General features: G+C 42.3%; 5 protein-coding genes and 3 long non-coding RNA genes across 26 annotated transcripts in view; 4 read left to right on the top strand and 4 right to left on the bottom strand.

Annotated features, from left to right (window-relative positions):
- Positions 1-73514: 73514 nt before the first annotated feature.
- PPP1R3G (protein phosphatase 1 regulatory subunit 3G) lies at positions 73515-75178 on the top strand (the record flags this gene model as incomplete). Its single annotated transcript, XM_082732196.1, has 1 exon — positions 73515-75178. One exon carries the CDS (start codon positions 73515-73517, stop codon positions 74568-74570), a length of 1056 nt encoding a protein of 351 aa, XP_082588322.1. The 3' UTR covers positions 74571-75178.
- A 20220-nt stretch (positions 75179-95398) lies between these two features.
- LYRM4 (LYR motif containing 4) lies at positions 95399-261650 on the bottom strand. The gene is made up of 3 exons (XM_082731037.1): positions 261362-261650; positions 216456-216576; positions 95399-95839 (listed from the first exon to the last, which is right to left on the bottom strand). The coding sequence occupies exons 1-3, from the start codon at positions 261445-261447 to the stop codon at positions 95771-95773; spliced, it is 276 nt and encodes a 91-aa protein (XP_082587163.1). The 5' UTR covers positions 261448-261650; the 3' UTR covers positions 95399-95770.
- Positions 261651-261674: 24 nt separating this feature from the next.
- Positions 261675-781094, top strand: FARS2 (phenylalanyl-tRNA synthetase 2, mitochondrial). Of its 13 annotated transcripts, XM_082731033.1 has the most exons (10): positions 262074-262393; positions 274371-274478; positions 277005-277230; positions 314818-314904; positions 401031-401665; positions 433370-433529; positions 454141-454272; positions 578550-578710; positions 636874-637025; positions 780806-781094. In XM_082731033.1, exons 5-10 carry the CDS (start codon positions 401054-401056, stop codon positions 780942-780944), a joined length of 1356 nt encoding a protein of 451 aa, XP_082587159.1. In that variant the 5' UTR covers positions 262074-262393; positions 274371-274478; positions 277005-277230; positions 314818-314904; positions 401031-401053; the 3' UTR covers positions 780945-781094. The 13 variants fall into 13 exon arrangements, with proteins under 13 accessions (XP_082587152.1, XP_082587162.1, XP_082587160.1 ...); XM_082731034.1 differs by lacking the exons at positions 274371-274478; positions 277005-277230 and adding an exon at positions 338268-338388 and having other exon boundaries at positions 262073-262393; XM_082731032.1 differs by lacking the exons at positions 274371-274478; positions 277005-277230 and adding an exon at positions 357866-357900 and having other exon boundaries at positions 262255-262393.
- Positions 509899-512186, bottom strand: LOC309864417. Of its 2 annotated transcripts, none has more exons than XR_014311513.1 (3): positions 511994-512186; positions 511316-511537; positions 509899-510142 (listed from the first exon to the last, which is right to left on the bottom strand). It is a non-coding gene; the product is annotated as an uncharacterized lncRNA (long non-coding RNA). The 2 variants fall into 2 exon arrangements; XR_014311514.1 differs by having other exon boundaries at positions 511800-512186.
- Positions 781095-963634: 182540 nt separating the features above from the next.
- Positions 963635-964208, top strand: LOC309865052. Its single transcript, XR_014311924.1, has 2 exons — positions 963635-963903; positions 964008-964208. It is a non-coding gene; the product is annotated as an uncharacterized lncRNA (long non-coding RNA).
- A 1341-nt stretch (positions 964209-965549) lies between these two features.
- Positions 965550-974673, bottom strand: NRN1 (neuritin 1). Of its 2 annotated transcripts, none has more exons than XM_082731180.1 (3): positions 974380-974673; positions 970076-970220; positions 965550-966743 (listed from the first exon to the last, which is right to left on the bottom strand). In XM_082731180.1, the coding sequence occupies exons 1-3, from the start codon at positions 974432-974434 to the stop codon at positions 966515-966517; spliced, it is 429 nt and encodes a 142-aa protein (XP_082587306.1). In that variant the 5' UTR covers positions 974435-974673; the 3' UTR covers positions 965550-966514. The 2 variants fall into 2 exon arrangements, with proteins under 2 accessions (XP_082587306.1, XP_082587305.1); XM_082731179.1 differs by lacking the exon at positions 974380-974673 and adding an exon at positions 971667-971826.
- A 2418-nt stretch (positions 974674-977091) lies between these two features.
- Positions 977092-1009467, top strand: LOC309865053. Of its 2 annotated transcripts, none has more exons than XR_014311925.1 (3): positions 977092-977218; positions 992913-993089; positions 1007548-1009467. It is a non-coding gene; the product is annotated as an uncharacterized lncRNA (long non-coding RNA). The 2 variants fall into 2 exon arrangements; XR_014311926.1 differs by lacking the exon at positions 977092-977218 and adding an exon at positions 978447-978555.
- Positions 1009468-1092159: 82692 nt separating this feature from the next.
- The window catches only part of F13A1 (coagulation factor XIII A chain), a 165150-nt gene continuing 103876 nt past the window's right edge, over positions 1092160-1153433 (bottom strand). For all 4 annotated transcript variants that reach the window (XM_082731176.1, XM_082731175.1, XM_082731177.1 and 1 more), the window contains exons 10-16: positions 1136779-1136882; positions 1135360-1135448; positions 1126914-1127067; positions 1119030-1119317; positions 1113403-1113563; positions 1100027-1100163; positions 1092160-1093907 (exon numbers count right to left, since the gene is read on the bottom strand). In XM_082731176.1, the coding sequence (XP_082587302.1) occupies positions 1093754-1093907; positions 1100027-1100163; positions 1113403-1113563; positions 1119030-1119317; positions 1126914-1127067; positions 1135360-1135448; positions 1136779-1136882 (1087 nt within the window). In that variant the 3' untranslated portion in view covers positions 1092160-1093753. The remainder of the gene's footprint in view (positions 1093908-1100026; positions 1100164-1113402; positions 1113564-1119029; positions 1119318-1126913; positions 1127068-1135359; positions 1135449-1136778; positions 1136883-1153433) is intronic.

The raw sequence follows: 1153433 nt of genomic DNA on the forward strand, positions 1-1153433 counted from the left end.
TCAGCTCAGGTCATGATCCCAGCGTCCTGGGATTGAGCCCCACATCGGGCTCCCTACTCAGTGGAGAGCTTGTTTCTACCTCTCCCACTCCCCCTGCGTGTATTTCCTCTGTCACTGTCTCTCTCTGTGTGTCAAATAAATAAATAAAATATTTTAAAATTAAAAAAAATTAAAAAGCAAAACAAAAAATCCCATCTAAAAACACAGAATTATTGTTGCCTTAAGCTCGTAAGAGTAGTAATGCTCCAGTATCCTTTGAGGAAAAAGCTTTCAAACAAAATAAGAATTTTTGGTAGGGGTTAGAGAAGATGAGACCTTTCACATATAGAATAATAGAACTAACCCACAGTAATCAAGAGTTTGATTAATTACACAGAGCTTATTCAGTTGAACAGGAATCCTCACTTGGAAATGAAATTCCCATCATCATCCCCGGGAGCATTTCTGGAACTTTCCCTCTGGACTCAAGTTTTGATCTTTCAATACAGACAAAAACCCAAAGCAAACCAGGACCCACAGCAGACAGAGGAAGAGAATTCCCTGCTGGGGCAGCACAGACAGGGACTTGGTGCCCAGATGTCACATCTCTAGGAGCCGCACGGGATGAGGGCTTCCACCAGAAACTTCCTCCCACTGAAGAAGAGCCCTTGGGACAGTTAGCTTACTTCCCTACACCATCAAAACCAAAAGCAACAACCAAGAAAAAACATACCTTAAGGCTTTAGTTTCCCATTTAAAGCATGCAAATCATCCAATTGTAAATGCCAACAATGGAAAAACTAACCTACTTGCCAGCTGGCAAAACTAGCCCCTTTAATGAGAACATGTTCTCTGCTCACAGTCTCACCAGCGGGGATAAGCACTGTTCAGTGGGCTCTGTGTCCATCCATAGGTGAATGGTTAAAGAAGATGTGGTATCTATAGACAATGGACTATTATTCAAGCATAGAAAGAATGAGACCTTGCCATTTCCAACAATGTGGATGGATCTAGAAAGTATAATGCTAAGTGAAGTCAGAGAAAGACAAATACTGTATGATTTCACTCATGTGGAATTTAAGAAACAAATGCACAAAGGAGGAAGAAAAGAGAGACAAAATAAAAAAGAGGATAACTGTAGAGAACAAACAGATGGTTACCAGAAGGGGGGAGTGTGGTGGGAGTGGGGTGGGAGAAAAAGGTGAAGGGGATTAAGAGGACACTTTTAAGGAGCACTGAGTAATATATGGAATTCCTGAATCATTATTTCATACACCTGAAATTAATATGATACTGCATGTTAACTAAACTGGGACTGAAATTTAGCAAAAAAGAAAATAAGAGAAAAACAATTCACAAGGAACTCTGAAAAGTGCTACACAAAGTGGCCTGTCTCATCTCTCATATAACAAAATTATCCACTTAAGAGACACCTCAAAAGGATGTAAAAAGTCAGCACTCTGCCAGCCCCGGACCTGAGCCACGGGAGCCAGAGTACTGGGTAGAGAGCACTAACTCAGGGCATGAGCTCTGCCACTCGCCCTCTCTGTGCTATCAACAAGCTGCTTACCCTCCCTCAGCAGTCACTTCCTAATCTGCTAAATTGGCATCGGGGGCCAAAATGAATTAGGAAGGCAGAGAAAGTCTTTGGACGACAGTAAATGCTACTGTTACTTGTCAGTGTTAATATCATCATTTATAATGTGCTCAAGGTAGTGACAACCCTATATTCTCTAAGACAAACACACATCAGTAATCACCTCTGACAGTCCATCATCAAAAGCAACTCCGAATGTAAGATTAAATGCTTGCCCATCTGAATTTATTTTTATTTTATTTTATTTTTTTGTGTTGGTTAATTTCTAGAGAACCATCTCTCCTCCCCACAAACTCATCAGCAAAGAAAAGAGCAGGGAGGGGGAGAATTGCTCCAGGAACAGTCCGTTCTCTGATGTTTCAGCACATGCAGGAAAGGGACTGGCCTTTCCTCTAGTCCCTCAGGGGCTCCTGAGAATGCCATAAACTTAAGCTTCAGTTAGTGTGGCTACAGCAGTTCTGAATGCTACAGGGGGGCCACATATCTTCCTCATTGGAATGCCATGGCGGAGACCCCCACCACAGCTGGCACACATCCATCCTCTACTGGATGAAGTCCTCCTAACCTGGGCACGCCAGGCACTCCGGGCACACACAGCAGCATACACACGTTGCACGCCCACACCTGTAGCTGCTCGTGTCCAACACCTGGCCACATCCTGTGCCTTGCCTTTGGGCACCATGGACCTCAGGATCTTCACGTTCATGTAAACTGCAGGGAGCACAGCCTGCCCTGAAGTTTCTTATTATCTCTGTTCTCCACCACAGGTTGTTTGATGGGCTCCACTCTGTCTAGAGCTGCATGCTGTGTCCTTCCAGCTGACCTGAAACACAGGGGTCTATGAAGGTAAGGAATCCCCCAGGCGCCCCCTGCTGGCCCTGGCTGTTGCCAGAGAGAGCGGCCAGGATGATACCTTCAGGCAGATTCTGTGGGTCCTGACCACGTGGCCCAGCATGGAGGGAGTTTCCTCTCAGGGCCACAGCATGGGGCAGTTGGTTCTTTCTGGGGCTGTCCCACTGCTGCTGGTGTTGTGGGTGGAGGGTGGGGTCACGGGACCACCTTGGGAGGCTGGCCAGAAGATGGTGTCTCCAGGCCAGGCAGGGGATTGGCAGGCCCTTGGGCTGTTCCGCTGGCCTTCCACCTGACTCCTGGTCCTCGTGGCACTTATTTTCTGTGTTCACGAACAAAGTAAAAGTGGGAATGGCAGGTTCCTGGAACTCCAGGGCTTTGAGGTAACAGAGACCTTAGCCAAAGGCAGATGCTTAACCAAATGAGCCACACAGGTGCCTCATCTGCAGGCCTCTTTCTCTTTCATGTGGCTGTGGTGCACTGGGTAGTCTATCATCTTTCCTCCACTCTCACATTCCATGACCAGGTGAAGTGTTTCCTGGGACCCAATCACATCAAACAGCTTCAAGATATTGGGATGACTCAAGGTCTTCATGACCTTTGAGGAATCTGGAGGCTGGTGGTTAATGACCTTCATGGCTACTGTCCCAGCTAGGATGCCCCAGATCAACTCCATCCCAGCGAGCCTACCTTGGTCATAAGGGATATGGTCATAGTCATAGGAGGAGCTGGTCATAGTCAATGTGGGGTTACTCATCAGCAGAGGTGGCCGAGAGGCCCTGCAGTGTGGTGACCTGGTAACTTACTAATGATACTAATGACTTTAATTAACACTAATCATAGTAAGAAGCAACACTAACAAACTAAATTTTAAAAAATAGATGAGAAAAATGGTAAAAATGAAAAAGGAAAATTAAAAAATGATGCTAAGATGGGACACCTGGGTGACTCAGTCAGTTAAGTGTCTGCCTTCAGCTCAGATCATGATCTCAGGGTCCTGGAATCGAGTTCTGCATCGGGCTCCCTGCTCAATGGGGAGTCTGCTTCTCCATGTGCCTGCTGTAGGGGCCTGGTTAGCCAGAGGGAGCCCTTTGGTTGTAAACTTAGATTGACCCCGCCCCTCCCAGAGGAACTTCCTTGCAAACCCCGCATGTAGGGGTGAGCCAGGCCGGATGGAGACATCCAATCAGTGGGGCACACATATATTTACTGTGGTGAGTTGAAATCTCATTGGCCACCTGTGTGTGGGCTGGGCTCAACCACCTCTATAAAGGTTAGTCTGTGAGGCTGGGGGTGGGGGAGGGGTAGTAGGAGGAGTTAGAATAGCTGTTAGTGTAGTAGGAGGAGTTAGAATAGCAGTTGGAATAGCCATTAGAATAGCCGTTAGGGTAGTCACCAGAGTAATAGTCATCAGGAGCAGCACTGCCGCAAGCGGCCCAACGCGAGGGGCCTTGCCGGAGCAGTGTCGTTCCGGGGAGCGGCCTCATTGGCGTGAAGCCTCATCTGGAGCGGTCTCATCCAGAGCAGCCTCGTCTGGGGAGCGGCCTTGTCAGAGTGGCATCATGGGGAGCAGAGTCTGTGTCGTCGGGGTTGTCATCCTTACGGTCGTTGTCGCCTCTTCGTCGTCAGGAGCGGCCTCATCCGGGGAGCGGCCTCACAGGGAAGCGGCCTCGCTGGAGCAGCTTATGGTCCTCATTGTCATCGCCTCTTCATGTCGGGAGTGGCGTCGTAGTCGTCACTTCCTCATAAGAGATGGCCCCTACCGGTCGGTTTGATTTTTGATGCTTGGTGTGAACTAAGGCTTTGATTTTCACTTTGTGTCAGTCTCGTTCCTTTGATCATGGACCCTAACACCTGCCACGCTCCCTGCTTGTGCTTTCACTCTCTCTCTGACAAATAAATAAAAAATCTTAAAAAAAATTTTTTTTTTTTAAAAATGAGAAGAAAAAATAAGAATATGGAGCAGGAAGACACACAGAGTGAAGAAAAATAAGATAATAAAAATAAAAGAATAAAGAAAGTAAGATGAGAAAAAAGAAAAATGAGGAAATTAAAGAGAAAGGAAAAATGTAAAAAAAAAAAACTTTAAAAAAGAGAATAAGAAAAAAGAAAGAGCAAGAGTAGAGGAAGAAAAAAATGACAAAATAAGTAAAAGTTCAAAAAGGAACAAAGCTAACTGTGGTCAATGTCCCTCAGGTCACCAAAAATCTACTTCCTGGGTCATAGGACCAAAAATCTCAGCCTGGCACAGACTTGAGTGGATGTTAGAATTCCAGAACAGTGGTTCCTTATGAGGTCATAGCATAGTCACAACTAAGGATGACCCACAGTGCTTTTTTCTCACTTGTTCTCAAGAAAACTTTACTCTGAAAGAAAAAAAAGGGTGAGGAGGCCCAAAGGGCTTTTTGCTTATGTGGTTGATAGCAATCAATATTAATTTATTAGAAAATAAAACCTGTAGCATGCTTCTGTCCGTGGCTTTCCTAATTGGAAAGCTGGAATAACCTTTGGCTTTTAAAACAGCTCATGGCAGGGGAGGAGTCAAGATGGCAGAGGAGCAGCACGAGATGACATCAGGTCACAGGAGTTCAGCTAGATAATTATCAAACCATTCCAAACACCTAAAAATCCAATAGGATATTGAAGAGGAGAAGAGCAGCAACTCTAGGAACAGAAAACCAACCACTTTCTGAAAGGTAGGAACTGCAGAGAAGTGAATCCGAAGTGACAAGAAGATAGACCTTGGGGGGGGGGGGGCGCAGTTCCTGGCAAGTAGCAGAGCAACGGAGCACAAAATCAGAACTTTTAGAAGTCTGCTCCACTGAGGGGCATCACTCCAGAGGCTAAGCAGGGGTAGAGCCTTCGTGGGGACAGCGTGGTCTCAGGTCACAGAAGGATCGGGGTGTGTAAGTGGAGCAGAGCTCACAGGTATTAAGAGTGGGGAAGCCAGCTACAGAGACAGAGCCGAGGAGTGAGCTCTCAGCTCCGGGTTACCTTAAACTGTGATGTGCAGCACATTCAGGCCACTGCTCTCTGAACAGGGACCCCCACAAGCAGCAGATCCAGGGAGACACCCCTGGAAGAGAGGCAGGGATCTGCTGGGTTTGGAGACTCCAAAGGAGGCTGAGCTCCAGAGACAGAAACACTCAGTCACAGGCCAGGTGAGCTCAGAGCATGGCGGGAGACCAAGGAGATGTGAGTGAGTGAGTGCTTTCCTCTGAAGGCCCACTAAGGAATGGGGCCCTGAGCTCTCAGCTCCTCCAGGCCAGAGATTGGGAGGTGGCCATTTTCAATCCCATCCTCCAGAGCTCTAAGGAAAGTGTTCAGAGAACAAAAGGTCCCAAGAGTGAACTGGAGCATATTACTTAGCCCAGGCCCTGGCAAGGGCAGCACAATTCTTCCTCAGGCAAAGACACTTGAGAATCACTAAAACAGACCTCTCCCCCAGAAGATCAGCAAGAAATCCAGCCAAGATGAAGCTCACTGATCAAGGAGAACATTGGAATTCCAGAGGAGGGGAAAGCAAAGCATGGAATTCATGGCTTTCTTCCCATTATTCTTTAGACTTGCAAAGTTAAACTTTTTTAATTTAATGTTTTTCTTATTCTAATGTTTTTTAACTTTTACTCTTTCTTCTTTTAGCGTTTTCAAACTAGTTTATCTTAACACCTTTCTTTAAAAATCTTTTTGAACCTTTATTATTATAGTCATGTGTTTTCCTTCATTGTATCTAACTTTATCTTTTGTATACACATAGGATTTTTTTTTCTAAAAAAATTTGGGATACAACTTCTTCTAATAGATCAAAATATACCCTAATCTTGAATAGGGTTTTTTCTATTCTCCAGCCTGAGCAAATTCTCTACACTTTCTTTTTCTTTCTTTTCCCAACTGACTTACCAACGCCTTTTTTAGAATTTAAATTTTCATCTTCACACTCATATTCCATCCCTTCATCGAGTTTACCCTTATTTGTGTGTGTGTGTGTGTGTGTGTGTGTGTATGTAGTTTACTCTAAGAGACCAAAATACTCCCAAAATCAGGTAGGTGGCCCTGTTCTATTCACCAGTCTAATATATATTTTTTCTTTCTTCTTTTTCATTTTTTTCTTTTTCTTCTTTTTTTTAAACTTCTTTTTTTTAAAAAAAGATTTTATTTATTTATTTGACACAGAGAGAAAGATCACAAGCAGGCAGAGAGGCAGGCAGAGGGAGAGCCAGGAGGAAGCAGGCTCCCCTGAGCAGAGAACCTAATATGGGACTCGATCCCAGGACCCTGGGATCATGACCCGAGCCAAAGGCAGCGGCCAAACCCACTGAGCCACCCAGGTGCCCTTTTTTTTTAAACTTCTTTTTCCCCCTTATCCCCATGTTGGGGTCTCGTCTGACTTGGTTAATGCACATTTTTCTGGGGTCTTTCCTGTCCTTTTAGTATTTTATTCTCTCATTCATATACTCTTATCTGGATAAAATGACAAGGTGGAAAAACTCACCACAAAAAAAAAAGGACAAGAGGCAGTACCGAAGGCTAGGGACCTAATCAATAAGGACGGTGATAATATGTCAGACCTAGAGTTCAGAATGACAATTCTCAAGGTGCTAGCTGGGCTAGAAAAAGGCATGGAAGATCTTACAGAAATGCTGTCTGGAGAAATAAAAGCCCTTTCTGGAGAAATGAGAGAATTAAAATCTAACCAAGCTGAAATCAAAAAAGCTATTAATGAGGTGCAATAAAAAATGGAGGCTCGGGGCACCTGGGTGGCTCAGTGGGTTAAAGCCTCTGCCTTTGGCTCAGGTCATGATCCCAGGGTCCTGGGAGCGAGCCCCACATCAGGCTCTCTGCTCAGCAGGGAGCCTGCTTCCTCCTCTCTCTGACTGCCTCTCCGCCTACTTGTGATCTCTGTCAAATAAATACTTTTTTTAAAAAATGGAGGCTCTGGGGCGCCTGGGTGGCTCAGTGGGTTAAAGCCTCTGCCGGGGCTCAATCCCGGGACCCCGGGACCCGGGATTGAGCCCCGCATCGGGCTCTCTCGCAGTGGGAAGCCTGCTTCCTCCTCTCTCTCTACTTGTGATTTTTGTCTGTCAAATAAATAAAATAAATAAAAATAAATAAAATCTTTAAAAAAAATGGAGGCTCTTACTGCTAGGATAAATGAGGCAGAAGAGAGAATTAGTGATATAGAAGACCAAATGACAGAGAATAAAGAAGCTGAGCAAAAGAGAGATAAACAACTACTGGACCACGAGGGGAGAATTTGAGAGATAAGTGATACCATAAGATGAAACAATATTAGAATAATTGGGATTCCAGAAGAAGAAGAAAGAGAGGGGGTGCAGAAGGTATATTGGAGAGAATTATTGTAGAGAATTTCCCTAATATGGCAAAGGGAACAAGCATCAAAATCCAGAAGGCGCAGAGAAGCCCCCTCAAAATCAATAAGAATAGGTCCACACCCTGTCATCTAATAGTAAAACTTAAAATTCTTTTTTTTAAATTTTATTTATTTGACAGAGAGAAAGATCACAAGTAGGCAGAGAGGCAGGCAGAGAGGGGGGGGAAGCAGGCTCCCTGCTGAGCAGAGAGCTCAATGTGGGGCTCGATCCCAGGACCCTGGGATCATGACCTGAGCCAAAGGCAGAGGCTTAACCCACTGAGCCATCCAGGCACACCAAAACTTAAAATTCTTACAAAGAGAAAATCCTGAAAGCAGCCTGGGACAGGAAGTCTGTAACATACAATGGTAAAAATATTAGATTGGCAGCAGACTTATCCACAGAGACCTGGAGGCCAGAAAGAACTGGCATGATATATTCAGAGCACTAAATGAGAAAAACATGCAGCCAAGAATACTATATCCAGCTAGGTTATCATTGAAAATAGAAGGAGAATAAAAAGTTTCCAGGACAAAGAACAACTAAAAGAGTTTGTAAACACCAAACCAGTTCTACAGGAAATATTGAAAGGGGTCCTCTAAGTAAAGAGAGAGCCTAAAAGTAGTAGACCAGAAGGGAATAGAGACAATATATAGTAATAGTCATCTTACAGGCAACACAATGGCACTAAATTCATATCTCTTAATAGCTACCCTAAATGTAAATGGGCTAAATGCCCCAATCAAAAGACACAAGGTATCAGAATGGATTTTTTTAAAAAAATCAATATTCTGTCTACAAGAAACTAATTTTATACCCAAAGACACCACCATATTTAAAGTGTGGGGGTGAAAAACAATTTACCATGCTAATGGACACCAAAAGAAAACTGGGGTGGCAATCCTTATATGAGAGCAATTAGATTTTAAGCCAACGGCTATAATAAGAGATGAGGAAGGACACTATATCATACTCAAGGATTTGTCCAACAAGAAGATCTAACAATTTTAAATACCTATGCCCCTAACATGGGAGCAGCCAACTACATAAACCAATTAATAACAAATTCAAAGAAACACATCAACAATAATACAATAATAGTAGGGAAATTTATTGATCTGTCTGAAATGGACAGCTCATCCAAGCAAAAGATCAGCAAGGAAATAAAGGCCTTAAAAGACACACTGGACCAGATGGACATCACAGATATATTCAGAACATTCCATCCCAAAGCAACAGAACACACATTCTTCTCTAGTGCACATGGAACATTCTCCAGAATAGATCACACTCTGGGTCACAAATCAGGTCTCAACTGGTACCAAAAGACTGCGATCATTTCCTGCATATTTTAGGACCACAATGCTCTGAAGCTAGAACTCAATCACAACAGGAAATTTGGAGAGAATCCAAACACATGGAGGCTAAAGAACATCCTACTAAAGAATGAATGGGTCGGGGTGCCTGGGTGGCTCAGTGGGTTCAAGTTTCTGCCTTCAGCTCAAGTCATGATCCCAGGATCCTGGGATTGAGCCCTACATCAGGCTCTCTGCCTAGCAGGGAGCGTGCTTCCCCCCCTCTCTCTGCCTGCTTCTCTACCTACTTGTGATCTCCATCTGTCAAATAAATAAATAAAATCTTAAATTTTAAAAAAAGAATGAATGGGTCAACCAGGAAATTAAAGAAGAACTGAAAAAATTCATGGTAACAAATGATAATGAAAACACAATGATTCAAAACCTGTGGGACACAGCAAAGACAGTCCTGAGAGGAAAATATATAGCAATACAAGCCTTTCTCAAGAAACAAGGTCTCAAATATACAAACTAGCCCTACACCTAAAGGGGCTGGAGAAAGAATAACAAAGAAAGTCTAACGCCAGCAGGAGAAGAGAAATAATAAAGATTAGAGCAGAAGTCAATGAAATAGAAACAAACAAACAAACAAACAAACAAAAAAAAAAACCAACAAGAGAACAAATCAACGAAACCAGGAGATGGTTTTTTGAAAGAATTAATAAGATTGATAAACCCCTAGCCAGCCTTATCAAAAAGAAAAGAGAAAGGACTCAAATAAATAAAATCATGAATGAAAGAGGATAGATAACAACTGACACCAAAGGATTACAAACAATTATAAGAACATATTATGAGCAACCATATGCCAGCAAATTTGACAATCGGGAAGAAATGGATGTATTCCTAGAGACATATAAACTACCACAACCAAACCAGGAAGAAAGAGAAAACCTGAACAGACCCATAACCAGTAAGGAGATTGAAGCAGTCATCAAAAATCTCCCAACAAACAAGAGCCCAGGGCCAGATGGCTTCCCAGGGGAATTCTACCGAACATTTAAAGAATTAATTCCTATTCTCTTGAAACAGTTCCAAAATATAGAAATGGAAGGAAAACTTCCAAACTCATTTTATGAGGCCAGTATTACTTTGATCCCAAAACCAGACAAAGACCCCATCAAAAAAGAGAATTACAGACCAATATCCTTGATGAACACAGATGTGAAAATTCTCGCCAAAATACTAGCCAATAGGATCCAACAGTACGTTAAAAGGATTATTCACCATGATCAAGTGGGATTTATTCCTGGGCTGCAAGGTTGGTTCAACATCCACAAATCAATCAATGTGATAGAATACATTAATAAAAGAAAGAACAAGAACCATATGATACTCTCAATAGATGCTAAAAAAGCATTGGACAAAGGACAGCATCCTTTCCTGATCAAAACTCTTCAAAGTGTAGAAATAGAGGGTACATACCTCAATATTATCAAAGCCATCTATGAAAAACCCACCAAAAATATCATTCTCAATGGAGAAAAACTGAGAGCTTTTCTGCTAAGGTCAGGAACATGGTAGGGATGTCCATTATCATCACTACTATTCAGCATAGTACTAGAAGTCCTAGCCTCAGCAATCAGACAACAAAAAGGAATTAAAGGCATTCAAATAGGCAAAGAAGAAGTCAAACTATCACTCTTTGCAGATGATATGATACTCTACGTGGAAAACCCAAAAGACTCCACTCCAAATCTGCTAGAACTTGTACAGGAATTCAGTAAAGTGTCAGGATAGAAAATCAATGCACAGAAATCAGTTGCATTTCTTTACACCAACAACAGGACAGAGGAAAGAGAAATTAAGGAGTTGATCCCATTTATAACTGCACCCAAAACCATAAGGTACCTAGGAATAAACCTAACCAAAGAGGCAAAGAATGTATACTCAGAAAACTATAAAGTACTCATGAAAGAAATGGAAAAATGTTTCATGCTCATGGATTGGAAGAACAAATACTGTGAAAATGTATCTACACATTTAATGCAATCCTATCAAAATACCATCCTTTTTTTTTTTTTTCAAAGAAATGGAGTAAATAATCCTAAAATTTATATGGAACCAGAAAAGACCTCGATAGCCAGAGGAATGTTGAAAAAGAAAGCCAAAGTTTGGTGGCATCACAATTCCAGACTTCAAGCTCTATTACAAAGCTGTCATCATCAAGACAGTATGATACTGGCACAAAAACAGACACATAGATCAATGGAATAGAATAGAGAGTCCAGAAATAGACCCTCAACTCTATGGTCAATTAATCTTTAACAAAGCAGAACAGAATGTCCAATGGAAAAAAGACAGTCTCTTCAACAAATGAGTATTGGGAAAATTGGACAGCCACATGCATAAAAATGAAACCGGACCATTTCCTTATACCACACACGAAAATAGACTCAAAATGGATGAAGGACCTCAATGTGAGAAAGTAATCCATCAAAATCCACAAAGAGAACACAGGCAGCAACCTATTCGACCTCAGCCACAGCAACTTCTTCCTAGAAACATAACCAAAGGCAAGGGAAGCAAGGGCAAAAATGAACTATTGGGACTTCAACAAGATCCAAAGCCTTTGCACAGCAAAAGAAACAGTCAACAAAATCAAAAGACAACTGAAAGAATGGGAGAAGATATTTGCAAACGACATATCAGATAAAGGGCTAGTATCCAAAATCTATAAAGAACTTATCAAACTCAACACCCAAAAACAAATAATCTAATCAAGAAATGGGAAGAAAACATGAACAGACATTTCTGCAAAGAAGACATCCAGATGACCAACAGACACATGAAAAAGTGCTCCATATCACTTGGCATCAGGGAAATACAAATCAAAACCACAATGAGATACCACCTCACGCCAGTCAGAATGGCTAAAATTAACAAGTCAGGGAATATCAGATGTAAGGATGCAGAGAAAGGGGAACCCTCCTACACTGTTGGTGGGAATGCAAGCTGGTGCAGCCACTCTGGAAAAGAGGGTGGACGTTCCTCACAAAGTTGAAAATAGAGCTACCCATGACCCAGCAACTGTACCATTGGCTATTTATCCTAAAGATACAAATGTGGTGATCCAAAGGGGCACATGCACCCGAATGTTTATAGAAGTCATGTCCACAATAGCCAAACTATGGAGAGAACTTAGACGTCCATCAACAGATGAATGGATAAAGAAGATGTAGTACACACACACACACACACACACACACACACACACACACTGGAATACTATGCAGTCATCAAAAGAAATGAAATCTTGCCATTTGCAATGATGTAGATGGAACTAGAGGGTATTATGCTGAATGAAATAAGTCAATCAGAGAAAGACAATTATTATATGATCTCCCTGATATGAGGAAGTTGAGAGGCAAAATGGGGGGTTTGGGGGGTAGGGAAGGAAAAAATGAAACAAGATGGGATCGGAAGGGAGACAAACCATAAAGACTCTTAATCTCACAAAACAAACTGAGGGCTGCCAGGGGGAGGGGCGTAGGGAGAGGGTGGTTGGGTTATGGACATTGGGGAAGGTATGTGCTATGGTGAGTAATGTGAAGTGTGTAAACCTGGCAAGTCAAAGACCTGTACCCCTGGGGCTAATAATATATTTTATTTTAATAAAAAATTAAAAATTAAAAGAAAAAAAAAGCTCATTGGGGCACCTGGGTGGCTCAGTGGGTTAAGCCTCTGCCTTTGGCTCAGGTCATGATCTCAGGGTCCTGGGATCGAGCCCCACATCAGGCTCTCTGCTCAGTGGGAAGCCTGCTTCCCCCCCTCTGCCTGTCTCTCTCCCTACTTGTGATCTATCTCTCTCTGTGTCAAATAGATAAAATCTTTTTAAAAATAACTAAAAATAAAAAAGCTCATAATGAGAATCGCTACCCCGGCCTTCTTTTGAGGCCCATTGGCATGAAAGATCCTTCTCCATCCCTTCACTTTCAGTCTGGGTGTATCTTTAGGTTCAAAATGGGTCTCTTGTAGACAACAAATGGATGGGTCCTGTCGTTTTATCCAATCTGCAAACCTGTGCCATTTTAAGGGCACATTTAGGCCATTCACATTGGGAGTGATTATTGATAGATACGTTTTTATTGACATCGTGTTACCTTCGAAGTCTTTCTTTCTGTAGATTGTCTCTATATTTCTGTTCAATACTATTCTTAGGCTTTTTCCTCTTTTATAGAATCCCCCTTAATATTTCCTGCAGTATAGGCTTGGCGGTTGCATAGTCTTTTAAGCCTTGCCGGTCTTGGAAACTCTTTATCTCTCCATCCATTTTGAATGTCAGTCTTGATGGATAAAGTATTCTTGGCTGCATGTTCTTCTCATTCAGTGCCCTGAATATATCTTGCCAGCCCTTTCTGGCTTGCCAGGTCTCTGTGGACAGGTCTGACCTTATTCTGATGGGCTTTCCTCTGTACGTAAGGATCTTCTTTGTCCTAGCTGCTTTCAAGAGGTTCTGCCTACAATTATAGTTCTTCATTCTTACTATTAGGTGTCTCGAGGACTTTCGAGAATCTGTAATCTTGGGGGGAAACCGTTAGGCCTCCAGTACATGAACACTGGTTCCATTCATGAGATTCGGAAAATTTTCATGAAGAACTTATTCCACTGCACTACTGGGTATTTACCCCAAAGATAAAGATACAGATGTAGTGAAAAGAAGGGCCATCTGTACCCCAATGTTTATAGCAGCAATGGCCACGGTCGCCAAACTGTGGAAAGAACCAAGATGCCCTTCAATGGACTAATGGATAAGGAAGATGTGGTCCATATACACTATGGAGTATTATGCCTCCATCAGAAAGGATGAATACCCAACTTTTGTATCAACATGGACGGGACTGGAAGAGATTATGCTGAGTGAAATAAGTCAAGCAGAGAGAGTCAATTACCATATGGTATCACTTATTTGTGGAGCATAACAAATAACATGGAGGACATGGGGAGATAGAGAGGAGAAGGGAGTTGGGGGAAATTGGAAGGGGAGGTGAACCATGACAGAGTATAGATTCTGAAAAACAATCTGAGGGTTTTTGAAAAACAATCAGGGGGTGGGAGGTCGAGGTACCAGGTGGTGGGTATTATAGAGGGCACGGATTGCATGGAGCACTGGGTGTGGTGCAAAAGTAATGAATACTGTTATGCTGGAAATAAATAAAAAATTTTTAAAAAAGCTCATAATGTCTAAACAGTATATTCAATTTCCACTTTCTTCAAGCTCTGAGGGATTGGTCTCAAAATGATGTCACAGCTTAACTCAGAGGATGACGATATAACAAAAATGTCCTGTTGAATAAGACACAATAAGGGGAATTATTAGAATCTTTAAAGCTGAGGGAGAAATGGCTTTTCTCATATTTTTGTTTCTGATTTGCAGTTTTGCCCAGACTCTCTGGAGATTCCCAGCTTCCATAAGTCAGATACCCCACTATGTCCCTTTCAGTAACCTGTAAGTGTAAGGGTTGCGGCTGTGGGTTGAGAAAGTTACTCTCTCTTTTTAAGACAACAAGCCAGAAAACGCCGAGTCTGTATTGGGCATGGGTGAGGGCTAGAGTGTTGGGCCTGGGCATGGCACCAGTGCCTCAGAGGAGGTAGGTGAGAAGCCCCATCATTTACTCCTTCTCTGTCCTCCTCCTATCTTTATGTAGATTTGGGTTTCTGACCTGTATCATTTCCCTTCTCTCTGAGGAACTTCTAACACTTCTTGTCCAGGCAGATCTACTGGCAAATTTCTTCAATTCCCTCTGTCTGAGAAAGTCTGTTTCTCCTCCACTTTTGAAGGATAAGTTTACCAAATACAGAAGTCTAGGTTGGTGGGGTTTTCTTGTTGGCATAATTTGCGAGAAGTCTGATGGACTCTCCATTCTTGTCCCTCTATAGGTGAGGTACTTATTTCCTCCGGCTCTCTTCAAGATTTTCTCTTTTATATTTCTGCAGGTTGATTATGATACATCTTAGCGTAGTTTTTTGATATTTTCCTGCACAATACTCTCTCAGGTTCCTGGATATGTCGTTTGTTGTTTCTCATGAATTTTGAAAAATTCTCGGCTACTATTACTTCAAATACTGCTTCTATTGTCTTAGTCTCTTTCCTCTCTTCTTGTATTTCCAGTATGTTTGCATTCCACCTTTTTAAATTGTCCTGCAGTTCTTGGATGTTCTCTTCTTTTTTTTCCATTCTTTGTTGTCTTTGCTTTCTAGTTTGGGAAGTTTCTATTGATGTGTATCTTGAAGTTCACAGATTTTTTTTCCCCTGGCATGTCCAGTCCATTGATGAGCCCATCAAAAACATTCTTTATTTGTTATAGTATTTTTGATTCTAGCATTTCCATTTGATTCTTCCTCAAGCTTCCATCATTCTGCTTACATTACCCATCTGTTCTTGCATGTTGTCTACTGTTTCTATTATGACCCTTAGCATATTAATCATAGTTATTTTAAATTCCTGGTCTAATAATTCCAAGACTTCTGCCATAGCTGAGTCTCGTTCTGATGCTTGCTCTGTCTCTTCAAGTTGTCTTTTTTTTTCCTCTCTTTTACCACGCTTTATTATTTATTTGAAAACTGGACATTACCTGCTTGATAAGAAGACCTGAGGTAAACATGTCTTTAGTGTGAGGCTTTGCTTATCTGGCTGAGAGTTTATCTGTATTTACTCTTTGCTGAAGCTGTAGGTGTTAAAGGGTAAAATTTCCCCTGTGTCCTTGGGTTTTTTTTTTCTCCTCTCTTGTCTCTGGGTTTTCTTAGAGACTTCTTCAGTAAGATCTGAGGCTTGTAGGCCTTTCAGTTGTAATCTGTTACTGTGCAGGAGCCCTGCAGCTGTGCAGGGGGGAGGTATGGAGGGAGGAGGAGTGTTCCCAGACACTAGATCCCAGACCTAGTCTATTAGATCTCAGTTTTCAGAGAGCCTGTGCCCCGGACTGTGACCTTTACAAAGTGTTTCTCAGGCAACCACCACCCTCCCCTGCTCTTAGGTAAAACAGGGAGTTTCATGGGGCTGTTGTTGGGTATTTTCCAGGCCTCAGGTCTGTTAGACTCTGGTAAATCTCAAGGTGGTTAGGCTCTAGCAAAATACTGTTCCTTGAGGGCAGGCTTTTGTTCGCATGAATAAACTGCTCTGGCCATATTTCAGAATGACTACTTCTCCCCACCCCTCATGGAAGGCAGGAGGGAGGTTTTCTCTGATTTCCACTCTGGACACATGGTGGGGCTCCTATCCTCTGGACATAAGCTCACAAAACTGCGGGGTCCCCTAACTAAGATAGGACAGGGTCCCTCTTAATTTCTATTCCCAAGTTTGTGCACACTAGGCCTCCAGCAAATTGTCAATTTAAGTTTTTCTATCCCAGTACTGGCTTCAGTGGCAGCTTCTGTTCCTAGTAAGCAGTGAGCTTCAGTATTCACCGACCTCTCCAGTTTCAGAGAGAGTAGTTTACTCTAGACTTTACCTCTCTGATGAATCTAACAAAAATGGCTGATTTTCCATTTTTTCAGTTTTTATCCTGTTGTAGGGACCAGAGTGACAATTCTGGCTGAAAATCAAAAGTCTCATTTCATTTTTTTAAAGCTTGCATTTCTTACAATAAATAATGATACATGTTTTTTCATGCACATGTACATTCATTTCTGTTATCCCAGGGGTGAAATATCTGGGTCCCTGGATGTACTAGTTTTTTTTTTTTTTTTAAAGATTTTATTTATTTATTTGTCAGAGAGAGAGTGAAAGCGAGCACAGGCAGACAGAGTGGAAGGCGAGGCAGAGGGAGAAGCAGACTCCCTGCAGAGCAAGGAGCCCGATGTGGGACTCGATCCCAGGACGCTGGGATCATGACCTGAGCCAAAGGCAGCTGCCCAACCACTGAGCCACCCAGGCGTCCCTGTACTAGTTTTTAGGGCTACTGTACAATGCCAAATACAATGTAGTCCCTCTACATACATGAGACTTTCTGTTCCATTACTCACCAACACTTGGTATTGTTAGTCTTTCTAATTTTAGCTATTCTGGAGGATGTGTGAAAAATAACACTGTGATTCTATTTGGATTTACATAATCATTAAGGAAGTTGAAGACCATCTGGATACCTTGTTTTATTAATTATGTATTCAGGTCTTCAACCCATTTTTCTATTAAACTGCATTTTTTACTGACTGATTTATAAGAGTTCATTTCCCATCCAGACATGGACAGGAGCTCTTTGTTAATTACACAGATCTACTCCTACTCTGTGAATCACTTCTTCACTAACTTAATGATAATGACATTATCACTATCATTAGTGATATTAGTATCATTATCACTATTATTAGTATCATTATCACTATCATTAGTAATAATGATTAATGACAGAAATTCTTAAATTTTTTAAAGATTTTAGTTATTTGAGAGAGAGAAAAAGAGAGAGAGCACACACAAGGATGGGCAAGAAGAAGGAGAAGCAGGCTCCCAACTGAGCAGGAAACTCCAACATGGGGCTCAATCCCAGGATCCCAGGATTGTGACCTAAACCAAAGGCAGCCATTCAACCAACCGAGCCATCCAGGTGCCCTCGAAATTCTCAATTTGAATGTAGTCCAATTTATCAATCTCTTCTCACATAGCAGCTGCTTTTTGTGATCTGTTTATCTTTGCCTACCTCAAGGTCATAAAAATAATTTATCTTATTAAAGTCTTTTTTAGGGTGCCTGGGTGGCTCAGTGGGTTAAGCCGCTGCCTTCGGCTCAGGTCATGATCTCAGGGTCCTGGGATCGAGTCCCGCATCAGGCTCTCTGCTCAGCGGGGAGCCTGCTTCCTCCCCTCTCTCTCTCTCTCTGCCTGCCTCTCTGCCTACTTGTGATCTCTGTCTGTCAAATAAAATAAATAAAATCTTAAAAAAAAATAAAGTCTTTTTTTAAAAAATTACTTATTTACTTTTAGGGGGCAGTGAGGGGCAGAAGGAGAGGGAGAGAAAAAATCTCAAACAAAATCCCTGAGCATGGATCCCAACATGTGGCTCAATCTCACAACCCCAACATCACAACGTGAGCCAAGACCAAGAGTTGGACCCTCAACTGATTGAGCCATCTGGGTGCCCCTCTCACTAAAGTTAATTTTTAAATATTCCTATTTGAAGCTACTTTCTCTCTGAGTTGATTGTTGTAGATGGTATCCAATAGGTTTCAAGATTTTTCTTTTTACATCTTACTATCCAAATGATCAAGCACCATTAATTTTTCTTAATGTATTTTTTATCACTGATCTACAGGACAATTGACCCTGGAACAACACAGTTGGAACTGCGTAGGTCCACTTACATATGAATGCTTTACATTACTGTAAATCTATTTTCTCTTCCTTATAATCTTATTAGTAACATTTTCTTTGCTCTGGCTTACTTTATTGAAAAGAATACAGCATGTATTATTCATATGATATTCAAAATATGTATTAATCAATTATTCATGTTGTTGATAAAGCTTCCAGTCAACAGTAGGATATTGGTAACAAGTTTTGGGGAAGCCAAAGGTTATACATGGATTTTCAATCACATAGGGTATTGGTGTCCCTAACCCCCATGTTATTCAAGGGCCAATTGTACTTGCTTTGTCAAAGATCACATGTCCACACGTGTGTGGATTGGTCTGGGGGCTCTGATATCTTCCATTGGTCTAGTTTTTTTTTTTTTTCTTGTTTCTGTATTACTGCCTTAATTTCTGTAGATTTGTATTAAGTCTTTGTATCTATGGAGTAGTTTCTCTTAGTTTTTTAAATATATTTTGGATCTCTTGGCCCTTAGCATCTCACGTAAATTTTAGAATGAGACTATCAATTTCTATTTTAAAACCCTGCTGGGTTTTTTATTTTATTTATTAATTAATTTTTAGTTGGATTTTATTATTTTCACAATGGTCTTTTTGTTTCTGATTTTTCCTGTTATAATTATGATGAAAGCAGGGACAGTATGTTATACAGTCTTTTAAATCTTAAACTTATCCAGCAAGAAGAAATCTCTTTTAATTAAAGTTTATAACTGGTTGTTCAAACAGATTTGTTAGCATAAACCTTCAGTCAAAATTGGTAGGTGGATCTGGAATTTCATGGGAATCTCCAAATCCCAGGAAGGAAAAATGGAAATCTTGATTGTTTCCACAGAAACAAACTATGGCTGGGTTCTCAAATTCCCGGGTGGTGGGGGGGTATAGACATATTATCCATGAGCTCAGATTTCTCAAAAATATCTTTAGATGGTAATCTTAAAAATTTACATAAGAATAATCTGGATATTTTGGATGACCTTTATTTTTATAACCAAGTTGTATAATCTCTACAGCCAAAATTATAACAAAGAAAGTCAGAGAATGATATGTAAATTTCTTTGTTTCCATATCAGGTGTTACAGATTCACGAAAAACTTACAAGCCTCGCTTCACACCGTTGACATGAAATAACTACTGATGAGGATGAGGGCTTTAAGCTGTCCTGTGTTTTGTACATCAGTCTGGTGTAGAATAACACACCAGATTTCAATAATAATTTATGTTATTAGGGGTTTTTTTATATGAGGATAGATTACCACAATAATAGTGAATATGCTTTCAGAAGAATCTATTCCAGTGTTACAAATTTACTAGTGTGACAAATATTTTAATTTCATTCATGATAAATGTGTTGTTCTGAGACTGACTCCAGTAACCCGCCTACCAGAACAGGCAAGAAGCTGCCCAGACCCTTCACTCTACATGTGAGTCAGTCAGTGTCCAAAGTTGAACTACCTGTCAGGTATTTGAATGTAAGAGTGGCTTCCAGGTGGATCTGACTACTGGTTCCTCTCTTAGAGGCACAGGGGGTCAGGCACATCTTTCTACAGTGAAACTGCCCTGTAGCTCAATATTCTGGGGTGCTGACCTTTGCTGTTGGGGATTACAGTACTGTCTAAATTGGGGGCAGCTAGGGTAGGACTGAGGAGGGGGTGTATCCACTCATTATGTATGATCCAAGCGTCAAAAGCAAGGAGAGCCTTTGGTTGAAGAAGCAGAGTATACAAACTGTGTCAGGTACGGAAGCACAGTTGGGTGCTTCTTCACCTCAAAGGTGTAAATCCATGTCACTTTTTAAATGAAGGGATATGAAAAGTGTGAGGAAAATGTCCAGGCACATGGCAAGGCTTGACTTTTGGGCTCAGTATCCTTTGTCTTGGGGAATGATGAGGTTGTCATCTGTTGGCACTGACCAGGGGTTCGATGGTCTGGGCAACAGGGTCTCCCCAACAGGAACGTAGGTCCTTATCAGTTCTAGGGGATAAGTTGTAGATGTCAAGTTATACTTGACATGCTTTACAGAAATATGCTGCTGAGACTCCACTGGCAGGAGTGAGTTGAGCCCTCCCTGATGTAGAGAGTAATAGAAAAGGGGTCCCATTCATGCATCTGTGCTTTGTGGTTCTAATGGATCTGTTTTAAGGGAACTACTTGGTGAGCACTGATGAATCTGCTGCAGATAAAGTAAATCAGGGATGGAGATAGGACAGGGCTTTCCACACTGCCCTGGGGCTGAGTAACTCAGATGGACACCAGCTGAGCCAGTAATGAGTCTTTGTGAGGGAAACTGGTCACTGCCTGAGGTTCTCATCATACATCACTGGGTTTATGGAAGTCTATAACCAGTCAAATAATTAACATGTCTACTGCTAATTATTTGTTGAGGGTTGTTTTTTTTCCTTTTAGTCAGGGGAAATGAGAGTGGGGGAGGAGAAAAAGGAAGAAACCCCAATGGGCGACAAGCCCACCGATGATTAACAATATCATTGTGGCATTATTCTGACTCACAGCTTGCTTCAGGTTGGAGTTTAATTGCTGTTTGCATGTTCAAATTGCACATTTGGTTGCTTAAGGTCTTTCATAAATGCTTTAATTAGAAAACTGTGGTGCAGGACATTAGGACTTACTGTTGACCTTCACTCCACCCTTTGCCCTACACTCCACTGTTCTAAAAAAAATGGAAAATAGTTTGGTTGATTATATACTACTTATGTTCCAAGAGACCAGGGAATACATCTGTAGTGTTTACTGCTGTATTCCCAGGGCTTAGTCTAGTCTGCAGTTGGTTCTAAATAAATTATCAATGAACTAAGTACTACTTTCCATACTGCTTTGCTTCAAACTTCTGAAATAATACTAATAATTTCTAAGTTACAGCAACTTTTGGTAAGTGATATGGAGAACTAAGGCAAAAGAAATATAGAAGAAAATTAAACTTCCTTGTAAGTTACAGTCCACTGACAAGTACTTAAGACAGGCAGAGTGACCTTCCTCCTGGAGCTCAACTGCCTCCATGCAAATACTTTGCTAAGGGCAAAAGGCAGCCTTAGCTTGAACTTAGCCTGACCCTCAGGATCCAGTAAGTCTTCTTTAACATATAAAAATACCTTTCGAAACATCCTTTATCTCTACCCCCACAAGATATATGTTAGCAATCTTCCTCCAAGCATATGGCCCCCCGATATACACCTGAAGGGTCTCATGACTAAGGGTTTACTAGATCGTAATAAATGACCTTTTCCCAACAACAGCTAGACTCCTCAAAATCCTGGAAACTTTGCTTCCAAACTTCTTACAGACTTATGCTATTCCTAACCCCCTTCCAACTTGTAGTACATAATCAGCCACTTCTCACAACCTCAGTTCAGCTCTTTCTGCCCACAGGTCCTGTCCCCATGCTTTAATAAAATCACCCTTTTCTTAAAATCAAGGATTCTTGAGGCACCCCTCAAGAATTCTTTCTTGCCCATTTGCTCCCAGTCCCCAACATTTCACATCAGTAAGCTTCATACCACTTTCCTTCGCACTGTTACACATTTATTTTTAAAGCCAACTCCTTGGAGTGCCTGGGTGGCTTAGCCGGTTAAGTGTTCAACTCTTGATTTTGGCTCAGGTCGTGATCTCAGGGTTGTGAGTTCGAGAGCCTCATCAGGCTCTGTGCTCAGCAGGTCTGCTTGAGATTCTCCCTCTGCCCCTCCCCCCACTTGTGTGCTCTAATAAATAAATTTTTTAAAAAAGCAATAACCCTTTATTTAGATTAAGGAAAACAAATGAAAATAAGCACTTTGTTGGCCCACTCATTCAGTGTTCTATTCATATCAGACATCCTTCATTTTCATCCAGAAGGAATTCTGATAAAAGATTCGCTGGCAATATGTTTAGACAATCCATAAATGAGATGCTCAACCAGACTTATATAGGCTTAACCCAAACATTTAGAGCAGGTCAAAAGAAATTAGCAAAGCCAAGTCTTCTCAAAATCTGGGAGGTGATATCCTTCAGAGATCTAGACCACAGTGGATTTTGAAAGGACCCTCTTTGGAATAACCCACCTGACTTTCCAGGCTTCAGCGTCTACCTCTGTTGACTCAGAGAGGAGCTCCTGAAATAGGACCTCAGCTACACTGTGATCTCAGTTCATGCTTCCTGAGTAAGTTCTTCTTTCCAGCTTCTCTCCGTTTTCAGATGGAAGACAGTGTGACAGGCACAGCATCCCCTGCAGGAGCTAAAACTACCCCCTCCAGCAACAAGGACTATCTGGAGCCAGTGGGACCCCCATCCGTGAATGCAAGACAAAAATGACCTGGCAAAAAAGATGGAAGACCATTCCATGCTCTTGGATCCAAAGAATAAACATTGTTAAAATGTCTCTACTGCCTTGAGTAATCTATACTTTCAATGCTATTCTGATCAAAATTCCACCGGCATTTTTCAAAGAGCTAGAGCAAACAATCCTAAAATTTATATGGAATCAGGAGAGACCCCGAATTGCTAAGGAAATGTTGAAAAAGGAAAACAAAACTGGGGGCATCATGTTGCCTGATTTCAAGCTTTACTACAAAGCTGTGATCACCAAGACAGCATGGTACTGGCATAAAAACAGACACATAGACCAATGGAACAGAGTAGAGAGCCCAGATATGGACCCTCAACTCTATGGGCAAATAATCTTCAACAAAGCAGGAAAAAATATACAGTGGTAAAAAGACAGTCTCTTCAATAAATGGTGCTGGGAAAATTGGACAGCTATATGTAGAAGAATGAAACTCAACCATTCTCTTACACCATACACAAAGATAAACTTGAAATGGATAAAAGACCTCAATGTGAGGCAGGAAGCCATCAAAATCCTAGAGGAGAACATAGGTAGTAACCTCTTCGACATTGGCCACAGCAACTTCTTTCAAGATATGTCTCCAAAGGCAAAGGAAACAAAAAAGAATCACTATCTTAAGCAATCAGATCCTTTCTTTGCAGGGATGTGAATTTGAGACCCTGTAGAGACCACCGGCACTGGGCAGATCTGGGCAGAAATGTAAAGCAGGCGAGAGAAAAGTGGCAGAAGTGACCAGTCTTAACAAGCCACAACAAGCTAATGTCCAGTCTTGAAAAAACAGCTGGTTGTGGAGTTCCCCAGATACTACTAGAGGACCAGAGCAGAGCTGTCCACAAATGACCTTCCTGCCGGGCCCAGAGCCCCATACAGAGGGTGGTCTCTGTTCCTTCCCCTCCTGTCTCCTCAGCTAACCTGGAAGAGCCTAATTAACATGCATGTAAATAAGAACTCTCTGGTTCTAAAAGTCTAGAATTACACTGAGCACAGTAAGAACTCATTAATGCAGCCCACTTGTGCCAAGTTTCTAATTACTCCATTTGGACTAATCTTAAGTTTATTTGGTCAGCAAAATTTCCTTACAGATAGCTCAAGTTAAAGAGAGGGTAGAAGAATTATTTAAAATATTTCAGAGAACAAGCTATAAGTTTAAAACTACTTTATTGAAAATGTATCACCTGAGGCGCCTGAGTGGCTCCGTTGGTTAAGCATCTGCCTTCAGCTCAGGTCATGATGCCGGGGTCCTGAGACTGAGACCCACATCAGGCTCTGCCCTCAGTGGGGAGTCTACTTGTCCCTCTCTCTCTTGCCCCTCTCTACTTGTCCCTCTCCCTCCCCCAAATTGTGCATGCACATGTGTTAGGTAGAATGAAAAAATGTTAATCTATATGCTTTATTTTTTCAACAAATACTGATCCTCTTTCTGAGCCAGGCTCTATGCTAAGTATCAGAACACAGAAACACAGAATCAAGCAGATAGAGCATAGTATTGTGTGTTAATTTCTAAAATAAAATAAAATTCATTATAAAAACCATCTCAGTGTTGGTTTTTGCCACCCACAAAATATGTTTGTATACACATATTCAAATACCTATATACACATATGTGTGTGTGTGGATGGATAGGTGGATGAAGGAAGGGAAGGAAGGGAGAACCTTGCCCTCAAGCAGCTTAGAGCCTGGTGGGGGAGACAGACAAATGCATGAACCATTGCATCGCTGAGACCGAGGTATAGGCACAGCATGTTACAAACAGAAGAGGAGTGTCCGTCACCCTGGGCCTGGGGTCAGAGAGACTTCTGGGGACAAGTGGTAAGGAGGTTGAGGATGGATCAGGTGACCAGATAGAGAGGAAAAAGAGGGCACCTCAGGCAACGACAAATAGTGGAGCTCACACGGCAGGCATAGTGGGAAGGACAGTTCATTCTCACCATCAGCAATAGCTGTGCTGTGTGAACTGAGTGCAAATGCCGAATTAGTGAATCCCGGAACACTGCTCCTAGGGAAACCCATGATTAGGTTCCTGGGAGCCTTCAGGCACAGTTTTGTCAATCAAAACCCCATGTGTGTTATGTAGATTCATGTGCCAACATCCTTGCAAAAGAAGCCTGTTTCACCAGCATTGAAAACCTGCTCTTCCACGTAACAGCTTTCCTCCATTATGTTTAGCAGGTGTTTCTTAAAATTCTTCTGGGGCACCTGGGTGGCTCAGTGGGTTAAGCAACCAACTCTTGATTGGCTCAGGTCAGGATCGCAGGGTCCTAGAATCAAGCCCCATGCTGGGCTCTGCACTCAGTGGGGAGTCTGCTTGAGGATTCTCTCTCCCTTTCCCTTTGCCCCTCCTGCGTGCCCTCACACACACTCACTCTCTAATAAATAAATCTATTAAAAAAAATTCTTCCAGAGTCTCCAGATTTGCCTCACTTGCCTCCCATGCAAGTTTAATGCTTCTCTCACTGTATCACCTTTGAAACATGCAAGTGAGCCAGCCCTAGCTGAGAAGGGTTTAGCATTTCCCTGACCACAAATTTCTCTGGCTTTCTTCACAACACTACTCATTATGCTTTTTGTTGTTGTTGTTATTGTTAACCAACTGTTGTCTCATGAATCCACAAGTGTAGCTGTTTTTCCATCTTTTTTGTACCTTCATCACCCACTAAAGATGTTGTTTTATCACTCTCTAGAATGGCCTCATGTACGAATTGGTGATTTTTTTTTTCTGGAGGTATTGTATCACTAATTCATTGACATTGAACTCATGGCTGATGGTCTTGTAGTTCATCTGAAATGAAGTTCATCTAACACAGTACTTTCTTGATAAAGAACATCACAGCCTTCTTGCACTTAGGAAGATCAGATATCACTTTGGCCTATGCTGGGGGGCCATTTTAAACAGTGACATCACCAATAAAAAGCACAAAAACATGAAAAATGTGGCCTAAATAGGCCATGAAAAGGATACTTGTTTACGGTAAGAGCTGAAATGAAAAGCAGAGTGTCATCTGGTTCAGCCTCAGCTAGGAATGTGCATATTAAATGAGTCCATTTTTCTCCCTCTCTGCACATCTGTAAATAACTGCAAACGTGCCAGCAGTATTGATTTTGGAATTACAAATATATTGTAGAGAGTAGGCAACCGGCAAACACGGAATCCACAAATAATGCCGATGGGCTGCACTGCTGGCCGAGCGGACGGAGGCTGCTGGGAGTGCAGAGGCTTGCTCTTGTCTGATCGCCATGCACTGCCACCAGAGGGTTTCAAACAAGAGAGTGACACAATCTTTGCTGTAGAAAAAGCACTTGTCTCTAAATGTAAAGAGCGGGTTGAAGAGGGGAAGACTGGAGACAGGGAGGAGATGGCTGTGCTGGCTGAGGGTGAGAGTGAATGAACTCAGCCAGGGCAGAGGTCTGGCGAGCGGGTCTGAGAGCCGTGAGAATCCCGGTGCCAGCGTTGGTTTGGGGATGAGTGGTGAGGGAGGAATGGAGGACAACCCCCAGGGTTCGGGCTTGGGCAGACGTGTCGGGTAGGGCCATGGGTGAGCTCTCTAGTCTCTTAGTCAGAGATGCTTGAGTTTAAATCCAGATTCCACCAACGCACTAGCTGTGGAGCCAATAGACATTCTCCTTCGCTTCTCTGATCGTCAGTGTTTTCTTCTCTAGTATACAGATTCTATATAATGGGAAAATAACACCTCAGAGTTATTCTGAGATTTAAATAAGTGCTGGTGTTTTCATTTCTACTCCTACAGCAATAAGGAAAATAGGGAAAGCAGCAGCATGTGGGGTTTGGGGAAGGAGGATCCCACTGGACACGTAAGTCGGATATGCCCGTGGGCATCCATGGACAAAAGCTACTTGATATGCTCGCAAGAGGCCGGGAGCAGAGTAGCTGGGGGACAGACATACAGATTTGGAAGTGATAAGCAGGCAGGTGGCTGCAACAACCACAGAAAATGGGTAGTTCCGCCTCAGGGGTCTGAAGACGAAGCCTGAGGAATCCCCGCACAGAGGAGAGGCTGGAAAGGAGCTCAAGAAAGAGCAGCAGGAGGGGGAAAACCAGGAGAGTGTGGGATACCAGAGGGCAGGAAGGAGAGTCCCTGACACGGAAGGAGTTCAGTTAGTGTTCTGAAAGCATAAACTGAAAGTCATAAAACTGTTCAGCTGGAAGGGACCCCAGAGATCTTTTAATCTAATCCACTTAGCTCTTCTGATGAAGAGAAAAAGATTCAAAGAGGTGAAGTGAGTTGCTTGAGACCACACTATGATTTCATAGCAGGATCCCTGATGCCTAAGGAGTAATAAAACACTTTTTCTAACAAATATTCTAAAATTCACAATTGTTCCTATTTAGTCACTCTGGACTTTTTCCCAATGTGATGAAATTAGTGAGATTTTATTGCTGTATAAGAATAATGTACTAAGATGCAGTACCGTCAACCAAACTGTATTTCATGGATCTGTTTATAGGGTACATTTTAGTAAATCATGCTCCAATGAATTTAAAAACATAAGAATATACAGTCAACTCAGCAACATGCAAAATGATGAAACTGGACCACTTTCTCATACTATACTCAAAATGGATGAAAGACATAAATGTGAAAGCTGAAACCATAAAAATCCTAAAAGAGGACACAGGCAGTGAATTCTTTGACATCAACCACAGGATGCTCAAGAAAGGAACCTCTTTTTAGATATATCTCCTGAGACAAGGGAAATAAAAGCAAAAATAAACTATTGGGATGGCATCAAAATAAAAGGCTTCTGAACAGTGAAGGAAACAATCAACAAAACTAAAAGGCAACCTACTAAATGGGGGAAGATAACTGCAAATGACAAATCCAATAAAGGATTATTATCCAAAATATATAAAGAACTTATAAAACACCCAAGAAATGAATAATCTAATTGAAAATGGGCAGAAGACATGAATAGGCATTTTTCTAAAGAAGACATACAGATGACGAACAGACACATGAAAAGATGCTCAGTGGTCACTTATCATCAGGGAGATGCAAATCCAAACTACAGTGAGATATCACCTCACACCTGTCAGAATGACTAAAATCAGTAACACAAATAACAACAGGTATTGATAAGGATATTGTTGGCAAGGACATAGTAGGAATGCAAACTGGTGCAGCCACTGTGGAAAACAGTATGGGGGTTCCTCAAAAAGTTAAAAATAGAAATACCCTATAACCCAGTAATTGCACTAATTACCCAAAGAATACAAAAACACTAATTCAAAGGGATACACACACCCCATGTTAATAGCAGCATTATGTACAATAGCCAAATTACGGAAATAACCCAAGTGTCTATTGATTGATAAATGGATAAAGATGATGTGGTATATATATACAAGGGATATTACTCAGCCAAAAAAGAATGAAATCTTACCATTTGCAGTGACATGAATGGATCTAAAGAGTATAGTATGATGCTAAGGGAAGTAGATCAGAGAAGGACAAATAACCATATGATTTCACTTGTACTGGAATTTAAGAAACTAAACAAACAAAGCAGCAGAAAAACAGAGAGAAAGGCAACCAAAAAGCATTCTTTTTTTTTAAGATTTTATTTATTTATTTGACAGACAGAGATCACAAGTAGGCAGAGAGGCAGGCAGAGAGAGAGGAAGGGAAGCAGGCTCCCCACTGAGCAGAGAACCAGATGTGGGGCTCGATCCCAGGACCCTGGGATCATGACCTGAGCCGAAGGCAGAGGCTTTAACCCACTGAGCCACCCAGGTGCCCCAAGAAGCATTCTTAATTATAGAGAATAATCTAATGTTTACCAAAGGGAGGCAGGTGGGCTAAGTAGATGAAGGGATTAAGGAGTACATTTGTCATGATGAGCACCAGGTGATACATGATATTGCTGAATCACCCTACTGCACACCTGAAACTAATATTACACTGTAGGTTAACCAACTGGAGTTTAAATAAAAACTTAACAAAAAGAAATATATGGTCAACTAATATTCAACAAGGAAACCAGGAATGCTCACTGAAAAAAAGACAGTCTCTTCAATAAATGGTCCTGGGGTAAGTGGATGTTCATATGCAAAAGAATGTAACTGGACCCATAACATATACCACTGTCAAAAATTAACTGGAAATGGGTTAAAGACTTAAATGTATGACCTGAAACCATGAAACTCCTTGAAGAAAATACAGGACCAAACTCCTTGACTTGGGTCTCGGTCATGATTTTTTGTATTAGGCAATTAAAGCACAAGCAAAAAGGCACAGAATAAAAAATTAAAAAGTGGGATACATTAAACTAAAAAGCTTCTGCACAGCAAAAGAGATCATCAACAAAGTTAAAAGACAACCTACAGAATGGGAAAAGATATTTGCAAGCTATATATCTGATAAAGGGTTACTATCCAAAACATACAGAACTCATACAGCTCAACAGCAAAAAAATAAGAAATAAAAATAAAATAAAAAAATAGGCAAAGGACCTGAACAGATATTTCTCCAAAGAAAATATACAAAAAGACAACAGGTACTTGAAAAGATGCTCAACATCTCTAATTAAAGAAATTAAAATTAAATCACAATGAGATCCTACTTTATGCCCATTGAAGTGGCCATCATCAAAAAGACAAGAGATAACAAGTGCTGGTGAGGATGTGGAAAAGAGGGACCTATGCACTGTTGGTTAGACTGTAAATTGGTGCAGCCACTATGGAAAACAATATGGAGGATCCTCCACAAATTAAAAGTGAACTGCCCTATGATCCAGCCAAGTCCACTTTTGGGAATATATCCAAAAGAAGTGAAAATACTAACTTAAAAAGATACCCGCACCCCCATTTTCAGCATTATTTACATTAGCCAAGACCTAGAAACAAACTAAGTGTCCACTGATGGATAAATGGATAAAGAAGTAGTTGTGGTAAATTCCATACATATAATGGAATATTAGACACGAAAACAAAGAAACCGGAATGTTTGTGACAACATGAATGGATCCTGAAGGCCTTATGCTAAGTAAAATAAGTCAGACAGAGAAAGACAAATACCATATGATCTCACTTACATGTGGAATCTAAAAATATAGAAACGAAAAAGCAAACTCAGAGAAGCAGAGATCAGACTTGTAGTTACCAGAGGCAGGAGGTGGGGAGGAGGAGGATCGAAGGAAGGTGACTGTAAGGACAAACGTCCAGTTATAAGATAAAGTAGTACTATAGATATATAACATGATGACTATAGCTAACACTATTGTACGATATACAGGAAAGCTGGTAAGAAAGTAAATCCTAAAAGTTTTTGTCACAAGAAAAAAATTTTCTCCTTTACTCTTTTTCTTTTCTTTTTCCTGTGTCTATATGAGAAGCTGAATGGTTGGCTAAACCTATTATGGTAATAATTTCACAATATAAGTAAATCAAATCATCATATTGCATACCTTAACTTACACAGTGTATATGTCAAGTATTTCTCAATAAAACTGGAAAGAAAACTTGAAAGCTTAAAAACAGCGGGGGTCATAACTCATGTTGAAGATAAAACAATAGGTCCAAAATGGAGCCGCTTATGCTAAGCCCCATGTCACCAAACCAAGATGTGTAACTACAGTTTTGGCTCTCCCAGAAATGGACTCTTAAGCCAGTCAATCAGGAATTGCTTTATCAGCACTAGTTAGGCAATCTGCCTGATAGACCCCTGCCATCCCCTAAAGGAAAGTGATCTTGCAGTAACCAGCTGTTTTTTCACCTCATATAACTTCCTTGTTCCTGTCCCCTCCTGCCTATAAAAGTCTTCCATTTTGTACAGTTCCTCAGAGTTCCTTTCTATCTGCTAGAATGGATAGTGCCCAATTTATAACTGTTGAATAAAACTGGTAACATCTTTAAAATTGACTCAGAACTGAATGAGTTTTTAACACTCAACAAACTCTACATTTTAGTTTTAATATATGTAAATTACCCCATAATAAAACTTGGTTTTAAAAACAGAGCAAACAAAAAGTTTAGACTTTTAAACTAAAAAGTAATTATTTTCTAAGTTAATTTGTACACAAGGACCTAAGGGATAGAAATATTTAAATATTGGAACTTGATCCTTCTTATGGCTTTAAGGAAACCACTTCTATCTTATTCTTTGTTTCCCTCACTATGGAGCAGGAATAAGATCATCTTGCAACTGCTCATAGTTTATTAATACCTGTGAAATTCTTGAATAAAAACATTAATTACATGATAAATATTTTCTGGTAAACATTATCTAACTACATTCATAAATAATAGCATTTTATAGGCACATTAGAATTATAAATTAAAGCCCATTTGAAAATATACACAAATATATGCATATATATACATACCAGTAGGCAAAGAAAGCCACAATTATCAATGAACAAAGACAGAAAACATCCCTTTCATTTAAGATTATTTTGATCGATATAATAAAAATACCCTGTGACTGGTATCTTTTCACTTAATTGTTTAATGTCATTTGGGCTCTGCCTAAATCATATGAAATTCGTATATTGATTCATATAAATCATATGAAACTATAACACTGGTGGCCTTATTCTCTAGCTAATGAAGAAAAGTAGAATGATGAAATTATCCTGAAGATAAGCCATTTCGTTTATTCAAAATTTGCCTCTGGTTTAGGAATCAGGGACTATACAATAATAGAGCTTTGCATTTCTAGAGGGAATGGTGCTACAAGTCGGTTTCTCAATCTTATTACCACTACTGAGATTTGGGCAACTGGATAATTCTTCACGGTGGCGGGGGGTGGGGCCTGTCCTGAGCATTATAGGATGTTTAGCAGCTTCCCTGGCCTCTACCCAGTAGATACCAATAATACTCCCACCCCAATGTGTGACAACCAAAACCGTCTCTAAACAGTGGTAAATGTCGAGCGCGGGGGGGGGGGGGGGTGGCGTGTGTGTAAAATCCACCCCCCACAACCACTCCTACAAAAGCCTTTCTGTGCACAAGTGGGCTCCCTTTTAAATGCACTGAGGACATAGGTCCACAGGGGGCGGTAGGCATTTCTAAACTGTCATTTCCCATCAGTTGGGCAGATACAGCAGGCTCCAAATGCTTGGATGTCTCCACTTCCCACCCCTAGGCAGAAGCAGAGGCACAACAGGGGCTGCCTGCCTGGCACCTTGAATGAGCTGAGGTAACCACAAGTCTTGTCTGGTCACAGCACTGCCCAGATCCTCCTGGGGCTCATGCCTCACGTCCCTACACTCTGCAGCTAGGGCATCCTTTCTGGTTTTCCTCCATTCTCCAAAATCCTTATCTTAAAAGTTTCCTCTTATCATTAATTATGCTATAAACATGTTGATATTCTGTACAAACAAAAATAAGATCTTTGAGTTCTCTATTTTCATACATTAGAACTTGAAAACAAGACTGGAGGAAAGAAAGTGCAGAAAAACATAAAGAAAGTGCTACCTTAAAGCTGGGGAGGGCCTTAGCGCTGAGCTTCCAACAGTCACACCTGCTACATTTTAAGGCCTCAGTTGCTGCAGGTGGGAAATGCTGCCGTATTGGACAGCACAGACATGGAACACTGCTGTCTCCATGCAAGTTCTTGCAGGCAGCACTGTCCCAGAGAGTACCTAGGTCACAGGCCTCATTACTCATTGACAGATGAGTAACTAAATCCTAGAAATTGTATAAAATAATGCAGCTAAAAAGGTGCTTGGCGGGCGCAGGGAGAAGAGCTTGCAATTCTGAATCTCCTGGTAGTGAGCTCGTGCCCCACGCTGGGTGTAGATATTTCCAAAATAAATAAATAAACTTGGGAAAAAAAAAAAAAAAGTAATAATCCGGCTAAGAGAAACAGCAAGCTTGGGGCAGAGCTAAGACTGAAAATCTGACCAGTTAATTCCATTCTGCTTTCTCCCAGACGCTGCCTCAGGGTAGGTCCAAGCTTGGACTACCCCAGGGCGTTCTGGCCTTCACGGCTTAAAATGGGTGCCGGGGGCGGGGGAGGAGGGGGGCGCCTGGGTGGCTCAGTGGGTTAAAGCCTCTGCCTACAGCTCAGGTCATGATCTCAGGGTCCTGGGATCGAGCCCCACATCGGGCTCTCTGCTCAGCAGGGACCCTGCTTCCCTCTCTCTGCCTGCCTCTCTGCCGACTTATGATGTCAAATAAATAAATAAAATCTTTAAAAACAAAACAAAACGGGTGTCAGAGGCAGAAAAACAATCCCAAATAATGAAGACAAGGGACCGACACTGTGTAAAATGCTAGTCCAGTTCAATAACTATGTGCCATATGCCCGCGGCCACCAGGAACTTGGCTCCGGACTGAATCCCTGTCGGAGTCAGAGCACAGACGAAGGTAAGCCCAGGGCCCAGCAACAGAGTAAACAAGGTGGGACAGGTGCTCAGGATGCCTAACACACACAGGCGCACACAGGAGGACCGCCTGGGCCACCTCCGGGACTCTCAGTCCAGTTCTGCTCACTTGCTAGCCGCTCGGAATTTACCCCGCCCCGCGGAGCCCACGAGGGCCTACATCCACCAGCCACGCCCAAAGGAAGTCCCGCCCCAAGGCAACACATCCGGGCCTTCACGCACATCCGCACCTCCGGGACCTTCCCAGCTCACGCACCCCCTCCCATGCCACGTCTCCCACTCGTCCGTTTCTCAGGCTCTGTATCTGCTGTGCTGTGTGGCCGGTCCGCAGCCTTAGTGATTCTGGGGGCCTGAGAACCAGCCTCCTCTCCCTGTCTGTCTTTCTGTCTCACCCCCGTGCCCAGCCTCTCACCATATTCCATTCCTTTTTTTTTTTTTAAAGTTCTAGAACCTTCTCCATTCCCATTACCATCTAGCTCCAGCCATCTTCTTCAGAAATTATTTTAATTTAGTTTTAATTATTTTAAAGTGTGACATTCATTCGTTTTTAGCATATTCACAAAGTTGTACTACCATCGCCCTAGTGCAGTTCCAGAACGGTTCCCCTCCCCAGAAGTCCCCCCGCCACAGCAGTCCCACAGCGGTTAACCAGCCCCCGCTCCCTCTCTCGGCCGCTCCCTGACCTCTGCCAGTCTACTTCGTGTCCCAGAGATTTGCCTGTTACAGACATTCCATATAATGGACTCACACATTGTGTGATCTTGGGGGACTGGATTTTTTTTTTTTAATTAAAGATTTTATTTATTTATTTGACAGAGAGAGATCACAAGTAGGCAGAGAGGCAGGCAGAGAGAGAGGAGGAAGCAGGCTCCCTGCTGAGCAGAGAGCCCGATGCGGGACTCGATCCCAGGACCCTGAGATCATGACCTGAGCCGAAGGCAGCGGCTTAACCCACTGAGCCACCCAGGCGCCCCGTGACTGGCTTCTTTAACTTAGCATGTTTTCAAGCTCCCTCCTTCCTGTAGCACCTGTCAGTACCAGTACCATATATCTTTGTAACGGCCAAATACCCCCACTGCATGTATATCTCATATTCTGTTGTTCCTTTCGTCAGCTGGTGGATTTTAGGGTTGGTTCCACTTTGAGACTATTATGAATAGGGCCGCTATGACCGAGGTTATACAAGTTTCTGTGTGGACCCAAGGTTTCAATCCTCTGGGGTACCCCATCATCTCTCAATAATACTCGTGGGTAAACCTTGCCGTTCTCCCTGCCTCCAGGCTTATCCTCTCACTTCATTCTCCAAACCAACATTAGAGTATTTTATTTATTTTTTTTTAAGATTCTATTTATTTTTTTGTCAGGAGAGAGCACAAGCAGGGGGAGCAGCAGGGGAAGCAGGCAGAGGAAGAAGCAGGCTCCCTGCTGAGCAAGGAGCCGGATGCGGGATGTGATCCCAGGACTCTGGGATCATGACCTGAGCCAAAGGCAGACGTTTAACCGACTGAGCCACCCAGGCATCCCAACATTAGAGTCTTTGAAACACATAAGTCTTCTATGTGTGTAAATCAGATCATCCTGAGCCTGTTTTTAAAACCATCCAATAACTTAACATTGTGCAGAAGAGAAAAACAAAAACCAAAAACCTCAACATGGCCTACCTCTTCAACCTCATCTCCAGGGTGAGGGTGGGCCCCAGGGTGATTGACTGTTTCCCCCAACTCACTTTTAAATGTTTCTTTCTTAAGATTTTATTTATTTATTTGTGAGAGAGAGAGACAGGTGGACAGAGAGGGAGCAGCAGGCAGGCAGAGCAGGCAGAGGGAGATGCAGATTCCCCACTACTCAAGGAGTTCCATGCAGGACTTGATCCCAGGATCCTGGCTGGGATTGTGACCTGAGCTAAAGGCAGATCCTTAACTGACTGAACCATCCAGGTGTCCCTCCCCAACTCACTTTTAGGTAAATTGAGGCTACAGGGAGGGCCACCACAGCAGGAGCAGTTGTCATTGATGTAGTACATTGGCTTCTCTCCTGTCCCCCAGTCCTCTGCCCTGGGAGTGGGGGTGGGGGATGCTTAGACAGTGGGGATTCTCTTTTCTCCTCTCCGGCCATTCCTGAAAATCCAAGCCTCAAGATCTCAGGCTGCTAGTGCTTCAAGGAGTCTTGGGACCTTCCAGGCTGGTGATCTGTGGGCTGTGCTCTGGGAGCCCCTGGGGCCGCTGGGATACGTATGAGAGAGGAAGGCATGAGACTACGTGTGCAGGGCTCCTTAGCATGTGGTTTTGTTTGTGGAAAATTTATATCAGCAAAAAGATACTTGAGAATAAATTTATTTTTTTTATCCATTGTGATTGGTTGACATGTCTCATATATCTCACTTATGTCTTACTTATAGTTTAAACCTCCATCTCTTTTCCTAGATGTATATTTTGTTGATATGTGGGTCATTTGTATTGTAGAGGTTCCCAAAGCCTCAATTTTGCATCTTCATTTGTTTTTCTAACACATTCCTCCGGCCTGTTTGTCTCCTGTAAATTCATTAGACCCAGAGGTTTGGGGAGATTCAGGATCTGTTTTGTTTTTGTGGTGGGGATGGGGGAGGGACAGAGGAACTTCACAGGCAGAGATGGTGGTGTTTTCTTCTACTGGGAAGATTCAGTGTCTGGTGGTCTTTCTTGTGATGTTACCAGCCATTAATGCTCATTGCCATGTCCGTGACCCATTAGGAATTGCAAATTGGAGGTGTTCTAATTCTATTACTCCTTGTCCGTGTATTAGCTGGAATTCTTCTGTAACCCTCTTTGTTGACGGAGGAAGAAACCAAGGCTACGGCCAGCAGAACTCTTTTTTCTGCAAGCCAGCCTTGCTCGCCCCCCTCAGGAGGGAGTGTCCCTGAACAGCGGGTGGCCCTGCTTCCCTGGGATGCCTGGAGAGGCAGGTGAGCCTGCAGTGGACTTCTGGGACACTGAACCAGGAAAGGGAGCCGATGAAGTACAGAAGGGTGAATGCTGGCAGGAAAAGCAGACAATGAACTTTAAATCAAAGTAGTTATAGATGCAGGCCCAAGCTGGGGCCTGGGGCAGAGGTATGGGAAGAGGAATCCTCTCGCTAATGACTCACCAGCCAGCAGGCACAGGCAGGAAGAGCTGTCTCCAGAAATCTCATCACAGATGAGAAGAGGAGGCGGCGTGTGACCCGGCTTTCAAGAAAGTTTGGTGGACAGGTCCCAGACACAAATTTAGGGGAGGGAAGGCAAGGGTGATGCGGGCAAGGCCATGGAGGGGCTTTGCGAGGCAGGAAGCCGAGCTGTCTTCCTCCTCCCATCCCTTTGGGCTCCTGACCCAGCCTGAGAGCAGAGGCTGTGAGACCCAGCGGCAATTTTTCAAACCAATTAAGAAGAAGGCGCTGAGGCCCCGGGAAGGCGTGCTGTCGCCCTCTCCTGAGTCAGCAGGCTCAGACCGGGACCTTTGGGGACAACATCTGAAGCCTCTAATTGATCCCCTCAGAGTTAAAAATAAAAAGTAGCAAGCAGCTAGTCTTCTGACTTTAAACTGCTGCAGGAGGGAGTCTCTTTTTCAGCAGAGGTTTTCCATCAGAGATGCCACAGGGCAATGTCCCCGCTGGCTTGGCTGTTGGCACAGAAGCTGTGTAGATCCCTTTTCCATTTGCACCGTCTCCTTCAGGAGGCCTCTGGTCCTGAATTCATCAATTAGCCAGAAGTAAGCTCTGTCTGCCATGACAATACAACCATTCAAAGCAAAGAAGCCCAAACCTTTGGCTGAGAAAAGTCACAAAAACCCTGTGCTCCATCTTAAACCTGAAAGTCTCTCTTAGGACAGCTGAGTGAAAAGCTATGGAATAGAACAGAGAAAGTGGGTCAAACCATCCCTTTTGGTCATTTGGCAATCCGTAGACCACACTGCCGGCTGTGAAGGCTCTACTTTTCCTCCAATTTGTCTGGCATTGTGTGCATGTTTCTTCAGGGGGAGGAAAAAAAAAGAGAGAGAGAGAGAGAGAGAGAGAGAGAGAGATTGATTCTATTCTCCAAGTATGAGAATCAGAGTAGAAAGGTCTGGGCCTGCAGAGTTGGGAAGGGAAATGAAATCTGAGCATTCACTGTCCTTAGGAGTGATACCCAGACTTCTCTCTTTCCCAGAACATGAGAGCCAAAAAATACTTTTCTGCTTTTCGATGAAAGTTGGACAGCCGCAAAATCGTCACTGACTATCGTTTATGAAAACACAGCTCAGTACAATGTAATCCATATAAACACGGGATCCCAATATGGCCCTGTCCTGGCACAGTGTTGCCTTCTAAGAAATAACAGCCTGACATAAAAGTAGGGTTGAGAGGAGTCCAAATCTGTATTTAGTCTCTTGAGGGAACTTGAAAGAGGAAACGGGTTTTAGACACAGCACAACATCTACAAAACGCTCTATTTCTTCATCTTTCTCTACGCTGGCGCCCATGCCTTCCATCAGCGCTTCCCAGGGACCCTACATCTGACGCCCGGCCCACGAGGGCCCTCTCCCTCCTCCCCTTCTTCCTCTCTGGGGGTCTCTTCACTCTCTCTCTCCATTGTGCCTTTTTGGATTCCATCATTTTCTTCTTTTATTTTCTTCGCACCTGGATTCTGTACAAAATAGCCCTGAAGAACCAGGAATCTATTGGTAAGAAAGTGGGAGGTGACAGGAGGTCGAAAGGTTAACAGGTTTATATATGCAGTTTTGTGCTCTTCCTTTGTTGGATCTTTGTGAGCCTGGCCAGGCAGGAAAGCATAATTACTGTTATTTCCCGAAGGAACTTTGCCTCGGCCCTGATCCCAATGCTTTTTTTCCTCCTTCCAGTTGATCAGGATTCCTGCCCGGGACTTCTGAAGACACTCTCTGGGGGTTTTCAACATTTCCCTTTGCAGACCAGGGGGCAAAGATACTGGCCTAGAGGCTTAAGCCCTTCTCCTCCAGGATCCCTGTGTCTAGCAAGATGAGGGGAAGTTGCTCTTCTTTCCAGGGGCTTCTGGCCACTAAAGGACCCATGCTGTCACAACCAGAAGCAGACAAGGTGACAGTTCCATCCTCTGAAAGTCTGAGACGGCTGGAGGTGTCACCCGGTACCACCGTCCTGGGCCCTGCATCAACCATACATTCCCACAAAAACCACAACAAAGACTCTTATCCACAGCTACCCTCTCCCTCTACCTCCAGATCTACCCTGGTGCTTCCACTGGGGACCCCCTACCCATGGTGTGTCCTGCCCCCTCCTCTTGGGAACTGTGAGTAGTAAACTGTCTTTTCAAAGGCCATTATCAACTAATCTGTTGGGCTTTAGTATACCTCAAATTTTCTATTAATACACCTTGTTTGTTTGTTTGTTTGTTTGTTTTTAACAGCTAGGAAACGTCTTATCACATTACATGTCAGGGGTTCAACTTCAAGAGCATGAGGCTTACCTTCTTCATTTCAGGATTTCCATATGCACCCTAGTGCCTAGCTCTGATCTCTTGGATTTGTTCTAGGAAGGTAGTCATGGTTTCTCCCTCCTTCCCTCCCTCCCTTCCTTCCTTCCTTCCTTCCTTCCTTCCTTCCTTCCTTCCTTCCTTCCTTCCTTCCTTCCTTCTTTCCCTCCTTTCCTTCCTCAGCCCTGATTAACTTTAACAAAGTGAGAACTTCGCCCATTTGGTTTATGATGAAATCCAGGATTGATGAGCCATTCTTAGTGCTCAGGTCTCCTGGACTGACCTGACCCAGTCACTTCTGATTTTCCAAGCTAGGCTCTTGCATCTTCCTGGTGGAGGGAACCCTCTAGCAGCCTGTCCAGTCTGAATACAAACACGAAGAAGTCTTTCCTTTTTATTTTATCCACCTTCCTTTGCCATTCTAGAAAAATTTCTTAACTTCTCATAAAATTATTAGTCTTTTGAGATTGGATTAAAAGTCAACTTCTAGCTGCTAATTTCATAAAGACATCAGATTGGTGACCAACTCCCATTTGTGAGTATACTCTGTTTCTATCATCAGTGCATTTTCCTGGACCTCTCCTTATTTTAGCACTGAAAGTCCAGTACCCTAGGCTTGGGAAAACCAGGTTGGTTGTTCATCTGACTTTTACACATTCTCAACTTCATGAACTTATCTAATGCTAAAAGCAGACTTTCCAAACCATATATTTGCCTTAAAATTGTGATTCCAACTCTGGTGAAGTTTCCACGTATGCCTTTGTCTTTCTGGTGGTTGTCCCAATCTGTAATGGTTTGTATCTGATCCACTTGTGTCTGGAGTGCTATAAATCCAATAATATGGCAGTGAAGACACATTCTTGGATTGGCCTACAGTGATTATTTTAATCCCAGATATAGCTGAGTACCATATCTTAGATCCAACATCTCATATGGTAAGCCTTAAAAAATGTAATTCATATAAACCTAGACATTCACATGACCCATTCTCAGTAAAGCTGTCATATTAAAAAAGCAATTCCAGTTTTATTTGCATTCTAAACACATATTGCTCATTTTATCCTTATTATAATGTATCAAATAGCACAAAGTGGAAAGAGTTATGGGTACCATGGAGTTCTGCTAAGTAGTTCTGTGCCCCGGTGAAGGCAGTAAAGAGGGTATCCACCTCTGTCCCCTTCCCACTTGAGGCATCTTTTAGAGTCAGAAGGCTCCTTAAAAATCAGTCAGCATTGCTCTACCTCAGTAGTTTTCTACAAATATACATGTTTAATAAATTCTGGATGATTAAATGTCAATCTCTCAAATTCTCATTGTCTACTAACATACTTTATTTTCCATTAAAGTTATGAGCATCTGTATCCTAAGATTGGTACAGAATATAGAAGATAGGCTAAAATTTTGGTGACAGACAGATCTTGATGATTCTGCCGAAACTTTTTCATATGATCACTCTTTCATGACTACCACGGTTCAACATTTAAAGACAGGCTCTATTCTTGACACTGTGTTTCCAAGAGTGCATTCTGAACCATCCATCATGGACCCCTACTTCACCTTGTGATTTTTTTTACATTAGGGTTCCATATGGATGGTGATGCAAGGAAGATGGTAGCAGCCTAAGGAAGAGGGTGGGTAGGTGTGGCTGAGTAGCGTACCTCAAGGGAAGAAACCAATGCTTAAAGGAAGGTAAGTATTGGCTGTAAGGGGACAATAAGAAGGGACAGAATGTTGGTAATCCCTCTGAGCTCATGGAACTGGGGAATAAGTATGGAAGAATTAGCAGAACTTGCTCCAGAGAGCTGCAAGGACAGCAGTTCCCTCAGGGAGAGCAAGGAGATGGAGGACCCTTCAGGGAAGAAGTTGAGAAAGGAGCTGAGGACAAAGGGAGTTTCAGTTACAGGGTGAGGAAGATGTGAGTGGGCTCACTGCAAAGGAAGCTTCGAAGAAGAGCCAGCTTTGGAAGGAAGAGCAGTGCAGTGATGAAGATTTCATGGACATCACCACTGTGAGACAAGCCTGATGTTTGTCAGGACTATGAGACCTTCACTACCACCTCTGGCCCCAGAGGACTCTTGTGTTCCTGAAGTGAGAACCTGCATCCTCCTCTGCACAGACAACATGAAACCCCTGCCCCTATGACCCATGCTGAGAATCTGAAGATAGGCTCTTCTTTCAGGCCTGAGGGCATGGGCTAGTAGGGAGCTTGCCCTCAGAAGACCCAATCCACAGGAGGCCAACTTTTCTACCTAAGCTAGCTAATGTACACTACATGCTGTGACTGAGAGTCCCTTGCATCCTGCTATCTCCACAGAACTATCTCCAGTCAAAAGAACACAGCAGCTGAGATAAACAGTTTCAGAATTTGTAGGGCCTAATACTTAATAGCAGTAGAACCTTCAACAGGTAAGGTATTGACTGTTGTAACTCTGTTTCCTCATCTTTAACATGGGAATAATAATGACTCATTAGAGTAGTACATGGCCCCTTTAATTGAATACCTAATTTGGATCTCTTTTTCAATAAAAAATGTTTTGTTTTCATATTTTTTAAAGACTTTTTTTAATTAAAGAGAGAGCGTGAGAGCACAAGCAGGGGCAGGTAGAGGGAGAAGCAGGCTCTTGCTGAGCAAGGAGTCTGATGTGGGGCTTGATCCCAAGATCCTGGGATCATGACCTGAGCTGAAGACAGACGCTTAAACAACTGAGCCATCCAGGCATCTCTCAAAAGAAAAGTTTGGGTAGACCACAAGAGACTCTTAATCTCACAAAACAAACTGAGGGTCACTGCGGGGAAAGGGGTAGGGAGAAGGTGGACATTGGGGAGGGTATGTGCTATGATGAGTGCTGTAAAGTGTGTAAGCCTGATGATGCACAGACCTGTACCCATGGGGCTAATAATAATTATTATATGTTAATTTTTTAAAAGTTTGGGTAGAAATGTTTGAGATCTCTTTTCCAAAAGAAAAGTTTGAATGTAAGAAGGTGGTGAAGTAGGAAACATCCAGAGTCCCTCTCCCCTTGTAGACAACAACTAGACTGGCAGAATCTCTCTGATGTAACCATTTTATACCCAGGGAGTCTACTGAAGGCTTGCAACACCTAGAAGAAGGCTTAAATGGTAAATTGTAGTTAATTTCGGTCAACTTCCACTCTTAACACAGTAGTGTCCCCCACCCATTAGGCCCCTGCTAGGCAGCCATGAATATGTTCCCGAAGAAGTTTGCACACAGCTGCAAGAGCTAGAATGGGTGAGAAGGACCCTGTCCTCTAAATAACAGGGATTGAGCTCTGATCACTGATTGCTGCTTCTGATTGCAGAGGTGCAGACACAGAGATGGGCAACACTGTTGTAGTCTTCAGTTCCATTTTTGAAAACCCTGACTCCTCCAGTGCTTTTGGGGGGATTTAAACAGCTGGCCCCTGTTTTGGGAAGCTTTTTTCCCTACATGTTAGACATTTAAGGACTAAGACATTCAAAAGCAACCACATAGACATTTAAAAATAGGAATACATATACATTTACACACATGAATTTAGAAAGTCACAACATGTACCTAGAGAAAGGCACAAGCTCGGAAAAAGAATGAGAAGACATTGGGTTTATATTTCAGGCTGACCTTTATAAAAACAAAACCAGCAAGGGAAGAATCTGATTTCCACACTTAACACATGATAAGACTCAAATGTCCAGTGTTCAACAAAAAGAATCACAAGGCATATAAAGAAACAAGAAAATATGACACAATCAAAGGGGGAAAAAAAGTAGAGAACAGACATCATCCCTGAGAAAGACTAGATGGCTGATTTATTAGATAACGACCTTAAAACAACTGTCTTGTAGATGGTCAAAGAACTAAAAGGAGATTTGGATAGAGTCAAGAAAAATGATGTATGAACAAGACGTACATGTCAATAAAAAGATAGAAAACATAAAAGAGATTCACAAGCTGAAAACTACAAAAACTGAAATGAAAAATTCATGAAAGAGAATCAGAACAGCTTTGAGTAGGTGGAAGAAGTGGTAGACTTGAAGACAAGATCATCAACATTCTTAAGTCCAAGGAACAAAAGAAAAAAGGTTAAAGGAAAGTCAACTGAAACAGCAGGACATGTAAGATGCAATCGAGTGGACCAGCACACATGTTGTAGGAGTCTCAGAAGGAGGAGAGAGAGAAGAGAGCAAAGAGATTATTTGAAGAAGCAATGGTTGAAAACTTCCTAAATTCGATTAAAGACATGGAGATAAACATTCAAGAACCTGAAGGAATCGAAATAGAATAAATACAAGGAGACCCACAACGAGAGACATTATATTCAAACTATCAAAAGACAGAGAATCCTGTGAGTCAGTGAACAAATGTGTTTACCTGTGGGGTAGCGCAGCAGCACATATACTAAAATAGGAAAAAGGTGGAGAGGATTAACATGGTCCCTGTGCAAGGACGAGAGAATCTTGAAAGTAGCAAGAAAAAAGTGACTCATCCCATACTAGAGATCAATAGTTGCAGAAAAAATGGTGATGGAGAACACAGCTTCTCCATCATCCCATGAGTGATTGAACAGCTATCCACAAACAAAAACAGCTCTGGAAGACCTCTAGAGTCCACTTGGAAAGTTTAGCATTGGGACGCCTGGGTGGCTCAGTAGGTCAAGTATCTGCCTTTGGCTCAGGTCATGAACTTGGGGTTCTGGGATTGAGACCTACATGGGGCTCTTTGTGCAGTGGTCCCTTTGCCTCTCTCCCTGCTTGTGCTCTTTCTCTGACAAATAAAATCTTGAAAGAAACGAAGAAAGAAAGAAAGTTAGCTTGGCAACACTGCATAACAAAAATAATGGAGAATAATCAAGAACTGCATTTGCTTGTATCGTCCCATCCCCCACACTGGCATTGTGCAGCATCAGGAAGGAACTTGCCAGCTGGAAAGAGCTCCTCTCACCAAGAAGGAAGAGCAAGGTGAGCAACAAGTTTTTCCAGGCTCCTGGGGCACGGCACGAATGATCTGCTTCAGTACCACCCCAACCAGACTAGTAAACCTGAAACACACAGAGTAGCTAGGAACAAGGAAGTAAGGCAGTGGCTTGATTAGCAGACATGCAGTGAGAGCAAATGCAGTTTAGAGAGATCTGCTCTGCAGACAAACTCAGCAAACTTTGCTACTGACAAAGCCCGTGACCTGCAGAGCTGCTACAGATCCCCTGCAGATTTTGCCAGCCTCTACCCCACAGGTAAACACATTTGTTCCCTGAAGCTGGCTGATTAATTCCCTCCTCATTCCCTCCCACCCTGCCCCTGCCAGAGACATCCATCTGACAGCCATCCAAGGTCTCTGTGGTTGCAGCTGTGCAAGTATAAGATACCAGTCTCCTGAATAACCCCCCCTCACCATTCCCAGAGTCCTGGAGCTACGCCTGCAACTAACTTAGGCTTCTGCAGCTGTAGGAGCACAAGACTCTGGCCTAGACCCTCTCCCTGCTGACCCTCTCCCACTCCCTGCTGTGCCCATGCTCTGGGGTAGCCTCTCCAGGGGTGCCTCTACACATCATCAGGCTGATACCTATCATTGGCCTCTGCAACAGTGTGTGTACCCTGGGGGTGGGAATAGGGGGGAGGAGAGTGTGAAGGCACAGGTGTGCATGCCAACAGCCAGAGGCCTCCCGCATTCTCAAGTCCAAGTAACAAAAGAAAAAAAGGTTAAAGTCAAATGAGACTGCAGGACATGTAAGGTGCAATCAAGTGGACCAGCGTACATGTTGTAGGGCCTGTGAGCCCTATCCAACTGCTTGTGGGTCTGAGCCAGGCCCTGCCTTCTTCACTGCCCAGCAAGCAGCACTGTGCCCAGCAGTTAGTCCCTTCTGCTGTGTTACCTGCATGTCCCTTTCATGGTTACTGTCACTGACCTCCACTGCAGTGTGCATGCCTGGGGGAGGATATGCAGCCACAGAAAAGCATGCTGATAATCAGGCCCAGTTTCTGGTGAGTTCATAGTTGGCCCCAGACCTTGGTATCTGCTGTGGCCCCATCACTATGTGTGTGTCTGTAACACCTTTACCACTAGCCAGGGACCTACAGCTGAGCCCACAGCTGAGTATGTGCTCACTTATGGTTCTGGCCCACCACCGCTTCCTGCTGAGGTTCCTGGTACGTAGAAGTACTTCTGAGGACTCCAAAAGCTCTTGAAGCCCTGCAGACCCTCTGAAATTCTCACCAAGGACTATATAGTTGTTAATGTTGTAGACGCCAGTGACCTGAGCCAAAGAGACATCATGCCCCCTCAGACCCAATGTTGCCATGTATCCCCAAACGTGGCACAATGCACCATTAGACCCAGGGTCACAGCAGAGTCCAGCATGCCCCCATCCACAGATCAAAGCTTCCCTTACTGACAGTCTATAAAGTCTAGAAGAGGTGACTACTTCTCACACCTACACAAGGCTACAGGGGTCATGAAGAGTCAAGGAGCATGTCTCCACCAAAGGAATACAGTAAACTTCCAGTAATTTTCACCAAAGAAGTGGAGATGTAGGAATTGCTGAACAAAGAATTCAAAAAAATCTCTTAATGCTCAGAAAACATAGAGAAATGATTTAACAACATCAGAAAGACAAAACAAGAACAAAATAAGAAGCTCAACAAAGAGAGAGAAAACATTAAAAAGAACCAAATGTTGCAGCTGGAGAATGCAGTGACCGTACACACAAGAACAGCTGTCTATGACAAGCCCACAACTGACAGTATCCTCAGTGGGGAAAGTCTGAGAGCTTTTCGTCTAAGACAAAAAGTGAGACAATGATGCTCACTCTCATCACTCTTATTCAACATGGTACTAGAAGTCCTAGCCAGAGCAATCAGGCAAGAAACAGAAAGAAAGCCATCCAAACAGGAAAGAAAGAAGTAAAACCATTTTTGTTTGCAGATGATGTGCTATTATACAGAGAAGATCCCAAAGACACCACCAAAAAAACTGCTAAAAATGAATCAACAAATTCAGTAAAGTTTCAATATAAAAAATCAACAGACTAAAAACAGTTGCATTTCTTATATGCAACTGATGAATCACTGAACCTCTACCTTTGAAACTAATAATACACTATATGTTAATTAAGTGAATTTAAATAAAATAAAAATTAAAAAAATAAAGTGAGATTGTACAAAACTGTAGCTTATGACAACAACAACAAAAATATAAAAACAGTTGCAATTCTATACACTAACAACAAACCCTGGAAAAGAAATAAAACCACCCCATTCACAATAACATCAAAAACAATAGAACACTTAGGAAAAAAATTAACTGAGGAGGTAGAAGATCTATACCCTGAAAGGTACAAGACTTTGATGAAAGAAATTGAAGAGGACACAAGTAGGATGATATACAATATTCATGTATTAGAAGGGTTAATACTGTCTGAATGTCCATTTTACCAATGGCCATCTATAGATTCAGTACAATCCCTATCAAAATTCCAATGGCATTTCCCATAGAAATAGAAAAAACAATACTATAATTTGTGTGGATCCACAACACCTCCAAAGCAATCCTAAGAAACTAAAAGGCAACATATGGAATGGGAGAAAATATTTGCAAATCATATGCACAATGGTTACCTGGTCATGACTGGAATCCTCATCTGAGTGTCTCTACAGGGGTGGAGGGAGGAGGTGGAAACACAAGGAAATAAGTTAATCATCGTAACATAAGTGCCTTGTCCCAGGCACTATGTTTCCACATATGTTTATGATTAATTGCCATCATTCTGAGAGGTTGGTGCTACTGTGCCCATTTTGCAGACGGGGAAACTGAGGATTGAAGAATTGATTAATTTGCTCAAGATCCTAGAGTAAAGACATGGGAAAACCAAAATTCCAACTGAGTTCTGCCCTACGCCAACGCTTTTGGTCTTTTCACAGGCTTATGCCATCACCCAATCTTGAGCTTACTCTCAGTGTCAAGTCATTCAGAGTATTTCTAAACACACTCCTGATAACAGTGTTATTATAAGGCATGCCAAGGAGACGGAGGAATGATGCCTGGTTATAAGAGAGGTAGAGATAGAAAGAAGCGTAGGCAGGAGACAAGAACTGACTCGCTTTTACCATGATGAAGTCAGGGTGTCTAAGATTGTTCCAGATCTCTGCATGTTACATTGAAAGGCCAAATACAACATGTCCCTCAAGATTTGCCCCAAATGCTACCTGACCCCATGCTGTCTCCACTGTATACTCCACTTTTTAATCCCCTTGGTTCAGTTAAAAGGGTTTTATTTACCCAACTGCCGTCCCAGGACTGAATATATTCTACCTTGCCTCTTTCCACCTCTACTCCATCCAGGCAGAGATCTTTGAAGTAGGAGGAAGGGATCCTGAGCTAAGTGGGTCTCTGGTTACCATGCCAGAACCTACTCAGAGGCCCAGATTGTGGCTTCAGTTCAGGGGGCTGGAGAGAAAGCATCCAAGGGGACTTACTCAAAGGTAATTTTAGAAAAGTTGAAAGCCATGCAGATCCTGCCAGATGGTGTCGCACCCAAATCAGCAGTGGAAGTTTTTGGTCCCAAGGGCCTCTTTATTGTAACTATTATTGTTGTCATCATTATTGTTTTTGAAGACCATGAAGGAGCTTTTGTTTATGTGGGTTAGACCATATTTACCATAATAGAAATCAAAACAGAAAAATCTAAAATATTGATTGATTTAAAGAAAACAATTATGTTAACATTAAAAAAACTTCTTTTGTGGAAAAACCCTGTATTTTCAAAAACAAAAAGAAATTAGAAAGGCATCACTGTTTTATATATTTTACACCTCATTTTAGTGATGGCTTAAAGAGAAGAGAGTGGGTTTGCTTATCTAGCTCTGCACTCAATCAGTTGTGATATGTGCTATGTACTCTGCTTGAAGCATATGAAGAAAATCCAGCCTCAACTTGATATATAGTTGAAAGAGGATAGTGTATCTTGGCTAACTGAATTTAAATAGAAAGAAAATAAGGAAAGAAATAGAAAGAAAGAAAGAAAGGAGAAAGGGAGAGAGGGAGGGAGGAAGGAAGGAAAAAATAGGAAGAAGGGAAGGAAGGAAAAAAGGGAGGAAGGAGGGAAGAAAGAAAGAGGAAAAAGTGATTTTAATAGCCTCTTTGGATGAATTAGACATTCTTCTTTGATACTATACCAAAACTCAACTAGATGTACTTTCTTTCATGTAGTTACAGTGTGGAATCTGAAACCTTGCTAATGAGCTTTCTTTTTTTCTTTTCTTTTCTTTTTTTTTTTTTTTAAGATTTTATTTATTTATTTGACAGACAGAGATCACAAGGAGGCAGAGAGGCAAGCAGAGGGCGGGGTGGGGAAAGCAGGCTCCCTGCTAAGCAGAGAGCCCGATGCGGGGCCCAATCCCAGGACCCTGAAATCATGACCTGAGCTAAAGGCAGAGGCTTAACCCACTGAGGTACCCAGGCGCCCCACTAATGAGCTTTTCATACTCTGTTACATTACAATTAGGTTTATCTCGCATTTTGCAAGGATCTTTTACCCACATGTGATTTTGTAACATCACTCATTGTTGTTTGGAAAATCAGATTTCAGAATTTCTGTTTCTTCTGAAGTTCAAATTTTAAATCTGGCCACACATTCTTTCTGATGTTTTCCTTGAAATCAGAAGCTCATTTTACTGCTTCTCAAGAAAATGTCTACCAAATACCCATGTATGTTGATAGTTTATTGGTCATTCTTTCAAGTAAAAATGTGTTGTGAGAAAAGCAGCTACTTCAACTCACAAGCCCACTATCCCTAAAATGCTTTCCTTCAAGGCAGTCATCAAACTTAGCAGTAGAAGTGCTTTATAATTACTCCCTTTTTGTCACATAGACTATCAAAAGCCCTGTACTTAAAGGTTGAGATTTTACTGGATATTTCTGATTTTGATTGGTTTATCTAGGATATTCTTAAATGTTATGGGCATGGTTTTACCCACCATTGCTTTTGCACACCAGTGTAAATGTTCTCGAAGTGAAAAAAGGCAAACCATGTCTTAATGCTGTATAAAAATAGTTTTGACTTCAGGAATCCCCAGCCTCTCCCCTAGAGTCTAGGAACCCTTGGAGACATTAAGTTGGCTGTCCTATCCTGTAACAGTTGCTCAAGCATGGCTTGTGCTCTGTCCAACCTAGAGGGGGAGCTCAAGGCCTTCTGATCTCTTCCCCTCCCTCTCCTCCTTCCCTGTCCACCCTCCATCCTGACTTTGGAACCAAAGGGGCCAGTACGGAAGACCCAAAGGGATCTTAGCTTTAGAGCTTAAACTTCTCTCATTTTAGACAACACCCTTCCTTCCTTTACTTCATTTAATTATTTATACGACCCCCTCCTCCTTGTCAGGTTCCAAATACAGTTCCATCTCCTTTATTGCTAATCACACAAGACCCAGTGTCTGTTTCTTAAGGGTTTCACCTCTCTGCAGAGTCCCTAGGGCTCTCTCTGCCTAGAGAGAGGAGATGGCTGGAGTTCAATGAGACCACTTGGGCCACCACTTGTCTTTGTCACATGGGTCACTAATGAAAATACGCTCTGCCCAGCGAGACAGAGGACACTCCCTAGATGCTGCTAGCTGTCAGTCCAGACCCACTTCCCCAACCACCTGCCCATACCCACTGTCTCCATGGGAACAGGATGCTCCAAATGCACAGCCTTTACTTCTTACCCCACACTCAGTCATCATTCTCCAAACCACAGCACCAGCACTCACGAGAGTGGACCTGGAGGAGCTTCTCTGACACACCCTGGTCCTACCCCTACAGCATGCACACCCTCTGTCCTTGCCTTTTTTGCTTCTTGGTCTTCTGAAATCCTGTGCTTGGCTCAGCTTCAGGTACCTTTGGGTACTCAGTGGGCACCCACTTCCAACCTATAGACCGCACTGATGACTCTTGGCTTTGCCTGCCTCCAGAGGTTATCTTTTCCCTTCCTCTTTTGTAGTCTGCTATTATTTTTCCTATTTTATCAATGACATATTTGATTTTACAGCTCTGTATAGCCACATTATTTGAGTATATCAAATTGCCTAATGTCTGCTGTTTGTTTTCCATTTTATCTTTCTGCTTTAATTTCCTTTATTTTTTTAAGGTAAAAATGTCATGCTTCCAACTTGTTTTCCTGGATTTTCTATTAACTACTTTTAATTGGAAAAGTAATAAAAGCATATGATGAAATGGAAAATGATAGAAGGGTAAACAATGAAAAGCAAGCAAGATCTCTGGTCTGCTAATCCCTGTCTCCAGAGGCAACAGTGTTACTAGCGTATGGTGTTTTCTTCCAGAAATGGTCTATGCATATAACAAGCATACTGCTCCCCCTTTATTGAACCAATAGAAGCTTGCCTTTCACATAGTCTGGACCTTCGGTTTTCTTTTTAACCTCGTATCTTGGAGATTGTTTTATATCAGGATGCAAAGAGCTACCCCAATATATGTATATTGTGTGTGTGTATATATATCCATGAAGAAATGATAGATTTTTTTGTAAGATTTTATTTATTTATTTGACACAGAGACACAGCAAGAGAGGGAACAGAGCAGGGGAAGTGGGAGAGAGAGAAGCAGGCTTCCCGCTGAGTGGGGAACCCGATGCAAAGCTTGATCCCAGGACCCAGGGACCATGACCTAAGCTGAAGGGAGACGCTTAATGATGGAGCCAACCAGGCACCCCAGAAATAATGGATTTTTATACAAGCAAATTTCTTTTTATGCTTTGCAGGTAAATTCACGTATGGCTTTTTATCTGTGTTTCTTCCTTAACTCAGGTCTTCTCCTACCTAAGATTTTTTTCCCCTGTACTGTGCTTTTTTCTAGTCTCTTTTGCTTTCAATTTTGACATTAAAATTTTAAATCTCTCTGGAATTTATTTTGAGAATTAGAATCAAGGAAGAGCTTTATTTCTTCCCAAATGGCCAACTCCCTTTACCAGTAGTAATTTTTTATACATTTTTTTAAAAAATACTTATTCATTCATTTTAGAGAAAGAGTGAGGGGGGAGGGTCAGAGGGTGAGGAGAATGAGGATTCCAAGCAGACCCAATGCCAAGCATGGAGCCCGATATGGGGCTTGATCCCCAGACCCCAGTCAGGACCCAAGCCGAAACCAAGAGCCAGAAGCTCAGCAGACTATGCCATCCAGGCACCCCCCACCAGTAGTAGTTATTAAATGATTTGTCTTTTCTCCACTGATGCCAAATACCACCTCCATCACATAGTTCCTATTGTTATTTGCATTTATTTCTAGGTTCTCTGTTCTGTTTTAGTGATATGTTTTTTTAGTCACATGTCAGAATCAATCTGTTAAGTAAATAGCTTTAAAATCTGCTTGAACATATGTTAGGACCAACTTCCTACTCATTCTTTTTTTCTTCTCAGAATTTTCCTGGCTATTTTCATATAAACTTTAGTATATAGTGCTCCAAAATAATTTTCATTTTTATTGGGGTCCCAGTAAATTTGTGGATTCTTTTAGGAAGAATGAATACCTCTCTACTATTGTCTCTTCCCCTTCATGGACAGAGCCCTTCTTTTCATTTATTTATGTATTCTTTCGTGTCTCTCTCTTTTTTTTTTTAAAGATTTTTTAAAGATTTTGTTTATTTATTTGACCAACAGATCACAAGCAGTCAGAGAGGCAGGCAGAGAGAGAGAAGGGAGGAAGCAGGCTCCCTGCTGAGCAGAGAGCCCGATGTGGGGCTTGATCCCAGGACCCTGAGATCATGACCTGAGCTGAAGGCAGAGGCTTTAACCCACTGAGCCACCCAGGCACCCCATCTTTTGTGTCTCTTAATAGAAATGTAGTTTCATTCAATGTGCAAATTTGAGCTTATGTTTTTTGTTAAGTTTTTCTGTAGGTATTGTATACTTCTTGTAACTTTTATTAAATGGAATATTTCTTCCACTAAATATTCTGTCCTTCTCGCCCTAAGTTTTTAGTTTCATTATATAAAACAGAATTAGGGTCTTTATTGTGGGGGGCATTATTTTACTTTTAACTCTTTAATATTTAATTCATTCTTAATCTTTCAATCCTATTTTTTTTTTAAGATTTTATTTATTTATTTGACACACATAGAGAGAGCACAAGTAAGCAGAGTGGCAGGCAGAGGGAGAGAGAGAAACAGGTTCCATGCTGAGCAGGAAACCCAATGCGGGGCTCTGTTCCAGGACCCTGGAATCATGACCTGAGCCAAAGGCAGACGCTCAACCAACTGAGCCACCCAGGAGCCCCCAATCCTTCCCTTTTTGTGATTTAAACTTATTCCTCAGGCTTCAGCTTTTTGTCTCCTTTGTCCCAAATATGATCGATAAGCAGTTTTCTGTTTCATGTACCAACTATTACCCAATGTAGACTTTCCCATTGTCCACTAATACCCACAAACCACCTTCCACATATGACAATGAACATCTCTGTCTTCCACGTAGGCCTGACTTTCAGTCAACATTTCAGTTCTGGCTGCATTGCTACCTCTGCCTGTAGATTTCCCAACTACATGAATATTTATTTCATTGTTGCCCTTAATATAAAAGAATAAACAACTCTAAAATTAAGAGGGTTAATTTTGTTAATTTTGTTAATTAAGAGGGTTAATTTTGTTGTAACACAAATGAGATAAAGACAGAATATTAGTTGTGCCCCAAACTTTTAGCTTCCTAGGCTTACATAGGTTTAACATGTGTTCATTAGAAGGGTAAGGGGTTTGTGTGTGTATGTGTGTGAGGTGATGAAAATGTTTACATATATATATACATACATATGTGAACTTTGCTTTGCTGCCCACCAAAAATGTATGTACGGATGGATATATACATGTATGTATGTGTATATATCCATACATACATGTGTGTATGTGTGTATATGTATGTATGTATGTATATGTATGTATATAAATATACATACATACATATTCACCTGTATATACATATTCACCTGTATATACATATACATACATACATACATACAGTTTTGGTGGGCAGCAAAGCAAAGTTCACCAAGCAATAGTAAAGTTTATTGAGTGAGAGTACAAAGCTCCCCCAAGAGGGAGGGGACCCGAAAGGGTTGCCCCGATGAGAATATTCTAAAACTGGCTATGGTGATAGTTGCATGTATCGGCGAATATACCAAACAAACACATTGAATTTTACACTTTAAATGGATGAACTGTATGGTACATGAATTATATGTCAATAAAGATGTTTTCAAAACAGTAAAAGCAAATGAAAGGAGCTGTTAAAAATGTGGGAAAAAGAACATCCAAGATTATATCCATAAACCTGGGGTAGGAGTCTGGGAAATGGAGAGAATTTGAATACATGGGATGACAATTGTCATAAAAAATTCTTTTGATCCAAATGCAAAGAGTTTTTATGAAGAGGATTTAATAGGCTTTAAAAAAAAAAACTACTGATAGGGGTATCAGTAGTGTATTTATAGAGAAGATAAGAGTGTTGATCGGATACCGTCAAAATCCCCTGCTCAGCCTGTGCCGATTTATCCAGACTAAATCCATCTCTTGTCTTTGCCTGTGGGGCTCTCTGACTATGCTGAGAGAACCAGCTTTAAGGGAAGAATCACTTTTCAGAAAAAGAGCTCCATTTGGATGTAATTTACATATCACACAGTTCACCCATTGTATATGATTCAAAGGTTTTCAGTATAGTCACAGATACAGGCAATCACCACCACGGTCAGTGTGAGAATGTCTTACCATCTTTTTTTTTTTTTTCTTTTAAAGATTTTATTTATTTATTTGAGAGCGAGACAGTGAGAGAGAGCATGAGCGAAGAGAAGGTCAGAAAGAGTAGCAGACTCCCCATGGAGCTGGGAGCCCGATGCGGGACTCGATCCCAAGACTCCAGGATCATGACCTGAGCCGAAGGCAGTCGTCCAGCCAACTGAGCCACCCAGGTGTCCCAATGTCTTACCATCTTAAAAAGAAACCTTAGGCCCTTTAGCTCTCATTCCTGCCTCTCCAGTCTCACAGTCCTAAACAACCACCAATCTACTTCCTGTCTCTATGGAGTTCCCTACTTGGGGTATTTCATATATATGGAATCTTGGAATTTGTATTTGGTCTTTTGTGGTTGGCTTCTCTCATTTAGCTTATTTTCAAGGTTCTCACAAGTTGTAGCATGTGTCAGAACTTTCTGTGCCCTAACAATATCCCACTGGGTATAGATACTGTATTTTGTTAATCTATTCACCTGTTCATGGACACTTGGGTTCCAGCAACATGGCGGACAAGAATGATGACCATGACTCCTCTCCTGCTACCAATGCATAGATAAAGCCTGAATAAAACACACACACATCCCCATTACATATGTTGTCTCATAAAGTTGATTGTTTTAAGATGGAGGGAAAAAAACTCCACATACTCCCTTTCTTTTTAATACATAACCAAGTTTGGGAGAATGAACTGTAAAGCCTTGGAATCAAAAATAGAGAAAACAGAACCCAAGTGGTAGGAAGCAGCTGATGCGGGAGTGTGGGCTGGACACCTGCAGAGGGGTTGCGGGGGTGCTGAGGGCTATAGCAGATGCCCAGGATTTCAGGGATGTGGTGCTCGGTGCATGAGTCAGACGTACTGAGAAAGTGTGACAGGTCCAGGCCATACGTGGGGGTGAGGTGGATGGGGTCTGAACGCAACACCTGCACGGTCCAAGAACTGAAGCCTGAGAAGATAATACAAAATCAGACCTGTGACCATTGACATCTCCAGAGGTGCGCACAGAAAGAAACATCATACTCTTCTGGACCATGCCCACATTTTTACCATCAACGGTTCACAGAACTCCCCCCAAAAACCATGAAAATGAGCTTGCTCACAAAGTCTTACACAAACCATTAGGAGAGATAAGCATTCTTCAGAGCTGCAACACCTAGAAACGAAATGTTTATCCCATTATTGAGGACGTTGTGACATTTGTAGCTCCCTGGAAATGGAGATCTTTTATACATGTGTATCGCTCAACTGTTGGATAATTAACTCTTGTACTTTTGTATAAAAGTAAGATTTGAGTACTGATATTTTGCTCCTTTTTTTTTTTTTCCTATTCTTCTGGTTTAAAAAGCTATTACTCTAATTTCCTGATAATACTTAGTTTTCCTCAATCTTGGGACCTCTCTGTGTTTATCTTCTCCCATCACAGTTTTATTTCATTTATAGTCTCTGTTTTAGAAAGTCCTGAGGTAAGTATGGCCAGAGGTAGGGGGCAGCACAACAGGAAGGGTTAGAAGTCTTGTTTATTCTGAGCTGCTCACCCTTTTCTATTGAAAGTTCATCCATTTGAAGGTGGTTCTTTAAAAACATAACAAAGCAAACAAAACCAAACCTGTGTTCACCACCTCCCTAGCCCAGGTGACTCTCAGGACAAAACACAGGTTCTCTGTGCAAACGGACACGAGTTCCTGGCTCCAACAGTTGATTTCTGAAGTCATGTGCTTATGGTGACACTGCACCATTCAGAGTCTGTGAGTCCCCATGAGTAGGTAACTGCTGGATGGGGGCAAACCAAAGCCTGCTGCCACCGGGAGGGATATGGAAGGAGGAAGTTGCATGGGAAGGGACCTTGGGAAGAACCATGCGACACTGATATCTCCATGGTCAAGGAGACCATGGAGATGGATGGCCTCTCCAACTGCTAGCTACAAACCAGCCCTCCAACGAAGGCATTTCCATCTCTCCTCTTCCATTCCCAAGAGGCACAGGAAGACTCTCTGTGGGGATTTCCCCTTCGATACAAAGCTATCCTGAGTAGCATTGTTTAAATGGAATAAGGGGGGTGGTAGGCTTAGACTTGCTTCACAATGGTATAATCTAAGAAGGCAGGGAGGCCCGTTTCATCTACCAAAGCCTTGGTCCCATGATGCAATAGTGCAGTGGGAGATGGCTGAGGCTGGGCTCTATGGCTCCACTGGACCCCCAGGGAAAGCCAGGTCCTTCCCCAGCAGCCACATTCACCTGTTTCCAGTCCCCATACCTTCCCATCACGGCACCTTCTACTTGTCCTATCTTCCTTTCCCCTCCCCCTTACTTTGTTTTTAACAAACATCATCATTCACATTCGTGTGAACATGATCCGAACCCCTCTAGAATAAAATCCCCAACAATCCCAGAACTTGGGGCTGGCTCCACTCTACCCCAGCACCAGCACTATGCTCTCTGTTCGGTGAATGAGCAAGAAGGCTCCCAACTGTGTTACTGCGCCAGATCTCATGCTGGGTACCACCGTGGACGGTGATGCGGGAGCCACCTCCCAGGGCTAGATCAAGCCTTTTACGGATGGCTCAGCTTCTCTAGGCAACACGCCCCTGGTATCCTTCCAACAGTGGGAGGGCTGTGCCCTCCAGCGGCCCCACTTTCCCCAGACCCTGAACAATCCCTTCATCTCTGTTCACACCAGCACGTTGGTAACCTGACCCAGGGACTACCATCTGCTTCCTAGGAACTGGCTGGTCACACTTTGCCTCCCAGAAAAGGAATGTGACCTGCTCAGTGGAGGCAGTGGTCCAGTGGGAGCTGCCTATCTTAGTGGTCTGAAACTCTGCAGTGAGGCTTAGAGCCACATTCTTTCAGATCTGGTGGACTCCCCATGGCCCAGAATCTCCTGGAACTTTACAGGAGTCCCTTCTCAATCTGCTTTTAGCTTTTGGGGCATGTTTTAACAACACATGCCTATTAGGGACCTGGGGTTTAGAATATTCTCCATTCCAAAGTCCAAGTTTTTGAACTTCTGTCTGCTGGATGGAGAAAAGAAAAAAAAATGGATAGAAATAAGGGTGACAGATGAGTTATTCTTCCTACCTTGCTCACACAAGTTGCCATGCCAGCTGGCCCTGATCTGTCCTCTGGCAAATTAGAGGTGATATCTGTGTTTGCATATTTGTCTTTATTCATCTTTTAAAATTTGTTGTATTTTTAAAATAAATAATAGACTTTATTTTTAAAAAAATATTTTACTTATTCAAGAGAGAGCGAGAGACAAAGCAGGAGTGGAGGGGGAGGAGTGAGGGAAGGGGAGAAACGGGCTCCTCACTGAGCTGAAGAGGGAGCTGGATGGGGGGCTCAGTCCCAGGAGTCTGGGATCATGACCCAAGCTGAAAGCAGACACCTAACTAACTGAGCCACCCAGGCATCCTTAGACTTTATTTTTTAGATCAGTTTTAGGTTTACAGAAATATTGAATGGAAAGTGTAGTTAGTTCCCACATATCCATAGCCCCCCACCCCACTTTTTCCTGTAATATTAACATCTTGCATTAATGTGGCACACTGGTAATACCCGAGAAGCCAGTATTACCACACTATTATCATTTCAAGGCCATAGCTGACATTAAGTTTCGCTTTTGGTGTTGTACTTTGTATGGGGTTGGACAGAGGCATAATGACATCTTGCTGCTCTTACAGTATCATACAGAATAGTTTCACTGCCCTAAAAATCCTGCTTTATACATCCCGCCTCCCCCAAACCCTGGCAATCACTGATCTCTTCACTGTCTCCATAATTTTGCCTCTTCCCATAATGCCATAGTGTCAGAATGATACAGTATGTGGCCTTTTCAAATCGGCTTCTCTCATTTAGTTTCCTTCCTGTCCTTTTGTGGCTTGATAGCTCATTTTTTGAACTTGCTGAATAATATTCCTTTGTATAGATATACCACAGTTTTCCATTTACCTAGTAACGGACATCTTGATTGCTTTAAAGTTTTGCCTTTAAATTTATCTCTAATCGTATAATTGAAACATACATATATTCATCTGAAGAAAAAATAAGCAATATAGATAAACAGGAATTTCCTTGTTAATACTCCACCTCCTTCAGGTTTAACACATTGTCACGTGCGTCTTTTTAGATATTTCTTCTGCGTTTATAGACCCTTATGTACATCGACTGCATTAACGATCTATTGCTGTGTAATACAATTACCTCCATTTAGTAGCATAAAACCATAAACATTTACTGTTTCACAAATTTTGAGTGCTAGGAATTTGGGAGTGGTTTAGTTGGGTGGTTCTGACTCAGTTTCTCCTGAGGTTGCACTGAAGATATCAGCCACCGCTACAATCATCTGAAGGCTTAGATCCATTTCCAAGGAGGTTTGCCCAGAGGATGGGCAAATTGACGTTGGCTGTTGCCCAGGGCTGTCTGAATGTTCTCACCATACGGTGGCTGGCTTCCCTAAAGCAAGCGGTTCGAGGACAGCCCTCACTGGCTTTGATGACCCAGCTGGGAAGTGATGCACAGTCACCTCCACAGTCTCCTACCTGGGGGCGGGGAGTGGGGGACCGGGACACGATAATCCCTGGGGGCAATTTATGGATGTGTTTTGTGACTCTTGTAGGAAACTTTATATTTGGCAAAGGGAAAAATTACAAATTTTAATCACTTTAGGCTTTACCTATGTAAAGTTAGCAGTTATTAAAACAAGTTGGGGGGGTGTGCCTGAGAGGCTCAGTCGGTTAAGTATTTGCCTTCAGCTGAGGTCATGATCCCAGGGTCCTGGGATGGATCCTGGCTCCCTGCTCAGTGGAGGAGTCGGCTTCTCCCTCTGGTTCTCCCCAACACCCCACTTCCCTCCTCCTCGCCCTCCCCTCCCCCACTCGTGCATGCAGGCATGCACACACTCTCTAATAAATAAATAAAATCTTATCGCACTGCATGGTATCTGCCCTCAGCAGCTCATTCCTGCTGGGTGTTCAAAGGACAGTGCAATAGAAACTCAGTATCTGGCGTCGTTGGTTTTCTTGGCTTCATGCATGTTAAACCTGGTATTTTTATTGAAACAGTATTCTTAACGGTTTTTCATACTGCTCAGCTCGAGATAATTTTCAAGAGGAAGTAATGCTTCTCCTTTTCTAGGGTGTTTGAAATTGAGAACCAGGCAGATCCACACTCAGACCCTAAACAGGGCCCTGAAGTAAAGACATTGGATCCCAAAGATTATAGGTGGGGAGTTCTTAAAGTATGTTTGTATTCAAATGGAGATGCAAGAAACCCACCTGAAAGAACTTTGGAGAGACAGTGACAACTGTGGATTGATCAAGTTCTTTTTAAAAGGGCTGTTTTGAAGATTGTGATTCGAACTTTGGAGGAACTATGGTGATAAGCAGTGACTGGCAGTGGAAGGAATCACATGTAAAAAACTCCTTAAATAAAAATTTATTGGCTTTAAAAATAAATACATAAATAAAATCTTTATAAATGAATAAGTAAATAAATAAGCAATCTTAAAACAACAACAACAACAATGACGACAAATCCAATGCCAGTTTGTAGCAATTTGTGTGGTGGAATTTTCACCATCATAATAATGGAATAATAAAATTACTAAATATGAGTACACAATATGAAGATGTAAAATTTGTGTGAACACTAGTTAATGCTTGGATATAGGAATATTGTAGTAATAAGTTCCACATATTTAAAATCTTCTAACAAGAACACCTTACATTTATCTTACGTGTTGGATATGCTCTAAGTTTTACTTTTTTCCCTTAAAAAAAAAATCACAGTTCCTCCCACTCTGATTTACTTTAGGCTTGGGCTCATAGACAACAGATGTTTGCCTTACCATAGGGTCTACTATATCCCCACCCATTTTGTGAGGTCCCAGTTGCGGCTCCCAAGGGTTTGGAAAAGCAACACAAGTGGCTTGGGAAAGAAGCAGAGGACAGGTCAACACCTGTCGCAGCACAGGGCGAGAAACTTCCCGGACAGGAGCCGCTGCTTGGAGACCCAAATGGTCAAAACTCTCCGGCCAACCTCCCAACCCCTCCCCCCTCCCAGGGCCAGAGTTACTGTTTACTGTCCTGACTCTCACGGAGCAGCAACTATTGATCACAACTGAGTGCAAACTGCAGAGTACAACCGTGTGCTCATCCGGAAGAAAACTCACGTCAAAACATGTACTGGTGTCTCCGGATGGCAGAGGTACACATGTTGCATGACCTCTGGCCTGATTTTTCCATTTTTCCATTTTTATCAGTCCTATGCCCGGGATCCCCTGCAGGTCTACACTGAACACACATGAAGCCCCATGTGTGTTATTTAACCCCATGGGAAAGCAGGACTTGGGACAGAGAGAAAGTGGGGGAAGAGAAGGCTAGGGAATAGTAAATGATTCAGTAAATATGTATAATGAGTACTCACATGTAAAAAAATTTTTCTATAGCGCCTATCATCACCAGATATACTGTATATTTTGTATATGGTCTCCACTCCCAGCCAGACAGTAGAATGGGAGCTGCCCAAAGGCAAAGGTTTGTGATTGTTTTGTGGACTGCTGCGTCCCTGCCACCTAGAAGGATGTCTGGCACACAATCGGCATGCAATAAATGTGTGCTGATTGAGTGAATGCACTGTGCTAATAACATATTAGAAAACAATCGTTGAAAGCAATTTGCGTGGATTATCTTCTTTAAGTAGGCATTAACATTATTCCATTTTACAGGTGAAGGAAAGGTTCAGGGACATCACATAATTTGCAGAAACAGCCTCCTTATGCAGACCAAGCCTCCTATCTCACACTCCAGGAAAATTATAAAAACCAGCTAGACACAATCCCTGTGCTCCAAGCAGAGATGTGTTCGATGGAGAAAAGATCTGAAAACAAGTCAGACCCAACCAGGGCAGTAAACAGTTAAGAAGCATACCAGAGGAGCAGGTAGTAAACGCCGGGTGTGAAGGAGTAGAAAAGCGGGCATGTAGAGAAAGAAAAATGCCGAGATACTAATAGGATTATTGCGGGATGAGATTATGACTGTTTACACTTTCTTTTTCCTAATTTACCTGTATTTCCTAATTGTTCTCTAATAAGTATCACTTCTGTATTAAGGAAAGCAATACATTTATCTTGGGAAGTTTTCCCTTACAAAGTGAAAAACCCAGGGTGCCTGGGTGGCTCAGTTGGTTAAGTGTCTGACTCTGGGTTTTGGCCCAGGTGGTGGTCTCAGGGTTGTGAGATGGATCTCCGAATTGTGCTCTGAGGTGGGTGTAGAGTCTGCTTGGGAGTCTCTTTCTCCTCTCATGCTCTCTTTCTCTTTCAAAAAAAAAATTCTAAGGCAAGCTTCTTCCTGTTTTTGCCATTTTGCTTCCCCTGTAGCATGCTCTATTATAGGTTTTTTGGATAACTTTTCTTTTCTCTTTAATATTATTTATTTATTTCTTTGACAGAGAGAGCAGAAGCAGGGTGAGGGGCAGAGAAAGAAGCAGCAGACTCCCTGCTGATCATGGAGCCCAACATGGGACTCGGTCTTAGGACCTGAGATCATGACCCGAGCCGGAAGTCAGACGCCTAACTGACTGAGCCACCCAGGTGCCCCTTGGATAACTTTTCAATGATACTCTGTATATGCAGATATATGGCAATATATTTATGGTTAAGGTTTACTTTAATATGGTTTTGAGACAAAATATTTTCAATATACATGTATTTATATATTATGTAAAATATGCTATATAAAAATATATTAAACATTTTTTTCAAATCCATATTAAATTCAACCTTAACTTAAGGAGTCAGGAAGTACTGCTGAGGAAAGAAATGTATCTCAGATTACTTTCTAACCACTTCCAACAAGCAGGGTCAGGACTCAGGTAAGTGATATGGGCACTTGTTTTGGGCACAAAGTTTAAGGAGCATCAAAAAAACCTGAGCAATCAAGATAAATACTATTTTAATTCAATATTTCAAAAATCAAAATTATGCAAGAAATTAATGAAAAACAAAACATCAAAATGTTCGCTAAAGACAAAACCAGTAAAAAGTTGGGGGGAAAATCTCAGTTGCATGGGGGCTGAAACTTACATAATTGCAGGTGTTACAGGATTTTTCCTTTAGGCCCGTGGTTCTTAGTCACACTGCTTTAAAGAATGAAAAAGTAGACCAGACAGAGTGGTGGGCAGCAAAGAAAGTTTACTAAGAGAGAGCAAAGAGATAGTACAAAGCTCCCCAAGAGGGAGGGGACCTGAGAGGATTCCCACCAGTGTTTCTAAATCTAGGGGTTTTTATGGGCTTGTTGGCAGGCTGTTTTAACCTGATTAACCCTCCATGAGCCTGTCACCCAACATAGGTTTTTGTCATCTACCTATCACATGGGAAAGGGTGGACGGTTCCTTCCAGGATGGTATAAGATCCTTTTAAGGATGGTTTCCTTTAAGGGCGGGGGGGGGGGGGGGAGGAGGGGGCCTTGTCCCTGCTTGCCTTCCTTCCAATTATCCTTCATTATAGGGTGGTAGAGAGGGACAATTCTGGAAAACCCCCACTCAGTTTCTTTCACATAACAGCTGTAAAAGTTGTATTATAGGTTTGTGCCTACAAGTACAGGAAGCTAATAAATTCTAGTTCACATAATCACCATAAAAGAAAAATCTTCCTTTCCCCATGAGCCTCTTCCTTCAGAGCATCTCACAACATGGCATCTGGCTTCTTCAGAATGTCAGCTAAGACAGAGAGCCAGAGAGTGCCAACAGAAGACCTAACATGGGCGTGACATTGTATCACGAATCCCTAGGAAGGAAGCCTTGGAGTCTACCCACACTCAAGGAAAGAGATTACACAAAACTGGAGGGCATCAAAATATGTCACTTTGGCATGAGGATTATTTTGAGCTAAAGAAAATTAAAAATTAGTAGACATAGAAAAAAGCTCTCTGCCCTCTGCCTATCTGGTTAGAAGGACAACATAAATTTCCATCTGCGTAAGTGTCTTCTCTTCACCAGGAAGAGGACAACTCTTAGACTCTGGATTGACATCAGCTCAGTCAGCACTGGAGGAAACGTATGAAAACAATACTCTCTTCTGTTAGTTTTCCCTGCACATTTACCTTCTCAGGTTTGAGACCTCTAAAAGGGTTTATCCCATTTCCTTTGTCTTGCTCTTCTCTACAGATTTATTGTTCTTTGTTAAGATGATGTTTAAGCCCGAGTTCTAACCACTAATCACCCCTGTGAGTTACTAATCACTGAGTTTCTCCCTTATGAATGAGGGCTACACATGTAAATAAACTGTTGTCTTTTCTCCTGTTAATATGTTTTTTTGTCAGTTTAATTATTAGGGCCCCTAGTAGTTTAAACATTTATTTATTTATTAGTTTAGGAGAGAGAGAGTGCACACAAGCAAAAGGGAGGGGGAGAGGGAGAGAAGCTGACTCCCTGCTGAGCAGGGAGCCCAACACGAGGCTCGATCCAAGGACCCCAGGATCATGACCTGGGCTGAAGGCAGTTGCTTAACCAACTGAACTACCCAGATGCCCCAGACCTAGTAGTTTAGAATAAAATTTTCTTCTCCTTATAGCCTAAACATCAGGAGGCAGGATCTCTGGGAGCTATGTGAGAGCTGTCCATCAGAGCACCATAGGACACATTCATGGGGTGCTGCTGATGCTGGCCTTGTACCTTCCTGTCACACCACTGGCTGAGTGGACAGAGTGGGCCACAGTAACATCCTAGAAGCCATTCTAACACCGGACATCTTATAATACCTTAGACAGAATATGCAAGCCATTGCACACCACCTAAACATATGCCATTAAATTGAGAGAAGTTGTGTCCCCAACTCATTTGCCCCTCATCTGGATCCCAAACTGCTACTGGACACTCCAAAACCACCTCACATTAGTGGTCTTAACTAATTGTGGTTAAAACACCTTACTCCTGCAAATTTTACAAAAGCATGACTGTGAGTACTTCAGAAGGGGTCAAAGAACACTGAAGCTTTTGGAGTTTCACTGTAAATCTGCCTCAGAGCAAAAGTCACCATTAGTGACTAGGTTGATCCAAAAAAATGTCATAAAGGTGGCAAAATTTGGAAATTGCCTTAAAGACCAGCTCACAAAGTGGAGGAGGGGGCAGGATATTCCAAGCAAGGAGAAGAGCAACAGCACTTTAAGAGAAGAAATTTTAGAAAAGTTTTCTCTAGAGCACTGGTTTCAAAATATGATGGTGACAATGATGGTGATGTTGGTGATGGTGATGATCATAGAGATGGTAAGGATGATGGTGATGGTGGTGGTGGTGATGATGGTTATGGTGATGATGGTGATGATAGTGGTGATGATGGTCATGGTGATGTTGGTGATTACAATGATGGTGATGATGATGACATCGTTTTACTGTGGAGTTCTTTGTTCAAACAATATGGTGGGGAATGCCAATATGTAACACAGGTAAAAGTATGTTTCTCAGCTAGATTTGGAGCAGAAGGGCTCTGTTGTCTCAGCTCACGTCATCCCAGAAGTCTCCTAGAAGAATTTTGCAGAACATAAGTTTTTATAGTGAATAGAGGAGAGGGGGTGGAAAAGTGGCTGGAGTCAGATTATTTCCAGGTAAGGTGTTTGAGCCATACTTGGGAAATGTATGTATATGGTGTCAAAGCAGGGGTCAGGTAAGATTCTTCCATCATGGCTATGCCAAAGGACTGGCAGAGGTCATGTTAGGTGAGTGACAGTGACATGGGAAAGAAAAAGATGGCCTCATATAACAAAAAGAAGAATGGGCAGAGGAATAAGACAAAGCAGCCAAAGGTAGTCAGTGAGAGGGAAAAGTCAAGTGCTATAATGAATCCAATTTTTATAGATTTTATTTAATTTATTTGCCAGGGGGAGAGAGAGAGGGAGAGAGCACAAGCAGGGGGAGAGGCAGGCAGAGGGAGAGGGAGAAGCTAACTCCTTGCTGAACAGGGAGCCATCCTAGGATCCTGGGATCATGACTTGGGCGGAAGGCAAACCCTTAACTAACTGAGCTACCCAGGCATCCTGAATCCAATTTTTAAATATTGAATCCTATGAATGCTTTTTTAAACATTTTTAAGATATGGCAAAATATATGTAATACCAAATTTATCTACAAGTGCTTTAAGATTTTTACTATTTAATAAAATTAAAAGATACTTGCACAAGACAAAGAATTCAAACCGTACAAGGGGATCTACAGTGAAAGTAAGTTTCCTCCCATATCACGGCCCCAGTCCCTTAGCTCCGCTCCCCACAGACAACTCCTGTAACAGGTTTTTTCCAGAAATACGCCATGCAGAAGCAAACAGATATATGTTTTGCATATATTAATTTTTTCCACATAAAACTTCCGTCCTTTGTTTTTGTTCGTTCATATTTTCCCACTGAGCAAACTAACCACATTCGTTCTTTTGGAGGAAATTGTCAGGAAGGAGAAAACAGAATAGTGAAGCTCAGAGTAACTTCCATGTGACTGGACAGAAAGCAAATAGGGAGGAGGTAGCCAAGCTCTGAAGTTAGATCTGGAGCCAAATGTTGGCTCTGCCACCTGCTCACTGATACCCTTGGGCACATTCCTTCACCTCCTTGAGGCTCATTTATTCTTTCTTTCAAAATTATTAAAATAATGTCTTCCCGTTAGGAGAGCCTGGGGCTACAACCAGCCAAAACTCAATTAAACTGGTTTAAATCAAAACGATGTATTGTAAAAGGTCCAAACATAGGGTGTCATGGTTCTCAGTGGGGGGAGGGTGTTTGGAAACAAGAGTATGGATTTTTTTGGTTGTCATGCTCCTGGGGCTGCTACTGGCATTTTGAGGTTAGGGCTCATGGATATTAAAGTCTTAAAATGTTTGCCACAGATGGTCACAGCAAAGACCTGCCCTGTTTACAAAGCCAATAGCCTCCCCATCGAGAAGCATCAACTTAGCAGCTCATGCACAAAACCATGTCAACCTTCCATTTTCCATGCTCTGTTAGCACCTCACCTCTGACTGTAGTAAGATGGTTGTGACTGTTATGGGTCCAGGGGATTGAGTGAGGCTGTGTCATCTCTTGCTCTCTCTTGGGGAAAAGGAAACATCCCTTGGAAGCTTCCCCTCAGACATCCCCATCACATCTTACTGGCCAGGTCACCTGCTCATTTCCTGAACCAGTCATGGGCAGGATGGGGGTTTCTCCGAGATCAGACAGACGCTACTGTGGAGGGGATAGAGGTAATAGGGAAATGCGTGTGTGGGAGAAGTGGGGTACCTGCTAGAAAGGAGGAAGAGGGGTGTGTGTGGAGCTGGCCAGCCACATGCCCACTACAGTCCCTCACGGGTTGTCAGGACCCTATTAGGAGACTGAATCTCTGTCACATGGTGAAAAGGTAACACGTGTGCTCCTTACCTCCTCCCACAAAGAAAGAGGTCAAACTCAGTTGTTCCCTAAAACTTTCAGAGAAAAAAAGTGGGCAGTCTCTGGCAAGAAGATGGAGAGGGCAGATGAAGGGCTTTCTTCTAGAAGCTGATGGAGGCTCTGCAGAAGTAGTAGATTGGTATCAGTCCTGCACTCCTACAGTTCCGTAGGTTCACTCAGAATTGTGTCACATATACCAAGAACTTTAAGCTTTTACACATTAGTTTATGCTTGTGATCGTGACTGGAATTTACAGTCATCCAAAGTCAAGTGAGAAAAGTCATTCAATATAAGTGAGAGGACTTAAATGTGGCAGAAAACTGATATGAGAATAAAAAGTTAACTGAAACTTGAAGTGTTAATAGATAAGAAGTCAACTCAATTCTGCTGGGCTCTTTAAAATGTAATACTCAGGGGCAACTGGGTGGCTCAGTCAGTTAACTATCTGCCTTCAGCTCATGTCATGATCCCAGGGTTGGGCTCCCTGCTCAGTGGGGAGTCTGCTTCTCCCCCCAACTTGTGTCCTTTCATTTGCTCTCTCTCTCTCTCAAATAAATAAAAATAAAATCTTTAAAATGTAATGTTTAAAACACTGTTAATGTCAGAAAAAAACCAGTTGGTATTAAGCCAAACAGCTCTAGGAAACGTACAAATCACACTTAGAACATATTATGCAAATCATGTTAAAACCTTGATCAGAAAACATGAGTAAAACTCATTGAAAGACAGAAACCAAAGATTAAAGAATAAAAATAGAGACATCTTCCCTTAAATCTTTCGTATTAACTTCTTATCCCTTGGTTGTAGGAAGGCAGAAAGGCCCCTTTCTGACTTGGTGAGTTTGGGGGGCTTTGTTTTGAGCCAAAAGCAACATGATTTGCTTCCAGCAGGATCCCAGAGAAGGCTGCAGTGGGGTTCGGACAAGGGGCTGTGCCGTGCACATGGTAGTTCAAAACTTGGCTGAGCAGATTCTACCCTGGGTAACTAGAACTGACCCTTTCTAGGCCCCTAAGACTCCATACTTATTGTAATAGTGACCATCCCGGTGAGCTATGTGAAGACACCTGATGCTGGGAGTTTTTAACACAACAGCGATGAGCAAGAGCTAGCTGCATTAGAAATCATTCCTGCCCTCGCTCTTCTGGGTGGCTGAACGGCTTTGGTTAGGCAATCCACTGGGATCTTGCTTGGCTTTATTTTCTCCACTTTTGAAGCAAGTCGGTTGTACATTAAGACCTCTTAGAGTTCCATGACCCTGTTAAAAGCCCCACATATGAGAGAAAAATGACCCAGGCAAGCAGGGTAATTTTTTTTTCAAATTTATTACAGGTTCATTCCATTGCCATATTTCAGTTGTGCTGACAAAAATGGCTGCAGGCGCTCCAAAATTTGATTCTCTCAAGTTAGAGCATTTTTCTAGGAAGTTTCTGTGGCTGCATTTAAGCCCCTGAAAAATCACTATGACTTTACCTTAATCAACCTACTCTCCTCCAAAAAGCTAAAGAAGAGTTAGGGGAAATGTTTCTAAAGTGCTTCTGCTCTTTTCAAATCCTTTAAAAAATATTTTTAAAATACTTTAACATATATATGGTGTCTCTATCCACTTAGATTCTGTGTTTGGGCCCAAGAATTAACCTGACAAAAGACAAATGTACAAGAGAAAAGCATAAAAAGTTTATTTCATGTTTGCAGTTTTGTATGTACATGGAGGCCTTCATTTATAAGAAATGAGGACCAGAATAAACAGGCCTGAGAGCTTATGTACTATTTAACAAAGAACAGTAAGTCGGTGGTGGCGGGGGGCGGCTTGAGGGTTATGGAAAGACAAAGTTTTTCTTTGGGGTCTGGACTAAGGATGATAAACTGTGGGAAAGCGACCCAGAAATACACAGGGGAAGCTAACGGAAGCTAAGAGTTCGTTTAGTGGGTTTGTTTGTCCAAATTCACCTTGGTGTCCACTCGGTCTCAAGTGATAAGAATATTTTCCTTTTCCTGGTACAGGAAACGTAGGCCCTGCTTTTAGGTAGAAAGGAGGAGGGCAGAGAGCCCTTTCTGGAGCTGCTGTTCCTCACCTCAAAATAATCAATGTACCCGCTATGCTCTGCATGCTTGTGTCCCCTCAGAATTCCTATGTTGAAATCTAACCTCATTGTGAAGGTATTAGGAGTTGGGGCTTGGAGGGGATCATCGGGTCATGAGGGGGGGCCCTTATGAAGGGGACTGAAGAAAACCCCTTTGGCCCCTCCACCACGTGAACCCTTTCCACCACAGGAGGACAGAGTGAAAAGATGCTGCCTGGGACGCAGGCTCTCCCCAGACACCAATGTGCCTGAGCCTTGATCTCGGGCTTCCTAGCCTCTGGAGCTGTGAAAAGTGGGTCACTGCTCATAAGCCACCCTGTCTATGTTTTTTCTTTATAGCATCCCAAACAGACCAAGACAATGGCAAGGTAGCATATTTTGGGGTGGTATGTTCTGATAATATCATAACATGATATTATTTTCATGTTATGTAAATAATATCAGTGTACTTACTGAACAGTCTAACCATCCAAAAAGGAAGCCAAAGGTAATCAAGGAATGGTGTTATCTTAAGGAAAAAAAAAAAAAAAGATGTGTGTGATTCTGAGGCACGGTCTCCAAGGCTAAGAATCAAATGACTGTTCTTATTCCGGCTCCGTTCTGGCCTTGAGTGAAAAGTTTGAACAACTTTCCTCTTTGAGTGTCAGCTTGCACATCCGAAAAGTGAGAGTTTGAAACTAAATTCTCTTGAGTCCTTTCTAATTGGTCCTGTTCTATCACAGTTTGGTGCAATTTCGTGGACACTCTTCCATCAAAGGGAACCTAATTCCTGTCTCTTTGACCATGTTGGCATTTGTGACTCACTTCTGAGGAAGACAGTGTAGCAGAAGAGACACCAGGAGGCTTCCGAGACTAGACCAGAATGTTATGCAGCATCTCTGTCTCTCTCTCTCTGAGCCAACAGCAGGTGACCAGACGGGCCCTGCAGCCACTGTGCTGGAGATCGCACAGAGATGCCTGAAGACCGCCAGGGGATCTATCCTGGCTGTCCAATCCTCCAGACCAAGCATCAGAGAAGCCCTGCCTGCCTTGCAGATTCATGCAGAAAATAATGCTGTTGTTATTTTAATAAGCATGTTTATGTGTGGGGGGTGAGCTGCTATGCAGCACTGGGTCGCGAGAACTGACGGTAAAGCTAGGAGCCTCTGAATGAATGCCCGGAGTGAACATTTTAGCAGCTGAGGCATGTGGTATTTGACATTGGACTAAACACATTTCAGTGCGGTGGACGACAATTTTGAAGTGATTTTGCAGGCTGCACCATTTTAATGACTGACTTTAGGCATCCAGATCCCTCGGTAGAGAAGACATGGGCCCTGTCTGGCATGGAGGCTGAGGGGGAAGGGAGTTGGGAGCCAGAGACCACTCCCTGAGTCCTCCTTTTTCAGGAAACAAGGGAGAGGACCCCAAAGTCCCTGTGGGCCCCACGTGGGAGGCTTACTACTACTTCTGAAGTCTTCCCGTGGCTTCTAAGAAACAGAACTCTCCTGTTCCCTCCAGCCCTTCTGACTGCTCACTCTCTATCTTCTGCAGTCTCGTCCTTTTCCTCCTGGCCTTTAAATGCCCGAGGTGCTAAGAGCTCAGTCCTGGGCCCTTGTCTTCTTCTCAGCTCTGCACCTGTCTATATTTCCATGGTGTAATAAAAATATGTATTTGGCCTCCGTCCCCAGTCCTGACATGGAACACCTACAACCCTGCACATTTCCTGAGAGATGGGAGTGCCTTCCGTTATGAGCCCCTTTTGATCACACCTATTTATGCTAATGAGATGATTTAGGGTAGGGCCCCTAGATGGCCTCAGGGTAGCCCAGGGAGGCAGAGGGGGCTGGAGATTGAGCTCTATGAAAGCTCTGGAACAATAAAGTGTAGAGAGCTTCTGGGTTGGCGAACACACTGATGTGCTGGGAAGGTAGTGTACCTGGAATGGGCTTGGAAGCTCTGAACTCCTCCCCCTACACTTTTTTTAGGTCATTGTTCCTGAGTTGTATCCTTTACAAAACTAGATAAACTGATAAATGCAAGTAAAGTGTTTTCCTGTGTGGGGAAGGAAACACTTTTCCTCTACCCTCTTAGGTTCAGTGCTGAGAGCCTGCAAGTGAAACTGACAAAGACAGATGAACAGGGAAAAAGTATTTCTCTCATATGCACTTGGCACTTCACTAGAGAGAAGTGAAAACCCCAAAAAGCTGTTAGGCCAAGGAGCTTATATCCCACTTTAGCAAAGGGTGATAAATTGTGGATAAGTGACAGAGGAAAAGGTGCTTGGGCTTCTAGGGGCAGTAATTGTGGGAAGGTACATATAAGGGGGAAACAAATGGAAGACAAAGGTTATTTAGTCAGGTTTATGTAGGTTACACGGTTTACTAAGTTAATGTAAACTTAAATCAGTATCTTCTCCAGGGTCATGTCTGGTGATGAAGAGAGGGAACCACATGTAGAAGTGGATAGTTATTATGTTACTTTTACAAAGGGAAAATTATGCCCTGCTTTTAGGCAAAAAGTGAAAGAACAGAGATCTTGAGCCAGCTGTCTTTGATCAGTTTCTCAAAATAATCCTTATGATGAAGTGGCATATTTGCAATAGTGCATTCTTATCCCCTTCACCTGAGTTCTGTGAACCATTCTGGTGGATTATTGAACCCAAAAGGAGGGACTGTAGAAAAGCCCAAATTAGTACTTGACTGGCCCCAAGTATGGTGGCCTGGGGATACCATGTGTGGCTGGCATCTGAGAGAGGGCAGTCTCACAGGAGGGAGCCTTTTAACCCCACAGGATCTGATGCTACCTCCAGGTGGCTATAATCAGACTTGTTACTGGAGACCCAGGTGGGATCAAAAAGAACAGAGAATCTACTAAGCTCAAAATGCCCAAAACAGGATTCATGATCTCGCCCTCCCTCCATCCTTCTCCTCGGTGGTCCCCAGCCCCAGGGACTGCGACCACTTCTAGTAACCGCTCCTGTCCAAATCCTCAAGGCACCTCCACCCCTCCCACTTCTCCCATAGCACGCTGTGCTGGTTTCACTCCTAAATAGCTCTCAGATATGTCTACCACACCACCATCACCACTACTCTTGTCCTAGGGATGATCACCTTTCCCTTGAAAGATGGCAATAGATTCCTAACAGATTCGTCCATATTGCCTCTACCCCTTACAGTCTGCTCATCAACCTGTTTCCACAATGAGCTTTCAAAACTTAAATCTGGTTAGTCACACCTCTGATTCAAAACCCTTCAGTGGTTTCTCATTGCTCAAGGTCCTGCGTGGCTGGCCCCTTCCTACCCCTGCGTCCTCAGCCCTCTGCCCTTGGGCCACACAGTCTTCTTTCAGCCTCTCCCTATTCCCTCCAATGTGGGGTCTTGTGTGGGCTGAAATGTCCCCTCAGGGCCACTCCCCTTCCTCCCAGAGGCCTCCCTGACCAGGCTGCATCCTTCACAGCATCTGCTAGAGTGGCTGAGTCTGTATTTGTGTGGAGTTCTGGTTAATGTTGGTCTCCTCCAATACATTGAGGGCTCCTTGAGGGTGGAGTCCTCTAACATTTTCACCAAAGAGTAGAGTGACATGGCTGGACCCAGGCCCTGCACAACCTTGAGAATGATGCCTCCTCAGGTCCCAGTCCTTGGGCACCTCACCTTCTCCCTTCCCTGTCCCACAGTGAGCACATGCTCTGAGAGGATCACCACAGCCTCAAAATCTCTTTGAAATCCTATTTCTATCTTCCGAATAGTTTGCAATTTTGTGTTTAACTCCATAATACATAAATGTTTACCTAAATGTAAAAATAATGTCTTCTTCCTCAAATCTTAGAATTGGTCCAGAAGGCACACCAGGATAGCCGGTGCCTCTCGGAAGCTCCCAAGTTGACATGCAATTATGGTATTCTATATTGGTTATAGTGGGACCTACCATTCCAGCAAGAGAAAGGCAGAGACCCTTCCTCATGAAGGCCATCCCCAGCCGTGGCTTCCTAGCAATGGGAGAAATCTTTCTTCTTAATCATCAGGGTTCAAATGTCACCACACCTAGCTGTGAGGCCGGGGCAACGAACAATCCTTCTATGCCTTCATGTCCCATTTGTAGAGTAGAGATGATGGTCTGAGAATAAGATCGTGCTAGAGGAGTCAGTTCAAACCAGCACTCTTGATGGATAGGTGCTCCAGGAATATGAACCATTAGTATGACTACTCACTACTTTCTGCTTGCCCCCTCACCAAAATGCCTAAGGTGCTGGCCCCTTTTAATTCCCCTTCACATTCTGCCAGACAATAAGGTGTTTTAGTTACGGTGCCTCAGTTAAATGACTTGGGTAGGCTGGCTTGCTTCTTTCCTTCCTTCCTCCCTCTCTCTTTCTTTTCCTGAAATACTGGATCTACGTCTAAAAACGCCAGAATCCCTAGCTTTTTACACAAGGAACCCCAGAGGTCCACACGGGTTTAGACGGAGGTCCCAAAAGGCAGACCCTAGAGCCCAGCGTCGTATGTTAGAGACACTTTAAGAAACACCGACCCCCGCGTGGGGCCCAGGACCGTTTTCACAACTCCAGGTGACCCTGACGCGCGCTCACGTTTGAGAACCACTAACTCCAACCAAGGTAAAGTCAGCCTGAAAAACAAAACCGGACAAAACCAACCCCAAAAGCCCACTATGGAAAGTCTCCCCGGGGTCCCGACCTGCGCTCCGTCGGCCGAGCCACGAGTCGGCCGCCTCGCAGCCCCAGCGCGCGCCTGGGCCCCTCGCGGCGGCGGGGAGAGGCTGTGAGCGCGGCGCGGCGTCGGTCCCGCGGGGCCCCCAATCCTCGGCCCCGAGCGCGGCGGGCGGGACCGGGGGGAGGAGTGGGGACGTGCGCCCGGGACCCGCGCTAATGGCCTCCGGCAGCTCCCGGCGCGGGCCCGCGTCCACTCCGCGCCGCCCGGCCCCGTCCCCGCCCCGGCCTCGGCCCCAGCCCCCCGGGCGCCGCCACCGCGGGAGCGCCGAGGCGAGCGCGCCGGGCCGGGGCTGGCTGGCGAGCGGGACTGGAGCCAGGGCGCCCTGAAGTTTGGGAAGGCAGGAAGAGAAAGCGAAGGAGGCGCGCTCAGTCCGCGGCCCGCCGCCTCCCGGCTCCCCCGTAGGGCAGCTTCCTTGACCGCGCGCCTGCCCCACGGACTTCCTGGGCCGATGCGACCGCCGGGAGGAGACCGCTCCGCGACCCGCCGGAGAGCAGACCCGCCAGGCCCCGGGGGCTGACTGTACGGGCAGGAGGAAGGCGGTCGGCGTCCGCGTCCGCGAGAGCTGCGCGCCAGTTCACCCCAGGAGCTCCGGAGGCAGGACCGACGCGGGCCCCGCCGGGGTGGGCGCGAGGGAAGAGGGCGGCCCACTTCCAGAGCCCGTCTCTCACCTTCTGCCCGAGCCTTCCGCAAACCCGCCCAGTCGCTCCGGCCCGCGCCGCCCCGCTTCCAGGTGTTCCCACGGCTCGCGCCTCCCCGCCCCGGGCCCTCCCCCGCTGCCGGCAGGTTCAATCCCCAGAGCCGGCCCCACGCCCGCATCCTCCTCCCACTCCGGCCCCGGCCGCCGCCGCTAAAACCCGAGGCTCCCGGGTAGGGACTGCCCTGTCCTCTCGGGCCCGGGGCGGGCTCTGCGCGCTCCTGCAAAGACCCAAGGTGTTAAGTCTCCAGAGGAGCGCTGAGCGGGGGGACGCGATCTGAAGCCAGGCGACGTCATGGATCCCCAGGGGACGCTAAGTTTGGAGAAACAGGGACCCGCGCTCTTGGCAGAGCCCCCGCCGGCCGAGGGGCTGCCCGCCCCGGCGGTCCTCTGTGCCGGGAGTGGCGGGGACGGTGGCGGCGGCGGCTCCTCGGAGGCCCCGAGCCTGGACGCTGAGCCCTTGTCCGCGGAGGAAGAGGCTGCCCCCCGGGAGCAGGAGGAGCCGTGGGAGTGCCGCCGCCGCCTCCCGCGTTCCTTCTCGCTGCCCGCGGACCCGATCTTGGAGGCGGCCAAGTTGCTGCAGCAGCGACAGCAGCTTGGCCTGGCGCTGGACCCGCAGGGCGGCGAGGGGGCCGAGGGCGCGCCGCACAGCCCCGGCGGCTGCTGCGCCAAGTGCAAGAAGCGGGTGCAGTTCGCCGACGCGCTGGGGCTGAGCCTGGCCAGCGTGAAGCACTTCAACGAGGCGGAGGAGCCGCAGGTGCCTCCGGCCGTGCTCTCCCGCCTCCGCAGCTTCCCCATGCGCGCCCAAGACCTAGAGCAGCTCCCCGGCCTCCTGGCCGCGGCGGCAGCGGCCGCGCCCCTCTCCGCGCCACCTCCCCGGCTTCGGCCTCTTTTCGAGCTTCCCGGGCCGGGCGCCGCCGCCGAGCGTCTGCGGCGGCAGCGTGTGTGCCTGGAGCGCGTGCAGTGCTCGGCGCCCTCGGGCGCAGAGGTGACGGGCTCTGGCCGGGTGCTCGGCTGCCCCGGGCCGAGAACCGTGGCGGTGCGCTACACCTTCACCGAGTGGCGCTCCTTTCTGGACGTGCCCGCCGAGCTACGGCCCGAGCCGGTGGAGCCACAGCCGGCAGAGGCGTCGTCGGGGGAGCCCGCGGACGCCGGGGAGGAGCCGGGAGCCGAGCGCTTCCACTTCTCGCTTTTCCTGCCCCCGGGTCTACAGCCCCAGGAGGGGGAAGACGCGCCGGGGGCCGCGGTCCACTTCGCCGTCTGCTACCGCTGCGCCCAGGGCGAGTTCTGGGACAACAACGCGGGGGCCAACTACACGCTGCGCTATGTGCGCCCTTCCGACGCGCTCTGAGCCCAAGGCCGGGGCCCAGGCAGCGAGGTGACCTGCCGGGACGTCTTTCTGAGCACCGTCCACCGGGGAAGGAGAGGAGGGAGCCGCTCAGCTGTTAACTCGCACCAGGACAGATCCTTCGAGCAAGCATCGTGAGCCCGGGCAACGCACCCAACCTCCCCGGCCCGTTTTCTCCTAGTTTAGGCCTCCCTAGGCTGCTTCTAGAATTCTCGCCCTGCACCAGAACGCGAAGAAATTCTTGACCGAGCCGTAGCTTCCTTCAAGAAAAAGGTCCTGACCCCTGTGCACAGCTGTAAGACCTTGGGATTTGTTCTCAACTGTAGACCTCGTGTTTTAGCCTTTGCAGCTTGCTGGAGACGCCTCAGGTCTCAGGGAAAGGACAGCCATCCTGCCAAGTCGTGCCTGCCGAGAGAAGGTGCAGGACCCGGGGCGGTCGCCGGAGCCTTCACCCAGGGTCCTGTTTCTCCGTGAAAACCGAGTGGGGCCTTGGCTGGGCTGTCCTTTTCTTTTAACTGGGATCTGGGGGATGTTTGCACAGTCTGGACATTGTTTACTGGGTCCGTGTGTACACATGTCCTTTAAAAAATAAAGGCCACTTGCACACCCTTTCTCGCTGTATTTTCTCTTCCAGCTGATTTCCTCTCTGATGCGGAGAGGCCCAGGTTTCCGGTTCGGGGCAAAAAACATTATTTAAAACGTTTTGTAGAAAGCTTCTGTTCCCTGCCAAAAGAAGGTGCTTAGTGAGTTGAAAGAGCAGAGTAGTCTGGTCCGCTTGCTGTAAGCTGCAGGGTCGCTGACCCTCAACCCCCTTTGTGTAGGCAGAGCTCAGAATAGCTTAGCCGCTGGGCAGAGAAGCTGGGCTCTCAGGGCTGGGTGATGGGGGGTGGGCAGAGGTGAAATGGACAGGTGTCTTTCTGTCCCCACTGGGAGCCCCAGTAGGTACTGATGACCTGACAGATGGTGAAGCGTGTCCAGCGAGTACATCAGAACCAGACAGGGGCTCTGCAGGCTGGCCTTCTTCACGCACCTGCTGATGGCCGTGGATGCCAGGATGAAGTGGCCTTGCGGTAGTAGGACAGGTGAGCGTGCTGGGTGAGGGCCTGATCTTTCCCCACACCTTGTTTATCCTTTGGTAGTTTTTCTTTCTTTTGTTTTCATAGTTCCCAGCACATGTACAATCAATGCATTTTGCAGTGGTAATCTTTAAGAAAGATGGTTTCTACTGGTGCTCTAGGGGAACCAGAGTAGGCATAGCACAACCCATGGGCCTAATTCAGCTTGAAGTCTCTTCTTATAGACCCTGAGAGCTGAGAATGATTCTCGAGTTTTTAAACAGCTAGAAAAACTCAAAAGAAGAATATGGTTCTGTGACACATTAGAATTGTATGAAATTCAAATTTCAGTGTCCGTAAATAAAGCTTTATTGGAACACAAGCCGTGCACATTCATTTACATATAATCTCCGACTGCTTTCCTGCTACAAGAGCAAAGTTGAGTAGGTGCAACAAAGACAATATGGCAAAAGCTAAAATATTTACTATCCGGTCCTTTATAGAAAGTTTGCCAGCTCCTGCTCTAGAGAAGTATTTTTTAACACTATATGCTGAGAGTTACACTTAATAAAGCAGGTAAAGTTTTAATAAGGTTTGTCACTTGAAATTAACCCCCGTTTTTGAGAAGTGATAATGTTTACATTACTTTCAGTAATCTTGGTTAGAGTAAACACTAAGATGCCAAATGCACAATTATTACTATACAGGGGAGGAGAATCTACTTGTCTTCTTTCATCTAAGAAATAATAATAAATCAGGACAGCTGAAATATAGCATCCATCCGAATGGACATCATAGGAACTGCCGGATGCTTCCATGCTTCAAAATGAGATGTCTTAAGCCACAACAATATTTAATTTAACTTCTGGTTTGGAGACATCGCTTTTGACTATAACAATGTTTGCCAGAGGTAATTCATTGGTTTGGGGAAAATATTTAAATAATTATTAGTGGAAAGCCATCAGAAGCTAATACATTATAATTTACACTTGGAGTAAAGCAGACTAAAAAATAGCCATGTCTGTGAAATAATAACACTTAGTTCCCATCTAGTTATAAAAAGCTTTATAACAAAAATAAGCAATGTTTAGAATTACATCATTTTTCTGTTACAAAAATAAGCAATGTCCCTTTTTGGGTTCGATATATGATTTCTTTTTTAAAAAGTGCATTATTCAGGCGCCTGGGTGGTTCAGGTTAAGCCTCTGCCATTGGCTCAGGTCATGATCTCAGGGTCCTGGGATGGAGTCCCATGTCAGGTTCTCTGCTTAGCGGGGAGCCTGCTTCCCTTCCTCTCTCTCTGCCTGCCTCTATGCTTACTTGGGATCTCTCTCTCTGTGTCAAGTAAGTAAATAAAACAAAATAAAAAATCTATAAAAAGTGCATTATTGCATAATAATACTTAGATAAATGTATTTTGTATTTTTCTTATGTGTTTAGGAACACATTTTAGCTGAAAAGTATTGATGGTGTGTGTAGCCTCCAGCACAGTTTGACATGCTAATTCCTAGGATAATTGTGCATAATTTTGGATTGTTTGGGATTATTTAAAATTATACAAGGATGAAATTAGGAGCCCAATATCATGATCAAAATAGAGATCCCCTTGTCTGGCATTCTTTAAAACGGTAAGCCTTCAAATTTGGAATAAAAGAAGAAATGGGTTCTAAAGAAGTGTGAAGTGCAAATTTTCTATTCTTTAAAAAAAATTATTGACTTTCAAAAATGTATTTTGGAATTCAAGGAACTAATTTTAGAAGTACTTATTTCATAATATAACGAATGTCAAACATGGCTTTTAGGTGAGGAAATCTGGCTTTGCTGTCTCACAAATCGTGGAGAATAGCTTTTCTAAGGTCCAGAATTCTGTGGAATATTTGGAAAAGCCCAGTCATGTGCATGCAGTTATAGCCTTTCGAAGTACTGGGCAATCTTCTCAATGTCTATTTTATTTTATAAAGTGCTAACTTTTCATCCTAGACTGATAGCGAACATTTTGTAAGAAACTTAAGGAAGTTAAATAGGTTTTGATTTTGAAAAGGCAGTTTCAGAGGAAGGGGCAATAATCACGAGGCAAGGGAAATATTTAAGAGTATATTTCCCGAATGGAATCAAAACTCACACACTCATCATCCCCCAAAGCAAAATTCCAAAATTCATTGTTTTTTGGCAGGAATATTTACCTCAACTCGAGGAAGTGGGGGTCAGTCTGGTTGAAATGTAACAGCTGAAATATCTTGCCCCGCTCTAATGAGACTCACTTCTGCTCAGCTCATTTAATGATGTTGACTTCCACCAGAGAGGTTCCAGTCTCTTCTTTATGGGCATGTGAGCGCATGGGTCACTGGGTCAGGGCATGTTGAATGAAGCGTGTGTCCTTTTTTTTTTTTTTTTTTAATTTTAAAGATTTTATTTATTTATTTGTCAAAGAGAGAAGGAGAGAGAGCACAAGCAGGAGGCACAGGAGGCAGAGGGAGAAGCAGGCTCCCCGCTGAGCAAGGATCTGGTTGCAGCACTGAACCCCAGGACCCTGGGATTATGACCTGAGCCAAAGGCAGGTCATGACTGAGCCACCTGGGCATCCCAAAGCCTGTGTCCTTTCCTGAAGAGTTTCAGAAACAGTGGCAGGAAACATGACAGTTTATAGGGAACAGAGTTTCCCCCTTACACCCCCAGGCGTACAAAGACTTCTCTTAGGGAGGTCAGGATCCTGCTCCAGGGAGTGGGTGCTGGGGGGCAAGAAGTCCACGGAGCTTTGGGGGACCCTGAGGCACCACTGTTCAGGGACAGCTTTCCTGCAGCGCTTGCGGGGGGAGGGGGTGGGGGGGCAGTTGTCATCCGAAAACCAAGGCTGCAGAGGTGGGGCATCTTTCTCTCAACCGGGGAAGAAAGCAGGCGCCCAGGGGGCTTTCGGTCTGACCACACCCTCACTTGCTGTACCCTTCCTTCTGACCTGCCTGGGGCTGAGGACTTCCCTGGTGACATGGTGGTTCCCGAGCTTGGCCACCTGTCATCTCACAGCAAAGCAGAGCCTTCTGCTCCTTTCATTTTGGGGAGTCGTAGTTCGTCTCTGTACGTTATCTCACGAGTTCCCCATATTGCTGCTTTCCAGCACAGCGGGTGTGCATATTTTAGTAGGACACGTTCTCCCATTCCCTGACTCAGTTGTGTTCCTTAGGAGCGTGTGGCTTGGAGCCACTTGGAGTAGTGTGATTCACATCACATGCGCTTTGTCAGGAGGGCAAGGAACAGGCTTTCGGGAGGAAACAGGATGCTTTCCTTTTCTGTGGCATCATGGCACTGAATCAAATGTGTATTTTTGATTCACGCAAGGGAGCACGGGTTTGTAGGTTAAAGACAGCCCCGTGACGTGTGGGAACTTAATAAGCAACCCTGACAAACAGTGAGCTGTTTGCAGTCCAGCCTTTGCACAGCCAATCCCCGTGAAACCAGGGCCGGGAAGGTCTTTCCAGAGATCTGCCATGTGCTGGATGCAGTCACAGGGGCAAAGGGCTGGGAGCAGGGTGGAAACTGACAGTCCCGGCTCAGCCCAGTGACCCTGGCTTTCCCTTAGCAGAGCAGTCCTGTAGATAACAGGCGGAGCCTGAAACCCGCTGGGAGAGGCCAACCCAGATTTCTCTTCCCACAGCATAATAGAAACAGTCCGCTAGGTGATCGGCCGTGTTTTCATGTTCCTCTTCGGACTCCCTTTAGCTGATCGGGGAGACTACCGGAAGGCAGCCCTAAGTGGTCCTTGAATCCTCCAAGGTATTCGGAGCTAATTAATGAGCTTAATAACTTTGGCTCATTAGGATTTATGCTTTCTTGAATCTTTCAGATAGACTTTGTATTTGCATTTTGTGGAGTCTAGTTTTTTGACCTTGGCTGTCTCTGTGGGGACAGATCTTGGCAAGGAGAGAACAGAGTCACATTTCAGCTGAATATCAGTTTTTGAGATGGCGAAGATGAAGGGCTTACTTTTAAGATGTGCTGGTGAGATTTGCTAGTGAATCTAATAGAATACTTTAAGTCATGAGTTCAGAGCCAGTTCAACCGGGAAATCGACATATCTACAAACATCTCTGGTAAAGCAAAGGTATTTTAGACTCACACACAGACATTTAGAGAAATTAGACCAGTATAATTTCTCCTCAATTGCATTTACTCATCCCATTCTTCTTGTTGGCATTGCTCGGGTCCTTTGAAATTTGCTACCTGAGGTCATTTCCCGAGAAGAGTCAACAGCATCCTAATGTGTCCTGAAATGGGAAATTCTGTCTGAAAATCTGAATTGAGTAAAGATGGAAAACAGGTAGATTTTGTGAACTAAGCTTGAAACATTTAATCTCTAAGTTGAAAAATTCATGAGCGCATCCTACAGATGGCTTTTCTGTAAATAGCTACACACGTGTAAGGTTGAAGAAGCTTTTACTCCAGCAGACGAGGAGTTTATGATCGCAGGAGACTAATAATTCTTCAAGCGGCCCCCTTGCAGTGCTCTCTAGAGGACATGTCCTTTCTGCTCCTTCCTCGACATCTTTCAGTAAAACATCCTTATTGTCAGGAGGCTGTTCTTGTGCAATGAAACAGGTTACACATTTTTGGAGAGAGTTAGGTTTTTTCTAATTTTACATTATTTAAAAAGAAATGTGAGTTTATATTCAGAACGGCTTAGAATAGTCTAGAACATACCATTTGCATATTCCTGTCTGGTTAAGGAGCAAATTGTGTTTTTAGGCACAGATTTTAGGCATGTTGCTGAGCTCCCAATGTGGGGCTCAATCTCAGTACCTCCAAATCATGACTTGAACCAAAGGCAACTGCTTAGCCACCTGAGCCACACAGGTGCCCCAGGCATGTTGTTTTTGATATTGTGTTTTTCAGCCAGAAAAACCCCAAAGCTGATGTGTCACTTATATCACAATTAAATTCAGACCCCAAGATTAGTGAGTTCTATTGTTTTAGGATCATAAGTCTAGACATCAAATTGAGTTTGAAGGTCCCTGAGATATCCATACATTGATATAAATGGATAATTGTGGAAATAAATGGATGTTAAGTGGCAGACAAGTCCTTAACAGTGAAATACAGGACATATTCTTTTGCAAATATTAATAATCAATTTTTTGCAAAAATAAATACATAAATAACAGTAATAGCAGTACCTATTTAGAAAGGTTTGTGAGTAATCCCTTTGTCCCCCATTTCCCCAAATCTGAACTAGAGGTTGCTTCTGTTCCTAGATCCTGTGTTACTTGGGACTTTGCTGTTTACCAAAAAGTCATTAAAAATAAATTTATGTATTGGTACAATACATGCCAGAGAAACTAGTTTTCTGGCAGAGGAAACAACAGGTTCAAAAAGTGAAAGGGTCTCCTGGGTAGCTCAGTTGGTTAAGTGTCTGTCTTTAGCTCAGGTCATGCATGATCCCAGGGTCCTGAGATCAAGTCCCGCATTGGGCTCCTTGCTCTGCGGGGAGCCTGCTTCTCCCTTTGCCTGCTGCTCCCCGTGCTTGTGCGCTCTCTCTTTGAGAAATAAATAAAATCTCAAAAATAAAAAAAAGTTGTAAAAGCGTTGTATTCTGAGGATCAGTCCTGTCCTGCCTGGCACTGCCTATCACGGCCGAGAGCCCTGAGAAGGTGGAGGGGATGAAGCTCCTGTCTTGGGTCTCAGGCTTGGACCATGGCTTGTCCTCTCACAACCCCGGCAGGCTCTATCTGGAGCAGGCAGAAGCAGCATGCTGATGGCCACTGTGAGGTGAAAGGCATAGCTTTTTGAGCCTTGGCTTTTGACGCTCCAGTTGGTTCAGAAGCTCTTACAAATGGAGTCTTCACGATCCAGAGAATCATGTGACAGCCAAGGGCTTCTAAAATGATTCAGCAACATTCTCTGTAGGAGTTGGCGTAAGATGCAATGGCAGATGCCTGGGGAACGTGATCTGTTACGTGATGGCAGAGGTTTGGGGCTTTGGGCAGGGAGACCCAGCTGGGTGTGCAATGGCACCCTCTGTGAGGAAAGATGGACTTGGGCTTCGTGTGTCAGCCCTGAGCCTGATGTTGTTAAGGTTGACTGTCGCTGTGTTGTCACTGACCCACCTGAGTCATTTCTCCAAAGTCTAAAATTCAACGTAGCTTAAGTAGGTATGTGTCCGGAGTTCCCAAGCTTTCTAGGGATACTGCCTGTGGAGGGCTCTGACTTGCCATGGGAAGTTGGCAGGTTCCCAGCCCCATATGGGGGCAGGTGGCAGTTCTCAGAGCCAGGGGACAAAGAACCATCAACTTTGATTGGCCAGGGTCTGCCCTCTTTAGCTGAAACAAGATGGTGCCCAATGCACCTTTCTTAGCCAGACAGCAGCCGCAAGAATGGGCCACTATTTCAGAAAGTAGATTGTTATGTGATTCCATAGAACTTTTTTTTTTTTTTTTTTTTTTTTTTTACAGTTCTAATAGTGGGAGAGAAAATAACCTCATCAGTCTCTAAAGATTTGCTTGAGAAATGTGCGCCGTGGGATGTTGGGGATGAGTAACAGGTTTCTGTGAATGTGACTTTTGTTAGTGTTTATTTAAACAGAGAAGTGTAGTCAACACACAACCTTCATCTTTCTCTCTGATTTTTTAAAGGATAGTGCTATTTTTGTAGTTTGAAAATGTCTTTTAAATTCTGAGGATTTAAAACGAAATTGTCTGCTATGTTTATTTTTCTATATGTGGTGTGTCTAAAAAATGCTGAACCCAAAGTTGTATTTTGAATAAAGAACATAAAGCAATTTGGTACTTAAAAAGCCATCATGGAGTCTGGAAACATTTTTGGTGGTGACTACTGGGACTAGAGGTGCTGTTGTTTGACAAGGCACAGGACAGCACTCCCCCAGAATAATTCTCTGGCCTAAATCCCCACTGCAGAGGTTAGAAAACTCTGAGCTCGGGGCACCTGGGTGGCTCAGTTGGTTAAGTATCTGCCTTCACCTCAGGTTATGATCTCAGCGTCCTGGGATCAAACACCGCTTCGGGCTCTCTGCTCAGCAGGGAGCCTGCATCCCCCTCTCTCTCTGCCTGCCTCTCTGCCTGCTTGTGATCTCTCTCTCTCTCTCTCTCTCTCTATCAAATAAGTAAATAAAATCTTTTAAAAAAAGGCTTTAATGTAGAAGATATTCGTAGTAGGGAAAGCTGTGCAAAAGATACAGGAGAATTCTCTGTTCTATTTCTGCATTTTCTTGGGAGATCTAGACCATTTCCAAATAAAAAGTCATAATACTAGTAAGAACAAAATTAAATTAAACCTTCCAAAAAAAAAAAATATCCCCACCAAACCCTCCTACACTGTTGGTGGGAATGCAAGCTGATGCAACCACTCTGGAAAACAGCATGGAGGTTCCTCAAAAAGTTTAAAATAGAGCTACCCTATGACCCAGCAATTGCACTACTGGGTATTTACCCTAAAGATAAAAACATAGGGATCTGAAGGGGCACATGCACCTAATGTTTATAGCAGCAATGTCCACAATAGCCAAACTATGGAAAGAACCTAGATGTCCATCAACAGATGAATGGATCAAGAAGATGTGGTATATATACACAATGGAATACTATGCAGCCATCAAAAGAAATGAAATCTTGCCATTTGCGATGAAGTGGATGGAACTAGAGGGTATTATGCTTAGCGAAATAAGTCAGTTGGAGAAAGACAACTATCATATGATCTGATATGAGGAAGTGGAGATGTAACGTGGGGAGTTTGGGGGGTAGGAAAAGAATAAATGAAACAAGATGGGATTGGGAGGGAGACAAACCATAAAAGACTCTTAATCTCGAAGAACAAACTGAGGATTGCTGGGGGGGGGAGGTCAGGAGAGGGGGGTGGGGTTATGGACATTGGGGTGTGTGTGTGCTATGTTGAGTGCTGTGAAGTGTGTAAACCTGGCAATTCACAGACCTGTACCCCTGGGGCTAAAAAATACATTATATGTTTATAAAAAAATTTAAAAATTAATTTAAAAACTCCCCATCATTGAAAAGGGTATAAAGCATTGTCAGGTTCTATGCTAGTAAAATCCACGTAGATGTCAGGGTGGTAGGCATGATGTGGGAAACACACACAGGCTCCAAGGGACCCAGACCTGCATGCAGTTGATCCCAGCTCAGCTCTCTGTCTGCTTTCAAACAGGTCCCTTAACCTGTGAGAGTGAGTTTGGGGTAGTAGTTCCCGCCTAACTAGATTGTTGTGAGCACAAAGGGAAATTATTTATGAAGTACCAAGCAGACAGTTGGTTCCCTTTGATCCCTGTCAGGTGGTGTCTATTGATTTCATACTGATGGTATATGTTGTCTATCCTTGTAGGAAGAATAAATGAAAAGAATAATAAGAATGAAAAGAATAAATGAAACTTCCAACTTGGGAGACACATCACATCGGCTGCCACTGCACTAACCGTTTGTTTGCCGTTTGTTTCCTATTATTCACATGATGGGCTGGATATTGTGTTTATAGGTTGTTATAACATATACAACGTACCTATGTTCATCTGACTTAGATCTTTGTATTTCCTTGAGGCAGCTTCTTCAAAGATTATCCCCCGTATGTTAAGAAACTAGTCTTTGGAGGGCTTCCTGCTTGTAGACTACTGTTTGATATTGTTGAAAATCCATTCTTTGGGTCCTGTCTTGATTTTTGTGACCACCCTCTTCTGATTTGCCTCCCTTCCCTCCACACTGTTCCATGTCAGTCCCTTTGAGACTGATTCTCCTTCTGTTTGCCGCACAGTCCTCCAGAAATCCACCACTAACTCTTTTTTCTCTTATAAAGATGCTGCAAAGTCCACAAGAGGAAGACGGCGTATAATTCTTCTTCCTCCTCTTCCTCCTCTTCTTCCTCTTCTCCTCTGCCTCCTTCTCCTCCTACCCCTCCTCCTTCTCCTTCCTTTTCTTTTTTTAGAATATTTTATTTATTTATCTGACAGACAGAGATCACAAGTAGGCAGAGAGGCAGGCAGAGAGAGAGAAGGAAGCAGGCTCCCTGCTGAGCAGAGAGCCCGATGCGGGGCTCGATCCCAGGACCCTGAGATCATGACCTGAGCCGAAGGCAGAGGCTTTAACCCACTGAGCCACCCAGGTGCCCTCCTCCTCCTCCTTCTTCTTTTTTCTTCTTTTCCTCCTTCTCCTCCTCTGCCTCCTTCTTCTTTTTAAAGTAGGCTCCTTGCCCTCTAGGGGGATTGAACGCACAACCAAGAGTTGCATTCAAGGACTAAGCTAGCCAGGTGCCTCCTCCAGTGGCCACACCCTTCCCGCAGTCACCTCATCGGAATCTATCCATTCTTTCATCAAGAGGCGATGCAGCCCTTCCCTCATGGCTGGCACAGCCGTGGCACTGGGATACATGGGGATGAAGACGTACAGGGGACGTGGCTCTCCAGGAGCTGGCATTCAGGACAGTGGGGCCCTTACGTGACAATTCCAAATCTACAGGCACATTCTCCGCTCTCATGCTCCCATCTTCCTTTCTTCTATAAACCCTAGCTACACACACACACACACACACACACACACACACACACACGAGGAAATGCTTTCCTCAAAAGAATCTGACCCTCAGAATCCCCGGAGTTGGTACAGCAAGACGGTCTGGTAGGGGAGGGCTGGCGGGGGAGGGCTGGTAAGCCTTGGTGGCTCTGCCTCTGCTCCCGTCAGATGATCCTTCCTCATGGCGGAGGGTGGAGGGCAGGGAGGTCTTTGGACAAAGGCCACTGCCTCCCACAGCAGAGAGCTGCTCCTCACCCACGTGATGTCACCCCTCTTCTCACATGCATGCATGTCTAGACATCCCAGGAGTGGGCCTGTCACATTGCAAACCAATTTGGCTGTATCTACTAGAGCAGAATACACACATAACCCCTCCCCCATCAGAAGTTCCACAGATGTACGGAAGTGCACACACGCGGACGCCAGGAGGCACATCCAAGAAAGGCAACAGCAGCGATGTAGGTCGTAGTGAAACCTCCCATTGGTGCATATGGCAGTCGCGGACAGCACGTGGAGACCTTCACAGCCCATCTGAAGCAGGGCGGACGGAGCAAGTGAGAGACTTACTGGCGCCCATGTCCCATCCCACATGTCCCCGAGACGTGCACCCCTCGAGCCCAGTTGTGGGCAGAACTTGTCAGTGGTGTCCTAACTTGTCAGCCATGTCCTCTTGCCAAAGACGATGGCTGATTTCAAGTTGGTTAGATCCCCATGGGACGTGCCAGAATCAGTTCACTCAATCCTCACAAGTATGGGCTGGGAGCTGCGGAGGGGAAACACTGTATCTTCATGCCTGGTTACCCGGAGGGATTTGGCCCTCACTGGTGGGCTCTGGTGCCCTCCTCACTGCCGCCCACAGTGACCTGCTGGGTGGGTCGCGGCCATCGGGGCCACACTTTCCGGTTGTGTGAGATCCTGTCACAGGTTCTGAGGGTGTCCCCTTTCATACCAGTGGGAGGTTACAACCTGGGCCGTGTGTATTCTGCAGACTCACACTTCCCTCGTGGGAAGTGTCTCCTTGGGAATGTGGACGTATGTACCCATTTTGACTCACACATTTGCAGTGTTGTTCACTGGAGTCAGCATCAATGACAGAAGAAATTCTATTTCTACTACTATTTGACCTTCATTGTTCTTATGTTTTAAGGGGTACAGAGCTTAGACCACTGGGCCCCCTTAGAGACTCCAGCACAACTCTGGGAGAGACAATTACTCCTGTTTTATAGCTAAAGAAACTGAGTCTCGGAGAGGCTGAGTGATGTGCCCTGTGAGTAAGAGACGGAGCTTGGGTTTGAATTCAGGACAGCCTGACCCAGATCCGTTGCTCTTAACCGGGTACAACCACAATAAACACAGACACAGCTGTAGAAAAACAACATATCTGGAGTTCATCCGTAAGAAGGAAAGGAGAGTTTGCTTTGGGTTCTTTCCTTCCTTCTAGGTCTCCCAGGAGGGTGCAGCGCTAGACATCTAGACCTCTTAGTATCAGGACAAGAGGTCACCCTCTCTCTTCTTCCTATTGCCTGTCATCAAAGTTCCTGTCACCTACTTCTTCTGGGGGACTGGCCCAGGGACTGGGTCCCCTTTTCACTAGAGAACTTACATACCGGAAAATGTGAACTTCTTGTAGTCTTCAACACGGCCCCATAGTTCAAGAAACAGCATGAGCCAATGTTCCAAACTGTAAGTTGCAGGAACTAGCTCAAGCCAACTTGAGCAAACAGGGGTGTTCGCTTGATGGAAATCAGGCTATGACACGAAGCTATCACGCAGTGTCCGAAGGCAGTCGGGCTTCTGCAGGGCCTGGAGCTACCAGAGTCAGGAGGGACTCTGCTTCCCCTCGCTCAGTCCTGCTGTATCCCTCTCTCCCTGCAGACTAGGGATCTCCTCCTCTCTGTCTACATGATAGATGCAAGGTGGCTTCTCCTAGGTCTGTACCTCTTGAGTTCCAGCAAATAGCCTGGATAGAAATAGAACTCTCACGCCTAAAAAAAATTTGGCCCCCTTTGGGTCCAAGAGAGTTATGCAGCCCTGTTCCATTAGCTGTGGTTGGAAGTGGGGTTGAATTATGGTGGGAGATGGCTGTCAAGAACGCTGGACTCCTGTTGGGGTCTCGGGAGATGGGCAGACACCCCAGTGTCTCTACTGCAAAAAACAGCCTAGAGTAGTGTGAACTCTAGGCACAGAGTGGAGCCGTGAGGTGTATGTGTGCGGACGTGAGCTTGCCTGAAGGGAGCTGTGTCATTGCCCTGCACCTTATTTCAGAGAGAGGCAACCCACCCGGCCAGTTTTTCAGGACCCAGCCTTCCAGTTATCTTTGCTTCACTCCCATTCTTTATTTTACATAGCCAATCTCTCCTCAAATGTGTCATTTGGAAATAACTTTTGGACTCACGCTTTCCTCTCTATCCAACCCACACCACTGCTAACCCCAGCCAGGACTTAGACTGCGCATCTAAGTTATTGCAACAATTTCCCGGCTGTCTCCCCTCGGGGGCATTCTGTAGGTCACTATGCAGTTAATCTGCTGTGTATCGCTGTTCCCTTCTGAACGGCTCCCTTTCCCACCAAATAAAACTCAGACTCCTTCGCTTAGAATTTACAGCTCAGGCAGAAGTAATTTCTCCTTTTGATCTTACCTCCCTTCCTGCATCTGGCCCTACAAGTAGGACCCTCCTAGGTAACTTAACCATGTTAGGTTTTGCTAAGGTATTTACATGTCTCAAGTACGGTGTGAGATGTGCTGTCATTGAGTATATTAAGGGAAGAATCCACAACAGGTCCACTTCTGCATCCCCTGAGGCGTCTGATACAGCTTTCAGATGAATGATAAAACAGCTGAGGTTTGCTGGCTTATTCTGCATTGAATACGGCAGAAAAACTTTATGTGTAATTTTAACAGCAACCGTGGAAGGTAGGCAGGCAGTTAGATCCATTTCAGAGACGGGGACACAGAGGTTTCGAGAGGCTGCTTGTCCGGGATCTCACTGCCACGAAGAGACAGGGCTGGAGGATGGAAAGAAGGAAGGGCTGTCTGGGACGTCTGCGGCTTGGGGCGACCTTGCAGACCTCATGCTTACTTTGTCAATCCCAAGCTCCCACAAACCAGGATTTGCTCTCTTTTCCGGCGTGTGCTCAGGGTGTCTGCCTCACACCGTGCGCTCACGGGAAGGCTCCGCATCTTCCCAGCCCCGACCCCGCACTCACGCTCGGATCTCTGGGGTTCTCTCCAGTCCGCACTGTTGTTTTCCTCTCATCGCCAGGCTAGCCCTCGGTCACTCCCTCCTTGTTCTGCATGTGTTCAGTTGCGCTCCCCAAATAATTCTCGGGGGCAGGAACCCCCTGGCTCACGCTGGCCCACAACCTGCTTCTACCCCAAAGTTCTCACTCCTCTTTCAGTATGTTCAGGACGTTCTTTTTAACCACGTGCCTGGTGGGGAAACATGAGCCAGCAGGAGGCACTGCTGGTACAGTCGGAGTGAGCCGGCTCCAAATGTTGCTTTAGGAATCTCAGCAGCCAGCAGGAGCTCAGAGTTTTCATTTATTTATTTATATTTATTTTCATTTTTTAAAAGTAGGCTCCACTTCCAGAGTGGGGCTTGAACTCACAACCTGGAGATCAAAAGTCGTGTGCTCTACTGACTGAGCCAGCCAGGCCCTCCCAAGAAAATGTTACCAGTTCAGAAAAAAAAATGGAAACCCACTTATTTGGACAGCCACTGGACTGGAGGCTGAGGAGGATTCTGAGGGGTCAGGGTCTGCCTCTGGGACTTCCTTGTGCCTTTGCAGAGGGCCCAGTGGGTTGCATTGCCCAGTTTTACCCCAAAGCCACATTCTCATGGACCATGGGCTGGGCTGAAAACTATGCCCCCCCAATTGCACTGAACCCCTGATTTCCTGCTAATTATTCCAAAAACAAACATTCAACGGGTCTCCAGGATAGGTTTTTTCCTTTGGGTTTAACTGGAATTGCAAGATTTTACAGCTAGAAAGATTAGGAGTCGTCCTGGAATCTGACCACATTGCCTGGAAGGAGCAAAGGTCCTGGTTGGGGAATTCAGGCATTATTGCAAAGTCATTTAGAGGCCCAGCAGGAGTTAGAGCCCCTCGTCCAGGTGGCATCCCCAGGACTTCGGCTGTCTGGCCCCGGTGATTAGTTTGTTTCCACCTTCCTCATTCCTCCCATCGCTCCATATTCCCTTCTTCCAAATTTTTTTTAAGAAAAAAAAAAGTTTTTTTTTTGGTGGTCTGAGTTACTCATATATCCTCCCCACCTTGAACAAGCTTCTATTTACCAAATCCTGCAAAGAATCAGTGCTGTTAAAGTGAACTACATGCTAACATTTGGCCCCTTAGTCATCTTCAATATGTTACATGTTTGAAGCATGAGTGGAAGAGTAGCTATGGCAGATCTTGATGAGACAGATACTTGGCTTTAATGTTGTGGTCTGTGATCCTACATCCTGTGTCTGCCTATATGCATCGAAGGGAAATATTCCTTTAAAAACCCAGAACCAATTATATTGTTATTAAACTGTCTCTGTATTCAAGACAGATGAAGTCACATGAATTCACTTAGTAACTGATGGGAAGTTTTTCTTTTTGTTTTCCGTAAAGATTCTATTTATTTATTTATTTATTTGGGAGAGAGAACACAGGGAAAGGGAGCAGCAGAGGGAGAGGGAGAAGCAGACTCCCCGCTGAGCAGGGAGCCGGACATGGGGCTCCATCCCAGGAGCCTGAGATCATGACCTGAGCCGAAATTAGGAGTCAGACACTCAACCAACAGAGCCACTCAATTGCCCCCAATCAGAAGTTTCACTGAAATGTTTTAGAGATTAAGTGACAGCCATTTAAGTGATATTCTCAACAGAGTAAATAAGGTTACTCTGGGACTAATGAGAAAAAAAAAGAAAAGTGTCTGGTACCATCCAACATTCTAAGGACACGTATAAGGCAGTAGGAACAGACCAGCTTTAGGAAGCTGTTTTCCTCCCAAGCCTGCAGATCCCCAGAAGTCCAGCTTCTCTGGGAGGGGAGACCTGAGTGTTTTAGTGACAGACACGGCCACACTGGTCAGCACAGAAATGCTAGTCTGCGACCAGCTGGTTCAGCCCCATCATGTGCAACTCCAGCTTTATGGGTGTCTACATTTGTGTGTGGTCCCAGTTCAAGATGGCGAGACACTGACTGCGATTGCTGTTGCCATTGTGGTGTCAGTGGTCCCCTCAGGTAAAGAACACAGTCAGATTCATTTCTGCCAGTCCTCCTTCTTTGCACGTAAAACTTGGCCCTGGGGCAAAAGCAAGGTTATCCATCTTATTTCTCACATAGATCTCAACACGAGAAGCAATTTTCATGAGTGGTTCCCTGAGGTACTGATAAGGCCTGCAGAGAGATTGAAAAGCAAAGATCTTATTTGTTCTCAGAGGCGAGGGGAGCCGCTCTCTGGGAGAAGGGATGGGCAAACGGTCACAGGAAAAGTCTGCTGGGTCCTACACAAATCACTGCTTTCCCTACCAAGGTCCAGCTTTCATCTAGATCGTTCTGTGACAACAGACCAATACTAGATTAGCAATGAGGTGTCTGCCATCTTGGGATGTGAGATGCACAACTTCCCGTGGATGGTTTTTTTGTTCGTAACAATGAACATCTGCATGGGCTTCCCCACCCTCATTGGTGTGACCTTACCAGACGAGTCTATTCCAACGATCTAGAAAATGTGGCCGCTTCTTGTGGCTTCCGAATCACACACTGGGCTGCTGTCCTAAAGCCACCAGCAGAGTTTAATAGGTTGAACTCTTAAAATGTTCTTTGGTTCATATGATTGTGTTTAGTCAAGAATTGGTCCTCTAGGGGCTCCTGGGTGGCACAGTCGGTTGAATGGCAGATCCTTGATTTTGGCTCAGGTCACTATCTCAGGGTCCTGAGATTGAGGTCAGAGTCCAGCTCTGCGCTCAGCATGGGGTCTGCTTGGGATTCTCTCTTTCCTTCTCCCTCTGCCCCTTCTCCCACTGTCTCTCTCTCTTAAAAAAAAAAAAGAAAAAGAAAAAAAGATAAAGAATTGGTCATCTGGGTTCTGGTCATATTTACCAAGGAGAAGAACTTCTTGTTCGTGACTATGGGTAAGTCCAGAAGAGTTCCCAACTCAGAGAACATCATTCTTGGCATAGGAAATGCTTTCTCCTTCTGTGTTTTGAGTGCTTATCATTTCTTCCGCTGTTGCTATATTTGTAGCCTGGCCTCGGTACCTGTGATATCCTTCAGTCTAGAAAGCTAGTGAGCAGTCCTAAGCAGCTCATTCTGTAATAAAACATATTGGTGCATTTTCCGTGCACCAATTTGATATTTTACTGTGGATTTTAGTTGCGCTCTTAGAACCATAGTCTTAGAATATGTAGACCAACCTTTCTCCACTTTTCTAAAAATCTTGTATCACCTTTTGCAAAATATGGAAAAATTTCCCCCTACTCCTCCTGGACCCTGAGAGAATATGTATCTATAGGCTTTACCTGTAGAAAGAATATATTTATTTTACAGAGAGCTATGGGTAAAATCTCTTTTTAGCAGTCTTTTAAATTGTTCTCTTCCAGTAGATTTTTTTCTTTGTTTGAAAAAACCAGAAATATTATTTTCAACCTTTGGAAGTAAGAGATACCTTGGTAGACACTAGTCTTTCTGTTTGAACTTGAGGTTGTTTGGACCTGGCAGGAGGACAAAGATTCAGACCGTGCCCACTGCTGTCTTGTCTTAGCAGGTAGCCCAACTTCTCTGCTCAGTCACCTAGGCCCCAAACCTGGGACCCTTCCTGGACCCCCCTGACACCCTCTCTGCACTTTACATTTAATCAATTACCAAGTCCTGTTGACTCTATTTTCTTTCTCTTTGGTCCTGTTTTGTGCTCAGTGACACACTAATGGGGGCCAGTAGCTGGCAAGCCCTTTTGTCTGTAAGACACGTGACACCTGTCCTCTGCAGGTGCTTGTGGAAAGGGCTCTACACGGGAACCCCACAGTTTCATCGTTTGCCTACCTACTCTCTGGTTTGCTAGGTGGCCCTGAAAAAGACCCATTATCACTCTAGCTCTCTGTATTAGCTTGTCATTGCTCCGTAACTATCCACAAACTTGGGGCCTTAGACAATCATTTGTTCTGCATCGTTGGCCTGAGAGTTGGCTGCAGTAGACTGACCTTAGTGAGACTCAGCCGGGAGGAGTTCTTCTCAGGGTGATGTTGACTCCACTTTGCAACTGTCAGCGTCCTAGGTGACATCACTACCATCTCTTACCTGGATTAGTGTCCAATCTGCCCCTTCCCCCACCACCTATAAAAGTTGGTCTCCGTGCATCTCTCCCAATCTATTCCCCCATAAACTTCATCCCGCTGGAAAACTTCAACAGCTGCTTACAGCCTCAGGCCAAGGCGCCCTGGGCCCCCCACACTGTGCTCCCTGCTTTCTGACTCCTCCTTGCTCGCCAGCCACCCTGGGCTGCCTTAGTTCCTTGCACAGTGCTCTCCTCCGCCTCCCTTCCCCTCACCCCCCATTCAGGCCTTTGCATATGCTGTTCCTCCTGCCCGGAGAGCTCCTCTCCCTACCCTTTGTGCAGCCAACTCCTCATTTCATCTTCAATTTAAATCCCCCTTGCCTCAGGGAGGGCCTTCCAGACACTCCCATCAGCTTCTAGAGGACCTTTTTATTTCACCCTTTGTAACTGTCCTCAGATGTGTCCTTTCTCATCCACGTCCCCTGCTGGACTGTAAGCTCTGTGAAGGCAGGGGCTGCCTTGTTCACTGGTCGCCCCCAACCCCCCCAAGGAACCAGGTACCCACTGGCTCAGTCAGTGCTGAATGAACGGAAAGACCAGTGGAAGGCGGCAGGGAAGGGTCCCCAAATGACCTAGGGATGCTCAGGGTCTTGGTTTTCACACCTGCAGATGTGGGGTTTGGATGAGGTGGACTCTAATGTCAGGCAGCTCTGCCCTTTTGTCATCTCTGCAGATGTCCCCCTAGCCTGTCCCCTTGGGGGGGCAGTGTTGGTTGTACTGAGGCGCTGGAGATGTTGGATGAAGCTCTGGACGAAGGGGGTTGAGAGGGGCTGCTGTTGGTGGCAGGGCGGAGGAGACGGGAAGCCAGATACGACCGACCCACGATCTTCTTTCAGTTCCAGAGTCCAGAGAACTACAGCCATCGGAACAACATGGCCATGCCCGTGCACAAGGAAGCTTTCCCAGCTATGGAAGCACGGCAGCCAGACCAACCGAGTGTCATCTCTAAAGGTCTGGAGAACAGGTGTGCTGGGCCAGCGGTTGCATCTCGGAGGTTAACTCGTCCTGGCATTTCTCACTTGCTAAATGCTGACACCGGAAAGTCATCTCCAGACCCCAGCCCGAGTCCCTCCTTCAGAACAGCCAAGCACACTACAGGTCTGTGAGGGGGAGTGCGATGTGGGGCTCCAGTCGAGCACGGGGAGCGCTTAACAGAAGCAGAGACCACTCCCATAGGCACGTCAATTCGTTCAAAGTGCCAGAGTCCACCTGGGTCCCCTGAGTTCAGGAGTGTCCGGTGCAAGGCTCTGCCTGTCTCACCTGAGCCTGCAGGACAGGCTCAAGACTGTGGATTTTATGAGATAGGATTCTTTCATGTCTTTCTATATATTCCTAATGCATAGTTATTCTTATCTGAGTCACAAAAATTAGCTGTTTACGGCTCTGAGCCTGTTTAAACCCATTTGTGGGCTTTAATTAACATAAAAGCAACCCGCTGCTCTGTCCCACAGAACAAGCTAAGTTAGCTTGGGCCACTGCCTCTGGGACTCAAATCTGGGTCTCCTCTGGAGCAGATACCCTCTGGTAACCTGACCCTTCTAGGGGAGAGGTTCAACTTGGGTTCAACTGGATTTGGGTTTCCGAGTAGCAGCAGCAGCTGCTTTAATACATGAGGTGTAAATCAGAGGTGACATCCAGGAGCTAGTCCTTGGACCATATCCTACTGACGCAGAGTGGAAAAAGTGACCCAGAGCTGCACATCCCAAGGTGGGTGACTGTCCCATGAGTCAGCTGGAGGGAGACAGCACGTTTCCCACGCCACCTACATTCACTGCCGGCTCCGGGCTGTGGGGTGGGGCGGGGGGTGTCGGGTCCAAGACCTACCAAGGTGCGAGTATACAAGACTATCCATGGGCAAAACTGTTCTGAAGTTCCAAGTTGAACTGCCAACCAGGAGTACACGTGTAATCTCTTCTGAACGCACAGTCACAACAAAATCCACGCTCCGTGGGTGAGGAGGGCAGATGCGATCCCTTCGCACGGGAGGGGAAGAGGACCCAGTCTGTTCTCACTTGACTCACAGGACTCTAAGAATTAGAATGCCAGGGGCCCTGGCTCAGGGGCAGGCCCGGTGACACCGTCACAGTGGTTTTAGGATCTGGAAACGTTCACAGGAGCCTGTTCCAAACCTTAACACCTAAGTAATGAATTCACATAGTGCCGTTTACAAACATAAACAAGGCACTCTGACAGTATCTAGGTCCCAGATATGGGGTACTCTGGGTCCCCAGCAATCAAGTAAGTTATTTAATACCTTCTTTTTAGGCTTTTAGCTGATGTGTTTCCAAGGCGACACGCACACAAATGTCTTTATTACCTGCAACATCTTCAAAGAGCAGAGCTTCCCGAACTGACTAGACAGTAAAAACACCAGGGGGCCTAGTGATCATGCCTCCCCTCTCACTTACGGAGTCAGAATCTGAGGGCAGGGAAGTGCTCTCGGATTATAAGAAATTCCTCTTATAAAACTCTCCAATTCTGCAGGTGCTTATGGCTCTGTGAAGGGAGTTCAGGGAAGCCGGCTTTGGGAAGCAGAGCCGAGTGGCCCTTCCCCAAACTCAGCGTGGGCTGGGGGCACCCGGATGTGTTAGACTCAAATTCAAAGCATTTGGGGCGAAGCCCAAGATTCTGCATTTCCAATGAACTCCCAGGCGGGGCTGCTGGTGCCCATCCTCAGACCACATTCAGCAGGGCCGCTAGCATCCTGTCTCCAGGTGGAGAGCTGCGGGCGGGCCCCTCTGTGGCTGCACCGGGCCCAGGTATAAATTGCGGGATGCACCCTCTACTCTTTGGTGTTGCCCTACTCCCTGCCGCCCTCCAAATCTTGGGTGCCTCGACTTGCCCCCACAAAGGGAGCCTCCCTCTGGGTCCCCACGGCCCTCTGCAGGTCCTGCCGTCAGCAGGAAACGAAGGCGCGTTCATCATCGGGAGCGCATCTGGCATAAGAAGGCTTCAGGAGACAATTCTGTTTATTGTCAACGAAGATGCAGAGGGTGGAGGGGCTCTACATGGGCGGTGATGATACAAAAAAGGAGTGGGGCGGAGAGCAGACACAAGAATACACAGCATTATTCGGAGTGAGCTCCAGCTCCTCGCTTGAATCAAGGAGACCCCGCCACCCTTTCTCACTAGGGCTGCAGAAGAATGGAAACTGGCCTCAGTTTATCAGCTCCTACTGGGCAGGCCGAGCAAGAGGCTATTCTAAGCTGATGGAAGAGGCCACCTGTGGTCTGGGGGAGACCCCGCCCCAAGCGCAGCATGGATGCTGAAGCTGGTCCACGGCTGCCGGTGGTGGCTGGTCCCGGCTCCCTAGGTCCGAGGCTTCTCTTGATTCTCAATGATAAGCTTGTCAGTCGAATACATTTGGCCAATGAGGACCTGAAGGCAAAGAAAAAGACTCCATTAGCTGCAAAAGATCAAAAAGAGCATTGCTAACCTTTAAATGCCAACATCTGCCACCACAGGGCTGTTCCTTGTGGGGAACTGTATCGTGGGGCCAAGTGCAGTCATGGGGTTGGCCTTTGCGAATTCCCCACACCCTCCAAATGCTACTTCCTTCACTGTGAGAACAAGTTCGCGATCCACACTCATTCTTTTCTGGCCTTTGAAATGGCACTAGCAGGCACAGCCTTAGTTCCTTGGGCTGTCCTGAGCCGGCTGACACCATCCACCAGGCTCCTTGGCTGCTGGCTGGAGGGAGAGCCACCTGGACGTGTGCACAGCAGCTCCTCCCCAAACACAATCCCATCCTTTAGAACTGGTTCTCCCGTTTGGAGAGCCTTCAGCATAAAGCAGAAACGGGTCTTGCCTGTGTTGGGCTAGAACGTGGGTTCCATTAAGAGCACTGGAAGCAATATGGCTGCCTGTCTGGTCCAGGTGGGGCTGAGGACCGTGGTCTGGCTTCTCTCACCTCTTGCCTCTTGACTTTCCTACCCTTTCCTAAGTGTCCTCTTACACGGAGTGTTTCTGCTCGTGCCCAGATGTTCCCACTGTCCCAGGTGGATGCTGTAGCCACGACTGGGGCCGCCGCAAATGACTGGTCCTTCCTTGGGAACAAAGGGTCTTCACGAGTTTTCTCCAAAAGCATTTCCTAAGTGATACTTTCTTAGAACCTGGTACAACTGGTGCGGCAGGAAGGACTTCAGAGCAGGTGGTCGCTATCTATGGGTAATTAGGGGTCTTTGCTCTCAGTACACGAGGGAACCTCTCAATGGCCACAGCAGCTACCAGAGTGGCCAGGGGTCAGAATCAGGACCCTCATGTGGTCTTCCCATCTTGTTTTAATATTCTATTCTATTTTAAAAAGAGGTTTACTTGAAAGAGAGAATGCATCCAAGTGGGAGAGAGGGAGGGGCAGAGGGGGAGAGAGAGAGAGGATCCTCAGACTCCCCAGCGAGCTCGAATTCTGATGTGGGGCTTGATCCCAGGACTTGAGATCCTGACCTAAGAACAAGATTCAGACACTTAACCCACTGAGCTACCCGGGCGCCCCATCTACTATTTCTTTATTTGCATATAGTTGACACATCCTGGTACACTGTTGCAGGTGTACAACATAATGATTCAGCTTCTCTAGATCTTCTGCTAGATCGAGCTCTAGATCACAAGTGTAGCTGCCATCTGTCACCTCACAACTCTATGGTCTCCACTGTACCTTTTATCCCCATAACTTAGTCCCTCCATCAACTGGAAGCCTGTACCTCCTGCTCTTCTTCCCCCATCCTGCCTATCCCCCTCGCGCCGACCAGCAACCATCTGTTTGCTCTCTGTATTTATAGGTCTGATTATGCTTTTTGTTTATTCATTTGTTTTGGTCTTGAGGTTTCCCATACAAGTGAAGTCATTTGGTATCTGTCTGTCCTTCTCATCTAACCCTCTACGTCCATCCCTGTCGTTGTGAATGGTGAGATCTCATCCTTTTTTACGGTTAATACTCTATTTTAAAATGACGGCCCATGACAGGGGAAGATTTTGACACTAGTAAGGAACAGTGGTGCTCTCTCACCAGCGACACTCCAAGAGACCGCCTCAATATTCCCATCCTCCCATGCTGCTGGTGACGTCTTCTGGCGCGCACCTGTATAGAGGTGTCCCAATGGCCCAGGGGCTCTAGGAACTCAGGGCATCACGGGGATACCAGGAGAAAGTGAAGGAAGAGGTCAAAGCCACCCAATGATGGACAAAGAAAGCCGAAGAACAGAGTGGAGATTTAAGGGCATGAGGATGATTGAATAGATTACTTTCATTGCAAGTGAATTCCTTAATTTGATAAAAGAGAAAAGGGGGTGGTGATGGTGGGGAATGAGTGTTTTGCACCAGTACCAACAGAAGTCAGTGATGAGCGCTGCTCCCATGTCTTCGGCCTCCCCTCCTCCTGTCCCTATAAAGAACACACATGGCTTCAGATGCAAGCGGGAAGGGCGGGTCTGGGATTCCGCGGAGCACGATCTGCATAACATAGTCATAAACCATCTTGAGGGGTGAGACTAGCTGGACGTGGTTTCATGAGGAGTGGAGCACAGAGGCTCATCCTGGCCTCCCTTCTTGATGACCTGGAGTAGCTGTGGGGTGAGCGGGAGCCAGATGCACCCTACTCCAGAAAGGGGGCTGAGAAGCAGTATTCGATACTCTGGGTATTATACGGTTTTACTTTCAGATGCTAACCTCAACAGACAAATGGGCCTACAATCATTGCTTTTTAGAAAAAACGCTAAAATACCAATTATTGTAAAAGGAAAATCAGGACTGTTATGTTTGGGGAGGATGTCTAGGTTAATAAAAATAATTTTATGTAACAGCTTGGGCGCCTGGGTGGCTCAGTGGGATAAACCTCTGCCTTCATCTGAGGTCATGATCCCAGGGTCCTGGGATCAAGTCCGGCCTCGGGCTCTTTGCTCAGCAGGGGGCCTGCTCCCCCCGGCCCCCGTCTGCTTCTCTGCCTACTTGTGATCTCTCTCTGTCAAATAAATAAATAAAATATTTAAAAAATAATTTTATGTAACAGCTTAAATGATTCATTTACCTGGGAACTTGGTTTATATTTCATGGATGTGGGGAGAGTTTATCAGGAGCCCCTCTTAGAAGTGTTGACAATACCATGTTCCACGAGTTTATCAGGGTTTTCTCAGGGCTCTAGTGGCAGGCAGAAGTTATGATACGGCCTAAGGAAGAACTCTTTCACACAGTTGGCAAAAAATGGAATCGGCTGCCATTCCAAAAAATGGAATCGGCTGTCATGCTCTGGGAGGGGGAGAAGGTGGGGACGGAGAAGGAGTTCATGCGGACAGAGGTGGAGCAAGGTGGGCTCCTTCCACATCTCAGCCTCTGTGATGACTTACTGGGCCAGGACCCATCTCTGACACCTCTCAGAGCAGCTGGGTGGCCCCCGAGTGGCCCAGAGTCGAGCCATGTGTTCTGATGGCCTGGAAGAAAAGGTGGTCTCCTTGGTGGGCTGTTTGAAGATCCAGCAGCATTTTTACCACACTGCAGAATAAACCCGTCTCCTCCCGCTCAATTCACTTTGTGAACACTGTGTGAACAGTCACCTTCCTGACGGATGGGACACAGGGTTCTCTTGTCATGTGGCCTTTTTCTCCTGTGCTCCTAGGCTTCCAGGGACAGCGTGAACATAGTAGTGGTCCTCCTCGTCCACTGATCTAAAGGATGGAAGCTTTAGAGGGGATGGGTGCTCTCTTGAAAGAAATGCAGATATGGTATGGGGTGACTAGTTTGCAAGCAGCTCCATGTAAAAGGCTCCAAAGAAAACTGACGAATGAAGAGTGAGAGGCGATCCAAAGAACTCAGGTTGTAGGAGCGTCATTCAAAACAAACCTTCAGAAAAATAAACCAAGACGGAAACAGAGAGGGAGGCAAACCACAAGAGACTTTTAACTCTAGGAAACGAACTGAGGGTTGCTGGAGGGGAGGTGGGTGGGGTGGGGTAACTGGGGGATGGGCACGAAGGAGGGCACGTGATGTGAAGCGCACTGGGGTTGTACGCAACTGATGAGTCTCTAAACTCTGCCTCTGAAACCAATACTACACTATGTTTTAACAAACCAAATTTAAGTAAAAAAATTAAAAAAAAAAAAAAAAAAGAACCAAAAACCCACCAAAAAACAAAAAACCCTTCAAAAAGCCTATCCACCCTTTGAGTTAATGGCTGAAGCTTCCCTGGTCCACCACCCCCCCCCCCCCCCCCCCCGCAGAAGGGGCTCTCTGGCTCTCTCCTGGGAGCCTCTGTGCCTGGATGGGTTCCTCTGCGTGAGGCCCAGAGGCCGCTGGGGAGAAAGGCGGACTCCTGTCTTACTTGTTCTGACGTAGCTGCTTTCACAGCATAGTCTGGGACAGTGCTAGGCACACAGAAAGTGCTCAGTAAGAACCTGGTAACTAAAAATGCCAGTGTCGAGCATTCCCAGTTATAACCAAGGCTCTATTGTCCACTAGTTCTAAAACCCAGATCTGTACATAATTAACGCAGTGCTTTGGTGGGGAGCTGCTAGTGGAATTACGGAACTGATCAAGGCAATTCAACAGAAGTAGCCACAGGACCATTTTATTGTAACAAGAATGCTCACTTGCTGTTAAGGAAAATCAAATGATCAAAATTTGGCCCAGCAGAAAGTTTAAAGCTGTAATCCAGGCCTATAAGGGATTAACCCAGAGCAATTACAGAAGATGGAAGAGAAATATTCAGTTCACCCAGGGAGGAAATATTAAAAAAGTTATCTCAACGAGAGCTACAGAGGCGAGGCAATAAATGTTTGTGCAACAGTGCTGTTGCATTTATTTTGGCTATAAAATGTGTCAGCACACACAGGGAAGGGACGGATGCCGCGGTGCTAATGACAGAGCATGTCACTCCTACGCTGGAGGTGAGAGGAGCCGGTCAATGAAGCGAGGAAGTCCAGTTACTGCCTTCAATTTACAGCCCTTCCAGAAGCCCCAAGGGGCTTAGCTAGCCACATCCGACTATTACCATGCATAAGTTGGTCATTAAAGCTGATCACACTTTTATTCTATAAACTTCAGGAATTGGCATTAGAGTCCATTAGAAAAATACACAGCTTATTCAACTGCAAGTAGATGGGCTGGCTGGCTGGCCTAGAAACACTTATGAGCTTGGAGACTCATTAGACAAATAACCTGCTGGGGAGGAAGGAGGATCCAAGAAAAGAAAATTTAGTCCAACGTCTCAGGTCTCCATTGGTCACTCAGCTGCCGCAATGTGCCGTGCAACGCGTCTCAATCTGACTTGGACCCAGAGGAGCTGCGCTCCATCACCAGGAGTGGAAGAGCCTTGGCTACTTCCTGCCTGTTTCACGCCATTGTTAGGAGCATCCAATGCAATAGGAGACTTGAAGAAAATGTACCAATTGCCCCAGATACTTCCTGGGGCTCAATTACATTTGCTGTCTTCATGTTGCTGAGAGGATTAACTAAGAACAGTAGTGGGCATGTGGTCAGGTCTCGTTCACTGTTACTGATATACATGGCCCTGTGCATCGCCAGTCTGCTGCCGGGAGGAGCACTACAGGGTGTCAGATCCTGACCTCAAAGATCTTGAAGCCTCCTCACTCTCTGGCTGTAAATGTCTATGAGTCTGTAATGGTGAAACACACCCACACTGTGGAGAGGATGTCAGGGATGTCTGACACCACCTCCTGGCTTTGAACTTGAGCTTCCTGGGCTAGACTTGAGGACTGAAGGACCCTCTTCATCTCTGCTCTGGGCCTACCCCCCTGTCCGGTAGGCCCATGATGCTTACCAGTGGTCTAGTATCAGGAGGTTGCCCTGGGCACTGAAAAGTTATGGGAGAGATGCTGACAACTGACTCTCCCGGAGAAGCCTAGGGAGGGACTGTCCCTGCTCTCTGCCCTCTCTCAAGATGGTAAAACCATCCAGGCAGGGATGGTTCCCTGTCCACTGAGGACAGTGACAAATCCTGCCTCTGACATTGTAGTAACCACACCACTACGACCAATAATGATAATGCTATACTACTAAAAAACTACAATGGTAATGATGATGAAAGGTAGCAGTCACATTTAATGAGCATTTACTGTGTACCAGGCACTCTTCTAAGCATTTAATTAATTAAATCAATTAATTACAAGTATTTAATTCTTTCTATCACACAACAACTTTATGAGGAAGATACCATTATCATCATCAATTTATAGGCTTTCTACAGGCAAACCCCATCTTTGGATTTCTGCATTTGGAAGGAGTGTCATTGCTCAGATGGGCGTGCCCTTCATTTCACATATGAGAAGCCAGCATCTCAGTGGATGACACCGAAAATATGATGAGAAAAGAAAGTAACAAGAGTCACATCAACAACAATAACAACACACCTAGACATAACCTTAAAAAGAATGTGTAAGGCTTTAAGAGAGAAAACGATAAAACTTAAAAATATAAAAGAGTTTGGATGAAATAAGATATACCATGTTCATGGAAAGACTGAATCATATAAAAATGTCAATCTTTTGCTAAATTAATCTACGTTTCACACGATAATGAAAATCCCAATGGTTTTTGGTTTTTTTTTTGAGATATTTGAGGAAACAACGTTCAAGATTATTTGAATGAGTACAAAGTCAAAGATAAGAAAAAGTATTTTGATGAGGAAGATACTAAAGCATTTTTGAGATAAAGCTGAAACACTTGGCACTGGCCCAAGGAGAGAGAAATGAGCAGAATAAGAGTTAGAAACCAGATCTGGCTGAACAGAGGTAGTTAATACACAAAATTATACTCATGGGGGTTTGGGACTTAGCTTGAAGAGGATGTGGTAACTAGAACATTTCTTTGAAGTCTCCTATTGATCTTCACATAAATAGTATATTCCGTTCCATAATACATTTATACTTATTTTATAAAAATGATTTCCCAAGCTGTCAAGTAACTCTGGCCCTTTGGGAAGATGCACTTTATATATTCCATGCCTTTGAGTGCCTCCCGACACCCAGTTGAGAGGCATCTTTTTAATTTCCTAAGGTAGTTTACATTTGATAGGGACTTTGGAAAGTCCCCCCAAAACCTATGTACCACCAATGTAAGTGAATCTTTGATAGCAGAATTTCAGCTTTTGGTCTACTGTCTGCTTGTCCCATGGAAGGTGGGCAGGACATCTGTGCCCCTCCTCTGGCCTATAATGATGTCAGGCAGTTTCCCATGTTGCCAATGCGATTCTCCCAATGATATCCCAGTGTGGAGGGTCACTGTCACAGCCTAGCCTGAGTAGAACAGTTGCTGTAACAACCACTTTTATCATACTTGGTTTCCTAATAAGTTTTTGAAGAGGCAAACTGAAATAGGGATATATGAAATTACATATAATTCTTCTATTTAGCAGTAAGAGGTAAAATCTAAACTTTATGAATTTGGTTTTCCTCTAAAATATCGCTCTTGATGCATATGCTCTTTTTCATTCTATAATTTCATAGCCTAAGTTGTTTTTCAAAATGTTTTACATATAGTAACATAATATTATTACTTTTGAATTTGCCATCATTTTATGAAATAGAAGAATGCCTGAAATGGCCAGTGTAGATCTTTGAGAAGTCAGTTCACAATTAGGTGTACAGCAGAGAAAGAAGTCCAGTCCAAAGAATCCAGAGTGGAATCTTCGTGTGTTTCCTCTCTCCACATATGCTCCATCTCCATTCAGCTCTGTGAGCCTTGAAGTTTAGATACTGGGCGGGTATTCCTAATATGGACGGTGGTGGTGAGGACCTGACTTCTTATTTTCTCTGTGATATTCCTAGCAGCGCGGTGAACAAATTCCTATCTTCTCTAAATCCCACGTCACAATTAATACTTAGTGTGTTTCCTCCTCACTAGTAGGGACAAGAGACACCCTAGATGCAGGGCTGTGTCCTCTCATCAGTGTGACCAGATGCCTGGCTTATCCCTATTGTCCCAGCGTGATTATTAATAGAGCTTTCTTTCAGTCTCAAGGGTTCCCCTTTGTGATGATGAATTATATGGTTGCCCTATCTCTTGTCCACCATTGTCAGATTTCTAGGCCATTCCGTTGTTTTCCTGCATGTCTAATGTTCAGTTGAACGTTTTTTAAAAAGCCCACCAAGAGACAGCCTCTTTCTTTCAAATCCCAGGCCATCAGAGTAAAGAAAATCAAACAATTGTAATGGGTCTCAGAAAACTGTGGCCTCAAAGGGTCTGAAGTGATTTCTACCAGCACACTGTCCCTTCTGCGGGAATGTGGCCCTTTTGAACAAATATACATGTAAGGCAGTGGTTCCTAACAAGACAGGGGAGCTTCCAAGGATACACATGGCCCGGCCCCACTCATGGAGTTTCTCTTTAGGGAGGTGGGGGCGTGGGTCTAGGCAGGTCACCGTTCTCTTGCATCTGACTGGCAGCCCTGAGTGAGGAAGGGGCACAAACATAATGGCATTCAGGCTCATCATTTATTATTCATATTTAAAAATAATCAGCTTTTTTCACCCCAGTGGATGAATATTTTTCCAGAAAACAAACAAAAAACCAGGGTTGATATTTACCCGCACAGCGCTTCCAGAAGGCCATGGATGACAAGACCAGGTTGGGGGAGGGAGATGTCTTTGTTGCTCTGGGATGGCACAAGGCTGATGAAGGCCAGGGAAGCCTCCCACACCTGTTCTTTAGAGCTGCTGGGGGCTGGTGCATGATTTCTACCTGCTAGTCTGGACCACTGCTCAGGCAAACACGTATAAAACAGGAGAGAGGTACTAGCTGTCTTCCCACTCTATCGGGATATTCTCGCTCCCCGTGCCCGAGGCACAGCTGGCCCCGTGGGGACACTGGATACAAACGGTCTGTCAGCCACCCCTCCTCCCGGAGGCCACAGTGAAGCATTGCATAACAGGCTCTGTGAGATGAAAGCAGCCCATGGCAAGCACGAAGGTTAGCGGCACTGCGACTAGGTCACCGAGCCCTTCTTGGAACGGGGCGGAACTCAGGACCCAAACATCACGTCAGAATGAAACCTGGCTCTTCCTGGGGATGGTGACAAGGGCCCAGGCAAAGCGCCAGAGACGCTGGCCTTCCTGCACTCCGCTCGCTGCACCCCAGCCCCTCAACTCAGTGCTTCAGCAAGAAGAGATGGCAGCAAGATCAGAGTCCCGGCACTGCTCTAATTAGTTACAAGGTGACACAACTACCTTGACTGGCGATTCCCAGGCCGGTGCTGGGACCAGCAAGCTCCTGACCAGATGCTTACCAACATGCTTGAGCAAGATCCCTGACAAAGTTACTGGGACCATCAGGAGTTGTTTTATCCCTTCAGGGACACCTTCTTTCAGGGTCAGCTTGGTTCAATTCTGAGTTTACTTTATTTTTTTTTTCCTCCTTAGAGAGAGGAGGAGAGAGGGAGGGGAGGGGCAGATGGAGAGAGAGAATCGTAAGCAGACTGCATGCCCAGCGTGGAGCCCGATGTGGGACTCGATTTCACAACCCGGAGATCCTGCCCTGAGCTGAAATCAAGAGTCTGATGCTTACTTGACTGAGCCACCCAGGCACCCCTTAATCCTGATTTTACATCTGCTTTAAGCAAATATAACTGGAAAGGTCAGGGTGGCAAAAAAAGGAGAGAAAGAAATACTCAGTTACATGATTACCTACCACTTCAGACAACTGTTTCTAGACACTTGCAGATCGACTGTGTTTCATTTGGTTTGTCTCTGTCACCTCCTCAAATGGCTCACAGCACCACAGGGGTCAGACGGCCCAGAGCACGGCCACCCACACTACTCTGTTTCATCTGACACATTCTTCACTCTGTGGGCTTGCAGGCTCTGGGAGACCACCGAGGCACCTGCCACTGGAACAGATTCTCAGTCTCCATGATAGATCCAAAGTCAAGGCTATAGAGCCAAAGAAAAGGCCCTTGACACAGAAAAAAGTTCTACAGTATGAACCAGGAGGTACACTTTTAATTCTTTTTTGAAATTCAGGCTTGTGACATACGTGCATTTACTGGCTTATTATTTATATTTATATATAAATATTATTATTATTTATATAATTATAATTATATATAATTATATATATATATATATATATATATATATATATATATATATCTTAGATTTTATTTATTTATTTGAGAGAAAGAGAGAGCAAGCAAGAGAGAGCACAAGGAGGGTGAAGGGTAGAGCAGAAGCGGGCTCCCTGCTGAACGGGGAGCCCCATTTGGGGCTCGAACTCAGGACCCTGGGATCATGACCTGAGCCGAAGGCAGATGTTTAATGACAGAGCCACCCAGGCGCCCTACTGGCTTCTTCTAAAAAACAGGGTAAGTTTGATGCCATCTGGTGTTCAGGAGTCAGTGTCCCCAGACGAGACAATGAGCATCCCCTCCCCTCACAGAGCCAGGCTGGCCAGAACAGTTTCTGTGCAGCACTCCACACTCAGCAGCTTCTGACAGAACCCCATGGCCAGCGGCAGCTGCCCTCCCTAAGAAATGAGATAAAACAAGAGAAACAAACAAGTCAAACTTCACCCTCTTCCTCCAACTTGCCCTGTGTCAAGCTCAGCGTCTTTACCAGTCAGGACACAGACCTTCCTTTCAAACAGCTGCCTTGCTTTCCTTTGCGTCCAGCCCCACAGGGACCTGCTACGTCATGTCCAGGGACATTAAAGCAGATGACCAGCAACATGCTTACTTTCCCAGGGCTTGGGAATCTTCCGGGAATGATATTAAACCTTAAACAGCACCAGAATTAGCCATTTATCAACACATTTGATCATAAGGCTCATATTTTCCCATTTCTTTCTAGCATGCTGCAGGGGAGATGTGAGCACAGCTGGAAGTTATGGTGGATAAGGGAGAAAGGGAAGGCCTGAAGCTAGAGCCTGAAATGACACCATGAGTCTGATGAGAAGGGGGGTGGGGGGGAGTTTCTGTCTTACCAAGCCTACCTCCCCGATCCTTAGGGCTCTAGTAGGACACGGGAAACTTGCCATCAGCTGACACGGCCTCCACACTGACCCTGAAGCCCAGTTGCTGAACATATTTTCCAACTAAAAGCCCGGAAGGCCAAGGATTGCCCCCAGAAGGGCTCTATCAACTCTTCAACAGAAGCACACATGCCAGCATTGCAGCATCACCAATGCCAATGGCAAGGATGGGCATCTTTTCTTTTCTCCTGTGGCTGTGCCCACTACTGATCTCCACGATGGGAAAGACAGTTCAGATTTCTGACACTTGCAAGAGAGAGATGCTGCGCTGGTGGAGGAAATAACCAGTCCCGAAAGAACCTGTCGAGGGAATCAGCAGTCAGGAAGTGCACTGTGGTCTGTCTCCCAGGCAGGGGGAGAGAACCCAGCCATTGAATGGTGAGCTGCGGACACCCTGCCAGCATTCAGTCGTGGCCAGGACACACAGCTCTCCTGCCCGGGTTCCACTTTCTCTTGCCACAGAGCAGGGCAGGCTGCAGCAGGCGCGACTATCTGGGTAGACCACCGTCCACCTGCCCCCTTTCAGTGCCCTCCCAGACTCCCTGGGAAGGAGACAACCAGCTCCCTGCAGCTGCAGAAGCAGCCTCCCCGAGCAAATGGCCACAGGGGAAGACACCACGTGCAAATAAATGGTGGCTTTTCTCTTAACAATATGGACTTCCATTAAAGGTGCCCATCGTCAACTGCTAAGGGGAAAGTGCAAGGAAATTAATCTGCCTGCCCCAAGTTTGTGCCGTGGCTGATTTTAAAAAGAGCCTGTGATCATTCTCTTCCATCAGGGCCACTGCCATTCAGCCTTTTCTTTACCTTCACTTGCTTCAGTGAAATCACACTACAGCCATTTCAGGCAGACTGTGACAACCTCATACTCTGTGTAATTATTACAGCAACAACTAATTTCTGTCTAGCACTTTACAGTCAGTTCATAAGGTATCTGTACACTTTACTGGCTTGTCTGATCCTTGTACATAGAACAGACACCATCCTCTCTAATCTGTTTTTTATTTTTATTTTTTAAAGATTTTATTTACTTGAGAGACATAGTGCACAAGTTGGCAGAGAGGGAGGCAGAGGGAGAAGGAGAAACAGGCTCCCTACTGAGCAGGGAGCCCCATGTGGGGCTTGATTCCAGGGTCCCGGGATCCTCACATGAGCTGAAAGCAGAAGTTTAATCAACTGAACCTCTCAGGTGCCCCTCAACCTCTCTGTTTTAAAGAGGCCTAGGATCTAAGGGGCAAACTAATTTATCCAACATCACAGGGTCAATACTCTGAGTTTTAGCAAAGCTCTAAATTCTATTCCTTTTTTTTTTTTTTTTTTTTAAGATTTTATCTATTTATTTGACTGACAGAGATCACAGGTAGGCAGAGAGGCAGGCAGAGAGAAAAGAGGAAGCAGGCTCCCTGCTGAACAGTGAGCCTGATGCGGGGCTCGATCCCAGGACCCTGGGATCGTGACCTGAGCTGAAGGCAGAGGCTTTAACCTACTGAGACACCCAGGCACCCCTAAATTCTATTCCTTTAAACCTCAGTGTATTCGTGAGTACAGTATGGTTTGTTTTTTAACACACTATTAAAAAGAAATTAAGAACAAACCACACTGTACTCACGGAATACACAGAGATTTAAAGGAATAGAAATAGAATTAGAAATAGAAAAAAAACCCCTTTAAATTAGAAATTTTAATTAGAAATATAAAAAGAGTGGGCGCCTGGATGGCTCAGTCATTAGGTGTCTGTCTTCGGCTCAGGTCATGATCCCAGGGTCCTGAGATGGAGCCCCACATCCGTATCCCTGCTCGGCAGGAAGCCTGCTTCTCCCTCTCCCTCTGCCTGCTGCTTGTGTCCTTCTCTCACTGTCTCTCTCTCTCTCTCTCTGTCAAATAAATAAAATAAAATCTTAAAAAAAAAAGAAATTTAAAAAGAGAAATAGAAAAAAATAGAAAATTAAAATAGAAAAAAATCTTTAAATTAGAAATAAATAAAAAAAACCACACTGTACTCATGGAATACACCAAGATTTAAAGGAATAGAAATAGAATTAGAAATAGAAAATCCCACTACTTCAAAATCACCTTTATTTTTATTTCTGCAAACTCCTTTTGTCCTGTTTACCCATGAAACAAAGTCGCTGTCTGCACCGTCGCGCACGTACTATTTGGCACTTGCCGCGACTGACCAAGAGAGTCCGGACAGCACCCGCCCCCTCCAGTCACAGTTCTACACACACAGCCTTCCCAACTGTGTTTTGTAAACAGCGCGTTTCAACAGATCTGGGGTCAGCCCCACTCCCAGTAGCCCAGCTGAAAACACAATCAATTCTCGGTTATGGTTCTTTAACTCCCCACCTCCTTCTCAAACGTTTTTGGAGGGAAGACTTTTTTCCTAGAAAACATATTATTACTTTGATGAGTTATGTATCTTTTGCCTCTTTTTTCTGCTCTTTCCTCCCCTCCACCTTGGTCCCTGTGCATCTCGTTGGGCTGCAAGTATGGCTTGAGAAACGTGCGTCCCTCACGGATAGGATCTCAGAGAATTCTCTCGGTCCAGGGAAATGGGGATACCCTTTAAATAACCACGACTGCCCCAAGGCAGCCATTTAGGGAAGAATACACATTGCCTTGAGATTGGTTTCTCTGCCGGCGGGGGGGGGGGGGGGGGGGGGGGTCCTCCCTGGCCCACATCCAGGCCTGGCTCCCCGCTCCTCCCACCACGCAGGCTCACAGCCTCCGGCCCGGCCAGAGCTTCCCTAACTGCAGTGCCTGGGAGTTTGCCAGAGGGCTCTGTGCCAAGCCCCAGAGACTGACTTAGCAGATCGGGGCTGAGGCCTCGGCCCATGTTTGGAAAAGCGCTCTGTAGGCTCAGGGCCTTCTGTTCTGCCTGTTGCAGCCCCAGACACACTGTCCCAACTTTATATTTTACGCAGTTTATATGTTTGCTCTGACGTGAGGCTGAGAGCTACTCCAAGTCAGGGGCTTTGTCTGTGCATTAGCTTCCTTCCCGTCCCCTGAGGAAGCCGCCCTCTTAGAAGAGGCTGGGAGCAAGTCCTCATCACACGACCCATGGGAGACCTTCTGTGTCCTTGCTGTGCGGCTGGCAGAGCCACGGGAGGAGAAATGGTGGGACCCTTGACCCCCTACCCCCCGCCCCCAGTCCAGTGCACATAGCTGCTAGAATCTTCTCTGATCTTCTCAAGGTTGCTGGCATAGCAAACTGGTTTCTTCACTCCTACTGAATCTTCAACCCCTGGCCGAGCTCTAGGGCCTCCACTAACTCTTCTCCACCTTCAGAGCAAGTGGGTGATTTTGTTGCCTGAACATGGAAGCCCGGGTCTATGCAGGCGGGGTCTGAGCCCATGAACCAGTCTGGGTGCCGGCATCCCTGTGAGCCATCCCCAGTGCTCAGGAGTCTCTGCTGAACAAATGAGTGACTCCTGGGAGCAGGAGGTGCCTGGGCAAGGTCTCAGGGCAAGGCCTGTCAGAGGAGGAGGAAGAGACTAGCAGTGGGAGCCGAGACAGGCAGAGGAAGGATTTCTCCTCAGGCAGTCCCTCCTCGGGAGTGCTCCTTGTGCTGTTTAGGAATGAGACCTTCTAGTTTCATTCATCTGAACGACAGAAACGTCACCATCCGAAGCAGTCAGCTGTTCCCTAGGAAGAGTGAACCTGGAAGCCCTGGAGGACCGCCCAGCGGTAAAAGCTTTCCTGTGGATATTCATTTTGACCCCTGAGTCCCAAACTTGACCTGCTATAAGCTGCTTTCCTTGGGATTGGCTTCTGATTTGCTTTTGGGTTTGAGTATGATGGCGGCTCCATTTCTGTCATCAAGGTGAAGGGACCCTCACACTGGAGTCAGCCCCGAGGACACAGCCCAGCCAGTGGGATGAGCCCCCCTTTTATTTACTTATTAATTATTTGTTTATAGATTTTTAAATTTACCTTAGAGGGGAGGGGCAGAGGGAGACAGACAGGCAGAGAATGCCAAGCAGAACCCCGCTGAGTGCGGAGCCTGATGTGGGCTCGAACCCAGGATCCTGAGATCATGACCGGAGCCGAAATCCAGAGCTGGGGGCTCAGTCAGTTGAGCACCTGGCTCCTGAACAAGCCCCTCTCTTAGAGTAGTTTGTTACCTTCCTCCTTTCCCTTCCACCCAATGTCTCAGAGTGATGAGTTCCTGGCACGTAGCTTTAGGAATCTACTACAGAGTTTACCACAAATTTAACCCTTTCAGATTTCTTTTATTTTTTTTTTGATAGGAATATCCCACTCTTGTAATGCACGATGGAAGATTACCCAGGGCTGTGAGAACACAAAGAAGAAGGTTGATAAAAGCTGTTTATGTCCTTAGCCATTTGGTAGTGACCTTGACAGAGCTGGGCCACCAGCACTAAGTCATTAGAACGTGCGGGGAACGGAGACAAGTCCTCTGAGGCCACAGGGGGATTAACAGTGTCGCTGCTGTAAATGCTCAGTTATTTGAAGAATGTCAACAACAGGCAGATGGCCAAGGAAAATGTATAAAAAAATTAAAGCAGGGGAGCCCCTGGATGGCTCAGTTGGTCAAGTCTGACTCTTGATTTCGGCTCAGGTCATAATCTAAGGTCTTGGGATCAAGCCCTGCATCGGGCTTTGCGCTCAGTGTGGAGTCTGCTTGAGATCCTCTCTCTGCCCCTCCCCACCATGCGCGCTCTTTCTCTCTCTCATATAAATACATATTTAATAAAAATTGAAGTGAAAGTGATTTTATGTAGTAATGCCACTCCTGGGTGTATGTTCATGAAAAATGAGAACAAATGTTCATGTGGAAAGGTGTACAAGAATGTGTATGGCAGAACTATTCATAATTGCAAAAAGGTGGAAACAACCCAGTGTCCACGATGAGCAGACGGACAAAATGTTGTATATTCAAAGAGTGGATCCATGAACTGGAATATTTTTTTTTTAAGATTTTATTTATTTATGTGAAAGAGAGACAGTGAGAGAGAGCATGAGCGAGGAGAAAGCCAGAGAGAAGCAGACTCCCCGTGGAGCAGGGAGCCCGATGCGGGACTCGATTCTCGGACTCCGGGATCATGACCTGAGCCGAAGGCAGTCGTCCAAGCAACTGAGCCACCCAGGCGTCCCCATGAACTGGAATATTATCTAGCCAGGTGAACCACTGACACATGCTACAACAGATGACTCCTGAAAACATTATGCCACGTGAGAGAGGCTGGACATGAAACCACACATCATCTGACTCCCTGTATATGAAATATCCAGAAGAGGGAAATCCACAGAGACAGAAAGTAGGTCAGTGGTTGTCAAGTGCGTGAGTAGGAGAGACTGTGGGGTGACTCCCAGTGGGTGTGGGGTTCCTTTTTGGGGGTGCTGAAATGTTCTGAAAGTGATTATGGTGAGGGATATTTACATAATGCTGAATATACTAAAAAACTCCAGAAGGGTGAACTGCATGGCATATAAATCTGAATATATACACTAAAAGGTGTTGAAAAAGACATATGTAAAGATACTTAAAAATGCGGTCTATAGGGGTGCCTGGGTGGCTCAGTGGGTTAAAGCCTCTGCCTTCAGCTCAGGTCATAATCTCAGAGTCCTGGACTTGAGCCCCACATCGTACTCTCTGCTCAGTAGGGAGCCTGCTTCCTTCTCTCTCTCTGCCTGCCTCTCTGCCTACTTGTGATCTCTGTCTCTGTCAAATAAATAAATGAAAATCTTAAAAAAAAATGCTGTCTATACTTCTGCTAGCCTATGAGCCTCACAGCTGTTTAGCACCTGAAATATGGCTAGTCCAAACTGAGATATTCTAGAAGTATAAAATATACACTGGGTTTCAGTAAGGAAAAAAGAGTGCAAAAATTAACATTATTTTTTGTATCGTAGGATGAAATGACAATATTGTAGACACACCAAATTAAAGAAGATATATTAAATTAATTTTGCCAGGTTCTTCTTAATCTTGTGAATGTGGCTGCTAGAAAACTTAAAATTACACATGTAGCTTGCATTTATAGTTTGTATTATACTTCTGTAGAATAGTGCTGGTCTATATAATTTATTATTTTATTTTTTAAAGATTTCCTTTTCTTTTTTTTTTTTATTTGACAGAGAGAGACAGAGAGAGAGGAAACAGAAAAGCAGGGGGAGTGGGAGAGGTAGAAGCAGGCTTCAGCCTGATGCGGGGCTTGATCCCAGTACCCTGGGATCATGACCTGAGCCGAAGGTAGACGCTTAATGACTGAGTCACCCAGGTGTGCCTCTATATCATTCTTTAAAAAAAAAGTTCTACTTATTTACTTATTTTTAGTGGGCTTAAAAATTGTGGTAAAATATATTTTATATATAAGTAATATACTAGCATAAATTAGGTTGTGTTAAAATGTTATCACTTTAACCCTTTTTATCTTGAAATAAATATACAGTCCCAGGGAGCTGCAAAAAGTAGTACAGGGAGGTCCTGTGTACTCTTCACCCTACTTCTCCCAAAGGCAGCTTTTTGTTTAACTATAAGTAGCACAATACTAAAACCAGAAAACTGACATTTATACCTTCCATTTACATTTTTTTGGTGTTAAGACTGATCAACCCTTGCTGAGGAGAAGTCTGGGTGTGCAACAAGAAATAGTATCTTAAGGGGCCTGGGTGGCTCAGCTGGTTAAGTGCCCGCTTTTGGCTCAGGTGATGATCCCAGGGTCCTGGGCTTGAGCCCCGAGTCAAGTCTGCTTCTCCCTCTCCCTCGGACCCTCCCGGCTGCTCTCGTGTTCAATGGCTCTCTTTCATGCCCACTCTATCTATCTCACATGAATAAATAAATATAAAAATCTTTAAAAAAGATTATCTTAAAGTTGTTGATCCTCTGCAAAATGAACACTACTCCTGTTGGAATAAAAAAATTAAGTGGAAATTTAGATTTCTTGCGGTCTGCACAGAAATATTTCATAGGGCCTGTGGACATGACGAGGAGCCGTGGTCACATTCATATTCCAGGTGCAGGGTGCCTGCTGCCACGCCTCCCCCCGTCCTAGCTGAGGGTGCGGGAGGCCCCCTGCCCAGTCACTCAGTTACCACATAAGGGCACCTTGTGGCCTTGTAGGTACAAGTCACTTCTTAAGCTCACCCATCACGAAGGGCTAAATTAAGCTGTCAGGCTTGATCACGGCTGAGCACACTTCCTTGGGGGAAAGTCAAAGTTACAAGGCCACTCGGCTAACTGACAGCAGATAAAAAGGAGCCACCTTCATCTTTCCCTTTTCAGGGAAAGAAATCACACCTGAAGATTTCAGAGGCCACTTTTCCCAAACTGGCTGTCACGCACAAGTGTGTTTGGAGATGATGCTCCCCTCCCTTCCCTCCTCATAACCGTTTTGTGACTTTGTCTTATGGGCCCTCTATTTTCTGTCTTCCTCTCTCTGTCTACACTTGATGTTCTGACACAGCTTTGGATGTAAACTACTAATGTGGGGGAAGATGATGTTCGTCCATCTTGCTTTTTACTTACACGTCTGAGGGAGGCCCCATCTCTCCAGGTTTAGATGCTCCCCCAGAGAGGATGTCTGGAATTCTCTCAGCCCATGCCACACTGAGCCCTGCACACCTTTCAAAGCTTGGCATGGCCCCACCAGAGCCTCTGACGTCCAGCTCACATATGTACTCGCTCAATGAAGACCTCATTCCCTCTAGGGGACTTCTCTTGGGCACTAGCAGAGAATATGTCCACATGGGTATCATCTTTAAAGGCTTAGAGGGACCAACCAGCTTCAACCGTCCTCATCCCCAGCAATGCTCCCAGGAGCTCAAGGGTCACATGTATGTATGTGGTGTGTCTCAAGACTGTGTCTATCCCATTCCTTCCTGGGGACTGGGGACAGAAGAGATAGTGGCACTGGTCTTATGGGCTCTCCAAAGGGTGACCATATGTATTAATTGCTGCTGTAACAGTTTACTGCAAACTGGTAGGGCTTAAAACAACACACATTCTGGAGGCCAGAGGTCAGTTAGTTTCAGTGGGCTAAAGTCAAGGAGTCTGTAGGACTGGTTCCTTCCGGAGGTTCTAGGGGAGAATCCGGTTCTTTGTCTTGTCTTTTCCAGCTTCCAGTGGCCATCTGTATTCCTTGGCTTGTGGCCCCATCCTATGTCTTTAAAACACATCACTCCAGTCTCTGCTCTGTTATTACATCTCCCTGTCTTCTGTAATCAAGCCTCCTTCTGCCTTCCTCTTAGAGAGACATTAATGATTACAAGTAGGGCCCATGTGAAAAACCCACATATGGTCTCGTCATCTTAAATTAGTAACTCGATTACATCTGCAAAGCCTCCTTTCCCATAAAAGGAGGGATTGATGCAGGGATTGACAGGTTGCAGGGATAAGGATGTGGACATCTTTCAGGGACCATTTTTGAGCCTCCCATTCCTCATTTCACGGTTTTGTTGAAAACAAACATTTTAAACTTCAACGTATCTTATTGTAGAAAACGTGAAATATAGCTCTCGGTCCATCTTTACTTTACTAGACATGCTGAAGGGAGGGAGAAGTGAGAACACAAGGCAACCTCCAAAAGGCCAAGTCAAAGAGATGTAGCACCAGGGAGACGGCAAGGCAGGGGTGGGGCCTGGGCCATGGAGGGGGAGGGAGGTTGTGCTCTAAAGGGTCTTTATTTCTAAGTCAGCTAAGTTCTTGAAATATGCTTTTCTTATAGATTATGTTCTAAATATTGATTAGGTTTCCTGCTCTCACTACATGACTAACTGAATCTGAAATCTCTCTAGTAAGCAGTACCAGAGAGTGGGACTCTGAGAACTTGGAAGCCTGAATGCCCTATGCTTCCCCTCTAGTCTCCCATCCATCCTCTGACTCTGTGGGACAGGCACAGAGCTGCTGAAACACGAAGGGCTGCTGGCGTGAGCGAGGTCTCAGTCTCAGGTGTGGGGTGCTCAGTGAGTTCACAGGACCACTCTTCCTGGAGATCATGTAGGGCCTGGAGACCAGTACTGGGGATTCTGGGATGAGGTCTGTGGGCCTGGGGTTCTGGCTGACATCTGCCTCTCTTAAGGGAGCTCTATCAGTCAGGAGGAACTGGAAGGTCAAGGCTGGCGCTCCCTGTTCCTGAGGCTGGGATTGTCCAAGAAGACCTGGGAACAGGAAGCAGGCAGCTGCGGCCATTGCTATCCCAGCGGTCTCCTGCGGAGTAGAGAACGCTTCCCTTTTATCACTGTGGAACTGTAGCCATGGGGGCAACCTAACAGCCGGACTGGACTTCAGTGAGATGACAAAAAAAAAAAAGAAGAAGGAGGAGGAGGAGGAGGAGAAGGAGGAGGAGGAGGAGAAGAAGAAGAAGAAGAAGAAGGAGGAGGAGGAGGAGGAGAAGAAGAAAATACCCTTAAGGGAATCAAGGGGCTTGAAAGAAGAAAACGGACCCAAACTATTGCTGTCTGTAACATAAACCTGCTTGGAGAGGTGGCTGACAAGTGGGATATAGCGAGAGCGCTTAAATTCAGGACAAAACAACTAGTAAGCAAGGCACAGATGTATGAAACTTATCTATGTAGGGAAATGGATGCCTTGATGGAAAGAAAGGTACTCTTTTTCAAGTAAGAGTAACAAATTGTAAGTATCAGGCTACAGAAGGCAGGGACAAGTAGAGATCCCAAATAAAAGAGGAGAAAAAGGAACGAATCGCTACTTGATAAACCACAAAAATAAGGAGGAGAAGAAGAGAAAACAAACTATAATAAACAGCAGAATGAGGTGGAAAGAATAAAATCGACCCTGTCAGCCATTATACAGACATGAATGACCTACATGGGCTAGATAACAAAACCAACACCTAACAGCAAGTGTGATAAAGACTGAAAACCAAGGAGCAAATTAAGACCAAGCAAACTCTGGAGAAGAAATACTAGTTTATATAACAATAGACAAGGCAGAGCGGAATCTGAAATCACTACATGAATAATGAGCAACATTTACTAAAAAGATGTACCCATGAACTCCGCACAGTATGTAGGATGGTCGCTAAGTGTACAAAACCTACACTAGCAGAAATGACAAGAGAAATTGATAAAATAATTATCAAAATCAAATAAAATTATACTGGAGGACTCTGATATTCTTTTTCCAAAACTGGAGAAAGCCAGTACATTTAAAAAGGGAACGACATGTAGGATTTGAGTCATACAGTGAGCAAACTAAATACACATAGTCGTGCCTCCAAGAATATATAAAAAAAAAGTGTCCATAAAATATTTATAAACAATGGCATTTACAAACATTGATCAGACTTGGCCAAAGAAAAGTCTTAAAAAGTTTTCCATTTCTCAGGTTAAATTACTTTTCATTAGATTTTCAAATTAGCTGTCACGGAGTTGCCCATAGCTTTCTCTTAATGGCATATCCTTAATATGTAATCATTAAAAATGACATTATTGAAGAATATTTAATGGCCTGGAAATTATATTTGAAAGGGAAAAAAGGCAGGTATGAATCATAATTGAAAGGCAATCATTATATGTCTTGGCCTCATAACTTTATCCCTAACTTATATCTTTAAGCAGTCATGGATCCCCAGTTGATAGATCAGGATTTCCCAGCAGATCCTAAATTGTAACCTCGCTGAACCTCAGGCAAGCTTCCGTGATTGTACCCAACTCCTGTGGCTCTCAGGACACGCCCACAGGAAAGAGAGATGGCAGTTCTGCATTCGTCCCTTGAAGCCCCTGGCCTTAGGGATTAAGTCTGAGGAGCACTTCGCAATACGTATTTAGGAAAATAACCTTTGCCGGGCATGCCCCAGGCTTAGAAGGATTAGTTGCTCACTTCGGTTTTTACATATACCCTATACAGTATATAATACTACATATATCTTATGGATGATGCATACATAGAATCAGAGAAATTGATTGGTGAATAATAAATAAATAAATAATGTAGAAATTATCTACATTTTCACAACTGGTATATGAGTTCTAGAGAGCTGCCATATTCCATTCCAGGTCTCCTGACTCCAAAATCTTTTTTTTCTTTTTTTAAATATTTGCAACCAAGCTTTATTACTTTATATTAGAGCTATACAAGCATATTGAAGGTCAGGGCATGGAAGGGAGGACGTAGGGCCTACTTCTGGGCAGAAGATGAACCTAAAGGTTGCTGGTGAGGAGAATTTGATTCAGAGTCAAATCTGACCCTTTACAACACACATCCTTGGAATAGGCATCTTCTATTCTTTCTAATTAATGTTTTATTTTTTTTTTAAGATTTTATTTATTTATTTGACAGAGAGAGAGAGAGAGAGAGAGCAAGCGCAGTAGAGGTAGAGGAAGAAGCAGACTCCCCGCTGAGCAGGGAGCTGGGCGCAGGATAAGATTCCAGGACCCTGGGATCACGACCTGAGTCGAAGGCAGCTGCTTAACTGACTGAGCCACCCAGGCGTCCCTCTAATTATTATTTTAAATGGACACAACAAACACAAGAGTCCTTTAGCCACTTAGGTTGGGCTACGAAAGGCTGAGGAAGACGGAGATTTCATTTCGCAGTTTACCGTGCTGTTCTACAGGCGCACATCTCAGCCCCTCGGTTTTCAGAAATGGGGGTTTCAGATGTTCATGGAATGACACCGAGCCAAGAACAGCACCAGCCATCCAGCTCCTGGGTCTCCTGAAGAACTGATCTTTGTGAAGCTCCATGGGCAGCAACGCCCCACTTGCCCAGTGTTTGTGAGTTGATTCAGATTTTGCCAAAAAAGGAAGCTGGCTGAGGCGGAGGAGAACAAGAACTCCCGGTCTGCACTCAGCCCGCTGGCAGCCCTGCCAACGCCCCAGAGCTGGCAGCCGCTGCGGCCTGATCCACGCTCACGGAAGCGAAGGAAATGGCCTTTCCCTCCCTGAGGTAGGGAAGCGAGCCCTGCTGAGACTCGAGGGGATGGATAGCAGCACCAGCCATCTCCGGGTTAGAACGATGACAAGACAAAGTTCACTTCCCTCCCGGACATGTCCGTGGGGTTCTCTGGCCTCTGGCTGTGAGGTTTGCTCAAGAAGTGGCCAGGACAGCACCTACGCTGGCAGGGGGTGCTCTGGGGGACGGAGCGGCTGCTGTCACGCTGTTCCCACCCCCACGGGTCACACTGCCTGCTTTATGTATTTCAGTGGCAGTTAGAAATGGAAGGCCTTTTCCTCACATTAACAAAACCCCATTATTAAATTCTCTCATATTAAAAAAACAAGGTTGAATCACTGTTTTGTACACCTGAAACGAACATAGCATTGCTGTCAACCATACTTCAATAATCCAGGTTTAAAAAAAACCCCACTCGGGCGCCTGGGTGGTTCAGTCAATTAAATGTCTTTGACTCAGGTCACGATCCCAGGGTCCTGGGATCGAGTCCTGCATGAGGCTCCCAGGGAGTCTGCTTTTCTCTCTCCTGCTGCCCACTACCCCTTCCCTGGCTTGTGCGCTTTCTCTTTCAAATAAATAAATAAAATCTTAAAACAAAATAAAACAAAAACGTCACACAGGCCCATGTAAGATGATCGTTTTCTTTTCTGGTTTTCCAACATTTATTTTTCTAAAAAAAGAGAACATTTTGCGCAACTCTAAGCAGCGATTTCTGACAGCATCTGCTGAGTCTAGGAGCTGAAAAGACATAGCTATTCCCAAGAACAAGTGAACAGACTGGCACAAACTTAAATATATCACACCTCCACTACCACCTACAAAGAAGGCTTGAAACCCAGCCTCTATCAAGGATTCCAAGCCTCAGCTGTACACTGGCATCCCTTGGAGTGCATTACTGTTTGGGTCACACTTGAGAGATGAGGATTTACTTGGCCTGGGGTGTGGCTTACACTTCAGATTTATACAAAATCTGTGGTCAAATACATAACAGAAAACTTACCAGTTAAGCCACATTAAAGTGCATGTTAATGACATTTACAGTGCTGTACAACCGTGACCGCTATTGAGCGCAGAGATCTTCCACCGCCCCATACCCACTGAGTTGTTCCTCCTCTTGTCCCCCGACCCTCAGCCTGGCCCCCACTAACCCACCTGATGTCTCTGTGAATTTCCCTAGTCTGGACAGTTCATATAGACGGAACCGTAAGATATATGGACCTTGTGTCAGACTCCTTCCACTTAGCGTGTTTTCAAGGCTCCAGGACGAAGCACGTAACGGTATTTCATTAATTTTCCATTAACGAAATGGGTTCCATTGTATGGCTATACCACATTTTGTTTATCCATTCCTCCTCTGAAGGACAGTTGGGTTGTTTCCACCTTCTGGCTATTGTGAAGAATACTGCTACATTTGTGTAAAAGTTTTTCTTTGAACACCTGTTTCAATAATTTTGCTGCATCACATGATAACTTTATGCTTAACATATTTAGGAACAGACAAACTATTTCCACACATGTCAGGGTTTTTTGTTTTGTTTTGTTTTTTTAAAAAAAGCTCCCTAGGTGAATCTAACATCTAGCCAAGATTAAGAACCTAGTGAGTTAAGATTCCACTACCAGTTTTTATACAAGGTAAGTGAAAAAACAGCAAAGAAATCAGCGAAACCTAGGCATAAGAACTTAACTTCTTCAGCAAATGAATTATAAGGAAAAACAAGAGTACGGAAAAAAAGGATGTGGGCAGACCTCTACATTAAAGAAAATTTAAGACATATATCATCCAGAAGCTGATTTGGATCTTAAATCAAACACACAAAGTTTAAAAGATTATATTTAGGAATTACTGTTAATTTGTTAGGAACAATAATGTTATTACAGTTATGTTAAAAAGCACTTTTTGGATTTGCACTAAAATAAAAAATAAATATATATATGAAACACAAATTTTCTTAAAATAATATGGGAGGGCATATATTGGCCATGAGTATAAAATCACTCAAGGTGGTCAATTCAGGGAATTCATTATACTATTGTGTATACTTTTGTGTTATTTATACAAAAAATATATATTTTGATATATTCATATCTTTCCATAATAAAAAATTAAAAAACAAATTCATATGACCATTATGGAATACAGTATGGAACTTCCTCAAAATATTAAGATAGAACTACCATATGATCCAGCAATCCCATTACTAGGTCTATATCCGAAGGAAATAAAATCAGCATCCCAAAGAGATAAGTGTACTCCCAAGTTCATTTTGGCATTATTCTAACAGTCAAGATATAGAAACAACCCAAGTGTCCATAACAGGTGAAGAGATAAAGAAAGTGTGTATATAAGTGAATACACACACACACACACACACAATGGAGTATTATTCAGCCATACAAAGAAGGAATTTCTGCCATTTGCAATTACATGGATGAAACTGGAGGACCTTACGCTAAATGAAACAAACCAGCAAAAAAAGACAAATACCGCATGATCCCACTAGTAAAAATCAAATTCACAGTAACAGAGAGAATGGTAGTTACCAAAGGCTGGGGAAAGGGTGGAGGATGGGGGTGGTCAGATACTGATCAAAGGGTATAAACTTTGAGTTGTAAAATGCGTATGTTCTGGGACGCCTGGGTGGCTCAGTTGGTTGGAGGACTGCCTTCGGCTCAGGTCATGATCCCGGAGTCCCGGGATCGAGTCCCGCATCAGGCTCCCAGCTCCATGGGGAGTCTGCTTCTCCCTCTGACCTTCTCCTCGCTCATGCTCTCTCTCACTGTCTCTCTCTCAAGTAAATGAATAAAATCTTTAAAAAAAATGCGTATGTTCTGGACACCTAACATACAGTATGGTGACTATAGTTAGTAACAATAGAATTTGCTGAAGAGAGTGATCTCAAGTGTTCTTGCCAAACACACGCGCGCCTGCGCACACACACAAAAGGGTGGATGGATATTTTAATGATTTTGTGGTCATTACGTCCCAATTTATACATGTATCAAAATATCATGTTACACACTTCTATACATAAAATTTTTATTTGTCCAACAAACCTCAATAAAGCCGGGGAGGGGGGATAGTAAAGAAACAAACAAAAAGTGCCAGCCATTGCAAACGAATATACGGGAAAGAATGCAACCCAATATCAGTTTGTTTAAGAAAGCGCATCCCTACTTACTCTCCTCTCCAGCTAACTACACTGCCTGGGACCGTGAACGGAGTGCAGATTCTCTCCAGGTGTGGCTCTTAACAGTCACGGGATTAGCTCCTTTGACGGGGTTCACTCTGGGTGCCGCAGGCCTTGTCTCCTTTCCAGACAGGATTGTCTTTTACATTTTCCAGGTTAACCCACTCAAAAAAGCTTTCCTGCACTAGAATTTGAAACAAACCCAATACTGTTTTTTATTGTGGCAAAGTACACGTAACATAAATTGGCCGTTCTCACCATTTTGAGATGTACGCTGAATAAGCATTAAGCTCACTCCCAAAGTTGTACAAACGTGGCCATCACCCATGTTAACTTTTTCATCTTCCCAAACTGAAACTCTGTCCTCATTAGACACTAACTTCCTGTTCCCCCTTACCCTGGCAACTACCCCTCTACTTTCTGTGAGGCCCTCATGTAAGTAGAATTATACAATGTTTGTCCTTCTTGGCCTGCGTTTCTTCACTGAGCATAATGTCTTCAAGGTTCCTCCCTGCGGTAGCCTGTGTCAGAAGGGCCTCCTTCTTAAGGTGGAAAAACGTTCCATTGCATGCACGGACCACTCTGTTTATCTAATCATCTGCTGATGGACACGTAGGCTGCTTTCACATTTGCGGATTATGAATAATGCTGCGGTGAACACGGGTATATTGAGTCCTTGCTTTCAATTCTTTTGGGGCATATACCCAGAAATGGAACTGCCAGATCATTTGGTAATTCTATTCAATACTTCTAAAACTAAGTCAGTATTTGGGGCGTCTGGGTGGCTCAGTCAGTTAAGTGTCCTAGTCCTGATTTTGGCTTAGGTCATGATCTCAGGGTCCTGGAATGGAGCCCCGGTTTGGACTCCCTGCTCGGCCTGGAGTCTGCTTGAGATTCTCTCCCTCTCTTTCTGCCCCTGTCCCTGCTTGTGTACGTGTTCTGTCTCTAAAATAAATAAAATCTTAAAAAAAAAAATCCCAACTGCACCAATATTCTTCTAAATAATAACTTGTCTACAATTCCCTGCTACCTGTTGGAATGGGCTGGACCATGGGTGGAGACGTGGGAAGCAGGAGAGAGAATCTTTGCTGAAGAGCCTGGGGTTTGTCATGTAACAACCTGGTTTCCATCTTTGCTCTCCAGTCACTAGCTCTGAAACCCTGGTTATATTACGTAACCTGGGAGCCTCAGTTTCCTTACCTGCAGAATAAGATGACACCGATCTTATTACCATTAGTATTTATCATGTCTTAGCATAACGCTTGGCCCATAGCATTCAGCGAGTGGCTTCTAGTCTTTATTTCCACTTTGGTCTTCCCAGGTGTTGGCTAGGCAAGGAGCACCCACATCGAGGTGAGTCCCAAGGTTCTAACCACAGCCTCTTCTCATGGCTTACTAAACTGCCCTGGGGTAATGACACCAGTGGGAAGACTGGCTAGACTTTCTTCATTTCTTGTTGCACAGAACTCTGCACAGATAGACCTGATCTCTTCCTGGTGCTTCTTAACATCTTAACATAACTCACATACATCAAAGATTTCAAAATACACAGTCCCGTGGTTTTTAGAATAATGAAAGTCATGTATCCATCAACACAATCAACTTTCATTATCCACAAAAGAAACTGTACCTAGAAGTTGTCACCCCCGCAACCTCCCATCCTTCCCAGCTCCTGGCATCTACTTATCTACTCTCTGCCTCTACGGATTTGCCTATTCTGGCTATTTCATAAAAATGAAATCACACAGCATATGTCCTGTTGTGCCTGGCATATATCAGTGCTTCATCACTTTCCACGGCTGAGTATTCTCCACTGAATGGATATACCATATTTTATTTATCCATTCAACACAGTTGAGGAGCACTGGGTCTGTTTCCACTTTTTGGCTATCATGAATAGCGCTGCTGGGGACATTCCCGGTATGCCTTTGTATGTGGACACATGTTCTCAGTTCTCTGGAGCACAGTGTTTCGTCTTTAGAAGGCCCAAGTAGGACTGCTGCTGCCAGGATCTGTCAGGAGAGCGCCAGACCAGCAGAAATCAAACTCCTGGGGTTGGCTCCACTCCAGGACAGCCTTGGAAAGCTGTTCAAGTTTGCAGCTTGTACTCTTGCTGTGTGGATGTATCTTTTTTGAGTTCCTTCTTCTATGAACTCTAGGGAGATTTACTGTTGACTTTGCTGCTTAGCTGGTGACAGTATGCCCACCTCTCCTTAGAACCACCTTCCTTGGACATTTTCATATTCTGCATCCAATGTCCTGTTTTCCTACCTGTGTAATTAAAATGACTCAATTGTTGCCCTCTTCTCAGAAAAGACAGAATTCCTGCTCCCTCTGGGTAGCTGCCTCCATTCTAGTCACAAACTGGAGTAAGAGTTGATAGGCTTTGTCCTTGCAAGGTGCCTGAGCAGCACCAGCCAAAGTCTCTTCATCAGAATCTATTTTTTAATGCAAAAAATATTTTTTTTACATAGAAGTACAGTTGACATATACTGTTACGTTAGTTTCGGGTATATATACTGTGGTTCAGCACAAGTGTAGCTAACTGTCCCCACCCATGCTATTCTAACACCACGGACTATGTTCCCTATGTGGTATCTTTTTTTTTTTTTTTTTAAGATTTCATTTGTTCATTTTAGACAGAGCAAGAGAGCGAGAGAGAGCACAAGCAGGGGAGGGGCAGAGGCAGAAGGAGAGGCAGACACCCTGCTGAGCAGGGAGCCCAATGCGGGACTCGATCCCAGGACCCTGGGATTATGACCTGAGCAGAAAGCAGATGCTTAAACGACTTGAGCCCCTCAGGTGCCCCTCCTATGTGGTATCTTTCATCCTTGTAACTTATTCCTTCCATAACCAGAAGCCTGTACCTCTCACTCCCCTTTACCCATTTTGCTGCCTTCCCTCTGGCAACCACCAGTTTGTTCTCTGTATTTATGGATCTAGGTCTGCTTTTTTTTCTGGAGGGGGGTGTGTTTTGTTTTTTAAATTCCATTAAAATTTTTAAATAAGTGTAATTATATGGTATCTCTCTTTGTCTTATTCACTTAGCACAATATCCTCTAGGTCTAACTATGGTCTCACAAATGGCAGGATCCCATTTCTTTTTTATAGATGAGTAATATTCCATTGTATATATACACATTTTTATCTATCAGTGAATACTCAGGGCGCTTCCATATCTTGGCAACTGTAAATAAATAATGCTGGAATAAACATAGGTGCATGGGGCTCCTGGATTGCTCAGTGGGTTAAAGCCTCTGCCTTTGGCTCAGGTCATGATCTCAGGGTTCTGGGATCGAGCCCCGTATTGGGCTCTCTGCTTGGCAGGGAGCCTGCTTTCTCCTCTCTCTCTGCCTGCCTCTCTGCCTACTTGTGATCTGTCTCTGCCAAAGAAATAAATAAAATCTTTAAAAAAAAAATAGGTGCATATCTTTCCAAATTAGTATTTTTGTTTTCTTTGGGTAAAAACCCAGTAGTGAAATTACTCGATCATATGGTAATTTTATTTTTTTGAGGACCCTTCATACTGTTTGCCACAGTTGCTGCACTAATTTGGATTCCCACTAACACAGCACGAGGGGCCCTTTTCTCCACTTCTCATCAATACCTGTCTCTTTGATACGAGCTATTCCGTCAAAATATATTTTTGAAGGAAGAGTAGAACATTCCTCCTGCAGTTTTGCAAATTCCAATTTCTGCTTCTCTTTCTTGTATGAGAGCAACTTGTATGAGAGAATTCTGAATTCACATTGGCTGCAGAGAAACAGTCACCTCTTCTGCAAAAAATCTGACCTCTGTCAACCGCGTTACTCACATATTTGAGGTGCTGCAGACTTAATTTTGCCTCTGGTCAAAGTCTACTGGGTATGGTAGCAGCTCTACAAGTTACAAAAAGGAAAAACAAGTTTGCTGTCTTCTAGGGGATGAAAAAGAAAGATTAAGAATAGATAAGGGGGCCGCCTGGGTGGCTCAGTGGGTTAAAGCCTCTGCTTTCGGCTCAGGTCATGGTCTCAGGGTCCTGGGATTGAGCCCCGCATCGGGCTTTCTGCTCAGCAGGGAGCCTGCTTCCTCCTCTCTCTCTCTCTGCCTGCCTCTCTGCCTACTTGTGATCTGTCTGTCAAATAAATAAATAAAATCTTTAAAAAAAAAAAAAGAATAGATAAGGGGCTCTGAGAAGGTATCATGAAAGTAAATTCCATGAAGATGAAAGAAAAATGCCTGCTACAATTTCATATACAGAAAAAATGACGTTAAATACCTTTCCTCAGTTAAAGAATCTGAGTCAGCAGTCACTGAGAATGAGTGTTCATTATGAGTGATTTCCAGACTATGTCACAAAAAGGCTTCCATATTTTGACATTTGTGTATTACACACAACCCAAACTCAAAACCCAGGAAAACAACCCCAAGATGCAACAGAAAACAAACCCAGTGACAGATGTGACTTTGGACTTAAGACTCAGGGCAAAAGAGAAAATATGAGAAAGGTAAGAACTAGAATTACAAGAAAGGAAAAGTTCTCTGGGATTTGGAATAGAAGCAAGTGCTAGAGGTGCTTAAAAGTTAAGAGCTAAAAATGAGATTAATACTTTAGACACAGAAATGCTGCTCTCCACAATCATGCTAATTTTCTAAAGTCTTTTGACAATCAAAGAAGGACTTCGAAGTGGTTGTTATGGATAAAGTCTGAAAGAGTTTAATCCCAAAGAAGAATATTAATAGTCTTTGAGCACCTACTAAGTTCCAGGCACTTAATGGAACTGAATGTCATTCTTGTTATTGCCTTCTTAGAAAACTGGTATTAAAATCTCTGTTGTAGGGACGAAGACAGAGGCCAGGAAAGGCTGTGAGCTGCCAGCAGCTTAGCCCTGGGCCGACAGTGGGGGGGGGGGGGGGGGGGAGGCACTAGCCGGCTGCCCCTGGGGAAACAGGGTCAAAGTTGAAACCAGCTCCTCACTGCGGCTCTATAAACACAACAGTGAAGGCGTCATAACAAGAACTTTGATCGAGGATCTACTTCGGAGTTAGGCAACAGAATATCAAGTTCAACTCATGACACAGGTCACACACTCCATATACCAAAAATACAAACTGGAGTAGGAGACTGGACAGTGTTATGTGAAAGTAAATGTTTGGTCTTGAAACAGTAGTGGTTTGCGGGCTTTTGACACTTTTGATGTAATGGTGTTTAGTATGACGCAAGATGCTCTTTAAAACGTAAAATGTATAAATGAAAATGTAACTAAAACTTGACAAGATCTGAAAAAATGGTGGGAGGAAGGGGAATTTATTAAGTAATGATGAGTATATCCTAACAATGTAGGGCTTTAGCATTCAAAAAGGTCAATATATACAGGTTTAGACAAACTGTGAGGGGCTCTAAGTATTTTACAAAGCAAAACCTTTCCATAGTATTTTAAGGTATCTGTCGTTGTGGCCACGGACCTTCTTGATGCAGGTGGAGCTGGGCCCGGGAAAGTTACCTTGTGCTTCAACTTGATTTGTACCTGTGAACACATAAGGCCTAGCATTTCTTACCACATCTTATCACAATTAAAACAAACATTTAAACCAAAATGTGGCCCCCTTCTTTCCTACGCTGTAAGGTAGCGGTAGGCTTTTCCTCATGCCTGTCAACCTGTATTTAAAATACCTAGTTCTACATGGATTCAAACCCTGCTGGTCCCCACAGACATCATACCAAGAACCTCCATGTGTGATCATGATTACCTCTCGTTAAAGTTATTTTGGACTTTCTGTTTTTTGATGCAGTGTTTTCATGTCTCAAAAATCTGTACTTTTAGGAAAAGTGATTGAACATTTGTCACATCTGTGGAATTAAAAGGAAGACGGCACTGTTACCTAGGGTGCACGCATTTACATATTTTTGATCAACAGAATGATGTCGCACAGACAGTAAGGTGTACTGCCTAAGGTGCTAGGATTTTAGCCCATATCGCCTCCAACCCTGGCCCTTGTGGTGGTTAATTTTTTGTCAGTTGAAAGGGGCCAAGGGATGCGCACATCAAGCAGTATTTCTGGGGATGTCTGTGATGATGTTTCCAGATGAGACGAGCATTGGAGTTGGTGGGCTCAGTAACGAGAATGCCCTCCCAGTAATTAGGTTTGTGCTCCCCAGGAAGAATTCACCCCGGTTCCTTGACTGAGCTGAAGATGGGATCTCGTTTCACCCTCCTGTTCTCAGGCCTTCAGCCTCGGACAGAATTACACTCTGCCAGCTTTCTCGGGTCTCCTGCTTGCAGACCGAAGGACTTCTCAGCCTCTGTATGGATGTCAGCCAATTTCGCAAAGTAAATCTTTTATATCCAACTGGTTTGTTCTTCTGTTGAACCCTGACTAGTATATCCTCTGACCTCGGACACATTGCTTCGCCTCTCAGTGCCTCAGTTTTCTCCATTGTAAAATGGAGAGTTTGATGATTTCCAAGACCTATCACAAAGCCATACTGTGATTCTACCGTTCCACTCAAAGGAAAACATCTCAAATGGCCTGAGGGGGAACTTATAAACACAGGAATCCTGTAAACTTAAGTGTCCATACAGTACAGCAAAGGAATCTCGTGTCAAATACTAAAATCATGCATTGGAAAGCTGAAAAAGTTTAACTGATAATATAATAGGCCTTTTGTTTTACAGAGCAGGGAACAGCCTTTTGTTTTTTTTTTTAGAGAGAGAGAGTGTGTGCAGGGGGGAGAGGCAGAGGGAGAGGGAATCTTAAGCAGATTCCATGCCCAGCAGGGAGCCCCACACAAGGCTCAATCTATTTCAGGATCCTGAGATCATGACCTGAGCAGAAATCAAGAGACAGATGCACAGCTGACTGTGCCCCCCCGGGCGCCCCAGGGGCAGGGAACTGAAACCCTGAGGAGGACAAGCAACCCTGGAAGTTTCAAGACTCATACTCAGAGCTGGCAGAAGTTCTAGAGATCATTTAACTCCGGATTCTCACGGTGGGCAGGGGGATTACAGTTTCGTAGGGAGGGGGAGGCTTATGCAAACTTTGGCTTGATCAAACCCCACTACTACTGAAGCATGTGTATCAGGCTACTAAAAAGCAGAATATCACTGACTCAGAGTTCAGTGTTTGTTTTCCAGGAAAGGAAACTGAGGTCCAGACGGACTAAGATCAGGTCAAACCGCAAGCCGGAGAGAGAACCAGAACTGAAGCCAACCCACGGACCTGAGCATTCGTCTACGGCGCACCTGTCCAGTGTTCCCTGAGGACCCACGACGTGCTGCACTCTGGTGTTTTACATGTGTAAGCATGGAGTTGCAGTGAGGAGACACATATGGCCAAAGTTGCTTTCCAATACATGACTAGATTTCAGTTCCCTCTCTTCGAATCCGGGCAGGTTCTCTGACTTCCTCGACAGATACGACCTGTGATAGTGGCAGTGACAGGGCATGGCTCCGGAGGCTAAGTCAGAAAGGCAATCTATCTTCTGCCTGGCTCTCCCCTTTGGGCCTCCTACCCTTGGAATCCAGACACCATGTTGTGAGGAAGCCCAGAGTACATGGTGACGGCATGGGTGCATGTTCAGGTGACCACCTCAGCTGAAAGCCGGTGTCAACCACCAGACAAGCAAGCGAGCAAGAGGATTCCAGGCGCCTGCTTTTGCACCTTCTGCCTGAGGTCGAGTCACCGCAGAACATTGTCCACAAGACATGTGCAGTCTCAGGATCTGAATATCTCCCCCTGAAGCTGGGAGTGGCAATAAATGAAGGCTGCTGTTTTAAGCTGCTCAATTTTGATAATCTATTATGTGGTGATAGATAAGCAATACATCAGTTCTAGATTTATAGCCTTCGTTAGCGTTCTCGATGCTCATCTCTACTATTCTACCATTCCACACGGCTTTCCATAGTTCATAGTGAAAGTGAAAAGGCATCCGCTTTATAATTTTCCCCTAAATTTGTAACATGAGCCCTTCCCCTTTAACTTAGCCTTTGTATTAGGAGAGATTGTTACCTCACAACATCTTTTTTGGGGCTATACCCATGCCCAGATTGGAAGAACTCAGTATGCTTTTGTAACTGCCTCTTAATTTCAGTCTTTGGAACGCACTGTCATCTCTGGCCATGGCTCCTCCGCCTGCTCGTCTGTCACAGATGCCTCACAGAACATCTGCATCGTGAATGTCCCACACTTTAGTTGGCACCTCTGTACCCCTGCTCTACCCCGAATTACCATGTGGCTACATGTTGTATATTCTCCATCCAGCCTTTCACAAAACTTCCAGGAGCTGAGATACCAATGTATTGTTTCTGAACTGGTAAGACATCAGTGATGCCACTTCAAGTTCAGAAGGGCTCATGGCCATAACTCAGCTGTATAATTCAGATCAGTCACTTGAGAATGCTCAACTGACAACTGTTAGCACTCCCAAAACCCATGGCTACATCGGAGGTCTTCAGTTTGGACCAGAGTTTGATGCTTGGTTGGCACACCACTGTCACACAGGGTATGAGGACTTGTTTTGAACTGGTGTCTAAAAGTTACACAATTATTTCACTACGTCTTGCACAGGTGACCAAATTTACCTTCTGGTTCTGGTGTCTCATGGCAACCTCTGGGGTAAGGTTTCTGTACTGGGAATCATGTGAGTTCATGCTGATTTACGGGCAGGTCTTACTGCTGATACTAATAATTCCTACACCTTTGATGTAACTTTGGTGATTGTGACATACAGTCACTGAGAATGAGACAGCTGAGAAGATAACAGGGTCCTATCTAAGGATAGATGGAATACTGAGTCCTCCCCCTTGAGATGCAAGCTGGCTGGGGACCTCCCAGCAGAAGCCAAGGTCTCTCTCCATCCTGTTCTCTCTGGCCTGAGTTCTAAAGTTTGCCACAGTTCTCTTCTGCAGTCCTTAAAAACAAGGCATTTCGTTTTGGGTGGGGGCAAATTTTACCCCGGAAAAACCCGAGTTGCCAAAGGACTATGAAGAGGCCTAAGGAACGGAAAATAGGAGTCAGATTTCACAGCATAATAGCACAATCGACCAGCAGGTGGCAATAGAGGACTTTGTGAGCAATTCCGGCCTCTGAGTTCTGAAATGCTGGAAGGTAGCTTTTAACGGCTATTGTATAAGTGATTTATGTATTTGGATTCCGCTCAATGTTATATATGCATTACTGAATAAAACATTCACAGTGTATTTCCCACCAGCAGCTGAGCTCCAGTTCCAAGCTTCTGAGTCCTAATTCCCAAGGCTCAAAGGAGCCCCTGACATCAAATTGCTTTCCTTCCAGAATTGCTGCTCTACACCCCAGAAAAAGAAATGCTCAGGAAGAGCTGAGGGAGATCTGATGTGACCACATCATCAGAATGGCTTAGCAAGCATGTGTTAGGAAAAGCAAATGTCTGTCAGATGGTGTCCTCAAGGCAAAGCTGCCCAGGGTTTCCCTGAGCTCCACTGTTAGTCCCTGGATTTCCTCCCCCTGGTTCTGCCATGCTCAGCACCACTGAACTGACAGGCTTGGACAAGACAGGGACTAGCCTCAGCATGGGCAAGGAAGAGAAATGCCTTATTTGTCAGAAATATGTCAAGTACATAAAAAAAAGTGACATTCGCACATAGGGTATTAAGTCATGGGGTTTTTCTTCCCGTCTTTTCCAGGGAGTCCCAGCTAGCCACAGCTCTGGGAACGGGGAAAGGTCTTAAGCATCCCAAACAACCCTGAGCTAGAACTGTCTGACAACACTGGGGAAGGTGTGGGGTGCTTGGTCCCAAGGCTCTTGGGCCATTCCTGGCCACGTTTCGGCAATCCCTTCCCCTGTGGCTTCTCAGCCAGGGTTGTGCCACCAGACTTCTCAGGCCTCTGAGTCTGATGAGCTGTGGCTTCTCAGCCAGGGTTGTGCCACCAGACTTCTCAGGCCTCTGAGTCTGATGAGCTGTGACCTTTAGATGGGACACTGTAAGTGGGTACGGGCCACAGAACTGCTAACCCAAGGGGTCATTTGCCTTGATGAAGTGGCCCCCTAAGAAGGAAATACTTCTTGCTGGGAATGCGTCTGAGAGGCAGAAAGGTGGTCTCCGTCACCAGGCTTAGAGCTGGGACACGGTTCTGCAAGAAGTCCAGTGGGGCGGGCCCATTCCCGTGGTAGATGCCAACCTACCATTTCAAGAACAAGGCTAGCGAACTGGCAATTTGGCCTCAGTCACTGATACATCGTATTAGCTGAGGCCTGAAGCAAGCTTCCCCTGCTCCTTCTCATATTTGCCTCTTCTTTTGTCTCTCTACTTGAACAAAGGAAAGGAAAGGCAGTTATGATAAGTGGAGATAATATTACTCTCATTTTGCAGGAGAGGAAAATGAGGTTTCTAAAGATTAAGAAATGTGCTCAATTTCACACAACACATGGGGTGAGGAGCAAGGACTGAAACCCAGAGCCGGTCTGACAATAAAGTCAACGCTCCTCATCACCACGATGGTGAGGGCTATAGGTGTGATATTACTTTGTAACATCTCAGGCCCTCCTGCCCACAAAGGAAAAACAAGCTTCATCCAAAGGGAAGACAATAGGATTCTAGTTGTTACGAGGGGGAAGAAAAAAATCTCAGGAGACATGCTGCCAAGGAGGAGAAAAAAACATTACATTTCCTCATTGCTCATGCATATTGATATGAAATGGTATAAAATGTCAGTAAGGCCACTAACAGGTCTTTAATAAATACTCACTACATGGGCCCTCATTTATACCTGCGGTTCCCATGTGCCGAGAGCACTGCCTGTTAAGCCTCTCTTGCTAGACCAGCCCTCTCTCCTGAGCTCCCAACCCAGCAGAGTCAGTCTCCAGTTTATTTCCAGAGTTCTTCTGTCCTTTTCCATTCCCATGGTCACTCCCCTCCCTCAGATCCGAAATTCTCTCCGGCTTAGAGTATCTCTACCTGGACACTCTGTCTCCACCCTCAACACTGTACAATTAATTTTTTTCATTACCGCAATCCCTCCAGCACATAAATTTGATACTATCCCTTCACGGCTTACAATATTCTAATATGCCCTTGCTACATAGCGGGCTTATCACGTGGCTATCCTGCCTGCCTCATTAGGCCGTGGGCTGCTGCACCACAGGCCACGCCTTCTTCCCCTGTGTGAGGCCAGCCCAGAAGCTCAGAGGCTGTGTCGTAGCATCTTCCCTCATCAGCCCGAATAAACCAGTCTCTGCGGAGTCGGGATCCCTGATGAACACCTTGTCCTCCCTCCAAGAGCTCAGACCTGACTGGGAAGGGCGAGCAGGCCTGTGCACTCATCTTTCCTCTCATGTCATCTTCTGAGGCAGACGCTGTTATTATTAGCGTGAAGGGTGCGACGCACATGTGAGACATGGGGATTCATCTCCGGTCAGACAGCTGGCAAAGGGAGAGCAGGGGTCCGACCCAGGTGCTTGCCCAGTCAGTCCTCTTAGGCAATACCCAGAGTGCTCGTCAAATGCGGATGCCCAGGCCCCACATGTTAAACCCACTGTGGATTAGACTGTTGGTTGCCTGTCCACAGCTGCCCCTTCTTTGGCACCTTCCCTCCCAACAAAGCTCCAGGTTGTTTAGCCCCCTGAGAGTCTCAGGGCTCGGGGGAGGCCGGTCTCGCTCTAGCTCCACGTTGAGAACCTTGATTGATCTAGGCCAGTCACTGTGGTCTCAAACTATCTGACAGGTGAACGGCTGGCAGACAACCACGTGACCCAACTCTGGCCAATGTCACTAAACTCTGGCCAATGTCACGGGCTGAGGCCCTGTGGAAAAGACGTCCCTGCTCTTAGGAGAAGACAAGGCACCAGGGACTTTTCTTTTTTTACTGTTGGACATTGTCAAGCTGAAGCCAGGAGGCTTATGGGCCACTGAATTAACCCACCCAGGATTTGTTGTTATAAGAAATGGTCCTGCGGCAACTGGGTAGCTCAGTGGGTTAAAGCCTCTGCCTTTGGCTCAGGTCATGATCTCAGGGTCCTGAGATCGAGCCCCGCATCGGGCTCTCTGCTCAGCTGGGAGCCTGCTTCCTCCCTCTCTCTCTGCCTGCTTCTCTGCCTACTTGTGATCTCTGTCTGTCAAATAAATTAATAAAATCTTAAAAAAAAAAAAAAAAAGAAATGGTCCCAACACATTCTCATGTCATGTCAGGATTTGTGGACAGAGATCACCACAGAGTCCCTATTTTGGATCTTCATGGAAAAATGGAACAACATGGCAGTGGACAGCACAGAGATGAAGGAATAATCTCACCACTGCTTTCTTCTCCTTCCAGAGCATGAGCCTAACCCTCACAGCCTACAAGAAGCCATGGTCAGGTATCACTGTGTGGTTTGGAGATATTGGCATATATCTTTAATGTTGTTCCTAATTGAGTGACAGGTAAGCTTAGCTAAGATATTTGTGCTTGAGCCAAACTTTATTTTTTTTTTTTTAGCAACTTAAATGTTAATTTATGTTCTATGTGAACTCCTTTTATTATCTTAATGCAACAGGGATATGGGGGATTTCCCTTTCTTTAACCAGGAAGCAAACATACGAGTCATAGTCCAGCTGATGTCCTGACATTTTAACCTGGATCTAGGGGTCATAAAGATGATAATTAAAGTGCTGATTAGGCTACTAATGAACAATCACTTCAGGTTTCCCTAAAACACCAGTAAGCAGAAGCAGGTAAGTGTCCCTTTCTCTGAGAACTGTGTTTTATTGTGAGATTATGGTCTAAATATTGGGATATCAGTGTCTAGGAAATAGGCTGTCCCAGGTTAAGCAAAAAAAAAGTCCTTGGGTCTGCTTAACTGGATTTTATATGTGCTCATACAACTTCATAAATTTGTTGTATTAGTATGTAACTGTAAATATATTTGGCTGTTTTATACATGAACCCACCTTTTATTTTTAAAGATTTTATTTATTTATTTGAGGGAGAGTAAGTGAGAGGGAGAGAATCTGAAGCAGACTCTGAGCTGAGCACAGAGCCCGACGCAGGGCTCGATCCCAGAGCCGAGAGATCATGACCTGAGCGGAAACCAAGAGTCGGATGCTTAACAGAATGATGGACTGATCCCTTTTAATCTTTGTTTGAAGGAAGACAGTAAATAGATATACAAAATCTCATAGTCCCAGAAACATCCAATGCAGAGAACTAGGATTTACTTTCTTTCCCCAATGCCCAAGTTCCCTGTGTTAGCAAGTAAAGTTAGGCACCAGTGAACAGGGTTGTGGGGGAAGACACAAAATTGTGCTGTTTCACCTCTCGTTTTTCTTGTGCTGCTGCTGAAGCCTCTTCTCCCATAAGCTCTGGAAGCTTCAGTCTCACAAATGAGTGGCGCTGATGAAGAGATGACTGCCTGCCTTCTCTTTCGTAAATCTGTTGGCACTGAGACGGCGGCAGAGACAACCTCTCTCACGGACAGAACGGCTGGCAGTGGGGAAGCCAGGGCAAGGGGCTTTTCACAGTCTAAATGCAGGAAATAGTCCCTGTCTTCCTGGAACATGCCTGCACCGTCTGCCACCCACCACGGCTCCAGGGCCCCTGCCTTTCTCCACCCTGCCCTTAATACACCTCTCTTTATCCCCAGGGACCAGACCAAATGTCCTTGCTCCGAGAAGATACGCCTGACTGGTGCATCCCTGGTCACCCTCTCAGGACTGTAGCCCTCCTTATCAGCACTTAATGTGGTCTGTGATAGATTCACCTGTGTGATTATTTGCTTAATGTCTCTTATCAGACTGCCAGCTCCTCAGGGCAGGGGCTGCACCTGCTGTTACCCCACCGAGTCCCTCACTGTACAGAGAAACGATGGAGCAGAGCTGAAGGCCTCCAGAAGCCCCAGGCTCTTAGAGACCTGCAGTGGAACACAGGAGGACTATACAGGGCTGCTGCTGTCAGCTGTGACAGTTGGACTCCGAACTCAGGTTCTGATCTGGGTGTCTATCGGAACTGTGGCCCTGAATAAGTCACCGTATAAAACATGGATGTGAGGGGCGCCTGGGTGGCTCAGTGGGTTAAAGCCTCTGCCTTCGGCTCAGGTCATGATCCCAGGGTCCTGGGATCGAGCCCCGCATCGGATTCTTTGCTCGGCAGGGAGCCTGCCTCCCTCTCTCTCTGTGCCTGCCTCTCTGCCTACTTGTGATCTCTATCTATCAAATAAATAAATAAAATCTAAAAAAAAAAAACCCCAATCAAAAAACAAACAAAAAAACCATGGATGCAAAAGTGTGAAAACTGATTAGTCATGATAGTTTTTATTTTTTATTTTTATTTATTTTTTAAAAAAAGATTTTATTTATTTGACAGACAGAGATCACAAGTAAGCAGAGAGAGAGGGGGAAGCAGGATCCCTGCTGAGCAGAGAGCCCGAAGTGGGACTTGATCCCAGGACCCTGAGATCATGACCTGAGCCGAAGGCAGAGGCTTAACCCACTGAGCCACCCAGGTGCTCTTTTTTTTTTTTTTTAAATGAAAGAAACATTTTCAGATTAGTTGATAGGTGATCACCTATACTCAGTGAAGAGAAGGGAGACACGGATGGACACACACACACACACACACACACACATACACACCCCTTACAGTCACCAAGAAGTCAACTCTTCTAAAACCATGCCAAGAACAATTACTGAAAATGACAGCTTCTCATTTGGAATCATTTTTCCATTTATATGAAAGACATAATGAAATAACTACTAATTAAATCTATAAATACACATGGGAAGATTACTTTGTCATTTCTAATGCACTTCCAAATATAAAATTAAATATAAGTTTTGGATTTCTTTCAGAACTCAAGTTTCATTTCTGATTGACCTAGAATAGCTCCTTTACCAAAATTTCATTTCTGCCACAATGCTTATTTGTTATTACAAAGCTTTCCTTTAAGCTTGACTTTTCGTGTTCATTATTATATTTTTAGGATTGTAGAATGACACCATGTTTCAGATAAATGATTGGGTGAGTAAAATTTAGTCAATTTAGCTCTGGATGTATGGTCCTGAATGATCATTAATAATTCAGTGAAGCTTCCATTACAAAGTGTGGAATTTTCAGGTTTTTAAAAACCGTAGGTGAAAGAGGTATGACTATGGTGATACTGAGTAATACCACAGGTATGTGTAAAATGAGGATAATGTTACAACGAGGACCTGAGAGGAAACATAGCCTGCCAATGGAGAAGCAATGCAACAGAAGGCCTTCCTCTGAGGGCTCCTTCAATCCAAGACTCTTTTATGGTCACTAGCTCATTAATTCTTCCAGGTCTCGGGGACACGGGTATCAAGGCCAGCAACTGGCTTGTTATCTTGGACTCTGAAGTGGAGGCTAGGCTGGTGGTGGGGGGATTAATCAAGGTCATACAGCGAGTCACAGAGCTGGGACTCCAGCCTTCCTAGAAAGTCACAGCTCAAACCAGTGGCTGGTCCTTCCTGCTCCTCCAGACAGCCTCCAGGTGCTCTTTGTGGGGGCAGGGTGGAGAGAACCCGAAACTGCCAAGTGACCCTCAGAGCCTGATTTACTTATCTATTTGGTTATTAAATGTCAGGATAATAAGCAATATACTAAGGTTGGTGGGAAAAGTAGACTAAAAATCTTGGTAGTTCTTATGGAAAAACAAACAACAACAACAAACAAACAAACAAAAAAACGTATCCCTGACGTCTTTTATTGCCGTGAGATCAGGACATCAATGGGCTTCTTGTATCTTAAATTTAGGTGAATCTTCCCCACTGAGACGTAATTGGAAAAAATGAAAATGGAAAACTTGGAGACAATGTTCCCCTAACTTTAAATATAAATATTTAGAAACGTATGCATCAGATAGCCAATTCCACTGAAAATCAGACATGTGCATGCACACACACAGACACACACAGTGTCTTAAATCATTCCAGGACAGGTCAACTTACTAGCAATCACTGTGCTAAGTCTGTTACTCCTAGAAGTAAAACATCAGTCACTGAAAAATAACGTAGGATGGACGTAAAGAAGGGCACCGGCCACCCGTCAAACCTTCATGCGCAGAAGCAGCTGTGCCCAGCAGCTTGCCTCTGGTCTCCCAGAGCCCTTGCTGACTTCCAGACACCCGCCCTTCGTGCACGCTGCGGCAGTAAGGGGCAGTGAGAGGCAGTAACGTGCCATAGCCCATCTGCTCTACTGCGCGGATGGAAAATCCTCGCACATCAGTTAAGAACTCAGTATGCAGGCTTTGTGGGAGGCGGGTGAATGTTAATGGGGATGAACCAGCACCTGTCCTGCAAAGTCACTCCAGACCCTACCTTTACTCTCCGAGGATCCGGCGGCAAACTGATAAAGAGCAATCAGCTGTCTCTCTGCCCTTCTTACCATTCTTTCTTTTTGGGGGGTGTCTGATTTTCCCCGATTCCAGTACCTCTTTCTTTTCTCTCTGTTTAACCAAGTCTGGGCACCTAAAGGCCATCGAACTTGGTCCCAAACCCCAGTTTTGCCATTTTCTAGTTGGTTTATTTGTTTACCCTTATCTTAGCTCCTTCCTATGAAAAATGATACCCACCTCAAAGGGATGTGAAGACTGAGGTACATACAAAGCCGAGCGCAGTGCCTGGTATACAGCAGGCAGTTAATAACTGTTAGCTCTCAGCATGGCTGTTCTTTCTCTGCAGCTCTCCACATAGCCACCACAAAAAGCACATGAGATACCTAAGCTGTGCACGTGCTCTGTAAACAGGAGAGTGCCAACCCACGTGGAGTCCTAGCCTCCAGACCCCTACAAAAGCCTGATGCCCGAATGCGCCGGCTCTGACCATTTCCTCAAGATCTAGAGCCGAACGAATCACATATGTCTCAGGCTCACTGAAATCAGTCCTCCTCATGCCTCTCCAGTCTGCTCCTGCTCCTGGGTGTGGAAGCTCGATGACAGAACCTTCTGGGGAAGGCCACCGTATGCTCCAGTGTCTCTCTCCCTTCCTTGCTTCTGACCTTTAGTCTCAGCCCGTCAGCTCAGCCCTGCACTCCTGCAGAGCTCGCCAGGAGCAGACTCCAACCTCATTCCTGTTCACACGAGTACGCACGGGGATATATGACCTCTCACCTGAAGTTGGAGTAATGCCAAAATGCCTTTGCAGTAGCTCTCGAATCTTTTTTGCGCCTTCCCCACTCTGCTGCCAGTCCCTCACAGGTGTGGCTCACACGGCAGACAGCATGTGCAGGGGTTCCTACCTGCCCACTGCCTTCTCCCTCTGGTGTCCATGCTGGAAACAGACTCCCCAGCTCACATATGCCAGTTCCGCCATCTTTAAGTCCTTGAGCGAATGGTTCCCCTACCATCTTGTCCCCAAAAGTATCCAACCACTGATTCCCCTAGCATTTTACCAGAAGGCAACATGATCCAACAGAAAAAGGCTGAGCTTTGAAATCAGAAGGACTTGTTTCTGAATTGTGGCTCAACATACTAGCTGCATGACTAGGGGCGGGTTACTTATTCTCTGAATGTTTGCTTCCTTATCTATAAAATGGGATAATAATATCTACCTCCCATGATTATCATGATAATTACATTAAATCTACATAAAGGTACAAGAAGAGTTCCTGGGGCACATAAATATAAGAGTCTTTTTCCATGGCTTTCTTTTTTTTTTAATTAAAAAAAATTTTTTTTAAGAATATAATTTTTTTTAAGATTTTTTATTTATTTGTTTGACAGATAGCGATCACATGTAGGCAGAGAGTCAGGCAGAGATAGAGAGGAGGAAGCAGGCTCCCTGCTGAGCAGAGAGCCCGATGCAGGGCTCTATCCCAGGATCCTGGGATCATGACCTGAGCGGAAGGCAGAGGCCTTAACCCACTGAGCCACCCAGGTGCCCCTTTCCATGGCTTTCTCAACTGATATTTTCCCTTTCACTTTCTGGGAGACTTTTTTTTAAAGATCTTATTTATTTGACAGAGAGAGAGCATAAGCAGGGGGAGCAGGAGAGGGAGAAGCAGGCTCCCCACTGAGCAGAGAGCCGGATGCGGGGCTCGATCTAAGGACCCTGGGATGATGACCTGAGCTGAAGGCAGACGCTTAACCAACTGAGCCATCCAGGCACCTCCACTTTCTGGCATAATTATCTGCGACACCCTTTCCTCTCTGTGGCTGGTCGGTAGGCTGCAGGAGGACAAGTCTTTGTGGGACTTCTTGTTGCATTCTCGACAGCATCCAGCATAACCCCATCCCCAAGACACAGAAGGTGATATACACAGATTTTGTGAATGAATGACAGCAGGAATGTCATATTCTTGTCAACATGAGTCACAGGAATCATTGAGTCAGAGAACTGGAAAGGACCTTAGAAATAAATCACTAACTCAATTTCATTTTACAGATGCAGAAACTACAGAACCCAGAGAAGTTCAATTACTTGCCTCTGGTTGGCATGCATGTTAACAGTGGCAGACTCTGAGCTCTGGCAGTAGGTGATGCCAAGAGCATTTCTTAGGAAAATGTTACCACCCATATAACTTATACCACTTGGGGAAACATCCGCAGGAGATAAAAAACTTGTAATCTGAAAACACATCTGTAGTATCTCAGTGCCTGCCATGACAGAGTAGATTAAACAAGGAAACAGAGCTGGCTTTTAGTCATCTTTCAGCCTTCTCATCTTAAAAAAGAGAAGTGTATCTCTGTGTTTCTTCTTTGGTAAGATGTGCCTTCAGAAGGCATGGATGGTGAAGTTGAGCGGGGAGGTGAAGGCAGTGTCCAGTTCCCTCCCTCTGACTGGCAGTGCCACGCTGCCCCTCCTTCTGCTGGCTGTCCACTCCTGTAGCCATCCTTCCTCCTCTAGTCCTGCCTCCAGAAGGCTGTTTCCTCACTGCCTGGGCTGACTACTAGCTAATCTCCTAACCCAGCTAAAATGAACATGCCAATAGGAACTGTTCCCAGATAATGAGGTAGGAACTGCGTCCTTCTGCAGAAGGCCCTCCTCTTTGGGTCTACTCTATTAATGGCTGGGTAGGGTTTTCAGGGTAGACTAGAAGGCGAATGTAAATGTGTGGCCAGGCTGATGCTTCACCCCCTGCCTTCTAATGGTGAGCTTGCTCATGGGTAGAGGATGCTATAAAGGGCTGATTAGACAGTAAGAGTATTTAGTGTTTTATTTACCTACAGATTATACATGTAACAACAGTGGTATGGTATGTCCTTAAAGGATACTTAAGACCTCTGGGCTTTCAGGCTCCTTAAATGAGAGGATTATTCGCCTAACTCTGCCTCTCTGTGGTCCCATGATTGTCACATTATACTGTGTTGTTCAGTTTTGCATCTGCTGTAACTTTGATAATGTGAAACACAGCTAAGACCTCAGGTTACAACACAGTGGGAGGGTGAAGAAGTTGGACGCTGGGAAAATAAGCAGAAGAGTGTTAGCTCGGGCAGCTCACTTAACCTGAAAGCCTCAGTTGCCTTCTCTGTGAAAGAGGGGATCCTCAATAACACTTATGTTATCTTTCTCATGATGAGTGATAGGGACATAAAACCCAACAGTCTTGGTAACTTGTGGTTTTCAATAGGGATGCTCAGCAAAATTACCCATGTGATCTTAAAAAAACGTATTCTGATGTGTAGGCAGAACTGGGAACCACTGTTAATGGGACTCAACAAATGTGAGGAACTTCTGGTATCTCTAGAGTCATTCATGAACACTTGAATGAAACGATCACATATTCTGTGAATACTGAAAGATACAAAAGAAAGATTCTAATAATTCCAAAGGAGAAAACTGTTTGTCCCTTAGAAGTAGAAATCCCACATAAAAATGCTAAATTGCAGGAATAAAGCCTGAAAATTCCCCCTACAGGGATACACAGAATGCTCTGATTTTAAAATTACTGATTCTTCCCTAAATCTGATAAAGAAAATGACTTGCTAAATGTTGTCATAAATACTGCTGCTACAATTTTTACCCAAGTTATAAAATAAACCAAAGAAAAGCCTCCTGTAAATTAGATATTCTCTATCTTTAAGCCAATAATTTTAATCAATATTAGTCTGTGAGTTTTAAATGACTTTCTCCTGAACCTCCCCGTCCCCCATCAAGTCATTATCAGAAATATTGATTTCACTCCATACATTTAATCTTACAAGTTCAAAATATATTAGTCTATTAAGTTAGCATAAAAAATGTAATTCAGTAGAATTAAACAGCAGAGTGAATTCTCTATAATACCTGGAAATTGGGCCTATCTAAGGAAGATTTTTAACGTATTAGTGACACTAGCCTTCTCAGTCTCAGCCCTGGAGCGGGTGGGAAAGGAGGTTACAAAGGGGTATAACGGAGTACACAGTACTGTGTAAGACCCAAGACCAGGCTGCACACAGAGGAAACACCACTAAACAAAACTCCAACACCACTTTATAGATTTAAAAAAAATCAGTACAAATGTACAGTAACTTAACCCAAATTACATACTTAGTATTAGTATTAGGGGGCATCAGAATTCAGGTCCCATTCCCCCAGGTCTGGGACTTTTTATAAATGATGTCACTCTGACAGGATGGCTGGTTGGATGGATGCAGGTTAGGAAGAAGAGTGATATGGAAATGCGGATTCTTTTCTGTTTAGATTCACTGACTTGCCTGCACTGCCTACTGTTAGACTGATTGCTAACAACACTACAGAAACATGGGACAGGTTTTCAGACTCTGACTTTACTAGGCTAATAATAAATTTCTCAGCTACTGAGATCACATACAGAATGGAAGTTCTTGATGCTGGTAAATTCTATCATTTTTCAATAACCGAGTCTCAACAGCTGTGTGTACGTGTGCTTGGTGGGGCGGGGGTGGGGAGCCATACATATACATATCCTTTAATGATCATGCACTTCTGTATCAAGATGTTGTGAAAACAATCAGAGAACTGGGATTCTAATACTGATTCTATCTGTTGCGTTAGGCCTGTTTTCTCAACAGCAAAAAGTGGATAATAGCCTCTTCTAGTTTCTCTGAAGATTAAGATGATAATGAATGGGCTTAGAAGAGCCTAAAGCATTAAACAAAGCAAAGTGGAGATTTTTGGTATGTTATAGCTTCTGTTCATACCACACACACACACACACACACACACTTGCATGTTATACTTCAGATGTGTCCCAAAGCATTATACATGTTCCCTGTGAAGTAAATATTGGTTGGTGCATATGGATAAGAAAAAGGGGCAGAAGGAGAAGTCTTGAGAGATCTTTGGAAGCAGGTGGGACAAATCAGATGTTCTCAGTTCTCATTTCACATGGAGTTCTCCAGAGGTAACCAAACAGGTTGTCTGAAACACAGTCAGCCTGCATCTGGCAGCAGAAAGAGTGAGCAGTGGGGGGTGGGGGTGGGGAAGCAAAGAAGGAGCAACAAAGCAACGGGAAAGGTCAACTCCGGGAGCTGCCACTACATCTTGAAGGGCCTCCATCCTGAGACAGGATGGGGGAACTGCTGGGGGGCTTTGCTGAGCTGCCCCATTTCTGCAGGTGTCATTAGAATAAACCCCCATCTCAGTTCTGTTCTATGCAAATGGCACTTCTGAACCTCCTATTATCTGTTTTGTACAAACAGATAAAGCCCAACACTAGGAGATATTCTGGGTGCCCTTAGGGAGAGAAATCTTGACTGCTGCAAGGCGGTCCTGACGTCCCAGAAGTAGCCTGGCAGCTGCTCACAAACCTCTTAAGGATTTCAAATCACAACACACATCGCGGTAATATCACAAGACCCTAACCTCCCATGGCAGCCCAATTCCACCTTGTTGAAAGAAAAAGAGGAAACACCCTGCCAGCATTTTGAATTTTGCCTTGTGAATAACACTAAACGAACGCTCAGGCTTCTTCCAGAATAATCCCCTTGAATTCAGATAAACAGCACAGAATGGCAAGTTCAAGTTCAGAGTTTGTGAGTTTTACAAAAACAGAGAAAAGCATCCTTCCATTGTCTGGAAATCATAAGGATATCTGCTCATTTATAAACAGATACTGAGTGAAAGCCCACAACATGGAGAAGCATTTTACCCTAAATCACCAAGAATAACCTAGCATGGCAAAAGTTATCATTTAATGCCTACCTTTTATGACTGGTAACTTCACTTAAATAGTCAGGGACGCCTGGGTGGTTCAGTTGGCTAAGAGTCTGCCTTTAGTTCAGGTCATGATCCCAGGGTCCTGGGACTGAGTCCTGCCTGCATCGGGCTGCTTGCTCAGAGGTCAGCCTTCCTCCCCCTCTGCTTGCCGCTCCCTCTGCCTGTGCTCTCTCTGTCTCTGGCAAATAAATAAAATCCTTAAGACAAAACAAACATTTAAGTGAATAAAGATGTAGGTATCTGCTAAGGACTATGACGCAGTATTCTGGTAATTAGTACTTTATTACCAGGCTCAGGCTGCAATTTCTCTAACACATGAAGGTAGAGATACACAGCAACTGTCTCTCACATGATTAGATATTCACAGCCAGTTAACAATATAAAATGTTCCTGGTATGAGCTCTGCAAATAGAAAGCAACTAAATGGTGTCTAAAGTTGAAGAAAAAAAAAAAAGACTACTGAAATTTTACATTTACAACATTATGTTTTAACTAAAGGAGAAATCCTGCAGCTCGCTTTAAAAATAGAAACAACACATCGAAATTCCCAGAGGTGGCATTTAGCAGTGAGATTTGGTTTTCATTTCACCTGGCTTAATAATGAAAACATGAAGGATGGCTCCCGATTTCTCCCAGATCAACATATTAATCCATTTAAAGAAATACCACAGTAGGCTGTTCCTCCTTTTCTTTAGAAGGCCGATTTAGTTTGCTCTGGCTTAAAATTGAATGTAGCTCTCAATTGCAACAGTGCCCCAGCCTGAGCGCTGTAACGTGAGCTGGATTTCAAGCAAGCCTGTGGGCTAAGCCTGCACGGAGAGCACCGGGGGCTTCGGCTCCGTCAGCAGCCCCTGCTGCCACCCGTGGCATCGGAGGAAAAGGGAATACGGGCCTTTGAACAAGAGTGTCAGCACTGAACTCCAAGGTGACAGCACCACAAAGTATGGCCCTCTCTGTTGACTACTATGACAGAATCAGAGAGAAAGGAAACGAAGAAAGAAGAAAAATGGTCCCCATTTCCCCGAAGTTTTATATATACATATGTTGGGTGTTATGCGAGTGTGATTGTGTTCATGTACATATGCATGCACGTGCACATTTTATATGTACACACATACGTGTATGCACAGATGTATTTATTCATGTACACAGTCATAGACACAATATTTGTACAGAGTAGGAGTACTTATCAGTATTTCAAAGTATTTCAAGCACAAGCAAATACAAGCAGGAAAACCTCTGGCTGGTACTCTCAGCAATGAAAAATGTCATAGGGCACCTTTAATAACAATATTGTTTTCCAAAGTGCTGCCACGGAGTGAGACAAGCCGGCTCTATCTCTGGGTCCAGCTCTTGAGGTTACGCCGGTTGATAAGAAATCTAAATGATCATTACCACTGCCTTCGCTCGGTTGGAAGAGGGTCAAAGCTGGAAGAAGCAAAGCTTTCTAGAGGTATCATTCCATCTGTCTGAGTGGGAATTTTTTAAAGGTCCATAATTATAGTGGAGTGTGGGTGGGAAGAAGGCCGTGGTAGCCTCCTCGTGTAGGCAGGTTCAGAATGCTGCCCTCCGCTGGGCCACACTGGGAAGTGGGGAGCACACAGGTTCTAATGGCACTGCATGGGACAGTCACAGGAATTTTTAACAGGTCTCTGTCCAAGCAAGAGCCGTGCTGGAGACAGCAAGGCTGACAGCAGGTGTCCTAACCACCCCGGGTGACAGGTCAAGCAGGCAGGTCAGTGTGTGGTCTGGAGAGATGTGTGGGCCCGAGGCACATAGTTAGGTGGTCAGCCACTCAAGTGGTCCCTGAAGAGGGTGAAGATGAGTGGGGGTGGGGAAAGGGCAGACCATAGTAATGCAGGGACACAAGGAGATGGGTGAAGAAAGGAGCCCACAGAGGGGACTGCCTAATGGTGGGAGAGAAGGCAGGAGAGTGGCGACATTCTGAAAACCAGGGCAAGAGAGTTTTTAAGAAAAACGGGTCACAATGGTTGAAAGTCAAGACAGATCACGGGAAGTAAAGGATGAAAGTATTTTATTATATTTAATATATGTTATATATAAATATATATAACATATTTAATTACAACAGAGAGGTCAGTGAGGGTAGCATTGGAGCTAAAACGCTTTCAATGGCTCCTCAGTGCCTATTAACCCACATCAGGGTCTCTCTCTCTCTCTCTCTTTTTTTTAAAGATTTTATTTATTTGTCAGAGAGAGCGAGCACAGGCAGAGAGAATGGCAGGCAGAGGCAGAGGGAGAAGCAGGCTCCCTGCCGAGCAAGGAGCCTGATGTGGGACTCGATCCCAGGACGCTGGGATCATGACCTGAGCCGAAGGCAGCTGCTCAACCAACTGAGCCACCCAGGTGTCCCTCTCTCTCTCTCTCTCTTTTTTTTTTTTAAAGATTTTATTTATTTGACAGAGAACACAGTAGGCAGAGAGGCAGAGAGAGAGAGAGAGAGAGAAAGGGAAGCAGGCTCCTGCTGAGCAGAGAGCCTGATGTGGGGCTTGATCCCACAACCCTGGCATAATGACCTGAGCCAAAGGCAGAGGCTTGAACCCACTAAGCCACCCAGGCGCCCCTCAGGGTCTCTCTCCTAAAGCAAAGCTGTCCTCCAGGTCTCTAACTGGCAAATCATATCTTAGGTCTTAGGTCTTCCCATCATTACATTTTGTTCAAGAATTTTCCTTAAAATTCACACCAATCTTATCAACCTCAAATCACACCTCTGCTGTGAAGTTTTATGGGACCACCTCAGTTCAAAAGTTCTTGCTATTTCCTTTATAACCTAAAAGGATTTATCTTAATATTTGACAGGGCGACTATGTTAACCCATCCATGCTCATTCAGCATGTGACTCAGAATCTGCTCTTCCTGAGGCTCATCTATTTCCCCACATCCTCATTTACCCCTTCTCCTTGGCTTTCTCCTTCTAAGCCATCATCTTTCTCTGGAATGTTCTTTCTATTTTGTGTTTTCTGTCTTTTTTGAGAGCGAGCAAGTGTGCACATGCGGGAGTGGGGAGTGGGTAGAGGCAGAGGAAGACAGAGAATTTTAAGCAGATCCCCTGCCGAGCCAGAGACTGACCCAGGGCTCATCTCACAATTCTGAGTTCATGACCTGAGCAGAAATCAAGAGTGGGGTGCTTAACTGACTGAGCCACCCAGGCTTCCCCTGAAAGCCCCTTTCTTTCTTTTCTTTTTTTTTAAATTCTCATAGTAATTTTTTAAAATTTATTTTTTATTTATTTTCAGCATAACAGTATTCCTTATTTTTTCACTACACCCAGTGCTCCATGCAATCCATGGCCTCTATAATACCCACCACCTGGTTCCCCCAACCTCCCACTGCCCCCGCCACTTCAAAACCCTCAGATTGTTTTTCAGAGTCCATAGACTCTCAAGGTTCACCTCCCCTTCCAATTTCCCCCAACTCCCTTCTCCTCTCTATCTCCCCATGTCCTCCAAGCTATTTGTTATACTCCACAAATAAGTGAAACCATATGATAATTGACTCTCTCTGCTTGACTTATTTCACTCAGCATAATCTCTTCCAGTCCCGTCCATGTTGCTACAAAAGTTGGGTATTCATCCTTTCTGATGGAGGCATAATACTCCATAGTGTATATGGACCACATCTTCCTTATCCATTCGTCTGTTGAAGGGCATCTTGGTTCTTTCCACAGTTTGGCGACCGTGGCCATTGCTGCTATAAACATTGGGGTACAGATGGCCCTTCTTTTCACTACATCTGTATCTTTGGGGTAAATACCCAGGAGTGCAATGGCAGGGTCATAGGGAAGTTCTATAAACTTTAGCATGGTTGAAGTGATCAGAAATGATCTTTGTTTCTTTGGAACACTTTAGCTGAATGACTACTCTTTCTGCAACTTAGAACAGTAAATGGTATTTAATTTCAGGTGTGTCCCCTTATGAACGTAATTTCCCCTCCCTCCCAATTGGATCTGAGCTCCTGAAGAAGTAGCAAACTTTGCATTTCAGCACCTGACAGATCTGGGTCCCACCCTCTCGGATTGTCGAGCAGGTTCCTTGAATCTCCATTTCTTCAAATGAAAAATGGAGGCCAAGATGCTGCCTTTGCAAGTGTGTGGTTCTCGTCCAAGTCAGGTGTGAGCGGCATCCGCTCCATGCCTGCGGTCAGTGGCAATCACTGACAAGTCCATACACTCCTTCCCTTTCTCCTTTCTTCCTCTGTCTCCCAGGCAACTGGACCATAACTTAACAGAAGTGAAAATGCTCCCCAAAACTATATGGAGCAGAGGACTTAGATCCGAAAAATGGGATTCCAGTAATGGATGCATTGTATTCGTAATACAGAAAGTCAAAGTTTAACTTCTCTGGACTTCGGCTTTCCTTTTCTCAGACAAATGAAAAATACTGCTACTGGTCCTGTCCAACCTACTGAAAATGCTGAGACTCTGCATGGGATAATATATATTATACATGTAAAAACTACAAGAAATTGCTAAAATTAGTGAGTAATCACAATATTCCAAATTATGGTTCACAGTATAGAAATTTAGGTCTTTTATTATATAACAATATCCTCATCTAATAAAGGAAAAACTATGTTAAGAGTAAGAATCAGATTAAGGGTTACAGGTTAAGATTTTATCTCTCATTTGCCCATCGGTTGGTAGAAGACATGGGTAAAGCAACAGAAGAAATATTAAAAAAAACTACTAGCTAAATAATAAATTAATAGGATTTACCTTTAAAAGTTTTCCTTTATTTACCTTTAGACTTTTCTACTGCATTTCTTCAAACTGCTGTATATAACCCATTTCCCCCCCACATCTCACAACCTTAAATAGATTATCAGATGAGTATAAAATAACCTTTGTGGTAAGCATTTGGAATAAATTATGAAATCAATTAAAGCAGTACAAATACTAAATATTAAAATATAGTGCATCAATTATTTTTGGTTACTGAAGAGTAAAGTAAATAAGATATTAATCATGAAGGAGAGCAGCTACAAAATGTATGTAAAAATTCTAGTGATGTATTTTCATTATAGTATATCTGTATTCACAATGGCATTTAAAAAATAAAAATTTCAACAGCCACTACCACCATGTTTCTCTTTGGAAGGAGCTGCCAGGGCTTTGTGCTTTCAGGGTCCTGAGACACTGGAGTTACAATCATGAATTCTTAATCACTGTGGCAGGGCCGAGGAGCAGGCAAGAGGGAGGAGGGCCGGACGTACCAGCCGTCTAGGCCTTTCTTGTCTGCAGCAGCTGCTTCTGCTGAGCTAGCTCTGTGTGCTCATTATCTTCAGTGAGGTGCTCACGGGGTAATTAGGAAGGGAGGGAAATCTCTGTCTGTAGGAAATCTCAGCATCTTCTTGGAAAGAGAGTTTAACCACTTCCTATGAGGCATCACCAGGATTCATAACCCTGGAGAAGAACCCTAAAAAGAAGAGGTCTCCCTCCTTCCAATCAAGCCAAAACACAAATGATGCAGTCCATCATCATTTGTAGTGCTTTGGGGGCAATCAAAGGAGTAAGTATTTCAGTTTTAACTGTGCCCCGGACTCAAGCACCAGCAGGGGTCACGACCTTATAGGTACATCAGAATCACCTGGGGAGCTTTTTAAAACTCCCAGGGTCCAGACTCCCCAGACTGCAACCAGAACCCCAGGTGTCAGCAAGTTTTCAGAGCCCTCCAGGTGATTCTAATTAGTATGTAGTGGGGGCAGAACGCTTTAACCGGGTCAAGTTCACACCTATTTCATTTACCTAAAAAAGAAAAGAAAAAAAAATTCCGCTTTGAACAGTTTCCAAGCAGAGAACGTAACAGGCCTCTGCATCCTTCATCTATCCCTGCCATTTACGTGTCCCTTCATTATTTCCCTAAAGAGGACACTCGTGAGCAGTAGTAGTGAACTTGATGCGGCTCTGGTTCAGGGAGGAGACATCCACAGCTCAAAGACAGGACTGGGCTTGGCGGGGACGGCAGAGAAAGGGAGGCGATGGAGGATGAAGCAGGCGGCAGGGGAGATCTGTTTGCTTACATTTCGTGGTAATGGAAAAGCTAATTTTTTTTAGGGTTATAAGTATGTGTGAAACCATCTGGTGTTTCCTGCTGTTGCATCCTTTAGATTTCGCATGTTTATATGTCCATGGCATCAAAACATCATGAACCTAAAACAGTAATATTTAAAGGACATCATGTTTTATTGTAATTATACATATTATTGATTTTTCCTAGGCATGCTGTTTTAGAGTGTCAATAGTAAAGAAGTAGCTGAAGTATGTCTCCTCTTGTTAAAAGTAAGGAGAAAAGGAAAAAAAAAAAAACAAAGAATCCCCCCCCCCCATGTTAACTGGCCATCTGGATATCACCTTTTGTGAGTTCATATTTTTTACCCATTTTTTAGAAGCTGGTGTCACCCTTAAAAAAATTAATTTTAGGAGTTTAGAGTTTACACAAATACATTCTGGATGTGGATCTTTTTTCAGACATTTTCGCCCATTCTGTTTTTTCATTCTCTTAATAATGGTGTTCTTGCCATCACAATTTTAACATGGCCCAATGTATTAATTTTTTTCTTTTATGGTTCATACTTTTTGTGTCCTGTTTAAGAAACCTTTGTGTACTTCAAGGCAATAAGGTTTTCTTTTGTTTTCCTCTAAAACACCCACCCACACACTTATTTTTCCCACTTTAATCTATGATCCACTTCTATGCATGTAATGAGGAAAAGGCTAAGATTCTTTTTCCTTCCAAACAGCTATCCAATTGGCTGAACACCATTTACTGAAAAGGCTATCTATCCCTTTCCCACTGCACTGCAGTGTCATCCTTGCCATAAATCAGGTGACGGTATAGAAGTGAGTCTCTTTCTGGACTGTATGTATTCTTTTCATTGATCAGTTAGTCTAGCCTTGCACCAGTAATGCAATCTTAGTTACCAAAGCTTTTGAATAGGTTTTATATACAATAGTGGGAGTATTCTAGGTTACTTTTTTTTTTTTTAAAGATTTTATTTATTTGACAGATAGCAATCACAAGTAGGCAGAGGAGCAGGCAGAGAGGAGGAAGCAGGCTCCCTGCTGAGCAGAGAGCCCGATGCAGGGCTCGATCCCAGGACCCTGGGATCATGACCTGAGCTGAAGGCAGAGACAACCCACTGAGCCACCCAGATGCCTCTGGGTTTCTTCTTTAAGAATTCCTTGGCTAGTCTTGGTCCTTTGTATATCCATGTGAATTTTTTTTTAAAGATTTGATTTACTTATTTAATAGGAGAGAGAGAGAGAGAACAAGCAAGGGGTGCGGAAGGCAGAGGTAGAGGGAGAAGCACATTTCCTGCTGAGCAGGGATCCCACTGTGGGAATTGATCCCAGGACCCTGGGATCATGATCTGACCTGAAGGCAGATGTTTAACCAACTAAGCCACCCAGATAGCCCTCCAACTGCTAGTAATTTAACTGGGATTGTATTATATCTATAAAATCAACCTGGGGAACATGGACAGTTTCATAACGGGTGTTCTAATCTCTGAACATGAAATATCCCTCCATGTACAAATACATGAAAAGTGGCTCATCTTCTGGGTTATTAGAAAAATCAAAATTAAAACCACCATATATTCCCTAGACTGGTTAAAATGAAAACAGACAGAAAACACCAAGTATTACAAAGGATGTGGAGTAACTGGAATATATATATTGCTCATGAAAGTGAGATCTGGGACATCTATTTTGGAAAACCGCTTGGCATTATCTTCTAAAGCGGAACAGATGCAAAACCTATGACCTAGCAGTTCCATTCCTAGAATGACCATTCACTAAAAGGTAAGTACCACAATATATATATTGGCAGCGTTCAGTCCGAAACTGGAAACTACCCAAATACTCGCCAGCAGTAGGAAGGGTAAATAACTTTAGTAGCGTATTCACACAACGAAAGAACATAAAGCTCTGAGGACAAACCTTCTACACCAGCATGCAATAATACGGACAAATCTCCGACAATACTGAGAAGTAGCTGGTTCCACTTGCAGAAAGCAGGACAACAGGAGAACCAGTCTGTGGGATAAATCCCAACAGCGGTTGTCCTTGGTGGAGTACAGTGGTGAGGAACTATAAAGTCTTCTGGAGTGTTGATAATGTTCTCTTCATTGATTTGGGCTCTGAGGACAAGATACCTTCAATTTACAAAAAGACAATGAGCTATACTCTTAATGACAGTGCACTGTTTATATATTTTAACAAAAAGTGTTTATTTTTTTTTTAAGATTGTATTATTTATTTGAGAGAGAGAGATCACAAGCAGGCAGAGAGGCAGGCAGAGAGAGAGGAGGAAGCAGGCTCCCCACTGAGCAGAAAGCCCGATTCGGGGCTCGATCCCAGGACCCTAGGACCATGACCTAAGCTGAAGGCAGAAGCTATAACCCACTGAGCCACCCAGGCGCCCCCACAAAAAGTGTTTTTAAAGGAATTCACAATTGGGTTTTCCATTGAAAAAACGATTCATTTTATTTTTTTTAAAGATTTATTTTTTTTAATTTATTTGACAGAGAGAGATCACAAGTAGGCAGAGAGGCAGGCAGAGAGAGAGAGAGGGGAGGATGCAGGCTCCCTGCTGAGCAGAGAGCCCGATTCGGGACTCGATCCCAAGACCCTGAGATCATGACCTGAGCCGAAGGCAGCGGCTTAACCCACTGAGCCACCCAGGCACCCAAAAAACGATTCATTTTAAAACAATTTCCTCGCCCCATCTACCCCGCTCCGCTCTGAGGGCATTTATATGACCAATAACCTAAATGGAATTTTCTTTTCTTTTTCTTATTCTTAAAAACAAAACAGATAAAACCAGAATAAAAAAAAAAAAAAAAAAGGGAAACTATGCTCTGCAGGAGTTCCCCCGTTGGAAATGAGTTTAAACGCAGTGCTTTTGGGAATTCTATCATTCAACTAATCATGTTGAACTCTTTGTGAGAATCTAATTAGAAGCATTTTCTTTACCTTCTTTAAGATGAGAAAATGGAGAAATGAAGGACAGAAGACATGGCTAGTTTTAATGAATTTGTCTTAATTCCTCATTCAGAGCATTACTTATTATCCCTGCCCGTTAGAGTGATTAGCAATAGCTTTAGCCTGGACACAAGTGTATGTCTGTGTTTATTTTTCCATGATAGGCCTCTGTAATGCTCTCTTTACCCATCTTTTGTAAATCTGTTACACTGACATCCAGTTGTCCTAATTTGTTTTTCTCTAGTTTTGTGTTGATACTAATCAGTGGATGCAATTACAGAATCCCAGGGAATTCATTTTTTAGATGTGACAAAACATAATTTCCCCCCAAACTTGGCAACGAATGCTAGCTTACTTCCTTCTAGTCTATTTCTAGGAAACAGGTTACTGAGATTTGAGCCTTACATTTCTATAATCCACTAAATGAAAAGTGTAGAGTGAAACCAAGAATTACAAAGCTGAGACTGTTTAACAAAACCAGTAAAGGGAATACAATTATAATTCATGTTTTAATAGAAATACCAAAAAATGATCATAGTGAGGGAAAAAAACCTCACTCAGTAGTGAATAACAAGTGCTACGAAAGTGCTATCTGAAGAACAGTTTGTTCTCTGTTTGTATCTACCCCAGCGTTGGTCAGACATCAAAAAAATAAGAATTTTTGGGGCGCCTGGGTGGCTCAGTGGGTTAAGCCTCTGCCTTCGGCTCCGGTCATGATACCAGAGTCCTGGGATCGAGCCCCACATCGGACTCTCTGCTCAGCAGGGAGCCCACTTCCCCCTCTCTCTGCCTGCTTCTCTGCGTACTTGTGATCTCTCTCTCCCTCTGTCAAATAATTAAATAAAATAAAAAAAAATAAGAATTTTTAAGGGACACACTATAATATCACCAAACAGATTTGTGGTAGTGTTGAGAGCTGTCTGTGGAAAATTAAAAAAAAAAAAAAAATACCCCAAACCATTTATTTCTTGTTTTTTAAAAATTTATTTTACTTTTTCAGTATTCCAAGATGGAAAAACTTTTTAAAACCACCTTAAATATTGCAGTTTTCATTTAAAAAGCTTAGAAGCTCCCCAACATCATCATCTAAACAGTGCGGAGCTAAGAGGGTGACACTTGTTTTAAAAAGCCACACCATGTGATTTTGGGGCCCAGTTTCTATGCTGAATATACCATGCAGACATTCTTCATTCTTTCCCAAACCGGTTTTCTTATTGCCTGTGTTGATTCTACGGGGTGAGGTAGGATGCGGAGTAGAAAATGATGTTATACCTGAGCCACTTGTCACTTGTCCCTAATTTGTTCCAAGATATTTCTCAGAGAGTAGAAGGGAGAAAAACAAGTTCTCCGAGCCCGTAAGTGACCCACATCAGGATGAACACCCCATCAGCACCACCGAAGACTTAAGCACAGGTAAAACAAAACTGGCTTGAGTTTCCTATGCTTATTTTTGGACTTACGAGGAAAGTAGTAAGTGGCTTAGAGCGAGGAGGAATAAAATACCAGTTTTTAAGAGCTCACTTGGATGAATGAATTATTGAGAACTGGGACCATTTGTACTTGAGTGAGTATAAACTGAATTTATTTTGAGAGTCTGAGAATTATCCTTGGATACAATTTGTTATATTCAATGGAAGCAAACCCCAAAATAACCACTCCCAACCCTACCTGTCCCAAACACCCAAACCGAACGGAACACAAAAACCCTGTCACTGGAACAGCTGGCTTTACAAGGAGAAAGGGAAGGGTCATCCATTTACAGAGCACCTTGTACATACACGTTCCTCTCCATTCCTACCTGCGCATAAATCATCACAGTGAAGCGTGAGGAGTAAGTAGAATCCACAGTTGGATAAAACTGATGAACCCATAAAAATCATTTTACTATGGCATCCTGTCCCCAAAAGCTGTATCATTAGAATTTGACAAGGCGCATGGTCTACCCTGGGGACTTGATTATTTCAAGATGGTACCGTAAGCAGATACATGATCACTGGCATTTAAACCTTTGTGGTAATTAAAAAAAAAAAAAAAAAAAAAAAAAGATCTTGGCAAAGCCAGATAAGCAGTTTTTGAGGAGGGTCATTTCATAAATGGTGGATCAAAACAAACTGTTTGAAGATGTCATAAATATGCACAGGTATGCCTTGACTTATTCAAAAGACATATCCCAATGACTCTGCTTTCAAAACTCCAAGTGAAAGTGTATTTTAAATAAACTAGAAGCAATTAAGCTTGATTATAAAAACCACATAGAGATTCTTTTCTGAATAAAGCAAAGAAGCCTTTGGTGTGTGTGTGTGTGTGTGTGTGTGTGTGTAAATTCTTGTTTTGCAGCATTAGACCCCTCACCCCCAACAAGGAGTGCCTACTTCTGTCACAACCTTTTGGGAGTGCCCCATAGTCTGAAAGATCATTTCTAACTTTGCTCTCACTCCCAGACAGCCCATGCCTGGGCTTTGACCCTTATTCATTTGGCATAGACCCCTCTACCTATTAGTCAAAACATCTTCATAAGTAAAATCTCAAATTTGTCTTTGTTGTTGTAAGAGTAATACATGCACAGAAGGGCATAAAATAAAAAGGTTGCTTCCTTCTCTCTGTCCCTTTGGCCCCCTTCCCCAAAGATAATCACTGCTAACAGCTTCTTACGTCAGAAAAAGTCTCATATCATGACTAGACAAACGCACAGAAACACAACCATTGATCCAAAGTTCACTTTTGCTCCTTCACAGACTAGTTCCCCCACATTCTACTCTGTGCTATCTCTTCCCCTATTAATTCCTATAACATTAATAAGGACACTGTTATGTACTGACCTCTTTCTATTTCTCAACTTGCTTCATCTCCTTTTGCCTTTTTAACAATATATCCTTATTTATCTATAAGAGCACTTAGGACAGTGCGGGGGACACATGATTTAAGTTATAAAAATACCTGTCCGATGAATGACTTCACATTCTGAATTTTAAGTACAATTCGCCTTCCTTTTTCTGCTGTCATGGAAGAGGCTGTTCACACACAAACAATGCCGAGTCAGATATTTCTTAATGGGCTACTCTTTGCTGGGAGGAAGCGCCTGTTTATTTGGGTTATTAGTAGCTGGGCTCTGATCCAGAAATCCATTTCTGGAGAAATAGACTGCATTTTATTTTTAGCTATGAATGAGGTATACATTTTGTTTGCTTATTTAAAATAGTTGGCTGCTCTGATAAAATAAAGCTATGGACAGAAAATAATAGATCATTGTTTCTTATATCGTATTATTGGGAAGAAACAAAGGAAAAAAACACACTTTGTGTCAGAAAACAAGGAGGTGCTCAAAAACTAACTGGGCCACGTCAAAGGGACACAGGAACTGCATAGAAAAAGCTCTCACTGGTAAATGTGGGACAGTGTGGGCATCAAAGGAACAATGGTGGTAATGGACTACACTTTGAACAGACAATAAATTTCTAGTGATATTCAAAAAACAGGGGAAGGAGAGTTAGGAAGGAAAGAGAAAGCTCTTTTGTACAGAATACCAGCAAGCTGGAAAATCACCTTTTGCAACCACTTGTGTAAAAATTCAGGCAAGGGTCATCGCCAATGGATGCTAAAACATGGATGAAAAGTTGCTGCAGAACAGATTATTCACGAGGCCTTAAATATCACTTATTAATTATAGGGCGAAGGGGAGATCTCAAGCAAATGAGCAAACGGAGCATCCCCAATAAACAGGGTACCTCCTGACATGACAAAATGAGAACCACTGGTCACTCATGTAGTATTGTGTCAGAATATTTTACCTGAATCTTTTTTTTTTTTAGATTTTACTTATTTATTTTATAGATCACAAGTAGGCAGAGAGGCAGGCAGAGAGAGGAGAAAGCAGGCTCTCTGCAGAGCAGAGAGCCCGATGCGGGGCTCGATCCCAGGACCCTGGGATCATGACCTGAGCCGAAGGCAGAGGCTTTAACCCACTGAGCCACCCAGGCGCCCCTTTTACCTGAATCTAAGGACAATGAGGTGAGTCCATGTGGCAGGACATTATCCAAGACAACTGCCCGGGACTCTCCAAAACTGAAATCTCACAGAAGACACAAAAAAGGGTGAAGAGAGGAGCTGGCGGTCCAGATTTAAGGGGAAAAAAGGAATAGGGTGGCCAGTGGGTGGACCCTTTATTGGATCCTGATGGGAGCCGGGAGAGGAAAGAGGATGATGGGGGAATATGGAGAAATTTGTACTGGGTTGTATTTTACGCTAATGGATAATATTAGGGCATCACTGGTAACTGTCCTGGATGTAATATTGGTCTCTTGGCTCTGTGGGAGAATGTGCTTGTTCTTAGGAGACACATGCTGAAAAACTGAGGAGCAGAGTGTCATCAGCCGCGCAAGTTACTTTCATGGGACTCAGGAAAACAGAGAGAGAATGACCATGACGGTGACAGGGAAAGGGGGAGGAGAGCAAGAGGGTGGGCAAGTCAGTGAGAGGGAGCAAATGTGGCTAATGCTAACAACCGGGGCGAAGGGTCAGGGGTTATTGCTGTATTATTTACAAAAAAAAATTTTTTTTTAAATTTTTGAAGAATTTCAACATAAATAGGAGAAAAATCAGACCAATATAATTTTGGTTCTGTTTTGCTTAAGCAACAAACCTAACCACTTAGATGACAGCAGTTAGGTCTGTTAGGTCTGTTCAGTTTGGGAATCAAAGCAGAGATAAAACTGGTCACTTTTTAAAAAGGGCACAAGGAGCCAGCTGACACATTGTAAAGGGCGTCAGCAAAGCTTATCGGACGGGACACATGAGAGCATCTCCAAGCATCTCCAAGCAGGTGCCTCTTTTAAAAACAGAGAGTTAACAGTGGCACTGTTAATGGTGCGGCCAGCAGTATAACTTGGTAAGTGGAACAGAGCAGATAACCAACCACTGACTGGTGAAGGTCACCGGGTATCAAGTAGGAGAATTCTCAAATACGGAATCTGCAAATAAAGGGGATCAGCTCTATGAGAAACATATACCAACCTTCATTCCTACACACTACAACTACACACTACACTATTTTCCCTGAAGGTTAAAACCTCTTGTACAGCCTTGAAAGTGCTTCCTGTCTAGGGCTGCGATGCTGATTTATTTGCCTGCCTTTTCCCAACGGTGTCTCTCAGTATTCTGTAAGCCCCGTAGGAAACAAACCCGGTTCTATTTTATCCTGTCACCCTGCACTCTGCGCCCGTTGTGTGACTTCTACTAGTCTGCAGGCAGAACAGATAACCAGTGTGATGCTTCTGGATAATATTAACATTTAGATCAGAGGACTGAGTGCTGGAGAAGGTCATCAAGAGGACGTGGTCACCAGCTGACCTGTGAGCCGGACCCCGGCAATCAGAGGCACCTCACCTCCTCCCCCGTCCTTGGAAAGGGTGTTTTGCCCACTGTTTCCACAGTGGGAGCGGATTTCAAGGACATCACCTTGAGAAAACAAAGTATTTTTGAGACTATCTAGATGGTATGTGACTGAATCCAGTTCAGGCCTCTCTATAACCTTTGAAGATTCTGGCAGGCAGGAAGGTACAAAGATCTGTTTCTCTGTGGCCACTCAAGATAAACCCTATAAGTAAATCCCTTGCTTATTAAACACACCACCTACCAATCTGTAGCAGTCTGCCTCTTTCTTTGGTCTCTCCCTGCCCTTCCTGTACGGGGGCCAGTTCATGAAGCAACACTGAACAAAGCAGACTGCTTTCCATAATGTGGGTGGGCCTTATTGAATCAGTGGAAGGCCTGGCAAGAACAAAAAGGCTGGCCCTCTCCTAAGTAAGAGAGAATGCTTCCTGCCCAATAGTCTTAAAAGGAGTATCAGCTTCTATTCTGCTTTTGGATTCAAACTGACAAAAAAGACTCTTCCTGGGTCTTGAACCTACTGCCCTTTAGACTGGAACTAAACCATCAGCCCTCCTGGGTCTCCAGCCGACTCACCCTGCAGATCTTAGAACTTGCCAGCCTCCATAATCGTGAGCCAATTCCTTGTGACAAACCTCTCTCCCTTTCTCCCTCTCCCTTCTCTTTCTATACACTAAATATCCTCTTGGCTCTGTTTTTGTGGAGATCCCTGATTAATACTTTGGGCAAGGAAAAGCTCAGGCTCAATCTAAAAAGTTTCCCTCACAAGTGACTGGAAGAAGAGCGGTATGATTAACAGAAATTCGGATGCAAGGAGGTGGAACACGTTTAGAGAAAGAAATGATGAGTCTGGCTTTGGTCATGCCAAATGGGACAGTGAGATAGTCAGTTGGATAAATCCCGCAAGCAGGAAAAATGCATGAACAGATGGGCAAAGTGAAGCATGTGAACATCACATCCTATATGTTTAAAATGGTCTCCCCCAAATGCCTCAAATAAATCTTTGATAGCCGTCTGCCAAATGGAAGTCTAGAGTAGTAGAGGCAGTCTATCTCTCTTCAGAATGATTTCATTCTTGATTTCAGCACTATTTTATAACAGTCCAGTATAAAATAGACTATACGTGGAAGAGCATAAAATATTTATTAGACTGGAACCAAAACAATAAATTAACTTCATTCTTACTGGTTATGAAAGTGGTAATAATAAAAACAACAAAAAAAAAAACTTGAGTGCAAAAACAATGAATACTGTTATGCTGAAAATTAACAAACAAACAAACAAAAAACTAAGAAGTACCTGTAAGCCAGAGACTGAACTACATTCAGGACAGAGGGACCGCTGGCTTTGTACATACATGTGCATTTTTCTAGGGGAGCATCCAAAGCTTTTTCAGATGCACAGAGGTTCTGTGACCCAAGAAGGAATTAAATGTGAAACGGCTTTTCTCACTTTCTTCCTTTAACTATGGCCACATGAATGGCAAGAGTTCATCTCATCTCACAGCACAGGAGCAACACAGTAGTAGAGTATCAAAAACAAACACCTTCTCCTCCCAAATTGGGCATATATAAAATCTCCATACGTTGGGCATGAATTTTGACCTCTCAAGTCTATTTCCAGTTATTGATCCTAAAGGATGAGCTATATCAGTGAACAAAGATATATCAGTCACAAGGATGTTCGCCAGGGCATTGTTTAAAAAGTGGCACACAGGGGTGCCTGGGTGGCTCAGTGGGTTAAGCTTCTGCCCTTGGCTCAGGTCATGATCTCAGGGTCCTGGGATCGAGCCCCACATCGGGCTCTCTGCTCAGTGGGGAGCCTGTTTCCCCCTCTCTCTGCTTGCCTCTTTGCCTACTTGTGATCTCTCTCTCTCTCTGTCAAATAAATAAATAAATAAAACCTTAAAAAAAAGTGGCACACATCTACAGGCCTAACAACAAGGGATTAGCAAAATAAATAAGGGTAGTACACTTGGTGACACCTTATGTGTTCATGTAAAAATGAGGATGCGTATTTCTAATGACTTGAAAACTGTTAATTTTAATTAGGAAATCGCAACATTATACATGATTAGTAGGAGTCCATTTAATGAAAAAATATACTGTCATATGTTATCGATCTGCAGAAGTCACACTCTGGAAGGATGTACATGAACACAATAGTGTTTCATTCAGGACATACGAATTATGAATGATTTTTCTTTCCCCCCTCAAATATTATTATAGTAACTATAGATTATCCATGTAATAAAAAATGCAATATTTCCCTTGAACTAACCTTCCCAATGGCAACAAACCCACTAATCATTCATCAACGTCATATCTGTCTCCAGCTCCTACCCGCTCTCCTTGTCAGGCAAAGCAGGAAAACACCGTTCCTTGAGAGCAACTCTGTCCCTTCGGTGCCTCTGTGTGCAAGTGTGAATCACGAACGCCATCCGGCATCTTGCACTCCAAGGGCTTTTCCCAGTTCGCAGCTGACACCTCTTACTGAGAAAGACATACCAGTGCCACCCAAAAATGAACAATGGGTGGGGTGTCAGGGACAATGAATGTTAAGTGAGAGCCAAGAGTTATTTTATAATCAGGAATAAATCTCCAAGTTTAAGCTTTCCACAGCCGTGATATAGCAATCAATAGCAGTTGTTATCATTTTGCTGATGCTTGTTAACCAACCGTATCCACGTTTTTTAAGAGTCCAAAAAGGAGGGCAAGGGGATGGGTGGGGAAGGAAAAAAAATATTTTTTTTGAGAGTCCAATGTGATGACAAAGCAAACTCTTTTTGTGATGAAAACTCTGCCGGAGCAAAATGGAGATTTTATGCCATTGTCAAGGTAGGTGATGAGATCCTCCGCCAACACCGCTTTTATCAAACACAGCAGATTTATACAGAATGCTTAAATTGTTTATTATTATTATTTTAGGTTAATAGGGTAAGGAAACGATGAATTGGGGGAAACTGACTCAGAGGTAATCAGTTTCTAGAAGAGAGCACTGTAAATCAGAGCTTCATTGGAAGAGTCCATAAACCTCACTGTGACAGCCACACGGCCATGTGCAAATGACAGGAGGACTGCCGTCTGTCTGTAACTCTAGGTTGTGGACTTCAGGAGAAGCACCGTGAGCTAACTGGCCGCATTAGGAACTCTAGTCCATGCCCAAAAGGGGCTCTGGAGACCCACTAACTGTGTGATTACAGGCCTGCCTGAAAATCAAAGGTTGGCAGCGAATCTAAAAGGTAACAAGTGAAAACATGTGCTATAGACCCATGCATTCTAACATGCTGGGAAAGCATGCAGACACGGGCTGCTGTAGCGTGGAACAGCGCACAGTCCGAAGAGCAGCAATTTTCAGAGAGCCCAGAGAAAGAAAGAGCTGGGGAAAGAGCATTTCTCAACACTCTGAGCGAGAGAGAGCCCGAAAACAATGACCACGTGTCCAGTAACAGCCTCTATTCCTCTCAGTTCTGTGCTAGATCCACACAGCTGCCCTGATATGTTTTGCAGAAAGCCCCTCTCCTCAAGCACACGCCACCTTGGGATTCTGACATTCTGACCCAGAGGGCGGAAAGTTCCCCTCCACACGGAGAGGACCACCAAGTCCTGGCCCTTGGCCTAAAGCACCTCTTTCATCTCCCAGATACAAAGACCTGAAACGTAATGGAAAATGGCTATGTCGGAGGGGCGAGCGACTCTAGATCTTCAGGTTGTGAATTTGAACCCCCCACTGGGTGTAGAGATCACAACAAATCGCAACAAAACTTACCAAAAATCCACTGAAATCATTCTCATGCTCACCAAGTCCAAATACTAATGTTCTAAATTTTAAAGGGATTTGTTGAAGAACTTGGGGGATTAAAAGTACTCAAAAGTTCACAAACCGGTTGGTTATTCATGGCTTTTTAAAAATGGGCTTTTGAGGGGTGCCTGGGTGGCTCAGTGGGTTAAAGCCTCTGTCTTCGGCTCCGGTCATGATCTCCGGGTCCTGGGATCGAGCCCCGCATTGGGCTCTCTGCTCAGCGGGGAGCCTCCTTCCCCCACCCCTCTCTGCCTGCCTCTCTGCCTACTTGTGATCTCTGTCTGTTGAATAAATAAATAAAATCTTTAAAAAAAGAAAATGGGCTTTTGATAACTTTCAGAAATAATAAATCTGCCCCTTCTCCACCTTCCCAGATTATACCAAATAAAGGATATGGTATTATTTCAGTAACCTACGGGGTTAGCGCCCAAGTAGTGTTTCACTCCTTAAATGTGAAAAGGTAGGAACAATACCTCCCTAAGTGATGTGGAGCCAAGTTTCACAGCAGCTTCTTTACTGTCAATAAATCCATTTTCTAATTATGCACAAAGACATGTTTGTCTTTGACCCTGATTACATTAAAAAATACCAGAAGTATCATTGCTTTAATGTGCATTACAGAAACATGACTCCCTTAGTGAATCTGATCCATTAATAACATCTCTTTAACTACTAATGATTTTTGCAGACATGTAATAAAATATTTTATGGCTGTTTTGAACCATCTGTCCTTCTTTCTCAATATGAGTTTGTCAGAGATGTAGTGAAATTTCCTGTGCTTTGTGCCATTAAGTCTTCGTTACTACCAGCACACAAATTAGACAAAGTCGCACTGTCGCACATGCTGTACATGAAGCGAGGCTCTGGGCACTGCTCAACAAACCAGAACATTCTGTTTGCAAGATTCCCTTAGGCCACTCCTTGGGACAGGAAGGGCTCTAACCTATTGCGAAGCAGCACATTCAGGTATGTACCCAAGATGAGCAGAGCTGGTCAATCATGAGCCAATCAGTTGCAGAACAAGAACAAACAGCTGCATTAAAAGGCCACCCTTGAAAGAGTTAAATGTGACAGTTAAAAGTACAATCTTTGAAACTGATGACAACCTATATTAACATATCTGAAATGCCACTAATTATGTTACTAAAGAGAGCACTTAAGTATGAGTGACCAAGAATACATCGGATCTAGAACATTAAGCTTTCCTCATTTATAAACTTAACTATTTACCGCGTGCATATCATGAGCTAGAGACCTCTGACGGTCATGTTCTGAGCATAGACAGGGCTCAGATTTAAATAATATGCAGAAGAGAAATTCACTCTACAAAGAAGCAGGTCTTAAAAGTCATCAGCCAGCTTTCAAATGATGGAAACCTACTTTGCAAGCTGCTTTGACCAGCGAGCTGTCCTACAGCTGAGGGACAGATTCCTGCCATACCTTTTGCTGTGGAAAAAGGAGGCTGTGAGTGGACACTGGCAGCTACTGGAAGGATCTATGTCAAGGCCTTGGGGAAAAGGTCCTGGTGGCTGTTAACGTCATTTCTGGTCCCGAGCTCCAGGGTTCTGTGATGAGAGAACTGTGACCCAGTACGCAGACTGCAGAAAACCACCTCCTCTATCAGTGGACCTGGGGGTTTCCATAGTATGTGCTCAGGAAAGATTCCCTGCCACGGAAGGAGTCCCAGATGCTGCTCCCTGCACCGCCCCCTCCCCCTGTCGCCATGTTAGGGTTAAGGAGGAATAAAGAGTTTCCCATAAGAAGCTGCCTGTTTAGATCTCACAATGCATTTTTTACAAAGAGCAAGGAATGTTCTAGAGAGTATCGAAAAAGCATTAAAATTTCACCTCCATCAAGAGAAAAACAACGAATTTCACCCTGCCAGGGCACCAGTCATGTTACTAAGGAGAGTGTCACCTTTAAAATCAATTACTTTTTTGGTTAAAATGAGGAATACATCCGTCTTTCCCCACTCATGGCTTCACCCAGAGGTGATAATGAATAGAGCCTAAGGGACTATATTGCACAGGGACCTTTTCACACAGACTCAGGTTATACAAAGGAAAATAAAGATCCTTCACTGTGCTCATCCTGTTTGGTGTTACTAGGACATTTCTTCTCAGAGGAAGGGGGTTATTTATAAACTTAGTCAATGATTAGTTCAAAGAGGGCAGGAAGAAAAATAAAGGTTTAGCTTTGGATTTCTTAAATTTCTTCTTGGTCTATTTTCCTACACTTTTATTTTGTTTTTATACTTATAATTGGTCATTCTTAAGTCCCGAATTCTAAATTGAGGTACATATATAAAGATATATTTTTCCTTCTCTTTTGAACAGATATCATGCCCAGGACACGTTCAAATTCTAACCAATATTGAGAAAAGCTGAGGATATGAAATATAAGTCAATCCTTCTTCGACTTTATACAGCTAGTCATTAAAAGTCTGTTCCTTCGCTAGTCAGGCTTAGAGACATCCCACACATAATTAATGTACTAAAATGTTGCCATTCCTATGCTAATGACAGATGGAGGAAGGATGCCTTTCACTTAGTGAGAACCTAGATTCTTTTATTTTTTTTTAAAGATTTTATTTATTTGACAGAGAGAGAGATCACAAGTAGGCAGAGAGGCAGGCAGAGAGAGAGATAGGGGAAGTACTCTTCCCGCTGAGCAGAGAGCCCAATGTGGGGCTTGATCCCAGGACCCTGAGATCATGACCTGAGCTGAAGGCAGAGGCTTAACCCACTCAACCTACTTAATGTACCCAGGTGCCCCGAGAACCTAGATTCTTGAACAGAGGCTCTGCAAATATTACTTACAGCAAGCAGTATTAAAAAGAGGGGCATCTAGACCGTAGCGCACAGATTTTTGTGAATAAATGTAAATGTGCGATCTTAAATATTGCTTTGCTTTATGCCCTTTATAAGAAGGGCTCAGAGCCTGTGCACAGATAATAGTATAAACCCAGATCGCAGGAAGGTCCAGAGGTCAAAAACTGGGGTCTGTGGGTTATATGCGGCCAGTACATGTGTTTGGCTAGCCCACAGCGTGTTTTTAATAAAAACAATGTAAGCGAATTCAAAAATCCAATTTCACAGTACAATGGAAAGATGTGGAAATACAAAGACTTCATTCTCTCCTTCATTTAGAACTAACAGCTATCCCTTTAAAATGGATGAAAGCGGGGCACCTGGGTGGCTCAGTGGGTTAAGCCGCTGCCTTCGGCTCAGGTCATGATCTCAGGGTCCTGGGATCGAGTCCCACATTGGGCTCTCTGCTCAGCAGGGAGCCGGCTTCCTCCTCTCTCTCTGCCTGCCTCTCTGCCTATTTGTGATCTCTCTCTGTCAAATAAATAAATAAAAACTTAAAATAAAATAAAATGGATGAAAGCTTTCAAGTTTTCCTCCACTTGATTTTTTAATGTGTGCTTATTCAACCTTCTCTTTCCTACCCTGACCTAGGCATTTAAGCGGTAATGGGATAGGGGTGGCCTTTATTCTTCAGCTGGATGGTGGTGGTTGGGGGGGGGTGGGTAAGAGCATATAACTCTAAGGTAATATAATAGAAGAATTATAATTCTTCTGAGAATTCCAGGAAAACAGGCTGTTGTAATACTAAGAAAAAGGGGCCTGTGGCTATTTTAAAACATGGCCACAAATTTTGTGATGCTCTTACCATTGAGAATTGGGGGTCTATGTCCCCATCCCTTGAATCTGAACCTGGAACTGTTGTGACCAATAGGATATGGCAGAAGTGATGCTATGTGTCTTTCCAGAGTAGGTCATAAAGGCCACACAGCTGTCTCTTATTTTCTAGAATACTCTCCCTTGCAGTTCTTGTAGATGTTCTAGTCAATAGTCCTAACAGTCCCAGCCCAGGCACCAGACCTGTGTGAAGGAGCCTCCAGGTGATTCCAATTCCTAGTGGCAAGTTATCCCCAGCAGTTTAGTGTTGCCAATGAAGGCTGACATCATGCATCAGAGACAAACATTGTCATTGTGTACCACCAGTTCTCTATGAGTCTGTTTCTGTTTCATTTATTTTGTCTATTAGAGTCCAAATATAAGTAAAATCATATGGTATTTGTCTTTCACCGTCTGACTAACTTCACTTAGCATAATGCCCTCTAGTTCCATCCACGTCATTGCAAATAGCAAGATTTCATTGTTTCTGATGGCTGAGTAATATTCCATTACACATATATATATCGTGGTATATATCAGAAGGAATAAAATCTTGCCATTCACAACAATGTGGATGGATGTGTGTGTATGTGTACACATACCACCTCTTCTTTAACCATTCATCTAACGAGGGATATTTACGTTGCTTCCATATCTTGGCTACTGTAAATAACGCTGCAACAAACATAAGGGTGCATGTATCTTTCCAAATCAGTGTTTTACTTTCCCTTTGGGTAAATACCCAGCAGAGGAATTACTGGATCCAGATTTGTCTTTGAAAATGAAGTTTTCATCTTTGTCTTGAAATCAAGGATAACATCAGCCGATTACCTATTTCACAGTGTTTCCAAGGTTGGGTAGATATGAATCTCAGATTCCCCAAAGTGAGAGAATGTTATTTTGCCTCCATTGGCATAGAGACAGAAGTATTACTTCCAAAACTTCCTGTATGTTTCCCCAAGTATCTCATCATTTAATTACACATAAGCACTGTTGTTCTTAGGAATATCTTTCTTTGATGCTTTACATGACACGTTTCATTTTGCTTAGGGTTGTTGGCTCTTTGAAAATACCTCAAAAATCCTCTGTTTAAATGTTCTAGATGTGGGTCTAACTTGAGAATGACAGCATGAAGGGGAACTATGGAAGCGTGCTAATATAGCCACATCATTAATAACTGAAGGAGGACTACCGAGGTCTCCCATTTCGCTGTGTGTTTAGGGGGCCGTGTGCTCTTGACAGCTGTGACTATTGCTGAAATGTAAGATTTGGCACAAAATCCCTGTATTTCACTGCTAGTTGATGTATCTTCTTAAGGCTTTCCTTAAATGGCATAGGTGATGTATTCTTAAGGATCTCAGAAAGAAGTTTTCCTGGTAATGCAATGAGAGTCAGGAATAATCACATGCTTGCTTGAAATGAAATCTCCTGACCAGAAAACTCTACCCCTGTTCTCCACTATGATTTCTTTTTAAGCACCAACTGCTTCTTTAAGAGCCTAATTCAGTGATGCACAAGCTCTCGGGTGCCAACACAATTATCACCCACATGAAGGATGCTTGTTTAATTTACCTCACGAGCTACACTCCCATGTTGTCTTGTTATGACATGTTGTTTCTGTCCTACTGCTCTGGCTTGGGGGATATTTTACTTCACTGTTTTCTTCAATTGCTGTAGCTATGCTTATCAAATATATCCTTATGGTGCCAGGCTATTTCAATGACTTACAAAAATAAAAAATCCAACCAGAGTCATAAGATGCTCTAACTTCTGTTTGTTGAGTGGTTTGAAGGGCTAAAGAACAAGTTGTCACACTACAGTGTGTTTTCTGTCTTTCCGAATAACTGAATGCATTTGAGGCCAAATGCATTTACTATTTATGATTATTTATTGTAACCATTAGGAAATGAAGATAGTCTTCAAGAAATATACGTATATGGGACCTCACCCCTTTCTTAAGACTGTCATTTTCAGAGATGATAATGTATTCCAGGGATGGTGTCTTTGTTTAAAACATTTCTGATGGGGCCCCTGGGTGGCTCAGTGGGTTAAAGCCTCTGCCTTTGGCTCAGGTCATGATCTCAGGGTCCTGGGATAGAGCCCCGCATCGGGCTCTCTGCTCAGCAGGGAGCCTGCTTCCCCCCCGCTCTGCTTGCCTCCCTGCCTACTTGTGATCTGTCAAATAAATATATAAACTCTTAGAAATTTTTTTTTCTAAAAGCCATTCCTCACCCTGGGCCCCTGCTATACCCATGTGTGCCACCACTTTTCACTATATACTTAATTGCTCGAGAATGTATGTCTTCTTCTAAGACTGTCAGCAGCTAAGGAATAAGGACTGAAATGGTCTGTTCATTTTATATCCTTGTTGTCCCACAGAACACTTGGCAACACAGTAGGGATTCAATATTTATTGAATGAATAACTCATACATTCTTTTGCATACTGTCGGTGTTGTCAAAATTTCATCCCTTGAGGGTAGATTTACCTTTTGGAAATAGTCAAAAGTGATTCAGAGTCAAGTCTGAAGAAAGTGGCCATGATACAACTCAATTTTCTTATGTGCACTGGAAACTAAAACTGATGGCAATTCTGAAAAGGACGTTTATTGAGGTAAACAGGCAGGCCCTCAAGGCAAATGATTTAGAGTCACACTTGGATGTAGAAATTCTCATGTGTTTCTTAAAAATCATTGTTCAGGATTCTTAAGCGTAACTTTAAAAAAAAAAAAAAAGCTTCTAAAAGTGAACTCCTTATTTTCTGCAGACGTGTGTGTGTAGAAATGAAAAGTACAAAAATCATTTGCATCCGTGTTTCTTAAGCGGACATGTAAATATGAACAGACTTCATATTCTGGCAATCTGTGTTAGTGTAAAAGGGACCAAAAATACACTTCGCTTTTCCATCTTGGCTTCCTGTTCCATTTCCTTCTCATTTCTCTACATCTCAGCCTGAGGCAAGGCACCAGTATAGGCAGAAACTGACAACCTGGCATTTTCCCTGGCTCACATCGTGGTGGTGACTATGCACTGTGCACTGGTGTAAAGATCTTCCCCTGATGCCTGCGGTTTGCAGAACTGTGGAGAAATGCAAAAATGGGGATGGAATGAAAAGATAACCCAGGTCAACTGAGGAATGAGGAATGTCCACATAAGTCTGGGAGTGAGATCTGCTGAGGGTCGGCGTCACTGTGAGTTAGCGGGAAGCAGACAGTCTTGGCTCAATGTGATACCGTTAACCTTGACTCAGGCCTGAAGCTCAGCCTCCCTTCATACCTACAGTTCTTTATTCAATTGCTATAAAGGCCAACTTTTAATCCGAATAGATGTACTGCAAAACTGATCTAGCCAGAATTTCTTCTTAAGAAGAAGAAGAAGAAAAAAGCAATCTGATATATAACTTACATAGAGTAAAGCATTTACATCATTAATGAATCACACAATCTTTGTTATGGTTGCAAGCCCGTCTGCTGGAGCCACCTTTTCACTGTTTCACTTTGTAGGGCTCTGCCAGGCTAAGGCTTCCTGAACACCTGTATGTCTCCATCCTGCTTCCCTGGCTCCTGCTGCTGATGCTTACGTACAAGTAATTCCCTCAAAAACACAGAGGCCCCAGAGCACCCTCAGTTAGGACATGTGTATACACATGAACACTTGCCCTCATGTCTGCGTGGGCTCACTACTTCTGAAGCAGATCGGGGAGGCATTCTCCCCTTCCTTACAACGCACACACACTTCCCAACACTTACTCCACGCATCCTGAAACAAGAGGTCAGTCATGAATGTATGAGATCTTACTGATCTCTGGGAGTCTCCCTTACAGAAGAGTCGGTCGTGGCCCGCTGAGGCTCACACTTCAACCAACTGAAGATTTAGCTGAAATCTACACTCAGTAACTACTCAACCCTCATCTTTCCTTGGAATGCTTAGTGAAACACAAAATAACAACACACACTGCAGCCATCCAGGCAACGCTGCCAAGACTCTCCGAAGAGCAGACAGGGTACAGAGGGGGCTGAATGTGAGCCCAGGCCGAGGTGGAGTGTCAGGTAATTCTGGGCAACAGGAAGAAACCGGAGATCAGCGAACAAATGGGAATGAGGAAAACAGCTTTTCCCCAAGCTGCACAGTGAACTTGGAGCAAAAGTACAAGGAGCAGTGAGAGAGGGGAGCTGCCGGCCCTGCAAGGCGGCCAAGGTTGTATAGTGGCCTCATCCCAGGGCTGGCCGGCTCTTAGGATAGAGTTCTGACCCAGGTTATACGGGGAAGTCTAAGACACGAAGCTGAGAAAGAGTAAAGACTATCAAAGGGATTAAAAGATGCAATTTCCAATGAAGATTGCCTTTTCAGAGTCTTCCTCCAGAGAGAAGGAATGAAGCAGCTGCCTCCACCCAAATCCTGCTTCGCTTGTCTGGAGAGGCGTGATGCCTTAGTCCCAGTGGGGAGGTTGGAAGAAGTGCTACCCACATTTTGACGGCCTTACGTCTGCACTGTCATGGTTTTGAAAGACCAGTCTTTCATGCCTATATTACCTCTTCTGACCCAGACAGAAAGAGGAGCAGAAAGGAACAAAATGGGTGGGATGAAAGAGTTTTCCCTGGCTGTCCTCCGCTGCCACAGAGGGTTAAAATAAAGTGAGTTCTTTTAAAGGAAGAGGGCTTACTGGCAGTTCGGATTCGCTGTTTCAAAGCTGAGTAAAGAATGGATTTGCAGGTGTGCACATGCACGTGTGCGCACATGGTTATACACTGTTTTAAGATAAGAAAGGGATGCATTTTCATCACTAAGAACATGCTCTTACTGACCTTCTGAGAGATGCACAACTGAAAAAAAGGGGGAGCAAATACCCCTCAACAATTCCAAGTCAGAGTCCAAGCTGGTATTATTGATAGTTGTGGGAAAACATAAGATTCATCACTTCACCCACTTAATTGGAAAATTATATTCATACATTTTTATAAACCGGTGGTTAATTACACATAAAATTTATCATCTAAACCACTCAGTTCTGTGGCATTAAATACATTCTCACTGTTGTTCAACCATCGCCATCATGAACCTCTAACTTTTTCATCTTCCCAAACTGAAACTCTGAACCCATTAATTGACTCACAATTCCCCTGGCAACCATCACTCTACTTTTTTGTGTCTATGAATCTAGTTATACTAAATACCTCTGTAACTGGAGTCATATGAGACATGTCCTTTCGTGACGGGCTTATTTCACTGTATATACAGACCACATCTTGTTTATCCCTTTATCCATCAGAGGACACCTGGGTTGTTTCCACCTTATGGCTATTAGGAATCATGTTGCTGTGAACATAAAATATCTCTTTGAGACTCTGCCTTCAATTTCTTTGAGTCTATACCCAGAAATGGAATTGCTGGATCGTACAGTTACTCTACGATTACTTTTTTTTTTCTTTGAGGAACAACCGTACAAGGTGATTTTTGTATTATCTTACCCCATCATGCTTATAATTCACTTCTGGCTCTGGCTCTGCTTACCATTAATTCCTTACTGTGCTTAATCACAGGAGATGTGACTGTATTAGATGGAGTCTTATTATGCCAGTCACACAGGCTAATCAATTTCCTCTACTTCCAGCCACACAGCACAGTGTCTTAGGTAGAAACAAAAAAGCTAAATCTCAATACAAAACCACAAATGGTGATTCAGCTAAGAAGCAGATTGGTCTCGTGGGCTAACCTGAGAATGCTAGCGTCTTTCAGGAGATGGTCACTGAGGAAATCTGAAGAGCCTACAATCCTAGAGGCCCCAGTAGAGCCTCCAGATTGTTCTCAAGTTTTTAATCATCTGCTTACCCCACCTTCTCTGGAGCTACCGTGTATGTATGGTAGGTATACAGGGAGGTCGCCCTGAGCCTCTTCCCAAACTTGTAGCTGTTATCCTCTGACAACTTCTGTCCCTAGCTCAGTTTCCCTGTCCCCTCAGTCCTCTGCCTGCATTCTTACGCTAATGACCTTCCAAACACCCTGCCTTATACCTGTCATCCTCAAGTCCGGTGATGCTTGGTATCTCCCTAACGTCACCTACCCTTGGATATGGACCTCACTGACATAGCCAAGCCCCAGACCTTGACTCAATATCCCATCCTTGTGCTTTCCTCAGTCTGTTACCCTGAGCTTGCTCCTCCTCCTCAGTGAGGTGTTTAGTTGAGTGGCCTCCCCCATTCTCATAGCCCACCTGCCCTTTCCAGCCCCACAGCTGTACTGACCAGGTAGGGCAAGGGGCCCAGTCACTGCAGTGACGCTTGAGTGGGTGCCCTTGCTTCTTCATCTGATTTCTACTGCTGCACTCTCCTTGCCAATCCCAGCTTGGCAGATGGCACTAACCTCTCTATCTGCTCCAAATGTTGCAGAACCAGGCTGATTGATCTCACTGCCAAAGTGTGTATTTGACTTTCCCTCTGTCACCTCGGTTGCACAATGATCCTTGTGTGCATTGTTAATGGCCTCCCTTTGCTTTCTTTATACCTACTCTAACAACCCTTTCACCTCTCTTTTTTCATGGCGATGCATCTTAGTGCTACAACCTGAACTGTGTACGGTTTTGCTAATTTTTTTGGAATGAGTCGAGAGCATGTAAGATGGATGAATTTTCCTGCCAAGAAAAACAAAAGCATTAAAGAAACTGTTGATATGTTTGATGCCATATTACAAGTTTTTTATAGTTCCAAATAGAAACCAGCTCGAAAGATGAATGACAAAGCAGGAAAAAGAAAATGTAGGCTTGGGGCGCCTGGGTGGCTCAGTGGGTTAAAGCCTCTGCTTTCAGCTCAGGTCATGGTCCCAGGGTCCTGGGATCGAGCCCCGCATTGGGCTCTCTGCTCGGCAGGGGGCCTGCTTCCTCCTCTCTCTCTGCCTGCCTCTCTGCCTACTTGTGATCTGTCAAGTAAATAAAATCTTTAAAAAAAAAAAAAAAGAAAGAAAATGTAGGCTTCCTCAACTGCTTCTTCTTTGCCTCAGATTTGTCTGACCTGTCTTTTTATCTATTCTGGTCTCTTTCTTTCCCTTTCCTAACGGTACTTGAGAATTCTTTAGGAAAACCACTTTCTCCTGAATGCGTTGGGGCCTTGCTCCATTAATTTTCTTTCTACTCTTTATTGCGTCTTCAATGATTTCTTTTGCATTAGTTTCTTCCTCTTAGTCAGCAAACATAATAAAATCTTTGCATCCTGAAAAAAACCAAAAAACTCTGAAATCCTAGATGGACCCAATCTACTTATTCCCCCACTTCTCAAACAGTTCTCAGCAGTTCTGACTCTTTGCTCCCGACTTGCCCTGCCGATCCTGTTCTCTCCCATTAAGCGGCTCTCAGAAATACAATGGCTTCCCAACTGCCTCTTCACAAGACAGCTTCCTGATGAGCTCTCTTAAGTAAAGGACATGGCAAACAGCATGCTTGGAAACTCTGTTCTGTATGCTCTTCTCAGCTTCTTCTCTCTCTGACTGCTCCTTCTTGGCAACACAGCCCAGTGCTGGGGTTTTGCCTCTTCTCAAATGACTTCCAAACTTAGGTCTCCTGCCCTAAGTGGCCTCCGACCTCTAGGTCTGCATGTTCGCTGTTGGCTGGACATACATAGATGGTATAATGTTGGCGTGTCTGATTTGGTAGGACTCCGGGAGAACATTCCCTTCCTTCCCATGGGTCCTTTGTTCCCTAGTGCTCATGGTAGTTGTTCCACAAAGAAACAAATAAAGCACAGGAACACACAATTGCATTGATTTAAGAAATGAACTTTACCCATAAAGGGGCAGCTGGGATTGGTGCCCAGCGCCCAGACAGAATCAGGTGGCTGGTAGCTACTGCAGGTCCTGCAACCTCAAGTATTCTTTTTCCTTTGTTAATAAGACTGAGATAGGTATTAATCACTGTGACATTTCTGAAACCCGAGGATGTTGTGTAGAAATAATGGCATCTTGAACTAAACCAACAGTGTTAATATTCTGGAAGAGGATTAGGAGTAAGGGCAGTAACTGATTTTGTAATGAGTACTTTTTAAAAAAAATTAATTAATTAATTAATTTGACAGAGAAAGAGAGAAAAATCAGAAGTAGGCAGAGAGGCAAGCAGAGGGAGAGGGGGAAGCAGGTTCCCCGCTGAGCAGAGAGCCTGATGTGGGGCTCGATCCCAGGACCCTGAGATCACGACCTAAGCCGAAAGCAGAAGCTTAACCCACTGAGCCACACAGGCGCCCCTGTAATAAGTACTTTTGTGTTGTTGCAGCTACTCTTTAAGATGTTTGGAGAGTTTGGGGGCACCTGGGTGGCTCAGTCAGTTAAGTGTCTGACTCTTTATTTTTGGCTGAGGTCATGATCTCAGGGTCCTGAGTTTAAGCCCCACACTGGGCTCCCTCCTAGGCATGGAGTCTACTTAAAAAAAAAAAGATGTTTGGAGAGTTTAAAACCAGCAGCTTTATTAGATTAGTAATTGTTTTTTAAATTGGTTAAGAAAATAAAATTTAGCTTTTAATCGATGCATAAGTGTTTAGTGAAGATCCACTTTGAAGTTTCAATTGTTGGATATATAAGATTAATAAATTGATCATTAAATTGAGAATAAACTTCATGGCCGTAGCCCCCTGGATATTAAAAGGCAATCGATATTTTAGATGTATGTCATGCATGTCTCCTTTTGTCTTAAAAGTGGTTGAGTGCCATGGCTTTACCTAGTCCAGGTGCTTAGAACCTACAAGCTCAGGCACATGTATTTTAAAAAGGTGGTCCGAGATGTGACCCTGTTTAAGAACCACTATTTAGATTCTTCCTTTAATCAGCATGGTAGATAGAGTACAGAAAGCAGTCAGATTACGAGGCACTTAAATTACTAGTCAAATCACATTTTGCTTGACAGAGATGGACCTTCTATATTCTTTAGCTGAAATGCATCAGCTTTCAAAGAGGCCATATCCTAAGAGTGGGGAATTTGTTATGTTATGGAGATACTTCTTATTATGAAAAGATTTAGTCTGCATGTGTGTTTTATTTTTATAATCTAGCATTTGCCACATAAAGTTGTAGAAACTATAATGAAAGCGTAAATCTTCGAATTTAAGTGAGTACCTGGCACTCACATATTATTTCATTACTAAAGTCTTTTCCTCAGCTGGCTTAGTTTCCATGTAGAGAAATGTTAACCTACAGCCAGTGTGCGTTTATTTAGAAAGGCATTTGGGAACAGGGTCTCTTGCTGGCTGATCCAGAGCTTATGGGCTAATGGCTACAGGGAAAAGAGAGAAAATAAAATATGCAGCTTTGTAATTTCTGCTCTTTCTTATGATGTATAAATGAAAGGCTCCTTGTGCTTCCAATCCCCGCACAGCATTCCCCATCTGCTGCTGGGGCAGTAATCTTAAATATTGAAATGTGGGATTTTGTAGCTTTGAGTGGCCTGCATTGTTCCTTTTCAGCCTTAGTGAAAATATGTTATATAGTGTCTGGCATTAAGAAACCAAATGAACAATAGCTGTCACTATTATTATGACTATTATTACTCCTACTATTATTATCATCATTACTACAATTTGGAGCTATTATTTAGTGAAGCAAAGGTTTTTTATCCAAAAGGGATTAACATGTACCAGTAGAATAATCCTACAAGATCCCAGTTGTTAAGAAATGTCCAATGTCCAGAGAATGAGTCCACTACGGAGTCAAATTCTGCTATGCATATATAATCTTCTATTGTGCGTTTCACATCAGACCTCATTTGTCTTTATTCTACACCCTAACCTTCCCCTTCTTCAGATCCACTGAACCAAGTATGTGGTACAAAAGGGGTCATTGCTCATCTTTTGGCTACATGAGTAAAATAAACAAAACAGGCAGGGAAAAGAAGCTGACCACAAGAAAGACTGGATCTTATTTAAAGCTTTGCTTGAGATCCTAAGAGTAATAAAAATCAAGCCTTCTTGTCTCTTCTTGTGTATCATAAGCTTTCATGAAAGGGCCTACGGGGTAAATCTGGTCTGTTTTCCTGTCTCCCGACTTGCCTTCATTGATGACAAATAATTTTTCATATATATTTTTGATGTCTACATTATAGGTCCTGTGTATTAAAATAAAGAGGCAAATTGAAAAAATCTAAAGCAGGATACAAATGGCGAGTGGTGTGAAATTTCACAATAAAGGGATTCAGAATTAAAAAATCCCTGGGACAGTCTCCTCTCCTTTCTCAAAAGAGCTGTCTCTTTAAGAGAAAAAAAAGCTGTACTTTTCTTTCCCCCTATAGAAGGCAATAGATATTAAACAACCTAGCGTTCACACTTCTATTAGGGCTTGATTTTACTCCGAGGAGATGTTAGAATCCTACAAAAACAAAAAGGACTTGCTTGTATTTTATAAAGATCAACCATATTAACATTTTAATAAACTGATTTAAGCCATCTGGTGTTTAGAAAATGGGTCTGGTTCTCCAAAGAAAATAAACAAGATATAAATAACCCTTGAGTTCATGCTTTTTTTTTCTTAAGAAAAGGAGACTCTGGATCGTGTAGCCTGCATTAGCATTCGCTCATTCCCCACCAGCCCTGCTGGGCGCCCACTATTCTAGGTTGTCATGTTACAAAAACAATCTGCTCTTAAAGTGTTTCCAAAGGGCAATAAACAGACCATCCGCGCAGACAGCAGCACAGTGACAGGGAGCCGTGTGGAAGAAGGAAAGGACAAATGTGATGGTGTCGCACCTCCCGGGATAAGGTGAAGGGTCCCTCCCTCTGGATAAAGCCCAGGTAGCGTTCCTCTCTGCAGTGTTCCTAAGCCTCTCTTCCCTTATGCCCTGGCCTTGCCCTGGCCAACTCCTGCTTGCTCCTCGGCTAGTGCTCTTGGAAGCGTCCCCTCGAACTGGGCCCTGCGCTCCCCACCTCCCACCCCAGGTTCTGTGGTCCTTGTACCTCCTTCGCCTCATCACTCTGGTGTCCTGCACCAGTGCCTCGAGGGCCGAGTCTGTCTTAGCACCACGGTTGTCCTAATGCCTGGGGGATTCTGGCACGAGGGACGACCGAGGGAACTCGCGTCTGTTGGTGACTGAACAGTGAATGAGCGCTGGCCCTGTGCTGAGGCTGAGGGGGACCAAAAGGCTGGGAGAGGCAGGGAGACAACATGGTGGAGGGAAAGAGCACAGGCAGCTGAAGTGGCCGCAATGGGGAGTTTTCTAGAGCAGAGCTTGTCTTTCTGATGGCATTTAAGCTTCTGAAGACACACTAACAGATAATGGGAAAAGAAAGGTTTTGCCTTCAAATAGGCTTGGGTTGAATTGAATACAAACACACACTACTTTGTCAAAGGTGAGCTGTATAAAGCCCACAGTATGATACCTGACACAGAATGGGCTCTCAAAACAGCAAAATCTAATCTTATCTAGAATACAATGTAAAACACAATACTATCAGGTCTCTGCTCATACCAAACCCAGCATCCAGCAGGAGAGACCGATCCACTTAAGTAAGTGGTCCCCTAAGGATCACATGGCTGGTAAGGGGCAGACACCTCATGGCGGTGAATGTGATCATAGGGAAAGACAGGGCCAGTCAATGGGACTGGGGCCGGCCTGGGGGTTGGGGGTTGGGAGTAAGGAGTGAGAATGCCAGTAATGCAGAAGACCTCTAGAGTGGCCCTAGGATGCCTACTTGGACGAGGGCACACACAGTATTTGTGGCCATTAGGAACCTGGTTACTTCTGCAAGAGCCGGCCTATTGTTGGGACGACGGGGGTTGAGGTGTGAAAGGAAGATGAGGAAGTGGAGCTCGTGAGTGCCAATGGCCCTGTAGAAGCAAAAGGGAAACAAGTCAGACAGGAGCTTGACATGGAAGCAAAGAAGCCAGTGTACTTGTGCGTGTGGGAAATGAGAATGTGCTTTTAAGAAGGGAGTAGTGGAGCCGGCAGAGGGGGACCGGAGGCATCTGACAATTAGTGGGATTTCAGAGGCACGAATTGTGGTCATGGACAGCAACTGCTAACTTGGGTAAAAAATAATGGGTGCTTCTCTATGACGTAAGAATGGAGGCGATGAAGGATTTTCTAGCCCGGTAGTTTGATTAGGACAAAAATGCCTACTTATTGGATAAATGGTACTAGGACAAGGGGATACCATTTTGGATAAAGTTAAGCTGAACCGATACCTCCATTCTTACACCAAAATAAATGCTTGATGCATTGAAAATTAGATGCTATAAAAGCACCAGAGGAAAATATGAGAGAATTTTGGAACTTGGCATGATGCAAAATTTAAAGGCAATAAAATAAAAAGTAACTACATAGAAATTAAAATCTTCTGTACTAAAAAAATGTAGTAAGGAGGGCTAAAAAATTAAATGACAAATGGAGAAAATATGTTTGTGATAAATATGACAGGAAACAATAAAACAGTGAATAAATTAACACAGAAAAGAGACAGAGCTGGCTAACGTACATTAACTATCCTTCACCCACAGCTAAAGAGATACCACTTGTACAAGTTGGATTGGTAGAGAGGACAAGGTTGGATGTTCTCCGGGCTAGAGAGTGAGGTGAAGACGGGGTTGCTGGGATGGCAGCCTGCTGGGCAGTGTGGGAATGCTGATGTGTGTTTTTAATGCCCACACCTTTGACTTAGCTCTACCACCTCTTAGCCTTTATTCAAAATGACGACACGGAGAGGGATGTCTGCCGCTGTGTTGCTCATGATGGCAAACAGTTGAGCTCAGTGTAAATGTCCATCACTAGAGGCCCAGTTAGTTAAGTCACCACATACCCATCCTGTGGAATACTATTCTGCCATTAAAAAAGGGCAAAATATGTTATATGTTCTGATATGGGAGAATATACTAAGTGGGGAAAAAGAGGCTTGTAAAAGCATATTTTTAGTGTAATGTCATCTGTTTTAAACAGAAGAGTACACACACACATGAATTTCTGGAAGGCTACGTAAGAATTTTAATGTGGGAAGTGAGATTCAGAATCTAGAGGAGAGTGAGAACAACTTTCTTCTGCTATGTTATCTTGAAAATATAGTATTTTGATTAAAAAATTTAAAGTAAAGAGATGTACATCTCTGCAAGATCAAGTTACCCAACTTGCAAATCGCAGGGGGTTATTGGGTTGTGTTCTACTCTCCTTTATTCTAGCATTTGACAATGATCATCATGTCAAGTAGATCCTTTGGAGCTAGGGCTCTCAGTCTGTGTGAATCCTGGGTCTCTTACTTACTGATGACAGTGGGTACATAACTAACGGCTCTAGACTTCACTTTCCTCATCTCATAGTACTGGCTGAAAGATTAAATGAGACCGTGCATGTAAATCATTTAGCATACGAAGTAAGTGCTCAATAAATGTGATCTATTATCATTATTAATAAAACTCTTTCATCTTACAGTTTGTCATTGCCCTTTTATAAATAATTCTTACTTGACTTTTGCTTTTCACTATAAAACATTATTATCCAGTCTTCATTTTGCAACAGACCCATTTTTACAGAGTTTCAGAGATATTAAGTGGTTAGCCTAAGATCACAACCTAGAGTTTAAAAGCAGATCTTCTGACTTTAAGAGTCTTCTCCCTCTTGATCATAGCTGTCTTGACCAACAAGCCCATGGCTCCTGGATGTTGACATGAATCAATGTTGATTGTAAAATCCTAGGCATTAGGGACCATGAAGCTCTATATTACTTCATATGATACTTTGGACAGAGAAAAACAAAGTGCTACTTACAACACAACTCTGATATGTACAACTTTCCTTAAAAAGATTTAAATAAATCTGTCTACATGGTTAGCAATGATAGCACAAAATGTTCAAAAAGTGCAGAAAAGAAAAAAAAAAATAGCTCACAAAGATGGCTAAATCACCTGTCTAAAAAAATCAATACATGTTTCATTTACTCTATGAACCTGATCATGTAGTCCCAAATCTAGGCATTTTTATTAGAGTACTACCACATTTAATAATTCTTTCCATAACAAGTTGACCTAAGGAATTTTTTTTTCCTGAATTAGAAAAATAGGCTGATATTGGCATCTTCATTTAGTAGCCAAGACAAAGAACATTTATACAATTTTCCCAAGGTCCTTCAATGATTTAAGGGCAGAAACAGATTTGAGTTCAGTCGTTTGCTTTCTAATTTGCTTCAAACACCGCACACCGAGATCACACTCTCCCCTGCTTTAATTTTTTCATAGGATTTTTCTGGAATCAGTTCTGAGTTTATTTTGGAATAATAAAGTATTACCCTAAGCACACAGAGTAGACAGTACTGGAGTCTCAGTAAATTCCTAATAAGATTCAAAATAATTGATTTCCTTGAGTTTTGTTTTTTTTTGTGTTTTTTAAACAGTTTCGCTCAAACTGAGAATGCATATTTTTTAAATAGCTGTAGCTTCTAAATGCTATCCTTATGTAAAATGTATTTTAACACAATGCAATTCTGCTTAGGAAAAATCCACTTAAAAGGAAATTCATTGGGTATTCTGTAGTAGCACCATCTCTGTTCTAAACTATCCTAATGAGGAATCAATGAATGATGGCTCTAATAGGCTGTACATTGAAAATTAATTTAATATTATTTATTTAATTGAAATCACCCCTCCAACACACACATGCACGCATGCACAGTTTAACTGACTCCCTCTGATGTGACTGAAACTCTAACCTAGAAAACACCATTTATACTTACATTCTTTTCAAAGATTTATTTAATTCTTTCAGAGAAAGAGAGAGTGCACACGTGTGGGAGTGTGGGAGGGAGCAGAGGGAGAAGGAGAGGGAGAATCTCAAGCAGATTCCACCTTGAGGGTGGAGTCTAACACGGGTTGTGGGATCATGACCCGAGATGAAACCATGAAACCAAGAGTCATGAAACTATGAAACCAAGAGTCAACCGAGTTACCCAAGTGCCCCAGAAAACATCATTTAAATCAGTCCTCTTCCTCGGACATCTTGGAAGCCTTTTGGAACAGACTCTTTCTTGGAACGTGATGCAGTTAGAAATCTCTATGCCACGTCTCCGCTGCCCAAAATTGAGTACTTAGAAGGAAGAAGTTGACAACGTAAGTTAAAATTCCTACGTTTTCATGGTGAGGTGGAAGGACAGCTATTGGTTTGAGTAACCTCAAAATCCCAATTTTCCCCCAGTCAATTCACTGGCATGTTCCAGCCTAACTGAAAGAAAGATTAAAAAATGTCTAGGTTGCAACTCCCACTGTGTGGGATGTTCCTGGTTTAGATTTCCAACAGTTAAAATCAAGGGTCCTTTATCATGGTATAGTCTAAGATCTTAAGTGAAAAAGATACATCAGAGCAGTGGACGGATCAGCCTAGGTTCTCAAATTAGTCCTCCATAGTATAAATACACTCAGTTGGGAAATTTAAACCCAAGGTGCCATTCCCAAAACTGCCATAATTAGAGTTACTAGCATCTAGTTAAGGAGAACGAATGTTGAGTTATTGTTTATGGGAGGTTAAGTGTTCATTGTACGTAGGATTACAAGAGAACCTGCAGGAACTCATTATGAATATAAAGTATCCCAACTCTACTTTCGAGAAGTGAGAATCTCAGATGTGATTGTACATATTTCTCATCAACAAATAATGGAAAAGCTCCTAACAGTCTCACAACAACTTATTAGAATTAAAGCTAGTGTTTGGAATCACGAAATGATATGAGCAGAGTAGGCCCGAGAGAGCTTCGTGGAGAATGTGGTCTTGGATAATTTTCATACTTCAATCTTGCAAACTGATTTCTGAACTGGAGCCCACAGCTTCAAGAAACCCACATATCTTACACAAAACTTTGTATGTATAGGATATATATTTCTGGGGAAAGTGTAAAGAACTTTTATCAGATATAAGGCACTGTGTTTAAAACCTGCCTCAAGACCAGACTGCTGGGAAGAAGACAGAACAGGAGGACCTGAAGTTCGCCTCCTCCCAGGGATACAACTAGATAACACTCATATCAGTGTGAATAACCCAAAAAACAACCTGAAGACTGGCAGAACAAACTCCACAAAAAAATGTAGAGAAGAGGCCACACTGAAGAGACTCAGCAGGGAGCAAGACTCTGCAGGGCTCGTGTTGGGAGGGAGGGAGGGGCCCCCAGGTACAAAGAGGGGAGAGAAACAGACCCCCACACCAGGAAGCCTGCACTGGGAAGGTGAATCCCTGCAACATCTAGCTTTGAAAACCAGAGAGGCTGAATATCATGAGTTCTTAAAACCAGTGGGACTTAAAAACCTTGAATTTTTTAATATCAGCCGGCTCAGCTCTGAGAGAACAGGGAGGGGAAATGAGTCCTTGCCCTTAAAGAGACAACACAACAAAGAGCCCACAGAGATATAGCATAAGAACAGCAGTTTGAAAAGCCAGTTGAGGATTACAGGCAGAAGAGCTATTTACTCATCTCAGAGCTGTTCTGGGGGGATTCTTCAAGGAACAAAGGAGCTAGCAGGTGCTATTTCTCTCCCTTGTTCCCCAGCAAGACACACAGGCACCTGCAGGAACCAGCTACCCAACTTGCTCTCACTGTCCCTCCCCCCACCGCTGCACTTCAGTGGATCTGTCCCTCCAGCCAGGTCTTCCTCAGCCCCTATGCTGCAGGTCTGTACCCCCGGAAGGCCTGCTGTGACCAAACCTTGCAAACATTGTTCATCCAACCCTGTACGTTGCAGATCCACCTCCTCCAATATGCTCTTGGCTAGAGCCCATTTGAAGTGGTGTTCCAAGCCCGGCAGTGTGCCAGCACCCTAAAAGGGGTCAGCATCATTCCAAAGCCACTCCTGCCCCGGGGAGAGGGAAAGATAGACCCACACACTAGTCAGAGTGTGGCCCTAGCAGGGAACAACACAGGGAAAGCACCCTGCCATTTGGTGCTCTGACCTTTCACAAATACCTGGTCTGTCTCAACTCAAGACCAAGAAAGCCCCAGACTGCCCCATTAACATCATGGAAACCAAACACTGCCCACAGCAGGTAAAGAGAACCACTGCAGATGACTGGACTGAAGGAAAAAGCACAGCTACAAGAGCAGGGTGCACACAACATACTTCAATGCAACAAAGGGCATATATGAAAAACTCATAGCTATATCATACTCAATTGTTGAAAAAGTGAGAGCTTTTCCCCTAGAGTCAAGAAGAAGACAAGAGGTCTACTCTTACCAAATTTATTCAGCATAGTATCAGTAGTCCTAGCCACAGCAATCAGACAAGAAAAAGAAATAAAAGGCATCCAAATTGGTAAGGAAGAAGTAAAACTCTCACTATTGGCAGATGACATGATACTATATATAGGGAACTCTAAAGACTCCACCATAAAAGTACCAGAACTGATAAAGGAGTTCTGTAAGAATAAAAAACAATACACAGAAATCAACTGTATTTCTGTACACTAATAATGATGCAGCAGAAAGCAAAATTAAGAAAACAATCATATTTACAATTACAGCAAAGATAATAAAATACCTAGGAATAAATTTAACCAAAACTATAAATCACTGGTGAAAGAAACTGAAGATGACACAAACAGAAAGATAGTCTATGCTCATAGATTGAAAGAACATCTATTCTTAAAATGTCCATAACTACCCAAAGCAATCTATAGATTTAATGCAATTCCTATCAAAATACTAACAGAATTTTTCATAGAACTAACACAAATAATCCTGAAATTTGTATGGAACTACACAAGACTCCAAAAAGCCAAAGCATTCCTGAAAAAGAAAAGCAAAGCTGGAGGTATCACAACTCCAGATTTCTAAGTTATATTCTAAAGCTATTGTAATCAAAAAGTATTGTACTGGCACAAAAAAAGACACACACATCAATGGAATAGAACAGAAAGCCCAGAAATAAACCCACGATTATATGATCAATTTATCTTTGACAAAGGGGGCAAGAATAAGCAATGGAAAAAGACGGTCTCTTCAACAAATGGTGTTGGGAAAACTGGTCAGCTACAAGGATGGAATGAAACTGGACCACTTTCTTACACCACACACAAAAATAAACTCCAAATGGATTAAGGACCTAAATGTTGAGACCTGAAAAAAAACCCTTGAAAAGAGCACAGGCAGTAATTACTCTGACATTGGCCATAGTAACATCTTTCTAGATATGTCTCCTGAGGCCATGGAAACAAAAGTGAAAATAAGCTATTGGGACTATATAAAATCAATAACTTTTGTAAGGTTGAAGAAACAATGAAACCAGAAGACAACTTAGTGAATGGGAGAATATATTTGCAAATGACATCTGATAATGGTTTAGTACTCAAAATATATAAAGAACTTTGACTCAGCATACCCAAAACAAATAATCTAATTAAAAATGGGCAGAAGACATGAACAGGCATTTCTCCAAAGAAGATAAACAGATGGCCAACAGGCACATGAAGAGATGCTCACATCACTCATCAGAGATATGCAATCAGAGCTACAGTATCACCTCACACCTGTTAGAATGGCTAAAATAAAAAAGACAAGAAACAATAAATGTTAGCGAAGATGTTGAGAAAAAGGAACTCTCATGCATTGTTGGTGGGAATGCAAATGGTGTAGCCACTGTGAAAAACAGTATGGAGGTTGCTCAGAAAATTAAAAATAGAACTACCCTATGATTTTAGTGATCGCACTAGTGGGTGTTTGCCCAAAGAATATAAAAACACTAATTCAAAAGGATACAAGCATCCCTATGTTTATAGCACCATTATTTATAATAGCCAAATTATGGAAGCAGTCCAAATGTCCATTGATAGACGAATGGATAAAGACGTGGCATATATATGCAATGCAGTATTATTCAGCCATAAAAGGAATGAAATCTTTTGCCATTTGCAACAGATAGTATATTGCTAAATGAAAGAAGTCAGTAACAGAAAGACAAATACCATGTGATTTCACTTTCACATGGAATTTAAGAAACAAAACAAAACAAAAAAAAGACAAACCAAAAAAACCAGACTCAACTATAGAAAACAAACTGATGCTTAGCAGAGAGGAAGTGGGAAGGGGATGGGTAAAATATGTGAAGGGGAAGACAGAGTACACTTACTATGAGAAGCACTGAGTAATGCGTAGAATTCTTAGATCACCATATTGTATGCTTAAAACAAATTTAATACTGTATGTTAACTACATTGGAATTAAAATAAAAAATAATATTTAAAAAACCTACCTCAATACCTTAAAAACCACTGATTTTAATTTTTAGGAATTTGCTTTAAGAATACAGGGATGTACATAAAGATATTTACGGCCACATTATCTGTAATAGGGGAAAAATAAAAAGAAACAAGTAAATTTTCCACATTTGGGGGATAGAATAAAAAAATCACAGTTAGGCATAAAATGGAATACTGGAAGCCATAAAAAAATCACAAGGTGAAAGAGAATTGATTCACATGAGAACTGTTCACCATATCTTATGTAAAAAGAGGTTATAAACCCAGTGTGCAGTTACGATCCCCAGAGGGGCTAGAAAGGCAAACCTGGTCTCCATTTTTATTCATGCCAGTGGTCCATGTAGGTTGAATGATCGTCACAGGCAATTCAAGGTATGATCTGAAGTCCTTCTGAGACCAGACTGACCCCCAAGCCTCTGAGTATAAAGAGTAGAGGCATGTGATTCTGGGAAGAACATAGCTCCAAGATAAAAACCTCAGAATGGGTTAGTAGGAAGTATCTCCAATGAGAACTGGGTAAGGTAAAGGAGTTTGTTACACCGCAAGAATTAAGACAGACTAGTGAGAAATGTACCGGAATGTAACTTAGGTTTTATCCTCATTAAAAATACGCCCCCCCCCCACAGTGATATGTAGGAGCAAACTAGGTGATGAGGGAATAAGAAAAATCAACAGTTTGTAACCACTCAGTAAATAACTGATTTAGGCAAGGTACATTAATGGGTCTGAAAACCACTGGGGAAAGGTGAAAGGTTGATGGGGCACAGGTTATTTTTTAATTACAAAGAGAAACAGGATGCTTACAATGGAAATATCTGGTCAATTCCACTCTAACAAATGACCAGATTTAGCATAAACAAATAATGATACAATTGGCATTAGGGGCCTCCTGATATGATGATGCAAAGGGAGAATGTATCAAAGAAGTGTTCCTGCCAAGGTGATTACTCTGAGTGTAATAGGAGAAAGAATCTCACACATTGGTATTAGGGAATGTTCTAGACTACATATGTTAGTATCATGAAATTTACCACAAGAAGGGCAGAGGAACTCTTCTCTGTTAAAGGAGACTTCTCTCTTAAAGAACGTGACTACAAAATGCAGTGCTTGATCCTTAAATGAATTCTGATTAGGGAAAAAAAAACTTATAAAGGTATTATAGAACAACTGGAAAAATATGAAAATGCACTGCATATCCCATAATACGTATCAGTGTTCAATTCTGACATGTGAAAATGTGTTGTGATAATACAGAAGAATGCCCTTGTTCTAAAATATACAATGAAGAATACAGAGGAGGTATCATGCCTATAACCTCTTTTCAAACAGTTCAGTAAGAAAAAAAAAAGGAAATAAGAGATAAAGGAAATACAGCAAAAAAAAAAAAAAAAGTCAGCACTGGTATAATTCAGTAAAGGATAAAATATTCATTATTTTACATAAATTGTTTAAGTCCAAGTAAAATAATAAATAAAAATTATTATTATATTATCAAATTATTGTTAAGAAGAAAACTATCCAGAAGAACAATATGCTACTTTCTGTTCCAAGAAAACATGCTTGGGATGCTCGTTTTAGTAGTCAGCCCATAAACTATCCTCGGTTCCTACCACAGGTACTGGGGCAATGCGAATCAACTTCTTCGAAGTTAAATTTGCAAACCTCCCATACATGTTATCAGTAAATATCACAGCCATTATAAAACTAAGATGAGATTTTTATCAAACAACAGAATGCTGGTGCACCCCCACCCCCAACATTAATAAACTAAGAAATCACATCCACTCAAAATGCAGAGCTAATGAAAATCCGAGGTTTAGAAAAAGCAATGAGTGAGTCTATACTTCACTTCTTCAGAGATACCGTCTATTTCCTCGGTGAGCAGCATATTCTCCACAGGACCCTGTGAATGACTTTTAACATGCTGTCACTTCCAACTGAAGACTACCAGGGATGAGGGAGCGGAGGGGGAGTCGGGCAGAGAGATCTGTGAGGACCAGGAAGGAGGGGCCCCAGGGCAGGGTTTGGCCCTGTCATACAATGATTCCCTTACCAGGTGAGCAGGGTTAGAAAAGTATAGACTACGGGCACTCTGTTCTCACCTCCCTGAACACGCCCTGGATGTGTCCTGAAAAAGCACTCCTCACACTCTTCCAAATGTGACAAGTAGCAAGGGTCTATTAGAAAGAAAAGTCAAGGGTCTATTAGAAAGAAAAGTTAATGCAGACATTAAAAAAAATTCTGAGGTCCTAATCATTACTAGACTGTTGGGACAATTAGACCTTTGCACATCCCCCTCTTGGTAGAGCAGAGCATACTGCCTGTGGGGGGCTTGTCATGGCTCACATGGGAAAGTGCTCTGTGGGAGGGGCAGTACTGCTCTCTCCTGTGATCAGATCAACTCTTTCAATTGGTGCAGTTAAAAGACATTAAATCCACAAGCTATACCCATAATGTATCCAAAGTGTGTCCAGGCATAAAAGCTTAATAATCCCCATTTGTAGTTTGGTAGACACAATAATGAAAAGCACGGCATTCCACAAGAGAAAGCCTAAAATGCAAGATCCTTGAACAAGAAAGTGAAGAGGTTGATACTACAAAAGAAACTCTGAGTGACAATACACTTTCTCCTCCTGTTGAGCAGTAAGTTCCATTTTAGCATTTCCATGTACTGCATGTGATTATTTCTCCTTAAAATGCATTTAAAGAATGTCTTAGGGGCACTTGGGTGTCTCAGTTGGTTAAATTCTACCGTCAGTTCAGGTCATGATCTTGGGGTCCTGGGATCCAAACCCACGTCAGGCTCTCTGCTCAACAGTGGGGAGCCTGCCTCTCTTTCTCCCTCTGCCTCTTCCCCAGATTACACTCGCTCGCTCGCTCTCTCACATAAACAAATAAAATTAAAAAAAAAAAAGGCCTTAATAGCTTTATAAAAGCAGTATTTCTGAAGACTATCAAGTTGGTCATTAGCCATTCCAACTGAAGACTCACATGATGGAAGGGCAGGGCTCTTCGACTCTTTCTTTCTAAAGCATGTAATCTTACAGATTGAGTAGAGAAAAATGGCCACAAGGAGATTTGGTAACATTAGCAGAAAGATTCTGTATGTAGTGTTACTGTTCTTCCTGTTTTAGTCTTTAAAAAAAGAGGCATCGGGAATCTTAGAGAAGAGAAATGGGGAGGGGGAGGTAAAGTAGAGTTTCTTGGCTAAACTGCTAAAATGGTAAATTGAAGTTGTTTTCTAAATTACCTAACAATCTAAGTAAAAAGAGATCCTGTCTATGGCTGAGACAGACAGAAGCAGATAAGGAAAGAAGACCAGTGACCATGACAATCCTCAGGCCAAAACTGGTAGTCAATCAGTGAAGGCCCTTGGAACATCTGATTATAGGATTACAGGTGCCTCAAAAGAAGCCTACTAATTAAAATCTGCATATATGGTTTGATTAGAAGGTAGAGGACAAAGGTAAGGAAATAGAAAATGGACATATAGCACCAAGATACTTGTAATTGATATTTAGACGAGAATATTTGAAATTAATGGTTTATGTTTAATTTCAGGGGCTTTAACAGAAATACAATCTCATAGTTTAAAAGGATGGTAAGCAGGGCATGAAAACCCACAGAATGTGCATGTGTGTGTATAGGTAGATGTAGTACATGTAGATATAGAAGGAGATTTATTTTAAGGAATAGCAAGTAAGGGGTAGGCTACCAGACTGGAGACTCAAGAGAGAAAAGTTGCAGCTCGAATCCAAAGGGCATGTGCTGGCAGAACCCCTTGCCCAGTGGGGGGAGCAGGTGGGGAGGTATCAGCTTTTTATTCTACTCAGACCTGTGAGTGACTGGATGAGGCCCACGCATATCACAGATGATTTACTCAAAGTCCACCAATATAAATGTTAATCTTATCCAAAAAATACCTTTACAGAAATATCTAGAATAATGTTTGACCAAATATCTGGGCACCTTGGCCCAGCCAAGTTGACATATAAAATTAAGTATCACAAAATTCTATCTTTGGGACCTAAAAAGAAGTACTTCTATCACTTACGAGTACTAAATCAGATTCCAAGGAATGCTTCTAAGGAAGGAAGCAACAAACTGGCTGCAAGGGCTAAAAGAATAAATCTGAAGTTATGAAACAAGATAAAAATTCTCAGTAAAGTAGGAATAGAGGGAAACTTCCTCAACTTGATAAAGAATATCTATAAGAAACCCAGAGCTAACATCATACTTAATAGGGAGAAACTAGGAACTTTCCCACTAAGATCAGGAACAAGGCAAGGATATTCCCTTCATCCCTCTTTTCAACACTGCACTGTAAGTCCTAGTTAATGCAATAAGACAAGAAAAATAAATAAAAGGTATACGATCGAGAAGTAAGAAGTTACGAATACTAGGTGACATGTTTTATATACGGATGTTTTCATTCACTACCCTTGATCTTTACCAAAAACCAATGAACAAAACCCCCCCAAAACCTAAGGAAAGCTACAAGATATCTGTAATTTAGTAGGATCGTTGTACTGATTCCATGTAATAAAGGAATAACTAATGTACATGAAGTGATTTTCTATTTACAAAGGGTTTCACATTTATAATCTCATTTGATTCTTAAAACTTTGTATGGTAGAGGGGCTGGTATATTCATGATTAGTGGTGCCAGAGTTCAAATTCAGATCCTTTACCTCCAAATCTTGTGCTTTTTATACTATTTATGTGAATTTCTAGAGTATGCTCTTTTCTCCTGATGCACAATTAGGTATTAAAATATGAATGTAATTCTTTAATGTCAAGTTCTGACTTTCATCTTTACTACCTTCTAAGGCCTATATCTCATGATACATAAACCTACTAAATCCAGAAAAATCACAGAATGCTCTAGAACTATACTGTTTGATATGGCAGCCACTAGCTATAAGTGGTGATTTAAATTTAAATGAATTAAAAGTGAAAATTCAGTTCCTTAGTCACAACAGCCACATTTCAAGTGCTGAATCAATAGCCACAAGTGGCTAGTGGCTACTGTGTTAGGCAGAGAAGACATGCAACATTTCTATTAGCAGAGAGAGTTCTCACTAAGACTTAGAGATTAATCCATCATTTCATCCATTTCCCAGCAGAAAGGACCAAGACCTAAAAGTTATGTAACCTATGCAAGATCACACAGCTCAATAGTGAAAAATGTAGGTCTCTGAACTCCAAGTTATTTTTTCATTCTACAGAATAATCTTACTAGATGAAACCCAACAGATCCACATAAATCTTTATCAACCCACAGTTAGCAGATAACTAATTTCTAGGCATTCTTTTAGAACATACTGCCCCACTTTCCTTTCCAAGCTTCTAAACTCTTTGTCCCCTTTTCCCTAAAACCTTATCCAGTAAGGACCAGACAGGAAGAATTCGCTGTTCATTAATTGAGCACATATTTAATAATATGTGTTCTTTGTGCTGAAATTAACTAGAGTTGTTTTTTGTTGATCACAACTAAGGATCCTGGGGATGGGGAGGAAGAGAACACAGAGACTATCCCCCAAGCTGAAATTTGCCTCTAATTAAAAGTCAACTTCACACTCCTGATTTGGGGATTAGAGAAGAAAAGTCACCTCCTCTGGTAAAATGAAAGTACCTTAAAGGCCTGGCTCATTCCAGATTCTGAATAAATCCTGTTGAATTTATTGATAGGTTGAATATTTGATAGGGTTTTGCCTTTGAGGTAAGAGCAAAGGATGGCAATAGTAAGAAAAAAAAATAGCTCCTGTCCTTCTATCAACAGGAGAGACTAGTCAGCCTTCACCTTGACCGAGGCTAACAGGTACTCCCTGGTATACTGCTAGTAACGAGCATCAGCTGTATAGTTCTTAATTTTAAAATTTCTGTTCCCTGGCAAAATGATTAGTTGCTTAAAGTACTGGGTATAACCTGTAAAACTGCTCTGTTCCTTCCTCTCCAAAGTGGATATAAGACCTAGCTCATGAGCTCAAGAGAAGACTACTGCAATAAAACCGTTAACTCCCACAGAAACATTAAGGACTATCATGACTGATTTTTAAGCTGATCTTCAGCAGAGGTCAAAGTATGTCTTAATTTTCCATTCATGTGGAAAACCTTACCTCTAAGGGTAAAAACTACCCATAAATGACCACAACTGAAATAAGGAAAACATAACACTGTTTCATTATTGCAATAGCTTCCGACTTTAGAAAGCTCCATTCATTTTGGTAAAACTTAGAGCGGTAGACTTCATGCTTTTTAAATCGTTTACCTCATTAGCAAAATAAGTTTATGCATGCAAATTTAACGTTATGTATTTATTTAGATGTTATCCACATGTGCTCCTGTGCTATTAAATTATGTACATTATAAAATACACACAAAAATACACATTTAAAAAAGAGGAGATAAAAATTATAAGTAGTCCCATATTTCCTTTTTGTACCTCACAGGATTGTCCTGCATAACCTCCCCACCTCACCTCACAACAGACAGTTTTAAAGTAAAGCAATGTTGGAATTGATGTTTTAATCACTGTCTGTATTATAAAGTGATTGTATTATAAAGTGTATGTATAAAGTGATTGTAATCACTTTACAGAGGGATGTCAGAATACCATAAAATCCCAGAGTGGCAAACCCCTCTCACGATGGCATTGATCAGCCTGTGCCTGGACATCTTCAGTGATTATCAGGGAAAGGGAGGGGGTCACAATGTCAGAAACGGTTTATTCAGGAGTTGAATGGCGTTTATTGATTCATGCAGTAATTTCCTTTCTCCCTAATACAGAATATGTGTAGCATGAGGACAGGGGCGGGGACTAGATCTGGCTTATTTATTGCTGCATCCCACTGTCTAGAAAAGTGTCTCATACATAAAAATTTGCAGAATATATAAATGGTGAGTGGTTCTTTTTTTTTTTTTTTTTAAGAGACCCTTTTCTCATACCTCGTCTAGCTTTAGTAACAGCGGCATTTTCCACACTTAACTAAAGGTGCCAAGCACCTTTATCAAAAGCACTTTTCGGGGCGTCTGGGTGGCTCAGTGGGTTAAGCCCTCTGCCTTTGGCTCGGGTCATGATCTCAGGGTACTGGGATCGAGCTCCACATCAGGCTCTCTGCTTGGTGGGGAGCCTGCTTCCCCTTCTGTCTCTCTGTCTGCCTCTCTGACTACTTGTGATCTCTGTCAAATAAATAAATAAAATCTTTAAAAAAAAAAAAAGCACTTCACATTACTAATGCACTGAATCCTCACAACCACTTAGCTGAAGAAAAGCATGTAATGTAGGTACTGTCAAAACTCTCATCTTAGCTGAAGAAAGTGGAACACAGAGTGGTCAAACGGCTGACCCAAGGGTGGGCACTGGTGAGTGGTTGAGTGGGGATTTGCTGAGGCCAGTGTGACTCCTGGGTCCACACTTGTAACTACGACATGCACAGAAGACAATGTCTAATCTCCTTCATGGGAAAGGCCTTCAGGTATATAAGGATAGGCCTCCTGAGCCTTTCACCTTCATCTTTTTTCTGAACCAAACATTCTGGAGTCTTCAAATACCTAACAGATGATGTGGATTCAGTCCTTCGACACCTGTGGGTCTCCTTCTCCTTAGGGAGTCCCTGAAAGGTAAAGAATCCAGCCTTGGGCTCCGTGGGGCTCTGGGTATGAGTCCTGGCACTGCAAAGTCACTAAGTGACTCTTTGCAAATAACTTCAGCTTACCACACCTCAGTTTCCCCCCCGGAAAAATGAGTTGATAAGAGTTCTTTTTTTGCAAGAGGGCAAACTGTCCTTTTGTTCAAATTTCTCGCCCAGGAAGAGTCTTGGCACAGTACATCACTCACAAGGGAGACACATTAGCATTCACTTGGACAGTAATGCTGAACTTTATGGGAACGTATTGTACTGACCTGGGAAATAGCTTTCTTCTCTTTTCATTGGAATGATTTGGCCCTTTAACTTAATTTTATATGATGACACTGACTCAATTCTCTCTGTCTCTTGCTACACTGTTTTTCCTTCCTTATAGGAAAAAAAATCCTCATAAAAAAATTTATAATACATCAAAATATTGATAGGAACCTTAAACCTTAATGTCTGAAGATATCTGTAGGCAGGATTTATGGCAGAAGTTCCACTGTTATAACTTGGCAATTAGGAAATATTGATAAATGCAAACACATTATTGATGTCAATTAAAAAAAGCACAAGATTGATGAGCCTCCCAGAGTGCTTTGACACAAACAGTTAGAGAGTAATGTCCATCAATACACTTCTAACCACTATAAATGCCCAGGGAAATTAGGCTGCCAGGAAACAAAGGGTGCTTTCACATTAACAGTGAGATTGTTTAAACAGATGAGCCTCTAGTCAACAGGAATATCTAACAGAACCTCAAGTAAAGTTCTACAGAAAAAAAAGAACGCTTACTGGTGATTCGTGATAAGGCAGACAAGCAAAGTATTCAAGCAGAGTCAAAGATCGGGACACACATTGACTTAGCTAAAGGCTGGGCCAAGTACCTGAGTTGGTTAGACCTGATTATACAAGTGAATAGCATATACCAAGCCAGAACCTAAAGAAAAAGGTAGTTACTAGGGTAGTACCTCAGAACATATTTTAATATTCCCGTGTACCCTATTTTAGAGGACCCGAAAAGAGGCTTAGATTTATTTTAAATGGGCGACATAAACGATCAAGGCTCCATTCTCCATGCATAGGAAGGATTCAAGCCTGCATTACAAAGAGAATGGGAAGTACTGGGAATTTGCAGAGGAGAATTAGTTTAAGGGAAGGTAAGATAACTCATTAAGTTTTGGTCACGATGGCTTTCAAGTGCTGGTAAAACACCCAAGTGCAAATATCTACTAAACAGAGGCTAACAGTTTACATGAAAGAAAGGACCAGATACGAAGTTTCAAGGAGTAAGTGACATCAGATCTGTAAAGAATAAGGTTATAAAAAAGACTGACTGACTTTGGGGTAAGGAGGTCTATGCTTTTGAGACAGCAGCTGAGTTTTTATACGAAAGAAGATAGAGTTAAAAAAAAAAAAAACCATCAACCAATACACACTGTGTTAAAGAATTCTGAAAGGGGAAGCAAAAGCACATTACCCTGCTCATCTGGGAAGTTGATCTCTTCGATGAAGCTCAGGGAGGGCCTCGTGGAACACTGGAAGACAGCATTCTCATCCAGAGCTTCAGATCATCTGACTCAACCCCTGGCTGCCCAGCGCACACAGCGAAGCCACACCTAACTCCTATATACAGTGTAAAATCAACAACATCTTAAACTGGTTCTCACAGAGAGGTGGGGTTTAGATCTAGAGAAGGACTGGCCTGAGGTTCATGCAGAGAAAAAATTAAAAGCAATCTTAACCTTCCCTTAAATTTTCTAAGAGCAACGAGGTCAACATTAGCTTCCCAAGTTAAATTTAAAGCTAGACCATTCCCAGCCACTGGGATGGCCACAAGTATTTGTAAGAATGTGGCAAAATTAGAACCCTTACACACTGCTGATGATAATGTACAGTGGAGCACTTACTTTGGAAAACAGGCTGGTGGCATTCCTCAGAAAGTTAAACAGAGCTACCATGTGACCCAGCAATTCTGCTCCTAGTACATACCCAAGAGAAATGATAACATATGTCTACACTAAAATTTATACACTAGTACTCTTAGAAGCATCATTGATAATAGCAACAAAGTGGAAATGGCCCAAATGTTCCTCAGCTGATGAATGGATAGATAAAATGCGATAAAGTCATACAATGCTATTAAAAAGGAATGAAGCATCAACACATACTATGAATGGATGAACCTTGCAAACATTACGTTAAAGAAGCCAGTCACAAAAATAACTTCCATTTACATGAATGTCCACAGTAGGTAAATCCATAGAGACATAAAGGAGATCAGTGGTTTCCAAGTGCTGGGGCAGAGTGGGTTGGGGAGAAATGGGGTCACTGATGATGTGTATATGATGTGTATGGCATTTCTTTTTGGGATGACTGAATGTTCTAAAATGACTGTGATGATGGTCACACGACTCTGTGAATATACTAAAAGCCATTGCATGGTATAGTTTAAGTGGGTGAATTTTATGATATGTGAATTAAGTCTCAATAAAGCTGCTACTTATTTTTTAAAGATTTATTTATCTGAGAGAGGGAGCACGAGCTCAGGGGGTGGAGGGTGAAGAGAGGGAGAGAGGGTGAGAAAAAGAGTGTTGCAAGGGGAGGGGCAGAGGGAGAGCGGGGATGGGCAAAGGGAGAGGGAGAATCTCAAGCAGACTCCCTGTTGATCATGGAGCCTGACCAGGGGCTCGACTTCATGACCCTGAGATCATGATCTGAGCTGAAATCAAGAGCTGGATGCTTAAATGACTGAGCCAACTATGTGCGCTTCCTTCTTTTAAAAAATATTTACTGATTTACTAGAGAGAGAGAAAGAGAGAAGAGAGAGTCAAGGCTGTTATTTAAAGAAAAAAGGCATACACTGAATGTTCTAGCAACTTAAGGAACACATGATTTAGTGAAATCTACACAATATTGGCCTTCACTAGGGAAGAACAGATTGAACTGCCAGATTTCATCAGAAAGTTTTACCAACGGGCTGAATCTTGATTGGTTCTGGAGTTGAGAAAAATCAGACTAGGAAATTTCCAGACAACACCCTGAGAAAAATTTGGTGTACCAGCAGGCCAACCCACCCCAATTTAAGCCCTGATAATCCAGTGCTAGAACATTTGGCCCGGTGCATTAGCATTTGTCTCTGGGCTGGCTCCCAAAAGCTGCTGCCCTGTTCTGCTTCCACTGGTCTCTTTGCTGTTCCCATGGTGATCTATCTGAGAGGAGATGCTGAGGACAACTTGTGCATCCGAGGGCTGCGGTGTTTCACAAAAGACCAAAGTAAAGAGCACACTCCTATCAAATATCCTGAAAGGCTGAACAAATCTTACAAGTGTCTTTCTTGGTCTAGAGCTCAATTAACTCTTTTCTTTCCATCTATTCCCCCTGAAAGGAGAGAAGGTGTGTAACTTCCTGAATAATTTTACCTACACTTGAACTATGGCTGCTATGAAGACACGGACTCTTGAGATCTTTTTATCGCCAGGGTTTATGTGACAAGCAGAAACACAGGACAGATGAGCTACAATTTACATGAGCAGGAAACCCTCAGCTGCACTAGATAATATCCCCCAAACAGATAATATCCCCCCAAATAACTTCTCCCTGAGACGAAGACTGCATTCCTGAGAAGATGTCTTTGCTATTCTCTTGATATTAAGCCGTGTCACTCTACTTGGTTTTTAAGAATGTTGTCTTGCACTATCAGCCGAATTCCAAAGAACTCCAACAGGTGTATGCACACTATGGAAACATGAGATTTCCAGTTATAAGAGAGAGTTTCATTGTTCAATATAAAAGAGAACTTAGAGTCTGAATCTCTGTGAAAGTGTAGCAGAACGAAGATGGTCCCTGGGGCAAAGGTTAATTTAGAGAGACCCAGAGATCAGTAGGTACAAAAGTCAAAGACAACTTGCTGGCCTTCTGGAGTACAGGCACTCAGTGCAGGGTGACAGGTTTGTGGGGGCCTGTTCAGGGGCGCAGTATCAACTCCTGGTTCTTGACCTTGGTTGCATGTTGAAATCACCTGGGGAATTTTAACACTGCTGACGCCTGAGTCCTACCTTCAGAATCTCTAATTCCATTGGCCTGGAGTGTGCTGGTCCGTGGGACTTATGAAAGCTCCAGGTGGTTCTTAATGTGTACAATCAAGACGGAGAACCATGAGCAGAAAGTGAGAAGTCCTGTCTTTGAAGACGCCACTAAAGATCAGGTAGACTTTGCTTCCCCCAGTAATAGAAGATACAAAATATAAAGTTGAGTGGAACTAAATCCCATGTGTACTGCAAGATACAGGTAAAAAAATGTGTTAAACTTAAGATGAAAACTTTCTTCTTCTCAGGGAAATGTATGGTTGCTTTAAGACTGATGATAGCTTTTCTTTCCAAACAGTAGAAAGTGCTTTGATAATGGAAAACTTCATCTGTGTATGGTTGCAAGTATTTGAGGTGATTAAGTAACACGGGTATTTGATAATGGAAAGTGCCAGTCTTCATTTCCTTTTAGTATCAAGGAAGGGCTACAGGCAACCTGGCAAGCCTTGGTAATATATGCCTAAAGGTCCCTCCTGTGTGCCCAAGTGCATGGACAAGCATATGTCCTCCTTCTTGATGAGACAAAAAACTTTACATCCCTGACATGGTCTGGAAATATACCAAAGCCTCAAAAGGCCCTGAACTGTGGGGGGAGGGAGGAGGAAGTTTAATTTGCTCAAGACACAAACTATCCCTTTTCTTTGAATGAGTCATTTCACTGGTCAGATTTAATTCCCTTCTCTGCATTGCACTCAGCCCTGGGTCAGGCCTCTGGGTCTGCCTCCAAAGGGAACAATCTGTCTTTCAGATCCCGCCAGCAGTGAGGCTCGAAAAGCTCCAAGGACCTAGGGGCGCGGTGCCTCATTCTCTCTGTGTGCCTAAGGACCAGGGCATGGAGATCCAAGAGTCACCGTGTTATGGGCACCTTCCCCAGAACCCCATTCCTTGATTTTGAGCACCCACTGATTTTTAGTTGAAAGGAGTTTTCAGGGGCACCTGGGTAGCTTAGTCGGTTAACCGTCTGCCTTTGGCTCAGGTTATGATCCCGGGGTCCCGGGATGGAGGCCCGCATGGGGCTCCCTGCTCAGCTGGGAGTCTGCCTCTCCCTTTCCCTCTGCCTGCCGCTCCGCCTGCCATGCTCTCTCTCTGTGCCAAATAAATAAAATCTTAAAAAAAAAATTACATCATTATAAAAAGGGGGAGGTTTCAAGGCTACAGAAGTGTATCTAAATCAAATTTTTATAAAATTCATTTTACTATAAATGCAATGAAAGATCATACTGTCAGGCAACAAGGAATGGCGATAAGAGACCTCAGCTCAAATCCTGCCTTCAACCACAACGGCTAAGGAGTCTCCCTCTCCTTAACCCCTCTCTCTGTGCCTTGGTTTCCTCACTGTAAAATGAGGATGTGCTGCAGAGCAGTTGTAAATGAAATGACCCATGCCTGCAGCACGTAGCATAGAAGAAGAGATAAAAAGGGTAACCCCTGTAGTCTCCATAGTCCTTGGGTAACCATAACCAGAATTAATTTTTATAAATGTTCAGTCAACTTCTAGTTACATTTTTCTGGTAATCTAAATTTTCTTTCTTTCCTCTTTTAAAGATTTATTTATTCATTTATTTAGAGTAAGTGAGAGTGCATGAGCAGGTGGAGGGGCAGAGGGGTAGAATCCTCAAGCAGACTCTCCATTGAGCACAGACCTGGACATGGGGCTCACTCCCAGGACCCTGAGATCCTGACCTGAGCCGAAACCAAGTCAGATGTTTTACTGACTGAGCTACCCAGGTGCCCTGGTAAGCTGAATTTTCATAATGGTTTTGTTTAAACAAAGAATCCTGGCCAGAACATGATGGCTTTTGACCTTCCTACATTTCTGGGCATGTCTGAATTCACATGAAAAGAGTTCTCCCAAAGGGTAAAGGTGAATAAGTCATAATGAATTGAGAACCTTTGTGTTTATAACACGTGCATTCCCGAAAGCTCTGGAGAACTGACCAGAGAGGCAAAGGGGAAGCTGGCTCATCACGCAGTATTTGGTTCCCTGGCCTTGCCTTTGATTCCCCACCTATCACGAACAGGCTGATTTCCCAGCTTCTAATTTCCTTACATATAAACAGAGGAACATGAACCTAATGCCATCCCAAGACACTACCAAAGGAAGATGCAGGCAATGGAATAAGCATCAGACCGACTCACTAGTCTTTCATTCAGATATTTGGACAAGAATGATTTGCTCTAATAGGGCCTCTCCAGAGCAGCTACAGTAACCTCCACTCTCTTTATTTCTCCCAATCCTCCGCCCACAATATGAATAGATTGTCATAAGTTTGTATGTATGGCAGGACCACTATCTGTCTCAGAGAGAGCTATTATAATTGGTTATAGTTCTAAAAGGTTATGGTTTATGGATTAAAACTCTGCTAGCTCAGGTAAGGTTTTATACTTTGTTGATAAAGATTATTCCACAAATAGAATGAATGACACCGAACCACTACTAAGATACTCAAATATACATAATTTAGTCCTTTAGAATTAAAGCACAGAATTAACTTTTATTTTATTTTTTTAAATTTAATTTTATGTTTTTGAGAGAGAGAGAGAGCAAGCGAGCAAGCAGGGGAAGGGAAAAGGAAGAGGGAGAGAGAATCTTAAGAAGGCTCCATGCCCAGTGTAGAGTCTGACATGCGGCTTGATCCCAGGATCAAGTCTGGGATCCTCTGTTCACCATGGTACTCCCGGTACCTTGTAGATACCATGAGCTTTCCAGTGACCCTGAGATCATGACTTAAGATGAAACCAAGAATCAGACACTTACCTGACTGAGCCATCTGGGGGCCCCAAAGCACATAATTCATTCAGCAATATTTTCTAAGCATTATCAGTGTACAAGGCACTGTGGTTAAGTGTGGGGATAGACACGGTCCCTGCCCTCAAGGAAACAAGGATCAAAACCCCTATTAAATGAAGAAACCACACATGCAACTCTCATGACTCATCCGCCTCTATGAAGGCATGTGTTCCAACATGAATTCTGTCATTCATCTGTCATCACAAAACAATTTCTTCAAATACTGATCATTCTTTTTTTTTTTTTTTAAGATTTTATTTATTTACTTGACAGAGAGAGAGAGATCACAAGCAGGCAGAGAGGCAGGCAGAGAGAGAGGGAAGCAGGCTCCCTGCCGAGCAGAGAGCCTGATGCAGGGCTCGATCCCAGGACCCTGAGATCATGACCTGAGCCAAAGGCAAAGGCTTAACCCTCTGAGACACCCAGGTGCCCCAATACCAACCATTCTTAGCCCTCTCTGCCCCTACTTTGGTAGTTCGTTCCCGCGGACGGTCAATAGCGCTTAGAATAAATATGGATTGCCTGAGATGAACATTACAGAAATCGATGGAAAATCTCCCCCAAGCTCTGTGAAGACATGCCTTGTTGATCAGGAACTGTTCTCTGTGTATGAGCGTGAATGAAAAGACAATGGTGGAACCAAATCTTTCTACCTGTATAGTGTGCTCTGCTTGCTGGGCCCGTTAAGGGCTCCTGGTTCTGCCTTCCCATCTTCTGAATTTAACGACAGCTTTATTTATTCAAATTAAGGCACCCCCAGTTTCCACTTGCAAATACCAACTGGCCCTACCTGCTCTTTTTATTTTCTTATAGCCTCTCCTTCATTTCATTGCCTGGTGGTCCGCAATGTGACGGGAGCATCTAAAATAAGAAAATAAGAATATGGGGACTGCATTTCCCTTTGGCCCTCCCAGTTCCATTTGGTGGATATGCTTTTATCCACATGTGATAAATATTTCACACAGAAACTGTCACTTGGAATCTAGTCTTCGCAGCTTCACTGAAACCACCGAAAAGCATTTCGGAGAGTCAGACCTATATTACAACAAGTACCATATGCCAAGAGCTTGCAGATTAGCAAAGCCTCTGGTGTCGCCACGGAGAAGAGCGGAGAACGGAGCTGCCTGAAAGAGGGACTGGCGGCAGCTCCCTTTCTGCACGTTTAGAGATCTGGAAGCAAACTGTGACATAGCTCCGTCATTTCAGCCCTTGAGATTTTAAAAGAAGTATGGAGAGAAGCAAGCTGATGCACGGACGTGGGTGCAACCATCTTTCATTCATCCGAACATTCACCACGGGCCAGGCGCTCTGCTGCTTGCTTCACAGACACACTTCTCACCTCCCAACACGGTGGGACCAGGAAAAGGAGGAGTTCCACAGGAAGTCACCTTCCTAAGTTCGGAAAGGTAGGCAGTGACCACCAGGATTCAAAACCACTCCTGATTCCCTGGACGCGTACCCTTCATGCCTCCTAGCAGGGTGGGGAAATTGGAACCGAGTTTAACAGCCTTGTCACCTACTGTTGGAATTCACCTCACCAGATTGGCTTTTGTTTTCAGCTTCCTCTGGCAGAGCCAATACATTAATTTCCAGAAGGAGCTCCTGGCTTCCTTTCTGGTACGAGCAGTAGCCACAACCTCAGGCAAAGCAGGATACTTACTTTGAGGGCTGACTGCAGAGTACTGAAGGTTAACTCTATTCACGGGAGCGGCTTTGCTGATGTTAGAGGGTGTTACACACGTCTCCTTTCGTATTCACGAAGCTGCCAGGAAGACTTCTTGTCAGAAAGGCCAAGTCTGCTGCTCTTGCCCTGAGGCCTTCTGCGTCTCCCTACCAAGCCATCATGACTCTATGAAGGATTTAATGAAAGGCTCATGATATCTACAAGGCACCGGGAGTACCACGGTGAACAAGGAAAACAGCCCTGCCTTTCTGGAAGGTCAGAGGCTAAGGGCAGACATGCCTTATGAACACACCACTGCAGTGCTTGGTGGTCCAGTGGACAAGATTTTGGCAGGCAAGGAAGGAGGAGGAAGGGCTTTCAAGGCCTCCACATGGGGAGCTGCTGAACACAGAAAGGTGTTCGCTGGGCATGTATGGTGTGTCTTGTGTTGTGCTGGTCCAATGGACACAGCAGGCCCAGCCCTCAAGGAGCCTGCCGTCTGGCAGAGGAGAGACTCGGCTGCTCCCCCAAGTCGTGACACAATGGCAGGGCCATGCAGGCAGGACATCCAGCAGGACTGTCTGTGGGACAGGCTCTGCCTGCACCCAGACAGACAGGGGCAAGCTGTCTTTCTAACGTCCCTAAACTGCCCAGTATAGAAAAGAGCGGTCCATGTCCTATGGGGAAAAATGGACTCTGTTCTAAAACACATTTCAGTGAGAAAACTACTAGGTATTATGAAAAACATGGGTGTCTGTAAATTTCCCAGAAGGGTCTGTAAATTTCTCATTTCATAAATGAAAAAAAAACACAACAAAGCACCAAGTGTGGCCATGCTCAGAACGTAGTTCAAGGCAAGAGGAACATCTGGTTTTGCTCTTTTTACTGGTCTCTTCCTCTCCATCCCATTCCTTCTTAGAGGCCTGTTGAGGCCCAGTGAGGAAAATCACTTTAGTTAAGTGAGGTGTTTACAGTCTGTCAGCTGTCTGAAAGGGCAGTTTCTGTGCATGGTTCCAGGACCCCTGACCTCACCATGATTCGGGTAACGGTCCCGCCTTCACTGGCATTAAAATCCTTTATGAAGTATAGCCAAAGGGTTTTCTCAAATCGACCCCGCTGCTGGGGCCGGCAACCAAGAACAAACATTACATAACTCAGCATTACATAACCCTGTTACTCCCCCACACCCAACAAAACACGCTGTCTGTGAGCACAGGGCAGCTCGCTTTTCTTTTTAAAGTCAATTCAGTAAACGGAGGAGGTCGGTGACATAATTCGCCCTTGGTCAACATCCAACACTCCCAGGTATGTTTCTGGGACCTCAACACTTCCAGGTATGTTTCTGGGACCTAACAAACGTTAGCAATTATTTTCTGAGTCAGAAGGTGTCCGGTGTGAGGGAGACCCCAGAGTGTCATGGAGTAGCCCCCACCTGAGCCCCAGGAGGAAGGTGCCAGGAGAGGACTTGCCTGCCCACTGGCAGTGACTGTGGGCAGACCCCAGGGCTGCCAGCTCCTGGGCCCCAGCACCTGGGTTTTTACTGGGCTCCAAAGGCAAGTCCATCTCTGTGGAGGCAGTTCTGGAACACGCTCACCTACCAGTGAGATGGAGTGACCTGTTGAAAGAAGCCCCAAATCCGATCTCAATAATGCCAATTCACACACAAATTCCTGTGCCCCTGGAGATCTGGGAAACAAGTGCCCCCAAGTCCTTACTTTTCATGGATGAGGCCTAAAAGGTCATGGCCTTAGGGTGGTGCTACTGCTGATTTCTGACAGACTCCATGGGAATTCCACGTGGCCTCTGGGTTGGTGCTATTTTCACTGCATTCTGGAGTTGAGATGGGTGGGAAGAAGAGATGAATTTAGGCCACAGAAGTGGAAATGTTTGAGGAAAAGGAAACTATTTAAAATTCTGACTTAATTGTACACAAGCATTAATTGAATAAAACTAAGATTATCATGGTGCCACATCTCAGAGAATTTTTAGAGCCTTCTTATTATTTATAATGGACCATTTCATGACATGACCCCTTAATTACCAGATTGGGGAAGAGAGAAAATTTCTGACACAACATTTGGCTTTGGTATTTCAAAAACAGAGCTGGTACAAAACTAACATTAGCTTCAGAGTGGTACTCCTTGGCCTTGAGTAGAAAAATGGTGTGATGCTGATATTTTAAGAGAAATTAAAGAACATGAACAAGGCCAGAGAGGCTACCGAATAAGTGTTAGGATTTCAGGGGAGGTGTATTTGGCTCTGACCCTCTTCCCTTCTCTTGGCCACGACTCCTATTATGTCTTTGCATAAAACGACCAGAGTTTTTGGAATCCTAGATGTATAATTAGGAGGTCTCTGTCCAACAGCACTAGTGAATCTACCCTTCATATATATACAGGTGAAACACATCAAGTTTGAAAAAATCCAACTGCAAATAGCAAGTGCTCAGGAACTGAAGGTATTTCTCTCACATGCCCTGGGCGTGCGGGATCACTGGCTCCCTGCCACCCCAGTGGATGTGGTAGAGAAACACAAATAAACGTAAATGGGGCGAGTCTGTTCCACTGCCCTGCCTAGAAGGTGTGACATTGTTCCATTGTCATCCTAGAAGAAGATCTTCTGCATAAGCATGGCTGAAATTAACTTTGATTACTTGAAAGGACAAGCCAAGCAGCAAGGCATCAAAAGGTTTCCAGGGAAGGGCACTTCAGTGATAGCTTGTCAGGAAAAGCACAGTTGGAGCTGCAACCTTCAGATCTATGGGGAAATTCTGAGCAAACACTTCTTAAATAAGGTGGCTGAACTTTAACATTTTTCAGACTGTGGTTTCTGTATTTTTTTTTTCTTCTTTTGAAGGCAGAGAGAGAAACAGAGTTTTTTGAGAGATGCTAAAGGAGATCAGCTCCTAGGGATAAACTATTCATGAGCCTACAGAAGGTAAGCGGTTACCTTCTAACATGAATTCTAAATGAGCAATTAGAAAAGGAAGCCTACCTCTTGCCTTCTTCTCCCAACTCCAGTGTCTTATTTATCCCTGTTAAGATCAGACCACCCACAGTTTGATCTCTCTTCTAAGAACTGGCTGAAAAGTGAGACTAGATGTGGGCCCACCATTCCCCTAATTGTGTGTCCTTGGGGAGTTATTCCAACACTCAAAGTCTCAAATTTCCTCATCTAACGCATGAGGAAACCATCATTTTCTCACAAGGCTGCTGTTAGAAACTGAGACAACTTGTTCAAACTGCTTTGTAGTGTCAGTGCGGGAAGAGGACACAATGAGCCAACACGGAGAGCAAGCACACAATCATCACCAAGACCACCACCACCACCACAGACCGGCATCACCTTCATCAATATTTATCAGTAAAACCATCTCTTTACACATGCGGTCGATGAGGCGAATAAACAAGGACCCCAAGATCACACAGTATGGTCCTACCAGAGCTGAGATTTCAACTTCCACTCTTCCTATGGATCAGTGTACTTTCTGCTCCAGAGCTCATGGTATCTACGTCCACTTTGGATGCTTCAGCAACAAAAATGGTTCTTTGAGGAATTCAAGAGTGAAAAGCTCAGTAGGCTACATGGGAGAAGGATAATAAGAGTTCCCAAATGAAAACCCAAGCAAAACTTTCTATAAATAGCATTACTGTTGCCTTCCTCATGAGCTCTTCTGAACACGCAAGTATGAAAAAGTACTATTACTGTATCTTAAAAATGCAGAAAGAAAATGGAATCTTGTTTTGTACACGTCAATCTTGGAGGGGTCAAGCAAATTTAAGGCACAATTGCTGACAGGCATTTCATCTATAGAAATGCCATCAGTATTGCCCCAGACTCGAGGATTTACTGGAATTTCTAGAAAATGCAGGAAGGGAGGAAATTAGCTCAAATTCTTCATGAAGGTTTTTTTTTTTTTTTTTTTAATAGCTGCAGAAAAACTATATATTGAACAGATGAAAAAAAATGAATGTCATACATTGGTCAAGCTATAAAAGTAATCAACCCTTCTCATTTGACAGGAGTTTGGGGAATCTTTCATTCATACTGAAAGAATTCAGATATCCAAAAAGATGTAGGGTTCACTCAGGGGGCAATTCTGGTCACTGTATATAAATTCATGTTGATTTCCTGAGGATTTTTATTGAAGTCCGAGACAGAGTGCTTAAATCTCTTTTGCTTCTGACTGTTTATTAGTTTTTAAATATGAAGATTGATCTTTTGATCTAATCCTGGTTGATCTATATAGGCAGGGGGAAAGTATTGCTGGGGTACCCTTTTAGAGTCCATATATTTCTGTTCTATTAAATGAACAAATAGGTGTGATCTAGAATGAAGATGAAAGGTTTGTCTCCTGAGAGTCAAAATGAGAAAGACCATCTACAAGGTCCCGATGGACTTCAAGATTCCAATCCCAACTCTGCTTCCAAAGAGCTTATAAAGTCAACTCATAATTAGATTGCATAGACTAGGTGCTTGATAAATATCTAAGGAAAGAAACTGTGCGCCTGGAATTACAGAATATATAGTGTCATTCGATTTATCTAACAGATCATGTTTCATGCAGCTGAGAAGCCAGCCAGGGAGCAGGGAGAAGTCAAATCAAGAAGAAACTAGTGTTAACATGAAGGTGGGGCTCGAGGAAACCACCTTAATCTTTTTCTTGCCTATCAAGTTAGCGTATTATTGCTCTTGAATTGCTACTTAATTTTCTTTGAAAGAAAATACTGTGCTCAGAGATGTGCTGTAGTACTAGTAACACATCTTCTATCAGAAAGGAAGGCTAATAGCAGAGGTTCTAGAAACATTAATAAAATAATTCAATTTTCTGACTTTACTTGTAGCAGAAAGGTTTGACCAAGAGAAAGTCCTGAAATTTATGATGGTATAAATACATAGCTGGCTTACAACTTTACTTATCTATAGCCCAAACTCTGTTGAGTTAAGATCTTAGTACAAATTGGTCAAGGAAAGCTGAGCGTAGAGTAGTTTATTTAAAAAAAAAAAAAAAATGTATTAGGTAGGTTTCTGCAAAAAAAAAGAAGGGGGCAGATATTTATGTGAAATGTTAAATCATGGGATTTTAGAACTGGAAGAAGCCTTAGAAATCATCATATAATCCTTTGATTTTACAGATAGGAAACTGAAGGTTCACAGATACAAATCCACTTGTTCAAGTTTCAAATGATTTAAGTTCCCCACGTTTAAATACCAATGTCTAAAGCATTTTATTTTTCCCGATTAAGGAAAAAATTGATGACCAGCTATAATTCTTTTTTTTGTGTGTGGGAGAGGGGCAGATATTTTTTATTGTGGAGAAAAGTCCCTTAAAATTAACCATTTTAACCATTTTTAAGTATACAGTTCAATACTGCTAAATACATTCACACTGTTGTGAAAAAAGTCTTCAGAATTCTTTCAACCTGCAAAGCTGCAACTCTATACCCAGTTAACAGAAACTCCAGGACCCGGCTTCCTCCAGCGCCTGGCAACCACCACCTACAATCTGTCCTTCCGTGACCCACTTCCTTCATCCGCTTCCTTCGTTTGTGTAATGCCCTGGAGGTTCATCCATGCTGCAGCATGTGTCGGAAACTGCTTCTTTTTTTAAAGCTGACTAATATTCCATTGTAGGTATACACAGCATTTTGTTTATCTGTTGACCCACTGGTGGGACTCTGTGTTGCATCCACCCCTTGGCTATTATGAATAGTGTATATAATTCTTTTCATGTATTTTGCTTTCTCACTTTCTCTTTTTTAAAGATTTTATTTATTTATTTGAGAGAGAGAGCATGAGCACAAGGAAGGGGGAGGGGCAGAGGAAGAGGGAGAAGCAGACTCCCTGCTGAGCAGGGAGCTCGGTCTAGGACTTGATTCCAAAACCCTGGGATCATGGCCTGAAGCAAAGGCAGATGCTTAACCAACTGAGCCACCCAGGGGGCCCTCTTTTCATATATTTTCAATGTCCCTAATGTAGGAGTTGAATTTTCTTTATTCCATCAAAACAACTGTCATGTAAATCTTAGAGATTCCCCTAAACTATCAAAATGGTACTTACGCCAAAGGTATACACAAAGAGAGATAGACAGTGTGCTATTACTTTTCTTCCAAACGATCTAAAACCATCTTCCCTTTTCACAGGCTTCTTTAAAGGATGAGAACCGTGGGTAAGATATGACTTTTAAAGTTCTTTTTAAAAATATTAAGATCACATTTAATATACTTTTTTAAAGATTTTATTTATTTGAGAGAGAGAGAGCGCGAGCGAGCGCATGAGAAGGGGGAGGGTCAGAGCGAGAAGCAGACTCCCTGCTGAGCAGGGAGCCCGATGCTGGACTCAATCCCAGGACTCCAGGATCATGACCTGAGCTGCCGGCAGTTGCTTAACCAATTGAGCCACCCAGGTGCCCTTTAATTCAAGTTTTACCCACTATTTAGGGCACTGGAATGGATGTTGCAGTGACTGACAGTGAGAGAAGACAGACATTGTTCACGAGCTTCTCATTTCACAACCAGCACTCTAAAAAAGTTACTGGTGGTCATTTCTCTTGATTGGCCATTGAAAGACTAAACCATAAAATGGCAAACAAAAGTTAAAAAAAAAAAAGAGTTTCAGAGACTCTCATCTATCACCATCCAAAATGCCAATGAACTGGACAATTACTTTGCTTTTAGTGACCTACAGATAAAGTAATTAAGTGTAAGCCAAGAAACACTGGAAATGTTCACACATACACACAGTCAGGTTAACTAAAAGGAAGACTTCCTGGAATATCAACCCCTTTCCTAGTATTTTTTTTTTTTTTTAAGATTTTATTTATTTATAAGAGAGCAAGAGAGTGAGAGAGAGCATACAAGCAGGGGGAGAGGCAGGCAGAGGGAGAAGCAGGCTCCCCACTGAGCAAGGAACTCCACGTGGCACTCGATCTCGGAACTCTGGGATCATGAGCTGAGCCAAAGGCAGACGCCCAACCAACTGAGTCACCTCGGCATCCCTTCTACGATTTTTAACAGCTGCATGGAGTCTGCTCTGAATGGCTTGATACTTATATTTGAGGTGCAGCAGTCATCTTCCCTAATTCCTCTTGTACACCCTGATGGGCAGTTTAAAAACTCGCCCCTTTTTGATGTTCCTGATGTTCTCATCAAGGCCGCGATTTTAGCTGAAAGCAGTAGCCAACAATTTCAAGAGAAGTTTTTATTTTTAAAGATTTTATTTATTTATTTGACAGAGAGAGAAAAAGAGAGAGAGAGAGCCCAAGCAGGCAGAACGGCAGGCAGAGGGAGAGGGAGAACCAGGCTCTGTACTGAGCACGGAGTCCAATGTGGGGCTCGATCCTAGGATCCTGGGATCATTACCTGAGCTGAAGGCAGCCACTTAACTGACTGAGCCACCCGGGCGCCCCTAGATTAGTTTTTATTTTTGTTCTGACACCTTACCAAGTTAGAGAACTATATCCAGATATATATATATATTTTTTTTTCCTGCCAGGTGCTAGGAAGGATTATATAGTCCAAGTTCAGCTGGCTCTTTGCCTGGCAGAGTCAAGTTGCTCTCAAGAACAAAACTATCCCAACCGTCTTTGTATAAAAGCAAATGGGAAGCTGTTTCCTTTGCCTGGCTATGCCATCACCACCTAAAAATGGAATTGAATATAAATACATCTTTGGTTGGGTTATCTTCAGCTGTGCCAAATCAGATTTCCATTTCTTTGGCAATAGAAATTGGAAAGAATTACTCCAGTTCTGTATATCTTGTGTGAAAACTCACATCAGCCATGTCATTATAGAGACTAGAAATGAAGGGTATTGGAAACCTTGATCATTCTAGAAAACTAATTAAAGGAAAACTTACTGCAGCTTCTGAGAGTAAAGTTCCTTCAGGTATCCTTGAGGTGCCCTTTAAGGAAAATGAGGCCAGCAATCCCACGCCATGCAGAGACTTACACATATCTACAGTGTTTTGATGCTGCCCTTTATCTGCAATGAATGAGAAGCCCGCTTGGATCTGTCCTGTGACAAAAAAGCTGCCCATGAAGAGTCTAATTTTAGATGGGCTTTTTACGGAAATTCTCAATGACTGTTCTGATGTGTGTGAGGTCACATTCTAAGAAGATGGTTCTTGGTGTCCAATGAGACAGAAGAAAGAAGCTATGAAAGTACCCAGCAATCACGTACAAAAACAAACATTTCAATGTTTGTTTGTCTTCATGAGCCTTCTTCAGTGACTGTAGCCAACGACACAAGAAAGAAGTGGATGTTACTGACCTAACACCAGACCACTCTTCCCAGGTTGAAGAAGACCCTATCTTTTGGATGGATGCCCAGCGTGCCTGCGATCGACCCCACTGTTTTTCACCTTCGCTAACAGACCGTTCAGTACCATCCCACCACAGGCCAACATAAAGCTCACCATCCGCTCTGCCAGGTTTGGATTTTCCCCCTCTTATCCCACTTGACGCCTAAATACTGTCCTCTTATGGTTTTGGGTAGTCTCACCTTACCCCAACAGCAAGAATATGTCTGTCACTGCAACCAGCCCCAAAAGCGGTCTCCACGTGAGTTCATCCAGCAGCAGGGTGACACAGGGGTCATCACTAGCAGCAGAAGCATCAGTCCCGATGTCAACCCTCATCGGATGAAAGGAGGACTCACCTGACCCTAGGACTCATTCATTGAAGCTGCTCTCTTTCTTGGGTCTCTCTCTGTGGAAGGTTTTTTTTTTTAAACAACTACTTTGATATTTACTGAAACACCAAATGGATTCTTTTCTTTTCAGGAGATGAATACAGATGACCACACCAAGAACCAAATGACATGCAAGGAATTTTCTTATTCGTGCTGTACTCTGAACACCAAATACATTCAGCCATAACTGTATCTTCTTGAGAGATGGATTTCAATCTCCTATGTTACTGAATGGATTCTACAAATCAGTTTGAAACTTTTTTGTTATAATAAACAGCAATAAAGTTACATAAATATTCAGGTAAAACTTTTTTTCCAATTAAAGAAAGAGGTAATCATTGATTCTAAAATGACAGCAACTTTTGTTTAATGTGATTTGGGGAAAATATATGCGAAGTTGTTTGCTAAAAACAAAACAAAACAAAACAAAACAAAACGGAAAACCCCTATCTCCCTCCACACCCCAGCCAAAAAAACAAACAAAAAAAAACGAAACAGAACAAAACAACAAGATAAAACACACCCAAAACACCCTGCAGTGCAGTGGCTTTAAGAACGACCTGTGTGGTATAAAACTGTTATCACTGAAAAGCTCCAAAACCTTGCTGTTACCCAGCATGTACAATCCCATACTATAGCATCAGGTGTCGTCACCCAAATACTGAAGTTGCACATGAACCTCCTTTTGTGGGATGCCTTCCTTACTTTAACATGTACAACCCGTCCTTGGGGGAGGGGGGAATAAACAGTATTTGGGTAGAAATTTAGTGCTAAATCTGCTAGCCTACTTAAGCAGGTGGTTGGGAACCTTTCTTTCTTTTTTTTTAATTAATTTTTAAAAAAGATTTTATTTATTTTACAGACAGAGATCACAAGTAGGAAGAGAGGCAGAGAGAAAGAAAGAGAGAAGGAAACAGGCTCACCACTGAGCAGAAAGCCCGATGTGGGGCTTGATCCCAGAACCCTGCGATCATGACTGGAGCCAAAGGCAGAGGCTTTAACCCACTGAGCCACCCAGGCGCCCCGGTTGGGAAACTTTCAACAGGGAATAGTTGTTCCTCTCCTAGAGATATTGGTTTTACTCAGTTAACTGTGTAAGGAAAGGGTCTATAACACACGCACATGCACTTGTGTGTACACACACACACACACACACACATACCCCTTCTGTTATCTGGAGTGCTTCTTCCTGAGAACCCAGGATGGCAGCACGGCCTTCACTGGACACACTCTGATGAACACAGAGAGCATCACACAGCTGGAAATAAATCCCAAACTCTGCAGAGATACGTGTTTTCACCAGGTTTCTAGATAAAGGTGCTACACATTTCGGCTGTAGCTGAGAATTCCTAAAGTCACAATCTTAATTGGCATACTCAGGGAAATTCTGTCAAAGTACAGAAAGACGGGTCTGGCAAGGCACGCCCACTGTAGCCGGAGCTTCCCACTCTCCACTGCTTCTTCTATATCTTTTCTCACAGACATGTGGCTGGTTAGCTAGGCAGCTAACAAAGGTGACCACTCTACATCAAAACGCTTGGAAAATACTTCTGCTTTGAAGAATACAAAATCTCTGTGACCTACACAGGGAGAGAAGGCCCATGGGTGATGGCAATGGTCTTTAGAGGTCACCTTGAGTTGCATAAGTACAGAACATAGAAGTAGTGACACCAAATAAGGTAGGCTCTGGTTGTTTAAAATCTACAGTGGCATCACAAACTCTAATGAGGGGTGATCACTGAGAGCTATTCTAATTCATGCCTTATAAATAGAAATAAAAAGGAATACCTTTAGAACAGCAAAATGGAAGAAAGAACCAAGATGAAAGCATGCTTGACCTTCTTGCTTTTCTTTCTGATATGAAAGACCCAAGGGGCCTTGTTTACTGTCCGAGGTAGAAAGTACTTAGGTACTTCTTTGCTGCCCAGATTGTGTGAGAGCTGTTAGCCCAACCCTATACACAACCCAACCTCCGTGCACCCTTTCTGGCACCATCTGGCACATACACAAAAGGCCTCTCCAACTTTTTTTTTTAAAAAGATTTTATTTATTTATTTGAGAGACAGAGACAGCACAAGCTGGTGGAGAGGCAGAGAAAGAGGGAGAAGCAGATTCCCCACTGAGCAGGGAGCCCAGTGCAGGGCTCGATCCCAGGACCCTGGGATCATGACTGAGCCGAAAGCAGAAACTTAACCCACTGAGCCACCCAGGCGCCCAGGGTCAAACTATCTTTACAGAACCATTTTATTCGGACATAATAGGAATTTAAAAAAGGGGGTTTGATGCCTCTGCTGGTTATAGGATATGAGAGGATGTTTGTCCCTGGGAAGAAGTTAGAGACTGACAGACTGGATTATAATTTCAGGGAAGAGTTGGTCTAAGAATGTCAAAGAAAGAACAAGTGTATGCCAGGCTTCTACTGAGTGAGTCATAATGATAGAGAGTGAGCAAAAGGAGTCTGACTTGCTCATAATGGAGTAAAAATGATCTGCCATGCTACTTCTTGAAATCAGAGTAATCCTTAGGAGGGTGTGAACTAAGCAGAACCCTGGCAACCCTTGGTTCCCACAAGGAAGCTGAAATCTCTCAGCGCAGCAGTGAGGACACAAAGGAAGAAGGGCCTCTGAGGAGAGGCTGCGCTTGGGTTGATGTGGTCCTGACCTATCTTGGGTACAAAACTGGGGAATGACTTAAGAATATCTTTATCCTTCCATTTCTATGGACTCAGGAGTGCATGTCCTTGAACTTCTGAGTTTGCTCTAAGCTCTGGTCTGGCCATGTGGCCATGGACAAGGATCCAGCTTACACCTTGGTTTCTCTACCTCGAAAAACCAGAAGAAAATCTTTGCTCAGTGACTTCTTTAAAAAACTCACATTCTTAACCGTGTGCAGTTGTATTATTAGCAGCACAGCTAATGGAAGGGACTGAGGACATGTCCATAGAGAGCCAGATCCACTTTCAAGACAGCCTAGACAGCGGGGAAGAGGTAAACAGAGTCGGAAGAGGACAAGTCGGGTGGAGGGTTACACTTTGAGCACTGCCTTTACAGACGTGCATATCCAACAGCTGCAAAGATGTCTAGGGGCTTTGTCATCCACAGAATAGTGATGCTGAGATTGACGTGCACCTGAGTGGATGGTCTTTGCATCCAAGTATCCAAGAGAAAGAGGGATCTGATAGGAAGGGTATTACAGCTCATGCCGGTTGTGTCTCATTAGATTAGAGGCTAAGGGCCTCCTCAGGTTTCCACTTTCTCCTCATGATTCATTCTCTTTGAGGAGAGGTTCTGGGTATAAGGACCTATTTAACAAGAGTCTTTCATTAAAGTTAAACTGTCCTGGCTCCCCTTCCCCCAGGGGATTTATTTAAAAACAAGTCCCGGAAACCAGCTCCAGGTAACAAAGCCCAGATACAAGGGTGGGTCCTGCCAGATGGAGACATCAGATCAGTGGGGAGGGTTGCTTACTGTCTCCCTAGCTACCAAGGAGTAGGGCTCCACCCCACCTTTGGGAGCCTTTTTGGCCCCAATCCTAATCAAGGTGTAATAGGCTGGTTCAAATGTCTACTAGGGTAAATTTTAATTCAGTTTGTCACCTAGCATCACTGTGGAGTTTCCTGTGTGTGTTACAATCTCATTGGTCACCTGTGTGTGGCCAGGCCCGACCGCATGGCCTTTGCCCTTAAAAGCTAGTCTGTGAAGCAGAGAAGGTCGCCCTCTCTTGTAATAGGTGCGTCCCCGAACGTTTGGTCTGATTCTTGATGCTTGGTGCAAAATAAAGCTTTGCTTGACCTTCGCTTTATATCAGTCTAGCTCCTTTAATCACGGACCCATTATTGGGGCATAACAATGGGCAGCCAGCAAGATACCATGAGTTGGTGGCTCAGACCCCCTGCCTGAGATGTATGATCTCAGGGGCCAAATACATCTTCACACACTCCTTTGGCCCACAGAGGATTATGGAGAGTCCACCATAGTGGGGGCATCTCTAGATACTCCTGATGACAGTAACAGCAAATATTTACTATGTGCTAGCATCCTTCTAGGGCTTCACATGTGTTAACTTACTTGCTGCTCATCATAACCCATGAGGTTGGGCCTAGTCTCATCTGCATTTTATATCAGGCACCGAGAGGTTAAATATCTGCCTCCAGTTCCAAGTCAGAAGCCCAAGTCAGGATGTGAACACAGGCAGGCTAACCCCAGAGTCCATGCACTGGCCAGTCAGGTACTGGTGACCATGACAGGGGAGATCCCTATCCTCACGGAGGAAGAGAAAACAGACAAGGCAATAAGTGATGTTATTTTCAGGACTGATAAATGCTGTAAAGAAAATCAAAGCAGGCTGTGGGACAGAGTGACAAAAGGAAGGCAATTTTTAGACAGCGTGGTCAGGACAGCCCTCTGCGAGAAGGTGAAATCAGAATAAAAGTCTGAGGGAAACAGGGAATCAAGCAACAGAAGGCCTGGGGAGAGAGTACTCCAAGCAGAGGGGACCAAGCCTCCACGACGGAAACAAGCTGGGGGTGTTTCAGAGACATCAGGAAGGCATCCCAACGTGTGAGGGAGACGAGCAATGGAGAGTCTTTGAGAGCTTCTTAAGGATTTCAGATTTTATTGCCATCATGCTATGAAGGCTCTGGAGGATTCTGAGCAGGGGTATAATCTGCTCTAATTTCCCTTTTAAAAAAAGAACACTGGTAGTATGTGGAGAATAGATCATGCAGGCATGGGAAATCAGGGAGGCACGCCAGAAGGCTATGAGGAGGGTGCCTGGGTGGCTAGTTGTTAAGCATCTGCCTTCAGTTCAGGTCATGATCCCAGGGTCCTGAGATTGAGCCCCTCATCAGTCTCCCTGCTCAGCGGAAACCTGCTTCTCCCTCTCCCAATCCCCCTGCTTATTTTCCCTCTCCTGATGTTTCTCTGTCTCTATCAAATAAATAAATAAATAAAATCTTTAAATAATAATATAATAATAATAATAATTTAAAAAGTAAGTACCACAAATTAAAAAAAAAATGAAGGCGGTGGCTATGAGAGCTTCCCTGGTGAAGCTTGACCCGTTCTTGACCTGTAATTGACCTGTACTTGGCCAACAAATTCTCTAATGCAATAGGAATGCTTTCACTTGTCAAAACCTTTCTGAGCAGAGTTTTCAGGGCCCAAATAATCATCTGCTGCTCTCCTGGCAAAGCGCCCTGGGCCTGAAAGTAGGCAACCTGTCCCCAACTGGCAAGGAAGGTGCCTTTGCCAGGCTGTCCTGAGGAGGGCACCCTGGCTCCCACAGGTCCAGAGGTTGCAGCATTTTGAGCTGGTTTTAAATGTGGGTTCACTGGGGATGTCTGACAGTTGAGAATCTCTGTGTTCTTGAGAGGGCAGTTTTAGCATTTCAAACCAGGAGGGGACAAGATAATTACATAACAGAAGAAATGGCGGCACAAAGTACTTACAGGCTCCTTTTCTAAGCAGTTTCTACTCTGCAACTCTATGCTAAAGGATAACGCCAGTCTGTTTGGGAGCTGCTTGCCAGTGTCTACATCAGAAAGTGCCAAAGAACTGAATCTGAGTTTATGTGAAATGAGGACTCAGGCTGCTTGTTTTTTCCAAGTTCCAGTGCTAAAGCATCCCATAAAATTCAACCAGTGATGCCTGCAAAATGCCATCATCCTGCAGTTTTCAAAATGAAAACTCATTTACCTGCCAGTATCAAAGTATATGCAAATACGCTGATCAGTTTATTTTTCTGACTATCCTATTATCCTTCCATGGCCTTCACTGAAGATCATTTCCTAGGTTTGTCTGAATGTGGCAGTTACTCTGTGGCTAGAAAACTGGAGAACTCAAGGACGGTTATCCGAATCTGAAAAGTCATTTTAGAAGGGATTGCTTGTTTCATTACCTTGCAAGACTTTTGAATTTGACATAAAGAGAAAACTACGGTAGTTAATATTGCTTCTTTTTTGGAATTACCTAGAGTTAAGCATGAGGAAGGGTTAGGGATATATATGTATGTATATCTACACATATATATGTCATATAGTATGACATGATTTGCTGTCAGCCGAGCTGGTATCTCCTGATGATCCTAAACAAGCCCTTTCCAAAACTCGAGGCAGAACTGAGGGAAATGGTAAGGGATTTCCCTTCCATACTTTATAAAGAACTTTACGGCAAGTAAGAGAGATAAGAAACAGAAATAGAGCTTATGGTATGACTGTTGCTAAATCAAAGAAAAATAGTGAAAAGGATGATTTTTTTTAGAGGACGAGAAAACCAACTAAAAGCAGACTACTCGGCCTCTGACTCTCTAATTAATTTTGCAGAAAGAGGGACATATCACACTACCCAGGAGACCATGCTGCTGCAGATGTTCTGGTCCACTTCCGGAGGAAGAGCAAAGCAAGCAGAAATCAAGGTGATCCCTGGCACTTCTACAAGACGAGACAAAAACACCTTCCAGGGTCTGTTACGGGGTCAGTAGCTAAACAGCTGTGCTCTATCCCATTTGCACCTGCAGATACATCTTCCAAGTAGCAACAAAATTCAGGTTCCTCACCAACAATGGTGTCTCCAAGGAAAGGGCAACAACACCTTGAATTACGATTTTAAAAATACTAGGAAAAGTAGAACATATTTATGTTCTCTGACATGTCAATGGATAAATGTGTAAATATATCACACAAAGGGGGATTTTTTAAAAAGTGTCATATTTAAAGGTCAGCCTTTAGTGAACAATGAGAATGCAGCCCCCAGGAAGGATGCATTCCTGAGATTCTGGAAAGCTGATATTTTCCTTTATGTTCTCCTTGAGTTCAGTAATATGGTAGGTCATCTTTCTGTGTCTATCTGAGTAAGAGGAACAGTTTCATGACCCCATGGTATAAATCATAAATACCAAAAGCAGTGATGGCCAATTAAGGGGGATATGTCAAAGTTTACAGCTCTTAATGAAAGACAGTACATCATCGAACCATCTTACCTGTCGACGAATTATTCCAAGGTCTCTTTTGGCTTTATTCACTAGGGCTTGAATTTCTACAGGATCCTTTACATTCTTATTTTCTCTGAAGGCATCTCTTATCCTCCTGACAGCATAAGTTCTAAATGAATTCAAGAGAAAAAAAGAAAAAGTGTCAGCAGTTTGAAGCTATGCTTTTAAATGAAATAAAAAACCCTTCCTTACGAATTAACTGTCTGTATTCCCCTGTGGATAATTCACTTAGATCTTGGCTCTTGGGACAGGCCCATTTATTACTATTCTGGGATGACTAAGCAAACAGATTAGGGGAATAAATCCAGCACAAACAATTCACATATACAAGGCAAACTGTTACTGAATTGTTCCTCAGACTCTTGGTTCTTCAGTTATTCACGCCTGAGTTCTCTCCATTAATGTGGCTAATTGAACCTTTAATGTACAGGAACAAAGCAAGAATTAAAAAAGGTGAAACGATGTGCCACATACTCATGCACCAAGATGGTGATCTATGCCTGACTCGGGTCAGCTCCCCAATCTTCTCCCATCTTTTAGCTGTTTATTCCTCTTTTAGAATATAACACATAAGGGTCCTACTACAGTCGAGAGTAAAGTTCATAGCAAAATGCTTTCCTCCATCTTTTTTTTTTAGATTTATTTATGAGAGAGAGAAAGAAAGTGAGAGAGCGAGAGCACAGGTAGGGGGAGGGTCAACAGGAGAGACTCTTCAAGCAGACTCACAGAGTGGGGAGCCGGACATGGGACTCAATCCCACAACCCATGAGATCATGCCCCGTGCTGAAACCAAAAGTCAGATTCTTAACCAACTGAGCCACCCAGGCACCCCTGCTTTTCTCCATCTCTATAGTGCATACATATGCACATACAAGCACATACAATACCCCTCCCCACCAAATAAATTGCATGCAGCAAACAAAGGACAACAGTTCAAGAGGACGGCTTTCAAATCAGACAAGCTTGGCTTTGCTCCAGGCTCCCACTGTTTGTGTGAACTTGGGCAAGATTCTTAACATAAGGCCACGTTTCCTCATCTGTCAAATGGGTATAATACTACCTACTTCTGAGGGTTACTGGGAGGATTCAGCTTTTTTTTTTTTTAAGATTTTATTTATTTGAGAGAGAATGAAAGTGAGGGAGATCACAGAGAAGGAGAAGCAGACTCGCTGCTGAGTGGAGCGCCTGATGTGGGGCTTGATCCCAGGACCCTGGGATCGTGACCTAAGCTGAAGGCAGTCGCTTAACCGACTAAGCCATCCAGGCGCCCCGAGCAGTCAGCTTTATCACATGACTCAACCAATGAAAGCTCTTCCTAATAACTTAATGAATTAGTACTCCTTTCTCCTCACTACACAGAGTCAACTTCATCCTTCATCCTCAGGGTCATAATATGGTGTGTGGACAGATGGCAGAATGGTCTGGATAATCAAGAGTCCTTAACCTGATGTGCCCCCTACATAGTCATGGCTTTTCCCCATGCCCTCCACATGTACGCAAGACTGAAGACAAGAGAAGGAAGAATCCAAGTCAGTCACAGCAAACACCATTTTCTCCAGTCCTTTTATGATCTCAGATGGATCTGCTTTTAACTTTAAACATCAGTTAAAGAATCCCTGGGAAACTGTTAATAGCATTTACATACAGAGGCAAAGAGATGAGAAAGGGGAATATACCTTCTTTGGGATTTGGGAACGTGTTTGGGGAGATGGATATAATTTACTGGGAAAACTTGTTTTAGAGAAGTCTACTTTCATTTTAGATCAACTTCCCTAAAGTAAAAAGAAATTTTAAATTAAAAATCCAAATGGCAGGTCTCCTTGTGTTTAAAAGCAAAAGTAAAATGAAATCTTGTGCCATTAAGAATTGTGACAGAGAAAGGTAGATATTTTTAGGACATAAGCCCCTGGACAGTTGCTCATCTGAAGCCTTGGTGAGCCCATGGGAGTATTTGCAGAGATGGTCCTGGGTACTCAGGATCAACCTTGGGGCAACCATGACTGGAAATGGAATCCCTAAACTAGCAGACACTATGTAACAGGGGCTCCTTCATTATGAAGACTTGGCAAGGATTTTTACTAGTAGACTTTATCAGATATTCTCCTGGATAGCTGTCAATCTAACAAGATTTTAGCCAGGAAAGCTGAAAGTAATTTCTAGGGTACTTTCTTGCACAGCATGATGGTTATTAACATAATACAATATCACTGTCCTTCCTCACACCCACCCATTCCTCAAAACAGTTTCTTTGTCAGTGGTGATGGGAGCAGAGCAGACACCACAATTTAATTCTAACATTTTGTTCACATGTAGGACTGGTTTTGGAACAGGAATTTACCCCAGGAGTCATCCGTTGTTTTAGTTCTTCACTCAGGATGCTGCACGGGCTTTTTGGAAAAATGAAATGGTCAGCAGAATTCGTTACTAAATTCATTTTTCTAGAAGCCAGTGACCAGCCCAGAATAACTAGCAAAAAAGGGAGTACGGCTTGGAAAATGAAGTCTGAAGTTCCTCTAAAGTTGAAGGAAATCAGAAGATAACTTACGACCCTCAATGATTTCTATCCGCTGAGCTCAAGGTCCAGCCTTTTACAGTCGGTTGTGTATTCTTGTTGCCTCCCCAGATCTCCAAAGTCCACACCTAGAGGAGCAAAGTTCTAGGTATTTGAATTAAACGTGTCTAAAGTAATCAAAAGTTGTCTTTTGATTACTGCACCTCTAACATGAATGATGTGATGATGGCTCTCTCTTCTTTTCTTGTTCCTCCTCCTCCTCCATCGTCTAAAACATACAGAGTTTTTCTTCACCCAAGGAGGTCACTGCACTGGCTGAGAATCATACAAGTAATTACTACTGCAAGGACAATTTTTCCGTTGTATGAATAATTTTTTTCCTTAAATAGATTTTTTAATTTGGGGGAAGGAGGGGCAGAGGGAGAGGGCAAGAGAATCTTAAGCATGCTCCAAGCCCAGCACACAGCCTGTCGCGGGGCTCGATCTCACCACTCTGAGATTTTGACCTGAGCTGAAATGAAGAACTGGATGCTTAATGGACTGAGACACCCAGACACCCCAGTTGTAAGGATTCTTTCAAGTGATCATAACTTTGTGAAGGTAATCAAATCTGCCAGAATCCTCGAATTTCACAGGAGAGGGAGATCCACCAATGTTTCGGTTCTGCCCCCGCCTGGTTTTTACCCTTCGCATTTTTATCCTTTGTGCTTTTTCCACCACTACAAGGGAAACCGTTTATCCTTGAACACATTCTGGCTATTGGTCTCTTGACCCTATCACTGAGCAAGAACATTCCAAAGGACAATGTGCAGCTGCCGCACGATGCCTGCCTCAGGACGGTCCTAGGAGGAGTCAGATGCTGTTTGAAATAAGGTGTGAAAAATGAATAAATAAAAGGCAACACAACAGCAAGAGCTCCCAACTCTGAGAAAGCGACCCCATCCACAGAAACCGTAAGGCTGTGCTGCTCATACAGTCCTTCTGCCTCCACCCTCCTGAAGCCTTGCAGGGTTTCTTCATGCTTCTTCGTGCAGATTTCCATTTGGCTTTTCTTCTCTACCCCAGCCTTTGCCCTCTGGTCCACCATGAGACATCCGCGTGGACACAGACTCTACTGAATATCCTTTCACCGCTGCAAGGATCAAACTCCTGTATGAGATTCTCCCACCCATTGTAATTTCCCAGCTGCAAAATAAACCGCAGACAGTAATGGAAACTCTGTAGGGTCCGAGGTCTTGCTTTTACTCCCTCCCCGCTTCCAACGCACTCCCTAATAATCACAGTACCTGGAGGCTCACGTTGGTTGCAGCATCAAAAAGGTGCGTTTGGGAAACAAGCTGATCGAATACTGGCATCATCCTTCGTCGCCGCCTCACCCCACAATCTGGTTTCTCTGCTTACCCATCCTATTAAAAGCATTGGGGCTTTTTCCTTCCTTTCCCTACCCCACGTCAAGTATCTAGAAAACAAAACAATGTGACCTTTCTTTAGCCTCTCTGGGGCAAACTCCTTCAATGGCTTGGTAGGACATGTGTTCCATCAACTTGCTTTAACTCAAATGGGCCTTGTCTCTGAAGACAGTGCTTCCTTTATAGCCCCTATGAGAAAGCTGCTTAATTTAGCCATGTCCCTAGATTCCAAGGGACTGCGAGGAGAGTGCCAGTGTGTTCTGCAACCCTACTGCTGCTTACGGATCGTGGGTTCACCATTACACATCTTTGAGACCACGCTACTTAATGAAACCATGTTGTTTGTCCCCATGACACTGTTGGCTGCTGACTTCTTGATGTCAAGTCTCAAGATTCATCAAGGCTTAGTATCCAACAGCACTCAGTGCATACACAGGCCACTTAAAAATTTAAACTTAAACTTTAAAAATTATAATTTTTAATAAAAATAAGATCCTTTAAAATCAATCACTTTTATAATGAGATAGATGTCAGTGCTTGCCATTTTTTACTGAGTTATCTCTGTTTGCTTTATTACTGGAGAGTTCTACAGCAAGCTGGTGTCTCGTCTCACTCTCTTGATCTATTGGTTATTTCTTCTTAGGCTACATTGTGAGTTCATCTTATTCTGCTGCCTCTTCTATTTTGTACTCTCTAGGGCTCCCTAATGGACCTCTTTTCTTTTAAATAAAATCTCCTCCATTAATTGAATCTGTGCCCAAGGTTTACTGTCATATATATATGCCACTGGCTACCAAGTCTCTCTAGTCCATGCCTGTTTTCTGAGTCCCAAATCCATATAACCCAATTAATTGCATTTTGGACTTGCTAACACAAGACACCCACTACACCTCCTACAGCTTCTTGTACTGAACACTTTCAAACTGAAGTCACCATTCTCTTTCCTCCCTGGCCCCAGTGCCCAAATTTTCCTTTGCAGGCAGGTGCATTTTCATACAGCTAACTATCTAAGTCAGTCATTTGAGGATTCATCCTAAATTTCCTCCTTTCCCTTAACTCCTTATATTCAATCCAGCACAATATATCATTGTTTCAACCTTTTATATCTCTTCTGAATCACCTTCCACTCCTTCAAACCTTCAGTCCTAATCTTGGTTCAGGTTCTTATCTCTCACACTAATGCAACAGCCTTGGGATTATGGCTTGTGTGATGTACAATAAAATGGATACTAACAACAAGAGAGAGAAAGCTCAAGAACCATTTGAAGGTCATGAGTACTCTGGGAGGATAAAAGGGTGAGGGGACAGATCAGAAAGCTTCCTTCTTATGAACGTAAGTTCTCACTAGAACATAAGCCCCACACAATAGGGACTTTTCTCCTTCTTGTTTACCACTGGATCTAAAGGGCCTGGCTTGGAAACCGCACTCAGTAAATACTTAGGGAATAAATAAACTTCTCAAAATATCAGAGGCAATATTAAAAAGATCTTTAGGAAAAAGGCCAATAATCAATAAGGAAAACACAACACAGAATATGAAACTGGAAAGGAAATGGAATGAAAAGCATTTGCAGCACTAAGACTGAAATAGCCTCTGAGAGGCAGTGGTTACAAAATGTGTACTGAGAATTCACTGAAGAATTCCTACTATACAAGCACGATACTAGGGCTACAGCGGACAGCAACAGGGTTTTGGACTCAGGAACTAGACAGACAGGAAATCTACAGAGATGAAAGAGGCGGTAGAAGTCATTTAAAGTGAACATAGAAGGGCTAAGGAGAGTTTGGCGGGGGCAATGGAACAATTCTTAGCTTGACTGGGGTGGCGTTTTCACAACATCTATATTGTCAAGACACTGAAATTGTACACTTAAAATAGATGCATTTTATTTTAGCTTAATTATTTCTCAGTAGCGTGACCTTTTCTTTTTAAAAAAAATTTATTTGAGAGAGAGAGTGCAAGTGTAAGCATGAGTGGGATTGGGGAGAGAGGAAGAGGGAGAAGCAGACTCCCCACGCCGCAGGGAGCCCAATGCGGGGCTCTATCCCAGGACCCTGGGATCATGACCTGAGCCAAAGGCAGATGCTTAACTGACTGAGCCACCCAGGGGCCCCTCTCATTTGGGTGACTTTTAAGGAAAACTGAAAAAACTAAATAGTATAGGAGTTATATTTGCCCACTTTTAAGAAAAGCAAAAAGATACCACCAAAGACTGCAATGTTAGAAAAGGATTATGTACATGGTTAAAGTAGAAATTAATGCTGTACTATAGAAACCAGGACAGAGGACAAACTGGAAAATCAAATTTGAAATAGAAAAATTATGTAAGTTGATGAGAAATATGTAAGAAAAAAATTAAACTTCCGAACAGGGCAAAGGTGTATAACCTATGAATAATAAGTGTGAACAAACTGAACGGGGTAGGTAATTAGAGTTATAATGGAAGAAGATGTCCCAGGAGTGATTATGAAACATCACTGAGGTTTAACAACCAGAGTATGATGCCAAGAGATTTACTTATAAAACCCTGAACTCCAAGGTCAGAGAAAAAATACTTTAAGAAAGGATAAAGAAAGACCTTGAAGTGGGTAATAGAGAAAGGAATATGGATAGGTATATACTCAGACTTCTGTTCTCAAGACTAAAAGAAAACGGCTGCTCTCCACAGTCATTTGCTGTCTTGAGGGCCCAAAGGGGGAAGAAAATAATATCTACGATTGATGGCGCAAGTACCTCGCTCAGGACACTGTGCTAAGTACTGGAGAGACACGATCTCATTTTATCTTCACAAACTATGGCTCAGAGAGATTCAGAACATTTAGGCCAAGATTACATGTCTAGTAAGTCGCAGAGATGGGTCCTGAACCCAGTGTGATTTTCACCTCTAAGCTATGCTTCTTCCAGAGGTCGATAAATTCCATCCAAATTCTGAAAAATACTTGGTATAAGCCAAGTAGTTAATCGTTTGAAAAGGCATTAAAAAAAATTGTCTCCTGCTTCACAAAGCTTAAAAAGATCATCTGGTCTCTCAACACTGCTTCAAGTGTTCCTACAAATAGTTCGAGCACCAAGCATGTCTTATGAGAAGTAGCTCCGGGCATTACGAGGGAAAGAGCTATTGATATAAGCAGTAAGAGTGAGTGAAATAATTGAGATTAATTGTTTTAAAAAGGTGGATAGTGATCAATAAGAAGACTTGTGGGGTGAGGAGGTGAAATTACTATCAGAAAACCTACTTCGGAGACCAAGGCTTCTTACTCTTGGGGCAGCTATAAATAAAACCTATTACATCCTTCTCTGTTAAAATCCCCTCACGGCTTCCCATTAGCTTCAGGATAAGGATCAAATGCAGAGACGGTGTACTCCTGCTCATCCCTTCTACTCCATCCAGCACCCCTTCCAGGATGGTCCACCGACTCCGGCCATGTGGGAAGACTTGTAGTGTCCTCAGTCTTCTCTCCTTTGGGCCTGCTGGTCCTCCATACAAGGAATGTCCTCCCCCAGCTTGATTCCTTGGCTAACTTCTACTTGTCCTTAAAGACCTAACCCAGTTAGAAACAAATATGACAAAAGATTAATATCCTTAGCATATAAATAGCACCTATAAATTGAGTAGAAAAGACATTAGGCCTACAGTAAATAAATGAGTAAGAGTCCAGAAACAATAACTCACAAGAGAGCACAAAGAGGGACTAAATTTAGAGAGAAAAATGGACAGAGATACATGAATGTTCAGCCTCCGTCATAATCAGAGAAATGCAAATTTAAATAAGGTGCGATTTCTGCCATCAAATTAGCAGAATTAAAAAAAAAAAAGAAGGCCTTTATATCGGGCTGGTAGGAGTTATGAACTGTACTTCCTGTGGGGAGAAGATAGCATAGTAATATGTAATAAAGTTGATAACTCTTTATCCAGTAATTCTACTTTTAGTAACCTACAGAAATAACCCAAAGTAAGCATGAAGATGTATACTGAAAGATGTTCATTACAGAACTATTTGTGAGCATTAAAAGTAAAAACAACCCTAAATGTGTTCAATAATGGAGAATTGGCTACATAATGAAATTATGCTTTTAAAATTAATGTTTCACAAAACTTAAAGTCCCAGGTGCAAAAGTCAGAGGTATAAAACAATATAAGGAGAAAGATCATTCTCTCTCCCAGTTCTTCTCTGTAGATGCAATCAGAGCAGTTTTTTATTAGCCTCTCAGAGGGCAGATTCTTGTTAAAACAGCTGTATTTTTTTTTTCCCACAAGTGGAAGCATTTTAAACATACTGAGTACCTTTAATTCTTCAATCAAAATGTATCAGTAAGCATTTCATACCAATACAAATGGAGCTGACCCATAAATGGTTTTGTCATAGTCCACTGTATGAATTAGAATTCATCTGGCCAGGCTTTCATTAAGGGATATTTAGTCACATACAATCCTGCTATTACAAACAGTGCTGTAATTAATCAATATCCTTGTTTACTGTAGCACTGCGTGTCTCTGAGATGAATTCTGAAAAATCGAATTTACAGGGCAAAGGACATGTGTATTTATGATACTTAAAATGTGTATTTAAAACATTGTCCAAATTCTGTGTAGAGGTTCCACCAGAAATGTATTAGCGTGACTGTTTCCTAACACCTTTGCCACCTTTATCTAACTTTCCAATCTTCGGTCATCTAACAGGTGGAAATAGTATCTCATTTAGAAATTTTTTGTTGTTGAAGTGTAAAATGTAACATTATACTGGTTTCAGGTGTGCAACGTAATTTAATAACTGTATAACACACTGAAATGATCACCACAATAAGTCTTGGTAACATCTGTTACCATACCAAATGAACTTGAAGGACTTACCCTCTTGGCAACTTTCAAGTATGTTCTGTATTACTGACTGCAGTCAGCATGCTGTACATTACTACCCCATGACTTATTCATAACTCTTAAGTTTGTGTCTCTTGAGCCTTTTCACCTGTTTTGCCTACTCCCCAACCCTTTTCCCTTCAGCAACCACCATTCTGTTCCCTGTATCTATGATTTTGCTCATGTTTTGTTCGGTCATTTGGTTTTTTAGATTCCACATGTTAAGTAAAATCATATGGTATGTCTTTCTCTGTCTGACTTATCTCCCTTACCATAATTCCCTCAAGGTTTGTCCATGTTGTCACAGAAAGTAAGATTTTTGTTCATTTTTATGGCTGAGTAGCATTTCATTGTGTATGTATGTGTGTGTGTGTGTGTACACGCACGCGCGTGCACACCCCCCCTCCCCCCACATCTTCTTTGTCCATTCCTCCATTGATGGACACTTAGGTTGTTTTCATACCTTGGCTATTACAATGCTGTAAAGAACAAAGGTGGGTGCATATATCTCTCTGAATTACTGCTTTCACTTTCTTCAGATATATTCCCAGAAGTAAAATTGCTGGATCATATGGTATTTCTATTTTTAATTTTTTGAGGAAACTCCATATTGTCTTCCACAGTGGCTATAACCAATTATATTCCCACTAACAGTGCATGATGATGGCTCCCCTTTTCTCCACATCTTCACCAACACTTGTTTTTTCTTTTCTTTTTGAGAATAGTCATTCTGACAGGTGTGTGGTGATATCTCATTGTGGTTTTGATTTATATTTCCCTGATGAGTAGTGAGGTTGAGCATGTTTTCATGTGTCTGTTGGCCATCTGTAGGTCTTCTTTGGAAAAATGTCTATTAAGATCTTCTGCTCATTTTGGGGGAATAAAGCTGACCATCTTTTCACAAGCTTAAAGCCATTTACATTTCTGTTTATATTTTTTACCTTTTTTGAACTGAATGATTTGTCTTTTTGATTCATTTGTAAGATCTATTGTGAGAAGTTGAAATGCTCTCCCCAGTCTATCATTTGGCTTTATGATATCTGTGTATTTTTGTCACATACAGATGTTTTAGATTTTACAGAGTCAAGTGTATAATTTTTATGTTATGGCTTCTGGGTAATTATCATACGTATGAAAGCCTTCTCTACTGTGAGATCACAAGAAAACATTCACCCATGTATTCTTGAGACTCTTCCAGGATTAATTTTTTGTTTCACTCTTTCTGGAATTTATTTTAGTGGAAGGTGTTGAATTTGAATCTAACTTTAGCCTCTAAGGTTAAGTATTTTAAAATGACGGCTATAACTACATACTCAGAATGACGTCAATTGTGGAATATATAGGCACAGAAGAACTAGAAGGAAATACAATGGTATGTTGACAATAATTGCTTTCGGCTACTGGGGTTTATGCTTTCTAGATTATTATAATAACCATAATTTCCTCATAATTTTTAAGTTCCTAGTGACATCATAAAATCAGTAATATACTTCAAAATAAAGAAGAGTCAGCAATAGAGAAGGCTCAATTTATGGGAGAAGAGATTGGGTTTTGAATTTCTGGTGAGTCTAACCAGGCTGGCAATAAATATAAAACTCAACAGTGAAGAATGAGGCACAACCAGGGTGGGGGGGGGGCGCATGCGATTGTTCAGAAGAAAGCAGTAGGATGGGAAGAGGAACTAGCTCTGGAGACACAGTAAATATTTAAGAGCAGGCAGAGAGGGTCAGAGGAGAGGCAGAAGAGAGAGGCGACAAGAGGCATTCTTTACACACAGAGAGTAAATAAGATTGCTCCAAGTCCTACAAAGGATAACACCAAGGCTCAAAAGGGCTCCAATGAAGTTTGTAGGTAGGAATTTTTTTTTAAGTTTTTTAAAGATTTTATTTATTTATTTGACAGAGAGAGAGAGAGAGATCACAAGTAAGCAGGCAGAGAGAGAGGCGGAAGCAGGCTCCCTGCAGAGCAGAGAGCCCAATGTGGGCTCGATCCCAGGACCCTGAGATCATGACCTGAGCCGAAGGCAGAGGCTTAACTCACTGAGCCACCCAGGCGCCCATAGGTAGGATGTTATTTAGTAACTTTAGCAAGAACAACATCAGCATATATTTACTGACTATAATGTAATAAATATATAGAAGAAAAGAAAACCCTTAAATTCTTGGAAATACACTCATAAATAGTAACTAAGGCTAGAAAAATTTCATTATACAATAAGAATATTTTTAGAATAATGAAAAAGATTATGCATAAAATCTCTGGAATTAGGTCAAAACCATACTTAGATGAAAATTAATGGCTTATATAGCCTTATTAGTAATAAAATAAAAGTAGAGTTTAATATTTCTTAATATTTTTTAAAAGATTTTATTTATTTGAGAGAGAGAGAGAGGAGAGGCGCACCTGTGTGAGTGTGCAAAGGGAGGGGCAGAAGGAGAGGTAGAGAGAGAATCTCAAGCAGACTGCACTGAGCCCAACATGGGGCTCGATCTCTTGACCCTGAGATCATGACTTGAGCCAAATCGAGAGTTAGATGCTTAACTGAGTGAGCCACCCAGGTGCCCCTTTCTTAACATTTTAGCAAGGCAAAAGAGTATCCCATGAGAAAATAAGGAGAAAAAAAAGCTATTTTTAAAATGTGTCAAACAAATTAAAAACAAAAAAACAGTCAGGGGAAGTAGCTAAGACAAATGTGTTTATTCTTTCATGTTATGGTTTCTGGGATATACATACATTAGAAAAAAAAGTGGTGAGGAAAAGAGAGTAAGGAGGATGGGAAGTATGAGAGGAGGGGTTTAAAAGAATCATTTCAGAAAATGAGAGCATGTGCAGACTCCAGAACCTGACAACCAGAAGGGGCCTGCTGAGGTTGGAAACAGCCAGAATGGTGGTACCAACTTGCCAAACATGGTGATTCTTCTTTTTCTCCAGTTGTGGTTGGTTGCCCAGGTTGTTACGGAAAAGACAGATGTTTGAGGAAATCCGTATTTGCAGGTTTGAGAGATGAGAGTAAGAGAAGGGCAAGACAGACGGTGAGAGAGAGAGAAAAGAGAGAAAAATGCTCCAGGGCTCAAAGGAAGTGGTGTTAGGAATTTCTTCCCCCATGGCCTGAACCGCTGAAAACTCCAGTTCTTAGAACTTAGGATTATCACCCCACTCAGCAACCTTTTGGTGGGATTTAAGTCCTAATCTAAATGTCTAATAATAAGCAGTCAAATAAATTACTATATTTATTAAAATAATAAATATGAAAATTATGTACAAATGAGAAAAAATATATTTGAAAAACACGATTTAAAAAAATATTTCATATAGCTACAGATTTTTAGTAAGTTTCTATGTAGAATTTTTTAAAGTAACAGTCTCTTTAAAAAGAAAAAAAAAGCTAATAAAATAACAGCAAGCAAGAAAGGCACCACCATTCTGTAGCAGATATTCTGAACCTCAGGCCCTGGAGGAAAGGTTTACAAGCATTCTGTCTGGGTTCCCTTCTTGATGCTTAAAAACATTTAATATTTTTAACCTGTAATTCATCAAAATTGAACTTGTAATTATCACTTGGATCCTTCCTCACAGCCACTGACATTTTGTTGCAAACAAGATTTTTCAAAATGCAAACCAATTTATCAAAGTAAAGGCCACCTATAAAACTGGGGTCGGGTTTTTTGCAGTGAGGCATTTCTGCAGTGAGGCATACAGATCAAGTAGCTGGGAGGTCCTGGCTTCTCTTTTATTTGGTTTTAGATGCGGCTCTTTGGACAGCACAGTCCCACACAAGCTGACTCTAAGAGCTGGCGGCTGGGAGGCTCAGATCTGCAGTCCGTTCTTCACATATTCCTGGCCTGAAAGATGACCAGGTCCTTCATTTGTGAAGTCCTGCAACTACTCTCGTTAGGGGAAACACAAGATAATACTCAAGTTTTAACTGTCCTCACATCCACAGAACACCTTCTTATGGAACTGGTCATCTCTCTTGTAAGTTAGCCCCATGGCATAAAAGGCTCTGTGTTCAGGCATACGGTTTTCTGGCTGTTTCCCCTGCACTTACCAGAAACAAGCCTGACCTAGGACCACAAAATCAAGTTGAAGTTTTCATTATGTAATAAGGGATAAAAGTCAGGCTACCCAATACAATTTTTAAAATTTTATTTTAAATTATAGTGTGAACTAGCCAGTGTAAGACTTGACCTTTAGATGATTTAAAATTTACGGAAAATAACTATCCACAGTAAGAATATTCAATTAATTACTTCTGGATTTTCCACTGGGAGGGGGTGGGTGTAAAGCAGGAATGATGGAATCCTCCTGGTCATTAAACTCAAATGTCTTCATTAAAATTTCCTATCAGTGCTGCTACAAAGAAGCCAAATCAAATGCCTTTTATTTCATTCTTTCCTCCTGCCATCAGTCACCAGCAACAATAAATGAGCAAGGGAGGAAAGACAAGAGGGAACAGATTAGTCACCTACCTTGTGCTCACTGTTTTAGTAAGGATAATTCACATACCAAAAAAAATGCAGAATGATTCTCCCTACCCCTTCTAACAATGTGTGAAGCAGCAGAATATTTGCTAGGCTATTCAGAAGCAAAGAAAAAACTACATAAAAATATTCCAAGTATATAGTACCCAGACCCTTCCATAAGAAAACCAGAAACCAGGAGATAAGATAGGTATCAGGCCCTGGAGTCATGACCGCTAAGTACAGTCAAAATCCTGCTCAGCTTCCCCTGAGTATCCTGGCTTTGGAAAGGACAGCAAGGACAAGCTGGGTCTGTTTCCTCAGTCCCTGAACACCAGATTGAATCCAGGGTAAGGGAGGCCATTAGCTTACTTTGCTTACTTGGAGTTAAAGGGTTCTGAATGCTCTATGTAAATTTATGCAAATGAAAACATTAATCACAGCCCTAGATTTACTGACAAAATCTGGTAGCCCTTTCTCCCTTTGGAGAGCTTTAATTTTGCTTTTCATAGAGAAGAGGCATCTCTAAAGTCTTGTCTAGTCTAAAAATTCTATGAATTTAAAAATGCAATTAACCTCGATGTCTCCTGGGATGTCATAAGCAGCATGAGGCATGGAATATCATGTACCATAATAAAGGGATGGTTATTCTGATCTAGGTGCTCTATTGCCTTGAAACAAAGTTTGTTTGCTTGGCCATCTATAATACAAACAGCTTGTTACTGTATCTTTCTTCCAAGTAGGTCAAAATATTTCCATGCATTATGTAATTTATTGCCATAACATCTTTGTGAATCATCTAGTAGGTGTTTATGTGTTAGAATTTAATTTTATTATAAAGAACTTGAGGACTTTAAGACTAAAGAGAATTGAGCAAACATTTGCATTTACAAATCTGGTTGCTGCTTACCATACTGCTTTTTCACATTAATACTGACTAAATAATATTAGAACGATGCTTGCCATTTATCTGCCCAAGCGACAATAAAGTATACACGGAAGGTCAAACACAAATGAAGTCTCGAAATAAACTCTGTGATGGATATAAACCTAAGTCTCCTCATTCTGCCACAGGACTGGTGGCAATGGGCATCTTTAGCTGTGGCCATACCACGTCTCTCCCTTCAGGGCAGGCGGTGGCTGAAGAAAGCTGGCCACAGGCTGTCCCTCTAACCTTCCATGTTTTGCTTACTACTTACAGCTCCTGTCCAAAGTCAAGTCTTGGCAATTCTCTTGGGATACAGAGGATTCTCAAAGGTGGTAACACTTTCTGGACACTGACGTGCATACATTGGTTAGGAAGACATGGTATTCTAAAGATAGGCAATTACATGTTATTACACTGACAGAAGCCAAGATGATTTGCAGAAGTGTGAAGCAGTTCAGGAGAGGAATGCACTGCATGGCTAATAAAAACCCTTCACCACATGGCACTGGGCCTTTGCCTTTGGAATTTGATAGTCTTCTTCTAACTGCTTAAGTCTAAGGTCTTAGCACTGCTGCTCTTCGGATACTGACCACAGTGTGTAGACACCAGGTCTGACTGGGAAGATATGAAGGGCTTTCTGCTCCGTCACTCAGAGTTAGTACTGAAAACTCATGGGTCAGAAATCTGCAACATGCTTTGATTTTGAGTTGCATGAAATTTTTATTACTTGGCCTAAACCTAAGGCCGACTTTTCAATATATATAAATGCTCAGAGCAATAAAAGCATTTGGCTTCAGTGTGGTCTGTAATTCCATGATCCAACACACCCAGCCCATAATAACAAACAGCATGTTCATAGTAGATACGGAACCATGTTTAATGTAGGGTGTACAAGCTTAAATGAGTTCTTTACCTCCTAAAATTATAAAACTGTCCACCTTACATTAAAAGCCACACAAGTGTGATAAACTGTATTTACTTAGAACTGTCGTTGATGGATTAACAGAAAAAGAGGCCCCAAACTCTCAGCCCATGTTCAACAAACTGAGGTTTAGTTGGGAAGCTTTCCTTGCAGCATCCCTTTGCAAAACATGTTTCTTAGAAATAAGAAGCTCTCGGGGTGCCTGGGTGGCTCAGTGGGTTAAGCCGCTGCCTTCGGCTCAGGTCATGATCTCAGGGTCCTGGGATCGAGTCCCGCATCGGGCTCTCTGCTTGGCAGGGAGCCTGCTTCCTCCTCTCTCTCTCTGCCTGCCTCTCTGACTACTTGTAATCTCTCTCTGTCAAATAAATAAATAAAATCTTTAAAAAAAAAAAAAAGCTGTATTAAGAAATAAGAAGCTCTCATGTGTATGAACAACCACAGCAGGCAGAAAACAGATGATCTAACAGATTTGGGGAGGACCTACCTTCTAATTGCCTAGTTGTGCTTTCAAGAGCCTAAAGCAGGTGAAAATCAGATCTGACAGCATTTTCCAACATGTGTTATGGGGGTGGGGGGGGAACAAAAAAAAACCCTAGTAATCCCCTGAGAAGAGTTACAAAGAGTATTTGCATATTAAAGCAGTAAAGAAACCTGGAAACATGGGAAGACGAAGTTAGGCACCCAGATTCATTCACAGAACCTCTCCCCACGCCCAGTAATACACACTACATTTTGGGAAATGCTGACTTCAACAAACCTTCTACTGAGGCTGCTGCTTTCAGGTTCAACAGCTAGAGACTGAATGGGCAGGTCCTAGGCCCTCTGCAAGTCCTGCTCAGTCATCAAATACTTCTTTCGCAACAACCACTAACTGGTCCAGCACAGTGCCTACACACCAGACACAGCCTTGTTACTTTAATCGTATCTTCTTCAATCCTCTAGCAACCCAGCCTAAGAAGGGCGTCAGCTGCTCTTAGGTATATGAACTCCATTATAGCAGAGATCCTCAGCAGAGATCCCCAGCCCCTTCTCTCACAAAGTCCTCTGTCACATAGATCCCACAGCCAGTCCAAAGTCAGATCACAGTAGTAAAGGGGATCAGAACATTCTGTCCCCAAATATGTCACTCTGGTATTTCGTTATTTTAAATGGCAGGCAATTGAAAAATAGCAGATGCAGGAAGGGCTGTCTGTCCTTTCTGCCCAAAAGGCAGGGGATAATTTCCCACGAGAAAGATGTCCTCCCAGTACCAGTAGAGAGCAAACAAACATTCTTATCACTGGAGATGGGGAATCTCCGTCAGGATGAGTTTACGCAAACAAGCCATACTGAAACAACCCTTATGGGGTGCCAGGATGGTTCAGTTGGTTGAGCGTCTGCCTTTGGCTTAGGTCATGATCCCAGGATCCTGGGATCACACCCCACATTGAGTGCCCAGCAGTGGGGCGCCTGCCTCTCCCTCTCCCTCGTTCTCTTCAAAATAAATGAAAAACAAAAAACAAAAAACAAAAAACCCTTACATTCCATTAGTTTCCTCCATATATTTCCTACTTTCCTATAATATATTACCCCCCAAAGCTACAATCCTTTTCTGTGCCTCATCTGCCTCATCACTTCTGCACAGTTTATCACCCTTTGTGAAAATGGTATTACTAGTCCTCAGGTCTAACTTCTTCTTGGGGAGCTTCATTTTTCTATATAGACATGCATATGCCCTATAAAAATGTTAACATGAAACAGAATTTGTATGCTTTGTCTTTTGTTAATCTTTTCACAGTTTAATTTGCAGGTTCCTGGTACAGAACACAAGGATTGTCTTGTGTTTTTGCTCTGCTACAGTGGCCTGTGGGATTGCTCAGGACCGTGGACAGTTCTGGCTTGAGAAGATGCCTACAGATCGGTCACTGTAGTCCCAGGTCTTGCCTGATCAGGTTGCAATTCTACAGCTCTTTCCCTAGCTTGTCCCTTCACTCCTCCATTGAAACTAACCACCTGCTTTGCTTAAAGACGGGTAATAAAAAATTTAACTTCAATTTCAACCCCTGATTCTTAAAATGGCCTATACTATATATCCTTCTACCATGTTTAAAAAGAGTACAGAACAGTATTCTGAGAGACACCACATTCACATACCCTTCCTTACAGCATATTGCCATAGCTGTTTTGTTTTATTAATGGTTATTGTTGTTACTCTCTTACTGTGCCTAATGTATTAAATTTTATTGAAGATATATATGGATAGGAAAAAAAACTTCATGTATACTACAGGGTTCTGGGCCATCTGTGGCTTTGGGCCTCCACTGGAGGTACTGAAATGTGTCCCCCTACCATGGACAAGGGGGAACTAAAATATTGTCCTCCCTGAGCATAAGGGAAAGGGATAACTGTATACAGATACAGAGGTCTTGATAAACAGGGAGAGCAGTCTTAAGAGACAATGGTTTTGAGCTCAAAATATTATTCTTAAAACTCAGCCTCAGAAGAAATGTTCTGAAATCGAAGTCTTGATTTTTGGTACATGTTAAGTGGCTTATAGCTCAAAATGACCCTGAAGGATAAACCATTTTTGTTATATAGGGGTTCATTTTATCACTGATTTGAGTACCTCATCTGAAAGTTTTGTTGTTTAAGAAAAGATGGTCCTGGGGGTACCTGGGTGGCTCAGAAGTCGTCTGCCTTCGGCTCTGCCTGTGATCCCAGGGTCCTGGGATAGAGCCCTGCATCAGGCTCCCTGCTCAGCAGGAAGCCAGCTTCTCCCTCTCCCACTTCCCCTGCTTATGTTCCCTCTCTCATCTCTCTTTCAAACAAACAAATAAAATCTTAAAAAAGAAAGAAAGAAAGAAAGATGGTCCATCGTAACAGCCTTTTAAAAAAGTCTTGAAGGGGGGGCGCCTGGGTGGCTCAGTGGGTTAAAGCCTCTGCCTTCGGCTCAGGTCACTATCCCAGAATCCTGGGATTGAGCCCCACATAGGGGCTCTCTGCTCAGCAGGGAGCCTGCTTCTTCCTCTCTCTCTGCCTGCCTCTCTGCCTCCTTGTGATCTCTATCAAATAAATAAATAAAATCTTAAAAAAAAAAAAAAAAAAGTCTTGAAGGTCCAGAACTGGAGTGGATGCAGAGCTCTTTGAGGCCTCTGGTTCTGTCCACAGCAATTCCCTCAAGGTAAAAGTGAAGCTTTCCTTTTCTATTCAGTTTAGATTTTGCCTGGGAGTGTAATTTTACTCCCTGCTGCTCAAAACATATCAAGTCTCTGACTGAAGTGAGTACTATCTGTGTAGGAATGACTGAAAGCCCAGCCCTCTATCTACTGGTTACTCAGCTCTATCTGTGGGTGGCACCAGGAATCTACAATCTTGGGTTTCTTGTGGAGCTGTCTTTATTCCCTGTGGTTTGGTGCCATTAGCCCATATTAAGAGACGCCAGAAGAGAAAACTGTCCTTTGTAATGGATCGTATTTATGTTAAGAATATTTTCCTTCACGAGAAAAATCTCTTGAGTTTTCATGCCAGAAGAGTTTTATTTCTACGCAACTGGCTATTTGTATATCATAGACACTGACTCGCGCAACCATTCATGATCTTCTCTTTGCATAGGCTCCTGGGAAGCTCGAACCAGAGGTTGTTCCTGGCTGCCTGTTCTCAGCACCCACCTTGCTTGTTAACCTCATTTCAGGTCTCATTTTGGTTTTCCTACCCAAATTTCCAGATTTTCTCAATTACGGCACACATACAATCTTGATTCACTGATAAAAACACACAAATAAGTCAGGAATAAAATTCAATGCAGTTTGTTTTCAGCTCATTTGAGAAGACATAAGGTTGCAAAACTTCTGATTTGTTAATTGAAAATTTGGAACAATAATGCTAAAAGACAGTAAGGTTCCCAGGCTAGCCCAAGGCAATTTAATATAACCCCAATACAGCAAGAGATAGTATTAAGAAAAACTACTGCCATTCAAGATAAGCTCTGTAGGGTAATTCTATATTCATGTTAAAAAAGAAACTTTTCTTATTAGAGAATTTGTATGTAAAGATGCATCACTGATTATCCAAACTCATCTAGGTACAAGATATACAAGTTAAAAGTGCGAAGAAATTCATAAGCATTTATGTAAGAGAAAGTCCAAGGGCCTTATAAATAATCCATATTTTATTCAGTCAAGTTGACTTGCTCTTTTTCCCTTATATAAACAAATAACTAAAGGTAATTTAATTCAGTGAGAGTTGTGAAGTGAATACAGATCTTTGAAGAACAATAAAATGTTAATTTTATGATCCTATTTATTTTGCTAACGCTTCTTCATGAGAGGACACAAATGCAAATTTTGACTCAGGGTCAGTACTTAATTTTCCAGCATCAGAAAACGAAATCTATTTGAATACTTGAATTTTACAAGCAAATTCAACATATTTCATATAGATAAACATAATAATGTCTTGGACATAGTTATTCATAGGTCTAGACTAAGGTTTATATTTATTGGGCTCTCACTTAGCATTTATGCATTTGAAATCTACATAGTCAAATTTTCTTGACAAATCTTGGCTTCTAAGGGAAGAATTCCGCTTCTATGAACCCTTGGTGCTGCTTTTAAATGCATGACTTCAGAGAGTGGCACCATCGGATGTGGATTTAGAAAACCACTCTGGTGAGAAGGTGAAGGATGCCTGGTAGCATTAAGAACTGGCTGTTATGAAATCCAGATGGAAACTGCTTAGGGCCAAAAAAGGCAATCACCGTGGGAAGGCAAAATTTCTGCTGGTAAGAGAAATATGGGAGCGGCAATCCATGGGGCAAGAAGATGGACTGTGGGTAAAATAAGGAGAAAAAGTGAAGGGATTTCCAGCTTGAGAGCTGAACACCCAGACAATGAAATGAAACGCAGGAGGGCCATGTTTGCTGGGACAGATGTGGAATCTTGTGTAGACACACTCAATTTGGTAGCATACCCAGAAGATGAAGGAAGGTTTTGGAGAGAGAAGGGTTTGCAGGAGGGGAGAAAGGATAAACTAGGGTGAATCATGAGAGCACACACAGGGTTGAAGGCACAACTGATGAGCACACTTCTGGAGGGTGTGAGGAGATCAAGATGCAAGGGAAGGGCCCTCCCATACTGAAGGAAGAGGGGTAGAGGAGGAAGAGTGTCCCAAATAGGGAGGAGACCAGGAGATAGTGATGCTGGAGAGGGAAGGAAAGAAGGAAACATGGTGGCAAATGGGCCAAAGACAAAAAAGTAACAGAAGGAATTTGGCAAGTCAGATTGCGGCGGAATGAGGAGTAAGCTGGAGGGGACAGAGAAAGCACGTGTAGACCACTCCTACCACGAGCAGGCTATCAGGGGATCATCTCTACTCCAAAGAGCACAACCACACTGGTCTCTTTTCTACAGGGTTGGCCAGTGGCTCTTTTAGAGTAATGTTTTCCTATAGAAGCTGGCTGGCTGCTCTTTAAGGTTCCTTTTGGCAGAGGCTCTCAGACACCATTCTAGTCATCCCCATAAAGGAATAGATGCAGACATGGGACAAGACAAGAGCACGAGCAGACAGAAGCGTGGGAGGGAAGGTGATGATGGCAGTAGAACACTCACATCTCCACAGCTCATCACCATCAGGAAGGAACTGGGGTCTGTGGTCCAGAAACATTTCCTTCCCTTAGGGTAAATGGGGCTATGTGGTCTTGTGTCAAATGAGACTCATAGCACCACAGATTCTCTTGGGAAAATCACTGGTATGCTGTCAATCCAGCTCTGCCCAAGTTCGTCTTCACCGTGTTCTACTGTTGAAAACCTCTCCTCATAGCGCAGTGACCTTGCCACTCCTTCTGCTCTTCTTGATTGTTCTCTTTCTGATAATATCCTGCCTCTTATCTTCCTTTCCTTTTTTATTCCTCTCCCCTTACTACTACTGGCAGAAATACTGTTTTTCATTAATACTGCTCCTTCCCCTCATTGATAGTTTGGAATATGGTATGTACCCAAGTTAATTTATTTTCAGTATACATCTATCACCCTTTGTGATAATATTGCCTTAGGGTATGCGCACACATTATGAAATATTTACTTAAGAAATCTAAAACAGCATATCAGTTGGGAGCAACTATTAAATCTATTAAAATATCAACTGTGACATGACAATTTTAAGCATCTGTTTTATCCTCTGTCTTAAAAGGGGCACACAAAGGGGTCACCAACCTGTTCCAAAGTGAAGGGATCCCTGGGAAATTTCCCCAGGCAGGACTATATAAACCCTCAGTAGTAGTATCCAGTGTGGGTTTTAGCTTTGTGAGCAAGGCCAATGGCAAGCAAGGACCGCCAAGACCATGAAATTGCTCAGGGATATTAAAATTATAGAGCCCAAACTCTGATGTGTACTTTGAAGTCAAGGGATGGTAAGAACAGAAAGAGACCCATGGTGATGTTGGCAGTAGCTCTCCAGTAGGGGTTTTTGGAGAGAATTTACTTTGCTCCTTTACTGCTCTGAGCTGCAGCTTCCTTAGTTGCAAACTGGGGGAAATTAAAAGAATCTGCTTCGTGGAGTTTTTATGATGGTTAAATGAGATAATGCAAGGAAGGGCCCAATATGTGTCTGGCCCATGAGAAATGTTTAAGTATAAAAAAGCTATTACTATGACCGTATTTGTAAAATGGAGTAATAATACCTATTTCACGGTGCTTCTCCGTTGAATGATACAACGCATACTCAAGTACATGATCTACGGTGCTGACACACAGCACGTGACCCATCAATGTTAATTCACTTTGGAGTCCCCCTCTCTTCTTCTTTTCCTCTAAACACTGGGGGGAAGCTCTGTAAAGATGGAACAGATATCCCTGAGGCAGTAAACAGCCTCAGTGGCAAGGACTGATTTTATTAACATTATTTTAATCAGAATTTGAATAAAATCAGTTCTCCCAATGCTTCTCACCCCTGGAATGAAACTATAATTAAGCCTCAGTAGAGTGCAAAGTTTGGTACAACGAACGTGTGTGAGACGACTGCCTCCAGTGGATCTAGTGATCCAAGTGTTGGAAGGCTTCTGTTGTAACACAGTCTTTCTAGAATGAAAACTCTGGGCAGGGCTCTGTTCAGTTTTATTCTCTGCTGTATCTCTGGTGCCCAGCAGAACGCCTGCTATACAGTGGGTGTTCAAAAAATATTTGTTAACTGAATGGGTATGGCTCCAGGGATATGTTATATGTCAGTGCCTTTGTCAAAAAGTTACTGTCCACAAGGATCATGGAAAGGGAAGTAGGCACGGGAGGCCTCAAGGCAGCTATGGTGTTGCTGGTGGACAACTGACATACCACAAAATAATGATACACGGCATCGGTCTGACTCAGGAATAATGAGGATTCTAACAGAGCCCTCATCCTTAGCAATGTCATAAAATAAAATAATCTCAACCTAAGTAAGACAAACTGAAATACTCCCAACCACATTACCACTATCTTAATTTGTCAGTGCTTCATGGATCACAAAGCCTTCACACACAAATTCTGATTTAACAATCTGCTGGCCTGTTTGCACTTTTTGTTAGAGTCCCTACTATAGGCAAAGTCGGGGGGAGAGAGGAGGTTTTAAAAAAACACGAGTATGACAAGATTTCTGCTCTTCAAGGACTCAAAATATAGTGGCAACCAGCAAATCCTTCAAGGGCAAATTCTGTTAATTTCATCTGTCTGCTCTTGACACTTGACCCTGGTGTTTCGCCTCAATCACAGAGTCAAAGCAGCAGGACTCCAGAGAGATTTATGACCCTGGGAGCACAGAATGAGGGTCCCGAGCCCTGCTGTTCATAGCTCCCATTCTCTTGCACATGTTAAAGACTTCAAGAATAGAAAAGAAATCAGCCAGATTCTCTTTTCTTAGGCTCCAATATTCTGAACACATTTGTCTTCAGGCTGGCAAATGAAAATATAAAGGAACTGCAAAATCAAAACAGGCTGTGCTGAAAGGTAATAACTCTTTCCTCCATCCTTAAAGAGGAAGAAAAAGATGGAAGATACAGTAAAAATAAACACTGGATTCCGTCTTATTCTTCAGGCTTAGAAGGATGCTGGGGAGATAATCCTCTGTGATCACTGTATGCCTGAAATACATGAGGTTTTCCAGGTGACTGTGGACTGAGTTAATTATTGTGGAAATACCATTATAACCAGGAGACGACCACCTAGGTTAGTAGTAGAGGTTATGAAACAAGAAGTAGTTTTTTGCATTTTGGTTATATTCAATTAATGAAAACAAAAAGGCTAATTTTCTTCTCTACTCTCTTGCATTGGTTCTTCTGACCTTTGAAAATCCTTCTCAGTGAAGCAGATGGTGGCATCTTAAGAAAACGTGTCCGTCATCCCTACCACTGATAGACATTTCTGACAACATGGACTTTTCTTCCCATACCAAGTTTTGTTCATCACCTGAGATATCTCAGTGTTTTGGAGCATTTTTCCTTGTGTTTTTATTTTTTTAGAAGGAAAAGGAAGTGGCTTTTAAGAAACCATATGGCCCACACATCTTGCTTTCTGAATCGAGTCTACCTCTTAATGCTACAGACAGGACGTCCTGATAGAGCCTGTTTCCCCATCCTTGCTCGTCCTTTAGGGGACAGACCATGTCTGAAGGTTTCAGGGCACAGAGAATCCTGTCTGATACAGCTCATGTGTTTAGGCAGAACGTAGGAAGAAATTGTCCGAAACCCGAGATCCTCACTCTGCGGTGAGAAACCGTTCTGCCAGAGCTCGGGAAAGGAAGTTGGGGCGTGTTCTCTCTACACTCACCCAGCTTGAGCCTGAGAGGCCTCAGCAACCATCGTGACGTGGACAGGCAGGCGGTAATGACAGCACGCGCAGCTGAGGATTCCACATGGCAAACCCAGAGAGCCAGCCTCTGCCGTCAGTGGGCAGGGGAGGGCAGGCTGGTGACATGGCTTGGGACACTGCCCTAGTACTGTGTGATCATTTGTTAGTAATGGGCTTGCCTACCTGTACACCTTACAGCGATCCCAAAGAGAAAGAAATCAAGCTGGTTTTATTTGCATGAATGCATTTTAAAATATAATAGATGAATTTCTGGGCGTAAAAAAAGGTTAGATTTAAATTTGGTTGGGCAAGCCAAATGTTATCTTAAAATTCTCTGAGACTCCTCTGTATTCAGATATGTGAAGGCGGAGGAAGTTAAAGAAAACTCCATGACCATCTGTGCCCTAAACACAGTCTCTCCGGTAATTAATCCTTTCACAGATCCTTGTTAATAAGCAGTTACCTGTACACACAGCATTCACTCATACATTGCTTTTGCTTTTCCAGTGTGTTATCACTGAGAAAGCAAAGCTGACTCACACAGGCCCTACACTCTGGGGATGACAATATAGTGAACAAGGACAAGAGTGGGGGAGGGGATTAACATGGCAGAATTTTGCACAAAGTGTCCGGAAGACAAGGGAGGAAACACCATACATACGACCCATACATTTGCCATGTACTAGTGTATGTATTTGTGCCTGGCTGAGGTGACAGTGGTGAGCAAAACCATGCATAGTCCTTGACTTCCTGCAGCCTGCGGGCAGACCAGAGGGGCAGCTGTTACAAAGACCATGCAGAATTACACCTGTCGTGTGGTCAAGGGGCTGAGAGAGCTTATAGTGCTGGGGTTGCGCCCTGGTGGGGTCCAGGTGAGTGTGCAGGGAGGGGGACCCTAAATGAACACAGAAAGACCTTTGAGACAGAGGAACGGCATGGGTTCAAGGCAGCAGAGTATTAAGGAAGTTGAGAAAAGGGCGATGTGCAGAGAGCCTCCCAAAGAGGGAAGGTGATACAAGGCCAGAGAAGGAGGGAAACGGACCCTACGGCCAACACAGGCCATGGTAAGGATTTTGAACTTTATTAAGGGCAATGAGAAGCAGCTCAAGTTTTTTTTCTGTTTCCTTTATTTTTTATTTTTATTTTTTAAGGATTTTATTTATTAGAGAGAGACAGAGAGAATGAGTTGGGGCAGAAGAGCATGGAGCTGATGTGGGGCTGGATCCCAGGACCCTGGGATCATGACCTGAGACAAGAGCAGATGCTCAACCAACTGAGCCATCCCAGAGCCCCTTTCTTTTTTTTTTTTTTTTAAATTAATTGTTTAATAAGGAAATAGAGTGGGGCTGGGAGGTTTCAGAGAGCTTATCAAGAGTCAGCCTATTAGCCGAGTTTTGAGGGATGATTAGGGATTTGCTGTACAAAGGGAGGAAGTGTGTTTCCAACACAGGAACACGTGTGTGATCATATGAAGGCCTAAAGCTACATGACACCATTAGGAAAATGGGAGAAGTTTGATCTGGATGAAGTGAAAAGAGACAGGAAGAGAGGAGGCAGAACACAAAGAGGGGGATATGTGAAGCTGAGGACTTTTACTGCAGAAGCCATGTCAAGACCCTGCTGCATTTAGACAGGGAGAGTAGCATGGCTGGGTGGGAGCAAGTATATCTCGAAGCCCAAGTTTTGGGTTCAAATCTTGAGTGCTCCTTATAAAGTCCTTTATCCTTCAGTTGGATAAACCATGGTGCTCCTTCTGCACAGAAATCACCCACCTACCATGCTTAGCCCAGTGCCCAGCACCCCACTCAGTGAGCTAGCCACCTGCACGTAGAGGGGACCAAGAGCAGAACATGTGTGTGGTCTCCCAGGTGAAGAGTAATGCTGAGATGGGCTAAGCTAGCAGGATGAAGAAGAGGGGATGGGCCCAAGCAGTGTCCACGCAGAATGTGGAAGAACAGGAAGCCAGGTAAAGGGAAGGAATCTTGGACGAATGCCTAGTCCCCAGCTTAGCTGGGCAGGCCTGGATGTGTGTGAGTTGCCTGCTGCATCTGGTGCTTGGGCTGGAAAAACCGACTGGTAGTAAACACCAAATCAAGGTGGCAAATGAAACTATGGATTGTGATAAAATTATAGAAGGGGTCCAAAGAGGGAAAAGAAGAAGGACCAAGCACAGGAACCTGGGAATGGATAGACCTTCAGGTACATTAGAGTCTCACAGGAAGGAGAGGTGCCAAAACTAGGTGCTGAGGCTGAATGTTCTGGTCAGGATTCTGGGGTCGCAGCAAACAGAGCCTGTGAGCCACATTCCTTCTGGTAGGCCGCCCAGCAGGGTCTGTCCTCATTTACTTAACACCTCCCGGGACTGCCTTCCTTTAGAGTTTCAAGTTCAGGGTTAAACGTTTAGGTTGCCACTAAAAGCTGGGCTTACTATTTCATGTCTCCATGGTTAGAGGTTCACCAGTCCCAAAGTCTTTTCATCCTTGATCTGAGAAGGGAAGAAACAGAACACTAACTTGAGTCCACTGTAAATCCTCAATACAGAACTGTTGAATGAATGAGAGACAACTGGACCAGGATAGAGATCAAGGGCTTGTTCTGGCTCCAGCATAGCTACAAGGAACTACATTCTCAATTAATTTAGCATTTTACTTGGTAAAGGGCAAAGGAGGTTTTAGATGAGATGCTTTGGCCTACAGAAATGATTTCTGGTTAAGACAACATCACTGTTAGAGATGAGATGCCATGGAGGGATAATTGTATAGGGAACACATTTGTATTTATTCTCAAACTGTGGATGCACAAAAGGAAATGATGAGGGCATTAAAGGAATAATTATGCTATAGAATAATAATTGTAATGAATTGATCACATAAGTAATTTTCAACTAGGTGAAAGGGGTTGTACTAAATCCACTCAAAAACTGTCCTAGAAACAAAAGAATATAAGGCTAATAGATGCAGTAATGACATCTAATGAGCCATCTGATAAATAAAACAATTACTCTGAGAACAAATAAAATGAATTGAACACTGATGAATATTAACTGGCAAATAAAGAAAATATATGAAAGCTACATAATTAGAGAAACAATAGTGAACCAAGTGTATGTTGTGTTGCAGATTAAGTTAACATCTAGGGCCAAAGAGAGGCTTTAAAATCATGTCTGAAGCAGTGCCTCAGTGGTTACTTCAGCTCAGGTCATGATCCCAGGGTTTGGGATTGAGTCCCACATCAGCCTCCCCATGTGGTAGGGAGTTTGCTTGTCCTTCTCCCTCTGACCTTCCCCCTGCTCATGCTATCTCTCTCAAATGAATAAATTAAAAAATCTTTAAAAAATGTGTCTGAGGGGCACCTGGGTGGCTTAGTCAGTTAAATGTCAGCCTTCAGCTCAGGTCATGATCTTGGGGTCTGGAGACTGAGTCCTATGTCTGGCTCCCTGCTCAGCGAGGAGTCTGCTTCTCCCTCTCCCTCTGTGCTCTAATAAATAAATAAAATCTTAAAAAAAAAAAAATCATGTCTGAAACCTCCAGATACTCTCCTGAAGCTGTATCACCACACAGCAAAGTGTTCCCAGGAAACATCTTCCTTGTACCACTGAGACACTGTCCCTGATACGTAATGTTTGATTTTGAATGGTCTTTCTCCTTCCGACTTAAGTCTGAGTCATTCCCTCTAATCCAACATATTCAACCAGTCATGAAGACCAGCTAATTCTACTTTTCAGTATATCTTCAGTCTCTTCTTTCCATTCATCACCATTACTCTGGTTTGGCCTTCACCATCAGAACTGAACGGCAACAACGCCATTGCCTCCTAATTGGGCTCGGTGTCTTCAATCCGCTTCATGTTTGGGGTGATCCAGCTAAAGATGTACCTGTAGTCTACTTCAAATACCTAATGGCTTTTGCTGCCTAGCAACATGACCCAGCAGTCTGGCAGGGCACACAGGGCTGTGTCGTCTGCGGTCCCACTTCTGTGATCTGTCTACTCTCCTCTTCGCCCTCTGTCTGCCATCCGTGGCACCAAACTGCTGCCAGTTCTTCAAGTCCAGCAGCAAGTACTTTTTTTTTTTTTTTTTTTTTTTTTAACATCTGTCCCTTCTGCTTCTGCCTATCTTCACAGCGAATTCGTACTGAATCTTTACAGCTCAGGCAGCTACCACTGCTTTCTACACCACACTCCCCTTCTGGACAGGCTATGTTGCTACCACACAGCCTTAAAATTCCCAGTGAATGTACTGTACTGCAAAGCTGCTTAGGCAAAGATCACAGTTTTGTTTATCTCTGTACCTCTAGCAGGGAGCAAAGTTTCCACCACATGGCAGGTATCTAAAGAAGGTTAGATGAATGAAGGCTCAAACCAATCTCATCACATTGAAACTATGTATTTCGGAGAGAGAGAGTTTTTTGGTTAGCGAATAAATAACCTGGCACAGAATGTGACTCCACAAGTTTAACTTGAGCTGGTTAAATTATGTTAGCTATTGCAAATTTTAATGATTTGGCAGTTGGAATGCCAGCATAAAAGATAACTATGTAGTAGCTAATTTACTTGTATCTGCTGAAACACAGAGATGACTTTGGAACACCTGTATGCTATACATTCCCTAAAGTACTACAACTTCAGCATTCTCATTTTATAGATGACATACTGGGGAATAAATGATTTATACCAAGGTCATAGGGTTCGCTGACCTTAAATTTGAAACATGTTTCCTTTTTCTTTTCTTTTCAGTAATCTCTACACCTAACATGGGGCTTGAACTCACAACCCTGAGTTCATGAGTGGTTGCTCTGGGGTGCCTGGGTGGCTCAGGTGGTTGAGCATCCGACTCTTGGTTTCGGCTCAGGTCATGATCTCAGGGTCCTGGGATCCACCCCGGGGTTGGGCTCCATACTCAGTGGAGAGTCTCATTGAGATTCTCTCTCTCCCTTTGCTCCCACCTCACCAATAGACAAATATATTTTTAAAAAAGAGTGGTATGCTCTACCAGCTAAGCCCTTAGGTGCCCCTGAAACAAGTTTTCTTGATTCAAAGGCCAGGAATCTTTCCATGTCAGGATAGCCTTGCTCATGATTCTCATTCACAGAACAATGAAAACAATATTTGAAGCAAATTAGTTCAGGAAGGATACCTTTAGTTCAGGAATGATAAAAGAAGAGAGAAGTTCTAGCATCAAGTAATTGCAACTTTCATTTCTCTTTTGTCATGAAAGACTTTTCTGTGAGTTATTTTTTTTTTTTTTTGGTTTAAATCTCAGAATATTTGAGGGGCGCCTGGGTGGCTCAGTGGGTTAAAGCCGCTGCCTTCGGCTCAGGTCATGGTCTCAGGGTCCTGGGATCGAGTCCCGCATCAGGCTTTCTGCTCAGCAGGGAGCCTGCTTCCCTCTCTCTCTCTCTCTCTGACTGCCTCTCCATCTACTTGTGATCTCTGTCAAATAAATAAATAAAATCTTAAAAAAAAAATAAATCTCAGAATATTTGAGTTAAAAAAACCTGCTATCCTTTCAAAGACAATTCCAATAAGGAGTGGTTATAAAGCCACACAGATAACCAAGATATCACAGTGATACATTGCTATGTCGTAGCTTTGGAAATTCCAAATTCGCTTCTTAAAATGGGAGGGTAGAGATTACCTGAAGGAATCCTAGTCAAGGCACTCCTATTATAAACAAGTTGTATTACTTAATTTGGTTTCTGTAAAAATTTCCTAAATTGGTGAGATATCACCTAATTGAGAAAATAAATGCTAAGATATATGTAAAAATCTATTACCTGATGAAATGGGATTCAGTGTCAGGAAAGGGGCCGGAGAAGGGAAGAAATAGGAAATGAAGTACCTTCTACTCATGACAAAGTAGTCATATGCCTACTGATGCAAGTCACTAAGAGGGAGACAATTTTCTATCTATTACAGCAGTTCTCAAACTATGTTTTGTAAGTATACTTAAAAAAAAAAAAAGCATTACCCTGGTAGAACAGAGTAATTTAAAGATATTTTACGGAAATCCTATTTATTTACTGCATTTTGTGGTGTAGCTTACTCCTTTATTGTCTTACAACATTCTCTACCTTAATTTTTTCTTTGCCTTTATTCTCTCATTTATTATTTTTTAATTACAATAATTATTTCATCTTACTGTATTTATTCTTAGAAGTTTTTTAAGGGGCGCCTGGGTGGCTCAGTGGGTTAAGTGCTGCCTTCGGCTCAGGTCATGGTCTCAGGGTCCTGGGATCGAGCCCCGAATCGGGCTCTCTGCTCAGCAGGGAGCCTGCTTCCTCCTCTCTCTGCCTGCCTCTCTGCCTACTTGTAATCTCTATCTGTCAAATAAATAAATAAATAAATCTTTAAAAAAAGAAAAAAAGAAGTGTTTTAAATGCTTTGGGGCCAAGATGAAGTACAAATAGAATAAGTGGAATCTGCAAACTCTTATAAACTAAACTCAGTAAGCCAACAATGACATGGACCTAAAAATTTTTAGCACTTCGCTCTATGGTCAAGAGTAAAAAATGTTATTTTTCCCCCTATTCAGATTGCTGAATATGTTAAGTATTTTCTTCTCAAAGTAAATTGTACAATTTTTATTTATTTTCAAAATCATTATCACTCAATATGGCAGAACTTAGCAAACAAAATTTTTTTTGTAATTTTAAGCATATTTAATTGTAATAAATAATCCTTTGAAGAGTCTAAGAAGCTGTTTTTCTTCAGTACAAATGAACTGTCTCTAGTTGCGGGGACTCGTAGAAAGAAGAGATCAGGTACAATAGTTCTAATACAGTGCCACAGGCTGTCCCATGAGTTCAAAAGGAGATACTCAGAATAAATTTAAAAGTAAATTTGGGAAGAACTTAGAAAATTCGAGAGTCCTCTTTTTCTCTTTTATTCCTCTCCTCCTCCTCTGTGTTTTTGCCTAGCCCGTAATAGAGAATTAAAAAAAAAATTCACAGAGAGCTTTAATCTGTTTAACATTTTATAGTGAGCAAAACTCTACTTTGGCTGTTTATTACAGAAGTCTGTGGTTTCTTTGATTGCTCATAATATACACATCGATTTCAAGACTTAAAAAAAGAGAAAACTTTTTACTGGGGGGAAAATCCCAACAATCTTGTTAAGAATGCCAAAAAGCCACTGGACCACCCGATGTTTGTATTCTATCTACTCCGAGGCTCTAGTTCAATAATACACATGAGTTTTTAAGAACTGTTAGGAACAAATTGGATTTGGCCATTTGTTCCACTGGCCAAAGAATATTTGGCAGTTAAGGTCTTCAGTGTAGCTGTCCTGTTTTAGAAAGGGAAAGGTGCTTGGTGTTGATGCTATTCACATTAGAATTAGCACTATTCAGCTTGGCATTCTTGATCAATCAGAGGCACCTGGAGCAAAAGAGGTAGTCAGTGTCCAAAGATCTGCAACAGTGAGTACAGAACTTGTGGAGGAAACCCTCTGCCTAGTTCCTGCTGTGTGGGGGAGCTTAAGGTTCTACATCCTCAGCTTCTATGAGAGAGAATAGACTTCTCTCTCTTTTCTAAGAGAGGACAGACTCTTCTCTCTTCCTAGAGAACAGACGACTAAATAGGAACCATTACGTAATCCATGCATTAAGACTTCAATCAGAGGCTTTAATCATGCTGCTTTCAGTGGTGTAGCATGTAGTAATTGAGTTCTGACATTACCAACAGTTAGTAATTTACCAGTCACAAAAGGAGGGACAGCTTTTTTAGCTACTTCAGCTGTAAAGAGAAATTGTGAAAGTAAGTATCTTTGGATTGATGTTTCTAAAACTTCTGAAGGCCAAGTCAGAAGATGCACAGCGTGTTGGGGAGTGGTGGGGGAGACTGCCCTGTGGGCTGGGAGGCATTCTAGTTCCCATTCTGTCATTTACCAGTTGTAAGACTTTAGTCAAGCTGTTTATCATTTCTATCCTCACCTTTGTTTGAGACCCATTTGATTACTTGCTGACTATTTCGACTGGCACTTAAAGTCACCTGTGCTGGAACTCCAAACCAGTGCTTCTGGTTCCAAGATGCCCCTTGTGTTTTACTTCCCTGACCCCTCATTGTCTATGCCTGGAATGCTCCTCCACTCAGGCCATCGTGTCCCTAGCTTCAGCAGACACTAACTGGTGGCTGGCTCACCAGTCATTCCCAACTCTTTTCTCTTTGCTGCCTTCCAACCACAGAGGCTAGAATTAACTACACCCTCACTTCCCAGCCCTATACCCAGTTAGTGGGAAAATGTAACAGAGTCCCGGTCAATGCTATAACCAGAAGTCCACTACAACGGTTCCAAGTTTACTCTCTCCTTATGAAACAAAAGCTTACTCTTTCCTGGTTGGGGCACTCTTCTTTCTGCTTCTTGCCTTGAATAAGGATATATTTGGAACTTCAATAGCCCTTTGCAACCATCAGGCATACGAATGAGAAGAAAACGAACATTCAGACACCTTGACATCATGTAGTGACTAATCAGTTTGAGCAGCTACCTACCTCTAGACTTCTCTACGTGAAAATAAACCCCTCATATACTGTGTAAAGGTCTTCTATTACTTGTAGTCAAAAGCATTCCTATTGCTATTATTAAGGTGGTGCTTATGAGGTCAGCTCTTCTACATACGTTTTCCTCCTTTGAACTTTACTGATAAATTTTTTAAAAAAGATTTTATTTATTTATTTGAGAGAGAGATAGTAAGAGAGAGCCCAGCCCTGGGATTGATCCTAGGACCCCAGAATCATGATCTGAGCTGAAAGCAGACGCTTAACCAACTGAGCCACCCAGGCGCCCCATGAACTTGACTGATAAACTTCTAATGGTACTATGAAAATTAATAAAGGGAAGTCTCATTTGAAATGTAGTGAGGAAGCCCTGGAAGGGGACCTCTGACTCACAAACTTTCCATCCAGCTTACCTCACCCTAGTGGATGGGAAGAAGTTCACTTCACTACCCCAGGAGAAAGGTTTTCTCCTTGCCCCACAACCTAGCCAAGGAGAAAATGCCAGCACCCCAACCAATAAGAAACCATCACCACCCTGAACTCTCCACTTTCATCCAACAGTCTTTTGTTCTAAGCAGCCCCTCCCAACCTCCTCCTTTTTCTCTATAATATTCTTTTCCTTTGTTCTCCAGACAGGCCTACGGTTTGACATGGCCTTCATATCCCAAATTGCAATTCCTCTGTTCCTAAAGAGTCTCATTTGGCTGGTAACATAATGGGCTCTTTTGTTTTTTAAGGTCAACAATCAGTTACCACTCTCTACCATTAATGGGATATTCATTTTGATTTGCAGCTTTCACTACAAGAAGTGTAACATTCAAATATTTAATGAAGGAAGGAGTCAAGATGGTGGAGAAGTAGCAGGCTGAGACTACTTCAGGTAGCAGGAGACCAGCTAGATAGCTTATCTAAAGATTGCAAACGCTTACAAATCCATCGGCAGATGAAGAAAAGAACAGCAATTCTAGAAACAGAAAATCAACCACGTTCTGAAAGGTAGCACTGTCAGAGAAGCGACAGGAAGATAGACCCCAAGGGGAGGGACAGGCTCCTGGCAAACAGCGGAGCAACGGAGCACAAAATCAGGACTTTTAAAAGTCTGTTCCGCTGAGGGACATCTCTCCAGAGGCTAAACCGGGGTGAAGCCAATGCGGGGTTTGCGTGGCCTCAGGTCCTGCAGAGTCACAGAAGGATCGGGGGTGTCTGAATGTCGCAGAGCTTACAGGTATTAGAACGGGGAAGCCGGCAACAGAGACAGAGCAGACAGTGAGCTCATAGCTCGGGTTACCTTGAATTGGTCGCAGGCTCGGTGAGCTCAGAGTGCAGCCAGAGGTCAGGCAGACGGGAGTTACTGTGCGCTGTTCTCTGAGGGCGCACTGAAGAGTGGGGCCCCGGGCTCTCGGCTCTTCTGGCGGGAGACCAGGAGACCACCATTTGTATTCCCATCCTCCGGAATTCTACGGAACTCTACGGAAGGCGCTCAGGGAACAAAAGCTCCTGAAAGCAAACCTGAGGGGATTACTCAGCCCGGCCCCTGGTAAGGGTGGTGCAATTCCGCCTGGGGCAAAGACACTTGAGAATCACTATAACAGGCTTCTCCCCCAGAAGATCAACAAGAAATCCAGCCAAGACCAAGTTCACCTACCAAGGAGTGCAGTTTCAATACCAAGTAGAGCAGCAGAATTCCAGAGGAGGAGAAAACAAAGCACGGAACTCATGGCTTTCTCCCCATGATTCTTTAGTCTTGCAGGTAATTTAATTTTTTTCTTTTTCAATTTTTTTTTCTCTTCTTCTGCTAAAATTTTTTTAACTTTTTTACCCTTTTCTTTTTTAATGTTTTTTAACTAGTTTACCTAATATATATATATATATTTCTTTTTTATACTTTTTCTTTATTCGTTTTCTTTTTTTAATTGTTTCTTTTCTTTTCTTTCTGAAACTCTTTTTATCCCCTTTTCCCCCCCCTCATGATTTGGGATCTCTTCTGATTTGGTTAAAGCATATTTTCCTGGGGTTGTTGCTACCCTTTTAGTATTTTACTTGCTCCTTCATATACTCTTATCTGGACAAAATGACAAGGCGGAAAAATTCACCACAAAAAAAAGAACAAGAGGCAGTACCGAAGGTTAGGGACCTAATCAGTACAGACATTGGTATTATGTCAAATCTAGAGTTCAGAATGACAATTCTCAAGGTTCTAGCCGGGCTTGAAAAAGGCATGGAAGATATTAGAGAAACCCTCTCAGGAGATATAAAAGCCCTTTCTGGAGAAATAAAAGAACTAAAATCTAACCAAGTTGAAATTAAAAAAGCGATTAATGAGGTGCAATAAAAAATGGAGGCTCTCACTGCTAGGATAAATGAGGCAGAAGAAAGAATTAGCGATATAGAAGACCAAATGACAGAGAATAAAGAAGCTGAGCAAAAGAGGGACAAACAGCTACTGGACCACGAGGGGAGAATTCGAGAGATAAGTGACCCCGTAAGACGAAACAACATTAGAATAATTGGGATTCCAGAAGAAGAAGAGAGGGGAGCAGAAGGTATACTGGAGAGAATTATTGGAGAGAATTTCCCCAATATGGCAAAGGGAACAAGCATCAAAATTCAGGAGGCACAGAGATCGACCCTCAAAATCAATAAGAATAGGTCCACACCCCGTCACCTAATAGTAAAATTTACAAGTCTTAGTGACAAAGAGAAAATCCTGAAAAGAGTCCAGGAAAAGAAGTCTGTAATATACAATGGTAAAATTATTAGATTGGCAGCAGACTTATCCACAGAGACCTGGCAGGCCAGAAAGAGCTGGCATGATATTTTCAGAGCACTAAATGAGAAAAACATGCAGCCAAGAATACTATATCCAGCTAGGCTATCATTGAAAATAGAAGGAGAGATTAAAAGCTTCCAGGACAAACAAAAACTTAAAGAATTTGCAAAACCAAACCAGCTCTACAGGAAATATTGAAAGGGGTCCTCTAAGCAAAGAGAGAGCCTACAAGTGGTAGATCAGAAAGGAACAGAGACCATATACAGTAACAGTCACCTTACAGGCAATACAATGGCACTAAATTCATATCTCTCAATAGTTACCCTGAATGTTAATGGGCTAAATGCCCCAATCAAAAGACACACGATATCAGAATGGATAAAAAAACAAAACCCATCTATATGTTGCCTACAAGAAACTCATTTTAAGCCCGAAGACACCTCCAGATTTAAAGTGGGGGGGGGGGGGCGCCTGGGTGGCTCAGTGGTTTAAAGCCTCAGTCTTTGGCTCAGGTCATGATCCCAGGGTCCTGGGATTGAGCCCTGCATCTGGCTCTCTGCTCGGCAGGGAGCCTGCTTCCCTTCCTCTCTCCCTGCCTGCCTCTCTGCCTACTTGTGATCTCTGTCAAATAAATAAATAAATAAATGGAAAAAAAAAAAAAACCCCTGGCGGGGGGGAGAATTTACCATGCTAATGGACATCAGAAGAAAGCAGGAGTGGCAATCCTTATATCAGATCAATTAGATTTTAAGCCAAAGACTATAATAAGAGATGAGGAAGGACACTATATCATACTCAAAGGGTCCGTCCAACAAGAAGATCTAACAATTTTAAATATCTATGCCTCCAACATGGGAGCAGCCAACTATATAAACCAATTAATAACAAAATCAGAGAAACACATCAACAATAATACAATAATAGTAAGGGACTTTAACACTCCCCTCACTGAAATGGGCAGATCATCCAAGCAAAAGATAAACAAGTAAATAAAAGCCTTAAATGACACACTGGACCAGATGGACATCACAGATATATTCAGAATATTTCATCCCAAAGCAACAGAATACACATTCTTCTCTAGTGCACATGGAACATTCTCCAGAATAGATAACATCCTTGGTCCTAAATCATATCTCAACCAGTATCAAAAGATTGGAATCATTCGCTGTGTATTTTCAGACCACAATGCTCTGAAGCTAGAACTCAACCACAAGAGGAAGTTTGGAAAGAACCCAAATACATGGAGACTAAACAGCATCCTTCTAAAGAACGAATGGGTCAACCAGGAAATTAAAGAAGAATTGAAAAAAATCATGGATACAAATGATAATGAAAACACAACGGTTCAAAATCTGTGGGACACAACAAAGGCAGTCCTGAGAGGAAAATATATAGCGGTACAAGCCTTTCTCAAGAAACAAGAAAGGTCTCAGGTACACAACCTAACCCTACACCTAAAGGAGCTGGAGAAAGAACAAGAAAGAAACCCTAAGCCCAGCAGGAGAAGAGAAATCATAAAGATCAGAGCAGAAATCAATGAAATAGAAACCAAAAAAACAATAGAAAAAATCAACGAAAGTAGGAGCTGGTTCTTTGAAAGAATTAATAAAATTGATAAACCCCTGGCCCGACTTATCAAAAAGAAAAGAGAAAGGACCCAAATAAATAAAATCATGAATGAAAGAGGAGAGATCACAGCTGCTAACACCAAAGAAATACAAACTATTATAAGAACATACTATGAGCAACTCTATGCCAATAAATTTGACAATCTGGAAGAAATGGATGCATTCCTAGAAACATATAAACTACCACCACTGAACCAGGAAGAAGTAGAAAGCCTGAAGAGACCCATAACCAGTAAGGAGATTGAAACAGTCATTAAAAATCTCCAAACAAACAAAAGCCCAGGGCCAGACGGCTTCCCGGGGGAATTCTACCAAACATTTAAAGAAGAACTAATTCCTATTCTCCTCAAACTGTTCCAAAAAATAGAAATGGAAGGAAAACTTCCAAACTCATTTTATGAGGCCAGCATCACCTTGATCCCCAAACCAGACAAGGATCCCATCAAAAAAGAGAGCTATAGACCAATATCCTTGATGAACACAGATGCGAAAATCCTCACCAAAATATTAGCCAATAGGATTCAACAGTACATTAAAAGGATTATTCACCACGACCAAGTGGGATTTATTCCAGGGCTGCAAGGTTGGTTCAACATCTGCAAATCAATCAATATGATAAAAAACACATCAATAAAAGAAAGAACAAGAACCATATGATACTCTCAATAGATGCTGAAAAAGCATTTGACAAAGTACAGCACCCCTTCCTGATCAAAACTCTTCAAAGTGTAGGGATAGAGGGCACATACCTCAATATCATCAAAGCCATCTATGAAAAACCCACCGCAAATATCATTCTCAATGGAGAAAAACTGAAAGCTTTTCCGCTAAGGTCAGGAACACGGCAGGGATGTCTATTATCACCACTGCTATTTAGCATAGTAATAGAAGTCCTAGCCTCAGCAATCAGACAACAAAAGGAAATTAAAGGCATCCAAATCGGCAAAGAAGAAGTCAAAGGATCACTTCACAGATGATATGATATTATATGTGGAAAACCCCAAAGAGTCCACTCCGAAACTGCTAGAACTTGTACAGGAATTCAGTAAAGTGTCACGATATAAAATCAATGCACAGAAATCAGTTGCATTTTTCTACACCAACAACAAGACAGAAGAAAGAGAAATTAAGGAGTCAATCCCATTTACAACTGCACCCAAAACCATGAGATACCTAGGAATAAACCTAACCAAAGAGGCACAGAATCTATACTCAGAAAACTATAAAGTACTCATGAAAGAAATTAAGGAAGACTCAAAGAAATGGAAAAATGTTCCATGCTCCTGGATTGGAAGAATAATTATTGTGAAAATGTCTATGCTACGTAAAGCAATCTACACATTTAATGCAATTCCTATCAAAGTACCATCCATCTTTTTCAAAGAAATGGAACAAATAATCCTAATATTTATATGGAACCAGAAAAGACCTCAAATAGCCAAAGGGATATTGAAAAAGAAAGCCAATGTTGGTGGTATCACAATTCCGGACTTCAAGCTGTATTTCAAAGGTGTCATCATCAAGACAGCATGGTACTGGCACAAAAACAGGACACATAGATCAATGGAACAGAATAGAAAGCCCAGAAATAGACCCTCAACTCTATGGTCAACTAATCTTCAACAAAGCAGGAAAGAATTTCCAATGGAAAAAACCTCTTCAATAAATGAATGAGGCTGTTGGGAAATGTTGGGAAAATTGGACAGCCACATGCAGAAAAATGAAACTGGACCATTTCCTTACATCCCATACGAATATAGACTCAAAATGGATGAAGGACCTCAATGTGAGAAAGGAATCCATCAAAATCCTTGAGGAGAACACAGGCAGCAACCTCTTTGACCTCAGCTGCAGCAACATCTTCCTAGGAACATCGCCAAAGGCAAGGGAAGCAAGGTCAAAAATGAAGTATTGGGATTTTATCAAGATCAAAAGCTTTTGCAGAGCAAAGGAAACAGTTAACAAAACCAAAAGACAACTGACAGAATGGGAGAAGATATTTGCAAACGACATATCAGATAAAGGACTAGTGTCCAAAATCTATAAAGAACTTAGCAAACTCAACACCCAAAGAACAAATAATCCAATCAAGAAATGGACAGAGGACATGAACAGACATTTCTGCAAAGAAGACATCCAGATGGCCAACAGACACATGAAAAAGTGCTCCATATTACTTGGCATCAGGGAAATACAAATCAAAACCACAATCAGATACCACCTCACACCAGTCACAAAGGCTAAAATTAACAAGTCAAAAAATGACAGATGCTGGCAAGGATGCAGAGAAAGGGGAACCCTCCTACACTGTTGGTGGGAATGCATGCTGGTGCAACCACTCTGGAAAACAGCATGGAGGTTCCTCAAAATGTTGAAAATAGAACTGCCCTATGACCCAGCAATTGCACTACTGGGTATTTACCCTAAAGATACAAACGTAGTGATCCGAAGGGGTGTGTGCACCCGAATGTTTATAGCAGCAATGTCCACAATAACCAAACTATGGAAAGTACCTAGATGTCCATCAACAGATGAATGGATCAAGAAGATGTGGTATATATACACAATGGAATACTATGCAGCCATCAAAAGAAATGAAATCTTGCCATTTGCGACAACGTGGATGGACCTAGAGCGTATCATGCTTAGCGAAATAAATCAAACGAAGAAAGACTACTGTCATATGATCTCCTTGATATGAGGAAGTGTTGATGCAATATGGGGGGTGAAGGGGGTAGGAGAAGAATAAATGAAACAAGATGGGATTGGGAGGGAGACAAACCATAAGTAACTCTTAATCTCACAAAACAAACTGAGGGTTCCTGGGGGGAGGGGGGTTGAGAGAAGGGGGGTGGGGTTATGGACATTGCAGAGGGTATGTGCTATGATGAGTGCTGTGAAGTCTGTAAACCTGGCAATTCACAGACCTGTACCCTTGGGGATAAAAATATATTATATGTTTATAAAAAATTAAAAATATATATATTTAATGAAGAAAGGAGGAGTTCTGATACTCAATTTGGTAAGCGTTTGGGCATTATTTTTGCTTTTTCTCAAATTTTACATTATTTTTAACCTGTAAGAGGAGAACTCACTGATAAAAATCATCTCTGAATACAATTTCATCTTACTTTTTAATAAATAATTATAAATACATACTGCATAGTTATTGTGCTAAGCACTAGGGATAAAGACCTAAAACAGAATTTCTGCTTTCAAGAAATGAATGGCAGACTCAAGTAAACCCACAACAGTAGTGTTTGACATGTGTAAAAATAAATCTGAGAGCACAGTGCTGCCTTCATGTCCACTTACTTTCCACTTTATCTAGAAACTGGCTGTCAGGTAAGGCATGAATCACCTCAATTTCCCATCTTTTCCTATCTTCACCTCCTTCACCCCACTGATGAAAAAGTGTCCCTCCTCCTGTCCTAAAACCAACTGTGCTCTCAGACACACCACTTCTCACCCCTTGTGGGTCTTCCTCTAGCAGTTATCCAAACTCCCATATCACATTAACCAGACTTCCTGGAGTGGTGGGTTGGTTTACACTCACTGTGGCTGTTTACTTCCTTCTGACTCACTTCTCAATCTCCACAATCCAGGTTTTGCCTTAACTACCTCACTAACACTGCTCAAGTAAAGGTCTCTAGAGATTTCCATACTGCCAACACCAGGGACCATATTTCCATCTTTCTTTATTGGATCTTGCTAAAACAGGTGCCCCTGACCACTTTTCCGAAACACGTGACTATGTTGACTTCTGTGATACTACTCTCCTCGCTTGTTCTCTGCTCATTTTTAGACACTACAATGTTATCCAAGTGTGGGCCAGGAGTCAGTGGGGGGTCTCTGAGACCTTTTCAGGGGATCCACCAGAAAAACTGTTTTATAATATAATACTAAGACATTTGCCAGTTCCACTCTCATTTTCTTATGAGTGTATAGTGGAATCTCCCAGAGGCTAAAGGACATGTGATACAACAACAGGCTGTAGGCAGACACAAATATAAGAATCTACCCTTCTTTTGCTAAGACAAACATTAAAGAGACTTGCAAAAATGTCGAACGTCACTTGTCACTAATTTAATGGTCACTTATCATAAAAATGTTATTTTTGTTTGTATGTAATGGGTTTATCAATTCATTTAAAAATAGGCATTTTAAGATGTTTTAGTTTTGATTTTTTAATATGATATTGATAACTATGGCACACATACACAAAGCTTTTGGGTCCTCAGTTACATTTAAGAATGTAAAAGAGGGGCGCCTGGGTGGCTCAGTGGTTTGGGCTGCTGCCTTTGGCTCAGGTCATGATCTCAGGGTCCTGGGATCGAGCCCCGCATCGGGCTCCCTGCTCCGCAGGAAGCCTGCTTCCCTCTCTCTCTCTCTCTGCCTGACTCTCTGCCTACTTGTGATCTCCGTCTTTCAAATAAATAAATAAAATCTTTAAAAAAAAAAAAAAGAATGTAAAAGAATCCTGAGACCCTTAAGTTGGAGGACCACATTCTTAGACTATATCTCTTGGCCTCCTTTCGTGGCTCTTCTTTGACCAACCCCTTAAATTTTGATGTTCTCTAGAACAGCATCCTTATCCCACTGATTTTGTCACCATATACTAAATTTCTCAGTCTTGGTATGCTTAACATTTTGGGTCAGGTAATTCTTTATTATGGGGGATTCTGTGTTTAGCAGCATCCCTGGCCACTAGTATCCTCCCACCCAAACTGTGACAACAAAAATGTCTCCAGATATTGTCAGATAAAATTGTCCCCAGTTTAGAACAACCACCCTAAATGCTCTTCCTAAAAATTTTGCCTAATATCAAGACTTTTTTTTTTAACAGAGAGGGTGTACACATGTCAGGGTGGGGGACCAAAGGAGGAAAGGGAGAACCTTGAGCACGCTCCATGCCCACCTCAGAGCCCCAAGACATGGGGCTCCATCTCACAACCCTGAGATCATGACCTGAGCTGAAATCAAGACTTGGATGCTTAACCAACTGAGCCACAAGGTGCCTCAAGTACAAAAGGCACTTGACATGTATTAACTCATTTAAACTTCAACCTCTGAGAGGTAAATTATCTCTGTTTCACAGAATTTCTATTCTACGGATTAAGAAACTGCCAAACTGAGAAGTGAAATGACTCTTCCAGGGTCATACAGCAAGTAAGTGATGATGGTAACTCCAGCCCTGTTTGCTTCCCTGAGCTTTACACTCTTGTGAGTAACTGCCTTTGCTGGGCATCAGATGACCTTCACTCAAGATGTCTGAAGATGTATTCATAAGTCTTGTCATAAGACCAGCTATTTCTGTACTTCAGTCAGTTAATGGCACAACTTTATACTTAATCTTTCTGTGTCTCAGTCTCATCCTCTGTCACCCCCTGAATCACACTTAACTCTCTAGCAATTAAATAATCTTCTACAGTTTGTTGTTATCTGAGCTACTATGCTGATTCACACCTTTGACCCAATGTCATCTTCTGGGACATGTTCTTGGTTCTACCCCTGTGCATGCCCATCACAGCACTTAATACAGTTTGTGAAAATGGTTTCTATAACTGTGTCCCACTGGGGTTTGTTAAAAAAGCCATTGATGGTAGGTGCTTTGCTGAACCCAAAGCTCTCCAGGTTTTGCACACAGGGCAAATTAGTCTTCAGACAAGTTTTTGGAAGTACTGAAGTAAAATGGACCTGTTTGGATGGAGGCTGGGTTGTGGATGAGGAGAATTGGGAAAATCTTTGTCCTGAGAAGGTCATGATTGAGCTGAATCTCAAAAAAAGGATGAACTCAAGAGTGTTTAAAGGGCATTGTCCAATAGAGAGAACTTCACAAGGGAAAAGGGGCTCTTTTTGAAATTCACAAGATACAGCTTTAATACAGAAGGACATTATTTTTTAACAAGTAAGTTAGTTAGTGATCATACTAGTGGGAATCTCAGGTTTTAGGTCCATGATTTCAAGAAAGTATGAAATGATTACCAGATTCCTATAGTTAATACAGTTACATGTGTTACCAGATTCCTATAGTTAATACAGTTACATGTGTGTAATAAATTTAGTTCAAAAACAACTCAATGTATAATTTGAACAATTATTTTCTAAATGTAAATTACCTTACAGTGGCTCATACAAAAACTTGTTTCCAATTTTCTGCCCACCAGTTACAACTTTGAATGGTTTTCTTGCAGTTTACTCCTGTTGACTTGGCATTTATTCACTTCATAAAAATTTTGTCTCAAATGTGGATTTCACCACCTGGCTCATAAATCATTTCCAAATACATTTTTAGTAATGGAAGAGTCCTCAGAGATTACCTAGTCCAACAAGCAAATTTTATAAACAAGAATACTGAAGGGATGCCTGGGTGGCTCAGTTGGTTAAGCAGCTGCCTTCGGCTCAGGTCATGATCCCAGCGTCCTGGGATAGAGTCCCACATCGGGCTCCTTGCTCCGCAGGGAGCCTGCTTCTCCCTCTGACTCTTCCTTCCACTCTGTCTGCCTGTGCTCGCTCTCACTCACTCTCTCTCTGACAAATAAATAAATAAAATCTTTAAAAAAAAAAAAAAGAATACTGAACTACTACAGTTGAGTGGCTTGTTGAAGATTACATATTACATATTCTCTGAAGACTCCTTGGTGATGTGCTTTCATATCCACTCTAGATACGTATGGGATACCTAGGGTACCCTCCAGTGTGTGGCCTGTGTGCTGATTCTCAGTTCTTGTTCATTCTTAGGAAATTTAAATGACAAACTATCTTCTTTCAGACTGCAAATAACTGGTTACCACTTACTCACTTGCATATTTTGTCAGTGTCTTCAACAGACTTGAAGTTCTTGGTGCTAGGAACTTGGTTAATTTTTCGTCAAAAATTTCACCAGTATTCCTAATATTTACAAACTTTACCTTCTAAAGACAAAGTCATTAAGTAAAATTATGCTCTCCTATGAAATGTTTCTTTCAACCATTTGACTGGTCTCACTGGTAGTACTGTTTTCAAATTTACAAGATGAATACCTTTTCTATGCAGATATCTAAAAATTAGTCATTGCTTGAGAGGTTTAGTAGTCTGTCCCATAACCAACGGTGTAATGAGTCTCCTTATCACAGGGCCTGCCAACTCATATATATCCATTGGGAGGGTAGTGCCTATTTGATCAGACTCTGTCCTAGGTCACTCAATCCGTAGGCTGGACAGTCACCCAAAGTGAGACCTGGCATTAAATACAGATCAACGCTGAGAAGATCAGGTAGTTAGTAGGAAACACCAAATCTGAAAGGATGCAGAGAGAAAATCATTAAAATACCTACAGTAACGATGGGCCAGAAATTATAAGGAAGCAAAAAAGAAAGGAGAGGCTGTGAGGCAGACAGAAGAGATATGAAATCAATAAGGGACTCAGGAGCAAATATGAGAAGGGGGCAGGCATGAAGCAAGTTGTGTGCTACACTGAGGGACGGAAGTTTAGACACTCATTCTCCTGCCACAAAGATCCTTTAAGCGGTATCCCATCTGAAGCGGCCAAGATAAACGTTTCCCATCCCAGAAGTTTTTGAGTTTCTTTCCTTTACAGCTCTTTGAATCTCCTTCTTACAAACCCTGTTTTCGCCCACGCGCTCCTCAAAGCCAGTGTCCTAAGAAGAAAGAATTTGATTCTCGCAACTAAGAAAGCTAAGTAAGCACCTAGGATAGTGGCTAGAGCGAGGCTTCAGCTTTCGGACATGTGCTACTGGCTGCTCGCTTCCTCTACCGTCTCTGAAACCTGGGGCAAGTTCTATGCATGCGACACACGGCTCCCAGCGAGAGCACCTGCAGCTTGCACGTCTACTCTTCTCACGGCGGAAACACACCAGTAACCACGCTCCCAGAGAACCAGGGAGTCCGACGCGGGGGAAAACATCACAAGATCTGAACGTCCCTCTGATGCAAGGAAGGGCAAGCCCGCAAGCCCACCCTCCCTTTCCCCCTCCAGGTTTCAGAGAGCCACGCTGGTGGACAGGCGCACGCTTCCCGGCGGCGGAGCCTTCGCATCCCCGTCCCGAAGTCGCCGGCGCGGGACAGGAGCTCCCCGCACCCCGGACCTCCCGGCCCCCGCCGCCCGCCGGGTCACCTGTAATTGTAGGCGCTGAAATGCTTGCTCTCTCTCAGCATCGCCCGGTACAGATCTAATACTTGTGCGCGGCTGGAGGCTGCCATTTTGGAAGGAAAAAAATAAATGGGTCCTCTTCGAGAAGGTCCCGAGTTTTAACCTAACCCACGAAACTTCAGTCTACGCAAAACCACGAACGAAATAAAAGAAAATGCGGTGTGGCTCGGTCTCGCCCGCGGGCCGGGCCTGGGCCTGGGTGAACACCGGCCCGCGCCTGGAGGCGCTGGGCGTCGCGCGCCGCTCGGGAGGCGGGCGCAGGCGGGCGCAGGCGGGCTTCGGGCAGCTTAAGGGGGAGGCGCCGACCCGGAGGCGTTCCCGTCCTCCGCCCGCGCCTCTGAGGAACCGGCGTGCAGCAGCCCTACCGGAGGGCTGAGGCGGAGATGGGGGGACGGCCGCAGGGAAAGGGCTGAGCCTGTGGAGGGGCGCAGGCCGGAGCCCAAGCACGGAGTGCGTGCAGCCCGTCTAGGAGCGCCTTCGCGAACGGCTTGGGGTCGTAGCGGGGACACTTAGTCTCCCACCGCAGCGCCTAGTCGCACCTCCGCGAGGCCCGAGGGCGCGTTGCCAGGGTTACCGAGCGCGCCCCAGGTCGACGCTCCGCCCCCGGCCGCAGATGACCCGCCCCTTGCGCTGGGGCCGCCCTCTGCGCTGCCTGAGAGGCCGAGCGGGGTTTTCCGGGGCGCTTTTATGTTACGAGCTCTGTCTGTGGGCTCCCAGGGCCGGGCGCTTTCTGAGCGCAGGGACGGGACGCGCCGAGGGGGTCGCAGAGGCGATGAGTGAGGGACTCCCTGGTCCTCCGGCTACGCTCAGGGCGGCCTGCTAAGGGCCTCAGGAGCAAGGACCCCCTTTTTGTCAAAATGGCAGCGCCCAGCGTGCTGTGAGGGTATCTTTAAGGGAGGGGGTGCGTCGGGTAAGAGCCTTCCCCAGGAGAGTAGGCAGCGTGCCACGCTTCAGAGTTTGAAACACCCAGGTTCGGGTCTCCTGGGCGAGCGGTGGGTAAGTGCCGGCCTCCCTGCAGCGTGGGGTGCGACGCGGGCGGTCAGTCCTGGTGTGGGGAGTTACTTGGCCACGGGATTTCCTCCTTTTTAAGGTGTTCCTTGAGCTCTGAAGGTTTTGCTTTTGAGTTTTTCACTCCCGAAGGGTTTTGTCATCTACTGTTTACAAAAGGTGGCGTGGCGTGGCGTGGGTAATTAATTGGGAAAACTTAAGGGATTTAAGGACTCTCTTCACACCCAAAGCAAGAAGCCGAGCAAGTTTTCTCTTGAAGATCTTCGTGGCTAAGTTTTCTGTCTTGGTCTTTCTCTGAAGACGTCAGCTTTCCAGAATCACCTTGTTACAGTGGTGAATAAAGTCGGTCGTTGTGATCCTTGAACGTAGGACCGGGCGCAGAGAAGCCTGAGCTAGTTGTAGTTACTGTGTTTGCAAAGCACCTGTCTTATTTTAGGACTTTCTCTGTCTGTAGTCAACTTTAAGAAGAGCCACGGTTTTCTGCTCAGAATACAGCTAGGAGTGGCTTTAGACGTCCAAAGCAAATTTGCCTCAACATCCGTTCTTCTTCAGCCACTGAATTGTGGTTGTATGTCATCTCTTTTAAGTTTGCGAGGTTTTAAAATGACCCTTGCTTTATATCAAAGTCTCGTATTTTCTGGAACTTTAGGAGCAGGAAACACTTTTCTGATCTTGCTGCACTTTAATGTACTTGCAACGTGGTGTCCTTGCACCCAGGTGTACGTGTTAATATTACTCGTTACAGTGTAATAGCATTTTTTAAAAAGGTGGAAGAGAACATACTTTTTAAAAAAATATTTTATTTATTTATTTGAGAGAGCGAAAGCAAGAGAGATCACAAAGAGAGGGAGAAACTGACTTGCTAATGAGCAGAGAGCCCCTCTCTGGGTTTGAATCCAGGAGCCCAAGATCATGACCTGAGCTGAAGGCAGAGGATTAACCGACTGAACACCCAGCCCCCCGGAGAGAACATACTATCATTATTAAACTTCCTTTTTCTCTTCTTTCTTTCTTTGTTTTGTTTTGTTTGTTTGTTTTTAAGGTCTCCCACAAATATAAGTATCAAAATAGGGTTTTCTACAGGGTATCTGAACTTTTCTCGCTCTTTTTTTTTTTTTTAAAGATTTTTTGATTTGTCAGAGAGAGAGAGAGAGAGGGAGAACACGTGTGCGCACAAGCAATTAGAGTGGCAGGCAGAGGTGGAGAGAAGAGCAGGCTCCCCGTTGAGCTAGGAGCCAGATTTGGTGCTGGATCCTAGGACCCTGGGATCAGGACCGGAGCCGAAGGCAGGGGTCTAACCTACTGAGCCACCCAGGCATCCCAACTTTTGTCACTCTTGCAGGATGCTCTTACCTCAAGGTTACTGAAAGAGATTTTAATATTTGAGTTTTTCTTGGCATTACTTAAAGGTTCAAGACCAAGGGAATTGCACCTTACCACAGAGTAAGATCAGGAGCCATTTTCTCTTAATATGGTACAGGAGTGCTAATGATATAACATGCAACACCTGGGAAAACTACAAGACTAGAGAAAGCTATCAAGGTAAAAGGAAAAAAAACATGAAAGTTATTTTGGTTTGTTTAACAAAACAAACAAGTGGGGGGCCTGACTGGCTCAGTTGTAGAGCATGTGACTCTTAATCTCAGGTTTGTGAGTTTGAGGCCAAGATTGGTTGTAGAGATTACTTAAATAAACTTAAAAAAAATTAGTAGGGCTTGCTTTATTATATATTGCTATCATCTACAAAATGAAATTGGAGTAATTATTCCTGTCTGCAGTCTTTATGTCTAATTATCAGGCAATTTAATCATTAATGTATGCAATTAATGTATCACAATGACCTTAACATCATAATCAAATAAAGCTTTTCAAAGAAACATATAAAGTTTAGTTTGTTTGGGTAGCCTAGTCATCTGTTAGTATAAAGAATAGTTGAGATTAGGAAAGTGGGAGATTCCCAGTAGATTCAATGCTGTCCTCACAAAAATACTTTTACTGTATTTCAAATAATATACCGGTATCTTGGAAATCATTGCCTTGAACAACTAATAAAAAAAATTACATTCCAAAGCTTAATTTCTATTTTTGTACATCTTTATTGCAGAGGTGACTAGTTTCAATAATAGCTCCATTTGAGGTTGAAACTGGAATTGGGTCAGTACCTGAGAATTACTTATTTATATGTCCTTTAATATGCATCTATTCTGGGCTGAATATTGTTTTAGGTACTGACTAAAAGGTAGCAGTACCTACTTATTACCATCTAGGCTTCAAAATGTAAAAATTGCCTTAGTATTCACCTGTCAATACTTAAGAAATATTTACCTATGGAAAAGGATGTATTACCTTGTATTAAAGTTAGATTGCTGGATTACTAATGGGCATTTAATGCTTTTTGAAAGGAAATTTCCCCAAACATAATAAATAGTAGGACAGAAGTTTATTATCTTAGGCTTAAATATTAAAACAATGTGTAAAGAAAAATCTTGTCTGAATGACCAACTTGTCACAGTATGATTTAGAAATTAAATGTGGATCTAAATCTTTATTATATGTAGTTGTCATTTGTTTTTATTGATCATTCTAATAGACTACGAAGCTGGAAGAGACCTTGGGTATCAATTTAAGAGGCAGAAACCGAAGGCCTCATTCTCATTCACTCATTTAGTCAACATTATTGAACTCTTCCTAAGTGCCGTGTATTATCCAGGATGATGGAGTTACCATGCAGAGAGTCCTTCTCTCCAGAAATGGACAGGGAACTAGACAAACGAAATATTAATTTGTTGTGACAGGTGCTATGATAGGGATAATATTACCAGGTATCTGGGGAGTGCAGAAGAGGGCCATTCAACTAAGACTTTGATCTACGGGGAGACTTCTCATCATAGAAGGTGTTTCCACAATGAGCTAGTAACAACCAGGTGAAGAATGTGGTAAGAACTTGTAGTGTATATTCCAAGTGTGGAGGCACGAGTGCGTATGACCCATTCAGGGAACTCTGGGAGAGGGTATGGGAGAGACCATCTATGAAACCAGACAGGGTTAGTCTGTACCTCATTCATTATAATGACATTTCTTCTGTTTTGGTGTTAAATTTATTTCTTCAGCGTTGGCTAGTTCACCCAAGTAGAATTTAACATCTGAACTATTGAAATGTAGGTTGGTTTTTCAGGTGTTGTTTTAAGCCATATTTTTGATCGTCTATTCTAGGAGTGCTGAAATGCTGTTTACCTCTGCATTTAACATGGTTGACCAGCCTGGTAGATCAAGCCAATGTTCTTGTGGGTATTTGAGGGCTATACATCAAATACTGATCCCATTTTCCAGAAGTTCACAGTTTACATACAATCTCTATGTAATTAAAGTAGAAAGTACAAAGTGCTGCAGGGGAAGTACTGGGGAAGCATTGTGCGGTCTTAGCATGGGAGGTCGCTTCCGTGGATGATGCCTGGGCCACACCTCAGATGGACAAAGTGAATGTAGCTGATGACCAGGCTTCAGGGAAGAAATTTTTTTTTTAAATTTTTTTTTTATTACCCAGGTGATTGGTTGCAGCCTGATAGAGAAACAGTGATCTCTGGGAATTAGGGGGCTTTTTGGAGGTGGTAGTGTTCTTGTTGGACTTGAGAGAATTTAGGTTTGAGCTGGGCCTTGAATTACAGGAATTTGGATGTGTGGGTATGGTGGTAAGATGGTTACTGCTGAATGAAGGTTTACCCTTAGAAAGGATAAAGAAGAGAAAGTCTGAGTGAGATTTAGGGAAAGATGATCACAGCCTAAGGAACAATGAGGGAGGGCCTTTTGAAGGAGAGAGTAGGAGAGTGCTTGAAGGTGCGTGCAGGAGATGCAGCTGGAAAGGCCATCAGGGTGGACACTGAGTCCTTATAGGAGCTCAGTTAATCCTCTGGAGACCTGATGGGAAAGAAAGCTGTTCACTGCATTTAAGGACAGAGACTCTTAGAAGTTAGATTATTGAGCTAGAGTTAAGAAGCTAGGAAGCAGGGAGGGTGTGTGGGCATTGGTCCAGGATGTGATCCATCTAGCCATGATGCTACACTGCCTCACAGATGGTCTTCAGTGGAAGCTTTAGGAGTTTGAACTATATTAATTTTTCTTGGATAATATGGGTAAACTTTAGACAGATTTGAATTTTAATTTAGTTGGATTCCCACTTATTTGTAAAAGCTAACTGGTTAGCTCCTAACAAATATTCAGAAAATCTCAAATGTTGAATTTTATACTAGCTTTTTAGTCTTTTAAGATAAATTTCATTTTTTTTTCTTTTACCATGTCTTAGAAAAGACATAAATTGAATAGTTTTTTTGGTTGTCTGTTCTTGTGTGCCACAGATATTATACCTCATGGGGGATTTTTGAGACTCGCCTTTCTGTAGAAGCTCTTTTCAAATATACTTAAGAAAATCAGTTCTCTGAGAAAGTTAGAAAGCAGCTAGATAGTCTTACTTCATTGATTGGAGGCTAAGGGTTCCCCTACTTGTGGGAAGCAACAATAAAACTGACAATTGGTTTTGTGTAAAGTGTATCAAATGTCACTTCTAGAGGATTTTTTTTTTTAAACAAATTCTTTGCTTTCTGAAGGAAAGAAATAATCTTTTCCTAATACAAAGCCCCACCAACATGGGAATTCTTTACAATGTGATTTATGGCAATATTCTTTTTTTTTTTTTAAAGATTGTATTTATTTATTTGACCGACAGAGATCACAAGTAGGCAGAGAAGCAGGCAGAGAGAGAGGAGGAAGCAGGTTCCCTGCTGAGCAGAGAGCCCGATGCAGGGCTTGATCCCAGGACCCTGGGATCATGACCTGAGCCGAAGGCAGAGGCTTCAACCCACTGAGGCACCCAGGCCCCCCTATGGCGTGCCCCTATGGCAATATTCTATAGATCACCTTCAGTCTTTTTCATACTAATTATAAGGGATAATGTAAAGGAATGTTTTTTTCTTGTTTGTATGTTTTTGAATGTTTGTTAATCAACTAGTGACATTGATGGTAATGGCAGCTATTTTTTATTCAAAGTGTATTTTCTCCTCCAGGAGCATTGCCAGCTAGTTTGCAAACATCTCATATCCGTAATTCTTTTTTTTTCCCCCTAGGATTTTGTTTATTTGTTAGAGAGAGAGAGAGCACAAGTGGGCAGAGTGGCAGGCAGAGGGAGAGGGAGAAGCAGGCTCCTCACGGAGCAGGGAGCCCAATGCAGGGCTCAGTCCAAGGACCCTGAGATCATGACCCGAACCGAGGGCTGCCGCTTATCCCACTGAGCCACCCAGGCACCCCTCGTGTCTGTAATTCTTACAAAGACAAATTTGAAGCTCTGATGGACTTCTTTGAGTGGGGAGTAGTAACTGCCATCTCTTGTTTGTCCAGATTAGTTGGTCGTTTACAGAAAACACTTAGGATCTACAGTATTGACTCTGTTTAGAAGGAAAAAACAGCCTTTGCTAATCACTGATGAAACACCAGGTCAGTGTCTCCTGATATACAGTACTGAGTCCTGTGATGTTGACTGTTACCTTGGAAGGCTGGTATATCTTTTGCTTTCTTTCTTTCTTTTTTTTTTTAAGATTTTATTTATTTGAGAGAGAGAACACAACTGGGGGAGCGGCAGAGGTAGAGGGAGAAGCAAGTTCCCCCCTGAGCAGGGATCCTAATGTGGGGCTTGATCCCAGGACTCTAGGATCATGACCTGAGCCGAAGGCAGACACTTAATATACTGAGCCACCCAGGTGCCCCAGGATGATCTATCTTTGTAAAGGAAAAATCCTATAGTTCTTTCCTGCTGTGTGTTTCTTTCCTGTGTGTCTCCTTAACTACGCAAACAGAACATTTCACCTCTAGTCACCAGATGTGTAGGGGTTTTTACTGACACCAGAACAGTTCTCTGCAACACCAGCTGGGTGTCATACAGTTAAGCTCAAATCTGACACTACCTGAAGGTAGCACCAGATTCCATAGGTAAATAAGGGCTCATTCCTGCAAGTCTGACCGCCATACCCTCTTACTTCACATGCCAGTTGCAAGTAGTTGGTCCCCAGGTTACCCACACCTTCTGTCCAATTTGGCTGCAAATTGGAGGTTCCCATGACCCCTCCTTTGGTTTGACTAGTTTACTAGAGAGGGTCACAAAGCTCAAGGAAACACACATACCAGTTTATTAAAGACTGGATTAAGAATACAATTGAACAGCCAGGTGAAGAGAAACATAGGATGAGGTCTCGGAGGGCCCTGAGTGCAGGAGCTTCTTCCCAATGGAGCTGGGGTGCATCACCCTTCTTCTGTGGTTGTGTTAACCCACCTGGAAGCTTTGCAGACTCCATGCTATTGAAGTTTTTATGGACGCTTCCTCATGTAGGCATGATCAATTAGTAGCAACATTTCCAGCCCTTCTGTTCTCTAGAGAAGTGGGGTTGAGGTTGGGGTGGGACCAAAAAAGCCCAAGTGTCTAATCATGACTTAGTCTTTCTGGTGACCAGCTCCCTTCTGGAGCCTTACAGGAGTCCATCCAAAGTCACTTCTTTAGAACAAACGATGCTTCTAGTGCTCTCATCACTTAGGAATTTTCAAGCATTTTAGGATGCCCGTGTCAGGATTGGGGTCAAAGACCAAATTTCAGAACAAGAGATGCTTCTAGTATTCCTACCATTTGGAAAATTACAAGGGCTCTAGGGGACAGGAACTGAGGGCAGAGGCCAGTATGTACATATTTTCTGTTATCTTGCAATCTTTGATACTTGTCTTAGTCTGTTTGGTCTACTACAACAAAATACTATACACTGTGTAGCTTATAAGTAACAGAAATTTATTTCTCACAGGTTTGGAGCCAGGGAATTTCAAGACCAAGGTGCTGGTAGATTCAGTGTCTGGTGAAAGCTTACTGGTTCACAGATGGCTGCCTTTTTGCCGTGTTCTCACATGGAAGGGGCAGGGGGTCTCTCCGGGCATAAGGGCACTGTTTCCATTCCTTAGGAATCTTCATGATCTAATCGCCCAAAGACCCTGCCTCCTTATACTAACACCTTGGTTTTTAACTTAGGATTTTATTTATTTTTTTTTTAAGATTTTATTTATTTGTCAGAGAGAGAGAGAGAGAGAGAGAAACAAACTCACCACTGAGCAAGGAGCCCCATGCAGGACTTGATCCCAGACCCTGGGATCATGACCTGAGCTGAAGGCAGCAGTTTAACCTACTGAGCCACCCAGGCATCCCTAACTTAGGATTTTAATATGAATTTTGTGAGGGGGCATATGCATGCAGTCAGTTGCAGTATTATGCTGGAGAATGTTATTAACAATAGAAGCTCAACAGAATTCATGATTTCTTTGCCATTATAATGAATACTTTTATAAGATTTAATATTTCATAGCATTTTAATTTAGAAATTATCTGCTGAGCACAATAAAGCAATTCAGCTTGGCAAACCTGTGTCCTGTATATTGTGTAATTGTGAGCTTGAGTTAACTAATAGTAGTTAAGAGTATAAAAGCCTGGCTTGTGTGAAATGGATTGCAGTAATATGGGCAGACAGCGATACAGTGTTAGCTTCAGTTAATAAAGATTGGTTTATTGGGAGAAGTATCTTTGTAAGGATTCCTGGAATTCTGGACTGCAGGGGAGAGTGAAAATGGAGAAATCATGAAATAGAACAAGACTTATCAGGCATACTCTCTTCCCTCCTTGACATTTCCAGGTATGGTCATTGTTCTCTATTTCAAGCCTTTGGGCAGTATGAAATAAGTGCCTGGGCCTGAGCATTGATGGTGTGAAGCTCTGTTAGAAATCCCATTCACACCTTGGCTTCCAGGTGCAACAAGAGCCCCTTCAGCCTCCTGAGACTGGGTTGTGATGGTAGTTATGGGGCTGCTTTCATTTGTAGAGCCCTGGTCTTCAAGAATCGCTTATACTCCCTACTTTTTAAAGCCTCTGGGTAAACTGTCCTGGATTAATACATTTCTTAACAATAAGGTCAGTTTCACTACAATGTCCAATCTGAGTTGGAACGTCATTCTGTTAAAGGAGAGTTCATGGGTGCTGAGTTACAGTGTTTTCTGAAAATGCTCTTTTGTGGTCTTGACAGCTACTTGAAAATAAAATGTTCAGTGTAGATTAATGTGATAGTAATTCATGCTAATCTTCCTTCTCCACAAAAAAACCCCTCTGCATCACTTTTATTTTATTAATTTTTTTAAAAGTTTAATTATTTTAGTGATCTCTACACCCAACATGGGGCTTGAACTCACAATCCCAAGATGGAGAGTTTTGTGGTCTTCCAACTGAGCCAGCTAGGCATCCTTAAATTATCTCGCCCACCACCCCATCATTTTTAGAATAAAGTCTAAAAAAGTCTCTGTAAACTCACTAACACTGCCATATGACTCTGAGGAGCCATCGCAAATGCTGATCTGCCTGCCTGGAACATTCCACCTTTCCTAATTTGTCTGGTATGAGTTTAAGAGATAAGAGATACTTAAAGATACCTTCTCAAACTTTAAACACATCTTCCGCTTTTAAGCCCTCTTCATGTTTTGAGTGTTGTTTTAAACTGAGAGTGACTATAGTTGCAAGTAACAAAACCCAAGTAAATTTTGAACCAACATAATGACTTTATTGTCTTGTGGATCTTCAAAGTTTGGAAGTCAGATGGGCTTTAGAATTGAGTGATGTTGTCATTTGAGGGATGTTGTCAAAGACCTGGTTTTGTCCTTTTTCCCTCTATGTCTTGTACAATGTCAACTTTATCTTCAGGCTGGCATCCTTTCTTGGTTGAGGAAGGACACCTATGTTTCTGGGGCACTTGTTTCCAGAATGTCAGAAGAAAGAGCTGGCTGGATCAGGAGGGCCCTACAGTTCTCCCTGTTCACCTCTTTGGCCCTAATTGAGTTGTGTCCTCATCCATCTCTAACCAATGACTACGTTTAGGGCATAGGATTACACTTAGTTTAGTTAGGTTTGAGCCTCTTGCCTAAATCCTAGAGGCAAGAATGGGGGCAGCTGTCCCCTAGGTATACAGGCTGTGGAACCTGGGGTTGGTAGCTATGTGGGGATACACACAATGAAACTGAAGTAGTTACCAAGAGAACGGGGACTGATTTTGGTAAAAGGCAAACAAAGTTCATTACAGCAGTCTTGCCAGAGTTCTGTATCTCTTTTTGTGATTATTTGATTACTATTTTCCTCTGTTAACAGGTTGTATGTTCTGTGAGGACAGGGACCATGTCTGGTTTTTATTACAGTTGTTTCCTCAACACTTTGCATCTAGCTTTGCATGTGCTAGATGATTAATAAATACCAATAGCTGAACGAGTGAATCAAGTGTATGAGCTCTAAATAACTTACTTGTAAATATTATTGGGTGACTTCAGATAGTTTCTACACAACAGCCATGCTTCCTTTTGGCCAACAGAATAATAATTTTGTTTGAGTGGCTGTGTGCCTAGTTCCTGGAAATGAATTATAATAGTCTAAAGTAGTCATGGTGATTCCATTCCCTTTTGGCCACTCAGTTTTCTACCTTTCTTATAGCCAGAAGTAGCCACAAGACACAGATCTGGGTAATGACACAAGATGAAAGGGGCGCCTGGGTGTATCAGTTGGTTAAGCCACTGCCTTTGGCTCAGGTCATGATCTTGGAGTCCCACATCAGGCTCCCAGCTCCATGGGGAGTCTGCTTCTCCCTCTGACCTTCTCCCCGCTCATGCTTTCTCTCACACACACTCTTTCTCAAGTGAATAAGTAAGATCTTTAAAAAAAAAAAAAAAAAAAAGACAAGAGGAAGCTGGCTGGACGTTTTCTGAAAAAGATTTTGCTTCCTGTTAAAAGATAGGTATTCTCACAAGAGAGAGTTTGCTTATGCTACCTCTTCTTTCCTGCTTGGAATGCTAACGTGAGGACTAATGCTTGAAGATCAGCAGCCGTCGTGCAACCATGAAAAAATCCTACAAGAAAGGCCAAGTGAATACAAGAGATTCCAACTTACCGCCTTGACTTTTCTGAGCTGGAACTAGGTACCTGTACCTGTAGACTTCATGATGAGTAGACAAAAATGTGTTTCTTTTAACTATTTGGACTTTCTTTCTTTTTTTTTTTTTTTTTAAAGATTTTATTTATTTATTTGACAGAGATCACAAGTAGGCAGAGAAGCAGGCAGAGAGATGGGGGTGGGGGAAGCAGGCTCCCTCCCAAGCTGGCTGCCTGTCCTGGGGCTCGATCCCAGAACCCCAAGATCATGACCTGAGCTGAAGGCAGAGGCTTAACCCACTGAGCCACCCAAGTGCCCCAACTATTTGGATTTTCTTACAGCTCAACACATCTTGATACAGTAGTGCCAAAAATAGTGTTTCATTCTTTTGGCCTTGCCAAAATTTTTTATTTGGAATTTATTGCATTTGTTAATTTAAGATAATTTCTCTGCTATTTGTGAAGCTTTCAGATTTTTTCCATGTAGTTTCTTCATATAAATCTGTTATGTGCATATGGAGGCTAAGCTTTCTTTTCCTTTTTTTTTTCCCCACCTCAGGAATTTTGTATATCAGGGTCCCTCTCTAGAATAATCAGTCTTTTCCCATACTCTTCATTTGACTAGTGATTACATAGATTACATACATGTTCCATCTTCAGCAAAGTGTTTCCTGGCCACAATTTAAATGATTCCATCTTAATTTTTAGTATTCTTTCTTATAGCATCTTATTCTTGACCTTAATTTTTTGTTACATGAAATTATATTGCTGTGTAATTCTGAGACACTGGTTTAATGTTGACTCCTCCCATTCGAAGTTAGTTCCATGAGGGCAGGGACTAGATCTGTTTTGTCTTGTAGGCAATGTGCATGGTAAGTGCCCAGTAAACATTTGTCAGATGATTGGGTAGAAGAAAAGAAGACTGAAATCCTTAAATTTCTGCATCTTCCAGCTTCCTGCCTCATCACCACCAACAATTTTCAGCAACATGAGATGTTCAGTTCTGGCACAGAGTCTGTTACACTTGTTTAAAGGACATTGTTCCTGTTGGTCAGACTTTCCTTTTAGATTTTATAAGGGAAGTAGGGTAGTCACTTAGCATACGAACTGCGCAAGTTTCTTGTCAGTTTCTTTAGAAGAGTAATACATATTTTGGACACTTTTTCTTGTCTTAGGATTTTTTCTCCCCGAATTTTGCATTATCTTAAACCTTATTGGCAGTATTTTTCTAATTTGACATCATTAGCCTCTGGTAGCAAATGTTTTTATTTTATGTTTTAGGACACCCTGGAAGCATGGAAATGATTCGCATTTCAGCAGGTTATTGTGCTTGGTTGCTAGTCAGTTAGAATCGGAATCTTCTTTCTAAAAAGTAGTTTCAGGAGAGGCCATGTGAATTATTGACACAAGCTATTGACTTGCAGTGGAGATGCTTTTAAATAAAATTTTTGAGTTTCAGCAGGCTGTAATCCTAGACTGTTGGTAATAGTTTTATTGTTTATAGGGAGAGTTACTCTGAACTTTTAAAAATTATTGTAAACACTGAGTATGTGAGTGACAGTAAGGGAGAAAACTTTACTAGGATTTTGTTGATTTGGTTTTATTTCCCAGCTGTCACAAAGTTTTCCATATCATTTTAGGTAAGTCACTTAATTTGACAGTTGGGTGATGATATAATCCACTTCCTAATTCAGGATGCTGTTGGGATGGTTCAAAGTGGGTGTTGTTAAGTGGTGATTCTAGGACAAGGGGCATAAAGCTGAACTGCTTTGGGGAAACGGAGTTGTGTGGTTACCCTGTTTGGTACGATAGTCTGTGATGATGATGTTACTCTGCACACCCTGGTGTCTTAAGACCTTGCAAAATGAGGGAGGCCTTCCTTCTGCTGACAAGGCTCTAGATTGTTTTGTTTGTGCAGAGATAGGAATTATGAGAACCAAGATTCTGAAACTTCTCAAAGCCTCCATTGCCCTTTTTTATTCCTTACAGGATCCCTGCATCCTTCCTGCTTTCTGTTCAGAGGCGGGATTCTTCCATTTTCTCTATTGTTCTGGATTCCCAATTTGCTGTGGTTTCATCAGCCATAGGAGATTGGAGGTGAGGGTTTGGTGCAGTGAAAGTTTTTTCCACTTTAGGATTGAGTCTCTGTGTGTGACTAATGGGCTATACTAAGGTATGGAGGTAAGGCAAGGGTTCTACTTCTACTGTTTTACTTAATAGGGAAACTGGGTTCATGGTTATATCTAATCATAGTCTTATGTTGTTTGGACTTCTAGACAAAAGCTCCTAAATATTAATAGGAACATAAAAAAGCAATGGGACATTTCAGAACAGGAGATTTGTGCACTCTTGGGTTTTCTTCCTCTGTTGCAGCTTTGCAGCCTGTTCCTTGGAAGGGGCCATAGTCCAGCTGTACCTGGGTTAAGACAGCTAGTCTGGAAACTCAGTCGGCCCCCACGAGAAGGAAGAAAGATCAAATGCCAGTGTGATGTGGTCCTGAGCTTCATAGCACAGATTTTCCTGAGAGTCACAGGCCATGCTTAACAGTTAGTTCTCTTTCTCTCCAGCCATTTCCATTCCTTTTTTAGGCTGTGCAAAAGACATCTGACATAACTTTCTTTTTCTTTTTTTTTTTTTTTAAAGATTTTATTTATTTGACAGAGAGAGATCACAAGTAGGCAGAGAGGCAAGCAGAGAAAGAGAAAGAGAGAGGAGGAAGCAGGCTCCCCGCCCAGCAGACAGCCCGATGCGGGACTTGATTCCAGGGCCCCGAGATCAGGATCCAGGATCCCCAGCCGAAGGCAGAGGCTTAACCCACCGAGCCACCCCGGCAGCCCTGACATAACTTTCTTACTTGGTTCTCATACTAATTGAATGAACTAGACATTGTTACCCCAGTTTTACCAAAAACCCTGAGGCTTAAAGAACTTAAAATAAGTGGCCCCAGTTCACACAACAGATTTATATTTGAACTGTTTGTTTCCAAAATGGTTGTATTTTCCAGATTGTATCATGCCATATTGATTTGGTGGTAAAAGAGCAGCCTTGAGAAACCAGCAAATAATTCACATAGATACTTATTTTCATCCTCTAATAACACTAATAACACTGTTTTTAGCATCCTCTACAGTGTTTTATTTACCTCTGTGTGAGCTCTCATTCTCGTTGTCCCAGGATTGGGTTATTTGGCTTTCTGTTTGGTTCTTTGCTTAAAAAAGTACAATTAGTGTGTAAATGCTTAAATAAATATGATTAGAGTGAATGATCATTACTTTGCATACAAAATGTATTCAATATTTGCTATTTGATCAGTAATTTGAGAGAATTTGTACTTTGGTTTTATATTTTGCTAGAATCTCTCTGGACCTGTTTTTTTCAACATTGCAGTGTCAGGTTGTTGTTTTTTTTTCCCTCCTAGAAATGCTGTACTGCAGGTTCTGCAATTTTAGAATGAGGAATTTTAAAAGATTCATGATCCTGTTAACTCAGCAGTGGTTTCCAGTCCATGTATAGACAAACTGTGGGATCCAGAGAAAGAAAAGGCACATGAATCCGTATGTTTCCAATGTGCTTGGCGTCTCATTTTTCAAACACATGCACATAGTATAGTGATGGGAAAAATATGCAGTGATAAAAAGCTACTGTGACTTATTAATGCTTTTAAGTAGTTTTGAGTTTTATGGTGTTAGTTGCTGAGAGAGTGGATCTTGAAAATTCATCACAAGAAAAAGTTCTTTTGTAACTATACATGAAGGTGATTGTTAACTAACTAGACTTACTGTGGTGATCATTTTGCAATATCGAATTATTATGTTGTACCTGAAACTAATGTACTGTTATATGTCAATTGTACCTCAATAAAAAAAAAATCAAAGTACTATATCCCAGGCTCTTGTTATCATTAAAGGAATTAATAATTCAAAGCATTTAAAATAGGACTGGATTCATAGAAAATACTGTAGAAGATTAGCTGTTGTTATTACTGATTTTAGGGTGGAGAGCCTGGCGTGATTAGCCACTCTGAGTATAGATTTTCGTTAGGAACTAAACACCCTTTATCATTGGGTAGCCATTCATTCATTCAATATCAATCTTTAAAAAAATATATGTCTGATCTTGTGGAGATTAGATGATTTTTCAAAGTTAAAATTTATTCTTAGACTGAAATAGGTTGGAACCCCTGGTCTGGTCATAGTAATGCCAGAATGTGTCTGCAGTGTTAACCATTATGTTTCTGTCTCTTGCATGGCTTCAGAGCACATTCCCAAGCCCTGCATGTGGCAGAAACATGTCCTCTCATCACTCAGTGGACTTTTCACTGTCCTAGGTCAGGTCAGTCTTGGCTTCCGCTCTTTTGTAAGTAGAAGCAATCAGTCAGTTCCACCTAGTTTACCGCTAATTGCCCTCTAATTTTGTCTATGTGCTGCACACTATCTTATTAGCAGATAGATGTGAAAATAAATGATTAGATTGTACTTTGCATAGCATTCAATAAATATTTGCCAATACACTGATCATCAATTCAATGGAGTTTTTGGCTAGGGCTATAGTTTCATGATTTACTCCTGTCCCTTGATTTTCTGACATCTTTCCTCTCAAAACTGGGTTTCTTTCCTGCTACAGGATGCTTGTGTTTGAAGCTAAGTAATGTGAATTTTAAGATGTGGATGTCTGTCTTCTGAGGGCTCAGGTTTCTCCCACCACCCTGCTGGTTCCTGGTCTGTGGCTCATCAGCTCCCATGGCCCCTGAAGGGACTAACTACTCCTGGAGTGCTTACTGAGCTGGCTGTTTTATGGGTTATCTTATCTAGTACTCATCACGGTCCTATAGAACGAGGAGACAAAAATGGTAAGTGGCCCAGCTAGGATTCACAGTTAAGCACATTTTATTGACTCAATTGCCCCCAGACTCTTAGCTTTTAAGCATTTCTCTAACTCTGCTGTTCCTGTCTTCCCGCTATTCCCTTTGCTATCAGGGCTGCACAATTGTTTATTCCCACCAGAACTTGGAATCTATGGGATGTTCCACTTTTTTATTGTGCCACACCTGTTTCATATCCTTGCTTCTTCCCTCCTTATCCAGCCCAGGCTTCTTGTTCACTGCTTAATGTCATCTCATTGGTCTGCTTCAGACCAGTCTAGTTCTCAGTCCTAATGATTTCCCTGCTCTGCTTTGTTGATGTGCTTTCATTAGTGGAATTGAGTAACAGTGTAAGGAAGAAACAAGGCAAGCATCTGTACACTTGGCTTCCCACTGGGTATTTTTGCCTGTGATTCAGCAATACTGCGTCTGTAACCAATGTATGTTGAACTAGCATGGGATATAGGTCACACACATTCCCCCCACTATTGAAGATTGTGTTCAGTGGCCTAATCATTCCCTGCTTTGGCTGAAAACTTACTTCTTCCTTTACCCACTCCTTCTCCAAAGAGCCCTGTGATTGGAAAAGGTGGTGCTGTGTATATGGCTTTTTCCTCCTGCAGTAGGTATCCTTTCCCCCTGAGCTGGGAACTTTACCGGGCTATTATTGTTGATCACTGCGTCATAATTTTCCTGGAGCATGGTCTGCTCGTGATTTGCAGACTCAAATACGTCTTAATTCTAGGAGGGAGGTTTTTCTGTGATGTTTTCAAATATTTTCCTGTTTTTGTTGTTGTTGTTGTTAGGAGTGCCAATAATATGAAGTAGACCTTTTGTCTTATGTGTCTTCCATTTTCTTTCTGGTCATTTTTGTATTTTTACTCATTTATGTTTCCTTTTGTAAGGCTTCTCAGACCTGGCCTCCCTGTCCCTGACAGGTTTTTATTTGTGTTTATTTAACATCTTGTTATTTCTAACTCATTTTGTGTAAGTTTCGTTTTTCTCTCCTATTTCTTGAGCTATATCAACTCACTTTTTATCTTCTGTTGTTTTGTAACCTTTTTAAAAAAAATCTTTTGTAAATCTTCCCTGACCCTCACTAAGACTAGTTTTTATCTTATTTTTAAAGTTTATTTCTTTTTTAAAATTATAATGTATTATTTGTTTCGGGGGTAGAGGTCTGTGATTCTTTAGTCTTACACAGTTCACAGCACTAACCATAGCACATACTCTCCCTAAAGTTTATTTCTGATTCCTTGGTGTGGGGTAGCAGTTTGGTCTGAATACTTTCTTCGTTTCTTAACCCACTGAGCCACCCAGGTGCCCCTACTGTCTTTGTTTCTTAGAGCAATTTCTCTTTGGTGAACATTTTCTTTTTCTTTTCTTTATATTTTCAATTTTGTTTTCATTCATTAGTTTCTTTGGATAGTTTCTGTTTTGTTTCTTTTCTGATAGTTACTTGTGTCTGGATCAAGGCAGTGTCTCTGCCAAAGAACAGCCGCTCTGCAGCCTCAATTCAGGGCTGGTTATTTCCTTGTCTGAGCCCACTTCAGTTTTGGATGTTCTGGACAGTGTGCTTTGTGTTAAACCTCTGTATTTTAAAATGCGGTGAGTGCTGGTTCGTTTGTTTCCCTTCATCTTAGTCCTGCCTCACCATGGCAGTGACTCACAGGTAGGTTCTAGACGTTAAAGATGGTTGAGTGTCTTTGCTGTTCCTTCTCCTTCCTTCAGCTCCACTTTCCCCTGAGTTCCAGGGTCATGTTTATAACACGTACATATGTCATTCTATTGCTTCACAAAGAATACTGGCCTAATTTTCCTGTAGGATAACAATCAGGACCTTTTGCTCTTTAGAATGTGACTTGGAGCTCCCTCTCTCCTGTTCATCACTACTCCCTCCTTTGCTCCCCAACACTCCTCATCCTGAGCTCCCAACTCGCTCAGGGTCTTCACACTCTTGCGCCGCTGGTCCTGTGCACGGGTGGTCTCTCCACAATATGGAAATTCGCCATCGAGATCATGGGTGTCGAATGTTTATGGGAGGAGTGCCTGTCGTAGTGTTTGGCTGTGGTTGGTGTATTTTTACATTTATACCCAATTTCAGGCCACTGTCAAAAAGCCACCAAATGCAGAATTGAGAAGAGATGTGTCCAGTCTTTGATGATGTTACTGAGAATTCACTCTTTGTGAAATCTTTTCTGTTCTTCCTCTGTGTAGAGCGAGTCACCTCCTTCACAGCCCTCCAATAACCATTTAGTCTTGAATTCTGGGTGGGAACTTCTGTATCTCTCCCTCTGATTGTCTGGGGATCTGTGAGCTCCTTGAGGGGTATGACCAATTCTTAGTTACAGTGCCAGATACTCAGTAAGCCTTTGAATAGCCACGTCAGTGTGTCAGTGATATTGGTTGTAATGTTTCAGATGGGAGCATGTAGATGGATCTTTGTAGATCTGTTGTTTCTAATGAAAAAAATAAGCCAATGATGTTTGTGTATTATTTTCTTATATACCTTTATTTATCTATAATATGCTTTTTATTTTGGTCATGATAATAATTGTACAAAATGGCCTGTTAGTTGCAGGATTTAACAGGTGTATAAATCAAGAAAACTGGATGAGATTTTTTTCCTGTTAACTATAGTTATTTATGAATTAATGTTTGTTATTTTCTTATATATGTCCTGTCTCATACTTCTTATATTGGTCATGATAACAATTGTACAAAACTGTCTAAATGTTGCTAGATTTAATAGGTCTATAAATCAAGCAGAAAACTGGCTGAGTTTTTCTTTTTTCCTGTCAATCAGTTACAATTGTTTGTGAATTGATTAGACATCTCAGCTTTCCTATCATTTAGTTGTAAAAGTGTTTGATCCAGATTTCCTGTATCAGTCTTCTAATTTAGCACAGTTTGCTGCTCAGTAACCAATCATTGAGTCCCCTTTGCGACCTGGTCAGATGATGACAGCCCCAGAATTTTAAAGGGTATTACAGTTCATAGTACATAAAAGAGTAAGAAATGAGTCTATGCTATTACCATTCTTACTGTTTTTTCTCTTTAATACATTTCCATTAGTTTTAAGGTTTAGACATTGGGAATGTTGCATAGGGCATGAAGTCAGTATTTAGTAGAAATATTTTGTATCTTACCCTCTTCTCTGTCTAGTTTCCCCATTACCCCCAAAGGGAACCACTATCCAAAGATACTTTTTTTTTTTTTTAAGATTTTATTTATTTATTTGACAGAGAGAGATCACAAGTAGACAGAGAGGCAGGCAGAGAGAGAGAGAGAGAGAGAGAGGGAAGCGGGCTCCCTGCTGAGCAGAGAGCCTGATGCAGGCCTCTATCCCAGGACCCTGAGATGAAGGCAGTGGCTTAACCCACTGAGCCACCCAGGTGCCCCAAAGATACTTTTCTAGCGTTTTTTGATTGGCTTGTCTGTGAATTTTTGCTCTCAGGCTTTGAGAGTTGTCTGATTCATGAAGAGGAAATATTTCAGAGGCATGATTTATCAGAAACTTCATGACCAGAGATCAAAACATAGGTGGGGCAAGGGAAATAAAACCTGATTTACTGAACATCCACTTTGTGCTATGCCCTTTCCATACATTTGCATTTGCACTTTGAGTTTTTATGAGAACTCTGACTCTGATGGCACTTTTCCCATCTAATAGATAAATTAAGGCATACAGAGTGTGTGATTTACTGCAGTGTTGAAGCAAAAATTCCACCTAACGCCATAAGACCCTAAAGCCACAGGGGTCTGCTTGCTCTAGGATTTGGATTTCTTCTTTGCCCTTCAGCTAGGCATTCCGTTCTCCTCTGGGAATAGCGCTGAAGCAGTTGAACCATTCTTTGCTCTGACATTCAGATCCATCAATTCTGTCTTTTTCATAATTAGGCATCACTGGCAATTTTGTGAAACAAGTAAGCTATGATCCTTCTCCACAAGTTGGCCGTGAGAGATCTTTGTTACAGGCTTCAGGAAAGTATGGACGTTGTACTATGGCTGTGAAGCTTTGAGAAATAATTTATTGAATGTGTCTTATGCGTGAGGAGATGAGCTACTGGATGCTTCTCTTCTTGATTGCCCGAGTCCCAGAGGTTGACACAGCTCTCATTTTTGAATACCTGCTATACTGCTGTTTTACATGTAATTCATAGTAATCTTGATAGAACCCTGATGAGATGGAGTGGGTGCCAGTTAACCTCTGGGAAAAGAGGCTGAAAGAATGTCCTCAGTGGGTCAGGGCTCTACAGCTAGCTAACAGTGGAATGGGGATTCGAACTTTAGCCCATCTGTGTGTAAGCTCAGGCTCTCTCCTCTCCCATGAGCTGCCTCCCACTCATACTTGTTTCTAGGAGAGAGACTGGCATTTGAGTCATCTGAGCAAACTCAGAGGTCAGATCTGTCTTTATCTGAACTTGTTCCCCACTGGTTGTTCCCAGCTCACATTACCTGACATTGCAGATGGATAACCTCTTGGTTTTGTTAACCCACTGGTTCTCTGGACTCATATTATGCATCTGAGAACCCTTACAAACTACCAGTATTCTCTTCCACTTACATCAAGTCCATCATAAATCCTAAGCATGGGGCCCTGTAATAATATATTTAAAAAGTGTCAGGGGTCTAATGTGTCGCCACGGTGGAGGACCATTTCATCAGCCTCAAGTCAGACAGCTGTGTGAAAGAGCAGGTGGGATCCATCCATGTTTATTGCCCCTGTGCAGGTGTGGCATTGCCATTTCTTGCCAGCACTGTGGTGGGGAAGCCCTGAATGGATGATGTCCTCACATCCCAGTGGTCCAGGAACAGCTTACATGACTTTGGGCTAGGTGTATTCAAAGTTTCCTTTGGTAAGCCCCTTTTACAAGACGGAGAACCTAGTTTTAAGCAAAGATAAATCCTGTACTTGAATTTTGCCTCCCTTAAGCAGATTTTAGAATTGATCCTGTCCATAATCTTGAAATACGTGACAGTTAACATTACACCAAGACTTCCTGCTGCGCCATTTAACCAGTCTTCTTGTGATATATGTGGCTTATTCTTTCAAACCCCCACAGCAGATCAATAAAGTAAAATCTGGTTTTGCATTTACAGAGACCTGAATTTATATCTTATCAGCTGTCGTTGATCTGGTTTTAGCAAAACTTTCTGTGGAAGATGTGAAAGATGTGAAGATAATTTCAAGAGTCTTCTGAGAGTGGCCAGTATTGCTTCTTACTTTTTGGCAAAATAGTTTTATTAAATGCCATTTTGACTGATCTCAGCAATTAATTAAAAATGAAATTTTCACATGAAGAGATATTTGTAATAAGAATGATTTTATGGAGAAATCGAGATAATTTAAAATATGATTATCTAAAAGTGCTCATAGCCTTCCCAGAGCTATATGCTAGTTGAGGTTAAAATGATACAGATCATCTTTTGGAACCTAAAGCCAAAACAAAACAAAAACCAAAAACAAGAAATATGTTGGCTGCTAGGTATTTCATACAATCCAAGCCTGGGTTAAACAACCCTTGACAATTTGAGAACCTGTATGAGAACTCTTGGCCTTAGCACCTGTGGAGTTTGTGAGCTCTTGGTCTGGAGCAGAGGCTCTTGGTCTAGGCTGCACATTACAGTCTCCAGGAGCTTGTGAAACTTAATGTCAGGTCTCCTCCCAAACTTAATGTCAGATCTCCTCCCACAGCGGTCAAATAAAAATCTCATGGTGGCGCCTTGACACAGATCTTTTTTAGCAGCTTTCCTGGTAATTCAATCAAGATTGAGAGCCATCGGCGCTTAATACTGCCACCTATAGGTGTGACAGATGAAGACACAGTCATTGCCCATTACCGATTTTGGAATTTTGCAAGGCTGACCTTCTGAAATGTTTGAGGGCAAAGACTTTTTCTTATTCTGTTTCTTAGCACCTCTTCTAAGGGCACAGTAAATATTTGTAAATTAGTTTTATTTCTTTTAAAGCATTACATATTTCAAGTTGTTCTCTTGATAAAACTGATTATTTCCCCCAGATAAGTATGGCCCTATGTGCACACATATTAAAATGAAGACACCCACCTCCCACCCCACACACACCAAAAAAACAAAATAAAACAAAACAAAAAACCTAAAACAAAACCCAAAAACAAATCCAGGAGATTTTAGGAGATTTAAAGCAAGGGAGGTCATGAAGGCCTAGTGTGTTACTGGCTGGTAGAACAGGAGGGATTCCTTCCTGATCAAGTGATGTCTGTCTGTCCAGAAACTCCCCAGGGCTTTGGGAGAACCCTGAAGAATCTCTCTGATCTGTGTATTCCTGTCTCTATAATAGGCAGCACAGGAACAAATACATGTTATTGTTATATTTTCAAATATAATCTGTGCTTCTCAAATGCGTGCTCAGTATACTCCTAAATCAACTTTAGAATACCGTAAGGACAAAGCATTTATCCTCTTGTGATGTTTAAGCCTAATACCTACAAAAGCTACTTTGTAATTAACTTTGCCTTTTTGTTATTCATTGATCATATGGTGGCTGCAAAGCAGGATAAAGGCACAGGTAGTGGATTTAGTTTAATGTAACTCAAAGCTTTTTGCATTTGTAGACAGGGGCTGGCTCACAATACTTTCTTTAGATTAACTGATATCTGTCACATGTAGATATTCAACTTTTTTGGAAGACTTCAACCAAAACATTAAATGAAGTTGTAATTAGAATTGCAAAGTGGTTTGCTATTAAAACAAGCTGAATTGACCCCAGGAGGTTTTAGAATGACTGTACTTTTTAGTTACATTTTCCTTGTTTTTTAAAAATTTATTTATTTGTTTATTAAGTGTAATTGATATACAGTGTTATATTATTTTCACACATGCAGTCTAATGATTTAACAATTTGCCAGTGCTCATCAGTTACATTTTTTAAAAAAAAGATTTTATTTATTTATTTGACAGAGAAAGATCACAAGTAGGCAGAGAGGCAGGCAGAGCAAGAGAGAGGAGGAAACAAGCTCCCTGCCGAGCACAGAGCCCAATGCGGGACTGGATCCCAGGACCCTGAGATCATGACCTGAGCCGAAGGCAGCGGCTTAACCCACTGAGCCACCCAGGCGCCTTATCAGTTACATTTTTAAATAGAAGGAAATAGATACCAATTCCAATTGGGTTGTCATATTTTTTTTTTTAGTTACAACAAACATCTTTTATTTACCAGAAAGGTACAAACTGGAAAGCAAAGAAAAATGTGATAAAAGTTGTTAAAGGTAAGGAATTCTGATTTCCAAATGCCTTATACATTTGTCTTTAAAGTCAGATTATTTCCCAAGTGATCTCTGTAGAGTAGAAAAGGTGCTAGCCATATTGAAGCTAACCTTTGTTTTTATGTAGTAGCACACTATCAGAAATACCATGTTTAGAAGTGGATATACTTAGGATATGAAAGATATGCGTGGACTTTTTAAATTGAATTTCTGTGTATTGGAACTTATTCATGATACAGAAGAACACTGGTGTTTTTTCCTTGCTTAGCATTATTTCAATATTTCTTTCAATAAAATCCCAGCATCACATTGTCAGTGTTTATGCCTAGACTCTCATTTTGAGGAATACCCTTGTGCCTTGCCCATTGTGGAGATCTCCAAGTAAGACCGAGACAAGTTTGAACACAGTAGGTACTTGTGAGTTGGTATCTTGTATCCTGTTTGGACTAGAACCCTAATCTTTTAAAATAATTTTTCCTGGGGCACTTGGGTGGCTTAGTGGGTTAAGCCTCTACCTTCGGCTCAGGTCATGATCTCTGGGTCCTGGGATTGAGCCGCTCATGGGCTCTCTGCTCAGCAGGGAGACTGTTTCCTCCTCTCTCTCTGCCTGACTCTCTGCCTACTTGTGGTATCTGTCTGTCAAATACATAAATAAAATCTTTTAAAAAAATAATTTTTCCTTAAAGTTATACTTTATGTGTAACTAATCTAAATTATAATTTAAAGTAAAGCCGCCATCAGTTGCTGACATTTTCCAGCTCTAGCAGTATGATCGTGAAGTGGGTGAAGTACTGAACCTAGCCCTGGAGTGTCTGCCTTCAGCCTGCTCTGCCTCAGCTGTGTGACCTGGGATCAGGTTACCTTTTCCTACTTAACTCTCTTCAGTCCAGAATGGAACCAAAATCATCTGTTCTCTCCCTGCTTCTAGGGACAGTCTGTAGAGATTAGGAGTGTGTTCTTACTATTTTGTGCTATAAACTGAGTATTTGTTCCCCTCACTCCCCAGTTCCCATGTTGCAGTCCTAATTCCCAGAGTGGTGGGGCCTTTGGGAGGTGATTGGGTCATGAGGGCAGAGCCCTCATCCTTAGGATTAGTGCCTAATAAAAGGGCCCCCAGAGAGCTCTGCTCCTACTTGTGAGGGCCTATTTAGCCAGAGTGATTCCATCGGGTTAATCAGTGATTTTGTTGTTTATGCAGTAAAACTTAAACTGACCCTGCCCCTCCCTCAGGGAACTTACTTGAAAGCAAGTTAGGGAAATCAGTCCCAGGTAACAAGCTCAAATACAAGGGCTGGTCAGGCCAGGTGGAGACATCCAATCAGTAAGGGCACACACTGTCTCCCTAGCTACTGAGGAGTGTGGGCCCTACCTTTTGGTTGCCAGTTCTGACCAAGGTGATAGGCTAGTTCAAATATCTCCTGGGGTAAATTGTAATTCAATTGGCCACGCATGTGTGACCTAGCATTACTGTGCAGCTTTCTCTATGTGTTACAATATTGTTGGCCACCTGTGTGTGGCCAGTCCCAACTACATGGCCTTTGCTCTATAAAAGTTAGTCTGTAAGGCAGGGAGGGGTCACCCTCTCTGTAAGAGGCGACCCTAAATGGTAGGTTTGATTCTTTAAAAAAAAATTTTTTTTTTATTTAGTTGACAGACAGAGATCACAAGTGGGCAGAGAGGCAGGCAGAGAGAGAGGGAGAAGCAGGCTCCCTGCCGAGCAGAGAGCCCGATGTGGGGCTCGATCCCAGGACTCTGGGATCATGACCTGAGCCAAAGGCAGAGGCAGAGGCTTTAACCCACTGGGCCAGTGGGTCGGTTTGATTCTTGATGCTTGGTGTGAAATAAAGCTTTGCTTGACCTTTGCTTTGTATCAGTATCGCTCCTTTGATCATGGACCTATCATTGGGGGACCTTTCACTACTGTCCTATGAGGACACAGTGTAAAGATGGCTGTCTGAACCAGGAAGTGGGCTCCCAATCTGCCAGCACCTTGACCCGGGACTAGCCTCTAGGACTGTGGGAAATAAATGTCTGTTGTTTGGAAGCCACCAGGTCTATGGTATTTTGTTATAGCAGCTCCAGGTAAGCACTGCTTCGGTTTTCCGTTCAAAAAAGAGGGTTTCCAGGGAGGGCTTGGTGTCACTGCCCAGTGAACTGGGTGAACGAGGTCTGACAGGAGCGCAGGTTTTAGTTTTTTGCTTGTTTGTTTTTTGTTGTTCCTTTTTATTTGTGGATAGCTTCACATGGTATTGTAGCATATGAAGATTATCTTTTTTCAAAATATAGTAAAATGAAGTGTTTTTACAAGGTCTTTTATTAAAACTGATAGTGGCTTATTTTATTTAAGAGAAGCTTAATTTTAATTACTGAAATGTGTTTGGGCAGAAATGTCACTATGCGATGAATGTTTTGACATGTGTGGATTTAAAATGCGTTCCTTAGCCTGATCTTCTATAACTATTCAACCTCACTGGATTTTTCAGTTTAGTTGGCATTGGGCTTTTCTTCATTAAGGCTGAAAAAAAATCAAAACCTGATGTCAGGAGGGTAATTTCCATCTTTGACTCTTAATTAATTTGGTATGAGAATGCAGTCTTTTTTTTCCCCCAACGCCAAGCACTTCAACTCTTTCCAGCAATAGAGGTTCTATTTTTCTCTCTCTGAAAGAAATGGGACGGGAAGGGGCGCCTGGGTGGCTCAGTGGGTTAAGCCGCTGCATTCGGCTCAGGTCATGATCTCAGGGTCCTGGGATCGAGTCCCGCATCGGGCTCTCTGCTCAGCAGGGAGCCTGCTTCCCTCTCTCTTTCTCTCTCTGCCTGCCTCTCCATCTACTTGTGATTTCTCTCTGTCAAATAAATAAATAAAATAAAATAAAAAAAAAAAAAAGAAATGGGACGGGAAGGAAATTGCCTAGACAGTTTGGCTCCCATTATGTATGGAGGAAGATAGTGCCTTTCAGCCTCCTGCAGGAGGCCTTGCATGCACTAGAGGACAGTGGCTTCAGCATCGGTTCATGTCCCTCCTTGCCTTGGCTCAGCTCAGGGGTCTTGGGTAGCTTGTGTCATAACAAAAGCAACCTGAGACCTGCTGGTAGGGAGCCACTTGGGTTGAAAAGGTGATGAAGGTGGAGAAGACAGTGGGATGACGAAACATGTGGAAATGGGTGAATGGGGTGCCAGGTAGAGGTGTCCCAGGCACTTAAGCGAGAGAAGACCCCAAGGGGTCGCTGTTCAGAGTTCCCCCTCAGTCCGGTCTTGAAAGCCGGGGTGTTTTCACTGCCCCCACCCGAGAGCTGTCAGTGGGGCAGTGACAGTGCTGTGGTGCCCACTGCATGGCAGCTACTGCGTCTCCTGGGAAGAGGATTGTCCCCCAGTTAGAAGCGGGCCATTGTGGCTCCGAGTCTGCGTGGCTTGTGTGCCCTTGGCAGGAATCATGACCTCCTACCCTCAAGTGGAAGCTGCTGCACTTGTGATGACACTGTCTTGATTACCCATGTGAATAGTGGCCTGTGAGAACACAGCTAGTTAAAGTGCACGGTAGTTCAGAAACAGCGTTTAAGCCCATTTCTTCCTCTACAAAGAAGCAGCAAAATTAATTGCTCTTTCTGTTCCTGCCCACTCAGAAGTTGGTGCTTCAAGAAATGAAATGACAAAAAGGCAGGTGATTTAGAGGGAGAAGGAGAAGTGCCTAGGATAATATATGGACGGTTGTCTAACTTCCCCGTTGGAATAGATTTGGGTGTCAGTTAAATGCTTTGCTTGGGGTTTCAAGTTTAATGAGACAGCTGCAAAACGCACTGAAATCAGTTTCTAGAACATGCTAAGCCCTTCCCACCTGGAAGCTTTGGTTCTGTAGTTCCCTCTATTTGGAAACTCTTTCTTTTTGAATGGTTTAATCTTTCTAATCTTGGCTTAAACATTACTTCCTCAGACAGGACTTCCCCCGGCTGCTCTTCTTTATTTAAAAATATGGTCTCTACTCTGCTATTTTTTAGGTTTCTATTTATCTCTACTTAAATGATTAGTTTCCCTCGCAGTTATCCCTGATAACCAGCACAATGTCAGTCCCATAGTAGGAGCTCAGCAGCAAACATAGGTTGAATGAATGAATGAAAATGCTGTGATTGCTTTAGAAAAAGGCACTTACTATCCAGAACTCGATTCAGTGGACATTCTGTGATGATGGAAGTGTTTTATATCTGCACTGGGGAGTGTGGCAGCCACCACCTGCCTATGGCTCTTGAGCACTTGAAATGGGGCTGGTGCAACTGAGGAACTAAATTGTTAACTGTAATTAATTTAAATTTAGGTAGCCACATGTGATTAGTGGCTGCTGTATTAGCACAGATCTAGAGGATGCACTTTTATCAGCCTTCAACTTTTACTTACTTATTTTTAAAAAATTTTATTTGTTTATTAGAGAAAAGAGTGTGTGCATGTGTGAACCAGCATGGGGATGTGGAGGGAAAGCGAGAAGCAGACTCCCTGCTGAGCAGGAAGTCTGGTGGCAGGGCTGATCCCAGGATGCTGGGATCATGACCTGAGCTCAAGGCAGACTCTTAACCTACTGAGGCACCTAGGCTCCTTTGACATTTAAAAAAATTAATATTTAATACTGTCCCATTAAATAGGTGGTTTTTGAAGCTGAAAAGGCCTTCTAAAAGCAGGACATGTGCACAGTTCATTTTACTAAGTACAATGAGTGTGCTTTATGGTTTACTTGAGATATAGAAGAGCTTATGTCCTTAGTGACATTCTGTGATTCAGTATTAAAATTACATTTTCTTATATTTTTTGTTTTTGTATTATTTCAATTGTATTACATCAGTTGGCTGGAGCCTTCCTGGGGTTTAGTTTGAGGTAGGATTCGTCTTGGAATCAGGATTGAGTTTTTGCATTCAGGCCTGCTGTAAGGTTCCTTTGCCTGGCTATCAATTGTCAGCAGCTGTTACACAACAGCTGCCTTAAGACTACTCAGCAAGGATCTGTCTTGGATGTTAAAGCTTTTCAAGTGGATTAAAAAGAATTTTTAATAGGATTAAAAAGAAGAAGAATTAGTGGATTAAATTTGAGTATTAGTACTTTCCAAATGAAGGTAGGATTAAAGAAAGAATTATCAGGATAAACTTTACGATTAATAGATTTAAAGTACCAGATTTAAACTCATGATTAATAGACTGCTGATGTTTTATTTAAATTGTCTTTTTTTATTGAAGTACAGTTGACATACAATATTGTATTAGTTTCAGGTGTGTAGCATAATGATTCAACATTATATGCATTATGAATTGGTCACAATAAATCTAGCTACCATCTGTCACCATACAAAGTTGTTACATATTATTAACTACATTCCCCATGGTGTTCATTGTATTCTCGTGCCTTATTTATTTTAAACTGAGAGTTTGTACCTTTTAATCCCCTATCCCTACTTTGCCCATTCCCCACCCACGTTCCCTGTGGCAACCACCTCATTGTTCTTGTTGTTTCTATGGGTCTATTTAGTTTGCTTGTCCTTTTGTTTTCTAGATTCTGTGTGTAAGTGAAGTTGCACGCTAATTTGTCTTTCTTTGTCTGACTGATTTCACTTAGCATAATACCCTCTAAGTTCATCCAGTCACAAATGACGAGATTGCATTCTTTTTTATGGTTAATAATTCAGAAACTACATCTTCTTTATCTATCTCTCATCCATCTATCCAGGGACCTTATCCATTCACTGTTGACAGACACTTGCTTCCATAACTTGATTATTGTAAATAATATTGCAATCAATATAGGGGTGCACATGTCTTTTTGAGTCAGTGTTTTCATTTTCTTTGGGTAAATACCCAGAACGGGAATTGCTGGATTGTATCGTAGTGCTACTTTTAATTTTTTGAGGTCCTCCATACTGTTTTCCATAGTGGCTGCACCATTTTTCTTTTCCACCAACAGTTCATGAGGGATATTTTTCTCCACATCCTCATCAGTACTTGCTACTTCTTATCTTTTTGATAATTGCCATCCTGAGAGGTGTGAGGTGATTTTTCACTGTGGTTTTGATTTGCATTTCCCTGATAGTTAGTGATATTAAGGATCTTTTCATGTGTGTCAGCCATCTGTATGTCTTCTTGGAGGAATGTCCAATCAGGCCCTCTGAATTCTTTTTTTTTTTCCCCTCAAATTTTTTTTTTCTCAAAAAATTTTTTTTTCCTGATACTGAGTTGTATAAGTTTTTTGTAGATTTTAGATACTAATTCCTCATCAGAATATCATTTGCAAGTATCTTCTGTTCAGTAGGTTGCTTTTTCATTTTGTTAATGGTTTTCTTTACTATGCAAAAACTTTTCAGTGTGATGTAGTCCAGCAATTTATTTTTGTTTGTGCTGTCCTTGATTAAGGAGACCTATCCAAAAAAGTGCTGATCAGACTGATGTTCAAAAGCTTACTACCTATGTTTTCTTCTAGATGTTTTATGGTTCCTGGTCTTACGTTTAAGTCTTTAATCCATTTTGAATTTATTTTTTGTGTAGGGTTTAAGAAAGTAATCCAGTATAATTCTTTGGCATGTAGCTCTCCTATTTCCCATCACCATTTATTGATGAGATTGTCTTTTCCCTGTTATTGTCTTACCTCCTTTGTCATAGATTAATTAGACCAAATGGGTTTATTTCTGGACTTTGTTCTGTTTGTCTGTTTGTCAAAACCATACTATTTTGATTATTAGAGTTTTGTAGTGCCATTCAAAATCAAAGATTGTGATACCTCCAGCTTTGCTCTTATTTCCCAAAATTGCTTTGGTTTTGGGGGTCTTTTATAGTTTCATACAAATTTTAGGATTCTTTGTTTGAGTTCAGTGAAAAATGCTGTTGGCATTTTGATAAGAATTGCATGAATCTGTAGATTGCTTTGGGTTATATGGACATGTTAACAACTTTAATTTTTCCAATTCATGAGCAAGGTCTATCTTTCCATTTATTTGAGTCTTCTTCAGTTTCTTTCTTTCCTTTTTTTTTTTTTTTAAAGATTTTATTTATTTATTTGACAGACAGAGATCACAAGTAGGCAGAGAGGCAGTCAGAGAGAGAGGGGGAAGCAGGCTCCCCGCTGAGCGGAGAGCCCCATGCCAGGCTTGATCCCAGGACCCTGGGATCATGATCTGAGCTGAAGGCAGAGGCTTTAACCCACTGAGCCACCCAGACGCCCCTCTTCTTCATTTTCTTTCATCAGGGTTTTATAGTTTTCGTAGTATAGGTCTTTCACCTACTTGTTGAAATTTATTTCTAGGTTTTTAAATTCTTTTTGATAAACTGTAAATGGAATTTAAAAAAAATTGTCTTTCTGATAGTGTAGAAATGTAACAGATTTCTGTATATTAATTTTGTATTCTGCAACTTTAGTGAATTCATTCTAATTGTTATTTGGTGGAGACTTTAGAAATTTTAGATGATAGTGTCATATTGACTATAAATAATGATAGTTTCATTTTTTCTTTTCCACTTTGGATGGCTACTATATCTTTTTTTTTCAATATTTATTTATTTGACACACACACACACACACACACACACACATCACAAGTAGACAGAGAGGCAGGCAGAGAGAAAGGAGGACACAGGCTCCCTGCTGAGCAGCGAGCCCAATGCGATGTTGGGGCAGGATCCCAGACCCTACCATGACCTGAACCAAAGGCAGAGGCTTAACCCACTGAACCACTTATGTGCCCCCTATATCTTCTTTTTGTCTGAATGCTGTGGCTAGGACTTCTAATTCTACATTGAATGAAAATGGTAAGAGTGGGCATCCTTGTTTTGTTCCTGACCTTAGAGGAAAAGCTTTAAGCTTTTCACTATTGAGTCTGATGTTAGCTGTGGGTTTGTCATATATGATCTTTATTATGTTGAGGTTTGTTCCCTCTCTACTCACTTTGTTGAGAGATTTTTTTTCATAAATAGATGTTGAATTTTATCAAATGCTTTTTCTTTTCTTTTTTTTTTTTTTTAAAGATTTTATTTATTTATTTGAGAGACAGAGATCACAAGTAGGCAGAGAGGCAGGCAGAGAGAGAAGAGGAAGCAGGCTCAGAGAGCCTGATGCGGGGCTCGATCCCAGGACCCCGGGATCACGACCTGAGCCGAAGGCAGAGGCTTTAACCACTGAGCCACCCAGGCGCCCCTCAAATGCTTTTTCTATATCTTCTGAGATGATCATATAGTTTTATTTTTTTTATTTTTCTAAGATTTTTATTTATTTGACAGAGAGAGAGAGAGAGAGAGAGAGAGAGAGAGAGAGAGAGGCACAGGCAGGCAGAGAGGCAGACAGAGAGAGGGGGGGAAGCAGGCTCCCTGCCGAGCAGAGAGCCTGTTTAGTGGCTTGATCCCAGGACCCTGGGATCATGACCTGAGCCGAAGGCAGAGGCTTAACCACTGAGCCACCCAGGTGCCCCTAATTTTATTTTTTTTAATGTGGTATATCATTTGCATTTATTGAACCATTTTTGCACCGCTGGAATAAATCCCACTTGATTGTGGTATATGATTCTTTTAATCTATTGTTGAATTTGGTTTACTAATATTTTTTGAGGATTTTTATGGTAGTGTCTATCAAGGATATTGGTCTGTAATTTTAATTTTTTGTGGTGTCTTTGTCTGGTTTTTGTAGGAGGATAATGATGGCCTCGTCTATAGAATGAGTTTGGGTGTTCCTTCTTAATTTTTTGTAGTAGTTTGAGGATATGTATTAACTCTTCTTTAACTGTTGTGATTGAATACTCCTGTAAGGCTATCTTGTCCTGGACTTATTTGTTGGAAATGCTTTCGTTAGTGATTTAATTTCATTACTAGTAATTTGTTCAGATTTTCTATTTCTTTTTGATTCAGTCTTGGAAGACTCTATGTTTCAAGTAACTTATTCATTTATTCTAGGTTGTCCTATATGTTAATGTTTAATTGGTTTTTGTTTTAGTTTTGTTTTTTAGAGAGAGAGAGAGAGAGAGTGTAAACACATGCATGAGTACATGAAAAGGGGCAGGCGGGGAGTAGAGAGGGAATCTGAAGCAGTTTCCTTACCCAGTATGGAGCCAAAGCGGGGCTCAATTTCATGACCCTGAGATTATGATCAGCCTGAAATCAAAGTCTAACGCTTAACCAAATGAGCCACTCAGATGCCCCTAACATATAATTGTTTGTAGTAGTTACTTATGATCCTTTGTATTTTTTTGGTACTGGTTGTAACTTCTTCTTTCTACTAACTTTGGGCTTTATTTATTTATTTTTTTTTTTTCTAGTTTCTTTAAATGTAAAATTAGTCATTTGAGATCTTTGTTTCTTGAGGTGGGCCTGTATTGCTATAAACTTTCGTTTTAGTACTGCTTTTGCTGCATGCCATAGACTTTGGACTATTGTGTTTCCATTTTCATAGGTCTTAAGGTCTTTTTTTGACTTCCTGTTTGAGTTCTCCATTGATCCTTTGGTTTTTTAGTATCATGTTGCCTACCCATCATGTGTTTTTTCCAGTTTTCTTCTTGTAATTGACTTCTAGTTTCATATCACTGTGGTCTGAAAGATCTTGATTTGATTTCAGTTTTCTTAAATTTATTGAGTCTCGTTTTGTGCCCTCAAATATGATCTATCCTGGAGAATGTTTTATGTGCACTTAAAAAAAACTGTGTATTCATGCTGCTTTTGGATGGAGTACTCTGTGTGTATCTTTTAAGTCCATCTGGTTTAACTGTTGTATAATGCCACTGTTGTTACTTACTTTTCTGACTGGATGATCTATTGATGTAAGTGGGGTGTTACTGTCAATTTCTCTTTTAATATCTGTAACTTCTCTCTTCCTGTCAACTTCTCTCATTATGCATCATCTATTTAGGTGCTCCTATGTTGAATGCATAGATATTTACAAATATTTTTATCCTTTTATTGTATTGACTCCTTTATTATTATGGAATGCCCATCTTTGTCTCTTATCACAGTTTTTGTTTTAAAGCTTATGTGATATGTTGCTACCCTAGATTTCTTTTCTTTTCTGTTTTCAAGGGATATCTTTGCACTTCCCTTCACTTTGAGTCTGTGTGTGTCTCTGAAGTGAGTCTCTTGTGGGCAGCATATAAGTGGGTCTTGCTTTCTTATCCATTTTGTCACCCTTTGTCTTTTGGAGTACTTAGTCCATTTTTATTTTAAATAATTATTTATAGATATGTATTTATTGCCATTTGGTGGTCATTTTTTTGCTTATTCTTTTGGTTATTTTGTTCCTTCTCTTTTTTCCCTTTTCACTTGGTGACTTTCCTTAGTGTTCTGTTTTATATTCCTTTCTCATTTTTTGTTTATCTATTATAGATTTGGTTTGTTGTTACCATGGGTTTATATATAACATTCTGCATACATAGCAGTCTATTTTAAGTTGATGGTTACTTAAGTGCAAATGTTTTTCTAACAACACTACATTTTCATATCCCCCTAAACGCCATGTTTTATGTTTTTGTCATCATTACATCTTATTTTGAATAGCCCTTGACTAATTGTTTTAAGTCTAGATCATTTTACTGCTTTTGTCTTTTATTTTCTTAATGGTTCTGTGGGGGGTTGATCTACTACCTTTACTATTTTTTTTTTTTTTAAAGATTTTATTTATTTATTTGACAGAGAGAGTACAAGCAAGCAGAGAAGCAGGCAGAGAGAGAGGAGGGGAAGCAGGCTCCCTGCTGAGCAGAGAGCCAGACTCAGGGCTCGATCCCAGGATCCTGGGACCATGACCCGAGCCAAAGGCAGAGGCTCCAACCCACTGAGCCACCCAGGCGCCCCCTTTACTATGTTTTTAACTTTACCAGTGACATTTTTCTTTCATAATTTCCTTATTTCTATTTATGGCCTTTATTGGTTTTCAATTTAAAGAAGTCCCCTAAACATTATTTGAAAGATTGGATGGTGTTGATGAACTCCTTTAGCTTTTGCTTGTCTGGGAAAATCCTTATCTTTACTTTAATGCTAAGTGTTAACATTGCTTGGTAGAATATTCTCGGTTCTAAGGTTTTTCATTTCAGCACTTTGTATACAGTGTGACACTCCTTTTTGACCTGGAAAGTTTCTGTGAAAAATCAGCTGATAGTCTTATGGGACTTCTCTTATATATAACTAGTAGTTTTTTCTCTCACTGCTTTTAAGATTCTCTTAACTGTTGACACTTTGATTATAATATGTCTTGGTGTGGGACTCTTTGAGTTCATCTTGTTTGGGACTCTCCGCACCTCCTGGACTTCAATGTTTGTCTCTTTGCCAGCTTAGGGAAATTTTCAGGCATTATTACTTCAAATAAGTTTTCTGTCCTTTTCTTTTTCTCTTCTGCTTCTGGGATCCCTGTAATGCAAATGTTAGTATGTTCAGTGTTGTCTGGAGATCCCTTAAACTACTCTCATTTTTCAAAAAATCCTTTTTTCTTTTTGCTTCTCCAATTGGGTGATTCCCACTACCTTGTCTTCCAGATCACTGATCTGTTCATCTGCTTCATCTAATCTGCTCTTTTCTTCCTATGTATTTTGCATTTCAGTGATGGTGTTCTTCAGCTCTGATTGACTCTTTTTTTTGTTTTTTTTCTTATCTCTTTGTTGAAGTTCTTCAACACTTTGTTTTTTGTTCTTCTCCCAAGTTTGGTGACCATCTTTATGATCATTACTTTGAACTTTTTATCTGCTAGATTGCTTATCTTCATTTCATTTCGTTCTTTTTCTGAGTTTTTGTCTTGTTCTTTTGTCAGCAACATGTTCCTCCTGTTCCTCTTTCGCTGGATTCTCTGTTTGTTTCTATGTATTAGATTAATCAATTATATCTCCTTATCTTGAAGGAGTGCTGTTATACAGAAGGTGATCAGAGGGACCTAGCACCACAAAACCCCTGTGGTCAAATGAGCCAGGTGCCATAGGAGTGTCCCCTGTGTGGGCTACATGCATCCTCCTATTGTGGCTGTGTTGTATCTGGTAAGGACTTCCAGATGTGCAGGGCTTTTGAGGTCTGGCTAGGGTTGCTGTTGCCTGCTGGTGAATGGGGTTGGCTTTCGGCCCATCTGGCAATGAGTCCCATCTGTGTGGTGGCAGATAGAGCAGGTCTCTGGTGGGCTTAACTAGAAGACCTAGGTGTGAGAGTTGGTATTGTAGTTTGGCGCTGGCACCCTGGGGTGGGGGAGCTTTGGAAAGGCTTCAGTGCCAGTGGACACTATATGTTAGGTATGGTGGGGCAGGGACCACTTGGAAGGGGCCCTGGTGCTGGCTAAGGGTGCCCATGTGGAGTGTTTGGTTGTGGAGCTGCTTGGAAGGGGTTTTAGTTTGGTGGTTGGTTTGGACAGGGCCAGTCTTCAGGGAAGCACGGGACCGAGTGAGTGGTGCAAGCACTATAGATGGAGCATGTCAGGAATGGTGCTTGCCAGCAGCAGGCTGGCTAGAGATCGTAGAAAGGTAAGAAAGACTGCATCTGCCAGCATATCTGTCCCCAGAGAAGTCACATGACCTAAAGTTAGTCAGTGGATCACCTCCATGTATAACCTAGGAACTGTTCAAACTATTGTGTCTGCGCTGGGACTTGAAGTGAGATTCTATGGGTGCCCTTGAAGAGGACGTTTTTATTGCCCTCTGGCTGTCCTGGACAGTTAGTTTTCAAAGCCAGACGTCAATGATGCGGGTCTTCCTGGTGCAGGTCTCCCCTGCCTTTGGAGCCCAGTATGGAGCTTGGACATCTCATTCCTCATGAAGGGGCTCTGTGGTTGTGATATCCCTCCCTCTTGGCGGGTACCATGAAGTGTGTTGGTTCTGACTAAATGGTATCTCTTCCACCCCTCCCGATGTGGCTTTTTCTTTATATCTTTTTATCCTTATATATGTCCTTTGTATTCTTATATCTGAATATATTAGAATACAATTGTGATCTGTTCTGCTAGTGTTCAGTGTGTTTGCAGAAATGGTTGTTTTATATTTTAGAATACAATTGTAATCTGTTCTGCTAGTGTTCAGTTTGTTTGCAGAGATGGTTGTTTTATATGTAGTTGTAGATTTTGCTGTGTCCATGGCAGAAGGTGAGCTCAGGATATTTCTACTACATCATCTTGATCCCACCTTCTAATTTCAGGTCTTGAAATTAGAAATAGAAAGAACCAGCAGTTGTATCATTTACAGTTTAAAATAAGGAATATGTTTAAAAGTCATGTTTCATGATAAATTCCTAAAAATTGTGATTATGTGTGTGTGTGTGTGTATAAAAAATTTATCATTTTAATGGTTTTAAATACACAGTTCAGGGATATTAGTACTTTTATATTGTTGTGTGAGCATCACAACTATCCATTTTCTAGAACTTTTTCATCCAAAACACTATCCCCATTGAACAATTACTCCCCATTTTCCCTTTCCTCTGGCCTCTGATAGCCACTATTCCAACCTCTGTCTATATGAATTTGATGATGGATTTTTAAATTCTTTTCCAAAGTCATTGTCCAAACCAATATATAATACTGATATCAATGTGTCTATGGGGATCACCTCTTTTAAAATGACCTTGACCTAACTAAATGCCTAATTACCATATATTGGAAATGACAGACACTTCTCACTAAGGACCTAAATCCATCCAATTTAGTCACTGCTCCTAGCCATCACTAACCTTACTTGCTTGCCCTGAAAAAGATCATTTTTCTCATTTATAAAAATAATAACTCTGGAAAATTACTTTTAAATGACAAGTGGTAAAATTGACTTTTTTGCTTATATGTTGCCGTGTACTTGGTATTCCAAACTTTTACATTAAGAAAGGCAAAAAGAAGCAAAGATTAGTTATTTAAAATTTTTAATATTTTCTAACTTAGAATAATACCATTGTGAACACTGGGTACTATGCAGAATAAGTACATCCATACTTAAGGCTTCAGGGTGGCTTTTTAGTCTTTTAATGAGCAATAAGAGTTTGGGGAGTTTAAACGGATGTGTTACCTTCACCGAATGACTTGCTCCTTGTTGCTGTGGGTATATCACTGTATTCAGAGACGAAGGAACAAAGCAGGATATTCAGCCCCAAGGAGAGGCTTATCATTGGCATATGTGCTTAGAAGAAATTAGTGGAATGGTCATATAAGGGCTGTGCTAAAAGAAACACACAGTTCTTCTGTCATATCCTCAGTGTGAATTAGGGAACATTTCCTGAGGTCAGTGGACACCAAAGGCCACCAACTATCTTAGCTGGTGCAGGTGGGGAGGAGAGACATACGTGAGATGGGCCATTCCTGGTGGAAGACACCACGAGAATTTAGGTTGATGGGTTGGGAAAACAACTGTAGTTCTAGTCCTTGTGAGCAGTTTCGTTCAACTGTAGTCCCTGGGAGGGGAGGGGTTTGGGCTTGTGGGGAGTACTGGGATAGGCCAAGTAGAGTCCAGGTCTTTTGAAGCTTGTTAAAGTTGTGCTTTAGAAGGGTAAGTCCAGGCATAGTGCATAAGCTGTATCAGAGAAGGTCATCATTTTAGATGGAAGGTGGTTAAATGTTGTTTAATTATTTTGGAGGAAGATAATGAGGGTCTGTAAATTATGTTGATTCTGGTAGGGGTGGTTAAGAGGGCCAAAATGGCAGCAGTGTTGGAAGACAGAATTCACAGGCCTTATACATACAAAATTCAGAAGTATAGATGCATGTATTAGACAAGCCTCTCTTTTACAACCTCTTATATACTTTCTTATATATGTGTATATATACATAAGCTACATTTATATTTATTTTAAAATGTTAAAAATTACCCTGCACAGTAAGCAATGCCTTGTTTTTATTATTTAACTATGTATCTTGGAGATATCTTATGTCAATACAGGTAGAACTGCCTTGTTCTTAATTTACTAAGCTAGTCCCCAATTAATAGAAATGTATTTCCTGTCTTTGGCTCTGACAAATTGTTTAGTGTAATATCTTTGTTCATGCATTATTTTGCACACATTCCAACAAGTATATCTATAGATTGAAATTACTACAAGTGGGATTGCTGAACGAAAGGATATGTGTGTTTTATACGTTGATGATATTGCTGTTGTTTTCCATAGAGTTTTTATCAGCGCTGCTTATTTCTTAGACCCTCATAATAGTATGATATCAAACAGTATAATCTTTCCCAATTTGTAGATTTAAAAAATCTAATTGTCACTTTGATTTGCATTTTTTTCTGAGTGAGATTAAGCATCTTTTTTTATAATTTTCAGAAACATTTGTAATTCCTTCTTGGGAAATTTTCTGTCACTAGCTGATTCTCATTTCTCTATACAGGAGTTGGGCTTTCATGGAGCACTTATAGTGGTTTCTCATAAATAATTCTGGAGTTTTGTTGTGTTTATTGGGATGATACTAAGGCAAAAGATACTTATTCCTTTTTTTTTTTTTAAGAGTTTTTCTTAACTGAAGAGTCCATGTTAAATTTGTCAGATGCCTTTTGAGCATCTGGGGGGCTGATTATATGATTTTTCTCCTTTGGTAGTAGGGTAGATTGGAGGACGGATTTTCTATTTCAATTTATTCTTGTATCCTGTTCATGGCAGGCACCGACCAATCCTTTTGGCCATGGAATAGTAGTTTAGTGGTGTCTATGTTCTGCTTGTTCATGTAGTGTTTGGGATTTTTGCATACAATCCATAGTATCTTATTAATCACTAAAACAGCTTTTCAGAGATCACTGATCAGCTTCTGTGGGTTCAGTTACCCCTCACTCATGTAGACTCATTCATCTTGTTCACCTTAGTGGTGGCATTTCACACCCTTACCAATGTTTTCATCTCATCTCCTTAAAATGCTCTCCTTTCTTAGCTTCTGTGATACTAGGAGCTAAGCCATCCACTTCCTGATGAATTCTCCTCAGAGCAGAGTCTGTCTGCCCAGAGCCTCCCTCCTTGACTTTCTTTCAAGCCTGACATCAGCACTAATGTGGACGGACTGCTCACACATCACATGACATGCTCATCTGCTTGTCCCACCATCACTACATGCTGTGTGTGTCAGAGACTCTTGCCTCACTCTCACCCCAAAACCGCTTCTCCACTTGGTACGTTTGCTTCTGTTCCTTCTGACATCTCCCATTTTCATAATGATCCTGGCTCTGGCATGTACCGAGCACCTGCTGTGTGCCAGGCCCTGAGAAGCTGAGTAGCTAGGAGAGAAAATGGGAACAAGGAAGTCAGGCTCCAATGTAGATGTCCTTTTTCTAGAAACGTGATGTAATGGAGAAGAAGACAGTGTTTGAAGAGATGAAGATGTAAAGAAGTTGAGGGAAGCCTGATTTGTTTGGAAGGTGAGGAAGCAGTGAAAGGTGAGAAGTATTGGATGCAAGAATCAGAGAGGCTAATGGGAGCACTGCCTAGGAGGTAACTGATGGGATCAGCTGCCAGAATAAGAGAGGGATGGAAGGATCCAGAGAGACTCTGGAAGGAGAAATGTCGGGTACAAAAATATGAGCCCTGGGTTAATGAAAAAGGTGGCATTTTGTTCTTGAAGAGAACAGACATTTTAACTTCTTGGAACATTTTTCTTAACGTGTCTATCTGTATTAGCACAACTCTGCTTTCAGCTACTTTTGGTAGACCACTGAAGGCTGTAGAGGGCATGGAGGACCATCAGGGGCTCATCTTAATATGTCATGGATGCTCACAGTTAATCCTTGAATTTAAGGCTCCATCTGCAAGTACATTTTTTTTTTTTAAAGATTTTATTTATTCATTTGACAGAGATCACAAGTAGGCAGAGAGGCAGGCAGAGAGAGAGAAAGGGAAGCAGGCTCCCTGCTGAGCAGAGAGCCCGATGTGGAGCTGGGACCCTGGGACCCTGGGACCATGACCTGAGCCGAAGGCAGAGGCTTTAACCCACTGAGCCACCCAGGCGCCCCTGCAAGTACATTTCTTGTTGTCGTTCAGGGAAGACTGCTTTTTTGTTTCTTCTCAGCAGTTTGGTTATCAGGAGTATTGGGGCAAGTAGAGAAGGAATTACTCTCTCCCAATGCCACTCAAAGCATTTAGGCCATGTGAACATCTCTCTCCTAGCAATAGTAGCTGTGTATGGGGGGCAGTGAGCCACTGTGTACCCTGAGCTGCTCCCCCAGCCCTCCTGATGGAGGATGTCCTCCCCCAGCCCTCTGCAGAAGTCCTCACAGTCTCAGAACACTGCTCCTTTTCACCAGCGTTGTCACTCCGGTCGTTTGCCCTGATTGTTAGAAAAGTTTGTATACAGGAAATATGGTTCTTATATTTTCTTCTCTCCTCTCGGTTCCTGTTCTCCCCCACCTGCCTCAGCCATATCTGTCCCTCCTTTTGCATGATAGTATTTCAAATACTATGGTAGCTAGCCTTGTATCTCTTCTTCTCCAGGGTAATCTTGTCGCTGTTGTTCTTTTTCCGCTAAATACTTGATTTCCAGGGGCGCCTGGGTGGCTCAGTGGGTTAAGCCTCTGCCTTCGGCTCAGATCATGATCTCAGGGTCCTGGGATCGAGCTCCATATCGGGCTCTCTGCTTCGCCGGGAGCCTGCTTCCTCCTCTCTCTCTGCCTGCCTCTCTGCCTACCTGTGATCTCTGTCAAATAAATAAATAAAATCTTTAAAAAAAAATACTTGGTTTCCAGATACTTTATATTCTCCTAGATAACCTGTAATTTCTGTAAGCTTGCATTAGTACATTTTAAAAGAGAAATTGGGTTAATTATTGCCAATGAGGGTACACTACTACCTTTTCTTTTGCTTATAAATAGAATTATAATCTGACTTACTGTCTATGTTCACTTATATACAGTGCTTTTCATGAAGGTATTTAAAAATTTATAGTTCTATTCAGAATGTAAAGTGCTTTTTCTCTACCTATGGTCCTGCCTTCTGTCACTCTGCATATGGAAAATAAGCATATGTGTATGAGTGTATGTGTACACATTATATGCATACACACATATAATAGTGTTACAAAAGTATATAAAAATAGTATATATAATGGGATGCCTGGGTGGCTCAGTCGGTTAAGCGGCTGCCTTCAGCTCAGGTCATGATCCCAGCGTCCTGGGATCGAGTCCCACATTGGGCTCCTTGCTAAGCAGGGAGCCTGCTTCTCCCTCTGCCTCTGCTGCCACTCTGCCTGCCTGTGCTCACTCGCGCGCTCTCTCTCTCTCTCTCTCTGACAAATAAATAAAATCTTAAAAAATATATATAAAAAATTAAAAAATAGTATATATAATTACATTTATAGTATATAACATACATAATTATATAGTTCATAAACTATATAATGATGTATAAAGCATATGTGTGTGTGTGTGTCTATGAGAGAGAGCGTGAGAGTGAGAGAGAGAATAGTCTCTACATGTTAAATAATTTCCAGGTTAATTCTGGTACTGCTTGAGAATCTTTCAGAGTCATAGGCCCCTCTTGGGTCCCTTTGCCCCTGTGAACCCTGAGTAGGGAAAGCTGAATCTTTCAGCTAACGGGTCTTTCAGACCTAATGGGGAAGAGAGGCTGTGCTTGTGGTCTCTGGGTCTGCCTTTGTACCTTGTCTCTGTGGAGAGCTGCTTGGTAAGCTCTGGAAGAAGGTGTCTTTGCATAAAGAACCTGACAGATTCTGTTTCTGAAATCAGCCTGCCCTGGGCATGATGTAAGCCAACGGATGGGGACATTCAGTTTTCTATTCCTCTGTGCTTTTCCCACCTTCTAGCCATCCTTCCTTGTGACAAAGAATCTTCTAGAGTGGACCTTACTCTGTCACTGCTGTTTCCTTCTTTGGAGGACTTTTATAGTATGCCACAAATTCTGTGTCAGAAAAAGCTCTGTTTGTATGAATGTTTAGATGGAAACCTTTTGTAGAAAACACATCATTGGTACAGATGGGGAATTCTTCAAGACAAGAAGCTTACCCCAGTTCATGTGCTTCCAGTCCCCTTTCTCAGTAGGTGCTTCATAGCCACACTTTTGGAAATTGTAAATCTATTTACTCTTCTGAAGGCAGGGGATAGGGAAGAGTAGCATCGTGGCCACAGAGCCCTCCACTTATTAGAATGTGGGACTTCTAATATGTGACCCCATTGTGGGTATCTGTTTGGTTCTCCTATAATATTTTCTTTCTTCCCAGTCTTTTCTTGTTTTGTTCTCAGAACCCTTCTTATAATTATCAGGGAGTATCACCACATCCAAGATGTTTTTTCTCCTTGCTCGTTGGCAATGTCATAGTTTTGACTGGGTGACAAACATTTTCTCCTCCGAGTTTTGCTTTTCCATCTGTGCTGAGCCCAGTGATTGTCATATCTTGTCCAACCATCTGTCCTGAGATTTTGCTATCTTCTTTTGATGTTTCTAGTCAATAGTTTGGAGCCATTTCTTATGGTACCTTATTGTTGGCTTATTGAGGGCCAGGTTGACCTTCTGTATTGTTCTCCGAACTCTTCTCACCAATTACATTTGCCGGCAGTACAGAATTTGATGACAGCCATTCTAAGACACAGCATGACCTGTGGTTTTGAATATATGTAGCCTGATTCTCCCATTTGTGATGTCGGTGGGGGGCACTGTTGCAGGTGCTGGCCATCTGTAGGCATGGGGGTCGGCTAGACAAAAGTCCTTGCTCTGGTACAACTTATGTTCTCCTCCATGGAGTTTAAGAACATACTCTTAAAAGATAGAGGAAGAAAAATTTCACTCTATTGGCTTTTAATACACAAGTGAGAGAAAATAGCACTGGTTAGTCTGTGCCATTGCTTGACTGCCTCTGATTTTAAGAAACACGCTGTTATTGGGTCTGTTTGCTTTTACATCAAAATGGTACTAATTTTAGGCAAGTTCTAAGACCAATATATGGTTAAAATTCTTTGAGCTACTTGTAGGAAGCATTCAGATGAATTCAGGGTTATTGTTATTACAGATGTAAATAAACCTCTGGTATGTATATCTGTTCCCTTCCACAGTAAATAAAACTGAGTAAAGTTGTACAGTTTTACTTATATCTATATATGGTGTCCAAGTGTAATAATAGTGCTTGTTTCCCCCTACGTTGTAATAAATAACTTTTGCTGATAGATATAGGCATTGTACTAACATTTAAACATGGAAGGAGAAATTCTGACAGTATATGTAACATATAGCCTAAAATATGTAACTGTAATATGTCATCATTGTTAAGTCCCATGGACGTAGCAAAAGTGCCAAAGTCATTCAATCTAGAGGTTGAAGTCCTAAGATGGTTAACTCTCAATATTAATATTGGAGAGTATATTTATCCCATTTGTGACATTTCTTCACAATTGACATGCACTTAGAGCTGGAGAATTTTGATGCTTCATTCATTTGAACAGCAATAATGAGTTATTCTTAAAAATGTAAGAAAATTTGGGGGCCTGGCTGGCTCAGTGGGTTAAGCCTCTGCCTTCAGCTCAGGTCATGATCTTAGGGGCCTGGGATCGAGCCCGGCATCAGGCTCTCTGCTCAGCACCCTCTGTCTACTTGTGATCTCTCTGTCAAATAAATAAATCTTTTTTTTTTTAAGTAAGAAAATAAATTTATTTTTAAAATTTATTTTTAAAAAAAGTAAGAAAATAAATAAATTTATGTATTTATTTTTTAAGATTTTGTTTCTTTGTCAGAGAGAGAGAGATCACAACAGGGGGAGTAGCAGGCAGAGAGAGAAGCAGGGTCCTGGCTGAGCAAGGAGCCCGATGTGGGGCTCAGTCCCAGATCCTGGGATCAACCAACTGAACAACCCAGGTGCCCCAAGAAAATTTAAATAAAATATTTTGATGAAACATTTGACATATTATACAAACCAAATTCAATATTTGAGTCAAAGGAGAAGGCATATGTTTGAATTTTAATCCTTTGAAGTTTGAGTATTCCATAATTTCTGCCAATGCCTTAAAGACTGGAAATGATTGGGGCGCCTGGGTGGCTCAGTGGGTTAAAGCATTTGCCTTCAGCTCAGGTCATGATCCCAGGGTCCTGGGATCGAGCCCCATATCAGGCTCTCTGATCAGCAGAGAGCCTGCTTCCTCCTCTCTTTCTCTGCCTGCCCCTCTGCCTACTTGTGATCTCTGTCTGTCAAATAAATAAATAAAATCTTAAAAAAAAAAAAAAAAAGACTGGGAATGATTGACTGCTTGTGTAGTTACCAAACCAGGCATGGATTTGAACATTAGGGAAAATCCAAAATGGACAAAATGCTATCCCTTCATGCTTGGGTCCTTTTTAGAAGCTAGTCAGAAATGCTGAAGATTTTAAGATCGTTATTAAACACAGTTGATTCTTATGGAAAGAACCTTGACATCCATCAACAGATGAATGGATAAAGAAGATGTGGTATGTATATACAGTAGAATACTATTTCCATCAAATGGAAATGAAATCTTGCCATTTGTGACAGCATGGATGGAACTAGAGGGTGTTATGCTTAGCGAAATATGTCTGTCGGTGAAAGACAACTGTCATATGATCTCCCTGATATGAGGAAGTGGAGATGCAACATGGGGGGTTTGGGGGATAGGAAAGAATAAATGAAACAAGATGGGATCAGGAGGGAGACAAACCATAAGAGACTCTTAATCTCACAAAACAAACTCAGGTGGCTGGGGGGAAGCGGGTAGGGAGAAGGTGGTAGGGTTATGGACATTGGTGAGGGTATGTGCTATGGTGAGTGCTGTGAAGTATGTAAATCTGGCGATTCACATACCTGTACCCCTGGGGCTAATAATACATTGTATGTTTATAAAAAATAAAAAATTAATAAAAAACAAAAAATTAATAAAAAACAAAAAAAACCCCACAGTTGATGCTTGAACAACATTGATTTGAAGAGCACGTATAATCCATTTATGCATGCATTTCTTATAGTATTTTAAATGTATTTTTTCTATCTTATGATTTTCTTAACATTTTTTCTTTAGCTTTATTATAAGACTACAGTATATATAACATACAAAATATGTGATAATCAGCTGTTATCGGTAAGGCTTCCAATCAGTAATAGACTATTAGTAGTTAAGTTTTGGGGAAGTCAAAAATTATATGTGGATTTTCGACTATGGGAGGGCAATCCCCTAACCCCAGTGTTGTTCAAGGGTCAACGATAATGGTTTTCTTTTCCTAAATTTTTAATTTTTAAAAAATTTTTATTGACATATAATTTATGTTTTGTGAGATTAAGAGTCTCTTATGGTTTGTCTCCCTCCCGATCCCATCTTGTTTCATTTATTCTTTTCCTACCCCGCAAGCCCCCAATGTTGCCTCTCAACTCCCTCATATCAGGGAGATCATATGATAATTCTCTTTCTCTGATTGACTTATTTCACTCAGCATAATACCCTCTAGTTCCATCCACATCATCACAAATGGCAAGATTTCTTTTCTTTTGATGGCTGCATAGTATTCCATTGTATATGTGTATACCAGTTCTTCTTCTACTTTTTTAAAGATTTATTTATTTATTTATTTGACAGAGATCACAAGCAGGCTGAGAGGCAGGCAGAGAGGAAGGGAAGCAGGCTTCCCGCTGAGCAGAGAGCCCGACGCGGGGCTCAATCCCAGGACCCCGGGATCCCGACCTGACCTGAAGGCAGAGGCTTTAACCCAGTGAGCCACCCAGGCGCCCCTATACCAGTTCTTCTTTATTCATTCATCTATTGATGTACATCTAGGTTCTTTGCATAGTTTGGCTATTGTGGACATTAATGCTATAAACATTTGAGTGTACATGCCCCTTTGGGTCACTACATTTGTATCTTTAGAGTAAATACCTAGTAGTGCAATTGCTGGGTCGTAGGGCAGTTCTATTTTCAATGTTTTGAGGAACATCCATGCTGTTTTCCAGAGTGGTTGCACCAGTTTGCTTTCCCACCAAAAGTGTAGGAAGGTTCCCCTTTCTCCGCATCCTTGCCCGCATCTGTCATTTCCTGACTTGTTAATTTTAGCCATTCTGACTGGTGTGAGGTGGTATCTCACTGTGGTTTTGATTTGTATTTCCCTGATGCCGAGTGATGTGGAGCACTTTTTCATGTGTCTGTTGGCCATGTGGATGTCTTCTTTGCAGAAATGTCTGTTCATGTCCTCTGCCCATTTCTTGATGGGATTATTTGTTCTTTGGGTGTTGAGTTTGATAAGTTCTTTATAGATTTTGGATACTAGCCCTGTATCTGATATGTCATTTGCAAATATCTTCTCCCATTCTGTCAGTTGTCTTTTGGTTTTGTTGACTGTTTCCTTTGCCGTGCAAAAGCTTTGGATCTTGATGAAGTCCCAGTAGTTCATTTTTACCCTTGCTTCCCTTGCCTTTGGCGATGTTTCTAGGAAGAAGTTGCTGTGGCGGAGGTCAAAGAGGTTGCTGCCTGTGTTCTCCTCAAGGATTTCGATGGATTCCTCTCTCACATTGAGGTCCTTCATCCATTTTGAGTCTATTTTCGTGTGTGGTATAAGGAAATGGTCCTGTTTCATTTTTCTGCATGTGGCTTTCCAATTTTCCCAACACCATTTGTTGAAGAGACTGTCTTCTTGCCATTGGACATTCTTTCCTGCTTTGTCAAAGATTAGTTGATGATAGAGTTGAGGGTCTATATCTGGGCTATATCTGATGCCCATTAGCATGGTAAATTCTTTTCCACCCCCTCACTTTAAATCTGTAAGTGTCTTTGGGTTTAAAATGAGTTTCTTGTAGGCAACATATAGATGGCTTTTGTTTTTTTATCTATTCTGATACCCTGTGTCTTTTGATTGGGGTATTTAGCCTGTTTATGTTCGGGGTAACTATTGAAAGATATGAATTTAGTTCCATTATATCGCCTATAAGGTGACTTACTGTATATTGTCTCTGTTCCTTTCTGGTCTCTACTTTTAGGCTCTCTCTTTGCTTAGAGTACCCATTTTCAGTATTTCCTGGAGGGATGGTTTGGTGTTTACAAATTCTTTTAGTTTTTTTTTTTTGGTCCTGGAAGCTTTTTATCTCTCCTTTTATTTTTAATGATAGCCTAGTTGGATATAATATTCTTGGCTGCATATTTTTCTAATTTAATGCTCTTAATATATCATGCCAGTTCTTTCTAGCCTGCCAGGTTTCTGTGGATAAACTACCAATCTAATATTTTTACCATTGTATATTACAGACTTGTTGTCCCGGGCTGCTTTCAAGACTTTCTCTTTCTCAGTAAGACTTTTAAGTTTTATGATTAGATGACGGAGTGTGCAACTGTTTTTATTGATTTTGAGGTGGATTCTTTGTGCCTCCTGGTTTTTGATGCTTGATCCCTTTGCCATATTAGGGAAATTCTCTATTATCAGTTGCTCTAATATACCTTCTGCCCTCTCTCTTTCTTCTTCTGGAATCCCAACTATTCTAATATTATTTTGTCTTATGGTATTACTTATCTCTCAGATTGTTTCATCGTGGTCCAGTAGTTGTTTTTCTCTCTTTTGCTCAGCTTCTTTATTCTCTGTTATTTGGTCTTCTGTATCTCGAATTCTCTCTCTGCCTCATTTATGCTAAGCAGTAAGAGCCTCCGTTTTTGACTGTACCTCATTAATAGCTTTTTAAAATTTCAGCTTGGTTAGATTTTAGTTCTTTTATTTCTCCAGGAAGGGCTTTTATTTCTCCAAATAGGGTTTCTCTCATACCTTCCATGCCTTTTCGAGCCCAGCTAGCACCTTGAGAATTGTCATTCTGAGCTCTAGATCTGACATATTGCCAATGTCCATATTGATTAGGACCCTAGCCTTCAGAACTGCCTCTGGTTCTTTTTTTTTGTGGTGAGTTTTTCTGTCTTGTCATTTTATACAGATAAGAATATATGTATGAGAGACTAAAGTACTAAAAGGGTGGCAAAGACCCCAGAAAAGTGTATGCTTATCAAATCAGAAGTGATCCCAAATTGGGAGGAGAAGAAAAAGGGTAAAAATAAATTTAAAAAATTAAAATATATAAATTAAAAAAATATATATTAGGCTGGCGAATAGAATAGAGCCAGCCACTTGATTTTGGGTGTATTTTGGTCCTTTAGAAGAAACTACCTCCCAAAATTTTAAAGAAAGAAAAACATATATATACAAAAATAAGGGTAAAAACTATGAAGGGATGGAATATGAGTGCAAAGCAGAAAATTTAAAAGAAATCTAAAAACGGAATTGATAAAATAAGTTGGTTGGAAAAAGTAAGAAGAAAGTGGAGAGAATTTGCTCTGGCTGGAGACTAGAACAAAGCCCTGTGCTAGATTTATGTTATATTTTCATCTATTAGAAGAAATTGTATCCCAAAATTTTTTAGAACAAGAACCCTTTATGCATACAAATAATAAAGTTAGATACATGAATGATAAAACATGACTATAAAAATGAAGGTTTAAAAAGATTTTTTTTTAAGAAAGGTATTGTTAAGATAAACTACTTAAAAAATGTTAAAAGAGAAAAGAAGAAAAGTTAGAAAAACTCGAATAAGAAAAAAATAAAATTAAAAAAATTTAATTAACTTTGCAAGACTAAGGAATCATGGAGAGCAAGCCATGAATTCCATGCTTTGCTTTCCCTTCCTCTTGAATTCCACTGCTTTCCCTGATCAGTGAGCTTGGTGTTGGCTGGATGTTCTTGCTGATCTTCTGGAGGAAGGGCCTGTTGTACTGATTCTCAAATGTCTTTGCCGGAGGCAGAATTGCGCTGTCCTTGCCAGGGGCCGGGCTAAGTAGTCTGCTTGGGTCCACTCCTGGGAGTTTTGTTCCCTGAATGCTTTCCATAGAGCTCTGGAGGATGGGAATGAAAATGGTGGCCTCCTAATCTCCTCCTGGAGGACCCAAGAGCTCAGGGTTTAACTCCTCAGTGTACCCTTAGAGAAAATTGGTCACTTACTCCTGTCTCCCTGGTCTCCAGCTGTGCCTTGAGCTCACCTGGCCTGTGACCGAGCGTTTCTGTCTCTGGCACACTGTGTCATTTGGAGTCTCCAAACCCAGCAGATTCTTGCCCGCAGCTCTTCTGGCAGAGGAAGGTGGGTGTTCTTGAATCTGCCACTCATGGGGTCTCTGTTTAAAGAGCAGTGGCCTGAATGTGCCACGGATCACAGTTTAAGGTAACCCCAAGCTGAGAGCTCAGTCATAGGCTCTGTCTTTATAGTTGGCTTCTCCACTTTGATACCTGTGAGCTCTGCTACACTCAGACACCCTGAATGCTTCTGTGACCCCACAGGACCTGAGACCACACTGTCCCCATGAGGGCTTCACTCCCGCTTAGCCTCTGGAGCAATGTCCCTCAAAGGAATAGACTTCTAAGTCTTTGGATTTTGTGGTCTGCTGCTCCACTGGTTGCCCAGAACCAGCCCCTCCCTCCGCGGTCTATCTTCCTGTTGCTTTGGATTCGCTTCTCTGTATGTCCTACGTTTCAGAAAGTGGTTGATCTACTGTTTCTAGAATTGCTGCTCTTATTCTCTTCGATGGCCTGTTGGGTTTGTTGGTGTTCAGAATGGTTTGAAAACTACCTAGCTGAGCTCCTGTGATCTTATGTCATTTCAGTCTGCTACTCCTCTGCCATCTTGACTCTCTCTGAGGACTTTGGATTTTTTTTTTTTTTTGATAAGTTTTAAGTAGAAGAGTGACCTTATGTCACTTGTACTTTAGATCATTTTGACAGGAGCCTAGAGTGCTGGTCAGAGCCACATGTATTGATGGGAGGTAGAGCACTGCACTTGTAAGGGATGATGAAGGCCTGAAATAGCAGTAGTGGGGGATATGGGGGAGAGGGAGACACAAATCCTGGAGATTTAGAGTTTAGACACAGTAGGGTCTCACAGTTGTTTTTATAGCAGGAATAAAGGGGAAGGACTAAAGGATGCCTTCCATTTTTCTGGATTGAGTAATTAGGTGGTTGGTAGTATTCCCCCGTATAGAAATGCACAAGCCAGTATTAGATTTTGGATGTATTGAGTTTAAGGTACCTGGGCAATGCCCAGGTGAAATCCCACATGTGTGAACTGGAGCTCATGAGGGAGACTGGCAAGTGGAATGCAGAGATCTGACAGACCTTGGCATAATTGAAGTCAGTGATATTCAAAAATCGATGGAACCAAGGAAGGAAAGAAGAAGAAAATAGGGCCAACGATGGGGTTGGTGACCGATAAAGGATGATTGGAGGATGTGGGTCCTTGTAGGAGACTTAGGAGAAGTGTTCAAAGAGGTAGGAGGAAGGTTAGGAGAAAGGGGAAAAATTGAGGGAAGGCACACACTTTGGAAGAGGATACGACCAATAGTGCCAAATGCTACAGATTCTTCAAATAAGATAAGCACTGAAAAGTGGCCATTGGATTGACTATACGGCGGAGCGTTGGTGACATTACTGAAGATAGTTCCAATGGACAGAGAACCTGGAGTTCATTGGGTTGAGAAAATGAAGATGAGGCAGGTTCAATATTTAAGCCCCGGTGCCTTCTTGAGAAATAGAGATAAGAGAAGGGCAGAAGAGACTGTAGCCAAAAAAAAAGTTGTGGGTACTTTCTGCCTGGAATAAATTTGACCATTTTCGTATGTTGAAATAAATACAACATAATGCTTTGGCCTAGGTGAGAAGAAAGCTCCTTTTGAAGTAGGATACAAGTGAGAAAGATGGCTGCCAATGAAGTGAAGTTTAAGTGTATGCTAGTATGCTAGGAGGAGGTGAGAACTGGTCATTCTGTACCTCCCCATAAAGAAAGATATGTTATTTAAAACTAAGAGTGAGCCATGTGATTTTTATGGTGAAGAAACTAGTATTACTGCATAGAAACTTGGGTGATTTATAAGTCTTTAAGCCCCAGTGGAGGAAAAGTTATTACTTAATAATATCATGGACATTCACTTTTATTTAAAGAATCCTGCTAGAAGACAAATTGGAAAGTCCATGTGTTGTTTTTTTTTTGGTCTACCAGGGGGTTGACTCAAATTATATTCCTGTCATTGGCATTTTGGAGCTTGAGAACAATAGAACTGTTACAACATGAATTTTTAGAGCCCATTTTGACCATAGTGAAGTGACTGTGGAGACTGAAGGTCAAGAGTATGATTGATTGGGTGATTACAATTCTTTTTAAAACAAATTAGAGGTGGCAGGTTTGCCACGGGTAAAAAGTACTGCAAGGAAATGAATCTCATCAGCATTTAAAACTTCTTGGATCATCAAAAAAGAGTATAATGTTCAAAATATAGACACCCCCCCTCCCCCAACACACAGAGGAATGACTTGCATTAGGAATTCCCGTGTGTGATATTTTACAATGTAGTGTCTAGCCTTAGTTTTCTATTAAATCATGCAGGTACTGAATTGGCTATATTTTTTTATTTTTACTTTAGGGACTTGTACTCTAAATGTTGAATACACTTATCCCCTCAATTTATTTATTTCCTCTATGTGTCTTTATATTTGGGGTCTTCTGGATTATTGGATTTGTGATTAGTTGTGTGTGTTTGGGATTCCTGGTTTAGAAGGAGGCAGGAAGGAAGCAAGGACCAGTGTTAGGAAGGGAAGTCCAGAGAAGGGGATGAAAAATGGAGAAAGAGATGTGTGGGTGTCTTTTGTCTTGGAGTAGGGTGAGATGGTGGTTTTGGAGAACTAATTTTTCTCGGGAAACAAATATGTGTCAGACACCAAGCTGTGCATTTTCATGTATATTACATGTTCACAGTAATCCTGGCAAGGCAGATATTGAAATTATTTGTAGTTTCAAAGAAAAAAATGAAAGAAGTTAAGATATAGGAAAAGAAGTTTTTTAAAAAAAGATTTTATTTGTTTATTTATTAGAGAGAGAGAGAAAGAGAGAACATATGCAAGTGGGTGAGGCAGAGGGAGAGACTCTCAAGGAGGCTGTCCTGAGCACGGAGCCCAATGCAGTGCTTAATCTCATGAACCTGAGATCATGACCTGAGCCAAAACCAAGAGTTGCTTGCTCAACTGACTGAGCCACCCAGGTGCCCCTAGAAAAGAAGTGGTTTTTTCTTTCTTTCTTTCTTTCTTTCTTTTTTTCAAAGAAAAGAGCTTTTAAAAGTAAAAAAAAAAAAAAAAAATAGTGATGATGATGACGATGGTGGTTGAACATTGCTTCAGTGGTTTTATTCTGATATTTTGGGGAGAGAATGTAGCCTTTGGCTGAGTCACAGAGGTTAATGTTGGCTATTAAGCTGGTTATATGGGAGCTAGTTGGACTCTCTACTTTTGTGTATGCTTGGAAATTTTCATACTTACAGATTTTTTTAAATGATGAAGCCAGGAAGTAAAAATAGTCTGTTTTGTGATAAAATGTGAAAGAATATTTACGAATAGCAGGGAGAATTTCCTTTTTTCTTCTATCAGATGTACACAGTATTATTAGCCTATAAGCCCATAGTTAAAATTCCTAACAAACCAGTTAGGAAATGAAGACAATAAAATTATATTTTTTAAAACATGGTCATCTCAGTTTTATGTGTGAAGACTGCAGAAATTAGATGGATTCTTTATCGGATTGCAGTGGAAGTTTTGTCCCAAGGAAGGAACATTTATTCTAGAAGGAAGGCCTGAGCTGGAACTGTCTCATTGAGGAAGGTATACAGCTCCAAGGGGGAGGATTGGAATCTCGTCAGTGAGCATCTGTTTCTGTAGAACACAGTAATGGGGACTGGAGGGAGCGACAAAGGCAGGACAATAAAATAGTAGCTAATATTTATGGAGGGCTTACTCTGTGCTGGGCACTCTCTAAACACTACATATATTTCATCCTTACTCCATCTCTAGAAGGTAGGGACTATTCTTTCTTATTTATTTTTATTTTTTTTTATTGTGGCAAAATGTACGAGTCATAAAAATGACTATCTTAACCATTTTTTAAGTGTACAGGTCAGTGGCATTAAGTCCATCCCCATCGTTGTGTAATCCATCACCACCATCCTTCTCAGAAATTTTTCATCTTCCCAGACTGAAACTCAGCACCCATTAAACCCTAACTCCCTCTTCCTACTCCCACTCTGTCCCAAGTCCCTCGCAACCACCCTTCTCCTTTTGGTCTCTATCATTTTGACTGTTCTAGGGATCACATATAAGTGGAATCAGAGAGCGTGTGTCGTTTTGTGACTGGCTTAATTCGCTCAGTGTAATGTAATCAAGGTTCTTCCATTGTAACGTGTGTCAGAAGTTCCTTCCTTATTAAGGCCGAACTATATTCCATTGTATGAACGTACCACATTTTGTCCAACTGTCTATGTACTATTGGGTGGCTTCCCTGTTTTGGCTGTTATAAATATGCTGCTACAAACATGGTTGTGAAATATGTTTGAGATCTTGCTTTCAGTTCTTTTGAGTATAGCCTCCAAAGTAAATTGCTGGCTCATATGGTAATTCTATGTTTAATATTTGTAGGAACTGCCGTACTGTCTTCTACAGCAGCTTTACCATTTTACATTTCTGTCAGCAGTGCACCAGCGTTCCAATTTCTCCAGACAGGAGGTAGGTACTATTCTTGTTTTAGTATTACAGAGGAGGAAGAGAGGTGCAAGGAGGTTAAATGGGCCCACACAGCTAACATGTACAGCCTAAATCTGATTCGTATAGTCCGACTCAGAACCTCTGATATCCGGGAAAGATGAGGCCCAGAGAAGATTAAAGACCTGATTAAGGGCACTATAACTAATGTAGTATTGGAGTCTGGGTTCAGACCCAGGCAGCTTGCCTTCAGAGTTCATATTGTTAAACACTGTTAGATTTAGTGGTTGTTTTTTCTTTCTTTCGTTCTTTTTTTCTTTTTGATAAAAACGTTCTTTAAAAAAATTCAACGTTTTTTTAGAAAGATACTAATTTTTGAATACTTCTATATGGTTTTCCCTGCCATTCTAAATTTATACTTTCAACTGTTCTGTTGTTTAAAATATTATCCTAGGAAATGTGTGCAGTATGTTCGATTTTCTCTTTATTCAGATTTCTTGGGTAAAATTTGCCTTTAAATGTTTTGAATAAGCATGAATTGACTCTGGTAGAATTTTTTACACATCCTCACTCTACCTACTCTGCCAGAAGTTTGCTGTCAAATAAAACCAAGCAAAATGATCTCAAGCTGAATTTAAATTGGGGGAAATGTGGAGGGTATCAGTGGTAAACATTGAGGACGTTTTAAAAATTCCGGTAGAGGGAGTTTTCTGGCTCTATCAACAGAGGATCAATAGCTAGGAAATGTCCTTATGTTTTTAACCCCTTATGTTTTAAATGTGTGTTTTGTTAAGAAGGTATGCATTCTCCCTGAGAGAGTAGTCACCAGGGGGCTTTGTGGCATTCTGAAAACAGTACCCTTCCTCTGTGCGGCCGGCTCAGCTTGGCCTCTGTGTGGGCTCATGTCCCAGCCTGTCTCGTACCACTGCCAGGGAGGCACCCTGTGAAAATACAGACCTAGGGGCCTCTTGGACCCTGCTCATCCAGGCAGACCCTCTGGGTGGGCAACTCCTATACTGCCCTTTAAGCCTGGGGGTGTAGGGGGGCACTGGGTATGCATGGCCTCAAGCGCCTCCCCAGCTGGGTGTGGGTTTTAGACAAAGACTCCTGTCCCATTGTATCAGGGGTCCACAATCAGTTGAAATGACCTTTCTGATCTGGAAGATATTTGTAGAATAATCTCATTCAGTACTCTGTACTCCACCTAGGGAGCTTGAAAACGTAATGATGCCCGAGGCCTGCCTCCAAAGATGCTGATGTAACTGGTCTAGTGGGTGCTCTGGCCATTGGGATTTGTAAAAAACTACATAGATAATTCTAAAGTATGGTGATGGTATAAGATTGTTGCTCTAATTTCTCTTGACTACCTGGTTCTTTGGGGTCTAATTAAGATTTTTACCACTGCAGGTCGCCTGGGTGGCTCAGTTGGTTGGATGACTGCCTTTGGCTCAGGTCATGATCCTAGAGTCCCAGGATCAAGTCCTGCATTGGGCTCTCTGCTCAGCAGGGAGTCTGCTTCTCCCTCTGACCCTCCCCCTTCTCAGATAAATAAATGAAATCTTAAAAAAAAAAAAGAAAGTACACATGTACTTAGTACCACAGAAGATACAGGAGGTCTTTTCTCTGGTTGTCCCTATGAGTGGGGATTGTTGGAATATATTTCTCAAATCCAAAGGAATCTCTTCTATTTCGTTTATCTGTGGTTGAAAATTATTTCCGTATCTTTAAGGAATATGTCTTCATATTCACACAATGCTGGTTGCTGCAGAGGACAGATCGTACTTACCTTGCAGAACCTTAAGTTTAAGAATATAGAGGAAAGACAACTGTTTGTTATCCAGGATTTCAATGCTAGCTCCAGGTCACTGAGTTCCGATTTTAAAGTGAAGACTGCAGTGACCTTGGAGCTGACATTTCTGCAGTTCTGGAAGGCTTCTCATTTAGACCATCACTACCTATAGCGCCTTTCCTTCTGTGATTTAAACCCTCAGCCATATCACTACTTTGGGAAATTTGACTGTATTTTTTTTTTAATAATATTTTTTTATTTCTTTTCAGCGTAACAGTATTTATTGTTTTTGCACCACACCCAGTGCTCCGTGCAATATGTGCCCTCCTTAATACCCACCACCTGGTTCCCCCAACCTCCCACCCCCCGCCCCTTCAGACCCCTCAGATTGTTTTTGAGAGTCCACAGTCGCTCATGGTTCATCTCCCCTTCCAATTTCCCTCAACTCCCTTCTCCGCTCTAACTCCCCCATGTCCTCCATGCTATTTGTTATGCTCCACAAATAAGTGAAACCATATGATAATTGACTCTCTCTGCTTGACTTATTTCACTCAGCATAATCTCTTCCAGTCCCGTCCATGTTGCTACAAAAGTTGGGTATTCATCCTTTCTGATGGAGGCATAATACTCCATAGTGTATATGGACCACACCTTCCTTATCCATTCGTCCATTGAAGGGCATCTTGGTTCTTTCCATAGTTTGGCGACCGTGGCCATTGCTGCTATAAACATTGGGGTACAGATGGCCCCTCTTTTCACGACATCTGTATCCTTGGGGTAAATACCCAGCCTTTCTGATGGAGGCATAATACTCCATAGTGTATATGGACCACATCTTCCTTATCCACTTGTTCGTTGAAGGGCATCTTGGTTCTTTCCACAGTTTGGTGACCGTGGCCATTGCTGCTATAAACATTGGGGTACAGATGGCCCTTCTTTTCACTACATCTGTATCTTTGGGGTAAATACCCAGTAGTGCAATTGAAGGGTCATAGGGAAGTTCTATTTTTAATTTTTTGAGGAATCTCCACACTGTTCTCCAAAGTGGCTGCACCAACTTGCATTAAGCGACCTAGGTGAAATGGATGCATTCCTGGAAAATTATAAACTCCCAAAATTGAACCAGGAAGAAATTGACAACCTGAATAGACCAATATCTAGTAACGAGATTGAAGCAGTGATCAAAAACCTCCCAAAAAACAAGAGCCCAGGCCCTGATGGATTCCCTGGGGAATTCTACCAAACTTTCAAAGAAGAAATAACACCTATTCTCCTGAAGCTGTTTCAAAAAACTGACTGTATTTTTGAGTAAGCCATTCAGGCTGAGGGCATCTGGTTTAGAGGAATGTTTTGTCCTAGCCCCTCCTGGGTTGTTTGAGGTTGTTTAAAAGAGTAGTGGTGGATCTGGCATCATCTTTCCCGTGTCGGATTGTGGCTTCAAGATTGTTTGGTTGGAATTTCACAAAGTTCAGAGACGAGATTTGGAGTTTGGGGAAACAAATATTCTTTTTGCTTTGATTTGGTTTTAAAATGAGTATTTAGTAAAATTTTCTAACTTTGTCATTGTTTATATTCTGTGTGTTTACAAGAACTCTGTCAGTAATTGAAACAGAGAGGACGTATGATTCATGGCTGTTTTCCTGCTGTGTATCTCTTAGGCACCCCACTTGAGGGTAGAAAATGTTTGAGTTACTCTAGTACTTGAAGACAAGGACTTCCTGACCCACTCCCAAACCTTTCAGATACAGGCACAGAAAAGTTTGTACATGTATATGTGTATGTATTTACACATGTATTTAGTACATGCATACATAATGTTATCTTTATTTATAATCGTACATAGCTGCTAATTCAGAGTGACATGAGGAAATTCTCTTAGGGATATATGCCTTTTGTCCTCCTTGATTTTTTCAAAGAGAGGCACATTTGGGTTTGATCTGGCTTTCATGTTTAGATAATTTCATAATAGTTGTAGGGGCTGGACTAGGAAGGTGGCTTCCTTCTTGCATTTGTGTGGATTTCTCCTTTTAGTTAATTACCTTGGTGACAGTTGTGTGTAGAGGTGGAATGAGAGCACTGATGGGCGAGGGGACCTGATTGCTTACATCAAAGGCAACAACATTTGGTCATTTCCGATGTCCTAGAAAATGAAGGCTGTGCCCCACCCTCTTCCCCCTGGAAGGACTTGAAGGGGCTCCTGGATCAGTTGGAATGATTTTTCTGCTCTGTACTCTCATTTGTTTTCCCTGAACTCCTTCCCTGTGATTATTCTTTGGCTGTTGACCTCCAGGGACTGATTAGTTACACATGTTGCTCAGAAAAGGTCAAGGGTTATAACATATAGCACTTAGTTTTCTGTTGCCTTAACTTAGTTTTTAAATGGAAGGGCAACAAGGTACCAGCAAATTCTCTAAAAACATAGCCAGTGGTTTTGTGGAGGAGGTTTGGCTGGCCCCTCCTAGCTCTAGCCCAGCCCAGTGCCACCTCTGGGTCTTTCAAAGCCAGCAGCAGTCCGTCAATGATAGTTTGTGGCATCTTCCTATAGGGAGTATAGACTCAAATATTATATTATGGTGATATGGGGAGGGGCCACTCTATGTAGGTTCCATTTCAGTCTGGCTAAGTGGGGCCCGATAATCTGCATTTCTGATGCACTCCCACATGATGTGGATGCTGGTCTGTGGACCACACTGGGGATAGCAAGGCTTTTCTCTAAAAAGCCTACTTAAATCTCCCCTAATGCCTAAGAGGAGCAAAGATGTTTGACTTGTCTGCTTACATGGGATAGCATATGTGCTTAGCCAAATACCTCTGGCCTAAATACTCTCATGGAGAGTCAAGGTTTAAAAAGTACCTGTTTACTAGGTGCTAGACAGAGCTCTCAGAGCTCTTTTCATATGCTTGATCCTCACAACAGGCTTAGTGAGGTAGGCACTGTCATACCCCTATTTTATAGATAGGGAAACTGAGGCACAGGGGCGTTAAGTAGCTTGACCAAGGTCACATTAACTAACAAGTGAAAGAATAGGGCTTGGCATGCAGACAGTGTGGACTCAGTACCCCAACTCTGAAAGGATTGCCGTGTGCTTCCTCTAAGGTGTTACATTTGTAAGAAAGTGGAGTCAGATGATGGCTCAGAAATGAGTGTCTTGGTTTGGATAGTAGGTGGTTCCAGAAGGCAGGCTGACTACAGGTGTGTGTTTGGGATAAGGAGGGCTTAGCAGGAGAGAGTGGGCCATGCTGTTCATGTTGAATGGACAGGATTAGTGGATGAAGGGAAGACTGGCATGATGCTGGTACCTGAGGAACAGAAGGGCATGTGGAGCAAACTTCTATTTTAGCATTTGGATGTATCAGATACTGTGGTTTATGTTCTTTTTCTTTCTCTTTCTTTCTTTCTTTCTTTTTTTTTTTTAAGGGTTTTATTTATTCAATTGACAGAGAGAGCAAGTGTGCAAGTATGGGGCTGAGGAAGAGGGATAAGCAGACTCACTGCTGAGCACAGAGCCCAACTCAGGGCCTGATCCTAGGACACCAAGATCATGACCTGAACTGAAGTCAGATGCTTCACTGTCTGAGCCACCCAGAAACCCCTACATTCATTATTTCTTTTGAACCTTATAATGACCTTACGGGGTAGGTATCAGTTTTAAAGATAAGGGAACTGAGGTTTGGAGAGATTAGGTAATTTTCCCAAAGTCGACAGAGATGAGGGGGGCATAATTTGAATTTTCAGTCAGTTGCTCTGCAGCCTCCTCGGAGTAGAAATTCAGATGTAGAGAGAAGGTGAGAATTTGGTTGTTGACACTGCGTTATAAAAGACGTGCTTGGCCAAGGGATAAAGGTAAGAACACAAGAGGTGCAAGGCAGGGAACCTACAGGTCTCAGTGTTGGCCATTTAAAATTGGACTTGAGTTCTCTAAGATCTCTGTGTGTGGGGACTGGTCCCCAGGTTGGACACAGGGCTGAAACTGCATGTGGGGTTAAGTGGCTCCAAGTTTAAATCAATTTCCATCTGGTGATTGATAGTGTGTTGAGATTGGATACTCTTCCTGACCTGTGTCTTTCATTCCTGAGTGAGCCCAGGAGAGGCCAATCCTGCCCTCACATTGACTTTCCTGGTGTCACCACAAGTGATGAGTATTTCTGTTTCTTCCCCCATCTTTCTGATTATTACATTTCTTGCCACAGACATTTCTCATTGCTCCAGATGTGAAAATCTGAGCTTATTTACTTTAAATGATCACACAGTCTCATGTGAGCCCATATAAATCTCTTTAACAGAGAACTAACCTGATAGCATGTGGGCTGTGCCTGGGGAATTCTCTGTCTCAGGATGCTCGCATTGGAGGGAATTGAGTGGGGTTAGCTGGTGGGCACTGCTCATTTCTTGGCAATCATTGACAATATGGGACACCTCTATGTTATTCTCCATGAAGCTGTTCTCTGCACATGGCTCCCTGCCCATCATGCAATGAAAAATGCCTCTGGTTCCCTTCCTCCATGGGTCAAAGAGCAGGCTTTGCCCTCTGGTGTGGCCTCTCTCCTCTTTATCCTTGTGATCAAAGGCTTGTACTCCATTTTTTATTGTTTTATTTTATTTTTAAATTTTAACTCAATTACTTAATTAGTTAATTTTCTAAAAAAGAGAGAGAGGGAGAGAAAATAGGAGAATGGAGGAGGGCAGGAGCAGAGGGCAAGGGAGAGAGAGAATCTCAAGCAGGCTCCATACCCAGTGTGGAGACTGACATGGGGCTCAGTCTCATGACCTGTGATCATGACCTCATTCAAATCAAGACTCCAACACTTTCCTGCCTGAGCCACCCAGGGGAATGAATATATATATATATATATATATATATATATATATATAATTTATTTTTATTTTTATTTATTTATTTTTATTTTTAAATTTTTTACTTATTTTGCAGAGAGAGAAACAGAGACAGAGAGCACAAGCAGGGGGAACAGCAGAGGGAGAGGGAGAAGCAGGCTCTCCGCTGAGCAGGGAGCCTGATATGGGCCTTGATCCCAGGACCCCAGGATCATTATCCGAGCCAAAGGCAGATACTTAACCGACTGAGAGCCCTCCATTTAAAAAAAAGATTCTCTTCTAATGATAGAAGCATCACAACTATATTATAAAAGCTAAGAAATAGAAAGAGAAAAAAACACCCCCATTCAGCATCCTAAAACAGTGATTGTTATTTCCTGAAGTGGTTTTTACATGTTTGTATCTGTTTTCTATCTGCATTTCCCATTAGTGCTATGTAATTTCCATCATTACCATTTTAATAGTTGCATAATGTTCTGTAGTATACCATTAATGATTTAGCTGTCTTGTTAACAAGTACATTGCTCCCAACTTTTCACAATTATTAATGACACTGTAAGATATATCTTTGTGCATGTGGCTATTTCCATATTTTGAATTAGATTCTTATAAGAGAGTCCCAGGTGTGGCATTATTAGGTCAAAGAGTATGAACAATTTTATGGCTCCTTAAACATATTGCCAGATTGTGGAACCAAATTACAATGTCATCACAAAGTCATTTGTTTCCCAGGTGGCTAGCCAGGGTTGGGGTTGCAGCCTCTCTCAGTAGGACAGGTGGAGGGTGTGTGTGAGAGTGTGTGCTCATGTGTGCACATACAAAACTCACTGATTCAGGTGTGTATTGATTTAAACTGCAATGACATGGGGCACCTTGTCATTGTTAAGCATCTGCCTTTGGCTCAGGTCCTGATCCCAGGGTCCTGGGCTTGAGCCCCACATTGGGTTTCCTGCTCATCGGGGATCCTGCTTCTCCTACTCCCCCTGCTTGTGTTCCCTCTGTCTCTCTCTCTTTCTCTGTCAAATAAGTAAATATAGTTAAAAAATAAATAAAAACAACAAAAACAAAACCTGCATTGAATTATGCATTGTTCTTGTTAATAGGAAGATACTAGGTGTTTTGTGCCAATATAATAATTGTTCGGTTCATTGTTTAATATCACAGTGTGTTAGACAAGGAATACAGCAAGTTATATATATTTCCTGTTATTTCCGGAATTTTGAAAATGTAAAAAAATTGGCAAAGGTTAATTAGTAAGAATAGTCAGCCACTGGGACGAGGTTCTTAATGGCCCTCTCCTTTTTGAGAATGCCTAATGATTTGAGGTGAAGGTGGAATTTGAAGGCGGTCAGTAGGTCAGGCAGAGGGAAGGACATTGGACGTACCTGGGGCCTTTGCTCAGGAGCTTGCCTAACCCTGGGCAGCAAAGATGCCCTTACCTGGTAACTGCAGTTCTCAAATGTGGAATTGAGTGCTTATGTTGGAGGGGCTGTGGGGAAGCTACTTTGATTAGTTAGTAATTTGTTCTAGATCATTGCTATTACAATTTCATCCAGTTCTTTGTATTTCCCATTGGGCTATAAACATTAAATACCTTACATTGGGGACTTTTTTTTTTTTTTTAAAGATTTATTTATTTATTTATTTGACAGAGAGAGATCACAAGTAGGCAGAGAGGCAGGCAGAGAGAGAGAGGAGGAAGCAGGCTCCCTGCCAAGCAGAGAGCCCGATGCAGGACTTGATCCCAGGACCCTGAGACCATGACCTGAGCCGAAGGCAGCGGCTTAACCCACTGAGCCACCCAGGCGCCCGGGGACTGTATTTTTTAAAATCCTTCATTTTTATGCCTGTCCCCTGGATTGTCTAGCACATTGTTTTGTATCTTATGTATGTTGTAGTGGCTTTGTGTCTTCTGACTGACTGACTGACTGACTGAGGGAAATGAATGCTCTATCCAGTGGTCCCAGGAATTCTGCAAAGCCCTGTGGTTATGTAATGGGATTGGCCAGGTCTTGTGCTCCAAAGAGTGAGTGAGTGGGTGTATGTAAAATCTGCAGCTAGCCAACCTCACAGGGGTAAAGGAAGAAGAAACTTGGTGGAAAAATTACCTAAGAAAGTGGTGCTGGAAAAGATCTCTCTCGCTCTTTTTTTTTTAAAGATTTATTTATTTTAGAAAGAGAGAGCAAGGGAAGGGGCAAAGGGGGAAGGAAAGAGAGAGAATCCTTGATCAGATTCCCCACTGAGCATGGAGCCAGATGTGGGGCTCAGTCCCAGGACCCCAAGATCATGACCTGAACGAGGATCAAGAGTCTGATGCTTAACTGACTGAGCCATCCAGGCGCCCCTGAAAAGATCTCTTGACTCTTGTGTATTACCCTCTGCATCATCTAACAGTTCCTCCTTATTTGATAGATGAAGAGATAGCCTAGGAAGGCCAAGTGGCTTCCTCAAGGTCAAACAGATTGTGGATGATGATTGGGAATTCCCTTGGGTCCCACTCTAGTGTCCTTTCCAGTACACCCTGTTACTGGGTGACCCTGTTATTGGGGGTACTGGTTACCCTCATCCCCCCTTGCCCTCAACAGATCTATATTTGTATTTTTTTTCCCCCATATGCCCACATTCCCTTCTCTTGTAGCTGCACAGAAATGTGTTTATAGAGGTTGTGACCTTGATGCAATAGGTCAGGTCCAGAGCTTTAGATAAGAGCCCCGAGATAGTGTGGGATCAAAATTCGGTTCATACAGAATTACAGCTTTGCATTATCACCTCCGAATTTGAATTGTTAGTAACTTGTTAATTGTTAACTTGTTAATTATTATTAACTTGTTATTTCAGAGGAAGAATATTCAGTATTCATTGTGGTACATGGTTGGAGTGTGTATTGGCCACAGCTGTGATCCTAATAAAACTCTCATTATGATCCATATGCACAGGGTAGAGATTTAAGGTTGTCAGGGAGCATTAACGTCGAGTTTCTTGATTTCTCTTGTGTGACTGAAATCTAAACCTCAGTGTTGCATTGTCTGTGTGGTGGTTTTCCTTCCTCTCGGTAACCTCTTCCCCAAATACAACAAGCGCATTTGTTGGCACAGTGTTAAGTTCTGAAGCTAAGGGCTTTAATAGTGAGGCAAGTGCCCATGGTGAATGTCAAATGGAAGAACTGAGCAGACAAAGCAGGAGGGAGGATGAACAACAGTCTCCTGGTCCTTTTAACAACCCTGTGATATCTGTCCTGGGATTTGAATGATTTGTGAATGACTATAGCCTGCTCAGTCCGAGGTGGCTCGAGGCCTCTGGAAATTGATGTGAGCCACATCAGCTGTCAGTAGTTATAGCTACTGGGTAATCGCGTCTGGAATTTATGGGTATTTACATTTCGGAGGGCTTTGACTATGTTTCTGTAACTTTGGAGTAGAAATGTTTGTCCTTGGTATGACTGAATAGCTTATTTTATGCATGGTGCCAGGGTTTCAAACAGTCTCAGTGTGTAAACCATTTTCTCCCTGCAAGAGCACAAAGATAATCTCGTTAATCCTATCTGTAGCTAGTGGACAGGATGATTTTTGTCTGCATCCCACTAAACTAGCTCCATGCTGCCTTCTGTGCAATAACCAGTAATACGGTTACATGGTAAAAAGAAGTTAGAAGCGTCTTACCAAACTGTTGTTGATAAACATTCTGCTACAGCTTGCTGATGTAGATACTTTTTTAACTTTGTTTGAGCTCAAAGGGATTAACTTTTTTTTTGGTGATAGGAACTATTAAGCCTTTTCTCAAAAATTTAGAAAATAAGGAAAAACTGAAAGAAAATTATCCCAAGTTCCTTCCACTTGAATGCAAGCCACATATAACATTTCAAAATTATCTTTTATTCCTTTTCTATACATAATTTTTATGTGGTTATAATTAGGTTCTTTTTAGAGAGTAAGAGAATGTGGGAGGAGGGGCCAGAGGGAAAGAGTTTTACACAGACTCCGTGCTGAGCATGGAGCCCGTCGTGGGGCTCAGTCTTGTGACTGAGCATTACCTCAGCCGAAATTAAGGGTCAGATGCTTAACTGATTGCGCCACCTAGTCGCCCCTTTAATTAGGCTATTTTTGAAAACATTTTTTGTTTCTTTTTTTTTTTTTAAAGGTTTTATTTATTTATTTGACAGAGATCACAAATAGGCAGAGAGGCAGGCAGAGAAAGAGGCGGAAGCAGGTCCCCACTGAGCAGAGAGCCCGATGAGGGGCTCGATCCTAGGACCCTGAGATCATGACCTGAGCCGAAGGCAGAGGCCTAACTCACTGAGCCACCCAGGTGCCCCTTTCTTTCTTTCTACTGAACACATATGTTTTTCCTTGTATTATATCCTTTACAAAAACCCAATTTTTCATCGTTTATTGAAATATTTGCTTATTTTGTCAGTGTCTGGACCAGCGGCTCAGCCCTTTCTTGTCAGTGGATTTTGCAGTGCCCCTTAGTCATGGAGACAGACCTGAGCACATTGTCTTTCCAGTTAGTAGTGACGGGCTCCCTCTTTCCTTTGAGAGTCTTTGATTGGCACAGCTCTGATATTTTCCAATTGCAGATTATCTTCTAGTAAACTTTCTGTGCATGAAGTTTAGTATATATTTAGGATTAGTTCTTTTTTTTTTTAAGATTTTATTTATTTATTTGAGAGAGGATGAGAGAGAGAGAGAAGAGGGAGAGGGAGAAGCAGATTCCCCACTGATCAGGGAGCCCAGAGTGGGACTTGATCCCAGGAAGCTGGGATCAGGACCTGAGCTGAAGGCATACCCTTAACTGACTAAGCCACCCAGCCACACCTAGGCTTAGTTCTTTAGGATATTTTCCCAGAGTTGAATTGTGGTCAAAGAAGATTAAACATTTTGATGTTACACACACACACACACACACACAGAGTTTTATGTTGTATATTTTATGTATTATTTTCAACAAGGTGATACTAGTAATGCCTAACTAACCACAGGCTACACACTAACATTGGGTATTCCTGCTATTTAAGCTTTTGTTAACTTGATATGTAAGAAGTAGCATTGAGTTTTTAATTCTTTGCTTAGCAGTGGGTTTGAGCATTTTGGTGTGTATTTGTTAACGAGTTGATTTCCCGTTTTATGAATTACCTCAGCTTAGCGCTGTCGTGGGTAGGGAAGTGTGGTGCCTTTGGGAATCTTGGTGGAGTGACTATGATTAGGACATGAGGTTGCCCTGTGGACTTAATCTAGGCAGGACCCTATTTTGTGCCTTAGCTTCTGCCTTACCTAGTGGCGGGTAAGCATTCACCCTCCCCACTTTGCTTCAAGAAATGAGAATCTTTTAAGACTGAAGTCAAGGGTTGGGGGAGGGGAGCTGGCCAGCTTAGACGGTAGAGCATGGGACTGACTCTTAGTCTTCGGGTTGTGGGATTGAGCCCCACTTTGGGTGTAGTGAGTACTGAAAAATAAATAAAATCATTTTTTAAAAAAGGATTGAAGTAAAGGGAGAGTGTGAGATTTTAATTTTTATTAAAAAAATGGAACATGTATGTAAGAGTTTTTTCACTTTTTAAAAATAGGCCGCTACAAAACTGTTCTTCTTCCTTTAATTTTTTCATGAGGTTATTGAGTCTCTCCTGGGCCGTGTGTTCCCTAGCTGAGGGAGCACCATTGTATGCGGTGGCCTCAAGGCAGAACGGGAGCACTGTGTCCTGGGAAGGTAGACAGAGCCAGGACACCTGGATGGTGACAATAAAGATCTGGGTGAAGTCACAGAAGCAGGAAGGAGCCCAGTGATGTGGACAGTAGGTCCTGGAGAGTGCTGAGGGCAAGTGCTGAGGTTTGAGCTGCAGGGGTATGGTTCTGTAGAAATGGATTGGAGGGGGACCAGGACAGGAAGCAGTAACTCCCCTGGGGTGCCAGGGTAGGCTAGGCACAAGCTGATAGGGGCTTACATGCCCCTGCATCTTAAACCATCTGTAGCAAAGGACCATATTTTTTTTATTTCTAATCTTTGTTGATGGATTTGTTTGTAAATTATGAGAAACATGAATTATTGGAAGATTGTGACAGCAATGCCTAATTGTTCCAAAAGGATTTGTGTGCTTCCTCTCCCTTTCCGTCCTTACCTTACCATGGGCTGGCTCTGGGCATCTGCAGACCACCCCTCAGTTGTCCCGGCTCTTAACATCCAGCACTACATCGAGCACTTTCTGTGCACGGGGCAGTGGTGCGTGGTTACCATTCTCTGCCAGTCGCTGTGCTACGCGCAGGAGAAACAGTGAGACGGGAAGTCAGGCCTTTGCCTTCTCAGCTTCTGTGGTCTTGCTGAATTAGGGGAGAAGTGGATGAAGGTGGGGGAGATAACTAGGGCTTACTGGTGGATGGGATGCGGAGGACGGAAGGAGGAGGGGGCAGACTGCAGGCTGACCGGCAGGAGCAGGGGCTATCTTTCAGATCTGGAGGGTGGAGATTCTTTTTAGCCTTGAACTGTTATATTTTAAAGAGAGGACATCCTATCTTTTTAAACAGCAAAATGATTTACATCCTGCTGCAGATTTGCAATGAATCTCCAGGGAAGAAATCTAGATGGCTGGGGACAGGGGTGGGAGGGAGCCTTACTTTTCAATATATTTCTTTGTATCTTTGGAATTTTGTAGTGTTTGTATCCGCTCTCCAACAAAATATGTTTAAAAATGGGTTTTTTACAACAGCTATGGATAAATTTGAAATAAGAAATGTGAAGACTAAAAAAAAAAAAAAGAAATGTGAAAACTTATCTGTTGAAACTTTAAAGCTGAAGGGATATGATAGAATGGTCAAAGGAAGAGTATAGAAAGGAAGGCTTGGTAGTAAAAAGTAAAAGTGGTCACTTCTCTGGAAATTTGTAAATTAAGTGCTTTCCCAATTCAAAAGAGCAGTAGTATTTTTTGTTGTTGTCATTTCTCCAGAATTTCTCTGGAGAAATAAAAATGTGAGAAAAACCTGGGAAATTCTGAAAAGTATAAGAAATGAGCAGCAATTAAGCTTACTGGATGTTAAGGTATGTCATAAAGCTAGAATTACTTAAACCCTGGACCTGGACAGCTTAAACTTCTTGTTGTGGAAGAAGAAATAGACAAACAGATCAAGGTAACAAAACAGTACCCAGAAGTAAACCTGAAATGGACCTGAAATTAGATGATGATAATGATGGTTTTCAGATTGCTGTAGAAAATATGTTTGTCCAATATAAGTGTTCAGGGAAATGAGATTAAACAAAATGCATGTTTCCCCTTTCACTCTTACACCCAAGGGAATTCCAGATCTAGATCAAAGATTTAAGTGTGAAAATATGAAAAAGTACAACTATAAGAAAACAAGGGTGTACTTATTTGAATTTCAGAATGGTGAAGACCTTTCTCTGAGCTGTGTACTTGTGACACACATGGCCAAGAAAACAGTTGACAGAAAGACAAAGTTAACTATCTTAATTCTGGAAGAATTCATAGATGCAAGTAATAAAAAGACTATTAGTCCAACAGTTTGTGTGTGTGTGAATTGCTAGTTTAAGAGAAAATATACAGATGCTGCTAAAAAAATAAATGAGATGTGCTGCCTTGCCGATAACAATTATTAGAAGGTAGGTCAATGAGATACTATTTTTGGACAGTTTGGCAAAAAAATAAAAATTCCAAGTGCCTATGAGAGTTTGGGCAAATGGAAACTTTCACCATAAAAACATGAGACCTACAGACAATATCAGACAATATCAAAATAGAATGCCCTTTGCCCTAGAAATCCCACCTTTAAAAAATTATCTTCTATTTGAACTTAACAATGATTTGCTAAGATATGTGGGCGGGGATTCTTATCCCAGCATCATTTTTTACGGCAGAAACCTGGTGACGGCGCGCCTCAGTGTGGCACCGGTCAGGTAAATCCTGGCACCCCCACATGGCAGTGTCATCTGTAGCCACCCAGAAGGTGAGGAGACTTAGGTGCCAACAGAGCAAGCATTCCTGGGAGAGCTGCTATTCAATGGAAAACAAGATGTTGTCTTGTTTGTAGACAGATTAAATAAATCCCCACTCTTCCAGAAAGGATCCCAGGAAACATTAGCAGTTGTAGGAAAAGTGACAAAGTAACTGAGAAGGGGTTCCATCTGAATTATGTGTGTGTGCGTGTGTTGTCTGTTCTATTATTTTTAATTCAACAGGGAGTATCTGAGTATGAGATCATAGGGCTCTCTTTCTCTGAAACTCACACACATATCTAACTCCCTAATAAATGTTACTTATAAAACAAATCCTGTAACATTTTCTTTATTTATAGATTGTGATATTAGACTGAGATCAACTTACTTTGTTTATCCTGTCCTCTTCAGATACATGAAACTCTCTTAAGATTGAGACCTTTTCAGTTTTTGATCTTGATGGTTTAAATAACTAAGAAGAAGACCATGAGCCTCTTTTTAATCATGGGCATGGAGAGTGGTAGAGAACCTAAAGGTTTGTTAAGTGATGGGGACTAGGGACTTCTGATTTGATCTGGCTGTCAGAAGGAAGACAAAAGGCACCCACAGACTGCTTTCTTTCATAACTGTAATTTAATTTATTTCTGATCCGTAGTGATACAATATCTCCAGTGTGGCCCCATGTGAATTTACCTACTGTAGATTTCTTTGGGGTAAAAGTTAGTTTAAATAACTTTCCATGTGTCATCGGATCTTCTGAATGTTTATGGGTTTTATGCAGTAAACATATTCATCCACAAACCAAATTTAGGTACATAAAGTTCTTGGACTACTAATGAGCTTTTTAGATGTGTGTGATGTCTGTAAATTTGAAGATAATTTAGAAGAAAGCAAATGGCTTGGGACCATCTTCTGGCAGCAATTCAGATTATGAATGAAGCTGCAGTCCTTATGAGTGTGCCTTCCATTCAAAAGCAATGCAGTCCTATTCAAGGCATTCATGTATCCCCAGAAATTAAAGTATAAAAATTTTAATAAGAATTTCTTTTGGGCTTTGCTTGCTATTAATCTCTAAGTCTCATAACTTACATTTGTATGGTATTTTTTTTGTGTGTGTGTTTAGAGACTTTTTTCCCCCCACATTTTCACTTAGGCTTCCTAATGACCTTGGGAATTGTGTTTATTACTTGAGGATTTATTGTTTTTAGTGTTTGACAGTGGAGGGCAATATTGCCAACCTAAAAAAGACATTAGCAATGGTGCAGAATATTATAGTACCCAGCAGGAAGAACCAAGGACATACCAAAACTTAAAGATTTGACTCATTTCTGTAGCTGCTGAGAATGTGCTCATTGAGGAGGGTTTTGAAAAATAGGGTTAATTACCAGGATATGCTAGAAAGCGTGGGGCACTTTTTTCTTGCCCCTCCCCTGCTCTGGGCTATTATTTCCTAAAGAGCCATCTCTCAAAATATGAAGACCATGGGGCCAACTATTGGTTTCTTGTTTTTAAGGGATCCAACCTGGACTTGAATACAGAATGGAATGCGAGTGCTAGACATGCTGGAGACAAGTGTTCAACAGTGAAGACACAGTCCCATTCCTTAGGAGCTTCCATCTGATGCTCCCTTTTGGGGATGTGTGGTTACCAAGGAGGACATGTCCCCAGAGAACTTGGTGTTTAATGGGATTGCTGTCTAATCAATAGGCAGACCTGACACTTTGTATTCAGTGTTGTAATAGGGGAAGTACAAGTTGTCAGAGAAAGTATAGGCATGGTCTTTAACCCAGATTTTGAAGAGTTCGGATAAGGAGGGGAAGAAGTGGGCAGGGAGAGAAAGAAAGAGAGAGAGAGAGAATTTCAAGCAGACTTCCCGCTGAGTGCAGAGCTCCACTTGGGGCTTAATCCCATGACCCTGAGATTACCATCTGAGTCAAAAGCAAGAGTCAGATGCTTTACTGACTGAGCCACCCAGGCTTCCCCAGAAGATAATTTCTGATAGAGAATTTTTTAAGGACTCTATAAAGTACAGGGACCTCTTCTGGGAAATAGATTTGTACAAGAGTTAGTGAGGGAGGAGTGTCCACAAGGAATAGGCTCAGCAAAGCTTTGGGTACAAGTAAGCATGAGAAAGTGTTAAAAAACAGAAAATGGTTCAAGAAGGCTAGTTTGTGGCTTGGAGTTAGACAGTCTTAAGAGGTGAATCTGGAGAGGGAAGTGTTAGTTTCCAAAACTTTGCTGATTTTGGAATCACCTGGGAATTAAACAAAAATACTGATAACTGGCTCCCACCTCCTGGCATTGTGACTTAATTGGGATGAGGTATGCTGAGGCATTTATTTCCATGTGTAGCAAAATTTGGGAATATCCAAGACAGTTTATGAAGGTCTTGTGTAATCCTGCTAAATCATAAGTATTTTATCCACAAAGACATTGTTGGCATGGAGGAGCTACTGGATGATTTTACCAGTAGAGTGACTTGATCAGACTTGTAGTTTGGAAGATCTTGCTGGTTGCTTTGGGGGCAAATAGAATAAGAAAGCTGAAACTGGAAACAGGGAAACCAGTCAAGGGGTCCCTTAGATAAATGAAGGTGGCCTAATGGAACGAGTTACAGTAGGGATGGAAGGAGGCAGATGGATCCCTGAGGTACTGAAGAGATGGATTCAGAAGAACTTGTCGTGGGTGGGATGGGGGTGTGTGGGGCAAAGGGGAGTGATCATTGACTGAGGTGGGTGGGAGCAGGGAGAGCAGGGATGTTGTGGTGGAAGGGGTGGGCCTTTCCTCCATATTTCGGCAAGGATCTTGAGCACTGCTGGTTTCTCCTTCCAAGGAATAGTTGAGAAAGTCCATTAATTTTTTGCTAAGCACTGACCTCGTTTGATCAACTGCCTCTAGCCCGATTTCCCTTCAGGTGGACCTTATATCTTATTCTTTGCAGTTCAAGTGGATGTCTTTTCTTTAATGATTAATGATCTTGCATATCTCAAATGCATTAAGAGATCTAGTAAGGGAGATTCTCGCCATACTTGTGATCCATGGGAGACCTTGTGGCCACCGTGGCTCAGTGGCATCTAAAGAGCTTTAGTTTTCATAGTTGGGGAAATGTAAATTTCATTACTCTTTCATATAATTGAATTGGGGATTTATATTACCTTTCTTTTTCAAGATTTTATTTCTTTATTTGAGGAAGAGAGAGAGGGAGCGAGAGATAGAGCACAAGCAGAAGAGACGGAGAAGCAGGCTCCCCACTGAGCAGGGAGCCTGACACGGGGCTCCATTCCAGGACCCCAGGATCATGACCTGAACCGAAAGCAAATGCTTAACAACTGAGCCACCCAGGCATCCCGTGGAATTTATAATACTTTTATCTAGAAAGTTTTCCGAGAATTTTTGAGGCAAATTTTATATAGCAATCTGGATTTCTTTGAGAAAGAAATACAATCTGTGTAAAAAGTTCAGTTGTGCTCTATTTCAAGAAAATCTAATATACAAACATCTGAAATGATAAAGCTGGCAAATCGTGGGTGGAGATAATTGATGGTTGATAATTTTGCTAATGGATTATTGGCTTTGAAAAGAAGTGCTTTAGGAATCTTTCATAATGTAAGTTTTCTATGTTCATTTAAATGACCTGAATTTTAGAAATAATATTTTGGGATAAGGAAAAGCCTGTCTGGATATTAGGTAATTAACTACTATTGTAATTGTGACGAGAACCCTGGGAAATCATTAATAAGGGTTAAGACAGTGTCAGGAAAGGTGAATATTCCTTTATATATATGTGCTCTCCGACCTTTTCCCATTACTGTAGCTTTTGTGAAGAGTTGTCTCATCTCTTTCCATGCACGCAGCACCTGAAGAACCCCACAGTGAAATCAAACTGTGTGTGACATTTTGGTCTGTTGACATGAATGTGATTCTAAAATCGTAAATTATATGTAGTGACATTGAGTATAGATTTACCTATGTAAATAAGTTTTGAAGCCAGAAATTATAGAGTTCGATGGGAAATTCATTTCCTGGTGAGAAAAAGGAGCTAAGAGAAATTATGAGTATTATAATCTGGAAAAAAAACACTGCACAATTTGAAAAATAGTAAGATCTTAACATTAAGTATTTGCAGCAAAGTAATAGCTCTCCTTTCAAAGAAAGAATGATACACTGGCAGCAAAACATGTGTTTTCCAAAGCATCAAGATATATTGTTGGCAGTGTATTATTTTGAAAAGAATTTGTTTTGTCTCTACAGAGTAGAATGATTTTTAGAGAAGTGGGGAACAGAGGGCACCCGAATACTTAACACATTTGTGATGGGCTGGTTATAAATGCATGTTCAGAGGCAAATGACCATGATAAACAACGATACAGGAGCCTGCTTCATATGAAATGAAATCATTTGCCTCCTGCCACCTTGCATGGCATCAACAAATGAATCGTGCACGAGACGTAAAACAGCAGATACTGCTGGTGCTCGTCCTGTCATCTGCCAGGGCTTCATTATGGAGAGGGATGCTGGTGGCTCTCCAGACTAAGCTTAATTGGCAGCCTTCACTGACTAATGGAGCCATATTCGTGTTGGCTGACATCTGGTTTTAAAGTTACTTATAAAGAAAAGATCGTTGTAATCCAAACAGAGATACTTTTTAAAAAAGATTTTATTTATTTATTTGAGATCACAAGTAGGCAGAGAGGGAGGTAGAGAGAGAGGGGAAAGCAGGCTCCCTGCTGAGCAGAGAGCCTGACTCGGGGCTCGATCCTAGGACCCTGAGATCATGACCTGAGCCAAAGGCAGAGGCTTAACCCACTGAGCCACCCAGCTCCCCCAAACAGAGACTTATAAATGTCAGATGTACTGTGAAAAATTCATCTAGGGTGAGTGGCACCATAGGAAGAATTAGTTGCTTTTCTTAACACTTGTATGTCTGAGGGTGTTTTTCCTGTGTGCAAACGGTATTCCATATAGCATGTTATAAACAAAATACTTGAAATAAACATAGATTTCTGTAGTTTCGAACACTGTAAATAGGATTACTGTACCACCAAAATGACACATTAATGGGACAACATGGAAAGATCTTAGATGTCCACATTCCTGTCCTCACAATGAGAAAGTAAGCTCAGCAAACTGAAAATCAATGACTCCTCTCAGATCCTTCAGGGAATCGAGGTTACAGGGTAAACTGGAGTCCCAAGAAATGGAGAGAAGAGTGCCTACCACGAATCACAGTTTATCAGAAGCAGAAGTCCTGAAGAAGAGCCCTCCTTCCCTGCCCCCCTCCCCCACCGCCTTTTCCCCCCTTCCCCCACCAGGACTGGTAAGAACAGTTAAACTGTAACAGGTGAATTGCTAGAGGCTTGGTGTGTACAAGCCTGAGAGTTCAAAACTACCAGGGCCCTGTACTGGGGCGAAGGGCTCTATGCTTTCATGAATTTTACTTCCAGGAGCCCTACCAGAGTCTCAAAAATCTTGTTTCTGGCAGTGGGAAGGGGAAAGAAACCATTTTGAAATATATCCAGAGCATTTTGTTCTCCTTAACAAAAGCATGCCCTAAAGGAAACTATTTTACTAAAGTTTAACAGACCAGGAGTTTACCAGAACATAACTAACTGACTTGGGGGATGGGAAATACCCTATTCTAGCCCCTTTTATACTTTTGGTCTCACCTGAGGGGGAAAAGGAAAAAAGAAAGGTGAGTCACACTTGAAGGTCGCAGTCCAGGGACATAGTCTTCCTAGAATATCGGGTCCTACTCCTAGCCCTGTAGAGGTCTTCTCTTTCTCCAACACCTTACTGCCAAGTCAGTCATGGACCTGGATAATAAGGATTATCAACAGCAAGACGCAGACCCTATGTAAGAGAAAGTCAAAGGCAACAGGGAAGACTGAAAAAGGGATAGTAGAAAAGTTTTTAGCCTCCTGATACCTAAAACTAACAGTAAACCCAGCCTACCTCCTAGCCAGATACACATAAAACTTCACACTGAACACCTCAGTTCCTTTAACACAATACATCATGTCTGTCTTTCAACAAAAAATTATAAGGTATGCTAAAAGGCAAAATAGTTTAAAGAGACAAGTGAAGCATCAGAATCACAGTCAGATAGGGAAGAGGTTTTTGAATGGTCAGACTGAGCATTTAAAATAGGTATAATACACGCTAAGGGTTCTAATAGAAAAAATGGACAAAATTCAAGAACATGGAGATGTAAGCAGATAGATGGAAACTCTGGGAAGAATCAAAATTAATGCTAGCAATGAGAAACACTATAACGGAAAAGAAGAATGGCTTTTGGTTCATTAGTAGACTGGACTGGGCCAAGGAAACAGTCAATGAGTTCGTAGAAACTTGTCAAGAGAAACTTTTCCAAAAGGAAAAAAAGAATAAAAAATACCAGAACAGAATGTTTAAGAGCTGTAAGACAATTAAAAGATTTAAAATATGGGAATTGGGAATACCAAAAGGAGAGGAAAGAGGAAAAGAAGAAATATTTAAAGTGATAATGGCTGAGAAATTTTCCCAGATGGATGACAGACATCAAACCACAAATTTGGGAAGCTCAGAGAACACTGTGTAGGCAAACTGCAAAAAATCTGCACTTAGATATATCATATTAAAATTGCAAAAACTTAAAGAGGAAATCTTGAGTAAAGTCAGAGGAGCTTAACACCTTACCCACGTAAGCTCAAGGGTAAGACTTACATCAGATTTTATTCAGGAACCATGTAAGCAAATAAAAAAAAAACAACCAATCTAAAAGTCTGTACAAGCATATCTCATTTTATTGTGCTTTGCTTTACTGAATTTTGCAGATACTGTGTTTTTTGCAAATTTTAGGTTTGTGGAAATCCTGCATCAAACAAGTCTCTCAGTGCCATTTTTCCAACAGCATTTTCTCTCTTCATGTTTCTGTGTCACGTTTTGGTAATCTTCACAATATTCCAGACTTTTCCATGATTATTATATTTGTTATGGTAACTGGTGACCAGTGACCTTCAAAGTTATTTTTGTAACTATTTTGAGGTGCCACAGACTGTGCCTGTGTAAGAAGGTAAACTGAACTGACAGCTACTGTATGTGTTCTGACTGCTCCCTCATCCAGCTGTTTCCCCATCTCCTTGGGCCTCTCTACTCCCTGAGACACAACAGTATGGAAAGTAGGCCAGTCACCCTGTCATGTCTTTGAGTGTTCAAGTGAAAGGAAAGGTGGCACATCCCTCACTTTAAATCACAAGCTAGAAATGATTAAGCTTAGTGATGAAGGCACGTCGAACTCTGAGACATTCCAAAAGCTGGGCCGCTTGCGCCAAAAAGGTAGCTAAGTTGTGAATGCAAAGGAAAAGTTCTTGAAAGAAATTAAAAGTGCTACTCCAGTGAACACATGAATAAGGCGGCAAAAACAGCCCAATTACTGATACGGAGAAAGTTTCAGTGGTCTGGATGGAAGTTTAAGCCAGCCACAATTCCTTCCCTTAAGCCAAAGGCTAATCCAGACCAAGTTCCTAACTAACTCTTGTTCAGTTGTGTGAAGGCTGAGAGGCAAGGAATTTGCTGTAGAAAAGTTTGAAGTTAACAGATGGTTGTGAAGTTTAAAGAATCCATATTTGTAATATCAAAGTGCAGGGTGAAGTAGAAGCGATGAGGTTCAAACTGCAGCAGGTTATCCAGAAGATCTAGCGGAGGTCGATTCTGAATGAGAGTGGCTGCACTAAACAGCAGGTTTTCAGCGTAGCCCAAACAGACTTCTGTTGGAAGAAGATGCTATCTACGGGCTTGCAGAGCTAGAGAGAAGTCAGCTCCTGCCTTCAGTGCTTCAAAGGACAGGCTGACTCTTTTGTTAGGGGCTGATGCAGCTGGTGACTTGAAGTTGAAGCCAGTGCTCATTTACTATTTCAGAATCCCGGACTCTTAAGAATGAGGCTAAACTATTCTGTCTGTGCTCTAAATGGAACAGCAAAGCCTGGATGGTAGCACATCTGTTGACAGCGTGGTTTACTCAATATTGAAAGCCCCCTGTTGAAAGCTACTGCTCAGGGAAAAAAAAAAAATGCCTTCAAAATATTCCGGCTCATTTGACAATGGGCCTGGTCACCCAGGATCTCTGATGGAGATGGCCAAGGAGATGAATGTTGTTTTCACGCCTGCTAACACAATATCCATTCTGTAGCCCACGGATCAAGGAGTCATTTCAACTTTCAAGTCTTATTATTTAAGAAATATGTTTCATAAGGCTAGAGCTGCCATAGACATTTCCTCTGATGGAGCTGGACAAAGTCAGTTGAAAACTTTCTGGAAAGGAATCACCTTTCTAGATTCGGGACATTGGTGACTTATGGGAAGAGGTCAAAATTTCCAGAGGAGCAGGAGTCTGGAAGAAGTTGACTCACACCTTTATGGATGACTCTGAGGGCTCAGGACTCCAGTGGAGGAAGAAACTACAGATGTGGTAGAAACAGCAAGAGAACTAGAATCAGAAGTGGGGCCTGAAGATGTGGCTGAACTGCTGTCATCTTATGATAGACTTGAACAGATGAGGAGTTACTTCTTATGGATGAGCAAAGACCATGGTTTCCTGAGATGGCACCTACTCCCAGGGAAGATGCCATGAAGTCTGTTGAGATGACAACAGAGGATTTAGACCATGACATAACTTAGTTGATCAAGCAGCAGCTTGAGAGGGTGCGAGGGGGCGAGAGGGTGGACTCCAGCTTGAAAGAAGTTCCCCTGTGATAGAATGCTATTAGACAGCATCACAAGCTACAGGGAAATTGTTCCTGAAAGGGAGGCTCAATAGGTGTAACTAACTTCATTGTTGACTTATTTCAGAAATTGCCACAGTCACCCCACCTTCAGCAAACACCCCCGACCCCAAATGGTCAGCAGCCGTCAACGTGGAGATAAGACCCTCCATCAGCAAAGAGATTAGGACTTGCTGAATCAGAAGAAGGTCAGCATTTTTTTTTCTTTTTAGCAATAAAGTCTTTTTAAAAATAGGTCACGCACATTGTTTTTTAGACGTAATGCTATTACACACTTAAGAGACTACAGTATAATGTAAACAGAGCTTCTATATGCAGTGGCATACCCAAAAATCCATTTGACTCATTACGAGATTCACTTTTTTGTGGTAGTCTGGAACTGAACTCACAGTATCTGAGGCATGCCTGTATCAAATTATCCCGCAAGAGCGAAGTAGAAAGAAAGAATTTCTCAGACAAATAAAAATTGGAGAAACTTCCCTGTAATAAATCTTGCTGGCAAGAAGTGTTAAAAGTTTTTCCAAGAGAAGGAAAACGATACAGGTCAGAAACTTGGATGTACATAAAGATTGGAGGAAGAGGGTAGAGAAGGAATTAAGGAAGGGGCTTCTCACTTCCCTCCCCTGAGGCACTCGTGCCATGCCCGGCACCCAGCACCCTAGCCCGCACCCATGCCTAATAATACAGACACTGAGTTTTCTGGCTTGTTGGCTTAAAAAAGAGAATAACTTTCTCAACTCACAGCTGCAACCTCTGCCTTGGTTATAGTGAGGTCTGAAATGGTTATAGTGAGGTCTCTGGCTCATGGAAGATAGGAATTTCCAAAGACTCTGGGCAAAACTGCAAATAACAAATGAAAATATAGCGAAAGTCTTGTTCCCTTCAGCTTTATGTTTATTAATAATGCACCGTATTGTGTCTTATGCCACAGAAATTTTCGTTATGGTATCATCCTGCCCGTTATTGTGGTGTCATTTTGAGATCACTCAGAGCTTAAAGAAAAAAAGAATTGAATATATTAAGTGTAGGCATATGAACTCTTTAAAAGTCAAAGATTATTATAGCTTTTCACATTGGAAATGAAAGGGCCACTGAAGCATCCTATTTGTTTTAAATTTTGATAAAGTTAATATTGATGGCTACCAACCAGATTTAAAAAAAAAATCTTTTGGGATACTCCCCATCCCTTTCTTAAAAAAGGGGTGTCCTTGAGACACATGTGAGAAAGAAGGCGCTGTGGATTATCCCCATTCGTGACTGGTGCATTTCTTGCTATGACTTCATAAAGAACCATTATTAGGGAACTCCAAGTATCTGCAGGAGGCCGGGGCTACGCCAAAGGCTTTTTGTTCTTTTACCGAAGAAGCTGATTTTTGGTGACCGGAGGGATGTTGACCACAGTTAGCTTTTTGCCTTTTTGGCTTTTGTCGCTTTTGTTTGTTCTTTCTCTCCCTCCCCCCCCCCCCCCCCCGTCCCCATTCTTTTAAGTCTTTAAAATTACTCCCTTAAAAAATTTTTTTTACTTTTGTTTTCTTTTTAAAATTTTTTTTATTTTCTCAGTTCTCTCTTTTTTTTTTTTCCCAATTTTTTTTTCCTTTTTCTTGGTTAATATTGTTAGCTAGTATTGTTAGGGTTGTTAGTTACCATGCTGCTGGGCTTTGCAGCAGTCCACACTGATACAGACATACATACCGACAGTTACCAGCTCCTTATGACCATGGTCATAAGGGAAACTTCGTCAAGGTCATGTTGACTCGGCCATTATGGGACAGAAGTGGCTGTGAAGGTCATTAATAAGAGTTGGCAGAGATTTAACAGTCTCCAGAGACTATTCCTTGAAGTTCAAAGCATGAAGGTCTTTAATTACCTTAATAATATGAAACTGTTTGAGATGTACTTGACCTACAAACACTCTACCCGGTCAGGGTGTATGCTAGCAGATGTTTGATTATCTAGTGGACCATGGCCATATGAGAAAGGCTTGTAACAAATTTTTCTGTGGAGTGTCCACTGTACAGTGCTGCTTCCACCAGATGTGTATTGTCCACAGGGACCTAGAGCCAGAGAACCTGCTTTTTTGATGTTGACCTTAATGTCAAGGTTGCGGACTTTGGCTTTAGTGTGATGTGTTCTCCATCGTCAATAAGCTGAATACCTTCTGTGGCAGACCCCTCTTATTCCCTGGAATTCTTCTGGAGCCATAATTATGATGCCCCTTCAGCGGATATGTAGAGCTTTGAAGTCATTCTTTTTTTGTGATGGCCCTTTGAGGAATTGGAATTCAAAGACCTGTGGAAATGGGTATTGTGTGGAATATACAACTTTTCTTTCTTCGTGCCTCTAGACACTGAAAACCTGCTTGAGAAATTCCTGATTCAGAACCACAGTGACTGAGGCATTTTAGAGGAAATCGTGAGAGACCTGTGGATAGACATGGGCCCTGAAGAGGAACTGAAGCCATACGCTGAGCTCTCCCTGACTACAAGGATCCCTGGCAGCCTGGGTTAATGCTGTCCATGGGCTACAAGTGGGAAGAGATCCGCAACTCAATGATGGGCCTGAAGCGTCAAGAATTAATGACCATCTTCTGACTTTGGGCTACTAAGACACTCCAGGTGCTGGAGGACATTCTGTCATGATGAAGTCCCTGCCTATAGCTGGTCCCACCAGCAATGATGTCCTTCATCCTGTGAGGTAGAGGCTAGTGTCTCTATCAACCCAAACAGCAGAGTACTGTCATTCCCACCTTTATTTTGTTCTCTAAGAGAGAAAATCAGTGACATGAGGACCGGGAGTCTGGGTGGAAGGCCAGCAGAACAGCCAAAGTGACTGTAAGTCTGCCTAGTCAGGAGATGAAGACTACCACTTGAACACAACTCTCAGTTTTTACCCTGTGGTCTCCTGATCACCGCCCTGCCCCCAACCAAATACCAGCAATGGTGGTGGAGCCCTAGACTGATCTGCCTTTTCCCAGCTGTATGTATGGGGCCTGGCTGGCTCAGAAGACTTTGTCCAGTGGGGGATGGAGGTGTGCAAAGTGCTGTGGGGTTGTCTCTGTGGGATTAAAGCTATCTGGCACTCCCATGGTGTTCGGGAGCATTGAGGACAAAGTAACTATGATAGTTCAGTTGATGAGTTAGCCAGGAGCCCTCTGGGGAGTGGAGAGGCCCACCCCTCTGCCTGTACCTGGTGAGACTTCAGAGATTAGACTGTACTTGGAGACTTTCGCCCTTTCCCTGCTCCTCTCCCTCCCTTCTTCTGTGGTTGGGGTGAAGGGAGATGGTTCTGTAGAAATAAACACAAATATTAATGGGTAAGCACTTAATATCTTACTTTCTGAGTTGCTTTTGATGATGGACTGTAAGGTGATTACTGATTTGAATGGGTCTCCTGTGTGTTTGTCTTAGAGAATATAAGGTTGTCACTGCCTTGAGCAGATGGTACAGCAATGATATTAACACTGATATTAACAATGATATTAACACTGACAAGTAACAGCCTTTACTATTTGTTTTCCAAAGAATTTCTCTGCCTTCCTAATTCATTTTAGCCACAAGTGTCCACTTTAGCAGATTGGGAAGGGACTGCTTTGGGAGGGTAAGCTGCTTACTGATAGCACAGAGGGGGTGCGAGTGGCAGAGCTCATGTCCCCAGCTAGTGCTCTCTACCCAGTATTCTGTGGCTCCCGTGGCTCAGGTCTGGGGGTGCCAGAGTCCCAGATTTGCCATTCTTTTGAGGTTGGATATACTGTGTCTCTTAAATGGGTAATTTGGTCATAGGAGAAATGAGACAAGCAGCCACTTTGTGGAGCACTTTTCAGAGCTCCTTGTGAATCCATTTGTCTGCAGTCCTTGAAGCAGGACATGGTCCTGAGCACAGATATTGCTTTGAAAATGTGAAATAAAAATGCTGGAAACACTAAGGGTGTGTGGAATCCTTTCTACAGGAGGGATGGTGCCTTGTAGGCCGTTTGGCATGCAAGTTAGCCGCCTTGATGTTACAGCTTTTGGAGGAGCGTCTTCTAGCTCTAAACCTGCTCTTCTCCTGCCTCACGTCAGAAATCCTTCTCAGTTAGAGAGCAAATGTGGAGATTGAGGACTTCAGGCTGAACATCTTTTGTATATTTAAAGTTTACTTGTTGATTTGGAAGAGCCTCTCTCCCTAGCCCAGTCCCCTTCTATTAATTGGACACCAATTGATTTGTCCAAGTAGTTAATGTTTTGTTAGAAGCCATAATAATATGTCTAATTAGGATTTGTTGAACAGCTGTATTTATTGGGTAGCTACCACGTGCCTGAGTCATGGAGGAGCTAGAAAGGTGAGCTCACATCTCCCTGCCTGGCTTCAGCCACAGCAGCAGAGCCTCTCTGTGTGTGCACCGGGCTGTTGTCCTCTCAGACTGTCCCCAGGTATAGGGCTCAGAGATCTCTTTTAGGGTTGGACCTGAGCTTTTCCCAGTCAGACTGTTTGGTGAGGCTGAAGAAGTTCTGGAAAATTTAATGGTAGGTTTTCAGTGTCTCCTTTGCCAGAGGTGCAGCCTTTTTGTGGCACAGACTTTATTCTTGAATATGATTATTGCAATGCCTGGTACGTAACAGTGCTCACCAGATAGTATTTTTTTCTCTTTTCTCTGCAGTGCGGTTACAAAAAAAGAACTACAGAAATTTCAGAAGAGAGCTAGAATGCTGTGTGTAGCTGAGAGGATCAGGAATGTTTTCTGGGTGAGGCCAGTAAGAGGCAAGGGTTACTTATTCATCTGATGCTGTAGTCTACCTGACACATTTCAGATATGGCTGTGCAATGAGAACATTACGGTCACAAAATACAAACAGAAATGTCTGCAATCTGTTGAGCCAAGTAAATGTTCATTCACTAATCATATAAATACAGAATTACATGGGAGACGATCTGAGTGTCCTATAGGAAAATGATGAAATAAATGATAATATGTTCTTTTGATTTAATATTATGTAGCCATTGGAATTGTTTCAACCAACTTGTAAAATGGTTGCAGTAACACTGGGTATTTAAAAAACAGAGATATAAAAGTGTTGAGTATAATCCCTCTTTTATTAAAACAATGCATGCTTGCCTGTGCATTGGGAAGTGGATTATATAGTGCATTGAGCAATGGGTATTTCTGGTGAGGTTGTGGAGCAGAGAGCCTGTTTTCATGAAAGGGTGCTGGTTTCACCAGCTAGCAGGTAGGTTTGTTTTTCCATTGTTGGCATTTACAATTGGATGATTTGCATGCTTTAAATGGGAAACTAAAGCCTTAAGGTATGTTTTTTTCTTTCTTGTTGGTTTTGGTTTTGATGGGGTGGGGAACTAAGCTAACTGTCCTCAAGGGCTCTGCAGTGGGACAAGGGAGGGTTCTGGTGGAAGCCCTCTTGCAGTGGGGCTCCTAGAAAGGTGACATCCAGGCACCAAGTTCCTGTTTGTGCTGCCCCAGCAGGGATTCCTCTTCCGCTGTCTACTGTGGGTCCTGGTTTGCTTTGGATTTTGTCTATAACTTGCGTCCAGAGGGAGATTTCCAGAAATGCTCCCGGGGATGATGTTGGGAGTTTGATTTCCAAGTGAGGATTCCTGTTCAACTGAATAATCTCCTGTGTAATTAATCGAACTCTTGATTTCTGTGGGTTAGTTCTATTATTCTATATGTGAAAGGTCCCATCTTCTCTAACCCCTACCAAAAATTCTTATTTTGTTTGAAAGCTTTTTCCTCAAAAGATACTGGGGCATTACTACTTTTATGAGCTTAAGACAACAGTAATTTTGTGTTTCTAGATGGGTTTTTTTGTTTTGTTTTTTAGTTTTTGAATTTTAAAAAATTTTAAAAGATTTTATTTATTTATTTGATAGAGAGACAGTGAGAGAGGGAATACAGGCAGGGGGAGTGGGAGAGGGAGAAGCAAGCTCTCCACTGAGAAGGGAGCCCAATGTGGGGCTTGATCCCAGGACACTGGGATCATGGCCTGAGCTGAAGGCAGACACTTCACCGACTGAGCCACCCAGGTGCCCCTTTACTTTATTTTTTTTAAAGCATCTGTGTTTTTTGAGCTGAAAATTAAAGGTATTTATTGTTGGAGGTGCTGATGGCCCCTTTACTTTATTTTTTTTAAAGCATCTGTGTTTTTTGAGCTGAAAATTAAAGGTATTTATTGTTGGAGGTGCTGATGATATACCCATAGGAATACAATGTAGCATATAATCCAGTCATCATAAGATGTAAACATTCTAGAAATTTTCTCTCTAATCTGTAATCTTTTCCTTGTAAAGAAAGTGGTTCTTTATGTTCTAATACTTACTTTAAACACCCACTGGGTCATGTAAAGTGACAGGACAGGATAGTGTGTCATACAACCTTTCATGCCATCTTGGACTTAACCTGCTTTGTGCAGTAGAGATACCAAGGCTTGGTCTTCTGAAGGTAGGTTATTTTTCTATAATGACCTAAGAGATGGTCAAAAGACTGCCTACTGGTTTCCTTTTACCACCCAATTACACACAAATGAGTTAGGCTTTTAAGTCTTATAGGCTTTTCTTTTCTTTTCTTTTTTTTAGACTTTGTCAGAGAGAGAGAGAGTGAGAGAGAGAATGGGAGAGAGAGCAGGAGCGGTGGGAGGGCCAGAGGGAGAAGCTGGCTCCCCGCGGAGCAAGGAGCCTGATGTGGGATTCGATTCTAGGACCATCGGATCATGACCTAAGCTGAAGACAGAGGCTTAACCGAATGAGCCACCCAGGCGTCCCATAAATCTCAGAGACTTTTCATCAGGAGTTTCTGTTATGACGCGATTATCTAGGATGGAGAGCAGCAGTCACCCAGAGTCTTACCAAGATTTCCTGCCGGCCACGTGGGGGCCAGAGTGGAGTGACAAGGCCGGTGAAGGGCTCATTACGGCTGGGCCTTAGGGAATGTCAGGCAGGAAGCTGCCCTCCCCGAGGATTTTCGACGGCTGACCCTGGTTCTGCAGCGACAGCAGCCCTCAGTGTTCGGGGCTCTACAATTATTCAGAAAAGAGTGAGGATAATGCATATCCATTTTACCTGCTTGAAACTAATAGGCAGCTTCCTTCTGGGATTTACTCTCTGTACTAATTAATTTATAATCTATTCCACCTTCTCTTTCCCTACCTGCCAGTCACTGCTCTTTTCTGGGATAGCTGCGTGGAGGAGATGAGGATTGTCTACAAGGTGTTTGCTGCAGTTCACTGCGCTGTTCTGGGAACGTGTGGCCCCTCCCACCTCTCAGCCATCGTCCCTCCCCTTTCTCAGTTCTTGTTCTGCTCCTTGCATGGTTTTTGAACTTACTGGTGAAGGAGCTTTGAGCCCTTTTGGTGGAATGAATTTCCGTTGACTGGTGTACACAGAGAGCACACTCAGGGACCCCAAACATAGGTATATGATAAACTGTGCAAACAGGGGTGGGGGAATCTAGCTGTTGACTCGAACAGTTCAGTGTCTCAGATTCAGATGATGGAAGCCAGCCTGTCTGGTCTTGGCTCGCAGCCCCTGAGCTGCAGTCCTGCTTCTGGGAAGACGAGCCCAAAGGCTACCGTGTTCAGTTGAAGGGGAGTCACACTGACTTTCCACCGAGAACAGACCATGTATTTCCTTTGTCACTTCCATGCCTCGTTGGATGGCATGTGGAGAGACAGGCCATCTTGCTGCAGGGAGGCTGTTGTTAGCAAGCACCAGCCAGCATCTGGCTCCTTGTGCTTCCCATACATCTCATGGGTGCAGATCCCGAGAAATCTGAGCATTTTTCAAAAATGGCTTTTTCTTTTAAACATGTTACTTTTAATTTTGTTTCGTCTTCTTATGTTGAAAACAATGTGTTTCTGTTGCTTGTCTATTCCATAGGTGTGTAGCATAGCAGTTCCTCTTGGGTATCTCATGCCCTTATAAGCTGGCAGCTCTGGGGGACATTTTAAAGTCTGTGTTTTGTTTTTCCTTTGTCAAAGGAGAGAGGGATTGCTGACATACTGCGTGCCAGAGCACTTGAGGCAAATCTATTTCCAGCTCAAATATAGCTGCTAAAGAAATTGCTAGAATGGTGCATTATTAATTCTTCCTTCTCTCCATCATCTGGTTGCAGGCAGGACTGGCACGATCCCACTTGCTTTGCCTGCCTCCCTGTCAGTTCCTGCCATTTCCAGCCCCCTCCAGGCTTTCGGAGTGCAAGGGACCATTCAGCTGTTGAAGAGCAGGAGCCACAAACATTTCTGGTGATTCATCTCATGTGGCATAATCTTATAGCTCAAACAACAGCTTCCTAAAACCAACTATCAGAATATGTTGCATGTATTTTCAGTTTAGTTATGAAAAAAATTTTCTACTTGGATGGTAAGTTGGGATGATTTATGCTTAGTGATCAGATTTTTCAAATGATTATTATTTTTTTAATCACCAGAAAAAAAGAATGAAATGGAAATCACCAAATATTTCTCATATCTGCAATATATGTGATGAACAAAAGTTATAAAACAGTCATCACTGAAGTATTAAAAATGCCTAACATTGTCAATTTTAAAAAGTACAATGGTTTAATAAAAATATATAGAAACCTTTAAACACATATAATATATCAAGGGATACATTCTGAAGCATTAACTGGCAGATTTGAAAATAACACTCAGAACACCTAATGTTAGGGAGAAAGTGTTGAGGTGCCTTCTCAGCCACTACTGAGATCATTCACAGGTTCGGTGTTTTTGTTAAGCTTTGCGTCTGTGTGTTTTTATGATGCAGAAAATGCATGCACATTATTTGCTCTGAAAATTACCTCCTATGTCATCCGTACATGACTGAGCAGCTCCTAAGGTGGTTGATCCAGGACGGTTTAGCATGGCATTGTCTCAAGTGACCATCAGTGGAGAGTTTATTCTGCCCCTGCTTCTCCTTTCCTCTGCTGTGTAACTCCCTGGATTCAGGACTTGTGCTGAGCCCCGGGGCAGGCCTACGTCACTGTAACTGAAGGGATATTTATTCTAGACAGTGATCCCTTGATTCTAGAGCAGGGACCCTGGCATGTTGTCAGGAGGAACACTTGTCATTTCCCTCAATGAAATCATTAGCATCTGGCTCAGGTCCATCCTGGCAGGTCTGCGTGAGGCCCACATGGCTGATGTCCCCAGGGCTCCATGGCTGCTTTGAATTCTTCCTGGGGGTCCTTATCCAGGACAGGTCGGTTTCTCCCCCACTAAGTGGCACCAGCAGGGACTAGAGATTGCCTGGGCTTGGGGTTGTTGAGCAAATAACCAGGTTCCTCTTTTTTTTTTCATTCTTCTACTGTCTTTGTTAAGGCTTTGTGTTTGGGGACAATGGCCTTGCACTGTGCTCCCTCTAAAAACTGGGCTTAGAGCATACCAGCACATGGGAGATCTTGAGTGAACTCTCATAGCAGCAGTGTCTCCATGTGCAAATGCCATCAGAGGCTCAGAGTAGTGAGTATGGGGTGTGGACTGCCCTCTTGTAAGAGCAGCATTTTGAATGAGACCTGTTTACATATACTTTGCATCAATTTACATACCAGCCTCTGATAACTAGCTCTAAATACTCTTCTGTGACTTCAAATCTTTTTTTTTTTTTTTTTTAAGATTTTATTTATTTATTTGACAGAGATCACAAGTAGGCAGAGAGGCAGGCAGAGAGAGAGGAAGGGAAACAGGCCCCCTGCTGAGCAGAGAGCCCGACGCGGGACTCGATCCCAGGACCCTGAGATCATGACCTGAGCCGAAGGCAGCGGCTTAACCCACTGAGCCACCCAGGTGCCCTCTTCTGTGACTTCAGCTAGTTAGTGCTGCTAATCACTGTGGTAGTCAGGCCTGGTATTAAGGGCATTACATACATGAAAAACTGAAAAGACTTGTGAAAACATAATCATGAATGTGGTAAATCAGCCCAGGCCCCTCACAGATACAGGGGTTTCTTAGCCTGATTCCTTATGCTGGAGTGACAGCACATTCAACACTTTTGAGGGAGATCGTGCCTTTCTAGCACTCACCTCATTAACCCCCACCCTGGAAAAACAAGGAAGGAAAAAAAAAAACTAATTTTTTTTTTTACTATCTTTCATTTAATAATCACTGTGCTAATGGTACCAGTTATTATTTCACACTTTTTCTGTTATTTGACATGAAATCTACATAGTTTGTGAAGTTGGTTGGTGGTGAGAAGAACACATAGAAAAGGTGATGGTGAAGGTTGCCCATGGGGTTTGCAGTGTCCAACTTGTGTCCTTGCACATTCAGCTCTCAGATGAGCTTTTCCTCCTTTTCACCTTTCTCAGCCTTCATCGTGGAGTGACCAGACCACAGTCTGCCTCACTTGAGAATGGAAAGTTGGGGGGTGGGGTGAGCAGGGGGACAGGTACACCTGCACAGTCCCCTGCCTTGTGTTGATTCCCACTTTGTGGGTTCCACTGAGTGTTGATACTGATTACTGAAACAACATACTCCTGGTTTGTACAGTTGACTTTTAGTAGCAGATTGGGAAGTTTTACCCCCTTCAGAGATCAGGCAGGGGATAGAAGGGATCTGTTCTTAAAGAGTAAAAAGTCCTTCAAATTCATGCTGCTCTTTGTAGGTCACCTAAAAATACCGATCTTAGTAGTTTTAGATCTTAAAATAACTAAATGTGTACCTTTCATTTTTGTTCCTGTTAAATCAGACATCCATTTATACTAGATTTCAGGATAGGATAGAATAAAATACCCACTTCTCCCTATGTTGTAAGAAAATAAATTGGGAAGAGTCTACCTATCGTTATATAGGAAGTTGTTTTAATTATAGCAGGAGACTGCTTAGTGTTTCTCACTGACCTTTTCTACCCTCAATCCACTGTGGGCATGGCTATTTGAGAATGCGGTCTAGAGAATAATAGTGTGGTCATGCAGAGCATTCCTCTTGCCCTGTTAGTTTTGAGCATGAATGATGTAGCTGTCCCCCCTCCCCTACTTTTTCTTCATTAGGATCTGGTATTAGCCTCTTCGCTGACAATCTCATGTTAAAAAAACGTTAACAACTTGAAATTTGGGAGACCCAGCATTTGGTTGAACCTTGCTCTCAGGAACTCCTGTGGGGGAATGTCTGCCTCAGTTTCCCAAGCCAGTGCCTCTGTTCAGTCACACCTGTGTCTACAGTTTTTATTACTCTGACTTTGTCATTTTGAAGTAAGAGTGGTGCAGTGTATTTTAGGTATTGTGGTGCTTCCTATTTTATTTCTTTTGGCTCAGTAGTAAGTTGTTAGTTGTAGTAAGAATAGCTTCTGGGCCATTTTAGTTGTGAGCACCTTACACGCAACGCAGGTCCAAGGCCTAGATCGTTTTTCTGTGAACCTCATTGTCAGCAGTGGTTTATATAAACAGAAGTTTCTTTTCTGCAGGTAAGCCCACTTCCGTGCTCTCCTTTCCCCCACTACTGTTCTTGACATCACCTCATAAACCTTCAGCAACCAACCCCTGCTGTGGAGGGCAGCCCTGGTGCAGTTCACCATTCTTGGCCTTGAACTGAGGAGTTAGAGGGAGGGAACCTGTCCAGGGCTGTTTCTATCAGGGCTGAAGGATCAGAGCACACCTTCCCTAGATGGTCCTGCTTTATGTGGTGGGTGGGTTCGAGGGTGATGGAGGGCCGTGTTTCAGCTCCACTTGGGTTTCATGCATTTTCAGTCACTCTAATCAGCCTTTTTACTATAAAGCATGTGGAGCTGCTCCAACTCATAATGAAGTGGATAGAATTCTTTTGAAATTTGAAGTCAACTGCCTGATGCAGTATTTTAAGAATTCTATAGCATATCGATTTCCACGATCATTCATGTGCTTTATTTCTTTTCTCCAAACATTAGAGTGATGGTTCACAATCAAGAATGTGAGTGGAAAAAAAAAAAAAAAAAGAATGTGAATGAATTCTAGAATGAACTCACTACTATCTCTTGATTGACTGACTGCATTTTTGTCCTCCCACGTCTAAAATGCCTGTGAGCTATCTTTACTCATAAAATTTTTGATAACAAATGCATCCTTTGTTTTGCTTTCCCCCCTACTAACCAAATTTTCCAACAACTGTGATCTGGATATTCTATTTAGTTTGGTTGGGCACTAACTACCCAGATTCAGCTCTGACCCTGCAGATGAAGGGCTCAGCCCCACCAGATTCCCTCTTCCCTTCCGGCCCCTTCAGATGGGATCCCTATCCCAGCTTGTCACCTATACATCTCACCAATCAGCTTCAATCTTAGGTTCTCATTAACCCCCTCCTGAAATTCAATCATTTGCTAGATTGGCTTACAGAACCCAGGAAAGCACTTTACTTACCATTTCTATTTTATTATAAAGGATACAATTCAGGAACAGCTAAATGGAAGAGAAGCTTAGGAGAGTGTATGGGGATGGTGCCTGTATGTTTCTTTGGAATACTAGGATCAATCATGGAATATCAAGGGTTAGATATAAGGAAGGACATAGATGCAAGGAGGACTGGGGGGTTAGCTGGCCATAGACTCATATTATAGTTGTTAATGGGTCATGGAAGGGTTGAGCCTAAAGGAAGTGTGAGATCAGTATTGACAGAACTGGCCTGTGAAACAAGGTGTAGGATATAGTTTAAAAGGGCCATGGTGATTTCCAGAGAACATTTGCTGTTGCTTAGGGCCTAGTACCCACCTCTCTATACTTAACTGGTCTTAAAAGGGAGGGAGTGTTACTTACTTACTGAACCCATTGTCTGACATTATCTGTGTAATTCATGACCTCAGAATGTGAGTGAGGGTGTATGTGAGGTTTAGTGAAAATCATCTACAATTTTTTCAGCCCTTATGTATCAGCTACTTTGGAAATTATTTTAAATACGTTATTTCATTTAATTTTCACAGAGACTGTGAAATGGATGTTCTTCATTTCCACTTTTCAGACAAGAAACCAAAGGCCTGTGAGGTCACATGATTTACTCACATTCCAGGTTAGCTTTGGAAAGTACCAGAGCTGGGATTCAAACTCAGGACTTTGTCACTCTGGCAACCCATGATGGATACCGAGCACCTACTATGTAGCAGGCACTGGGCCAGGTACTGGAAATACAAAGAAAACTTCAACTGCCTTCACTTCAAGGATGACAACGCATCGTCTTCATCAAAATGCTAAGGAGACTCCACAATGACTTAATTAAAAGCACTGCATAAATGCATGGCATTATATTAGGTTGGCAGTGGTTTCCTGCCAATATGTGAAGCGCTAAGAATCAATAGGAAGAAGTATATGGTTGTAAAAAAAAAATGAGCAGAGCCATGGAAAGGCTAATTGAAAGCGTGGAATGTTAAGAAACGCACAGATTTATTTATGTAAAGTTTGGAAGATGCTACTCTAGCAGTTTCTGGCTGGTTTTGATGATTGATGATAGACCTAAAGTAGCTGAGCTATTGAGATTAACTTAAGTTGCTTTATTTAAAACCGTGCTCTCTCAGAGAATCTTAATTTTAATGTTCCCGGAGGTATATGCCTGTGTTATGTTGGGGATAAGCAGTTTTAGAGTCAGAGAGGAAATGAAGAAAACAAGGCCAATACAACATGGTTTCAACACTATTTGTCAATATATTGCCCATGATATTGTGCCAGAGCAGCTAGTGAGAATATGGGAAGGGCGAGTAGGGTAAACACTCATGGAAAGATGGTTAGAATCAAACAAGGGAGGAGCTATAGTTAAAACATAGTGGATCACAAGATGCCCTTCAACGGAAGAATGGATAAAGAAGATGTGGTCCATATACACTATGGAGTATTATGCCTCCATCAGAAAGGATGAATACCCAACTTTTGTATCAACATGGACTGGAAGAGATTATGCTGAGTGAAATAAGTCAAGCAGAGAGAGTCAATTATCATATGGTTTCACTTATTTGTGGAGCATAACAAATAACATGGAGGACAGGGGGAGATGGAGAGGAGAAGGGAGTTGAGGGAAATTGGAAGGGGAGATGAACCATGAGAGACTATGGACTCTGAAAAAGAATATAAGGATTTTGAAGAGGCGGGGGTGGGAGGTTGGGGGAACCAGGTGGTGGGTATTAAGGAGGGCACGGATTGCATGGAGCACTGGGTGTGGTACATAAACAATGAATTCTGTTACACTGAAAAGAAATTAAATAAAAACACACAACACACACCAAAATAAACAAAAAACCATAGTGGTTCAGTATTAATAATAGAAGAGTAGATATTATGAGTTCTCTTTTATTAAGCAAAATGAACAATTCTTAGGGTGATAGATCAGATCAAGAATGTTGTATTGATATAGGGTTTTTACATATGACCTCTTTAATTCAAAATGCTTTTTTTTGGTTTTGTATCGGTAACTGGTAAAATGTCGAATTGCTTAGGCATTCTTTATCAGAGAGTCATTTTTTCTTTTTCTTTTCTTTTCTTTTTTTTTTTTTTTTTACTGCTTTGATGGAATTATCTCAATGAAATTGGAGAAAACTAAAAGATGGGCTTGGGAGCAGTCAGTATGTAAGTGGTACTATATATTTTGGTTTTACTTGAAGTGGACTAGAAGGGAAGAAAGAAAAATTGTGTGTAGAGCTCACTCATTGTATGTTAGGCACCCAGCTAGATTTTTTTTTTTTTTTTTAAGATTTTATTTATTTATTTGCCAGACAGAGATCACAAGTAGGCAGAGGCAGGCAGAGAGAGAGAGAGAGAGGAGGAAGCAGGCCCCCCACTGAGCAGAGAGCCCGATGTGGGACTCGATCCTGGGACCCTGGGATCATGACCTGAGCCGAAGGCAGAGACTTTAACCCACTGAGCCACCCAGGTGCCCCGGCACCCAGCTAGATTCTATGTGTAGAGTCTCTCTCTCTTTCCCTCTAGGTTTAAATATTGTCTATGAATCAATCAATCTTGTATCTATATAATTTCATTTGCATAGCATTTGTAACATATTGCAGATGAGATTTCAAAGATTAAATGACTTGCTAGTTAAGGTGGGTGCAAATTTGAACCTAGAACTTTTTCCTTCAAAACCCTTGTTTTTGCTGGAGTTTGCTGCCGTCTTGGGTTTGAAAAGATGCAGTTATCGGCAAGATAAAACATGAAGTGAAGTTATAGCATCATTTTTTACTTCCTTTTATTTTGAGCAAAATGATGATATTAAGTAGATGTTTTTAAGAGCATCCTATAGTGCATCTAAAAAATGTCTAAGGAAAGTCCTGCCCTACTAGGGTTTTGAACCTTTTTAAAGGATATACTCACCTAGAACCTTTCTGAATTGCTGCTCTCCATTTAGAGTTGATTTTTAGAAATTCTTTTCAGCCACTACAACTTGTAAAGCTGTCTTATTTGGCTTTTGTTTTGCTTTTCTTCTCTGCACTGTTGGTATTTTGAGCAACCCCTAGCTAGGTATTAGACCAGTTGCATCCAACATAAAGTATTTGTTTGGACTTTGAACTCTCCCTTTATTCATCTTGTTTGTACACCGTCTGCTTCCTCTTCCCTCTACTTTCCTGGCTGCCCAGACTTCACTAATTTTTAGTCTTACCTCTTCCATGAGTGCATTCCCGGTCACTGTCTGCATTTGCTATTCTTTCTTCAGCACCTCTGTGGGACCTTATGCTGTTCTCTTATTAATCATAGGTTCTTTCATAAATGTATTTCTGTGTTTCATTGTGAATACCATGGTGCTCCAGCTTCCTACATCTTAAACTCTTTGATTTCGTGGATGGTGATTTAAACAACAGTTCTTTGCACAAAAGTCAGATTTTAAAAAAATCTTCTTAAAAATTACTTAGTGTAACTTTATTTTACTAAAACTCTTTGCAGTACAGAGATAAAATGATTTGATCATTTATGGTGCCACAAAGGGTATTGGGAATGTAACACTCATAATTGGTGGTGGGGTTCCTTGGTGGGACTTGTAACTAGTGCATGGCCACTTGGGAGATCCATTAGACTGTATCCGTTCAGATGTAAAATGCATATGCCATTTGACCTTGCAGATCAGCTTTTAGGAGTTGATTCTCAAAATGCTAGAATGTTTATGCAAACATGTGTACAAGGGGATTTTTTAAATAGATTTATTCAGTTTAACAAAATGTTGGAAAAAATGTCAATGTTCATCAACAAGGATGTGGCTGAATTACATACATGGTGGAGCTTTCGTGTGATGGAATGTGGAACAATCTGCACCATTAAAAAGAATGAGGTAGATCTCAGTGTCCTACTTGACTTCTATGGAATATTATCAGTGTAAATTCTTAACTGGCAAGAATATGATATAGAGCAGTATGCTAACATTTGCGTAAAAATTAAGTCTGTGGGTAGTGAACAGAAGGGCCGTCTGTACCCCAGTGTTCGTAGCAGCAATGGCCACGGTCGCCAAACTGTGGAAAGAGCCAAGATGCTCTTCAATGGACAAATGGATAAAGAAGATAAATACAATGGAATATTATGCCTCCATCAGAAAGGTTGAATACCCAATTTTTGTATCAACATGGATGGGACTGAAGGAGATTATGCTGAGTGAAATAAGTCAAGCAGAGAGAGTCAGTTATCATATGGTTTCTCTTGTGGAGCATAAGGAGTAACATGGAGGACATTGGGTGAAGGAGAGGAGAAGTGAGTTGGAGGAAATCAGAGGGGGAGTGTTATGCCTGAGTTTTCACGTCTGAGAGACCACCAAGGAGCCAACACTGATGTACTCACACGAGGGTTTATTTGACAAGCTTAAGCTTGGGCCCAAGTATACCCGACGCAGCGGTGTAGGGACTTGGACCCTGAACTAGACTACAGTCGGAGTTTTTAAAGGCATAGTAGGAGTGGACGCGTTGGTGGGTGAGGACAAAGGGATGATGTTAGTCTCTAAGGAATTTTGGAAGCAAGGTCTTCAGGACCTTGAGGGGCTAGCTATTGTTGGGAGAAAGGTTATTTATTACCAATAGTAAAAATCTTCTCGTGAGACTCTTCAGATGTGTATCAGTGGGTCATATGCTTGGGAATGATCACTGACACTATCTTGGAGGTTTAGAGATAAAGTTTCACATTTCTCCTATCAACTGTCCTTGTTAGTGAGATTTAGGTTTAAAAGAAATTTAACTTTATTTACATTTCCTTCTGTCTCAGCCTCATTCAGTTTTATGGTGGGGAGGGTGACATTAGGGCTTTGGGGAACTGAGTTATTTGCCTCTGGAAATTGGGCTATTGTTAAATCTCTAGGACATTTGTAAACCAAGGGAGACTCCTGTCTTGCAGGATTGTGATCTCTGCAAGTTAACTATTTGTTTTTCTTTTAGGGCAGCCAGGGGTGGCTGAGGAATGTCACACATACTACTGAGGGGAGGGGAGCGGGTGGAGAGGGGGTGCAAGGTGCCAGCTTTTGCTTTGTCAAGATGGCTGTATTTATGTCAGGGCTAGACTCGAGGTGAGTACAGCCTTGTTTTTCTTGGCCTCCAGAGGAGACGAACCATGAGAGACTATGGACTCTGAGAAACAAACTGAGGGTTTTGGAAGGGAGAAGGTGGGGGTTGGGAGGGCCTGGTGGTGGGTATTAAGGAGGGCAGGTATTTCATGGAGCAATGAGTGTGCGTATAGACAATGAATCTTGGAACAATGAAAATATAAAATTTTAAAAAAGGTTAAGTCTACGGGAGAGGGCTTTATATGTGTATGTGTGTACCTACACCTATTCAATTGTACAATACATATAAAATGTTTATAGGAAGGTACGGGAGGCAGTGGGTGTTTACTTTCACTGTTTACCCTTTTATGACATTTGAATTTTATTACCATATACATCATTTATCAGTGAATAATATTAGTTTTTAAAAGTCTGATAGTATAGATTTAAAATTCCCAAGTCTATCAACTTAGCAACAATAGATGAGAATATGTATATAAAGAACTTAGTATGGTTTCAGATATAATAATGAGTCATTTAGTAAGTTATATGAGCGGTGGTCATGGTGGAGATGGGGGTGGAGTTGTAATGATGATGTCAGAGCTTGACCTTGAAGAATCCCTAAGGGCAGGGCAGAGCAGAGTGAATTTTCCATCTCATTATCTTACCATCACCTGGGGATCTAAGTAGTCTTAAAGAGGTGGTCTCAAGTATGGAATGTTTTATATTTTGGTGCTTTGGTTTAACATTAATGATTTTTTCTATGTTCTCTTCTATAATATTTTCTTATTTGCTTGTTTTTTAACATGAAATAATTGTGAATCACTTACTATCAGGGAAATAATTTTAAAAACTCATGTGTCAGCCACCAGGCAAAAATAAATGATTCAGTCAATATTTGCAGTCTTGACAGATGAGCCATGCTTATCTTGTGGTAATGTGGATCCCTCATCTTTTGCCACCTAGCTCCAGGTGTATATAAGCCCTACTTTGAGAAGCAAGGCTTGCTATCTACCACTTAAGATTAGGATCTGATATTGCACTTTGATGATTTCTGTGATGATGTAATGATTTCTCTGAGGTTGGTGGAACTAAATTTGGTTTCTAAGTCATGTGACCATCTCTTTGTTGCCATTTGACCTGTAAGAGCATTGGTTCCCTGGCATATGTAACCATGCTCTAGTTCTGTGTAGTGGTCTGGAATGGGTACTTTGATATCAGCATCCTTGCTTCAAGGGTTTTTGCTGCTTTAAGGGACTCATACATTTGCAAATTCCACTTCCATTTCAGTTCTGTCCCAATCTGATCCTTTGTTATGACCTAGGTGGGAAAGGGAAACTGTAGGGGGGGCAGGTAGGAAGGACAAGACAACAAATGGCCAAGGAAAGATCCATAGTTAACCAGGGGTAACCATGTGCAGGTGCTTTGTGCTGATGTTTCTTCTTCAGAGTGCTGAGGCTCCCTGGTTTGATGGACTGTATCTGTGAAACTATAGTTTTTTTTTAAATTTATGCCTTGTATTTACATATTGATGTCATTTTTTTTTTTTTTTGCCAGTATTGAAATTCAGAATTGATTTAAGTAAATGCACACATATCATCCAGATAAAAACAATCTCAAACTGTTTCTTATGGTCAAATATAGGTGGGTGAAAATTAACGTGTTATGAACAATTGCCATTTGACTTGTAACTCCCCCCGCCCTTTTTAAAATACTTTCCCAATGTTATTAGGTAAAGTAAAATTACATTGAGTGACTCAGGGTGTAGAAGTATCGTGAAGGAGTTTTTCACTATTACTTCTAGAGGTTAAGTTTTGGAAAAATTATGTGACCAGTAATCAAAAAATATTTAATATTTATCAAAGTGGAAAGTAAAACAAACAAACCAAACTTTAACATTTGACATGTAAACATTGACCTCATTTTTATTTAGTTGTACTGCCCAATAGTAAGTATTAGTACTTACTTACATGTACAAGAGGCATAGTAGATAGTGGATAGCAATGCATTTAACTCTACTCGTTTTTTACCTTTGGCCAGATATTTGGCCTTTTACAGGGAAGAGAGAGACAGGAGATTTTATTGTTCACACTGTGCTGAACCCCAGAGGTGCTGCCCCCACTTGCTTAAGGTCTTTCTAGTGCAAACTTAGAGAAATAGTGGACCTGTTTCTTCACAGAGCTCTTGTAAGACTTAATATGAAAAATCACAGAGGCATAACTGTATTGAGCCATTAATTTTCAACTGTTTTTTTTTCCTATCGTGTTTTATTTTTGTTTTTCAGATACTATCTCTTTTGGGATTAAAACAGACTGAAAGGTAAGGTTGCGTTTTTGTAAGAAAGCTCAGAGTAGAGGGAAAAAAATCTTAGTTCTAAATATATCTTCAAGAGTTATAAGATAAGATAGCTTTTTCTCTGAAAGAACAAAGACATGGCAGTCTGATGGTTTTTAAAAATCTCAGAGACTTTATTTCATACCCATGTAACTGACGGCTCAGAGTCTTCAAACTATTTCTAAGATCAAAGATATTTTTTCACATATTTGAGATCTCATAAATCTATGGGCAAATAAACTATTTTCCAAAGCCCAGATTTGTTTCTGAAATAAAATATAGCTTGTGTTTTCCAGATCTGTACTTAAAATGATGCAAAGAACTATTTATGTGGAGTAGAATGTTGAAAAGGCCATCAGCATTTCAAAGAGCTGATACTCTGTCCCAGAGCTCAAGTAAACAGTGCTGGCTGTATCCTTCACTGCAGAGATTTCCCCCAATTTCTTTTCTAAACTTTCAAGTTTTTTGATATTTATAAATATCAGATGTCTTAAATTTTCATGTGGTCAAATTTATGTGTCCTCCATTTATTTCATCTGCTTCTTTTGTAGAGCAGTCATTTCTAACCCCGGATCAAGGAATTACCAATATTTCTTCTGCTTTTGTTTGTTTTCTTTTGTTTTTAAACTTGTAACAGAACATCCCACAGAACTCTCCACACTCTGTTTAGGCATATAACATGAAGTGGAGATGAGTTCATTTTTCTCCCAAATAGTTTAACACTATTCCTTATGTAATTTATTTCTACACTGGTTTATGAGGATATATATATTAAATTTAAAAAAAGGAATCTGTTCACCGTATCAGTTCTTTCACCAGTTTTCATTGTTGCTTTTTTCTTGTTATTTTTCAACAACCTTCTTGTTTACTCACTTGTTTAGTTTTTCAAATGAAGTTGGGTATTGTTTAAAGTCCTCCTAACCACTCCCATAGAAATTTCTGTTGGGAGTTACATTAAAATAATTTGGATAGAGCTGGCATTTTATACTCTTTAGTCTCCACAGTCAACATATATCACTATTTATTCTGATCTTTCATGGTTCTTTGTAGATTTTTGCAATTTGCTTCGAATTTACCTCTTTATACCCAGTAGTCCCCCCTGTTATTTACAAGGGATCTGTCCTAAGACCCATAGCAGGTACCTGAAACCATAGACAATATAGATCCCTGTATATCCTATGTTTTTTTCCTCCCTGTACATACCGATGATAAAGTTTGTAAATTAGGCACAGTAACAGATTAAAAATAACTAATAATAAAATAGAATAATGATAACAGTGTAGTGTAATAGAAGTTATGTGCATGTGGTCTTTTTCTCAGAATTTCTTACTGTACTGTACTCATCCATCTTGTGATAATGTGAGATGATAAAATGCCCATGTGAGGGGGTGGAGCGAGGGGAACCATGCAGGCACTATGACGTGGTGTTAGGTTTCTGTCCTGCTGGCAGTACGTCAGAAGGAGGGTCACATCCTGTTCCGTGCTGACTGTGGGTAATTGGAACGGAGGAAAGTGAAACCGTGGATAAAGAGGGGACTACTTACTCATTGTATTATAAATGATTTTTTTCATTGTAACTTTATTTTCTGTTGGTTATTACTGGGATTGAAAATGCTATTGATTTTTAGGAATTTTAAGTTCATTCCCTTGAACAAACTGTTATTTGTTCTAATAGCTTATCAGTCGATTCATTTGAGTTTCTAGATCGATAGTTATGTTGTGGCCAATAATACTTTGGTTTCTTTTTTCAGGAGCCCTGTTCCATTAATTCCTGTATGTTCTTGCATTGGCCGAGTCCTAAAATTAAAAAAAAAAAAAAAAAAAAGATTGGTTGTAAAGTACTTACTCTGTTAGGAATGTTTTTGTAACTTACCTAGAGACTGCAGGTTCCTTTCTACTGTGAGGAAAGGTTTTTCGAAATTGCCACATTTCCTTGGTAATGCATCAGTGAAATCTGTTCATATTTTGGAAGAATAATTGTAAGTTTAGAGAAAATTTGTTAAAATAGTTGCTTTGAAAACTTATTGAAAGCAGGTTTTTAAATAGATTATTATATATTTTTTTCCTTTTTACATTTCTAGGCAGAAACTTGGTGATAATTGGGAAAGAGAAATTCAGAGTTAGAAAATATGAGTGGGGCACCAGGGTCACTTAGTCAGGTGTCTGACTCTTGGTTTCGGCTCAGGTCTTAATCTCAGGGGGGACTTGAGATTCTCTCCCTCTACTCCTACACCCGCTTATACACACACACGCTCGCGCACACACAGACACACACACACTCTCACTCTCTCTCTCTCTTGCAAATAAATAAATCTTAAAGAAAAACATGAGTTCAGTGTTTCTAAATTAAAATCTAACTTTTATGGATAATTGTTATAATAGATATTGACTATGTAGAAAAAATAATTTCCATTAGAGACTCAGCAGAATTATCTTTCCTTTAGTAGGCAGGTAACATTTTTTTACTAGTTTACCTGCTTTTGTGGTGTGCTGTTTTCTAGCTCACGAATTGTCTCTGCTGCCAGAAAGCTGAATCCACCTGCTCAGTTTGCTTTGGTGTGTTTCCTTCCTAACCTGGGGGTACCTTTGCCTGTATGCAGGTGTCTTCCCTCTTTTCTCCTCAGCAGTCTTTTGTGTGGCTTGTCACTTGTCTGAGAGTTCTGAATAGAATCTCCATAGACATGGTGGGAGCTGTTCTCTGGAAGCTTCTGCAGCAGTGACTTGCCTTTCCCCTTGTTTAAGATGCCTGCCTTTTCTTCCATCCACTTCGTTACCAAACCTCTCTCCTGGCAGGATTTCTCAGAAGTTCCCCTCAGTGAGGAGGCTTTCTCTGATCATTTCTGCCAGTAGTTCCTCGAGTCACAGGGCGCTTTATGCTTTCTGTGTATTTGAGACATGTTTAGAGTTTTCCACCGTGTTTCACGGCTGGGTCGCATTTCCCACAAATCCCCAGTGGTTGGCACTGCCGCTGTGTTTTGAATGAATGAGTGGGAGACTGCCTGTATTTTGGTGCTAAGTGCTCTGAAACATGCTTCTTGTAATTTTTCTACATGCTGTCCAGATCTACTAGCCTTTTCTGTATATTCTCTTTTTCTCAAAAATACTATCTTAATAACGGTCACAATACATGCCTGTTACTGTTCTTTGCTGAATATATATATTTTTCTCAAATATATTATTTTCACAGTGATCATGGCATAGAAGCTATAATATATAAGTTGTTTTCTGGGCTTCATATGTTACTATTAAAAATGAGTGGAGGGGCTCCTGGTTGGCTCAGTGGGTTGAAGCCTCTGCCTTCGGCTTGGGTCATGATCCCAGAGTCCTGGGATCAAGCCCCACATCAGGCTTTCTGCTCAGCAGGGAGCCTGCTTCCCTTCCTCTCTCTCTCTCTACCTGCCTCTCTGCCTATTTATGATCTCTGTCTGTCAAATAAGTAAATAAAAATCTTAAAAAAAAATGAGTAGAAACTAAATATTTTTTTAAATGGCCTTTCCATTAAAATGAAAATATATTGCTCTGGAAATATACCAAAAAGACATGAAAAATGCAAGATGGTAAAAATAACAGTGTGGCCAAAGTCATGACTTTGTGGTGAGTGGCACGACTGTACTTCTCTGTCATTATTTTATATACTTTTGGGAAAAATGTATTCCGTAGCCACTGTGTGTAACTTCTTAGAATCTGTCACTTAATTGGTGACAAGTTTCATCTCGGTAACAAGTTACTTAATTTTACCTATGAAAGGTTCCTACCCAACTCAATCGAAGATAACTATGATGTCTCTTTAGTCATGGTTAATTAGATTAATAACAATATTAATAATCGCTAAATACTTAATGAGCTCCTTCTCTGTGCCTTTCTCATTTAATCATCACAGTTAGCTAGGGTCGATCTTGAGGCTGTTTGGCTATTTATGTTGAGCCTCACTTTGTGATAAATTATCTTGCTCTGGGCAAACTAGTCAGTCACCTAGATGTCTTTTCAGATGGCCTTGCTTCTCTCAAATGTCCAGGAAGATGGTTTTGTTGGATTTGGGGTGGTGCCATGTGCTCCAGGGGGATGACTGTATATCCTAGAAATATTCCAAACTCATTGATTAGTTTTTAATCAGTCAAGCTACAAATTCTCACTAAGGTCAGCTTTGGGTAAAAGTTAATCCTATTGTGTGTGTGTGTGTTTATTCCTAAGGTCTCAGAATGCTTTATAGGAATTGTCACTTTTCTTCTCTGATCCTCATGATTCCTATGTAAATAAATGAATTCATTTAATTTGAAAGTCTTTTCCTTGAGAATCAAAGCCAGGAATTCGGCATTTTACAAAATCCCTTTTCGCATACATTTCCTAATATTAGAAATTACTAGACAACCAGCAGTACCCTTTCCTTAGAGGAGAGATGGAAGTGGATCTTGGGCGTGGCTATCTGAAGCCTGTCTTGTGGTGGGCATTGGGGTCCTTCCCTGGAAGCTACCTGTTCTTTCACGTCAAGGCTGTGCCATCTTCTGTCCTTTTGTGGAGGTTGCCAAGGCTCTAAATTAATTGGATGTAGGTGGAGAAGGAGCTCTGTCTGCATGGCGGCTGAGGAGACAAAATGGAGGGAGAGATGCTTTTGGGAGTGAATTTCCTGTGTGCATGTTCCAATTTCACTTGCCTGCTGTCTGGCCATGCATACAGATTATATGTCCTGTAAGAGAAGTTTTGAGGGAAGCTGTAAGAATTATCCAGGGAGATGGTAGGCGGAGTTTGGCTGTCTCCTAGTGTGGTGTTCCCACAGCCCTAATGGGATTGTGATGGTGTCACTTTTTATTTTCATATTCTTGCCTTGAGTATCTTCTACACTGACATCCTAAATTCATTTAATTTTTTGGTGGATTTTATTTTTGTCTTCAAACATGTAACCTCTACCCAGAATTATACTTTAGATACTCCAGAGTGAAAGAATTATTTGAACAAAGGCAGGCTATTTAAAACCTCTAAAAATATAGCAGGGAAGTTTCCCCCTATTACTTAGCATCACATTACATCTTCAGACTGACAAAATTTTCTGTGCTGTTATTTTTCTGTTTCCTTTTTTAATCAATGCTAAGAGCATTTGTGATGCACTTGTTTATTTAGAGCACCAAGAATACAATAGAAAAGGAAAATGAAGAAGCCCCTGATTTATTTTCTTTTGGAATTTGATTTTTACCATCATATACTATTTGATTGAAATGATGTGCCCCTTTTTCACTGCCTAATTCTGTAGGATATCAAGTCCTGTGAATTGGTGATAAAATAGCCTCCAATCAGACAATCAGAAATTTCAGTTGTATTGGGAAGCTTGATTCATGTAGCTTTTATGATTTGGAGCATCTAAAGGAAGGAGAAACCATTTGCTCAACAGTGTTTATTGAATATACACCCTCTTGGTATATAATACTTAGTGTCTTAATTCAACACCTATTTATTGTCTCAGTTTCTGGAGGTGAGAAATCTAGCCACAGCTCAGGTGGGGGTTTTTTCTTCAGAGTCTTGAAAGACTGAAATTAAGGTGCCATTGGGCTACATTTTCATCTGGAACTTGGGGTCTTCATCTGAATTTGTGTGGTTGTTGTCAGAATTCAGTTCTTTGCAACTGTTGTATGGAGGCCCTTAGCTTCTAGAGGCCTCCCACAATACCCTTTCATATAACTCCCTTTGTAGGTAATTCACATTGTAGCTCTTTGATATTTTAAGGCCAGTAGGAAAGTCTTTGCTGCTTCCAGCCTCTGTCCCCAGGGAAGACCTGCACCCTTGTGGCAAGGGCTCCCTTGACTGGCCTGGATCCATTCAGGATAATCACCCTTTTGATGAACTCACAGTTAACTGATTAGGGACTATAACCACATCTGTAAAACCCTTTCACCTTTGCCATATAACATAACGTAGTCATGGAACTGATAGTCTTCATATTTGCAAATCCTGCTCATAGTCAAGAGGAAAGGATTATATAAGGATGTGGGTTATCGGGGTTCATCTTATGTTGGACAGAGATTTTGGAGCTGAGGCTATGCTAAGTTTTTAAAGGATTACTCTTGCAACTGTGTGAAAGTTGGTTGTAGGAGAATAAGGATGGAAACAGAACAGTTAGGAATCAATTGTAAAATTTCAAGTGAGAGCTACTGGTGGTTTAGATTGGGGTGCTAATGGTGGAGATAGGTAAAAAAGTTGGAATCAACATGTGTTTTAAATATTTTGTTTATTTATTTTAGAGAGGGAGCACGTGAAGAGGTAGAGGAGCACAGGGTGGGGGGGGGCAAGAATCTTAGGCAGACTCCGTGCTGAGTGTGGAGCCTAATGCAGGGCTTGATCTCAGTACCCTGAGATCATGACCTGAGCGGAAACCAAGAGTCAGACGCTTAACCGACTGATCTGCCCAGATCATCATATGTTTTAAAGGTAGAGCTAACAAAAAACTTGCTTATGGACTCAATAAGAAGCATGAGAAAGAAATTACATGTGATTCCAAGGTTTCTGACTTGATCCACTAGAAGGACAAAGTGAGGAAGAGCACACTGGAGGGGGCAATGCAAAATCAAGAGCTTAGCGTTGGATGTAATAGGTTTGCGTTTGGATGTAATAGGACTACTAGACATCCAGGTAGAGATGCTGAGTAGGCAGTAGGTTAGTAGGTTTGGAGTGTAGAGAAAGAGGTTTTAGCTAGGGATATAATCAGAATGTTTCAGTTTATGGATGGTATTTAAAATTGTGAGATGGATCAGATCACCTAGGGGAGTGAGTGTAGTACAAGAGGATGGCTTGAGGACTGAGTCCTGGGGCATTTCAGTGTTTAGAGGGCTGATGAGCAGGAATAAGCTAATGACCAGTAAGGAAGAGCTAGCGAGAGAGGAGAAGTCCAGGTGCTGCGCTGAGACCTAAGAGAAGAATGTGTTCCAAGAAAAAGAAGGGAACAACTTTGTCAAATGCTGCTGATTGTTCAAGAAGAATGGAGGCTGAGCACTGCCATTGGGATTACTAATATAGAGGTTACTGATGATCTGGACAGGAGCTACTGTTGGGGTTGAATAAATATGCCTTGTGGGTCTAATTCCCAGAGAATGGAGCAGAGGAATTAGAGACATTAATATGTAACACTTTGGAGGTGTTCTGTGGTGCAGGAGTGGAGATTAATGGATTAGTAGCTGGAGAGAAAGATGAGACTTTTTAAAAGATAGAACATATGGCAATTTGTACAACTAGGTAAATAAGGCCTAAAATAGTTCCTTAGAAGAAAACAGTAGAAAAGACTAACTTCCTAGGCCACCAAAAGACAAAGAAGAGGGCACTGAAATTTTTAATTTTTACCTTCCACTTGTTAGTCTTATTATAACTCTGTGATATTACTGTTTTTATTTTTTTTTTATTTTTTATTTTATTTTATTTATTTTATTTATTTATTTGACAGAGAGAAACCACAAGTACACTGAGAGGCAGGCAGAGAGAGAGAGAGAGAAGGAAGCAGGCTCCCTGCTGAGCAGAGAGCCCGATGCGGGACTCGATCCCAGGACCCTGAGATCATGACCCGAGCCGAAGGCAGTGGCTTAACCCACTGAGCCACCCAGGTGCCCCTACTGTTTTTATTTTATTTAACCAAGTCAGTACATGTGAATGGAAATCTAGATAGTCATCCTCTGGCTACCTTGCAGATTTTGGCAATCCTGAGTGCTTTTTCTTGGAGGATACATTCCATCTTCCTACTTCTTTGCCTCCTGTCTTGCAGTGAGAAGCCTGTAAATGTGTCTGAGAGTTTTGTGGTTTTTGTGGTTCAGTTTATTTACTTCTCTGATGAATTTTTGCTTATGATTCAATACTAATTTCCTTGGAAGTACTTTATTTTTAAAAAGTAGGTGAAATTAAATGTGAATTGTCTTTGACCAAGTTTTTCATGGATTAAGATCGGAGTGGAGGAACAGCCAACAGATCAGTGTTTCATTTATATCTGTCCTACGGATCTTGGAATTCTCTGCCAATAACATGAGCAATAACCAATAGTTTATGAGGAGCCAGAGTAGATGTCACACAGCCAGTGCCATCTGCTCAGAGGAGAGAAGCCTACCAGAAGAAATATAAACATACTGCCCAGGAGGGTGGGTTCCAGTCTTTTCTCTGCCACTACAGGCTGCCATGTGCTTTCATTCACAATTTACTCCTGAGAAAGGTTTTAAAACTTCCATGTACAGAAGTTAAACATGTGGCTCTATATTGCCAGAGAACTAAAACATAAATGTGTATTTTTATGTCCAACTGTTACACAATGTCCATGTCTTTCTAGAATATTAAACTTAGATTAACCTGAAGTGTTGATAGTTGTACAAGGTAGTGATTTTGTAGCTCATATTTTGCTTCTGTCTGTAGTCATATTGTCTGCAATCTGAAATGAACTGTTAATACTGTTAGAAGTAAGGAGTTATCAGTGGTAGTTTTATAAGGGGTAGAGCAGAAACTTGTCCTTTCTTCTTTATAACAAGGTCCTAGTTACCCTGGTTCTTGTAATAAGGTATATACCTGGCCAACAGACCCGTGAAGCTCCCCACCCACCCTCTGTATTTGAGTTACTGGAATGTTCTACTGATGCTAGTTTTCATTTAGTATTTTAGTCATCTTTCTAAAATTTTCTGTCACTGACCCTCATTGCTTGGACTGTCTTTAGACATTATGGTCTTGGTGCTGGGGACCTCTGCCTTTTTCCCTTTTCCCGTTGCACGTTGAATTGGACAACTTCTGTCTTCTCAGTGGCCAGCTGACGGTGAGCCATCACTTTTATACCCTTCATTATGTCCATCTTAGTTTCAGTTGTGCTCTTAGTTTCCACTCAGTTTCAGAAAAATAAGTAAATGTGACACACTTTTTAAATAATTGTACAAGTGAATGTTGCTTGGCAAAGTAGAACTGTTGGTGACTGTTCTCCACTGTGATGAAGTGGTGGAATGTGTGTGTCCTGAGGCTATGTGGCTCAGGAGAGGTGGTTGGATATTGTCCCCTTTAGGTATTTGAAAGCACTGATTGCATGGATGTTACGCTGTAAAGTTGTGGTGCACCCACAAATAACATTGTGATCCTTGCTGATTGTCTTCTGGGGCTGTTTTCTCTTCCGTAAGATGACCAATTTGGTCTTTGTGGTCTTTAAGACTCTTTCCAATGTGATCACTATGATTTTACTTAAACTTTCAGATCCTTACACAGAAACAGAGTATTCTTATTTAGATATAACTTGAGTTAATTTATCTTCTTTTTACTCAGACCAGCCCAGAGAAGAAAGTGGGAATTATGATGATTTATTTTTTAACTTTCTCTCTCTATTTAAGATTAAAATTTTTTTTTTTACTTCTTAACTAAAATAATTGAAGGCAGCTTATAATAAGGATAACAATTTATCATACAGTATAAAAATAAAGAGGACCACATAGGGAAGTGGAAATGAAAGTGAAAAGAACCATACAAAAAATGATAAATATAGTGATTTTAGGGTTGTGGATGCCCAGTGGTGTCGAAAGGCAGAGAGACAGGCTTCCCAACAGGGAGAAAGTGAGCCAAGCTACCAACTAGTGGTGCCAGGACCCTGCGGGGGGGTTATCCAGGGGCTGGACGGGGTCTTGGTCTCCTCAGTTTTATACCCTGTAGACTCTCATTCCTCTCCTCTTAGGACTGTGGCATCAGTGTTATCACTTAAGAGTTTTGAAATGAAATTCACCTCCCCAGGCCCTTTAAAAGAAAAGAAACAGTTTACTAGGTGTAACCAACTAAAATGTGACAGTGGTCTGTGGCAGTGGTCCTTGTCTGTGGCAGTGGTCTGGGGGTCTGATGAAGGCTGAGGCCGAGCCTTGTCCTGTTCTGGAGCGCCCTCTGCCTGCTTTGCTGGAAGCACTGGGCTGGCTCTGGCCTCCTTTCCTGAGCTCTCAATGCTTGTTTCTGAGCATGTGGCCACCGACATGGATGTCAGCTTAGATTTCAGTTCACCAAACGTCACAGAAGCCATTGCGTTTTTTTCATGTGGGGACCTCAAGGCGAGTGGCCTCCAGGTCCAGTTTCTCTGTGTCTGAAATCGTGATTCAGAAAGGCCACCATGGCCACTTCCTGCAGAGAGACTGGCTGTCGTGGTGGCAAGGACCTGGTTCTCTGCAGGGAGTATTGCTGGCCAGCGCCATTGCCGCACAGGAGAGGGGACATGGAGATGACGCTGTAAGTGCTGCAGGGGGATCACAGGGGTTTGTAACAGATCCAGCTGACCTGAAGGGGGGCCCTCAGGTGGGTAACGGGGCAGGGCAGCTGTCTGGCCTTCTCCTCATGTCTCACGTGACCTGCGGTATCCTCCTGGATACACTCTGCCTCCCTGTTCTTCTCCACTGGGAGGCCAACTATTGGCAGCTGAGCAGGTGGCTTGGGGAGGAGGCAGTGTGTAAGAGGAGCGGGTGGTCACAGAGGCAGCACGAGTATACCTTTCTGAAGCCTCCATCTGTGTTAGAGGACATGTTGTGCCCAATGATAGTTTCTGTTCAACCCCCAGGACCCTGTGCGATGGGAGTGAGGGGTCTTGATCAGAACAACTGAGATTCATCCTCATTATCCAACTCAGTGGAAAAACTGTGGGCTTTGGAACATCGGAAGATGCTTACCAGTACCCTTTTTGGTGTGTGTTAACCGAAGCCTTATTTTCCTTTTCTACAAAATAATATCAGTCTTGGACTGTGACAGTGACTAAATGAGATAATATATGTGAAGTGCCCAGTTAGTGACTCAACAAATAATAATAATGCCATTATTATTATTATAAGTATTTGTTTGTTCTTCTACCAGACGTTTAGTAAGAGATGTTAGTAAAGAGATAGGTAGCTTTTGGGGATGGTGGTCTTTGATTCCTCCATAAAGGTGAAAAATCTTAAAGGCAAGCTGCTATTTTGACATTTGAAGAATATCCGAAAAACCTAGATAAAATTGGTAGCTTGACAGGGGTACGCCGCATCCCCAGGTAGCTTCAGTTGAGAGGCATCTTGATTATTCAGAAAGATCAACTCCAGAGCTCCGCTAGACAACAGTTTACCTGCAGTTTCTCAGACACATGCATACAAAAGACGTCTTCACGCTCTTTGTGCAGAACAGGTAATAGAGATTTAGAGAGAAGAGTGATTTCAGTTTAGTGTTTGAATTTTGTGTTTGAGAATAGCAGGCAATTAAATGCTGGAAAGTGGCATAGGAAAGTGGCTTGAACTTTAAAAACGTTCCTTTTCCTCTATTCTCCTACTTCACCCGGAGTTACTCACATTTATATTAATTATCTCCATAGCTCATATTAGGTTATACAATAGAATCTGAATTTCAAATAAATGTCAAAATCTGAAAATAGGCCTATAATCTTACACAGGCAGCTATGAAGAAAATGGACTTTCTGTTTTTGAAGCATTTTGTCCTGTGAAGCACAGACCTTATTTTTCAAATACCTTGTCACCAGTGTAACTAGAAAATCTCATTAAATACTCCTCAGGGGTGCCGGGGATCATGGCAGGATGCAGAGTTGCAGAAGAAGGAGCAGGGGCCTGGTCGCACCTCGCGAGCCTGGGCCTGGTCCGCCTCACACTGACTCCCAAGGATGACCTGTCCCCTAGAAGTCTCTTTCCTAGCTGACCCCTGTTTCTCATCTGGAAAGTCAGGATAGCAAACCAGTGGTCTTCAGGTCTTTCAGTATTTCATTTCTATGGGGAGACATAGGAGGCCCTGCTTTGCACATCTTACCAGATATTCCTGAGAAAGATGGGTGTTTTGTTCCTTGTGGAGTCCCCTGGTTCTTGTTTGGATGAAACTCGTCATCACCTCCAGCAGTGATTTTCTGTCTGGTTGTGCATGTGTGTGTTTCTTTGCACCATTGGTGCCTTTAAAGCTATTTGCACAAAATTCCAGTTTATTAAGTATATGAGAGTAGAGCAGCCGCTATGGGGTCATGAGGGTCAGGGTCCTTCCTGTCTAATTTTCACCCCCTGAGCCACTTCCATAGAACCCAAGGTCTGAAAACTAGACATTACAGGATGGGAGCCATGCTCTTGAGTGCACCACCGTGTGCTTGGTCTAATCCCATTTTTACTTTTGCCCACTTTTTCATTTTGTTATGAAAAATTTCATGAGCATACAGTCCAGTTTCAAAAACTTTTACAATGAACCTCTGTAAAGCTACCACCTGGATTCTTCTTCTTCTTCTTTTCCCATTTATTTATTTATTTATTTGACAGAAAGAGAGCACGAGCAGGGGGAGTGGCAGGCAGAGAGAGAGGGAGAAGCAGACTCCTTGCAGAGTATGGAAGCCCCATACAGGACTCGATCCAGGACTCTGAGATCATGACCTGAGCCAAAGGCAGTGACCTAACCAATTGAGCCACCCAGGGGCCCTTCTTTTTTTTGAATCTGTTAATTGACATATTACTGCGCTCATTTTACCACATATCTGTCTGTCGCTCTGTCCATCCTCCATCCAGATCATTTTTTTTTTTTAACAAATTTCAAAGTAAGTTGCAGACATTCTCCAAATACATATAAAAATATAATTCTGTTTTTGAAGGCAAAATTTCCATACGGTGAAATGCATGTATGTATGTATGTAATCTAAACGCCTGATCAAGATGCAAAACATTACTTACGTTACATACCCCAAGAAGTCTCATGCCCTTTGGAAGATTAATGTTCATTCTTACTCTCCAAAGGAAGGCATTCTTTTAATTCTTTGTCCAATACAGGTTCGTTTTATCTATTGTAATACCTTACATAAAGGTAGTCTTTTGTGACTGGTTTCTTTCATTCATCATCACGTTTCTTAGACACCCATACTGTTGTGCCTTTAGTAACTTGTGTGTATGGATGTAATGGTATGTCTGTAGGATACCATGGTTTGTCCTTTCTTACACTGATGAACATCTGGGCTGTTTCTGTTTTGAAGCTGTTCTCAGTAAAGTTATAATGAATGTTTTCATACAAGTCTTTTTGAAGACATTTTCTCTTGGTTAAATAGCTAGGGTTAGAATTGTAGGGTCATAGGATAGGTGTGTGTTTAGTTCTATAAAACATTACTCTGAAGAGGTGGTATCATTTTACCCCATCCCTAACAAATATACATGAGTTTTGTTTGCTTCTCATCTTCTCCAACAGTTGGTATTGTCTTTTTTTAAAAAATTAATTAATTATTTTAAATTTAAATTTTTATTTATTTGTCAGAGAGAGAGAGCACAAACAGGGGGAGCAGCAGGCAGAGTAGCAAGTTCCACTGAGTGAGGAGCCCGATGCAGGATTCAATCCCAGGACCCCGGGATTATGACTTGAGTCACAGGCAGATCCTTAACCGACTGAATCATGCAGGCACCCCAGTGTTGTCTTTTAAATTTTAGTTATTATACTGGTATAATAATAATTAATGGTAATAGTGCTAATAACTAGTATTGGTATTTCACTAGGCTTTATTTGCATTTTCTTACTGACTGTTGATGTCAAGCACTTTTATATGTGCTTATCAGCCATTCATATATCTTCTTTGAAGTGTGTTGAAATTATTCTTTTGTTTTTAACTCAACTCTTTGTCTTTTTACTATTGAATTATAGGGACTTTTTATATATCAGAGCTTCCATATTCATGTTTTGCAAATATTTTCTCCCAGTCTTTGGCTTCCCTATTTGTTTTCTTAAAGATGTCTTTTGAAGAGCAGAAAATTATAATTTTCAAAAAATTCATCTTATCAATACATTCTTTCATGATTCCTGCTTTCTAATTTCCAAGAAACCTTTGTCTACTCCCAGGTTATGAAAGTATTCTCATAACATTGTCTTCTAAAAGCTTTCCGTTCAGTTGATTAGTTTTTATGTTTAGGTCTTTGATATATCTTGAATTAATTTATGTAAATGCTCTGAAGTGGTGGCTCTGCCCTTTTATCACTCCCCAACATAATCTCTGGTTTCTGGTACTCTGGCTGACTGGTTATTCTTCTAATATATATACATTCATGACTGTGTACTTGCATATTCTATTCTTTCTTCTCTCTCCTCCATAAATATTGAGTGTTTATAATGTGTTAGGTGTTAGGCTTAGTATTGGATATATACTATTGAACAAAATATAAATAATCCATGCCACTGTGCAGCTGGTAGTCTAGTAAGGATAAATACACACTAAGCAAATAAACACCAATGCTTTTATATTTATGTCTGTTGAAGTCTTATTTATCCTTTAAAATTCACCTTAATTGAATATTTCAAAACCAGTCAATGTAATCTACCATATCAACAGACTAAAGAAAATCATGTGGCCGTATCAGTTGATATAGAAAAAATATTTGACAAGCTCCAGTACTCATTCAAGATAAAAGCTCTCAGCAGACTAGAAATAAAGGGGAACTTTCTCAATTTGATAAAGGGCATCTATAAAAGTCCTCCAGTTGGGGTGCCTGGGTGGGTCAGTGGGTTAAGCCTCTGCCTTTGGCTCAGGTAATGGTGTCAGGGTCCTAGTATTGAGCCCAGCATCGGGCTCTCTGCTCCGAGTGCTCCCCCCCACCCCTCTGCCTGCCTCTCTGCCTACTTGTGATCTCTGTCACATAAATAAAAAATCTTAAAAAAAAAAAAGTCCTCCAGTTAACATCCTATTTAATGCTAAAAGACAGAATGCTTTCTCTCTAAGTTTGAGAAGAAGGCAAAGATGTCTTCTCTTTACTCTCTATTCAACTTTGTTTTGGAAATTCTAGCCACTGCAGTAAGGCAAGAACAAGAGATCAAGACATTTAGATTGGAAAAGAAGAAACAAAACTATCCCTATTTACAGATTATATGGTTGTCTGTAGACTATGCCAAAGAATCTACCAAAACCCAAACCAAACAAAACAGACCGCCCTTCTAAAACTAATAAGTGATTTCTGCAAGTTCATAGGATATAATACCAACAAATAAAAATCCATCACATTTCTACACACTAGTAAAGAACATGTGGGAACCAAAATTACAAACACAAAAGTAACTACAATCATTCTTCAGAAAATGAAATACTTTGGAATATATGTAATGAAACCTGTCTTGGATCTCTATGCTAAAGATTATAAAATGTGAATTGAATGAAGTCAGAGACCTAAACAAATGCAGAGACATACTGTGCTCACAGATTGGGAGACTCAAAATAGTGAGGATGTTAGTTCTCCCTCAATTGTTCAATGCTATTATTACGAAAACCTCAGCAAAGCTTTTTTTGTTTGTTTGTTTTCACTTAAAGACGTCCTTGATGAAGCAGTAGAAATTATTAATCCTACTAAATATTCATCTTTGAACCACTTGTCTTAGAAATGTATATAAAAGTTTTTATTTTTGGACAGTTTTAGATTTATAGAACAATTGGAAAGATAATTACCACGCATCCCATACCCGGTTTCCCCTCTTATTAACATTTTACATTAGTATGGTACATTTGATACAATTAATGAACTAGCATTGATACATTGTTATTAATTAAAGTCCATACTTTCTTCACATTTCCTTAGTTTTAACCTAATAACCTCTTTCTGTTCCAGAATCTCATCCAGGGTACCATATTATATGTAGTCATCTCTGTCTTGAGCTGTACAGTTAGACTTTCCTCGATTCTTATGATCTTGACAGTTCGAAGGAGTATCTGTGAGATACTTTTAGAATGTCTCTCAGTTGAAATTTGTGGGATGTTTTTCTCAGGATTAGACTGGGGGGGATGTTTTCTGGGAGAACCACCACAGTGGTAATGGCCGTTTCATCACATCATATCATGGGTTCATATTGTCAGTGTAACTTATCACTGTCACTGTTGTCCTTCATCACCTGGCTGAGGTGGTGTTTCAGGCTTCTCCCTTGTAAAGTGACACCCTCATTCTCTTCTCTACATACTCTTTGTTTGTTTGTTTTTAACTAATATATTTTCTTTTTTTAAAGACTTTATTTATCCATAAGAGAGAGAGAGAAAGAGAAAGTGGACACCAGCAGGAGGAGAGACAAAGGGAGAGGGAAAAGCAGGCTCCCGCTGATCAGGGGAGCCTGACTTGGGGCTGATCCCAGGACTCTGAGATCATGACCTGAGCCCAAGGCAGGCGCTTAGCCTATGAGCCACCCAGGCGCCTCTTTGAAACCAGCAAGACTTTTTATACATAAGCTTCTTCTAAAATTTATAGGCAAAGGCACAGGTCCTAGAACAGTTAAAAATCATCCTGAAAAAGTCAGTGGAATCACTCTGTTAGGTAAAGTAGGGCATATGGTATTGGTGGAGGGATAGATCCAAAATAGAGAATCTAGAAAAAAGCAATTTAATGGAAGAAGGATAACCTTTTCACAGAATGGTGCTGGAGCAATTGGACATTCATTGGCACAACAAATGGTTGCTTAATCCTCACACCTTATATAAAAATGAACTCAAAATGGGTCATGAACTTAACTGTAAAATGTAAAAACATAATTCTTTTAGAAAAAACATAGGGTTCTAGGGCTTGACAAAGACTTGGCATCTAAATTATGATTCATAAGAGAAAAAAATGGATGAATTAGATCTCATCAGAATTGGACTTTTACTCTGCTAAAGACCCCGTTAAGAGGATGAAAATATAAATTGCAAGGCTGGAAGAAAATGCTTGTGGCCTACATATTTGGTAAAGGACCAGCATCCAACATATACAGAACTTTCAAAATTCAATAGTAAAACAGAGAAACAAAATAATAATACAGTCAGAAAATGGACAAAGCCATGAATGTACATTTTACCCAAGAAGATCTACAGAAGGTAAATAAGCATACAAAAAGGTGTTCATCATCATTACTCACTAGAGAAATACAAATTTAAACAACAATGCAATATCACTATATACCTATCAGAATGGCAAAAATAAGAAGGAGTGTGACAGCCCCAAATGGTGAGTGGGCAGAGAACCTGTATCACTTATACCTTGTTGGTAGGAAGTAAAATGTACAGCAACTCTGCAAAACAGTTGGGCAGTTTCTTACAAAACTAACCGTGTTACCCAGCAATTACACTCTTGGGCATTTATCCCAGAGACATGAAAACATATGGTCACATAGAAATCTGTACACGAATGTTTATAGCAGCTTTTCTTGCCCCCTTATAATAGCGAAAACATAGAAACAACCCACTATCCTTCAAAGGGTGAATTGTTATGTACATTCATACTATGGTATAAAGTAAAAACTCTGTTTTTTCCCTTCCTGTGTAGGGAAAAACCCAGTTCTCCCTAAGGTGTATTTCCTCTTCCTGTGTGTCTTGTCTTTTTTACCTTTACGGAGAATGTTTCTCCTCTGACACTTCTGGTCACTGAATATTTGGAGATTTTTCTCCACATCCATAAGCGGTTCTCAGACGTCAGCGAGGTGTCCCACAATTTAACTCAATTCTGTCACTCTCTACCCAGAGATAAGGTCCCACAGGTTAAGGGCTCAGTCTCATAACACATGCATATACACTTGGGAGGTCCTTTGCAAGTGTCCTCTGTGCTTCTGAGCAACTGCCTGTAAATTACAGGTTCCTTCAACCCCCTCCTCAGTTTTGATTAATTTGCTGGAGAACAGAACTCACAGAACTCAGGGAAACATTTATGTTTACTAGTTCATTAAAGGATATGATAGAGGTACAGATGAACAGCTGGACGAAGAGAAAACACAGGGTGAGGTCTGGTGGGGGTTCCTGAGCACAGTGGCTTCTGTCTCTTTGCCATTGGGGGTGCATTACCCTCGTATTGTGGATTTGTTGAATCTGGAAGTTCTCTGAACCTTGTATTGTTAGGATTTTATGGAGGCTTCCTCACAAAGGCATGGTCAATTATTAATTCCATTTTTAGCCCTTTTCCCTCCTTGGACGTGGCAGGTAGAGAAGAATATTCCAAGCTTCTACTCAGGGCTTGGTCTTCCTGGTGACCAGCCTCCATCTGGGAGCTAATCTAGAGATGCCTCATTAGAACAAAAGCCACTCCTAGTGCTCCTACCACTCAGGAATTTGCAAGGGTTTTAGAAACCCTGTGTCAGGAATGGGGCCAAAGACCAAATATTAGAACAAGAGATTCTCCTACTATTCTTATCACTTAAGAATTTATGAGTTTTAGGAGCTCTTTGCCAGAAGCCATGGGCAGAGAACACATATGACCACAGAATATATATTCATTCTATGATCTCACACATGGGTACTAGTTAGCAATAAAATGGAACAAAGTCTTGATACAACAACCTGGATGACTCTCTAGAGACTTATGAAAGTATGAAATATGAAATATTGAAATAATGAAAATATGCAGTCCTGGGGTGCCTGGGTGGCTCAGTTAGTTGAGCATCTGCCCTCCACTCAGGCCGTTATCCCAGGGTTCTGGGATCGAGCCCCACATTGGGCTTCCTGCTCAGCGGTGAGTCTGCTTCTCCCCCCCGACCCTCGGTTGTGTGTGCTGCTTCTCTCTCTGTGTCTGTCTCTCTTCTTCTCTGTCAAATAAATAAAACCTGAAAAACAAAAAAAGTATGCAATCCTAAGGGGCCCCATATTGTATTTATTCCTGAAATTTTAAAATGATGGGAGTGGAGTACAGACTTACTGGTTACCATGGGTGATAGAGGTCATTGGGGGAGAGGTGAGCCTGGCTGAGAAAGAGCCGCTTGAGGGCTTCACGTGTTGGAATGTTCTGTGTTCTGAATGTATCAGTGTCAGTATCTTGGTTGTGATCTTGGTGCTGTGGTTTTGTCAGATGTTATCATTGGGAAAGCTGTGCAGAGTCCATGGGTTCTCTGTATAGTATTTTTTTTTTAAGATTTTATTCACTTATTTGACAGAGAGAGAGATCACAAGTAGGCAGAGAGGCAGGCAGAGGGGTGGGGGAGCAGGCTCCCCACTGAGCAGAGAGCCTGATGCGGGGCTTGATCCCAGGACCCTGAGACCATGACCTGAGCCAAAGACAGAGGCTCAACCCACTGAGCCACCGAGGCACCCCTCTATAGTATTTATTATAACTATTTGTAAATCTATAATCTCAAAATTAAAAGTTTAATTTAAAAAATCACTTTAAAATCTACTTCCTTTAGAGAGCTGGGTTGTCTTCTATCTCTTTGTATATTTGACATTTACTCATTTATTAAGTTCCTACTTGTTGCCAAATTCACTGCTAGTTTCTGAAAACACAAAGAGTGAAGACAAGTCTGGATATAAATATTTGGGATTCAGAAGCATCTAAGGGTTGGGATTCAGAAGCATCTAAGGGTTGGGATCCTACCCAGGGAGGCTGTTGTAGCTTCAGAGAGCGTCAGGGCCATACTTATTTCACTCGATCGTGTTGGATTCTAGACTGTGAACTTGAGTGGAGGGCCATCGTTTCTTCAGCTTTACACTCCCAGGACTTGCCTTCATAGGTGGGGTATATGATGCACGAGTGCAAGTATGCCTGGAGGCTTCTTGACTGCATGAGCATGGTGGGGTTCCGGATATGCTTACCCTGAAATATACCCCTTGGTATATTGAAAATCTTAAGCTAAAGGAATTTGAACAAAATGACAGAAGCAAGAAGGTCACTCTGCTTCTCCCCACCTTTTCTGAAAGCAGGAGATAAATCCCCTATATGAAAGGTACTCTCTGTACTAGGCAGAAGAATGCATTATTATCACCAGGGAGGGAATTTGGAGCCAAAAAATCTGTACAAACCTTGTTAAACTAACCCTTACCTTCTTAGTTACTTCATTTACTACCCCTCCCCCTTCACAAATTGATTATTTCTCTGTCACCAAGATATAAAAGCTTCCTGCTGTGGTCCTGCTTTGGGTCTTGGTTCTCTTATGAAGGCTCCCATGTACATTGTAAACATTTAATAAAATTTGCATGTTTTTCTCCTATTCATCTTTGTCATTTTAATTTTCAAACCCTGCCATAGACTGTAAGGGAGTTGAGGAAAACTTTTTTCTTTCCCTACAAATGCTTTAGTTTTTATGAGGGCAGTCATAAGCTTTAGACCAAACAAAAGAATGGGATAGAAAGATGCCAAATTAATTTTATTTAGATTGTGGGAATGTATCTTTTCATAATAGGATGAACAGCTACTGATTGGTGGACTTGAGATCTAGCAAATGCATAAAAATCTGTTATCTCCAAAAAAACACATTTCTGATATATTCCTTGTAGTAACTCATGGAGGATATTCAGGAGGACCTTGACAGTATTTTGACAGTGATTAACTGATCCTCCACAAGAAACTACATTTCTCCTCTTCCCCTGGAACGGAACCTCGGTGTGTAAAAGCAGGGCAGGGGAAATCAGATGGAGGTAATTTCTCACTATGCTCTTGCAGTAGTTTTTCTAGGATAAGACATACATACGTCTAAAAAATATAGTATGCTATATGTATAATGTTTTAGCTGCTTTCTCGATTTTGTGATCATTGTCCAATGATCATATAAAAAGTATTTTTAATTACTGTTTTTTCTCACATCACTTGCACTGTTAAAGGATAATCAGATGCACAGTAAACATTTTAAGAGCTTGAGCAAATATAGATTTGAATCAGGCAATGCCAAACTGAAAATGGTTAGGAGCATTCTATGCACAGGAGCTTGGAGAGAGGTTTTTATAGGGAAGAGGTAGAAATAAAGTAAGGAAATTATTGATTGGCTAGAGCCTACTGCGTGGTTGGCTGTTTGTGATAGGTTGTCCTTAAGTTTTGTAACCTTGAGGTGTTCATGGGCTTAGATTTTGGCTTGCTTATGTAGGCCACTGTGGTGTTAGAGCCATCTCAGTCTACTGGCCTCTTTTTAAATTTTCATTTATTTATTATTATTATTTTTAAAGATTTTATTTGTTTATTTGAGAGAGAGAGAGAGAGAGAGCACGAGAAGGGGAGGGTCAGAGGGAGAAGCAGACTCCCTGCTGAGCAAAGAGCCCAATGTGGGACTCGGTCCTGAGACTCCAGGATCATGACCTGAGCCGAAGACAGCTGCTTAACCAACTGAGTCACTCAGAGGACCTACTGGCCTCTTTTTAATAGTACCATACTTTATTTCACCAGCCTCTTACAGCTGGGCACTGAAGTTTTTTCCAAGTGAGAATACTCAGTTTCTTGTTTTGCCCTGCTCAGTCATTTAGAGGTAGTACACTTTGGCCATTGCTATAACAAGACAAGGACACCATCTAACAGACTAAATCTTTGGCAGTAAATGTTTGAAAACAGCTTTTGTTTTCTCCCATTTATAAGGTAGGTCATCTGCTGTCATGATGGTTTTTTTTGTTTTTGTTTTTGTTGGTCAGTAACTTTGATTTCTTAGAGGAAGCCTTAAAAATAATGCTCCTCTTTCAGAAGATTAACATTGATTTTTTTCTTTTTCTTTTTTTGATTTTAATAAGTTTTAAAATTTAAATCCATATAGTTAATATACAGTGTTACATTAGTTTCAAGTGTACAATATAGTAGTTTAACCTGTACATTACTCGGTGCTCATCATGGGAAGGGGGCTCTTAGTTCTCTTTACCTATTTCACCCATCCCCCTACTCACCTCCCCTCTGGTAATGATCACTTTGTTCTCTATAGTTAAGAGTCTGGTTCTTGTTTGTTTCTTTTTCTTTTTTTTTTTTTTTTTTTTGTTCTTCATTTTTTTGTTTCTTAATTTCACATATGAGTGAAATCATCTGGTATTGTCTTTGACTTATTCTGTTTAACATTATACTCTAGCTCCATCCATGTTGTTGCAAATGGTAAGATTCCATTCCTTTTTGTGGTTGAATAATATTCGTGTGTGTGTGTGTGTGTGTGTGTGTGTTTGTGTTCTTTTATCTACTGATAGACACTTGAGATGCTTCCATGATTTGGCTGTTGTAAATAATGCTGCAATAAACATAGGGGTGCATATATCCATTCGGATCAATGTTCTCGTTTTATTTGGGTAAATATCCAGTAGTTCAATTACTAGCTTGTAGAGTTTTTCTATTCTTAACTTTTTGAGGAGTTCACCTACTGTTTTTCACACTAGCTGTATCACTTATCATTCCCACCAACAGTAGAAGAGGGTTTTTTCCCCCTCCACATCGTGGCCAACACTTGTTGTTTCTTGTGTTTTTGATTTAGCCATTTAGGCAGGTGTAAGGCAGTACCTTATTGTATTGATTTGCATCTCCCTGATATTGAATGATGTTGAGCATCTTTTCATGTATCTGTTGGCCTTCTGGATGTTTTCTTTGGACAAATGTCTGTTCCTGTCTTCTGTCTGTTTTTAAATTGGATTATTTTGGGGGGGGGGCGTGTTGAGTCATACCAGTTCTTTATATATTCTGGATACTAACCCCTTATCAGCTACGTCATTTGCAAATATCTTCCCCCATTCAGTAGGTTGTCTTTTAGTTGATTTTTTCCTTTGCTGTGCAGAAGCTTTTTTTTTTGATGCAGTCCCAGTAGTCTATTTTTGCTTTTGTTTCCCTTGCCTCAGGAGACTTATCTAGGCCGATGTCAAAGAAATTACTGCTTGTACTATCTCCTAAGATTTTTTATGTTGGCAGGTCTCACATTTAGGTCTTTAATCCATTTTGAATTCATTTTTGCGTATGGTGTAAGAAAGTGGTCCAGTTTCATTCTTTTTCATGTAGCTTTCCAATTTTCCAACACAAATCATTGAAGAGACTCTTTTTCCCACTTCATATTCTTTCTTGCTTTGTCGAAGGTTAATTGACCATAAAATTATGTTTGTTTCTGGGTTTTCTGTCCTGTTTAATTGATCTGTGTGTCCATTTTTGTGCCAGTGCCATACTGTCTTGATGCCTACAGCTTTGTAGTATCACTTAAAATCTGGAAGTGTGATTCTTCCAGATTTTTCTTCTTCAGGATCATTTTGGCTATTCTAAAATCTAAAATAATTTAAGTATGTAATGCTCACTCTGCTCAAGTATTTGCTTACTGTTCTGTGGTTGGTTGTGCTTTGTGTGAAGCAAAGTCCAGGTTGGATCATGGAAAGAGCACTAGGTGACAAATAAAGGAGAAGAGAAGGCCTGCTCTGTAGTTCACCTGGTATCTGCAGGGAAGATGTCTCTGGGCCTCAGTTTTCATACCTGTTAAATGCCATAATTGATCTAACTCATTTTCAAGTTTCCTCAGACTTAAAATTTTTTTTTTTTTTTTAAAGATTTTATTTATTTATTTGTCAGGCATAGAGGGAGAGCAAGCGAGTGAGCACAGGCAGACAGAGAGGCAGGCAGAGGCAGAGGGAGAAGCAGGCTCCCTGCCGAGCAAGGAGCCCGATGCGGGACTCGATCCCAGGACGCCGGGATCATGACCTGAGCCGAAGGCAGCCGCTCAACCAACTGAGCCACCCAGGCGTCCCCAGACTTAAAATTTTTAAGTTTCTTTTCAAATTTCAATACTTGCTTAACTAGCCACAGAGAGAACTATCCTTTCACATGTTGGAAAGGCTGTGGAAAAATGAAGCCCAAGTTAAAATGGGGAAGCCAGGCTTCTGAGCTACTCCTCTTTGCAACTTTGTACTTTTGGAAGTGAGTTCTTAGAACAGTGGATACAGACACATATTCTAGTCTAAGTGAAAGATATTTCCAAATCTTAGTATGTCAACATTTCCATTATATCCAGAGATTAATTTTCTACCCATGTCGTCCTTTTGATGCATAGCCAAGTCTAGGAATTGAAAGGCTATAGGAATAAAAAACTGGCCATTTCAGTCTTCCTGAACGGAAACCAGGTGCTTTATTCCTTAGGTCTCCACCCAGTCTTATGGATACTTAGCATTTAATTCTAATGAGCTTAATTGTTTTGCTTCCACGATAGCTTACATCAGAAAGCCTCAATATCAGAGAGGTTGGCAGAGCTGTTAGTACTATTAGAATAGTAGTAGAGGTTCTGCTGGCCAACTGAAATCAAAGAGGCAAAAAAAAAAAAAAAAAAAAAAAAAGTAAAACACTAAAAAACTGGGCGATTGCAAAGAATAGCAGTGGCTTTTCCTGAAGGATGAGGGTTGTCATTGAAAAAAATTTAAATTTTATGCATAGCCTTTGTCAAAGAGTATAGTGACATTGCTGCTATGAACATTGGGGTACATATGGCCCTTCTTTTCACTAAATCTGTATCTTTGGGGTAAATACCCAGTGGTGGGTATTAAGGAGGGCACGAATTGCATGGACCACTGGGTGTGGTGCATGAACAATGAATCTTGGAACACTGACAACCCCCCCCCGCCCCCCAAAAAATAAAAAACAGAGTATAGTGAGTATTTCTGTAGCAGTGCTATTTAATGCTATTTTATCTGAGGATAGGTCATAAAATTCTGTCTCTCTTTCACACACTTTCTCACACACACACACACACACACACATACACCCCAAAATTCAAGAGGTTATAACACTTCGGTACAAAGGTCAATTTTTGTGCCTCCCTCTGTCTCCCAGCCACCAGTTCTCTTTTTTGGAGCCATCTGCTCGTGGAGTATCTTAGCATTCTTGCAGTCCTTATTATTCATGAGTTATTCATGGATTCTGTACTTGTGAATTTACCTAATGGCTAACGTTTGTTTGTGACCTCAAAATCAACACTTGTGCGGCTTTCATGGTCATTTGAGGGCACGCACAGAGTGTCAACATTTTGATGTATCCATGTTTCCACCTGAGGAACAATAAGGCAGTGCTCTGTCTTCTTATTTTGCCATGTATTTAGTGTCATGTTTTTCACAGTTTTGCATTTGTTGTCAATGATCTTGCTGTGAAAATGGGCCCCAAGAGCAGTGCTGAAGGGTTGTCTTGTGCGTCTAAGCTCAAGGAGGCTGTGATGTGCCTAATGGAGAAAACACTTCTGTTAGATAGCTTCATTCAGCCCTGAGTTATAGTGCTGTTGGTTGTGAGTTCAATGTTAGTGAATCAACAGTGTATATTAAATAGAATGTCTTTTAACAGAAACACGCATAAAACAAGATTATGTATTGATTAGTTAACAAAAATGTGAACAGAGGCTCACAGGGAACTAACGGTATTTCCCCTAGGAGCAGTGGCTCAGTGTTCACTAATCTAGTGTTCTCACAGGTGTTATAGATCATAACTACTGTGAATAATGAGAATGGACCATGTGTATATTATTTTCGTTATTTCTATTTCATATATATTTTGCAATTTCAAGTAATTGCTTCCATGTACTAGCTAATCCTTACAAGTTAGGGAATGTATAGAGAAATGCGAAGCTGTATTTTTTTTTTTACAGGGCAATGTTAGTGGAGAGCACAATGTAATCTGGACTGATTGGAACTGACTGAGGCTGATGGAACCCTCTTATGTGGGCCTAAATTCCACTGTTCTGCCGTCTTGTCACTATATTCAGGATATGATTTAGCATGCACATAACCAAAATAAGAAAAAAGGGTGTTTGACTTCCATCCTTTTAAATGACTCGCTAAATGAACGTCAGTGCTGTACTTTTAATTACTGTATCATTAGATGTTCTGTGGGGAGAGGGTGGCACAGAAGAAATGTCACTGCTAGTTAATGAATAGTGTCTTTTCTCAGCAGAACAGTAATAGAGAAATCTATAGCATGGGTATTCCTAATGGGGTTCACTCATTTTGACTTGGAAAAAGATTCCTTTTTTTAAGGACAAAACATTGTCCCTGTCCTCCAGTCACTTAAGATCTAGTAGACGGACTAGCAGCTCCTGAAGTGTTCAATGAATGTTGGTTTTTTTTTTATTAACATATAATTTATTATTTGTTTCAGGGGTACAGGTCTGTGATTCATTAATCTTACACAATTCACAGCACTCACTATAGCACATGCCCTCTCCAGTGTCTGTCACTCAGCACCCCCATCCCTCCCAACCCCCCTCCACTCCAGCAACCCTGTTTGTTTCCTGAGACTGAGTCTCTTATGATTTGTCTCCCTTTTTTATTTCATCTTGTTTCATTTTCCCCTCCCTTCCCCTGTCTTGTTTCTCAAATTCCTCATATCAGTTGGAGCATATAAGTGTCTTTTTCTGATTGACTTACTTAATTTAGCATAATACCCTCTAGTTCCATCCACATCCTTGCAAATGGATGTGTGTGTGTGTGTGTGTGTGTGTGTGTATCACATCTTCTTCATTCATTCATCTGTTGATGGGCATCTGAGCTCTTTCCATAGTTTGGCTATTGTGGACATTGCTGCTGAAGGGGTGCACATGCCCCTTCAGATCACTACATTTCTATCTTCGGGGTAAATACCCACAGTGCAGTTGGTGGGTCGAAGGGTAGCTCTGTTTTCATCAGCGATGTTTTATGTGCACATTGGGCAGAGAGAAGAGATGGCTCACTTGGATTTGGGGAAGTATGAAGGATATAAGACATGGTTTCACAGAGATAACATCTCTGGAATTATGAAGCATGTCAACGGGAAGGTATGTTTTGGTTTGAAAAGAAAATTTCCAAGGAACTCATTAGGACTGTCTGTTGGGAAAAGCAAGGAAGGCTGGTATTTCTCAGGAAAGGTCTGGTAATGGAAACGGCAGGGGCCATCCCGGCCCTGGAGGAGTCAGAAGGCCTGGGCTTCAATCCTGATGCTGCCGTTTAGTGCTTTCAGTTTTCAGTTGGACAAATCCGCGTGACGTTGAACAAATCAATGTATGTGTTTTTGTAGTGTTGTCCTAAGGACAAAATGAAAGAAATAATAAAAAGAAAGGAAACCCATCAGAGAGGAGGTGATGTTATGTCACTATTTATAGGTGGAGACATATATCAGGCCAGTAGCATCTACTTAATAATTGTGGCACTTACAGCAGAGCCTTCATGTGCTGTAACTTATTCCTTTCTCCTCTACAGCCCAGACTCTAGGATTTTGTATGCAGCGACTTTATATAGAGAATCTCGGATAAAATCAATTTATTTAGAATATTTAGGAGAAAATAATTTGTAACCTGGAGGGTGTTTCTTCTATGTAGCAATAATATTTCTAATTGCCGAAAATAGTTTTTAATATGGAGTCTAGTGAGTTGATCTAAAACGGGTTTTAATTTTACTTGCCACAGCCATTCCACTTGCTAAATTATTTCTGGGTGAAACTTTATTCTTTTCTTTTTTTTTTTTTTTTTAAAGATTTTATTTATTTATTTGTCAGAGAGAGAGAGAGAGAGAGCAAGCACAGGCAGACATAGTGGAAGGCAGAGAAGAGGGAGAAGCAGGCTCCCTGCAGAGCAAGGAGCCCGATGTGGGACTCGATCCCAGGACGCTGGGATCATGACCTGAGCCGAAGGCAGCCGCTTAACCAACTGAGCCACCCAGGCGTCCCTGAAACTTTATTCTTTTTCATTAGCTGAATACTTTTTAATTGTAAAACTGTTGTGTACATGTACATTAGTAAGATTATTATACAGTTATCTTAAATGTGGAAGTTAGAGGATAATTATTCTGTCATTCTCCAAAATGTGGAATACAGCGAACCATGTTATATACCTCTTGTTACAAAGAAAAATAAATGATAACTAGTAGGTTGGTCCAAGTAGAGACCACTGCAGTTTTGATGTTTCACTTGAGTTTGCTGAGATGTTAGGGAGCATAAAGGATGAGTTTGGTACATTTGCTTAATAATGTGTGTTTTATATTTTACATGCATGGAGAGGAGCTTTTTTTCTGGCATATTGAGGAAAGGTTCATTCATACTAGTGGGTACTGGTTATGTGATCTTAATTTTAACTGACGATACTTTTCTTAAGTGAACAATAGTACAAGAGTGGTTGCAATTCCAAATATGGTGATATCTTTAGACACTTATTAACCAATCTTCATATTAATTTTGCAGCGTCTTTGGTCTGCAGTCATTCCCTCATGCATTTGTTTAATTACAGATTTTAACCTTTTGACTTAGGACAACAAAACTCATTTCTCTTGGACTTGAGTGCCGTATTTTTCCATTTGTTTTTGTGTCCATCACGAGATACTTGTCTCTTGAGTACCCCTCTATTCTTGAATAATTAAAAAGCTTCCAGTATGACAGAACATTTTCAGATCTCTCATTCTTGAAAATATGGCATTTATTAGCACAGAATGGTATTGATAGTCATTTCTCAACTGAATTTATAGTGATGAAAAGCCATCTCTTCTGAATGGGAACATTGTATAGTCAGATAATGACTGTTTTAAAATTGCTTTTCCTGTTCCTCCCTCCCTCCCCCAGACTTAATTTTAATAAAAGACATTATCTACACGAAAGGTAACTATTACAAAAGCAGACTGAAGTGTCAAGGGATTTCTTGGGCTCTCTGATTCCTGTTCCCTGGCACCATCTCTCATCAGGCTTGCCCTCTCTTTGCAGCTGCCAAGTTTTCTTGCGTAATTGTCTTCACAAATGGTATACTCGTTAGTATTGCAGTGGGGCCCTTGCCAGTCCATGAAAGCCATGTGCCCCAGGCAGCCAAACCCAGTGCCAATTTCTTGCTGGTGGCTTTAATCCATGCCTTAAATACGTTGTTGAAACCAATGACGGATAAATAAAAAGTCACTTAAGGTAAGAAGTACTTTCATTTATCCATGCAAGATAAGAGCATTTTTGACAGGTAAGGGGCCCTGGTGTTTGTGAGCTCTGGACTCTCTTGTATGCTGGCATGACAGCCACCTGCCTTGGAGGTTTCCCTTTTGTCACTTCCATGTTCCAGAATCCATCAGAAAAACACATCTTGGTGACTCCTTAGAGAAAAGAGATTATTCACTTCATTCTCTTCAGTGCTGTGAAAGTGCCCAAGGTAGAAAAGCAACGTTGTTGTTATCAGTGCCTACAATCATTTCCAGGAATTAGGCACAGCAGATGCTCTGCAAAATAATAATTGTGTCTAAATGGACAAAAATCAAGGAGAGAGTATGGGATGCTTTCAGTACAACTGTGTGTTTAAAATGTTCTCCTGGGCATTTCATTTTATTGGAGATTAATGATTTCAAATACAGGGTCCATTTGAGCCTCTATTGGTTATTTTCCAGTGGGAGAGATGTACTTGTCCACAGATAATTGCTACTAGGTTCATTTGGCATGAAAACTGTGAATATTTCTATTTTAAACATCTAGGTTATTTATGTTGACTTTAACTTAGCCAGCAGGAGATACATTTTCAAGTTTATTTCCAGAGTTTGTAGAAACTGTATCTTCTGCTCTTCTGCACGTCCAAGCTGGACTCTTGGTTTTCTTATTCTCTGTGTCTTGCGCAAACCCTTGCTGGAATAACCTTTCCAGTTATTCTGCAAGGTAGAGCTATGTAGATATGCGGCGTTGTCTCTAATGATGGCCTTTTGCATGTGGCCTTTATCATGATAGTCTCAGTCCCAGGAGGAAAGAACTCTGCCTAGAGTGACCAGCACCTGGGTATGTATAGTTTAATTTGTCAGACCTTTGTCTTGTTTGACCATGTTTCAGTTGTGTTCTTGCGTTCTATAACAATTTGGAGAGACAGGCCACACACACATAACTTTTATGGGAGCATATTGTTATAATTGTTCTATTTTATTATCAGTTACTTTTGTTCATCTCTTAACTGGGCCTCATTTATCAGGTAAAGTTTATCACAGGTGTGTATGTGGAGGAAAAAACAGGATTTATAGGATTTGTTACTATTTGTGATTTTAGTCTTCCACTGGGTATCTTGGAACACATCCCATGAGTAAGGGCTACTAGTATATATGCATTTTACTTAGGAATGATTATTTATAAGACAGCAGAGGTAACCAGAGTAGTATTTTCCGAACAGTCTATTTCTACTTACATCAGTGGTACAAGCTCACTAATGATAAGCTGGACTGGCAGAAAAATGAAATTCTGTTGTTCCTAGTTAACTGTGCACACAGCCTTACTTTTTCAACTTATTATGGGAAATAATGTTTTTGACGTTACTTTTGCCTAACCCAGCAATGGGACATCTGTAATGGAGCCTGGTGACAAAAGAATTTTATGCCCTTAATAACCTTAAAGGTAAAAACTGCCAGTTATTTTTCCAGCAAAAGATGTGTTTGCTTGGATGTAAAAGAGAATTGTATTCCCAGTATCAACAAGCTGTGCCCAGACCGCAGGCAGGTCTGGGGAATGAATGAGAGGCAAGCTTTTTCAAGGAGAAAAGGAGTAAGTTGGGAAGGCAGTTATGAAGGGAAAGTCCATTTAAGAATAAACTGAAAGTTCTAAGTATGGTGGCTTCTCATTGGCTGAGCTGTTGCGTTGGGGATGAGGAAAGGGTCTCTTCCTTCAGCTTCCTTCCTTCCATATGCAAGGTCAAGTCTCTCACTCCGTTTGTAGTTCATGAAGAGTGGTAGGGCTCCCTACCTCCTGATTTTGTTGTAGTGAGTTTCCATTATTAAACATGGGAAAAAATAGAGCAAAGCTGCATGCTTGCTGTAGTTAATAGATTCCTCAGTTTCCATAGCTTTCAGCACAACAACTGTACAGTACAAGAGCTCAGCCTTAAAAGTGCTATTTACACAGTTCCTAATGCTTGCAATGAGGTCAGTTCATCAACACCACAAATGCCTGGTCCTTCCTGATTTGGGACAATAGTGATGTTTGAAACTGAACCTGCAAAGAAGACACTGAAGGAAACCATGGTGGTAATGCAAAGGTTATGTCACACTTTCTTATGCCAGAAGTTGATCACCCAGAAGAGCAATAAATTGAATAAATGCTGAATTTGATAATGTTGTACCTCCTATACGTCCCTTGAATGGTGAGGAAGTTGCTGGAATTCAGACCAGCGTGAGGAGAGTAGTGATGAGGGTGACCCCCTGAATGAAGATGTGCTAATGCGGTTGATAATAAGAAATACAGATTTGGGTTAGTCTGTATTCCCTGCACAAAGCTCCAAACCCTTGTAATTTCTAGTTGTAATTTTAACCCATAGGAGCATCTTTTGTTACATATTTAGTATTGTTCCCAGTATCAGAAAAAGCTCCAGTGCCATAAAGTGAAGTGGGTGTCTTGTTAGTCATGTAACAAACCCTTTTCTAGCACAGCTCAGTTTATCTGAATAAAGTGATTTTCAGCAAGCCCCTAGGTAACCTGAGAATGGGGGTTGATTGTCAAGGGAACTAACTAGACCTTTGAGGAGGGGAAGGGGGACTAGAGATTGAGCTCAGCCACCGTGACAGTTGATTTAACCAGTCAGGCCTGTGAAGCGAATCTTCCATAAAAACCCTGAAGGATGTAGTTGAGAGAGATTCAGGGTTGTTGATCATGTGGAGGGTGGTGTGTCCAGGGGGCATGGAAGCTCCAGAGTCTCTCCCGCAAACCTTGCTGTTGGCATCTCTTCTATCTGGCAGTTTCTGAGTTACATATTTTTATAAAAAGCCAGTAGTATAGGAAGTAAACTATTTTCCTGATTTCTGCTCTAGCAAATTAAGTAAATCTCTGATATATGACTGGTCATCACCTGGACTAGTGATTGGCATTTAAAGCATGGCGGGGTGCTGAGCTCTTAACCTGTGCTACTCACTTCTGTCTCCCAGCAGGTAGTGTCGGAATTCAGTAAATTGTAGGATACCCAGCTGATGTCTGCAGAGAATTGGAGAAGTGCTTGGTGCTGTTAGAAAACACACATCACAGCAGGTGAAAAACCTTATGAGGGCTGTGGTGAAGAGTAGGTCACAGGTCGATTCCTGGCCTTGGAGCAGGGAGATGACAGCCAGCTAGGGGGAACTCAATTGAGGAGAGCCCACTAGGACAGAAACCCACGTTAGAGAGACAGGGGACTGGAACGAGCCTTTTTAACTTCCATGTGTCAGGGCTGGCCCATCATCAGATGGCTGGATAGAGGCTGATGATTACCACAATGGTAACCACAGTTACCAAGAACAGTAATGCTGCCATGCTTTTCTGAGATCCTCCGACTGCCCCATACAATGACCTTCATGTGAAGCATAGATATTAGCTTAGTTTGAACTAAGTTTTAGTGAAAATTGTCCTTAGAAATATTTTTTTTACTACAATATAATGTAGCATTTTACCTTTAACATGTAGTAAATACTTCATTAATGTGTATAATTGAAAAGCATTTGTTTGGTATAGGATCTGGCATCAATTTCCCAGAAAATCTGATTATCTTAGTGATTGGCATTGTGACTATGACAGTTGATTTATATCTAGGGAGAGGAAATTGGAAAGGCAGAGAGGTTCCTACATGCCAAGCAGTTCACCTGCATTGTTACAAAAAATAATTGCTTAGCTGGTCACTGAATGTAATTAATTGAACTGTCTATGGCCATGTTATATTTATCCTGGCATTTCTTCTTGAAATAAGTGGGTTTAACACAGGTGTTTAAGATGGCTAGAGCCCAACTCAACAGTTATGATAATAACTCAACTTTTTCAGAGTAAGAAAGTTTATTTTTTTTAAAGATTTTGTTTTCTTAAGATTTTATTTATTTAAGAGAGAGAGAGCACAAGCAGGGGGAGTGGCAGGCAGAAGGAAGAGAAGCAGTCTCCCCACTGAGCAGGGAACCTGATGTGGGGCTCTATCCCAGTGTCCCGGGATCATGACCTGAGCGGAAGGCAGATGCTTAGACACCTGAGCCACCCAGGTGCCTCTCAAAATAAGAACATTTAATTAAAAATGTAATAGATGTCTGTTTAGAAAGTTTAGAAATATAAAAATCTGAAATAGAAAATAAGGACCAGGTGTTATACCTATTAAATCTTGTTTAGTTCCTAAAGATAGTATGCGTGTATTTATAGATAGATAGTATATTTGCATAGTTAAGATCATATCATACATACAATTTTATATCTTATTTATCACTTTATAAGTATATGGTTATATCATTAAAACCTTTGAAACCATTATAGTTTATGACTGGATAATATTTTATTTTATAGTTCTATAATTTACTTAATCACTCCCTTGTTGGGGGGATGTTTATGTTGTTTCTAATTTTTCTGTATTATAAATCATATTGTAATGAAACTTCTTTGTATAACTTCTGTCTTCATTTACATTATTTCCCTGTGATAAATTCATAGAAGGGTAATTACCTTGTCAAAGGGTGTGAACAATTTTAAATCTCTTGATAGTGCTGAATTGGTTTCTGGAAAGGTTGCACCAATAACATGCTCAGTAGTAACAGAGAGAGCTGCCTTTTCAGGGACTTTTTTTTTTTTTTTTTTTTTTTTAAATTCATACTACTTGTTAGGAGCATAAGCACACTCTTTGCCTCGACCTTTTATGAGTTAAAGTTAATAGAAGTTGGCCATTTCTCCACCATTATTTTAGTGGAGTAAAATGTACAAACTGTGTTGACTGAGCCACAATTCATATTTCTTGGTAGAAACTGTTTAAGTATTGTATCTGGAGGTTAATGAGATGTGCCTCATCTTTTTCAGATGGTTATGACTGTGTGTGGGTCATGTTTGCTTACCATGGCCCTTTCTGGTAAGCTAATTGTGCTCTGGAGAAATTACTAGTCCAGCAGGCTTAATGTACTGCTTAGTTTCTTTTACATACAAGACCAAGGGAGATTGAAAGGAAAGACTGTTTAAACTGTTACAGAATTCATTCATTCTAACAACAAACATTTACTTGGTATTTTGCTAGTTCTAGTCACTTGAGCTAGATTTATGGTGGTAAAGAAAGCTTACAGCGTTCTCATGTGACCTGTTGAACAATCAAAAGAATCCAAACATAGTCTGTGACCGTATAATAAGATATCTTAGGTACCTTTTTATTTTTACTTATTAATTTAACTTAATTTAATTTTTAAAATAAAATTACATAATACTCAAGATTATGTGATATAATGATTTGATACACACACACATATATGAAATGATTTCAACAAACTAATTCACAATAGTCTCCTCACAGTTACCATTTTTTTGTGTCTAATGAGAAGTATCTGTAATCTGCTGTCTTCGTGAATTTCCAGTATTCAGTACGATATTGTAAACTGTAGTTGTCATGCCGTACATTAGATCTCTAGACTTATTCATCTTACAACTGCAATTTTGTACCTTTTGACTGACATCTTTCCATTTCCCCCTCCTCTGCATTCCTGGAAACCACCTTTCTTACTCTTTCTGCTCCTGTGTACTTGGTTCTTTTAGATTCCACATTATAGGTGAGATTTTAACTGGGCAAAAGACTAGAATGAACATTTACCTTGGAATTAGGCTGCTGGGTTGTCACCTCCGACTAACTGATTGGCTGCACATTCTTGGGAATATAGCTAACCTGTGACTTGGCTTCTTTATCTACAAAATACGACTGTTGGGCTTAATGATTTCTGTGGTCCTTTGTAGTTTTCAAAATGTTTGAATTTTTCTGAAGATTGAAATCTCTGTTTATAAGCTAAAATCCATATACTATTTTAGAAGCTTAGTTTGTATACTAAAATGCAATCTTGGGAATCTGAGTTGATTGTTTTGGATATGGAATTCTCATTTTTCTTATATGAGGGTCTAGAGCTGCCCTGTCCAGTATGGTATCTGCTAGTTGTCTGTGGCCAATTTAAATAAGAATTAAGTTAAATAAAATGAAAAATGAAATCCTTCCATTGCACTAGCCAGACTTACAATACTCAGTAAGGGTATGTGGCTGGTGTCTACTGTATTTGACAGTGTGGATACAGGATGTTCCTTTCATTGAAGAAAGTTCTGTTGGATGACATGGACCATTGTTTTTTGGTCCAAATAAGCTTTGTTTTAGTAAATAAGGATAACACTTGTATCAAAAAGGGCTGGAAAAAGTGATCCAGTATCTGTTTAAGGTGTATTAGTTGTTGTCCGCTAGGACTTCTTTTCCCTCTCATTTAGTGCGATGTCAGTTTTTCTTGAAATATTCTTGGTCCTAGTTGGAACATAGAATTGAGTACATTGATTTTGACTCTTGAAGAAAATGAACTTCAGTCTCACTTCCCTAAAGATTTCATGGTGTAAAGGTGTTAAAATGTCACTATATAATTTTGCTTATAAGTAATTGTTTTTCGAGAGTTTCAGTTTGGGATGATAAAAATGGTCCAGGGATGGACCGTGGTGATGTTGCGCAATAGTGCATATGTACCAGTGCCACTGAACTCAGCACTTAAAAATGATGAACTTTATGTTATGTATATTTTAACTGCACAAAACTCGATTTGCTCTAATTAGAAGGAAAATGAGCATCTAGGTAGTATCAAAATAAAGTTGTGAGTCTATTGTACTTCTACTTCAGGAGGAAGAGTAGAGTGTTGAATTCTGTCACATCTGTCCCAGACTGGGTTTGCCCAGAAAGCAAATTCTGAGATGAAGATTAACATGCAGGATACTTTTTATGTGATGTTGCTCTTGGCATCAACAGTGGGGGTGGGAGGGGGACTGGGAAAAAGCAGGATTAGGCAGAGGGAGATCTTGAGCCTCAGCACAGTCCCAGTGAAGATCTCAGCCACCTGCATGGGAGCATGTCCGCCAGCGTTGTCCTGAAACGTACCCTGTACCCTAACAGATGCAGGCTGCTCATGGAAGAATATGAGTGATTTTGGGCAAGGTTCTTTCTTTAATCTTTAAAGTATGTATGAATGTATGTATGTAAGTATGTATTTATTTAAGTAATCTCTCTACTCCACGTGGGGCTTGAACTCGTGACCCCAAGATCACGAGTCCCATGCTCTTTCCACTGAGCTGGCCAGGTGCCTCTCGGTGAGGCTATCTTTAAAAATGGTTGAAACCTGAGGAGCATGTGGGTGGATGAATCTTCCATTCTTGAGGGCAGATTTGGATGGTGCAGCACACTTACTCATGTAAGCCAGAAGTCTCTTTTCTGATAATCCGCATTTCTGGACTATGTAAATAAAGGACCAGCAAGTAAGAGGAAAAGGGCTCTTGTGGTGTTAGGTCATTCCTACAACCACCAGTAACTAAGAAGAGATTCCTACAACCACCAGTAACTAAGAAGAGAAAGAGCAGGCTCCATTCAGACTTTTCATTTCTTTTTCTGATTTGGGTTAATTATTTGTCATTGTTTATTTTTTTCTTACAAAGTTGATATAATAGCTATAAGTAAATGTCCTTTAGCATGACATAGTAATCTTTTATGTCCTCTGATCTTTAATTAGTCAAAGTAGCTTTAAATACTGTATGTTTTCATAACCTGGGATGACCAAAGAAGGAAGGAAAATATGATGGAGTGAATTAGCCCATACTACAGTGGGAGAAACCACCCCCTCGTCTTCAGAGGTACCATCATCAACAAACAAGAGCACTGAGCACTTTTTATAGGGCTCTGAGGCACTTACTCTAAAGCCAGCAGAGTGATTTTGCCTCCTTCTGACTTTTATGGGGAAATGTATCAAAAGAAAGTCAGCACGGACTTACCTGAATAGCCTTTTAAAAAGAGTCTTGGCCTGTTGCAGACATCTCAAAATGTCCTTGTAAGTAATAAAGAAAAAAAGTTCATTGCATTTTTTAGTAGTGTTGACTATCTCTAGCATGTTATTTTTAAATCATGATAGAGTGAGAGGTACATAGAGTTCTTTATATATTTAATGCATGACATTTTTATATTCATATTGTAGAACTAAAACTTTGTACCACTGACTAAAGAAACTCTTATTTATACCTTTGTTTTTGTGCTCTTTTTGCCTCCATCTTATTTCTCTTTTTCTTTCTTTTTTTTTTTTTTAAAGGTTTTTATATATTTATTTGACAGAGAGAGATCATAAGTAGGTATAGAGGCAGGCAGAGAGAGAGAGAGAAGGAAGCAGGCTCCCTGCTGAGCAGAGTGCCCGATGCGGGACTCGATCCCAGGACCTGAGATCATGACCTGAGCCAAAGGCAGCGGCTTAACCCACTGAGCCACCCAGGTGCCCCTTATTTCTCTTTTTCAATGGCTTAGAGTAGAGTGGAAAAATTATGGGATTTTAAAGATATAGACAAGGATTCGAGGCCTCTCAATTCCAGGGGAATTGAGTTATGTCATTTGTGAACCAGTATTTCTTTTTCTGTGAATTGTGACTAATAATTGTGTGTACTCCAGGAAGTGTTATTGGAATTGGTAATAAGATGCATGTGAAATTATTTTTATAAAGTGTAAAGCACTTGTTATGTATTTTTTCCAAAAGCTAATATTGATTTCTTGATAAGGAGCTGTACTATTTCTCATATATGTGATTCTGACTTTAACATGATTGGCTGATCTAAAGGTAGGCCTACATTCAGTTAAGAAGGCCCCGGGGGCCCAAGAGATTGGAGTGAAGTAGGTTAAAGTTGAGTGTGCCAGGGAGATAGATTTTCTGGTATTAAGTAATATTTAGATCAATATATTTATCTCTACCAGACCCTTGGTTGGTGACTTTCTTGGATTCATACAGAACGTATATTAATTTTTACTTATTTATTTATTTTTTAAAATAGATAACCTTTGATTCTCTCTAGAAATTTCTTCTCGTGACTGCTCTCTGCTATTAGGTTGTTCCTGGATAACAGGTCACCAGTTAATATACTTCTTTTTGGCTGACTCCTGACTTTCCGGTAACCATGTCAATGCTCCTCGTTGTTCCTCTAGTGTTTCCCTACACGTTCTGAACTTACACTTTCTCCAAATCAGTTTCTTTTTTTTTTTTCAAATTTCTCATTTGTATTTATGGTTGGAGAGGGAAACATTTTCAAATTTCTCAAAATTCTCTGAATTTTTATTTTTACAAATAACTCTTAAATGAATTCCTCTGATTTTATGCATAGTGTCCTCCCCGACCCTACTATCTAATATTCATAACTTTCATCCTGTACTATAGCATTCCTCTTTGAAAAAAAAAAATCACATTTACTTGGTGAATGTTGAGATCATACACAATATTTTTCTTTTACATCTAAAGCTTTCCTTGGGAGATCAGGACCATTTATTACAAGTTCCCTCAGCTTCCCTTCCTTTAATTTCAGAATTTTAAAATATTTTTGTTTATTCTGTCTTTGGTATCCTCCTTCTTTTTTACATCTTCACACATTTAATAACCCATTGTAATCTGATTTCTGTCCTCACTCATCCATTGAAATTGCTCTGTTGATAGTCATCTTGTCAAATAGTTCTTTACTTTGCCCCCCACCTAATCTCTTTGTTATGTTTTATCCTGTTAGCCAATTTTTCCCCTATCCTTTCCTGTTTTTCCTTTTTCAGTTCTTCCCTCCTCTTTTATCCAGTATTATATGAAGCGCTAGACTCTGGGTATATGAAGATTAACGTAAGAGAGAGAGAGAAGGGAGTGTATGTTCTACTTTCAAGAACCACATAGTCTATGGGCGCTTGGGTGGCTCACTTGATTAAGTGTCTGCCTTTGGCTCAGGTTGTGATCCCAGGATCCTGGGATCAAGTCCCACATCAGGCCCCTGGCTTGGTGGAGAGCCTGCTTCTTCCTCTCCCTCTGCCGCTCTCCCTTGTGAGAGTACTCCCTTGCTCTCCCTTGTGGACTCTCTTTCTCTCTGTCAAATAAATAAAATCTTACAAAAAAAAAAATGAACCACATAGTCTAACAACAAGGCAGACAAATATTAATAATACAACAGGCTAAGGTTTGCACACACAGTGGCATTTAGTTTCAGAAAATACCTTGGTTTTCATCTAGAAACTCTGTGCCCCTGCCTTTGTAATATTGTACTCTTTGGTTCTCTTCTGGTTTACTCTTTATATACCCTTTGCTTAAATGGGATAACTTCTAAGATTTTGGTCTTTTGTCCATTTTTAATTTTGCTCTTACCTGCCCATGGATTTTCACATACCTTTATAATGTTAACTCTTTATTATTATTATTTTTTTAAAGATTTCATTTATAGATTTGACAGACAGAGATCACAAGTAGGCAGAGAGGCAGGCAGAGGGAGAGAGGGGAAGCAGGCTGTCTGCAGAGCAGGGAGCCCGATGCGGGGCTCGATCCCAGGACTTTGAGATCATGACCTGAGCCAAAGGCAGAGGCTTAACCCACTGAGCCACCCAGGCACCCCTAATGTTAACTCTTTATACACATAATTTTCAGGGTCTACATTTCTACCATTAATCTCTCACTTCATTTTCAAACCCATACCTCAGATCGATTCCTAGAAATTATATGACTGTCTTCAGTCATATTTAACTTTAACATGTCCAAAGCTGTTTCCCTCTTCAACCAGAAATACACATATGAAAATCATTTGAACAAACAAACAAAATCCATCCTGTGTTTCCTGTCTCAGTGAATAACTTTACTGTTTTCTCTGTTACCTGGTCTCTAGAATTTTCTGTGTCATTTTTAACTCTTGATTAAACTCATCTTTTACATATTGGGCATTGAGTTAAGTATATTATGAACAGGATCTAGTTTAATTCTTTTACCATGAGATATTGTTTTCTACGTCCTTATCCATGAGAAACTTGGGAGTCAGAAAGGGCAAGCCATGTGTCCAAGAGTAATACACGCCTGAGTGGCTGACTTAGGGTCACACCCACATGGGTGTCTCTGCAAAGTGTGATCTTGGGCCCTTGGTATTGTATTGACTCCTCTCACAGCTGGTCTCACAGTCTTCTGTAACAATATTAGCATGTTTAATATCCACATTTATACTTTTGTTACTTTTAGTGGCTCTGTAATCTGCATGTATTTGTGAACTAGGAAGATATTCTTAGTAGTGTGAAGAACTGTGTACTTAGTAGTGTGAAGACAGTGAATTAAGCTAAAGCAGGGCTCAGCAAGTTTGTTCTGTACGATAAGATAGTAAGTGTTTTAGGTCTTTGTGAGCTATCCAGTCTCTGTGGCAACTGTTTAGTCTGCCTTCATGGTAGAGAAGATACCACAGACAATATTTAAATGAATAGGCATTGCTGCCTTTCAACAAAACTTTATATACAAAATCAGGTCATGGGCAAGTTTGGCTTACTGTTCTTGGTTACAAAGTATTTCATTTCCACCATCCAAACTAATGGGTTTTATTTATTAATTTATTCATTCATGTATTTATTTGTGCATTTAAAATGCATTTATGTATAATCTAAATTGCTTAGGTAAGAGAGAAGAGAGGTAATTAAAGAGGTGTAATTTGAATTGAACAGTTGGGAACTATTGATTGAGAAGTACTTGAGTTGGTCAGAGTTGTGAACTTTGTTCATGGGGAGGTATAAGAGTGTGTGCGAGTTGCATGATCTCTTTGAGTCTTAGTTTCTTTGTAATGTGTAGGAATAATGCATACCTCACAACGTTGTTGTTGAAAGTGTGAGATGGAAGCCCACCGTATAGAGGGATAGCTGCCGTCGGTCGTGTCACTGTCCCTGGTCTCTTGTGTTTTCCATATGAACTGTTTGTTTCTTTTTCTTTTTTTTTTAAGTAAATATTTTGTTTATTTATTTGAGAGAGAGAGAGAGCTTGGGTGGGGGGCAGGGAGGCAGAGGGAGATGCAGGCTCCCTGCTGAGCAGACCTCAATCCCAGGACCCGAGGATCAAGATCTGAGCTGAAGGCAGACACTTGACCAACTGAGCCACCAAGGTGCCCGAAAAGGTTTCTTATAGAGAAATTTAAGAGACAGTAAGAATGGAATGTCCTTCTCAGATGGAAGTGGGAAAGCTATCATAATCTTATTCTTGCTTTGTTATAAATGACAATAGAAAAAAGAATCCCAAATAATTGTTTTGGGTGGGGAGAAGTCATGGTGGGGAATATATGCCGGGCTGAGCAGCTAAAAAGTCTGTAAAGGAAGACAAGAAAATTAAACTTTGCTCAGTAAGCTGAGGGTGGGGTGAGGAGAACAAAGCACGGGCACGAGGATGGGCCATATATGGGGGAACAGGACCTAGAAGTGGGTTTGGAAGTGTGAAGGGCTGGGAACCGAGAAGGAAAAGGTAGTCAGCAACCCATGAGCAACTACACCAATGGCACCGTCCCCAGAATTCTGGACTTTGCATATAGCATATGCCTTTGGAGGAAGAGATGCTTTCTTGTGTCTTGCCAAGGGTGCTGGGCTGGGTAACTAAAAACCTCATAGTGTGACTTCGTGTGAAGATGTGGAAGGTGGCACGAGCATATTTAAAATTCCTGTCCTATTGCATTGACAAGCCACTGAACGCTGTAGATGGGAAGACAGATTTTCGTTGAAGTTCAACCAAAAACACTTTTTGAAACAACTGACAAAATAGTGCCATAAATGAATAAATCCAGGGAGTTCCTGGGTATCTTCTCTCATGATGGCAGTCTCCTGCAAAGGTGCTATGCTGAAGCTTCTAATAAGCAGTCACATACATGCACGATAATGTTAACTTGTAGCTAAATATTTTCAGTTACACTTTGGAATGGGGGCACTGTGCTGCCTTGGTACATACTCAGTATGCTTTTGTTGTCACTCGGAACAATGGGATTCCCTCCTAATGCAGCTTACTATCACAGAAATAGGTGGTTTCTTAGTATGATTATAGGGCCCTCGAAGTAAAATAAGCACATGGTTGTATGCTTTAAAGTAGCCCAATAGATTAAAAAAATTCCAAAATTTTGAAGATGATTTATGTGATTTAAGTTCATAGTAAATTTTTTTTTTTTTTTTTTTGTGAACATATGGATAAAACAGCTAAAGATTTTCCCTACTGAGTCCCCCAAGTCAGCTTAAAACTTGCTTCTGCGATCCTGGGTAATGAACACGACATTCGTGGTCCAGAATCTTCCATTGTTGTTTTGTTTTAACTCTTCCGGTATTCTAGAGTTCATTCAGCTCCACCTGGCTCTTTGTCACCTGATCCGAGATGTGACCAGCCCGTATCAGATGATTGCTGAAGGGACTTTCCACTGTGACACTGATGCTCTTCTTTAATTAATTAATGTGGTGTTCTTCTTATATTACATTGTAGACATTTTTTAAAAAAGATTTTATTTATTTGAGAGAGAGCACAAGTGATGAGGCGGCGTGCACAGAGGGAGAGGGAGAAGCAGACCCCCTGCTAAGCAGGGAGCCCTATGTTGGGCTGATCCCCAGCTCTTGGGGTGCCAGATTTATGACCTGAGCCAAAGGCAGACGCTTAACTGACTGAGCCACCCATGTACCCCAAATTCTTGGCAGGTCTATAAAAAGGATCTGGTCTATGCTCTGTCTTCTGGCTGCTCTGTATCCCTTCCCAAGTAAGTGTAGCCCTGTTCCTGGTTTACTATGCGTGCATAGTAGAAACTTGTTCTTTTATAAAGCAAAAATAGAATGGTGGGATGTTGCATTGACATTTAGTTGGAATGACACAACCAGATGTGAGGATAAAAAAGATTTGCATTTTATAAAAATAACTTCAACTGTCCATTGGTATAGTCTATCACTTTGTTCATTTTTTTCATTATTTTTAATTTTTTTATTTTAAGATTTTTATTTATTAGAGTGAGTGAGCATAATTGCGGGAGGGGCAGAGGGTGAGGGAGAAGCAGCTCCCCACTGAGTAGGGAGCCCAGTGCAGGACTCGATCCCAGGACCCCAGGATCATGACCTGAGCAGAAGGCAGACCCTTTACCTATTGAGCCACCAGATACTTGGATTTTTCATTTTTATTTTTTCGTTTTTATTTTTATAAATATTAAATAAAAATCACCAGCACCCAGAGTGGTGTATTTTATTTGAAACATCAGAAAAAGTAAATGTAGTAACAGTTTTATAACATTATGTAAGAACATTCTCTAATACAGTGGAATTATGTAGAAGTCATGTCTCTCAAAGGTAAACAGAACTTTGTAGTTAAGGAGGATGGCAGGCAGAAATGTGCAGGATGGATGTTTCAAATATCCCCTCTTCTAATGTATATACTCATGTGCTTCCGTTAACTAATGAGACATTGCTAGGGTCAACCAAAACCTGTCCTTTAGACGATCCTCCTAAACTTTTTGATTCAAGAATATAGTCCAAATAAAAGTAAATTATCACATTTAAAGTTTTATTCAACCTGAGGGATTCAGGACATGACATGACGTGATAAAGGAAGTTTTCTTCAGACTCACGGAAGGACAGCTAGAGAATAGGGATCTAAAAGTGAGGTTCAAGGCTCTTTTGGTTTAGAGCAGTACCTATTAAGCCTCTGTCAGCAGATTTCCTTAATGGGATCTTCTGTCTGTGTGGAGGAGGCAGTGGGGGAAACAGATGTCAGTAGGACAATGGGAGGTTGGTAGGAGACACAAAGGACGAGTTTAGTTTCTACAGAGTGAAGTTTGACTTGCGCTTTGCGTGTGTGCTCTTTCCAGAATCTGTGAAAGAAGTTTCTACAATGGTTTGCTCAGCTCTCAGGAGAGTTGCCCAGGTGCATGCTTACCTGGTGAGGAAGTCCAGTAGTGTCTCCAAAGGCCATCATTGTCAGGCCTTGGGCTCGAGACCTGCTGCTTCGGAGCCTGCTGCCCAAGGAGCTCCAGGTGGCATGGTGGAGCTGCTGGGCAAATCTTATCCTCAGGATGACTATAGCAACCTCTCCCGGAAGGTCCTCTCCAAGGTCGGCAGGAATCTGCACCACCAGCAGCATCACCCGCTCTGGCTGATCAAGGAGAGGGTGAAGGAGCACTTCTACAAGCAGTATGTGGGCCGCTTCGGGACTCCGCTGTTCTCCGTCTATGATGACCTTTCTCCAGTGGTCACCACCAGGCAGAACTTTGACAGCCTGCTCATCCCAGCTGACCACCCCAGCAGGAAGAAGGGAGACAACTATTACCTGAACAGGACTCACATGCTGCGAGCACACACATCTGCACACCAGTGGGACCTCCTGCACGCTGGGCTGGATGCCTTCCTGGTGGTGGGCGATGTCTACCGGCGCGACCAGATCGACTCCCAGCACTACCCAGTGTTCCACCAGCTGGAGGGTGTCCGACTCTTCTCTAAGCATGAGGTGAGCCTTGAGACAGTTCTTACCATTGATAGCATGGACTTTCTTGTTGAGGTCACTAAAGTTTATCTCAGTGATACAGGTTGTCCTTGACCTTATTTTGCCTTTGTGAATTATGCATCCTTGATGATTTCTTTTGTCCAGGCCAAGCCTCAATATTTTTTGATCAATTTGTTGTGTTAGTACCTGTAGGAATGAGGGCTTTGGTTTTCCCTCTTCTGAGCTTAGTCTTTCAATACTGGCCTGCCTTTCTCTAGCTTTCTTCATATGAATGAATAGTCAGTGGCTCAAATTTATCCTCAGTCCAGGATGGTTAAGATACAATGCTGAAAGCTATGGTCAAGTTACTCCAATTCTTAGTCAGTAAAAATTAATTAAGTATTCATACTATTAGTCATTAATGAATTTCTTGTACAGTAGAGGGGACTGACAGTTTATTGGCTCAGGTTAGAAACTGTGTTCTGTTCCCAAGCTCTTCACTTATCCTCCCCTCCTTTACATTTGTAGGTGTTTTATATTTTTTTCTTTGTGAGATGCCTAAGTTGTTGCTACTGCTGAAATATATGTTTGGATGCTTAGAGGTTTTTGATCAGGAAATCTGATATTCTGGTTATTCTCAAAAGCACCCAACACCTTACGTGTTTGTTAGCTGATGATACCATAATATACTGATTTCCTAATTTCTTTTGGCAAATTATGAAAATCCCTAAAAGCTTGAGTCTGTTTCCTAAAAACCTGCAATACTACTTGCCTTTCATTCATACATTTTTAAATCTCTGTTTTTATGTAAGAAACAAATGGAATAAAAGGAGGCCCAGGAAATATTTCACTTTACCCTTTCTGCACTTCTTCCCCATATATTCATCAAAGCAGGAGGAACAGTTCCCTCCCATGAACAGATGCTAAATGGGTTGTGGGACATGGAAAGGAATAGTATATGATCCCTAGGCTAAGAAGGAACCATTGTTTTGTTGTAGTGAGTGAGTCACGTTTTATGAGACAACTGTTTGCCTCAGGATGTGCTGTTTTCCTGTGGGTCTGTGATACCCCAGCAGTAGGTGAGCTTCACATGGAAAGGCCACCCACGCTGGATTGCAGAGATGCTTAAATAAGCGTTCTTACTACTTGGAATTGCTGACTGTATTCTAAGTTAGGATTAATACTATTAATCAGGGTATGGGTTTATTAGGAAATGAAAAAGAAACAAGGATAGTCAGGTCGCAGCCTAGGAAATGTGACCAAGTGATAGAATGTCGCCTACAATTAATGTGCTGGAGGGGATGTATGCTAGTGAGACAGTGTCCGGGTCACGGTAGCTGGCCAGTGCTCAGTCTAGCTTCCCTCATTAAAAAATGAGAAAAGAAAGTACTCACTGATTTGTAAGCCTGAATGCCATGAAAGTGGCAGTGAGAGCTTTGACACTTAACACTAGCATTTTAATGGAGGGAAAATCCAGGCTACCTTAGAAGGTGGAAAATAGGAAGAGGGGTAGGAAGCTGGCTTTATCTTGTTTCATGTTTATTTGGGATCCAGTCCAACTTAGTCATTAGTGGACATGGCTAATCTAGACTGATAATGTTACTGTATATTCTGCCTTATCGTTAAAAAAGTTAAACACACACACACACACACACATATAACTAATAATACAGATTGATGAGGAATTCCATGTTCATTGTTTCTCATTTGTTCCTCTTAATAAAACCCTCATGAGATCAATTGTTTCCACTTTAACCATGAGGAATCTGAAGTCCCCAAAGGCTGTCCAAGGTTACCCACCCAGTTCATTGCCCATTCTGCTGCCTTCTGTTGCTTTTTAGGGAACTGTTTTGTAAGTGGGACCTGCTTATGACCCAAATGGTTTGTTAGTTTTAAGAATGGTGTTGGGGCTTGGGATGCTTGGGTGGCTCAGTCATTAAGCGTCTGCCTTTGGCCTAGGTAATGATCCCAGGGTCCTGGGATCGAGTCCCACACAGGCTCCCAGCTTGGTGGGAAGTTTGCTTCTCCCTCTGCCTGCTGCTCCCCCTGTGTGTGCAAGCTCGCTCTTTCTCTCTCTCTGACAAATAAATAAGTAAAATCTTAAAAAAAAAAAAAAAAGAATGATGTTGGGGAGAGAGAGGATTTTGTTTTTGTTTTTTGTTTGTTCATTTTAGCATGGTCTCAACTAAAGTGTTGGGATTAAGTCTGACCTAATCTTTTTTTTTTTTAAAGATTTTATTTATTTATTTGACAGACAGAAATCACAAGTAGGCCAAGAGGCAGGTAGAGAGAGAGAGGAGGAAGCAGGCTCCCCGCTGAGCAGAGAGCCCAATGCGGGGCTCGATCCCAGAACCCTGGGATCATGACCTGAGCTGAAGGCAGAGGCTTTAACCCACTGAGCCACCCAGGCGCCCCAAGTCTGACCTAATCTTAACCATCAAAAAAATTTTTTTCCTTTCAGTTTATTCCCCTAGAACATGATTTTTTCAGTGATTTTAATCATGTTACCTATGTAATTTAAAAATTATATTGTATACCATACACAAAGATAAACTCAAAATAGATAAAAGACCTCAACGTGAGGCAGGAATCCATCAGAATCCTAGAGAGGCAGTAGCCTCTTCGATATCGGCCACAGCAACTTCTTTCAAGATATGTCTCCAATGGTAAAGGAAACAAAAGCGAAAATGAATTTTTGGGACTTCATCAAAATCAAAAGCTTCTGCACAGCAAAGGAAACAGTGAACAAAACAAAGAGGCAACCGGCGGAATGGGAGAAGATATTCACAAATGATAGTACAGACAAAGGGCTGATATCCAGGATCTATAAAGAACCCCTCAAACTCAACACACACAAAACAGATAATCATGTCAAAAAATGGGCAGAAGACATGAGTAGGCACTTCTCCAATGAAGAAATACAAATGGCTAACAGACACATGAAAAAATGTTCATCATCACTAGCCATTAGGGAGATTCAAATAAAAACCACATTGAGATACCACCTTACACCAGTTAGAATGGCCAAAATTAACAAGACAGTAAATAACGTATGTTGGAGAGGATATGGAGAAAGGGGAACCCTCTTACACTATTGGTGGGAATGCAAGTTGGTACATCCATTTTGGAGAACAGTGTGGAGGTTCCTCAAAAAATTAAAAATAGAGCTTCCCTATGACCCTGCAATTGCACTACTGGGTTATTTACCCCAAAGATACAGATGTAGTGAAAAGAAGGGTCATCTCTACTCCAATGTTCATAGCAGCAATGGCCAAGGTCACCAAATGGTGGAAAGAATCAAGATGCCCTTCAATAGACGAATGGATAAGGAAGATGTGGTCCATATACACTACGGAGTATTATGCCTCCATCAGAAAAGATGAATACCCAATTTTTGTAGCAACATGGACGGGACTGGAAGAGATTGTGCTGAGTGAAATAAGTCAAACAGAGAGAGTCAATTATCATATGGTTTCACTTATTTGTGGAGCATAAGAAATAACACGGAGGACATGGGGAGATGGAGAGGAGAAGGGAGTTGGGGGAAATTGGAGGGGGAGATGAACCATGAGAGACTGTGGACTCTGAAAAACAATCTAAGGGTTTTAAAGGAGCAGGGGGTAGGAGGTTGGGTGAGCCTGGTGATGGGTATTATTGAGGGCACGTGTTGCATGGAACACTGGGTGTGGTATACATAAACAATGAATTTTGGTACCCTGAAAAGAAATTAAAAAAAATAAAATATAAAAAATTATATTGTTATCTTTTAAACTTCTTCTGGTACTAAATAATCTTTATAAGTATTGTTTCAATCCATATAAGGTACATTTCAACAAGAAGAAAAGTAAATACAGGGGTCTGGGTAAAAGAAACAGGGGTAAGACTAGAAATGGATGAACTGTGACAATACATATTTTAACTCTTGATTGATATTGTTTTTCTTAAAAAGATTAAGTGTATCAGCACTCACAAATCTAAATAGGCTAAATTTACCAATTATAGACATACATGACCACAGAGGGCATTTTTCAGTGAGAGAGTCCTAAACAAAATCATACCAGAGGCTGAAAATAAAGGGCAGGAAAAAGATAGGTTAAGCAAATACCAGAAGAAAGCTGGCACAGCACTATTAATATTAGACAAAATAGAATTTGTGGCAAAAATTGATAAATATGAACAAAGAGGGATAATATATCAATCACAATGCTTTATGAATCAGGAATTTTAATGTGCCCAACATCATAGCCATAATACATAAACCCAAACTGGAGAAATAAAGTTAAATTTGACAAATTCATAATCATAGTAGAAGATTTTAAATGACTTCAATAAAAAAACAGTGGCTTAAGAAAACAAAGTGAATAAATTGAGTAAAGATATAGACAACCTAAAAACATGATTAATAGGCTTGACTTATATTTATTTTTAAAGTTCTGTAACTAAACTAAAATAAAATTCTGTAACTATACAGATCTACACAGAAATTCCATACTCACAGTTGTGGGTACATAGTCACGTGGGGTACTTAAAATAAGTTGTCTATGTACTGGTTGACAGCTAAAGTCTAAACAAATGTCAAAGAATCAATAACATAAATAGAACTCTGCTTGACTAGGATGTAGTTATGTAGAAATGTCTTTGGATATTTAAAAACTCATAATTATAGATTCCTGGGATAAAGAGAAATATAGTAAATTGCAAATTACTTACTAATCAGCAATGAAAATATTCTCTTGAAACTGCTCAGATATGCAGGAAAATAGTCACTTCATTTTGTAGAAACTTGGTAGACCCCACTTAAATTGTGTGATACCAGTTAACATTAATAAAGCAAGATGTGTGGGATGTAGATAAAGACATACTTGTAGTACATTTAGTTTAAATATATTTAGGAAAAATTGAAAACCCTGAAAAATCAATGAATTAAGTGTCATTTTAAGATGCTAAAGCAAACAACATTCTATTAAAAAAGTAGAAGGGAGGTGGGTTGTATATTTTTTAATAGTCCCAATTCTTACAAAACAGATACAGCAACTGGAATAGCAAAGCCCATCTCCAAGACAAGCGGGTGACAAGGTCACCCTAGGATCTTCACAAATGGCGTGAACTCACAGCTGCCACAGAGGGAACTAGTGAGGGCTGAGGGGTGGAGAGCTTCTTCTGAGTTTCTCAAGGAACAAACTTTGGACAACCAAATTTGCTTGCAGGGCTTTGACATTTAGTGTTACTAATAACATTGTTCACCAATGACCAGCTACATCACAAAAAGAGGGACCAGGGCCAGATTTTCAGGTCTCCTGATAGAAGAATACAATGGCAACTCTAAAATCTGGCCAAAATACTTGATCCTGAATCTGATCAAATCTCTAGATCCAGCTCCAAATTTATAGGAAGTACAGAGGACAGAGAAACATGTTAAACTCTGTCATGGAGAATTAATAAGCAAAATCCAGCCTGTGGGAAATGCAACAGCATTGCTTCTCAAGATGTGATGTGCATAATGAAATAAGCAGAAAAATCAAAAGGAAGACCTTAGAAATGTTTAAGCAGCAGTGTTTAGAAATGTTCAAGCCATCACATTCAAGCACGCCATCACTGGACTTCCTTCATGGAGTAGCATGTAAACTGGTCCCAGTGTTCTAACCCGCTCCTGGCTAGTTGCATGTGCTCGGTCTGTGTGGTGGTCATGCACACGAGGGCCCTGTCTCAGTCTGAGACCGACTGGAAATCTTCAACTGTCCCTTCCGCATAGAGAGCTTGAGAAGCACTGCTCTGCAGGATAAATGATTCAGTTTCGTCAAATGAACTGCAAGAAAAATAAAAGGGAAATATACCTGTAGAGTAAAAGAAAGATCAAGCAATCACAATGCTTAGATCCTATCAAGAGAAACCATCTTTAAGGAAAAAAATCATTTGAAGCCATTGGAATTTGAATGCTCACTGAATATCTGAATTTAAGGAGTTCTTTTTTTTTTTTTTATTTTTTAAGGTATGCTTGTGGCATTATATTTTTAGAAAGTCATTTTCCTTTAGATTTACATATTGGAGTACCAGTGAGTGAAATGATCAGATGTCTGGTTTAATTCAGAATAATATGGGGCTAGGCATGTGGGGATGAATGGAAGAGGATTGGTCATGAATTGTTAATTATTGAAACTGGGTGCTGGATACAGGAGGGATCTCTATCCTTTCTACTTTCGTGTGTGTTTGAAATTTTTCTGATAAAAGATTAAGGAAAAAGATTGAACGGAGAACACTGGGGTTAGTCAGTCAATCAGAAAAACATTTGTTGAACACACACTGGGGTTCAGGTCTGTAAGATGGTATTAGACAATCACGAGATGCTCCCTGGTTTCATGTGGAAGACAGCTGTTAAGATTAAAAAACAAACAAACAGGAGGCAGAAGATATTAGTCATACAAGATTACAGTGCATAAACAATGAATTTTGGAATATGGAAAAACATAAAATTAAATTAAAAAATATGGAAAAAAAAGAAGATTACATTGCATACAGTAGAAGACTGAAATCAATTAAACCTGGGATTAATAGCCTCACTTCCATCATTCTGAGGTGGTTTTACATGTTTTTACCAAGTCTGAAAGACTTGTATGGTCTGTTTCAGAAAATAGAGAGACCTATCAAGCTCATTTTATGAGGTTAGACATGTTAATATACAAACTAGATGAAAAAGAAAATTTTAGAAGTTTCATTTTTATGAACATAGATGATTCCCTGTTTTAATGAACAGATATAGAATTATTACATGAAATATTTGCAAATTTAATTCACTGGTGTATTGTGTCCTACCACGTTATTATTATACATTTATTCCATTATATTATATTTAACTGATGTAAGGAGAAGAAGCATGTGATCACCTCAATAGATGTAGAAAAGTAATTTGACAGCATTTAATGTTTTATGACATAAAAAAAAAGCATTTGATGACATTAGAGACTCGATAAAAACTTTTAGCAGACTAGGAATAGAAGGGAACTTTCTTTTTCTTTTTTAAAGATTTTATTTATTTATTTGACAGAAATCACAAGTAGACGGAGAGGCAGGCAGAGAGAGAGGAAGGGAAGCAGACTCCCTGCTGAGCAGAGAGCCCGATGCGGGACTGGATCCCATGACCCTGAGATCATGACCTGAGCCGAAGGCAGCGGCTTAACCCACTGAGCCACCCAGGTGCCCCTCTTTTACTTTTTTTTTAAAAAAGATTTTATCTAATTGAGAGAGAGAGAGAGAAAGAGCACAAGCCAGGGGGAGAGACAAAGGGAGAGGGAGAAGTAGACGCCATAGAATCGTGAGACTTGATCCCAGGATCCTGGGATGGTGACCCGAGCCGAAGGCAGATGCTTATCCGACTGAGCCACACTGGCGCCCCTCGAAGGGAACTTTCTTAAATAATATTTGTCAAGCAGTCACAGCAAAGATCATAACTGGTGAGTCATTATAAATATTTCTATCAAAATAAGCAACAGTTCAGGATCACTTGCCATCACTGCTTCTATTCATCATTGTGTGGGAAGTTCTATTTTATGTAGTAAGCCAGAAAGAGAAATGTTGCTTAATTTTATTTCATTAAAAATAAATTAATTAATAAATAAAATAATACATTATTTTATTAAAAACAAATTGTGTTATTTATTTATTTTTAAGATTTTATTTATTTGAGAGAGAGAAGAGAGAGAGAGAGCATGCATCCATGATCTTGGTGGCGGAAAGGGGCAGAGGGAGAGGAGAGAGAGAGACTCTTGAGCAGGCTCCCTGCCTGCAGACCCTGACTCAGGTATTAAGCTGACTATCCTGAGACTGGGACCTGAGCGGAAATTGAGAGTTGGACATTTAACCAACTGAGCCACCCTGGCACCCCTAAGCTATTATCTTTTTAATTAATTAATTAGTTAATTGAGAGAGAGAGAGAGAGTGTGTGAGAGAGAAAGATCACAGGCAGGGTGTGAGGTAGAACGAGAAGGCAGACTCCCTGCTGAGCAGGGAGACGGACATGGGACTCGATCCCAGGACCCCGGGATCATGATCTGAGTGGAACTCAGGTGCTTAACTGAGCCACCCAGGTGCCTATAGTATCTTTTTTTTTTTTTTTTCTAGATTTTATTTACTTAGTTTTGAGAGAGCGAGCCAAGTGAGTGAGCACACGGGACCTCGGGGTAGGGGGAGAGGGAGAAGCAAACTCCCTGCTGAGCAGGGAGCCCAAGGCGGGACTTGATCCAGGGACCCCTGGACCGTGACCCGAGCCGAAGGAAGACACTCAACCGACTCAGCCACCCAGGTCCCTTTATTTTTATTTTTAATTAATTAATTAATTTTTGAGATCTAGAAAGCACTTTAATATTCTATCCTTCTTCAAAAAGAAAATATAGAACGCTTCACAAATTTGCGTGTATACAAGGGTATTGTTTTGGTTTTAGTATATGTGCTGCCGAAGAGAGTACCACAGGTGCCCTTTTATAGATATTTTAGAATATGCCCAAGTAACAAGTGTTCTCATTGTGTGCTAGCTCATACTTTGCCTCTCTCACTTGCTCTAGCTTTCTTTCCTTCTGTCTTTCACACCCATCCTCCCCATTGCACATACCGTGTTTTTTGGTGGTTTTGTTTAGTTTTTCAGGTTTCTTTCTTAGATAGATTTGTTGGTGTGTGTAAGAAAAATACATGGGAATGATAAACACCAAAATCAAGACACTGATTACCTGGCAGGTGAAGGGAAGGTGAGTGATAGCAGGCATCATCGTTGTTTGCAAATAATGCCAAACCTTATGAGTTTCTTTGGAGGCTAGAAGGATTTTTGAGACTAAAAAGTTTGAGGGGGCGCCTGGGTGGCTTAGTGGTTTAAGCCGCTGCCTTCGGCTCAGGTCATGATCTCAGGGTCCTGGGATCGAGTCCCACATCGGGCTCTCTGCTCAGCAGGGAGCCTGCTTCCCCCTCTTTCTCTGCCTGCCTCTCTGCCTACTTGTGATCTCTCTCTGTCTTTCAAGTAAATAAACAAAAAAATCTTTAAAAAAATGTTTAAAAAAAAAATAAAAAATAAAAAGTTTGAGCACCACTGTTCAGTTGCTTTCAAAGTAAATTTTTACTGAACATGCGAGGCATTTAATTTGCAAAGCATAGCAAATCTCATGTGTTCGGCAGACCCACCAGAGGGAGCCCATACAAATCCTGTATCTATTTAATATGATTTAAAAAAATTAATAAGTACATACCTGGACTGTGTTCAGAGAAGCTGTGTTTTCATTTTGTCCCTGGAGACGTCTTGTCTTGTTTCACCAGCTGTGCCCTGTGTGTGATTCCTGGGAATGCACTCTGCGTGCAGTGAGCACACCTAGGGTCCCTGGAGGAGGTAGGCTGCTCTGCAGTTTAGTCCTTACTCTGGGCTGCAGACTCTTTGTTTCCTCAGTGTCTTCATTGTCTCCATTCCCCTTCTATGACTTCCTCTGGGTCAGTTTTATCCAGAGTCTTCCTCTTACGTACACACATATGCAAGCCATACCTCCTCCTGAATTTAAGATTATTCATGATAAGCCTTCCTTTCTTCCTATTTCTGTCTTCAGTATTATTATTAAAAAAAACTCTAATTGCTGCTTTTTTCTTTTTTTAATTTTAAGAATCCACATATCTACCTTGACTTTGTCTTCTTTGCTGGTAGTTCTCGAATTTGAGTATATTAACAAGTCCTGGTCCATGACTAAGTTTTTGTGGCTCTTACAGGAAAATTATTGACACAAGAGGAAGGTAGCAAGTTTTATAAATGTATATTTGTTTGCTTTAAAGGACACTTCCTTATCCTGAGATGATTTCTTTGCTACCTTCTTAAATATTCTTTTATGAAGTAATGGTAATGGTATTTTAAAAATGTGCCTAGATTTCCAAAATAAAGCATTGCCAGCTTTATCTTAGTTCCTAGATTTTTTTTGGAATTTCCACTAACCATGAAATACAAAGTAATGTCTCATATTTCTAAGTAAATACATGTATGTCTTGATAAATGAAGACACAGTTGTATTATTGAGAAGTTGTAAATATCCTATAATTAATAGTGATTCATGCATATTCACAGAAACAAAAGGGAATGTTTCTACAGAAGACATGAATAAAGGTATACAGAGAAGTAAGCGTTGATATAATTCAGACCACAACACATGACTGAAATACTACTTCACTCAGAGGTCCAGTTCATGTCCCATCCCATCTCAACTGCCTCCTCTTTAAAAATAATCACTGGTGGGGAGCCTGGGTGGCTCAGTGGGTTAAAGCCTCTGCCTTCGGCTCAGGTCATGATCCCAGGGTCCTCAGCAGGGAGCCTGCTTCCTCCTTTCTCTCTGCCTGCCTCTCTGCCTACTTGTGATCTCTGTCTGTCAAATAAATAAATAAAATCTTAAAAATAAAAATAAAAATAAAAATAATCACTGGCATTCCCTATTTCTTCCTGTAGGAGTGTGGTTGAGGGCTTCCCTCCACGGTTGTGCTCCTTGCCTGTAATTATTCAGTCTAAGTGGAGTGGATATCCTTCATTTCACACAACCCCTTTGGCATCCTTCGTGGTTCATCCTTGTTAGAAAACCACTCTCATTTATCATCAGGAAATTTCATTTTTGCTCCCTTTAATATTCTCTCCCACTTTCCAGATGGTTCATTAGAACCCTCCTGTTCTTGGGCTTCTTTTCCTGAGTTTCCCCACTGTTACTCTTGTGGTGAGCCAAAGGTAGTCTCTTTATTTCTGCTTTCCATCCTGAATCACTTTTCTACCATTCAGTGAATGACAAGGTTTTATTCTCCACCATGCGGTTACTGGGTTTCCTTAATAGCCTCATGCGGAGGGGCTTTATTGAAGGCACTTTTATTTGGCCCTGATAGATTATAGTCACCATGTTTCCCTAATCTCCTCTTTAAACTCTTTTAGGAAGGACTCCTTCTGTCAAAGACACACTTAAATTGAAATGGCTTCTCTTTTTTAATATTCTTTTTCTCCACCCAAGTGTTTACTTAGGTGTATCTCTTGACAGGGAAGCAAAAGGCAACTGGTCACAGCTAGGGGTCCACAGTATATTGGATTTGAGGAATACCCCTTTATTGGAAGGCAAAGGGGGTTTGAAGAGCCATTTAAAGAGAGACCAGTCTGTTTTCTGTGGCACAAGGCTTTTGCAGATAATTTGTTCTTGTTATGACAAAATAGAAACTCCATAGCTTCTCAGCCTGAGACCATGTCACTTATCTATAGCACTGGGCTTCTGGTACATCTTGCCTTGAACTTTTACCTTGTGCATGTCTGGTTTCTTCAGCAGGTTGGTTACTTCCTTAAGGGTGTCTCCTGTCTGGCCCAGGATACTGCACAGAGAACAAGTTGGTAAATGTGGTGCTTGGATGTCTCCCACCTTCTGGTCTGCCAGCCTCCACTCTACAAAGGATGGCAACTAATGTAGTTAAGGGCATGGCAGTTCACCTGTCACCTTTCCTGACTGAGCATTTTTTAGAGCCTTCCAGAGGAGCAGGCGTATCATTCCAGGCTGGGTTGCTGGACAGAAACCACATAGTAATGCATCAGGGAAACTCAACATAAAGAATTATTAACTATAACATAGGAAATTGAGGCAGTGAGAGATTGGCTAGTAAGAAGTAAGGAGAACTCTAGAGAGCACAGAACTCACAGATAAGTGAACAGCTGCTACCCCTAGGATTGACACTGATCCCCTAAAGAAGAGCCCTATGCCGCCACCCCCTACTGTGGCTCCCTGAATGGCACATAGGTGGTAGTGGTTTCATGCTGGTGAAATTGCCGTGTATCCACATTCTGGAATTTGCTGGAAATCTGCTTTCTGAGGGGCCAGGGAGAGCTATTTTGAGGGTGGTGTCTTGTAGGGAGCACTCTGCATAAGGTTGCCTGGGAAGGTTCTTGGAGGAGGCAGCTGTCCACTGTGGGAGCTCCTGGGGAGCCAAGTGCTGCTGCTCACCCTGCAGGACACCTGGGATCCAGCAGGAATCCCTTTGTAATGTGTCTTTTCAGGGACCCGTACTGACAGAGCTTACTGTTTTGCTGCCAGCAAAGGAAAATTATTTGAAGGGCCCAGCTCAGTTTTCACAGAGCAGTCAATGGAGGATTGATTCGTGGCTGAGGAGCAATGCATTGATAACGAGTGCACAGCTAGCTTGCTCCTTTTCCTGAATATCTAGAAGTCTTTGGGGAGTTAGTTATTCACCCAATAGTTAGGTTGATAGGGAACATTACTTTGAAGGCGGCACAGACTTTTGTCCTTGATTCTAATTTAAAATTTCTGAATATATTTTAGGTCATGGACAAGCTATCTAGTTACTTGTTCTTAGTACACGGATGTGTAAAGGATAGAGGATATTCTGGAAGGTAAAAGTTGGAACCAGTATAGGATCCGGAGAAAACCAGATCAATATCCTCTGCATCTCATTCCTTGAAGATCTTGGGAAAATCATTATCATTTATAGTCTGCGTTTGCTGTTGGAGGTCAAGAGGGCCCCATTAGGTTTTACTGAATCCACATAATTACAGTAGCAGTATTTTTTTTCTACTAGCTGAAGTGATGTGTGAAAGCAAAAATATTTCCACAGTGATATTATGCTCTTTCACAGTAGACCTCACACCTTGCTGGGGACTGCATTTCTTTGTGTGGGGCATGCTATGGAAACCTACTTCCTATGGAAAGGGTGGTGTAATTTCACATTTTTAACTTGGTACGTACCTTCCCATTACTTGGGAACGTAATGGAAGGGAGTTTTCTGTACCAGCCATCCTCAGAATCGGCTAGTAACCCGTGATACATACATCTTCTTGAACTGCCAGTTTAAGTCTTTTTTTTTTTTTTAAAGATTTATTTATTTATTTGACAGAGAGAAAGAGATCACAAGTAGGCAGAGAGGCAGGCAGAGAGAGAGGGAGAAGCAGACTCCCCACTGAGAAGAGAGCCCGATGTGGGGCTTAATCCCAGAACCCTGAGATCATGACCTGAGCTGAAAGCAGAGGCTTAACCCACTGAGTCACCCAGGCTCCCCTTGAACTGTCCGTTTAGATACAGAAGTCTGCTCATAGATGGAAAAGAAGATGCTTCTGCTCTTTGTCACTTTAAGTGTCTTCTTTCTGAAGCTTTGTCCTCAGGTCTTCTAATGTCATCCCCTAGACTCATCCTGGGGTAGGTCTCTGAAATTGTAAACTAATTAATATGAATGAATTTGAAAGATAAAACAGAGTTCTCTTAAACTAAATACATCATTTAAAGAAAAATGCTATTTTTCACCTATATGGAGACTTTCTATAATGTGGTATATATGATTGATAGCATTTCATCATTGCAATGATTTCTAGCCTTTTTCTTTTACCATTTGGGAATCTGCTGAGAGATTTGGATACTACACACACAGACACACACACACACACAGGATCTTGTATGTAGTTTAAGGGGTAGGATATGCTCTTGGGCTAGGAGTTACTGTCAAGAATATAGTTCATTCTCCATGTCGATAGTCCTCAGCTTATGTGTGTAGTAAACTGGAAGAACTATTGCTCCTTATTCCCTTAGTATTTCTCTATTCCCACTTCAGTTTCTTTCTTTTTTTTTTTTTTTAAAGATTTTATTTATTTATTTGACAGAGAGAAATCACAAGTAGGTAGAGAGGCAGGCAGAGAGAGAAAGGAGGAAGCAGGCTCCCTGCCGAGCAGAGAGCCCGATGCGGGACTCGATCCCAGGACCCTGAGATCATGACCTGAGCCGAAGGCAGCCGCTTAACCACTGAGCCACCCAGGCGCCCCCCACTTCAGTTTCTTATAATACCTCTCTTGGATCACATTGGGATCCAGGCTGGGATTATGTGTGATAGTGGATTACCTGAACAGCAGCAGAAGTTAGGTTACTTAGCCATGGGGAGACAGAGAATGCTGCCTAACGTGGGAATGACCAGAGTGATTGGAAGACCAAGGTTGAAATCAAGAGCTAATGGGGGGCACCTGGGTGGCTCAGTGGGTTAAAGCCTCTGCCTTCTGCTCAGGTCATGATCCCAGGGTCTTGGGATCGAGCCCCACGTTGGGCTCTCCGCTCCTTGGGGAGCCTGCTTTCTCTTCTCTCTCTCTGCCTGCCTCTCTGCCTACTTGTGATCTCTGTCTGTCAAATAAATAAATAAAATCTTAAAAAAAAAAAAAAGAAATCAAGAGCTAAGAGTCAGAGGCTGTCTAGGAATAGGTGGGTGACTTGAATTCGTGTTTGGGGAAGCGAAGGAACAATTTCCTCCCATATCTAAGAGCCTTTATCTTGGGGCACAGGACGTTTCTATGTAGTGACCATTCCAGATCCAAGAAATGGAATATTTGTTTTTTGTTTAGAAGCTTGTAAGGTAGAGAGCTACCTTGAGATTGGACTCAGGTACAGAGTTGGGTGGCATGGGTCTTGTGGGGAGCAGATCTTAGCACACATCCAGTAAAAGGTGACTCTTGGAGGCCTGGCATGTGTTGGGGTTTGAATAATCATTGTATGTATCATTTAAGGTTAATAACCTGGGCTTACATCAAAATAGAAAAGGGTTTACATTACACAAATAGGAAGAATAATTTTCTCACTGTAAGAATTATGAGTGAGAGGCCATTTCCAAGGGATTTGGGGTCACCTTATCATCCAGGTGATGTTTCTAATATTTTGAGAAGATGGACTCTTAGAAAGGGGAAGGACCCTCAGTTCAGTTGCCCCAACTCTGTTACCTTTTTCTGTGCAAAAACTTGGGATAGCAAGGACGTGTTATTTCTTCGGGAATTTGATGATGGGACCATGTAGATATGTATCTGTCTGCCTTGGTAATAGTGGTATAAATAATTCTTATTTGAACCAAAGTATCAAATATAATTTTAAAACCTAGCTGTTAGATTTTGATTCCATCATGCATCAATATATATTACAGCATTAGTCAACTAATCCACAATAAATATATCCATAGTGATAGGGTTAACAGTGATTCATTGTTCAAAAGCTCTACCAGTGTTTGAAATCTATAGCCTACCTAGGATACCACTATAGATTAACTAATGGTCTCCTCAGTGAATTGTGGAGATTTTGACTTTTCAGATGTATTCCAGGGCTATAAGAGCTTTTTGGCGTTGTCCTTTTATGTTAGTACTATCTGGAAACAGAACCCTAGGGTGTGTGTGTGTGTGTGTGTTTTATATAAAGTGATTTATTGCAAGGAAGTGGCTTACGTGATTATGGAGGCTGAGAAGTCAGACCACAGAGAGCCAGTGACAGAGTTCCAGTCTGAGTCCAAAGGCATGAGAAGCAGAAAAGCCAGTGGTATAAGTTCCAGTTCAAATTCACAGGTCCAAACACAGGAGAAGACTGTCATTCTGCCTCAAAGACAGTCAGGCACAGGGAAAAAATTAATTGTAACTCAGCCTTTTGTTTATTCTGGCCTTCAACAGATTGGATGATCCCAGTCACATTAGAGAGTACAATCTGCTTTACTCAGCCTACAGATTCTGATGTTAATCTCATCTATAAACACTCTCATAGACATATCTGGACATGGCCAACCAATATGTGGGCACTCTGTAACCCAGTGAAGTGGACACATAAAATTGACCATCACACTCTTCTTGGGCAGCCAGGGTTTGTAGTGGCACGCTGAAAGTCCCTAGTCAGTACTCCTCAGTCCCTAATTTTGTTCTGTGGATGCCACATTTTAGTAACTCCTAGTAAACAACTTAGTCAGTTACTTACTAGTAAATAACCTTTATTTCTAGATAAAAGTGTGAAAGTATGAAATTTTGCATTTTTTCACCCTTGAGGATTGAATAGATGACTTAAACTTTTGGGTCCTTGGAGCTCACTATGGGTCTTGGCCGCATAGATGGCAAATGTTTTTGGTAGCAGTGCTTGTTTTTCTGGAAGTATCACCTGCTTTTGAGCTGGTGTGAGGGGAGTCAAATCCATGCACTGTAACCTTCTGTCTGGTAACCTTCGATAAGTGACTTAACCACTTTGAATCTCAGTTTCTTTAACTAACACAGCTATAATTCCTGAGTTGGCTTTAAAGAACTTAGCATGATTTCTGACAAGTGGGACGTGCCTGGCAAATGGTCACCACCCACCCATCCCCTTAATATCATAAAAGTAGATGTCTGCCTTTCTGTGTTGGTTAAGTGTAGATCCAGCTGTAGGTCGACATGAATCAGGTACCTCTTGGGTCCTGCTTTTTAGATCTGATCTACTTTTACTTTTACTTTTCTTTTCTTCTCTCTCTCTCTTAAAAGCACTATCTTTTCTGTTGACTGATTAGTAATATGTCTCCTGTCATCTTCCTTTACAGTAGGTGATAGAATTTAGATGGGGCCGTGGTCTTGTTATATTTCACCCACCAGCATCATGAATGAGCTGTTGAGCCACCTAAAAAAGGAAGTGGAATCTCTTTCTCTCTTTTTTATCTGTCATTATCACCTAGGAAGAGGAGGACGAGAGATCACCATGTTCAAGGTGACAGCAGAATGGATGACATTTTCTTCTCCTTTACATGGGGGTCGTCACAAGAACTAGGTTGCCAGGACAGGCTGTTTTGTATGGTTGCCATTGTTGCTTTTTGCCTCCACACATCCAAACATTTGATCTCTTATGTAGTTTGCGTACAGCTTCACGTAATTTCCTTGCTTTGATGGATTGAAGTTTCTGATGTTTTCTCTCTATAGGCTAGAGCTTGGCAGAATATTAATCTACTTCCTTTTCCCACTGGTACCCCTAGGAGAACCCCCTCAGAGAAGAAAAGTGCTGAAAAATAGACTTGTCACGATATGCTAGAGTTAATACAGGCAGGCAAAAAAGCTGACCAGATTTCCGCAATAGCCAGAAGCCTTTGGCGGTGTCTCTGGGGAGCGGTAGGTGGGGGCTGGCGGGGATAGGAGGCACTAATGATGCTCCACGGACATTGCTGCAGAGAACCGAGTCTGCGCACGCGCGGAAAACAGCTGTGCGGAGTCATGTGGGCGCCTCCTTGCTCTTTTGGGGATTTCCTGACCCTGGCTTCCTGAGAACATAAGTTTTGTCACTAAGCAAGGAAGTGAATAGCCTCTGTAATACATTGAACTCGAGTTTTCTCTCATGGAGACTTCAGATAGGGGAGATTTGGAATGATTGTGTTGTTCAGTGGGGACCTGTTTGAGTCTGCAAACGAAGGTCTAGTGTGGGGGGATTCCCTGGGAAAGCATTTGAAACTGGAGCTTCTCGTTTTGTAGAACCCCCTTGACAGCCAATATTTTGTTCAACTGCCTGGCAGAGGTTGCTTTTCAACTACCAGTGTATTTTTGTAGCATCTTTCACCGCAGAGCACTGACTGTTTCAAATCTCTTCCCATTACTCCACTGGCACTAAGTTCCATAGCAAGGAGAGGAAAGGAGATAAGCAGTAGGGAGAGAAAATAAGATCTGCTTTTGCAGTGCAGAGCTTTAATGCCCATTCCCTCCCCATGTGCTAATCCCTGTAACTTGATTAATTGGCTTGTGGTGCATTACAGAAGGTCTAGGGAATGACAAAACTGCTTCAGCATCAATTAGCTAACACAGGAGTGGATGTCCCACAGAGACCCCAGGACAGAGTTGTATTTAACTGGGCCCTTTCAAACCCAAGTCTTTCCAAATGATGAGCAGTAGATTTCACTTCGGGCCCCGTTGTTTAAAGAAATTAAAAACTGTGGAAATTAGCAGCTGAAATTCACTTGGATGAGTCTGCTATCCCTTTAATATGTCTGTCTGTTCATCGCACTAAGACATCCCAATCCTTCCTCCAAAGTGATTTGAATACTTAATATTTGCTGAAATGCTTTAGTTGGATTTGAATAACGTAATTGAATTTGCTTGCTGCATTCAGGGGGAATGAGGGCTTGGGAGTTCCTACGGTAAGATATGCGAATGTGCTTCTTTTTAGACGCGATTCTTACTTATTTCCCTGCCTGTGAACCAAGAATTAATGAGCAGTGGGCCTGCCAAATATATGAGGCTGTATTCATCAGAATTACAGGCTTTATCTGTCACTCTCCAGGTGACTGGCTAGTCCCTCGGGCTCAGAGGCGATCTGCTTTGTGACAGGTTTTCATTGAGCTCAGTTGGATATGGAATGCCTTTGTGTTTGGATGCCATATGTTCTTAGGAACTACCTCAGAAACAGGATCATTTGTAAACTAAGGTCCTGACTAAGTGCTGTTCCTTTTGCCCATGGCTTGGTGAAGGAGACAGATAAATAAACTTGAAACTCAACACAGCACAGTGGAAGAGATACGGCCGAGGCGCAGAAGGAAATGTTTATCCCTGGGGTAATAATAGGAAGCTTACCAGAGAATCTTCGAGAGAAATTTGAAGTTATCCTGGCAGAGAAGGGGAGTCTGTCCCAGGTTTTGGTAGTAGCATCTTTGAAGGCACAAAGAAACATGTACTATGGGATGGCTGGAGCTTGGGAAAATGATAAGAGGCAAAGTTAGAGAGAGGTATGAACTGCTTCCTGGAGGGCCTTCTATGTAACTTTGGAATTTGAGCTTTAGTTTAAAAGTACTAAGGAGTCTTTAATAACTTTGAAGCATGAGAGTGATGTAATCAGGTTGGCATTTTAGAAAAATAAGTCTGCAGGTTAGCCCATGGAATGGAGCAGTGTAGGTAGCATTGGACCTGAGGAGACTAGTCAGAAGATTATTTATAACCATCTGGGAGAAAACCAATGAGGGCCAAGCCAAAGAAACGACAGGGATGACAGAAGAGAAAGAATGGACTTGAAAGATGTTAAGGAGGTAGAATTTACTGGATTTGGGGGCTGCATATGGGGAAGTGAGGGAAAGGTAAAAGTATTTGATCTGCTTTCTTGGTCCCTTTCCCAGAGTTTGGGATGACAGGAGGAGAAATAGATATTGGGGTTGGGGTCAGGAGAGCTAGCCGAGTTTGGAATATGTCTGGGGGGGAGGATTTGCAGATGGCATTGTTCAGTTGGCAGGTGCTTGCATGTGTCTGCACCCTGGCATGGTTGCCTTGGATGGAGGTGGAGATTTACGATCTGTGGCTGTAGTTGCTGCTAAGAGTTTGGCTGCAGTCATCTAGGGGAGCATAAGCAGAGTCTGAAGTGTACAAAGCTGAAAATGAGGCTTGTGGAACACTAATATTTAGTGATAGGAAAGGTAGGAAAGGGAAGCTGTGAAGAAGACCAAGAAAGCGTGACCAGCTGTCTTGGGAAGAGGGGGGCAGTCTGTAGTAGCATGACACTGGATGAGAGAGAGCTTTGTGTCTTTTGTGGACTGTTTAAAGGGAGGAGTCGAGTATCTGTACCGAGGCGAAAGAGCCAAAAAAGAGAATAAAGGATGAGATGTGGGATGATTTCTAAGTAAGAACTTTGAGGAGGCAGAGATTGATTGGGCTAAGGTATGTTCAAGTCACTGCAAGGCCTGAAGCCTGACAGAGGAAGACACTCCAGTCCACTCTACTGCCCTGCCTTCCACTCCCCTCTCTTTCCCTCCCCTCCCCCCTCTCCTCTACTCTTCTCCTTCTGTCCATCCATCCTTTCTTCCTTCCTCTCTCTCTCTCTTTTTAAACTGAGATGGACATGAAGGACTGAAGGTTGACTGCAAGGAAAATGCATTTGTAAGTGGGAATGGAGGGGCTTTCCTCTCTGATGACTTCTCTTTTTTAGTGAAGATGGAAAGGTCATTCCCCTCTGGAAAGGTCATTCCCCCCTACCCCCTGGCAGAAGTAGTGTAGGTGAGACAGTCACCTTCTAGGAGTGACATACCTGATTAGTTTCTGAAGTTGGCTAGAGAGAGCAGCTAATACTTTCTCCAAGGTTCCGTTCTTGACTCAGCACATGCCTGTAGAGGCAGTTCTAAAGTCATCAGGTAGTTAAGGAGACATGCACAAGCACCCGCTGTGTTCAGGGGGTCAATACCATTGTGATGATGGTATTAATTCCTGAGGTTACACTGTCACGCAGAATCTTTCCTGTTGCTCCTCAGTTGGTTACAGATCGTGGTAGCCTGTCTTCTTTCACAGCAACAGTTTGGAATATTGCTGTTTGGGCATTAGTCTTACTGTGGTCCCTGTATTCAATTTTGTAATAAGCTTTTTGTTTTAGAATATTTCTAGGTTTTATAGAAAAATTGCAGACACGATGCAGAGTTCTGTGTGCCCCATACCCAGTTTTCTCTGTTATCGACATCTTACATTAGTATGGTATATTTGTCACAAGTAGTGGCCCTATTTTTATATATTATTACCTATGTTCATTTTTGTTTATTTCCAAGCCTTCTTGCTGTGGCCTTTTCAATTATCTTTCGCAGGGGGAGGAACACTTGTCTACTGATAATTCAGAAACTTGAGATGAACAAACAGTTTGAGTGTTCTCTCTATTGTGTTTTTGGGGTTGTCTTATCTTAAACCCTACTTCTAAGGCATCTGAGTGGTGTGGTCAGGTAAGCATCTGACTCCTGGTTTCGGCTCAGGTCGTGATTCCAGGGTCCTGAGATCGAGCCCTGCATGGGGCTCTGCCCTCAGTCTGGAGTGTGCTTAAGACTCCCTCTCTCTCTCTCCCTTTCCCCCATGCCTACTCTCTTTCTCCCTAATAAAAAACAAAAACAAAACTCTACTTCTTATCTCCTTGAAAAGTCATACAATTAAGGAGGTGAAGTAGTCTACAAAGAAAAATAAGTATCAACTGGTATGAGTTATGTGTCTCTAATTTTGAAAATATTATCAAGTAAATACAACTTGTTAGACCAAAATCTTTTAAAAAATGGGTTCATAAGGGAAAACAAAGAGAGGTTTTTGTTGTTGTTGTTGTAGAGATTGTGTACCATCGCCAGTGGTAACAGTTCCCTATCCTCTTTGCCTGTAGATGGCACTGATTTTATACTGGCCTGTAGTTTTGAAACTACACAATTTGGAATTTAAAAAGTCTCTCTGGTCAACATTATGTCTGTGTTCACTGATGTGCTCTCTGTTTTCACCTCCTGCTCAGCAGAACACAGAACTAGAAGCCTGTCTTGGTTCCTCTAAGAGGCCCATCATAACAGAGTGATTATGAAAGGTGTGGAATTTGCTGATGATTTTGTAAGAAGGAGGAGAGCATTTGTATCATATAATCTGCACGGCAGTCATTCCAGAAAACTTCTGAATGAGCCTGTTTTCCTCTCAGGGTCCCTTTTCCTGTTAGTGGAGAGGTAGTGTTCTGAGCCATTCCTTGGTGTAGAATTTAGTTCTCTAGAACCCCCTTCCCAGCTCCAGGCAAGTTCAGAATCCATCAGAAAGAAATCCTCTTTGTCATGCAGAGCTGTTTAATTACTATCTTATATTCCGTGGGCGCATTTGGGTTTTCACTTTCTCCACACCCCCCCCCACTCCCGTTCTTATTGCCACCCCCCACCCCCCAACTGCCAACGAATTCTCTTTACTTCTTACTCCAAGGCTATTATTTTTTTACTCGCCTGCCCGCCTCTAATTAATCTGGTAATCTTTTGAGTCAGATCCTTTCCAGTAGAGTCATACAGCTAAATGAAACAGTTTAAAAAATGTCAACTTGCAGAGCTATTTTATGATGTCATTCTGAAACAGCAAGTCCGCGGCGTGAAACGACCTTTGGACGCCCTCATTGAGATCTGAAAGCTCCTCGTCCTCTCCTCTTCCTTCTCTTCGGGCGCTGCCTCCTCGCTCCTCTTTTTTTCCTTCTCCTTCTCCTTCCACTGCTTCCCTCTTTCTCTTTATGAAATGCCGGTTTGCATAGCCTGAATTCGTAGCTATATCCTCGTTTCTCTCTGGTTCTCAGCCTTTCTACTGAACTATTTTATCTGGTTGTGTCACTTGGCAATACTTTCCCATAAACACAATTTTGGGTTATATGTTCACTACTTGTATGTGTTTCTTGGGCATGCGTTTGCTCTCGTGCAGAGCAAGAATGCTGTCCCTGAAGGCTTTAGACTTCTACTCTATGACCTCAGGCAAAGGTGGATTTAGGAGCCTAGAATGAGCTGAATTGGTGGCTGATGGGTGTACCCGCTGGTCAAAACTTCAAGTGCTATTCAAATGACCTTATCATACCTGTTTTAATATTCCAATACAGAAGTGCTTTGTAACTCAAACATATTATATCTGTTTCAGATATATTTTTCTCAGTGTTGCCTTGATGCTACTAATGCAGTTTCATGTTCCAGGACTTTCTTAGCTTGTTTGGATTATTCAGAGAAGGAGTCTAATTTTTTCTTTGACCCTGAGGTCAGGCTCGGCTTGACACTTCGGCAGGAAAGGTGGAATTACTTCAGCTTTAATAGGAAGCCAAAAAGCACAGCTCTCGTGCAACCCACATGCTTAACATGTCCTCGTCGGATGCCTTTGAGGGACCTTGCCGTTGTGAGCCCCTGGCCACCCCAGGGGCTCCTTGAACGAAGGTTTTTTTGGATTATTTTCTATGCTGTTTCATCTCTCAGAGTGTTATACCATGCACAACAATATCATAAGTCTCTGCCTTTTCTTTCTGGATGGTTTTCTCTGAGCCACTTTTGAATTTGAGCCTGATTTCTTCTGCTTTCTCACCTCTGTGAGGATCCTTTATTTGTTAACACCGAAGCCCTTTAGTTCCACCTTTCCACTACTCTTTTCATCTGGTTCTGTTCTTTCCTTTAGGGTTAAGGTAACCCGCATCAAGCTCGGGTGTCATAATAGATGCCACAGGAATGTCCATCTCCTCCCGCTCGATGCTGCCTTTGGAAGGGCACGTGGCCTCTGCCACCCATTGCCTTCCCATTGATGAGGCAGACCGCTGTGCGGCCTCCGTTTGGTTCCAAAGCAGTGCTCCCCAAATATCTGTCCACACGGATGCACTTACACATATTCATGCATTTGAAAGGCAAACCTTAATTATATTTTGAGAGATTTGTGGGACTTCACACACTAATAATGATTTAATTAGAATAAACCGTCACTGTTTTATATAGGATGCCTGAAGCCATGTTGGTGCGTGAAATTGTGGCAGCTCCTATCTGTTCCCATTTTATTTTATTTTTTTTTAAAAGATTTTATTTATTTATTTGTCATAGAGAGAGAAGCGAGAGCAAGTACAGGCAGACAGAGTGGCCGGCAGAGGCAGAGGGAGAAGGAGAAGCAGGCTCCCTGCCAAGCAAGGAGCCCGATGTGGGACTCGATCCCAGGACGCTGGGATCATGACCTGAGCCGAAGGCAGCCGCTTAACCAACTGAGCCACCCAGGCGTCCCTGTTCCCATTTTATATTCAGTTCCTAACCCTATCCATCATACTCTGTAGATTCTTGCTACACGGAAGACAAAGAGATGACAGTAGACACAGTGTCATGGGAAATTACCACGGAAACTGGAAGTTGGGTCTGTGAGTCAGATTTTGGTTTGAATTTAGACTCCACCACTTACTGTGTAAGTGGGAAGTGACTTAACTTCTCTAAGTCTCAGATTTATCTGAGAAATTGGACAATAATAAGGTTTGTGAGGATTCAGTGGAGACACAGAATAAGTAAGGTAAGCACACACTAAGGCAGTAAATACACTGAATGATCCAGAACTGACAGCCACCTGTAGGTAGTACAAGCAGCAGCAGTAGCAGCAAAATTTGTTGTAGGGTCATTTTATCTTTCACGGGAACTCAAAGACATGTGGGTATTTAGCATTACTATGAAAGGTAGGCTATATCGATGAAACTCTGATTATTGAAACCAATGATGAGTGGATACTTTTAATTTTTTTTAAAGATTTTCCTTGTTTGAGAGAGAGAGAGCAAGTTGTAGAGAGAGAGGGAGAAGCAGACTCCCTGCTGAGCAGAGAGTCTGACGTGGGGCTCCATCCCAGCACCCTGAGATCATGACTTGAAGTAAAGGCAGACACTTAACTGACTGAGCCACCAAGGAGCCCCCAGTGTATATGTTTAAATGACTGAATAGAAGAACTGCTTTAGCACCCACAGAGCAGTCCTAAATAACTCCATTCTGCTATCATCCAAGCCCCCTGTATGCATGGCCACTTAGGATTTCACGTAGATATATATTATTCTTCTGGCCATTTGCTTTTTTATTTGCTTTTTAAATGTGTGTTTAAAAATCTGGAGCATTTTGTGCTTGCTTCGGCAGCACATATACTAAAAATCTGGAGCATTTTGAAAAATCCCTTTGACTCTCTAAATTTTAAATTTAATTGGTTTTTGCAATTCACTTTTAGTTTTGAGCCTGATTAGAATTAATTTCTCACATTCATTCTTTTCTCATCTGTAAACAACTTGCCCTGGCTTTTGTAAGCAATTGAGGTAGTGGTGGAATTTGGTGTTCTGGGTCATTTGGGTTTGTGCAAGGACACTTAAGAAAATGTCAGAGAAATAGAAGAAATCCTAGTAGAAAAACAAATGACATAGCCCATTAATGCAGTTAATGGAAATCAAGTTTAATTTCATCAACAGTGGATATCTCTCAAACATAAAGCTAAGAGAAATGCAGCCACTTAAAGGTCCCTGAAATCAGGGGTAAGCTGAGTGTTTTGATCCTAGTGTGGTGGCTAATTGGCTCAGTGATCTTAGCTTCTGGGATCTTTCCTTCTCTGGATTTCATTTTCTTATTTGGATTTGGTTTTGTTGATCTGTAAAGTCTCTTCCAGTTCCAGTATTATATTTGCTCTAGAAATAATAGCTGATTTGTTCATATGGTTTTATTCTTCTGTGTTGTATTGTGCAGATGGCCTTACAAATTTTTGCTTTTCTTTCTTTGAGAGTTTTCCAAACTCGAGTCATTAGTGTATGTTACAAGTAATTTTTGGTTATACTTCTATTTTATATATACTATAAGATACTAATAATTTTTATAAAGTAGTCTTAAAGTGACTGAATTCTTTTCCTTAGTATTGTCCTAAACTCTGCTATCTCTGAAGTTATGGGTTTGATATGGGAGTGACATATTTTTCTAGTAGAAAATTAAACTAATACATACCTATTAAAATAATATATTTACTTATTTATATATAAATATAAATATGTATAAATATAAATATAAATATAAATATAAATATAAATATAATATATTATTTATCTCCCTAAATCTCAAAAGAGTATATGCTGCTTTTGGGGAACCATTGGTGGGTTTTGGGTTTATTATGTCAAACATCCCTCCTCTAGCATTTTTGATATGTTTTTTGTACCTGCATGGACATACCGGTGTTCTGATTGACCTTTTAAAACTAGATTGGCCACAGTGAATAATTGAAACCTTTTGTGCCCAAATAGACTCCCAGAATTATGATATGCTAACTGTGAAAGCTCGGACAAGACACTCTGAAAGATTCATATTCCACCTGTGTAAAGTGTTCATCGTGGAGTGGGAGGGTTTTTGGGTGATGGTGGGGAGGTTCTTATGACAAATGGAAAGGGATAATGAATGGATGAACAAAGTGCTCTTTAAAAAATAATACACCTTACAAGTATGAGGTATGATTCATATTACCAACAAGAACATGAGAGTCGGAGAAGGGCACTTTCCTCCTTTGTGAGCACACACTCTGGGGCTGTCATCTTGTGGAACACCAGAGAACAGTCATGGAGCTCATTTTTCACCTGTGCAACAGCATATTTGTTGAATGTGTTATGGAAGGACCACGACTGCTGAAACGTCCTTGAGCTTTGTGTTCTATTAAGTTGAGGGAATATTTACTTTAGCTTTTGTTTCCCTTAGTTTTGCCCCGTGAATACCAGGAAAATTACTATATTGGACTACATCTCTGACTTTAGGCTCTGAATTTCCACATGATCAAGTATCTTTTGTTTGTTTGGGTGGAAATTTGAGAAAGGATTCCATTTGTTCCTGGTAACAGTGTAATGACATTGGTGTTCCAGAATGAAGGGAACATAAAGCCAATATAATACATGTATACACAACGTTACAATAAAGCCACATGGATATTACTCTTCACATAGAACCTAAATATCCAATTAAGAAATATCTAGTTGTATGGCATTGATGAGAAATGTTTTTGTTGTACCTTTTGTCAGTGACATGAAACAGGACCATTTGTTTTTACCTCCAAAACAAAGTGTCACTTTGAAATATTTGTATTGTTAATACATAAGTCAGTTTTTATTCTTTATTTATTACTATTTTTTAAAGATTTTATTTATTTATTTGACAGAGAGAGGGTGCACACAAGTAGGCAGAGAGTCAGGCTGGGGGAGGAGAAAAGCAGACTCCCCGCTGAGCAGAGAGCCTGACAGAGGGCTTGATCCCAAGACGCTGGGATCACAACCTGAGCAGCCATTTAAGGACTGAGTCACCCAGATGTCCCCAAAGTCAGTTTAAAAAAAAATATTTTATACATTCATTGTCCTTAAATAACAGTGGTATAAAAGGATTCTTTCTTGTATTACTCATTAATTTTCTGACCTTTGGAGTCATTTTGACATTTGGAATGGTGCAGAAACCATATTTGATATTTGAAGTGGTGCAGGAACCATATTACATCTTCTGAAGGGGCTGATCTTCCTCTGGTGCTCTGGTTTTTGTGGTTGTCACCTGGAGAGCAATCATTTGGTAGCCTGTCTCTTGTGGTCAGTCAGTCTTGTGGTCATGGGCTTAATGGGACAGTAGCAAAGAAAGAAACAATTCTTACCTGGCTGTCCTCCTACCACCCAGTCTTCCCTTGAAAGAGGTGTATTTGTATACTTTGAAAGTTGCAGCCTTACAGTCTGGCTTCTAATCATCTGAGGTGACTGAGATCCTCCTCTTTTGGTCAGTGACTGGTGTTGCAACACCCTCAACTACTGGGAGTCATGAAGAACAAAGAAGGCTGCTTGGAAAAATCACAAAAATTTAAGAAACAGCCTAGTGCTGGGGCAGGGTTGAAGGATAAGGTTCACCTCCTACACCTGGCCACTCCGAAAACAGTTCTTTTATCTAATGCACAGAAGCCAACAAGAGAGTTTGGAAAATGAAGACACAGAGGAGTATGTTCTAGATGAAAAAACAGGATAAAACCTCAGAAAAAGACCTTAATGAAATAAGAGATAAACAATTTACCTGAGAGTGAGTTCAAAGTAATGGTCATAAAGATGCTCACAAAGTTAGGAGAACAATGCATAAATGAAGTGAGAATTTCAACAAAGAGAAAATATAGGAAAGTATTGAACAGAAATCGCAGAACTGAAGAATATAGTAACTGCACACAAAAGTTCAACAGAGGGGTCAACAGCAGACTAGGTGAAGCAGAAGAAAGGATTAGTGAACTTTAGTGAACTTAAACACTTTAGTGGAGGAGGAGCAAAAAGAAGCTGTCCTTCAGAATTGAAGAAAAGGTAAGAAAAAGGTGAAGCCATCTAAACTGGCTTTAAAATAAATGTAAAGGGACTTCCTCAAGCTGAAATAAAAAGGTGCTAATTAGTAACAGGGAAACATAAAAAAAAAAATCTCACTGTTAAAGTTAATTATGTAGTTAATTTCAGAATAATATAGTATTATAGTATTAGTGGGCTCATCACTTATTAGTCTCGTATGAAGGTTAAAACACAAAAGTAGTTATACTTATAACTACAGTAATTTGTTAATGGCTACATAAGATAAAAAGATGTAAATTATGACATTAGAAACATAAATGGGGGGAGTAAAAATGTAGAACTTTAGAATGTGTTCATATTTTTAAGTTGTTATCAGCTTAATATAAAATTGTTACAACCCTCCTGCATTTTATGTAAGCCTCTGGGTAACCACACAACAAAAACCTGCAGTAGATATACAAAAGATAAAGAGAAAGGATTCTAAATATACCACTAGAGAAAATCATCTAATCACAAAGGAAGAGAGCAAGAGTAAAAGAAAGGAACAAAGGAATTACAGAACCACTAACAAAATGGTAATAAGTCCATACCTATCAATGATTATTTTAAATGTAAATGTAAATCTTTCAAAAGACATAGAATGGCTAAATGGATAGAAGAAAACTATTTACATCTTTTTAAATGCTCTCATTTCACTATTTTCTTACTTAACTTTCTAGTTAGTTTGAAAGGTGGTCTTTAACTATTAACTATAATGGAAAGTAAAGTAAGCAATGGGTAAAGTAAGCAATGGGTATATTCCACTTGCCACCACTTGGTGCCCTCTCCCTCTTCTTCCATTATTTCTGCTTTGTTTTAGTCTCAAGTCTATAATTTTGTGCATTAATGTGTAATTCATCATTAATGTGGTGGACTTTTTTGGTTGAATATTTCCCAGTTATCATTTGCTTGAATGAAGTTTATGCTTTGGTGAATTCTTCAAAAAAAGCCTCATAACTATGAGATTACCATGTTCTTGTGTGTTTACAGCTTTTTCAATAGACCTGATGTGCAAAAGCCAGTGTTGCTGGGTATAAAATTCTTGGTTCATAACTTTACCTTTATTTTTTAAAAAAATTATTATTATTGAGTTGTTTGCAAATGTGGCTCCATTGTTGCCCTGTTTTGTGTGTTGTTTTGAAGAATCTGATGCTAGTCTAGTTTCTTTGCTCTTCTAAGTTATTTGATCATTTTGCCTGGAGGCCTAGGGGATTTTTTCTCTTCATCTTTGAGATCTGTGTTTACCAGGATATGTCTTGTGTTTTGTCCTCCCAGGTACATTTCCTCAAGTACTTGTTTTATCTGGTACACAATAGTTCTGGTCTTGTGTTCTGTTTCTCCGCTTTCAGGGACTTCCAATTATACACATGTTATTCCTTCTTTGCATGGCTTCCATTTCTACCACTTTCTCTCTGACTCTTCTTTCTTCACTTCATTGTTCTTTTCTTGGTTGTCTTTCTGCTTTTCTTTAATGCCCAGATTAAGTCTTCACTGAGGCTATGCTTTCCTGTGTACTTTATAGCTTAGACTTCCATTCTGAGATAATTTTCTTCTCTTTCCTTCTTGAGTTCAATCAGCTCTCTTTTCATTTCTTCCTATTTTCCATACATTTTGTTATTAATTTTTGAATTTGTGACTCAAGCAGTTCTTTATACCATCAAATGCTTGTTTAAGTGTATTTAATTTAGTTTTGAAGCATTATGTTACCTTCTTCTGCTCTTGCTTCTTGACTTTGTTTTTGAAGAAAAGGGGAAAAGGCTTAGATTTTTATCAGTTGTGCTATATCGAATGGCTTTCTGATTGGGGGGGGGGGCAGTAATAACTCTGGCTTTGTTTCATTTTCTCTGTTACTTATTGTGGGTTTCTGGTTGTTCAGAAGAATTTGTAGTTCTCTGGTGCCCTCTTCTGTTAGTGCAGCAAAGTGCAGAGTCTTCAGTGGAATTTTTTGTTTTTGGGGGGATGTTTTTGGTGAGGTGGGGAAGGGATGATTTTTTTAAAAATCCTCTAAGTTTTTAGGTTGCTTTATTTTATGGAGCTCCAGGTTTTCTCTTTTGCTTCTTTACTCTGCCCCACCCAGTTGCCAAGATTTGTGTTTCATTATTTTCATCTTTCTCTCTTCCGTTGTAAGGATGCCTTTTGAAGACTGTCTGTCACTTTTAATTTGTCACGCAGTCCCTGCCTTGTGGTCCCTAGTCACATCTCCTAGAATACTTGTAGGATTTTCACACTTACGGTCACTTACTCTTTCTGGTGGTGATTTTAGATCAACTTTAATACTTAACTAGTTCCCCTTTTCCTCTCTTTCCTTCAATTTTTCTTAGCTTGCCCTGGCTTACCTCAGAGGTAAAAAGTGGGATGGGAATATAATAGTTCCTTTTCTCTGGAATTTATTTAGCTTGTCTGATTCACTCACTTCCTCCCTCCCTCCCCTCCTTCCTTCCTTGTTTTTTATGTGCAGTCATTTTAAAATGTGGGCATTGTCTGTGCCATGATGAGGGCATGGTATTTAATAATTTCATTTGCTCTTTTTGTTCTTAGTTACTTTTAGAATAGGTGTTGAAAGGCATAGACTTTGGCAGCTGCATTGTCTTCAGTCTCCATTGGGCTAATTTGAGTTCTAGGATGGTAGAATCTTTTTCTGAGAAGATTTTGGTTTGATTTTGCTGGGCACTTAGAGGAACTACCAGTTTGTGATTGCCTTAGTCCATTTTCACAGTCTGAGATTCTCTCTCTTGCCCAGGTAATGTGACCCCTAACTGTAAGTGTGGACAAGAATATTATATTCATCCTTATCATGGGTTAAGTCCTTTAGAGATGGGGATGTTTATTTGATAACCCTATTTGGTCAGACACTGTGGACTTTCACTTGAGCCTCACTTGCCATGGTAAAAACTGTCACAACCAGTGTTCAGCTTTTCAGTTGATATATTGGATATGTAAATATTCGCAGTGTTTCTCTCTGGCTTATGCTGGGCTTTTTTTTTCTTTCTGGTTTTGTGCATGGTTGTATACTTTTAAGTAATTCCTCTCTATTGTGTTACTTCTATGCTTTTAAAAATTTTTGTATATTTTAGTAGATTTATGAGGTCGTTTTGTTCTAATTATTTAGCCCAATATTACTAGTAACAGCCATTGACTAATTTTTTTTTTTTTTTTTTTAAGATTTTATTTATTTTTTTATTTGACAGACAGAGATTACAAGTAGGCAGAGAGGGAGGCGGAGAGAGAGAGGAGGAAGCAGGCTCCCCGCTGAGCAGAGAGCCCGATGCGGGCCTCGATCCCAGGACCCTGAGATCATGACCTGAGCTGAAGGCAGCGGCTTAACCCACTGAGCCACCCAGGCGCCCAACTAATTTTTTTTTATTAAAACATTAAAAAAATTATTTCATGGGATGTTTGGTGGAAAGTGATAGATTCATTGGCTCCGTTCTCCATCTTGAGTTCTCTCCTAGCAGGTGAAGATCTACTTTGTTGTTAAAGATGGGGACACTTGGGGCACATGGGTGGCTCAGTGGGTTAAGCCGCTGCCTTTGGCTCAGGTCATGACCTCAGGGTCCTGGGATCGAGTTCCGCATCGGGCTCTCTGCTCAGCAGGGAGCCTGCTTCCCTCTCTCTCTCTCTGCCTGCCTCTCTGTCTACTGTGATCTCTCTCTGTCAAATAAATAAATAAAATCTTAAAAAAAAAAAAACAGATGGGGACACTTTTAGTGGTAAATAGCTTATGACTAATATCAGATGGGATTAATAATGATGATTGTGGTGATAATAAAAATTTATTTAATGCAATGTGCTATGCTTTCCTATTTAATTATCACAAGTCTCTTAATTTAGTATTATTATTTCTATTTTATAAATTGTTACGGAGACTTACCTAACATAACACTTGGTCTGTGTTCATCCAGATAGTAAATGGCAAAAATCTGTCTTGGGTCCTGTCCTGGGCTTTGGAAATAACAAGGTTAAGCAAAGTCTAGAGTGCTTCCTGCCTTCATGGACTTTACAGAATATAATTCTTATTATACCTTCTTATGTATCTCAGGTCACACTATAAGGACTCTGTAGGATGGTCAGGAATATAATTTTAGAGTCTGAAAGCCTGATTCACTGGTATTTGCACTAGCATTGAGGCTAATATCTCTTTTGAGGAAGTGCCTGTAAGTTAAGCCAAAGTAAAAAGAGATGAGAAAAGATCAGAATGGTGTCTTTTAATTCTCTAAGGATTCTCCATAACATGTAGCACAGTGCTAGTACAGACTAAATGAATATGATTTTCAGTATATTCATTGACTAGAAGTCTTAATGGAATTTATTTCCATACCATGTTTTTTCATGTAGGCTGGCCAGGATACTATTTTTATTTATGCATATTATTCCTCTTGTTTTACAGTTATTTGCTACCATAAAGGATGGAGAAAGCCTACAGCTCTTTGAACAGAGTTCTCGCTCTGCCTGTAAACAAGAGACACACACCATGGAAGCCATGAAACTTGTCGAGTTTGACCTTAAGCAAACACTTACTAGGCTTGTATCACATATTTTTGGAGACGGTAGGTACTCAAATGCCTTTGCCTTTCTTTGGGGGCTTAAATATTTAACAAATAGCATCTTTCTGAAATCATTAAGGCTAGGTGTGCCTAGATTTTTTGGGGCCACATTGTGACTTAGTGGTTTTGGTCCTCCGTGAGGTAGAACTTACAGATTTACTGGTTCATTTCACTTGAGGAGCAGGAGGACATGAAAATGGAATTAGCTTGAGAAAGAAAAATGATTACAACCTTTGATAAGAATGATAATGGATTAAGATCAGTGGGGAGAAAGTCTACAGGCTGATTAGTATTATTTTATTACTGTGTTATCATTAGGTCAGACTTGAATGGATAGGGCAAGATTCTCACCCATGTGAGTTGGCCCAGTGGAAACTTTTGCATGTTGGCATACTGATTACTGCTATCAATAGCAAATGAGTTAACAGAGAATTTCCTGGAGGAAGAACAATCTTTTTAAGACCTGGATTCTCACTTTAGTCATTTACTCTTTCTTATATCTCCAGGATGATTTTTTTTGCCTGTAATGCCTCCCACCCCCTTCACTATTTCTAATTTATTTGAGACAGTGTTTTGCTTATTTTTAGAAAGATGTAAAGAGAAAGCTAGGGGATTTTTTTTTTTTAAATCATGACCTGTATTTTATTTTTTAACTTATTTTATTTTTTTGAAGATTTGATTTATTTATTTGACAAAGAGAGAGATAGCGAGAGAGAAAGAGAGAGAGAGAGAACACAATCAGGGGAGGTGGCAGGCAGAGGGAGAGGGAGAAGCAGTCTCTCTGCTGGGCAGGGAGCCCAATGTCAGGCTTGATCCCTGAACCCTGGGATCATGATCTGTTCTAAAGGCAGACGCTTAACCGACTGAACCATCCTGGCATCCCTAGTCATGACCTGTATTTTAAAAAATGTTTAGAAGATAGAAGCCTAGCATGGTTAGGATTCTCTTTTAGTCTCTTTTTATTCTTAGGAAGTTTTTAAAGGAACAGCTTTACTGAGTTATAATTGATACAAAATAAGCTATACATATTTAAAATGTACAAGCTGCTAAGTTGACATTCAGTAAACTGAACACATGTACACACTTTTATGAGTTTTGACATATCTATGCACCTGTGAAACGACCAGCAGAATTAAGATAATGACCAGGTCTAATACCCACAGTATTTTCCTCCTGTTCCTTGGTGAACTCTCCTTCCTGTTCTTTTTTACATCTCTTTATCCCAGGCCATCAGTGATCTACTTTCTGTCACTATTGATTAGTTTACACCTTCTAGATTTTCATAAATGGAATCCTATGATATGTACCCTATTTTGGGGGGAGGGGCTTGGCTTGTTTCACTTACTATAATTATTTTAAGATCCATCCATGTTGTAGTATGTATCAGTAGGTAGTTTCTTTTTATTGCTCAGTGGTATTCCATTCCATAGTTTGTTTATTCATCTACCCATTCATGTTTGTTTATTCATCTACTCATTGGTAGACATATGGATCATTTCTAGCATTTTGCTATTATAAGTAAAGCTATGCACATTCATGCACAAATCCTTGTAAGGACACATGCTTTTATTTTTCTTTGGTGAATACCTAGGAGTGGAATGGCTACACCATATGGTAGTTGTATTTTAACTTTCTAAGAAACCACTTAACTATTTTCTGATGCGGTTGTACCATTTTATATTCCTTCCAATAGTGTATGGAAATTGAAGTTGCTCTACATCTTCAACACTTGTTAAGTTCAATCATTTTATTTTATTTTTATTTATTTAGTTTTTGAGAGAGAGAGAGGAGAGGAGGGGCAGAGGAAGAGGGAGAGAGAATCTTAAGCAGGCTCCATGCCCAGTGTGGAGCCTGAGGCAGGGCTTGATCTCATGACTCTGAGTTCATGACCTGAGCCAAAATCAAGAGTTAGACACATATATGAGAGTCACCCAGGACCCGTGGTCAATCATTTTAATTTTAGACATTTTAGGAGTATAGTGGTATGTCAAAGAAGCATTCAGCATATATAAAGAACACCTCCAAATAAACAAGTGAAAATCAACCTAAGAGAGAAATGGATGAACATTTGGTGAAGATGACAAATGGTATAGCTAGAATGACTAATGAACATAAGAAAAAATGTTCACCCTTATTAGTAACAAGGGAAAAGAAAATGAAAACCACCATGAGTTATCAATTATATTTCATATGCAAAAACTTATATACCTAACATTTATAAGTGTTGACAAAGATACAGAAAAATAGGATAAAATACATAGTGTTGGCCTTATGTAGGCCTCGCAGTTATCATTCCCTCAGCTGGAGCTCATCTACTACTCTTTATTTATGTCTATTTTTTTGTAACTCAAGATTTCCTACTTATGTGTGAATTCAAACTGTATTTACAAAGGTTCTTATTCTAGTTCATTAAGCCTCTGCCTTGTTTTAGCAAGGCTTATTAGAGCATCTCAACTGCTGTATTAATGCATTGCTAATATAATATTTAAGAAACCACTAAATAATCCTATATATTCTTTATATTCCTGTATTTTTAAAAGGAGCATATCAACTTCCTGCTAGTGTCTTTTTCCAGGGGGAAGAAAATGTTATGAGGGAGGAGGTGCAAATCAGGCTTCCCAGTGTGTTCCTAGTGTTTTATGAAAATTAAAAAGAAATGAAGTTAAATATAACAAAGTGTTATGGTTTCATAAAACTGAATGGTGGGTGCATGGATGTTTGCTATTTTCTATTTCTGTCTCTTGGTATGAAATATTTTGTATTGAAATGATGTATTATAATAGTAAAACAGGTTTCAGATAGAGATTGCTGGTAGGAAAATCCTATTACAGCCAGCTTTTCTTTACCTTCATGATATAAGAAAGGATCTGTGAGATTTCCAGCAGTACTATTATCATTTAACACTGGGAAGCAGGGAGATTCATGTGTTGATCAGGCCATTTTCAAGGCAGGTTAGGGTAGAAGGGATGGCAATAGTGGATGGAGAGATAGGGTTCCTTCTCCAGTAGCTTTATAAAGAGATTCAGGACCATGTGAATTTTCCCATTGTCAAACCATGGAAAGAATTGTCTTTAGAGCCCTCTCCATTTATGCCTCGCAACATATTTCTTTCTTTCTTTCTTTTTTTTTTTTTTAAGATTTTGTTTATTTATTTGACACAGCGAGAGAGGGAACACAAGCTAGGGGAGTGGGAGAGTGAGAAACAGGCTCCCCGTAGAACAAGGAGCCCAGTGTGGGACTCAATCCCAGGACCCTGAGATCATGACCTGAGCCAAAGGCAGACGCTTAACTACTGAGCCACCCAGGCGCCCCTTTGCAACACATTTCTATCATCAGATGATTTGCAATTGGTGAGGTTTAGAAACTGCTGCCTCGTTAGGTAAGTGAGTGGTTCTGAACAGGCAGGGAGCCTCCTTCCTTAAATGCTTAGTATTTGTGTTTCTCCTACACGGTTATTTTTTATTCTTTTCTTCTCTTGTCTCCTGGTTTAGTTCTCCCAGGCCCTTTACCCTTCAACTGGATAATTCTTTATTATTTTTTGCCCCAACTGAGTAATTCTTATTTATCCTCTAGTGTCAACTCTGATGTCCACCAACCAGGAACATTTCCTGGTGCTCACGCTGAGTCCTAGAGGAGCTGCCTCTTCTGTGTGCTCATCTAAACTCTCTTTGGGGGTGGGTTTTTAGTTTTCAGAGCAGGAAGCACTGTCGTATTTCTGGCACATTGCGGTCATCACAATATTGAATACGTGAGACATAATCTCTTGTTTTCAAGGAGCCGTGAATCTTGAATCCCTGTGAGAGACAGGGAAACATGAAGTGTTATGAGAGCTCAGAGGCGAGGCACCTCCTCTGAGATTTGGCACGTGCCGCGGGATGGAGGATGTCAGCTGACACTATTCGTTGAGAATAAGCACACAGCAGTACAGCATTAAGGAATAAAGAACAGAAGAAAAAGGAAGGAAATGGTCAACAGAAAAAAAACTCCTGTCCACTGAGAGAGGGTGGTGTCCAATCAGAAAAATTAAAGTTCTCTTTTCTCTACTTTGGAATCTTTAACAGGTCAATTAGTGCTTTAAGCCTCAGTTTTCTTTGAACTTTTAAAAGCCAAGGTAATAATACTTGTTTCCCATGAGAATAAAATGAGATAACATATGTGAAAGGTGCTTCGTAAGGAAAAAATGTTAAATAAACAAATAAATATGAAAAAAAGAAGGGAAGAAAAATGAGGACATGGCAATAAAAACAGAGAGCTTGTGAATAAATATAATACAAGGAACAATAGTTATGGTTGATTTGTCTTTATTTTGTCTAAGGATATGAGATATGGCTCCCCACCAGGCTGGCACAGCAGCCAAATGGGTGTCGCTGGTCACCTTCCTGTGCCCTCTGAGCACCAGCAAATATTTTAAAAAGAAAACAATGTTCTAGACCTTGTATAGATTATAAAATCTTCCCAGGGGCCTTGAGGATTATTTTGCTGAATCTGGTTCTGAATTTCCTTTATGTGATTATTTTTAATATTTGTATTTGAATAGCATTCAAAATCATGCCTTGAGGTGAAGGTTTCCAGGTAGCGAGCGGTTTTCCTTATAAAAAAACATTTCTGCAGCATATGATTTCTCTGACTGTGGTGCCTAACTTACATAATGGGCATGCTCTTGTTGAGAATCTTAACTTTTGAAGGAGCCGTGAAGTTGCAGCTTCTCTATTTCAAACATTTGCTTTATTTTAAAAATGCTATTAGCTTAGACTTTTAGGCTTCAGATTTCATTACAGATCAGAGTCGCTCTTTTATAAATCTTTGAATTCACTTTTTGTTTGTGAGATAGAGTTGCAGAGTTGTGGAATGGCATTGAAGTAAAAAACCAACTAGCTTGGAGAATACATGTTGTTCAGTGCACTAAAGTCTATCTGTGATAAAAAGCCTTTTATATTTTCTTTCCCTCCAACCATGAGATTATTTTTAACCCCATTCACACGGTAGCCAAATACCCTGAAAATCCTTTAAGACACATTCTTGCGTAACCCCGGCATATCTTTGCCGTGTGTATTGCCAGGGGAGCTGTCGCCAGGAGGGGTATGTGAGCCCGTCCCCAGGTGTGTTTACATGTATAGACCATCTGCTAAGATGTTTCTCAGGTTGGATGCTAAGCAGGGTGGGAAGGTGCGTCAAACCCAGGTCCATCTTATGAACTACAGGGCAAGGGGCTGTGGATCATAGGAAACAGGTGCCGTGTGCTCTCCTACAGTTCACGCTGAATCTTAACAACTCCCGCAAGACTCTTGGCTGTTTCTTCTGCACTTGGAACAGAAGTGCCATGTTCCTACTTCAGGCATTTCAGAGGATCGTTTAACTCTTTTGGGAGGGGGGCGGGGGTGCTAGTTTCTGAGCAGACCTGTCCAGGTACAAACAATCTGGGTGTCATTTAGATTAATAATAGCTTTAATTATGATAATGACAGCGCTAGAGGTTAGACATTTAACAGTGTCAAAGGCTGCACACGGATTGTTTTGTTTCGACCTGCATTTGTGATTATAATCTCCATTTTTTTTTTTTTTAAACAAGGGAACCTCCACACGGAACAATGCAGTGCCGTGATCACACAGCCGGGAAGTATTAAAGCCGGTTTTCACCCCATTGGTCTGATTTCTGGGCCTACGTTAGAGGTTAGCTCTTTTGAAAAGATTGAATGTTTATCATTTCAGTAATATTTCAGAGACTGTGAGGTCTAAAAAAGCCATGATCTCAAGACAAAAGCAAAAACAAACAAAGCAAAACTGGGCGTCTCCCTAGGCATTCTCTTGTGACTCTCCATAGTCCTACTCCTACAGCTAGCTGGGGTAGAAAGCCCTCTTTGCTGCATCATACAGGATTACATTTTAAATACCAAACATCATTTAAAACTTCATATTCAGTCTTTCTTTACTTAGCCAATGAGCAGTAACTGCCTCAGCAGGGCTCACAATTATCCAGCGATTCATGTTATATTTGTTTTTATGGTCTAAGCCTGCTTTCCACTTTTTTGATGTTGTTGTTATTAGTATCCTCTTCCTTTGTTCTTGAAAAGCAAAATTAAAAATCAGAACACACTGTTTCCTTGTGGCAATTTGTTGTTATTACAGCTGCTTTAGTTTCGGGTTTTTTTTTTTTTTCCCCTGCCTCTCCAAAGCAGGTTTATTATTTTCTGCTCACATTTCAATTGCGCCAGCATCCTAAGGCTGAGCGAGGTTACCAGTTTAGAATCAGAAATAAAATAACCCTTTAGACTGTTTTCATGCTTCTGGCATTCGCTGCCATTTTTAACGTTTCTAAATTGTTTCCCCAATATTTTATATCCGATTTGGCAGATCGTTTCTTTCAGAGCAACTAAGGTGGGGGTTTAGGATTTCTAACATTTTAGTTTCACTTTCTGTCCTTCAGGATTTACAGCCCTTCTTTGGCACAGTCTTGCTAAACACTGGACTTATCATTTAGAAGACATTGGCCTCATAGCACAGTTTAGATGAGCTAGTCTGATGGAGAAACGGACTGTCATCCTCTGCTGTTGACTAGATACGTTGCCGTGGGCAGGTCTCCTACCTTTTGTTTCAAATTAAAAAAAAAGACCTGTGATGGCTTTTGAGGTGCATGTCCCAGGATTCCCTCCAAGGACCCTGGCTGTTGGGAGTGCAGACGGCTTCCAGCTGTCGGTTGGTTCCTTTGGGAATTGCCTCAACTGTGGATTCCCTCCTTGCTCAGGAGCATGGCTTTCCCAGGGATGCCCACATCTAAAGACTGGTTGTGGCAGAAATAGAAGGGGCCAGCATTTGACCCACCGCTCTACCATGCCACCATGATATTAGGCCACAATGCCACGAGCCCACTATGGGGCAGTTTTGATGGGCTAAGTTCCAGAGCTGTGACGAGGTTAAGGCTTTGTTGGGCCTGATTGCAGCTCACTGACTGTTCCTTCTGCCCCAAACTGTTGTCACCTTCTTCCTCCGTAGTTGTTGGTATCTCCAAAATAACCTTTTTATCAACCCAGCCTACATATGGTCTCATCCAACATAAATATTCTAGGGCTCTGTATTGTGAATGTTGTCCTGATGAATAGTAAATCAGTTTTGGGGGTGCTTGGGTGGCTCAGTGGGTTAAGCCGCTGCCTTCGGCTCAGGTCATGATCTCGGGGTCCTGGGATCGAGTCCCGCATCGGGCTCTCTGCTCGGCGGGGAGCCTGCTTCTCTCTCTCTCTCTCTCTGCCTGCCTCTCTGTCTACTCGTGATCTCTCTCTGTCAAATAAATAAATAAATCTTCAAAAAAAAAAAAAGAGTAAATCAGTTGGTAATGGTAATAAAGGTCCCTTGACTTCCGTATCTTTTCACATGTGTTTTTTTCTATCTATCAATACTTGTTAATATAAATTAAGTGAAAGTAGTTGAGAATAACAATTGGTTTTATAGTTGTTAATTCTACTTTGTTCCTAAAACTGAATCAAATTAAAAAAATTTTTTTAAAGATTATTTATTTATTTATTTATTTGTCAGAGAGAGAGAGAGAGAGGGAGGGAGCATAAGCAGGGGTAGTGGGAAAGGGAGAAGCAGTCTTCCCACGGAGCAAGGAGCCTAATGTGGGCCTCGATCCCAGGAACCTGGGATCATGACCTGATCCAAAGGCAGATGCTTAATGACTGAGCCACCCAGGCACCCAAATTTTAAAAAATTTAAGCATGTTACTTTGATGATTTTTAAATCCGCTTGTTTGGGCTGTCTGGTGTCTGATATGGAAAGGGTTGTGTTTCTCAGAGTACTCCTAGGAAGTTAAGTAGCAAGGCACTTTTTGCCTTTGGCCAGTCCTAAGTTGCCTGGCTGACTGGGGCTTGGATGTTTTCCAAGCAGGCTGCACTTATAATAATTTTGGCTGACATGGTCAACTTCTATGAGTCTTGGAATCACTAGCTATGAAATGGGGATATGGAGTAACTAGTGTCGTATCCACTAGGAGTGTTCAGGGGAAATACGACATCACCTAGAATCCGGTGGAAAGAGACCTAAGACAGTTTGTTTTTTTTTTTTTTAATATGTCTGGTAAATGGAGAAAATTTATTTTATAGTTGACATTTCTGGCCAAAGAAATTGGTACAAGGAAACCTATTGGGAGAAAGCTTGAGATAGCCATGATTGAATTGAGCTGGAATATTTTTAAGGAGCCTAGAAAAGTCCACAATTCTCTGATTGGACAGGGGCTAGGGAACAGGTTCCCTACTCTAGATAAGTAGGATGTTGAAATTGCTTGGGGTTTTATGTAAATGAAATAAAATTATTGGACCTTGAGGTACAGTGAAAAAAGTACTTAAAATTTTAGGGATACTATAATCAACGTGCCAGGAACTGCACCTGTTACTTAGTGTTTCTGCTTGTAGGTGGTTGATATACAGGCAACCAGGAAAACGTTAAGATTTATGGGAGAGGGAAAGTTCCTTCTCTACCTTTTAGGTTCATAGAAAGCTCAAATTCTTGCTTCATTTCTTTAACTTCTTCTGTGGCCTCTCTTGTAACTCTAGCTCTGTCAGAAATGGATAATCAACACCAGTCTAGTTATCTAAACTCTGTTATCAACCGCTCTAATTCCTTTGCACCCTTGACTTTCTCTGCTTTCTTGATAAAGACCTAACCTTGAATTGATACTCAGATCAACTTTTTCTGCTTCTCCCTGGTCAGCTCACCACCAGTCTCTTTCTCAGTGATGCCAGAGCACTCCCATCTCACCTTTCCTTCCTGTTAGAGGAGAAGCTTGTCTGTTGCACTAAGAATGATCAGGTGACTAGGTGTGAACTTCATGCATATTTGGCCTCTTGATCTCATTCTTAGATTCTTGCTCATTTTCTCTTAGAACCATGTTTCCTTAATTATATGTTCTTTCAGTGTTGATTCTTTTTTCTCCTTCTTTTTTTCCTTTTGAATAGTTTCCATTGCTCTGTCTTCAAGTTCAGCAATTATTTTTTTCTGCAGTGTTTAATCTGCTGTTAATTCCAGCCATTGTTCCTTTCTTGTTCATTCCGGTTGTTTCAGTTAGGGTCTTTTTAATATCATTTTTGTCTCTACATAACATTTTCAATCCTTCTCTTAATTTCTTGAACATACTGAATACTGCTATGATACATATTTCAGTGTCTTTTTTCTTTCTAGTACTTATGTTGTCTGTGTCATTTGTTATGAATCGTTATTTATTTTTCTCTACATTATTTTGTTCTTCTTTGCATGATAATGTTTTGTGGAATGCCAGGGAGTATTAATTTTACCTTGTAATGCTATCAGTATTTTTATATTCCTCATAATATTCCTGAGGTTTGTTCTGGGATTACTTAGAAATACCTTAATCCTTTGGCCCTTCTTGCTAAGTTTTGTTAGACAGGACAGTGTAGGGTTTCAGTCCACAACCAATGTAAGACCTGTTTTAATACTATAACTGATAAACCATTGATTATTAGGTTTTCTGCTTGGCTTTAGGAACTGGCAGTATTCTTGGTCCTTGTGAGCTCCCAGAATTATTCCTTCTAACCTTTTTGTATTGTTTGTTCTCTGGCCTTGGGTAGGTTCAAGCACTGACAGTATTCGGTTGAGTACTAAAGGGGTATTTTCTTTTTGCAGATCTTCATGGTTCTCTGTCTATATAGTCCTCTTCTCTCCTTCAGTCTCTCCTACAAATCCTTGTTAACCCTGATTTGTCCACACTCCTAGCTCTGTCTCTTCAGCTTGGGAAAAGTTCTGGGTTTTCTGTGTTCTCTATTGGGGCAGTGTTAGGGCTCACCTCCCAGGAATCAGTTCCTTTGGTTACTTGATGTCCAGTGTCTTGTGTGGCATTTTTTGTTTTAGCTTTTCACATGGAAGGGTAAAACTGGTTCATTATTCCATGTTGTCTGGACATGGAAATCTTTCTTTTTCATTTGACACTGTGACTACTCCTTTTTTTAGATGTAGATTTTCCTCGACTTATGGGGTTATGTCCTGATAAACCCATTGTAAGGTAAAAATATCCCAAATAGAATATGCATTTAATATACTACCCTGTCAAACACCAGAGCTTAGCCTAGCCTACCGTAAATGTTCTCAGAACACTTACAGTTGGGCAAAATCATCTAGTGCAAAACTTACCTGATTAAAAAAAAAAAGTCTTGAGTGTCTCATGTAATTTGTTGAATGCTGCACACTGAAAAGGAAAAAACAGAATGGTTGTATGCATATAGAATGGTTGGAAGTGTATCAGTTTATCCTTGCGATCTCATGGCTGACTGGGAGCGGCATTTTGCTGCAGTGCATGAGCCTGGGAAAAGATCAAAATTCAAATTTGGAAGTACAGGTTCTACTGAATGCATATCACTTTCACTCCATTGTAAAGTTGAAAAATCATAAGTAGAAGACCGTAAAATAAGAAAAGAAAGAAATATACCTTTTCTTATTTTTCTTATACCTCTCATAACTTACTCTTTTTGTCTTTTTTTGGCTTCTTTTTTGATGATGCTTAATGTTTCTAACAGGAATTCTTTGAAGCTGGCAGCTGACGTTTTCCTTCTCCAAGCAGAATTTGATAGGGAGATTGCTAAAATCTTAAAGTTTTGATGTTTTAGATCAGGTTTACGAAAAGATTGCCTTATGATTTTTTTTAGGACAACTCAGTGAATTGTGTTTTATCTCTTATGATATTGGAAGCATACTTATTTTAAATGTCAGGTTGTCTTTTTTTTTTTTTTTAATTTTTTGAAGATTTATTTATTTATTTCAGGGTGAGGGAAGGGGCAAATTCTAAGCAAACTCCCTGTTGAGCACAGAGCCCTCCATGGGCTCAGTCTCAGGACCCTGAGATCATGAAGCTTGAGCCAAAACTGAGTGTCAAATGCTCAACCAAGTGAGCCACCCAGGCACCCCTAAAATATCAGGTTGTTTTAGAAAATTAATCTCATCTGGAGTGAATTCATGTTTGATAGTTGGTTGTGTTGGTTGGCTTACTTAGCATTAGATTTATTCATGTACTTTAGAATTTTGGTTTGCAGGTACCTATTCATAGTTGAGGATTTTTGTGTTTTTCTTCATTTCTCTGTTCCTCCCTCTTGTCCTCTCCTGCTTTGCTATTTCTCCCTTACGTGTCTTTGCAGTTGGTTTCCATGTAGCTCACTAGGCCTGAAATCCAGAATGGACTTAGAAAGATCTGTCAGTTGTGCTAACTAGCTCTGATTTAGGGGATGGCCGATCCAACATCTATGGCTTGGATCTCTGAGCCTATAGTTCTTTAGACCTCCTGCCCCAGGCTGTATTTGGTGAGTTTTTGTTGCTCTTGTTTTACGAGCATGGAACTTATTCCAGTCCAGCACCTGACTCTAAGCTTTTAGCTTCCCTCTGATCCCAAGCTAGTAGTACGTTATCCTTCTGAAGGCAGGCTCCTGGCTCCTTATCCTGAGTGTTGACCATGAGCCCTGCAGCACTGTGCTTTCTCCCCTCTCATGGTTTTGCATTTCTGTTCTGCTTCTAGCCTCTGGAAGCGTTTCTTTTGCCTTTGAATGAAGATTGTTCCTTTTTGGTTTTTTCCTTTTTATCATCCCTGTTGTAATGTGTTATAAAAACAAGGAGTCTGCTGGTGTCATCTTGGTCTTATGAGGGCCACTTTGTGTGGAAAGCCAAGTTAGTGTAGTTTTCGTTGTGTGCCGCGGTGGAGGGCAGCATAGGGCTTTATTGTCTGACACCTGGTTTTGAATTCTGGTCGTGGCATTTACTGTGTAAACTTAGATACGTAAGCTGTTGGGACCACCATTCCTTCTTCTGTGAAATGAGCATAGTGGAAGTTACTGAGCAGTGTTCATGCCAGCCTTATACCAGTGTAAGGATTAGAGATGACACGCAAAGGATTTAGCACAGCATCACAGGAAATGAACAGCAAATGCTGATTACCTTAGGAATGTAGTAGAAATGCTTATTTTTTTCATATTTTTATAAATAAAGGTGAAAGATTATTAGATTATTGCCTGACTTTCAGTGACATTCAATTAAAAATCACCCATTTGGTGTTTAGTTTTTCACGTACTTTTCCTTACTGAATTGTCACCCAGATTCTGTGAGTATTCTTATTTTAAGCAGCATGGAGGCAGTGAGGGTAAGGAACTTGCTTGGCTAAAACGGTGGAGCTGGGATTTAATCCTAGACCGAGGCTCGCTCTTTCCATACATTATGACCCACATACCCTTGTCTCTTTGATCAGATTTGTGGAGGGTAGAGTGTGAGCGTTCTGTCTAGAAGGTTTGTCTGTGTACCATCCTTTGAGAATGGTTGGTGAGAAATGTTGAGGACCAAAGGGCCTGTGGCTTTTTGGCTCACCCTAAGCCAGATTGCTGTAAGCTGGCCCCTCTGCTCCCTGCATAGCCAGAAAACAGTCACTTATCCTTGTGCCTCTGAATCCATGCCCACGTTTGGAAGGAGGGGTCATTAAATTGTGCTGTGCTCCATTTTTCAACCCATTGTGAAGTCTAGAGATGATAATATCATTTTCAGATCTAAGCCCTAATCAAAAGAATGCCTCTGTCCCTTGTTCAGGGCAAGAGCCTGAAACAACATTTCACCACACTGGTCTTTCCACCAAGTGCAAGATTGTAATGATGATAATAGCTGTGTGATCAGTTACACTCTCACTGTTGTTGATAGAAAATTCTGGGTTTTTCTTTTTCCTTATTACTTTGGGAATGTCTTAGCTGAGGGAGTCATTGTGGCTGAAATAGTGCTGATAGCTTCTGCTGTATGCTGTGGAGGTCCCACACCAGAGAAGTTTATTGCCTTCTTTCTCTCTCCGAGAGGGAAAAGGTAATGTTTACTATTAACTGTGTAGTGGGACCGATTCTATTCCACTTAGCAGTCTGCAGTCCTGGACTTCAAGCGTATGTGGCTCTGTGGACACACAGGATATCATGGTGTGCTAAAGAGTCACTGTTGGCATTGCCAGGTTTCTGAGGCCCTGCATGGGGAGTTTGCTGTAAGATGTGAATGACTTCAGGCTGCTTGGGGGGTGGGCTTTGCGAATGGAGTCAACATTCATATTCCCACATGGCTGCCTTGAGCCATGTGGTTACTTAGTCCAGAGGATACTCTTCTTGTTTGTTGGGGGAGAGACAGGAGACACAACCAGACAGCAAGATTGAGGAATTCAGCAGGAACCTGGGAATCTTGTCCATGGTGCTCAGCTGCATGGGAGCTGCACAGGGAGGTCAACCTGGGTGGTCTTGTCTCAGCACCCAGCAGATACCCTGAATGTTCAGGCCGGACTTGAGCTCGGGTTTGACTCTTTTCCTAACTAGTTACTAGTTGTGTGTCCTTGGCCCTCTTGAAGAATATTGAGTTGATGGGAGTGCAAAATGGTACAACCCCCACAGAGGACAATATTAGAACTATAATGGCATTTCCTCTTTGGCCAGCAGGGTAGTTTGTTGCGGCAGTGTTATTCCAAGCAGTATGATGGGTATAATTCAACTATAAAGGTCTTCTTACATAAATGTGGCAGAGCCACTTGCTGGAACACTGTGCAGGAGAAAGGAAAGGAATGAGGAGGTACGTGCTGTGTGTGTTCAGGTGGAGAGGGCTCTAGAACGTATCATTAAATGAAAAAAGCCTGGTGTAGAACAGTGTGCAAGAATGCTGTCTTTTATATAAGAAAGGAGGAAAAACAAGACGTCCGTGTTCATATTTGCTTGTATCTATCTGGTGATAAGAAGTTCAGGTCTAAGGGAAGGGTCCAAGAGGAGGCGGTAGGACAGGGACAGGGATGCAGTGAACCTTTAACTGATGCCTATTTTTCCCCAGTTTTATCTCAATAAATAATAAATAAATAACTGACATTACAATGTTGTAATAGTGTAAGGGACACAAAATAATGACTTTGTGTGTGTATATATTGTGAAATGATCACCACAATAAATACATGGTCACAAAAGTTTTGTTCCCTGTGAGGTCACTGAGGCTCTATTATATAGTAAAATGTATCCTCTCACAGTATTTTGATTTTGAACCCTGTGAACATATTATCTATTAAATTTTTTTTAGAGAAGGAGGAGGGGGAGAGGCAGAGGGAGTGGGAGAAAGAAAAGCCTAAGCAGGTGCCACCCCCAGCTCGGAGCCTGACATGGTACTCAATCCCATGACTCAGAGATTGTAACCTGAGCTGAAATCAAGAGTCGGATGCTTCACTGACTGGGCCACCCAGGTGCCCCAAAGTAATTTTTTTAAAAGAAAGCTGTTAGAATAGAGAGATGTTGAGAAATCTGAAAAATAAAAGTGCCTGTATGCTGCTTGCTCTATTTTCAGTTTAATTAAACAGAGGCAGAAAAGATGGAATTGTCAAGTAACTTTGACAGTGGTGGCCAGGTAATTTCCCTAGTGAGACTGTAGTCATCAAGGATGATCTTAGTTTTTCTAAGAATTTATTTCTAGCCTTTCATCCTCTTTCTCCCCACCTTGCTTTCCTTCCTTGGATGGAAAGGAAGCTGAATGCTGTGCCAAAAGCGTCAGGAGCAGCCCTGGTTAGCAGCGCGCGACGTTCTATTTCTCGGCTACCAACCAATGAAAAACCTGCTGAAAAATTAATGCCCCATAGCTTTTATTAATTGCATATTTGTATAGTCAGTTTAAAAAATTATCTGCTTCAGTGGAGGGAAGCTTTGATAGGATATATAAAATGACGGGTACATGTTCTAGTTTGGGCCATCAACCTTTTAAAATCCAGATTGTCAAACTTCTGGTTGGTGGGTCTGATAGCAAAGTCTCATATTTAAATATAAGGGGTATGGGAAACATAGGGAGACTCCCTCAGTGAGTCAATAGTCAGGACAGTGAACTGTATTATATGAGATCTATGATGAAGGTAGGTTGGGGGTGGGAAGGAATGACACCTGTTTAATGCTTACGATACGTCAGGGCGGTTAAGCACTGCAACATCGCAAAGGAGACAAGGGTTGGTGGGAGGACACTCCCACACATCCCTTTTCCCTGTGTCCCTGCAATGATTTTCCAGGGATCCAGCAGTAACGAGGCTGATATGCAAAGCAGTTGAAATGCAGTGCTGCCTTTCCCGTGCCCCTGGTTCCCTGTGGCTGGCCGGGACAGGTGCTACCTCACCAGAGTGGGGAGAATTAGACTTCTAGCTACCCCTCTCCTATTTGAGCTCACAGCGCTACGCTGCAGGAATTTTCACTAATCATATCTGAGGTCCCAATTGACTTTGTGCTCTCATCATTCCTTTTTTTTTTTTTTTTTTTTTTTTTTTTTTTTTTTTAAGATTTTACTTATTTATTTGACAGAGAGATATGGTGAGAGAGGGAACACAAGCAGGGAGAGTGGGTGAGGGAGAAGCAGGCTTCCCACTGAGCAGGGAGCACCATGCCGGGTTTGATCCCAGGACCCTGGGATCATGACCTGAGCTGAAGGCAGACGCTTAACCGACCAGGCACCCAGTGCTCTCTCTTCATTCCTACATAAAGTTAGTATCCTCATTTAGGAGAGAAAGCACAGTGAGTGTCCACATTGCCAAAGAGGATCTCTGCCTTTGAGAAAACCTGCACTCCTCTCGTAGGTTCTTTATCAAGACCCTGGTGAGATAGCCGGCATGATACACAATGGAGAGAAGAGGCAGTCTCAGAGAGGCTAATTAACCTGCCCACTGCTTCACAGGAAGAAGGTAGAAATCTGAGACTCACATCAGGTTTGGTTTATTCTCAGGTGTTCTTTCTTCTACTTGGTTTTCAGCTAAAAGTGAAGGTGTATAATTTTTGACAGGTGCTATAGTCTCGCAGAGTTCTAAAGTAATTTTTTAAAAGCTATGAGTTTCATTTATAAATATGGTTTAGTAAATCATTAAGTCCAAACCAACCGACTAGGGAAACAAAAAACAAAATAAAAAACTTTGGCATTATTTTCCATTAGATATGTAACACCTGTGCATTTAATTTCCTTCTGTCATCCCAATAAGAGATTGGGTTAATGCATGATGAATCCATATGATTTGGACATGCTTTCAAAAAAGTTTCCTCTAGTAATATATAACACAAAGTACATAGTCTTTAATGGATTTTTTTGCTGACTCCTGATACATGGCATGTGAATTAAGTCATATTAAGTTTTTAGCTGGCTATTTAGTATCACATCTTTTAATACAAGCTGTATGTCAAGATGCTTTTTCAACCCAATATATTATTAATTCTTACTATAGTTTTGAGGTTATGGGGAGAAAACAAGAAAAAAGTGTAACATAAAAATATTCAGTAAGGGGCACCTGGTGGTTCCTTTGGTTAAGTGGCTGCTTTCGGTTCATGTCATGATCCCAGCATCCTGGGATCAAGTCCCGCATCAGGCTCCCTGCTCAGCCGAGTGTCTGCTTCTCCCTCTGCCTGCCACTTCCCCTGCTCGTGCGCTCGTTGTCTCTCTCTCTGACAAATAAATAAATAAAATATTTTGAAAAAAAAGTATTCAATAAATGATTCCACTGCTAGTGGTTGAAAAAAAATTAATGTGTCAATGTGACTGGAATTTAAATTGTTAGAAAATATAAAAATTATGGTGTTTTGGCAAAAACTACACATTAACTAATAGGATTTACTTTCAAATAAGGACCATGTGTGTTTGAAATAGAGCTACTGGCTTCCCCAAAACTGGCGTTTCATATATTTTTGGCTCTTGCCTCATGTTGTGGAGGAAGCAGAATTTAAGGACTGAAGTCTTTAAAGAAGTGGAAAAAAGATGATAAATGGTGTATGGATTTGGCATTCTTTGCGAGGTCATATAGATTTAAAAAGGAGACTTTTAACAAAGGATCCACAGAGGTGAAGAGGATTAAAGATGTTCTAACCGCATTGGATGTAACTTTTGCTAATCTGTTCTCTTAGATTCGGTGATATTATTGTGAATGGGTTCTGTTCCACAAGGGAGTGATACTAATCATCTTCATGTATTCTGAAGAACTTTGGTTAACTTCCTGCCTTTCCACACTGCGGGTGGAGTTTCAGTGTGGGGCAATTACTTTCCTTGCTCCAGACAGATGCCTAAGGCCAGGACCTGAGCAAGAAGAAACCCAGGGCCGGGGTGACTGAGGTCTGAAACCAAAAAAGAGCAAGGGTTGATGCAACCAGTACACGGACATTTGATCCTAAGAATTTATGTAACATTAAAAACACTTTAATCCAAAGTATCATTTTTCTTACTTCTAGAAGTGGCCAAAACCCTTCAGTGAAAGAATGTTCCCAGAGAAGGGGCGAGATCTTCCATCCCTTTCCAGTTCATTCCTCATGCTCTGTTGACACCGTGAGCACCAGCAGTGCAGACACGTGTGTGGAGAGAGTCCTGTCTATGCAGGTTTCACTTCCCATAGACTTTATGCAGTAGGGCTTTAGTTTGAGCTTAATACAAATTAATACAAATTGAGAATAGAATTACTTTAATCAACACTTGTGATTATTTTCAGGGCTTAGTAATATCTGAAATAATCTTTCTCTCTGACTAGGCAGGGGACTTAAGGTTTTACAGGTGTGAGTTATAAAGCAATATAAACGAAATTCTGTGTGGGGCGCCTGGGTGGCTCAGCCAGTTAAGCATCTGTCTTGGGCTCAGGTCCTGATCCCAGTGGTGGGATCAGTCTCCCTGCACAGTGGGGAGTCTGCTTCTCCCTCTCCTCCCCACCTGTGCTCTCTCTTACTGTCTCTGTCATTATCTCTGTCTCTCTCTCTCTCTCTCAAATAAATAAATATAATCTTTAAAAAAAAAAAAAAACCTAAATTCTGTGCATTTAACTTGTCCAAAGGAGTAAAATAAGAATATGCAAGGAAAATTAATTTGTGTAGACCTCACCTAACTCTGTTCCAGTTGATTAATCATGTAAGGAGAGAATCATACTCTTATCCCTGAGCACTCATCCTGCTTTTGGTAGAATTTGATCCAAGCCATGTAAACAAAATTGGCTTTTCTAAATTGTTTTCACTAGGTGATTTGTGCTTATCTGCCAGGAGTTACAAAAAAGAGTGATAAAAATGGTTTCTCTGCTAGTCCATCGGTACTCAGTTATAGATCCCAGTACTTCACACATTTCTGTTGTCCAGCAGGACTGCCCCTGCAGCTTTTTAATAAAACTGTGGTGGGGGGGGGGGTATGCCTGGGTGGCTCAGTGGGTTAAGCCTCTGCCTTTGGCTCAGGTCATGATCTCGGGGTCTTGGGATTGAGGCCCCTGTTGGGCTCTCTGCTGAAGGGGTAGCCTGTTTTCCCCGCACTCTCTGCCTGCCTTTCTGCCTACTTGTGATCTCTCTCTCAAATGAATAAATAAAATCTTAAAAAAAAAAAAAAAAAAAAACTATGGCAGGGGATTGTTGGTCTCAGAGATGGACCAACACACAGGTGTACTGATGCCTTTTTCCTCAGAACTTAGGGGTGAATAAGCACCTGCTTTGCACAAAGTGGCTTCTGTACAGAAAAGTCAGAGCCACTCAGGGGACCTGAAGACATTTCTCCAGTGGCCTGCAACAGGACCAGCTTTTCTCCCCCCGTTAGAAAAACTGTTGATGAAATCGATCCAGTAATAAGAAGGAGGGAGCTAGGGGCACCTAGGTGACTCAGTCCATTAAGGATCCACCTTTGGCTCAGGTCATGATCTCAGGGTCCTGGAACCGAGCGCCACGTGGGGCTCCCTATTTAGTGGGTAGCCTGCTTTTCCCTCTCCCTTTGCCCAATCCTCCCCCTCTCTCCTACCCTATCCGCCCCCCCCCCCAGCTCATGCTCTTTCTTGAGCACAAGAGAGTTCTCTTAAATAAATAAAATGTTAAAAAAAAAAAAAAAGAAACTATCGATATGTGAATCATGGGTGAATCTTAAAATCATTCTGCTGAGTGAAGGAAGCCATACCCCTCCCCCACAAAAATACATGCTGTATGATTGCATTGTTATAAAATTCTAGGAAATGTAAACTCCTTTTGTAGGGACAGAAAGGAGATCTTCAGTTGCCTAGGGATGGTGGGGGTGAGGAGAAGAGGTAGGGGCAACAGGCAGGTTGGTAGGGTTACAAAAGGGCACTAGAAAACTTTTGGGGTTGATGCTTATGTTCATTATATTGATCGTAGTGACAGTTTCATGGATATATACATGTCCGCGTTTGTCAAATTTTGCACTGTTTTATGTCCAGTGTAACATTTGTTTCAGCATATGTGTGACAAGAGGGGGAGGTATGGTATTACTCACTTGTTACGGACAGCAGATAAGTAAGAAAATAAAGGCAACTCAAATGTTCTTAGAACAATGAAACAAAAATCTACCTTGTCCTTTGTCATCTGGGGCATAGGAAAGGCCCCCATGTTTCATAATTCTGTTCCCATGTGCTCTTTGATTCTTGAAATACCTCCTTTTGATGGGCAGGGAATTATATTTTAGTGGCCAAGAGCGTGAGTTTTGGAGTCTGGTAAACTTGAGTTTGGCCTAGTCACCTGCTAGCTGTGTGCCTTTGGGCAGGACACTTGACCTATCTAATTGTCTTTTTCCTTACCTATGAAGTGGGCTGATAGAGGCATAGTAAGTCCTCAATAAATGGAAGCAATTCTTGTTATTATTTTTTTCATTTCACATTCTGATTCCCACAAGGTTTAAAATACAGATAGTCTTGGGTGAGAAAAGACAGTATTTTCAATTCATAGGAGGTCATGTTACCATGGAGAAATGGAATCAGGAGCATTGCTTAAATAAGAGGAGAAAGATCATTACACGAAGAGAAGGGAGCGTGGGCAGGAGACCGTAGTTGATTTGTCAGCTGCCTACTTTTCTGTGTTCCTCACGGTGGGCATCTTGCTACCATGTGACCTTCTCATCTGCTTTTTCTGTTGTTAGTGACTTCTGCTCTTTGCAGGCTTTAACTTTTTAATTCACTAGTCTTTTTAGTCTTTTTTAACTTTTTAATTCACTAGTCTTTCCCTTTGTCAATTAATATCATTGTTTATGAGTGCCATGTTCAAGATTGCTTATTGAGAAATTTATTCTAACATTTACTAGTTCACTTGTTTAGAGGTGTGAATATTTGTCATTCCTCTGTAGAAAAAAATTTTGACTTTATAGATGTTTTGCTTACATTTAGCTGATGTTATTTAATTTTGTATTAGTTCTTATAAACTTTATTTAAAAAATACATATATATACTTATGGAAGTGAAAGTTGATTAGTGTATCCTAAATTGGTCATATTGTTGATAAGTAAGTTTGCAGCATACATAGTAAAACTCCTTTTTCTTTAACTCTGAAAAGATATCATTATCACTTAAAGAACTAGCAGAATCACCTGCTCTCCCATGATCTTGACCTAATTTTTTCCCTCTGCCAGGTGTTTGCAGGGATTTGACAAGTGATTGATTTGGTTTTAGAGGGTCCTGGAGCTGCACAAAGTGTTTTTCATATTGAAAAAGACATGCCCAGTTTTTCACAAGTTTTAAGATTTATTGCCTCCCCCTAACGTTTTGCAAATGAGTTTGTTTGCTATTTATTTTACTCAGTGTCGTAATTGTCATTAGCCGAAGGGCAAGCTTGATCATAAGGAAGGATAGACTGCCTTTTAACACTATCTGTTTTTATTTGGCACCTTTGCAGGACTGGACATTAGATGGGTAGACTGCTACTTCCCTTTTACTCATCCTTCCTTTGAGATGGAGATCAACTTCCATGGAGAATGGCTAGAAGTCCTTGGCTGTGGGGTGATGGAGCAGCAACTGGTAAATTCAGGTAGAAAAGAATCCAACGTTTTATTTATAGGCTCTCTTAAAAAAGACTTTCTTCTCCTTTAACTTACTTTGCATACTCATTTTCATATGCATTTACATACCCCTGTGGGGATTGCCTCACCATCTTTCTCTCCTCCTGTTGCCCTCCAGACTTATCCCTGACACTTAACTCTCGAAGAACTTAATTTCTCACATCTAATTTCACAAAGATTTCTTGTTTTTGCAGAGCTTCCTCGTTACCATTTAAATGTTGGGCTTGCACTTCCTAATTTCAAATTTGTTGATATGTTGCTTTGCAATTACCCGTAGACATTCAACGCACATCAGAGGAGTGCAGTTTGTCAACTATTTAAGAACAAGGCCAATGTATAATCCTTTTTTGTTCTTATTTCATTGATAATAGTGCCCCAGATTCAAGATATTTCCGAAACCACAACAGACTACAATATCAAAATACTCAGACCTGTAAAGTTGTGTTGTTTACTGCCCTGGTGTTGGCAGTGCTACCTGTTGGAGGTTAAGTGGGAAAATGAGGCTCTCATTAAATCCTACCCGTATCTGCAGGCATTTGAGAAAGAGCTTTACAGCTCTTCTCTGCAGGACAATTGCATAATAAAAATGAGTATTTCTCAACTTAATTTCAGGCTATCTTTTTTTTTTTTTAATCACTATCTGAATGTAAATAAAGATTATTTTTTCAGAGTATCAGTCCTCCATGGGAAGTCAGTTGGGATTGGGCATTTGAGCAGGAGCTCACTGCATAATCAGTAAGGGGAGGGAAGCTTATGTGGACTGCACTGTGTCCCTCCTCACTTCCCAGAGTAGGACATTTGCTCTCTGGCCTTGGAGGGCAGTGGCTCTGATCACAGGGCCTCGTGCAGCTGAATGCAGAAGAACAGGCCTTCTGGATGACTAAGAAGTGTGAAGAGACCATGGGTAAGGTCATGGGGTTGGAGATTAAGGATGGACTGAGACAGAAGAGATGAGTGCCGGGAAGTACAAGATTTGTGAGACCGGAGGCCTGGTTTTCCCTTCTGGCTTATAGGTAACCTCTGCCTGCAGGGGCCTGGACTCAGCTCACAGAGGCCTTTCCATTCTGCCAAAGAAGCCTGGTGGAAGGCGTAGCACAGTGCCAGATGCTTCTTGGATGGTTTTCACTTATTTGAAGATCTGACCTAGACAAGAGGGATAGAGAGGTCACATTATCAGGGGCTGTGAATAGAAGTTGTGAGGCTTGGATCTGGGTGTCTGTCTTAAGTTTTCTGTCATTTGACCACTGTCAAATGTGTCTTTGGACGAGTGGCTTATTAGCCCTGTGAGTCTTCGTTTTCTCATAGTTAAATGGGCACAATGATATCTCCCTCAGAGTTTCATTATGAGGATTAATTGAGGTGATACGTGTAACATGCCTATTACCACAGGGTCTGGCACATAGTAAACCTTGACTAAAATTAATTGCTGATGTTGTTTTTAATTTTTTTCCCTCGATGGTTAGAGCCATTTATCAACAGAGAATCCCCTTAAAAAAGGAAATATTTAACCAGAGACTGTTTGCCTATCACAGAACTGATTTCTAACTAACTGGGACTCGATTACCTCTTTAATCTTAGTCATCTTAGTATCCATGATTCTAGTTTGAGAGATTTTAGAAGGAAAAAGAAAATTAAGAATAGTAAAAGACAACAGGACAATCAGACAGTAGGTGTGTAATACACATCTTAGTAGGAAACACAAAATATTAGAAGCAAACATGTAAGATTTAATCTCTTCCTGAGTAGGACCTAGTTCCGAATACTACTGTGGTGTTTTTGTTTATTTTGTTTCTTAGAAGATTTCGAGGAACCCAGGCTTCCTCCCAGAAGTGTGTGTTGTCAGGGGCCAGAACTTGGCTGGTCCGGGGACGGTATATGTCAGTCGTCCCTGGGAATCGTGCTTCCTTCTGTCTTTTCCAGTATCCTTGATGGGTTTTTATGAGGTTTATTCATGCAGTAATTGGCCGAATACAGTTATCTGAAACAGGTTTCCAAGTCATTACTGCACATTAATGAGACTGCTGTTCTACAAATAGATCAGCCATGTCAAGTACACTTGAAGGAAATGACAAAGTGAAAGGAAAAAAAAAATAAACAAAACCAAACCAGGACATCTGAGATGCAAATATTTTTGAGAGGTTCACACTCCTGGTAGAATGTGCTTTAAGTTGGTGGGAAATTGTACAGATAAAATTGAATTTAAGTATCTTGCGAGAGAGAGAGACAAGAAAAGGAAGAAGAGACGATTTTGTAAAAGAAATTCTGTGTGGGCTTTGCTATTTGAACTTGAAGTTATTGTGACAGAGTTCTGCTCTGTGTTCTCAGACTTGGATATGTTTTGACATCTGGAGTTAAAATATTTTAAACTCTGTGCCTCGCAGTCACTAAACCACAGGCATTATTTGTAAGAACAGCTAATTTTCTGTTTTCTGAGTTCCTGTGGCTTTGAGAAAGGCAGACTGTGCACACCTCATCCCTCTAATTCCATTTTGCTATTCCTCCCATCTCTGCTCTGACATTTTGTTCCTTCCCAACGACCCCCCCCCCGCCCCACCCCCACCTGGTCAAATAGAACTTCCATGGGCGCCTGGTTGGCTCAGTGGGTTATGCTCTCAGGATCTTGAGTTCAAGCCCTGTGCTGGGCATGGAGCCTACTTTAAAAGAAAAAAAAATGACCTTCCAAGAAACACCAAAATGGATGTTTTTTGATCTCCTTCTTTAGAGGTCTCATAGAGGTGCAGGTAAATGTGGAAGGAACTGGAAACCAGAGAAGTCCCGATGGGACGGTGATCTAGCTGCCACACCTGAGCCCTTCCTGTAGGCCAGCACCTCACTGAAGGCTTCACAGGCTTTCTTCTGTTTCGCCTTGAGAACAAGGCTCTGACGTAGATGCTGGCATTATCTATCCCCCTTTACAGAGCCTGAGAAATGTGCCGTGCTGTGCTACCCAGATGGTAAACTGTGTGATTTTTGAAGTGGCTAGAAATCCATTCCAAGCAAACGATTGTGTCCAACATAGAATGAAGAAATGAAACCAAATGAAACAAATGACAGCAAACCGAGCTCTCCTTGTTCTGTTTTATTCGTGACACCTATAGAAGGGCCCGGCCATCATGTATGTTATCTCCTGTGATAGAAGGCATTGAATTGAAAGAGTGAAATGAGATCGCTAATATGAACAGTCAGCCAAAACACTTTATTACACATTTAAATTGACTATGGCATTGATGTAGTTTTTTGTATTTTGTTTTTCCTGGAATAAGATAAAGCTCTTCCACATGGCTTATAGAATTGTACTTTATTTCTTCTTCTTTAATTTATGGTGTCTTCACCCTTACCTTCACACTTCTTAGATTTAGTAATTGTGATATGGGTGGTGACTCTTGCCATGATGATTTGATTCCTTTTTCCTTGAGGAGATGTTTTGAGGGCAGCACTGAGTCACGTCCCCGAACACTACACCCTTATTTCCCGTTGGGCTGACTCAGGCTGCTAATGCCTTTTCAGGTAATATATGGAGCACAGACGTCTAAAAACATCGCCAGGGGTGACTGTAGGCTGTGATTGTGCCAGAAAGGAATTTACCATTTATTCGGCCCTGTGAAACATAGAAGATTGCGCATAGGCCAGGGGATAGAAAAAGCCCTGTGGTGGGAAATAACTTTTAAAAACCGGAATCTCTTTCCTTACCCTTTGTTCAAATTTAAAAGCGAGCTCTTTGGGGGAAAACTTTGTAAATATGTACATGAACAGTTTCCAGTTTTAACAGTCGCCCTTTGTTGCTGTTCATTTGCCGGTCACATTTTTCTTGAACTCCTCTAAGGCTGTAGAAAAGCAAAATAAGCATTGTCTCTCCTTTGGGAATAGCACAGCATGCAAAGACATACAGATAAGTGATTACAATACCATGTGGTAAGTATTTGTATCAGAAGTACAGCGGGCAGCCTGGCGAGAATGGAGAGGTTGGAGAAGATTTTGCCCACGCCTTGTTCTGGTTACTACATTCAGGATGGAATGCTGGAAATATGGGTATTTAAAATGCATGTCCCGAATAAGTTAGGCACCTGTATGCAAGGAGTTGTGTACTTGATGTACTTTGTTTGGATGTCCGGGTGGCATATCTAATGCTTCTTTTCCTACGAGAGTGAAAATCTACTTCCGGTCTCTTACTCTCATGGGTAGCCAATCTGCAGCCTCTACACACACCCGTGACATTCAGTGTAGTAATCTAAGCTGGTGAGCTTTTATTTTTTATTTATTGTATTTATTTATTTAAGCTGGTGAGCTTTTAGATGGCATCAGCCAAGATGTCTGTCTATACTAGGCATATTATTATATACAAGCAGACTTGCCATTCATCTGCTCATCATCTTTTGTGTGTAAGACACTGTGATAGCCAAAGAGGAAGGCACAAAAACCGTAAGATGTGACATCTACATGTAAAATGTTGAGTGTAGTAGAGAAGATGAGACTATATAATTAGAGCATGGTAACGTAAGTGCCATTCATGAGATGGAGGTCTGGTTGTAAAGTGGGAATTCTGTCCATCAGTGACATCAGTGGAGGTATCAGAGAGGACGTGGTATTTGAACTGGGCCTTAAACAGTGGTTCTCACGATGTGCCTGGTAATGACCTGGAGGGTCTACTTAAAATGTCTGTTTGCATCAGGTTCTGTAGGTCTGGAATGATGACTGAGATGTGCATTTCAAACAAATACCTTAGCTAATTCTTGTGAATGATCAGACCTTGCTTTCAAAAACCCTGTCTTTAAGTTGAGTATTTTCCCCAATTTTGGGGGTTACAATTGAAGTATAATGAACTACTATGTTTAAACTATACAGTTTGATCCATTTTTTACATATGTATACACTCATGGAACCCTCACCGCTATCAGGATAATAAACATTTTCATCACCAACCAGAGTTGCCGTGTGCCTTTTTGGTGATCTATCCTTCCTTCTACCCTGTTGCTGGGCAACCACTGATCTACCTCTGTCATTATAGATTAGTTTGTATATTTCAGAGTTTTATATAAGTGAAGTCATACTGTATAGTATTCTTTATATTTTGTTCCTTTCCCTGAGCATAATGATTCTGAGGTTAATCCATGTAGTTGTGTGTGTTGACGGACGCTGTACGCCTCATTCATTCCTTTTTGTTGTGTTGATTGACTGTATGGATATGCTCCAATTTGATTATCCTTTCACTTGTTGATGGACATTAAGTTGTTCCCACTTTTGGCTCTTACAAATAAAGCTGCTATGAATATTTATATAAAAGTCTTGGTGTGCCTATATTTTTCCATTTCCTTTGAGAAGAAACTTAGGAACAGAATGTTGTATAAATGTCAAATAGATCAATGTAATTGAATAGTGTTCAGCTCTTTTATGTTTACTGATATTTTTTGTTTTATTTTATTTTATTTTTTGGTCTTCATGGTCTATCAATTTCCCAGAAAAGAATGTTAACATTTTCTACTATGATTATGGACTTGTCCGTTTGCTCTTTTATTCTATCAATTTTTCTTCATGTGTTTCAAAGCTGTATGATTAGATGTATATGCTTTTATAACTCTTATGCCTTCTGCATGAATTTCCCCTTTTATCATTATGAAATATCATCTTTATCTTTGGTACTTCTTTTTTTTTCTGGAAGTCTGTTTTATTTATGTTCAAAATACGCATTCTAGCCTCACCTCTGTTGTCAGTTGTCTTCATGTTGTTATAGTACATGTATTATGTCTGCCTACGTTGAACACCTCCCCAGTCAGTGTTAAGACTTTTTGCTTTAAAAAGTCGTATGCATTTTAAAAGCACAAGAGACTATAGCTCTCTGTTCTATTTACCTATAGCTGTTTGCAATTTCTCTTACTCTTCCTTCATTCCTGAGGATGCATGTTTCCTTTTGGTATTTTTCCCATTGGTATAGAAAACTTCTCTTCGCATGTCTTATAGAACATGTGTGTTGGTAATGAATTTCTTAGTGCTCCTTTATCTGAGAAGGTCTTTATTTATCCTTTTATTGAAAACAGAATTCTGGATTGACAGACCTCTTCCTCAACAGTGGAAAGATGTTGTTCCATCATCTTCTGCCTCTGCTGCTTCTGTAGAGAAACACAGAATCTTTTCAGTCAGTGTTCACCTGTATATAATGTATTGTCTTTCTTTCTTTTTTTTTTTTTTAAAGATTTTATTTATTTATTTGTCAGAGAGAGAGCGAGCGAGAGCGAGCACAGGCAGACAGAGTGGAAGGCAGAGTCAGAGGGAGAAGCAGGCTCCCTGCGGAGCAAGGAGCCTGATGTGGGACTCGATCCCAGGACGCTGGGATCATGACCTGAGCCGAAGGCAGCTGCTTAACCAACTGAGCCACCCAGGCGTCCCTGTATTGTCTTTCTTTAACTACTTTCAGGATTTTTTTCTTGATCTTTGGTTTTCAGCAGCTTAATTTTGATGCATCTAGGTGTGGTTTCCTTGGCTTTTATGTGTTTTCAGTTTCATTGAGCCTGAATCTGCATTTATGTTTTTCACCTGTTTTGGGAAGTTTCTGGTCATTATTTTTTCAGATCACTTTTCTGTCTCAATGTCTTCTTCCTCCCCTTCTAGAACTCAAATTATACCTATGTTAGATCTTTTGATTTTGTCCCAGAAGATCCCAAGACTCTGCTCACTTTTTTCTATCTTTTGCAGTTTTTCACTAGATAATTTCTGTTGGTCCACGGTCATGGTCCTGTATCACTTCCACCCGGCTGCCTTGGTCATCAAAATATATTTTTAAATTTCAGATTACTATTATTAGTATTTAGTTTTAAAATTTTTGTTTTTTAACTTTATTTATTGGTTCCTATTTCTCTGCTGATTTTCTTATATTTTCATTCCTATCAGTTGTGTTTTTCTTTACCTCATGGAACATAGTTACAATAATTACTTTAAAATATCTGTTTGATAGGGCGCATGGGTGGCTCAGTGGGTTAAAGCCTCTGCCTTCGGCTCAGGTCATGATCCCAAGGTCCTGGATCTAGCCCCACATCAGGCCCTCTGCCCAGCAGGGAGCCTGCTTCCTCCTCTCTCTCTCTGCCTGTCTCTGCCTACTTGTGATCTGTCTGTCAAAATAAATAAATAAAATCTTTAAAAAAATATATCTGTCTGATAGTTTCAGCATCTGGGTCACATCAAGAATGAATTCTCTTTAGAATTGATCACATTTTCTTGGCTCTTCGTCAGATAACTCTGTTATGCTGGACCTTGTAAATGGTCAGTTGTGTGTACTCTGTCCTTTTTTAATCCTGTGATAACTATTGATATTTTGTTCTAGTAGAAGGTCACCTGGTGAGGTTTAGGCCTTAGTTCTGACTTGCTTCCTATGGGCAGTGATTTGGGTCTCAGTGTAAGTCTTAGTTCTGCTGATTTGTGTCCTTCCTGCGCATGTGTGCTTCGGGGGGTTGGTCTGCAGCTTGTGTGAATGGTTCATATCTTAGGTCAGTTTTCTTAGCCTTTGCTATGCTGGCTGTGGTCTGTGCTGTGCCTGTGTAGCTCAGGGGTAAGGCTGATACTTGTGTAGGTAGAATTAGGGCATTTGCTTCTGGGCTCTCTCCTCTCCAGCTCACAGAAGCCTTTCCCTGCTCTTTGAGTGTCAGCTGCCTGTGATATTGTGCAGCTCTCAGCTGGGGCCCACCTTTGGGGCAAAAACATGGGAGAAACAAACAAACATGAAATTTGTCCTATGTAGGTTGTTTTTCCAAGTTTTCACTTTAAATAAAAATTTATTTACTTTTCATAGTGCTCTTTTAGTTTGTGTATGTGTGTGTGTGTGTGTGTGCGTACTTGTCCAGGAATTTAAGTTGTAGTGAGAGTGAGTCATAGAGGGCTCATACCCCCACAGTGGGACCAAACTCTAGGTTGGACTGTGAAGACACCCCAGGTACAAGGGTGATTGCATGACAGAACCATGTGGTGCTAGACAACTGTGTCTGGGTTGGTTCCACTTATATATTTAATCCTTCGACTTTATTTTTTTAAAAAGATTTTATTTATATATTTGAGAGAGTGCTAGTGCGGGCCTGTGAGAGTGTATGCATATGTGTGTGTGCATCAGCATGGGGAGGGGCAGAGGGAGAGGGAAAGGGAAGGAATCCCAGGCCGGCTCTGCCCTGAGCATTAAGCCCCATGTGGGGCTCGATCTCACGACCCTGAGATGATGACCTGAACTGAAACGAAGAGTCAATCACTTAACTGACTGAGCCATGCAGATGCCCCTAATCCGTCAACTTTATTCATCAAAATTAAGCATAGCGAATTTTTAAAGTAAAACTACACTGAGATCATCTAAGGTCTGGCAAACCCTGCCCCTGCCCTTCCTCCCTCTCTCCCTCCCTCCCTGTTCTTTCTCGGTCCCTCCCTTCCTTTCCTTCATCCCCTACCTTGCCTCTCTTTTCAGTCAGCTTTGGCCCTGTTCGTGCCCTTTTGGAAAAGCAAACAAATACGTATTAGCCCCATGTGCATGTGTTGCCTTGTAGTTCCTCCTAGTGACATATTTTCAAGCTGTCAGAATAGAGATGTCTGTACAAATATTTACTTAGCCTTTGTCCTTTTTCCCTTTTCAAGATGTATAAGATGGTGAGATCATTTTTCCTGACATAAAAGCAGTCTGTAATCATTGAAAAAATTAAGAAAATCAAATATAAAAAAGAAAATGAAAGTAATTCCGTTGTTACCCAGGCAAAACTTCAAAAATATGCATATATATAATTATTAACTATACCCATATGTATACATCATATGTATTTTAGAAAAATAGAACTATCTTTTGAAATTTTTTTTGTATTGTGCTTTTTCACAACAAGTTTGACATGAGTGTTTTTTCATATTGCCAGATATCTACCTACATCATCATTGTGAATGGTTGCATGGCTATTGTGAATAAGTCTTTTGGGCATTTATGTATTGATAGATTGTTGACCATAAACTGTCTTTATATGCATGTCCTTGCATATTGCCCTAGTGTTTCTCTGGGATAAGTCTGTAGAGCAGGAATTACTGGTTTTTTTCCCCTCTGAGGTTTATGATGTGTATTGCCAGATACACACTGGACAAAAAGCACCTGCATTATTTGAGAGTACCTCTGTTCCCATACCCCTAATACCACTGTACACTACCAATATCTTTACTTTTTGCACATAAGAGGGGAAAATGTTGTGCTGGTGTTGTTTAAATTTCCTTTTCTCTGGTTACGAGAGTGGTAGAGTGTGTTCCAGAAGTTATGGGCTTAGTCCGTTTTCTAACAGCACTTGAAAGGATGCTAGGGCATATACTGCATCCCTTTTATTCTCCTACCTCAAACTATACCTTTATTCACATCATTGTGTTCCTAACGCAGACCCTTTCTATTTTGCTGAGAACACCTAAGCCACCTTAAGCAAACTCTCGGTTTCTCCTCTTTGCCAGAGTAGGGCGGCATTGGCTCTGGGTTCAGTGCTCACAGTCCCTTACAATCTGAGGGGTTTAAAGTGGCGGGGGTGGGTAGGAGGTTGGGGTACCAGGTGGTGGGTATTACAGAGGGCACGGATTGCATGGAGCACTGGGTGTGGTGAAAAAATAATGAATACTGTTAAAAAATAAATAAATTAATTTAAAAATAAAAAATAAAAAAAGAATCCCACTCCATCACTTGTCCTGTTTTCCTGCTCCATCTTTTTTCTTCTAGTCATTCATTTTTTTTTAAAACGTGTTTGTTTAAATAATTTATGGAGATGAAATTCACATGGCACCAGATTAATATTTTAAAGTGAACAATTCAGTGACATTTAGTACATATACAGTGTTGTCCAGTCACTAGCTCTGACTCATTCTCTGGGATTTCCATTACTCCTCTCCTCTTACCTGCTAAGCAGTTTTTCTCCCCTTCCCTCCTCCAAGCCCCTGACAACCATGATCATTGTTCTGTGTCTGGACTTATTTATTATGATTCCATATAAGTGGAGTCCTACAATATGTGACCTTCTGTGTCTGACTTCTTTTACTTAGCACAGTGTCTTGGAGATACCTCCGCAGTGTACCAGATATCAGTACAGCAGTTCTTTTAATGGGTGAATATTTCCATTGGATCCATCAACCACCATTTTTTTATGCATTCATCTGTTGATGGGCATTTGGGCTCTTTCCCTATTTTGGCTATTGTGTATAATGCTGCTATGAACACGCATATACATGTATTTGAGTCATTGTTTTTAGCTTATTTGGTTATGTAACTAGGAGTGGAATTGCTGGGTCATATGATAATTCTACATTTAACTTGTTGAGGAAGTACCAAATTGTTTCCCACCGTGGCTAAGCCATTCTACAGTCCCACTAGCAATATATGAAGATTCTGTTTTTCTACTTCCTTGTCATTGCTTGTAATTTTCTGTTTGCATGGTGGTGTTTTGTTTTATAGCCATCGTAGGAAGAAGTACCTCATTGTGATCTTGATTTTTATTTTCCTAATGACCAATAATGTCAAACATCTTTTCATATACTGTTTGTGTATCTTCTTTAGAAAAGTGTCTATGTAAGTTCTTTGCTCACTTTAAAGATTGGATTGTTTGTCTTTTTGTGCTGAGTTGTGAGAGGTCTTTATCTATTCTGGATACTAATTTTTTCAAATGTGTAATTTGTAAAGATTTTCTCCAATTCTGTAGGTTGTCTTTTTGTTTCTTGATAATATCCTTTGAAGCCCCAAATTTTTAGAGTTTAATGAAGTCAGATTTATCTGTTCTTTTTCTTTTGCATCTGCTTTTGGTATCATAACTAAGACTCTATTGTCAAATCTAAGGTCAAGAAGATTTACCCTTATGTTTTCTTCTAAGAGTTTCATGGTTTGGGCTCTTTTATTTAGGCCATTGATCCATTTTGTGTTAATTTTTGTATGCAATGTGAGGTAGAGGTCCAACTTTATTCTTTTGCGTGTGGACATCCAGTTGGTCCAGCACCATTTGTTGAAGAAACTATTCCTTCCCTGTGGAAAGCTCTTAGAAGCTCTTAGAAGCTCTGTCAAAAATCATTTGAGGGGTGCCTGGGTGGCTCAGTTGCTGAGCCTCTGCCTTTGGCTCAGGTCATGGTCTTAGGGTCCTGGGATCGAACCCCGCATCAGGCTGCCTCCTCAGCGAGAAACCTGCTTCCATCTCTCCCACTGCCCAGCTTGTATTCCATCTCACTGACTCTCTGTCAAATAAATAAAATTAAAAAAAAAATCATTCATTTGACCATCAATGTGTTGGTTTATTTCTGAAATCTCAGTTCCATTCTGTTGTTCTATGTTTCTGTCCTCATCCCAGTACCATAGTGTTTTGAGTCCTGTAGCTTTGTGGTAAGTTTTAGAATTGGAAAGTGTAAGTCTTCCAACTTAGTTCTTCCTCTATTCATTCTTTACTCTTTACTGTGAACATTCTGCAGTCTATTTTTTTTTAAATGTTATGTTTTTCTTAAGATTTTTTCATTGACATATTCTATCCTTATACTTTGTCTGCTCATTTCTTTGTTTATATCTCTCTGCCTGTATTCCAATCCTTTATTTTATCTTTCAGTCCACTATCTACTGCCTCGCTTTAGAGATAGAGGACATTATGCAGTTGAAACCCCCCTCCATGTATCCCTCTTAGTATCCCTCCTTCCCTCCCTCTTGTGAGCAATCACTGTTTTGAATTTCATGTTATTACCTTGATTTTCATTATAGATTTATTATGTACATTGTAAAAAACAGGTTAACTTTCACTGGTTTTTATTATTTACAAATGGAATAATGCCATCCTCCTATGATTTTACTTTTCCATGTAGCATTGTGATGTTCATCTGTGCTGCCATATGTAGTTTTAGTTCAGTCATTTTTTTTGTTACTTAAATTCTGTTGGATGAACATGCTATAGTTTATTCATCTATTTAATGGATATTCAATTGTTTCCTTTTTTTTTTTTTTTACTATCACAGATGCTATGGCTGAACATTCTTGTACATCCTATGTGTTTAGATATAAGAGTTTCTCTAAGTATTTTATTTAGCAGTGGATTTACTAAGTTAGTACTTATGAACATCTTTAGCTTTATTGGACATTACAAGATCGTTTCTCAGAGCAGTTGGGCCAATTTATATTGCCTTGGGACTTTGTGTGAAAGTTTTTGTTGCTGTCTGTCCTCTTCAACACTTGACCTCATTCATGTTATTTTATTGGCCTGGTGGGTTCAGAATAGTATCTCATTATCATTTTGTTTGCACTTACGTGATTACTCTAAGGTTGAACACATTTTTATGTATTTTTTTGACACTTAAAGTTTTTCTTTCATTTCAGGATGGGGCTCATTTTTCTGTTTGTCGTTTTTCTTTTTTTAAATTGGTAGGAATTCTTTATTTTGAATGCTAATCATTTGTTATTTTAATGTATTAACAATTATATTGTCTAGGTGGTTTTTCTTTCTTTTTTATTTTTAAGTTGCTCTTTCATAAGTATATGTATTTCTTACTTGAGTAACTTTAGGTTTCTTTATATAACATGATTCTCCAAAAAAGTCACTTCATCAGGGAATGTGAGTGGGTGTCAGTTGACAGGTTCCATAAAGATAACCCTTCTGCTTGTCATGCTTGATTCTGGTGGTTTAAGTCTCTGATGTTCTTGCTATATCATCCGTATTTTCAGCATGAGGATTCTAAATATTTAATAACTTCCAAAGATCTGCCTTCTCTCTCCTAATGTTCTGTCAGATTTGGTCCCACCCCCTGTGACAGTTCCTCTGGCTGGGAAGGTATGCTCTAGGATACACTCGTTTGACTAGGAAATGTAGCTTGGAGCTTGCCTGGGGACTCCAGTAACACTCTTTGTACAGAATTTGACTTGTTTCCTGGTATATTTTTTAGTTCTCTCTAGCCCTGCTTAGAATCCATGTCACCCTCTTAAACAGTTATGTTATTGTAATGAAAATAAAGGTGTTGGTAATTTGACTGAAGCTGTGGCATGTGTACATTTCTGATGTTCTTGCAGCTGTGGTAACACTCCACACTGTTTGTGGCCTTATTTCCTTTTCTTTCTCTCTCTCTCTCTCTTTTTATTGTTTAGAGAGGGAAGGAGAGAGAAAATCCTAAGCAGGCTTTACACTCAGCATGGAGCCTGACGTGGGGCTGGATCCCCCACTACCCTAAGATGATGACCTGAGCCAAAATTAAGAGATGCCTAACTGACTGAGCCACCCAGGCACCCCATTTTGTTGTTTTTGTTTTTGTTTGGGGGGCATAATTTCTATATGTAGGAGACTTCTGGATAGCTGAGAATCTGCCTTATGCAGTATTTTCAGTGTGTAAGGGCTTCTGTATTTGGCAGATATAAAGCACCTGTCATTTAATTTACCCAGCCCTTCTCCCATCAATGTGAACTTAAGTTTTCCATTTTCAGCTATTTTTCTTTTTTCTGTTGTCTCTCCCATTCCTGAAACAGTAACCCCCATAGCACAATTCAACCATTAGATTTTAATGCTGATGCAATAGTTTAGAGTTTCCAAATAAGGGGGTTAGATTAAAAAGGAATGGAAATTTGGCAAGTTTAGTTTGTTGCAAATGGTCATTTCTTTCATTAGACTTCATTATTGCTCCCAGTTTGTCTCCCCTCCCTATATCCATACATTGCCCCCATGACTTTGATGCCACTTCTGACTGTGGGAGGAATAGATTTTTTCAGCCCCGTTGATTTTTTTGGCTTGGCCATGTGACTGTGTTGGCCAAAGGGATATTAGCAGATGTGATATGAAAAGAGGCTTGAAATGTACTCGATAGTTGGTTTTGCCTTTTTGGCTTCCCCCTTTTCTGATGAGATGAATGTGCATAGCCTACTGGCTCTAGAACAGGAAGAAGCACATGGAATGGACCTAAGTCAACCTGGAGCTGAAGCCCAGCCTGATCTAGACTCCTTGAGCCCCAGTCAAGCCCCAGATGCACAGAGATATGGTTATGGTTGTACACCACTGAGACTGTATAGTGGTTTGTCCATCTGCAGTAGCTGACTCATAAAATGTATATTGTGGCTGTCCTGTGTATTTTTTTCTCAGTTTATGCAGGACTCATAGGTACTTAAGATTCCTCCAATACATTTCACTGGATGGACTTACTTCTTTCAAGTGTTTCTTACCACCTCCCTTTTTAACATAGTGAGAAAGATGCTCAAAAGGCTTGAGTCTTTCTACCCATCTCCTTGCCCCCGAAATTATTTCCTAGTATTTTAGTGTGTGTTGTGGTGGTTTCCTAAACCAGATGGAGATTGGGAGTGGGATTTATCTGGAAAGTTCTCCCCATGGGGTTTTTAAAAAATGCTACTGACATGTGGAGGATTGTGTGTGTGCATGTTTGTGTGTGTACATGCATGTGCACACCTGTGTATATGTACACATTCTCATTTTAACCTTTTTACAGTTTTAGTGTTAGGTATCTGGCTTGAGTCAGTCTCCGGTAGAAAAGTCTGAAAAAAAAATCACTAGAATGTAAGCTTCATGATAGCGGGGCATTTGGCTTTTTTTTTTTTTTTTTTTAACCACCATTGTATTCCCAGTTCCTAGAACAATGCCTAGTACATGGTAGGCACTCACTATACATATTATAAAATTAACAATGGGTATTGAGTGGGTGGACCCCTCCTTCTTCATCCTGATGTTACCTGTTCTTTCCCCAGGCTTACTGAAACAATAAAGTGTGGAAACTGCCTATTTTCCCAGCCCGGCTCCTGGCCTTTCTGCTCTCAGCTGCTCAGTCTAGTCCCTAGATTAAAAGAAAGATACAGTGGGAAGTGCAGGGCTTCAGAGGAAGGATCTGCCTATGTAAGTCCTGGCCAATTGTTACTCTGGACATTTTGGGCAGGTCCTGAGAGTCTCAGTTTCTTTATCTAGAAGCTGATGAAAAAACAGATGATATAAACTCCTTAGATTTCCTTTTAGCTCTCAGATCTTATGATTTGGCCTCTTAAACAAGCCAGAGATTTTTAATATTAATAGAACCCACAGGGATTGTGCTTTGTTTTATAGCACCACATGGAAAATTGCATAACAGCAGGACTTTGGTGTATATGGTTGATTAATCAAGTTTCTTCCCCACACCCCTTTAAAGGAACTCTCAGAGTTTAAAAAAAAAAGAATGCTCATATAATTGAATTTTATTTAAACTATTTATGAAACTCTTGCTTCATGGGATCACTGCAGCTTTCAAGGCAGGTAGCGATGTGCTCCTCAATGGCTCAATTTTATTTTCTCCCTTGCAAAAAGGCAATTTAGAAGTTTAGGAATTATTTATGGTACTGTGGGGATAAACACAATCTGCTAAGTTATTTTTCTTGTATCTTTTTTTTTTTTTTTTTAAGGTTCATTTCTGTAGTTTAGGTTGGAAGCTGTGTCTTCATAAAATAGCCCAGGAATGTCCACGGATAAAATGAAATAATGACATTAGGCAAAATTTATGCCAGATTTTCAAATTGTTTTTTTAAAATTGACATAATTCAGGGTTTTGTCAAATGTAACATTTCTCAAAGTGTATGACCCAGAACACTGGTATTCTCAGGTGTTTCACTTAAGAAAAAATTTGATATTCAACTAAGTGTGGAAATTAACGAGTTGACAAAGTCCTGTAGCTCTCTTTAGCAGAGAGCATCTCTGAGCTAGGAAGAACTAGCTTCATGCAAGGGTAGAGCAGGCAACATTTCCAAACTTAATTGATCACAGAATCTCTTTATGAAATGAACCCTTTTGTGGAGTGTGTTCCAAGAAGGACACTTAAAGAAATGCTTGTCCCTTGGTTGCCTGGGATTGTCAGCAAACTGGAAGGCTCCTAAAAGTGTGTTGGGGGAAGTAATGACAAAGTATAGTAAGATATTCTTTTAAAAATTTTACCTTGAGGAGTGTCTTCACTTGAAGGAAAGCAGCTGATGTTAACATACATAATTTAGAACATTCATTTGGCATTTTACCCTGTTTGTCTGTGGAGCCCTGGGAATTGAGAGGTTTGGGGCTTTGAAGGCATTAGGAAAGAAAAGCTCTGGGAATCCATTATTTGATACTTCCATTTATTAGAATCAGCCTTCCTTCTCTCTGTCCATTCCTTTAACAAATATTTATTAAGTATCTGAGTGGCAGGCACCATGGTAGGTGCTGCAGACAGAGAGATCATTTCTGCCTTAGAGGGATTTGCAGTCCTCTGGGAGGGACTGAGGTCATCCCCTCTGTCTGTGGTGCTGTGGTAACAATTGAAGGAAGAAACCATTTCTTGAGAGAAAGGTGAGCAGGTTAGATGATCCTGGAAGACTGAGGAGATATTTTCCAAACAGAAAGAGTGGCTTGTGCAGAGACGAGCACGATGGGAGGCAGCACTGTGTGTTCTGGGGAGACTGGTTAGTATGGAGTACTGGTAAAACCGAAGGCATGGGAACTGAGTAGAGGAGGCAGAAAACCTCCTTGGTCATGGTCAGCTCTTGTAGGGTTTGGAGGGAATATTAAAGACCTTACATCTCACCCTTCTGCTAGTAGCAAGTGACTGAGAGATTTTTAGGTAGGAGAAAGATGTGATCAGATTTGTGTTTTAGAAATTGGCATTACTGTGGAGAGTGTGGGTTGAAGAAATGCAAGTTCAAACTCAAGGGTTCCAGGTGAATAGTTCATACTCTAGATGATGAGAGCAGTGATGAGAGCTGCTGAAGCAGTGGTAGGAGGTAGAGAAGAGGACCAGGTTGGAGTGAATTTAGGAATTATCGCTAGGCTTTGTATGCCTGGAGGTTACATTCTTAGAGTGATGAAGAGGTTATGGACTTAGGGACCAGGTAGTTCTGGTTGCACCTTTTCTAGGCATAAGTGATACACAGAATCCTTGGGCATGTTTTGCCACTGTATGCCCTCCAGAAAATAATAAGTGAATTCCATGGCCCCTACCCCCTACCTTCTATATGATCAGTTAGCTGAGCCATAAGTAAGTAGCTTTCTCATCACGGAGGCATTTTTTAAGGAGAGGAGGCAATCAGAGCCAGCTCTCCTCTAAAGTTAAACAAGCAACATTTTCTTCCTGTTTTGAAGAGAGCTTTTCTGAATTGAGTAGGCTGAGTCCAAGTGTATTTCCATCCTGGAGCGTAACTGGTTGGTGAGTAGTCTATACTGGTTGGCTGGCACAGAGACTCTGTCTCTATCTGAGCAGAACTGAATAACTCCCTTTCTTTGGGTATAGGATTTTGGGGGGGTGGTGGGAAGTGGCTTTGGGACTTTTGAATTGATGGTGTTTAACTAAGTCAATTTTTCCTTGTCCATGGCTGGTTATTTTCTCTGTTAGCCATTGAGGGTGCTGGCCATTGGGGCTCCTCATTACTTGCACATACATTCTTTGTCAGGATCTTTGGGGTGCATGGAATAGCAGACAGGGGGGGAAAGTTGGCAACATGAAAGGACAGCATTTCATAGGACTTGTTTATTCTGGTGTTTACTAGCTACTGCTGACTGGTTTCCTCAACCGTCATAGGGTAGTTATGCTTGTGTCTGCAGAAAATATCAGGGATATCTAACAATATTAGACCAGGAAGGTCTGTTTGTGCAGGGACATTTAGGGTGGGGGGATGGTGAGAGAGAGAGTAATTATAGTTTTCATTAGCTTCTGAAAGGGTTCTGTGACTTTAAAAAAATAAGAACCACTGGTCTAGTCTAACTACCCTTATTTTGCATATGAGGAATTAGAATTGCTTAATGGGGCAATTTTAGGTATGTATAATAGAGAACCAAATGCAGGTATGATTTTGAGAGTCACTGAACAATTTCTGACTAACAATGGTTTCTGTCTTAAGGACCTTATTCAGACAAGTGCAGTTTGTTACTTGAAGGTGTTTGTTACCGAGATGGGCAAAGCATTTATTCAGTGTTTACTGAGGACAGGGTGAGGAAGGCGGGTAGCATTTGATGGAAGTGTAGATGCTTGGCAAGAGATGAATAAGGTGGAGCTCCTGTCTGCAAGGAGCTACTGGTCTAATAAGGGGTAAAATCACACACATAGCCCCAGAGACAAAGTCACCATGCCAGGTGGTAAGGAAGATTCAGGGAAGTTGTCCTGGAAGAGTTACCCTGAAGAGGTGTTCTTTCACCTTGATCTTGAAGAATGCATAGGACCTTGCCCTGGAAGAAGCAGAAATAGAAGACCTTCTAGGCAGAGGGGGCATATTCAAAGATACAGACTTTAAAGGATTTGGAATGGTTAAGGACAGATACTTTTGATGTGATTGGAGTAGTACGTGTTGTGGGACAGATCCAGAGGGGCCTAGAGTGTGATGGGCTTTTTGGCAAAATGAAGTAGGTGGGCTTGCTAACTGCAGCAAGATGGGCTTTATTTGGGAGGGTGAGAGGATAGCGGAGTAGAAGGAGTCCTGTCTACTTACTGTGTAGTTTTATTTTTTAGGTAATACATTTTCTTGGGGTGTTGTGTGTTTAGGGTGTGTGTGTGTGTGTGTGTGTGTGTACTCTCTTCCACTGCTTTTGCTTCTGATTTTTCTTCTTTTTGTGTCCTTGTAGTTTTGAAATGCAACTCAAATATATATTCTTTTTTTCTTTTCTTGAATATAAGTAGTGTACTATTTTATATCTTTTTTTTTTCACTTACAGTATACTTTAGAGATCTTTGTATGTTAGAAAGCGTACTCATTTATATTCATAGCTGTCTGGTTTTCCATTGCGTGTATGAGCCATAATGTTTTTAACTAGTGCTGAGTTGGTGGGCGTTTTGTATGGTTTCCAATCTTGATATTAGAAACAGTGTTTCAGTGGATTATTCTGTATTCATGTCACATTTCACATGCAAATATCTCTATGGGATTTGTTCATTGAAGTGGAATTGCTAAGGTCAAACAGTGTATGCAGTATAAAAAATTATAATTTTAAAATCTATATATATATATATCTTTAATTTTAATTTTAGTATAGTTAACATACAATGTTATATTAGTTTCAAGGGTATAATATAGTGATTCAACAATTCCATATGTTACTCAGTGCTCCTCATAGTAGGTGTACTCTTTAATTCCCATCACCTATTTCACCGATCCCCACAGTATTTATGTTTATAGACGTCATACCTCGCAAATAGACTTGATAGATAAGCACGTCAGGCTGCCTGTTTCTTGTCTCACCTGTGATGTGTGAGAGGTACTTACTTCCTCACACCTCTGCCAACATGTGTGTGATCAAGTGTTGGGGTGTTTGCTGATCTGACATATGAAAATGGTGTCTCAAGGTCATTTTAATTCGTATTTTTTTAAAGATTTCCATTTATTTATTTGACAGAAATCACAGGTAGGCAGAGAGGCAGGCAGAGAGAGAAGGGTAGGTAGGCTCCCTCCTGAGATCCAGGACCCTGAGATCATGGCCTGAGCTGAAGGCAGAGGGTTTAACCCACTGAGACACCAAGGTGCCCCTTAATTCACATTTCTTATGAGTAAGGGCTAAGCATCATTTCATATATGTATAAGAGACATTTTTATTTTATTTTCTATGAATAGTCATAATATCTCTTGCTCATTTTTTTCCTAATAGAGGTTTGTTTTTTTAATTTTTATTTTACTTTTTATTTTTTTTTAAGATTTTATTTATTATTTGACAGAGACACAGTGAGATAGGGAACACAAGCAGTTGGGGAGAGCAAGAGAGGGAGAAGCAGATTCCCTGTTGAGCAGAGAGCCCAATGTGGGGCTCGATCCTAGACTCTAGGATCATATTTGAGCCGAAGGTAGACGCCCAATGACTGAGCCACCCAGGCGCCCCCAACAGAGGTTTTATAAAGTGATGAAATCATGTGATCTGGTTTAAACTGTGTTCTTGTTGTTGTTGTTGTTGTTTTGTGAGAGAATTCCAGAACCATGAAAACTAGTGACAGGAAGACGAGATAGAAGTTGTTAATCCATGTGAGGAAAATGGTGGCCTATGTTTCAGTGGTGACAACAGAGAGGAGGGAAAGTGGATGTCAAGGATATTTCTGGGGTGAAGCAGCCATATCTGGTATGTGGATTGGAAAGGGGTGAACAGAAGGAAGATGTTGAGGGTGATCCCAGGTTTAGCCTTTGCCATTAGGCATTTTGCCTAATGCCATTTCACAAGCTGAAGACTGAGAAGAGTATGGAGATCACTCTCACACTTTGGACCTCCTAAGTCTGAGGTTCCTAGAACACATCCAGGTGGAAATATCTCAGAGGTAGTTGGACATGACAGAATGGAAAGTGTAAGTGAGCCTCATAAGAGACTCTGGAGTCAACAGTGTTGTAAAAAGTCATGAAATTAAATAATGTAAGAAAGTCATCATAGAGAAAGGTCAAGAGATAGAAGATTGCAGAAAAATAAACATTATCTCGGGTTCCTTTATCCTTTGAATTCACTAGATGATTTCACTGGTATAGGGGACTATTTTCTTGTGGTTCACATCTTCATTTGTTCATCATTCATTCATTCAGCATTTACTGAACACCACATAGGGATAGAACATAAAGCTGGTGATGGTCCCTTGCCCTCATGGCGCTTACAGTCAGATGGGAAATGTGGATGGGTGAACGTGCATTTGCAGTCTGGTGTGATGCCTGTTGCGAGGAGGGGCGTGCTCGCTGCTACTTACGAGAACAAAAGGAGCTGACGTCTAGTGTGTGAGACGTGTGATGCTGAGAGCTGCCACCAATGTAGGGAAGCCAACAAGTGTGGCTGTGTGCAGGAGAATTTTATTTATGGACACTGACCGTCTCTTCTGATTTTCACATGGCATGAGATAGTATTCTTCTTTTGATACTTTTCGACCATTTAGAAATGTAAAATTCATTCTTAGCCTGTAGGCCATGCATAAGACAGGGCACAGGGACTAGCTTTGGCCTGCAAGCCACAGTGTGCTGATTTCTGTTCTAGGGTAGCTCAGCAGCCTGTTCAGAGGTCAAGAAGCAAGAGAGAGCATGCTGGGGCTTCTGTAGCATCCTTTTCTCAGAGGGCTTCCTTGTACTTTGGGTCTCGTTCCTCCAACCCACCCCATATGAGTCACCAGAGAGATCCTCTTGGACACCTCTTGCATTGTTTCTCTGCTTTTCTGAAAAACTTTCAGTGATTTGGGACAAAGGTCATTAAGATCATCCCCTCCTTGTCTGCTTTGTTTGCCTGAATGTCCCTTCTAGAAGAATTTGGGAAACATTTTTGCTCCACTGACAGTAATGTAGTATTTTAGGTATGATTGGGAGTGCTGTAAACATTCCAGTACTTTCTAGGTCACTGCTCATTCCTATAGATGCATACAGAGTTTGCTTTCATTCTGAGCTTTTTGCATATTTTCCGGAAAAGTTACTTTTGGATTAATTTACATATAAAAGTCCTATATTTTCATCTCATTTTTATCCTGCCACTTCAGGTATAGGGAAATAAATGAAAAAGTCTTCAAATGTTGACTTGCAAGACTTTATTACTACAGACAGCTTCATTATGTTCGTGGAAATCTAGTGTGCTTTGAAAGAATTAATCTAGCCTTACTTGCAATCTGTATTTGTTTACATAGAATGAACAAACATTGCATTACGTTTCATGAAAATTCAATTATTCCTGTCTCCAGGAAACATGTTCTGCTTAGTATTTAATTCTCAAGTAAGTCAGTATTATGGCTCTTGAACTGTCATAAGAATTTGGGATTTGGAGCTCACTGCTCACTTTTATGATTCGTGGGGAAATGGTTAGTGGAGACTTTATCATTACCCTCCTGATGCTCTGTTTGGGGATATGGGCAGCATCTGTCCCAGTGGTATGGGGCTAATATGAGCAACTCTTGTTGCTAGGTTTTTCCTAGAATCAAGATAAGTAAATTTAAGGATAATACTGTGCAAGATTAATATTTTTGTTTTAGAACCTCTTATATATAGAATCTATTTGGAACCCTATGAGAGTTACTCAAGCTTACCATCTTCCACAAGACTGTAACCTCCTTGAAGTTAGGAGGCATACTTAATTCATAATTGTTAGTGAGGACATGGTAAGTAGGGTTTTCAGCAGGCAGAGACGGATGACATGGGATGGGGCATACTGTGGTCCTAGTCACTGACTGGCGTCAGGCCGAGGGCCTAGCTGCTTGGAGTCCTGGAGAAGTGATAGGTCATTGGCTGTGGCACAGGACTAAAGAGTTGAGAATAGACCAGAAAGGTAGTCTGGGGCTTTACATGAAGCTGGGACTGAAGAACCACTGGAAGTTTCTAGAGGGAAATCATGTACTGAGATCAGCATAGCAGGTCAGTCCTTTCTGACCTGGCCTGGCCTTTGCCTGCCCCTGTAGCATTCTCTGCCTCTCTTGCCTATATATACTCCATGCTCTGAGGAGCTCTCGGATGTGCCCGTGTGTGACTCTGTTTAGTATTTCCCGATGGGACACGAGGCATTCCTGGCACTCACTTGTCATACCATGGAGTCGTTTATTTATTGCCCTGCCTGTGCTCTGTTCACAAGCTATTGAAGAGAGATCAGGTTTCTTTATTTCTATGTCACAAGTGCCTCACGCACGCCTAACCGTTAGTAGGTACTCAGTGGGTATTTATCAAATGTGTGGATGGCTGAATGCATTTTGGCACCAAACCTCCACTTCTGGACTGAAAGATAGATTGGACGGAGCAGGGATGGGAGGTAGTGAGAGTGGCTTGAAGCATCATACAGTAGCCTGGGAGAGAAGTGCGGAGAGCTTGAATTATATCTGTGGCGGTTGGAATTCAAGGGAGGAAATAGATTCTGGAGACCTGAGCTAGTATCCCTGACAGGCCCCGGTGATCAATGGATGAAACTTTGAAGCATGGAGGGGAGCAGAAGTTAAAGACAGGCCCCTGACATGCACCCGATCTTGGCCCCCCCGGATGTTTGGTTGGGGGACAAGGGACCCATCCTGGGTAGGTCTCATTGGAAACCTGCTTAACCGAGGATTACTTGCCTTGGTTAGAAAAACTCTTTTCCTTGAAGGATGCACAACAGAGTGAATCATGGAGCACTAAAGCATCCTTTGCTTAATAATTTATTTAGATGTATTCATCACGCATTTTCTGCAAAGGCTATGAGGTAGTGACATCTATAGATAAAGATCTATCTGGATACAACAAAAATAGAGGGGCAAAAGATAAAGGGAAAATAAGTACAGGAAACTATAAAGTGGAGTTAAGGTTGCAACAAAGAAGTACACATTTATCCCAGTTGCTCCAAGGAGACATAGATTTGGTCCTAACTGCCTAACGGTAAAAAGAAAAGAGAGAAACATAATTAATGAATATTATCTACAGTGTCTACAAGATAAAAATGTACCCCCTTTTGCAAGGAAAGCACAATGTTCTTGACACATAAAGCTGAGAGGAAAACACCCCTCATCCGCGAGGTACTGTCTTTAAAACAATCAAATTTCATAATGTTCTTTTCTTACCAGTGTAAGAGGATTTGATCTGCTCTGTTTAATGTATAATGAAGTTAATTGTGAAAGATCTCTGTAACCTGAATGCACAGATCATTTCCAAATCCCAGTTTCTGTCTTTTGCTAATTGCTCATTTGATGAGTCAGTACTTGTCGCTCCCATGTGCCTGGCATATTGCCAGGTGCCCTGGATGGTACGAAAGTGTGCAAGATTTTCTTTAGGAGTTCACAGTCCCTGTGGGCACTCTAGGCATCCACACAGGCACAGTGTGTTAAACCTAAGAGTTGGCTAAGAAGGTAACCATCCAGGAGAGCTAGGAAAGCAGTACCTAATTCACTGTTCTACTGCGAGATGAGACGTCAGATGATGTCTGTGATTGAAGATGCAGGCGGGGGGGCCTAGGGAGCTTTGAGAAGGAAGGATGACCTTTTCTTTCCTGTTTGTTTGTTTGTTTGTTTGTTTTAATGAGAGCCTCAGTATTTTTATGACTTAGTTTATACACTAAGTTGGAAATTGAGTCATTAGTTTATTCTTTTTAACAAATTTTGAATTTTAGTGTAGTCATTAGAAACATCATGTCCCTTAATTTTTGTTTTCCTCTTTTTTTCCCCTGCAGAAGTGTGCCCATGATTTTTTTATCCATACCATCAGAGATTACTAACCATGCTCTCCATCCCGTGGATCCATGAACATGCTTTTCTGCTGTCACTTCTACATGCGGAACTCAGAATACTTATGTACTGACTTGCATTATTTTATTGCACATGGTTTGTATGGTTCTGACAACACAGACACTGGTTTCTCAAGGAATGATCTTTTCACAGGTCTTTGCTGTTATAATCTCTTTGTAATCCTTGGATTCTCAAAGCTCTGGAGATAAAATTCAAAACCCTTAGTTGCTGTGCTCCTTGGCCTGGTGCCTGCTGTGGGTCTGGTCCTGAACACCTCTCTAGCTGTACCAAGTTCCTATCCCCTTGCTCCAGGCATTCCTCCCACACTGGCTTTTCAGATTGTCCTTCCTGCTCAGGTGCACACACGCCCTCCCTTGCTGGGACTGCCCTGGCCCAGCAGAGGACCTCGTGGAACACTGTAGCACCTGCACACTCTTCCGTGGTGGGTGTTGCCATTGCAGTGAAATGATTATGATTGTGTCTTTATTAAATGTGGCTAGCCCCACACCCAGCTCTGTAAGTGCCCTGAGGACTAGGCCTGTGTTGATGGATCGCTCACCACTGACTCACAGCATCATGTAGAACCTGCTGCAGGACTAGTGATCACAGATGCTTGGTTTTGAACTATCGTGTCATTGTGAGGTTCCTTTCTCTGGCCTTCATTCAATACTGTCTTGCTTTTCCCTTGCTTGTTATTTGTTTCTGACCCTGTGGTTGGGCCCCAAGCAGCTTTTTGATTTTAAATCTCTGCAGAGGATTCAAAAAAGCTACTCCAAAGGTAACACGAGCCAGTGTTTGCTGCCTTTCAAAACAGACACAGTTTTAGGGCCAGGGGATGATTTCTGAAGCTTGGGTATGTGTTGGTCTCCGGGGAGTCAGTGGGGAAGGGCAGACTGTGTGAGAGTGTTAGTAATGTCCCACGTAGTTTACTGAGCAGCTTCAAAGCAGAGTAACGGGGGTAATCTCAGAAATTCTACGTAGTAGAGTTTAAAAGCATGGGGAGAGCGATGCTTTTATTTCATTGACCTGAAATCAGAATGTTTTCCCCATCCTGCTCCCAATTGGTTTTTATTATCTTAGCATTCTGTGTCATGGAGGTTTTAAACATTTTTAAGAATAAAATTCTTTGGAGGTGTAAAAACTGCTGCTTTCTAATTTCATTGCTCTTAATTATAGGGTATTCATTGAAAATGCAAAAACCAGGATTAATATGGGACAGTGGGGAGGAGGCCTTGGACTCAGCATCAAGAGACCTGGAGAAGCCTTGTGGTTTCACAGCTGACTGATGAACTCCCTGGCTGACTGTGCGAAAGGAGGGGATCCTTTGACTCCTCCATGTCTCTTTCCTCATCTGTAAAAGGAAGAGATTAGAGATGACATTTAAGATTGTTTGTAGTCTCCATTTATACTTACCTGCATGCATCAGATTTTGTTCATTTAACAAGTGTTCCTTGCACACCTGCTATGTGCCTGCTGCTCCTCGAGGTGCTTGGGACACAGCAGAACGCAAAAGCAAACTTTCCTGTCCTCCTGGCTCTTGTGTTCTGGGAGCACTTGGGGGGTTTAATACTGTTTTGCTAGTACTAGCTTATTATGGTTGTATGTGATGGGAGGAGTGTGTTTGGAGGATATAGTCAGTGAAGAGAGGGCAGAGGCACTGGCCAGGCAGAACTTGAAAAGTCAGCTTCATCCTACTGTGGCAGGTGGAAATCTACCTGTCTGCTCCCCCAGGCATTTCTCAGAGTGCTGGGAAGGAGGGTCAGCAGGGAGGACAGGATGTTCCTAGTCCCTGCCCCTCTTTACCCCCATATCCTGGTGAGAGCAGTACCGTACAGTGGTGAGGAAAGGGAGGCTGACAGTAGCCTACTGCCTTGGCATTGGCCTTGGCATGAGGCTTTCCCACTGTTTGACTTAAATTCCAGTTGTGACACTCCAAAAGTTCAGTGATCCTCCACAGCCTGCAAGACAAAACATAAACACCTGCTTTTCTTTTCTTTTTTTTCTTTTTTTTTAAAAGATTTTATTTATTTATTTGACAGACAGAGATCACAAGTAGGCAGAGAGGCAGGCAGAGAGAGAGAGGGAAGCAGGCTTCCTGCGGAGCAGGGAGCCCAATGCGGGGCTCGATCCCAGGACCCTGAGATCATGACCCGAGCCGAAGGCAGCAGCCCAAACTACTGAGCCACCCAGGCGCCCCCATAAACACCTGCTTTTCCAAGGAGGCTTTGAGCCACCCTCCTTACCTTCCCCTGTGCGTGCCCTCAGCGGTGGACACCTGACCACTAGGAGCAGAAGCTGTTTCTCCCCTCAGACTCCCTGTGCACTTCAAAGGGAAGAGCGGCTGACTGGTGTCGATCTTCCTACCTTCGGTGCCTAACACAAGGCTGGCACATAGGAGATCCGCAGAAGCTCCTTGTGGAGCTGTGGGAGCGTTCTCCAGTGATAATTTACCATAGTTTACCTCTTAGTATGGTTATTTAAGAATTTTTTTTTTTTTAAACTTTCTAGATCCAAGCTTCTTGACTTGAAACTCTTCTTAAGCTTCAGGCTCTTCTTGACTTTAACTCTAGATCTGAGCTTCTTGTTTGTTTTGTTTATTTATTTCTTAATCCTCTGAAGCACCTGGTTCCTGGACTCATTGAATATTTAATGACCTGAAATAAACAGAATTGAATTCTTAGAAGATAGTTAAATTTGAGAGGTGGAAATGAACATATAGTTTCCTTTCCTGTTTCTCTGGGAGGAAACTGAGTCAAAGAAAAATAAATAACTCATGAATTGATGCCTTGGTCAAGGCTAAAAATTGGGGGATGGGGTGGGGGTTATACTGAGAGATCAGAAATTAAGCAGTAAAAGAGCATTATAATTTGAAAGCTTCCAAATCTCTCTCTTTAGAAGTGTTTCCTACTTTTCACACTCAGGTCTGTTATGCACATTATGCACTGTTGGCTGCAAAAGCCTCCGGCTACTGAGTGATTGGCTCCGGCCTGGACGGCCTGGACGAAGCCCCCGATTCAAGGTGGGGATGAGATGTGGATCGCTCTGGCATGGCTTCCTCGTGGCTCTCACGGACCAGCTGCCCATGGCTCTGCCATGTGGGCCACAATCAGGTCCAGGGCGCAGCTTGTACGTCTACTCCTGCTGCCAGTGCCCCTGGCTGCCTTCCCATTGGCTCTGGTCCATCCGACTCTGCCTTCTGCTTCTTGGGTCTGTCTACCTTTAGTCCCTTGCAGTCATTTAGAGCATGAGGTGCCCAGGGCTGGAAATGCAGTACTGGCTTGGTGGGAAAAGGGTTTGGGCAAGAATTGGCTGCATGGCGTTTAAAATACTTGAGGCTTGGGACGCCCTGGGTGGCTCAGTTGGTTGGACGACTGCCTTCGGCTCAGGTCATGATCCCGGAGTCCTGGGATCGAGTCCCACATCAGGCTCCCAGCTCCATGGAGAGTCTGCTTCTCCCTCTGACCTTCTCCTCGCTCATGCTCTCTCTCACTGTCTCTCTCTCAAGTAAATAAATAAAATCTTTAAAAAAAAAATTTAAAAAAATAAATAAATAAAATAAAATACTTGAGGCTCTGTCATGGCTGGGGATGTAAGAAGCCCAGGCTGGCCGGCAAAGCTGGCCTTCCTGCCCAGGGCCACAGAGCACTTTTCCCTGGAAAGGGGAGCGCTCTTTGGCTCTTCGGCCGGCCAGCCCAGGGCCCTCTGTCATCTAGAATGTCCACGAATTCACCATTGGTAAGACCTGGAAATGACCTGGGTATCCCCTTCACACACTGTCTCCCACCCCCAAATAATGGCTAATAATAATGAATTAATAGGATAAAATCAGGATCTTGCTTTCCCTTTAGCGGTTAGAGCCATGACCCCAGGGCAGCTGTATAGCACCGAGTACTCATGCATAATGCTGAGGCCAGCACTTCCCACCAAAGCCTGCAATGTGAGGACATTTTTATTGTTTCTTCTACCTCGTCAAAATGTCTGTTTTTTCTTATTCCTGAGAATGGCAGGGAGTAAAGGATTATTTATTTCCCTTGATATTTTTCATTTCAAGAATCAACATGGGCAGATTTATGGTGTTCACAAACATGCTGGTAGCAATTTGATTGCAGGAAGAATGAAATTTCGCTTAGGCAAGTGCAAATTTATCTGTTGTGGCGAGAAGGGCCCTGCCTGTATAAATGGTACAATTCTATCCTGAAGATAAATTTTAACAGAGATGGTAGTGGTAGTTTTTATTCTTCTTTGGTTCTCTCTGATAATGTAGTTTGAAAATTAAAGAATGAAATGAATTCATTTGGTTCTGTGGACTCTTTCAGCGGGACGTGTTGTTTTGGAAAACTTTTGCATTGACTTTCCACCCATGCAGTTTCACAGAACTGGTGGAACCTGGTCCGTGTGGGCAGCACTGAGGATAATGTGATCCCTCTGAGAGCAGTCCGTTGATGGGTCTGTTTCATAGCCCTGCACTACATCCAAGAAAAAAAAATGAATTAGTGTTATGTATTCCTGGAAATCATGCCTCTTGGATACTTCAGAAGCAAATTTGAATTTAGGCAATCTAATTAACCTTTAGCTCAGAATGTTGGTATTTCAACAGCTCTTTAAGATAGAGACAGTTGCTAGTGGTTGCCTCAGACTTATTTCAAGAAACTTCATCTCTGAAAACCAATTTGTGATCTTTTATTTGATCCCCAGTATACTGAGATGTTGCCTTTGTCTCTGATCTTCTATCACTGTACTCTAGTTTTATTTGAGCTTCTTTTCTCTTCTGTACTCTTGGCTCACTGTGACCCAGGCTCCTTTCCAGATGAGAGTGGGAAGCACCCAGTTGCCTGCCACCCCTGTTGGCGTGCCCAGAGCATACTGTTCCCAGGGCCCAGAGCCTACTGTTCACATCCCTCTGTACATAGAGGGCCTTGGCCTCTGGGTGATAGGGAGGATCCTTACCACTTCCTTGACTCTTTTCTTTTTCTTTTTGAAGGTTTTGTTTTGTTTTTGTTTTGGTTAAATTTATTAACTACACAGTTTAAAGAGTCAGTTAGTTCTACAAGTTTTAGTACAAATCCCAACCGTCCCTCAAGTGCATTTCCTCTACCTACCCCTTGACTCCCAGCATTTCCATTTCCTCTTCCCTAGAGGCCATGTTTCAACTCTTAGAGCCGATTCTCAGACATTACTCTCTGTCGGTAACACACTCATATTTCTGCCTCTTGATTTCTTTTCATTTTAAGTTTTCTCTTGTAACTATGCAATATCCACCCTAACACTAGAACAGGTGTCCTTTGCATCTCCCAAACTTGTCTGTAGTTAGACTGTGATTCGGAATACATCAGTACTCTGTGTTAGGTTATTTTGATTATCTAAATGCTACCCAGAGGTGAGATAGGAAACTATGGTTCTCTTTTTTTTAAAATAACTTTTCCACCTCTTTCTTTCCCCCCAGTCCTTTGCCTTGAGCAACCACCAGTCATTCTCTCTTCCCTTTATTTATGAACTTGTTTCTTTGTTGTTATTTTGTTTTTGTTTTTGTTTTTATCCTGCATATAAGAGAGGTCGTGTGGTATTTGTCTTTCTCTGTCTGACTCATTTCATTTAGCATAATACCCCCAAGGTCCATTCATTTTGTCACAAGTGTCAAAATTTCATTCTTTTTTTACAGATGAATAATATTTCCGTGTGTGTGTGTGTGTGTGTGTGTGTGTGTGTAACACGTACCATAATTTCCTTATCCATTCATCAGTTGATGGGAAACTTTGGTTGTTTCCCTATCTGGACAGGTTGACTTCTACAGTTGGTGCTCTGTGAGCATCTTGCTGTCTATTTTTGCCATGCTCTTGGACATGCCCTGTACCTCTTTTGTATGGGATATACTGCCTCCTATATTTTCCCGAGTATTATATTATTCGGGGGTTCATTTGGAAGAGATAGGAACCACACTAGCCACTAAACAAAAATAGACATTAGTTGCCTTCCAATTCATTGTAAGTACCAGAGGAGTGGGCTTGAGGCTGGGCCTCCAGGAATGTCCTAGAACCATGCAGCTGCCCTGACCTGTGAAGGGTCCTGCATCATCTGCCACACTGGGATGGGAAGGAGTCGGGAGGACACCCCTGGGACTGTGCACTTTAAGAATCTTCTGCTGTAGCCATAGTCTAAAGATCAGAACCTGTCCCAGCTACTGTCTCTTGATATCCTTGAAGCTGAAGATAGCTGTGCATTGGAACACTTGCAGGAAAATCCATGCTGGTGGAAAAGAGAGCCAGGCCGCAGAAGGATCACCTCATCCAGGGATTTTTAATTCCTTATCATTTATTTGTGACCATTTTTTTGTTTTCCTCCCTGGGACTTCCTTTTTTTTTTTTTTTTTTTTTTAAGTTTTACTGAGGAACAATTTACAAAGCATAAACTTACCCACTGCAAATACACAATTCGAGGATTTGTGTAGTCAATTTATAGAGTTTTGCAACCATCCCTATCATCAGCTTTTAGCACATTTCCATCATCCCCAAAAAGTTTCCTCAGGCCTATTTGCAGCCAGCCATCGTTCCTACCCCCACAGCCCCAGGCAACCAGTGTTCTACTTTCTGTCTCTATAGATTTGTTTTTTCCAGACTTCTCATATAAATAGAATGGTGTAACCTTTTTGTGTGTGGCTTCTTTCACTCCGTGTTTTTTGCAGTTCGTCCTGTTAGCATGTTTCAGGACTTTGTTCCTTAGTGTTGTTGCAGTAATAGTACTGTGTGTGTTTTATTTGTCTTCTCGCCAGTTGGTGGACATTTAGATTGTTTTCCTTGGGGGCTATTAGGAATAAAGCTTCTGTGAACTTTCATATACAAGTTTTTGTGGGGACAGATTATTTCTTTTCTCTAGATACCCAGGAGTAGAATTGCAGCGTTGTATGTGAGCTCATAATTTACCTTTTCTTAAAAAAAAAAAATTCAGCTTAATTACTGTGTACTGTGTTATTAGTTTCAGAGGTAGTATTTAGCAATTCACCAATTGCATACAATACCCAGTGCATGATTTACTTTTGACAAAATTGCCTAGCTGGTTTCCAGAAATGACGGTGTCATTTTATGTCTCCACCAGCAATGTCTGAGGATTCCAGTTTTTCTACATCCTACTAACATTTTGTACTGTCTTTTTGATAGTAGCTCTTTCAGTGGGTATGAAAAGGGATCGCACTATAGATTTAATTTATATTTTTCTCATGAATAATGACATTTAGCATCCTTTAGTAGTGTATATTAGCCATTTATGTATCTTCTCTGATGAAATGTTTATGCTAATATTTTGCCCATTTTTAATTGGATTGTCTTATTATTAGTTGTTAAAGTCCTTTATATAGTCAGTATAAGATCTTTATCTTATATATGATTTGCACATGTTTTATCCTAGTCTGTGGCTTGTCTTCTTATTTTCTTGGTGTATCTTTTGAAGTGGAATGCTTTTTAATTTTAGTAAAATCCAGCTTATCATTATTTTTTAGCTTTTGTGCATCATGCTTTTGGTGTACTTAAAATCATTGTACCTAAAAACTCTTTAATCCAAGTCATGAAGATTTTCTCTCATATTTTCTTCTAGAATTTTATTGTTTTATTTTTCATCTAGGTGTATGATCTATTTTGATATAAATTTTCTAAATGCTGTAAGGAAAGATTCTAAGTTCATCTCTTTGAATGTGATTAACCATTTGTCAAGAACTATTTATTGAGAAGACTGTTCCTTCTTTACTGAATTACCAGTAATTCAGCAATCTGAATTACTCATATCTCTGTTAAAAACCAAATTCTGTACCATCCAGTCTTGATTATTGTGGCTGTATAACATGTTTGAAATTGGGTAGTATAAGTTCTCAGACTTTGTTCTTTTTTTTTTTTTTTTTTTTTTTCAAAAATTATCTTCACCATTTTAACCCCTTTTTATTTCAATATACAGTTTAGAATAATCTTGTCAATTTTACACAAAAAAAGTCTTTTGATTTTGATAGGATTTTGATAGGAATTACATTGAATCTGTAGATCATCTTGAAGAAAATTGCATGGAGTGTCTCTCCATTTATTTGGATCAGAGATTGTCAGACCCTTTCTTAAAGGAGCAGACAGGAAGCAGTTTGTTCTTGGGGGGCCGTTCGGTCTCTGCCACCTCTGTTCATCTCTGCCATTTTTTAGTAGGGGATTAGTAGGAACTGAGCAGCGGCTGTGCTCCAGGAACACCTTATATACAGGAAGCGGGACTGTGGGCTGGAGGTTGTGGATCTGACCTGATCACATTTAATTTCTGTCACACCTCTCAGCAGTGTTTTGTAGTTTTCAGCAGACAATTGTGTACTTATTTTATGAAATATATTTCTATATATTTTATTCTTAAAGGTATTGTGAATGGAATTGTTTTCTTAATTTCATTCTCAGATTATTTATTGCTAGTAAATAGAAATCTGATTGACTTTTCTGTGTTGATCTTGTATTCTTTAACCTTGCTAAACTGGTTCATTGGTTCTAGAAGGTTCTGTGGATTCCTAGGACTTTTAAGGAACCTCGCTTGGGCCCCATATTGTGAAATTTCACATTCTATACCTTGGGCTGGATTCACTTAAAACCATTGTGTTGAGCTGCCTTTCCTGTCATCTGTGAGAAAGCTAACAGGAATTCCTTTCTTGAATTTAGAGCGTTTATTTTGTTGCTTGTCTTTGTAAGGAAAAACAAAAAGCACAGTTATGTTATTATGTCTCTGCTGAAAATATGATAGGAAAATTTACAGCAATAATAGATGTGATAAAACTTTAATAATACAGATTATCTGTAGATTCATTTCTTGTGCCTGTGGCATAAATATACAAATAGCATTTGCAAAGTATGGTTGCTTAGGTATGTGCTATTTATGAGCAGATTTGTTTTCTAAAAAAAAATCTGGATTAAAGCATATCACACATGCCATTTTTCTGTTGCTTCTGCATGCGAAAACTGCTTTCCTGATTCTGTGTTGTAAAGTCCCCTAACAGCATGTATCAACCCTAGATTGCTTTCATTTTTCTTTTGGTTTACATTACTGACTTCCTTTTTCCACTCCTTATAATAATATCAAACTAGGAAATGCTTTTTTGAAGGGAAGGAATAGAGAAAGCTTTAATATGGTTAATAAGTTCATGCAGCCATGTTAATGTATTAAGTTAAAGGAGGTTTTGTAGGGTGTCCTAGTATAGGTAGTTCAGACTGGGCACTGTGAAGTGGTCCAGGATTCAGCCTCTGACCTGAAGCATACATACCTTGTGCCTGTTCCCCATCTAATATGAGGGGGTGTGATAATAAATCTGGCTGTGTATGCCTCTTGGAGGCTAACTTTAGCAATTGTTCATTTGTTCATTCATTAATTTATTAACCGATTTATTAGTTTATTTAGCGACACTAAGCACCCGCTGTGTGTTAGTTCCTAACGCAAAGAAAAGTTAGCACTGTTAAGGGATCAGGGTACCGTCTGGGATAAGATAGAAATAGTTTCTTAATACTGCCATCCTACCAAACTTGAGAGATGGACTGTGACTCAGCAGAGCAGCTGGGCTGGCAACAGCTGGTTCCACCATATGTGCCGTCCCCTCACTCTAGCAGACGGATAGGCATGACCTTGACCGTTTCTCAGGGCTAGGTCTTCCAAGTCCACCAGGGCAGTCTGGGTGGAGTCACTGGGAGGCCTGGACTGTCTTTCAGGTAACCCCCAAATCTTCCTCCTTAGGGATGGATACATTATGGTGGAAAGAGCCTCCTCTCTCAGGCTCTGCTGAACCTGCCATTTTGCTTTGTCACTGTCTTCTTTCCGTTTCAGACATCCCTGCCTCATTTTATTTAATTGCCACTGATGAGAACATTCCTTCATAGTGTTCAGTTTTTTTTCCAACTATAGATCTCCATTTTCCTCTTTGTTTCATAAGCTCTTGGAATACTGGGACCATATGTGATATTTTCAAGTAACTGCGAGATAGCAGCACCCGTTAACTTTTCGCAAAGCTTGAAAATGGTCAAAATATACAGCAATCCCAATCCCAGAAAAGTACCTCTTTTGTAGACTCAGAACAAATAAACAACCAAAAAAAACCCCAACAACAAAAATACGACTAATTTTCAGAGAGGTCAGTGATTAATCGTGTGTTTATGTGATTTAGCCTAAACACACTAAAAATAACAAAATGGCTGTTTTTCTAGAAAGAAGATGACTTATCTATTCTAGAGTTCTTGAAGGCACAACTAGAGGAATCAAACAAGCTTCAGTATGAAGGCTTTAGGTTAGATACGGTAGTCCCCCCTTGTCACAGTTCCACTTTCTCTGGTTTCAACTCCCTGAGGTTAACCAGGATCTTCGGATGATCCTCCTTGGATAGCAGGTCAGTAGTAGCCTAACGCCACATCACAGTGCCTGTGTCACTCGCCTCACTTCATCTCCTCACGTAGGCATTTTATCATTTCTCGTAATTTCAAACAAGAAGGGTGAGTATAGTCTAAGGAGGGATTTGAGAGAGAGACCACCCTCACATAACTTTTATCACATCATATTGTTATAATTGTTCTATTTTATTATTATTGTTGTCACTCTTACTGTACCCCATTTATAAGTTAAAGTTTATCATAGGTCTGTATATATATATATATATATATATATAGGACATATAAAAACATAGTGTATATAGGGTTATATATTATCCATAGTTTCAGGAGTCCATTGGGGGTTTTGAAATGTATCTCCTGCAAATAAGGGGAGAGTGCTGTCTATGTAAAGCTCCAGCCCATAGAGATTGGTAAAGATTGAAGTAAGTTACTAAGGGGATATACAACTTTTTGACTTAGTGAGTAGATCTTCTCTTTCTGGGGGCATTTTAAATATAGCTCTCCTGAAAAGAATGGATTTTGGAACATCCTCTGAAGAGACAATGCTAACCCCAAGTGTCTCAAATCTATTTATATAAGAGCAAAAGGAGGGGGGAAAAATCAGGATTTAACTACTTCATTTTTTGTAGTTGTGGTAGGTTGGAAATTGCTATATTCTGTGTCTTTAGTGATTGCCTCAGGCCTCTGTGTTTTGAAAAAGTAGAAGCAATGAGAAGCATTTCTGAGAGAATAGAGTTAGAAAGGTGGTTGGTGTGTGCTGTGTGTGTACATGCTTCTGTTATTTGTATATTTCTTCATTTTATGTTAACTGTCATTCATTTAAAGTTAACTTAGTCTGGGCAACCTTCTGGTCTTATCCATGGGTTATAGTTTGCTTATAATTTTGCTCATTGACTTCTCACTGAAATCAAACCAGCTTAGTGCCTTGCTTCTATGGCAGAGTGATTGTACTGGCTTCAGACTACATCCTCAGTTGATTTTCTGTTCTTACGACTTTTTAAAGAACCCTTCTAAATCTTCCCATTTGTGTGTTTCAACCCCATTAACTCTGCCTGGATGGATACACCTCTGATTCTCAATCCACTCTCATTTCAGTGTAAGCATGCCTCCGAAAGAGTCCTTCAGGCTTTTATATTTGTTGAGAAGTTCTTGACAAGCACGAGGAAACATCCCTCCCTCATTGTTTTTTCTCTTACATTGGAAGTTTTATAATGTAAGCATCATTGGCATTTTTTATTTTTTCAGTTTTTAAAGTAAATGTCTTTATAAAGACCTCTTTATAGATCTATCTATCTATTTATTTATTTATTTATTTTTGAAAAAATACTGACTCCTGTCCAGCGCTTCCTCAGGTCTGTTTTTCCATTGTAGTAGAATCAGTCCTTTCCTTAATTTAACCATATGTCATTAACCCTGTGGTACGTAACTCTTAGCAGGGTTTGTCTGCCCTTTTCTTTCTATCCCCTGCACACTACAAAAAGCTCATTTCTTTCTTTCTTTTTTTTAAAAGTATTTTATTTCATTTTGTTTTCTTTCTTTATTCCTTCCTTCCTTTCTTCTTTTTTTTAAAATTTTTTATTTTTTATAAACATATATTTTTATCCCCAGGGGTATAGGTCTGTGAATCACCAGGTTTACACACTTCACAGCACTCACCAAAGCATATACCCTCCCCAATGTCCATAATCCCACCCCCTTCTCCCAAACCCCCTCCCCCCAGCAACCCTCAGCCTTCCTTTCTTTTTTTAAGAGAGCCATAGAGAGCTCATGCTCATGAGCAGAGGGGGGGGCGGACCTGAGGGAGAGGGAGAGAGAGAATCTCAATCAGACTCTCCACTGAGCATGGACCCCCCCCAATGTGGAACTGTTTCATGACCCTGAGATCATGACCTGAGCCAAAATCAAGATGCTTAACTGACTGAGCCACCCGGGCACCCCAGGAAGCTAATTCTTATGCACATCTCCTATGTAGTTCTTTCCTTTCAAAAATAATGTGTCACGTGTTGTCCCCAAATGTTCCTTCTCTATTTGCCTCTCCAACTTACAAGTGCCTTTTCTTCTTCCTTTAGTCCCTTTTCCCTCTCCCATTTTCTCCCTTTAATTTCTTCTTGTCCTTAAAAATTTAACATCAGCCCTCATTTAACTTCTCATTTGCAAAGTCTTCACAGATCCTGTGTCTGATCCTTTATTTCCATTTCTGTCTCCACCCCCGTCCAAGATGGGGCCTCTCTTTGTATTTCTAAAACACCCTGTGTACCTCTCCCCAGTGCCGTTGCCATACTCCCATGCTTTCTGAGTTTCTTTTCTATATCCTCCACTAGATTTTGAGCTCCTTAAAGGCAAGAGCTACTTTAGTCAACTTTGTACCTTCAGGCTACCTCTGAAAACATAATCAGCAAATGTCTGGGGGAAGAAAGTGAGGTAGTGTGCTGTATTCCTTTTCAGAGGTTTTATTTCACTTCCGGATCACCCCAGAGGATGTGAGCCTTCGTAACGGCCCTGAGGGCAGCCACCCATCCTGAGAGCTCTTCAGGCCTGCTGGCAACACAACTCTACTCTTAGTCAGTTCTCAAATCCGGGAGTTTGATACAAATGCAGGTCCTCAGAGATTCCAGTTGAGGCTGTGTGTGCGGTGGCCAGGATCTGTAGTCTGAAGCAGTACCCATGGTGGGATTCTGGTGCTGGGAGTTGTGAGCCACCTTCTGAGAAGCACTGGGCCTGGGAAGGGCTCACACCAGCTCACATCTGGGTTTCCTGGCCACGAGAACGTGGACCCGTCAGCCTTGTGCTGCAGTGGCTTCTCTCCCAAGGACATGTAACCTTCTTGGCAGAAATGGTAAGAGGCACATGTTCCTCAGTTCATGCAATAGACATGTCCCTGAAAAGTTGAATACAGATGAAAGTTTTATAAAAGGAAAACAGGATACCAGTAATGAATTATTTTATAAGTTAAATAGTCACTCCCTAATTTATTAGTTGTTAAGATATATGTTATTAAGAATTAGTTTGTTTAAATTAAATGAGATATTTCTGTGTGTGGCTTAAGTTTTTTGACTATATGAATTTAACAATGATTCTTTCCCCCAGGTGGTTACCGTTTATTAACTAATCCTTAAATGGATACTTTAAGATTGATGTAAAAAATTTTACTGCAGTAGAGGAACTAGTTTTGAAGCTTCAGAAGCCCTAAGTTAGGGGCCCTTCCATTTCTGAGAAGTTCTGTAATCATCACACAAGTCGTTTCTCATTATAATACTTGAGAGTCCTTGAAATCACCCCTACCCGCTTGTGAGCTAATAATATTTATCCAAGAGGGCTTTATTTATTTATTTATTTATTTAAGAGATTTTATTTATTTATTTGACACAGAGAGAGAGACCCCAAGTAGGCAGAGGCAGGCAGAGGGGGAGTAGGAAGCAGGCTCCCTGCTGAGCAGAGAGCCCAATGCAGGGCTTGATCCCAGGACCCTGGGATCATGATCTGAGCCAAAGGCAAAGGCCCAACCCACTGAGCCACCCAGGCACACCTTTTTTATTTTTTTTATATTTTAAAGATTTTATTTATTTATTTGACAGACAGAGATCACAAGTAGGCAGAGAGGCAGGCAGAGAGAGAAAGGGAAGCAGGTTCCCTGCTGAGCAGAGAGCCTGATGCAGGGCTCAATCCCAGGACCCTGACTGAGATCATGACCTGAGCCAAAGGCAGAGCCTTAACCCACTGAGCCACCCAGAAACCCCCAAGAGGACTTTTTAGATGCTGAACATACAGTACATCTGAGATGGTAATCAACTATTCTTTGATGATCTGTTTTCTCAGCCTTCTTTGTTAGATCCACTTCCTTCACCAGTCCATCAGAACAGAAGTTTCTGGTATTGACATTCTTATTCTCCCCCACCTGCTGCGTGCTGTAGTTGAGCAACCCAGTCTTTTCCAGTAGCTTCCAGTCTCGCCTCTGGTGGCATCTAGCACATCACTGGCCCACCTTTTTCATTTCCATCACCATCTAACCACCTCCTGGCCACCTTTTTCATTTTTAGATGATGAGAGTGAGGTTGGTAACCTGCTTTCATTTTGGAGGCTGTGAATCTTCACGTGGTGTTCTAGGCTCTTTCAATGAGATAGAATATACCAGAAGGAAAAAAAGTAACTTTACTGAATCGATGATGGTATCATCAAGTAAATATCAGTTTTACCTTTTCTCCCTGCCTGTCTGCAGGAAGCACACATCCCCAGATGACCCTAGAGTTCCTTTATAATGGTGGTGGCTTTTGGGGCACCTGGGTGGCTCAGTGGGTTAAGCCTCTGCCTTTGGCTCAGGTCATGATCTCAGGGTCCTGGGATCGAGCCCCGCAATGGGCTCTCTGCTCGGTGGGGAGCCTGCTTCCCCTCCTTCTCTCTGCCTGCCTCTCCGCCTACTTCTGATTTCTCTCTCTCTCTCTCTCTGTGTCAAATAAATACATAAAATCTTAAAAAAAAATAGTAATAATGGTGGTGGCTTTTGAGGCCCAAATGGTCATGGGCAGTTCTGTTTTCAAGACTGTGCCTGGTTTTTGGAGTCTGATTCTTAGTGTGGAGTTGACATCTGTGCTTGTCGCGCTTACTGTCTGTGTCTTTCTCTGCACCCTCACGTCCTTGGTGGGTTTCATCTTAGCTCTGCGTCCAGAGGGCAGTGTCTTCATTTTCTAGGTATCCCTGGTGCCTGGCACAGGGAAGGTCCTAGAAATATGGGCCTGGTAATCCTGAAATATACATAGTTAGTCTGACCTTAGTTAATTCTATGAATTTAACTGTAAGAACTTGGTCAGTTTATTTGAGAAGCTGTGATTTCTCACAAGTTTGTGGTTAAAGAGCAGGGCCGTGGGGGTCAATCTCCTCAGTCCTCATCTTGCTCTGCCCTGGCTATGAGGAAAACTTAGACCCCTGAGAGCCTCAGTTTCCTTATTTGATAAACTCAGCATGGTAATGTTAATGGTTATCTCTTAGGATTCTTAAAAGGATTATGTGTGGAAAATAGAGTATTTGTAGGTACATAACTACATTCTGATAAAGGTTAGTTTGAAAATGATAATAATGTTAGTAGTAGTAGTATTCTTATTATTAGTATATTTCTTCAGACTTCTCATTTTCCTCATCAGTGAAATAAATGGGATTGCACTAAAAGGTTATTTCTAAGATTTATTATGCCTTTATCTTTTTCTGATTTTAGATATACATCTGAATGGTTATAAGTGTTCATTGCCTTAAGAAAGTTATTGAAAGGGAGTAATAAGCCATGTTTCAAAACACTTGTTTCCGTAATATTGTGATTTACTTCAGAATTCCCTTAAATAGAATTTAATTTAGAATAGAATTCCCTTAAATAGAATTAAACACTGATACAATGTTTTTCATCCATTTTCCTTATTGAGAGACTGAGGCCAGTGGTAAAATCCTACAGTCACCAAATATTAGGGCTGAAAGGGACCTGAGGGAGCATTTCGTCCATCCTCTGCAGAAAGTCTGTGATGTTCTCAACCCAAGATTTCTGGTCACGTGTTATACACATCAAGATAAACTCCTTTAAGATCTGTAACCCTTAGTGTCAGCAACATCAAAGCCAGTGATTTCCTAAGTGGTATTTCTCATCCTGAAGTGCATTGAAAAATAATATTTTTAAGCTCTGAAAGACTGTACATCTGTTTCCAAAGCTAGATTAATATTTCAGAGCGTGCCAATTAGATTTTTTTTCCCCCTGGCTGGTAATAGAAAAAAACCTTTTTTTAGCTATATAATGAAAGGAGAATTTCTGTGATGGTGAAGTAATATAGTATCTCATTATAATAACTGAATTCCTTTCATATTCTCATCAAGCATTTCATATTTAAAGAGAGAACTATTTAAGGATAATCCATAACATTATAGAAAGAAACTCATTTTCTAAAATATAGCTTGACCAGAAATCTTTGAGTCTGTATCGGAGGGGGCCATTTCATTCATGAAATGGAATGACGTTACTTTGAGCACTAGTGTTTGATCTTCGATCTTTTTCCTATGTTTACAGAATAGATTATAGATTTCCTGCATAATTTGTAAACTATTTCACTTCCTAAGAATTAGAAAATTATCCACACTCTACAGAGGAATGATATGCCTGAGATGTTGCAGTCTGTTCCTGTTCTTAAACAGTGGATTGGAGAGAAATCCTGAGATAAGAATGAAAAGATCACTTCATTTGTCTTTGCAGGGTAATGTATGGAAGATGAGCTTGTGTAGTCCATCCCTGGTTCAGAATGATGACAGTGAAAGATCTCTGTATCTTCCAGCTACTGTATGACAGGAAGAATTTGAAAATATGTCTTCCTGACAATCTCACTTTGCTGCATTCTGGTCATTTCAAGTCTGATAGGACTCTTGCCCTTGAGAAGGGCCAGAGAGCCATGTGAATCCCTTACTCCAATGTCTTGACAGAAACCTGTCTTTAGCATTGCTCGTTCCACTCTGATCATTTCTAGGGGACCCTCGGGGGCAGTGCCATGGTCACCCAGTACTCCCCTAGCAGCTGCACGGCTTTCCTACCTGGGCCATCCCCAACTGCAGGCCCACAGAAGCTCCTTGCTGTGCAGACCTCTGCTCTGTCGGAGCCCCCTCTGTCCACACCAGCTTCCAGCCCAGCCGCTCCTCCTCATTTCTCTGATCCTCACGCACTCTTCAGACTCCTCCTCTGCTTTGCATCCCTCCTGGCATCAGCTGATGAGGTTCAGAGGAGCGGGTGAGGAGTAGCTAATCCTGCCGCTGGATACTTTCTTGTCCTTCTCCCTGGACAGCTGCTCAGGGCTGAGAAAACCCCTCTTCCCCACTACAGCGTGTCAGAATCCAGCAGCTCACTGTTAATTGCCTCCGTAGCAACTCACAGACCATCTGCCAGCTCTGGAATTTGGGCATGTGGAGTTTTCTGGACACTGGCCCTGGTGTCCCTTCCTGGAGCTGGGCTTCTGTCAGTGACACTGACTCAGTTCAAGGGTAAACTGATGATGTCCCATTAAAAATTAAAGGTGATGAAAAAATATGTGATCTTTGCTTTCTAAAAGGATGAGGCTTGGGTGTGGTGGTGGAAATACCTAAGATAAACAGAGCTTTCATAATTTTGATTTTTCTTTAAAGGCCTTAGATTCCCTGATCAACAGCTTTTTTTGAGTCTAGTCTCCTCAGAATTGGAGTCTACCCGGTACTCTTCGCTATAGCCTCAGGGTTAATTTTGGGGGTTTAGGATCGGACAGCTTGGATTTGAAGTCGAGTTTTGTTACTTGTCAGTTGTGTGACCTCACACAAGGTACCTATTCCCTGTATCTCGTTCTCCTCAACTCGGAAATGGGAATAATATTGCTACTGACCCTGAGGAGTTCAAATGTTAATAATTGACATTACAGGGAGAGCACTTACAACAGTTGCCGCCACAGAGAAACAGTTCAATGAATAGTAGATTTTAATATATTATTATTACTGTTATTATTACCAACACCTTTCCAGCAGGAGTGAACTTTGAATAAAGAAGCAGGATCTCTGCAGAATGCTGTCCAATTTCAGCTCTCGGCTCAACTTATTTGTAGTTGAGGATGAAACTGTTTTCCATTCTCATCCATATAATTTTTAGTTTATTATGATAACTAATAAGTAAATCTAGGCTCAAGGGTAGATTTGTTCTGTACAGTGTTATGGAGGATGGTTCTGGGTTTATTCAAACTAACCTCAGAAACAAAGTTGGAAACTAACTAGTGTTATGAATGTTAAAAATTCCCCCCCGAAAAACGAGGCTTTTTCACGTGACTTACCTAGAAAACAGAGCAGTTAATTAAGATCCTGTTGATACCCTGCTTTTTTATGTTCTTGTCCTGGAAGAATGTAAGCAGAAAGTAAGGTATCCCATTTTTTTTTTTTTCCTTTTAATGTTTGCTCATGATGCAAAGTTGAGCACTGTGAATTTTTCTGGACCTTTTTCACCCTGCTGTAAGTAGGCTTGGGTGGCTTTGAGTCAGCTTGGCGTAAGTCTACTCCATTTGTAACAGCCAGCCTATTCTTATCTGTTTCCTCTTCCTCCTCCCTTGCACCTTTCTTCCTGCTCTTTCTTATCAGTAAATGCCTTCTAAGTCAGAGTGTAAGAATACTTGTTAGCAATAAGTGAACCCTAGTGACAGGCTTTCGGACACTAAGAGACCTAGAAGCAGCAGTAGAGGGCGCTCGGCCCCTCACTTCATAATAATGGAGCCTGCACCAAGCATCTTTCACTGGAGGAGCTAAAAATGAATTGCACATATTAATTAAGTCTTGCGGAGACCTTGTTCAGTGATCCAGTGCTAAGTGCCTAAAATAAGTAGATCTTATTTTAATCTTGGGGAAACTGGGTATTAGAGGGAATTTCCTAAGATTTCGGAGGAAGAGTCAGAATCTCACTAATGATCTGGAATCTTTCTCTTGCTTTTCCCTACGGTGCCCAGTGTCCCAAATGTTCCTTCATTTAGAAAGAGCCAAAGGGAAAACCCAGGAGTTTTAATTTTCTCTTGAGTATTGCTTTAATGCAAGATATATGAGATGCATGCATTAAATAAATCAGTTATCCACAACGCTGTACCACCAGGGATTTCAAAATTAATCCTTTTCGTAAGATAGTTATTCCAGTGGCTCTTTGCTTTTGGCCAGCAAAGACCCTTAAAACATGGAAAACGAAAACTAAATAGCATTCCTGGAATCCGTGCAGGCAGATTGTATTCCGTGTGATCTTGTTCGCTCTTATTATGTGGTGATTAGAGCAGGGCTTCAATCAGCTGGAGGATTCCCCAAGGCAAGGTCTCGTCCCACCAGTGCACATGGCGCGCCCCGTCTGACACCAGGGCGACTTGAGAATTGAGCCCAGGGAAGCTGCAGTGTGGTGCAGCAGATGAGCACCAGTGGTTGCCATGGAGATCACTAATACTGCTGAAACTCAAAGAAAGGGCACTTGCCGCAGCTCAGGAGCCTGCCTGAAAATGAATGAGAAACAGGCGGAATTTAGAATAGGCGCTCAGCTAGTTGTCCCACACGGAGTTTTAATTTCCTTTGCTTTCCTTTTCCTTTTCCTTTTTCAAAGCATAGATTGAAAGCAAGGCCGTGTTCTAATGCATGCCCAGGCCCCTCCGACCTCATCACAGCCTGGCATAGCCTTGGAAGAGATGTTTGTTAATGATGGTGCATGACAAATAGGATTGGGGGTGGGGGCCTTGGCGAGGCACGTGCTGGCCCTTCTGGAGCCTGCGTGCTGCTTGTCACTGGGGTTTAGTAGGCACCTTGGGATTTGTCTGCAGCATATGCGCTGCTGTTAATGATTGAAAAATTACCACAACAATTAGTCACGGATCGCTAACGGCAGGGCCCCCGAATGTGATGGACAATGTGATTAAATCCATGTATGTGACAATTAACTCTCCTGCAGGTTTATCCACCAAGGAGAGTGCCCTGGGGGTGAGAGCAGAGGGGAATGGGAAGAGGAAAAAAAGGGGTAACAAAAAGGAGCTGGAGAGAGTAATGCTGCAGAATGGATCTGATACAGCTGGCACTATTGGTTTTAATCTGATCCTGAATTAATCACGGGTTGATTAATCCCAGTTTTATTGCACCTTTCTATTGCCCATTTATTTATATCTCCCTTAATTTATGGAGGCATCACTGATTAAATTCTGACCATTCCATGTTTTTTAAATTTTAAAATCGGGTCTCTCTACTTAATGTGATGTTCTAGGTGATCCAAAGTGCAATTATCTCGTAAAAGCTAAGCAGGCACCAGACATCGCATGTCATGAATCCCCTTATGTATCACAGCTGAGTAACCCAGAATAAATATTTGTTTGCTCAATATTCTGCCTAAGCAAAAAAAGAAGCCCTGTGATGTCAATCTGCTTGTTTATTTGAGTAGAAGAAATAAGAACACACACACACACAACTTTGTTAAAGAGGAGCACAAATACAGTATATGTCACATAACATTTTGTGCACAGAAAAACAGTGTTAATATTTGGATGAGCTGTCTGCAAATACATATTCATAGCATAAGAGTGTATTTGTAGTCCATCGATATGTTGATATGTGGGATTATTTTAACCAGTATGTATTGTTCTTATTTTGAATGCATGTTACATGTTATTTTTGATGTTACTCATATTTTATACAAGATACTGCCTTTAAATAATGTCAAGGAGGCTGTAACACAAACCAGCATAAGCAAAGCTCCATGCTTTGTAAGTCATGAGCTTTGTATGCATGTGTGAGTTAAGAATGCCCCACTCCTAATTCATGAAAGGGCATCTGAAGCTTTAGAAAACACTGGAATACATATAAATATGTGGTTTTTCTTTTTTTCAGTTTTCCTTAGGTTCATTTCATTGCTCTTGTTTAAAGTGAATTTGGTAGAAGGCTCAGTTTTTTTAAAAAAATATTCACATTAAAGTGAATTATCTTTGTTACTTGCATATTTGCCTGATCTACATGGGCATACAAAGACAGAAGATCTGTGATGTGGGCAGCAGTGTCTTTCAACATGGTAGTAAACGCAGATAATCAGCACAAGCAAAGATCTTAGGGCATTGGTGACACAGCACAGATGTTGCCCTATTAGATATCCCAAGAGACCTGTGTCCCTAACTGCTAATATCACCATATTTTAGAATATCAACCAACCAAGAAACCCAGTCTTGCTGTGGATGATTTGGGAACTTCAAGATCCCCCCTTTTGCCAAATTTGTGCTTTCTCTGTCAACCCCCTGATACCCAGCCCTTCAGTTCTGCCAGAAATTTACATGAAGGTAGGAAAGCACTTCATTCATGCACCAGCCTTCATACCCACCAGACTTAAGTAACTGCATATTTCTTGAGCCAGTAACTCCTGTATTTTCTAATGGCACTCGCCACTGTCTACCTGTGTAGCTTTAATGGTCAGGACCAGCCAGCAGAGTTTATTCATTTGTTAATTTAGCAATTCATATATTTACCGAACAAGTGACATATACCAGTCAATTCCAGGCATATTCCAGATACTTGCAGTGCAGATGAAGATAGAAGATGAGGCGACTCACAAACACATGCTTTATGCTGATAATATTGTAAAGATAAGATATATATGAAAAGAACCATATGCAAGGTAAAAATTGGCAATTGCCCACACAAGATGTGATTGTTTGCAGATGGGAGATGACTTTTCCTGGGATGTTAGAAAGCTTTGTGGTATTTGACTTGGTCTTTAAAGAGTTTCCCCAATGCACTCATAGCCAGTGGTCAAAAGGCTAGATTTCTTGAACAGTTTCTTAGAAGTATGGAAGGGATGTGTAGGATTGAAGAGGTATGTGCAAGAATGCATGTGTAGTAGTACTTAGGGCGTGGCAAGGATGTGATTTGAGTGTATGATGTGGAAAGTGGAAGCTATTGCAGCCACATCATAGAGGCCCTTAAATGCTCAGCCAAGGAGTTGGTGATTCATTTTTATAGTTGGTGAATTGAGTCTTCATCAAAGAGGATGGGAGGACATTTCATGAAGCACATGGCTTTCAGACCAGGTCATTCTCCTAACTACATCCTGAAAGCTCCCAGCGAAGCTGCGGTAGAATGGCAGCTCCCATCCAAGGCCTTGGAGGCCCTGCATGTCTAACCCCTGCCCGTTGCTCTGTCTTCATCAGACACTTTTTGCCCCCTCTCTACTGTGATCACACTGGTTTATGTTTTCTGAATAGGCTGACCTTGCTTTTTTTTGTCTGAGTCTCTGCTCCTTACTGATTTTTTTTTTTTTTTTAATCTGAAATACCCTCTTCCCCCAGGGCTTGCCATGGCTACTTCTTTCTCTTTATTCAGTCACACGCTGGAGAGCCCCTCTTTCACTGTTTGCCTATTTCCTAGCCCGCTGTTCCCCTCTCTACATACTAACACTAAGTGGCTCATCAGAGTGGACACTGGCAATCACCCCCCTGATTTTATCCTCTTCCCTGGTTTGGCTCACATGGCCATTCTGACCGTTGGTAATTTAGGGAAAGGTGCTCCTCTCCCTTCTCCAAGGGTAGACCCTGATTAGGCTTGTCTTATTCATTGCAGTCCTCTTCTGATCGGTGATGGATTTAGTTGTGGGCACATGAGTCAGGGCTGGACGAATGAAATCTGGGGGGCTTCTGGGAAACTGTTTTTGCTTCTGAGAAAGTGTCTTGGGAGGAGGTGGTCTGTTCATCCTCTGGAGGTTAGAAATCCGGTGGCTATATAGAGGTTAGAGGCGGCTGGTGGAAACCTATTGCTGATGCCGTTGAGGAAAATTCTATAAAGCACACGGTGAGAGCCTATGCCTTACTTCTGGTGGCGTAGTAGAGGCAGGCCTTGATGAGAAGAATATGACCCATCAAACAGAACTTGGCAACTGAGGGATTTTCCTCCTGATATTCATACTCAGAGTTAATTGGGAGGAATAGGGGATGTAGGAGACAGAGCAGGTACAGGGAAACAGGTAGGTGAAATTTAGAAATATAGAAGATTAAGTGCCCCTTGAAGCTCTCTCTAGCTGAGAGTTGAAAATCAGGAATGGAGATGGGCTATTTATAATCAGAAGAAAATACCTCTTTCTTTCTTTCTAGATAATTAGGCTTGGCAATTGACTCTTTTCTTTCCTAGTTAAAATGCTTAACTGAGAAACTGGGTCCATGTCTAACTCAACTTTATATGTCCAAATCCCTGGATGTGTGCTTATCATAATACTTTGCACATGATTCCTTGAGACAAAAAAAAAACAAACAAACCCAAAACAAAAACAAGTGAAAGGTTTGACTGTGCTTTGTTCTAACAGGGCTAAGCAGAACTAGTCCTAAGATTCGTTTGATGGTCTGGGATGCACAGGAACTGGTTTCTGAGCAGTCATAAGGCACAAGCAGACCTCCTTCAGACACTATCCCATTGCGCTCATTTCTTCTTAACACTTCCCAATTTCCTGAAAAGCCCTTTGTTGGACTCACAAAAATAATTCTCACTTCAGCATCTTCAAGACATGGGTTATGAACATCTTCAACAATTACGAACCTGGGTTCTGGATTCAGACTACTCAAGCTTGAATCCTGTCTTACTAGCTAGGTGACCTTGGGCTAACTCCTTAACCTCTTCAAGCCTTATTAAGTATTATAAATTAATTTTTGTTTGTGTGATATAAATTACATGTAATTATACATATTATATGCAAGTTACTCATATAATTTATATATATACACAAATCACATATATGTACACACATGCAAAATTTAACATATTTTGAGGATTAAATGAATTAATTCATATGTTTAGACAGTCTTGACCTACATAAAGCACTGTGTCATTATTGACCTGGCACATGAAGGTACTCATGCCCTGTGTCTTAAAAGTCCACAGCTAATACAATCAATGGAGAAAAACTGAAAGCTTTCCCTCTATGATACAGTATAAGGTAAGGATGCCTACTTGTGCCACTTCTAGTCAACATACTTGTGATTGCTAGAGCAGTCAGACAAGAAAAAGAAATCAAAGATATCCAATTTGCGAAGGAAGAAGTAAAATTACCTCTATTTTGTAGGTGACATGATCATATATTTAGAAAACCCTAAAGAGTGCCTTGACGTGCCAGATTGATACTGACTGACATAGATAGCACTTAGGAGTAATCTTAACCAAAGATGTGAAAGACTTGTATCCTGAAAGTTATTTAAAGAATGATGAATAAAATTAAGGAAGACACATATAAATGGAAAGACATTCTTTGTTCATGGATTGATAGTTAGTATTCCTAAAATGTACAACCCAAAGTGAACTACAGATTCAATGCAATCCCTATCAAAATCCATTGGCATTCTCTCCAGAAATAGGAAAAAAAGGACCTCAAGTTTAAATGAACCACAAAGACCCTAAATGGTCACAGCAATTTTGAGCAAGAAAAACAAAGCTGGAGGTATCACACTTCTTGATTCCAAACTTTATTATAATGCTACAGTAATTAAAACAGTGTGATACTGGCATAAAGACAAACAAACAAAACAAACAAACAAACAAAAAACAAAACAAAACAAAAAAACCAGACCAATGAAACAGAATAGAGAGTCCAGAAATAAATCCATGACAAGGGTCAAGAATGCAGTGTGGAAGGGATAGTCTCTAGTGGATATCCACATGCAGAAAATGAAGTTGGACCTTTATCTCACATGACATGCAATCAATCCAAAATGGATCAAAGATTTAAACAAAGACTGGAAACTGTAAAATTATTAGAAGAAAATAGAGGGATAAAGCTCCTTCAGATTGTTCTGGAAAGTGACCTTTTTTGGTTATGATACCAAAAGCACAGGTAATGAAAGCAAAAGTAGACAGTTGGAGCTACATCGAAATGAAAAGCTTCTGTACAGCACAGGAAACAATGAAAAGGCAACCTATGGGTGGGAGGAAATGTTTGCAACCCACACTTCTGGTAAGTGATTAATATTCAAAGCATATAAGGAACTCCTACAACTCCATAACAAAAAAATGGATTAAAATAGGCAAAGGACTTGAATAGACATTTCTCAAAAAGACATACAGTGGCAACAAGTGTATGAAGAGTAGTCAACACTACTGATCATCAGGGGAATGTAAATCAAAACCACAATGAGATCTACCCCCATACGTATTAGAATGGCTAAAAGAAGAAAAGAAGAGAAGGTAAAGTAAAGGTTGGTGAGAATGCAGAGAAGAGGGAACCCTCATGTCCAGCTGGTAGGAATGTAAGTTGGTGCCACTGTGGGAAACAGTATGAAAATTTAGAAAATCAAACTACCATGGGATCCAGCATTTCTGATTCTGGGGGTGTATCCAGAGGAAATGAAATCAGTATCCTCATGTTCATTGCAGCATTTTTCGCAGGAGCTGAAATATGGAAGCAGCCTAGGTGTGGACAGTGGTCAATGTGTTGGTAAAGGAAATGTGGAATATATAGTACAACGGAATAGTATTCAGCCTTTCAAAAGAAAGAAATCCTGACATTTGGGGCAACTTGCTAAGTGAAGTAAGCCAGACACAGAAAGACAAATACTGCCTATCTTCATTTACATTTAGAATTCAAAATACTCAAACTCCTAGAAGTAGAGACTAGAACATTGCTTGCCAGGGGCTGAGGGGAGAGAGAAATGAGGAGATGTTGGTCAAGAGCACAAAGTTTCAGTTAGGCAAGATGAGTAATTTCAGGGGATCTAATATACAGTATGGTGGCTGTCATTAATAATATATATTATATACTTGAAATTTGCTAAGGGGGTAAATCTTAAGTGTTCTCATCTTATACACACACACACACACTCTCTCACACAGGAAACAGTAACTATGTGAGAGGATGGATATGTTCATTAGCTTTGTTGTGATCATTTCACATATATATACATGTATCAGAACATCATATTATTATATACCTTACATATGTATCATTTTTGTTTGTCAATTACACAACATTAAGTGTGGGAGGAAAAAAGTTAAGAAAAATAAAAAGGAGACATGAAAAATAATATGTGTGGGACTCTAATTGCAAGAACACAGATTACTATGGTAGCAACAGAGGCTTCAGATAATTTCATGATCTGTTCTGTGACCAGATGCTCTTTAACCTGTCTGTCCATTGTAATTTTTTCCTATTGTATTTAAAATTCTAAAATGTGAGACAGAGAAATAATTTTCTAGCTGACAATAATTTATCTTTCACTTTTATGATTTTTTTTTTAAGATTTTATTTGACAGAGACATCACAAGCAGGCAGAGAGGCAGACAGAGAGAGAGGGGGAAGCAGGCTCCCTGCTGAGCAGAGAGCCCGATGCGGGGCTCGATCCCAGGACCCTGAGATCAAGACCTGATCTGAAGGCAGCGGCTTAACCCACTGAGCCACCCAGGCGCCCCTCTTTTATGGTGCTTTTAAAGATTATTTTCTTGCTCTCTGATCTCAGTCTGTTTTGGAAAGAGGTGGGGAATATCACTTCCATTTCATGAGGAAAGAAGCCTAGGGATACCTTGGTTAAATGTTCTAGTTATAAGCAGCTGAAGCATGAGTAGAACCTGAGCCTTCTGTTTCCTCGCCCCTGACTGGGGTGCTCATCTGTTAATCCGTCTGTGTCACGAATGCCAAGTAGAATATCCAGGAGCCTAGAAAAAAGTGTTCGGGCCTTCATAGTTCTCCCACATTGACTGAGGGCTCCCAACTTACTAATGGAAAACAAACACCATCACCACTGAATGGGTTGGTTTGGGTGGCACGTAAATTAGCTCACCTAGGATAGCTTTCCTACCTTTGCCCTACATTGCTGCTACTTCGGGCTGTCTCTTGACCTACTCTGAGCAGCTGTGAATGGCCAGGTGACTACAGCTTCATCTACTTGTGGGGGCCATGTGGCCTGGCTTTCCCAGGATTGTCCCCGTTCTCAGCAGAGGAGAGGGTGCTCAGTCCCGTGGGTGAATAAGACAGAGTCCCAACGCTTATTCCAAGAGTAAATATTTTCATAAGCCTCCTGTCTTTTCTTGACTATAAAATATGCAAATATTATCAGTACCGTCCTATATTCATATTAATTTTAATATATAAAAGCACTTTTTATGTGTCATATAGTGAAACGTTGGCTTAAAAATTCCAGTGTGCTTAACATGTGACTCTACATTTCTTGGACACCCTTGGGGATGCCTCTTACCCAGAAGTCTGTGCTGCTGGCATGCGTTGGGCTCCTCTAGGCAGATATTTTCACATGTGACACCTTTGTCCAGGAGTTCTTATTGTAGTCCAGCATGTTGAAGTAGTTAGCATGTTGCCTATAAAATGTGGTAGGCTTGTCTGCTCTTTTGCCTTGGCAAAGCTCTGTTCTACCCATTCTGTTCAAAACATTCTGTTTTCTTCTTTTTTGTTTTTAAAATTTTTTTTTAATTTTTAAAGAAGATTTTATTTATTTATTTGAGAGAGAGAGAGAATGAGAGAGAGAGAGCATGAGAAGAGAGAGGTCAGAGGGAGAAGCAGGGAGCCTGATGTGGAACTTGATCCCGGGACTCTAGGATCATGACCCAAGCTGAAGGCAGCCGCTTAACCATCTGAGCCACCCAGCAACCCCTAAAATTGGTTATCTTCTATCCCAGTGGGGGCCACCATCAGAGAGGCAACATGGCGTAGGATGTTTTAGGAATCTGGACCAGGGATTGAGTTATTCTTTCTGCTGGTGTCATGAAGTATCATTCCCAGGCAGTCTCTTCTTGAAAACCCAGAACTAGAAGGTCTCCACATATTCATCTAGGTTTGTCTCCCCAGATCATAAAACCATTTCTAATATGCAGTTGTTTATCTTTTATATTTTATTCATCTTTCTGATTCCCAACTTTCCCTTTGCATAATATATCTATAAAAGTTATAGCATCTTGGAACAAATGCTGTTACAGCTCACATCTCTGCATAATAAAACAATTTCCACAGCCCTGTGCGATGACCCAGTTTAGGTGGTATTGTATTTATAAAACTCCAGGATCATTTTAAGAAGAACATTCTGATTTGAACTAATAGTCTTGACCACCTTACAACTTAATTTCAAAGGTTAATTAACAGCTTTAAGGCAGTTATGCTTAAACCTACACTGCCACACCCAAGTATACGGTCTCAGGCAGACATCAGCTAGCCATCTTTATTTTATTATCTTATTTTATTATTTTATTTTATCTTTATTTTAATTTTTTTTTTTTTTTTTGAGAGAGAGAGAGAGAGCATGAGCAGGGAGGGGCAGAGGGACAAGCAGACTCCCCACTAAGCAGGGAGTCCAACTTGGGGCTCCATCCCAGGACCCTGAGATCATGACCTGAGCCAAAGACAGATGCTTAATTAACTGAGCCACCTCAGTTAATTAAGGTGCCACCTCCCCCTTTTTGGTAAGATTTTAATCAGCTAGCCATTTTGATACGCACTGTCCTAGTACAGCCCTCTGCTCCCAAGGAACAGGAGAAAGGATGACTGGCAGATTCGGGAACTAATAGTTTTTCCTCTCACATTTGTGAATGTTGCTCCTAAGCCTCTCCACTATAGTAAGCAAGCAAACGCAAGATACGTTGGCACAGTCATTCACACAGGATGTTGGGTTTTCTTGTCTTTGGCAGGTTGGCCCACCTGCCCGACCCCTATCCCCATCCAGAAAAGGGAGTAGGTTGGATAAGGGCAAGGAAAGGTTTGTGCAGGATTGAAGAGAGCCAATAGTGGGGTGACTCATAGCTTAGTGGCCTCTGTTTACAGATGAGATGATCGAAATATTGTAGGACAAATGACAGAACTGGGAACAGACCATCTCCTGGGGGCTCTGGGGCTGTGTGTCCTGAGACCCAGCTCACGGCCCCTCCTGGTACAGCACGTCAAGCACCTGGCGAAAAAGACATTGCCAAGCGCTTGAATGTTATGCCATCACTGTTTGAGGTAGGTTTTTTTTTAATTTCAGATTTTGCCTTTAATTTGTCTTTTTCCTGATGATGAAATCTCAGGTTTTAAACCCAGCAATATCATGTAAGCCATCAGATTAGCATTCCCTGATGCGGAAGATGGAGTTCTGGGTTGAAAGAAAGTTACGTTTATTAACTGCTTCATTGGGCCCAAGGGGTGCCTGGGCAGTTGTTATGGCCTTGCTTGAAAACCTTCCCCGCCCTTCCATCTCTCTTTCCACTGAACTCAGTACCTACATTTATCTAACAGCAGACCGAGACCATGTAGTATATCGCATATCTGGATATCCACGAAGCGTTTGAGAAAATCTCCCCAGAGGCCCTCATGAGTAACATGGAGAATTGTGGGCAGGGCAGACGAATAATGCATTTATATCTATTTGGACAGACCTTTCCAGAGTGTAGATTATCAATTTAATATTAACCTGCAGGAATATTTATAGCGAAGCTGTGCTGAGCTGAGCCTTCACACTTGTCTTGTTCATAATTTTTATCAATGACTGTGATGAAGACACATTTATCAAATTGGCAGTTAACACAAGGCTGGGAGGGACAGCTAATACGATTAGTGACTTGATCTTGAGTCAAGAAAATCTTGATAATCTAAAATAATGCACCAGAAATAACTGGGTAAAAAATAGTAAAGATAAATATAAAATCTTTAAATTAGGTTTAAAAAATTAATTACACAACTCTGGAGTGGGGAGAAGGGGAGGGTGTAATTTGTCACAAATTCAATATGAGTTAATGTATGATAAGGCAGTTAAAAAGTGTAGATGATATTATAGAAGTACAGAGTGGAGTCCAGGGGAAGTATTAATGTTAAGCAGACTGCATCTGGGTTATTGTATTGAATAATCCCTCCCTACCTGAGATGCACTAGAATTCAAACATTGCCAAATGATATGTCCATTTTCACGTTCATGAGCTAAGTGGAAAGATTTAATTACCAAGTGAGGTATGTATTTAACTTCTGGATAAACTATTTGAAACAGAGAAATGACTATTCCTTTGTTCTGTCCTTTGTGACTCTCTGCCACAAAGGACAGACTGCGCTCCCACCCTAAAATTAAAACCAGAGATACCAAATAGGTGTCTTCTTTGTTGACAGAAATGTTTGTCCCCCACCCTACCCTGCCCTTGTTCAACTGTGTGGTGAATTTGAAGTGTTTTAATGGTGCTCTCTGTAAAACAGGTTTCTGCAGGCTCTATAGAGGACTTTAAAAATGAAAACAGCATTGTGTGCACACACATGCTAGTCTGTTGGTTGAATCCATTTTGCAAAATTAAAAATGAAAGCCCTCTTTAAAAAATTCCCTTCTGCAGTTAGCCTGAAGCATAGTGTTTACTGGCAGCAGGAAAAGACAGTCAGTCCTTTATGCACGTCTTACACCTCCCTTTCAATTCCCATCTCTTCGCCCTGGAAAGAAAAATATTCTGGCATAAGCATCTTTTCGTCATCTCTGTTTAGAACGGGTACCACCTGCCTCCATAGCCCAGGGGAGCCCTCCGTGTGTTCCTGCCCAGGCGCACCACATGGTAACGTGGACACTGTGCCAGGCCTACTTGCTAATAGGTTGGGGAGAGCAGGAGAGCCTGCAAGGGGGAGGGGGAGTGCTGGCGCATTACAAAGCATTGAGCCACTGTCCGATGTTCATTAGCTGGGTGAGGCTGCCTGCCACGTGAGGGGGGAGGATAAAAGGCATGGGGTGTATTGCAAGCTGTCACTTGGACACAGAGGGCAAATTATAATTACCACCATGGTTTCTTTTCCCTTCTTCCTCTTCTTGGGTCTCAACTAAATTCATTATTCTTAGGTTTAGGGATGGGGGGAAGGCGACTGGCTATTTGTCATCGGTAGTCCAGGTTCTGTACCCCTTTGCTTGACTCTTCAAAAGAAAACAAAACAGTGACGTCATTTCCTACCACCAGTGCCACTGCCTCTCAGACCCACAGTTTTATTGGGTATCTGTTGTAGACATGCACAAGAACTTTCTTTTACATTTCTCACTGATTTCCATGATGCAGTCTTTTTTCCTTAGGAATTTAGAATTTCTGTGTCGATATTTATTCTGACAGGGATGCTTAGGTTTGTTTTTACTTTGGGGTGCAACCCTCAATCATGGTTTTTTGCTTCTCTGTTTCAAGTGTAAGAGGTGCATATGTCCATGGATGTCTCTAGAAGACTGTCTTTGTAAGCTCCTTCTCAGCATGAGTGAGTTCATCAAAGGGTTTCTTGAGCAGAGGTCTTGCCAGAGTGATGAGTGGGCCTCATGAAACGGACAGAGAAGAATACTAAGGAAACACAGACTGGCTTCCTTAGAGTCCCCAAATACCTGTTTTTATTGGTAAAATGGTAAAATCCTGAGAGATTGGCAATCTCAGGATTGCCAACTTTGATCTTTTTTTGGAATCCGGTGGGAAATAAAGACGTTTCAAAAATTCTAGAAAGTACAAAGCTTCTCTCTCCTATGTTTTTGTATTTCTGCAATCCGTACTTGTCTTACAGTCAATATCATCTTTCATTTATTTTGGCAGTATTTGTTTCTTTCCTAATGGTAAATCAAATAATGTAACGTCGAATAATCAATGATGTCTCAGGTCTGATGAAATATAGTTTAACTGACCAGGGTGTTGTGGATTAAATGAAATAACATGGTGAATGCGGAGTTCTACAAATGTCTGTTTAATTTCATTGGGGCTGGGCCCTTTATCTTGTGCTTCATTAAAGGAGAGCATAAAGATGGATAGAGATTTGGGCTCCTCACTTCCTGTTTGATGTCTCGGCGTGCGATTCCCCCTTTCCTTCCTTCCGTTCGTCGTGTGGGAGGACAGGTATTACGCATCGCTGTGCCTGGCGGTCTGCTAGGAACAGCATTTCTAGAGGTGAAGGACAGTTTTTGCCCCCAGGGGAGTTCAGAGCCTAATGGAGAAAGAGAGAGAGAGTGCACACACTTACAGGGGACTGTGATGAATACAGTGGTGGTGCTGGGGGAGCCCAGAGAAAAAGCATCCAGCTCAGTTGGAGGTGGGCAGAGCAGCAAGAGCTCTAAGGAAATAAATACTCAGGGTGAGTCCTAACGGATGATGAAGAAGTTAGCAAGGGAAGTTCATAATTGGCATTTAATGAAATTACAGTAGGGGAAATACTCATACTTTTCCTGTTCAGGGAAGCTGCCTCACCACCTCCTGGCCCAGCCCTGGGTTCAGTCATGGCTGCGGTGGAATCCCACGAGCTGAAACTCACCTCTGCTGCCACGGTACACATTTCTACCTTCTGCCTTCGGAGCTGCACACACTCTCTAGGCCGCTGTCCAAGAGCCTCCTCAAAGTGCAGGCCTCAGCTAAGGGTGACATTTCCTCCAAGTCTATCACAGGGCAGCTTTGAGATCCTCCCGTGTACACTAGCAACTCTGTAGCACACCTTTGAGCCTTTCTCCTTTCATCCGTCACTCTGCACCCTCACTCCAGCTTTGGGATCAGCTCCCTCCACCAAAACCACCAGCAACAAAGTCCTTGCTTCAGGCTCTGCTTTTGGAGCTACCCAAACTAATTGACGACTGAAATGATTTCTACAGTAATTACTTAAAGCTTGCACTGAGGACATTTTTAATAGACTGTAAAACTGACTGACAGAGTGGGCCCAAGAGATGGAGCGGAGTGTGAGTGAGCCAAGGAAGGCTGTTAGACAGAGGCGACCGAGAACCAGCAAATAGGAGGGAATATACACAAATGCTTCTAAACCTTCAGTGATTTATACAGTAATATCCAATTTCAGTACGTTTAGTGCACATCATCAAGGCCAGAATCCACCAGTGGAGAAAAGGAGATATGGAAGTTTCAATTGCCAAGTAGAACTTCCAGGCAAAGATTGATTAATGATGTAATTCTCAGATCGGCAAAGGGGAGTGTGTGGAAGGAGGTGTTCAGAAATGATGATGCGTGAGTTGAATTTATGGTGCCGTGAAGGGCTTTGCTTTTAGTAATTACTAGAAATAATTTGGTTAACGGTTGTGTGGCGTAGATATCCTGCCAGTCAGAAGTTAGAACAAAAGCAGATCTCTCTCCTCACGTATTTGTCTCTAATGATACTTACCTGAATATTCGGTTCTGGAATGCAGTACAGTCTAGTATAGGGTTTAGTGATGATGGCCGTGTTCTGGATGCTCTCCAGTATGGAAGCGACTAACCGCATGTCGCTCTTCAGTTTGAGTGGCACATGAATGCAAGTGAGGAACTAGATTCTTGAATATCATGTAGTTTTAATCTGCTTCAATTGAAATAGCCACATGCAGCTATTGGGTCTTCTTGGACAGTGCTGTATAGAACGGACGAAAAGGATCAAAATACCAAAGGCTCACATGTACCATACAGGAAAATCTGAGACCTATCAGTGGGCCCAGTACAAAAAAAAGTCTAGCTTGCCACACACTGGAAGTTCCAGAGGCACCTCAGGACCCAGGAAGCACAGTGTAGGGTGTCGGAGAGACCTGGGCTAGCTATTTCGAAGAGCATGGTGAGTTTCCGATCTATCTCAGTTGTTGCTAAAAGATGGTGTCCTTCTTCGTGTGTGCACTCACCTGATGGTCAGGTAGAAGAGGCCACAGCTGCTCTGACTTTTGAGGGGCCCTGACTTTTGAACGCTCTGCTCCTGTGGATTTTTAGCAGCCCCCCAGGCCCCCTGCAGAGAAGCTGCCCTATCCTTCCGACGCTGTTTCTGTTCCAGAAACGACACAGCCCCGGAGGAGCCCAGCCCCCACCTCTCCCTCTGTACCGGCTTATCGGGTAGAAGAGCAGAGACTTTTTCTCCTGAAGAGGAGAAAACCTGTGACCGTAGCTGTTCCGCCTGAATCAGTCAACGGTGTGGGATGCTCATACTCGTGCGTTTTCTTCAGCTTCCACAGAACTCTTGTTTCCTAGGGAAGCCCGTGGACTTGGGAGTTGCCACTTGAGTGTAGCATTGGGCCCCTTGTGTCTCAGTTTTCTCCTTTGTGAAATGGGCATCCAGCACATGAGGTGGTTTTGAATAAAACATGAGGTAACGAATGCACAAACAGTTTGTTAAATGTGAGGTGGTATTTTGGTGGCGAACTTAATTAGGCATGTCTTAGCATTTTTTTGCGTTTGCTCGTGCTTGGGTCACTTGAATACTATCATGGAAAATATGACAATGCTCACATGGCATGACTTAATGCCACCCTTATACAGTTAAGATTCAAACTGGGAGACTGGGTTTAAAATCTCTTTTCCCAGGATAGTGACTTTGGTGTTAAGAGGGACAGCTGTAGGACCGGAGGCTGTGGACTTTTTTTTTTTTTTCTTTTTAAAGACTTCATTTATTTGAAAGAGAGAGCACAAGCAGGGGGAGCAGCAGAGGAAGAGGGAGAAGCAGACTCCCAGCTGAGCAGGGAGCCTGATGGGACTCGATCCCAGGATGCCGGGACCATGACCTGAGCTGAAGGCAGTTGCTTAACTGACTGAACACCCCAGGCGGCCCTGGACTTTTTCTATAAAACACCAGATAGTAAATATTTTAGGCTTTGTGGGCCATATGCTGTCTCTGGAGCTGCTGCTGCTTTTCTAAAACTTAGAAAGACATAAAGCATATTCTTAGCTCATGATCATGCTAAAACCGGCTGCCGGCCAGATTTAGGTTACAGCCTGTAGTTCCATGACCATGGCTCTAGAGCTGTTCTGTCCAGTCCAGTGTTACAGCCACTAGCCACTCTTCTACTGGGGCTCTTTATACATTTAAAGTCATGGGAAATTGAATTCCTCAGTCACGTAGCACACGATTCTACCAGGCAGTGATGTGGGATCTTAACATTGCCACTAACTAGCCTCTCTTAGACTCATTACTTACTCTTTCTTGATTCTGTTTACACAGCTGTAAAGTACAAAGTACAGCATTACCTCTCTGTAGGATGTGGTAAAGATTTAATGACTATAAAGTACTTAGCACAGGGCCTGGCCACATTTAGTCAAAGTAAACTGTTAATATTCTAAAAGTAGAGACATTTCTGTTCTTGGTAATTTTAATAAAGCTTAACTTTTTAAAGTGTTGTATTTAGAAAAAGGGATTATCATTCCTTTTTACAGGACATTTGTAAAGTACAAGATTACATTGGCTTTGGTTTTAGTACTAACCCAAAGAAAAAGTGCTTCTCTAAGTCCTGAACCATGTTACATACAGAACAGGTGCATCTATCTATCTGTCTGTCTGTCTGTCTACCTATCTATGTGTGTGTGTCTCTCTCTCTTTTTATTTTTAACTGAAGTAGAGTTGACATATAATATTAAATTAGTTTCAGGTGTACAATATAGTGATTTAACAGTTACAATACATTACAAAATGCTTACCACTCTAAGTGAATTACAGTATTATTGACCATATTCCCTAACAGGTGCCTTCTTGTCTGTCATTTCTATGACTTGTTTTCAATTTAACCTTCAATCCAGGTTAGTACTCATCCTATAGTAATTTTGTGAAAAAAATCCATGATAAATATTTGTTCAGCCTAGTGCTGTGGTAGACATAAAGGTGAGTTCACAGGGGAGGATGCTCTGCAGTGAGAATTTCAGAGTAAATTATTGTTTTACTTTTGCTTATGAAAGAGTTCTAGCCAACACTGTATTGATTAGTTTCTCCTTCAATGCCAGCGTATTACTTGTTGCTGAGCAACAAGACTTCTTTTATATGTCATAATGAGCCAAATGTGATGTTAGGAGGGCAGCTTGTGGGGTCACGGACTTCTGAAGCCTGGCATTGCTTTCTTTCATTCTCCCGTGGGCAGCTGTCAGCCATATATTTACGTCGCGTGAATGTATGAACAGGCCACTAAGAGCTGAGTCATTTGCCTTTCTGTGCAAAGCCATCTCCCTCTATCCTTGCTGAAGACAGATCATGATCTTTACATGCCAATATTATCAGCTGACAGTGGTAACATTATTAGCCAGATGAAACTTTGATCAATTGAATTGTGTGATTTACGTACCCTGTCGTATGTTTTTATGTTCTGTATACATGGTACTGTTAGCATCCTAGAAGGGTCCCAGCCCAGACAGAAATGAAGGGGATTGGATGTTGGTTTCTCACGTCCAGAGTATTGGTGATTATTACAAGAAGTTACAAAGTGTGATGTCTTTTTATAAGACAATACTCTGCTGCAGTGACCATGCTGATACAGAGAACGTGTCTTGGTTATTTGTTTCTCAATTTGCACATCAAAACATTTGTGGTTTCTTTCTTTCATTTTTTTTAATGATTTTATTATGTTCTGTTTGTCACCATACTGTACGTCATTGGTTTTTGATGTAGTGTTCCATGATTCATTGTTTGCATATAACACCCAGTTATATTTGCTCCATGCAAATCGTGCCCTCAATACCCACCACTGGGCTCACCTATCTCCCCATCCCCTCCCCTCTAAAACCTTCAGTTTGTTTCCCAGAGTCCATAGTCTGTCATGGCTGTCTTCCCCCTCTGAGTCCTCACCCTCCCTTCACGTTTCCCTTCCTTCTCCTAATGTCCTCCGTGCTCTTCCTTATGTGGTTTCCCCTCTGGGATACGCAGCCCTGTTTGTGTGCCTGGGCCTCTGCGATCACTGCCTGGATGGATTCCTTTTCATCGTGAGCAAGCTGCTGCCACAACCAAGAGGGGCCCCACCAGGATAGTTCCTGGCCTCGGGGGACAGGTGGTGTTCTCTGCCTTGTAAGCATAGTGTGGAGAAGTGCTGACTATTGACAGGTAAGAGTCAGAAATGGGGCCTCTGGTACAAGGCGCTTGAGGTGGGGTGCTGATGTTTTAGAAATAAGGTATCAGACCCGCAGTCTGGTGAAATGAGGTAAGCACCGTAACCGAGTGACTCTGAGTCTTAGAACAGAGTTTGTAAGAACCAATCTCAGATACTCTTTGGATCACACAGGGTAGTAATAGTAGCAGGTAGTGGGTAGTTGCTAACATTGAGGTTTTGGCAACTCTGTGCCAAGTACCAGGGTGAAAATGTACCCCGCTTACCTCCTTTGATATTTACAATAGCCCTATACCCTTGGCACTGTAGTTGCTGTTCTCTTTCACTGCTGACCAAGTGGGGCCGTAGAGAAGGTAAATCACCCAGAGTCGCACGTGTGAGTCGGTGGAGCGCTGGATTCAACACCAGCTAGTGCTGACTGTGCCCGTGCAAACATGTGGCTCTTCCTCTCTGGGCCTTGTGTCCTCCTCTGGAGAGTGACTGGTTTGACTAAACTGTTCCAAAATCCCTGCAGTCTGGAGTGGTTTTAGGAGGCCTGTGTCTTCTCCATTAGGTTCCTGGGGCGCCTGACTGTTTTCAGTCCTGGAATGACTAGTCTTCCCTCGGTGCCCTACTTGTTTATATGAGTTGAGCTTCCTGACAGCACTTGTGCTTTCTGTCGGGCCCATGATGAGGCTCTGTAGACCCTGAATCAGTGACTTAAACTCTTATCATTCTGTGTTGACAGGGACAGTACCGATTCTGGAGAATATTCTTTCCTTGAGGCGTAGGGATAATTTCCTCGTGCGTAGGGATAATTTCTTCAGGATTTTCTTCTTCATAAGCAACTAGGTGTTAGGGTCCACTGCGTCCTGGGACAAGTGTGTTTTTTTCCTATCCCTGGAGTTGTTAGCTTTCATATCGGGCCCTATTTCTTTAACTGTTTCTCTGAATCCTGTCCCCATCTTCACTCAACCTTGCCCAAAACAATGGTGGTTGAATTGCTCAAGCTTCAAACACAAAAGTGCAGCCGTACGTTTGTGATGATATTCAATTTGGTCAGGTTGTGATTCTGTTTCTTAGGAAAAACCTTTTCACTGATTTTGTTTATATTAAGTACTTAGACTTGACTGGTCTGCCAGGGCTCAAAGTGTTAGTAGATTGATGTCTTCTGTTGCCCTGCCTGAATATTTCTATTGACTGTGTGCTTCCATTTGATTCCGTGGACAGAGTTCTTCTGCGACTGAGATCTGATGATGCACAGTCACCATTACAAAGCGTACATTCTGCTCACAGGCTGACGCACGCCTGAAACACAATATGTAAGAAGGTATTTTAGATGTTTGTTTGTGTGCCTTAGATCCCATTGTTCAAAGACGACAAGTTTAGTGGCACCGAAGAGTTAGCTGTGGACTTGTGGAATTTGAGGTGCCTCTTAGAGATCTATTTTTGCTGAGTTTCAGCCATTATCTTTGGGAAAATCACCAACCCCAGCTTCTCCCACCACAGGCTCTGGTCCTTCTTTAGCTATCAAATACCTCACATTCTGTATATCCAAATCCACATCCATCAATTCTTCCTGATCTCCTCAAACACAATACGTACACACCCATTAATTTTCCTGATTCTAAAAAACTCTTTTCATGTTTTCATTCAATTCATTCAGCAAATATTTATTGAGCTTTTATGTAGCAGGCCCCTTTCTGGGCACTGGGTATACAGCAGTGAAAAGAACAGCACAAAACTATACCGCTCAGAAGCTTATATAGTCTGGTCGGAACAGATAAACAGCAAGGTGAACTGAGCTAAATACATTATCTGTTGCCCTAAGATTATAAGTGATGTAGTGAAAATGAAGCCGGAAAGGAAGAAAGGAAGTTTAGGTTAGAGGGGTGGGTGAGGGTATTTCAGCTTAGAATAGGACAGTCAGCAGATGCCTCTCTGTGAAGGCGGTATTTGCCACTTTTATGGTATCATGATCTTCCCAATTACCCAATATTTAAGGGTCTGCTTTGGTTCTCCTTTGTCTAAAATCTGTTGACAAATTGAATTGGTTCAACCTGGGCAGTATGGCTTCCATCTCTTTCCTTTTCTCTGTTCATGACACCATTGCTTTTAATTCAGGGCTTTCCCCTCCTCTCCTCCACAGTTGTGTTACCTTCCAGAGAAGCCCACCAGTCACTGGTCTGTTTTAAATTTGATTTTCTGATTAGTTATTATTGGCATATAAAACCATTTCTGCATTTTCTGTTTAGTAATGTATCCTCTGAGTTGAGAAGCAGACAGTAATGTCATGCATATAATAATATTCTTATTAAGGTATTTACATAAGAGAAAACACCCATTTCAAGCATGCAGTTGGATGAATTTTAGTTAGTATATACAATTGCATAACTACCACAGTCAAGATATAGAAAGTTCCCTCACCTTAAAAGGCTTCCTCATGGGCCTTTGCAATTGTTCTCTCTCCCTACTCCAGTTGTAAGCCATCATGGATACGTTTTCTGTCATGGTTTGCCTTCTCTAGAATTTCATATGGAAATAGATTCATACAGTGCATAGACTTCTGTGTTTGCTTTCTTTCACTTACAAAGTATTTGAGATTCATCCATGTTGAATATATTAATATTTTATTCTTTATAATTGCTGAGTAGTATTTCATGGAGTGGATCTATCACAATCAGTTTATCCATTCATCAGCTGATGGACATTTGGATTGTTCTCTGTTTGAGAGTATCACGTATAATGCTACTGTATGAACACCCCGGTACACATCTTTGTGTGGATACTTGTGTTGGTTTCATTTTAGTAAACAGGTCTGGACGTGAAAAAAGAGTCATTTGGTAACTGTTTAACTATATTATTTTCCAAGGTGATTTACCATTTTGTATTCCCACCAACACTGTGGTAGCCAGCCTGTAAGATGAACCCCGCTGCTCCCTGCTTTCTGGGGTCCATAGCTGTATAGGGTCTCCTCCCACATTGCATCAGAATTGGTTTGCGTGATCAGTGGAATATTGCAGAAATGATGGTCTGTCCCTTCTGAGCACAGGTTATAAAATACACTGCAACTGTTACCTTGACTGGTTGCTTACTCTTTCTTGAATCCCTCACCTTGGGAGAGCTGGTTGCCATGTTGCAAGCAGCCCTATGCAGAGATCCACATAATGAGAAACTGAGACCTTTGGCCAACAGCCTATTAGCAACTGCTACCTCCTACTAAGAGCTCTATGAGTGAGCTTGGAAGTAGATAATCCAGCCCAGTTGCCTATAGCCTTGGGGGACATCATGATCACAACCTCACGGGAGACTCCAGAGTCAGAACCACTCAGCTGAGCTGCTTTTAGCTTCCTGACCATCAGAAACCCTGTGAGGGAATCAATGTTTATTGTTCTGGGCTGCTAAGTTCTTAACAATTTCTTACACAGCAGTGGATAGCAGATACAAGGACAGTGCTAATTTCTCTACATCCTCAGCAGCATTTGACATTGTCAGTCTTTTTAACCTGAATGATTCTAGTACATGTATGGTGGAATCGTTGTGTTTTTAATTGACATTTCTCTGATGACTAGTGATGTTGAATATCTATTCATGTTTTAAATTGCCATTTATATATCTTCTGTGAAGTGTCTGGTCCTACTTTTTCCCATTTTTAAAATTGCTTGTCTTTATTATTATTTCTTTTAATCTGTCCTAAAAATCTGTTGTACCATCTCCACAGACGATAAGAATCATTTCCAGTCATGGCCTCTGTAATTGTTCCTGAGCAGAATTAAGTGGGCCTTGCAATAGTATTTCTTAGCAGCATTTTGACCATACTCAGCCTTAGGCTCTCAGTCTCACTGCCTTTTCCTGGAGTCGCCTTGGGTTTATATTCCTGCATCACTGAAGCAAATTCTGTAGCCAACATCAAAACCTTTTCATATCCTAAATCCCTTCTCCTTGTCTCTTGCCAGTTATTGAGAGTTACATAAACACAGAGCTTTTCCCCTGTCTCGTGATGCCTCCACTGCCCTTAGAATTGTTTCTTTTTTTTTTTTTAAAGATTTTATTTATTTATTTGACAGACAAGTAGGTGGAGACATCACAGGCAGACACAGAGAGAGAGAGAGAGGAGGAAGAGGAAAGAGGCTCCCTGCAGAGCAGAGAGCCCGATGCGGGGCTCCATCCCAGGACCCTGGGATCATGACCTGAGCCGAAGGCAGAGGCTTTAACCCACTGAGCCACCCAGGCACCCTAGAATTGTTTCTCTTAGCATCTGCTTCATTCCACACACATGTGCAACATTCAGCATTTTCTTACATGATTTACATGTTACAATCATCCCTAATTTTTATTTCCACCACAAGCTCACCTTTTTCACTAGTCCCTTAAACACTCACTGCTTTTGTACTTTCCAGATGTCGCCATGTACTAATAATCTTATTATTATAAGAGTAGATGTACTAATCTTATTTTTCGGATACCTTCACAGTAAATACAGATAACAGGGAATGCTAGTAGAATGGTCTTCCATCAGATCAGCAGTGTTTTAACACCCACATGGTGAAGTTGCTGTAAAGATCTAATAAGATAGTGTCTGTCTTGACTTTCCTAACTTAAGAGGCGAGTTAAAGGATAGACTCCAAGAAAGTAAAATGCATTCTATAAACATTAATATAGTATTACTATTTATGGCTGGCCTTGTTTAAATGGGCATTTCCTCACAGCTTTATGTTAAGCCGAGATTTTAAGTTCTACCAGCAATAGAATCATATCAGCAAATATTTATTAAATATCTGCAGTGTGTCAAGCATTGTACCAGGTCTATAAATGCCAAATGGCACTGGGCGTATTTTCTATGAATTTTAATTTATTTTCTATTCAGCAAGTATTTATTAAGCCCATGTTCTGGGCACAGTGTTAAACAGCGTTAGGTAGTAGGCAGATGAAAATGAATAGGCCAAGAATCTCAGAGCCCCAGAGCTCTCAGAGAAGCAGACATGGAGGCGAGTGGTCCCATGAGGCCAGGTTGCATGCGACTCAAAATGCCTGTGCTATGCACAGAGGCAGCTCCCCAGGAGGGTAAGGTTAGTTGTGCCTGAGGACACTGGAGAAGCTTCCTGATTGGTAACCTTGGGGCTTCTTTTTGAGGGGCTAGCAGGAGTTCACCAGATGGCGAGAGTCAGGAAAGGATGTTCTGGGCTGTGCAGGATAAGGCAATACGGAGAAATGTCTTTGAGAACTAGAGTACAAAGTGTTTCTGTATGTTCTTCTGTCCTTACTGTGGAAGGCAGGGTGCTGTTTGCATCAAAAATTGACAAGGTTTTAGAGGGACAGGACGGCATCTGATATTATTCTGTTTTATTTTTGTGACTCGCTGTTCTTTCCTTTCTCTCTGCCTTGACCCAAGTTGTTTATGTTAACTTGATGAGTGTATTTGCATTTTCCTCTCCTTTTTTTTTTTTTTTTTTGGCGATTCTTAAATGCATTTGAGGCTATGTAATTTGATTATTTCAGTGTGTTTGTTGTATAATTGGAGCCCAAATTAATGTAGCCTAAAAAGATACTTTCTTCTAACGTGATCAATTCTGTAATGCTAAACCAATTTGTTATTTCTCTCTGCAACCTTTTGCTTATGTAATTTGCTTAGTGACCATAGCCAGGTTGCACTGCGTCAGACTCAGCAAATCGCACTCCTGTCCTGTCCCCACCAGTTTTAGGGATTTGACTTTAAAAAGTGTGCCTTTGTGGAATAAGTCTGGTATTTGCCTCTCGTCTTCCTCTTGGGGTGGTTTCCATGGTTCACAAAACCACCCACAAATTCCTTTGTTTGGCCTTTTTTCTCCTGCAGACCTATATTCTATATGCTTCTCATTTTGAAATGAGCCCCCTATCTCACTGTCTTGCTCTCTTGGTATTTCATTACTAGTTAGTTGCTTTTCATTCTCATTTGCTTCATTTGTTCCTCATTTCTCCAGGAAGATTTTCATCATCTAGAAAGGAGGGAATCAGCGTATCTTTGAGCACAGTACTTGGTAGAGAACAGTATTGAAGAACTACTTTTTTAAATGAAAGAAGGGTCTGACAAAATGTGAATAGAATAAATGGCTTTTGTCTTGTGACTAGATCACAACTGAATTAGATTGACCTTTGAGGGGAGGAATAGGCAAGATCACGTTCTCCAGGGCTGGTATTATGTCTCCAGCAGCTAACCCTGCCAGGACACGGGGATCTGCCTTCCTGCCGCACATGATTTCACGTCTCTCAGCTTTGGTTTCCCCAGCCGTGAGGTGTGGCTAAGGATATCACTTATTCTTGGTGTCATTTTGTGGATTAACAGAAATAAGGCACAGAAATTGGGATGCGTCTCACGTGACAGTTAAAGCATTATTTACAATGTTTTGTTGTAGAGCACCAGAGGTGTAATGATCATTAAATTTCATGAAGTACAACATTATGCCACTATTCTGCTGTTCCTTGCTTTTATTTTGTCTATGGCATCAGTGACCTACCCCTCTGTATTATGAAAGTACTGATTTAATTTGAAGATACAGTGGGCAATGCCATCTTAACATTGACGATGACTGGAAAGCATTGCCATAGGGGGTAGTCGTGGGGACTCATGTCAGACGTTGACCTTGGTCCGTTGTTGGGGGCACCTCAATCCTCCCCATATCGCTTGTTTTCTCTAGGTCTTATTTTCTGTCCCACTCCCACCCTCTTTTGCACCCTATTTTTTTCTATGATATAAGTAGCCTTTGTGGGGATAGTTTAAAGTCTCAGGTATGTACTGAAAGTCTCAATAGTTAGTTCGAGTACTACTGTTTGAGTCAAATTTGGTTTTAAAAAGTAAAATTCTAGATTTTAGAACTCTAGCATTTTTAAATGAAGACACCTTGGTGGTCATACAGTCCAGCCATCTTAATCTCACAGCTGAGGCTCAGAACATTCCAGAAGGCTGCCTGAGAGTGCACAGCTGCAGGACTGGAATTCTGTCTGTGTTTTCTGGTGTTCTACATCACCTTTGCTTTTAAGTGAGCATCACACATGGATTCCCCTGCTCTATTTCAGTGTTCTTGGCATGTTCTCATGCCCTTTGTGTCTTCCCGTTACTAGTGTGAGTGAAGTGCTTTGGTTTGCGCCATAGAGGCTTACTTCATACATTTGGGGGAGGATGGTCCTCTAGGAGATGGGCTCGCTGTTGAGTAGAGGCATGCCTGGTAATCTGCTTCTCTCTCTTCCCACTACCTGTCCTTTTGAGGGATAATCTCCTCATTTGTATCTTTTACATTTTTTCTTCTTTATCTTTCCAGTATCTCCTTTGCCATATTGCCTGCCTGGATTCACATATTTAATGACTGAAATTTCAAACATCCGGAATGCTGAGAGGTTACATTCTTTTCCTTTTTTTCTCTCCCTCCCTCCTTTTCCCCTAAAGCTCAAGTGGTTCAGGATATCCTAATCGTCTAAAATGTCAAAAGCAAACCAAGTTAAGAAAGAGCAATGGAAAATAACTCTATTTTCCTTCTCGTTCAGATTAATCTTTTTCTTCTTTTTGACCCTTTTAAACAAATGAACATGTTGGCCCATTTAAGGGGTAATTGCTCTTCTCTTGGGAACACGCTTCTTAAAATGACTAGCTGTGTGAGGTTATATATCCTGGGTGACAAAGGTTGGCAGGAGTGAACTTTGCTGTTTTCCTCTGTGGCCTTTGTTCTCTCCTCTCAAATAATATACTCCCCCCCCCCCCGCCCCAACTATAGAAACTGTAGAGGTCAAAGATGTGACTCAGGTTCAACCCAGTGAAAATCGTACCCGCCTTTAATTAGAACATACATTTTTAGCTTTTGATCCCAGGTAGCGGGCCAGCTGGAAGATGTAGATTTGTCATCATTCTCTGCCTGCGTTTCATCTTCTCTTTCCTTTCCTGCACTGCCATAATTCTCTAACTTCATTGTTTCTCTCTGTGGTTCTCTCCCCTTGGTAAGCCCCTCTGCTCCCAGTGGAACCAGAAGAAATTGTACATGGGGTTTTGATATTTTGCCAACTGTTCTCTATAATTAAAAGTGAATTGGAAATGTGAACACTGCCTCTGTTCTGCCGTTGCTTCTGGGGTCTTGTCTAATAGAAACACAAAAAGGTGTAAAAAAAGAATCTAAAGGTAGAGGGAGAAAATGGAAGCAGGCTATCCAGGTTAAAAGGCTCCTAATGGAACATACACCCTTAAGCTTTTGGGTTATCTATTCTCAATTTGCTCTGTTATTTGGGTCAGAAGATCATCTGTTGGGTTTTATCCATAATTAAACCAGTAGTAATGAGGTGGTGGTTCGTGCCGCTTGTGATTGGCTTGAGTCACATGAGTTATCTTGCCGGGTGAAGTAATCGAGAGCAGAAACCTACGTAGAACTATTTAGAACCAAAAGAGATTTTTATTCGTTTTCATGCTCTAAGCAAGAACAGTAAATAGCACATACCTCTTGTGTCAGCTCTAGATGACTGGTGTCCTGGAGTGCGGGGCAGGGAGCTGTGCATGGGCTAGACTGGAGAGCCCGTGGAAATACTGCAGCATGGCTAGGCCCTATCTGAGTGGCTCCCCAGCCCTTCACTGTGATAGCACTTTTCCTTGAACTCCGACACTGCTGCATTGCATGCCAAGGAGACTTTAAGCTCTGCAAGGCCAGGGAGTATATCTGTCTTTTCACTGTTGCGTCTCTATCACCTTGATCTTGCCCGACCCACTATGAAGTCTCGAGGTGTTTGATGAATGAAGGAATGAATGAAATGAGAACGTTTGAAGCAGTCCAGTTTTATTGTTTTGACTTTATTCTGCAAGTTCTAAAGTAGGTGCTTGAGCTATATGGAGATAGGCTGGACATGACATTGATTTACTACGAAAACCACGGGACACTGAACCTATGGGGAAGTAGCCAGGGGGAGTGTGAAGAGATGCCACAGACCTGTGAGCTTCCACCTCTTGCTCATTCTCCAGTAGCTCATGTTTCATCCGTAATTTCACCTTTCTGATCTCCTGCCTGCTTTTAAGTGGATATGATAGAACAGGAAAATAGCCTCCAAAATACAGCAAAGGAGAAAGGAGAAAGAAAGAGTTTTTGTTTTAATGCCATGTCACCTGGAGTAATGAGAAAATACATGTGAAGAGGGAGTTTGTCCATGCCACAGGGCCTTCCTGTGACATGTTGGGAAGCTTCCAGAACAGTTCACTCTTTCACTAATGCCACGTCCTCTATTTGTTTCGCTTAGTGCAGTGATACAGAGCATGAAGTGTTCTGTGTTTCTCTCAGGATCATGTCTTTCCTGCAGGAGCAAAGACATCATTCTTAAGTGAAGGCACTTTTTGGCTTAATGTTGCGTTCCTTCCGCTCCTGTCTGCACATGGGAGACCGCTCACTGCTTACAGTCATCAGTGCCCCTCACTTCCCAAACGACTCTCCCAGAGCCCATTCCCCGCCCCCACCAGCGAATTCCTCTGTGGACTTTCTTCCTAATCACTTTGGCCACACCACATAAAACTATATTTTTCTTTTCCTTTCTCTCTCTCTTTTTGGGAGTGGGAGTCGTCAATTTCATTCTCTTTAATATTCAGTTTTGAATGTGTTGCATGTTCTCTGGTTGCTCCGTGGCAGAGCCAGTTGCTCAAGTGGCTCGTTCGTCACTTGTTTGTTTTTAGATGTTGGCTCTAGTGTTGGTATTATAGGAGTCAAAGATTATTAAAAGTAAAGCCTTATGAGATGTTTGGTAGAATATTTTTCAGCAAAGGAAGAGTTTTCGTGAACTTGGTGTAGGTGCTCTACCTGAAAGCTGGAGATCTAGCTTAAAGTGGATAGGAGATGTAGTAGTTTGCTAGGGCTGCTCTAAAAAAGCCCCACAAAGGGTGGCTTGAGCAGAAATTATTCCCTCACAGTTTTAGGGACTAGAAATCCAAGATCAAGATGTTACAGTGTTGGTATGTTCAGATGCTGCCTTCTCCCAAGGTCTTCCATCTGTGCCTGCATGTGTCCTAATGTCTTCTTATAGGGATGCCAGTCTTACTAGGTTGGGGTGCACCTCAGTGACCTCATTTTACCTAATCTTTTTAAAGGACCCTTTCTGAAAATATAGTCACGTTCTGAGGTATTGGGGGCTAGGAGTTCAACATATGAATGAGGGAGATTGCACAATTCAGCCCATCTCAGGGGGTGAATAAACTCCAATCCAGGGACTGAAGAGTATTGAATGAAAATACAAGACTAAGAATAATTCCCTCACAAGATGGTACTGAGAATTAAATGAAATCTTGTGTGTGAAGATTTTGAAAACTCTCAGTCCTGACTAATAAGAATGGTAGAGTCATTATCATTGTTAGACAACCTATGACACGGAATATAATGATTGTTATGATGTAAAATGGTAGTGTTATTGGAAACATCATTCAAATCCATGTGAGAAATGAAAGAGTTTGAATTTATGTTACATTTCCCAGAGTGCCAGAGAAACTAGTGCAGGCAGAAGAGGAAATCAAAGTCTGGGGACAGTGGCTGGCAGTCTGCATCATTGCAACTCTGATGAGTTTTGAACAATTATAAAGAGTGGACCTTTTTGCCAGTCCTGTTGGGAATGAAATTCTTAATGCCAGATGAAGGACAAACTAAACAGTATCTGAAATGATTGACTGTCTTGGATTAAATGTCAGGAAAAAAAATGAGTAAATGAAACATTGTGTTCCTTTCTTAATAATAGAAATCAAAGTGTTTCACCAAACGTTATTTTGCCCCTTCAGTTAGGAGCCTGTACTATAAATGTGCTAAATAAGGTATTAATGTTGACAATGAATGCCACTAGTGTTCTTCAAACTCCTTACAGTGTTCTAAATATATCTTAAATATTTTTCTCAGTGTTGTTCTGATTAACAGCTATAGATGTAGGTGATTTTATTAATCTTAGTTTCATTTTAAGTAAAATTTTAGAAATTGTCTGCTTTAAAGATGTAATCCCTTAATTTATTGTCCTTTACCCCAAAAGGTGAATCCATTAACCTCTCATTGTAATAGGAGCTGGAACATTTGAAGCCAATGAAGTGTTTTACATTATCTTTCATTGTGAATTAAACAAATAATTTTCTATCCTCTTTCCTCAAATTGCTCTAATTTAGGGATCAGATAGCTAATTATACAGCTCTGGAGCCAGTTTTGAGAGGGATAAAAATCTCTTCCAAATACATCTGCTTTGGCAGCCTGTACTGGGGACTTCTGTGGGTAGGGGGCTTCCCTGGGGGTGTTTAGGACTTAAATATTTGTTGCGTTAGGCAATTTGATGCTACTGGCAGTTTCAGGGAATGGAATTTAGGGAAAATCTTTTTTTTTTTTTTAAGATTTTATATATTTATTTGACAGACAGATATCACAAGTAAGCAGAGAGGCAGGCAGAGAGAGAGAGAGGAGGAAGCAGGCTTCCTGCTGAGCAGAGAGCCCATGCAGGGCTCAATCCCAGGACCCAGAGACCATGACCCGAGCCGAAAGCAGAGGTGTTAACCCACTGAGCCACCCAGGTGCCCCAATTTAGGGCAAATCTTACAGGATAAGAAATGATTTAAAATTTTTTTCATATTTCATAGTTCTAAATTGGAAACCCATCTTCCTCTATTAATAAGTGGGTTCTGGTTTATCTTAGAAGATGTTTTTTGGAGGTGCTAGAGATTTCGGGCTCTACTTTTTTCTTTTTGTCCTTGTCACCGGGCTTTTGGCTATTTCATTTTTCAGTCATTACTTAAGAGCACCAATGAGAGAAAAGAGATGACAAGATAGAAATCAGATCGGCCAAGTTAACTATTTGACAGCAAGAAGTCTGATTTTTCTCATGAAGCCAAAGGTGTTGAGATCTTTTGACTTTTGTGTTTCTCCTCTAGGTTTTAATGTTTGTTGGGGGAGGAATCTGTTCTTCCTGCGTCTCTAACAGCAGTGGCACATCCCTACCCGGCACTCCCTAGACCTTGTCTGACTTGATCATTGGATTAGATCTAAGATCTGCTTAGTCTTTATTGTAGTTGTTTTCACTTCCTGCGAAGAATTCATTCTTCATTTGGCTTTGTCTTGCCTACAACTTACTTGTCCAGCGCTCTTGAGAGCAGCTGTCACTGCAACTCCCAGGAGCACTTGGGTCCTTTTCCAGGGTGAACTCGTCTCCTCACAGGGGGATAGCAGCGTGAAGACGAGGTTAAGATTGCTGCATTAAGCTGAGGAAACATCTCAGTTACACTGGGCGAACTGAAACGTCAATGAACCAGGATGCTAGAAGCTTAAACGTGGCAGTTGCCTTTCCACTGAGGCAAGCGGTGCCTTTCTCTCATTGAAGAAGGGGTAAATTTGGGGAGGACTTTATCGACTATGGCTGTATCCAGCTGGGCACTGGCTGCTCTGTCACCTGGCTCTGGCCAGAGTGAACTTCAGGGAACCTGAGAGGTTGGAGCAAAGACCTATTTTCAGAGTGAAGATTTGGGGAAGACAAAGAGGTGACGCAGACAGTGCCATACTTCCCTGGTGGCTTTTTTCGGCCAGTCAGGCTGGGTCTTTCCTCCTGGATATGAAAACTGCACTTGAGTCCTTCCAGCCTAACTCACGTGAATGGGGGCGACATGGGCAAGAAGAACAAGGGGTGGACAATGGAATTAGAAGGCTTGATTTCTAACCTCAGATCTGTCACTGCTGGGGTCTGGGACGTTGGACTAAGTCCTGTACTCCCGCTGGGACTTGACATGCTCATCTGTAAGCCGAGTGAGTGAAATGGATGATACCTAATGGCTGCTCTTCTTGGAAGCTCCCCATAGAGTTCTCAGTGTTTGTTGGAGCTTAAACTTTGGGATCCTTTTCTCCCAGTTTGGTTCCCTTTGGCTTGGTGATGTCATCATGTGCAGAAATAACAAACTGGCACAAAGCCATTTCTCCAGTTCTGTGCACCAGAATATCTTCGATGAGATCATATGTTGCTCTTTTGCTTTGAGAAACCAATTCTGACTCAAATAGTAGTCACTATCTACTTAAAGGCTGGGTGTAGCAGTGACCTATATTTCCTGCTCATTTCGTGTTAGTTTTCTGCTTCCCTGTGTGGCTGCTTTCCTCTCAGTGCCTTCTCTCTTGCCTCCACAGAAATGATCAGAAGGGGCATCCGGGATTTTGGCAGAAGCAAATGCCAGTTGTACCAAGCTGAGGTGGCAGTTCTGGGGGCAGTGTCCTTTGCAAATGTGTTGTTTTATGAAGATACACTTTTTACAAGATTCTTCGCATCAGCAGTTTTGCCCGCTTGACATTGTTTAACAAGTCTGCTAAGTACCCGATCCAGCTCTCTGCACTCCACCTCTGCTGCCCTTTCCCTCCCCCCTCTTCTCCAGCCTGGAAAAATGTGTGTGGTACAGTGAGAAATTCTGGCCACTTGGGTACCGCCTTTACTTCAGCATCTTTCCAAGGAGGCTGATGTGGAGGCTGGAAAGTATTCATAGAAATGTGGCTTTTCACAAGGCTGCTAACAGCTGCCTGTGACTCTGTGGAAGCAGAATGCAGACTAAATAAGTTCTGAGGAGAAAGAACAGACTGCCTGGGGAGACGAAGGCCAGCCGAAGCAGCCAGGAGCGGAGCAGGGCCAGGCGCTGCCGGTAGAGGCTTCCTGAGGAGAGGTCTGTGCTGTTTCCTTCCAGTGTGTTCCCCCTGTAGCACAGCCAAGGGCAGGCCTGTCTGGCACCAGGTGGTGGCTGAGGAGGATCCAAGGCTACTGGGGCAAAGAGCACAGACTCTAGAGTCAGAGGGACCTGGATTTCGTTTCTGAGGGGGCAAGGGGCTTGGGTTATAAGCTCTAGAAACCAATTCTTTTTAACTTAAATTTACAAGGGAGGGAAGGGTTAGAATTATTCTAACCCTGAGTCATTCACAGAACTGGTGAGGCCTCAAACTGAACCCTCAAGAAGAGGAGGCACCAAGATAGTTCTAGTATCTAGGACAGCTCCTCCAAAGTGGTGTCACTAGAGGGACTTGAAATAAAGCATTTTCTGTCCTTGTGACCTTTCATTCAAGATCCAAATCCTAAAGGGCGCCCGGGTGGCTCAGTCAGTTAAGCGTCTGCCTTCGGCTCAGGTCATGATCCCAGTGTTCTGGGATGGAGCCCTGTGTCGGGCTCCCTCCTCACCAGGGAGTCTGCTTCTCCCTCTACCTCTGCCCCCGCCCTCCACTATTGTGCTCTCTCTCTCTCTCTCTCTCAAATAAAGTCTTAAGAAAAAAAAAAAAAAGATCCAAATCCTTAACAGACAAATGATGGGTCCTGCCCTGTACATTTTTGTGCGGAGTGGATTGGTAGAGGGCCATAGTGATTAACATAGACAAAGGTTGGCTCACCCAAAGAAAATTGGGTGACCCTTTTTAAAAGAAGCAGTTAGGGTTGTTCTGCAGACTAAACCAACACTTATCTGCCTGTCCTGTAAGTGAGTCCTGCCACTCAGCATGTCACTCTCTGAATCTTGGGTCAGACTTCACACTCGGGCAATGCCTCGAGTACCTCAGCTCTGTACTAAGAAAACTGTAAGTCTGCTGAAGGAATGATACCTATTTCATATGTATGCTCTCTGGGATGTTAAAAAAGGTAATACGTGTAAAACTCTTTGCATGTGCCTTGTGGTCAGTAAGTAATTCATGCTGTTTAGCTCTGTTCTTTGTGTTTTCTTAGCAAAGACATTAGTTGATGGGGTGACCCAAACACATCTCCGTTTATACAGCCTAGTCCCAGTTTTTTTCTTTTATACATAACTTCCAGATTAGCATTGTCTCAGATTCGTCATGTTTAAAATAAACTGTCATTATTACTGGTTGCGTTAAAATAAACCAGGATTGGGCGCCTGGGTGGCTCAGTGGGTTAAGCCACTGCCTTTGGCTCAGGTCATGATCTCAGGGTCCTGGGATCGAGTCCCGCATCAGGCTCTCTGCTCAGCAGGGAGCCTGCTTCCTCCTCTCTCTCTCTGCCTGCCTCTCTGCCTACTTGTAATCTCTCTCTGTCAAATAAATAAATAAATAAATCTTTAAAAAAAAAAATAAAATAAAATAAACCAGGATGGGCTAGGAGCGTTCTGGCTGGCTCAGTTGATTAAGCGTCCAACTCTTGATTTCAGCTCAGGTCATGATCTTGGGGTCCTGGGATTGAGCCCTGTGTTGGGCTCCTTGCTCAGTGGAGAGTCTGCTTAGAATTCTCTCCCTCTTCCCCACCCTTGCTCATACTCTCTCTCTCCTTAATAAATAAATCATCTTTAAAAAAATAAAGTCATCCGGGATGGGCTTCACAGATCTCTGCTTTGCACTTCCAGCTTGCCCCACCCTTCCTCCAGGAGTAAGTGAGAAGCCTGTACAGTGAACACGGTTCCCAGTGAAATCTCACCAGCAATAAGCTCCCTCCTTTTCCCCAAGCCTTCCAGATGCAGCTTAAAGAACACCGCCCTATCGGATGGCAGGCAGCATGCCCTCCAGGAAACAGTGCCCTGAGACACGCGTGCTGGGCTGGGGCAATTAGCTCCTCCCAGGCCAGAGTGGTAGTAGGAGAAAGTCTTTCAGCCAGCTGTGGTCTTTCAGCCAGCTGTGGTCTATCGGCCAGCTATGCCAGGGTCCATTCCACAGCAACCAGGAGGCATGGGCCCTTAGCCCTCAGTCAGCTTGCACAGGGAGAATTGTAACAAATCATCCATTGAAATATGTGGAGGAAGGAGGCCAAGCAGTTCTGCAGTGGAGCCTCTGGGACTAAAGGCTGCAGGTCTGCAGGCTCTTGCTACCAGGGTTTGTCACACTGTCACATTGTCACATCTGAATCTATTCATTTATTTCAGTTTTTCGTAATTTTTTTTTTATCTTTCAGTTAATCCTTTGAGTAGCAATTATTCCTCCCTGTCCCCCAGAAGTACCCTTTTCAAAGGGAAAATGAATGACTAGGTTTCCATTTTTCAAGGAAGTTGTTGATATTAAATGTGTTACTTCTCGATATGTACCATTCACATTAAGGGCTGTAACAATATCACTGACTGGGAGAGAACCCAAAGAAATCAATCTGTTGAAGAATCATTTGCATCTAACCAAAAAATTTCAAAGGTGAGAATTTACACATGCAGCATTTTTACTTATTATTTTTGAAAGATAGCTTTTCATGGAGATCAAAGAACTGCTGTTCTAAGTTAATTTCACTCCTTTTGGAGTTCCAGTTTTCTTCCACGCACATTAAAAAATACAGTTGTAGTAGTACCTGGGTGGCTCAGTCGTTAAGCATCTGCCTTTGGCTCAGGTCATGATCCCAGTGTCCTGGGATCAAGCCCCACATCAGGCTCCCAGCTTGGTGGGAAGCCTGCTTCTCCCTCTTCTACTTCCTCTGCTTGTGCTCCCTTCCCTCTTTTGCTGTCTCTCTCTGTGTCAAATAAATAAATCAAATCTTATAATATATATATATATATATATATATATATATATATATATATATATATGATTGTAAATGTTAATATCTTGGTTCCACTAGCAAAAGAACTTTGCAGACAGTTAAGTGACCATGCCAATTTTTTTTGATATACAGTGTTATATTGATTTCCGGTGTCCACATAGTGATTCATCAATTCTGTACATAACACGTAGCTTACCAAAGTAGATATGGTCTGTCACCATACAACATTAGTACGGTATTATTGGCTATATTCCCTATGCTGTACTTCTCATCCTCATGACTAATTTTGTAACTGGAAGTTTATGCCTCCTGATCCCCTTCACCTGTTTTGCCCACCCCCCCCCCCCCCCGGCAACTACCAGTTTGTTCTTTTTATTTATGATTCTGTTTGTTTGTTTGTTTGTTTAGATTCCATATATGTGAGACCATACAGTATTTGTCTTTCTCTGGCTGACTTATTTCACTTAGCATAGTATCCTCTAGTTCCATCCATGCTGTTGCAAATGGTAAGATCTCACTCTTTTTATAACTGAGTAATATTCCACTACGTGTGTATATGTGTGTGTGACATCTTCTTTATCCATTTGTCTATTAATGCATACTTAAGTTGCTTCTGTAACTTTGCTGTTGTAAATAATGCTGCAGTGAACATGGGGATGCATGTATCTTTTCAAATTAGTGTTCTCATTTCCTTTGGATAAATACCCAGTAGCAATCATTGGATCATAGGGTAGCTCTATTCGTATCTTTTTGAGGAACCTCCATACTATTTTCCACAGTGGCTGTGCCAGTTTACATTCCCACCAACAGTGCGTGAGGGTTCTTTGTTCTCCATGTCTTCCCCAACACTTCTTTCTTGTCTTTTTGATAACAGCCATTCTGACAGGTGTGAGGTGACATCTCACTCTGGTTTTGATTTGCATTTCCCTTATGATCAGTGATGTTGATGATCATGCCAGTTTTATATCAGTGTCATCTCATCAGATACCTCAAGTAGAAAATTAGTTAAATTAATTCCAATAAATTTTCAGGTTTTTTTTTTTTCTGTCCAATTCATGAGATCAAAGGAGAGTTTTTGGAAGTTCGTTCTATTCATGGAAACACATCTGACATTATTGTACTTATGATTGCAAATCCAGTCTCAAGGTTCAACATTTATGGACCAATTATTTAGTTTTGCAAAGTTAACATATTAAAATTTTGTAGAGTACAGTGTTTTAATAAAAACAACTTACTAAATTTATAAAAATTGATCAGAAATATACTTGGATTGATTGTCAGCTATATATATGTCACTATAAAATTTTTGCAGCAAACCTGAAGTTAAATACAAAAAACATCTCGGTTTGGGAAGAACTGTCATACTTGCCGTCTTTGCTGCCTGTCGTCAGTCGAATTTTAGCAGTGGCTCAGCTCTTGAAAAACTAATTTGTGTCTCCCTTTACTATTCTACAATGTTATCAAATGTATGAATCCTTTATAGCTTGGCTAGTTTTCTTTCCCCAAAATCGATTGGAAATCTTAAAGCATTCAAATAATGGAACACCAAAACATCAGCATTTGAAGCTTTTAGAGAATTGCAGTTATTAAAAACAAGGCCTAAAAACTAGAAGATACTGTAATTTAGCCTCACAAAAGGATAGCAGGGACTGAAAAGCCACATGGCAAGGGCCCAGAACTTAATTGTGAAATTCTGTAATTCTGATTTAGTCTAATTCTATCATGGAAAGGATTTCTTAATGTAACTTCTGTATTTAATTAGAATAATTTTTATGCTGTAGCACAATGGAATGAAACTGAGATGACTTGTAATATTGCATCATTTAAATTTGCCAAAACATTCAACAGAATCATAAATAGAGACAATTTCTATGAAGAGGTTGTTCTTGTTAATGTAGTTGTTAAGGACCCATATACCCTGAATGGAAGCAGAAAGGCATTTCCTTTGAATGTATTGTGGCTAAATATTTATGCTCCAATAAAAAGAATTGAAAAGATTCTCCATTTGGTAGGATTTCTTCTGAGCATATCACACACCCTCAAAGGGTATTTTAAAAAATCACAATAGGGTGGTCTTCACAGAAGAGGCCGTTGAAGAGGTCAGCAGTCTCAACTTGCACAAAACAGAGCATCGGAGAAGATTGCAGGCAATTTCATGACTAAAGTCTAAAATACCAAGGTCGTATAGGAAACCTGTACTTTCAGAAAAATACCAGGGATAGAATTTTAAATGTATGGTTATGAAAGTCATCAAGGTTTGTAAATACATGCCAAGACCAATTACTGTTTATACTGCTTTTAAATGTTTATAAAATTATTATAAAGAGGTGTGGGGCTTTTTTGCTTTAATAATCATGAACATATTTTTTCTAGAAAAAATTTGTTTTTGGAAATAGTTTCTGAATAAAGTGATTCTGTAGATCCATCAATGTGTAAGAAAATGAGTTTGCTAACAAGTAAATGCCTCAAAAATAATATAATTTTAATTATTTCCCACATTCATTTTTATTCTCAAAAATGTGTTGGTTTGAATAATACATTATGTGGGCATTTTGTTCATTAATAACTTTGATGAATATTTAGGATTAAAATATGGCAGAATTAAGACTGTTCAGATCCGGTTGTAAAGGGTGTGCTGCCTTCGAGACTCCTTGCCTTGGGGTTCCTTCACCCGTGCAGCTCTGTAGTCGAAGTTTAGCTGGACGTTAGCTGTTTTGCTTACCACACCCCCTTTCTTAATTATTAGCTCCGCTCCATCTAGACTGTTGGCAGGAGTGGGCCCCCGACCTTGGCTGGGGTGATCACAATTTTAGCCCAGGAATTGCAGATTTAAGGCAACAAACAGTACAGTATCTTTCCAGTGCCAGAAGTTAGAAGCTGCGAAGCCAGGGAACATTTGATGGGATGGCCATGTGTCTCCTACTTTGGGCCTGAGAGTCAGCAGAGAGATAAAGAAGAAAGTAGAAACAGAATGAGAGACAGGATAATATTTAATTTCCTAGGTAGAGTTTTTCCTGAGGCTCCCCATAGGTTTCACCAGTCACCTGAACATTTTTTATAATAAATTAACCTTTTGCTATTGTAAATTCAAATTTAATTGCTGTCAGTTGTGACCAGAAGAGTCATTTTTTCCTCTCCTGGGTTTAAAACAAATTAAGAATAAGACATCTAAGCGGAGAGAGGAAACAGAATGTCAATGCGATTTCCCCTAAGCTGATTGGACAACCTGGCCTTCCATTCAAGGGGCCCACCATCCCTCCTCTCTAGTCCACCTCAGGCCATGGTAGACTTGACATAACTGATGTAGTCTCTTATCTAGCTGAGGTAGAAGCATAGGAAAAAAGGAAATTTCCACTGTTTGGGGTCTTCTAATAGATAAGTTCCACCCTGTTCAGAAAGATGGACCAATCAGGTAACTTACTTCTTCAACAAGGACTCAGTAACAGGAAGAGGGGGAGGTCAGAACAGTTGCTTTACTAGAAATTTCTCTACAGATAGAAACTCAAGACCAGTAGAAAGGAGAGCACCCCACCATAAGACTGAACCAAAACCTGATCCTAAACCCTTGAGATTAATGAACACCAGTATTCATTCATATTCATTCATTCATATGGCCACGGGACTGACTATCCAGCCAGTCTGTAGTGTGCCAGCTGTCTTACCAGCCATGTCTTCTGTTTAGGACTGTACAAGTGCTCTCCCTGCTGGGGTCAGTGACTAGGCTTTGTTAGCTGAGCTCCAGCCCTTCCCGCCATTGCCTGAAGATTCCCACTATGTATCACTCTCCCGAAGGCCAGCATTTACGAAGGGCGTGCTAGAATCATTAATACTAGTGGATAACGTGCTTAGTGATGCCTTGGACCTGGGGAGGATCTACTTTTGTGGGGAGCAGAGCAGATTTAGCTAATAGATGAGACTACAGGTGAGAAAAGCCATCTGCTGAAGTGGTTGATCATTTAGGCATTTGTGAAAACAGCTAGATATAAAATCACTCTGAAAATTCACGAACAATAAGATAGCAGGGGCAATCTGACAGTTTCTCCGGCAATCCAGAGTCTTCACAGAGAGGGGCTAAAAGGCTAACTATATATTTAAAGACTGCCCCCCTTTCCTGGATGTGTCTACTGTAAATGGCTTTGATTTTTCAACCCAGGATTACTTTTTTCCAGTTTTGCACATTTGAGTGTGTGCACACTGCTGTTTCGGGTTTCAGATCTTTCTAAAAACTGATTCACACAGACACCTAACCTTTCCAACCCCTTTCTGCCACCTACCTTCTCTGTGAATGCAGTGGCTCACAGCCTTTCAAAGAGAAAGGTTTCAGAATTTGGCAGCAAAAAATTGATAGCACCTAACAAATTAGCAGTGTGATTGACAATAGTGGTTACTTACCTCTGCCCTGCCGGACCGGCTTTCCCATTGTTCATTGTGGTCCCACTGGTTAACATTGACTTAGAAACTGGCACACAACTTAAATGTTTGTGTTTAAAAACCATTTGGGGGTTTAAGGTGTCATCTCTAACATATATTGTACCGATTCATAAGAAAGAAGCTCTTTTTCTTTTTTCTTTAAGGCTGACATTTAGCTCCTTTTGACCTATAATGGCTACAAATGAGTTTCATCTCTTTCCTCAGCTGTTAATTTTTAGTACTTTCATTTATGTTTGAAAAAGCAGTTAGAAACGAAATTTCCCAGACAGCAGTGAGTGGGCTGGGCTAGAAGAATGGGGGTTTGCAATGATTTTAAGAGAATAATGGAAATAGCTTTCAAGAGAGGCAGGAATTGTCATTTGAGCAAACGTTGTACGTTAAGGTCATTTTCCAGTGGCTCTGCTCGGCAGTTGGTGACCTCTAGGCTAGTGGGTCAGATATTGAGAGTCATCCTGGAGCATCATGGTGGGAGTGGGGAGAAGGCTAAGGAGAGAGGGAGGAACGAAGCAAAAGCAGGAAGCAAGGGTGGAGAGTTCCCAGCTTCTCTTAGGGATTTTATAGCAAGCTTATGTTATTTTGAAGAAAGTACGGGAGTTCCCCCAAAAATATTTTTTATAAATATTAGCCTCTTAAAGACCTGACCATTCAATTGAGGATCTGAGACCGGAGTCTATGTCGTGGAGGAGTTTCCTTTTCTTCCCAAATTCACTATATATGGTAAGCAAGTGATGAAGAGTTCTGGGTTTTCATATGAAGATAGGGAAAATAAACAAGTCTTGGAGGCTTTAAAACTGGGTGTAGTGCAGTTCTCACAGTTGTTATTTTTATTCTTCTTCTTTTTTTTTTTTTTAGTTCCTCTACTTATTACCTAGCACCACAGTCTATAGCCATACTCCAGTCCCTTCTAGGAGATAAAAGGCAAAAATGTGAAATACCTCAAAAATAGTAAAGTATGTGACATAAACCCTGAGTACCTCAAGCGTAGGTGGTCTGCATGTTGAGATCTGGTACAGTTTTGGAAACCACATCCAAGAAAGGATCTTCCCCCAGATGAATTCCTCTCAGCAAAATCTTTCTTGTCTTAATTTTTTTTTTTTTTTAAGCCATCAGATTCTATAAGGTGAGCAGATAATTCAGCAGGAAATGAATAGGGAGTTGAGGGAATATTTAGCAGCAGAGCAGAATGGAGGAGTGGCCAGTGGGGCTTTGGTGGACCATCAGGAGAAGATCTGCTGAAGGAGATGGGAACAGTGCTGGGGCTGGGCTGCGCGGAGGAGGCACAGAAGCCTGCACAGTAGGGGAGGAGAATTTAGAACTTAAAGTGTGCAAGCAGCGGGCAGGGCACCAGCCAAACAGGGCAGAGGGCAGAGGTGAGACTTGGTGGCCCTTAGGAAATTGGCTTTGGTGGCAATTAAGAGCATATAAGTCTCTGGGCATGGGTTAAGAGGGTTCAGTAGGTGACTGGAAGGTCAGCCTGGCAGCAGTGTTGAGGATGGATGTGGGAGAGGGAAGATAACCCTAAACCATAACGTGGAACGAGTGTGAATCACAGTGTGATCATTGGAAATGGGCATTATTAAATGGAGAAGCCTTTTGGAGAAGAAATGGCAGTGGTATCCAGTGATATTAGGAGGTGATATCTGGTGATAAATCTCAGGTGGGAATCAACAAACTTTTATGTAGAGGGTTGGAGAATATTTTCATGTGTGTGGGCTGGTCTCCAGACAATAGATATGTGAGTGGTCATGGCTAAATTTGGCCTAGTGTTGCCACCCCCTTCATGTGATGGATGGGGAAGAATTTAGCCTTAGGGGATAGAAATGGACTGTAGGCATAGACTGGTAATCTTGGTGACCAAGATTTCATTTCTCTGAGCCAAAATTGTTATGAATGCTTTCTTCGTGAGATCCTAAACATCCAGGATTGCCTGCCTCTAGCCACTTCAACCTTATGCAGCCTAGAACTCCAGGATGACCCACTGTTCCAGCTGCACCTCTGTCTGGTGAATGGTCCCTTGCTTACGTTCTGTAGCTGATGAAATGTCACAGAGAAATCTCAGTGAGCATATTGGCAAAATGAGCTGATTGTAGTAGAACAGAACTGGCCCAGATTGTTACAATTCAGCTCAGAAAATGAGGGGCAGTCTCGAAGGGTGCAGGTATGGGGAAGGTGGGTTCTTGAGGATAAGGCAAGGCATTCTTGTGACTTCTAAGTGACTGACTTTTCCAGGCAATACATGATGAGCAGGAGAAGGATGTCAAGAGGGTAAGAAGTCAAGTTCAGTGCTGGAGCTGGAGAGCGGTGGGGCAGAAGGAGGGTGGGCAGAGCATCAGGACTGTTCTCAGAGTGTGGGTGGTTTCTTTATGTGGATACCTGCTATAGTGCACTGTTTTTTAAAAGACAGGTTAGTGGGAAGAGCATTATCCACAATACAACATCTATATATACCAACACATAACATATGTATACTCCTTGATGTGTTTATATATACACATCGTTTCTGCTTTATTTTCCTTTTACTCAAAATACATGATGTCTCCCAATTTTGTTTTCTAATTTAACGTGGAACTCTGTCTGGTGGTGTTAACTGTAATTTTAGCTTTACATTTTGTGAGGCCTGCCAGTGCGGGGTTGGGGATTACAGACATTGTCTTCTAGATAGATGGCAGGGAAGAGCAGGAACTGCAAGTCTGACAGGGGAGGAAAGGATAGGTTGTTTGGGTCTTTTTCTTGTTGTTGTTTTGTTTTTGTTTTTGTTTTTTAACAAAGATTTTGCCTCATTTCTTTTTCTTCCTTCCCCCCCCCCCCCCATTCAACCATTCTGTGATGATCTGAAAACTGAAACATTCCTGTTCTGTTTTGGGGGATAGCAGATGTGTCTGTGATCACTTAGGGGAGATTCCAGTTGGTCCTTTTGCCTTCTCCCTGTGGGATACCATCCTATCCAGCTTCCTTTCCTTAAAGTCCTTGTTCAGACTTCTGAGAGCATGTTCTCTAAACTTTTCTTTGACCACAGCAGAGCCTTTCTTTTCTCCTCGTCTCTAAGCTCCTGAAGGCCCCAGATGGATGTGTGCTGGGCGAGGGCTTGCACTTTGTAGTCGAGTTGTTTGTTGGATGAATGGGAAGAACTTGAGCGGTTTGAGTGCAACGCCTGTGTCTTAGTCACCTTGGTAATCTCAGTGCCTAGTAGAGAGCTTAGCAGACTGATCAGTGTTTGCTGAATGAGTCAGTGACTACACAGATGATGAAATAAAGTGGTAAGCATATTACATTTTTAGTAGAATGGGTTCTGAACTTTGTTCCCGCCTCCTGCCACCATCCTTGTGTCCTTTTGGGGGATTCACCACCAGAGAAGCCAAACTCACCAAAATAATATCCAGAAGAAAAAGGAGCTACTGTTTATTAATGTCTAGACAAATGTGCAGGAACCCATCCCCCGTCACTTGCCCCCCGCCCCTGCATGCCCTCTGTGCAGGATTTTTCTAATAAGCATGTTTACGATTGGAATCTGGTATGAATTCCCCTCATCAAGTCCAGTGAGGACGTGAATCTGAGCCAACATTGTTCCTTGCACCCTCCCCTGAGCTCAGAGAAGGTCCCTTTACTCTAAAGACAGAGTGGGCATGAGATCTGGAGTGGAAAGTGATGTTCTACGAGTCCATCCCAGACTGGCTGCCTTATTTACTGGTCAGAACCAATAAGAGGAGACCTAGAAGGTTGGAGGCCATAGAAAGAATAATAGTGGCCAAGATGAATAGTTTTTACATGAGAAGGGACTTAAGAAATCTTGAGACTTTCTTGCAGATGACCATGAGGAGAATAAAAGCCATTGTGCTGGTGAAAAATAACCTATGAATTATACTTAACTAACTTTTCAAATCGATATAAATCATGAAGTAGCATAAAATCATTTTGATTTCATTATGTTAATGTTAATACATTTTAATTTTCAGGTACATATGCCTAAAGGCCTCAAGGCTTTCAAACACAAAATAATCAAAAAGCTAATTAATCATAAATGGGCAACTTTCCCCAATAGCTCTAAGAACAGTCACTATTAAGAAATGATACCCTATCTGTGGACATAGAATAAAAATGCACATATAGACAAGAAATTTAATTACAAGCCATAAAAACCAAAAAGAAATACAGAGTCTCATTTCCTAGGCTAGGTAAATTCTCCAAATGTATTTGGGGAAAAACTGAAGATAAGGGTTATTTCAAAGATCTATGGCCCTAAATAGGCCTTTTCCCTGTTTTCCTTATTAAACTCATTCTCTTGGGCCTCTTTAGGCTATTGAATCTCGACTCATATGTCTACTGTCTAACTATTTCTTTCAGCCTTAAGAGACCTAGAAATCTGATAAGCATGCCTTTCACTCCTCCAAGTGCCTGCTGAGAACCCTAAATAGAATAGGGGCAGGTTTGGGGTCTATAAAAGGACACGGGTGAACCCTTCCCATGCACGCTGATTAATCAGAACATTTTGCCTATGTTGGTTCAACAGGTTTCACGTCCATTTAAGTGAACAGTTGGGCCCTCTTTTCTCTTTTGTGAGAATGTTTTAAGAGACAGTAGGCAAGTACTTTGCTGTAATCCAAGCATGCTTCATCTGTGACGTTTTTGGCTTATTCACATGGTGATACAACCATAAGAGACAATGAGAATGGGTTATTAGTCAGCACTGTTAGTTTCAAGAGTCAGAAATCCAATTGAAGCAGGAAAAAAAAAAAAAAAAAAAGGATTTCAGATGCTTACATAAGTGGGAGGTCCACGGGGTGGGCTGGCTTCTGATACAGCTGGATCCAGGTCACACAGCTAATTAGAGGTAGAGCCAGTGTTCGAATGTACTCCAGGTCCTCTGACTCCCAGGGCAATTCTGTTTCCATTACATGGTGCTACCTTCATGGCCCTTCAATCAATATCAGCTGAATTAAAAGAAAAATGAAACAAGAAGGGTGTGTGTCCTCCCTCGGGTCACTCTAATAGGTTATTCTGGTTTTACTTCTCAAGACCTGTATAGTTCATGTTCCTGAAGGAAAGTAGCAAGGGCTTTGGGGCCTCTTTGGGAGGGAGAAAAATCATTGCTCTCTCCTTGCCCATATTTCGCTTTGTGTCCTAGGCTAAGGTCAATGATTTTTCCAGTAGTCGTTTGTCCCTCCATTTGTTCTGCAAGTATTATTTAGCATTTACCAGGTTGCAGATGCTGTGCTAGGCATTTGGGATGCAGATGTGATGAAGCTATTGGTGACCGGATAACAGAGGACAATTCATGCAGAAGTTCTATAAGTGTATAAACATGAATACCTTCATTTGTTCATTCTTTTAAACAGCATATGAGTGTTAAGCATGTAATAGGTGCCAGGAACCATTTTAGATATCACTGGTGGGCATAAAAGAGTAGAACATATGTGGGAAAGTACAAATAGTTCAAGTTGGCAGAAGTACAGGGTACATAATAGAAGATACTAGAACCAAGGGAAATCCCCAGTGTCAAATCTCCAGACACACTGGAGAAAACCTAGACAGGTGTGATGAAAGAGAGCATCCTGATCCGATCTTCATTCCCGGGGCTTCCATTGTAGGTGTGTAGGTTGGGTTGGAGAGGGTAGGGACTGGAGGCTGTGGGAATAGTTCCCAGGGGAACGGACAGGTAATTGTGCTAGGCAGCGGTGGTTGGGATGGAAAGAAGCTAGACTGAAGAGAGAATCCAGAGGTCAAACCCAGCAAACCTTAGTGACTCAGGTAATGTCAGGAGGAGGGAAGGAACTGAGTCAAGACAGACTCTAAGCATCTGGGTGAATGGCAGGATCATTAAGAGATTGGAACTCTGAGGAAAGGAGCAGAATTTTGTTCCTGTTATGTTCGTCTTACCTGGAGTAGTGCCTGGCACTTGGTACAGATCCAGTAAATATTTTTTGAGTGAGTACCTGAATATAGCAGAAAGGACAATACAAAGTTTGGTGGAAATATCAGAAAGGGGATTTGTCTTCAGTGCGACCCCTCACCACCACCTCCTGCCTGACCCCGTGACAAAGAAGTGATATTTAGCCCAAGGTTGAAAACTGGATAGGAGTTAGCCAGGGAAGGGGGGAGTAGAGCTTTGTAATACATTTGTACGTGACACTGAAATCCCATCTAGGGCTCGCCTGTTTGTTCTGGGTGCTGCTTTAGTTCCCTCTCCATTCCTGGCTTGGCCTGTTAGCCTCTTCCATCTGTCTAGGTTGCTACTGGGTTGGCCAGGGTGAGAAGAATGATAATGGTTACTGTTCCTGAAGCAGTTTGTTGTCCCCATCTGTGTCAGCAGCGCTCAGCCTAGAACATAAACACAGAGTCCTTAGAGCTTGTCACTGTCTAACCCGTCACTTAAGGCCTCAGTCAGTTTCCTAGAATGAGGAAGGCTTTATAAACTATTACAAATTCTGAGAGTCAAGAAAACATGGTTCCATGAGGTGCATTTTATAGTTTTAAAAACTCCATTGATAGGTTGGATGTGATAGTTTCTCTATTTGATTCTCTATGTTTTCCCATGTTGTGTAGACATATGAGGGCGCTTATAGGAAAACACAAAATGCAGTCATCAAGTAGGAAAAAAAATTAAAAATTAAAATACAAGTGAGGAATAGGGAAAAATATAAGATAAAGTGAATCTAGGAATGTCCCAGATGTGTTTTGATTTTAAGAAAAGTCTGTGTATTGCAAATTCACGAGTATTCAGCCAAACTCTTAAATGAAGCACAAGTAATCTGCCAACCATCTAGTTAAAACAAGTTGTGTGAATTATAATGAAATTCTTTCCAACCAAGTACACATTTTTAATGTAAGGAAATGTACTTCAGACTAACATTAAAAAGGCAAAAATATTTTTTTCACTGTTTTTAAGCATACAGTGACTTTTTAAATTGAAGTATAATTGAAATACAATATTGCTTTAGTTTTATGTGTATAACATAGTAATTTGACATTTGTATATGTTGCTAACCGATCACCACGACAAGTCTACTTACCAACTGTCACTGTACAGAGTTAATGCAATGTTATTGACTCTATTCCCCATGCTGACCTTTACATCCCTCTGACGTTTTTATTTTATACCTGGAGGTTTGTACCTCTTGGTTCCCTTCACCCATTTCCAGACACCACAACCTCCCCCACCTCTGGCAGCCACCACTCTGTTCTCTGTATCTCTACATTTGGGTTTTGTTTTTTAGATTTGTTTTCGGTGAAGTCACGTGGTATTGTTTTACTCTGTATGAATTATTTCACTTAGCATACCATTCTCTAGGTCCATCCTTGTTATTGCAATGGCAGGATTTCATTCTTTTTTTTTTTTTTTTTTTTGAGAGAAAGAGAGAGAGTGTACATGTTTATGGTGGGTAGGACAGAAGGTGAGGGAGAGAGAGAGTTTTAAGTAGGCTCCCTGCCTAGCACGGGGTCCCCTGTGGGATTTGATCTCATGACCCCTGAGATTATGATTTGAGCTGAAATCAAGAGTTGGATGCTGAGCCACCCAGCTCCCCACTCCTTTTAGGATTTCATTCTTATTTATGACTGAGTAGTATTCCTGTGTGTGTGTGTGTGTGTGTGTGTGTGTGTGTGTGAGTGTGTATTACGTCTTCTTCACCCATCAGTGGACACTTATGTTGTTTCCATATCTTAGCTATTGTAAATAATGTTACAATGAGCATAGGAGAACATACATCTTTTTGAATTAGTGTTTTCATTTTCTTTGGACAGGTACCTAGAAGTGGAATTGCTGGATCGTATGATAGTTCCATTTTTAATTCTTTTGTGAAGCCTCCATATTGTTTTCCAAGGTGATTGCATGAATTTGCATTCCCACCATCAGTACACTTGGATTCTTTTTCTCCACATTCTCACCAACATTTGATATTTCTTTTCTTCTTTATAAAAGCCATTATGACAAATAATCCTAAGACTTGTATGGAACCACAAAGACCTGAAGAGCCAAAGCAATCTTGAGGAAGAACAAAGCCAGAGGTACCAGGCTCCCCGATTTCAAACTACCCCACAAAGCTATAGTTCTCAGACAGTATGGTATTGGCATAAAAACAGACACCAGAAGTAAACTCAGGCGAAAATAGCCAATCAATTCATTATTATTAATTTGTTAATTTGACAAAGGAGGCAGCCATATACAATGGGAAAAGGTTGGCTCTTCAGTAAATGGTGCTGGGAAAACTGGGTAGCTATATTCAAAAGAATGAAACTGGACCATTTTCTACACCATCCACAAAAACTAACTCGAATTGAATGAAAGACTTGACTGAAAGACCTAGAAGAAAACATAGGCAGTAAGCTCCTTGGCATCAGCCTTAGCAATGTTTATTTGGAAAAAGACAAAAATCTTTATCATCTCAGAAATGTGGTAGCCTTGTCTTGCATAGTTATTCTATAATAGTAATTGGAAATAACCTAGTTTAATTCATTATTTAGAAAGGCTTGGCAACATTTAAAAGTATAAGCATATATGAAATCTGTTGTAAATGTCTGAAAGTTTTCAGCATGAATTTAAAATTCAGACATTCAGGGAATTCACCCCACAATTGGCTGAAACACAAGGTAATCATGCTTTCAGTTTGCAAAGTAACTATTGCTGTGAGCCACTCTGCCTGGCGAAGAGTATCTTCTCTACAAGTGATGCCAACTCTCTTTCCAAATGTTCCAGTACAGTCTTACTCTGACATCCCTATATGTATAGTCAGGAGATTAAAATTGTACATCATTAATCTGCCCTAAAATGGCATTAGTGGCTTTTAATTAAAGATATCATGTAATACATGTGTAGGAAGGGCAATAAGTGGAACTAGTAAAATTTAAGGAGGTACACCTGATAGTAATAAAAACATTTTTTTGGTGGTTTCAGAAATAAGGTGGTGTAAGTGATCCCACTCACGGAGGATGAATGAAGCCTGCTTGAAATTCCATGATAGTCTTGTCGTTAGGAATGATGGCTCATGTAAAAAGAAAACTATAGGTCCTAGACTCACAGTGACCTTCACTGATAGAGCCATTTCTTGAAGATCTGCCAATTTTAGAAAACTTACGGGTGCTAAAATTCTGTTCAGTGTTTCGTTTTGTCTGTGTTTTTTCAACATTGATGATTTCATAAATCTTTAACCAGATTTTATACTTGGTACATCTTAAATTTAATGTATAGTTTATTATGCTATTTTAGAATAAAAGAAGTAGCAGAAACTATTTTAAAGTGTGTTTGTATTGGGGTGCCTGGGTGGCTCAATTGGTTAAGCATCCAGCTCTTGATCTCAGCTCAGGTCTTGATCTCAGGGTCATGAGTTCAAGCCCTGCATTGGGCTCCACGTCCACTACTTAAAAAAATAAATAAATAAAATGAGTAAGTGGGTATGCATTTAGTAATTAAGTGTAATATTAATTACATTTGCAACAGTATTCAATTTCAAGGTACATGTCCTTAGAAACATAGTTTCCTAACAGTCATTATTCAGGGTAATGAAGGATGAGCTGCTGCCACCAAAAAATAACCTCAAAAAGCCCAATAACTTAGCATGACCAGAGTTTATTCCTTGCTCTGATGGGGGCTGACCCCTGCCTTTGGTAACTAACCTTGCAGTGCTGGGTTTAGGGTCAGGGGAGAGGAATACAGAGGTGGCACACCAGCTCTTAAATGCCTCACCCCCAGAAGTGACATGTGCTACTTCCTCGTTTCATTGGCCAGAATGTGTCCCATGGCCCCATGATACTGTTGCAGAACCAGAAATAACAGAGTATTTGTTGAGAGCATATTATCTGCCATGCCATCTTGAAAGGAATTGAGAGCAGTAATAACGGATTTCCAATTATACATGTGTTTTCTATTCATAGTTGATTTTTAAGTACAAATTTTATTTGCTTCATGTGAATTGTTGACACCACCACATGTGCAGGTTGGTGTAATGGAAAATTACAGGGACTGGTACACATGGTTATGGTGCTAGTTTTATAAGTTTCCATTTGTCACTGTAACCCCTGCACCTCTATTCTCTTTATTGGTGAGATATACCTAGGTCATATCTCACTTTCCTTATCACTTCCACTTTTAAGTTTCTGTATTCTATCCAAGCTATACTGCAGGTATACTATTTCTTTAAGTTGGCTCTGCATGGAAAGAGAACTTCTGCAGGGGTTGTGTGTGTCTGCAATACATCTTTGCAATTTTTTGTTAACCAAGGATATCTAGTTGAGCCAACTGGATATCCAACTCTTGATTTCAGCTCACATCATGATCTCATGGGTCATGAGATCAAACCCCACATGGGACCCCATGCTGGGCATGGAGCCTACTTAAAACTCTCTCTCTCCCTCATGTCAGACCATAAGAGTTTGGACCACGTGGGTCCACTTCTACACAGATTTTCTCCAACAAATACAGTGCAGTACTTTAAATCTATTTTCTTTTACTTATGACTTTTATAATATTTTACTTTCTCTAGGTTACTTTATTGTAAGAATACAATATATAATACATGTAACATACAAAATATATGTTAATTAATTATGTTATTGGTAAGACTTCTGATCACCGATAGGCTGTTAGTAGTTAAGTTTTGGGAGTCAAAGTTTATGTGGCTTTAACCCCCACATTGTTCAAAGGTCAACTGTACAATGTTTACTTAGGAACCAGGGTTTAAACTTATAACTCTGATTTAGTGTACACACAACTCTAAATCTTTTTAACTCAATGAAGATTTAATTATCTGCTACTGTGTACAATCATTTTATAATGTACTTGATATAAAAATGAACAGATCTGGTAGGATTTTGTCTGGAGGAACCAGTATTCTAGCATTGGAGACAGACATGTAGATAGCTGAATTCAGTGTACTTTGGGAAGCGTTGTGATGATGGCGTGTGCAAGAATTCATGAAGTATGAGTCTGTACCTGGTACAGCGTGGGAGGTAGGAAGGACTGGCTGAGAAGAATCTCAAAAACTGCATATGAGAAAGTTTGGAAAAAGAAGAACAAAGGCATAAAAAACAAAGCATGGTAAATAAGGAAATGTATCAAGCATTTTGTTAATGCTAGAGCTGTTCTGTCCAGTATGGTAGTCACTGGCCGTATGTGACTATTGAGCATTCAAGATGTGGCTAGTTCAAATTCAGATTTGCTTTAACAGTAAAATATACACTGGATTTCAGATACTTCATTCAAAAATGAAATGTAGGCTATCTCATTAGTACTTACAAAATATTGATTACATTGTTGCATATACCACCTGACTATATGTTGGCTAACTGAACATAATAAAAAATAAATAAAATGTTGATTACATGATGAACTGAGCATTTTATATGTATGAGATTAAATAAAATATATTAATATAATTAATTTTACCTGTTTCTTTTGCCTTTTTTAATGTGGCTACTAGAAAATTCAATACTGCATATATGCCTTGCATTATATTTCTGTTGGACAGGGCTATTCTAGGGCATAACTTGTAAAGGAAGATGTGGCAGGAGTTGGTGATGCAGAGGGTGGGCAGGACTCAGGGTGTGGAGAGTCTTGGGTGCTGTTCTCTAAGCAGCTTACCTCTTAATTACTTAAACTGGAAAACCTTAAACAGTTGAGTCCCAAGGTCATGTTTGCATGTCAGTTAGCTCTGGGCTGCATGGATGATGGTGTGCCAAGCTCTAGAGTGGAGGCTGGGATACTGGCCAGAAGGCTGTCACACTATCCAGGGGAAAAGATAGAAGGGTTGCCTAAGGGTGGTAGCAGTGACTTTGGAGAGCACGCATTGGAGTTTCAGGAGCGAAGAATCACAGGTGACTCTTGGGATTCCGTTGTGTGTGACTGATGGATGGTTGTGTCACAAACTGAGATTTTGTGCATCGGGCCAGGGGCTGGGTAATAGTGAATTAAGTTTTGGAAATGCTGATGGGACTTGATTGTGGCTCATTCACAAGGTGTTCGGGTAGATGAATCTGAATCTGAACGAAAGGCAAGGCTAGGGAAATAGATTTGAACATGATAAGGCAGTAGATAAAACAATGAGATTCTGTGTAATTACCTAGAGAGAATGTAGACCGAGAAGCATAGGAGGCAGAAATGGTTGCCTGAGAAACACCGACGTGTAAGCACGGGCCAGAAGAAAATACAGGAATAGATAGGACTCTAATTGATGCTGTAATATATGAAGATATATGCTCATAATTGATTTCAGAAAGGATAACCAATTTTATTATAATTTATGTTCAAATGTAGCATTTCTATTAATAGTGATATCAGTGTTGGGATCATGCAAGAAATACATATCTTGATGACTATTTGATGATAGTTTTTATAATTATGTAACATCTATGACTAATAATCCCTAATAAAATTAGCCTTAATTTTATTAATATTATAATGAAATAGCTCCTAATAAAGTCTAGGAATTTTGAAACAAGAGCTTTTTAGTGGTTATAATATCAGTGCTTGCAGTTTTGCTGGATGTTTAAGAGATTTTCAGATTAATATGAATTGATATAATGCTTGGAAGGTATTAAAGAATCTTTTTACACAAAATAAGGGTAGTTACTTTAAGGTACAATTCTACCCATAAATTGTTGATGTCATAACCCTGCTGCATATAGTATAGCAGATGAAAAGCACTGTAGGGAAATCTGTCCAGGAAGCTATGAGTAGATGGTAACCAGCCTCTAGCCTTGAATAAGGAAGATGTTTGCTAGTACATTCACCTTGGGTGTATGAGCTGACTTGTCTGTACAAAACCTCAGAAAGCACCCATTGCAAGGGGTGAAGGTGCAACACTTCAAAAAGAAGGATGTTATGCAGCAAATTTGCTATGAGATTGGTGTTGTGGACTGAATGTTTGTTTACCCCAGATTCATATGTTGAAATCCTAATCCCCAGTGTGATGGTCTTGGGAGATACATGTAGCCTTTGAGAAGTGATTGGGCTCAGCCCTAAGGAATGGCATTAAGACCCTAATGAAAGGGACCCCAGAGAACTTCCCTTGCTCCTTCTGTTACACGAGGACCACACTGAAAATGAAGACAGCCCATGAAGCAGGAAGCAGGCTCTTACCAGATGCTGAATTTGCTGGAGCTCGGTCTTGGGCTGCCCGCCTTCCAGAACGGTGAGAGATTAATGTTTGTTGTTTATAAACCACCAGTGAATGGTATTTTTGCTTTAGCAGCCTGAACTAAGGCAGTCAGCTCTAGGAAGGAAGCAGCTTTAAATCTGGCACATAGAGGCTCTTGGCGATGTTTGTCAAAGTAGTCTTAATGGAATAGTGCCCTAGAAACCAGATCGCAGGTAACCTTGATTGCACCAGAGAGTAAGTGGGAATTGAGGAAGTGGAAACAGTGGGTGTAGGCTACCCTCTCCAGAAGCTTGTCCAGAGGGGAAGAAGTCAAATAAAAGATGTAAAACAAGGTAGAAGCAGTTCATGGAAGGTTTTGATGGGAGAATTTTAAACATGTCAATTGATTGGAGAAAGGGGTCGTGATTTTGGACACTGTTTGCTGGGTGAAGCTTGGGTATAGAATGAAAATAATGCTGTTAATTTCTCCATCAATCTTGCACCTCCCATATGGCCAGACAAGGAGATCTATCTAATGAAAGAGCCACTCTGTATTCCAAGTGTCCCATTTTTTTCTCTACCATACTCTTAACAACAATATGACTCTGTGAATAACTTTAAAACATAATGAATAAAATAAGGGTCCCATTGTGTTACCGGATTTAGTTGTCTGGTTATCAATACCATCATGGTGTTTTTGCCTTTATGTCTCAGAGGATAGATCTCAGTGTGCTGTTAATGTTGACCTATGTTGAGAAGGTGCATGATTTAACTTTGAATCAGCAAATGAGATTAGGAGTGATAATTCAAGTATAGAAGTCTTAGCTATAAGGTTAGGTGACTTCCTTAAAATTCAGTTTGTTTCCTGTGAAATAGAGTGACTAAGATTGGGTTCTTCCTGCCAAACAGTCCTGATCAGCTAATTTCCCCACAATGCTAAACCATTAGCAGATTTCAGGGGAGGTGGAGAGCGGTACTTCCTCATGACCAAAACCAGAAATGTGCCAGAGGACGCTGCTATACCCTAGGCTAAGTGAAACCCAAGGATCATGGATTTTGTTCAAAGATGAGGCCGGGTGGTGGGTATTAAGGAAGGCACATATTGCATGGAGCCCTGGGTGTTATGTGCAGACGATGAATCATGGAACACTGCATCAAAAACTAATGATGTACTGTATGGTGACTAACAGAACATAATAATACAAAGAAAAAAAGATGAAGCATCGTGTTGGATTGGTTATTTTTAAAGAATGTTTTTATACCTAGATTTGTAAGGCCCGAATGCAGGTCCTTAAAGAGGAAGCTGTGGTTGTAGCTGGGGTCCTTAGATGCCTATTTCCATGGTTCTGGCTCTTACTGGGAGTGACCACATGCAGTTCAAAAGTGCCTGGTTAGAAAAATGCTTGCGTCTCTTGCTTCCTTAAGACTAAACTTGCATAGGGGGGCCTGGGTGGCTCAGTGGTTGAGCCGGTGCCTTCGGCTCAGGTCATGATCTCAGGGTCCTGGGATCGAGTCCCGCATGGGGCTCTCTGCTCAGCAGGGAGCCTGCTTCCTCCTCTCTCTCTCTCTGCCTGCCTCTCTGCCTACTTGTGATTTCTCTCTGTCAAATAAATAAATAAATAAAATCTTAAAAAAAAAAAAAAGACTAAACTTGCATAGTTATTTCTTCGTATTGGGCAGTGGGTGAAAAAAGTGACCTCTTCTGTCCCCGCCCTTTCTGGACACATTCGAAAAATTATTGCTAAGAGAAATTTCAAGCGTTCCCCAGAGTTTGCAGAATAATATAACACTGTTCAAATCAACAACTCAGGAAAGAAGACATTACAGATACAAGTGAGGCCCACAGCACCCCGCCTTGTCCCCGGCAGCAACATGTGAACGTCCTGTTTGTCCACCCTTTGGCCAGCATTTTTCATTGTCGGACCTAAATGTTTGCCAATTTGTTGAGTGAAGAAAAGATGAAGCCATATTCTTCAACTTATCCTTGGAGTTTCTGAGAATAGATGACACATGGAGGAAAAGTTTTCAGAGAAATACAGCCCCAAAAGGAAATTATATATTCAATAAAAATTTAGGATTAATTGATTAAAATTGAAAATGAGAAAATATTAACATATATGTATGTTAGTGAATCAGAACATTCTTTTGGACTTTGGTCACTGAATGATGGATTTGGCTGCTTCCTCCCAGGGAATCAGGGTAGGCTTTCTTTTAACAGATATTTTTTATATTAATTGTGATAGCCATGTACCTGTTCTTTCCTGATAACATCATACCAGCCAGGAGCTCTGGTTATTAGAAGCTTTTGCTTTTATATGTTCTTAGGAGTTCTTAGAAATCTTTCTTTTCCTTTTGTAATTATTTTTGTTTGCTTCTCTCTCTTTTTTACTTGGAACATAAAAAGTTCTGAAACGACTGGATTCTGGAGGCTTAAGAAGATCCTGATGTTTCCTTGTCAGTTTTTGCCTAAGGTTTTGGTTTTGGTGAGGATGAGCAGTGGGGAATTTTCTGTGCATTGACATTTAGTAACCTTTCGTATTCAGAGTAATAGTTGATAGTAGACACTGAAGTTGAGAAGCAATGTTCAACATGTGACATTGATCTTGTCCTACCGGAAATAGGGGATATTGTATCAAGCTGCTGGGTGATGACTTTATGAAGGGAGAGATGGGGTCTCTTGCCTTCTCCCCTCCATCCCTTGTATTGCTTTGTACTTGGTGTTGGTAGGCACCTGGGCAGTAGTCAGGCACCTGGGCAGTAATCATTAGATGAACGCACACCAAAGTTTCCTTTATTTTCCTTCTGGAATAGAATGCCCCATCCCAAACAAAATTTATAAAGCTGAAAAAGCCCTTCTGGATAGTCTGACCAAGACCTGAAGCTCTAGCAAGGCAAGAAATTAAAGAAGTTCTGACACAGGCAGCTAGGTGGTTGTCAGTCTTAATTATAGAGACTTCCAGAACTCATGGTTGCACAGCCTCTCCAGGGAGCCTGTTCTAGTGCCTAGTTCCTTAGATTCAAAAACTGCTTTTCTTACCTTTCGCCAAATTCTTACTTACTGAACTTTTGCATGGCAGACAAACATTGGTTTCTTAATATAGAGTGTAAGTGGTCGACTCTCCAAATGTCTCTGGAGCTTATATGAAATGTTTATAGTGAGTTAGCAAAATTATGTTTATAGGACAAGGAAAAGTGGCATTGATTTTAAGAATGGTACCATATGCAAATTTTCAGTGAATCCAGATTCCTCCAATATGTCAGAATGTTAGGGCTGATTCCTAGTCAGGATAGGTTAGGTCAGGCTGTACTAACAGAGAAGTCCCCTGAAATATCAGCGGCTTAATCCACTGAGAGTCCATAGTCCACAGATAGTAAATGTGACGTTGACCGATGTGGAGTCCTCCATCCACGTTGACAGCATCAGAACATGTGACCGCCATGATCCCCGCAGCAGGGGAAGAGAGGGCTGAGGGTCTCCAAGGGCCAAACTGAGATGGGGCCCATACCCTGTCTCCCTAGATTCTGCTAGCAAGAGCATAGTCACGGGACCCTCAGTTTCTCAGCAAGGAGGATCAGGACACGTACTTGCCTTTGTTTCCAGAAAGATGAGAATGAAGCAGGGTTTTGGTTTTGACATAGCATTTTCTCCCACATAGATTATTCTTACTGGCCTAAAAAAATAAAATAAAATAAGATTATTCTTACTGGCCTAGATGTGAATTGACAGAGCTTGCTGATGAAAGGGACAATCTGTACCATTGTTCCAAGATAAACTCTGCCAATTTGGTCTGTCTGATTAACACATTATGATGCAGAAGTTTCATGTGCTTAGACCCGTGGAATTGTGTTTTTAGCTTTGCCAACCGATATCTTATTTTTATCTAAGTCTGTTCCCATGTCCTTCTAAATTCCCCTCCATCTGTTTTTTCTCTTATATTCCATAGTCATGGCTAAAAAATGCATTGGGTTTGCCTGAGAAGAGTGAGCAATTTTCCTGACTAAATGGATGAATTTGGGGCAAGATTTAGGAATAAGAATGAAAAAATTGCTTACGTTTAATCCATATTCTTCTATTTCCTTTTCCTATTCCCCATAATTTCTACCCAGTTTAACATTTTATGCTATTCTACTTTGGCTCAGGAGTAAAATATTTAAATACTTCAAGTATGTGTTTGTTGCCCGAGAGACATGGGGAGGTGAGAAGCAGGTATGAGAGAGAAGGAAGCACAAAGGAAGAGAGAGCTGAATGAGGCCATTTAGGAGGAGTGCAGTGGGGAGGGAAGGTTAAATTAAAATGTATTTATAACATGGCATTCAATGAGCTGGACTCGCTAGAGGTAAACTTCTAAAATAGTTTTATTTTTCACACTGGGGCCCTCAGCCAGTTCTAACTGTGCTTCCTCATTCAGAGTAAAATTTCAAGCAGATCCCGTAGCTTTCTTGGTCGTTTTCAAGTGCAGTCCAGTCTGATAGCAAAGTTTCCACTTCCCACTACTTTAAAGTCTTTTCTCTCCCTCAGCTCTGAACAGGGGCACAGGTGTGGAAGCTCGAGCCATGGTAATGGCGGAGCGGGGAGCGGGGTGAAGAGGGTTGGGTAGGGAGGACAGAAGTGAGGGGCCACAAAGGTCTTTTTACTGTTAGATTTGGAATCTGGCATGGGTGTCTTCTGCGTGTGACCACTCTCAGGATACTAGTGAACTTCTCTTGGGGATGTGTTTGTGGATTCCTTAGAGTTTTCGACTAGTGACTTGTGACTGAAGTCAAAAGGGCGATGTCCTATCTGGCTCATGGCCGGTTCCCGCCGCTGGGTCACTGTATTCAGTGGTGTCTTTATGGGCTCTTACTGCTGAGGTCACCTCACCTATTGCAGGCTATACCCATGCATTGGGTGCTTTTCAAGGTGGTGGATAGCCAGCTCCTTTATGCTCAAGTGCCCATCAGGCTACAGAAAACTCCATTCTCTTCCTGTTGTCTAGCAGACACTTGTTTCTCTGCTCCACGAATACAGCCTTTTCCATTCAGCCTTCAGAGCTTTTCAGGGGTGGGTGAGGGGAGTCTCTGGGTCCCCAAATCAAGGTAGATACATGCCAGGTTCTCTAGATGGTTCCTTGAATCGTCCCATTTCCTTGATGGGGAGTCATTCCCTGTTTCCCCTAGGAGGGAGAAAAAGGCAGCTAGCTCTGCAGTGGTAACTCTCCACAGAGGGCATTTCTCCAGTAACACAGTGGACACTTAGCTTTTACTATTGTATCCCAGAGGTGGGGGATGAGCAAGCTTATCCCACTGTCTCAGCATATCGAGAGCGTCTTTCTTTCTTAGCCTTTGGAACCCCCACTGACAACAGGAAATATTCCACTTAACCATCTATTTCATATTCATGCTAGTGAAATAGCCACGATACCCATGCGAACCTGAGAGGATGTATTCGTATCTGATATGAACTGCTTGGTCACAGCGAAGGGTTAGTGCAAATCACAGATTTCAAGGGGAGCATGTTCATCGCTCCTCTCTGGATTTACGTCTCCACAGAACAGTGTGAGGATAAGCTTCACAGCCCCCTTTCTGCATTCTAAGCCCTTGTTGGACCTCTTTACCTCAATAACCTATTTATAAGCCACAGAGTGGCTCTATGACGTACATACTATTTATTTTGCCCACTTTACAGATGGGAAAGTTGAGTCAGAGAGAAGTTAAATAACTTGCCCAAGGTTACCCAACTAGTAAATGATGCAGCTAGAACTAGTCTGGATCCAGAATCAGTGCTCTCAATCTGTTTAGATTAATAGTATGTGATTAAGCTAACTGCATAGGAAAAGACCATGACTTAGAGTAAGTTTTCCTTTGAGGAAGAAAGCAAGCACTTGTTAGTTGGCAGCTGCTTTCTTCACACTGGCCTGGGATCTCTGTGCACTACCAGGCCGTGGGAGCTTCTTCTGAGTGGGGCTGGAGAAAGTCTCTGAGCAGGGAATGGCCAATCAACAAGGCTTTGTGGAACACAGAGGGCCAGACTTCCATCCTGTGGGCACACTCTCATCGGGAATTTTTAGAAAAGGAGCACCTGGCCTCCACTTACTGAGAGATTTATTTATCTCTGTTCCAACTTTCGTATTATTCCCAGCAAGCAGAATCCCACCACTGCCCAACAAGAGAAATTTCATGCCTATTTGTATACAGATGCTGTCCTGTCCCAGGAGATAGGTCTGTTCCCTGCCTGTCCTTTCTTCCCTGTCATTTTCTCAGATTCCAGAAATGTCCAGAAAAAGAAAGGGGAGGGGTAAGAGCAGGTTTCCCAAGGTAGCTCAGATTTACATTGGGAAAAAGAGCATGAAAATATCTTCATTGAGGGATCCAGTCACTACCATTTATCCCATTTAATCGTGGCCCTTTGTTAATATTGCACATAGGTATAGAAGTAATATTTGCGCGTGACTGAGTAGTTTGAACAGAGGAGGGAAGCCTGGACAAAAATGAGAGCAGAAGTCACAGAGCAGTGCACTAACTTTCCTCCGCCAAGGGAGTTTCCAGGTGTTGGGGAGGAGTTCTCAGGTTTATTAGCTTGTAAGAGTTAAACAGGACTTTGTTAGGAAGAGTTTTACCAGACGACCGTGGAGGAGAGGTCAGAGTTTTGCTTTCCACAAGTGCTCTTGCACTTGCCTCTTTTTTTAAAAACTGATTTTCAGAGGATAATTGTAGGTTGTAGATTCATATGCAATTGTAAAAACAGATCGTGTGTACATTTATCCCATTTCCACCAGCAGTAGCGTTCTGCCAGACTACAGCAGAGTTTATGTAAAACTCGGTTATTGACAGTGACACAATCCATTGATCTTGGGCAGATTTTTCCAGATGTATCTAAATTCATTTGTTCATGTGTATATTTAGTTCTATACAGTTTTAGCATGTGTAGAATATTCACCTACACTAAAATGAAGATACAAAATAGTTCCATCACCATAGCGATCCTTCATGTTGTCCTTTTACGACTGTAGATCCCCCTCCACGTCTATCTGCTGTCCCTAACCCCTAGTAATCACTAATCTGTTCTCCATTTCTAAAATGGAGAAGCACCTTTGGGAATTGGCACTTCTCACAGGTTATCAATCCCCGTAGATCCAACCAGGTCGCATGGATTAGCATTACATGGTGTGTGGATACACCACAACTCATTTAACCATTCACCTGCTGAACAACCTCTGGTACACTTGCTTTTGACCTCTTGGATCATAGACAGATTGGTCATCTAGTGGTTGTTTTAACTTTATCTCATTTTATTAACATATCCATAGACCAAAAACTTCTGGAGTGACATGAAAAAAGTTCATCTGGTGTATTTTTCATACTGTTAGAGACACATTATCATGACAGCTTAGTTACTGTTGCATCCCTGCCAAACCAGTAGATGACATTTTGTAACATTCCCAGCTGTGGATACATTTCCTTACCCCATGAATGCAGATGCCTCTGTAGGAAGGTATTAGGATGTGTTTCATGTTTTTTCAGATTTTGTAATTATCAGCTTCACACATCTGGGAGGGTCAAGCCCTGAAGCATTCCAGTGTGGACATTAGTTCCTTGCCCCCAGTCAATCCGTGATTACTTTGGCTTCTTAAGGAGTGTGCCCTCTAGTCGCAAATACTCTGTTAGACTAGAGTTAGGTTGTCATCGTCATCGTTGTATAAAGAGAACTGTGGGAGTGCAAGAGGGGGACGGAGAATAGGGAGTTAAGATTTAAAAATAAGAAGGAAAAAGTGGTTCAAAGAGCTTGCCAAGAAAGTTTTTGTTCATTTGTCCTTAAGATATTTGGGGAGAGATTGAATCAAGCTGTTTATCTTTTTGCTCAGAAATGTTCTCTCGTATGTGATAATTAACTTGGCTTCAGCCTAGAGGTTATATAGGCTTGTGTGTTTGGGCTAACACTGAAGGATGCCTTTTCTCTGTGTGTAGAGAGTTGTTAAAGTAGATGGTCTAAAACATTGAAGACCACAGATACGTACCTTAATAATTTTTAGACTATTGGAGCAAAACAGGGAAGAAAACAGAAGGCTTTATAAGATACTCCTATTGATTTGTTTTCTTTTTGGAAAGGTCAAGGAATATTTCCACGGCAGAGGAACAACCCAATTAATATCTATCCAATAACACTCAATGATAATATTATCCAGCTTTTCTTGTATTGACAAGGGAGATTGATGCTCTAGGTTGACAGAGCACAAAAGGTAAAAGTTAGAGCTAAGAGTTTATCTGAAAACTTGTGTCAACTCTCAGTGGAGATAATAGAAGTGTTTCTCAGTGGTTTTTTCTTTGGGAGTGGGATGCAGTGTGATTTTGTTTGTTTGTTTTAAATGTCATCTTTTAATTATATTTTGGATAATGATGAAGAGAGATGCAATTTGGTTATGAGAGTAAATCTTAAAAGGCTCAGTGACTTTTTTATCTATTGCTTAAAACAACTCCCACTAGTAAAGAGTGTTTCATTAATTGTCGTTACTTGGGAATTATGGAATTATAACAGCTGACATTTCTTTTATCATTCATATATTTAAGTGACAGTGGCATTACTTACTCTAAATTAAGTTCCTTTCATGGTTAAAAAATTACAAGTGTGACAAGAAATAGAGCACTATTAACTTTTATTTTGGAAAGCAATTTTTCTAATACACATATGAAAGCATACTTTTTCAGAATGCAAGACAGACAAGTATTATCTTTTGGTTCTATAACAGGAAGAAATAGGTAAGTACAACCAACTTAAAACTTCAGGAATTTTAAGGTTTGAAAGGTACGCCAGTGGGTTTTCATGTTCTCCACACTAAGAAAAGAAGAAAGTGTTCTTCTTTGGTGCTCATGTAAATACTGTAGCAAAGATGCTTTCCCTTTTGATGTCAAGGTCCTGAGCCAAATTTCTCTCTCAAGTTGGAGCTGACACTTACAGGTGTCTGTGTTTCATGGCAAATGGAATCAGAGCAAGAACAGGCCACTGGTATCTCTCAGAAGGACTTTGTTGACCCTGCCATCCAAAAGACTGTCCCCTAGGACCACAGCGCTTCTGTCATTTTGGCTCAGGGTATTTACAGAATCACTTTCCATTTCTGCACCTTTCTTCCTCAAAGACTTCTCAATTCTAGTTAGCTTTTTAGCTTGTGCCTCAGTTTTGATAACTCTTATTAATAAGGAAACTTGATATATTTGAAATAAGTAAAAACATATCTCAACTAACAACTCCGTATAGCATCTGGTGGTGTTTCCTTAGATGCCTATTATGGACGGGCTTACCATATAAAAATTGATGTGTGAAGAGTCCACATTTAGTTGAACTTGATTAATTAATGACCACCTTAGTGCACTAAGAGTGTGATTCAGTTTCTTTTTAAAAAGTCTCACCTGCAAAAAAAAAAAAAAAGTCTCACCTGCCAATTTTGGGAATACCTTGGTACCTGAAGCTCTCTATGCAATTTAAGCAATTATGAACAAAACACAGCAATCAAACATAAGCCACTTCTATATCGAAAATGGAAAATGTAGAAGACAAGTAAACTATTAGGAAGGCTAACTTTTGCCGAATGAAACTTCGCTGTTACTGTTTTTGTTGTTTAAGTAACCAGTGTGGGGCCTGAGCTTACCGCCCAGAGATCAAGGTGAGGGGAGGTCAAGTTTCAGACGCTCAACCGACTGAGCCTTCTAGAAGCCCCATGAATGAAACTTTTATTTGCGATGTACTATGCGGCAGTACTTAATTCTCTTGAGTTCTACGATCTTCGATTGAAATATGGGGAAAAGGGATGGAAGATAATATAAATACTGTATTTTGACAACTAGTCAAAGGGAGATATGAGAGGTGGGATGTGAATCCTGGATTTATTATATTGGAGTCAATATATTTAGCTTTAAATTTTTTTTTCTTTTTTTATTTTATTTTTTAACTCTTTTTAAAAAAATATTTTGTTTATTTACTTGAGAAAGAGAGAATGCAAGAGCAGGGGGAGGGATGGAGGGCAAAGCAGACTCCCCAGTAAGCAGAGTGTCCAATGTGGGGTTAGTCATGGGATCATGATCTGAGCTAAAGACATGGTAACCAACTGAGCCATCCAGGCATCCCAGTTTAGCTTTTAACTCTTAATAATGCTAAGCTAGGTGTGACTATTCCCTTTACATTTTCAGATGGTTCTGAATTACTCTGTACTATTGTCAGTACAACAGTTAACCAACTTAACTTCATGTTTCTGCCTCCGTATGTTTGATTTTCTCTTTCCCCTTTATTGGAAGAACTTTATCTTTTTAAACCCTGCATGTCATTTAAGACCATAGTCTTCTAAGCCTTCCAAAGCATTTTTGTTCAGCCGACCTTAAAGTAGACCCCTGCCTTCCTCGGTGATTCCATAGAACCTAGCTTCTGTAACTCGTGCGACCTATCACTTAGGTGGTCAGAGGTTTGTTCCTCTCTCTGATTTGAAAGTGTACACTGCTCAAGAGCATGAACTATGGATTACACATGCCTGGGCTCAAATTCTAGATTGAGCAACTTACTCGTTTGGCTAACCCAGTGCCATTCCCAGCCCCATTTTTCCTTGGATACAGTGCAGTTGAGAGTGTAAGAAACCAGACACTCATTTTCCCAGCATCCCTCATATGTGGTGGTGGCTGACTGACACAGTTCTGGGCAGTGAAATGTAAGGAGGAGTTTAGAGGCCGTCTGAGGTAGGTTTTGCTTCCCTGTAAAGCAATAGGCCTGAGAGTCATGCCGATTAGAACCGCCCTTACCGCTGCCACCTCCCTCTTCCCCTCTCCCTCCTTCTTCTTCCTCCTCCTCTTCTTTTTCTTCCTCTCCTTTTTTGTTAAGATTTGATTTTTTAGCAATCTCTATACCCAACTTGGGGCTAGAACTCACAACTCCAAGATCAAGATTCACCTGCCCCACCGACTGAGCCAGCCAGGCTCCCCCTACTTCCTTCTTGCCTGGACTATGATGACTACAGATGGAAAAATCTTTTTGCAGTCATGAGAGCACTATGATAAGGATGAAAACCAAACCAAGGGTGGTGCAACAAAAAGAGCAAGCTTCCTTGAGAATATCCTCGAGCTGCCGTGCAGAACCCGGAATCAAGGCTACATCTAGAATCCTCGTTATAGGAATGAAACATTTCTTATTTGGACCACTCATAATAAGATCTTTTATGACTTGCAGCCAGAAGCTTTTCTAGATAGCTTTGTAATCTGGCACAAATTAGTTAAGCTTTCTAAACTTTGGTTTTCTCATCTAAAAGGTGGAGCTAATGGTGGCCTAACAGGGTGGATGTGAGGATTAAAAGAGATAGTATTTTCTGACACATGGTAAGCAGACCATCTTCTTTTGGCTCCTTCCTTCATATAATATTGTTTATCAGAAAGCATGTACTGAATATTTTTGTACAAATATAAGCCACAGTAAATATCTGATGACTGAATTAAATGACTATTAAAATAAACAAGTTGAGCAGACTTTTCAAGACCAGCTACTATAGTGGCTTCCCATAGATTTGTTAACATCCAAGTAGATAGGAGAAGGAATTTACCTAATAATCCTGGTATAGCTGGTGGAGAGAAGTTTTTGGAAATTAGCTCTGGGCAACCAGATTCCTTACTACAGTAGGTTAAAAAAAAAAAATGGTACAAATTCTAATCTTCTCCCTAATTCTTCCTTTACTCCTTAAAATGTAACTTGGCCATGTGATTTAGTTTGGCCTATAAGGATAGTGGCAAACCTGATGCAGGAAGAAGATTGTAAAGTGTTGGCACCCTGGGACTTGCTCTTTTAATGCAAGTAGGTCCCTGCAAGCCACCATGTACATGAACCTGAGCTAGCATGTTGGATGCTGAGAAAGGACAAAGGTGTCCTAGCTGACAGGCAGCCAACACCAGATATGTTAAGTGCTAACCCTAGTTGAGAATAGAAAAACCTCTTCCAGAGCCCAAAGTGCCAACCAATATTGAGCTAAATGGATAGTTTTCTTAAACTATTAAGTTTTTGCCACAAAAAATAAGTGACATAAGGTTGGTCTATATCTAACCTGATATAGGGTTAGATAGATGGGTGGTGAGTATCTCCAGATGGAATACCTAGAGAAGGAGAGAAGGGCACCATATCCCTTTTGGAGTGTTCCAGCTTGGTTCTGGAATCTGAAACTAATCATGAAGAAGCATCAGACAGATGATCTCAAACTGACAAACATTCTATAAGACAATTGGTCAGGGTTCTCCAAAATGTCAGTATCTTCCAGGACCAAGAGAGGCCAAGTAGCTACTCCAGGGTAAAGCTGTCTCACTAAAGAGAAATGGTACACAAATGCAGTATGTGACCCTAGATTGACTCCTGCACTGGAGGGAGAAACGCCTGGAAGGATATTCCTGGGAAAACTGACAAAATTTGAATATGAACTACAGATTAGAGAAGAGTATTATATTGGTAGGGAATTTCCTGAATTTGTTAACCATGCTATAGATACATAAAATAGTATTTTTGTTCTTCAGAAATATACATGGAAGTATTATGGATGGAAGGAACTTGGTGTAAGGAGCCAACTCTGAAGTGACTCAACAAAGTATTACATATAATACATATATTTATGTAATTATAAATATGTAAATAAATATAAAAATAACTGATATAGCTACTAGCACACTCTTTTGACTGAGGGAAGTTTTAGAGAGTGTGCTCACTCTTCTGCAGATTATACTTTCTTTGTGCCCAGTTAAAGTGAGTTGTGACACATGAGCACCATGGAGCTTCTAAGAACAAACCAAAATCATGGTCACTAATTGTTGATAGCAAGGTACTTACTGTATGTGTGGTGTTTGTTCCTTTAGGGTGATGACCGATGGGAATAGAGTTCCTGTACTCTGACTTTTGACCAATGACCTGCCGTGACCAGTGTGCACCCCTAACTTGCTGACACCATTAGCTTCTTGGGCCTTCTCATTAGAGCACTTAGACTGAGACATGCTTGTCAGTTCTCTTCCTTAAGGAAGTTTATTACTAAGCATGGCTGTGCTAGCATTCTTCATGACTCAGGGGTAATACTAGCTCTCCACCAAGAGATGCCTACCTTATTGATGTAGGCTTGACTCCTGCACTTCCTGCTTGTGGACATGGTGAAAAAGAATGGCCGAGGAGAGTTATCTGGCTGTCCTCTCAGGGCCATTTTCCTTGCTTTGATTAAGGCGGAAGTCATACTTCTCTATCAGTATTCGCAGGACAAATACGTGTTAGTCTTTCTGTATTTGGAGGATGAATCTCTTCTGGCATCCTTTGGTTTCATTTTTCTGGAATTTTCACGTAGTTCTTGATCCACTATCACTGGTCTTTTAGGATGTTCATAACCTTACTAAGATCCCGATTTCCATGTTTTATGGCATTGAGACGGGTGCCCTGGGTCTATACTTTTCCCACCGATGCATGATGGCTAGACTTTAGAGAAGGCAACCTAAGGCCCACATAAAAGCTGAAATTTGTTATTTGTCTTGAGTCCTGAGAGAAGGCTTCAAGAAGACCGTATTTCATGCATTAAAATTATCCTTGTCTCCCCAACAGGACCTGTCTCACAAATAGCTCTATTTGGTGCTCTCCCTGTTCTTTGGTTTATCAGGATTTATGTATCTGTCAGCAAGAAGCAGAAACCATAGATAACAGTGGTTTAAGTCCTACAGACTTTTATAATTTATTTCAAAGATGAACAGGTCCTTCCTAGTGTGTAGGCTGCAGGGGTGGTTTTGGAAGGCCCAGGCTCTTTGCACTCACCCTCTCTTTTCTCAGCACAGTGGCTTTCATCAGCCAGCTGGTGGCCCTCTGGTCACGTGTTGGCTGCTGCAGCTCCAGGCATCGTATTCTCACATGTAGCATCTAATGCAAGAAGGAAGACCCATGGTTCCAAAGGACCCATATCTTGCCTTTGAGCATCCTAGAAATTTCCCTGTGCATCTCATTGTCCATGTCTTCCTCTAAATGAGTCATTGGAAAACAGGGCTCCCTCCATCCCCAGGGGTCAGTATATTGCTACCCAAACTCCAAAGAAAGCAAGATGGCTGCTGGGAAGGCAACCAGCATGGTCCACCACACCCAAATTAAAGGCTCTAGGAGCAGAGAGGTACAGATTCCTGGATGCAAGCCCCTGAAGGAAGCTGGAGACATCTGTACAGAGGATGTGTAGTAGACAAGGCCATTGGGAATTGCTTCACGTACTGTTGATTAGTATGTGCATCACAAACTCTTTTCTCCTTCATTCAACTACAGAAAACTGAAATTCAGGATGCAAGGAAGAACGGAAGATAGTCCAAAGTGAGCTTTTGATAAGGGTGTTGAAGGGTTTGTTGTTTTAAATTTATTCAAATGCAGTCTAGCTCAGATTGTGTTAAGGACTGCTGTCTTTACAGCTTACAGAATCTGATTCCCAGTCTGCTCCACACCTTGGAAAGGTTCTTTTAAAAGAGGTCTGCCTTTGGATTGTGTGAAGGACTTATTGACAGAATTGTGCGGAACCAAAGATATATACAACTAGAGAAATTTTTCAGGCAGGAGATCGATCTTTGGACACAGCTTGAAAAGTCAATCATCCTGTGGCAAGTCTCTAAGGAATTCAGGAGTTGTAGCTGGAAAGCAGGGGATCAAGGACTGAGTCTGTGGTGGGAAGAGAAGAACTCAGAATTTATGGAGCTGTGCTGGCTTTTCTAGACCTGCCTTCGGGTGTTTGGTGTCACACTGGGATACTATGGGGCTTGTATTCTTGTGTGACTGTCAGCATAACTAATGATCAAGGGAAGGAGACACTTTTGTCCAAGATCACTGCTAACTACTAGTCCTGTCAACTCATTCTGTATGTAATTGTCAAATTCAGTGTGAAAGGCATGTTTGGTGTGGTAGCCGGAACCCAAAATTCAGAAAAATCTATTGATATCTTTGACCATTTACTTATACAAATCATTCTACTACTCCCTTTCATGGAAAGTGGTAAAGTCCATCAGGAAATTGGCAGTTAGTTACAAAGTAGAAAGCACACAGGCATAACTAGAATTTTCTGATGGTTTGAAGTACTATGAGTGTAGCCCCTCTCTGACAATATTTAGATATTGGATACATACTTGAAGGGGAAAAACAGATTTGAGTCCCATTGTTGGTGATTTTGCTCAAATGGTATTTATTTCTTTAAGATTTTATTTATTTATTTGTCAGAGAGACAGAGAGAGTATAGGCAGGCAGAGTGGCAGGCAGAGGCAGAGGAAGAAGCAGGCTCCCTACGGAGCAAGGAGCCAGATGTGGGACTAGATCCCAGAACACTGGGATCTTGACCTGAGCTAGCGGCCACCAAGGTATCCCTGAAATGGTATTAATTTTTAAGTATAGATAATAACACTAGCTCTCACATTCCCCCTAGGATCACTGTGAGGATCAAAATCAAAATAATATTGATGAAACATTTTGTAACTGATAAAGTTCTATAAAATATGAATGCTAATTGGTTGTTTCAATATTTCTTGATATATTGTTATTCTGGGGAAGTGTCAATTCATGAAGTCAGAGAATTGCTAGAAATTAGCCCCTTTTGACAAGGAAGGAAAAATACACTTAACATAATTAAAAAAAATGTTTTTCAGTGTCGTAGTTTGAAGTTTTAATTCAGTCTTTGACTTTGCAGCAAAACATTTTGAGAGGGAACCTCAAGAGGCAGAGGATGTTTACATTCCAACAGTTAAGTCACTGAGAAACAAAATAAAATAGACAAAATATCGAAACAGAAGCCCTGTTAAGGTCCTTGGCTTCAAGGAGCTTGTGACCCAGGGGCAGCTGCACCGTATAAAGGAAGCTCAGTGATGAGCAGTGACAAAGGTTGGGATGAATGGTTAAAAGAGACCTCTTTTCCTTGTTCCCTTTGTGTGTTTCAGTTCTCTCCTTTCTGAGATGTCTTTTTGAGAAATGGCATCTCTGATATCACCACTGTTAAAATATCACTTCATATTATTATAGATAAGATCTCTCACAGATTATATCATCAGAGAAAGTCACTGTATTGAAAACTTCATTTAAAGTCTACTGTTCTTCACAATACTACCATTCAAATAAAACAAGTAAGTTAATACCATCCACTCCCTTTGCAAATATCCGTGCACCTGCTTTGTGCCACACAGTCTTCTAGCCACTGGAGATGTGTTAGTGTTGAAAACCAGCAAAGATCCTGCCCTTATGGATTACAGACTAGCAGCAGTCTGACAATAAACAATAAATAAAAGAAGTATGAAAGGTTGTAGTATCTTAGAAGATGATATTCTCTGAAGAAAACAGGGCAGAATAAGGGGGATTGGAATGTACTGGTGGAGAGGTATATAGTTTCCAAGTGAGTGGTCAGGGAGGCCTCCCTGAGAAGGTGACATTTGGTCAGAGACCTGAAACAGGTGGGGAGAAAGACCATTCCCAGTGGGCACACTTGTCCAAGTAGAGGGTACAAAGTGGAGTGTACCCGCATGTCTGCAGGGTAGGAGACGGATGGCCAGAGGAGAGGCAGTTGGCAGATAACCTTTGCAATGCTGCTCAATATTAAACAAAATTATTTTGCAATACTTTGTATTTCATTGAAAGCTTCTTTAGAGTAGACCTTAGTTAATTACTTCTAACCTAAGCCTCATCCTAGACTGTTAAGAGCTGGAAGGAACTTGAGATGCTGTATTATTGCTGTTCTTTCATTTTATGGGAGAAGCAGCTCAGGTCCACTGAAATAATTGGCTACATAGTGGCTCAGTTGGTAAATCTTAGTGTTTGCAGAGATTGTTGTGGTAATGAGAAAAAGAAAATATTTTCTAAAAATATTGTGAAGAACATGCAGAAATTTTCTTTAAAGTTTGTAAAACTTTAAAATTTTTATTTTTATGTGGCAAAATATATACAGTATAAAATTTTCCATTTTAACCATTTCTAAGGATACAATTCACTGATATTGATTATAGCCACAATGTTGTCAACCATCGGCACTATTGATTTGCAAAACATTGTCATCACCTTGAGCAGAAACTCAGTATTCATTAAACAGTAACTTTCCATTTTCCCCTCCCTCCAGTCCCTCTAATAACCTCTAGTCTTGCTGTCTCCATGAATTTACTTATTCTAGGTATTTCTCATATGTGAAATCATACAATATGTATCCTTTTGTGTCTGGTTTCTTTCGCTTAGCATATTTTTGGGGGGCTTCATCCATGCTGTAGCAAATATTAGAACTTCATTTCCTTTTAGGGCTGAATAATATTCCATTTTCTACACATACCGTATTTGTTTATTCATTGAGTTTTTTTGACATTGAGCTGTTTTTTTTTAACCTTTCATCTACTGTAGATAATTCTGCTGTGAACATTGGTGCACAGTTCTCTTGAGTCCCTTTTTCCAGTTTTTTTTGGTATCTATATCTCCATTTTTGTATCTATGTCTGTAACTATATTTTGTGTATACATATATACACACACACATGCATATGATAGATCAATCTATTGAAGGGGAGAGAGAGAGAAGAATGGCTGCGTCATAAAGTGACTCTACGTTTAACTTTTGGAAGAACCATCAAGCTGTTTCCCACAGCAGCTGCACCACGTTGCATTCCCAGCAGCGATGCCCAAGGGTTCCAATTTGTTCCTGTCCTTGTTGGCACTTGTTTTCTCAGTTTTTTGTTTGTTTGTTTTGTACTATAGCCAACCTAGTATGTGTGAAGTAGTGTCTCACTGTGGTTTGGGTTTACATTGCCCTAACGACTAAGGATGTATGGAGCATCTTTTCATGTGCCTGTTGGCTATTTGTAGAACTTCTTTGGAGAAATATCTATAGACATCTTTTGCCCATTTTTAAGTTGTGTTGTTTGTCTGTGTGTTGTTGAGTTTAGGAGTTCTTTATATATCCTGAATAGTAAGCCCTTAATATATATAATTTGCAAATCCTTTCTCCCATTTTATGTGTTATCTTTCTACTCTCCCCTCTCTTTTTTCCCCATGAAGTTATGTTTATTTAAATTGTTTTAAAATAGTAAGCCAATGAGCTAATTAAAATTAAAATATACAGGGTTTCAACATTTGAAAGAATCTTCTTTAGAGCATTTGCTCAATATTTTTCTCAGAAATAGTTGTATAGAACCCTTATATTAATGATTGTTCCAGCTAAAATTTTTACAGCATTTTTTATGTGCCTATTGATTTACATGGACTGTCTTATTTAGTCTTAATGATAGACTTATGTGGAAGGAAGTCACGATTATCTTCCCCATTTTCACAAGAGTAGTCCCTCTCTTTTTTAATGAAGACTTTAATTTTTTAGAGCAGTTTTAGCTTCATGGCAAAACTGAGACAGAATTCTCATATACCCTCTGTACCTTACCCATGGGTACTCCTCAATGATCAGAATTCCCTATGAGAGTGCTACAGTTTTTACAGTTGAAGAACCTATATTGACACATCATTATCACCCCAAATTCATTGTTTACCTCAGGGTTCAGTCTTGGGGCTATACATCCAAGTGGGTTTGGACAAATGTGTAATGACATTATCCATCATTATAGTATCATGTAGAGTATTTTCATTACCCTAAAAATTCTCTCTGCTTCTTGTGCATTGTCCAACTAAAGTGTAATTATATTATGGAACCATCTCTCTGTGGCTCAAGATCATCACATACTAGAGAGGAAGACACACAGGCTTCACTTTTCTTGGTTCAGATTAAATACTGTATGTTTGTGGGTAGTTCTTTTTCACAGTCAACAACTGCCCGTTCTCAGCCGTCTCTCACGTTGGTGATAGGACCTCTTCTGCATGACACAGTGATTTTTCTAGGCCTTTTGGGAGAAGGTTTGAGAAATATCTCCACCTACCCACCACCCCCAGTGCCTTCCACCGAGAGCACAGATACCCTATGCCTTCAGAGGCATGGCGTTGAGCAGTAGCAGCCAGTTTTAGTCTTTCCTCAGTGCTCTTTGTTCCCCATCATGACCATTGGCTAGCGCAGCCATTGTCTCTCTGAAATAACTCCTGCTCACAGGGTCTCTGCTTGGAAGGGCCAGACGGGAGGCTATGGGCTGAGCCTTGTGCGGTGACTTGGTTTCTCTCTTGCCAGTGCTTCTTTTTCCGCAGCTGTTGAGGCAAAGCGTGGAGAGCCATGTGCGGTAGAAGGGGACAGTTATGGGATTGGATGGCTGTAGGCTCTGAGACCCACTTAGTTTCTGCACTTTCCCACCGAGGACCTTACTGTCCTCTTTTCAGGTGCCATTTGCCTCTCCTCCTCCTCTTTTTTTTTTTTTTTTTTCCTCTTCTTTTTAATTTTCCCACCTCTGGGCTCTCATCTCACATCATTTTGTTTCTATATTTAGCTGACCTTCTTAGAATGATTTTCACCAAAAACAAAAACAATTTTTCCTGTGTCGGTGGCTCCATTCAGCACAAAGCTGTGTTAATGAGAATACTTAATTGCTTCCCATCCTGAATATTCTGTTTAATTGAGGATGTTTCTTTGTAGTCAGCCTTCTGCTTTAGGGACTCTGGTTTACTGGAACCCTCTAGTATTGGAACAGGGAAAAAACAGACTGCCTTAAAACCCTGTCAGCCCTTGAGCACCTGGCAACAAATTACCGCCGAGGAGTGCCAAAGACCTGAGAATTAGACTTGCCTTGGCTGACAGTATCTCTAAGTGTCTAGTTATTTATGGCTCACTTTCTTCCATAAAGAATTGGAAGTACCATATAAAAGTATGTACAAGAGGATAAAATAAATAGTTGGGATAATCAGGACAAAGAGGAAATAAGGATAAGAAAATAAAACTGGGCCAAGAGTCACACGGAGAAATGTACCCTGAACACTTGTACAGTTGTAGAGGTGACCCGCAAGGTTGGCTCTAACCTTCCATGGGCCAGACTAAGGAGAACATTATGACCAATTATGTAACTCATGGTATCGTTAAAGTGAAAAATAATCCAGTTGTTCAGGGGAAAGAAGCTTATTGCATCTTCTTAAATCTGAAATCAGTTTAGTCAATGACATCTCCTAGGGAAGACTATGTAATGTGATACGGTGATCAGCATCGTGGACAGAGACGTCTGGTGTCTTACTAATGTCCTAGTAGGAAAGCACAGTGCAGGGCGCAATTCAGAAGAAGCTGTTCTAGATGGGACCAAAACAAAGTGTTTCAAAGGCAAAATTTGGTACAACTCAGCAAACAGATGCCACATCCTTTTTTGCAAATCTCCACAGTAATTGATTGTCACAAGTAGGCTTCTCCATAAGAATAATTTTGAGACTTGAGTGTGGCAAAAGGAAGCTTGAGGCCTGTTTCTGCTCCCTAATGAAGAGCTCATCCTTTACCAAGGTGGTTGGGATTCCAGGTGTTTGCTGTAACGGCTCCCTCACTGCTCGTAGCCTCGGGACCTCCCATTAGAGTCAGTCTCCTATCTTCAGAAGAGGTTCTCCACTTGTCCCCACTGACAGTGATGCCCCTGAATCATGTACACTGTGGATTTTTGTAGATCATGATCTTAAACTCGTATATCGGTAACCTTTGAAATGTTTTCCTTAGGAATTTTTTTTTTTAAAGATTTTATTTATTTATTTGACAGAGAGAAATCACAAGTAGACAGAGAGGCAGGCAGAGAGAGAGAGAGGGAAGCAGGCCCCCTGCTGAGCAGAGAGCCCGATGCGGGACTCGATCCCAGGACCCTGAGATCATGACCTGAGCCGAAGGCAGCGGCTTAACCCACTGAGCCACCCAGGCGCCCCTCCTTAGGAATTTTTATGTAGTCAGTCATGTATCTACAAATAACGACAGTTTTACTTTTTTCTTTCCAATTGGTTAATCTGTTTTTTTGTTTTTGTTTTGCTCCCCCTTTCTGAATGGACATACTCTTGTCTTCAAGCAGGTCCTGAAGGCAAAGCAACTGGTCTTTCACCGTTGAGTATTGTATTAGCCCTTGGGCTTTTTGTTTTGTTTTTTCTGTTTTTTGTTTTTAATTTTAATTTTTTATTTTTTTAAATTAACATGTTATGTATTATTAGCCCCAGGGGTACAGGTCTGTGAATTTCCAGGTGTACACACTTAACAGTACTCACCATACCACATACCTTCCCCAATATCAATAACCCCACCACCCTCTCCCTACCCCTGCCCCAGCAACCCTCTGTTTGTTTTGTGAGATTAAGAGTCTCTTATGGTTTGTCTCCCTCCCGATCCCATCTTGTTTCATTTATTCCTTTCCTACCCCCCAAACCCCCAACATTGCCTCTTAGTTTCCTCATATCAGGGAGATTGTATGATAATTGACTTATTTCGCTAAGCATAATACCCTCTAGTTCCATCCATGTCATCGCAAATGGCAAGATTTCATTTCTTTTGATGGCTACATAGTATTCCATTGTGTATATATATACCACATCTTCTTTATCCATTTATCTGTTGATGGACATCTAGGTTTTTTCCATAGTTTGGCTATTGTGGACATTGCTGCTATAAACATTCAGGTGTGTGTGTCCCTTTGGATCACTACATTTGTATCATTAGGGTAAATACCCAGTAATGCGATTGCTGGGTCACAGGGTAGTCTATTTTCAACGTTTTGAGGAACCTCCATGCGGTTTTCCAGAGTGACTGCACGAGCTTGCATTCCTATCAACAGTGTAGGAATGTTCCTTTTTCTCTGCTTCCTCGCTATCATCTGTCATTTCCTGACTTGTTAATTTTAGCCATTCTGACTCGTGTGAGGTGATATTTCACTGTGGTTTTGATTTGTATTTCCCCGATGCCAAGTGAAGTGGAGCACTTTTTCATGTGTCTGTTGGCCATCTGGATGTCTTCTTTGCAGAAATGTCTGTTCATGTCCTCTGCCCATTTCTTGATTGGATTATATGTTTTTTGGGTGTTGAGTTTAATAAGTTCTTTCTAGATTTTAGATACTAGGCCTTCATCTGATACGTCATTTGTGAATATCTTCTCCCATTCTGTCAGCTGTCTTTTGGTTTTGTTGACTGTTTCCTTTGCCGTGCAAAAGCTTTTGATCTTGTTGAAGTCCCAATAGTTCATTTTTGCCTTGCTTCCCTTGCCTTTGGCTATGTTTCTAGGAAGAAGTTGCTGCAGCTGAGGTCGAAGAGGTTGCTTTCTGTGTCCTCCTTAAGGATTTTGATGGATTCCTTTCTCATATTGAGGTCCTTCATCCATTTTGAGTTTATTTCCGTGTGTGTTGTAAGGAAATGGTCCAGTTTCATTTTTCTGCATGTGGCTGTCCAATTTTCCCAACGCCATTTGTTGAAGAGACTGTCTTTTTTCCACTGAACATTCTTTCCTGCTTTGTCAAAGATTAGTTGATGATAAAGTTGAGGGTCTATTTCTGGGCTTTCTGTTCTGTTCCATTGATCTATGTGTCTGTTTTTGCGCCAGTACCATACTGTCTTGATGATGACAGCTTTGTAATAGAGCTGAAAGTCTGGACTTGTGATGCCACCAACTTTGACTTTCTTTTTCAACATTCCTCTGGCTACTTGAAGTCTTTTCCAGTTCCATATAAATTTTAGGATTATTTGTTCCATCTCTTTGAAAAAAAATGATAGTATTTTGTTAGGGATTGCATTAAACATGTAGATTGCTTTAGGTAGCATAGACATTTTCACAATACTTGTTCTTATCCATGTAGCTGTTGGCTTTTTTATTGTGTCTTTTATCAGATTAAAGAAATGCCCGGTGTTCCTTATTTGCTGAGAATTTTTATAATGAATGGAACTTAGATATTTTCAACTGCTTTTCCTGCATCTACTGAATGATCATGTGTTTTCTTTTTTAATCTGCTTTTTTGAAGAATTATATTGACTGATGTTCGTATGTTGAGCCAACCTTGCATTCCTAGGATAAATCAAGTCCTGATGTCATGTCCTCTTCATGAATTCCTGGATGCAGTTTGTTAATATTTTGTTAAAGGTGATTTGTTTTCTCTGTTCATGATGCATATTGGTTTAAAGTTTTCTTTTCTTGGAATGTCTTTGGTTTTGGTATAAGGGTAATCCTGGCATGAAATTTCATTATTCTCTACTTTCTGGAAGAATTAGTATTATTTCTTTCTTCACATTGTGATAGAATTCATAGTAAAAGCCATCTGGTCCTCAGGTTTTCTTTGTGGGAAAGTTTTTCATTACATATTCAGTATTTTTAATTGATATAGGTTATATGTTCTTCTTAATGGGTTTTGGTAGATGAGGTGGGGTTTTTTTTGTTTGTTTTGTTTTGTTTCGTTTTTAGGAATTTTTCCATTTTGTGTGGATTATTGAATAGTTGTTGAATTCACTTGTGTAAGGTTATTCATAATATTCCTTCTAGTCCCTCATTATCTTTTTAATGTCTCTAGGATCTATTTTTAGTGAGGTCCTATCCTTTGTTTCTGACATTGTTAATTTGTATCTTCTCTTTTTTCCTTTCTTTTTTTTTCCTTATTAGTCTGGCTGGCAATTTATCAATCATATTGATATTTTTTAAACAGCCTTTGGTATACATAAAGAGTGGACTATTACTCAGTCATAAAAAAGAATAAGACCTGGCCATTTGTGGCAACATGGATGGACCCAGTGGTGAAATAAGTCAAATAGAGAGAGCTTTTATCTTTTTTATGACTAAGCAATGTTCCATTCCAAAGAACCACCTGTTCTTTGTTCATTCATCTGTTGATGGACACTTGGGTTGCTTCCATATGTTGGCTGCTATAAATAATGCTATAATAAACATAGAGGTGCAGATATCTTTTTTAATTGTGTTTTCTTTCTTGGGGGGAGGGATTCCCAGTGGTGAAATTACTAGGTTGTATGGTATTTCTATTTCTCATCTTTTGAGGAACCTCCATACTATACTGTTTCTCACAGTGGCTGCACCAATTTACATTCCCAGCAACAGTGCATGAGCCTTCTTTTTTCCCACATCCTTGCCAGCACTTGTTACTTGTCTTTTTGATTCCAGCAAATCCCATGTGATTACATGTGTAATCTAGAAAACAAAACAAAGAAATAAACGGCAGAAACAGATCCATAAATACTGAGAACAGACTAATGGTTGCCAGCTGGAAAGGTAGTTAGAGGGTGGGCAAAACAGGTGACAAGGTGTGGGGGATGCAGGCTTCCAGATATGGAAGAAGTCACGGGGTTAAAGACACAGCAAAGGGAATATAGTTGATGATAACTGCAATCATGTTGTATTGTGACAAATGGTAGCTTCACTTGTGGTGAGCATACCACCACATAATGGAGGTGTGGAATCATGATACTGTCCATCTGAAACTAATGTAACATTGTGTATCAACTGTGTGTCAGTTTTAAAAAATTCTTTTAAACCAGCTTTTGTTGTCATCAGTTTTCACTATTGCTTTTCTCTTTATTTTGTCACTTAGGTTATCTTTATTTTTTCCTTATTTTGCTTAGTTTGGTCTTAGTTTTCTTTTTCTAGTTTTGTAAGGGAGTAGATCAATGATTTGACACTTTTCTTCTCCTCTGACATATGCCTTTAATGCTATAAGTTTCGTTTGAATCATAGCTTTAGATGCATCCCATACATTGTTATGTGTTGCATTTTAATTTGTATTCGCTTCGGTGCATTTCCTAATTTTTCTTGTGAGATTTTTCTTTGCATGTTGGTCTATTTAAAAGTATGTTGTTAAATTTCCCGATATTTGGGAGTTTTCCCGGATAGTTTTATACTGTTAACTTCTGATTTATTTTCACCTTGGGGATGGGTCATTCCCTGTAAGTATTTTGAGATTTGTGTTGGCAAAAGACCCATCTGCATTTGAAAAGACCATGAACTCTGTTGTTGAGCAGTGTCATGTGCATAATTTTATATGTGTCAAAATTAACAACCTGGGATGTAGTAGAAATTTTTTTGAAAGTTCTTTCAACTTTTTCAGACCAGTGCTTCTCAATCTGTCTGTAACACACTGAATACTAGTTTTTCCCTTTGTCTTTTTGATTGCCTTGATGCCAAGTGATAAACAGAGATGCTAATTTTTAACTTACAATGAAGCATTTTCCCAGTGGACCTTGCACATCAAATCTTAAGGTTTCCTGAGAAGTCAAGTTCAGATAGACTGAATGGGGATCTCTGGAACAATTTTAAGCTGCTTTTTGTGTTTTAGAAAGAGAATAAATGCAAAATAAAATTAAGAACAAATATGACTCATTCATTGTTCTACCCTTATACATGTCTAGTGGTGACAGTGTCCAAATTTATGTTTTAGAAAGAGAATTGGTGGCACTAGCACAGATGGAGCAAATAGGGAGACAGACGGTGACAACTTGGGTGTTTCTTGGAAGAGCCCAGGTGAGAGATGTTTATGGAAGGCGCAAATCTGTAGCGACAATTAGACTAGAAAGAAGGGATAGTTTTGAGAGAGGTTTTAAATATAATTTAAACGTCTATATCTGAAATGAGGTAACGTTAGAGTTAAAATTTACTCCCAGGTTTCTGCCTTGAATAACTAGATGGAAGATGATCCCACTCATCGTAAAGTAGAAAAATCAGATGAAAAACAGTAGTTGGTTGGGAGAAGGAGTATTACATAGCTTTGGCTTAGGACTGTTTGCTCTATATGTAGGATGAGCAATGCGATGAATAATGTGGGATGGCATGGCTTTAGGATGGATGTGATATTGTGACATAATTGATACTCTGGCATATACAGGGTACTAGGGTATAGGGGACTCATCTTATTTTAAGCTTAATTCCTGATCTCTCCTAAGTGAAACCTTATCTAGTCTTTATTTGCGTTTCCATAATGGGAAATGTTTACAATAAAAGGCAAACCAGATGTTTTAACAGTGTCTGGTTAGCCCTTGTTGAATAACAAACTACTTCAAAGTTAATGGCATAAGAGAGCCACCATTTTATTATTCTGTGATCACAAATTTGGACGGCACATAGTGGGGATGGTTTGGAAATGGTGTGCGAGAACGAAAGAGACCACTCCTAGCTATAAAAGGGGGACATAGAAATCCATTTTTACTAATCATGATTATCCTGAAAGTTTAGCCCCAGTGTGACACAAGAGGAGTACTTTGTTCTTACAACCTCTTAAAAATAAACAGAAAAGACATTGCTGTATTTTACCTAGTAACAAAAATCTCTGTTGTCTGAAATATTTGTCACTCTTTAAGGAGGCACGTAGTGTGAAGTCTCCCCATCTCTCTCCTCCAGGTGCCCAGTTCTTTTCCACCCTCCCCCAGATTAAGAAACAAAAGAAAACAACGTCAGGCAGCTGCTGCTTTGAGTTTTTTAAATCTTTCAGAGATTCTTTATAACATGCCATTGTGTGGACATGGCCTAGTTTATTTAATCAGTTCCCTAGTGATGGACCTTGGGTTGTTTGCAGTCTTTTGCTTTTATAAGCAATACCCCAGCAAGAGGCCTTACACATTCATAATTTCCCATAAGTAGGATGCATTCCGGTAGCTAGAAGAATAAGGTGGTATATGCATCTGTAACTTTGATAGCTACTGCTGTATTCTTCTCCTTAGGTCAGTGGGTTAAAAACCCAGTTGTGAATGGAATACTATGCAGCCATCAAAAGAAATGAAATCTTGCCGTTTGTGATAATGTGGATGGTACTAGAGGGTTATCATGCTTAGTGAAATAAGTCAAGCGGAGAAAGACAACTATCATATGATGTCCCTGATATGAGAAAGTGGAGATGCAACATGGGGGTTTAAGGGGGTAGGAGAAGAATGAATGAAACAAGATGGGATTGGGAGGGAGATAAACCATAAGTGACTCTTAATCTCACAAAACAAACTGAGGGTTGCCGGGGGGAGGGGGGTTGAAAGAAGGGGGGTGGGGTTATGGACATTGGGGAGGGTATGTGCTATGGTGAGTGCTGTGAAGTGTGTAAACTTGGCGATTCACATACCTGTACCCTGGGGGATAAAAATATATTATATGCTTATTAAATTAAAAAAAAAAAACAGTTGTGAGCCTACGAGTTACGCAGAGAGTGCTTGTGTTCCCTTGGCTTTGCTATCAAGTATAGGAACAGTTCTATTTATTTAGCTAATCTGGTATTTTTTTACTTTTTACTTTTTACTTTTTTTTTTGCATTTTTTTTAAAGATTTTATTTATTTATTTGACAGAGAAATCACAAGTAGACGGAGAGGCAGGCAGAGAGAGAGAGAGAGAGAGGGAAACAGGCTTCCTGCTGAGCAGAGAGCCTGATGCAGGACTCGATCCCAGGACCCTGAGATCATGACCTGAGCCAAAGGCAGTGGCTTAACCTACTGAGCCACCCAGGCGCTCCCTTTGCATTTTTCTTAACTAAACTTTTTATTTGCTTAAAGGTAATTTTTCTTTCCATTTCTATGAATGTCTTCATAGTCTTCATCCATTTAAAAATTTAGATTGTTCGGGCACCTGGGTGGCTCAGTCAGTGGAGCATTTGGCACTCCACGCTCAGTGTGGAGTCTGCCTGCTGTAGGTTCTCTCTCTCCCTCTGCCCCTCCCCCCACACCCTCTTGCTCTCAGATAAATAAATCTTTTTTAAAAAAATTAGATTGCTGCTTTTTTTCTTACCTACTTTTAGGGCTCTTTGTTATTCTTGGTTTTGCTTTAGAATAGGGTTAAAAGAACAGAGTATGAACATTTTTAAGGATCTTGATTTGTGTTGCCATGTTGTTTCCAAATTGTTGTAAAAATAAATGGTGTAACCAGCAGCGATGAGGACACTAAAACCACCCACTGCAGACAGAATATGCTAGAACCATACCACCAGGACTGTAATTTTCAAAATAATCTTCTTTAAGTAGATATAAAAAGTCGATCATGATTATATTGAATTTCATGTCTTTAGTCACCAACCGTTTTTTAAGACCTCATGTATCAGTATGAATTATTCTAAAATATTTTGCCTCACACTTTAGCTGCTCTTTTAGGCACCTGATCACAGGGTCAGGGGCCATGCACACTTTTTTGTGACCTCACTGTGTGGTTAAATATCCCTCTCCCCTCCTCCTCACCAGAGTGTTCATTCGTACTCAGGAACAGGTGCAATCAGCCAGCCACTCTCTTTTCTTTCATATACACCTTCTCTCCCACTACTGAGCCATTCTGTCTCTCTGTATCATTTGCTTTTGCGATCTCATTTTGGCGATTTTAATTCATTCAGCTTTTAAACAAACCATTTGAAGAGGTTCATCTTCTGCATGGCTTCAATTATATGTTTATCTTTGTTGTTGTTGTTTTTTTTTTAGGTAGGACACCAGGTAGGTAGGACCCCAGGTAGGACACCAGGTAGGACACCCAGGGCAGAAATGGATCCTCTCCTCTCTTACCTGCCTCAACCTCGAACCATCTGTGTTTCCAGAAACTGCTCCTAACCATTGCATGCTGCACTGTCACCCTTTTTTTATTAAAGGCATTCCTTCAGTCTGGAACTTTCTTTTACCTCTCTCCACATCTTGGATGCATAGTCGTTTTCTTTTGCTGGGTAACAAGTTAACCTCTTACCAATGGATTAAAACAACATAAATTTATTATGTCACATTTCCTTGCATCAGAAGTCCAGGTGCTGGGTCCCCTTCTCTGGGTCTTCATAGGTGGGAATCAAGGTGTCAGAAAACTATGTCCTCTTCTGGAATTCAGGGTCCTCTTCTGAGCTCTTTTACACTCTTGGGAGAATTCATTTCCTTGAGATTATAAGAATGGAGGTCCCATTTCTTGCTGATGGCCAAGGCCTTCCCCAGCTTCTAGAGGCTTCCCTCAGGGCCTAGCCACATGGCCTTCTCATTTCTGTGAGCTGGTTTGCTCAGAGGGACCCGCATATAAAGTCACTGATCATTCAGTTCTTGGGGCCACCCACACTCAGAGGGAGGGAATTACATAGGGCAGGCATGTTGGGAGTGAAATCTTGAGGCTGTTTGCAGCCTTCCAAGGATCCTACTCCCCCTTAGTGTCCAGCTGAAATTATATTTCAACTTTCTGTAAACTTTTTCACGAGCCCTTTCCGTAAGCTTTTTCTGGAGTATGAATTGCTCCCTTGCTTCTTCACACAGCGCTTTGTGTTTGGTCTTACTCTGCTTCAATAAGCGAAATAAACCCTTCAAGTTCATGGCATTGCTGTAATATAAACAACACACCTTGCGTTTGGAGTGAGTGGTACTAGATAAGCATTTCACCTTGGCTTGCTTGCTCTCTGTATTGTTGAGGCAATTCTTACTAAGGGTGAGGGTTATTTTATATGAAATTGAGGGTTCTTTCTGAATAGTAACAGTCCATTCTGGCATGTTTCAAACATACCTGCCCATCTAGTAAGCCTTGTAGGGACAAGAGACGATCTTCTCTCTCTCCTCTGTAACCTGCACATAGTAGGGCAAATGTTCAAATCAGGGAAAACAAGGATTACTCAGAGGCAGAAACCAGGGCTTTAAAGAGCCTGGAATATAATTCTAAGTGAAACAGTATGAGAGACAGCGTGACTCCGGAGTGCTTCAGTGCGGTAAGTGACTGAGGAATGTAGGAAGCATGAGAAACGTAAGACAGGGACCCTCATGGAGGCCTCCACAGCCCCTCCCCAGTGCCTTGCCCCCAGTGGGCACTCAACCAGTAGTACTGGTTACTTATCAGCAAGTAGCATTCACCTGTGAAGTCTTTATATTTTCTAAATCCGTTTCGTTTTGTTTTCCTAATTGTAGCGGGTGCTCATGATCGGATCGGTTGGGCCTTTGGCCTGGGACTGGAAAGACTGGCCATGATCCTCTATGACATCCCTGACATCCGCCTCTTCTGGAGTGAGGATGAGCGTTTCCTGAAGCAGTTCCGTGTGTCAGATATCAACCAGCATGTGAAATTCCAGGTAAAGTGACTTGAAGAATATGATAATAATAACAACAACAGTTTTTAAGAATTGAAATGGTCATGTTTGAAAAGGAACTTGTGAAATTTAAAAGTCATGTGTATTTGAAAAGAAGTTTTTTTAACAAGATTTTTTTATTTGAGAGAGAAAGCATGAGCAAGAGAGCGGGAGAGAAGATGACCAGGGCAGAGGGATTGAGAGACAGGGAGAAGCAGACTCCCCTCTGAGCAGGGAGCCTGATATGGGACTCAGTCCCAGGACCCTGGGATCATGACCCGAGCTGAAGGGAGACATTTAACTGACTGAACCACCCAGGCATTCCTTGGAAAGAAGTTTTAAATACAGGTCCATAAAGACACAGGAGTTCATAAACCATCAGAAATAACATGCAGAAAAATAAGAGATTTATCAAGCTTTTAGTCTGAGCAGAGAACTAACTTTGGGCTTTGTTAATTACCATTTTATTGTTATGAAGTGGCCATCTCTGATAATACATTTCAAGTTTAGTTTTTCTGATACTAACGTAGACACATTGGCTTTCTTGGGATTAGTATTTGCAGTGTGTTTTCCTTATTCATTTTCTTCTTTCTTTTTTTTTTTTTAAGATTTTATTTATTTATTTGACAGGCAGAGATCACAAGTAGACCAAGAGGCAGGCAGAGAGAGAGGAAGGGAAGCAGGCTCTGCGCTGAGCAGACAGCTCAATGCAGGGCTCGATCAATGCAGGGCTCGATCCCGGACCACACCCTGTGTAAGAGCATCATAGTAACAGTTGCACTTAGTGGCTAACACTCATTCAGGCCTCACTCTGTTCAGTATTCTGAGTACTCACTCAGTGTTCCATATTCCAAAGACCTTATGTGCCTTGATGTGTCTTAATAACCCTCTGAGTTTAGGTACAATTATTCTTTGCACTTTAGAGTCGGGGAAATGGTTGAGAGACAAAGCACAAGCAAGGGGGGTGAGCAGCAGGCCGAGGGAGAAGCAGGCTGCTCTCTGAGCAAGGAGCCTGATGCGGGACTCGATCCCAAGACCCTGTAATCAGGATTTAAGTTATTCTAACAGTTCCAAAAACTGGTGTACAGCTTCTAGAAAAATAAGGCATTGAGTGAAATTATCTGGTTTATTAACTTACTGATAGCAAGCTGCTTGTGTTAATACTTCTCAAACTTCAGCGTGGAAATGAGTCAACTGAGAGTCTTGTTAAAATGCAGATTCTGATTTAGTGTGGCTGACACAGAGCTGGACCCTGCATTTCTATGAAATTCCCAGACGATGCATACGATCTGGGTCCACGGACCATACTCTGAAGCTATGGAAGGATGTGGACCAACTCATCTTACTTGTCAGAGCCTCAGCAACCTCACCTGTAAAAGGAGACGATGAAGTGAGATAGTCTGACCAGGTGATTAAACTCACTGCTTCCTCCAGTGCAGTATAGATTTTGGTTTAGTATAACTGACGTGGAAAACAGAGGCAGAAGAAAAATTATGACATTTCCTTACTACTTGCAGCCCCCGACAAGTCCTCGAAACAGGCAGAACCACCTTCCCTAGGAACTCAGCTGCCTTAGTGTTAATGCTTTATTAAGGGCAAAAGGCAATCTTAACCCAACCCCAGGCTCCTATAAGTCTAAATTCACATAAAAAAATTCCTTTGGAAACTTCCTTTATCTCTTCCTCCCAAGATGCATATTGACATCATCCCCCAGCAGATGACCCACTGGTAGATATCTGAAGGGTCTCAAATGCCCTTTTCCAAACAATAGCTCATCCCGCTCAGGATCCTGGAAACTTTTTTTCTAAAATACCTGGGAGGCTTACCTATGCCCATGGATCCTGTCCCTGTGCTTTCATAAAACCACCTTTTTTGCATTACAGACGTCACAAAAATTCTTTTTTGGCCATTGGCTTCGAACCCTAACATCTTTCCTACTATTACAATAAGTAGATCCATGAGTTATCATTCCTTTGAACTAATCTTGAAACTCTTCTTTCTTCTTGCCCTGTGAATTTCAGTTGCAATCCTGTAACACTTTTGTATTTATGACCTGCCGAAGGGCTTCCTTTCTGCTTCCTTTCCTTCTCTTTCTCTTCCTTCCCTTCCATCCTTCCTTCCTTTCTTCCTTTCTCTGTCACTGCCCCTCTCTCATTCATTCATTTGTTCTTCCGTTCATTCATTCATTCATTCTTTTGTATTTGTCAATGTGAGCGGACTGTGTGAATAAACTCATACAGTTTAAATGCATATTTAAACATTATGCGTAAGGCAGAGATTTGTTTATGTGCTTTGTTTATGAAAAGAAAACAGTAGTACTTAATTTAGGGAAATAACCAGGACTAGAGATACAGAGGATGAGGCTGGATGTGCACAGGGTGTGGTGCAGGCCTCAACAGGACAGTGACCGCAAAGGCATCTCCAAGGTCAATCGTGGGTAGACTGCTGCGGGAAAGTGTGTCAGAGTTTGGCCTTGCTCTCCCTATAGTATGAAGCATCAGCTGGGATGCTTGGGTGTATGAAGACTGGCAGTTTCTAGAGGCCAGGGCCGGCCATTTTCCCTTATTGATGTCTTCCAGCAATCCTAGTTCAGTGGTCCATGTATTGTATGTTAATTTGTTTAATACCTTATTTTTTTTTAATTTTTTATTTTTTATAAACATATATTTTTATCCCCAGGGGTACAGGTCTGTGAATCACCAGGTTTACACACTTCACAGCACTCACTAAAGCACATACCCTCCCCAATGTCCATAATCCCACCCCCTTCTCCCAAACCCCCTCCCCCCAGCAACCCTCAGTTTGTTTTGTGAGATTAAGAGTCACTTATGGTTTGTCTCCCTCCCAATCCCATCTTGTTTCATTTATTCTTCTCCTACCCACTTAAGCCTCCATGTTGCATCAGCACTTCCTCATAACAGGGAGAACATATGATAGTTGTCTTTCTCCGTTTGACTTATTTCGCTAAGCATGATACGCTCTAGTTCCATCCATGTTGTCGCAAATGGCAAGATTTCATTTCTTTTGATGGCTGCATAGTATTCCATTGTGTATATATACCACATCTTCTTGATCCATTCATCTGTTGATGGACATCTAGGTTCTTTCCATAGTTTGGCTATTGTGGACATTGCTGCTATAAACATTCGGGTGCATGTGCCCCTTTGGATCACTACATTTGTATCTTTAGGGTAAATACCCAATAGTGCAATTGCTGGGTCATAGGGCAGTTCTATTTTCAACATTTTGAGGAACCTCCATGCTGTTTTCCAGAGTGGCTGCACCAGCTTGCATTCCCACCAACAGTGTAGGAGGGTTCCCCTTTCTCCACATCCTCGCCAGCATCTGTCATTTCCTGACTTGTTGATTTTAGCCATTCTGACCGGTGTGAGGTGATATCTCATTGTGGTTTTGATTTGTATTTCCCTGATGCCGAGTGATATGGAGCACTTTTTCATGTGTCTGTTGGCCATCTGGATGTCTTCTTTGCAGAAATGTCTGTTCATGTCCTCTGCCCATTTCTTGATTGGATTATTTGTTCTTTGGGTGTTGAGTTTGCTAAGTTCTTTATAGATTCTGGACACTAGTCCTTTATCTGATATGTCGTTTGCAAATATCTTCTCCCATTCTGTCAGTTGTCTTTTGATTTTGTTAACTGTTTCCTTTGCTGTGCAAAAGCTTTTGATCTTGATGAAATCCCAATAGTTCATTTTTGCCCTTGCTTCCCTTGCCTTTTGCGTTGTTCCTAGGAAGATGTTGCTGCGGCAGAGGTCGAAGAGGTTGCTGCCCGTGTTCTCCTCAAGGATTTTGATGGATTCCTTTCGCACATTGAGGTCCTTCATCCATTTTGAGTCTATTGTTTAATACCTTATAATACTCACCAATTGTTGAGTGCTATGTGCAGGCCGCTGGGCTAAATACTTTGCCAATCTTATAACCTTCATTCATTACAATCTGATGGGGTAGGTACTATCAACTAATTTTATTGGTGATGCAACTGAGGCAGGGAATCACAAGTAACTCAGCCACAGGGACTGTAGTGGTAAGTGACACAGCTAGGATTTGGTCTGCAGCTGACTGCAAAGAGCTCCTGACAGTAAACTCGTGAACTGTTGTCCCTAGACCAAAACACTGTTATCCAATCTGGAAGATGAAGTTGACAGTTCCTGACGTTCACGTTGTTTCCAATCTAGAAGAAGAGATGGCTTCATCAAGAGATAATTATAAAATAATATAAAGCAAATAACAGAACTGTATATGTACATGTAGAATTTTGCTGACACTGACCAATGCATGTGGAGGTCAAAATTATCTTCTTCCTTTTTTTAAAAAAATGTTTTTTTACTAGTTTAATTCTCAAAATCCCTCCATGTCTCTCCAGAATTGTATTAGGACTTGAGACTGTGATTACTTGCTAATCTCCGTGGCTTGGAATTGCTGCTAGATCTGGTTCTGCTGTCATTATCATAAATGTTGTCTGATAGAGACTTAATGCAGATTATGAAGAGATTCTTCATTCTATTCCCAAATAAATCCAGCTGTGAGAATCCCATCAGCTTCATGGTGTTGCAGTGTTATGAATGGATCTCTGATTTTTTTCACTATTTCCATATGCATTTTTTCCCAACTCACATGTACACAGAAAACACGTATCTCTCTTTTTCTAGAAACCGATGTTTACCCCAAGAGACTACAGGTAGACCTCATTTTAGTGTGCTTCGTTTTATTTTATTTCATAGATAACTGCACTTTTTATAAGATGAAGGTCTGTAGCAGCCCTGTGTCCAGTAAATCTGTTGGCTCCATTTTTCTAGTATAATTTGCTTGCTTTGTGTTTTTGTGTCACATTTTGGTACCTCTTAGAATTCCTCAAACTTTTTCATTATTACTGTATTTCTGAGGTGATCTCTGACCAGTGATCTTTGATGTTACTAGTACAGTTGTTTGGGGCACCACAAACCATGCTAAGTCACTGAACTTCGTGACTTTTCATTTTACATTAAAAATGTAGTGTGTCTCCTGTGTGCTCTAGCAACCAGCCAGTCCTCCATTTCTCTCCCTCTCCTCCAGTTCCCTTATGCTCTGAGACACAACAGTATTGAAATCAGACCAATTACCCACCCTACAGTGGCCTCCAAGTTTCCAAGTGAAAGGAAAACTTGCACATCTCTCACTCTCAATCAAGGGTTAGAAATGATTAAACTCAGTGAGGAAGGCATGTCGAATGGCAGCACAGGCTGAAAAGTAGGCCCTTTGCCTCGAATAGTTAGCTGAGTTGTGAGTGCAAAGAAATGTTCTCGAAGGAAATTAAGTGCCCCTCCAGTGAACACATGAATGGTAAGAAAGCAAGACAGTCTGATTGCTGATAGGGAGAAAGTTTGAGTAATCCAAATGAAAGACAACCCGCTGTAACATTTCCTTAAGCCAAAGCCTAATCTAAGGCATGACTCTAACTCTCTTCAATTCTGGGAAGGCTGAGAGAGGTGAGGAAGCTGCAGAAGGAAAATCTGAAGCTAGCAGAGGTTGGTTCATGAGGTTTAAGGCAGGAAGCCATCTCTGTGACATCAGAGCTCAAGGTGAAACAGCAAGGGCTGATTGAGAAGCTGCAGCAAACCATCCAGAAGATCTCGCTAAGGTCACTAATGAAGTTGGCAGCACTAAAAAGCATATGTTCAGTGTAGACCAAACAGCCTTCTATTGGAAAAAGATGCCATACAGGACTTTCATAGCTAGAGAGGAGAAGTCAATGCCTGACCTCAAAGCACAGGCCGACTCTCTTGTCCGTGGCTAATGCAGCTGGTGACTTGAAGTTGAAGCCAATGGTCATTTACTATTCCAGAAATCTTAGAGCCTTTAAGAGTTATGCTAAATCTACTCTGCTTGTGCTCTATAAATGGAACAACAAACAAAGCCTGGATGACAGCATGTCTGTTTGTATCATGGTTTACTGAATATTTTAAGCTCTGTCTTGAGACGTACTGCTCAGAAAGATCCTTTTCAAAATATGACTGCTCATTGACAATGCACCTGGTCACCCGAATGGTGACAGATATGAACAACAAGATATATGTATGTACTCAGAGATATGTACAATGAGATGAATGTTGTCTTCATGCCTGCTAACATAACATCCATTCTGTACCTCATGGGTCAAGGAGTGATTTTAACTTTCACGTCTTAGTATTTAAGAAATACATTTCATAAGGCTGTAGCTGCCATTGATGGTGATTGCTCTGATGGATCTGGGCAAACTGGGCCAGTATGGAAAACATTCTGGAAAGGATTCACCATCCTGAATGCCATTAAGAACATATAAGATTCGTGGAAAATTGTCAAAAAGTCAACATGAACAGGAGTTTGGGAGAAGTTCATTCCCACCCTCATGGATGACTTTGAGAGCTGAGAACTCCAGTGGAGGAAAGAACTGCAGATGTGGTGGAAACAGCAAGAGAACTAGAATTAGAAGTGGAGCCTGAAGATGTGTCATCTCCTAGTAGACTCAAACAGATGAGGAATTGCTTCTCGTGGATAAGCAAAGATAGTGGTTTCCTGAGATGGCACCTACTCCCCGGGAAGACACTGTGAAGACCATTGAGATGACAACAGAGGATTTAGACTGTGACTTAGTTGATCAAGCAGCAGCTTGAGAAGGTGCGAGGGTGTAAAATGGGGTGAGAGGGTGGACTCCAATTTGAAAGAAGTTCCAATGTGGGTAAAATTCTATCAAATAGCATCATGTGCTACAGAGAAATCATTTGTGAAAAGAAGAGTCAATCAATGTGGCAAACTTCACTGATGTTTTATTTTAAGAAATTGCCACAGCCACTCCAGCCTTCAGCAACCACCACCTTGTTGTTGATCGGTAGTCATTGACATGAAGGCAAGACCCTCCACCAGCAAAAAGACTACAGTTTGCTGAAAGCTCAGATGATGATTAGCAATAAAGGTATAAAGGTATATACATATAGCATTAAGGTATATACATTGATTTTTTTTAAAAGATTTTATTTATTTATTTGACAGACAGAGATCACAAGTAGGCAGAGAGGCAGGCAGAGGGGTGGGCAGAGGGGTCTCCCCGCTGAGCAGAGAGCCTGATGCGGGGCTTGATCCCAGGACCCTGGGATCATGACCTGAGCCGAAGGCAGAGGCTTAACTCTCTGAGCCATCCAGGAGCCCCTATACATTGTTTTTTTTTTTTTTTAAGACATAATGCTATTGCACATTTAATAGACCTCAGTATAGTATAAATATGACTTTTATATGCACTGGGGAACCAAAAAATTAATTTGACTTCCTGTATTGATATTTGCTTTATTAGGAACCTGTAATAGAAAGAGGTAGAGGAAGATGTGGGGAGGATGAGCATCTATAGAACCTTTGGTATGTGCTCTGTAATCATTGTTGACTGCAAAATGAGGAGAGATACAATGAATTAAAGAATGGACAAGTTTGTTTTAGGAAGCATCATAGTGCTTATATGCAAAGCGTTAGAACCTCTCACAAAGTAAGTGTCTCATCCAGATTAACTAGTATTCATATTTTTACCATCACCGCCACCATAACTACTACAAAACATAACTCTTCTGAGCACAGAAGCTATAGTCCTCATAATTGCTGGCCCTTCCTGCCCGTAATCTCCATCTTTAGCTTGCTTTGCCTGAATTGGTGGTATGTAACCCCACTCTTACGATACTAGGACATTTCTTTGACCTGCAATCTGTGGAGTCCTCTGGAGAGGACGGTATTGGAAATCTGTATTGGAACCTCTATCCTCAGAGGCCTGTGGATTTATGACTATTTTTTGGTTTTGTTAAGGCAGGATATCTCGTGATACATCTATATATTTCAAAAACTGCTACCACAGATTTCTTTTTTGTTTAAGGCGCTTAAAAAAAAATAAGAATAAGATCTTCAGTGTCTTCTTCCACAGCTCTCTTGTAGTGTAGATTAGAAGGTTGTTTATTATATGACCTTTATATGTACACACATTCAATATCCATATTACGTTTTCTTGGCTATTAACCTTGGAGATTTACAAGAACTTCCTATTTATAGACAACACATTAAACTTCAAATCTTGGCAACATCCATAAAATCTGACAAATTATGTGCAGTATATTTTAGAAATTATCTATCTCACTAGAGGTTTTGGTGTTTTTAAAAAAATATTTTATGTATTTATTTTAGAGAGAGAGAGAGGGAGAGGGCATGCGCAGGGGTGGGGGGTTGTCGAGGAGCAGATGGAAAGGGAAAGAGAGAATCCCAAGCAGACTGCACTGAGCCTGGAGCCCAGTGTGAGGCCCGATCCCATGACCCTGAGATCATGACCTGAGGTGAAACCATGGGTTGGACCCTGAACCAACTGAGCCACCCAGGCACCCTGAGGAGGTTTTGGTATTTCTGCTTCTGGAAGCAGAGGGATCCATTTATACTATACAGAATCATCTAAACTGGATGCTAAAAGTTAAAATTGTTGAAGTTTTAGAAAAGATTTCATAATGCTTATGGGTTTCAAACTATCACATCACACACCTTAAAAGCATATACAATTTTGATTTGTCAGTTATACCTTCATAAAGCTGGAGAGAAGAAGTTAGAGTTTCAAAATGAAATCATCAGGATAGAGACCAGGAACAAGTACCATTTTGAAGGACTCGTCATAGGAGGAAAGAAAATGAGGGGTCAGTTAAACAAGAATGTCAGTAGGTTTTCTCCCCAGGTATGAATATGGGAAGTCATTGTTACAGGATATCAGTAGGGGATGCTTTTGTCTTCAACCAAGGAAAAGCCAATGCAAAATAGTTTAAATAAGAAGAACAATAGCAAGCATCCCTCAGTGATGCCAGGGCTAGAACCTTGAACGCTTTTCCCCCTCGGGCTGAAAGATGGCGGCAGGAACACTGAGCATCGCCTCATATAAGATCCAGAAGCAGAAAACAGACACCTTTGCTTCCTTTTCTTTTTAAGTGTGAGGGAAAGTTTTCCAGAAGTCCTCAACGGTTTATTTGCCTCTTTTCAAGGTAGTTGGAATGGTCTATGAAGGTAGCTTGCTGTTTTCTGATATTTATACTGAGCTCATGTCAGTAAGGCTTATTTTCTGCATTATTTCACTACCAGCAATGCTGGGTGCTTACAATTAGGCCCGAGACAATGCTGTCTCTTATTACGATAGCCATTTTATGAATGAACTGTCACTTACGGAATGGGATGATGAGGCTGCTAGAAAAGCTATTCCAGCCTAAAACCTACCTTCTGCTGGCGAATGCTTGAAATCATCCCTTAGAGTTTGACCCTTCATCAAGTGTGAAATATTCCTTTTGCCTAGAACATGCTGTGGCTACTCTCCTAGGGTAACTGGTTGGGGTCATGGGCATATGTACCTATGGAACAATTTTTCTTTATCTCAAATTGAGTATAGAAATCAGGGTCACCATGACCTGTCCAACTATATTAACTGTCTGGGCCAAAGGGGAAGAGGGCTGAAATACTAACCTCAAAGCCATTCAACCTAGGAGCAAGATCCTGGGAGTTGTCAAAGACATAGTAAGTGTTGATTGGAGCCAATTCAAATGGAAAATTAAAGGTTTATATTAATGTTCTGGGGTCCAAGTTGAAGCCACATAATTCACCTTACTAAATGCTTTAGAAAGGTAAGTGTGGTTGTTGCTGTCTTTGATGTATCTCATCCTGGGCTATAGGAAAAACAAATCTCTTCCCTGTTCCAATTAGAGGCAGGCTCTGCTCCTTCACTCAAAGGGTAAGAGGAGCATTTGGGGTCATCTGAAATGTTAGGACTTAAAGTCAGCCTGTGTTTAGATAGAGAAATGAGAATTACTTTGTGATCACATTATTTTACAGCTTTTCACACTTTGTACCGTTATGTTGGTATTCTGTATCTATAATCTTGTGATCTTGAAAATGAAGAATGGTTAAAGTAAGCAGTAATTTATATAGTGGATGGCTTAATTATTCTTTCTATCACTTGGTCTAGTAATGAATCAAATGTTTTCTTTCAATATGAGAGAAGAATTTATTTTCTGAAGGGCCTCCCTGTGAGCTTTGTAAATGACAATTATGGACCGTAATTCACTACCGAAGTTAGTGAATAAGAAATACATGACCCCTGGAGAGTCCGTTTGGCAGATTGTGAACTCCAGGTTAACTGCCCTCTGAGAGCCAGATAGCTCTTTTATATTTATTTTTATTTGTTTCTAAAATGATAAATATTCTAAACATATAAGCATATATTTCTTGATTAGATTTGCTGATAACATAGGACTATGTGCCTTCTTCCCAGCTAAGCTGTTACCTCTCGCAAATATACTACAATTTTGTCACAGATTCTTCTAGAGAGTGAAAGCACCAGAAGTGCATTTGACACACCTAACCCTTCCTGATGACATTCTCTTTCTCTTCCTGCTGTCCTCCCCAGACATGGCCCCTGACTTCAATTTGATATTGGCCATTCTCATGTTATTTTAGATATTCAAAAACAGTTTGTAGGATTGCTTCAAAATGCATATTAAGTGACCAGGATAGTTAAAAAAATAGAAATTCAGGCAGATTTTATGAGGAAATTGAGTGGATTTTAAAATGTATGTAGAAATACAGAGGGCCAGGAATGGCCAGGTAACTAAAGTGGGAGGATTCGCTTAATCTGATGTCATGTCATTTTTTTTCTTTTTTTTTTAAAGATTTATTTATTTATTTGACAGACAGAGATCACCAGTAGGCAGAGAGGCAGGCAGAGAGAGAGAGAGGAGGAAGCAGGCTCCCTGCTGAGCAGAGAGCCCTATGCGGGGCTCGATCCCAGGACTCTGGGATCATGACCTGAGCCGAAGGCAGAGGCTTTAACCCACTGAGCCGCCCAGGCGCCCCTGTCATGTCATTTTTAAAAGCTACCATGTGAAATTGGAGGGCAGAGGAACCGTGAGAGACTAGGGACTCTGGGAAACAAACTGCGGGTTTTAGAATGGAGGAGGGGAGGTTGGTGAGCCTGGTAATGGGTATTAAGGAGGGCAGGGATTGTATGGAGCACTGGGTGTTATACACAATGAATCTTGGAACACTACATCAAAAACTAATGATGTACTATATGGTGACTAACATAACATAATAAAAAATTAAATTAAATAAAAAAAAATAAAAGCTAGCATGTGGTATTCAGGCAGCGTGGACAGAGCGGCTGGCAGGATGCCCTGAGGAACCCAGAAACACATCTCTGTACTATGCTAGACCTGTGACCAGTCCTGCACTGTGAGACAGACAGAAGGAGCCTTTTGTGCAAGTGGAACAGGGACAACTGAGTGTCCATATGGAAAAAATGGAGCTTGACCCCAGGTTCCTAATTACTCAAAAATGAATTCCAGGGGATTTGTAAATCTAAAATTGCTTTTTGCAATTTGTTAGCTACTGACTTTGAAAGAGGCACTTTATCAGGACTGATTCTTTGATTCTTACTGAAGTAAATTGAATTGGGGAGATTGAGCTAAATGAACTATGGTAATGTAAAACTAAAGCCTAATTCGATGTCTGATCTTAAAAGTTTGGAAATGCATATTTATTTAAAGTACTCACTCTAGGGGTGCCTGGGTGGCTCAGTGGGTTAAGCCTCTGCCTTTGGCTCAAGTTATGGTCTCAGGGTCCTGGGATCAAGCCCCAGATCAGGCTCTCTGCTCAGCCTCAGCAGGGAGCCTGCTTCCCCCTCTCTCTCTGCCTGCTGCTCTGCCTACTTGTAATTTCTCTCTCTCTGTCAAATAAATAAATAAAATCTTTTTAAAAAAATAAAAAAATAAAGTTGTCACTCTAAGTTTTTTTGTAAAGCATTTTATCGAATAAGAGATGTTTCCCCATTTTTAGTTTGCTAAGAGCTTTTATCATAAATGACTAAAAATTTGTCAATAAATTTGATATTTATGTATTTGATATTTAGGTATTTTATATATAAAATATATATTTGGTCCATATATCTAGAAGCAATCTCATAATTTTTTGGCTTCATGCTGTTAATATAGTGACATAAAATGATTACCTTTTGCATGTTAAAGCCTTCTATTCTTGAAATAAATATGGTTGGAATATATGGCTTTTTTATATATTTCTGGATTTGATTTGCAAATATTTGTCTAGGATTTTTAAATTTGTGTTCAAGGATGAAATAGATCTGCAGTTTTCTGTTTCTTATAGACTTGATTTTAAAATTATGCTATTCTCATAAAACTAATTTGGAAGGGTTTTTTTCTGTTCTCTGAGACAATATTTTGAAGATCAACATTCTTTCGTAAAATGTCTGATCGAATTTACCAGTGAAGTCATCAGGGCCTGGAGTTTTCTTTGTGATAAGTTTTTAACCACAGGTTAAATTTCTTAACAGTTATTAGGTTATTCAAATTTTGTTTTCTTTTAGGTCAGTTTTGAGAAATAGTATTTTTTCTAGGAATATGTTTCATCTAACTTTCAAATAATGTATTGGCATAACGTTGTTTGTAATATTTTCTTATTATCCTGACTTAAGAAAATATTTTTAATTGGTGTGGCTGGGTGGGGCTCAGTTGGTTAAATGCTTCTGCCTTAGGCCCAGGTCCTGGCATTGAGCTCCACAGGGAGTCTGCTTCTCCCTCTTCCTCTCTTGCTCACTACCCTCCCCCACTCATGCTCCCAAGTTCTCTCACTCTATCAAATAAATAAAATCTTTAAGAAAAACTATTTTTAATTAATTAATAGTTATGCAAATTTACTAACATTTTGTCAAATTCAGTACTCATCTTTTTTTTTTCCATAATGAGACTTTTCTTAGGTTTTTCTTTTTTCTTTTTCTTTCTTTATTTTTTAAATTTTATTTTATTTTTTCAGTGTCCTTTGAATGTTTTTTTTTCTCTGAGGGATCATAAGTGGTGAACTCATTTGGTCTCTGTATATCTGAAAATGTCTTCCTGTCGCCCTCATTCTTGAAAGCTAAGGTAGTGGGCCATAAAAGGGCAGTCATTCTCCTGTAGTACTCTGAAGCTGGTACTTCTGGCCTTTCTAAGTCTGATTTAATCAAATTCTTTTCTTTATAGGTAATATTGCCTTCACTCTTGGGTGATGTTTAAGGCATTCACTTTATGTTTGATGTCCTCCAATTCTACTAGGTTGTGTGTTAGTGTGGATTTATCTTTATTTATCCCACTTAGAACTTGAAGGATACTTTGATTCAACTCTAGAAAAATCTGCATTATGATCTCTCTGAGTAGTGGTTCTCCTCCATACGCTTTTTACCTTGTGGAGTTTCATGTTGTTGTATGTTGGAACTTCTTAGTTACCAGCGTGTATCTTAACTATTCTTTGATACTTTTTATTTCTTTGTCCTTCTGTGCCTGTGAATCTCTCAGTAATTTCTACCAATTCAATAGTTTTCTCTGAGTTTTTTTTATAACTTCTATTTCCAAGATCTCTACTTACGTTTCTTCTCCAGCTTCTTGTTTTATTTCTGCCTGCTTTAATTTTCTAATTTCTTGCTTTTTCAAATGGTTGTTACTTTGTTTAGCAATTTGAATACCTTCATTATGCACATTTTAAAGGCTTTAGCTATCCTATAATATTAATTTTACCTTAAGTGAGTTCATGCTCTGGTTGTTGATTTAGTTGGTTGGGTTTATTTTTCAGTATTTCAAAGATCTGGCTTTGCAAATTCATTTTATATGCCTGTTCATTTTTTTCTTCATTTTTTAAAAATCACATACATGCACCCCTCCTTGTCTACTGGCCTTGTATGGTCTAGACTTGGTCCCAGTGTGTCCCACTTGATAACTGGTCTTATAATGGCATTTTAGAGTACCCACCTCTTGGTTATAATATAGTCACCAAGTTAGTGAGAGCTTTGGTTCAAAGACTGTATCTGCTTCTTTCTTTATTTGCCTAGGCCCACAGTTTCCTTTTGAGGAGGTGAGTCAAAGCATGAACTCAGAACGGTTCTGAGTTCTGATGGGAAGTTGAAATGAGACCATGGGACAATAATGTATTTAACATTTAGGGTTTTTTTAATTAAATTAATTTTTTTATTAGAGTATTGTTGACATACAGTGTTACTTTAATTTCAGTGTACAGAATAGTGATCCAGGATCTCTATATACAATGCCCTGCTTACCACCAGTGCAGCCACCATCCTGTCACCATACAATACCATTGACTGTATTCCCTATGCTGTGTCTTTAATTTTGTGACTTACTCATTCCATAACTGGAAGCCTGTATCTCCCACTCCTCTTATTTTACTCATCCCTCTTTCCCCTGCCCCTCTGGCATCCATCCATTTGTTCTCTGTATTTATGGGTCTGATTCTGCTTTTTGTCTGTTTATTCACTTTGTTTTTGAGATTCCACATATAAGGTAAATCATACAGTATTTGTCTTTCTCTATCTGATTTATTTTGTTTAACATAATACCCTGGGTCCATCCACGTTGTTACAAATGGTGAGATCTCATCCTTCTTTACAGCTATGTAAAATTCGTGTGCGTGTGTGCGCGCATGTGTGTGTGTGTGTGTGTGTGTGTGTAGAGAGAGAGAGAGAGAAAGAGAGGTGACATATATATGTGTCACATCTTCTTTATCCATTTTCATCTGTTGCTTCCATATCTTGGCTCTTGCAGATAATGCTCACTAAATATGGGGGTACCTGTATTTAGGTTTTAGTTGCTTCTCTCCTTGTTATGTGGCATGTGTGTGTGGTTCTCCCAGTCAGCCTTTACCTCTCCCTGACAACAAACCTTTGGCAAGGCCCATTTCCAGAGATGTGCTCAGGCTCTGAGCTATTCATAATTCCATCCTTTCTTCTCCTGAACAGTCAAAGCATGCTTTTCTGCAAGTGATAATCTCCTCTTTAGTTTGTGTGTGCATCTACATGTAGCTGTATAGTGTGTGTTATAAATAACTGTTGTGGGATATATAAAATATCACTGAGTCTGCACTGGTGGAGGAAGTCCCATCATGCTCTCCAAGGTCATTCCATAGTCTGTGATGCTATGAAAGGAGAAGGATTTCCTTGTCTCTACTCCTGCCCACTTCAGATTACATTGCTCCTTCTCACATTCATTTTCACTTAATTTTACCAGCTTTAAAAAAAAAAAAAGTTTGGTTATAGAAAGATATTATGACTGTGCTCTAGGCCCCTATCCCTCAGAAAAGTCTTTCCAGATGGTAGAAATACCTCCAAACTGATTTTGGATTCTAAGATCCAAAAAAGAAAAAAAAAAGTAATATGGAATTAGGAAAGGAGAACCAAGCCTTTATCTTTTTTTAAAACTATTTCCTCCAGAAACACTATTTATTGAGGAGCCCCAAGGGCACCCTCTCATTGCGGCTCTCCTTCTTTGCAGCTACCTTCTGCATGGAAGTAGAAATACCTTCCCCCCTGGGTATTTGGTGTGGTTCCTGTCCCTGCAGTGGCCTCAGTGGCCATCAGTAAACACTGTAGATATTGAAGAATCCCTCCTCTGTTGGCTTCTAATTATTTCTGCTAACAGTGTGGAACGTAAGCCTCTCTCTGTCTCTGCCTTTCTCATTCCTTCTGTCTTTTGTCTGTCTCTGTCCTTCCATCTCTCCATCTCCGTTCCTCTCTGTCTTTGTCTAGGTGATACTTTCTCTTACTCTCTGTCCCTCTTTGAATATGCGGTGCTGATCCAAGTAAGGTTGTCAGCACAGCAAGGAAGAAATTGTCCCAGGCTGCATGAAATCCAAAGGGAATTATTTCCCTGCTGTTGATTGAGACTGTAGTTGATGTATATGAAATATGACAGGATTTATCCCAAACATAAGAACCTCCTCAGTTATTCTTTCTGAAAACTTTTTGAGCATCCTGTCCCAGGCACAGGGCCTGGCATGGGGCCTGGCCGGGGGGGCTGTGGAGAGAGTCTAGTCCCTTGCCCCCGTGCTCATACACTAGTGGAGAGGACAGTAATATGAATACCTGCTTTGATGAAGGTAGGCCTTGGGAGTCCAGATGTACGGGAGGCAGTCCGGCCAATAATGAGGGGAATGGCACTGAAGACAAAGGCCTGGGCGTACCCCTTGGTCACGAGTGCCGGGACCATACATTCCATCATCCGAGCTGAGATTCGGCTCCCTTTGAGAGTTACAGGGCCTCTGTCGGTAACCACACTGTGGGCACACAGGTATATTGGTATTGGCTGGGGCAAACTGGTGCTGAAATACTGGGGAAAAACACGCGAGAAGCCCAGTTTCTGGCTTTTGCAGCTGGCTGGTTGGGAAATGAGAAAAAAACAAGTTGGGGGAGTTGACATGATCGGAAAAAAATTAAGCTTAAGATTTATTGGCATCACCTTTGCATGCACTGCTTTTTGTTGTGGTCGTCTTTGTCATCGTTGTTCTGTTTTAATTGGTACAGGCAAGTCCCCTGCTCAGGTATGGTTGCTTTGGAGAGTGGAATTTGTGAGGCCGTGCCCAAGAGACCCCTGGGCCGAGGTAGAGAATAGAAGTCAGTATAGGGGAGTCAAAGCTGAGGTCTTCTGAGAGAACTGAGGCAGGGGACGACAGGTATGCATGTCCTTACCAAGTGAGGTGAATTAGGTGAGCCGGCAGCAGGGTTGGTGCTGGGGAGTGGCCGCTCCGGGGACAGAGGGCCAAGACCAACAGGTGTGATACACGTGAAGCCCCCTCCAGGCAAGGGGCCACATTACCAGAAGAGCGGTGAGGATAGAAGAGGGACCGCCAGGGCAGAGGTACAGTTCTTCTATGTGCCTGCTTCACGCTCAGGAACCTTTGCCTAAGGACAGTTACAGAAACCTAACCATCATGGAAGGCCAACATTACATTATCACACAAACACACGAAAAAAATCCCGGTTGTTTTAAGCTTTTGGAGATTGCTTCTGGAATGTTTCTCTGTGGTAAACAGAAAATATTCTTCTCTTGACCAAAGAAAAAAACTGAAAGAAAAAAAATAGAATCAAATATCCTAATATGAATATCTTCCTCATGTGTTTGTTTTGCTGGAAATGGGAGGAAGTAAGAGGAGAGGTTATCGGAAGTTGGCTTGCATTATTTCTTTAAAGCTTCAGTGATCCTGAGTATTATGGTATGCCCCCTGAATCCCGGTGGAATGATTAAAACCATAATATCTCCTTTTTTTTTACTTTTGTGGACTTCAGCTTGCTTCTTTGGTATCATGTTACCATAGCTTTTGCGTATTTTTAAGATAATCCAGTTGCCCTCTTCCCAGATACTGCAGATTTCTAGTTTTATCGGGTTTTTTTCCTTCTTACCCAACTTCCCAATTATCACTTTGTTAGCTGCCCACCTGCTGCACAGAAAATTGTATTCTGCCATTTAACCTTTTAAAAGAGAAAAGATAGAGTGGAAGATATACTTTGTTAATTGGCTAATTCAGCTTCAGAGAAGGTGGTCCCTGGGTGTGGAGCCTCGACATGCTTGCTAAAGGGGAGAACCTACTTATTTAATAGATTGCAGAACCAGAACAAGAAAGACCATTGACAGGCCCCTGGAATCCAGGAGAACGTCTGCACTGCCACTTGCATGTGGTCCTTTCCCAATCCAATCCGCAGAGATCAAATCTCATGAATACACTCTTCTTTCCATCAGTTTCTACCCATTTCTTTATGGAAGGGGCACCTTCATTATTATGCCACTCTGAAATAATTCTCATTTATTGCCACATCCAGTGATTAACTAGATTTCATAGTATAGAATAAACAGATTCACTGGCTGTTTCATTTTCGGATTTCTCATGAAGATGTGGTAACTTTACACCTAAATAGTTACTCATTTATTATACTTACTTTCACATACTGTATCTATTAAAAGCAGATATGCACTCATTAGTATGTAAATTGAACTTGGACACTGAACAAATGAGGTAGAGCCTCAAACATTATTTATTGACTAATTAGTTCTATTGTAATCAGAGGAGAGCTATAGGATTGCATGAAACTGTGAGTGGGAGGCCTGCATTAGTATAAATGTGTCCGTTTCATTTTAGTCTGACTTAATGCATGCCTGGTTTGTGACATGGGAGTATAACACCTTCACTTCAAAATGGTTTAGCTATTAAATAATGATAGATAACATAATGGAAAAGATTGTTGAACCCTATGAAAAAGAAAGTCTCACAGAAGCATGTAGAAAAGTTAACAAGAGGGCACCGCGAGACCCTGACCCGAATTCCCCATTTGGCATTTTCAGAGATGACTGGCTCCGGAGCCCTTGGGTAGTAACACCCTTCCTACTCCCCTCACCATCTTCCGGCCACTGGCCCTGGTCACCAAGCCCCTCTGACATCTGGCTGGCATTTTCTCTCCGCCATCCTGGGAACAATGCCACAGTCCCTTGGCCTTCTAGGAATTGCCCCAAAAGCATTTCCACCTCAGGGATTTACTTCACAGCCACATCCGGATTATCTAACCGCTGTGCCTTTGCTGCCTAACCCATTGTACCACAGTCCTCTGTCATTCTGTCCTTCCAACTGCTACATTTCTTTACTATTTTTTTTAAGATTTATTATGGGCGTGTGCATGCACATATGTGCATGTCGGGGGAGGGTAGAGGGAGAGGCCCCTCCAGCAGACGCCCCGCTGAGCATGGATTTCTGAAGGGGGCCTCGATCTCAGAATGCTGAGATTATGACCTGAGCTGAAACCAGGAGTCGAATGCTTAACCCACTGTGCCACCCAGGTGCCCCTTGGCTCCTACATTTCTATCTCCTCCCTTTGGCCTCCCCTTTACTCTGCATCTCTTGCCTGGTCTGCCAGTGTGCCCACATCCCCCAGGCCTCACTCTGGCTCCACCATACCCAGAATGAGCCTGTGGTCAGCTGCTCCTACTCTCCCCCACGCCCCCAACCAGCACTCTCCCATTTCTGCCAGCCTATATAGGCAGCCCCCTTATCCTATGTTAACCCCCAGATTTCCTTGATTCCTCGTGTTTTTCCCATGTTGAATGTACCTTATAAAACCTTAGCAGGGCAGAACTGATTGACTCCTCTGTAAAATATTGGGGGTCCTAGATTCATGCCACAGACTTCCCCCACCCCCAGCCTTTAACAAATAATCTCATTTTATCACTGGAAAAAAGCACGGCCATCTCGCATGGGATCCCTCATCTTCCCTCTTCTCCTCTTGTGATTTTTTTTCAATTGTCTTTTATCCATCCTAGATCTACTTGGTCAGAATCTTTCTAGATGGGCTCCAGAAATCTGCTTCTTAACATGCTCCCAGTGATTCTTACAGGCCTTACCCTGTGAGGGTACAAACATCGTCTAACACCAGACTGGTTCCCGGGACCCTAGGTTCTTCCACTTTCCAGCTATCATCCATGTATCCTGATGTTCCTGTCTTGTTTTAACATTTTAGGTAGTTCCCATTGCTTAGAGAATGGATCTTGAACTCTTTAAGCATGATGTCCAAGCTGTTTGTTCACTAACTAACTGTCCCTCCCTATCCTGTCTCCTGCCCCTGCCTCCCTTATGACCCCTTTTTGACTTTCCAACTTTCACGGCTACATAGGACTTCTGTTCTCTGAAGTCAGTCATTTTTTGTTTCGTTGATTCCACAACTTGCTGAGTCTGTTGTGATCACTCTCTGCATTCAGCCATGGGATTTCTGACCAAGACATAGTCCCTGCCCTGGGACGGAAGTTACCGTCTTACTTTGCTCTATATCTTCTTGGTCCTACCTTCCTCTTTTCTTTTGCTGGAAACAATAGGTAATTTTTATTGAGTGCTGACCGTGGACTAAGCAATGTGCTTTAGCCAGCCCTCCCTTTTTCCCCCTTCCTCACCTATGTACCTCTGTGTGTTTGTGTATCTGTCTCTCTATATGTATAATTTTACTTACGCCCAGCCATGTGGCATAGGTACGGTTATCTCAATATCCCCATATTGCTGTGAAGGCATTTGAAGTTCAGAGAGTCTTAGAGCTGATATGAGTGGACTCTGGATTTGACTCTCTGACCTTCTGACTCCAGAGCTTGGACTTGCCTTCTCTGGGCTCTGCTGCTCACCCTCCAGGCCATGCTTAGACACGACACCCACTCTGTCATCCCCCTTTCCCCACACCTTACCTCCCCTCCTTTACTTTAGTTTTCCACCAAGCACTTTGTTCATTTGGTAAACCATTCAACAACATTTAGGTGCCTTCTCCATACTGGGCTTCATTAAAGCACTTCCCACTTTTTCCATAGTTGGTTCTGCCTTTTCTCTGCTCTGAGCTTAGGAGACCCTTAGGTGCCATGGGTCACGTCTCATTCCTTTTGTCTTCAGTACCTGGCCTGGTTCTCTTGGTGAGGCTAGCACAGTCTGTGGGCCAACAGAAGCACTCAGTAATGCTCAGTGAATGATGTAAGGGAAGAAGAGCATTTTCAGTTAAAGTCTGCTTTCCGTAATCTGTGCCTGAAAGTATCTGCCAGCAAAAATCATGGTGACAGTAGGAGAAATGCTACAGTAAAGGCTGACAAACTTTTCCCAGGAACACTTCAACAGCTGCGTTTGTATCTAAGTAGTGCCTCGGCTGATTGCATCTTATTAAAATCATTAGGACAGTATCTTCCAAGAAATAGGTGTAATGTATAGAGCAGTAATATTTGTAACAACAGAAGGCTAAGAACAACCTATACCTCCATTTAGAAGAGACTGTTTGCATAAATTTGGATGGCTTGTAAAAGAAATACAATGTCACCATGAAAAAGAATAAGGTAGCACTCTGTATAAAAATGAAAAATAATAGCTATAGCGTACTCCCACTTGGATTTCAAAAATAATAAAAATATACACCATGTGAGTATTAACAGAAAGCCTTGGAGGAATAAATAAACTCTTAGAAGTGGGTGCCTTTGGGGAGAGGAGGGGACCAAAGTTCTACGTGAAGAAGGAGACATCATTTTTATTAAATTCCCTTCTATAAAGTTTGACTTATTTGCTATGTACAAGTATTACATTTTTTGGCTGTTTTATACTTGATGTGATTTTTTGGTAACTTTTTTTTTTTAAGATTTTATTTATTTAGTTGACACAGAGAGAGAGAGCACAAGCAGGGGGAGGGTCAGGCAGAGGGAGAATCAGGCTCTTTGCTGAGCAGGGAGCCAAATGCGGGGCTTGATCCCAGGACCCTGGGATCGTGATCTGAGCCAGAGGCAGACACTTCAGCTGACTGAGCCACCAAGATTCCCCAATTTTTTGGTGACTTTTAATTGTTATATGATTTGAATTTAAGGAAGAGTTGTAAGAATAGTGCACAAAGCACTCAGATGGCATGTATGCATGCCAGTTATATGTGCATATACATTTGATCCTCATTATTTGTAGTAGTTCTGTTCTGTAATCTTGCCTTGAACACCGAGTACCAACCTGCATCTCTTGGGAGATACGGGATCAGATTCGTACCAGCCTCTGGTCGCAACACTGTCCACAACCAATCAGTGCCTAACCTTGTTGGAACCTCGTTGTACGTGCATTTCTGCTTAAGACACCTTACTTAATATAGAGTTGATTTCTTAACATTGAGCTCATCGTGACCAACAGCACTGTTCTCACGCCTGAACAAAGCTTAGCTAGCACATATGTTTTTTCTCCATAAGGCACATCACAGCCTTCTTGCACTTAGGAACTAGAAAACATTGTAGCCATGTACTTGGGGGCCATTTTTTTTTAAGGATTTTATTTATTTATTTGACAGAGAGAGATCACAAGTAGGCAGAGAGGCAGGCAGAGAGAGGAGGAAACAGGCTCCCTGCTGAGCAGAGAGCCCAATGTGGGACTTGATCCCAGGACCCCGAGGTCATGACCTGAGCGGAAGGCAGCGGCTTAACCCACTGAGCCACCCAGGCGCCACTTGGGGGCCGTTTTAAACAGCAAAACCACCAACAAAAAGCACAAAAGTAGCAAAAAAAGTGGCACTAAATAGTCTTGGAAGAGGACCCTTCTTTACAGCACCAGAGCTGAAACAAGACAGCAGTGTCGCTTTGTTCAACCTCAGCTGAGAACGTGCACACTGGGCAACTCTAATATCTCACCACTGTGCTCATGTCTGCAAATTCTTGTGAAAATGCTGCAATTATTGATTTGGGGGTAAATACAGAGCCTGAATAATGAGGATGGAGCACACACACAAACACACACAGTATAATACATATATATACATAGTATAATATATATAGTATCTTTATTATATTGTATTTTTTATGAGACAGGAAATGAGGATTGAATAGACTATAAAAATGTGGATACACACCCATAGTATAATACATACAAATACATAGTATAACATATGTAGCTTCTTTTTTATGTTGTATCTTTTATGAGACAGAAAATGAGGATTGAATAGACTGTATAAAAATGTGTACACACACACACATGCACACACACATATATATCTAAATGTGTGTGTGTATATATATATATCTCCACCCTCTGGTTTGAGATAAGTGGCCCACACACTCCCTTTTCTTCTAAACCATCTAAGAAAATTAATTTTCCTCCTGTATTTTCCAAGAAAATAACTTTTTCTTACATAACCACAATACAGTTAATAAAGTCAGAAAATCTCATTTTGATTCAACATCTAACCCACCCCCCATATTCAAATTTTGTCAACCTTCCCAATAATATTTTCTCTTTGTATTTTCTTCCCTTCTCAGGACCCAATGCAATTAATATTTACAGTTTGTTGTTCTCTTTGGTCACCTTTAGGTATAATGTCTGAGCCTTGGTTTATGTTTCTTGACCTTGATGTTCTTTGAAAAGTACAAACAAGTTGTATAGTAATGGGCTTCAGTTTGAATCATCCAAAGATTCCTCCTGATTGGACTCAGATTGTGTGTTTTCCACAGGAATATCCCAGAAGTGATGTTTTGTTCTTTTCCATGTGTAGTAGTATTGGAAGGAGTGTGATGTCCGTTTGCCCTCATATTAGTGGTGATGGTTTTGATCACTAGGTTAAGGTAATGCCTGCCATGTTTCTCTATCAGAAAGTCATTCTTTTTCCATTTGTAAATAGTAAGTAATCTATTTATGGGGTGATACTCTGAATATCATGGGTCTCATCAAAATGTCACCCATTCATTTTTTAAATTTATTCACTTGGTTATTCATATAAAAAGGACTTGTGGCTTATTATTTCATTCAGTGAGCAATCCCTTACTCATTTTTTTAAAAATTTTGAACCTCTCGTCTTCCCAGATTGGGCCCTTCAAGCTGCCTCCTATGTCCTTTTGTTGTGTGTCTATGATTCTTAGATTACTTTTGTGTTACCGGGCTGATTGGAGGTGCCCTAGATCTTGACAGCTGAGTTCTAAGACTGGGCTTTTATAATTTGTGCATTTCACTATATGTATATTTTACAAAAAAAAAAAAATTGAACTCTAGTCAGTAGGGTCATATACACACACACACACACACACACCATGCTATGTTTGAGTAATTCTGAACTCTCTTCTTTTTATTCTAGTTTAAGCAAGGGAGTCAGTCTAGGTTTCTCACTGTGGAAGAAAGGAAGAATAGATAAGAGGAAAGGAAAAGCAACTAGTGAACCCTGATGGTTTTTTAGCTAGTTAATATAAATCTTGTGTGCACGTGTGTGTGTTTCCCATCTCCAGCTCTGCCTACTTTGAGGACCTAGAAGCAGTAATACAGCAGTAGCATTGAACAGACCTGCTGCCCAGATTTGAGTTTCTAAATACCATTCTTCCCTAAAAGGAAGCAAGCCAAGGTTCTTTTTAGAAAAAGACTAAATCCATGGTCAGAGTAGGGAGAGTATGAAATGAGCCTGGAATATGTCATTGAACTTGATGTGATTTTATTATATATTTTTTTCTTCACCATCATCTGAAGAATTGAATTACATTTACTTTTTCCGTTAAACTGTTTCCTAAGTCTATAAGAAAGCAAGACCATGGAGCTTCTGTTAAGCATAAACCCAGAGAGCAGAATCTACTAGTATCTAGCAGTAACTTCGGAAGAAGAAAAAAATTTGATTGCACTGTATCCTCTTGAAGCTGTGAATCTTGGTTGCTGTTTCCTCAAATCTGATAACACTTCCATGCCATTTATAGATATAAATAGTGGTTAAGTCCTCTGGTGGCCCAGCATCTTCTTCCTCAGCGAATTTGGTGCCAAGGTCCAGGAACAGGTATTCAGCCAGCACTCCAGCACCGCTGCTTCCCAACCTACCGATGGCAGTCCAGGCAATGACGTGTAATCCCTGGGCAGGGGGTCCACCATCCTGGGGAGGCAAGTCTGGACTATGGTAAGACTGTGCTCAAACTCCTGCCTTTCACTCCATGCAAATGGCTGTAAGGAAGCCTGCATGCACAGGGTGGGAGAAAGTAATTTCATTACCTTTTCTGTTAAAAAAAATAAATAAAAGTTATTTAGGGGGTGCCTGGGTTGGCTCAGTTGGTTAAGTTGGTTTTGGCTCAGGTCATGATCTCAGGGTCATGAGATCGAGTCCCGTATCGGACTCTGTGCTGGGCAGGGAGTCTGCTTGAGATTCACTTTCCTTCTCCCTCTGCCCCTCCTGCTCATGCTTTCTCTGTAACGAAAATAAACAAGTCTTCTTTTGTGTGTATGTATGTGTGTGTGTGTGTTTGTGTTATATTAGTCACCATAAAATTCATTATTACTTTTGATGTAGTGTTCCAAGATTCGTTGTTTATGTACAACACCCAGTGCTCCCTGCAACATGTGCCCTCCTTAATACCCGCCACCAGGCCTGGGTGGCACTGTCAGTTAAGGATCTGACCCGGTTTGGGCTCAGGCCGTGATCTGAGGGTCATGAGATCGAGTCCCACACTCAGTGCAGAGTTTGTTTGAGTTTCTCTCTCCCTCTGCCCCTCCCACCCATGCTCTCTGTCTCAAATAAATAAAATAAATAAATCTTTTTTAAAAACTTAAAAATTATTTAGAAGAGAGATACAGAGTAAACAAAATAATAGGAAGACATGACCTCTGGAGCCAAACTGCCTGATTAAGTCCCAATCCTACTACTTACTGGTTGGTATTTAAAAAGAAAAAAAGAAAAAATCTCTGGAGTTGTTTTCTCACCTGTTCTCACCGTAAAATGGAGTATCTATTTCTACCTATAGAAATGTTGTAATGTTGTAAGGATCAATAAGTTTAATACATGTAAATCCTTAGCACAGTACTTGACATATAGTAAGTGTTGCATCAATCTTAACTATTGTAGCTATAAATGACTATGTTAGTCTATTAAATAACGTATTTAAATGGATTTATTAAGTGCTTCTGTGCAAAACCGTTTGCTCCTGCCCTGTTGGTAGTTAGTGTATCCACTTTAAGGTAAGGGTAAATGTATCAAAAAAAGTCTTTTTGAGAGCTCTTCCTTTTTACGAGAATGACTTCATCCGCAAAATGGAAAAATAATGAAATTGTAATGCTTTTTCTCTGAGTTCAGCAGAAGGACCAAGTTGTTTTTCCCCAAAGCCAATGTTTACTTTTGCCCATTCAAACATCTTCACATCCCGCGTGGAGGGGGTGTGTGTCCTTGCTGTAGCCTGTGAACGGCACTGTGCACGTCTTGTTGAAATCACCGCCGATCTCTCTGTGGTTATTTCTTTTCTGGAAACAGATACGTAATCACTGAGACAGCACCATCCCTCACTGCTAATAAAAATAAGCCTTATATATACCTACAAACCTATTTAAAAAAATAACATTTTTTAAGAATATTGCTCTCCCATTTGAAATCAAGTACTCATCCTATCTTCCTTTGATTTTTGTTTTTTTGTTTTTCTTCCCAGCCCTTGGTTTCATATATTTTTTCTTGGCCAGAACATAAGGGCCCTAAGCAAGAAACAGTGGCATTTCAGTTTAAGAGAGTTTGGTTTTCTGGATCGTATTATCCCCATTTTTCATTTGACAAAACTGAAGCTGCAGGGCGTATCTATATTGTAGTCCAGAATGAAAACCACACAGAAACCCAGGGGCCCTGTCCTAACAGCCCCGCCTATCTAAAACACAGGTACCCCAATGTCCATTAGCATTGTCCACAATGCAGCTCCATATATAAGCTTTTTTTTTTTTTTCCCTAAGATTGATTTATTAGAGTGAGAGGGAGACAGTGGGGTGGAGGAGGAGCAGAGGGAGAGGGAGAGAGAAACTTAAGCAGACTCCACGCTGAGCCTGGCCCCTCATCTCACCACCCTGAGATCAGGACCTAAGCTGAAACCAAGAGTCAGGTGCTTAACCGACTGCACCACCCAGGTACCCCATATATACATAAACTTTCTAAACTTCCATTTCCTCTGTGAAATGGGCATAATATCCCCCTTCTCTCACATGACAGGAGTAGTTGAGAGCTTGCCTGTGAGATCCCTTTGTGTACAGGGATAGTCCTGGGCAGCGCTACAGAGATGTAAATCAGCACTAGCTTCTGGAAACCATTCTGCATGATGTGAAAACTGAGAAAGCTGTTCCCAGGGAGAGGACCTCACCCTTAGGGTTCCGGGTCATCCTCTTCTCTTCCAAATAGAGGACTGGTTGGCACATTAAGTATCTGTCAATATGAGCACTTAGTGGAGAACATAGATGGCCAGAACCCACATTTTGTTTAGTTTGAAGGATGAACAGAACCACTGGGAAAGTTGTCTATTCACTGGTTCTGGAAAGGTGTCTGTCAGTGTGCATAAAATTATTAAGTCTTTGGAATCAATCACAGCAGCATGGCGGAGTTGATAGGAAGCCAAACACCAACATGGGTTTTTGTTTTGAAGATTTACAGCCTGAAAGTATGCAGGATGACAGAGGGGAGGAGCTTTGCAACATTGATTATTCACCATCGATCCATTGAGAGCCTGGTGTGTCCCCAGAGGTGGGGGCAGCTCCTGCTTTAGAAAGCGTCCAGTGTAGCTAGGGAGAGAAAACCAAGGCTTGAGAAACAGTTTCAGAAACATGTGAGCCCTCTCTTGCCTAAGAGTGCAGAAGGAAGGTCGAACAAACAAACAGAAAACCAGGAGTAATTAGGGTAGGGCAGAGAAGTGGATCTCAGAAAGCCTGTATATGGGTTATATTTGGCTTTTGAGTTGAAACCCAGCCTGCCGTCACTGCAGCCCGAGCAGGGCCCCACAGGGGGCGCCATCTCTCAGCACGGGGTGTGCCCGTTTATAACCAGGTGTGTGCCAGAGGACCTGCTTATTTGCTCAGAGCTCTGGAACCTTCCTGCAGCTGACAGCGGCTTTGTGAAGACTGCCACTGCTGTTAATGTGGACGAGGGACAGAGAAGAAAGAAGGACATGATGAGGAGTCCTGCCTGTGCACCTGGGTGGGGGGAGGCAGGCATGGGTGGGTGGGGGTGGTTCTCCTGAAGTTGCTGAGTGTTCACTTCCCAATGCACTTGACCGTGAGTCCGGTAAAGTACTCCCAGTTCAGACTGATTCCAGGAAGGCCACGTCAGAACCAGATGCTAATACAACTAATACGAGTAACGAATAATCTTTAGGAAGCACTAATGTGTCCACCATCACTATGCTAAGTACTTTTCATACATTTTCTAGCATCTTTATGAAATCACCTTAAAGAAAGTACTAGGAGTATCCCCATTTTACAGATAAGGAAACTGACATTTCCGGAATGTAGTAATCTGTCCTAAGAAACACAAGTATCAGATCGAACTACCTGAAATTGCTTGTGGGGGAGTCAAGACAGTCGCTCATGAGATCAGTTTCATAGGGCTCAACACGGTCCTCTGTGGCAGCATAGGGCTCAACACGGTCCTCTGTGGCAGACAGCCTTTGCTGCCAGGTGGCTCTGAGTGTGGGGCCGTGTACCGATGGAGAACCCCACAGCTGGGCTAACTCGATTAGGCTTCATCCACTGAAGAAAAAAACCTTTACCGAAGTTACAATAAAAAAAAAAAAATGTTCGCAATTATCTTTCAGCAAAATAGGTTGGTGTTTTCTGTTAAAAATGTGAGTCGCAGAATGATGAAGTTTATGATGTCATCACTGACGCAGGAGTGTTCAGCCCTGCAGATTCTCTGTCAGTGGTTTGAGTGTTTTCAAAGCAGAGTGTCTAGAGAAGCTCAAATAGAGATGTTTGAGGCATATTAAAAGAGTGCTCAGCCGAGGCCTGATGGGGTTTAGGAAATGAATGTGCTGCTTGCCTGGTGTTTCCAGCCCTCCCTCGTTCATCATTAGACCAGTGACACCCCTTACACAAACATCTTACCAATGAATGAATGTTCCCCACACCCAATACATCATTTTCATGCTTAAAAAAAAGTCCTGGTAAAAATGAAGTGGTTCAGCATGCCAAATATATCACTGCTCTTTCTCAACAATTAAGATCTGTAAACAGAATGAAATTAGAATAAAAGGTATTTCTAGCTCGTTATGTTTCCCATTCGGTCTCAGACCTCAGGAAATTTCACTTCAGGCCCCCAGTGTTTATCGAGCACCTGCTGTGGATACAGCCAGATGAGAAGCACTTGGCAGGACTTGCAGAAGAATTCTAGATGTTCGGGTCTGCCAGCTTGGTGCCTCAGTTTCCCCACTTGTAAAATGAATGAAGATGGTTCTACCTCCAGGGGATTTCATTTGTATGACAACTTAAACTCTCCCAGTGCAACATGGATGTCATTTAAATTAACAAGTCTAATTGATCAGTAACAGAAACCAGCTCGCTTACTATCTCCTATATTTACAGTTTAGGTTAGTTATTTGCTTAACAGGTCCTTATGTCATACTTTCAGGTGCTGTTCTAGGCATCTTACGTTTACATCTGTTAAATGGGTACTATCGATACCCCCATTTTACCGATGAAGAAACTGAGACCCAGAAAGGGTCACACACTGACAGGTGTGGATGTGGGCAGTCTGATTCATATGTATCAGGGATACGTGTGATAACCCAGTTTGGTCTGTTCCTAGCACAGGCAAGTAGCCCTTTTCACTGGGGAGACCTGTGTCCAGTGGGTTCTCTTTTGTGTCCCTAATGTGAGGCATTTTGAGGAAGTTATTGCTGCTGCCTCAGAGTTAAATGACTTTTTCATCTAATTTGTGCTGGAATTCAAAAGCACCAGGATGGATTTAGGGGCGCCTGGGTGGTCAGTTAAGCATCTGCCTTTGGCTCAGGTCATGGTCCCAGGGTCCTGGGATTAAGCCCCAAGTCTGGATCCCTGCTCAGCCAGGAACCTGCTTCTCCCTCTGCCTGCTGCTCCCTCTGCTTGTGCTCTCTCTCTCTCTCTTTCTCCCTCCCTCTCTTTTGTGAATAAACAAATAAAATCTTCAGAAGCAGCAAGATAGATTTTTCCAAGAGACATCTCCATTTCTGTTTTGGGAGAGCTGCCAGGTGTAGTCCTCCCCTCCTCCCTGCCACCCCCCTGCCCCAGCTCCCTCACACGCCACCCCTTGAATGTGCAGGGAGGGTCCTGGGGCAGCCCTGAGATTCTGCCTGTGCAGGTTGAGAAGTTGGAGGGTTTCATAAACCCTTTCATCCAAGCTATAGGACAGAAATAGCAGGATTCACCAGACTTTCCCAAAAAATGGGACAATTTTTGCAACATCATTGTCTCCTCCCTCCTTCTCTGACTGTCTAAACAAACAAGAAAACCAGCAGCCATCCATTTTCCAGCTGTATCTCTAGGTGCTTATTACTCTCTGCATGGGAATTTCAGATATTTTTAAGAGGCTTTAAAGGCCTTTTTGAAATAGACTTCTTCCTCCCTGGTGTGTGTGTGTGTGTGTGTGTGTGTGTGTGTGTGTGTGTGTGTAGTATTTTAAGTGTGTCCCTTGGAGAAAGGCTGTCTTAGGTTCTGTCAGTGGCACATTTCCTTGATGGTTATTTTGTCAGCATTTTTTTTTTCCAAACCTTCCATAGATATGTATGTGCCCCCAAATAGCATGTAATGAAGAGGTCTTTGAAATAAATCTCTAAAAACAAAAGCTACTTTATTCATCATCTGTGGGGAGAGCGGCCCGTGAAGCTCATCTGTAAATGCATAATTAGAAACCAGAGGAGTGTGCTTGTGCATGTGCCTGAGCGTGGGTAGATATCGATGGTGTTAATAAAATCCTGGTTTCCAGTTCCTTCTTCTCTGATCGGAATAAGAATTAGGTTACATGGAAACTAAATGACAAGAGGCAGCAGAGAGAAGAAAAATGCATTATTTTTATTATTGTAATACCCTCTTTCCCATATTCTTTCTCATAGCAAAACATTGGTGTGGAGATCTTTAGATTTGTGGGGAAAATAAATATTTATTTTTTTTTTGTAGAATAAAAATAACCTTCCGTATTTCACTTTTAAAGGCAACCGTTCTTTAGGATTGGCTCCTTGATATATTAAAGACCTAGTAGTCATAACGTGACTAAGCTGCGTTATTTAGAAGCCTTGTTAGAATATATTCTCGTAAAGCACCACGGTGAGGAATGGGGTTAATCAAAATGTATGGCTAACTGGGAGCTGTAGGACTTAACTAGATGACTAATGTGAAAATGACTGCTAAATAAGAAAACAAAATCCATTCGGTATAAAAACACAGTGTTTAATGAGGCCATTAACATCTGGCATTACTTTCTGGTGCGCTGCAGTGGGAGAACAGGGTAACAGGCACTTTCTTGATAACCCTTTTGACTGTTGTCAATTCACTTGTCCTCTTTGGGCTTCATTTTCTTCATTTTTTAAATGGGGATGCATTGGGGGCGTCTGGGTGGCTCAGTCGGTTGAGCATCTGACTCTTGATTTTGGCTCAAGTCATGATCTCAGCGGCCTGAGATCCAGCCCCACAGGGTTGGGGGGGGGTGGTCCTTAGTCAGCGGGGAGTCTGCTTCTCTTCTTCTCCTTCTGTCTCTCCCCAACATGCTGTGTCACACATGCTCTCTCTCTCTCTCACTCACTCATAAATAAATAAATAAATCTTTAAAAAATGGAAATGCAAGGATTTCTATTTCACAAAGGCAGACCTGAAGTAAAACAGTGTCAAAATATCCTGTATGTGTAAGGTTATTTTTTATTATCTTCCCATTATAGATGTGTTAGAATGGTTTTTAATAGAGGTGCAGATTAATAGAATCAAAGCGACAAGATGTATTCTCAAGGAGATTTCAGGTTAGCAAGGAAAAGGTGAGACATTATTATTAGGTTTCCCTCACGTGGCTCCAGTACATGTCATGTCCACTACAACATATCCCAGACCATGTTCCTTGCAAAGAGGAGGATTTCCTAGCTAAATGTGGCTTCCCTTACCTGGAGAGTCACAAAGCCCAGTAGTGTTTTAAGAGTTCTGGGAAGTCTTACAGTAAGAAACCTGAAGCTGTCATTTCCCAAGCCCTTTTGACCGGGGAACCCTTTCAAGGAAAGCACCTATTAGCATTCTTCTAACACCCGACTGGGCAGACTGCCCAGGTTCAAATCAGTTACGTGACCTTGAGCTACTTACTTGATATTCTCATTTTTAAAAAGGGGCAACAGTATTTTTTAAATGAGACAACATGTGTTTTTAATACTTATTGTTAGATGAGATAGTGCATGTGAATTATGAATGAATCCATTTAGAGGCATGTAAAACTCTGCTTTTGGAGATTGTTGAGTGGGAGGTGGGCTGGAAGCACTTATTGGCCAGTGGTCCTCTTCGATCTTTTATTCCCCATTGAGACAACTGCCAGGTCTCTTCATGATTAAGTTCTCCCCTGACTGTGAAGTGTGACCCTGAATTCTTCCCAGAGTGGTCTTATTACCGCATGTTCTTACTGTCCAGATTGCCAGTCAGCAGCTCGCACGTGCAACATGGGCTAGGTGGAGTTGGGCACAAGGTAAGGGGGAGGTGGTAAGGCCTGTGGACAGAAGGGCAATGCCAGCCTCTTCCAAAGGGGGTCCAAGCCTGGTGTTGCCACATCTTAAATTTGTAAGAGATAAGTTAGAAATCCAGATGATGTAAAATTTCCTGATTTTTTTTTTAAATGTAGACAAAGTATTCAGGTCAAAAATGCAAAACAACATACATTTGGTCCTTGAATTGCCAGTTTTGCAACCTCTGCATTAAAAGTAAACCCACAGATGCTGCCTCCTCCGTCCCCTGCCATCTTTCCAGCCTTTTAGCTTTGGCCTGATGTCTGTCCTTCTCCTTGCTAAGAGGAAGGGAACTTTTTTATTTTTTTTAGTTTTTTAGTTAAGCTAATGGTCATGCTTACTCCTTGTTGTCCCAGGACCCTCTTTGCTTTGTGTCCTCCCTGCCCAGTTTCAGCATTCATTCATGACTGCCCCTAGATGCCAGGCTCGGTAGGTTCATTTCCACACAGTTCCTCCGGGAGCTCCTGCACAGTGCGCCCCACAGCAGCCTGGGAAGGCCCTCCCAGATCGGAGTCTGAGCTGCGCCAGCCTCATGCTCCCTGCCCTTCTCCATATTCACGCCTTCTGCAGAGCCGATCAGCTCATAAGGGGACCATTTTCTAGGAGTTAATACTCTTACCAGATTGAGCCTTTCCAGATAGTTTCTCTTGACAGTTTTAGGTTAATCTTCAAAGAGTTAGTCCTTTAAACCTACCTGGAAATCTGGCTCTCATCATCTTATCTCTGTTTGGTGTGTTTCTCTGCTTTCAGAGGTGCTGAATCTTATTCACCTTTATAATCTATGCCTGTCACAGTGCCTGATAATAGTAAGAGGTTGGTAACGAGCCCAGGGTCTGGAGCCACTTGTCTGGTTCCCATCTCAGCTCTGCTGCTCACTACTTCCAGTTGGATAGTTCTAGATAGTGTAGGATTACTTACTAGGTCTATAATTGTAATCCTGAGCCAGCTTCTTAATCTCTGTGTGCTTCGGCCTTCTAATCATATTGAGGAGTTGGTGTGAGGATTCGTGGAAACTACCAGGGTAAGGGCAGTATCTGGCACATAGTCAGAGCTCCGTAAATATTGACTCTTGTTAATAGTGGGATTACGGAGCATCTGTCAAGAATGCAGTATGTGCTACTGGAGGAGTGAACCCGCAAGACTAGTTTGGCTTTGACAGTAATCTTCTCCAGAACTTTTATTTTGAAAACAGGGGCAGTTCTGTCGCTTTGCCCGGCAGCGTCCCGTCTTTCAGAGCCTGCTGGGTGGGTAGGCTGACTGCGGTCACCCCCACCGATGAGCAGGGCCACAGCCGTGCTCTTATGACGGTTCGGAGGGGTCACACGAAGCAAGGGGGAGCCTGCCAGCCCTGGGAACACTAGTGGTATCCTGGTAACTTCCAGACACTGAGGCTGGGCACACAGAATCAGCACAGTGTCTTATGAAAATAGATGCTAAATATATATCCTTTCAGTAAATCACTTCCAAGTAGATACTTTATTTTTCTGTTTTATGGATGAATATGAATCAAACAGCCTTTTGTACATCGAAACAGAACACATGCTAAAAACTGAGCAGCTCAGACATAGAAGTGAGCTGGTGTGTCTTAGCGGCCAGATGCACAAACTTCGATGTCAAGCTGACCGGATTCGAGTGCCGACTCCACCCTGAATAGCCCTGTGAATTTCCGCAGGTCACTTAAGTACTCTAAGTTACAGTTTCTCCATCTGTAAGCTTGGAAGCCAATAGTACTAACTTCTAAGGTTGTTTTTGAAGATGAAATGTCATAATGTATGAGAGGTCCTCAGCTCAGTCCGTACCAAGTGCTGGCACATAGTAAGTGCTCAGTCAGTGCCGGATAATACATATATTTACGGTTGACAGAGCTACTGAATTGGGTCTCAGTGTGGACAGATGGGATAGCGAAGAGCATCCTTCCACAGAGTGCAAGAGGCAGTACATGGGCCACTCTCTTTGCATCGGAGCCCTCCGGGAGTGCTCCTGGAAGAGACCCATGCTGGGCCCTCCCCCGGAAAAATGTAGATTCTGTTGATTAGGGCCTCAGGCCAGAGCATGTGCTCCATGGGTCTTGAGGTCATGGCCAATGTCCGCCTGGGCAGTCCTCACCGTGGATCGCACCCCGATGTCGCCCAGCACAGAAATGTGCATTGGTTGATAAAGGACTGGTGGGGAGTCCCAGTCTTCATCACTCCATCCCTGCCTCTGAGATGGTATTCCCAGCGCGCAATCTGCTGATAGGAATTTAGGTTGGAAACGGAGCTGACACACCACTCACATTCCTCCTTTACCCCCAATCCTCACACAGGTAGCACCTGTCCCAACAGATGAGAGTCATTGGTAGAAGTGTAGCTTTGTAAATTGTATTGATCTGGTCAGCACTTTGATTTTTTTGAGAGGGAAAAGAAAAGATTAGCTTCACTTTGTACATAGCCTAGAATGCCTGTTATGAATGTTTCTAGACCTTTCTCTTTCACTAAATTTTAAGCTCCTTTGAAGAGTGCCTATGTCTTAACTCATTTTAAATTTCTTAACAGCTGCCTTGTGTATTATAGGCATAGAGTGAAATCCTTGGGGAATTGGATTAGCCATGAGAAATCAGTAACCAGGCATCAGGATCAAAATAAATTTGAAAATTTATTCTGGGGTCATTAAATTATCCAAATCAGCCACATATTAAAAATATATATATATAGATATAAGAGGACAAGTACAAATGTAACATTACAGTTTCATAATAAAGCCAGACTTCTGCTTAGTGAAACTTAAGGGACAGGGAAACCCTGATGTTAATGCCATTGCAACTTAGATAAAACTTCACCATCTTTTCCATTTAAACCAAACTATACATTAATTTCCTGGAATTTTGGGAAAATGCCCTACTTAAATGAAATTTAGATATCTAAAAATTACAGGAAGAGCTATGGCCCCACAGGGGTAGAAAGGGGTTAAGCATAGGGACTGAGTGATCACAGACTAAGCGGTCAGTTTCTTATATTAGGGAGTGGTTGCACATGACAAGAAACCGTATATTGCATCTACAAGTGATATCAACTTCTCTGAGCAACTACTCAGTTAGAAACTGGGGGGGAAGACCACAGACACACAAGACGTGCCTTCTGCTCCCAAGAAGCCTGCCTTCTTCCTCATAACAGGCAGTCTCGTGGCCTGCTAGCCTTGTCCACGTGGATGTCTTGAGTGAGAATCAGGTTCAACACACCAAATGTAGGTTAGCTGTTTCTCAGCCTGCGGGACTCTAAAGAACCTCAGCTATTACCTCCTGGATGTTGCTGATAGCGTATCTTTGCTGAAGACATTTTTCTCCTGCCCTGAAGTCCCCCTACCCTCCCCCACTCCTGCCCCTCTCCACCAGTCAGGCTCAGACAGCCCCTCCCTCCATTAATATCCCCTCTGAGAATGATGGCTCATTGGCGTCCCATGAGTTCATACCTCAGTCCTTAAACTCCCTTACTAGAGATTTAAGTTACATATTTCTAGTAACCCATACCGACCACCCCTGTCAGCTTGCATATGTCTTGGGAAAAGGAATATTTTCCTCATCTTAATGTCTTTTGTGTGCCTTTCATGTTTCTTTGCATGTAGTGTTCAGTAAGTATTTTTGACTGAGTGAAAGAAGAAAAAAAGAAAGGCTGACAAAGGTAGGTTGATTGCTGCCCAAGTGTTTGCAGACAATGCATTTTGGAGACATTCATGTTCTTGTGTCCCTTCCTTAGCCTTTCCGAAATGTGCCATCTGTGCTTTGACTGTCTTGCATTTTTAAGAGATCCAACCTCTACTATCACTTGTACTATTTTTCAAACAGTTGAAAACAGTGGTGAGATCTAACAGTGAGAAATCCACCAACCTGCCAGCCCTAAAAGACACTCGGCCTCCACACAGACGCTTTCTTATTGGAATGATCTAGTGCCTCTGCTGGAGAGCAGAGAGGGCATCTGTCAGTCACCTGTAGGGATCCCATATTTCAACTCCCCGCAGTCAGCAGCCAAAAAAAATGTCCCCAATGTCAACGTATCCTGCTTTGTGTCTTCCTTCACTTCCTGTTCACTCCGGGTCAGCACTCCCTTCCTGCCAGCATCTGCTCAGAGGTGGGAGGAGCCCAGAAAGGAGCCAAGGCAGGGAAGGGGCAAATAGCCTGAGGGACCCTCAGTGAGCCCGCACCCCCTACACATAGTGCAGTGCTTCTGCTCACAGCACTGCTCATGGCCCAGCCTGTTTCGTGATGACAGGCTCTTTCTTAGTCGGCCTCGGCCCTCCAGTCCTCCATCCAGCCCTCCCCCTCCTCCCATCTCTGCTGTCTGCCTTATCTCCTTGTCACAACCAGAGAAAGGGGGAGCCGACCAAAGCCGTCCTGAGCACTGACATGGTTCTGGTTCATTAGCAGCACACAGACAACAAGCAAGGAGGGGCAGACAGCACAGACAGAATCCCCCCTGACAGTGAGCAAGTAACAAGTGTATCAGCTCAAGGGAAGTTCAAGGTTTTACAGCTCACTCTTCTGCCATTTCTGTTGGACGGTTCACCACGGTAGCACCTCTGGCCCTCCCCGGCCTCTGCCAACACCCTCCCCGACACAGGGAGCCCCTCGTGCCCGGCCACATAGTTATTCTCACATTTCAGGGATGACACAGCCCTCCGACTGAACCGAGGAGCCGGTGTTCCTCGCTTTCCCCCACCTTTCTAAGCCCTTCTCTCCAAAACATAAACAGATAAAGAAATTCAAAACGTTGAAAAGCCCTGCCAAGAGGAAATTGCCTCCCATCTGGTTTGTCAGATTCATATTTTGCACTTTCCATAGGAACAAAGACTGTCTCCATATCACCTGTGAAGTGAGGGCAACAGGAAGGCTTGTAAACCATTGGAAGGAAAACCCGTTACGGATGGCCGCTCAGGGTAGTGGGTGGCTGGACAAGCTGGGGCTACACCCCAGACTAACGGTTCTGGAAAGGAGTCCTTGCTCCGTGCCAGACTGCAGTTCCATATATCCCCCCGCCCTGTTCCATCGGCCCAAAGACCTGAACCCCTCAGGCTGCACGTACCGCCATCTTGCTTGGTTCTCGTCTGACTCCACTGAGTTGTATTTAGATAAAGGAAGGAGAGGAAGCTTGAAGGATCATGGATCTGGTGATCTTTTTTTCTTTGCAGGGATGGAGGTACCTGAGTCCAGGGTATAGTACGTGGAGAGTGGTTTTTTGTGGATTATTAGGAAGGAGATCTAGTTGGTACCTTTGACGTGTCCCCAAATGAGCAGAGGATCTGTGCTTCAAGAAGCAATTTTTTTATTCTCCGAGCTACTTTCAATACCCATTTTGGTTTTCATATCTTTGTTTAGACTTACGCTGCAAATCTGATGTGATATCTTGGTAAATCTCTTTCTCTCCCTTCCTTATGTGGTTTTATCAGTCAGGGTGTAGGCAGGAGACAGAAACCACACCAGTCTGGTTTTTTTTTTTATTGTAAAGAATTTAATGTAATGAAACATTAGCCTTTGAGGGAGGTAACTAAAAAGCCAAAAGGAGAACACTAAACTTTCACGGAAGTAGCCATCACAGGGAGCAGGTGCCCCTTCTAAGTTGAGAGAACAAAAGAAGTTGGCATTAATAAAATTTTAAAACATAGTCCCTGAAAGCTAAGACCCGGACCTCTGAAGAGGAAGAAGAGAAGTCATCAGGGTCCAATGAAGCTGGTTCTGCAGGAGTTGGAAAGGCGCCACGGTGGGTTCGGCTGCTGTGTGGTCGATGTGCGTCCTGGGGGTGCCCAAGCCCTGTTAATTGGAGGCCCGCAGGGGAAGCCAGGGTCTCCTCCTCCCCCATCCCCCCTCTCTTCTGCCTACAGAGCCCAGCCTGTCCTCACACAGCAGAGTGGGGAGGTGGGTTTGGAGCTGGGAGGTAGGAGCTTCCTAACTGGCCCGGGAGGCGGGGGAGCTGCTTCATTAGCCTAAGAGGGTCTTTCTCTCTCCTCACTATGAGCCTTAATAAAACTCAAACGTCTTGAGCTTTCTTTTTGTTTGTTCCTGTCCACTCCACGTTTGACCCCTTAGCTCTCCAGAACAGATGTGTCAAAAGGCCCTCGGTACTTCTGTGTTTTCAGCTTGTAACCACCTCATCCTTCCACCGAAAGGGGTGTGTCCACCTATCTTTGTTGCATGTACCTGAGGGGAAGTGATGTCTCAGCCCCACCCCCCAGTCATTTGTCCTTTTCTCTGTCAGCATTTCTCACAGGGCCCTTTTCCCCCTTTTCCTACTTCCCCACCCCAAGAGTCCCCTCCCTGAGACCACGACCAGTTCAAGGCTGGCGAAACCAGCTACCATGGAAGAGAGCCGCCAGGCTTTCTAGTTCAGTCCCACACACATTAGTTGCCTCCATCGTGGGCACCATGCTTAACGTATAGAGGGAGAAAATGGGGTCCCTGCCCTATGAGACCCTTTTCATCAAGTAACACAGAGAGCTATATAGACTCTTCCCAGGTTACAGACCATAGGAAGTGCCATGGCATGAAGAGGTAGTAGAAACAGTGGGATCCGAGTTCAGTCACCATTCAGCCTTGTGCAAATGAACCAGAAATGAGGCCCTAAACATTGAGTAGCTGCTGTGTGCTTTACCTACTGATGCTTTTGATTCTGGCAGCAACCAGACAAGGGGCCCCTGGCAGAATCCTTGTTTCGCAGACGGGCAATTGAGATAAAGGAACTGCCCAATGTCTCAAACACCAGTAAGAGGCAGAGCTTTGTACCAGCTGAGTGACCTCCCTCTAGGTTCTGTTTGAAGAGGAGGTAAGGTAATGGTGCCTGGTATGTGGTAGGAGCTAACTAAATGGTAGCCATTATTATGTGGTTAATTTGATGATTTTTAAAAAAAAAAGCTTATAGAACAAAAAAGGATAGTTAATCATACCTTACCTTATATGGGATTTTGGAATTTATAAGAGTTTTTAATATATATTAACCTTTTTAATCTTCATAATCATCCAGTGAGGTAAGGATATCATTCTTATTTTACCAAGGAGTTCAGTGGGGCTGAAGTATGTGCCCGAGCTTGAAAAGAATGAGGAGAAGTGGAGAGACAGCATGACCATTGTCCCCCATGTTCAGGAAGGCCCTCAGAAGGAGGGTCCCTTAGCTGGCTGTGGTATGATTTCATGGATGAATTGGCAATTTGTGGGCCATATCTGTGTTCAGACCTCCCACCTCCACTCACTCATGACCTGTGCAGCCTCTGGTCTCCCATTTCCCCATCCGTACAACCTAGACAACCCCGTCTGCCTTACTCCACTCTGAGGATGGGTACCTAAGTGAAAACCTTGGGTCACGGACAGGAAACCAACAGATGTAATTGTTTGGGGGAAAAGGATAAATCTCAGAAGATGCTGTCGTGGCCTATCCAGTGTATGGAAACAATCTGATTCATTTTGCGTAAGGGAAATTAATCATTAATGAGTTTGGAATATTACTTCTTTGAGTGACAGTTTTACGTGCTTGTAGCCTCTGCAACATGGCATAAAATTTATTTGATGCAAGTCTGGAAAGCTTATTTTTCCAACTCTAATGTTTTGTTTAAAGTGGCATGCGACCCCGAGTCATTTTGAGTGGCACAAGTTATAATGTCGGTGGAGGCAACACTGAGCCATCCCGGAAGTAAAGACATAGATGTGTGTGCCCCTTCTCTTGGGCATTGCGTGTGTGATCAGTGGACTCGAAAATCTGGGCTCACTTGGTCCTTTTGGTTCACAATTTTGGAAGACCTGGGCCTCTGAAGAGGAAGAAGGGCAAGTTTTCCCTGCCAAACTTGGTGACACCCAGCATTTTTCAGAGGCACTTGACAATGGCCCCAGATTCTTCGGGGTGTCTCTTGGGACTTCCTGTGGGACAGTCTGTATGGACCTCTGTGTGGGAGGTGCTAAGGGCTTTCTTTTTCAGATGAGGAAATTTGGATCCGAGAGTTTGGCAGTTTGTCCCTGGTCAGAGAGAAGCAGAACTCTGGCATTGCTGCCTTGGTGCCCTGCATGACCTGTTGTGGCGGCATCTTCTTCAGAAGGTGGTTGCTCATCGGCTTTCTCTACCTGTCAGCTTGGGCTTTTGACACGACAGATGTACTTCTTCAGATGCACTCCATATTTTAGTACTTCAATGAACTTAACGAGACTTTTACTTAATGGATGGAAGTATGTGTTTTTCTCTCAGGAGGAGAGAGGTCATCTAATGACCCCCATTTCAGGCTTTCAGCCATATTTACAAAGATGGCCGTATCTCCGGCTCCACAAGGGAGTCTACCCTCTGCTCCACTGTACAAACCACATTTTGTGTGTCCCACTTCTGATGGCCTTCTTGCCCTAATGTCTGTGAGCTCCTTGGTGTCAGGGACAGTGTCTGAGCAGCCTGGTGAAGTTGTCTTGTTCTCTGTCCCCAGTTATGTGTAAATTCTTTTGCTCTCACCTGAGTGGGGGAGTCTCTCAGTGGGAACCCCGTGTTCACATTCCATTTAGCTTCAACTAAGGTATCACATCTACCCTCTGTGAACTTTGCTGTAGACTTTGCTAGGCTCGTTTGGATTTGGTGCAAAAGAAAATAATGCTTCACATTTGTCTCTCATGTGACGAAGCTGAACTCATTGTTTTCTTTGTTGAAATAGAGTCCAATACTAACAGCTGGAATTTTATTTTTAAATGTGGGAAAAACTATTTCTTTTTCACTTGTGAATGCCTATGGCCAATGTTTCCCTCCATTACGTAATTTGTCTAGGTAAATGACTAAGCATTGATATCCTTTTTTCCTTTAATTTTTTAAATCTAGTATTTAGATATTTGAAAATGGATATGTTTAAGCTGTGAAGTAGAATAGTACGGTGGGTGCCCTTGGGGTCAGCACCCCAGCCATGGTATCACCAGCACGTGCATCTCCTATTTTCCTCCCTGTTTCCTTCCATCTCCTGGCCACCCCTCTCCTTGCCCAGAGCAGCTATGATGTTTTCTCTTAAAAATTTAGATGGTCACAACTTTTTATTCCCCTATTCATTTCTATCCTATGGCTGAGAGTTGTTATTAGATTATATCCTAGAAATAACAATAGGTGCTTTTTTAAGAAGTCATTAGCCTTACCCACCTTCCTTAGACATTTCTGTTACCAAAAGGAATGAGAACACAACTTTAGACACAGGACGGCTATCTGTTGGGGTTCATCACTGTACAGCAGTTGAGACAGTGCTAATTCTTGGGCATTATGGGAGTCAGGAAGAAATATTAAGACATGTAGTATGCAGGCATCTTGATGACCTAAAACACCAAAAGGATCTGGCCTGAAAAGATGTGTAGACAGGGATGTGGGGGAAGAAATTGGGGTGAGAAAGAAAGGAGGAAGGTCAAATCCAAGAGAGTCTGCTCTATAAAAGGCCTTTTGTCAGTGAGTCTCAAGTTTGATCTTTACTCCAGTTTCGAACAAGCCATGGAAATCAAACGTCTAAAGTTCTTGAGGTTAATTTTTGTTTTGCCTGTTTTCCCCTGAAAATAGTCAGAAGGCCAACTCTGTATGATGTCCGGCAAGTTCAAGTTGCTTTTTCTAGCTAGTCCTCGGGTTTACCCCCTAGCATGTACAGTCCCTGGCGGACTGGAGGGTGGGGTTCTGGTACAGACTGAGGTGACATAAAATGCAGAAGAAACTGCGATCCCCCTCACAGAGTCCATGTTCTAATTAAGCATGGACCATATTGAGGTTACATTTGGGGTTGGAGGTGAACAAACCCAGTTTCCCATTTTGTCTTTTTTCCAGGAGTCAGGAAAATGAGATGGGATGAAATGAGGCCTCTGTTCACTTACTTGAGGCTAAGGAAGCGAAATACCTGACTCCCAGTAACCATGATTTACTGGGAGAAATTATGATCTTAAAGCCGAATGTGACCTCACTTAAACTCCAGTAATTGTACAAAGCTGTGAAGATCCAGACCAGGCATTTAATGGGAGATTTAAACAATTGGGCAAAACCTTAACAAATGTTTTACCCGGGAGAGGAAAGCCCAGAGTGCAGAAGTGATGCCTGCTTCAGCAAGATTTAATTATCTAACCTGAAAATCGGAGGCCAGAGATGAAGTCTTTGATAAGTTCTGAAGATGAGGGAAAGAGGCTAACTACAAAATAGAACCCTTATTTCTTTGATCAATAAGTTTATTTAGTCACTTACTGTTTTCATACCTTTATTGAGATATAACCCATGTGCCACACGATTCACCCATTTAAGTTGTGTGATTCCGTGGTCTTTAGTATATTGTCAGAGACATGCGACCCTCCCCACAATCGATTTTGGAACATTTTCACGTTTGTATTCTGTGTGCGGTTGGTTCTCTGCCTGAACTCTAAGCTGGTGGTCTGGGCTGCAGGCTCCTACTCCCCCTATAGTTCCTTCTTTCACTAGAAGCACCTATGATATTTTATTTGAACAAAGATTTCTGAGGCTTACTTTTTTCTTTTGTTGCTTTTAAGTCAGAAGCCATTACATTCAGGCAGGGCCTTGAGACCTTGCTGGGATCCCTAAGGTCCCACAAGAGAATACGGGGCCCCAGCTGTCCACTCTCCACCCCTGCTTAACTGCAGTAGCAAAAGCGTCTTTGTTTTTCACATGGAAATGATTTGTTTTAAGTAATGAAGATGTCTAGAGCTCTAAAGTAGATTTGAGAGGATTCAAAAGGATTCAAAATTCTGTTTCTGCTCTGAAGGAGTTCAGTAGATAGTTAAGAGGAACCGTGGTATAGATACAGGGAAAGCTAATTCAATAAAAGGCGACCCTAAAATGAGGGTTCCCCATGATCTCATTATGGAAATTCTTTGTTTTCTATGAATCTTCAACCAGAATTGAAGTTCTGTTAAAAATTAAGATATGGACCCTCAAATCTATGGTCAAATCTTCGACAAAACAGGAAAAAATATACAGTGGAAAAAAGACAGTCTCTTCAATAAATGGTGCTGGGAAAACTGGACAGCTATATGTAGAAGAATGAAACTCGACCATTCTCTTCCACCGTACACAAAGATAAACTCAAAATGGATAAAAGACCTCAATGTGAGACAGGAATCCATCAGAATCCTAGAGAACATAGGCAGTAATATCTTCGATATCAGCCACGGCAAATTCTTTCAAGATATGTCTCCAAAGGCAAAGGAAACAAAAGCGAAGATGAACTTTTGGGACTTCATCAAAACCAAAAGCTTTGAAAATTAAAAAAAAAAAAAATAAAGAAGAAGAAGGGGCGCCTGGGTGGCTCAGTGGGTTAAGCCTCTTTGCACAGCAAAGGAAACAGTCAAGAAAACAAAGAGGCAACCCACGGAATGGGAGAAAATATTTGCAAATGACAGTACAGACAAAAGGTTGATATCCAGGATCTATAATGAACTCCTCAAACTCAACACACACAAAACAGACAATCATATCAAAAAATGGGCAGAAGATATGGACAGACACTTCTCCAATAAAGACATACAAATGGCTATCAGACACATGAAAAAATGTTCATCATCACCAGCCATCAGGGAGATTCAAATTAAAACTACATTGAGATATCACCTTACACCAGTTAGAATGGCCAAAATTAGCAAGACAGGAAACAACATGTGTTGGAGAGGATGTGGAGAAAGGGGAACCCTCTCACACGGTTGGTGGGAATGCAAGTTGTAGCAGCCTCTTTGGAGAACAGTGTGGAGATTCCTCAAGAAATTAAAAATAGAACTTCCCTATGACCCTGCCATTGCACTCCTGGGTATTTACCCCAAAGATACAGATGTCGTGAAAAGAAGGGCCATCTGTACCCCAATGTTTATAGCAACAATGGCCATGGTCGCCAAACTGTGGAAAGAACCAAGATGCCCTTCAACGGACGAATGGATAAGGAAGATGTGGTCCATATACACTATGGAGTATTATGCCTCCATCAGAAAGGACGAATACCCAACTTTTGTAGCAACATGGATGGGACTGAACGAGATTATGCTGAGTGAAATAAGTCAAGCAGAGAGAGTCAATTATCATATGGTTTCACTTATTTGTGGAGCATAGCAAAAAAGCATGGAGGACATGGGGAGTTAGAGAGAAGGGGGTTGGGGTAAATTGGAAGGGGAGGTGAATCATGAGAGACTATGGACTCTGAAAAACAATCTGAGGGGTTTGAAGTGGTGGGGGGGTGGGAGGTCGGGGTACCAGGTGGTGGGTATTATAGAGGCCATGGATTGCATGGAGCACTGGGTGTGGTGAAAAAAATAATGATACTGTTAATGCTGAAAATAAAAAATAAAATAAAATAAAAAAAAGAATAAGGGGCACCTGGGTGGCTCAGTGGGTTAAGCCTCTGCCTTTGGCTCAGGTCATGATCTCAGGGTCCTGGGATTGAGCCCCTTATTGGGCTCCTTGCTCAGTGGAGATCATGCTTCTCCTTTCCCTCTGCTGCTCCCCCTACTTGTGCGCTCACTCTCTCTCTCTCTCTCTGTCATATGAATAAATAAAACCTTAAAAAAATCAAGAACAAATATGTGAAACTGAAATTTGGAAGACGACATCAAACTTGCTAGGTCTCATGCAGTTTCTGGGTGAAGTCACAGAACAAAAGTTGCCTGCACGGGAACTGTGCTTACCTCTGGCCAACAGAGCATTATGCTCCCGGCATTCAGCGGAATTAAGTAAGAAGAAAAACAGAATATTGGAACAAAGTGAGAAAATCTGGAACATCAAGGCAGCATGGAATCATGAGTTAGAACAACCTGAATTTGTGAAGTACTGAAACTGCCTGCCAAATTTGATAAACAGTTTTTTTTAATTACAAAATGAATAGTTGGAATTAAAGTAGGCCTGGGAAACATTGGAATGTTAAGCAATTGATAAGGCTCGCTGTTTTTTATAGGTAAGACTGATTTTTAAGTTAATTTAGATAAGAACACAATCATATGGGCTGTAAACAGTCCAGAAGTACTTATAAATCTAGATAATTAATCTGAAAGCTTAATGAATCATTCAAAAAGGAAATGTCATGGAAGGCACCATAGGGATAAATGTTAGATTTGTTCTTATTTACATAATTATTAATTCGGCTGGATAGGCTACTTCTGAAAACCATACTAGAAACAGCCTTTTCTGTGAGTCTACAGTTTTCAATGGGAGGCCTTAGAGCATGTTAGGATCACCACCTGCCTGCCTTTGATCTTGGCTCTGCTGCTTCCTGCTGTTTGACCTTAGGGAAAGGAGCTAAGGTTTGCAAGCCACAGTTGGCAAGCCACCCACATGGACGGGAAGAGGAATAGGGTCCGTCTCATGGGATTGTTTTGCTGTACCCTAATGAGCTGATGCACAGTCTTGGGCACACAGTACTCCCACCAGTGGTAACCATTAATAGTATAATTACAGTAAAAGCCAAGGGACTGCACATTCTGATCTAGAAAGAGAAGCAGTACCTGAAAAAGCTGCAAAGTAATCCTTTGCCTAAAGTCAGCCTGGTTAAAAGCTAACTAAAAGTCACCTTGACAGTTCCAGAACTTTGGAAGAAACAGACCCTCCCCTCTTAGAGGAACTGTCAAAATGATTCTAAGCCAGAAAAAGAAAAAAAAATTGTCATAGCTTTGCCTAAAGGCAAGAAGACAGAGACTGAGTTAATAAGGATTGACTAGTACAGAAAACATGAGTAGTGGGGAACGATGATCTGTTATCCTGCTTTAGTATCGTTGAACAGAAGAGCATTTAAGAAGATGATTCTGAGGTAGAAACACAGTGAACTGGAAAAAATGTATTATGTTGCATTACCAATTGGAAGTTAAGGTTATCTTCCTTGAGAACATTTATGAACAGGTACAGAGGGCCTAAAGAACTTTGATTTTATCATGGGATGGTAAGAAGGGAGGCTTTAAGGATCTTAACCTTGGAAGGTACACGAGGACATTTGGATTTTAAATATGGACGTGAGCCTGGGGCAAGGGGCTAGTTAGGTTGGAATAGTACTATGAAATCCAAACTCACTTTTTAGACCCCTGTCCCCACCCCAGTCACTTTGACAAGCATATGATTTATAACCAGGTGTCATGGATAAGTCAAAATTGTGTACCTGCTCAACTATCCAAGTCTTTGTTTTGGCTTGAAAATGACTAAGTATGTGCTTTGTGAATGTCATGTCCCATCATTTGCACTACATTTTGCTGAGGTAGGTGCTGTCTCCATTCTCTAGATAGAGAAAATGTGTTGTAAGTTCTCTCAGGCCCGTGAAGACACCAGGTGAGGCCCGGGCCTGCTGATCTGGCTGGTTCACTGCAGGGAGCCACTTCTAGATTTAGACGGTTCGCTACTCACATAAACTGTAGCCCGCTCCCTGTAGTTGTTCTTCCACGTGTCAGAAAAGGATGACATGAATACAGAAGGGGTTCTGTTGGTTTCCTGGAGCTGATACAACAAGGTACCACAGAGTGGGGGACTTCTGTTGTCTCACGCTCCTGGAGCCTGGGAGTCTGAGATTATGGTGCCAGAAGGACTGGTTCCTTCTAAAGACTGTGAGAAAAAAATCTGCTCCAGCCTCCCCCTAGCTTCTGTGGTGTGCTGGCCATCGTGGGCATTCCTTGTCTCATAGAAGCGTCACCCCTGTGTCTGGGGTCATCTTCACATGGTGATCTCCCTGTGTCTGTCACTGTGCCCCAGTTCCCCTTTATGTAAGGACACCAGTCATACTGGATTAGGGCCCACCCTAATGTCCTCATTTTAACTTGATTATCTCTGTAAAGACTCTTTCTCCAAGTAAGGTTACATTCTGAGGTATGGGGGTTTAGGACTCCAACCTAATTCAGTCTGTAACAGAGTAGATGATCATAACACAAGTTGTGAAGGACCCCGTTCTGAGGAGCTGATTCTAGACTGTGACTAAGAGGTTGTATAGCCTGTGATTCTTTTGTGAGGAGGGCAGGGCAGGAAGCCTCATACCTCTTTCAGAACCCAGGTGGTGATGAGAAGCTGCCTCTTGAGAGCCTCCCAAGGGGGATGAAGGGGTGAATAGGAGACAGCCTCCTAGCAGTCCTCTCTGGGAGGATCACGAAGCACCCTGCCAAGATGTATGTGGGGCTATGGTTCCTGGCTTTGTGGGGCCTAACACACAGGTTTGGCAGGGCACCCCCATGGAGCCATTCTCTCCAGGATATAGCTGAGTGTAGGGACCCAAATTTCATCTAGATCTGCCTCCCTCTGTGTGTATGCTCCCTGATGCTTGCTGTCCCCCTAGACACACCAAATTCTCTTGTCAACTGGGTTTGTTAGTATCTAGGAGTCATGAGTCAGGTTCCCCCAGAAAGCATCCTCTAAGATGGAGGTTAGCAAGCTGGAAGCTTCTTATCAGGTTCTGTGAGGATCAATCCCTGTGTCCTTCAAGGGAAGGGGTGGAAGCAGGACTGGTCAAGGGGAGAAGTTGGGCTATGATGCATTGACAGCAAAGGCCTCAGCCCACCCACAGGCAGCTCTGAAATGAGGGTGGCCCTTCAGCGTTGTCCTGAGTTGTACTAAGGAGTTTCTTAGTCTAGCCTGTAAAAAGCAGACTTTTCTTATTTCTACAAATATGACTATATCCCTAGTAGCTACTACAAGACAATGATGACTTCATGTGTGGCTTTATTATTAAGTATGCATTCCTTACAACACATTGGAATGCAAATTATACATACTTATGTGTATATAAGTCACATGGAAGTAAAGAACAATTTTGGTATTTCTCAGTTCCCTTCATATAATAATTTTAGCTGTCTGTATTTGAACTCAGGACACGATTTTGAGTATGGGTCAAAGGTAGGGTTCTTATCTGATGCCTTGAATGACTTTTACTGGGTTTGTGAACCCTACAGAAATCTGCGTTTGGGAAAATATGTTCTGGAGACAAAGATTTGAATCTTCATCTTCTCGGAGGGGTGTGGTGTCTCTCCCATACAGAGTGAAGAGCCATTGTGTAAAGAAATACAGAGTCAACCTGGTCTTGCTTTGTAGGCTGCTCTGTACCCTGCTTCACACACACAGCTGTGACAGATGACAATCTAAAAAGAGAACATGAAAAAGGCAGGATCATGCCTTTGCCTTTTCCCCCTACAAAAGGGATATATCTGTGGACAAGAGACGAACACAAAGTGGGAAGTGAGAATGAAGACACTGTGCGCTCCAGGTTCATAAGCAGGGAAGGGAAACCAGTGGTTTGGCTCTGGCGGAGCGTTGGGACTAAAAGAGCGCTGCATAACATGCTGGGCTAGAGTGTACACGCTGCTGAAAAAAATAGGGTCAGGTGCTGGTTGTGCTCTCCTGCTCTAGAAAGGAGGCAATTATCACTGCCACAAATTGCCTCCACCGTGACCTGGAGCCCTGTAGCTTGAGTGGAGCTTTGATCCCAGGGAGAGAGCAGGACAGAGACATGGCCTCTTTTATTTTAATTTTAATTCCAGTATAGTTAACATGCAGGGTTACACTAGTTTTGATGCTGTACATTACGCAGTGCTCATCAGGTTGAGAGCGCTCTTCATCCCCATCCCCTTTTGCACCCATCCCAGTACCTGCCTCCCCTCTGGTAATCATCAGTTTGCTCTCTAGGGTTAAGAGTCTGAGCTTCTGTATCTTTTTTGTTTGTTTCTTAAATTCCACGCATGAGTGAAATCACAAGATATTAATCTTTCTTTGACTTATTTCACTCAGCATTATACCCTCTAGATCCATTCATGCTGTTGCAAATGGCAGGATTTCAGACTTTTTAGGGCTGAGTAATATTTCATTGTATATATACCACTTCTTTGTTCATTCATCAGTTGATGGACACGGTTGCTTCCATATCTTGGCTCTTGTAAATAATGCTACAGTAAACATAGGGGTCATATATAATTTTGAATTAGTGTTTTCATGTTTGGGGCAAATACCAAGTAGTGCAATTACCGGGTCATATGGTAATTTTTAATTTTTTGAGGACTCTCCATACTGTTTTCCATAGTGGCTGTACCAGTTTGCATTCCCACCAACAGTGTATGAGGCTCCTTTTTCTCCACATTCTCACCAATACCTCTTGTTTCTTGAAATTTTTATTTTAGCCATTCTGATAGGTGTGCCTTTGATTTGCATTTTCCTGATGATGAGTGGTGTTGAGCATCGTTTCATGTGCCTGTTAGCCATCAGTCTTCTGCCCCTTCTTAAATTGGATTATTTGGTTTTGGGGTACTGAGTTATATAAGTTCTTTATATATTTTAGATACTAACCCTTTATCAGGTATGTCTTTTGCAAATATCTTCTTTCGTGCTGTAGGTTATCTTTTACTTTTGTTGATTGTTTCCTCTACTGTGCAGAAGCTTTTTATTTTGGTAGAGTCCCAATAGTTTATTTTTTATTTTGTTTCCCTTGCCTTAGGGGACATATCTAGAAAGATCTTGCAATGGCTGATGTCAGAGAAATTACTGCCTGTACTCTCTTTTAGGATTTTTATGTTTCAGGTCTCCAATGCTCCTGACCTCCAATTAGGTCTCCAAGATCCTTAATCCATTTTGAGTTTTTTTTGGTGTATGATTTAAGACAGTGGTGCAGTTTCATTCTTTTGCATGTAGCTGTCCAGTTTTCCATCACCATTCATTGAAGAGATCGTCTTTTCCCCATTGCATATTCTTACCTCCTTTGCCAAAAATTAATTGACCATATAATCATGAGATTGTGTTTGTGCTTTCTGTTCTGTTCCATTGATCTATGTGTCTATTTTGAGGCATGGCCTCTTTATCGGGAACTGAGATAAGTTACCCCTATGGCATCAGCAGCAATCTGACCATTGGGTGGAAACCTAGACAGGACTACCAACTTGATTCTGGGCTAGGCATACAATACAGGAATCACAAAAATCTCTAACCAAGGAGGGGTGATTAGGGAGAAGACATTAGTGGTTGTCTCTCATATAAAATGGGTCTGCACACATAAATTCCAAACCACATAAAGAGCTCAACAACTTGAATCTGAATTCACTAGAGAGTAAAGTAAAATCAAGAAGTGTTCTTTAAAAAAAAGGATGTCTAACATCCTTAGAGAGATTGATGGAGAATAATACCCATAAAAAAAATACACCTGGGTGGCTCAGTGGTTAAAGCCTCTGCTTTCAGCTCAGGTCATGGTCCAAGGGATCCCTGGGATCAAGCCCCGCATCGGGCTCTCTGCTCGGCAGGAGGCCTGCTTCTCTTCCTCTCTCTCTCTCTGCCTGCCTCTCTGCCTACTTTTGATCTCTGTCTGTCAAATAAATAAATAAAATCTTTAAAAAAAAATACAAAGGGAAAAGAACAGGAAATACTGAGTAAGGGGCAAAACCAGGCAGAAATGGAGAGTAAATAGATTTGAAAAAGAAACAACTAGAAATATCAGCAATGAATAACAGATTCATTGAAATAAAGAAGAAAAAACAGATGAGACGAGGCTCAGTTGAGAAGAGAATTAGGAAATTAAGGTATTACTGAAGAACTCACCAAGAATACAGCACAAGTATGTAAATTCATTAAAAACATGAATTGAGTTAAGAGAAGATAGATTAAGAATTTCCACAATATGTGTTACTGCAGTTCCAGAAGAGAATGAAAAGAGTGGCACAGAGGGAGTGGCTGGAATTTTTCCGAAGTGGGACAAAACATGAGCCCTTCAATTGTGGGCACACACTGAATGCTGAGCAGAATGAATGGAGATAAATGCCAACCATTCCTAATCCGAATCAAACTGCGGAGAGTCTAGGATAAAGATAAAACTCTTCACATCTGCCAGGAAGAAAAGACAGCTTCCCTAGGAAGAAACGGCGCTGACTGACAGCAGACTTGTCATCGGCATAATGAGTCTAGAAAAATATTTTCAAAGTGCCAAGGAGAGACAATTATAAACCTGCTATTTTGTGCTCCACTAAATTATTTGTATGAGGGGATTCAGACATGTAAATACTGAGAGTTTGCCTCCCACATACTTTCACTGAAGAGACGATTAAACGATGTTCATGTACAAATACAAAAGTGCGCGGGAAGGAAGGCTGTCAAAAGCTATGAAAGGCCTATGGTTTCCCCCTGCTTGCAAGGTCACAAGGTGTCTGCCACAGTCTCCTGGCTGCTGGCAGAAGACATGAGAGGTCGGAGACGGAGGACTATTAAGGCAGCATGAGCTTCCTGTTCACGTTGCTTCTCCTACACCCCCAAACCCCAAGGGGCGATGCAGAGCAGCCCAGGTCACTGCTGCTCCCAGGCTGGGCTTAGAGCGCAGCTGAAAACCATCGAGTTCTACCATCGTTTTGTTCTTGGACTATGTTTGTTTGCTTGCTTCCCTTCCATTCTTTCAAAGAGGCTGTGAGCCAGCCTGCCCTAGCTTTGCCCCGAGGGAGACATTGTCCTTATTATCCTGGGGAAAAAAGCAAATCTGCTCTCTTCCCCCAGGAGAGACTGCCTCTGTCTTCCAAGGGTGTTTGTTGATGCAAGTGGCTTATAGGTTGTGTGGAAATTCCATGGACAATTGTCTCCCAACAAAGAGGGTGAATATAAAATTAAATACAACTTTTAGCTTGAACTAATCATTGTCTTAAATAGCTGATTATTTTGTGTGTGCTTTTTAAAGGATAAAAATCCAATAGTTGGGGAGAAGAGCTGTTTAAAAAAAAAAACAAACTACAAAAACTAAGGTTTCTGTCTTATTTAAGACAGAATAGAGATCCTAAATAAATTTAGGCTTTGGATCAGTTTATAAAAGGATGTGTGTGCGCACATGTGTGTGAATGTATTATGTCTATTATGTCTATTATTTCATAAAGAATAGACATACAGGGGATCTTGGGTGGCTCAGTCAGTTAAGAATCTGCCCTCACCTCAGGTCGTGATCCCTGGTCCTGGGATTGGGCCCCATGATGGACTCCCTGCTCAGCTAGGAGTCTGCTCCTTCCTCTATCTCTGGCCCTCCCGCCTCACTCATGCCGTTCCTCTCTAATATAAACAAATCTTTAAAAAAATAGACATATAATTTACAGCTTTTTATACTTAAGAGAGAAAAATATTAGACTATTTTAAAAAATTGACCAATAGAATACAAGAAAGGAGAAAAACTAGGAAAAACTAGGAAAAGGCATAGTTTGTGGGATATATCTAAAGAGGTATTTAGAGGAACATTTATAGCCTTAAATGCTTTTATTCAAAACTAAGAAAATCCCAAAATACATGGGTTATTTTTTCACCTAATTAAGCTGGAGGAAGAACAGAATAAAACCAATTAAGTAAAAAGAAAAATAATGAAGATAAAAGGAATTAATTAGAGCAGGGGAGATATGCAATCCACTTTTGTCTGTCTCTTTTTAAGTACCTGGCCTCTGACATTTCAGCTGCCAGTGTTCTTACCTGCAAGTCTAGAGACTTGGGTCTGAAGACATGAATGAGCCTTTTAAAGGGAAGTGGGGGCCAGTGGGAAGAGTAAAGGGATATGGATGTAAAACTTAACAAGCAAAAGTATTTCAAAGAAAAGAAAAAAGGAAGAAAACAACTTCAAAAACCAAATTTATGTGACCCAGATGGCATGGAGAATTGTCCTTTTTGGAATCATAATTATTATTTTAAAAGTCCAAACTATGCTGGAAAATTTGGGAAGTATGGACACAGACCGCAAAAAGTAGTCAGTCCAACGTGAGTTCAGCTGGCATTTATTAGCTAGGCGCTGTAGTGGGTGGGGCTGGGCTACACAGGTAAACCAGACATTAATTCTGGTTCTGGAAGACAATGACGGGGACATGAACCTAGTAGGGGCACTTGATACAGTTGGAGGACTTGAAGATAGGGTGGCACATAACTCCATGATTACTCTGTCTCCCAACCCCAAACAGGAAATAAAACAGTTCTTGGGTTGGAATGGTCAATAATTGGCAAAGATGAGAGGTTTTAGAAAGGGCAAACTGTGAAAAACATTTATAGAGTCCCAGGATTACAAAGTAAGGATATTATTCCAACACCATTAGAGGTAGCCAAAATGCAATAAATGTAACGATAATGCGGGGGAGGGATAACAACAGTTTTCTTCCTACCCTTCTAGGCGTCTGCTCATGCTCTGCAACAAAAGACAGATTAGAACAAACAGGTTTATTAACATTTGCATCATGCATGGAACATAGAGGAGTATCAGAGAGGAGTAACTCAAAGGCTTGGTTGGTAATTGGGCTTATATAGCAGCTGAGCAAAAGAGCAATGAATTTTTAGAGAAAGTAACAAGGTAAAGAAAAGGATCTTGAGTCTCTAGAGGTGGCCAGTTGTGGAAAGGTAAATATATGGGAAACTAACAGAAGGTAAGGGCCTCTTAGTCAAATTTGGTGTAGAGCTTTCTGGTGTTATCTCTGGGCTGATAAGGGTCTAGAGTTCTCTCCAGGTGATCGGTAAGGGGAGATGGGGCACCTTTGCAAATTTTTTGTCCTGCTCTTAGGCAAATTGTGTGCCTGTGTTGTGTTGGCCCCCTGAGCTGAGAGCTTTTCTTGTATCAGCTTCCTTTCAGTTGCTTTGAGCTCAAAGTAAACCTTATACCAATGTGACATGTTTGCAGGTGGCATTTTTGCTACTCTCTGATAAGAAGGGGGATTACAGGGGTGTTTAGCATCAGTATTCATGAAGAGAATAAAGACTGAGTTTGGCTGACCACACTAACGGGTGTGAGGTCAGGCCAACGCCACAAGCATTGCAGAGCTCACTCAGTGCATTTGCTACAGAGCATCTTAAAGGCAAAATCCCTGCTCAAATGCTCTCCTTTCTTCCCCAGAGTTAATCATTGTTTTGAAGTCCAGTATAGCCTTCCCACATCTATTGTAATACAACTTGTACAATTTATCTGTAATTATTTATTAATGCCATGCCCGTTTTAAAACTCCTTATAGATATGATACAATACAACTTACTTTTTTGGGAAACTCAACATACACTTTTTTATATTTTAGCCATAGTGATATATGTACCTCCAGTTCATTCACTTTAACTCTTGGATATTGCATGTCTAATGACATAAATAAAATAGTAATTATTATATGAGATAAGTACAAATAATCCTCTGTTTTTCAGGTGAGAGAACTGAAAACAGAGATAAGCAGTTTGTTCAAGTTATATAGTTAGTAAGGAAGATTCAAATGAGGATCACAAATTTTGCCTTGTTCCATTCCAATAGCTGTTCCTGTTTCCTCCCTTGGGTTGGATTTATAATGTGACGGAGCAAGGGCGAGAGAGGGTATCTTTCTGTTGCTCCTGACTTTATTTTGAATGCTTTCTAAAAAATTTTAATTTTAATATGTTTGGTGTAGGTTTTCAATAAGTATCTTGGAAGGAAGGAAGTTGCCTTCTATTTATAGTTTGCCAAAAAACTCTTTTTTTCTTATTTATGAATAAGTATTATATTTATCAAATGCTTCCTCTCTCTGGAAAAAAAAAAAATCAGTGTTTTTTTTTTTTTTCCTTACATGTTCATTGGTAGATTGTTTTTGGTTTCAGAGCATTCCAATTATTCCAGAATAAACCCTACTCGGTCATTTTGTGTTCTTATGTCAATATGCTGTTTAATTGTATTTGCTGAAGTTATATTTAGGATTTTGTATGTAGGTTGTAAGGTGAAATTGGTCTACAATTGTTTTTTTCAGTTATTCTGTGATTATCCAGCTTTGGCTTAAAGTTTATAAACTCAATGAGATTAATTGATTTTTCCCTCCTTTTCTATTTCGTGAAATAGTTTGGGTGTTAAAGAGACTGCTTCACCTGAAATATTTGATAGTTATAGTATGAACCATCTAAGTCTAACACTTTTCTTTTGAGATTTGACTGATAATTCAATTTGGTACATTATCAATCAGTTTAAATTTTCTGTCTTGAGTGAAAATTATCATTTAATCCAAGTTTTCAAACTCATTGTTCTTAAGTAGTTCATAATATTGACTTGTGACTTTTAAAGTCTCTGTGATAACTATTTTTGATCACCTTTTCAATTCCAAAAAAACCAACAAATGACAACAACAACAAAAAACAACTGCCACAAGAATTATAGAGATGATCTCAAAAGAATAAATCAATTCATGGTTATTTGATAAAACTAATAATATAGACATTGCTCATCTAGATCAAGAAAAGAAATGAGAAAACAAAAATAATACCAGATGCTATTTAAGACCTGTGAAAGGATTTCAGTCTAAACTGGAACCGGAAGATATGATATGGAGAATCCCACACATGCTCCCTCAGAAGAATGGAACTTGAGAATGAAGAGACTGATTCCCTGTAAATGCCTGATTTACAGAGGACTGAGATTCATCTCCTGACCAGTGAACATCTGCCAAGAACCTTTCACCATCCTCTGGCCAGTGAACTCCCTGCTTGGACTCTGGCTGGCCTGCCTTCTCTGGGCACTCCTTCCCATTAATACAGCTGCCCCAACCCTCAATGGACTCACATTCAGCATGCATTTTTTTTAAGGATTTTATTTATTTATTTGAGAGACAGAGATCACAAGTAGGCAGAGAGGCAGGCAGGAGGAAGCAGGCTCCCTGCTGAGCAGAGAGCCCGATGCAGGGCTCGATCCCAGCACCCTGGGATCATGACCTGAGCTGAAGGCAGAGGCTTTTTTAAAAAATATTATTTTATTTTTTAATTTTTTAAAAAAGATTTTAGTTATTTATTTGACAGAGAGAGAGATCACAAGTAGGCAGAGAGGCAGGCAGAGAGAGAGAGAGGAGGAAGCAGGCTTCCCGCTGAGCAGAGAGCCCGATATGGGGCTTGATCCCAGGACCCTAGGATCATGACCTGAGGGAAAGGCAGAGACTTAACCCACTGAGCTATCCAAGCGCCCCAGCATGCATTTTCTGAATTGCAACTCCTCTGCTCTTCCTTAATAATCTCAGTTTCTGGTAATTCGAGCTTGCCTCAGTTTATCTCTTCATTTAGTTTAACAGGTTTTTTTTTTTCCCCAGTTCTAAAATTATCTGGTTCTAAGATTGTGGATTATCAAGTTCCTACCAAATCACTTCGCCTGTCCGCCTCTTCTTTGTCATTGCATGTGGTCACTCTCTCCTTATCACAGCATAGCCAGGGATAGAGGCAAGTCTCTATGCCTTATTTCCCTTTCATGTCTGTTAGCTGGGCTGGTTGGAGAAGAAAGAACAGCTAAGTTGATTCACTGTAACTTGGCCATTGCTCACATAAGGTAGCCTTGTCATGAGCCCTGGAGGAGTTCCTGCAGTGTCATGGGACCTGTGCAGGGTAAGAGAGGTTTGAGGTTAAAAAGAAGATACACACCCCACCCTCAATATACTTGAAATATACTGGGAAGACAGACATTAAGTAACTACACAAATAATTACAAGAATGAATTATAATTGTACTATGAATTGTACTATTGAATTGTACTATGTAAGAAAAGTCCAGGCTGCTGTAGCAAGGGACTACTGAAGCTGTGGGGGTTGGAGGTGAACATGGTAACTGAGGGGCAGAAGTAGGATAGGGAGGGCGAGAATCAGTGTCTGGAGGAAGGAGCTTAGTGTGTTCAAGAACCAAATAAGCCAGGCTGGTGTGAGCCTGGAGAACAACAGAGAGAGCTAGAACTTTTCAAGAATTGGGGACTTTATCCTAAAATAGTGGGAAGCCACTAGAAGTTTTTAATACCACCTCTGGCTAAGCATCAGGAATCCTACATTCCAATAGCCATAGGTCTGTAGTTATCTCATTTTCAAAACAGACTTTTATTTTCCTCTTCAAAGGAGTAGAAGCCACTAGGAGGTATCCCATATCTGACATATACCAATTAGTATAGTGAATGCTTCCTTTAGGTAATCCATTCCTTTAAACTTGTTATATATAATTCGTTAACTTGAACTAGTTTGCAGTACAGCAGTCTGGGCTTTTCTCCTTGGTTTTTAAAACTCTAATTTACTGTAAAATGTATTTTTTTTATGTCTCGGGGACCTCTAGTCTGGCTGACAGCCTTATTTTGTTATTACCATATTGTTGTCAGTGGGTTGCTGACACAGCTGCTCAGATGGGCACCTGCCATGTCTGTCTTCAGAACTCAATGGTACCTCGGCTTGGGTCAACTAAAGAGGGCATTACATGTTAATTGTTGGCAATCCCAGTCTTTTATCCAAACTCCCTAAATTTCCATGTTCCTGAAGTGGCAGAAGATGTTGTCCAAGGGAAAAGCAACTGGTGCAATCACCATACTCCTATACTGTTACATTGACCTGTGGGTGATTTACTACAGGATTTTGATTTTGCCGGAGGAGAGAAAAACCAAGGATGTTTTTCAGAGGCCACGGTATTTTGTCAAAAGCACCTAGATAGTAGCTTTATTATGTTCATTTGAAATGTGTATTCTGAACCGATGCATTTGTCTGACAACTTTATTGATATTTCAAGTTGAATAATCATTTTTTGTGTGAGTATTTGGTTCTTCAGAGGTTTTGCCTTTTAAAAAGTTATACTTATTCTGATCAGTGATTCACCAGAGGGTTTATAGTGGTATCAGGCTTGGTGTAAACCAGTTTATAAATTTGCTTTTCTAACAGATTTATTTATACTTTAGCGCATCTCCCCTGAGGACTTCATAGTTATATAAAGAAGATTTTTTATTGTAACAGTAACTTACAGACCAACACCTATTTTATATATATATGTATATATATATATATATGTGTATGTGTTTGTGTGTGTGTGTGTGTGTATAAGCCATGTAAACAAAGGCAATAACTTTTAAAAGTATCTAATTTTAACTGTATATCCAAAATAATGATAAGCTTGAATAAACTGGGAAAAATAGGGTAAAATGGGGGAAATGGCTACATTTGTGTTTATCCATCCTTAGAGCCATTATTTGAAAAATAACTCCCAAAGTGACTACTAACCATACCAGTCCTTTATTCTAGTAATTAGAAATACTAACAAATAATGACATTACTAATTGAAATATCAATTTTGACAAGCCTTTACTTATTTCTCTATTAAAATGACTTCCTGAAAATATCACAGGAAGTTAATGAATCACTTGTTAATTAAATTTGAAGTTTTCTCCTCTAGTATTCAAATGAAAAAACTGAAATATGGTATATTCAAATTGTTTTATACTAAATTGAACATTAATGGTTATATAAATATAATATATGGTAATGTTACACATGAATGTGATAAGAATCTGTAACATTCATAATGGAATTTGCTAATTTTGAATATTGGCTTATCTTTTAAGTTTATTTTGTTCCTGAAAATTCAAGTGCTGAAATAATGTTTTACCAGCATTTCCTAATTAGCCAAGTATAACTTTCTATGAAAAATTTAAACATTCTCAGGCAACTAACAAATCAATCTATCTTTTCTTCTCTTGTTTTGTTAGCCTTTTAGCAAATACCCCGCTGTGATAAATGACATCTCATTCTGGTTGCCCTCTGAGAATTATATAGAAAACGATTTCTATGACTTGGTACGGACAATTGGAGGAGACCTGGTGGAAAGAGTTGATCTGATAGACAAGTTTAAACATCCAAAGTAAGTAAAAAACTTTCTGATTTTATCCCTTTCTTGTCTCTATGTGACAAATGGCGTATGGAAATATATAATAAAATTTTGCTGAAACTCAGTGCATATGAGACAGAATGTCTCCAGAATTTATCATGAATATATAGTTTATTAGAAAAGACTTTTATATCAGTCCTTTCTGAAAATCTTTCTAAAATACAATTTTAGTCTTTCCTGCCTTAGTAAATATGTGAAACAGAATATTTTAAAGATCTTGGAGTTTTTCAGTATTGTTTTTAGAAGTGATTTCTTACCATTATCACATCCCAGGAACAGAGGAGATGTGTCAGAAACAGGGGTTTGTGGAGAAAAAGCTGTTCTGTCAGTCTCTCAGTGAATATTTATTAACCACTTGTCGCATGCCAAAAGCTGTATCAGGTCCTAGGATAAAGTTTAGTAACTTAATCAGGACTCATCTCGGTGTTGGCCTGTTTTCCCCTGGGGCATGTGTGTGTGTGTGTGTGTGTGTGTGTGTGTGTGTATGCACGCATGCGCCCTGTAGTCTTACACGAATCAGATTTGATTCTACTTTGGTTTTAGAAAAGTTTTCTTGACTTGTATCATTAAGGATTTGTTCTGATCCATTGTTCTACTCTGTTTCACTCTTCCGAAATTCCAGTTCTGCATAAGAAGGCTCTCCTGTATGTGACTTCTCTACCTATTACTTTCTCTCTAATGTTTTAAAACTCATTTCCACGTCATTTTGAATGCTTTTCTCACTGCTGTCTTGTCTGTTCCTTACTGTTGCCTGCAGTCTCTTCCTCCTCGCTCACATCCCATCTCCATCTTCGATTACGTTGCTTTTCCCCCTTTTATGAGCTTGGCAAGCTCACATTTCAATTTCTTCTGTTTTCCTCTCTGAATTATTTCTGATTTGTAGTTTTACTTCATAGAGGAATTGCTTCATTTGGTTTTTAAAATTTATTGCAAGGTATTTGCCCAGCAATTTCTTACAATCCAGTGGCAACATTTTTTTCTATGACTTCTTTGTTAATAAGTTTTTCTTTCATCTTCCTTATTTTTTCCCCAGTTTTTAAATTGATGTACCTGTGGTATGCATATGATTTGCCTTTTTATTACTTGTATTTGAATGGCATTGGATTTTCTGAACCAGCTATGGGCACAAAGTTGAGGTATGAGTGTGGGTGTTGACATGGCAGGGAGGGGCCAGGGTGATCGTTCATGTTAACCATCCTCACCACTCTATGGCTATTATCCTTTCCAGTGCCAAGAAATAACTCTTTCTTTGAATATGGCTCATTCATCTCATTGATTCCTTGTGTAGTTCTGCCTCCCGCCCCAAATCCTCTCTTCTTACAAACAGAAGATCCGCCTTTGTTTACTTCAGTTTCAGCACTTATTGGTGATAAAGACTTTGAACTTCAGATTATAACCCTCAGGTCTGAGAAATGTGTCTTTGCTGGTATTTTCGGAGAAATGCCACTGCGTGTGTTTCCTTCCTTCCCATCTCATTAGCTTCTACTTGCTTTCAGCTGCTTTTGGCAGCCTTTAAATATATTTTAGAGTTTGCAGATGATGTCTCTTCCCTAACTTTACAGAAAACAGTATATATGGAGCAGCTTGGGTTTTTGACACGATGGAAGACCCATTCAGTCTGGGTCTTTTCTGTGAGAGAAACTTCTAGGAATTTGCATGTTGATAGTGAAATTCCAGTTCCTTACTATTGAAGAAGAGGGAAAGTGTAGGACCAAGACTGATTATTCATTAGTAACTGAGATACCAAAAGGACATGACTTGTTATCTTTTCCCCATTGTTGTTTAATATTTTAAAAACCCGTGGGAATTAAGGATTCAGAATCCATTCCTAATTTTGTACTTCTCAAGCTTTTGCCACCTGCCATTGCCTGAGCCCTGCCTCTACTCTCATATCATCAGTGTCAAAAGATAGAGGAGTAGCCCCTTCTGGTTGGAGATGATCAGATCTTAAAGGTTGGAGAGAGCTGTAATGGCCTGGATGTGGGAATAAGTGTGGTTTTGGGTTCAGGTAAATACTAGGATTTTCGGACTGGGAAGTGATTTGTGTTGGTGAGAGTAAATGCTGAATGGGCATGCTAATTGGAGAAATTGCTGTGAGAGTGAGGTAACGTTGGAGTCCTTTGCCCATGGACGTACCGGGCAGGCAGATATTCCATTAAAAAGAAAGAAAGAAAGAAAGAAATCACTGGACTGTATAGGAGTGCTCTACTGATGCAGGTCTATACACACAACCATATTCTAGTTTATGAAAGGAGAATCTATCCAGTTGCTTCCACTGTGGACACAGTACCACAGTACTTTTGATTGGGAATTTGAAAACAACCAACCAACCAAAAAAATACTTTTTATTGGCACTGACCTTACCATTTTTAAGTGAATGTTAAACAGATATTTAAGGCCAATTATTCTAAAGCTATGCCAAATGATTAGCCTGCCCAGAGTGCACACCTGTCTCAATAAGGGCCTTTCTGTTTGGAGTAAGGTTTCTGAGGCAGAGGTTGCTAATTACCTCTCAATATCCAATTCCCCATTTAAAAAATAATGTATCATTGATTTTTTTGTCTAAGCAGCTTGCCAGCTAACTAAAAGCCTCCACTTCTAAGCCTCCACTATAACTAGGTGTATCTTTGTGGCCAAGTCTAGCTAATGACCCATAAGTAGAGGTGTTTAGGTATTTCTGAAAGTTTCCCTGAAAAGTTGGGTTGAGGCTGTCCTTTTCTTTCCTGCCATTTGGATGTGAATGTAATGGCTGGTACTTCAGCACCCATTTTGGACCATGGTATGACCTTGGCAATGGAAGTTGTGTCGAGTACAACCTCGGTCTCTAGCACTGGAGTGTCAGTTCAGCCCTGGACTTTTGTGTGAGAGACACTGGTTTTTAGATCTTTGTTACTGACAACCAAAGGTAAACTTTGCTATTACAGCCCTGAGGGAAAGGATAGACTTACAGAAAGGGACACATTATTTAGTAATAGTGACTCACTGACTAAAGACCCTCAGGAAATATCTAGGGTAGGAGGGTGGCAAACCGTTTCTGTTGAGGGCCAGTTTGTAGATAGTTTTGACTTTGAGGGCCATAGGGTCTCTGCAACACCTGTGCCCTACTCTGCTATTGTAAAAGCCATGGACGAAATGAACCAAACAAACATGGCTGTGTTCCAGCAAAGCCTTAATTACAAAAACAGGTGATGGGCTAGGTTTGGCCCATAGTTTGCTGACCCCTGATATACAGGAGGGAGCCACATATAATTCTTTAACTGACCCCTGCTCATATATTCTAAAATTCTCCTCTCGGATGTCTTTTTTCCTCGGGCACCCTGCACCCTCCTCTTCTCCTTCCAGTAAGAGTTCCTGACTTGGGTGGTGGCAAGTGGAGGGTCACCTGATCTTGTGCTCATCAGTGCCTATCTGGAGGTTAGGACTTACTTATTTTCTAAATGCATAAATTAAATACTAGATTAAATATTGTTAGGTAGTCTAAAGAGCTCTGACCCTTTCTTTGCCTAACATCAAGAACTGAGAAATGCTAGTGGTGCGTGAAAGACTCTTCAAAATAAACAAGTAGTTGAACAAATTATGTCTTTTTTTCTTTTTTAAGAAATTAGGTGCCATGTCTTGTGAATAAGAGCAGATCCCAATATGCCTCAGGGAGACACAACAGCTGAATAGGAACCTAATTTCATAATGATAGACAAGTGGGCACATTTTTCTGGGTTACAGATAATAGTCTGTCCTGAATGGTCACAGATAACAGCTGTTCAGGTTAGAAGAAGATGACTTTTTGTTCTAGCCCATGCGGCTCAGATAGGACAGATTTAGATTGAGCTCAAGGTAGAGGCTTTCGGAAGTTAGAATTGGGGGATTTAAAAGACTTACTTGACTGGACTACAAGAAATGGTTGGTGGGGAGAATGCCCCAGGTGTCTATAGCAGGTGCTCCCTGGCCATGTCCCCAGATCAGTGCTTCTCATAGACCTCCTCCATGTTTCTGGGGCTGCTGCTCACTCCATGCATTCTGCTCAGTCATGGACATGCTTTCCTGAATCCATGAACCCAAGCCAGGTTCTAGTTGGGGCTGAGATGCTAGAGGCAAGCATCCTGAGCCATGGGCACCGAAGGCGAGTCCCACCGAAGGCGAGTGCCAGCTCTGTTCAGGCCTCCTTGATCCAGTTAATGGTTCTGTTCTTCCTGACTGACCACTTGAATTGGAACAAATTTAGCATAGGTTGGTACCAGAGCACTTGTCGGCAGTTTTTCACGGTGTGCCGAAGAGGGACTTCACCAAGAGAGGCACTTTCTCCATGTGGCTGGCCCCCCTTCTCAGTGGATTTGAATCGCGGGTATTACCTGCTCCTAATTGGCCACAGCATGGGGGCAGGCGTCCCTGTGGATAAGGCAGTTGGGGTGACTTCTCCTTCCTTCTTCCCTTCCTCTTGTTTTTCCTTCCTTAATCTTTTTTTCTTTCTTTCTTTCTTTCTTTCTTTGTTTCTTTCTTTCTTTGTTTCTTTTTCTTTCTTTGGTATGTTTGATTTTGCTTTGTCAAATTGCATCCAATAAAAACATAAAAGTTTAAAAATGAAAAGGTGGAGATTCACCCATCACGTCAACACCCTAACACCACATTTCTTCATATCGTTACATTTTCCCTGTCTTGACTTTCTTCATGTGTATGCTTCAGATGACATTTGATCCCGGAATGATGTATGCTATGTATTATCAGCCTTCTGGTCTAGAGTGGGGTTCTTCAGCCTCTCCACTACTGATATTTAGGGCCAGATAATTCTTTGTTGGGGGGGCTGTTCTGTGCACCCCAAGATGTCAGCAGTACCTCTGACCAGTCTCAACCCCTACCAGCACCTTATGATGACCAAAAATGCCTCCTGACATTGCCAGATATCCCCTGTCAGGCAAAATTGCCCTCAGTTGAGAACCACTGGGATATTATTTGGTGGAGAATTTCTTATGTCTTCTAAAAAATATTATTTCTTAAAACCATGCTTTACTTTTGTGTTCTGACCAGCAGGGAAAAGGGACAGAAGGACTTTACAAGAGGGAGGTGTTCCAGCAGGGCTTCTTGTGGTTCCAAGAAACACACATGACAAAACATCAGAAAAGCTGGGCACCCCAGCTAGGCTTCAGAAAGAGCTGGAGCTAGGGCAGGGTCTGACCTTTCTGTCTCCATTGCTCTTTCTGGGGTTTGTCTACCAATTTCTGCTTCTCTGTCATGTTTTATTTCCTCATGCCCTCTCCGGCTCTCCCCTGCTTCCTGCTTTCCACCATATAGCTTGTGCTCTCTCTGTATTTGGCGGAGCTCAGAATGCCCTGCCCAGCCCCCAAGTCTAAATGACCTTCAGGTGTCAGTGCTCAGCACCATTTGCTAGCACTTTGCCCAATTCTGACATTCCCGACAAAGGAGTCTCACCGGCCTGAGATTTTCTGGCCAAGTCAGAGGTCACTGACCAGCTGGAGGACAGGTTCTCCTGGAATCAGGTGTCTGCCCTCGCTCTAATTAGCCACATGAGTCAAAGGGACAGGCCTCTGACCTTGTTTTATAGGTCGGTAGGTTTACTGTCTATATGGAGCTTTCTTTGTTTTCTCTGTAGCCTGAACTCAATAGCTTCCGACTCAGGCACTGCCATTTTCAGACTGCCTTGAACTTCACACAGAGGCCTGTTGTAAGAATGTTAACCAATCGCTTCTCGAGTTCCTATGTTATAGGACACATTGGGCTCATTGGGACCACATGGATAGTAAGGGAAGAGATCCCAATTTTTGTGGGACTAAATAACGCAAGAAGAGTGAACTAGCAATAAAAAACAGAAGGTGATAATAAGGTAGGTTAAGCCTCGTGTGTGGCCTGCACAGTTTCTTGCATGTGTCTGATGCCCCACAAGCCTTCCCCATGTGAGGGGCAATGTCCAGGGCTATAGGTTCAGAGCAGGGCAGCCATTGGTCTGGGAAGATTTCCCAGGAGATGAGACAGCGAACTCTGCATGTCTGTCTCCCTTCTGCTATCTTGTGAATGAGGTGTACACAGCTCATTCTCAGTGAGTGCCTCCGAGTAGAAACCTTCAGTTCCTGTGAAAAGAACCCTGGGTTGTTATGTTCTTTTGTTTCTGGGGCAGATTCACTCAGGGCGGCCACTTGAAGACAGACGGGATTTATTTAAGAAAATGCCTGAATCAGAACAGGAAACCCATTTGGAACCAAGGCAGGTCTAAGGGCTAGAGATCTTTTGAAACCAGGCACCTCTGGCTCTATCCCTCCGCTTGCTCCTCTCAGCCAGGGACCACTCCTAAAACAGCTCAGCCCCACTTTCCAGAACACAGAACCACAGTCTGAACATTTACAACCAGAAGGGTTCATGGGACATTTTTTCAGAACTAGCCTCGTAGGTGTGGACCTCCTTCCCCCATCCCCCACCAATCTGCTCCTCAGAGCTCTGTGTAACTGCTCTTGATGTTGACTCATTCATATCTTGTGTTCCTTATGTGCACTTAAACTTTTCCAGGCTATTCCGCTTGATGGAAACTCCGTTGGGCACTATGGCATAGTCTCTCACTTCTGTCTTCCTACAGTGTTTAAATTGGAAGGAGGCTGGCTGCCTGCGTGATGCTTGGTGGATGGCTCATTGATCCTTCTTCGTTCCTTAGAGGAGCTTTTGTTAAATGGCTGGAAGTATTTTATGACCTAAAAAGTAGAGGCAATGTAGGCCAGTGGAAAGAGCTCGGAATTTAGAGGCAGAGGCCATCAGCGGAGTCTTGGCCCTTCACATCTTAGAAGTCCCATAAAGGGATTCTCTGACCTCAGTTCCTCATCTGCCAACCAAGGGTGTTAACATCAGCCAGAAATGGCAGCTGCAAAGATTAGGTGAGCCTATAGGTGTGAAATGCTTTGAAAACAGCACAGAGTTGGTTCAAAAAAAAAAAATTTAATAGCTATCACAGGAAAAACCAGTAACTTTCACAGTCAGCCCATCTTGCTTATTAAAGAGTAACCTCGGCACAGCCAGGAGTCTTGGATTTGGCCGCCAAATACCTACAACTAGGAAGTTCTGGTCATCGCGGGAAGCAGAGTGAGACTTCATATAAAACTATCATTCTGAAGTAATCCATGTTCTTCCTGCAGCTTAAGGAGTACATGTTCAATCATAAAAAAATAAAAATACTTCGTAAAGTGGCATAGATGTTGGTCAGCAGAGCCGCGTCGTCAATATGGCTGTTCTCTGGGTTCTGTATTGGGAAAATGCCACGGCTGGTGGCAGGTGTGGTGACATCTCCGGTTTACAGATCACTCCCTGGTCCTGTTTCTTGTGACAGAGCCAAAGAAGTGCAGTTATCTGAACTTAAAGCTTGGCCAGCAATGAAAAGCCAGCGACAGCTAATCTTGAGAGAGCTTGTCAGAAGTTGTGTCCCCTTGAAACTGACAGTATGCGGTACCAGGGAGCTGGCTCGGGGCAGCCAGGCCTGCTTTAGAACTCTCCTGGCTTCTTTCCCTTTCTTCACTTTTATTGCCATGCTGGTGGCGTGAGTCTAAGAACTTTTATTGTTGTGGTTCAGACAGCCCAGAAAGCAATTCTAAGAACACTATTTTTAGCCTGGGTATTTGTTTTTCCCTACCTTCCTCCCTTTAGCTCCTTCCCTAAAAGCCTTCTTTTTTAAAGCGGCCCAGGAGGGGTGCATTTTCTCGGGGTCACACAGAAGCCCTGCTTGCCACCAGCGTTTGACAAATTAAAACACAATTAGCTCAGCCCCCGAACATGCCCTGTCCCCTAGCACTTCACCATTTGCTGAAGGAGCCTTTGACATTACCTTCAGCACTGACCCAGCAGGGTCCTGGGAGCAGCGTCTCGGCACAGAGCAGAGAAGGAGTGGAGAGACTGCTCGTTGACAGCCAGACAAGGAGAGGGGCCTGGATCGTCAGTGATCTGCTGTGTGCATGCACACCTTCATGAAAATTAACCATGAAGCCGCTCTTCCCTCTTTAACTTTCAATTAGCGGTTTTCAGGGAATTCTTTGGCTATAATCTTCACTTGGCATCCCGTGCACCTTTTTGCAGCGTGGAGACTGAATGCTCTCTTTCTAAGATGCAAGGCAGAAGTAACCCACTTCCTTTGATATTTCTTTGTCCCACCCCTGACAGAATCGATCAGATGAGAGTTAAAATGCACACCAAGGACAACCTGTGAGGGGAATCTCAGCCACAGAATTGGCAGAAATGTGATGGGGAGGGGCAGCCCCAACCCCTCATTTTGGGCAGCGACGAGTCATGCTCTGCATCATTCTGGATCTTTGAATCTGTTATCCAGGTCAAAGGTCACTTCTTTCAACTAGCTATCACCCAAACGTGAATCCCAGAGCTGCAGTGGGAGCCTGCCTCCCACTCCCAGCTGCACCGTCCATATGGGGTCAGTGACCTTGCCCTTCACACCACACAGAGGCTTAGCCTTGACTGTACCGTGACCCTCACAGTTACTGAGGATGTCTTAGTAACCAAGAAATTTATGACTCCAAATACAGCCTGGCACTGCGCAGCTTCAGAATCTTACGCAGGATAACCTAACGGTTATCCTGATTATGGATCTTGGAGTCGAGTCTTTAAAGATGAGATTTATAAGAAAGTTTCTGAGACCTATTTGAATTTCTGAGCAGCGGAGATGGGCTCAGCAGACCTGCCGATTCATGCGGCTCCAGCTCCAGCCAGGATGCAGCTGGGATGCACAGTGCGCGGGCCGGGTTGGTGTCCAAGTGTCCCTTGGGCTAGTTATCTTCCTTAGCTTGGTCATAACTGAGACTTAAGCTGCTGGTGTGCAAAAGCAAACAGAGACCTCTAGGGATGAGGGGTCAGCTCCAAGGGAAAGGACCAGTGGTGTATACAGTTGGTCCAAATCGCATCCTAGATCTAGGGCCCCTTTCTTATTGGGGACATTTGGGAGGGTGCCATGCGGTCAGCAGGCCCGGTGGAAGTGGGTGGCAGAGCAGATGAGCAGTCACAGAGAAGCCGGGCTTAGGGCCGCACACAGTCTGCTGCCGCCCCAGGGCTCTGTCCCCCCCTTAGAGGTGGGGTGAATCTGGAGTCCAGATGTGGGGGTGGAATGTAAGGGATACTTAAGGTGGGAAAGCCTGGTGACCAACAGGAACTTCGATTTGGTTTTTTTTTTTTGTTGGTTTGTTTTGTTTTAACAGCCTATAGCTCCAAGGGGGAATCTATTTACTCAAGTGTCGTTTGGAGCCACAGAAAGCAGGACTATGACCAGAATTTAATCAGGTGTCTAGTGAGGACAGAGCAAGGTAGAATGTTCTGGAAGATTTACTGAAGGAGAGAAGGATACCTCAAGGCAATGTAGTGCCAGTCAGGGCATCCTGTTCCAGTGGGGCTGCTGTGGTCAAGAGAGGACTAGTTAGACAGACACTTAGGAAATGAATTGAGGAACTTCTGTTCAGATCTCCCCAGCATGTCACCGCCACCTGCTCACGGAGACCTCAGCCTCCTGCAGAGTTCCTATCAAGTATTTCTGGAGGCCCCTAAGGGTGTCCCGCATTTGCTTATGCAGACTTCCCCTGAACATGCCAGTGATTCATGGGGGACCCTGGTTTCCTCCTGGATATTGCCAGTCCTGCTGCTGCCCCAGCCAGCACACCCATGAGACTTTGGGGGGTCTTCATGGGGTCTTGCACTGTTTCAGGTTTGGGCAGAGCTGTGCCTTCCTTTGAGGGTGTGGCACCTGTCACACAGCTCTGCTTTGAGCCCCATGTCCCTTCCTACTCCGCAGAGCCCCTCCCTCGAGGCTTTTCCCTCCAAGCAAACCCCTGCCAAAAAAGGCTCCGGGATTCCAGTGCAGACCTGACTCCCGCTGAGTTCAGACCAGAATCTCTTCCTCAGAAACAAAGTTCAGCAAAATCAACAAAATGCCAGTCACCTTCTCCTCTTTTGTGAACAGAACTATTTTTGCAAGATGTATTAATATTTCTCAGAGGAGAAAGAATACCCCACGAAAGTTTTTAGATTATGTATTTGACAGATCCGGCCACTTTTCTTGTTATCCACTTCCTCCTGACAGGAAGTGACGATAGTAAGACGAGAAGAGAGGGAACCCTCAGTGAAAATGAAGCAGGTGAAATATTTGTGCAAGAGATGACAGCTGTGGTCTATGCATTTACGCAGAATTTTACTGGAATAATTGCTTATCCCAGCATTTATTAAATATAGTAATCTCTCCTAGCTGGTCATCTGTCTGGCAACACACATGATATCAGTGACGGTGGAATAAGCATTTCTAACACGTCTGTTCTGGCAATTTCCACGTTGCATTGTATTCATACAGTTCCCACCCCTGCACTTTGAGTTATGGCCAGCCATTGGGACTTTAACTTTCTACTCTATTTGAGGAATAAAATATAGCAGCCACTCAAGAAACATATGATGAATGAATGATAAAAAGAACGAAAACCCAGGAACAACATACCGACATCATGTTTTCTCCAGCTATAACTGACATCCATTTCTCTGAAGACAAGAAAGAGACCCCACTGGGTCACATTTTGCAGATGGGTGACCAGAACCCTTTACTATCAGTCATGATGGTTTCTTACTGAGGAGAAACAGAGTAGGGGGTGAGGATGGCTCCTCAGGAACAGGAATTGAATTATAGCAAGTTGGATTCTGAGTAAACTGCTGGTTTAAAAATAGTGTTTTTGAGATTAGTGTTCACATGGAGAAAGGAAGAAAGGAAAGAGGAAAAAAAAAAAGTACCTTTGAAGAAGATTGGTTGTATCCTCTGTAAAATATATTTTAATACTCTGAGCTCCCAGGATCAGAAAAGTGTTAGAAGTATGCAAATTGTCCATGATTACCTAAGAAACCCTTTCCTTGATTGGAAGAGCAGAAATCACAGGGCTGAAGAGAAATTCTAGGAGTCAAATTATAACGTGTTTGTGTGTATGTTTGTTTGCCACAGGTGAGGAACAAGGGAAAACTGTGAAGGAAGGTAACATGAAAGGAAGAAAAAAGCTATCTGTACAAGGAGGGCAGAGAAGCCTTAGCTCTCTTGAACGTGGGCTTTCCAAACCACTACGTACCTACGCCATGCCATTTAGAGTCGTAGGAGTAGTGGATCCCTGACATGGCTGCCAACATCCTTTTCTAGCAGCAGCTTCTTCCCTCATGTGCCTGGCTCATAGGACAGCTTCCACACTGGTCCAGTGGTACTCTGTCCCCAGACCTAAGTGATTGCTTCAGGAGTAGGCACCTTGTAAAGCTGGGCCAGTAGGCCTTTTCTCCATAATGTTTGGATGGAAGACGAAAAAGAGCTTAGCCTGCGAATGATATATCTAGGAGCCATCTCTGGCCACATTTCAGTGAATGTGGGGAGCAGAGAAGGAGAAGGAAACGGAAGAACAGAGATATGACATGGAGAGAAGAACTGGTGTGGTTGAGTCCTCGGTTCCATTCTGTTCTGGGACCAGCTACACTCCACCCTTCCCACAGTTCAGTTGTCCACTCCTTGCTCAGATTCCCTAAGCAAGTGTAACCCCCTGTTGTTTAAGTTGGTTTAATGTGGGTTTCCATTATTTGAGATCAAATGAGTTCTAAGACATGTAATTATAGGCTTAAAGTGTTGAAAGAGGGCAGGAAGGAAGATGGTGACAGGCCAAAGTCATCAGCTTCTTTTCCAGAGAACTCTGGAGCACCAGAGAGTTGAGGCTGCAGGGGCCCTTGAGTTCCAGATGTTTCTGTTCTGATTCTGGTTCTGAATGGTTCTTTTCCTCTTAGCTAGAGTAGCTAAAACTTAATGTATCTCAAGTTGTGATTCCTTCATCCTAGCGACCATGAATATGAGCACTTCCCATGGGTGCGGCACAATGCTATCTGTGATGCTTATGGTCAGAAGATATAAAAATGACTTTTAAAATGAGCTCTTGTCCTCAAGGAGCTCACAGTCTGATAGGAGGGTCAGTGCACATAGATATCTGCAATTTAATATGAGAAATGTCTTAGATAACGGATGGCACCACCATGATTTCAAAGAAGAGTAACACCTCTCTTGCCCTAAATGATCAAGAAGTGTTTACAGGTCATGGTTCAGCTAACAGGTAAGAGTTAGCTATGGAATGGGCCAAGATATTCCAGGCAGAGAAGGCCACATGCACAAAGACAGGAAGAGAGAGAGATGAAAATACTTTACTGTGCCCAGCATACAGGAAGCATGGCGGAGTGGGCGGAAATGAAGCTGGAGGGTTCAGGAGGAGCTAGATCTTAAAGGCCTTGCATTTCCTTATACACATGTGGACTTTTCTGGTAGAACATGTAGGGAATCATGTGCTAATTTGGCTGTTTTCAAATTTGGAAGTGATTATCTGTCTTGAGACTCTATTGGCCCTGGCTAAAGCCAGAGGTAGGAAAGATGGAGAAGCACATCTCAATAGCTTATCTGTATGGAGGAGATGAGTCTGAGCTGAGACAGTGGCCAGGGCTTTATGGGAGAAGCTGACCAATGGGAAGGATATTTGGGAGTTGAAATCCACAAGAATGGTGGAGCCCATTGAAGAAGTGAGCATGGAGATGAAGGAATCCAATATAACCTCCAAGTCCTGAGTGGTATGACTAAGAGGACGAGAGGGCTGACCTTGAGGTAAGGGGTTAAGTATGGGGAGCAGTGCTTTGGTGGAGATTATTTGGTTACTTTTGGTCCTCTTGAGTTTTAGGTGGGCTGCCTGGGAATGCCGGCCCAAGAGCTCATGAGAGACGGGCCCAGATTAGAGTATACTGTTGGCAGTTGGCGCTCTGGTCAGAACTGAGATGCCCAGGGTGTGTCTGGAACAGGAGAAGGGGAAGGCAAAGAAAGAATGAACTTCAGGAAAGGCTTAAAGAGATGGAAGAGAAAACGAGTGAGTTGAAGGAATTAAGAAGGGTGACCCAGAAGGTCCAAATAGAGGAGCAGAGGCTGGGGCATGAAAGCATGGAAGGTCCATCTTACACGAGCAAGATTAGAGAGTGCAGTCAGGTGACCTGCCAAGACCACATGGATTTGGCCAGTCCGAAGCCTTCAGGAGCAGGTTCAAGGACAGGAATTACTTTGGTGAATCATATTTCTTCTCCTTTCCCCCTTGTTTTGGCTTCACAAATATTTATTCCATAAATGTTAGTAATTAGAGAATACTTGATATAATGGATATATGCAGAGGGTTGATATGTTAGGGAGCAAACAAAATGTCCTAACTCTGGCACCTAGACCTGGGTCTTCATGGCTATGTGTTTGGTGATGTTGGTTTGGAATAATGTTGTGGGGAAGTTTCACTTTCCAGTCACTTACCTGTTTGTATGTTCCCTTCCCCTCCAGCTCATTTAAAGGGTGGTAGGGCAGGGGAGCCCTCTCTGAGAAGCAGGAATTATACAGGAACAAGGCTTTGAGATTAGTCTCCCGCCCTCGGGTGGCCCACTTAAGATAAGCCTCATTAAATGCACTTCAGAGGAGATAGCCCAGTGTATTGAACTTAAGAAAGGACATGGCATGCCAATTAAGACCTGAAAATATGAATGGAATTTGGAATTTCAACAATACTTTGATCAGCACTTCTTAAAATGGTATGGGGGCATGGGGGAGAAGACTCCTTAAGGTGACGAATACTTCCCTTCGGCTCCACACAGCCTCCTGCTTCAAAGGAGGAAGCCACCCCGGGGGACAGAAGTGCAACCAAGTACCAAAAAAAAAAAAAAAAAAAAAAAAAAATTTAGGCTTGACCTCCACTCACCTCTCAAGGCAAAAACAGCCTCCTCAAAATGAGAGAAATAAAGCTAGGAGAAGAAGGTGTGAGGCATATATCATAAGGGAAACAGAGAGGAGTAGATTTTGATTATATTTAGAATGTTATTTTTTTTTAACCTAGATTGAATCAAGGAATACCTGTACGTTGAACTTCTTCATTGCAGGATTCCTACTGCCAGAAAGCCTATTTAAATATGAATCCCAAATAATGTGATATCACATCTGATACAGGAATATATCTGGCAATATTAAACAGATCAAATTCTTGGGAAGACTAGTCTGAATTGAAGCTATTCTTGGCATAGTTAAAGTAAAGGAGATCAATACAGATATTCAAGATGGAAAAACCCTAATAGTTAATAGAAAACCAAAACTCAAGGTCCCTCCAACCTTCAGAGCAGAGCTGTTTCAAGTGCTTCCCAGAAAACAAATGTGTTGCGGCACCTGGGTGGCTCAGTGGGTTATGCCTCTGCCTTCGGCTCAGGTCATGATCTCAGGGTCCTGGGATCGAGCCCCACATTGGACTCTTGGCTCAGCAGGGAGCCTGCTTCCCCCTCTCTGCCTCCTTCTCTGCCTACTGGTGATCTCTCTCTCTGTCAAATAAATAAATAAAATCTTTAAAAAAAAAAAAAAGAAAGAAAGAAAGGAAGAAAAAAAGAAAACAAATGTGTCTTATAGATTTTAGCCAGGGGCCCTTCCACATCTTCATGTACTAGAGGATCTTACACATCTTTCCTTCCTTCCTTCTTTAAATCATGTGATCTTGTGTCCCACCTATCCTGTCCCTCACACAGCTTTGCTCAGCCAATGGCAGGACCAGGTGGAGATTAAAATTGGATCCTATAACATAGGACCAACTTTATACATTGTAATCACACCATTTAATTACTTTAAATAGTACTTCTAGCTAGGTTTCCTGCTTAGAGTACTACCAGGAGGATTTTTGTTCTTCTAGCTCGTGCTGTAATAGGAAAATGGCAAGGCAACTATTGTACTCCTAATTGCAAATTTGTTTAATTGAAATTACATTCAGTCATTCTGACATACTTTCAAGCAACTGTGAAAAATAGCTACTATGATCTGTTGGTATGCTGCTTTGAGTAGCTAATAATTTTAGTTGGATGGTGTTTTAAAAAGTTCCTTATTGTTAATAAACATGAAAAATAAAGTTAGAATAAAACAGCAGCAATAATTGCAAAACTTTATATTTGTGTGTAAGTTGGGCCTTGGCATTATGTTTTAAAAACCTGCTTCCCACCCCACCCCCAAAGAAATTCTGTTGAAATATCTGCTGAGTATATTTTGTGGAAAATAGATCTATACAGTCCATAGTGGATGTGAGGAGAAGATCTCCTCTGTTGCACTTTACCCCTGAACCCAAAGTCTCAGATTCAAGGATGTCTGACAAATCTGTTTGAAATTGGTGTCCATGTAGATGGTGTCCCCTTGGAAGGGCTACCCTAAACTTAATTTTCTGTTGGCTTTGTTTTTTTAATGAGGTGAAATTCACACGACAAAATGAGGCATGTTTGAGTAAGCAATTCAGTGGCATTTAGCACATTTACGGTATTGTGTGACCACCACATCTATCTGGTTATCTAGATCCAAGACATTTTCATCACCCCAAAGAAACCCCACACCCATTGCAGGGCTGCTTCCCATTCCCCATCCTTCCTTCCCCCAGCCCGGGCTGCCACCAATCTGCATTCCGCCTACATCATAGAAAAGGAACTCACACTGTGTATGATCCGGATGATCCATTGTGTGTGTCTGACCTCTTTCATTAGCATGTTTGTGAGGCTCTTCTACCATTCAGCATGTAGCAATCTTCATTCCTTTTTATGGCTGAATAATTTTCTATTCTACATATAAACTACAGTTTACCCATTCCTCCCTCAGTGGACATTTGGGTTGTTTCCGTATTTTGGCTACTGTGAATAACGCTGGAGGAACACGTATGCAGAAGTGTTATTTGAGTCCCTGTTCTCCATTGTTTTGGGAATATACCTAGGAGTAGAGTCACTGAGTCACTTGGCGATTCTGTGTAACTTTTTTTTTTTTTAAGATTTTATTTATTAATTTGACAGAGAGAAATCACAAGTAGACGGAGAGGCAGCCAGAGAGAGAGAGGGAAGCAGACTCCCCGCTGAGCAGAGAGCCTGATGCGGGACTCGATCCCAGGACCCTGAGATCATGACCCGAGCCGAAGGCAGCGGCTTAACCCACTGAGCCACCCAGGTGCCCCTCTGTGTAACTTTCTGAGGAGCCGCCAGACTGATGGCTGTGGTGGTAAATCACTTTCCGTTCCCACCAGCCGCATCCACAGGCTTCCACGTGCATCCTCTCCGACACTTGTTCCTCCCTCCCTTCATCCATCCATCCTTCCGTCCAGTCAACCAGCCATTTGGTTTCAATTTATATTTCCTTAAAGACTAAATGATTTTTTCATCTGCTTCCTGGCCATCTGTAAATCTTAGGAGAAATGTCTATTCAAATCCTTTGCCATCTTTTCATTGGGTTGTTTCTCCCCCCCTTTTTTTTTGGAGTTGTAAGGGTTCTTTATGTGTTCTGGATACTGGATGCCAAACTTTTTATTGCTTCTTAATCTCTTGAAAGTTAAAAATTATTTCCTTCTTTCTCCTTCCTTCTTTCCTTTCTTCCTCCTCCTCCTTTGCTTTCTTACATGCTGAAAATATTAAATTTGGGTGTTAGATATAATGGCTCTTTAAGAAAGGTGTAAGGGAGATATTTAAATTTCTTGTAATTCAACAACCCACAGGTAAGCACTGTTTTCATTTTTATACCCTTTTCCATTCCTTTTTTTTTTTCCAATATATAGGATAAGCATGCATACATATACATTCAGAGAATTCTGCTTTTGTTGCAAACTATTAATTTTTTAATGCTTTGATGTGGAAAAGTTACATTTATTTACATATAATTAGCAGAGCACTTTGTTGTTTTAATGACTAGTGAGATAGAATCTTTCATGAATTTGTTTATTATTTCAAATACCTTGCTTAAGTGTTCAAGTGCTTTTGTTCACTTTTTCTGTTGGGGTTTTATAAACAATAAAACATCTCAGATCAACTTGGTATAAGCTATTTATATCCCCAGAGTACTAGTCCATTTTCTCTTGGTTGTTATGAATCTTTCTTCAGACTGTATCTGCCTTTTATTATTCTGTGTGGTGTTTGGGGCAGAGGGATATTTTATCTTCTTTCATATTGTCATGTCTAACATTTTTTTCATTGATTCCTTCAATTGTTTTTCCATGTAAGAAGTCCTTGTCTGTCCCGTAAAGGATTATGTAAATATTTGCTTACATTTTCTCTTAAGTTGTTTATTATTTAAATTGTATTCCTGGCTCTGTCTGGAACTTACCATGGTGTTGTGAGATGAGAGGACCACACTTCATTTTCCTAAACAGCTAACTATCTTTCCTGATACTGTTCATAAGATTAATAATTTGCAATAAATGAATCTGTTACCAAAGACATGAAACCAATTGTCTTACTCAGTTTTTTTTAAAAGACACTTAAACACAGGCTTTTAGATGAACTGGGTCATCTGTGCCTTGGTTTACATGAATTCCCATTCTTATTAAATGAGAAGCCACCATCTCATGTCAGACCAGAGTAGCCACTTGGCAACCCTTAGTCCCTCTTCTGGAGGCTATGCTATAGTCCGCAGGTATGAGGAAGCAAAGCTTCCGCGTGTCCTTTGTCCTGGGTAAATGCTTTTATGTCACATTGATGAGGTTCCTGAGATTGGGGCATGGTTTCTGTGGTTCAGTTGACCTGCAGGGCTATACAATGTAGTTGTTGCCACATTCTGTCTTATTCCATATTATGTCCCAGAAGGAATGGAAGGTCATTGCTCAGAGCTGGGAAGCCTTCGTGGGCCAGTGGCTATAGCTTGGGCTTTGGAGGTCGCCCTCAGTTTAGTTCTTTTCTTTGTGGGCCTGTGGGACTTCGAGCAATTTGCTTTATCTTTCTAAACCTCAGCTTCTTATCTTTAAAATGGGTCTAACATTAGGAACTACTTTAAAAGGTTATTTTGCAGTGCCTGGTGCATAAGTATATAGTAAGTATTGTTGATGGTGGTGATAATACCCTAACGGCGAATTTCTTCTGGGAGAAACTAATAGTAATTAAATGCAAGCATTAAATACACACCAAGAACAGCAAAGCATCTAGGTTAAAAAGCTTAGTGAGTTGTACTTACTGTAGTTAAGCTCATACTCAAAATAAGCATCCAGTTTCTTAACGAAAATTTATTCCATACAATAAAATTGCTTTCTCAAGGTCTTATTTTGAATATGAAGAGGGAACAAGAAGGTTGAGGATATGACAAGGGAAGAAGAGCATAGGGAGGTTAAGATGTAATAAATTGGGGAGGGGGGCAGTGTGAGCACTGTAGGACATAGGTAGCACATCGTTGCTGGTAGAAAAGTACAACAGAGGAAATGAGAAGGATGCCCCATGGTAGAAAATGACAGAACTGGGCTATGCAGCCAGCACTTCTGTTCGCAGGGCAGGATTTGATGAGACAGACAGACGTCCGCTGTGGACAGGCCCTGCATCTCAGTGTCTCAGGGTTTTGAGTCAGGCCTGAAGTTTACACCAGGGAGTCTAAATACCAGAGGGATCCTGCACAAGGTAGACCGCACCCTGTATTCTGATTTGGAATTCGGCAAGCGGTTCATGTGCTGATGTAAGTGAACACCAGCTAGTTACTGTCCGTGTTCATCAGACAAGAGATATCAACCATTTTAGATACCACCATTTTGCCATCATCTGTTGGTGTTTCTAGATCTGTTTCACGGCAAAATAATTTTTCAAAGCACATCAACTACTAGACATCTCTTTTTAGATAATGTAGTTATATTAGTTTATAAAAAGCAATTACATTTCTTTTTGAGTTTTAAAGACATGTGATAGGTTTGTTTGGGTGTTTTGTGTTCGTTTTTGTTTGTTTGTTTTCATCAGCATTACTGTTCGGAGATATCTAATAGCATTCCAAAATTTGAAGTCATATATAAATTATACTGGGTGTAGCTCCGAAAATGGCAACATTTATATGGAAGACTAAAAGTAAAAATCTCTGGGGTGCCTGGGTGGCCCAGTCAGCTAAGCATGCAGCTCTTGGTTTTAGCTCAGGCCATGATCTCAAGGTCGTGAGATCAAATCCCATATCAGGATGGTGGTATTGAGGACTGTATTGGGCTCTGCACTGGGTGTGGAACCTACTTAAAAATTAAAAACAAAACAAAGTTGCAGACATTAGTACACATCCCCCCAAATACTTCAGTGTGCATATCATTAACTTTATCACATGAGTATGTATACTTCACATGATAGACATACTTTAGCATGCCCATCATTCAATAGAAAGAAATGTAAATATCTAAACTATACATGGTTTATACTATACAATATCTAAACTATAGTCTAAACTGAGCACCGGGTAGCTCAGTCAGTTGAGTGTCCAACTCTTTATCAGGTCATGATCTCAGGGTTGTGAGATTGAGCCCCAGGTCACGCTCTGCACTGGGTATGGAGCCTGCTTGGGATTCTCTCTCTCCCTCTCCTTTTGCCTCTCTCTTCCACCTACCCACTTTCTTGGAAAAAAAAAATTTTTTTTTAAATAATATAAATAAATAGGTAGAAGTAAAAATGTCGGTGAGCCTCTCCTCTCTCCTAATCCAGAGCAGTGGGCCCTAGCATCCATGTTGTATAGTGGGGCTTCCTCTCTACACCCTGTCCCTAGCCCCTAGTCTCAGCTGATTGCACCCAGACAGATGCTTGACCCACTACGAGAATTTACAGTTGGGGATGACAGGGATTCAGTCATTTTTTTGACAGAACTATCTCCCACATTGTCTGTTTGCCTTGAGAAACAAAGAGGCTCAGAATGGCAGTCTACAGAGAAGAGAGCCAGGCAGATATACAGACGGAAGTGGAGACAGGAGGCCAAGATGGAGTCTAGAGGCCAGTCAGGTCCCTTACTCCTATGGTTTCCTGGGGCCGGAAGGCCTGCCTCTCCCTGGCCGCCTGGCTCCTGAAACAAATTCCCCATCCCTGAGGAGCCAGGAGGACTCCGGGAGTAGATTTCCTTTTCTTGCCCCAGAGCCCAACAGAGGTACCCAGGAAGTCCAGCGGTTTCCTGTTTTTGTCCCTTGAGAGCCTCTTTGTTAGCCTTAGTGCCAGAGTACTTTCTCTGGCACTTAGGAACTTTGCTGCCTAAATGTCCCTTCAATCTGTGAGTTACACTTTCTGACCCACTGCGTTGGCACAAGAAGCTCCCACGTCAGAGAGAGCCCAGAGTGCCTCCCAAATCACGAAGAGCCATGCCAGGCACCAGATGGCACGGAGAATTTCGCAAAACATATCAATAAGAAGTGAAGCCTCTTTATGAATACTTTCCATAAACCCTCTCGGTTAAAGCGAGCTTCAGTCAAGTGAACAGGGAGACAGATAGACACATGCAGCCCTCCATCCCCGCACACAGTGGCCCAAGACACTCCCAGGAGTATGGCAAACTCACAGAGGAAGAAGAAGAATCCAGAACAGAAGGAGGAGCATCAGGTGCCCGGGTCAGACTAAGCTGTTCTTGATGAGGAGGACTAGGAAGGTACCAGTGTCCCTAGGCTCGATATATCCCATCCAGTCAGTTGTTTGATGGTGTCTGAACACAAACTGGTTGAGGGCAGTGTCCAGTGGCTCCAGCCCAGCCCTGTCTTTACTCAACTGACCTCATTACACCTTTGCTACCCACCTTGGGATGGGCAGTGTTGTGGGCTCCCTTTCAGACCCATACACCAGGCAGCAGGGGTAAAGCATCTCACCCAAGGAGACAGAGCCTCTAAGTGGCAGAGCCGGCATTCCACCCCAGCAGCCTGAGCCCAGGACTTGTTCCTACCAGACCGCCATATTGCTTCCAGCGTATGGCTTTAAATCGCTTGCCGGCCTCTTTGGTGTCTTTCTAGAGACCCAACATGAAGGCTTCCACATTATCTTGGTAGGACTGCCCTAACAAATACGACAGACGGGGTGTTTTAAATAACAGAATTTTATTCTCTCGCCACTCTGGAGGCTAGAAGTTCAAGATCAAGGTGTCAGCAGGATTGGCTCCTGTGGCCTCTCTCCTTGGCTTGTGTGTCCTCACAGGGTCTTCCTTCTGTGTGTGCCTGGTCCTAATCTCCTCCTGTTATAAGGCACCAGTCAGATTAGGGCCCGCTCCATGACCTTATTTTACCTTAATCACCTTCATAAAGACCCTATCTCTAAATAAGGCCATATTGTGAGGTGCTGGAAGTTAGGACTTCAACAGACGAACTTTGGGGGACAAATTCAGCTCACAACAGCTCCTTAGAGGAATTTTATGGATAGCTCTTGATTTTGGTCCCAGTCTGATATCTAAGGTGGGCCATGATAACAAGGAGTGCCCTTTGGAGCAGTGACTTCTGCATGGGGATGCTGCACCATATACAGGGAAAGGGTCCTGTGTGGTCACTCTCCAAGGCCATAGTCTAGCACAGGACTGGAAGAGAATCATACACTTTGCTTTTGGGGGTTATAATGAAAAGAGCTAGTTCAGGGACTGAAGCTTGCTGCAAGAATATACCACTGGTAAGGGAGACATGACCCCAACCCAGTCTCCCCAGACCACGCGTCCCTGAGAACTGACCTCTCTCGGGATGGGTAGTTTTCTAGCTGGCACCCAGGAAGCTCATTTCATGCCTCTGTTCTGTGTTCTCTGCACAGGGCTAGACCGTGATAGTACCTCCCTCACTGGTTCCTCATGATTCTGTTTCTCTTGTGGCATATCTGACTTTCTCAGGAGAGAGGATCTGATTGGTCTGTAGAGTCACTGCCATGATGGTGGAGGGTGGTAACTGGGGGGGCCTCTGCTGGGTAGAGCTCAAGCCACTAGTTGCTGCATGGCCAACCCCCATCCTTAGTCCAGTCTTAAGAGGCCTGCTAATGCGGCCCCAGCACATACACTTATAGGGCAGCAAGGGCAGTAGGCATTTGAGGCCTCCCATCATGCCACACATAACTAGCAGCCACGCCCACAGCAAGATCAAATCTACTTCTTAAGAGCATGTGCAATTAGGTCTATTGACACAGAAGAAAGTGACCTCCATTCTAAGACCAGCCTCTCTGTTTGGAGAGGTCACCCAGGCTTTTTGAGCCACTGGTTTCATCATCTAAAAAACCGATGTAATAACCCTCCCTTAAAAGCAGCATTCTAAGTCAAAAAGGAGTTGAAGTTCTTTAAAGTACATCCAAATAGTTTAAAGCAAGGTGATTGAATTTTTAATTTTAACACGTGTTTCTTCAGCCTTCGGTCCCAGTGCCTGTTACTGTACCTTTGTACCTCCAGTCCTGTCGTGGGAGTTATTTCATCAGAAGCCAGACTGGTGGCCTCGGTGATTATTTGAAATTTGCATATGAAATGTTATACTGTTTATTCCCTGCACTTAAAGAACTTCTAAAGATTTGCGCTCATCCGGGAATCATGTCAGACATATTTGGGGTATTTGGAGGAATTTTCAGGAATGAGAAGTAGCTGCTTCTTGCTTAAATAAGGTTCCCACTTCAGTGGGCCATTTGCATAGATAGCCTGTAGGGAACCGTCGTGCCTCGGAAAGGCCACATTTTGTGAACTGGGGAATCAGACGGATCTTCCTCTCTTCTTTAATCAGCATTTGGTCTCTCTCTTTGCAAATGGGTCTGTGAGGACAGAGCCAGTGAGGGCTCTCTCTGGAGGTGTAGGGCCTAAGGATGGTACACGAGGTCCTTGGAACATTTCACTGACTGTCAGGTAAGGGCCCCTTCAGAACCAGTCTGTCACTCCCCATTAGAGATGTGACCTGTTCCCCTCCGTGGGGCGATCTGTTGCCTGTCTGCTGCTTTAGGTCCTGGGCGGCTGGCTAGAACATGGGGTTCTTTGAAGGGTCACCTGCTTTCCTCCCCTTGCTTCAGAGCTGTAGTGCCCAAGGGTCCCATGCTTTCCCAAAGGTATGCTGTCTCTAATCAATTCCCAATTCAAGTGGTGGGTTTCTGAATAATTTTTTTTTAATCATGCCCCATTTGCTAATAATCTGCTTCACTCTAGGACTATTTAACTTTTTTGTGAGGGTGTGCCTTTGAGGTCTCTTTTTCCCGTAACCCTCTGAGGGTAATTTATTTTCTTTCTTTTCTTTCTTTCTTTCTTTCTTTCTTTCTTTCTTTCTTTCTTTCTTTCTTTCTTTCTTTCTTTCCTTCCTTCCTTCCTTCCTTCCTTCCTTCCTTCCTTCCCTCCTTCCTTAAGATTTTTACTTATTTATTTGAAGAGAGAGCGCAGGAGAGAGCATGAGTGGGGTGAGGGACAGAGGAAGAAGCAGACTCCTTGCTGAGCAGGGAGCCTTGAGTGGGACTCGATCCTAGGACCCCAGGATCATGACCTGAGCCAAAGGCAGACACTTAATGGACTAAGCTGCCCAGGTGCCCTGTGGGTGCTTTTCTTAGGGGGTGTATGTGCGTATGCGTGCGCTATCATGCACCAGCTCCGTATGAGACTATATTATGTACTGATACGGGGGGAGGACTGAGGCTCAGAGAGTCTGATTCACTCACCTGAGCTCGCACAGCTCTTGGGTAGTCATGGCAGGCCTTAAAGGGGTCCCAGCAGCTCAGACTCTGCTTCACATGAAGAGCAGCCAAATTAAACCTGACAGTTGGCCAGGCCTCCTCCTTGGAGCACCAGAATTGTACATTTCCAGGTCAGTGTAGCAGACTTGAGGTCTGACCTGCTCACATAAGGAACAGCAGAGGTTTCGTGCCAAAGTTGCAACGGCCCAGGTTTTATGACGAAGCCCCCACTGCCCTGCTCCCAGTGCAGGCTGGAGACAGGCCAGCTTCTCTTCCTGTTGGGAGGAGTGCTAGGAGGGGAGTGAACAGCTGTTTTGGAAGATTGTCCTTATTTTCAAAACACCATTCATTTCCCTTGGGGCTCTTCTTACTCACAGTGGTGTGTCATCCCAGAATCACAGAGAAGGGAGGCAGACCAGCTGATGCCGTTCAGCAGGCTTCTCGCCTGCTGCACTCACTGTCCATTGTATTCTATGTGTCAGCAGTTCTAAGGACTCTCCCAGGCTGCATGCCCTCGATGCCAAGGGCTGGTAACGAAAGTCGGGATTAATGTTAGCCCCAGGGAACTCACTCAGAACATGCTTGCTTATCCAAAATGGTTATCCGTGAGTGACTACACGTACTGAGCGTGGGTTACCAGGTATCAAAGAGTTCAAGTCCAGAGGCCACCAGGCAACCTGAACAGTAAACTCAAGGCTCCCTTGGTCAGGAAACCTTTCACGACACCCGTCCTCCAGGGATAGCTGTTCATATTGGTGGCCACTCTGCCTACATGTACGTCCATCAAAAAGCCACTAGCATTTTATTGTACTTTGTGTTTTCGTGTGTTTCCCGTGAGACTGTAAACTCGGGGTAGGAATGTTGTCTTACTGATTGATTACCCTCAGTACTTAGCAATCATTAGATTGGATAGTTAGTAAATATTTGTTAAATGAATAAAATCGTCTTAGCCATGGACTTACAGGAGTCCCCCCTTATCCACAGGGGGAATGTTCCAGGACCCCCAGGGAATGCCTGAAACCGTGGATAATACCAAACCCTATATATACTCTGGTTTTCCAAATGTGCACACCTGTGATAAAGCTTTATGAATGAGGTACAGAATGAGATTAGCAACAATAATCAAGTAGAACAATTATAATAATATCCTGTAATAAAAGTTCTGTCTTTGTCTCTCAAAACACCTTACCGTACTGCGCTCACCCTTGTCATGATGTGGCTTGACAAAATGCGCACACAACGAGACGTGTGGTGAGTGACATGGGTGCTGACGTAGTGTTAGGCTACGACTGACTTGCCAAGAATACACCAGAAGGGGGACTGTCTGCTTCCAACCGTGGCTAAGCACAGATAGCTGGGACCACGGGAAGCAAAACTGCAGACAGAGCGCGGGGACGACCATATGCCAGTCTACATATGTGCCCATGCATGTGGACGTGTGTGTATATGGACTCTAACACGTCCACGGGTAACGTGTCCTATACACACACACACGAAGCAGTAGTTTCCCATTTTCGGGGGACAAGTTCATTACTGCAGAGAACTATAAACGTAGAACAGTAGAGGCTTGCGCGTGAGCTGTGCTGATCCAAGACAATCCAGCTATATTGCTCTTGGGAATATTCTCAATCCCACATGTGTCTTTTTTTTTTAAAGTCACTTGACCATTGTTTAAGCTTTCCGATCGTGTGCATGAAGGGCTAATGGTGGTTTACTCTGAGATAGAACTTAGGCTGAAAAAAAATAAAACTCTTAGTTTTAAACCCTTTTGGAATATCTCAAGTTATTCCTTCCCCTTTAAAACAGTAATTGAGAGCTGATATTCTGGCGTTTCCTGTCTCTGCCCCGCGTGTAGAATCTAACCCAGCACCTCAGGAAGAAGAATGGAAGGTTTTTTTTAAATGTCAAAAAATAAAAATAGAACTTCCTCCTGTGCCTCTCACTCCAGCTTCTGTGGCAGACCTCGGATGCCTGCTTTCTAGGATTAGATAAGAAAGTAATTTACACAGCTGTAAACAACTCAAAAGAAGGGTGGATTTGGAACACACGGTGCCATGTCGGTGCTCACGATTGGAGTCCATTGGGCCAGTAGGGTGGGCACAGAAGGATAGGGGCTGTGGGGGAGCTCACAGGGCGCAGCAAACCTTCCGCAGCCCAGTGCTGGCTTTCCGAGCTCCCTCTGGATCCTCCTGACACTCCAGCACCACGGCCATGTAGACCCAGTGCACTTCCCCTGGCCCCGGCTGGGCCCGACCCCCCCACGCTCACCATGGCACCATAAACATGGCCCCCATCCCCAGAGAGATGGGACAGAAGGGAATGAAAAGCTTGGAACATGAGATTCAGGAAGAAGCTTGATTGGCAGCCTTTTAAAGAAAGAGTTCTTTCAGATGAAGGAAATAAATCGTTCCACTCTAAGAAAAACTCTTACCTCCCTTATGATCTGGCTTCACACACACAACACGCACACAAATTTTCTTCCTGGAAGAGGGAGCAAATGGATGTGGGTGAGACGAGGAGCTGAAATAATAATCCAGCTTTGATCAAAACTCCTTGTTATAGTGTTCCCTCTGAAAATGATTTCTAATCAATGAGTGCTACCACAGAGCACCGAGGAGTAATTACCTTACATGTGTTTCACTCTGAGCTGTGATTAGAAACAAGATGTGAGATCAGAGGGGCATAAGACGAATAGAGGAAGGGAAAATCTCACATAGGAGCTGAAATGCACAGGCTGTGGGATATTTAAGGCACATGGAGGCTTGATGCAGGTAGAGATGCCCACATTCATTCTTCTGGGTGACGTTTCCCGGCTATGCTGAGGATAGCAGCGGGTAACCTGTTGCGGTAACTTGGCACGTGCTGCCCTTACCTACAAAGACAAGGCGACCAGCTGGCTCCTGCTGAAGTGTGAGCCTTAGTTCCCAGGTATTCTGCTGCGGGATTTGGGCACCTGCACGTGCACATTTACCCATGGTTAGGAGCCCGTTTTCAGCATGGCCTGCTTGGCACAGGCTGCAGCCTGAGCAATTGTGGAACCTGGGCTTTATTAGTCCAACGCCAGGTGCAGGGGCCTGGCAAAGGGAATCAGACACTCGGAATAGTTCTATCAGTGAAAGAAAAGCTTAGAGGAGGCTAGGGTCAAGTGCCTGGTAGTACCACTGAGAATCTGAAGGCCCCTTGGTCTGTCGAGGAGAGAAGAGGTCTTTGGCCCAAAGCGTTTGCTGGGCATAAACTGAACCCATGATGAAGGGTTTCTGAACTCTGAAGAATATATGGTGAACATATAATGAAAACACCCACACACTGAGAAGCAGGAATGTTCATTCTGGTGACCATCCTGCCATAGGGCAGCACTCAGGGGGAGAAGGTTCCTCATGTTTGTCAGTAGACAGGATCCCTCCACAACGCGATCACCATTTAGCCACCGTTGGGCCTGCTCCTTCCTTTCCTTGACAGGTGCCCGTTGTGTGCACTGATTCCTTTTAACCCTCATCTTCAAATAGCTGGAAGAACGTCAGCATTTCTACACATGTGATCTTTAAAAGCCTCTCAGCATGCATAGCATGTGATTTCCTTAAAAGCATTCTTAGGTGATACCCTCCCCAGAGAAAAGCTTGGAGGGCCAAGATTTGATCTACCAGTTTTAAACTCATTATCAGTGGTTCGTTTTATCTTACGATGTTCCTAAGGCTTCACCCTGCATCCCTCATCCCCGTAGATAATACTATAGTTTTTTAAAATTCTTATCCTTTGCAGAAGGACTGAGAGAAGCTCGAATGAGTGGCAGGTTGACTGTGGTGTCATTCTCTGCATATGTTTACAAATGGGAAGAGCTCCAAGATGATCCAGGGCTCACCTTAATGTAGACCAAGTGAACTCGCATTGACCCAGATCTTACGATTTCTGAAGAAAGTGACATGAGGCACAAAAGGAAAGCTTACCAAATACCTTTGCTTTAAACACTTCACTAGTTACCTGGGGCAAGACATCCTTTCCACCTTCAAGAATACTTAAACTCTTCCTAGGTTATTTTGGAAACCTTTCACCCAGCAGTAACTATTAGCCACCTCTGAAACAATGAAGGGCAGTCATCCTGCCACTGGTGTGGAACTGGGGACTGGACCAGAGGGCCTTTCCCTGCTCGCAGGCAGAAGGAAAACAGCCAGAGTGTGTCTTAAGTGTCTGTGAAAAATTTGGCCAAGGCTCCGGGCCAGTGTGTCTGTTGTTATTTTAGATTTATTCAATTAGAGTCCCAAGCGAAGTAAATTGAGCTGTGTGGCGGATTTGAATATTAGCTTGGAAGAGAGCATAAAGAGATTAACAAACCCTGGGGGACGAGGGAAGAGGGAAGAAGCGTGCCAGGCTCCTCCTCCTGTCCCCACCCTCCTGCGGGGCATTCCAGGCTCATTTGTGAAGGACCAGAATCAGCGCCGAACAGCAGACGTGCCTTTTGTTCGATGCAAGGTGGTGCTTTTCCTGCTTTCCTGGCCTCTGAAATGTCCTCCGTGTGCGTGAGCTACAGCAGACATAAAGCTGGCATGTGGGGAAGCTTTCAAATTGAGGAAGGGGGCTTCTGAGGAAGGGGAGCATTTGGGCCAGTTGAATTGTGCCTTTGTCTTGGCATTTGTGTTGTCTGGCACTGTCGGCCACATTCAGTTGACCTGGTGCTTCTCAAAATCAGCACGTGAGAAATAATGAACGCTAATTGCACAGAGGCTGGAGGAGAAGTAAACCAGGAGCGTCCTCGGCCCCGCGGTCTTTACTGCTGTGTAGCGATTGGTTGGCTGACACTTCATTCAAAGAGAGAGGCGTTTTTTTCCATGTTTTTTACTCACGGTTTAACCGAGGCACAGGAATAGGATGATGCCAAGGAGGCCATCCTGTTTTCAGGATCCAAGTGGTGTTTTTAAATAGAAGTCTTTCATGCTTCGGCAGATTGAGACGGTGATGAGTTTTCGAGTAGAATAGGAAGTTGGAACCGAGGATGGAGAGGGCGGGGCAGGGAAACACAGAGGAGAACGTTGAGGTTTTCTGGGGGGTTACTTTCGCTCTCAATGTTCTTATTCCCGTGGGCTCTCACAGTTTGGGGATATATCTGAGGCTGCCCCTGATACCAAGGCTACAGGATTACCATGAGAATTAGAGAAGGATATATCCAGGCTGCGGTGCCTGTGCCACTCAAATCAGTGTGACCTTGGAAGAATCACTCATCTCTGAGAACCTACTCCCCACCTGTGAGATGAGGAAGTGGGGTCACGTCGTCTCTCTGTCCGCTCCAGCGTTGCCCATCAGCGGGCCGCCTCCCATGGCCTTGGGTTCTGGTCTGTGGCTCCTCTGCTCTGGGGAAGAGGAAAGGTTTTCAAAAGAATGCCTAATGGGGTTTGGATTCACAATCTGTTAAAACTGTTGTGGTTTCCCTAGCTCCTTATAGGTATTTTTATCAGAGTATACCTAGGGCGGGGAGGTGAGACCCATCACATCTCCTTTACTGTTTCTTAGTACTGAGGACCTTGAGATTTAAGAGCAGGAGGAAGACAACAGTGGCCCAGGTGCATCTCTGCCCTCACTGGCTGTCATTTTACTCGTCCTGCCTCAGTTTCCTGATCTATGAAATGGGGGTAATACTAATCCCAGCTACCTTCAGAGTGTGGTGAGGACTGAATTCATGTGTGTAAAGTGCCAGCCATGCCGCCTCCTGGGTTCAGGGACAGCTCTATATCTCACTGAAAACAAACAAAAACAAAAATTTGGTTTTAAGTAGTCTGAGAGACCTGGAATAAATTCAGTGCTCCTTGATAAAGTCATGGATGCTGAACCGGGATGGATTCATTAAGTTAAAGGCCAAACCTGACATTTCTTAGCACCCTCTTTTGCCAGCTCACTAAGATCTGTGCTTCATTCTGACTCGGAAATGGGATCCTCAGTGTCAACCTTGGTCACTGCTCCCCTTCGCCGGCAAGAACATGAGCCGTCCCCAGATCTCCTGGCCGCCTGTGTGCCAGTCTGAGTTTCTAGTCCCATGTGTGCTCAAGCCCTCCCAGGGCAGCCTGTTCCTCTCCCTGACTGGGTGCTACCTGTCAGGCCCTGGGGGCCTCCCTCTCCCTGCGCCCAGGGACCTCCCTCGCTGTTACTGGAGAGAGTGAGGGAGAAAAGAAACAAGGTTTTTTAGAACCAAGATTTCTGTTGAATATCCTTCACTGATCCTATTTTATAAGTTCCCAAACTCCTTACCCTCCTTTCTAATGCTTGCTTTTGTAAGCTTTGCCTTTTCCTGTTTTGTTTTGTTTTCCTATCTGTTTGTTTTCATCCTTCAAAGAATTCAAATCCTAAAGCGAGTTTTTTTTTTTTAACTCAGCTCCCCTTATTTGAAGTATATCATTCAAGTCCATTACTCTTTTTTACTTTCCTTTATACATGTTTTTAGTGCTATAAAAATACTATTTATTAGTATGTTTAGTGTCTGCCGGCAAACATACCCCCTTGGAGACAAGAATTTTGTATTGCTTGTGCTGTGTCCTCAGGTCTCTGACAATCCCCAGCACTTAGTAGGTACTCAATAAATTGTTGAATGAATAAATGCTATCTAAGACAACCTTGTCCTCTGTGTGTATAATGTCTGTGGGCTAATAGCCAAGGCTGGGATTTAGGAGCTCCTCATTATTGTTTTGACAGTCCTATTACAAAATGCCTTGAAAAAATATCACCCAAGCACACCATGCCCCAATTTGTCAGAGGGTTAATTTCTGTAACTATAGTGTAGTTGGTAAATCTCCTTGATGAGTCTTGCAGAATTATGGCTGATGTGAAAAGGTATATAGTTAGCATCTGTTTATGCTGTGCATATATCTCTCATCCATGCTGTATGTATATTTTAAGAAACACTTCTTTGATGCTGTGTTTTTTTCTATTTATGTCTTCACCATGAAAATATAAATAGATCGTTTATCTCCGGTATCCTTCAAGTAGCTTGCATCATCTCACTTTTTTAAACTTTTACATAACTGAAGTTTCTATGCCCAGAATACATCTTAGTGGCTGGGAGCAACCCTAGAGACACTGAGGTGAGCTTCTAGTGAGCCCCGAGGCTTGTTGCAAGGCCCCGGAACCGTGCGCGCTGGCTGCCGGGTAATCCGTCCCAGCAACATCCTGTAGGGTACCTGGGTGTTGCCCTGCCTGGCACCAGACCACAGGCCCTTTATAGGTAGAGCTGATCGTTGTTCATTTTCTGTCCTCCATAAAGTATAACCCAACTTCTTGAACATAGTAGATATTTCAGTAAAACTCTCGTGAATTTGTCATGTAAACATTTTTTCTTTTTAATTGAGATACAGTTGACATAAAACATGATATTAGTTTCAAGATACAACATAATGATTTGGTATGTGGATATGTTGCAAAATGATCACCACAGTTAAGTCTAGTTTGTGTTTTTCAGCATACGGTTACAAAGTTCTTTATTGTGTGTGTATAAACATTTCTTGAATGTGATGATAATAAGAAAAATAAAATAGGACTTAGCATTTATTAACTATATACTACTAGGTACTATGCTTAATGCTTAACATCAATATCTCACTTAAACTAATAGCTTGATAACATGACTCCTATGATGCTTGTCCTATTATGGAAGAGGAAATCAAGGCTTAGAGAACTTGTGTGGCTTTCCCAAAGCGCACACACATACTAAAGTGACAAATCTGATTCAAACCCAAGGCTTGTGTCTCTAGAGCCTGTGCACTGATCCGCTAGCTATACAGCATAGACTGAGTGAAGCTGGTCGGGATCCTCAGGACAGGTTTGTCTTGTGGGGTCTAGGGTTGGTCATGAGGAGAAGGCCATGACTGTTGGTTAGAGACCTAAAAATATCCTTCTCTTTGACTTAAAAGACCTCAGACATTTTCTGAGAAGGGTTTCTTTTTATTTTTTATTTTTATTTCCCGGGAGTATTTTGATCACTGGAAAAGGTGACAGTTGGCATTCATGTTACTGGACAAAGGACCCCTCTATTGGAGCCATTCCCTTCCATGTCAGGAATGCTTTCAAACAAGGTCAGAGGGCTGAGCAAGAGCTGTGGGTAGGATTCATGGAGCAAAAGTGAGACATTTGGAACAAGGGGTGGAATGGGGTGTGGTGACTACAGTAGGCTGAGAGGGGTCACCTGAATCTTCAAGGTCTGATGGTATTTATCCGGGCACAGACCCCAAAGTGGAACACATTCTAATAGATGGCCCCCATTGGAAGAGGCCCCATACATGAGTACGCTCTCATGAAAAGGGCAGGACTTTAGGATCAGGCCCACCTGAGTTCAGGTTCTGATTTCATTTCTTACTGGTTTTGTGAGCTTCAACACATTACACACTTTCTCCTGGTACTTCACATTATGTTGCCTAAGAAGTAAGGTTAACAGACTTCTGATTAAAGATGGCAGATTCAACACAAGCATTAATCTCAGTCACCTCTCAAGATGCCATTATAGTCGTGATAAAGTTGTGTTTGTTTATTTATTGTGGCATGAATTAATTAAGGACTAAATGAATGGGAGAGGAGACATACTTTTGGAAGCCAAGAAGCAGTTGGGGAAGTGGTAGCTACTTTAAGCAGACCCCAGAAAGCTGAAATCCAAGTTGGCAGTGGGGAAAGCCAAGAAGCAACCCAGCCTAAACTACAGTGTTTGGGCCTCAGTTGTACCAGTTCCCTTTGGAGTGGCGAGTGGGGGATGAGTGGTAAAGACAGGAAGCAGAACTCCAGATTTTCTCCCCAGTTTCTGTGTAGCATGTACTGCTATAGCCCAGTAACCAACAAGCCTTCATCTTGAGAGAAGGCTAAAGATCTTTCTCAGGAAGATAAAGCAGAAGATCTCTAGTTTTGGGGATGAAGGGGAAGTTTACTAGCTGGGTACTGAGGACCCCCACCTTCTTCAACTACTTGCCTCCCTGAATCCTAGCCATTTGAGTTACCACCCCCATCCTTGTGGGATGATGGGAATAGCCACTGTGGGGAACTTACCAGCCCATGAGGAAAGAGCTTAATAGACTGACAGAGGTTCCCCAAGAAACAGAGCACATAAGTCACTCTCCAGTGAGCCCCTCTCCTGGTACCTCTGTTACCTTACCTAAGAAGTACAGTTAATAGACTTTTGATTAAAGGTAGCCTATTAACAAGCATTAAGCTCAGTTACCTGTCAAAATGCTATTATACTAACAGCACAGTTTTACAGTGACAGTGAGGTAAAGCCCTAGCCTTCCACAAGGGGCATGCACAAACACCCAGGGCTCTCAGCAGTTCTTCCTGAAATACCACATCCAAGAAGTACCAGGCATTTGCAACATAGGACCAAAGCAAAAACAAAAGCAATAGATGCAGCTTGAAGGAACTTTAGAGTGTGGAGGGAGAAAAAAATATGAAAAAAAGAACTTGCCTTTAACATCCTCAGAGAAGTAAAAGATGCTAATGCTTTTGGAACAAAAACAAAGACTTGCTTAAAAATGGAATATTCAGAGAACAAAAGGAGCTCTTAAAAATTAGAAATGTGATAGCAGAAATGTAGAAGTCAGTAGGAGAATTGAAAACTAAAGTTGAGTCCTCCTAAAATAAAAAAGAAAATTTCGGAGAAAAACGTAGGAAAATGTGCATTTCCACGTTGCAAAGACTCACTAAGTACCCAGGGCAATGAACAAAATTAGAGTCATGCCAAGACTCTCAGGGCCTGACAGAGAGATGGAGACAAGAGAATATTCTCAAAGCTCAGAGAGACACAGTATGAATCAGGAGTTAGAATGACATCATATATTTTGGCAGTAGCTCTAGAAACCAGAAGAGCAATGCCTTCAAAAGCTTGAACAAAAATAATTTTCAACCTAGAATCTGATGTTTGGCCATACCATCCATCAAACCTCATGGTAGAAGAATGATGCCTTCAGCTAGTAGAGGACATTCCACCAAAATGAGAAGTAAGCCAAGACAAGGTCGGAGATGAAGGGAGACCTAACATCGGAGAGAGGCAGAGTGTTCCCAGGGTGCCAGGGAATGACCATCCCAAAGCCAGCCTAGTTATGCTGGAATCTTCCCGAAGCTGATCCATCCAGATTGGAGCAGATCAGAAGGCTCCAGGGGAGACTTTAGCAGGGTATAATAATTGAATCCTTAACAATAGCCATCATGATCACTTACATTTATTGCAAAGCCAGCATGTATCAGATACACTTCTAAGCAGACATGTATTCACAGTTACATCCTAAGAGTGGCCATTATTATCTTCCGTATACAAATGAGGGAATTGAGGCACCCAGTGCTTAAATAATTAGTCTAAAGTTACATAGCCAGTAAGTGGCAAAGCTGAGATTTGAACCCAGGCAGTGCACACTCATGACCGCTGCCACATGCCTTCCACCTCTCTCACAACAGGAGGAGAGTGTGGGAATGTACACGTGTGTAGCAACAACACAGATGAAAAGTCAACACAGCTACTAAAGCCAGGAAAAGCAAAAAGTTGCACAGGAGAAGAAAAGTAATCACCGTCTCTGCATTCACACATAATAGGGCGAGCCAATGAATGTCTCAACCTACCTTTACTGGGACGACGGTGGGCCATATGCCTGCGCAGAATGGCGGTGTGGGAGGAATGAGGTGTGAAAGAGCTGAGTGTTTTTCTTCTGCAATGCAGAGTTAATATATAATACCTAAAATGAAAAAGCACACAAAACTCCAAGACACAGCCATACCAGTATCTTATTTAAAGATACAGAGAGAGATAGCGAGCCATCCTACTAGAGGAGGTGAGAGCAGGTTGCCTCCACAGAGCAGACTGCGGCAGGATTGGGTTGGGGCCTGCAGCGTTTGGGAATAAGCCCTTAGAATTCTTGGCTCTTCAAATATGTGCAAATATAACTTTGATAAAAATGAAAACTAAATTTTAGAAAGGAATACCTGGCAGGCAGGACTGTTAAAAAAAAAAATAAATTTGTTTGATCTTCCTACAAACTCAGTAAATGTTAATTGTCCTCCCTTGTTCTTCCAAGGCACCGAGTTTCTAGCACATGCAGAAATCAAAAGATTGGTGTGTGGCTCTCTTGCCTGCCCACTTTCCATCACGCAGCTACCCTTCAGCCCTTTCATTTCTCAGTCATTAATGTTCAGTGAAGAAGAGAAAAGTAGGGAATTCTATTGACGGAGACTTTTGATCAGTACTTGTTAGCATCTCCGGCCCCTGTTGGGCCCCTGGATGCAGGCACAGCAAATGGCCAGTTCTAAGCTGAACCTAATGTGCTGAGAGAAACCTCCAGCCTTCATGGGAAGGGGCATTAAAAGCATCTCACTGTGTTCTGAGCCCCGAGCATCCAGCACATTTCCTGACTGGTGGGAATGGACAAGCTTCCCTCCAGACAGTCTATAAGGAAATGACAGCGTCAGAGATCCCGAAGGTTTCTGTTTGGACACCTCAAAGTAGGGCAAGGGGCCAGTATCTTGAAAGACTGCGTTTGGGGTTTGTGTGTGTGAGGTAGAGAGAGACAAAAATGTATATATTTATAAAGCATGCCATATGCTATTTGTTCAATGCAATCTGCATTTTATTTTTATCTCTTCTTACTTCAAAGATAGGGAAAGCCTATTAGTAAATCTAGTCCTATATATATGTGTATAAATCTGTATTAGTATCAAGGCTTTTGTATTGATAAATTGACTTTAAAATTTTAAATGGACTTAAAATTGACTTAAAAATTAAAAATTGACTTAAAAATGCTTTTTGCTTCTGGAAAAGCCTAGGATATTGATTTATCACTAGGATATTAGAGAATCCTTCTTCCTATTGGGGGATCACTTCTTATTTTACACTAGTTCTTGTATAGGATAATTATGAGTTTGAATAAAAGAGTATATTGATCTACTGTGTTCTACCATGATCCAAGTGACCCCACCTCTCCAGAAAAATTGAAGAAAAGATGCTTTGCCGATTCATATCTATTGGTATTTATTGAGCACCTACTTCGTGGAAAACATGGGACTGTCTGCCACAGATACATGACAGACATGACAGGCTCAACACTTAGCCTTTCATAGTTTGTTTTGGAGAGGAAACTCATTAAGAACTGAGTAATGGCAGCCCAAGACTGAGGAGAATAGCATATGAGAGCATCAAACAGGCCCTCGTTGCGGGGGTTCAGAGGGCAGAGATCTCATTTCCACGACCAGGAAGAGTTCTGGTGAATTGTCTTAAAGATTTGCCATATTGTAGTTACAAAACAAACAAATTCCAGCCTCCTTTCACTCATTCCCTTGCTCATTCCACAAATGTGAGTGCCTGCCCTATGTCAGGTGGTTCTCCGGGCACTGAGTGTGCCTTCAGTGAATAAAACAGAGTCCCCTTCGTAGAGTACCTAGCCCAGCTGGCACCTCTTCCCTCACAGCAGCTGCTTAGGCAGAAATTTGAAAAGGGTAGGTTGTATCTCCTCTGTTCTGACTCTGATTTGTGTTCTTTGACCAGAAGTTTCCTGTATAATGTGCACGTGATGTTTAGCCTTCAGCAGGGCTGTTCTTGACTGTCTCAGGCTTTGACTGACAAGGGTGCTGTGTATAATAAGTACGGTGTCAACGGTGCCCTGAGTTCTTTGGTAGCTAGCATCCATGACATCACTAATAAAATGAGCAGTGCCTGTCAGCTGGCCCTTTGGCCATAGACTCAGAGTCCAGCGAGGGCCCTCAGGCCTTCTGGGAGAGGAGGACCAGGCTCCCTGAGAAAAGCCGGGCTGCCCCAGCCCAGCTTGGTCATGCAAGAAGAAGGGTCTTTGATGGGTCATCACGACCTTTCCTGAACCTGCACCAGGTCCGTGTGTTTCCTCTTGGCAGATCCTAGGTCAGCCCAGCCTTTCCCAGTCCTTCTCTTCAGTGGTAGCTGATCATTTCAGGAAAATAAAATCAGAATTTTAAAATTTTTTCCTGGAGTTGCTGTTTAAAATATTTATCCTTCAAACAAGGATGTTGCCTGATGGATGCATCCTTCGTGAATAATAGCTTGGGCAGCATTGGTTGCCCCTCGGCTTGGGGGAGTGTGTTTCTTCTTAGGATTAGTGGAAGGCTTGGTAAGGAGAATCGTAAGACCAAAAAACTTTTCAGACCCGAAGACCTGAAACTCATGAGGGTGGAACCCAGCCGTTGTACAGATTGTGCTGAACACATTTACGTGTTTCCTGCGCTGCTCCGTGTGTCAGAAGCCACCCACCCCACTGTGCTCGAGCCCGGTCAGTGAGTGTCTTCCTGCCCCTGTCCTAATTATATGCTTTTCTCTCACTATGTCTTCCTAGCCAAATTTTGTCTTCCTTAAACCTAATAAAGCTTGAGTTTCTACCATAGGAGCTGAGAAAACTCTCTTTCCTTACCATTTGAGTAATATTCCTTTCAACTTGATTTTTTTTTTCATTTATTTTTGTGCCCAGAATCCTGCCTTTCACTCTGTAGTAGCTATATTCGTAACAAATTGCCACAGACTTCATGGCTTAAGACAGTAGGGCTTTATTAGCTTAACAACTGTGGAGGTCACGGACTGAAACCAGTTTAACTGGGCTGAGGTCAAGAGGTCAGCAGGGCTGGTTCCCTCTGGAGGCTCTGATGGGAAAATTCCCTCCGTCTTCTGGCTTCCAGAGGCCACCTGCCTCCCTTGACTCGTGGCCCCTTCCTCCCATCACCCAGATTTCTGCCTCTTGCCTCTCATCTCCTCTGACTCTGACGCTCCTGCCCCTGTCTGTCAGGATTCCTTGTGATCACATTGAGCCCACCCCACCACTCACACTCCCCACCTCACAACCCTCAACTTAATCACAGTTGCAGAGTCCCCTCTGCTTGGAAGCAAACATACTCACAGGTTCCAGGGACGAGGATGCAGACATCTGTGGGGGACCATTCTTTCTCCTGCCCCTGAACAAGAGGAAATACTGAGAGAATCACGTGCTTCAGCAATCTGCTTAGTCTTTCATTTAATGCTTGCCCACCGGCGGAGCAGTGAACTTGTAAACAAAGCCTAGACCACCAGCGTGTTTCTCCTTGAGCTTTTTCTGTGCTATAGATGTTTTAAGCATCCGGGTGGTGTTTTCCAGTGAGAATGGAAAGCTTGCGAATGGTTACCCATATTGTAGTCTTTGGTCACCCAGCAAATGTCACCTGACTGCCTTTTGATAGATACTTTATAGATACAATACAGGCACTAAACATTACACATTTCACATATAATTCTGTAACATAAGTAGTATGTACACATTACACATTTTATTTGCATGTATTTTACATGTATTATATGTACATTATATTATATGTACAGATTGTATATTATATATGTACATTGCATTATATGTACAGGCATTTTGTATAATATGTATATCATAATATTTAAAATATATATAAAAATATGTAAAAGCCTTGAAAATTCTTTTCAGCTCTTATCCCCGAGTTCTCTTTTTGTGGGTGTATATCTCCAAAAAATAAAACATAATAGGAAGTGCCCTTTATTACTGTTCAGCTACCAGCTCCCCCTCAGCTTAGAAGTCTGATTCCTGTATCTTTTCAGGGAGAAGACTTTATCTAAATGGGGGCTGAAGAGCTTAAATCATTCTGGCCGAACCCAGATGAAGGATCGCTGGGTGCCGTGAGGGCATCTTTTCCACTCTGCTGCGCTGATCAGATTGTCCAGTCAAGCTTAGGAGAGGAAATGACATGGAAGATCAGATGTGGGAAATCACTTAAATATTTGCCCTCCTTTTAGATCACTGAAGTCCACTCCATTTGCGACACAGAGGTTTTAACCAGCAAGAAGTGGGAAGGTGGCAACAGTAGCACTGGTTCTGGCGGTGGGTTGTTGTAGAGTCCTTGCCCGCGTAAATGAGGTTCTGGCTTCAAAGGGATTTTGGTTATTAGTGCTCCATTGGGATTTATATGCATTTAGCTCCATGAAGCCTGAATTGCATTAATGGTTTTTAAAAGCAGAGAATACTAAAAGGGAACACAGAGTCATCTTCAAAAACTGATGTCCAGTTTGTAACTCTGTTTTCAATAAAAGTGAACATTTTATATGGTCAGTAGTTTGTAAAGGCCCAGTATCACTTTGTGGTTAAGAGCATGGGCTTGGAGGCCAGCTGCCTGGGTTCAGATCTTGGCTTCGCCACTTACTTGCCATGTTGCCCTAGGCAAATTGTTTAGCTTCTCTGTGCCTCCATTTCCACATCTGTGAGATGGGGGAATAATAAGAAACAGTGCCTTCCTCGGGGTTGCCGTGAAGATTATATAAATGAAGGTATAAAGGGACTTAGGACTGTCTGGCACAAAGTTAGTAAACATTGGTGGTTATTACTAAGTTATTGTTATTACTCCGCAGAGATTGGAAGCATGAACACATTTTTACAAGATTTTCATCCCCAATAGTTACAGCCAAATATAACATGTAAATGCTTCAAGGAAGTGAACACTGAGCTATGCAAATGTATCCTTCTAGGGTCTGAGACCGTCATTTAACTACATTTATCTACAGTAATTATCTCCTCGTACACTTGTTTCTTTAAGAAATAATACATCGCCTAGCACTTTTTATTGTCATAGCTGTGGTGGCATTTACATTGTGTAAACTGGAGGGAAGTTGCCAAGAATTTTCCATTAATGAGCTAAATTTTTCCAGAATGAGATAGATACATTGTTAGCAAAATATGTGACTGGGATGTTTGTCAGAAATTTTGGGGGGAGATGCATTTTAGGAGAAATTAAACATTTTCTTCTTCAAGATAAAACCAAGTTGTTAGATCATTTTAACCGCTTGTCAGATTGCTTGATCATCTTTTTCATAGATGCTGCTTATCCTATTTCAGATTTGGGTTATTTTTTTATTTGAATTACTGCCTCCTGAGCGACCAGGTTACAGGCACTGCTGTTCACCTCTGTTTTATAATTGTTCCCTATAATATTTTGCAATATATTGAGCGATTTTTATGCAAATTGCCAATATTGGACTACAGTTGCTCCTTTATCGTGATCCTTGTTAGCAATACCTGTTACGATTAGCATTATGGGAGATTTCTCATAGTCACATGTGACTTATTGTACTTAGTACGATTGCCTAGTCCTTGGCTTTCCCCAGCTTTTCTCTGCCTGTTTGGGTGTTTAATTATATATTCATCAAATGTGAGACCTGAGAGAAGGATCTTGAAGAGCATATTCTCCTACTGTGTCATTTTACTGTGGAGATTCCTAAACCCAGAGAGACAAGACTTTTCTAGCCAAGACTAATCTGCTAGTTAGAGAGCTGTGACTTGATTTTGATTCATCTGGTAACTAAATTAAGGGGATTGAGAAGAGAATCACATTTACATTACATAAAGACCAAAAGGCCTGCCATCTCTTGACGAACTCACAATTTAGAGAGGTGATGGTCAGGTGAATAGATAATTACAGAATTATCTTCTGCTTTCCAGCCCACTGCTCATTCGCCTACACTGGAGTGTCCCATGTCAGGGTGATATACTTGTTTGGCAGATACTGTTTTAGCCCATCTACACAGTTGTAAACCAGGCAGCTTGTTTTTGATGCCTATCTTTACATTATCCAATTCCTTCTTTTTCTATCTGAATCCTGCATCAAAAAACACTAGGAGAGGCACCTGGATGGCTCAGCTGGTTGAGCATCTGACTCTTGGTTTCGGCCTGTGTCATGATCTCAAGGTTGTGAAATCAAGCCCCAAGTCAGGCTCCATGCCCAGCACAGAGCTTGCTTGAGATTCTCTCTCTCCCTCTGCCCTTCCCCTATGCTCGCTCTCAGTTGCGCGCGCTCTCTCTCTTTCAATGAATAAATAAATAAAACCTTAAAACACACACATACACACTCGTGAGTGCCTAAGCTATGCCGGACACCAGGGTCACTTCAGTGCTACATAATTGGGAAAGAAAATCATAGTCCTTGGCTTCCAGTAATTTCTAATCCAGTTGAAGGAGACAGGCATATAAAGAATAACGTACAAAGATATGTTAAAAGAACTGTGACACAAATATGACAGGTGCACTGAAGACCGTTTCAGTCCTGCTAAATCCTCCTAAGGCTTTCACAGATATTTCATGTGTTAGTTACTAGAATGAATTTTAAAATGTATCTTCTCAGGGGCAATTACATTTTTAAATGGGTTGGAAACCTTGCTTTCCTATCTTCTCTCTCTTCCTTCTTTCCCTTTCCTTCCTCTTAGGTTGAGGAACGTGTCCAGAATGTGTCATTTCTGAAAGAGGTCTTGCTGGTAGACCTCGCTCTTGCTCAAGAATGAAGCAGCCACCTTCCTTCTTCACCCCACTCTACAAAGAGAATGCCACTTACCAATCCTGCACTCCCTCCGTCACAGTGTGGTTACCACCTTCATTCAGTGGTCCATTCCTTCATTATGTATTTCACCTAAGTATCATTCACCTAAATGTCTACTGTGTGCCAGGCACTGTAGTTACAATAGAAAGCAAAAACAGACAGGCCTGATATTTGTGAAGAGCTTCCAGTTGAGACTAGATGGAGAAACTAAATTATAAAATTACATATAAATGTGGATGCCTGGTTGACTCGGTTGTTAAGCATCTGCCTTCAGCTCAGGTCATGATTCCAGGGTCCTGGGATTGAGCCCTGCTCGTCGGGAAGCCTGCTTCTTCCTCTCCCACTCCCCCTGCTTGTGTTCCCTCTCTCCCTGTCAAATAAATAAATAAATAAATAAAATCTTAATAAAAATTACATGTAAATGTGAAATGACAACTTGGTTAAGTGTTATCAGTATGGTGTTTTAAGAATAGCTAAACACTGGGATCAAGGTTGCGTGTGAGGTGGGGAAGAAAAGAACATTCAAAGCTGAGGAACAGTGCCGGCAAGGGTCTGGCAGGAAAAACATGATGCATCAGGGACCCAGTAAGAAGGCCAGTATAGCTGAACAAAAGGGGAAATGTGATAACGAGGCAGTGGAAGTAGGTACAGCCAGACCATGCTAAGCCTTATTGCCTGTGTAGAGATGTCTCACTTTATCAAGAGTGACAGGAGTATTTTAAACAAAGCCATTTTACATGATTTGCTTTGCTTTGCAAAAAGACGTTTTCTGGCCACTCTGTGGAGAATAGATTGGAAGGGGAAAGTGGGGCCACCGGACCAAGATGAGGTTATTGCCAGAGCTACACTAGAGGGGATGGTAGCTGGGACTATGGTTATGGCCAAGGGGGTGAGGGAAGGGAACAGAGCCCAACATGAATACTAAAATTTCCGGAATTTGCTACTTCATTGACTATGAGGACACATAATAGATGACACCAAGTGTCTGACTTACAGAACTGGACAGACAGTGTTGCCATTTGTTGATAAAATGGACATCAGCAGTCAAGATTTAGGTTTGAACACATCGACCTTGAAGTTCACCTGAGATGCTGAGGTAAACATGTTGCACAGGTAGTTTGAAATAGTCTGGACCCGGGAGACATGGGGACTAGAATATACATTTGTGGGTATAATCTTCATTTAGGATATAATTGATACTGAGGGTGTGGAGAAGACTGACTAGAAGAATGGAGTGAGGATAACAAGGGACTTCGGGTGAATCTGGAGGGAACTCAGACATTCAGTGACCAGGTATAAGTTAACAAACCTGAAGAGGAATAGGCAGAGCTGGAGAAGTGAGAGAGCCAGGGCATGTGGGTTGTGGAAGCCAAGGGATGTGTACATTTCAAGGTAATGAGGGTAGCCAACATACCGCAACACATCAGAAGACTAATGACTAACAAAAGGTCATTGTATTTAGGCTTACACAGGAGTCTTTGGTGAAGTTAGTGAAAATGAGCACTCTGGGGAGGTAGAGGCAAAGTTAAAGTGGATTGAGGAAAAGGTAGGATGAGAGGAAACAGAAACGGTGAGTAGAGACAACTCAAGAGGGAAGCAGAGAGGCAAGGTTGTAGTTGGAGGGGTTGCACAGGTCAAGGAAAGTTCTGGAAGAAAGTAGTAAACTTCAGTGTGTTTAGAAGTTAACAGAAAAACACCAGGGTTGAACCCCAATTTAAGTATGGACTTAGGTGAGAAGGATGTGTCAGTGTAGGGTGCTCTGTTGTAACAAATGTAGCCTCTGTCAGGGGGCGCTGATTGTGGGGAGCAGGGAGTATATGGGAAATCTCTGCGCCTACCTCGCCATTTTACTGTGAACCCAAAACTCCTCTAAGAAATAGAGTCTATTAGAAAGTCAATAGAAAGATCCGGTAGAGAAGGGGAGAATGATTATATGCAGGAAGAAGAGAAAAAGGGGATACCGAGTGGTGCATTGTTCTTGAGAAAAGGCAGGACCTCATGGTACCCAAAGCTGAGTGAAGGAGGTGAACAGAGTTGACCTTGGAAAGGAGAGACAGATATCACCGACTTCTCAATTCAGCAATTAGAAATTGCTGGAGTTCCCACCTGAGTGGCTTCTCTTTGCTCTGTGACGTAAGTGGGAGGGCTTTCTTGAAGATGAATGAGGAAGTGGTCAGGTCAGGGTGGTTTGAGGATAATGGAGAACATTTGAAATAGCCTGGCGGAGTGGAGAAGCCAGGCTGTGTGTGCCGGGTGCCGTGAACGGGGGTGAGTGAGCCTGCTCTCCAGAGCCTTCCTACGGGTCTCACATTGCCGACACAGGCCAACCCAGCCTCCTTCCTTCTTTGGGAAGCCTTTTGCCGAACTGATCTCTTGAAGTTAGCGTGTTCAGCTGGACAGAAAGCTATTTTACATTGAAGAAAGGAAAAACGTTCTTATTGTTCTGCTTAGATTTCCTAGTTGGGCTACGTTTGACATGGACCCAGGCCACTGTAATTTTTTACAAACTTCTTACCATGGGTTATCCTGCCTCAAGATGTTTTTAAATTCACAACATTTTTCCCCCTCAATATTCTCTTTTTCTCCCGGCTCTTTATTACAGACCGTATGTTTCATTTGTTACGTGTCCCCGTTGCTTACAGTGTTATTGCTGCTGTTCTATATGCATATTATTACTTTAGTTTTGCAGGGACTTCCCTGTGAATAGCAGAATGTAATTTATGAAATATGACAATCATCGTCATAACACCTGTGCGCTCTGTGTTACCCGCACGCCGGCAGCCACGTGCAAGTAGTTAGCCACACTGCCAGCTTCCAGAACTTGGTGCTGCCTCCTCTGGCCTTTACTCTTTGAACTTCTTTAGGAGCAAGTGTATTTAGGTTAGTTGAAACATGTGTCAAGACACATAATTCTACTTTTAGCTATTAGTCAAAATTACGATTCTAATAAAGGAATGCTAATTAGTTAACTTTCCAGGTTCTTTCGTGAGAAGCTAGCAATGTGTAACTGGCATGGCAGTGGTCAAAGGGGAGATCCTCAGGGGAGACTGGCTAAGTCTGAATGTTGGCCACGTGTGCCCCTGGGCAGGTTATAACTTCTTTGTGCTCCCTTTTTACTTGTGTATAAAAAAAGCCTAATGCTACCCATCTCATGTGATTATTATAAGGACTGAAAGAGTTAATTCACCTAAAACAATGCCTGACACGTCATAAGCACTTAATAGACTCTAGCTGTGGGGCGCCTGGGTGGCTCAGTGGTTAGGCATCTATCTACCTTCAGCTCAGGTCCTGAGCCTCGGGTCCTGGGATCGAGTCCTGCATTAGGCTCCCTGCTCAGTGGAGAGTCTGCCTCTCCCTCTCCTCCACGCCTCCTCCTTTCCCTTTGTCCCTCCCCACCACCGACTCAGGCTCACATGTTCTGTCTTCTCTCGAATAAATAAATAAAGCCTTCTTAAAAAATAGAGTCTAGCTGTTATTGTAGATACTAGAATGTGCTTCCGAAGTCTCTTATCTTCTGCCGCCTCCTCTTGTTGGCGGTTCTGTGTAGGAGACACTTCGTTTTCATCACATGCAGCTTTGAAATTAGGTTACTGTAGGCCCAGTTTTTCAGTGTCTCAATTAATATGACCTCTAGTAATAAGATTGTGTATTATCAATCTTAATTTGTCATTGCTCATATATGCAATCTGCAGTATTTATTCCCTTTGTTTTAAAGACACCCTCCCAGGGGGCCGCACATGGCTCTCAGAGACAGGGAATAGCTCCAGCCAGCCTGGTACAGATAAGAAACATACCTTTTCAGCTCTTTTAAATTATGTGGCAGAGGAATCAGATGATTGAACTTTCTAGAAAATGTTCTTCCTAAGTCTGTTTGGATGGAATCATTTGCTGTAAAGATCCAGTGTTATTCAGAGCCACTCTGCTCCCTTAATTGAAAAGCTCTGACATTGACATTGAAGAGAGATTGCCTTTGGGCCCACCAGCAGACAGCTTTCTATAGCGTCTTGTATTGTTAATGATTCAGAGAATGTTTTCCAATGAGATCAGAAGCAACCCACTAACGAAAAAGTGGAGAGAACTTAAGAGCTTAAAAGAGCAGACAAGAGGGATGTGAGAAAACCTAAAAAAAGACAAAACCTAGTGTGGAAGAAGGGGCGGGGCTAGTTCCATGGCAAATTTGTCATTCGTCCCAGCCCAGCGACTCAGAAAATTTGTTCCAGTAGGAAGAGAGGTGACAAGTAATCCTGTCGTAAAGGACGGTGAAGATGTCTCAGACATGATGTGAGGGAAGCCAAAGACAGATCTGGAGTGAATTTGGACCAGGTCCTGCCCTATAGATCTGGAGAAAAGATGACCCCAGCACTGCTGTTGTTTGCTCCTGGGCCATGTCAGTGTGTCTGCTGGGGGCACACAGGAAGAGCTGTCCACGTGCTGCCAGCACCATATGCCCTGCAGGTACTCACAGGTCCCTGCGGGAACATGGCTTTGTTCCCAGCCCAGAGCTACCGTCTTCCTCCACCTTCCTCAGCCTTCCTCAGCGGGACCCACTGCTGACAGCTCAGCCGTGGAAGTGCAGACCGAACACAAATTAAGTGGCAGTCTTGGGATTCTAAAGAAAAAGGGAAACTTTTTCATTTTAGAAATGAAAAACGTAATGTCTGCTATGTCAAGTCACTGTATGTCCCCTGAAATGGCTTCATCTCTATGCTAATTTCATACTGAAAATAGAAACTCTCCTGCACTGGAAGAGGAGAGAAAGAGCTGGAAATCAAAGATACCAGAGTGGCTAAGAGCCAAGTAGGCTCCTTCAACTCAGTCCCACTGAGAAAAGGTTGTCTAGGCTGAGCTGGTGCTCGAGACCACCAGCATTGCACTGAGGGCCACACTGGGGAACCAAGGGCATCACCTCTCACCTGGCAAATGAGCCCCCGAGCCCCAGTCATGGACTCGTGAGCCCGAGAGTCTGCATGTGGCTCCTGGGTCTTCCACCAGTGATTTCCCTGGCATATCCACAGCCCCAAACTGATTTCCCCCACTTCTCTTTTAAATGAATATTAATTCCTAAAAAGCATCATCTGAAAATCACAAAGTAACCCTTAATTCCATGGCTGTAGATTCTTTGAATGAGGGACATTGTATTATGTTTAGCTCTGGACTTGTCTGCTTCTCTCGGTAGAACATGAGATGTTGAGGACGGGAACCTCATCTCTGTCCCTTTAGCACTAATGTGGGTTCTTCCTCGGAGCAGACACTTATTATATTATACACTTGTTGAATTTTATAACTATGATCTCTGGAGATTCCCAAGGGTCTATCCCCTTGTTGTTCAAGGGCAGTTGGACATTTTCACTGCTTTTTAACTGGCTTCCCACAGACACTTCTCTGTCAGTTTGGTCCTGCCAGTTCTCTTGACCTACTTTTCTGTATCCCTTTGTATATGATGATACTGGCTTTTTGTTTTATTTATGTTGTTTTAAAGAGACAATCCATAATGAAGAGGGAGTACACTTCTAAGTTTACTGGACTAAGATCAGTAGGAAAAAGTACGAGAGATTGATCTCAGCTCCATACAAGCAGCTTTCTAATGACAGGGGCTGTCTAAGAAGGACCAAGAATGTGTTCGAGCAGAAGCTGGGTGGTCACATAAGACAATGCTCACCCTGAGATTCAGCGGGCTAAGTTTCTGACTGATGGCTGACCTTGAGGACCCTCTCAGCCTTACTATCTGGCACCTCAGCTGACAGATGGCAGTGGAGGAGATGGGCAGAGGGATAGGAGGCCGTGTTGCTTGAGCCCATGGGGCCCAGCTTCGAGAATGCACAGAGAATGCTGACTGGGCAGGCATGCTGGGACCATAATGCAGCTTGTCTTCAAAGCGGAAAGAATTTCTTGGAGACTTAGTACTCACACACTCCTGAGGGATTTGAGATGAGAGTGTCAAGGAGACACAGGGGCGTGGATTTGTGTGTCCGTGGTGGTTTCTGTCTGCTTGATAATAAGGCTTTAAGCTTTATGTTTCCGTTGTATTCATTTCCCCCTCCTATTAGGATGTCTGAACCAGAAACATGCAGCCCTGGACAGGCATTTTAGTGACCTAGAATAGAGAAAAGTACATTATAAACAGTTTTGGAAACGTAAGGGACTAAAATGTGTTTAGCCATTTGGAAAGATAATGGAAATTGTGCTTCTTTCTTTTAACTACTTCCTTTGAAGTGTAACTATATAGTATTGCCTTTTTAATTCTTTCACAAAACAGGCCCTGGCAGAATTCAAGTGGTAAAGGAAAAGCTAGTGACTAGCCAGCTGCAGGGTGACAACTCAGCAGAAGGAGAGAGCTTCCTGTTTCTGCCTATGGCAGCCCCACCCTTCGGAACAGAAGGAGATGGTGACATGGCAGGGTGTCGTGAGGGATCTGGAAAGACGTGGCTGTAATTGTAGAGGTGTTGACATTGAAGAGACCCAAAAAGGAGCGGTGCATCCGGCCCCCTGGTAGGACCCAGAGGTGGAAAGGCAGGTTCATAGCCATAGAAGGTCAAGGACGCTGTACTTGAAAAGGCTCTGGTGATGATTGAATCACTGAACTCAGTTAACCCCCAGATCCCGGGTACCTCGCATGTGTTATGCTCTGAAGTAGGCACGGTGAGGTATGCAGAGAGGAATGCCATAACTCCCTCTACTAACTTAACACGTTCGTCCTAAGCGGCAGCGATTTGTTGGAAGAGCGAGAAAGAGCGAAGCACATGAATGTGCTCAGGAAACACTTGCTGGTTAACAGCCACTGCGGGTCCTGGAATGCGCGTTGAGTTGGACGACATGCCAGTGCAAATGCTCCGTGAGTGCTCTTTTCCTAACAAGACAGCAGCCCGCCCAAGTGGGCCAGGACAGTGCTGAGTCTTCCCCTGGACAGTACCGGGAGCTCCAGGCTGCTTGCTGGTGGAAAGGGCAAAAATTTAATCAATATTTAATGCCTGATGGAGATTTGCCACATATTATACATATGCAGTGCTAGACACTGAAGATACAAAAACAGACAAAAATAATCAAACTGCAATTAAGATCGTGACCACCAAAACCAAAATCTGGGGAGAAGAAGGAGGAGGGATATTTTGATTTTAAAGATAGCCCCTGAAAAATAGTCAGTACCAGTCACAGAGCCAGCAGCTGAATCCATAGAATTAATAGGATGTCAGAACCAGATGACCCCTTAGATCTGTTCGAATCTGTTATTTTACAAACGGGGAAATGGAGACCCAGCGAGGAGAGGCGAAGTCATCAGCCACATTTAGTTTGCATTTTCTTTTTGTCTGTGTTTACAATAGGTAAATGCACCTTAACTTTTGTGGGTTGATGAAGACAGATGCTCTCTCTTCTTCAACTGTGTTGGCTGCTGGTGACCACCTCCTCGAGCAAGAGAAGCTCTTTCTGACACTGATGAGGAATTATGCCTGTGGTGTGTGAGTTTCCTGAGCTGCTGAGCTTTGTCTCCAGTCCCCTGCTTTATTGTTTCCTGGCACACGCCGCTTTCATGCCCACCATCAGAGAGTTTCTCTCCACTGTTCCTCGGCCCCACTCCTTCAGAAGTCTCTGTACACTGACAAAAAATAGTTGGTCTGAAAACAGATGAGAGGTTTTTTAAATTTGGCTTTTTTTTTCCCCCAAGGGATGATGTAGGGCTCAGTAGCTTCAGTTCTGTTGAATTTCACTTCTAAATGGTGATGACTTGTATATAAGATGGACTTTATTTCCTGTTTTATTTGAATTTGATACGCAGCCACATTAGCAAATATTTAATTTATGCTCGCTCTCATCCTGTTGGGCATCGGCAGATAATGTTAATGACGCCGCACCAGTTGCAGCCTGGGAGTGACTTACCCAGATGTCTGTACGATACCGAAGCAGCCGGTCGATTGATTGTTTCCGGCAGATAGAGAGATCAGCGGGAAAAGAACCCCCAAAACTGAACTAAATGAATTGATTTTTGAGGTAGCTTTTACTGCTTGATTCAGGCAAAACTTTTCATCTTTTATTCGTCATTTAGAAACAGCTGAAGCAAAAATGTATGGCTTCAAAGACATATCCAAGTCCGAATCCTGATTTTACCTTCTAGGTACTCTCTGCCTTGACCAAGTTACTGAACTTCTCTGGGCTTCAGGGTTTCCACTTGTAAAAATAGGGATCCTAACAGTCACTGCATAGTGTTTTCAAGAGAGTTGTGTTTAAATATTAAATCTAAGGCACCTAGCACAAGACCTGAAACAAACAAACCAATGTTAAATGTTAATTCCCATTTTGCTTAAAAAGAGTCATCCCGGACGGTTAACTTCCCTGTCTACCGCAAATGTGCCCTCCCCGTACGGTGCTATGTGAGGAGAGAGGTGGTGGTGCTGGTGGACGGTCTTTCAGCTGCAATTCTGGACTTTCTGAGTTCTGCCCCACACGGTGCTTCAGAGACTCAGGGGACAGCAAAACAGAGCAGGGGGCTTTCCAGAGTGACACCTCGCTAGCTGTGAGCGCCCGCAGCCCCCAGGGCTGATGCAGGCCAAGTGGCTCTGAGCTAGCACACTTCCGCCTCCTTTTTGACCCACACCTGCAGGGCTCTCCATCCACCCCCACGGTTCCCAGCCTTTGAGGGGACACAGGGACAGGGTGGGCAGAAGTGAGGCTGGCTCTAAGAGGTATCAGCAGCATCCCACCCCTTGTATTCAGTCCTCATTTTCATTCGTATCCAAGCATGCTTTTATTATACATTTTCTTTTGTGAGCCTCTTGAAGTCCTTTGTAGAATAAGGCAAGATAGAAAAACACAAAGCTTTTTCAGAGATCACATATACCAATTAAACACGGTGTGTTAATAGCATGCACACAGAAATAGGGGCAACATAGACTGTGCCCCAGATGAACTCATGTAGGCAGGGCATCCAGTGGCCAGCACCGCCCACAGGCAGTCTGGTTATCCGTCAAGTCATAGTTAGGTTCTCCTTCTGGAATCACATAAATCAATAGCAAGCAAATTGACTTATAAGGAACAGGCAGCGCACCTCACTAATCATCGCAGAGATGTTCCTGCAGGAAGTCATCTGTTTACAGGGCTGAGTCTCCTCAGCTTTTAGCTTCTGGAAAGCAGAGACCATGTCTCATTGTTCCTTATATTTACAGTACTCAGCCCACAACCGATGCATAATAAATGCATAAGGGATGAGTGGGTAAGTGAGAATTTTTTAAATGGGGAGATTATTCAGAATAAATGAAGTGTAGAATATTGGAATATTTTATAAGGAATGGCAGTTTGAACAAGTTGTTATGACTCTTAGGTACTTTCAGAAACACAGACTGTTCCCCTAACCAAATGCTACTGAGGAAGATCCTGCTTTAATGGATAGATAAACATGATTTCTCATTAGCATGCACAGCACTGACGCCCAATTTCGTGTTTTTTTTTTTTAAATAAACACAATTTTTAAGTGTTTCCGTGAAACTCGTTCTCTAGAAAAGCTTATCATCTGATTCGCAGTGTTCATTTTCCTAGCAGGCCCTGCTCTACCGACAGTATAAAGTTTCAGCTGGGACTCTTCCCAATTATTACTAATTCTTGATGAAGACGAAATCGGGTGGTTTTACTGAATTTATATTTGCCTGAAACATTTTTATATTTGGTGTCCTTGTTGTGCCTGTCCAGGACTATACATCGAACAGCCTTCAGTGAGGGCCCGACTATATGAAAAATTTGAATGTTCACGCGCTATAATAAATAATGAGTGTCAGTGAACTCATTATGGTAAATCCTTAGGTAATTACTTTCTGCCTTAGTTAGGGGACGTATGGTAGCAAGAGCTAAAATTACTCCATCTCGAGACAAACCCTGAGGTGGCTGTTAGAGTTAAATATAATTCATTTGCAGCATGTTTATTATAGTTAAATTTAACTAATTTGGGGCCTGTTGCTGGCCAACAGCTGAGGAGGAGGAAGTTTCAGCGTCCATGAGTTCCTCAGAAAGAAAAATGAGGCTCCACGACCAAGCTTTCAGAACATGACGTAAGAGCTACTCCCACTCTGTCTCCGCTCTTCCTGTCCCCAGAGTTGGATGGCTTTGTTGCTCAAAGTGGCTGGCTAATGAGCTATCCAGGCACTGAATTATGTGGCGTAGCAAGAGGTAATCGCAGCCTTAAACTGGTGTTCTGTTCAGTTCTCTGTTTCGATTCGGAACTTCCTAAAGTCCCAGGAAGAACCCTTCTATCCAAGGTCATGAGAGACAGAAAGATTTCTCTGCGAGTTAAAAGTAGGCTCCCACCTTTTACGCCCTGCTGCATCTCGAAATCACAGGGCCAGTTTGGGTGTTATTTCTCCCTAGGCATTCCAGCCTGAGAATGTTTACTCTGGGAAAAAATGTAAAAAGAAGGACTTCTTCAAAGAACCAAAAACATGTTTACAGAGGGTCGTTTACCACTTAAAGATATTTCTGCTGAAGAAACACTTTTTAGAGTAGAATTTGTCTCGTGAGAGCTCTCCTGAGCTAAATGGCTTACTCTTCCAAAGACGGTGAGGGGACACACGCACAAGAAACAGCATGCAGAGGTGAACACTTACAAGCCTTCCACTTTTGTCCAAGAATAAAAGTTAGGAATCACTGTAGGTGGACTGTTCCCCAGAAGACAGAAATAGGGCCAGGAAAGGAAACAAAATTCCAATCATCGTGAGGAATGAGGATTTGAGGAAAACATTGTCCTACTTTTTAACAAAAATACCATGTATCTACTTTGGAAACATGTGTGCCGTTCTAATCACTCAAGAGAAGGTGGCAGTTGGAGAAACTCCAGAGGAGGATGAGTGGATGGGGACAGGAGTCAGTAGGTGGCTGTAGGAGAGTTAGAAAGAGCAGAGTCTCTTCAGTGGGAAGACAAGAGGATGAAGATAGCTCCAGAGTATGTCGAATCTAATGCCAGTTCACTGGGGTCAGGGGGTTTCCTTCACCACATCCGAAGTGCAAAGCCAATGGGGCAGGAGCACCTACCCGCCCCTGCAGCTCCCAAGACGCCACCGGGCACAGCCAGCCCAGCCTCCCGAACCCCAGTCATGTCCCCACCCTTCCATCATGAACCCCAGTCATTGCCAAGGTCACTCAGCATAAGAAGGTGAGCTTTCTGTCTCAAGCTGGTGTTCTTTCCACTGCACCATAGTCGCTTCCCTTGGACCCAGACCCTTTCAAAAACTCCCCTTTTACATTTTGATCAGACATCCTCCAGCCATGGGAATGGTTTGCGACTCTAATGCGTGAGCTGTGATATGCAAAGTAAACTGTACAGGTTATGTAATTTCAGGGGCAGTTAACTTTTCCAGAATTCTGGTGTCAAAACGAAGATTTCATTTTGGCTATTAAAATCCAGGAAAACATAATACAGCTTTTCTGTACCTCCCCCTCCATCCCCCCACCCCCTTAAAAATAGCATCTGAAGTCTCAGCGTAGCTGAGTCACTGCTTGGTGTGATTCCGGGCTGGGTCGCAACTGGACCTGTCAGAATGAGGCCACAGTGATTCATGACGGAAACCAAGTTTGGTTGCCACTGACAACATGTGTTCCTTTCTGTTTTTGGAGTTTGGCCACACCATATTTTGCCTTTGGAGTAGCAACACCTTTGCATAGTGATAGTAATAGGATGAGATGAGCCACTGCAGTGAATGCCCCCTCTGGGCCCTCCCGCTATGACACACAGAATCCCTAGCCACTCGTTAGGGGACAGCATGGGCAATTAGCATAACCAGAGACCAAGGGAGACCATGGTTGTGCAAGATGTTTGTCCCCTCTACCATTGCAGCTTCACATCAAGTCAGTCTACCAGCCGAGCATTCCAGCACCTTCTATGTACCCCAAACAATGGAGAACAAAACATGGAAGAGCTGTGCTTCCTACCCTAAAGGAACTTGAGGCAGCATAAACCAGAGACAGCAGTAGCCCGTACTTCCCATGATGCGTCCCACAGTCTGTGTGTCTGCTTCAGACCCACTTGCCCATCGAAGGCAAAAGCCCCGTCGTGTGCTACGGCGTGTGCCTGGCACAGGTTCAGGAAATCAGTCATGACTATGGAACTGGAGTGAATGGGTCATGCCCGCAGCCCCCGCTGGCCTCCCTCTGCACTCAGGATCTAGTCGGCACACCTTCTCGGGGAGCGGATTTGAGCCCATTCCTCCAGACTTGGTGCAGGTATCCAGAGAAGGGAGAGGAGGATACCTGTCAGTAAGGATGCAGTTACAATGGTTTTAGTTCAAAAGTGGGACTTTGACAGTAAAGAATTCTGTACTCCCCCACATTTGTGTGGAACTTGGCCAAACTTATGATAGCTGGACTTGTGCTAGCTCTTTTGAGGGGCAAATATAAGAATCATGGGTATTTCCCAAGAAATAGAGCTTCTCTGAAATGGTGTTGATGCTCATTTCAGATAAACTCGGACTTAAGGGACATATAGAGCAGAGCTTCCCAAATAGGGCACCTTAGTGTACAGATTACACACACAGATGTGCACACAGTCATCTTCAGAGCCCCTTGGACACCTCAACATGCCTGCTGCGTGGAATGGATTCTACACATGAATAAATAGACATAGGTACAATGCATCTATACTTTGCAGAAGACTAGAAGAATATACAAGCTGTTAACTGCTTATGTCTGGATGGTAGGATTGTGGTATCTTTTAATTTTTTTACGTATCTGTCTTCATTTTTATATAATTTATATGCATTAATTACATAATTTTTTAAGTCAACCAAAACCTAGCCAAAATGTTGAAGTAAGGTTTGGTGGTCCAGCCAAAGATTTATGTATTTATGTATGTGTTGTATTCCAACGCTGACATAGAAACATTTGTCTTCTTTTGGGTTGGGTTGGTTTTTTTGTTTTGTTTTGTGTTGTGTTGTGGTTTTTTGGTCATTTTTAAAATGACTATTTTCAGCTGGTGCATACTCTTGAGGAAAAAGAAAAACAAACAAGAAAGAAGGAAATGAGAAAGCAGATGTCACAAATCAGAGAAATTGTTGCACGTCGACATATTCACACCATTTATTTTCTTTGCATCTACACGCCCAAATTGGTAATAGCCCAAGCTTTCTCCATTTGTAAAAAGTCTCATAAGGTCAACTTCCTGTTATGTCTGAGAGCTTTATTAAGAGAAAAATCTGTTGGTCAGATGTTAGCTCCAGTGGGCCCAACTACTGGGGACAAGGATGCTTGGCCCCTGGAGCGTGTGGAAACACACCGAAGTGGTAGACAGGCTGGGAGATCTCGTTTCTGCCCTCTTCCTCCCCTTACCTGCAGCCATAGGCACGGGGTGATGATTTGATGATTTTTATGTTTTGTGGCATGTTACACTGATAAAATGTGTATGGTGGTTTCAGAACAGTTCTGTGAGTGCCTAATTTCTTTTTGCCTGGGCTCAGATTCTTCAGCAGGGGTCAGGGGCATGATATTTTACCTTTTTCTCACAATGGAATGCCTGTAACCTAAATAAGATCAATATCGTTGTTCTTCTGGGAGAAGGACTATTTTCACCAGTTTTCAACATTATAAAATACTTCCCTATTTGGAACTGTGACATTTTGTACTCAGAGGGATTTTTAAGAGATTGTCCGGTCCTGGTTCTTCATTATACAAATGAAAAAGTTGAAACCAGCACAGTTGAAGGAAAAATGCCCTAAGTCCCAAGAAGTGGTTAGTGGCCACCCTGAGCCTAGTTCTCTTTTTACTACTTCTATCCTGTGCTTTTTACTTAAGATTTCCCAATTATTATGGATACTTAAAATAATGTTTTCTAATCTGCATTTTTTAGGAAGAAAAGAAATAGAAAGCACAGTGCCTGGTACAACATAGGTAGTCAATAAATAGTTGGTGAAGAAGGTATTGATAAGCTTACTTATATTTACCTATTAAGTCAATAAAAAATTACAAGACATTTACAGACACAAATACATAGATTGGTAGAATAGGTAGATGACTGGGAACACACATGCCATTACCAGCTACTTATTAATAAGTATCATAAGTACTAATAACGATTATTAATTAATAAGTAGTTGGTAATGGCATGCATTCTCTCCAGCAGCACAAGGATTTAGTTACCATGTGTCCCCAGTCTCCATGACTCTCTTCAAAGGAAGTAACTCTGGAGAGAAATGACCAGAGAGTTTAAGAGAAAGAGAAAATATACTCCTTTTCAGTGAAACCCTAGCAGTGAAACCTTCAGCAGCAGGATTGCTGAAGTCAGAAAGCCATACATAACTGTGTGCATGTGTTGTGAAATCAGTATTGTCTACAGTAACTCTTTGTTTAATTATAAAATGTGTCACCTGTCATTCCAGGTGTACCAACTATAGTGTCAAGGAGACCTGTCAGATTAGGATAAATCCTAGAGGTAACATAGTAAGAACATCACCCAGTAATTAAATATTATATCTTTATTTTGGATTTGTGCTCTCAGTTTTTTTTTTAATTTTGCAAGAGTAACATAGAAAACATTAAAAGAAGAGCTAATCTTCACCAAATGGAGTGAAAAAATTCAAGATAAAGAAAACAAACCTGGACAAATTCATAAATCCCCTACAGAAGGGAACATTGTTTTCCTCGTGTTTTCCATTGGTTCACATACCCGGCAGGAAGTTAAATTTCATTTCCTTTTCAAATCACAGAATGTGTTTTCTTAATCACCTTCTCTACATATTGAACAACATCTTGATCATAATAGTGGCATATGCTACATTGAAACTATGGCGAAAATCATTCTTTTTCCCCCACCTAAGGAATATTTCACTTTTTTATGGAAGGAAAGAGGCATTTAAAGTATAAATTAAAATAAAGATAACTACTATTAAATTTGGTTAGGCTCCTATAAAAAATAATGAAAGAGCAGTCCAAACAACCTGAATCAAGTTTGCTACAGAAAAGTTTAATTAACACACTACACTGAAGTTTGCAGGAACATTTTCTTTGTGATACGTAAAGACGTTAGTCTCACTAATCATGGAAACTCACCTGAAGAGGACCTTACATGAATGGGGTGTTTCCATACCCACCTACTCTTGGTGAGTTCATTTATTTGACTCTTCTTTTTCTCTCCTTCATTCTCATATTAGGTCCTCATTCCTTTGATTGGATTTTGTGTTTGTTAAATACAAATAATATCATACACATTAGGCATGCTATATATCCAGAAATACGCATTTATATAATCTTCCATTTTTAAATCATGAGATGAACAGTATATTTTATTGCACATGAATCTGGTGTCCTAGTTTAGGATCTGCTTAAATTCTCAATAACATCCTCATAAAACTGTTGCAGGGAGCAAAGCTAGCCATAAGGACATTTACAATGTCACATTAAGGTAAGATGTATGCTGCGTGCCTTGTAATAATACATTAAATGATTCAAATAGGATTTTATATAGGAAAAGATCAAAGCAGTTTAGAAAATTCTGTGTGGAGCCATATTTCTGAATGTGAAAGTCTCATTTTGTTTAATTATCTATTAAATTCCCCCAAACTTCATAGGACTTTGTGCTTTTACTCTTTTTAGGAAGAGAAAAATCCTTATAGTTAAACCTTATATGAATGTATGGCCCATCTTACCTTGGTGATAATGACTGCAAGATTCCCCCGCTTACTCTTGTATCTTCCCATGATATTTGCTGCTTCCTGAAGTCAATATAGACTCGAGCCAAATTCAATGTTGTCTCAATATTTACCTAGTACAAAGAAAATTCCATTTGAGAAAACCACAGAGTATAGTCATTCCTGGGACAACCAAGAGATGGTTATTACTGTTGGACAAAATCACTTTGCCCTGCTTTACTTTAAGAGTGACCAAAATAGTTCTTTAAAAATCTATCTTAAATTCAGAGGCATATGTATATTCAAAGGGCCTACAAATCAAGATTGTTCCTCATTAGTTTTATGAACTGTTATTCTCTTAATTAAAAACATTGAAATGCATAACCAAAGATGATCAATTTTATATAAATTTGTGAATCAAAAGGAATTCTTACCAAACCATGTGTCATTTCTTTTTATGAACATGGTGCAAATGCTGAGAATCAAAGCAACTATAATTTAAAAGGATTGGTCCATAAGAGAGCTGTAAAGTAAGTAACATTTGTGCTCAACTTTTTTTTTTTCATTTCCTTCTTCTTAACTCCCTTTCAACAAATTCTTTCTTCCCACCTTTGCCCTTTTACACCATAATATCTATTAAGAACTTGGCAATGAGCCAACATAATAAAATTCTGTTAGCCAGACTTCTCCAACAACAGAGTATTTAGGTGACCTGTTCTGAACACTTCCTAATTATTAGAGCCACAGCAAAGCGATACAAGCAGGTGCCTTTGGTAATCAGACCGCCTGTGTGTGAGAAGTCCTGTAGGTGCTAGGTGAATCCCTGTGAGTAACATTGGCCTTGTAACACTGCTTTGGGAAATTAGCAGGGCTCCAATGAGTAGGACAGAGAGAAGTGAGCACTCACCCCAGGCAGAGGGACAAAGAAGGGGCTGTTGCCAAAGGCCAGAGTCATTTTTCCCTCCCCCATGTGCTTGTATACCGGTGTGTATACCTTTCTCATGCTTCTAGTTTTGCTTTGCACTTACTTGAAATGTTTGTTGACTTACCCATTTCGTCCATTTGATGTTGAAATTCCTGAAGGCTGGAATTCTATCTTGTTCCCGGCAGAAAGGGGGCATGTAGAAAAATGGGTGTAGAATGAATGTGTGAAGGAATCAGTCTGTCAGGCAATCAGTTCATTCAGGTGACACCAGGGAGAGTATGGTGATGATGTGATGATAATGAAAATTACAAACAGGGGCTGGATGTGAAATACATCAAGGTAGAACTAAGAGAAAATTAAGCGAGGTGCCCAGTGGTCGTGCCGCCAGGGTTTTGAGCTGAATGAAAGAGAGAACCTGAAGGGCACTGGATGAAATGGGGAACTGAACAAGAGAAATTTCACGAGTGAAGCTGGTAAACATGCTTTTAGGCAAATTGAATAAAAGTTGACCAGCTGGGTGTCAAAAATCTTTTTCTCGAAGAAACAGTCTTTAAATGTGCCTCTGACACCTTCCCTTACCACACCCAACCCAAATGATTTCATATGCCCTGAAGATCTGATTTCAGATAAATTGCTTTTCAGTAGAAAAAAACCATTTTGTAGTCGTAGCAGATCTTCCATCAATTCTTGAAGGTCACTATCCTTTATAGACTTGGGGGGAGGGGAGAAGGGGAAGGATCTAGAAAACCTAAGACTGGTAGACCTTGAGAAAATTCTCCCAACCCAATGGAAGCCCATCCTATAGGAGGGTAATGGCTGGCAAGGGTCAGCCCCTCAGGAGTTGGCGTCCCTTAGAGGTACTAAATCCACATCAGAGAAGACACTTAAACTTGCCATCTGTGTTATAAATTGTGTGCCCTGAGCCACCACTGGAGATAGCCTCTTAATATCTAAATAAATAATGTTTGAAGGAGGAGGTTCACCTCATTTTACACCTACCCACCCTTTGTGAAGGCTGCTTGGGCACTGTTTCTACTGTCTCTGGAAACTCAAACACATCTCATTCCTAATCCTTTAGAAGCACCAAAGAAGGGCCTCTTTAGCTGGGTGATAGGTAAGCTAGGAGGAAAGGAGCATGATATGTGCATGTTAAAGTCTGTGAATTATGAAGAGGATATTGTAAATAATTCATTTTCAGTTTTCAGCCCCTCATTCCTCAAAGTTTGGAGTGAGCTCTCTGCATTTCCCCCTGAAAGTTCTAGCAGAGGACAAGGATGCAAAGATATCTACTATGTGTATTCTTGAGTTTTGTCCATTGTCTACTGGATATCCTAATGAATTAGGCTGCATTCTTGTCTTGACCCAAGAGTGGCGCCCCTTGGGTCAGAAGGAGTGTCAGAAACACATTGATCTGTGGTTGGAATAGTAAGCTAAGCTCTAGGAACATCCTGCCAGCGGCCTGTCCTTAGGAAATCGCCTCAGATTTTCTTGCCGGTGAAGGATGACATTCAGCAACTGACCTTCTGTGGAAATCCAGAAAACAGAGAGGAGAGAGCAAAGCTTTTACTTTCTAATATTTCCTTCAGGCTATGCTTTTTTAGGGGTGATACCCTCTATATCCTTAGAGACCATATCTGCCAGACATTAAAACTAGGTCCTCAAAATGAGTGATCACCAGCCTCTGGAATAGAGTTATAACCAAATATGCCCTCAGGTCACAAGCCTTCCCTTACCCTTGCCTTTAAAACCCAAACAAAACTGTTCAGCTCTACATAACCGACATGCCTTGTTGAGTTTCTGCAGATCTCATGGGGTATATTTATGTCCTCCTCTAGCCTTGTTTCTGGACCTTTTCTCCATTACCCCGTTTGTCTTGGCAATACTCCACAGGTTGTTGACTTCATGCCATCGAACACTGTACCCCCTCTTATTCCTCAGGATACCCTAAATGCTGCAATGACTGGTAAGAGATTGGAAATAATGGAGAAGAAACTAAAACTGGATTTCTGCATCACAGTTGTGACAGTGGATCAGTGATTTGTCACCACAGTGAATCACTTACTGGCCATCTCTTGTCTTGTTTCTAGACTAAGAAAGCAGGAAGCAGCTGTCTCTTTAGAGGAAATTTTTCATTTCCTGGTTTCCCCCTGGCACCCGGTCTTCCCTAAATTCCCATCTCTTCGGCCTGACCCACAGAAACCCCCACAGATCGGTTCCTTTCATTACAGTCCCCCATGGGGACATCCTTTTACTTAACTACGTAGAGTGGTTCAGCTTTCTCTGTTTCAACTTCCCTGTTCATGGTAATAATACTAAGTTTACTAAAATGTTTCCCCAAACTACAGAGTTCTTCTCTCTCTAAAGCAGATGTTTATCCTCAGACCCTGAGGTCTGTGGAAACAACTGCAACCACGTATAAGTTAATGGCAATTGTATCTCTCTGCTACATAATGAAATTTGGGTTTTAACAAACTCCAATGGCTACGATTACAGTGTAGCTCAGATGCTGACACTCAAGGAGGTCATTGGCAACAACTGTGTGGTCAAAGCACTTGCATGGTCCTGGACATTGTGTAAATGTAGGCCAAGGTGTGTTCAGAAAAGTTGCCTTCCCTAACAGAGAGACTTGTAACCGGAAAAATAAGACTATGAATCGGATGGTCAGAGTGGCCATGGGTTATGTAGTCATCCAAACCACTAGTGTGTCCAGATATCCTCCACCATTTTTTATCCACAGGGTCACAGAGAAAAGGATTTCGGGGAGATATCTGTATCAATGATCGAGGTGGACCCAGCTAAAGTGTTGAATGAGAATTATGGCAAACCAGGGTTAAAGAGCCAAGCGGTTCTCCCTGTATTTCTCACACAGCTACTGTCTGGTTCACTGCCCTGTCTGGTCTTTCTGCCATCATCACCACAGGCAGCTTATGTGGAAGATGATTTATTGTTACCATTTTATGTTGCTTCTAGAAAACGCAACAGGTACTCCTAGACCCACTTGAAACTAGTGTAACATTGTTCACTGTACTTAAGTGGAAAAAAAAAATCCAAAAAACAAAAAACCTGCCCTAAGGAATTCATTTGAAAAGAAATGAAAGAGTTCTGCATGATTATTTATAAGAAAATTTGGAAACAACCCTGTATGTTCCCCACAGAGAAACAAATCAATTGTGCTTTCCTCATGTGGACAAAGAACGATTTTGCACATATTCAACTCTGTGTTATCTCAAAGAATTGTCACAGACCTTGAAGCAAGGTTCACAATATAATAGGTTTAAAGGGTAGAGTAGCACATGTGTTGATATCTACCTGAGGAAGATTTAGGCATCCCTAAGGGAGAGAGGCAGAAGCGCAGGTGTCATGGCGGCCAGCCCTGGCTCACAGGACGACAGGTGAATTGGACTTTCTTCTTCCTGCTTTTCCATATTCCCCCAAATTACTGCCTATTACTGTTTCCCTTGTAAACCAAGAGGGGGGAAGAGTTACTTAAAGTGGAAAAGGAAGAAAACCGCACACGTTTACAGCAGCTTACCAAGCATTTTAACAATGCAAGATGGGAAAATCCTCAGGATATACAAGCTCTTTCTTCGCCCTCTGACTTTGGCTGATTCATCCCCCAACAAAGTGCTGACTGTTTTCTCCAAAGAGCAGAGAAACAAAATGGGCTCTGACCGGCACCTTTATTAAAGTCTTTGCAGGAGCTCCCTTACAGAGGGCCACCTCTTCTCCTCCTCCGCCTCCTCTGGCTTCCTCCCTCCCTCCTTTGGTGCCTTTTCCTGAGACTGGCTGCATTTGGCCAGTGGTTGAAGTCGTTTGTTCATAAATAATTCGTGCAGTGATGTGGAGCTTTCGGACAACAATCTCCGGTTTGCTCCAATAAACTAATGCGATAAAGAGTCAGAATTCGGGCTGCTTCATGCTGGACCTCATGTGGTTGTCAGCCCTGGTCAGAATGTGGTTTGAGTTCTGTGGAAAGAACGCTGCTGATACCACCTTGATCTGTGTGGCATCTTTATGGTCAGTGGACTTCCAGTAGCCACAGGCCCCAAAGAGGCTGGGTAAATTATACAGTATGTATGTCTCCTTGATGGAATATTACAGAGTTGTTAAAAATTACAAAGACTGGGTGACAACATCAAAATATGTTTAAAAATGTGAAATAGGAAACAAAATAGTGCCTATATATGGTTACAACAGTGTAAAAATATATTCTTGTATTGTGGAAGGAATAGAGGAAACATGGGGAAATGAAAATAATTAATTTGATGGTGGATGACAGAAATTTTTTAAATTCAGCCGTGAATGGTGACTGGACACCTACAGTACGCCTGACTCCATGCCAGGCCTGTCTCTTTTTATTTTTACTTATTTTATTTTTTTAAAGATTTTATTTATTTATTTAACAGAGAGACACAGCAAGAGAGGGAGTAGAAGCAGGGAGAGTGAAGAGAGAGAAGCAGGCTTCCCGCCGAGCAGGGAGCTCAATGCGGGGCTTGATCCCAGGACTCCGGGATCACGACCTGAGCTGAAGGCAGAAGCCTAATGACTGAGCCACCCAGGCACCCCCCATCTGTTTTTAAAATGTGCTTCTTTGATATGTGAGACTAAAGAAATATAAGGGAGGGCAGTGGAATTCATCGTCATAGATGTTCCTGTGAGCAGTGTTGACTGTATCTAAAGGAGACCCTTAATAGAGCGCTCTTTTCCACACTGGATCCGGGAAGAAACTTACCCTGCTGGACTCCGATAGCTGTTTAGTCCTCCATGGGCCAGATGTGGCTTTTCTCCCACCTGCTGCGTGTTACTGTTTTACATATGCACTCAGCAGATGTGTGCCAGGTTCTGTTCAGGTGTGGGCAATACACGACGACAAGGCTTTCTCCTCACGGGGCTTGCAGGCTCTCGGGAAGGACGGTAAACAAGTTCACCGGCACTGGGGTTTCAAGTAGTGATACCAGCAGTGGAAGAAAGTAGGGTACAGAGATAGTGAAGTGGAAAGCAGTAGGTTCTTTTTAGGAGAGTCAGGGAAGATCCTGCTGAGAAAACAGGGAAGTAGAGGAGCAACTACACAAAGTCTGGAGGGGGATATGCCAAGGCACTGAGGCAGGAACAAATCTGGTATGTTTGTGAAATGAGAGGAGTTCAGAGAAGCCAGTGAGGCTGGGGACTCTGGGCCACAACACAGGAACTTTATAAGTGTGATGGCAAGTTGTTGGGTTGTTTTTTTGTTTTGTTTTTTTGTTTTTTGAGATTTATCTACTTGAGAGAGAAAGAGAATAGGGAGGGAGGGGCAGGGGGCGGGGAGAGAGAGAGAATCTTAAGCAGACTCCACGCTGAGCACAGAGCCTGATGTGGGGCTTGATCCCACAATTTTGAGATCATGACCTGAGCCAAAACCAAGTGTCAGATGCTTAACCGACTGAGCCACCCAGGTGCCCCTGTGATGGCGGGTTTTAAGGAATATGAACGCGTTGATCTCTTCTTGGGAGCAGACCATCAGGCAGAGGAGAAGCAGAGGACCAGCTAAGGGTTCAGTCATCCAGCTGAAAGGTCAAAGGGGCTTAACCTGGGAGGCTGGCATAGGCGTGGAGCGAGGGCCTGATCTGAAGACACAGTACGTCTGACGTGTTGACATGGGCACGAGGAGGAGTCGGGAGACAAGGATCACTCTTATGCTTGGGATTGAGTCACCAGGAAAATGGAGAGGACATTTGCTAGGAGGCAGGAGGAATAGGTTCTATTATTTCTTAGTGAAAAATTGCCTAGATCTGATCTAGGTCAGTCTGGAAGCCTCTGCTATTCCCAGAATCCCATGGCTGTGTCTTCACAGTAGGCAAAGTGTTTCACAGGACAGTGGAGAGACCTCCAGCTTAGGAGCCCGGAAACCTGAGTCTGGTCTGCCTCTAGTACAAAAGAGCAGTTGGATCTAGGACACATCATGTCTCCTCTCCAAATCACAGTTTCCTATGTATCTGCCTGGTCTGCATTTCAGATCTGTGTAGGCTGTTTAAAGTTCAACGCAGACACATAATGGTGTCAGTATGGTTACTTGCCCTTGGGTGTAGTGAGCATTTCTGTTTAGAATCATGACCTGGAGTACGTGTGAAAGCACGAGTTAACAGAGGATTGCCCCCGATATGCAGGCCGTCTTCCTCCAAACCCCCTGATGGACCCCTGGCCGCCGCCCCCACCTGCACACCCATCACATGCCAAGCACTGTGCACCAGTCACCAAAACAAAAGGCTTATTAGCAAGATCCCCTTAAGAGTGAAACAAAGGCCTTTTCTGATGTATCCCTGAGTATCCAAAAAATTAAATTTGCGTTTCGTTCTCTGAGGACTCTTGCCAGCGGAGGTGGTTGGTTTGTTTTCATTATCCCTGCCCTCCTGTGTTTGTTTCCAGGGGCCGTTTCCGTCAGCCTTACCCTAGATTAAGCCAGCCATATAAATGAGAAGCCACAACGAGAGGCTGACTTCTCCCCTCCAAGCACTGCTTAATGGGCCTAATCAGCAAACTTCTTTACTTTCTGCCTCTTAAATACCATCTTGAGAAGTCCTGGCACCTGTCACCTAAAGAGGATATCTTCTACGGTGAATGGGGAGATGGGATGGGTGTTGAAAGGAACTAATCTAAACGATTAGATGTTTTTCTTGCTAACAGGAGCCTAATTCTATTGTATCTCTTAAAGACTCTATTAAGACAGGCTTCTTTGACTCCTAGTACTCTGTTTAAACTTCTAAAGTCATTCGAATTGGCCACTCACCAGCTAGAGGAAAATGTAAGCCAAAAAAAAAAAAAAAAAGTAAATGAGCCAGAGAACAATTTTCTTTTATGATTTCTCTTCTCAAAGTGAGGAAACTCAGGACCCTTCACCCAAAACACTGCGGGGTTCATGGAGACTGACAATGGTGAGAAGCCTGTGAACTCAAGTGACGTTAAAGTGCGCAGAAGTGAGGGGGACAGTCCCCAGAGGCTGGGAGCAGGCCAGCTTCACAGCCAAGGACGGGGCACATTCATTCAGAATGCAGGCTTAGAGCTAAAGGAAAGTGGTCTTATTGTTTGGGGACAAAACCAGTAGCTTTTTTTTACTTCTGCCATTCCAGGGAAAGTTTTCTTCCTCATATATATAAAATTGCTTTTGCATAAAAGATTCATTATTTGTGAGCCAGGTACTGGAGCTGAGCTGCCCTTTTGGTTTCTGTGAGCCTCGCCCTGTCTCTGCCCCAGAACTGATTTGGGTTCATAGACCCAGCAGCCGGCTACAGGACTGTTGGTCCAACCCTTCTAAGCAGCCCAGGTTGTAACGGTTGAGGTAAACAGGTAGGCCTCTTTGTAACATTCTCAAAGTCACTACTGTAACGGGGTAGCTTTCATCCAGGGTTAACTGACCTTGAAGTATCAGTACTGTGTGAAGAATGACATTTCCAGTAGCCTGTCTGGCTCTGCCATACAGAAAGTAGGGAAAACTTAGTTTGGGGAGCGATGTAAGCCGGAGAGACTCTCTGGACTGGAAAAGGCATTTTAGATTCTGCCTGTAGTGAGTAAAGTGTCTGAAGTTTTGGTTACAGGCACATGCTGTATCCGCCCTTGGCCTCTCCAGGCTGTGCCCCAGACCAAAGTGAGGTCACGAACTTTTCCAGACCAAGTTTATAGTGGGTCTCTTACATCCCATTCGGGTCTAGTCGCCTTGACAGTATCTTCCCATGTGTTCAGGTAAGAAAACCTTCCCAGCCAGGTAGAACAGAGACTACTAATTAGAATGAAGAACTTTGGGGCGCCTGGGTGGCTCAGTGGGTTAAGCCGCTGCCTTCGGCTCAGGTCATGATCTCAGGGTCCTGGGATCGAGTCCCGCTTCGGGCTCTCTGCTCAGCAGGGAGCCTGCTTCCTCCTCTCTCTCTCTGCCTGCCTCTCTGCCTACTTGTGATCTCTCTCTGTCAAATAAATAAATAAAATCTAAAAAAAAAAAAATAGAATGAAGAACTTCAGAATGAATGTACTTCCTGTGGAACCACTCAGTAGACACTCCAATCACTTTCTGTGAGCTCGGGATTCCCATGTAAAAGGGTGAAAATGAACCTGAGCTGAATTTATAGCATCTGGAAGCCTGCCTAAGGAAGATGGGGATGCACGGGGAGGTGGGAGGTGATTCTGTCCTCCTGAGTCCCTGAGCACAGGGCCTGGGTTGTAGTGTGTACTCAGAAGATGTCTGCGGAAGTCAGGCAGGTTTCATATTATTGGTGATACTGGACTTGTGTCCATGAACCTTTTATGCTATTGAAATTGATCTCTGCTTCATCTTTTAAAATAATAAGTAGGCATCGGGTGTATCCCTTGGCAAGCCACGTAAACTCTTTCAGACTCAAGTTTCTTTTGTCCATTGGAAGCTATTGGTTAAGCACTCTGCACCCCACCCTGAGCTGGGCACTCATTGAAGTCTCGTTCAGAATTTACTTTGATAAGGAGGTTTTTCTAAACCTTAGATGGAAATAAAATTATACATGCAGAAGCTAGTAGGCTTAAAAAAATATAATGCTTAATGGTTAGAAAGTTTAATCTGTTTACTGCTAATGAGGCAGGGGAATGCTAAATCATTTTCCTAATGTACCCACCGAAATCTACTGTGATAGATCCTGACATGAAGATGAATGTATCCTAATATATTGAGTTCATGCCACAGGACTATGTGGACTATGACGTGTGTGGGGCTCTATGCCTTGATGCTCGTCCAGGGGTTTTAATGTGTCATAAAGACACATTAACTCCATGGTACTGTGACCAGGTCTCCTGGATTGCTGCTGACTGACACAGGCTTCATGGGGATGAAGCTCTTTATTCTACCTTCTCTCCTTTTTTGCCACCGGAAGTGAGGATCCTCATAAATTCAGGTTAATCAATACTGTATTTCCTGTTTTCCATCCTGAGTTTTATTTTATACCCTGTATCAGAGAATTTGTATCTCATCCCATTTGCAAAATAAATACTAACAATAATAGTGGGGCACCTGGGTGGCTTGATTGGTTAAACATCTGCCTTTGGCTCAGATCATGATCTCAGGGTCCTGGGATCAAGCCCATGTCCAGCTCCCTGCTCAGCAGGGAGTCTGCTTCTCCCTCTCCCTCTGCCCCTCCCCAGCTTGTATATGCTCCTTTGCTCATACTCTGTCTGTCTCTCTCTCTCTCAAACAAATAAACAAAATCTTTAAGAATAAACTAAATTAAAATTTTTAAAAAACAATAATTTAACAACAATATAAGTTAGTATTATACTCTTTGGACACAGTACCATCCTATGAGTTTACTTTTCCATAGATCAGATCCAGTGTAGCATTTGTCTTTATGCTCTCAGGATAATTGGTTTTTAGCTTAAAGAGCCACAGAAACAACTGCCAAATGGTGTCACTAGAACCGATGACAGACAAAAATGCGGCATCTGAAGAGCAACTGGCAAGATGGTCTAAATATTTTCTTTTCTTTTTGGAAAACCCTCGCCAGATTTGCGCCTTCACCACTAATCTTTGAGCAGCCTGACGATTTATGGGGAATCCATCGTTTGGCGTTTACGCGGAGAGGAACAGCTGAACGGCTGCTTGCCAACATGTGGCTGTTTAGCAGGATATTAATGGGCAAGGTGGCTAATCTGTTCACATTGTTCCTGCAGACGTTTTGCAATGCTTTGGGGAATCATTTATCCTCAGCCGTCGCAAGAACGCCTGTTTTTAAGTAAACCTAGGATAAAAATCTGTTATTTATTGCCATGTAACAAACGGCCCCCAAACTTTGTGACACAAAGCGCTGACTGTATGAGGCACACAGATCCTTGTCCCTGCTCTGTGATACCAGGGCCTTGCCTGAGAAGCCTCGTAGGTGGCAAGTGGCTGGACGCAGGGTGGCCTGAGGCTGGCAGTGGACACTGGCAAGGACTTGGTGGCATTAGAGCTGGAGAGCGTGGGGCCAGGCCTTTCTCGTCATGGTTACCTCTGAATCTAAGCTCTTTATATATGGAGGCTGGTGGCTCCAAGATCCGCTATCCTGGTGAGCACTGGGAGGCCGCACTGTTCTTGTGACCTAGTCTCAGAAATCACACTGCATGACTTCTGCTACCCTCTGTTGGTGGAAATGGTCACAGAAGCCATCGGGTTTCAGGAGGAGAGGACATAGCCTGCACTTCTCAAAGGAAGAACCTTCAAGGTCACATTGGAAGACACACGTAGGATAGAAGATGTCGTTGGTGCCACTTGAGAAATTGATTATGCCATGCTCCGTGCACAGATTTCTGTAGGAAATGAATGAATTGGGTTCTCTGGCTAAAACCCACCTGCAAATGTGTTAATAGAATATGACTGATCTTGTAGATTTCCTGGCGGATACCGAGATCGGGGTCGGTAGGCCTGGACCCAGAGCAATAGATCTGAGTGCTGAGTCAACAGTAGATAACCAACACGAGTATTCTCTAGGTCCTTAAAAATTAAAATTCAATCCAAAGAGCAACTGCCACTCTGAACAATTAGGTCACAACACCTTAGATCTGGGCTCGCTTTTTGCTTGAGTAATCATGATGTTACCATACTCAAAGCGTATAGGAAAAATTAAATTCCTTCTTAGAAAAATTGCTTAGGATTTGTTATTCATTAAAATAAGAAGCCTTTTAAATAATTGAGTTCTTTGAAGAAATTTTTGGTTTTCTTGATCTACTAACAGTGATAAATAAAATCAGATAAGAGAGGGAGTGTGAATGTGTAGCACATACCTTCCATCAGATGTACATACATGTTTCTCTTCATATTATAAAGGAGATTGTCAACCTGTGTGGTGCTTATGAATTCTCCTTTAAGAGGATGATGTAAAATGCCATGCAAGTGTTTATACTTTTAATTTCTTGTTCCAATTCTGTTCCTTGCTCTGGTACAGTTTCTTCCCTTTGTTCTCATGAAAATTAAGGTAAAGACGTCACTCTTACCCAAAAGCTGTGTGCCCAGGTGTCATCACTGGCTTTTGTGTGCCCGTGTGTCATTACTGGTGTTTGTCCTGAGCCATTTAGGTGACTGCAGATCCCAGAAATACCAAAAACTTTTAGATCCCAAGGTGCTGTAAGAACCATGCTAAGAATTTATTGCGTTTCGTGGGAAATGACACAGCATAGCAGCACCATGGCAAGCTAGGTGCTGGGCCCCTGGACACTTTGTTGTGATCCCCAGTCCTCTCTCTGCCTCCCAGGAAACTGTGTATAGTGCTCACCCCCTAGAGCGAAGTGATGCTGGTGGCTAAAATCTAGGGGAAGCAAGACTACCATTTATTGAACACTCCCAATGTGCTACGCACTGAATTACAGCATATGTTATTTTATTTGGTCTTCACAATAATCCTGCAAGGTAGCTTTTATTGTTGTAATTTTACAGATGAGGAAATGGAGATTCTAGGAGAATGAGTACTTTGCAGAAGGTCAGACTGTATGTAAGAAATGGAGCCAGCCTCTTCAGCTACTTTCAGTGGTTATGACAGAGGTTAAATTAGAAGCAATTCTTCCTTTCTTGGGAAATAAACCTACTAGAAAACACAGAAGCCATCAAGGAAAGGAGGGATGAATTTATCCACATAAAAATGTACAGCTTCGGGGGCACCTAGGTGGCTCAGTCGTTGGGCATCTGCCTTGGGCTCAGGTCATGATCCTGCGGTTCTGGGATCAAGCCCCTCATCGGGCTCCCTGCTTAGAGGGAGGCCTGCTTCTCCCTCTCCCACCCCCCCTGCTTGTATTCCTCTCTTGCTGTGTCTGCCTCTGTCAAATAAATAAATAAAATCTAAAAAAGAAGAAAAAAGTAAGACTTCTGCTCAACAAAGTGTACCAAATAATTGGATCAAGGACAGATAACAAACAGGGCTGGTGGTGGGAGGGGTGGATTGCTACCCCATGGTATAAGACGAATTTTCTTTTTTTTTTTTTCTTAAAGATTTTTTCTTTATTTATCTGACAGAGATCACAAGTAGGCAAAGAGGCAGGCAGAGAGAGAGGAGGAAGCAGGCTCCCTGCAGAGCAGAGAGCCCGACGTGGGGCTTGATCCCAGGACCCTGGGATCATGACCTGAGCCGAAGGCAGAGGCTCAACCCACTGAGCCACCCAGGTGCCCCAAGACGAATTTTCTTAATGTAAGAAAGAGCTCTTACCAGTCAGCAAGAGTGAGAAATACAGACTGCTAATAAACATAAGAAAGTGTGCTCAGCCTCACTCATGATTACAGACATACAGATTCATAACTGTGACTTAAACTTATTCAGTTGTTGGACTGACAAAGATCCTTAAAGTTGATGATACTCAGTGCTGTCAGATGTATAAGATAACAGGTACTATTCATCTATATGATTTGAGAAGTATGGATCAGTACAATTCTTCTGGAAGGCAGTTTTCATTATAAATACCAAAATTGAAAATATACCTACTCTTTGACCAGAATTTACGTATCCCACAAATATCTTAATACAGGTATTTAAAGATATACATGCCAGTGTGTTCATTGTACTGTTTGATATAATGCCGTAAACTGTTCTTCAATTGAAGACTGAGTAAATAAATTTTCGAATGTTCATACTACAGAATAGTAGTAGTCATAAAAAAATTATACCCAACAATAGGAAAAGACAAACAAGATATATTGAGGAGCATTCTATAGATGATTTCATATTCTGTCTTTATAAACATGTATGTGTTTTGTGCATAAGTAATATCTAAAAAGATATTTACAAAAAGATACTCTACAGTAGGAGGCTAGAACTGGAGATATCTTTTTTTTCTTCAGTTCATACCTTCTTCTGTATAATTCAGAATTTTTACTATTAGCCTATATTATTTTTATGATAAAAAATAATTTTTAAAAATCCAGTGTGGAAGACATTCATTTATTAGAACCTGTTTGCAAGATGAAGCCGATATAGGTGTGTCATCCCATGCTGACAAATAGAACTCACCCAACCATACAGAACAGATACCAATGATTTAATAAACAATAAAGGTAACAAAAATTTTTAGCAAAACTGACTAGAATCTCTTGGAAACAAATCTCTCTGGCTGGATGAGTTTTTCAGTCTCACAGAAATAAAAAGTAGTTTTGGGGACAGGACAGTTTCTGAGATGTTATCCAATTTCATATGTTTTGATGCCTTTTCTCCTACTTTACCAAAGTAACACATCCATTGTCAGAATTTGGAAAACATGAATAAGCTCAAAGACAAAAAATTAAAATTTAACATGGGCTTTATTTTTAATGGGCTGTCACTGTAGGCACAGATGACAATTATGAGATTATGTTTCAGCAAAAAGAACAAATGAATGGCTGAACTGATGGATTAGAATGAGTTTTGAAATTTCTTCTGAATTGCATTATGCGAGAGGTAAAGGAAACAGACTGATGGGTGGGGAATGGGAGGCAGTCTGAGACTCTGAGCGAAGAACTAAACGCCTTCTTTGAAAAGTACTCTCAATTCCCAGCCAAGACAGGTTCACCTTCCCCACCGAAGGGAATCCTAACCAGCACGGCAGAAAACTGTGGAGATTAAAAGAATCTAACTCATTGTCCCCATGAGAAATTTGGGCCCAGTTCGTTCAGTAATTTTAAAATATTTATGGAGTCCCCTGTGCAATGCTCTTCCTGATAACTGTCTGACTTAATAAGTATGACTTCCAGTAAACAAAGACAAAATCATGAGCGACCACTAAAGTTGGTGATTTGCCTTTGAAGTGGATACAGATCATTATTTTAATATTGTGCTCCCACACAACCTGTTTTCCATTCATTTGCAGACTTCAAATATCTAATTTCAGGGTGAGGTTTAGCTGAGTGACATTAGAGCCCTCTGAACTGTCTTTGGTTTGGTGTGAAGTGAGAGGTCTGAAAAGCATATCGAGCTAAATCTTCAACTTAAAAGCAACAGTTTTTTTTTTTTAATTAAGAAAATCGTCCAATATAATCTGAATCTTAACAATAGATTTGTGTCACGCTCTTTAGTTGAAACTCTGGATGTAGAAAACTGGCTTTGAGAGAGTTGGACTGGAATAGAGAGCAGCGGTGAAAACCGAGTGATAAGGTCTGATTCTCGCTCCCTGTGATGTGGGGGAACAGGGGAAGAGAGAAAAACACACTATGGCCAAGAAGACATATTTCAGAACCATCTTTTAAGGAAAGCTTCGGGAACTTAGGAAACGCTTCTCACGTGGGGCCTTGTGAGGTCTCCCTGTGGCCCTATGGGTCGCGTGAGTCATTAGGACCAGGCCTTCAAGAGACATCATCCCCCTCCCTGAATGGAGCTTGGATGGTTCATCAGCAGGCTCGCCAGGCACTAGGAGCCTCAGATCACCTCTTGCCCAGTAGCTGGGACTGGACTACATGGAGCAAAACTGCTTGATCAGAGTATCAGTCAGTAGGGACTGGCCAGACTCATGTTTCAGTAACAGATAACCCGAAGATCTCTGCCACTTAACCTGGCAGAAGCGTATTTTTCACTCTGGGATCTGGGCTCTGCTCTCTCAGTTGCTACTGGGGCAGCCAGGTTGTAGAGAGGGTAGGGCGGGCATTGACCAGGGCAGGCTTGGCCCACCCCTGCCCTGCTCAACTGCAGGGGGCAGACAAGAGCAAGCCCCCATGTGCCCTGTAGGAGCAGAGAAGTAATAGGGGAACGGGGAGTGTTTTCTACAAGGAGAAGTCGCAGGTGCTGACATGCTCACCGACGCTGCTCTATTCAATTACTCAGACTACCAAAGTAAACTGTAGTTTTATAGGGTCTTGTAGGTCCTTGTAGGGCCTTTGACAAGCGTACCACTTAGCAATAACCCTCTAGGTGGCATTGAGAAAGGTAGGGTTACTTCCCCTCAGTGAGCCTGCTACCAGGATTCCTTGAAACTCCCCTGTATCTATCCCTTCTCCTTCGGTAGCTTGGTGTCCTATCCCATTCCCTCCCCTGAAATCTACTTATGCGAAAAGATGCTTGATGCATCTCTAGAAAGTTCAGCTCTGATCACATCACCGCCTCACAGAGGTTTTTGATGGTTTACTGTTGTCTACGGTTTTGCTCCTTAAACTAGTCCAGCAGCATCCCCTCGGGGGGGTGCGGGGGGAGGGTGTCTTGTTAAAATGCAGAGTCTTGGGCCCAGCCCAGACCTACTGAATCAGAATCCGCGTCCTAACAAGATCTAGGGGATTCATGTGCACATTTGGGTTTGAAGAGCACTTGTCCACTGCACTGGTTCTCAGATTTATCAGCACATTTGAATTACCTGGAGAGCTTTTAAAAATTGCTAATACCAGTTCGCAGGCTTGGAGTGAGGCCTTGCACCAAGATTTTAAAAAGCTCCCAGGTGATTCTGTCCCTCAGCTGAGTTGGGGAACCACTGCTGTACAGCGATCCAAGTGACATTCACAGCCGCCATTAGCATGTCCCATACAACGTTCCCGGGGCCGTTGTCACCCTGTCTTGGGGACTGCCCTCCGGATCCCCAAGTGCATTCTACACTTTACAGGAAGTGCTGTTCAGTCTGTTACCAGAAGTCACCAGGCAGCATCTGTGTCTCCCCTAAGGACCACCGCATCTAAATTTGGTCTTAAAATGCTATGGCTACAAGTTCTAGAAATCCAAATATAGTCATTTACTCAATTGTCCACTTCGAGTATTTCCCTGATAGAATTTAAAACTCAGCTTCCCCAGATGACAGCCTGAGGTTACCTCATTATGTTACCGTGTCTCCGTTTCTGTTTTATTCTTTATTGTTTATCAAAACTGTGGTAGATAATGAGAAGACGGTGCTTGGTTTTATTTATGTCACTTTGAGGGTTGTGTACAGAGGGGTCGTTTTCAAAGTCAGGAGCAATAGCTGTGATAATCTGCTTTTAATTATTCTCACTGCTTCCACTCACTGAACTTGTGACGGGTGACATACGTGAGAGACACGGGGCTTTGGGGACAGAATCAGAGAGAGATTCTCTTTGATCCCTCCCCTAATGAAATGTGGATGGCAGACACACAGATGTCTACAAGGGTTTTCTGCCTGCCTGGCCAGCAGTTGAATAACACACCCCTGTCCCCACAGTGCCTGACAGAATTTTCCTCCTGGGTAGATTGTTTTCTTTCCCAAATGGCCCCCAAAGAGATAAGTACTTTTCTTCCTGCTTTTACATGAGCAAGGTGTTAATTTTCACCAAGAATTTTATGGGCACAGCAAGCAGCAGTTGCTTTTTCCGTGTGAACATTAAATAAGATTCAGGGTCTGAAAAGCCTCCCTCGGAGGCTCAGAAGGATCTGTGGGATTTGCTGGGCTGTGGCAGACAAATGGACTGCCAGTCTGTGACGAGCCCTGGCGGCGGGGAGGCACGGGATCCTCTAATTCATGGGGATTACCTGGGCTCTGCTCCTAGCAGCCCTGGGAGAGCTAGAGGCCCGCATGTGCCTCTCTCTGGAAGGGCCATTGGTGACACATGTGGAATCCTGGCATTAGCGGGTTCTGCCTGAGCGCGAAAGTCACCACTGCCTCTGGCGGTGAGGGGCACGTGTCAGTTGTGGAAGTGTGCAGATGAAGATTCCCGTTATCTTAGCAGGAATATAAAGCGGGACTGTGAACAGGAAGGCATGTGCTCAGCTCCTTGTATGGGCTCTTACTGGGACCAGGGACACCCCACACAGCAACTTTGGACAGGTGCAGAACAGAGGATTCTAACGACACTTCAGAAACCAGAATGTCAAGTTCTCTCTCAGTTTTCAGTGCCAGTGCCAAGAACCCACGGTCAGGGTTCTGGCAATACCATTCCTTTTCTTTTCCTCTGGCTTCATCCCTAAAAGAAGAATAGGAATAAAGAAGAAATAGTCATTAAAGGAAATAAGTTAAAAGCAGGGAGCAGTTACTTTATGTCAACTTCAAGATAACATTGGTAAATAAAATGGCTAATTGAAATTCTTGGTGTGTTCTAACAAGAACTTCTTATTATTAACTTGTTTTATACTTTAGTGGTTCCTCATGGCATATGGTTGATGCAGTTCTCTTCATTACTCATTTTTATTAACACACAATAAATATTAAAATAGATCTTGGGAGCAATAATGAGGTGAGAAATAGATGCGTGACTTGTCAAATACAAAACCAAGCGATATGTGTGTTCTTACTCCATTTTTAAATTCATATTGACTACTTTTTACCTTAGTCTAGCCTTTTTCTGAGTTTTGTTTTATTATATTTTTGTTCTTGACATCCCCCTGAATTAGAATTTTGCTATAAATTATGAAGTGTATCAAAACATCTGAGGCTTTTGAAAGCCAAAGGTATAGATCCCTTTTAAGTGTTTCACTAAGAATAAGCAAAGACACAATAACAAAACTTTAACATTTTTCTCCCTGTTGGAAATTGTGTTTTATATTTTTTAATTGGGATATCAGAAATATTTTAAAGTGCCCCTTTAGCGAAGTGCATACTCAACCAGATTTTCCAGTAGTATTTTTCTTCAATGTTGAAAAAAAAAAATAGCAAACTTTTTGGGGAGACAGTATCTGCAGAGGTAATGACATCTATTTTGATCAACTTCAGTTAATTGGAATGTTCTGTGAAGTGTATGTTTTGATTCATTCAATATTTTTAGTAATGAAAACTAATACAGAAAACCTTTTTAGTTTCTATTCCTATTGTTTATCATCCCATAGCAATGTGTGTACTTTCTGCCTTACTAAGTAGATAAAATTTAGCTTTAATCCTTCTTTGATAATTGAAATGTCTTTCTAGTGGGCTATGATCACAGACACTGCTAAAACTTAGGGAAAGGCAATTCACTAATTTCATAAATTAGTTTAGGCCAGATTTTATAAACCTTTAAAAGTTTGGGAGTTTGGGGCTAAGGTTGGACTGTCTCCAAGCCATATTTAAGAAGTGTTTATTTATTAAGAAAAAAAAAAATCCTTAGTCTACCATCTTCTGAAAGTGAAATGAGAGAAAATAAAGCTTGTCTGAGGATTCTGGTCTCTTGGATTTTAATTAATCAAGATTTTTGATGAACGTTTTGATTTTTCTCTTCCCTTTAATGAAGTACCATGTTCCCCAGACTCTGGGGACTAGATGCTGAGAGGTGGGCATCTAGGTGGGCCTGAGAGGTGGGCCTAAGCCAGGGCTCTCCCATGGAGAGTCCTGCCATGGACTGGTGGTTCTGGAAGGCCCAGTTGGGCTTCTCTCTTATATGCTTTCTGGGCTGTCACTGTCCTCACCGCTGCCCCTTGGGAACACCAGACACTTTTACTTAGAGGGACTTTGGCAGAACTCTTATATGTGCTGGTGTGGTTTTATGGATATTGGCTTTTACATTCTTGAGATCCTTTTGCTTCAAGGTGAAATGAAGTCTTCTCAAGCTTGAAACTTACACAGGCAAAATGTAAAGGAAGGAAGGGAAGGGAGGGAAGAAAGAAGGAAAAGAAATTACAGAGGAACAAACTATTCTCCTTAAATTCTCATTTAATAAAATTCAGACGATTATTAAAAGCAAATGTAGCTGTCAAGTTCTGTGGCTTATGTGTCACAGTTCCAGAGAATGATGGACCTCTGGGAAGCCGTGCGAAGGCAGCTTTACATACTATGTTATGATTCTGAAGGCATACGCTTGCCTATACTCAAAAACAGCAGCTCAGTTCAACATGTTTTTGTTGACACTGCTAGCTCATGTCGCTCAAGATCGAGTACATGGTTTTGTAAAATAGGCTCGTAGAGCCCTGGTGGTCTCTGACCAACAAACTAGTATGTCTGTTGGCAGTTGATGAACATAGAGGAAATGTGAAAGACAAACGGAGATTTTTGCAGATATCCCATTGTATTCTCCATAATGGGTTTATAGGGGGGCACCTGGGTGGTACAGTCAGTTAGGTGTCTGACTCTTGGTTTCAGCTCAGGTCAGGATCTCAGGGTTGTGGGATCCAGCCCCCACATGGGGCTCTGCACTCAGTGTGTGTGTGGGGGGGTGTCTGCTGAGATTCTCTCTCCTTTCTCTCTCTGCCCCTCCCCCTCCACTTTCTCTCTAAAATAAAAAGAAAAATGGGCTTATAGCAGATAAGCACTTTTTCCCACTACTCTGGCTGTGAGAAGTGGAATCTTCTTTTATTTGTCCAAATTTGATTTTATCTGTCTCATACTCCTACCCCCACCATGCCTACCACTCCAGCGCCCCCCTCCCCGCCTCCCTCTACCGCACACCATATTGCACTAAGGCCTTGCGAAATGGGAAAGAGCACTCTTCAGCCAGATCACACTGGCTACAGCTGCGATATGCTCTGCGTCCAAGCCTGGAGTCCCTCGAAGGCAGACAGTTCCTCTGCTTCTGTGCGGAGCTGGGCATGAGAGCCTTGCACCCAGGCTCCAGAAACTTCAGCTTTCAGATGTTCAGTCCATCCTGTATCCTTGAGCTCTCCCAGAGGTCCTCCCACCCCTAGGAGATGCTATGCAGGCATGGGCTCCTGGCTTCCCAGTCTCTCAGGACTCTCCTAACCCTCTTTGCTTAATCTCTTCCAGTCCTGTCCGTGTTGCTACAAAAATTGGGTATTCATCCTTTCTGATGGAGGCATAATACTCCATAGTGTATATGGACCACATCTTCCTTATCCATTCGTCCGTTGAAGGGCATCTTGGTTCTTTCCACAGTTTGGCCACCGTGTCCATTGCTGCTATAAACATTGGAATACAGATGGCCCTTCTTTTCACTACCTCTGTATCTTTGGAGTAAATACCCAGTAGTGCAATTGCAGGGTCATAGGGAAGCTCTATTTTTAATTTCTTGAGGAATCTCCACACTGTTCTCCAAAGAGGCTGCACCAACTTGCATTCCCACCAACAGAGTAAGAGGGTTCCCCTTTCTCCACATCCTCTCCAACACATGTTGTTTCCTGTCTTGCTAATTTTGGCCATTCTAACTGGTATAAGGTGATATCTCAATGTGGTTTTAATTTGAATCTCCCTGATGGCTAGTGATGATGAGCATTTTTTTCATGTGTCTGATAGCCATTTTTATGTCTTCATTGGAGAAGTGTCTGTTCATATCTTCTGCCCATTTTTTGATATGATTATCTGTTTTGTGTGTGTTGAGTTTGAGGAGTTCTTTTTAGATCCTGGATATCAACCTTTTGTCTGTACTGTCATTTGCAAATATCTTCTACCATTCCGTGGGTTGCCTCTTTGTTTTCTTGACTGTTTCCTTTGCTGTGCAGAAGCTTTTGATTTTGATGAAGTCCCAAAAGTTCATCTTCGCTTTTGTTTCCTTTGCCTTTGGAGACATATCTTGAAAGAAGTTGCTGTGACTGATATCGAAGAGATTACTGCCTATGTTCTCCTTTAGGATTCTGATGGATTCCTGTCTCACATTGAGGTTTTTTATCCATTTTGAGTTTATCTTTGTGTATGGTGTAAGAGAATGGTCGAGTTTCATTCTTCTACACATAGCTGACCAGTTTTCCCAGCACCATTTATTGAAGAGACTGTCTTTTTTTCACTGTATATTTTTTCCTGTTTTGTCGAAGATTATTTGACCATAGAGTTGAGGGTCCATATCTGGGCTTTCTATTCTGTTCCGTTGGTCTATGTGTTTGTTTTTATGCCAGTACCATGCTGTCTTGGTGATCACAGCTTTGTAGTAATGCTTGAAATCAGGTAACGTGATGCCCCCAGTTTTATTTTTGTTTTTCAACATTTCCTTAGCGATTCAGGGTCTCTTCTGATTCCATACAAATTTTTGGATTATTTGCTCCAGCTCTCAGTGGAATTTTGATCGGAATGGCATTAAAAGTATAGATTGCTCTAGGAAGTATAGGTATTTTAACAATGTTTATTCTTCCGATCTAAGAGCATGGAATGGTCTTCCATCTTTTTGTGTCTTCTTCAATTTCTTTCATGAGTGTTCTGTAGTTCCTCAAGTACAGATCCTTTACCTCTTTGGTTAGGTTTATTCCCAGGTACCTTATGGTTCTTGGTGCTATAGTAAATGGAATCAATTTTCTAATTTCCCTTTCTGTATTTTCATTGTTAGTGTATAAGAAAGCCACTGATTTCTGTACATTGACTTTGTATCCTGCCACATTACTGAATTGCTGTATAAGTTCTAGTAGTTTGGGGGTGGAGTCTTTTGGGTTTTCCATATAAAGAATCATGTCGTCTGCAAAGAGAGAGAGTTTGACTTCTTCATTGCCAATTTGGATACCTTTTATTTCTTTTTGTTGTCTGATTGCTATTGCTAGGACTTCTAATACTATGTTGAACAAGAGTCGTGAGAGTGGGCATCCTTGTCATGTTCCTGATCTCAACGGGAAGGCTGCAAGCTCTTTGCTTTCATGGTTTGTGCTCCTTGATCTGCCTCAAACTCAGCTGCCTCCCTCCTACCCCACCAACCCCCTACCTTCCCTGGGAAACCCTGAGCCACCTTCCTTCAGTGGGCTTTAGGAACACAATGCTGGTTTCTCCTTTCTATGACTGCTAAGGATGATCAGAGTATTTAAAAAACTTTAAACACTGGTCAGATGTTTTTCTTGATACATCCTAGTGATAGGGAGTATTAAATATTTAACACATGCTACCAGGACTGTCTTCTCAGTTACTTCTCAGCTCTCCAAAGGGTGTAATTATCTACAAATGTATTTTTGTCTCATTTACAAGTTAATCTTTACATACACTAAATTTGCCCTTTTCAATTAGTGGTTGGATCAGTGGTTCAAAATGACTCCTTGAAGTTCAAAAAAAGGGGAAAATAATGTAAATCCTAGAACTCAAATCAACATGCAAATGATCATTGTTTACAGGTTTCTACTGTGACTTTGAATTGCCTATCCACAACTGGGGTGATTTCTCAAAAGCAGCCAAAAAAGAAACCTACAAACAGGAAGTGTGATACTGAATATCTAAAATTCTGAATTTGTTTGCCCTGGAGAGCCATTCAGCCCCAGCTTTGATAGCGGTTATGGAGTCCTGGTAAATAGTTGCCTTCTGTGTAAATGCAGATGATAATGGAACTTACGTGAGAGCTGTTGTAAGGAGTCCACGAGTGAACGTATGAGGAATGCTTACGCACACATTTACGTGCTGCCTGTGTCATGACAGCCATTACCAATATTATTAACGTAAGGCCCAGTGATCTCTCTAAGCTTACTGAGATTTTCAGACCAAACGAAAATACTCGTGTTTTTGGCACACACGTGATAAATAGGGTCATTAAAGATGGAGAAGTGACCAGAACTGGAGCTGTTCTCACCCAAGAGTTGCACAAATTCATACAAGTTATAGTCTGGCCAAATAAACCATAAAGTAGATAGCAAATATGTCAAAAACATGAAATGTTCAAAACATGAAATTGTCATTTTTTTTTTTAAGTCTGCAACGCTAACTATTAGGAAATCCGTATGTTTCAGCTTAACGTGCTCAGCAGAAAAAGCAGAGTGAGCCGCTGACGTGATAGCTCCCCTAAGTGACAGGGTGGGCAGCCACCCACTCGGAGTTGTCCACACTGTGGAGGATGGTTCTGCTTCATGAATGTGTCAGCAGACACCCTGCTTTGCTTTCTGCAGGAGCCCCTGAGTGTATGTCCCCACACAGGGGCTGGGACGAGGGCGGGGCGGGGAGCAGGTGGAAGCAGTACTGGGTAACTTTCTCTTGTAGTTATCCCCCCAAACCCAAGCCATGAAGCAACCTCCATTATTTAGTTAATGGTTATTCCGGGCATGTTGAAGGTTGGAAGGAGTCCATTAGGATCATTAGCCATAGCACCACTACCCGGCCAGAAGGGAGGGGCTTCTAGCCAAGAAAGAGACACCCCCCACCCCCGATGCCAGGCTACGCACTGGCCATTCCTAGGGAATCACAGATCAGATGCTTCTTGTGTCTTATGCCCCCCACCCCACCCTTCACCCTACCCCTCCAAGACAACCACTCCTTGATTTCTGTCCCCATAAGTGAGTTTTTCCTTCTTTTGCACTTCATATCAATAGAATTTTTTTATCCATTTGCTCCTTGAGTTGTGAAGTAAGGGTGAAGGGAGAAGTATTTCCTGGTGACAGGGACCGTGCCGGCAGAGAGCTTCTCCATGGTTTCAAGCACTTAACAAAATCATGGAGACATAGTGAGCATTTTTGAATAGCCTGAACCTGTCGCTGAAATATTCTAGTTTTTAACTCTGAAGGTGGGATAATAGCATTTCATCAAAAATAAATAAATAAATAAAGCCAAAACTGAACTGCAGTGCAAACGGCTTGATTGCTGAAAGTTTGCATCTTTCCCTATGTCTCTTTTTCTTTACTCACAGAGGAAAAGGAAGTCAGGAAGCTCTGATGGTCAGAGTGGCTGACTGCATCCAAATGCTACTGTAGGGTGTGAGGCTTTGTAGAAAGAAAGATGATCAAAGAGTAGATAGGAATCCACCCCCTGGTTTCTTCCTCCTGAATCAGGCACATTTAACCTTCTAGTTCTTTGTGAGTGTTTTGTGATCATGGGTTTTAGATCTGACTGACTCCAGAGCTAGTTTTCGGTGAGGACATTCAGGGAGACCTGTGGGTTGATCCCTATGCCTACTACCGTCTAACAAAGCCACCAAACACCTCTCCTTGGGGTAAACAGTGGTAATTGCTTTTTAGGTTTTTTTAAATTCTAGTAGAAACAGAGGGTACCTCTAACAGTCACTGCTAATGGTTATAGTTAATATTTCTGAGACTCACTCTGGCAGATACCTTCTCAGAGCCTCACTTCCTCTAACGGTTCCCGTGGGCCAGATTGCTGTCCCCAGCATATACACTGGGGGAATGGAGGGACAGAGAGCTTAGTGACGAGGATGACAGAGCCGTGGGAAGGGAGCACTGTGCTGGGGACTCTGGGGCTGGGACTATGTCATTCCCCCTGTGTGAACAGAAACCAGAAAGGGGGTCATGGCAGGAGTCTCCCCATCCCTGAACTGAGTAGGTCCCTTGCTGCAAGGATTCATGCTAATAGCAGCCAAAAATAATACCTTCCTTAAAAATAGTTTCATGGCGGGGGTGGGGGGGCACCCTAGTAGTTCCAGTCAGTTAAGTGTTTGATTCTTGATTTCAGCTCAGGTCATGATCTCAGGGTTGTGAGATGGAACCCTGTGTTGGGTTCCACACTCAGCAGGGAGTCTGCTTGAAGATTCTCTCTCTCCCTCTGCCTCTGCCCCCAACTCTCTCAAAAAAAAAAAAAAAAAAAAAGTTTCCTTTTTGTTAGCCAGGATTTCTTCCATCTTTTAAAAAAGTCACTACATAATACCTGTCCACATGTGTGATAAATGGCCCTAAAGTGGTGCTTGGATGCCAAGAAATGCTGGTCTAGCCTAAGACGTTCAGAGTTGATTTAGCTGGGCCTGGCAAGTGGTAAGAGTGTGAGCTATTTCCCACCAATGAAATTGAAGTGCTTCAGTCTTGAAAAACTGGGGAACCTGCTCCCCCTCTTCTACTCTCCTTGTGGTGCCCCTGTTTTTATATAACCACACTACCCAGAGACTAAAGGCATCACTTGGGATAAGACAGGGACTTGCATTCTAGGGAGCCCCTTTCACAAGCCCCTCTGCTTCCTCTCTGGGTTGCCAGCCTCTCCAGTTTCTGATTGGCCTGAATGGGAGGTTCCTGTCTCCGATCCTTACCCACTTCTACAGCAGCATCAGCCCCCCTCTTCCATGACTCCTGGCACATCCTTCCACAGCTAACCTGTCTGCACAGCCTCAGGCCCCCATCTCCAGTGACCTGCCTGAGACCCAGATCCGGATAATCCGCCTGCACTGTCAGTAAAATCTGCATCAGTGGGCTCATTTTGTCCTTCTGACCTCTCCTCTTTCTAAATGGCGTAGGCCTCCCCGGGTCACCTAGACGTAGGACCTCCTCCTCACCTCCCCACTCCCACCTCCCACCTCCCATCCTTCCCAGCTCACGGTCATCCACCTTTTCCTCCTTCTGCCTGGATTGTCAGCCCAGGGCATGTTCCTGTTACCTTCTGTTAATGTTACTACTTGCTCAGGCTCCAACCAGCTTCCCTTTGCCAGTGTCCTGGCCTTTATCCGAACTCATCCTCCACATTGCTGTCCAACTTATCTATCCTAGAAGATAGATCTAGCAGCTTCCCTGCTGAGAGATGCACGGCGGTTCTCCTGTCTCCCTACCAAAACCCGGGTGGCTTGTTCTAATGCTCAGGGCCCTTTGGAGCTCACCTGTCTTAGTTTGTGTTGCTGTAACAAGAAACACCATACTTTTGTGAATCAAACAAGTATTTATTTCTCACAGTTTTAGAATCTCAAAAGCCCAGGATCAGGTCACCAACATGGTTGAGGTCTGGTGAGGGTCCTACTCCTGGTTTCATCACATGGGAGAGAGAGAGAGAGAAGTGAGTGGGTTAGTCTTGGTCCCTTTATTTCCTTAGAGGGGCACTAACCCCATCATGGGGGCTCATCCTCATGACCTCATCTAACCCTCATCTAACCTCCCAAAGTCCCACCTCCAAATACACCTTGGGGTTAGGATTTCAACATGTGATAGACACATTCAAAGCATAGCACCATCATATTCTCAATGTTATTTTTTTTTTATTGTCCTACTTCCGTAGTCTCTGCTCAGTCGACTCCCTTGGAATGTTCCTGTTTAAGAAACACCAGCGTGTGCCTCACCTGTTGCTCATGGCTGTGTCTCTGCCTCTCCCTATATCTGCCTTTTCAGCTCTCACCTATCTTTCCCTGCCCATCTCGGATGCCAGTGTTTCTTTCCCAGGCGCTCTGCCCTCTCCGTCCTCTGAACTTGTCATCCTTCGCAATTTATTCCTTGTGCGTGATCAACATGATGGCCTTCGTCCCTTCATTAGGTGACACGCTCTGTGAGGGCAGGGGCTGGATCCGGGTTGCCATCATATCCCTCGCACATGGTAGGCCAACAGTCAATAGTTCTTGGATTAAACGTGGCCAGTCCTGTCCCCGTTCCTTCAGGACCCCTCCCCATCCCACGTGGCGTTGCTGACATCTCGGGGTCACTGGGCATGGCTGGCAGCCTACACAACCTACTTGCCATGAATGAGCCCTGAGAGCAGCCAGCGAGGTTCTTTGAATCCCAGGCCAACATCAGCTGTCAGGTTTCCAACAGGGAAGACTATATTTAACTTGCCTCTGAAACGAGAGCTTTGGCCACTATGCTTCCGTAGTAAGGCAGCCATCTGCTAATACTGGCCACCTTTTACCTTTCCATCTTGTTCCCCGTTGTTGATGACTGTGAACTGCGTTCAGCATACTCCTCCCACCCCTCTCATGCTATTAATTCTCCTACTGTTAGTGCAGCCTTGAGATTCGCCAGATGTTGCTGGGCAAGATGATGGGAATAGCAGCTACACAGAGCTTTCATGAGATGTTGAGACAGCGGGGAAATCGCCTTCTTTCCATCCATTTACAAAGCTCCCATGGTTTCCACCTGGCAGTCAGGGAGCTGTAAGAAAGGCTCAGCAGACATGGCCTCGCTTTCTCCCAAGTGCTTTGAAGAACCAAAACGTTTTGCTTTGTTTTAACAAAGGCACAATCAGCCCGGGATCTTGTTAAGTGCTTGTTCCTACTTTCATTTCTTTGTATGCCCTTTTCCTGCTTTCTTTTATTAGGGACCTGCTTGATATCATCACCGTGTTGCCACATTCGCTGTAAGAAACGAATGTGTCAGCGAGGTCTCCTGTGGCCCCGCATCTGCAGTGAGTCTACACCACACGGGGCGTGGGCTGCACTCACACAAGCAGCTTCTCCTTAGTGATGGGGGGGCAGCCATTGTTCCAATAGTACATGAATCTGGAAAGCAAATTCAGCGTCGGAGCGTGAAGTAAGAAGCGAGCTTTCACACAGCGCTTGGACCTCTAACCCGCTCAGCAGCGGAAAACCTTGATGCCAGGACAAATTTTCCCCACCCACAGACACAGGACCTTAGGAAAGGCATAGCCACTGATCATCACATCACAGACAGCTGAGATCGTTTCCTGCGGCTCAGGCCTGCCGGCTTGCGCGGAGTCGTGCAGACACTGTGCAGGACAGTCAAGACCAGAACCTAGGTCTCTTTAAGTCAAGTCTGGGCGTTTCCTGCCCTTTGAACCTTTCCAAACATAGATGCCTCCTAAGGGTAGATCGTAAAACCTCCCCCACTTCCTCAGGTAGACAGGGGCAAATGGAGGCACGTGTATAAATCTCCCTGGAAGACCTTGAAATGCTAACCTCCTCCTCTAGGGTTGCTGATTCTCTTCCTTCCACGCACCCATCCTCCCCGTGCACACCTCCCACAGCCTCCCCACCCCCGCTCCCCACCGTGTCACAGACTCAGGAGTCCCAGGGAGGCAGGAAGCACCGTCCCTGCCCTCAAGCGCCTTCCATTCCAAAACTGAAGGCAGCACTTAATAGGTCGCTGGGGTGCCAAGCATACGGGCTCTAGTGAAGGGATACATTAGCATCCAGAGAAGGGAGACACTGGCTATCAATTCCTTACTGTCGGGAAGTTGGGGGTCGGGGCAGGGAAAGTGACATCTGAGGTAAACCTTAAGAAGGACCAAGATGGAGCAGGTGCGGATAATATTGTGGGTCAAACAACACCTCACAGACCTGGAAGTTTACGGTGTGTTTGCAGAGCAGCGAACAATCTGGTGTGGTGGCAAGATGCCCAAGCACTAAGGTTTTGTACATTGTCTTCTAAGTAATGCGCAGTCTTTGTAGAACACTGTATTTTTGCTAGAAACCTCCATTCCTTATACTGGCCCAGGATCTGGGATTTCCTTATGGTCAGAGCCTAAATCTATATATCTGTACTTAGATTGATTCTACCCTTCTTTTCTCTCTCTTTTTCTCTCTCGCTCTTTTTTTGGGGGGGGGGGCGCTAATTTCACCCTATTGGGATTTGAGACCGAAGGGGCTCTGTCACTGGCCAGCCACGGTCATTTCTTAGGAGATCCCTACATGGCCAGTTCGCTTCAGCTTACCCCGTGGCCTCCCTAGGGTGCGGGCATTCACAGGTAGGACCCACGAAGTTATCCTGAAGGGAGTAAGGTAAAAAGAGGGGACAGTCATTGGAACTACTGCAGTTTAATTTAGCAGAGATCTGGGGCGTGCTCACTGGATGCAAAGGTTCTGGACAGACAGCTGCCGCAGCTGGCTGCTCCTTGGCCTCTTTTCTACTGCCCCACCTGTGGCTGAAGGAGGACACAGTGTGGTGGCTTTAGGTGGCAGAGAGATGACACCCTCATTCTCTGCCGCGAACTGCAGGTGGGTTTACCATTTGGGGGAGGCCGATGTGCACACTGGAAGGAAAAGTCCCTTTGCGGGACTTTGTATCTGTGTGCTAGTGAACGAGACACTGACGTCGGAAAAAGGATTCTTTCCTTGGGTGTAAGGTTCCTGGATTTTAAAAATTTGTTTGCAGGGTGCCTGGGTGGCTCAGTGGGTTAAGCCGCTGCCTTCAGCTCAGATCATGAACTCAGGGTCCTGGGATCGAGTCCCGCATCGGGCTCTCTGCTCGGCAGGGAGCCTGCTTCCCTCTCTCTCTGCCTGCCTCTCTGCCTACTTGTGATTTCTCTCTGTCAAATAAATAAAATCTTTAAAAAAAAAATTTGTTTGCAAATCGTTGAAGCCTGTGTCACAGTTTTGGGAGTAAGGCTTGTGCTAAGACCTGAAGGCAGTGGAATTCAGACCCAGAAGAGAAGACGATTTTCTGTGCATGTCCCATAAGGATGTGTATTGTGTGCACGTGTGTGTGCACGCGCGCATGCTCTGTGTCTCTCCCGCTGAGATAGTTGTGATGTAGGGAGGGCTCTGAGTAGAGCCTGGAGGCATTTTCAGCTGTGATTTTCCCTCTTCTGCCCTTGGGAGCTGAGAGGGCTTCTCAGCCCTCAGTGAGCACTCGTATTAACCAGCACTTCTCAGCTCGCAGACTGAGGGGGAGACCCTATGAAATCAGCCATTCTCCTAGGGGCTGTTAGGGCCGCTTTGACATGTGCATATCACTCAGGGGGGCTGTTTCCATTTAGAATCCTTAGGCATTGCTGACCAGGCGGCCCTCACCCCAGCAGCTGTCTCATCCTCCTGGAGCTGAGCGGGAAGGCATTTTGGCCGTCAGAGCCTCCCAGCTCCAAACTAGTTAGGTTTTACGCCTCCAGTGACCTCATATGTGGTATAGACAGATCTGCCCTGCACATATGAGGCTGGGTGGCCAAAGCTGTGTCCCTCGCTTGTGAAGGAGATGACTCACTGCAAATCACTAGGACAGGGCTATTGAGTATCCCGGGAAGGTCTATCACAAATGGTTCTAAATGGGAACCGTTTATAAACAGTGACCTTCAGAACTGCTCAGGCCAAGATGGAGGAACAGGGAGTGAATTTACCTTCCCACCTCAGACCACTAAAAATACAGGAAACAGTGGTTTGCAGACATTGGACACAAGGTGGTACAGAATGGATTCTCTGAGATGGGAAACAATAAAGGCGGTCCCTAAGTCCTCCCATCTCCCTGCTAGAGAGAGGTCCCAGGCCATGGCATAGGGTAGGGGATTCAGACAGAGCCCAGGAGTCTCCAAGCCAAAGAGATGAAATTAAGGAATCAGCTGGAATTCACTAGGCAGAGTCCCAGAGGGAGAACTAGCTCTGGGGGTCTGCAGAGGATTTCCCTTCAGTCCTCAGCGGGGTCCTGCTTTGCACTTGGTGTGAGGAAGCTTCTAGAGCTGAGGAAAGAACCATGGGACAGGAACAGATCGAACAACCTCTGAGCTCCTGCAGGGCAACGAATAATTTGTGTTCCCACCAGCCAAAGTAGGAGGATCCTGGGGACGATAGTCAGAGGGTAGTCCGTCAGTGTTGGGGAAAATGGAGCCCTAGATGAAAGGCTGCCCTGGTCATGACCACCAGAGCTTAAAAGCAAGCCTACAGGCTCCTTAGAGAGATGCTAGATCCTCAGACTGGGGCAGGAAATACATAACATGAGCCCAAGTTATCATGTAGTGCCTGAGAAGAAGGAAGTGCTCCCCAAAGCCACGGAATTCCCTCTCCCAGTCACACAACTAGAAAGTAGCAGAGCCATGGTCCAGAATAAGGGATATCTGCCTGTAAAGGCAATACTCTTCTGCTACAGTGCCCGCCTCCCCTCCAGCTCTCTGTCATCCATCCCCTCCTTTCCTTGTAATCTGGTTCCGGTACCTCTCCCTCGAATGGAGCATGGAAAAAGTGTACCTCTAGAACTCTCTCTGTCACCATCGTGATGCTTCCATTCCAGTAAGCTTTCTGGAAGGAAGAGAAAGAACCAAGGGACAGTGTATAACCTACTCCCTAGCTTATGCTGGTCTCCAGTGAGCGACCATAAACCTTTAAGATTCTGGGCACTTTGGCATGATGGTGGAACTTCTGAGTTGTGGCTGGTTGGTTGGTTGGTTTCCACATATTCTCTTTGCCTTTACCTGGGAATGGACAAAATTGACAAGGAAGAAGTTAAGGTGTGTCCACAATACACGGTGAGGATACTCTGTGTTCAGAGGTAGAAGTGTTTTGGTTATAACACATCAACACATTTCTGTTTCAGTTACCAAGCCAGAAGAATCCAGAGAGACTATGCAACTAAATTGCCAGAACACTATTCATTTTAGCAAATGTTAAAACTTTGTAAATCCTAGATGTTAGAACAATAAAGTTTATTTTCAGCTCGTTCTTTTGCAGGGCATACTTGGTCACCTTACAAATGGAATGGAGGTCTAGAGAAATCGACACTTAGGAAAACAAATGTGGTACTTCAATTTATTGAAAAATGTATTGGAAAATAAATTGAAATACCACATTTATTTTCCATAATGCATAACCATCTCATACATCCGTGACCTATTAAATGTCCACACCCATTCAGCAACTCCACTTGGCTCGCTGGTCCTTGCTGAGTCAGTGGGGAAGGCGTCACATGTCAACGAGCAGCTTTCAAGTGGAGAGAGTGCTGGGGAGCACAGTTCTAAGATCGCTTTTGCAGGGGTTTTTGCATGCTTGGGCAGGCTGCTGCAGATGTGGGAGAGGCACCTTGACCCCATGGCCCAGGGGGAATCTGGCCCAAGTGTGGCATGGCACCCGCCAAATTGTAGACCAGAGCACAGAGAAGAGCATAGTGCTGTCTTGCTCTAGCATGTATTTCAGAGCCATGAAATTTAGTCCATATGTTTAAATCTCTCGTTGGCTGATTGCCTCGTGCAGTTCATATGTACAGTACAACAAAATAAAAATAAAAAAAATCTGTTTGGGAGCAAACTTGAATGGGAGAAAATGCTGTAGTTCTGTGCGGAGAGCATATGTGAGCATATAAACCCCATTGTGTGTGTGTGTGTCGTCTGAGCTGTGCTTTCAGAGTGCCATTTATAAAATATTTATCATAGTTTTACTGATTTAGGTTCATGTAGAGCCTTTGTTATTGAAAAGGAGCCACAGCACTTTGCTAATTTAGGAGGCTATGTGGGGGTATAAAAGTGAGAACTACAGATGACTGCGTTTGAATCCAGAGGGAAAATTGGCAGTCCCGTGAACATTAGCAACAACACGCAGCCATCTCTGGGATGAGCCAGTCTTATTCCAAAGACACCACCGAAGGGAGCATGTTTGGAGGGATCATCTGTAGGCTTTATCCTCTGTGGTTCCAGCATTTGTGACCATTGGGTGGGTCAGCCAGACCGTCTGGCACGGATTTGATTGCTGTGCCTATACTTGGTCTCCTTAGGTCTCAGTGATCCTCCCAAATCCCCATCAGCAGCCTGAAAGCAAACAAAACTCACTCACTCAAACCTTTTGAAGAATAATACCTGGTTAAGGAAAATCATAAAAATTCAGAAACCCAAAGCCACCCAGACATCAGGAAGGGCCAGGAAACCTTTTGTGAGCATCTACTACCTGTCCATAATTACTGAGGGAGATCCCAAGAAATGGTTGCTCCTGAAGGAGCTGATAGGAGGAAAAAAATGGTCGAGAATAGTAGTAGTTAGCTGTTTACTGAGCATTTCATATGTGCCAAACACTGCTCCACATGCTTTCTTTCTTTCCTTTTTTTAATAAATTAATTTATTTATTTTCAGAAAAACAGTATTCATTATTTTTTCACCACATCCAGTGCTCCATGCAATCCGTGCCCTCCATAATACCCACCACCCGGTACCCCAACCTCCCACCCCCCCTCCACTTCAAACCCCTCAGATTGTTTTTCGGAGTCCATAGTCTCTCATGATTCACCTCCCCTTCCAATTTCTCCCAACTCCATTCTCCTCTCTATCACCCCTTGTCCTCCATGCTATTTGTTGTGCTCCACAAATAAGTGAGACCATGTGATAATTGACTCTCTCTGCTTGACTTATTTCACTCAGCATAATGTCTTCCAGTCCCGTCCATGTTGCTACAAAAGTTGGGCATTCATCCTTTCTGACGGAGGCATAATACTCCATAGTGTATATGGACCACATCTTCCTTATCCATTCGTCCGTTGAAGGGTATCTTGGTTCTTTCCACAGTTTGGCAACCGTGGCCATTACTGCTATAAACATTGGGGTACAGATGGCCCTTCTTTTCACTACATTTGTATCTTTGGGGTAAATACCCAGTAGTGCAATTGCAGGGTCATAGGGAAGCTCTATTTTTAATTTCTTGAGGAATCTCCACACTGTTCTCCAAAGAGGCTGCTACAACTTGCATTCCCACCAACAGTGTAAGAGGGTTCCCCTTTCTCCACATCCTCTCCAACACATATTGTTTCCTTGTCTTGCTAATTTTGGCCATTCTAACTGGTGTAAGGTGATATTTCAATGTGGTTTTAATTTGAATCTCCCTGATGGCTAGTGATGATGAGCATTTTTTCATGTGTCTGATAGCCATTTTTATGTCTTCATTGGAGAAGTGTCTGTTCACATCTTCTGCCCATTTTTTGATATGATTATCTGTTTTGTGTGTGTTGAGTTTGAGGAGTTCTTTATAGATCCTGGATATCAACCTTTTGTTTGTACTGTCATTTGCAAATATCTTCTACCATTCCGTGGGTTGCCTCTTTGTTTTCTTGACTGTTTCCTTTGCTGTGCAGAAGCTTTTTTTTTTTTTTTAAAGATTTTATTTATTTATTTGACAGAGAGAGATCACAAGTAGGCAGAGAGGCAGGCAGAGAGAGAGGAGGAAGCAGGTTCCCTGCAGAGCAGAGAGCCTTATGTGGAACTCGATCCCAGGACCCTGAGATCATGACCTGAGCCGAAGGCAGCAGCTTAACCCACTGAGCCACCCAGGCACCCCTTTTTTTTTTTATTAAAGATTTTTATTTATTTATTTATTTGACAGAGAGAGATCACAAGTAGGCAGAGAGGCAGGCAGAGAGAGGAGGAAGCAGGCTCCCTGCTGAGCAGAGAGCCCGATGCGGGACTCGATCCCAGGACCCTGAGATCATGACCTGAGCCGAAGGCAGCGGCCCAACCCACTGAGCCACCCAGGCGCCCTGTGCAGAAGCTTTTGATTTTGATGAAGTTCCAAAAGTTTATTTTTGCTTTTGTTTCCTTTGCCTTTGGAGACATATCTTGAAAGAAGTTGCTGTGGCTGATATCGAAGAGATTACTGCCTATGTTCTCCTCTAGGATTCTGATGGATTCCTGTCTCACGTTGAGGATTTTTATCCATTTTGAGTTTATCTTTGTGTACGGTGTAAGAGAATGGTCGAGTTTCATTCTTCTACTTATAGCTGTCCAGTTTTCCCAGCACCATTTATTGAAGAGACTGTCTTTTTTCCACTGTATATTTTTTCCTGTTTTGTTGAAGATTAGTTGACCATAGAGTTGAGGGCCCATGTCCATACCACCCTGAATGCACCCGATCTCGTCTGCTCCACATGCTTTCAATGTATCAACCTCATTTAGCCCATACATACCTCTGTTACCCCCGTTTTACACTAGGAAACTGAGATTCAAAGAAGTTAAATATCTTGCCCAAGGTCATACAGCTAGTAATTGGCAGAGCCAGGATCTGACCCAGAGGGCTCGACAGTAGAGCCTACACATTTTAAAAATTCACAACACATGATCTATTGTCACCTGTATGCTTGCCCAGTCTGTCCCAGCAAGAATTCTTTTTTTTTTTTTTTCTCAATGTCTAATTCAGTGGCCCTTTAGCATGTTCACAGACTACTGCATCTATCCATTTTAGATTATTTTCATTACCCCGAAAAGAAATCCATCACACACACACCCAATATAGTAACCTTCCCCACACCCAGCCCTAAGCAATCACTGAACTGCTTCTTATTTCTATAGATTTGCCTATTCTGGGCATTTTATGTACATGAACTCATATAACGTTTGGTCCCTTGTGACTGCCTTCTCTCACTTAGCCTAGTGCTTTCAAGATTGAGCCATCTGGTAGCAGATATCAGGACTTTGTTTCTTTTTATTGCTGAGTGATGATAATAATAGCAGGATGAATAAGTGTTGAGCATCTTTTCATGTACTTATTTCTATACCACCAATTCTTTTGAAGCTAATCCCATGTCATCCATCAATACCTGTATAGGTACCTATAACGAAAACAAACAAAAACACTTTTCAAAAACTATAACCACAATATTTTTATCATTACCTTAAAAATATTTATCAAATAAACAGTCAGTATTCAAATTTTCCTGTGCCCCCTGTTTTGTACTTTCTTCTTTCAGTGGTTGGTTGAATTCAGCTCTTAACAAGGCCCATACTTGCATTTGCCTGCTACATCTCTTAGGTCTCTTTTAGTTGATATTTCCTCTCCTCCTGTTTTTTGGGGTTTTTTTTTTTTTTTTTTTGTAATTTTTATTGTTGAAGAACTTAGGCAGTTTGTCCTGTGTGGTTTCCCACATTCTAACAGTTTGTCTGTGGCATCCATGTGGTGTCATTTAACAGGTACTTCTGTCCTCTGTATTTCCTATAAACTGGTAGTTGAATCTCCAGACTTCACCAGATTTCAGTTTGATTATTTTGTGGGGAGGCAAGACTGCTTCATGGGTGGTGTTCTGTATTTCCATATCTCTCTCTTTTTGTACTGTTAAGATTGAACTGTGGATTCAGGTATTGTCAGCTTAGTATATCTATGGTAAAGTTCTCCCATCAGATTTTTACCAAATGGTTTTAACAGCCATTGGTGAGCATTGCTTAGATCCTTTATTCATCAGGGTAACTTGCCTCCCTAATCACACTTGTCAAATGCCTCCCAAGAAGGCAACATTACTCTTTTTACCATACCCTATTTCCCTTTTGTTGCAAAAGTATGGAAATGGGGAGGTATCAGTAAATAAGGGGGCATTTTGCTTTTTCTATTAGTTGTATGAAAATTTGCTCAACTCTTGTGGGCCAGATTTCCTGAGGGCAAGAACTGTCTTGTTTACCACTGGGTCCTCAATGTCCCCCTCCCCTACTGCTGGGTCCTCAATGCCCACCTCCCCAGGCCCACAGAAAGAGCTTACTATGTAGATGTTGAGTGAGTGAATGAGTGAATATCATGTGCTCCCTACTGTATACCCTCCTCTGAAGATTTCCTGTGACGACTAGGATCAGCCATGTGTTTACTGATAGGTGTGTAGTAGCTTTCAGGTTTTCACATGATGCCACTGATGGACAGTGAAACAGGTGAAACAGGCTATAACTCTGGGTATACAATGGGAGACATTTAGAAGATCAAATTCAAGAATGACCAATCAGAGTGCAAGCAGTTTTTCTTTTTTTCTTTTTAACCAAAACCTCTTTTATCTAACTGAACCAAAAACTGTGTGGTCTTATCCCCCCTATTTTGTGGCCCCGTTTCTCTTAGAACTGAATAGCTGGTGAATGGTTAAGCCTAGTCCCACTGAGCCTGAGAAATCTGTCAGCCCAGAAAAATGTAGCTCCTTTTATTGGATTGGAAAATAAAATGTTTGCATTAAATTCTGGTTTATTAGATTCATTTTGGGTGTGTTGCAAGAACAGGGAAATTTTGTTTGGAATCTTTGCTAATATTGAATCTTTGGTTCTTCTAAGCCTATGTGTCCCCTGCCCCCAGTCTTCCCACAGAAGATCACAGGAGGTTTTCTGACACCACTCGCAATGGCTGCAGAACACATTGTTTGCGACATAGGATCCGAGATTTTTCTCCCGCCTCCCTGCTCCCCTTTTATCTACTGACTCAGTTACACTTGTCTGGAGAAAAAAAAACCTGGATGCTAACCTGCAATTTTCAAAGCAGAAGACTATTATTTTAGATAGTCCGACAGCTAGGAGGGTATAATTGGTGCCCTTGTTATGTGAACGTTCTCTTGGGCTTCAACACAAAGGAAACTTTACGTAGAACTTTGGTAGAAGTTCCAGGATATATGGCCAGCCAAGAACTGTGGCCATCACTAGTTTGTCAGTGATGTGACATTAAGAAACAAGAGTGTACATCTTCCCAAGGTAACTCCCAAGTTCAGGTTCTGCAACCTCATGTGGCTTGTGTAAAAAGTTGTAACACAGTGTGTTTTCTTTTACACGAGATGTCTTCTAAATATGACTTTCTTTTAGTGTGATGCCAACCTCCTGTAAACTCTCTCCGGCATACCACAAAAATTGCCATAGCCACAATGTCCTTCATCTCCCAGAAGCCAGAGAGTCACTTCTAAAACAGGTCATGTGCTTTCCTATTAAAAAGTGATGTTTCAGTGGTAGTTGGGCTCCTCATTAACACGCAGTGTAGCGAGGTCACCCACATGTTCAATGTGCAACAATTAAAAAAAAAAGAAGAAGAAAGGAAGAAACCTCAAACACAGCAGTAATACCAGTAATTAAAATTAGACAATTATATTCACTAAATTTAGAACTCGTTTTAAATTCTTTATCTGATGTAGGCACTTAGGAAAAAGGAAAGGATGAAAAAAATAGTTGGGAACACGCATGGGGATTCTTTTTTTTTTTTTTTTTTTTTGAGAGAGAGAGTAGAAGAGCACAAGAAGTGGGAGCAGCAGAGGGAGAGGGAGAACTAGGCTTCCTGCTGAGCAGGCAGCCTGATGTGGGGCTCAATCCCAGGACCCAGCGATCATGTCCTGAGTCGAAGGTAGACTCCCAACCATCTGAGCCACCCAGGTGCTCCACATGTGGTGATTCTGAGGGAGAGTTAGGAGTGATCCTGTCAATGGGACTTGGTGTCCCTGGCCTTCCTCTCATACTTCTGAACCATTGCAAAAGCTTTATGGAACATTCTGAAAGAGAACGGGGAGGGCAGACACAAAGAATGTGTTTTTAGTATATCCATTTAACAACATTAATCAGCTACTAGATCAGCGATTCTCAAACTTTTTAGTTTCAAGATCCCCTTTACACTTAAAAAAAAAAATATTGAGGGCCCAGAGAGCTTTTGTTTTTATAGGGGTTCTATTTCTTGATGTTCACCGAATTAAAATTTATAAATGTGATATTTTAAAATACTCTATTAATTTATATAGAGATAATAAGGAAGCCATTGCATGTTAGCATACCATACTTTTAGGGGAAAAAATCATAATGAAAAGAGTGGCATTGACTTACATGTTTTCAAATCTCTGTAAAGTCTGGCTTAGGAGAAAACAGCTGGTTTCATATCTCTGCTTCTACATTCAACTTGGTGTTCTAAGTTGTTTTGGTTGAAGCATATGAAGAAAATCCAACCTTGTTAAATGCTGCTGAAAAAGGGAGAGTGTCTTAATAGCCTTTTGAGAAAATTATGGATACTCTTCTTTGATATTATGCTGAAATTCAGCAAGTAGTAGTTTTTTCAAAGTTAGTTTCACCGAGAATTCTGAAACAATATCATTGAACTTTTTATTAGTTACACTAAAATCTGTTAGTCTGTCTTGCAACTTGAATGGGTCTTTTACAAATGAGTGATTTTGTGACATCTTGGATTAGTCAATTGGAAACTATTGGTTGAGTGAGTTATACAGCTCTTTGAATTATTGACACATTTCATTACCCAAGATCAAAAAATCACATTTATTAATATCACCACCATTCTTATCAGAAATGTCTTAAATATTGGAAAACGTTGGCAGATTCAAGTTTTCCGAAATTCAGATTTTCACTTGAAACCTTGATTTTTATCCTAGGCAAAAATTGTTCTCAGTTGGGCAGGCTCACTTCATTCATTTTTGAAAAAATCTCTGCCATTATCTCTCAGTAGTTCATGGGGTTCCATGAAGAAACTTGCTAGTTCAGCTCATAATTCAAATGATTGCAGAGGTACTTTTCAACCCCATATTTCAGTGTATAATAGATGAACATCCCGTTTAGTCACACAGAGTATCAAAAAGTCATGTACTCAAGGGCTAAGATACAATAAAGGTGACCGCTTTTACTGCTCTTTCAAGTACATTCTCCCCCCCCCCATTTTATTGAAAAATAACTGACATACATCACTGTATTAGTTTAAGGCATACGACATGAGGGTTTAATTTACATATGTTGTGAAATGATTGTCACAGTAGGTTCAGCTAACACCCATTATCTCATATGGATACAATAAATAAAAAAGGAAAAGGAAATTCCTCCATTTGATAAGAACTCTTAGGATTTATTTTCTTAACAACTTACCTCTATATCATGTATTAGTGTTAGTTGTGATTATCATGTTGTACATTGTATCCCTACTACTTATTTATGTTACAACTGGAAGTTAAATCCTTGTTTAATTGACATATAATGTATTATTTGTTTCAGGGGTACAGGTCTGTGATTCATCAGTCTGACACAATTCACAGTGCTCACCATAGCACATACCCTCCCCAATGTCCATCACCCAACCACCCCATCCAGCAACCCTCAGTTTGTTTCCTGAGATTAAGAGTCTCTTATGGTTTGTCTCCCTCTCTGGTTTCATTTGTTTCATTTTTCCCTCCCTTCCCCTATGATCCTGTCTTGTTTCTCAAATTCCTCATATCAGTGAGATCTTACAATAACTGTTTTCAAGGACATTCTTAAGTGAAACCAGGTTGTTGTTTTTCCCTGCAGGTGTGAGTTGCTAAAACATTCAATGACCACTAGTAACAGGTTGATGATATTACCATGATCTGTGTCAAGGTACCATGCATTTTATCCACTTTTGCTTTTTTGCCAACATTATGAATGTCAACACCACGAAAGTGCAAATAAACCTTATTCTTATGATATTGTTTTGACTTCATGAACCCCTGAAAGGGTCTTGGGAACCCCCAGAGGTCTATACTAGATATTCAGCTTGACCTTTACGAGCCTTTCTTCTTGTAGAGGGGGAAGAAAGAGAATTTTAAAAAAACTGAATAAGATGCTGCAACCAAAATAGAGCAGGGGTGTGAGTCAGTGGGCTGTTTGAGGTTGGGTGGTCATGAAGGGCTCCTCAGAGAAGGTAACATGGAAGGTGAAGCTTAAGAGCAGGTAGAACAGGATAGCTAGCTCAGGCTCTGCTGGAAGAATGACGAGGCGCAGGAAGAGAACCATGTTGCTAAGCATAGTGAGGGAGGGAAGGTCAGTGAGGCAGTCAAGGTCCACACTGGACTGGGCTTTAGAAACCAAAGTAAGGAGCCATCTTTCATGCTGAATTTGTTGAAGACTTCGAGGCGATTGAGCCAAGTGAAAGGGGACGGTCACCTTGTCCTTCCCGCAGGAGGTGTGTCTTCACCTCTTCCACCTCCTTTCTTCTGCAGATGACTTCATCTGGCTTTGAAATTCCAACTGCTGGTTGTAAAGTTGTGAATGTAAGTGGAAAAATCCCAAAAGATGACATATAGCACAATACTCTCTTTATACAATAAAAAGAAATTCTAAAAATATTATAGTCGTGAGAAGGCTATATAAAGAAGAGACCACGGGGACAATCAACAGAAATTCAGAACGGTGATGACCTCAGATAAGGGAGTCAGGAGGACCAGGTCAGGGAAGACCACATAGAGAGATGTAGGTCCTTGTTAAAGTTCCAGTTCTGATTTTGAGTGGTGGTTCTGTGGGCAGTTATTATCTTACCTTATCAAGAACAGATGAATGAGTGAAAGCGGGCAGACCATGAATGGGCGAGTCGCAGGAGTCCGTGGGAGCCACCGATAATGACTAACCCAAGTGTGTGCACCAGGGTTTGATATAAAAAGAAAGTACGAGTGGAAAAAATACAAATCGAATACCTTTTTCATTTCTTCGCAAACCAAAAGGCAACTTCCTAGCCCGTTCTAACCATAGCCATACAAATATCATCTCTAGCATCTGGTGAAGAAATTGTGCTTTGGGGTAAAAGTGCCTGGATTCATTCAGATCTTTGCCTCTTGCAGTACGAACTGGGCAGGCTGGACACAGTACAGATCCCTCCAGCCGCAGTGTCTTTATCTGCAGGGTGGGGTCATAGCAGAATCCCTCTCCTTGAGCTGTTGGGAAGACGTAATAGGATCATACCCATCAAGTTCTTAGTACAAAATTTCTCAGTCATGTTTGCAGGGGTTGGGGTGAAAATTCTCATTCATGTAAATACTCCCTGCTTCTTTCCATTTTTTTCTTTCTTTATGGAACCGAGGGGAAACCAAGAAAGGAGCAGGGTTTTTTTTGTTTTGTTTTGTTTGTGAGAAAAAGGTTGTTGAATCTACTCTTAAGAATGTTTGAATTAAATTTTCTTGCCTGAGGAGGATATTTTTATCTTATATGATTGTTCTTTGAACAAGCCGTTAAAAAAAAAAAAAAAAAATGAAATGGGAAGGCTCAGTGCTTTCTTCCTGAAAAGAGGCTTTGGGGCTTTAGGCCAAAATGTGGCTTGAAGGGAATTTTAGAAGCAGCCACAGCAGGTGGTCTCAGTTGTGAGGGGCCCTGCTGGTGACGGGCACACTCCCCCAGGACAGAGGGAACACCCAGCCGAGCGCTCACTGGGCTGCCCCTGTGCGGGGACCCGTAGGAGGGAGAGCACGTGCTGGATCAGAAAGGAAGGGCCACCCCATGGGATACGTGGGAGACCAAGGCAGGCAAGTGTACATTTCAGCCCACTTTTCCCTCAGCTGCATCATCTCAGTTCCATTTTACAGGGGTTTGGAACCTGCCAGACCTGACACCTTTTAACTGATCCTGCTGCCTCCCACTCTGGGCCATGGCATTCCGCTGATCTGTTTTCTGATCCTATGCTTTTGCCTTTGCCTTGCCTTTTGTCACAGGAATGGAATCATGCAATTTGTGACTTCTTGAATCTGTTTTCTTTCAGTTAGCACGATGGCTTGGTTGGTTTTTCCCTTTTTATTGCCAAGTAGTACTCTATTGTGTGAATGAACCACAGTTCATGTCTGATTTCTCACAGTTCATTTCTTGTTTCTCCATTTTCCAAATGAGAGACATTTAGATTGCTACCAGTTTAGGGCAAATACAAATAAAGCAGCTCTAAATATTCCCATGCAGGTGTGAATGTGAACAGAAGTTGAGGTTTCTTTTTTTCTTTTTATGCTTATGGATAGCCAGTAGTTTTAGCAGCATGTTGAACAGATTCTGCCTTCTTCAGTGAATTGCCTTTTCCTGTGTTTGAGAAATCAGTCGACCATATATGTATAGGTCTCTTTGGGGTTTCCTATTCTATTCATTTTTTCTGTCTGTCTGGCCTTTCTGTAATACTACAATGGCTTGATTGCTATTGCTTTTAAATATTTTATTTATTTATTTGTTGGAGAGAGAGCAGAAGCAGAGGGAACAGCAGGCAGAGGGAGCAGCAGGCTTCCCGCTGAACAGGGAGCCTGATGCGGGACTTGATCCTAGGACCCTGGGATCAAGGTTTGAGCCAGAGATAGATGATTAACCAACTGAACCACCCAGGTGTCCCATACTATTGCTTTTATAGGAATTCTTGAAATCAAGTAGTAGTGCAAGTCCTCCGATTTTGTTTTTATACAAAATTGCTTGGGCTGTTCATTTGCTTTTCCATATGAAATTTAAAATGAGCTTCTTGATTTCTACAAAAACTTCTGCTCAGAATTTGATTGGAATTGTGAGGAATCTATATGGTAGTCTGGGAAGAATTGACATCAAAATATTGTCTTTCAGTCCATGATCATGATATATCTCATCATTTTATTTTAGATCATCTTTGATTTATTTCATCAATGTTTATATTTTTCATCACCCATATCTGGCACTTATTTTCTGAGATTTATTCTTTCATATCTCGTGTTTTTTCATGCTATTGCAAATGGCACTGTTTTATTATATTTTGGTTTCCAGTTCACTGCTAGTTTTTAGAAATGTAGATTTTTTTAAATACTGATTTAATGCTTACTTACTAAGTTTTTTTAAAATACTGATTTAATACTTACTTACTAAGTTTTTTTTAAATACTGATTTAATACTTACTAAGTTCTGGTAGTTTGTTTTTTTTTTTTTTTTTTAAGTAGAGTCTTTAGGTTTATCTATATGGCCAAATCATAACATTTGTAAATAAGAAATTTTATTTCCTCCTGTCCAACCCATGCCTTTATTTCTTTTTCTTGCCTTCTTCCACTGGCTAGGATCTCTAATATGATGTTTATTATTATTTATTATTAGTTTATTCTTCATGAGTTATCATTATTTGTCCTCTTGGAAAAAGTTATTTGTTCATTCATTCATTCACCAGACATTTCTTGAATATCAAGTGGCAGGTTTACATGGCTCTGTGTGGGATATAAGAAAAATACCTCTAAAATACTTAGGCTCATGTAGGAAACATAAGATAGTTTCCCAAATGAAAATAACACTAGGTAAAGAGTATGGGGTGTGCCATAGTCCCTTGGGGTCAGCCCTGGGTGGGGTTGAGAAGGAGGCAGACAGTTTTCCTGTCCCTACTCAGGGGTGTGCTCAGCTCCCTTCTGAGGTCTGTGCAGTGGATCAGAGATGCCTCTGATTGGTTCCCAGTGTTGCACGTTGGCTGACATGCAGCCCAAGAGATGGGGTAGGCTTAATAATAAATAAGGACTAAAGGGGGTAGCTGTTTGTTATGATTCTGGCTGGAGGGACAATTTCCAACAAACTGTACCTAAGAGAAGTGCTCAGTCAACACATTTTTCTTCCCTTCAAAAACTCAGAAACCCTAGAAGGAAGATGAAGCAGGAAGAATGCCCTCCAAGCACTGCCCCTAGGATCTGAAGGTCAGTCAGTCAGAAATACGGGATGCACTGCAACTCGAAGAGAGGGAAGAATGTGAGGTGGGGGCAGCGGGGTGGGAATGTAGGGACTACTGAGAAGAGAGGAGTCATGTGCAGCTGTGTGCTGTGCCTTGTAGTCCTCTTCTCCTTCCCTGCAGGAATCTCAGGGTCAAGGTTGGAAGGAGCTATCACAGTACATGGCTTCTGGAGATCACAGGAGGGAGAGCTGAGTGATATGGGAAGAGCAATCTTGTTGAATGGAAAAATGGGTAACAGAGGAGTAACAGAAAAATGGGTAACAGAAACAGAGGAGGACATTCTAGGCCAAGGACAGGGAAGAGGGACTAACGATTACTAGGCAAGAACAATAACACTTTAGAACCCATGCTCACGCTTTGTACCTCACGCGTGAAACAGAGCAGCAAGGGGATTGATGGGAAGGCTGCTGGAAAGCGGCTCTGGAGGCAAGTTGTGCGCCTTGAATGACAGCCTCATGGGTTGAAACTGAACTTGATAATCAGTGGGAGAGGATAAGAGCATTTTGAGCAGGGAAGGAAATGAGATCTGAATTTTGAGGGTTCCGAGGATGACCTCACCAGCCAGGCTGCCTGGGTTCAAATCCTGGCCACCAGCTGTGGAAAGAGCTGCCTGTCCTTCTTGGGCCTCAGTTTCCACACCTGTAAAATGGGAATAATGGTAGATACTTGTCCAGACTAAATGAGCGGATACACGCAAAGCTCTTGGAATAGTGCGTGGCCTGTGGAAAAGTGCTGTAAGAGTGTGATCTTGCATTACGCTTATCAGCATTGTCATCGTTGTTGTTTTAGGCACCTTAATTGGGAGGAAGGTGGGTGAATTCGAGCGGTTAAAGTCACTGCTCAGGGAAGCACACCAGACTTGAGAGGCTTGACTTTAGAAGGGCTGGATGTGCTACTCCACCCCTGCTGTGGCACCCACTCCGGGTCCTGCCCTCTTCTCCCTCCCCACCCCTGCAGCTGAAACCCAAACAGAAACCTTGCTCTTTTTTTCTCTTTAAAAACGTTGCCTTTCTGATCCTCAACGTGGGCTAATCACACTCTGGAACCCCTTCACCAGAGCGTATAATGGATGTGTGCACACTTAGGGCTGTGTTTCCCACAAGTAGACCTGGGGAGTGAATTTCAGAGCACCTCCCTCCTGAGTCAGCAGGCCCCTTTGTGAGGGATGCAAATTTGATGTCTGGAGCCTACCATGGAGATGATAATTACAAAGACTGCGGCAAATAGGAAAATATTTAGACAATAATGTTACATGAAACAACACCAAAAATTGTGCACGCATCACAAAACTATGTGAAAACATGGATACACATTGGCAAGGACTGTAAAGAAATGCAGACATGTGACAACATTTGCGTTCAGATGGGAAGAGCATGAACACGTTAATTGCTTTTCCTTTAGTGATTCTGCAGTTGTTTCAACAATATGTAAAGAAGTCGAAAAAAGAAAGGAGGGAGCATGAGCCCCCCGCCCCCCCAACCTTGCCTAAGAGACCCCTACTGGTGAGCATCCGGTGTTGTAGCAGAGAACAGAGGCGGAAGGGTGGAGTGTGTGAGTAGTTAGCGGGACCGTAATCCACAGAGCCGAGGACCGTTCTGCCCCATCTAGCCCCAGAATTCACCCATCTTCTCTACTTTTGGAAATTCCTAGCCAGTGGCCCCCACACCCACTCTCAGCAGCAGAGGGACCCTCCCTTCTGGGCAGACAACACTCCCCAGGGACTAGGGCCTTTCCAGAGTGACATGGAGTGAACCTGTCGCCTCCTTAGGCCATCACAGTGATGGTCTCAAGTTAAACAGACATGGTTCAGATTCTAGCTTTGTCACTGCCACGTGGACATGCTGTGGCCTTAGCCTCTTTGAGCCTCCCTTTTGCCATCTGTAATATGGGATTAATAATATCTCTTGCAGTTGGCTGTTACTAGGAGGAAGAGCATGAACGCAGTGCTTGGCACCCAGGAAATTGCTCAGTAAATAGTCTTGGCCACTATGACTGGGGAGGTTGTAGGGGTTGTTATGAGTTATTGTTAGTTTATCGGAGAGAAACCATCATTCAAGGGCTAGCTCGAGGGCTGCTGCCTTCATGAGGTCAGAGCCCCTTCCTCTGCCGGGAGCTTCCTCTCTCTCCACTGGTCCCTGAAGGAGAGGAGCACCTGCTCCTTTCCCTCTGGCAACAGTGTCATTTGTATGCCCTTGGCACTTTTCCGAGGTAGCAGCATGGTACCGAGTGGCCAGAACGAAGGCAAGGCTCAGGTCAGGTACTTCATCGTGAAGATCTGGAATGCTACCCTAGCGGGGTTCAGGTGTCTGTGAAGGAAGTGCCTTCAGGGCACTTCTGGTGTCAGTCTTGTGACTCAGGATGCATTTGAGTCTAGAACAGGCAGTGAAGGGGAGTCTTTTGAAATGAGGAGGATGTTTCCACAGCCCTCAAGTCATCCTTCCTCCGTGGTCCCCAACTCCCCTTATGTGAAGGTGGCCTCATCCATGTCAATGTGAGCCGAACGTGGCCCCATGAACCCACAACGCCGCCCAGCCCTCCAGAGCAGCTGGGCCATTGCGGCGGTGCTGTCACCTGTTGTCACCTTCTGCCTCCGCCACCCTCTGAGACAGCGCTCGCAACATTGCGGACACGCGGTACACATTGCTTAATGGCTGAATGAATTAGTCAGGCCAGACAAAGTGGGTCTGAAGAATTTACAGATCGAGGGCCCGAAAGATCTCATTTTCAGGTATGTTTTCCTCCAGCGCACTGGGACAACCTGGAAAAGTTCCTGGAGCTGCGGTTACATCCACGCCTTGCCCTGTGTCCTCAGCACTTGGAAATACAACGCAAGGGGCCCCCGTAGAGAATGGTTTCTAAATGAGCTTCCTGCCTTAAGGCAAAGGTCGATGCGCCCGTGCAGAGAGTGGGGCCGCCAGGTGAACGAAGCTGTTAGTGGGGAGGTAATGTGGATGAAAGGTCGTCGGAGCGTGGCCTACTGCGGGCGCCTAATGGACGCTAAATAATTGAAAGACTAAAGTGAGAGACGGGTGAGTGCTGCACTGATGAACCCGTGATGAACTAAGGGGGTCCTAGAACATTTGCAAATTGGCCATTAATGTTTCATCAACAGTGTCTGCATCCTTTGTTCACTCTCGGCGGTAGCCGGAGTTTGCAATCCCAGGGAGGAGGCTGCATGAGAAACTGAGATAGAGGAATTATGCCAGGCCTACGATTCTACCCAATCATTTGGGTATATTTCAAAGTAGTCTTAAGAGCTGGCGATGGCCTTCTGTCCCTTACAAGTGGGCTTAGTTAGAAGGGACTCGGGTACTTTCATGTTGTGACATTTGGAGGGGAATTCAAGAGTTTAGAGCATTGAGTCTTGGCCGGGTTTTGTGGTGGTTGTTGTTGCTTTGCCTGTGTGTAAACTGAGGTTTGCTAACTCGGAAATGACTGTTTATTGGTGATGGGGAGGGGACGAGGAGGTATAGGGAATAATAATTCTGTTCATCTAGGGAGAATGCCTTCTTCAAAATGATTTTTTCTGTTGGCAAAACTGAGAACATACTCACATGGTCCCCTCCCTGCAGTAAGTGACAGGGAAAACACATCGTGCGCCGGGGAGAGTTAGCCCTGGCAGCGAACCGGCTTAAATCATAGGGAGAGCCTCGGCTGGCACAGTTCCCCGTACTTCGGGAGACCCTGGCTACAGGAAGGAAATGGAGGCTCGTTTTAGAATCCCAGGGTGTCAGGTCCCTTTGTGAGCCTCCTCCCATGGTTGGGCTTTTCCAAGCAGTAACCAGGTCCTTGCCCACCTTCGTGAGCTGTACTGTTGGAAGAATTTTCTGCTGTCTGCCACCGCCCCGCCCTCCATCTGGGGACCCTGCTGTGTTGAAGCTGTCCACCCCAAAGCCGCCCAAAACCCTGCCCGAGCTCACCAGTTCTTCTTTTGCTGACTTTTGAAGGGGGTCCCCATTGTCTCCAGCCCTGAGCAGCATGCTTTTGACAGCAGCCGGCCCCGCAGTCTGTACCCAGGAAGCTGTTGGTGGGTTCAGATGGCTCTTATTTCCATATTTCACAGTCGAACTGCAAAGGGCACTTAAGGGAAGCAGGCACTGAGGCTGTCCCAGGAGGAATCAGTCTTCCCACTGCGGGAAGCAGCCCAGGCAGCTGGTGCTGGTTTTGAGCGTACGTTGACCCAGCATCCTCTCAAGGTACCTGAAATGAATAGCTTGTGCTAAAGGATGAATGCACCCAGAGCCCCGTCAGCCTCTGTCAACGCCCACTGGGGCCTGTCGAGTGTCCTGGACTGTCCCCAGCACAGAGTGGAGGGCCGGGCACCCTGAGCCTGGGTTGAACCAAAGCCCCTGCCTGGCCACAGGAGTCTCCAGGTCTACCCTCTGCTCCACCAGGGGCTGGGCGTGGGCTACACAGGGAGCCCAGGGCTGGGGAGACTGTGGCAGGATTATCAGAGATGGGAGCAAGGAGGCAGCGGTAGGCACACACTCTTTGAACGGGAAGGTTGTTCAGAAAAGGTAACATGCCCCCAGCTGTATGTGTTTTTGAAAGGGGAGGTATGTGCTCATTTTACTTTTCTCCTGCAGATGTTTAAGGTGTGGCCCAATGCCCTGTATTCCTCTGCTTCTGTCCTCAGCTTCTGTCTGTCTGTCCCCGGAGGGATGGGCACGTCAGTCGTTCACAGGTGCCTGTGCCCTCGTTCTTTTAGTATGAGCCATCCTCGCCTTGTTTTTGTTTTCTCTCTGCTTGTTTTTGAATCACAGATTTTCTGGTATAAAATTGCTCATCAAATTCCTCTACTTACCCTCAGAAAACTTGCCTGTTTCCCGAGGGGTTGACCTGAATCCCTCTTAAGCAGAGTTTGTCAACGTTGGCACTGTGGACATTTTAGATCAGGAAAATTCTTTGCTGTGGGGGCTGTCCTGTGCTTTGTGGGATGTTTACAGGATCCTGGCCTCTACCCACCATATGCTACGAGCAACACGCCCCCCACACACACCAGTTGTGACAACCAAAAATGTCTCCAGACATTGCCAAATTTCCCCCGGTTAGGAACCACGGTTCTATGGGAATTATGCCAAGGCAGCCCTCCCATTTTAAACATATGCTGGTCCACATGGTGGGATGGGTTGTTCTTAGTTATTAAACTCTGTTTATTATTTCTTCATTTATTCACCTGTCTGTTTACCCATTGATCCATCCATCTGTCCATCCAGCTAACCAGCTGACAATCCATCCATGGAATAATAGTGTCTTTGGAGCTAGACCATTCTTGAATTTAAGTTTTGGCTCTACTACTTACTGACTGTATGACCTTAGATTTAACTTCTCTTAACCTCAGTCTCTTCATCTGCAGAAGAGAAAACAGTTCCCAACTCATGAGATACAGAGCAGGGCCGGGATTAGACTTGGCTTCATGGGGATGATGATGTTTTGGAGTTGGATAAAGACAGATGGCGGAGATTTTGAGTGGAAGGCGAAGGCCGAAAGCTAGTGAGGAGGGACTGAATTGGGACATGTTTAAAGAGCACCGAGAGGAGGAGGTATGCATCTGAGATTGCAGAATTGACTAGATTCAGAAGTGGAGGCCTCAGAAAGTGAAGAATCTGAGATGATCTCAAGGCTTTGAGAGCATTTGGGTGCCTTGCAGAATGAGGGACTGTGATCAGAGTGATGGCAGCCAGGGAAAAGAACAGGCGTGGGAGGCAAGGAGGGCTTAGTTTGGGCTACATTGAGTCTGAAGCCCATGGACATGCAGTCAGCTAGACGTGCTGAGCAGGTGTTGGGAAGAGGTCAGCACCCCAAGTTCTCTATGTAGAGGTGATCATTTGAGCCATGTGCTTGGACAAAGTAAAAAGCATAACCACAGAAGAGAAAAGGGCCAAGGAGAGGTTCTTTGGGAGCACCCTCATCAAGGTAAGGTGGACCATATGTGGGAACAGATGAGGTTTTAAGTGAGAGCAAATCTAGAACCCGAGAAGAAGCAGTCAGAAGCTTACTAAGATTTCCAGGAGCACAAGGTCATGGAGGCTGAGGGATGTTTGAGAGAGGAAGATGTGACATGCCCAAGAAGGTCCAGATGAGTGAAGATGGAGTAATAGAGCTCTGGTGGATACTGAAGGTTATCAGAGACTTTTAAATAAGTAGTTACAGGAAAATGGTGTTAATGGAACCACCCCCCACCATCCGTATTTAGGAATTGAGGCAAGAAGTATAATGTTCCATTTCAAAAAGTTGTTCAGCAAAGGTGTACACCATGGGAGAGTTTCCTTTAAAAAAAAGTTTTTATGAGAGAAATATGAGCCTTTTTCAGGGAGAAAGAGAGATTGAAGATAGACAAGCTGATTAGTGAGGAAACAGCATGAGATCAAAGGCACTGAATGTTTGGGGGAAGGTACTTGGAAAGAAGATGTAGATGCTTCTGTTTTCAAGACCACGGGGGAAGGAGACTGGAAAAGAGAGCATAGATCTGTCGGTCCTGGGGACAATGACTTCAGATAACCCCAGGCCTAGGTCACTTCATAAAGAAGGAGGATTTGCGGGGTCAAACTAGAAAACTTTGTCCAACTAGAACTGTTTTCCTTGGATTTATTTTCCCAAGATAAGTCATAGAGTAAGTCATTCATTATCATCAGTTAATATGTCTGAGCACAAGACCGGGGATTACAAATGAAGACTCCTTCTAAGAGCTCATAGACAGTTGACAAAAATACCCTTCACAAAGGACAGGTGATACAAAAAAGTTGGCAATTTTCAGAAGTCATGAGCTAAGTCTTCACTCATTCACTCTTATGAAGTGGTCCTCTCATTACCAGTAGTTTTAATTTCCCAAATCATTGTGATTAGTAACTTTATCATGAGCTTCACATGGGTTAATTCAATGAGTCACTCAGCTCTAGGAGGTCCTTTAGAGATGAGGCACCTGAAGAATAGCAAGGTTAAGTCACTTGCCCCACATCACACAGCAGCTAAGGGGCAGAGGTGGACTCCAGAGCCACACAGTCTGGTTCTGCAAGCACTGGCTCCCAGACCACATGCTTGTTGTCTAGAGGGAACACTGAGGCCTGGATGGGAGTGTGACCACCACGCTACCTAGGCGATCCCAGGATCCTGGGAAATGCAGCTGGCCTAAAAGGTGACAAACCTTGGGCATTTAAGAGAATTAGGACACTGGGATTTTTAAAAAGGCATGAAGAAAAGAATCATAACTGAAAAGGCTTTAAAAAGCTGGGAAATGAGACAGACACCAGGAGCACCATGCAGAGGAAGATACCTCTCTTTCCATTTTCCTTTTCTTCCCACTCCTCCTTTCCCTTCCTCTTCTTTGCGGGTCCTCCTCTCTCATACAGACCACAAAACTCTCTTCTTTCTCTGCTGGGTGTAGGCCCCCAGATCTTCAATACCCCACTCCCCAGATCCTCTCCAGTGCTGTCCCCTTGTGAGATCACGGACAGGAGTTTCTCGTGAGCAGTTCTACTCGTCCTACCCTTTGATGTCCTGCATGTTCTTCTATGGCTAGGGTCCAGTCCCGGGGGCAGAAGCTGGGCCATATTGTCTAGTGGAGCTCAAAGTCCCTTTGCAGTGAAATTCCGTCCCAGGCCTATGGGGCTGACACTTCGGTGAACATTGTTTGATCTCTGTCTTCTCAGACATCCTTTCTCATTAAAAATTGAAGTGATCATAAAAATAGGGCTCCTTGGTCCTTCTCAGGTGCTCAACATTTGTTAGCCACAGTTGGGAACCTTTTTCTTCTCAGTGGCCTGAAGTGATTTATCACATCATATGTCGTCTGGGCCACCCCATGGCCTTGCTATATCAGACCCTCATGTGGCCCATGCAAACCCGGCCTGTCTTCCTACATCTTCTGGCTCCTCTTCCACTGCCCTCCTGTGGGGTCCTGCTGACCCCATGGCTGTGACAGGCTTGCAGAGCTGCCCCTAGAACCGTGCATCCAGTTTTGCATTGCTTCCTAACATGCTTCCTTCCTCATTGGATCAGAAGCCACTTAAATACCACAGCAAACTGCTCAGCGCCAACCATGTACCAGCCCCTGTGCTTGGGGACGCAAAAGTGAACAAGCGGTTCTTACAAGTGACAGACCTCCAGTGACACAAGACATGAATGTAATGAGAGGTGCATATGCATATGGGGTGCTATAGTGATAGAGCATGTGAGCTCCCCCCGCCCCCGCCCCAGAGGGCAGGGACCACCTGGCCTACAGGTGAGGCTGGGAGAGGTTCACGGTTGAAACGACGTGCAGGTGTGCCTGACGTCGTGTGGAGCAGTGGGTGCTCCACACATCAGCAGTCATTACTCTTATCCGTTCCCTTCCAACCCATTTCTCCAAGTTCCAATATCAAGCCACACCTAGGGTATTCAAAAATGGCTCTTAATTACAGTGAAACAAATGGAGAAGTGAGTGTTGGGCCCATCAGGAGGGAATTAGAGACACTGGAGAGAAGATGGATGTTACTGGTGGTGCAGTTGGGAGGGGAGTCTGGGAAAAAGACTCTGGCTCCCACGGGCACATGACACTTTCCTCCCAGATCAGCCCTGCTCCTCGGTCCTGGTCACTGGCCCCTAGTGAGTCTCCTCATTGTTTCGCCTGGTTTTTTCCCTCCAGAAATAGGACCTTTTCAGGGCACCTGGGTGGCTCAGTGGGTTAAAGCCTCTGACTTCAGCTCAGGTCATGATCCCAGGGTCCTGGGATTGAGCCCCGCATCCATTGGGCTCTCTGCTCAGCAGGGAACCTGCTTCCCTTCCTCCCTGCCTGCCTCTCTGCCTACTTGTGATTGCTGTCTGTCAAATAAACAAATAAAATCATTAAAAAAGAAAAAGAAAGGAAATAGGGTCTTTTTATTCACATAACTTTCCAAAAAGAAAAGAAAAAAAAAAAAAAAAAGTCAGGAATACTCCAGAGCCTATTCCTCTTTTCACTCTTCTTTCAATTCAGATCACAGTTGCAATCATTTATCAACCTTGTCCTGTGAGCCAGTTACTGTGTGAGGCCCTAAAATATAGCCGTGGACCAGACAGTCCTATCCTTCTGTCACAGAGCTCCCTAAGGCCAGCGGCACAGACCATGAATGCCACAGGGTCCGGGCTGTCCCTCCCCACCCCGAATTCCCTACCACCTCTAACAATAAGACAGGTAGCGGGAAGGGTCTCCCATGCCTTCCCTTTTCCCAGGATGAGGTTTTGTGTGATTTTAACTTATTTGCAGACAATTAACCCTGGGGTCAAAAAAGCACACCCTTCTGCCTCCGCGGAGATTGAAAGCAGATTTTTGAAGAGAAGCAATTGCTATATAGAATTAAAAGCTTCTTGATGAATAATGCTGTCGTTATGCAGGGAGGAAATTACAGTAGCACTTTCTGCTATGTAATTAAAAAACCAAAAAAGCAAAGATGAATGAAATACCCACAAGTGAAAATGGGATTTGGTTTTCAACAGAGGAAATTGAAGCTCTTTCAGTCACATGGTTTTCATTTCCCAGTCTAAGTGAAGTGTGTCCTGAATCATTGCAAATTATAGCAGAGAATCTCATGGCACATTTTCTTTAACCTCTGTAATACCCTGGCCTAAAAAAGGAGATTTTTTTACTCTAAAAAGATGGTGGGTTTTTTTTTTTTCCCCCATTCTAACCACAGACTCTCTTTCTAAAAGATGAAAAGCATTTCATAGATCCGGTTGGGGTCATGATCTGTTTTAGTTTCTTTCCTCCCCACTGCCACACCCTGATTTTCACAATCACACTTAGTCTCCCATTTGTAATCTAACCCCCTCTGCTCAAAAACATATAAGATTCGTAGCCCAGAGCTGGACTTTTAATTTTTGTTTTATTTTACATTTACATTTTTATTTTATACATTATAAAAACTTCTGGAGTCTACACTGTACTTTTCAATGTGATGTTTTATCTCGGTGTTGTGTCATCAAGCCTGAGAGACCGTAACTGCTATACACTGGTGGCCCCCCAGAGCAGAGGGGACTGCTGGTTCTGAAGTCAGAGAGACCCGGGTTCTACTCCTAGCCTAGTTACTTGCCATGTAACCTGTGAAATCAGTACCCTTCCTGAGCTTCATTTCCTACACATAGAGAACAGAGATTGTAATAGCCTCTTCATTAGAGTTGTAAGAAGTAAATGAATTGATAGAGTGTCTAGTTCACAAGAAATACCAGCTATTATCATTATCATCACTCTTGTTGGAAATAACCATTGGATTCAAGAGTGCTAAATGGGTGTTCCAGCTAAGGGGTTTGGGATTACCAACACCGGTTGTAGACAGAAGGGAGGGTTCCAGTGGCAGATTTGAACATTGTCTAATTTAATTTAAACGTTAGGCAATGGAGAATATCGTCTGACAGATTCTTCTTGGAATTCTGGAAAGCTGGGCTGAAGCAGGAGGCCTATCCTAGAGGACTCACAGACCTCTTTCACACCCCCGTACCCCAGATCGCAGAGTTGTACCACTGGAGGGCAAGGGAGTAAGGTCCTACATACATGTTCTCCTGAGAACAGAAGATGTGGCTAGCTCTCCTCCTAGGCAGGGCGAAAGAGCTGGTTTGGGAATTAGGGAGTAGGCCTTGGGCCGCTGATCTTTGCACTGTGAGAAAAAGCAAGGAGAGCATCAGGGAGAGCCAGATTTCTGGGAGTGCCGTTCTCACACTTAGGCTGGGTCCTAGAATTTGACCCATCAGGTTGGGGACCCTCTCCTTAGAGGAGGAGCAAGGAGAGGACAGTGATGATGCTGAGGACAAGGATGACAGCAGTGAGCACTTGCGCAGCACTTCATATGGCTAGATAATACTTTAAGTGCTTTATATAAACTATCTTATTTAATCTTCATAATAACCCTTTGATATATGTATTGATGTTATGCTCACCTTCTACATAGGGAAACTGACCAAAAAATGAGGATATGTAATTAGAGCATAGAGAGTTCCTCTATAAATAAAAGGATGGATGGATGGATGGATGGATGGGCAGACAGACAGACAGGTGTATAAGATACTGTATCTTTCTATAGATAGATCATTCTTCTCTTCCTCTTGTTCGCAACTGTTGGCCTCTAAAATGACCATCACAATAAGGCAAATAGCTTTGTAGAAGATTAAGCCCAGACGTGTCTCCTGGTTATTTCATAGGTTATATTAAAATGCAAAAATGGTTATTAGTTATTAGTTTTAAAACAAAGGCTAGAAACATATGCTCAGTTTAGTCTTAAGGGATTTTTTTAACTATTTATACCCCTAGCTATTCATTATAAAATTGTTATCTCTCCTTGAAAGACTCAGAGAGGTTAAATAACTTACTCAAGTTCACTGAGCGAGTAAGTAGCAGAACTATAATCTGCTTCCCAGTTCTCTGATTCTGTCAACTGCCATTTCCATGTTTTCCTCCCATCACCATATACTTTCTGTGAGTAGCTCACCAGATCACATCAGTGGGCTGAACCAAGGAAAATGCGGGAAGTTCACTGGTTAAATTCATGGGTCTTTGCAGTAATAAAGCTCCTGGCCCAACGTGTGGTGCCCTCACTTTGTGCTCTCTAGTTACTTACCCTCTCTGGGCCTCCATTTCTCCTGGGGTGGTTGTGAGGATTAGATGAAATAATGATGTAAAGCATCAGTGCTAAGTGATAATTGTGGTTATAATTAATAGGATGCCATATGCCCTTGGCTATGTTCTCTCAGGAATTCTTTGCCTACTAGTAGAGTAATATCAAGTCTAAAAGGCCATTATAAACCTGAATATTGTTCTTGTATAAGTATATGACTAATGATCATAGTCAGTTAAGATAATATCCTAAACCTCCAAATTCACTCCTTGGCAAGCTGAGTCTACCTCCTACCTATTGAACCCACACTGTGGGACCAGACTCATCTGTGACACCATGCTCTGAAGTGTGTCATGTTGACCTTTCAAAATCTGTAAGGAAGGTTGGGTGTCACAGTGGCCATTGATGTTCCCCTTCTAGGAGGCTGTTCTCAAGATGATTGCAAAGCTTGTTTGAACCTTTCAGAGGAGGAATGGTTAGTAGATTGTTATCTATTGCTCCATAATGAATTACCCCCAAAACAGCGTGGCTAAACACAACAGACATTTCATTCTCTCACGGTTTTTGTGGCCAGGAATTGGAGAGAGAGTGTCTTGACTGGGTGATACTGGCTCTGGGTCTGTCATGAGATTGTAGTCAAGGTATCAGGCCAGTGGGGGGATGGGGTGGCAGGGGAGGTTTATCATCTGAAGGCTTGATTGGGGCTTACTGTCTTGGCTGTGCCAGGAGACCTGGGTTCCTCCCTGGCCATTGGCCAGAAGTCATAGCTCATGCCATGTGGCCTTTTCCACAGGGCAGCTTGTCAGCTGGCTTCCGTGAGCAGTGACCAGAGAGAGCAAGGCAGGAGCTGTGATGTGTTGCATAGTCTACCCTTGGAAGTAACACATCATCACTTCTTCCATGGTGTGTGGCCATGCAGACCACCCCCGGTCCAGCTGGGAGGGGACCACACAGGGTGTGAATGCCAGGAGATGGGGATCACTGGGGGCCTCTCAGAGGCTGGCTATCACAAGTGGTATATTCACATTTCTGCAAAACTAAGAGAATTGTGATTTTTTTTTTAATTTTTAATTTTTTTATAAACATATAATATATTTTTATCCCCCGGGGTACAGGTCTGTGAATCGCCAGGTTTACACACTTCACAGCACTCACCATAGCACATACCCTCCCCAATGTCCATAATCCCACCCCCTTCTCCCAAACCCCCTCCCCCCAGCAACCCTCAGTTTGTTTTGTGAGATTAAGAGTCACTTATGGTTTGTCTCCCTCCCAATCCCATCTTGTTTCATTTATTCTTCTCCTACCCCCTTAATTCCCCATGTTGCATCACCACTTCCTCATATCAGGGAGATCATATGATAGTTGATCTTAATAACCATTGTCTCTAAAAAAACCAACCCAGTGGGGTAAGCAGCCTTTTAGAGGAAATCTCACATTAATTGATGATGAAATAAATGATTAATTTATTCACCATTTGATGAATAAGTGATGAAATAAATCATGTTTATTCCAAGATTATAATAAAATATAAAAAGCCCAATAATCATTTTAGTTTTGAAACAAAAGTGAGAAACATATTTCCAGTTTAACCTCAAGAGATTTTTTTTTTAATTCTAAGTACCCCTGGCTATTTATTGTAGAGGTAGCCACAGAACTTTAAATATAGACCAGCATGAATTCAACTCTTACAAATTTAAAACCGTCAGAAGTGCCAGAACACTTATTTTTCAATCCAGAGGGGAGAATTCTATAAGAGTGGTGGCTAAATACATAGAAAACGAATTTACTGCTTTAGCATCTGTAATATGGAATACTTTGCATCCCCTCTGACTCATCTCTTTTCTGTGCCTACCATTCCCATTTGTACCTGAAGCTGGACCCTCCCTCCCTCCACCCTAAGCCAGATTATTTTGAGTGAAGACATTGATTTAAACTTACTCTGCTTTCACTTTGCCCTGCAAACTCACATAAGGAAATGAAATCAAAATTTATAGGTCCCATACATGAACAACACAGTCAAGCTCACAAGAAGGAAGATCACACAGTTAGTTCTTAGAAAGGTAAAGTTAAGCAACCAACACCTCACATATATCCACTCAGAAGCACTCGTGGGGAATCCTTAAAGGCAGTAGGGAGACAGAAAGCACTTGGGAAGAAGATCCTGTAGGGAGACAGGCTAGCCCTCCTCCTCTCTGCAGGAGTGTAGGCAGGCAGGTGGTATGGGTTGGCTGACCTAACCTCATCTGTGAGTCTTTTATCCTGGGCTTAGAGGTGGCTGTGCAGCCCAGGTCTGGCCAAAGAATAAGCAGAAGTTTCTAGATGGGGTGTCCTGAAAGGCTTTGTGCTTAGGACAGCCTTTGGCCTTTTACCACGCAACCCTGCTCCCATCTATCTATCTGCAGCGGAGACGCAGCAGCCATCTTGTAACCATCAGGGAACACACACAGAGACAGCAGCCTGCTTGCTAAGGAGGGTGGAACAGAAAAAAGAAAGAGGCTGGATTCCTCATGCCATCATTGACAGCTGCTTTGGTCTGCACACCTCCAGAAGTTTTTATAATGTATTTCGGCCAGATCAGCTTTTTTTGTTCCATGCAGCTAAACCCATCAGAACTGACACCCAATGTGGCTTGGAGTTCTGAAGATACAGAATATGTTGTTCTGCTGCAAACAGTCAAAGGAAACGGGATCCTAAAGGAAACACGAATAGAACAGGAGCCTTGAATGTACATCCCCACAGTCTAAAGCGAGGTCAATGGATGAGTGATTCAGGAAGTGTCCAAGAATGAGGGACACAAATGGAATGCATCATTTTCACTTAGAAGTAAAATGGCAAGGTCAGCAGAGTTTTTCCTGTTTACCAGATGCAAAGTTATCTACATCATTATAAGGAGTGTTTTTATTGCCAGAAACATCTAACTTTTATAAAAGCTTAAAGTAATTTTTTATCATTATTTCTGCAAAATGTTTTTATTAAAGGAAACACCATATGGTAACAGCAAGAAGAGTTAGTTACAAGTCACGAAGCTAGTCACAGATTTCTTTCCAACAGTTAAATTCGAAATACTTATCACAGACCCTACATTTAGAAAAAAAAAAAAAAAATGCAAGTTTCAAGACTCCTAAAAGTATAAAACTTTCATCAAAGGGTTGTGCATTTATTTCGTTTTGTTGTTGTTCTCGCTGTTTTTATTCTGTAGGATACAAAATCAAGTCTGGTAAGACCTAGGAGTCATATTCAAAATATTTAACCACCCATGTACAGCCTGAGCCCTGGCAGGGCAGACATCCACCCAGCCGTAGGTGCAGAGTCTCAGGACATCAGCGCTTGGGAAGCCTTGGGGTGGGGGACACTGTGTGTGTGTGTGTGATATGCTGAAACATATTCCATCGTATAGACCCTATTTGGTGATCATTTATGATCTAGCCACCACTGAATTGGCAAAACACTAACACTGAGTTGTATCATGTGGTTTCCGACTTTAAAAAAGAGGACACTGGCCTGTTATTTGAATGATAATTGTGTGATAAATCCCCGCAAAGCAAAGCAGTGGGTTGGCTGTGGGACACAGTGCATGCAGGTGCACAGCTCTGTGTCAGTGTATCGTGTGTGTGGATTTGCACGACCACCACTGCTGTCTGATACAGGATGATTCCGTTGTGGAAAGATCTCCCTGGTACTCCCTTCCAGCGTCCTCCCTCCCCCTCCCCCAACCCCAGCCACTAAGCAGCCACTAATCTGTTTTCCATCTTTATAATGTTGTCATTTGAAGAATATTATATAAATGGAATCTTGGAGTGTGTGACCTTCTGAGATTGGTTGTCTCACTCAGCCTAATGCCCTCGAGATCCAAACAAGTTGTTGCATGTATCAAGAAAACAAGAATCCTAACTTCTAGTTCCGCCATTTCCAACTTTGGCCAAGTCAGGACCGTGGCCTATCGTGTGACCCATCCTTCCTTGGGAGGCAATAATTAAAACTAATGCAGTGTGTTGTTTTTTTTACATTTAGGGCAAATTAAAAATTGCTTAGCCAGAGGAACTGTAGCCTCGGAACCTCAGGGTCCCTGAGAGCCTGTGCGTAGGAGGTGGATTAACGATTAACTCAGTGTGAAACGTCTGCAAGACACACATGTGCTTCCCAGGCTAATACTGACCACTTCACTTTTCATGAAGGAATCCTGGAATATTGGTGAAAAACAATCCCCCTTCTAGTCCTCCTATAATCCTTGTCCAGGAGGGCTCCCCATGCTTCCACATGTTCATGTGACATTTTAGAGCCAAGGAAACAAGGGCAGCTTGATCTCAACCCAGATCTCCCAGTCCTTCAAGATTCTGGAGTAAATCCTGGCCACTCTGCTAAATGCATCACTTACAGTATTTTATTCTGTCCTTTCAGCAGCTCTACTAACTAGATGCTATTACCCCATTTCCCAGATGAAGCCACTGAGGCTTAGAAAATTAAAAACACAGAACTAGAACCTGGATTTAAAAGACCCCAGACTCCTTGCTTTGAACCACCAAACTGTGTAGTCCAGAGTGGAAAGCAGGCCAAAGAGCCCACATACATTGGCATCTTCCAGCGTTAGGTGGGAGAGAACAGGTACCTTTTGGCCCCAGAAGCCTTGACATCTGCCCTTCAGCACCTCTTTATCTGAGGTGCGAACTTGTGAACGTGTGAATGGTTCTTGTTTATTTTTTTTTATCTTATTTTATTTTATTTTATTTTACTTTATTTTATTTTATTTTATTTTCTCAGTGTTCCAAGATTCATTGTTTATGCACGCATTGCATGGAGCACTGGGTGTGGTGGATGGTTCTTTAAGTGCAAAGTAAGGACTGAGGGAGCTTTTGGCATGGGGGCCTAATTTGGGGGTTTAAAGAGGCTGGGATCTTTGAGGCCACTTTAGTTTTTCCCAATGAAGTAAGTCAGGGGTGGAGATTTCTTCTGTAGAAGCAGAAGCTTGGCCAGGTTTTTTAATTTCATGATTTTAAAAAAAAAAATTATTTATTTTTTAAATTTCTTTTTAGTGTTCCAGAATTCATTGTTTATGTACCACACGCAGTGCTCCATGCAACACGTGCCCTCCTTTTTTATCTATTTATTTATTTTTTATTTATTTTCAGCATAACAGTATTCATTATTTTTTCACCACACCCAGTGCTCCATGCAATCCGTGCCCTCTATAATACCCACCACCTGGTACCCCGACCTCCCACCCCCCCGCCCCTTCAAACCCCTCAAATTGTTTTTCAGAGTCCATAGTCTTTCATGGTTCACCTCCCCTTCCAATTTCCCCCAACTCCCTTCTCCTCTCTAACTCCCCATGTCCTCCATGCTATTTAATACCCACCACCAGACTCACCCAACCCCCCACCCCTTTCTCCTTGAAAACCCTCAGTTAGTTCCTCAGAGTCCACAGTCTCTCATGGTTCATCTCCCCCTCCAATTTCCCCCAGCTCACTTCTCCTCTCCATCTCCCAATGTCCTCCATGTTATTTCTTAGGCAAAACCATATGATAACTGACTCTCTCTGCTTGACTTACTTCACACAGCATAATCTCCTCCAGTCCCATATATACCATGGAGTATTATGCCTCAATCAGAAAGGATGAATACCCAACTTTTGTATCAACATGGATGGGACTGGAAGAGATTATTTCCTTGTAACTTAACACTCACCACTGTAAGAAAGAGCCACATCCCCATGCATCACCTGGGCCGAGAGAAACCCTCATGGAGGCTTGCCTTTTATCCCCACTAAACACACAGACCCGTAATGTGGGAAATGAGAGCAGGGGGAACAAGTGGTTGGTCTCTAACCTGTGAGGAGTAGCCCTCCTGAAGACTAGCCCTCCGGGACCTGTTGCCGGAACCACCGCTGGGTTGACACACTCCAGCAGACGTCACCAGCGCCTCCGCCCACTCCTACATGTGACCTCCTCCTCCGATCCTCCCCTTACAACCACCATGGCCATATATGGACAGACAGACAGCTCGTCCCACAGAATGGTTTCTGGCCTGGCCCCACTGAGAGACGTCTCTTTAGTGATAGGTGCCTCCATGTTCAACAGGCTCCTGGGAAGTTTCCTAGGTGTCTGTGTTTGACCTCAGCATCAGCCTCCATGTTTTTATTCTGCTTGTGACCGGAAGTGTAGTAGGTTCCAAGTAGTAGTAGCCTGGGGAAAGACAGGCTTGACTCTTCCTGTTTTAAGATTAATGAGTATCTTAGAGCCAGCTTTTTTTCCCCCAAAGTCTACTTAAAATTTCAGGTTTGCTTGCTCCTAAATCTTCGTTTATTATTTGTGAGCAAGATGTTTCCAGTGCAGGGGGGCACTTGGGGTGTTTGCTGGTGCCTCACTCTTCACAGATCCAATTTGGGGTACAAGTTTTCACCCTCCCACAACGCTGCTTTTCATCATCATCCTATCTCTTATTTTGGCCCTTCTTCCTGCATTGCTTCTCTTCCCAGATTTCTTATCCCTGTGATTCTAAACATAGTTTCCTCAAAAGAACCAAGTCAGTTAGTCTAAGGGGTAAGGATGGGGAGAAGGATGACAATTCTCAAGAATTCTAGTAGGTTGTTTTTTATTAAGCACATTTTATATTTTCCTGTTATCTATGTAATCTTCTAAGCATTAACTTCAATGAGAACTTTGCTGTGGAAAGCCTTTAGAAGAGTTGGAGACTTTTTTGTTTGTTTCTGCAAAGTTTTCTCTTTTTAATCTGGCAGAATTTTTCTTTTGTTGTTTTGTTTGGTGGCTTGTTTGGTTGCTTGCTTGCTTTTTCTTACCATCCCGTGGCCCTCACCACCACCTCCCCTTCTGTATTGGCCTCATGCTTCTTGCATGTCTGCAAAGAAAAGGATCTGTTTGCAGGTATTATAAATAAGGAAAAGGATTCTGGTAATGATACTCTTAACAGGTAAACTTTCTATCTCATAGGGGTTTCTTTAAATAGAAAAAAAGAAGTCATACATAGTCTTTGGAGGAATTGGCTGTAGGTGTAAAAAAGCAGAAGTCCACAGCCTTGCTGAGAAGTAGGCCCCAGTCCTCCAGAGAGAAACTGTGCTTTTGCCTGCTGGCCAGTGAGTTATCTATAGGTGCGTAAGTGTTTGGGGGAGGGGGGCTGAGGGTGTATATAAGGATTATGGAGCAGGATCAGGGTATATATCCAAAAGATCAGTAACATTATCAATGTCCTACCTTTTAGGTTCTGTCTAGTTACTTGAGCTTTGAGGATTCTCCTGACTATAACGTAGCCCTCTTGAGAACCTTGAGCAGAGTCTTTTTGGGATTCCAATATCTTGTTAAGTGGTACCTTGCACCTCCTTTTGAAACTTCTGTTTTTCACATCTCTAAAATTCCTTTGATGGGACAGTCTTAAATTGGTGACTTTTCATCCCTCATACGGATCTGTCATGCTGGAAACCACAGAACCTTCCTTTCATCTGCCCGGCCCTAAGACTGAAATCTGCATCAACAGTTCCTGTTGAGGGGACTCTCACCCCAAGCATCTGAGTGACAGATGAGGCCAAGATCATACATTACCTTTCTTATAGTGGCAGAGAGGCTACAGTGTTTATATTGATCTACAGAAGCACTTAATCAATGCCCCTAGTTTTGTTGTCTCTTTGCAACTGTACAAAACAGCTTGAATATTAGAAGGTGAAAGCCTCGCTCCCTGAAAACCTAATGAAAGTTTCATGGTAGCACTTCATCAGTAACAAGCCTGGCTTAGAACAAAACTGTGTTTTTCATGCTATTGTTGAAGGCTCTCGTGTGCGCTGAAATTGTTTTCATGTTGAGGGTGGCTTCATGAGGGAGATCACTGTGCATAGATACCACGCTGTAGAGGAGGTGGAAGAGAGGACGGATGGGGGCTGGGAAAGCATACTCATGGAAACATCCTGACCTTAACGTTAGCTGTTTCACTCTCCTTCGAAAAAACAGAAAACAAATGTATTACATCAACAGGCGTTTTATAAATGTCATATTTCTACAACTACCACAATAATAGTTTCAATTCTTTGAGGGCCAATGACATGCAAGGAGCATTTTATGTATGTGTAATACTCACTCTGCATTTCTCCTCAACATCTTTCTACCCATACAGATTATATGGCAACCCTACAGTTTGGAGCATTGACCTTCCCCCCATCCTTTCCCCTTCCCCCAGTTCCAGGGCAGTCCACTAACTAATCTCAGGTAATGACAGTCATTCCATTTCTTCCACCTAGTCCTAAGCCAGTGAGTGCTTGGGCCCTCACCCAGCTGGGACCAGTGATTTGCAAGGGGAAGGTGTGAGATCCCTGATAGCTTCTAGGAGCATTTCCTCACACTTGAGAGAGAACCTCTGGGAGGATGTTTTCTTGTGTGTGTGAGAAGCCTCGACCCTGTTGGTTCAAGTCTGGGATGGAGCTGGCATATGTGGGAGAGAAGAGCAGGGGAAAAGGCGGGAAACCAAACCAAAGCCACCCCCATAGGACGGCCCTCTCACCTACCCTATTCCTAACAAGAGAGATTTAGTCCAACACATCTCTGCATTCTTTGAAACTATTTGAATTGGGAATTTTGTTACCCCCAGCCATCAGCATCCAAACTGAATCATTATGTTCAAAAATTACCCATTACAGCCGTTCTCTAAGATAGGCACTGTGATGGTCTCTGTTTGAAGATGAAGAAGCAGAGGCTTTGGGGGGCCGCCTCCCCAGGTCCCATGGCTAGTAAGTAGTAGAGCTGAGATGCAAACCTCCTTCTGTCTGATTCCTAAACCTGTGCTCTCCTACCCACCAACCTCCATTCATTCCTAGATCCTGGTAAGCTTTCCATAAGGAAGGGGGTTGGGCAGGACAAAGCCCACCATTTCTTTGCTTTAGAACTGACGTGAATCAAGTCCAGAGTATAGGGCAAGTACTCAGGGACTTCTGCAGTGCACCTCAGAGCTCAGAAGCTGTCCTTAGTTCAAGCACAGAAAGTACCATAGGCCATTGCCCAGAAACCTTAGTAGGCAGCACGTTAAACGGCTTTACCTTTTTATCGACAAATACAGCATACATGCAGAAAAGTGCAGCAAAACATAAATATACTATGTAATGGACAATCATAAAGAAAATACCCCCACCAAGGTCTATTTCGATTTGGCAATTAAGTGTTGGTGGCAAAGGAAATAGTGATGATCGTCTCAAGTCATTCTCCACAGCCTAGTCATGTCATTAACTTTATCTGTAGCATTTGGCACTCTAGGAAAAGAAATGGTGTTTGTGCCGTAACCTATAACCTTTATGCCAAAATTAACTACAGATATATCCACAAAATGGTTTAATGGCTCCTAGAAAAGAGCCATTAAAAAAATAAATAAAAGTGAGTTTCTGAATAAGGACGAGAACAGCAATGAAGTTATTATTAGCCCCGTTCTACTTTCTGGCTCTTTGTAGCACCAAATTCTCAGGGGAAAATGGCCTCCAAAGAAATTTCCTGGAAATCCAGAGTGTGGAGTGGTGGCCAGGGCTCTCGGGAAGAGGGGGCAGCTGCCGCCCATGGCTTCACCCTTGGCTCCTTTTCTCCTGTTGGTGAGGAATTGGGCCTTTCCTTTGAGAACCAGGGCACACTCGCATTCATGGTGGGCAGTCTTAAGTAGGCACACTTCATTGTGTGTGCCTGTGGTTTAATGATCTTTTTATTTTTCAGCAGATATCCCGCATAGATAAATACCAATTTCTGGTTGTGTGTTATCTCTTGTAATTGATTCTTTATTAGCTCTTTTCAAAGACAGTAAAATAAAACAGTCTGTTTGAGGAAGGCACAAAATGTCCATTGCTGCAAATGAAAGAATAAATAAATCAATGGGCCTTAACCACCACCTTTCATCCCAAAGTGAGCCTTCTGTGACCCTGTATGGTACAGAGTCAGAGGAGAGCACTAAGAAGAGCTCACCGCTGAAAGGAACCCCAAAAGCCTGTGATGTGGAGCCAGCCCCCAACTGGTGTGCCCTGTAATTATCAGACAGATTAATCAGGACGTCCCTCTCCAATTCATATTTCCACCCTTATTTAGAGTCTTCAATTAAAAAGACAAAAAATATCTTCCAGCCCCGATAACTCCTTTCATTATTTTAATTACTAAAGTAATCTATTTGATACCATACCTTCCCAGGCAGCCAGCAGATAATTATCTTTGTTCACTGCTGAGACCAGCCTAAAGCTGGGCAGGCTTTTTTCTAGAAGTCAGAGCCCACCCTAGTGAACGAAGACAGCGGTCCTTGGGTAGTGTGTGGAAGAGGAAACACACACACACACACACACACACACACGCACGCACACACACCCCGTTTGTCTTCCATACCGTTGTATCTGACTTATGTGTTGACAGTGGCAGATTCTTGTCTGGTTGTCATATATTCATTTACACTTGGAGTGTAGTCCAGACAGTGGCCTTCTGGGCCCCCTGTCATTGAGCTTCTGTCATTCAGAGTCCCCCAGCCAGGTAGGATGGCAGAGCACTCTGAGTTTTTCCAAACCTCGATTCGTTGCAAAGAATCTACCCAGGCCTGGAGCGTCAGTGATGAGTGGGCCACCCTCCAGGGTCTTTCCTTTGAGAGCTTGGTGCACTCGCAGCCACATTTGACTGATGAGACGAGGGGCTTGGTCAGGAGGGAGGAGGAGTGTGGAGGGGGATAGGGGTGCACTTTCTTAGGACAGGGCCTGGTCTTACTCATCCTTGTCCCTGCAGTGCCTGAAACAGTGTCTAGCATGTAATAGTAGTCAGTGCCACTCTCTGTTAATATGTAGTAAGCCCCTGATGTTTGCCAGGCTCAGAGACTGCAGCGGTGAACAAATTGAAGAGAAAGCACTGTCCACACGTAATTTATATTCTCTGGGGACAGATAATAAAATGAATAACATGCGTAGTATTTTATAGATTGTGGCAAGTGCTATGGGTAAAAAAGCAAGGAAAAGAGATAGGTTCTAAGGCAGTTGGGTGCCTTAAGTTTGAGGGATAGATGGCACAGTGGGCACCGACCAAGAGAGGTTAGAACGGTGAGAGTGAGGGGCATCACAGGAGAGAAAATCATAAATAAAGGGGCCAGGTCATACAGGCTTTTGTAGGCCATCGAAACAACACCGGCTTTAATTCTGAATGTAGTGAGGAGGTTTTAGAAGGTTTTGAGCAGAGGTGACATCATGTGACTTAATGTTTTAACAGCATTATTTTGGCTGCTCTAAGGAAGCAAGGGGCGAAGCAGGGAGACCAGTTAAACTATTGGCATACTTCAGACAAGAGAGGGTGCTGGCTTGGATGGTCATGGTGGAGGTGGTGAGATGTGGTCAGTTCTGGATATGCTTTGAAGCTGCAGTCTGTAGGGTTTGCTTATGGGTTATCATGAGGTATGAAAGTCAGTACCATATGGTCACGTCTGCCATGTTCTCTTGGTCACACAGGTGTATGTGGAGTATGTGTGGTCTGATGTGAGAGGGGCTTACACTGGGATGTGAATACAGGTGGCGGGGATCACTGGGGACAGTCCAACAATGTGGGAAGGCGGAATGGACGCTAGAGAGGCAACCACCAGTGTCCCCTGCAATGAGGCTCAGAGAAGTTAAGCCACTTGCCAAAACTGTACATGTGATCCTGAGAGACTATCAGATATCACTCTATTGTGAAATAACCTTTTCTTATTGATTACTGAAATATATTGAGTTATCAGCCCATTTTAGATTACTAAGATGCATCTCTTTTTCAGTTATTGAATTTGGAGATGGATTGTTCTAAAAATCTGTGGCCACACCTTCCATTTTCTCCAGTTCTGAGCTCATCCCCTTCTTTACTATTCTGGACGTTATCCTGAACTGTTTCTTAAGATCAAGAGTTTATCTGAAATGACTTCTTCAAATAGTTTCATTCAAAATCTGCCTCCTAAGCCAGTTCCATCCCCTCAAGAAAACTCCCGCTATGACCCCTCTCACCCTCACCACCCCCCCATCCACTCCTGCCTCTGTCTTCCCAGCATGGGTGCCAGAATCCATGCCTCCCAGAGCTTTGCCTTCTCCCCCCAAGCCTTTCCCATTGGTGTTCTGGAGCTGCTTTTTTTACAGCTAACCAAGAGAGAAAATGACCCCTCCCCCATTTTGAGCCAAAGAGAGAAATGTGTGTCTCAGGGACACACACTCTTTTCTATTGAAAAGAACAGTATGTTTGGTACAAAGGACACAGCCACATAAATGCAGAGAATGTAAAGAGGAAATCATCTTGAGAGCTTCGGGAATCACAGCCCTCATGCCTGATGTGCTGTAAGAACTTGACCCTTTTCCTTACCGAGAATGGTAAGGGTCAGGCATGAGGCATCATGGCCACAGGCAAGAATCAGGGGTTAAGAGTAAAAGAGAAAATAAAAAGTACCAACCTTGATTATTCACGCATGCCAAATAATTCACGCATGCATACACTATATCATTTTGTCTTAATAATATGACCGAGGCTCAGAGAGGTTGAACAGCTTGTTCCTGGACACACGACTAGTCACTGACAAAGCCTGAAACAGATTAAAAATAAGTTGGTTTGACTACTGCCTGCCAGTACGAAGTATTTTTCATTCACTCCTTTGGCAAATACAAATTCAGGACTGTCTGTGTGAATCCTTGCTACTTTGCTTTTTAACTTGCCTGTGCTTAGGCTGAAACATTAATAACAGATTGGGTTTGTTGACGTTTTGAGGAGGACCGATAAATGGCATCCCTCTTCTTCGCTGAACTGAGATATCATTAAGTACTAGATACAGGAATCAGACAGGTGAGGATCAAAATACCATGTTCATACTGACATGGTGAGATGTGAGGATACGGCTCAGTATATAGCCACAGCTGGGCTCCCGAAGTGACCTTCCCTTAAATCTACTCCCTACCTCCATGGACAGGCAGACATCCTGAGGTTTGGTTAGTGTAAAAAGGGGAGCCCTCCCTTTCTCCTCCCCTTCACACTAATCCTTCCCCTGAGGGAGGGTCCCAGATAGAGGGTTCCCCTGTGAGACACGCCCACAGCAAATGAGAAGATCATGTGAGCTCCCTTGCAGACCCAGCCCCACACGTGGGGGGCACAGTACACACCAGACCTCTGCGCCTCAACCCTCATGATGAGACAAGACTACAGTGCACTGGAAAGTGAGTCAAGCAAGACGACCTGAGGCATTTGCACAGACATTGGCTCTGACGGAAGGCAAGAAATGAAAGAGAGCCAGAGATTAGCCGTATCAAGAGAGTTTCTTCAAGATGGACTTGGGCTTCTCTAAATACTAGTGGGAGGCCCAGAGAGCAGAGGGTGGCAGATCCAAGAGAGAGAAAACATCATTGTCAGACAAGCCCCTCAGAATTTGAAGGCCGTAGAATGCCCATGGTTTTGCTGGGTTTAAGCCTTCGGAAGGAGGAGGGACAGGAGAGAAAGAGAAAAGAATGGTGCGATGCTGGCGAGGTGTGGGTCTGGTGGCAGAGAATGGAAGGAGTTTCGTATTTTTGCCTGGGAAGGAAGGCACGATCATTTAAAAGGTGGCTATTCAAAGCCTCTCTTTCAACTTTCCAGCTGATCTCTAAGCATCTCTCTTGGTCAGCCCATTTTCACAGTATCGAAGTGTTCCTCACCATGTTGGATCTTGCTTTGCTAAGCACCCTATTAACTAAACCTAGAACTTTTGGCTTCCTTTTTCATACTGAGGTCAACTTCATTAACGTAAGTTAGGGGGACTTTGAGAAGTGAGGCTAGAATTCTAATACCTTATGCAGCCTTGCTTCTGGGTTTAGAGTGTGGACACTCGCTGTCTTATAAATGGTGTTTTGGAAGACAGCTCTCCATAAAGGATCCCACACCCTCTCAGTGATTTTAACTACTTGGGGAAATCATAAAAGTTGAGCCTCTTTGGTGTCGCCCTGGGAAGGAAAGCGAAGAGTAGCCCATGAAGTGACTTCAGCCAATAGCTTTGGGCTTCCGTTCTCTCGCTTACAAGGCAAATGGCATCTTCCAGCCCACGGATCAGGTGCTGCTGTCCTGGACACTTGATGGTGGATGAGTTTTAAAAAAAAAATGCAGTAGTTCCCAGCATGCAACTGACACCTTTTTCCTATTAAGCAAAGCAAATTTAAGAATGATCCATATGTGAACTGCTTTCAGTTCTGTCTTCCCCAGCGTTCATTCCAGTGAGAAATCCTTTAAAAGGTAGTTAGTAAATCTAATTCCAATCACGGATCCTTCTGAAGATTCTAAAGTGGGGTATCTCCCTTCATGCCAACTCCAAATTACAAAGTAGATGAATAAATGCTCCCTTGCCTGTTTCTGGTTCGAGGGGTGAGCCTGGTGGAAGACTGGGGTGACATGCAGTGCCCCCACCCTGAGATGCCCTCAGGAAGACAGTTCACAGCCCAGAACCCCCATTCCCGGCACCCTTGTTCGATGCCCCCCCCCCAAGGGGGCCTTAGACGCACCACATTTGCTGCTTATTTGTGGTAAGCCGTTAATATCACAGGGAAGGATTCTGTCTTGACTTACTTCAATTAAAAAATTATTTCTCCCACCCCGGATTGTGCCCCAGTGCTCTAGCAAACGTTTCTTTTCTGTGGCATAATGGTAAATTCCTCCCACTTATCACTCTATCCATTCTGAAAGATTAAAAAAAGTCCTTCCACCAGCTCTGCCTTGGCTTCTCTTTGCAGGGTTTCCCCAAATCCATCGTGTGCCCAGTGGTGGTTTTCTGAAAGGCCAGATTCATTTAATCTCTCCGTTGTGATGTGCAAAGATCCCGAGAAAGGAAAGATCGTGATTTATATGAAACACTTGAGCTTCTTCTCTCTACCCTCCTCCTCCAAGAAGATGTCATAACCAATCCGTCGGTGCTCTGAGCTCTGTGTGTTTTCTCTCCCCTCTAAGCATCAGAGATCTGTGTCGAGTTAGAGCTAAATCATGGGACACATTTAATTAAAAGACAAATGGCAAAATAATGTTGTGGTGGATGCTTTCTAACCATGGTCTGTTAGGTTTTAATTATGCGTCGTAAATTGTGAAAGCCAATCCACTGCGCGTCTTTGCGTGCTCTGGTTCTTTTTCATCACAAAGAAAATGTTCTCAGCTGCTGACAGGATGGGACTTGGAGTCTGTGCAGAGCAACTTGATCTTACCCCATGGTGACTCAGCAACTTGCCAAATCCAATTAGCAGTTTTGTAGCTACTTACTCAAAAGGACCATAGTAAAGCCTGACTTCAGGCATCTCAAACCCCTGGATCTCCCAGCAAACAACCTGCTTGTTTGTAATCAACCAGTTCCCATGTCCAGGGTGCCATAGATCAGGTGCTCGGTGCCATGCTGACCTAGGAATGTGCTTCCTCCAGGGTCCCAGCTTTTCATCCATCCTTGCCTGGGACAGAGACCTAAGCATTTAGAGACTCAGAGTGAAGAGGCCAGAAAGTTTAGTGACCGTCTAGTCCGTATGAAGGAACAGAGGCCTAATGATGTTAGGTGCTTGCTCAGAATTTCCCGAGTGGTTAGGGGAAAGGCTAGTATCTTAGGAACCCAAATTTCTTGATACCCTTGATACTCCAAACTTCTTGATGCTGTTTCCCGGTGCCCCACCTCCAGTTTTCTCACCCAGAACCCCATCTTAGGAAAGGGGTAGCAGGGTGTCCTGGAGAGGTCCCTGCAGACTCTGCCCCCACTAGCAGAGCAGGTGAAGTAGGCAACACAGTGGTAAGCCATTAAGTGGGCAAGTCACCCAATCCCTCTGGGTCTCAGTTTCCCTATTGTTGCCATGGGATTAATGCTGTATGAGAGAGTTTTGAAAATATCTAAGATCAGATACTCAGAGTGTATTATAAAAATACTTAGTCCTTTTTAAACAAAAGTGCCCAAAACAAAGTAACAGTTCAGCCCCCAGAATTTCCTGCAGGCCTGATTTGGGGACGTTGAGACAGAGGGAGGGTAAGAGAGAAGGAGAGAGAAAGTACACGTGTTGCATGGAAACGTTATGAATCAAAGTCACTTCTGCAAACACTGAAGAAAGCAGATGTCCAGAGGGGGCTCTGCTTTGGACATCAATTTATTTGGTTGATAACAAAGAGAAAGGGTGCTCCCTCTGGCATTTTTGCTGGAAGGCCAGAATTTATACTTCTCCCTCCATTCCAGCTATAGAGTTCTCCCCAGTGTCTGCCAACAGGACACTAGATCCCTCTGCAACTTTTCTCCTTAGATACTTGTCTGTGCTTTGGGAGTTGCTGTTTCTGCCATTGGCACGGACTTATATGTAGACCTAGAGACTATGGTAAATGAGCATCTTCTAATGAATTGTTACTGTGATCGGCTCTGGCACAGAGCTGTCAGTCACCCAGGCCTTTCTTTTGCCTCCCCTTACCTCCCCATGTTAAGACGCTTGTAGGTTTCATGGCTTTGTCTTATCTGTTGAAAAGGGAGCAGCAGATCTGTCTTTTCTCTCTGCTCTATTTTGATTTTTCCTGTGGCCAGAAGTAACTGCAGAATGTGGTTTTCAAAAACAAAACCAACTATGCTAGAACTTCCAAATCAACTGCAGTCAACACAGCGTTTCACAGAGAGACTCACCAACCACTCCCCTGTAGTTTTAATGAAAACCAGTAGTCCGGGTTCAGCCAGCGCCGTGGTGATGCTAACAGGGAAGCTGCTTAGACATCATGCAGCCTGAGGTGCTCAAAGGCCAGGAGCAGCATGATGGTGAGGGTATAGTACTTAGCACCTGGGGCCCAAGAAATTTCTTTTAATCTTAATGCTCTTGTTTATTTTTCTCTTCTTCTGTAAATCTAGGGACACATAACTTTTTTATTAATCTAAATAAATGTATGTGCTGCTTACCAAACAAATTAGTTAGCAAAGGTTACAATGCTAATACTAATTATTGTAACTAGTGGTTTGTTTTGCTTTGTTTTGTTTTTAAGATTTTATTTATTTGACAGACAGATCACAGGTAGGCAGAGAGGCAGGCAGAAGGGGAAGGGGGAGCAGGCTCCCCTCTGAGCAGAGAGCCGGATGCGAGGCTCAATCCCAGGACCCTGAGATGACTATCAGAGCCAAAGGCAGAGGCCTAACCCACTGAGCCATCCAGGTGCCCCAGTAACTGGTATTTTTTTTTAATCAGGTATTTATTTTGTGTCAGGCACTGTGTTAGAATCTTTACACATACATCTATAAGATATAGTGTAGCCCCATGAAGAGGTGTTAAAAATTAGGCTTACAGAGATCCAGCAACTTTCCAGAAAGAAATCACACCCAGCATGTGCTGTCAGCAGGTCTGTGTGCCTCCCGACCATGGGCTCTCAACTCTTCAGCTGTATGGCCTCATGGGGTATTTTAGCAAGTTATCGCTTCTTTGGGAAGCCTATGACTGATGGTTGGAATGGGAGATCGGCTTTCTGAACTGCTTACTCCAACTTAGAGCAATTATTCTGGGACTACTGTCTGAGATGGGGCTATCCCTGAACACTGTGGCATCTGAATCCTAGCTTTTAGCTGGTTGTGATCTCAGCCATCCTATTACTCTTTCTCTGAGTAATTACTAATTACTAATTCCTCTTCTTTGATCTGCTCTCTTTTGGAATTCAGTTTCCTTCCTAAAATATACCTTTCACAGGTCTTTCATGTAAGGTATTGAGCAGTAAACCTCTCATGTTGTTTCACTTTGTCTGAAAGTGTTTTGATTTTGCCATTTTTCTGGAATAACAGTTTAGCTGAGTACAATTGATACAGGTTGACATTTTGTTGGTACTATTCCATTCACTCCTGACCTCCAGAGCTATTGAGAAGTTGACCATTTCTTGCATTATTCCTTTGTAAGTTCTGTATTTTTCCCCTCTAGTTGTTGTCAAGGTCATCTCTTTGTCCTAAGTGTTCTGCAGTTTCATTACCGTGTGTCTGGTGCAGACTTGTTTCCTTTTACCCCATTCAGAATTTACTGTGCTTCCAGAGTCCGAGGATTTCATTAATTCTGGAAGTTTCTTGCTGTTACCTTTTCAGATATTGCCTCTCTTTGTTCTCTCTCTAGTCTTCTTCTGGTCCTAATATTCTATCCTATGCTTCTTACCCTCTCTCCTGTCTTCCATTTCTGTCCTTCACTCTGCTGCCTGCTAAATAGCTCCTCAGACCTGTCTTCCAGTTTACTAATTCTTCATTTAGCTGTGTCTAATCTGTCATTTTAACCTTTCCACCCATTTTAAAATTATAACTATATTTTCCTATACATTCTTTGCATGAGCCAACTCATTAAATATAAAATAAACAAAAGTAAATGGCTTTTAAATCTCACTGACAGAAAACTTGGCAAGTACTCAAAGTTTTTAGAGGTCATTGGAACTTCTCTCTCCAGAAAGGAATCTTCCTCACATTCTGAGGGGCAGATGGGAACTCCCGACAAATGATGGTATCTGGGTTAGTACCCCCCTCCATATAAGGATTGTTCTGCACTACAGACAATGACAGAGTCTGCAGCAAGTATGGCCTTTGACACAGAATGAGTCACTGGAGAAGATGATGTTACTATTTACAAAGGATTAGCAATTCAGATCTAAGGCATTCACCTTGTCACTGATTACAAATCTCTAGGAACAGCCACCAAATCAGCCTTGAGTTTCTCACCCGTGTCTGACTATTGGCCGCCTTCAGAGGCAGGATTCACATGGTTGCTTGCATTTTTTATGTGGGGCTAGTTCTGATTTGCTATTCTCTTTTCTTAATGTTATTTCCTATGGTTCTTTTATGTCTTTGGAGCATTTTAAAATGTTTAAATCCACTTTTAAGCATTTTAAACACCTCTCTGGTTGTTTTTGTGTCTGAAATTCTTGGGGTACTAATCATGTGTTTTTTATCTAATGACTCAGGCATATCATGGGTCATTTCCGCATGTGCTCTGTAGTTTTTGGCTGTGAGGTTGTGTTCTTTGGAGCTTTTCCTGAAGTGATCCCATGTAGCTAACCTTCTTTCCAGAGTGTTCTGCATTTTCCTCTGCCAGGTATCCTAGAGTAGCACCATTCCAGGACCAATTTTATATTGATTTCTCAGCTTGAAGATCTGAGGAATTGTATGTTTGGGATCCAAAAGCCTCTTGTGACACTGGGATTGTGATTCTCAGGGTAGACTCCTTTACATTGTTCTCAGAATCTAAGCAGAGACAAGATTCCTTTGCTCTTCTTTGTGCCAAGGATGTATTTTTCTCCTTAGTCTACTGTTTTATTTGGTTGTACCAGCTTTGTGCAGGAATCCACCTTCTTGCTTCATGTGGACAAAAGCCTTCATCTCTGTTCCCATGTGGACATTAAAATATAAACTTCAGGTTACAATAACTGATACTTCTCTTTGCTCTAGGCAACTGAAGCATTAGGCACTTACTATTGCACAGGGTTTTTTTTTTTTTTTTTCCTTTATTTTTTGTACCTGGAGATTTTCACTTGCTTTCATATGATCTATTTAGCTATCTACTTCTTTTCAAAGCCAGTGTCTTTGTATGTTATCCAACACATCTGGGAGTAGATAGCAGTAGGATCTTTATTTTATTCTGCCATCATTCTGGAACCTTCCTAGCTCACTACTATCTTATTCTGAGCTAGTTGGCATACATGGAAGAGACAGACATATTCTTTTTTTTAAGCACTTTTTTTTTAAGATTTTATTTATTTATTTGACAGAGAGAAATCACAAGTAGGCAGAGAGGCAGGCAGAGAGAGAGAGACAGAGGAGGAAGCAGGCTCTCTGCCAAGCAGAGAGCCCAATGCAGGACTCGATCCCGGGACCCCGAGATCATGACCTGAGCCGAAGGCAGCAGCTTAACCCACTGAGCCACCCAGGTGCCCCGACAGACATATTCTTTGGTCACCTGTTCCAGCAATCTGTCCAAAACACACACTGTCCAACCCTGCACTCATTCCTTTGTCCAGAAAGAAGAAAAACTCAGCATGAAGTATGAAAGGAGGGAACCTAAAGATGTTAGCCCACACTAGTACTTTCTTCAAGGCATGAGCATGACAATGTGTCACATTGCCCTGTGAGTCCACAATTGAGGTGTCTTGATATTTTTCCTTTGAAAGTAACCCAGGGGCAGTCTTATCAAATCTTGTCTAATTATTTATTATGGACAGATTCAACTTCAGAAGACTATGCTTCCCCACAGTACACCAGAAATGTGAGCTTGATATCTTTATTTTTTTTTTTTGAAGTAAGAAAATACCAAAAAGAAAATACTTGTTTTCAGTGAGTTGGAAAATGGATAACTGTAATTCAATAATATTTTAAAATGGTTTACGGACTCTGACTCTGACTCTATTAGTACTTTCTTCGAAGTTGCTGACAGTGCTTTTTTCACATGACTTCAGTTTTTTCCTAACTGAGGGACTAGTTAAGAACAAATAGCATAGCTTCTGTTTTATTGAGGAAGAGGGGAGACCTGTAGAGGTCACTGGATTTATCCAAGTGGCAAAGATATCTAGGCCACCAAAAAAGCTATGTTGAACCAACCCACTTCCCTTGCCTGAAGCAAAATTGCTATTTTGTGGAAGTACATTTTAGGGCTATTCCTTCAAGTTTCATCAAGGGAACAGCCTTATGAAACTCACTACTGCCTTGAAAATAGTGAGACACTGGCCACTAATAGCAGTCAGTATCCCCAAACAGGATTAAAAGCATATCTTTGGAAGCATTTGGATTATTTCAGTTGTAATCCTATGTCTTACCTACTGTTTGAGTGACCTGGGCAAGTCACTTTTAACCTCTCTGAGCTATAGTTTTCTCACCTGCAAAATAGGATAAATAATTCCCATTAAGATAGGACTGTGACAAGAATTAAATAGGATAATGCATGTAGACATACTAAGTGACCGATAAAACATAGCCATTATTAATGAGAAGTTCCCTGTGGGAAGCCCAACCTGAGAAATTTCTTTTAGAATATTATGTTGGGGTAAGTTTTGCTTCCCTAAAGAACTGCAGTCTTCTCAGGCACTATGAAATATGGAATGGATAAGGCTTTCTTTTCATTTGGTTTGCAAGTGCTAAAGCAAGTTTATTATCTCCACTAGTTCAAACGCAACCTGCAGGTCTGGGTTCTGTGTTCTCCAGGTTTGACTGGCCTCGTCAATCTCATATGCTCTCTTATTCTGGCTTTGTTTGTTTTTCTTTTTCCCCCTGTATTTTCTGTGAATGATGAGGATAAAATGAAACATGAAAGTGCCTAGCACGGAGTACATAGTAGATCACTCTTCCCTTTCAAATGTTTTTTTCTTGGGGCCCCCCGGAGTGGCTCAGTCAGTTAAGTATCTGACTCTTGATTTCAGGCCAGATCATAAGCTCAGGGCTGTGAGTTTGAGCCCTGTGTTCAGCTCTGTGCTGAGCATGGAACCTGCTTAGGATTCACTCTCCCTCTCTCTCTCTCTGCCCCTCCACTCCATCCCTGCTTTCTCTCTCTAAAAAAATAAAATAAAATGTTTCTTTCCTTTCTTCTTTCACCCTTGCTTTCTTTATACTTCCTACACTTTCTCTGCTAAGTAATATTTATTAATGAATTTATTCTTTCCCTGTTTTGTGATGAAGTCCTAGTCATATTTCTAAAAGCATCCTATAATATAATTGGTAAATAATACTTGTTACTGGGATATCCCTGGTTAAAAATAGTTAATGGTGGAGCACCTGGGTGGCTCAGTCAGTTGAGAATCCAGCTGTTGATCTCGGCTCAGCCATGATCTCAGGGTCATGAGATCGAACACCCTATTGGGCACCCATGCTCAGTGCAGAGTCTGCTTGAGATTCTGTCTCTCCCTCTCTCTCTGCTCCTCACCTCCACTCATGCACTGCCTCTCTTTCCTTCTCTCTCTCTATTTCTTTTTCTGTCTCAAATAAATAAATAAATCTTAAAAATAAAGGTACTGGTGCCTGCAGCAGACATTAACAGGCTGAACAAAGTGTGCCTACAATAAAAAGATGAGCAGACCTGAATGAAAAGGAAGTGAGTCCCCACATATTCTGGCCGTGGCCTTCACTAAGTCACTGCATCTGTTTGGGCCTGCACCTGGCTCTGCAGAAGGAGGTGACCACCTATCAGGATTGCCGTGTGGGTCTCAACCAATAAAACTATAAAACCATGTACTATAAAACCATGTGCGTCTAAGGCTCTGGAAGCTGCATCACTTTATAATTGTTAATCTTTCTTATTGTTGCCACTGTTGCTAGTAACAAAGTATTTCAATTTTACAAAGATTGTCTGATGGCAAAGCCCAGAGCTTTCTTTAATTTTATCAATATTTGGAATTTAAACATAGTTTTCATATAGGTGTTACAGGTTCTAGGACACATATCTGTTGGTTTGGTTTCCTCATGTTAGCTCTTCAGGGGAATAGATGGTCTGGGATAATCACGTCCTTCTCTAGATGGTAAAAATAAATCCATTAGGGACGTCCATAACTGTGGTATGACTATAAAGGAGTGCACACAAACATTCCAGCAACTTCTGAGTTGTTCACTGACACTTGCACAGGACACCGCTCTGATCTACCCATTTAAGTTAATTGCCCTTTTATGTAGCCTCATGGCTCCATGTACCTCTTCTTCAAGCCCAGTAGGGTAGTAGCAGTTTATATTTCTTTCTAATTCTTTGATTAATGCCTATATTTTATGCTAGACTGTGAGCTTCATGAGCTCAGGTCTGTTTCGTTTTGTTTTATTCTACCATTAGGTCCTTATACCTGGAAAAATGCATGACATATATTGGATAGTCACTTCAGATGTATAGACAGACATTTAATCTCAAAGACAGTGATGTCCAACATTATATGTGCTGCCTCCAAAGCTGACTACCAATGGTCCTGGGAGTCCCTGCCAGGGCTGTTGTGGGACAGAATCCAGCACCAGTCAAGAGAAACATAGAACGCACTTGTCAGCTTAATGTAAAGGGAATCTCGCTCTCAACCTGGGAAAGCCTGAAATGGGCATCCCCAGAAGTAATCCAGCAGAAGGCTTTTTAGAAAGTGCTCAAGCATGGGCCAGAAAATCTTTACAGTCCCATGTCTTGGATTCTGTGATTCCATAAAATATGTTGCTTGTGTGATGAATCCTTAACCAAGATATCACTGCTGTACTCCAGCCTAGAATACTATGGATAGAAGAAGCTCATCCTAACAGCCAAGTCCCTATTTTGTCACTCTCTCCCTCAACCTCCCACTCACTATTTGTCAAGACATAGTACTGTTAATTAGACCCAGAGACTCCCTCCTCAAAAACGTTTGCAAAATAACTCTGTCACTAGAAATGTATATAAATTTCTCTTTCCTAATACTTCCTTCATAGTTAGACACTGAGTCTTTCTTAAAGTAATTAGCACATTTCATCCATTACTCACTAAAGAAATTTATCTATACAGCGTAACACAGTTATGATTAATTCTACTTATAAATATGGGATTGAGGATAGATCTGTAGCATACCCCCTTGGTTGGGTGGCTGTTACTATCAGATCGGTGACATGGTAAACCATAATATCTGAGCAATCCTCTATTGTTTGGGGGGAGTAAGATTTGAAGCTCGCTGAGGGCCAGACTCTAGATACAATAAAACTGCCCAGAGCAGTCAAGATATTACAGAGACATGATCCTGGACTTTGTTGTTTTGGTTGATTGCTTAATGATGCATTTTCACTTGAGGCTTCTGAACCAGAACATGAGGCCCTCCTCTATAATCCCCACCCACTCTGCAGCCTCCTCCCCGACCAGTTCTGTACTATAGAAAGGTGTAGACCCATACCAGCCACTCTGAACTACTCACCTCTCCTCAATCTGTCCATGCACGTCGGTGCTTCTGTCTGTGCCTTTGCCGAAATGACCCTTCCCTCATACAGGGTCAGTCACTTCCTGTACATGCTGTGACCAAAGCTGGCTTCCTGCTGTGATTGTAGCCTTCTCCCAGCAGATCATGCATCCTCTGGACACCTCTTCCCGGGACCATTTGTCCCTGCAACATCCACTCAGCAATTCTGCATTGAAATGGAAGAGGAAAAAGATACTGAGCGCCTCCCGGCCAGTACTTGTGTCATTTTCCCAGCTGGATGCACCCCTTGGCCTTCACCTGCAAAAATCCTAATCGTACTTTAAGATCTAAATCTAATCTCATCTCATCTCCCCTCCCAATCTTTCTCACTGCTAAGCCATTTACAGTCCGTGTCATTCATTTAACATTTAGCATGAATAGCTTTGTCCTGTTGGTGTATTTCCATGTATAAATGTCTTAAACCCCAAATAGATAGTAATCTAGCCTAATCCTTCTTTTTGTATTATTTTGGGATACTTCTTCCCTCTAACACTGCCACTGAGTTGTGCACAGAGAAGCCACTGTATGAATATTTATATATTGATCAAGCAATTCGTATTTTGTATCTCCCACAATGTCTGCCTCAGCACAGGATAAATAATTACTGATCAATTGATTGAGTTGGAAATGTAGCACTTCACCTACCACAAATCTTCTGTTTTGTAACCTGACTCATCCACCAAAGTGTCAACACATTTGGGAAGCTGCCATGTAACAGTAGAGAGTTAAAGTTAGCTCTGTTGACTTTGGCTTGGCAGACTAAGCCAGGGAGAAAAATAAAACCTCTTCCAAATTTTCCACACAACCAAAAAGCACAGAGCTTTGGAAATCTGTGCAAAATGAGCCATTACTCCAAGCTGGTTAGAAGTGTGTGAGGATGGTTTGGAAAACTATGGAATAGTTGACGAGAATTATTCAAATGTGGTCAAACCTCGTTGTAGCTTTATGAGCAGGATATCATAAAAATTCATTTGTGTGAAATGCAAGGCAGCTTAGTAGCTAGGTTAACAAAATCAAAATGAACCATTTGGGAGGACAGAAACCAACCATGTTACACCCTTGCAACAGTCCTGCCACATGGATAGCAATAACTGGGGGATGGGGGTTTGTTCTTGTCTTCTGTTTATTTGTTTTTAATATAAATGTGAATTCCCAACCTCCATTTCTAGTAATAGTGAACTAGGTTATTTGGGCCAACCCTCCTCAAAATTTTTTTTTATTTTAATAAAATATACATAACATTGACCTTTTTCACCATTTTAAGTGTACAGTTCTGGGGCATTAGGCACATTGACACTTCTGTACAACTATCACCACCGTCCATCTCCAGGTCTTCTTTATCTTCCCAGACCCAAACTCTATCCCCATTCAACACTAACTCCTCCTCCTCCCTCCCCCAGTCCCTGGCAACCGCCCTTCAACTTCCTGTCTCTATGAGTTTTCACAACTCTAGAGACCTTATATAAGTGGAGTTCTATGATTGATCTTTTGTGTCTGGCTTGTTTCAGTCACTATGATGCCTTCAGTTCCCTCTGTGTTGTAGCATGTATCCAATTAGGGACCCATTTTTACAGATGGGGTGTTGAAGCTCCAATAATTCATCTGAGGTCTTTCTGTGTGGCCCAGAGTAGAGACTCTATAATCTTCAGTTACATAAATAATAATACCAATCAGTAACTCTAAGTCTAAACTATACTAAACCCTTAACATGCATTATTTTCATGCAGTTTCTTCAAAAAACCCTATGAGTTCATTATCTGTATCTTGGAATGAGAACCTGAATCAGATTAAGAACTGGCCCGAGTTCCTCTAGCGGAGAACTCACGGCACTGGTTAGTCTCTGTCTTGGGTCCTCTCCATAAAAGATTCTATTAGATGATTTCCCCAAAGCAATTATTTTCCTATGTGCATGCATGTGGAAACCAAGAACATGGGCCCCACTCCCCAGGAGGCGTGAGCATGAACTCCTTCCTCCTGAGGAGCTTGGCGTGAGACCCTCATTGGGAAGTACCAGGAGAAATTACAGGGATTGATGTGAATAAAACCCTGGGGGGCGCTTTGAAACTTCCCTGAGGACTTGACAAGTGTTTGATATGAAAAAGCATTTCTTGCCGGCAAAATGTGTGTCTCTGAGGAGCTCTCGAGTTGCCAACATGCAAGCTGACTGGGAGCCGGGGTGGTAGGTGGGGAAGGCAGGTTTGAAAGCAACTCTACTCAAGCTGCACCCAGCAAGTCCCTTTTTCCCTGGCTCTGACTCTCCCTCCATCAAGGCCTGGATTGGAGTTGTCTTTCCCAAAGCAGTAACTGTCAGAGGAACCATCTGGTTTGGTTTCTTATGACTGACTCCCAGGAACAGAAATCCCTCTGGGAAGAACCACAGCAGCGACAGCAGTGAGAGGCGACTCTGATGCCGGCTGGATAGGAACTGGGGGGAGGGCCCCGCTCCAAATGGCCTACCAGGGAGCCTTGGGCCTAAGACCTACTGTTCTGAGAATGAGAAAGGCTAACCTCTTCATTCTGGAGAATATTGGGTGGGAGTTGGGGGAAGGGTAGTTCGTGAAGAGAGGCTAAAAGGTGTCCAGAGTGTCTGTTACAATTCGAGGTCTACCTTCTACAGGGAGACTTTCTTAGTGGGCTCTTTCAAGCCATAATCCAACCCATTAAGCCAACTTCCTTCCCTCTTGCTTTGATCACTAATATCACTAATGCATCTTGTGTCCACGCGTCAGCCTATCTGGAAATTGCCCCAGATCGGGGCCCCCTGCTCTTTCATTCCATCCAGGCTCACACATACTGCTCGCTGGCTGGCTCATTTCCTCCACATGTGCACTTACTCTAGAAACTCCTCTGTTCTCTGCACTAACTCTTGGAAAGTTAGACCCTGAAGGAGCTTCAGGCCCATTCAGTCCGGGCCTCTCACTGGGGAGGCCACATAGACATTGCTGGGGCTTGACTGGGAGCTAGGTCTCCTGCCTCCCACACCTTGTATGTTCACCACAGAAATGCTTACAACAAAGTGCCAGAGGGAAGAATCGTTTGCTAAAGGAGCATGTGAGGTGGGGAGTGCGGCATGGCTGACCTCACACGGCAAGCACCAGGCTCCTCACGGCCTTGAGGGAAATGGTTCTCCATTGGGCTCCTCTCTGGTGACAGAAGGACCTTAGCAGACCACCAGTCCCTGGATGTGAGCTGGTTGGGTTGGGATTCTCCTCACTTGCTTATCTCTGTCCAGCTCAGTGCCTAGAGCACGCTGTTTGTGGACAGACTAAAGGAATCTGTGAGGAGACCAGTGATAACCCCTTGAAGCTCAAATGTTCTCAGTCTCTGTTAAAATTAAGTGGGTACGAGAAGAATAAATGAAACAAGATGGCATTGGGAGGGAAACCAACCATAAGTGACTCTTAATCTCACAAAACAAACTGAGGGTTGCTGGGGGGAGGGGGTTTGGGAGAAGGGGGTGGGATTATGGACATTGGGGAGGGTATGTGCTTTGGTGAGTGCTGTGAAGTGTGTAAACCTGGTGATTCACAGACCTGTACCCCTGGGGATAAAAATATATGTTTATAAAAAAAATAAAAAATTAAAATACAAAAAAAAAAAAAAAAATTCAAGCTCCAGCCAGCGACCAGCTCATTTTTGCCAATATCCCAATGCAGTGAAATCCCAGCACCAAAAAGAATGTTCGGACTCTTTCTTCAAACTCCCTTTAGTGAGATTTGCCCTCTCAAACTCAGTCATGGGTCTTCTCATTTATTTTGCCAACAAGTAGAAGCCATTCAAGTACATAAGAGAGAACTTGTGTTTACCTTGAAAACTACAATTGTCCATATAGTCTCTTCTCTCCTCCAGGGAAATTTTCTCGTCCTGAAGGTTGTGCCCGTGGGAGACTGGAGGGCGGGGGGGGGGGGTGACAGCTTCCCAATGCCCAGCCCGCTGGGTGGGGTGGAGGGTGGACAGGAGCTGCTGCTGCAACACCCACCCCCGCGCCCCAATCCCATGCTCTTCCCGCAGCTCTCTGGATCCCCCACAGTTCCTTGGCTTTGCAGCCTGCCTTTTATAGGGCTCCTTAAGCAGGAAAGGCCTTTATTAAAAACCACCTCTGTCCTAGGGCTTCTCAGTTATGCCTCGTGTGGCTTGTGCCCTCCATTAGTCACAGGGCAGAGCTAGAAAGGAAGACGGCTCACGCCATCACGTCCTTGAGCAGGAGGATTAAAGATATTACCCTTCTCAATAGCTTGCAAACCCTGTCATTTCTTAGGGGAAGTTGGGGTAGAAGGAAGAGGCTGGGGAAGAGACAGGAAGAGAGGAGGCATATGCTGGAGCACGAGGCATGGTACTTAATACTTGGGCTCTAAAACCAAATTCCCTAGATTGTGTGTGTTTGTAATGAGGTGAAAATTAACCATTTTTAAAGTGGGCGGTTCAGGGGCATTTAGTACATTCTCAGTATTAGGCAATCACACTACCTACCTAGTTCCAAAGCATTTCCTTCACCCCAGAACAAAGCCTCATACCCACTGTTCACCTTAAACTGGCCAGTGATCTTCCCAGCAAACCGTGTGTTTATTTGGGAATAAAAGAGAATTATAGTCCAGAACAAGCCGGCTATGACACAACCATAGGCAAGTCCCACAAATGAAAGGGAAGAAGGAGAACTTGAGAGGGATAAATTTGTCCCATTCATCCTCTTCTTTATGGGGAAGAAGGAGGAGTTGAGCGGGGTCGTTTTGGAAAAAGTCCATTGGAGAGAAGTGAGAGTTTGGGGTGATGACGGTTTCTCACTCGCTGAGTTTTCCTGCCCCGCAGGTGGTGGGTCCCTTGAAGGAGATGTGATGTAAATCTTTGCCCGTGGAGGCCTGTCACTGATGACTGTTTACTGGCGAGACCCTTCTGCTGGGGTCTGTAATAACGGACACTTCTGTTGGAGTCTGTGGTTGTCAGTTCTTCCTGTAACTGACATTCAGTGGTAGGGCTCCTCCTGCTAGGCTCCCCTTCTAGCCTCCCGGCCCCTTTACTAATTTATTAAGCTGTTTATGCCCATCTTCCCTTCCCCCACCCTCTGGAAACCACCAGTCTGCTTTCGTCTGTATGAATTGCCCTCTTCCGGATGTTTCATGGGGATGAAATGATGCAGTACGTGGTCTGCTGTGCCTGGCTTCTTTCACGTGGCCTGCTTTTGGAGGTTTATCCACACTGTAGCAGGTGTCAGCACTTCATTCCTTTAAGGACTGGATAATACTCCACGGTGTGGATATACCATATTTTGTGTATCCATTCATCCACTGATGGCCACATCCCCTGTTTGACTGTTTTAAGTGAAGCTGCTGTGAAAATTCTCATACAAGTGTTTGAACACGTGCTTTCAGTTCTTTTGGGTATGTGCCTAGCCGTGGAGTGGCTGGGTTGTAGGGTCATTCTCTGTTTAACCCTTTGAGGTACCACCAGACTGTTTTCCACAGTGGCTCTACCATCTACATTCCTGCCACATTGCCTGGGTTCAAACCCAGCCCTGCCACTTAGTAGTTGTTTCAAGTTGGGCGAGTTACTTTGCACTCCGTGCCTCAGTTTCCTCATTAGTATAAACAAGGACAGTAATGCTATGTACTCTGTGGGTTTTGGATGCTTCTAGGAGTGAACACCTCCAGAGGGCTTGGAATGGTGCCCAGTATGCAAGACTCACTACAGAAATGTTTCCTGCTGCTGTTACTGAGATATAGTGAGGGTCATGGCAGATACAAGACTGGGAAGTTTCTGACTAAAAAGGTCCACATTGGGTGGTACAAAAGAATCATGGGCTCTCTAATTTGCATACTTGGAGTTGGCACTGAGGGCATCCCTCCTTTGAGAGAGTCTCTCTTCATACCTACTCAGTGATAAGCCACAAGATCCCTCTTCTCTGTGACTCCGTGGTTCTTGTGGAGAGCCCGCTCCTCAAGGCTGAGGAAACTCATGACCAGCACCAACCCCACTTCTTCCAGTTCGCCAGCAAGCACAAGGAGGGCAGGAGTGTGTCCCAACAACTAGAAGCTCCAAAAAGAAGTCCCTAGAAAACAGAGGGCCACCTGGGCAGCTCAGTCAGTTAAGCATCTAACTCTTGATTTCAGCTCAGGCTGTGATCTCAGGGTCAGGGAATCCAGCTCTGCATCGGGCTCCGCACTCCGCAGAGAGTCTGCTTGTCCCTCTCTCTGCTCCTCCCCTGGCTCATGTGCTCTCTCTCTCTCTCTTTCTCAAATAAATAAATGAAATCTTAAAAAAAAAAAAAAAAAAAAAAGGAAGTTCCTAGAAAACAAATAAAAGTAAATCTCTCTCTCACCAGTAATGTAAGGAAAAAGCAAAACTGGTTGGTTGATTTTCAGCTGAATCTACTGAATTACCATCAAATATTCTGCCAATTTTATTTCTCTCAATTTATAAAATTAATCCATATGTTTGTGATTCATTTATGCTTCACTCATCGAAATGTTTTCTAAAAGCTGTTTGAATCCCACGAATCCTGATGGGGGCCTTCTCCAAAGCACATAGAAGCAAGATGATAAATTTTTCCCATTCATCTTGGGAAATCTCGGCTTGTCGAGCAGCCATATTACCAACTCTTAAGCAAGTAAGAGACTCCAGAGTGAACTGACGAGAACGTGTACTAATAGTTGCCACCAGGATCCTCTGGCCTCACACTCGTATAGCACTTCATAATTTGCAGAGCCCTATCACTTTCTAGATAGGTCTCTACAACCGTTTGGAGAGCTTGGTGGAGTAAGGCGCTATGCTGTTAGCTCTTTCAACAGAGAAGGAACAGAGACCAGGAAAGGTGTATCGAGGCCCAGAGATGGAGGGGCCAGTGCTAGGACCCTGTGCTCAGAAGGGGCCTCTGTGTCCCTCCCTCAGACAGGGAATTAGAAGGGCTGGCACAGGATCCTCTTGCAGGGCTCGGTGCACCCTCCCCGCACACACAGGAAACCATTGCGCCCTTCCACGGTCCCCACGTCACTGACTATCTGGGCCCCCAGATCGTGAGGCCGCACTTGTTCTCATAAATGTTTGCATCACCTTCCGGCATCTACATCTCCTCCACCCTCCTTCTCCCTCCTTAACTCATTGCTCCTCTTCCAGAAGCTTCCATCTCTCAGACACTTGGGATGTTGCCGCGTCCTTTCTTGGTGACATCAGGTTGGAAGAAAAGCCTGTGTTCTGCACCCGGGGGAGGCTGGGCGGGGGCTTCCTGCAGCCACCAGAGGCCTAGTGCAGGGACCAGTGCAATTAGCCGTTGGGCAGTCCTTCTGCAGTGGACAGTCTTTCTTAAGGGCCCCAGCAGGGCAGGCCTTGTCCTTCCAGCAGCACTGCGTCTGCAGCACAGAGGCCTGTGGAGAAAGCCTCTTGTCCTCAGAGTATCTGTGGCTTGTCACGTGCCTCCGTGGAGACCAAGTTCTGCAAAAGTCTCCACCACCTGGACCTTGGAAGCATGTCTGTCTGGCACAATTGTATGCTTTCCGTGGCCTACAGGGGTGTGAAGAGAGTGATCTTGCTCAGCCTTCGGGGATGGTCCTGGCCTTGGGACCCCAGTGTGCCTTCCACACATGAGTGTTTCCTGTGCTGTGAGAAGGGTGGAGGCATACCGGCCTTGGCTCCTCACCCTGTCTGCTTCTCAGAGTCCCCTGGGGAGCCGACAGAAAACCCAGAAGCCAGACCCCACATCCCGCCTGCTGGACCATAATCTCCAGGGCTCGGAGACCCCTAAGAAGTGCCCTTCCCCCGGGGACTTGAATGCATCTGGGCCGGTGGGAAGCAGCTGTCTTGTTTGTTCAGGTCCGTGTTCCCCTAACACCACTTCCCACGCTGCACATAAGAGGTGCAGGCTGTTGCGGCGAGTGATGTCTCCCTACCACCCGGATCCGATCCTCAGCTCCCCACTGGGGTCGGCCTGCTCGGGGCCGCCAGCCCGGCTCCTGCAGGCAGCGGGAGCGCCTGTCCCTCACTCACCTGCCTTTCTCTTTCACTCCCCAGGACACACAAGACCAGCCACTGCTACCGCATCACGTACCGCCACATGGAGCGGACCCTGTCCCAGAGAGAGGTCCGGCATGTGCACCAGGCGGTGCAGGAGGCCACGGTGCAGCTGCTGGGCGTAGAGGGCAGGTTTTGAGGCCACCGCCTGGACCAAGCTGCCGCTGCTCAAGGCTCCGGGGATTTGTGGGAGAGAAAAGGCTACTGTTAGTGGATGGGGGCATCTGTCATGTTTTGATAAGTGGGTCAGTGTTGGGACTTTCAGAAAATAAAGGATCGCTCCTAAGAAGCTGTTGACATGGTATTTGTCTTTTATTTGGGGAAAGAGGGAAAAAAGAAGCAATAATATAAGAGATCCCTCCTCTTCCTTGAAAAGGTGCTTTGCCCCTTGGTGCTCAGTGTGGTTAATTGGTCCCTAGGGTCCATTAAAGTATAAAGACCAGGCGTGATTTCTGGCCTGTCAGGCCCTTCCACCCTTGTAATGAGTGAAGACACAAAGAGACATCAGAAGCTCCGGACACCAGAAGATTGTTTGAGTCTGCTTCCATGCTTGCTTTCTTCTCTTCGTTTTCTGCTTTGCAAAGGGCAGGCTTCACACAGGGCACTAATGAAATGCCAGGGCCCCCCTCAAAAGTGAAGGCAGTCACGTGTCTGAGTGGGGCAGGATAGTTCTTGTTTTTCATAAACCCGTGGCTTGGAGCCAGGCCTCTTGGCCCAGGGCTTGGGCTCAGCTTCCTTGTGGCCCAGCAGTGAGGAAGGAAAGGAGCAAGAGCCACCCCAGAGGCTAGGAGGCCCACAGGAACCCCGTCCTTGAACGCCTGCATTCATTGCCTCACAGAAGGCCCGTGCTTCCGGAGACGACCTTTAAGGAAGAATATGGGACTTTGATGTCCCCCCCTTTTCCATCCCAGGCACTTTGTAGTCTGCCGGCCTCACTCCTGACCATTTTTAATAATCAAATTCCATCCCTGGCACGAGGCTGGAGGCTGATGGAGGACTGCAAGGGCTGGGATAAATATTTGATGAGGGGTGGCCATTATCAGCTAGTGGCGTGGGGGGGGGGCAGCTGCTCTCAAAGGGAAGGAATGGGCTTTCATGTCATTCTACCTTGTTATTCATTTGTACTTTAACTTTGGATTTTCGAGGAATTAAGGAAGCAGAACCCCAACTTCTGCACCCAGGCTTGGAATCTAACTGCTGTCCAAGGTCCTGGGGTCCCCTGGATACAGTTCCTTAAGTGGCTAGATCTGAGTGGGAAGGCACAATATGGTTCGTAATGTCTTCTTCAGTAGCGTTTGCTAGCAGACCATTTCTACTCCAGTCTTAGGCTGCATTTCCAGAGTCCTATTCATCCCCAAGACCTGTTAGGCATTGATTAATATTCTCCAATAAAACAAGTTAGGTGGGTAATACCCAGACAATCAGGGTGCCGCCCCCTGGCCTTGAGCCAGAGCAAAGATTTGTCAGATCCTGTGCTTGGTCCAAACCCTCTTCCCCGGGCCTGGAGAAGTGACATTCAGAAGGCTTCACAGAGTGCTGTTCTGAACGTCCCTCTCAATACACTATAAGGTATATCAGTTATCTAAATTGTGCAAAGGAGACACTGAGCCCTAAAGGAGTCACAGGACTTGACCAGCAATGACACCCAGGAGGTGGCCGGCCTCACGCTCAAGCCTGCTGCATCCAGATGAGTAACCTCCATCTACACATAAATTGGTTGGTGGTAGGGTCTGTGCCTCCCTCCCTCCGGCTCCTTGGGTCTTGGTTCCATTTGGAGAACGCCAGCTGCATGGGCTCCACTCCAACGGTCTGGCACTCACGCCTAACTGCCCCACCCCAGAGCCCAGGGAGAAGCCGGCTCTTGACTTTCCATGTGGCCCCCACCAGAGAACACGTAGCAAGAAAGGAAACAATAAGAAAAGCCATTTAAGCCATAAGATGAATAGCACTTTGCAGCTCAAGAACAGAGAGCTCTGTATAAAGTCAAGCACAGTGACTAACACCAGCACCAGCACCGTGAGCCTCTGGGGTGCTCGGGTCCCTCCTTTGTATAATAGAAGTAATAATAGCACCTGTCCCGGAGAGTGCTCGCAAGGGCCTGATGAGATATCTCATGCGCTCTACTTCATGTAGAACCTGGAGCCTAACGAGCCAGCAGTAAATGACACCTGCTCTGATCGTTATTCAGGTGGGAAGAGGTAGAACTGTGCAATATTCGAATGGGAACAGATCCTGGAGGCGGGGGCATCTGGGTGGTTCAGTTGCTTGGGCGTCCAACTCTTGGTTTTAGCTCAGGTCATGAACTCGGGGTCATGGGATTGAGCCCAAGGCTGTGGGATCAAGCCCTGCTTTGGGCTCCATGCTCAGTGGGGAGTCTGCTTGGGATTCTTTCCTTCTCCCTCTAGCCCACCCCACTTTTCCTCTCAAATAAATAAATCTTAAAAAAAAAAAAAAAATCCTGGAGAGCAGCCATATCTCTCCCTAGATGAGTGTAGATGTGAGGACACTAGCTGGTCAAGAGGACGTACCCAAGGGCATAGCTAAGTACCGTAGAGCTAGGCCTAGAACCAGGCTTTCCAGAGCCATTTTCCACAACACCATACCGAATCTGACATCTTAGCACATCTTCAGGTGTAAGGCCCATGAAAAGCCTTGACCCTCATAAGAGTCAGGAAGGCTCAGGCTAAGGTCGCAGCCGTGTCCTGGAGCTGAGGACCCAGTACCTTTGCAGCCCACACGTCCCAGATGCCAGCCGGACAGAGGTCAGCAGTCTCTGGCTACTCTGAAGCTCATGGAGATAAATTCTGTGACCAGCTGCAGCCTCAGGGGGCAGCCTTGCGGGCTCCGCAGACCTTCGTCCCTTTATCCCCTCCCCGCTCCTTCCTCTTCCTGCTGGTGACCCCCTGCTGACGACCCCCTGCTGACCTGATTCCCCAGCAGCCCGTCATTCTTGGAATCAACCAGTCCTCCCAATGCTGGCCCAATGTACCTGACCATGGGCTGGTGGGCTAGCAGACAAGAAACAAGAAAGGGAACCCAAAGGACACATGGCAGCTTCCAAATGGCCACACACTGACTCTGCTTAATGAGACACCACAGTGAACACGCTGTGTCTTCCATCCTCGTGCCTGCCAGGAGTCCACCAGTCTTCCCACTGAACACCGTCACTCAAATAGCACTTGTGGGCCAACTAGCCAGGGCCGTGGGCCCCTCCCCATCTGCAGGTCAGATACATATTTTTCCGGTGGCTGGAGGGGGCATAACAGTGGTGGTGGAGTTGACGGAGCTAACGTCGTGGTCTTCCGGGCACGATGCTCCACCTTTGTTCGGCCGTTTAGAGTGGGGGGCTGATGTTCTGTACAATAGTTGGAGCCATGGAAAGAGAAACCAAGTCCTTTCTTCATGGAATTCACATGCATCCTTACATTCCATCCTCGCGAGTCCCTGCGGCTCATCCCGTTACCATCTCAACTCCAAGGGCAAGATTAACTGTGCAGGGACATGTTGCAAAGCCAGCACTGGAGAAGGTAGGTCCTCCTGACTCCCAGGCCTGTGCTCGTAATGTTGCCTTCCACTTCTCCCTGTGCATCTGCCCAGGCCCTGGGATGCTGATAGTCAGGGTGGGGAATTCCTTCTGGACCCAGGCAGAGGCAACGGGCCATCATTGTGGAGACATTGCCAGCAGGGGCTTCAAGCTTCAGGACAGCGACAGCAGCCAGAGACAAGCCACAGGACCTCTCAGTGAGGGGCTAGGGTCTTTGATGTAGACCCTCACGACCAGCCACGAGTTCTATGTCAAAACTGCTAGAAGCCTGTTTTTATCCCCTGATGCTCAAAGCCTTCAATAGAATTTACACTTGTAGCCATAGCTGCTTCTGGATAGCAGGTCAGACTCAAGGTCACTGTCTGAGCTGAAGAAGTCAGCTCCTGAGTGACAGAGGAGAACCCCAAACTAAAATATCTAGGACCCTATGAGAGCAATCCATGCTCCTAGGAGGGTATCCTAGTACCGGGGGCGGGGCAGTGGGACAGCAGGATGGGAGGTAATGTGGTTATTTCTGACCTCAAGGTCACATTGATTTGGAGATTTCTGGGTGGCTTCTGTACCCAGAAATGCTATATTGCTTTAAAAGCAATCAATGGCAACCAGAAAGCCAGTGCCCAATTCAAGGGCAGGGGTTCAAGGCAGATTTCCTGTGATGTTGACCAGACCACCCTGCTCTGGGACTTTTTCTCTCCCACCCCTAAGCCCTGTGGCTGTTCCCAGGAGGAGAGCAGTGCAGGGTTGCTCCACCAGGTACAGGGCCAAGCCCGAGGCTGGGGTCTAGGTCTAAATCCAGCTCTGCCCCAGATGGGTCACCGGGCATCCCCAAGACTTACCACTGCACTAACATGGAGGTGACAGTCCCTGCCCATTTTACTGCAGACTGAGTATGAAATGCACAGCTCAGCAACCAGTAAGAAAACTGGGTATAAAACTCTCAGTATTTTCTATTAGCCTCATGACCACTCTGAAAGTCATCACATTCTGTCTACTAAGAAGTTGAAGACTTCAAACTCAAGGCCAGGACCAAGTCCTCTAGTGAATGACTAACAGAGCTGGAATTTAAGGCCATGTTTCCAGAGGACAAACGCACATGACCTTTCCACCGTGCAGTCGTCTGCCAAGCACGGAAGAAAGACAAGAACACTGAGACAGCACACGGCCTCCTACAGCTGCAGCTATAAAACTCGGAGTATCCTCTGTAGCCTTCTCTCTCAAAATGAAGTCGTGTGTGTGTGTGTGTGTGTGTGTGTGTGCATTTCCCTGTGGTGCATACAAGCCTTATAGAGGGCTTGGCGTTCTCACAAATCAAATGATGGAAGGGATGCCAGGCACTAAGTAATAAAGGCAGGCATTTTAGATGGGTTACACGACAGGGATCAGTCCAGAATGAAAATTAGGGTGTTACACTCACTCTAGAGCAGCGCTTCCCAGCCCCTGTTCCCTGCCACACCCTTGGCGGGTCTGGCCACGGACGCAGGTGCGCCCGGGTTTGCATACAGATCGAGGCTCGCGGGCGAGACAGTGGCACCTCGTCCTTCCCGGCCGAGAAAGGATTTCGGGATGCAAGTGTGTGAGCTTGACATTTTATAGAAGGAACTTGAGAGTCTATTTTTAACATCTTCTAACCTAGCAAGAGTGAATTATTTGAAGCCATCTATACTTTATTAGTAATAAGAAATAACTCGGGTGCCCCAGCAACTCCAGGGGGAAAGAAAAGTCTTTTCAACAGTAATAGCTGGTTATCCACATAAGACCAAAAGAGGAGAATCTCAACCCCTACTTCACACCACACACAAAAAATAATTCGAGATGGAGTGTAGACTTAAATGTGAAATCCAGAATTTGTAAGGCTTTAGGAAGAAAACATAAGGGACAGTTCCTGTGACCTTGAATAGGCAAAGATTTCTTAGAAAGGACACAGAAGGAACCAGTAAAGAGAAAAATGACAAACTGGATTTTTTCAAGATTTAAAACTCCCACTCTTTGAAACACATCATTAAGAGAATAAATAGGCAAACTGCAGACTGGGAGGAAATATTTACAACCTACGTTTCATAAAGACCAAAGATCCGGAATACACAAATGGTTCCTACAATTCAATAATTAAAAAAAAAAAAAAACCCTTTGAATAAAATGGATGAAGACTTGAACAAACACTTCACGAAGAGAAGATTTATAAATGGCCAAGGAGATGAAAAGGTACTCAGCCCTCTCAGCTGTCAGGAAACGGATTTCTGAAGTCACGGAGCAGACAGAACTAATCTTCAGTGCCAAATGCAGATAGATCAGAGGTGGCCTGGGCCTGGGACGTGATTGACTGAAAGGGGTACACGGGGCATTTTTAGGAGATGGAAATATTCTCTGTCTTGAGAGGAGGGCAGTAACGCGGACTAATGCATTTGTCAAAACTCCTCAAACCATCCACTTGAAGATCTATGCCTTTCGCTGTATGTAAATTATAGATGTACAAAACAAAGAGAAAAACTATTATGCTGCATGTCATGACCATACGAATGCTGTGGCTTGGAAGCAGAGGAAGCCTCAGATTCTGGAACAGATGGGCAGAGAAGGTTCTAGAAGGACACAGGGGGCAAGATCACCCCAGAGTCCATGGTGCATCTGGGTCTGCAGCGAGCTCTCTGCAGGAGGCTGGCAGCACGTGCAGGCGAAGGTGGAGGAGCACGGGTGCAAGCCCAGGCCTGCCCAGGACACAGGTATGAAATGAAAGAGCCCTCAGTGCTGTCTTTGGAGTCAGGGGTGCACGCAGGGGACCGGCCAGTGGACTCAGTGGCACAGAGCGGAGGGAAAAGATAGGACCCGAGAGCTTCTGGTAGAACCTCTGGTTTAGCCACGTAGCTGCTCCCCAATGTCCTTGGAGCTGGAGCAGCATGGTGATGTGAGCCACACTGCCCCCTGCTCCAGGTGGGATGTGGAGCTTATAACAAACATGTCCTGTGCCCACCTTCCCCCCGGTGGTAATCCCTCAGGATCACAGGGAAACCAGGCATGCCCACCTCAGGCATCAGAGCTGAGCTGTGGCTCTGTCGCTGAGTAGCTGGGTGACCCTGAGGACTTCCCGAGCCTCCAGACTCAGTTTCTGCATTTTACAAATAGGAATGCTGATCATACTCATGGCATTGTGATGGGGGTCAAATGAACTAAGGCACGAGGGGCTCTCAGTTTTCCGCACAGCAAGCTAGTATAGCTATGGTGATATTTTTCCTAATCCCACATTGGGAAAATGTTCTGGATTTTTCCAGAACTGTCTTGGGGCCTGTATTAGCTTCCCAGGGCTGCCCTAACTAAGTGATGGTTAGTTAGGCGATGGTTGCTCAACTCTGTGAATGTCCTAAAATCCACTGCAATGTATGCTTTGGAAGGGAGAATTTTGTGGCATGTGAATGGTCTCTCAATAAACCTGTCATTTTTTTTTAATGTCAAGAATGTTGACATCTAATAAGAAAATGTTACAAATATATATGTACCATATGACCCAGAGATTGTGTCCCTAAAGTGTCTCCTGAGGAGAGCAATGAAAAGAGGGATCTTACTGAGTTCGGCTTGACGTGGAAATGGGCAGAAGTGACGGGCCTCTGCTGCAGCTGGGAGCCCTGTCTTCCACTCCCTCCCTGGGGTCTGGCCGCAGGGAGTCCCGCCGGCAGCTCAGCATAAGGCTTGGAGGGGATTCCACCACACATCCGGAGCAGGGCTGCAGTTTTCCAGTGCCCGTGGATTTTGCAGCCTTCCGCCCCTCCTCAGGGCAGGAGGGGTGGCCCTTGACCTCCTCAGGAAGGCTCAGGGGGCCAACTCCTTAACAATGTCATGTGGGCCCCCTGAAGCATCGGCATCGCCCAGGAGCCGGTTAGGAATGCAGGGTCCCAGGCCCCTCCCCAGACCCGCAAAATCAGAATCCGCATGTAACCAGATCCCAGGTGGCTGGTGTGAGTGCTAGATCTCAAGAAGCTTTGGGCTAGAGCGACCTCCCTTCAGAGCATGAAAGACTGAACTCATTATTAGGGCTTAACCAGGTTGCAAAGGGAGCGTGGAAGAAAATTCCAGCTCTCAGATCCTTGAAGGCCCCTGTTATGAGTGGCGTGTACCCAAAAAGGAGATATTGAAGCCCTAACCCTCAGTTACTGCAGAGTGTGGCCTTATTTGCAGACAGGGTCATTGGCAATAGAACTTGTTAAGATGAGGTCATCCTGGGGTAGAGTGGGCCCCGATTCAGGAGGCCCAGTGTTCCTATAGAGAGACGGCCACCTGAGGAGAGAGACACGCTGGGAGAATGCCACGTGACATGTGCCAGCAGAGGCACAGATTGGAGTTACGTAGCCCAAAGCCAAGGAACACCAAAGATGGCCGCCAAACCCCGGGAAGCAGGGAAGAGACTAGGGACGACTCTAGAGGCAACACCTCGCATGTCTGGTCTCTGGGCGCTGAGTGGAACAGCACAGCGTGACCACATCCGAGCCGGCCAGCCCCGGGGCATGAGGCAAGGAGGCCAGAGCTGCTTAGCTCTGTGAGGGAGGAGATTTCTGGTGTTTAAGCTTGCCAGTCTGAGGTACTTAGGGCAGCCCTGGGAAGCTAATACATGCCCCAAGACAGTGGGACCGACCCTCCTTCCCAACAGGACTCTGGAAAGAGGGTCACCTCACGGTTGGCCCCCCTGACTCTACCTGGGAAGGGAGCTAGGAAACGGGGGGCTGTGCTGTCTGTAGGTGGAGACAGGCCTTTAATAGAAAGAGCAACTTTCAAAAGCTCATCCCAGGCGAGGTGAGTCTTCTGGATCCTCCAAGAACCCGCCCTGCATCGGGAAGGAGCAGCAAGAATCTAAGACTCTGCCTCACGGTCCGGCGGCGGGCGGCTGGCTGCGCTTCTGGGCGGCCGCCTTCCCGTGGCCCCAGCCAGTGACCACTTCCCTACGTCTGCCTAGCCAGAGGGAGGCCTGCCTGTCTCAAGGGAGGTCAAGAGATCCCCAGAACCATCTTTCATCCGATTTCATTTGTCCTTCCCCGCAGAGCCTTCGCGCCAGGCCGTTGGACAGAACTCCTCTTCCTTCTTTTTCTTTCTCCCCCTCCCACGTCTCCTCTTCTGCTCTCCCCTATCCACCTGCCCCCCACCCCCCGCCCAGCCCACCTAGAGAAGGCAGCTCTGGCCTGGATGATTCAGCCCTAGACGATGGCCATGTGCCTGTGGCCCCTGCCAGAGGGAGGGACATTGGCCTCTGCTCACCTGCTCACCCACTTTGATGAGGGAAGCGGCGCCTGGCAAATCCCCACTCCCCGGCGAGGGCAGCTGCTAATTCTCCTGTCACTGTGCATTAATCACCTTCATGTCCAGACTGGGCACAGGCAGCAGGGCCTCTTAATAGCACAGGGAGAACCAGCTCTCTGAGTTTCTCCGCCCCTGTACAGACGAGCCACCAGCAGGACCCTGGGAGGGGGAGCTAAGCAGCTCTGGCCTCCTTGCCTCATGCCCCGGGGCTGGCCGACTTGAATGTGGTTACACTGTGCTGTTCCACTCAGCGCCCAAGCCCCCAGGGGACCTGCCTTCTCTGGCAGGCTCTGAATGGCATTCACCGTTGATTCAACTCACACCATGGTGGTCTGTTCATTTCTGGAGCTTATGCTGTGTGGGCCTCCCGGCTGGAAATACACTGTTCACTACAGTTGCCTAAAGCACATTCTCACGATTAGGAGGATAATTCAGGCAGTTCAGCAAAGTGGTCAGGAACATGGGCTTTGGAATCAGGTGGATGCAAGTCGAAATGGGAGGTCCTTGAGCACAATGACTCTTAACCTCATGGAGCACAGCCACGGTATGCGATGCTAGGCTGTTGTGAGGATTAAGTGACACAGTGCATGGGAAAGCAGCTAGCGTGAGCAGACAAGGAAAGAAAGAAAGGAAATCTGGTTGTGGGTTCAGAGAGGACCACAATCCCAACTGGAGGGCTTGTGAAGTCTGGGAAGTTTCTGGAGACAATGTCGCACTTGGAGGTGTCCCAAAAGGTCTGGACCCAAAGAAACCTTAGCAATCATTTGTTCAATGGCCCCATTTTAGAGATGAATTGCTGGGGCCCAGGGAAGTCAAATACTTGCTGTACTATCTGGATGAGTCCAGTGATCAGATATCAGAATACCCAATCTGGACCGGCTCACAGATTATCTCTGAGAATGAGAAGCCTGCAGGACACAGCTGATTCGGCGGTCTGATGCTGTCACTGAGACCCCAGGCTCTTCTCATCTTTGTATTCTGCCGATTGCAGCATATAACAGTGTCATCAACCAACATCTCTCCATACGACCTCCAAAAGTAGGAACGAAGATGGCAAAGTGTCTTAGTTTCTCTTCAGAAATTTCTTTTTAGCATAGGGAACACATTTCAGGTCTTCTCTCAAGTCTCATTGGCCAAGATTGGTTCATATGCCTACGCTCCAACATCAAGGCAACTGGGAATGGAAGTATCTAGCATTTCCAGCCTCTGTTGCAGGAAAAAGTCTCTACCAGAGAAAGGAAGGGGAGTGGGGAATGTTATTTTAAAGGAAACCAACAATGTCTCCCAGAGTGGTCCAACGTCATTCAGCTACTTGACAACCAGAAACTACAGGGACTAGAATGGAACCCATTTCTCTAGACGGCAGGCTCAGAGGTGCTTCTAGATCGCTCCTGTAAGAGATCTTGCTGCCTCTTTGATGAGCAGGGCCTTAAAAATAGAATGTGGTGAAAAACAGAGGGAAGAACACCTTGTCCCAGGCCAGGGGACTAGTTAGGCTGAAACTTGGAGTCCAGACTTCAAACAGACTGTTTAGAGGCCAGATCAGGCAGGGTCAGGCTGTGGAGTGTAGAGTTCAGCCTGGTTATGCTTCAACTGAGAGCTTGGCACCATTCCCACTGGGCTCCCCCCAGAACTTTCTGCCCATGAGGGGGGCCAACAACTGTTTGCGGATTAGTGAGTCACAGACATTGGCGTTCACAGCAAGAAAACTGGTCCTGCAGAACCGACTCTTGATGAAGTATGTTCTCTCACGGCCCATGCTTTTTCTTCTAGCATTCTTGAGCTCTTTACAAACGTTCATTAATTTAAGTCCATAACTCATGGCTAGGCAGATGGCTAATATTCATTCTAACAATGAGACTATTCGCTACTAAGACAAGTAGAGGGACTGGCTCAACATCACACAGAAACCAGTGTTCTGATCCATGTTCTGATACAGTCAAATACATGACTGTATTTGTTCTCAGGGACAGTGTGTATCACCAGAGATCAAACTGCTAAGCCCTTGGTTGCTTTCTTACGTTAAATGTCAAGATAGCAACTGTGGTTGACCTTAAGTCTTGGGGGCAGGGAGCAGCCAGGTGCAGGCAGGGTGACTGCGTGTGGCTCCTGGTGGCGGGGCCCTGGTGTTAAGAAGGATGGTGAGAGATGTACTGGAGAGGGCATGTGTCATGGCTGCCGGCCAAGAGCAGGAGAACATACTCCCGATCAGGGAAGATGGCCAGGGAAGGAGGAGGGTCTGGCTAGGAGGAGTTGGGCGGTGATCCCGGTGGGAGACAGCTGAGGGGTGGAGAGGGTTGACAGAGAGCAGAGACAGGAATGGGGGATAAAGACCTTGACCTGACGGGTCAGCTAGAACAATAGGAGAGAGCGGCGTCTATCACAGACATGGAGGACACAGCAGGGGAACGTTCTGGAGAGTGGAGGGGCTGTCCTTTGCCTTCAGGTTTTCTCAGTATAGGATCTCTTGGCTCTGACCATGCTGAGATCCTGGGGGAGGCCAGGCTCCGGGTCTGGCTTCTCTGAGAGGCCAGACTGTGCTGTGGCATCTAGAAGAAATGAATTCTGTCATTCTTCATTGCCTCATTCCCTCGTCAGGGTCAGAACCAAAGTTCCGCAGTGAGCCACCTCTTGTGATAGAGAGAGACTGAAGGCCTCATGACGGAAGGATCCATCATTTCCACGAGGCCTGGCTGTCAGGGGCAAATAGAGGCCAGATGCAGAGCCCCAGGACTGGCCTAGGATACTTCCTTACCAGGCCAATGCGTTCATGGATTTTTTTTTTTTTTTTAACCACCAAGAAACTCATTTGTGACTTTTCTCCCCAAGGGCCCCATGTTTTAAGAGATTTTCATCTGCCAAACAACTTCACTTATCAAGTAATAATTTATTCATTTTCCCATTTTTTTAAATTAATCAAAAATAGACATAACTGCCAGCCAGAGTCTCTGATCCGCAGGAGAGAACCCTTATTACCACCTTGGGTTGATTTAATTCCCGACAAAAGCAAAGAAACTTGACATTTTAGATAGCCTGAATAACCTCATGGTGGGAAAGTGGAGGTTTTCCATTAAGCTTTGTGAAATATTCAAAACAGCTCCTGGACCCCCACCATTGAATCATGGAGACCCTGGCCACCAGGGACCCTTTTGGGAACCACTGCACCACATCAGATAGGAAGTAAGACACAGAAGGAATGTCACTCCCCAGGGTCTTGTGACTACACCGTTAAAGGGTTTGTGGCCTGGGTGGAGCCCCTACCAGCCAGGATCCTTGGACAGACTACTCCATCTCCCTGAGCCTCAGTTTTCCTGTCAGTAAGATGGCCTTCGTCAGGGACCTCAGTTGCAAGCACCAGAAACAAATTCTGCTCATATCCAGCAGAAAAAAAAAGTGTGTTAAAAAAAGATGCTAAGGAAAAAAGTGGGACTGCTTCTCTGTGAGTTAAACAGAGAATTACCATATGACCCAGCCATTCCACTCCTCGGTGCATACCCCAAAGAACTGAGGACAGGTGTTCCAACAAACGCTTTTATGAGATGATTCACAACAGCCAAAGGTTGGGAACAATCCAGACGTCCTTCAGTGGGTGAATGGACGGACAAACTCTAGTCCATCCACATGATGGAACGTTCCTCAGCCACGAAGAGAATGAGGTTCCCATAACGTGCCAGAACACGGGTGAACCTTGAAAACTCTATGCTGAGGAACAGAAGCTAAGCCCAAAAGACCACTCAGTGACTCCATTCCTATGTCACATGCAGAACAGGCAGATCTGTAGAGGCAAAAGGCAAATTAGTGGTTGCCAGGGGCTGGGGTGAGGACAGGGGAGGAGCAGAAAGTCACTGTGTAATGGGCATGGGGTTTCCATGTGAGGAATTGAATTCCAGAACTAGATGGTGGTGATGGTTGCACGACATCGAGAAAGTGCTTGATGCCACTGAATTGGGCAATTGAAAATGATTTGGATGGTAAATGTTATATTATGCATACTTTACCACAATAAGAAGAAAAGTCCATGCAGTGTGGCAGGGGTGGGGTGGGGGGAAGGTGCTGGGTGAAGGGCAGAGTGGCTGCGAGCCACAGCTCTACCCTCACTGTGACGACACCATTGAGTCATGGCCCTTGTGGCATGCAAGGCAGACTGGGGTGTACAGTGACCCTGGCATCCTTCCCTTGTGCGAGTCAGCCCCTTCGAGATACTCTTGAAAGGGGGACGTTGTCCCAGGCATGGGAAGGCATGTGAGAGGTGATTAGAAGGATGAGTGCACAGAGCTCATGTCTCCTTCTGAGGCAACAGAAAGCAGACAGACAGGAAGAGCCTGGCCTGTGGGGGGATGTGAGATGCCAGGAGAGAATCAGGTCACAAAGCAAACGCGGCTCTTCAAAAGGTTTGTGGTCTAAAGTGACCTTTCCCCTCCCTCTTCATCCTTTCCTGGGCGCTCTCTACCACGCCACCAGCCACAAATTCCGTATTCAGAGACAACTGTTCTTCATCTTTCCTATCGAGAGGTTTCCACCCGTTGAACAAGATGACAATGTCTGCTAGTCATTTATCGAGGGGACACTGATCCTTGCCGCTGGCTTTCTGTGATTCGCTTTGCGATTTAGCACAGGGACCCAGCCACTTTAAAAGCCACCTAACAGTGAAACGGTGCCTGGGAGTGGGGTCGGCTGGGGGCGACCAGATGCTGGGTGCCTACTGTTCAGGCACGGCCCCAGGCTTGCTGTTCCCCACTCAGGTAGGGGAGATGGGATACGTGTGTTGGACAGTCTTGCTTCAAATCTCTAATACAGACTTTTCAAGAAGGAACTGGAAGCCAAAGAGACAGATAGGATCAGGGTTAGATTTTTAAGTGCTTTTCTATTTGATACAATTGTGAACTTCCAGAGAAGTTGCAAAAACAGTGCAAGGAACTCCTTCATCCCTTTACCCAGGTGCACCACCTGTTTTGGTTGATCCCTTTGGCTTTATCGCTCTCCCTTCCCCGCACTGCTCTCCTTGTAAATACTCCGATGGCTGGTTCTCAAGAACAGGGACAATCAGTTGTATAACCACAGCATACCTGTCCACATCTGGAAATTCTACATGGATAAATATTATTGCCTAATCCTCCGTCCATACTCACAGGTCATCATTTGTGCCATCAATATCCATTAAAGCTATCTGGGGATTCTCAAATGTTGGATTCTAGAGTAATTCCACTGTGATCAGAGGACATGTTCCCCCAAGAGTTCAACCTTCTGACATTTCCTACATCGTCTTTTTTAAAAAAAATTTTTTAATTCCAATATAGTTCACGTAGAATGTGTATTAGTTTCACGTGTACAACATAGTCGTTCAGCGGTCCCATATGTCACTCGGGGTCATCATGGTACGTGTCCTCCTAATGCCCTTCACCCAGTCCGCCCATCCTCCCACCACTTCCCCTCTGGTAACCATCTGTTTGTTCTCTAGAGTTAAGAGTCTGTTTCTCAGTTTGACTCCCCCCACCTTTGTTCATTTGTTTTGTTTCTTAACTTGCACATATGAGTGAAGTCATACGGTACTTATCTTTCTCTGACTCATTTCACCTAGCATTACACTCTAGCTCCGTCCGTGTCCCTGTAAATGGCAAGATTTCATTCTTTTTTATGACTAACATTCCAGTGTGTGTGTGTGTGTGTGTGTGTGTGTGTATGCCATAGACACACTTTTTTATCCATTCATCTATTCATAGACACTTGGGCTGTTGTTATAATTTGGCTCTGGTAGATAATGCTGCAATAAACATGGGGATGTATATATCATTTCAAATTAGTGTTTTCATATTCTTTGGGTAAATACCCAGTAGGGCAATTACCGGATCATATGGTACTTCTATTTTTAATTTTTTGAGGAGCCTTCATACTTTTTTCCACAGCAGTGTACCATCCGGCACCTTCTTTTATGGCCCCTCCCCTCAGCACTCCACAGCCTCCTCCTCCTCCCAGGTTCCCTGGACTCTCTCCTGAGAGCCTATGCCTGAGCAGCTCAGAGGCCAGCTGTGGACGCTGGAGCAGTGTATATGCAGATGTTAGGGCTCTTACCCCTCAAGGGCTTTTCCTATCAAGCATTTCCCCCCTTTGTTTTACGGCCATTCAGGCAGCCCTTCTCCCAGCTCTGACCTCTCCAGGCAGGAAGATTGAGTTTTCTCCATAGGTTCCTCCTGCCAACCAGGGAGTATCCAGGTGAGAAACAAATGCTTGTTCTTCCCAGAGTCAGTACCCTTCTGGTTTCTGCCTGTTCATATCCACTTTCTAGCACCTTCACATAGTGTGGTGTTTTAAGTTCTGTCCAGAGTTTATACATCAGCATGCACGCGCACACGCACACACACACACACACACACACACGCAATTAGGAATACATCTTGTTTATGCCCCATTCCATAATGCATACTATCACTCTGAACAGAACAAACTTGACCCCGACATGAGGATTTTCGATCTCAGTTGGATTTCATCTGATTGACTTATTTACTTACCTGATGAAATTATTGAATCTTTCCTTAACATGACATGAAGAGATCATTTGAGGACTTAGTATAAATCACAAAAGAATTCAGTGAGGCAAACTAAACACATATGAAATAAACCAGATACCATGTGCTTAATCCTGTGAATACACTGACCAGTAATTCACTTACACCTAAATGTGTGAAGGAGGAAGATTGGCTGAAACATTTCCGCTTGTGTTATAAAACAGTTTTCAAACATTTGACATAGTTTAGTAATATTCTAGAAAACAGCCTGCCTAGTTTGGATGGTATATTAGTTTTCTCAGGCTGCTATAACAGAGTACCACAGGCCGAATGGCTTAAATAACAAAAATACTTTCTCTCACAGTTCTGGAGGCTGGAAGTCCCCAAGATCAGGATGTCAGTGGGGTTGGTTCCTTCTGTGGCCTCTCTCCTTGGCTTGTAGATGCCGTCTTCTCCCTGGGTCCTCACACGGTCTTCCCTCTGTGTGTGTCTGTGTCCTGATCCCCCTCATCTTATGAGGACACCAGTCAGATTGCATTAAGGCCCCTCCCAGTGACCTCTTTTAACCTTGCTTACCGCTTTAATGACCCTATCTTAAATACAGTCAGCTCAGGTACTGGAGGTTAGGACTAATATGAATTTGGGGGCTGGGGGGAGGGGACATAATTCAGCCCACAACAGAAGGACGGTCGCAGCCTCCTGCTTTTGGTGTATTGACACATAGTTTACCTCACGAAGAGTGAGGGATTGACTTGAGCTTAAGAAGGGTGGGATCCAGGTCCTAGAGAGCCACGTGCACTCTGACAAGAAAGCCAGTCAGAGGCCCTGGAGACTCAAGAGTGGACGCCTCAATCCCCATGTCCTTGTCATACCTGTGCCCCACAGAGGAGACAGGTGGGGGCAAGTTGCTCCTGACAGATGTGGAGGCTGGACTTGAGATCCCCTCAGTATGTATCTCCCTGGACTGGCTCATTCTTAATTTGACTAACATCTACATTACTCTTTATATCTAATTAAAAATATTAGCAATTACAGACATGGTAACTAATCAAATGGCACAAAAGAATCTGTGATGAAAAGACCCCACATTCCATCATTTTAATCAGTCCCTGGCAAATTTGGTAACTCAGGCGTCCTCCGCATCTTCATCTTTCTCCACCTCCTCTGCCCACATGGCTTTCTGTTCCTGGAGGAAAAGGCCAAACAACACAGGCAAGCATCTCTCTAAATCCATGAGCACAAACCCTCAGCACGGCTCAGCACGGCTGGATGCTCCTACATGTTGTGGGTCGGCACATTTCTCCCTGCCCTCAACAACCATTCCATGCCTTCTCTCTCCTGGAGCTCCCACCACCCACTTCCTCCTGCGTACATTCAAGAGCTAACCTCAGTTCCCAATTCACTTGGGACATGGAAGCAATCAGAAGAGAGGTCTTCAAGCTCCCACTGCCCTGTCTGCCCCCCATTCATGTTGGTGTCCATACTCCCCACCAGTTTTGTAGACCAGTGTGCACATGTCTCCCAAGAAATCCTGTGTTTTTCTTGCCTATTCAGGACTTCGCTCAGGCCTTGTCCCCTCTGTCCTGCCATCTGTTTACTAAGCCTCATGTAACCACATTTTGTAACCATTTAACCTGAGGAGGAGGAAGCCATGCTTTGAAGCCATGAGAGTTTCCTGAGGCTCTCCCTCCCACACCACTTCCAGTGTGGGATGCTAAGGAAGACTGAGCGGGAGATCCCAGAGACCAGACATACTGAAACAACCGCTTTCAGCAAAAATCTATTTCCTAACTAAAAAAGCCCTTTCACTATAAACTGAAAAAAAAAAAAAAGAACTTTTTGTACTTAATTTTATTTCTAGTGACTTTTTTCAATGGAAATAAAATACAAAAATTCTCTGCTGTTGGACTAAAGAAGTATCAAATTTCCCAAATATCACTTTGGGTGCATTTCAGCTTCTCAGAGCTCATGGTCACAGTGGGCTATGGAGTAGATTCATCTGCCCGCAGCCCACACAGTGTCAATGTCATTTGATACCGCCCCCTCTTTGTGACACAGAATGTAAGGACATTCAGTCCTACTTTCATGCTAACATAAAAGATACGTGTTTCTCTACTACCAACAAGCCTGCATTCGGCTGTGACAAGGTGGACGTACAGGAGCTGTTTGGAGCAGACACGACATTGGAACCCACCAGGAAGACTAGACTTTTTGCTTTGTACGTGAGGGTCATGTGACTGAGGGCTTATTTGGGAGTCCAATTCTTTTTTTTAATTATTCTTCCAACTTTAGTTAGTTAACATGCAGCGCAAAATTGGTTTCTGGAGTAGAATTCAGTGATTCATCAATTACATACAACACCCAGTGCTCGTCACAAGAGCCCTCCCTAATAGCCATCACCCATCTAGCCCATTCCCACCTGTAACCCTTCATTAACTCTCTTATGGCTTGTTTCCTTCTCTCCGTATTTCCCCCCTTCCCATATGCTCATCTGTTTCCTTTCTTAAATTCTACATATAAGTGAGATCCTCTGGTATTTGTTTTTCTCTGACTGACTTATTTCTGTCAGCATAATCCACTCTCGCTCCATCCATGTCATTACAAATGGCAAGATTTCTTCTCTTTTTGATGGCTGAGTGATATTCCATCGTGTATGCATACCACATCTTCTTCATCCATTCATCACTCAACAGATATTTGGGTGCCCTCTGTAGTTTGGCTATTGCAGATAATGCTGCTATAAACACCAGGGTGCGTGTACACCTTCCCATCTGTATTTTCATATCATTTGGGTAAATACATAGCAGGGCAATTGCTGGATAGTAGGGTAGCTCTATTTTTAACCTTTTGAGGAGTCTTCATACTGCTCTCCAGAGTGGCTGTACCAGCTTGCACTCCCACCAACAGTGTAAGAGGGTTCCCCTTTCTCCACATCCTTGCAACACCTGTTTGTTTCTTATGTTGTTAATTTTAACCATTCTGACAGGTGTGAAGTAGTCTCTCATCACGGTTTTGATTTGTTATTTCCTTGAGGTGGGTGATGTTGAGCATCTTTTCACGTGTTTGTTAGCCATCTGGATGTCTTTTGGAAAAGTGTCTATTCATGTCTTCTGCCCATTTTTTAGCTGGAATCATTTGTTTTTTGGGTGTTGAATTTGATAAATTCTTTATAGATTTTTGGATACTAGCCCTTTATCAGATATGTCATTTGCAAATATCTTTTCCCATTCCATAGGCTGCCTTTTAGTTTTGTTGATTGTTTCCTTCTCTGCACAAAAGCTTTTTATCTTGATGAAGTTCCAATAATTCATTTTTGCTTTTGTTTCCCTACCTCTGGAGATGTGTCTAGTAAGAATATGCTGCAACGGAGGTCCAAAAGATTGCTGTCTGTTTTTCCCTCTAAGATTTTGATGGTTTCCTGTCTTACATTTAGGTCTGAAAGTCAATTTCAATACAAGGTTAAATTAAATCATTTACAAATTGTGGTTGAGAATATTCACATGCCAGTCATGGTCATAGGTATGTAAAGATGAAAGCAAAGAAGAATGACATGATCCTAACCTCATGGTGCTTACATTCTAGTGGGAAGGAAACAGAAAGATAGATAAACAGACACATAAGTCTGTATTAATGAGATGAGGCTGTGGAGAAGGGCTTAGGCCAATCTTATAGGGCTTTGTAGTCAGGTGAGGAGTCTGGATTCTAATCTCAGAGAAATGGAAAGCCCTTAGAAGGTCTGAGCAGAAGAGTGCCATGATCTCATTTATCCTTAAGAATTTTGCTCTTTGCTGCCTTGTGTAGAATGGATTGGAACGGGTCAAAGAGGAAGTGGGAGACCAGCCAAAGGTTGCAGTCACATAAACTAGAGATCATGGTGACTGGGACCAGGGTGGGGAGAAAGGGCTTGCTGGGATACAAAGAACAGGGGGAGAGGTGGCATCAGGGATGGTACCTGGGTTTCTTGGTTCCAGAGTGGGGGGCTGGTAGAGAAAACTGAAAGCGTACACATTTGGGGCATATGGGAGTTGACCAAGTAAAATTGCACTGAACAGATTTTAAAAGGTGAGGAAGTTTATACTCAAGAGTATTACAATAGTGGAGAAAGGTTAAATTCAACTCCAACACAATAGGGTAACAGCAATTTACAGCCAATAGGCAAGGTGAAGGGGTCAGTTAGTGGAAAATTACCAAGAGGACCTTGCTTAGGTGTCAAGGATGGGGGAATTCTTGCTAAATGATTTGACAGGCTTCTTGCTATGCTGGACTCACAAACCAAGGACAACAGATCAAGGCCAAGGAGGTTGAGAAGAAGGTTCAGAAGAGCTTGTATACAGGATAGTCAAGGAGGGGGTCCTTGTCAATAGGAAAGACTGGGGGTTCTGTTTTGACTGTGTCAAGTTTAAGATATCCAAGAAGAGATGTCAAGTGTGTAAATCTCAAGATTGTAGGAGAGGTCTAGGCTGGTTATGGAAACTTGATTATCGTTACTAAGATGGCATTGGGAATCTACAACCTTCACCGAGCTCTCAGACCTGTGATGTAAAGTCTGATGGGCCAGTCCCAGCTGGAACTTCTAAACCCTACATGGGATAGAGAAGCACACTACACAGGTTCTAGTTTCTCCACTTCAGAGGGAGCCTGACCCAGTTATTCTCCCTCCTTATACCCGGGGTTCTTATCACTTGAAGACAGGTGAAGTCCTACTAAGGATTGGCCCCTTACGAAGAAAATTCTCATACTCTTCTAGTGTTGACGGAAAATACTTCTATTGTAACGACACTTAAATATGTGTAATTATAAAACTAAATATAAATGCTTTATGCTTATATCTATTATACAGTGATCAACCCAGAGTAAACTAACCCCAGTTTGAGAAACACTAGGGAGGGGACTCTAACATCCTTTCTGTCCTAACATGTAATGGTTTCCTGAGACTTCAGTGGGGAGACAGGGGCCATAATTGAGGCAACAAGGATAAGAGGATCAATTGGTAAATAGTGATCTAGAGATTCAAAGATTGCATGAGAGAAAGCATTAAGTAAAACAACTAGGTAAGAAAAATAAGCATTTGCCTGAAGAAACAGAAACAAAACAGGGATAAGAAGAGCCGATCTCTTGCTCAAGTGAAAAGAGATCTTGCAAATTTGAAAAAGTTCAACATTGAAACTTCCTCGGCTCACTTGGCCCCATACCTAACAGGTTTAGTTAAAAAAAAAAAAAAAAAAAAAAGATGGGGCACCTGGGTGGCTCAGTGGGTTAAGCCTCTGCCTTCGGCTCAGGCCATGATCCCAGAGTCCTGGGATCGAACCCCGCATCGGGCTCTCTGCTCAGCAGGGAGCCTGCTTCCCCTCCTCTCTCTCTCTCTCTGCCTGCCTCTCTGCCTACTTGTGATCTCTCTCTCTGTCAAAAAAATAAATAAAATCTTTAAAAAAAAATTAAAGACCTTTTAGAGTAACTATGATATTGGGGTGACTGGGTGGCTCAGTCCATTAAGCATTAGACCATTGATTTTGGCTCATGGTGATGATTGAGCCCCATCTTGGGCTCCAGGATTCTCTCTTTCCCTCTCCCTCTCCTCCCTGACCTCCCAATCAAGTGCATGTGTGCTCTTTCTCTAATAATAGTAATAATAATTACTGAAATAACTGATATTGGTTTATGTTCGGAGAAGTTAAAGATGCTATTCATTTTATTCATTCCATGCTTAAAGTCACCCACCTAAGACTATAACAAATACTATTTTGTGCATTTCCTTCTAGTTCCCTGTCCTGTGCTTATATATATGTTTTTACCTACTACATGTATATCATTGTAGTCTTTTAAAATTTAGGATTGTGAGATGTGTTTTTCTCTGTCACCAGCTATAGTAAGTTGACCGCAGAACTTATTTCTTCTATATACGACAAGTTACCTAATCCCCCCCCTACCATTTACATGTAAGTTGCTGTCTATTTGTCACAAGTATAAAAAATGCTGCAGTGAACATCTTTAGACATACAAGCCTTTTCTAGCTTGTGCATTAGTTCATTTAGCCAGATTCTGGGTCAAAATATACTATTTTATACAAAAATTTTTTTTTCTGGTGATCTAAACAGAGACTCAAGGATAACGTAAGGAAAAAGGCAGATTTGCAACCCACACTAATGAGCAAATTTGAAAATCCTGAGGGAGAAGCAGGGCCTGTGTCACCAGGCAGAGATGGTCCTCTGAACACCGGGGTGTCTGGTGCTCATCCTTCTCAACCTTTCTCAATGCCTCCAGGCAAAGACGGCAAGCACAGAGCAGAAGAGCAATTCAGACGCGCTCCGCTGGGATCCGCCAGGGGCAGGAGCTCCAGCCCGCACAGGCACTAGTTACCAAGGCGACCTCCACATGTCCCCTCTTTTTCAGGTTACCAGTTCCGAGTCTGTGCTAGATGGTCGGATAGAATTAGTTCAAAAAAGAGAGAAAAAAGAAAATGGCTTTCAAAGACAATTTAACTGTTCACCCAAAGAACCAGCACCAAGCACAGTGCAGAGAACCTTCTGGTCCGTTCCCTTTTCTGGATGACTTCATGGTTTGATCTTTTCTCTGAGGGGAATTTATTTCCATTTTTTCTTTAATAAAACAGAACCACCAGCATGTTCCGTTGCGTTTCATTACGTACAGCCTGTGGAGTGTCGAGTGTCTCACTCACACAAGCTCACAGGGGCCCCCGTGGGAAATGCACCGAGGTATATGACAATGACTATTGTGGTCATGGAGAAACTAGGAACACAGGGTCTCAGAGTCACAGGCCTGATCCCCGGCAAGACCCCACTGCTGCCAGACTCATTATTGTGGGCATCTCAGGGCCTAAGAACACATTGCTCCCCGTCGCTCACGGAGGGCCCTACGGCCTCCAGCCACCAGGCTCCTCTCTGGATTTTCCGCATCCTGCTGGCTTCTCACAGCCTGAAAAGCCAGCCTCTAGAGCATGAGAGGGGGGGTCCCTAGGTGGGTCACTGCCGGTCCTTGGGGGTGAATTCAGGGATCTGCGGCTTCCTCCCAAGTCCATGGTCTACGTCTTGCAGCCACAAACCGGCACCGGCCTGAGTTTGGGCTTTGGGTGAATGACACACAGAAAGAGTGGGATTCACCCCTTCACAAGGTGTGGCAAGTGTGACGCATAGTCCACAGACCGACGACAGAAATATATATGACTTCACAGTTTCTATAATGCCTGTCTAATTCTGCACCTCCTCTAGGCAAATACAAAGTATAACTGGGCTTGTTCCCAGACTTTCTCCGTCCCCAGCTCTGGGGTTTAACAAGGTGCCGCCGACTGGCCAGGGGTTGTCTATCTGGCGCTTATGGGTCTGCACGCCCAGGTGTTGCCAGTAGGCCCACGGACAGCATCCGGCACTGTTGGCCCCATGCCATGCCAGGGGCAAAGAGACCCACGCATCTGCCTGGGGACTTTTCAGGCTAGACACCAGCCACCTCCCCTGCCATGGCACTTTCCTTTCTGGGGTCTGTTCTCTCTGAGAGGCATCCCTGGGTTTGCAGGTGGCAAAAATGGCATTTCTTCTAAACCTGGGGGATTCTTTCTTCCCTTAGGTTTCTTCAAAGTGCTCTGAATTCCTTGCCCCAAGTAATTAGGGTGTCCTGCAAAATTAAAAAAAAAAAAAATTCAAAAGGACGCGACTCTGGCGGTAGAGCCTGCCCCATGCTTCCCCTACAGCATTAAGCACTGCAACTGCTGGTTGGCTTAAGTGGGGAGATGGAAGAGGCGGGCCCTGGAGGCGGGCCCTGGAGGACTGCCCCTGCCCCTCCCCCAGCATCTCGAAACAGATTCTCCACCACATTAGACTCCTTACAAAGCCTTAAGTCCTTGTGAAGAAAAAGTACTTCTCACCTACTTGTTCCGCCATCTCTCTGTAAGGTGGGGTCTGTGTCTCTTTCACAAAACCAGTGAGTCGTCCAGGATTAGCAACTTCTACCGGCCAGGTAGCACTGGGTCCTAGGGTAGCTCTATTTGTCACCTGGGTAGGTGACACTTTCTCCAGCCGCCCTGGGGATGGGAGGTGAGCGTGGACACTGGGTGGGATTTTGACTCTTGGCGCAGATGGCTGAGACTCAGTTAAGGGACAGGAGGAGAGGCAGACATGCCACCTGGCAGTGGACCCAGCTGGGAGGAGAGGGGCCCCTGGCGTGGCAGCTGCTGTGTTACTCTGTGCGCAGAGGACACCGAAGGACCTTGGGCCAGGGGTGGAGCTTGTCTCTGGGGAGGAGGGGTGCACAATGGGACGTAAGCTTGGAGCAGTCAGGAAGGAGCTGGCTGTACTGTTCCCCCACCCCCAAGTTACACAAGGCATTTCAAGGATCATCTTCACACTGGGAACACAGGCATCCACTAAAGTTTCAAACCGAACTAGTGATTTATAAAAATAAAAATACACTGTAACCAACTTGGGGTTAACCCCAAAATCCAAAGATTGTTTAACGTGAAAAAAAACCTGTGAAGATAATGCATCACATTAAAATGTTAGAGACTTGTTCTAGAATGTTCATAGCAGTATTCTTTGATTTAAATAACAACAGCAACAACAAAAAGCCCCTGGAGTCATTTAAAATGCTCATCACCAGAATGGATTCATGAATTGTGATACATTCCTAAAAGGAAGTACTACTAGGCAGCAGTGAAAATGCATGAGCCAGTGTTCTATATATTAACATTCATGAAACTAAAAAATGTAATGATGAATAAGAAAAGCAAGCTGCATAAGAATACATGTATTAGGGAAATACAAATCAAAACCACAACGACATACCACCTTTCTACACCAGTTAGAATGGCAAAAGTTAACAAGACAGGAAACAAGTGTTGGCGAGGATGTGGAGAAAGGGGAACCCTCTTACACTGTTGGTGGGAATGCAAACTGGCACAGCTACTTTGGAAAACAGTGTGGAAGTTCCTCAAGACGTTAAAAATAGAGCTACCCTAGGACCCTGCAATTGCACTACTGGGTATTTACTCCAAAGATACAGACGTAGTGAAAAGAAGGGCCACATGCAACCCAATGTTCATAGCAGCAATGGCCACAACAGCCTAACGGTGGAAGGAGCCAAGATGTCCTTCAACAGATGAATGGATAAAGAAGATCTGGTCCGTATATACAATGGAATATTACTCAGCCATCAGAAAGGATGAATACCCACCACTTGCATCAACATGGAAGGAACTGGAGGGGATTATGCTGAGTGAAATGAGCAGAGAAAGACAATTATCCTATGGTCTCACTCACTCACATGTGGAACACGAGGAATAGTGCAGAGGACCATTGGGAAAGGGAGGAAAAACTGAATGGGAAGAAATCAGAGAAGGAGACAAACCATGAGAGACTCTGGACTCCGGAAACCAACTGAGAGTTACAGAAGGGAGGGGGTGGGGGGTTGAGGTAACAGGGTGATGGGTACTAAGGAGGGCACGTGTGGTGACGGGCACTGGGTGTTAGACGCAACTAACGAGTTGTGAAACACTACATCAAAAACTCTATGCTGGCTAACGGAACATAATTTAAAAAAAGAACATGTGTATTGAGAATCATTTACAATAACTGTAAAATGTGAAAAAATAATACTCTGTAACAGGTAGGAATGCACGTGTATGTAGTAACAGTATAAAGGAAAGCATGGTGATGATAAGGTCTGACTTCATGGCAGTGGCTCCTGCGTGTGCAGAGGCACACTATGCAGCCAGGAGGGACTGGTATCCCGAGAGTTTCAAGAGTATTGGTACCATTTTATGTCCCTAATCAGACAGCAGGTGCACAGAGGTTCATCGAATTATTCTACAGATATTGTGTGCATCTTAAATATTTCACAGTATTTTCAAATAAATTTTGAATTAGCCATGAAATGAAAAGCAAAAGGAAGCAATAAGGGGAAGTAGTCTCTGAATTAACTTTTGATCTTAGAAGAAGAATCAGTAAGAATCATGGTAGGAAGGAGAAAGCCATCTTAGGGTAGATAAGGCTGAGCATGTACCTTAAGCTTCAGGGGAAAAGAAAGAATATATAAAAATATGTAGGACTGATATATAAGGACATATAAAAATTTTTAAAAAGAAAGAATATGTAAAAAATTACACCAACAGAGACTCAAATTTGAACTCTGAATAGTCAAATACCAGGGTAGTAAACAGCCAGCCCACACGAAGACCCTCCCAAGGCCTCAGAAGTAGAAGGCCTGTCATCGGAAGATGTCCCTACTGACCCCAGGGGAATCTGTGCTGAGCGCAGATTTTACAAGGCTCTTTCCAGAAGACAGAGGCAGGGGCATTGTCAAAGGAGGTAAATGAGAGGCAGAACCTAGAGGGGGAGAAGCCCAGAGGAAGCTGACAATTGGGAAAAGTTGGAGACCCAAGTGTTCCCACAGAGCAGAGAGACACAGTAAAGTCCCAGGCACCGGCTCATGGATGCCAAGGGATCCGCTTGCTTACTGTGGGACCTCGGGAGCAATTCTAGCAGGACAGGGAGCGGAGATCTTGGGAGGCCATCCCAGTCTGACCAGAGGGAGCACTGGACCAAGGAGCAGCTTTTAGGGGATTCAGACATAAGGCTGGATGACTGAATCAGAAGCACAGATCACAGACTGCTGTCCTTTCCATAACTGGGGGCTCAGAGGTGGGCTAGGAAGCTGGTGGCTGGTACATGCCATGGTGTTTCAAAAAAGGGGAGGAAGGATTTCAGAAAACTTCAGCAATTTCCTGCGGAGCCCATCCTCCCTTCGTCTTTTCCTTTTGTTCTTCTTTTAAATAGGCTTTATTCTTTAGAGCAGTTTTAGGTTTCCATCAAAGCCGAGAGGAAAATATAGATTCCCTGTACATCCCCCTCCCCCACATACATATGCACAGACTTCCCCACCATCAACATCCCCCACCAGAGCGGGACCTTTGTTATGAGTGATAAATCTACACTGGCACATGAAAACCATCCAAAGTCCATAGTTGACCTTAGGCTGAGGTTCACTCTTGGAGTCGTACGTTCTGTGGGTTTCCACAAAGTGCCTTCACTAAAGTATCATACGGAGTATTTCCAACACCCCAAAATGCCTCTGTCCTCCGCCGGTTCAGCCTGATCATTTTACTGTGTTCACAGTCTTTCTTTTCCAGGATGTCATAGAGTTGGAATCATAGCCTTTTCAGAATGGCTTCTTTCATGGAGTGATGTGCATTTAAGTTTCCTTCATGTCTCCTTGTAGCTTGATAGCTCATTTCTTTTTAGCGCTGCCTAATATTCCATTGTCTACATATTCCAGAGTTCATCCATCCATGGGGCTACTAAAGGACATCCTGGCCGCTTCCAAGTGTTGGCATTTGGGAAGAAATCTGCCATAATTATCCATGTGCAGATTTGTGTATGGGTATAAGTTTTCAAGTCCTTTGGGTATATTGAGGATTCCCCCCCCTTTTACCCCCTCTTCTTTCTCTGCTCCCTTTTCCTTCTTCCTTCCTCCTACCCTCCCTCCTTTTATTAGCACCTCCTGAATCTAGAAAACCATAGGGACTGACCATGCCCTCAGTGCTTTCCTCTTGCCGCCTTGCATAGATAGTTGCATTCCATAGCGTTGTCCCAAGAGGACTCCGCAAACAGATGTCAGCCTAGGTCTCGCAACTTCAGAAACACAGAAAGGACGGCAACATGGGGACAAGACTGGAGGCAACGCTGGAGACCTAAGACCACACAGGCAGTGGCAAGAACTCAGGCAAGTGATGGGGTCCAAAGAAGGCTGGCACCATGACTCTGATGGGTTGGGAATGGATGGAAGAAATGCTTTAGGGGACGGAGCTGCAGGGCTTGGTGGCTGAGCCATGTGGAGAAGGAGAGGTATGACATGGTGCTGGCTTGGGCAGCACGCTGGGTTGAGGGGGATGACACTGAGGTCAGTTCTGAACATTTAAAGCTCTAAGGGTCTATAAGATGTTTACAATGTGTGGTTAATTTTGTGTGTAGGCTCAACTTGACTGGACCTCGGAGTACCCAGATTTTGGGTCAAACATCATTCTGGGTGTGTCTGTGAGGGTGTTTCTGGATGAGATTAACATGTGACATAGTAGATTGACTAAACAGGTGGCCCTCCCTAATCTGGGTTGGCTTCATCTGATCAGCTAAGACCTGATTAGAACAAAAAGACTGAGTGAGAGGGAACTTCGCCTGCCTGATGAACTGATTGAGCGGGGGCACGGGTGTTCTTCTGCCCTCCAAGCAAAAAATCACACCACTGGCTCTCCTGCCTCCAGTTTGCCAACTACAGATCTTGGAACTTCTCCACTGCAATTATTGTGTGAACCAACTCATTATAATATATTTCTTTATACACACACACACACGTGTGCACGCACACACACACTCACACGGTAGAGTGGTGGGCAGGCCAAGGGCACACCAGTCAGAGCAACAGGCATAAGCAAAGGCCAAGAGGCCAGGGAGGAGCCTGGTGTATTGGAGGAATTGGAGCCAGGGAGGATGACCAAGATACAGTTGGAGGAGTGGATACAGGTATGACCAACCATGCAGGTTGCAGGGCCTGACATAGTGCCAACACTCAGTGTCCCCCCTTAAATGGTAACAGAAGTAATAAGAGGCAATGGTGATGATGGGATATCTCCATGGATGACCATAGAAGTATACTCTTTCTGGTTTTCTATCTAAAAAGAGAGTTGTCCTGGATGTAGTTTGTGTTTTTTACATGTTAACATTACTATTTTCTTGGATATCCAGCACTCAAGGCCAACCTGCACCCCAGTGGGCCCTCAGGAGCTTGTGTGTGTATTAACTGTCTTTTATTTTCTAAATTCTGATGGTTTAACATCTTCAGAACTTGCTGACCTTGGTGGGGCTACCCCTCCCAGGGTTAGCTAATTCCTAGAGACAGCAATATCTGCTTCAGAGTTTACCTTTCAAATACAAACCAAGTCCAGGAGCACCCCAACCACATCCTCTATGGGCTTTCATGCTGTTGGCCACTGTCCACCTGCCCCAATCATCCCCAAGCCAGGGACCAGACAACTAGGGACAGCCCATATGTCCCAGAGCCCAGTGAATTAATAGAATAGCCAATCCTAAGCCTGCCCACCTTGCTTTGCCTGTTCCAACCCAAGGAAACCACAATAAAGACTCTGGGCCATGTTTTTTTCCCACTAGTTCTGCTTCCTGACCAGCCCTGGTTTTTCCCCGCGTGGGGTGCAGCGTCTCCTGTGAATATCACAGACTTGTTTCTTCACGACGGTCATCTTCAGGCCTGTGTGTCTAATCGCACCCGATTAAAGCAAACCCTGGGTCCCCTTCAAACATGGGATAAACATTGTCCCCCCTTCAGCGGAAGACTACATTTGGCTCATCCCCCTGTCTCTTCTCAAACCCTCTCAGAACCTAACGCTGGGCTGGTTATGTCATGAGAACTCAAGATATGTGGCTTAATGAACTCACCTGCCCCGTTCACCAGGCTTTCCTCTTGGGTCCATCCTTCTGGTGGTCAGTCTGTGTGTCCATCTGTGACGTGGGAGGCCAGCAGCAATAGCAGTCACACAAACAGCCCAGGTTGCTCTCTCTCTGAGTCAGAGTCAGGGCTCTGCTTGCTTGTGATGACAAGGAGGGTGACAGGTAAGCAGAGAGCAAGACTGAGACACAGGAAGGGGATGGGAGGGGCTGCTTGAGGAGTCATCAGGTGTCTGGGGACCCCCCGCCCCCCGAAGAATGGGCAGGAAGGCGGACTTAGGTAACTCTCGTGCTCAGATTTCTAAAGGCAGCACATCTGGGTTCTCTTCTTTCGATTGCTGCTGAGTGATGCCCTCCACCTGGGTGGGGGAAAGATGGGCCCACTGGAAAGGTGTTCACCTGGCCTCTGCTCCTCACTTCTTCCTGTGCCTCATCTTAGGCAGGTTAAACCAGATTAAGACATGAAGTGTATTCTCCTTGGGGCAAACATACTACAGAAGGGCAAGATGGGGCAGAACCAGAAGTGCCCTCTCTTTTGCTTGGTGGTATGAATAACCAAATGCAAATGCCCTCTTTTCTGACCAGCAAAGAGAGATGCCTGCATTGCCTCCCTCTGGATGTTGCAGAGTCTAAAACATGTCTGCTCTGGCCATGCACGCTCATAGCACTGGGGTTCGGCCATGAAGGCTACAGGAGAGGAAGGAGGTGCTCTTGCTTCTACTGTCCATGAGTCTGAGCTCATATCTTCCCAACCAGAAGCCCCGGTCTCCACTGACCCGAGCTCATGGGGTCCCCTACCTTTCCCACGCACACCCAAGTTCCTCCTTCTCATCATGTACTCTGTCTTCAGACAGACAGACACCGAGACTGATCACTGGATGGGATAACAGAGATCGATGCCTTCACTCACTCTGCCATTCATTCATTCATTTATCCATTTCACATATCCATTCATCAATCACTATAATAAAAAAAAAAAGTGCCCCTTTTGCTACCTCAGGAAGTTTCCCTAACTTTCTAGCTTTTTCCGACTTACCTGCTTAACAAATAGATTAATATCCACAAGCAGATCTATATAGAATACCTGGTATTTGGTAGATGCCCCATGAGTAGTTCTTATTAATATTGGCACTTATATGCCAGACCCAGAAACACACAGATGGATTAACCCCACACTTTTCCCCAGGAAACTGACATCCTGTGAAGTCTTGTGTTTCTCTCCAGCAGAAGTCGTGGGAAAAGTCATGTTTTAGAGAGACGTGTCATGGGATGTACCCAGACTCCAGCGGTCCTGGGGCTGCACAGACAAAGGAGCTTCCCAACGACTGGCCAGGCAAAGCATCCAGCTTCTGAAAGCACTCTGCCCAGAGTGAGTGTGGGCTGAACCCTGGCCCAGGGATGACTGGTCTCCCTCTTGCTGGCTCAGCCCAATCACGTCAGGCTCCTGGGCAGTTACCCCTGGCCCCTCACCCTGTGGAAACTTGGGCTTGTGTGATGGGGAGGGGAAGAGCAGGGGCCTTGGTCCCCAATGCCTGCAGAGAGAGAACCCAAAGCATGCCAGGGGGCTGCTTGAACTCTGTGTGGAAGCCGGCGGGACTGATACAGACAAGGAGGGAGGCAGTGCTGCTTTCTGCTCTCCAAAGGAGCAAATGTTTGGGAATGAGGGTGCTGGAGCAAAACTGCCTGTGCTGTTGTCCCAGCCCCTTTTCAGCTCGAGTCACACATGTGCTAAGAGGCTTTTGGCTCCAGGCAGCTGGTAGACATCGCTGGCAGCTTTGGGATCTGATAAGAGGCTGTTGATTTCATTCGTGTGTGCAGTGTCGGAGATGAATTTTAACAGTTAAAATGGGGAAAGGGAAAATAAAGAAAGAAAGAAAAAGAGAAAGCCCCAAAACATTGCCAGGATTGCAACCCTGGCTGTTTCTTTTATCAGATTTCCTGAAACTGTGAACTCCCAAAGTCAGGGGAGCCTCTTTATAAGGGCATTGCTGTCACATGGCTTCTGGGGGAGCCAAGAGGTGTTCATAGAGCAGAAGCAAAGGGAGCGGTCTGTGGGGATGGTGGGTCGTCTGGGACTGTGAGCACCACAGCCCTCCGGGCCCCTCTTTCTTCATGCAGGTGCAGTCAGTGTCCTGGGCAGGCCAGGGGCTGTCCAGACCAGCATGGCTCCCTTCTGAGGGCAGCAGCCCCAAGCGACTCCTTAGGACCTCCATGGGATTCCAGCATAATGGTCGACTCCAGAACCAGGGGTCTAAAAATTATTATTAACAAAAGTCCTTTGCAAAAAGAAACGTACACCGAAGAACAGAGTTCCCTTTCTCAGGGAATTCTGATGAGAAATCTATTTTTTAAATTAAACATCAAAGGATTAGTGGTTTTTGGTAGCCACTAAGATGGGCATCATGTAACCCAAAACAGTGATTGCATCCGTGGCGTGAGTGATGGACCCAGACAGCCTCTGTCACCAATTGCTCTGTGTCTTGAATTCCCTGCAAGTTGCATTTGGTTAAACACTGATGCCATGTTCCCCCAGAGGGCCAGTGGCAGATCAGGCAGATAATGATCCCTTATACTGAGAAAAGTGAAGAAGACTTCAAAGGGTTCCACCCCACCTGATCTGTATGACTCTCTAGGATGGTAGGCACCATAGACATTTGCACTGGCTTAGAGATGGGGAAGTTGAGATCTAGCGACATGAACCCATAGGGCTGTAAATAGAAGGTCTCTTGACTGCAGACCTGAAGCTCTTTCCCACCACATCCCAGTGGGAAACAGTCTAGGCTTCCTTCAAGAGTTAATGTCTCTGCCATGCACCCTGTGGCCCACATCCCAGAGCTCTGCTGGCATGACTGCTGGACAGGGGAGCATCTCAGAGCTAGTCCCCTGTGCCCCGGATGTGGAGCGCTAGACCGAAGTATGCCATGCATATTGAAGTCACCACATGCAGACTGGAGTGAAAAGCAGGTGCATTTCTCCTAAGCAAACAGGTGTGGAGTTGGGAATCCTCCCCTGGACAGGAGCAGAGGACAGAGGGAAACTTCCTACCCTTCTCTGTCTTTGTTCTTTCTCCCCGCTGCCTTCTATCCCTTCTCTTGCTCTGATGCTCCTGGTAGCCTCCCTGTGGCTGGAAAGTGGAAACCTCCTGGGGAATAAGGGGGAGCGGTCAGGGAAGGCCTTAGGACCAGCACCGGGCCTGGCACAGAGCTCAGAGCAGACACTCCTCAAACGCACCAGCGTGCAACACAATGGGATCTGGAAGGCGAGTCCTTGAACATTTATCACAGTAGCAATAATGAACGGAAAGAAGACTTCTGGTACACATTTACTTTCTCCTTGCCCTTGAAATTTCCTTGAAGCTATAATTATGAAATATTTGGCTCTCCCTGGGAGAAAATGTGATAGAGGAGCTCTGTGGACGGTGTCCAGGATTCATCCATGGAAAGAGCTGCTGGGACCCACGGTCAGTAAGGCCTGGGCACCCACCTGAAGGGGAAGGTCACAAAAACAATGCATCACACATCCCACCTGAGGGGAGCTACTGTGAACCCAAATCTGAAAATGTTCACGTGCTTCTTACCACTCCCTGCCAAGAAGGAGCCTGGAGATGGCTCTCAGGAGGGCAGGGGGGGTGATCCTGAAGAAGCAGATGTGCTGCTGGAGACCAGACAGCACAGGACTCTTAGCAGTGCGTGGCTCAAGGTCATTAGGGCTCATTCATAGCAAAGGTGCCTCCCACCAAAGCTCCAGAGCACGCTGAACTCCTACAACAAAAATGCACACTCTTATTGAAACAGTTACTGAAAAATGGGGAAAGGACTTGAAGAGACATTTCTCTAATGGCCAACAAGTGCATGAAAATAGGCTCAACGTTCCTAGTCATGAGGGTAATGTGAATTAAACCACAGTGAGATCATTTCACACCCATTAGGATGGCAAGTATTGAAAAACAAAACAAAAACCCAAACAGGAAAGAACAAGCACTGGCAAGGACGTGGAGAAATGGAAACCTTTGTGCCCAGCTGGTGAGAGTGTAAAATGGTGCAGCGGCCATATGAAGTTGGCTCAAAAAAAAATAAATAAATAAAAATTAAGCATAGAATTACCATGCCATCCAACATGTCCACTTCTGGGTATAGATCCCAAAGAAGTAAAATCAGGGACTCAAACAGATATTTGCACACTCACGTACAAAGCAGCAATATTCCCCACAGCCAAAAGGTGCAAACACCAGTGTCCGATGATAACAAACTGTGATATCCATGCACAGTGGAATATTATTCAGCCTTTGGAAATGAAAACATTCTGACGTGTGCCACAACAGAGGGAACTTGGACACATGAGGCCCAGTAAAGTAACAGCTAAGCCAGACACAAAAGGACAGATCCTATATGATTCCACTTAATGAGGTTTCTAGAATAGCCCTATTCTTAGAGACAGCCAGTAGAAGGGTGTTTGCCAGGGGTAGGGGGAGGGATGGGAGAGTTCGGGTTGAACCTGGACAGAGTTTCCGTTTTGCGAAATGAAAAAGTTCCGAACGTGGAGGGTAGCGATGGTCACAGATCAGTGGGAAAATACTTAATGTCACAGAACTGTACACTTTAAAATGATTATGGTGGTACTTTTTATATGTGTGTTTTACCACCATTAAGAAAATAAAGAAAGCTAGGCAGAGAAGGTGGTGAGCCGTGTGGGCAGGTGGGTTAAATATGTGCCCCAGAAGTGGGAGCAGAGGAGCGAGAAAGAGAACTGGCAGAGGAAGGCTGCCGTGGGCGGGTCCTGCAGAGGCTCCTCCCACCAGGAGCCGGCACAGGTGTGCCGAGGTCCAGGATCCTCGAGGCTGGTAGGAGCCCACTTTGAAGTCTGGCCCTGGCAGACTTCGAGCAGGCCAGGGTTCCAGCGCGTGTCTCCACCGCCAGGAGGGTGAGGGTACACCCTCGGTCCTGGGTCTTACAAGTCAAAGGACAGAGATAGAAATATTAGGTAGTTCGGGGGTCAGGGGCTTCTGGAGTGAGCACTGAGTCTTGGACAAGCTTCCCCCTCAGACTGAATAGAAGGCTGGAAGTTCTGTCGAAGCGAGTACTGAACTCATGGAAGCAGCTTGAGGAATTGGGAGCAGGGGAGAGTGTCTCTATCTCCGTGGGGGGCCCGCGGTCTACACTGGCGTGGCTGAAGGTGTGTGGGGCAGAGCGCTGCGGACTCAGCAGCACCCATCAAGCCAGCATCTATGATGAGGGCGGAGTTTGGAGAAGGGGCTAAAAGCAGTAAGAGCAATGCAGTCACAGTAGCTGACGTTATCCCCCATTCCGGTCCGGCTGGCCTGACACCCCCCCCCCCCCCCCCCCCGTGGAGGGTGCTGCAATGGAACTTGCAGGTGTTCCTGTCTGCTGGCTGAACCCTCTGCACTCAGTCCTGCCTGGCTTTCTGCTTCCTGTTCCCATTTCGTGCAGAAATCCCACCAGTTCTAAGCCTCTTGGCCTTGACTTCTGTCTTCCCTGAACTCTTTTCCTCGGACTTCTTGGCACGATTTGATCTCCCCCGTATTGGTCCCCTCTGGCTCTTCCTGTCCTTGGCCCCAGCTCACCTGACTCTGCCCCCCTGGGTCTGCCATGGGCACCTGCCCAGACCCTGTGTCCTGCGAAGGGGACATGGAGAAAAGCAGACTGTGGGAGGACAGGCATTCAGCACTGCCTGCAGCAAGTGGCTTCCCTGGCGTCAGCCCCCACTGTCTCTGAAGTCTGGTGAAGGCCTGGAAAGGAAATGCCCTGGTGACCCAGAGTGGGCTGGGTGCAAGGGCATCACAGAGGGCAAAAACCTTCTTACCGGAGCTCGGGAGGCTGCCCAGGATGGGGCTGGTGGCAAACGACCAGCAGTGCTTATATTCTTGTAGAAGGCAGAAGGACAACAAGCCCAGGACCCAGGGGCAATGTCCCCAGGATACCCCCCAGGTCAGTGCTCACTCTCTAGTAACACCTGGGCCTCTGAGCCTCCGGCCATCCTCTGCCGGTGTTTCTGTCTGAGCTGGAGCAGCAGCAGACCCCATTCCACCCCCGTCGCTGTGCCCCATCTTAGAGCAAGGCTAGAGAACCCTAAACAAGATAATGGAGCCTTAAAACATTTAGGAAATGCAAGAGGGAAGCAGTTTCAGCTGAGTCCTGGGAGAAGATGAACCGAGACTAGTTGTCTACACTTCAGGTATGTGAATCCACCCTGCAGCCCCCTCCAGCTCAGGATGCCCCCTGCCTGCCCCCCCCCCAGCCCAACGTCCTCGCCTCCATCACCCAGCACCATGGACAGCTCAGTGTTCCCAGAGCCAGGGTGTTGCCTTCCCCCACGTTCAAGGGCACTCCCTGGAACCAGCCCTTGCCACAGAGTCCCCACGTGCTTCCAGAAGCAACTCCTTGGCCATGGCAGTCAGGAGAGACAGGCTTTTCTTTTAAAACAAAATAAAGCACCGTGGATGTGATTTCATCTGAGAGCAAAGCAGCACCAGCTGCCACCAGCCCCGCGCTCAGAGGACATCCAAGGGCCACACGGGCTCCTTCACCTCCCTCTGACCCCCACGCTGTCTCCAGGAACCACGAGGGAGCTCAGGCTCAGCCTGCACACTGTAGAACCACAGTCGAAAGCCCTGTGTCCTCCCAGGACGCCACCAAAGGGCTATAAGGAGGCCTCAGGGCCCTGAGCTGGACAGGTGCCTGGGGCAAGGGGTGCCTGGCCCGACTTTAGAAAAGGAAGACAAGGTGCAGGGAATAGATGTCAGGGTCTGAAATCAGAGCCACTGTGAAGGCGCCCATCCGGGCTTGGGAACATGGGGAACTTCCCACCAGGCACACGGAGCCCATGGAAGGAAGAGGGAGAAGCCTCTGCTTCTTTGACAGGACAACGGGAGTTCGGCGAGGGGTGGAGGAGGCCCAGCGCTATCCGCCGCGATGAAACGCAGCAGCCGGTGGTAATGAAATATTTATGAATGGGGAGACGATGCTGCATTCTGCAGTGCAGCACAGGGGAGAGCGAAGTTTCAAGAATACTGTAATAGCAAAACCCTCCATTAATTATCGGAAGCAAGCTGTAACGCCAGTTCCTATGGCAACGGGGTCCCCAATGGATTTTGTCCTTTTTTATTTTTTTTTTTTCCTAAGCTGCTCCCATTTACTGTGGTACATTGCATTTGTTTTCCACCAGAGGTTTCTGCTTGTCCTTTGCAAATGAATTCATCCTGTCCTCGCAGTGGCTGGAGTGGAGGCTGGCAGGCCAGGGCCCAGAGAAAGTGAACGATTATGCAACTTTGTGCTAAGGATGTAGTTGGTATTGTGGGTACCCTCACTTTGAGGGGGAAGGTAAGGAAGGCAGGGCCAACACTGAAGGTAAGGAGTAAGGAGTGTGGGTTATTAGAGGGAAATCTATGCAGGTTGCCCCCACCCTATCCCCCCCCCGCACACCCCCTCCGGCCAGCCCTGCCCCCGCCACCCCATTTGTGATCAGGCTTGCACCAGGGATGTGTCCTAGCAGCCCAGCTGGAGTCTCCATCATCAGCGAGAGTGGAATCTGATACCTGCTCATAAAGCTCTGATGGGAGAGGCTCCGAGGTAGGCAAATAACGAGAGAGTGCTATGGTTCCCAGGGAAGTCAGAGAGGCCAGCCCCTCTGGGAAAAGCAGAGTAGTCCCTCTCTGCCTGTGGCCAATTCTCCCCATTTTCCACTGTTACCCACCACTTCCCTCTCCTGTGGAAATGCAGGGGCGAGGGGTGGATGAGGCCGAGCAGTGGTGGCAGTTTGAAAGCATTTCTTGCAGCGGGGACATGCTGGGGTGGACCGGACCGGGACTGCTATTCCCTGGAAGGCTCTGGGGCCCAGTCAGAGCCATGGACAGCGGCTTCATGCACCCCCCCCCCCTCCAGCCAACGAGCCGCTCTGCTAACTCAATGGGGAAAGGCCATGCCACTCATTCAGGGGAGTCAGGCTGCCACCTAGGAGGGAGAGATCAGGCATTTCCCACTCAAGGCTGCAGCCTGGGGCTTAGGAGGGGGTCCCATCTCTTTGGTGACCTCATGAGAGTGCTGAGGGTCCTGCTACATGGCCCGGGGCAGGGCGCAGTGTTGGGGAGGGGGGTCTGCCTTAACTTGGAGAGAGTGCACATCTTCACATCATGAGGCGATTCCAGGCCAAAAAAAATTCTACTCCAGAATTATTTTTCTTGTTTTCCTCTGCTTTCTAAGTTGCCAAAGGGATGTACAAGCTTTTGCAAGTAGAACTGGGAAGGTGCCAAAAGAGGGATTAAGCCGAAATTAGGAACGTGTGTGATTCCATTTGTGGAGTTCTACCTGGAGTGAAACCAGCCCGGCTTCCCTGGGGAGGCGCACTTCCCCCGTAGGAGGGGGTGAGCTCCAGTGAGCTCCAGAGCCAGGCGGTCCTTGGCCTTCCTCCTGTGCCATCAGTCAGTGCTCATCTTCAGGACTGATGTCCATGTACCCAGGCCACGTCCATACCTCCACAGTGCAGGTAGGGGCAGAGCGTGTGTTGAACACCTACTGTATGCCATGCACTCGCTGGGTGCTGCGGGTGTTGCCCTATCAACTCTGCAGGAGACGGCTGTCTACCTCCTTGTAGCCATAGGCAAACAGAGGCGTCAAGGAGGATAGTCACTTCCTAGGCTCTGAACCCACTCCCTCTAACCACAAAGCCTGTGCTTCCAAATGCCTCACTGGACAGCCTCTTGCTGAGAAGGGCAGGGACGGCAGCTCAAGTCCAGGCCCCGGCCGGGGCCCGAGCAGCCTCTCCATCGAGATCCCAAAGCAGAGGCCTCCCGCCTGGAGGAAACATCAGAAATTCTAGTTAGGGGTTTGTATGGCCCTTTGAAATGTCAGCATTTGTGTCTGCTTTGTGATGCTTTGGTTAGCTCCGTAGCACACAAAGAGAACGTATAAATCAGTAAACATTCACATACTGGGTGTATGCCCCAAATTACGTTACCAGCATCAGAAGTGAGCAAAAAAGATGGGCTCTGATGTTGGAGAGGACGACAGGGGCCAGAAGGGACAGCTTGCCGTGAGCTTCAGCCGTGAGCTTCACCTGTCGTTACGTCTGTCCCTCGGGACACTTCCAGACCCCACGAGACCCCAATCTCCTCAGGAGCACAGTGTGCGGCTGTACGGGGAGGAGCCCAGGGAGCAGAAAGCACTTGTATCACCAGATGTGGGATGCCAGGTGTGCGGCTGTTTGCTGTAGCTGCTGGCCTCCCAGCCCACTGAGGGCTCACCGGGCTCGGGTCGGGGGTTGGAGGAGTGTGAGTGGGGAGCACAGCATTCCAATGTGGGGACACCCACAAACGTGGCAGCCTTGCTGACCCATGCCCTCAGCCTCTTCCCGAGCCTCTTCCCCACTGATCGGTGGGATTTCGGGGTTGGGGTGGGCATGGGTATGTGGGATGCGTACAGGTGGTCCTCACGTTCCTTGAAAGACAGAAAGGGACCTCTCCTTCCTTGCTAATTGGCTTCAGAGTCTAATGTAATGCTCTGGACCTCAGTTTCCTTGTCTGTAAAATAAGATAATAAATAATCAGACCTTCTTTCCTGGGTAGTTATGAGAAGTCAAGGGAATTCCAACATCTCCCCAAACTCCCTGCAGATCCTGTGGCAACAGGAGCCTGAGATAATCACAGCCCTCGGCATACAGTAGGAGCACGTAAATGTCGGTTTTCTTCCACTCCTGGCCCCTCGCCGGCTGCGTGTGACTTCACTTTGCAATGCCTCGCTTTCTTCATTTTGAAAACAAAAAAGCACGGGTATCCTGTTTCATGGCACACGTGAAGAAGGCTTCGAGGTGTGGATGTGGGAGGGGCCTCAGACTTGACAACAAGAGGTGCATTTGTTCCGTTAAAGGGATAATCACCACCTGCGCAACCCGGAAAAAAGGCAGGAGAGAATGGTGGGTATCCCATGCTTCGGCTTCTTGTTCTTGCTGTCTGCATACCCTTGTGTGGGGATTCTGGAAATCACCAGAATCTGGAGCCTTCTGGAGCCTCAGTTATCTCCTCTGGAGAGTGGGGATAATAATAATACTTAACTCATAATAAGTGGGACAGTTAGTATGAAATACTCAGCACAGAGCTTGTCTGCAGTCGGTGTGGGGCAAATGTGGGTCTTTAGTGACAATAAACTCTCATCATTGCCATGCTGACCTTTCTAGGCTTCTATTAAGATTCTCGTTTATTTGTTACACTAGCCCTGTGAAGTTGACACTATGGTCCCCACTGCTCAGATGAGGAAACTGAGGCTTGGAGAGGCTGAGACTTCCCGAGGGTCGCACGGAGCATGGCAGTGGAGGCCCATCTCTGCTTCCCCAGCCTATGCTCTTGCACTCCTACACCAACTACATGGCCCCACGCTTCTTGGCCCTGGGCTAGCCCTGTTGCTGCAGTGTTATCCTCCTCCAGACAACACAGTGCCAGCAGTAGGAGGCTGCGGACAGCATACAACTGGGTTCTCCAAATGGTGTGGCTCTCTGGCTGTCTTGGGGTGCCTGGGCTCCCTTAGATCACAGAACTCAATGATTCTTTCTTGCCACCCTGCTAGTGAGGCTGGCGGGAGCGGGCCAGGCAGCAGAAGAGAGGGAACCATCACTTATTGCAGACACATTATTTCACCACAAAAGTCAGTCCTTTGACAACACCCCACCTGCCAGGAGTCCACCCCAGGCACTCACGGGAGGAAAACAACAGCCTTCTCAGGGTTTTCTTCAATGTTCTTTGATTTTTCTGCTCTGAAGGAAAGACAGGACCTGGGCTGATGTGACCCCAGACAGACTAGAGCAGCTTTCAGCAGCTTTGCAGTGCCCACCCCACCTTGCAGGGCTGCTCGTAAAGCTGACACAGGACCCAGGCTGGCTGACTCTAGCCACCCTGTAGGCCCTGTGGCCCAGACTTCCCTTGTGGCCTTCTGCAGGCGTGGCCATCTGGAGCACGGCAGCGAGACTCTTTCTCTTCCTGTTTCACACCCCAGCCCTGGGATAGGCTGCATGGGCACGAGGGAATCGCAGTATTCACATCTCCGAGTTCACATGTGTATCAAGGCTGATGCAGCAGCTTGGTGGCCCCCAAGCCCAAGAAGGGCAACTCAGCGCCGTCAAAGAACAGGGAGCATTAAAGCCCATTGCTGGGGTGCATGGGTGGCTCAGTGGGTTAAAGCCTCTGCCTTCAGCTCAGGTCATAGTCCCGGGGTCCTGGGATCGAGCCCCACATCAGGCTCTCTGCTCAGCGGGGAGCCTGCTTTCCCCCCCACTCTCTCTCTCTGCCTGCCTCTGTGCCTTCTTGGGATCTCTGTCTGTCAAATAAATAAATAAAATCTTTAAAGCCCATTGCCTAGAGAAGGGAAGGGAAGGGAAGAGAAGAGAGGAAAGGACTTAGTCTATGTGGCCTTGTTCGAGACTCATAAAGAATGCATGCAGGCTCCCCATCTCTCTCCTAGCCCCCCAGATTTATTGGGGTATAACTGACAAAAGTTGTAAAATTGTACACATTCAAGGTACAATTTGATAGTTTCATATACGTATACATTGTGAAATGATCACTGCCCTCAAAATAATTAACATATCTGTTACCTGAGATGATTACAAATTCCACCAATTCTTTTCTTTCTGTCCCTGCCCCAGAGATCTCCTCACTGCCAGGGCTCAAAGCTCCCTCACTGGAGATGAAATTCCTTGAGCCCTGTAGGCTGGATGGACAGTATGGCCATGAGAGCATGCCTTCAGGCCCCAGAACCAAGAGAACCTGGGTTCAGATCCTCAGAGCTGGGCTGTGTGACCTTAGGGGACAGGACTGAACTTGTGTGGGGCTCAGCTCTTTTTCTGTCCCCTAGTGCTGCTGGTGGACCCACTCCCATGGTTGATGGAAAGAGCAGAGGGAATGGAGCCTGTGGATGTCTGCCACATATTAATCAGTCACTTCTAATTTTTAATAATAATAATTGGAATCACTGCATAGGAACGGAAAGCCCTGGGTGGCGTGCTTGGTGAGTCTCCGGTGGACGGAGCTTGCGTTAGAGGGCATCGGAGCGTGGGGCCCTGCAGCAATGCAACCAGGAGAGCCCATAGCTGGAAGACAAGGAAGGGATTGGGGGTCAGGGGACATGGGGACATGCGGGAGGAATGGGGGGAGGGCCAAATCTCCCCTTTTCTAGCCTCTAGCTCTGCCTTAGGCATGTTTCAGGGCCTTCCGCTGGGGATGAAGGGAGGCAGCCAGGACTTCTTGTCCGATCTGGAGTGAAAGACACACCATCAATTTCAAGGCACCCACTCGGGCTCTGACCCCTCTGGATCACAGCTTGCCTGAGAAAGGCCTTGAAAGGCTCGCCTCTTCCGCACCTTCGTCTTATGGAAGGCGAGGGAAGACCCGGAAACCCAGGAAACGCGAGTCTTTCCAGCAGCCAGGTTTCATCACCAAGGAGAGACCTCTGAGGGCCACGTGACCCGTGTGCCTGCCCGTCCCCACCCCCCAAAAACGGAGCATCCATGGAGCTGCTGACACGATTGGCCACCTGCTTTGTGTTCCTAAGAGGACACCCTGTCTGGTGGGGGACACCCCTCCCGTGATTTCCTCAGGGTAAGTTGCCCATTGGGCATTTGCTATCTAGAGGTTCCTTATTAGCCAGACGGAATCAATTATCTACTCAGGATGTAATTTTAGAATGGGGTGCAGAAAGGATCTGCAGGTGGTGAGTTGTTGGCAGCGGGGAAGGGGGGGTCGGGGGTGAGGAAGTGGGGGGAGGGGCACCGGGGAGAGGAGTGGAGAGAATCACCTGAGGCTTGGACTGTGCAGTGTTTCATGGGAAAATGAGTATTTCCCAGGCAGTGGCTTTTAAGTGACTATTGAAATTAAGGCCTCATTGCAGCATCACATTTTTGTTAGAACATTTGCCTCTCAGAGGGAGGAAAAAAAGGGAGAGAGAGAGAGAAAAAAAACCTGAAAAAGACACAGCCTGTCCGCTAAAACATCTGAGGACAGTGGGCTGATGGCTGCAGGGCTCTCTGGTCACCCCGAGGGCCTGAGCATCAAGGACTCGGGGTGCCCACGGGCCAGGAGGGACGCCCCACCAGGCACAGCTTCCCAGCCATCCCCCCAGCGCCAATAGAGAGCAGAGGGACAGGGCAGCTCAGGACACACAGATGGGCCTGTGCTGTCTTTCTGCTCAGGCTGGCCGGATCCCCAGGCTTCCCAGCCACAACAGCGAGGCTCTGCCCCCATCCTATTCCCTCAGTTTCCCTAGCACGGTGTCGGCTCCCTGGGACGTAAGGGGACCCCTGCAGGGTCGTGATAACAGTGTTGACTTTAGAGCTCTGAGCTCTCCCTGGGTGTGAGGCACAGTTCTGTGAGGGGGGCAGCGGGTCTGGCGGCACTGACGCTGGCGTGGGTACTGCGGAGAGCGCTCTGGGCCTGTTTGAAGGTAGTGACTGGATTCCTAAGCTTATTGTGGGAATTCTTCTGAGAGGAGACACATGTTTTGCTCCACCTGAGGCCTGAAAATAAGAGTTTGCTTCCTAAAAACTGGAGTCAGACCCCTGAGAACCCCCAACATTATCAACCAAACCTTCTCAACCAGCCTTGAATCTTGTCCCTGGGAGAAAAACCTTCTCACAAGTTGCTAGTCACTTACCTTCCTCCCCTCTGAGGCCAGGACACGGGAATGAGCACCCTGGCCTGGGCTGAATGAGGACGAACATCGAACGCCTGTGAACGTGAACTCCGTTCCTGCCCAGAAGCCGCTCCTTCAGGAGTCCTGCTCTGCAGCGGCATCTACCTGATGGAATGCTTCGAACGCTCCGTCTTGCCCTTACAACCCGAGAGCTAGAATTTGGGGATGAAGTCAGCACAGCAGACATAGTTAGTGGATGAGGGGAGTTGACTCCGGGTCTGGCCCCATTGGGGCTACATGGGAAGGTTACACTTATTGGGGTAACACTGGGCTGAGTGCTTCCTATGCAACACCTCACTGGGTCCTTCAGACAAGCCATGAGATTGACCTCAGCATCCCCCTAATACAGATAAGGACACTGAGAATTGGAGGATACACTGTGAAGACATAGCAAAGCTAGGGCTCCGGTCTGTTCTGTCTGAATTCAGAGCACAAATGTAATAAGACAAGAACATTTTTAAGAATAGCACCATCCTCCCGGGAGACGTGGTGGCTCTTGCCTGAAAAGACCCAGAGTTTCAGCTGTGGAAGCAGAGGCAAGGAGCCTGGCCCGGGCTTGGCACCCTGGCGTAGGGTGGGGAAGTTATCCGAAGATGGGCACACTGAGAACCACCGGCCACCACTGGCGTCCTGATGCATCCGCCCAACTCCCCAGCCAGTTACGTGGCAGGCAGGTCCTTTGGAAAGTGGGGCACAGGCCTGGCAAGTCTGGAGGGGGTGGAGAAGGAGAGGGGGAAAAGCTGGCTCAGGGCAGGGAAGGGGAAGAGGGGGGAGGGGAAGAGAAGAAAGAATTGCAAAAGCTACCAGCTTGGGACCAGCCATGGAGCCAGTGTCCGGCCATACTCTGACCATCTGTGACTGTATCAGGCGACAAGAGGCTGTGCACCAATCTGCTGCTGCTTCTACTGCCTGAGATGTGCTACGCGCCGACCCTCCTGGGCGGGGGGTTAGGTGGGGTGGATTTTCCATTTCAGTGGATGCACTGGGCAAAGCACGGATTACCTGTCTCTGGCCAGGGCATCAGTGTTGCCAGGAGAAATGGGCATCTGCTGCTCCTTCCCGGGAGAGCCTTGCATATCCGGATGCACGCGGACAGCCCCCTCTGACTGTGGTGCAGCCTTTTGGGACATTACTATCCACGTGTCCCCCCTCACTCTTCCCTGCTGCTGCCCAAACAATGCTGACCTGCTGCCTGCTTTTCTCTGAGCGACCTGGGCACTGGGGCATGGTCCCCTTTAGAGCCGTCATCCCTGGTAGGTCCCGTCACAAATCTCTCTAGCCTCCCCAGAGGAAAGCATCCTCCAGACGCTTCTGAAACTGCCACCTAAAACTGTGCAGGGCTTAGAGGAGTCCCTTGAGTAAAGAAAGAAAAACAGCCTGGAATGTTGTAGGGGTGGCAGGGGGAGAGTCCACCAATCAGGAGGCCCAGATTCTCTTCATAACTTTTCTACCTGCATAGCTGTGTGACCTTGGGCAAGTCCCTTAACTTCTCTGGGCTTGTTTCCTCATTGGTAAAATGAACACCAGATGGCCTTTAAAGTCCCGGGCAAACTGTAACTCCTTCACTCTTGCTGGGATCATGCAGCAGTTTGTGTCCCAAGAGGGAGGGAGGCATAAAGTGCAGAAAATAGTCACGGGAGGTTGGGAACCCTGAGTACAGAGATCGTGGGTGTCCATACTCTTCACCACGGTGTGCTGCGTTAAACCCCTGCCCTTGAGGCTGCCTTTGCTAATTTGCAGGGTGACATCAGAGCACTAGGGAGTGGTCACTTTGCTGTCCCTGGGTCTGGGCAAAGTGAGCCTGGGGGAAATTCCACGGGGGCCAGAAGAAGGAGGTTGCAGGCTGAACTTAGGATCAGCGGCTCACTTCTCCAAGCTGAGTTGTGATCACCCTGCTGGGTAGTACCGGGCCTTCCCCAGCAGCTTACAGAACAGCTTTATGTCTGCGGGTGTAAGCCAGAGTGATCAATACGGGTGGAGAGTGAACCGTGCAGTCAAGTTGCCTGGGGGAAATTTGGGCAGCCGGCTATTGTCTATAAAAGGAGCAGCCCTGACAGTATCCGCAGGGCCCCTGTGCCCAAAGCAGACCCTCCCGGGTACTGGTCAGGCACAGCTTCCACGCTCCGCCTGCTACAGAGAAGCTAGCAAAACTCTGGGGCTTCCTTCCTCTCCTGAAGGGAAAGAATAGGCAGGCTCAGGGTCGGGTGACACTGTCTTGGGCCCCTCTGGGATCTGCAAAAAGCCAGAGCCTCTAGGAGGTGAGTCTCCGGGCCCTGGGATGGAGGAGGGACATCAGAGCTTCCCAGTGACGGCCAGTCAAGGATGGCCAGTCAGCCCAGGTTGTTACTTGCAGAAACAAGATAGCCACTTTGGGAAACTAAAATTGCAAAGTGAGACTTTCCTAGAAAATCCCAGGCAGGATGGTGTGGTCATAGATTGGATCCTGGTGCCAGTCCATCTCTTCTGAAAGATGTGGCCTTTTGGGGGATGCTTCTCAGTTTTCTCATCTGTAAAATGGGCATAGATTTGGGTGAATGGGGGTGAACTCAGGTGATGTCAGGTGCATAATTAATGCTTGCTTCATAAAGGACATGCATTTTGTCTCAGAGCTTCTTTCAGTGAAGGAGTTAGGTAAGAAATCCGCTCCAGCTGGGCACTATGTCCTCTGAAGAATCCTCAGGGCAGCTGGGCATTGAGGAAGACATGGATGGGGTGGAAAGGTGAATGGAAGATGGCCTCTGTCCTCTGGGTTTCAGTTGGAGTGGAGGGACACAGAGTCATTAGAGAATTCCAAAAACACACCATCCACTGCCATGAAGGTAAAAGACACTCCTTCAATCCTAACTCAATTCCCTATCCTTGCAGAATTAGTGAACTAGTGAAGGGGTGGGAGGGGAAAATACTCAATCCAACTGAACAGAGCTGCTGTGCTTTATTCTGGATAGCAAATATAATTCTAGAACATTCCATTGTGGCCTGAAAGATTTGTGAATTTCATCATACTTTAAAAACCTTTCCTTTTTTAAAATTGAAATTTAATACACATATACTGGAAAGTGCACAGATTGAATACACTTATGTAACCAGGACCTGGATCAGGAAATAAGACATTGTCAAAACTCTAGAGGTCCCTCCTTGTGCTCCCCTCCTGTCACTTACCCCCTTAGGATAACCGCTATTCTGATTTCTAAGAACAGAAGTTAATTTTTCCAGGTTTTACTTTATTTAAAAGTATTCAGATACATTCTTTTGTGTCTGTCTTCTTTTGCTTAACATCGTGTTCATCAATTCTGTCCACATTGTTGTGTGTAGTTGTGGATCCATTCTCATCACTAGATAATGTGTTGTGTAAATATATCATAACTTATTTCTATCTATTCTACCATTGATTGGCATTTGTAAAATTACCAGATATATTCTACAACAAATGGTGATGATGGGCACATTCTATTACCTGTGTGTTGGTGGGTATATATATATATATATATATATATATATATATATATGCATTTCTGTTGTGTATATATCTTAGAATAGAATCTTTGAGTCAGAGCTATGTGTATTCACTCAAATCTATGCCCATTTTACAGATTAGAAAACTGAGAAGCATCCCCCAAAAGGCCACATCTTTCAGAAGAGATGGGCTGGCACCAGGATCCAATCTATGACCACACCATCCTGCCTGGGATTTTCTAGAGAATCTTTGAGTCAGAGCTATGTGTATAGTCAGTGTTAGAAATATCCTCAAACAATTCCCTCCTCACTAGCAGGATATAGGATTTCTAGTTGCTCCACATCCTTGCCAACACTTATTATTTTCTTTGTTTTTCATTTTAGCTATACTGGTGAGTGTCTATTGGTATTAGATCATGGTTTTAATTTGCATTTGCCTGATTAATGCAATGGAACATAATTTTCTATGTCATCAGCTATTTAGATAAATTCTTAGAGGAAATGCTTTTATAAGCATTTTGTTCATTTTTTATTTGGTTAACTGTATTATTCTTATTGATGTGTAGGAGTGCTGAGGACAAGTGCTTTGAAGACAGGAGAATCCATTCACGGCATGAATAATGTTTGAATCTACATTTAGAAATCCAAATATTAGGCTTCCTTAGAAGTAAGTCACACAAAGGGGTGCCTGACTGGCTCAGTCGATAGAACTTGTGACTCTTGATCTCCAGTTGTAAGTTCAATCCCTGTGTTGGGCATTGAGATTACTTAAAAATAAAATCTTAAAAAAAAAAAAACCAAAAACCTAAATCACACAAGCACTTACAAATTGTAAGAGCGAGGTAACTCCAGGCATGGAAAAATTCGGCTTCACACCTTCCCAGCTACAAAGCACCTCTTAAGAAATAAGAGGACTGTTGCCTTTTCCTCATCCATTTCACACTGGTTGGGCAAGGGGCGATGGGCAGGTTATTCCATGGGGGGAGTCAAATAAGGAGGACAGTGAGTGAAGTGGCTGGTGGGCAATTGAGGAAGGACACAAGTGGGGAATTGTGGAGGATGTGTAGTCCTGTGACTGGGCCTGTTATGTAATTGGGCCCATCACCATGCTCAGCAAGAAACTATGGACAGATGAAACTTCATCTGATGGGCTTGTCAAGGAAGGGAAAAATGAATGGTGGAGGGCTTATGAGTTAGATGGGCAGGTATCTGGAGAACCGGTGTCAACTCACCAAAGAAAAATGTTTTTGCTTAATTTGGGGACAATGTGAAAAGCCAAAACATAGAACAAAAGTACTTCTGGCAGCATCTGCCCCCCCCCCCCAGCTTAGTGCAGATGTAGTACTGGGTGTGCTTTAAGACTCTGTTAGCAAAGTCCTGGGGGTGATGCACAAGGACCCACACTTGTCCTAAGTCCATGTTTCAGAGAATGGCCCAGCTGCCAGCGTTGTGCCACCAGCCACCCTGTCACATAACTGCAGATTCTGCAGCCCTTTGATGCTACTACAAAGGACTTCCTCTTTTAATTTTCATTTTACACAGTGCTATATAGATACACTTGCCTTTGCTAAGTTAAGATGAGACCCAGGTAAAATTTCCTGACTTTCCTTCATTCAATAAACAAATACTGAGCACCTACTGTATGCCAAGTATCCTGCCAGAAGATAAAGAAATAGTGCAAGGTTTTGTCCTCAAGAACCTCACAATGTTGTGGAGGAAATAAAAAATTAAACAATTAATATTGTATAAGGTAGTGGTTGTGAGACAGGTTTGCAGACTGTTAGTGGGGCAGGGGGCGTGGCCAGTGGTTGAGGAAGGGGACAGGCCAGGGTGAGAAGTCTCGGGAAAGGCTTCCTGAAAAAGAGTTAATACTTTCAAGTCTATTTCTCCTTCACTTCGGCAAAGGGGATATGTTTGAGGAAAGTTAGGAATTCACAAAACCACACCATACATCAGAGCAGACGGAAAAGATTTCTAATTTCCTATCCTGTTTAAATACACCATGCTGTTATACCTGGGGTCCTTATGACTTATTTTAATGAACCTGTTTTTCCTCATTTTGAACATGAACTCAATGAAAGTTAATTAAAATGATGTAAAATGTGACCTTATGTGAATTAATTAACGTTAGAAAAAATGAACCTTTTTTCTTTTTCTTCTTATTTCTTACCTAAGGAAACCCAAGAAAATGGTCACCATTTTTTTTTAAAGATTTTGTTTATTTATTTGACAGAGAGAGACACAGTGAGAGAGGGAACACAAGCAGGGGAAGTGGGAGAGGGAGAGGCAGGCTCCCCGCTGAGCAGAGAGCCCCATGCAGGGCCAATCCCAGGACCCTAGGATCATAACCTGAGCCGAAGGCAGATGCTTAATGTCGGAACCACCCTGGTGCCCCTAAAATCAGTCACCATTTCTTTACAGAGCGTTGCCAAGACTCGTGGTTTTCAATGTCTTTCTCCTGCTTGCAGCCTTAAGAATGGGCAGCTGGACAATTGGGTAGGAAACTTGAGGATTTTTTGTGCCGCAATTCAGCGAATTCTCCCTCTAATGGGCAGTGGGGCTAAGATTAGGGGAATCATGAGTAAGAGGAAGGGGGGGTGTGGGTGGAAGCTAAGAACCTACCAAGAAAGCCACCTGAGCCACTGAACATTGTGGGAGTTAGATGCTCTTTTCTGTGTTCTCTGTGATAGAGCCTATGGCAACATATCAGCTGAATCTGCTGGGATGCATTCGGCTGCAAGTAATAGAAACCCTGGTTTATCATGATTTGAACAATTCAGCAGTTTATTATCTCACATAATTAGAAGTCCAGAGGGGTGGAAGCTCCAGGTCTGGTTAATTCACCAGTTCACCAATGTCTTAAAGACCCAGGTTATTTCTGTCTTTCTACTCTGCCATCCCAAATGTTTTGGCTTATCCTCATAGATGGTTCTTCTAATGGACCCATGATGATTGTTTTGGTTTCAGGAACAATACACACACTCAACCCAAAGGCAGAAAAGCAAACATTTTAATCTTTTGTTGTTGTCGTTAAGGAGAGACTTCCCAGAAATCTCAATAACAGATTTTCTGTGTATGTCCATTGGCCAAAATTGCATCCCATGCCCATGCCTAAACCAATCATCTGGCGGGGCAATCATGCTATCATATTTAGCTTTGGACATGAACTCTCACCCCTGATTAAGGGAATGGCCTAGACTTCCCCTGAAGGACTTGGTAACTTGCATGAGGATGAACTAAGTCAGATTCTAGTAAGAAGGAAATGCGTGGTTGGCAGAACAGAAGGCAAGCAAGATGTCCACAAGAAACAAGACGTTCTCTGCTTTCTCCACGTGGAGATGAGGGACACAGCCTTGGGGATTCATGGTTTGACCCTCCAGTCATCTCATTTCTTCTCTTCAGTAGCAAGTAGTCATTAGAATCACATGAGACAAATGAGCATATTGTTGTGAAGAAGCAACTTCATTACAGTGAGGATATTGGGGATGTGCCATATGTGAATGGGTTGGAAAACCCTTAGCAAAATTATGAAGTACCCAAAGCTTGAGTTCCGATGTGGGGAGCCTCTCCTTTCTGTGTCCTTCCTCCTCAGCCCATATACCACCCAAGAGGCCCAGAGTTTCCATATTCTCCTTTTTGCCCCATCAAAGCCAACATGTGGGAAAACATCAAACATAGTCACACTAACTGTACACCACAATGAACTTAGGACAAGGATTAAAAGATAGACTCGAATTCCAGCTCTGCCATTTGCGGCCTTTTAAGCATTTTGAACCTCGATTACCTCACCTACAAAATGAAAGTCATGATATTACCTGACAGGTTGTTGTTTCTGTCGTTATTACTGCTAACTGTAACAGAGCAAGCTAACTGCTCAGAGCTTGAAGATCTCCTTTAGCAGAAGTTTATTTCTCACTAACACAATGTCCATTGTGTGATTCTGGTCAGGTGGACTCTACCCTTCAGTTTTGTGTTGTCACTGTCTTCGACATGTGGACATCATTTCTGAAGGAAAGTCATGCCTACTTTCACTACCTTGACCCGGAAGCTACAACATTATTAAGAATCGATCCAAAGCGGCTGGATCCAATCTACCTAGATCCAAAGGTGCTGGAATAGAAAACTTTGCTGTAATTCTAGGAAGAGAAAAATAGGCATGGTGATAGGTGTAGTTCATGGCATTGAACTAGGTGTAGTTCATGGCATTGAAGTACACTTAGCTACAATATTGTTTTTGCTGCTATTATCATTATGAATACAGCTCATTGAAAAGGCGGTCATTTTCCAGATGTAACTATGACCCCTAATATTCACTGATGCTCACTGCCATTATCCCAGGAAGCCATTTCTGAGAGATGAGGAAACTTAAGGTTGGTTTGAGGTGTCGAGGGACCAGATGTCTGTTACTGATGAGAATCATGATTTCTGGTGATTTCTGTCTTCTCCATAATATGCAACATAGTATTGGACACAATGGTGTTGACTTTGTAACCACGGAACTTACTCCTGGCAGATGTGGTGTCCATTCTGCTCTGTCTCCTCTGGTTCCCTTCCCATTCCCATGCCCTCCCAGTTTGTTTTTACTCCATACTCCGTCAGACACCTGCATCTGGAAGGTGTTTCGCTTGTGTGGACAGAGAACAGGAAGTGCCTGCAAATGTTCGTCCCTCTGAGATAGCCCCTACCTAATGACAGGTGGGTAGAGGGTCTCATGGCCTCCAGACTTCCCAACTGGAGATGAGCCAGTCACCCTGCAAGCGTGGGGCTTTATTGATTTTGCATATTGTTTGGCTTCCTTCTCCCTATATTGCTTCCTCCCTTCCCTCCAGGGAACACCTCCCTGCAAAATGCTTTATTTTAGAATTTCAAAAATCCCAGATCCTATTGAACCAAATAGCAGAGAGCATGTTCTGATACATCATTATTTGCCTCCTGCCTCATTTTTTACATTCATAAGTCAGAATATCAGAGAAGCAGACTTTAGTATGATATAGAATCCCTGAATGATGTAGTGACTCATAGATATTCTGTAGCAGCTCATCGGCCCACCTTTAGGGCTTCAAAGAGTTTCGAGAGATGGGGCTCCACCCACTGCCAGCTGGGTCATCTGAGAACAGAATTTAAATCAGCAGAGAGGGTCTCTACCAATCGAATTAGACTTGCTTTTCTCAAAAGGATATTGTGAACTTGTAGACTCTGGATTACAGAATATGAATTTCCCAAGGTGCATGCTGTAAGTGAGGTGATTTCAGCTTCATGGTGACCATCTATAGAGCCATTCCTTTCTCATCTACCCCAATGAATGGTGTTCTTGGCTCTGATTAGGAATGCCCTTGCCTCTGAATTTCTGACTTCTGCAAAATTTGGAAATATGTTTAGTAATGACCTCAAAGCAGGTACATACAAGGCACAGTGAGATATAAACAAGGCTGTCCCTCAAGCCACTTGAGGAGCTTCTGTGTCCTTAATCACTGTGCTGGGCGTTGTAAAGTGCCACCCATGTCCCTTCAATAAGGACTTGCTGCTCCAGCAATGGAATGCTGCCCAAATCTAATGACTGAGGGATGCACGTACATAATGGTCTGATCCCTCCAGACCAATCTGGAACAACCCTGAAAAGCTATTCAAGTTCCTATGGCCCCCCTGAGGTTGACCAAGGCTGTCACTGTGTTTGGTTCAATTTCTTTCTCTGCTTAATCCTCCTCCCATCCCCTCCCTTTCATAGGTGTTGACTGCTTAATCAACATTCTGTGTGAAAAACTCCATCTCAGAGCCTGCTGTCAGGGGTACCTAATCTACAACAGTCACATTTCTCTCCCTCAACAGCCATGACTCTCTCTGAGGCACCAAAGATCACAAATGTAATGGCCACTTTCAGTGCTGGACTTGCATCTCTCCTCTTGTTTTCAAGCCCTCTGGGTCAAGGACAAGTAGAGAAAACCCCAAAAGGTGCAGTCTGGAGATTGTACAGTGGGTTGCAGAACACATTTTGATGCACACAGAGGGTCAAGGGGTTTTTATTTATTTTTATTTTTATTTTTTTTATTTTTTTATTTTTTTTTTGTTTTTTAATTTATTTTTTATTTTCAGCATAACAATATTCATTATTTTTCACCACACCCAGTGCTCCATGCAATTCGTGCCCTTTATAATACCCACCACCTAGTACCCCAACCTCCCACCCCCCACCCCTTCAAAACCCTCAGATTGTTTTTCAGAGTCCATAGTCTCTCATGGTTCACCTCCCTCAAGGGGTTTTTATGGTCTGTACAAGAAGAAGTTCCATGTTTATTCTGGACATCATCCCTGAGTGCTCCCTCTCCTTCAGCCTCACATTCAAACCCTCAGCAAGTTAGAAAGTCCTGCAGACTCTTCATTGGGATATATTTTGAATTAACCTATTCTTCTCTTTCTCCTATCCAAAGTCACAAACATCTCTTACTGGATTACAGTTCTCTTGCCTCCTTCCATTCGCTCTCCATACTAGTCAGAATAATTTTTGAATAACTGTATTTTTCATTTCTAAGATCTCTCATTAGTTCTTTTCTTAATTGCCAGCTCTTGAGTGATATCCGTCTTTTCTCATTTGATATATGATACATAGATACCTTCCCTTATCTCTCTGAAGCTATTAAGTATACGGAATTAAACATTTCTGTCCTGATTACAATAGTAGCTCAGCTTCCTCAGTTTTAAGTTCTTTCTTTTGTAGAATTTGTTGATGCTTTCTTTATGGGGTTGGCCACCTTCAAACGTTTAATGTATACAGATTGTGTGAAAATCTATATTTGTACGTTTTATTAAATTACAACTTGGTGTTTGACAGGCTACTGCGGGCATGGGTGGGAGCTGTTGTCTTGGCTTGTGCTGCGGAGAATGTTAGCAACTCCCAGCAATTGGGGAGGGGGCCTCATTGTCTCATCTGCGTGTGGGGGCTGCTCTTTGTTTCTGGGTGTTGGTGTTGTTAACCCCTCAGGGCTCTGCCTGGCCCTATCCCCAGCTTTCACAGTGACCAGGTCCCCATTAGAGGCAGGAGCCTCCCTTCTCAGGAAATCCATCCTGACCAATCAACCTAAACATAGCCCCGCATTCTTTTCTTTCATTGCATTGGTCACAAGTGTTCATCAAATATTTACTTGTTAATGGGTGGTCTCACCCACTAAACCATGCTCTATGAAGTCAGGGAGTAAGTCTGGTTGAGCTCCCAAGTGTGTGTATCAAGTTCTTAACACTGCACTTAACACATATTTATTTTGAGAAATAATTATTCAATAATTGTTGTTTATATTTTCATGAAGGGTTGCATTGAAAGACAGGATTCGATTTAAACACAGTTTGAAAACAACTGCAGGAAGGGGTACTGTATCAAATGAAGAGTAAATGCTGATCCTTCTCTTTGTATTTAAATTCTGTGGGGCAGAGGAATGAGTGAGCTATAAGCCCCATATAGACCCCATGTGCAGAGGAAACTGTATCTCTACCACTGTCCTAGGCTGACTTTGGAGCCTGATTTCATCTTTCCAAGATCTGGGAGTTCATTTTTCCTCTGAACTCACAGCCTGCTGCCAGCAGAGAGAGGCAGAGCCTGCAGAAGCTGCTGCAGGACCATTAGGGGCATTGGAGGAGACTATTACATTAGTTGCTGGGTCCTGGGAGGCTCAGCAGGTAGAAAGCAGAGAGATGGAGAGAGAGAGGGCTGCATGCTGCACCATTTTGAGTCAGCTCAGGATGCAGCATCCCCACCCCATCCCCATCAGGACCACTGCACCTTCTGCACCGAGCTACCCATTCTTGTTCACAGTGGTAACAGCTGCAGTTGATAAGGGACCTTTCAGAAAAAAGGATGTTAGGACACTTGAGAGGAGGAGACATTAAGCATCACAGATACTCTCCCCACCTCCTTTAAAAGAAAAGTGAACTAGCCCAGAGCAGAGCTCTGGCCCAAGGTCACACAGGCTAAGGAGAGCTGGGGCCAGAATGCAAAGCTCCTAATCCCCAGGGCACTGGCACTGCATCGAGCTGCACTCTATTTTTCCTCCTCTCTCTTCCCCCTTTTATCTTGTCTTTCTCCTTCTTGCCCTCAGCCTCTTTTTTTCATGTCAGCCCCCACGCCTCAGCTACGCCACCAACCCCCACACCTCCTCTATCACCATGCAATTTGCTTAACTCCATTTGGGACTAAGAAGCTTCCTGACCTCCGCCACGCAGCTATCGCCTGACCATAGCTCCCTCTGTGGCATCAAACAGAATCTGTGAGCTGCAGAAGGAAGACCAGCAGTGGGCTTGGGTGCAGCATACACCAGCCCAGGCTCACTGATCCTCTCTGCCCAGGAATGGGACATTCATTTCACTTCCAGTGCACTGGCAAGGCTAGCCATTGTCCCATAAGCCTGGTTCTCAGACCTGATTTCCTGGCATGAGAACACTTTCAAGGGCTCTATACTGTGTATATGTTTTATGTGACCACTTCAAACACTGAGTTCTGTCTTTAGCCTCTGCTATTCCCTTTCTCCCTGGTGCCACACCCCCTCCCACCTTCCCTTCCTGTTGAGCCCCCACTGTACCTGGTATGACTTCCACTCGTGTACTGGGCACACACTCGTGTATTGCAGTGACTTGCTTTGTTCTCTGTCTCGGGTCCTCCCAGGGAGCACCCTGAGTGCAGGATCTGTCTCCAGCACCCGAGGATGCTGGTGCTGAGAAGGGCCTCAGTTATTGCTGACTTGCCTGGATCCTGGTCACCTGGAATCCACACTTGGGTACAAAGGGGGACATAGGAGGGAAAGTAAAACTCCCCCAGCCTGACTTTTCACTTCCACTTTCTGCCCCCCGGTTGGGGGCATAGGTGACCATGTGCCACTGCTCATGCCTTATTAAATCACAACCAACCAGCTAAGCAAAGTTTGGCAAGGGCAGTCCCCAAGGTGGGTATGGAGGCAAGAGAACAGCCCAGCGAGGAGGCCATGGGAGAAGCTGGGGATTCCAGAGTGACCCTCTTCTTATAGGAGCATTTTCTAGAGTGTGTCCTGTGGAACGCTGGAATGTTGATGTGCTCGGGGAGTAAAAGGCTCTGAGATCATCCAGGTTTAGGAAATGCTACTTATTTACAGACATAGCCCCGTCGAAGCTTCACGGTGCACTTTGGTGTGTTAAAAGCTCTGAGCGACCCTGTGGTGAGAAACATGAATTGTAAAACTGTGAAAACAAAAATAAATAACAGGTGAGTGTGTGTGCATGTGCGTGTGTGTGCGTGTGTGTGTGTGCAGAAATCTCTCCGCGGACCCTGAAGTTCGGCAGGTGTCTGGGCGGGAGAGCAGGGCCTCCCCGGGCCTGTGAGGGAATGGGGGGCTGTCACGTCTTCCGTCCTCACAGACAACCCTACACATGAGGGGTGTGTTCCTCCTCCCATCTGGGCTCCGTCCTTCTCCTCTGTATTTTGTTTATGCCTATATGCAATTTCTGAAAAAAACGAATAAATAGTTTGAGCCCCAGAAAGAGGGCTGGCCAATGAAACGCGGAGCTGGAGCATTACAGCATCAGCGAGGCCGCCCATTGGCTGGCTTGCCCTGAGGAGATGGATACAGTCCCACCCTCGCCCCCCAGCTTTCCTCCGCCCCCCCATCCTCCACCCCCGGCCTCAATGAGTTCTCGGAGGGGTGCTGGAAGGATCGCCATGCCCTTGGCCGTGGGCCCCCTTAGCCGTCAGCCTGTCCCTTCTCGGCTGGCTGCTGCTGCCTGCAAGCTTGGTGAGGAGAGAGCCTGCTTCCAGCGCTGGCCTCACACTCTGCCCGATCCTGAGCTGAGCCCCACACCGTGTCATGCTGTTATCACAGGAGTGTTTATGCTCACCCTGGGACAAGCTTGCGGGGGTGTTCTCCTGCTTGAGCGAATTAACCCTTCCTTCAAAATTAGCCCAGGTCCTCTTTCCACCATAGAGCCTTCTCTGCCTGCCCCCGCCCGCATAGATCTCTTAATTTCTCAATAATTCATTCCTGTTGGCACCTACTTAAGCCGGTACTTGTAGCAAATGTATTGTGGTGCAATGCCACATCCTTCCCCCCTTTCTGCCATTACATAAAACCTTCTGCACATATTCTGGAATAGAGAGTACATTCCCGATTTCCTTGCAACTAGATGTGACTGAATTCTGGCTGAGGAGGTGTTCATGTTCAACTTACAGCAACTGTCTCTGAAGGGAGGAGGTGTTTCCTTTCATTTCCCTTCCTCTCTCCTGTTGGCTGGAATGGAGACACGCTATCTGGAGCTCAAGCAGCCAGCTTGGACCAGGAGATAGCACGCTAAGGACTGTGGAGTACAAAGATGGAAGTAGCCTGGGTCCCTGATGACTTTGAAAACACCATACCAATCCTTGACTGCCTACCCTTGTATATAAACATTTTTATATTTTATCTGGTATCTTTTGGGATATATGACTAAGGTTAGTCAGGGTTCTTCAGAAAAATAAAACCCAGAGGATATGTGTGTATACACACACACACGCATATATATATATACACACAGATGCATATATGTATATTTATTTCATATATGTGTATATATGTATATATATACACACATATATGTATATATACATATACACACATATATCAAATAAATATACATATATACATATGCAATATATACATATATACATAAACAATACATATATATATATATATATATATATATATATACACACATGAGATTTGTTTGAGGAATTGCCTCACTCAATTGTAGGGCCTGACAAGTCTGAAATCTGCAGAGCCAGGGTTGAACTGATATTGTGGCTCAAGTCCAAAGGCAGCCTGCCCTCTTCCTCAGGGAACCCCAGTCTTGTCTCTAAAGGCCTTCAGCTGATTGAACGAGGCCCACTTATGTTAAGGAGCATAATCTGTTTTACTCAAAGACTATTGATTTAAATTTCAATCACACCTAAAAAAAGAAAATACCTTCACAGCAACATCTAAACTCGTGTTTGAACTCAAACTAGATACTATGGATGGCTCTCATGGGCTGAGTTATGTCCCTCCAAATCCCTATGTTGAAGTCCAAACCTCCTGAACCTTGGATTGTGACTGTATTTGAGGATAGGACCCCTGATGAGGTGTTTAAGTTAAAATGAGCCTGTTAGGGTGGGCTTTTATCTACTCTGACTGATGTCCTTAGAAGAGGAGATTAGGACACACAGAGAAACACCAGGATGCGTGGGCACAGAGGGCTGACCGTGTGAGGACACAGGGAGGTGGCTGTCTGTTGGCCAAGGAGTAGACTTCAGAAGGAGCCAATCCTGCTGGCGCCTTGATCTTGGACTTCCAGCCTCCACAACCGCAAGGAAATACATTTCTGCTGTTTAATCCACCCAGTCTGTGGTGTGTTGCATGGCAGCCCAAGCAGACGAATACTTCTAACCTAGCAAGTTGACACATAAAATGAACTCTCTCAGTGGTGCTTGTTTACCTAGCCGGGGCGGGGCGGGGTGGGGGGGGGTCCTTGGGAGGCAGGCCCCGTGCATCCATCGTTGGGGATCCTGCAGGTTTTCAGAGTATGTTAAAAAAAACTTGGACTCTAGATTCTTCAATGCTGGTGAGTGATGGAAGGTGACAAGTAGGGGGTGCCATGGTCAAATTAGAATTTTAGAGGGATCTCTGTGGGACCACTGATAGGCAGAGGAGGGTTAAGACTGTACCTGGAGAGGCTGGCCTAGAAGCTTGTGTATAAGAATGGAAGAAGGATGCCACTGGGCAGTGACAGTGTTAAGGAGAGCCTTTGGCACTAGGAGTCCTGCTAGATAGAGGGGGGTGGTTCCCAGCACGTATCCCGAGCATCTAGTTTGAGAATCTGGGTGGAGGACAATGCCACAAACCCAAGTAGCAAATGCCAGCCATGTTTCCCTTGGTGGTGGTGGGTGTGGGTGGGGGCAGAGGCTGACTCATTTGATTTTAGGCATGTTGAGTTGTTCTCTATCCTGTTAGGGTGAGGCAGAAATCCAGATTGCTGTCACATCTATCCAGCAATTAAATTTCTAAGAGTAATGACTTTCCCACCGTGCTTACATGTCTCAGGTCCAAGTTTCCCAAACATGCATGGCGAACTGGTTTTTGCTCTTTTTGTTTTCATTGTCATCACAATAAGGTAAATTCCAGAAAGGGTGCAGGATCTGACCCCCTGCCACACAAGAAAAGCCCAATTTCCTAGCAGATACAGTTCACATTTTACTGGCCTGGGGCCTTTCTCTCTCTCTCTCTCTCTCTCTTTTTTTCTTTTTAATTCAGAATCTTTGTGCCTTCCAAATATCTGGGACTACCTTACGTGTTTGGAGGGATCTCCCCTTGGGCTGCATGGAAGTCTGACTGCTCTTCTAAGAGCAGATTCCCCCAGAAAAAAAGCTTTATTTCCTCCATCTGGAAGTTTTTCCCAGGGGCCAAAACCCATCCCTGGTGAAGACCTCCCAGCAAGCAGGTACCGAGAGAGAGAAGTGGGGTCAGGAGTGACCTGGGCCTTTAGAATCCGCATTTGAATCTTTCCTTCAGACTGTGACCCTGGGCAAGTCTCTGTTAATCTCTCATTACTAAACACCTGCTCGGTGCCAGGTCCCTGAGCTTTCTGGTTATATCTGGGCCGTTGCTTCCTCATTTAACAAAACAAAGTAAATGTACCAGGCAGGCAGGGATATTGTGATGCATAAAATGAAATAATAAATGTGGAAGGGTCTCTCACAGTGTCTGCCTCAGATTAGAAAGTCCATAAATATTAGGGCATTCTGCATCTGGAAACCTTACCTTTAATTACTCTCTTTCTCTTTCTAGTTTAACAAAACAGTAGCAGCAGCAGCAGGCATGAAATGCACTCCAAGGTCCTTCCTTCTAACGATTTCCTGCTGGAGGATTGTTTGCATCCTTGCTCAGTTACAAATCCCATGCTCCTGGACCTTGACTAGGGCTCCATTCTGCCTGCCCCTGTGCATCCTGCTCTGAGGGGTTTTGCGGCTGCCTACCCTTTGGGGAATTCACATGTTCATGCAGCGGGGTCTCACCATCCCCCTGCCCCAGTATATTAGGCATGTTGGCCAGTAGGCAAGAAGTAGAGCTTGGTTAACTCTCTCGCCCAGCTGGGACCTCTAGCATCCACAGATCTATGAAGCTGTGCCCTCCACTGTGTGTGAGAGGGCTCCTTTGTGGGGAGGGTTTTGTTCTTTCTGTCTTCCCAGGGGAAATGCAGAAATCTCAGGGACCTGCTATGGGGTCCTTTTGGTCTGCTCTCTGGACCGGTATGTCTGAGGACAAACCCTGTCCCTAATGGGTGTTATGCCATGTAGTGGAGCAAACCTCCTTAGGCACATCTACCTGCAAATGGCCCTCCTGAGGCCAGGTGCCAGGCTTCTGATGAAGACACTACCATTTGGATGTTTCTTTTTGCATGCACTGATGACAACCACTGAGCATCTCCGCTTAGTGTACCTTCATGAACTAGCTGTCAAAGTTCTCCTCCGTATTAGTATAGCTACATAGGATGGTTCCCACTCCACTAGTAGAAACCCGAGCTGTTTTCCACACAGTATTCAAGAAGACAGTGGTAATGACGCTGCTGCTAATGATGGCTGTGAAATCCACAGTAGCTCCCATGTACAGCCCTATTTGGCTTGTAAGCCTTGGCAGATCACCAATACCTCTCCCTCTTTATACTTAGTGCAGGCCAGAGATGGGTTGAGTGCCTTGCGTGCATTGTAACACTTGTTACAAGGCTGGAGGTAGGCACCATTACCATCCTGCCTTAGATATAAGGAACCTGGAGCTCAAAGAGTTGAACCTGCCAAAGGCCATGCAGCCCAAAGTAGCAGAGCCGGCTTCCCTACCTGGATCTGTCGGTATGAACTAGCACTTCTAACCTACACACAGCACGTGCTTCTGCCAGGCAGTGGGACCCTCCCTGTCCATGGCCCTCTGCCACAAGCAGCCTGACCTCACTGCAGGCACAGCCTCTACCCAGCCAGCAGCTCTCCCTGCCAGGTCTCCTGTGGGCAGGGCTGGGAGGAAGGTGAAGCCAGCTCTCAGCTCCGCGGGGCTGCGAGGACAGAGCTGGGAGGCAGGTTGTCTATTGATTGACTGAAATTGGATTTGTTGACACAAACTGCCAGCATTTCACAGTGATGGAAGGATTGCCCACCGGCCTCATAACAAGCAGAGATTTCCCTGAGGACCAGCAGAGCTGCTGGTGTGGTTCTTTGTGAGAAGAAAGCAATTAGGAGAATGGGTGAGGTTATTAGGTCTTATTGGTTCCCTAAGTCCCTACCTATCCCGCATGCGGCTTGGCTCGTGATCTCGGGCTCCCCGGGCTACGTGCTGTGGCTTCTGCTTCCCTTGCGTAAAGTCAGGTGGGGGACAAACACAGCTTGTGTGTGCTGACTCCAAAACATATGGAGAATGCACGCACATATTCGGGTCACCAAAAGAAGCCAGCAGGTGGAAACAGCTTTAGCAGACTTAAAAAAAAATAGCATCATTGGATTATAAACATAAATCCATGAATGCACAACGCACACACGTCTCTTTCTACCTTGCTTTCTGCATCCCTTTCCATGTTGTGCTACATTAAAAACGTTCAGACTGCTCTCGTTTAAAAGACATCGTCAGGTAAGGTGGTCAGCTATACCCGTCTGCAGATGGGCTGGGGAAGAAGAGGAGAGGAGGTTATATTTCCCTGGGGGGACTCTCTGCATCGTGTTAACAACTATTTATTGGGAACTAGAATATGTGCAGGAAGATGGTGAGGGGACCATGGCATATCAGAGTACGGTCACCTAGAATTTGTACACGTTATAATTGCCGAGCACTTGCACTGCTGTATTTTTTTTGTTGTGGTGGTAAAACACACATCACATAACATATGCCATCTTAATGATTTTAAGTGCACTGTTCAGGGACATGAAATACCTTCATAGCATTCTGCAGCCCTTACCACCATCCATCTCCGGGAACTTTTCCATCCCAGACTGAAACTCTGTCCCTGTTAAGCACTAACTCCTGTCCAACCCTTTAGCCCCTGGCAACCACCTCTCTCCTTTCTGCCTCTGTGAACCTGACTATTCAAGGAACCTCATATGTGGAATCATGCAAAATTCATCTTTTGTGATGGGCTCATTTCATTTAGCATGAAATCCTTCAGGTTCATCCACTTTGTGGAACGTCCCAGAACTTCCTTCCTTGTTAAGATGGAATAATATCCCATCGTATGTCTCCATCACATTGTGTTTCTGCCTTCATCTGTGGATGGATGGACACTTGGGTTGCTTTATGTTTTGGCTGTTGTGAATAATGCGGCTGTGAAGGTGGGGGAACACCTGTATCTGTATATGTATCTGCTCAAATCCATGCTTTCACTTATTTTGGGTGTATACCCAGAAGTGGAATTGCTGGATCATATGGTAATTCGATGTTTACTTTTTTGAAGAATCGTCCTACCATTTCCCACAGCAGCTGCACCATTTTGCATTCCTGCCGGCAGTGCACTGAGTTCCATTTTCTCCACATCCTCTCCGGCACTTGTAATTCTCTGTCTGCTTTGATAATAGCCATTCTCATTGGATACAAAGTAGTAACCCATGATGATTTTGATTTGCATTTTCCTAATGATGAGGGATGTTGAGCGTCTTCTCATGTGCTTGTTGGGCCTTCATTTATCTCCTTTGGAGAAATGTCTACTCAAGTTCTTTGCCCGTTCTTTTTTTAAAATTGAGTTGTTCGTTTTGTTATTATGTTGCTTAAGTTTGATTCTTACAATGGCTAGGGCTAGAGTTACAGATGAACCCCATTTTACAGAGGAAAATGAGAATCACAGATGTTCAGAAAATTGCTCAGGGTTTTCTAGTCAGGAGCTGGAATGGAAGCAAGGGCTCTTGGCTCCCAGGTCTGTGTCTGCCACCCAGTCTCCCTCATGGGCTGACCCATGGTCCATGCCTATCTGGATCTTACATTTCGCTTAGGGAATAGTCCATGATGACACAAAAGTTATGTCAAATGAAGCTTACAGATGACAAGCTTTGGGGGCATTCAGGAAAGAAGTCAGAGGACTGGGTCATTTGGGGGAGACCCGAGTGGCAAGGGGAGACCAGAAGTGAACATTAAAGAACAGTGTAGTAGGCAGAATAATGGTCCCCAGAGATACCCAAGTTCTGATTCCAGGAGTTGCAACAATGAGCAGTTTTGTGGCAACGGAAGGGGATTAGGCTGTGGGGGGATTTAGGTTGCTAATGAGGTGATTTAAGATGGGGGGATTAGCCTGGATTATCAGGTGGGCCGATGAAGTCCTAAGGGGGGAAGCAGTCAGGAGAGTCAGGGGGATGTGAAAACGGACTCAGAGAGGCAGAGAGATGCTGTTTGAGAAAGATGCCACCAGCCACTGCTGGCTTTCAAGAGGGAGGAAGGGGCCATGAGCCAAGGCCTGTGGGTGGCATTGAGAAGCTAGAGAGGTCAGGGAAACAATTCTCACCTAGCATCCCCAGGAGAAACGCAGCACTGATAACACTTTGATTTTGGCCCGCTCTGACCAATTTTGGTCTTCTGCCCTCCAGAACAGTAAGAAAATAAATTTGTGTGTTTTAGGCCATTGCATTTGAGTTTGTGGTAATCTGGTACAGCAGCAATTGGAAACTAGTAGAAATAGCCAGAACTTGGTTAATCAGAGAATCGAGATGCGTGGTGTGAAGAGGGGATGGGCACGGGTTGGAGATAAGTCTCCCAGAACAAAGCGTTTGCCTTGGGAAGAAGTCATGGCCAACATGCATTGAGCATGTTCTGGCCCGGTGTGAGCACGTAGGCACGCATTCTCAAGAATCCTATGAGGTTGGTGCTATTATGACCGCCTTTTACGGGTGAGAAGAGGCACTATGGTGGTAACCAATGAGGCTGGAAGAGGTAGGACATGATGTGTGTGACTGCGGTAGTAATGCGGGGATGCTGAGTGCTGTCGTGGTCCCTCTCCAGCTGAGGAGAGGCCGGGCTCTGTCCTCTCAGAGCTGGACCAGCTGCCCGCTGAGCCTGGGCATCTCTGTGGGAGGCAGTGGGGAGCCCTGCAGATCACATCCCCTGGCATCTTCAACGTGCTTGTTGCCTATTTCAGTTTGATAGTAAATCAAAGTAAAAGAATCATCCCTGTTCCCCCCTAACCCTGAAACCGGGCTGGCCTTGGCTCTGACTTAGCCCACTAACCACTGTACATGTGACCCCTGGCTCCAAAGCCCTTGCCTGACCAGGGCTCCAAGCCCTGGCCCTCCCTCCGTGGCTTCTCTGAGACCAGCATGGAATGGAGGGAGCCCCAGCTATGAGGGGCTAAGACATCGAACTTTCCCCACTGGCAAGCCCCTGCAAAGTGTCTGAAGAGTAAACTGACCTGCTCTCCCATGTTTGCCAAAGGTTAACCTGGCAGCGAGATACAGGGAGAACTGGTGGGGGCTTGTACATGAGTGTTCATATGGCGTTATTCCTGATAGCCAAAAGGTGGAAAGAATCCAAACGTCTGTCAGCTGATGAATGGGCAGGTCCACACAGTGGAATGTTACTTAGCCATGAAGAGGAAAGGATACGCTGCAAGAGGAATCTTGGAGACGTGATACTAAGTGAAAGAAGCCAGTCAGAGAAGACAACCTACGGCGCAATCCCAGTCGTAGGGAGTGTTCAGAATGGGGAGCTCTATGGAGACAGAGGGTGGAGGACTGGTTCCCGAGGGCCGTCAGGGAGAAGGATGAGGGGGTGGGGTTTCTCTTTTACTGGTGATGATAAATGTCTAAAAGGAACCATGGTGATATTTGCACATACCAGTAAATACAGAAAAATCCATTGGATCATAGTCTTTAAAAAAATTTTTTTTAATGATATTTAAATTCAATTAGTTAACATAGTATTGGTCGCAGAGGTAGAGTTCAGTGATTAATCAGCTGCATGGAACCCTCAGCATGGAACCCTCAGTCCATCACGTGCCCATTAAGGATTAATGCCCGTCACCCAGTTATCCCTTCCCCCACCCACCTCCCCTCCAGCAACCCTCAGTTTGTTTCCCATAATTACAAGTCTTTTAATGGCTTTCTTCCCTCTGTTTTTATCTTATTTTACTTTTCCATCCCTTCCCCTATGTTCATTTGTTTTGTTTCTTAAATTCCACATATGAGTGAGATCATATGATAATTGTCTTTCTCTGACTTACTTTACCTAGCACAATACCCTCTGGTTCCAAACACATTGTTGCAAATGGTAAGATCTCTTTCTTTTGACAGCCAACTAGTATTTCATTGCACATATGAACCAAATCTTCTTTATCCATTCATCTGTCGACGGACATCTGGGCTCTTTCCATAGTTTGCCTGTTGTGGACATTGTTGCTATAAACACTGGGGTGCAGCATTAGATTGGATTGGATCACCCTTTGTATCCTTTGGGTAACTATGAATCGTACTCTTTAAAGGGACGTTTGTATGGTACATGCATTATATCTCAGTAAAGCCGTTAGCAAAAAAAGAATCAGTAGAGGAGAAACTAAAAGCCAGCTGGCCACTCTGGGCCACACGTAGATGTGACATCCAGGGACAAGAGGATTGGGACTGTCAGCCAAGGCCAAGAGCTGGAGCCGTGGGCTGGTGCCATGCTGTCACAGAAGCAGGTGGACAGGCGGTGGGCGCTCAGGGCCCAATGTGCCCTTACAGCCAGCTATCATGGTAGGCAAAGCTCAGACCAAACAGACCTCTGACCACCAGTTTTCCTCATTCAAAAAGCATGAGGCCGGATGTCAGCAATCTCAGCCTAAATTATACTGAAGACCTTTAGAAATCCCTGAGAGGTCCTCCATCCCAGAGTTTAGGATTAAGGGTGAGGACAGGGATTTCGGAGGAGAGAGAACTGGAGTCTTAGGCACTCTGGCCGAACAGGGAAGAGGCTGTGGTCAGGTGCCTGTCAGCGGGGCCACCAGATCAGGCATATAGCTTTCCTGGATTTAATTTTTTTTATCGTTAATTTTTAATTTTTTAATTTTTATTTTTTAAATTTCTTGTCAGTGTACTAGAATTCATTGTTTATGCACCACACCCAGTGCTCCATGCCATACGTGCCCTTCTTACTACCCGTCACCCGGCTCACCAACCTTTCCACCCCTGCCCCTTCAAAACCCTCAGATTGTTTTTCAGAGTCCACAGTCTCTCATGGTTCATTTCCCCTCCAGTTTTCCTCAACTCCCTTCTCCTCTCCATCTCCCCATGTCCTCCGTGTTATTCCTTATGCTCCACAAATAAGCGAAACCATATGATACTTGACTCTCTCTGCTTGACTTATTTCACTCAGCATAATCTCTTTCAGTCCCGTCCATGTTGCTACAAAAGTTGGGTATTCATCCTTTCTGATGGAGGCATAATACTCCATAGTGTATATGGACCACATCTTCCTTATCCATTCATCCGTTGAAGGGCATCTTGGTTCTTTCCACAGTTTGGTGACTGCGGCCATTGCTGCTATGAATATTGGGGTACAGATGGCCCTTCTTTTCACTACATCTGTATCTTTGGGGTAAATACCCAGTAATGCAATTGCAGGGTCCTAGGGAAGCTCTATTTTTAATTTCTTAAGGAATCTCCACACTGTTTTCCAAAGTAGCTGCACCAACTTGCATTCCCACCAACAGTGTAAGAGGGTTCCCCTTTCTCCACATCCTCTCTAACACTTGTTTCTTGTCTTGTTAATTTTGGCCACTCTAACTGGTGTAAGATGGTATCTCAATGTGGTTTTGATTTGAATCTCCCTGATGGCTAGTGATGATGAACTGGAGGCAGGCACAGACACAGGTCCCTGGCTGCTCCCTCAGAGAGCCTCTTTCTAGTGACTTCTGGAATTGGTGACAAGGGGAGAGGGCTCCAGATGGAAAGGGAAAAGCTACTGGCCATACCGCAGGGCCCGCCAGGGAGCAAGCTCTTGCCTCACCTTCCCGTGAGGAGGAACCAAGCTGGTGTAGAGGGAGGGACCCAAAACCAAGGGAGGCATGTACTTTATCGGATTCATGCAATCCACAAACATTGGCTAAGTGCCAGGCGCTGTTTCAGGCACTGAGAATAGAGAAGTGTATAAGGAGGACGAGGCCACTGACCCCTGAAACTTGAGTTTTAGAGCAGCAGTATCTAAACACAGGTGCAGCTCCTGGGTCCCCTGAGCCCTTGAAATGGGGCCAGTCTCAATGAGATGTGTAGGGAGAGCGTGCACATCAGAAATTAATTTCACCTGTTTCTTTCTGGCTTTTAACACGTGGCTACTGTAAAATGTAAAGTCACATACATGGCTTGTACTGTATTTCTATTGAACAGCACTGTTCCAGTGAGAGACAGGGACAATCTGTAAATAAGCAAATAAACAGTCACTGTCCTATCAGGTAATGATAAATACTGTGAAGGAGAAAATGAACTTAGGGGGCGGAAGGGCTAAGGGACCTAGGGTGACCTCTTGGAGATGGTATCTGAGCAGGAACTTGAAGGCAGGGGTGGGAGTCGAGGAGCTACAGGGAAGTATGGCTGAGGTGGAGCGAACTTGGGGAGGGGTCTTCTTGAGGGGCCGGGGGGCCTGACCCTTGAGCAGTCTCTCAGGCTGCAGTGCATGTGAACCCACAAACCATAGTGACTGACTGGGGCCCAGGAAATGAGAGACAGTGGGGACAGAGTCACCATGAAGTGCTGAGCTCAGGAGACTGGGTGGGTGTTAGGGGTTGCTGGTTTGCCTAGTTTGGGATGGGGAGGGGTACATGATGGATTTAGGATTCCTACCGGCTCCTGCTGAGTCTGAGAGGCTGTCTCGAAATTCAAACAGATGCATAGTTCACAATTAGAGACAAAGTTTAGAAGCCAGGCTGGGGCAGAAAACACATTTAGGGGACATCTGGGAGGACACCCAAGGGCCTGAGAATACTGAGGGGGATGATCAATCTGTCAGATCCGGTTTGAATCCTGACTCTGCCAGTTCCAATGACCCTGTGCTTCTTCCCCACTGTGTGATGGGCCATAAGGCACAGAGCCTTATGCCCTCTCTCCCATTCCCTTGCCCTGAATGTGGGCTGGCCCTGGGAGCACCCCCAACCAGTGCAGTGCAGGGGAGGTTCTCTGCTGGCTCCTCTAGACCCAAGAAGAGGGAGCAGCTGCTTCACCTCTTGGAGCCCTGAGCCCTACCTAAGAGGTTCACCTGTCCTGAGGATGCCATGTTATGAGGAAGCCCACCTTTACAGCTTGATGGAGAGACAGAATCGGATGCCTGAATAGCCCCCATCCATTCAAGTCATTCCTGCCAAGGCCCCAGGCACCATGGAGCAGAGGTAAGCTCTCCTTGCCCAAATTCCTGACCCACAGACGGGTGACCCAGTAGAAGAATATGTGGTTATTTTAAGCTACTAAGCTTTGTAATAAGTTAGCTATTTAGTAATAGATAAATAGAACAACACATAAAATGGGAAAATAATAAGTATCGGGGCACCTGGGTGGCCCAGTCTGTTAAGCATCTGCATTTGGCTCAGGTCATGATCCCAGGGCCCTGGAATTGAATCCCATGTCAGGTTCCCTGCTCAGCAGGGATCTGGCTTCTCCCTCCCCCTCTGCTGCTCCCCCTGCTTGTGTTCTCTCTCTCTCTAACAAATAAATACATAAAATCTTTTAAAAGATAAGTATCTTATTTTTTTGATAGGAGAATTATTATGAAATTGGTAAGCACAGTTTCTAGCCCTAGATAGGTACTAAGTCAATGTTCTTTTTCTTTTTAAAAAATATTTTATTTATTTATTTGAGAGACAGCATGTGGGTGCACAGTTGGGAGGGGGAGGGGTAGAAGGAGAGGGAGAAGCAGACTCCCCGCTGAACAGGGAACCCCATGTGGGGATCTGTCCCAGGACCCCCCAGCAGGAGTATGACCTGAGCTAAAGGCAGTTGCTTAACTGACTGAGCCACCCAGGTGCCCCTCGATACTCCTTTTCTTTCTCTAAAGTCAAACCCTGTCTTATGTAAGTTCAGACTTGTGGAATGCCGCAGAATAAGCTGAAAGTCCTATCTTGTTTCATAGATATTCCCTTAAATGTATGGCAATGGATCTCGTGAAATCCTAGCCTACCTCTCCTATGCTAGATGGCACATCTGTCCTTAGTTACACTGGTTTCCAGTCACATTTCCTGGTCACTTTGCCTAGAGTCTGTAAAGTTCCCCTTAGGATGTGCTGCTCCTGAAAGACCACCACAAGTGTGGTAAGTACAGCACTGGACACGATGAGCACATCCCTTCCTTCCATCTGGACACAACACCCCGACCAGGCTGGCAGATCGGGGCAACACTGCCGGTTTTAGGATTCTGATTCTGTAATTTGACATCTTGACTGTCATTCCTGGTTTCATGGTGACATACATCTGGTCAACTATACGACCCCTCTTGTATCCGAATCTGTATAAAAACACTGGACAAGACTGGGATGAGGAGAGAGCCAATTGTGACCTCACCAGAAGCTGACATTTGCTCACTAATCTGCTCTGTTGGGTATGTTTGTTCAACCAGTTATGTGTGAATCACCCAACACTCTGTCATCCAGCCCACATTCCCCTGCATCTGTTTATGGGAAAAGCCAATCTAGCTCTTTTGAATATACTGTCTACTTTTGTTCTGTGTGATAGCTGGTGTCGTTTGCCCGAGTACATTAGGTACCAGGGTGGACGGGGGCACCTCCTGTTTCTCTCTTGTTGACACCTATGCTGAGCAGGTGAGAAACACTTAGTGAGCCCTTGGATGGCCAGATCTTTCAGCCATACTACTCAATCAGTACACCTGCTTCCTTATCAATCAGTATGCCTATTCTGACCCCATAACATGTTTTTGTTCCTAATTATTTAATATGTAGGGTGTATTTTAAAAACTTGATTTTATGTAAATTCTTCTTTTAAGTGAATCAATGACATTTAAACCAGGCTGAATCCTTAAGGGGAGGAGTATAGAGAATTATATCAGATCAGATTTCTTTCTTCTCCTCTAGTGGAGAGCTGCTCTGTAAGGACAGGAGATAAGATACAGCTCCAAAAAGTAAGTCTTCTCGCTAAAGGATCCACAGAGAAGCTGGCCATGCTGAGAGGCAAGGGACAGCAGACCAGGCGGACCTGGGGAGTTCACAGGGGCTCAGTGAGTAATAAACTTTTGTTAATGTGCTGTTTAGCCACTGATAGCAAAGATAGGAAAGCAGATTTAGCAAGGCAAAAGTAAGAGACCATTTTAGTGGTGCTAAATCTTTGTATACTTTGCTCTATTATTTAAAATATTTTATTCATTTACTTGAGAGAGAGAGAGAGAGAGAGAGAGCATGAGCAGGAGGAGGCAGAAGGAGAGGGAGAAGCGACTCTCTGCTGAGCAGGGAGCCTGACTCGGGACTCAATCCCAAGACCCTGACAACATGACCTATGCCGAAGGCAGATGTCTAACAGACTGAGCCACCCAGGTGCCCCTCTTTTGCTCTATTTTTACTGTGTGACTTATTTGTGGCCAATAAATGAATTTAAATGAATTTTTAAATTTATCTTTCCTCAGATGAATTAAATAGTGGTTGAGGCTATTGAGCAAATTACTTAGATTCAAACCTCTGATACTCCATTCATTAGCTCAGGTTAACTATTTAACAGCTTGAAGTCTCAGTTTTTTCATCTGTAAAATGGGGATTCTGAGTTCACAGAAGGATAAATTAGGTAAGACATGGGGAATGCTTAGAACAGTGGAGGGCACATAGGCATTGCTAGTTAAGTGACAACTATTACTGTTTATTTTAAAGACTCAGGATATTTCTCTTCTTGAGGCTCTAAGTATTCAAATCCTAAAGCTGTTCATTATTAGATTGAACTAGCTGCTATGCGTCTTCAAGAAATGCACGCAGAGACGAATAAAGACACAATTGGGAGGAAAAGAAATTTGGAACCCTTTTAGGACCTTCAAATAGCAAACTTAAGTCATACAAAGTCACAGAAAGATGAAGCAGATTTGTGATTTGTGGAATTGCATTATTTACACCAATAATTCTCAAATTTGAAAATATCATCGGATGGACAAGTTAAGTAAATGGAAGTTACCTGTCGAAACTCTCCCTCCCTACCAACTTCAGAAATTTAGATTCAGTCTTAGATGGGCTTCAGAAGCTAACATTTTTTTTAAAAAAGGTTTATTTATTTGAGAGAGAGAGAGAGAATGTGTTCAAGCAGGAGTAGGGGCAGAGGGAGAGAGAATTTCAAGCCGACTTTCTGCTGAATGTGAAGCCTGATGATCCTGAGATCATGACCTGAGCTCAAATCAAGTCAGGTGTTTAACCAGCTGAGCCACCCAGGCATCCCAGAAGCCATCTGTACAAAGGAATGCAGATAATTTTAACCTCCCATTCTCCTCTCCTCTTCTTTCTCACTCCTTTCTTCTTCCTTCCCCTTCTAGCCATTCATTCACTCATTCATTCATTGATTCATTCATTGATTCATTCATTCATTCATCTGCAGTACCTAGCATTTGTATCCCTCTTCTAAATTTATGGAATTCAGAGACCAAAAAGATCAGACAGTGTGCCCACACTGAATCCCGGCAGCTAAGAGCTAGGTGTGTGGCTTAAACCTGGCCACTAGGGGTGCCTGGGTGGCTCAGTCATTAAGCGGCTGCTTCCGGCTTGGGTCATGATCCCAGGGTCCTAGGATGGAGCCCCGCATCGGGGCTCCCTGCTCAGTAGGAAGCCTGCTTCTCTCTCTGCCACTCCACCTGCTTGTGTTCCCTCTCTCACTGTGTCTCTCTCTGTCAAATAAATAAATAAAATCTTTAAAACAAAAACAAAAACAAAGCCTGGCCACTGGATGCTCCCAGCAAGGACTTGGTGTGTGAAGTAGGAGAGGCTAGGACACCGCGAGGGTATAGGGTTGGAAGCACTAGTGACAGAAGCTGGGGTGCCCTAACGAGTGATTCCTGAAACATGACCTTCACCAGCTACCATCTGTCATGTCTAGTTTTCCAGCCTGGCGAACCAGGCTTCCCCGGAGTGTTCGATGAGTTACTTCATAGCCTCTGAGAAATCCTTTTCCTGGTGTTTACAACCAAGAATCCTGAGTAGTTCATAGGTGGCTCAGACATAAAGTGAACAATGCATATTCTGAACATTGGTCACCTGAATTATTATACAATTAATCCCTTAACTTGACTACTAGCTATGACCAGTGATGTCATTATGGTGGTACTACTTATATTCCACCTGAAGTCTTTATAGACCTCACAGTTTTTTTTTTTTTTTAAAGATTTTATTTATTTGACAGAGAGAGATTACAAGTAGGCAGAGAGGCAGGCAGGGAGAGAGGAAGGGAAGCAGGCTCCCTGCTGAGCAGAGAGCCCGATGCGGGACTCGATCCCAGGACCCTGAGATCATGACCTGAGCCGAAGGCAGCGGCTTAACCCACTGAGCCACCCAGGCGCCCTAGACCTCACAGTTTTAATAAATATCAGAGAGAATACCCTTCCCATATAATCTCCTCAAAGCAATTCTCAATCTTTTCATTTTAAAACATGAAGTCCATGACACTCCAGTTGTATTTTTGGTCATTCTATAATAAATGTAGTTCAGTAATGCACCATCAGTAGAATGAACGGACAAGTTTAGAGAAATACCACATTGGTTCAAGAGCATTTTCCTTTAAAAAAACAAAACAAAACTACAAAGTGGCTGCACCAACTTGCATTCCTTAAGAAACTAAAAATAGAGTTACTGCCATTGCACTACTGGGTATTTACCCCAAAGATAAAACATAGTGAAAAGAAGGGCCATCTGTACCCCAGTGTTCATAGCAGTAATGGCCACAGTCGCCAAACTGGAAAGAACCAAGATGCCCTTCAACAGACGAGTGGATAAAGAAGATGTGGTCCATATACACAAGTATGCCTCCATCAGAAAGGATGAATACCCAACTTTTGTATCAACATGGATGGGACTGGAAGAGATTATGCTGAGTGAAATAAATCAAGCAGAGAGAGTCAATTATCATATGGTTTCACTTATTCACTTACTTATGGAGCATAAGGAATAACACAGAGGACATTGGGAGATGGAGAGGAGAAATGAATTGGGGGAAATTGGAGGGGGAGACAAACCATGAGAGACTGTGGATGCTGAGAAACAAACTGAGGGTTTTGGAGGGGAGGGGGATAGAGGTTAGGAGGGCCTGGTGATGAGTATTAAGGAGGGCACATATTGCATGGAGCACTGGGTATGGTGCATAAATAGTGAATCTTGGAACACTGAAAAAATAAAATAAAGTTTAAAAAATTGACTGAAGATAAAAGAAAATAAAGTCAAAAGTAAATTTACAAAAAATAAGTCCTTTAATCTTTTGTCATTTCTTATAGGTTCTTTATACTTATTCATTCTTAGATACTTTTTTTTAAAGATTTTTTTTAAATTTATTTGATAGAGATCACAAGGAGGCAGAGAGAGAAGGAAGCAGGCTCCATGCTGAGCAGAGAACCCGATGTGGGGCTCGATCCCAGGATGCTTAGATCTTGACCTGAGCTGAAGGCAGAGGCTTTAACCCACTGAGCCACCCAGATGCCCTCATTCTTAGACACTTTATGCCTACACCTTTTTGGTTGCATTTATAAATTGTTATTTTTATTTTGTTTTTCTTTTACTGTTAATGGCTGGTGTGCAGTTATACAGTTGACTTTTGTATATTGATTTTATATCCAATTCATGGGTTTTCTGGGGTAAACATACCACTTAGGAATTTTACCGGTTTTGTTTTTTATTCTGTGTTCTTTATACCTTATTTTTCTGGTCTTTTTTTTTTTTTTAAAGATTTTATTTATTTATTTGACAGACAGAGATCACAAGTAGGCAGACAGGCAAGCAGAGAGAGAGGGAAGCAGGCTCCGCGCTGAGCAGAGCACCCGATGCGGGCTTGATTCCAGGACCCTGGGATCATGACCTGAGCTGAAGGCAGAGGCTTAACCCACTGAGCCACCCAGGCGCCCCTATTTTTCTTGTCTTATCACACAGTGTAGAACCTTTATTAAAATGTTTAATGGAGATGGCAATGGCAAGCATCCTTGTATTATTTGATTTTAAATAAATTGTTTCTTAATATCTCACCATTTAGCACGATGTAGCATGCTACATATTTTTATAGTTTTTTTTTTTTTAAAGAGTCATTTTAGGGGATTGCCTGAGTGACTCAGGCATCTGACTCTTGTTCTCATCTCAGGTCTTGATCTCAGGGTCGTGAATTCAAGCCCACCGCTGGGCCTCTCACTGGCCATAGAGCCTACTTATAAAAAATCATTTTAGGAAATTTTCTGTTTCCAGTTTGCTGAGAGTATGTTTATAAATCTTGAAATATTGTTGCTAATTAATTTCTAATTTAAACCTGCTTTAAAAGGTTGAAAATTTTTTTGGATTATTCCCTTTTCTTTTCTCCCTAAAGGCTAGAATTTTGTTTTCATAATTAGCTGCCAAGCTAATTTCACACTCATTCATTCACCCATTAAAACTTCATTAAATGCATACAACTGTGAGGTACAGAGAGGGCACAAAAGTCTACTGAGTAAGATAAGAAATACATCAGCAATCAATAGAAATTTTCCGTCAGAACTTCCTGATTCCTTCAAAGTTTAGCATCACTCTTTAGAGCCAAGGAGCTAGGGGAAAGAAATAATATACTAAAGTGACCATGAGATAATAGAAGGGAGAAAGGATTACTGTCCCATGGAGAGGCCTCTAGAAAACACCAAGGAGTAATAAAACCCTGGAGGCAAGCAGAACTTATTTGTAGAGTCGTCAGCATTTAGAGCCAGAAGAGACCCCAGGGCCATTTGGTTGAACCAAATGGTGCCCTTTGGGACAGCTCTCCAGTCCCTGCTTGGATACTTCCAGCCAGGGATGGAAAGTTCCACAAGACACCCTGATGATTATTTGTCTACTGTCTGGTGTAACTGTTAGAATGATTTTTCTTGAATTGAAAGGACCTTGTGTTCTTTTCCAGTGATCTTACTATGCCCTGCCTATTCACCAAAAAAACTGGTGTGTTTCTTTCTTTTTTTTTTTTTTAAGATTTTATTTATTTATTTGACAGACAGATCACAAGTAGGCAGAGAGGCAGGCAGAGAGAGAGGAGAAGCCGGCTCCCTGCTGAGCAGAGAGCCCAATGCGGGGCTTGATACCAAGACCCTGGGATCATGACCCAAGCCGAACGCAGAGGCTTTAACCCACTGAGCCACCTAGGTGCTCCAAAACTGCTGTGTTTCTATACGCTGGCCCTCCACAACTCCTCATGAGAAATCTTTCTTAACTGCTCACCATTCTTGCCCTGAATGCACTGCATTTGTCTCCATCTCCCCACCAGACTTAGTGCCAGAGTCACTCGAAATTCTCCACAAGTGAACCAACCAGTGGTCGGTGTCAGTGGAAGCTAACATCTTCCTGTTCTCCTCAGTTTTACCTCCTCCCCCAACTTTTCCCATTTTCATTCCCTGAATCAATCCTTGCTTTTCCCTTTCAAAACCTGGGCACCTTAAAGGGACTCCTAAATGTCATTATGAATGAAAGTGGCCCAGAAGAACATACATTCATTTTTCCAGAGGGAGAATGTGATGGTCTCCAATACTCGGGAGAACAGTTCTTTATGGTGCTAAGATATTTAGGAATTTCTCCCTATAGTCCTGGGCAAGAAGTGTAGCATGGGAATAATATACAGAGTAATTCTTTATGATAAATATAATAGCGGATTTCTGTTTGTTGTAGCATTTGCCACTGCTCAGAAAATGTAAATGTCCAATATGTGTAATATCAAAATATGATACCAGAGTGGTGTGGGGTCTTGGCTGAATCACCCACTTTCTCCAGTCCTATTTCTTTTCTTTTCTTTCTTTCTTTCTTTTTTTTTTTTGATTTTATTTATTTGACAGAGAGAGAGAGATCGATCACAAGTAGTCAGAGCAGCAGGGAGAGAGAGAAGGGGAAGCAGGCTCCCCACTGAACAGAGAGCCCAATGCGGGGCTTGATCCCAGGACCCTGGGATCATGACCTGAGCCGAAGGCAGAGGCTTAACCCATGAGCCACCCAGGTGCCTCTCCAGTCCTATTTCTTCTTCAGCTCACTTGGTTTTCTCTCTGACTGAAAAACAGATATGGCAGTAATAATCACTTGCAAATGGACCTCCCAGGGAGAGATACATATGTTGGACCTTTGTAAACTGTGACTTGCTATGCAAATGCTCAGCATCATTGTCACCGCGAGTGTGGCTTTGGCAGATAGCAAGGGAATATTGTCAAAATAGCAAATCCAACTAAAGTGGGTACTACCTTTGCATTCTCACATTGCTCCAAATAATTTGTCCAGTATTTTTAGATACAGAAAGCTCTAGAGGCCATTAAGACTCCCAGAACAATCTGCTGAATGTCGTCTTACTTCTCACTGTTTTTCATCAAGTATGGTCACCTTCTGGCCTGCCTGGAGCATGTATATAATTTCCTATTTGGAAATGAATATCGTTTTCATCAATTATTCCATTACCTGCCCATCCCCCAACTTGTGACCTTTTCTCTTATTGATGAGAATATGTTGACACTCCAGGCGACAGAAGTTTCCCCCAAACCTAGGCTCTGCACTGAGGTCCCAGCTCCTGTTTTGATCTCTGGCCCCTGCTGCTCCCTACTTTGGCGCTCTCTGCTTCAGCCCATTTTATCTTCTGACTGCACAAGAAGAGTAAATGGTTCATGTACAGGAAGACAATAATTTCTAATGTGGACCCATCCAAAGGGGCCCTAAAAGGAACTTCTTAGACTTTAGAGGGTTGTAAATAATGAAGATAATTTTCCCATGTTTTATGCAAGCATAATTTTTTGGTGGTAAACAGTGAGATGATATATATGTATATTTCCTATCCAAAACTGTATGCAATTAGCATTTGGAAGATTGTAATTATAGCTTGGTTGGGCTTTTTGTAGGTGCTAAAATTGATTTCTTGGCTGAATTATTTTGCAATAGACTTAAACCACTAATTGTACACCTAAACGAAATTGAGTGTGAACAAATCGAATAACTTTAATTTTACCTTGGATAATAATTTATTGATGCAAATAAAACCCCTTAATTAAATCTGGCATAACCAGCCTGTAGAGGCACACATAAAGGCATTCTGTCACCCAGCTTTAGTGATTATTTTAATTTTGGAATAATGCTCTGCTATTCTTAGAGAGAATTGGGTATCTATTAAGGACTGTGGCAGTAGTTGAGTCTTTTGAGTTCAGTGCCTCTTTGAATCCCAGATGGATTTAGGATAGATCTTTTTGGAAGAAGTGCTACTCATTTTTAAATTATAATTAAATGCATCCGAAATTGAAACTTTCATTACTATTTCTGAAAATAGCCTCTTCATTCAGAAGGTTCCCAAGTCTCTCAAAACCAGAGGAAATGGGTGAAATGTGGAGAGACACTTTCATTCAGATCAATGGAAGTTAGACAGTTGATCAAAAAGAAACCATTTATATAATAGTATTAGTTTCCTGAGGCTCTGTATAAGCACCACAAAACAGGTGGCTTAAAACAAGAGATCTTTATTATCTCACAGTCCTTAAGGCCAAAAGTCCAAATTCGAGGTGTCAACAGATCTGTGCTTGTCCCTAAATCTGTAGGGGAATCATTCCTTTCTTCTTCTAGCTTCTGGTGCTTTGTTGGCAATCTCTGGCCTTCCATGGGGTGTGACCGGATAACATCAATCTCTGCTTTTGTTACCCCATGGATTTTTCTTGTGTGTGTCTCCATGTGGCTGTCTTGCAGGGATACCAGCCATACTGGATCAGGACCTACTGTACTCTAGTATGACCTCATCTTAACTAATTACATCCGCAGTGACCCTATTGTCAAATAAAGACACATTCAGAGGTACTAGAGGTTAAAACTTCAACATATCTTTTCTTAGGGGGGCACAATTCAACCGGTAACAGTAAGAAAAAGTTATTGCAGCACAGTTCCAAATACCCAGTGAAGGAAGCAAGTACAAATGTTAATGAACAACTCACTGCAAATAAGAATTGCTTTATATATGTTCAACATCTTTTAAGTCCCATTAACCATGGGCCCCTTCCAATATAAAAACTATTAGCCACCTTGAGGTATGTAAAAGGATATCATAAAATGAGGGCAACTTCTTACTGTTTCCATAGATTAGGATAAGAAGGATGAGGATTTAGTTGCAGCAGGAAATCACTAAGGCAATATGCATTCATATCAAAATGGCATAGCTCTGCAATATCTTAACAGGGAATTCTGCACTGGTCTCCTTCTTTGGGATGTTTTAGAAAAGCAGGAAGTTCCTCTTTGCTAGAGATGGGGATCTATTTTCAAGTTAGTGTTTCCTTTTCTTGGGATAAATATCCAGAAGTGGAATTGCTGGATTATATGGCAGTTCTATTTCAACTTTTTTCAACAGGTGTTGATGGTTTCTTTTGCTATGAAGAAGTTTTTTAGTATGATAAAAGGAAAACCTACTGAATGGGAGAAAATATTAGCCAATCATATATGAGAAGACATTAATATCCAAAATATATGAAGAACTCATATAAACTAATAAGGAAAAAAACCCCAGGCAATCTGATTTTTAAAAAAATGGTTAAAGGTCAGAATATACATTTTCCAAAGAAGACCAAGAGGTATATGAAAAGATACATCATTATCTTTGATATGATGATGTAAAGATACATCATTATCATTATCATAACCAACAGGTATGTGAAAAGATACATCATTAATCATCAGGGAAATGTGAACCAAAACCACAGTGAAATGTCACCTCACACAGGTTAGAATGGCTACTCTCAAAAAGACAAAAGGTAACAAGTGTTGGTGAGGTTGTGGAGAAAAGGGAATCCTTGTGCGCTGTTGGGGGAATTACACATTGGTGGAGTTGCTGTGGAAAACAATGTGAAGGATCCTCAGAAACTTAAAAATCAAACTACCATAGGATCCAGCAATTCCACTTTGTGATATTTATCCAAAGAAAATGAATACACTAACTGGAAAATTTATCTTCAGGACCATTTTCTCACTGCAACATTATTTGCAAAAGTCAAGACATGGAAACAAATGAAGTGTCCATTGATGGGTTAAAGGATAAAGAAATTGCGGTATATAGGCACAATGGACTATTATTCAGCCATAAAAAAACCCACAAGGAAATCCTGCCATTTGCAACAATATGCAGGGAACTTGAGGGCATCATGCTGTGAAATAAGTCAGACAGAGAAAGACAAATACCACATGAACTCACTTACGTGAAGAATCTAGGGGGAAAAAGAAAAAAAAAAAAAAAACCAAGCTCATAGATACTGAGAACAAATTGGTAACTGCCAGAGGCGAGGGTTGGGAGTGGTGGTGAAATGAGTGAAGGGGTCAAAAGTCATAAACTTACAGTTATAAACAAGTGCGGAGGCAGGTGATGTATGGCAAGGTGACTAGAGTTAATAATTCTGTAATGCATATGTAAAAATTGTCAGCAGTGTGTCTTGAAAGTTCTCATCACAAGAAAAAAACATTTTCTGACTATCTGTGGTGGTGGATGTTAACTAGACTGACTGATCATTTTGCAATATATACAAATATCAAATCATTGTGTTGTATACCTGAAACTCATATAGTGTTATTGATCAATTATACTTCAATTCAGAAAAAGAGAGAAGGTGGGCCAGATCTTAGATTTTTGTCCCTAAACCTTGTAACTAGTGTTTACAAGCTGTAATGAAATGTACACATATGCATCCATATACATTCTCAATGGATCTGTTTCCAAACTCCACACTGAACAGCCCTGTTTGGTCTAGCATAGTTATAGGAGCTTTGACACTAGACGGAACTGTTTGCATCCTCTCTCCACTGTTAACCACTCTCACAACCCTGAACAAACTGCTGAAGCTTTTGGTGTCTCAGTTTTCTTGTCTGGCAAATGGGACTAATAATGCCCATCACATGGGATTAAATGACTTAACATGTGTAAACTCATGGATCCCCTCATGCATTCTACTGTGTTCTAGGCAGAGTGGGACAATCCATTCATTCTTCTCTAAATATTTATTGAGTACACACACTGGGAAACAGTCATGGAGATTGCACTGTATGGGAGGGAGACATGCACTGAGCAAGGTACTCTAAGTACTTAGTAAGTTAAGTTGTGACATGTGCTTTGGGAAAAGCCCAAAGGAGGGAAGAGAGCTGGAGAGATGTGTGGGCGTGGTGGAAAGGGGAGGAATATCACAGGCTTCTCATGATGGGATTCTTGACATTGGTGTTGGCCTTCAAGGAGCGCACAGAAGAGCACACCTCTTCAGTCCATGGTAGGCACGATTTGGCACTCGGTGGACTGTATCTGTTGTGGTTGATGATAATTCGTTTGCTATGGAGGGGAAAACATCTGAACCCAAATGTCATGTTAGCCTGTGTCACACATGTCTGGTCACTGGTTACTGACTCCATTTACCAGCTGAAACATCAGCTGGTGATTCATAACCTCCTTAGGAGTTTCCTGGGTGAAATCAGAAACCGAGTCCTCTCCTGGGAGGGCAGGAAGAGGCTGAAGAAAACATGCAGGACACTCCAGGTTGGTAGGTAGCTGTTTTATTAAGCAAAGGAAACGTACCTATGAGGTTCATCTTGGACTGCAGCAAGATGACTGGATCCTCACAGCTGCCCACCACATGGTAAAGGTTTATGTAGAGGCTTTGACTGGGTTCAGTCCCATAGGTGACAGATAGATGCTCTCAACACTGTATCACTATCTCAAGGCTATGTACTTGGAACAGCCTCTGGGAGCAGGAAAAACAAGTAGACCCCATATTGCAAGGACAGGTAAGGGGGTGAGGAGCCTCCAATTGCCTGGGTCCAGTTCACAGGTCTACTGGTGGTTATGTCTTCTTCATGAGCTCCCTCAACCTTCCCAGACAAATGCACACCAACTCCTGACCTGGGGAGTTTTCTCTCTATAGCGAAGGCAGTGACAAAGGCTAGGTATTTATAGAATGGCAGACAATTGCCTCCATGCCTGCTTCTAAATGTGCACAATTTGAGAACTCAGGTAGACCCAGGTCCAGAGTGTATTAAATGCTCATTCTTTGACTGTCATAGGAGTAGAGACTTTCTAGAAAAGAAATAAATCCCTTATCTCCCCCAATGGATTGTATAGATAGTTTCAACTAAGTATTGAATAAAATAAACTAAGAACAATTGTCTGTGTTAAATTTATGATGTAGTCTATGGTTTCCATAAGGGAATAAATGATAATGGAGAGAGAAATATTTACCTGAACCCAAAGTAAGAGTCATTTATTAAGTCATTAACTGGGAGAATGGCGATGTTGAAAGTATTGTGCTAAAGAATTCATTTCTTAAACATATAAATATCATCGAGCACATAATTTAAAAGTGTTTGTTTTAACTGTTCATTTAAAAGAAGAAAAGGATCAGTTAAATAATTCCAACTTGAATAGAGTTTCACGTTAGAAAAATGGGAAACTTCCCATGGACAAAGCGACTGGGCAGACAGGTGCCAGAAGTAATAGGTCCTCTCATGAAGAGGATATTCAAACACTGCTAAGGGGCTTTCTCTGGGGGAAGCTGCCATTTATTGGATAGATAGAGAAGTAACCAAACTTTTACTTTACCTGGGGTGTCCTCCTTTGTTTTTTGTCTGCTCTCATCCTTCCCTTCTCTTTCTTGGGAACTGAGGTCACTTCCACAACCTCCAGGTAGAAGTCCCTGAATGTTCCATCACGTTCTCTTGTCTTCTCTCCACCCACCTATCACACTAACCATCTGAGCTGTGCCATGTTTTCCCCATTTTCCCACCCACACGATCTTGTCTCTTCCCAGAAAGTAAGAGACAGAGCAACAGCAAGGCAGTCATCCCCAGTCATTCTTCATACCATTCTGGGCACTATCTTACGTGAAATAATTTGGTAGGACTTGAAAACTCAAACATTACTGTACTGTATTTTGCTACTGAAATTTTCCCAAGCATCTGCTAGCTCTGAGTTCATGAGGCACAGACACCCTCCGCCTTCACCTGAGATTGCTTCTGGGAAATAATACAAGGATTTCTAAATATTTACTGTCTTCTCTCTTTGGAGCTATAATGTCTTAAGTAGCTCCAGTTATGTCAGGAAAACAGAGGAAACCCTGAAGTTATCTAGAAGAGGATCCTATATTGACAGACCTGGATTTAGGAAGAAGGAGAAGAGGGGCAAGTTAAAATGACTTAATTCTATTTTTATGAGTTAAAAAGCAATATGTTTTCATGTTGGGAGAGTAGAAATTAAAAATAGGCAAAAGAAGAAAATAAAAACTGTCAGTAATCTTATTCCAGAGGTAACAGAGTTCAATTGATACTCTTCAAGCCTTTTTTTGTATTCATATGGATACATATATATTTTCTCTTCCAAAAATAGAATCATTTTGAACATTGTTTTATAATATGTTTCTTCAATTAGGAATATATTCTGAACCTTTTCTGTCATTGCATTTCTTTCCACACGGGATTTAGAATGACAGTTTTTCTTAGCTTCTGCTTTTCGGTCACACCCTGGATCCAATATGGTGGCAGATTCTGTTGGCTCTACCTTCACAACAGATCCAGAATCTTGCTACTACTTCAACCGTGGTCCATGGTGCTCTTGGAATATTGCAACATCTTCCTAATAAATCTCCTTTTTTTGACCTCTTCCCTTATGTCTGCCTGAAACACTGCAGCCAGAGTGATTATTTGAAAACCCAAGTCAGATCATGTTGCTCTTCTGCCCAAACCCTCTATGGGCTTCTCCCTCCATAGACTGAACTTCAAAGTTCTTACTGTGATCAGTAAGGTCCTGCCTCACCTACCTCTTTCTCTCCTGTCCATTCCACTTCAGCCACAGTGACTTCCTTGCTGTTTTCAGAATGTGCTCCAGTGTTAGGGCCGTGCCTTTTCTGTTCTTTCTTTCTGGAACACTCTAGCACGTTCTCTACCCCCATATCTGCACAACCTTTTCCCTCACCCCTCGACTTTTCTTAGATGTCGTTTTCTCAATGAGACCTTCCCTGCCTAGCCTATTTAATATCTTCGAGCTCCTACCCAAACCTTTCTTCCACACACTCTCCATCCTCTTGCTCTGCTTGATTTTTCTCCACAGCCAGTATCCCCCTCCAACATACCAAACATTGTACTTTTATGAAAAAATGTGCTGTATTTGTTGTCTTTACCCAGCTGGCCCAACCCAGCATGGGGGCTTTGCAAGGCCAGGCTTTCTGTCGGTGTTGTGTACTGCATTTCTCTCACCTATAGAGTCATGCCTGGTGCAGAGTACACACTTGCTAAACCTTTGCTGAATGAAGAAATAACATGCCATTAGGATATGGATGTGGACCATGATATGTCTAAGCAGTCTTTGTTGTTGGTTATCTGGCATATCCATTTCCCTTTACTACTGTAGGTAATGCTGTGATTCACTGATCCAAGCCCTTTTGCTCATACAGTTTACTTTTTTAGAACAAATTCTTAGAATTGAGTGTATATTTTTTACAGTTTCCAATATGCAGTGCTAATATACTTTCCAAAATCTGTACCTCAAAGAACGCTCATACCAGCAGCAGTCTGAGTCAGCGAACATTTGCCCACACCCAGGTCAGCTCTGAGTAGTACCAGGAGTCTCTCTGTGTGTGTATTCCCTGATCCAAGCAACAGCTTCTCAGCAAATACATTAAGGGTTTATGTACTTTGACACTGGGGTGAACAGAACTCATTGAACCAAAATCTTCCAAAGACTGGAAGTCTAGAGAGTAAGTGAGGTGGTGAAAGAAAGGGAGCATTGGCAGGAAGAAGGACAGTCTTGGGCTGACCCATGAGGATGGAGCTGTGCACCTGTCCCTGCTGTTTCTGGCAACACTGAGATTATGAGAGCCACACAGATGCTTGTCTGTGTTGTTTTTCTTTTTTTAAACAGAAACTTGTAGAACTTCTATTCTGTACACAGTTCTGTGCCCCGAGCTGTTGGGATGCCAAATGTATGCTGGTCCGTCCCCCAGAGACGGCAGCAACCCATCCTGGGAGAGAAGACATGCTTGAATAACTCCGGAGTTGTCCCTGCGAAGAGATGAGCAGTACCAGACGAATGAGCAAAGAGAATCCTACAGACTGCTGTGGTCAGAAAAGGCTTTGGACAGAAGTGGCTGACATCTCCAGAGGGTTTACTGTATGCCAGGAACTGTTCTAAGTATTCTTAAAGTTACTGAGTGCTTACGGTGACCCTCATGGGGTAGTACTACTTGCGTCTACATTCTAAAAAAGAGAAACCAAGGCAGAAAGAGATTAAATCATCTGCACAAGGTTGCAAGGGTGGAGAGTGGTAGTAAGACAGATGGGTTCTGGTATTCGTTACTACTCACTACTCTTTGCAACCTTCTTGTTTAAGTCACTATGATTGTGTAACAAACCACTCCAGGATTAATTAAGCACAAAGCCACCATTTCATTATGCTCATGAGCCCCGTGTGTCAGGGATTTGTACGGAACACAGAGATGGCTTGTCTCTCCTCCACCACACCTGGGGCCTCACTCAGGAGGAGGCATGGCTGGCATTCAGTCATCTAGAGGTGTCTACACTCAGAGGATGAAGCTGTCTGTTTCCTGGGGACCTCATCTGGAGCTCTGGCTGGAACACCCACATTTGGCTTCTCTGGGTGGCCTAGACCTACACACTGTGTGCTAGCCTGAGTGTACTCACACTTCTTACAGGGCAATTTAAGGCTTTAGGTGAGAGTGTCCCCACAGATAAAGTGGGAGTGGCATCACATTTTCTGACCTAGGCCTGGAAATCAGGCAGAGTCCAAGTCCACCCACATTTGACAGGAAGAAATATAAACTCCTTACTCCTTTTGTTGGTTTGTTTTTGATTATTTATTTATTTGTTTGTTTTTATTATGTTATGTTAGTTTCCATACAGTACATCATTAGTTTTTGATGTAGTTTCCCCTGATTCACTATTTGCGTGTAACACCCAGTGCTCCATGGAATCCGTGCCCTCATTAATACCCATCATCAGGCTCACCCAACCCACACCCCTTTCACTTCTAAAACCCTCAGTTTGTTTCCCGGGGTGCGTAGTCTGTCGTGGTTCATCTCCGCCTCTGATTCCAACCCCCCTTCATTTTTCCCTTCCTTCTCCTAATGTCCTCCATGCTATTCCTTATGTTCCACAAATAAGTGAAACCATATGATGATTGACTTTCTCTGCTTGACTTATTTCACTTACCATAATCTCCAGTCCCATCCATGTTGATGCAAAAGTTGGGTATTCATCCTTTCTGATGGCTGAGTGATATTCCATTGTGTATATGCACCGCATCTTCTTTATCCATTTGTCTGTTAAAGGGCATCTCAGCTCCTTCCACAGTTTGGGTATTGTGGACATTGCTACTATGAACATTGGGATGCATGTGACCCTTCTTTTCACTACATCTGTATCTTTGTTATAATTGCCAATACTGCAATTGCTAGTCATAAGGTAGCTCTATTTTTAGCTTCTTGAGGAATCTCCACACTGTTTTCCAAAGTGGCTTCACCAAATTGCATTCCCACCAACAGCGTAAGAGTGTTCTCCTTTCTCCACAACCTCTCCAACATTTGTCGTTTCTTGCTTTGTCAAAGCAGGAAAAAATATCCAATGGAAAAAAGACAGTCTCTTCAATAAATGGTGTTGGGAAAATTGGACAGTTATATACATAAGAATGAAACTCAACCATTCTCTTACACCTTACACAAAGATAAACTCGAAATGGATAAAAGACCTCAATGTGAGGCAGGAATCCATCAACGTTCTAGAGGAGAACACAGGCAGTAACCTCTTTGACATCAACCACAGCAACTTCTTCCAAAGGCAAGGGAGACAAAAATGAAAATGAACTTTTGGGATTTTATCAAGCTAAAAAGCTTCTTCCCAGCAAAAAAACAAAACAAACCCAACAAAAACAAAAACAAAAAGAAAACACACAAGAAAACCCCCAAAACCAAGCAAACAAAATCACAGTCAGCAAAACAAAGAGGCAATGTATGGAATGGGAGAAGGTAGTTGCAAATGACACTACAGACAAAAGGCCGATATCCATATACACTATGGAGTATTATGCCTCCATCAGAAAGGACGAATACCCAACTTTTGTAGCAACATGGACAGGACTGGAAGAGATTATGCTGAGTGAAATAAGTCAAGCAGAGAGTGTCAATTATGGTTTCACTTATTCACTTATTTGTGGAGCATAACAAATAGCATGGAGGACAAGGGGAGATAGAGAGGAGAAGGGAGTTGAGGGAAATTGGAAGGGGAGGTTGAACCATGAGAGACTATGGACTCTGAAAAACAACTTGAGGGTTCTGAAGGGGCGGAGGGTGGGAGGTTGGGGGAGCCAGGTGGTGGGTATTATAGAAGGCATGGATTGCATGGAGCACTGGGTGTGGTGAAAAAAATAATGATACTGTTATGCTGAAAATAAATAAATGAAAAAAAAAAAGGCCGATATCCAAGATCTATAAAGAACTTCTCAAACTCAACATCCAAAAAACAAATAATCAGGTCAAACAATGGGCAGAAGACATAAACAGACACTTCTCCAAAGAAGATATACATTATAATAAACAATGAATTCTGGAACACTGAAAAGAAATTAAAAAAAATACATATAAATGGCAAATAGACACATGAAAAAATGTTCATCATCATTAGCCTTCAGGGAAATTCAAATCAAAACCACAGTGAGATATCACCTTATACCAGTTAGAATGGCAAAAATAGACAAGGCAAGAAACTCCCTACTTCTTGATGGGAGGAGTGGCAAAGAATTTGCTGCCTCTGTATGTGTGTGTGTGTGCGCACGTGTAATAGATTTTACTTTTTAGAGCAGTTTTAGGTTCACAGCAAAGTTGAATGGAAAGTCCAGAAAGTTTTCATAGACCTCCTGTCCCCACATGTGCACAGCCCTCCCACCTGACTGGTACGTTTGTTACAATTACTGAAACCTACATTGTCATGTCACTATCAATCATAAGTCTATAGTCTATATTAGAGTTCACACTTGGCATTTACATTCTGTAGGTTTGGCAAATACAAAATGACAGGCATTCACCATCATAGTATCCTGCAGAAAAGTTTTACAGCCTCCAAAATCTTCAAAATTCATTCCTTTCTTCCTCTTAACTCCTGCCAATCTCCGATCTTTTTAGTCTCTTTAATTTTGCCTTTTCCAGGATGTCCTAGAGTTGGAATCCTGCAATATGTAGACTTTCCAGATTGGGTCCTTTCACCTGGTGATATGCATATAATTTTCCTGCATGTGTTCTCATGGTTTGGTAGTTCATTTCTTTTTAGTGCTGAATAATATTACTTTGTTGGGATGTAACAGTTTATTCAACCATTCACCCACTTAAGGACATCTTGGTTGCCTCCAAGTTTTGGCAATTATGCATAATGCTGTTATAAATATTTGTGTGCAGGTTTTTGTGTGGACCAAAGTTTTCAACACCTTTGGATAAATATCAAAGAACTCTATTGCTAGATTGTATGGTAAGATAATGTTTAGTTTTATTAGAAACCACCAAGCTGTCTTTCAAAGTGGTTGTACCATTTTGCATTCTCACTAGCAATGAATGAGAGTTCCTGTTGCTTGCAGCCTTTGTAAAAACTGTCACACTTCACAAGGGATATGAAGATTGAAAAGGACGTTGAGCTGGGGGTGAGTGAGATTCATAAGTGGACAAAAAAAAGGAGAAGAGATTCTGGGTCTGGAGTTGTGCTCTGGGAAACTATGCCACCCAGAAAGGACTTAGGCACGAGGCGCGATAAACAAATAATCCACTGATTATTCCCATGGGGACATAGTCATTGTCCCTTGAAACTTGGATGCTGCTGCTTAGATCTTTTTGTCCCAAGCAAACTTCCTCAGCAAAGCTGTTGGAGGGGTCTTTCTTTGTCTCCTTTGGTACCTGGGTAGGAGGAATTTGGTCTCACCAAGAGAGATCTGACTCTTGTCCCTGATTCCTAGAAGGTGTCCATTAAACCCTTGGAACTCCCTGAGTGATAGGACAGTCTTTGTTATTCATAATGAGTCTCTTGGACTACACCTGATAGCTTGTGCTAATGGAGTAACTCGTGATGAGCCCCTCAGGCCGTGTGATAACAGCCAAAATTTCATGGAGAGGGACCTGGAATTGAGTTTAGCCATATGGGCAACCAATCAATCAATCCTGCCTATGTAATGAAGCCCCAGGAAAATCTCTGGACGCCAAAGTTTCGGGGGGGCAGTTTCCCTGGTTGTCAGTAGTCCATACACATTGTCACATATTGATGCCGGGAGGCTGTCACCTTCTGAGGACAATGGAAGTCTTGTGTTTGGAAACCCCTGGACTCTGTCCCCTGTGAGTATTCCTCTGACTAGTTTTACCTTTTCCATGTAATAAACCATAGCCATAAGTGTAACAAATTTCAGCAAGATCTGCAGCCCTTCCAGTGAACTGTTGAAAGTGAAGGTAGTTTCAGAAAAATCCCTGAATTTACAGGTGATGTCAGAAGCAAGGGTAGCCTTGGGGACTGTTCCTTCAGACTCTGCAGCTTGACAAGCTCCAGGTAAGGCCCCCTCTGCCTCTGTGCCTCCTCTAGACAACAGACAACCTTGAATTGTTCTCTATTTCAGTTGTTTCACTGTAATCCCAAAGAAATGGCCATATGTTGTTGCTTATTACAGATACCAGAAATGGGTCTTAGAGGAAATAACAAAGATCTTATCTTTAGCTGTACACCTAATGGTTCATACATCATCATAGTGTGGATATAATACACACACACACACACACACACACACACACCAGTGTCTGGTTATGTGCATGCAAATGTGTAATGGGCAATCTGTGTGGTGTGGAAATGACACTTTGTAAAATAAGAAGGCCTTGCTCCCTGCGTTTCCCACATGGCAAGGTCATTTTTCATGTGATAGAGTCAGATAGAGTATTTGTAAAATAAAGCCAAACTCTCCTGTTTGTGCTTCCTCTGGCCTTTCAGACCAAACAAATCCTTCACTTTGGCAAAGGGCCTGACAAGCATTTAGTATTAATTAATTCTTGGAAGTCTCTGGGGAGAAGGTAAGTAATCTTGGGAACTGACAAAATGGATTGTTTCATTAAGCAGGTAAACTGGTCCCCTAAGCCACTTCTACCTCCTGGGTTCTCCTTGCATGGGGCTGGCCCAAGACCATCTTCCCACCCCAACGCTTGGAGGCAGGGTGGACGAGAGCAGGGTGCGCCATGTCTGTCTCTCTCCTTTCCTTTCACTGACAGCCTCACTCCAGGCTTTTCCATTCCGGCATTTTTCCTACTTATGAAATGAATTTGACCAGTTATCTTTGATGTTCAAAAGGAGAACCCAGTGGAATCCGTTGCTGACATAGTGTAAAATTCACTTGGGTTAAATGCCTGTTCTACAGTTTCCCAGGTAATGATTTTATTATTTTTGAAGTGTGCATGATGACTTTTGCCGGCTGGATGGCTGTGCTTGCTTTCTTCTCTTCTGTCCCTTCTCTCCTCGTTCCCTGTAGACCCACATCCCTCAATCTAGAGGTAGGCTGAAGGCACCGACAGGGCAGGGGGAAATCCTTTGACAGACCACAGGTCCGAATTTGCACTGTCCACTGAGTGTGCAAATCACTAGAACAGTGGCCCTGATAACCTTGCCATGTGTTGTGGGTTTATCACACTTAGATCCCATTGCAGAGTTTGTAGCTAAAGGACTGTAGACACTACTCACTCATCACAATGGCTTTGCATTGACTCTTTGTGCAGGCACATGGGTCTCATCCAGTATCAGGCAGAGGCTTCATCTTGGTCCCAAATACGGCTTTGCACACACTAATGCTCAGTGTGTTGGATGGTACTATGATTCACAAATATTCAGTTCTCTTCTAATTTTGGATTAGAGTTTTCCACACTTTTGTTTAGGGATGGTCAAGTGATGAGCTCCAGACAGACATGAGTATAGGAGTGAGGTGTGTCCCTTCTGGGATGAGACGTTTATTTGCCAGCTTGACTCATTGGCCATCCCCTCTCTTGTAGGGAACAGCAAAGCCTCACTTAGAGGTGGTGGTGTCATAAGATGATGTAAAATAAACTTTGCAGAGAACATCCCCCCATGCCCAGCCTCCATCTTGGAAGTATAGCCTGAGGGAGATAAAACCTTTTGGTGTGAGATTTTGGTAGTGTTTGCAACTGTAGCCTAGCCTAGATTCTGGGTTGGCAAACTACTGGCCATGGGCCATATCTGGCCCTCCACCTGTGTTTGTAAATAAAGTTTTATTAGAACATATCTATATATGTTAGCTATATTAGATATGTTCTATTGTTCTAATATATGTTCTAATATATAATATATAATATAATAAATAATATATATTATATATATCTAATATATTAGATGTATTAGATATGTTAGATATATATTAGAACATATCTCTCTATCTATATATATATATCTACCCATTCACATACATTCACTATTTTTTAAATTTTTTATTTAAATTCAGTTTCATTAACCTATACTGTACTACTAGTTTCATGGGTAGAATTTAGTGATCTTTCATGAGGCAGTAACAGTGATGAATAGTTGTGACAGAGACAGCATGGCCTGGAAAGCAGAAAAAATTTACTATTAGCCTTTAGTGACAAGGTTAGCTAACACCTGTGTATTCTGACTGACACACTCAATGAAAGCTTTTAAATAATTAAATTGACAATATAAAAGGTGGAAGCCCAAAACTGATTCTAAAATCATGTCAGATTGTTTTGCATGATAATCAGGGCAACTTAATTGGCAGGCATATATTGAGTGCCATTAGGTGTCAGACTGGGGGAGAATGCTTTCTCCTTGGGGCCCTCTGGCTTCAGGGGTGGGGGAATGTGCTCCCCTTCTTTGTAAATTTGGGAAATAAGGACTAATAGGGGAAAGGAGGCTGTGATGAGAATAAGAAAACCCAAGGACACTGCAATGGACTGAGGGATATCTCATTACTCTTTCCACAAAATTCATTCAGTAATTCACTCATCAGACATTATGTTGCCATTAACTAAAACCAGAGAAGAATAGATGGTCCAAAGAGATTTCTTTGAGGCAGTTACTATACAGTGTGATATGTGTTAGGATGGGAATGGCCCAAGTTGCCCAGGGAAGGTTCTTCCTTATTCTTACCTCACCCTTGACCTAGCCAAAGTGTTAACTTGTAATTCCCTGAGACTGAAGCCAGGCCAAGGCTAAGAATCACAGACCCACCAGCCAGAGTACTTGGGAATTCTCCTCCCTCTGGAGAAACTGGGAAACGATCTCTTCATACCCACATCGCATAGCAATTTCTAGATCCTTGCTTTAGGAGAAACCCCACCACTAGGGCTTGTAACACAAAAGACCTTTCCCCATGCATACCTGCCTCTGGCTCTTTTCATCTGATGGAAAGAAGCATCTTATTGATCCTGACAGCGCAATTGGAACTTGTGATTTTCTTTGCTGGGGGCTGTGGGGCTCTGCACATGGGAGGGAAGGGCTGGCTAAGCTGGGTGGGAGGTAATCGAGCGGTAGATATACACAGGCAGAAATTATAATAAATGTGGGGTGCTGCAGTCTGAGGTTTTACGTGAAGTTTGCCTTTCCCACATCTGCACCTCCAACAAATTGATTTGGTACCCAGTTCCAGCCATCATCTTATTTCAAGTTCGGTTACCTAGGAAACAGAGGGCACACTGCTGGGACAGTCTGCCTGTGTCCTGTGCCGACCAAAGCTATTAGAGCACATCAACTTGGCCTCCGAGAAGCACTGAACATGGACAGTTTCTACTTCCAGCCGGGTTCTTATTTATTTATTTTACTGCTTCGGCAGCAAAATGAGTTATTGAACCGTTCGGTCCATCGATTGGGGCAGCTTCTCCCCTTCATCCCTCGGATGCCCAAAGCTCTCGGGAGCTGGTGGCAGCCCAGAGGCCTTGTGCTGATGGTGAGTTCTCAGTGGGGAAGCTAGGCAACCCCTCAGTTCCATGGGGCTGGGGAGCTGGGCTGTGACGAGGCGTGGCCCCTCCAGGAGTCTTTGAACCTACGGAGAAAGCTCTGGCAAACACACGTGCATGCAAAACTCTATATGCAGTTTAATGGAGGGACCAGATTCCCAGGCTAAATGCTTTTGATCTAAGTTTATTCTGCTGGGGATGAATGTCTTAGCTCTGAAAATAGTAAATAAGCTTTCAATGTGTCCAAGATTCAACAGTCCACTGTCCTAGAGACTATCTGACCTGAAGGAAAATTGTATTTCACGGAGCATCCTGGGGCAGTGGGTGGGGGAGGGTCTCTGGGTCCACTTGTGTTTGCTCTAAAACTAGTGAACGTGGTGGAAACTCTATCACGGTGTCTCCAGGCCGTTGTCTGTTTTTGCACAACCTGAAAACTAATAATGTTTTTTTATAGTTCTAAATGTGAAATTAAAAAAAAAAAAAGACTACATTTACATTTTCAAGAGGGTGAAACAGTTGCTCAAGGAGTTGAGGGTACTGTTTCTTGATCTGAAAAGCCAAATATATATATATATTTATATATATACAAATATATAAAAATATAATATGTAATATATTCATATATTATATTATAATTAATATAATATATAATATAATTATATATAAAATGTAAATGTAGTCTTTTTTTATATATACATATATATGTATACACACACACACACACACACACATACACACATATATATCCCATCCCTCACCCACACCCCTCCAGCAACCCTGTTTGTTTCCCAGAGTTAAGAGTCTCTTAAGGCTTTTCTCTCTCTCTGATTTCATCTTACTTATTTCCCCCCCCTTCCCCTATGATCACCTGTTCTGTTTCTTTAATTCCACATGTGAGTGAAATTATATAATTGTCATTCTCTGATTGACTTATTTCACTTAGCATAATACCTTCTACTTCCATCCACATCATTGCAAATGGCACGATTTCATTTTTTCACGACTGAGTGATTTATATCTGATATATATATATATATATATATATATATATCTCCCCCATCTTCTTTATCCATTCCTCTGTTGATGGACATCAGGGCTCTTTCCATAGTTTGGCTATTGTGGACATTGCTGTTATAAACATTGGGGTTCAGGTGCCCCTTCAGATCACTACATTTGTATCCTAAGGATAAATACCTAGTAGTGCAATTGCTGGGCCATAGGGTAGCTCTATTTTTAACTTTTGAAGGACCTTCTGTACTGTTTTCCAGAGTGGCTGCACCAGCTTGCATTCCCGCCAGCAGTGTGAGAGGGTTCCCCTTTCAGGGTAAGAGAATCTTAAGGGGCAGAGGAGAGAGAGAGTATCTTAAGCAGGCTCCATGCCCAGTGTGGGGCCCCATAAGGGGCTTGATTTCATGACTCTGAGATCATGATCTGAGCTGAAATCAAGAGTCAGAAGCTCAAATGACTAAGCCACCTGGCTCCAAGCCTAAAATATTTACTACCTAGTCCTTTAAAAAAGAAAAGCTTACCAGCCCCCACTTCCTCCCTCCCTCCTTCCCTCCCCTCCTCCCTCCCTTGTTTCAGAGGATGCAGACTCTCCTTCCGTGTGTGGACTCTGGATCCAGAATCTGGGTCAGGTCTAGAAACTGAACAAAACTGGGGCGCTGCCCAACTCGTCCATTCTGGATTTCTTTGATTGCACAGGTACTACGCCACCCTTCCTGGATGCCCATCTACGCCACCGGGGGCCCCAAGTTTTAGTAGCTATTGACTTGACTCCCTGTGGGTCTGGCCTCCTGGCTGCTGGGCACTCACTTTGATAATTGCCTCCTCCTGGTTCCTGACGAGACATGCTGTGACACGGCCTCTGTTCCAGAAACCTCCTACCCTGTTTCCTCCAGGTGTGCCCAGTTCATTGGCAGCATCCCCCACCAAGCCACCACCGCACCATCTCACCTGGACCTTCCTTAGCGCCTTTGGAAATAGGGTGTCTCTTGGACCCCTCCTTGGAGCATATCCCTCTGCTGAAGTTTCCCCATATGCCACAGGAATGCTGGCAGTCCTACCTCACTAAGGGCAGCTATGACTTTCCCATTACTAGCATGTCTGCACCATTCCTGGGGACCTCCCCTGGGTGCTCCATCCTGAATCCCAGAGGACTGGTCCCAAACGGATGACATTTCCACTACCAAACCTCCTCTTCACTCAGTCACACTCAGAGTCCTGTCCCACACATACGTGCTTACCCTGCTGCTCCAGCTGGCTGGGTCCTGATGCTCTTTTGAGGATAGTCCCTCTCCTCCTCCCAGACCCAGCATGACCCTGGCTGGGGTATGTGCTGCCTTAGCTGTAGTACTGGAACTTGTGCCAGAAGCGGAGGTGGGTAGACCCGGGAGGAGCATATGTTTTATGGGGGAGAGACGTCTGCGCAGTTGCCCGGCAAGGGGCCAGGAAGTAGGGGCTCTTCTGTAGCCTCAGAGGGGTCAGCAGGATTGGGGCTTTCAAGATTCTCAGCAGCAGCAACCCACGTGTCCTCACCTCAGGTGGGAAGGTCCCATTATTTTCCAGCTGGGGACTGGCCTTGGCACAACAGGCATGACCTGTTTAGAAGAGTAGCCCCTCTGAAACTCTGTTGCCCTGCAGATTCTGTTCCTTCCTTTGCCTTCAGTGTCTCACTGCAGAGATAAGAGCCTCTCTCCGTGCTTCCGAGGAGGCCCTCTGGCTTTTGAACCTGGATCTCACTGCTGATCTATCATTCTCGGCTTTTCTTTCTCTTTCCAAAAGTCAATCAACTTCAGCAGTAGCTACACAATTCCGTTGTCCTTACAGTAGTGATTTCCGTCATAGTTCTCAAATGCCTGGTGTATCCCTTACCACTGACATGTCATTCCATGTCAGCCCTGGTGAGAGTTGTAGCAATCCTAAGTGTCTGTCTTATGCCAGGGAGTCTGGACGCCACCTTCATCAACGACGGGTGGCAGGTGATTCTGTTCCAGTTTCTCATCGTAGTGTCTGCTTTCTCAAACCACTGCTGGTACTTACCAACTGTCACAGGCTGGTTCGCTGGGAAGCCAACTCTGAGATAAGATTATTGTGCAGAATGTTTATTAGGGAGAAGTCTGAGGAACCGCATTCATGGAAAGGTGGGGAAAGAAGCAGGCCTGGGCAGGAGAAGGTATCCAGCTGGGATACAGCTTCTATTAAGGCCTCAGGGGACTCTTTGGTGAGGATGGAGCAGAATGGCCTGTTACAGTTGCCTCAACTGGTCCTTTGTGAACCTCTTCTTTGGGTGTGGCCCACCCTAGAAAGAGTGGGTGACCTTCGGCAAGGTGGCTCTTTCCAGCATAAACACTTTGACCTTTGCGGGCTGTCTTGTGGTAGCACTTCTGGCAGCTGGGGAATGTTTTTCCTGGAGGGGTCTGGGCATCATTGCTCTGTGCACCACACCCTCGTCCGATTTCCTGGCCCCCGGTCCCAGCTTGTCTGTCTGCTGACCGCTACCCTTGGATAGATCTCCCAATCTCTATGATCCTCAATTTCCTTAAATCAAAAAGCCCCAAAAAAGGTTAAAATCAACATATGCCCATATATGTAAGAAAAGTAAGCAAAATACGCTCAAATAGAAAGCCGAGTTACCTGTAGGCTCACCACCCAGAGTAGACGTTTCCACCCTGAGATGTGTTTCCTATCTTTTAGCTCCATATTTTCAACATAGTTGTAACTGTGTGCAATGTTCAATTTTATATTCTCATTTTCACTAAACATTATATATGAGTGTTATCACAAACTCTTTGTAAACACTAATTGCAAGGGTAAGTTGTTTCCAGCTATGAAAGTAATAGCTATTCATAATAAAAATTTTTAGGAAAAGCATCCACATCTCTCCCTTTAGAAATAACTCCAATTAAACTTTTGTTGCATAGCTCTTTGGTTTTGTATTTGTGTGTTTATAAATAAAATTGGGGAATGTTTTCTACATTTTACTATTTGGGCGATGTTTTCTCACACCAATATCCAATTCTCCAGACACCAACTGGGGGTCCTACAACTCAACACAATTCTGATCCTATCTCCCCAGTGTCAGCATCAGATTCCACAGGCTTAAGGACTCAGCCCGCAGGACCATCTCCACTCCAGAGGCCAAGTGTAAGCCTCAAAGGAAGCCACCCAAACTTCAGACCAAATGGCCAAAAGCAAGGATTCTCACAACCCTCTCTGTAGGCTGGATAATTTGTTAGAATGGTTCACCGAACACAGGAAGACACTTTATTTGTAATGGTTTATTTTAAAGGGTACAAATGAACAGCCAGATGAGGGGTACATAGGGCAAGGTCTGAAGGGCCCTGAGCTCATGAGCTACTGTCCCAGTTGAGATGGGGGTGCTCCACTGTCCCAGCACGTGGATGTGTTCCCCAATTTGGAAGCTTACCTCATCTCATTGTTCATGAGCTTCTATGAAGTTCAGTTTTTAATCCCACCTCCCTTCCCATAAACTCAGGTGTAACCAAAAGGGGCACCTTATGAATAACGAAAGATGATCCTATCATTGAGGAAATTCCAAGGGTTTTAGGAGCTCTGTGCCAGGAGTGGGGACCAAAGACCAAATATATTTCTTATGATGCCATAATCTTTAATCTGCTGTTCTCACTTCACATCCTAAACCTCCCTACAACATATTACATATTTGCTTACACCATCATTTTAATACCTGCTGCAGGTATTTTAATATTTTAATATTCTGCTGCACCTATATATATATATACAGCATAGCTTAATTAGGCTCCTTTTTGAATATCTTTTCCCATTTTAAAAATACTTTTTCTAATATAAATAATCTTCTGATGAAGATTTTTACTTGAAGATCTTTGTGTTCACCTTTGTTTATTTCCTTGGTATGAAATCTTAGAAGTAAGATTGGGCAAAATCTATGAACATTAAGTTACTTGATATCTATTCCTAAAAAAGTTGGACTCATTGGCTCCCTGTTAAAAGTGCATGCAGACACTCTGTGGGCAACGGCCATGCTTTCATAATGCTCATCAGGTTGGTCCTGGAGCTACAGATTGTGGTGCCTGCCCAAGCCTTGAGTCCCTTATGAGGGAAATTGCTCAGCAGTAGTCTCTAGCAGTAGTGATGCAACCTATATCCCGGTGTTCCCATAATGTAATACCCACCCGTCCCCGGAGACTGCTCACCTATGGCAGGCAATCCACAGGCTTATCAGCACCCTACCAGACGGCCTGGGGCTTAAAGGCCAATCCTTATTTGCCAAACTGGTCAACTTCTCTTCCCTAGAAGTACTGAATGGAAACATAGATTCTGTCATTTACCCATGATGGCTTAAGTTCAAATGGAAGAAGCAATAGTGTCACGAGGGGTCAAGGCAAATTCAAGTTGGAAAAGGAATCAGAAACTATGAATAGCATAAATTAGCAGGAACCCTGACACAAGGTAGAAGCTGTGAGGTAAAGAGACCTTTCCAGGTGGCGAACAAGGCAGTTGGTCTTGTTGCAGAACTTGGGAGTGGAGCAGAGGAGAGGAGGGGAGCAGACGCTCATGGATGAAGATGAAGAGTCAGCAGAGTGAAGTTCCTTGATCTCATGCTCCTAAAGCCCCAGGACTACCTTGGAACCACTTCCTGTTCTCCCGGGGCCTGGCCAAAACCCAGTTCCTGGTCTTTGCTTGTTATTGTCATGCCTGTGATCCCGAGGACGTTTTTTGGGTATCTCCTCTATCCCCACTGAGTTGAGCTTATCTCAAAGCCCAAAGAGACTAAGATAGCATGGACTGTATCATCCATGCTATGCATGCACAGATACCGTAATTTTCTTAGCTACACATGATATGCATAGATATCATAGTTTTCTTAGCTATAACTCTCTTGGGTCTCCTAGATTGCTCACATTTTCTCATTATTATTGATCACTTAGATGAGACCGTGATGAATAATTTTGCACATGAAACTGTGTGTGTGTGCTTGCATGGGTGTGTGTAGCACCTTTCCCTTGTTCAAGGTCACCACAGCAAGAAGTTCTTCAAAGGGAAAAAACACTGATTTTCTTTTTTTTTTAATTAATTTATTTTTTTCAGCGTAACAGTATTCATTATTTTTGCACCACACCCAGTGCTCCATGCAATCCGTGCCCTCTCTAATACCCACCACCTGGTACCCCAACCTCCCACCCCCCACCCCTTCAAAACCCTCAGATTGTTTTTCAGAGTCCATAGTCTCTCATGGTTCACTTCCCCTTCCAATTTCCCTCAACTCCCTTCTCCTCATTAAAACAAGTTAATAGAAGACATAGAGAAACGGGATGTGTTTGTCTTTAAGTTCTCTCAAATTTCTGAAAGATCTGCTCTCTTTGGCTCTCTTCCAGAAGATTTCAAGTCTTAGGTATGCATATTCCATTTCCTATTAAACCAAGAAAGAGAAGAAGGAGTCCCCTCTCAGACACAGCATTGTTCTGGACCATATTTGCGATATGAGTTCCCTATCTCAACCCACAAACTATATTTTTCTATCACCAAACAGCTTCTTAACTTTCACCAATTAAATAACTGCCCTGGATGGAATGGGAAAGTGTCGGGCAGAAAACTTTATAATATGTGTGTGTATCTGTGTGTCTAGATCTTCACATCCTCCTGTACCTATGTCTACGCAAATGTGTGTGTGTGAAGGAGGGTTTGTCCATATTTTATAAAGGAAGGGAAAGAGAGAATAAAAAAGGAAGGAAACAAAGAAGCAAGGAAGGAGGGAAGAATACAAAGATTCTCAGGACTGTTGGTTGTTGACTTCTTAATGAGCGTCCTTGGAAGTACCCTCTAAATTATAATTATTAATTTCAACAAGGTTTCCCGTATCCTGAAAGGATCAAGCCTGCTCAGCTCAGGGCATGACAGGGAACATACTGTTCCTGGAGAGTTTTCCTGTGGGATGGTCCCTGTATCTGCACATAACATGTTCCTGCTGTTCAGTGGGAGTTCAGTGATGCTGTTCTCACATCACTCCTTTCCTAGAGATCAAAAAAATCAAAATATCTCCAATCACACTTGCTTTCTATATGTAGTCTTTAACTAATAGTCTCTACTATTGTTCTTTTCCTTCATAATTGAACAAAGACTCAACCAGGTTAAGTACAATGGGTTAGGACTCACTACTTCAGTGTCGTGCAACAATTTTTGTCCTTACCTCAAATATATTAAGTGTGGGAAGGCAACAACTAGAATTTTTCCACAGTTCACCAGGTTTAGAACAGAATAGGATCCAAGGACAATCAAATTGCTCCCCTTACCAGCCAAAGCTTACCACTACCTAAAGAATGCAATACTTCAGAAATTGAACCAATAGGCAGAACCACAGGACCCAACATCTCAGAGTGTTTGTTCACTAGCTGACATGCAGGAATGAAAAACTCTGAATCCTACAAGCTGTTCAGAGTGTTGATGTGTGTGTGTGGACTATGTGAAATTAGATCATAGACGGATTAGGGACAGAGAGCAATGGCCTCTTGATAAACTGACACCTGCATCAGTATGTTTGGGGATAGGCTTTTTTCAAGTAGTAAAAATAAAAAAAAATCTAATAGAGCTAGGCAATTTATGTAATATTTGTTATATAATATTATTTCTTAAAAAAAAAAAGAAAACCCTCCTTTATAAAAAAGTAAGTCCTTCTCACAGTGCTCTCTGTAAAAAGACACACAAGCACCAAGTACAAGGGAAATGCCCTTGCCTGCCTGCCATCCTGTGTAACTTATAAATGCCACTGCATAAATCCTTTGTGATGCAGGTCTCTCAGTGGAGCACAGCACCTACTCTGGGACATGTGCACAGCTCCTTCTCCCTTCTGTTGAAGGCACCCTAGGAGACTTGCCTGTCCTACTTCCTCTGCACAGGCCTTCTTCGGTCTCCCAAGCAGAGGTCCCTACCTCATCGCACCATGTCTCTGCTAAATGGTCCTTGTGACTTCTGGAAAACAGAGACCCAAACATCTCTGTTGCTGCAATTAGCTCCTGCCTCAGTTGCTTCCTTCTGGTGCGGGACCCCTACAGGACAATACTTTTTATAAAGCAGCAGACATTTTCCTTGAGGCGTTTTTGAGAACCACGGAGGAAAAGAGCTTTCATTTTTAAATATTATAATATAGGCCTGCTGGAGCTGCTCATTGTCACCTGTCAGGAGCCAGGCATGGTGGCAGAGAGTGGCTCAAACGGTTTGCTCATCAACTGATGAACAGGAACCAAAGTGGGTCAGCAAAAGAGCTTCATGTCCTCACCTGCTGGCTTGCATGAGTTCATTTTATCCCTGTGGCATTTGCCCTAATATTATAAGCCCTGAGAGAGATGGGTTCCAATGAGTGGAGAATCTTGAGACATTCTTAGCAGAAGTTCCCCGCAATGTAGAAAGAATTCTGTTCTCTCTGTGTAATGGAGGCATCGAGGGGAGTATCATTCTTGACGGTTGACAGCGATCATCACAAAAGAAGGATTTGATTTGCAAAAGGTGCATAAAGACAGGCAAGATCCCAGCAAGCTGGAGTTGTCTGCAGCATGCTGGCTGTCTGCTGCCCCGCTGCTTACAGACACGATCACGCTGGCATCCGTGGTATGAACTTGGGTAGTGCAATGTGGAGATTGGATCAGTCAGCACCTAGCCTCTTTCTCCTGTGCTTCTCTGCACCGCACGGCCGGAAGGCTAAAACTATGTTTCATGGTCCCTGCAGCTGGGCTTTGGGAGGTGAATCAAGCCCTCCCACTTGCATGCTGTTAGGTATCTATTGCTAAGTAACAATAACAACTCCAAAACCTAGCTACATAATACAGCGATCGTTTATTCTCTCTCCTAGTGCGGACAGCCTGGAATCCGGGGGGGGGGGGGGGTAGCTTAGCCAGACAGTTCTGGCTCAGGATCTCTCAGGAAGCCTCAAAGTCTGCCAGGATAATTGTCTCGGAAGAGCTTGGGCGGGGGCGCGCTGCTTACATGCTCACTCACATGGTTGCTGGTATGGGCTTCATTACAAGGTTGTGAGAATGTCCTCAAGACAAGGCAACTGGTTTCCCCCAGAGTAAGGGATCTCAGAGAGGAAGACAGCAAGAGATGGAATTCCTAAGTGTCTCCTACAACCCAGTCTTGGAAGTGACCCACTATCACTTCTGCGGGGTTCTACTAATCACACCGAACGCACCGGTACAGTGGTGGAGGGACTCCACCAGGCTGTGAACACCAGCAGGCAGGGACCGTTAGGGGCTGTCTTGGAGGTTGGCCATCACAGATACAGGCTAGGAGGTTCAAAGGCGCGAGTGAAGTGGAAGCCATTTTCTTGCCTACATGGTAGCTTTTGTTAACAATCAGGTAATAGGGAGGTATTAGCTGCAGCATGTCCTGCCTCATCTTTACGGGTATTGAAAAGTATTCTAGTGGCTGTGGTGGCCCAACTCAGCACTGTCCAGCCCCTCACCCCCAGCTTCCTGGTGGTGGCAGCATAGTTTCCTGGTCTCAGCTCAGTTGCTGTGTGCTCCTTTTTTTTTTTCTTTTTAAGATTTTATTTATTTATTTGACAGACAGAGATCACAAGTAGGCAGAGAGGCAGGCAGAGAGAGGAAGAGAGTGGGAGAGAGAAAGAGGAAGAAGCAGGCTCCCCGCTGAGCAGAAAGCCGGATGTGGGGCTCGATCCTAGAGCCCTGGGATCAGGACCTGAGTGAAGGCAGAGGCTTTAACCCGCTGAGCCACCCAGGCGCCCCACTGTGTGCTCCTGGGGGTGTGCTGGCAGCCATTCCTTCAGCCCTTGCAATGCATTACATCCTCTTTCCTTAAAAATAGCTGCAGTAAGGGGCACCTGGTGGCTCGTCGAGTAAACCGTCTGCCTCTTGATTTCGGCTCAGGTCATAATCCCAGGATCCTGGGATCGAGTTCTCGCATAGGGCTCTCTGCTCGGCAGGGAGCCTGCTTCTCCGTCTCTCTCTGTCTCCTCTCTGCCTACTTATGATCTCTGTTTGTCAAATAAATGAATAAAATCTTTAAAAAAAATAGCTGCAGAAAATTCCTAGTCCTGGAAATGGACCATGACCAACACAGACGGGGATCACTCCTCTGGGTAAAAACGACAAACACGATTGTGTCTGGAGTGTTTTGAGCTTGTTACATTCACTCGTTGGATTTTACAGATGACAGAACTGAGGTGCTGCGCGGTAAGTGATCTTCACACTCACACAGGTAATGAAAAATAGAGCTGGATTCCAGAGCCATACTCTTACCCTTGTGCCACACTGGGGCCACTTAGAGGGCCACATCTTACAAAACCCTCTTTTAGAAGGACGGCAGTGGCTAAAAGCATGTGGGGGCCTGCTCACAAAGGCTGACAAGGTCTTGGGTTTCTTCATATAATCATTTTTTCTTATTTTTATGTGACATCTGGCAGGTAATAATTCACTGTCAAGGGGCGCCTGGGTGGCTCAGTGGGTTAAGCCTCTGCCTTCAGCTCAGGTCATGATCCCACGGTCCTGGGATCGAGCCCCACATCGGGCTCTCTGCTCAGCGGGGAGCCTGCTTCCCCCTCTCTCTTTCTCTCTGCCTGCCTCTCTGCCTACTTGTGATCTCTGTCAAATAAATAAATAAAATCTTTAAAAAAAAAAAATAATTCACTGTCAAGAATCTCAAGCTCCAGGCAAAATACAGCAGCCAGGCTAGGAGTCAAGACCAGTGAGTAGAGAGGCCAACAGAACCATCCTCTCTAATTTCTCCTATGGACACATGAATAAGACCCTCAATGTTAGGGAGAGAATTTTTAATATTTATTGAAAAATTTTACCCAAAACCCAATTTTGTTCAGACATTGTACTGAAAAAAAAACCTGACTTCTGCTCTAAGCTGAATACTACTGTCTGTATAGTGATGACAATGAAGTCACAATGAAACTGACTTACTTTCATAGCTTCCATTATGATAATCACAGGGCCTCTATTGGATCCTAGTTGGCACACAGTATTATGTCATTCTTGAAATACAGGGTTCTAGTTATGAATTCATTCAACAAGTGTTTCTTGAGCAGATACTATGCTCTGTACACTGGATATTTAAGTAGAGGATACAAATACTGATGAGTGAGGTCTTTGTTGCTACCAGGTTTGGCTCTTTGCATGGTGTCAGAGGTATAAACAGCCAAGCCACCTGCTTTGTGCAGTTATCAGCTGTTGGGTCAGGTCCCAGGGTCAAAGGTCATTTCTCATGCATAGTTCTGAATGGAATATGAAATGTGTTCCAGGAAAGCCCGATGCAGAAAACCTCTAAAATTTTTTTTTATATACAAGCAATTAGCAGGTGTTTGAGGAAAGGAGGAAAATTAAGAAAACTGTGATATTCAAACTAACCATTTGCTGAGTGCTTCTTGCATGCCAGAAATAAATATTTTGAAGACATTCTCAAATTTAATCCTCATAACCACCTCACAAAACAGGTTCTATTATTGTGCTCCTCCCAGAAATGGAGAAACAGAGACAGACAGCATCAGTCATTTGGTTAAAATTACACAGCTGGTTGATCATGAGGGCAGAATTAAATTCAGGTGGGTCAGATTCCATAGGCTATGCTCTTGGTTTCCAAATCCTGGCTGGTTGGCCTAGATCACCCAAGTAAACTGCTTATATGAATTGATGCCATCTCTGGGCTTGTCCTGACCTCACTGGTAAATTCACTTACCATTATCCCTAACCCAGCCTCTGCTTTGAGGAGGTTGGGAAAAACCAAGATTTCTTTTAGTGCCTCATAATAAACATGGTAGATAAAGGATATTGTGATAATTTTTCCTTAATTATTTGGCTTTCCCCATAATAATGCAGTTAATTAAACTGGCTCCTGCAGAGCTGCTCAACTGAGACTGATAATGGAAACATAAATTGATCTTTCTGCTCTTGGGTTTTTCTGTCAAGTTCATTCATGCCTATCTACAAGGTGTTGTTTTTACCTGTATAGGTGAATTACACTCTATTCATTGAGAAGTGTAGGGATTCTCAAACTATAATATACATCTAAATCTTCAAAGCAGGTTCCTGGGCCTCATGTGAGATGTACTGAATTGACATCTTTGGTAAAGCAGCCCAGCAACCTGCATTTTAACCAGCATACCAGCTAAGTCCCATGAGACTTGATGAGCTGGAACCCAGTGACAAAGAAGCTTTCACAGGCTGGAATGTCTAATCAGCTAAGGTCATTTTGGAGAATAGTTCTGGGTCCAAGTCCTGCTTGCATCTCTTAAATGCCTTATTAGGGGAGCAAGATGTGGAATGACTGGGGATGAGGTCAGAGAGCCATATTTGGACCAGATGATGTGCAGTTGTGACACCCCAGTAATGACTGAGGAATTTCCTGGGAATGATAAGAAAAACAATCGGAGTTTTCAGCAAGGATCTACATGACTCACATTTAAAGAAGGTTCCTCTGTATGCCCTGTGGACCATAGAGAGAAGTTAGAGAATCAGGGAGACCAGCTGGAAGGTCTTTCAATACTCCCAGTAAAGAAACTGGCAGCTTGGTTTCTTAGTGTCATAGGTCTTGAGACTTTGTTGGACTTGGGATCTATTCCAAAGAGATAACTGATGTGATTAACTTGATGTTATTAAATATAAGATACAAGATGAAGAATGATCACTTGATTCTTTTCATGGAGCTTATGTTTTCCTAAAATAAGGACCTTTATTAGATTGTTATTGCTGCTGCAACAACTAACCACAAAACAAGTGGATTAAAACAATCCATTTATTGTCTTACAGTTCTGGAAGTCAGAAGTTCAAATTAAGTTGCTTTGGGCAATAGTTAAGGTATAGACTTTTCTTCTGAGGACTGCCGGAGAGTCTTTTCCAGCTTTTTTGGGAAGCCACCTACATTTTTTTGTTCATGGTTATTCCCTCAGTCTTCAAAGCTTATCACTCAAACCCCTGCTTCCAACACCACATGTCCTATTCTCCTCCTCTGCTTCCATTGTCATATCACCTTCTGTAAGTGTGGCCCTCTTGCTTCTCTCTTTTTTTGTGTGTGCAAAACTAGAATGAACCTCTATTTATTTATTTTTATTTATTTCTCTTCAGTGTACCAGAATTCATTGTTTATGCACAACACCCAGTGCTCCATGCAATCTGTGCCCTCTCTAATACCCACCACCTGGTTCCCCCAACCTCCCACCCCCCCGCCCCTTCAAAACCCTTAGATTGTTTTTCAGAGTCCATGGTCTCTCATGGTTCACCTCCCCTTCCAATTTCCCTCATCTCCCTTCTCCTAATTCCCCTTGTCCTCCATGCTATTTGTTATGCTCCACAAATAAGTGAGACCATATGATAATTGACTCTCTTTGCTTGACTGATTTCACTCAGCATAATCTCTTCCAGTCCGATCCATGTTGCTACAAAAGTTGGGTATTCATCCTTTCTGATGGAGGCATAGTACTCCACAGTGTATATGGACCACAACTTTTAAAGACCCTTGTGATTATATTGGATCCATCTAAGTAACCCAGCATAATCTCATTCTCTCAAGATCCTTAATGTAATCATATCTGAAAAGTTCCTTTGCCATGTAAGGTAAAATATTTACAGATTATAGAGATTAGGATGTAGAATCTTTGGGAAGTCATTTTGTGGCCTATCAGAGACCCCAAAGATCTGATGGAAAATAGATAAGTCACTTAATTTTCAATGGCAATGCTTTGAAATAAATTGAGCTAGGTAACAATATAAAGTGAATGTTAATACACAGATGGCCAACAGACACATGAAAAGATGCTCAACATCACTAATCACCAGGGAAATACAAGGAAAACTACAATGAGATATCACCTTACACCCATCAGAATAGCTAAAATCAAAAAGATAAATAATAAGTATTGGTGAGGACATGGAGAAAAAGAATCTTCATACACTATTGGCAGGAATGTAATTTGGTATGGCCCCTGTGGAAAATACTATGGACATTCCTGAAAAAATTAAAAAAATAATAGAAATACTATATGATCCAATAATTCCACTACTGGGTATATACCCAAAGAAAACTAAATCAATAATTCAAAAAGATATATGCACACTTATGTTTATTGAAGCACTATTTACAACAGTCAAAGTATGGAAGCAACACAACAGTCCATTGACAGACAGATGGATAAGAAAAATGTGGCATATATATATACACACACACACACACACACACACACACACACACACACACACACACGGGAATATTATGCAGCCATGAAAAAGGATGAGCTCTTGTCTTTTGCAACACACTGAATGCACGCAAAGGGCATTGTGCAAAGTGAAATAAATAAGAGTGAAAAAAAGTACCATACAATTTCACTCATATGCAGAATCTAAAAAAAAAAACAAATGAATGAATAAACAAATAAAAACAGAATCAAATCTATAAATTCAGATAACAAACTGATGATTGTCATAAGACATAAGACTTCCTTTAATATTTTTGTAGTAAGATCTACTGGTGATAGTCTCTCATCTGTTTGTCTAAAAAATCTTTACTCTGTCTTTATTGCTAAAAAATATTTTCACAAGAGATAGAATTCCAGTTTGGCAGATTTTTCTTTCAGAACTTTAAGGATGTCATTTGATTATCTTCTGATTTGCATGGGATCTGACAAAAAAAAATCTGTTTTAATCCCAATCTGTTCTACTCTTTCTATAAAATTTTTTTCTTTTAAAAATAAAAAAGTTTTTTTTAATAAATAAAAAAATAAAATAAAAATAAAATAAATAAAAATAATATATATTTAAATACATAAAATAGATATAAATATTTAATATTTAAATATATAAATATATATAAAATAAAAATAAATAAAATAAAATAAAAATAAATAAATAAATGAAAGTCTTTTTTTCTTTGGCTGATTTTACACTTGTCTTTTTTTCAGAAATTGGATTCTGACCTGCTTTGATGTCTTTCTATTTCTATTTCATTCATGTTTTCATTCAATTTGTATAATTTTCAGCTATTAGTTCTTCAGGTATATGTTTGGCACCTCCTTTACATTCTCTCTTTCTGGGCCAATTATAGATATATTAGATCACTTAATATTATCTTGTGGGTCACAGAGGTTTTGTTCACTTTTTTTCAGTTTCTCTCTTGCTTCTTCCCTAAGGGTCTGGCTTCATAGTGTTTTGACACCTCTCCTGGACTTATTTGGCTCTTCCCCCATTTTCCTGCATAAGATATCTCCCCTAATAAAATCATTGCACACTTAATCTTGTTTTGATGTCAGGTTCTTAAAGAATCTAGAGTAACATGGTTACTCTATTCATGGTTACAATTAGTCTATTGACTAATTATTCTCCTGGTATGTTGTCTTCCTTTAAAGACTTTGTTGCTTAAGCAGTGAAGTTACTTGCAGATCAATTTGGTTATTTCAAAGATTGTTTTCAAGTGTTATTAGGGTGTATCTGAGTAGCTTTTATTCTGGGGATAATTTAACCCTATTATTAAAGTGTGACCCTTCTGGGGTCTCTATGGAATATCCCAAGTGAGTGTTCATCTAGTTTACTTGGGCTTCTTGGAACTCAAATATCTTCTAGCCTCAAGAGTTCTTCATTTTATAGGTCTCTGACAGTCGTTCTCTGCCTAGTTTCATGGAATTTCACCGTATGCACTCCCAGAGTAGTAACAGCCAAAGACTAAAAGGGACTATTGTAAAGATTTGTGAGTTCTTTCTCCGTGAAACTTCCTCCTTCCTGGTAGTCTGCTCTGCAAATTCCATTTGTGTCAGAATTTCCAAACATCTTTGTCTCCTCAATTCAGTGAGAATAACAGACTTTTCTTGGATTCCTCTTCTTTGAGCCATGGAGTGGAGATTACCTATAAGTAGGAAGCTGGGACAATGATAGAGAACCCCTTGTTTCTTTCTCTTCTCTAAGGGACCACTGTCCTGGGGCTGGTTATTGTCCAATAAGCAATTCTCAAACAAGGTACTCCTTCATGTAGTGGAAGTAAAAAAAAAAAAAATGGAGAGAATTTCATATATAAAGTTAACTAGTTGTGAGATGCAATGCACACTCCAAAGTAGTATGGGGGCAACTCCAGGAAGCAGCTACCAACCCTAGGGGCAATAGAACAAAGGGAAGCGGTTGGAAATATTAAAACTTAGTAACTTATACTAGTAGCCCTGGGGAACTAAAACTTTAACATCTGAGGAGATGCTGCTTCTTTGGTGTTGGTGTTGGTATCTAAGCTCAGAGGAATGCCCTATGGGCATGGAACCCAGATTTCTGGTGTTGATTGGTTGATTGGTGCTGGTGTCTTCACTGGGAGCTAAATGATATTTAATATTTGTTTCTGCAAATATTGAAAAAATTTACAAAATAGATGTAATTGCTGGTAATGGGAAGGAACTGTTGCCACATGGAGGAGAGGCATGGCTGGTGTGATTGCTCACAGAACCACATGTAGTCAGGAACAAGCTGGGAGGGGCAAGTCCCAGTTTTTCAGTCTCCCTCTCACACCTCCTATTGGCAGAATAGAATATAAAGGAGTTGTCAGGGAGATGTATGGTTTCCAGAGCCCCATCCCCAGCATCAGAGCAGAAAAGGGTATATTTGAGAAAAAGAGATAATAGCTTACTAACTAGCATAGCTAATTCCTAGTTTATGGTCTGAGCTACCAGGTGCAATGTGCTGCTGTTGTGTTAGGGAAGACTGGAGGAAAGGCTAGTTCCAGCTTACTGAATCAGAATCCCCAGGAAAAACACCTGTGAATCTCCATGTTTATAGACATGGAGGTGATTCTGATCAGACACATTTAGAATAACTGTAATCTAGATCAAATTTCTCACTTAAAGATAAGCAAGTGAGAATAGCATTGAGAATCCTGAGATGAACTCTTGTGCTTATGGTCAACTGATGTTCAACAAACATGCCAAGACAATTCAATGGCAAAAGAATTTTTTTTTTCCAATAAACAGTACAAGGACAACTAGATAGCCACATAATCGGCAAAAATTGACTTGAAATAGATGACAGACTTAAATGTGAGAGATCGAACTGTTGGAAGGAAATTCAGGAAGGAGTCTTCGTGATTGAGGCTCAGGCAATGACTTCTTAGACATGACACCAAAAGCACAAGCAATAAAAATAAAATAGATAAATTGGTCTTCATCAAAATTAAAACTTTTCCCATCAATCGATGAGTAGATAAACAAAATATGATGTGTACATACAATGGGATATTATTCAGCCTTAAAAAGGGAAAAGAGTCTGTCGCTTGCAACAACATAGATGAACTCTAAAGACACTATGTTAAATGATATAAGCCAGTCACAAAAGAACTATATGATTCCACTCATAAGAGGCGCCTAGAGTAGTTCAATTCATGGAGACAGAAAGGACAGTGGTTGTCAGGGCCTCAGGGGAAGGGAAGAATGAGAAGTCAGTCCTTAATAGGTTTATAGTTTCAGTTTTAGAAGGTCCTGTAGGTGGATGGTGGTTTTTGTGTTTCAAACAATACCACCAAGAAAGTTAAGACATCTCCTAGAATAGGAAAAATCTTTGCAAATTATATTATCTGAAAAAGGGACATGTGTCTAGGATGCACATAGAATGATTACAGCTCAGTAATGATAAATAACCCAATTTAAAGGGGGACAAGGGATTTGAATAGACATTTCTACAAAGAAGATACACAAATGGCCAATTACACGTGAAAAGAAGCCAAACATCATTGGTTGTTTGGGACATGCTGTCAAAACCATGGGAATATGCTTCGCACCAAGCAAAAAGACATACGAGGACCAGTGTTGGGTAAAGAGTGTTGGCAAGGATGTAAAGAAACTGGAACATTCACACGCAGCTCTTGGGAATGTAAAATGGTGCACCCACTTTGGAGAACAGCTCAGAAGTTCCTCAAACCGTTAAACATGGAGTTATTACATTGCCCAGCAATTCTGTTTCCAGGAATTACATTCCAAGGAAATAAAAACACACGTCCACACTAAAACTTGTAAACAAATGTATACAACATGCACAACAGCATCATACAGAATAGCCCCAGAATGGAAATAACCTAAATCTCCATCCATGGATGAAAGGATAAAATGTGGTTTATGCCCACCATGGAATATTATTCAGGCTTTTTTCTTTTTAATTCAGGCTCTAAAACAAAGTATTGATACACATGATAACGTGGATGAGCCTTGTGAACATTATGCTGAGTGAAAGAGGTCAGTCAAAGGAACAACTTATTCATTGGGTGTGGTGCATAAACCATGAATTCTGGAACACTGAAAAGAAATTAAGAAAATAAATAAAAATTGAAAAAAAAAAAGAATGTGAGCAGTGTCCATCTTCCCTTTGGTACAGGACTAGGCTTCCAACATGTTAGAGGATCACTTAAAATAAAAAATTGGCCTGTTAAAAAAAGAAGACCACTTATTTAAGGTATAGATATGTGCACAGTAGTAATCCTATAGAAACAGACAGTAGATTAGCAGTTGCCTATGGCTGGGGATAGGGGAGGCAGAATGAGTGTTTGTAAGTACAACATTTCTTTTTGGAGTGATAAAAATGTTCTAAACTTCAACTCTGAGATGTTTGCACAACTCTAAATATACTAACAATCACTGAGTCATACACTTTAAAGTTAGGCTAATTTTATTGTATGCAAATAATATCTCAACAAAGCTGTTAAAATAAAAAGGAAACTGGGGCACCTGGGTGGCTCAGTGGGTTAAGGCCTCTGCCTTCAGCTCAGGTCATGATCTCAGGGTCCTGGAATCGAGCCCCGCATTGGTCTCTCTGCTCAGCAGGGAGCCTGCTTCCTCCCTCTCTCTCTGCCTACTTGTGATCTCTGTCTGTCAAATAAATAAATAAAATCTTAAAAAAAAAAATAAAAAAAAAAATAAAAAGGAAACTATGAGAGCAGAGGTTTTGGTCTGTCTGATACACCCTCAGTGCTCAGAAGAGTACTGGGCGAGGGTAGTGCACTGTGGAACAGACTGTCATTTAGAATGGGGACTGTGTCACATTTTTAAATTTTTATTTTCCCCAAAACACCCTTTATGGGTTTATAAAATATAAAAAAGTATTAATAAATAATTTTTTACTGAAAAACAGAAAAGAAAACGGGTTCAGAAACACTCAAGACCGTTTAGCCTGAAATAAGCGAAGTTGGTGTCCCAGTCAGGATACCCCAGTATTTCTAGTCTATTGTAAGCTAATTTATATTATATATAAGTATATAGTATATGTATATATGTGTATGTGTGTGTATATACACACACATACACACACACTATGTCTATATAGTATACATATATAGTATACTATGTATATAGTGTCACCATGTGTATATAATGTGGTGATCACATCCTTGATTTCTGCCATCTCACTAGTGGACTTCATGTCTGGGCTCTGCTCCCTTTTATCTGGGGATCTTGGCTAATTCCCTTAGTTTCTGTGCCTGTTTCCCAATCCACAAAAATGAGAAAAATAGGCATTTTCCTGGTATTATTGTAAGGATTTGATAAAACAGTAAAATACTACTTGTCCTCAGCACCTAGTAAGTGGTCAATAAGTAATAGTCATTATAATAAGTGACCAAAAGAAAGTATAATTTGCACCATACGTGCTATACAAGACTCTGGAATAGGCATTTTTTCCACATATGCTCCAAGGCAGCTATTTTAATTGTCATTTTTACAGGAAACGGAGATTCAAAGATGCTAAGTGAAACTCACCCAAATTAAAATGACTATAACTGCTCTTCAGTGTGACTAAGCAGAGCCTTTTCATCCTAACAGCATTTATGTTCTAGACCACTAATATCCCCTTCCCTCTCAGTACCTTGTGGGTTGTGTTCAGACTAACTTATTGGTTTCCATTGCTTTGAAATTACCTATCAAAAAATAGCACAGTTCTTCCTGTGTAACAATTGGTTTAGTCTGTATCGCTGCAACCTAATACTCCTTGGATTTAACAAAGTAAGTGAATGTTTCAACCAAGACTTCCTTCAAGATCTGATTTGTTGTTGTTGTTGTTGTTTTAAAATCCCATTTTGGGACTGACTCCTCGATCTGTTTCTAGAATATCATTATAGTGTGAGGCAGAATGACTCTTGCTTATAACTGAGGTTATATGCTCCCACGTGAGTGGAATATCTTGCTTTTCATTGTTTCTCCCTTCTAATATAGTACAGGTTTTCATCTTCCACGGCTCTTTAAATTGCTACCAAAAGATTCTTAAGCCAGGCTGATTTTCAACATTTTAGGAATTTCTATTACTTTTTCTGCTTTGTTATTAATAAAATGATTAAATTTGCATACTTGTTATTATCACTTTTCAAAGTATGACATAGCTTCTGTTTCTCCCTGTCCCACTTAACAGTGTAAATCCAATTATATCTTCTTCTCTCTTGGCATTGTATAATGATTTCTTTATATTGCATATTTCTTTCTTCTACCATATATCACTAACCCAGTGATTTTCTTGAGAATCAGAAGGGAGCTAAATAAAATACATAAATAAAAATAAAAATAGAAAAATACATAAAGAAAGAAATAAAATTAAAATACTTATTGGACTTTGGATTTTAGTTTTAATTATTTGAAATTGTGTTTTGTTAGCTGAAATGCAAGAGTGTGGAGGTAGAAAATGATCTCAGGATATAGCACATAGTAACCGAAACTGAATGATCAGGCTTCTCAGGCCTTGTTATGCCTTCGATAATCAAATAATTAAGCACAGGCTATCTTTGGCTTTGATTTTATAGTACCCTATTTTCCTTTCCATCAAGAATTCAGACACAATCCTAAGTAAAACTTATGATTAAAGTATCTGGCAGCCTTACAGTTTACCTAAAAAGAACACCCATTTTGCCAGTCCCTATGAATGATATAATTATTCACAAGCCAGATATAGGTACAAAAGTGACATGATAAAATGAAAAGTGAAACCATATGATAATTGACTCTCTCTGCTTGACTTATTTCACTCAGCATAACCTCTTTCAGTCCCGTCCATGTTGCTACAAAAGTTGGGTATTCGTCCTTTCTGATGGAGGCATCATACTCCATAGTGTATATGGACCACATCTTCCTTATCCATTCGTCCGTTGAAGGGCATCTTGGTTCTTTCCACAGTTTGGTGACCATGGCCATTGCTGCTATAAACATTGGGGTACAGATGGCCCTTCTTTTCACTACATCTGTATCTTTGGGGTAAATACTGAGTAGTGCAACTGCTGGGTTATAGGGAGGACATTAGGAGATGAACAGGAAAAGTGAATTGGGGGAAATCGGAGAGGGAGAAGAACCATGATAGACTATGGACTCTGAGAAACAAACTGAGGGTTTTGGAGGGGAGAAAGGACAGGGAGTTACGTGAGCCTGGTGGTGGGTGTTAAGGAGAGAATGTATTGCATGGAGCAATGGGTGTGGTGCATGAACAATGAATCTTGGAACACTGAAAAAAAAATAAAAAATTTTAAAAAGTGACATGGGCAAGTTGGTGCAGCCACTTTGGAGAACAGTGTGGAGATTCCTCAAGAAATTAAAAATAGAGCTTCCCTATGACCCTGCAATTGCACTACTGGGTATTTACTCCAAAGGTACAGATGTCGTGAAAAGAAGGGCCATCTGTACCCTAATGTTTATAGCCGCAATGGCCACGGTCACCAAACTGTGGAAAGAACCAAGATGCCCTTCAACGGACGAATGGATAAGGAAGATGTGGTCCATATACACTATGGAGTATGATGCCTCCATCAGAAAGGACGAATACCCAACTTTTGTAGCAACATGGACGGGACTGAAAGAGGTTATGCTGAGTGAAATAAGTCAAGCAGAGAGAGTCAATTATCATATGGTTTCACTTATTTGTGGAGCATAAGAAATAACATGGAGGACAAGGGAAGATGGAGAGGAGAAGGGAGTTTAGGGAAACTGGAAGGGGAGGTGAACCATGAGAGACTATGGACTCTGAAAAACAATCTGAGGGTTTTGAAGGGGTGGGGGGGTGGGAGGTTGGGGGAACGAGGTGGTGGGTATTGGAGAGGACACAGATTACATAGAGCACTGGGTTTGGTGCAAAAACAATGAATACTGTTACGCTGAAAATAAATTTTTAAAAATGTGTAATTTAAAAATAAAAAAGAATATACACTGTTAATTAATAGCAATGAAACTTAAGACAAAAGTAAATATTCCATTAAATACACTCTAACATTTCTTAAAGAAAAAAAAAGCGAAATGGAAACTCACAGGTCTTAGAAGTGTTTGGCATCTAGGGAGCACGTCACCTATGTCAGCTATGGTCATTACTATCACTGCACCACCATCTTTATCAATGTCATCATCATGTTTCCAAAATCTTAATGCCCTAAACGAGCACTGCAGCCTTTGATTGAAAGAGCAATCCACCATACTGAAAGTTATTTTATTAATGTCTTCAGTCTTTTATTAATTGAGAGAAAAAGATGTCTGTAGGTAGAAATTAAAATGTATTCCCAGTGAAACAGTGTAACCTAGGAACATAAATGTTTCTGTCTTTTATAAATAAAGTGCTTGGATTGATGGGAGTGGAAATGCTATGTTTATGGGAAGCTGGCTTTTACAAATCCTTTGGAGATTTTCCTGATATTATCCTTATAGACAGAGAGTAAAGTGTATATCAGCTGATAAAATTCAGTTAGAGAGTTTGTCTCCAGTGTTAGGCTTTAGGCTTTTGCCCTGTTCAACTTTTTGCCTCTGAGCTCTGAGTGAAGAAGGCTTACTCAGGCCACACCAGTTGGCTCTTTCAAAGCGCTAGGAAGTTGGGTTGAACTGGCAAACATTTTAAGTTCAATAACCTTACATTCTCAGCACTTATCTTTCTACTGTCTTTGAATTCTACTCACTTCAGGTAATTTGAGAATTTTCTGGGAAACTTTATATATACTGTTAATTTTTAAAACTCTTTAATCTTCTTAATATTTTAGAAGAATTCCAGATGCAGGACATGACTGTTGGTGAGGAAGTCCATCAAGGAGACCTTGCTGATGAGCTGTCAGTAGATCGAGAGACTCAGAGAATCTCTCTGTAGATGTGGGAGGTCATTCAGATGTTGTTTTGATACTAATGTTGGCTAATTAAATTTAATTTTAAATGACTTTAAAAAGAAGTTGTTTTGATAAATATAAAATCAGAACAAGGGGAAATGGGTTGTTGAGGAGGGTTCTTGTGGTGGGGAGGGAGTTTCACTCAAGCCTTGTCAAAATCTGAAGGCTTCCCTTGCATCTTAACAAAGAAAACCACTTGTGTAACCATGGTATTCCAGTCTGAAAGACTCCATGTTCCCTCCCCGGGCCTTGAGAGAGGAACACCTGAGTACCAACACATGCACAGTTGTTCCATTCACCGAGACCCAATATGGCAAACCATCTTGTTTGGTTAGTACTGTCTTCAGAGTCAGTAACTGAATTGATTAGGCTACAACCTTCTTTTTCATCAGTTCAATTGCAGGCAACAGCTATCCCTTGGTCTTCTAGCTAGATTGAGTGCTTCCTTGGCCTCCTCAGAACACAGTTTAGGTTGTGTCTCCCCTCCAGATGGGTGGCTTTCATGCATTACATGTCAGCTTTTACTAGTTTCACTGCAAACCTGGGGGCTCTCCAGTCTAATTCCCTACCTGGTGACATTGGCAACCAGTCAATCCCAACAGAATCTTATTTGCTTGTGGGTGGAGCAGAATGTTTAGAGCAAGTAAAAATGAGCTTTCTAAAATTAAATGTTTCCAAATTTTTAAAAATCTGGGCATTTGGGATGCCCTGGGTGGCTCAGTTGGTTAAGTGCCTGTCTTCAGCTCAGGTCATGATTCCAGGGTCCTGGGATCAAATCCCCCATTGGGCTCCTTGCTCAGCGGGGATCCTGCTTCTCCCTGTGCCTGCCATTCTTGCTGCTTGTGCTTTCTCTCTCTCTCTGACAAATAAATAAACAAAATTTTAAAAAAAAAATCTGGGCATTTAATCAGCCTAATATTTTTATCTGCTCTTCTTGTTCTTAAGGAACAAACTTTTCCTAAACACAGGCTGTCTAAAGTCCTGCTGGGTGACAACATTCTTAGACAAAGAACAACGCACTTCACAGTAACTCAGGCAGGAAGAAGCAGGGCCACCTTCTTCCTTTTCACCCAGATATGTGAGCTTCTGTTTCTACTTGGCAGCTAATTAGCATTAAACTGGGCTGAGTTCCTTATGGGTAGCCTGATGGTCTGCTTGAGATGGCCCCAGTTCATGCCCGTTGTCCTGAAATAATTATTACTCATGTTCCTTTTCACTCTCTGAAGTGTCCCATTTTAGGTGATAAATTGTATGCTCACCCTAACTGTGACCTGTGTGGCTGTTTGGCTTCTTAATGCTAAGAGGGGCCATGTTTCCAGATAAGGAAACAAAGACAGTTAATTGGGAAGAGTAATATGATGGAGAGGCAAGGGAAAGAGGACCTATTAAAGCCTTATCTTCAGGTGGCTTGGACTTGAGCTTCCAAAACTCATCAAAGAAGATATCTAAGTCGTTAGAAACCATGTTTAGGATAAATTACCTTCAATGAAAAGACAGAAGGTAACGTGTTCCTAAGCAGGACTTCTTAGGAGCTGTCTAAGCTAAGGCTATCTAGCCTCTTCCCACCTATCTATATGAGAGCTGAACTAGCCCAAAGCCATCCCTGTTCACATAAGACACAGTGATGCAGCTCTAGCACACTGTAGGGTAGAAGGCTCAGGCTTCGCTTTTGGTTGCTATTTCCATCCTACATGGCCACTGCACCATGAAGGAAAGACACGTCTGCTCAGACTCTTCTGTTGGGAAACCTCTCCCTGCCCAGGCTGGGGTGTTCCCCTCTGCCCGGTAGCCCCTGCATGTTCTCTCCCAGAGCACAGACATTCAGCACAGCATGGTCTTTCCATGTCTGATTCCCACAGTAGACTCTGAACCACATGAGGGCAAAGACTGCTTCCTCTTCTGTAAAATGAAGATGAGTAGAGGTTATATCAACCTTAAAGCATTAACTGACAGTGAGAAATGTAAAGAATTAGGCAGAGAGTTATCTTCCTGCTTGAAACAATTTTCTCTATTTTTATCTGTCCATCAGCCATGTGGTTTCAATGGCTTGAATTGTCCCCACACCAAAATGCCAGGGCGCACAACTGTTGCTGGTAGGTGGGGGTTCTTGCATGATCTGTCTTGCATCTTCAGATCAATTTTTATCTTTCCCTCTACTCTGTGTCTATTTTAAAAATAAAAGCTTGTAAATGCAACCTACATACAAAAATTTTTTAAATAGAAGTGAATTTATATAGTGTAGAGATTTTTTTTCTTGTTATTTTCACTTGATAAAGACAACACTTTTCCATTGACTTTTATAGGTAATAAAACTTAGCCATTATTTTTCCTTACAATCTGGTCACTTATGAGTGTTTTGACATTTAGCAGAAGACTCAGGCCAGGGAGACAATTCCCTTGCATCATTAAACACGGCTGTCCATCCCACTAAACTTCATGCAACAGGCATTTATGGAATCCCACTATGTGCACAGGGCCGTGCTAACACCCACCCCATCGCAATGGTCCCACAGAGAGCTGTAGATTTAGGTGATGTTGTTTCCTGCCTCCATGAAGACCTCGGTACTATCTCCGTTGGCTGTTAGAACCCTGAAGAGTTAAAGCTGCCTGCAGCATGGGTCAGCCTAAAATCATTTGCACTAGGAGAATATGATTTACCAGATTTTGTGTTTATTATAGTGGATATTCACTATGCCACTCCGACTTCCCCTTCAGGACTATGGCAAATAGACCCCAAGGTGGTCTCCATGATTCCTACCCCCTGATGTCCATGCCCTATATAATATCCTCTCCCCTGGAGTGTGAGGGGCCCTGTAATGTGCTTCTAGTACACAGAATGTAGCAGAAGTAAGGGGATTTTGAGACATAATTAAGGTCCCAAATCAGTTGATTCTGAGTTAATCAAAAGAGTGAGCCTGAGTTAATCAGCTAAATTCACCTGAAATAGGCACTGACCCTGTCTGAAATGAAAGACTCCCCTTAAGGATTTCATGAGCTAAATTGGTTGTGTTGCCCTTTGCACGTGGCAAGGAGGTGGATAACCTCCAGAGCTTGAGGATGGCGTCCAGGCAATAGCCAGCAAAAAGCCAGGCCCTCAGCCATACGGCCACAAGGACATGAGTTTTGCCACCAATCTGAATGACCTTGGAAGTAGATTGTTTCTCAGCAGAGCTTCAGAAGAAAAAAACGCAAACCCGTCAACCTGTTGACTACAGCCTGTAGGACCCTGACCAGAGGACCCAGTTAAGCCATGCACAGACTCCTGACCCATAAGAATGATGGGATGATAAATATGCTTTATTTTAAAACACTAAGTAAGGGGGGATTTGTTTCTGTGCAGCAGATGCTCTCAGTCTCCCAGCTCTCATGGTATGGGTAGCTGTGTCCCTCTCTGGGAACTATCCTCAACCAGAGATAGTCACTTCCCCCAGGCTGTGCACCCCTTTCTCCTCAAGAGCAGCCAGCTCCAATGACAGGTCAATGACTGGCCAAAGGGGCGGGGAGGCAGGGAGGCATGAAGGCACAGCCTGCTTGCCTTGAGCTGGGACAGCACTGAAGGACAAGCCAGAGCTCACCACGGGACTGACTGAAACTCCGGTTGTGGCTGCAAGGCACTCACCCCCTCCCTATTTCTAATCCTGCTTTCTGTACTCCCTTTGGGTGTTGGCCCCAAGACCACTCCACAAAATACTTCTCTACCTCAGATCTGTTTCCAGACAGCCCAATCTAAAATGGTTATAACCATTTAAAAAAAAATAATTTATCAAGTAAGCTCTTATGCAGGACTTGAACTCACAACCCCAAGATAAAAGTCACATAGTCTATCGACTGAGCCGGGCAGGCATCAGTCTCTATTATATCACTTCTTGTCACGTGGTCTCCTCCAAAGTCTGAGAGCTAAAGGAAAAGGCAACTGAGAGAGGAACCTATGCTGGTGATCTTGTTTTAATTTGTTTTTGTTTTATAGCACAGATTCCTCTACTGCTTTTGAATAATCTTTCCTTTTAAAGATTATCGATTCTTTTTAAAAATTTATTAAGAAGGCACTGGGGTGGTCTCTAAAAGTAATTGAAGTGCATTCTTCTTATTTTACAGAATGGGGCATGGAGACTCAGGGTGTGTGTGTGTGTGTATGTGTGTGTGTGTGTCCTACCCAGCTCAGTCAACAGACATTTGTCAGGACTGGAGTTGCACTCTTTGTAGGCTGTGCAGAATGTACAGCCAGATGCATGGACAGTCACATCACAGCCACATGGCTTCCTTCCTGATGTGACATCACTAGTGCGGGAACTCAGTAAAGCTCTCTGGTCTGATGGCCACGTATGCCTCTGCCCCTGGTGCTGCCCCACCTCTATGGAGAACTCAGCTTACTTAGCTCCTTTACTTTCTCTTGGGCTGGGAAACCGCAAGAATTCAACTTGGATCCACCACCAAAATAATTCCTTAGGATCTTGCATGTCACTGTATAGATGGAAAAAGTCACATTCTATTTTCGATTCTGCATTCAGAATAAGGAGGTTTACTTTGATTTAACAGTAATGGTCAGTAACACCTACACAGCTCTTACCATGTGCCTGGTGCTGTTTAAACAACTTAAAAAATATGAATTCAGTTAATCCTTCCAACAAACCCAGGTGGTAGCTAACATTCAGGTTATTAACAGATAAATGCCCAGAAGTGAGTTTGAGTTGTATTTAGCTTTCATTTCAGAAAAAGGGCCTGGGTTCATTAACGAATGCTTGCAAAAGACAAGTGAAACTTTTCCACATTTTCATGAAACCCTGAGTTTGTTAATAATTCTTTCTCCTTTTGGAAAATAATCTCTTTTAGGTGTGGGTATTACATAAAATGCATGCCTATTCTTGACCATTCTGGTACCAATTACCAAAGTTTAAAATAGCCTAGACTCATCACCTCTTCCCCCTCTCCCTCCTCTACCCACGTTCTGATATTCTTCTGTTCCTAGACATGTCCCCTGCAAACGGAAGAGGAGATGAGCAGAAACTCACATCTGTCAGACACAGTTACCTGTTATCAGCTCTGCTAAAGACCAGGTGGGTGAAGAGCTGGAAATTAATGGGATGCCATGTCAAGGGCATTTTACAACCCATCCCTGTTCCTCCAGCCATGAAGACCTGGCTGCTTCCTCCAAGATCTAGGGCTTTTATACCTCTAGGGTCCAGGAGAGCATCATATATATTATCATATGATTTCCAATGGTGGGCTTTCCCTTTATCACCAAGGAGTTCCTGGAAAAAACACCAGTTTAGTTCAGTTTCACTGAGTAATTGAACACATTTGCTATCCACTGTGTATTTTTTACTTATAGTTGTTTACTGGCCACCTTCTATTGTATTGTATTGTCCTGTGTTGAAGAGTGAAAAAGAATAAGTCTCCGTCTCTGCTGGTGGGGAAATATTTGGAGAGAAAATATAAACTCAACTGGACAAAAAATGAGAAAAATAAATGCTTTTATTGTATCTTTTTTGGATAAATTTTAAAATGCATCTGTATTTTAAAGATGTTTTATTTAGAATTACCTTCTCACCTGTTTTATTTAGAATCCCTGGTGTATTAGTTTCTTATTGTTGCTGTAACTCAGCACAAACTTGTGGCTTATTATATCATGCTTTGTTTTACTATACTCCATGGATACTGCTTTTTTTTTTTTTTTTAAACAAATTGAAGGTTTGCGGCAACCCTGTGTCAAGCAAATCTATCAGTGCCAGTTTTGTCCAACAACATTTGCTCACTTTCTGTCTCCATGTCACATTTTGGCAGTCCTCACAATATTTCAAACTTTTTCATGTATTACCTGTGTTATGGTGATCTGTGATCGGCGATTATGACTCACTGAAAGCTCAAATGATGGTTAGTAATTTTTTTAGCAATAAAGTATTTTTAAATTCAGGTGTCTACATAGTTTTTTAAGACAATGTTGTTGCACACTTAAAAGACTGCAGTATAGTGTAAATATAATGTTTTATGCACCAGGAAACCAAAAAATTCATTAGATTTGCTTTATTGCAATGCTTGTTTTATTGCAGTGGTCTGAACTAACCTGGGATATCTCCGAGGTGTGCCTGGATTGTCTTACAGTCCTGGGGATCAGAGTTCAAAAATGGGTACCAGTGGGCTAAAAGCACAGTGTGGGCAAGGCTATAGTCTTTCTGGAGGCTTTGGGGAGAATGTATTTTCTTGCCTTTTCCGACTGATAGAGGCTGCCCACCTTACTTGGCTCCTTTCGCCAGCAATGACAGTCAAACCTTTCTCACACTACATCCCTATGACGCTGACTCTTCTGCTTCCCTATTCCACCTGTAAAGGACCCTTGTGATTACATTGGACCACCCAAATAATGGAGATGATCTCCTATACATTTTTAAAATATTTATTCACCTATTCTACAGAGAAAGATAGAGCAGTGGGGAGGGGTGGGCAGGGAGAGAGAGAGAGAGAGAATCTCCAGCAGGCTCCACACTGAGCAAGGAGCCAGATGCAGGGCTCAATCCCACAACCCTGAGATCATGACCTGACTTAAATCAAAAGTCAGACACTTAAGTGACTGAGCCACTCAGGTGCCCCTACATCTCCTATATCTTAAAGTCAGCCGTCTTAATTCCATCTGCAACCTTAATTCTCCCTTGCCAGGCAACATAACTTTTTCACAGGTTCTGGGGGTTAGAACATGACCATCTTTAGGGCAGGGGAAGAATATTCTACCTGTCACACCCAGCATGCATGATTTTCACAGAATGCCATGTAGATCAATGGATATTTCTATTAAAAATATAAAACAAGAGAAAGAAATTAAAAGCTTATCATGTCTCAGTGCTCATTAGTGCAGGAACACACTGACCCACTGTTTGATTTTGGGTGAAGATTGTCATGGACACTGTCATTGATGTCATTTATTATTCCCTCTGAAATAAGTTAGAAATGTGGTCAAAGTGACATAAAGCAAATGCTGCTGGTTTTGTGTGCTGTTAAAATGAGCATTAAATGTACTTAATTGCTAAATTATGTGGCATAGGCTACGTGTGTTTTGAGAAGAATGAATCTCTCTTCCTTGCTATTCTTCCTGGTAATTCAGCCATTTGAGATAGACAAAAGACCCAAACTTCATCCATTTGTTCAAAGCCATCGATTCATTCAACATATATTTTAAAAGCATCTGATGAATGCCAGTTACAGTGCTAGATGCTGGGGAAATGATGAACAAAACCAAATATGTTCCTTGTGCTCTTAAAAATTTTAACCTGTGAGGGTCCATATGGGAAATCCTATAAATCTTACAGTGAACCAGACTTGAAGCATCAGCAGTATTTAGAGAGTCTGAGAAGAGTGAGGAAGGAGTTTCAGGGAATAGGAGGAAAGCTGAGTAAAGTCACTGTTGCAGGAACTCACTGGAGACAAGTCTCTATATTTTCATCTTTTCTGATTTCTGACTCTTTTGTTGGTTTCCATGACATTATCTTCAAGTCCATAACTCAAACTCAGGGTAGAAGTGGTGAGGAAAGTCCATTTTTCTGGGCTCAGAGGAAGAGAATCAGAAATCTCACTTTGGGGAAAAGACAACAATTGTGCTACAGCGAACAAAGGCAAAGCCTCTTGGTGCCAAGTTTGGGAAATGCTGAATGTCAAAGGGCAGCTTATGACATTTCATCAGAAAAGGACACATGAGACACACATTCCAAAGAGTTGGTACAGAATGTCGGACAGTTCAAGAGCTGAAAAGAGACTCAGAAGAGGAAACAAGAAGCATTTCCCCCCACTAGAATGTTAGCTAGTTTTTTGAAGTAAGCCTCCATAATTTTATTTGAATGGCACATCAGACCCCAAAGCCAATGTTTCATTTTGATGACTAATTACCAAGTTGTTGCATTGGTTTGAGGTCTTTTTATTGATTTTCCATTAATAATTGCTTCATAAAATGCTATACTCCTGACAAATCCATTAAAAACTAGAAATCAAAGAACCAAAACCCAACCTGATTTTTGCAAAGCTTTCAAAGACTTCAGGAAGAGAGGAAGAAGGGGACTTATTGCAAAGACCCTGACCTTGTGCTGTGCAACTGCATTGGTTAATGCTGACTGCTATAGCAGCTGATCCCCAAATCTGAATGATTTGGTACAATGAAAGTTTATTGCTTGCTCTTGTCACAGTTCAGTGTGGTCAGTGAGCTCTGCTCCACACAGTCATTCAGGGACCCAAACTTTTTTCTGTGCAAGGCATAGCCACCTTCAACACGTGGCCTCAAGGAAACCCTGATATTCACTCATCAGTCGACAAAGGTCAATGCAGAGAGAGATTGAGAAGGCACATCTGTTTCTAACTGCCTCTGCCTGGCGGAGGTGCATCACTTCCGCTCTCTCTCTATTGGCAAGAGCATGTCACATGGCTCCTTGTCACTCAAGGGATCTGGGAAATATAGTAGAATTGTGAACCCAGGAAGAAAGAACCAGTGTAGCAACTACTTAGTGCTGTACTTCAGCACTCTTTCCAGATTGTCAAGTTGTTTGGCAAAAAGGAAACCCAACTGGGATCGTTTGACTGTAGCACTACTGGGTCAGCATCTCCTCCTCTTCATTTGTGTTTCTTGGTGTTCACACCTGGGTTTGTTGGAGAGAGTGGGGTGAGGAAGGGAGAGAGGAAGAATGACCTGAAATGTGACTCCCCCAGGCAGATATAGGACCCTTTTCACGTGATTCCGCCTCTGTCTTAATCTTCACCCTCACATCCACCTGAAAAGTTTCATTCAAAAGAGGCTCTATGGAACATGGACACAAGAATCCCTGAATATCCCACTTCTGTCATTTCAGCCTCCTTAATTATGTGGCACCATGGTCCCATAAACAAACTTGGGTTTCAGAGACAGACAGCAAATTTTTCCTCTATGACCCTACAGAACTAAGCTTACCTGTCACAGATGCTTTCTTTGCAAGTTAAGATAACCCTGCCAGTAATGATTATCTAGATGTATGTACAAGCAACAGGGTGAGGCAAACACCACCTTGCTATTCCCCTCTGCCCTGCACATGTGGTCAACATTGCTACTTGTCCTGCCTTGGAAGCAGCCTCATGGATTACAACCACTTTCTCCTCTCAGACTTTGCCACCCTGTCTGGTGGACTAGAGAGACCAGACCTGGCCCCGTTAGGCTAAATTTAGGAACATTTGTTATTTGTTAATTTCTAGACTATTTAGCACAAAGCAGTACCCCTTCCAGGTGGTTATAGCTCATTGGTGCTCTCAAACAGCCTTTCTTCCTTCCTTGGACTCTACCCAGAGGCACCTTAATGAGAAGTACGAGGACCCCAGCTATTCCGAAGGGAATCTGGGCCACATTTGACTATGGTTTCCTACTGAGCTGAAAGGAGCTTACAAGTGAAGCAGAGAAATAAATTGGCTTGTCACTGCTAACTCCCCCAAATGGTGTTCCTATTAAAATAGACCCAGCGGAGGAGACTTCTCACTTGTAATTGCCACCAATAGATCTATCACTCTACACTAGAAATTTCTACTAAACTCTAGCCCATCAGTATCACTAAATAAGGGGAAAGGAGCAAATGTATTCACGGAGGTCATCCATCAGGGTCATGTTTAGACTTCTGTTGTCAACTTGTACCACTTCCTTTTTACACTGGAGTCTTTCCTTTTACTAAGGCAGTTTGACCTCAGAGTTAATGTGCTTGCATTTCACAAGCACACATGAGCTTCTTACAAGGGCCTGCCCCTCAAAACGTATTTTCCAAGAAGTTACATGTAAGTTGGAGATTTGGCTCTATATACACAGTATATGATTGATGTGACTTTATTCAAATTATCTAACCTCTTGGAACCTTTAAAATGGGAATAGTGATACACATTTGCACCACTTTGCAGGTATTAGACAAGCATGATGACAAAACAGAGTTGGTGCCCAATAAATATTGGCTTTCTTTTTCTCCTTTGCTTCTTCCCTTTGCCTTTTCTCTCCTTTCTCTCTTGTCAGGAGTACTCAACCCTTTTCCAGTGACTGTGATAGAGAGCTGGACTGTAGTTGCCCAATGGAGAGGTTGTGCGCAGATGTGTATTCTATGTCAAGGCAAGGGAAGTTGAGCTTGCTCGAAGTAAAATACTTCATAAAGGCGGCAAATGCTGAAGACACTGGCAGTCTGGAGGAAGCCACATTCTGCAGGAAGCTATGCGCACACCCAAGTTCTAAAGAGCCACTAGAGGTGACCTCCAGCCCTTGCTCTTCCCTTGGCCTCTGTCATACATGGTCCTGCTTTCTCTTCTTCCTCTTTGGGCTCCTTTGACAGCTTTGCCCCCTCCCCCCAACTCTGAAGTTTACAGTTCCTCAAGACTCAGCCCTCGGCCTTTTCCACATCTCACTTTGCATCCTGTCCCTAACCAGTCACATCCACGCACAGCACTGCAGTTGCCAAGCATGTTCTGATGATTTTTAATTCACCTTTCCTCGCCTAGACATCCAGCCTATGAGCTTTAGACCCATATATCCTACTGTTCACAGAATGTCACCACTTGGGTGTCTCAGGGCTTCTGCAGATGCAACTTGGCCAAAATCAACTAGTGTTATTTCCACCTCCAGACCTGGCCCTGCTGCAGTGTTTGCTGACTTGTGAGAGGTGCCTGGAAGTATCTTGGACCTTTCTCTCCTTCCTTCCCTCCCTCCCTCTCATCCCTTCCAGACAGTCAATCAGGATCCAGCCACAAATTCCAATTCCAAAGCCACTGTGCTTTCTCATGGGGCTCCCACCAGGGCCTCTGCTTGACCTTTCACATCCACCTGGGCCCCTGGAGTCCACTCTCCAAACTCCAGATGGGAAGATCTTGTACAGATTCCCTCTAATGCATCTGCCTCTCACCCTTCGGTATCCACTTCTTGCCCAAAACACTTCAAAGCATTCCCATTGCTCTCAGGATGAAATTCCTTGTCCCTGACATGGCTTGCAAGGACTTTCACAGGTAGGGACAAGCCCTACCTATCACTTAACTTCCTCCCTTGTCATCTTGCCCTTGTTCTGGGGGTCAGCCACATTGATAGGTCTAATTTCTTAGAATGCACCACACTTTCCCCACTTCTGGGCATTTACCTGTGTTCTACCTCCCTTCAGGACACCCCTTGTCCCCTTCCCTGCTTTGCTTAGCTAGTTCCTGCTCAGCCGTAAGATCTCATCTTAGACGCTACCATGTTTTGTTGGTTTGAAAGCACATATTCCATAGTTTCACATCTCTCAAATTGGGGTACATTGGCTGTCAGTTGGCAGCAGTGGGACACAGTTGTCTGGATGCATGCTAACATGGACAGCACCAGCATCAAAACCTGCAGCATGGGACGAGGGGCTTGGCAGCCACTCCTGGATACAATGTGGAGCACTCCAAACCCACAGGAATCAAAGGACGTGGCATGGAAGGGAGGAAGTGGTGGATCCTACCTGTTTAGCAAAATTTCCCGAGCAGGAGCCAAAATGTGTTAACCCTATGTTGTTGCAAATTGACTTAAAAGCTCAGCAACAATAACTTTTAGTTCTTTTATAGAGTCCCTTAAGAAATATATCACTGATGCTCTTAATGGCACAGAGGATGAGAATGTGTGGAAAACCAGCGGCATCAACTCTGAATTGAAGGTGATTTAGGAAGAAATGGACCCAACATAAACAAATTGTAAGAATTCCTTAAGAACCTATTTTGCTTATGTTTTCTCTCCTAGCAATGCACAAAATGATAGGTAATAAAAGTCTATGTCAAATTAATGAAATAAATATTATAAGTCATGAGAAAAGCCTTCTGTCATTTTTAATTGGAAATATTATTCTTCTTTCTTAGTGCACACAGAATAATGGTGTGTCTTGCAACTGGTGACACCTTCAGTTTAATGAAATACGGTAGTTCCTAAGAACAGCCTTCTCCAACACCCCCCAAATTACGTCATCCTTTTACATGCTGTCCAATATTCTGGTTCCTCCTTATATCACTAATAATGACTGTCGTAAATAGTAAATTGTCTAAATAGTCATTTAAAGTCTGCAAGACTGTAAACTCAATATGAGAAAGAACTGCCTCCCTCGGGTGAACTGCTCGTCACCGGAAGCTGGCAAGTCGAGGCTGCTCAAGGGTCATGTTGTTAGAATGAATGAGTCTGACGAGGACTGCTCTGTCTTCCTTTAGGTGGCCTAGAAATAGTGGTCCTAAAATGCTCTATGACACGGCCTAAGTCACAGAGCCCAGATAGAGCCCTGGATGGGAGAGGAAAAAGGCTGTGCCGTGTGAGGCTTTCATCCCCCGTGAAAGGCACTGATAACTCCTGCAGGAACAAGTGCCTCCGCAGGACCAGAGCACCCACAGCCCACAGCACAATCCGTCATCACATCCCCCTGGGCACCTTTCACGGTGCATCTGGGAATAACACAATTCCTGCCCCTGGGAATTAGGGTCTAAGAGTGGCACTCCCCAACAGTGGCAGGAGATGGCATGAAGATTGGGCAAAACTAAAGCAAACCCATGTGCATGTCCCTTCACTAGCCTCTTCCCTTCAAAAGATATTTGAGGAAAGAAATGCTTACAGATTGCTGTCAGCCAGTGTTTCAGTGGGTGAGTGCTCGAGTTCTGAGAGGAAGGGAGGACACAGGCAGGGCTTCCCTTATGATGGCCCTTGGATAAATGCGCTGTGTTACCAAGCAGGACCTTGGCGATGCTTCCAGCCTCTTGTCTGCTCTGAGACACATCTGAGAAGGAAGGTTTCCAAGAGAACCCACAGCTCTGGCTGCTGGGAGTCTTTCCTCTGAGATGCCTCCAAGCAAACAAAGCAGCGAATCTGACCGCTTTCCAGTTTTACATGTGAGGAGAAAAGTTACTCTGAGACGTGTCCTGTGAGCCTGGTCTTGGAAATATAAATTCATGAAGGGAGCAGAATAACACGCGTGGATGTGGTATCCTGGATTGCAGGGAAGACCCCCATCCCTGAGATTTCAGTGAATCGGCTCAATCCCATGGCACCTTAGAAGGAGCCCTGTGTCCTCCCCCAAGCTCTCCTGGATGGAGGTGGAGGCAGGGAGAGATGGGGCTCATATTTTTCTGCCCACCTTGGCCATTGTTCCCGCTCCTCTGAATTAGTTCCTGTTCCCCTGAATTCGTTCTGAATTAGTTGCCGTTGCTCCCTGACCCATGAAAGCAGCTACCACATGGCACCATGAGGGCCCAGAGAGCCACACAAAAACCCACATTCACATAAAGCCCTTCCGGAAGAGTGGGAGCTGAAGCTAGCAACCGAGAAGCAAGTATCAGACACTTCTTATCGTAGACCTCAGCCATTTCTGCAAGCTCAGCTTCTCTCAGTTTCTTACTGAGAAAAACTCGGCTTTCTCTGGCTCACAGCCCCCAGCAGGGCTCTGAGCCCTCCTTTACGTACCCAATGGGCCAAACCTTTTCTTGCTCCCCCTTTTCTCCACCCCCAGTCTCCGCCAGAGGCATAAGGGAATGCTGATACTGGCTACCCTCTGAGACACCCTTCCCTCACCTTCAAGGGCAAATTCAGCTTGAATTAGTCTGAGGTTTAAAATAATATCTTGCCTGCCCTGTTGTATGCAGGTGTGCAGATTGTAATTGGCAGAGCTGGGCAGGACCCGAGTTTTTCTACAAGATCTCTTCCTTGTGCCGATGACCAAACGGAGGCTCAGGTTTGTCGAGGTGACTTGGCCTCGGCTAGAGCAGAGAAGGTTTCTCATCCAGTATTAGATTTGGGGTTGACTCGATGTCCGGTATGTTTTCAAGTTTCAAAGCTAGAAAGCAGAGTCTCAACCCACATGCTTGCCTGCAGCAGGCATGTGATGGGAATGACAGAAGGGAGCAAGGTTGAGCATCCTCGCCCGGGGCCGTGTGCATCCTGGGGCTGAGAGAACCAGAGCGTGCACGCTAGAAGATGCAGGCTCTGCTTGGTGCAAGGGGCTTTGTGCTGTGTGAGGATGCCTGCTTGCTGTGTTGCAACATCTCACCTGGGATCTTCTTTCTTTTCCCCCAAGAACTAAAAATTAGGATTTAAAAAATTACACAATATTCTGTTTTTAAAAAAAGATTTTATTTATTTATTTGAGAGAGAGAGAGAGCATGAGAGGGGAGAAGGTCAGGAAGAAGCAGACTCCCTGTAGAGCTGGAAGCCTGACCCCTGGCTCAATCCCAGGACTCTGGGATCACAACCTGAGCCAAAGACAGTCACTTAACCAACTGAGCCCCCCAGAATTAAGACACAATAAGAATTATTGTTAATATTTTTAATACACAATATTCTTAATAGCTCAAATGTAAAACAAACATGGTGCATGCCAGCTAAAGCACACTTGCGTCCAAGTTCAGTCCAGGGACAGCCAGTTTGCAACTTCTGCTATAAAGAGATCTTGGTGCAAAAGGACTTCCCCAAGGGTCCCTCCCCTGAGTGCTTCTGTGTTTTTCTCCCTGAGGTCTCTCACTACTTCTTGCCCCCTCCCACATTCCCACTGCTTCGGAGCCCACTCCTCATAGTCCTCTCTCCAGATCTTGCCTCACCAAGCCCATGGGAAAGGGGCTCCCGTGGCCCTGGCGTAAAGGTCCTGACAGTCTTGCTTGGCTTTGCCTTCCCCTGAAAATGAATCATTAAATCACTTCCTAAATTCACTGGGGATCATGCTGGAGCCAACCACAGGTCAGCCAAATGCCCTGCTTGCAGAGGAGCAATCTCAAATGGAATCACACACAAATGATGCTTGCCTTGCATAGAAGTTACCTGGATGGAAATCAAAGGTAAACAAAATAAACTTACAGCTCAGCAATAGCTTTCTTTGCATTAAGCAAGCCATGAGGTTACCTGCCCTGCTTAGCTGAAATACACAGAGTTCTTTATGAACTGCTTGTGTTACGAGTGGAGTTCACGAGTGTAGCCCTCATCTCCAGCAGATGACAGTGCCCACCTACCTGCCACCAGGCAGGAAGGTCCACAGGTGAGGGGGCTGGGAGTGAGGCTGTGGTAGAGGCTGAAGACTGACCCGCTCAGTACCAGGAAGCAGCCTTTCCTAGAGCCACTGACAACAGAGTTCAGGCCCTGAGTAGCTAGAGCTTCTGATTTTTCAGGAGAAGTTGGAAATCTGGAGCCTTATGGGAACCCTTTAGGTAATTAACGTTTGACAACTAATTTGAATAAAAAGAAAACACCTTTCCAACCACAAAGAGCTCTTTGAAGGTTTGATTCAGCTGTGCACTGCAAGACAGCAGCCTCTAGGTCGAAAGGCGGGGCCAAGAAATGCTCAAAAGAAGGCCAGATAACTTAGCATATTGCTTCCAGCGGCTTCTGTGAAATGGCTCATCCAAGGTTTTAGATTCACATGCCGCCACGGAAGGACCCTCGGATTGATGCCTGGTTCTGGTTCTCTCTCTCTCTTTTTTAAACTAAAGCCACAGTTTTTAATGAATATTGCTTTACATCATTTTACTTTCCTCTTTATCTTTCTACCCTTATGATTTTTTATTTTTTTATTAGTATTATGTTCAGTTAGCCGGTACACCCTTAGTTTTTGATGTAGTGTTCCATGATTCATTAGTTGTGTATAAGAGCCAGTGCTCATCACAACACGTGTCCTCTTTAATATCCACCAGCCTGTTACCCCATCCCACCACCCCCTTCCCTTCTGTAACTCTCAGCTTGTTTCCTTGAGTCCAGGGTCTCTCATGGTTTTTCGCCTTCTCTGATTTCTCCCCCTTCAGTTTTCCCTCCCTTCCCCTATGGTCCTCTGCACTATTCCTTATGTTCCACATATGAGTGAAACTATATGAAATTGTCTTCCTTTGCTTGACTTATTTCACTTGCCATAATCCCCTCCAGTTCCATCCACATCGATGCAAATGAAGGGCATTCATCTTTTCTGATGGCTGAGTAATATTCCATCATATATATGAACGAGATCTCCTTTAACCATTCATCTGTTGAAGGACATTTCGACTCCTTCCAGTTTTGGCTATTGTGCACATTGCTGCTGTGAACATTGGGGTGCACATGCCCCTTCTTTTCACTAAATCTGTATCTTTGGGGTAAATACCCAGTAGTGCAATTTCAGGGTCATAGGGTAGCTCCATTTGTAATGTCTTGAGGAACTTCCATACTATTTTCTTGATTCTCTTAAACCTCATTCTAAACAGAGATACTCCATGCCACCTGCATCCTTCTGCAGTGTGTGCCAGACTTGATTGGACACGGCCATGAAGAAGGAAACTGACAGGTCCCATTCATGTCCTTGGACCCCAACACACATCATTCTCCATACAACCTGAAGAATGCCAGCAGCACACAAATTGCTCCTCCCTCCCCTCAAGCTCATCACCCTGTACTTACAGAGCAATGCTTTTCAAGGTTGAAGCCATTTCTTGCCGTAGGCAGACACACCAGGCAAAAGAACTACCTTCTGCCTAGAAATGATCACTGGGCATGTCCAGTGGTTGTGCTTTGTATCGTGATGTGGTTATCATTCTGTCAATCACATGAAGACAAGCCTGGTCCTTGTCCAGGAAACTAGAATGGAGTAGACAAGCCTCTGTAGCAGTAAAAGGAACTCTGCTTCTCTCTAAACTCAATGGTGCTTAATTGAACAGTGTTTACTGAGTTCCTACTTTGTGTCAGGGACTATATTACATGTTGGCCATCCTGTTCTTGAATTTAGACTTGGACCTAGACTTGTTTTTCAGGTTGCTCTTGAGTGAGGGAGGTAGTGATGGTCTTCATAGGAGAAGAAAGGAAGGAAAACTGAGTAGGCTCCAAATAGAAGGTGAGGAAGCAATTGTTTGTAAGCCAGATTATGAGCTGCTCATGATTACCTATACTTTTCCATTTTCTTAAGCCAGAGCCTTTAGTAAAATTCCAGCTCTACCTTAGCCATCCTGTTGGGTATTAGTGGAAAAGTCATGTTTCCTCATTTGGGCAAGGGCTTTATTTACAGGATGAGCAAGGTCCTTCCCAAGGTCATCTTGGTGGTGGTTGCAGTAAGATGGAGCAACCTAGGGGAAGGGAATTTTAGGAGACTAAAACCAAGTCTCTGGAATCCAGGTCTCCACTCACGGATGGATTTTTGGTCTAGTTAATGGACTGAGAAGATGTAAGGTTTATTTTTTATTAAATCAGTTGGAAATTTCCTATGCAGAGATGAATCACTCTTGTAGGAAATATCAAAAAAACATTCACCTTTTCAGCATACATGTTTTCATGCCCCCAAGTGAATTTTTCATTTCTTTCCTCCAAGTGTGCTACCCATCTCATGTTCCCAGCTCAGCTTTGTCCTCATCATTCTGGTTCATTACTCAGGCTAAACCTCAGAGCTGCAGTCAACATCTTCCTCCCTCTCCCTCACTCCCCACCTTAGCTCCTTAATACTGAACTCAAATGTTTATAGTTTTGTTGAAATGTAGTTCTAGAACTAATCTTCCTTGCAACCAGAACATATTATTGGAGATATGATGAGAACAGCATTCTTTGGTCAGTAAGTTTGGGAAGGACTGCATATTATAAACACCTCTACAGATGATCAGAGTGCATTCACATATTAAAGTCTCTGAGAAGGTCTGCAATTTAGCAACCCATTTAACTTCATCCAACACAGAATTTTCCATATATTTTCAACCACAGAACATTTATTGGCACTCTTGTTAGTGTTCTACTTAACAATGCTTCATTACTAATTTGGAAAATTCTGTTAGGAGTATAGTCCTGGAATGTCCCTCCCAGAAGTGCCCACTGCCCACTTCCTCTGTGATTTTCCTCTTAAGAAAATCATTGCATCAGCCTCTTAATTATTATCCCTGCTGTCAGTCTCTTCCAATTATAGCTTATTCTTTTTTTATGCATTCAAAATTATATCCTCTCAAACTACAGTTGTGATCAAGTTTCTCCTACTCAAAAATTGTATGTGCTTCCCATACTACCAACAAAATAAAGTTCTAGCTATGTAGCCTGTGTTTGTTTTCCTTTTGGGGGATCCTGGTCCATACACACTGGACAATGGCCACATCTGCCAGATGCTGAAAGTAGGTTAAGAAGAAGGCTAAGAAGTGGGTTAAGAATTATCTAAGGCCAATGGAGCCAGAGAGAGTCCAACAGAATAGTCAAGAAGAGACACCAAGATTATCCTTGAGGTCCAACATGGAATGTGTGGGAATAATGACTAAGATTTTTCCAATATTAATGACAGACACCATTTCAGAAGCTCAAAGTTCAGAAAATGTCCACACACCTAGGAATACTACCATGTTCAAACTACTAGAAACAAAATTACAAAGGAGAAATCTTGAGGGCAGACAGAGAAAAGACACATTACTGATAGAGAAACAAACATTAAGTATTACAGCAGATTTCTCCACAGAAGCCAAGAGGCCAGAGGCAATGGGATGACACCAGGATTCTGTATCTGGTAAAAATACCTTTAAATAAATAAAAGTCTACTACTACTGAAAAAAATGTAGGAAAAATAAAGGCTTCCTCAACCAAACTAAAACTGGGAGACATCATTGTCAGAAGACTTAGCTACAAGAAATGTTAAAGGAAGTCTTACAACAGAAAGACTATTATGGCAGAGATTTGGATCTACAGAAAGAAACCAGGTTCTGCAAACAGAATAAGTTAAGAGAAAATAAATCCATTTGTCCACTGTTTTTAAATATAATAACCTGAAAGTGCTGGAGAGAAAGGAGGGAAGAACATGTGGCTTGTACGATCCAATAAGGCAGAAGAGGATGTGGCAGGGAGATGGGGGCTCCAAAGCCATACGCACAGAGCATGAGGACTCCGTGGCAGGATTATAGCCAGAGGGCCCTGTCTCTGAACACAATTCTCCACTTTTCTATTATAGCCCTTCTTTCCAGCCTTGTTTCTCACTAATCCCCTTTCTCTACCACCCCAAGATCTCAGACACAAGGACACCTTCTTGTTGGTGACCACATGACTTTCCGTTTTTTTGGCCCTACATGGGACATTATTTCCTTCGCTTCTAGCTCTACCTATTACATTCTCTTCATTTTCCAACATTCGATGAAAATGGCACCTCATCAAGAAGGTTTCCGTAGTCCTCCCAGTTGGGGTGGATTTCTCCCACCCCTGTCATCCAATGACAATTTTATTATAATATCTAAATTCATGGGACTTATATTGTGCTCAGGTATTTGTGTGATTTTCTCAAGCTCGTTTTAAACTCCATGAATGCAGCCACCATGATGCAGTCATTCTTGAATCCCCCTTCTTCCATTCATTCCCTACCCAACCTGTGTCCAAGTAGGAATGATGGATGGATTCTGACATATACAAGCTCAGCAAGTTTGTTGAATGAAATTAAGACTGCAGACCTTTGACTTCTTTGGTCCCATGTTCTTTGAAATAAGGTAAAGAATAAAACCAACATGAATGCAGACACAAGCGCTTTTTCTGACTTAAGTAGAGTCTGTTTTCTAAGAGCCTTTCAGGACTGGTCAAGGGTCATGACCATTCTGTCAAGGGAACTAGAGTGCTATTTAGGAACCACGGTGGACCCCCCATGAAGAGGCCCAAGTCCTTCCCACATGGTGAGGGATAAAGAAGGTTCATGGGTAGGCCAGTCCCTCCAGATCCCCAGCTCTGGGCTTACAGCCATGGTGGACATGGCATTCTTCATGTTCCTCTTCCCTGGACTGTGTCATCTCAGATACTTGGCAAGACCAAACTTCATGGGAATGGCTCAGATTCAGCAAATATTCATTCCCAACATACGAACAAGGCAAAGTAAAGCAACAGTTAGCAGAAGAGGGGGACCTCAGGGAGGACCAGAGTCAGTGCAGGAAGGTCTTGACGACAGAGTTCTCAAGAATGAATCTGACTCAATATTGACAGAAAGCTGAAGTATTCCAGAAGGTTGAGCAAAGCTTATAGGTCAGTGAGCCTGGTGTGTGGAGCAATGAGAAAAACAGGATAATAGGAACAGCTGTTCTATGGTAGAAGAATCAGAAAAAAATAGCAGTGGAAGTCAACACCCCTTGGAGTGGAAGCGTTAGGGCTTGGCGCTAATCAGGAACCAAGGAAGACCCTGTAAAGAGGTCTGAACCTTTTCCACATGGTGAGGAATAGAGAAAGGCTAGACCATTCCCTCCAACTCCTCAGCTCCTGGGCTGGTGGCCATGGTGGACAGGGGGTTCTTCATGTGACTTTTCCCTGGACAGTGTGATCTTAGTCTCTTGGCAAGACTAAAACTTTGGTCCCTGAATGAGCTTCACCCTGTGGCCTGAACAGTGACTCACAGCTAGAAAAAAATCATGAGCACATACCCCTCCAAGGAACATGTCTTAATGCTATGCAAGCTTCTATAACAAAATATCATGGACTGGGTGGACACAAACAACAGAAATTTAGGAATTTATTTCTCAAGGCTCTGGAAGTTAGAAGTCCAAGATTAGGATGCCAACAGGGTTGGGTTCTCGTGAAGGCTCCCTTCTGGTTGCAGACTTGTCTTTGGATTCTCACGTGGAAGAAGGGGCTAGATATCTCTGCAGGAGTGTCTTCCAGGAGGCAGTCATGTTCTTCACGAGAGCTCTGCTCTTATGATTTAAGAACGTCCCCAAGGCCCTACCTCCTAATACCATTACCTGGTGGGGGAGGGGGGACTGGGATTTCAATGTATACCATTTTGTGAAGATAGAAACATTCGTATCAGAGCAGGGCAGGCCATCACCGCTGTAGAATTTTCAACAACTTGATATTGAAAGGAATACACACTTGTGTGGAGAAAAGAATCACAAATTATTATCTCCCCTGAATTGTTCTAGATAAGCTTTTAAAGTAAGTAGCGTCTAAATGCTTTCATCTGTATCACTCCCTCTTTGTCGCAAGAATAAGACTCAGATGATCCCTATTAAAGAGGACTTTTTCTGTAATTATTATGCGAGTGTATGCCAACTAACCCCTTTCCTTGCTATTTTGGCAAGACGCTCCATTGTTAGCGTTTGCATTCTGTTAAACTGGAATCTTCCAACTCTAGTTCAGACCCCGGAGGGGCGGAGCCTCGGTGGAGGCTGACTTCTCCCGGTTCTGGATTTCAGAGATTGCAAAGATCCAGTAGGTAAACTTGTATACAATGCCTATGGATCCAAAAGTTCTATTGGGGCTATAAATGTGCCAGGAAAAAAATCCTTGGTTGTTCATTGCTAGTGTGATGGCTCAAAGTACAGACCATTTTCTACCTTGATACCTTATTAAAAAGTTGGAAAATCTCTATCAGGGTGAGAAAGACAACTTTTACTTGTTCAGCGGGTGGTTTTTAAAAGCCTTAGAGATTCATTCCTAACACAGGCCTATTCAAAAGTGTCAAAGGTACTTACCATTCACCCAAACATGCAGGGAAGGCAGGAGACAGAATGTAGAAGAAATTAGAGCTTCTGGGGTTAAAGGAGGAAGTCTTCTCTTCTGGCACTAAGGAGCCCTTCATACACTGCTGGGGGGTGATGTCAGCAGAAAGCTGCTGTCCCACACCTCTCCACAGCCACTTACAGGGGACAAGTGAGATACAGCCTTTGATATTTCAGACATTCAAGTTCTCAACAAAAACCTTTCTTAATTCAAAGCGCTTATTGTGGTTTCTATGGGACCATTATGGTTACTAATTGTTTGCCATCCCAAACCAAAAAATATAAAGCAGCTGAATATCTAGGCAATGATGCAAAAGGCCACCTGTCTCTAAACACCCAGTCTGTTTTGGCTCAGGGGACAGGTGAGATGTTCAGGTTGTGTCAATGACACTGATGTCTGGGTATTTGTATTTCCCAGCTAAGGAGGAGGGGTCATGGACACTGGTCCTAGATTCGTCACTTTTACACTGCTGGTGATCTGTTAAGCCTCATCCAACTCTACATCTCTAGGCCAGCTGAGGCGACTGCCCAAGACTCCCCCTTCTCATTAGCACCTTACCAGTTTTGGTTTTGTTTCAGTTTATTCTCCAGTAAACTCAACCCTTGACTCTGATCTTTTCTCTGCCCTCCCGATGTTGGTATGTGAACTTTGGCTTTTCCTCCCACAACTTTTGCTCAGGGAGCCCTTTAGCAAACTTTCCTACTTATAAAGATAGAGGATTCCCCGCTTTAACTCTGACCTTACAGAAAACAACCTTCAACCTTAGCTTCTGGGCATCAACCCTCAAAAATGGAGGTCAACGACTATGTATGCCAGGGTAACAGAGGCAGTCCCTCTCTTTCCTTCTCCCTTCTCCGTCTTGGACAGTCTCCTTGCTTTTAGCTCGCTGCTAGACTGATAATAAAATTCACAAGGAGTCTGTCAATGCTAAGAATGGCCGAACAGGGGATCCTACCTGGACTCTGGCAATGAATGCCTCTCAGATTCTAATGGAAGTCATCGTTCATTTCCACTGGTGTTGCATCCCACCAAAAGGAGAAGAGAACCTGGGTTTTGTTACGCTTTCCTTACTAATTTACCTTTATGCCGAGAAGAAATTTCATCCCAAAGGGTAATTTATTCAAAAAGCTGCAAATGTCTGGGAAGAGGTACTTCTAATGAAAGTGCCTTTTTAACCATAACTATATGGTGTCCTGACATTTATAATGAAGCCCAGAGCCAGAAATAGATTCTTTGGGAGTATGGGATGTGTCTAAACAGGTAGATTAACTCTATTCTCCTTCAACTGTGCCTCTGCCTGGAAGGAGTCTGGGGGTTTCCATGTCAGTGTGATTCAGTGGGTTTCTGGAATTGCCTTTGGTTTGCTCACGGGGCTCCCATGAGTCGTACGGCATTGGGCGTACTGAGGCCACATACACATTTCTTCACAAGCAACACAGAAAAAAAAAAAAAAGGAGCTGCCTCCATTTCTAAGCAAGACAGGATGCTAGACCTTTCGCTATCTGCTTTACTCTTCCTTGAAATTATATTGCTTTGGTCTTTCACTTTGTGATTAAGAAAGCATTCAGTTAGCAGCTACGATGTGCTGTGCTTACGTTTGCCATCGTTCTTGAATCCACCTTGAGATCCTTGGGTAGAGAGTTGGAATGTTTCGGAATATTAATTAAAAGAAGACTTACAGGTTTTTATATCTTGAAGAAACCATGCAGGGTCACCGAGGGGGATTGCAGGCCCTTCCTTATTCAGAGGGGAACTCTTCAGACATTTTCAGAGGGGGAAAGACTTGTGAAGTCAGTGTGAAAAAAAATCATTATATAATTTTGCTTAAAAACAGTGGTTTTCCAAATGTCTGCTAAAAAGAACACCATCCTTTGAAATCATTTGATGTAAATTGAAGGCACTAAGGTAGAGGATAATCTTTACAGTCTTCGGTGTTCTATGCAAAATCATTCAAAACACACTGAAATATCGAGGCCACCAAGCAGGGTGGGGAGAGATGGTTGGAGGATGGCCAGGCAGATATTTTGCTGGTTGAAAAGCAGCCACCACAAGCTTTAGTGCTGATGCAGGAGAGCAGTCTTCTCACCTGGGAAGGATATACGGGATGGTTTGCAGAAAAGATGGAGGAGAGAGACAGATCAATTTCACTTCTCTTGGCCGAGAGGAGGCGGTACGCAGAGGGAAAAAAATCACACGGATTATAGAGGCCATCGTTCATGCAAAGATGGCAGGAGAATAGAAAATGATGGTTAACAGCCTGACCTCCAGGGGCCACGCCAGGTGTGGAGGTGGAGGGGCTCCACGGCAGAGTGTAAGCCCAGCCTGCAGGGGACAGCACTGCCCAGTTCTTAAAACCTGTAACTACAGGACCCAGATCCTCCAATATTTTTGAGAAAAGCCAGAAAACTGTATTTTGATTTGAAATCCCACTTATTTTTAAAGGAGGGTAACAGGCTTAAAACCTTTTTTAAAACATTGTCCCGAGGGCTTCTGTGAGATTTGACACTTTGCAGTCACATAGAAGAAAGTTTCATTAAGGCAGCTGAAGAAGGGAACACTGTTATTAACACAGAAGACAGAGAAATTGCAAATTGCAAGTCACTGGCAAGGGTTTTTATGAGAAAACTTCTTGAAAACCTCCATGTTGGAGCTAAGTACTGAAAAGAATGCATATACCTCAGAAGGTTTCTCACTTCGCATCTGGAAGTTAAAACCAGAGCTATATTAAATTGTGGTTAATAATAGTCGAAGTTGAACAAGAGGTTAAATATTTCTGCTGTTACTTGAATCAGAAGTTATGCTCCCGTAGAAAATTCGTGAATGTCTGAATCATGTGTTTCCTGTTCTGTCTCTCTGTGTTCTGCATGCTTAACCCTTGGGTCCACGTGATCGTAAGTCAGGTAACCGATCACCTGGTGGCAACCCAATAGAATTTGGGGCTAACATGTAGAAAGGAATAACAAGTCCTTTTAGGGAAAGCCTTGCAACCCCTAGCTTGTAAACTGATGGGAATTTTTAGTGGGACTGGAATTTTTTCCCACTTCCTACTGAGTTTGGATATTAGATCTTTTCGTTTCACAGCAATCTTGCTTGAGTAGTACGGTTATCTCCACCCTCTAGCTTGATAACCTATAATCATGAATCTTGTAGAGTTAAATAAAAGAAAACATTTCGACTCCATCCTTAGTGTGGATCATGTATATCATGCAGGAACAGTCCTTCCTTGGAGCTCCACCTTCTCCTTCATGGGCAAAGTACACGACCCTGACCTCTGGCTTTTGGCTTGGCCTTGGGATTTGCTCTAGTCAGTATCAATACAGTGTGAAAAGAGATGATGTTATCAAAGGTTGGAAAAGCATTTGCATGCTTGGGCTTGTTCTCTTGTTTCTGCCATCTTTGCGTGACATGCTTTCTCTACGTAACCACTGCTTCTTCAGCCCAGAAGGAACACGTGGAGCAGATCCACCCCAGCCAGACCCAGCTAGATGGACAGGTGAAACAATATGCCCAGTGTAGTTCACCCTAGAGGACCCATCCCAGCCAACTCACCATTCTGGAGAATAAACAAAAAAAAAAAATTTTTTTTTAAAGAAACTGAGTTTGGGGAGGTTATTCAGCATTATTCTATCACTAGCTAATTGGTACAATTTTTCTCACACTGAATTACGCTTTTGCCTTTTAGTTGGTCCCTACAATTTGTTTGCCTAGCTGGGGTGTAAACATTCTACTCAGTATGTGGGTAATAGATATTTTAAGGACTGGTAGGTCTGGATAGTATTCAAAGGGTCTAAGTTAAGAAATGGGTCTATTTTCAGGAAGGATACTGAAGTTCCACCTGTCACCATCAATTAAAGACCAGGTAAAGTACATTCTGGGTATCATCTTCTTAACCCTGAATTCCATCTATCCTACTATGAGCCATCCCACTGTTTCTCCTACTTCTTACATATATCTCAGGTGCTTGCAATGCTCTTCACTCTCATTGCCAGTAATCCTGGGCCCACTGGTTATCCTGATAAGCACAACAGCCTCTACTTTGCCGTCTTCCAAGCCATGTCTCTTCTTGGTGTCTGCCTTCCCACCAGCTTTACAGTGCTTCCAGACTTCCCTTTCTTTCTTTCTTTCTTTCTTTCTTTCTTTCTTTCTTTCTTTCTTTCTTTCTTTCTTTCTTCCTTCCTTCCTTCCTTCCTTCCTTCCTTCCTTCCTTTCTTTTTCTTTTCTTTTCTTTTCTTTTCTTTTTTTTAAGGATAACACGAGCCTCCTGTTTTGTTCTTCCAAGGCCCTTTAGGATCTGGTGCCTGCTTACCTTGCTAACCTCTCTTTGCACCTGCTCCCAGATCCTGGCCTCTGAGCCTCAGCCCTGTGGAGTTTCATAAAGATGTCTCTGGGCCTTCACATATCTGCTCGCAGGACACTTTCCTCCCTTTCTGTCACTGCAATTCTCACACTTACAATGGGTTTGTGAAATAGTCTGGACTCAGGAAAGTGAAACATGAACGGATTTCTGCCCCCTCCACTGTGCTTCTCCATTAAAGTTATACTAAATTTCCCCTTTCTGCTCCATATTGAAAAATTAGGCAGATTCCATAATTATTTAACAAAATTCTGTTATCAATAACTTTATCCAGTGTAAAACGCTAATCCCAAATCTAATTTAAGTTCCCTTCCCTTCAGCAACAGTGGAGTTTCAGCATAAAGATCTTGGAGTGTGGGAAAAACTACAGTAACTTTGGAATAGAGGTGGTGAGGTAGGTTGTCTGATGCAGCGCTCCTTCCTACACTTCTCCTCTGGGTCTCTGCATCTTCCCAGGGGAAAGGGACATAAGGAAAGGGACAAGTGTCTCTTACTGAAATGACATTACAACCAATACCCTTAGTATAGCAGACATCCAACTGCTGATTATTTGAGGGGGGGCTCCCTTGTGTAATTTTATTGGAGGCTCCTGTAGGGAATATACCTGCCATGTAGTTCCTTGATGAGGTCCAGCCTTAGACCTTTCTTCTAAGCCCCCCAATTCACAACCTTTAGACGCCTCTTCTAAGCCCCCCAATTCACAACCTTTAGACACCTCTTCTAAGCCCCTCAATTCACAACCCTGTCGCAGAGTACACCATTGCTTCTGGAAGTGGATGATGGGGTCTTTTTATCAGTATGCTGCATTCCTGGATGGACACTTATAATTTTATCCAAAAAGTCACTCTACTGAAGTTGTGCATGAAAGAAAACTAGACGGTATCTTTAAAAAAAAAAACATTGAGGGAACATTTTGGTAAGAAGAAATGGTTTGTTAATAAATTTTCTTTCCTGTCTAAACTGGCTTTTAATAGTAATATAACTCCTGCTAATCAAATGATTAGTAAGACATTTGCCCTGATAATGTTTTAAAAGAAGGAGCAATGGTAGAATAAATTGGTTATTTCTTCCCTGCCTACAGATTGTTTTCCTGATTTCAGTTAAGAGGGATGAGCATTTTGGATTGTTTACTCTGTTTGCAAACATTCTGTAGCAGGCCTGCAGTAGGTGGGATCTAACTCTAGCAGTCTTGCTAATCTCCAAGGCGCTGTGATTTTAGGACAGTGTATTCAAACAGCCCTGCAAATGAGTAGTCACCTAAGTAATAAGGTCCCTGGTTGGGGAAGTAACGTCTGGCTCTTCTGGCTCTTCATCGCTCCGAAGCTGGCAGATGAAACAAGATACAGCAACTTTCTGGTGTTTGGTGCCACATACTATTGGAACGATACTGCTGCAAATTGCCAGACAACGAAGCCAGGTCCCGCACTTGCAGGTTGAAGATCAGGTTTATGTAAACCTCCAAGGAAGAGTGCATCTGAATTCATCTGTCCACCAAACCACCTCTTCTTTTCTTCACCCTGCCAGAGGGTGCCTCAGCTGCCTACATGCTGAGATGAATCCCTGTGCAAGCAAAGAGCACATCAAATGTTTTCCAGACCTGGAATAGTGTGTCATTATCCTTTGGTTCCTTCGATCCTCTTAGACTCTAGAGTCCGACTCCTCAGCTTCAAATCCTAACTCTGCCACTCACGGCTTGAGCGATCTCATTGAGCCTCTGTTTCCTCATCTGTAAAAGGATAATAATAGTAGTACCTATCTCTTAGAGTTATGGTAAGGATTAAGTGCATTGACCCAAGAGAAGCCTTCGGATCAGGGCCTGGCTCATAGAGTGCATCACATACCTGTTAGCGGTAATTATTCCTGGTGCCTCCCTGGGCTTGGTCACTTCCCATGCTTGGCCCTGATCTGTTTTCTCTTGGCTCCTGACTACCAGTCTAGGCCTGATACTTGAGTGTTAGATAAGCCTCCCCCTGGCTGACCCTCACTAGAAGCCAGAAGGCATGGAAACTCAGTGATATGTCCATTCCCAGAGGAAACTGAGACTTGCACGGTTGCGATTAGTAGCAGAGTTGAGGTTGGCTGTGTGGACCTCTGCTGAGCCTTCAGCAGGGCTGCCTCAGTTGGGTTTCTTTCTTTCTTTTTTAAACTTTATTTTATTTTTTCAGTGTTCCAAGATTCATTGTTTATGCACCACACCCACTGCTCCATGCAATACATGCCCTCCTTAATACCCACCACCAGGCCCTTCCAACCCCCCATCCCTCCCCCCTCCAAACCCCTCAGTTTGTTTCTGAGTCCACAGTCTCTCATGGTTCGTCTCCCCCTCTGATTTCCCCCAATTAACTTATCCTTTCCTTCTCCTAATGTCCTTCATGTTATTCCTTATGCTCCACAAGTAAGTGAAACCATATGATAATTGACTCTCTCTGCTTGATTTATTTCACTCAGTATAATCTCCTCCAGTCCCATCCATGTTGATACAAAAGTTGGGTATTCATCCTTTCTGATGGAGGCATAATACTCCATTGTATATATGAACCCTATCTTCTTTTTTTTTTTAATTTTTTTATTTTTTTATAAACATACAATGTATTTTTAGCCCCAGGGGTACAGGTCTGTGGATCGCCAGGTTTACACACTTCACAGCACTCACCATAGCACATCTTCTTTATCCATTTGTCTGTTGAAGGGCATCTTGGCTCTTTACACAGTTCGGTGACTGTGGCCATTGCTGCTATGAACATTGGGGTATAGAGGGCCCTTCTGTTCACCACATCTCTGTCTTTGGGGTAAATACCCAGTAGTGCAATTGCAGGGTCATATCAGGTTTCTAATGTTCAAAGTGGTCATGGTCATGGCATCTCTCTCCCTTTCATTTTTAGAGAATCAACTAATTAAATTATTTAAATATATCTTGCCTTTAAAATTAAACCATGCATAGCTGGTTGGTGTCAAAATTAGTACAATCTCAAATTGAGTGCAATTTAGCAATATTGATGAAAAATCCAATGCATGAACGCTGAGCCAGCAATTCCCAGTTCTAGGAATTTAAACTATGTATACACTTGAAAATGTTAAGAAGTGATCAATGTACAAAGTTATTTATCATTAAAACATTGTTTTTGATGGCAGGAGATTGGAAACAAACTAAATGTCCACCAAGAGGAAAGAATTTAAAATAAATTACAGTATACTTATATAATTGAAATGAATTGCAGACATTAGGAGAAAGGAGGCATCTCTTTTTGTATTGATACAGGCTGAGCTTCAAGAGGTATTGTTAAATTAAATAAATATATAATATACATTTGCTAACATGTCATAATATATCTCTGGCGGAGACTGAGTAATTGCAAGTCATCTATGAGAAGAACTGGGCTATAGGGCCAGAGGAAAGTTTTTATAGCATTTTTTTTAACTTTTCAATATTGGAACATATAAAATGTGCTCCTTACTCACAAATAAATTCTTTTTATTTTTATATTTTATATTTTAATTAATATAATTTAATTTCATATTTTTAATGGAAATTTTATATTTTTAATGGAACCGTGTGAGAACCTAAGCTCATACCAAGTGACCATATGTGGTGGCCAGTAAAGAGAAGTCTGTTCATGACTCCGGCATTGGTCAATGACTTGGCATTTCTCAGCTCAAACATCTAGCAGCCTTGAAATTTTTGACTATTGCACAATTTTGCTTGTTAAATGTTGTTGGATTATTCACACAGCAGACCACTGGCTAGACAGAAAGCATTGGAAACTAATGGAGAAATTCAACAACTTAATGAGAAGGAAAAAGATGATATTCCAAATAGAGAACCCACACCAGGTCTGAAAGTTTGTATTCATCAGATCAAAATTCTTCACAACATATCAAGATGTCTCTAAGGACCTCAAAAGCAGTATTTAAAAAAACAACAACAACAACATCTGAACAATGAATTTACCCAATCAGGTTTTTCTTTTATTGAGATCTGGGGCTGGGCTTCCTCATACTGTCAAGAAGAATCTATCCAAGAATTATATTCTACAAGGATATGTGGAAGAATTATTTGTGAAATAAATAAATCTCTGCTACAGATGGCCCAAAAGTAGCTCTAGGTTCTGGAGGTGAGAGGCAAATTAACTTTTGGCAACTGGGTACATCTGTTCCAATGATTTTTAATTTGGAGCTCATAGACGGAATCACTGCTTTCCTATGCTTCCAGTTCAGTTCATTCTAATATAGAGATGTCACTTATGACTGGTGGTCAGTCAGGAGGTCATCTAATTTGACCTGTTTCTGCTACTTAGGAGAATATATGCCTCTCTCTGTCACTAGATCTTAGGTGTCCAAATGGAATTCTGTCCATGTCATACAGCCTATCTTTGAAGTCATATTATCCGAAGCATATTCTCTACACTTGGCAAAAATCTATCCAGTTATTTTAATATATGATGTAAGAGCAGATGAACCAAAAGCCGCAATCTTCATTTATATAAATGTCTACTACGTACCCTGCAATGCAGTATTTGTGCTGAAGAGCTTACAAATGGTAATCTATAATTCTTTCCTTTTTGTTACCATTCAGAAACAGTTACAAAATTACATAAATAAACCTATTTTGTCTATTTTAATGCTATAACTCATAGTTAAATTTCAATGTATGTCAATCTACATGCAATTTTAAAATGCAGATGATTTTGTAGTTTATTTAAAATATTATTTAAAATTATTAAAAAATAAATTGCCTGATTCATTTAAAGAATGAAGCACAGAATACCATTTATTTATTAAGTGAGGAAAACAGAATATTGAAGTTAAGATTACAGAAGATTGTAGTTAAAATCACATGATTCACCCTTAGTTATTTATAAAAATATTTTTTTAGCTTAAAATCACTATTTTTTTCTTATCCTATAGGGGAAAAAAAGACACAAGGAGGTCATAAAGGAAGATTTGTCTTTTTTTTAAATTAACATATAATGCATTATTTGCTTCAGGGGTACAGGTCTGTGAATCATCAGTCTTCACCATAGCACATACCCTCCCCAATGTCCATGACCCAGCCACCCTATCCCTCCCTCCCCCTGCACCTCCCAGGAACCATTGGTTTGTTTCCTGAGATTAAGAGTCTCTTATCATTTGCCTCCCTCCCCAGGCTCATCTTATTTCCTTGTTTCCCCTCCCTACTCCTCATGACGCCCCTGCCTCTCAAATTCCTCATGTCAGAGAGATCATATGATAATTGTCTTTCTCTGATTGACTTATTTCGCTTAGCATAATACCTTCCAGTTTCTATCCATGTCATTGCAAATGGCAAGGGTCCCATTTTTGATGGCTGCATAGTATTCCATCATATATATATATATATATGATGGAATGCTATTAATATACTATTACTATTAATATTATTACTATTAATATTAATATATTATAAAATATTCCATATTTTATATATGGAACCTAGAACCTAGATGTCCAACAACAGATGAATGGATAAAGAAGATATGGTATATATGAAGATATGGTATATATATATATATACAGAAAGCATTGGAAACTAATGGAGAAATTCAACAACTTGGAAACTAATTCCAATAAACATTAGAAACTAATGGAGAAATGGTTTTCCATCAACAGATGAATGGATAAAGAAGATATGGTATATACATGTATATACCATATCTTCTTTATCTATATGTATATATACATATAGATAAGTGTATCTATATGTATATATATATATACATATATATATATATATAATCCATATCTTCTTTATCCATTCATCTCTTGATGGACATCTAGGTTCTTTCCCGTAGGTTGTGGTCAATGACTTGGCATTGCTCAATGGCTATATATATATATATATATATATATATATATATATCTCATATCTTCTTTATCCATTCATCTGTTGATGGACATCTAGGTTCTTTCCTGTAGGTTGTGGACATTGCTGCTATGAACATTCAGGGGCGTATGCCCCTTTGGATCACTACGTTTGTATCTTTAGGGTAAATACCCAGTGGTGCCATTGCTGGGTCATAGGGTAGCTCTATTTTCAACTTTTTGGGGAACTTCCATACTGTTTTCCAGAGTGGCTGCACCAGCTTGCATTCCCACCAACAGTGTAGGAGGGTTCCCTAAAGGAAGATTTATTGAGGTCAAAATTTTCTCTGAAAAGAATTTATAAATCAGAAATAAAAGTGCACAGGGGAAAATGCTTCTCAAAAGAGAGAAAAAGATGTTCCCAGACACTAGTGTCCAGACGCATTCCCTCAGAGTGAATGCTTTCCCTCTCCACTCCTTCTCTCCACTCTCTTCCTTTCCCACACCCTACCCACAGCCAAGACAGAAATGATTGCCCAAAGTACCTCTTAAATTTGGTGATCTTTTAAGTTTTCATTCATCCTTCTTGATTAAATAGCATTATTACTAAGCATGCACTCTGTGTCAAAACACTGAATACTTGAGCGATAACATGAATGACAACTGTCACTGCCATCACCCTTAAAATCCTCCTCTCTGCTAAAGAGATAAATAAGCCAGTATGTTCATTATTGAGGGGAAAGCAGAATTTGTGGCAAAAATGAGTCATCTGAAACACGATCCTTTGGATATTAGCAGATTTCATCAGAAATGACAGTTGTGTGATCATTTCCACTCTAGTCTGCTCTAAGGAGGGGTCTGACAGGCACTCCAGAACACTTAATGCACCACCGTGGCAGGCCCTGGGTATATACGCCCATCTCTGAATTTGCAGATGGATCTTTGCCTCTGGCCATCCCACATTCCAGAATCTTTTCATGAAAAGTTGCCACACAAATGTTAACACTTTGTAGAAGTGCAAACCAGCTCTTAACTGGGAGCTGGGCTTATTGTTAGCCCTGTGACCATGGATGTGAGTTTTTAGAAGGCTGCATTATCTACACTTTAGCTAGAGAACAGAAACTTCCACCATGTCCTTCAGGAAAAAGATACAATCCTCTCTTCCTCCAAACTCATGGAACTCCAAGGGAGCAGGAATTCTGGCCCTGAAGGGAAATCTCTGTTACCCAGTAGTTAGTTGTTGTTCTTTCTGGACAAAGGGGAGTCAGGAGTAGAAAATGCATTTTGCAATTACAAAAATAACAAAAGTCTTAAAACTTTCTTTTAGAAACGGCTGTCTGCTCAATTAATTCTTTAGGCTGTGAGTACAAACATAATCGGGAGAAATGTGAGCTAGTCCTTGGGGATTATTAGTCCTAATTCTAAACATTTAGCAATGGTTTCCTTTGTGTTCAATAATCACCCCTATGAAGGCATGGGCTTCAAAACAAAATTCTACTAAATGAAGCGTAGAAAAGGTCCCGGGACAGACAAAAGGCCTGGATAGTGGGAAAATTAGGACCTAAAGTCTGGAGTTTGGTTACTACTGATGATAATCTAAGATGATAGCATCCAGGGAACTGGATGAGGGGTAGATTGAAACTATGGAGACTATCTTTGCAATTCTCTGAAAATCTGAAATTATTCCAAAATAAAAGTTTTGTTTAAAAAAAAGAACATGATTCTGGAGGTTGCTACTCCATTTGAAGTGTGCAGTGGGATGACCTACCCTTGACAGGGATGGAAGTGAGGCATCTTGGGATACCCATAGCCAAAGGGAAGGGACAAGACCAGCCTCTGAGCAGAGAGGTTGATGGAGGTGGACAGCTAGTCAGATTTGCTCAGGATTAGCATTTTGGAGGATTTGACTTCTTAGATCGTCTTTCCCCTCAATTACAGGATTTCAGTTTGAATGAACCAGATCAGGCACAGCAATCCTAGCTCAGTCAGGCATGCAAGTGGGCACAGTGTTGGCACATAGTAGGTTATCAATACGTGTTTGTAGAATATATGTGTTAATAGATTTTTTTCTAGAGTGACATTTGATATGTGCTATTTATTACTCCTCTGTATATGCGTCTCTCAATTCCCTTTGCCTTGCTATTCTCAAGCTTTCTTCCCTGTCATTATTTTCTCTTTGAGAGCTCGGCTCGGTTCCTAGTAACCCCACTGTGGACTGCAAAGGGCCTTTTTGTGGAGGGCGTGTGAGTTAAATGCCTCTGCAGGGCTGGTGATCAGGCTACGTTGCCCCATTGTGTCACTTAGACGTACTGTGAAAGCAATGTTCCCTCTCGCTTACTTTTCGGCCGCTTTTCTAAGGAGCTGAGAGACCAAAGCAGAGAGCCAAACCCACACAGAAACAAGAGGAAATAAAGATATAATTTCAGGAGAAATTTGCAGGAGAAAAAAGGAAATCTGGGTCATAGAAGGCAGGTGACAACATCTGCCCATGCCTGGCTCAGAAGATTCAAGCCTCCATCCTCCAGACCACTCACACATCCCAGGTGGATAGCTTGGGATCCAGAAGGTGACTCTGTGAGTTTGTCTTACTCCTTAGGAGGCGTGGTCCACTGGAAGGGGGTCCTTAACCCTGGGCTAGTTGAGAACGTGGCCCACAGTGGCTCAATAAATATGGAACCACCAGGTACTGGGAAGAAGACTGAGCAAGTCCTGCAAGATTGTAATTCTCCAGCTGAACTCTTGGATAAATGCTTGGGAAGGGCGCTCCCTGAGCTTCTGTAGTTGGACACCGCCCTTTGCAAACAAAGGTGGTGCCACCAGCCCCTTTTAAGGAGCCTATGAACTGCTGCTTCTGCTGTGCTAAGGAGCAAGGGAGTCTGTGTCCTTAGTCCGACAGTACGGACCCGCTGAGGCAGTTGGAGTTCTCGATTTAAGTTTTGCCTGTTGGCAACTTTAAGACTGTATGCCCTGTTTCACCTCTTGAAGAATCCTCAATTTCATCAGAGGTAAAATGGGACTCCCTCAGGTGGCTTATCTTCTATTCCTAGCACTTTACAAATGTATTTGTTGTGTTGGGTTGGAGATTAGAAATCCTATATTCATATCTTAAGCAAGACATTTCAATTTCCTGACTTCAATCATTTTTCTTCCTATAAATAGGAGTTGAGCTTTTAATAAAAAATAAATAATTATATATATATGTATATATATATATATATATCTTTGACCTTCATCTACAGGAAGAACAAAAAAAAGGTTAATCTTAAAGAAAGGCCTATTTCCATTACTTTTTAATGAAATTTATTTTAGTGTGAGATAAAAGCAAAACACAACATTCTGTGTAATACACCAATTATTGAACAATCTATTTTACATCCGTTAATGTGAGTCATCATTTGAGGCATGAATAACATTATGGAACAAATGGAATCACAGACAGAAATATCCATTATTTCCCTTATTTTTCTCCTGTTCTTTTTTCCCCTCTAGTACCATATGAAATTGGGGCAACTCGCTGGTTTTACAGGTGTGTCCTGAGGATACTATACAGCGGAATAATTCACGAAAGTTCCCTAAATGTATTTTTCTTCACTGTGTTGGCCCTACTGGCCTTTAAAAATATCATTCCTTCTTCACATCTCAGATTTCAGACACTCCAGAGAATGTGCCGGAGTCTGCCATTCCCAGACTCTCCTGCCCCAGACTTTCTCATCTTCCCATCCCCAACTCCCGCCCAAGATTGAAATAGCTTTTCTCCTGTCCCCATCCTGACTTTTTTTTTTTTCTTCCTACCTGGGGAATGGTTTCAAGAAACTTCTCACTTGTCCGTTCCTGAGCAGTCTTTTCTTGACCTCCTCCTCTGCCCACTTCCCCCTGCATTAGGTGCATTAGGAAGAATCAGGCACTTCCTCGTCTCTCTCTCCCCTCCTCTAAAATGGGACTCCCCAAGGTGGGAGTATCCTGATGTTCATCATGCCACGTTACAGCTGATCATTGCCTAGTGGCCCCTCCAACAGCTGTCAGGCCCTCCAGAGGAGGGCTTTGCACCCCAGCTTTTGCACAATATCTAGCTGAGCCACTTTGAAATAAAGGACAAGGGAGCACGACTTACGATGCAGTTTGAGAGAGTGAAGATTAGGAACCAGGGAAGGTAGAAGCCCGTCTTCCCAAGAGTAGCAGGGCTCATGGAGGGAGATCCCCCACCCCACGCTCCAAGAGATTTGTCCACTCACCACGTGATCCAGGGCTCTTTCAGGGCTTTTTGAAAGGAGCTGAGAAGCCTCTCCAAAGACATTGTCTTTTGGAGCCGAGTGGAAGAACGGTTGGGCCTCTTCCAAACTCCAATGTCAGGAGCTAAGAAAGGGGCGGCAGGTGCTGAACACGGCAAAGAGATGAAAGGCGGGCTGTGCATGCGCTTTTCCATGTGGGGCTTTCCAGAGGAAGTGTCACCGTGTGGCTCACAAACGACATGGCCTTGCCTGTCACACGGCAGCCCCAAATGGCATGTACCTAGTGACAGACGAATGTGTCAAACCACGACAGAGAGCAGCCTGGGGGAGCTTGGGGCAGCTTCAGCAGATCGGAAGTAAGACATCAAAACCGGCCCCTGCGGCTGTGGATGTTGTCCCTTCCTCCGGAGCCCGTTGTGGCTGGAACTATGGGAACCACTGTGGCAGTCCCCTCCATCCACCACAGAGGAGCCCCGAGAGAGCTTTGGGGCTTGTGACGCCCTAGTCCTAATGAGCCCAGTGATGCTGGATACCACATCCTTCAATACTGGGTCTTCTTGTCTGGAGCCACTGGGAGCTGATAGAAGGGTGAGGTGGTAGACGGGTGACTACTGCTGACTATTGCTGTCTTTGTGTTTAAAGTCCCCCACACCTGGGAGGGGCCCTACGTTAGGGCAGAAGGTACCTTCCTAAGAGCAATTGTTATTTCTCTTATAGCAGCTAACATTAACGGAGAGCACACTGCATACCAAGTACAGCCAGGCCCTTTACAGGATTCTGTGATTTAATTCACACACAATAGGCTTATGGGGCGGGTGCTATCCCTGCCTCCATTTTACAGATGAAATGACTAAGGCCTAAATTAGTTAACTAACCTGCCCGTGTTCACTCAGCTAATAAAGTGTTGAGGCAGGCACTCAGACCCAGGCTTTCCCCTAATTTTCGACAAACTATCCTTTGTCCGCCTGAGATCTGGAGAGAAAACAGGAAGCAGGGCTAAAGGGGTTTGAAGTGGGCCAGGTAATGCAGGAGTACCTAAGCAAGCCGTTTCAGAGGAAACTCTCATTCGTCCTTGACCCAGACAGTAAGAAACAGACTGGGAAACTTCTCAACCCAGCTTCTCCCCCAGATCGAGTGTTTGGAGTACAGGGCTCACATAATCCTGGTTCTCTTGGCTGCCAGGTAGCACTGTCCAAACTCAAAGAAGGGGCTTGAATAACCATAGCAACGATGATGTACCCTAATCTCTGCCCAACAGAAAAAGGACATTTTTAAAAAGTATTTTTAAAATTTAAAAAGAGAGAGTGCACATGAGAGAGAGAGAGAGAAGGAGCAGGGGCAAAGGGAGAGGGAGAGGAAGAAACAGACTCCCCGCTGAGCTAAGAGCCCGATGCAGGGCTCGATCCCAGGACCTCAAGATCATGGCCTGAGCAGAAGGCAGACACTTACTGACTGAGCCACCCAAGTGCCCCAGGAAGAAGACATTTTTATCTTAAAAAGCAACTGTTGGAATAATTTACCACAGATATTCAACTTGGGTAGCAAAAGCCAGCATAGAAATTTGGCGATTGAAATATTACCTGTTGACCACCCAGAGTCTGGAATTATAAACAAAGAGGGACTCGGGGTCAGACAGTTCAGGGCTCCTTCCAGGAGCCATCTGTGCTGAGGTCAATAGATTTGGCATCTGTCTGCATGGCTCCAAGGCTTGCCTCATCATATCCCATTGAAAGCTATAATTTCCTTTCTCTTGCACTGGCTCACTTACAATGTTAGTAAGCAATTTAAGAAGGAAATCATACTAATTTTGCTTATCCCCAAAGTGTGAAATTTTAGAAGATAGTGCCAAATGAATGATCATGTATATTTCTCAGTTTGTTCATACCTATTTTTTTTTAGTTTGTTCATTCTTGAAGACATTTCTCTGCAGTGTAAATTTCACTAAGCAAAACGGAAAATAAAAATAATTATACAATTATCTGAAAGTACCATCATTAAATGCTGATAAGAAGAAGAAAGGGGCTTCTGTGGACTTATAAATGCAGATTTTTTTTTTTTTTTGGTCCACATAAATTCTAGGCCTATTCTTCACTACCTAGAGGGTACAGAGGCCAGCTAGGATGTCGACTACAACAAAGGATAATGGTTTTTACTCATCAAGCAAGAGAAACAAAGTTGTCATTGAAGGTAGGATGAAATCTCCTCTTGGCATGAATTTGAGCCTGAAGTCAGTACATTGAATGTGAAAATTGAATGTGTTCAGTTCTATCCTTGAAAAGTCATTAATTATTCCATAAAGAACAGTATCAATGATGTGATGTATGAGACTGTATCAGATAGCTATTGCCACAAGTTCACTGGGTAACAAATAACCCCAAACTCTCTCTGGAAAACAACAGTAGGCATTTACGTATCACTCATGTGCCTGTGGGTCGGCCGCAGCCTCTCTGCCCCACGCTGGGACACCACATTAGGGCTCAGGCTGGAGGGACACTGTCTACCCAAGCTACATTCTTCCCATGGGATGGCAGATGCGCGAGAAAATGAGCCTGACATATAAGTGTGTTTACTCTCCTTGTATCAACATTTGTTAGCATCCCACTGGCCTAAGCAAGTCAAATGCCCAAGCCCAAAATCAAGGAGCAAGGATGTTCATTTCTCACCCCACAAGGCCAAGTGTGGCTCTCTAGTACTACAACTGAGTTGTGAAGAAATAAGAAAAATATTCCAATTTACCACAGGTCCTTAAGGTATAAGATTTTTTTAAAGATTTTATTTATTTATTTATTTATTTATTTGAGAGAGAGAACATGAGATTGAGAATGAGAAGGAGGGAGAGAGAATCTGAAGCAGACTCCATGCTGAGTGCAGAGCCTGACTCAGGACTTGATCCCATGCACTAGAGATCATGACCTAAGCTGAAACCAAGACTGAGCCATTCAGGTGTCCTTATAGAATTCTAAATTTTATATAAAAAGATATGGTTCCATTCAGTCAAAGCAAGTTAAATCTGTGCATGATGTCATTCCCCTATAAAGACAATATATTTATTCAGCTTTTGGGTCTCTTTCCTCATAAATGCCCTCTAATGGCCAGAGAAGTGTGTCTGGGAAAACTGACTCAGCAGTCCTACAGCCTGCCCCACCTAGGCCCTCCAAAAATATCCTTCTACTAACCATTATTCCTGATTAACTGACGGATCTCCTGCATTCCCCTCACTCCCTGGGACCCCATGGTTTGGGCTTGTCCAGGTGGGACTTTCATTTATTCCTAACAGCTAAACACCTCCTTCCCCTTCTATTCCAAGACTACCAGAATCCTGGGACTCGGGGTCACCCAGCATAGAGGTTAAATAACACAGACCTGAAAATCTTACTTTTCTCTTAAATGTTCAGTAAGGCAAAAATGGTCTAACAGTCAGGATTCATTCAGGAGGAAAGGAGACACTAAGTATTTCAAGTAGAAAGAGATTTAATCCAAAGAATCACATGACTATTGAGTAAACTGGGGAAGTCTGCTGTCAGCAAATCTGGAAACGTGGAAGAACAGGAATCACAGGGGAGCTGTTACCCAGACTCCAGCTGTCAGCAGCCCCAAAGCAGGAGACTCTCAAGAGGGTGTATCAAAGCCAAGGGTAGCTTCTACCAATGCTTTCGGTGTGTGGTTTTTGGGGGCAACAGGAAGGTGCACCCCTTCCCTCAGAGTCATAACAAATCATCTCAGCTGCCTGGCAGAGCTCTTTTCTTCTACTTTTTATTGGAAACCCTTAACTCAAACGATATGAGGAATCAAAACTGCAGACTTTTCTTCAAGATGCAGAATATACCGTAGAAGAGATAATGCTGGGTTGACACAGTGCAGAAAATATGTCACACTGTCTTCCCATGTTCAACTTGAAACAGTAACCACCATCATACCACGCTTCTGCCCAACATGACAAAAGTGAAAACGTACTCATCCTGTCCACACCATGAAGAAGACACAAAGTTCTAGAAGTGAACTTTTTTTCACTTTGTAATTTTTGTGTGCCCATAACATAAACTTTACCTTCTTAACCATTCCTAAGTATACAGTTCAATGAGACTAGATGCATTCACATTGGTGTGCAAACATCACCACCATCCATTCCCATGACTCTTCTCAAATCTGAAACTCTATGCCTATGCTAAACACTAACTCCCCCTTCCCCAGTCCCTGGCAACCACGATTCTATTTTCTATCTTTATGATTTTGGCTACTTTAAGTACCCCAGAATCACACAGTATTTGTCCTTTTTGTGATTGGCTAATTTCACTGAGAATGATTTCCTCAAGGTTCATCCATGTTGTAGCCTGTGTCAGAATTTCCTTCAGGGGAAATAATTTATTATTATTTATTTAATAATTAAATTTTTAAAAAATAAATAAATTAATTAGTCAGAAAAATTTTTTATTTTTGAGTCATCTTTATACCCAAAGTGGAGCTTGAACCCACGACCTTAGATTAAGAGTTGCAAGCTCTACCGAATGAGCCAGCCAGGTTCCCCACAGAGGGTGACTTTTAAAAAATTCATCCAGATAATGTCAGTTCTTGAACCTGATACACCATTTCACCTACGTTTATATTCATTTTTCCAAACTGAAGAATCATATTTACAGTGAAAATGTTGTTTTACTTGAATACTGTATTTTTAAAAAATGTACTGGAGTTATGTTGTTGTTTCAACTAGACCCAATAGAATACCAAACTGAAGTTTTTACAAGACTCATCTTTGTGGTAAAACCTGAGTAAATTCTTCATTCGGTTCTACCTAAATGAAGAAGAGAAATTCTTTTGGCATTTATTTTCTTCTTACATGGTTTGTTGCCTCAGTTCATTTATCATTTAATACTAAAGAAAGTCGTATGCTTTCATTGTAAAGCCTACTGGAAAATCTTAACAACCATAAACTGTTACTCTTACCCCATCCTCTTCAATATTAGAAGAATCTGGAACACATAGAATGTGTAATGTAAAGGAGATAATTATATATAGCCCCCATGGAAACTCAGGGATTCTTATAAAGTAAAAGTCAAGAAATTTGAATTTAGAGTCCTCTCAGATGCTAGCTTCAACCATTCTTTCATGTACTCATTCACCAACAAGCACTCATTGAGAACTTACTCTGGGCCAGATGAGACTGTGTATGGGTCCTACCCACGGAGTCCTAGTCTCGTAGAGGAGCTCATGTTTAGAGTACCAAAATCTCAGAACTGCTGTATTTAAATAACACCTAGCACACAAAAATTTTTTTTCCCAAAATGAGCTAGAGGAAATTATCTATATTACCAAATAATTCTTAGCTTTTCCAAAAGAATCACCAAAGAACTCTTTCTCCCCCCCCCCACCCCCGCCACCTTTTTTCTTTGAGAGAGAGAGCTGGTGGGGTGGGCAGAAGTGGAGGGTGGGGGAGAGAGAGAGAATGTGAAGCAGAGCCAGTGCTGAGTGTCTAGCCTGACGCTCAGGACCCTGAGATCTTGACCTGAGCTGAAACCAAGTTTCAGATGCTTAACAGACTGGGCCACCCAGGTGCCCCCAAATCACCAAAGAGCTTTTTAAAATTGGTGATGAGGTTGCAATTTCCAAAACACTCAGCTACACAGAGAAAGCCATGCTGCCAGCAGGTGGCTCTGGCAAGACCATACAATGTGCAGAATTTCTAAATGCACTTGGTCATGACGAAAAGCTCTTGGGTGTCCTCCCTCCCCCACCCCTCCACCCTCCACCACAAACTGTCTGGCTTTTCAGGGGGATCAGTGGTCAGGTGACTGAATGACTACTTTTCAGAGGAGGCAAAGGCTTGAGTTCTGATGATTTTACGTTTTTTCATGAACATCTTATTAAATCAACTGTTTAACAAGAGCTTGATGTTAGTAAGTGTCATAGACTGCGGAGATACAGGTTCTGCAACATAGAGACAGGTTCCTGTTTTTTAAAAAGGACAATATTATATCCAGCAATAGTGCTGTTAAATCACAGAGCCAGAGGACTCTTCAGAGAGTCACTAATGTAAGTCTGGCACTTACAGTCCCTAAAGACACTAAAGTCACTAAAGACAGTCTGTCCAGAGAGAATCACAGAAGGTTGGAGCTGCGAGACACCTTATACTTTAGGAACCGAGTCCCAGAGAAGGGAGCATTTACCTGGTGTCTGGTACTGAGTTGAAGGCTAAGTGGACCCCTGTCACAGACTACCCAGGTGACGGACCTCATACAGCAAACAGCGTCGTAGCTGGTATGCAAATCTGAATATTAACCATAACTGACTGCAAATGTGTTTGAAACATACCAGTGATGTCATTTTACACACCGCAGAGTTAAACGGAAATACTACAGTACTGTCTATAGGGAAAACCACTGCAATGTACAAGTTTTTAAAACAAAGCTCAGAGAAAATGTTGCTGATAGGTGCAGTGTGTAAAGTGGCAGGCATTAATATACCAATTAGGGTATAACTGTTATTATTGAGAATCCTAACAATGTAAGTTAATGGTTATGAACATGTGTTCAGGTTACACAGACGTAATTTCAAATGCAGTTTCTATTACACACCATCTTGGAAACTGGTACAGGTTAGCCTCTCTGAGGATGCCTCATGCCTCCCAGCGTCTTCCAGGCACAGCCACTGCTCCCTCTCTGCATTTGCTAGCTGAGGGATTCTAGCACGTCGTCCCTCCTCACCGGCTGCTCATTCACGAAGAAGAGACAACACCAGCCTCACAGGATCCTTATAAAGACGCAATGAGAAGACCCACATGAAGCACCTAGCTCAGGACAATTCACAGGCAATAAACCACTATTACCTTCCCTTGTCCGGATCATTTACCCTGTTATACAATCAGATGGCTCAGAATTTAAAAACACTGAGTCTCTCTGGAAGTGTGACTGCTATTTTTACCTGTCCCTTTACAAAAGGTCACAGGTGTGTCCTGTTGGGGAGAGGGCAGCCCTGAGTCACTTCCTCCCCCACTGGGCCCGCTGGGTAACATTGGATAGGACCAGGCTGTTCACGGAGAGCTGCCCAGGCCCTGAGGACTCCTGCTCGTTGACATTCAGAAGGGTTTTCATCAAATCATGGTCCTTGCGGGAGACTGGGCTGACTTCCCACTTCCTGAATTGCTCATGCTTCTTTACCTCCAGGCATCCTCTCCCTGAAATTGACCATGGCTCCTCCCGAAGTTAGCAATGATTAGCAGGGAGCTGGTTTGAGGCTAACATTTTTGGACTTGAAGCAAGTGATAAGACTCCTTCCTTTAAGACTTGAGAATGAGTGTACAGCTGTGGTCCACAACCGTGACTGCATATTGGAAGGACCAGAGGAGCTTAAAAATTTTGGCACCTGGGTCCCACCCCAGAGACTCTGGATCACTGGGCTGAGGCATGGCCTGGGCATTGGGCTACATTATAAACTACCCAGGTGACTTGCTATGCAGTTAAAGGTGAGAACTGATAGAAGGTAAATGCAGTTTCTCTGCCCGCCCCCCCCATGCAGGTGTCTCTTTGGCTTGCCTTTCTCTGGCTTCCAGAACTCCCTGGTGTACTGTGACTCCACATGAGGCAAGAAATGGGAGTATTCACCAGGATATAGAAGCTGGTGGGATATGCCCAGGAGTCTGGGGCTGGATCTTGCTAAGCCCTTTGTTGAAACATTTTCAGCAGACTGGCAGCTAGCTCAGGTTTTCCTCATAGAAAATATTGTCTGGCTGCATGGGGAGAGTGCATAGGAGTGGGGATACCTGGAGGAGGCCAGGACACCACCAAAGGCACCAGGTGAGATAACAAGAGCCTAAAACAAGGCATGAGTCACGGTGGATGGCAAAGGCATGGCGAGCAAGAAAGAGAGAGCTTCACCTTCTCTTGTCAGTGCCAGCCCAGACACCTGCCTCTCTGTGCCAAGCCCACCCTACCTGTTGCCTCTTGGCTTGTTGGGACTTTTGTATGCGGGCCTCAATGTCTTCACTGGGTTTTTCTTAATCAGCACAATGAGCCACAATTATTATGCTTTTGTTTGGGGCCAGACATGTGGCTAAGAACTTCTAACTTTACCATGAAGAAAACTGAGGCGTAGAGAGGTTAAGTGACCTGCCCAAGGTCACATAGCCAGTAAGAAGTAGAACCGAGTGCATGCAGGCTCCTGACTTCAACCTTAGTGTCCTGGCTCAGCCCACCACGAACACGGATGTGGGGATGGGCACAAACTTCTCCAGGAGCCAGGCTGCTTGGCTCTATTCCAGTGTTTGTGAAAAGACGGGGAAAGATGAGAGCAGGGGAACTGAGGCAGGAAGCCTTGCGCTCCAGACTCATGTGAATGGTCTGTGTCCCCGGTGGGAGTCAAAGCTCTCATCACAGGAGAAGAAATTTTTTCCTTTCTATTTTTTCCTCAGTACCAACACGAGTTGATGGATGTTTGACTAAATTTATGGTAACCATTTCACAGTATGTGCAAGAGAAATCATGATATTGTACACCTTAAGCTTACACAGTGCTATATGTCAATATCAATAAACCTGGAAAACACAAAAGTTAATGACATTATTGATAAAATTATAAAGATATAAAATGGATATTTTAAGTATCTTTAATAAAATAATAGCTAAAAAAAAGAAAATACTACTCATTGGTTAACTACTTTGGGAAGACTACCCAGCTGGGGAAATAATAAAGCCAACTCCTGCCTTCTGACTCCATTTCTTCTCTGTCCCACCCCAGAGTGTGGCTCTGCCTTCCCGTTCATGACCTTGGACTACCTTTCCAAGCTTTTATTAAAGTTAATTTCATGACTTCACACCAAATGATATCCCCCCACCGACAAAGCCAAGAACATTATTCCAGAATTTCTTTCACTACATCATTATTTTCCCTTCTCTATGGGATCATTAACATCAACAAAAAATGTGTTTGTGACTTCTCTCATTAAAATTACCTATCCCTTTTTTTCCGTGTGGCTGCTGAAGGAGGAGGGCACATACTGGCACCATGAGCCATGCGGGCAAGTCGCGGGGCTCTTCAAGGTGTAACAGAGTCTGTGAAGAAAAGGTGAACGAAGGTCATCCTGATGTTTTCCAAAAATGTCTCACAGAGGACAGCTGTGATAAAATCACTAGGAGCACAGCTCATGTAACAAGCAATTAGGGAGGTGCAGAGGAAAGTTCAAGTCCATACCTACAGTGGTTAAAAATTCTTCATTGCTTGAGCACCTGGCTGGGTCAGCCAGTTAAGCATCCAACTCTTGATTTCAAGTCAGGTCATGATCTCAGGATGGTAAGATCGAGCCCCATTTTGTCTCTGGGCTGAGCGTGAAATCTGCTTGAGATTCTCCCTCTCCCTCTGTCCATCACCCCCTCCCTTTCTCTCTCTCTCAAAAAAAAAAAAAAAAATAGAATCTTAATTTCCTCAAAAGCATGCAGTTGGAAGGAAAAACAAAGATGGGTTAAGAAGTCATGAACCAAAGCAGATGATGAAGATTAATATTTTATTTAACGTTGATCACCTTACAACAAGTTATGTAGAAAAACATGTTAGAATACTTTAAATTGCTGGGCAATAAAGTCTTATCTTCAAATAAAAAAAGAACCCACCTATCCTTGAACCCATTTTTTCACCAATAGCCACCAAATTCCTTAGCTTTCTTTTATAAAAAGTACTCCCAAAGACTACTTACACTTGCTGTACCTGATTCTCCTCCTACTTCTTAAACATACTCTGCTCCCATCCCGTTATTGCTGCCCCTTCTTCCCTATTTGGGGGTGATCCACCAGCAACACACACTGCCTGTCTCCACTCTCTTGTCTTTGAAGCAGCTTCTTCTCTTGGCTTCTAGGACTCCATGTATTTGTTCTTTCCTCACTGTTCCTTCCCAGCTTCCTCTGCTGGCTCCCCCTCTTTCCCCAACTATTTAATGTCAGGGTGCACTGGGACTCAATCCTCTTCTCTGACTGGGTATTTTCTTGACTTTAAACCATTCACATACTGATCCTCCCAACTTCCCATCTCCAGCCTGGATGTCTTGAACCCCAGACTGTGTATTGCACTCTCAGTGTCTCCCTTGAATGCTGATAAAACTGTGGTCCTACAGGAAAGCTGGACTCTTGACTCCTCCTCTAAAACCCTTTCCATCAGCAGCCATCCCTGTCTTATTTGATGGCAATTCCATCTGTACAGTTGCTCAGGCTCCATAGTCTGGACTCCTTTCTTTCACAATCCACATCCAGTCTTCCAACAAATTCTGTCCGGCTCTACCATGAAGATATATCCAGAATTTGACAACTTGCTAATACTTCCACTATTAACACTCTGCTTCTTGACATCAGGAGCTCATGCCTAGGTCATTGTAAGTCTTTTGTGGCACAGACGGGCCAGCTGTTCGCAGAACCTGCTTCTTCTTCATCTTAGGCACACATCTGGGCTGCATTCCCTGATCACCCTTGCAGGTAGTGTGGCCACTTGATTGAGTTCTAGCCAATGGAAGGTGATGGGAAGAGAGATGTGCCACCTCTGGGCCTGGCCAAAAAGACCTCCCAGTAGTTTGATGCACACTGGTCCATCTGCTTCTACCCTACCCATAAGGGTCTCTATGTGGGCTGCTGGGACCTTATCCCCACCCTCTCTTCACCCCACACTCTTCATTCCACCACTCTGGCCATACTGTCCGTATGGTTCCCAAACACATCAGTCACTCACCCACTGTAGGCTTTGCCTGGATGCTCCCCTACCTAGAAACTCTCCCTAGACTAACTTCCTTAACTCCTTCAAGTATTTACTCAGTATCATCTTTTTAAGAAGGCCTACCCAGCTCAGCCTATCAAAAATCACAACCCTGTGCTAGAGCATGCCCCCTCCTGCTCTTCCCACTCTGTGTTTCCATTTCTCTGCACAGCATTGGCCATATTTTAACACACTATACCATGTATTTATTGTTTATCATCTTTCTCCCCCGCTGCTTACCAGTCTTTCTGGAATGTAAACTCCACAAAGGTCAGAATATCTATATCTCTTTTGTTCAGTGATATATCTCAACTACCTAGAAGAGTGTGAGGCACATAGTAGGTATTTAATAAACACCTGTGGACTAAATTCATGAATCCTGTAAGTTTTTTAATAGGATTATGTATATTGTTGCCATAAAGGTTTTTATAGGATAGTTACTTAGCACCTACTATATGCTTGGCATTGTGGGGATACAAGCAAAGACACATTCTATTCACTATGCCCATTTTCTTACTTGCAGCACATGTCCTGACCTGTTCCAATCTTACTTCTCTAGACAAAATGGCTCTTAGCAAGAGCCTTCAACAAGGGTCCTTCAGGTTGCCAGTCCTAAAAAGCATTTTCAGGTCATCATCCTAATTAGACGTTTTAGCAACTTTTGACTAACTACTCAATTTCATACTTAGAAGTACAAGACCTCTTTAACAGGGTTGCCATCAAGGATTACTTTTTCATGGAAACAGTCTTGCCCTTGGCTTCCACACTCTCATGGGTGTCCTCCTACCTCCTCAGGCTGTTTCTCCCCAGCTTCTTCTGTCAGAGTGCATGTTCCTCTATCCAGTCTTTAAATTATCATTTTCCTCAAAGATGACTCGAAGCACTTTACACGTTTCAGTCAACTTATTCTGTACCCATAACTTTGACATTCTTTTGCTTATGGTCCACAAGCATATCTTCTCTGAGTTTGGGACCCACATCCAAGAGATCTATCAACATTTCCAAGGGGTTCTCAAAGTCACTATGCCCAACTTGGCCTCTCGTCTTCTCTTCCACATCTGGTCCACCAGGGTGGATGGCCATGAGAGCTGGGAGTGGTCTCGACACTCATTCTGCTCCGATGTTCCCCTTCATCCTATGGCAACAGCCACCATTCTGCCCCAAATCCACCCCCCCATCCTTCCATAATCTATCTCCTGCAGCCACAAAGATTTTTAAAATTCAAAAATATGACTTTTTTTTTTTCCCTCTTTAAATCCTCAATGTCTTCCCTTTGCTTTTTAAGTAAAGACTGAGATCCTTGGTAACCTGCAGAGCACGTAGACTTGAGTTCTGCCCACTCACCTGCTTGCCTTTCTTCCAGCCACTCCTTCCCTCCCTCCCTGATAACCAGGACTCTCCTAGTCCTCAGTATTCCACACTCCCCATCCCTACCCCCACCAGGACTGGCACAAGCTGTTCTCTCCTAGCTGGCTCCCACCCATCCTTCACAGTGCAGTTTAAGCATTACTTCCTTAGAGTGTTTTCTCTAACCTTCAGAGCAGTTCTAGGCTCGCATCTGGGTCGGTGTTTGCTGTAAAAAAGCACCACAGACTGGGGGGCTTAAATAACAAAAATGTTATTTCTCACAGTCTGGAGGCTGGAAGTCCTGGATCAAGGTGCTGACAGATCTGGTGTCTGGTGAGACTCCCTGGTGTGCAGATGGCTGTCTTCTCATTGTCTCCTCACGTGGTTGAGAAGAAGAAATCATCTCCTGTGTTTCTTTTTAAAAGAGCACTAGTCCCATTCATGAGGGTTCACTCTCATGACCTAATTCCCTCCCAAAGGCCCTGCCTCCCAATATCATCCCCTGTGGGGATTTTAACATATGAACTTTGAGGGACACACATTTACTCTATAATAGCTCCATACCATACACTCTCCTTAAACACTTTATATCACTGTTTTTCTATATACTGACACATTATTTAATGCATGGATGACCTCTTAATTCTAAGCTCCATTAGGATAACAACATACATGTTTTACTAGTCATTTAATTGCTAGCACTAACACAGTATATAACACAGTGGAGACTCAATAAATGTTTGATGAATAAAGGAAAGAAAAAAGGAATAGGGAAGAATCTAACACTCTCAACCAAGCACACCGACTTCACTAAGCTTTGTGTGACATGGAAATGTTTTGTTATAGCAAACTCTTCTTTGTGTCCTTAGTTATGGTCTAAGTTGGAGTTACCAGAATGCACAATGGACCAATGTCTACGGAATGCAATTTTAACACATAGTGTGGGTGTAATTTAGGCATAGATTTGTTTTTTGTTTTTTAAATTGAGATATTAAATCTAGAGATTGGGTTTATCCAGACAATGTCTAACAGATTTGCTAATCAAAATATTTATAGATACAGCTACCAACCACTAAGCTTAAATAACTTAGTATCTACCAGTTTGGGCCAGGCTAAACACTCAGGGCAAAAGAAAAAAGAATAAGCAATTGAGAAAAACAAATAAAATCATGTTTTCTAGAATCTTCCTTTTGTCCAACCAAGGCATGAAGTGGTTACGCATTTTAGCCCAGGAGAATGTTGAGTAGCACTCAGGCAGTGCCATGTATCCAGGATTCTGAGCAAATGGGATTCTATTTTCAGCAGAGCTTCCATTTAGAAATTTAGTCTTCCCACAAAAGAAAGGAGTGGAATATAACCTCTGTGTGGGCAGATGATGTGGAGATGTCCCAAGCAGGAACATTCAGACACAAGATTGCTCAGGGCCCCATGGAGAAATCCTTGCTCAAGGCCCCATGAGAGGCAAACATGGGGTCACCATCAAATTCTGTCTTTGAGTCTTGACTCTTAGAAAGTTGCCATAGAGTTGGTTGGCCCACAATTAAATTTCTCCAGTTTTAAATGGGCCTTTTCATTTAAGACATCCATATCTGTATGTGGAAACTTCAAGGTTCAAATAATTGATTTTATCTGGATCTACCTGGTAGTGATAAAATTCATATTCATTTTTTATTGTTCCCACAACAAATTACTGCAAACCTAGTGACATCAACAAATTTAGTATCTCAATGATTGCAAATGTATTATCTCACAGCTCTGTAGGTCAGAATAGTGCAGACTTTACTGGGCTCAAACCAAGGTGCTGCATCCCTTTCTGGAGGTTTTTGTTTTTGTTTTCGTTTTTTTTTTTTTTTGGACAGAGAGAGATCACAAGTAGGCAGAGAGGCAGGCAGAGAAAGAGGAAGGGAAGCAGGCTCCCTGCTGAGCAGAGAGCCCCATGCGGGACTCGATCCCAGGACCCTGAGATCATGACCCGAGCTGAAGGCAGCGGCTCAACCCACTGAGCCACCCAGGCGCCCCCTTTCTGGAGGTTTTAAGGGAAATCCTTTTCCTGCTCATTCAGGTTGTTGGCAGATTCAATTCCTTATGGTTTTAAAATGGGGTCCCCATTTTCTTGCTGTCAATGGAGGACTGTTCCCAGCTTTTAAAAGCTACTACGGTCCTTGGCATGTGGCGTTTTTCTTCCATCTTTAAAATCTGCAGTCATACTCAGTCCTTCTTTTGCTCTGAATCTCTTCTCCTTCCCTCTTGTGTCCTTGACAGCTGCTGAGAAATCTTCTTCTCTTTTAAGGATGGGTGGGGATTAGATTGGTGCCAACTGCGTAATCCAGGTATTGTATTCTGGCATAGGAGGTAGACATCTTTGGGTGTGGGAGGGCCATTATTTTGTCTACTTCAAAAACATTCACTTGATGTAGGTGTGATGGGTGCCTAAGAGATTTTCTTTGGAACTTTGACTGAGCTCCTCTCTGAAACAAAGATACCTTGTAAAGCCTCTAACCTCATGCTTCTGATATTTAAGAGCTTCAGCTATTGCTGTTTCTTGGTGAATTCCTTTATATTTTAGTAAACTCTCACAGAACATTATTACCCTCCCTACAAAGCTTTATGCAGAGGCTCCGTATGATGATTTTATTCCTCTTACTCTTTTTTTTCTTAGCATCATCGACTATAATGTGACTAGCTTTCTTGTTGTATATATTTATTTTCTTTCTGTTGGGTCTTTTGGAGAGGGCCCACATCATAAAATTTCCTTATGTTTTTCAGAGGGAAAAAAGGAGTCTCCAGGAGAGGGGGGAGAGTTTTCTTATTCGCCTACTTTCTTTCCCTTGACTTTCAAATATTTATACAGTCCTTGCATCCTTATTTTTCCATAAGGACATTTTTAAAAAAGAACTCTTGTGCAATTTCCTTGCATCTTTACTTCATGCTATGAGTATAACCATAGATTTTTAAAAAATATATCCAACAAGGATACGTTTCCCATTCCAGTCACTGAATCCTTGCACAGTTGATACAAGTTAGCCATTAAGAAACTGAAATAACTGGGCTTCAAAGCAGCTAAAATAACAAATACATTGATAAACTGACCAATTTCTGGTTGTGTAATATCCGGTGTTTAAGATCTGACATTGAAAAAGAAAAAGAATATATCTCACAGTTATCAATATCTTTAACTAATAGACCTTGAGTATTAATTCCTATTTCTGGTCATGTGCTAAATTTCCCCGTGGAGTTGCCTCTCATTTACATATGAGAAGAATGGATTGGAGGTTTTCTCTAGGGAAATGTTTAAAGTATAATGTCAAGTGAAAAACAGACCACAAAGTAACTCATACAATGTGATTTTTAGGATATATATATTTCACAACATAATTTTTCTATAGTCTATAAGAATTAGAATACACGCACAGAGATGACAGTGGAGCAAGACAAACTGCTCACAACCTTTCACTTTCCCTCCAATCCTGCATGTATTAAAATAAGAAAGCTATATTTTAAAAAGCACAAGTTTATAACAACTGAGGAAACACAATATGAAGTCATCATCAAAAGACCAGAAATGCTGAGACATTTCTGGAAAGAAGATAGGAAATAGATGGAATCGTGTTGCCAACAGGTGTGAGCAGAAAACCACAGTCTATGACACCCAAAAAGAGGAGAACCAATCCAGATAAATTCCAAGATTAGAAAGAACAAATGGAAGGAGAAGGAAGGAGCCATGGGGCAGCCTTTAAAAGCAATTGATAAATCACTACAACAAAATAGAGAGGACAGTTCCAGCAACCAAACCTCCCCCAGGTTACACAGCCAATGTGTCTTTGGTTCTAGGTTGAAAACAGAACCACCCTCTGAAGAAAGTAAAATTCCTTCCATGGAGAGTGTCCTAGAGAAGCTTCCTTCGGTAGATCCCTGAGGCGATATAAAAGCAGGGCCTGGCGGAGCTCCAGACCTCCACAACAATCAGGGAGGGAAGATGGGAAAGGCAGCTCTATCCAGGAGGGAGAGCTATCAAAGGGTTTCATCTCCACCACAACAAAAATATTACCATCTTCTCTTGTTGCCCTTGTATTTCCATTGAAAGGGTGGCTTTGCCAGGTAAAGAGTGGTGCTGATTTGTTTCTCTTTTCATTGTAGGTAAGTGGCTTTCTTCTCTTTGGAGAAGTCACTGGAAAGACTCTTTCAATCTGCAACTCTTGCTTTTCCTCAGCTTGGGAAATTCTCTTAGGATTTCCTGTTGGTCTGTTCTTTCTTTTTGCAGTGCTCATTAGATGAATATATGTGCTTCTGGGTGAAGACTCCATGTTTTTTAACTTTTCTGTCATATTTTTCCTTTGATTGATTTTTTGGTTCTCCCTTCCTGGGTTCTCCCTTTCCAGATCCTTGCAAAGATGTGTCCTTACTTTGATCACCTTTGGGGGCAAATGTATCTCCATGCCTTGGGGAGTGTTGGAGAAACTGTGTAGAATGTGTATCAGAATTGTTCAACCTAGGAAGGGAAAAGGAGAGTATTTAGCTCACCAGCTTTCCATCTTCCACTGGTCAAGAGCTACTCCTAGAAAGTTAATTTTCTCACACCTACTGATTGAATATGTGTGAGTGCTGGCTGGAGCCCTCCCAAGCGTCCCTCAGTCTAGAGTTAGAGAAGCCCTTAGGCAAAAACAGTTGTGTGGTGCAGTTTCACCTGCATGAAGGTTATTACTACACATTGCTAGACTGAAAGGTAGGCTGAGAGAATGTGAGGTAGGGAGCTGTAAGAACATGTTACCAGAGGCTCTCCCAGGGAGCTCCCAAGCAGTACCCACTAAGGCCCCAGCTTAAACTTTTCTACCTTCACAGTAAATCCACCTCAGACAGGCACCTTGTAGATGCACAAAATTGGCTACCAAATTTGGCCACCATTCTTTACTGAAATCTGTTCTTTGCCTTTGGTGTTGGCCTTTTGAAGGCCAGAGTTGAATGTCACTTCCGGCATCCCTGTCCTTTTGTGTCAACAAGCATGTGAGTGCCCAGGTTATCATATGTAATCAGCATCACAACACAAATAAGATGGATTAAACACCACTGGGTTATAGTGTCAATACCTGAATAGTCAAATAGAGGTAAGCCTTCTGGATGTAACTTAGGGTAACCAGTCTTCTTATGGTGCTTTGCATGTTGAAATTCCATTGTCACGTGATGTGTAAATAAGCATTATTTCAAGAATAAAATACTGGGTCGCTAATGATTCCTTTGGAAACTTCATTTTAAGTACAAAAATGATTATGAAAGGCTTTCTAATAAACCAAGTGGACGTGCCTTGAGAGTACACGTGTCTGAGATTCGAGGAGTGGAAGGAGGCATGACAACTAGAAGCAACGCATGATCCCATATTGGATCTGACTCTGGGGAAACATGGCTAGGACATTATTGGGGCAATTTGTGAACTGGCTTCTCTCTCATTTTTACTCTCTTCCTCTAAAGTTCTTGCCTTCTCCTTTGCTGGCACCTCCAAGGTGACTATAGTCCCTAAAAGAGACTTGTTAACCATGAACAGATTTATCACAGAGGAAAAAAATGGAAGCTCAAGTAGTGCCCAGAGAAGAGGAAATTGGGAACCATGGGATGATGACAGTGCTTGATGTCATATAGCACCCAGGAAAGGAAGTTTATAAAATCTTCAGAACTCTTTAACAATCAACATGCTACCCACAGGAAAGAACAGGAAAGAGAAGACTGTCTGTAGACAGTCTTTTTCTTCTGTCTTTCCTACTCTTAGACATTTGAATCATGAGATTCCCTGTATTACTAACTTACGCCACATGAGGCGTTCATCCTTTGACGGCAGAAGGCCAAAACATTCTTAGAAAGTGGTTCAGAAGGGAGAGCAATAATCGTTCTCTCGGTTTGGGTTTGGAGTTCTACTAGGAGCTAACTGTCTCTAAAGTGAAGTCTACACTTTTCACCTGACTCCCTGGGAGAATGCTCCAGAACCCGGAGCACAGAGCAGCAAGGGCCTTACCATCACCATATATCTAACTATCCTCAAAGTAGCACGCATGCTTACTCACTTTTCACGGTGTGACACAGAGATATTGATACTGTTGGCCTGTTCATTCATTCATTCACTCATTCATTCATACTTACTGATTCATGCATTCAGCAGTCAGGACTGAGTCTCTTCTACATTCAAAGATCTGAGTCAGGTGCTGTGGGTGTGAAAACATATACACAGGATGGGAGTTCTCAACTGTCTGGATTCACCCATTCATTCATTCATTCATTCATTCAGCAAATATTGACTGAGTGTCTACTCTAGACCAGGCAGTGTTCTAGAAGCTTATATCCTAATTGGGGTGGATAGTCAGCAATTAAACAAGTTCAAAATATTGTTCCACTTCATGAAGTAAATAAACACACTGTGTCTAAGTCATGTAATCATGTTATTTTGACCAGATAGGGCTTTAAATACATTATCTTGTGTAGGCTCTTTTAGCAAGATATTAAAGACAACCAAGGAAACCTGTTTCAGTCACCATGCCTGAGTTATCAAACCAGATTACCAAACACATCATGGTTCTATGGCAGTGTCCCAACTTCATCACTCTTTTCTAGCAGTTTGAGGCTAGAAAATTCTTTGTTGTGGGGGCTGTTCTGTGCATTGTAAGATGTTTAACAGCACCCTTGGCCTTTACCTACTAGCTCCCAGAAGTACTCCTTCCCCTGATGTGACAATCAGAACAGTATGCAGACATTGCCAAAAGTCACCTGGAAGCAAAATGGGCCCTCATTAAGAACCCCTGATTAATGGAGAGAAGTGTTCTAAGTTTCAAGTAGGGATCCTGGACACGTATATCTTCTGCCTCCCCAGTGTCCTCACCCAATAATCTCGGGGGGCTTCTTTTTCTCTCTGTTCTCACTCTTTTTTCTAGTTTCTGCCCTGCAATAGGGATTTCATTTTCTTCTTCCCCTCAGCTCCCTGGTGGAGAGAGCAAGAAGAGAACTCAGGAGAAGGTGCTTTCCAAGGGGGCAGGTCCTTAGGTAGAATCTGGGAGGTGCTGTCTCAGAGACAAATTTTGCTTCCTGCCTCCTTTTGCCAAGAATCTGGAGACCCTCAGACATAGTCCAAACAAACCCCTGCATTTACTCATGCAGTCAGATGAGCTGACAACAAGCCATGAAAAAGGCTTACTTTCTACTCTTCTGGTTGGACAATTAGCTGCACTGATTTCATAATTTAAGACAAAGACCTCTTTGCTACTATACTGCACATATCTCTCGAAAAGAGAGAAGTTTTATTTTATTGAATTCTGATATGGTGGCCTATGGAGTAGCCCTGGGTTTAGGGGTGGGTTTTTCTCAGAAGAGAATGATCAACCCAAACAGAAGGAGGCTCCTTAGGCAGCAGGAATTCTAGCTGGGGTAAGTGGAGAATAGGGAGCCATCTGAGATGCTCCTTGAGCCCTGTCATGGGCTTTGAAAGAATCTGGAAGTGCTTCATAATGTCTTCAGTTACTGGGTTTCAGCAGTAATATACATTCAGGAAATTATGGGTTGAATGAACCCAATGGGGTTTACTGTAGGACTTTACCATAGGACTTTCATGAGTTTTCAAAATGCAATGTAATGTAGTGACTATCAAGACTAGGAGCAAATAAATAGCATGTCACAAACTCATTTGACTATGGGAACTTCTCACGTGTTTTAATTTTGACATAGCTTCTTTCTAAAATTCTGTTCCTTTGAAACCAGGGCTGTAGGGAACTTCAGAAAGGAAAACTGTAATCCTGCTTATCTATTTGGATGTTACTCTCTGTTCATTTTTCTCTCGCCAGGTCTTTCCTAACATCTTTTAAAAGTGAGCTTGTTTTGTCCATGCTGTTTAATGGAAATTAAAAGATGAGTTTAAGGGCTATATATTCACATCTAGGGAGTGTCACCCTGGCTCTGGCCAGAATCATTTGCTAAGTCCACGACCATCTCTGTTCCCCAATTGACCTTTGGATGCTGTAGGACTGGGATAGGGCTCAGGCCAGGATGATCTGTATTTTAAAAAATCAAACCAAACACCCTCTAGGGCACTGGGAGGTACAAGCCAAGACGGAGAAGCCACCTGGGGAGCCTGGAAGGGTAGATTCTCAAGGGGAGGTGGTGGCGCCCCCCTGAGGTCATCCTGGTGGCAGCAGAAGCAGTTTTCATAGAGCTCTCAAGGGAGTAGTGAATCTTCTGGAATAGAAGTCAGGTAGATGGAAGAGATTATGTTGAATGAAATAAGTCAAGCAGAGAGAGTCAGTTATCATATGGTTTCACTTATTTGTGGAGCATAACAAATAGCATGGAGGACAAGGGGAGATGGAGAGGAGAAGGGAGTTGGGGAAAATCTGAAGGGGAGGTGAGCCATGAGAGACTATGGACTCTGAAAAACAATCTGCGGGTTTTGAAGGGGCGGGGGTTGGGAGATTGGGGGAACCAGGTGGTGGGTATTGGAGAGGGCACGGATTGCATGGAGCACTGGGTGTGGTGCAAAAATAATGAATACTGTTACACTGAAAAAAAATAATAAAGTACCATGGAAACTTGGAAAAAAAGAAAAAGAAGTCAGGTAGATGAGGTCCCCCTCTTGGGGAAATTCTCCCTCCATTGCCAACTCTGAAGGGCCGGCGTTTGGCTTTATTTAGGAAAGTGGCAGTTTGTTACATATTATATTATATTATATTATATTATATTGAAAGAGAGATCTCTTAAAGGAATGACATTTGTTTAAAAAATAATCCTTTTAGTTATTTCTAAGATAGTATGGCTTCCCACACAGTGAATATTAATATATAAATACCACCTTATCCTTCACACTCCGTGTTCATGCCGAGGACAGCTGGACAGGGGCTTTGGGCATGAACCATCTGGACCATTCTACTATAATCAGACATTGATTTCCAGGGGTGTTGGCTGCAGCTGGAGTGTAGTTGGCTGGTCCCCACCCACCTTTGCCCCCACTACCAAGCTCACCCAGGAGACACCAGGCCAGCCTGCCATTGCCAATTACTACCTGTGCTGGTCCCAGGGAGGCCACACCTGATTCTCTGGGGAGTGCCTCCCATGTGCCAATCCATGTTACATTGAGACCTGCTTACAGTTAAAATCAAGACAGCCCAACTGAGCTGAGCAGCGGAGATAAAGTCTGGATGTAGAACAGTAGAGATGCAAATGCAGGGAAGGGAGCGGAGGAAAGGCCCAGAGGCGAAGCTTAGGGCCTACAAGAGGGAGAGACCTACAGAGAATCTATCTGCCTGAGGCCTAGGGCACAGCTTTGCCCAGGGCATCAAAACTTAGGACATGCTACAATGTTAGGCAGAAATGTATTAAATGGTACAAATGTTGGTGGCCATAAGTAAAACAGCCAAACAATGTGATCATGCCTGTTTGCTAGAGAAGTTTCAAGGGAGGGTGCCTCTCACTTGCAGTGTAAGGTCAGAGAAGGTATTTCTGAATAGGTGATACTGAACTTGAAACTAAAGGACAAGAAGGAACCTTCCATGCAAAGGTTTTGGGGGAGAGGTAGAGGAAACATTAAGTACAAATAATTAATATTAAGGCAGATAATGGTATCCATGGCAGAGAAAGAGCTGGGAGGCAGTGGGGTCAGAGAATAAGGCAGATGTAGAGTCAACTAGGGACATGTTAAGACCCAAACCCTGATGGGTACTCCCATCTCTTTGCTTTCCTTCTCTGTAGCAGACAAACATCTGACTTGATATTTTTCAGCCTTCTTCATAGTGTTGCAGCACCTGCTCAGAAACCATCGTTTGTACCAGTGAGCTCTTTGAGCTCACTGGCCCACCGCCAACCTTCTTTTTTCCATGTTGACAACTGTATCATAAGAAGACCCTAAAGATAGAAGGACAACACCGAAAAGGCTACTCTGGGGTATGTAAGTGTGAGCTTTGGAGTTACCACCTCTCTGAGCTGGTTGTTTGGAGGAAAGTTTCCATCTTGCATGTGCTTTGAACAAGAGAAGATGGCTCATCTCCACTGGGGTGCAAGGCAGTGGCAGAGATGGTGGTTTTACAGTAGTTCTTTCCTTGAAAAGAAAGAAATGTATATTCTTTTTTTAAAAAAGATTATATTTATTTATTTGAAAGAGAGAGGGAGGGACAGAGCATGTATGGGGAGGAGAGGGGGAAACAGGCTCCCCGCTGAGCAGAGACCCTGATGTGGGGCTCCATGCCAGGCCCCTGGGATCATGATCTGAGCCAAAGGCAGATGCTTAACCAACTGAACCACCCAGGTACTCCAAGGATCACACATTCTTTAAAACAAGTTATTCTCCTTGAGAGCCCCAGATAATTCAATAACCATGGCCTTTCTAATTCTAAAAGAATTAATAGCTCACATTTAATAGAATCAACATTTGGACAAACTGAGTCAAAAGTTAAACTCTTAACTCAGAGGTTTGGTGTCTTCATGCTTTACCTTTTGTTCCTTTGAATATTATTAACCCTTTGGCATATTTGGGGCAGAGGCGTAACCAGGATTTGTTCCCCCATTTCAGGCGAGGTGAGGAAAACACAAGGGGCAGTATAGCAGAGCAGTCAAGCACATGGCCTTGAAGCCAGGCTAGGACGTTGGGCCCCTGACTCTGCTAGTTACCATCTACATGACTTAATTATTCCTGGATTGAGTTTGTTCCCCTGCAAAATGGATCGCAGTAGAACTGATTTCATGGAGATATGTGAGAGATAAATGAGCTAATAATTGAAAAGCAGGTACAGTAGTGCTGGGCCCATAGTGCAAGCTTGCTGTTCTTATTCACCATGCTCTTCCACAATTAATAAAAGGGCTTTGGTGTGACCGTTCTTTTGAGAAGTTTAGTTTTGAACCTATGGCTACAGAAATGTGTCTTTAAAAGATGAATGTGGGAACATCTGAATTCCTCTGACTTTCTCTAATCACAAATGACTACCGCATGTTGGACATTTTATTTTTGAGTAGAACCTCATCAACTATGCACTCTTTTATTTCCATTAACTCTGTTATTGTTCCCAGTGGCGAGTAATGTCTGTTGGCTCTCGGCTCTTCAGTTGCCTTATCTGTATCTTCCCTCTAGTGCCTGTGCAGGAAACTTGAAAACTACATTTCCCAGACTCCTTTGCATACTGCTTCCTCTTTGTTTCTGTCAGTGGGAGTTTTGGTAGGAGATTGGAGGGTGGTAAGGAAAACTGAAACAAGCTTTTCCCCCTCCAACTTCTGGGGCAGTGTTTCCAGCTATGCAACAGCAGCCTGAGTGTTGAAGTGGCCATGAGCTCTGAGTAATGCCATCTTCCCTTCTGCTCCTTCAGACCCAAGTATTGTGGTGGTTTCCTACTACTAATCTTTGGGTAACATTACTTCTTTTTACTCTTTCAGCCTTTCTAATGCATTTTAACCAATCTCTTATGTTAAGTTACCTCTGTTTGGGATACTTACATTGTTTTCTATTTTCTTGCTTGGACACTTACTGATACATTTCCAAACCACTTTACGGTACCAGATTCACGGTGACAAGAATCATTGCTTGAAGTATTTAGATACTTACAACCTCCCTCAATGTATATTCTTATTCACTATACAACAGTTCATTAGATCAAGTCCTTTTTTGGGGGGGTTGCACCAAAAAAAAATCTTTCAAAATTCATCTGGACATATGGACAAATGAGCAAACCGTGAAGAATAAAATGAAAGGAAGTAGCAGATGCATTTTATTGGTCATCTATTGCATCCTCAAACAGTGGCTTGACAATAGTACTCATCTGTTACCTCTCCTGGTTTCTGTGTACAAGGAATTTAGAGCAGCTTGACTGTGTGGTCCTGGCTTGGGGTCTCCAGGAGGTTACAGTCAGATATCAGCTGGGGCTGCTGTCAACTGAAGTTTCAGCTATGGCTAGAGGATCTACTTTTGAAGGTGGCTCGGGTGGCTGGCAAGTCAGTGCTGGCTATTGGCAGGTGGATGAAGTCCCTTTCTATGTGGTCTTCTCCACAGGGCTGCTAAAGTATCCTCATGGCTGGGAAACTGACTTCCTTCAAAAATGGTAATCTGGGGCACCTGGGTTGCTCAGTGGGTTAAAGCCTCTGCTTTTGGCTTGGGTCATGATCCCAGGGTCCTGGGATAGAGCCTCATATCAGGCTTTCTGCTCGGTGGGGAGTCTGCTTCCTCCTCTCTCTCTCTCTCTCTGCCTGCCTCTCTGCCTACTTGTGATCTCTGTCAAATAAATTTAAGAAAATAGTAATCTAAGAGGTTAAAGAGGAAACTGCAATACCTTTTATAACCTGCTTCGAAAGTCACACATCATTACTTCATTTGTATTCTATTGGTCACACAGGGCCAACCCTGGTTTGTTGTGCCAAAGCAAGTACACACAGGTACATAGGAGTCTAAAATCACTGAAATTCCCACAAATCGTGGAAAGTTCTCATCTTCCAACAAGAGAACAAGAAAGTAATCAATTTCAAGAGTTCTTTAGATAAGAGGAGGGGATGAAGGGTCTTCCACATTTCCCTACAGCCTATGAAAAACCATAACAAGCTGTAAAATGTTGAGTAACTTGTTCTGAGAGGCACGGAAAGGGTGTACAAAGGAGGAGTCACTTCTTTTTTCTTTCCACTCTCTTGTTGTGGCTGTCATTCATTAATTCCCTTTTATCCACAGTGCTATGGGCACATCTACTCCTCTGCTTCTAACCACTGGAAGGTATAGTACTCCATGGCATGCATCCAACAGTTTTATGCCTCCTCTCTCCCAGGGGTAAACCCACAGGTTGCTGGGGTGGGGGGGGGGGGGTTCTGAGGGAAAAAAGGGATTTACAAGAAGTGCCCAGAGAAGGGTTAACATCAACAATATTTCTCTCTCTCTTTTCAAAATAAGAATGTGTGAAACAAGAGGGGCTGGAAACTCTCTTTATTCCATAAACATCTGTGCCAGGTACGGTGCTAAGCATTATGGGAGATTCAGAGATTAATGAGATGTATTCCCTGACCTCAAGAAACTTAAGGTTTTAAGACAAAACAGACCAGTAGATAGCTAATTATAATATAAAATTAACAACAAGGGGCAACCCAATAATTCTGACTTGGGGATCAGAGAAGGATTCATGAAAGGTTGAACCTGAGCAGAATCTTTTTTTTTTTTTAATTTATTTGACAGAGATCACAAATAAGCAGAGGCAGGCAGAGAGAGGAGGAAGCAGGCTCCTCGAGGAGCAGAGAGCCCAATGTGGGGCTTTATCCTAGGACTCTAGGATCATGACCTGAGCCGAAGGCAGAGGCTTTAACCCACTGAGCTACCCAGGCACCCTTGAGCAGAATCTTGAAGATGGAGTAGATATCCCCAGGTGGACAGAAGTGAGTAGAAAAAAATAGAGTATATTTTAAACCGGAAGTGCTAAGTGAACAGAGATATAAAATAGAGGAGAGAATGTGACAGTGTAAGGAAGGGTAGAGAGTTATGTGTGACTGCAGTGTATGTGGGGCCTGGAGGTCTGGGGATCTGGGGATGGGACTGGGGAGGGAGCCTGGTAAGATGAGAGGGACCAGATCCCGGTGGGTCTTTAGTGCCACGCTGGGAGCCTGAATCACTCAGCCATGATTCAGCAATGGGAAGGAAGGGAAGCTTCTTGAAGAGGGAAGTAGTATTATCAGACCCATGTAGAAAGGAGAAGATTAATACAAGAGACACCAAGACCCAAATGTGTACGGCCAGCTGAAGAAATTACGGCTGTTTCAATTTTTCTCTTTTGGGGTCACCTGCAGTTGCTAATTTTCTTGCAGTGAGTGTGGATTATTGGCGAATTTTAATATAAAATACATAAAATAATTTTTTTGTATGGTAAAATAGAAACTATAAATGGGGAGAATGAAGGAAGCCAATGAGAGAGGAAACAGTGGGGAGGCAGGAGCCTCGGTCTCCAGGGGCTCTGGAAGCCAGGGCTGCAGCAGTGAGGGCAAAGCTGGCAGAGAAGGGAAGAAGAAAGCTTCATTCTCATGTTCTTCCAAATTTGCTGAGTGTCTGCCTTGGCCTTCACTACTGCAAGGGCTTGATGGAGAAATGGGTCAGTGACAAATAGATTGGACTAGGGAAGGGGTTATCTTTCAGGCTACTGGATCCTGAGTATATTTGTGAGCTGAGGGGGTGGGGAACTTAGATAATGAAATACAAGATAGCAAAAAGTTCAGTAAGTAAGAGGCAAGATCTAAGAGTAAATCAGAGGGAATAAGGTCAATGTCCCAAGTCCAGTGCATATGTGTGTGTATCTTAGGGAGAGTATCTGAGATAGAGAATATATGAAATAGAGGTATGTATAGTATGTAATAATGAGAATCGACGTAAGTGGGTATGTACATATTAATACATTTTGGATCTGAATATATAGCAACTCCTGAAAATAAAGAATTGGGCAAAGCCATTTGCCCCTGCTATCTATAAAAGTATCAAGGGCTATTCAGAAAGAGGAAAAAATATACAGCACATCCTATAAACAAAGCAATTGAGGAAATGCAGTTTGCTCCCCTGCAAGAGAAGAAAACAGTGTGAGACAAAAGGCAGAAGAATTGCTGCACAGGAAAATCCCTTGCCCAGAGGCTGCTCTGTGAAAGGTGGTCAGCGCAGGATGCAAGAGGACCAAGCAGACATAAAGAGGCCCTGCTGGCACAGGGACCCGGCTTGTCACAGCCTGGACTTGGTGTTGATGGATGTGCCTCCCACACGCCCTGATGCTCTCTATCCCCTTCAAAGTTGCCTCTTTTGAAGAATTTGTGTTTGGCCAGAGTTAAATGAACCATGTGGCTTGGGAGTTTTCTCCCTGCCTAAGGGATAGAACCATTCCACGTGTTTCAGGCAAAAGCCTGAGGAGGTGACCGGAGAACTTGAGGGTCCCAGAGCTATTTTTCACAGTGACTCGCCAAGGATCGGCAGACCCCTCTGAGCCGATGGAAAGATGGACGCTGGACCAGGCACCGGAATCAGCCCCTCTCAGTCCCTGAGTCAGGCTGGAGCTAATTATCCTTGCCTGCCCCCACCTGCTGGCTTGCTTGCTTGGTCTTGCATCTGTCTTAATCAGGAAGAGACTCCTACTGTGGCGTCTTCATGTAAACAAAGCAATTTGTGACTTGATTAACCCAGATGGACAAGTGTGTCCTTTTCTCCCTTCTCCTCTTTACTGAGTCTGGACGATGAAAGGAGTTTCTCTCTGTGCGGAGGGCAACGCCCGCCGGTGGGTGGCAGATCGGGCTTGGCTTTTGCTCTTGCCACCTCCCTTCCTCTAACACCCATTGCAAGGGATTCGTGTCAGGCACCCCAGGGACACTGGGCCCGCTTCCTTCTCGGCTCTCTCTGTTTGCATCATGGACAAATCAGAAATGCCACCACCATTAAAAATCAAACCCACGATTTGTCCAGGTGATAAGGTTTATAGTTAATATTAGCGGCTGTGATTTATCAGGAGAATAACTACCTGGTGATACATTTCATGAATGTACCACCAAACCATCTATCAATGTGACGATGAACTTTTCATATCTGAGCAGGCCTGTGATGGGTACGGAATCAAGGAACTCACCTGCACGTCTATTAAATTACTGGAACGCAAGAAAGCAAGTAAGAGGCTCTGGCAGCTAAAAGGGGGCATGAAAAGGGGGAGAAAATAATGAAAAAATTTTTATGCCAACACATTATAAAACATTAACGTCATTTTTTGTTTGTTTGTCCTTTGAAATTTATTCCCTAGTGTCTTCTTTCTCTCACATATTGTTATCTTGGGCTGAAATGAAGCTGCCATTATCCCCGTCCCCAACCCCTCCCCCCAGCACTGAAAAACCCCACCCAGACAAAGAAGGGCCCTGAGCTGATTCCAGGAAACATCCATCCTGAACCACTCAGTGTCTCTGAATATGTGTAAATGTAGCAGCTAAATCAGCACAATGCAAATTAGGACTTGTATTATTTCCCCATTTGCAACTATAACAAGTTACCACAAACTTGGTGGCTTTGACAATGCAAATTTACTTTCTTCCAGGTAGTTCTATAGGTCAGAAGTCTGACAGGGTCTCACTGGGCTAAAATCATGGGGCTGCATTCCTTTCTGGCGACCCTGGGGAAGAATCCTTTTCTTGCCTCTTCTAGATTCTTAGAGACTGCCTGAATTCCTCCGATTTAGGGCCCTTTCTTACATCAAAGCCAACAATGGTGAGTCCAGTCCAGTCCACATCCCCTTATTCTGACCTCTTCTGCTTCACTCTTCCACTTTTTTTTTTCTCAAAGATTTCATTTATTTATTCGACAGAGAGAGATCACAAGTAGGCAGAGAGGAAGGCAGAGAGAGGAGGAAGCAGGCTCCCCGCTGAGCAGAGAGCCTGATGCGGGACTCGATCCCAGGACCCTGAGATCATGACCCGAGCCGAAGGCAGCGGCTCAACCCACTGAGCCACCCAGGCGCCCTCTCTCTTCCACTTTTAAGGACCCCTGTGGTTAAGGACCCAATCCCCCTGAGGAATCTGAGATAATCTCCCTATCCTATTAAAGTCAGACTATTAGCCACTTACTTTCACCTGTAGCCTTAATTCCTCTTTGTCATTACATAACATATGCAAAGTTTCCAGGGATTAGGGCATAGCTTCTTCAGACTTTTCTATTATAGGACTTGAGTTTTGTGGTAGTTGTTTTTGTTTGTTTGTTTTGTTTTGTTTCTTTTATTTTGACTGGTGCTATTTCTCTTTTGGCTCAAAGTAGTAACAAATAAGCAAAGTGAAGTCCTAAATAGGTTTCTGAAACAGATTACTATTCACATTTTCAGGCAGCGGCCCCTTATTACCTGCTGATTTGGGCAAGTTAGTAACGTCTTTTCTAACCCTCTGTTTCTCATCTGTAAAATGGGAATAACACAATCTCCTACAGAAATGAATGCAGGAAATGGGATACTGTTTGCAAAGCTTTAGCATAATGCTTAGCGTGTACTAAGTGCTCAATAAAAGTAAATTAATGTAAAATACTCAATAAAAGTAAATTAATTAATTTTTTGAAGTTGGGCTGGGATACAGGCAAAGAAGAGAGAGCATGTAAGCAGGGATCAGTCCTCCTCCCCACTCGCTCTGAGCTGGTCCCACCTGTAGAAACCGCCCCATCTCACTGGGCAAGGAAAAGAAATGTTCAGCTGTCGTCTCTGCTGCCCTTCCTAGGGCCTGCAATTTTCTTTTCCTTTGCTGTGTTTTTCCTTCTCTCACCTTCCCCTGAAGACAGGCCAGGGGGGTCAAAGACTTGGTACTGACCCACAGAGTAGGTTTGGTTGCAAGAATAGCTCCTAATGGAAGTGGCAGGAGCGGTGGGGGGGGGGGCAGCAGGTGTGGAACCCCCAGATGAGTCCCACGTCAGCCTGCCCACAATCACTCACTGAACCCGCCCCTGCAGGACCTATGGCCTCAGCTCCCAAGGCCTGTGGATTAGATTATCAGAATTCTCCAGGACTAATTACATCTGACTTTGCAAGTTCCTCCTTTAAGGGCCATGTGGTTGCCCAGGAGAGGGCTGCCTTCCTAGACAGAGCTCTGGTGGCTATCAGGTCCCTAAAATGGCCCAGACAACCCAGCATGGGTGCCCAGAAAGACTGGCCTTCCAGAAAGGCACCAGGTTACCTACTGGGCTGAGAAAACCAAAACTCTGTTAACTCTGTTAACATACAGAGTTGATGTTGATGCTAGGAAACAGGTACTCTATACATGTCAGGAAAATAATCCAACAATGTTTTTTTTCCCATTAATAGCATATATACATTTTAAAAATAAAAAATAAACACACATACGTACCTTTCTGGCCAGCAATCCAACTTTGGCAGAATCTATTCTATTGAAGAAACAAAAATAAATACTGATACATGAGGTTGTTTGAACAAGAAAACTTATTATAACAATATTTGTAGGACAACAAAAAACTTGGAAACCTTGATGTCTGTCAGTGGGTAGAGAATTAAATATAGGATGGCCATCTGCAAAATATTGTGTAACTATTTAAAAGAAGGAGTTATTTTTTTAGTTATTGATCTTAAAGGATCTGGTACAAGAGAAACATATACCATAATTTTGTTAAGATTAAAAACAACAACAACAACTTTGAGCAACAACTTTGGGTGGTTCAGTCAATTAAACATCTGACTCTTGATTTTGGCTCAGGTCATGATCTCAGGGTCCTGAGACTGTGCTCCACATCAGGCTCTGTGCCTGAAGCCTGCTGTAGGTTCTCTCTCCCTGGGGCACCTGGGTGGCTCAGTCAGTTAAGCATCTGCTGTCTGCCTATGGCTGGGGTTATGATCCTGGACCAGAATCATGCCCCATACTGGGCTCCCTGCTCAGTGAGGAGTCTGCTTCTCCCTCTGCCTTTCACCCAGCTCTCGTGCGCTCTCTCTCACTCTCTCAAATAAATAAATAAAATTAAAAAAAAAATTCTCTTACCCCTCTTTGCTGGCACTTGTGTGCATTCTCTCTCTTTCCCTCAAGGAAAGAAAGGAAGGAACCTTGTGAATGGGTTCATGTCAATGTTTTCAGAGCCTCGGGGAAAGTATGGAAGGATACACATCAGTCTAATCACAGGGCAGGGTGGGTTAATTTGTTTTCCTTCTATGTGTTGCTTTGGTAGTTACATAAATACTTCAATGTTTCAACTTGGGAAGAGGAATTTAATATAAATACTGCCTTATAATAAATTTTCATAATATAAATAGCAGCAGAGAGAAGAGGAAGAAGGGAAACTGTCAAGGAAGCTCGAAGGTCAGTTCTGGGAGAACCTGGGGATTTCATGCTGGGGCTTTGTAGACAGTGAGTGAGAGCCAGGGCTGCAGGGGTGTGGCTAGAGGGTCTGAGAGCACAGTCTGTGTGGAGCCGCTGGCTTAATTTATCTAGAGCATCCTCTAAGAAGGCCAGAGTGGGGTGGAGCGCTGAGTAGCCTCCAGCAAGAGGAATTTAAGCTGCTAGACTATGAAGAAAAACTTCCCCAAAGTATTACTGGTCATAATGAGTCTTTCTTCTAGGGGTTATTTTGAAGAATTCAGCAAGACTTATCGGATTGAGCTGGCATAGAGATGGGAGGAAGCAAAATACCGAGCATCAGGTCAGAGGCCAGTAGTGGGAAAACGGTTTACCTACCTTATCTCATCTGAAACAAAAATGCAACCCAACAAGGTAGGTATGATTATCCCCATTTTACAAGGAGGAAATGGGGGTTGAGCAACCCATCCAAGATTGTGCAGCTAGTAAGGGGTCTTTTGGCTCCGTGATCTACATTCTAAAGACCTTGTCCTACCAGGGTGAAAATCTAGATGGGAATATTACCTTCCCCTTCACCCCATGGGGCTCATGTGGGCAGGGCTGGGCAGGGTTTCTCTTTATTCCCAGGTTGGGGTTTGCAGCTGAGGTTCTGGGCCCCAACATCAAGGAAGAGTCCCTGACAGACGATGTTCTTCTTGGGGGAGGAGGGAACGAACTACAACATTACGCATTCCCTGATGCCCCACCTGCAGTGACTTGAGGGCACAGGGCTTGACATGTGGTGAGCCCTGGGTCTTGCTCCAGCCACACAGCTGACATCCTCACAGCCCCGTCCCCACTTTATTTTCATAGTAGAGGCAAGGGAGGAGGGAAGCAACGCTTTGCAGGGGTGAGACAAGTGGACCTTTTCTCTGGTCCCATGGGACCAGACCATAGACTGTTCCAGAGAGTGGACACCTCTAGGACTGGCGGTGTCCAGCCTGGAGCTGCCGGGGTGCAGAGCTTTGTGTGTGCGGGGCTGGGGGTGAGGGGTGGGGCGGGTAGTGGGAGAGGGAAAGAGTGTTTGGAGACCTTCCCAGAAGCAGCTTTGCCAGGATCTGAAGGAGTGTCAGGAAGGGGGCAGGGGGTGGGAGAAAAGGAGGAAGGGGGGAGGGGCAAGGGCTTCATCTGCTCTCAGCCATCCGAAGTCCCCAGGGATGCGCTCAGGTGCGCGGTGAGTGCTGGCGCTCCCGCCTCCACGGACTTCCCTCACGCCTGCCTAGCCCAAATGTTCTGAGGCTCAGTAATGACCATAACCCTACCCTTGAGGCTTCGGCTGGAATGAAAGCATCTCTGGGTTTACAAAAAGAGAATCTGCATGGTGGTCCTTGTGCTCATTCGTTTCTCTGAGAGTCGTGAACGAAAATCAGTCCCAATTTCTTCTCTATCGCCCGCAGCTCTACCATCTCCACCTGGAAATTTCTCCATTATCTCCTTCTGTGTTTAAGGGGACTGCCTTCCCCTCTCCCCTCTGCTGATTCTATATCTGGATGTTTTCCTCATCTTCCTCTGCATCCCCATTTTCCAGGCCCCCCTTCTCTGGCCACCTCTTGGTTCCCTCTACTTCCTCCTCCCAAGGGCTCTGAAGCTGACCTCTCTAGTATTTTCATGAGGATAACCAAATATTACACTCAAGTTAACCTTTGTATCTTGGATCTACTTGGGCAGGGAGTAGAGTGAAGAAAGGTGCTTCTACAATCCCAACAAGTCCTCAGAGGCTCAGGGCCAGTGCTGGTGGGCTGCTTGGAGAGGTGCACGTTGGTATGACCATTTCCTTGATGGACGAAACCCACTAGGATCCCCATCCCCATCTGGGTGAGGGGTGTGCGCACCCTGGTTAATATCTCCCTGAGCTGGGAACAGGGCTTACTGCTTTGCTGCTTAAAAACATCAACTAACATATGGAGATGTCATCATGATTAAACAGCAAATTATAGTCGAAGACGGCGCGATAATAATCTAAACAATCACCCCAACAAGAAGAAATGTTCTCTCACGAGCCTGATGCGGCAGCCTGTGTTCCTGAGACTAGCGCCCCTGCCTTCCTGGGGCTCCCCCCACCCCCAAGCGCACTTGCTGGTAGTACCGGCCTAGGACAGGGCAAATGAGTCCCCAACAGGGCACCGATCTTTCTCGAGGCACTGGTAGGATGGTCTGGGACAGGACGGAGTGGGGGCGCAGAAGGACGTGGCGGTGGAGAGCCCTCCCTCTGGGAAGGCACTTGGAGCCACAGGAGGGCGGCGCTCCTGGAGAAGAACCTTGTTGAGAGAGCAAACGAGCCCGCGTTCCCAATCCTTCCCGCCCGTCGCCTCTGTCCCCTCCCTGAGTGTCGCCTCCTCCCAGATTTCGAAGGAGACAGATTTCCAGGTGGGAAACCCGCGCTGCTAGGGGAGGGGCATCCTCCGTGTGTCTCGGATGTCTCCCTTCCCCCAAGCCTGGGGAGAGCAATACGTGTATTTTCCTTTGGCCAGCCAGGGGCCCAGCTGCGTGCACCGGTTCGCCCCCAGCCCTCCTTGGGAAAGATGCCGGCAGGAGGCGGCGAGCTCTCCAGGCAAAAAAAAAAAAAAAAAAAAAAAAAAAAGAGAGAGAGAGAGAGAGAGAGAGAAATGATAGAAGACCCTCCCTCTTTTCCCTGTTCTCCTCCCCCTCATTAAATAGATTCGTGTTTAAAACAGGCTCAGAATTTTAATTTGAATTCCAGGGATTGCGCTTGGGTTAGAATCATCCTACCTCTACTTGGACCGAAAATAACCCCTGAAACGAAATGATCAAAACCAAACGCTATTTTGCCAAACAACCACCGTTCCCTGTGGGTGACCATTCCGCGCAGGCAGGCAGGATCTCCTTTGCTTTTGGCTGAGAATAGGGGCTCGGCGGAGGAGGGGCTGGGTAGAAGGTGGCGGGTGAAAGTATTCCCAGGAGTGGCCCGGCGCGGCGCGTGCGTGAACCGGCCGCGGTAATATATGCTGCCATTAAGAATCCGGGCAGGTTCTAGCGCTCGGGGCGCAGGGACGCATGTGTTGCTGGAATTCAATCCGTGGGGGGAATGCAGATTGGGCTGCGACCTACTGGGTTTGATTTATGAACTGTTAACTCTAGCGATTGTTTACACATTACATTTCAGAGCCGCCGCGCACCCTCCCGGCGGCGGCCGGCGCGCTCCGGGGCGCGGGAACCCGCCGCAGCCTCCAGGGCCTCGCCCCACCAGACCTCTATCCCCACCCCGCGGGACCCCGCCCTCCCCCCTGCAGCTCCCTCTCCCGCCCCCCCCCCCACCTTCTCCTAGAAATCAGATTTCGATTTCCTTGAACCCAGAGACAGACGCCCAGTTTTCCCTCCCCCAGCCTGCTCCAGTTCCGGCGGCCTTGGACCTCGGTCTCCTCGGCCCGTGATTACTCTCGAATGTTTACCTCTCCGTAAGGCCATGCGGGGCCTATAAATAGGAGAGGTGGAAGCTGCTCGACTGCCAGATCAATAGGGCCCCGTCTCCTCGCCATTTCAGCTGAGCTGTCTTATTAATTATGAAAGGATTCACCTGATCCCTGCCAGGGACCACAGCCTCTCCTCGGCCCCTCTGCTAGAGCCCTTAATGGCGGTTCGTTCGCAAGCTGCCTCTGGCCACCGCAGAGGAAGAGGCGAATCGTGGTTAGGACTCGGCCTACACGGATCGTGGTTAGGGCTCCGACGCGCCTGTGGCGGGGGCCCGCTGGCTGGGCACTGGCCTTGGGTCTGCGTGTGTTTTCTCGCGCAAGCCCAACCTGCCCGAATCCTCACCTACAAAAGATCTCTGCTTTTTATTTATTGAAAATACAACGTCCTCTTTCTCTTCAAGTAAACACGATTTCAGAAAACTGGCAAAGTGACCTAGTTAAAGAGGGTCTGCTTGAAGATGACAGGTTATCTACTGGCTGGCGAACAGGTGCTTGTGTACTCCAGCGTCCCGTGTCCCTATGGAAACCCCAGGCACTGGATCAAGAAAGCAGGCTTGGGGCAGGAAACAAATGACACCCCCATTTCAAACAATAACTTTTATTTTATACTTCTCTATACTTTGTAGCAAATCTTTTTTTGCTGAATTTAATTTATAATAAACTTTTTAAATTACATCTCTCTCTTTTTTTAAAATCAAGGCTCTTTTATGTCAAAATCTTTTTTTAACTATATTTTAGATTAACATTTAACACCCCCCCTTGTGATCTATACCGTTGGATATTCAGGTATTACTGTATGTGTAACAGCTAAAACAAGAGGGAAAATAAAGGCAGTGGACTTGGAAAGATGCATCGACAACAGCAGGTAAAGCTTAACCTCTCAGTGACTTTAGCAGCGATTCTTCTGGAAGCCTTTACCTAGACACCCGAGATTTCCTCAATCCCTTCCCTTTCTCCCTCCTATCCTTACACCACAAAGCCAACAATCTGTCCTTTCACTTTCCTCGAGGAGAAATGTGCAGTGGAAATGATCAAAACAAGATACTGTGGAAGAAAGACGTGAGCGTGAATTATTCACCATATGCTTTCCTCGTGGACATCTCTCTTGAATTCATTCCCCTGGCCTTCTCCTCTCCTCTCTTTCCTATTAGGAGGAGCCCATCATTTGTCATGTGTTAACATGATTAATATAGTAGGTGGCCCAGGGCCGTTCCTGAGATTCTTGTGCCAAAAAATAAAAATTAAAAATTAAAAAAAAAAAAAATGGGGTGGGTTTTCCGTTTTCTTATTTTTGTGTGAAGACGGACTAAAGCTGAGGTCCGATTTTGGCTGTGCTTGCTTGCTCACTGATTGGTAACATTTGGCAAATAAAACACAAGGAATCAAACGAAATCAAAAGGAGAATCAGGATTTCCCACAATCCTATATGAGTGTTTTCAGCATCACAGAGAATCACAACGTCCCCAAAGAACGAATGGATCTTCCTCTCGATTTCCGGGAGCATGGAGTGAATGTGGGTGGGCGCGCGGGGGGGGCCGGCCCCGCGCTCAGAAGGAAAGCCAAGTCGCTAAAGCTGCCGAGAGAGACATCAGGAGCACGGGGAGCGTCGGGAGCAGGGACCCCGCCGCCCCGTTGCCGCTGCCGCAGAGTTCGAATAAGCTGCCTTGGATGTTGAGGTTTTTGGATTCTTTTCTCAGTTTATCCCACATATCTTTCGCCCCTTCCTGGCAATCCGTAAGGGCTGTGACCGTGCAGCTGTGGAAATCCTCCCAGTATCTGGCGAGGAACAGAACAAAACGGGAGAAGCAGGTTGACTTTGGGCGCCGGGAGGACCCGGTCCTGCACCCCTGCGCCTCCTCCCCACCCCCACCGCCTCCACCCCGCGGTCTCCGCAAACCTCTGCGGGAGACACCCGCCACCTCCTCCCCAGAAGCCCGGCGCCCGGGTCGAGCTAGGTTTGCTTTCGCCAGACCTCGGCCCACCCTGGAAGCCGACGTCTGAGGGCAGAGGCCGCCCCCGGCGGCGTCTGGTTTCTCTTTCCCGCTCCCGGGCGGGCACCCGGCAGCCGGGAGCCGGGCCGCACCCGCAGCGCCGCGCTGGCACCTCGGCCTGCGCAGACAGATTGCTCGTCCTCCTCGGGGAAAGCTAGGAAAACAGTGCTAAGCCTTGCAAGCTGCCGCCCATTAATGCCTCTTAGCTTGCAAGATGGGTTACTTGCTCAGAGCAAGGCCCTCCCCTCTTGGCTTCTCACTTTCTCCTCCCCCTCGTCCCTTCTGTGTCCCACCCCCCCTCCTCGCTGCGGTACTCCCTCGCCTTCGCCCGCACTCTCCCTCCTCCCTTCCTTTTGTTTCCCGTTCTCCGATTTTCCCATCCCTTCTTCTTCCCTTCTTTGTCTTCCTCCTTTTCCCTCCCCTCGGTTTTCCTCTGTTGAATTCCTCACTTCCTCTTCCTCCTCCTCCCCCTTCCTCTTCGGCCCTCCGTGACCCCTGGCCTCGCTCTCCACAGTCCCCGAGCTCAGATTTGGTCCGGAGACTCCTGCCTGCCTCTCCCCTCCCCGAGTCGGTGAGTGTCGGTGCCCTGGGGCCAGCCTGAAGCCACCTTCTGTTTTTGCAAATCCCAGTGCTCCCGGGCCTGCACGCTGGGTCCCTCCTCTTCTCCCCCTCCGGAGTCCTTCTTGGGCTTGGGCCCCAGAAAGCCTCCTCCCCACGGCCTTCCGGGTATGGTGTGCAGCCCCCCAGGACGGGACTCGGTGCCGCCGCGGTACCCTCCGCCAGCCTTCCAGGGAGCCCCTCTCCTCCTCTCTCCCTCTCTCCTCGCCTCTTCCCGAGGCCCCGAGCCTTCTTCCCCAGGCACCTCCTCCCCCTTGGGCTCAGCTGCTAGCCCCGCCCCCACAACCTTCAACCAACCTGTCCTTTTTCATTATTGTCCCCCTTTCTTCCGAAAACCCAAAATAGATCCCGAGACTAAATATAATTCCAACCCGTGATCGATTCCTGGGGCGCTGTCTCCTTTCGGTGCTGGGTCGATCCGTGCGTCTCGGTAACTCCGAGCTGGGCTGGCTCCCACTTCACCCGGGCCTGTAGCGCCAGGTCACTAGCGATCGCCTTCCATGCAATTTGGTTGTATTTTCTCCTATCCCTCCCTTCTGCTCGCTAGCCTGGACTGTAAGTGCGTTGAAGGCAAGCACCATGTTTGATTTATTCTTGTTTGCACGCCCACCCCATCCTCTGGCTAATTGCAAAGATATAAATGCTTGTTTAATTGCCTTGAGCTCTGGCTATTTTCTAACGACCTTTGTGAGTCTCTAATTTATGAGGACGGGGGAGCCTGGAGCATAGGGCTTCCAGGTTCCTCACTTCATAATAAACAGCAAGATTTAGAGAAACCAAGAGGCGGAGGGAAAGCGCTCTTGCTGTCATTGCACCTCCCAAAGGATGTCTAAAGCTCCTCTTTCTTTATGCATGCCCAGATGGGGACAGGACCCTCCTGGAAGAGGAGTATGGTGATAAAGGACAGATATCCACAAGGTACTGAGAGGCGGTGGGTTTCAGCAGAGTGTTGAGCAACCAGAGTCATTAATGAAGTGGAAGCCCAGACCCAGCAATGGCCTCCAGCCTCTGGAAGATGGGGTGGGCAGGGGGTTGGAGGAGGATACTTCTATCCTCCAGGACCAAGTCCTGCAAAAAAATTAAAATAACTTGCAATAACTGAATTCTAGCAAATAGTAGAAGATTTGGGAGCTGATCTATATCTAACCTTTTGTCAGTCTTCATAAAGCTACATTCTTACCTTTCACCAGACATTTGGAATTAAAGTAGGTGGGTATGCAACCCAGATCAGGCTTTTGTCCCTTTTCTGATAGGAAGGTACCAGCTACCTAGGTGCTGCTGCTTTTGGTGGATATCAGGGTACTTAGGAAAATGTGTAGCATTTTATTAAATGTGACCCCCATTTAATTACTCATTGTTTAAACAAATAAATGGTCCCTCCCTAGGAATTAGAGAAAAAAGGACTTCACTGTATACAAAGGATGGTGCAGAAAATGGTTTCATCAACCTGTGGGAGCCAAGGAATACCTCTTGCCTTGGGCTTTTTGGTAAAGACAAGAATTGGGTGAGGGGTGGGAGTTACAGCTTTTTTTTTTTTTTTTGAAAAATAAAATAAAGTAAAATAAAATAAGTGTGTGTATGTGTGTATTATAGAGGACAGAGGTACTGCTAAGGTCTGCAGTAGCTAAAATGTTGCTGGTCTACCATAGTAGGGCTCTCTGCTAGTTACCTTTTTTCCTAGTGGGAGCAGTGCTTTTCAGCCAAGCTCTGGGAAAATCCACTGTACCTGGCCAGGTACCTAGTCCTTACCTGCCTGTGGCCTGGGGATACCAAGCAAATGCAGAGAGGAAGATGGGGGGAACAAGAGGGGGCTAGCCCAGACCTCTATTAATCTGCCACAGACTCAGAAGAGATGGTCAATGGAGGCCCATGACATACTTTTCTTGGCCAAAATCATTGACACTAAACAAAATATTCACCCAGCCTCTCTCTGAGAAAGAGGGACCCGCGCTCCCTAGCCTGCCCCCAAGTGTTCTTCGTTTGTAGCAGAACGGGTTTTATCAGGGGAAATGGACAAAATAAACGATTGACATTGACCTTTCCTTTATGCAAACCTGAGGTATTTCCTAAAATGCTCTGCAAACCAAAACCAACTCTTCTTCGGAGAGTACTTGGCAGTCCACTCATTCACGCACGCAGGGGGGAAAAAAATGACGAAGACTGCCTCAAAGTAGAGCGGGGAACCGCCAGCAGTTTTCTGCCCTCGCTCTGGGTTCCAGCGCGCCTAGTGCCGGCGCCTCTGTGCCTGCGGGTGAGGATGCGCTGGGCTGGGCCCCGCTCCCGCGTGGGAGCGTCCTCCCCTGCCCATCTCAGACCACAGGACCCCTTTGGGCAATCAGACCCAGACCCTGGCCGAGGCCTGAGGTCGAGAGCCCACAGCCCAGCACTCTCTGATTCGCGTTGGCGGGGAATTCAGAGCGCAGGCCCTCAGCCAAGCCCGCACGGACCTCAGCAGCGCCCCCCGGAACAGAAACCCAGCAGGCCAAAGTGGACACTTACGTGCACACGGTCTTGATGTTCGTCTTGTCGTCCAGGCCCTGCGGGTAGTTGGCCATGCTGTCGCCCAGCTTGAGCAAACAGTCCGAAAAGCCCTTAAAGACCGCATCGCACTTGCCCGCTGCTCTCACGGCCTGCACCAGGTACGCTGCGGGGAGGAGGGGACACTGGTCAGCAGCGTCGCGACCCCGCCCGGCAGCCCCCGAGGCCCGCCAGCCCCCGACTCGTGGCCCAGCCTCGCGGGACGCCAGTGTTAAAGGTAAATGAAAGATGTAGCCCAAGAGTGACTGACCCGCCCCAACTACAGACTTGTGCGGACCGTCTGCGCGCGAGCGGGTGCGGGAGGGGGAGGCGAGTCCATTCCTTTCCTGCAGCTCCCTCCCGCATCTCGCTCTGCATCTTTTTCTGTTTCCATCGCCCCCTCTTCTCACCTCCCCCGTCTCTTTTATTTCTCTCTTTCTCCTCACTCCCTCCTTCGTTTCCCAACACTTCCCCAGCAAGTCCGTCCTGGCTCTCGAAGTGCAATCTTGCATTTCTGAGGTGACAGAGGGGGTAAGGGCAGCAGAGTGCGGGGGTGACGAAGGGGTGAGGAGGCGGGATCGCGTGGGGGCCACGGAGCTGAACCTCTGGCCACGTCTTGCGAAAAAGCCTCGGGCGGGCTCCCCGTGCTTGGTGGGTGCTCAGCAAACACTGCTGAATGACTAAATTAATAAAGTCTCTGGAAGCCAGCAGCAGCCATCGAAATGGGTTGTTTATTATAAATCGGACTGCCTACCGTGGGGTATGTGTTCCGAGTGAGGTCGTCGCACTCACCCTCCCCACCCCACTGGAGAAAGAGCAGCCTTGGCGTCCAGCGACTGGGCTGGGGTGACGAGTGGTCGGGGCGCTCGGGGCCGGGCAGAGTGCCTGTGTTGGCACAGGTACCCCGGGCTGCCTCCCGGGGGCCAGATCCGTGAAACTCTGTCCGCGGCTCAGCTCCCCACACACCCCGAAAAACCGGCCACCAATCCGCCTGCAGCGGGTGGGACCTTTTCTCTCCAGGCCCCAACCCTGAAGGCCCAGGTTGGCAGTCGACCCCGGGCTCCCGGCGTCTAGCTGCGGGTCCATTCCAGCGGGTGAGGCGGGGCGGGGGGCGGGATGGCGGCCCGGACCAAGAGAAGAAGGGAAAGGGAGGAGGGAGGTAACCCGAGCGGCTCCGAAGTCCTCTCTCCTGGCCTCGGGGCGGTCAAACCCCACGGCGCCAGACTGCGGCTGCCAAGGCCGTTTCTCTCCACCCCTAGGCCAACGAAACAGGCTAAACGTTCCTAGGTGCTCGGCCAGAAGCACGTAGAGGGGCCAGGAGGGGAGCAAGAACCGTTGTTCCACGCGGTTGGGGCTAGGGGAGCAGAGGGCAAGGCCGATCTTCTCAGAATCAAAATCGGCCTCCAGTACCCACGACCCAGAGCGCAGGCTCCTTCCTGGGGAGGATTCTTGCCTCCGGGGCTTGTGTGTGAATGTCTCCGAAGAGGACCATACACCTCACTGCCCCCGCTACCCCCAGCCGCTGGTCCCCGAGAGTCGGGCCGGACGCAAACAAGAGGGAAGGTGACCGAACCTGCAGGCTCCGAGAGCTCCCCGTTTGCAAATTGCGGCAGGAAGAGCGAGGCGGGCCTTGCGCTTTCTAATCCGGAACGGGAAGCGCTGGGGAAGGGACTGAGGTTAACTTCGACCTCGGCTCGGGCAGATACGTAAACCTTCATGAATCTCCCTCCCCCACCGCCGAGAAATAATAAAAACCCTTGCGACTGCAATATCAAATAGAACGCTGAGATAGAATAAACGAATCTTCGTTCTACTAGAATCGGTCACAGTGAAACGAGCCCTACACACCCTCCGCTACAACATGCCACAAATGCAGCTTTGCAGCGCCGGAACGGAGTAAAATACAGTCCCTCTTCCCCTCCCCCACCCAGTTCCCCGTCTCTCCTTACCCTTTACCTCCACCCCCAAAACTCAGTGGCAAAAAAGTAGTCCCTAAGATGCACTGCCAATATTTTAACGGGGGAACTGGGGCTCGCCGGGGGCAGGAAGCGCTCCCGTCACGTTATCTTTGCGGGAGCTGCTGGAGAAGACCCTCCACACCGCGCATGTGTGAGTGTGTGCGTGTGTAAAATAAGGAGTCGTGAAAATTTCTGTGTTTTTTTTTTTTTTTCAACTATAACTGCTTCGTCTCTAGTTCGCTGTGGGAGGACCGGAGCTTGCGCGCGGGACGTGTTTTGAAGCTCATGCTGCCAAACAGGTCACAGCCCGTGCGACCCTCGCTGTCTTTCCTGAACCGGGCTTCAGCGAGGCTCGGACGGGCGACCTGGGCTCCCTCCCTCTCCTCTCCGGTGTCCGCGTCTTGTGCCTTTTCCATCTGTTCATTCATTCGTTCCACCTCTCATTCATTTCAAACTTCCTCCCGCGTGTCTTCATTTGCGTTCACCATCCTCTCCATCTCCTCGTCCCTTCCCAACCCCCACTTTAGTTGCCAAATGTCAATGATTTGGGACAGCTCCCAGCCATGAATTAAAGATTGAGGCTCTGGTGCGGGAAAGGGCAGACATTCGGGAACAAACATGCTCAATTTCAATTCCACAGCCAACAAATGGTCATTTTCCGGTCGAGGTTAATGTGTTCCAAGCGTATCCCGCATGCACAATCTTTCTCTCTCTCTTTTTAAAAACCCCTCCAAAGTAAGGTTATTTCCCTCCAGGAAAACAGCCCCGAACCTGCTCCGTTTAAAACCCTATTTCAAAAATAACTCCTATATCTTGCTCTCTAAAAATTTGCAGGCTAATTGCAAAATGCCACATTCACTTACTTCCCACACTTAAGGGTTTTTCTGCAATTATAATTTTTAAATTTTATTGAATCTCTTTGCACTAATGTCAAAGATTCAGAAGAATCAGATTCAAAAAATCAAGTCAATTCTTAGAATTAAAGGAAAATGCCAACATCCTGCACACCGTCTAAAATTCCTGTAATGTTCATGCAAAAAAAAAAAAATAAAAACAAAACCACATACACAAAATCATGTCAAATGCATTTAAAAACACAACACTGCAAAGAATCCATTTTAATGTGTAGATAACTCCAAACCCCGTTTCCTCCACATTTCTCATGGAGAAAAAATATTTTCTGCTGCCCCATTCCCTAAAGGATCCTCCAATCCAAATACTGCAAGGGTTTGTCTGTAAAGAATGCTATGATATGAAATGATATGAGGCAACAATTCCCTCGGTCCCCAGAAAACCCGTTTGAAGAGTTTCTATTTTTTCTCTTGTCCATTCTATTAATAATCTACTTCACTTTCACTTTTAGGTCAGGTTAATTAATGCTCCAACCTGCATTGAAGAAGTGGGGTTTCTAGTGCTGCCTTCCATCACGTCTTCCTCAGTCTGGATGGAAAAACGTGAACTTTTAAAAGCCCCCAAACAGTGTAACTAGGACTCAACATTCCTTAACATAAAATGGGGACTAAGTAAATCTGACATAATTAACCCCAAGCAAACAAAAATAACAAACCAAACCCCCAACGTGACATACAGCATACACTTCTTAACCCTTTCCTATATATAAAATTCGGATACCTATAAGGAAATAAACAGGCAAATATTCATAGAAAATGATATCCACGTATAATTGGCTGAATTCAACCTCCTCAATAATAAGCATATTAAAATATGTACTCTGGGGTTCCCTATCATTCTCAATTTGCCACCCCCCCCCCCCAGCCGGGTCTGCGGTGCCCGGTGCAAACGCTGCAGCTAGGATATGGGGGGTAGGGGGGCGGGAGAATGACAAAGTTCTAAATGCAGCAGTCTGAGCCCCGAAATATCTTTGCTTTCTGCATATAAACTTTCCATTCTAGCTGCCTAGCCATCTTGTTCCTGCATTCACCTTTCGACCCTTCAAAATATTACCTTGCCGTATCGCAGGGGCCAATGCATTGCTCCAGAACCCAGGAAACCTGGTCTAACCCGAGAAAAGGAAGCAAAAATGGATGTGCGCTTTGGGGGGAAAAAGGGGGGGAGAAGCCCCCTCCCGAAAACGGCCAGCTGCATACATTTCCTGGCAAAGGTTTGGAGTCTCTCTCTCTCTCTTTTTTTTAAGAAAAACCAACTCGGGACGCGCGAGTCCCTAGGAGCCAATGCCCCCACCCTTGGGGGTTTGCCGGCTTCTCCGCACCCCGAGGCAGCCCCGGGCCAGTCGGTCCCCCTGGGCGCCTCGGACCGGGCCGGCTACCGCCTGCCACAATTCGCAAGCCCGGCCGGGCGGCCACTTACCTATTTGCACCGCGAGGATCAGTGAAATATATCTGCCGTTCAACTTAAGTCCCATCCTACGTTTAGTCAAACCATTTGCGACCGCAGACCTTTAAATAGTTAGTTTAGAGAACGCGGGGGAAAGCTGAAAAATAGGCATTGCCAACAAGTTCCAAGAGCGACGGAGACTTTATGCACGGGGAAGGCAGAGGGAGGAGAGAAAGAGAGGGAGCGAGGAAGAGAGAGAGAGAAAGAGAGAGAGAGAGGCTGAGAGAGAGAGAGAGAGGGGGGAAGAGCTGGGAATGGTTCACTCCATTAGGAGGGGGCGGAGGAAGTACAGCCTCACGCCCACGAGCAGGCCTGACGTGGGGGATGACACGGAATGATTTTTTTTTTTTTTTAAATAAAGACACCTTGGTGGAGAATCGCCATTTATAGTCATCAGAAGCTGGAATTAATCAGATATCTCCAATTAATGTGTGATCCAAACGAATTCTCGCCTCCCGGGGGTGACCACTTCCCCGTCCCCGCGGCCACCCCCGCCTCCTCGCTGTTCCCGGGGCCCCCAAACCCCGCCTCCTCCCTGCGCGGAACAGGGGCTCCCTCTCCCCTCCCCGCCTGCAGCCGGGGAGTCCTGGCGCGCCCACTCGGTTATTTCAACTTGCTCCCCCCTCTACCATCAGCTCAAAAGAGAATCCAGCCCCCCTATCCCTACGTTGCAGTGGGGTTTAAACCAGTGCGAACCCGAGAGGGAAGACAGTTAAAGCAGTTCTATCAATTCGACATCCCCCCTCAGCCCCCCTGCCTCCTGCACTTGCCTACCCTCTTTCTCTCCAACCCAGTAGCTGAGCTCTGGGCTTAGCCTAGAGCGCGTGAGCACACACTCACGCACACACTCGCGCACGCCCGCAAGCAGAGCGCCCCCGTGCCCGCCTGCTCACACTGCACGGGAGCGCGCGCACACGCGGGGCACACGCCCAGGCCCCGGGGGTTTGGTCCGCACCCGTGGGGTCCCTGAAATATACACAGTTTGCCCTCTGCGAATTTCACCACTTGGGACGCCCCAGCCGGCAAGAGGCCGACTCACGAGACAGCGACAACTGTTTTGGGGGACAGGAGAGCACGGAGAAACGAGCCTCTGCAAAGATGATTTTCGGATACTAGAGATTTACTAACTCTCAGAGCTTTAGGAAATTTCCTAGGCCATTGATAGAACGCGGGGCTCTTTCTGATCCCGATGCGCCTCTTGGGGTTATTTGTTGAGGATACACACACACGTACACACACGCACACACGCACATCACGTACGCACACGCACGCCCGCCTTCACATACACCTGCACTGTCTTTTGATGCTCAGGCGCAGACCCCGTGTAGACGCAGCCTGCTCTGCAACGGAGTGCTTCTGCAGCTGCGTGTGTGCTCGGTGCCAGGTGCGAACCACCACTTGAGTTAAGAATGAAAAACAAACAGGGCTATTTCCTTTCTAAAGGCCGTTAGGCTTTGGTTTCTTTCCCTTCTGCAAGAAAAGATGACTAAATCCTAGTTTTTTAAATCGAAAGCTAAAGGCAGCATCAGCCAAATTTAAGTCCCCGAAGAGAGAAAACAAAAACCAAAAGACAGAAAACAAACAAACAAACAAAACAAAAAAACAAAAAAACAAAAAAAAAAAAAAAGAAAAGAAAAAAAAAGACGCCCCCCCCCCCAAATCTTTCAAAAGATTTCACGGGAACTTATCGAAATATTAAATAGTCAGTAGAAACGCAAACGGATTAAAGAGCTATCGAATCGGATTTACTTCTTCAGGCATCAGTGCCATCTGCGCTCCCATCTCAGGGTCCCCACACTCTCTCAGACATTTGCAGATTCAAAGTCAGAGAAAGGGGCAAAAGAAGAGGGGTGCTGTGGAGAGTGAGGGTCTGAAGGGGAGTGCGGGGTTCTGACTGCAGCACTTTGTGACGTGGAGCCTCTGCACAGGGCGGCCGCTTCCCCGCGTCCCGCGGGAGTCGCAGACTCGGAGGTGGGGGTATTGGCCCCGGCTCCGGGGGCGGAGCCATGTAGCTCCACCTCTGGTGACATCACCAGGCCGGCGGGTTGGGTGGCTGGGGGCCCGCCTTTCTAGCGTCCAGGGGCTCTGTGGCAGCCCCGGTGTTTCCTTTCCCGGTGCTCAGAGTCTCCTGGAACGTCCGAAGGCGTAGGCGGGCAGGGGGCGGGGCGGGGGCCGGTGGCGAGAGGGGGGTGTCCCTCGGACCCGCCCCCGGCGCTCTCCAATGACAAGGAGGGAGGTTGGTCAGAGGGGCGGGGTCTCCAGGGAGGGGCAGCAGGCCCCACCCACAGCTCCGCCCCGCCCCTCGGAGTCCCGCGCGTTCCGCCCGCCCAGCGTTCTGCTCTCCCGCCTGCGGTTAGCAGCAGCATCCTTGCCTCTCTCGAGACTTTTGCGGAAACCCAGCTGGGGGCGCTTTAATTTTTTGCCCCTCACCTCCGTGCTTTCCTCCTGCTCACCCACAAACCGCGGATCTTCCAAAACCTCGATTTCAGAGGATGCCCTGGGATTTTCCCCCTCTCCGGGTCCCATCCCCTGTCATCCTGAACTTGGGGCGTTGGAGGTGTGGGAGGAGGCTGCGCTAAAGTACTAAATAAAGCAGAGTGAAGCGGGGTGCTGGCCGGCTGCAGCCAGCCGACCCGCGCGCCTGCGCACAGCCGCCCGCCTTGGGGCTCCCGGGTCAGTCGTCGGTGGGCGCCACCCCGGAACCCCAGCTGGCCTTTCCCTCTTCACTTTCCTCGCCTGGCGTCCCAGCCTCCGTCGCTGGCGTGGGTCGCTTTGAAAGTGGAGAAGTCAGAGAGCAGAGTTAGTACTGCACGTAAGGTTGAAAGCAGATGCTAACGGTGGTTTTTTTGTTGTTGTTGTTTTGTTTTGCTTTTAAAATCCTTTTAAAATTACCGGTCGTTCCATGCGAGGTTGGTTCTTTCTAGTTCCTTAATTAACGACTAATGAATTCCATGGTTGCCCACTCACGCTATTTGGAAACGTTGGGGGCGATATCTATGGTTGAAAGTGGCACTGGACAACATTTCCTCCTTTTTTTTTCTCCTTTAATTCGAAAAGCCCACTGCACATATTTGAGGGATTTGAGAGGAGAGAGCGGTGAGCGAGAGCGGGGAAGTCCAGATCCTCGGCCTTGCGTTGTCAGTATTGGCATGACCAGGATTGGTACCCACGCTTCTCTGGTGTCCGTTTCCTGATTTGGAAAAACAAAACAAAACAAAACAAAAACAAAAACAAAGAACGGAGATGGGACTATGATGTGATTTCCAAGACTGTTTTCACCTTTGACATTTTGTGAACCGGAGGTTTTCTAGAATACAGTCGATGGGTTTGGGAGTGGGCATGTGAGACCCGGAGAATAAAGTCCCTTCAAGAGTGCTTGCTGTAGGCCAACTTATTGCAAAGGGCATATTTCCTTTGGATAAACAATTTCGCTTAAAGCTAAAGAAACAAATACCGTTAAGGATAGAGGAAAAAAGTGCTTGGTGCTGTCCGGGTCTGCATATCAAGTTGAGCCAAAGGTATCCCTGAAAGTAGGTCTGCATAATTAAGGCATAAATATGCAAAACTTTTTATCCTTAAAACTGCCAGAAAGAGACCATGTCTAAATTTAAGCCTGTTTGGCATCAACTTCTTCCCTCAGTTCAGGTTTGCTGCAGCCCTAGTCAGCAAGTGGGCATGCATATGGTAAACACACACACACACACACACACACACGCACACACACGGGGGCACCTAGTATGGGCCAGACCCTGTGCTTTATGTTCTGGCATTGGCAACAGGGCAAAGCATTGAGCCAGTCCATTCCCCAACTCTCTCCACCAGTCCATCATAAGTGGATTTTCCAGAAGCTACATTTCAAAAAACACTGCTTAGAAATTATCTGCAGGAGCAGTTGTCAGGGCCACTTTGTCTTTTTGGTAAAATAAATAAATAAATTTGAAAAAATCCACTGCTATATTAAAATGGATTGATCTAGCAATATATCTCTCTCATAAGCTCAGTCTGTCATTTTTTTTTATACCTTTGTTAAAAAGAAAACTGGAGACCCAAGGTGGAGTCACTAACCCCCAGGACGACAAACCAAGACTTAATTGCAATTTCAGCCTCTCTAGGAGTGGAATTTTAAGCAAATCAATCTGGAATTTTCTGGTCAGTATCAATTAGGAAACCTGTCGCTGGGGCCTTCTCCATCCTTTCTGCACTACACCGCCAAAGGCAGATGAGATAATCTGCAGGATAAGGCCTCCCACCTACCCTCCTTAAAGGAAAGAGACCTTGCCAGAAATAATTCTTTATTTTCTTTTGCTAATAACTTCTTGGCCCAACCTCCTCCTTATAAAAATCTTCAATTTTATACAACTCCTCAGAGCATTTCTCAGTTTGCTAAATGGGATGCTACCTGGTTCATGACTTGCTTAATAAAGTCAATGTGATGCTCAAATTATTGAGTTGAATTTTGTTTTTTAACACCTTCAATTAAAACCTTTTATCAAAATATGAATGTATATATCTCCTTTATTGAGAATGAGAACAACTATACCATATTTAAGCGATCATATAAATTAGGAGGGGAATGAATTTTTTATAGTGATATGTTGGTAGGGGTTCTAATAAAGATCCATTTTGGAAGGTTTGGATCTCTCTTGAGATCTGCTACTTGGTAAGGAGGTTTTTCACTCTTTAATCACTCCTCAAAATAATTAAAACTTCTGGGATTTATGTATATGGCTGACTTAGAAAGGATTTATGCAGAAACTTGGATTCTGGATGCAAATACTGTTTTTGCAATATATTGATATGATTAGCTTTCTATTTAAAACAAAATATTTCATTAAATTAATGTTGTTATTATGAAATATACACACAGAACAATGCACAAAACAAAGGTGCCCAAGCCATTAATTTATCACACAGTGAACATTTATATGGTTCACACTCACCTCAAAACAGTCAGAACAGACATGCCAACTAAATGCAACCTTTATTGCTAGACAAGATCCTAACCTAAAAAAGCCAGAGAATTGTTGGACAGCAGAATTTCAGTATGGTCTGTGAGTTAGACATTAGTTTGTACCAATGTTAATTACCTGATTGTAGAGGTGTATGCTGATTATAGAGAAGGATGTCCTTGTTTTTCTATTGTTTGTTTTACTTTGAGAGGGGAGAGCACACATGCAGTGTTTAGGAGTGGTGAGACATCATATCTGCAACTTGTTCTCAAAAGCCTCAGAAAAGGAATGACAATAATAGGGGTAAATAAATAGCAATGGAACAAACAGTAAAAATGTTAATAATTGGAGAATCTTTGGATGAAGGGGTATGGGAGTTCTTTGTACTGTTTTGGCAGTTTTTTAAGTTTGCAGTTATTTCACAGTAATAATTTACAAAAAAAATCTACGTGGGTTGAGGACTAAAATGTTGAAAACAAAGCTTTAAAATACTAAGTGAAATATATAGATGTCTTTAAACCTTAAAAAAGCATGAGCTGGAAAAGATTGATAAATTTGACCATAATAAATGAAACACTTTTATTCATAGTCACACCATACATAAAAGAGTGAATTATAAACTCACAAAAGATGAGTATGAAAAACTAGAGAACCCAAACCATTTTTTTAAAAAAGATTTTATTTGAAAGAGAGAGACACAGTGAGAGAGGGAACACAAGCAGGGGGAGTGGGAGAGGGAGAAAAAGGCTTCGTACTGAGCAGGGAGCCTGATATGGGGCTCCATCCCAGGACTCTGGGATCATACCTGAGTCGAAGGCAGAGGGCAGATGCTTAACAACTGAGCCAACCAGGTGCCCTCCAACAATTTTTTTTGTTTTGTTTTTAAATGAGAGAGCAGGTAATCATTTCTTTTCTTTCTTTTTTTTTTTTAAAGATTAATTAATTAATTAATTTTATTTTGGGGGGGGGCGTGTAGAGAGAGAGAGAGAATCTCAAGCAGACTCTCCGCTGAGCTTGGAGATCCACCCAGGGCTCCATCCCATGATTCTGAGATCATGACCTGAGCCGAAACCAAGTGTCAGTACGAGTGGCGCCCCTCAAACTAAATTTTTAAAAGAGTGTATGTACATACACACATGCACACAAACTCCCTAAAATAAAAAGGAGCAAAATACATGAAGATTTCATAGATGAGAAAGCTTATGTGATTTATTCTAGGAATGCAAGCAAACTGGCTTAACATTCAGAAGACTCGGTGTCTTCAGGTCATTCATGTCCTGAGGGTTTTAAAGATTATAGGCTGATCTCACTGTGGTCGATCTCATGTTTCTGATGGCAACAGGCACACTTACAATCACTGGAAGCACCTCAGAAACAAGTAATGTTCTTCTCAGTGCACCTCATTAGAACTAACACTCCTAATGGAATGTAACAGCATGTAACATGTGTTACATTTTACGTGTTACACACAGTGTAACATGAGGAGTGTAACATTCCTAATGGAACGTTGTTAAACCACGGTTGATATTAATCTGGATTACGCAGTCATGTTGGTGTCTGCCAGGTTTCTCTTCCCAAAACTGACCATTTCCATGTTCTGTTTTGTAACTGATTAGTATTTCATGGGAAAGTGTTCTGAGATTCTGCTGATTTCCTAGTCCTCATCACAGCTCCACACAAACCCTGAGCTCCATTGCCCGCCCCCCACCCCGGTCTAAATCATCCACCTCTATAGTCATTGCCAAATGGTGATTCTCTTTCTCATTTCTTTTAATTTTATTTGGTATTTTATTGTTAAGGAAGAACTAAATTCCTTCCTTCCTTCCTTCCTTCCTTCCTTCCTTCCTTCCTTCCTTTAAATCAGTATAAACTCATGGATCCCTATTTTATTTATAGTGCTAGAATCCCTTTTTCTTATTTTAATGCCCAAATATAGCTGATGGGAACCATTTCAAGCTGATTTTTGTGGCTTTTCAGTGTAACCTAATCATTCATTGAGAATTCTTATTTTCTGACACAAAAAGATATTCTGGGCTCATTGTGTCCTGACCCAGCCCTGGAATCAAGCATGTTTCCAAGAGCTCTGCTTTTTCAAGTTTCAAAACTGAGATCTAGGCCCTGATGGTGCCTGTTGTTGCTAGTATGTGGTTGCTTCTAAGTTTTTCAGAAGATAGAAATGGGAAATGTAGGTGTGCCTATATGTATAGACACATACATATCTGTGCACACACATCTCTAGTTCTTTATCTGTATAGTTATACAAACATAAAACTATAAGACTATGAGTTTATATTGATATTTCCAATATCATTCCAATAATACGGGGGTCTTTCTATCCTTCCCTTTTCCATATGTACCTGAACCAATGTGTGTCCACTCCTTGGTGAGCTACAAAAGAGATGACCCCATGTAGAATTGTCACACAGAAGAAACTTTACAATAAGTAAGGAGATCACAGGGAATAACTTCCAAAGCTATGACTCCCTGGTTGGGGGCGGGGGCATGAGTGGGTTTCCTTTATTTAGGGCTAGGATGAAAATTCAGAAAAGGGAGTTTTGTCATTGCAGTAGAAGTGGGCTTAAGGTCGTGCATGTGTACTTAGGAAACATGCCTATCCATGCATTGTATGTGATGTTAACAAGGTTTGTCTTCCCTGGACCAAGATCTTAACATTATAATGAGGTATAACTTTCAGGCACTCTGTGGTCCATTGGTGCAGGCATAAGACGGTGGTCGAGCTCATACGGTCTAGGCCCAGTGGAATCCTCCTGTTGTTTTCCTCTTAAGGTTAACATTCCTATGAAGAAGGGGGGTCAGGAGGGTGTTGCTGGTGAGTTCTAATTGCATTAATCCAATGGGGCATGATTTCACATATGTGTAAATGTACTAAGAGTCTTGGCTTCCATTATCCTCAGCGTCTTATTTAGTTGCTCCAACAATTCACTGATTTGTTCAGCCTAACCCAGTGTTTAACCACACTGGCTGTCTCCTTCAACCTGCTTAAAGCCTATTTTATATGATATCAATATAATGTGGCCAGATCTTGTTTTTAAATGCTTGATATGTCTTGTTTTCCTTTTAATCTTGGTCTGTCCTAATACTTGAGGTCTCTCTCTCTCTCTTCTTTTGGTTTAAGTTTTTATTTGAATTCCAGTTAGTTAACATCCAGTGTGATATTAGTTCCAGGTGTGCAGCATAGTGATGCAACACTTCCATAAAACAAGCGGCACTCATCACGACAATGGCACTGCTCAACCACCACCCATTTCACCCATTCCTCCACTCCCTTCCCCTTTCCTCTGGTAACCGGGTGTATCTCTTGTAAGTATCATATATATAGATTTCTTAAAAGCCCAATTTGACAATATTTAGCTTTTAACTGATGTGTGTAATCTATTTACGTTAATTGTAAATAGTGACATCTTGAGACTCATTTCTACTATTTTTTTCAGTTTATCTCCTTTTCAAGTTACATTTCTTTTTAATTATTTCTTTAATATTTTTAACTGATGGAGACATAGTCTCCTAAATAAAGCAAGGCATTTAGTCCATTCTCCTATTCCTTGGTTTCCTCTTACTCCTAACACTATTATATTGATATTATATAGATTTGCAAAAAAACTTTTTATTTTTGATATAATTTTAGACTCACAAGAAGTTGCTAAAAGAGTACAGAGAGTTCTCATACAACTTTGCCCAGTTTCCACTGAGGCATGACATCTCTTGTAATCATAGCACATTCTCAAAACCAGAATATTAATTGACGTGATAAAAGTAGCTAAAGATCTTAATCAGATTTCAGTGTTTTTATATGTGCTTATTTTTTGGTAGGTATGTGTATATAATCTGTGACATTTTATGACATGTACAGATTTGTATAACACCCCTGCCAGAATTCAGATACAGTTCTGACACCACAAAAGACTCTTGGGTTGCCTTTTTATTATTATTTTTTAAAGATTTTATTTATTTATTTGACAGAGATCACAAGTAGGCAGAGAGGCAGGTGAGGGGGCAGGCTCCCTGCCAAGTAGAGAGCCCGATACGGGACTTGATGCCAGGACCCTGAGATCATGACCTGAGCAGAAGGCAGAAGTTTAACCCACTGAGCCACCCAGGTGCCCCGCCTTTTTTTTTTTTTTTTTTTTTTTAATAGTCATACCCCCTGTCCTCTTCCTTAACTTTTGGCATTCACTTACCTGTTTTCCATTTCTATAATTTTCTTATTTCTAGAATGTTGTGTAAATGGATTGGCCTTTTTTCATTCAGTATAATTCTCTTACGAGTCATCCAGGTGGTTGGTTGTACCAATAGCTAATTTTTTTTTATTGCTGAATATTGTTCCATGCTATGGAGACATCCAAATTTGTTTAACTAGTCGCATATTGAGGGACGTTTGGATTGTTTCCAGTTTTTGGAATTTTATTACAAATAAAGCTGGTATGAACATTTGTGTACAGATTTTCATGTAAGCATAAACTTTCATTTCTCTAGGATAAATGTCTAGGCATGTGATTGCTGAATTGTATGTCAAGTATGTGTCTAATTTTTATTTTTAAGATTGTAATTATTTATTTATTTATTTATTTAGCATGCACAGGGGCAGGGGAGGGGCAGATAATGAATCTTGGAACACTGCATCAGAAACTAATGACATCTGTTTTGTGACTAATATCACATTGAAAATATAATAATAAAAAATAAAGTAATAATAAAGAAAAACAAAAAAATAGAGGAGAGAAAGAATCTACAGCGGACTCCATACTCAGTGCAGAGCTCCATGTGGGGCTCAATCTCACGACCCTGAGATCATGACTTGAGCCCAAGAGTGGGACACTCAACTTGCTGAGCCACCCAGGCACCCCTCTCTGTCAGATTTTGAAAGAAACAGTCGGACTGATTACAAATGGCCAGAGTATTTTACATTCTCATCGGCATGTGTGAGAGATCCTGTTTCTTTGTAAACTCACCAACAGTTGATGTCATCAGTACTTTTAATTTAGCTGCTCTAAATGTGTAGTGATGTGTAGTGATATGTCATCAGGGTTTCATTTGCAATATTCAAGTGTCTAGTCATGGTGAACATGTTGTTCCATGTTTCTTTACCATCCTATTTCTTATTTGATGAAGTTTCTGTCCAAGTCATTTCCCTATTTTCTCATTGGATTGTTTGTTTTCTAACTGTTGAGTTTAGAGATTTCTTTGCATATGAATTTCTTTGGATATGAATCCTTTGTTGAATTTGTGATTTGCAAACATTATCTTCCAGTTGGTGGCTTATATTTTTATCCTCTGAACACAGTCTTTTGCAAAACAAAAGTTTTTAATTTTCATGAAATACAACTTATCCATTTTTTCTTTTATGGATAATGGTTTTAGGATTATGTTCAAAAAAGGAAAAAAAAGGATATGTGCAAAAAATCTTCACTGAACTCTAGGTCACAAAGAAGTTCTGTTATGTTCTTTCTGAGAATTTTACAGTTTTACATTTGATATCATATATAGGCTTTTAAAATATAGAATTTTAATTTTTGATTATAGATGTATACTTTTCCTTTACTTTAGTCTTAGCATTTATTTTTGTTAGTTTTAAAATAACATAGTTAAGGGACTGGGTTGGGTCAGTTGCTTTAACTTCTGACCCTTGGTTTCAGCTCAGGTCATGATCGCAGGCTGCTCAAGGAGGAGTCTACTTGAGATTCTCCCTCTCTCCCTCTCCCTCTGCTCCTCCCCCTGCTTGCACTCTCTCTTTCTGAAATAAATAAATAAATAAAATCTTGAAAATAACTCAAGTGAGTTATTTAGTCACCTATAATTTACCTATGTTTTGAGAATTATTTAAGTGATTTTTCCTTCATTTAAATTATTCATCCAAGACTGTTTTCATTATGGATCTTAGTGACACATTTTGATACTTTGTGTATTTCAGTATGGATTTTTTTTTGCATTAGAATGACAATGTGGCTTTTCCTTCAATATTATAAAAATGTAACTCCACTGTCTGCTGGTATTCAGTTTTGCTGTTGGAAAATCTAGTGTCTCTCTACCTCATGTTCCTTTGAAGATAAACTGCTGTAATCTGTATACACTTTAAGATTTTTTCTTTGTCCTTGATATTTCCAGATTTCACTAAAATGTGTTTAGCTGGGCATTTTCCTTATTGTTCTTCTCTGGCACCCCGTGGCCTTTTCAATCCCAAGTCTTTCTTTCGAAATGTTTTACTTCTAGGAAACTTATCTTCATTTTCTTCTCTCCTTTAAACTATTTCTTTCTTTTTAGAACTCTTATTATCTGGATATAAGAGAGATTCTTTTTAGATTTTAACTTACCAACCTTGGGGATTTGGAGGTGGGAAGACGGGAAAATGAGTATCCTGGTTAGTTAGTCCTAATCTCTTTTTCCAGCTGCTCACTAGTATAGGGTTCTGTACTGTCTTTACTCTGCTCCAGTGGATACTTGGACCACAAGTCTGAGTCACAACAGGTGAGAGGGGAGGTATGTTTGTTCCTTTAGGAAAAACAGGGGAGAAGAAAGACTAGAATGCCAATAGTTCCTTTCCAATTTCATTCTTCCTCAGCCTTGCCAGGATTTCTGGTCCACTGGTCACAGCCACCACTCAATCATCACATGTTTAGAACAACCTATCACCTCAAGTTTTCTCTCTTATTTCCTCAAGGTTGACCTTGGAGCTAGGGGCTAACAGCCTTGGTTATTACCCATTTTCTCAGGATATTTTGGTTACCTTTTGAGTATTGATTTCTTGAGAAATTTTCTCTGCATATACATAAATATATTCTATAATTTTTGGTTTCAATATTTTATAAATATCCATTAGACCAAGTTTTTTGATTGTGTTACTCAAATATTTCAAATTCATACTGACTTTTTATGTGTTCATTTTAAGAGTTACCAAGAGAGGTGTGTTGAAAACAAATAATGATGATTTTCAGTTTGTCTGTTTTTCTTTTTAATTCAGTCAACTTTAGGTTTATAGAAGACTGTGTTATTAGATTGTTACAAATTTGATTTTTTAAATATCTTCTTAGTAATTTGAACATTTTTAAGTTTAAATTTCTTTTTAAATTTTTTTTTTGCCTTAAAGCCTATTTTTCCTAATATTGATATAGTAATCTGACATTTTTTTCAGAAGAATGTTTGCATGTATATCTGTTTCTATCCTTTTACTTTCAAATTACTTTTATCATTATAATTTAGATTTCTCTTCTAAACGAAGTCTACTCTGACAATCTTAACCTTTGAACTGGAGCATTTAGTTAATTTACATTTAGTCTAACTACCAACACATTTGGTTTTAAATCTACCATCTCGGGGTGCCTGGGTAGCTCAGTGGGTTAAGCCTCTGCCTTCGGCTCAGGTCCTGATCTCCGGGTCCTGGGATCAAGCCCCACTGAGCAGGGAGCCTGCTTCCTCCTCTCTCTCTGCCTGCCCCTCTGCCTACTTGTGATCTCTGTCAAATAAATAAACAAAATCTTAAAAAAAAAAAAATAAATCTACCATCTCCTTATATACTTTCTATTTATCTCATGTGTGCTATGTTTCTTTTTATCTCTCTATGGTCTTCTTGTGGATTGATTATGTTTCATTAGTTCATCTCCTCCCTTTATTATCTTAAAGGTTATATACTATTTATTATGGTTCTGAATCCCTTAGAAATGCCCATATGCATGTTAAATTTATCCAAGTCTCATATAAATTATGCTATTCTTTGATAGCACAAAAATTTTGAAACTTCAACTCAGTTGCTGCCTATCTCAACTTATGTAGCACTAATTTTGTGCATTTTAATTCTCATTACTTTAAAAGTTAATGAGACATTATTGTTGTTTTGTACATCAAGCATTTGTTTATATTTGTCTACATATATATCTACAAATTTACCATTTTCATTGCTTCCTGCATTTCAGACATTCCAGTTGGTATCTTTTTTTTTTTTTTTTTTAGTGCAGGTGGTAAAATGACAAATTATTTCAGTTTCTGTTTGTCTGAACATTGCTTTATTTTAATTTTATTCTTAAAAGATATTTTTCCCTGGTATGCAATTCTAGTTTGTCAGTTTCTTTTAGAATTTTATAAATACCTCATTATCTGCCGACTCTTGTTGTTTCTGTTGAGAAGTCATCATTTCTAATTGCTATTCTTTTGAACACAATTCATCTTTATTTTCCAGGTGCTTAGCCCTTTCTTCTTTGTCTTTGCTTTTTGGATTTTTAATCATGATGCACTTCCAAGCAAATTTTTAGATGATTTGTTCTGCTTGGGCTCCTTAAGACTTCTTGAATCTGTGTTTCAATGCCAATATCTCTTCATTTATTAGCTTTTTTTTTTAAGTACACATACATTAGACCTTTCTACATCTTCTATATGTTTTTCCCCTTTTCATATTTTCCCTCTTGTTTTACCATGTGTCATTTTATACATTTTCTTTTATTTTCCATTTCTTAAATTCTCTCTTTTTCTGTATCTATACTGTTTTAAAATGATCCAGTAAGTTTTTCATTTCAATCATTATTCTTGAAGACAATTGTAGAAGAATTTCTAGAAGAGTCTTCTCTTTGTTTTTTTTAAAAGATTTTATTTATTTATTCATGAGAGCTAGAGAAGGAGAGAAAGAGAGGCAGAGGGAGAAGGAGGCTCCCCACTGAACAAGGACTCCATCCCAGGATACTGAGATCATGACCTGAGCCAAAGGCAGATGCTTAACCCACTGAGCCACTCAAGTGCCCAAGTATTATCGTTAATAAACTTTTATTTTTAGAAATGTTTTTGTTTTGAACAGACTTATAGAAAAATTGCAAAGATAATACAGAAAGTTCCCATATACCCTACACCCAGTTTCTCTATTCTTAACATCTTATGTAAATATGGTGATTTGTTATAATTACTAAAGTTCATAGTTTATTCAGATTTCCTTTGTTTTTACCTCATGTTCTTTTGTTGTTTCAGAATCCATCCAGCATACCATATTAATTACATTTAGTTGTTATGTCTCTTTGGATCCTCATGGCCGTAGCTGTTTCTCAGGCTTTTTTTTTTTTTTTTTTTAAAGATTCTATATATTTATTTGAGAGCTAGAGAGAGCACAAGTGGGGAGTGGAGCAGCAAAGAGAGAAGGATAAGCAGACTCTGCCCTGAGGGCAGAGCCCAATATAGAGCTCAGTTCTACAACCCCAAGACTATGACCCTGAGACCATGACCAGAGCTGAACTCAAGATCTGGACACTCAGACAATTGAGCCACCAGGTGCCCCTCTTTGTTTTTGATAACTTTGATAGTTTTGAGGAATACTGGTCCGGTATTTTGTATAATATTCATCAACTGAGATTTTTCTTATGTTTTCCTCATGACTACTCTGAGGTTAAGAGGTTTTGAGGATAGGACCGTTGGAGGTTAAGTGCCATTCTTATCACATCATATCAATGGTATACTATCAACATTGCCGAAATGGACTAAATGTTTGTGTTCCCCTCAAATTCATATGTCAAAGCTCCCAATGTGATAGTATTTGGAGATGGGACCTTTGGAAAATAATTAGGGTTAGATGAAGTCAAGAGGGAGAGGTCCTCATGATAGAATTAGTACCTTAATAAAAAGAAACAGCAGAGATCTTACTCTTTCTTTCTTCTCAAGTGTGCATGAACAAGGGGTCATGTGAGCAGTCAGTAAGAGCCTTATATTCAGCAGCAAATGAGACCCAGAATTTAATTTTAAGGGTATCAGATCAACCAGAGTGAATGCATAGGCATGAACAATCTCCTATACGAAAGTTAGGACCTTGAAAGGGGAAAAGTGGTGCCTTAACACCTGCGATGAGACATTTGGGTAGATGAGCCCAATATTTAATCTGAAATTACCCTGAACCTTCCAGAGCAGCAGAAGCATTTCCCTTCCCCATGCAGGAAGATAGAAGCCTCCCTTTGAAAACCTTAGAGATTCTGCAAAAAGCTCATCCAAGTCAGGTATATTATTCTCAATCTGTAGACCTGCTTCACTTCACTGCCTTTGGAATAATCAGCGAGGGTCAAGGTGTAGTACAACCTCAGTCCTACTCCAGGACAAAAAATACACACACCAAGGAGTTACAAGACTTGGCAAATATATAACAATGTAAACTGGTGGAAGTGCATATTGAAACTGAAACTGGATGGGGGGAAGGTGGAATATAAAGTCAGTGAGGGTGACTTTACAGCCATTGGACTCTAGCAACTAGAGATTTAAGATCTTAGCGAGGAGTCCCAGAGCCAGTGGTAATAGGCATGGGGATGGATTTATGAAGCTTGCATATACTGCTGGTCTAATTGATCGGGTTGGAGATGCCAGAACTGCTTTGGCAGAGCAGCAAGGAAGGAACCAGAAGGGTTAAGGAGGTGTGTGTATTAGAAGGGGTTTATTACATGAGATCAAAGGCCCTACAACCTCACTGTATTCTCCAGGAGAGCCCAGGGGACCTGATCGTCACTAAGGCAAATGCACTTTGGATATAAATTTTGTCTGACCTGTTCATGGTTCAAATATTTCCCCATATCTATTCTTTTCTTTCCTTTTTCTTTCTTTCTTTTTTTTTTTTTTTTGACTTTGTGATGTCTTCTGCTATGGGGAAGTTTACAATTTTCAATAACTCAGATTTGTCCATATCTTCACGTTTGGTTTCTGGATTTTGTATTGCTTATAAATAACCTCCCCACCTACAGCTTATAGAACCATTAATTTTTTAGCATTGAACATATATTTGTATCTTACATGAAAACTAATAACAGTTATGCTCACACAGAAGCTCTTTATCCTGCCATCCACTTATTCAAAATTGTCATCTTGGTTGTTTTTTCTGAAACTGACCTGATTCCATGGAAGAAACAGGCATCTCTCCCTTTTTGCGGCTTTACATTTTGCTGATCTATACATTTGCTACGCACAGTCCTACAGTGTGAGTTATATTGTACTTCTCTCCTTCTTAGCTTGATCATCTGATGGTCTTCCCCAGTGATTCCTATCATGTCTGAACAATAAAGATAACAAAGCATGTTTGGTCCACATGCAGTCTTCAAAGAGGCAGGCTTTTGTTCTATAAATCACTCCAAAAACACATTTTACCTAAAAATGGGACTGTTTGAGCATAGTTTAATATTCTAATATTTAAGTTTTTGTATGCTTGGAATCTTTTATGCTGTGTGGAATGTTCTTGTCTTATTTCTTCCATTCTTTTGGGGTACAACCAACCTGGCATGACTTTTTTTTTAAATTTTACTTTTTAATTTTAGTAGGCTTTACACCCAACATGGGGCTCAAACTAACAACCCTGAGATCAAGAGTTACATGTTTCACTGACTAAGCCAGTCAAGTGCTACAACTTTTTTTATTTTATTAAATTTTTATTTTTATTTTTATTTTTTTATTTTTTTTTAAGATTTTATTTATTTATTTGTCAAAGAGAGAGCGAGAGCGAGCACAAGCAGACAGAGTGGAAGGCAGAGTCAGAGGGAGAAGCAGGCTCCCTGCAGAGCAAGGAGCCCGATGTGGGACTCGATCCCAGGATGCTGGGATCATGACTTGAGCCGAAGGCAGCTGCTTAACCAACTGAGCCACCCAGGTGTCCCTATTTTATTAAATTTTTAAAAAGATTTTATTTATTTATTTGAGAGAGAGAGAGAGAGAGAGAGAGAGAGAAATCACCAGGGAGAAGGGTTAGAGGGAGAAGCAGACTCCTCACTGAGCAGGGAGCCTGATGTGAAACTTGATGCCAGGACCCTGGGACCATGACCTGAGCTGAAGGCAGACACTTAACCGACTGAACCACTCAGGCACCCTAGAGTCCGCAACATTTTTTTTTTTTTTTAAGTTAACTGTGTGCTGAAAGGTTTGTGGACATCACAGGAACATGAGTTCTGACTGTAAGCGTGTGTGTGAGCTCTGGCTTGAGAGCTAAAATTTTCTCTTCCATCCAAACTTCCTTGCATCTGAAAAAATAAGTATATTCCTATGTTGTAAGAAAATTATAAGCAGCATATTTCAGTGACTAAAGGGAGATGTGACATAAATGTCCCTGATATAATTGTGGGTTTGCAAGACACATTCACCATGGACTCTACAGTTTCTCCTCAGTGCATCATGGATCTGTGTTCTGAGCAAAAGATTCATGGAAGCTGTACTCTCAGTGTTGAAGGGGAAAAAACACTTTATTGATATTATCAAAGCCTACTAAAGACAGAAAGAAGAAAAGGGAAATTAGCACATTAATGGGGGCAATAGTAAGCAGTAAAGGAGAGTAAGACCGAGTTTTATCAAATCAGGTACTTAGATCATGCAACTTCAGGTGGAAAGCCAGGTGGAGATGGCCAGACTGAAGTCCTAATTGAGAGGCCTGGGTGGAGTGTCCTCTGCTCAGCTGAGACTCCCAAATGACCATCCCCATCAGGGCCATATTTATTGCATGAATGAAAGGGGTCTGAAGTTAAACATTTGCTTGCCTATATGCAGTCGGAGTGAGCTGCATTCCTGTGTTGTCATTCCTGTGCTTGCTTCTCCTCCTGGATTCCTTTCTGTGGGGCCAGCCCTGTCTGAGCCAGAGGGGGTCTAAGGCATGATTTGTAGCTCTTGGCATCCAGACCAGAAGGCCCAGTTCTCACCTGGATGCCAGCTAATGTCAACTAATCAGGCTCCCAAGGTCACTCATGCAGCGTGAGTCTCACAAACAACATTCTTTAGCCTGCCTGCGTTGGTGCAGGTCAGGGTGGTTGGTGACGCAGGACAAATCACGGAAACCTCCATCCAAACAGTACAATGGACTGGTGGGGCTTGGCCTCTGTAATCAAGCTTTCTAGTATGAAGACTTAAAGGATGGTTGAGCTCACAGTGCAAGCTTTTAACTAGGACTTTTTTTTTTTTTAAATTAAAAACAAAACATTGAACTAATAAAGTAAATAGTCATTAAGTGAGAATTATCTACTTTTATATATTTGGAATAAGATATAAATAGCATTTGGAATAAGACTTAAAGGAAAATAACAAGACAAATGAATAGACTCATCTTAAACTCAGATCTAGCTTCTTAGACATCTCCTTCCCAGCACTACCTCTGGAGGGTTCAATGATTTCCAGATTACTTTTAGATACCTTTAGAATTAGAGGCTTTTCGCTTTCAACTAGTTGTTCACAAAGATTTCTTAAATATCTGGCCCACATTGAATTATGAAATGTTGCTACCAAAGTTTTTAATTTTTGTTTCATTATTAAGGGACCTCAGCTCCCCAAGTCCCATGCTGTTTTCAGGCAGGTAGTTGCCTTTAACTTCTTAAACCCTCACTGTGGCTTACTCCGCTCAGCACATCAGGCCATCCTACTGCGGGCTGCGGAGCCCACAACATGCCACAGGCTCCCTTTATGGAGACGAGAGCCTGAGGTTCAACATTCACCTCCCCTAGTTCACCTCCCCTGCTACAGGACCAGACTGGCTGCTTTGGTAGAACTTATGCAATTTGGAAGCTCTTCCTTATTTATTTTAGTGGACTATGGTTTGATTTTGCCATTTTCTTTTACACCTAGGAGGTAGCAAAGTGACATTTGTAGCTTTCACTGGAGAGTGAAATCTTCACCTGCCCATCAGGAGCCTGTGGCCACAGAGGAAAGAGCAGTCATTTCCTTCAACAAAGACATTGGGTGTTGTTTCCCTTCTCTCAGAATATTCTGTCATGGGTTACTAGTTCAACCAATGCCTCTATTGTAAGTATCATTTTGTCAAATATATATTCTTTCTAACTATATATTCTGAAAAAATGTGATTCAAGAACATTGGTGATCTGAGGCTGAGCCAGTCCCAGCATGGAGCCTGGTCACAAATTATTTTGTGAGGATGCTGGGAGGTGAGCTTGGCCAGCAGCATGGCAGCCATGACACCAGGGTCTTCTCTCCTCTCTTCACCTGGGGCTGAGACTGGGCTCCAGGGCACCCTTTATGAAAATGTTCTGCAGAAACTTCTTTTCTGTTTGTGGGTATAAGGAAGTTCTTGGTGACATACTTCAGGGAGTCACTCCACAAGCCCTGGCCAAACAGTGAATCCAGCCTCACCAATTACAACCAGTAAATTCCTGATCATAAATCATTTATTAACACAGAATGGAAAAGGTCACATTCCAGGTCACAGCCTGGAGTCAGACAGACGGACGTGAGATTTCAGTTTTGGCTTCCTTCCTAAAGTTATTTGCTGTAAAAACACGGTCAACTTACTTACTTCTCTGGATTTGAGTTTCCTGGTCTCTAAAATGGGCATGATGATATTTTCCACGTGGGAGTTGTCAAGAAGGGAAAGCATGATGTTATATTTTAAAAGCTCCCTACATGGCGTGAAATAGGGAAGGTGGTCAACTTCTCTGCCTTCTAGGCTTCAGTTTTGGACCATGGAGGGTTCTTACCCTCCTTATTCAGGGGAGGATTAGTGCAACACGTTTGGTTTCTCTACCTTGATTCCTAGTTCCTCAGAGCCTGATTTTTTAATGTCACCTCTCCAGTGTTGTTCAAGTCACTGTCCTATTGGTCAGTTCTTAGCTGAGGGATGGTCCTTTTTTTGTTTGTTTGTTTATTTCCAGGAGCCTCTGACAGGTTGGCCAGTAGTCTACCTCTGGACTGTGTATGTGAACTTGGAATCCATTATGTAGCCTGTTAATCCCTCCTTCTAGGGGCAGGTGGGTGCCCCTAGGCCCCCAGGTCTAAATTTGGAGTGGGAAGTGGCAAGCCCTGTTAGCCCACAAATTCACTCAACTTCATTATTCTAGGGTTTATTTGCTATGAGTTGCCAAGTATTTGCCTAGATTAATGAAGTTCTTCCTTATTTTCCATCAGTTCTGTGTGTATGTGTGTACTCTGCTCAGAACCTTATCTCCTGCCTTATCTCATTGAGTGAGGTAAGTTTTGGGTGAAAAAGCAGTTTTGGGCAAATCTCAGCTGTAAGCAAAATTCTTTTGATGATTAACCTGCTTATGTGCAGTGCTAAGCAGAAGTTTCTAAGCTACTTTTCTCACAACATCAAGGGAAATAGAAGCAAGATGTAGTCAGACATGCTCAGTTTCTCCCTGTTGCTAAAGGTTGCCAGCAAACCACCAGAAGCTAGGACAGACACCTAGAACATATTTCCCCCTGTAGTGCTCAGAAGGAACCAATGCTGCTAAAAGACCTTGATCTTGGACTTACACAGCCTTCAGAACCTTGAGACAACAAATTTCTGTCCTTGAAGCCACCCAGTCTGGGGCACTTTGTTATGGCAGCCCTTGGAACCAGTCTGAGGGGGCATATGACCCTGCTGAGGGTGGTGCTTCACTGAAGGGAATCAGGCTTAGAGCAGGAAGTGAAGCAGCTTGTGAACTGAGTTGAAGGAAGGGCTTCTTTCCTTCCCTGTGGCCAGAGAGACACTGGATTGAGGCTCTGAGGCATAGGGAAGCCTGAACGCTTCCACTTGTGGTGGAAACTCATACGTTCCTCTGACCATGGGAAGACAGGCTGGAGCAAGGCAAAGCCTATGCAGTTGTGGGCTGGGAGCTGTGGTTGCATATTGTATCCTTGGTTGTATATTTCATTTCCATTCCACTACTCCGTTATTTCCTTTAAGAATATCTCACTAAAGGTTTATAACGCAGTATCTGCTCTATTGTGAGAGATAATGTCCCATATTCAGGATGAAGCAGACAGGGGCTCAAGAGAAGGCAGGAAAAGAGGTACAAGGGCTGTCCTGATGCCACGGCAGGCTCAGCCAGCCCCTGACCTGTGTGTGAGAGGGGAATCTGAGGGTCATGGTCCTGGGCCATTTGAGGTGGCTCTTTGGGAAATGCTCAGAAATAGCTAGGGGAACTCTTTGGGAGTGGTTAATTGGGTAATTTCCAGCAATAAACCTTGCTACATTTAATGTGTATATAACCGAGACATAGTCAATTAATTGAGGGGATGGTGTTGCTCAGACGACGTGTAAAGAGGATGTTTCCAGGCTTAAATTTCTATTATCCTAATTAAACAAAAGTGTCACAGTGACTTCTTGTCACGAGCCACATGCTTTCTTTTGCAGGTGAGGGAAAGCCACCTTTGGACCATCAGTTGAGACCGTCACAGGCAATCTAGCGTTGTTGCTCAGAAACAGGGATAGACTTACAGCTGTAAGAGGTGACATCCATAGAAGGCACCGTTTTCACATCTGAAAAATCAGTGAAGGCTGCTGGTGCTGGGAGTTGGTTGATTCTTAAGATTCCTTCCAGCACTACAAATCCATGATTCTGGGAGAACAGAGGGACCAGTAGGCATTGGCCTGGCTATGCGGGATTATTTATTTAGTTTTACAGCAATCAACCTCACACATATCAAGAGCCCAAAAGAGTGTGAGGCATTAAAGCACCATGTGTAGAACTAAAGAAGCTCTTATTGAGCATCTTCTACAAGAAAGGTGTAATCTTGGTATATGGAGATGAACAAAATGCGCGTAGATTCTGACCTCATGCTTCTTACAGTCCAGGGGGAGAGACACAGGTAAACACACCCATGAATGGTTCTGATTGTGAAAGGTGCTGTCATTTTCTCCATGTGTAAGAAGGAAGAAGCTGGAACATATGTCATGGGTGATTGTATCAGTGTCCTAGGGCTTCTATAACAGATTACCACAAACTTGGTGGCTTAAAACAGCAGAAATGTGTTGTCTCCGAGTTCTGGAGGCTGCAAGCCCCAAATCCAGGTATCCGACAGCCATGCTCTAACTGATGGCTTTAGAGGGAGGCTCCCTTGCCTCTCTCCCAGCTCCTGGGGGCTGCAGGTATCCTTGGCCTTCTCAGGCTTGTAGTTGCCGTCAGTTCTAGCCTGTCTTCACATGGTCAGCTTCCCTCTGCTTGTGTGTCTGGGTCTTCAAGTCTCTCTCTCCTTATGGCACCAGGCACTGATTTTGGGCCACACTACTCCAGCAGGACCTTATCTTAACTTGATCATACTTGCAAAGAGGCCATACAGGACCTTATCTTAACTTGATCATTGGGGGACACAATTCAACCCACTCTAGTGATCATGGAAAAATTAAAACCTGTAAACTTGAGGACTCTATCCCTTGAGGGAAGGACCTTTCAAGTGTGAGAGCCTTAAAGAGCTCACCCAGCCAGCGAAGGTGGAGTATAATGAAGGGGACAGTGGTACAAAGTGAGTTTGGACCATGGCAAGGGCCAGATCAGGCAGCGCCTTGAAGGTCATCTTAAGGAGTTTAGATTTTATTCTAAGGGCAATTGGGTACCACTTAAAGGTCCCAAAGTAAGGCAATCTTATGGGATTGTAGAGTCATAATCTCATCTGGTCTCGATGCAGCAAAGAATCTCTATGCAATGTTGATTGAGTGGGGCCAGAGAGGTGGCGAAGAGGCCATACAGGAGAGAGGACAGTGGTGGCCATGGATATGGAAAGAAGTAGAGGGTTTTCTGAGACAGTAAGAGACTGAACCAACAGGACTGATTCGGATTGACTAATTTCTAACATAGGTCTTGGTCCAGAGACATAAAGTGAACTTCAAGGGCCTTGGACATTGCTTAATTCAGCTCAGCAGTTTAATTTCTATGAACGAAGTTGTATCCACATGAAGCTTTAAACCAATGCCTTTTACTAGGTGTTGACAAAAGATGGCCATCAGGTTACATCTGGCCCGAGACAGCTTTTGTGCATGCTCTATAGTCACATAAAAATCTAGATTCCCAGGTGTTCTTGAAGTCTTGGAAGCTGGCAACAATGGGGCCTATAATCTTGTTTGGCCCAGTGAATTGGAGCTGAGTAATAGATCCAGCTCTAGACAGTGGGCTCTCCAACTCTTTCAGTCTACTGTGTTTTGCTCTATATCCAATGTACCTTTCTTATTAACAATACCTACCTGGACCTCATGGAGCTTGAATTTGCCCCTCTGCCTAATTATAATAAAAAGAGTGGTTCTGCTCTGAGTGACCCCTCTGCATATTTCCCTTGTGAGCTTGTGTGGCAATGGGTGGGTCCTTGAGTATTTGGGATTCAGGCTTGATGTGTTTTTCCCCAGAGACTTAAAATCTTGAACCAGAAGGAATATGGCAAATCCAAAAGTTGGCCTGAGAGATGTACACATGATGATTCAAGTATTGAATTCAACCGGTCTCTTGCTTCTTCTTTGAGTTTAGTCATTCCCCCTAGAGCTATCTGGAATCAGTCATGGAAGCCTTTCAAACTAAGGACTGTAGTTTATTCACATCATATTTTGTTTAAGAAAGCAGACAGATGTATAATATATTTTTAAAGGGATTTTCACAAACATGGTGAAATCCTAAAAAATAAAGCTTGTGTTCAACTCCCATTTTCAGGGAAATTAATCTTTGTAAGATATGGTATTTTCTCATATTATTGGAAAGACAAGGCATTTTAGTAATTATAAGTGCTTTAAAAAATTGATTTAGATGTGTTCCCCATGAACTGATGTCTAACGCACAAAATCATGAGAAACTGTAAATTGCAGAAAACTTCAGCCATGGAAACAAATGTTTTCTTAACAAAGGCTGCCCAGTCTAATATTTATTTCTTTAGTATATGACTAAAGCAAGAGTGAAATCATCTCTTACCCAGTCTTCTAGGATCATACTGGCTGCATAGTTAAGTGAAGTTTTATGCACGGGCAAGCACCTAAAAGGAAAGTCTTGTTTCTGCTCATCAAGAAGCAACTACCATTTCTAGGATAGTCACAGAAAGGAAATTGCTATTTCCACTTATGTGTCCTCCAAACAACAATAAAATATTTATTAGCAACAAAATAAAAGGACAGACTACTCTTTAGACTCCTAGAACTTTATTGAGCTATACTCCCTGTACCCTGTGGCCTAATTGTTTGGTGTTTCATCATAAAAAAGGATAAAATGTACCAAAACCTTGTGACAGATTGTGCCTAGTTACAATCTGCCTTGAACTGAGCCTGAAGTTGAAGGGACATTTATAGTCCCTGTAAAATAATGGTAGGGATGGCGTTTTAATGGGAAAATAGGAAGGTGGTGTTATTAATGTATGTATTTTATTGGTTTAAAGTAGAACTCCTTAATAGTATTGGTGTTGGAAAATAGGGTCTGTCTCATCGGAGTACTCTGTGTTTCTCAGGGAATAAAGTAGAACGAAGGTGGGAATGACATGATTTGACCAGTAGTTTATGCACGTTTCTGTCATTCCATGGCATCCAGTGAATTGTTGATGATGCTGTTTCGGGCTGGTGCTGATGGTGAGGGAACATCTTCCTTCCATCCTTCCCCACACCTGGATTCCCTACCTGCCTCCCCTCATATGATGCTTTAGTTATATTTTATGCATTGATGAATAAGTAAATATTAGCTATCAGGAAAACTGGTTGTGTCCTAGAAATATGTCTTAGGTAATATGTCATGAAATTGGGTCCAAGAAGCAATTTTATAATGGAGCTCACCAGTCAGGAAAAGTGCCATCTCAGGTCAGCAGGTGAGAACATTTTTATACTCATCAGCAGAACATTCATGTTCGTTTGACATTTAGATCAAAAGACTTTGGTCAGTATAGGTTCCTTTCCCTGACAGTGGCGCTCCTGTCTAAGTCCAGGCGTTCAGGACAGCACACTTCATCAGTTTTTTTCAACTTCCTCCATGCCATCTGCATGGAGAGGGCCCAAAGAGATGACTTTGCAGCAAAATGCTCCTGTACTGCCAGGAAGTTGCTAGTATCCAAGTGAGCTGCTCAGGAAGTGGATTTTCTGCTGTCTTGTGTTCTGTGTCTGATTGAATTTAAGTGAACAAGAGATAACCAGTCATTTTTCTTCTTGAACCCTGCCTATTGGTTGCAGAAGAGCATTTGAAATTTTTTACTCAAGGCAACTAGTGTAATGTTGGAGCAGCAGATGCGGGGGGGAGGGAGGAAGGTGGTGGTGAGTGTAAGGGCATTTTTCTTTTTCAGAGCTGAAGACAGAGTTTACCTGTGCTTGGCAATGTGGGTGTATAAATGTGATGGACTCTTAAATGACGTTGTGGGATGTTGGGGAAACTTGGTAAATGAGACTCTAGTACACACTCTTCTCTAAGTCAGAGATAGAAATGTTTGCCTGCTTGGCTGTAAATATTGACATTACCCTTTCTGCCCCACTACTGATGTTGCTCAGAGGCCATTACAAAATAATTGGAAAGTGGGTGCATAGCACCCAGTCTAGGGAAATAAGATTGCTCAAACAACATGCATTTATCGTGACCCTTCTTTTTCTTTGGATCTCCTACGCTGCCCAGCACTGTGAAAGATACAGAAGAATGATGTTCTTTTCTTTTCTTCCTTTGAGGATATAAAAGATTGATGGTCCCCCCCTTTTTTTTCTACTCTTTGTGAACATTAGAAGAAATTAGCAAATAACGAGACACAGGATGTAATTCAGGTGACAGAGACTGGGTCTAATTCAGAAAATAAAAAATTCACTATAGGCCCAGGTAGTTGGAAAGATTTTTTTCTCCTCTTTCTTGCCATTAAGTGGATAAGATACTCATCTTCTGGGCTCAAGGGGATGTCCTGGGTACACCTCATCCTTTCACTTGTCACATTTTATAATGATTATAACTAGGGTGATTGGACATCCTGGTTTGCCCAGGTTAGTCCTGATTTATGTCTGTTGTTCCAGAATAATTATTAATAGTTCCCCTTTTTACTCCCCAAAGTCCCAGTTTAGATTATAAATATAACTCAATATAAATTGAGGACCACATATCCAAGGCTTTTTTATGCTTTTGCATTCAAATAAGCACAATCTCATAACTCAAAAGAATTAAAAATATTTCTTGTGTTTCAGGAAGAATGTGAAAGGTGATCTAAGTTATAACCTTCAGTGATACCCTTCAGAAGTCTAGATCCTCTCTTCCCTAAGATCTCCTGATTAGCACTGCCTCTCTAAAGCCCTTCAAACAAAACACTTCTAACTTTCTTGACACCCAACCCACACCTTTTATTTTTGTCCTTCTTGCTTCTTGTAGCTTTTTAATTTGGGGGTGTGTGTGTGTCTATGTGGTTTCTCTTTTCTCTAATCAATCTCTTAATTCTGCCTCACAAGTCTGCTGAAGCCAGTCTGGTAAAGAAAGAACTCTCTCTGGAGGGTAATGGAGGGAAAGAATTTGAACTGGCCAGACAAAGTTGTCTTGGGTGGACTGGAAGTGGGAGGAGGAAAGCCTGGGAAGTCTCATTGAGCCTCTCAGTAGAAAAAAAAGAATTTTATAGGCTTCCCAAAGTAGAGAAAGTTTAAGAAGAGCTCTGGAAGTCTTGGAGGGGACCATGCAGTAGAAATCCAAGGTAAGTTTGTGAAGTAGGGAGTCATCTGGTAGAAGTTATATTTTAGAATAATTTGCTAACTTCATTATTAGTATGTTTGGTACAGTGGGTTGCATTGTGATGGATTAAGAGCATACACTACATAGAAGGAGCTCAATAAATTATGGCTAACATCACCATCACCATCATACTCACTGCTACCACCATCATTACTGCCACAATAGCTACTACCACCACTATTGTCATTGTCATCCCCGTCATCATCTTCATCAGTGCCATGATTTTCACCAGCATCCCCATCATCCACCAACATCCCCAACATCATCATCATCATCATCATCATCCCCATCATCCTCAACACTGCCATCATCATCATTACCATCTGCATCATTGTCATCATCATCACCACCACCTCCATCATTCTCACTCCCACCACCATTATCACCATCACAACTGCTACTATCACCACCATTGTCATCACCATCCCCATCATCATCTGCATCACCACCATCATCATCACCACCATCATCATCATCACCACCATCATTCTCACTGTCACTACCATTATCACCACAATTGCCACTAGTACCTCCATCATCATTACCACTACCATCATCATCTTCACTGTTATTGTCTCCATCATTATTCTCATCCTGCTGCCATCATTGTCCTCATCATCAATACCATCATTACCATCTTCCATCCTCACCCTCATATCATTTTGATTATTTGGAAAATCCTGAGGCAGAGAGATAAACTGGTGGCTTATTTAAGGCAAGTATTATGGAAAGAAATAGAAAAACTTCTCTAGGAAGAAAGGAAAGACTGCGTGGTAGAAGCGGGAGTAGACATCTTTTATGGAGCTCCTTTGGGTAAAATTAGGATGAGAGAGATAATCACAGGCAAGCTGATTTTGGCTCAGCATTAATAAACTTCCTCATATTCAAATGCTCAAGTTTTAAATAGATTATCTCATGAGGAAGTGAGCCAAACAGAATCTGGATGATTATGGGCCTGGGATGTTACAGATGCTTTAACAAACATGTGGAAGAGAGGATTATTCCCTCTGAGGTCCTTTTCACCTGAAAGTTGTGAGGATTTGTAGACGTTCAGAGCATGGGTCAGCTTGGTAGCAGGTGTAATGGCAAAGAAAAAAGGTCATGGTCTATACCACTGGTTCTCAAATATGGGTGATTTTTGTCCCCTGGGGAACACCTGGCAATATCTGGAGGTTTTTAATTGTCAAAAGTATAGGGAGAGTGGTATTGGCATTGAGAGAAGAGAGGCCAAGAATTGTTAAAACATCCTACAATGCACAGGTCAACGCCCCAGAACAAAGAATTTTTATCTAGCTCAAATTGTTAATAGTGGCAAGGTTGGTCTGTAGTTTCACAAGGCCAATAATGACTTCTTTTACTGAAGAGTAGAGAGAGTTTCTGGGTGGATAAATGTTGACTCACATTCACTGGGTAGTGTTTTCCTGAGCTAGGAGCGAGAAATACTGCTAAATGTGCCCTTTATGTTGTGGTTTTCACACACATATTAAAGATGTCTTCTTTTTTCTTCAAAGCTCCTTTGAAGTCGGTAAAACTGGTTAAGAATTGCAGTAGGTGATAAGGACAAACTCACTGTTGGAACTTGTTTGAAACCTAATTCTGGCTGCTCTCCAGGAAGCTCTGTGGAATGTAGTCTTATAGTTATCCTACTTCCTGGAGGATTACTGACTTCCTTGAAGGCTGAAGATGAATAAAGAGGATTCAAATTCTCAGGGTTTTCATGGTAATCTGGACATTTTCTCATTTTCTCCATGGGTCTAGGTTTACCTGAAACAATCATGGTTTGCCCATATTGTACTGGGGTGATTATTAGTAGTATCTCTTTTTCACATAAAAAGTGTCCTGACTTAGACAATAAATTGTATGGCCACCCTGCTATTAACTGGCCAATGGGTATTTTGATGATGTAGTTGCTTTATTTATTTACTTATTTATATGAGTGAAGAACTTTTATTAAAATACGTGAAGGGATGTGAAAATACATTATTTCTTATTTTATTTTATTTTTTCAGTGTGCATTTGCACCATTTTAAATAACATGTATTACCTATCTTTAGTGCTATCAGTTTAAAAATAACTCTTCAATAAAAGGTAGCTTGATTCATTGCCATCATTACCATAGCTAATTTGAATAACATGTCCAAAATAGTGATGACTTCTGTCCTTTGAGCCGCAGTTTGGGCCACTTGCTCTTATGACCCACAACCCACATTTCTGACTTGATTCTGTAGATCATGGAGATTGAATCTGTGGCCTGAGATAAAACTAAGTAACTTGTATCAAGCCGGATGGACCTTACTCTGATCCATTGCCCAACCCACAGACACATTTCTATGAGACAAACAGACCCTCTCTAACCTTTTGCGTAACATGTTTCTAAATCACATCTATTAATTGTGATATTAACGTTTACATCCCATTTTCTTTTATTTTTTAAGTATAAAAGTTTTGACCTTTTTACAGAAAATTTGTGAAGATGGTACAGAAAGTTACTACATACCCTTGGCCAGTTTTCCTTATTATTAACATCTTTCATTAGTATAGTTCAGCTGTCACAATTACTAAAGCAGTAGTGATACATTATTCTTTTTCTGAAATATAATTGACACACAATGTCCTACTAGTTTCAGATATAAATCATAGTGATCCTATATTTTTATACATTATAAAATGATTTCCATGGGGGCACCTGGGTGGCTCAGTGGGTTAAAACCTCTGCCTTCGGCTCAGGTCATGATCCCAGGGTCCTGGGATCAAGTCACGCATCGGGCTCCCTGCTCAGCGGGGAGCCTGCTTCCCCTCCTCTCTCTCTGCCGGCCTCTCTGCCTAGTTGTGATCTCTGTCAAGTAAATAAATTAAAAAATCTTTAAAAAACTGATTTCCATGATGTCTGGTTACCATGTCACTATACAATATTAATTTTATTATTGATTGTATTCCCTATGCTGCACATTATATCCCCGTGGCTTATTTATTTTATAATTGGAAGTTTGTACCTCTTAATCCCCTTTACCCATTTCACTGACCCCTCATACTCTCTTTGATAACAAATCATTTGTTTCCTGTAATTATTTGTCTGTGTTTTGTTCTGTTTGTTTGCTTTGTTTTTTTTTTTTTTAGATTCCACATATTAGTAAAATCATACAGTATTTATCTTTTCTGCCTTTCTGTGTTCATCTATGCTGTAACAAATGGCAAGATTTCATTCTTTTTAATGGCTGAGTAATATTCTATTATACATATTATCCAGTCATCTACTGATGGACTCTTGGGTTGCTTCCATGTCCTGTCTCTTATAAATAATACAGTGAACATAAGGATGCAGATATCTCTTTGAATTAGTATTTTTGTTTTCTTCCGATAAACACCCAGGAGTGGAATAGCTGAACCATAAGGTAGTTCTATTTTTAAGTTTTTGAGGAACCTCTATACTGTTTTCCAGAGTGGCTGCACCAATTTATATTCCCACCAATAGTATACGAGGGTGCTATTTTTGCTACATCCTTACCAGTGTTTGTTGTTGTTATTATTATTATTATTATTTGCATTTTTGATGCTAGTCAATCTGCCAGCGATGAGGTGATACCTCGTCGTGGTTTTGATTTATATTTTCCTGATGATGAGTGATGTGGAGCATCTTTCTCTTAGACCTGTTGGCCATCTGTGTGGCTCCTTTGGAAAAAATCTCTACTCAAGTCCTCTGCCTATTTTTTAATCTGGTTTTTGGTGTTTTTTTTTTTCTTTTTTGTATTAAGTTGTGTAAGTTCTTTATGTATTTTGAATACTAACTCCTTATCAGATGTACACTTGGCAAATATCTTTGCCTATCCTGCAAGTTGTCTTTTTGTTTAGTTGACGGTTTCCCTTATCCAGAAGCTCTTTGGTTTGATGTAGTCCCACTACATCAAATTATTTTAGCTTTTGTACATTTTGTCTTTTCTAGCCACTCCTCAACCACATGCCCTAAACCACTGCCCTGTCTTCAACTTTGATTCTCAGTGAGCTTATTTTGAAACACAGTTTCATTGGTATCCTGAGGAACATAAAAATGATAGATCTGATCAAGTAAATCCATATTTTACAAGTACAGTGTATAGGGTCTCATCACTGAATATTTTAAACAGAGAACAATATCTGTTCTATGAAGCTTTCTGGCCATAAAGACCACACTACTTTCTATTTGTCTAGATTATGTTTTTCCTTCATTGTACTCTTTTCTTTGGGGGAGGGAGTTGTGTGCTCAGCAGGTGCGATGTATAGTAAATCTGCTGCATACATTTATGTTACTATATAAATAATGAGCATTTCTGCATTCACAGACACTTTGATAGCCACAGTGATAATATATCTCTCTTATTTTAGAGAAAAAGATATACATAACAGTTTTACCTTGCTTCAGCAGATAAGACATATCATCTTGGCACATGACCTTATTTTTCTTCTTCTTCAAAACCATAGTGTAGTAGTTCACAAGATTATTTATAAAATATACCAATTGCTTAAAATACAAAAAAAAACAAGATCTTCACCTATACTCAGTCCCAGAAATCATCCCATTTTCTCTTCCCAGTTGGTTCTCCAAATTTAGGATTTATAGGTTAAATAATTAGGACATTCTTTTCCTACTAATCTCTACCTCCTTTTGTAATACGCACTTAATGCAATGCTCATGTGTAGTCAGAGTCTGGGGCATGGGGATCCATCATGAGTCAGAAAGATCAGACATATCACTTACTAGCTGTGTGAACACAGGCAGGTTACCTAATTTCTCTGGGACTCATTCGTCTTATTATGGTTTAGGGGATAAAAAGTTCATCTGCTGGGATTGGGAGGGAGACAAACCATAAGTGACTCTTAATCTCACAAAACAAACTGAGGGTTGCTGGGGGGAGGGGGGTTGGGAGAAGGGGGTGGGATTATGGACATTGGGGAGGGTATGTGCTTTGGTGAGTGCTGTGAAGTGTGTAAACCTGGTGATTCACAGACCTGTACCCCTGGGGATAAAAATATATGTTTAGAAAAAATAAAAAATTATATTAAAAAAAAAAAAGTTCATCTGCTCAGTTGCTGTGACAATACTCTCTAGCACCTGAAACAGAGTAACACACAAAAGAAGTTAGCAATTCTTCTTTGCGATGCTCCCCTATTTCTATGGTTGCGCATCTCATAAGTCAGTTGTCATCATCTGTTCAGATGTCTGTCCTCCTCACTAGATGGTGAGCAATTTAAGAGGAGAGGCAAGATTTATTCATTTATATAACTCCAAAGTCTAGCTTAGCAAATATTAAGCATTCGATACATATTTTCCAAATCAATAAACCAATGTAAGAATTTGGCAGTTTACAGGAGTGGCAAATTATTGTTACTGACTCTCCCTACATTCAGAAAATTCCCTCAAAAAATTCCAAACAGTGAAGTATTCAGGTTCTCTGATGACTCTGCATACAACATTTGATTTGGCTTTGGGAATAACTGCCCCTCTATTCCCTTGGGCACCAGAGGTAGTCTTTGGCTACACCTGTGGAGTAAATGCTGTTGGTGTTCTGCCCACATCAGATTTCCTTGGGCTGATGCCTCCAACCCATCTTGTCTACTAACAGCACACAACTGCATCCTTCTCTGTAGCTTCCCCCTCCATTAGCAGGTGTCCCTTGTCCACATATGTTGGGAGGTCATCCCTGCCCCCCCACTAGATAACCTTCTGCAGTCGATGATTGACTGATACAGGTACAAAAAAGCCTGGCCCCATTGAAACCAGACTTATACTTACCAAATCAGAATGATAGTATGGTGGATCTGGTCAATTATGAGATTGTCGCTGGTGGGGCTGTTTGTCTCAGCCTTCCATCAGTGCCCACATACAGGACAAAGTCAAGACCTCTCTTAAAGGCTCTTCTTTTAAGAGCCCCATCCGACTTGAGTCTTCAGACCCATTATAACATTTGTCAGGTTTCCCCCCCCCCCCTGCTTTTTGTACTTTGTTCACATTTGGAAAACACAGGTCATATTTTAGTATTCTAGATTTGAAGGTTATTAGACTTATCAAGACTTAACAGTTTATAGGAAAGGATCAAAATGAGTTTCTCATGAATGTTTTATCATTCCTGACATTTGGCTAAGGAAAAGAATATTTTTTTGTTAAAAAGTAGTCTTAAAAACATTAGTCCAGAATGCCAGAATGTTCTAACTGTATCACTGACGGAAGTCCAGGTTTAAGTTATTTGCAGTATATGATCTGTTTTCCAGAATGCATGGAATATGATAATCTGGTGGAATAAGGAGACATGACAGAACTGATTTTCCAAAGACTATATTCAAGTGTATCGAAACTAAACTGAGTGTATTTCCCTTCTGATGATGTCAAGATTTTGTAGTGCTTCAAGTTGGAAATTATGAACATGTTAGCATTAAATATATGCAGCAAAATAAAAATCTAACAATAGAGGTTGTTTACTTATTACAATGTGTTTAAACAGAGAGCTTGCGTGGCTCAGTTAGTTAAGCATCTGCTCGGGGCATGATCCCTAGGTCTTAGGTTAGAGCCCTGAGTCGGGCTCTTAGCTCAGCAGGAAGCCGGCTTCTCACTCTGTGTGTTTCTCCATCTGCTTGTTCTCTCTCTCTCTCTGTGTCTGACAAATAAATAAATAAAATTTTTAAAAAATGACAGAGAGCTTGGAGTCAGTGCAGAAACTGAGTTGACTTCATCAGGTTGAATGATGGCCAGCGGGTTCCCCAAAATGGGTCCCGTCATCACACACAGTATCTCCACCCAGAAACTTCCTGTATGGTTGGTGCTGGAAATGATATTAAAGCATTCATTCGAATTCACCTATTTTATTTTGCAGATGAAGAAACTGAAGACTGGGAAATGGAGTGCCCAAAACTATACATTTTTTTTAACCAAGCAGTAGTTCCTTTCACTGTATCATTGAGATGGAAGGGTTGCCAGGGGCTCTTGTCGAGTCATCCTGCACCAGTGAGAGTGTGAATGAATGGGCAGCACCGGCAGAGGGATGTGGAGGGGATGTCTCCTTCCATCATCTGCGTTTTAAGAGAAAAAGGTTGTTCTATGTTGCTATGGCTGAAGACTCAAGAGGGGAAGAGAATTGTGACTCAGGCTGGCTCTAGAGACACCCAGATCCCTGTGGCAACCCTGGGTCTGACAGTAGTCCATACAGCCCATAAAAGGCTGAAAAGAAGCTGGAGTAAGGGACAGATTTGTGTTTTGAGTGTTGCCATGAACACCTCTTTGAGGGCATGTTGATGGATTCCTTCCTTTCAGTCTCAGGGGAACTTATCACATTTCAGAGATCAGGAATGGTTCAGAATTTGGATTTTTAAGGGTTTATGTGCAAGGAGATGGACTATCTGGAGTGGCTCCATATGGAGAGGAGAGTGTCTTGAAGATGTGGGGAACTGGAGCTGGTTGGGATTCACAGGCCTCCGTGGGTGGGTGCTGAGTAGAGCCAAGAAGCTGGAGCGTCACGACATGTGCGACAGACCATGCAATGTTGCCTTGGACCTGCTTGTGCCCAGCTCCCCCAATGACCAAAATATTCTAGAGTGTTCAGAGATCATTAAAAGGAAGCAGAGCCAGTCAAGGGGTGAAGACTGAGGAAGATAAACATGCAGTCTAGAATGGTTTCATGTGTAGACTGAATCCAATTTTGGGGATCCCTTATCTGCGTTTGCTATCAGGATGCTGCTGAGCGGAGTCCATATCTTAGTAGATTTGAGAAAACTACAGGAGGCTAAATGTTTGTACACCATACATGTGTTGAAGGGGAGCTGAGAGAAGGGGCACCAGAGTAACCAATAAATGAACAACCACAACAAAAACAAACAAAATCTCCCACCATCACTGCTTGAAATGGCCTCATTTTTAAAAACAACACACACAGAAGTAAACAAAATATATTCTCCCTGTGCCGTTCTCTCTCAGGAGTTATAAGCAGCTGGAGGAGATAGGAAATAGATTGTGTTGGTAACAAAACAATTGCCCATGACATTTTCAGGACGCATGGCGTATTAGCTGAGAAATGACACAGCTGTGAGAAAACACATGTTTAATGTTTATGTTTATTTCATAAACTTATTTTTAATACTAGCAGACAGGGGGTTTTAAAAATGACTCTGTGCCCTTCCTAGGCTCTGAAGTCACATTGCTTAAGAGTTATGGTCATCAGCCGCCAGGACAGTCGCTGTCATCCCTGTAGGTGTTCCAACAGGTGGATGCATGGTCTCAGATTCAGGAGCATGAGTCATCTTTGGTGTCTTTTCCACTCTGTCTAATGGGAGCTGCTCCTCCAGCAGGTGCCTAACAAAAGTTGGATCAAGGGTCCTTCTTTGGACGCAACCTCCCTATCTCTCTGTAGGTAATTATCCGACATGTCTTCTTTCTGAAGGTCTTTGAAGTGAGGGCTTTGATGTAGCCATATTGGCATTATAACCATATTTTGATGGAAAGAAAGGAGCTATGGAATTTTGGCTTTCCAGAAGTCAGCAGTGCAATGGCTACTAAGGCTGAGATGCTAAATTCATAGCTCTGGCCTCTGTTAGACCAGCAATACTCCTGAACTCCCCTCCCCACCTCACTGTGCTCACGTGATGGCAGGTGTTCACAGGTCTCGTGAATTGCTATGCATATTTCTGGATTTTGATGTAGCCCCAGGAAATGTTGCAGAGAAGTAAAGCAAATAACATTACAATTTTTATAGCATTCATAAAATATATTGTATAAGCATGTGAATAATGAATCAGCCTTTTTGAGATCTCAAAACTCATGCTTTTACAAAGAAAATACAGCTTACTTAATTTTGGAAAAACAGCTGAACTTCTTAAAAGAGACTTGATGCTTCTAGGTTGTCACTCTGTAAGTAATATTAACAAGCTAGAAAGTATGTGCTATAAAGAATAGGAACAAACTTATTTCACACAAAAACTACAACAGGTAGATTTATGTTTTCAACCTACTCATTACTCTGAGTAATATTATTGCTAATTTCATTTGTATAGTTGTTTTGTCTATCTTTGACTTTGAAATCACTGTTGGTAGGCGTACCTGGATGGCTCAGTCAGTTAAGTGTCCCACTCTTGGTTTCAACTCAGATCATGATTCCGGGGTCCTGGGAGTCTTGGGCTCCCTGCTTGGTAGGGAGGCGCCTTCTCTCTCTCTGCCTCTCCCCTGCTCAAAAAGAAGGAAGGAAGGAAGGAAGGAAGGAAGGAAGGAAGGAAGGAAGGAAGGCAGGCAAGAAATAACTGTTAGCAACTGATGACCCAGCATGTCATAGCATCCCTCTCTCATGTGCCTGAAGATTTAGATGTACATGTCATGTTTCTTTACCCACTGCTGCATTCTTTCTTAGATCAACGGAAACATTGGACAATTGACTATACAATCATAACTCAGAGGCACTACAAAAATGTAGAGTCTCAAAGTAAATTTTTTAAATGGAGTTAAGTCTCTCTGAAAAACAATCTGAAGGGTTTGAAGTGGCAGGGGGGTGGGAGGTTGGGGTACCAGGTGGTGGGTATTATAGAGGGCATGGATTGCATGGAGCACTGGGTGTGGTGAAAAAATAATGAATACTGTTGTGCTGAAAATAAATAAATTAATAAAAAAATTTAAAAAATGGAGTTAAGTGTTTTGCCTTCATTATAAAAAGTAGTACGTGTATATTGCATAATTTAAATAGAAAGTGTGTAATGAAGAAAGTTAACTTCTCTAGATAAACACACCCTACAAATAAAACACTATTAAGAGTTCAGAGGTCGTCATTTCAGATTTGTATGTATGTATATATGTCTCTAAGTACATATTTATATTAGAGACATATATACATAGGTACATATAATATTTAGATATATTTATATATGTATATACATTTTAAAGTTTTTTATTCCTGTAAAGATTTTATTTATTTATTTATTTGTCAGAAAGAGGGAGAGAGTGCACAAGCAGGGGGAGCAGCAGACAGAGGGAGAAGCAGGTTCCCCACTGAGCAAGGAGCCCGATGTGGGACTGCATCCCAGGACTTTGGGATAATGACCACCTGACCTGAAGGCAGACACTTAAACAGTGAGCCACACAGACGTCCATGTATATTTTTAACATGGGATCAGCCTGTAACTTACTTTTTAAAAAGTGTTTAATACTGAAGTATAGTTGACAGAGTGTTATATTAATTTCAGGTGTACAATATGGTGATTTGACAATTCTATACACAGTGCCCACCATGGTGAGCATAGTTAATCAACAACACAGTATGGATAAGTCTCAATGTCAGTACAAAGAGAGCAACCCCAGCCTTTCAATCACTGTGGAGCAGAGTGGGTTGAGAAGAGTCCACTGATGTAGGCAGGAAGACAGCTACTGCAGAGCCTGGTCATAAGTCTGGATTTTACCCTAAGAGCAATGAGAAGCCATTGGAGGAATGTAATCAGAGAAGTGAAGTGATCAGATCTTCATTCCAAGAGACCACAGTGGTTGCAGTATGAAAAGTGGGTGGAAAGGAGACAAGAACAGATCTGGGAAGGAGCAAGGGTACTGCTCTTTCCACCATGAAGATGATCGTGCCTTAGACCAGGGCAATGGTGTAAGAGGAGGTGGATGGATTCAACATCTATTCATAAGGTGGAGTAGAACCACCCGACTCTTGACTGATCATGGGTTTGAGGGGGAGGCAGCTGTGGAGAATGTCTTGGAGGGTTCTGCAAGCACGGTGGGCTAAATTTAGGGAGTTCTGCTTGCTGAGTTAGGGAATATTGGCAGACCACATTGGAGGAGGCAGTGGAATCACGAGTTCATTTTGACTGTCAAATTTTCAATGGCTGTGGAACATCCAAGTGAAAATTTATGACTCTGGGGTACAGAGAAATGGTTTGAGTATAGTAGTCCCCCGTTATCCATAGGGCATATGTTCCAAGATCAACAGTTGATGACTGAAACCATGGATAGGACTGAAGTCCATATATACTATGTTTTTTTCCTATAAATACATACATACATAGGATAAAATTTAATTAATTAAATTTAATTTATTTAATACAAATTAATTTATTAGGCACAACAGATTAACACCAATAACTAATAATACAATAGAATAATTATAACAATAGACTGCAATAAAAGTTATGTGAATGGGATCTCTCTCTCTCTCTCTAATTCTCTTACTGTACTGTTTTCACCCTTCTTGTGATAATGTGAGGACATGACGACGTCAAGGGAGGGGAATGATGTAGGCATGGTGACATGGTTTTAGGCTAGTATTGACCTTCTGGCATATCATGATGACTTGAAAATCATCTGCTTCTGGACTGTAGTTGACTAGGGTAACTAAAACCATGGAAAGTAAAACCGTGGATGGCTGGGGGTGGGGGGCTTCTGTATGAGGTTGAATTGGTACTGAAGGCTAAGGAAGTAGACCCCCTTGTGGAGACACTCCATAAAGAAGGTTTAGTCCCAGAGAATCCAGAGAAACCCTAGGGTTTTAAGGCTGGTGGAGGCAGCTGAGAAGCCAGGGCACCAGAAAACATGGAGACGGTAAGCTGCCTGTGGTTTTGGACCAGGTTTGGTTTTACTCGTTTTTTTTTTATCTCTAGTGATCACCCCGACTCCTGAGTGGGAGTGGATTCTATTACCACCGATGCTGCCAAGTATGATTTCACTCCCATCCTCACCAACATTAAGTGTCACCAATCCTACTGATTTGAAAGGCAGAAATACCTCTTCTCAGCATTTCTCTAAGGCTTTGAGCATTTTGGGGGGGTGACTTTTGGGGAGTCAGTTGCTTATTTATATATTTTGTTTGTTTTTTCTCACTAGGTGTTTCTTTTTTCCCTTTCTTTAGTTTAGAGAGCTTTATGTCCATTAAGGAGTTTAACACTTTGACACCCGGAGAACATTTCCTCCTCTGTATTTGTCGATTCAATTTGTTTAGAATATCTGTTGTGAAAAACATCTTAGTTTTTCATTATATTTATTTATGTCATTTTTGAAATCTGTGGTAGATACGTTTACATAATTCAAAAATTAAAAATAAAGACAACAAAGTTGTAGAGTGAAAAATCTTCTTCCCAATTGTAGGCCTCTCCTCCCCATTGGGTCCCCCTACTCTGAGGCAGTGACAGACACTACTACCATTAGTGTCATGTGTATTTTTCCAGAGTTTATTTTGAGTATAGAAGCAGATACAGACAGAGATGTCTATTTTCCCACCTTTTCTATATAAAAGGTAGAAAAGTATACACACCATTCTGTATCTTTTTTTTTTTAAATAGTACATCTTGGGAGTTTTTCCTGTATCTGTACACAGAGAATTTTATCACTTTCTTAAAGCTGTCCTGTCTTGATTAAGAAAGGGTTTCCATCTTTTAAAGTTGGAAAAATGAATCTGGAGCACTACATCAAAAACTAATGCTGCACTGTATGGTGACTAACTATAACACAATAAATACATAAAGATAAAAATAAATAAAAAAGAAAAATAATTTCTCATATTGTTTATTTTGATAGTTCTAATTTTTACAGTTATATATTTAATGTCTAAAAATTATTTTCATGAGCTTTGAATTTAACATTATTTCTTTTTTCAAAAAGAGATTTAATTGCCCCAACAGGTGTTTATTGAATCCTTTCCCCACTGATTTGAAATACCATCTTACCCTATAATAAATTCTTATAAATGCCTGTGTCTGTTTCCACAATCTCTATTCCATTTCACTGATTGATTTGTCTGGGCCACAACAGCATTGCACTGTTTTAATTTCTCCGGTACTGCAGTGTGTTTTGTTAACTGGTAAGACAAATATCGTCTCTTCTGAATTCTTCTCCAAAATATCCTGATTGCTCTCTTACGTTCTATTTTTTGGGTGAACTTTATAGCTCATTAGTCAAGTTAAAGAAAACCTTGTTGGACGATTGGAGTTGCATCACATTTATAGATAAATTTGTGGGAAAATGACATTTAAATGTTGGCTTTCCATTTGGACCATAAAATGTCTATTGATTAAGCTCTTCTACGTCTTTCAGTCAAGTTTTGTAACTGCTCTTTTCTCACTATGTGCTTTTATACTTCATAAGCTAATTTCTAGTTATTTTATGCATTTTTTGTTGCTATTGAGATGGGTGTTTCCCTCTCTCATTGTATTACCTAACTGGTTATTTGTGGCTTAGAGTTTGCCACTGATTTTCATACATGCACGTATTTTTATTTGCTTTGGCATTATTATAGAAAATTCCAAACATACAGAGAACTAAAGGCAACCTAAAACACATCCTTGTGCTCCCCCCCCACCCAGACCCAATGGCCATGGTCTCCCAGCCAGTCTCATTTCCTCTATGGCACCTGAAGGCTCCCCACCAACTCCAAGTTATTTAGAAGCAGCTACCAGACATCACATTTCATTATATGTTGCTCAAAGATATGGACTCCTTTTTACAAAGAAGTATAGCCATAATACCATGATCACACCTAGATAATATGAACAATAATTCCTTAATATCATTAAATATCTGGTGTTTACCTTTCCCTATTGTCCTTAAATTATTTTAAAAGTTTGTTTAAATAGTATACAAATTTGTTCCAACACATAGTAATTATTTGATAAGTCATATAAGTGTCTTCGAACCTATAGGTTTACCCGACCCTTTTTTTAGTTTGTTGTTGTTTTTGACAAATTCCAGTCTTTTTGCTTTTTTCCCTTTTATCTTTTTAAAGATTTTACTTATTTTATCTGGCAGAGAGAGAGAGAGAGAGAAAGCACACAAACAGGGGGAAGGGGCAGAGGGAGAGGGAGAAGCAGGCTTTCCATGGAGCAGGGAGCCCGATGCTGGGCTTGATCCAAGGACCCTGGGATCATGACCTGAGCGGAAGGCAGCCACAACTGACTGAGCCACCCAGGCGCTCCACAAGTCTTTTTTCTATACCACTGAAACACCATGTTCTGAATTTTGTTTTCCGTTTGACTCCAATGGTGTCATTTACTATGTTCCTCTGTTTCCTGTGTTCTTTTTTTTTTTTTTTAAGATTTTATTTATCTATTTGACACTCAGAGATCACAAGCAGACAGAGAGGCAGGCAGAGAGAGAGGAGGAAGCAGGCTCCCTGCTGAGCAGAGAGCAGGATGCGGGGCTTGATCCCAGGACCCTGGGACCATGACCTGAGCCGAAGACAGAGGCTTTAACCCACTGAGCCACCCAGGCGCCCCGGAGCTCTTTTCTTCTGATGCTGACAGACACTCACTGGTCTTCCTCTGCTTTTCTGCCCACTTGCCAATACCACACTGATCTTGTGGCTCTATTTGTCCCCACCAGCTCCTGTTTGAGCTTTCTGGGAATATCATATAGTCTAGTTTTGATCTAGATGCTGTCTGTGACTTTCTAGTTTTGCTATTTTATTTTCTGCTTTTTGTTTTGTTTTATGGTGGTGGGGGATTCAGGGAGATTTAAAAAAAGAAAGAAAACCGCTATAATTATATTTAACAACTTGCCAAAATGTATGACTTTAAAGGACTTTCAGCCTTCATGGATTTTTCTAGGTGGAAAAAGCACACCATCTGTTTTTTATTTTGTAGTCCCAAGAGCTTTTTTCTTGTTGTTGTTGTTGTTGTTCTTGTATTTTTCCTCTGATGATCTTGTTTTGTCACCCCAAACTTCTCAAATCTCACTGAGGGTCCAATCTGGAATATTTGAGAAGTTTAGTCCTTTTTTGCTTTAATTCAGTTTTGGTGGGATCCAAGTGTTTTTGATGATTCAGATATTTTATGTTTGTATTTTTAAAATTAAAATCTGGGTTGGTGAGTTTTGGAAGATGATATGGTCCCCATCAATAATTACCTGAATGACTGTCTGGTTTCCTGATGGGCTTCTTTTCCCTCGACCTGTTCAGCAGTGCCCTGGAATCTTCTGGTACCCGCTATCTGATGTTCCCTCAGATGGCGGCTGTGAGAACAGCTCCACAGCTGGCTTTCCTTTGGGATGAACCAGCTGGGAACAGACTGGCAGGAGAGTCCCTCATGAATGAAATGGGTAATTAGAGGGACCCATTTAAACATCATTATTGATGGCATATACAATGGTTGCTTACAATTGCTTGGTTTTGATTCTCGACAGTTATTTCTCTAACATCCCCCTTTTTTCCTCTCTTTCTCCCCAACAATTCAGAAGGAATATGAATGTGAATAATGGCATATTAGGGGTCTCTTGAATCTGCTCCAACACACACACACACACACACACACACACACACACACACACACACACACCAATTTATAAATGTGGCCACTATAAAAGGAAAATTATTTTAAAACCCAAGTACTTTCATAATTAAGTATCACAAATGGTGTGTGATGCACCTTAGAATTGATATTGATGAACCAGGAGTCTCAAAGCACACCATCTTGGGTGAAAGTCAATGATTTCATATATCACAATGCACTTCACACAACATGTTTTATATTTTGTGTCATAATGACATAAATGCCATCAATTAAACAAACTTTGAGATTTTGCTGTTGAACCTGGATCTAGTCAACATTAACCAAAGGTTGTAACTTGTATAACAAAACTTGTTATTTGATTTTCTTTGAGTTTATCCAATTGGATAATCACTTGAACCTCTTTTCTTCTTCTTCTTTTTATTATTTTTATTTTTTTTACGATTTTGAGAGAGTGAGAGAAAGAGGGAGAGAACGAGCATGGGGAGGGGCAGAGGGAGAGTGAGAACCAGATTCCCATTGTGCAGGGAGCCCAATGTCGGTCTTGATCCCAGGACTCTGAGATCATGACCTGAACCAAAGGCAGCTGCTTAACCGACTGAGCCACCCAGGCTCCCCTAGAACCCCTTCTTTATTTGTGCTATGTGCACAGAGCTGAACTATGAAGAAACATCTTCATATGCCTCATCTAATGACTTTTTAGGATGAGGAACTTTTAAGGATAATGCCCATTTTAGCTGACTACATTACAACTGATGGCAAAGTAATGAAGTCTGTTCACTGTTCAGATAGAAAAGGCTTGCTTAGGACTACTGGCTAAGACAATGTTCCAGCTTTACCTTAGAATTATATCCTTAAATAAGGATCCATGTCATTTAGAGTATTTCAATGCCATGATAGAATGGGGGTCTAAAGATACCTTTCCAGATGTTCTCAGAGAAAGCGAGGGCATTATTTCATAAGCAAAGTGTTCCTTCTAGGTAACAAACGGATATCCAAGAGGTCCACGAGAAGGACACATTTGACCATTCTCTTTGTCTCCACTTGGACTTTCAAAGGTGGCTGAAATGAGGACATTTTATTTGCCTTTAAAGCAGACAGCATGCCAAGTGTCGTTAAAGATGGCTCTGCTCCTGAATCATTAAAGGGCAAGAGAGAAGCCGCAATGAAATATGCTGTTTTCTGACATTCCGTAACATTGCCCTTCACGGCAGCTGCCAAAAGTGAGCAGCTGCTTCTTACAATCCCCTGCCATTTCCCAGCTTTGCTGAAAGAGGTCAGCTCTGTTTTCTCATTACCCATCTTTCCACCGGCTGGACATCTGGATTCCTAGTCCTCTTCTTTCCTAATTCAATATTTTCTTTACTTCATAAATGACATGGTGCGCAGATTGGGCAACCTATGGCAACAAGCATTTTTAGTTTGGCCCTCAGTGACTCAGCCCCAGCAATTTAACCCAAGGAAAAAACCGAGCCCACGTGCACAAGGATCATTGTACTTTTCCACTGAGCTAAGACAGAAGAGTGTTCTTTAGAACACACAGAAAGAAAGGAAGTGAGGAAACAGAGGTTTGCCATTTCTTCCTGCCTCCCCGCCATGTTTTGCAGGCATTTGACAAACATAATGCACCTAAAATAGAGGGCTCACCTTTCAGTCCTTGCAAAATCTGATGTTGTCAAGCAGTTGGATTTCACTTAGAGGGGTTTTTTAACTTCGTCCATTATTACCTCCGGAAACATAAGTAACTAAACATGAGATTAAAAAAAAAAAAATTCCCATTTAGATAATCTGACTTAAAGAACAGGAATATAATACTAATAGGGTGTCAAATGTCTTCATAAAACCAATTCTGAGGTGTCCAGGGACCTGCTTAAACTACGGTGGCCCAAGGTCAGCTTCTAGAAGCACTCTTGGGTTAGAAGCTTCTCCTGGGCTAGGTGTGAGGGATCCTAGGCTATAGGAGGGTCTCAAAGTGGACTCAGGCTTGCTGGGATGGACTTTCAGGTCCACCCCAGACCACTGCTGGAAAGGCCGTCATGTTCCCAAGTACTGATTTCTGCCCTCTGGATGTTGTTTGGAATTCTAACACTGCACAGTTCTCCTTTTCAGGTAGGTTAACAGCTCAGTAAGCTATCATTATTTATGTGTGGATGAGGGAGTCAGATTTTCCTCCTGAGTGAATGTTTTCATGGAGAGGAGGATCAGGAAACAAGATTGAGAAGTATTCAATTCAGAGGAAGGTGGGAGATGGGATGAAGAGGAAGGAGAATGAACACCACAAAATGGAAAAAGCATACCAAATATAAGCAAATCCAACACTATAAATAAATCCCCTTTCTTATCGGTCTGCTTATGAGTAGGGTGGGTGAGAATCCACAATCAGATTCACCTGAACAATTGTGTAAGAAATTGAGATGATTGTAATCCATATATTGTTCTTTTTTTAAAGCTATTTTTTTCCTTTTATTTTATTTCTTTTCAGTGTTCCAGCATTCACTGTTTATGCACCACACCCAGTGCTCCAAGCAATACGTGCCCCCCCTGTTATGGGGGCACCAGCCCCAGGCTCACCCAGCCCCAGGAATCACCTAATTCCCCATCCCCCACCCCTCCAAAACACTCAGTTTGTTTCTCAGAGTCCACGGACTCTCATGGCTTTTTTTTTTTTTTTTTAAGGTTTTTATTTATTTATTTGACAGAAGAGACACAGTGAGAGAGGGAACACAAGCAGGGGATGTGGGAGAGGAAGAAGCAGGCTTCCCGCTAAGTGGAGAGACCAATGTAGGGCTCCATCCCAGGACCCTGGGATCATGACCTGAGCCGACTCAGCCACCCATAACGACTGAGCCACCCAGCCCCCCCCCCCCAACCATATATGGTTCTAAGAGCTACTGGGCACAAAGGAGATAACCACACATCTCAGATAATCTGGAATGATTCAACATCTTAACTTTTCTGCCTTGATATCTCTGTCAGCACTGAAATATCTCAGATATCTTAATTTCTGAGTATGTTCTAGACCTTGGTACTGACAGTGTGGTCCGTGGATGGGCAGCATGGGTGTCACCTAAAAGCTTGCTAGCAACGGAGAACCTCAGGTCCCACCCCAGACCTAATGAATGCAAATGAACACGACCCTCAGTTTGTGAATCACTATTCTAGAGCACCTCTTATAATTAGCAGTACAAAAAGTATTTGTCAAAGCAGGACCAAGTGACCTTTGTAGAGAGAGCTGGAGGAGGTCGTATTTCCTCATTACCAGAGCTGAACTCCTCCCTGACACGACCCTGAGTGGGATCCGGCTAATGTCGTTCGTTTAGCAGACATCTGGCCTCGCTGGCAAAAAGGATTAAGAGCTTGAAAAGGGAAACATCACAATATGTCTGCTACAGAGACTCTTTAGTCCTCGGATAAAGATACTTCACTCTGAATCCCGAAGCGATACCAAATATTTGATGAATTTGTTATTTTGTTGTTGTTCATAAGCAGAAAAATGACTGAGCCCATGTGGTACTGGGCAGGTGCTTTACTATGAAGTAAAGAAACTATTCCAACCCAAGAATGACTCACAGCCCCCGCAGCCTTGCCCACCAGCAGATTCAGGAACTGACTCTCCCAGTAGCTCTCACGATGACATTGATAATGTTAGGTAAGAACTATTAGAGCCCCAAGATAACATATGGTAGAACTTTTGATTTAATATAAAATACAAATGTGTAAAAAAAACACACAAAGAATTCATTGTTCTTGGGAAATCACATACCTTCTATCTCTTAGATCATATAGTAACTCAAAATCCTTACAGTTTATTATTGAAGAACTGGAAAAGAAGGATTGATTCAGTAAGTCAAATTGTGGTCAGCATCACTAATGACATACTGGACATACTGAAAGATTCTATCCTTTCTTCTAAGAAGTCACTGTTTTTTAAATGGAGGAAATGCCTAGGAGATGTTTTCTTTGTGAAGAGAAAAGAATTTAAAGGCAGGAGCGCATCTGGGTTTTGCCCCCAAGTAGTTCTAATGGTGTTTAGATACTGAAACCTTAAGATGAAGACATTCTCATCAAGGTGAGTCAAGAAACTTTGTCACGTGGGCCAAGACACCCTATGGTTAGAGTGACCTTCTGGGTTGCCCTGGACAGGTGTATGTCTGCTATAATATTTACTAGGCTTGCCTCTTCTTTTCCCTTCTCCCCCAACTTGGTTTGGAACTTAAATCATCAGATTTAAATAATTGCTGACTTTTTCGGTTGTAAAAGTCATTTACACATGGTTTATGAAATAAACTCCCTGTTCACTGTTGTGATCTATGTGGCCTTTCTTGAGTTGACCCCTCCGATTTCCAACACTCGCCCCAGGTTCCTGCTCTACTGAACTACTGGGTTCCCAGAATATGACATACTATATTTCTCTTTGGCTTTGTATGGGGCTCTTCTCTCTGCTGAAGGGAATTAATTTTCCCGGCATTCTGCTAGGTTCATTCTCTTTTCTTCCAGGCTCTTCTCATATCAGTCCTTCGTGAAGCCTTCCTCCGAAACTGCCATTATTTGGTGCTTTCGTTGCCCTTTGGTATGTTTGTGGAGTATGGGAAGATTGTGCTGTCAAGTCCAGAGTGCCGAACATGGTGGGCATTCCGGCGAAGTTCGTGCAAGGGATAGAGGGAAGGAGGGAGAAAAAAAGAAGGGAAAAAAATAAGGAAGGGGGCAAGGAGGAAAGAAGAAAGGAAGGAAGAAAACAGGTATTTTGTTGTAGAGTCAAGAGCTGCGAAGAAGAATAACTGAATTTTGGGAGTGACTTCTATATGAGACAGTGAGATTTCTCTTTAATGTTATGTCCATGTTTATTTCCCCCTTGTCTTTTCCTCTTTGTTGCTTGTCACAAACCTTCAAGAAAAACCCAAAATGTCTTGTCCAGCTTTTCAGAGACAGGATGGATAGGGAAAGCAATGAGATTGCTTATTCTACAGTGCTGCGGGGACAAGATGGGGCAGAAGGAACAGGTGAAGACATTGTTAAGGAGGGAGCCGAAAACGCAAGGGCTGCAGCTGGCACAGGGCCCTGGCCCGGGACTAAGAAGTGTCTCAGGGGTGTCTACACAGTCACGTATCCTGTCATGTGGTTCCACCTCAAGGAAATAGGTACATTTATGATGACGCTATTTACATAAGGACAAAAATGAGTACAAGGGACTTCTTAGTCCATGAAGATCTCATTGAAAGCATACCTGGGTGGCTCAATTGGCTAAAGGTCTGACTTCAGCTCAGGTCATGATCCTGGAGTTTCGGGAGAGAGTCCTGCATTGGTCTCCTAGCTCAGCAGGGAGTCTGCCTCTCCCCACCCCCTCTGCCCTTCCTCCTGTTCTTTCTCTCTCTCTCTCCCTCTCACTCACACTTTCTCTCAAAGAAATAAATAAAATCTTTAAATAAAAAAAAGGTGGATACTCATAAAGAGAAGGTCTGAAGATGTCGGAGCCTTTGGTGAAATGTGTTTCTTCACTTCCTCAAGCAGTGTTTCTAATATATGGTCCAAGGACCACTATACCAGAGTCCCCTAGACTTGTTAAAATGCAGATTCTTCGATCTTTCTCCAGGCCCACTGAACCAGAGTCTCTGCAAGAAACCATGGACTCCAGACTTGCCACAGGCCCATCAGAAGGGTCTCCAGGTTCACTACAACGGGAGAACCTCTGCCCAAGGTTCTCTTGCTCCTTAGAAAGGAGCAAGCTTCTTAGGGGAGTCAACACTTTCATGTGATGGTTGACTTGTAGAGCTAAACTACCCCACAAGGCAGCCAGAGCTTTCCTAGGAAACCCGGGCAGGGGGCAAACCTCACCTCCAAGCCTTGTTCTTTTTTTTGAGGGGGAGGGAATGGTCTCAAAAGGCTTTCCTTCATGTTACTGATAGGAATGGCTGCAGGGCTCTAGAAATCCCTCTCCTGTGTTTCTTTGCAGCAGAGGTTGGAATGGGACTGCCATCAACCTGACATCTTCTCTAAATTTTGCATCAAGGAGACAGGATCTGATTTTCCAGCTGGCTTACTTTGGCTGGGTGATGAACTTCCACGACAAGCTCTGCCAAGCTTCTGAAAATCTGTGTAAGGTTAACCCTGTGGGTCTTTGCCCTTGGTAGCCAGGAGACGAATCCAGGTCAGGACAAGCGGAAGACAGGGTCTCCTCGGGAAAAGGAAACATTGACACTTTCAGTGCCCCAGTGGAGAATATCATACAGTGCAATGGTATCCCCAGTGTTTTAAGAATCCCTCTGCTTTCCAGCTCTCTCTCAGGGTCCATACATGTTAAATTGTACGGCGTGGAATTTTTGAAACCATTCTTATTTAATTTATTTTATTTTTTAAAAAGATTTTATTTATTTGTCAGAGAGAGAGAGCCCACAAGCAGGCAGAGTGGGAGACAGAGGCAGAGAGAGAAGCAGGTTCCCCACTGAGCAAGAAGCCCAATGCTGGACTCAATCCCAGGACCCTGGGATCATGACCTGAGCAGAAGGCAATGGCTTAACCAACTCAGCCACCCAGGTATCCTGAAACTATTCTTATTTTAGAATAACCTGTCCTATTATTTATAATCGTTTCTTAGAAATTCCCTAAATCCATTCTTATTTGCAATTTTCAAGAATCCACAACAAAGATTTTATCACCAGCTCATTTGGGAGCAGATGTGTCTTTTCCGCGGGATCTCCATACTAGTCCAGAATAAATTGTTCACGATGATGATTTCTGTATTATTTGTCTACATCAGGTTACTTTTAAACTGATACTTCTCAATTTGCTTAAGGTCTCGAATTGTCCAGCTTTTGGAACACGGATGCTGTGCCTGAGTCCACATCTGTCTGGTTCTTAAAATTACATCTGATTAGTTCAAATAGCACACAATCAATAAGTTTATTTTTGGTTTCGGAATTATAGAGTCTGGATTAATTGCTTAGATAGCTCAAAGAAATTAACCAGCCAAATTTCCCTTTGCTTTGTCTACTGTCTTCCAAAGACCACAGATAGTAACCCAAGTGCACTTGTGAATGTGAACAATCCTTTGAACACGAAGGATTATAACACAAAGAATAGTAAGCAAGCATCATTAAGACGTATAGCATGTGAAATGGGCATTTTTTTTTCCTGGTATGAGCCAGAGAGGAATCACCAGACATGAAGAATCACTTAACATGAAACTCTTTAAAATTAATTAATTTTTAAAAATTTCTTTTCAGCGTAACGGAATTCATTCTTTTTTTCACCACACCCAGTGAAACTTTTTATTCTGTTGTTGACAGTCACTTGAAGGAAAGTTAAATTAACTATTTCAAGGGAGAGGTTAATCAAGTTGAATTTGATCCAGTAGAGGGCACTGTATCTCTCCTTATGTGTTATTTATGGGTGTATTATATACTATTAAATATGCTCTATATTACAACAAAATATACTAATATGACAGTATGCACCTATATGTATATTTAACATTTCTTTAAGAATTTATCTTTTCTTCGTTTTCTAAAGCGCGAAGATGACTTATATATGAAAACATGGCCTTGTGGATGAAACAGACATATGAAGCATTTAAATGTAAAACACGTACTGTATTGTATATTTACCAATCCATACCAGTGCATTTGTGGAGTAGGAAAATAGGGGATTTTCTTTTCCTTTCTTTCTTCTTTTAGCAACATTGTTCTTTCTTTATTCTGGCTTTCTATTTAGCAGCATTGTTCTTGTTTGCTGCATTTTTCCCCCCCCTCTGCAGGGAGATGCGTGTTAATTTCTGGAACCTGACTTTGATAGCTAAAAGGCCAGAATAAAGAATGCTGATTTTAAGGTCCCCCCCCCCCCCCCAGTTATGCCGGACTAAGAAGCACGGAACTGGAATGGACCAGGAAGGTCAGCTTGCTGAGCAAGGGCTGGAGATTCCCCGCGATGAGAAGCTGCAGCTTGTCTCCCGGGAGCCTGTCTGTGCGCAGTGCGGTGAAACCGGCTCCTGGAGGTCCTGCTTAAGTTTCCCCACGTACCCTGTTTATTTCAAAGGGCCCCCTTGAAAACATCATAATAAGGCATGGCGGAGGGAAGAGCACTTCTCTCGTCCTTGCTCACGCTCATTGTCTCAGTGATTCTCACTCCCGGTGCCTCGTTTCCAATCATTCATGTTCAAATGCGCCGGCTGATGAGCGAGTTGAAGCAACCAGAGTATTAAACAGCAAAGCAGTTCCTTAGAGCTGAGAACTTCGGCTTTGAAACTAACACAGAGCAATGAGGCTTTGCAGCGCGGGGCTAATTTAGCTGCAGTGACTACCCAGGGGAAACATCCTTTCTCTCCAATTAACCTGGAACAGGCATTGCTCTCCTCATGGTAAACATTATGACTTCTAGAGAATGGGATTTCATTATTGAAGTCTTCTGAATTTCAGCCCAATTGCAAAGTGAATGTGTCTTTGTCTTTATTAAAGGAGAACTTGCCTCTTAATTTTTCTGGAAGACTTTGCTAATTCCTATTAGGAAAGCTACTGGAGCAGAAAGGACTTTAAAACCATAGCACTTTCTGAAAGTGTAAACCATAAAAGAAAATGTTGGGTGTCATTGGTCTCAATAATCTATTTAGAAATACATTATTTTACCAGAGTGCTGTGTGGAGAAGGCTGGGAAGAAAGAGGAAAGATGCAGTCTGACCTCCATGGGATTCTAGATGTTCCACAAAGTCTGCACAAGGGTAATTTCCACACCTCCAAATATGGCTACCTTTTTAAAAGAAGCAATTCTTCTTACTTTATCAGGACTAAAGCTTTAATTAGCTACTAATATATTTTTAACAGCTGGAATCATTAATATCCATTTAAATACAGAGTCTCTATGCAAATAATTATTTACTAAATGAGTGAATTCTGGTAATGCAGAACTGAAGTAATCAGGTCTATTCTCACCTATTTGCCTTGTTGAAACTGTCTGCTGCAGTGAATGTCCTTCCCTCTTGACTGGGGGAAGTTAAATTCTGATTGTCTGCACTGCACTTTTTTTTTCTTTCAGCGTAACAGTATTCATTGTTTTTGCACCATACCCAGTGCTCCATGCAATATGTACCCTCCTTAATACCCACCACCTGGCTCCCCCAACCTCCCACCCCGCTATCCCTTCAAAACCCTCAGGTTGTTTTTCAGAGTCCATAGTCTCTCATGGTTCCCTCAACTCCCTTCTCCTCTCTATCTCCCCATATCCTTCATGTTATTTGTTATGCTCTGTCAATAAGCGAAACCATATGATAATTGACTCTCTCTGCTTGACTTATTTCACTCAGCATAATCTCTTCCAGTTCCATCCATGTTGCTACAAAAGTTGGGTATTCATCCTTTCTGATGGAGGCATAATACTCCATAGTGTATATGGACCACATCTTCCTTATCCATTCGTCCGTTGAAGGGCATTTTGGTTCTTTCCACAGTTTGGCGACCGTGGCCATTGCTGCTATAAACATTGGGGTACAGATGGCCCTTCTTTTCACTACATCTGTATCTTTGGGGTAAATACCCAGTAGTGCAATTGCAGGGTCATAGGGAAGCTCTATTTTTAATTTCTTGAGGAATCTCTACACTGTTCTCCAAAGTGGCTGCACCAACTTCTGCACTGCACTTTTAAAAGTTTTTTCTTTGTTGTTGTTGTTTTGTGTGTGTGTGTGTGTGTGTGTGTGTGTTTAAACAACCCAGTGTTGGCAAGGGTGTGGTGAGAAGGGCACACTGTCCACTACTGAACAGAATGCACCTGGTTTACTTCTCTCAAAACAGTCAGTATGACCCAGGAACTTACCCTTCAATAAACTTAGCATAATAAGCAACATGAGCAATGAGTTAGGTACCGGCCAGTTTAATGAAATGTTATTTTTTATAATGGGTCTTGGATGGGGTAGATCTAGTCTAGTTAATGAATGGAGCATGAACTAGGTTAAGTAAACCCTGTACTGGCACCTGTTAACATCTGATTAAATGGAAACAGGCATTTTCTGAAGAAGCAGTAGAAATGAAATTAACAAAATTTATGAAAAACTTCAAATACACATAAAAGTAGAGTAATAGAATAAAATTCCATATACCTATTCCCCAGATTCAACAAGTATCAACAGTTTTCAACAATTGCTTCTATCCCTTTAGTTAATTAATTAATTAATTATTCATTTATTTTTGCTGAAATATCTCCAGGCAAATCCCATTATTCACGCCATTCATCCCTACAGATGTCAGTATGCATCTCTAAAAAATGTTATCTTATATTCATAATACCACTGTCACCTCTAACAAAAGTAGTATTTTGTTGGTACCATTTAGTACTGTTCTTAATGAAAAAAAGAATTGTTTGGGAGGGAGCGGTCAGGATCCAAAGAAAGTCCATCTGTTACATTTGGTTGTTTGGGGATAGAAGTTTTAAAGGTATTTTCTTTTGGGCTTCAGATATCTACAGGCTTTTCAGCTAAATAAGGTGGATAGAGAGCAGTGGAAATGAAGTTGGAGGGAAAGATTGAAGCCACTGAGAGAGAACTTGGAGAGAATCTGGTGGTGTGTTGTCATGGGGATAGAAGGGTCTGTCCCTGTGATGTAAAATCCTTGCTTGCTTACTCTGTACCAGTTTGGAACTTTAGCAGCTGAGAAGAAGAGGTTTTTTTTTTTTTTTTTTTTTTGGTGGGGAAGGGGGGCTGATTTCACAGAAGACTGTGAAGTTGTGGCACCAGTAAGATCCAGACTGTACCTGGAGGGAGCATGGCAAAGAGGTGGGGTAGGCAAAGCTGATGGCTCGGGAAAGCTTAGAGAGGGCAGAGCCCAGGAGGCAGGTGAGGCCAGTGGGTCTGTTTGAGAGCACGTTTGTTGTTCTTCACTTTGGAAGGGTAATTTCACTAGACATAAAATTCTAGGTTGGTGGTTTTTTTTTTCTTTCAACACTTTAAATGTTTCAGTCCATTCTCTAGTTTGTTTGGTTTCTGAAGAAAAGTCTATCTTTGTTCCTCCATAGGGAAGTTTTTTCCTCTGGTTTCTTTGAACATCTTCTCTGTCTTTAGTTTTCTGCAGTTTGGATATGATATGCCCATCTGTAGACTTTTTGGTAATTATCCTGCTTGGTGCCTTCTGATCTTCCTGTGTAAGGGCCTATTTAGCCAGAGAGATTCCATCTGGTTAAACAGTGATTTTGTTGTTTATACAGTAAAACTTAAACTGACCCTGCTCCCCACCTCAGGGAACTTACCCAACCACATGGCCTTTGCTCTATAAAAGCTAGTCTGTAAGGCAGAGAGGGGTCGCTTCTTTGTAAGAGATGGCCTGGGCTGGTCAGTTTGATTCTTGATGATTGGCGCGAAATAAAGATTTGCTTGACCTTCGCTTTGTATTAGTCTCTCTCCTTTGATCATGGACCCATTATTGGAGGACATTTCACCTGGATCTGTGGTTTGATGTATCTCATTAATTTTAGAAAATTGCAGGCATTTTTACTTCAAATATCTCTTCTGTCCCTTTCTCTTCTTTCTTCTCCTTCTTGTGTCTCCTTTACTTGTATGTTACACCTTTTGCAATTGTTTCACAGTTCTTGGATATTCTGTTCTGTTTTTTTCTTCTTTGCATTTCAGTTTTGGAAGTTCCTATGGACTCACCTTCAAGCTCACGGATTCTTTTCTTGCTTGTATTATCCATGGATGAACCCAGTAATGCATTCTTCATTTCTGTTATGGAGTATTAAAATTTCTAGCATTTCTTAGGGGTGCCTGGGTGGCTCAGGTGTTTAAGCGTCCAATTCTTGATTTCAATTCAGGTCATGATCTCAGGATCATGGAATCCAGCTTTGCATTGGGCTCCTTGCTCAGGGGGGAGTCTACTTAAGGTTCTCTCTCTTTTACTCCCTGTGCATGCCCCCGGCTGCCATTCTCTTTCTAAAATAAATAAATAAGTCTTTAAAAAAGTACAATAAAATTTCTAGCATTTCCTTTTGTTGTTTTTTAGAGTTCCCATATCCTTGTGTTATCATTTTACCATTTCCATTCTGCATTACCTGTCTGTTCTTGCAGGTATCCACTTTTTCCATGAAAGCTCTTAGCATATCAAGTATAGTTATAGTCATTTCAAATTCCCAGTCTGATAATTCCAAAGTTTCTGCCCCGTTTGAGACTCTGTTTCAGATGCTTGCTTTGTGTCTTCAGATTGTGTTTTTTTGCCTTTCAGCATGTGTTGTAATTTTATTTTGTTGTTGTTGAAAGCTAAGCAAGATGCATCAGGTAAAAGAAACTTTGGTAAATAAGTCTTTCACGTGAGGTTTTATATTTATCTGGCAGAGAGTTAGCCTGTGTTTACTATTTGCTGCAGCTGTAGGTGGTAGGCTTACTCTCCTTCCTGTATCCCCTGGTGTCTTTGAATTTCCCTAGGGGCTTACTCTTAAGTAGTGTTAACAAAGACAAAGTTCTTTCAACTGAACACCTGGTTGTATTCAAAGTTTTACTGATGTGGTGGCAAGGTGTGGGTTGGGGGAGGGGAAGCATCCTATAACCCCATGATTAGGTCCTCAGTTTTTTTAGCGAGCTTGTGCCTCTGGCTATGACCTTCACAATTCCTTCCCACCTCAGGTGAGACAGAAAGGCTAGAGGGACCTGGAGTTAGATAACTTGCCTTCCTCCACTTTGGTCAGACTCTGGTAAAACTCAAGCCAGTAAAGCCTTAGTAAAGTAGTTTCCCTTGAGGCCTTTGTTAAAGAGAAAAGAATGCTTTGGGAATGCTTAAAAACAGTTATCTTTCCCCTCCCCTATCTGGAGCCTGAGGAGATTTTTCTCTGATCTTCACCTTGAGAACCTGGGTAGCTCCTGGAGATAAACCTCACAAAAGGGTGGGGGTCTCCCAGGACTTTCAAATTCTCAAGTTAGTTTATACTCCTTTTCCAGTAATCAATTTTTCTTTAGTTAATTAACACATGCATGTGTGTGTGTGTGTGTGTGTGTGAACATTTAAATTTCACTGCCTTAGCAAGTTGTGTTTTTTTTTTTTTTTGGCCTTAGCAAAACTATACAATATAGTAGATCCTTGTCAAAATCCATGTATAAATTTGGTCTCCCCACCCTCCCAAATTTAACTAGTAATAGCCTACTGTTGACTGGAAGCCTCACCAAATAGCACATATTTCATATGTTCTATGTATTATAGACTGTATTCTTACAATAAAATAAGCTAGAGAAATGAAAATGTTATTAAGAAAATCACAAGGAGGGCACCTGGGCCTGCTCAGCTGGGAGCCTGCTTCTCCCTCTCCAGCTTCCCTGTGCTTGTGTTCCCTCTCTCACTCTCCCTCTCTGTCATAAATAAATAAAATCTTAAAAAAAAATAGATAATCATAAGGAAGAGGAACTACATTTATAATACTTACAATATTTATTGAAAAAATCCTCATATAAGTGGACCCATGCAGTTCAAACCCATGGGTCAACTGTATAGTGTTAACTATAGTCATCAGATCATACATTAAGTCCTCAGAATTTACTCATCAGATAGCTGAAAGTTTATATTTTTTAACAACCTCTCCCTAATTCCCTCACCACCCAGACCCTGGCAACTACTTTTCATTCTGTTTCTGAGTTCAACTTTTTTTAGATTCCACATATAAGTGAAATCAATGGTATTTGTCCTTATTTTTCCAGCTTATTTCATTGAACATAAAACGCTCCAGGTCCATCCATGGAATTATTCTCTTCTTTCTCAAGGCTGAATAATATTCCACTGGGTGTGTGATATAAACACACACACACCACATCTTCCTTATCCATTCATCCACTGATGAACACTGGTTATTTCTGTATCTTGGCTGTTGTGAATAATGCTGCAGTGAACATGGAAGTGCAGATATCTCTTGATATTCTGTTCTTACTACATATATATCTCTCTCTATATATATACACATATATATGTTATATATAAAGCTATATATATGTTATATATAATATTTGCATATATATATATATATATATATATATAATTGCTATATTATAGTCAATTATTTTTTAAAGTGTTCCCACAAGGCTCCAGCAGTGGCTTCCATTCCCAGTAAGTTGTGGTTCTTTGTATTCACTGTTTCTCTAGTTTTGGGGGCAGTAGTTTGCTCTGTGTCCTCAACTGCCTGGTGGATCTAAGAAAAATAGCTGACTTTTGTTCAGCTTTTGTTTTTGTTGTGAGGGTGGGAATGATGACTTCCAAATTCTTTCTATGTTGGACCAGCAAGGCCAGTGGATTTGACATGGCAGAAGGGATTTAATGGTTGGGACCCACGGAAGCAAAAATGGGATTATTATTATATTATTATAAATATTATAGATCATCCATGGACAATTTCATGGATAAAGATGGATTTATTATTAGTATGGAGCAGGTTGAGACAGAAACAGTTGAAAATTATCATTATCTTCAACAAATATTTAACAAATGTTAAACTGGGATATAAAAAACAATCAGGAACAATTCTTGTCTTCAATGGGCTTAAAGTCCAGGAGATAAGAAGTCAATAGAAAAAAATAATAGAAGGGATATAGCTATGTGCCTAAATTTGTCTGTGTGCCTAAGGACACAGGGATACTGGGAAAGGACTTAGGCTTCAGAACTGTCTTTAAGATAGGGATTTTAATACCGCTATGAAATGTCAGGATAAAAGCTTTTTTTTTTTTTGAGTAACAAGTCTCCTTAGGCATGTTGCATCTTGATAAACCTTAGAATTTCCTTGCCATTGTAAGATGGGCAGCCAATACTTATAAAATGTTGAAAATCATATATACACTTAATGTAGATCATACACACCCAAAGTTTTTCTGTACCAAACAAATTTTGACTGAGTAAAGTATAAATTTTAATTTAAAATTGAGATTCTCCCATTCCGTGGGTTGCCTCTTTGTTTTCTTGACTGTTTCCTTTGCTGTGCAGAAGCTTTTGATTTTGATGAAGTCCCAAAAGTTCATTTTCGCTTTTGTTTCCTTTGCCTTTGGAGACATATCTTGAAAAAGTTGCTGTGGCTGATATCAAAGAGATTACTGCCTATGTTCTCCTCTAGGATTCTGATGGATTCCTGTCTCACATTGAGGTCTTTTATCCATTTTGAGTTTATCTTTGTGTAGGGTGTAAGAGAATGGTTGAGTTTCTGCATATAGCTGTCCAGTTTTCCCAGCACCATTTTTTGAAGAGACTGTCTTTTTTCCACTGTATATTTTTTCGTGTTTTGTCGGGTCCATATATGGGCTCTCTACTCTGTTCCAGGGGTCTATGTGTCTGTTTTTATGCCAGTACCATGCTGTCTTGATGATCACAGCTTTGTAGTAAAGCTTGAAATCAGGTAACGTGATTCCCCCAGGTTTATTTTTGTTTTTCAACATTTCCTTAGCGATTCAGGGTCTCTTCTGATTCCATACAAATTTTTGGATTATTTGCTCCATCTCTGAAGAATACTGGCAGAATTTTGATCGGAAATGGCATTAAAAGTATAGATTGCTCTAGGCAGTATAGACATTTCAACAATGTTTATTCTTCTGATCCAAGAGTTTGGAATGGTCTTCCATCTTTTTGTGTCTTCTTCTATTTCTTTCATGGGTGTTCTGTAGTTCCTTGAGTACAGATCCTTTACCTCTTTGGTAAAAAATGTTCATCATCACTAGCCCTCAGGGAGATTCAGATTAAAACCACATTGGGATATCACCTTACACCAGTTAGAATGGTCAAAATTAGCAAGACAGGAAACAACATGTGTTGGAGAGGATGTGGAGAAAGGGGAACCCTCTTCCACTGTTGGTGGGAATGCAGGTTGGTGCAGCCTCTTTGGAGAAAAGTGTGGAGATTCCTCAAGAAATTAAAAGTAGATCTTCCCTAGGACCCTGCAATCGCACTACTGGGTATTTACCCCAAAGATACAGATGTCGTGAAAAGAAGGGCCATCTGTACCCCAATGTTTATAGCAGCAATGGCTGCGGTTACCAAACTGTGGAAAGAACCAAGATACCCTTCAATGGACGAATGGATAAGGAAGATGTGGTCCATATACACTATGGAGTATTATGCCTCCATCAGAAAGGATGAATACCCAACTTTTGTAGCAACATGGACGGGACTGGAAGAGATTATGCTGAGTGAAATAAGTCAAGCAGAGAGTCAATTATCATATGGTTTCACTTATTTGTGGAGCATAACAAATAGCATGGAGAACATCGAGAGTTAGAGAGGAGAAGGGAGTTGGGGGAAATTGGATGGGGGAGGTGAACCATGAGAGACTATGGACTCTGAAAAACAATCTGAGGGATTGAAGCGGCGAGGGATGGGAGGTTGGGGGAACCAGGTGGTGGGTATTAGAGAGGGCACGGATTGCATGGAGCACAGGGTGTAGTGCAAAAACAATGAATATGATACGTTAGGATGAAAATAAATAAATTAATTAATTAAAAAAATAAAATTGAGATTCCATTCAATAGCTTTAAATGAATCAAATCACAAAAATATTTCTGAGATATTTCAGTTTGTGGATTAAAGTGTGAGTATTCTTTTTAAAAATTCAATATCTAGCTTTTTCTCATCTTTTATTTATTCTTTTTTTGTTCAACTAGACAACATATCGTGCATCACTAGTTTTTGATGTAGTGTTCATTAGTTGTGTATAACACCCAGTGTTCATCACCACATGTGCCCTCCTTAATACCCATCAACCAGTTATCCCATGCGCCTACCCCCTGCCCTTCTGTAACCCTCAGTTTGGTTCCTGAAGTCCAGAGTCTTTCATGGTTTGTCTCCCTCTCTGAGTTCTTCTTGTTCAGTATTCCCTCCCTTACCCATAGGACTGCAAGCTATTCCTTATGTTCCACATATGAATGAAACCATATGATAATTGTCTTTCTCTGCTTGACTTACTTCACTTAGTGTAATCCCCTCCAGTTCCATCCACATTGATGCAAATGGTGGGTTTCATCCTTTTTGATGGCTGAGTAATATTCTTAAATTACTTGTAAACTTATCGGTACTAGTCCTGGAATAACCCATTCTATTTAGTCATTTAAAATACTAGTTTTACATGGTATCTCACACAGTAGTTTTTTTTTTTTTTGTAGATATGGACGTTTTCATAAAAATATGATTTCCTTGGGTGGGTTTATTTGTTATTTGTTTATTTGTTATTTGAAAATACGACTTCTTGAAAAATAACTTCACTGCAAATATGCTTCCAGGCTTGCATTCTATATTTTGGGTTTAACTCATTGGAGATATTTTTCCAATGTACTTTATCATCCATTAACCTAACCATCTTTTGTTTTGGATAAAATATCTTTCTGGCTGCTTCAAAGGTGTTCCCTTTGTCTTCGGTGTCCTGCACTTTCATGACAATGCGATTAAAGCATCCATTCCCTTTTATTTATCATGCTTAATATTATTTAATCATTATAGATCTGAGGCTTGGAACCATTCAATAGTTCTACAAAAACCTGTCATAATCTATGTATCAATTTTTCGAGTGATAGCATTCTGTTGTCACTTCTGGAATTTCAAGTAGATGTAAGGTAAACCTTATCATTTTATCCTCATGTTTTCTTAATCTCTGTTTTGTATTTTTAATCTCTTAGTCTTCCTAAAGCTCATTTTGGTAGGGGTTCTTGGACGTGTCTAGTTCTGTAGTTGTATTTTCAATAAGGTGTCTATTTTTGTTTGTTATCCCTCAGTGCTATACTTCAAATTGTTCTACTGCATTCTTTTTCTTTAATTTTAAATTAACATATAATGTATTATTAGCCCCAAGGGTACAGGTCTGTGAATTGCCAGGTTTACACACTTCACAGCACTCACCATAACACATACCTTCCCCAATATCCATAATCCAACCACTCTCTCCCTACGTCTCCCTCCCTGGCAACCTTCAGTTTGTTTTGTGAGATTAAGAGTCTCATAGTGATCTGAAGGGGCATGTGCACCCAAATGTATATAGCAGCAATGTCCAGAATAACCAAACTATGGAAAAAACCTAGATGTCCATCAACAGATGAATGGATAAAGAAGATGTGGTATATATATATACAATGGAATACTATGCAGCCATCAAAAGAAATGAAATCTTGCCATTTGCAACTATGTGGATGGACCTAGAGGGTATTATGCTTAAGAAAGTAAATAAATCAGAGGAAGACAATTACTGCATTCTTTTTTAAGTCTTTTGGTTGTTTTAAGATCCTATATTCTTTGCTTGTATTTTTGAGCCTCAATATTATTTATTTCATATGACAAATATTACATTTCAAACTAATTTTCTATTCGGAAATATTAGTGGTTTTGACTTTGCTCTTTACTTTTATTTTTGCTGGTTTTCACTGACAGAGCTTAGTCTTTATGTATACTTCTGACAAATGGCTTTGAGCTATGAACTCATTTCCTTGGAATTTTATCTTTAGAAATTCCTTGAGGCCTACATTGAAATCACATTTCTTCATAAAGGGCTTGCTTTTATTTCTGCTAGATTCTGGAGCACTAATTATCCTAGGTTACAGTAAATTAAATTATCCTTTGAAGTTTTTTTAGATTGCACAGGTGGTATGAACTTGGTCCCCGAAACGATGTAAGAACCAACTTGTTACAACTTCTTAAGGCAATTTATTTTGCCTTATTTTTAGTACAAGAGAGTCAAGAGAAGAAAGTTTCTGGTAGACAGTTTATTTGTTCTTCACCATTCAGTGAAGCTCTAGGCCTTTGGGAGTCCTAGCTTTTTGTGGGGATTTTTCTATTTGATTCCTACTTTGGTTGGACCCTGAGTTTTATTGCCTGTTTTCCATGATTCTTGTAGCCCTCAGAATGAAAGCACAAGATCACCAGGATCTGAAGGTCAACTTTAAGGCAAAAGCAGGTTAGGATGTTCTTCTAATCTGAGAGTCTCACTTTCACATTGACTTTTTTCCTTTGTAGATTATTTGCCTTTTGCTTGCATGTGTGTGCATGTGCATGCTGGCTCAGTGATGAATTTACTGTTTCTTATATTTTACTGAGCTTTCATATTGTTTACCATTATATGTCCTTATTACAACCCATTTTCAGTATCTATCAAAACAAAATTTCATTATGTCCCGTGAACTAGCAGTTCTACCTCTATAAATTTCTTTGTCAGAAATTCTTGCATTTGTAAAAACATATGCATATTCTTCAGTTCAGTGCAATATGATTTGTAATAGTGAAAAATTGGAAATACTCTTTAATAACAACTCCATCCTATGGAGGAACACTGAGCAATTAAAAAATACATGTAAGTGTAGACCTGTACCTATTTGCATAGGATGATTGTCAAGATTTACAGTTAGGTGGAAAGAGCAAAGAAGAAAGAGCTTTTTATCTCCTCTTATTTTTGAATTTTATTTTTAGTGTCTCAAAGCATTCTTAGCAGAAGTAGTAACAGTAACACTATATGCCAAAAAATAATAGAAAATATAAATTGATCCACTGAATGCCTTTCATCTCTAAATTTCAAAGAGCATATATTATCACAACATTGAAGCATTAATAGACTAAATATTTATTATATGTATAAAAGATAAGGTTATTTAAAAATTTCAAAATAGAATATTAACTTTATAAAATGCTTTTTGAAGTAAAAGCAATCTAATCCCTTCAGGATTTTTTCAAGGGTAGATAATTTCATCCATTATAATATTTTCCCTTATAGGACTCTGAGACAGTGTACCTTTCACAAAAGATTTTAATTTTTCTTGTCATCATGAGCAACTTTAAAGCAATGGAACAGAGTTATTTCTTCAGCTGGTCTTTTCTAGATTATTATTGTGAAGTCTTAATCCCCACTTTTACCCACTGGGTGTAAATAATTTTAGAGCTGGACAAATGACCTTGTAGAAGGACACAATCTACATTCTCTAGGCAATTGTCATAAAAATAAGTGAATTATTACATAGCCCATAGGGAATTTAACAAAACACTCTGATTCAGAAAAGAGACAGAAATGGGAAAAGATTCGAAATTTTGTTTAATCATCTTTGACTAGACAAAACTGGATATCTTAACTAGATCTTCAGAACATCTGAAAATAAGGAAAAAAAAACCTTGCTGGTTTTCTATTATTATAAGAAGCCATAGAATTTTTTTTTTGGAATGAGTATAAATTTGAACTAATTTATTCTTCAAAGAAAGCCATACTTTAATCATCTCTTTCTTCAGTGTGTCCTGTGCCCTGCAAAGAGTAGGATCTTGTTGAAAGCTAAGTCTGTATCTGAGTCTTACTCAGTCCTCAAGAGTGAGAGTCAAGTTATTACAAAGAGTTAACTCCAAACCCAACAGATAAAATAGAATTATGAGATAATAAGTCTATGATTTTTTATGAGTAATTTGTATAGAATAGTAGCATGGGTACATCTGTCAGGGGGCAGTCCACATTCAAAGTTTATGTTTTTAATAGTCTCTTGCTTTTGAAACAATTTGAATTCTCCCCTCCTTCCTTTCTAGGCTCTTAAAAACTGCTTATAAAAGATTGGAAATGCCGTTCTTTAGAAGTTTGAGAAAATGATCTATAAAACATTCTAAACCTGAAGTCTTTGAGGGAGATATTTCTCTTTCTCAGTATTTCCAAAGTCATTATTCTTTCTAGTTTCACCTTCTTCATGAGTCATTTTGGCAGGTTTTATTTTTGCATAAAATGGTCTGTTTTGTTATGATTCAATTTTTTTTAAATGTAGAATAGCATATTGTGTACTATTATAGTTTAAAAATCTCTTTCATACCTGTGTTTTGTTTTTACTCATTTATAATTTGTGTTTTTTACAGTATAATGGCATTTTTATTTAAATCTAGGTAAGAAATGAGACATAAGTCTGTAAAGACAGAAAACTTAACATTCATGGCAGTTATCATCCCTGGGTTGTTGGATTATAAATGATTTCTTTTTATTAATATTTTCAATACATTGTGAAAGCATCAGTTCTTTTTTAATTAGGGAAAACATAATTTTTAAATATTGGTAACATATCCTGACTATCCAGCTTTGCTTCCAACCAGTAACTTCAGTTGCATATTGTTCTGTCTTCCACTTAATGAACATGATCATGGAGAAATGTCACTACTGTGGAAATTTAAATTATCACACATTTCTGGAGGTTAATTTGGCAATAAGCTAAAATGTGATATTGGTATACTACTTGCCTAGAAATTTCACTTCTAAAGGTTATTCTAATAAAATAATAAAACACTTGCAAAAAATATTTGTAGAAAAAAGTACATCTATAAATGGATAGAGTTAGAGTTGTGCTGTCCAGTATGGTAGCCATCAGTCATATGAGACTAGTGAGCACTTGAAATATGGCTAGTGCAAACTGAGATGTGCTATTAGTATATAATACTGACTATAATTAAAAGACAATACAGAAAATACATGTGAAGTTTCTCATTAATACTTCTTACATTGAATAGATGTTGAAATGCTAATATTTTGGACATACTGAGTTAAATAAAATACATCATTAAAATTAGTTTCACTTGGTTCTTTTGATGTGGGTACTAGAAAACTCAAACTAGCTCAAATTAGATTGTTATTGGCAGTGCTGTTAAAAGACTTTATGCAGGTCTGACCTAAGGGGCCCCTCATCACCTTGAGGTTCTCTCAGCACTGAAGTAAGTTTAGGTGGTCTGACAGGAGGGATAAAATATTCTTTTTGCCTGTTTGATTTTTCTTATGAAAAACGTGTTGTTTTGGTATACGTCTAGGGAATTGTAAAGAAAGATGTCCTGCTGAATGTATTTTAACATGAAAAGTCAAGAATTCTCTGTCCAAATCACTAGGTGTCTCCTCTAATATCTTTCATGATGATGACATGCCATGATCTCTCATTTCTGTATCTTTCAATTACTGATATTATTGCAACAGTGTCCTAGATGTTTACTCTACCACTAATTCACATCTGGTAATGAGAAAATTATTTTTCTCAAAGGGATTTTTGCTCATTTAACTTATTCCTTAGAAAATTTGTTTCGGAAGTTTGTTTCGAATGAGAGCCTGCAGGCTCTTTATCAATCTGGCATCCATGTGGAATACCTGTTGTTTCCTAACAAAAGTTATGTGGTTATGTGATTTTATTTAAACTAAGCAAGGATTTAAAAAAAAAAAAAACCAAATAAACAAAAAACCAAGCAAGGATTGGTAGAGCACTATGAGTTAAAAGTTTGTTGACATAGCTCTTCTCTGGATTAATCTCAATTTTTCTGTAATATTGTTTTTATAGGTGGTTGCAACTAAAATGATATTTGTATGAGGGACTTCTGTCTCTGGTAATATAGTAAACTAAGGCAACCTGAAACTTTTCTTCTACAAACACCTAGAAAAAGTGGATAAAATTCTAACAAAAAATCTTTTAAATATCTCAAAAAGGAAAAAGAAAGCCCCAGTTCTGGAAATGAGAGGAAACTAAAAATTAAGAGTGATATAGTGTGAACTGATGTTGTGATGTCCAAGGGGTGGAGTAGGAAGTGTATATTAGTTTTGTTAACCCATGTGCTTGGGTGTCATTGTCTGGGCACAAAAGATGAAGCTTGGGTCTGTCTAAGGCAGACATATGGAATTGAGGAGCCCTGATAGAATGCTAGAACTTCTGAAGAGTGGCATTTTCCATTAAAAGTGAATCAGAACAGGAAATAAAACTTGTTTGCATATAATGGGTTCAGAGTGGAAAAAATAGGTCTCTTCTGAGATTTCTAAAACCCAAGCTTGAGCATCACACAAGTTTGGGATTCCAATTTCACTACTCTTGTGGTCAGAACTGTGGGCCAAACCAGGAAATATTAATATGAAGTTTATCCTGGGATGCTGATATCCCTAGGGTTGTATCAGAGCCAAACCCCAAATCATCCTGGAAGAGTGGAACCATAGCCCAGACCACAAGGCATTCCACAGGGAAAAGATACATTAACATGGATACTCATAAAAATTACAAAACTTATGAGGAAATGATTCACCTTGGGCAAGAGTCAGTAGACATTGACAACAGATTTAGAATTCTCAAGAACTTAAGATCATAGAATCCCTGAGAGAGAAGACAAATTAGGTATAATAACAATAGTTATAATATATAATAACAGACATGAAAAAGCAACGGGCCCTAAAAAAAGAACAAGAATTTGAGAAAAGAACAGGCAGATCTGAAAATGTACAATTCAAGTTCTAGAACTGAAAGATATGGTCATTATACAAAACTCTTTATATATGATTAATAATTAAGAAAATTATGAGTAGAGAATTAATGAAACATACAATATTTTAAAAATTACCCAGAATACCATTTGCAATGATGTGGATGGAACTAGAGGGTATTAATGCTAAGTGAAATAAGTCAATCAGAAAAGACAAATGTTATGATTTCACTCATAGGTAGAATTTAAGAAACAAAACAAATGAGCATAGGGAAAGGGAAGGAAAAATAAAATAAGACAAATTCAGAGAGGGAGACAAGTCATAATAAACTCTCAATTATAGGAAATCAACTGAGGGTTGCTGAAAGAGAGGTGGGTGGGGGGATGTGGTAATTGGGTGATGGGCATTAAGTAGGGCTTTTGAAGTAATAACATTGAGTATTATATGCAATGATAAATCTCTAAACTCTACCTCTGAAACTAATAATACACTCTATGTTAATTAATTGATTTTAAATAAATAAAATTGTTTTAAAAAGTAAATAAAATTACTCAGAATACAAAAAGAGACTAAAAGATGGAAGATATGATGGAAAAGTTAATAGACATGGAGAATAAAACAAGGAGGTATGATGTGTCTAATAGGGTTTTAAGAAAAAAAGAATAAATAGAAACATACAACGTAATAATGATAGAAATTTTACCAGAATTGAGGAACAATAAGCCTCAGATTTAAGACATTCAGTCTCACGTAGGTTAATTAAAAATGAACTCATATACAGAAACCCCGGAGTGAAATCCCATAGCAATAAAATCTAAAGAAAAATCTTAAAGCAACCAGAGAAAGTTATCTGCAAAAGAACAATAGCAGGCTGTCAACAGACTTTTCAAGAGAAAAAATAGAAGTCTGAAGTGAATTAAATAATAAATTCAAAGACAAAGGAAATAAGGGTTAACTTAAAATTCTATGCCCAGACAAACAAACACTTCAGCATGTGAATAAAATATAGATAGCTTTCAGAAAAAAACTGGGAGATCTATAACCCATAGATCTCCATAAAATAAACTAATTCTGGGAAAGGAAAGTGCATTCAAAAGTTAGGAGTGGTATACATGAGCAATGATGAATAAACAATTTGGAAAACATAGGGTTAGATATAAACTGCCTCTACTACCACAATAAAAACATATCATTACTAGCATGATGCTCTCTAGTTCCATGTCATTGTGAATGGCAATAGTCTGTTCCTTTTTATGGCTAAGTAATATTCCATTGTATAGGTATACTACATCTTCATCCATTCAATAGTTGATGGACACTTGGGCTATTTCCATAATTTGGCTATTATACATAATACTGCTATAAATATCAGGGTGCATGTTTCCCTTTGAATTAATGTTTTTGTATTCTTTGATTAAATACCTAATAGTAAAATTGCTGGAGGGTAAGGTAGTTCTAATATTTTCAACTTTTTGAGGAACCTCTATACTGTTTTGTGGAATGGCTGCACCAGTTTGGATTCCCACCAGCAGTCCCAGAGGGTTCCCCTTTCTCCACATTCTCACCAACACATGCTGTTTCTTGTGTTGTTGATTTTGGCCATTCTGACAGGTGTGAGGTGATATCTCATTGTAGTTTTGATTTGTATTTTCCTGATAACCAGTGATATTTAGCAGATGTATCTGCTGGCCGTCTGTATGTCATCTTTGGGAAAATGTTCATGTATTCTGTTCATTTTTAATTGGATTATTAACAGTTTTTGGATATTGAGTTGTGTAAGTTCTTTATATATTTTGAATACGAACTCTTTATCAGATATGTCATTTGTGAATATCTTCTCCCATTTCATAGGTTGCCTTTTAGTTTTATTGATTGTTTCCTTCACTGTGTGGAAACATTTTATTTTGATGAAGTTCTAATGGTTTATTTTTGCTTTTATTTCCCTTGTCTCAGGAGACATGTCTAGAAGGAAGTTTCTAGGGCCAATGTCAATGAGTTAACTGCTTGGATTCTCTAGGATTTCATGTCTCACACCTAGGTCTTTAATCTATTTGAATTTATTTTTGTGTTTGGTGTAAGAAAGTGTTCCAGTTTCATTCTTTTGCATGTTGTTTTCCAGATTTCCCAACACCATTGTTGAAGAGACTGTCTTTTGCATTGGCTATTCTTTTCTGCTTTGTCAAAGATTAATTGATCATACAGTTGTGGGTTCATTTCTGGGATTTCTATTCTGTTTTATTGATTTATGTATCTATTTTTGTGTCAGTACCATACTGTTTTGATCACTACAGTTTTGTGATACAACTTGAGGTCCAGAATTCTGATGCCTCCAGTTTTGCTTTTCTTTTTCAAGGTTCCTTTGGCTATTTGGGGTCTTTTGTGGTTCCACACAAATTTTAGAATTTTTTGTTCTGGCTCTATAAAAAATGCTTTTGACATTTTGACAGGGAATTAATTAAATGTGTAGACAGCTTTGGGTTGTAGAGACATTTTAACTACACTTGCTCTTTCAATCCATGAGCATGGAATGTTTTTTCCATTTTATTATGTCATCTTCAACTTTTAATTGTTATATGGTTTTCAGAGTACAGCTCCTTACCTCTTTGGTTAGGTTTATTCTTAGGTATCTTACTGTTTTTGGTGTAATTGTAAAAAGAATTGATTCCTTAATTTCTCTTTCTGCTGCTTCATTATTGTTGTATAAGAATGCAACATTTCTGTACATTTGTATTGTATCCTGTGACTTTGCTGAATTTATTTATCACTTGTAACAGCTTTTTGGTGGAGTCTTTGGGTTTTCTCTATATACAGAGTATCATGTTATCTGCAAATAATGACAGTTTTGGTTCTTTCTTGTCAATTTGGATGTCTTTTATTTCTTTTTGTTTTCTGATTGCTGTGTGTAGGACCTCCAGTACTATGTCCAGGAATATCGGTGAGAGTGGACATCCCTGTCTTTTACCTGACCTAGAGGAAAATCTCTCAGTTTTTCTGCATTGAGGATGATATTAGCTGTGGGTTTTTCTTTATTGTATTGAGGTATGTTTCCTCTAAAATGACTTTGTTGAGGGTTTTTTATCAAGAATGATGCTATATTTTGTCAAACACTTTTACTGAATCTATTAAAATGATATGTGATTTTTATCTTTTATTTTATTAATGTGGCTTGATTGATTGTGAATATTGAACCATACTTGCAATCCAGGAATAAATCCCATTTGATCATGGTAAATGATTTTTTAAAAAAATGTATTGTTGGGTTCAGTTTGCTAGTATTTTACTGAAAATTTTTGCATCTATGTTCATCAGGGATATTGGCCTGTTTTTCTCTTTTTTAGTGGAGACTTTATCTGATTTTAATATCAGGGTAATGCTGGCATCGTAGAATGAATTTGGAAGTTTTCCTTCCTTTTCTATTTTTTCCTTCCTCTGTCTATTTTTCTATAATAGGTACTAATTCTTCTTTAAATATTTGGTAGAATTCTGTGAAGTCATCTGGACCTGAACGTTTGTTTCTTGGGAGTTTTTGATTACCAAATCAATTTCTTTGCTGGTTATTAGTCTGTTCAAGTTTTCTACTTCTTCCTGAAGTACTTTCTACAACTTCAGTGTTGATAACTTGTATGTTTCTAGAAATTTATCCATTTCTTTCAGGTTGTCCAATTTGTTGGCATATATATTTTCATAATAGTGTCTTATAATTGAATTGTATTTCTGTGGTGTTGGTTGTTCTTTCTCCTTTCTTGTTTGTGATTTTATTTATTTGGGTCCTTTTTTTTGTTTTGTTTTTGATAAGTCTGGTTTGAGGTTTACCCATTTTATTTATTTTTTCAAAAACCAGTTCCTGGTTTTGCTGATATTTTCTATCTTTTTTTTTTTTGGTCTTTATATAATTTATTTCTGCTCTTATCTTTATCATTTCCCCCTTTCTGCTGGCTTTTGGCTTTATTTGATGTTTCTTTTCTAGTTCCTCTAGGTGTAAGGTTGGGATATTTGAGGTATAGGATTATAGGGTATTTATTTGAGATATTTCTTGCTCCTTGAGGTAGACCTATATTACTGTATACTTACCTTTTAGGTCTGCTTTTGCCAATCTCCCAAATGTTGAATGTTCATTTCCATTTGTTTCCATATTTTAAAAAATTTATTTCTTGATCTCCTGGTTGACCCATTGTTCAGTAGCATGTTGTTTACTTTCCATGTATTTGTGGTCTTTCCAAATGTTTTCTTGTGACTGACTGCAGAGCATTGTGTTCAGAAAGGTTGCGTGGTATGATTTCAATCTTTCTGTATTTGTTGAGGCCTATTTTGTGACCTAATATGTGATCTATTCTGGAGAATGTTCCATGTGAACTTGAAAAGAATCTGTATTCTGCTATTTTAGGATGGAATGCTCTGAATATACCTGTTAAGTTCATCTGGTCTAGAGCCTCTTTCAAAACCATTGTTTCCTGGGCACCTGGGTGGTTCAGGGGGTTAAAGCCTCTGCCTTTGGCTTGGGTCATGATCCCAGGGTCTTGGGATCAAGCCCCACATCGGGCTCTCTGCTCGGCAGGGAGCCTGCTTCCTCCTCTCTCTCTGTCTGCCTGCCTCTCTGCCTACTTGTATCTCTATCTGTCAAATGAATAAATAAAATCTTTAAAAAACAAACAAACAAAAAACCAAAGCAAAACCATTGTTTCTGTGTTTATTTTCTGTTTAGATGATCTGTCCATTGTTGTAAGTGGGGTGTTAAAGTTCCATACTATTATTGTATTGTTTAGTTCCTTTATGTTTGTTTGTTTTCTATACTTAGGTGCTCCCAATGTTGGGTGTATAAATATTTACAGTTGTTATGTATTATTCTTGCTGGATTGTCCCCTTTATGATTATATAATATTCTTCTTCATTTCTTTTAACAGTATTTTAAAGTCTAATTTGTCCAATGTAAGTATTGCTACTCTTCATTCTTTTGATATCCATTTGCATGATAAATATTTCTCCACTCCCTTACTTTCCATCTATAGGTGTCTTTAGGTCTAAAATGAGTCTCTTGTAAGCAGCCTATAGATTTTTTTTTTTTTTTAAATCCATTCTGCAATTGCACTCCTGGGTATTTACCCCAAAGATACAGATGTCGTGAAAAGAAGGGCCATCTGTACCCCAATGTTTATAGCAACAATGGCCATGGTCGCCAAACTGTGGAAAGAACCAAGATGCCCTTCAACGGACGAATGGATAAGGAAGATGTGGTCCATATACACTATGGAGTATTATGCCTCCATCAGAAAGGACGAATACCCAACTTTTGTAGCAACATGGATGGGACTGGAAGAGATTATGCTGAGTGAAATAAGTCAAGCAGAGACAGTCAATTATCATATGGTTTCACTTATGTGTGGAGCATAACAAATAGCATGGAGGACAAGGGGTGTTAGAGAGGAGAAGGGAGTTGGGGTAAATTGGAAGGGGAGGTGAACCATGAGAGACTATGGACTCTGAAAAACAATCTGAGGGGTTTGAAGTGGCGGGGGCGGGTGGGAGGTTGGGGTACCAGGTGGTGGGTATTAGAGAGGGCACGGATTGCATGGAGCACTGGGTGTGGTGAAAAAATAATGAACACTGTTTTTCTGAAAATAAATAAATTGAAAAAATTAAAAAAATCCATTCTGACACCCTATTTCTTTTGATTTGAGCGTTTAGTCTATTTATATTCAAATTAATTTTGATGGATATGTATTTATTGCCATTTTATTATTTGCTTTGTTGTTGTTTCTGCATAGTTTTCCGGATCCTTTCTGTTTTTGTCACTTTTGTTGTCTCCTTTGCACTCAAAGAATTCCCTTTAATTTCTTGCAGGGCTGGTTTAGAGATCACGAACCCCTTTAGTTTTCGTTTGTCTGTGAAACTCTATCTCTACTTCTATTATGAATGATAGCTTTGTCAGATAGAGTATTCTTGGCTGCAGCCTTTTCCCATTCAGCATTTTGAATATATTACGCCACTCTCTTCTGGGTTGCCAAGTTTCTGTGGAGAAATCTGCAGCTACCCTTATGGGTCTTCATTTTAAGTTAAGGACTTCTTTTGTCTTGCTGTTTTTAAGATTTTTTTCTTTATCACTATATTTTACAAATTTAATTGCAATGTGTCTTGGTGTTGGCTTGCTTTTATTGGGGAGTTCCTTGTGCCTCCTGGATCTGGATATCTCTGTGTCATTCCCCAGATTAGGGAATTTTTCTGCTATTATTTCTTGAAATACATTTTCTGCCTCCTTTTCTCTCATTTCTTCCTCTGGGACTCCAGTGATGCATATTTATTAAAATTGATGAAGTCATTGAGTTCCCTAAGTCATATGTTGCATAGTTCTTTTTTCTTTCTTTCATTTTCATAATTTTTCATTATTTTGTCTTTTAGGTCACTAATTCATTCCTATGCTCCTTCCAGCCTGCTGTTCATTGCATCAAGCCTGTTTCTAATCTTGTTTATTGTATTCTTCATCTGATTCTTTTTTTTTTTTTTTTAAACTCTTTATCTCTGTGCTAAGGACTTCACTGATGTCTTCTTTTCTCAAGCCCAGTGAGTATCCTTATGATTGTTGTTTCAACTTCTCTATCAGGCATGTTACATCTGTTTTGCTTAGAACTCTGTCTGTGGCTTTATCTTGTAGTGTCCAGAGCCTAGTGCTTTAGGGAGTGTCTCTTGTGTGTGTTGCATGTGCTTTGCTGTTATGCTTTGGCTGTTAAATCCTTCAGGCCAGTCATTTGCTGAGAATCTCCTTGCCTGCTATGGGTATTGTTTGGTCCCTGGCCTGAATGTGGTGAGTTTTAGCTAGTTGTTGTCTGGTCTGCTTGTGAAATGAGACTGGACACCAACTCTGCCAGAACTGAGGCCCTGCAGAACTCTCTGGTTGGGAGATGTGCTGAGGGCAAAGGATTGTGCTGGTATTCTTAGGGAGGGACTTGCCAGACTGGAACTGAATCAATCTTGACTAAGAAGGTCAGTACCAGCAGAGAGCAGTGGGCAGGTAGGGCTTGGTGTAAGCAAGTTAGGCAGCAAGTGTTCCTGCTGAGCTGTTTCCCACTGGTGGCTCTGTGTTTATGCTGAGGGAGGGTGGGGGAGAAAAATGACACTTGCTAGCTTCTTTGATCCTGGAGAGGCGGCTCCATGAACACTACCTCTCAAGGATGTACTTTGAAAAGAGCAAATAATCTCCCCACTCTGTGCCTAGGAGCTCTTCAGATAGCTCTTTCCATGCTCTCTGCTCCTGGGTTGTTTGTCTGTCTTCTCTCCAGGAGCAGCACAGTGCCCTCTGGGCTCTATGCCAGCCAAGTCCACTGACCTTTGAAACCCTGGGCATTAAGTCCAACTGTTTGCAAGAACTCACCAAATTCAGCCCCTCATTTTCCAAGTCAATGGCTTTGGGGAAATGTTCTCCTTGTGCTTTCCCCTGTGTGCTCCTCTCTCTGTCTCCTGCCCTTCTCTGTGACTATGGCTCCCACCCCTCCATGCAGCATTCATGATTCATTTCTCCTCTCAGTCATGTCTCCAAACTTCCTACCTTCTTCTATGTGGCCTCTTCTTTTCCTTTAGTTGCAGAGTTTGTTCTGTCAGCCTTCAGGTTGATTTCTGGGGTATTTGGGATGATTTGATATCTATTTTGTTATTCTCTTTGTGGGACAAGATGAGCCTAGGGTTCTCCTACTCTGGTGCCATTTTGAAAATCTTATAAAAAGGACCTTTATAGTGACTGTAAAAACTTTAAAAAGAATCATAGGATGATCTATGCCATTAAATTGAAAAATTAGTGGAAATAGACAATTTTATAGAAAAATATAATACTTCAAAACCTATTCAAGGAGACAGAGAAAATCTAAGTTTTCCTAGGACTTTTAAAAAATTTAATGAATAGTAAAAATATACTTCCCTAAAAACACTAGCCAAACTATTTCATCAGTTATTTTTAACAAATATCAAGGTACTGATGATACTTGTTTTACACAATGTGTTCCAGAGAATTAAAAAACAAAAACAAAAAACAAACAAAACAAAACAAAAAAAAACAAAAAAAAACAAAAAAACAAGGCAAGTTCTCTAATTTCTTTTATGAGGCTGGTATTATCTTGTTGCAAAAATTGGTCAAGGGCAATGGCCTATTATGAACAAAGGAGTTATATGCAATTCTCACTCATCAACATAAAAGGAAAAATTCTTAGTAAAATATTAGTCCAAAATTGAGGAAAGGACAAATCATCTAACATTAGAGATCTAGCACAATAAATCTGTCATTGTAGTTTATCACATGAGCAGATTAAAGAAGAAATTATATGGCCATCTCAATAGATGTAGGAAAAACATTTGTTAAATTTCAACAGCCATCCATGATAAGAACTGTTAATAGACTAAGAATAAAAGGCAGTTTCCTTTGAAGGTTTCTTTAGAATCAGCTGGTGATAGGATATGGATATCTGCCCTCACTGTATCTACTGAACATTTGCTGAATTTCCTTACCAGAGTAATAAGGCCAGATACAAGAGCACAGTATATAAGGGCTGGAAAGGAAAAAGCAACTCTTTTCTCTCTCTCTCTCTCTCTCTCTCTTTTTTTGTAAATGACGTGAAGGTCCACATGGAAAATTTAAGAAACGACAGGTAAACTGGAGGAACTAGTAAGAACAATCAGCCAAGTCCTTAGATTCAGATCAATATACAGAAACCAAAAGCAGCCTCAAACAGCAGTACCAAATGACTGACCAAGTAATCTTAAATCTTAAAAAACATACCATTTACAATAGTATCTTCAGCTCTAAGATTATCAGTAGTACAGCTATAAAAAATATGACACCTTTATAGAAAAAACTAAAAACCTTACCCTAAAACTTAGCAGAGGATGTAAATAAATGTTGAAACATACCACATTCCTGGATGAGAACACAAGATTGTAAGAGTTTTAATTCTCCCCAAACAATTTATAAACTCAATGCAAATCCAATAAAAATCTCACTCATCAACAGTAACATTCTCGTAAAATTTTTCATGGAACACAAAATGCTTATCCTAAAATTCATATGAACCAGTAAAGGGCTAAGAACAGTAAAAAATGTTTTGAATAGTGGTAGTGCCACTGACAAAAATTCAAGCAGAGGCAATGGGAGCTGAACAAGGTAAAGGGAGATCCAAGAGGTATGAAGATATTCCATAGCTATAATAACGACAATGGATGGTGATGTGAGGAGTGGGATAGGATTGACAAATAATGTGACAGAATAAAGAATCTAGAAACTGACTCATAAGCATCTGGTGACTTAAATGATAAATAGAGTGTTATAAATTATTAGAGAAAGGATAGATTCTTTCATAAGCATTGCAGCTACAATGACTGTTTATATGGAAAAAAAAGATGCAGTTAAATCCCTACCCTTTACTATACAGGAAAAATAAATTCCTGGTGGGTTAAAGACCAAGTGTAAAAAACAAATTAGAAGTAAACCCAAGATGTTTTTTATTTTAGTACTTTTCTATATGCTTAGCTTATTCTATAGTTAAAAACGATTGAAGAAAAAAATAAGTGAAACAGATGCTCAGGGAATGATGTTATTTTTGGGGGGGGAGTAGATTTTCAGAAAATCTAAGTTGCAAACTATTTCTGATAACCATAAAATAGGCATTTTCCAATTTCCCATGGTTAAAATGGCCATGAAGGCCAAACATCAATATACTAGGCTGCTGAAGAACATTGTGTGGCTTCTCTAGCTCCTTATAAAAAAGAGGAAAATAAAACCCACTTCGTATGGTTGTGTCTTTTATGTCTTTTATGATCTTTCATGGCAAGAGGACAGGACCCCTACTCAAATATGCCTTGGTGAAGTAGAAAGCTTGGCTCAAGGGAAATCTAGGGGCAATAATAAGAAACAGGTGCTGTGCCAGACACTAGGCAAGGGCTTCACGTCCATCCACCCATTTATTCCTCACAGCAACAGTAGGTTCTGTTGCTACTCTGACCTTGCAGATGAGTGAACACACAGGGAGGTAAACAGAGCACAAGAGAAACAACTTGTGTCTTCATGTTCATGGTCAAAAAAGCACTTTGCAGAGATGTCTAATATACAGATTTCTAGCACTTTTGCTTAGAGGTGGTCCAGGTGAACTCCTGTTCCACATTTCCTATGAAAACTCCAAGGTCTGAATGGCTCACTAACACTTCGGGATGTTTGGGGGAACCCAAGGAAGGGCTATGGTCTTAATCTGTGGTCTGTGACATGGGGCACATGTAGGGTTGGGGCATGGGGTACAAAATAGGGATCGCATGTGTGGAAGGAAGAACCCAGGGAGAAAGGGCCAGCTGGCTTCTGGGTTATACCAAAGACCTTAAGAACTTTCTCTGCCATTAGGGAGGCTCCCATGAATTTTTGAGGAGGGGTCGATGCAAGGAAAACAGGATTATGGGCATTTCAAGTGAATGTACGCCAGAAACATAACATGAGAGGGAACATTGAAGGCTGGGAGACCGGTTAACACTGCTTGCTGTGTTAGTACAACACTAGATAAAATTAGATTAAATTAGAAACCTAAGTTTGTGGCCATACAAAAACCAGAAGAGATGGGCGAGAAAGACATTGTCACAGAGAAATCAGTAATACCTGATGACTGAATGGGTGGGAATGTTAAGGATAACTGAAGTTTTCAGTTTGCGTGACTGAGAGAATGATGTCATTGGAAAGAAAAGGAAAGTTAGAGTAAATAACAGGTTTTAGGGGAAAAACAAAATTCAGTTTTAGACCAGTTGAATTTGAGATGATGGATAAGAAACTATCATTTAGGATTCTTAGTTGGAAGAAACCAAAACCCACTCTGATTTAGCAGCAAAGGAACTCTGTAAAGGATCTTGGGTATTCTGCAGAATCTTCAGGGACTTTATTTAAACAGGCTCAGAGTTAACTCACCCAGGAACAGTGCCCCATCCCAAGTTGCCCCCCAGCACAGCATCTGAGCCCTGGACTCTGTAGCGTGCACTGCGGATTGCCTAACATTGGGGCCTGCTTCCCTCAGCCCCAGGGCAATTGCATCAGTCAGCAGTCCCTCCAGGCTGCTTAGTCCCTCCTTCCTTATCTCACAAGCACCTGACATACAGGGCAGGTGCAGCCAATTGGTGCAGACCTCACAGCCAGGCTGACATTAAGTTCTGCTGGGAGAGTAGGGTCCAGCTTTTTCAGCTTTCTAGTGGGATGTAGCCTCTGTCCCCCACAAAAGCTCATTAGCTGTTGGAAGTCTCCCAAAGTAGGAAAGGGGATCATATGCCAATCAGCCCAAAGAGCGTTCAAGTACAAGTCCCGATCAGGGGCTTCGAAAGTTTGGGCTGGAGCTCAGGGCAGAGGATGGGTTTGGCATTATAGCTCGGGGAAGGGATGTTTCTCAAGTTAGGGATTCTTGGTCATGATGGTGTGAGATCATGGCTGAGAACTGAAATTTGGAGAAAATGGTATTTAGGTGTCTGGGAGAGAGAAAGAAGGGGCATGGGACAAATTAGGCAAGAGAGAATTGTCTGTGGAGTGGCATGGTGTAAGCGTGGGAGAGGGTCATAAGCCCCCAGGAAAATATCAGTCTCTTTGGAATTAAGAGTTCAGCATTAGCTATCCTGGACATTCAAAACAGTTCCAGGGATGTGGCAAGCTAGTGGTGAAGAAGGAAAGGACAGTGGTGTGGTCAGATCATTTATAAACATTATAGAGAACATACACTACACAATTGTAGGCAGTGTGATTTGTGCTGTAAAATTATTTACATGCTCCATTACTGGTCCCTTATGGAGAGCTTAGCTCTAGAGTGCTGTTTAGCAATTAGCTTTATGCATTTTCCTAAATACTTAATGTTTTTTGGCCAAGGCCTGGGCAGCGAGGGGCAAGCTTTATCAATATTTGAAGTCTCTGGTTAAGTATAGAAGTTCTGCATTAGTTTCTGCTGATGTCTGCTTAACAGTAGGTTGCAATCATGGCACATTAGAGACCGATTATAGGTGAGACACCTGACATGTGGATGGGCAGATGAACTTTTTCAGTGCCCCCAGAACCAAGTCAAGAAGCTAGTTCTTTTGATTTCTAGGTGAGTCAGAGATTTTGTTTCAATTCAGTCAACAGGAGGCAATTAGTTGTCTTCTCTGGAATGGGCCAGAAAGGAGGTGAACAGATTCAAATCCCCAGGGTCTTTCTGTTCCACAGGTGTGTAGGATTTGGCTGGGTTGAGGTTTGGCACCCCCCATGAAGGCCAGAGTGTGGCAGAGAGGCAGTCAGCCTGAATGGGTGTGGTGTGTGATCAGCTCCCAGCTGGGAACAAATTCCTCCATTTTCTGCAATAAAAACTCAACCTATAGCAGTATGTAATCAGAAGAGACTACTGCTCATGGATCAGTACAGCTCTTTGCCAAATAGATAGTTGGGCAGTTGGTATCTGTTTTAAGGACCTTGGGTAAATTCTAAGTTTTGAGAAGTATTAAAAGGAGGTGAAGGCATGGAAGTGGGGTTATCAGAATGCTTGGAGAGGCAGGAGGTCAGGCTGAGAGGCTGTGTGAGGGAAAGAGCCGTCTGAGTAATTGAGTCATCCTGAAGGCTTATTTGTTAAAGTTTTGGGAAATGCCCTTCCTGATAAAAAGAAACAAATCCTGTGTTGTTCTAAGCTGCTGTTAATGGCTACCTGATCTGACCACCCCCACCCCCAGGTGAAAGTGATCTTTCTGTCTTTTAAATTTCTAAACTTTAACCCTATCTCTGTTTCATTTGGATCTTAAGGGTTTCTATTAAAGCCATTACATATCACGTCAGGGGGCACTTTCTTAACTGGGAAGCAACAGACAAATACTAGTTATTTATATGTGTAGTATATAAGGATGTCAAAACAGAAGAGTCTCAATTGCTGGGATTCCACACACCCACCAACACACATTTCAGAAGTGATGCACGAGAAGATCTGTGTGGACTTGGCCAAGGAGATTTCTGAAGATCAGTTTGTCACTGTTCACTTATCTCTCTCCTTCCAGGCTATGTAGCTGGAGCTAAGAATTTAGGAAAAGAGGTTATAAATAAGGAAGCACTATTTTTCTTCCCTGCAGCTACATAAGAGAGGCATCAAGAGAAGGCAGGAGTCTTCTGATCTTTGTCTCCTGGAGTATGTAGGACCCAGACATGGAAGGTGAAATGTGTCCTGGACTCCACCTGCCTGGTTAGGTGGAGTCATTTGTATAGGAACACCACTCACAGAGATGCTGGGCCAAAGGTGACGTCTTTGCTTGGAAAGTAATAGTGCCCAGTGCCAGTCTAGGGGTAGTTCTCCATTCCATCCAAGAGCTGCCTGTAGGGGTGAGAGTGACCCCTAAAGAAGGTTAGGGTTAGCAGATCCTGAGGCTGGATGAACATTCCAAGTTGCCAGGCCATGTCCATATACAGGAGGTTGAAATTAGAGGATTCTCCTGGGGGCGCCCATTCCTTTTATCCCCGGTCAAGTAAAATCTCTCTTATTCCTTGATCCTCCTCCCTCCCCATCTCTCCTTACCTCCCTGACTTGGAGGAACCAGAGACCGTTTGGTGAGCGAGTGAGGGACAAAAGAATCGGCCGGCAAATAAAGGAGATGAGTACCCTGCCGTTCTTTACCCACTTCCTCTGTGAAGCAAGACAGAGTTGGAGGCAAGGAGAAAACGGAGTATGGTGTCGTGTGATTTGGTAACAAACTAGGTATTTGAATTACTGAAATGAGACTGTCCTATAACCGAAATCCTTTCATTGTCTGAGAGGGCCCACAGAGATGATGAATCCTGCAGATGATTTCACCCAGGGTCCTGGACAGCACTAGCTCGCAGATGGATTGGAGCTGTCATTGAAGGAATAGTGGGAGGGAGGAATAAAGTTTTCTGAATGAACCCCGGAAGTGCCACTTGCTCAAGAAATGGCTTCCAAAGGGTCCTTGAGGATGGGAAATCTGTCAGATTCATCTTTATGCCTGTAGTGCTAAGAATGTATGGTTCTTGAGTGGTAGATCTTCTTGTTGAATCCTGGGTCTTGGGGCGCTTGGGTGTCCCAGTGGGTTAAGCCTCTGCCTTTGGCTCAGGTCATGATCTCAGGGTCCTGGGATCGAGCTCTGCATTGGGCTCTCTGCTCATTGGGGAGCCTGCTTCTCGCTCTCTCTGCCTGTCTCTCTGCCTACTTGTGATCTCTGTCAAATAAATAAATAAAGTCTTTAAAAAAAAAAACAACCTGGGTCTTGACCTAGAGCAGCAAAATTCTCAAAGTTGTGAAGTGCACATCAGAACTGCCTACAGGGGTACCTGGGTGGTTCAGCAGGTTAAGCCTCTGCCTTCGGCTCAGGTCATGATCTCAGGGTCCTGGGATCGAGCCCCATATCGGACTCTCTGCTCAGCCAGGGGGCCTACTTGCCCCCCCCCCACCTCCGCCTGCCTCTCTGCCTACTTGTGATCTCTCTGTCAAATAAATAAACAAAATCTTTAAAAATAAAATAAAATAAGATTATCTCACATTAAAAAAAAAAAAAAAAGAACTGCCTGCAGGGCTTGGTAAAAAATAGATTACTGGGCCCCGTATCTAGTGTTGCTGATTCCATAGGTCCCCTGAGGTTTAGGGGAGACAGCCTCTTCATGGTTGAGTTCCCAGCTGATACCCATGCTGCTGGTCAGAGGACCACACTTTGAAAGCACTGGCCTAAAATAAAGGGTAAAGGTAGGGCAGGGCTATTCATGACCTACTTTATTCATTCACTTGTTCATGAAATGTAAGGACCTATTGGGTGCTCTGTGCATGTGCAGGCTAGGCCTGGGACCACGAATTTGCCCTGTGAAGCTGTGGCATTTCCACCAGGCAGGAGGAATGAACAAGCTGAGATTAGAGAAACACTCCTCTTTCACATCAATCTCACGCGATGGTTTTGGTTTCCTTGTTTGGCCTACTTCTAGTTGGAATTGAAGCCCTGCTTCATATTTAATAGAAGCTTTTGTTCTCCCTTCACACAATATATTGATTCTTATAATTGGGCCATTTTGCTTTTCCCAAACTACATTACCCACATTAACAGCTAGCTTAAAATGCCATTATAAAACCATACGGGTCTTAGTGGAAGAGAAAAAAGGAAATGAACTTCTCAGAGCTCCATCTCTTCCAGTAAGGCATTCCATGGATGGGGAAATCTGGCAGTGTTTGCTTTTCTGATTCTCACTGGCTACAATCCCCCAGAGCTTTCTAGTTGTCAGGCTAACTGCTTAATCAGCTCTGCCCTACAGACCCAGCATGCTCGAATGTGGTAAGGGCAGGGGTCCCCCATTTTCTTTTTCCATTCTTTACTAATAAGGCCTCTGATCTGTGAGTCTGGGCAAATATACATTGGTATACCATCCTGGGCTTTGGTCTGTTGCACTGGAAAATCAAGAGGGCTATGATTTCTATAAACTTGTAGAAATTCCCAGGTTGGCTACTCAGATCCATTGAAGTGACTCTTTATTTAATACCCTCGGGATGACTTGGCCAAGGGCTCATTTGCTCATTCCAGTGCCTCCAAGCTGGATTTTTGACATTTTCATTAGTATCAGGTTTATAATATATGTGACTACTTTGATTTGAGGGCTTTCTCCATTTTTTACTACTGGTAGCCAAGTGTCATGAGGAGAGAGAAGAAAATATCAAAGGTCTGTGGAAGGACAAAGCCCCACAAACCTAGTCTAACTGAAAGAATGCTTGCTTTTCAGGTGCTGACATACCACTAGACACAATCAAGGCCTGTATGTGTGCTTCAGTTGAACTCAATTCAGCCCATGTTTAATGAGGGCCTGCCAAGGGTAAGCCATCATGTCATCCCCGAAGGGGGTGCAAGATGGGAATTTAGTGATAAAATGTCACAATATTGGCCTTCTAGATGCTCAAGGAGGTTGCTGGTGGTTAATCTTATATATAAATTTTGCTGGGCCATGGTGCTTAGATACACAGTCAAACATTATTTGTCATGTTTCTGTGAAGGTGTATTTTGGATGAGATTAACATATAAATTGGTGAACTCTTAAGTAAAGCAGACTGCCCTCCATAATGTGGGTGGGCCTCATTCAATCAGTTGAGGTTCTGAATAGTTCCAAAGACTGACTTCCTCCAAACAAGAAGGAATTCTACAGCAGATGGCCTTTGGACTTTAACTGTAGCTTTGGCTCTTCCCTGAGTCTCCAGCATGCTGAGTTACAACACAGATTTTGAATTTGCTAGCCCCCATAACCTTGTGAGCTAATTCTTTCAAATAAATGTCTTTTCTGTATATATTCATCCTGTCTATTCTGTTTCTCTGGAAAACCCTTACTAATACAGAGGTTAAGACACAGATTTGCCCAAACACACGAAGCAGATTGCATCATTGGGAATACAGTGTAGGGACAGTTATATGGAACTTGTTAAGAGCCATGAAATGTGGGTGGAAGGTCCACCATGATGTGAGTGGGGAGAGAATTCCTAGCAGACACCTAAGCCACATGCAAGATCTCGTCAGGGAATAGCAGAATTGTTGCCTGGAGGACCGGCCATGAAGGAGGGCAGTGGGAGATGCAGGTGCAAATGTAATTGAGACAAATTGTGGAGGATGATAATGAGTTTAGATTTTATTCTGTATGTTAAAACTATGGAAAAAAGAAAGAAAGAGAGGACAGCTTTGTATTTGGGAAGAGCATTCTAATAGCATTTGGTGGGATTTATAGTAAATGGTAGGAGAGGACAATTGATGAAGAATTAGAAACTGAGGGAACAGACAGAAAATAGTTAGCTAAGAAAGCAGAAGAGAAGCCTATATTGCATAGGACCATCTTCCTGAGAAAGAGGAGAGACCAGAAATACACAAAGGAGAGAGAAAATTGAGAGAAATACACAAAGGAGTGGCACAAAGGCAGGCACACAGGTTGAGAGAGAAGGCTTACAGCAGACTTCGAGGAAGTTTTGTGTTTCAGGGGTCAAGCCATTGTTAAGGTTTCATAGTTTCTCTCCGATGAGTTTATCCTGAGCAGACTTTTCCAGGAACAGAATCTAATTGGCCAGATCTAACTTAGCAATGTTGCCGATTCTGTGTTATCCGCTGCATTTGTGTGTATGTTTATGTTCTGTGACCTCAGAAGAGCCAAGGGATACTGTCGGATGGAAATTTTGGCTTTATAGTTCTTCCATAGCAGTTTCTCCTACAAAGCATATGGAGAAGTTGCCAGAATGAAGGCATAGCTCCTGGTGTGCAGCAGGCATCTAGTAAGTATCTGGTGAACAAAGAAACATGTATGAATGGCTCTCAGAGCTGATCAGAGGATTCAGAAGTTAAACCGAGTGTTATATTTTCAAATGCTGAAAGCTAAGTGCACACACAATTGCATTTGTATGCACAGACACACACACACACACTCAGACACACACACACAGGCACCAACACACAATGATTTGGTGTCTGCCATTTTGAATGCCCAGGATGGCACAACCATCAGATCTTTGACATCAGGGAAATAGCTTTGGTTCTTGAGAGAGAGGTTGAAGAAATGTTTCAACAGCATAGAAAGAATGAGTTTACTGTTGCTTACATGAGAGATTTTCCATCTTGAATACACATTGGAATTACTCCAGGAGCTTTAAAAAGTACTGAAGCCTAGGCTTGGAATTCTTTGGAACAAAGTCTACACTGAGAATTGGGATTTCTAAAAGCTCCCTAGGTCATTTTATGTGTAGCTCAAGTTGGGAACCATTGTTTATGCCTCTGCTGTCCACTTTGGTAGCCACCATTCTCATGTGGCTATTTCATACTTGATATGTGGCTAATTGGAATTGCGATGTGCTCCAAGTACAAAATACACATCAAATTTGGAAGATTGTTGAAGATGATATGAAAATAAGACCATAAAATAATATCTCATTGATTTTTATATTAACTCTGGCAGGCAGAATGATGTTCCCCCACTTGCACCCCTCCCCTCAAGGTGTCCAAGTCCTAATCCCCAGAACCTGCAAATATGTTACTTTATGTGCAAGGGGCTTAAGATTGCTCATGGAATCAAGCTTGCTAATGAGCTGACCTTAAATAGATTATCCTGAATGTCCAGGTGAGCCCAAAGTAATCACAAAGGCCCTTACATGTAAAAGAGGGAAGCAGAAGAATCAGTCTCAGAAAGACTTGACCAGCCATTGCTTTGAAAATAGCAGAGGAGCCACTGGCAAAGTAACATGAGCAGCCTCTATAAGATCCAAAAGACAAGAAAATAGGTCCCTTCCTACAGACTCCAGAAAGAAACACAGCCCTGTCAACACCTTAATTTTAACCCAGGGAAACCCATTTCTGATTTCTGATCTCCAGATAACAAACCTGTCTTGTTTTAGTCCACTACATTTGTAGTACTTTGTTTTGGCTGCAATAGAAAACAAATCTATTGGAATTTATATTTTTTCAGATTGGATTGAATAAGATATATTAATAAAATTATTTTCATTTGTCTCTCTTTACTTGTTTTTACTGTAGTTATTAGAAAATATAGAGCTACCTATGTGGCTTTGCAGTATACTTCTATTGGACAGTGCTTGACCCTCTCAACATTTGGATGATATGGTGATATGAGTTCTTCTAACTACCTCTAATAAATATGACACTAGTCAACATGGGAAGAGCACTAACCTCTGTGGATATTTCCAGGCTAACTAATAATAGTTTATCTTCTCAGGACCTTTCAGTGTGCTGGTCAGAAGAGGAGAAATTGTGTCTCATGCCTGGACTGTCCAATGAATAAGTGACTATGGGTCATGTTGAGTGATAGCTTTCCATGTTTGTAGAAACTATAAAACTGGCCCAATCAAATAAATTATTAGAGTTTTTTGAGAGAAGAGAACAGAGCTCAGTATACCCATTCACCACCAGAATGTGATTCTCTGAGTTCTCTCAACAGCAGTGCAACTGTGGTAGGAAGCTCGTGTGGAAAAAATTTGCCAACCTACCAACACCATCACAGGCCAGACCCTTGAATGATGAGTTTGCTCTTTTTTTTTTTTTTTTAAAGAGAGAGGGAACATGAGTGGTGGGGGGTGGGGCAGAGGATGAAGGATAGAGAATCTTTTTTTTTAAAAGATTTTATTTATTTATTTGACACAGAGAGAGAGAGCACAAGGAGGGGGAAAGGCTGAGGGAGAAGGAGAAGCAGGCTCCCCGCAGAGCAGAGGAAGCCCCATGTGGGACTTGATCAGGACTCTGGGACCATGACCTGAGCCAAAGGCAGTGGCTTAACCAGCTGAGCCACCCAGGTGCCCCAAGTTTGCTCTTTGTAACAAGTGTCATTCTGGTTGCAGATAATAACTTTCACGTTTAGGTGGTTAAGATGGTTAGCAAATCTGTAAGAGGATAAGTCAATTACAGTGTCTGGAGGAGAGAGAATAGGAATAAAATCAGAGTAAAATAGAGGGCTAATTCCAGAAAAGCAAAAGGGGGCAGAATAGATAGACTTTTTGAGGGGCCACAATAGGACAGGAACCACATTACTGCATTAGGGTATATGGGTTATTTCTTACCCTCAGGCTTTAAAAGAAACATAGGAGTGGTTGACACATGAAGGAAAAGAGCCTCATAATATATCGGTCTGGGTATTTTTTTTTTTTTTTTGCCATGAAATCATGTATCTTCCAAAGATATAAACTTAGAGTATTTCATAGAAACAGTGAGCTTTCAAAATTAATGTTAGTAATTGTAGATTTGAAGTACAGGGAGTACTTAGAGAGTCTGATAACATTTGGAGCCTATTTGTGAGTCAAAGGACTTTTTTCCAACAATTAAAGATGCCTAAAACAATTCTCAACAATGTGAAGTGTTCATAAGACAAAATGAGCACCCCCGTGTATGTGAGGAACTTGGATGGTAGGCACCAACTTTGCAGGGTTCAGTCCGTTGGGGGCACTTAAAACGACCGACGAGACACTGCAGCTGGGTGGAGTCCAGGAAAAGAGAAGAAACCTCTTTATTTCCCATTTGAGTGTATTCCCCCCTTGAACTCTGATCATGCTGTGTGAAACAATGAAGTGGGATGAGAGGGTTTCTGCATTTTCTCCATGGCCTCCTGCCAGTATCTAACATAGTTAATGGTACTTTATGTTTCTGGCCAACTCTTAGAAGCCACTCACAATAGGTTTTTGAACTGCCTCAAGCACCAGTAGTGACAAACTTGTTCTCCATGGGTAATAAAAGTGAGAAGGCTCCTGGGACTATCTTCTTAGGAGCTCCTTTAATGAGCAGTCACCACACCAGTTGCAGGAAATAATTGTGCTGATCTTAACCACTGTAAAGATACTTTCTCTTGTGCAGTTAATGTTATCTGCAATAATTGAACTATTCCTCTTCTAGAGACTTCTGCCCACATTTCTCCTTATTCATTTTGTATAAAATGACAGTGATGGAACTAGGCATGTATCCTCTGTGCTTTGATTCCCCAAGCTCCAAGATTCCATCCTATCCTAAAGACCTTTTATAGTCACATGGTGAGATTGAATGCTTTCTACCTTTTTATAAAAATATGTACTGTTTTTATATTTTCCCTTCCTTGTAGATAATGGGTCAATGCTTCTCACAAAGTCCATCTTTCTAGGGTCAGCTTCCTAATGGAATCAAGCCATCAGATTTTCTTCCGCCCCTTTACACCCTTCTGGGAACATCTCTCCCATTTTATAACTCACCTTTCCTGACTCTCTTTGATTCTTTTTAGGAAACTTTTAAGATTCATAGAAAGTAGCAGGAATTCCACCAAGTCACTGAATTATTCCTTCACCTCAAACATTAATCATTTTTTTTAAACATTAGTCATTTCTGAAGACAAAATTGCAACCAGTTTAGGTGGATGTGCAGTGCCTTGCTAAAAAAAGAAAGAAAGGTGAAATAATTCTGACTATTTTCTTTCTCGGGTTTTCCTCCAAACTTTTGCATGACTTACTTCCAAGACACAGAATAGACTGACTTTAATTTTCTTCAGTTGTTTCCTTTCTCTGACAATTTCTTAACTTCTTACATGTATACACTTAAGGATCAAAGGTGAGAAGACAAAATACCCAGTCAAGCCATGTTATTTCATTGCATTTGATGTCAACTTCCCTGGTCTTCCTGCTTTTGTCCTTGGCTTCCTTCAGTCATTTTCAGCAGAGCAACAGGAGTGATTCTTTTAAAAGTGGAAGTCAGGTCATATGACTTCTCAAAACTCTGCAACAGTTCTGCTGTAGGCTGAATGTTTGTATACCCCAAAATTCAAATGTTGAAATCTTAACACCCACTTCCTAACATGGTTTTAGGAGGTGAGGCTTTTGGGAGGGGATTAGGTCATAAGGCAGAATGCTCATGGATGGCATTAGTCCTCTTTGCCCTGTGGGGACACAACAAAAATTCTGTGACCTAGAGGAGGGCCCTCACGGGATCCTGCTATTACCCTGATCTTGGACTTCCAGCCTGTAGGACTGTAAGAAATTTTTTGTTGTTTATAATGTGGATTACATTATTTTGTTTCAGATGCAGCCCAAACACCCTCAGGCAAGCTTCTGACTTCAGAGGAAAAGCAAAATCCTTGGAATAGCTCTAAGAGCCTATGTGATCAGGTCCAGGTCACCCTTTTTGACCTCAGCTACCGACTCTCCTGCTCACTCACTCTGCTCCAACCACCTGGCTCTCTTATTGTTCTTTGTGGTAGGTACTCTCCTCTCTCAACACTTCACTCTTGCTGTTGCCTGGGCATGGAAAGCATTTACCCGAGAGATGTGCTTGGCTCACACACTTCTTCTTGTATTTACTCAAATGTTACCTCTTCACGAGGCCTTCCTTGGCTATTCCATCTAAAATCATAATAACCCAGCCCACCCTCTGGCCCTCTCTCTCCCTCTTCTCTGCTTTATCTTTTGCATTTTGCTCATGGTTTCTTTTATTGTTCAGAAGCCTTTTAATTTGATATAGTCCCATTTACAATTTTTGCTATTTATTGCTTGTGCTTTGGGTGTCATACAAAATAAGATTAATATTGAAGACATTTTTTTCCCTATGTTTTCTTCCAGGAGTTTTATGGTTTTAGGTCTTACATTTAAGTTCTTAGTCTATTTCAAAATTATTTTTGTGCCTGTGTAAGAAAGGGGTTCAGTTTCATTCTTTTGCATGTGAAGATCCAGTCTTCCCAGTACCATTTATTGAGGAGACTTTCCTTTTCCCATTGAGTATTCTTGGCTTTCTTGACCACATATGCATGGGTTTATTTCTGAGTTTTTGGTTTTGTTCCATTGGTCTATATGACTGTTTTTAATTCCAGTTAAATTTTTTAAAATTCCAGTTACATTGCAGTTAAATACTGTTTTGATTACTATAGCTTTATAATAAAGTTTGAAATCAGGAAGCATGATGACTCTAGCTTTGTTTTTTTCTCAAAATTGCTTTGGCTATTTGGGGTCTTTAATGGTTCTAAATTAATTTTAAGATTGCATTTTTCTCTCTTTGTGAAAAAGACCATTGGAATTTTGATAGGGATTACACTGAGTTTATCGATGGCTTAGGGTAGAATGGACATTTTAACAATATTAACTCTTCTGATGCATAATCAGAATATCACGAATGATATCACCTCACACCAGTCAGAATGGCTAAAATCAACAAGTCAGGAAATGACAGATGCTGGCGAGGATGTGGAGAAAGGGGAACCCTCCTACACTGTTGGCGGGAATGCAAGCTGGTGCAGCCACTCTGGAAAACAGCATGGAGGTTCCTCAAAATGTTGAAAATAGAACTGCCCTATGACCCAGCAATTGCACTATTGGGTATTTACCCTAAAGATACAAACATAGTGATCCAAAGGGGCACGTGCACCCGAATGTTTATAGCAGCAATGTCCACAATAGCCAAACTATGGAAAGAACCTAGATGTCCATCAACAGATGAATGGATCAAGAAGATGTGGTATATATACACAATGGAATACTATGCAGCCATCAAAAGAAATGAAATCTTGCCATTTGCGACAACATGGATGGAACTAGAGCGTATCATGCTTAGCGAAATAAGTCAAGCAGAGAAAGACAACTATCATATGATCTCCCTGATATGAGGAAGTGGTGATGCAACATGGGGGCTTAAGTGGGTAGGAGAAGAATAAATGAAACAAGATGGGATGGGAGGGAGCCAAACCATAAGTGACTCTTAATCTCACAAAACAAACTGAGGGTTCCTGGGGGGAGGGGGTTTGGGAGAAGGGGGGTGGGAATATGGACATTGGGGAGGGTATGTGTTTTGGTGAGTGCTGTGAAGTGTGTAAACCTGGTGATTCACAGACCTGTACCCCTGGGGATAAAAATATATGTTTATTAAAAAGAAGGGAATCTTTCTGCCCTTCAACAGACGAATGGATAAGGAAAATGTGGTTCATATACACTATGGAGTATTATGCCTCCATCAGAAAGGATGAATATCCAACTTTTGTAGCAACATGGATGGGACTGGAAAAGATTATGCTGAGTGAAATAAGTCAAGCAGAGAGAGTCAATTATCATATGGTTCCACTTACTTGTGGAGCATAACAAATATCATGGAGGACATGGGGAGTTGGAGAGGAGAAGGGATTTGGGGGAAATTTGAAGGGGAGGTGAACCATGAGAGACTATGGACTCTGAAAAACAATCTGAGGGGAATGAAGTGGTGGGGGGGTGGGAGGTTGGGGTACCAGGTGGTGGGTATTATAGAGGGCACAGATTGCATGGAGCACTGGGTGTGGTGCAAAAATAATGAATACTGTTATGCTGAAAATAAATAAATTTAATTAATAAAAAAATAGGCAGAGGATTAAATAAGGCCTTTCACTTAAAAGAACATAAAATATTAATAGGCAGAAAAAAAAAAGATATTCAACCTTAGTCAGAATTGGACATATACAGAACAAAAACAACAACAAAATAAGGATGTTTCACCAATCAGATAAACATTTGATAACAAAACATTTTCTAAAATATTATCTAATACCCATTGCTGGGGAGGAAGTAGAAAAATAGGAAATCATCTTCTTGACCGAAAGTGGAAGTGCAAGTTGGCAGAATGTTTTAGGAAGGTAATTTGACAATAACTGACAAAAAATTTATGTATATGCTTTGATGGAACAATTTCTCTTCTTAGAATTTAGCCCCAGATACACTGATTAAAAAATATATATACAAGGATGCTTATTGCATTATTATAATAGTGAAAAATGGGTAATGATTCAAATGTCTCAGAGCATAATTTGCTTTGTGGATTAGGGTACATTATAATTTGAATTTTTTTAAAAAATGAGACAAATCTAAATATACTGATATGAAAAGAGGTCTGTTACAGTAATTTTTAAAGCCAAGATGTAAAAAATAAAAAAATAAAAATAAATAAAAACCAAGATGTAGAACACTGCAAAAATACACGTTGTGTATATGCACTTTTATATCTGCATGGAAATTTTCTGAGATTGTTCACAAAAACCTGTTTATTGGAAAAGAAAATGTATGCTCTTTTGCTTTGAATACAAAGCTCTTATGCTTTATATTCTTCTGATCCATATCCGTATTTTATTGTCAGCAGGACTTTATTTAATAATAAAAGGTGAAAATATTTGAAGCTTTGCAATTGACCTTTTAAAAATAGAAAAGATAATCTTAAGTGTCCATTTGAAGACAGATGGAGAGACAAGGATTAGAGATATATACATGAAAGTTGTCAGTTTCAAGATGACAATGAAACTGTAAAAGTGGTAGAATCACTTAGAGCATTAAGAGAAAGAGCGTGAAGAGAAAACTTAACGCGTTTATGTTTGCTCAGAAAAGGGGAAGAAGAGTTAGCAAAAGAGGTGGAAAAGGTGTTTTAAAGATGTGATCTCACTCCTACGTGGAATTTAAGAAACACAAAAAGAAGATCGTAGGGGAAGAGAGGAAAAAATAAAGCAAGACAAAATCAGAGAAGGAGACAAACCATGAGACTCTTAATCATAGGAAACAAATTGAGGGTTGCTGGAGGGGAGGGAGTGTGGGAGAATGGGATAGCTGGTGATGGACATTATGGACATTAAGGAGGGTAATGAGCACAGGGTGTTATATAAGACTGATGAATCACTGACCTCTATCTCTGAAATCAATAATACATTATATTAATTGAATTTAAAATAAAATTAAATATTAATTAATTAATTGTTGGGGTGATGGAAGATGTGGTCAAATCAGTTTAATCCAATGTAATTTAAATCATAGCAAAAATTTGAAGGTGACTAGTGTCCAGAAAAGTCCTGAAATGAAAAAAGAAATAGAGCACAAATAGTTTCCTGATTGATCTTCCAACTCCCTGACTCTAGCTCTTGTGTTTGTTTGCAGTCTTATTTTTTCCCGACCATCCATTTGATGCATAGTTTCATGAAGTTTGGTCTTGTATCCTGTTCCCCTAGATTGGTTTCATGCAGTAACAATCTAGAGGTGGATTTATTCAGTCCAAGCCTTTATTACTCAACTCTAGACCTATATATCCAAATGCCTATTTGACACATCCAAAATGTCATTTCCTTTTGGAAAAGTCAAATACAGATCAAAGTGTGGAGAACACATGTTTTCCCTCTCAGAAAGAGTTCCTTCCTTTGTTTTTGTTTTGGTTTGTTTTAATTCCAGTTGTTAACATACAGTTATATTAATTTCAGGTGTACAATATAGTGATTCAATAATTCCATATATTACTCAGTGCTCATTAAGTGTACTCTTAATCCCCTCCATCTGTTGTACCCCTCCCCCTACTACCTCTCCTCTGGTAACTCTCTGTTTTCTGTAGTTGAGTCTAATTTTGGATTTGTCTCTTTTCCCCCTTTGTTCATTTGTTTTGTTTCTTGAATTCCACATATGAATGAAATCATATAGCATTTGTCTTTCTCTGACTGTCTTATTTCACTTAGCATTATACTCTCTAGATCCATCCATGTTGTTGCAAATGGAAAACCTTCATTCTTTTTTGGCTGAATAACATTTCCTTATATGCATAGATGTATATGTACATACATATACCACCTCTTTATCCATTCATCTATCAATGGACACTTGGGTTGCCTCCATAACGTGGCTATTGTAAATAATGCTGCAATAAATATAAGGATGCATATGTCAAAAAAAAAAAAAGAATATCACGAATGATCTTTCTATTTATTTGTATCTTCTTCAGTTTCTTTCATAAAGATTTTATAGTTTTCAATGTATAAATCTTTCACTTTCTGGGGTAAACTTATTCCTAAGCATTTTATTGTTTCTGATGCTATTGTAAATGGGATTGCTTTTTTTCCTTTTCAGATGGCTCATTGTTATTATGTAGAAATGTAACTGATTTTTGTATGTTAACTTGTAACCTGAAACTTTACCAAATTCACTTATTATACTAAAAGTTGTGTGTGTGTGTGTGTGTGTGTGTGTGTGTAGTCTTTAAGATTTATTATATGCAAGATCACATCATCTGTAACCAGAAACAATTTTACTTTTTTTCTAATTTGAATAACTTTCATATCTTTTTCTTGCCTAATTGCTCTGGCTAGGAGTTCCAATTCTAAGTTGAATACAAGTGGTGATAGTGGGTGCCTTTGTCTTGTTCCTGATCTTAGAGGAATAGCTTTCAACATTTCACCATTAGGTATGATGTTAGCTGTGGGGTTGTGTCATATATGGCCTTTGTTATGTTGACGTATGCTCCTTCTACACATAGTTTGTTGAGAGTTTTATCATGAAATGATGTTGAATTTTGACAAATGCTTTTTCTGCATCTAAGATGACATATGATTTTTATTTTTCATTATTTTAAAGTGATGTATCACATTTATTGATTTGTGTATGCTGAACTACCCTTGCGTTTTTTTTTTTTTTAAAGATTTTATTTATTTATTTGACAGAGATCACAAGTAGGCAGAGAAGCAGGCAGAGAGAAAGGAGGACGCAGGCTCCCTGCGGAGCAGAGAGCCTGATGTGGGGCTCTCTCCCAGGACCCTGGGATCATGACCTGAGCCGAAGGCAGAGGCTTTAACCCGCTGAGCCACCCAGGTGCCCCTACCATTGCGTTTTGAGCATAAATCCCACTTGCTTATGATATGTAATTCTTTTTTGTAACTTTTGTGGTTTTTTATTTATTTTTAAATTTTTTTATCTTTAAATATTTATTTATTTATATTTATTAATTATTATCTTTATTAATTAATTAATTATTATTGTTATTTATTATTATCTTCATTTATTTATTATCTTTATTTATTTATTTATTTATTTTTCAGCATAACAGTATTCATTGTTTTTGCATGATACCCAGTGCTCCATGCAATCCGTGCCCTCTCTAATACCCACCACCTGGGTATTGTTCTTTGTGGTAGGTACTACCACAAAGAACAATATTGGGGGACCAACCTCCTACCCCCGCCCCTTCAAAACCCTCAGATTGTTTTTCAGAGTCCATAGTCTCTCATGGTTCACCTCCCCTTCCAATTTCCCCCAAATCCCTTCTCCTCTCTAACTCCCCATGTCCTCCATGCTATTTGTTATGCTCCACAAATAAGTGAAACCATATGATAATTGACTCTCTCTGCTTGACTTATTTCACTCAGCATAATCTCTTCCAGTCCGGTCCATGTTGCTACAAAAGTTGGGTATTCATCCTTTCTGATGGAGGCATAATACTCCAGTATATATGGACCACATCTTCCTTATCCATTCGTCCGTTGAAGGGCATCTTGGTTCTTTCCACAGTTTGGTGACCGTGGCCATTGCTGCTATAAACATTGGGGTACAGATGGCCCTTCTTTTCACGACATCTGTATCTTTGGGGCAAATACCCAGTAGTGCAATTGCAGGGTCATAGGGAAGCTCTATTTTTAATTTCTTGAGCAATCTCCACACTGTTCTCCAAAGAGGCTGCACCAACTTGCATTCCCACCAACAGTGTAACAGGGTTCCCCTTTCTCCACATCCCCTCCAACACATGTTGTTTCCTGTCTTGCTAATTTTGGCCATTCTAAGTGGTGTAAGGTGATATCTCAATGTGGTTTTAATTTGAATAACCCTTATGGCTAGTGATGATGAATTTTTTCATGTTTCTGATAGCCATTTGTATGTCTTCATTGGAGAAGTGTCTGTTCCTATCTTCTGCCCATTTTTTGATATGATTGTCTGTTGAGTTTGAGGAGTTCTTTATAGATCCTGGATATCAACCTTTTGTCTGTACTGTCATTTGCAAATATTTTCTCCCATTCCGTGGGTTGCCTCTTTGTTTTCTTGACTGCTTCCATTGCTGTGCAGAAGCTTTTGATTTTGACGAAGTCCCAAAAGTTCATTTTCGCTTTTGTTTCCTTCGCCTTTGGAGACATATCTTGAAAGAAGTTGCTGTGGCTGATATCGAAGAGGTTACTGCCTATGTTCTCCTCTAGGATTGTGATATGTAATTCTTTTAATGTGCTGTTGAGTTAAATTTGCTAGTATTTTGTTGAGGATTTTTGCATCTGTATTCATCAGGAATATTGGCTTGTAGTTCTCTTTTTTTTTTTTACAGTGTCCTTACTTGACTGTGGTATCAGGCTGATGCTAGTCTTGTCAAATGAGTTTGTGAGTTCTCCTCTTCAATTTTTTAGAATGGTTTGGAACGAACTCGTGTTAAATATTTTTTATATGTTTTGTACAACTCACCAGTGTAGCCACCTGGTTCTGGAATTTTTTGTGGGGGGGGAGGATGTTTTGATTACTGATTCAATCTCTTTATTGGTGATTGATCTGTTGGGATTTTCTATTACTCTATGATTCAGTCTTGGTAGGTGGTATGTTTCCAGGAATTTATCCATTTCTTCTATGTTGCTCAATTTTTGGGCATATAATTGTTTATAGTAGTCTTTTTTTTTGAGAAGATGAGAAATTTTATTAGCAACCCACCACATAGATTCTCTAATTTGTTGTAGTTATGCTTAAATTGACAGAAAGTAAAGTTACACTGTATATTATATGAAGATTGTTCTATAATACAGTGTTTTATTTTTGGTGTCTTTTTAAAAAATTTATATTGTCATCTTAAAGTTATGAATCAAGTAAGCACTTGGTAAATTATAGATATCTATTTCAGTTTAGACTTCACCTAACAACAATTATTAAGAATACACTGTAGGAAATATTCTTTGAGGACTATAGTGGACTTGAAGGACCATGTTTTAGTACTTTTTTAAAAAAATTTCTTTTCAGCGTAACAGAATGCATTGTTTTTGCACCACACCCAGTGCTCCAGACAACATGTGCCCTCCATAATACCCACCACCTGGCTCCCCCAAACTCCCACTCCACCCCCTTCAAAACCCTCAGGTTGTTTTTCACAGTTCATAGTCTCTAATGGTTCATCTCCCCCTCCAATTTCCTTCACCTCCCTTCTCCTCTCCATCTCCCCATGTCCTCCGTGTTACTTATAGTAGTCTTTTATGATCCTTTTTATTTCTGTGGTATCAGTTGTAACATCTTTTCCATGTATAATTAATTTATTTGTCCTTTCTCTTTTTTTCTTGGTAAGTCTAGCTAAAGGTTTGTCCATTTCTTTTTCAAAAACCAGTTCTTAGTTTTGTTGAACTTTTATGTTGTTTTCTATTCTCTATTTCATTCATTTCTGTTCTAACATTTGTTACCTCCTTCCTTCTGCTATCTTTAGGCTTAGTTCTTCTTTTTCTAGTTCCCTGAGGTATAAAGTTAGATTGTTTATTGGAAATCTTCCTTTTTCCATAACATAGGCACTTATCACTATAAACTTCCCTCTTACAACTGCTTTTGCTGCAAGACAAAAGTTTAGGTGTTGACATTTGTGTACAACTTTTTTATGGTCATATTTTAAAAATTTCTCTTGGATAAATACCTAGAAATAGAGTTGCTGGTTCATCATATATACAAGTGCTTAACATTAAAAAAAATTTCCTCTGTTTTTTCCCTTAGAAGTTTTATAGTTTTAGCTTTTGCAAATAATTTTGCATTCCAAATTAATTTTGTGTATGTTGTGAGGTCTGAGTCAATGTTCATTTCTCCCCCCTTGTGGATACCCAATGGTTCCAGCCTCATTTGCTGAGAAATTCTTTCTCATTGAATTGTCTTGGTCAAAAATCAACTTATCATATAAATGTGAGTCTACTTCTGTATTCTCTTACTTCATTCCATTTATCTATATGATCATTTTTACACCAATAACTTGGTTACTATAGTTACATAGTAAGCTTTAAAATCCAGGTACATGCATGTATATTCCAACTTTATTCTCAATCAAAGTTGTTTTGGGTATTTTAGGTCTTTACATTGTCATAAAAATTTTAGAATCCACTCTTTAATTTATACAGTGATACCTGGTAGTATTTTTATTATAATTGGGTTGAATCTATAGATCAATTTAAAGATAATTAATATTTCACAACATTGAGTCTTCTAAAACATGAACACTGTATATATCTCTATTATTTGAGTCTTAAAAATTTTTCTCAGTAATGTTTTAGTTTTTAGTGTAGAAGTCTTGCACTATTATATTAAATTTATATTTACTTTGTGTTTAAATGTGATTATAAATAAAATTTTAAAATATTTGACTTCCCCAATTTTTGTTCTAGTATATAAGGATGATCTTGTATCCCATAACTTTGTTAAATTTACTTATTAGTTGTAGTAGTTTTTATGCAGCAACCTTGGGATTTTGTAGGTAGAAGTCATGTAATCTGTGAATAAAGACAATTTTACTTCCTTTTTTCTCTTTAATAATCTCTATGCCTATTATTATTATTTTTTCTCATTGTCCTGATTTGGACCTCCATTTACAATGTTGAGTAGAAGTAGTGAGAAAGAATATATTTACTTTGTTTCCAGTCATAACAGAAGAGACTTAAGTCTTTCTCCATAAAGAAAATTAACATAAAGTGTTATGTTTAGTGTGAGATTTTTTGGGTTGCGTGAAGTTCCCTACATTGTTGCTTTGCTTTTTTAAAAAAAATTTTTTTTGTATGTAATGTGTCTTTTCTCTTTAGCTGCTTTTAACATTTTTTCCTCTTTATCACCAGTTATCTGCTAGGTGACTATAATGTGCTTTGGTGTGAGTTTCTTTGTTTATGGCTTGAGATTTGTTGAACAGCTTGAACAAGGACACAGGAATTCAGTTTTTCATCAAACATTGAAAATTTTAAACTATTATTATTTCAAATACATTTTCTGTCTTCTCTTTCTCCCCCTCTTCCTGCCTTTTTCCTGGTACTTTGTATCTTTTAGATCACTTGATGTGTTCCATGTGTCATCAAGGCTCTGTTTATTTTCAGTCATTTTTGCTTTGTGTATTTTTGTCTGAAATTTTGTGTCCTTTTTTCTGAATAGTTTCTATTGACCTGTCTACAATTGTTTAACCTATTGTCAAACAAATCTAGTGAATTTTGTTTTTTTTTAAATATAGTTTTTGTTCTAGAATTTCCATTTAGTTATTTAAAAATATTTTCTAATTTTCTATTAAGATCCCTTGTTTGTTCTTTTATTATGTATATGCTTTGTTAGCATTTTTTCTTTTTAATTTTTAAAAGTTTATCTATTTATTTGTTTGTTTGAGTAATCTCTATATCCAACATGGGGCTTGAACTCATGACCCTGAGATCAAGAGTTGCATCCTCTTCCAACTGAGCCAGCCAGGCACTCCACTTTCTTAAAAGTCCTTGCCAATATTTATATTAATTATAATGTTCTTGTCATGGTTCATTGTTATAATCATCTCTGTCATTTCTGAGTCTGTTCATATTGACTAATTTTTTTTGCCTGGTTATGGGTCATATTTTCCTGCTTCCTTGCATGTTTAGTAAATTTTAGTTGTATGATGGTTGCTACATTTTTATAGGTGCTGTTTTTTTTTTTTAAGTTTTTATTTAAAAGTTTTAAAGTTTTATTTAAATTCCAGTTAGTTAACTGTAGTTTCAGGTGTACAATATAGTGATTCAACACTTCCATACAGCACCAAGTGGTCATTGAAAGTGTACTCCTTAATTCTCATCACCCTCCTCCCCTGCCTTGTTTTTTGCCATCAGTTTGTTCTCTATAATTAAGAGTCTGTTTTTCAGTTTGCCCCTCCCCCCTTTTCCTTTTGCTCATTTGTTTTGTTTCTTAAATTCTGCATGAGTGAAATCATATGGTATTTGTTTTTCTCTGACTGACTTATTTCACTTAGCATAATACTTGTTAGCTCCATCCATATCATTGCAAATTTCAAGATTTCATTCTTTTTTATGGCTGAGTAATATTCCATATCTCACCCCCACACCCCCAAATCCCCATACCCACATACCCCACACATCTTCTTTATCCATTCTAAGTCAATAGACTCTTGGACTATTTCCATAATTTGGCTGTTGTAGACTTATAGATGCTGTATTTTTGAGTGTATTTTGTTGTCTAGGTTAATAGATTTTTAAATTTATTTAATTAAATTTAAAATTTTAAAAAAATTAAAAAAATTTTTTTTCTTATAGGCAATTTATTTTCTTAAGGATCAACTTGATTCTTTTCAGCCCAGTTTTTAAATTTTGTTAGGTTGAGTCACAAGTAATCTTTACTTCAGGACTAGATTAGCTCCATTTCTAAGGCATAGCTGTTCTGGGATTTCCACTAAAAACTTTTGGTTTTCAGCTGTCTCTTAGTCCTGGGAGGGCCCTGGTAACTAACCAGTTCATAGGTCTTGGTAGTTGTCGATTTCCTAGCAGTTGTCTTTCCTTGACCTTATGGAGTCTCAGCTTGTGCATACACAGCTTGTTTTTTAGGGAAGGGTTCATGAGGAACCATATGCTGATTTTTGAAGCCCCTTCTTTTCACAGCTCTCTTTAATCTGCTGCCTTGTTCTACAAAATTCTGACATCTCAGTAGCCTTGAATTCCAACTTCCAAGCCCTCAGCTTAGCCAACTGTTGTATTTTATTTGAGCTCAAATTTCTTGCACTAAAACCTGAAAAGAAGTTTGAGGCAGAAAACTGGAGAGATAATGGAGTTCATTGAGCTCATTTTGCTGTTTTCCTTCTCTCAAGGATCATAGTTCTGTGCTGCCAGTTATTCAACATCTTGAAATACTTGTTTCCTAAATTTTGTCTAGGTGAAGTGCTAGTGTAGTCCAATTTACTGCATGATCAAAAGTTGAAGTCCCTTACTAATTTTTGAAACTTGGAGTCTTTTGTTCTTACCATTCACAATAGCTTCTCTGGAAACTGTAGATCTCTTATGAGAGAAATCAAGGAAGACACAAAAATATGGGAAAACATTCCATGATCATGAATTGAAAGGATGAATATTGTTAAAATGTTTGTGGGGGGAGGTTGGGGTATCAGGTGGTGGGTATTATAGAGGGCACGGATTGCATGGAGCACCAGGTGTGGTGCAAAAATAATACTGTTATGCTGAAAATAAATAAAAAATAAATTTAAAAATTATGTTATGTTAGCCATCATACAGCTCATCATATATTTTTTATTTAAGTGTAATTTAAGCAAACAGATCTTTATTGTACTTTGTGAAATTTTTATAATTTTTGAGAGATCTTAATATATTTATCCAGTCAATTTGTTCAAGGTAATGTTTGTCTCAAAAGTAGTTCACCAACAAAATGACTAACACAATGACAAAACAATAACAAAATTTTTAGTTTTGTAATAGACTACCCCAGGTCTCAATAGTTTCAAAATTTAACTTTTATTACTGAAATATATTTTTAAGAGAACAATTCTAAATTTTATTGTCTATGCTGATTGATTTTTTTGTAATCATTTTTGGGATATGTAATTTTATTTATTTATTTGTTTTTGTTATACTCATAGTTATACTTCATTTAATGAAAAAGGCTATAGGTTAAAATCAGCCAAGGGGAGAGGCACCTGAAGCAGAATCCAGGGGATTTCTAGCACCTACTTCTAATTGCTTCTCCCAGAAGAGTTGTAGACAGCATTAATTCTTCCCAGCAGTGATGGTTGATAGTACACATGGAATATTGCCAACCAGAGAGGATCATACAAGCCTTGGTGTCTAGAGCTTTTATAGTGGTTTGGCCATATAGATGCATTTGGACCCTTTATGTGACTGACCTTAATTTCCAGCCCCACTGGAAATCAAGCTGATAGCAGGTGGCCCAAAGGCCCACCATAAATCACATTGTCAAGCTATCTGTTGTGGTCCAAGGCCTTCAGATAAGAAAGACACTCTTGCCAGACAGGAAATCCCAAGGGCTTATAGATCACTTCCCAAGATCTGAGGATGAAGACCAGACATCTATTCAGGCAAGTTTAATTCTTCACTGAAGACTGTAGGATACATGATTTTAACAATAAAACTGTCTTTTACTAACGAATGCTTAATGAAATTATTTCTTATTGTAACAGGTCAATGGGAAAAATCACAGTACAAATTGAAATCAACAAATTCATCAACTGAAGCTGCCACCGACTTTCACGCATGCTCCATTGACTGTAAAATTGCATGTATTATTTACTATTCCTATCATCTTCTATTTGATTTTTATTTATCTTTATTTTTAAATTTTTGTTTCCTGGTTGTGAGTGCACTGCTTCTCATAATATTATTTCTTTATTTATTTTTGTTGTCATTTTATTGTTTATCTATGTCTGACACTTATTATTTTCCTTGTGTTCCTAAAATTGATTATCATAGTTTTTTTTTCCACTATAGTAATGTAAGAGTTTTTGACATTTTTGTTTGTAGTTTGGCATAGTTTCAAACGTAAAGAAAACTTGAAGTACAATGCAAAAACTTCCTTTCCTTAAGCTTTTCAGTGTAAGTTGCTGATATACACCAGCACTGCCTGAACACTTTAGAATACATTTCCTTCAAACACAGGCATTTATCTATATAACTACAACAGAGCCATCAATATCACAAAATTAATATTGATGTATTGTTATTACTTAATCCTCAGATTCCTTTCTAACTCTGCAATGATCCCAATAATGTACTTTATGGTAAAAGGACCATGTCTTTACAGTCCTTCAATCTGGAGCAGTTCTTTAAACTCTCCTTGTTTTTCATGACCTAGACACTTTTGATGATTATGAACCAGTTATTTTGTAAAGTGTTCCTTTAGATACTGCTGATAGTCCTTCATGATTATATTCAGGTTATGCTTCTTTGGCAACAGTATTACAGTTGTCATGCTGTTTATGTCTCATTGAATTATATTAAATGGCGCATGACTTGGATTTTCCTATCATTAGTGATCTGGCATCAGTCACTTGATTAAGGTGATGTCTGCCAGGTTTCTTTCAGTGTTTCTTTTTTCCTTTTGTAAATACCACACGTTCTGTAGGCAAATTTGGGGAGAGTATTTAAATACGCCTTTTGTTATCAAACTTTCACTCATTAGTTTTAGAATCCATTGGTATTTCTTGATTAAATGAACCATGATGGTTATTAAATGGTTATTTTCTTTAAAAATTTTAATAATCATTTTATTGGGGTATTGATACATAAAAATATGCCTATTTAGTGTATGCAACTTGATGAACTTAAGAGTTTAGATAGATCAAACTATCATCACAACTGTGTCATAAGTGCATCCATCACCTCCAAAAGTTACTGTGTGTGTGTGATGATATCACTTGATGTAAGGTCTACCCCCTTAGCAAATATTTAAGTATACAATAAAGTATTATTTATTATAGGTGCTATGTTGTACAGGAGATCTCTAGGACTTACTCATTGTTGCATAAGTGAAACTTTGTATCCTTTGACAATTACCTCCCTGTTTTCCTCTCCCCTTAGGCCTTGGCAATTGCCATTCAACTCTCTGTTTCACTATTTTGTTTTATTTTACCTTATTTTTTAAAAAAGGTTTTATTTATTTAGAGAGAGCACCAGCAAGGGAAGAGGCACAGGGAGAGGGAGAGCGAGAATCTCAAGGAGACTCCCTACTAAGAACACAGCTTGATGCAGGGCTTGGTCCCATGACTTTGAGATCATGACCTGAGTCAAAGTCAAAAGTTAGATGCTTAACTCACTGAGCCACTCAGTTGCCCACAAGTTTAAATATTTTAAAGGTTTTATTTATTTATTCAAGAGAGAGTATGTGTGAGAGAGAGGTAGCACATGAGAGCATGAGCAAAGGGAAAGACAGAGGGATCAGGAGACTCCCTGCTGAGCAGAGAGCCTGATGTGGGGCTTGATCCCAGGACCCTGAGATCATGAGCTGAGCAGAAGGCAGACACTTAACTGACTGAGCCACCCAGATGCCCCAAGTTTTAGATTCTTCATGTCAATAGTGTCTCGCAGTATTTGCTCTTCTGTGTAAGCATAATGTTTAAATGGTTATTTTCTAATTCAACTCCTCCTTTTAGGCTCATAAATTGATGGAAGATAGGCACTTTTGTTTGTTTATTCATTTACATTAGTAAGGACCCATTGTTTACTCAACTGGTTATAATCTGTTACTATTATTTATTTCAGTGCTGAAACTGTGCCAGTTTTAGTCAGTGGTTGTCCCCTCAAGCTGGCTTTTATGTCCCATTTACATTTTCTTACCATTCTTGGAGCCCTTCCTGACTTTCTGCCACAAGATAATCCAGGCTTATCTTGTATTTTCCCCACCATAGATCTAAGGTTAGCCATTTCTTTTTCAAGAAGTTCTGGTTCCTTTCTGTTGCAAATGGTATTTGGAAACCATGATGTGTGTGTCAGGTGTGTTCATTGCTGTTAGGTGGACAAAATGAGAGAATATAAGTATGTATATTACAAATATGGTATACATATTTCTATCTACCTACTATCTCTCTTTCTCTCTATTTATCTATCATCTACCTATCTATCATCTGTCTATCAAAAGTGTGAGTTCACACCAATACTTCCAATTTTGATTCAACCTTACAGACTGTTGAACACATTCTAGTGTTTTCCCTTTTCATCTTTGTAACTATCTGCAATATAATTACTTACCAGTCTCCTGCCACCAATACTGGCCTCTACCCATCCTTCCCTCTTGCTGCAAAGACGTTTAACCTACCTAGCTTGGGTTCTAATATTCTGCCTTGGGCTGCTACTACCACTCTTTCCAATGAGGATGCCTTCCTTACTTTACTTGAGGCTTTGACAACCTGCATGGTGCTACCTTCCCCCCTGGTATGGGTTCCACTAGCCTATGTCACCACCTTCCCATTACATGGACACCTTCTGCACCTGGTTCTGGCTCCAACAGTCTGTGTTGGGCTGATGCCATCCTCCTATGAAGATGGCTCCTCATCCTGCTTGGGATCTGATGCTGGCTGACTTCTCTCATTATCCTATCCCATGAAAACCTCTTCCTCAACCTTCAGGCTCTGACAGCCCATGTTGTGTTCCCACCATCCCCAGATGGTACCCTCTTCACCTTGCCTGGGTTTTAATGCCCCAGGCTGGGATGCTGTCACTCCACCACCTTGCTTGGTCCCATCTAAAGGTATTTTGTTCGAAAGAAGAAAGAATGATATGAAGAAGCAAGACAAATAGAAATGCTTGAAGATTTTTTTTAAAGATTTTATTTATTTATTTGACAGAGAGACACAGTGAAAGAGGGAACACAAACTAAGGCAGTGAGAGAGGGAGAAGCAGGTTTCCCACCGAACAGGGAGCCTGATGTGGGGCTCGATCCCAGGGGTCTGGGATCATGACCTGAGCCAAAGGCAGATGCTTAATGACTGAGCCACCCAAGCACCCCTTGAAGAAGGTTTTTACATATTGAAACTTCTTCAAGTTTTCTCTCTTTTATTTACATTTTGGCTCCCATTAGGATTCTTCCTTCTAGTCACATATGAATCTTAGTATGATCTAGAATTTTGAAAATATCTCAAAATTTATCTGGAAGTAGGGCATGAACAAGAGCAATTTATATGCATTTTAAAACTACTCCCACGTTATACCTAGTTGTATAATTGTGTAGTCAAATTACCATTATGACATACATTATGACTTATTGGTGAATATGTGTAGGAGTTGTCACTGGAATACTTTTTTCTTCAGCCTGTTTCACTGCATCAGTGAAAAATTTCATGATATTTCATTTGGAACTACCAGACTCTGTCAGGTTTAGGAATATCAAATTTGCTAAGATGTGATCTGATACTTTAGAATGTATAAAACACGAGTCCACATGCTGATGTAATTGCTTGTGTGATGTAATCTAAAAAAATTTGAAAATTTTATTTTATGTTATTCCCCCCAAAACAGACATCATATATTTAAAATTATATATGCTCTAATATTTAGTTTATATCTAATAGAGTTTTTTTTTCATTTGGTATTGATAAGAAGTCAACTTATAAGTTCACTTATAAATTAGCTTATAAGTAGCTTATAAGTACAAAGACTAGCTTCTAGCTGTTTACAGCTGGAACCTTACTTCTCCCACATACTTCCAATGACGAGCACATTAAATCATAGTCATACCGTGGCATATTCCTGTTCCCTACATCTTTTGTGAGGAAGAGATAGCAATATTCCTAGAAGTCATTCTTAGGTTAAGACAACCTTCAGCAAGTTCCCTACACAAAATAGGGAAGTGAACAACAAAAGCGTGTCCAGCTAAATATAGAATGAATCTATTCTCAATTCACCTTTCCTTTATCTGCATACCCCAAATCCCTGTGGATATCCCAATGCCACTTAACACAAAGGGAGGTGTGACAGGGAGAACTGCTAATTTAACTGATTGTTAAATTTCCTTTTGCAAATTTTACAATATTTATGACCATATGACAATCAAGCTGGGACCCTTCCAGGGCTTTGAAATGGTATGAAGAAGCCTAAGTTTTGTTAGCTTTCTGGTCAGTCTTTGTTCTTTGCAGCCACATCATCTGAAATACATATGCCTTCAACCTTCATCTGATATATCCCAAGCTCTGTCACTTTATGAGACCATGAGAATCTGACCTTAGCATTTTCTATTCTCAGTCCATAGCTTTTGGGAGGAATACAAAGAAACAGAACAAAAAAAGCATGTTTTTAAGGTTGCTGTAAAGGAAGAGAATTTAAGCAGTTTTATCAGGGGAATTATGAACCTGTTTAATAAATGAGCATGAAATTAAATTCAACTTACATTTACTTGAGAAATGTTACATATAAAGCATTATACAGATGATGTGGAAAACACAAAAGTTACACAAATCATATGAATTAGCCAATCTTGCCTGGATCGCCTTACAAAATGGTTAATTAAGACTCATATAGGTTATTCAACAAGAAAGATAATTTATTTTGTAAATCAAGAAGTGTAACTTTATACTTGTAAGCCTTGTCTAGTGTCTATGTCCTTGAGATGAATACTTACCAAAGCAGATAATGAATTAGACTTTTAAGACTAAAATGATACTGCATTCTAGCAGGTAAGATATAATGAAATCGTCACTTTTGATTTATAGAGTAGACTACCTAGACCATCAGGAGATTATAAAAAACGTATCTTTATCGTTAAACTTTGAAATAGCTTTTCACTCATCTTTTTCACATCCTTCCTTTCTCCTCATATATAAGAAACAGAATTAAATGTAGTGGAATCAAAGGGAAATTATCATAAAAGTCAATGAAATTAGGTCCTGCTAAGAGTGACTGCATCTTTAGAGAAAAAGGCTATTGTTTTTTTTTTTAATTTCAAAATAATTGTTTATTGTAATATTTCAAATATAAAGAAATATCTCAAAAATAAAGAAATATTTCAAATATAAAGAAATATCCACAACCCAGATTCAAATTCTGTATGTCCCTCTCTCTGATCTCTGTTAGTGGTAACCACAACCTTTAAATTGGTGTCTATACTATTCATGAATGCAGCCATATACAATGGGGAGTATTACTCTGGAAGCTCTTAAACTTTGATTAAAAGGTGTAATATATAGATTATTCTGTAACTTGCTTTCACATAAACATTGTTTTTGAGATATTACCATGTTGACTAAGCTATCCTCATTTCTATGCAGTTGTTAGCATATATATTACCTTTTTAAAAAACCTTATGACATATTCTGAAAAAGAAAAGTTATTATCTTTATCTTAAGCTTCCTTAATATCTAAATCTATAGTTGATATTGCTTTTGTACTCATACTGCCCACGTTTCAATTTGGATCCATTTAAGGATCAGCCACAGTGAGGCCATGCATCTACTTTCATTACCCTTTCCTAGAATTCCAAAATCAAAAGGTTTTCAAAGGCACATGCAAATGAGTCAAAGTAGAGAAGGGATGCACAGGAGAGGCAGAGATGCTGCAAACCCTCCCTGAGGCCAGGAGAAGGCAAGTGAAAAGAGCTACTGAGTATCTGAGATGAAGTCTAGGTGAAGAGGCAACACTGAGTCGTGGTCAGTTCTCAGTCTGCTCAGCCCTTCCCGCCCTTTTTCAGGACTTGGTGCCAATGTATTTGCTGTCAGGAGATTTGATGTCAGCACTCGGTCTTTCGAGACATAAGAAATTTCCCTTTTTCCATAGCATCATTTTTGTTAATTCAGATTTCCCTGAAAGCTTAGCTCCCGTGCATTTAATGTGCTAAGAATTTGGAAATAACACACATCTATATTTCATTCTAAATGGGACATCTTTATACCTGGAATTATAGGCTTTCTCTTTCGCTGAAAATTACTTCAGAGGTGGCAAAGGGACAGACACAGGAGTGGAGTTTGAATGTCACTCTTCCCAGGGCTAGTTTCCTGTTGTCTTTTCACATAACAGACAGGAAATGGCAATTATATCACCGCCCTTAATGCTGATTCTTTACAAGACAAACAATCCCAATTTTCTATGTCTTTTAGTATGGTTCTAGATATAAAGGCGGAGACTTCATTGTTATCAGCCCAGCTCTGCTCTGCTCTGTAGAAGCCTTTTTACCACCCCCTGGTGGGTAAAGTATGAGAAACAAGATCCCTTCAGTCTAAGGCCAAAGAATGAGCAAACTGGTTAATCTGGGGGAGCAGAGGTGTGGAGGGAAGGAGGAACAATATTAAGTATACGTGGAGCTGTAAAGTGGGCGATAATTTGGTAACTCCCGTATTTAATTGTCCTGTCCCTATTTTGTAGTGCCCACCATTGGGCCCAGGCCCTTCACACTGTTACATTCCTTCTCGTCTACCACTTTGGCCCACCATTCCTACCCAAGGGTCCCCAATATTTCCCATATAAAGGAGCCTCTTTCCTGGACAACTTGGATGGAGGGTCAGCCTCCATCTCAACATACAGTGTTCAGCTGTTTTGCTCCTGACAGTTTTCCCTCCCAGACCTGTCTTCTCATTCTTAGTGATTTCAAAGCTTATTCATATTCTGGATAGTGGTTAGCTTGCAATGGGTCTATGCAACACAGAGTACCACATGTTTCCCAATGAATTTATGCCTCCATACGTACACAGTGTTTCTCGAAACTTTGGCCTCCTCCAACCTGCTGATGCAGTTAACATTTTTGGAGTCTGGAATTTTATTAGTTGCTGAGTTTTTAACATCTCTTTGCTTTCGGACATTTATTTTACTTCTTTTTACTAATATCCACGGTTGTTAGTTGTAAGGCTATTGTCATTAAAAATTGGTCCTCAGGTGCTGTGGAAAAAGCCCAGGAATTCAGCTAATAAATTGGAAATTCTCTTGTCTCTTCTTGTTACTTCTACCATTTTCATTACTAACAGTCCAAGAGCATATTGTCCTTATTGATAAAAGGTTGTTTACAAGGGCTCATTCATGAGGCCCAAGTTATGGCTTATGAGAGAGGTAACAGAATTCTTGTTTATGGACACGTGGTACAAGCATAATTCATGATAGTCGACTATCTGGGTCACAGAAAGACGGAATAACACACTGAGTGTTTCAGCTCAGAGTATTGATATGGAAATGTTAGGTAGGTGTTATAGAAAATGTGAAGTCTTATAATAATAGATCCTGGGAATTGGAAGTGATTTTAGAAATCATCTTATCCATTCTTTTGTCTAATTCAGGACCTCATGGAGCCATAACCAACAAGTGGACTGGACACCCAACCCCTGGTTCAGCATGTCCAGGTTGAGGACTCTCTACCTCAAGTGGCTGTTTGGTTCAATGTGAGAAGCTGTATTTGTGGGTAGGTCAGCACACAGTGCCCAGTTTGGAGATAGAAAATGAAAGCTCAGTTTTGCTCCTTTCTGTTGTCTTCATCTCTAAGTTCCTAAAGCCAGCCTCACCCTGAACCTGTCTCAGCAACTGAAAGAGCTCTAGAGTGATTGTTATCTGCAAAATTGTTTAAAATCACTTTGGCAGGAATCTGAGCAGGGAAAAGGCTATTTCTGACTCTCTGATTATGTCTTGAGGGTGCTTGTTATAGAAAAATGGGAAAGAGGGTTCTGGGAAAACCTGATTCGGGTAATTCAGCTAACTCCATTTCCAGGGAGGAGCAGAAAGTCAATGGACTATGTTCAAATGAGCTGTGTTCAATTATGGAGTTTTCATTCGCATCCCACCTTGACCCCCATTCTCTTTTATATTATTTAGGCTTCAATGCTTGGGCCACCTCTAGAAGGTAGAATGGCAAAAAGAAAACAAATTGCCTAGAGACAAAGTGCTTTGGACTTCAAAGGTATATGGGGAGTGCTTGAATGAGAGTCACCAGAATGACAGAGTTAGTCTGGACTCTAAGTTACCAGGGAGAAAAACACTCTTTCCCTAATCCGTTAGGTGGCCATTATGACCCTTCATTCATTCAACAATGGTTACTTACAGATTACTCTGTACCAAATATATAGTGATATATACACCAGAACCACAAACTTTCTTTTGTAAGTTGAAAAGTGAATGCTTGCTTAAATGGAATCTATTTTAATCATTTGAAACTGTTAGTCATTTTTGCAAAGGAAATCATCGTGATGGGTCAGCCAGATACTACAACTTCTTTCAACATTTGGTACAAATTGTCGGTGAAACCATGCCAAGACATAGCAGAGATGAAAAGAGATAATCAACTTTAAGATTAAAGGGTACTATTTTTCCACATGTTAACATATGGTCTGTCGCACAACCTCTGCTGCATTTACTGGTTTTTATACACAATGAGGTGGACCCTAGCTGAGGTAGCCTGAATATTAATGATGAAGACTGTTAGTTTTCTGGGTTACTTCCCAAGCTTTATCTATATGGCATTGAAGTGAAGACATCGACTTCTCTTTCTCTCTGGGATTAGGGTATTACCTTCTTAGGTAGAGAAGTACTAATTGGTCAAAGAGGCTCATTTGGGGTCTGGTCAGATGACAGTCTTTCAAGAAGGAAATCCTCAACTTGATGTCTTCTGTTAAGGAGGAAAGAGCCCCAAGAAACTTTATTGGAATTCAGTTAGTATTCATGGAGATCTTCTTTGGCCCAGGAAAGAGGACAACATAAAACAAAAAAATCTGAATGTAGTCAGAACCTGTGGCTTCATCAACTTGGCACATCTAAGACTAATTTTCTTTCACAAATTTCATTGAGGAGTAACTATGATAGCTCCCAATGATTCCTATTTTCGAATATTCATGCCCTGTGTAATTCATTTCTCTTAACTGTAGGCTGGACTCAGTGATGCATTTTGGACAGGATATGACAAAAATGATGAGTGTCACTTCTGAGGATAGGTTACAGAAAGATTTTGGCTTTTGTTTTGCTCTCTTGACTTATCATTGTGATGCAGGCCAGATGTCCAGTTGTTAGCTGCCCTATGGAGAGGCCCATAGGACAAAGAACTGATGCAGGCTGCCAGTCCACAGCTAGCAAGGAACAGAGGCCCTCAGTATGCTGGTCTGCAGAGAACCCATGAATGAGCTGAAAGCAAGGCTTCAGATACACTACAGCCCTGACTAACCTTGACCTGCTGCCTTTTAAGAAATCTCGAGCCAGAGCACCTAGTTAAGTCTCACTTGGATACCTGAAAAAAATTTTTTTTTCTTAAATTATTTTGCATGTTATGAACGTTCTTGAATGCTCTTATCTTTTGGTAAATGTATATACACATTTCTGTCAGAAATATACCTAGGAGTTGAATCACTAAGTCACAGTATGTGTTCAGATTTAGTAGATATTGCCAAGTAGTGTTTCAAGTCTACACTCTCAACAGCATTGCCAGACCAATCACTATTTTCGGCAGGATTCTTTGCTGTGTCTCAGTTCAGCACAGGACCTAGTGTGCTGTGGTATTTAAACAGCAAGTTTTATTAGTAATAACACTAATGAATAAATAATAACAGTGAGGGTAACCTTTGGGATACCTAATTATCTAATGTATTAGTTTTTGAAAAGCTTGTGTAGCTAAGACTTCATCATGTGTTATTACATTACATGTATGGAGCACTAACAGAACAAAACATTAGTTAGGATACGTAGATACCTTGGCTGTGCCTAAAATAGATTTTTAGGGAGATAACAAGGATTAAAAATAAGAAGTGGTAGAAGTAGAACACTTTTAAAAAAATTTTTTTAAATGTATTTTAAATTTATTTTCAGCATAACAGTATTCATTGTTTTTGCACCACACCCAGTGCTCCATGCAATTCCTGCCCTCTGTAATACCCACCACCTGGTTCCCCCAACCTCCCACCCCCACCCCTTCAAAACCCTCAGATTGTTTTTCAGAGTCCATAGCCTCTCATGGTTCACCTCCCCTTCCAATTCCCTCAACTCCCTTCTCCTCTCTAACTCCCCTTGTCCTCCATGCTATTTGTTATGCTCCACAAATAAGTGAAACCATATGATAATTGACTCTCTGCTTGACTTATTTCACTCAACATAATCTCTTCCAGTCCTGTCCATGTTGCTACAAAAGTTGGGTATTCGTCCTTTCTGATGGAGGCATAATACTCCTTAGTGTATATGGACCACACCTTCCTTATCCATTCGTCCGTTGAAGGGCATCTTGGTTCTTTCCACAGTTTGGTGACCGTGGCCATTGCTGCTATAAACATTGGGGTACAGATGGCCCTTCTTTTTACTACATCTGTATCTTTGGGGTAAATACCCGGCAGTGCAACTGCAGGGTCCTAGGGAAGTTCTATTTTTAATTTCTTGAGCAATCTCCACACTGTTCTCCAAAGAGGTTGCACCAACTTGCATTCCCACCAACAGTTTAGGAGGGTTCTCCTTTCTCCACATCCCCTCCAACACATGTTGTTTCCTGTCTTGCTAATTTTGGCCATTCTAACTGGTGTAAGGTGGTATCTCAACGTGGTTTTAATTTGAATCTCCCTGAGGGCTAGTGATGATGAACATTTTTTCATGTGTCTGATAGCCATTTGCATGTCTTCTTTGGAGAAGTGTCTGTTCATATCTTCTGCCCATTTCTTGACATGATTGTCTGTTTTGTGTGTGTTGAGTTTAGGGAGTTCATTATAGATCCTGGATATCAACCTTTTGTCTGTACTGTCATTTGCAAATATCTTCTCCCATTTCGTGGGTTGCCTCTTTGTTTTCTTGACTGTTTCCATTGCTGTGCAGAAGCTTTTGATTTTGATGAAGTCCCAAAAGTTCATTTTCGCTTTTGTTTTCTTTGCCTTTGGAGACATATCTTGAAAGAAGTTGCTGTGGCTGATATCGAAGAGATTACTGCCTATGTTCTCCTCTAGGATTCTGATGGGTTCCTGTCTCATGTTGAGGTCTTTTATCCATTTTGAGTTTATTTTTGTGTACGGTGTAAGAGAATGGTTGAGTTTCATTCTTCTACATATAGCTGTCCAGTTTTCCCAGCACCATTTATTGAAGAGACTGCCTTTTTTCCACTGTATATTTTTTCCTGTTTTGTTGAAAATTATTTGACCATAGAATTGAGGGTCCATATCTGGGCCCTCTACTCTGTTCCACTGGTCTATGGTCTGTTTTTATGCCAGTACCATGCTGTCTTGGTGATCACAGCTTTTTAGTAAAGCTTAAAATCGTGATGCCCCCAGTTTTGTTTTGTTTTGTTTTGTTTTGTTTTTCAACATTTCCTTAGCGATTTGGGGTCTCTTCTGATTCCATACAAATTTTTGGAATATTTGCTCTAGCTCTTTGAAAAATACCGGTGGAATTTTGATCGGAATGGCATTAAAAGTATAGATTGCTCTAGGCAGTATACAGTAGAATGTATCAATGAAACTAGAAGCTGGTTTTTTGAAAGAAATCAATAATATCAATAAACCATTGGCCACACTAATCCAAAAGAAAATAGAGAAAGCCCAAATTCATAAAATTATGAATGAAAAGGGAGAGATCACAACTAACACCAAGGAAGTAGAAACAATCATCAGAAGTTATTTTCAACAGTTATATGCCAATAAGCTAAGCAACCTAGATGAAATGGATGCATTCCTGGAAAGCTATAAACTCCCAAAATTGAACCAGGAAGAAATTGACAACTGATATCTAGTAATGAGATTGAAGCAGTGATCAAAAACCTCCCAAAAAACAAGAGCCCAGGACCTGATGAATTTCCTGGGGACTTCTACCAAACTTTCAAAGAAGAAATCACACCTATTCTCCTGAAGCTGTTTCAAAAAATTGAAGCAGAAGGAAAATTTCCAGACTCTTTCTATGAAGCCAGCATTATCTTGATCCCCAAACCAGGTAAAGACTCTACCAAAAAGGAGAATTTCAGACCAATATCACTGATAAATATGGATGCTAAGATTCTCAACAAGATCCTAGCAAACAGGATCCAACAGCACATTAAAAACAGCACATTATCCACCATGACCAGGTGGGATTCATTCCTGGGCTACAAGGATGGTTCAACATTCACAAATCAATCAATGTGATAGAACAAATTAGTAAGAGAAGAGAGAAGAACCACATGGTCCTCTCAATTGATGCAGAAAAAGCATTTGACACAATCCAGCATCCATTCCTGATTAAAACTCTTCAAAGTATAGGGATAGAGGGAACATTCCTGAACTTCATAAAATCTATCTATGAAAGACCCACAGCAAATATCATCCTCAATGGGAAAAAGCTTGCCGCCTTCCCGTTGAGATCAGGAACATGACAAGGATGCCCACTCTCACCACTCTTGTTCAACATAGTATTAGAAGTCCTAGAAACAGCAATCAGACAACAAAGAGAAATACAAGGAATCCAAATTGCCAAGGAAGAAGTCAAACTTCCTCTCTTCGCAGATGACATGATTCTTTATAAATGAAAACCCAAGACTCCACCCCCAAACTACTAGAACTCATACAACAATTGAGCAACGTGGCAGGATACAAAGTCAATGTACAGAAATCAGTGGCTTTCTTATACACTAACAATGAAAATACAGAAAGGGAAATTAGGGAATCGATTCCATTTACTATAGCACCAAGAACCATAAGATACCTGGGAATAAACCTAACCAAAGAGGTAAAGGATCTGTACTTAAGGATCTACAGAACACTCATGAAAGAAATTGAAGAAGACACAAAAAGATGGAAGACCATTCCATGCTCTTGGATTGGAAGAAGTAGAACACTTTTATATTATGTTTTCAATGTTTAGGTTATTTAGGTGAACCCAGACTTTTTTTTTTTTTTTTTTTAGTTTACATTTCCCAGATAATAACTGTTCCTTTCTGATTAACATTGCTAATGAAGATATCATGAAATCCTATTGTTTTTCACTGTGGAGAGAGGCTTTATTTTATTGTACCTATTTTTAAATTTTATCTCAGTAATGACACTTTGTTGATTTATATGGGTTTTTAGCATTGTATACTCAATAAAGATAATTGGGATATTATTGAAGATGCCTAGCATCTCTTTTAATGATCAGATTCCTTTCTTAGAGCCATATTTTTGAATTCATAGCTATAACCAAAACAAAAGAATAATACTCATGAGCCTGGCCTTGTGTCTGTAGTAAAAGCAATGTACAAAAAATAAAGTTTTTTTGTATCATGGGTGTATCGGCCTGGACAAGTCTGGTTTGTGTAGGGGAATATTTGGTGGCAGGGTGAACTTCTCACTTGAAAATCCCCAGATGCTATAGGTGTCCTGTTTTGAAATATGGGTAACATTAACCATCAGAAACCAGTCCCAGAAACAGTAAAGAAAAAGTAAATGATAAATATCATTAAAAGCAAGAAAATAAAGGTGTCACTATGGTAGGAAACTATTCAAAGTCCATATTAAATGCCATAGTTTGTAATATAAGGTCATAGTCTGCTAAGCTTAGGAATTTCTCTTTTGAGGAAAAGGTATAGAGTGGCAAATTAGATTGTCCTCCATTTCCTGAGGCCTGTATAGTGCTGCTAAGCACAGGAGAGAGCAACAAGCATTCACTTGACTAGCTCCCAGTGTCTTCTCTCAGGGGTCTTGGGGAACCAGCTGGAATATGCCTTCTGTGGTTTGGGATGTTTTGATGAAAGACTGCACAAAAATGTTACATAAAGGCCCTTGTAGATGAGAGGCTGGACAGAGGACAGCTACTCATTATGACTACTGGTGAGTAGGACACCTTTTTTTTTTGTTTTAAGTCAATGCAGAATTTTTTCTACTTTTTTATTTATCTTCTTTTTTTCTTGAGATTAAGAGTCTCTTATTGTGTGTCTCCCTCCCGAACCCATTTTGTTTCATTTTTTCCTTCCCTACCCCTGAAACCCACACTTTGCCTCTCAAATTTGAGGACACATTTCTAAAGGGCAAGATTACTCTAGGGTCACTGCCATCAAATGGCTTATATTTGACTCAACTTTAATTGAACACTTCAGGTTTTAGGCCATTATCAGGCTTATCTGTAACCATGGCCACAAATTTCAGGTTTAGGTATAACTGATATAAAAATAAGTTATTTTATTCCATTTTGTTTCACATAGTTAGAGCCAAATCAGTGTAGACCTATGTGCAAATCAAGGGATTTTTGAATGTTCAGAGAGAAAACAACAGCATGTAAGTTCATGACCAGATACTTCAGTTCATGGGGATGCTGGATTTGTGGGGAAAGTAGAGGATCTGACATTGCTTTGAGGTTCTCAGTGGAATCGCCCTATTTCCTAAGTCTCTGTGGGAGAGCAGTGTCACCCTCCATCCTTGTGTTCTCTCTCTCATCTTCAAGTTATCCCTAATGGCACCTAACCAAACCTCAATGAAGCTGAAGAAGATGCCAGAAAACCACAGTTTAAAAGGAAGAGCTCAAGGAACTGGCAATATTGGAACTATTAAACTTGGAAGTATACATGTTAGGTCTCTTCAGATACATGGGAGCTGCTGAGTAATGACAATCTATGCATCGTCCTATATTTTTTTTTGGAAAGAAACAATGAAGTTCAAACACATAGCATTTCCTCAAAGCAGGAAGAGCATTAAGCAGTAAATCACTCTCCTTTCTGAGATGGTTGGGCTTAGTGCTCTGTTTTTATCCTACTGTATTGCAGATAACCTCAAATCTAGTAACTTAAAACGACAACCATTTTATCATATCTCATGATTTGTGGTCAGGAACTTGAATTTGGGCAAGTCTTTGGAGAATGATTCTTCTACTCTAAGTGACTGAGGTCATTTGGTGGTGGGTGGTACACACTGGTGGATGGGCTGATTTGGGGAGCCCAAGATGACTTTATTATCAAAAATGGTACCTTGATGGAGGTTGCTGCAAGGCTGAGTTCACCTACGATGGCTGATCAGAGAATTAACATGTGGCTTTTCCAGCATGGCAGTCTCAAAGTAGTTGAGCCTTATGTGGAAACTCAGACCTTACAAGGAAAGGATTTCAAGAGACAAGAACTGACCCCCAAGACCTGGGCCTTAGAACTTGTAACATTGTTTCTATCACATTCTTTCAGTCACAGCAATCATAGAGCCTGCCTAGAGTTGAGGGGTGGGTGGACCCCACCTTTCAATGGAAGAAGTAACAACAATTTTATGGTATTTTATAATCCATCACCTTTAGGTAATAAACTCTGAGTGTAATCATTTTTATACTGTCTAACCTTGTTGTATTTTTCCACTGTCTAAACTTGCTGAAACCAAAAAGAGAAAAGGACGCTTTCTGTGTAATAGGTATTTGCTATTTACGCATAGGAAATACTCATTAGGACCCTTTGTATTTGAATTAGTTTCAGGGCCGGTGAAACATTGCTTAGATAATTACTTAAGTCCTGGAACAATGATTAGTGTGAAAACTAATAGGGTTTCATTAATTGTGTCAGCAGTAAGCTGACCAAGCATCTTTTTGAAAATGGCCATTGTCTTTGGAGGTTAAATGTTCTCAGTGTAACTCCCGGCAGTTGAAGTGATCACAATCTCTTAGTTACTCAACTTATTGCAACAGAGCTCTTTGGTTTTTTTTTTTTTTTTTTCCTCATGTATTTATGTGTTTGTTTTTATAGAGTGATTTCTGAAAAACACACTCAAAAGATGTTTTTCTGATCTTTCTTTCATTCTATGGAGAGAGGAGGTAAAACTGAGTCTAAGTGGGTCAAAGTGCTGAATATGGAAGGAGTGTCTGTAGAAGCATGTGGATTTCTTGGGTACTGAGTTGGAGAAGTTGGCCTTTACATAGAAATAAGAATGACCCTAGGAATAAGATCCTGGGTCTTCATCAGTCTCTGCCAATGGTAACTACTTGGTTTCCCAAATTTCAGCCTCTAGGAATTTATCTGTCATATACCTATATCAGTCTTTGAAATAGACAACCTTGACATATTACGTTTCTCACTTTGTATTCACTTGGGCCTTGGTACATCTAATTTCCCATTCATATGCCCCAACGGGGCCACACTCCCAACCTTATACCTTCCTCACTGACCTGAGTTAGACATTTCACCCCATACTTTCTTGACCTCATCCCTCCTTGACCCACCCACTATAGTTCTTAGTTTTGATCCAGTTTTTTTTTTTTTTTTAATTAGCAGTCTTTCTTAACCTTTCTCTACAACACAGGGCAGAAGGAACAAATTCTCATTCTTGAAAGTGCTCCAACTCTGACCCATACCTGCACTTCTGTGGCTGAAATCTCTGTAGATACCATTTACAAATTATCTCATGAGTCACTATGGTGAATATGGAGAGCCCTGCCTCTTCTTGGTGGATACTGACCATCTTGCCACATCAAGCTAATTGCAGTTCCCCAGAAAGGTCATGCTCTTTCTCTTCTCTAGGCTGTTACATGAGCTCTTCTTTGTCAAATGATCTATATCTTACCTCTTGCTCTTTTTTTTTTTTTTTTCATAGTTCAAGTTTGTTCTCCATTAATGGAGATAGTAAGGGAGGCTTTTTCAGGCATTTTTTTTTCTCTTTATTCCCATGGTATGCAGGGCAACTCTCTATTAACCTAGTGTCCCCATGTACCTTATCTATCTATATATCTGCCCCCTACCTCTGGATATGAGATTTTTTCTGGGTAGGGATCATGGGACTTTTCATTGTTGAATTCCCAGACTCTAGGATGATGGCTAATGTTCAATAAATATTTGTTAAATTTATGTTTGCACAATTAACTAATGCATGAATGGTTAAATAGATCATTGGAATAAAAATGGATATGTGGTCGTACGGCTGGCTGGTGGACTAGTTGTCAGGAGGATGGCTTGATGGTAGAAAAGATAAATGAATGGATGGTTGGGTTGGTTGACTATTAGCTTTGTAGTAATATTGGAAGAATGTTCATAAATAAAAACCTTACATCTGGAATTTTGTGACTTTTGATTGCACAAACTCTATTTCCTTCCATATTTTTATTATAAGTTTGTACATATTTTTGTTGTTATACTGCAGCTCTTTGAAGAGTCTTGAAGTTGATTTTAATTCCGTATTCTTAAAAACTTTGAGAGACAAAAGACTTAAAGACTATACAGTAAACTTATGGTGAGTGCTGTGAATTGTGTAAGACTGATGATTCACTGACCTGTAGCCTTGAAGCAAATAATACAATATATGTTAATAAAAAAAATTTAAAAAAAGAATATACAGTAAACCAAGGGTTGATTTCACCACTTGCTTCTATCTGTAGCTCGAATTGCCATGATGTGTAGCTTTCTAGGCCTTTTTAGGATCTTTATCAACAGGCTGAAAATAATTATATTTATTTCTTTTACAGGGTTGATAAAGTGAATTTACTTGGAAAAATGTATTCATACAATCTCTCTCTCTCTGTCACTGTCTCTTTCTATCTATCGCCTATCTATCTACCTATCTCATTGTCTATCATCTATCTACCTATAGTTTTGCATGTGTTGTCGTTAAGTTTTTCTCCATATATTCCCAGAAGAATCTTGTGGAAATGTAAGTATCCTTAGTCCTCTTTGGTCACTGAAGCTATAAACATGAAGATTTGTTCAGAAGCATACAGGATTAGCAGGGGCAGAAACTAGAATTCAGAGTCTCTTTGCTTTCTGCAATTCATTGCTTGTTACCACCGTTTAAATGATTTTTAGAGCCACAGCATTATTATACAGTGTAGAATCCCAGCTGTCAGAGGGGATGGGCTGTCTCTTAGGCATGATGAATAGGTTTTATTTTGAGTGCCAACTCTAAATCAGTTGGTAATAGCTGCCTGGAGTACTGCATTGAGGAGGATTCGGAGGTCCTATCTGAACTGCAGTTTTTCTGTGATGTTACCATGAATGTAGGATCTACTATACACACTTGCTGTATATTTTCCATCTCTGTCCTAAGACCATAAAAGGTGTTTGTTACGATAGGTGTTCACACTGGCTTGTCCCATGATTCACTGTAATGATTCATGAGATCATTCATGAAAAAGTATCTACAGATATTTTGCAGTTTCTGGAAGCTGGTGTTGAACTAAATACATTTCCTCCTTTGATGAATGTGGCTAATAAAATGAAAAAAGAGCAGTGAGGAAAGCTAACTAACTGTGCATGAGTACCTATAAAAGTCATTTCCTTTAAAGGAGAAATGCTTGCTTTCCTAGCCAGGGTAGGTCATCTACTGCTAAGGAAGGGTGGTTTCTTGACCACTTGTGGTTAGTAGTATGTTGCGTTGAAAATTAAAAATGTTCACTTTGGGGTACCTGGTTGGCTCAGTGGGCTCTGCCTTCGGCTCAGGTCATGATCTCAGGGTCCTGGGATCGAGCCCTGCATCGGGCTCTCTGCTCAGCAGGGAGCCTGCTTCCTCCCCTCTCTCTCTGCCTGCCTCTCTGCCTACTTGTGATCTCTGTCTGTCAAATAAATAAATAAAATCTTTAAAAAAATGTTCACTTTTATGCAGATGCAAACACAATCACATTAACTTTATTTGAAGCTTTGATTACATTCTCGTTAATAAGCATATAATTACATGAAGCCAGTTTAACCATATAGCAACATGCATTTCATTTTAAAATTGGTTTATGGAAAGCTCAGCAAATGCTGGGATTATTAATTACTTAATAGAATTAGATATAATGCACATAAGGAGGTGACCAGCAGTCCTCTTGGGTCGCTGGTTCTCAGAAGAGTCTCAAAGGCTTAGAAATGTGGTTATGCAGATCAGAAAATTTCATTCTGGCTTCTCCCACTTTGTTTTTGGTTTTGCTAAGAATCATACCTTAGGCATATTGATAGATAATTTTGATCATAAATCAGCCTTGCAAATAAACAGCAGGGGGCCTTGCCAGTTGGAATCTTGGAGCATAATACAAAGGATGTCAGCATCTTCTGTCATTGGGTCTGCGTTAGCACTGGCTACTTGCATGATGGCGTCTGTATTACCTTTTAGCTTCTGAGTCCTAAGCTGAGGTGATATGAAGGACACTCATATCACATGAGGGATATGAAAGACAACAGGGAATTAGTGGCTGCCCATCTTTCTATATGTCTGGACACTAAGTCTGCCAGATTCTTCAACTCATAGGGCTTATTCTCTCTCTAAAAATGTACCTGGGCTGGCATCAGTGTGTGAAGGAGATGATCCCAGAGAGACAGATGAAATATAATCACTAATAAAAGAGACTAATTCCTCATTTTTCCTGTCCCAAGTTAGCCTTGTTACTTCCTAGTCCTGAGGCCCCAAAAGAGTTAAAGTAAAGGATATTGGTTCCTGCTATCAGGCCACAGTGTGACAACCCTTATAGAATGCACCATAATACTGCATTATTTAATAGATCTGAGTATTGCACCTGCTATCTTATCTCCTCTTAGGTGATTAAGTTTCCCACAAATGCAATTTTTTAATATGGGGCCACATCTTCTCACAAGGTAAATCTGTGAAATTTGGCAGATAGTTGTTTTGCCGCAGGTGCAAGATGAAAGACCTTGCCCTGGCTTTGCCAAGAAGAAAAATGATGTTGTTCTTAATATCTGGGAAAAATAGTCTGACATAGGGCGCAGAACCTGATTCCAACAAGGGAGTATAGAATTCTAGGGCCCAAATCATGTGCTTCTCTATCTTTTGGGGAGTATATTACCAAAAGGCTGTGTGGTAGATCAGAGTCTTGTTTTTACATTAAACCAGGTATAGAGCAAATCCCCTGGTTAAGAGAAGTCCTCTGATATTTGGAACTGCAGCCATTTGTGATGATAAATGATGACTTTTACTCTTATGAGCTATGAGAACTTAATTAGAGCTTAATTAAGGCTAATGCTCAGAATCCTTTGGAAGGTGGAGTGACTAAAAACTAACTTCCATATGGAATAGTCACACTGAAAAGTAGTCTTTGAAATACATGGCATCTCTACTCTAGGGCCCCTTGTAGTCCTGGCTGAGTCTCCACACCTAAGTTAAAGCAAGAGCTGACTATTTTTTGCATAAGAATTTCTTTAGCCAACACTACAAGAGGCCCAGTACTCAGGTCCATCTCAGCTCCCTGTGCATTTATTCAGAAGGTCGTCTCTGAATCTGCAAATCCAGCTCTCCATACACATGTCTCAGGGCGTCACTGGTCATGCTGGCTATCAACTTCCGATGGCCAGACACCCAGGGTCGACACACTTCTTCCCATTGCACGGTGGAGTTGGGCTGAATTTCACTGTAAGGATGATAAAGAGAGGAAAGGTTTTACTTTGCAGAGAGGCAGATCCAGTTCCCCACCTTAACCAGGAAGTAGTGAGAACCCCTGCTTCCATCACAAGCTCTTTTTCTCTCAGTTGATGATAGAGGAGACAGAAGGGCTGATTTTACCAGTTCCAAAACAAATGAGGTCCCTAGATGGGGATGTGCCAATGACAGACTCATTGGGTCATCATTCCTTCCACTTGGGTGCATCAGCTGGCATCTGCGGCCACACAGTAGATATGGTCCATCCAGTGCCTGGTGAAGGGCTGAGTCCCCACTAGGCATGAGTCACCTGAGGTCTAGCTTATACCCCAGCCTCCACAGTAGCTTCATGAATGTGACTGATATTCCTGGGCTCATTTTGGGTCACTCTAGTTCCTTCCTGAATTAAACTCCTATCTGAATCCCCAGCTGCCTTTGCTGAGGTCCAGATATTCTAATTGGTTCTCGCCAATCCCTTTGGGATAGAGCTTATTCCCAGGCCTAAGATCTGGAACATAACCCTACCTGCTGCCAACGGATGGAGTGTTTGCATGCTCCATAATTCATAATCCTGTTTAACCACCAAATTGGACCCCCCTGCCCATGCACCTGTCTGCTATTCAATTGTATCCATTCTGATAATGGGGCTGGCCTTTAATGGTTCTGGTATTCTCATCTCCCTCTGAAGCATATGCTCTGAGATTTTCCTAAGCTTCATGGCCAAGCCCACTCCAGTGAATGATCAACCAGGATTGGGAAGATTTAGGCTTCTCTGGGGTGCTTCACATATATTACACTATGGAAGCGTCAGGCGGAAATTACATGCAGGTTTTACATGCATGATAGTCCCTCGAGGGGGTACCATTTGACACACTGAATAATTAAGAAAAATGGAGGAATAAACAAGTGAAGCAATTTTTCCAAGATCACACAGCTGTGAATGGGCAGAGATGAGATTTGGGCCCAGGTTGTTCTGATTCCCAAATCTATGCTCTTTCTATTATTGTATACTGTATTTCATACTATAGCCTCCATGAAGATGACTTTTCTGATCTCTGTGCTAGCTTTTTTTTTTTTTTTTAATAAGAAAGACAGATGCCCTTTTATTCAGTACTAAGAGCTTCTTGCAGTATTGTTCATAGAGGATTCCTGGTCTCTGCTCGCTGATCCTCAGGAAGAGCATGTAGTGGGCGGCCTTGCTGGGGATCTTGGGCCAGCACTTCTCTGGGAGGACATTAGGGAGATGAAGGGAGACGACCATAAGTGCCTTAGACAGAAAAGGGACCTGTTTTCATGGGGATTACTGAGGCACAACAGGTCAGAATTGGAAAGGACTTAGAAAGCACTTAGTCCAGCTACCTCATTTATAGGCAAAAAGGATGAGATCCTAAGGAGACTTATGGAATCTTCCACATTCATAGCCTGATGGCCCAGACCATGGATGAACAAAAACGTGCTGGGGAAAATGAAGAGTGTACTCGTGCTTAGATATGAGGAACATGCTGTGCAGAGGAATTCTGTGAATACATCCCTAGTGGAGGGTGCTTCCACGGAGGGACAGATCAAAGGAGCTGGGGATGCTGTAGCTTCAGACTGGAGTGGTGGCTGGACGGGTCGCGAGGGAGGGGAAGTGCCAAAGAAATTCTGGAGTGGTTCAAAGGCCTCCGCTATGGAATCCCCTATTTGCCCAGAGGGGGCAGGGCCATAGAGCATCACATTAAACACAGCCAAATTTCAAGGAAAAATGGGGGCCACATACCTGTGCTTGACCTATTCTATGTAAAGTTAGAACCCCCAAATTTCCTCAAATAGAGCTAAAACGATATCTATTTTAGATGGCAGTGGATGTGCAACCTCTGGGCTAGATTTCTAAACCTTAGAAATGTAGACACTAAATAAGAAATCCCTTTCAAACTCTTCTACCTGTGTTCAGGGAATTGGGAAAGGCATCTAAGGCCTTGGGGACTCCTCTCTTTGGAACTGCTCCGGGCATGGTCTCTGCCACTGCAGGTCTAAATGTCTCAATTAATTTGGTATTTGCTAATTCTCTTCTTTATTTTTGTTCTTTATAAATGTGGTTCTATAAATTATTTTCACCCATTATATAAAAGCCAAACTGGGTGAAAAGTACACACATATCACCTAGATAGGTATTGTTCAAACTCAGTAAGTGGATTTTATGATTCAAGGGTTGAAAAACATTGACCTCATCGTGTGTTTTCTTGCCTATATAAGGCAGACACTACAGAATATTGAATAGAGTGTGGGGGCACCTGGGTGGCTCAGTTGGTGAAGTGTCTGCCTTTGGCTCAGGCCATGATCCCAGGGACCTGGGATCAAGCCCCATATCGGGCTCTCTGCTCAGCGGGGAGCCTGCTTCTCCTCTTCCTCTGCATCCCACTCTGCCTACTTAGGCTTGCTTGCATTCTCTCTCTCTCTCTCTCTCTCTATCAAGTAAATAAATATTGAAAAGATGAATAGAGTGTGGAGAGGGGTGAATTATTATTTGTACTGCACTTAGAAACATGGCATATATGGCAATCGCCAAGTGTCATTTAGATTTGTATTACTGTTGTTGTTGCTATAATTACTATTATTAACACAATCACCCTGTGGTGGTTGTTTTCTCTGCCTGAACTCTGCAAAAGAACCAGGAAAGTAAGTTCCTCCTGCCTGTTTGCAAAGAAACGGTTCTTTTGTCCTCATTTACAGTGATTAATTCAATATGAATACATGTTTCAAGATATTTATTTCTCAAGAGCTGGGCTATTTTTACCCTGATCCATTCGTTCTTTCTTCCCTGGTTTCCCCAAGTGATCAATCAGAAACACTTTGCAAAATAGTTGTCTTGCTTCGGGATCTGGCCTGGGGCCATGTAACGCAGGTGACTACCTCAAATAGAAACTATAATCCCTGAGCTTCACTTCATTATTGACTCCCACTCACAAACTCAGCCCCATAATAATATTCACATACTTATCTCATACATGTATAGATGTCTACTCAAGACTATCATACAAAGATACTCATACATGAAGATGCACATGCATGTCTAAGTCTGCATTTATTCAAAGATAAATATGTCCAGAAAGAGAGAAGAATCACTCACTCATACTGGTAAGTAGAGTAATACTGGAATAATCCTATTTGCCTGAGGATAGATGTTGTGATAAATGGTTCTCAGTTAATGTGCTGAGCTATCAAGATACACTGGCCATTTATCATCTTGAATGCATACAGGCAAATGGGATTATTATTACAATAAACTGCAACTATCTATGGGTTGTTCTCCATGTGTCTAGCCCTCAGCTTCTGTCCTACTAAAGAAACTCAAAATTAAAAAAAAAATCACAAAGTCGGGGAACTTTTCTCTCGAAATAACTTACTGAACCCGATCATTTTTTAAAGACAAAAATGAATCTGGAAGATGAATTATTTGATGTTCTGGAAGTACCAAGTACAGAAACTTGAAAACTGAGAGTCTGTGGGGGCAGCACTTTCAAGCATCTGAGATAGGTGGGAGGTGGTGGCAGAAGGCAGGAAGGTGAAGCATCTCGGAGCACAGTTGGCGCGTACCCTGAGCAAAGAGTGAAACACCACTGCTTTCCTCATTCCTAGTTCAATTCCCTACTCTCTAGCTCTTGCCTTCCAGGACCCCAGCTTTGAGGTTGACGCCCTTTGTCTTCTAAGGCCCTGGCAGGACTATGGGTGGATATGTGGGGGTAGTGATTCCCTTGACTATTCAAGATGTGTATCCTAGAAGGGAATACAACCTTGTGAACGATTCTGTTTCTACACATTGCTCTTTTTAAGGGTCCAAGTTGTTACATGGCTCTGTCACTCTTAGATCATAGCTTGGCAGCACTGGGTACCCTGGAGTGATTATAATTATCTGACAATATGGATGTGGGTGCTGGCTGGCTCAGGTCTTGGTTGTGAATGTGTGTGCTGGAGTCAGGAGGAGACAGGGTAAGTAGTGCTCTCTCCGAAGTCCTAAACAGAACCTAGATCGTAAATATTTTTCGTCTCAAGTTCTTTCCGATTGTTGACAGTCCCAGAGAAATAAAGCTACCCTTGCGTTGGAGAGAACCACCCCCTGCATCTGGATTCCCATGAGAGATTGAGGACCTTGTTTTCTGTCTGTTAGCTATCTGCCATAGCTGTGTTGGAAGTAATGACAAACAGTACCTTAAGGAAGAGTGTGGGCAGCGCATTTGCCTTGTGTCCATGTAAGGGCTGGCTCTTCCATCCTTTCCATGATTCACTCCACTTTGCCCTACTGCAATGTCAGATATTACCCATAAGCACCTGGACACTCCACGCACTTAGAGCCCTGTGTATCCCAAATGGTGGGTCATTCCACTGTGTGAAGATTCATCTTTCTTCTAATACACAGATTGTCCTTTTTCATGCATTGGTCTGTGATCAAGGGGGGTTTTTGCCAGAGCCAAGGTGTGCTGGTAGCAGGAGGTTCTAGTACCCGCAGATGAGGTTTCTAGGGTTACCGTTTGAGAAGGAAAAATTGGATGCAGCGGGGGGTTGTTCTGAGGAAGAAACGTGTTTCACTTTGCCTGAGTGATTCTCGCATCTGATTCGAGTGGGAAGGTGTGAGAAGGGGTGAGTGAGGCTGTCGTTTCTGACGAAAGCAGGGCTATCACTGCTGACCTCTCCCTCTCGCTAAGGATGATTTCTAATTTAATTCTTTTATCCCTTCAACGTTCTTATTAGCACAGGAAGCGTTGTTATGTTTTGTGCTTGCTTTTTAAAAAAAAAGCACTCAAATTATTTTCCCTGTTGTTTATTGCATTCATGGGCAGCAGGCATCTCTTGGACAATGGGATTGCAGAAGCTGTGAACACTGTAATTTGAAAGAAATGCAGAGAGCCCTTAGTGGGCAAATTGTTCTTTAAAGGCATCGTGGAAGGGGTGAAGGAGGCCTTGGCCTGGTCCCACAGATTCAGAGGGGGTAACTTCCAAAAAGAGTGTTAGGGAGATTCCTAACATATCTCGTCATCAGGCACTTTCTACAGCCTTCCACTTCCCCTTCTATGCTTCAGAAGTTCACCCCACAGGAAATATGCTAGACTGATTGATGCTGACAGGGACTTATTTGTGGTAGAAATGAAAGTATTAAGCCTCAAAGATTGGGATCCATTCTGGGTGTCACACTTTAAGAGGAGCACAGATGACCTGGAGTATGTGGGAAAGCGGCAGAAGCTAAAGCCACGTTAGGGGTCAGGAGAGGGTTAGAGAAGATGTGACAGTTGTTTGCAAATATTTCTAAGGCACCAGATGGAAGAGAGATGGGCTTTATTCTGTGCTGACCCAAATGACAGAATTAGGATCACCAGGTAGGATCAGAAGGTAGAATTGTTTTTGAACAATGAGAGCTACCTGACTGTGGAATGGGCTGTCTTGTTGGGGGACACTCTTTGTCAGCAGAAGTCACAGAAGCTGAGCCACTCTAAGGCACAGTCTGATGGGACTATATGTGAAAGAAGCAGTCCCATTCATTTTATCACAGAGCCTGAGGTAGTTATTGGCCCCCTAAATAGAGAACCAAGACTGAAACTCTTTAGGCTCCCCTTTATTTTACAGAAAGCAACAGTTCTAGAATGCTTGTATCAGGGAAATCTGGAAGGTGGATCTGGGAAAAAAGGACCCTTGAAAAGGGACATCTTTCAGCATAATATCTGGCACAAACTAGGTACTCCATGTATATTAGTAGAATTGACACCTGAGGAGGTGGTATGGCAGAAGGCTTGAAACTTAATTTCTGAATCAGCCACCCTGAGGCTGAATCTGGGCACCTCTTATAAGCTGTAAAACTTGGGGCAAACCAGCTGACTTCTCAAAGCCTCTGCTCTCCAAAGGGTGATGATAATAGTACCTATCTCATTAGGGTGGTCATAAGGATTAAATGATGGAAATGTCAGCCAAACCAATCCTACTTTTATCCCCTGAATCCTAGAAATGGCCAATAAGAATGCAGCAGCTTCTCAGACATATTCATCAAGTATTAGATGTAAGTTTGCAAAAGACAGAGAAAGCTACGCCTTCCCACAGTCCCACATCCCTTGTCACCTTCTCAGTCCCCAACCCACACCTTACCGGAACATCTTCCTCCTTGGCTTCAACACTCCAGGACCATCCAGGTGTATCCACACATTCCTCAGAGTTTCTTTTAGAGGATTGGTGAACTCAACTGTCACCACCATGTCAGAACCAACCATTCTGGCGCCGCGGACCTAAGATAGGAGTTGGAGGAGAATGCAACTCATTAACAGCACATAAACCCTTTCTGCTCTCCTGTGTCCTTAGCCATCTTCACTTTTGCTGGTTCTACAGAATGGTTATTTTCTGGCAGTAGAACTTGTGTGATGAGGATAGCTGATTGCTTTGACTGGGGGATACCTATTGAGACAAAGATGGAAAATTACTAATTAGGATCACACTCTTTTCCTCATTATAAAAACCACCCTAATTAGAGCTCAGGTTAATAGCCGTGACCACCAGCTGCTCTTTCTCAGCAGGAGGTGGAAGTGTATTTGGTGAAGCAACACATTTCCATGGTGAGGATGGCCAGGCAGACTCTGCTTCTGGACAGGTATCAAGTTTCCTACCAGCACACAGGGGATTCCTACGTTCAAGAGGAAGAAAACACTCCAGGGGGGCTGAGCCTTCTCACCTTTAGGTACACTAGAAAGAAATATGACCAAAGAGGGAGTCTTAACTGTGGAACTTGAAGAAAAGTAATTTGGATACTAAGATAGGCAAAAAAAGACTTTTCATCTGCACTTACAATGTCTGAGTCCAACAGAGTCTAAACCCTTTGTTGGCAAGTTTATCTATGACAAGTCTCAGAAGTATCAGGTATTTGGCAAAGGATCTCATGAGGTGGCCAGAGTTCAAGGTCAGTTCAGCACTTACTAGTAGTGGGGCCTTGGGTGACTTCCTTAACCTTTTTGAGATTCAATTTTCCTGTCTCTAAGACTGGACTGACATTCCAGTGGGATCATTGATGTGAAATGCTATTATTATTTGCTCCTAGGCTGTGTTTACTAGGTCCAGGAATAGTACGCTTTCCTGACACCAACACGATGAGCTGGAAAATGGCCATGTGGCTCTGAGGTTGGTTGGTTTGTCTGTTTAAGAGATAATATGTGCCAAATGGATAGATCTGACTAACCTCTACATAACTTGGGAGATAATAGTAATAGTAATAGTAATAGTTCCTACCTCGTGGGTAGAATGGGATTATGCATATAAAACAATAAACACACTGTAGGACACAAGGCAAAAGCCTTTATAGCACATACTGTTTTTGGAGTAGCAATGCTCAAGGTAGTTTGTTTTATTCACCATATATTTAGTGTACTTTCAACTCCAACATCTAGCCAGAGCCCAGCAAATATTTGTGAAATTAGGTTAACTGCTTAACAGTGGAATTTACGGACTGAGTTTCCTATGTAAGGACTCAGCCATTCTTACACCTTATTTCTTTAAGTGTCATATACTATAGAAAAAAAAATCATATGGAAATGAGCCTTTCTTATGAACAGAGGAAAAGAGGAAGGACAATTTCCATAGAAAAAGACTCTCACTGACTGACTTTGCAGTAAAGAACAAATCTTCATGGGCTTTACTCTTTAAGACACAGTTTGTGTCTAAATTTACATCTATGGAATTTTAAAAATCTATGAGAAAAATGAAAATTGCACCCAATTCTCCATGTCTAGTACATTCAAATCAGTATCTGCTGGGTGGGATGTAGGGAGTGGTAGGGTCAGAGGGATCAGGTGTAGAACAGACAAGGATCATGGTGCTGACCACAGCATGTGTCATCAAGAGAGCACAGATCACGGCCAAGTGGTTTCTCCAGGGCTTCGCCAGTGGTCTTCAGCCTGCCATGCACACAGAGTCACCTGGGGAACTTTAAAATCACAGAGGTCTAGGCCTACTCCCAAGCAATTAACTCGGAATCTTAGATGGAGCCTATAATAAGTTTACTCTAAGCACCCCTATTGACTTCTAGGAGTCAACACCTAGATTGACTAAATTTTCACCCAGTGCTCCCTAGGTGAAAATCTCCGATATAGAAAAAACACTTAGAAGACAAGCTGAAATTTTCACCCTCCCCTTCCCAATGTCCTGATTCTCTCAATATATACGTTGGAAGTACAAAAGTGCTTTATGAGAATACTCTGAGTTCTCTTAGTTTAATTTTTGAGTGTGGCCAACATATTTTTCCTAAATTGGCAAAAAAATTTCGGAACACTTAGATTTTTAAATATGTAAGATAAAGATAATATTTACAAAAGCTGTCTGAATTGGAGAAAGTGGGGCTGCTTCAGAGACCCTATTGGTAAAAGTCTGATCACTTTAATTTCAGGGGGGATATTTTGTAGCCATCTGTTGTCTTCAAGGCATGCTATTTATTATAGGTATGGACAGAAGCCCCTTACAAAAATCTGGTAATAGCTACTGATCCTTCCTCAACACAGACGCACAAATACAAGACACATACACCCCTCACGTGTGGTTTTTGGGGATTCATTACAGACCCAGAAGATCTATCCATGGACCTCCCCAGGTTCATGGGCTGCAGGTGAAAAATGATTTCCATGTGGGAGGCTAGCTCTACAGGAAAATTCCTGCACTGTGGCAAGCAAAGTGTACCTTTCCAGGTCACTTTTGACAGTGTTGGGGAAATTAAGTGTTTGAAAGTCTGGCCTCTGTTCTTTGGGTCTTCATGGACAGGCTTTAGATTTGGCCATGATTGGAAAATTACGCCTTCTCACATAGTGCCTCACCATGCCTAACCAGTTTCCCTTCAGATGTTATTTCTGTAGCGGCTGCTTCCATGGGTGTGTAAATATTCCCTGGGCTTCCCCAATCCTGAGTAGGCAGGAGGCCAGGGAGAAGTGGGAGGGTGAAAGGAGAGGTCTCTTCTCAGGTTTTAGAGTGTTTCTTTTGCAATTAACAAAGACTCAGTGTCCCTTTCCTGACATTCCTCTCCTGCACCCAGAATGTAAACTTCCTCTGCCTGACTACTGAGATGCTAATGAACCTTAGAGACTCAAACCAGCCAAATAGAAAAGCCTGCCTAACAGTTAACATCACTGTTTCTGTGTGGGAGACTAAGTGGAGATATGTTCCTCCCTTCTTTTGAGGAAAACGGACATAGTATTTTCACAGTACGTGTGGATTGAAGCGAGGCACCATGCTTTGGTATCTGCCAAATGCTGAGAAGACCATTGTAGATGAAAATGTCCAAATCTAGTTCTTTAAGGAACCCACACTGCTCCCTTTTCTTTAGGGCTGCAAAAATAATTCCCTATATTGTCATTGTATTTCTGAATTTCTTGCTTTTGCAAGAAGTTAAACATAGGGAGCCTTGAGCAATCCAGAGGTTAGGTCAGGAAAAAACTTTTATGTGGACTCGCTTATGAGAAGAGTAGCCATTACTCAGTCCAGAGAAAAGGATAAAGTATATGTCATTCTTCATGACATCAAAGTCTCTTTTATGTGTTTGATAGTCCTTATTGTTCTCAATATTCTATTTAAAATATCTTCTTTTAAAAATTTTAAAAGATTTTATTTATTTATTTGTCAGAGAGAGAGAGAGAGAGAGAGAGAGCAAGCAAGTGCACAAGCAGGGGGAGCAGCAGGCAGAGGGAGAAGCAGGGACCCCAATGTGGGACTCAGTTCCAGGACTCTGGGATCATGACCTAAGCCAAAGGCAGACACTTAACTGACTGAGCCACGCAGGCATCTCTAAACTATCTGTTTTTAGGGCACCTGCATGGCTCAGTCAGTTAAGCGTCTGCCTTTGGCTCAGGTCATGATCTCAGAGTCCTGGAATCAAGCCCCACATCCAGCACCCGCTCAGCGGAGAGCCTGCTTCTCCCCCTCCCTCTCCCTCTGCCTGCCACTCTGCCTACTTGTGCTGTCTGTCAAATAAATAAATAAAATAGTTTTTAAAAATCTGTTTTTAAATATTGACTTGGGTATGATGCTTTCCTAGTTAAACATTCACCAATACTGACATACTGAGTTCTTGTCTTTTGTAGGACTTCATGATAATGAGTAACTATTTTGATTCTTTGGTGAAGGAGAAAGTTACTGATAGGCACACACACACACACACACACACACACACACAGATACTCACTCTTTAATCCTCACAACCTTATGATGTAGACACTATGAGTCTCTGTTTTCCAGAGGAACTGAGGTGCAGGGAAGTGAAGTAACTTGTTTGAGTTCGCATGGATAGTAAGTAGGGGAAGTAAGAGGGAAGGCAGGCGATCTGGTGCCAGTCACTGCTCAACCACACCCCCACGCGGACTCGGATTGGTAGCCCTGATAATAGCACCTCGCATAATTTTTAGTGTTTCTTTAGTAATGCAGGCTTGTGTTTCACTTACATTATCTTGTTTCATCCTCCCTACAGCCCTCTTTATGGGCTTGGGGGCAAACATTATCATTATCTTCATTCAATTGACATCAGTCTGACACTTAGAAGATAATCAAAGAACCCAAGTGAACGGTGCTTGTAAACTGGCAGAACCCAGTGAGACAATCTAGGTCTTTCTGACTCCAAAACATTCCTCTGTAAGCCCTACATACACTGTCATCTCTGACAGCAAAGAGGCAAAAATAGTGACTTTTTTTCTGATGGAAGTAGCTGCTTTATCTTCTGAAATCCACTGATGAAATCATTCACGATATTAGCTTAGGCTACCATTAAACTTCCAGGTAAGCACAGTGATTATAACCTGACCCTGAACTAAATTTAAAAATGTATGTATAACCCAAGTCTTTGTTTTTGACTTCATTGGGGAGAGAATCCGATTCCTATGCCAGAGTAAAACGTGACAAGGTAGCCCCAGGGGCTTGACACATTACTTGACGATAATAGGATTTTCTATTTAAGGTAAAGATAGAAATACAATTTTAAGAAAATAACTGGTAGGCTAAACAGAGTGGGATCATAGGAAGGTAGATAAGATTCATTATTCTTGAGGTTTTACCTTGTATATATGTTTCTTTTTTAAAATTCAATATAGCAAACGGGAAATGTATAGAGAAAATTATGTCTTAGGCACCCCAGTTAGCAGTGATTTCTCATTTTTGTTCTCAAATACAGGTTGTTCAGTAGCTGTTCTGAGCAGGGAAATGGAAATGCACACTTATAGTGGCAGGGCTCGCTCAGAGACCTCGTCTAGGATGTGCTCTCCAGGCTGATGGAGCGTGTGCACGGTCTGCTCCTCTGTAACAAACAGCCATGAATGGGCAGAGAATCAGCTCCCCGAGCATGGAAAACCATGGCTGGTGGTGCCCCATCTGGGAACCTTCGGGGTACATAGGCTACACCTGCTCAGAGCCCCTCAGGATGGGACCCCATAGACTCATATCCTTGTTTTTCTCCACAGATTGAGAAGACAGTGCCAAGGGGGACCACTGCAGTGGGTGAGACACAGAACAGGACTATCGTCAGGGGGAGCGGAGGGAGTGCTGCACTCAGGCTGTAAAGACCAGGGGCTGCTGCTGTGTGACCTCGGACCAAGTCCTTCCAACTCTCTGGGCCTTGTTTCCCTGTGTGGTTCTTGGGAGGAAATGTGAAATCATCTGACAAAGCATATGGAACGTGGCACTTATTGAATCTAAAGGCAATTGATGTTTAGAGGGAGAATCTGAAATTGCCAGCATGACCACGAGAACTTCCTCACCCAGAAGTCCTCTTCTGCGGAAGGACAGAAATGGTTTCTCAGGTACTGGAGTAAAGAGCCACAACCAGAGAACCTGCCAGCCTCCACCAACACTTGAAAAAGTGGAGAAGCTCAGGTCCCCACACCGACCAGCCTCCCGGTGACCTATGGTCATCCTGGTGGTCCAGACATGCCGCAGAGTCATGGAGAACCCAAGGGAGGTTGGAACGGATAAATGTGCTTGGTTGGTGACATTGGAGGGTTCTATTGGCTAGGCTTCAGGAGACAGAACACAGTCTTTCTTTCCTTCCTTTCTCTCTCTCTCTCTCTCTGTCCCTCTTCCTTCCTCCCCTCCCTCCCTCCCCGCCCCCTCTCTCTTTCTCCTTTCTTTCTTTCTTGCCTTTCTTGCCTGGCTGGAAAGTTTCAGATGTTTACGCTGTCACAGAACAAAATGATTTACCCAGTAGCTGCCATGGGGGCACTCATTCCTCAAGCAGTTCTGCAATTTTACCTTCCCTCCAGGATAGAGGCATGTGAATTGAGATGCTGGAGGAGCAGGGCTCAGGCACTCCCCACGGCATCCCTCTGCTTTGCTCTCCTCTGGTTAAAACAGGGGCTTTGGGGAGCATGAGCAGAGGGGGAATGGAGAGGATTCTATACTTAACCTCGGTAAGACTGCTGAGTTCCAGTGAAGAAAAACCAATAGTGTTTCAAATCAGAGCAGATGTGGATGTGAAGACAGTGCTGGGGTTTATCTGTGCAAGTTAGGCAAGGGCACCCCTTTTTCGGGGCCAATGCTGCTCCCTGTATGGTACAGCAGGTGGTGAGTGGGTTGGATTTGGTTTCCTCCCTGCATCCCCCATCCCCGGGCTGGGTTATCTGCACCAGTGTTGGCCGGGAGTGGGGCCTGCCCAAAGGAAGATCTCAGCACACTCCTGGGCTGGAGGTGGGTGACACTGGGGACATTTCCTGTGGGACCTGTGTGGTCCTCAAGGCTGCAAGCCTAGAGGACATTCCGCATGTTGATTTCTATGAGTCACTTCCCTTTGTTGGCCCTGAGCTAGAACAGCCAACCTGAGCTAGAACAGAGCCACAGCACTTCTGGAGCTGACTGAAGGCAGCCACTGCTAGAAGGGAAATCAGCAGTCTCTCCCCATTTCAGAGAATAAGTCAATAAAAATGTTCCCGGTGTTGAGTTTTTCTCTGGTATTTTTTTTTTAAAGCATTTGCTACAACTTATTTACAGAGTGCACACCAAATAACTATTTGTTGGATGGATTGAATACCTGCATGTATAAATGTGTGAGTGGCTAGAAGGGAGGAATCAAAGGGAAGGAAACTCTTTCAGCCAACGGAGCAAATAAGCAAGGAGCACATGCCTGTTACCGCCTTGCTTGCCGGGCTCTTGCCCAACACCTAGTGGGGACTGGGCCCAACACGGGGTGGGAGGAGGCAGGGAGCCATGTCAAAATGGTATCAAATATGATCTCCCTGATATGAGGAAGTGGTGATGCAGCATGGGGGCTTAAGTGGGTAGGAGAAGAATCAATGAAACAAGATGGGATTGGGAGGGAGACAAACCATAAGTGACTCTTAATTTCACAAAACAAACTGAGGGTTGCTGGGGGGAGGGGGTTTGGGAGAAGAGGGTGGGATTATGGACATTGGGGAGGGTATGTGCTTTGGTGAGTGCTGTGAAGTGTGTAAACCTGGTGATTCACAGACCTGTACCCCTGGGGATAAAAAATATGTTTATAAAAAAAATAAAATTAAAATTAAAAAAAAAAAAGCTTGGAAACTCTCAATTGTTCTCATTTTGAATGCTTAGATGATTTTTTCCTTTAAATTTGGGGGTGCCTTGTGTTCATGGTTGTAATTACTTTTTTTATTTTATGTTTTTATTCTAATTCCAGTTAGTTAACAAACAGCGTGATGTTCGTTTCAGCTGGCAGTGATTAAACACTGACACCCAGGGCTCGTGGAGACAGGTGCACTACTTAATCCCCATCACCTGTTTCACCCAGCCCCCCACTCCCTACCCTCTGGTAGCCATCAGCTTGTTCTCTATAGATCAGAATCTGTTTGTAGGTTTGTCTTTCTCTCTCTCTCTTTTTTCCTTTGCTTGTTTGTTTTGTTTCCTAAATTCCACGTATGAGTGAGATCATATGGTATTTCTTTTCTCTGATTTATTTTGCTTATATTCTCTAGCTCCATCCATATCACTGAAAATGGCAATATTTCATTCTTTCTATGGCTAAATAATATTCCATGATACACACACACACACACACACACACACACACACACACACACACACACATCTTCTTTATCCATTCATCAACCGAAGGACATGGGCTGCTTCCGTATCTTGGTTATTGTAAATCACGCTGCCATAAACATCGGGATCATGGTTGCAGTTTTTTTTTAATCACACACACAGGAAGTGGTTATGTTTTCTCCTAGCAAAACTGTCCTTGGTTCATATGAGGAAATTAGTTCTTTCAGTGTATTGTGACGTCCTATAAAGGCTGCAGGACGGGTTCCACGTGACAATACTACAGAGCTGTTTTATGATGGCACTTGGATGAATTCGTTTCCCAGATCCTGAATGGAGATCATCTGAGGAACACGGGAATGTCTCCTCTCTCACAGTCTCATGCCGAGCACTGCAAGAGTGGTCTCCTTCCTGGGCATGTTCCCCAGGGAACAGAGCACACACTGCACACCCGGTGATCGATGCCACCTGGTGAGGTTACGTTTGCTCTAGACCAGAGGGCCACATGCTACCCGAAGCAATTCTCAGGGGTGCACCTGCTGGATTCCCAGGCACAGGTGGGACCAGGCATGGAGGGAGGCAGGGGATATTTATCAGCAACTACCAGGTCCTGGTGTGGGCTAAGCATTCTCACAAGCATCCCTGATGTTGATGCTCACAACTTGGAGTTTTGCATAGGATTGTACTGAGTAATAACTAATAATTATTCATAATATTAATTTAAAGAGTAATTATTATTAATTAAAATAAGAATGAATAATTAAGTGTTATTCATTCTACAAAAGTGGACTCAGAAGTTCAGAGAGACAATGTGTGTGAGATGGAGAGAAAGGAAGGGGAGGGGGAGGAGGAGGAGGAGGAGAGAAAGCAAGATGGTGACCAGGTGTGAGTGGTGCTATGATTACCATGATTTCTTGCTAGACTCTTTATGGGGTTATTTCAATGATCCCTCCCAGAAACCCAACTAGGCCAGGACTCTTATCGGATCCATTTTACATAGAAGGAGGTCAGTAATTAGCCCAAAGCAGCTCACGTGGGATTATGAATTCAGGCAATCTGACTCCAGTCTTTGAAGTCACTATGCTGTTCTACCTCTCTACAGAGGGACTGCTGGTGTCCCTCCTGGAGTTCTCATCTATTTGGCTAAAGAACCTGAAAACTAAAGCCTTCACTGGTAATGGAGAACTGAAGAAATCCACCAGACCTGTTTCCACGTTACACACCACAGATGGCAAGCAAGCCAGTTTCTAGCCTGCAGAACAGCCAGATTCCCTCCATGTCCCCGTCCTCTCCAAAAAGTAGCTGTTCACTAAAAATCAAAATGGTGAATCTTTTCTTGACTCACAGCATCTTACAACTATCAACACATGAGAAAAACTCCATGTCTGATTTAATAAAACATACTTTTCTCTTCAAAATATTTTGATAGCACAGATAAAGAGCTGCGTGCTCATTAAAGTTTAATGAGTGTCTCTCCCTGCCATTTTCCACATGAGGATCAGACACTATGACTCATGCATGGTGGATGCCGGGAGTAGTTAACTGGGAGCACCATTTAACCCAGTCTCAATGTCCGTTTTCACAGGGACACATGCTGCCCCAGACGGGGTCCATTAGGGTAAAGCACACCTCCGCTGACCTTCCTGCTTTGAGAGTGACATAGGTTCAAACAGGTGGGAGCAATAGTGCTCCTGGTTGATCTTTATTTGCTCTAAAAAGGGAGGGAGGGAAGGATAGGGGCACACCGGTTGCCAGGTGACTCCAACCTCAAGGCAAAGCTGGGGTCTCCCAGAAGAGGGCAGTGCCTTGGACAGAGGTTTATCTTCACTAGTGTCCTGCTGCCTGCCTGGACTCCATCCAGGGCAGGCCTTCTTGATCTTTCTGTAGACTGCCTACCGCTCTCCTTGCTTTTGCTCCCACTCTCTCCTAGCCTCTGGGATGGTCTCTGCACCCATGCCTGCAGCCTGAGATGTTATCCGTTCATTGAGGATTGTCTAGTGTTCTACCACCTTGAGTTTTGGTGCCTCGACCTGATGTGATCTCTCCTTCCCAGAACAGCACACACCGTCTGTTAAGGCCGGCACTTTCCATGGAAGCTCTCATGTAAGAGCAATGCAGCCTTGGGGTTATCTGCACAGACTTCCAGTCAGAAAGAGCCCACTCCTTCCCTGACCAGCATGCTATTACAGTCATGGACAGAATAGAGACCATACTAACGACGGCCACCTGATGCTTGGTGTTTACTGTGTATGGGGCATTAGGCATCCATCAGCTCATCATATACTCACAACAACCTGTGAGGTGAGTATGGCAATTTGCAGACGAGGAAAAAGAAGCTATGAGAGATTCAGTGACGCGTCAAGGCTCACACACATGAGAAGGCAGGCTTTGATCTCACAGCGTTTGGTCCCAGAACCCATCTTTTTTTTTTTTTAATCATGATGCTACCACCCACTCGGGGGCTCTGTTTTCTCATCTGTAAAATGGAGACTGCAATAATGCCCACCTCTAGGGTGGGCACACGGACTAACTAAGATAATACCAGAGAAGTATAATAATCGAGAGCTCCGTGGCTCCTAGCTGCTGTCATTGTCATCACCACAGGCCGGTCTCACCCCTCTCCTGCCCCAAAGTGAAGGGGGGGATGGCCAAGTCCTCCCAACACTTTGTCTCTCACGCAGGGTCACTCTGTGCCCAGCATTCCTCACAGGGACCTTGAGAGGGTCTGTCTACTGCGGGCCTGATCTAGGCTCAAAGAGATTGACAAAGTGTTCTGCCTCTTCCTAGAATTCAAGGACGTGCATCCTAGGTAACTGTGGACCCCTTAGACATTGTGCTTTTCTGCTTTCACGGCCTTTACCCCTTTGCCAACTCCTGCTTTACACAAGAATTCAACCCCTCTCCCCGAGGTCTCCTGGGCCAAGGTTTGTCATAACCTTCTCTTTCTCCTCTCCTCTCACTTCCCCCTCCCCTCCTCTTCCATCCGCCCCCTTCCCTCTCCCCTTTGACACCTTCCTTCCCTCCTCTCCTCCCTCCCCTTCTCTCTACTCCCCCTGCTCCCCCCTCCTCCACCCGACCCTTCTCCTCCCTTTCCCACTTCCCTCCCTTCCTTTTTGTCCCTCCTCTTCCTTCCTCTCCCCTGCTCCTCTTCTCTCCTCCCTTCATCCCTCCCCCCCCCCAACTTCCTCTCCTCTCCTCTCCTCACCTCTCCTCTCCCTGTTTCTCCCTTCCCTCCTTTTCTCTATGTCCTCTTTCTGTCTCTTAGTCACTCTCAGGACGATCATATCTTCAGTAAGCCAAGCAGCATCCCAGATCCCCAGCCCTGGAGCCAGAGTTTCTGGAACCAGGGCCCCCTACAGTTTGGTGACATCTGGATGGCGTCAGGCTGTGAGGTGTTTTATGAGGAGCACCTCTTCCCTTGCTTGGATTTAGTTCGTCCCTGGGGTTGGTCTAGTTAATGAGGTTAGTGGTTGAGGGGCAGCTGAGGTGAGGATGTTCCTGCCTCCTCTCCTGAATGAAGAGCACTGGGCAGCAGCCAGGATCTCCATCCTGCTCTGGCTGGAGCCCTGGTCAAATGGCCCCGCCTCTAAGTAAGTTTCCTTCAGGAACAGCATCTCCCATACCTTTATGGAAATAAAAATTAAAAAACAAAAAACCCATAACTCTTTTAAAGGACGCTGCTGTTTCCCAGGTCACTCCACTTGTGGCCAAGGGAATTTCCACTCTGCCCCAGGGGAATTTCACTGCTCTTTAGGTAAACCCAGAAGACAACCAACAAATAATCTTTCACATTAATGATGTCTCAAAGATGAAAGGTATTAGTTTCCTTTATACATCCAGCTTATTGTCAGGGGTACGATTAAATTCTATCCTATGCTGTGGCTGGAGCATCCCACAGCTTGGAGGGGCTCTCTCCTGAGACCTTCACAGGGACAGTGCGTTGGTTCTTAAAGAAGTGCGCCCCGCCTCTGGTGGGACAGGTCTCTCAGGGAGCACCTGCCATTGTGGAGGGACCCTGGTTACAGGACGGGCACCTCTCGCTACTGAATGCCCGTCCTCATTCCATTGAAGGCCCCCCAGAGGAGCCCTATCCCACCCTCCATTTGTAGCTGTTTCCTGTTCTGCCTGAAGACCCTGCCTGACCTCATTTTTCAATTATCTTCTCAGGCCTCTTGTGTGGATGGTACTGCCGTGGGCTGTGGGCGGTGCCTGAGGGGGAAGGCCTCCTGATGACTTAAGCCTTTCTCAAAATGAAGGACTTGGGCTGTCTGGATGGGCACGGTCTGTGTGTGCTTGGTAAGCCCAGGCCTGGGGTGACTCGTTCGTTACATGGCAGTCCTCTCGTGCCAAGTGCACAGCACTAGACCCATTGATGGCTGCCCCGCTGAATGAATTAGCTTCACAAATGATTCACAGCAAAGGATTAATGAGACCGAGGGCTTACCGTCCCCTCCACCCCTGCCACCTCTAGGGCCATTTAAGATATGCACAACTTGGTAAACTTTGATCATCCCTTTAGAAGAATGATGCTTACCGTCTGTGCTAATATTTTTAATCACTTTTGGAAAAAAAAAAAAAAAAGTTCTCCAGCACCTTGGAGTAAGGCTGACAAAAGGTGCCCTACCCCAAGGACATGGATGGAGGCCTGGGTTTCTGCTCACAGGACAGAAAGGTGTCTCAGGATGTGGCTATTGATGGTACCAATGTTCCTCCAAAGAGGGAGCGAACAGGTTGCCATATTTGTGTTCCATTTTCATCCATCCTCAGCCCTTCTCTGTTAAGTTTCTTCAAACAATTTGGGGAGAGATTTCTGGTGGTAAATGGAGTGACAACGTAAGAACTACGAGGCAAACGGGCAAAATAACCATATGGTGATAGAAGTCAGGAAAGTGGTTCTCTTGGTGATGAAGGAAGGGGTTATTGACTGGAAAAGGCATGAGGGAACTTTCTGGAGTGTTGGAAATCCTCAATGTCTTCATCTGACTGGGAGTTGCCAAGCGTCCACGTATACACAAACCCACTGTTGCCAAGCTGACATGTCAGTGAGTGCCTCCTACTGTATACAGTTATATCCCAATGAAGAAGATTACTGTCCCAAAGGCAGGCAGGACACAATCCCAGTGGTTTCCATTTCTTGCCATGCCTGACCCACTTTACTCTGGAGACACTGAAATTCTATCTGCATCCATTACACATCTTTATCTTCCTCCACAAGTATGTTTATACCCACAGGTTATATTTATATCTGCAGCCACATCTATATATTTAAATCTGGAGAGGAGAGGAAAGTGTTATATGTGTGTGTCTATATATAGGATAGTTTACTTCTTTCAAAGAACAGGAGGATCTTAGGCCCCTCCCCCCCTTTTTTTTGTTGAGCAGGACACACACACACATGCATGCATACACACACACACACACACACACACACACAAAGTATCCCTGACTGCCTAATCAACAACCTTGCTTTCTCCCTTGCCTGAGATGGTAAAACTGACCTTGATGACGAGCTGGGGGATGATCAGCATGGTGGACTTCTGCTTGGCCAGAACATCCTTGGTCTCGTTGACACGCGCTGTGACAAAGAAATGTAGGTACGCTTGTTCCAGCAGCTGGCTCATGTACTCGCCTGCTCTGATCAGCACCTCCTCTTTCTTGACTGGCAGGAGGAGAAACAAACACACAGGGCATCAGGACCTGAGTGAGATCTGCTTGACTTTGCCCAAGTGCCCCGTCCTCTACCCCATCGGGATTCAAGGGAGCAAAAGGACCCCAGCATCCACCAGACACACAACCAAGGTGAGGGACGAAGACTCAATCGAGGACAAAGTCTCCTGCCTTTTGGATAAAACAAGAATGTGCTAGAAATTTTTAAAAAATTATTTATTTATTTATTTATTATTATTATTATTTTTCAGTGTAACTGTATTCATTGTTTTTGCACCACACCCAGTGCTCCATGCAATCGTGCCCTCTCTAATACCCACCACCTGGTTCCCCCAACCTCCCACCCACCGTTGCTTCAAACCCCTCAGATTGTTTTTCAGAGTCCATAGTCTCTCATGGCTCACCTCCCCTTCCAATTTAGAAAGCCTTACTAGAGAACGTGTCAATTTTTCCAAACGGTGCTTTTGCTGTTGTAAAAATGCAAAGCCATGACAGGCCTGTTCAAGATCAAGGACAAAGGGGTTTTAACTGTGGCTGTTTAGACTTGACCAGGAACAATCCTGAGATGACAGATATGGAGCTGTGAAACCCAGGGTCACCAGTCCATGCCCTGCCCCCTCATGCTACAAGAAACCTCTCTCCCAGGCCACAGGCCACCCTTGAGCAGAACTGTCAACTACCCGAACCTTCTCCTTACAGCTCTTCAGCTTTTCTTTCCAGCTTTTCCTCTACCACGCTTACCTGATTTTTCCATTTAAGAGAATGAAGCCTATGAAATCAGTTTTTACCTGAGGCATCCGGCTCTTTCCCATCCCATTCCTATTTGCAACGCAGAAGACCTCTGTGCCAAATGCCCATTTCCTGAAGTCACTGACATTATCTTTTTGGTGTTGAGGACAGGCCAGGGAGACTGGCACTTGGAGGCTGGGGAGTGGTCCGGGCTCCCCTCCATTCACCATCTGGGCTGAGGGTGGGAATGCTATCTTGTGGCTCTGAGTATAACAGAAAGGTCCTGTTTGGCTGCCCTGCCCCCTTTCTCCATCTCTCTCATTTCCCACTGCTCAGCATTCGAGGGAGCAAAGAGGCCAACCCGGGCAGTGGTATATAGCACCTGCTGCACCTGCTCAGAGTCAGGTGCTAGTGTGGCATTGGACTTCCGGCCCTGTAGGGCAACGTGTGGTGATGCCTCCATCCCCGTGCCCAGAACACAGGCTCTGCAAAGGCTCACAGGATGCAACATCTCCCCTACTGCTTCCCTGCCCCATGTCTGCCTTTGGCCGAAGATTCCTCCTCCTTGTGGACGTTATTAAAGGGAATGACTCCCAGCATCCATCACTTTACATGAAGGTGCAGGGCATAGTCAGTCCCCAGTCCTGAGATGAGGACAGGATACTGTGTAGGGTGAGCCGGGGCGCAGGGAAGGCCCCTGACTTGCCGGCCCACAGGCGAGGGTGCATCAGCACACTCATCAGCGGCTTCAAAGCCCCTTCACAGATGAATAGGCACTGTGACGTCTCTAGCCCCCAGTGAAGTAGAGTTTACGAGGCTGGGGTCCACGCCTTATTTTACAGGTTTGCAGCTGACTTTAATGTGCAGCTAGGCTGGGGAGACATCTCTCCAACAACCCAGAGGGTCCCCACAGGATCAGCTCTGCAGAAGCCTTCGTTCATGTAGAAAGTATGGCCCTTCCCATCCACGAGCTTGCTGCTCAGAATGTGGCCTGCAGACTATCACCTGTGAGCTCAGGTGATAGAAATGCAGGTTCTCTGACCCCCTCCCCCACCCTTAACCCTACCCCCCCAGCTCAGTGAATTAGGATCTGCTTTTGAATAAGATACCCATAGGGATGCATCTTCAACTTTGAGAAGCCCCCAGATTTAGGAGGACCTTGGCTTTAGGAGGAACTCAGTCCTTGAATTCTGCTTTTTTAATGACCCGTTCATATTGCCTTCTTTGGGCCCGATCCTGGAACTTACTTCCTCCATGGCTCACCAGGAAATTAATTGTCCAGACACAAAAGACTCTATCCCTTGACTGGATACAACCTCAGATGAGCACAAGGGGGCCTGTTTCTCATGCCCCCAGCTTTGGATGGAGGGAGTGGCAAATGGTATGCCTTGAAGAAGAAGTGTTTTGCCTTTGGCTATCTCCAGCAAAAATAGTAATAATAATAATAATAATAGTAATAATAGGCTTCCTCTGGTTTTTACTGGCAGAGGGGCTGTGTTCAACCACTGAGTTCCTTAAGGCTGGTGAAATATGCCAGACTTCTTCCTACCCATCTTAATGGAGGCTTTTGCTACCTTTATAATGTTGGCACCAGGACAATATTCTCTGGGGTAGAACATTCTCTAAATCATAGCACTAAGGAAACTGGGCTGTGCTTCCAAGCCCAAGAGAACAGTGCTCCTGAAATAGTATGTTATGTAAGTGCTGTGTTTTGCCACTGCACAAGAAATTGTTCTAGATAAAGTTTATTAAACGTGGCAAGAGAAAGAAGAATAGGTTTTCATTCTATGAGTGGTGAAGCTGGGCTCCTGCCAATATCACTTACTGTGTCTGGGGAAAGCCGAGGGAGACACAGACAGGAGCTGCCTCATCTCTTTTTCCAAAAAGCAAAGAAAACTAAATATAGCCAAGTGGAAATGATAGCACCTTTGAAGGTACTGGAAGGTTTAAGTTATTCAAATCTTCCAAGCTGATTCTAGCCCACACATTCTCTTTAATCATCAATCTGGAGAGTATGCCTCGCATTCTACTTGGAAAACTTCTTTGCAATCGAGCCTCCGAGGAGTGTAGTCTGACCTGCTTGATCAAGGTCTAGAATCAGGTGGCTTTTGGCAACACGTTGCGATTTATTTTATTTTATGATTATGATTATTATTTTTTTGCAATTTATTTTAGATTGCAGTTTGCAACCTATTGCATACAGTTAAGTCCACCTGGTCACTGTCCCTAGATCAGTGACCGAGAGGGTTAATGTATCATGCCATTCCAGCCCACCAACTCACAGAAGCTCATTTTCTTATTGGATTAGGGAGAAAGGGGGAAGGAGATGGAGAGATAGGACTCTTGGGAGGTGGTACAGGATGGTGCATAGTGAAACCTGAGTGAGATCGCACCCCATTTCTGCTCAAAATCCTCTAGAGGCTCCTCCACTCACTTGGAATCAAAGCCTAAGTCCTTACAAGGCCCCACAGTTCTTGATGTGGTCTAAACCATCCATTCTCTTTTGCCACCTTTGCTCCCAAGTCTGGTTTCCTTGCTACTCCTTGAACACATCAGACAGGCTCTGGCCTCAGGGCCTTTGCATTTACAGTTTCTTCGGGCTGCAAAGCTTGCTCCTTTTCTTCTGCCAGGTTTCTGTTAAATGTCATCCCATTAGAGAGGTTTTCCCTGGTCATTCCGCCCCCGCCAATATCCCTTCCTTCCCTCACCCTGTTTTATATTTCTTATTATGTGCATTACTAAACTATAGGGGGCTCTGTTTATTGCCCAGCCCCACCTCTTGAGACCACAAACCCCTTGAGGGGTGGCACTTCTGCTGTGTTCATGGCTGTGTCTCCAGCACCAAATAGCATCTAGACATTAAGCAGCAAATAAAGGTTAGGGGAATGGATCTACAACCCTGTGATGTGGGTGGTATTGTTCCTATGCACAGAAGAGCTCAGATTAGTTAAGGAACTTGCCTTGGGACACATAGCCTGTAGGTGACATAATCACACCTAAAATCTCCATTTATCTAACTCCAAGTCTCAGTTTCTCTAAACTCCACTGTTTGAGTCCTTTATACCGACTACTCTTGTCTTTAACTATTCCTCTTCCTATCTTGTGGGATAGGAAAAGTGCTAGATCTCTCAGAAACACCCCCCACCCCCGCAAAATGTACCATGATGATTTCCTAATTGTTAGTCACGTGACAGTAGCTCTGGAAATTTGTTGCCCTATGGTTGGGTAGGTTTCTTGGAATTAGGATTCTTAGGAATGTTCCCCATTTTTCTGGGAATATCTTTCTGAAACATTACAAGGGTACTGATTGCGGCTTGGGACAGCCCTCGAAGCCAGAAAGCCTGAAAACAACTGGGATGTGTGAGTCGGTCATCCCCAAGGGCCATATTAGTCTTGCTTGCCTTCACGTTGTGAAACTCGTTATTTGTACACCTTTAAAATTTTTTTCTTTTTCTTTGCCACATGTCAGGCCAACAGAAATCTAGTGCTCTGAAGGGTTCAGGTCCTGAACCCTTGGCCTGGAGACTGGTTTCTCCTGGTTAACTCATTTTACTAGTTGTGTGACCAACTTCTGTGCCCCCTAAATACTTGTACCCCAAGAACTGAGATTGGTCAAAACTGCAATCTCCAAGGTAAACTGAAGTCTGTCGAGCCCAAGCTTGCTTAAAATATCCTGAAGTTACACTGAAGGAGAGGCTTTGCAAGGGCATGTGTTTGAGGGAGGCTGGGCAGTACCAAGGATGAGAAAGAGACCCCATGAGAGGTGGCAGAGAGAACAAAGCCCTTCAGAGGCTCCTGGAGAGCACGCCCTGAGTCTCTAGTCTCTTCTCCCAATGGGGGGCTCTCCCCTTTTCAGATATATCAGCAGATGAGTTTTCAGAAATGGTCTATATACAGAGCTCAGATCTTTTACCTTCTCAATGGTAAAACAAAATACATCCTTCCTGCTGGGGCAGTCCCCCAAAATGTTACCTGATGTGGGGATAGAGGTATCAGCAGGTGGTGCTGATATTTCCTGACACAGGAAAGCATCGCAAACTTTCCTGGGCACTAAAAGCCCCTCGGGATTTTGTTACAATGTAAATCCTGGGTCAACAGATCTGGGGTGGGGGCTGACAGTCTGCATTTCTAATCTGCACCCCCACCCCCACTGCAGTTGTGGGGGAGATTCTGATGTTTCAGGTCCTTGGCCCACACCTGGAATCACAAGAAATTATATTTAATTTTCATGACTCGGGGGGGGGGTCCAGGACTTGAAATTTTCAGTATTCACATCTACGCATGAGAGGGGAAGATGGAATCTGAGGCCCTCTGGCAGAAAGGGGTTCTCCTCTGGGGCTCATATTCCTGAGCTCTAAGGTAGAGCTTCAACTTTGACAGGATGTTATTATTATTATTTTTTAAGATTCATTTATTATTTATTATTTATTATTTATTTATTCATTTATTTTAGAGAGAGAGGGAGAAAGAGGGAGAGAGTGGGGGAATGGGCAGAGGGAGAGGGAGAGAGAAGCCTCAAGCAGACTCCTGCAGAGTGCAGAGCCAGAAGCAGGACTTGATCCCACGACCCTGAGATCATGATCTGAGCCTAAACCCAGAGTCAGACGTTTCATCGAATAAGCCACCCAGGCGCCCTGACAGGAAGTTATGAATGAGTGACAGCACCAAGCTGGACAGGGAGGCAGAGAACAAGTTCCCGGGAAAAGAGCCCCCCTCGTTGTTAGCTTACGAGACAAGGGCTCCAGCGTCACTTCGAACGCCTCCTTCTTGAATTCTGTCTTGGAGACCCCCGTGTAGAAGACAATGTTGCCCGAGAGATAGGCCGAGAGGGTGTAACGGTTGTTGCTGTTGTTCTGGAAGGTGATGGTGAGCTTGAAGTCTCTTCCCAGCACAGCATTTTCCACTTCAAAATTCATGGTCACATCAGACCTGGGTTTGAGGATGCCGTCCGTGTTGATGGGCTTTTTAGCCCCATACATCAGGGCAGTTTCGAGGGCCAGTCTCTCCTCTTCTTGGCCTAGGAGAGACTCAGAGATCATGATGGGGGAAAAGAAATGCAATCCATCCAAGAGAAATAATGAAACACTCGGCGCTCTAAGCACTGTGTGCTCTACTCATCCGTTGGCCTCTGTAAGCCACTGACTGCCCTTTGAGACAGGTTTCATCATTATTCCAAGGCTACCAATTCTCCAAAATCAGGTTTCCAGGGAACTATGACCTGCCTGGGCTGCCGAGTGGCATCTCCAGGGCTTATCTGAAAGGGGGGAGCTAAGGGGTTGCTCTTGGGGCTTCTCCAGGGCTGCTACTTTGGGGTTCTGTGGGCAGAGTTGGCCCAGTTCCACTCTTCTCAAATGGTAGCACCAGTTTGCTTCCCTCCCCAAATCCTAGCTAGCATTCGGGGCTCTCTAAGCAAAGATTTTGGCCATAGTTGCATCTTGCCATTCCATATTGTGCTCTATGAGTTTTCTCCTATTCACAGATCTTTCTGATAAGACCTGTCTTCTTCGTTGTCTCTCTTTCCACGTGGGCCTGTCCCACTTGCTACTGCTGACCTGACCCCTGGGCAGCTGCTGTCCTGTCCCTCTACTCCTTCCCCTTTTGCCATTCCCCCCTGATAATATGCAGAGAACCCCCCCCCCTTTTTTTTTTGCATATGCACAGCGCCATACACTCAGATCTGGCAAGTCGTTAACAATTCTTCCCTGTCAAACGGCTCTAAGGTCAAGTTCCCTTAGGGAGCACTGGGTTATCTAGTGCCTCCAGATAGATGTTCACTGTCTTGATTCCAGCCTATCAGACATTCTGAGCCTGAGCCCTACATTGAGGAATTTTAGTTAACATAAAACACGTTTTTTGTTTGTTTGGTTTTTTGTTTTGTTTTGTTTTTTGAAGAACACCTATTGGCACCTATTGGCACAGCTATTGGTACACTGAAGTTCTAATGCATTTGGAGATGTGTGTGCCTTTTTTAGGAAAATGTCTTCTGTGGAGTATCCAGGGTGATGGTGGAGAAGATGAAGGTAGGGACAGAAGGAGAAGGGGTGAGCTCTGGAAGAAACGAGCAGTAGCTTTGGGCAGGTGTGGAAGCAAGAAATACAGGTACAAGTCAGACCTCAGGGCTTACTCCTCCTGGCTCTGAGCTAGGCTGACGTTCCTTACAGAGCTCTGGACAAAATGCTCGCTTGAGGGGACAGAGAGAGTCTCTTTTCTCCTTACCACCCGAATAGCTTTGGGTACATTTTGGTGCATTGTGGAAGACACAGAGGCAAATTCTTTGACTTGTAAAAACTAGTCATGGGAATGGCTAGCAAAAAAAGAATCACCTGGAAATAAAAGTGCAAGCTTTTAAATTCATTAATTTTAAGATAATGCCTTCTACTTTACTTAGCAATGAACTGCAGGGCAGATGAGGAAGTCAATTAACAGCAACAGCGATCCCTGAGAGCTAACTCTGTGACAGGTATTGTGGTGATGTGTATACTGGGCATTGTCTCCTTTAATCCTCAGAGAACTCTACAAGGAAGAGGCTATTATTACTATCCATGTCCTTGTTTGTAAAAAACAAGGGGGGGCTACTTTCATCAGAAGGCTTTTAGGAGGTCTGGAGGCATGCATAAGAACTGGTACTTTGCAAAGACAGTGCCAGTAGGTCTCACAAACAAATGTGAATGTGTGTATGTGTTAATTTCTCTGATCGTCAAGATTGCAAGAATGTGCCAGGAGCAATTGGTCTAGGACAAGCATTGGCTAGAGCACATGTTTATAGATCAATAGGAGGGAGACATTATCTCCCTGTAAAGGGAAGGGGGGGGCTATTTTAGGGAAGGGAAGGGGGTGAAATATTTTAGCAGAAAGCACCTGGCCAACAGCTCCTCGGGAGAGCTTTATTGATGATCGCTTTGGATGGGCACCAGATATGCATTTAGACAAAATACAGGAGGGGAACACCAGCACCAGGGACCTACCTGGCAGAGAGGTGCCATCCCGGGGGAGAGAGGCCGAGCTGGCCCAGATGAGGGGAAGGGGCAGTGGAAGGCTTGTGGCAAGCCACGGGAGACTTTCTATGGCATCACAGAGGAGCCTCCAGTCTCCTCAAGGGATCAGCTTCCCGTGAGCAGGAGTTGCCCGCCAGTTGTTCCAGGAAGCACAGGCCCAGATAGGAGGCAGGAACATCAGGGTTTCCCCAGAGCTCTGCAGAATTCCCGTCTCTCTGCAGCTGTGCTTTACGCTCTGACATCTTACATAATTCAGGGCCATGAATTTAGTGCTGTGGGAGAATGATCTAAAGGCAGATTGTATTTTCTGAGATTCCTCTGCAGCCTGCAGGAGCAAGGTCAAAAGCATCTTTCCGTTAACCGGGATGTAATGAAAGTGCCCTTTTATGTTTGATAAGCTTCTCATTGTTCAGATTTTTAGCTCAAATGTCACCTTCTCAGAGAGCACCCCCTTCCATCACCCTGTGTAATGTGTCCCCAAGCCCAGTCCTCTCATCTCTTCCTCCCTGGTTTTTGTCCTTTTCCCAGCACTTGACACTGCATAACATTATTTTCCTCACTAGAACCTATTTCCCTGTCCCCAGAACCTAGGACCCAGCCTGGCACAGAGGCTTTGAAGGATCAAGGTTTGGAAAAGCACTTTGCTTTCATCCACAGACAGAACTCTCATCTTTATAATGGATACGAAATAGTCCAGTTTTGGGGTATGTGATGTGCATTTAAATTCACCTGTGGAAGTGTCACCTGCATTAGCATTTATTTGACTGTTTGGTGCTGCTTGAGCCACCGTGATGTCCAGGCACTGTGTTAGGCTCAGATGAGAAGCACAAGCCTTCCCTCCCTTGTCTCAGGGACATGTGCAGAGGGATCGCTATGTGTGTCCATCACTATGGACACATGGCATCCGCTATGTGGGTCAGGGGGAGAGACTCAACAGCCCCTGGGGGCAGGAAAGACTTCTCGGAGAGGTTTTTCTCTTGGCAGTGAGAGCAAAGGCATGAAGAAAATGGCAGCCTGGCTCTCAAGAGGACCGTGAGTGAGCAGCTCTCTGGGCTGCTGCCTGGGGAGCCTGTGGGTGTGGTCAGGAGGAGGAGCTGGAGGGTCCCAAAAGGCAAACAGCAGAGGCTTGGTGAGCTCTGTCTGAAGGGCCCTGCAAGGCAACAGAGGAGATGAAGGGCTTTTAAGCAGTATCCTAACAGGCTCAAATTTATATTTTAAATATGTCACTTTGGCAGCAATGCACAGGTTAGACAGAGGGAAAGAGGATGTGACGGGAAGGTAGCCTTGGGAAGTAACCCAAGGTAGCCAGGAGAAAAATACTCATACACTGACTAATAGTAGGGGTATCATAGTAAGAAGAGAATTACTAGCAGGAGCAGAAAGTAACTTTATTGGACACTTATTCTGTATCAGGCACTATGCTAAGGGCTTTCCACACCTGATACCACTGAATTCTCAGCATGCCCATATACAGAGAGACAGGAGAGGAGATGAATTTGAACTATTTCAAAGGGGACATTTTGAGAATTTGCTGCTTGACTGATTCTCAAGTTGCTAAACCTGGGGGGACTGTGGTTCTCTTCACCGGAGTCTGGAATAGGGGAAAGAGATCCAGGCAAGGGAGGGAGTGAGAGAAGGTGACATTCTAGAAGGGTTGGTTTCAGGTTTCTACAGGAGACTTAAAGGAATGTGAAGCTGAACAGAGAAGCTGGGCCAGAGACACCAACGGTGATGGGGAGTTGGGTAATGAGTAGATATGTGACTCAGCCAGGGAGAAGGAACATAAAATGAGTAGGAATGAAGCTTGAGGATTGAGCCTGGAATGAGTACCATTCAGAGGTGAGGGGAAAAGAGGAGCTTAGAGTTACAGAAAGAGTTAGAATAAAGAGTCAAGTAGGCTGGAACTTGAAGTGGTGTCCTAGGAACAAAGAGGAGAGAGAATTTCAAGATTCAAGGGGTTGAGCAGTCACATCAGAAGGTAACTGAAGGTACAAGAAGCTCAGGCAAGCTGAGATCTGCAAACATTTATTCCACATGGCAATCAGGTGGTGCTGGCAGTTTTGAGAAGAGGAGCTACAAGGGGCACCTGGGTGGTTCAGTCAGTTGAGTGTCTCTGCCTTTGGCTTAGGTCGTGATCCCGGAGTTCTGGGATAGAGTCCTGCTTCCGGCTCCCTGCTCAGCAGGGAGTCTGCTTCTCCCTCTGCCCTTCAACCCTCTCATGCTCTCTCTCACACTCTCTCTCAAATAATAAAAATAAATAAGACCTTCCCCCTCAGAAGAAGAAGAAGAAGAAGAAGAAGAAGAAGAAGAAGAAGAAGAAGAAGGAGAAGGAGGAGAAGAAGAAGAAGAAGAAGAAGAAGTAGTAGTAGTAGTAGAAGAAGAAGAAGAATAGGAGGAGGAGGAGGAGCAGCTTTAGGGATCTGGGGCTGGGAACAGAATCCAGGGGATGGTAGGTGAGAAAGGAAAGGAAAAGGCACATAATGGGCTGCCAAGGACAGGCAGCTCTTTCAAGATGCCTGGCTGTGGAGAATAGCGGGAAGAAAGAACGGGGAATGTTTGGTGGGGAATATATTGCTGAACAAAGGTTGCCTATTTTTTTTTTTTTAACACAGGTGACACCGGATCCTGCTTAAATGCAAATGAGAAGGAGCTAATAGGGAAGGAGACATGGAAATACAAGCGACAGAGGGAGTGATTGATGGAACAAAGAGGAAATAGGATCCAGACACCATCATAAAAGAAGACAGATGGCTGCAGAGGTTTGAAGAATTCTGGTTTTCAAAATTTTATAGTTTCCTTATCTTACATATTTGAAAAAAAGTGTAAAATTAATATTAAGCTTTAATTCATCCACATGAAAAATGATCTTTTCACAATTTAGTTAATTAAAATAGTTAATCCCTGAATCTGGTAATAATTTCTTCTCTATGTTTTTATTCATCTCCACATTTTAGTGGCCACGTTCAGCATTTATGGTTAGAGAAATTATATGAGAGATTCAATAATGAGAATCAGAGTGACAAATGTGTGACCACAGATGCCGGCAGCCTTTCCTAGGGGCCCGTGGCAACGTCTATAATTACTCAGTTGGTCCCACCAGATTCAGGCATGGTCTCTGAATCCTTCTGTAAAATCGCTCCCCACTTCGTCATTCCTGAGGTCAGAATTTTAAATGTAGCTGCCATTCTTGATTAAGAGGCTAATTAACCTCCTGAGATCGAACTCCAGCCCAGAAGCCAGGTGGAGAGTCTCATAACTATCTATGCAGATTTAGGGGTTCTTTTGCTTGGACCAGACCCCCATACTGTCCACCACCCTGAGCCTTGTGTTCTCGCCAAACTCTGGAAGCCTGTACGTCAGCTATCTTCCTCATCTGGAGTGGGCACATGTTACTTCTTCTAATCTGGTGTCCATCCCTGGTCTAGTTCCAACTCCTCTTCTGTTGGACTGGACTTTGGTCCTTTCTCTTTTGACATCTGACCCTGATTTGGTCTTCACTGTCACCTCCATGGATGACAGCTGATGACAATGGTGCTCTGCCATGTGGTTTAGAAGAGTCAGCGGGTTGTCTGGATGGCTCCCTGTAGGGCCACGGCTTTTTCTCTACACTGTCTGTTCAAGACTTCTTCCACACCAGGAGTTTATCCACAATCCCTGATGGGCTGCCTTTTCCTGGAGAAGTCTCACCTCGTAGTGTTTCACCTGCCCAGTTCCTGTTTCTCCTTTTGTCTCAGTGAGCCCATCACTAATGTCCTTCAGGATTCCAAGTCTGATTTGGAAATTCCCTTCTCTGTGCCCTGTCCTGGGCACCTGCTGCACAGCATGGTGAGGGCTTGGTTCCTGATCATCTCTCTAGCTAGGTGGGAAGACAGGTCTGTGTGTCTCATCCCTACACAACAGTGCCGGGAATATGGTGGGGGGTTAAGAGCAAGTTGTTGAATGGATGAATGAATAGATTACAGAATGTTGCAGTTAGTTTCTTTCTCTCTCTTTTTTAAAGACTTTATTTTTTCTCAGAGAGAGATAGAGCGTGCACAAGCAGGGGGAGTAGCAGGCAGAGAGAAACAGACTCCCCACGAGCAGGAAGCCCTATGCAAAACTTGATCCCAGGACCCTGGGATCATGACCTGAGTGGAAGTTAGTGCTTTACCAAGTGAGCCACCCAGGTTTCCCTCTTTCTCTTTTTCTATGGACTTTTGTTTTTCCTTTTCAAACCTTTCTGCCCATAACTCTATAACAAGAGGGCATTACTTGTTTGCTTTATTGTATTTATGGGTTTTTAAACTCTCATTTCAAGAAAAAGCAAAAAGAAAAAAAAAAACCCCACATTTGTATCTATGTTGTGTAATGGATGATAACCACTAGAAGAAAAGAATGAACCATTTCAGAAATACAGCAAAAATTCACTAGTTCAGGTGGCAAAAATCCTGAATTTCTAATATAATGTGTGAGAATTCTCAATTCAGCAAACTTTCTCTTTATAGTGCAAATTGCTTTTTTAAATAAGAGCAGAGAGACTATCTAAAATATTTAAAACAAATTCTGCCCTCCTTAGCACTTCAGGAATACTGATGAATATTTAGGTATATGCTAATTACTTGTCATTTCTCTCCATTCACTAAAATAAATGCCACTCCTAAGAACCTCCGCTGGTGAATCATTTGTAAAATAGACACCACATTCCCCATCAAGAAACCCAAACTCCTCTAACTCCTGTCCACTACTGACCTTGGGCAGCTTTGCCTCTAGCCACTGGCACTCTGAGCTTGATGTTTTTTAGAACCCTAAACACCGACTAACTCACACCTCCCAGATGCTTTTGGTCATGTTCCCAGTGCCTGGAAGCCCCCATCTAGATTTCTTTAACTGTGGCCTGTGATTTCTCTCATCCTGCTCTGCTTTTTCTGAAACTTCTGGCTGGACTGAGTGTCTTTCTTTTTTGCTCCCCAAACACTCCACATGATGATCCTATCACTTTTCCAGGAAGAGAAACCGAATCCTGCTCACCATGGGGATCCCTGGCACCAAATGTAATTCCAGACATTAGAGTAGGTGCCTGGTACTGACTAAAATGGCTTTGAACTCCACAGCTCCCTTGGAAGCTCCCAATAAACACTATTAACATTAACATTATTTTAGGATTGAAATGGGACTTTGACCTAATGGACCTGAGTTAGTGAGATCACACTTCCTGTTGATATTCTATTATCTATCTCAAGGGACTTCTTTGATAATTCAATGGAACAATGCATGTAAAAATAGTTTGTTAAGTACTAAACAGCACTGAACGGTTGTTTAAATTTCTATTATTGAACTAAAGTCACATTAGTTGCACAGTGTTTTCTATTATTGGAAGTTAAGATTCTTCCATGTTTTTGTGGGCAAGAACTAGATTGTGTTAAAAAAGACATGACTTGCAACCAGATCATCTTCACAAGTGATGCAAAGGGGAATTCTGCTCAGAGCAAATCAAGAAAACTACAAGGAGAAATTGTGGGTGTCAGGTGTCTCCCTCATGAAAATTTAGGGTATTTTCTCCAGAACACATTTCATAGTGACAGTAAGTAATACTAAACAAACTTGGGCAACGGAGTCTGCATTCAGGGGCAGTAAGTTACCTTCTTGGAACTTGTATGTATCAGTAATATCCTTTATGCCGTCTCCTCCAACTTCTTTGGTCACAATCATTTTCCCAATGTGAGCGGTATCAACAGCTTCAACCACATGAGTGCCATCTTTCTTGGCTGTAATGTAAATGAGATCACTGTTGACCTAAAAACAGGAGAAGAGAGCGTTAGCTACCCTCTGAAGTCCTTGTCATCAAAATCCTTCCGTGGTGTAGCCGTCCGGGATCCCTAGTGCGGACGTGTTCTTCTCTTCTACAACACTGGATTCACAGGGCTGAATTTGTTTTAAAATGAATCTGAAGGACAAGCTAGCTTATTTTAGTCATCAGGCGTTATAAATGAAGAGTATTTGGATATTGATTGTTTAAACATCAATCACTTCTTTCTCCCCCTTTTCTTGCTTATGAATCCTGCCTCTTCAGAAAGGAGCCCAAACCATCACACCCGTTGCTCACTTTCCCAGACTGCTCTTAATATGGCTGTGGCTTTGTGACCTCCTTTTGGGAAGAAGAGGAAATCTGCTGGGTGGCTTCTTGGAAGGCTTCTTCTCTGTTATAAAAAGAGAGGGTTTGCCCTTCCCTTCCTGCTTTTCAATGTTTTCACGTGAAGTGAGGTGATGCTTGGACCTTCTGTAGCCACCCTGGGACAGTGAAGAGAAACACTGCCAACAATACAAAGATGGCCGTGTGGAGAGATAAGAGGCATGTGAGGACTTAACAATGCTGGACAATAAGTACTTGGGGTGGGGGGATGCTGAAGATACCACGAGAGCACCTGGGGCAGCGGGGTGGGGTGAGGCAGGGTGGGAGGGTGGCAAAGAAGTAACAGCCAAGTTGAAAGCTGGAAGATGCATGGGAGTTAGCGAACTAAAGGAGCTCATACTTGTTCTTACCAACCAACCCACAGAAGCTCACGAAAGAACACAAGGAAATTTTTTTTTTTTTTTTTTAACACAAGGAAATTTGTGGAGGTCATGGCCATGCGTATTTCCTTCATTGTGGGGAAGATGTCACAGGTGTATGCATATGTCCAAACTCATCATGATGTATCTATTAAATAGTTTACATTAATTATACCCTGTCAAAGCTAAAAGGAATAAAGAAATAAAAATAAAAAAAATAAAGAAAAAAAAAATGGAAAGAGGAAGGTGGTGACAGCCACAGTCCTGAGAGGACAGATCAGGGCCAGGCTGGATTAGCTGCAAGAACCTTGGGTTCTGATCTTGAATGTGTACTTTTGGAAAACTACCTTATCCTCTCTGAACTTCAGTTCCTGTTTCTATAAAATGAAAATGGTTATACTTGTTCTGCCAATCTCATAGTAGTGTTAGTGAGACAGCACCAAGCGAGCTAGGATCTATGTGAGCATGACTTGTAAACTTTAAAACTGAGTGAAAATGTAGTGGTTTTTATTAGGTAAGGAGGAACTTGAAGATAAAACCCTAACTTTCAAAGTTGGGGTTACAAAGAGCAACTTTTCTCTACTGTCTCACAAAATGTTCTGAATTTACATGGACTCTGACCTCTACTGAGGTGAAAGCAAGTAGCCGACATTTACGGAATAGCTACAAGGTTTCAGGGACACTTACAGATTATTTCATCTAAACCTCGCAGCAATAACCACCTGTGAGGTATGTATTCTTATCTGTGTTTTAGAGATGAGTGTGCCAAGTGGGTTAAGAAGGGTCAGCCAAGTGTTGGTGGTCCCATAGCCGGGAGCTGCTGGAGAAGAAAATCCTGGGCTAGCCCATAGCCTGTTCCCTGACCTTCCCCCTGGGCTGGCCCATTCCCTGACCTCACTGTATATTGCCTCTCCCATACAGCCCTGCTGCACCACGAGGACTGCTATGAGGTGGGGAGATGGTTTCATGCTTGGGGTACAAGTGGTCCCATGCATGGGGCTCAGATATCTGAGGGGTGATACACGGTGACCTCAGGCTTCAGCAGAATAATCCTGGCTTTGTGGCACTGGCCCTAGGATGTGAAAGATCAAAATAGGAATTTAGGAATCAGGATAGGCCATGAGAGGGTAGACATCAGGGATATCTGTCATTTTGAGGGGAGGAAAAAAAGGAAAGGAAACTTTAAAAGAGATTCCTGAGGATTTTGGCTTCCTCTCTGGAGAGGCCATGGGAGCACAAACAGCCTCCTCCTTCACTTGCAAATTATAGCAACAGTGCTGATAAATATCCTCGTAATAAGCACCCTTACTACAGTTTACAGTTTTCCAGGGAGACGAGGCTAAATATGACAGTGGCTAAATATGACAGTGGCTTAATCATTGTCTTCCCTTGAACGTAGAGCTTAGGAAATTTACGTGGGCCAAAATCCCAGGCCAGCCCAGCAGCACTGTCCCTTGTGGAGAGAGGCTAGGAGAACCCACATATGAAATGGCTCTTGCATATGTATGTTATGGGGGTGTGGAGAGAAAGTATTCTTTCCGATCAACATTAGCAAACTTTCTTTTCAGTTTCAGCTGCCAGGGTAATGGTCCTCCAACCTGGCTGCGTGTGAGCCACTGAGGGCTTAAAAGGGTAATGGTGCTAGGCCCCCAGCCAAAGCCAACTGCATGTCGACGGCAGACAGTAAGTGCAGGTGATGCTGGAAAGAATATTGGATCTATGTTGGATCTATACTCTGTGACTTTGGGCAAGACTCAATGTCTCTCAGCTTGGGTTTAATAATGCCATTCTTGCAAGGCAGAAAGCTAGATCAGTACTGCTGGAGAAAGCCCTATGTTGAAAGCTAACTTCTTTTGAATGAAAAGGAGTTTTAATGGCCATCTAGTCCTACTCCGATGCTTGAAGGGACTGTGGCATGCAGAACCTGGGCATCCCAGCATGGAATCTGGTGCTCGTTTCAGTCCACCACACCTTTGTCTCTTTGTCAGACACAGGAACTAAGCCTCTGTTCAGGTACTTACTGAGCTCCAGAGTCCCAGCAAAGGTGGACTGGGCTTGCAAGCTGAGGGTCCCCTCTCTACAGAGTTCAGCGTGTACCCCTAGAATGTAAGCTTATGTCTACTGCTGGCAGAAGCTATGCTTGTGACTGCTAAGGATGAAAACTCTTTTTACAGGATGCAACAAGATTTGTTTTACTCCTTTGTTCCCAAGTAGAGATAGCTACAAAAATAGGCTGTGGAGAGAAAGTGGTGCTCCTCTGAGAGGCATGGAGGCAGTGGGTCCATGGACCTTGTCCATGACCTTCTGGCACAATTGCCATCCTTCTACTCTGTGCTTGCCATTCCTTCAGCCTGTAGATGCTGGCTATGAGGCCAGACCCCTGTGTGTGTTTCCTGCTGCTTTGTCCCTGTGCCTCGTCTCCCACCAGGATTGCCAGCTCTGAGGACACCATTGGGATCCTATCCTAATCTCCGAGATTCTGTTCTTAGCAGGGTCCTCTGCATCTGCTTTTGTTTGCTTGTTTGCTTCATTCAGCCATCCACCCATCATTCATTCATTCAACAAGTACTCATCCAAGTCTACTTTGTGCCAGAACTTGCTTTCAGTGATGACAATACTTTCCCAGAACTTATGTTCTAGAAGGGAGAGAAATAATAACACTAAGGCAGAGTAGAAAGATAAAAGCAATGGGTCAGGAAGTGAAATTTTCGGTGGGGGTGGGATAGGGTGAGTCAAGGCCTCTTTGAGGAGGGGACCTGAGCGGAGACTTGGATGCAAGGAGGGGTCAGGTGTACAAAGTGTGGTGGAGAGTAGGGGAGAGCTTTTCCAGAAAAAGAAACAGTATATATAAGAGCTCAGAAAAGAGTATGTTTGCATGTTGCCAGAAGGGCAAGGTCAGTATGACCTGGAGGGAAATGAGCAAGGGACAAGATGGAAAGAAAGCCAGGGGCCAGATCACATAGACTAAAGACTTGTGATCAATGTTATTGTAAGGGTGGTGGAAATCCACTAGAAGGTTGGGGGCAATGGAGTAATGTGTTTTATTTACATTTTTAAAGGTTAATTATGGCTAGTTTGTGGAGAATAGCTAGGAAAAGGGTCAGATGAGAGAAGGGAGGTAGGCTAGGAATCAAGTTCATAGAGCTCAGTATTGTACAGAGTTCAAAGAATCAGCATCACAGACTTGGATGGATGCGTGTTGTTTTTAGAAGGCATTTTTTAAAAATTAACATATAATGTATTATTTGTTTCAGGGGTACAGGTCTGTGATTCATCAGTCTCACCATAGCATATATGCTCCCCAAAGCCATCATCCAACCACCCCATCCCTCCCACCCCTTCCACTCCAGCAACCCTCAGTTTGTTTCCTGAGATTTAGAGTCATTTATGGTTTGTCTTCCTTCCTGGTTTCGTCTTGTTTCATTTTTCCTTCCCTTCCCTTAAGATCTTCTACCTTGTTTCTCAAATTCCTCATATCAGTGAGATCATATGATAATTCTCTTTCTCTGATTGACTTAGTCTGCTTAGCATAATACCCTCTAGCTCCATCCACGTTGTTGCAAATGGCAATATTTGGGGTTTTTTGATGGCTGCATAGTATTCCATTATATACATATATCTCAGATCTTCTTTATCCATTCATCTGTTGATGGACATCTAGGTTCTTTCCATAGTTCAGCTATTGTAGACATTGCTGCTATGAATATTGGGGTGCACATGCCCCTTCAGATCACTACATTTGTATCTTTGGTGTAAATACCAGAAGTGCGATTTCTGGGTCATAGGGCAGCTCTATTATCAACTTTTTGAGAAACCTCCATGCTATTTTCCAGAGTGGCTGCACCAGCTTGCATTCCCACCAACAGTGTAGGAGGTATAGGCATATACCCTTAGAAGGTATTTCTGGCAAGATGCATGAAGAAGATTAAGAAGAGAAGCCAACCTGATTCTAAAATCATATACATTATTTGAATAAATGGATGAACTATTTTAGATCAGAATAGGAGCCCCCCAAATGGGCTAACAAGTGCTAGCAAAATAACCTTGAATTGAGAAGGAAACATCTGTACCATTGGTATCCACAGTGCCTCTGGAAATTGCTATGTAGCTTCTGAGCAATGGAGCAGTTACTGTGGCCCTGGGCGACCAGTCATCCTTGCTGCAGAAATCATCTCAGGAACAGGGAGGGAGGGGAATGGGCATGTGCTCGAGTGTGCATGTATGTGCAGTTTTGGAGTGGTCTGGTATGGAGGGGAAGACAGAGCCAATGAGAGGAAGCTAAAATCAAGTGAACACGGGAACTCACGAGATGACTCCACAGCTTAGCATTGTTCTGCTCTCTCCTCACCCCCTTTAGAAGCCAAAGGCTACCATTAGTTGGGGAAAGAAAAGGCAGATGGGCTTCCACAATGGAGGTCCTCTCCATGGCACTGCGGGCATGAGAAAGGAGGAGTTAGAGAAAATAACCTTCAAGCCCTGGAAGCAATCTAAAAATGTGAAGAATGCATTTCTAAAAGAGAGGAGGAGAGGAAATGGGGCAGAAATAGGATGCTTCCCATGTACCTGCCTCTTTTTTAATTTTTAATTTTTCAATATGAGTCTAGTGGATACACAATGTTACATAAGTTTCAGGTGTACAACATAGTGATTCAACTTCTCTATGCTGTGCTCACGGCAAGTGTAGCTACCATCTGTCACCACACAACACTATTACAACATCATTGACTATATTCCCTATGCTGTGCCTTTCATCCCCGTGGCTTATTCTATAACTGGAAGCCTGTATCCTCTGCTCCCCTTCAGTTCTTATTTTGGGTTTTGCTTTCACTAAAGGAGACCATGGCTCTGAGATGATCAAAAAACGTCAGTGAACATGATGTTTAATCCAGCCCGGAAGTGAGTAAGGAATGACCAGTGAGAGGCAAGAAAAGGCACACTGGGCTGCCTGCCTGGTGTGTGACAGGCAGGCTTACGCAGCCAGACGATGGAGCAGGGAAGGGAGGATGCCATCTGAACCTGAGTCATGGACACTCTCATTAAAGTTAAATACGACGCCCCCTGTGTGGTCCTCCTTTGGGCACCCTTGAGAAAAGATTCCTCGTACACTTTCAACAGCTTGAGCATCTCTTATAAATGGCTCAGCCCTGGGGCTCAGCCCGTGCCAAAGCAGCAAATCGTACGCTCTTTCAGACAAGTCTGCAGTGGTTGAGAGAGGAGTAATTATAATCTGCGAATCCTGATGACATGCCTAACACCCCGATCTATATTTAATAATAGCAAAAAGCGTTCGCATTAACAGCTATTAGGCAATTCGCTCTTGGAAGGAGGTTGCTCCCTCTTTCTCTGCAGCAACAAAGCATAATAAAAATATAAGAAACGTGGCTCTGTGAATTTTAGAGTGATTTCCCATTAAGAGGTTCTCCCAGCATCATAAACTATCAGCTGGCGGCTGGGGAGGTTGGATAAATCTCCAAATCCCGAAGTGAAATGGAAGGGGATGAAATTCGAAATACAGTCTGCCTGTTTTCCCCAGGCTTCTAGCAACTGTAATGGAAGTCTCCATGTAAGAAATACTGTCCCCTTTGTGTATTCAAATTTCTGATCTTGCTGTCTGAATATTCGCGGTAATTTTGCTTCCTAAACATTTCTGGATGCTCCCTCCTCCTTCCCCCCTCTTGCCATTTGGGGAGCTCAGGCCCCGCCCTCTCGGGTGAGTGTGGGGCAAGCACAGGCTTCCCCCTGACCTCCTCTTTCAAGTCCTAGCTCCACTGGACTCAGGCTCCTTCTGCCTGCATCTTCTGTACCCCGGATATGCTACCTTCCGTGAGCCTGCACAACTTGTCATTTCCCTCACACACCATTCAGAGGCTCAGACTGTCCCCTCTGCCTCAGTTTCTTTCCTTCCTCCGGCTTCTTTCTTACCCACTTGGACTGAATAACTCCAAACTCTCCCTCAAGACACAGCTGAGGCACTAAACCCTCCAAGGCGCCTCCCTGTCCCTTTCTCCATGTACTCCCACAGCGCTCCTGTCCATCCGCTGTGGCTCTCACACAGGTGTCCTTATCATCCGTCCTCATGTTACCCTCTCTCCCTGTTAGTGTCTTATAGCCTTTACTGTCCCACTCAGTTCCTGACCCGGCTTCCTCAATTAACAAATCTGTATGTATTAAATGCAGATCATTCTTCACCTACATGGTTCATCTAACAATTAGCTCCACAGAGCCTCATGTACTACTGTTATTTAACCTTTAGTGTGCTGTGTTGCCACCTCTCACCAAGAATCTAATTTTTTTTTTTAAGATTTTTTTTTATATATTTGAAAGCAAGAGCACCAGGGGGAGGAGCAGAGGCAGAGAAAATCTCAAGCAGATTTCTGTTGAACACAGAGCCTGTCCAGCGGTCCATCACCCAAAACCAAGAGTCAGAGGTTTAATGGACCGGGCCACCCAGGCGGCCCAAGAATCTAGTTTCGTAAGGGCATAGGATTCTGAGTTCCCTACAGCACAGTGCCCACCACATATTTATAATAGGGATTTATCCAATCCCAGTGTAGTAGTAGAGTGTGGTGGTTACTGACTTGAGTTTCATTCAGTCCCTGCCTGGCTTTAGATCTTAGCATGACTGTTTATTTAGTTCAGTGAGTGTGGACAGGTTAATGACCACTCTGCCTCAATTTTCCTTTCGGTAAAAAGGGAAGAATCATAATACTAATTTTGAAGGGTGGCTAAGCGTCTCAAACTGTAGGCATAGTGATTACATAGTAACTATTCTGTATACAACTGACATTACTTCAGTGCATTTATTGGTGAAATTGTACTCTGGGTAAAACCTGCCTCTTAGCCTCTGACGTATTTCTCTGTTCTTCACCGCCTGTCCCCAGCCTTCCAGCCTCCCAGCCTTCTCCTTTACCAATACCCTTTATATTTAATTTGATTTTTAGAGCTCTCCTTGGTGTAGTCTCTGCCTCATCTACTCCCCATCAACCCATGAAGTATGCTGCCTTCTAGCTGTCATTCCCTCGCTTCCCTATTTCAGCAGCTCTGCTTTCCCTCCCCAGTGATGGATGGTCTGGAGTGGCAGGAACTGGGCTGCAGTTCCCAGACTAAACCCCTGGATGGGGTGTGTCTGGATTTTGTTTTTATGGGAACTGTTACGTTAGTGTCGGAGTAAACTAGTACGCTCTGAAGTTTCAATTCATGGACCGTCTCCACCAATTTTTAGTTGAGTCATTTAGTCACTTAATTTCTCAGGAGCAGTTGGTATCTATTTCATGGGTGCGAAGAACTCAACTAAGGTTAGTAACACAATTGCTTTTCAAGGAGAAAATCTCAAAACATCAAGGAAAGAAAAATGGTAAGTAAGAATTACATTTAGAATTAAGAGCCTGGAGGTTGGAATGATGTTTAGCCGACTTTGTAGACATGAAACACATGCCACGGACTTGGGAAATTTAGAAGTCACAACCTGATGTCTTATTTTTCAAGTGTTAAGAGGTTGGGGAAGAAAGTGGCACGTCTCTCTAGCTTACTACTTACCTCTGCGAAAACAAAGGGTGCATCAAACTGGAAGCAAATATGGCCATGCTTAATGGCTTGAACAGAGGCTGGGCCACACCGATACATGCCTGTATCACACAAAGGAAGGGAAATGTGAGTTTGTTATCTCCAGTTCTGTCCAGAAACAGATACAGGCTCTGTAGAGGCAAGTGTTCCCAACTTCAACATTGATATAGCCCCAATGCTTCCCATGGCCAGAGACGGCCAATGACCAATGTGTGTCATCAAGAGGGCTTCGTTGGAAATGCCTCCTCAAACCAAAATACAGGGCATCACAATGTCTTTGTCTGGTCTCCCACCTGGAACACATAACTTCAGACATCTGTGCTGAGGCTGAGCTATTTGCTTATAGAGGACTGATCCATTTCCCACCGGTCTCTGGAATGCTGGAGATGGTAATGTGTCCCCAGTGATTGTGTTAATTGTTTGTTTTGATTTTTGTGTTTTGTTTTTGGACATTATGGATGGATATCAAGTGTTGAATTGGGGAATCTGGACATCAATCAATGCCCGACATGCATTCAGGAAGTCAGTAGGCACATGATTACTTTTATAAAGTTCTTTACATTTTAACCAGCTATCTTTGGTTAATAAGAGATTAACTGCCATTAGTCATCTCTGACGTCTCCTCATGATACATAATTGAGAACAGAGAAAGTGTTGAACATTCTCCCTCAAAATCCAGCATAAATAAAGCATGAGTCTCTTATGAATAAGTTATGAATGTCTATGGATATATGCGTATATATACACACACGTCAATATCTCATATCAACACCTGAGGAAGTAAACATAATGTCCCCAGGCCACTGATTTTTATCATCCTATTAGAGAGAAATGGAGGCCTGTGATGTGATTTTATAAAAATCTGGGGGAGGTCATAGCTGTCCCTCATTGCTTAGCATAGACTGCAAGTTAGATGATAAATACCCACATACTTAGGTTTTGGAAGAAATCACACAACATAAAAAGAAATCAGGTTCTGGAAAAACAACTAGATCTGTAACTATTTTTTGAGTTCTTTATTTTCTCTACTGCCTTATAGCTTATCACTGTGCATCACAGAGGGCCGAGGTATATTTTAGAGCCTAGTAAAAGTGCCTACATTGACATTTTTCTCTTGTCTTCAAAACTGCTTATCAAAGCAAGAGTAGATGAATTATATATGTTAAGTTTTATGCACTTTTTTTAAAACCAGTTATAGAATAATCAGGGGAAAGCCGACCATTGAGATGAAATTAAACTGATTGACAGGCTGTTAATACTGTACATGGGCCCAGGAAGCACGCTTTTGATGTTGGTTCCCAGTGGGAGTGTTGCCCACACATCAAATGCAACCCTAAGAGCAAAAGAAAGATTGTTGTGAAAAGAGTTCCTGGAGGGAGGATGCGATTTTACCATCGCTGTTTTCTTGCGGGGTGCTGTCCACAGCTTGCCACCCTCCAAATCCAACGGGAAGATCAGGTCTTGTCATCCAGGCTTCATTCCAACAGTGGTAGTTCCTGAGAAAACACCACCCCAAGAAGATTAAACTTCCCGTTCCAGTCAACGCCCCAAGAAATCAAAAGGTGTCCAGAATTCCTGTGAGTACACTACCCACACATTGCTGGAATGGAAAAAAAAAAACAAAAAACTAAATTGAAGACTCGCCAGAGATGTCCTGGACTTGAGTTTGCTGGACAGATACATTCCCATTGGCACCCTTGGGAGGGCATCAGGTGGCTGGATTTCTCTTCCCTGCTAATATCAGTTTCAAGGCCAGCCAGTGCATGAAACAGTTTTGGTCTCAACCATCCTTTGCTGCCTAATGAAACAGAGCATACTATGTGCTAAAAGGGTAAAAAAGAAAAGTTAATACTATGTGCTAAAAGGATAGAAAAGAAAAGTTAATTGAAACCGAAATACATATATCTTTGCATTTCTTTTATATTTATGCATACTAGATTTATAAGAAGCAGATCTCTTGTAACAATTAAGCAATAAAATGCTTGTGTTTATGGGCTTAGGCTGTTGCCATAGAAACTATAACGTACTCCTGACTATAATTGTCTCTAATTTGGGCAAATTTCCATTTGGTGTCCAAGAAGAAAAGGGTGTCAGGGTGAGTATCTCTTTAACCTTTATCAAAGGTAGGCAACCCACAAGCCAAAACTTTACAGAACTTTGCATATGACCCTTGAGGCAAGAGCATGGAATAAAATGTCATCATGAATTGTATTATGATGTCCTTGGAAAGACTTGAAATTATATGTCAGTACAGAAACCAATGAGAGCACATTAAGCCGTCTGCGCTATAGAAAATATTCATCTAGTAATAACGATTTAACAGTGGGGAGAAGTAGTTACAGCAGTCTTTGTCTATGGCATGGATGAATTTCAGTTCCAGCTACCATTCCTCCTTTACTTAAGTGTCCTTCAATGTCAGAAATTTGTACATGTTCCCATGTCTGAGTTTGACTCCGCTTTGATTGGCTCAATTTGGAGGTATTAATTTCACTCTGTAGCCTTTATGTACCAGGCTAGGTGCTGGGGATGCAGGACTGACCGACACGTAGGTTCTTGCCCACAGAGACCCTCGTGATCTAGGAGGAATGATGAAAAGGTAAACCAATCGTTACAACATTTCATAGCTTTGCTGTGAGGCGTAAGCAAGATAATGGGTATAAAGCACTTAGAATAGGACCTGGCATGTGATAAGTGCTCAAAAATAGTTAAGTCTCAGACCTTTAAAAATAATTCATAGACGTGATGCACTGGAAACTCATTTGGGGTACAGTGGGGTCTCCGTGGGGGAAACCCTTAGGGTATGAAGAAAAGTTTCACAGCAAAAGTGATAATTGAGCTAAGTTCTGGGGAATGTGGGAGTTTGGAAAGTCAACAAGAGAAGTAAGAACAAAATTGTAGAGGTATGAAATAGCCCACACGATGTGTTTGGGGGACGGCACGCTGTTCGTCGTGGTGTGAGGGCAGCATGCTTGCATATTTGTGTGCATGGGGGAGAGGGGTGGCTGGTAAGGGTGGGCAGAGAATCACAAAACTAACAAAAATGCACAGCACTTACTATGTGCCAGGCACTGTTCTAAAATTTTATGTATATTAGCACATCTGACATTCTGGTACCCTATTAGAAAGATTCTACTATTATTATCTCCAGTTTGCAGGGGAAGCCCAGAGAGGTTAAGAATCTTGCCTGGGGTCACAGAGTTGGTTCGTGACAGAGCTCCAGGGCTCAAGCTCTTAAACAATGAACTGTGGTATAAAGGAGGATGAAACTGTGAAATCCTTTTATCCCAGATCAAACGATTAGACTCTATTCTTGGGTAAGTTAGAATTGCAAACCCGTCTTTGTGGAAGACAGGTGGGGAAGCAGGATGGGCCTTGGAGCTGAGTTGACCTCTACTCCTCCACTCCCGTGGGGACGACTGGGAGCCATCAGCGGGTACAGGCATGTGGAGATGAGAGAGCTGGATGAGTGGAGGAAGACTTTCATGTTTTCAGGGAATATGATGGTTCCATTGACCAAGACTGAATGAAGGAGGAAGGAAGGACAGTTTGGGTTGGGTGGTGTGTGTGTTAGGTGGCTGACAAGTTCAGTTTCGGATGTGATGAACTTGAGAGCCAGTGAGAAACCCAGGAGACAAAACCCTAGAGACATTTTTATCTATCTGTGAGACACTCAGGGTTGAACCAATCGCTAGCATCTTCACTGACGGTGGAGGAGAATGGGGGGCAGAGCTAAACGAGGAGAGCATGGGAATGGAGCATGCAGTGTAGTTTTCTCTCCTCAGAGTGATCTAGGTTGGGAAGGGAAAAAGAGAAGATAGGTCCACGGCTAGAAGGTAATGCAACACAGGCAAGAGTGTTTTGATTATTTTCACTCTAGCAGAGATTATCATGCTTATGGAGGAAGCACCAGGGCAGGGAGTGGCAATAGAGAATAGAGAGATGGAGTAAGAGGACATTCAACTCCCAAGAATGCAGGAGGATGAGGTTGACTGCTAAACCTTGCCGGGTGTGGGGATCGAGGCATTGTTCCCAGGACAGGGAGGTGTGGGTGTAGATCAGGGTCAAGGTATGGAGGTGTTGGACAAGAACCTGAGGTTGGTTCCCGCTTGAGAGCCTGCATCTTTCCTCTGAAGCTGGAAAGAAGGTCACTGTGAATTTAAACATGACTGTTAGCCTCCCTCCAGAACACTGAAAGTTGCATCATTAGGCAGAGAGATCCAGGAAAACAGAAAGGAAACATTTGCAATCCAAATGGACGTAGTCCTGCTTCCTACACAATCCGTGTAGGCAACCTGTGTTTAGCAATCCTGGCTCTAGCTATGATTTCACTGTTACACCACCACCCTAGATTAATAGGTGCCAGAACCTCCTTATTTAAATTCAAATATCCTGGGCAAGGTTAGCCTTGAACAAGATAAACAAGCTTTGCATTTCGGATCTCAGATAGAGAACCCAAGTTGAGGTTGGGCCTTAGTCAACGGGTAGAAAGCCAATGGCTGGGCTCCCAGGCTCGTCGTGAACAGAGTGGGAGGATGTTACCTCCAAAGCCACAGATTTTTTTTTTTTCCCAAATCATGCTGTTCTCTCTGTTCAAGAATGGCCAGGGAAAATGTGTCCTGGGCCACTCATGCCATGAGGGTTCCCTTTTGGCTGGATGTTAAGTGTTTTGGGTACACATGTTTGTTTTTCATTTTAAGGTCACCCATGAAAGGGGCTAACATTTACAGACATTTCTGAATTCCATTTGCAACAAGGTTGTCTGTAGGTTGGGGAATACATATGTTTCCTGAAAGGTCTTTTTAAAGTTCCTTATCTAGATCTGTCATAGTCTTTCTGTTTTCATCTTGTAATTTTATTATGCATTCGTTGAGGGATTGATTCACTTCTGGGACTCTGTCTTGTTCACCAACACATTCCCAGCCCTAGAGCTAGGCCTTAGAAAGTGCTCAGAAAGTATCGCTTGATCGAAAAGCAAGGACAACTCCTAGCAAGCATAGGACATCTCCAAGACAGGTGTAATTAAACTTTCATTTGCTTATTTGTTATTAAGATTCATTTTCTCAGAGGCTTCATTTGGAACTTGACTTTTCACTTCCCACTATATGATCAAAATGCATGGTGTCACTTTAAAGGTAAACGAAAAGTTAGAAACCTTCAAAATGATCTAGTTTTCTTATTGCCACTTTCTAAAGAAGCAGTGTAGAAATTAAAATAAAGCCCCATTTCATTGAGAGTTATTTAATCAAGTTGAAAATAACTTTTTTGAGGGAGAATAATGATGGAATGACAAGTGAACACCACTTTGCTTTATGTTACTTTTTGCAAGTTTCCTGCAGTGACAGCTAGTGATTTCTAGAACTCCTTTCAAGGATGCTAATAACTCAGCAGAACTGGTACAAAGGATCAGCAGAATCTTCACCAAAGGCAGAGCTTTTCTAGAAAAACAGCATCATGCATTGCTGAGGGACCTTCGGAGAACATCACAGCATTGGTTTGGTTTATCCTTTGATTAACCCCTTTCCTTGGAATTTATGTGTAGCAAATAATCACACAGATGCAAAGTACTTCAGAATGTTCATTCTTGCATAATTTGGAAGAAGGAAAAATCAGAAATAGTTTCTCTAATACATGACTGTTTTGAAATACAAAACAGAATATTATTCAATCATAAAAATGAAAATCTACATATATTAGGCAGGAAAGACACTAAAGGAATATTAAGTTTTAAAAATCATAGACAGAACACATATTGTGTGTGTACTTATGTGTGGAAGGCAGAATTTTAAATGACCTTCACCTTTGTATAATTTCCCCCTCTTGAATGTGGGTGAAATCTATGAATAGGAGGGTGTATCACTCCTGTGATTATGTTACTTTACATGGCAAAGAGTATTTTGCACATGTAGTTAATATAATTAATTTGTGGGCTCTGAGTTAGTTAAAAGGGAGCTAGCAAGGTGGGCCTGACCTAATCAGGTGAGCCCTTTAAATCTGGATCTAGAGGTTAGGGACAGAGCTAGCTGGAGACTAGAAGCAGCAGAGACATTTTCCTACTGACCCTGTAAAAGATGGAAGCTTCCATGAGTTCTATAGCTTCAAGGAACTGAATCCTTGCAGGAACATAAATGAGTTTGAAAGAGAGTACTGGACATCAGATGGGCCACAGCCTCCCCTAACATTTTGGTTGCCATTATCTGAGATCCTGAGCCTGAGCAGAGGACGCAGTTAACTTGTGCCCAAACTGCTGACCCAGAGAAACTGATAATAAACTTGTGTTGTTTTAGGTTGCTAAGTTTTTGGTAATTTTTTATGCAGCAGTAAAAAATGAGGAGTTAGAAGATGGATGTCTCTGACTTTTGTATTTTTTTCTGCAACGTTTGAAATTTTATAATAAACATGAACTAATTTCTACCGCCTCACACACATACACATAAGTGGACTATTTTTTTTGTTAAAAGAAAATAGAGCACCGTTAACGATCTGTCCGGTTTTAAGCACTGTCTAAGGTCACATCTGGAGTCGCAAGAACCTGTGGGATGATGGAGAAATGGAGAGAGAACACAGCTGAAATCAAGATGGGCTTTGGGTCTCTACATGTTAGATGTTCAAAGACAATAAACTGGATAATTTAAGCAAAGCATCCTTTACTGCCTTTAGCTTGGCTAATTGCTTAAATGCTCCACAGGGTGGTCTCATTTACAATTTGTCCAGGAACATTTCCCTACAAGGGAAGAAAGAGGTGTGGGCCTGTAACCCTGTTTCTGCAGTTTTATAATAGCTCAAGGGAAAGCACGAATAAGATTGGCTGAAAGCCCTCAAGGAGATTTATTGGGCCAATTTCAAATGTATACAATTCTTTGAATTCTTTTATTTTAAAAATGGGAGGGAGTGGACGAAAGGTACTTAACTATCTTGTAAATTGGGTATTTGTGGCATATGCATGCAACCCCACTTCCCAGGCTCTTTTGGTATACTCTTAATACAGGCAATGCTATTGGTGACAAAAATGAGAGCAACCCTGAAATTGTTGAGCTTTGGCCATTTCAGTGGTAGAGGGTATGGGTGGGCTGGGAGTTGAAAGAAGTTTAGACAAGTTGATGGATTCTGAGGCTTGTCTAGCAAGACATTCCAAAGCAGAAACGAAAGCTTGGACCAAGAAAAAATTTGTCAGTTAGGAAAGGTAATGAAGCAAAACAATGAAAAGGAATTATTCAGAGAAAAGGAGGCATGCTGGAGGAATCTTTTATGGAGCTGGGAGATGGGAGCAGTACACTACTTCAGAATGTAGCTGTTTATTGTCAGGGGCTGTTGGAATGCTGAAACCAGGAAGGGGCATTTAAAGTCTCTCTGGGATTGTTAGTCAAAGGTTGGAGGTCCAATCTTCTGGAGACCAGGACAACCCCTCTTTAGAAACCAACTACCCACCAAGAAAAAAGTGAAGTGATGAAGGTGTTTGTTTTTGCTTATCCTTTGCAGGGAAGGGGTCCTCCAATGCTAATTGAGAAATCGGTTTAAGCAATCTTCTGTAGCATGAAAGATCCGAATTGGGGTGTTGAAGATAAAGGGGGTGGGCTGTTATTCCCAAAATGAAACTATGTGGTATATTTATAGAAGGGGTAATAATCAAAATAATAACTGCTCAGACACAGACATGAACCGATTGCAAATCTCAACCAATCACAAAGGACACTCAGCCTATATAAATGCTGTATGTCCCTACCAATACGTATTGGATAAATGCCAGCCCAGATGTATTCAATTACATATACGGTACCACAGTACCTAAGGTGTTTGTTTCAATTTACAAAGTTTTCTGGGAGTGTGTCTTTCCTTAGTCTTGAGCCTTTCTGCTCTCTTCTTAAGCTTTCAGGTACTGATTTCTTGAATATTTAGTAAGAGCATTTTATAGCAGCCTTATTACAATGATTTTTTTAAATTTATTTTTTGTTTATTTTCAGCATAACAATATTCATTATTTTTGTACCACACCCAGTGCTCCATGCAATCCGTGCCCTCTATAATACCCACCACCTGGTACCCCAACCTCCCACCCCCCCACCACTTCAAACCCCTCAGATTGTTTTTCAGAGTCCATAGTCTCTCATGGTAATGATTTTTTTTTAAATTTTACTTTTCTCTCTTCTTTTGATAGCTTCCCCTCTTTTGATTATCTGTTTTAGTTTATTATTGTGGCGTCCGAAAATGGGCAAGACAGAGAATGAAACTAAATTTGGCAAAAAATGGCAAACATAAAATAAATAATCCTTGAAACTCTCAGAAAGTAGATGCCTCTCATCCATATGAACCACATTTGCCATTACTTCTTAGCAGAAAGCTCTCTGTAACTCGCCTGGGTTCCATGCACTAGATTCATTTTGAAAATAAGACCCTGTTCCCCTTTACTACTCTCTCTGGCATCACAAATTGGGAATTAATCTTACACCTGAAAATGAAGAAAAAATTAGATTTTGAGAATATTTTTTTGGATAACTCTAAAGTATAAAAAATGTCTATAATAGGGCGCCTGGGTGGCTCAGTGGGTTAAGCCGCTGCCTTCGGCTCAGGTCATGATCTCAGGGTCCTGGGATCTAGTCCCGCATCAGGCTCTCTGCTCAGCAGGGAGCCTGCTTCCTCCTCTCTCTCTCTCTGCCTGCCTCTCTGCCTACTTGTGATTTCTCTCTGTCAAATAAATAAATAAAATCTTAAAAAAAAAGGTCTATAATAAATTATGGCCAGGTTTATCCATAACTATTGAAGGAATTTAAAAAATATATAGCCAATAGTTTAAATAGGTACCAAATCACCATTTTGTACTATAAAGCTATTTATAAGTATAATATTTTAAGGTTGATAGCTCTTATTTATATAAGGTTTTTCTAGAGCTCTTATTAATCATCAAAAGAAATTAATACATTCAATATAGCCTATATGGTATTTATTTTATTAGCTTCTAACCATTTGAAAGTTGGCAAAATTTGAATGGTATATATGATGACTTTTAGACAGAATTTATGATTAACCAAAACATGATATTTTTCTCGTTATGGAAAGTACCTTTCTGTTTTCTATGTGGTTTATCAAATGGCTCCCACTTTCTTTTCCATTCTAATTTCCAAGAGGTATTTGTAGTAACCTCTGATTTTTTTTTTAACCTCTTAAACTCCTTCTTTTTTTTTCTTTAAAGTGGATCTTTAGTAGAATAGGGACTTCAGGCCTTTTGGAGATATTCTTCAGGACTGTGATAGGAATGGGAAGAGAATCTAGTGAAGGGATTTTCAACCTTCAAAATACAATGTCCCTTCCTAGTTTTAAAACAAATATTTTATAACATCTCTTTATTGTACTGAAATGAAATCCACAGGTAATTTTTTATATATAATTTCTGAAAGAGCAATATAATGCCCTATAATGTACAAAAGAAATAGAGAAGTAAAAGGATATGCATAAAGTATTATGTTTTTTTTTTTTTCAATAGGATATCAGGAAGGTGACACTGGATACTTAAATATTACTACAATATGTAAAACTTTCAAGGAGTGTGGTAGACTCCTAATTCCTGTTGTGGTTAAGAGTGTGCTCTAAGGAAACATTTCTAAAATGACAGAGTAAGGATTTCCAAGAAACTGTTCCTTCATAAAAACAAAGGGAATGTTAAGAAACACGATCAAACCAAATTTTTCAGAACTTTGGGCATGGACCAAAGACTTACAATAATCTGAAGTGGAACTTATTCAACAAAACAAATGAGTCTCATTAAGAATAGTGAGCTTTGTAGCATTGGAGTTTGCCTTATCCCCACTCCTCTCCATAGCTCCACAGTAGTCATGAAAGTCAAGAGCCTCAAAACTATGGTATAAAAACTTGCAACCTAGCAACAAATTAAGGGGAGAAAATTGGGTTTGGAATTCTCTAAAAGCCCCATCTCCAAAGAATTGCCACTAACCTGTCTGGGGGTTCTCTGAAAACTCCATTCTCAGGATTTCTTTTTATTTGATTAGATTCAGAATTCACCCTGTGCAAATAGCTTTACCCAAAGACTGTTTTTCAAAAACAATTAGAAGTGACTGTTTGATATCACAGCTGCCTTAAAGAATGATACCAATTGGTAATAATAAAAGGCTGACCCCCAAAAGAACGTAAAAGGCAAACCTAATGACAGAGATGTCTGTAGCGGGCTTTGAACAACTCTGACATACTCTTAAGAGTCTGAATAGCTACACAGATGTGCAGGTCAGTGAGCATGGCCAGGAAGGCCCTAAGAACCCTAAGAGGGTTCTAATCTTTCACCTCTTAGTGATCTTGAGATATGGTGGATGCAAACAGGACGTAAAAGCTACAGCAGAATTGCAAATTTACTGGTGGAGCATTGATGGCATTCCCCCAACACACAAAGAACTCCTTGAGGACTGAGGACTTCTTAATTCAATTAACTAAGGAAATTTCTGTCCAATTGCTAACTGACAATTAAGCTAACCCAGCAGAGACTTCAATGGCCAGGCATGATAAAAAATACAGACTTTCCAGAATTAGTTCAGGGAAGTCACTAAACAAAGAGTGGCAGCAGCAACAACTCTACAAACATCTATAACACACTCTGGAGAGCAGGAAATCTGATTTACAGAGTTGTCACATTGTATTATTTAAAATAGCTAGCACTTTTTATTTTTAAACGGAATACACACAAAGAAACAGAGAAGTATGGTCCATACAGAGGAAAAAAAAAAAAAGCAGTCAAGTGTCACTGAGGAAGCCAAGACATTGGTTTTACTAGACAAAGATTTTAAATCAGGTATTATAAGCATGTTCAAAAACTAAAGAAAACCAAGTGAATAATGTCTAATCAAACAGAGGATATCAATGAAAAGATAGAAATTATGAATAGAAATCAAATAGAAATTCTGGAGCTGAAATATATAATAACTAGAATGAAAAATTCAAAAATTCACTAGTGGGTCTCAAAAGTATATTGGGGTAGACACGAAGAAGAAAGAATTAGTGAACTTGAAGATAACTTGAAGATAAGTAAATTGAAATGAAAAAATATGAAGAAAAATGAACAGAGCCCCAGGGACATGTGGGACACTATCAAAAGTACCAACATACTCATAGTGAAGGTCCCTGAAAGAAAAGAAAGAGAGAAAGGAGCAGAAAGAATATTAGAAAAAACTAATAGCTAAAAACTTTCCAAATTTGATAAGACATTGATATAGACACCTGAGAAGTTAAATTTCAAAAAGGTTAAACTCAGAGATATATACCCCTAAATACCTCAGAATCAAACTGTCAAAAGCTGAAAACAAAGGAGAATTTTGAATACAATATGAGAAAATGATTCATTATCTATAGGAGTTTATCAGTAGGATAAAACTAACTACTCGTTAGAAACCACAGAAACTAGAAGGCAGTGGAATGATGTACTCAAATTGCTGAAAGGAAAAATTAAATAAGAACTGTATATCTAGCAAACACTACCCTTTAAAAAAGAAAGCAAATGTAACTTACATAGAGAAATAGACAAAACCAGTATAAATTTATATTTGTTTGAATTCTTTTCTCCTCTGATTTTAAAGACAGTTTTATAAAGCAGTAATTATAAAATTGTGTTGATGGGCTTATAATATAGAAAGATGTATTCTGTATTACAGTAACAGAACAAAAGGCAAGGGGAATGGGACAATGTTTTTGTATGCTACTGAAATTTATTGGTATTATTATGAACTAAGTTGTTTTAACCCACTGAGCCACCCAGGCGCCCCTGAACTAAGTTGTTTTAAATGATGGTTTTATTTTTTTTAATCACTTCTTTTATTTATTTATCTATTTTTAAAAATTAAATTTATTTATTTTCAGCATCACAGTATTCATTATTTTTTCACCACACCCAGTGCTCCATGCAATCCGTGCCCTCTTTAATACCCACCACCTGGTACCCCAACCTCCCACCCCCCGCCACTTCAAACCCCTCAGATTGTTTTTCAGAGTCCATAGTCTCTCATGATGGTTTTAAATTGTAGTCCCCAGAGAAACATTAAGGAAAAACCTGAAAGATATGTCAAAATAAACAGAAAAAGTATTAAAATAGTATACTACAAAATATCTTTTTATACAAAGCAAGAAGTAATGGAGGAATAGGGGAAGAAAAAAGACATAATGCATATGGAAAGAAAATAGAATTGCAGATATAAATACTATTTATCAGTAATTACATTAAACATTAGTAGACTAAATACTAAAATCAAAAGGCAGAGATTGGCAAGATGGAAAACAAAACTGTATGTTATATCTAAGGGATACACTTCATATTCACAGTTGCAAATAGGTTGAAAGTAAAAAAGATGGAAAAACATAAACTGTGCAAATAGAACATAAAGATAACTGGAGCGGCTATATTTATACCAGACAAAATAGACTTTATGACAAATATTGTTACTAGATACAAAGAAGGACATTTTTTTAAATCTAAATTCAACTGGCCAAGGAATAGTACATCATTAGTTTTTGATATAATGTTTGATGATTCATTAGTTGAGTACATCACCCAGAAGGACATTTTATAATGATTAAAGGGTCATGCTTTAGGAAAACAACAATCATTAGCATCTGTATCTAATAGGAGAGCCCCAAAATACAAAAAAGGCAAAACTGAAAAAAGGGAAAATAGATAATTTAACAATTCAAACAGACATGGGAGTAGGAGTAAGGAAAATGGGTGAAGGGAGTCGAAAGGTACAAATTTACAGTTATTTGAAAGTTGGTAGGTAAGATCTTAAAAGTCCTCATCAAACACACACACACACACACACACACACACATTTTGTAACTATGTATGGCAACAAATATTAGCTACTGTGGTGACCATTTTGCAATATACACAAATCATTATTGCACTGTGGTGACCATTTTGCAATATGCACAAATCATTATTGCACACCTGAAACTAATATGTTAAATACCTCAATAAAAACAAACAAGCAAACAGAACAAAAATGATTTAACAAATAAAATTTGGAGACTTCAATACTGCATTTTCAATTACAGACAAAACAAACAGGTGGAAGATTAGCAAGGAAATAGAAGACTAAAACAACACAATAAACCAACAGACCTCATGGATGGCTATGAAATATCCCACCCAACAACAAAGAAATACACATTTCTCAAGGGGAAATGAAACATTCTTTGGAACAGACCATATGTTAGGCCATAAAACAAATCTTAATATTAATATGTGATTCATTAACATTTAATCTAATTACTGACAAGTAGGACTTACATTTGCCATTTTGCAAATTCCTTGCTATAGGTATTATGTTTTTTTCTTCTTATATTCCTCATTACTTCCTTATTTTGTGTAAAAAGATATTTTCTAATATACCATTTTAATTCTTTTTCTGTTTCTTCTTACTGTATATTTTTCAGTTTTTCCTTAGTGGTTTCTCTGGGGATTATACCTAACAATCTGAGAATTCTAATTCAGATTAATACCAACTTATTTTCAACTGCATGCAAAAACTTTGTTCCATTTCCCATGTCCTTTGTGCTATTATTGTAATTCAGATGACATCTTTCTACATTACAAGCCCAGCAACACAATTTTATAATTATTGATATGTGAATTATATTTCAATAAAGGTGCTATTTAAAAAAAAGTAGGCTTTAGGATCAACACCCTTGGATTTGTAATTCAGGCTCTGCCACTTTTCGGCTGGTAACTGTGGTTAGGTTACTGTGTGCCTTAGTTTCTTCATTTATAAATGTGGACAATAATAGCAAGTACCCTAACAGGTTGTTAAAAATGTTAAATGAGTTACTACGTGTCACCCACTTAGATCAGGACCTGGCACAGTGAAAGCATTCCATAAGCATGAAGCATTTTGGTTTTTGGAGGTGGCAAATAACTTTTTCCATCCTTTCTTCAAGACTTTGGTATAGATTCAGAGTGTATATTCTTAGTTCTTTAGTGACAGAGCTTGTGATCTTGTTTTAGGGGATTTCCTCAAAAACAACTTGGCTGACAGCAATGCGGTTAACAAGATAATCTACTTGAAAAGAATTATCTATGGTAGATGTTCAAAACTGGCAACCTAGATGAATCACCGGTTAATTTTACAAACCCTTAAACATGTTTAAGCAGTTTGGTTTATATTCAGAAAATTTTCTCTGCCTTTTTATTTGGAATTCATTTTTGTATAATCTTTTTTGCACATACAGTAATTAAAACTTAGTGTGATGTAAGAACATGAAAGTTTAACTAGCGGGATCACACTGAACATCTACAACAAGACAAATCGATTTAAATTTCAAAAACACGCCTACAATGGTCAAACCCCTATGTCAAGCGCAGAGACTGCAATGAGAATTAGGATCAGTATGGTACCCTGTGCTGATTCCTAGGTGTGAAGGCTGTTTAATTTCTGCTCTAAAACTTGCTTCAAAAGAGCTTTGTTTATAGATTCAATACTACCCACTACACAGTTTTTGTTTTTTTGTTTTTGGTTTTGTTTTTTGCATTTGAAGTGAGAAAAATAAAACAATAACGGCTGTACTCTTTCCAGCAAGCATGAAGGAAGTTGAAAATTTCTTTTTTTTTTTTTTTTTAAAAAGAACCAGATCCGGGGTGCCTGGGTGGCTCAGTGGGTTGGGCCACTGCCTTCGGCTCAGGTCGTGATCTCGGGGTCCTGGGATCGAGTCCCGCATGGGGCTCTCTGCTCGGCGGGGGGCCTGCTTCCCTTCCTCTCTCTCTACCTGCCTTTCTGCCTACTTGTGATTTCTCTCTGTCAAATAAATAAATAAAATCTTTAAAAAAAATAAATAAAAAAAGAACCAGATCCACGGAGGCCAGAAATTACAGCTACAAAATTTTTCTGTGGTGTGTGCCTGATTTTTGTTTTTGTTTGTTGTTTTTGTTTGTTTTTCTTTCCTTGGGAGCTGATGTTAAGTCAGTTTGCAAAGCGGCACTTATATGTGAGTGGGTGGATCCTAGCTGACCCTGTGCATGTGAGTAGGTCTTCACACAGAGCAAGGTAGAACCTGCTGTATACGGAAGGAAAGACCTTTCTGGAAGAACAGTGATATTTATTTAAAAAAATTTGGGAGCTAGAAATGACCTTAGAGCTCATTAAGACCGAACTCATCCATTTACATAAGAGAAAATTAAGGTCCAGAGAAATCAAGCAACTTGCCCGAAGTGACCCAGCTAATTAGTGGCAGAGCTAATCATATTGCCTTGCACCGTGGAGAGAGAGAGAGAGGGAAAAATTACAAGAATAGTTTGACTTGATTTGGTGTTTTTCCATAATGCCCTGGGGAAAAACAGAATAAAATTGTGATTACTTTCCATGTGAATCACTGACTAATTCTTAGATTGTTGCAGCATTGAACTGAAAGTGAGAAATACATATTTGCTAGTTCACAATTATTTGAAAAAAATTAAATTGTTAAAAGCCAGTTTAATCAACCCTACTTAATTCCAAATGAAAAGGAAATAAAGACTTGCTAATTGTTACAGTACTCATGGTTTTTACAATTATCTTTGATATCGTATAAAATGTTTAAAACTCTGAGTTAGGATGTTTCTACATCTGCCAATTGGCTAATCAACCCGAATCTGAGAAGCAGACCAGTCAGCCATGGGCCTGGGTGTACACATATGTGTTCAGCTCCCTTCTCCTCACATCCTGAGAGCATGGACAGCACATGCTTTCACTCACCCGACTTGAAGCTCCATTGTCAGGAAATGAACAACTTCCTTGGGAATGTGATCAGAATGGGAAGGGGCATGTGAGGGAGGGGCTGAGAAGCTGGACAAAAAGGAGTCATAGGGTCTCAAAGCTGTTGGTTCCAAGAGGGAATCTGGAGTACTGTTGGCTGTTGGCACCTCTGAAACTAAGAGTGAGGGGTGGGTTTATTTTAAAGGACTCAGGGATTACTGCCTATGGTTCACATATACAATGAATATTACTCAGCCATCAGAAAGGAAGAATACCCACCATTTGCATCAACATGGATGGAACTGGAGGAGATTATGCTAAGCGAAGTAAGTGAAGCAGAGAAAGACAATTATCATATGGTTTCACTCATATGGAGAACATAAGGAAGAGCATAGAGGACCTTAGGAGAAGAAAGGGGAAAACTAAAGGGGGTTAAATCAGAGGGGGAGACAAATCATGAGACACTATGGACTCTGGGAAGCAATCAGAGGGTTTCAGAGGGGAGGGGGCTGGGGCGATGAGTTAGCCCAGTGATGGGTATTAAGGAGGGCACGTGTGGTGATGAGCACTGGGTGTTATATGAAAACAATGAATCAAGGAACGCTACTTCAAGAACTAATGTATGGCAACTAACATAACATAATTAAAAAAAAAAAAAGGACTCAGTGCCTAGAGGGTAGAGAGGTAGGAGAGGGTGTGATAGGTAGAGAACACAGAGGGAAGGATAGAAGGGTACATCCCTGCCCCTAAACAGTATTAACTCCATCTGCTCCTCATTGAAAGCACAGCCTGGGGGCTTTAGCTCCTTCAGGATGGTGGGCAAAGAGGCAGCTGTTCTTGGCGTTTTAAAGGAAGGGGTGGCAAGGGACTGGAAGGTGAGTTAGAATGAGTTTTGATTTTCAACAGCTGTGGTCATAAGAATATAGACTAACTCTGCATGAACTTTCATTCTTTCCTGTAGGGTCCTTGAAGCAGATTGGTCTCTGATTGTCTCATCTCAGTGCTTTTGACTTTTATAGACAAACCCCTGAGTTTCGTTTGTGAGCTGGGGTCATTTCCTGGGCATTCCGTCTGTGAATAGCACAACCAGAAGATTGCAGGGGGGTAATGGCTTTGAGTCCATGGCCACTTCCCATGTGAACAGCCTTTCCCTTTGCTCCTCTGGGCTTAGGATGGAAGCCCTTTCCCCTCACCTCCGTGCCTCCTGCCTCATGTTATACAACCTACCTTATATTTTTTAGAGTTCTATTGTGGTTGCCTCACCCACGAACATTGGATCAAGCTCCTGAAGGGTAGTGACTCTAATTTCTCTCTGAATCCTTAGAATCTGGTATTTGGACATAATAGTGCACCATAGTGTTTGTTGAATGAATTAAATGACATTTATTCAGTTAAATGAGCATCAGAAATTTTTCCAACCAATTCCATTTATCAAGTTCTTGCTCTACACCCTGCACCTTGTTACATGCTGACAAAACAAACGAAAACAAATTAGATCAGACACTGCTCTCCCCCATGGGGGCTGCTGTCTGGTGGGGGCTAGCCAAGAGGTGGGCATAGTTCTTTCACCCAGAATCATCAAATCTGACTACATCCTCTCCAGCAGAAAGGACACAGGATAATGCTTTCATTTAGAAGAAGAAGAGCCTTTCATGGAAATACCTTCATGACACTAATAAGTGCCACCATCTCTTTCTTTTAAAATTGTTTCCATTTCCACTGTGATAGTCATATAATGAGGAGATCAAACCGAGTTCTTGCAAGGTGAGGCCAAACCGACACTTTACCCCTGCCCACGGAATGAGCCGTGTTCTCCCTCCTCAATGAACCGTCATCTCCCTATTCACTGTTCGCGCTGCAGCTAAACATTGTGCAAGCATCTTCATTAAACTGTCCGCAGTGATTCATAGTTGCCTTCCTCCAGAGGTTACACATAATTCAAAACCCATCAGCACACGGGGGACAGGCGGCTTAAATTGCTCCTTCCAGGATATGTTACCTTGCATTGGTCCACTCAGAATTTCATTTGCTACGGTGAGGTCCAATTACTCTGCCCAGCTGTGCCCTTCTAAGGTTCCTTGGCCCCTCCCTCTCCTGAATTGCTAAGAAGTGGACTCTTCCCTTGGTGGGCATCAACAGTGTGTCCACTCTGCAAAATTGCTGCTCCCAAAATTCACCTTGGAGGGACCCGAGGTGCCAAACTGGGAGGCAGGCACATAAGCAGGCAGCCCTCCATGGTCTGTGGTGCTAGAGGGAGAAGTCAGAGCACGAACTGAAATCCATGCTTTGTGCCCCCCAACCCCTGGCCTTGGGGAGTGCAGCGCATAATATGCCCTT

This window comes from Mustela nivalis (assembly GCF_964662115.1).
Source record: "Mustela nivalis genome assembly, chromosome: 5".
In the NCBI taxonomy this organism is placed as follows: Eukaryota; Metazoa; Chordata; class Mammalia; order Carnivora; family Mustelidae; genus Mustela; species Mustela nivalis.

Excerpts from the sequence above, each read along its gene's own strand:
- LYRM4 (XM_082731037.1), bottom strand. The coding sequence starts at position 261,447 with ATGGCAGCCTCCAGCCGCGCACAAGTATTAGATCTGTACCGGGCGATG. Across the intron at positions 216,577-261,361 it reads TTCAGCGCCTACAATTACAG|AACTTATGCTGTCAGGAGGA; the intron begins GTGACCCGGCGG and ends GAATTCATTTAG. Across the intron at positions 95,840-216,455 it reads TTGGAATAATTCGTCGACAG|GTCCTCATTGGCCAAATGTA; the intron begins GTAAGATGGTTC and ends CTTTGCCTTCAG.
- FARS2 (XM_082731036.1), top strand. The coding sequence starts at position 401,054 with ATGGTTTGCTCAGCTCTCAGGAGAGTTGCCCAGGTGCATGCTTACCTG. Across the intron at positions 454,273-578,549 it reads GCAGCAACTGGTAAATTCAG|CGGGTGCTCATGATCGGATC; the intron begins GTAGAAAAGAAT and ends TCCTAATTGTAG. Across the intron at positions 578,711-636,873 it reads ACCAGCATGTGAAATTCCAG|CCTTTTAGCAAATACCCCGC; the intron begins GTAAAGTGACTT and ends TTGTTTTGTTAG.
- NRN1 (XM_082731179.1), bottom strand. The coding sequence starts at position 971,811 with ATGAAGGTTTACGTATCTGCCCGAGCCGAGGTCGAAGTTAACCTCAGT. Across the intron at positions 970,221-971,666 it reads GGAGCTCTCGGAGCCTGCAG|CGTACCTGGTGCAGGCCGTG; the intron begins GTTCGGTCACCT and ends TCCTCCCCGCAG. Across the intron at positions 966,744-970,075 it reads AACATCAAGACCGTGTGCAC|ATACTGGGAGGATTTCCACA; the intron begins GTAAGTGTCCAC and ends GTTCCTCGCCAG.